At 40.9% G+C, this 1034311-nt stretch overlaps 7 protein-coding genes and 6 long non-coding RNA genes across 46 annotated transcripts; 6 read left to right on the forward strand and 7 right to left on the reverse strand.

The window, feature by feature from the left end:
* The first annotated feature begins 109037 nt into the window (after positions 1-109037).
* filip1b (filamin A interacting protein 1b) lies at positions 109038-374658 on the forward strand. Of its 5 annotated transcripts, XM_069932128.1 has the most exons (10): positions 109038-109414; positions 176029-176086; positions 192483-192646; positions 194766-194797; positions 217122-217394; positions 260009-260182; positions 272214-272392; positions 353609-356342; positions 362134-362357; positions 373669-374658. In XM_069932128.1, exons 5-9 carry the CDS (start codon positions 217128-217130, stop codon positions 362338-362340), a joined length of 3561 nt encoding a protein of 1186 aa, XP_069788229.1. In that variant the 5' UTR covers positions 109038-109414; positions 176029-176086; positions 192483-192646; positions 194766-194797; positions 217122-217127; the 3' UTR covers positions 362341-362357; positions 373669-374658. The 5 variants fall into 5 exon arrangements, with proteins under 5 accessions (XP_069788229.1, XP_069788228.1, XP_069788231.1 ...); XM_069932127.1 differs by lacking the exon at positions 194766-194797; XM_069932130.1 differs by lacking the exon at positions 194766-194797 and having other exon boundaries at positions 362134-362191.
* LOC138760876 (uncharacterized) lies at positions 350465-400745 on the reverse strand. Of its 4 annotated transcripts, none has more exons than XR_011355928.1 (3): positions 400016-400731; positions 377799-377946; positions 350465-350679 (listed from the first exon to the last, which is right to left on the reverse strand). It is a non-coding gene; the product is annotated as an uncharacterized lncRNA (long non-coding RNA). The 4 variants fall into 4 exon arrangements; XR_011355929.1 differs by lacking the exon at positions 350465-350679 and adding an exon at positions 366912-371590 and having other exon boundaries at positions 400016-400732; XR_011355927.1 differs by lacking the exon at positions 350465-350679 and adding an exon at positions 372718-372955.
* LOC138760873 (cell cycle control protein 50A-like) lies at positions 400165-431937 on the forward strand. Its single transcript, XM_069932138.1, has 7 exons — positions 400165-400445; positions 408244-408357; positions 410699-410806; positions 415729-415816; positions 420843-420983; positions 421285-421494; positions 430614-431937. Exons 1-7 carry the CDS (start codon positions 400233-400235, stop codon positions 430805-430807), a joined length of 1068 nt encoding a protein of 355 aa, XP_069788239.1. The 5' UTR covers positions 400165-400232; the 3' UTR covers positions 430808-431937.
* A 721-nt stretch (positions 431938-432658) lies between these two features.
* On the reverse strand, positions 432659-439093 carry LOC138760875 (uncharacterized). The gene is made up of 3 exons (XR_011355925.1): positions 438141-439093; positions 437367-437451; positions 432659-432749 (listed from the first exon to the last, which is right to left on the reverse strand). It is a non-coding gene; the product is annotated as an uncharacterized lncRNA (long non-coding RNA).
* Positions 438266-521334, forward strand: cep43 (centrosomal protein 43). Of its 5 annotated transcripts, none has more exons than XM_069932136.1 (17): positions 438266-438483; positions 453575-453628; positions 457970-458024; positions 458138-458226; positions 460514-460651; positions 463427-463453; positions 465088-465144; positions 472288-472358; positions 472450-472511; positions 476733-476794; positions 483100-483183; positions 489445-489504; positions 491446-491651; positions 498279-498400; positions 511188-511224; positions 519393-519456; positions 519535-519635. In XM_069932136.1, the coding sequence occupies exons 1-17, from the start codon at positions 438403-438405 to the stop codon at positions 519553-519555; spliced, it is 1290 nt and encodes a 429-aa protein (XP_069788237.1). In that variant the 5' UTR covers positions 438266-438402; the 3' UTR covers positions 519556-519635. The 5 variants fall into 5 exon arrangements, with proteins under 5 accessions (XP_069788237.1, XP_069788233.1, XP_069788235.1 ...); XM_069932132.1 differs by lacking the exon at positions 519393-519456 and adding an exon at positions 521056-521334 and having other exon boundaries at positions 438271-438483; positions 519535-519637; XM_069932133.1 differs by lacking the exons at positions 438266-438483; positions 519393-519456 and adding exons at positions 439759-439841; positions 521056-521334 and having other exon boundaries at positions 519535-519637.
* Positions 484398-679577, reverse strand: LOC138760874 (uncharacterized). Of its 7 annotated transcripts, XR_011355924.1 has the most exons (5): positions 679490-679577; positions 679227-679335; positions 657863-657967; positions 651341-651378; positions 536840-537756 (listed from the first exon to the last, which is right to left on the reverse strand). It is a non-coding gene; the product is annotated as an uncharacterized lncRNA (long non-coding RNA). The 7 variants fall into 7 exon arrangements; XR_011355920.1 differs by lacking the exons at positions 536840-537756; positions 679490-679577 and adding an exon at positions 484398-484883 and having other exon boundaries at positions 679227-679474; XR_011355918.1 differs by lacking the exon at positions 679490-679577 and having other exon boundaries at positions 679227-679474.
* ccr6a (chemokine (C-C motif) receptor 6a) lies at positions 591405-654013 on the forward strand. Its single transcript, XM_069930564.1, has 4 exons — positions 591405-591520; positions 634904-635031; positions 651226-651308; positions 652923-654013. Exon 4 carries the CDS (start codon positions 652937-652939, stop codon positions 654011-654013), a length of 1077 nt encoding a protein of 358 aa, XP_069786665.1. The 5' UTR covers positions 591405-591520; positions 634904-635031; positions 651226-651308; positions 652923-652936.
* On the forward strand, positions 679568-900964 carry LOC138760870 (centromere protein J-like). 11 transcript variants are annotated; one of them, XM_069932115.1, is made up of 22 exons: positions 679568-679645; positions 680848-680964; positions 681531-682051; positions 703963-704080; positions 737599-737850; positions 750549-750693; positions 753654-753753; positions 759508-761113; positions 791675-791804; positions 802600-802762; positions 805629-805844; positions 814370-814498; positions 821252-821404; positions 825487-825615; positions 844836-844947; positions 849883-849992; positions 860202-860354; positions 871863-871967; positions 891101-891241; positions 893776-893860; positions 898109-898229; positions 900553-900964. In XM_069932115.1, the coding sequence occupies exons 3-22, from the start codon at positions 681629-681631 to the stop codon at positions 900740-900742; spliced, it is 4581 nt and encodes a 1526-aa protein (XP_069788216.1). In that variant the 5' UTR covers positions 679568-679645; positions 680848-680964; positions 681531-681628; the 3' UTR covers positions 900743-900964. The 11 variants fall into 11 exon arrangements, with proteins under 11 accessions (XP_069788216.1, XP_069788218.1, XP_069788217.1 ...); XM_069932116.1 differs by having other exon boundaries at positions 679608-679645; positions 680917-680964; XM_069932117.1 differs by lacking the exon at positions 680848-680964 and having other exon boundaries at positions 679571-679645.
* Positions 709743-715143, reverse strand: LOC138759903 (uncharacterized). Its single transcript, XR_011355210.1, has 3 exons — positions 714930-715143; positions 713582-713808; positions 709743-709875 (listed from the first exon to the last, which is right to left on the reverse strand). It is a non-coding gene; the product is annotated as an uncharacterized lncRNA (long non-coding RNA).
* Positions 736925-839082, reverse strand: LOC138760877 (uncharacterized). Of its 2 annotated transcripts, none has more exons than XR_011355930.1 (5): positions 838083-839082; positions 789469-789588; positions 749262-749414; positions 746481-746515; positions 736925-739025 (listed from the first exon to the last, which is right to left on the reverse strand). It is a non-coding gene; the product is annotated as an uncharacterized lncRNA (long non-coding RNA). The 2 variants fall into 2 exon arrangements; XR_011355931.1 differs by having other exon boundaries at positions 749258-749414.
* An 18184-nt stretch (positions 900965-919148) lies between the features above and the next one.
* ttll2 (tubulin tyrosine ligase-like family, member 2) lies at positions 919149-934662 on the reverse strand. 4 transcript variants are annotated; one of them, XM_069932142.1, is made up of 4 exons: positions 934319-934662; positions 931095-931308; positions 928697-928834; positions 919149-921726 (listed from the first exon to the last, which is right to left on the reverse strand). In XM_069932142.1, the coding sequence occupies exon 4, from the start codon at positions 921700-921702 to the stop codon at positions 919786-919788; it is 1917 nt and encodes a 638-aa protein (XP_069788243.1). In that variant the 5' UTR covers positions 921703-921726; positions 928697-928834; positions 931095-931308; positions 934319-934662; the 3' UTR covers positions 919149-919785. The 4 variants fall into 4 exon arrangements, with proteins under 4 accessions (XP_069788243.1, XP_069788242.1, XP_069788241.1 ...); XM_069932141.1 differs by lacking the exon at positions 931095-931308; XM_069932140.1 differs by lacking the exons at positions 928697-928834; positions 931095-931308 and having other exon boundaries at positions 934319-934660.
* LOC138760881 (uncharacterized) lies at positions 934629-942963 on the forward strand. Of its 2 annotated transcripts, XR_011355933.1 has the most exons (4): positions 934629-934861; positions 935120-935185; positions 940420-940538; positions 941065-942963. It is a non-coding gene; the product is annotated as an uncharacterized lncRNA (long non-coding RNA). The 2 variants fall into 2 exon arrangements; XR_011355932.1 differs by lacking the exon at positions 935120-935185.
* On the reverse strand, positions 939013-1009024 carry unc93a (unc-93 homolog A). Of its 2 annotated transcripts, none has more exons than XM_069932144.1 (8): positions 1008806-1009024; positions 991936-992117; positions 983079-983308; positions 975926-976060; positions 966468-966679; positions 952231-952366; positions 941085-941216; positions 939013-939793 (listed from the first exon to the last, which is right to left on the reverse strand). In XM_069932144.1, exons 1-8 carry the CDS (start codon positions 1008896-1008898, stop codon positions 939450-939452), a joined length of 1464 nt encoding a protein of 487 aa, XP_069788245.1. In that variant the 5' UTR covers positions 1008899-1009024; the 3' UTR covers positions 939013-939449. The 2 variants fall into 2 exon arrangements, with proteins under 2 accessions (XP_069788245.1, XP_069788247.1); XM_069932146.1 differs by having other exon boundaries at positions 1008749-1008832.
* Positions 1009025-1034311: the final 25287 nt, after the last annotated feature.

Here is a 1034311-nt window from a genome sequence, read left to right on the forward strand (position 1 = left end):
TCTTCTAATCATTTGCTGTACTCCATCACTCATCCTATTCATCAGATCTTTGTTTCCCCCCCCCCCCCGCCCTTTTCTGGAATCTGCCAATTAAAGTTCACCACCTGGTTCACCACTCTTATATTGCCCCTGTTCAACTCCCCCCCCCCCCACTGTCCTCTTCACAATGGCTTCTCCTACATTCCTCCTGTCTTGATAAAGGGCTTCAGCTCACCATTGACCATTTTTGTCTCTCACTGATGCTGTTTGACCCACTATGTTCCTCCACCAGAGGGAATTTAACATGATGAAAAGTACTAGTACATGTTCTATCTCTCAGGGATGGGAATAATCATTCTGAGTATTTTATAGTCCCTTAAAAGGTCCCATTGTACCTGTCTCCACTACCGTTGGCAGCAGCATGTTCCATGAACTCATCACCCATTGTGGGAAAAACTTACCTCTTGCATCCACCCTCATCCCTGTTCTTACTCCCAGACACCTTAAATCTATGCCAGCCTGTGTTAGCCATTTTAGCTCTGGGAAAAATCCTCTGGCCATCCACACAATTGATACCTCTCATCATCTTGTACACCCCTATCAGGTAACCCCTCATCCTTTGTCACTCCAAGGAGAAAAGATGAAGTTCACTCAACCTATCCTCATGATGCATGATCCCCAATCCAGGGAGCATCCTTGAAAATCTCTGCACCCTCTCCATAGCATTCACAACCTTCCTGTTGTAAGGTGACACAATATTCCAAGTGGGGTATCAAATGTCCTCAATTACCTCATTGCTCTTGAACTCAACCTCATGGTTAATGAAGGGCAATACACCATATGCCTTAACAACACTCACCAGTGCAGCACGTTTGAGTGTCCAATAGACATGAACCCCAAGATTTTTCAGTTTGTCCACACTGCTCGGAGTCCTCCATTGACATTGTACTCTGCCTTCAAATTTGACCTCCTGAAATGAACCGCTTCACCCTTTTCTAGGTTGAAGTTTATCTATCAATTCTCAGCTGAGCTCCACTTCCTATCAATGTCCCATTGTAACCTCTTGAAATCTTCCAGATTATCCACATTGTCCATATTTGTGCCATCCACCAATGAACAAGCCCATCCTTCCACTTCATCATCCAGGTCATTTATAAAAATCATAGAGGAGAGGACCCAGAACAAATCTCTATAAAACATCTATGGTGAACAACCTCCAGCAGAATACAAACCATCTATCACCACCCTCTTCTGTGGGCAAGACAATTCTGTATCCACAAAGCAAAGCCTCCTTGGATTCCATACCTTATTAAATGCCTTACTGAACTCCATATATGCTATATCTACCTCTCTACCTTTTTCAATGTGCTTCATTGCATCCTCAAAAAATTCAATCATGCTTGTGAAACGTGGCCTTCCCCTAACAAATGCTGCTGACTAACTCTAATCAAATTATGCCTCTAAATATTTATAAATCGTGCCTCAGGATCTTCTCCAATAGCTTCCCCACCACAGAAGTAAGACTCACTGGTTGATAATTTCCTGGGTTACCTCTATTCCCTTTCTTGAACAGAACAACAACATTTGCAATCCTCCAGTACTCCTGTCCCTAATGACAATATGAATATCATAACTAGTGGTTCAGCAATCTTCTCCCTGGCTTTCCACAGTGTCCCTGGTCAAATCTTGTCTGGCCCTGATGACTAATCTAATTTCATCCTTTTCAAAAACTCCAACATATCTTCTTTTTTTAATGTCAATTTACTCAAACATTTTAGTCCATTTTAAGTCATCTCCACAATTTCCAACATTTGCTCTGGTGAATACTGAAGCAAAGTATTCATTAAGCCCACCACTACCTTCTGAGATGCCATGCACACATTTCCACTATCACGCCTGATCGATCTATTCTCACATGACATCCTTTTATTATTCATCTACTTGTAGAATGCCGTGGTATCTTCCTTAATCCAGCTCGCCAATGTCTTCTCATTGCCTAGTCACTTTAAGTCCTTTCTTAGGCTCGCTCCTGGCAATCATGTAATTCTCTGGAGCTTTATCAGTCCCCACCTTAAACCTCTTGTAAGTTTTCTTTTTTAACTAGATTTTCTACATCCCTTGTACACCATGGTTCTTTCACCTTACCATCTTTTCCCAGCCTTGATGGAATATACTTGTGCAGAGTGTCATGCAAATGTTTACATTTCCTTTGTTCATTTCCCTGAGTTCATCACACTCCCAATTTATACTCTCAAGCTCTTATCCAATAGCACCATATTTTCCTCTACCCCAATTAAATTTTTCCCAAATTGTTTATTCTTGTCCTCCAGCACTATGATATAGGATAGGGAGTTGTAATCACTTTCTCCAAAATGTTTGCCCACTGAGAGATCCGATACCTGTCCTGGTTCATTTACCAATACCAGGTGAAATATACCCTCCTCTAATTGGCCTAGCTATATACTGTCAGGAAACCTTCCTGAACATACCTAACAAATTTCACTCCATCCCAACCCTTCACTAAGATGGTCCAATCAATATTAGGAAAGTTAAAAATCATCCATAATTTTGTACCTTCCTAGAATTTGCGCGCTCAACCCCCCACAACTGCTCCTCGATGTCTCTGTTATTTGGGGATTTCTAATATACATCCAGTAATGTTATTGGCCCCTTCCTGTTTCTGGCCAACCCACAATAATGCAATTCACAATCATGAATATCCCTGATTAGCAATGTCACTCTCCCACCTCTTAACATCTTCCCCATTCTTATTGAAACATCTAAAAACTGGCATGAGCAGCAGCCATTTCTACTTCAAGATAGCTAAATTTCTGTAATGGCCATAACATCATAGTTCTACGTATTCACCCACACCCTGAATCATCTGCTCGATTCCTTTTCTTTTTAGAATATCTTTATTGAGTTTAAAAATACACACTAATACATTTGCTAGGGTATGAAAAAAGACAAAAAACATTTCAAATAAAACCTTGACTATACTTAATATAAATTGTGTTTATGGACCTTGACTATTTTGTTTTTTGACTGAGGACTGGACAGTATTTACTGCTGGGGATTTGACAGCTGGAGTAGCTTAGAGGACTTTGACAGGGGAGAGCTGGAGGCAGGGGCAGTTTAAAAAGCCCAGGATGCTAGTTTTGAGAGAGGTTAGTCAGTGGAGTGTGCGGGATTGACCAGTGCCTCTCCTGTCCCCTTCCAAGGAAGAGGACTCGTGCCAGAAGGGCACTTGTGAACTCTCAGGAGGGCTTTTCATTTTTTTATTGTCGGGTCACCAGACCACTCAAGTTAAGTTGTCCAAGGAAGAGGACTCATGTGTCAGAGGGGCACTTGTGAACCCTAAAATTAGGCTTCAGAGTCAAGAACCTCATATAATGACCAGGAGGTTATTGTGGAAGTTCCTGGATAAAGAAAGTGAAGGGTGGTGGTAGCCCTATTCAAACATCAAGGAAGTCTTGTGTTCTCCTGACAGACTTGACATGACTAACATGGGGGTTTTGGGAATTTTGGTGATTTTTGGGGATTTTCAGCCTGGACTAATGGTCTGGGTTTTTTCCTACATACACTGTATAATAATCTGTTGTTGATATAGAGTTGCCATTAAGGCTGTTAGTTTGGTTAATAAATTTTGAGTTAAACTTAACTCATTCCTTTGTGTGCCTCCTCATTGCTCCTGGGGAGTGTAACAATTGTGTGCATCCATTTAGATTAAACCTGCCATATCAAAAATATTGAAAAAGAAAAAATGAGAACAACCCCCCCACCCTGAATAATCAAACCCTTCCCTTTAAACAAGGCCAACTTGCATATATAATAAAAATAGGAAACCGGACAATGCTATTCAGGGGCATTCAAGCACCTTAATTTGTTAAATTATGGTAATGCTTCATGAATGGGCCCCATGTCTTATAAAAGTTCACCTTTACATCTTTTATATTATGTCTGATTTTTTTTCTAAACTTAGGAAGGACATGGCCTCCTGTAACCATTGAATATGAATAGGCGGAGTGATTTCTTTCCATTTAATCTGAATTGCCTGTCTAGCTATCAATGAAGTAAAAACTAAAATCTGCTTCTGAGATGGAGTCAATATTTCCTCTTCTTGACAAAAATCAAACAGAGCAATTAAGGAACATGGTTCTAATTTGACCTTAAAAATGACTGATAAAGTTTGAAAGTAATTTTCCCCAAAACTTTCTGAACTAATGTAAGTCCAAAACATTTGTATCAATGAGGCCTCAAAAATTTTATATTTATCACATAATGGATCAATATCAGTATTGAAGTTAGATAATTTTTGAAATATGTGATCTGTGTACAATCTTAAATTGCAACAAACAATGAGGTTTGATAAACAATAGTTTATCAAATTTAGAACAATATCCAGTCCTCATCTGGAAGTGACAAATCTAAATTATGCTCCCAATCACTCTTAATCTTAACTAGAGAAACTGTTCTCAAATCCATCAAATTACTATAAATAATTAATATTGGGCCTCGATGAGAAAATTGAAGTCAAACAATAAATCAAGAATGTTTCAGAAATCTGTGGAAAATCAGAGAGCTTGGGCTGAGAAAAATGTCTGACCTGTAGATATCTGAAAAAATTACTATTGGGTAATTTAAATTTTACCCTCAATTGTTCAAAAAAAGCAAAATTATTTTGAATAAAAAGATCTTTAAAATTATTAATCCCCAGTCTATACCACTCTCTGAAACCTGCACCTGATAAAGAAGGTTTAAAAAAGATGATTAGTTATAATAGGACTGGCTAGAGAAAAACTTGATTCCGAAAATTTTCTAAATTGTGCCCAAATTCTCAACCTGTCTCATTATTGGATTACTTGTTAATTTAGAAAAAGTATAAGGTAAGAAAGACCCTAGGACTGCCAACATCGATGCTTTTTAAAAAAAAATTCAGTTCCATTTTCACCCAAGAAGACGGTTAACTTATCAAATTTTAATAAAAATGCAAATTACATATATTGACTGTCAAATAGTAAAATCTGAAAATTGGAAGTGACAAACCTCCACTCTTTTTTGTTTTTTGAAGATGCGATTTATTTAAACGAAGTTGTTTTCCTTGCTAAAAAATTAATCCAGTGAGTCAAAAAAAGATTTAGAGATAAAAATTGGTATAGACTGGAAAAGATATAACAACTTTAGTAATATATTCATTCTAATCTAATTGATACATCCTATCATAGTAACAGACAAGAGTGACCATTCCAATAGTAGAACTCTAGTCTGATTAAATGTTGCGAAAACATTTCCTTCATTAAATTCTTATACTCTTAGTGATTGTAATTCCAAGATACCTAAACTGATCATTCATTAACTTAAAAGGGAAATTAGAATATCTTAAAGATGGCCCCTTTAGGGGTAATAATTTACTTTTATGGAGATTTATTTTATAACCTGAGAACAGGCACACATGAACAAATAAAGTGAATATGTTTGATATAGAAACCTCTGGGTTTGAAATGAAAAGCAAAAGATCATATGCACACAAAGAGACTTTATGTTCAACACCATTCCTAATTAACCCTGAAAAATCTCTACACTCCCATAAAACTATAGCAGGAGGTTCTAAAACCAAATCATGAAGCAACAGGCTTAACAAGCAACCTTGCAGAGTTCCCCAAAGAAGCCTAAAAAAATTTGACTTGTGTGTTTGTATCATTTGTGGCCATGGGACATAAAAATACTATTTTAAAAAAATATTTATAGTTTTTCAAATTTGAACTCAGTTAACAACTTTATCATTGTCGATAGTTACAAATCTATACCGATTGCAACTTATTCTTATCCAATCAATGTGAGTTTTTTTCTATCGAGTCCAAGCCTAACACCCCTCCCTCTCTCTCCCTCCTCCCACACCATTCCTCCAACATCCAACACTTGACACACAACAATCAAAAGACACCCTCTCCCACCCCCCCCCCCACCCCCACACCCCATACAGGCAGTTGAAATTCTTCCAATAGGAAACCTGTAACTTCCCAACATTTTCATGATCTTTTCAGGCAAAGGGTTTGTAGAGCTCGTCGAAAGAATCAAAGACTTGTTGATCCAAACCAAGGCTTTTATTAGCAAAAGACAGGAGCTCTTCACAGGTGGCCGACCGGTCCGGAATGATCCGACCTGGCTAGGGACACAACCCTTTAAGGCCCAGACAGTAGGCGTGGCTAAGCTCTCAGCCAATCGCTGTAAGCACAGTCTAGATACTGTAACTATATACACTATATACATTGATGATAGATCTGTACTATCACAGGGTTATTTGCCATTTTGGGTCAATACCCTGCATCAAGAATCCTGATACATATTTTTGAACCAAAACATTGATCAATTCTTTGCTTCCAGAGATGCTGTTTGTACCAATAAGTGCAACCAGCAGTTGTTTTTTGTTTTGGCTCCAGATTGAAGTTTCTGTGGTCTCTTGTCTCCACTTTTCATCTTTCTTGCCACAGATCTGCAGTTCACCCCTAAGCTTCCCATTGGAGTGAAGGCAAATTTCAGATAACTGAGAATGCTTTTGAACTTATTTTGCTTTCAATCCAGAAGCAAGTTCACACAGATTGACTCATTTGTCTATTGTACATGTGTATTTTTGTCAGCTCTATGTCATTGTTAACACGTTTACTGAAGCAAGCACAAGAATAGACCTTATATTTATTGGTGTAAAATAAAAGTCTTTACCAACCTACCTGTTCTGAACATTGCCATCCTCCAACAATAATGGCCCCTAAACAGACACCTGAAAATGTGCATGCCTCCCATGTTTTAGGAGCTATTTCTCAGCAAAGGTGAAATGTGTCATTGTACAATTGCGCAACCTCAGGCCACCTGAAGAAATATTTGAAATCAAGAACTCATATCCAACTTAAAGCATGCGGCTGGAGTGACTCATGCTCTCCTAGAAGTATCTACAACAAAATATCTACAGCAGGCACCCCAAAACACCAGAGAGAGGCCAGGCCATGTATGCTGCTACCTCCACAAGATTCTCCACATTCACTGGTGGGATAAATAAACCAACATCCAGGTGTATCCTTTCCAGCAGTTAGTTTATGTTTTACTTCTGAAAGTATAGTCCAGAGTTTTAGTTTCCCTGAATAGGGGAGAGATCCTTGCTACCTTTGCTACATCCAGCTGTTCAGTTTCCCCCAGGATCTTATTGACTTCAATGGGATAATTTCCTAATTATTTAATTTCCAAAGGGTGTCAGCTCATTGGGTTCTGTAGTTGTCCATTTTCAGCAATTTCTCTTTTTCTTTATTTCCAACCAAACATTTACCCTCATTGCTTCCCACTCACAAGTTATTTAGCAGAATTTTTGTATCATTCTCACAGCTTGCTTTCCCACTCAACTTTGTTTTATTGGAACATTTGGCAATAATATATTAAGTATCTTATGGTCTATGTTAATGAGTAGACAACATGGTTGCTGCCCTCACACTAATCCCTGTGGCTCAACATTATTTATTTTTGCAGGTATAAACATAATCCATTATCCCAACTATATTAGCCAATTCTCTATCAATACTAATAGAATGCCTAAATGCTATAAACTCTTAAAGACTATGTCCATAAGATATAAGAGCAGAAATAGGCCATTCAGCCCATCGTCTGCTCCACCATTCCATCATGAGCTGATCCATTCTCCCACTCAGCCCCACTCCCCTGACTTCTCCCTATAACCCTGATACCCTGACAATTCAAATATTTATCGATCTCTGCCTTAAATACACTCAACAACTTGGCCTCCACAGTCACCCGTGGCCATAAATTCCAGAGGTTCAACACACTCTGACAAAGAAGTTCCTCTGCATCTGTTAGATGTGGATTGTGGAGGAACATATGGCCTCCTTGTCTGTCTGGAATATTGTGGATGGTCATGTGTCCACCCTGTCTGAAACTTTTTTGGAAGTTGCATCATTTGCCAATCAAGGTTTAACTCCAGTTACACCTTATCATTGGTTAATTTAAATTAGATTCACCAAAATTATTAGATGCCCAGATCAGAACAGCATAAGACATCAATGCATAGGATATTTCTTTCTCTCTGCTTCACGGTCCAAGCCCTGGACATTGCTCCATGCCAGGTCACTACTGTGGACATCGTTGGAAGAGTCATGGGTAAGGTGTGCAATACACTTAAGTTGAGCCATAGTTCTCCGGTAGATCAGTGCTTGCAGAGAGCTGCACCCCCATTGGTACAGGGAACTGGAAGTGTTTTTGAAAGTTCCTGTCTGTAGAGTGTGTACATGTGTATGAGCGTGTAGAAGATAGGTGGTCTCTGGTATCTAACCTGGGTCTGATGTGAATGTCTATAGAGTTGTTTAGCAGTAAAGTATTTATTGTTTGACATTTTCCCATTTGTTTTCCTTGTGTTCAACAAAGTTACCTTTGACTGTAACACTTGTGTCCAGACTCATCTCTCTTTGAACCCACTGAACCTGATACACAACAGCATCTCTATTTTAAATGGGGCCTTTCAGTCCTGAAATTTTGCTTTCTTGTCCTTGACTCCCCTACCATGGGGCACAACTTTGCGACATCTACACTGTCCAGGTCTTTCAACATTTGAAATGCTTCTATGAGATCCCTCCTCATTCTTCTGAACTGCAAAGAGTACAGTCCAAGCGTTGTCAAACATTTCCCATATACCAATCCCTTAATTCCAGGAATCATTCTTGTGAATCTTCTAAGAACCCTCTCTTACATAAGGAGCCCAAAACTGCACCCAGAAATGCAAGTGGAACTTCACTGATCCCTTATAAACACTGAACATTGCATCCCTGCTCTTACATCCTATTCCTCTAGATATGAATGCCAACATAGCATTCACCTTATCCAGTAACCTTTCATGTTACACTTAAATTAATTTGGAAGTCCATGATATCTACCCTGTAACCCTGTTACATCATGTCAACATCTCCGAGAATCTGTCCTGGAGCCTCCATGTTGAGTGGCATTCTTTAATCCAAATGGCATTCATAAAAATGCGAACAATCCAAATGGGGTAATTATTGTTGCTTTTGGAATGTGTTCTGGCTCTACTGGTACTTGGTGATAGCCCCACACTAAGACTATTTTGGAGAAGATCTTCACTCCATGCAAATTAGCCAAGTTCGCTGGAATTTGTAGTGCCACTACAGGCCTATGGGATGTTGAGTTTCAGTAATAGGGGGATTGAGTTCAAGAGTCAAGAGGTCATATTGCAACTACAAATCTCTGATGAGACCACACTTAGAGTATTATGTTCAGTTCTGGTCACCTCATTAAAGGAAGGATGTGGAAGCTATGGAGAGGGTGCAAAAGAGTTTTACCAGGATATTGCCTTGATTGGAAAATAACTCTTATGAGGCAAGGTTAGCAGAGTTGGGACTTTTCACTTTGGACTGTAGAAGGATGAGAGGAGACTCAACAGAAGTCTACAAGACTATGAGAGGCACAGATTGGGTCGACAGCCAGTGCCTTTTTCCTAGGACAGGAACAGCAAACAGCAGGGAACATAAGAACAAAGTGAAGGGAGGGAGGTTTGGGGGAGATATCAGGGGTAAGTTTTTTCACATCCTCGCCTGGGATGGTGGTGGAGGATGGAACATTAGGGGCATTTAAGATGCTGTCAGACAAGCATATAGATGGAAGAAAAATGGAGGGTGGTAGAGGCTGGAACATTAGGGGCATTTAAGATGCTGTTAGACAGGCACACGGATGGAAGAAAAATGGAGGGTTACGGGGTAGGAAGGGTTTAGGAATGTATCGGTCAGTACAATATCGAGGGTTGAAGGGCCTGCAGTGTGCTGTAGTATGTATGTTCAAATTGACTTTGCAATACAGAGAGAAAAAAATTCAATCATACTGTTTTTGTATTTTCTAAAGTTTTCTAAGCCCTTTTTTTTAAACCCAAAATATATTTATTGAGTATCAAAAATAACTTTGTTCACATTATTAAAATGTACGTTGTGGCCTTTTTTCCACAGAAAAACCAACACATAAATAAATAAATGTAGACATACACCCTGAAATACACTTCCAGACACCCACCCCATCCCCCCAACTCTCTGACCATCTTGGTACTTTTGCAGACAGTATCTTCAGTATATGACCAATTGTAGTAGTACAACTATCTCACAATTTTACATTTATTCTATAAACAGTCATAATTCAGTAAAACAGCGGATAAAGGGTGGCCTTTTAAAAATATTTTATTTTTGAATCTTTTCAAAAGTATACTGTGATGAGGTATATTATATTTTATATTTATATATGTCTTTAAAAGTGATAGATTGTGGGGGAGATTTAGTGTAGGTCACCACAAACAAAGACAGTAACACTTCACAAAAGACCTCATTTAAAATGCAAGAGTTATGCATAAGGAGAGACTCAAAATCACACAGTGACTTTACAGAAACTTTGAAGAGACTTCACAAGTAGGTGTTGATTAGACTGATGCTAAGGAGTAAAACAACAGGTGGCCAGACAGAAACTGAAATTGATTCTGGTGCCAGCAATCTGTCTGCTTGCAGTTTGCACTCTGCAAGTGGAGAGAGAAGGCACTTTCAGGTGGCCAATTGCCCCCATGTAAAGCTGCATGTTTAGGCAATATGCGACTATTTTGAGGCCACCTGAATGTGCAGGAGGCGCTCTTGAGGCAAGCTACGTAACCCTCCTCCGAGAGGGATAATCAGCTCAGCTCAGTGGCTCCCCCAGCCACCTGAATGCAGCTGGCTGAAAGTGGATGTTAAAGGGTCAGGCTGCTGATCACAGCTGACACTGGGCAGGAGCCGGAGGGTGCTCAGAGCCGCATACTGTGCAGCTGTGTCCTTCAGGTGGCCAGCATTGCGCTTTAAACGCTGCCACCTAAACGGAAATTTAAAGGGCCACTTCTGCTTTTTCATGCAAATTCTTAGTGTAGAATGCACCTGAAAAAGCCTAGAGAGAGAGAGAAAAAAAGACCAAACAGGATTCTTCTCAGAAAGAGAGAGAGAGAGAGAACTGACTTCTACAGTGGCTTTCAGAAGCTTGTTTGAAACCCCATTTTGAAGACAGGTTGTGAGTTCTGAGTTCAGCCTGTTGACAAACCGTTGTAGTACTTACAAGAGGAAATGGCTGGCTAGAGTGTTTCTCCTGAAATAAGGGAAACAAGAGGAACTCTGTGGTGATCTGGAAGAAGAGGTTATCATTTGGAAAACCCTTGATGAGGCAATTTTCTTCGGCCAGACACTGAAGAACTGATCGTGGGAAATCAGTTTGTGTGTGTCTAATGAGCAACAAATCTCTCTCTGAAACCAACAAGAATCTTCCTGACCGGTAACCATTTACCTTTACACGAGAGCCTGGTGAAAATTCATGAATGTTAAATTCTGTTCACAGTATAAACATGGAGGAGTGAGAAGTGAGATTGGACTGTGAATCAAAGAACTTTCCTGAACATATCCACATTACATACACGTGTGCTTAGTAAAAAGGGGGTTAAGTTAAGACTAAGTTAAAGTTTGATCGTGTTTTTATGTTTAAAGAAAATTAAAAGCAACTTTTGTTTAAGTAACCATTTATCTTGGTGAATTTCTATTGCTGCTGGGTTTTGGGGTCCTCTGGGCCTGTAACAATACTTGATAAAATGTTTAATATCACAATAAATTAAACTTTTTCTTACAAACTGAAGTGAATTGGAATTCACTGACTGTTTGTTGTTCAGATGGCTGGTTTTTCCCCTGGCTCCACCCTCACCTACCTCAATATAAACCCTGGTTTTCCCGCCTTACTTCAGATTCACCTTAGGACTATTGTATATTGTGGCCATTGATTGTAAGCTATTAAAAGCATGTTTGGGCTCCTCTCAAGTCTCTGAGTGCCATCAGTCATGTTATAATTTTAATAACTGTATGTACTGAAGTGTTTCTGTGATGCAGGGCCTGGACTTCCTGTGTCACCTTAAAAACGTGACCCTGTTATCCTGATTAATTTTTCTGTGATGTCTTGCAAAAATGGCCTAACCTCATGCATCACCATATGGCATGTAAAAACGTTCCTGTCTCAGTCCCACATCTGAAACACATCTCAGATATTTCTGTTTTTGATGTATAATTGGTGTAAAAAATTATACTGAACCATCCATATCTTGTGTTTTTAATTGACATCACGGTGTCCATACATCAATCTGATGAGTTTCTTTCTGAAATCACCCCATGTTTTAATTGTTCGAAGGACATAAGAGTTCCTTCCATGTATTAGTCTTCAATATATCTTTGACATACCATGAATTTAATATTCTTTTTCATTTTTACACATTGGTACTTTTATTGATACCCCTACTATTTTTCCTAATTTCTTGCCACTTTCTGATTATATGTATTAGTATGGGATTATTTGTCTTTTTATCTAGTGATTTGACACTCTAATTAAAGATATAAACCTTTTCTTTCCCCTCCTCCAATGAGTACATTTCCATCTGAATCTAAGTGGTGGGGTGGGGGGGGGGGGTTGTCTTCAATTAAGAAGGCTGCAAGATATCTAGCTGTGTAGCTAGGTAGTATTTTTTAAAATCTGGAATCTCTGTATTCCTATGTCAGTTTTTCCAGTGTGATTCTTTGAACCTTATTATTCTATAAGAACTGTCTAATATGGTTGTTTAGTAGTTTAAAGAAGTTTTTAGGTAATGGAATAGGCAGCAATTGAAAAAGATACTGCAGTCTTGGCATTACTTTCATTTTTACGCAATTAACCCTTCCCACTAAAATGATCGGTAAGTCTCTCCATTTTTGCAGGTCCCTTTCTATCTTCCCAAGAAAAGGAACATAATTTAGTTTATACAGATTTTGTAAATTGTCAGTCGCTATTCCAAGATATTTTATTCCATCTGTCTTCCATTTAAATTTACTTCCTTTTTGGTATTTTTCATATTCAAAATTTGATCATAGCAATATCTCACTTTTGTCCATATTTATTTTATAACCTGATATTCTTCTATATTTTTCTAGTATTCCTTGTCATTTTTCCAAAGATTTAGCAGGGTCTAATAGATATAGTAGCACATCATCAGCAATTAGACTAATTTTATAATCCTTTTGTCCAACTTTGAAGCCATTTATATCTGGATCCCCTCTTATGATCTCTGCCAGCAGTTCAGTCGCTAAAATAAAAAGTGCTGGGGACAGGGGAAATCCCTGCCTACTCAATGTACTCAAGGGAAACACTACTGAAATCTGATTACTGGTTATAATTTTAACTTGTGGTTAATGGTATAAAGTTTTTATCATTTATAAAAGTTCAGCCTATGTCAAATCTTTCCAGTGTTTTAAATAGAAAGGGCCATTCCAAATGGTTGAATACTTTTTCTATGTACAAGGAGATTGTAATACTTGGATTCCATTGGAAGTTCCATGTGTATTCGATTAAATAATCTTCCTAGACTATTTGAGGAATGTCTTCCTTTAATAAATCCTGCTTGATCAGTATGTACCAGTTTTGGTAAATATTGTCCAAAGCTATTAGCCAGTGCTTTTGCTAGTATCTTGTAATCAGCATTTCACAAGGATATTGGTCTATATGACAGAGTTTTTAATGGGTCCCCATTTTTTTTGGTAACACTGTAATAATTGCAGTTGAGAATGATTCCGGAGGTTCTGTGTTTCTATTGCTTGGTTCAGAACATCCATTAACAGGGGCACTAATAGTTCTTTAAATTGTCTGTAAAATTAAGGTGAGAATTCATCCTCCCCTGGTGATTTATTAGCCTGTAGGGTACCCAGGGGCTTTTCATTTTCTTCCTTGTAAAGGGAGTCTAGTTCTATCCTTTCTCTCTCTTCTAGTTTTGGAAGTTCAACATTCGACAAAAATTCTTCCATTTCATTCACATCTCCTAGTAATTCTGATTTGTATAATTTCATGTATTATTGTCTAAAAATGCCATTGATTTCATCTTGTTTATATACTAGAGTATCTTTCTTTGTTTTTATTCCATTTATCATTCTTGATGACTCCTCTGCTTTAATCTGCCAAGATAAATCTTTGTGTGCCCGCTCACCTAACTCATAGTATTGTTGTTTAGCTTTTAATATAAGTTTTTCTGTTCTATATGTTTGTATTGTATTATATTTTAGTATTTTATTCTCCAGTAATCTGTATTCTTCTTGTAGTCCTGTGCTTTGATATTTTTTATAATTCTATAATATCTTTATCCAAACTATTTCCTTCTGCCATATATTCCCTCTGAAAATTCTTTATAAAGGGTATAATTTGTCCCCTCAAATATACTTCGAGTACATCCCATATAAAAAAAATTGTTAGTAGATGGCTGATTTGTTTCACAAAATATTTCTATCTTTATAAATTTACAGAAGTCTGTTCTTTTAAGTAGAGTGGTATTAAGACACCATTTGAGGAATGTCTTCCTTTAATAAATCCTGCTTGATCAGTATGTACCAGTTTTGGTAAATATTGTCCAAAGCTATAGCCAATGCTTTTGCTAGTATCTTGTAATCAGCATTTCACAAGGATATTGGTCTATATGACAGAGTTTTTAATGGGTCCCCTCACTTGGTATTCTGTTTTTATCACTCTACTTTTTAACTGGGCAGACATTAAAAAGTAAGTCAATCCTTATATGTGAGTCATGCACCCTTGAGTAAAAGGTGTATTCTCTCTCTATGGGATGTAATTGCCTCCATAAATCAACAAGATTTAGATCCTTTATTTATGAAATTGAGGTTTTTGCTGCTTTCGCCCTTGTTATTGTTCTTGCAGATTTATCTAGTAAGCAAAAATTAAAATCTCCACCAACCAATATATTTTGTCTTCCTTCTGCTGTTTTTAAGAAGGTATCCTTCATAAAGGGTCATCATCATAATTTGGAGCTAAATATTCATAAATGTCCATTCTTCTCCATAAATTTCACAATGTACCATTATATACCTTCCGGAATGATCAATAACTTCTATTAACACTGGTATGTTTTTATTAGTTAGAATCGCTACCTCTCTTGCCTTTGAACCAAAGGAAGATTATACTATTTGTCCTACCCATCCTCTTTTTATCATGTTTCAATTTGGTAAGATGTGTTTCCTGCAAAAAAAATATCAATTTTTAATTTCTTTAGGTATGCCAAGATTCTTTTCCTCTTCACTGATCCATTTATCTTGTTAATATTAAAATTAATAAACTTTAGTGTTTTATCCATACCATTTTTCAAACACTATAAAATCTTCCCAATTTTAAAACAAATACTGTATTTTTCTTTTAAGATACATTTTCCTTTGAAGAAAGATTTCCCTTTGAAGACGCATTTTCCCTTTAAGAAACACACACATCCCTAGCTCTGACAATAATGTTAACAATAGAACCCAGAAGCCCACATAAAAAGCCTGCGGAATCTTCCGAGAAAGAAGAACATCTTTTAAAGCGGCTCTTTCAAACCACGTCTGCTCAGATCCTCAGCGTGGCTATGACCCCCATAAGGGTTTCCATTTATGGATATATTTTATGGTGGACCCCCTTAGTGTATATTTGATTTTCTCCAGTTTAATAAAGAAACAGATGTCCTCAATCCATTGTGTAATAGAAAGGCATCTATCAGACTTCCAATGCAACAGGATTAGATGCTGAACTAATAAGGATGCAAATGCTATTACCTATTTCTGTAAAGAATTTAGAGAGTTGTCATAGATTCCAAATAATGCTGTCAATGGGCAGGGTTGCAATTAACTTTAAATATTTTGGATAATATGCTAAAATCTCCACTCCAGAACCCCTATATTTTGGGACACTAATAAAAACATGTGACTTAGGTGGCAAGGGGAGCCATTACACCTTTTGCACTTGCCCTCTATTTCAGGTTAAATGGCTGCCATTTGGATTTAGAAAAGTGAACCCTGGGCAGCACCTTAAATTGAATAAGTCCCAACCGAGCGCAGGTAATGGTGGAGCAAATTCTATCAATAGCTTCTTCCCACAGTTTCTTCTCAATTCTCGTTTCTTTTTCTTGCTCCCATTCTGACTTTATTTTGGAAAGTGATTGCCTTTTGATTGACAGAATTGAGCTATAAATTTTTGAAATTGTCCCTCTCACTCCTGGGTTAACTGATGCGAGCTCTTCCCAGGGTTGTTTGGCAGGTAAATGAAGAAAGTTTGAGAAAGACTTTGAAATAAATTGTCAAATCTGAAAAGCGTGAACTAAGTGAGTTGATGTTAAGCCATATAAATGTGAAAAAGAAGTGAAGCTGCTAAACACACTGAGCGCATAAAGGTCTTGAAGACATTTGATGTCTTTCGTTTGCCATACATTAAAAAAGGGATCAGTAACTGATGGTGAGAATAAGGGATTGCAATTTAAGGGATCCTGAATTGATGCAGCTGCTCACTTAAAATGATGTCTCATCTGGTCCCAAATGTTTTAATGTATTGAGCACCACTGGATTATTGGTGTGGGTAGAAGGTTTTATGGGCAATGAAGAATATACCATGGTGGCTACAGAAGATGATTTGCAAAATGACTCTTCCAGTTACATTAGGAAGGCTCATAGGAGTGAACATAGTTGCATAGTTTATGCATGGGTGCAGAACAATAGTAACATTGAAACTTGAGAAGAGCGAGTCCTCCACTAACCTTACAATTTTGCAATAATGCTTTATGAACCCTTGGAGATTGCTCATTCCAAATAAAGGAGGAAATTATTTTATCCAGAGAGGTAAAAAAATCTTATGGACAAAAATAACAGAAAAGTTTGAAACAAGTACAAAAATTTATTGGTAAAATATTCATTTTAACTGTGTTTATTCTGCCCATTAGTGACAAAGGCAAATTGTTCCAACTCTGAAAATCTGATTTCACCTGGTTAGTAAGAAGTAAATTATTTTATTAGAAGGTTGGAGAACATACATATGATGTTTACACCTAGGTACTTATAACTTGATCGACTAAGCTGAAAGGGCAGATCTGTTTGATTAATGATTACAGAGCTGCTGTGTTGATGGGTAGCATTTGCTCTTTTGAAGATTCAATTTATAACCTGAAAGAGACCCAAACTCCTCCAAAATGGATAAAAGAGATGCTTCTTTGCGGATTTGTTACAAACAGCAGCAACACATCTGCATATCATTAAACTCTCTTTTCCTGTCCATTTCGGACAATCCCTTTAAAGGCAAGGGAAGGCTGTCACATTATTTATAATGATTCAATTTCAAAGGTGAAAATAAGAAGAGATAAGGGACATCCTTGGCAGGTACCACGTTCCAAAGGAGAATAATCAGAATGAATATTGTTTGTGTGAACAGATGCTTGAGGTGCAGTGTATAGAAGACATAGTAAACTTGTTACATTGCAAAAAATATATACTTCCATTCTACCCTATCAAAAGCTTTTTCAGCATCTGAAAAGAAGCCATAAAACTTCCATGAACATTGTTGAATGTTTAGAGTAGATAATGTTGAAAAGTGTATGGATGCTAAAGGACAGATGGCACTGTTCTATGAAACCATTCTGCTCTTCAGTTATGATCTTTGGTAACACTCTGTCTAGTTGATATGCTCCGACCTTGGCTAACTAACACCAGCATTGAGTAGAGATACAGCCTGTAGGAGCCACATGACATGGGATCCTTATTTTTCTTCAGGAGGAAAATGATCGTTGCTTGAGTTAAAGTAGTTGGTAAAGCTCCTCGCTCCTGTGCTTCATTAAACACAGATAATAGCAATGGAGATAATTTATCATTGTTTTTTTTATAAAACTCCACAGGAAAACCATCAGAGCCTGGAGCATTGCTTTAATCGATGATACAATCTCATCCACAGTGAGTGTGGTGTTCAATTCTTAACCAAGTTGGAGTCAATGAGTGGAGTTGTGAGATTGTTAAGAAATTGGCTCATTTTGGTATTGTCCAAAGCATATTCGGATTTGTAGAGTAAAGAGCAAAAAGATTTAAAGGCAGCATTAATTTCCATTTATTAGAGAAGTCTCCAATTTGAGGTATCAGGAATGCTCAAATACATTGAGTTAAACATTGAGATTTTGCGGTCTATAACACCACAATTGAGTATGATCACCAAGGTGGTCTCCCCCACCTGACCGACCACCCCCCACACAACATACAGAAACAAAACTGCAGACGCATCCCCAGGTTAAAACTAAGTCATGGGGACGACACTTTACATCCTTACACTGAAATGCCAAGGACTCGGAGAGTGAGCTCAAAGAGAAAAGAAACATAACCCTCCCTCCCATGAACTTGGAATTAGATTCACAGGCACATTGCAAGACAATTCAGTTGACTCTGCATTGTTCAGCCCAACAAGTCTGAATATAAATTTAACAGCAATGTTGGAATATGTTTAAATCTTGGATTATGCCTTAATAACCTTCACAAATTTAATAGCTACAAATTAAAATATCAATGCACTCGCACTTCAATCAATTGTTTTTCAGCATCTTGACATATTCTCCCACTTCTTCTGCTGGAGGGAAACAAGCAGCCCCTAACCGACCCCTCGAGAGTCTGCAGTTCCCATGTGCAGTCATTGAATGCCACCCAGGCTCAGGCCACTTTCACAGTCAGGTCATCCATCCCCTCGTGTGGGTGCTCCGTGGCATGTTGCTGCACTGATGAAGTCTGGCCGCCAGGGTACGGGGGCACTGTCCCTGCCTTGGTAGCGGCGGTAGGTGCAGTGTGCACAGGCCACCAGCAACTCTTGTCTTTGGTCCCTTTGGGAACACCTGCTCTTCTGATGTGATTGGACTGAGAAACCGCTTCCAGATCTGCTGTTCCAACTTTATCATATCAGCGGTAAATTTTAATATTCTTTTGCATTGAGCATCGAGCAGTGTCATCATTACACCTAGACAGTGAAAATTCTATCTCTCCAGAGGTATCTTTAATTTCTTTCAGTCTGATGTCTGTGGACGTGAGCTGCATTTTTACATTTTGTAGCATCGACTTGAGGGCAGCGGAATCCTTTCCGTTAATAGTTGTGGTCTACCTTCTTTCCGCGTCTGTGTGGGTTTCCTCTGGGTGCTCCGATTTCCTCCCACCCTCTAAAAATGTACAGGGTTTGTAGGTTAATTGGTGTATTGGGGTTCTTGGGCCCGAACAACCTGTTAACAGGCTGTATTGTTATGAGCCCAGAGGACCCCAAAACCCAGCAGCAATAGAAATTCACCAAGACAAATCGTTACTTAAACAAAAGTTGCTTTTAATTATCTTTAAACATGAAAATAGAATCAAACTTTAACTTAACTAACCTAAATTAACCCCCTTGTAATTCTAAGCGCACGTGTATGTACTGTGTGTGTAAGTTCAGAAAAGTTATTTGGTTCACAGTCCAATCTCACTTCTCATTCCTCCAAGTTCACTGGTTGCAGGCAATTCTTATACTGTGCACAGAATTTAAGTTCACCAGGCTTTGGTGCTTGAAAGGTAAATGGTTACCACTCAGAAAGGTTCTTGTTGGTTTTCAGAGAGAGATTTGTTGTACAATGGACATCCAGCCACTTTGGAGTCTTGCTGATGAAACTTGCCCCCTTCAGGGTTGTCAAAATGATAATCTCTTTCTTTCAGGTCACCACAGAGTGCCTTTTTGTTTCTCTTATTCCAAGTGAAACATTAGACAGCCAGTCCTCTCCTCTTACATGAACCACAAGGGCTTTGACCAGGCTGAATCAAGCACTTAAACCCATCTTCCACATGGGGTTTTCCACAAGCCTGCCAGCTTGTCCTGTTCCAGTCCCAGCTGCTGTTGCTGGCTGTAACACTGTAGAAGGGATCTCTCTCTCTCTCTCTCTCTCTCTCTCTCTCTCTCTCTCTCTCTCTCTCTCTTGTCTGAGAAAAGCCTCCAGACAACAGCTCCAGACAATCTATGGCTCCAACAAGATCTTTCATCTGTTGCCTTTTTGTAAACAACAATCCATTAGTGAAGTCTCTTGGGCACTCTCCAAATATCTTGCAAAGACTGTTGGCCCTGATACGGGGCAGAGCTATAGTATTTTAAATAAGATCTGTTTTAAAGTGTTTGTTTTTAACAATCCTATTCCAATTTATCTCCCAAAAACATTTCCATATACTCTGTCACAGTATGTCTAAATGAAAAAAAAACATTTATTTAATTTACAGTTTAGTTCATTGAAGACAACTTCTTCTGTTTATAATTATTCCTCTCTTCGTAAAGTTGTGCTGAATCCATACAATAAATTGGCCTTTGAAACATGGTCATTAATCATAAATACCAATGTAATTGTTTATAAAGACTGATAGAATATGTTATTCTTACATTAAAAGAGTTGTATTTCACAAAAAGGATTGCCTTTGAGCTGCAAAATAGGCACTCTAGAAATAATCATGCACAATAATATTCTCAGCAACTCACTAAAAAGGTTAAATAAGAAAGTCTGCATATGCTGGAATCAAGTACAATACACAAAAATGCTGAAGAAACAACAGGTCACACAACATCCATTGGAAGTAAAGTGTAACAAACATTTTGGGCCTGGGCCCTTTATTAGGTATAAGCAAAAACAACCAAGCACCTGAATAAAAAAGTTGGGGGAGGAAGGGGCATCAGTGGAAGCACAAACTAACAGATAAAAGGTCATGTGGATCCAGGTGGATGGGATGGTAGAAGAAAAAAGCTGAGAAATGATTGTGTGAGAGGATAGCTCTCTGAAAGGAGTTGGTGGAAAGAAGACAGAGGGATAGGGAAAGAGAGAGACTCAGAAGGAGGTGGATGGAAATTGGAAGTTGATGTTAATGCCATCTTGTTGGAGGGTGGCTAAATGGAATATGTGTAGCATTTCTTAAGTCAAGATCATTGCCAATGCCACAGCAATCACTTCTTTGCTTTCCTGGGATATATCGCATCTAGTCTCAGGGATAGGATGGGAGATAGAAAGGTGGGGGGGTGGGGGGAGAGTGGAAGGGAGGAGCAATACTGGTTTGTGATAGTATCACAGCTAGAGAAAGGGAGAACTCTTTGGAGGGAGTGTCCACTGAGTTAGTGTGGGTGGGAGTCAGAATCAGGAAGGGAGCAATTAATAAAGTCAAGTTTAGTGTCATCAGATTATACAAGTACAACCAGAGGAATAGCATACTCGTGCAGGACAAGTATTCATTCAAATAAATAAATAATATTTCATATATATGAGAGAATTAGATGGTTAGTGAGAGCAGCTTCTTTGGTCATTCAGCATACTATCTGTGAGAAGAAGCTGTTCCTCAGCCTGGTGGTGCTGGTTCTGATGTCTCACTTTCTCGATGGGAATAGCTGAAAGATGCTGTGTGTAGGGTGGAAGGGTCTTTAATGATTTGGCACATCCTCTTCAGACAATGATCCTGATAGATCACGTCGATGGAGGGGAGGGAGAGTCAACGATCCTCTCTGCCACTCTTATGCTCCTGTGGATTGACCTCCGATCCATTTCTCTGCAAAAACTGTACCACATTGTGATGTAGCCTGCCAGGATGCTATTGATAGAGGTCCTATAGGAAGTTGACATAATGGTGGCTGGTAGCCTTACCCGCTTCAGTCTTCTCAGGAAATGCAGTTGGCTGATGTACCCCTCCTGACAAGTGAGGAGATGTGTGTCAGATCATTAGCTAAGTGAACTCTAAGGAACTTGGTACTTTCCACTCTCCACAACAGAGTTATTGATGTGTGGTGGAGGGTGGTTGTTCCTGGTCCTCCTGAAGAGCACGATCATCTTCACACCATTACACTAGATTTCCTACCTCTTCTCTGTGTTGTGACTCATCCTTGTTGCTAATGAGGTCAACTACTGTTGTGTCATCTCCAAATTTGATAACACTGTTGGAGTTCGATCTGGCGATACATTCATGGGTCAGTAGCGTGAACAGGAGTGGGCTGAGCATGCAGCCCTGAGGTGCGCCAGTGCTCAGCATGACGGTGCTCAGTGTTCTAGTTCCGACATAGACAGACTGTGGTCTTTCTTTTCAGAAGTACAGAATCCAGTTACATTGAGGGGTGTTGAGTCCCAATGAGGAAAGCTTCTTCACCAGCCTCTGGGCAATGATCATATTAAATGCTGAGTTGAAGTTGATGAACAGCAACCATGTGTATGAAATGCCTTTTGTGATAGATTTTGTTATATTTTATATTGCATATAGATATCTTTTCTAGGAGATAAATTGTGGCAGTTTTTTAAAAAGTGTAGATCACATACAAACACTTCAAAACAGATCTCATTTAAAATGCCAAACATTTGAAGATCCAGGTGCCTTTGCAAAAACTTTGAAGAGTGCCTATAAGGACTTCACAATTAAGTGTTAATTGGACATGATGTGGAGTAATGGATTATTGTTTTGGAAAGCAATAGATGAATGAACATTTAAGATTAGGTCCGGAGCCGCAGTCTGTCTGAGTACAGTTGGCTGTTCTAAAAGGATCATGTGGTTTTCTATGAGTGAGTGAGGGTGTGTATGTGTGTGTGTGTGTGTGTGTGTGTGTGTATGTGTGTGTGTATGTGTGTGCATATGTGTGTGTATGTGTGTGTGTATGTATGTGTGTGTGTATGTATGTGTGTGTGTGTGTATGTGTGTGTGTGAGTGTATGTGTATGTGTGTGTGTATGTGTGTGTGTGTGTATGTGTGTGTGTATGTGTGTGTGTGTGTGTGTGTGTGAGAGAGAGAGAGAGAGAGAGAGAGAGAGAGAGAGAATTGAATTCTACAGTTCAGCAGCAGCAGCTGGGACTGGAACAGGACAAGCTGGCAAGCTTGTGGAAAAACCCTTTTTGAAAACGGGTTGTCAGCTTAGCCTGGTCAAAGCCCTTGTTGTCCATACAAAAGGAGAGGACTGGCTGTTTAATGTTTCACTTGAAATAAGGTAAACAGAAAAGGAACTCTGTGGTGACTTGAAAGAAAGAGATTATCATCTGGAAAACCCTGATGGGGCAAGTTTCTTAGGACACTGAAGTAGCTGTTTAGAAGGAATCAGTTGTGGGTGTCCAATGAGCAACAAATCTCTCTCTGAAAAATGACAAGAACTTTCCTGAGCAGTAACAATTTACCTTTCAAGCACAAAAGCCTGGTGAAATTCATAAATGTTAAATTCTGTGCACAATATAAGAATTGCCTGCAATTACCTGCAACCAGTGAACTTGGAGGAGTGAAATTGGATTGTGAATCAAAGAACTTTTCTGAACTCTCACACACACACACACACACACACACACACACACACACACACACACACACACACACACACACACACACACACACACACACGTGTGCTTAGAATTAGAAGGGGGTTAAGTCAATAGTGATAAGTTAGAGTTCAATTCTGTTTTTGTGTTTAAAGATAATTAAAAGCAACTTTTGTTTAAGTAACCATTTGTCTTGGTGAAATTTTATTGCTGCTGGGTTTTGGGCCCATAACACTTTCTCCGAGAGGGTCAGGACTGAGCAACGGTACAAGGCTATAGGATCGTCTGAGGAATGGTTTCTTCTATTGACAAAAAATGATATGGGGCCAGCATTTCTAGGAGGTGTGCTTTCATGTGTTCTATCCTCAGATACTCACAACATATGGAGAGACATTGGGAGGGCTCCTCTCACCACCAGTCAGATCAAGTCTTGGTGCTTATTTATGAGCCCTGGGAATGAGGCATTCCACCAGATGACCTGGACAGTCTGCTTAGGGAACCACCCCACCATTGTGTCCTCATCTTTTAGTTTCTTCAAAATGTTCTGTGCGGACCACTGCCTGATGGCCTATGGTCAAAGGTATTGGTCTGGAAAAACTTCTGCACAAAGGATAGGTGGTGTGGCAAAGTCCAGCTGACTAGATCATTGTGTGGCAATGGGGCCAGGTCCATCTTTCACAACACCAGGGACACGTCGAACCTCAGCACACAGCGGCACTTGGTGCCCTCATACTTTTGTTCCACAAACTATTTTTAACCAAATATATAATTTATGCATAATAAATTATTTACAAAAAAGAAAACCATTCAAGGTCTTTTTACACCCATAATGTCAGTCATTGTAGGGGAGTGTCACGCGATGCAGTAGAAATAGGAAGCAGGAACCCAACCCTCCAGGAATTTGATTAAAAAGAGTTACTTAAACTAAGTTTTAAAGTCTAATGTGAAGTAAAATAATACTTAAATGTTTTAAGAATGTCACCAAAGAAAGATAAAAAAAAGTTAAAGGAACCTTTGGAGTCCAGCAAACAAGAAGATGAGGACAGAGGCCTCTTGCACAATGGAAGTATGGGGCTGGAATTCATTCCACACCCCCCCTCCCCCCATGTGAGTTGTTCACTCGATGGGGCAGCCAGAGGGACTGGAGTTGACAGAGAAGAGCCTTCAATGGCAGCCGACATAACTGGTGCCTTTATCACCCCTGGGAGATACCAGCTGCTGAAACACGACTCTAAGGAGGAGGAAGAACAAGACATAACAGAAACAGAGAGTAATAGTGAGACTGAGGAACAAGAAATGACTACTAAAGGTAAAAAAGTCAACAGAATCAAACAAAAGGGAAGTATACTCTTGATGATCTAATGAAAGAATTGAAGAACAGAAAGAATGGAAAAAATATAATACCAATGGAAAAAATTTGCAACTTTCTATGGGTAAAATGGATGAAAGAATTAAGACTGTAGAAGAAGAAGTGAAAGATGTAAAGGAAAGAGTGGGAAAAGTAGAGATGGATATGGACATGTGGGCTATTGAGAAAGATAAAATGTGAAAAAAGATGGATGCACTGGAAAATTTTAGAAGAAACAACATTAAAATTGCTGGACTCAAGGAAGGCACTGAAGGTCAGATCTTATTCATTTTTTCCAAGAATGGAACCTAAAGTCCTGGGAGAGGATAAAGTTGGTCAGAATATTGAAATTGAAAGGGCACATTATACCACAACCAGCATCAGACCAAAAGCCATGTTTTTGATCAAGTTCTTAAGGCATCAGGATGGAGAAAAGATATTGAATGTAACGGTGGAAGGAACAAAAGAAACAGGTGGTCCACTTAAGTTTGAAGGAAGAAGAGTATTGCTTTATCTGGATATAAACGTAGCTTTACTGAAACGAAGACGAGAATTTAATCTGGTTAAAACTCCCTCTGACGGAAAGGGTACAGATTCGTGTTGCATCATCCAGCAACTTTAAAGATTATTTTGCCAAATAATGACAGAATTTTTTTGGACTATAACCGTGCAGAACAATTTGTGGAAACATTGGCAAATATTAGATCATAAAGAAGATTAATTAAAGATAGTGGTCTGTGTTTTCTTTTATTTTTATATTCAGATATAACTTTTTTATAAAAAAAGAATGATGAATTACTATATTGTGAATATCCCGGGGAAGGGGGGAGTGGGGGGATAATGAGGGACTGATTTCTATTGTACTTTTGTGGCAATTGCCACAACACATACAATGGAGGGGGTTAGTGTTGGATACGAGATTAACAAAGCTAGGGGGTGGGGTTTGTTATTTTTTATGTATGTTATATATGCTATGTGATACATGCTTTAACTATATTCTTTTTCTTTCTTTTCTGCTTGGATTGTTGGAAGGTTCCCCTTCAGGGAACATAAAGATTAAGCAACTTAATGGGAAAGAGAGGCAAAGGGGGTATATACAGACATAGTGAAATATCTCTGTAGAAATGAATAGCGCAGTAAAATACATTAGTTTTAATATTAATGGGTTAAATGTGATGGTGAATAGAAAGAGAGCATTGTCAAATATTTTTTTAAAATGAGTGAATTTGGCCTTCCTACAGGAAACTCATTTAACTGAAAAAGAACATCAAAAATTAAAAAGAGGTTGGGTGGGGCAGGTCTTTGGTTCTTCATTTAATTCAAAAGGAAGAGGAGTAGCAATTTTGATGCACAAGAATCTTCCATTTAGAGTACAAGATGTGGTGATAGACCCTGCAGGTAGGTATTTTATGGTGAACTGTCAAATATAGTCAGAATCCTGGATCCTTATATGCACCAAATATTGATGATGAGAAATTTATTCAAGAAACATTTCTTAATTTAGCAAATGCTTATGAAAATATTTTGGTAGGAGGAAATTTCAATTTTTGTCGGAATCCAGTTTTAAATAGATCAATGAGAGAGGTAATGAGGACAAAAGTGGTATTGATGAGAGAGCTAAATTTAGTGGAAGCCTGGAGAAGAATTTATCCAAGAGAAAGAGATTTTTATTCAAATAGACATGATTCATATTCCAGGATAGATTTATTTTTAATATCAGCTCAATTACAAGGTGGGATTATAGAAGCTAAATATAAAGCGAGAATTTTATCAGACCACTCACCTTTGATACTGACGTTTATGATGACAGATAAAGAAAAATCAATCTATAGATGGTGCTTTAACTCATCATTGTTCAAAAAGTCAGATTTTTGTGATTTTTATCAAAAGACACAAATACAGATATTCTGTGAGACCAACTACAATTCAACTGCCAATAAATTTATTATATGGGATGCTTTGAAAGAATATTTAAAAGGACAAATTATAAGTTATATATCTAAGATTAAAAAGGAATCTATAAAAGAGGTGGAAAAATTGAAAAAAGAGATAACTCACTTAGAAAAAGTCATGGAAATGAGGCGGTCTGAAGAAAAGCATAGGCAACTTATTTATAAAAAACAAATATAATACATTACAAACATATAGAATGGAAAAAGTAATAACAAGAACTATACAGAAGTATTATGAATTGGGGGAAAGAGCCCAGACCGTCCTTTCTTGAAGGTTGAAAGCAGAACAGGTCTTACGAACGATTGATGTGATTACAAACAGATACAAATGTGACTAGTTATAAACCTCAAGAAATTAATGAGGCTTTTAGACAATTTTACTCTAAATTATATCAATCAGAATCTCAAGGAGATGTTAATAAAATAGAAGAATTTTTATCACAAATAAGATTTCCAAGATTAAATTTGGAAGAAATGCCCCTTTACTCAGGAAGAGGTTAGGGAAGTGTTGAGTTCATTGCAAAGTAACAAATCTCTGGTAGAAGATGCTTTCCCTCCTGAATTTTATAAAGAATCTAAAGAGTTGTTAATTCCTCTTTTTATGGAAGTGTTAGATCAGGCATCTGAAATACATACTCTACCAGAAATATTTTCAATGGCAATCATTACTGTGATACCAAAAAAAAAAGATAGGGACCCGTTGAAACTGTCATAGGCCTATGTCATTATTAAATGCTGATTATAAAATCATTGCCAAAGCCTTGGAAAATAGATAGGCAAATTTCTTGCTGAAATTGATAAATATAGACCAAGCAGGCTTTGTGAAAAAGAGACAGTTTGCTGATAATGAAAGTAGGTTGATTAGTATAATTCCTTAGGCACAAAGGAGGGGTGATCTGAGTGTCGCTATGGCATTAGATGCAGAAAGCATTTGATAGACTGGAGTTGGATTTTTTTTAATTGAAAGTGCTGGAAAAATTTGGACTAGGTCAAATGTTTACCAATTGGATCAAGGCATTATACAATGATCCAAAAACTAAAGTGGTGACTAATGGAGAAATTTCTACATTGTTTCAGTTGTCAAGATCTAGTAGACAAGGATGTCCGCTATCTCCAGCTCTATTCATTTTAGCTATAGAACCTCTTGCAGAACTAATTCATTGAAATTCAGACATTAAGGGATTTGGGGTTAACCAGGAGGAATATAAAATTAATTTATTTGCTAATGACGCATTGAAATATTTGACAGAACCAGCAAACTCATTACAGAAATTATACTCAAAATTGGAAGATTATACGAAAGTTTCAGGTTATAAAATAAATTTGGATGAGTGAAATTATGCCTCTTACAGGAGGAGACTATACTCAGTGACAAAGAAATACCCTATTTAAATGGCCAGTAAATGGGATTAAATACTTAGCAATACGTATGGATAAAAATTTATACAAATTGAATTACTTACCTTTACTCAAAAAGATTAAAGAAGATTTAAACAGATGGACAGCCTTACCCATGACACTAGTGGGAAGGATCAATTGTATTAAAATAAATGTATTTCCAAGAGTACAATATCTTTTTCAATCACTGCCATACCATTATCTCAGAGGTTCTTTCAGGAGTTGAATAAATATGTCAGAAAATTTATTTGGAAAAGTAAGATGTTGAGGGTCTCTATAGAAAAATTAACATGGAAATATGAACTGGGAGGCTTACAACTCCATAATTAAAAAAATTATTATAGACCGGCTCAAATGAGATTTCTTACTTTCTTTTTTGAGCAAGGAGATAAACCTGCATAGGTGAAAATAGAATTGGATAAAATAGAATAGAGAATGGCAGAGGACTTTATATATAAATGAGATGTGAGAAAAGTGAGAGAGAAACCCCTTTGCTAAAGCACTTAATCATTATGAATGGGGACAATTGATGTCATTTGAACAACTGAAAAATAAGTATGGAATTCTTAACAACACAGTCTTCTGCTATTTTCAAATAAGAGCATACCTCGGGGATAAATTGGGCCCAACAGTGTTTTTACCAAATTGGAGACTGATTCGAAAGGGAACCCCCAAACGGGGTTCATAAGTCTAGGCAGAGATGGGAATCAGACTTAAATGTAAGAATAGATGAGGAAACATGGTCTGAATTATGTCAGGGTAGTATGATTAATATGATAAATGTAAGATGTACAATATAATTTTTTGCATCAATTATATCTCACACCACAGAAATTAAATAAATTAAATTCAGACCTATCAGACTGATGTTTTAGGTGTGGCAAAGAGATAGAAACTTTTTTACATTCAACCTGTGAAAGATGGAGATGGGAAGATGTGGAATATGATATTTCTCCAAAATCTCAAGATTCATTTTAAATTCCTGACAATTCCAACAAATGTTTGAGAAGTAGAGTAATGGAGAGATCGTGGCTGCCACATGGTGGCATTGCCGGGCTCCTATTTAGAGGACACATCACATGCCAATCAAGGCTGGATTTGCCCCAAGCTATCAAGTGAGCTTCGTGATTGGCCTGTTCAAATGACCAGGTACTGGGCTCCAGACAGCCTGCCTGGACTTAGCCCTGACCTTCACCTAATTGGCCCAGGTGAATCACCTGGGCTGACCCCTGCTGAACCCCTGCACTTGGCTTCCAGCCATTGGTCACAGCAGCCAATGGGGCCCAGCCTGCCCCTGAGTGATTGGCCTTCCGATATCTGCTGCAGGATTATAAAGGACCACCTTTGCTCTCTCTTGACTCCTCGTGGCCCATGAGTATCACCTTCTGTATTGGGTTGGGGTGAGTCCTGAGGCCAGTTAGAGCCATGTCTGTACAAGTCAAGGGGTGGGGAAATGTAGCATTACCTTGATCTGATTATTTAATTGTATATGTGCTTGTTCTATTCCTAAGTTTTGTCGGTTTTCCCTCGGTTCCCGCAGTGCACATTCATCCCCTTGCGAATTGTGTGTTTAAATTAATTAAGTGTTAAGATTCTGTTGTTTTTTCTGCATCTCTTGAGAATAAAATAGTGCTTTGTACCTCGATCTCACTGGTTCTTAACTACCACACGAACCTTCACTTATAAGTAGTAATCCAAAGTGGATTATTGAGCAAATGTCCTCTTCCTTTTTTTCAGTTCTTGCCATATATTCTCCCCTTTCTAATAGAAACTTAGAAACAGAAAATATGTGTAGGAGTAGGCCATTTGGTCCTTCAAGCCTACACCACCATTCATTTTGGTCATGGCTGATAGTTTACTCAGTAGCCAGTACCTGCCTTCTCCCCATACCCCCTGATCCCCTTAGCCTTTAAGGGCCCAATTTAACTCCCTCTTAAATATAGATAAGGAACCTGCTTCAACTATTTCCTGTAGCAAAGAATTCCAGATTCACCACTCTTTGAGAAAAAAATTCTCATCTCAGTCCGAAAAGAGTTCTCCTTATCCTTAAACTGTGACCCATGGTTCTGGTTTTCCCCAACAATGGGAACAACCTTCCTGCATCTAGCCTGTCCAATCCCTTGGAGAAGTTGATATTGATGCCATCTAGTTCAAGGCTCAAATGTAAGGTGTTTTGGCCCTACAGTGACGACAATCCCAACCAATACAATCTCTCCATGTAACTAAAGCCCTCCATTCCAGACAACATCGTAGTGAGTCTTTCTACTGCAATCATGTTCTTTTTATAATGCAATAACCAGAATTACACAGAATATTCCAAGAGTGGCCTAATTAATATCTTGAACAACTGCAAAATGATGCACCAACACTCAATAACCCTGCTTATCAAGGCAAACAAGCCAAATATATTCTTCATTACCCTGTCCACCTGTGTTGACATTTTCAGGGAACTATGAACTTGCATTGCAAGATATTTCTGCAAATTAATGTTTCAAAGGACTCTGCCGTATGACTGGCCAGTATTAGACAACCCAAAATGCATGATCTTACATTCATTAAATTTTATCTGGCATTACTCCACTCAACTTTCCAGCTGATCTATATCCCTCTGTATCCTTAGCCTCTGTAGATCTTCACTATCTACAATTTCACTCATGGAATTAGTGTTCTACAGCGAGGAAACAGGACTTTCAGGTGAAACTTGTTCATGTTGACCAAACTAATTGCATTCACCTGCTTTCCGCCCAGATCCCTTTGACCCATGTACTTGTCTATATGTCATTGCCTCTAGCAGCTCATTCAGTACATCCAGTGACCTCTGTGTGAAGAATGTATCCCTCAGGTCCCTTTAAATTCTTTGCCTCTCACCTTAAGTCTGTGACCTCCAGTTTAAGATCCCCATACCCTGGGTATGGCTATTTACATTATTTTTGCCTCTCATGATTTTATAAACCTCTATTTTTAAAAAAAACGTATTAGGACTTTATGTTGTCAGCAAACTTACTGATCAAATCATAGATATTCTCACCCAGGTCATTTATGTACACGATAAGCAACCTAGATCTGTGTTACACCACTGGTAATAGATTCCAGTCAGAAAAACAACCCCCAACTCTACCATCTACCTCCTATCACCAAGCTAATTTTGGATCCCCTTTGCCGAAACACCTCACATCCTATTGTCCTAATTCTCTGGATCAACCTGCTATCGGGTCCTTATGTTAAAAAAAAAATACTAAAGTCCATGTAGACAATGACTACTGCCTTGTCTTTATCAATTTACTTGGAAAACTCCTCAAAGAACTCAATCAGGTTTATGAGGCAGGATTTCCCAAACACAAAGGCATGCTTTAGTTTCCCACCCCTTTCCTTTCCAGATCCCCACCCCTTCCTATCCAACTCCTTTTCTTCGTCCATCAGAACTACTCTCTCTAGCCCTCTGCCCTCTCCCCATCACTTCTCAGCTTCTTTCTCTTCTACCTTCCCACTTCTAATCATCTATTACCTGTGCTCCTCCCTCTTCCCCTTCCTCTCCCCTCTAAAGTAAAGAAGGGATATTTCAAGGAAACTAAGGCTGGTTTTCAGACAGAGGTGGATGATGTATAGAACAAGTTGCTAGTGAAGATGGTAGTGAGGCATGTAAAAAAAATTATAAAGCTTGTGGACAGATGCATGGAAATGAAATGAATTGAGGAATATAGTCCAAATGCAGGAAAATGGAATTAGCATAACTGGCACCTTGGATGTTGTGATTGAGTTTGACGGAAGTGTCTGTTTCTACACTGTTCAACCCTTACTCTTGCATCCTATCCAACATGGCTGATTCAGTTGAGCTCACACTAATAAATTGAAATCACAAAGCTTGTGCTTCTTTTCAAATCCCAATACATCCATAGCACACCCTTTCCCTTCAAACCTTTTCCAACTTTAGTTTGTTTTTTGACATTCTCCCTTACCCCTCTGCTTATCTCCCTCCAAGATTTTCTAATCTCACCTTACATATGTATAAATGTTTGTGGTTTATTCCCTCCTTCCAACATGAAATGTCTTTGCAGGATTACTACATAATAAACATAATATTTGAAAATCCATTTAAATGTAATGTATACAATAAACCTTTTAATCAATTTGCACAATACATTGGAAAGTTTGTAATTGCAGTCATTGCCTTGACAACTTTTTTTTTCCACTGCAATGCTGAACCTCCCTCCAATGAACTTCATACTGAAGAGGAAGTAATTTATAGAACTGGTTCAAACTACTCCCTCAAAAATGTGGACAACTTAGCGTATCTTGGAGTAAGTGGTCCATATTTTCTGGTTTTTTTTTTAACCAGTCCTGCATATTCGAGGTGTAGCATTTTGAGAGGTATGTGAAGGCAGACATGGATGTTGAAACTTATCATTGTTTCCAGTGTGCTTGAACAGGCTTTGGCTAACTGAGGGAAAGAATCTTTGAAGATGGCCTCAAATATGACACATGCTCTACCAAGCAACACTTCAGATGTGCTTCGGAGACCTGAACTAACTACAGCAGGCTCGTCAAAGCACTGAAAAATGCCACCAATGTTGAGTGCAAATCCTACAAATCCACTGGCAGGATTAATGAACCAATGTCAGTGTCCTCTTCCAGATTAATAACCAATGCACTGGTATCCTAAATTGCACCTAGTCAGCACCATTGCTATGTTAACATTGTTTGCATACTTGAGAATAGACCTCCCAAAACAGATACAGTGAGCTTTTGAGTTTTATCTCATGGAGAAATTACCAGGTGGGTGTTCTACTTGGGGGGAAAAATGCCACATCTGCACTGAATTTTGGGAATCCCAGTCCCATGATTGTTCAGTTGGGATGGGCCACACAACCCTGAATCTATGCACCAGGAACACACATGAGACCTGGGTAAATGCACCATTTAAGTTCATTTGTCACAAAATACCTTGTACAGTGAAAAATGTTCTTTTAGCAGGCTAATAGGTAATTTTTAACATTTGCTGCATAAAGAGTACAGTGACAAAATGTGGGGTTGCAAAGGAAGATCAATTAGAACCAAGCAAGGTCAGCGTGGTCGCACAGCTGTGGGTTTCTTCAGGAGTCTGATGGCTGCAGGGAACAAACTGTCATTAGTACATACTTTTATATTCCTAACCCATTTCCCTAATGGGAGGAGGGAGAAAAGAACATGTCAGAGCTTGATGAGTCCTTTGGTATGGCTTTCCGAAGTAGAGGGAGATGTTGATAGAGTCCTTGGAAAGGACTGAAGTTTGTATTATGTTCTGAGTTGCAGATATTACCTTCTGTTGTTTCTTCTGATCTTGAATAGAGTAGCTCCAATACTACACTATGAGGCATCAGAGGAGTATCCTTTCAGTAGTGCTCCTGCAGGAGATGTTGATGGACAAGAGGAACATGCTTAACTTTCTAAGTCTTTAAGAAAGTAAAGGTGTTGTTGACTGCCACATCATCATGCTGATGCATCATCAATGACTTCAAAAGACTGAAGTTCAGCAAACTGATAGGGTTTTATTTACTGTAGAATAAAGGCACATCCATGCTGCTCAACTGCTCTGCACTGGGGAGGGGGCTGTGAAACAGTCACCTTCATTCAGGAGCCTTTGGGAGGGCCCACAGGTACAGTCAGCCAATGGGTGTGCCCAAGCAAATAAATATATGCATACAGTGGTTCACCCCTTGTCCGACAGGGTGAAGTGATGATACAGTTACAAATGAAGATTTTCAGGTGGTCTGGTTTTTCGCTGTGACCGTTGTAATACTGGCTGTGATTGTGGTGCAGGGTTTAGGGTCCTGGGCAATTTGGGGCACCTGTGTGCAATCGTCAGCATTGGGTTGGTGGGTATGTAGTGACAAGTCTGGCATGTCCTCTGGGGGTGAGGTAATGTGCCATGTACCTTGGTGGCCAGAGGTAATGCGGGAGGTGTGGAGTGATCAGTGGAGGTCTGGAGTGATCAGTAGAGGTCTCTGGGGCCCCTGAGGATGCTAGATCCTTGAGACAGTGTCCTCATGCCCATCAGGGTATGCATGTAGGCATATTGGGGGTTGGTGTGGAGGAGTTGGACACTTTTGACCAGAGGGTCAGACTTATGGCTCCTCACATGCTTCTGGAATATGACTGGCCCGAGGGATGTCAGCCACACTGGCAGCATGGTCCCTGTCGCAGATTTCCTGGGCAAGGAAAACATGTTTATGTGATGTGGCATTCGTGGCAGTACATAAGAGGGACCTGATGGAGTGGAGTACCTCTGGGAGGACCTCTTGCCAGCGGGAGACTGGGAGTCCCCTAGACCGCAGCACTAGGAGGGTGGCCTTCTGGACCATGGCATTCTCCCTTTCCACCTGCCCATTTCCCCAGGGATTGTAGTTGGTGGTCCTGCTCATGGCAATGCCTCTGGCCAACAGGTACTGGTGCATCTTGTCTCTCATAAAAGAGGACCCCCCCCCCCCCCCCACCCGGTTGCTATGAATATAGCTGGGGAAGCTAAATAGAGTGCGCAGGGCCTTTGGGTATCATTACTAATTTTCCCTTAGAAAAGGATCTTATGAACAGAATAGATTGTAGAATTGATTGTATAAGCTTATATGCTTTTTACATAGCCCTTTTCTGGGACATTTGCTCCTTTTTAATGGAATGCCTGCTGTCTAAAAAGCTCTGTGACGGAATGTGGGGGGGAGGGGGGTCATTCCCAGATTTTTTCCAACAGCAGACCTAGTCACAGTCTCAAAATGCTAGCTGTGTGCTTGATGAAGACCAACTTGGGTAATGATGTGATTGTGAACCATATTTCCTTTTAGTGTATATATGGTTAAAACATCCAAGTAGGACTACTGGAAAAATCTTTTTAATAATTATACTACTGAAGTTCCTATGGAATGGTAAAGTGGCTAGAATCTTCATGGAAAAGTTGACTTGGGTTTACAAACTGAGGGGTTTAAAATTACCAAATTTCAAAAAAATATTACTGGGTTGCCCAGGCGAGGTTTATCGCCTCATTCTTTGAGGAAGCCCACCCCACCCCACCCCTTCCTGGGCACAAATTAGACTACATTGGGTAGGTGAAAAGATAGCAGGAGAGTTTATGTATAAATGGACACTAAATTAATTTCAAACAAAATGAATAACCCCATACTAAAGCATATACTTTAGACATGGCAAATAATAAATCATTGTATTGGATTGAAGGTGGAGATATCTTTAAAAATGACCCAGAACAACAATACTCATGACTCTGGACAATAAGATCCTGGACACCTAGTGCCAGAAAAGGATCAGGTGTTTTGAGGATTGTTACAAGCGAGAGCAGCTCATGTCATTCAAGCAGTTGAGGAATAAATATGATTTGTCTCTTAGAGCATTCTTCTGCTATTTGCAACTAAGTTCTTTTTTGAGGGACATTTTGGGACCATCTATGACCCTGCCCATGTGTAATGAAATGGAGATTCTAATTTGAAAGGGGAATATGCATGAGTTTATTTCTATAATGTATTTCATATTCCAAAGTGAGGGCCTGAAGACAGGCTTACACAGGTCAAGGGAAAGGTGGGAGTTGGACTTGGGTACAACAATCCATGAGTGGTGCTGGTCAGATCTGTGACTAGGCAAACAGTTGTTTACAGGTTGGTGCAATACAATTTTTTTGCATCAGCTGTACCTCACATCATAAAAACTACATAAATCTAAATCCAAAATCTTGGAAATGTGCTTTAAGTGTGGTGTGGAGATTGGAACCTTTATCCATTCAACCTGGCTGTGTATAAAGGTGAGATCCTTCTGGGAGGACCTGGGGGACATTCTGAAAAAAATTACAAAGGTGCATTTTCCACAGGATCTGGAATTATATCTTCTGGGAAACATTAAAGATGTGAGTTTTAAACTGTCCAAGTACCAAATGTATAGTGGTCATGTGGAAGTCCGATTCCCAACTAAACATTACATGATGGAATGCGGAAAATCATGTACAATTTCTTTTTTTTCATTTAAAAATATTTTTATTGAGTTTAACATAATATTCCAAAAACAAATTATTAAAATATCAAAGCAATATAATAACATATACATAGCATATAATTAAAGTAAATGCACACTACAACAAATATTAAATTTCATCCCTAATTGCTAGATGTGATTGTTTGTTAAAATCATTTTGCACAAAGATCAGTTAAATGATATTAATACAAGCCTCAATATAACCTTAATATAGTATCTAAACAAAATGATTATCATCTAGGATAATCATCATTAAAGCCCATAAATCCATTTATCAAAAAGAAAAAGAAAAACCCCTAATACTAATCTAACCACTCCCTCTAATCAAGGTTAAAAGAAAAATACAAAGGTCAAGTCATGACCTCCAGAAGACAGAGAGATCAGCACTAGAGCACCTGTATCACCGAAAACTCCCAATTATGATAGTATTTTATAAGTGGGTCTCATGCCTTTTCAAACAGAAACTTTTTATCTTTAATATTATCCCTAATTTTCTCGAAACTTAGATCTATCATTACATCATGTAGCCACTGTGTATGAGTCGGTGAGAGTTTATTTTTCCATTTCATTAAAACTGCTCGTCTGGCTATTAACATGCTAAAAGCTAAAACATTTTCGAGGGGCCAATAAAAGTGTATCCATTTGGTATCCCAACTAAACATTACAGGTTTGAATATGGAAATGCAGAGTTGCATTCCCCTGGAGAAAATCACATATAATTAAAGGAGGAAATATGACATATTTGTTAGGGTGTGGCAACCTTACCTGCAATCCGTTGGTACAAAGACACAATTTTCACCCCTTTGGAAATTCTAATTTCTCAGCAGGGAAATGATTGGGATCAAAGAGGTGGGACATGGCACAGGCGAAGTGCTCTTGTTTTTTTTTGTCCCTTACTCCTTTATATTTAAGTACCTAGAGTTTTTCAGTTTTTTTGCAAGAGTTGTTGATCTCATTGATATTTGTGTTTTTTTTTAGCTTCTTTGCATTTGTATAATTTATATAACTTTATTCTCGGTTGTATTGGGCACGGGGTGGGGGGGGGGGTAGGGAGGGGAAAAATGGACTTTATATGTAATACCTATGTGTTGGAAGAAAGTGTATTGTTGCTTGAATTTATATGAATCTTTTAATATCAAAAATAAAATATTCAAAAAAATAAATAAGACCTGGCAGGCTTTGTGCAAGAGAGGCAAGCAGCAGATAACATTGGCATACATTGGCATTGTAATGCATCTGGCACAAATCAGAAATGAGAAGGGATTGGCTGTTTCTTTGGATGCAGAGAAGGCTTTTAAATTTTTATTTAAACTGCTGAAGAAGTTGGGGATAAGGCCAACTTTTCAAAATTGGATTAGGGTGCTATACCATGCACCAAAGGCAAAGGTTACGACCAAGGACAAATCTCTTCAGCTTTCCTACTTATCAGATCTAGTAGACAGGGTGCCTGCTGTCACTGGCTCTCTTTGTGCTAGTGATAGAACCACTGGCTGAAGCCATTCGCCAAGATCCAGACATTAAAGTTTATAGAGTGGGCCAGGAGGAGCACAAATTAAACTTATTTTCTCATGATGTACTGATATATCTGCATGTGTTACTGGAGGACTATGGGAAATTCTCTTGGTATATGATTAATTGGGGAAAAAGTGAGTGATGCCACCCACCGAGGGGAATTATTACCAAGTTAAAGAAAATAGTAATTTAAAGTGGTTACAGGAGGAGACAAATACCTGGGAGTTGATATTGATGGCTACTTGAATAATTTATATGTTAAATTACGCCCCCTTGCTGGAGAGACGAAGAGGATTTAAATAGATGGATGACCCTGCCCATAACATTGATGGCCAGGGTTAGCAGCATAAAAATGAATGTGTTGCCAAGATTCCAGTATCTTATTCAGACACTGCCTGTGCTGTTGCCCCAGGGTTGTTTCAAACAGCTGCTAAACAAGGTCAGAATGTTTCTCTGGAATGGTAAGGTGGCAAGCGTCTCTATGGAAAAATTAACATGGGACTACAGTCTAGGCAGATTGAGGATGCCAGACTAGTCAAGATAGATTGTCTCTCTCTTCCAGGGAGGAGGTGTACCATCCTGGAGACAAGTTAATCTGCACCTGGTGGGCAAGAGGATGGCAGAGGACTTTATTTATAAATAGGATGCTAAATTGCTGTCAGGAAAGAAGGGCAGCCCCATATTAAAACAAGTGATTAATATCTGAAACAAAATTAACCAATATTTGAACATCAAAGTGGGGCTGTCCCCAAAAATGCCCCTGACTCCTAATAAATTAATACTATTAACGGTAGGTAACAAGATCCTGGACACCTGGCGCTGTAATGGCTTCAGGCGCAGAGAGGACTGTTACGAGCAAGGGCAACCAATGTCATTTGAGTAACTCAAAAATAAATATGATTTATTACATTCCACTGCTATCTTCAAATAAGATAATTTTTATGGGACGTATTGGGTCTAAGTATGGCCCTACCTCAGGACAGTGCCATAGAAATCATGATTCGAAGGGGGAGTGGAAAGAAACTAATTTTCTTTAATGTATTTCCTGGTCCAGTCAGATGGACTCAAACCGGGACTCCATGGAGAGGAAGATGGGAGTTGGACTTGGGTATTGTAATTGATGTGGGATGCTGGTCCAACATATGCCGTAACAGCATGACCACAGTCATCAATGCAAGGTACAGGTTGATGCAGTATAATTTCTTGCTCCAGCTGTATTTAATGCCACAGAAAATAAACAGGTCAAAACCAGAACTCTCACACCAATCAGATGCGGCATGGTGACTGGGATGTTCATGCATGCAATTTGGCTGTGTACAAGGTGAGGCCCTTTTGGGAAGAACTAGACCAAGTCCAAGAGAAAATCATAGGTAAACGATTCCCGCAGGGCCCAGAGTTGTTCCTGCTGGGAAACATAATGGACATAAGGCTTACAATGAAGCTGTCCAAATTTTAAATCTAATTTGTGTTAATCGCATTGGCAGTGGCCAGGAAATGGATTGCAGCGACTTGGAAGTCCAACTCTAGTTTTAGTATCAAATGATGGAATATGGAAATGCAGAGCTATGTTCCCCTGGAGAAGGTAATTTATAATTTGGGAAACAAATATGACACTTTTTGAAGTATTTGGCAGCCGTACATGCACCACATAGGTGAATGGCGGTGATTGATTCCCCCATTCCCTACTGTGGTATCCTCTCCCTCGTACTAATCTCGATCTAGGAAAGTCAGGAATATACATTGGCCTGTTGATTGCCCACCCGAATAGTACAATCCCTGTTCCCTAATTATTATTTATTATCCTGGTGTAAAGTTTTCTGTTGTTAGTCAAAGTCTGAATGAGTTGTCCTGTGTTAGATGGGGGGGGGGGGAAAGGGGTGGGGAGTGGAAAAGACGCAGAGCTTGTGTATGCAGTCAATAATTAAAATGGAGTGTATGTAAATTTGAATACAGGCTGCCAGGATAGCACTAACAATGTATATAGCTGTACAAGCTTGTGTAAAAAGATAATAAAATAATTAAAAAAACATTAGTACAATGTTTGCAATTTACATGGTTTATTTATGTATTTTGGTGAGTGTGAAAACCTGATTGAAGGGAATCAAACCAAAGTTCCTTGAAATCTGACCATAAATGTGGGAAACTCCTGGTAATTCAGTTGGGGATAAGGTGACCAATATTAAAGGTACAGGTAGGCTTATAGGGTGAGCGTGAATGGGTTGAGGAAGCAGGTTTCACAAACAATGTAGTGGAACATGAAGGTCTGCACTCAGTGATTGTATTAAAACACAGAAATGCTGGAGGAATTCAGCAGGTCTCACAGAGTCCACAGGAGGTAAAGATATATTACTGACGTTTTTGGCCTCCTTCAAGGAATGGGAAAATGCAAGCAGGCGGCTGAATAAAAGAAATGGTAGAGGGAGAAATACAGGCCAATCAACAAAAGGTGATAATATGGGGAAGAAGTCAGGTGAGAATTGATAGGGGGTGGGGGTTGGTCTGAACTACTCCCCCTGCCATTAATTCAAGCATCTGCCAGGGAGAACTTCTTAAATACCTGATTAAAATCAGCACAAACTTAATTAGTCTCATTAGTCTCCTGGCCCTCACAAAGCCATGCTGACTATGCTTCTCTAAATAAATTAGCCCACCATGGATGTCAGACTCACTTGTCTATAATTCTCTGGATTCTCTTACCTTTTTTAAACAATGGGACTACATTTACCATTCTTCAATCCTCTGGTACCTCTTCTGTGGCCAGGGAGGATGCAAAGATCATTGCTAATGCCCCAGCAATCTCTTCTCTTGCTTCTGTAGTAATCTGGGATATATTGCATCCAGTTCCAGGGATAGGATGGGTGGTAAAATTGGGTGGGGGGGGGGGGGAAGTTGCATTACTAGTTAGGGATAGTATCACAGCTGTAGAAAGGGCAGATGCTGTGCAGGGAGTCTACTGAGTTGGTGTGGTTGGAAGTCAGAAACTGAAAGAGAGCAATTACTGTATTTGAAGTAGTCTTTAGACTTCTAAAGAGCCCACAGGACCCTGAGGAGCAGATTTTGGAATGGAACAGAAATAACAGGGATGATGTTGTTGTGGGAGACATCAACTTCCTAAATACTGACTGGCACTTCCTGACTGCAAGAGGAATAGATGGGACTGAATTTGTCAGGTATCTTCAAGAAGGATTTCTGACACAATATGTAGACCAGCTAACTAGAGGAAAGGCCCTACTAGATCTAGTACTGGGTGGATAACTTAGTCAGGTGACAGACCTCTGGGTGGGAGAGCATTTTTAGTGAGTGATCACAACTCCCTGAGCTTTAGCGTATAAGGATAAAAGTAGATAAAATGGTTAAGTATTTGGGAAGGGGTAATTATAATGGGATTAGGCAGGAGCCTACCTTTGTTGACCTCACCAAAGCCTTCGACACCGTGAGCAGGAAAGGGCTTTGGCAAATACTAGAGCGCATCGGATGTCCCCCAAAGTTCCTCAACATGATTATCCAACTGCACGAAAACCAACAAGGTCGGGTCAGATACAGCAATGAGCTCTCTGAACCCTTCTCCATTAACAATGGCGTGAAGCAAGGCTGTGTTCTCGCACCAACCCTCTTTTCAATCTTCTTCAGCATGATGCTGAACCAAGCCATGAAAGACCCCAACAATGAAGACGCTGTTTACATCCGGTACCGCACGGATGGCAGTCTCTTCAATCTGAGGCGCCTGCAAGCTCACACCAAGACACAAGAGAAACTTGTCCGTGAACTACTCTTTGCAGATGATGCCGCTTTAGTTGCCCATTCAGAGCCAGCTCTTCAGCGCTTGACGTCCTGCTTTGCGGAAACTGCCAAAATGTTTGGCCTGGAAGTCAGCCTGAAGAAAACTGAGGTCCTCCATCAGCCAGCTCCCCACCATGACTACCAGCCCCCCCACATCTCCATCGGGCACACAAAACTCAAAACGGTCAACCAGTTTACCTATCTCGGCTGCACCATTTCATCAGATGCAAGGATCGACAATGAGATAGACAACAGACTCGCCAAGGCAAATAGCGCCTTTGGAAGACTACACAAAAGAGTCTGGAAAAACAACCAACTGAAAAACCTCACAAAGATAAGCGTATACAGAGCCATTGTCATACCCACACTCCTGTTCGGCTCCGAATCATGGGTCCTCTACCGGCACCACCTACGGCTCCTAGAACGCTTCCACCAGCGTTGTCTCCGCTCCATCCTCAACATCCATTGGAGCGCTTTCATCCCTAACGTCGAAGTACTCGAGATGGCAGAGGTCGACAGCATCGAGTCCACGCTGCTGAAGATCCAGCTGCGCTGGGTGGGTCACGTCTCCAGAATGGAGGACCATCGCCTTCCCAAGATCGTGTTATATGGCGAGCTCTCCACTGGCCACCGTGACAGAGGTGCACCAAAGAAAAGGTACAAGGACTGCCTAAAGAAATCTCTTGGTGCCTGCCACATTGACCACCGCCAGTGGGCTGATAACGCCTCAAACCGTGCATCTTGGCGCCTCACAGTTTGGCGGGCAGCAACCTCCTTTGAAGAAGACCGCAGAGCCCACCTCACTGACAAAAGGCAAAGGAGGAAAAACCCAACACCCAACCCCAACCAACCAATTTTCCCTTGCAACCGCTGCAATCGTGTCTGCCTGTCCCGCATCGGACTTGTCAGCCACAAACGAGCCTGCAGCTGACGTGGACTTTTTACCCCCTCCATAAATCTTCGTCCGCGAAGCCAAGCCAAAGAGGCAGGAGCCAGGAGCCAGGAGTCAGGGAGAGTAAATTGGGAACAGATGTTCTCAGGAGAAAGCACAGAAGTAATGTAGAGGGTGTTTATGGTCCATTTGTGTGGGGTTCTGGATACAGGAAAAAGATGGTAGGAAAAGGGAACTGTGGTTGACAAAGAAGAAGAAGGAAGCATACATTAAACCTATGAAGCAAAAAAAAAACAGGAAGAATTATATGGTAGTGAGGCAGGAACTTAAGAAAACTCAGGAGGGCTAGAAGTGGGCATGAGAAAGCCTTGGCAAGTAGGATTAAGAAAAACCTAAAGGCATTCTATGCATACATGAAGAACAGAGGATGATGAGAGTGAAGGTAGGGTAACTAAGGATAAAGGAGGTAATGTGCCTGGAGGCAGAGGAACTTTGGAGATCAGAAATGAATACTTTGTTTTAGTATTCACCAGAGAAAAGGACCTTGGTCAAGATGAGGTCAGAATAAAATAAAATTGTGTGTTGGAACATGTTGAGATTAAGAATGAGGAAGTGCTGGATCTTCTTAAAAACATTAGGATTGACAAGCCCCTGGGACTGGTCGAGATATAACTCAGGCTTCTATAGGAAGGGAGGGAAGAATTGTTGGGGCATTGGCAATAATCTTTGCACCCTCGCTGGGTGCAGGGGAGGTACTTGAGGATTGGAGAATGGCAAATGTTATCCCCTTGTTTAAAAAATGGCAATAGGGGGTATCCTGAGAATTATAAACCAGTAAGTCTTACATCAATGGTGGGGAAACTATTGGAGAAGATTCTTAAGGACAGGATTTATAAACATTTAGAGAAGTAGAGTCTTAGGGATAGTCAGTGTCGCTTTGAGAGGGGAAAGTTGTGTCTCACAAGCCTAATTGCAATTTTTGAGTAGGTAACAAAAGAATTTGATGAAGGTAGAATGGTAGGTGTGGTGTGTTGGGATTTTAATAAGGTACTTGACCAGGTTGCCCATGGGAGACTAGTTCAGAAAGTCATGAGGCATGGGATCCATGGAACTTTGTCTGTGTGGATTCAGAATTGGCTTGCCCTAGAAAGCAGAGAGTAGTAGCGGATGGGAAGTATTCTACCTGGAGGTCAGTGACTAGTGGAGTTCTGCAAGGATCTGTTCTGGGACCCCGGCTCTTTGTGATTTTTTTCAGTGTCCTGGATGAAGTAGCAGAAGGATGGGCCAGTAAGTTTGTGGATGATACAGAGGTTGGAGATGTTGTGGGCTAGTGTTGAAGGCTGTTGTAGATTACAACTGGATATAGATAGGATGCGGAATTAGGCAGAAAAATGGCAGATGGAGTTCAATCCAGAAAAGTGTGAGGTGGTGCATTTTTGAAGGTCAAACTTGAAGGTAGAGTACATGGTTAATGGAAGGATATTTAACAGAGTGGAAGAACAGAGGAACCTTGGGGTCCAAACCCATAGATCTCTCAAGGTTGCCGCACAGGTTAATACTAAAGCACAGCCTCTGGTGTGCTGGGTTTCATTAGTCAGGTTGTTGCATTCAGGAGTCGTGAGGCTATGTGGCAGCTCTATAAATCTATGGTGAGATCATACTCTTCAGTTCTGGTCACCTCATTGCAGGAAAGATGTGAAAGCTATATAGAGGATGGAGAGGAGATTTATCAGGATGTTGCCTGGATTGGAAAATATATCTTATGAGGCAAGCGTGGCAGAGCTTGGGCTTTTCTCTTTGGGGTGAAGAAGGATGAGATGTGACTGAATAGAGGTCTACAAGATTATGAAAGGTGTAGATAAGGTGGACAACCAGCATCTTTTTCCCAGGGTGGGAGTAGCAAATCCCAGAAGACATCTGTATAAAGTGAATAGAAGGAAGTTTAGGGGAGACATCAGGAATGTTTTTTTTTACACATTTGCGGGTGTCTGGAATGCAATGCTTGGGGAGGGGCGGGATGTGGTGGTGCTGGAGGCTGGAATAATAGGGGCAATTAAGAGATTCTTAGACAGGCACATGATTAAAGAAAAATAGAGGATTGTGAGGTTGGAAGGGTTTCGTTTAATGGGAAACATAGAGCTCGGCACAACATCATGGGCCAAAGGACCTGTACTGTGCTGAAATGTTCTATTTTCAATGTTCCATGAATTGTCTACCTGATGTTTTAAAAAAGTTCCAGCACCCTCTTCACCTCATTGTATTCTAGCACATTAACCTGTTCTACACTGACCTCACATTAATTCTCCCTGGTGAACTCTAAAGGAAAGTATTCATTTAGGGTGTCCCATATTTAATCTGCCTACATGTCCCCCCATTATCCCTACTGTACTTACTTCCTAACTCCCTATATACATTCAGGACCTTATCCTTTCCATGTCATTGTAATCAATGTGTGTCATGACATCTTGTTTTCTCACCCTCCCTCTCAGGAATGCCATAGACACCATCTGATCCTGGTACCTGGGAGGCAACATCCCATTCAATAGTCTCAATCTTTTCTATAGAATTATTTGTCTGTTCACCCAACAGTTTTTATTTCTTAAATTCTTTTAAAGGATGCAGTTTGCAGGCAAATGTAACATTTATTGCTTAACCCAGATTACTATTGAGGAGATGGAGCTTGGCCTTGTTGGGGAGAAAGTTCCAGGATTATGAGCCAACATTGATGAAGGATTAGTAATGTCATTTGAATGTCAGGATAGTGTTCAACCTGGATTGAAAACTGCAGGTAGTTTCTATACACCAGTTTCCCTTCTCCTCGTGGTGGTAGAGGAAGCAGGTTTTCTGGTGCTGTTGAATAGCCTTGATAAGTACTTTTAGTCCACTTTGCAGATACTAGTTACCTCCTCTTCATTGTGTCAGTGATGGAAGGGAAGGATGTTTAAGATGGTGGATAGGGTACCAATCAAGATTACCCTGTATATAGTTGAGATTCTTGGGTGCTTCTGTTATCTTAGCAAGTCAAAGTAATCAATTGTGCTGTTGCCTTGAAGATAGCGGAAAGATTGTTCTACTCTGGTAGTCGAGGTATTCCTGTGACTGTTCCAATTATGTTTCTGTTCAATATGATGCTCCAGAATGTTGATAGTAGGGGATCTGGCAATATTGATGCCATAATCAAGGTTAGATAGATTCTTTCTTGTTGGAAATATTCATTCACTGACTCTTCAGTGGTGCTAATGTTCTTGCACTTATCAGCCCCTGCCTGAATGTTGTCTAGATTGCACAATATGAAAACATGGATTGGTTCATTTCCGAGGAAAAAAGGAATTGAATCTCTCCTATTTTGACCTTGATATAAAAAAGGAAGGTCATTAATGAAGTACCTAAAGATTATGCACCCCAGGATGCTGATCTGAGGAACTTGTGTAGCAACATCCTGGACTCAGAAATCTGATATCCATGAAATGCAGTCATCAACCTCTGTATTAGCTGGCTGCTCCTTTCCCATTCATAAGGGTTCTTGATGTCACACTAAAAAAAAACCGCAGGTTTGATATCAAGAGCACCCGCTCTCACCTTATATCTTTTGCCCCTGTTTAGTTAAAGGCTATGATGAGGATTGTACCGATCTAGAAAGAAATGTTTTTGGCATATCCAGACTAATATTCAAAAGCTGGTTATTGATGCATATTGGTAGCACTGATGATGACTGAGGGAAGGCACATCTTCCTGCTCTGCATTTGGTAACTGCACACCTTTTTGTCCATGTTCTTTTGTCTGTGCTCTTTCAGCTTCCATTCACTCATTGACCAGATTACTCGTTTATAGCTTTTCCCCATGATCATCCTGGCTTTATCTCAGCAGAGACAGACCCATTTCCCACCCTTAACAAACTTCTTTCACCTCAAGTAAAAACACAAAATGCAGGAGAAACTGAGCAGGTCAAAAGTTTGACCTGCTGAGTTTCTCTAGCATTTTGTGTTTTTATTTCAACCATGGTGTCTACAGATTTTCGTGATTTGCTTTTTTTTTGTCACAAGCCCAGTTCTGACGAAGGGATATCAGAACAGAAAGAGAAACAAGTTAGTATAGTTTGCAGATGGAGTGATCATATGGCAAAGATTCCACCATCAAACATACATTGCAGGAAGTGCAATAATTGTCCTTTCACCTCTTCCCACCATCCAGGGACCCAAACTGTTCTGAGTAAAACATGAAAGTGTGCAGACACTGTGATTGTAGTAAAAGCACACTAAAATGCTGGAGGAACCCAGCTGTTTTTTTCAGCATACAGAAAAGAAATAAATAAATTTCATATGTTTTGGCCCTGAACCCTTCTACAAGGAATAGGCAAAATGAGCCAGAAGCAGGATATCTCAGTAAGTGTCAGAATTCAAACAATGCTGGCTGGGGGAGGAATCCAGACCAACAAAAGATGTTAATTGTACATGATGAGGGTCAAGATAAGAATTTCTCAAGTTTGTATGAAAGGATGTAGGAAGGGTGAGACAGTTGAGGGAAGGTGATGGGGGACGAAGTGAGAGGGGGTGGGGTTTAATGAAAGCCAGAGGAGTCGATATTAATGTGATCCATTAATGTTAGAGTGTGCCCAGATGGAAGATGCAGTGTGGTTCCTCCAAGTTGCGGGAAGTCTCAGTGCTGGTATCATGCACTACCAGACTATGTCAGCCATGGAATGGGATGGGGAATTGAAATAGGTGGCCACTGGGGGATTAACGCTATTGTGGCAGACAGAGCCAAGATTTGCAACATCAATGTGTGTCCAATCTCTCCAATGTAGAGGAGACCACACCAGGAGCACTGGATGCAGTAGATGACACCTGCAGATTCACAAGTGAAATGTTGCTTCAATTGGATGGACTGTTTGGGGCACCGAATGGTGGTGAGGGAGGAGGTGTGGACGCAAGTGGAGTATCTCCTGTGGTCACAGGGGTAGGTCCCAAGGGGATGATTAGTAGGGAGGGAGGAGTGGGCAAGGAAGTCATGAAGGAAGCAGTCCTTGCGGAAGGTGGAAAGGGGAATATGTGTCTAGAGGTGGGATCATGTAGTAGGTGGTGGAAATAGCAGAGCTGGATGTGGAGGCTGGTGGGGTAGTAGTTGAGGTCAAGGGGAATCCTGTCCTTGTTATGCATGGGAGCGGAGGAGGCTAGGGCGCATGTGCAGGTAATGGAGGATATGTGAGTAAGTATCGAGCTGACAGTGGTAGAGGGGAAAGCAATGTTGTTTGAAGAAGGAGGACATCTCTGATGATCTGGTATGGAAGTCCTCATCCAAACTCTCTTTTCAGGTAAGCCAGAGATATATTTGCACTTCTCCAAATTTAGTGTTCAGCATGCAGTCTTTGGATGGCCTCTGTTGAATGGTTGGATTCATTCATCCCAGCATTTCCCAGTATATTGAAGCATTTTTAAATTTAGACATACAGCACACATTTTGGCTCATGAGCCTGTGCATCCCAATTGAACTACAACCCCGGTACATTTCGAACAGTGGGAGGAAACTGATGTCCCTGGAGAAAAACCACACAGACATGGGGAGAATGTACAAGCTCCTTACAGATAGGACTGGGATTTGAAACCCGGTCCCAATTGCTGGTGTAACAGTGTTGCACTAACTGCTATGCTAACCATGCTGGCCCGAAGCTAACTGTGCTGCCCCCTATGCTAACCATGTTGACTGTGTAGGGTTATCTTGGAGCAGATTATTGGGCTATAATTGATGAAAAATCAGTTTTTCGTGGAGAGGCGCACTGTTTGCGTAGCAGTTAGCGCAATGCTGTCAGGGTGCCTGCCATCAGGACTGGGGTTCAAATCCCGTGCTATGTGTACTGAGTTTGTATGTTCTGCCCATGACTGCATGGGGTTTCCTCCAACTGTTCAAAATGTACAGGGGTTGTAAGTCAATTGGATGTAATTGGTCAGCCTGGGTTCATAGGCAGAAAAGGTCTGTAACTGTGCTGTATGTCTAAATTAAAAAATTTAAAAAAGGTTGCTTAAAAGATATTTTCTTCAGTCAAGTTCCTACTAGTTGTCTAACCTCTGGTTGTACAAAATAACATGTTGCTATGTCTTTATTATTTTTAAAATAATTTTTGATTTTGTGAAGCATATAATAATATTAGATGTCTTCTGGGATATATAACTCAACAATAAGTCTAACAAAATACAATTTATTATTGGATAGTTGATGAGGGAGATGCATTAAACTTGCTTTTATAATCCAGGCAACATTTTCAACTTTGAAAGATTGAATTAAAAATTCTCTTGCATTCTGTGGAATAGTTCTTGATTGAGAATTACTTGGTACAGAAAGGCTGACGGACTACACTGTTACTCACGTGACTCTTGCATCCGGATGTGATGATAGAAATGGATGTAATTATTTTCCTTCATTTTCCTCTTGAGGGACAAGGAAGCTTTTGAAAAGCCTTCAGGGTAATTGATTAATACAGGTTGTACATCTAATCTGGCGACGTTGGGACCTGGCCATTGCCAAACTACAAAAAATGGCGGAAAATAGAAATGGACCCCTAAAGGAACCCCCTATGTAAACATATTCCCTCTTGGATGACATCCTTAAGGGCTACATTGCAGCTCAATATAAGAAATTAGCAGCACAGTATCACCAAAACACAGCTGCAGTGTAAATAGATTTTGGTGCATTAGCACTGCTAACAGCGCTGCCCTGGTGGCAGATCTACAAACTAATAGAGGCAGATTCAAATTGTGCCAAACTATGGGAATTGCTGGACTACAGAGCGCCAGATGAGAGAGGTACAGGCTGTACAAATGTGATTTTGTGGAGAAAATCATCTTTCAACAATTTCTTGGTGTGTGTTGAAGCAGTAACCTGTGCTGTGGATGGAAGGGAAACCGTGAGATTTATAGAAAGCCCTGATGCTGCATCAAAGATTATTAAAGAAAAGATCATTTATATACAGTTTATATAAATTATCTGGATAAAGGCATTGAAGTTACAGAGATATATGGATACTGAATAGATGAAGATATGGCAAGTGGAGTATAATTCTGGAAAATGTGAAACTGGCCATTTTTTCTAGGAATGGGAAAAAAATACATGATCTAAAAGACAAAATAGTGCAGAGCTCTGACAGGTAGAGATTTGGATGTCCTTGTGCATGGTTCATAAAAGGCTGATATGCAGGTAACACAAGTAATTAGGAAATTAACAGAATATTATTGTTTATGGCAAGGGGAGTTAAACACAAAAGCAGAGGTTACACCAAAGTTTTTTAGGGCATTCTTCTTTCTTTGGCTTGGCTTCGCGGACGAAGATTTATGGAGGGGGTAAAAAGTCCACGTCAGCTGCAGGCTCGTTTGTGGCTGACCAGTCCGATGCGGGACAGGCAGACACGATTGCAGCGGTTGCAAGGGAAAATTGGTTGGTTGGGGTTGGGTGTTGGGTTTTTCCTCCTTTGCCTTTTGTCAGTGAGGTGGGCTCTGCGGTCTTCTTCAAAGGAGGCTGCTGCCCGCCAAACTGTGAGGCGCCAAGATGCACGGTTTGAGGCGTTATCAGCCCACTGGCGGTGGTCAATGTGGCAGGCACCAAGAGATTTCTTTAGGCAGTCCTTGTACCTTTTCTTTGGTGCACCTCTGTCACGGTGGCCAGTGGAGAGCTCGCCATATAATACGATCTTGGGAAGGCGATGGTCCTCCATTCTGGAGACGTGACCCATCCAGCGCAGCTGGATCTTCAGCAGCGTGGACTCGATGCTGTCGACCTCTGCCATCTCGAGTACCTCGACGTTAGGGGTGTGAGCGCTCCAATGGATGTTGAGGATGGAGCGGAGACAACGCTGGTGGAAGCGTTCTAGGAGCCGTAGGTGGTGCCGGTAGAGGACCCATGATTCGGAGCCGAACAGGAGTGTGGGTATGACAACGGCTCTGTATACGCTTATCTTTGTGAGGTTTTTCAGTTGGTTGTTTTTCCAGACTCTTTTGTGTAGTCTTCCAAAGGCGCTATTTGCCTTGGCGAGTCTGTTGTCTATCTCATTGTCGATCCTTGCATCTGATGAAATGGTGCAGCCGAGATAGGTAAACTGGTTGACCGTTTTGAGTTTTGTGTGCCCGATGGAGATGTGGGGGGGCTGGTAGTCATGGTGGGGAGCTGGCTGATGGAGGACCTCAGTTTTCTTCAGGCTGACTTCCAGGCCAAACATTTTGGCAGTTTCCGCAAAGCAGGACGTCAAGCGCTGAAGAGCTGGCTCTGAATGGGCAACTAAAGCGGCATCATCTGCAAAGAGTAGTTCACGGACAAGTTTCTCTTGTGTCTTGGTGTGAGCTTGCAGGCGCCTCAGATTGAAGAGACTGCCATCCGTGCGGTACCGGATGTAAACAGCGTCTTCATTGTTGGGGTCTTTCATGGCTTGGTTCAGCATCATGCTGAAGAAGATTGAAAAGAGGGTTGGTGCGAGAACACAGCCTTGCTTCACGCCATTGTTAATGGAGAAGGGTTCAGAGAGCTCATTGCTGTATCTGACCCGACCTTGTTGGTTTTCGTGCAGTTGGATAATCATGTTGAGGAACTTTGGGGGACATCCGATGCGCTCTAGTATTTGCCAAAGCCCTTTCCTGCTCACGGTGTCGAAGGCTTTGGTGAGGTCAACAAAGGAATACTGTGTAAAACAGTGCGCTCTTTAAGAAAGAATGTTTATATAAAAGCAATTCAGAGAAGGTTTACTTGACCAATATGTCAAATGGACATGTTGTCTTTTGGGGAAGGTTTGTACAGACTAGGCTTATATCCATGGCAGTTTAGACAAATAAGAGAGTACAAAGGGACAACCATCAATCTTGAGTGACATGATCTATTTCTCACATTAGGAGATGGGAACTTTGAATGAGGAGGTGTTGAGTTACTTTATACACTTTGTTGAAACAACCTGTGTTAAAAGATGTAGACCACAAGGTACTAAATTTGGCTCAGTACTCTGATAGATTTCAGATTTATTGACAAGAGTATACACATGACATCACATATAACCCTGAGGTTCCTTTTTCCTGTGGGCACCACAGAATTTCCACTAATTGGTCGTGGAAAAAATAAACTGTACACAACATAAATAAAAGAACTGTAAACAGACAATGGATGTTTAAAAAAAAACTGTGGAATACAGAGAGAACAAAGAAAATCAATAAAGTGCACAAGTAAGAGTCCTTCAATGAGTCTCTGATTGAATTTGTTGTTGAGGAGTCTGATGGTGGAGGGGTAGCAGCTGTCCCTGAACCTGATGGTGCGAGTTTTGCGACATCTATACCTCTTGATGGCAGCAGCAAGAACAGAGTGTATGCTGGATGGTTTGGGTCTGATGATTGCTGTTGCTCTCCAACTGCAGCATTCCCTGAAGATGTACTCAATAGTGGGGAGGGTTTTGCCTCTCTTGGGCTGTGCCCACTACCTCTTGCAGGGCTTTATGACCAGGGGTTCCAAGACCAGACTGCAGCAGGTCAGCACACTTTCTACCACACTTCTGTCGAAATGTGCCAGGGTTAATACTGTGTATTTCTTTTAGGTTCACAAGTGCCCATACCAATATGATGTTTGGGAATTTGTAATATGAATTTCTGGATGGCATTTCATAAAAGTGTGCGTGTCTATGCTTAATATGTACCAGAGATATGTAGAGTAGACATCTGTCAGCCTATGTCTCCAATTTAATGCATGCTTTGCCATTTTGGAGCTCATCTAACACTGGATCCTAATCTTGTCCATTTGTACACGAGTTCAGCAGCTGGAACAAATGCTCTCTGATGCTATTTAAAGGATCATCCACTATTTGTGAGTTACTTGCTGATTGATTCCTCTGAGCTGTGATATGATAGCACAACTACTTGATGTTTTCTTGCATTTGTTTAGAAGTTGCTGATATCTCAAAGAGTGGTGAGGCAGATGTTCAAGAAAATTGGATTGATTTCAAGACTTCTGCAGAAGCCAGCTGCTCCCTGACAGGAGCATTTTAGTGAGTATTCCCACAGGAGAATGATGTGAAGAATGGGTAAAAAGACACGTAAAACAGTGCTAGCTACAAGAATAGGAGGGATGGGATTAAAGCTCTTAGGAGTTCATTTTTATTGCTAAGTTCAGGTACAGAAGGCATATTAATCCCTTGGCAAGGAGAATGACAGTGACAAAAGACAAAAGTAGGGTTAATAGACAATCAGCAGAATGTTACAAGTGATGTTCTTCAGGACCTGTGTTGGGATCACAGTAGTTCACTGCAGATGTTCTATAGGGCAGAGGATGTTCACCAAATTGATTCCAGAGATGAGGGGGTGAGCCTATGAGGAGAGATTATCATCTGGGACTGTATTCACTGGAATATAGAAGAATGAGAGACGATCTTATAGAAATGTATAAAATTATGAAAGGCAGTTGCTTGCATTAGTGGGAGATACTAGAACTAGGGGACATAGCCTCAAGATTCAGGGTAGCAGATTTAGGATGGAGATGAAGAGGAACAGCGTGTCCCAGAGAGTGGTGAATTTATGGAATTCTCTGCCCATGAAAGCAGTGGATGCTACCGCAGTGAATATATTTAAGACAAGGATTGAATAGATTTTTACATAGTTGGGGAATTAAGGGATATGGGGAAAAGGAAGGTAGGTGGAGACGAGCCTATCATCAGATCAGCCATTGAATGGTGGAACAGGCTTGTCGGGTCGGACGGCCTACTCCTACTTTTTATGTTGAGGAGGAAATAATGGTTCCTGATGGCACAAGCAAAGTAAATGATGATGATGGAAGCACTGAATTATAAATTAAGGAAATGGACAAGAGTAAAGCACAATATAAATAAGCATCAGGTGAGTAAGTTCTTCTGCAGATGCTTTCTCAACCTCAACCCTAACTCTAAACCCATACACCCTTGTTTGAGGTGCCTCTGCTCTGGGAAAGTTTCCTCCCAAATATCCAATATATGCCCCTCATCACTTTTATATCTCGATCAAGTTCCCTCCAAGGAAAACAAACCCAGTCTTGGACACTTCTGTTTTGGAGTAAAGTTTACCGTAAATGGTTTCTCCTCATCATTGAAATGCTCCATCTGAGACAATATCCAAGGAATCCCCTTTGCACTCTCTCCAATGCAATCTCAAGGTGTAACCAGAACTGTTTAGAACTTCAGCTCAGTCTGATCATAAAATGATAGAACCACAGAATAATACTGTGACCACTGAGGAGAAAAGTTGGGTTCAGGGAGCAGGAGAGGGAGAGCTTATAATTTGGTCAGGGGTGAGGTGGTGGCAGGAAGAATATGATGTGGTTGGGAGTGAGCGCTGAAAATTTCATATCTTGGGTTGGAGTGTTGAGAGGAGCCCATGAATAATTTCATTAGGTAAGTAGTAAATGGATGGAACATATTCTGCCTGGAGATCAGTAAAGATTAGAGTTCCACAGGGATCTGTTCTGGGACTCCTGATTTTTGTGATTTTTATACATGACCTAAATCAAGAGGTGGAAAGATGGGTCAATACATTTGCTGATGATATGAAGTGTGGAGGAGTTGTATAGGTTACAAAAGGATATCGACAGGGTGCAGAGTTGGGTGGAGAAGTGGCAAATGGAGTTCATTCTGGATAAATGTAAGGTGATGCATTTTTGAACGACAAACCAGAAGCTGAGTACAGGATTAATGGTTGGATACTTAACAGTGTGGATGAACAGAGGGACCTTGGGGTCCAAATCCATTAATCTCTCAAAGTTGCTGTGCAGGTTGATAGGATAGTTAAGAACGCCTGTGGTCTGCTGGGCTTTATTCATTGAGGGGTTCAGTTTAGGAGTCATAAAGCAATGTTCCAGCTCTATAAATGTTTGGTGAGACCATACTTAGAATATTGTGTTCAGTTCTGGTCACCTCATTATAGGAAGGCTGTGGAAGCTATGGAGAGGATGCAGAGGAGATTTACCAGGTTGTTGCTGGATTGGAAAATCTTATGAGGCAAGGTTAGCAGAGATCGGACTTTTCTCTTTGGAGCGAAGAATAAGAGGTGATTTAGTGGAGGTCTACAAGATTGAGAGGCTTAGATAAGGTAGACAGCCAGCACCTTTTTCCCAGGACAGAAGTAGCAAACACCAGAGGACATCTGTACAAAGTGAATAGAGGAAAGTTAGGGAAGACATCCTGGGTAAGTTTTTTTTTTACACAGAGTGTGCTGTGGGTGCCTGGTGTCTTGCCAGAGGTGATGGTGGAGGCTAAAACATTAGGGGCATTTAAGAGATTTTTTTAGATAGGCACATGGATGAAAGAAAATTAGAGGGTTATGAGGTCAGAAGGGTTTCATTTTAAAAATTTTGGTAGGAATATATAAGCTAGTACATCATCAAGGACTGAAAGGCCTCTACTGTGCTGTAATATTCTTTAGTTTTGAATGATCAGGTCCTGGATCTGGGAGGATAAAATCTGGATCGAGCTCTGATTTTGGTCAGGAGTTGGGTAGATACCTGATTATTTTGACCATTGGTCAGGGCAGAGGGGTTGTTGACCTTGAACAATTAGGCCTTGGATCTGGGAGTTGTGGAGTTTGGATCAATCTGTGTCAGGGTAGATTTGAGTATTGTGGAATTGAGACTAAGACTGCTGGGACAGATGGAGAGGAGACTGATTCTTGAATGAACATGGCATTAAATCTGGGGTCTTAATCAACTGGTGCTTTGAGGTCAAGAAGTTTGAAGGAATGGGACTATGTTTTGGCCTTTGGAAATAGGATTTGACTGGTTGTTAGGGAGGTATGCAAATGGATGATGAGTAATGAACAGAATTATCTTTTTGAGATTCCATCCATTGTTGCAGAAAGAAAGAAATGAGGTCTGGAGCCAAGTGATCTTGGAAATGCTTTATTTATTTATTTTTTTTGAGATGCAAAACGAATCAGAAATTTTTGTTTCTCTTCAGAGAGAAAATGTTGGTTTTTCAATTACATAACGGTGGAGAAAAACACGGGGATTGAATTGCTCTGCAACGGTACTTTCTATAGGATTAAAAATTAGGAGCAATGGATGCTTGATTGGTATTGGAGATACGTGCATAGAATATGAATGCATCTTCGACAAGGAAATGAAAATAATTTACTGTATGTAGTGTTTACCACATTTAGAACATCCTAAATAGGCAGCGAAATACTTTTGAAGTGTAATTGCTGGAGATTTGTTAGAAGCAAGTAAAGAATCGGATCTATAAATCAATTGACATGCTGATCTTCATACCGTGAGTATTTGAGAACAAAGACGACAAGTTGTGATGTAGCCTGAGTTGGATCACTTCTGAAATAATATATTCATTTCTGGACATGACACCTCCAGATAGAGATATTTCTCACCTCACTAACACATGTCACAGTAACAATCCTGAGATCACAACCCTGGAGTCCCTGTCCTTCAACCTACTGCCTAACTCCCTGAACTGTCCTTGCAGGACCTCTTCACCCTTCCTACCTATGTCATTGGCCTCTACATGAACCATGACATCTGTTTGCTCATTCTCGCACCTGAGAATGCCTTGCAGTAATGCCTGTAAATACTAGATCTGCCAAAAGCTGTGGGACCAGACAGCATCCTTGATGAAGTCCTGTAGTCCAATATTCCAGAACTAGTGCCTCAAACCAGAAGAATGACACCACTGGCACGTACCAAACAATGTGGATAATTACCCAAATATGCCCTGTTCATTAAAAACAAATAGGACAAATCTAATCTGGATAATTACTGCCCAATCAGACTACTCGCAGTCATCAAAGTGAAGGAAACTATTGTTGAAATCGTGATCAAATGGCAAACTTCTACAGATGTGTATGGAAAGTGTGCTGACTGGCTGCATCATGGTCTGGTATGGGGACTGTTGTGTATGCACTCATGCAATTAAGACTCGGAGACGTGATGCTTTCTCATCCTTTACTTCTATTAGACTAACATGGCTATTGACACACAGGGTTATATATATGGAAGGGTGACATCGTGGCTTAGGCATCATGATGTTCAGCAGAGGGCAGGCTTATACCCAACACTCTTACCCCCCCTCCCCATGTGATAAATGCTGACAGGGCCCCTTCGAACTAATAAGATTGCATCAGACCCAGGACAGCAAGTGAGAATTAGAATACATCTCATGAGTAATCATAATTATAAAATGGAAAATATTTAATAATAATCAGGGCACATAGTCCTTAAAGCATTCAGGTGGTCTTCGTTTTCTTTTGGACCGCCTCGGCGTGGTTTGCTTGCCGGTCTTTGCTCGGGACTCATAGATAGTTGGGTCAGCAGCAACTGCCAGTCTTTGCTAACCTTCACCAGCGACTGCCCATCTTCACTGCCCTCCTGGCTGTGTGTCTCAGTTATTGGACTTCTCACTGCACTGCTCAGCTCACGACCGTCTCTGTCCCCCCTCACTTGGTCTGAGGGGTGGGATGATCGGGGCAGATCTGCTTCCACCTCCTTCAGTTCATGACGCAGTTCATGGACCTTAGAGTCAGTCAATGCTCGTCATTGGTCAACGTGTCACTTCCACAATCTGTCCCCCACTGGAACAGAGTATGAGCAGGTGCTCAATTTTTGTAAGATTACTCCTACCACCCATGGGTCTTTATATTGTCTATAATCTTGTACCAGAATGCTCCTGCCCACTTCCAATGTTCTTGGTGAGGTCTGTGGCAATGCTGTTTATTTTGCAATCAGAGACCCAGATCTGGATGAACTGTGGACAGCCTGGTCCACAGGTTGTAGCCAAACATTAGTTCTGCTGGGGTGCGTCTTGTTTCTGTTTCTCAATAGGAAATCTGTGATTTTGTGTGTCCAGGAGGCATTTAAAAGTTTCATGGTTTTCATTGCTCTTTTGAATGTTTGTACAAAACGTTCTGCCTCCCCATTAGTACTTGGGTGATAGGGTGCAGACAAAATATGTCTGATATTGTTGTCGCCCATAAATGTCTTAAAATGTTCTGATATAAACTGAGGCCCATTGTCTGTAACTAATTCATGAGGCAATCCATAAGTGGCAAAGATAGCTCGTGGACAGTCAATCTGCTTTGGTATTTTTCAACTGTGAAACTACTGCCATTTGGAGTGCATCCACAGCTGTTAGGAAAGTCTCACCCATGAATGGTCCAGCGAAATCTACGTGAATCGGATGCCAGGGTTTGGATGGCCATTTCTATGGGTTAGCTTTGACTTGCGGCATTTTTGGCTCCATTGACTGACATACTTTGCATTCTCTTATTGTTGTTTCAATGTCTGTCTATGGAGAGCCACTAGACATGCATCCAGGCCAGTGCCTTCATTCGTACCATTCCCAGATGGTTGTGGTGTAGTTCTGATAACATGGTAGTTTGCCATTTGGTTGGAATAATTGTACAGGCACCCCATAGTAAACATCCTTCTTTGACTGATAGTTCATGGTGACATTTGTGGTAAGGTTTTAGATCTTCTGGGATGACTTCATATTTGGGCCACCCATTAAGAGTGAAGTATGGATCTTGCTTAATGTTGCCTCTTTTCGGATTTCCTTTGCGATCATCTAGGCTGTAATGGGCAGTTGTTAAAGTTGTTCTTGGTTGATGGCTGCTCCTCTGCTGTCCATTTAATAATTTCTTCTCATTGTTCTGTCTCAGGTAGCAGCATGCATGATAAAGCATCTGCATGGCTGTTGAGTGTTCCTGGCTTATATTTTCTACCATAGTTATTATACGGAACTAGTAGCATGGCCCATCTTTGAATTCTGGCCGCAGCTAATACTGGTATACCTTTGTGTGGCCCCAGGATTAAATTGAGAGGTTTGTTATCTATGATCAGGGTGAATTTTTTTCCGTAAAGATATTGGAATTTTTTTTACACCAAAAATTATTGCCAATCCTTTTTCTAGTTGGGAGTAATTGCGTTCACTTGTGGTTAATGTTCGCGAAGCATACGCTACTTGTTGCTCACCTTTTTCTGTAATTTGAGATAGTCCCACTGGTGAACGATCCACGGCTAGTGTAACCTTTTTACTAGGGCTGTAGTGGATCAGTATCTTATTTGTTGACGTTAGTATTTCCTTTAGTTTCTGTGTTCCAATACCATGTTTGATCTTTCTTGAGTAATTGCAGGCAAAATCTTCGCTAGGATTCTCCTAAATAGAATAATACCTAGTGTCGCCGAGAATGTTCTCCCAGAATCACAGTGCGGCTTTCGCACAAACAGAGGAACTACTGACATGGTCTTTGCCCTCAGACAGCTCCAAGAAAAGTGCAGAGAACAAAACAAAGGACTCTACATCACCTTTGTTGACCTCACCAAAGCCTTCGACACCATGAGCAGGAAAGGGCTTTGGCAAATACTAGAGTGCCTCGGATGCCCCCCAAAGTTCCTCAACATGGTTATCCAACTGCACGAAAACCAACAAGGTCGGGTCAGATACAGCAATGAGCTCTCTGAACCCTTCTCCATTAACAATGGAGTGAAGCAAGGCTGCGTTCTCGCACCAACCCTCTTTTCAATCTGCAACCGTGTCTGCCTGTCCCGCATCGGACTTGTCAGCCACAAATGAGCCTGCAGCTGACGTGGTCATTTACCCCTCCATTAATCTTCGTCCGCGAAGCCAAGCCAAGAAAAGTCTGGTTAAAAACCTTTTCAAGGTTTTGTAAGTGTTCACTGTCCTTTTGGCCCGTGATGATGACATAATCTAGGTAACACCCGACTGAGACTCCATGTAGTAATTTGTCCATTGTTGCTTGAAAAATCACAGGTGTTGCTGAAACTCCGTCAGGCAGGTGTGTAGGTGAATAGTCCCAGATGGGGATGGATTGTCACATCTTCCTTAATTTTTTTGTCCATCTGTTGATATGCTTGTGACAAATCTAGTTTTGTGAAATTTTGCCCTCCATTTAGTGCTTGGAACATTGGGTGTTGGGGTATTTTGAATGATGGATTGATGGTGATTTTGTAATTGCTACAAATGCGAATTTCACTGTTTGCTTTTCATTTGGGTACGATGGGCGCTGCCCAGTTGCTGTATTGTGTTGGTTCTAATATGCCTTCATGTTTTAGTCTGTTTAATTCAGCCTCAATCTTTCCCTTTCATAGCAAATGGGTCTGTTCTGGGTTTGGAGAATTTTGGTTCTGCATTATATTTTAATTACACTTTGGCTTGAACACCTTTGATTTTCCCCAATTCGAGCTGGAAAACCACTGTGTGATTGTTGAGGATATGATTGAGTTCTGGCTAGGAGGTGTCTGTGTAGTTTACATTTAGTATTGAACCGATTTCCAGCAGTTGAGGGGAATGTGTTGAGGCCAATTTCTTCTGAAATGTGCTGGTCCCTGGGTATCTACGATGTAGAGAGAGAGAGTGTTTTTGGTTGCTATTGTTTGTATTGCACTTGAACCATACATTTTCAAAACACTTCGTTTCTGTCTTCTGTAACATATCTTAGAGTTATTTCAGTTGTTTTTTTTTTACCAGGAGGCGAGGTAGCAAGTGTTCTTTTACATGTAATAGCATTAGGGACACCTCTGCCTCTGTGTCTAACTCCATCTTCAAGGGGGTGTCCATTTTGTTTTAGCTGTATAAAGATTGCTGCGTTTCCTCACATGTGTAATATCTCAGGAGCTGAAATTTCAGGAACTCGAAGGTCAGCTGTTTTTTGGTCAGTGGTTGTGTTTCTCACTATGGAAGTGTTGTTGGTGGGAAGACCTACTGTCTAGTAGGTCTGGTTGACACATATTCAAGTATTTCAGAGCTTCAGGCAGCCTTGTATACAATCTGTAATGTAACGCCTTCATCCATCACTGAAAAACTTTGCCTTGCTTGGTGATTTGCCAGCCCCATCACTAATCTGTCTTGCAGTGCCTGATTTAGAAACTGCTCGAAATGACAGTGCTCTGCCAGTTTGTGCAACGATGCCAGGTATTCACTTACTGTTTCTCCTGGTCATTGTCTCCTTTCTGCCATAACTGGTGGTTTGGGTCTTAAATGGTTCCTTAGAGGAGTGCATAATTCATTGAATGTCTTCATCCTTGGATCCTTCAGGGACAGCAAGGTCTTAAGGAGGTCAAATGTTTTGGTGCGCATTATACTGAGAAAGAGGGTATGTTTGCGGTTTACTGGACCTTCCACAATATTGTGAGCTACACAATATTGGATCAGTAGTAGTTAAATTGTTCTACGTAGTTATCCCAACTTTCTACTTCATTGAATTCCCTGAACCTTCCTTCCGCCATATTGGCGCACTTTCACATTGATCTTTTGGCGGAAATTTGTTAGGGTTGTTAGGTAGTCATTTCCTACCTTTCTTCTGTTATTTTCCTTCTTATGGTTGGTGCGTGGAGTATGTGTAGAGTTTGTTTCCTTGTCACCACAGCTGTGTATGCACTCACACAATACAGACTCTGAGATGCGATGTTTTCTCATCCTTCTAATAGACGAACATGGCTACTGACACACAGGGTTATATATATGGAAGGGTGACATCATTACGTGGGTGTCATGATGTCCAGCAGAGGGCAGGCTTATACCCAACATGGACACCAATAACTTTGAAAAGAAATCCCTGCAAAAGGACGCAAAACTCTCCCCACCTCAAGGAAATCTACATGGAACGCTGTCATCAGAGAGCAACAGCAATTATTAAGGATCCACATCATCCAGGACACGCTCTGTACTTGCTGCTACCGTCAGGAGAGAGGTATAGGTGCCACCAGACACATACATCCAGGATCAGGAATAGTTGCTGCCTTCAATCATCAGTCTCCTGAACAACATATTCAATCAGAGACTCTTTTTAGGACTTTTACTTTGTTCATTATTTATTATTGAATATTTATTTTCTGTATTTGCAGTCAGTTTGATCACACTTTTTCTTTTGTTTATATTTCTTTCTTTGCATACGTTTCTTTCTTCTTGAGTACAGTTCACAGTTATCAGTAATTAGAAATTCTGCTTGCCACGTAGGGAAAAAAGAATCTCAGTGTTGTATGTGATGACCTACCAGGCACAAGCCACAGCTGTCAGGTCTTTGGCACAGAGTCTGATCCTGTGGCTAAGAAGAAAGGGAGGAGAAGAGGTGAGCAGTAGTGATGGGGATTCCATAGTTAGGAGGTCATATAAGAGGTTCTGTGGAAGAGATTGATCAACCTGGATAGTATGTTCCCTCCTTAGTACCAGGGTCCAAGATAACTCAGATTGAGTTCATGGCATTCACAGGAGGAAGGGTGAGCAGCCAGATGTTGTGGTCAATGTCGAGACCAATGACGTAGGTTGGAAGGGTGAGGAAGTCATGCAAGGAGAGTTCAGGGAGTTAAGCACCAGGTTGAAGGACAGAACCTCCAGGATTGTGATCTCAAGACTGCTATCCCTGCAACGTATTAGTAAGGTTAAAAATAGGAGCTTACACATGAGTAAAGAAATGGTGCAGGAGGGAGGGCTTCAGGTTTATGGATCACTGGGGTCACTTCCAGGGGAGGTGGGACCTGTTTCAATGGGACTATTTGCATCTGAACTGGAGGGGGACTAATATCTTTGCAGGAAGGGTTGCTAGTGCTGTACCAGAGTAGATAGGGGGAGTGGAGGGTGAAAAGGATGAAGTGAAGATTGCAGGTAAGGTCAGAAGTCAAAGGGTGGTACATGATGGCATATTTCTCAGGTGCATATATTTCAGTGCAAAGTGTATTGTAGGAAAGGCAGGTGAACTTAGAGCATGGATTGGCATGGAATTATGACATTGTGGCCATCAGTGAAACTTGGTTGCAGGAGGGGCCAGACTGGCAGCTCAATGATCCAGGCTTCCATTGTTTCAGATGCGATAGGAAGGGGGATTGAAAAGGGGGAGGAGTGGCATTGCTCATCAGGGAAAATATCATAGCTGTGCTCAGACAGGACAGACCAGAGGGCTCATCTACTGAGGCTATACTGGTAGAACTGAGAAGCAGGAAAGGTATGACTACACTCATGGGGTTGCATTATAGATTGCTCAATAGTCAGTGAGAATTAGAGGAGCAAATCTGAAGAGAGATACCTGACAGCTGCAGGAAACATAAAGTTGTGATAAAGAGGGATCTGGACCAGCTGGATAAATGGGCTGAAAATGGCAGATGGAATTTAATGCAGACAAGTGTGAGATTTGCATTTTGGAAAGACAAACCAAGAAAAGACATACACATAAATGGTAGGGCTCTGAGAAGTGCAGTAGAACAGAGGGACCTGGGAATAAAGATACAGAATTACCTGAAAGTGGTGTCACAGGTGGATAGGGTTGTAAAGAGAGCTTTTAGCACATTGACCTTCATAAATCAAAGTATTGAGTCTATGGGCTGGTATGTTATTGGTAAAGTAGTATGACATTGGTGAGGCTGAATTTGGAGTATTGTATGCAGTTTTGGTCATCTAACTACAGGAAAGATATCAATAAGATGGAAAGAGTGCAGAGAAGATTTATTAGGATGTTGCCCAGACTTCAGGAACTGAGTGACAGGGAAAGGTTAAACGGGTCAGGAATTTATTCCCTGGAGGATAGAAGAATGAGATGAGACTTGATAGAGGTATTTAAAATTATGAAGGGGATAGGTAGAGTCAATGTAGATAGGCTTTTTTTTACTGAGGGTATGTGAGATTTAAACCAGAGGACATGGGTTAAGAGTGAAAAAGAAAAAGTTGAGGGGGAATGTGAGGGGGGAACCTCTTTACAAAGAGAATGCAGGATTGTGGAACGAGCTGCCATCTGAGGTGGTGAATGCGGGCTGAATTTTAACATTTAAGAAGAATTTGGACAGGTAACGGATGGGAGAGGTATGGAGGGCTATGGACTGGGTGCAAGTCAGTGGGGCTAGGCAAAAATATATGGTTTGGCACAGACTCGAAGGGCCGAAGAGACCTGTTTCTGTGCTGTAATGTTCTATGATAGATTATTTTAACTTAACATTTATTGACTGGGACTCCCATACAGTAAAAGGGCTGGGTAGCTTGGAGTTGGTCAAATGTGTTCAGGAAAGTTTTCTAAATCAATATATAGAGGAACTAACTAGAGAGTGCAATACTGGATCTCCTATTAGGAAATGAGGCAGGACAGGTAACAGAAGCATGTGTAGCAGAACATTTTGGGTCCAGTGATCATAATGCCATTAGTTTCAAGTTAATTATGGAGAAGGATAGGTCTGGGCTTCAAGTTGAAAATCTAATTTGGATAAAGGCCAATTTTGAGGAAATGAGAAAGGATCAAGAATGCGTAGATTGGGGTAAGTTATTTTCTGGAAGGGATGTGCTAGGTAATTAAAGACCTTCAAAGGTGAAATTTTGAGAGTGGGATTAAAGGCGAAGTAAACAGGCACCAGGAGCCTTGGTTTTCGAGGTTTGGAAGAAAAGAGAGGAGTTTAGCAGGTATAGGCAACTAAAAGAAGACATGAGGTTGGTTTGAAGAGAATGTGAAGAAAATTCCTAAGTGTTTCTAGTTATTTTAAGAGCAAAAGGATAGTAAGGGGAAAAATTGGTCCCCTTGAAGATCAGAGTAGTCAGATATGTGTGGAGTCAAAAGAGATGGGGGAGACCTTAAATGGGTGTTGTGCATCAGTATTTACTCAGAAAACTGGCACAGAGTCTAAGGAAGTGATGAAAACAAGCAGTGAGGTCATGAAACCTATACCAATTAAAGAGGAGGAAGTACTTGCTGTCTTAAAGCATATAAGGGTGGATAAATCCCCAGGGCCTGGCAAGATATTCCCTTGGACCTTGAGGGAGACTAGTGCAGAAATTTTAGGGGCTCTGGCAGAAATATATAAAATGTCCTTAGCCATGGGTGTGGTGCCAGAGGATTGGAGGATAGCTCATGTTGTTCTGTTGTTTAAACGAAGCTCCAAAAGTAACCCTGGAAATATAGACCGGTGAGCCTGACATCAGTAGTAGGTAAGTTATTGGCAGGTGTTCTTAGGGGTCGAGTATGCAAGTATTTGGATAGCCAGAAACTGATTACAGATAGTCAATATGACTTTGTGTGTAGTAGGTTGTGTTTAACTAATCTTACAGAGTTTTTCGAGGAGGTTACCAGGAAAGTTAATGAAGGAAAGGCTGTGAATTTTGTCTTTGACAAGGTCTCACTTAGAAGGTTAGTCACAAAGGTTCAGATGCTCTGAATTTATGGAGAGGTAGGCAACTGGATTCATCATTGGTTACAGGGGAGAAGCCAGAGAGTGGTAGCGCATGACTGCTTCTCAGACTGGAGACCTGTGACTAGTGGTGGGCTGGGACCATTGTAGATTGTCATCTATATCAATGATCTGGATGATAATGTGGTAAACTTGATCAGTAAATTTGCAGATGGAGGTACAGTGGACAGTCAGGATGGCTTTCAAAGCTTGCAGAGGGATCTGGACCAGCTGAAAAAATGGGCAGAAAATGGCAGATGGAATTTAATGCAGACAAATGTGAGGTGTTCCATTTTGGAAGGAAAAATCAAGGTAGGACATGCATCGTAAATGGTAGGCATTAAGGAGTGCGGTAGAACAGAGGGATCTGGGAATACAGATACACCATTCCCTGTAAATGGTGTCACAGGAAGATAGGGTTGTAAAGAGAGCTTTTGGTATGCTGGCCTTCATAAATCAAAGTATTGAGTACAGGAGTTGGGATGTTATGGTAAAATTGTACAAGACATTGGTAAGGTCAAATATGGAGTATTGTTTACAGTTATGGACACCTAATTACAGGAAAGATATCATTAAGATTGAAAGGGGGCAGAAGATTTACTAGGATGTTGCCTGGGCTTCAGGAATTAAGTTACATGAAAAGGTTAAATAGGTTAAGATTTTATTCCCTGGAGTGTAGAAGAATGAGGAGAGACTTGGTAGAGGTATTTAAGATTATGAGGGGTCTAGACAGCATAAATGCAGATCTGGTTTATATCTTACCTACTCTCAGTGCTTTCTTCCACTGAAGTTAGGTGATACAAACCGGAGGACACGGGTTAAGGGTGAAAAGGGAAACATTTAGTGGCAACATAAGGGGGAACTTCTTCACACAAAGAGTAGTGAGAATGTGGAACAAGCTGCCGCTGAAGTGATGAATGCGGGCTCAATTTTAATTTTTAAGAAGAATTTGGACAGGTACATGGATTAGAGGGGTATGGTCGAGGGGCAGATTAATGGGACTAGGGAAAATAATAGTTTGGAATGGAATAGAAGGGGTGAAGGGCCTGTTTCTGTGCTGCATTGTTCTATGGATCTATCATGTATGTCCTCTGACAATAAATCTGAACTTTAAATGGTTAAGTGACATTAAGGCAGCATTTTACCACGTATATTGTCAAGGTGCCCTGGGATAGTCAAACTGAGTTCATTGGGTAAAGAGGAGAGAGCACTCCACTGTGTGAAGTTGTAAACAAAGGCAGATAGTTGTGTTTGTTGGAGGTCAGTCCCAGGCCATCACAGCAGGAGTTTCTCAGGGCAGTGTGATCGGCCTGACCACCTTCAGTTGCTTCAGTAATGCCCTTCCTTCCTCATAAGATCAAAAGCAAGGATGTTTGCTGATCATTTCATAGGTACATGAAGAGGAGAGGTGTGGAGGGTTATGGGTCAAATGCAGGTCAGTGGGACTAGGTGGGAGAAGATGTTCGACACTGATTATTAGGGCCAAACTGGTCTGTTTCTGTGCTGTAAGTGGTTATATGGTAATGTTCACTTCTGTTCACAATTCCTCAGGAGATGAAGTCGTCCATAGTTGAATGGGGCAAGAGTCAACAGCATTCAGTGCATGAGGACATAAGTGGCTACAGGAATCTTAGGAAAAGTCAACATACCCCACATTCAAGACCTCTGCCACCAAAAGACAAGAAGACCAGGTAATTGGGAACAGCATCATCAACAATTTTTGTGGAAGTCACACAACCTCCTGACTTGAATATTTATTATAATTCCTGTAATGCATGTCGAAAGAACCAAAGACTTGTTGATTCAAACCAAGGCTTTTATTAACTAAAAGACTGGAGCATATCACAAGTAGGTGGACCAGTCCAGAATGAGCTGGTTTGGCTAGGAGCAATCCTTTGAGACCTGCCAGTAGGTGTGGCTACGCTCTCAGCCAATCACAGTCAACCTACACTACAATCTGTACATATACACATTGGTGATAGAATCTGTTCTATCACAGTTCCTTAATTGTTATTGGATTTAAATCTTGGACTCCTTTCTCACATCATCATGTAAACAACCTCACCCAAAGGATTACACGAGTTCAAGAAGGGAGCACACCACTTTCTGAAGGTCATTTCACATGGCACAGTGTTACCTCATAACATCAAACCTTGGGTGCCATGCTTGTGTGGAATTGGCACACTCTCCCTGTAACTGCATAGGATTCCCTCAGATGCTTTGGTTTCATTCTACCATCCAAAGATATGTTAGTTGGTAGCTTAATTGTCCACTGAAAATTGCTCCTAGTGTGGGGGTGAGTGGTAGAATCTGGGGGCAGTTGAGAACAGGAAAGAGTGAGGTGAATGAAGGATTGATTTAAAATAGGTGGAGTCATTTCTGTACCTCACGATGACTGTGATTCTCTTCTGTTACGGCATGGGCAAAAATTCTGACCTTGCCAAGAACCAACAAATTAAAAATGCAAAACAAGATGTGGAATGTATATTAAGATAGGTCTTTTTGGATTAAATAATTTAATGATTTTTGCATTAATAAGATGGTGGAAGTTTGGAACTCTCTTCTAGAAATGATAACTCAGTTCTTGATTATAAATCTGGCAGTTTTTGGTAACCAAAAGTCAGAAGGCATATGGAGTTAGCTCACAGATCAACTTTGTTCTCACTGAATGGTAGAAGTGTCTAAGTAAACTACTATTCCTGTGTTCTTAAATTTGCTGTGAGATTTGGCACCCTCCAACCTGACCCCATTTCTACAAAGCATATCAGTTCTTAATGCATGAATCGCACACTATAGGAGCCATATAATCATAACCATAGAACCGTTTACAGCACGGAAAAAGGCCATGTCGGCCCTTCAAGTCCGTACCGGTTCACTTGAACAACTCCATTAGCTCCTCCGCAAACTCCTGAGGAAGTAGAGGCTTTCTTCGTGATGCCATTGGTGTGTTGGTTCCAGGAAAGATCTTCCGAGATAGTGACTCCCAAGAACCTACATTTGCTCATCTTCTATTGATGACAATAAAACAATCAAATCATTAAGGAAAAGTTCAAGGAAGCCTATTTGAAATCCTAATCTGATCTGGTCTTTATGTGATCCACAGCCCTGTTGTTGCTTGCCTCTTGCAGTAGGATGATTATATAAACTAAAATGTATAAATGGCTAATGAATTTTTTTCTGCAAAGGAATCTCTTATTGTTATTTTGTTTGTGGGGAACAGTAACAATGCTTTGGTCAAAATGTTAAAGATTTGATTTAATTTGCACGTTCGAAATGTACCGGGGTTGTAGGTTAATAGCTATAATTGGGCAGCACGAGACAGTGGGCTGAAATGGCCTGTTACTGTGCTGTTAAAACAATTCACTCTTAAACAGTGCTGCTGAACAGCAATGCTGCTAATTATCAGGCTAAAAGTGTAGCTCATTGTTAATTGGAAGTTATCATTACTCACTTTCATGTGTCCCAATGATTCGTCATAAGGTTTGTTAAATTTGTATGAAAGGCAGAATCTTCATTTGTGAGATGCAAGGAACAAAGTCGTTGGCTTTCCCCAAGTAAATGCATTGATTTCAGTGCAATTTTCTCAATTGAAGTGTTTAATTTCTTTGCATTGAATCCTGCATGCACATTATTAAACATGAACGGGGAATGTTTCTATTTATTGAATGGATAGCTATTACAATGATGGCAGATGAAGTCTTCTCTCCTTGAGATGGAGGTGTTGATAAATTTCCTAAAGCAGTAGCAAGCAGCACAAAGTGAGACATGGCAGAGAAAAATATCAGCCGTTTGACAATGGCTGGATGGGAGAAGCCAGAGAGTCGTGGTAAATTATTGCTTCTCAGACTGGAGGCCTATGACTAGTGGTGTGCCTCTGGGATCAGTGCTGGGACCATTGTTATTTGTCATCTATATCACATTGCCATATTTGCCACATTGACCACCGCCAGTGGGCTGATATCGCCTCAAACTGTACATCTTGGCGCCTCACAGTTCGGCGGGCAGCAACCTCCTTTGAAGAAGACCGCAGAGCCCACCTCACTGACAAAAGACAAAGGAGGAAAAACCCAACACCCAACCCCAACCAACCAATTTTCCCCTGCAACCGCTGCAACCGTGTCTGCCTGTTCCGCATCGGACTTGTCAGCCACAAATGAGCCTGCAGCTGACGTGGACATTTACCCCTCCATAAATCTTCGTCCGCGAAGCCAAGCCAAAGAAAAGGAAAAAAGAAAGATATCAATGATCTGAATGATAATGTGGTAAATTGGATCAGCAAGTTTGCAGATTGGAGATGTGGACAGCGAAGAAGATTTTCAAAGCTTGCAGAGGGATCTGGACCAGCTGGAAAAATGGGCTGAAAAATGGCAAATGGAATTTAATGCAGACAAGTGTGAGGTGTTGCATTTTGGAAGGGCAAACCAAGAAAGGACACACCCACAGTGAATGATAGGGCACTGACAAGTGTAGTAGAACATGGATTTTTGTTTGAACTTAATTTTTATTTCCATATGCAATCATATCGTGAGCATACAAACAAAATACATAGATCACAACAGATGTATACAATGCATCAATCCATCTTGTTTGAATTCCATTCATAGAGGCATTACAGATTTAGGCACCTCATTAATCTCATTCTAACTCATATGCAGTCACCCATATATTTAACCATACACTTCTTCATATGCCCATTATGACACTTTCAAGCTTAAAGAGGAGAAGGTCAGAATAAATCATCGATTTTATCACTGTGTCATCACAATATATGCACATGTATACAATCACAACCTCATCTGTATACATTACTCCAATTACATGTAGAGTGCACCAGTTGAACTCCTCCCCACCACTAAGATTACGGAGAGGTTTTATCCTTAATCAATCTTGGAAATTGTAGTATAACTGGCGACCACTTGATGTTGAAAACATCGGTCCTTAGTTGGAGTTTAGCTGTTATGCTTTCCATCAAATATGCACTTTTTAATCTTTCTCTCCATTGTTGGGGGCAGTTGGTAGTTTTACTTTTCTCCATAATACTGTAAACATCTTCTTTGTGATCAACAGCAACACCCCAAGTAAATATGACTGGCTTTTGGTATCTATATCCTCTGGAGTCATTGACAATATACAATATGCTGTCTCCAAAGATAGGTCTGCCCTCATGATTTGCTTAATTTCCATGAATATCTCTCCAATATTGATATAGTTTGGAAAAGACCCAAAAAGATATGGGTATGATTGCCAATCCTCCCACATTCTCTCCAGCATAATTCTGAGGTGTGACTATATCTCGCCAACACTTGAGGAGTCTTAAATACTCTCATTTTAATTTTCCATTCAAATTCCCTCCAGGTTGGGCTACTTGTTAACTTGTGACCATCAAGACATGTCTTCTCCCACATTTTATCTGTAATACAAATATTCATTTCTAATTCCCATTTCTGTTTTATTTCCATAGTGTTTCCTCATACATTATCTTGAAGCCACCTGTATAAGTGATCTATCAGGTTCTCCTTTATCACTCCCTCTATAGTCAGCATGAAAATGTTTTCTAGTGTAGATGGTTTTTGTGGTAAACTACTGTTCAGCTACGATTGGCTGCTGCCAGCTGAGCACACCTCCCGAGTCCGATCTTACCTATAGCCCTTTGTATGCTCCCGATTCTGCTCGGCCTTGATCAGTCAATGAAGCTGTTCCAATCTGTAATTAATAAAAGCCTATCAGTTTCACAACTTCAGTCTTATGTGATTATTGATGGTACATCAGTTTTTTACATATCTGCACCCAATTTGCATGTGTCTGAAAGTAGTGCCACACTTGAAGAAATCTAAAAAAATCCATCCCTGACAAACCAAATTCTTTCTGAAGATGTTCATATGATTTCAAAGTTTCTCTACAAAAAAGCTGATCCACAATAGTTAGCCCTTTATCCACCCATTATATAAAGCCATAATCTACATTTCCAGGTAGGAATTCTGGGATAGCCACTATTTTTAATACTCTGGATACAGAGTTTATAATGATTTAGTTGTTTTCTAACAGCCAACCAAGTTTTCATTGTGAATTTAATCCATTCATTATCTATTTTTAATTTCTTCCAATTTTGCTTGGCTTAGGAATGGTAGCCCTTCCAGAGAAATACTGGGGCATGAATTTTGTTCTGTATTCACCTGACCTTTTTGCTTATTATTTGTTATCAATGTTATCAGGATTTTCAGCTATTTTGCCCAGACGTAATATTTCATGTTGGACAAATTAAGGCCTTCTTTTTGTTTTGATAACGAAATCTAACATCTAGGTTTTTTATTTTCCCATACAAATCTTGATATCAATTTGTCAAGAGCTTTAAATGCTATCATAAGAAATCGGAACAGGAGTAGGCCATCCAGCCTGCTCTGCCATTCAATAAGATCATGGGTGATCTGATCATTAACTCAACTCCACTTACCTTCCTTTTCCACAAATCCCTTAATTCAATTTTTATGTAAAAATCTACCAAACTGAACCTTAAACATGTTTAATAAAGTAGCCACAACCACTTCCCTGGGTTGAGAATTCCTTCTGGCAAGGATTGGAATTAAAAAAAAGCAGTCTGGGCAAAGCATTCATTGGGACAGTTTCAATTCTAACAATGATAAAGGGAGAATTTCCCATCTGAGGACATCTTCTTTTATCTCCAATAACTTTCCGTGATTGGCCTCAGACAGTTTTAAGATGGAGGGAATGATAATAACACCTAGGTGTCTGAAGCCCTCTCTTGACCAATGAAACCTGACCTGGTTATCATGTACCTGACACCATCATTGCTTCCAATTTTGAGTCATTAATTTGATATCCAGATATTACTCCATAATCTTTTAAAACTTGTATCATGCAAGGCACTGAAGAAATAGGGTCGGTCACATACAGCATTACATCATTTGCAAATAGGGATATCTTATGTTCCACCCCTCTATTGTCTTTTAAACCCTTTTTTATAAACCCCCTTGCCTAATAATTTCATCAAATGGCTCTGCATATATCAAACTGTCTCCCTGACTAACTCCAAATTTTAACTTGAAAAACTGAGAGCAACATCCATTCACCCTCACTCTTGACCTTGGGTTTGAATATAATACTTTCATCCAATTTATAAATTTTCCGTGAAATCCCATCTTATCTAATGTATGGATTGGTTAGATCTAGTCTACTCTATCGAAAACTTTTGTGCATCTAAACTAAGTATCATAGATGTTTCTTTTTTGCATATGACATAATGTCAAGAATACACCTTATGTTATTGGCTCCCTGTCTACCACATATAAATTTTGTTTGATTAGGGTGAATCAACTGTGTTATAACCTTTGAATTCTCTTTGTTAGTATAGCACTAAGTATCTTTTGATAATTACTTAAATTACTTACCGGCCTATAATCTTCACACTTATGAATAACGGAGATTATAGCCTTTCCCCACAATTTAGGAAGATTTCCTTCCAATAGGACATAATTATAGACCTTGGCCAGAATCAGGAAGAGCTCCTCCCTATTACACTTGTAGAATTCTCTCGGAATCCCATCAGTCCCTGGGGACTTATTATTCACTAGTTTATTAATAATTTCCTTTATTTCCTGTTCTTCAATACATGCTGTCATTTTTACTGCTTCTTCTTGGGAAAGGGAGGGTAGATTTAATCTAGTAAGGAATGTTCTTATCTTCCCTTCTTTGTCTATGATATCAGGGGAGTTATCTAGTTCATCATAAACGGATGCAAATGCTTCTGCTATTTCTCTTGGTTGTGAAATTTACTTCCTTGAGACCAGGTGAAAGTCTTTGGAGAACATTCGATTAGCTTGAATAAAGGGATCTGGGAAAACAGATACATAATTCCCTGAAAGTGATGTCACTGGTGGATAGGGTTGTAAAAAGAGCTTTTGGTATGTTGGCCTTCATAAATCAAAGTAATGAGTACAGGAGTTATGATGTTATGGTAAAGTTATACACGGCATTGATAATAGGAGTATTGTGTGAAGTTTTGGTCACCTACCATAGGAAAGATATCAATTAGATATGAAGGGTGCAGAGAAGATTTACTAGAGTGTTGCCTGGACTTCAGGAACTGAGTGACAGGGAAAGGTTAAACAGGTTAAGACTTTATTCCATGGGTCATAGAAGAACGAGGAGAGATTTGTTAGAGGTATTTATAATTATGAGGGAATAGACAAGAGTAAATGTAGACAGGCTTTTTTCACTGAGGTTAGGTGAGATACAAGCCAGAGGACACGGGTTAAAAGTGAAAGTGGAAAAATTTAGGGGCAACATTAGGGGGAACTTCTTCACACAGAGAGTGGTGGAAGTGTGGAATAAGCTGCCAGCTGAAGTGGTGAATGCAGGCTCAATTTTAACATTTAAGAAGAATTTGGACAGGTATATGGATGGGAGAGGTATGGAAGGCAATGGACTGGGTTTAGGTCAGTGGGACTAGGCAAAAAAATGGTTCAGCACAGACTAGAAGGGCCAAAGGGACCTGTTTCTATGCTGTAATGTCCTGGTTCTGTAGCAACTGTGTCAGTGTGAAATAAAGAATGAGAAAATGATTAGACATAGTCGAGTCGAAGTTCAGTAGAAGCCATTTACTCAAACAGTCACTGGCAGCTTTTGACAACCCCTCACGTTTCAAATTATGTAACCGCCTTGTGATGTAATGACATCACTTTGAACCTCCCGAGCTGGTTCAAGTGAGCCGCTACATGGCCCCCCTCCAGAACCGGTAATAGGAGCCTGAACCTTTGGTGCCATTAGTGTCCACCCCTCTTGGGCGGTCATCCATGCCTTTGCAACGGGGGCCTCGGCAAGGGCCGATCAAGGTCGAGATGAACGGGCTTTAGTCAGTCAATTATAAATGTCTCTGCATGCCCCCCCAATGTCCAGTATACAAGTTGTACGATGGTTTTGTAGCACTCTGAAGGGGCTCTCATATGGCCTCGAAGAGTGGCCTGTGTACATCTCTACACACAAACTCAGTCTCGGAGTTCCTTTAGGATGAAAGGTGTCGTTGTTCCATGCCTTGACATGGAAACTGGGGCCAATTTTCCAAGCCGCTCCTACTGCCTAAGACTTCAGTCGATGGCACCTCATGTCCACGTGCTTCAACAAAGGAGTGGGACAAGGCATCAGCCACAATATTATTCTTACTGGATATGTGTTTAATCCTGGTTGAAAACTCTGATACGTCAGATAGGTGGCGTTGCTGGCGGGCTGATCAGAGATCTGATGCCTTTGAGAAGGCAAATATTAGTGGTTTGTGGTCAGTGAAGTCCCTGCCTTCCAAAAAATAGCGGAAGTATCTGACCGCTAGATACAGTGCCAGCAGTTCCCTATCGAAGGCTTTGGTGAGGTCAACAAAGGTGATGTAGAGTCCTTTGTTTTGTTCTCTGCACTTTTCTTGGAGCTGTCTGAGGGCAAAGACCATGTCAGTAGTTCCTCTGTTTGCGCGAAAGCCGCACTGTGATTCTGGGAGAATATTCTCGGTGACACTAGGTATTATTCTATTTAGGAGAATCCTAACGAAGATTTTGCCTGGAATGGAGAGCAGCGTGATTCCCTTGTAGTTTGAGCAGTCACCGTGAGCAGGAAAGGGCTTTGGCAAATACTAGAGCGCCTCGGATGCCCCCCAAAGTTCCTCAACATGGTTATCCAACTGCACGAAAACCAACAAGGTCGGGTCAGATACAGCAATGAGCTCTCTGAACCCTTCTCCATTAACAATGGCATGAAGCAAGGCTGTGTTCTCGCACCAACCCTCTTTTCAATCTTCTTCAGCATGATGCTGAACCAAGCCATGAAAGACCCTCAACAATGAAGACGCTGTTTACATCCGGTACCGCACGGATGGCAGTCTCTTCAATCTGAGGCGCCTGCAAGCTCACACCAAGACACAAGAGCAACTTGTCCGTGAACTACTCTTTGCAGATGATGCCGCTTTAGTTGCCCATTCAGAGCCAGCTCTTCAGTGCTTGATGTCCTGTTTTGCGGAAACTGCCAAAATGTTTGGCCTGGAAGTCAGCCTGAAGAAAACTGAGGTCCTCCATCAGCCAGCTCCCCACCATGACTACCAGCACCCCCACATCTCCATCGGGCACACAAAACTCAAAACGGTCAACCAGTTTACCTATCTTGGCTGCACTATTTCATCAGATGCAAGGATCGACAACGAGATAGACAACAGACTCGCCAAGGCAAATAGCGCCTTTGGAAGACGACACAAAAGAGTCTGGAAAAACAACCAACTGAAAAACCTCACAAAGGTAAGCGTATACAGAGCCATTGTCATACACATACTCCTGTTCGGCTCCGAATCATGGGTCCTCTACCGGCATCACCTACGGCTCCTAGAATGCTTCCACCAGCGTTGTCCCCGCTCCATCCTCAACATTCATTGGAGCGCTTTCATCCCTAACGTCGAAGTACTCGAGATGGCAGAGGTCGACAGCATTGAGTCCACGCTGCTGAAGATCCAGCTGCGCTGGGTGGGTCACGTCTCCAGAATGGAGGACCATCGCCTTCCCAAGATCGTGTTATATAGCGAGCTCTCCACTGGCCACCGTGACAGAGGTGCACCAAAGAAAAGGTACAAGGACTGCCTAAAGAAATCTCTTGGTGCCTGCCACATTGACCACCGCCAGTGGGCTGATATCGCCTCAAACCGTGCATCTTGGCACCTCACAGTTCGGCGGGCAGCAACCTCCTTTGAATAAGACTGCAGAGCCCACCTCACTGACAAAAGGCAAAGGAGGAAAAACCCAACACCCAACCCCAACCAACCAATTTTCCCCTGCAACTGCTGCAACCGTGTCTGCCTGTCCCGCATCGGACTTGTCAGCCACAAACGAGCCTGCAGCTGACGTGGACATTTACCCCCTCCATAAATCTTCGTCCACGAAGCCAAGCCAAAGAAAAGAGTTCCCTATCCAATGTGTTGTATTTCCTTTCTGGACGGCGGAGGTGCCTACTAAAAAAATGCTAGAAGCTTGAATTCTCCATTGGTGTACCATTCCAAGACCCCACTGATGCATCTGTCATTAAGGTGGTTGGTGCATTCATTTGTGGATGAACCAGCCTGCCTGTTGCCTTCACTAGGGCATCTTTGGTTTGCTGGAATGTTACCATCATCTCCTTTGTCCACTTGAGTTCTTTGGCATCACTGGACATAAGGTCAAAGAGGGGATTCATGATATGAGCTTCAGAGGGTAGAAAGCAGCGATAGAAATTGACCAACCCACAAATTTCTTGAGTCCTTTGATGGTATCGGGCCATTGGTATTGGAATTTGAAGATGGCTTCCACCTTGCTAGGCATTGGAACAACACCCAGTGACTTCATGTCCCAAGAACTTAATAGAGGACTGCCCAAATTTGCACTTGGCAGGGTTCACAGTTAGCCCGAACTCCTGTAGATGGTGGCAGAGTAAACACATATGATGCAGGTGCTCTTTATGGGAGTGGCTGGTGACACGTATGTCGTCTAAGTATACGAAAAAGAAGTCCATGCCATACCCCACTGCGTCCATTAGTCACTGGAATGTTTGTCCAGGATTTTGAAGCTCAAAAGGCAAAATTTGAGGAGGCCGAATGGTCTTATGATGGCGGTCTTGGGCACACCTTCCAGGTTTACAGGTATTTGATGGTACTCACATACCAAGTCAATTTTAGAAAATACCCTGACCCCTTGAAGATTAGCTGTAAAGTCTTGTATATGGGTCACAGGGTACTGGTCTGCAGTAGTAGCATCGTTGAGACGTCTGTAATCCCTGCAAGGTCTCCAGCCTCCTGTGGCTTTGCACACCATATGTAGCAGGGAATCCCATGGTCTATCAGACCTGCATATGATTCCAAGTTCCTCCATTTTGTGGAACTCTTGTTTTGCAAGCCACAACTTGTCGGGTGCCAGGTGTCTTTCTCGGCCGTGTAGAGGAGGTCCTTGGGTGAGGATGTGGTGTGTGACACCATTTGGGTATGCCAGTGAAGAACTGGGAAGTGACAATGTCCGTAAACTCCCCAAGAAGTTTGGTGAATTCGTTGTTTGAGTACTCATTGCGTCTATGTGCAGGCGGGTAGTTTGGCTTTTCCAAGGCGGAAAGTCTGGAACTTTGTGGTGTTCACCAACCAATGCTCTGAGGAAGTCTGCACCCAGCAACGGCTGGGACACAGCAGCAAGAATGAACTTCCATGTGAACTTATTGTCACTAAATTTCAGGGGTATAGTCCATGAGCCGTACATACAAGTCAGCATGTCATTCATTAACTCCAAAGGGGCTCAGTTCCCCAGGCCATCGATATGGAGGAGCCATGTGGCTAGCTCGTGTCATGAGACTCTGTAAATCTGGAGAAGTAGGGCTTTGTACTTGCTGAGAGCTTGTGGGTCCCGAAGGAAATCCACTACTTGACCATCCATGTCCTGGTTGAGGGCACTTACCACATGAATGTACTTAGTGGTGTCCACTTCTATCTTGCGAATGTAGAACTGCGCCTCACCCTGCCCGAACCAACCTTCAGGTTGAGTGGTCCAAAAGACAGGCAGTTTGAGAGAACCTGCTGCATTGCCCATGTTGGGTCCAAAATCCATTTGGGCCCGTCAGGGTCACCAATGTAGCAACTGTGTCAGAGTGTGAAATGAAGAACAAGAAAATGATCAGACGTAGTCAAGTCGAAGTTCAGTAAAAGTCGTTTACTCAAACAGTCACTGGCAGCTTTTTACAACCCCGCGTGTTCCAAATGACGTCATAATTTTGTGACGTCACACAGAACCTCCCAAGCCAGTTCGATTAAGCCTCTGGTGAGCCGCTAAGTTCTATGATCCTGATGCTAGGATGCTGAGTGTCACCATTACACAATCCATTCATTTGCGAGTTTGCACTGGAGGTCATGAGAGGTCACAGAATTCAGCACCATCCCTTAAATGCAGTTTTGATGAGTGAGGCTTAGTAAAACAAAATTTTGTGCTATCATTTTTCAGATTATTTTGAACATTTCAGTGTATGTGAATTTTGGGAATTTAATGCTGAAAAATTGTTGGAGGAGTTTAATTTCCTGACTAGTACTAAACCATCCAGGAATGTGTTTAAAATTGTTGTACTGTGGGTTAAGCCAGTTTTCAATCTCAAGCCTCACTTCATCCAGAGTTGAGAACATGGATTCCAGGTCACAGTTAATTAAAAGAACCAATGAGAGGAGATCACATTTGTGTAGTAAAGAGTTCATTTGTAATCATAAAAGAACGTATTCTAAGTTATCAATGAAGTCCAGGAAACATAGACTGGGATAATTTGATAATTTTGCTGCATCATTTGATTTCAGAAATCAGTAGGATTTTGCAGCAGAGTGATGAAGGGTGGACATATGTAAATGAGGGCAGAGATGGAACAATTGCAATTGCAGGAAAATTACCCTGCTCTCCAGAGAGATTGCATTCAGAACATGTAGAAAGTTACAAAGAAGTTTTTGTAGGAACTCACAAGGTGTTCCTGCTCAGGAATCAGTATTCAATTTAACATCCATAATCAATCCACAACATGGGCAGTGAGCAACCTCATACCTACATTCAGCATGGACACCAGTTGTAGTTTTCTATGCCATGACAGAAGTGATCCCAAACTTGTGGTATTTTCTTTATATTAACATAATCAATTCCATCTTGAGTATATTCAAATCTAACTCTCAAATAAAGAATGAAGTAAACTGCTATTCTTTTCTCTACAACTTTTCTCAACCCCCTTCCCAGTGATCGCTCCTTCTACCTGTCTCTCCACCTCTCAGATTCTTTCTAATACCCTACCACCTCTTGGCCCACCCCTCAGGTTCTATCCCCCTTTATATGTGCAATATTACCAGTCTTTCACTTTAGTATAAATAAAGGGTATTGACCCAAAATGTTGACTGACCATTTCTACCCAAGGACATTGTCTGACCTGCTAAGTTCCTCCAGCAGCTCATTGTATTCTGGAGAATTGTTCTGTTAGTTGTTATCATCTATTCATAATGTAGCTACAACTTCATTTTGAAATACAAGATGGGGTTACAGAGATTAGAAAAGAGATGATCAGAGTACACAGTACCCTTTAGTATCTGCTTTGGTCTCGGTTATTTTATTTTACCCACAACATGTTTCTGGTCTCTTGAAGCAATCAGCTCATCTTGGGAGCACCCGCAACTACCAGGACAGATGGCCAGTAAATTGCATAGGGAAATGTCAAGCATTTCTTCAATGCAAATTTGACACCCACTAATGTCATTATTATGTATTGTATTCATTTACAACATCTGTTATAGTTTTGCAGTATTCAGTCTTTGGTAGAATATATCTATACAATGCAGCTGAGGCATGTAAAATAATGTCAAAGGATTTTTTATTATATTTTTCAATTGGGTAGTTAAATATTTCAACATTTCTGCTGATAAACAATGGGTCATTAATATTTATTTGGTATTCCCACACTGTTAACATTGTTCTAAATATCTGCTTAGGCTGTTAGATGATTTATGGTTATGTTTTGCTCACTCTTTAAGCTGCCTGTTCTTAGTGCATGACTTATGCCAGCCAATTCTTCGAGAACTGTAGCTATGGCTAGGGTGAATTAGACCATTCATTGTAATATTATGTGAAAATTTATTTAAATAACACCGAATTAATAAAGTAAAAACAGCCTTGATCATCTTAAAATTACAAGGATGGGTGGAATTCCTCGAACCCCAAGATGATGATTCTCTTCAAAAGAAAATTCTTAATCAACATGTTTTTATTATTGTACAGGCATATATTATGTTCCATTATTGATCTGAATAAAATTCAAATGCCATCTAAAATTTGTCATTGACACCACAGTCAAGGGCAGATGCACAGACGGCAATGAGGAAGCGTACATGAGTGAGAGACATCAGCTCTTTGAGTGATGTCACTCAACATTAGCAAAACTAAGAAACTGATTGTGGAGTTCAGGAGGGGGAAATTAGGAGAACACAAACCAGTCCTCATCGAGGGGTCAGTCGTGGAAAGAGTTAGGAGCTTCAAGTTCTTGGGTGTCAAAATCTCTGAAGATCTATCCTGGGGTTTCTATGTCAATGGAATCATGAAGAAGGTTTGCCAGCACCAATACTTTGAGAGGAGTTTGAGGAGCTTTGGTATGTCACCAAAGACTTTAAAATTTCTGCAGGTGTACTGTGGAGAGCATTCTGACTGGTTGCATCATTGTCTGGTATGGAGGTGCCAATGCACAGGATAGGAAAAGACTAAAGAGAGTTCTGAACTCTGACACGCCATCATGGGCATGTCTCCATTCCATTCCATTGAGGACATCTACAAAAGTCAGTGTCTTAAGAAAGCAGTCTCTATCCTCAAGGACTCTCACCACCCTGGCCATTCCCTCTTCACATTGCTGCCATCAGGAGGTACAGGAGCCTTAAGACGAACAGCCAATGGTATAAAAACAGCTTCTTTCCCTCAGCCATCAGATTTCTGATTGGACAATGAACCACAGACACTCTTACTTTCTCTTGCACTTTTTTATTTAAAAAAAACTAATTTACAGCAAATATTTTCACTGTAAAGCTGGCAGAAAGCAATAAATTTCAAGACGTTTATGAGAATAAGATTCTGATTCTGAAAACATTAACTATTGCTATGAAATGACACAGTGGCTTTCTGATGCCAGTGTTATTCTGCTACGTCTTCAAAAAACATTCTGATTATAATAAGCGTTATAATCTACTTGAACCTTAAAATAAATTTGACAACTGTCTTGTACAGCTGTTGCTCATTTTGAGTTACGTAGCCCCATGGTTGTGTGCTGGAATTTCATACTGATTAATTTTCCTTTAATTTGAGGAAATGTATTATGTTGCATTAACAACTGGTCATGATAAATCTGTAAACATTGCCTTTTAATTTATTCATCTCTCCATACAATCCAATTTCATTAATTAAGGTTAACCTATAATTCTGTGAGTCGGGTATTTTTCTGTCAGATTGGGAGTGCATCTCATATTATTTTTAGTGCAATCTAGGAGCTTGCTATCTCATTTATTTCATGATGAGGAAGTCAAGGAGATTTATTATGGCCAAATTTCTGTGATTTGGCTATTGCTGGTATCTTACCAGCTAGAAATGCCGCCTCCAATTAATTTCAAGGCAAAATCATCTTCTGCAAAATGAAATAATGCACAGGAACATGGGAATAATTAACCCAATTTCCATGACTGATTTGTTCAATATCATCAACTATCTTTTACAAATTCATGATAAAAATTAACTTTTTATTCAATACATTCTATAATCAATTTTTGCTGAAATTTAACAAAATAGTGATTTAAATGTGGTGACGTACACGATTGCAGCGGCGAATCGACCCTGATTGTTACGTATGGGTGGCGGGGCAGCTGCGGTAAGGATGGCATTGCGGGACTGTCTCTTCTGGTACAGACTGGAAGGCGGTGTACGCACTCGCATTATCATGACTCAAGCACCAATGCGGAAGGGGTGGAACAGAGTCTTGCTTAAAGGCAGTGTAAGAGATTCAAAATTAAACCAGTGAGTTGTGATGCCTGAGCACACAGCCTGTGTTTCAGTCTCTGCCCTTTGTTCACTCACAACACTCTACATTTGGTGACCCCGATGAGACTCCACGTCCTGAAGACTCGACACAATGGATCAAACAGCTGTAGGCGCCGTTGCGTTGAAGCTGCCAACTTTCTAGATGAACAGGCCCCACACTTGGTTTGGCCAAGCGGAGGCCCAGTTCCAGATCAAACAGATAACCTCTGATTCGATGAGATACTTCTTCTTGCTCGACCAGGAAACCACCTCATGAGTAGATGACTTTATTCAAGCGCTGCCAGAGCAAGGTAAATATATGGCTCTGAAAATCCTCCTTGTTAGCACATACGGCCTCTCACGGCGCGAGCAAGCAGTCAGGCTCATGCACTTGGATGGCCTGGATGACAGGATCTTCTTGGACCTCATAGACGAAATGCTCATGGTGGCAGAAAGGCACAAGCCCTGCCTCATGTTCGAGCAAGCGTTCCTCGAACAGATGCCCAAAGACATCAGGCTCCTGTTGGCCGACGCAGATTTTGTCAACCCACACAAGGTTGTGGCGAATGCAAATGTCCTCTACCACTCGAAGCATGAGGCAGTAGACTCCATCAACCATGTCTCGTGACCACCACCGAGGACAATGCCCAAGTCTAGTCCACCATGTGAGTAGGCCGTGCCCCGCCAGAAAGCAGAGGTCTGATTCCAAATGGTGTTTCTATCACTAACATTGGGGGGTGTCCGCCCACAGATGCTGGCAGCCATGTTCGTTCCCAGGAAATGACGCGACCAGCCGCCATTAGTGGCTGTGGCAGCTGGCCGACAAAATAACGTTCTCCATGTATGGGACAGCATTTCAGGCTGCAGATTCCTCATGGACACAGGGTGGAGATAAGCATCATTCCCCTTTAAGTGCTCAAAATATGCACAAAGCCCCAGGGACCTTGCCCTTTGAGCCGCCAACAACATCACCATTCGAACCTCCGGCAAAAGGCGGATTCCTGTATGTTTTGGTGCCACTTTCAAATGGTCCTTCATGTTCACTTCGGTGGACAAACCCCTGCTTGGCGCAGATTTCCTACGGGCCCATTATCTCTGTTTGTTGACCTCCAGGGCAGATGGCTAGTCCATGCAGAGACTTTCCACAGGTGCCCATCGGCAAGTCCAATGAACGATCCACCCAGCTCACTTCCATGGAGACCAAGCATGGCCAAGCCAGCCACCTCTCTCCATTCTGCACCAGCAGTTCACGGCGGCCATGTCCAAACATGGCGTACAACACCGCATTGCTACCATTGGTCCATCATTGCATTCATGTGCCCGATGCCTGGCACCAGACAAACTCACCCTCACTGAGGGAGAGTTTGGGCGCATGGAGTTACTGTGTATCGTTTGTAGGTCCAATAGCCCATGGGCCTCACCCCTTCACTTGGTGTCTAAGTTCAACAGCAGCTGGAGGCCCTGCAATGTTTACAGACATCTCAATGACACAACAAAACTGGACCGCTACCCAATTCCCCATATCCAGGATTTCACAGCAAATCTCCATGGAGCAAAACTCTTCTCCAAAGTCGATCTGATCTGGGGATACCATCTTATCCCCGGATACCCAGATGACGTCCAGAAGACCGCTATCATCACCCCTTTTGGCCTTTTCAAGTTCCAACGCATGCCATTTGGGTTGAAAAATGCAGCGCAGACCCTTCAGTGCCTCATGGAAGTGATCAGAAGAGACTTGCCTTTCTTCTTCATATACCTTGATGATATCCTGGTAGCCAACAGCTCACCTGAGGAGCACATGAAGCATCTCCACCAGCTTTTCATTCGCCTTGCACAGTTCAGCCTCACCGTCAACCTGGAGAAGTACCAGTTCGGCCTCACAGAAATGGACTTTCTGGGCTACAGAATTACTCCAGTGGGAGCAACCCCTTTGCCAGCCAAAGTTGAGGCAATCCAGCAGTTCGACAGACCAACAACAGTAAAGGGACTTCAGCAATTCATGGGTATGATGAATTTCTACAACAGATTCATCCCTGAAGCTGCCAAGATCATGCACCTGCTTTTCATGTTGATGTTGGGTTCATCGCGGGAGCTTGAATGGACAGAGGAGGCTCACAGCACATTTGAGCAGACTAAGGAGACCTTGGCCAACACGATGATGCTGGTACACCCATGTATGCATGTACCGCAGCACTCACAGTGGACGCTTCCTACACCGTCCTGGAACAGTTCGTGAATGACTCATGTCAGCCCCTCGCTTTCTTCAGTAGACATCTGTGGCTGCCTGAGTTGAAGTACAGCTCATTCGATAGGGAGCTGCTCATTCTCTACCTGGCAGTTCGGCACTTCCATTACTTCCTGGAAGGGCATCTGTTCACTGTCTACACCAATCACAAACCATTAACTTACGTCTTTTCGAAGTCCTATGACCTGTGGTCTTCCCGACAACAAAGACACTTATCCTACATTTCTGAATTCACCACTGCTATCTGACTCTTGGGAAAGCACAACTTGGTTGCAGATGCACTCTCCAGACCCACGGTTAATACTGTCTCAGGGCATAGACTACCATAGCCTGCGCACAACTGGACGACCCAGAGACACTCAGCTACAGAACAGCAATCATGGGTTTGCAGCTCCAAGACCTCCCGCTGGACGCCGATGACACAATGCTCCTCTGCGATGTTTTCACCGGCCAGCCCCACCCTCTCATTCCCACCTAAAGGAGGAGAACGGTTTTCAACATGATCCATGGGTTGTCGCACCCCTCCAACGACACGACTAATGTCAGTGAAATTTTTTTGGCATGGCCTGCGTAAGCATGTCACAGAATACGTAAAGTCCTGCACAAACTGCCAGGCTACCAAGGCCCAGCAACACACCAGACACCAGCTGCAAAACTTTGACAATCCTTCCTGAACATAAACATAGAAAACATTGAAATTGGCCCTTCAAGCCTACACCGCCATTCATTTTGATCATGGCTGATCATCCACTCAGTGCCCTGTTCCAGCTCTCTCTCCATACCCCCTGATCCCCCTAGTCACAAGTACTAAATCTAACTCTCTCTTAAATATAGCTATGGAACTGGCCTCAATCACTTCCTGTGGCAGAGAATTCCATAAATTCACCACCCTCTGAATGAAAAAATTCTTCCTCATCTCAGTCCTAAAGGACTTCCCCTTTATCCTTAAACTGTGACCCCTGGTTCTAGACTTACTCAACATTGGGAACAATCTTCCTGCATCTAGCCTGTCAAATCCCTTTAAAATTTTGAACGTTTCTATTAAATCTCCTCTTAATCATTTAAACTCCAGCGAGTACAAGCCCAGTCATTCTAACCTTTCTTCATATGCAAGTCCCGCCATCCTTGGTATCAATCTGGTAAACCTTTTCTGCACTCTCACCATGGCAATGATGTCCTTCCTCAGATAAGGAAATTAAAACTGAACACAATACTCCAGGTGAGGTCTCACCAAGGCCCTATACAACTGCATCAATACTTCTCTGCTCCTGTACTCGAATCCTCTTGATATGAACGCCAACATACCATTTGCCTTTTTTACTGCTTGCTGCACCTGCATGCCCACTTTTAATGACTGATGCACAGCGACCCCCAGTTCTCTTTGCATCTCCCCTTTTCCTAATTGGATACCATTAAGATAGTACTCAGCCCTCGCATTCTTTCCTCCAAAGTGGATAACCACACACTTTCCACATTATATTGCATCTGCCATGCATTTGCCCACTCACCCAACCTGTCCAAGTCACCCTGCACACTCTTAACAGCCTCTACACAGTTTACAATCCCACCCAGCTTCGTGTCGTCTGCAAACTTGGACATGCTGTTTTCTATTTCCTCATCTAAATCATTAATATATATTGTAAATAACTGGGGTCCCAGCACTGAGCCTTGTGGGACCCCACTAGTAACGGACTGCCATTCCGAAAAGTACCTGTTTATTCCTACTCTTTGCTTCCTATCTGTCAACCAATTCTCTATCCACCTCAATACCATATCCCCTATACCGTGTGCCTTAAGTTTGTATAGTAATCTCCTATGTGGGACCTTATCAAAAGCCTTCTGAAAATCCAGGTAAACCACGTCTACTGGTTCTCCCCTATCCACTCAACTAGTTACATCCTCAAAAAATTCAATAAGATTAGTCAGACACAATTTTCCCTTCATAAAACCATGCTGGGTCTGACCAATGAATTCACCACTTTCCAGATGTGCTGCAATCACATCTTTAATAAATGACTCTAACATGTCAAGCTAACCGCTCTATAATTCCCTGATTTCTCTTTCCCTCCCTTTTAAAAAGTGGAGTTACATTAACCACCCTCCAGTCCTCAGGAATGACTCCAGAATCTAAAGAGTTTTGAAAAATTATCAACAATGCATCCACTATTTCATGGGCTACTTCCTTTAGCACTCTGGGATGCAGACCATCTGGCCCTGGGGACTTGTCTGCCTTTAATCCCTTCAATTTATCCAAAACAACCTCATAACTTGCACTTATTTTCCCCAGTCTTTCCGTCACATTAGCCCCATGGTCCCCTATTATTTCCTGAAGATTATTCATATTTTCCCTAGAGAAGACCGAACTAAAGTAGTTATTTAATTGGTCTGCCATGTCCTTGTTCCCCATGACCAATTCACCTGTTTCTGACTGCAAGGGACCCACATTTGTCTTTACTCATCTCTTTCTCTTTACATATCTATAAAAACTTTTGCAGTCATTTTTTTATGTTCCCTGCCAACTTTCTCTCATAATCTCTTTTGCCTTTCCTGATTAATCCCTTTGTCTTCCTCTGTAGAACTCTGAATTTCTCCCAATCCTCTGGCATTCTATCTTTCCTGGCTAGTCTATACGCTTCCTCTTTACAGTTGATACTCTCCCTGATTTCCCTTGTTATCCAAGGATGCACTACCCTCCTTGAGTTATTCTATTTGCAAACTGGGATGAACAGATGCTGTATTTCATCCAGGTGATCCTTAAATGCTTGCCATTGCCTTTCTACAGTTAATCCTTTAAGTAACATTTGCCAATCTAACTTAATCAATTCGCGTCTCATACCCTCAAAGTCACCCTTCTTTAAGTTCAGAACCTGAGTTACAGAATTAACCCTGTCACTTTCCATCCTAATGTAAAATTCCACCATATTGTGGTCACTCTTGTCCAAAGGGCTTCGCACAACAAGATTGTTAACTGACCCTTCCTCATTACTCAGAACCCAGACTAGAATGGTCTGTTCCCTCGTTGGTTCTTCAACCTACTGGGTTAGAAAATTATCCTGTATACCTTCTAAGAAATCGTCCTCATCAGTACCCTTACCAATTTGATTCATCCAGTCTATATGGAGATTAAAGTCACCCATTATAACTGCCTTGCCTTTGTTGCATGCATTTCCAATTTCCTGTTTAATGCCATCCCCAACCTCTCTACTACTGTTAAGTGGTCTATATACAACTCCCACTAACGTCTTCTGCCCCCTTGCATTTTACAGCTCTACCCGCATTGATTCCACATCATTCAAGCTAACATCCTTCCTTTCTATTGCTTTTAACTCCTCTCTAACCAACAATGCTACCCCACCTCCTTTTCCTTTCCGTCTGTCCCTCCTGAATATTGAAAATCCATGAGTGTTAAGCTCCCAGCCTTGGTCCCCTAGAAGCCATGTCTCTGTGATCCCAACTATATCATAGTCATTTATAGCTATCTGCACATTCAAATCATCCACCTTATTACGAATATTCCTTGCATTAAGACACAAGGCCTTCAAGCTTCAACTGCCTTTAATCCCTTCAATTCATCCAACACAACCTCATAACTTACACTTATTTTCCCCAGTCCCAGAATTCAACATCAACATTGTCAGGCCCTTGCCAGTCTCCCAAGGATTGCACTACCTGCTCACAATGGTGGACTGGTACTCTCATTGGCTGAAGGCCATATCCACCCCAGATGCTACTACATAGATGTGCACAAAGGCTTTCCTCTCCGCTAAGGTTTCTGCTTTGGTGTGCCGGCAGACATTACAACAGACCAGGGTGCCCAATTCACCTCCTCTCTGTGGACGGAATTCTCAAAACTCCTGGGTACCCAGCTTCATAGTATATCGGCCTACCACCCACAAGCAAACAGCCTAGTTGAGAGGTTCCTTTGCCATTCAAGACAGCATTGATGGCACACCTTGAAAGGCCCAACTGGGTGGACGAACTACCTTGGGTGCTACTGGGGATACGTACGGTGCCCAAGGATGACCTCGGGACCTCCTTGCTGAACTGATCTATGGTGAGACCATTTCAGTCCTTGGCCAGTTCCTCCCACCTTTGATCAAGCAGAAGACTGACACCACAGCCCTCCTCGAGAGGTTGCAGCACAAGCTGGGTTCATTTGCACCACCACCACTGTCGCGGCATGGGCAGCCGCCCTGCAGCTACCCCCAGACTTGGCCTCTTGTGACTATTCATGCGCAGAGGCCTACACAGGACTCCCCTTCAGCTGCCTTATGATGGACCGTATAAAGTCTTGCATAGGAACACGTCCACATTTGCACTCAACATTGGGGGCAATTGAAACCAGCCCACTTGGACTTGTCCTAGCTGATACAGGTCCCACCACCAGTGCGCGGAGGATGGCCACCAAAGCAGTACACCTCACCTGGGATGCATCGCAAGACCGATGGTGCTGATTCTGGTGAGGGGTTGTGAGGTGATGCACATGATTGCAGTGGCAAACCGGCCCCGCTTGTTGCGTCCGGGTAGCAGGGCAACTGCAGCAAGGATGGCATCGCGGGAACATCTCTTCTGGTACAGACTGGGCGTGTACGTACTCGTGTCATTGTGACACGAGCACCAGTGTGTAAGGGGTGGAACGGAGTCTTGCTTAAAGGCTCCGCATGAGATTCAAATTAAACCAGTTAGTTATGATACCTGAGCACACAGCCTGCCGCTTCAGTCTCTGTGCTGCGCTCACTCACAACACGCCTCATAAACATCATATTTTTGTCATTGTTTTGAATGTTTTGATCTACTTTGCAATAAGCTGGAACAATGCACTCTCCCCTGCCCATTGCTGACAGAAAAAAAATGTTACTTAAACAGAAATTTCACTATGTATCTCTCAGCCTTTCTTTACTGATCGATGCTATTCATCACATGAATAACAAATTATATTTCTCCAGAAATCTTGGCTAAAGAAAAGTATAATTTAGTTATTTGAGATTGTAGGTGTTTTCATTGTGCAACATTATCAATGCAATGCATTGTTGGTGGTGGTTTGGAATAATACATAATGTTCATGTGGGCTGTTGAGAAGTGTGCATTGATGAAGGGTGGCATTCAGTACTGTTCACTGAAGGAGGCCAAATGCTTGATCCTTTTGCAACAGTATGTTTCAGCAATGTATGTGCTTTGTATCAAGTACTTGCAGTGTATTTTCATTATATGTCAGTAACACTGGACAACAAATATTTTCAAAAGGTTTGCTTCCTGAAAAAAAATTCTGGGGATTATAATAGATTACTTCAATATGAACACAAAGATATTTTCAGAAGTTGGAAAAACATTAAATTAACTTTAATTGAATTTAACATGTTTAATCACATAATGATGCTGGCACAAGCTCTCAGGTTGACTGCACATGTTGCACAACAAATGTGAGGAGCCCAGGGTTTGTCTTCATCACCAATTTTACAATTGAAGTAGAGCTCATAGGCTTTCTAAATACTGTGTCTTTGAGCCTTAAGTGTATATGCGCCACAAATGTTACAAAAGGTATCATAGCTGTTGTGACATTGACGACGTTTCTGCTGTGGTGAATCTTCCTGAAGTAAATAAATACTAGGCTATTGCCTTAAGAACACGGGCATCAACATACGTTCAATCTATATCAATGTAATGCCGTACATCTGTACATGAGAGCTGCTTTTATAGCTTGTCTACATCTATCCTGACTAAGATGCCCAGGCCTAAGACAATACAGTATTTGCATAGCACCTGCACTGGTCTGACCACAACAGCTTGCTTTGTGGGCAATATATTAGTAGCCTTACAATATGACAAAAAATCACAAAAATAGGTTATATGTAATAGGAAAATATTAAGATGATTTTCATGATCAACAGCCCAAAATCCATAATATACACCCAAAAGTGTTCAGGAAGAAAAATTGTTGTTGTTCAATATAATTTGTTCCTGAAATGCTGTATCTATGATTTATGATTTATGGCATTATAAGGCTAATAATTGAGGTAATTTTTCTTAAATATTGTCAATGTAGGGTGGATAATATTCATCATATTGGCAATTTCAAATACTCAAAAAAATCTGTTTATATAAGCATTATAATGACATCACATATGGGGTGTTTAGAACCTGAGCTCAGTAAATCGGATATTTTTCGTTAAAAGTCGACCTCTTGATGAATCAGTTGGTTTAGTCATATAATTGAGGAAGCTCCAGATTTTATCCCTAGTCTGAGCTGTGCTAGGTGCACAAGAAGCCTACTATAATGGATTCTAAATTAAATGTTTAGCTTGATTATGCCAACATTCAGCAACCAAATACCTGATAAATTTCATAAAGTTCTTTTTGATTGGGCAGAAGGTTGGTAGACCTCCTTCTGTTTACATAGGAGTGCCTGAGTATGGAAAGAATAACTTGGAGAACATGGACAAGGGAAAATATTTTTGAATGTGCACTGTTAATAAGGTGCCATTGAGTACGGAAAATAATTTCCATGAGGAGATTTTCTCTATGCGTTGTAGTGCAGTTGAAAATTATTGCAGTGAGGAGACCCTTGCAAACATGCAGGCTGAGCGCTGTTGGAATATATTTTGGGTTTGGTACTAAGGTAACGAATAAAGGTTTTCAACAAGAAAATCTGCAGATACTGGGGTCTACTATAATGTTCAAAAATGCTGCACACTTTCAGCCGGTAATGCAACACCCATGATAAATAAAAGGCAGACAACATTTTGGGCTCAAGCCCTTCATTAGGAAGCAATATGTAAGGAATTTGCCAAGTTGGGATAACAATGAAGGGTTGTGTTGGATATGCTGAGTTGTTTATTGATAGGTGCTCTATGGACAGCCTGGCCCAATTCCCTCACATTGCTCTTGAATGACCAGTAACACCACCCATTACACCTGCTTCAAAATCATATCAGGGATACAGAGTGGCACTTCCCACTAAGGAAATTTCCAGTGACTATTCTTGTAATGATTAACGTCTTGGCCTCAGTTACGGAATATCCAAAATTGTGAAGTTTCATTTCAACACTTCATTATGAAAGGTAATTATTTTCTTGCTTTTTTTGAAGACATTTTTAATTTTATTGTAATCTTTCATTCTCTATTGGGTTCTCATTCTATAATGAATTAACCTATTTCATTTTTTGTTATTTCTATGTTTCTTTATCTATAAATCTAATTTAAAGAGCATTCATGAGGACCCAAGATGCCTTATTGATCTTTTTGAGCCATTATCAGCTGATACACTTAGTATTTAGTAGCACACAGTGTTTTCCAGCTGATGATCATGTAAACTAAACCAATCTAACTAACAGGGTGCATCAAGATATGTTCCCTGGCCCAGCTCAGCACATTCTGGACAAGGTGAGGAAAATATAGTTTCAGCCAAGCCAAAAACATCTTGTGAACCAACCTCTGGACCATTGAAAGCAGCCCTGTGAGGAAGTGTCTCAAGAAAGATGCAAACATAATAAATGTTTCCTTTCACCCTGGTCACAGCTTCTTCTTGCTGCTACCTTCAGGCAGAAGGTAAGAAGCCTGACATCTGGTATCTGCAGGTTCAAGAACAGTTTTCTTCCAACATTCATTGAGCTCTTGAACTTTTCCATACCACCCTAACCAGTCTGATACCTCAGGTCCAAATACCTGTCTGTACTATTGGAACAACCCATTTTTTTTGCACTAACTGTAGTTGTAAATATTTACCTATCCTTTTATATTTATTGTTTTTTTCTCTTGTGTGAATACAATTTGTATATTAATATCTCAATATAATTTACTTTAGATTTATTTGTTGGTGTATTTTGTGTACCCATGTGACTGCAGCAAGGAAGAAGAATTTCACTGCATTTGTATGAATGTGTATGACACTAAACTCTCACCATCATGTCATCATCAAATTAGCTGGGGGCCTTCACTATATTTCTAAATGAATATTGACGAGGACAAATACCAAAAGTTTTCCATTTCAAGCTTTTATATAGCTGTGTACTAACTTAAACAAGTGAGGGAGCCAGCCAGTAGGTGTCACTTCATTCTCTCCAAGTTACTTTGGGGCAGTCAAATGTTTCTTACATTTTTTCGTATTCTTTTCTAAGTTGTGTCAACAGAATATTTGAAAATTGTTTATAGATCAAAAGAAGCATAAATGATGAACTTCAAGACTGTTGCGTCTTGTAAAATATGTTATATCATAGCTGTAGAAAAGTGCATAAATTAACTTTGACATCTAGACCTGTGATTGACCATATCTTTCCTAATATTATATCCATGGTCCATTGTTAATCGCTGTTAATTTTTAATCAACAAAAAGTAAATTCTGTTTTGCTTCTCATAGATGTGACCTGACCTGCTGAGTATTTCCAGAATATGTTCAGTATATACGCAGTGGAAGTCTTGCTGCACCTTCCCAGATGCACCACACACACAACTCAAAGGAAATGAGAAAAAAATTAATATAAATGGAGGATAATTAAGTAAATAATAAACATTCAAGTTGACCAGTAGTTCAAAAATGTGTTGTATCATTAGTACAGACAAATATTTGGTAGTCTTGAAATAATGTTATGGATAGGGTAATACATTGAACATCTAAGCCAAAAGGTAATAGCAAGAAGAGACTATAATCTTGGTGATGGGGGTCTTTTGTGATATTGGCTGCCTTCATGAGGCAACACTTCCCACAGATATCTTCAATGGACTGGAGATCAGTGCACATAATGGACTTGGTTAGGTTGCCACTTTCAGCAGCCTTCTGCATTCAGGTTTCCAAAAAAAGCTGTGATGTAGCCAGTCAATACACTTTCCAAAGTATATATAGAACATAAAAAGCTACAGCCCAGTACAGGCTCCTCGCCCACAGTGTTGTGTCGACCTAATAACCTATACTAATAACTGCCTGGAATTTCCCTACTGCATAACCTTCCAATTTCCTTGGTTCCATGTCCTATCTAATAGTCTCTTAAAGCCTCCTATGGTACCTATCCCCACCACCATTGCTGGCAGCACATTCAATGCACCAACCACTTATTGTGTGAAAAAATTACCTCTTTCATCTCCCCTGTACTTACTCGCAAACACCTTAAATCTTTGCCCCCTTTTGTCTGACATTTCAGCTCTGGGATAAAACCTCTGGCCATCCACATGATCAATATCTAGAAATTTGATAAGAGTATTGGATAACATGCTGAATCTCCTCAGTCTCCTTAGAAAGTAGAAGCATTGGTATGCTTTCTTCATATTTGCCTTCATTTGCTCACTCCAGGTCCTCCAATATCCAGGAAATTGAAGCTACTAATCCTTGACACTACCATCTAAACAATGACGACAGAAGCATGGTCACTTGGCTTCCCTTCTAAAGTCCTCAACCCTTTGGTTTTGCTGATGTTGAGAGCATGATTGTTGTTCTAGTACCACAGAACTAGGTTTTTGGATTCCAATCTTCCAACCCTCATTTTGACTCATTAATACTCACTATTTTCCTAACATCTGTGGTGTCATCAGCGATTTATAGATATTGTTGGAGCTGAATTTGGCTGGACAAGTGGTTCTCAACCTTTTTTCCCCACTCACATACCATCTGAAGTAATCCCTTACTAACCACAGAGTGCCTATGGCATAGTATAGAGGGAAAATAACAAGGGACTAAACATGCAGCCTTGCTGTGTCCCTATGTTGATGATCAGCAAGGAGGAGGTTGGCAGTCAGCACAATGCCCTTTCAGCACCTGCAATCAGGACCGGGGCTCGAATCCTGTGCTGTCTGTAAGGAGGTTGTACTTGCTCCCCAGGTCTGTGTGGAATTTCTCCAAGGGCTTTGGTTTCCTTACACTATTTGAAATGCACAAGGTTTAGGTTAATTGGGTGTAAATTTGGTGGCACTGGCTCATGGTCCAAAATGGCCTGTTACTGTGCTCTATGTCTAAATTTAAAAAAAAATTAAATGGGTGATGTTGCCAATCTGCACTGAATAGAGTCAACTGATAGAGAAATAAAGGATCCAGTTGCAAAGTGAGGTTCAAAGTCCAAGATCCCTGAGTTTGGTAATCAGATAGGATGGTTTGATCTTGTTAAACACTAAGCTATTGTCAATGAACAGCAGCCTAATGTCAGTGTTCTTGTGGTCCAGGTAGTCATTGCAGAGCAGAGAGCTAGTGAAATGGCTTCATTTTTGTCTTGTTGTGATGGTAAGCAAATTGAAGTGGGTGTTGCCTGAGGCAGGCGTTGTCTTGTGCCATAACCAGGTCTGTCAAAGCACTTTATCATTGTAGTCTATCAACTCCAGGCAGTCATCAAACTGTTCTCTGCCTCCCCAGACCAGCTCTGTACTAACTTAATTAGCTGCAGTAAAATGCTCTGCAGTTAAAGCAAGTATGCAGGAATAAGAATCACAGCCAGGTGGTCCAACTTTCCAAAGTGCTGGTGAGGGATGGAGCAGTAGGCATTCTCAGTGTAAGTCTAGGAGTGGTCGAGAGTCTTCACTTCCCTGAATTTGCATCAAACATGCTGGTGGATGTTTGGAATGACCTTTAGGCTAGCCTGCTTGAAGTCCCTGGCCATGATTAAGAAGACATCAGGATACACTGTATTTTTTATTTCAGATATTCAGCATCTGCATTATTTAATTTTCACTTCAATTTCCTTTAATCAAATTGGGCGTCATTCCTTTGTTAACAGAACATTGCATTATTGGTAAGCAATATTGCAGACATAGAACTGTCATGAACAATATTTTTGCAGGGAGGGACAAATTGACAAGCCAAAAAGCTCGCGTGTCCCAAACATCTTCATTGCACGAATTTCACTCATGCTCTAATGTTGGATTCCTGGTTGAGCCCTCATGGAAGTTCAAAAATCACCTTCCATGAGGAAAGAGGTCAGCTTGGCCTGCATTCACCACAGTTTCCATCATTTACCATGGGGAATCTGCTGATCGAACTAATGAATGGTTAAACTCATTGTAGTTTCAGTGGCTCCATTAACTTCACTGAAGAGGGGAAGTTTCAGGAAGTTTACAGTTTTAATGAATTGGGTTGAATGAAGTGTATTTAACTATTAGATGTATTTAAATTATTTCATTGATTTTATTTATTTTCAGGTGTTATAATTGTCAAAATTAATTTGAACATTTTCTATTTATTAATAGTATGATAAATTGAATTTTAATATTTGTCATTTCCAGGTTTACAGCTGATAAGCTTATTGTTATGGCTTACCAGCTATCAAAGCATTACTGGGCACAGGATGTGCTGCCTGTAATAAATAAAAATGGCCATTTGCTGAGTATAAGTCTGTAATTAGGACAGCCTTTGGGACAAAAGTTGCCACTGCAAGTAAGTGGATGTGAAGAAGGTTGCAAAGGCAAGCTTTAATTAAACATTCTGAATTAATTAACTTACTGTATTTAAATTCTCCCAGCTGCCAAATTGGGATTTGAACTCATGGAGCTGCGTAACCTAACCACTATGTTATTCGCATTCCTCTTGCTGCTTTATTTCCTTCAGCTGATGCTCAGTCAATTCATACAAGGTCAATTTATATAGCATGCAGCAGATGACAAAGAAATGTGAGATGTCTGGAGAGTACCTTGGGCATCTCCTGAATGGTCCAGTCAGCAGAATCTTATCTTGAGGATGTCCACTACAGTCACCTAAATGACCAGTGCATGTGTTTATAATTGGATTTCCCAGGATGACAATATACTTTGTGTCATTGTTTAAGTCAGTAGCCCTCAATTGTCTTTGATCCATATCCCACCCTAAGTATTCTTTTATTTACTGATGACAAATCTTTTGGACCACCAGTTGGGGAGGGGGCGTGGGCGCTGCTAGCAAATTGAACCCCTTCCAGGATTACAGACAGGATTTTTGTTTTGTTTTTGACAGGATAATCTTTGTGATTTTTTTCCAATCATCAGATTTAAGTCTTGTTTTAAATAATATCTGTTATTTATTCAGCAACATTTGTCTATGCCAACCACGGGCTGAGAAATACTGGTGAAAGTCATTAAGGTGGGTTATAAGTAATCAAGGAAGCACATTTAGAGTAGTAGTGAATGCAATGCTATTACACCGCCATCGACTCAGGTTCAAATCCAGCGCTGTCTGTAGGGAGTTTGTACTTCTCCTTGTCCACGTGGGTTTCTTTCGGGTGCTCTGGGTTCCACCCACCTCCAAAATATGTGTGAGGTTTGTAGGGTGTATTTTGGCGGCACAGGCCCATGGGCCGAACGGGTCTTTTAATCTCTAAATTAAATTAAAATTAAAAAAAAATTATAGCTTCAGCCCTACAGCTCTGTGGCAATGCAAAATTCTCCACTGTCTCCTTTCTTTTGGTTACCCACTAGTCTATTCATGCCAACATATTGGCTCCAACTCTGGGCTCTTGTTCAATGACCCCAAATGCCTTCTGGAAGTTCATAAACATTATATCTATTGGTTTCCCTTTTGTGGGCATTAATTGATTATCTGTGAATCAGCTTTACTGGGAAATGTCAATCTGGTTATTATTTCTAATGCACAGATAGCGTTAAATGTGAAGTTCAAAAATCACCTTCCATGAGGAAAGAGGTCAGCTTGGCCTGCATTCACCAATGTTTAGGGCTCATATTTCCTGATCAACTTCACACCTTGATTTGGAGGACCATACCTCAGCGACATCTTGTTTCTCTCCTCCCCACACCTGGTCCCTTTTAACCTAAATCCTGTCAATTTCCACCCACATCCTGGACACCACTCACAATCTCCACCTCTTTGAAGAATTCAATTTCTCCAGTCTCTACCACATTACACATCCATCCCCCCTCAGGAAGGTCTCCAGGCCTTCCACTTCTTTCTTGAATGCAGAGCCATTCCATCCCTCTCATCTAATGCTCTCCTCCACTTTGCAGAATTTTTCTGACCCTTAACTTCTTCTTTTACTCTTTCCATTTTCTCCAGATCCAGGGTGTAGCCATGGGTACACATTGGGCTCCAGCTGCACCTGCCTTTTTGTCGGGTATATGAAACAGTCCCTGTTCCAATTGCATTCCTATCCTACTCTCCAACTCTTCCTCTTTTACATCGATGATGGCACTGGTGATACCTCCTGTACTCATGTGGAACATGACAACTTTCACCCAACCCTTAAATTTACAAAGATTGTTTCTGACACTTCACTCTTCTTCCTTGATCTCTCTGTCTCCATCCCAGTGGACAAGCTATCCACTGATCTCTACTTCAAACCAAATAAAGCTCATAACTACCTGGATTATACCTTTTTCCATCCTGTTCCTTGAAAGGAATTGTCACAATTCCACTGCTTCCACCACATCTGTTTGCAGAATGAGGCCTTCTGCTCTGGGGCACGTAAAATGTTCTCTTTCATGAATAAATCCTGCACTATATCTCTTCCATTTTTCATACCTCTACCCTTACCCCACCTCCTCCTAGCATAACAAGGACAGAGTTCCTCTGTTTCTTGCTTTCCATCCCACCAGCCTCCACATCTGACACATTATCCTTTGACACTTCTGTAGCACTACCAGCCACATCTTCCCCTTTCCACCCCATCTACTTTTTGCAGGGACAGGTTTCTCCAAGATTTCCTGTTCACTCTTCCCTCCCCACCCATCCTTCCACCACCTTCCCACTGTAACCACAGAAAGAACAAAACTTGTCTCTACATCTCATTCTTCACCTCCATCCAGGGTTCTCAGAATGAAAAAAAAACTGTCTGATATTTAAAATTAATTACCATAAATGTTCAGATTTTAATTTTGAAACATTCTTTGGAAAGATTTACTTTTCTATTTGATTAATCTTAGTTCAACCTTTGCCCCTTTTTATTTCTTTTTCTATACATACTTTGAGGCTGATTTCATTTATTACAGTACAGTTTATTTTCAGTCTTCCTGATGTTGGTTTCCAAAATTTGTAGTTGGATCAGTGAGACGACACACAGTTGAAGAACTGACCCCCATGTGAACTTTCCAAGAGGCAGAGCAGGTTCAAATGGCCATTTGGCCTGTTCCTTTTTGGTTTGTTGTGTTATTGTTTACAAGTACTTCCTTCATGATCATTCTCCAATAACTTGGGCAAAGAAAGAACAACACGACCTTCCATGCACAGCGTATTTCTTAGAGTGATAAAAATTCTATATATTTAAAGCTACTGGCCTCTTCCACACTTAAACCAAAGAGAGAAATAGATTAAAGACCAGAAATGCAACACAGGAACACAAGGGGATTGAAGTTAAAAACAGAAGAGAGATTGGGTTGATTCGTAAAGAGGAAGTAAATAAGTGACTTTCGACATTCACAAGAAGGGAGGGTGCTGTGAAATGCCAATATATGGGAATTGAGCAGTGTTTCTCAACCTTTTTCTTTCCACCCACATACCACTTTAAGTATTCCTTATGCTATAGGTGCTCTGTGATTAGTAAGGGATTACTTAAGGTGGTATGTGGGTGGAAAAAAGTTTGAAAACTACTCCTTTAATTGTATCTCATTGACTCATTATGTGCACAGTTTCATAACTCCAAAGGAAATGGGCCAATGACAATTTTTCTCAAGCAAAATATTTCAGTAACAATTGGGTCGAGAGCAGTGAATCTCAACTTTTCCTTCCCACCCATAAACCACCTTAAGCATCCCTTACTAATCACAGAGCACTATTGGCATTGGGATTACTTAAAGCGTGTGGGTGGAAAGAGAAAGGTTGAGAACCACTGGAATAGAGTGTAATTAAAGATAAACTTTGTAATTAAAAAGACAAAATCACTAAAGATAAGCAAAGAAATGGAAAGGAGATCCTCATGGCTTCTTTGACTTTCATTGACACAACTTTGATCCTCATAGAAAAATGGCAACTACAGTCTTCAAAGGTGATCAAAAGCTTAGAAGCAAATCTAGCGCTCTAATACCTGCACCAATGAAGCAATTAAACATACCTGAGTACTCACAAACACCTGTGAAGCCAACAGTCCCAAAAATGGTGCCCTGCAATGAGGGGACCATGTATAAAAAGTGCTATAATTTCTACATGATTAAACCAAAGTATTCCTAAATACCCTTTCATTATATCTGGAACGTGCACTTTAATTACACATAAATTGTTTGATAACAAATTTAAAACTGGAGTACAGGGGCTAATAAAGGGAAAAAGTCTTTGTTCCAAACATTCTGGAGAGCACTGTAAGTACAATGTACTAAATTTTTTTTTTTTGTTTAAGCCACACAGGTATGTATATAAGATATGCCAACTTCTTTCTTTGGCTTGGCTTCACGGACGAAGATTTATGGAGGGGTAATGTCCACGTCAGCTGCAGGCTCATTTGTGGCTGACAAGTCCGATGCGGGACAGGCAGACAAGGTTGCAGGAGAAAATTGGTGGGTTGGGGTTGGGTGTTGGGTTTTTCCTCCTTTGCCTTTTGTCAGTGAGGTGGGCTCTGCGGTCTTCTTCAAAGGAGGTTGCTGCCCGCCGAACTGTGAGGCGCAAAGATGCACGGTTTGAGGCAATATCAGCCCACTGGCAGTGGTCAATGTGGCAGGCACCAAGAGATTTCTTTAGGCAGTCCTTGTACCTCTTCTTTGGCGCACCTCTGTCACGGTGACCAGTGGAGAGCTCGCCATATAACACGATCTTGGGAAGGCGATGGTCCTCCATTCTGGAGACGTGACCCACCCTGTGCAGCTGGATCTTCAGCAGCGTGGACTCGATGCTGTCGGCCTCTGACATCTTGAGTACTTCGATGTTAGGGATGAAGTCGCTCCAATGAATGTTGAGGATGGAGCGGGGACAACGCTGGTGGAAGCGTTCTAGGAGCCGTAGGTGATGCCGGTAGAGGACCAATGATTCGGAGCCAAACAGGAGTGTGGGTATGACAACGGCTCTGTATACGCTAATCTTTGTGAGGTTTTTCAGTTGGTTGTTTTTCCAGACTCTTTTGTGTAGTCTTCCAAAGGCGCTATTTGCCTTGGCGAGTCTGTTGTCTATCTCGTTGTCGATCCTTGCATCCGATGAAATGGTGCAGCCGAGATAGGTAAACTTGTTGACCGTTTTGAGTTTTGTGTGCCCGATGGAGATGTGGGGGTGCTGGTAGTCATGGTGGGGAGCTGGCTGATGGAGGACCTCAGTTTTCTTCAGGCTGACTTCCAGGCCAAACATTTTGGCAGTTTCTGCAAAACAGGACATCAAGCGCTGAAGAGCTGGCTCTGAATGGGCAACTAAAGCGGCATCGTCTGCAAAGACTAGTTCACGGACAAGTTGCTCTTGTGTCTTGGTGTGAGCTTGCAGGCACCTCAAATTGAAGAGACTGCCATCCGTGCGGTACCGGATGTAAACAGCGTCTTCATTGTTGAGGTCTTTCATGGCTTGTTTCAGCATCATGCTGAAGAAGATTGAAAAGAGGGTTGGTGCGAGAACGCAGCCTTGCTTCACACCATTGTTAATGGAGAAGGGTTCAGAGAGCTCATTGCTGTATCTGACCCGACCTTGTTGGTTTTCGTGTAGTTGGATAACCATGTTGAGGAACTTTGGGGGGCATCCGAGGCGCTCTAGTATTTGCCAAAGCCCTTTCCTGCTCATGGTGTCGAAGGCTTTGGTGAGGTCAACAAAGGTGATGTAGAGTCCTTTGTTTTGTTCTCTGCACTTTTATTGGAGCTGTCTGAGGGCAAAGACCATGTCAGTAGTTCCTCTGTTTGTGCGAAAGCCGCACTGTGATTCTGGGAGAACATTCTCGGCGACACTAGGTATTATTCTATTTAGGAGAATCCTAGCGAAGATTTTGCCTGCAATGGAGAGCAGCGTGATTCCCCTGTAGTTTGAGCAGTCTGATTTCTCGCCTTTGTTTTTGTACAGGGTGATGATGATGGCATTACGAAGGTCCTGAGGCAGCTTTCCTTGGTCCCAGCAGAGCTTGAAAAACTCATGCAGTTTGGCATGCAGAGTTTTGCCACCAGCCTTCCAGACCTCTGGGGGGGATTCCATCCATATCTGCTGCTTTGCCACTTTTCAGTTGTTCAATTGCCTTATATGTCTCTTCCCAGGTAAGGACCTCATCCAGCTCTAGCCTTAGGGGCTGTTGAGGCAACTACAATACTATAAATTGCCACAACATACCATTATAAAGAAAACAAGATAGTAAATATAATAGATTCAAATATTTATTGAGAATCACTGGCATTTCATTACAACCTGTGGAAATACAACACTTCCCATGTTGCAGAAAGGCGAATGGATGACGAGTACAGAGGGAATGTCTATGATAGAATGGAGACCAATGTGGATAATGCAAAACATGGTGGTGCTCAATAGCAAAGGTGCTGAAGGCTTGTTGATCATAGTTGATCCGTCTAGAGGAAATGTTTGTTGAAAACGATGAATGACAATAGAATTAGAATAAAACACAAACGTACAAGCAAAAACAGAAACACCAAGGCACAGAAATCAAGACAGTAAATACTCAATACCAAAGGCTGAGGAGTGTGGTGCCAAAATTACACATGGTAGTACAGGAGGGTAGAGAAATAGACTTTTGGCAGTGGAACAAGCCAACAGTTGGTATCCATCCACCATCCTCAACATTCATTCCCTTTATCACTAGTTCACACTGGCTTTAGTGTGCACCATCTCCGACATGAATTGCCACTACTCAACTACTCTCAGACCCATGACCGATACCATCAAGTAAAACAATGTCAGCAGGAATGCAGCCACACCATCTCCTTTAGATTCTCCTCTGACTTCAGGAGGAATTTTATCTGAAGGTGGCATCTAGCAATTGGAGTCAGGTGACTCAGGCAGTTGAATTTGAGAAGCTCAGATCAGCAGGAAGCCGATAGAGGTCAAGTGATCCAGAGGACTTGTATTTTTATCATGAACTTGTGAAACGGGGGGGGGGGGGTATTAATTCACTTCAACTCAGCAGTCTGGAGACAGAACTATTCACCAGAGTTCTATACTGTACATGCAGCAGAGAATAGGAAATTCACAGCTAACTAGTATTTTTTTCTACATTTGTGACCCTGAAGTGATCTGCCACTTCAAGTACATTTACTGTTCTCCTTTGTTCTACCGTCTACACAGAAGATGTCTATTTTTCATCCATGGATAACGTAGAGACAGTGGAGGTGAGTCAGTAGACCACCACTGCAGCTGTACAGCTCATTGAGGCAGTCATTTTGAAGCTACCATTGTTTTGCCCACTGACCCGGCATTATGGTTTGCGCAGGTGAAGGTGCAATTTTCTACCTTGGACTTAACATCACAGAAGATGCGTTTTGCATATGTTATTGCCTCTTTGCAACTGGAGGTGGCACAAGAAATATGCAACTTCTTAATTCCTCCGCTAGTTGAAGATTGTTAAAATAAGCTTAAAGCTAAGTTGATCAGGCACACTTGCGCTTCAGAACAGCAATGTTTACACTGCCTTCTTATCAGAAGAGCTGGGGGATTAGAAAGCCGACACAGCTTCTTCGGCGAATGTATCAGCTGTTAGGAGACAGCAGGCTGGAGGACAACATCTTAAAACAGTTGTTTTTACAGTGCCTGTTCATCTTATCGTGGTGTCAACATTGGAGGCTATAAACATGATGAATTTGCTAAGATCACTGACAGAATCTTAGAGGTGGCTATGCCAGGCAGGTTTATACAAACTGTCATCTCTCCTGAGCCTCCTTCCATACAGCAATTGGAAATGACAGAACTGCGGCATACTGTTGATCAACTCACATCAGGCACTCACCTGCCACATCGGGCTGCAGTGACAGTCCAAAATGCCAGCATTGTTCACGTTAGGGGCGGAGCCACAGCTATACATCATTGCATGCCAGCGCCGAATTCTGGTATCACTGGATATTCGGTGACAAGTCTCAACACTGTGTGCCGCCCAGATCTTGGCCTGTGGCATGATTTTAAATGGGTTTTATCATTGCTGATGTACCCACATTCATCTTAGAAGCTGATTTCTTATGTGAGTATGGACTGCTAGTGAATGTCAAACACCACAAACTTATTGACTCCTCTACCAGCCTCACAGTTCAGGGGATCATCAACGATACATAACATGTCAGTCCGTTGGTTATGACCACGACATCGACTACACGTTTTCTCGCCCTTCTTGAGAGTATCCGGAGAGTACTCACCCAGTTTACAAGCATACTGAGGTCAAACACTCTGTCACCCACCATATACAAACATGTGGAGCACCTGTTTCAGCTCGGTCTCAGTGACTCACCCCCGATCATCAGCAGATTGCTAAGGCTGAATATGATTATATGTTGGAACTGGGAATCATTCGACAGTCCAACAGCAATTGGTCATCTCCCTTCCACATAGTTCCCAAGAAGACACCGGGGCACCCATATGGAGGATACTGTGCCCTGAATGCCCGTGCAGTGCCTGATCCCATCCTGCATCTCCAGGATTTTTTGTCATCTCAGTGGTTGTCGCATTTTCTCCAAGATAGATTTGATTCAGGCATACCATCAAATCCCATTGGAGTCTGCTGATATACACAAAAAAGCCATCACAACTCCTTTTGGACTTTGAGTGGGTAGTATGCAGTTTGGTTTACAAAACATGGCACAGATATTTTAGAGGCTGATGGATGATGTGGTTCCTGGTTTTCCTTTTGTTTATGTTCACATAGGTGACCTGCTAGTAGCCATTTCTACAGACGATGAACATAAGGTTAATCTCCGTCTACTTTTCGAGCATTTGCGCGAGTACAGCTAGTTGTCAACCCAGCCAAGTGGCAGTTTGGAGTACCGTTACTCATCTTATTCGGCCATATGGTTGATGAACACAGGATTTGCCCTCATGACGACAAGGTGAAGGTCATCCATGATTTTTCCATTCCTTCATTGCTCACAAAGCTGAGGGAGTTTCTTGGCCTGATCAATTTTTACAAAATCTTTACAATTTTTACACCCTGCACTGTGCTGACATACTCCAACCACTCAACGGACTTGCTGAAGAACAAGGCTAAGAAAAATCAGTCCATCGCACTCCAGCCTTCCATTGTGCTAAGAGCGACCGGACTAGTGTGGCTAATCTGGTTCACCCTCAACACAATGTTCCATTATGCCTCATTGCCAATGCATCGAATGTTAGAGTAGGTGGAGCCATTCAAAACTTCATAGATAGTGTCTGGCAACCACTTTCCTTTTTCTTCAAGTGACTCCAACCTGCTGAGATCAAGCATAGAACATTTGGTCATGAACTTCTGGCTGTTTACCTTTCCATCAGACATTCACCATCTACACTGATCACAAGCCTTTGATGTAGGCTCTTTGTTCCAAGCAGACAAGTACTCCCCACATGAAGTCCTTCACTTGGATTACATATCGCAGTTCACCTCCATTATGCCACATGTCAAAGGGAAGGAAAACACAGTAGCAAATGCACTGTCGTGTCTGCATGTAGATGCATTGCATACTTCCTTTATCATTGATTTTTAGAAACTTGCCTGTGACCAGGAAGATGACGACAACTGGGCTGCAGTTCAACAATCAACCTCATTCAAGCGAGTAATGGACATATTTGGCATGATGTATCTACTGGATATGAATGACCCTATGTTCCTAAGAAACATGGTCTGTTTTCATTGCTCTCCATGGTGTGTCGCATCCTGGTATAAGGTCTGCACAAAAGCTGATAACATCTCACTTTGTATGGCCTAACATGAATAAGGATGTTAAACAGTGGGCTAGGAGCTGCATCGCCTATCAGACTGCCAAAGTTCAGCATCATACCAGAGCTCCCTTGACATATATGCTACCCCAGATGGCAGATTTCAACATGTACACATCGATCTGGTAAGTCCTCTCCCTCTATCGAATGGGTACAGTTATCTTCTCATCTGTATAGACCGTTTTAGCAGGTAGGTTGATGCTATATCTATTCATTATATGATGGCTGAGACAATAGCCAGAGTTTTGATCCATTGGGTTACATGTTACGGCACACCATCTACGATCATGACAGATGGGACAACAGTTTGAATCCCAACTCTTTCACGAACTGACCAATCTACTTGGTAGTACACATGCCTGCACAACAGCCTATCATCCTGCAGTTAATGGCTTAATCAAACGCTTTCAATGTCAACTCAAGGCAGCCTTTTAAAGCCCAGAAGAATCCAAACCACTGGTATGAATACTTGCCAATCATTCTACTGAGCATCCGTATGACGGACAAAGACTAAGGCTGCACACCGGCTGAACTAGTATTACACTAACAGTACCTGGACAGATGGTTGCACCTGATAATCCTTCATCGATCCTAGACACAACCAATTATATTCATCGACTGCAGTAGTACATGACAAATATTACTCCTGCCAAGACGCATGCACAAAGTGTTGTATCACATGTACCAGCTGAGCTCAGTTCATGTTCATATGTATTCGTCAGATGTGGCACAGTACATCAACCCCTCCAGACACCATACACTGATACGCAGGTCTCTCAAGTATTTAGTTTTCGATATACAAGGCAAGAAGGAGTCTGTTAGCATCAACAATCTTAAAGTTGCTCACTTAGAGGATGGGATTTTAGCTACATCAGCAACCAGGAATGAATTGGTTGTGCCAGTACACAGAAACATTACTACCTCTGACGAGGACAACACACCTCCACCTCTCCCAGGTCTGGGAGAAAAATACACTGGCCAGCTTGTTATGCACAATATTTCAACACCCGAAGGGACTCTTGATATTTTACATCTGTAATACTACCTTTTTACTGTTATCAATTGCTTGCTCCACTCTTGTGATCTTGGAGGGGGCTATTGTATCAAACTTCACTGGGGATCTTATCTGAAGGCTGCACCTGGCAATTGGAGTCAGGGCCATCGCCTTCCCAAGATCGTGTTATATGGCGAGCTCTCCACTGGCCACTGTGACAGAGGTGCACCAAAGAAAAGGTACAAGGACTGCCTAAAGAAATCTCTTGGTGCCTGCCACATTGACCACCGCCAGTGGGCTGATATCGCCTCAAACCGTGCATCTTGGCGCCTCACAGTCCGGCGGGTAGCAACCTCCTTTGAAGAAGACCGCAGAGCCCACCTCACTGACAAAAGACAAATCATGATAATATACTGTAGAAAAAAAAACGAGTTAGTTGTGAATTTCCTTCTCACTGCTGCACGTACAGTGTGGCGTTCCAGTCAATAGTTTCATCTCCAGACTGCTGAGTTGAAGTGAATTAATACAACCCTGTGTCACAAATTCATGAAAAAATCCCCTGATCACTTGATTTCTATTGCCAAGTTTCCTGCTGATCTTCTTCTTTGGCTTGGCTTTGTGGACGAAGATTTATGGAGGGGGTAAATGTCCACGTCAGCTGCAGGCTCGTTGGTGGCTGACAAGTCCGATGCGGGACAGGCAGACACGGTTGCAGCAGTTGCAGGGGAAAATTGGTTGGTTGGGGTTGGGTGTTGGGTTTTTCCTCCTTTGCCTTTTGTCAGTGAGGTGGGCTCTGCGGTCTTCTTCAAAGGAGGTTGCTGCCCGCCGAACTGTGAGGCGCCAAGATGCACGGTTTGAGGCGATATCAGCCCACTGGCGGTGGAGAAAGTGGAGAAGCTGAAACAGTTGCGAAATAGAGTCAACAGTTGTCAGCATTGATGGAGAGCTTGATGCGCATTTATGTGGCTTAATCAGTCCCAAAAATGAGATCAAGATCGCTGCCACTCTTGGCTTCCTAGCTTTTGGTTGCTGGTGTTGATCTCACCCTGGTCTCATACTTTACTATTAGATTATGGAAGCTCCATGCTCATGAAACAGAACAGTGGTTCCCAAACCTTTTCAGGCTGCTGCCCCCTTGGCTCAAAGGCTAGATCCCTAGCACCCCCCACCCCACACACATACAATGAACACGCACCTCTTTCTTGGTATTAGGTCTACCGAAAATTTCAAACTACAATTAATCTAACACTATATTCAAGCGGATGTATTTCACTAATAAAACTTTTTGGAAACCAATGTATTAGCAATATGAAAGGGTAAATTTACATCTCAGCTGTAACTACACTGTCTTCAGGTTGTTGAGAGCTTGGCGGGCAGGCAGTCGGGGTGAGGATCAGATGCTGGATGAGCGAGCGGTCGTGGCTAGGATCCTGCTTGATGGGCAGGAGGCCGGGGCAAGAATCTGCGATCAGGCCATTGGGAATTCGATGGGAAGGTGGTCAGGGTGAGGATCAGCCTTTGGGAGCTTGAAGAGTGGTTGGCATGATGGTCAGCCATTGGCACTGGATGGGCAGGCGGTCAGGGCAAGGATCTGCAATCAGGCCATAGGAGATCAATGGGCAGGAGTCAGGGCTAAAAATAGTAATTTAAATGAACATTACAACTTGAAGATAATTTGAAATTCTGACAAACGTGGAGCCTTGGCCCTTGCAGATGTGAATGTGGTGCGTGTCCTGTCCAGAGCATGTCATCAAGAAACAAATAAACATTCAGCGCCCAATGACTTTTTCCTTAGTTCTTTCCATCACCCCTGGCGGGGGAGGGATGGGCGGCAGCGTCCACTTTGGGAATCACTAACATAAAACATTACAGCACAGTACAGGCCTTTCAGCCCTTAATGTTATGCTGACACATATATTCCTTTATAAAATATACAAAACCTTCCATAACTCATAACTATTTTTCTTCCATCTACGTGCCTTTCTAAGATTTTCTTTAATGCCCCTAATATTACAGCCTCCACCACCATCTCTAGCAAGGCATTCCAAGCATCCACAACTCTGTGCAAAAAAAAAATATATCCCTGATGTTTCTCCTAAACCTCCCTCCCTTCACTTTGTACTGATGTCCTCTGGTGTTTGCTCTTGCTGTCTTGGGAAAAGGTGCTGGCTGTCCATCCTGTCTATGCCTCTCATAATCTTGTAGACTTCTATTAAGTCTTCTCTCAACCTACATTCCAAAGAGAAAAGTCCCATCTCTGCTAACCTTGCCTAATCTAGGCAGCATCCTGGTAAATCTCCATAACTTCCACATCCTTCCAATAATGTAATGAACTCAATGCTCTGTAAAGTTTGTAGAGTTGCAACATGACCTCTCAACTCTTGCACTCAATCACCCTAGTATTGAAGCCAAATATCAGATAGTCCTTCTTAACTATCCTAGCAACTTGCATGGCCACCTTGAGGGATGTATGGATTTGGATCTCACTTCCAACAGCAACCTGGGTTATTTCACATCCAGCCTTGGGGACTTATTCACCTTAATGTTTTTAAGAAGATCCAACACTTCCTTTTCCTTAATCTCAACATTGTCCAGCACACAAGCCTGTTTTATTCTGACCTCATGGTGATCCAGGTCCTTTTCCCTTGTGAATACTGAGGCAAACCTCCTCCACTTTCATATTGCCTTCTTTATCCTTTAGCGGCCCCACCTTCATTCTCGTCATTCTTCGGTTTTTCACTTATGTATAGAATGCTTTGGGAGGGGGCTTCTATTTAATCCTACATGCCAAGTTATTCTTGTGTTCCCTTTGAGCTCTCTTAAGCCCTTCCTTAAGGTCTTTCCCAGGTAACATATACTTCTCATTGAGTCCTTTCATACTTCACAATGGACCATGCTACAGTTGTAGAGAATTCCAGAACTTTGCAGATCAGACAAATGCAGAAGATCCAGCCTGCACAGCAACCAAGGAAACATCACCTGTGCTAGACAGAAGTGGACCAGCAGAGCCAACACATGTACCTGTGTTGAGATCCACACAGGTTATCAAAGCATGACAGGCTGAATCTCTAAAATAATAAGAACTGAACACTTAAAAAGTTTGTGCTGCTGATGTATTTGTTTGTGTTGAACTTTAAATTAAAATAAATACTGTGTCATGTTGTTAGATTAAACATCTCAAGGAAAGGGGATGTAGTGATAGAGTGCTAGTGATCCTTCTAACCATTAGAGGGAGTTGGAGAGTAGTTTGTTTGTAGTTTGGGTTGGATTAAAGATGGATGCCTCCACACAGTCATGAATGAGTTCTATCGCTAAAAATATATAGTTGTTTTAAAAGAACCCAAGTTTCTTTATTACAATAAAAGAAACATCACAGTGACCTGCTGAGATATTCCAGCACTGGCAGACTTTCCTGATTAATTCTTTATTTTGCCAGAATGTTCCTCTTCCTGGGCCTAGATTCAACACTATTTCACAAATATTTTAGAAACCAGATGTCAAGTAATTGTTTAGTGTCTCTGTTATTTCCTCATTTCTCTGCCTTTGCCTGAAAGAAACTCATGCTTATTTTTAATAACAGCTCTGTAAATTTCTGGTGAAATGTTTACAGTTGCTTTTCTGCCTCTTTGTGATGTACATTTATTTTCTCTTCATCAATTTCTTTGGCAAATTCTAAAATCTTGCTAATCTTCAAGCTCTTCTGCACTTTACAAAACTTTCCACACCAGTTTATATCAGTTACTCGTCAGGAAACCTCAAACATTGACATTACATTTATAAAAAAAAACCATGGGTATCCTACTGGGGATTTGACAATACAATTACATTCATAAAAAACCATGGGTATCCTGCTGGGGATTTGACAATACAATTGGTAGATGAGATTCCACATTAGTTGGTCACATTTAAATACAGCTATGCAGACATTTTTGTGAACTAATCCAAGGGATTGTGTTAAATCTTGAAAGAATCAACCAAAGTTCAGAGTGAATAAAATGCAATTCTATTAATTTACCTGTATCATCTGGTAAAAATATTTATTCATACAAGTTGCTCAAACTGCGATGAACCTTTGCTGACCGTTCATTTCTCTATCAGCCAGCTGAAGTTTTGCAATTGTGGCCAATGTGCCTTTTTCCTGATCAAATAGGTGCTGACATTAGGAGGAAGGCTGTGTAACCTAAAATAGTGCCTGTCTGTAGATGAAATGTTTGGCTGGAAGCCATAGCGGGAATTGATAGTTTTGTTCCTTCCCTCGGCCTGTAGCTGTAAGCTCTTCACAACTACACACAGCTCAGCTGTTCTATTGCAAAGGGAACTGCTACAAAGTTTTCAGCTGTTGACAGACTTGACTTGCTGAGAACATGGGATAAATATAACTCAGGGGAACTGTTTCCTACATAGCCCAAGTATCCGAGGGCTGTACGTATTAGCACTGGCAAACACAGCAGTGAGGCTTTACTCCGGGGAGCAGCAGATTTTATGTTCTAAACTCCGACAGTTTGAAATCTAGCTGGGGATCTGCATGAACCTTTTATGGTAACCAGTTTTGTTTGATTAAAGAAGCACGCTCTCGCACTGTTCTCGACTACTTCCTGTGTGATCCCAGTAAAAGGGTTAAGAAGAACGAGGATCTAATCTTCACTGGTTCTATTCTGCGGTAATGTTTGCCCGAAGTCTATGGAATAACAACATCCCTTGCCACTAAGCATTTGTACCCTGTCAGTGCCTTGATTCCTCCAGTTTCAGGTGAGTGCAGCATCTTCTTATCTCATAAAATAGAGCAAACAATTAAACAAACAACTTCGATGACAGCTTCTACTGTGGATTACACTTGCAAGCTACACTTGCCATTTACCCTAGGTACTGAAATCTTTTAAATAGAGAATGCTAATAATTTTTTTTTCTCCAAATCTAAACTGTTAGCAGAATAAATGATTTTTTCTGATATCAGTGTAAATACCCACACAAACCAAACGTTTATTGTTAGACTTAGTTTCTGTCAAAATTTGTAATGCTTAAGATTTTTAAAAAATCAGCTCAATAAGAATTCTCGAAACTTACTTTGCATAAACTATACTGGCGACTTTGGGAAGGAACAGTTAAAATTTGTATGACACCTCTGTTTATCAAATTTATTCAGTAGTTTTAAATCAATGCACTGTGTAATCCTAACCCTAAAAAATTGCTTTCTTTTGGGAAGCCAAAAAATACACAACAATTTGCAAAACAAGCTGTTTTAAAATCTTTCATTTGCTATCCAGCTCTTTGTAATTTAGATATTTCATGGTACATTATTGACATGTTGTGCCTCCAGCAGTGATACCGTATGTTGAACTTTTTGTTCTGCTCAGCAGTACGTGTGCAATACAGACATTCTGGATGTGTTTGGCCACACAAGTTGCCAAGGTCTTTCTTCACAACTAGTATTACCCGGTTCTATTATGTGTGATAGAAATACAAGCCTGAGCAGATGTACCTTCAATCACTGTCCCTCTCCTTGAGACAGTTGAAAAGTCCATTATTGTCAGGCTAAGATTATGTAAATCAGGGTTAGAATGAATTCACCAACACATATAGGAGTCATATTACAAAATTTTGAGTCAGTTCATCATCTCAAAGATTCTTTTGAGGCTGGCAATTGTTCATTATTCTGAAACAGTCAGTGAGACAGAAATCCCAGGATCTATGCTATGGAATGATTCATTTTTTTTTTTGCAATGCTGCTTGCAGTTTTAACATTAATAATGCATTGTGTCATTGTGGCCAGTTTTCAGCAGTTCTTTGGCAGTGATTAAGCAAAATACCAGGGAAATTGCTGGCAAATATTAACCCTTTGGGAATTATGTTATTATGTGTTGGCACTTCTTAAAAAAGTAATTTTACAATCTTCCAATTAAATGAATATAATAAATAAGTTTAACTTCCAGGAATTAGTTAATTTTCTGAATTCTTTAAAAAAAAATCAGTTTACACATACCATAATATCAAGACTGTGAGTGTACATTTAAAGTTATTGAGCGGATGAAGGATTTAAAAAATTGACGAATTGAGTTCATCCTTCATTGTCTGAAGTTAAACCTGTTGCTCGGTATTGGCAATGAGTGAAATAAATGCAGTCACAAGAGGGCAGCACGGTTAGTGTAGTGGTTAGTGCCAAACTCGATTTGAATCCAGGGCTTTCTGTAAGGAGTTTGAGTGTCCTCCCGGTGTCTTTGTGGGTTTCCTACAGGTGCTTTGGTTTCCTCCACCATCCAAAAATGTTCAGGTTTAGAGGTTAATTGGTATATTTGGGCAGCATGGGCTGGAATGGTCTATTATTGTGCTATATGCCTCAATTATCAATGTAAACTAAACCAATGGCTGCAAGACTGCTTCTGTGCAACTTCCAAATTGGATTCCTCACTGGCCAAGTTTCCGAGTGTTTGGGAAAGGGGTGTCATGGGGAAATTTGCTGATGATGTCCAGGAAATGTGAAAACATTGGCTGTGGTACCTTCCTCCAGGTTGAGACTAAAAAAGAGGAATCCCATGGGGAAAATAGGATCTATAATTCCAAGGAAACCTGGATCAGGCCTTGTCTAAATAACTAATCTCTATGCCATATGGAATTTTGTGTTCTGATATCCTGTCAAAGTGGCGATAGTTATTGGATCAGTGTGATTCCCAGGTTATAAACTGTTTCTGCAATTATGGATGCCTTTGGTAAATAAGGACTGAAAAGCACATTGCAAGTCACTTAGTGGGTTTTACAACATATAATCAACATCCTAAAATCTTTATCTTTGAACCAAATACATTTGAATTATCTATTGATTAGATGTTTTATCTGGTTACATTCCAACATAAGTTGTTATCAATGATTTACAGTCTGGAGTACAGATCCTTTAATGTTCCTATTTTGATTAGTATACAAGAACCTATTAAGAAGGATTTCCAGTTCATCAAATGTATTAAAGATTGAGAGTAAACAGCAGACATCTGCGCAAAATATATGTTAAGGTTGCAACAGCTAACAGATCAGGTCAAAGGATAAAGTATATCCATCCCGCTCATGGGCCTCCTTTTTACCAGCAGTTTATCTTTACTCCCATATTGGACCGTAAAGTGGGAAGTAGCAACAACATATTTATTTCTTATTCATCTTCTTCAGTTTTTGGATACAAAATATGTTGACTTGCATATAGTGCACCTGCTAGTAGGACCTGATAGAATTAATGACACAGACATTTTTGTACCTGGGTAGTTTCTAAAACTTCAATAGTTTTGTTTAAGTGAACTGGGTTAGTGATGCTTAATGTTTATCGAAATGCAAAGGTCCATGAACTCTATTCTCAGTAAACACATGATGCAGTTATAGTTCAAAACAATTTTTTTTGGAGTTGAATTTATGGCTGGCACATAAATTATAGGCTAAAAGAAAAATATACATGCAATTAGCACCATTCACAGCCTGTGGATGTCTGATAACATTTAATAGCAAATAAGTACAATTCTTTGAAATGAGGTTACTAAGGTAATATAGGAATTTCTGCAGCCAATTTGTACACAGGAAGCTCTTTAATAATGATCGAAGAACAGACATTTGATTTAATTCCCCTGATCTTTTTTAAAATAGAGGACCTTGAGACATCTTCTGTTTAATCTGCTTGCAATTCAATTCCTTACCACAACACTACAAGGTTAGCTTTGTTCTTTTGTCCCAGACTGAGATTTGAACCTAAAGACTGCTGATTCTGATGCCAATTGAGCAACAGGTGGATGCAATCTTATTTCAGAGGGTACTGAAAGAGAGTGCAAGAGAAATTTGCAGTGTGATGTCATTGGTGAAGCACAAATGATCAGTAGTGAGTGGGACCAAGTTTGAAGTTAAGCTTTAACCAAATTTTAATTGCTAAAGCAATGTTATTAATTTAATTAACAAATTAAACAATGTGATCAACATTAATTAAATGAATAGATAGATAGGTAGATGATACAAGGCAAGATGACAATAACCTACATATTGACTGGACTAACCAATCAGCAATAATACTGTGGAGGATGAATTTTTGGAGTGTTAAAGGAATATTAAAAAAATATACGAGGAGCCAATTAGGGAATGGGAAATTATGGACTGGTTAGTGGGAAGTTTACAATCAAATTCTGCAGGGTTTTTTTCCGCGAAGAGTGACCATGACATGATTAATAATTTTCATTTAGATGGAAAACAGTTCAATACGAAACAAAGGAAACTTTGAAGGTATGAGAAGTCAGGATTGAATTGGCTGTGATAGATTGGGGAACTTTCTCACCAAAAGCATGGCTCTTTAGAAACAAATGCAGAAATTACATTTCATTCTCGGTCGAAAACACAAAAGGAAATGTGATGCAAAGATGGTTTCCAAAAAAAATAGAGATAATGAGGTCCAAAGGTAAACTGCATAAAGTTATCAAAAAAGAAAAAAATTGAATATTGAAAGCCTTCAACAGATCTGCTTTCAAGATGAGGCATTCCACTCGAGACATCTGAAATGTTCTCCTTTTTCAAGCAACATAGCTTTATTGACCACTTTTCCTCCATTTGTCAAAGTTCTGCTCTTAGCACTTCTGCTCAGACAGAACAGGGATAGTTTCCTCTTCTCCCCACCAACTATCATCCTTCATTATTTCCACCAGCTGCAACTTGACCTCACCACCAGACACATTTGCCTCTCTTCACCCCTTCCTGCCTTCCAAAGGGATCAATCTCTCCATTATTCCATTGTTTGCTCATCTCTTCCCATCCACCCCTCCATAGCCACTGGTATTTTCCCATGGACCCATAGGAAGTGTAACACTTGCTCTTAAACCTCTTCCCTCATTAATATCTATGGATCTAAATAGACTGTTCATATGAGACATAGATTTACATGCACCACCTCCAACTTCACTGACTAAACTTGGTGCTCTTGATGTGACCTCCTCTACATTGGTGAGACCAAATGCAGACTTGGGAATCATTTCATAGAGCATCTATACTCTGTCTGGTTCTAAGCCATTTTAATTTCCCTTCCCATTCCCATCCCAATTTGCCTATCTTGGGTCTTCTTCCCTGCTCAAGTGAGGCCCACCATAAATTATAGGAACAACATCTTAAATTCCTACTGGACAGTCTGCAGGTTTGGATATAGAATTTTCTAATTTCAGGACATTTTCCCTCTTTATCACCCACCCGCATCCAGCCCATTACCCATTGCCATCCTGCTGCCTTTGGTTCCATACCCCTCCACACCTAGAACCATAGAACATTACAGCACAGAAACAGGCCTCTTTGGCCCTTCTTGTCTGTGCCAAACCATTTTTTTTGCCTAGTCCCAATCACATGCACCCAGTCCATTAGCCCTCCATACCTCTCCCATCCATGTACCTGTCCAAATTCTTCTTAAATGATAAAGTTCAGCCCGCATTCACTACTTCAGCTGGCAGATCATTCTATGCTCCCACCACTCTCTGTGTGAAGAAGTTCCGCCTAAACTATTCCCCTTTCACTCTTAATCCATGTCCTCTGAATTGTATCTCACCTACCCTCAGTGGAGGAAAAAAAAACCTGTCTACATTTACTCTGTCTATCCCCCTCATAAATTTAAATACCTCTACCAAATCTCCCTTCATTCTTCTACGCTCCAGGGAACAAAACCCTTACCTGTTTAACCTTTCCCTGTAACTCAGTTCCTGAAGTCTGGGAATCATCCTAGTAAATGTCTGCACTCTTTCTAATTGATATTTTTCCTGTAGTTAAGTGACCCAAACTGTCACAATACTCCAAATTTGACCTCACCAATGTCTTATACAACTTTACCATAACATCCTTACTCCTATACTCAGTGCTTTGATTTATGAAGGCCAATATGCTAAAAGCTCTCTTTATGACACTATCTACCTGTGATGCCACTATCATGGAATTGTGCATCTGTATTCCCAGATCCTTCTGATCTACCACACTTCTCAGTGGCCTACTATTTACCTTGTACTTCCTTTCTTGGATTGTCCTAAAATCAACACCTCACACTTATCTGCATTAAATGCCATCTGCCATTTTTCAGTTCATTTTTCCAGCTGGTTCAGATCCCTCTGCAAGCTTTGAAAACCTTCTTCCCTGTCCACAACTCGTCCAATCTTAGTGTCATCTGCAAACTTGCTGATCCAATTTACCACATTATCATCTAGGTTATTGGTGTATTTGATAAGCAATAATAGTTCTAGCACTGATTTTTGAGGCACACCATTAGGCCTCCAATCTGAGAAACAATAATCCTCCACTACTCTCTGGCATTTCCCATCCAACCATTGTCAAATCCAGTTCACAATTTCACCATGAATACTTAGCGTCTGAACCTTCCTGTCCAACCTCCCATATGGGACCTTGTCAAAGGCCTTAATAAATTCCATATAGACAATATCCACAGCCTATCTTTCATCAACTTTCATGGTAACCTCCTTGAAAAACTATCAGATTGGTTAAACACAACCTACCTATGTAGACAATATATAACGTAATATTTCTCTTGACCAAATAAATGAAAATATTTTAAAAAGAAACATTACCTATCAAGCACAACACCATGTTGACTATCTCTAATCAGTTTATGGCTATCCAAACTCTTAGAATACCTTCCAATAATTTACCTACTACTGACATCCAGTTCACTGACGTAAAATTTTCAGGATTATTTTTGGAGCCCTTTTTAAACCACACAACGATGTGAGCTACCTTCGAATCCTCTGGCACCGCACCTGTGACTAAGGACATTTAAAATATTTCTGCCAGAGCCCCCGCAATTTCTACACTGGCCCACTCAAATTCCAGGGGAATATCTTGTCAGACCCCTGGGATTTATCCATCCTTATTTGCTTTAAGACAGCAAACACCTCCTCCTCTGTAATCTGTACAGGTCCATGACCTCACTGCTTGTTTTCCTTACTTCCCATGACTGTATGCCCATTTCCTATATGCAATACTGATGAAAATAAACCATTCAAGTTCTCCCCCATCTCTTTTGGCTCCATAGAAAGCCGACCACTCTGATCTTCAAGGGGACCAATTTTGTTCCTTACTATCCTTTTGCTCTTAATATACCTGTTGAAACCCTTAGGATTTCCCTTCACATTGTCTGCCAAAGCAACCTTGTGTCTTTTAGCCTTCCTGATTTGTTTCTTGAGGTTTTTCTTGCATTTTTTATTCTCCTCAAGTAACTCATTTGCTCCATGTTACTTATTCCTGTTATACACTTCTCTCTTGTTCCGAACCAGATCCCCAATATTCCTTGAAAACCAAGGTTCCCTATGCCTTTCAACGTCGTCTTTAATTCTGACAGGAACATACAAACTCTGTACTCACAAAATTTCATCTTTGAAGGTTCTCCACTCGCACATCCTTGCCAGAAAACAACCTATCCCAATCCACGCATTCTAGTTCTTTCTCATTTCCTTAAAATTAGTGGGGGGACCTATCTCCCTGATGGATTCTTTTGTTCTCTCCTCCTTCCCTCGCCTCTATCAGGTCTTTAAACCATCATTCTCACCTCTCCTTTCTATCAGGTTCCACCACCGACAGCCTTTGTCTTCTAATCATTCACATCACCTGACATGGCTTCTTCATCAACCTGGCCCCTTTGTTTTTCCTGCCTTTCCCATTATTTGGCATCAGCTATTCTACTATCTCTGTCTGTCATGTTCCACTTCCATCTGATTTACCTATGGGGACTCTGGCCCATCCTTCCTTCCCTGTCCTCTCTCCACTGGCTTCTTCAACATTTCTCTAGCCTCGCAAAAGGGCTTCAGTGCAAAACATCGACCAATCTTTTTCTTCCATTGATGCTGCTTGACCCTGTGTTCCTCTAGCGAAGTATGTTTAGCCTCTGTCTTAAATTGGTCTCTTTTTTAGTGCTGTCTCACAAAGATAAATGCTGGTATCCCAACTACTTAAAATGATAATCAAGATGATGGAGCCAGATGTGATATGCCTAATTTTGTTAATGACAAGAAACTGGTTGGAATTGAGTTTCGATCAAGGCATAAAGAATTTCAAGTTGTTTTACACAAGCTGGGTGAGTGTGCAGATGCATGGCAGATGCAAGATAAAGTGGATCATTGTAAAATTATTCATTCGGTGGAAAAATATTGATGCACAAAGGGATTCGGGTGTTCTGCTACTCCAGTCACTGGAAGCAAACATAGAACAGAACAACAACTTGCAGGTGTGTGATAAGTTAAGAAAATAAATGGAATTTTGGCCCTCTTTACAGGATGTTTTGACGACTAGAGCAAAGATAAATATTATAGAAACATAGAAACATAGAAGATAGGAGCAGGAGTAGGTCATTCGACCCTTCGAGCCTGCTCCGCCATTCAACGAGATCATGGCTGATCTTAAAGTTCAGTATCCCGTCCCCGCCTTCTCTCCGTAACCTTTAATACCCTTATACTGAAGAAATAGATCTAATTCCCTCTTAAATATATTTAATGAATCTGCCTCTACTGCCCTCTGTGGCAATGAATTCCACAGATTCACCACCCTCTGGGTAAAGAAATTCCTCCTCATCTCGGTCCTAAATGGTTTGCCTATTATCCTCAAACCATGGCCCCGGGTTCTGGATTTTCCCATCATTGGAAACATCCCATCTGCATCCATTCTGTCCAGTCCTACCAGAATTTTATATGTCTCTATGAGATCCCCTCTCAATCTTCTAAACTCCAGCGAGTACAATCCCAATTTGCGCAATCTTTCCTCATAAGTCATTCCTGCCATTCCAGGTATCAGCCTGGTGAATCGCCTCTGCACTCCCTCCATTGCAAGAACATCCTTCCTTTGATAAGGTGACCAAAACTGCACTCAATACTCCAGGTGTGGTCTCACCAAGGCCCTGTACAGCTGCAGTAAGGTATCCTTGTTCCTATACTCAAACCCTCTTGATATGAAGGCCAACATGCCATTTGCCTTTTTAACTGCCTGCTGTACCTGCATGTTCGCCTTCAGAGACTGGTGTACAAGTACCCCTAGGTCTCTCTGCACTTCCCCATCTCTTAATCTATTGCCATTCAAATAGTAATCTGCCCTCCGGTTTGTATTACCAAAGTGGATAACTTCACATTTATCCACATTGTAGTGCATTTGCCATGTATCTGCCCAGTCCCTCAATTTATCCAAATCACACTGGAGCTTCCTGACCCCCTCTTCCGTGCACACAACCCCTCCTAGCTTAGTGTCATCTGCAAATTTGGAGATATTACATCCAATCCCCTCTTCCAGATCATTAATGTAAATTGTGAATAGCTGGGGTCCCAGTACAGATCCCTGTGGCACCCCACTGGTCACCGCCTGCCACTCAGAAAACGAGCCATTTATCCCAACTCTCTGTCTTCTACCTGCCAGCCAGTTCTCAATCCACATCAATACTTTGCCCCCAATCCCATGAGCCTTGATTTTGGAAGCCAGTCGTTTATGTGGGACCTTATCGAAGGTCTTTTGGAAGTCCAGGTACACCACATCCACTGGCTCCCCCCCATCTATTTTACCTGTCACCATCTCAAAGAATTCCAATAGATTTGTCAAGCACGATTTACCTTTTGTAAATCCATGTTGACTCCGTCCGATCCCTTCTCTGCTAGTCATATGCTCCGCTATTACATCCTTAATAATGGATTCCATCATTTTGCCCACTACTGATGTAAGGCTCACCAGCCTATAATTCCCCGCTTTTTCTCTACCCCCCTTTTTAAATAGTGGGGTAACATTAGCTACCCTCCAATCCATGGGTACTGATTCTGAATCTATCGAGTTCTGGAAAATAATTCTTAAAGCATCTGCTATCTGAATGGCCACTTCCTTAATTATCCTAGGATGTAGATTATCAGGCCCTTGGGATTTATCTGCCTTCAATCCCATTAATTTCCCCAAGACCATGTCCTTAGAGATACTGATTTCTTTCAGTTCCTCCCTTGCATTAGTCTCTATGTTTCCCAACATCCTTGGGAGATTATTTGTATCCTCTCTTGTAAAAACAGAACTAAAGTAAGAATTTAATTGGTCTGCCATTTCCTTATTCCCCATTATATATTCCCCTGATTTTGACTGCAAGGGACCTACTCTGGATTTCACCATTATGAGACCATACTTTGATTATTTAGATTATTAGATATAGTAGTCAGTCTTTAGCTATGAAAGGATACAATTACCATCGGGGGAATTGCAACAAAGGTTTACAGAAATGTTCCTGGGATGTCTTATACAGTATATTAGATTGATTAGGCCTGCATTCAGAATCAAGAAGAATATGAGGAGATCTCATTGGGAAATATAAAATTCTACCAGTATTTGATTGGCTGACTACAGGAAAGATGCTTCCCTTGGCTGGGTTTAAGAAGCAGGGTTGCATTCTCTGGATAGCAGAGATGGCAAGAAATTACTCTACCCTGAGGGCATTGAACCCAAGGAATTCTCTCCCACAGAAGCCAGTAGATGGCAAGTCACTGAATGTATTTGAGTAAATTATAGATTTTTTCCTGTAAATCCATAAAAGTGCTGGTCATGTTTTGAGGCTGACTCAGGTTATTTATCTTTGCCTCCTCTGGAAGCTACAGGACCTGTTGAGTTTCTCTAGCACTTCTGTGGATTTACTACAATCACAACCTCTTTATTTCCCCTCAAATTTCTACCTGGATTCGCTATCAAGAAGTGTGGGAGTATTAAGTTAGAGGAGTGGTTCTCAACCTTTCTCACCCTCAGATGTTGAGGCCTGCTAGGTTCCTCCAGTATATCTGTGTTTTTTATTAGAATGAACCACAGAGCATAGAACACTACTGCCCAGAAACAGACCCTCCAGCCTTCTAGTCTTTGCCAAACTATTATTCTACCTAGTCTCACTGACCTGCATCTGGACCAGATTCCTCCCAAGCATGTACTTATCCAAATTTTTCTTAAATGTTAAAATTAACCCTGCATTCACCAGTTCAGCTGACAGGTCATTCCATACTCCCATCACATGCTCCCCCTAATGTTCACTTTAAACTTTTCCCCTTTCACTCTTAACCCATGTTCTCTAGTTTTTAATCTCTCCTAACCCCAGAGGAAAAGGCCTGCTTGCATTTACACTGTGTATTCCCATCATAATTTTGTATACGTCTATGAAATCTCCCCTCATTCTTCTATGCTCCAGGGAATAAAGTCCATACCTGTTTAACCTTTCCCTCTAACTCAATTCCCAAAATCTGGGCAATATCCAAAAAATTTTTCCCTGTACTCATTTAATAATTGATATCTTTCTTGTAATTAGGTGACCAAAACTTCACACAATACTTCAAATTTGGCCTCACCAATGTCTTATACAACTTAACCACAACATCCCAACTCGTATACTCAATACTTTGATTTATGAAGCCCTACGTGCCAAAAGCTTTATTTATGACCTTAACTTCCTGTGATGCTACTTTCAAGGAATTGTGCATCCGTATTCCCAGATCCCTCTTCTACCACACGCCTCAGTGCCTTACTGGGTTACAGTGCTGTTTACTGGGTATGTCCTACCTTGGTTTGCCCTTCCAAAATGCAACACCTCATATTTGTCTGCATTGAATTCCATCTGCCATTTTGCAGCCCATTTTTCCAGCTGGTCCAGATCCCTCTGCAAGCTTTGAAAACCTTCCTCACTGTTCAATTCAACAACACTGATCTTTTCCCTCAATGATACTTTCTTGCTTTAACACCACATTCATCAACTTTTTAATATTCTGATCTTCCTAAACTTCAGGTTGGGAATACTAATCCAAGTGAAGGAGTCTCTGATCCTCTGCAAGTTTGACTGGTATAGGGAGAGAATTCAGTTAAGGTTGTGCCATTAAATCTCAGTGCCCTGATGGAGCTGAGCTGAGCAGCTGCACAGCTTCAGCTCCAGATCAAGGAAAATTGTTTATCACCTCTAGACATGTTTACTGTCAGATATGAAAAACACTTTAGACAAAAGAGGGAGAAGGATCCTTCTATGCTGGGAGAGTGGTTAGAGTGTAAAATCAACAACCACATAGACTAATTGGCATGAAGACCATAGGTATATTTAAGAAGTGACATGCATAAGAAATCTATGACAACGGGGTCAGATGAAATAATTTGATGCAGCAAAAAGGTCAATATCAATTAGCTGAGTTGAAGGACTGCCTCTTTAATCAATTATTTAAATAAATCTAAAATATCAATCTTGCTCATTGAGTCCAACCTGACAGTTCTGTGTGTACAGTTAACGGCAAATCAAAATCTCATTTTAATTGTCCAATTTAAAATAAAAAGTTATAGCTGACATAAAAATTACACCACTGAATTGGAAAAGGGAGCCATCACATTTACACTGTGGGAGTAAAGGTGAACAGATATCAGTGAGAGCAAGGACCGAGACTGATTGCATTGGCAAACATAGAGACATATTATCGTGACGATTGCTATTTAAATGCTGTTTAAATACTCTGAAAATATGTTTCTCATTGCCAGAAGTGGTTAGGTCATGTTTTTTAATAATGTTTTGGAACGTTTTTGTGGTGGAGTGAAATGCTTTATAGAACCAATCTTCCCAATTGGTCTAGAAGATCCTCGAGGAATAGCAGGGACCTATGCAATCCTCATAAGCAATGCCAAATATTTCTCATCCTTGTTTCATCTTCTTAATCTGGGCAGCACTAATGTTGCACATCAGAGATAGTGCATTTCTGGCATTTAACCCACAGAGTGGAAGGGGAACTGAAAAAGGACCATGTGGGTTGTGATCAAGTTATTTTTGTTCAGGTTCCATGAAACAAAGAGTGTGAGCTGGAGAATTACTGGGAAACTTTACTGACCCAACCTGTGCTGCTTTGATTTAAAATGGCATTAGTGTGTTTTTTTTCATTTTTCCAAAATTGTGGATCTCATGACCACAATGTATTTCTTAAATGAAATGGGCAACAGCTGGGAGATAATAGCACAGATGAAGTGAGCACTTGGAAAGAATCTAAATGTTTTTGTGGTCCATATATGAGCTGTGGTGTACATCTTAAAAGTAGATGTGGAAACATAGTAGAAATATCTACTCTGTTCTTTATCATTTGCCTTCAAGCTGTGTTGTCAGGTAAAGATCTGTGGATATATTTGGGCTGATATCGCCTCAAACCGTGCATCTTGGCGCCTCACAGTTTGGCGGGCAGCAACCTCCTTTGAAGAAGACCGCAGAGCCCACCTCACTGACAAAAGGCAAAGGAGGAAAAACCCAACACCCAACTCCAACCAACCAATTTTCCCCTGCAACTGCTGCAACCGTGTCTGCCTGTCCCGCATCGGACTTGTCAGCCACAAACGAGCCTGCAGCTGATGTGGACATTTACCCCCTCCATAAATCTTCGTCCGCGAAGCCAAGCCAAAGAAAGAAAGAATGGATTTTCTACCCTTAACATGATGGTATGATGAACATTTTTGCTGATGATGAGTGGTGAATCTGGCTTTTTTGGATATATTCCATGCATTTTAATGTAGAGTCCTTTTTGGTTGAAAGAAGAGTGCTGAATATTGGAAGTTGCAAGAATAAGTTGGATAGTGCATAGAGATACTGGATCTAGGAATACAAGTTCGCATATCACTACAAGTTGCACCACAGGTTGGTTAGGCCAAGCACACACAACTGTAGAGGTAGGTAGAAGGATTTATGCACATAATATGCATCAAGGGGTATGGGGGATAGATTAGAAAATGTTATGCAGGCAGAGGATCAACAAAGGTCATATTGAATGGACATGGGCAGAAAGAAGTTTTGGTGATGGACAATTAGAAGAGAGCTGAATGTAAAATAGAAGTAGGAAGAGACCAAAGTTTCTATATTTCTAAGTTGCATGTGCTATTAGCCTGCAAGGGAAAGATTGGGGGGAAGGGCATGGTTTGGGATATTGGTGACTTCCCTCTGGGACATATTCACTTCTGATGGTCAAACCCTTTGTTGGGTGCAGGGAAAACTGAGCATTGGTGAAGTAAAGAGGGTTTGATTTGCAGATAGTGATTGAGTACGAGGAGAAGGAGATGAAATGAAGGCTCTAAGGAATGCTTGAGAGAAGTACAGTGATGTAACAGCCTCACACATTGACTCCTGTATACTTTCTTTTAGCAATTTCAATGAACAATCCTTGGATACACCTGGCTATCTCTGTCCTTGTACATCCCCTAGAATTGTGCCCACCAGTTTATGCTGCAACTTATTTGTCTCTTTAGATGTACTGTTTCACATTTCTTAGCATTAAATTCCATCTACCATCCATCCTCCCATCCCACCAGCTTATCTCTATCTCCTAAAAGGATACAACTCACATCAAAACAATTCATTGCAGCTCCTACTGAGCTCATATGCAAATCTGGATATTGTGCCCTTTATCTGCATATCTAACCCTCCAAGGCTAAGATTAATTTAACAATATATATTATTTTTTATACATGTATATATGTACTGCATATATATCGTTTGTCTGTATGTGTGTCATGACTGGTTGTGTGCTTGTATGATTTTGCTCCAAAGACTGGAGACACTGATTCGTTGGGTTGTCCTTATACATCAGATCATGAACTTGAAATTGGAAATATATATTTCAAGAGCAGCAATGGTTTTAGCAAAGTGGGTGAGAACAAGCTGCATTCACAGGTAAAGGAGTGAGCCTGGTGTTCCGACCTTGACAGTGACAGCTCAAATCATCAACCTCTTTCGAACAGTAAAATGTCCACAGCAAAATCTGACAGTGAATCATGGATTTGCAGTGTCAGTGAGCAACTTGATTTGGGAAGAGATTTATGAACTCTTATAAGGGTGAGGAGGACAACAAGGTGAGCAGAGACAATCCAGAGCTCAGGGTTTTGACAGGCCAGAATTAAAGGAGCACAGAGGTTTTGGAGGGGTTCCTCAACATGATTATCCAACTGCACAAAAACCAACAAGGTCGGGTCAGATAGAGCAATGAGCTCTCTGAACCCTTCTCCATTAACAATGGCGTGAAGCAAGGCTGTGTTCTCGCACCAACCCTCTTTTCAATCTTCTTCAGCATGATGCTGAACCAAGCCATGAAAGACCCCAACAATGAAGACGCTGTTTACATCCGGTACCGCACGGATGGCAGTCTCTTCAATCTGAGGCGCCTGCAAGCTCACACCAAGACACAAGAGAAACTTGTCCGTGAACTACTCTTTGCAGATGATGCCGCTTTAGTTGCCCATTCAGAGCCAGCTCTTCAGCGCTTGACGTCCTGCTTTGCGGAAACTGCCAAAATGTTTGGCCTGGAAGTCAGCCTGAAGAAAACTGAGGTCCTCCATCAGCCAGCTCCCCACCATGACTACCAGCCCCCCCACATCTCCATCGGGCACACAAAACTCAAAACGGTCAACCAGTTTACCTATCTCGGCTGCACCATTTCATCAGATGCAAGGATCGACAATGAGATAGACAACAGACTCGCCAAGGCAAATAGCGCCTTTGGAAGACTACACAAAAGAGTCTGGAAAAACAACCAACTGAAAAACCTCACAAAGATAAGCGTATACAGAGCCGTTGTCATACCCACACTCCTGTTCGGCTCCGAATCATGGGTCCTCTACCGGCACCACCTACGGCTCCTAGAACGCTTCCACCAGCGTTGTCTCCGCTCCATCCTCAACATCCATTGGAGCGCTTACACCCCTAACGTCGAGGTACTCGAGATGGCAGAGGTCGACAGCATCGAGTCCATGCTGCTGAAGATCCAGCTGCGCTGGATGGGTCACGTCTCCAGAATGGAGGACCATCGCCTTCCCAAGATCGTATTATATGGCGAGCTCTCCACTGGCCACCGTGACAGAGGTGCACCAAAGAAAAGGTACAAGGACTGCCTAAAGAAATCTCTTGGTGCCTGCCACATTGACCACCGCCAGTGGGCTGATAACGCCTCAAACCGTGCATCTTGGCGCCTCACAGTTTGGCGGGCAGCAGCCTCCTTTGAAGAAGACCGCAGAGCCCACCTCACTGACAAAAGGCAAAGGAGGAAAAACCCAACACCCAACCCCAACCAACCAATTTTCCCTTGCAACCGCTGCAATCGTGTCTGCCTGTCCCGCATCGGACTTGTCAGCCACAAACGAGCCTGCAGCTGACGTGGACTTTTTACCCCCTCCATAAATCTTCATCCGCGAAGCCAAGCCAAAGAAAGAGGGCTGGAGATGTTTACAGAGTTAAGGAAGGGCAGCAACACTGAATGGTTTGAAGACAGAAATAAGAATTAGGCATGGAAGATTTGCCAAACTGGGAGCCAGTGTTGGCATGTGCACACAAGAACAATGATTAAGCAGACTTTGGAGTGGATCTAGGTGGAGGCAATGTAGAACCAAAGACTCTGGGAAGCATGGTTAGTGTATAAGTCAGTGCAACACAATTACAGTACCAGCAACCCCAGTTCTAATCCACTAGTGTCAGAAAGGAGTTTGTACATATTTCATGTGACCCGCATGGGATTTCTCCGGGTACTCTGGTTTTCTCCCACATGCCAAAACATATGGGTTGGTAGGTTAATTGGGTGGCATTGCTTTCATGGGCCAGAGGGGTCTTCTACCATGCTGTATTGTTAAAATTTTTTTAAAAAGAAAGATGGGAGAGAAAGCAGCTTTGGCAATGGAACAGATGGGCAATCAGAAGTCCAGTCCAGAATCACATACAAATAAAAGATTGCAAACTCTCAATTCCCCTCTCAGCTGCCAGGAAGAGTAGTAAAGTAGATGGGGAGGAAATTTTGACAGGAATCAAAGATGATAACTTTGTCTTCTCATAAAGATGGTGTCGGAGAACTGGATCAGGGTTCCATTAGTGAACCTGTGGAACCTGATGTTCTTTTTGATGAGGTCACCGAGAATCAACGTAGAACTGAGAAAATGAAGGAACAAATGATAGATTCTCACAGGATCTCGAAAGCAAGGGTTCGTAGCAGAGCAAGAAGCTATCACAGCTCATTCTCTGCCTCCAAATTGATAGATGAAAATGGAAGGGTCCCATACAAGGAGAGTTGGTGAAGAATGGTTTGTGCAGCAATGACTAAAGTTGAGAAGATCAAGGAATAATTAACATGTAACAGTCATATTGATTGTAATGCTTGACTTGAATGAGCACTGTAGTGATGCACTGTTTAAGTATAGAAAGAAAGGCAATGACTGGGGTTTGGAATTCAATGACTCATTCAGACTGTGGAATGATGTAGGTTGTTGGAAATGGGGCAGGAGAGCTGGATGATGAGAAAAAGCATGTTAATTGTTAACCTAGTCCACAAGCCATGCAAGCAGCTCGGTGCAGCTTGCTCTCTGTCCTTCTGCCAGCGCATAAATGAATATAATTATATTTCTAGGAATTAGTATTGAGGGCTTGAGGCTTTCTCAATCCAAAACCTTCCCATAACATCAATTCACATTTCAATCTTTCACTTACCTCAAAAACACCAACAGATCTGAGCAAGAACTCTGTGTCCAACATTTAATCTACCTGGGCCTTTTGTGATGTAGTTATAGAACACTACAGAACAGTACAGGCCCTTCGGCCCTCAATGTTGTGCCGACCCATATTTCCTTCCTAAAAAATGTACGAAACCCTCTCTATCCCATAACCCTCTATTTTTCTTTAATCCATGTGCCTATCAAAGAGTCTCTTAAATATAACCATTGTTCCAGCCTCCTCCGAAATCACCTGCAAGACATTCCACAATTTAAAAGAAAACTTACCCCTGATGTCTCCCCTAAACTTCCCTCCCTTAACTTTGTACATATGTCTTCTGGTGTTTGGTGATCTTGTCCTGGGATACAGGTGATGGCTCTCCACCCTATCTATGCCTCTCATAATCTTGTAGACCTTTATCAAGTCTCCTCTCATCCTTCTATGCGCCAAAGAGAAAAGTCCCAGCTCTGCCAACCTTGCCTCATAAAACTTGTTTCCCAATCCATGCAACATCCTGGAAAATCTCTTCTGCACCCTCTTCATAGTTTCCACATCCTTTCCATAATGAGGTGACCAGGATGGAACACAATGCTTTAAGTGTGGTCTCACCAGCGATTTGTAGAGTTTTAACATGACCTCTCTACTCCTGAATTCAATCTCCCTAATAATGAACCCCAGCAACCCATAGGCCTTCTTAACTATCCCATCAACCTGTGCAGTGATCTTGAGGGATGTATGGATTTGAATCCCAAGATCCCTCTGTTCATCCATACTCTTAAGTAATCGACCATTAACCCTATACTCAGCTTTCTGGTTTGTCCTTCTAAAATGCATCACCTCACACTTATCCAGACTGAAATCCATCTGCCACTTTTCTGTCCAAATCTGCATCCTGTCAATATCCTCTTGTAACCTTCAACAACCTTCAGCTCCATCCACAACACCTCCAACCTTTGTGTCGTCCGCAAACTTACTGACCCATCCTTCCACCTCTTCATTCAGGTCATTTATAAAGATCACAAAGAGCAGAGGTTCCAGAACAGATCTTTGGGACGCACCACGAGTCACTTTTCTTCCACTATTGCTCTCTGCTTTCTTCCTACAAGCCAATTTTTATCCACACAGCTAAGGTTCCTCTGATCCTGTGGCTCTACTTTCTGGATGAGTCTCTCAAGGGGGACCTTGTCAAATGCCTTGATAAAATTCATATAGACCACATCTACCACTCTACCCTTATCAATTTCTTTTGTTACCTCCTCAAAAAAACTCAATTAGACTTGTGAGGGATGACCTTCACAAAGCCATGCTGACTATCTTTGAATCGACTATACTTCTCCAAATGGTTCTACTTGCCATGTTGATTCAACATGTGAAGGACTTTAGCAAACACCATGCAGGCACCCACCAGATATATTCAGAATATAACAGATGTCAAAACCAGGATTTATTGTCATGGAATTTGGTGTTGGTGCAGCATCATTAGTGCAAACATTCATATTGTAACCATCTTGCAATATTATAATTAAAATATTTAAATAATAGTGTACGAAAATTATTCAGGTTTCTGAGGACAGCGGGGAAGAAGCTGTCCTGTGTTGCTGTGTGCTTGTCTTTAGGGTCCTGTATCTTTTTCCTGATGGTAGCATGGCCTGGGTGGTGGGGGTTTTTGAGGATAGATGCTGCTTTTTTAAGACACCGTCCCATGTAGATGTCCTCAATGGAGTGAAGTCTGATGCCTGTGATGTCGCAGGCCAAGTTAACAACCTGTTGGAGTTTATTCTTGTCCTGAGAGTTGGTGCCACCATACCAGGCAGTGATGCAACCAGCCAGAATGCTCTCCGTGGTGCCTCTGTAGAACTTATGAGACTCTTTGGTGACATACCGGATCTCCTCAGACACTTCACAAAGTATAGCTGCTGGCAAGCCTTCTTTGTGATTGTATCGGCATGGAGGCTCCCGGACAGATCCTCAGAAATGTTGTTACCCAAAATTTGAAGTTATTGACCCTCTCCACTACTGAATCCTCAATGAGGACTGGGTCGTGCTCCCCTGACTACCTTCTGAAGTCCACAATCATCTCCTTGGTTTTGCTTATGTGGAGCACAAGGTTTTTGTTACACCATTTAACGAGCTGATCTATCAACCTCCTGTACGCTTCCTCATTTCTGTTTGTAATACTGCTGACAACTGTGATGTGAACAGCAAACTTGTAGATAGCATTGGAATTGTGCCTGGCCACACAGTCGTAGGTTTATAATGAGCAGTGGGCTAATCCCACATCCTTGAGGTGCGCCTGAGTTGATAATCAGTGAGGAAGAGATGTTGTTCCCAATTTGTGCAGACTTTGGTCTGATGAGAAAGTCAAGGATCCAGTTGCAGAGGGGGGTACAGGGGCCTAGAGCTTGTAGCTTCTTGACCAGCACTGAGGGAATACTGGTATTGAAGGCCGAGCAGTAGTTGCTGAAGAGCAACCGTATGTATGAATTGCCGTTTTTGAGGTGATCTAGACTGAGTGGAGAGCCAGTGATAATGCATTTGCTGTGGAGCCATTGTGACGATAGGCTAATTGCAGTGGATCCAGATCTTTGATTAGTTACAAAGATCAAGATCTTTGATTAATTCTGGCCATGACCAGCCTCTCAAAGTATTTCATCACATTAGAAGTTAGTGTCACTGGGCATTAGTCGTTGAGGCAGCCCATGCTACTCTTCTTGGGTACCGGGATGATTGATGCCCTTTTGAAGCAGGTGGAAACTTCTGACTGTAGCAATGAGAGGTTGAAAATGTCCATGAACACTCCAGCTAGTTGTTTTTTTTCCCCAAGTAATTCCATATTTATTTCTTAACTGTTGAAATGACATCAATTGACCTTGTTCATAACCATCTTATATATTTTATTTTTTTTATATAATTTTTTTTATTTTTCACACTATGAACCATAGTAACCAAAATATACACAAGCATTTCCCTCTTGAATATACACAGTGTCATTTTCTCCCCTTTTTCCCCTCCCTTCCTTCCCTCCCTCCTTCCCACCACCCCCCCAAACCCATTAAACATTCAACATATACAATACAATAAGCCCATTAAACAATGTCATCACACAATGAAAATAAACAAGAAAATTATGTGATCTACTTTTACACACTGGGTCAGTTCATTTCGTCTTCTTCTCATTCTATCATTTTAGGGGGTGGAGGTCCGCGGTAGGCCCTCTCTGTTGTGTTCCATGTACGGTTCCCAAATTTGTTTGAATAATGTGAATTTATTTTTAAAATTATATGTTTTTTTTTCAATGGAATACATTTATTCATTTCTGTACCATTGCTGTACTCTCAGGCTCTCTTCTGATTTCCATGTTGACATTATACATTTTTTTGCTACAGCTAAGGCTATCATAATAAATCTTTTTTGTGCTTCATCCAGTTTGAGGCCTAATTCTTTACTTCTTGTATTACTTATAAGAAAGATCTCTGGATTTTTTGGTATGTTGCTTTTTGTGATTTTATTTAATACCTGATTTAGATCTTCCCAAAACTTTTCCACTTTTTCACATGCCCAAATTGCATGTACTGCTGTTCCCATTTCCTTCTTACAGCAAAAACATCTATCTGATACTGTTGGGTCCCATTTATTTAATTTTTGGGGTGTGATATATAGCCTGTGTAACCAATTATATTGTATCATGCGTAAACTCGTGTTTATTATATTTCTCATAGTTCCGGAGCATCGCTTTTCCCATATTTCATTTTTTATCTTTATGTTTAGATCTTGTTCCCACTTTTGTTTGGGTTTACAGCTTATTTCATCATTTTCTTTCTCTTGCAGCTTGATATACATGTTTGTTATAAATCTTTTAATTATCATTGTGTCTGTAATCACATATTCAAAGCTGCTTCCTTCTGGTAACCTTAGTCTGCTTCCCAATTTGTCCTTTAAGTAGATTTTCAGTTGGTGGTATGCAAACATTGTACCATATTTGTACTTCATTTGTTCAAATGATAATAAATTATTTCCCAAAAAACAATTTTCTATTCTTTTAATCCCTTTTTTCTCCCATTCTCTAAAGGAAAGATTATCTATTGTAAAAGGGATTAGTGGGTTTTGTGTCAATAACAATTTTGATATTTGGTAATTCATTTTTTTCCTTTCTAAGTGGATCTTCTTCCATATATTGAGTAAATGATGCAATATTGGTGAGCTTTTATATTGCACCAGCTTTTCATCCCACTTATAAAGTATATGTTCTGGTACCTTCTCCCCTATTTTATCTAGTTCTGTCTTAGTCCAGTCTGGTTTTTCCATTGCTTGGTAAAAATCTGATAAATACCTTAATTGTGTGGCTCTATAATAATTTTTAAAGTTTGGTAACTGCAAACCACCTTGGTTATACCTCTCTGTTAATTTATCTAATGCTACCCTCGGTTTTCCCCCTTTCCACAAGAATTTCCTTATTATTCTCTTTAGTTCATTAAAGAATTTCTCTGTTAAGGGAATTGGCAACGATTGAAATAAGTATTGTATCCTTGGGAAAACATTCATTTTAATGCAATTTATCCTCCCTATCAATGTTAGCGGTAATTCTTTCCAATGTTCTAAGTCTTCCTGCAATTTCTTTATTAATGGCTGATAATTTAGTTTGTACAGGTGACTTAAGTTATTATCTAACCTAATTCCTAGGTATCGGATTGCTTGTGTTTGCCATTTAAATGGTGATTCCTTTTTAAATTCTGTATAATCCACATTACTCATTGGCATCACTTCACTTTTATTTGCGTTGATCTTGTACCCCAATATTTCTCCATACTCCTTCAATTTCTTATGTAATTCTTTTATTGATATTTTTGGTTCTGTTAGGTATACTATGATGTCATCTGCAAATAAGCTGATTTTATACTCCTTCTCCTTTATTTTTATCCCTTTTATTTTATTTTCTGTTCTTATCAGTTCTGCCAATGGTTCTATTGTTAAGGCGAACAATGAGCGGGATAATGGACATCTCTGTCTAGTTGACCTACTTAATTTAAATTGGCTCGATATATATCCATTTACTGTTACCTTCGCCAACGGTCCATTATACAATGCTTTAATCCAATTAATTTATTTTTCTGGTAGATTGAACCTCTGTAATACTTTAAATAAATAGTTCCAATCTACTCTGTCAAAGGCTTTTTCTCCGTCTAAAGCAACAACCACTGTTGGCTTCTTATTTCCTTGAACTGCATGAACTAGATTAATAAGTTTACAGACATTATCCACTGTTCGTCTTTTCTTAATAAATCCAGTTTGATCTTGTTTTATTATTTTTGGTACACAATCAGCCAATCTGTTTACTAATAATTTCGCTATTATCTTATAATCTGAGTTAAGTAAGGATATTGGTCTATATGATGCTGGTCTTAATGGATCCTTCCCCGTCTTTGGTATTACTGTAATTATTGCTGACTTGCTTGAGTTTGGTAAGTGTTGTGTTTCTTCTACCTGGTTCATTACTTCCAGGAGAGGAGGAATTAATAACTCTTTAAATGTTTTATAGAATTCTATTGGGAATCCATCCTGTCTTGGCATTTTATTGTTCGGTAGCTTTTTTAATATATCCTGTACTTCCTCTATTTCAAATGGTTTTATCAGTTTGTTTTGTTCCTCTTCTTGCAATTTTGGCAATTCAATTTTAGCTAAAATCTCTTCTATTTTATCATTTTACCCCTCGTTCTCAGTTTGGTATAACTGTTCATAAAATTCCTTAAAGTTTTCATTAATCTCTATCGGGTTATATGTAATTTGTTTGTCCTTTTTCCTTGATGCCAATACAGTTCTTTTAGCTTGTTCTGTTTTAAGTTGCCAGGCTAATATTTTATGTGTTTTTTCTCCCAGTTCATATTTTTACTTTATTTTCATTATGTTCTTCTCCACCTTGTAGTTTGTAATGTTTCGTATTTTATTTTTTTGCCTGCTCATTCTCTCTTTTTCGTTATATCATCATTTTTTACTAGTTCCTTTTCTGTACTTACTATCTCCCTTTCCAACTGTTCTATTTCCCGATTGTAGTCCTTTTTCATCTTAGTTACATAACTTATTATCTGCCCTCTAATGAAGGCTTTCATTGCATCCCATAATATAAATTTGTCTTTCACTGATTCTGTGCATATTTCAAAATATATTTTAATTTGGCGTTCAATAAACTCTCTAAATTCCTGCCTTTTAAGTAGCATGGAGTTTAACCTCCATCTATATGTTCTTGGTGAGATGTCCTCCAGTTCTATTGCTAATAACAGGGGTGAGTGATCCATATAACCATAACCATATAACCACTTACAGCACAGAACAGGCCAGTTCGGCCCTACTATTCCATGCCGTAGCAAATCCCCACCCTCCTAGCCCCACTAACCAGCACCCGGTCCATACCCCTCTAGTCCCCTCCTATCCATGTAACGATCCAGTCTTTCCTTAAATGTAACCAATGATCCCGCCTCGACCACGTCTGCCGGAAGCTCATTCCACATCCCCACTACCCTCTGCGTAAAGAAATTTCCCCTCATGTTCCCCTTATAATTTTCCCCCTTCAATCTTAAACCATGTCCTCTAGTTTGAAACTCCCCCTTTCTTAATTGAAAAAGCCTATCCACATTTACTCTGTCTGCCCCTTTTGAAATCTTAAACACCTCTATCAAGTCCCCTCTCAATCTTCTACACTCCAGAGAAAAAAGCCCCAGTCTGCACAACCTTTCCCTGTAACTCAGACCCTGAAATCCTGTCAACATTCTCGTGAACCTTCTCTGCACTCTCTCTATTTTGTTTATATCTTTCCTATAATTTGGTGACCAAAACTGTACACAGTACTCCAAATTTGGCCTCACCAATGCCTTGTACAATTTCATCATAACCTCCCTACTCTTGAATTCAATACTCCGATTTATGAAGGCCAACATTCCAAATGCCTTCTTCACCACACCATCTACCTGAGTATCAGCCTTGAGGATACTATTTACCATAACTCCTAAATCCCTTTGTTGCTCTGCACTCCTCAATTGTCTACCATTCAATGTATATGACCTATTTAAATTTGCCTTTCCAAAATGCAGCACCTCACATTTCTCTGTATTAAATTCCATCAGCCATTTCTCAGCCCACACCTCCAGCCTTCCTAAATCACTTTTTAATCTACGGTAATCTACCTCACTGTCCACAACACCACCAATCTTTGTGTCATCCGCAAACTTGCTTATCCAATTTTCTACCCCTACATCCAGATCGTTAATATATATAACAAATAATAGTGGACCCAGGACCGAACCCTGAGGAACTCCACTAGTCACCGGCCTCCAATTGGACAAACAATTTTCTACCACTACTCTCTGACACCTTCCATCCAACCACTGCTGAATTTATTTCACTACCTTCTTATTTATACCTAATGCCTCCACCTTTTTTCCTAACCTCCTGTGGAGAACTTTGTCAAAAGCTTTACTAAAGTCCAAATAGACAACATCCACAGCTTTCCCTTCATCAACCTTTTTCGTAACCCCCTCGAAGAACTCAATCAGGTTTGTCAAGCATGATCTACCCCTGACAAAACCATGCTGATTACTCCCTATCAATCCTTGTACCTCCAAAAATTTGTAAATAGCATCCCTCCACTTTCCATCAACTTGCCCACCACAGACGTCAGACTTACAGGCCTATAATTCCCAGGTTTGCATTTGGACCCTTTCTTAAACAGAGGAACCACATGCGCCACCCTCCAATCCTTTGGTACCACCCCCATGGCCAGTGACATCCTAAATATCTCTGTTAATGGCCCCACTAACTGTCCACTAGCCTCCCTGAGTGTCCTAGGGAATATTTTGTCCGGTCCGGGAGATTTATCCACCTTTATCTTTTTTAACAGCCATCACTACCTCCTCGGTTATCCTTATATGCTTCATGACCTCCCCACTATTTTTCTTTACTTCAACTGGTTCAACATTTTTTTCCATAGTGAATACCGAGGCAAAGAAATCATTCAAAATTTCCCCCATTTCCTCAGACTTCTCACTCAGCCTACCCTCGCTATCTACAAGGGGTCCAATTTTATCTCTCACTAATCTTTTACTTTTAATGTACTTATAGAAACCCTTTGGATTTATTTCTACTCTGTCAGCCAAAGCCTCTTCATGCTTTTTTTTGGCCTTTCTAATTTCTTTCTTAAGATTCCTTCTACACTCCTTGTAGTCCTCCTTCAACTTCTCAGCTCCCTGCTCTTTATACCTCTTGTACACCTCCCTTTTTCTCCTAACCAAATTTCCAATATTCCTCGAAAACCAAGCCTCCCTATGACTTCCAGCCTTTCCTTTGATCCAGACTGGGACATAACTACTCTGTACCCTCAAAATTTCTTTTTTGAATATCCTCCATTTTTCATTAACATCCTTACCTGAAAATATCCTGTCCCACTCAATACTCCCCAAATCCGATAATAATCTAGTTTTATATTCCATTTTTCTAACTCTCCCTTGGATATGGGCTGACAACAGGAACAGGTCAATCCTTGAGTATGTTTTATGTCTACTTGAATAATATGAGTATTCCTTCTCCTTTGGGTGTTGTCTCCTCCATATATCCATAAGTTGAATTTCCTGCAATGATTTAACCATAAATTTGGCTACTTTGTTCTTTCTGCTAATCTTTTGTCCAGTTGTATCCATCTTTGAATCCAAATTAAGGTTAAAATCCCCTCCTATCAATATGTTCCCCTGCGTATCTACAATATTCAAAAAAATATCTTGCATAAACTTTTGATCCTCTTCATTAGGTGCATATATATTGACCAAATTCCAGAGTTCTGAATATATCTGACATTTTAACATAACGTATCTCCCTGCTGGATCTATTATTTCCTCCTCTATTTTGATTGGTACATTTTTATTGATTAATATAGCTACACCTTTGGCTTTTGAGTTATATGATGCTGCCGTTATGTGCTCTACCCAGTCTCTCCTTAATTTTTTGTGTTCTACTTCAGTTAGATGTGTTTCCTACACGAATGCTATATCAATTTTTTTCTTTTTTCAGTAAATTTAATAGCCTCTTCCTTTTGATTTGGTTATGTATTCCATTCATATTTATAGTCATATTATTCAACATGGCCATCTCATCTCATTCCTGCTTCCTCACCACCACCTTTCCCCTTTCCCCCATTTCCATTTCTCAGTTTTCTTTTTTTGAACACACTGTATGACAACACTTCTAAAACATAAAATATTTCAACCATTCCCACATCTAAAATTCCCTTAACCCCAAGTGTCCCCTCCCCCTCTGAGTCGCCCCTTGTCCCTTGATGGGCAACCACAACTCCCCTCTCCATTCGGACTGCGAATCCATTCGCAAGTGTCAACTGATTTCACAATGACTGTTATTCTTTCCCACCCAACCCCCTCCAGAAAATACTTTTATTTTCACATTACAACAAAGCTCCCCCTTTTCTTCTCTTTTTCTTCTTATTTATTTATTTATTTGTTTATTTATTTTGTAACTCCTCTTTTTTCCCTCCAGACCCTTACTTCCCTTTTCTTCCCTCCTTTAGTTCTTTCTTATACATTATTTTTACTTCTTTATATGTAGTTTGTCATTGTTCTTTGTTCTTGTTACATCTCTTCATCTCTCTTTCTGTCTTGCAGGCGTTCTGCAAATTCTCGTGCTTTCTCCGGATCCGAGAACAGTCTGTTTTGCTGCCCTTATAGTTATCTTGGGATAACCATTTTAAGCACTGCTGGATATCTTAACATAAATTTATAGCCTTCATTCTGTAGGATCGATTTTGGTGCGTTAAACTTCTTCCTCTTCTTTAGGAAAGGTCAAAATTTTTTTGGCCTTTGTATTCTAGTGGTTTTTTGTCTTCTCTAATTTTATTCATTGCCTTCTTCAATATATTTTCTCTTGTTGTGTATTTCAGGAATTTTACTAAAATGGATCTTGGTTTTTGTTGTGACTGTGGTTTTGGGGCTAATGTTCTGTGTGCCCTTTCTATTTCCATTCTTTCCTGCATTTCTGGCATTCCCAGGACTTTTGGGATCCATTCTTTTATAAATTCTTTCATATCTTTGTCTTCTTCATCTTCCTTAAGGCCCACTATCTTTATATTGTTTTGCCAACTATAGTTTTCCATTATATCCATCTTATGAGCTAACAACTCCTGTGTTTCTTTAACTTTTTTGTCACTTTCTTCCAATTTTCCTTTTAAATCGTTCACTTCCATTTCTACTGCCATTACACATTCTTCCACATTTTCTAATCCTTTCCCTACATCTGTTATGACCAGCTCTATTCTACTCACTTTTTCTTCTGAACTTTTAATTTATCTTTTCATTTCACTAAATTCTAGTGTCAACCATTCTTTTAATGCTTTCATTTGTTCTTGAAATTTTACCTGTCCATTCATTTTACCTCCAATTCCTCTGTGCAGAGCTTGGTGTTCTTCTTCTTCTTCTTCTTCTTCTGTGTCTCCTCTTGGGTTTGTGTTTTCTATTTATCTTCCTTGTATCTGTGTCTCTTCTGTCTTTCTTTTTGAGCTGCTTGTTTTAATTTGTTGGGTATTTTTTTTCTCCATGGTTTCTTGATGTTGGTCCTCTTCTGGGCTGGTTATCTGTTGTGTCTCTAGTTTCCTTTTTTCTTTCTCACCCCTCCTGTTCCCGTTGCTTTCTTTATCTTCCAGCTGGGAGCCCTGCTGTCGGGCCTCTCTCAGCTGTTGATGCTGTGGAGTGAAACTCCACAGCTGGTCCCCCCTCCCATCGGTGTTCTCCTTGTCGTGCACAGTTGCGCACCCCTGTTTGGCTCCGTGAGCCATTTTTGCAGTCCTGCGGTCGGTGGGTTGCGACCCTGTGGGGTCTCCACTAACCTCGGGGAGTGGGCTCCTCTTTCCACGGTGCGTCCCTGCTTTTTCGTGCAGGTAAGACCTTCACCTTTCTCTTTCGGCATCTGTCTTTCTTTCTTCCTTTCTTCCCGTTGGTTTTGGCTTTTCTTTCTTAGGTGCCATTTTCTCCACACCTTTATTTTTTGTTTGTTGTGATTTGTGTGTCTGGGACTTTGCTTTTTCTTCACTTTTTTCCTTCTTTTCTGGAGAGGGCTGGTATTCTCCTACCAGCCACTACTCCATCACGTGACTCCTCCCACTCCAGCTAGTTGGTTGGCACAGATTTTCAGTACCCTGCCAGGTACTCCATCAGGGTCTGATGCTTTGCGAGGGTTCATCCTCTCGAATGATGTTCTGATGTCACCCTCAGAGATGGATATCACAGGGTCCTCAGCCTTTTCAGGGATTCTAGTCAATCAGTTTTCTTTTTGGTTTTTTTTAAACCTTCTCTCTGTTGGCACATGGCAAGAGTAAATGTAAACACAGAATCAACAATCCAGATCAAATTTATCAATCAAAGCTTTCTAAATGCTAATGAATGTTGATTAACCTGACCCCATCTACTTTATTTTGCAAGTTTTTCTACCACCACAAGTTGCTGCAGTCACTGAGCCCTTCTGCGGCAGGTTGCTCATCCACGGGCTAGGACCAATGCACTCATGGACTGGCTCTGTTGCGCTAAGGTTTAAAGGACCTTACTCAGAGAAGCAAGTAATTGCTCAAAAAGAAGAGAATCAGGGTTGGAAATGAAAGGCAGAAAACTGGTGAGTTAATTGGAAAGGCAGAGCACAGAGAGCATGGAAAAAAAATCAGGAAGGAATTTGTTTGTGCTTAGTAATACCTTAATGCAAGGAATCAAGAAAAAGATAGATCACAACCAAGGAGAGTGTTTTTCGGTTGAACCAAAGAACAAAATAAATGCAATTACACTGCAAATTGCCACATAAAAATTGAAGAGCAAATCCATAGACAAATTGCTGATAAGTCCAAGATCACCAGGATGGTAATGGGAGATTTTCCATGTATTACTTGAGGGCGCAATGGTCATGAAAAATATAGAGGGCACAGAGTTCAGTCGAACATTTCAGGCCAATATATCGCCAGTAAGCTCAACAAGACGGGGCTGCCACTTCTGGACTGAGTGCAGAAAATGAAGTTGCTCAGGTGAAAAAGTATCACTGGAAGAGCAATCTAATGGCTATGATCATAATTCTGGTTGATGTTAGTATATTGGGAAAAGAGCAAAGGTAAAATAAGGGAATGAGGTCTGAATTGAGGAATAGTCTGTTTTGCTCGACTGCATTTACCAAAAGTGCACTTGAAAGTACATTATTGTCAAGAGCAGCAGGAGACATTTAAGAAGGAAATCCGTACAATACACAAATATGCTGGAAAAACTCAGCAGGTCACGCAATAGCCACAGGAAGTAAAGGGTATCCAATGTTTCAGGCTTCAGCCAAGGGTTCAGGAAAGTATCTTCTCACTAAAGACTGTCAAACCCAGAGTTCCCAGCTGTCAAGTTGGATAAAGAGTGAGAAAATGGTAAAGAGTGAAGCTGATGGCAGACACGAGGAGCAGCATTAAAGTAAAACGTAAGAATGGAAAATTTCAGAGAATATCCAGAATTCCAGACATTTTTGTACCTATGCAAGCAGCACGGCAACAATTAGGACAGAGTCGGATCTATCAGAGATCAAAAGCAGTTTCTCTGTTTGGAGCAGTGAAGATGTATAAAAAAGAATGAAGCACAAACTGAGTAATTACAGGCCCATTAATTTAACTTTGATGAAAGTCAAAATACACCCAAAGACCTGGCCTCCACAACTGCCTGTGGCAACAAATTTCACGTATTCGACACCCTCTGGTTGAAGAAAATCCTACGCATCTCTGTTCTCCGGCCTACTGCAGAGGGCAATCACTGTACCTGCAGGAGTGTACCGCCGGCCTACTGCAGGGGGAAACCTCTGTACCTGCAGGAGAGTAAAGGGAATAGGACTACACCTGGCCGGCTGTCAATCAGTCAACCTGAATGGATCAAGCCCCACCCGATCAGGTGTCAATCACCCTCCGGGATATAAGCCTGCGCCGGCCTCTGAAGTCTCTCAGAGTTACTGCAGCTACAGCCAGCCTGGCTCTGTGAAAGTCTTTGTGGATTAAAGTCTGTTGGCAGTCTTTACCTTGTGTGTGTCTGATTCTGTTTAACAGCGCACCACAGAGATGCACCTTCATCCTCCTACATTCCAATGAATACAGGAGAATACTGTTAAATACTGGCAACCTTTCTTCATAATCCTGATGCAGAGTCTCAACCCCAAATGTACTTACTGATGCAAATACTGATTGACCTACTAAGTTCCTCCAGTGTTCTGTTTTTTTTTGTCTAAAACTCATGCTACATCATCTATGCCCACTTTATGTTATTTAATCTTCAGATACTGTTGACCTCAGCGTTGCTAGGTTTGGATGGGGAAAGTTATCCAGTAACTCTTTTTGGAATGCATGGGAATGGACATTGGTTGTCAACAAGATCAGGCTCAAATGTGAGATCACTGTGGTAATATAGATGGCTGAATAATGTTTCCTCCAAAGCAGAGTCAATAACACGATTAGTCATGTATCCAACAAGGGAATCTAGTAGAGGAAATAGATAAGTCAAAAAAGGCCACAAAAAAAAGTGGTGTGAATGGAAAGTGAGGATGGCAACATTGATTCAGCTAGTTCAGGGCCAAGAATTAGAACTTACCTTTCGATTATCTTATTGTTTCTGTTCATAATGTCTGTTACATGAGAACAGGATTACAAGCACATTGATAACGCTTAAAATAAAAGCATCTTGAAGTAGGAGTGACGTTATGGTTGCTATCAACATTAACTAAAAATATTGGCTGACATTACGTGGGTGCCTTTGGCCTGGAGTGCAGTGTTCTGACAAAAAGCTGCAGCTGCTGGCTGATACTCAGCTGATAGCTACAGCTGCCAGGTTTATATCGACTCCCTTTGAGACCAACTTAGTGAAAGTAGTACTTTGAAAGACTTGATATAGCTGTAACTACTTTGCAATGTTGCTTATTCTGTATTAGCTTCAGTTAAAAGACACTCCTCAAGAAAAGAATCTCTCTTAATTCATCATCACAGTTTTTGACTTTGAAAGCTCATTCCTTTCCAGAAGACATACCACGTGGGAATACAGATCATGAGTTACAGCCACTCTCTATTGCTTTATCCAAGTGAGGTTTTTTAATTTCCCTGTCTTTTAGTTAATGGAGATAACAACATTGCCAAATCTGGAGTAAAACACGAAAATCTGTAAACACTGGGGTTGAAGTAAAAACACAATGCTGGAGAAACTCAGCATATAAAACAGTGTCCTTTATGTAGCAAGGACAGATACATAAAGAACACTGGATACATAACCCACATCTCAGGCTTAAGTCCGTCATCAAGGTATGGAAAAATGTCGGCTGGTGTCTGAAGGAAAAGGTAAGGGGAGAGGTGTGGGAGGAGAAAGATGGTCCCAAAGGCTTGAGAAGGATTGCAGGGCACAGCATCGAGTGGTGAATAGAGAGGGAAGAGGGTGGAGAGTTGAGGTAAAGGAGACTGGGGAAGGGAAGGGAGGTAGAAAGGAGAGCAGGTTAGCAGAAACTAGAGAAGACTTCTCTGGTTTCTGCTAATCTGGTCCTTTCTTGGGTAAGCAAATCTAAAGATTTACACCAACAAAATTGAGGAAATTTCTCCTCATTTTATGTGGCCAACTCCTTCTGAAACTGTGACTCTTAGTTTGAAACTCTCAGCTACCATCTTGTCAAGCCCTACAAGAATTTTACATACATCATTGAAATTATTTCTGAACAGACCAGATAGGCTTATTCTACTTTTCTCTTTTGATCAGAAATTCCCATCATCCCAAGAGATGAATAAATTTTTCTTGATAGTAATGGATAGCAATGGATATGTGAAGGAATACAAGGTCACAACAATTGTAAATAGTTTTCTAGGTGTGTTCTTACCATTCCTTACTAACCTTCCTTGTACTTCAACATACTTGCAATGAAGGTTAACATGCAATTAGCCTTCCTCATTTCTTGTTTTAATTGAATATTAACTCCATGCACAAAGACAGCTGAATCTGGCATTCCAACATTTTCTCATTCGTCATATTCAAAAATATGTAGTCCTGTTGCAAGTTCTCAACCTGACACATTGACTATTCCTTTTCCCCCATAGATGTTGCTTGACCTGCTGTGCTCCTCCAGCAGTCTGGAGTCTCTTGATCTTCAAAAGCATTGTTTTCCTTGCAAAGGACATTATTGTGCACTTATTGCATGTTCCTTTTCCACTTCGTTAATTGGTGTTGGAGGAAGCGACAGATATGTTGGTTAACATTTATCTTGCCTACTTCAACCAACAGCAAAGGACAAAAGTAGGAAACTGCTGCCTCCCTTATCATTTGTCAAAGGCACCAGTATTAGCCACATGTCCTTTACTTGTTCATGTGCAGAATAAGGTTGTGACTTTATTCAAAGAAGAGTTGTGTGAATATCTAGGCCACTATTCTGATTCTATTCATTCATGCCATAAACTATACTTCACATTCTTTTTCATCTCATTGTGTAATGTTGAAAATGCATCAGTGAACAGAGCAAATTATTCCTATTTCAAAGGGAATTGTACTTAAATCAGTCATTCGAATTGCACAAATGTCTGAAGCTCCATTGCACCTTAATCAGTTTGATATGTCATAAATTCTTGCCTCAGCGCAAATTAGACAATTGATGATCCACAAATGCTTTCATGCCTGTTAAGACATAACTGCAATTTGTGTTTGCATGCCAGTGGAAAATAAATTATAGCATTAAAGACAGTGATGTAAACATTCATAAGCTTGTCCATGGTCTCATGAACCCATTTCAATTTCCCATCCCATTCCCATCCCAACAAGTCTGTCCATGGGCTGATGCACTGCCAGAATGAGACCAACTGCAAAATGGAGGAACAACTCCTCATATTACATCTGGGTACCCTCTAACCAGATGGCATTAACATCAACTTCTCCAGTTTTCATTTACCCTGCCCCCTCTGTCTCTCTATTTCCCCTATCCATATTTCTCCTTTCCTCTAGCTCTTTCTTTCTCTTCCTCTTTCCCCATGTCCTTTCCTCAGCTCTGCATTCACAGAGCTACCCCCTCCCCTGATCAATTCCCACCTTTCCACTTCTGTCCTCTTATCCATCTCTAACTATCATACTATCATCTTTTGTCTCTTGATCTGTGCTCCTCCCCCTGACCTTTCTTCCCTTCACTCCCAGCCTTTTTATTTAGGCGCCTGTCTATTTTTTGCTTATACCTTGAAGAATGAGTCAGGCCCGAAACATTGGTTATATATCTTTACTTCCTATGGGTGCTGCGAGACCTGTTGAGTTCCTCCAGCATTTTTGTGTTTCATGAAGCAACATGAAAATTTGCTCTCAGCAACATATCTGTCGCTTCCTCCAACACCAATTAACGAAGTGGAAAAGAAACATGCAATAAGTGCACAATAATGTCCTTTGCAAGGAAAACAATGCTTTTGAAGATCAAGAGACTCCAGACTGCTGGAGGAGCACAGCAGGTCAAGCAACATCTATGGGGGAAAAGGAATAGTCAATGTGTCAGGTTGAGAAATTTCACTATCCCTCCACAAGGTGTTTGGAGAATCAACTGTTTTCTCTTGGTGTACTATTGCAGTAAAGCAGAATCTTGCAAATGAGAGATGGTGACAGAGGGTTTAACAGCATTGTGATAGTACAGATCTATCACCAATGTACATAGTGTATATAGTTACAGTATCTAGACTGTGCTTACAGCGATTGGCTGAGAGCTAAGCCACGCCTATTGTCTGGGCCTTAAAGAGTTGTGTCCCTAGCCAGGTCGGATCATTCCAGACTGGTCGGCCACCTGTGAAGAGCTCCTGTCTTTTGCTAATAAAAGCCTTGGTTTGGATCAACAAGTGTTTGATTCTTTCAATGAGCTCTACAAGCATTGAATGGATTTTTTTGAAAAACAATCAGATCAGATTTTGGAATTTATGTCAAAATTTCTTCTCAAGGACAATAGTAAATCTCTAGCATTCTCTGCCTTAAACCACCGAAACAGATGCAGCTTATCCACGCCAAAAATGTGCCTCCTGATTTTAGTCCCTCGCCCAATTCAGGCCCATACCCCTCCAATCCCCTCCCTTCCATGTGTGTTTCTTATCTGTGTTTCTTAAAGGTACCTGCTTTTACCTTTTATACAACTTTAACATAACATCCCAACTCCTGTTCTCAATACTTCGATTTATGAAGGCCAATATGCCAAAGGCTCTCTTTATAACCAAATCTATCTGAGACACCACTTTAAGGGAATTCTGTATCTGTATTCCCAGATTGCTCTGTTCTACTGCTCTCCTCAGTACCCTACCATTTATCATGTATGTCCTTTCTTGGTTTGTCCTTCCAAAATGCTACACCTCACACTTGTCTGCATTAAATACCATTTGCCATTTTTCAGCCCATTTTTCCAGCTGGTCCAGATTCGTCTGCAAGCTTTGAAAACCTTCTTTGCTCTCGGTAACATCTCCAATCTTAGTGTCATCTGCAAACTTGCTGATTCAATTTACCACATTATCATCCAGATTATTGATATATATGACAAACAACAATGGTCCCAGCATCAATTCCTGAGGCAGACCACTAGTCATAGGCCTCCAGTCTGAAAAGTAATCATCCACCACTACTCTCTGGCTTCTCCTGTCCAGCTATTGTCAAATCCAGTTCACTACTTCACCATGAATACCTAACATCTGAACCTTCCTGACCATCCTCCCATGTGGGAACTTACTAAAGTCTATGTAGACAACATTCACAGCCTTTCTTTCATCAACTTTCCTGCTAATCTCCTCAAAAAAACTCTCAGATTAGTTATATTTAATAATTTTTATTGAATTTTGTACACACACACACACACACACACACACACACACACACACATACACACACAACAGTGGAAGAACAAGAAAAATGTACTGTACAGGTACAGAGTAATTACAGTGTATCCTAGAATTAAAAATGAATATTGCAACTAATGAGAAACCAGCAGGCAGAATTTAATATTAAATCTCTTGTTCCTGCAGAAAAAAAAATCAAAATAAAAATAACTAACATCCTAAATCTGTAGCCCCTAAACTAAAAAAATGCCACAGGACGCCTGAAACCACCAAGAGGGTAACAGCAATGGTACGTTGGTGAATTGCCTTGTATGTAAATAAGTTCAGGAAGAGATTATAAACATTTTGTATGTTATATACAAAATAGTAAATGATTGTAATATTCATTGAACATTAAAATATTCCATAAAAGGTTGCCACATTTTATCAAACTTAACTCCAGTTTTCAAAACATTACATCTCATCTTCTCAAGGTTCAAGCATGATGAGGTTTGGGTCATCTATTATGCACAACTGGGAGGGATAGAGTCCTTCCATCATAGCAAAATACATCTTCTTGGCATTAAAGTGGCAAAAACTATCACATGGCAATCTGACACTAATAATCGACTGTACTTTATCACCACACTAAATAAAGCTGTAATGGGATGAGGTGAAATAGTAAGAGAGAAAATACATTAAAAATGTCCTTCTAATAGTGATCTAATGCTGAACAGGACCAAAACATATGAAATAAGGAAGAAACCCCATTACAAAATCTATCACATTTAGGAGGAAAAATCTTAGCTAATTTATCTTTGGATAAATGTGCTCTGTGTACTATCTTGAATTGAATAAGTGAATGACATGCACAAATGGAAGAAGAATAGTTTGTAAGTCGCTCTCCCAAGCACTCTTAAATTTATTCATAGAAATGCAAAGTATTTTAGAAATTAATTCATAAATGAATTAAATCATTTTGACAAGGATTTAACTAAAAAAAATAAGTCAATATAATTACTATCATGCGAGAATGGAAAATTAGTAATTTGGTTACTAACTTAGATATCTAAAAAAATGGAAATAATGGAGATTAAATTTATGTGACAAATGCTCAATGGTCATAAAACAGCCATTTACAAATAAATCAAAAAATGAAGTGATACCATTTTCTTTCCATTTATGAAAAACATGATCAAGGCAAGATGCAGGAAATTTTTTTTTTGATAATTAGAGAGGAGCGGATAAATAAAATTTTTTCGGTTCATAACAATACCTGAATTGAAACCAAATTCGTAACAATTTTTGACTAATGAACTGCCTATTAATTTATTCTCCTTTACCAAAGAAAACAAACGGAAGCACCAAGTAGTGTAGCCAGAGAAAATTTGTTAAAACCTTTCCGCTCCACAGATGTCCATTTTGGGCAGTCCAATTTATCTATGTAATGAATCCAGAAAATAATATATTTAATATTAATAGCCCAGTAATAATGTCTCAGGTTAGGCAAAGCAAAGCCCCCATCTATTTTTGATTTTTGTAAATTATATTTATTCAACCTTGGACTCATTGTGCCAAACATACAAAGAGATAATAGACTCAACCAAGTCCAAAAATGTCTTTGGTATAAAAATCAGAATTGTCTGAAATAAATATAAAAATTTAGACAAAACATTCATTTTATGATGTTAATTCTACCAACAAGCCACATAGAAAGGGGAGACCATTTAGATCAGGTCTCTTTCACTTGTCTCAACAGAGGACTTGTTTTCTTTGAAAAGATCTTTATATATGTTAGTAACTTTAACCCCTAAATAGGTGAAAGATCCCCGTACTATTTTAAATGGAATATTATCATAGATAGGAACAGAACCATTCAAGGGAAAATTTTCACTTTTGTGCAAATTAAGCTTGTAACCTGAAAAAATACTGAAGTTTGATAATAATTTTAACATTGCAGGTTAGAACATTCTGGATGTGAGATATATAATAAATCATCTGCAAAGTGAAACTTTCATTTTTGTGCCCCCCCTATGAATACCTGAAATATTTAATAAATCCTGAAATGCAATAGCCAATGGTTCTAACAAAGGGCTAAGTGGGCAACCTCGGCTCATACCACAAAACAATCTAAAGTGATCAAATCTTTGATTATTAATAGATACTGAAGCCTGAGGAGAGTGGTAGATCAATTTGATATAAATTCTGGACTAAATTTAAATCTTTTCAAATAAATATGGCAACTCAGTCCTGTCAAATGCTTTTTCTGGATCTGATGTAATAATAAGATTGGTTAAACACGACATACCATGCACAAAGCCATGTTGACTATCTCCATTCAGTCCATGGCTATCCAAATAATTGTATATCAAATCTCTTAGAACACCTTCCAATAATTTTCCTACTACTGACGTCAGGCTCACTGATCTATAATTTCCAGGGTTACTTTTGGAGCCTTTTTTAAACAACGGAACAACGTGAATGACTGTCCAGTCCTCTAGCACCACACATGTGGCTAAGGACATTTTAAATATTTCTGCCAAAGCCCCTGCAATTTATACATTAACCTCCCTCAGGGTCGAAAGGAATATGTTGTTAGGCCCTGGGGATTTATCCACCCTTATTTGCTTTAAGTCAGCAAGCTCCTCTTTAATCTGTATAGGATCCATGACCTCACTGCCTGTTTTCCTTACTTCCCATGCCCTTTTCCTGAGTGAATACAGATTAAAAAAAAATTTCCCATCTATTTTGGCTCCATACAAGCTGACCACTCTAATCTTCAAGAGGACCAATTCTGTCCTTAACTATCCTTTGCTCCTAATAAACCTGTCAAAATCCTTAGGAATTTTCCTTCACATCATCTGCCAAAGCAACCTCAAAACCTTTAGCCTTCCTGATTTGTTTCATGAGGTTTTTGCATTTTTTATATTCCTCAAGTATCTCATTTGTTCCATGTTTCCTATATCTGTGATACATCTCTTTCTTCTTCCAAACCAAATCCCCAATGTCCCTCGAAAACCAATGTTCCTTATGCCTTCTAGCCTTGCCTTTTATCCTGACAGGAACATAAACTCTGTACTCTCAAAATTTCACCTTTGAAGTTCCTCCACTTACCTTGCACATCTTTGCCTGAAAATAATTTATCCCAATCCACGCATTCTAGATCCTTTCTCAATTCCTCTAAATTGGACTTTCTCTTATTTAGAATTTCAACCCAAGGCTCAGACCTTTCCTTCTCCATAATTAACTTGAAACTAGTGGCATTATGATCACTGGATCCAAAATGTTCAGGGAAGCACTTGTTGGAATTACCTTGAAGTGATCTAAGACCATTAATTCTTTACTACTGATGCAGACGTGCCCAAGGCTCTCTTTCATTACCCCCTCATCTCCCAGTCCTGCTATTGTGCTCCACTGTAAAGACTTATACAAACTATTTATTTAAGATCTTCTCCATCTTTTCTGGCTCTACACATAGTCGCCCCTCCTAATCAAAGGCATTATTTCCCTTGTGGCCCTTTTGTTCTTAATATTAACTTTTTTTTAGTGATTTCCCTTACACTGTCTGCCAAGCTCATCTCCAAACTTTTTTTTTAGCCTTCCTTATTTCCCTCTTCACTAAGCTTCTACATTCCTTATGCTCATCAAGGGATTACCTCAATCCTCTCTGTGTGTATCTGATATCTGCTAACATTTTCTTTCTGATCTGTGCTTTTATATCTCTTGTTGATCAGGGTTTCTTTGCCTTGCCATTCTTGTACTTTCTCCTACTGGAGCATGTTCATACAAGGCCTTCTTTCTCACATTTTTAAATGTTTGGCAGTTGTGTTGCATCCCATTAACTATTGTCTAATCATTTCAAAATTGGTTTTTTCACAATTTAGGATTCTAACTTGAGGACCAATGTTATCCTTTTCCATTAATATCTTAAAACTGATAGAATTGTGGTCACTGGTGTTTGTGACAGATTATAGATATGTTTTTGGGAGATCAAGTGTGGTAGGTTTTTTAGTGTAGGTCACATACAAACACTTCAAAACAGATCTCATTTAAAAAATACTGGAGCGCCGCTCAAGCCAGACAGGCCGACTCCAAAAGCCTTTGCAAAAACTTTGAGAGTGTCCAAGAGACTTCACTAATGGATTGTTGTTTTGAAAAGCAACAGATGAAAGAACTCTGAGGAGTAGGTTCGGACCTGCAGGCTGTCTGGGAGTGCTGTTTTCTGTTCTACAAGGGTCATATGGTTTTTTGCAAGCAGAGAGGGAGTCAAACAGGTTTCTCTCAGAGAGAGAGGGAAATCAGTTCTGCAGTTTTAGTCAGAAGCAACAACAACTGGGACTGGAACAGGACAAGTTGACAAGCTTGTTAAAAACCCCATTTTAAAGATGGGTTGTGAGTGCTTGGTGCAGCCTGGTCAAAGCCCTTGTGGTTCATACAAGAGGAGAGGACTGCCTAATGTTTCACTTGAAATTAGAGAAACAAAAAGGCACTGTGTGGTGACCTGAAAGAAAGAGGTTATCATCTGGAAAACCCTGATGGGGCAAGTTTCTTCAGCACTGAAGTGGCTTGTTACAAGGAATCAGTTGTGGGTGTCCAACAAACAGCAAATCTCTCTCTGAAAACTGACAAGAACCTTCCTGAGCGGTAACCATTTACCTTTCAAGCACCAAAGCCTGGTGAAATTCATAAATGTTAAATTCTGTGCACAGTATAAGAATTGCCTGCAAATAGTAAACTTGGAGGAATGAGAAGTGAGATTGGACTGTGAATCAAATAACTTTTCTGAGCTTACACACATATTACATATACGTGCGTTTAGAATTAGAAGGGTATTAAGTTAGGTTAGTTAAGTTAATAGTGATAAGTTAAAGTGTGATTCTGTTTTCATGTTTAAAGATAATTAAAAGCAACTTTTGTTTAAATAACCATTTGTCTTGGTGAATATCTATTGCTGCTGGGTTTTGGGGTCCTCAGGGCTGATAACATGTTCCTTGACTGACACCTGATCAACTGAATTACCAAGGTCCCTCCCCAGTAAGCCTAACCACATATTGTTGGAGAAAGTTCTCCTAGACACACTTCACAAAGTTCACTCCATCAAATCCCCAACACCTTGACGTACCCAGTTAACAATGGGGAAGTTGAAATCACCTACAATAGTAGTTTTACTATTTTTACAGACCTCAGCAATGTCTTTACTTATTTAATCCAGTGACTGGTGGCCTTTAGTATACACCCATTAAGGTGACTACTCCTTTTCAGTTCTTGATTTCTTTCCTCACCACCTCACACAATAGTTCTCCAGCAATATCCTCTCTTAAGACAACTGTGTTGACTTTGACTAACATCTCTCTTTCTACTATTCCCATCACACATGTAACAATGACACCCTGGAACATGGTTCTACCAGTCTTGGTCCTCCTACAAGCATGTATCTTCAGAAGTAGATGGATAAATATATGGGAGATGGAATGAATGAGCATAGAAAACGAGCACAGAAGAGGAGATAAGCTCAGTATAGATAAGTCATGATCATATTAAATACTGCAGCAGATACGATGGGCATGATGGCCTGCTCCAGCTCCTGTTTTCTTGTTCTTGGAAGAATCATGTAAAAACTATTTGCCCTGGAAAGTAATTTCCTTAGAACTGACTTTGCATAGAAATAGTTATTGCTATAGTGATCAGTTTTTTTTACTTGTACAGAACATACAAAATAGGAGCAGGAGTAGGCAATTTGCCCATTGAGCCTTCTTCACCATTCAATGGAATCATCTGACTGTGGCCTTCACTCCACCAGTTTTCTATAACCCTTTATTCCAATATTCTTCAAAATCTGTGACTTAAATACATTCAATGAGGCAGCCTCCACTGATTCCATGGGCAGAGAATTCCACTGATTCACTACTCTTTGGGAGAAGCAGTTCCTCCTCATCTCCATCCTATATCTACTCCCCTGACTCCAAAGGCCATGTCTCCTAGTTCTAGATTCATCTGCCAGTGGAAACAACCTCCCTGCTTCAATCTTATCTATTTTTTTTTCATAATTTTATATATCTCTACAAGTTCACTTCATCCTTCTAAACTTCAATGAAAATTGACCCTGGACACTCAATCTCTCCTCATAAGTGAACCTTTCATTTCTGGAATCAACCTGGTGCAACTCCAATGCCCGTATGTCCTTTCTCGAGTCAGCAGATCCGAACTGCGTCCCCTGTACAGTTGCAGCAGAACCTCCCTGCTCTGAAATTCAGTCCTTCTATAAATAAAGGCCACATATCCCATTTGCCTGATTGATACTTGCCTGAGTAATCTGAGCCTGATTTTGTGCATGCAGACAAGTACTGTTTCCTTCCAGAAATTAGCATATTCAGGGGACTGGAAGGGGTAGGGTGGGGCTGTTGGATGAAGGAAGTGGAGGGCTGAGGAAACCAGACGGGGGTGAGGGGGGTGTGTGTGTAGGTTGAGGCTAGAGGGTGGAGATGGTAGGCAGGGAAGGCCAGAGAAGAATTGCAGGGGTAAATCAAATGGTTCCAGGGTGAGGTGGGTGGGAGGGGGGGGGGTGCATGGGAAGAAAAGGGGAACTCAAAGGAGTAGATGGGAGGTGAGCTGATGAGGTGTGAAGGGATTGGAAAGGGAAAAGAGAGTGGTGGTGGGGATGAGCCTGTGGGAACAAGCAGTAGAGATATCCAAGGTGCCTGCCTTGCTGAGGCTCCAGTGAAACTGCATTCATTGGTTGCTAAGGCTGTGTGATTTGAGTGCACATCACTTCTTCTTTGTCCTCTGTCCAATTTAGAAACTGGGAAGAGGTATTGCCATAGCTGATATACATTACACAATGGGCATTACACTTTCCAAGCAATAACATATTTACATTGTTGCTGCAAGTCCTGGTCTGCAGTTTACACTATTACAAGATTTGTACTATGGAGGCATGAACCTGACTGTTTTATTTTTTTATCTTCTGTTGCTTCCATTCTCCTTATTGAGATAATGTACAATGTTAATATTTCCACTGCTTGATCCTCAGCTCAGTGCAATCCACGATTATTGGTATGCTGCAGGGCTTGCTGCTGGGCAGACAACTGTTCATAATACACAAATAATTTGGAGGGAATCAAATGCAGTATGTCTAAGTTTGATAATGATATTAAATTGAGTGGAAAAGCAAATGACATAAAGGTCCAAGAAAGTCTGCAAAAAGATAGATATGTTAAGTGAGTGGGCAAAGTGTCTGGAGATGTAGTACAGTGACAGTACCTTTGAAAGGAAAAATAGTGAACTGGACAATTATTTAAAGGGTGAAAAAATAAGTAGCCTACTGTTGTGCTTGGGTGTGCTTGTACATGAACTGAAAAAAAGTCAGTTTGCAGGTGTATCAAGTATCAAGCAGGCAAATGGGATATGTGGCTTTTATTTATAGAGGGACTGAATTTCAGAGCAGGGAGGTTCTGCTGCAACTGTACAGGGGACGCAGTTCAGATTTGCTGATTCGAGAAAGGACATACGGGCATTGGAGTTTCACCAGGTTGATTCCAGAAATGATTGAGGCAGGGAGGTTGTTTCCACTGGCAGGTGAATCTAGAACTAGGAGATTGACAAAAATATTCCCAAAACAACGTGTTCAGTGCGAATGGAAGCAGATGTTTGGTGGCATTCCACTGGAGTTAACTTACTATTGATGCTCAGTGGGAAAAAGCCCCAATGGAGATTCCAAATGGCATTCATCACTCACTAGCAGTGCAAATATAACACTGTGTTGCCGTAAGGTTTCAGTTCTTGGCTCTTAATCCAAGAGATGGTCGGCGAAGTTGTGAGTTTCCCAATATCTCTCTGTGACTCTCCTAGTCTGGAGAGTTCAGGATGTTTTTATTTGCTCTTACAGAAAACAATGGCAAAAATTGAATATTTACTGATTTATCAACTGCATGATGTAGGGTAGCAATCACGTTATATCTGCAAGGGGTGGTAACTTCCTTCCCCTAAAGAATATTCGTAAGCTATTTGGATTTCTACTTTGGCTGTCCTGAATTGTGAGGAGCAAGCTGCAATAGGTTTTAGTGAGGTAGAAGTGTGTGTCTGGTGGCTGGCTGGTGGTGTTCCCTGCATTTCACTTAGTTCAATGGAGGCCACAGCACATTTTAGGGGGTTATGGACTGAAATCACAAAACTTTTTGAAGTCAGTAGGAGATAGGTTCCGAAAAAAACCTAAGTAAACTTGACTGCTTCATAGTGGGGGTGGGGAAATAAATATTGCGCAGAGTCCTAAAAGGGCTATTGTAGCGGGAGCTACCGCAAAGAAACTCACAACCACCACCTTGGATGCTCTCAATGACTGTTTTATTCAAATCCCGCGTGTGCCTCTTTAAGGGCAGCGTGAGCGGTAACATCATAACGGCTGTCTGAGGTGTGCGTTGGGCTGGAAACACAGGGTAAGGAGGACCCCCACCACATGGCGGTACAAACGGGGTTGGTTTGCCATGAGAGAGTGCACTGACACACAACCCCCTCCCCCAGAACCGGATTACACGTCCCGCCGCTTGGGCAGACGGCCTCAGCGCTTGGGCTTAGCCGTTTGAACCGGTCGCGAGAGGTCCACGTGTGCTGCCTTTAGGCGGTCTACTGTGAACAGTTCATTTTTGCCCCCAATGTCTAATGTAAAAGTCTTGCCAGACCACTGGAGGACTTTGAACGGGCTCTCATAAGGGCGCTGCAAAGGTGCAGTGTGTGGACTGCGCTGAACGAAAATTAATTCCGCCAAGTCCAGCTCTTTAGGAAGATGGGCTGGTCGGGCACCATGATGCGTAGGAGGCAGGGAGGCTAGCAAGGCAAGCTTGCTGTGTAGGTCCTCCAATAGATTCGTGTGCTCGGTCGTAGAGTCGGATTCCGGGCCGAAGAACTCACCAGGCAACGAGCGGGCACCACTGTCTGTCGAGCCACTGCTCAATACGCCCCCAATGGCCGTGGCAGAGGCATCTACTGAGAGCGCGGTGTGTGCCTTCAGGCGTGGGTGAACTAATAAGGTGGCGCTGGCCAGTGCATCCTTTGTGGCCACGAAAGCGCCCTCTGTCTCTTCAGACCAAACCAGGATTTTGTCTTTAGAGACGATCAATGAGAACAGCAGGCCGCCAGGGATAAAATGATGAAAAAAGTTCACCATCCCTACGAATTCTTGCAGGCCCTTGAGGGTGGTGGGTTTGGGGGACTGCCGTACGGCCGCTACTTTTGCTGGCACCAGGGTGGCTCCTGCTGCTGAGAAGGTGTGTCCCAGGAACTGCAGCGTCTGCTTACTGAACTGGCACTTGGCCACGTTGACTGTGAGGCTGAATTCCAACAGGCGGGCAAATAGGGTGTGGAGATGGGCCTTGTGCTCCTCGTGGTCACGACTAGCGATCAGGATGTCGTCGAGATACATAAACACAAAGTCCAGGTCCCTGCCCACTGCATCCATGAGGTGCTGCGTTTTTAACTCTGAAGGGCATGCGCAAGAATTCGAACAGGCCGAAAGGGGTGATGATCACTGTCTTACCGATGTCCTCGGGGTGGACTGGGATTTGATGATAGCCCCGAACCAGGTCGACTTTCGAGAAGACCTGGGTGCCGTGGAGGTTGGATGTAAAGTCCTGGATGTGATGGATTGGGCACCTGTCCAGCATATTCACGTCGTTCAGGCACCGATAATCCCCGCAGGGTTGCCAGCCTCCGAAAGATTTGGGGACCATGTGAAGAGGGGATGCCCAGGGGCTGTCAGAGTGGCGGTCGAAACCCAACTCCTGCAGGTGAGAAAACTCCTTGGCTAACTGCACTTCTCAGGCGGAAGTGGTCGAGACTTGGCGTGCAGCAAGGGGCCTTGTGTAGAGATATGGTGATAGACCCCGTACTGGGGCAAGGCAGTGGTGAACCGCGGCTGCAGGATGGAGGGGAACTCGTCGAGTATGCTGGAATACTTGTCCCTGGGGGCAGTGATGGTGGCTATTTCCAGCTTGCAGGCGTCCATGGCATCAAGGTGGACCGAGTGGAAATAGTCTTCTCCCCTTCACATCTACCAGCAGGCTGTGTACCCTGAAGAAGTCAGCCCCCAAGAGCGTGGTACCCACTGAGGCCAGCACGAAGTTCCAGCGAAATTTATCTTTCCCAGCCTGGATCTGCACCCTGCAGATGACAAAATTTTGATGGTAGAACTGTTGGCTGCCCACAGGGTGGGACCTCGAGGTCAGGTGTGGGTCTCGAGGGCAATCAGGGGAAAGATGCTCAGTTCCGCTCCAGTATCCACAAGGAAACGCCGGCTGGTGGACTTATCATGTGCAGCCATCAATGGCGGCTGGCCGAGTCATTTCCCTGGTAGGTACAGGGTTTCCTGCACTTGCAAGCTTGTGCCCCCCAGCATTGATGATAGAAGCACCAAGTGGGGTGGTGCTCCTCTGGCTTGTGCTGGAGGAGGTGGGGGCCTGGCTCCTGGATGGATGACCTGGCTGAGGGCAGCTTCATTCTCTCTCTTGGTGCACCAGAGGATGTCCGCTTGGGCCGCGACTCGCTGTGGGTCTCTGAAGTCTTCATTCGCCAGCAGGAGCTGAATGTCCTCAAGCACCTGCTCCAGGAAGATCTGGCGGAACAAGAAACAGGGCTTGTGATCTTCCACCAGCACTAGCATCTCATCCATGAGGGCCGATGGCATTCGGCCTCCCAGCCCGTCCAGATGCAGAAGTCTGGAGGCACGCTGTTGTGGGAAGAGACCGAAGGTGCCCAGAAGGAGATTTTTGAGGGCAGGGTATTTACCCTCAGCTGGTGGGTTGTGGATGAGATTGTCCACCCTGGCTGCTGTCTCCTCATCTAGCATGCTCACGCTGTGGTAAAACATCGTGGCATCTGTGGAGATGTTCCTGAGCCGAAACTGTGCCTCTGCCTGCCCAAACCATGTATGCAGGCGATGGGACCAGAAGGGGAGCAGTTTCACAGCAACGGCATTGATCTTGGCTGGATCCATGTTGAGAGACCAGAAAAGAATCTGGGCTCATCGGGGTCACCAATGTAGTGGGAGCTACAGCAAAGAAACTCACAGCTCTCAATGAATGTTTTATTCAAATCCTGCGCCCGTCCCTTTAAGGGCAGCTTGAGCTCGGCCACCGCATGAGCAGTGACATCATAACGGCTGCCTGAGGTGTGCACTGGGCTGGAAACATGGGGTAAGGAGGACCCCCGATGGCACCCTCTTCTCATGGCTGCCCCAGCACGCTGTGGTACAAATGGGGGCGGTTCGCCACAGAGAGTGAACCACCGTACTATAGCCATAAAAAGAATGGCTGCTCTAGATGGACAGAATCCACACAGAGATTCATGGAGCAGCTCTTCACCATTGGGTGAAGGTAGTGGAGAGGGACATGGAAATGGCTTCCCCCATGAAGACAGCAGGGAGACTTCTCCATAGTTACTGTAACCAAAGTTGGCTCCTTTTCTGAAGGTCATCTCTGAGGATCCTGGAACATCCTCTTCTTCCCAGATATAAATGTAGAGAGTCTTCTGAGAGATAGTGATAGGTTGAGGAATGGTCAAGGGTCTAACAAATGGAGTACAATACAAGGTCATCCACTTGGAAAAGACAAATAGAAAATCAGATTGTTCTTTAAATGGTGAAATATTGCTGCTTGCTGTTGAGCAGAGTGACTTAGGAATGCTTGTGTATCAGTTGCAAATGGTTGGTTTGCAGTTCAAACGGATGATCAAGGTGGTAAGAAGGGATATCAGCCTTCACTGCCAGAGGGATTGGATGAAAAAGCAGGGAGGTTCTGCTGAAAGTGTACAGGATATTGGTGAGGCTGGTCATGGGGTATTGTGCGCAGTTCTGGCTTCCTTACTTGAGAAAAGATAAACTTGCTTTGGAGGTGGTGCGGAGGAGTTTCATCAAGTTGATTCCAGAAATGAAGGTTTAGCTTTTGAGGAGATATTGGATAGCCTGAGAAAATATTTAATGAAGTTTGGATGAGAGGGGTCTTATAGAGACATATGAAATTATATTGTGCTATGATTGGCTGCTGCCAGCTGGAAATCCCTCCTGTGACTGATCCGACCCATTGCCTTTGCATGCTCCCCATTCCACTCTGCCTCGGTCAGTCAATGAGGTTGAAGGCTGTTCCAGTCTATAGTTAATAAAAGCCTGAAAGTTGCATCACTTCAGTCTTTTGTGATTATTGATGGTGCATCAATAAGATAGAAATGGGAGGTTATTTCCGCTGGTAGGTGAGACTAGAACTAACAGATACTGCCTCAAGATTTTTGGGGGTATAGATTTTGGGCAAAGATGAGGAGGAACTGCTTTTCTCAGAGTAGGAAATGTATGGAATTCTCTTCTGAAGTAGTAGTAGAGGCCACCTCATTAAATATAGTTAAGAAACAGTCATGCCATTTGAACAGCTGAGGAATAAGAATGATTTGATGAATAAAATTTTCTTCTGCTATCTTCAGTTAAGACCTTTCTTAAGGGAAGTTTGGGACCATCTATGGCCCTTCCCGTATGTAGTTACATGGAGATTCTAATTTGAAGGGGAAATATGTGTGTTTATTTCTATGATGTATTTCCTATTCCAAAGTGAGGGCCTGAAGCTAGGCTTAAATAAGGCAAGGAAAAGGTGGGAGACAGACTTGGGCACAACAATCCACGAGTGGTGCTGGTCAGACCTGTGTCAGGACAGCATGACAGTGGTTATTAATGACAGGTACAGTATGGTGTAATATAATTTCTTGCATAAACTGTACCTCACACCACAAAAATTACATAAATCTAAATCAGAAATCTCAGAAATGAGCTTTTGGTGTGGAGATTGGAACCTTTATCCATTCAACCTGGCTGTGTACAAAGGTGAGATCCTTCTGGGAGGACCCGGGGGATATTCTGAAAAAAAAAACGAAGATGGATTTTCCACAGGATCTGGAATTATACCTTGTGGGAAACATAGTAGATGTGAGTTTTAAACTGTCCAAGTACCAAATTCACTTTGTGAAGGTCGCCTTGTCAGTAACCAGGAAATATATAGCGGTCACATGGAAGTCTGACTCCCAACTGAATATTACACTATGGAATACGGGCAGAGTTGTTTTCCCCTAGAGAAAATCAAGTACAATTTAAGGAGGAAGTATGAGATATTTGTTGGGGTATGGCAACCATATCTGCAGCATATAGGAATGCAGATATAGTTAGACCCCTTCTAAATAGAAGAAAGGTAACAATCCGTACTAATCATAAAATGAGTGAGATAAATGAAGTGGGTCATAGTGCAGACGATTGCTCTTGTGCCTTTTTCATTTTACTTTACGTTACTTTAATTTCATATTTGGTTCCTTTAAGGGTCTGTGACTCTATAGATATTTGTTTTTTTATGTTTGTTTAATGTAAATAATCTTTTCCTTGCGATATTAGGGGATAGGAGGGAAGGAAAGGAGGTGGAGGGGGTAAAGGATTCTGAATGTAATATATCATTGTTGAGAAAGATTGTATTGTTGATCTGGATTTGTGCAACTCTTGAAGAATCATAATATTCCAAAAAAAAAGAAAGGGTTAGATTTTTTTTTAATGTAGAGGTATTAAGGGTTATGAGTAAAGGCAGATGAGTCCACAGTCAAATCACGCATGATCTTATTGAATGGTGGAGCAGGCTTGAAGGTCCAGATGGCCGACTCCTGCTCCTTTTTATTATGATCTTTCCTAGGTAATGAGACTGAAGCCCTTTACCACGGAGTTTTAGAACTTCCTTGGATAAACTACCTGCTCCCAAACATTGCTATTTTGACTTGGAACATGCCTTTTTAAACTTTGTTTTGGCCATGGATGTGCATCCTGAATAGGTTGCTGTGGGATGGAGTCAAGGGTACGTCATCCCACAAGAGATGTGATTGAGAAGGTATCCAGAGTGCATTGATTTCCTCCCTCTCCCTAATCAATTCATCCTCAATCTTGGCTTGAAGTGAGAGAGGCTTGAGTGTTTGGGGCTATTTGACTATTACGTGGTGAAAACCCACCCAAGTCATGGCTGTTGGTAAGTTTCTGAGTCTGAAACCTTACCTGGACCTCAGCCTTTAGGTGACAATAGAGCTACTTCTTTTCCCTTGAATAAAGGTAGAGCTTCTAATCCACAAACACCTGTTGTGGATGATTAGCTCCACAATCTCCTTGTCATTCTTATCAAACCAGTCCCAGTTCTTGGTGGAAAAGTCAAGAATCCCTTCACAACTCTCAGTTCTGGTGCTGTATACACTCTGATGGCACCAAGCTGTTCTTGTGTGCCCAAAGTCGGATTGAGCCCTCATACATTGGATGGTTCTTATTTGCACCAGGGTGGAAGTTTAAAGGGGCTCTGAGAATGTCATGGCACACTGCTTCATTAGCTGAGTATGGTGCAAGGTTTCCAGTCACTGATGCTTATTTAATGACCCAGATTGCATGGCCAGAATGGAGCTCATATTATCTCTTTCTCCCCTTTTCTCATTCTTACCCTGCTTCTTGGCCTCCGGTTCTTACCCTGCTTCTTGGCCTCCGGTTCTTACCCTGCTTCTTGGCCTCCGGTTCTTACCCTGCTTCTTGGCCTCCGGTTCTTACCCTGCTTCTTGGCCTCCGGTTCTTACCCTGCTTCTTGGCCTCCGGTTCTTACCCTGCTTCTTGGCCTCCGGTTCTTACCCTGCTTCTTGGCCTCCGGTTCTACCCTGCTTCTTGGCCTCCAGGGCTGAGCTTGTATTGTTGCCAGATTATGGAGGATTTAACAGGATTGATTTGGACATTTGCTCAGGAAGTAGCCTCAAACATGTTCATTTTGCAGGTGTGGATTAAATGTTTTCTCAGTGACTTTGATGATAGTTGTATGGCCTTGGTCCTGGGTATTCTCCAACTGTACATGATTCAGGTGCTTTTGAGGTGCTGAACAAGTATCCCCTGTTCCTAAAATGGTACTCTCATTCATGAATCTGTGTTTGGATGTGGTAGTCTCAGTTTAATACTATACAATCCATGGTACTTTGCAGCATTGCTATAAATGTGCCTGCTCACTCACTCTTCACCCAAATGGAAGGAAGCATGTGGATTGTGCTCCTATTTTACCATGATCCCTCAATCTAGCTTGGAGAGAGCAAAAGATGAAGACCTTTGGTAAAGTGGTGCAATTGCTGGAGCTCTTCCCTCATAATGCCAGAGTCCCTGGTTCAATCCTGAGCTCAGGTGCTGTCCACATGTCCTCCGAGTGACACTAAGGGTTTCCTCCAGCTGCTTAGGTTTCCTTCTATGTCCCAAAGTTGTGTGGGTTGATTGATGAATTGACCACTGTAGCGACTGCTATACAGATTGAAGCACACCACGACTACATTGGAGGTTTCAATGAACTGATTTATTCAAACTTCGCACGTGTCCCTTTAAGGGTGGTGTGAACTCTGCCCCTGCATCGGCAGTGATGTCTCCACACTCGCCTGAGGCGCACATCTTGCTCAAACACACGCGGCACAGAGGTTCCCTGATGACGCCATCTTCTCGTGGCTGCCCTCCCGGCGTGGCAGTACAAGCGGGGCCAGTTCACCACAAGGATGTGTGCTGCCACACCACTGTAAATAACCCCCATTGTGCAGATAAGTAAAAGAAACTGGAGAAGGAGATGAGAATGCAGCGAGAATAAAATGGAATTTATTTAAGAAAATGTAAATGGATGGTGCTGGTTGATGTGAATTGAATGGGCTGCTGAGCCTATTTTAATTTAATTTTTCGATTTTAATTTAGAAATACAGCATGGTAACAAATGCTTCCAGCCCACAAGCACAAACCCCCGTACATTTTGGGAGGATGGGAGGAAACTGGAGCACCTGGGGAAAATGCACATAGGCCATGGGGAGAATGTGCAAACTACTTACAGACAACATTGGATTTGAACGCAGGTCGCTGGCACCGTAATAGAGTTGCATTAACTGCTACAGTAACCGTGCCGTTTCTGTGCTGGACCTCTCTAGGATATAGAAATACATTACACATTAACTATTCCTGGTTGAAAGATACTGGTTCAGATTCATCTGTCATCCTCCCTTCTCTGATATGTTGCCCTGCTCGAGAAGGCATCTTAACAGTCACAATGAAAGTCTAGACATATGACCACCAGTGTCTCGTGTCCAAAGAGAACTAGTATTGACTCAAGTTAAACACTACCTGAAACAGAGGCTCTTCCTCACTGCTTTGAAATTAAGACGTGTCCATCAGTGAAAAATCAATAAAATATTCCAAAAGAACTTTCTTTCTAATTGGTGACAACCCTCATTCACCTGCTGCAACACCTGATCTCTGCACCAGTTGCTGAGACTCTTTGGAGCCTGGAAATAGTTTGACAAATTGTTATGCCACAACCTCAGATCTACTGGTGGGGAAAAGTAATAAATGCCTCTGAATGTCTTAGTTACTTGTAAATATTGAATATATTAAGATGCTCAAAATTAATCTGTTGAAAAATCTTTCAAAAATTATTCATTTATGTTTAAGACTATTAAAATTCTTCAACATTAAATATTTACATCACTGTAGTTAATTGTTTAATACATTTATGTTAACTCCATTAATTAAAAAACATGCACCAGATGAAGCTGCATTTTCACCAAGAGCCAATCCTCTCCATTGAAATGAATGGAGTTGCTGAATCCATGCCATCTTTAACATGGAGCAATTTCAGTGTCTTACCTCCCAGTGTACCAGTTGCAACAGCAAACTATGTTCTCCCATTCTGGCCAAGAATTTCCCATGTACCAGGAAATTCAAACTCTTGATTATGCATGTCCTGAGATAGATGTTCCAAACTTGCTCACATTGCTGTCCAACATTAGAGCACTTGCAATGGGAATAGTCTTGATGACGGGCTCTGACCCCCCTCCTGATTCTCGACCCACACCAACAGATTGTTCCTTGCACTGCACAGGTGGTCTGAATCACTTAGATCAGTTTTTAGTCAGTGAATGGACTTCTTCACTGATTTCACTGGAGAATATTGTGATATGAAAGAATACTTGGGATTTAAACAATATTATTTCTGTTTCTATATTTTAAAATGCTTTTCAGTTTCTCATTCGTAATAGTTTTTATTTTTTAATAGATTGATACATTTTGAAATGGTTCTGAATATCAGAAGCTTTCATCTTGTTTTGGTGTCCTTGGCAGATGGCCAGCCTAGGAGGTGGGGCACAGTTGGTTTTCAAAGATTTCTTTCAGCAGTTTTTGAAGAGGGTGGTTGTTCTGTCTCCTCTCACACGCCTCACCCCATCCACACCTCTGCTCCAGGGAATGGGGATTATGAGTAAAAGCCTCACTAATGAACATTGACTGCTAAGTTTCTCACCATAACTTTACACCACGACTTTTCAAAGAGTTATCAAGTCATTGAACCTACCTGTACTCTCTTAACCATAAACTACTCCCAGACAACCAACGATCTCTGCATTACTAACACAACACAGTTTTTGCACAACTGGCCAACTGTGAATATTTCTTTACTTATTCTCTCTTCCTGCTGCATTTATTATTTTTTTCTCTTCAAATTATAGGAAGGATATAAATATAAGGTAGAGAGGGTGCAAAGAAGGTTTACTAAAATGTTGCCTGGATTGCAGTATCTAGAATACGGGGAAAGATGGAGTGGACTGGGACTTTATTCAATGGAGTGTAGAAGGTTAAGAGGAGATTTGATAGAGGTATTTAAAATTATGAAAGGAATAGATAGAGTCAATGTGAATAGGCTCTTTCCCCTGAGATTAGGGGAGATTGGAACAAGGGGTCATAAGTTAAGGGTTAGAGGGCAAAACTTTAGAAGTAATATAAGAGGATGCTTCTTCACTCAGAGAGTGGTGGCTGAGTGGAATGACCTTCCGGAAGAGGTAGTGTGGCAGGGTCAATTCTGTCTTTTGAGAAGAGGTTAGATGAATACATGGATGTGAGGGAGTTGGAGGGTTATGGGCAGGGAGTAGGTAGGTGGAACTAGTTGGAGTTTCACATAACTTGGTGCGGACTAGAAAGGCCAACATGGGCTGTTTCGGTACTGTAATTGTTATATGGTTATATGATGTCTTAAGTATTAATGATACTTGAATTGTTGTTAGTGTATGTTATGTACCTGGGAAGCTGTAGCAAATAAGACTTTCATCACATCTCTGTACATTGCACAGGACAATAAAATCCTCATTCATTATTTCATTACAGAAAATTGTCAGTACATAATGCAAGAAAGGTGAGTGCAGCTTTTTTCCATTGGTAGTGACGAGCTCTCGTACTGGGCTACCATTTTATACTGCTTAAAGATTCAGAAAAAAATCAATTAGATCCTAAAATTATACTGTGGATCAGGTCATGTAATGTCAGCTGACAGAAAAACAGTTAACGTTTTAAGCTGATGATCAATCAAACCATTGAATTAAATGGAATAAGATAAGAGGTCAAGAACATAGGGCGGGGTGAGAGTGAGATGGAGAAAGTAAAATGACAGGTGATGGGAAGCTTGGGGGTCACTCCCAGATTGAACAGGGATGTTCCACAAAGCAGTCATTCAATGGAGAAGAGAGCATACAGTGAACACCGCCCACTAAACATGAAGAACAAGTAAATTGCTGCTTCACCGAGAAAGCATGTGTGGAAACAATGGGAAGTGAGAAGTCAGCAGTTGCATCTCCTGTTGTTATATAAGAATTGGAAAGATATTGGATGAGGGGCAAGGATTGACGAGAACATTGCAGAAGCAACAGGGCAATCAGGATACTGAAAGGGGAGGAAGAGGGTGGGCTTGCAACAGCAAGGTCTAATGTTGAAGTGGATGGTCAGTTCAGTTGAAAGGTTATTAATCTGAAACCTTACCTCTATTTCTCTCTCCATGGTTGCTACCAACCTTATGACTATCTTCAGAATTTTCAGTTTTAAGTCAGATTCATAGCATTTGCAGTTGTTTATTTTTGCAGTACACAAAGTGGTGGAGAAATTCAGCAGATCATGCAGTATCTATCGGAAGCTAAGGGTAACCAATGTTTTGGGACTGAGTCTGTTAAAAGTATGAGCAAAAAAGCAGGCTGGTGCCTGAATAAAAAGGTGGGTAGGGTGTTTCAGTAAAGGAAGGAGGAAGAGGACAGGCTAACAGGTAAGAGGTCATAAGTGCATATGGGTGGGAGGGTAGAAGAGAAACAAATTGAGAAACTGATGTTAATGCTGTCTGGTTGGAGAGTACCCAGATGGAATATGGTGCTTCTGAAGTGGCCTCTTCCATACTGGAGAAACTAGATGCAGACTGGGAAATAATTTTGTTGAGTACCTTTGCTCTATCCACTGTAATAACAGCAACCACCCAGTGGGTATTCATTTTAATTCCACACATCATTCCCAGACTAACATGTCTATCCATTACTTCATGCACTGTCAAACCGAGGCTAGCCTCAAAATGGAGTAAAAACATTTAATATTTCATCAGGGCACACACAAACTAGACAGCATTAACATCGACTTCTCCAGTTTCCAGTAAATGCCTCCAGAGTCTCCCTATTCCTCTATTTCCTTGCCTCCAGCTCCCCATCCTTTCCTTTTCCATTCAGAGAGCTACCCCTTCCCCTCTCACTTCTCAACTTTTTTTGCTTCTATCCTCCCACCCATATCCACCTATGTCTTCTTAGCTGTTCGCTTGTACACCTACCCCTTCCCCCTCCACTCTTCCCAGCTATTATTCAGGTGATAGCTTGCTTTTTGCTCACACCTTGATTAAGAGCCCAGGCCCAAAATGTTGTTTACCACTTATTTCCTATTGATGGTGTGTGACCTGCTGAGTTTCTCCAGCACTTTTGTGCATTGTACTACAATCACTATGTCGACAGAATTTCCTGTTTAACTCCGCTATTTATTTTTTAACTAGGATACATTGCAAATTCCTTGTCAAGTAGATTCTGAAAGGACAGAGCCTTGGAGACGAAGTATTTATCAAGTCTTTATAACTGCAAAGAACATGCATCGAGAACAAGTTTGACACAGGTTTCATGCATAATCAAAGTAGACTGAGGAATTTGTTTATTACTGATGGGTTCCTGTTTCATCTTTGGCCAGATTATAGCAGTGGATTGGGAACATCTTTGAGGACATTGCCAGCAAAAGGCTGCCATTTTTACCAAACCTTTTCTGAATCAACAACATTTGTGAGTGCCACAAAAGCAATGCAGAAAATTTCAAAGAAATTTAAATACAAGTAACATGCCAGTTTTTATGTTATGGCCAAATTTCCTTAATATTTATCCCAATTTCATGCAACCTTTGCCAAAATCTGTGCAGTTCATTATCACTTACTTGTACCATGGTAAAGGTACAGCTCAGCTCTGACACTTGTGCTGTTTCTCAAATGAGGAACTTGAGTCTATTCAGGGCAAAGCAACCTGCTGGATTAGCACCCCAAATCATCACCCAAAATCTTCAGTCACTCCACCACCAAATACATTCAGTGGAGTTATTCAGAAAGCCTATCCCAATGAGGTGACCCCTGCCACCAAAATGAAAGTCCTCAAAACCTGCAGGTTCTCCCTCAAGCCCCACATCTTCCTGACTTTGAAATATATAACTGATCCTTCAGTCTCACAAGGTTTGAATACAGAAACTCCCTCCTCAGCAGCAATACAGGAATATTCTTCATTAAATGGACTTCAGTGATCCAAAAAGGCAGCCCACCATCACTTCCTCAGGGAAAAGTAGGAATGAGCAATAAAGCTGGCCTTACCAGTGATGGACCAAACCCTAAAACATGATTAATAAAAAATTCTGAACATTTTAGACCCAAGTCATAGATTACCTAAAACTTAAAATATTTCCCTGTATCTTAGATTGTTGTGGTATTTGAATAGTTTGAATTAAAAATTGGAAATCTTCCACAAAATGATATTTTCCTGACCAATGGACGAGGTTGATAGTTTGATGGCTTCAAACATTAATTTTGAATCAATAACAAGAGGCTTAAAAAAAAGGAATGTCGCCAATTCACCCTTTTTACTGGCCTTGGATTGTTTTTTTCCCTGATTTAAACTCATTTGTGTTTGTCAAGACATTTAGTCTTAACTAGTTCACAGAAATGTAGTCAGAGTGAATTCCCCCAACCTCCCCTCCCTGACTCAGTGTGTAAAAAAATAATGATCAGTGCAAGTATTAACTGTTTAAAGGCTAAGTCATGGTCTCTGTTCCCAAGTACAGGGATACCCTATATAAAACAGGTAATACATTCCAAGCAAGTTCAGTGCTATGGAAAATCGCACTGTTCAAAGCATTATTACAATATACTTTAATGTAGTACGTTCCAATCCTATAAAAGGGATATACAAAACTGATCTCTATTGGCAATAAGTGAACATTGTTTATTTCAGAAAATATTAGTCTAATGTAGATTTGTGTCAAATCGCTCAGATGAGACTTTCACCAAGGTTAGATCAGTGCAGGGACCCCAATCTAAGTGGGGACAGCAATACGTTCAACACAGCTACTTAACTCTCTCTATTCTACAGCTCAGCGCCTATGTTTCAAATATTTTAAATGAGAGTCTTGCAAAGTATTAAGAGGTGGGTAAATAGCAACAAGAATAAAGCTTTAACGTTGCAAATTTAGAACTGCGGGTCAGAAATTTCAAACCGTTATATCAAAACTCGCACTTTTCAGAACTCTGTGTTATACGGGGTGTGCCTATATATGCAGAGCATTTCAAAACTCTCATACCAGAGCTATATTTAAGATCTTTCAACAGATAGTAAGGACCCTTTTATTCATTCTCAGTACAACTGAGAGAACCATCAAAACCACCAGATCCAACTTCCATCCTTTTCAAAACATAAGTATGACTTTTTCTGAGAGGAATAGAAAACAATTGACAGCATTTATTTTTCTAAAGCCTGGATATGTTTTGGATGTTAGTGTGCTGTCTGAATATTGTGTCAATCTGCTCAGCACAGCAACTTCTTGAAATTCCCAAGTAATAAAAGATGTAATTCAATCTATACACACACACTCCAATGGTTAGTAAACTGGAGATTTCTATTGGTTAGCAATAGGAGATTGTTGATCTCTCTTGTTGAAGTTGCATCATATTTTTGCAGTTGATCTTTGTTTTGGTTCCAGCTTACTCATTTTGCCTTGTGTATTCGCTTGACTTCATTGTACAGTTGGAGATGCCACAACTAGTTTACCTTTGGCTGTTTGCACTTATGCTGTGAATTCCTGTTAATTAAGAGAGGTACACAATTCTGGAAAAACCAAGGAAAGGAGACTTCATCAACCTGCTGGAGCAGGCAGAATGGTAACAGACTTGCCTCCAATCACTAACTTCCCCAAAGAACATGCCATTATTCCTCGTAGATACCTCCACACTACCTTCTTCCAGGAGCGCCTGGCTGTAGACCGGGAGGTCTCCTTCATCCCCTTGCACGAAGAAGGGGAATGCTCTTCACCAGCCTGTCCAGGTCTCTTTGACCCTTGGGAATGGTGTCCAACCTTCTCCCTTCCCACCATTATAGTAACCATTCTTCAACCAGTGTCACATCCAAGGCATTAGAAGGTCACTGCTTGTATTACTTGACTGTACCAACAGCTGTGAGAGTTTGCAACAGATGAGTAGAATGAGTTGTGTTGAAACTGATGGTGTTATGTTATGCAGTGGAGCCCAATAACAGAGCTCTGTGAAATTTGCAAATGAAGATCTTGACCTTTTTTGGACTTTTAAAAATGCCACATTATTTTCACTCCATTAAAAGTTAGAAATGCAAGTACTAAGCTAGTTTTGCTCCTGGTAATCAAGATGTCCTGAGGGCATTTAGTGAATCTGTTTTAGAGTGTGCAACAATATAGCTCTTGAGATGTTGACCGCACAATAGGTTGCTCGGAAACACAAAAGAAGTAAAAGCCTCCTGAAGAAATGATAATGATCAGCAATAACATTTAAATTTTAAAATCTTCAAAGTGTAAAACAGTTTAATACCTAAATACAAAAAAAGTAACTTCTACCAGGCTAAATAACCAGGATCCTTTGACAATAATTCGGAGAATGTGGACCAGCTGCACTGAAAGCAGCTATGATAAACTTTCAATAAAATTACTTCACCTAAGTGGTGCAGACATGCTGAAGTATAATCTGATCTGATAGGTCAATTATAAAGCAAGAATTAAAACTAAATGCCCATCTTCAACATTGTTGCAAAAATCTTTGTCCATTGATTAGCGGTTAATATACCCTGTTCCAATGTTCTTGGTAGCACTGATTTACAGTATATGTTTAACAAAGATATACCTATTATAAACAACATAGTACAACAATGAAAGAAAGAGCAAGTTGAGCTTCTTCTGTTGCACTGAATTCTGCCCCCCCCCCAATTCTCCCCTCTCCCCCCTTCCCCGGTGATGTAATCATTATTGATTCACAACTCAGGAATTAGGGTCATGCAGCTAACATAGAATCTCTTGTGGTTTATGATTCCTGTGGTTTGAAATCATTTGGTTTAAATTATACAAGATTCGTGTGTCAGGACTGCATTACATCATTCCAATTGAGCACACTGCGAGGTCTAGTTACTGAGCTTTCAGTAAGTGCCTTGTTCCTCTTCAGTACTGCCTCAATGCCCCTTCTCCTGGCATCCTCACTGTGTTGAAGTTGAGACTTGTGTTTGAACTGGAAGCTCCAAACTCTGGTTCTCATTATGCCTTTCCCTTCTACAAGCTGCTGGTGACCAGAGCTCAATTCTACCATTACCTACTCCTGTGACCTCAAGGTTTTTCTTGCTTTCTTCAACCATTCCTCTAAGCTGCACATTCTGACTAATTAACAGCTATATCAATTTTAAAAATTCTTTAAAAAGGCAATAACTAAAAGCAAATAAAGGACCAATTATAATGTTTGCTGTTGACACACTTCGAAACCGATAGCAACTGTGGGATTTTCATGTGTTGGTAAATGTGTCAGTTCCAGTGTTGCTGTCAGCAGGCTCAACCCTCTCTAAAGGAGTGCCCTTTGAACCTTCACTTCAATCAACGATTTCACAACAACTACTCCTGGTGTAAATGACTTCAAAACTCTTGTGATTTGCTGGATGAAGTATGGATCAGTTTTAAGGATTCCTGAGCCATGGACAGGTACATGGATAAAAAAGGCACAGAGAACTATGACCCAAAGGCAGGCAAATGGGATTAGCTGAGGTCACAATGTGGTTGTTATGCTCTCTGACTCTGTTCTGTCCAGTGATAGGAGTGGTGACATTTGAAAGCTTTGGTAGATTGCAGATTATCAAATTCCAGAGATTATCCTGATCATTTAGTGGAGTGTTGTTGAGTGGGGTATGATGAATTTGATCCTAGATGGGACAATATTTGTGCATTTAGGAGTCCAAGACTTGGGAAAATTGCAGCAGTTGTTAGGTTTTGTACTGGCAAGTTTATCTTGAAGTTTGCCGAGAGTAGGTTGGGGATGTAGAGATACAGTTGTGACATTACGCTAACTCTAATGGATAATATCAAATTTGGGGTCTGTGGCCATTGTCCTTAGTGGCTTAGAGACTGCTGGGAGCCAGTGTTTTACCAGTGGTCTTTGATGGTAGGGAAAGTCTAATGGGAAGCCATGTTTCCCTGCAGTTACCCTGCTGTGGCTGATGGGCCAGCTTCATTTCCACAAAGGTGAGATGGTTTGACTATCATGAAGACTATTAGCAAGCTACCGTGGACTGTTTGAGTCTTGTTTTCCCATTTGTATTGATCCAGTAATCCCTCTGATCTGGATTTCAAGTTATATTATCTGTTCTCACTTGTAGGTGGTTTGAAAAGAGGGTTGGTGTGAGAACGCAGCATTGCTTCACGCCATTGTTAATGGAGAAGGGTTCAGAGAGCTCATTGCTGTATCTGACCCGACCTTGTTGGTTTTCGTGCAGTTGGATAACCATGTTGAGGAACTTTGGGGGGCATCCGAGGCGCTCTAGTATTTGCCAAAGCCCTTTCCTGCTCACGGTGTCGAAGGCTTTGGTGAGGTCAACAAAGGTGATGTAGAGTCCTTTGTTTTGTTCTCTGCACTTTTCTTGGAGCTGTCTGAGGGCAAAGACCATGTCAGTAGTTCCTCTGTTTGAGCGAAAGCCGCACTATGATTCTGGGAGAACATTTTGGGCGACACTAGGTATTATTCTATTCTTCAGCATGATGCTGAAAGAAGCCATGAAAGTCCTCAACAATGAAGATGCTGTTTACATCCGGTACCGCACGGATGGCAGTCTCTTCAATCTGAGACGCCTGCAAGCTCACACCAAGACACAAGAGCAACTTGTCCGTGAACTACTCTTTGCAGACGATGCCGCTTTAGTTGCCCATTCAGAGCCAGCTCTTCAGCGCTTGATGTCCTGTTTTGCGGAAACTGTCAAAATGTTTGGCCTGGAAGTCAGCCTGAAGAAAACTGAGGTCCTCCATCAGCCAGCTCCCCACCATGACTACCAGCCCCCCCACATCTCCATCGGGCACACAAAACTCAAAACGATCAACCAGTTTACCTATCTCGGCTGCACCATTTCATCGGATGCAAGGATCGACAACGAGATAGACAACAGACTCGCCAAGGTAAATAGCGCCTTTGGAAGACTACACAAAAGAGTCTGGAAAAACAACCAACTGAAAAACCTCACAAAGCATATACAGAGCCGTTGTCATACCCACACTCCTGTTCAGCTCCGAATCATGGGTCCTTTACCGGCATCACCTACGGCTCCTAGAACGCTTCCACCAGCGTTGTCTCTGCTCCATCCTCAACATTCATTGGAGTGACTTCATCTCCAATATCGAAGTACTCGAGATGGCAGAGGCCAACAGCATCGAATCCACGCTGCTGAAGATCCAACTGCGCTGGGTAGGTCACGTCTCCAGAATGGAGGACCATCGCCTTCCCAAGATCGTGTAATATGGCGAGCTCTCCACTGGCCACTGTGACAGAGGTGCACCAAAGAAGAGGTACAAGGACTGCCTAAAGAAATGTCTTGGTGCCTGCCACATTGACCACTGCCAGTGGGCTGATATCGCCTCAAACCGTGCATCTTGGCGCCTCACAGTTCGGAGGGCAGCAAACCTCCTTTGAAGAAGACCGCAGAGCCCACCTCACTGACAAAAGACAAAGGAGGAAAAACCCAACACCCAACCCCAACCCACCAATTTTCCTGCTGCAACCGTGTCTGCCTGTCCCGCATCGGACTTGTCAGCCACCAACAAGCCTGCAGCTGACGTGGACTTTACCCCTCCATAAATCTTCGTCCGCGAAGCGAAGCCAAAGAAGAAAAAAAAAGAAGACTTGTATGTGGTGACTTCAGAGTTTGGTAGGAGTTTGAAACTATTCAAGTTCCCTCCATGTCAAGTGGTTTGTGCACAAATTGATGCGTTTAACACAGAAAGAGCAATGTTATTCCGGAATCCAGGGTTAAGTACTGTATATCCATGGCTGCTGTTGAATCTCTGGTTGATATTGTAGGAAAAAGGCTCTCAACTCAGGGTTCTAGCAGGGATATCTTGCTGTCTGATATCTCAGAGAAGACATTGATTGCACTGTGTGCTTACTAACTTTTTGATTTTCTAGTATGAGGATTTAAACCATAGATAATTACTGTTTCCGCTTTCCTATTTTTCCCACCAAAATGGATAATCTCATATTTCTCACTCAAAACTCCTTCTGCTTTCTGCAACAGTTTGTTCACAATTTGAATTGGACTTGCATCTTATTTTTCCTCTTCAATGTAACACCCCTCATCCCTTATCCAAATTATTAACGTGAATGCTAAGTAGCTGCACCTGACAGCATTAATACCTGTGGCTCTCAATCAGTTTGGGTCAGCTAAACTGAAAATAATCTGTTTATTCCTTTTTGTTGCTCTCTATTAGTTAATCAATTCCCTTCCACATTATCTTCAATACAATGAGCACTTTCCTTACAAATCTCTACATCCACCCTACTAATTACATCCTCAAAGAACTCTCAAACTTTTTAAGCATGTTTTTTCTTCCATAAAATCACGCTGTAGCTGTCTAATTGAATTATGATTTTCCAGATGTCCTGTTTCCATTTCCTTAATAATAGGTTCCAGCATGTTCATAGCAGTATTCCCTGGACTACTGGTCTGTTCCCTGTTCTCTTCCTCTGTATGACCTCATCTTATGTTGTCACTGCAATGTCTCTTTCTCCCTCTCTCTTGTCAGTTGCACTGGATGAATATTCTGATTTCAGTTCAAGCAAACTGACACATTTCCCTAGCCTTCATAAATCAAAGTATTGAGTACAGGAATTGGGATGTTATGGTAAAGTTGTATAAGAAATTTGTGAGACCAAATTTGGAGTATAGTGTTCAGTTTTGATCACCTATTACAGGAAAGATATCAATAAAATTGAGAGTGCAGAGAAGATTTACAAGGATGTTGCAAGGATTTGAGGAAATGAGTTACAGGGAAAGGTTAAACAGATTAGGACTTTATTCCCTGGAGTGTTGGAGAACGAGGAGAGATTTGATAGAGGTATACAAAATGTTGTGTATCTTCTTTGGCTTGGCTTCGCGGACGAAGATTTATGGAGGGGGTAAAAAGTCCACGTCAGCTGCAGGCTCGTTTGTGGCTGACAAGTCCGATGCGGGACAGGCAGACACGATTGCAGCGGTTGCAAGGGAAAACTGGTTGGTTGGGGTTGGGTGTTGGGTTTTTCCTCCTTTGCCTTTTGTCAGTGAGGTGGGCTCTGCGGTCTTCTTCAAAGGAGGTTGCTGCCCGCCAAACTGTGAGGCGCCAAGATGCACGGTTTGAGGCGTTATCAGCCCACTGGCGGTGGTCAATGTGGCAGGCACCAAGAGATTTCTTTAGGCAGTCCTTGTACCTTTTCTTTGGTGCACCTCTGTCACGGTGGCCAGTGGAGAGCTCGCCATATAACACGATCTTGGGAAGGCGATGGTCCTCCATTCTGGAGACGTGACCCATCCAGCGCAGCTGGATCTTCAGCAGCGTGGACTCGATGCTGTCGACCTCTGCCATCTCGAGTACTTCGACGTTAGGGGTGTAAGCGCTCCAATGGATGTTGAGGATGGAGCGGAGACAACGCTGGTGGAAGCGTTCTAGGAGCCGTAGGTGGTGCCAGTAGAGGACCCATGATTCGGTGCCGAACAGGAGTGTGGGTATGACAACGGCTCTGTATACGCTTATCTTTGTGAGGTTTTTCAGTTGGTTGTTTTTCCAGACTCTTTTGTGTATAGTATAAATGCAAATAGGCTTTTTTCACTGAGGTTAGGTGAAAGGGAACATTAAGGGAATTTCCTCACGCAGAGAGTGATGGGAATGTGCTGCCAGCTGAAGTGGTAAATGCAGGCTCAATTTTAATATTTAAGAAACTTTTTGGACAGTACATGGATGGGAGGGATATGGGCTGGATACAGGTCAATGGGACATGGCAGAATAATTGTTTAGCACAGACTAAAAGGGCCAAAGGATCTGTTTTATGCGCTCTCATGTTCTATGGTTCTAATGTTATTTGGCTCTAGCTTTTATAGCCTTTTCGCATCTATTATATTATTTTGTTTCACAGAGATTTTGGTGCATTGTGTTGAGAAAAGATTACGCATCTGTTGGAGTTGTGGCATCACGTTCTCAAAAGTGGCAATTGAGGGCAGAGATTATGTCTTCCTGGTAATATTCTCTAAAAGAACAGAAAATAAAATGTTGTGGCCAACTAATTTTCTCACCTCATTGTCTTTGTGGCTATGAGATATGAATGTTTCCAGGATTGAAGAAACAGTACTGAAAATCTCTCAGTAAGTTTGGACACACCACATTTACTTCTGCTAATACTGAAATCCTAAGTTTTATGATAGTTAAGAGGATATTACATGCAGAGCTGCCAGCTTTTCCAAGGAAATTTGAGTTATTAACTTCCTGTTTCTACTCTCTACGTGTAACATAATTGGCCCATCCAGAGCTATTAGGAAAACTAATGCAATGTTAGGGTATAGAGTTCAAGTTGAGAAGTTTTGATACAAATCGACAGAGAGCACACCTGGAGAACTGCATATAGTTTTGGTCTCCATACTTGAGAAGATTTACTTGCATAGAACACACTTCAGAGAAGGTTCACTTGCCTGATTTCCAGGTTGACATATGAAGAGAAGTTGAACAGGCTGGGCCCATGTACATTAGCATATGGAAGAATGTGAGGCAATTTTTATTGAAACATTGTAGACTCTGAGGGAGTTTGACAAGACAGATATTGAGAGGAAATTTTGCCTAGTGAAGGATTCTAGAATCAGGGGGTGGTGTTTAATAATAAGTGGATCATCTACTTCAGAAAATTAGGCAGAATTTCTTCTCACAGAGAGTTCAAGTTTACTGAGGTGGATTGAGAAAGTTTGTTTTCTGAATAGTCTCATAAAGAATGCAGCAAATAAAACAGTTCAGAGGGCAGAGTAAAGAATCAGTTAGTGCTGTGCAAAGGTAATATTATTTAATTGGTGTGCAGTTCATTCAAGAGCTTAATTCACCGTGAAATTGAACAGGAAAGTCTGCAAAGGTGAAGATTGTAGTGTAATACACAAAAGTGTTAGTGAAACTCAGCAGGTCATGCAGAATCCAGAGGAAGTAAAAGGTAATCAATATTTTATGCCTGAGCCCTTTGTCAATTATGAGCAAAAAGCAGGCAGGTGTCTGAATAAAAAGGTGGGGGAGGACAAGAGAGGAGGGAGGAAGGGAGGGAAGGGTAGGGGGAAGACCAAGGGCTAATGGGTAAGAGGTCTTAGGTGGAACAGCAGGAGAGAAAAACTGAGCTGATGGGGAAGAGGATAGATCTCTGAATGGAAAGGGAAGGGGTGGGGAGCTGAAGGATAGGAGATTGAGAGATAGGGAAAGAGACTCGGGAGGAATATAATGGAAACTGGAGAAGTTGGTGTTAATGCCTTCTGGCTTGAGAATGCATTGGACAGAATACAAAGAGTTGTTCCTCTAATTTGCAGATAGCTTTGGTTTGGCAGTGCACGAGGCCATGGAAAGACATGTCAGAGTGGCAACACTGTGTGGAATTAAAATGGTTGGTCATTGTGATGTCCTTGTCATTGTAGCAGATAGATGGAAGATGCTCAACAAAATAATCTCCCAGTCTGTGTTCAGTCTCAGTGATGCAGAGAAAGCCACAACAGGAGCATCGGATGGAGTAAGTGACCCTTGCAGATTTAAAAGTGCAGTGTTGCTTTACTTGGAAGGACTGGTTGGGCCTCGAATGTTGTTGAGAGAGGAGGTGTGGGTCAAGTGTAGTATTTCTTATGGTCACAGGGGTAGGTGCCAAAGGCATGATTAATAGGAAAGCATAAGTAAATGACGGAGTCACCGAGGAAGTGGTCCCTGTGGAAGGCAGAGAAGGGAAGATGTGTCTGGTGGTGGGATCCCAGAGGCAGATACCAAAGGGGCAATTAATGGGAAGACCAATTAGTAGAGAATTGTCTGCCCCACAGAGCTGTGGAGTCAGAGTATTTTCAATAGGAGGTTTAAAGTATCAGGGGGCAAACAATGATTATGTAGAAAGAGCAAAATTGGTGTTAAGGTCACGATTGCATCAGTTGTGATCTTATTGAATGGCAAAGCAGATTGTTGGGCACACTAGCCAACTCCTGCTCCTGATTTTTATATTCTTATTGAATAAGAATATTCAATATTGAGAGAGATGGGCAGTCTTGGCTGCATTCTGAATATTGTAGAGTCAGAGTTATACAGTGAATTTATGGGCCTCTCACATTCATACCTTCTCAAAATGTATCTCTTTGATCAAGATGTCCATCATTCTCAAGTCTGGCCTAACCTCCCTTTCCTTTGATAAGGCAAAATGCACATAAATGCTTATTTGCAGTAATGGTACTACCTCAAGCATGTTGCTGCTTTTGAAATTGTTTCTTGATATTTAAACACATGTTGCCATGTCTTACCTTCTTGATGATGCATTCCAGCCTTACCCAATTAATATCAATTAATTGTGGATGACTGAGGCTGCAGAAGAGATGCCCCAGTCCCACAGTTAAAAGGTGAGGCTGGATTGGCTGGGTTTATTTTCCCAGGAGATGAAGGTGAGGGAATAAATAGTGTGGATGGTAAGAATGTTTTCTCCATAGTGGGGCTGTCTAATGCAAATTGGCGCAATTTTATGGTGATAGGTTTGGAGAGGATAGAACATAGAACTATACAGCAGAGTACAGGCCTTTCAGCCTTCGATGTTGTGCTGACCCATATATTTCTTCCAACAAAAAGTACTAAACCCTCCCTACCCTGTAACCCTCTATTTTTCTTTCATCCATGTCTCTAAGAGTTTCTTAAATGCCCCCAGTGTTTCAGCCTCCACCACCATCCCCTGAAAGGCATTCCAGGCATCCACAACTCTGTGTGAAAAAACTTGCCCCTGATGTCTCCCCTAAATTTCCCTCCCTTCACTTTGAACACGTCCTCTGGTGTTTGCTGATCCTGCACCTTGAAACAGGTGCTGGCTGTCCAACTCATCTATACCTCTCAATCTTGTCGACCTCCAAAAAGTCTCATCTCAACTTTCCACACTCAAATGAGAAAAGTCCCAGCTCTGCTAACCTTGTCTCATAAGACTTCTTTCTCAATCCAGGCAAAATCCTGGTAAATCTTCTCTGTATCCTCTCCATAGTTTCCACATCCTTCCTATAATTAGGTGACCAGAGATTGGTAGAGTTGTCTTATGACCTCTCCTGAATTCAATCCCTCTATTATTGAATCCCACCATCCCATAGCCCTTCTTAACTATCCTATCATCCTGAACGATGACCTTGAAGGATGTATTGATTTGAACCCGAAGGTCACTCTGTTTATCCACACTCAAGTAACCATCCATTAACCTTGTTCTCAGCCTTCTGGTTTGTCCTTCCAAAATGCATCACCTCACACTCATCCGGATTGAAATACATCTGCCTCTTTTCTGCCCAACTCTACATCCTGTCTATATTCTCTTGTAATCTTCTACAACCTTCATCTCCAACTACCACTCCTCCAACTTTTGTCATCCACAAACTTACTGACCTATCCTTTCCCTCTTCATCTAGGAATCTGATATGGAACTTGCTCCAGAGATTGAATTCACTACTTGAGGAGGCAGTGAAGGTATGTACTCTCATGACATTAAAGAAGCATCTAGATAAGTGCTGGAGTCATCAAGGCATAGAAGACTTGGACGAAGCAGATGTGGGGCTAGTATAACTATGCATGAACATGGTGGGCTAAAGGGCCTATTTATGTCTTCTCTTTCTTGGAATCTGTCAAATATTTTGTTGATACTACACTTTTTTTTGAACACCAGACAACTAGGCGGGGCCAGGTGTATGAATAGTTATTAGATGGCTTTAGCATAATTTGGCTGATGGAAAAGGTGGAAATTGCTTCAATGTTCTCCTTTCTGGGAGGATTATCAAGTGTATACAAGTTCACAGCACAACACTGGAATGTTTTTGTTCATTTGCCTTCTCTCAGTTTTCAGACCCTTAATGCAAGAATGTGGGAAAGGAACTGTCACATTAGATGAGTAGGGAGGAGGTATTCTGAAATGTGGTCAATGCACATAACTGTTGATGTAAAAGAAGTTCTCCATATGAACTTGACCTCGGCATGCCTTTGGCATGCAGAGTGTGTGAACTATGAGAAAGTATCTGCTCTCTGGAGTGTCATTTCACTAATAGTAATAACAACTATTTGTTCCACACTCAATTAAAACAATTCTCCAAATGTTGGCTGTGTGTTGGCTAAAAATAGTTGGAATTGAGGCTGTAAGTAATGAATGGCATTTTGAATCACCCCAGAGTCTGCTTTAATTTAGAAATATATTCAAAAGATAGACAATGGCAGAGATTTTATTTTAGGCTAGTAAAATTTAGAGGGCAGGCCCTTGCAGGGAATGTAGTCAACCCCAAATTAACTTCTGTCAAGTCACAAGCTTGTTTAAAATATCTGAAGACATTCCATTTTAATAACTTTGATACCAATAACTAAGATAGATATGGACAGAGTACTTTGATGCAAGATTTGATAAATTTCCATCTCATGTATTAATTTAGAGCTCAATTTGTTGCTGAATGTATCAGTACAAATGTAGTTGAACAAGAAATTCTGCAGATGCTGGGGTCTCATGCAATACACAAACATGCTAGAGAAAAATCAGCAGGTCACAGCATCTGTAGGAAGTAAAGGGTGACTAATGTTTTGGGCCAAGGCTCTCCATCAGGTACATACAATCTTTAAGATGAGCGAAGATTTACATGAAATTTATACACAACTTAACTTTTCTTATATATTGCATCAAATGTTTTATAGCAGGGTGGAAAGTGACATGGTTATGTTTGTGAGCCCTAGTTTTACATTAGCTCTGGTGGAAGCATCCTATCAGCATTAACCTAGTCAATCCCCTCAGAATCTGATATGTCTCATTACAGTCATCCCTCATTCATTACTCCAGAGAATATTGACCCAACCTGCTCAGAAAACAAGCCCTCAACACAGGAATGGACAGTGAATATTCCTGTCTCTGCAGCAAATCCTACCTCCAAGAACCTACAAATGAGTCAATTCCTTACCTTGTAACAAAGGGAAATATTCCATTTGACTTTCCATTTACTTGCTGTACTGGCATATTATTTACAAGGACAGCTAGCTCTCACTGAAATTCAACACTTAATACTCTAATAAATTTAAGTGTAATATTCTGCATTTCTATTCTTCCCAGCTAAGTGGATCCCTTTCATTTCATGGATGGCCACTCATCCATTCCTTCCTTATCAGTGCACTGAATACTATTGTGAATATTTTTAGCTCCAATGCAAAAGGAATCAGATGCGTAAAGGTTTATATCCATGATCACCTTTCCAGGCCAAAGCCTTTCCATAAGGCTGAAGGCGAGAATACTAGGCCAGTTTCCTTCGAGAAACACAAATGTCTCAAACAAGATGGTTTCAAGAGGAATCTTGCCCTCACAACACCCATGGGGGAACCTAGTCCACTACTGGGAGCTACTAATCCTATTTCTTCTTGTGACTTGCTGATTCTTGGCACAGCCCTATTTCTTTATTCCTGGCCATGTCCAACCCTGGGTGGACAGTATACTTTTTCAGTCATGGTTGGGAGCGCCTGGTTTGTACATACACTATGAGATCACAGCTCCCATAACATTCCTGTTAGATTTCTGTAACCTGTAACAACAGTAATAAGTAAACCAACATTTTAAATGCAAGTGGTTAATAGTCCTGCAAACAGACTGTTGGGGTAAGGAATCTTCCGCATTCTTAACATCGTGTTTGGTCAAATTTATATTAACTCATGGTTAGAGGAATGGACTCCAAAATGGCAGTACCCGAACTGGTATCAGCCTAAAATGACCCAATTCTCTGCACTGATGTTCCCAAATAAAAATTTCAATACAAGCTTCTTAAGAGGGCATCATATCAGAGAGATTGCAGGTTGACAAATGTGAGTTCTCAGGAACATCTCAAAGAATAAAAGAGTAGTAGAGATAGAGAGGATTTAGGGAGTTGTTTTGGGAGTCGAGGACCTTTTCTGCCAATGGTGAAAATGAAAGAAAGGCAGGTTGACTGTAGATTAAGTCAAAGGTCATAGACAAATCAAGAACAACAACAAGAAATATCTTACTACAAGGATGTGGAGATGGTTAATTGCAGCTAAAGACTATTTTAATATGATAGTAGGAAATTTAAACAAAGTTATGCACATTATGTTCCAGGCCTGGAGGCTGGAGAGAGAGAGTGCAGTTTGCAAAATAGCAGTCCTCTTAAAATACTAACTCCATAGCTTTCCCATGATGGACAGTACTCTTGATGCCATCTACCCTGTCACTTTGTTGTCCAGTGACGATCACATGCTATCCTAATTGTTGAATGATATCACCAGAATAGATTTGGTGAGCTCATGTCATTTAAATGGATCTGCCAATTGCATATGGCTCTTAAGAAACTTGGTGAAATTACCATTGCTTGAGTAAAATGCTGAAGAGTATTGGCAGTGAGTCAGGCGTAACAGTGACAAATATGTATGTGCACCTGCTGGAGCAGGCTCTGACTAAGCTATTGTTGAAATTTGTGATGTGGTAGTTCACTAATGTGAAAATACAGGAGTGTTCTCTTGTTATGAATGCAGGGTGATGAACTTTGCTTTCCTATTAAAGTGAATAATTTTAATTATAATAATTATCTATTTGAAAATGCATAATACCTTTGCAATGAGCAATAGACTATGAGCACAGACAGAAGTCTCAAATAAGCACTTGAATTGTGAAGGGAGAGGAGTACAGACTAAATGGGATTGGTATTCTCTGGTCAGTATAGATAAGAAAGACCAAGGGACCCATTTCTCTCTGTATGACTGTGTTATGCTTCAGAATCTGCCAAACTGGGCATTACCATAAAATAGCTTTAAGCCAAGAAAACTTGGGTGAGATACTAAATGGACCAGGACAGAAACATCAAGGGGAATCCACTCAAGTTGTTCCTCCACAGCACAATGTAATGAGGCTTTTAGGAGAAGGCCACGAAGAAATCCGGGATATGGCCTGTTTTCATCTTTACCATGGTTGTGACAAATGGCAGGAAGGAAGTTAAAGTTAAACCTGGCTGAGATTTTGGCTGAAATTTTATTTTCTTGCTGAGGAAAATAAGAAGATTAACATTCTTCAGGGGTGGTTGTGAAAAGTGTGATGAAAAGGGAGTTTTGGAAGAATCTACAAAAAATGTAAACACGATTTACATAATCAGCATCATAGACTATTGTCTGTTGATTCCATCACATCTAATTGGCTTGAGGTTGATCTGGTGACCTTTGATGCAACTGAGCCCATATTATAGTTTTCCACAGTTTGTTGGTCTGGGAATGGCAGAAGGCACAAAGGTAGTTAGTGGAGGGGTGGTTCAAAATGATGAGCAGGGAAGTGGTCAGAAGGAGGGCAGGTGGAGTTGAGAGGTTGAGTAGTGTCTGACAGAAGAGATTCCAATGAGAGATACTGGATAGAAAGATCAAAATTGGAAGGGTGGATTGGGGAGATTTACAGGATGATAATATGGAGAGTTCATTAGTTAAACAAAGAGAGGCTGAGACCATCTCTTGAGGATTGAAAGTGCATGGATGAGGGTTGGGCTTTCAGGTCATTTCAGAAAGAATGTTGTGAAGTTAGAGAAATGAAGGCACATTCACAGGAGCAGAGGATTGGTTGACTGGAACATGAGGGGAAATTTAATATGCCAGTGCAGCAGATGGTTGGAATCTAGGTCGTAAGGAACAAGAGTAAGGCATAGTGGAAGATCCCAAAGGATAAATGATACAAATATGGCTTACTTTACAAGGATCTACTGTGCTATGATACGTAAACCTAGATAACCCAAGACTTCCTCATGATTGTACACAGGACGTGCAATGCTCCAAAAGGATTGTTCCGCAGTAATGACATTATTCCAGGCTTTCAGTCCTTTGAAGGAGTTGGCCATGGGGATAGTAAATGAATTAGACAGAGTGGACAAGAATTAATGAAAAGGAAATCATATTTGAACAATCTGTTAACATTGGATTTCAAGTACAGGCATAAAGAAGAGCTCCTGAAATCCTATTGACGCATAAGAGACCACACCTGGATTATGGTATATGCTTCCTGCAGAGCAAGTATAACAAAGACTCATCAGATTAATTCTTAGGATGGAAAAAAAAGTTTATGTGGATGGGGTTTCTACTCTCCATTGGAACATACAAGATCCTTTTGGGGCTTGGCAGGGTAGATGGTGGGATGAATACTCCCTGAAAAAATATTAAGAACCACAGGTCAGAACTCAAACAGGATTGGCTGTTCAGGACTGAGATCCTGTTGGCAGTAAATGTACATAGTTCTTTCTTCAAGAGGTCTGTTGAAGCTCAATTGTGTATAATCGAAGTGGAGTGTGATAGATTTATGGGTATTCAGGGCCACAAGAGATGAGGGGCTCCTGCAGGAACTGACATTGAATAGTGATGCAGGTCAAGGGGCAAATTGGCTTCTCCAGTGTTATTAGTTCTTTTATCTATGGCTGATGTAGAAAAATGTTGCTGGAAAATAGAGCATAGTACAGGCATTTTGGTTGGAAACTGTCCATTCTAACCATCTGTACTAGTATCACTTGCCAGCACTTTGCTCATAGTCCTCTAGAGTTTGGCAATTCAAGTGGCCATCTAGTTGTTTCTTAAACATTGTGAGAATCTCTGCCATCACTACTTTCAGACAGGGCATTCAAACCATTGTCTGGTGGGAAAAAAAGTCCTTAAATCTTCTCTAAACCCCTGACCTTCAACCTATGACTTAAAGTTATAGATATCTTTGCTCTGGAGAAATATTTCCTACCATTTTAGTAGTGATCTTTCAAAAATCACTGGAGTCAGGGAATGGTTCCAGCAGACTAGAAAAATGCAAATGTTACTCAATTCTTTGAGAAGAGAAAGTCAAAAGAGGAAATTATAGGCTAGTTAGCCTGACTTCAGTGGTTGGCAAGATTCTAGAGTCAATTATTAAGCATGAGGTTTCAGGGTACTTGAAAGGTCAAGATAAAATAGGATGAATCAGTTTGGTTTCCTTCAGGAAAATCTTGCCTGACAAATCTGTTGGAGTTCTTTGAGGAAGTAACAAGCAGGAAAGTCACAGGAGTGTCAGTAAATGTAGTTTACTTTGATTTTCAGAGGCCTTTAACAAGGTGCCACACATGAGGCTGGTAAACAATATGGGAACCTGTGGTATTATGGGAAAGATACTAGCATGGATAAAAATTAAACAATAAAGTCTGCAGATCTTGGGGTTGAGTGCAATATGCTAGAGAAACTTAGTAGGTCATGCAGTACACCTGATGAGAGAGACAGACCTGAAACGTTGATTACCCTTTGCTTCCTCTGGATGTTGCGTGACCCCTGTTGAAGTTTTGCCAGCACGTTTGTGTATCACAGCATGGATAGAAGATTGGCTGGCAGGCAGAAGGCAAAGAGTGGGAATAAAGAAGGCCTTTGAGCTTCACCTTTCAGAAGTCCCCTGGGATTTGGGAGGCTGAGTGCAGGATTCCCCAAAGGTTAACAGGTTGAGTCGGTAGTAAGGATGGCAAATGCAATGCTAGCATTCATTTCGAGAGGACTAAAATATAAAAACAAAGATATAATGCTGAGGCTTTATAAGGCATTGGTCAGATCACAATTGAAGTATCGAGAGCAGGGTTGGGTTCCATATCTCAGGAAGGATGAGCTGGTGTTGGAGAGGGTCCAGAGGAGGTTTATGAAAATTATCCCAGGGATTAGAGAGTTGAAATATGGGGACTGTTTGATGACTCTGGACCTGTACTCGGTTTAGTAGAATAGGGGGATCTTATTGAAGCCTATTGAACAGAAAGGGCTGGATAGAGTGGGTATGGAGGATGTTTAATTTGGTGGGGAGTCTTGAGACCAGAGGGCACAACCTCAGAATAAAAGGATGTACCTTTCAATCAAAGATAAGGAGAAAATTCTTTAGCCAGAGGGTAGTGAATCTATGGAATTCTTTGTCACAGACAGATGTGGAGGCCAAGTCATTGAGTAGATTTAAAGTAGAGGTTGATATAAAGGTAATGGGGAGAAGGCATGGAAATGGGGTTGAAAAGAAAAAGCATATCAGACACGATTCAAATGGTGGAGGAAACTCATTGGGTTGAATGGCCTCATTCTGCTTCTACGTCTTATGGTCTCATGATCTATTATTTACCCCATCCATGTCCATCCTAATTTTATGCGCCTGTATTAGGATCCCCCTTCCTCCACTCCAGGGAACAACCCCAGTCTTTTCAGTCTGCCTTCGTAACCAAGACACTGCCTTCCAGGTAATAACCTGGGGAATGTACTCTGCACTCTTTCCCGACCCTTTGCATCCTTTATATTCCAAGATGACCAAAACTGCACACAATATTCCAGCAGCAAACAATCCACTGGAGGAAATCAGCAGGTTGAGTAAAATCAGTATGAGAAAAATTATTAACATTTTGAGTCAAAACCCTGAGAATGTTGAGGGAGAGAGATTTAGCATGATGTGGACAGGGTTGGAGGGATTAGACAGAGAACAGTGATGCAGGGGCAAAGGAGAGGCAAGGATAACAGACAGAGGCAGAGGAAAGAGCCAGAAGGCATTGAAGCATTGTGGAGACAGGGAAGTGGAGGGACAACTGTTGGGAGAAAAGGTGATTTAAATCTACATTTCAGAAATCCTGGCTGGGGATAAACTGGGAATCTGGTAAAATCTTGTATACCATCTATTCCCAGATACCCCCTCAGGCCTATGTATTTCCTGTACTTATTAGTACAGCTAAAATGTACTCCTTTACACTTCTCAGGATTAATTCCATCTTCTTATACTTTATCCAATTTCTTTGGCTTGGCTTCGCGGACGAAGATTTATGGAGGGGGTAAAAAGTCCACGTCAGCTGCAGGCTCGTTTGTGGCTGACAAGTCCGATGCGGGACAGGCAGACACGATTGCAGCGGTTGCAGGGGAAAATTGGTGGGTTGGGGTTGGGTGTTGGGTTTTTCCTCCTTTGCCTTTTGCCAGTGAGGTAGGCTCTGCGGTCTTCTTCAAAGGAGGTTGCTGCCCGCCAAACTGTGAGGCGCCAAGATGCACGGTTTGAGGCGATATCAGCCCACTGGCGGTGGTCAATGTGGCAGGCACCAAGAGATTTCTTTAGGCAGTCCTTGTACCTTTTCTTTGGTGCACCTCTGTCACGGTGGCCAGTGGAGAGCTCGCCATATAACACGATCTTGGGAAGGCGATGGTCCTCCATTCTGGAGACGTGACCCATCCAGCGCAGCTGGATCTTCAGCAGCGTGGACTCGATGCTGTCGACCTCTGCCATCTCGAGTACTTCGACGTTAGGGATGTAAGCGCTCCAATGGATGTTGAGGATGGAGCGGAGACAACGCTGGTGGAAGCGTTCTAGGAGCCGTAGGTGGTGCCGGTAGAGGACCCATGATTCGGAGCCGAACAGGAGTGTGGGTATGACAACGGCTCTGTATACGCTTATCTTTGTGAGGTTTTTCAGTTGGTTGTTTTTCCAGACTCTTTTGTGTAGTCTTCCAAAGGCGCTATTTGCCTTGGCGAGTCTGTTGTCTATCTCATTGTCGATCCTTGCATCTGATGAAATGGTGCAGCCGAGATAGGTAAACTGGTTGACCGTTTTGAGTTTTGTGTGCCCGATGGAGATGTGGGGGGGCTGGTAATCATGGTGGGGAGCTGGCTGATGGAGGACCTCAGTTTTCTTCAGGCTGACTTCCAGGCCAAACATTTTGGCAGTTTCCGCAAAGCAGGACGTCAAGCGCTGAAGAGCTGGCTCTGAATGGGCAACTAAAGCGGCATCGTCTGCAAAGAGTAGTTCACGCACAAGTTTCTCTTGTGTCTTGGTGTGAGCTTGCAGGCGCCTCAGATTGAAGAGACTGCCATCCGTGCGGTACCGGATGTAAACAGCGTCTTCATTGTACTACTTATTAGTACAGCTAAAATGTACTCCTTTACACTTCTCAGGATTAATTCCATCTTCTTATACTTTATCCAATTTACCAACTAATCAAAACCTTTCTGTAGCATGAGACTATCTTCTTTCACTACAAACTCTATCAATTTTTGGGTCATCTGCAAACTTACTGAGTGATAAAAAGTAACCAAGAATTGTGATTTGAGTTTTTTGGGATGTGCATCAATTTCTAGGGTTGACCCACTAGGCTGAACATATTTCACAATTGTAACATCACAAAATAAATTGAATCAAAATTCCATCGAGGTTGAGAGAAAAAGCAATCAAGTGTAAATTGTGATCAAGCATGATCAGTCATTATCCCGTCTGCAACTGGTGCAGAATGCTGCAGCAAGGCTCCTAACAGGAGCCAAGAACAGGGACCATATCACCCCTATTCTGGCCTCCCTCCACTGGGTGCCAGTATGGCTCAGAATAGATTTTAAAGTTCTCCAGTTTGTGTACAAAGCCTTTAAAGAACCAGCCCCCTCTTATATCACCGATCTCCGAACTCCCTACTCCACTTCAAGACCCCTCAGATCAGCCAATTTAGAGTATTTGGTTGTTCCACGCTCAAATCGCCAGCTCAGGGGAGACCATACCTTTGCTATTGCAACTCCCAAGCTGTGGAACAATATTCCTCCCTCCATCAAATCAGTCCCTTCCTTTAACTCTTAAATCCAGGTTGAAGTTGCATTTTTATTCACAAGGGTTTTGAGGTGATTGTTGGTTGTTACCACGCGGTATGTACAATTATTAACCTCAAGTACCCGTTTTATACAGTGCTTTAAATAGCTGCTTAAGTTGAGATGTAATTTATGATCTGTTCAGCATTTGGTCAACATGAATTGTTTTAAATGTGCTATATAAATAAACTAAACTTCACCCACTCGATCCCCTCCCCACTGAGTTCCATCTGCCTTCATCCCTCTTAAATGCTTCCCATTATCACTTTTCATACTCATCAGATTCCAGTCTGGTGGCCTTTTGTGTCCTTAGGCACTTTCAAGCAGGGAAAACTTCGATCTTTTGCCTAAAGACATAGCTTTCTGAATGCGCCGTGGCCAGCTCAGAGGCGCCGATTCCCACCCTTCTTGGGAAAGGATAATCGGCAAAGCGCAGCACTCCGCCACCTGACCTGAACGTACAGTTGCTGCAAGCGGCTGGTTAGGGACGCGACTCATCTCCCCACTTACCCCTCTCCCTGCATGATCCCCTCAAGGCAGGGGTGGCGGGTGGGAGCTGTCAGAGCAGCAGGGGCCAGCCTCACCAGGCCGCTTTGGCCTTCGGTGCTGCTCTCTGTGGCTCAGGACATAGCAGAGCAATGGCTGTCTTCCCTACCCATAATCCCCCACGCAGCTGGAACTGTTCTGGAAACTGATTCCAGCTGCCTGGGGGATTATGGGTAGGAAAGACCATTGCTCAGCCGTGTATTTATGATGGGTGGCGCTGCAGCACCAGTCGCCCCGCCTCCATCGGGTGCTTCAAGGTGCCTCTCTATATGAATGTGATGCAGGAGCAGCCTTTTAGGGCTGTTGTCTGAAAGTTAAGTTTTAAGTTGTCATTCCACTCTCATTGCCAGCCTCCAAGCAGAGGCCAGAAGTGAAATGGCCCCTTGCTTATCACCCTCCAAGCTACATGTCCAACTTTACCCTCCCTTCCCTCTCGCCTCCCAATCTGGCTCCATCTATAAAGCAAGGCCCAGGCCCTGTGATCTGCTGTGTTTCTCCAGCATTTTTGTGTATTGCACAACAATCACAGCTCTTTTTACACAAAAATGTTGGAGAAACCAGCAAGTTATCCAGTTCCTTTTATAATAAAGTTAAAGATACATAACCAGCGATCTTTAGCCTGAGACCTTCATTAAGGTATGAGCTAAAAGAAAGGCAGGCACCTTGAATAGGTGGGGGAGGGACAGGGGCGGAGCACAGGACCACAGACAGATTATAGGTGGACAGAGGTGGGAGGGCACGAGGTAAAAAAGCTGAGGTGATAGGAGAGGGGATAGCTCTGAATGGAGAGGGGGGAGACAGCAGGTAGGGGAGCTCCGGAGGGCGGATGCAGTGGGTAGGGGAGCTCTGGAGGAGGGAGGCAGCAAGTAGGGGAACTCCGGAGGAGGGAGGCGATGGAGATGAGAAGATCTGAGGATCAAGGGGGTGGGAGTAAGGGGGTCTCAGAGGGGAGCTGGGGAGATGAAAAGGTCTGAGACCTGGGGGGTTGGGAAGAAAGGTGGAGCTCAAAGGAATAGATAGGGGCGAGTAGGAAGAGGTGTGAGGAGATAGGAAAGGGTAAGGAGTGGTGGTGGAAGAGATGAGGCATTGGGATCAACAGTAAAGAAACCCAAAGTGTCTCCCTTGCGGAGGCTGAGGTTGGTGTAGAAACTGGCGATGGAGTCAGCGAGGATGCCAGAATGGGGTAGGTCAGGACCGGGGTAAGTAACTGGATCGACAGAGGCGAGGGGGGGGGAGGGTACAGTATGTTGTGATGGCTACTCCAGCACAAGGGTATCCTTGACCAGGGTTAGCAGTGGAGGCATTGGGAGCTCCGGTCTGTGGGGCTCTCTGTGCTCCAGCCCCTCTGTCCCCCATCATATTATTTGGCCGCCATACCTTGAAGGGCTCAGGCTGGTTATGTATCTAAAGGATGCTACATAATTATCTGAAGTTTTCTAGCATTTTTGTGTAAACTACAATCACAGCGTTTGCAGATTTTCATGTTTAACTTTTTAAGCCTCGCCTGCTCCCATCTATCACCCACCTGCATCGATATCCCTTCTCCACCCCTGCCCCTCTCCTCCTGGCTTCTTCTGTACACCATCTTTCATCCCTGCTCAATCCACCAATAACTGTACCTTGAATAACTGTACCTGCCTCACCACTCCCCCTCTCCTCTATACTATCATCTCTCTCCATTAATGCAGGATTTCGACCCAAAACACAGGTAATGACCAAGGACGAGTTCTGCTGAAGGACCTGCTTTCCATAAAAATCTACAACACAATACAGGCCTTTTGGCCCACAGGGTCATGCCGACCTACTACCTCGCTCTAACAACTGCTTTGAATTGCATGACTGCATAACCCTCCATTTTTCTCTGCTTCATGTACCTATCTAACAGTGTCTTAAAAATTCCCATTGTCCCTGCCCACACCACCATTGCTGGCAGCGCATTCCATGCACCCACCATTCTGTATGAAAAACGTACCTTTTGCATCCTCCCTGTACTTACTCGCAAGGATGTTAAAGCTATGGCCCTTTGTGTTCGCCATTTCAGTCCTGGGAAAAAGCTTCTGGCCATCCACACAATCATTGCTTCTCATCATCGTATTCACCTCCTACTCTATCATTCCAAAGGGGAAAATATCAGCTGATATTCAAAGCACACTCTCCAATCCAGGCAATGTACACCCTCTCTATAGCATCTACATCTTTCCTGTAATGAGGTGACCAGAACTGCATATAATAGTCCACGTTGGGTCTAACAAAGGGCTTAGAGAGCTGCAGCATTACCTCACGGGTCTTTAACTTGATTCCACTGTTTTTTTTTAAAGAAATACAGCGCAGTAGCAAGTCCTTCTGGCCTGCGAGCCCATGTATACAATTAATCCATTAACCTGTACATCCTTGCAATGAACGAAGGTGAACACATCATGCTATATAACCATGACTATATAACTCTGACCCTTCCCCATTCCCCCCTTCCACCCCATTAAGATCCTCTAGCAGATTATTTTAAAGTTAAAAATGTTTCACATATCCATTGCCAGAGTCAGTCGATTTTGGTTCAGTTGTCAAAATAAATTAATGATTGTGGTTTTGGAAATGACAAACATACAGTTCAGTAAATCCTGGATCTAAAAAAAAAATGCACATTTGGCAAATATAAATGGAGAGAGGAAACACTGTAAATATTTGTACAACCACAGAATAAAGTTCTTTACATTCTCTTTATCTAAGAGAAGGGGATTTGCATAATTCACAGGGAGGTCTATGCTACATCATGTGTAGGCCAGGCTGCAAACTGTTCTCAATCAACTTTATCAGTCCAAAGCAAAATTAAAATTTGGATGACTTGCTCTGGAAATTAGGGGAATTGTTTAGTACAACTGTTGCTCAACAATAATTGTTTTGGGTTACGTTCTGTGAAATAATTCAGGGAAAATTCAACAAGACATGCATTGCCCACTGAGTGCTGTATCAATGGAACTTCCACTGAATCATTTTATCTTTTGGCCTGGAATCAATTTAGTTTGTACTTCTATTCTGATGTTACTGTGGTGACATCTGTTCAGTTGAGTAGGTCAACCCCAGAACAGGTGTGCATTTCAAAAAAATCATATATTTCAATGCCTTGTGAAGAGGAAGGAGTGGAAGTAACCTGCACATGTGTGGAGGAGAAGGAGGTGAGAAGGAATGGAGGGATGATCAACAAAAATTGGGAATAGATACAGAGCACTGCAGTTTATAAACTTGAATGCTCAAGGTTGCATTACTGGTCTGTTGTCAGGGTCAAGGGCTTCTCCTGAGTCTGGAGAGGAACTTGGAGTGGGAGGGGACACATGGGAGCCAATGATATAGATAGGAGAAAGGAGGAGCAGCTGCTCACAATCTGCATTGATGATTTGGATGAATTATCAAGTGTAATGTAACCAGGTTTGCAAACAGTACAAAGCTGAGTGGGAGTGTAGGCTGAGGATGACACAGGGACACTTCAGGGGGAAGTGGGCTGTGTAATTGGCAAGGAGAGAGCAAATGGAATGAAACATGCCAAACTAGGAGGCCATCCACTTTGGTAGAAGTTGAAATGAAGGGTTTTTTTAAGTTGTGAAAAGTTGTTAATATTTGAAGAACCTGGATGTCCTTGTACCCAAATGTGCAGGTGTAGCAAATTGTTAAACAAATGGTCTGTTGCAAGAGGAGATGAGTACAAGAGTAAAGAAGCCTACACTGCAATTGCATAGGACCCTCATGAGACTGAATGTTGAACAATGTCTCCTTCTATTCTCAGACAGAGCCTTTGGATGAAGGATGACTTCACTCTAATTTGTTCTGAGTTAGTTGACTGATATGGACGATGAGAAAATTACAAATTCTTCCATAAATAGAGCAGGATCACAGCTAAGGAAAATGATTTATGCACCAATGAAAATGCAGTGAAGGTTCACCAGATAGATTCTCGAGATGTGGGGAATTATCCTATGAGGACATATTAATTTAACTGGCATATACCCTAGAAGAATGAAAGCCCGTAGAGTCAGAGTCATTCGGAATGGGATAGGCCCTTTCACGCAACTCTACTGTTCTGGGCTAGTTCCATTTGCCTGCAATTTGGACCATATCTTCCTGTGCATATCTTTGTCCAATTGTCTTTTGAAAGCGGTAATTGTACTTGCTCATAGTTTCCTCTGGTAGCTCATTCCAGATAAGGACTATCCTCTTAGAGAAAAAAATGTCCCTCAGCTCCCTTCCTTTTACCTTAAACTTCTAGAATCATCAATCCAAGGGACAAAAAAAAACTATGACCATTCACTTTATCCATGCTCCAGGGAATAAAGACCCAGCCTATCCAACTCCTGATAACTCAATCACTGCACAGCTTAGTAATAATCTTTTGAATCTTTTCAAAGTTAATAATATCAAAAGTGACCTAATTGAACACACAATTCTCATGGGGCTTCACAGGATTGCTGCAAGGATGATGTTTCCTTTGTCTAACATTTCAAGAATGAGGGTTACAAGTTCAAATTTGGTTATGGCAATTCAGGACCAAGGAGCAAGCATGTCTTCACCCAGAAGAGAGTAAATCTTTGGAAATCTCTTCCCAAGATGACTATGGACATTAGTTTCTGAGTACAACCAAGCGAGAGATCAAAAGATTTTTGAACTTTCATGGAATCAAGCATTATATAATTTGCACTGGAGAGGGTTGAGCTGGTCGATCAGCAATGGTCCGATTTACAGGTCGATAACAAGTTTATTATAATGTGTACAGCAAGTTCAAGTTTATTATCATCTGATTGTACACAACTTCCAGTTAAAACAATGTTTCTCTAGACCATGGTGCACACATATACACAATACCCAGCACATAATAATCACATACATACATAAAGATGTATTATAATATAAAATAAATATTTAAATATTTGGAAATAATTAACTCAGTTACAGGATACTTAGATGACACTTTCTAGAATTTCCCAATGTAACTTCAAAGAGATGAGCGATGATGTTCTGAATTATTTTATTAATCTAATAAACCAAACTTTTTAGTTGCAGCTTCAAGTAACTTTAATTCACTGATAAAACAGATAAACATTTTGCATAACTTTGCATTGAAATTTTCATAATGATGAATAAACAAAGCATACTGTATAATAATATAACGATATTCAACTTTAAACAGATACAAGAAATAGACAAAATAAGATGAATTAAGATAAATTCAAAGAAAAGTATCTCGAGCTTACGTCCCCTTCATAATTCTTCAAAGAATAAGATGCAAACTCTTGGTCCGCTCAGATATTTTGACATATGACATCATAGTCACTATGGTAACTCTACAAACAATACTTTTTCTTAAAGGGATAAGCACGAAATTAACTTCAAATCAAAAACACAAGGTTTTAACCTTTACAGATACCATTCGCCAGTCTCACAGGAAATTAGCTATTTTCCAGCCTGGCAGTCCTGATTATGATGCTTGTGTACCTCCTTCCTGATGGTAGTGGGTCCAAAATGCTATGTGATGGATGGCATATCTCCTCAAAATTTCTTTGAGTGGGGGCGTGGCATGATTCCATTGGAGATCTGTTTTGAAGTGTTTGTATGTGACCTACACTAAAAAGCTTGCCACAATTCACCTCCCAAAATCATATTTATATACAATACAAAATAACAATCTGTCACAGGAGTCAGTCATGAGTGAGCAGTGGACCAAGCTCACCGCCTGAGGTGATCCAGTGCTCAGTGTGATGGGACTAAAGATTTTGCTGTCAAGCCTGTCTGACCCTTCTTGGTCAAGAAGTCCAGAATCCAGTTGCAGAGAGGGGTGTTGAGTCCTAGCGAGGACCGTTTATTCACCACCCTCTGAGGTATGATCATGTTGAATGCCAAGCAGGTCAATGAACAACAGCCTGGTGTAAGAGGCATCATTCTCTAGATGGGTCAGGACGGAGTGGCTATTGCATCATCTGTTGACCAGTTTGGATAGTAGGCAAACTGGAACAGGTCCAAAGAGATGGAAGGTGCAATTTGATGTATTCCATTACTAATAACTCGAAGCACTTCATGATCGTGGAGATCAGTGCCACTGGGCAGTAGTCTTTTTATCCAGTTCCATCATTCTCTTTGGCATTGGGATGGTGATGATGGCTGCAGAAATTCTTACTTGTTGCAGCAAAATATTAACAACAAAATTTAAAAATGGACTACAATAGTACACATAATTTGAATCAAAAAGAGCCAATAAGTACAATAGATAAATAATAAATATTCTCCTAGTGCAAGAAAAAAATAACTTTGCAATAGTGTGTTCTTTTGCACTGCCAGAGCAATCTATGATTAGCATAACAGAGGGAGGCTCACAAGCTTTATAATCGTTGGAAGCAACTGTTCTTGAACCCAGCATTGCTGGTCTTCAGGCTTCCGTACATTCTGCTTAAAGGTAGCAGTGAGAAGAGATTGCGATCAGGGTGATGGGGTCCTTTAATATGTTGGCTGCCTTCTTGTGCAGATCAATGGGGCTAGCGGAATGATATTTTGGCCAGACTAGAAGGGCCAAATGGTCTGTTTTCTGTGCTGTAGTATTCCATGTTCTGTGGATGACAAGTTAGAGGTGAAAATGAAGGTCAGCCTCTTAGACATTTAGGGTTTTTAGATTGCAGGCGTGTAACGGCACAATCAATGAAATTTGCCGTTGCGTGGGGAGTCTAAAAATTTTTAGTCAATTCCTGCACCGTGATTTATCCTGCAGGACCCTTACTACTTTTCGGGAGAAGCCTGCAGTCTAAATCGCCCCTCAAAACTCACCAGATGAATTTGACGTCCAGCTGATGACTCAAGCCACGTTGCTCCACGTAAAAGCACTGGGACTAACACGCACAGGAACTTGAGGGGTGCAGTGCAAACGACCACAAGGTGAGTAATCATGTTAATTTATGTCAAATTTTTCAGATTTTTTTCCAACAATGTCTAAAAAACACTATAAAACAGTGCAACGTAAGCAGTATTGCTAAATGGTCGGACTATTGTCTGAAAGTCTCGAGTAACAAACCGTGTTTGGCATATCTTTCCCTCAATGATGTAATGATCCCACTCACAAAAACACTATAGTGTTACTTCCATTTAAAACCATTACATTGAAAGAAATCCATGGCCACAAAGTTGGTTTGGGTTTAAGGAATACCCAAAGACAAAAAGGAGTATTGAACTAATGAAATGTTGAGGGTCATTTTGCAGAAGTGCAAACCATCATGATATAGGATCAGCAAAGATTTTTGTATCAGGAGAACAGGATTTCAGGCGGTTGAAGCAAAAATCGTCTGAAGTTTTGTGTGTGTTACTCCAGGAGAGATGTCAAGAACATGGTGCGGGTTAGAATCACACTACAGCTGATAGGCCTTGCGGTAATAGGGAGAAAACTCTGGGCCACTTTTTATTAAAGGTGAAAGGTTTAGAGTAGACGAAATTGACTTTAATAATTCTGAGAAATTATGACAAGATAAAAATGGAAATGCTATTCTAACTGCTGAGTAAATTGAAAGCTAAATTACTGAAGTAAAGAACATCATTATAAGGGTAAATAAAGAGTTACTTGACATTGTTTTGAACACACAAGATTATTAGAACTTAAAATGACAAAATAGAAGCAATGTTATCCATGGAATACCAATAGGTTATGAGGGCCAATTATTTGACACTTAGCGGAAAGTATGCTGACCGATTTTTAAATTGGGAAATACTAGAAAGTGTAATCTAAGTATCCTGTAACTGAGTTAATTATTCTGAAATATTGAAATATATTTATTTTATATTATAATACATCTTTATGTATGTATGTGATTATTATGTGCTGGGTATTGTGTATATGTGTGCATCATGGTCTGGTAATGGGACACCAGTACCCCTCTAAAAGGTAGTGGACACAACCCAGGACATCACAAGGAAAACCTTCCCCACTATCGAGAACATCTACAGGGAACGCTGCGTCAGAGCTATCATCAAAGACCCACACCATCCAGCACACACTCCGTTCTTGCTGCTGCCATCAGAAAATAAATATAAATGCCACAAGACTCACACCACCAGGTTCAGAAACAGCTGCTACCCCTCTACCATCAGACTCCAAAGCAACAAACTCAATTAAGGAACCATTTAAGGACTCTTTCGCACTTTATTGATTTTTTTTCTCATTTGCTTACATTTATTCTTTACATGTACACATTGAATCTTTTTTCTTTGGCTTGGCTTCGCGGACGAAGATTTATGGAGGGGGTAAAAAGTCCACGTCAGCTGCAGGCTCGTTTGTGGCTGACAAGTCCGATGCGGGACAGGCAGACACGATTGCAGCGGTTGCAGGGGAAAATCGGTTGGTTGGGGTTGGGTGTTGGGTTTTTCTTCCTTTGCCTTTTGTCAGTGAGGTGGGCTCTGCGGTTAATTCTGCCCTGCCTGCAGGAAAAAGAATTTCAGGGTTGTATATGATGCCATGTATGTATTCTGGCAAGAAATCTGAAATCGGAATATCGTAGACTGGGTTGACCTAATGAGAAGTTGGTAATTGCCAATAGATCTACTGGTGAGGGAGTGATGGGGAAGGGCCCCAGTGGACAGGGGGTGATGGGGAAGAGTCCCAGTGGACAGGGAGTGGTGGGGAAGAGTCCCAGTGGACAGGGAGTGGTGGGGAAGAGTCCCAGTGGACAGGGGGTGATGGGGAGTGGGGTCAGGAGAGGAGAGGCATGAATTGGATGGGGTGAGGGGCCACGAGAGAATGGGATGGGGTGAGGGTGAGGAGTCAGGGGAGAATGGGAATCAGTCAGGGTGAGGACCTATAATGGGGAAATCGGATGAGCTAAGGAGCTAGACCTTTGAATTGGGCGGGTTGAGATGGCTTAAATCGTCCTTTGCCTTTCCATTGTGCAGTGAAATCAAAAAGTCCTAAATTTTACCAGATTGTCGTTCACAACACTGAAATGCTCGACGATAATTACCTCAAGAATGTTGGTTAATATTTCTCATATTATTTTCCATTCCTCTTCAGACACACATTATACATCTTGTGGAAGAGCAGAGGTAATTTTACTCATTTGACTTTGTAATATCCCCACCGATCATTAATCACTCTCATTTCCTGACTTCACCCTGTTGGTCACTGGCTCAGGACTGAGAGCTGGAAGTGTGCAGAAATCCACTTTATCAGCCTTGGTCATATTTTACTGCTGTTCCCATATTTCAAGTGCAGCTGTGTTTCCCTTAACTTTAAAGATTAGACCAGCCATAATTCTTAAGAATATGTTTAGTTTCAAAACCAAAAAAAAAGCTAGCTTCTGACATGAATAAGATCCTGTTTTTGCAATTGACCTCAAACTGTACAAGCTGTGGTCATAAATAACACTTAAGGGGGAAGGAAATTCGAGGAAAAGCACTTTCTGTTTCAAATACTCATTCATTTTTAATTTGCAGGCTCAATGTAAAATATATTGGTCCTATTTATCACATAACTGCCATTAGCAGCTTAACAGAGAATGTCCACTTTGGGTGCCCTTCCCTGAAGGTTGTTTTATGATGTCTGTTACCCAAAATGAGAGTCTGAAACATCAAGGAGCGTGCAACTCTGGTAGTAGGCCATCCGGAAATGATCTGGTGGACTCGCTGTGCTGGCAGCAACTGTTTGATTTAGTCTGTTCCTTCCAGTTTCCCAGCAAGTCAGGACAAGATATTGGTGTGAGATGATGGCATCACTGATCTTCTTCCTTTTAATTTTTAACTCAGTTGCATAAAAACTAGTGTTAAAAGGTAAAACTTTACAAGTCACCACATGCCTCACTGCTCCAGCTGGCTAATAAGTTTATATGGTTTTCTTCTGTTCAAAATGAAGGGAGGAAAGTTCAGGGGAGACATCAGTGGTAAGTTTTTTTTTCCATAGACAGAGTAGTAGGTGCCTAGAATGTCTTGCCAAGGATAGTGGTAGAGGCTGAAATATTAGGGACATTTAAAATACTCTTAGGTGGTGTTGTGAGTGAGGAAACAGGTTTCATAGATCTCAAAGGTAAGGACTCTGGACACAGTTTTGGTAGGGAAGGATTTTATTTACAGAAGGCATGTGTGGGGAATGGAAACAGATGCAACACATGCACACACACATGCACACAATTTACAGCAGCCGTGGGAAAAAGGTAACAGCAGTAAAACAATACGTATAGTTTATTAGCAATCATGGGAATAAAAGTCAGGAAAGTACTGAACAACACGTACAGTTTATTAGTGATCGTGGGAAAAAGTCAGTAGCCATTAAACATAAGCAGGCAACTAATAATGAACGTGGGAACAAACTGAATCTACACACACAAACAACCAAGGGAAAAGTCAATATGATGCCTTGACTCAGTGTCTATGTTATTTAGGGACAATAATTAACACCCCCAACCTTATTTAGTGCACAGCTCACCAACAATTTCTCCAGTGCTGTTCCACATTCCTCAGCCTAGAGTGAAGCAGGATAGTCCCTCAAAAATGGCAAAAAGAGGGAGAATAAAGAGCTGGAAGACCCAGCCCAGGTTATTAGTAGGGACAAATGGTTTGGTGCCTGAAGGGTTAATCCAATTACAACAGCCAATGGCCCAAAGTCAAGTAATGGTAGGCTGGGCCCAACAGCAAGGTGTGCACTAATAGGTGGGGCAGGACCAAACCTTGATTGGAAGATGGTGTGGCCTCTTGGGGTAGTGCTGTCACATGACAGCCACAACCCTTCCTGATACAGACAGGCACATGGATGAAATGAAAATAGAGGGTTACTAGGTAGGTAGGAAGGGTTTAGTATTTTGTTTTTATCATGAGAATGTATAGATCTGCACAACATCAAGGGCCTGTACTGTGCTGTAAGGTTCTATGTTTTCCTTTAAATTACGATTTTTCAGAATCGGGGCATTGCTAGCAAAACAAGCATTTATCGCTCATCACTCATTGCTCATGAAAAGGTGATGGTGAGCTGCTTTCTGGAACTACAGCACAGAACAGACTCTTTGGACATCTAGTTTGTGCCTAGTCCCATTGACCTACAGCCAGATCACAAGCCTCCAAACCCCTCCCATCCATTATAGCAAATCAGATTTATAATTTGAACTGCTGCAATCCTTCTGGTGAAGTGCTTGAGCAGAGTTGTATGAGTTTAGGATCTGCTTACACCCTACTCTGCTCCCAAGCAGCTCAGGTTAGCTATTGCAGGATGCCTGACTGTTCCACACATTAAGTGCACAAAGGGGAGACTAAGCACATACAAAGGGGAGACCGGGCCTTCGCAGTCAAATTGTGAAACAGCATTCCCCTAACTCTTAAACTAGCCCCCTTCCTTAATTGCTTTAAATCCAGGTTAAAAATGTACCTTCTGTCGATAGCATTTAATGTCTGAAACCCTTTGTACGTTCCTGATCTCCGACAGCGCTGCACTATTCACTGCAATTGTGGTCTATTTATAACATCTTAATCTGTTGTTCTGTAAATAGTTATACTCGTTTTGATCGATTGGTTTATACAGCACTTTGGTCAATGCAAGTTGAAAAAAAATGTGCTATATAAATGAAGAATTTGAACTTAGCTGTGATATGTTTCTAGGTCAGTGTGATTTGGAGGGAAAGCTGCCAGCCATGTTGTTTCCATGTATCTGAAGGTTTTGTCCTTCACCATGAGGTTGTGGGTTCTGTGCCAAGAGGGACTTCACACTAAAGTGGCAATTTTCTATTCTGCCTTTCACCTTTAAGAAAAACAATTGTCCACTATGGGAATGCAAGCTTTAACAAACATTTACATATGCAGACAATTTAACTGCATTCTATTTGAGGAAAATCAACATTTGTATGTCAAATGTCTTCATGTTCATTCAGGAGTGCATGGAAAAACAGAGGAAGACTGGGCAAGAGTAAAACTCCGATCTTACTAGTCTTAAGAATTCTCATTTATTTTATTGTTTTTTATTTTAAGTTTTATAGTATGTTCAATTATTTCACCACTTTAAAACTACTCTCAAGAGATTTTATATGTGCAAAAAGGGTAACTGGAGAAAAAAATAGGTCTCCTCTGGAATCAATGTAATCGAGCAACAGGAAATGGGCAACGATCTCAAAATGCACTTTTTTTTAATGTGAAGAAAGAAATGAGAACTGGGGAATTTGGAGCATTCAATAGTAGTGTCTTGAGAACAGTCAGTATTACAGTTGAAGAAGTGCTGAAGGTCCTGATGCATATGCATATCTCCTGGGATTGATTAGATATATCCAAGGATACTGCTGGAGAAGAATTTTCAGGTGTCCTAGCTAAGATTTATGAGGCATCAATAAGTACAGGTGAGGTGCCAGCAGATTGGAGGGTAGCAAATGTTAAGCCTCTATTCTAGAAAGGCTGCAGGGAAAAGCCTGAGAACTACAAATCAGTGAAACCAACATGTGGGTTGGTAAGTTACTAGAGAATATTCTAAGGGTGATGATTTCTATCACCTTGAATGGGCAAGGTCTAATTAGGGGGATAGTCAGCATGGTTTTGTAACTGGGAGGCTATATCTCACAAATCTGAATTTTTTGAAGATATGATCAAAGAGGTTGACAAGGACAGAGCTGTAAATGTTGTAAACATGGGTTTCAGAAGGCATTTGATAAGGTTCCACACAGCATGGTGCTCTGAAAGGTGAGAATATATGGGATCCAAAGTGAGATAGCAGAATGGATAGAAAATTTGATTTGTGGTAGAGAATGGAGTCGTCTGACTAATGGTGTGCCACAGCTTTCAATGCTGGGTCCACTGATTTAAATTAAAACATGCATGACCCTCAGATGCTTTGTATTGTAGAGATGGTTGCCAAGATTGCAGCAGCATCTTGATGTGTTGGGTGTGTCGGTAGAAGAATGTTTGATGGAATAAAATGCAGAGAAAAATGAGATTTTGCAATTTGGAAGGTTTAACATAGGCAGGACCAACACAGTGAATGATGGGGATCAGGGGAGTATCATAGAGCAGAGGGATCTATGGGTACAGATACCCAATACCTTGAAAGACACATTACAGGTAGATAGGGTGGTCAAAAAGGCTTCCTGCACATTGGCATTCATCATTCAGAGTATTGAATATAGAAGTTGGGAGGTCATGTTGTAGTTATATAAGAGATTGGTGAGGGTCCATTTGGAGCATTGTAGAGATATGTTTCTAGGTCAGTGTGATTTGGAGGGAAAGCTGTACTGCAAGAAATATGTTGTCAAGCTGGAGAAGGTCACTGTACTGCAAGAAATATGTTGTCAAGCTGGAGAAGGATCAAAGAAGTTTTACGACAATGTTGCCAGGACTTGTGGGTCTGAGCGATAGGGATAGGTTAAGCAGGCTGAGGCTTTATTCTGTGGAGTGTTGGAGAAAGAGGGGTGATCTCATAGAGTTGTACAAAATTGTGAGAGGAATAGAAGGGTGATTGCAGAGAGTCTTTTGCTCAGAGTAAAAGAATCAGTAATGAGAGGAAATAAATTTAAGGTGAGGATGGAGCGATTTAAAAGGAACCTGAGGGGTAACTTTTTCACATAGAGGGTGGTGGGTGTATGGAATCGGCTGCCAGACGAGATGGTTGGTGGAGGTACTATTGCAATGTTTAAAAAATGTTGGACAGATGCATGGATAAGAAGTGTTTAGAATGTTAAGGGCCAAACATAGGCAGGCATATGAGACTAGTGTGAGTGGGACATTTAAATCAGCATGGGCAAGATGGGCCAAATGGCCTGTTTCCATGCTGAATGACTTTGTGACTCCTTGGACTGTAATTGATTTGTTTTCAAATTTTTTGGGGGCGTTGATGTTCATAAAAATAAATTGGACATGCTCTTAGCACTTCCCACACCCACACCTTTCCTAGCCTTTTGTTCGCTGCATAAACTTTAAGAGCAGTGACCTCCCCTGTACTGTACTGAGATAGATCAAAACTCAATTTTTCTGCTTAGATGAAAGAGGCTTCCCGAGCACTCTCCATGAAGAAGAACATTACAATAGGCTCAGATTTTGATTTGTCCTATCATTGTGGTCAAGAGAGCCACACACTGACAGATAAAGCAGCAAGAGGGTGCAAGTACATGTCAAGAGTCAATAAATTGGGAGGTAGAATATTCAATTATAATGCAGATCAAACATATGATTCCAGGGAAAGTCCTTCAGACACATGCATTTAGCCTGTTAAAACTGAATCTCGGTTGGAACGTTATTAGTTCAGACTCCATGACTAAAGCATACGATCATGAAGATACATTGGTACAGCAACAATGAAGTGCTCTGTTGTTACAGGAATTTATCTAAAAATTTAACTTTGCTGCAAATGTACTTTTAACCCCATGTGATTGATTTGTTGTGTGAAATTGTTCAAGAGATGATTAGGAGTAGAGCATAATGCAGAATGGGGTTGGCATCCAATGCACTGAACACAAGTGGAGTCAATATTGGACAAAATTGAACAAAAATCTACCCCTGCAGCACTGAACCTTGTAATTAATTCTCATTGTAGCTGGGTAGGTCACGTCTCCACAATGGAGGACCATCGCCTTCCCAAGATCGTGTTATATGGAGAGCTCTCCACTGGCCACCAAGACAGAGGTGCACCAAAGAAGAGGTACAAGGACTGCCTAAAGAAATCTCTTGGTGCCTGCCACATTGACCACTGCCAGTGGGCTGATATCGCCTCAAACCGTGCATCTTGGCACCTCACAGTTCGGTGGGCAGCAACCTCCTTTGAAGAAGACCGCAGAGCCCACCTCACTGACAAAAGACAAAGGAGGAAAAACCCAACACCCAACCCCAACCAACCAATTTTCCCTTGCAACCGCTGCAACCGTGTCTGCCTGTCCCGCATCGGACTTGTCAGCCACAAACGAGCCTGCAGCTGACGTGGACATTACCCCTCCATAAATCTTCGTCCGCGAAGCCAAGCCAAAGAAAGAAGAGGGGAGTGATTTTCATAGCAAGGACGTCCAGAACTTGGGCTTTTCCAAGGAATCACCAATCATTTGCTGCTTAGTCAGGGAATCAGGTGGTGCAGAGGGCACTTTGAAGAGGCAGAGGTATGCAGAATGGAGGGGAGTGGTGAGCGCTTGTTTTCCCTCCCTCCCTGACTGGTCCTCCAATACCCAAGGGCAGGAGGAGAGGGGCAAAGACCAGGACAACTTGCTTGAAGGGCTAGAGGAAAGAGGGGAAAAGGCTTGTGGGGATCAGGCCATTAGTTGGAAAGCTGTTATCTATTGACTGCCCCTGAGAAGGTGATGGCGAATTGCACTTACCTATTTCAAAGAGAATTGAAAAGGTAACCACTTTGGTGGACCTGGATTCACATGTAAGCCAGATGGTTATGACACCAGGCATCCTCCCCTCATGTGCGCTGGGTGAACCTTATGGTTTTTTACAGCAACCTGATAATTTTGTGTTCATCTTCTCTGTGCACAACAGATTAGGAATTGAATTTAACCTTCATATGGTGGAATATGACTCCGATCTCTGTATTCTTAACTATTGCACCAACCATACTCCGAGTCTCATGGAGCCACACAGTTTCCTCCTGGAGGAAACCTACTTGGTCACTTCTCTGACAGACAGCGGTGGATTTGAACCTCAGTCACTGGCTCTGTAATAGCGTTGCATGAATTACTACACTGACTGTGCCCATTACATACAGTCATTCTATATACACTACCTTTGTAAACATTATAATGAGGCAGTAGGCCTGTAGCCTGGTTCTCACCACTTAGGACTGCCTTCTCAGAGCTTGTGGACGCTAGTGCTGGATAGAAGTGAGAAGACTTGAATCTAAGAGGTCCGTCCGTTCCTTCGAAGGTAGTCCCCTCCCTACCTTCACCAACAATTTCTTACCCATCCTCTTGATCATTCCACAACTCCCATCCACTGTCAAACCCCTGACACCATCACTGTACACTGCCAGCCACCCTCATCCCTGGGAAGTTTCCACATGAACCACCTCCTGGAACCCAACATTTTTAGCCATCTACAGATCACAAATCAGGAATGTACAGGAATTCTGTCCACTTGCCTGGATGAATACAGCTCCAAAAGACTCAAGAAGCTCCACACCATACAGGACAAAGCAGCACATCCACAAGCTTAAACAGCACTCTTGGCCGAGTCTTGGCCCACTCGGCCCACTCTTAAACAGCACTCTTGGCCCAGTTACCAAATGCAGTGCAATGACCCATCTAGTGTAGCCTGCTACTACTATCACCAAGAACAGCAAGGGCATCAGGTACACGGTGTGTGACAAGGAGGGGAACACCTCAACCTGTATGTTCCCCTCACAACCATACATCACCCTTTCCTTGAAGTACATTGCCAATCCTTCATTATCACTGAGTCTAAGTCCTGGAACTCTCTCCAACTGTTGAGAGAATACCCACCAGCATCTTCTCAAGGGCGTTTTAAGGATGGGCAATGCACGCTGGCCTTACCAGTCTCACTCGCTTACAAAAAAATCAATTAAAATCAGGCACAAGGAAAGGAGATCCAAGAATAAATGTGGATATGGATTCAATTTTCTTTTTACATTGATCCAATACAGTGGGATATTGACTTCACATGTTTTAATTAATCTCAGCTTTTATTCCCTTCCCTCCTAATTTTTTAAAATATTTAGACTTACAGCACAGTAAACGGCCCTCCTGGCCCTCAAGAATTTTCCCTCCAAATACACCGATTAACCCACAATTCCTGTATGTTTTTTGAAGGGTGGGAGGAAAGCAGAGCACCCAGAGGAAACTCGTGCAGACATGGAGAAAGTGTACAAACTCCTGACATGCAGCTCTGGATTCAAACTTGGATCGATGGCTCCGTAATAATATTGAGCAAACCACTACTTTAACTGTGTCTCCTGTGAAAAACCGCCACCTGTTGGACAGATAACTCCTCCAACTTGTGTAACAAGATCAATCAAGTGTTACAGTCAAACTGCCTTGTATATAAGTACTGGGCACTCAGCAGTCTGAATTCTTGCATGTGCCAACCAGCTGCTTGTATTTACAGATGGTGGCACTGTTTAACCTACCAGCTACAATAAGAGTCCACATTAACTTGTTCAAAATGGCATGTTGATATATTACGAATATTGACGCATATAAAAGAGCTTCTGTGTGATACTACGCTCTATATCTGTACTTTTTTTCAATCCTTTCTGCACTATTTCTGCTCCCACAAGCTTGAGAAGCAAAACAAAATGTGCAAATGCTAGAGGCCCAGAATAAGAAGTGCGAATGCATGAAACACAACAGTTTGGTAAAAGCATCCACCACACACCATCAGGGCTGAAGAACAGATCTTCTACTGCACATTTCCTCTTTGAAACATTAACTTCCTTTTCTTTTCCACGTACTGAGAGGCCTGCTGTATACATTTACTAATTGTCCACTTCCATTTGAAGATCTGTCTGTCAATCCTATTTAGGAAATTAACCTCTGTGTGCAATCTTTTGAAAGTGTGCATTAGAAATATTTGCTTACTTCATCCAATATTTGCTTACTTCATCCAATGTACCATATTACAAATTGATGCCCACGGATGCAAAGTATTGATGTTCACCAATATTTGTTTATGGGTGTTAACCTACTCCTAGTTTGGATGGTGGCTTGTAAACTTGTACCTTAAAAGCAGCAGAGGCCACTCACAAAGTGTGATAACAACTCCACACGTCAGAGTAGGTAGTTAGTTCTTGTGCAGCCATGTTGGTGATGAGAAGCTGCTTGTGCCCACTGCTCTCCTGCCTTGTGGATCAACAGTGACCTGTGATGATATTCTGCAGAAAACTTTCTGAATGAAGCTACCCTGGTTGGCAAGGCCCCAAGCAGCCTGAGGTCTTCTGGTTGTAAATGGTGTCACTTGATAGGGTCTCCTGGAGACTGGCTCTTAGATACCAGATATTGGGACTGGGAATCATGAGGTTGCCAGTGGTGAGTCTAGCTCCCAAAGGGCCTCAGGCATTAACAGCTTTGGTTCAGAATCAGAGGCTAAGGAGGATGATTCAGGATACTGGAGCTCTGATTTACTGCCGGAACAGACAGGAGGCCATTTGGCTGTCTAAGTTACAGGAGCCCAGGAGGCAGTGGAATCAGAGGCAGTGGTGGAATCCAGGAGCACATGAATGGACTCTCTTTTGCTTCTCTTTCTCTTCTTCGTTGGGGCGACAGACTAGTGGCACCTCTCTGTGTGCCTTTAGGGGCAAACAAATGTAAATAAACTTTGTACATGTGTACAGGACAATAAAGGAACAAGCACAGACCACCAAAATACTTTTAATAGTCAGCTGGACCATTCCCTAAGCTTTAGGTTCAAGTCCATCAAAAACTATGATGTTAAAGTCAATGGAGCCATTTCCATATTTTCTCCGTTTCTCAGTTACACTGTCACATCAAACAGAACAGGGATAGATTTCCTGTTGTTCACCTCACTAGCTTCGACATTCAGCACACTATCTTTAATTATTTCTACCAGGCACAACTAGACCTCATCAGCCCACATATTTACTCCTCCCCATCCCTTTCTGCCTTCTGCAGGGATTGTACCCTCCATGGCTTCCTTGTCCACTCGTTGCTCCTCACCCATCTGTCTGTGACCCCTGGTTCTTTTCCCTGCAACCACAAGAGGTGCAACACTTGATCTTTCACCTCCTCCCTCACCATCATCCAGGGGCCAAAACAGCCCATCCAAGAGAGGCAAAGATTCACCTGCACCTCCTCCATCCTGCTGCTCCCAATGCAGCCTCCTCTATGTCAGTGAGACCAGATGCAGACGGGGACTGTTTCATGATGGCCCTCCTTAGCTCCCAGTTACATGCCATTTCAACCCACCTTCACACACTGACCTGCCTGCCCTGGGCTTTCTCCACTGCCAGAGTGAGTCCTACCATAAACTAAGGGAACACCATCTCATAATCCTCCTGGAATGTCTAGCTCAATGGTATGAGCATTGAATTTTCCAGTGATGTGTCCCCTTTCCTGAACTATTTCCTCCTTTCTCCTCCCTTTATTTTGTCTTATTTCCCACCCATTCCTACCATGCTTCTCCCACCCATTCTTCTCCCCCTGTGTCTTTGTTCCTTTCTTTTCCATTTTCCCCATTGGATTGTCCCCCTCTCTCCCAACCTCTCTTCAGTTCCATATTATCACTCATTATACATCATTATCACAGTTTCTTCTTATCATATTCCAGCACTCACTGCCTTTATTACCACTGATCATCAGCCAGTCAACTGCCTCTGTCTGTCATGCTTCGACTCTTCCTGGATCACTAATTCCCCCACTAGCCCCCTCCTACCTTCCCAGGTGCGTGCCATTTTAACTTCCCTTCCCATCCCCACACTGTCTGTTCTGGGCATTCTCCACTGCCAGAGTGAGGCGCAATGCAAACCAGAGAAGCAACCCTTCAAATTCCATCTGGGAAGTGGTGTGAACATAGAATTTTTAGGTAAGAAGACCCCTCTGGCTTCTTCTGTACCCCTTCTGTTCTTCCACTTCTCCCCTTTCCCTCTTTCCTGACCATCCCTACCCAGCCCTTCCACCATTCTCATCCCCCCCTCCTCTTTGGTTCCATTTATCCAACTCATCTCCCCACTGGATTCCTCCACTCATTCCTCTCCACCCACCCACCCCTCCTTTCATTTCCATCTGGCCTCTCTTTGTACCACCATTGTCACCTCTATTTATCAGGTTCCAGCGCAGCCAACCTTTGTCTTCTTATCACCCACTCCACCCTGGATGACTCATCTTCCTTCACCTGACCCTTTTGAGTTTCTTGCCTCTGTCTTTCATCTCCTACTCTGCTGCCACTTTCTGTCATATTTCACCTCTGTCTAGTTTATCAATCCCAAGTGGGGTTTCTGCCTCACCCCTCCCATCCTGTCCTGTACTAACTTCCCTCAGTCCTGAAGAGTTTTGGCTCAAAATATCAATCATTCTTTTTCTCCCACCTGAGAAGAAGAAGCAAGTCACCATATCTGCCACAGATCATCCCTTGCATAGGTTCACCAGGCGCATTCCACATTCCCAGTTCAACTGCGGAGAAAAAGGACAGCATGGTTGGTGTAGCAGTTAAAGTTATTACAGTATCTCGCAACTACTCTCAATGGGGAAGAGCTACAGGAGTGTCAGAGCCAGCCCCACCAGGCTGAGAAACAGCTTCTTCCATGGGCAGTGAGACTGCTGAATGACCAAAGGAACTGCTCACACAAACCATCCACATCTCTCATATGCACAAAACTATTTATTTATTTGTATATATGAATATTTGTCCTGCATATGTATTGTTTGTCTGTATGTGTGTTCTGTTGTGTGTCAGCATGTTTTACACTGAAGACCGGAGAACGCTGTTTCATTGGGTTGTACTCATGCAATTTGATGATAATAAACTTGACTTTACTTGATTACAGCACCAGTGACACGGGTTCGAATCTGGTGTCGTCTGTAAAGAGTTGTATATCCTCCCCATGTCTGTGTAGGTTTTCTCCAGGTGCTCTGGTTTCCTCCCACTCTCCAAAAACATACAAGATTTGTAGGTTAATTGGTGTATTTGGGCATCTTGAGCTTGTAGATTAGAAGGGCTATGACCATGTTGTATGTCTACAAAAAAGAAAAAAATTGCTGTAGGCTGGTACTACACATGTCCACTTCAGTACTCGAGAGATATTGGGAAATAGCTGGCAATAACTGATCAGGAGGTTTGGGAACTGTATGTTCACCCAGAAGTATGGAGATTAAGGAAGATCTGAGCCTACATTAATTACATTCTGTCAGTAGCACTATTTAAAGGAATCCTCAATAACATGGCTGAGTTGGAGTTCAGATGATTGGAGAGAAGTAGTTTCCTTCTTTGCAGTGTTATGGGTCCAGAGGACCCCAAAACCCAGCAGCAATAGATATTCACCATGACAAATGGTTACTTAAAAGTTGCTTTTAATCATCTTTGAACATGAAAATAGAATCAAACTTTAACTTATCTCTATTGACTTACTTAACCAAACTTAATCCACTTCTAATTCTAAGCACATGTGTATGTAATGTGTATGTGTAAGTTCAGAAAAATTATTTGGTTCACAGTCCAATCTCACTTCTCATTCCTCCAAGTTCACTGGTTGCAAGCAATTCTTATACTGTGCACAGAATTTAACATTTATAAAGTTCACAATGCTTTGGCACTTGAAAGGTAAATGGTTACCGCTCAGGAAGGTTCTTGTTGGTTTTCACTGAGAGATTTGTTGTTCCTTTTTAATCAGCCATTTCATTGTCTTGCTGATGAAACTTGCCCCTTCAGGGTTCTCCAGATGATAACCTCTTTCTTTTAGGTCACCACAGAGTGCCTTTCTGTTTCGCTTATTCTAAGTGAAACATTAGACAGCCAGTCCTCTCCTCTTGCATGAACCAGAAGGGCTTTAACCAGGCCGTCTTACAACTGGGCTTTCCATAAGCTTGCCAGCTCATCCTGTTCCAGTCCTAGCTACTTCTGCTGGCTGTAACTCTGTACAAGTGATATCTCTCTCTCTCTCTCTCTCTCTCTGAGAGAAAGTCTGTTTTAAAGTATTTGTATGTGACCTACTCCAACAAACCTTTCCCAATTTATCTCCCTAAAACATATCTATATATTATCTATATACTCAGTCACAGCAGTGAGGTGGTAAATGATGCTGCCTCAACAGAGAATCCTGAGGATGGGAACCTCCAGTCACTCTTTAGTCTGCTTCTTTTGTTGATAGAAGTGTTTTCTTAAGGCCTGCTCTGATTGGCTTCCAGCATGATAGACAGAAGGAGGAGAGGAGCCAGGGAGGAAGAACAGGCAGGAGAGGGATGGAAGGAAGGACTTTGACAGGATGGGCCAATGTCGCTGGTCACCTCTGGGAGCATTTCACTGAGGAGGCCCTGTTGCTCTAATGAGACAACTGAGCAGCTTGTGGTTGAAGTTTGCACTTGTCAGTGTTCATTTTTATTTATTTTTAATTTTGTTTTTGGAGAACAAGAACTATGGCCCATGCCACTTAAATTCACCAATTAATGTACGAACCCTGTACATTTTGGAGAGTGGGAGGAAACCAGAGTACCCAGAGGAAACCCACGCAGTCACAGGCAGAATATATAAACTTCTTACAGACAGTGGGGGATTTGAACCTGGGTCACTGACACTGTAATAGTGTTGCGCTAACTGCTACGCTAACTGTTCCATGTAAGGAGAAATGTTCCCAACCCCAGTTTTATTCCAGATAAATCTGGCGATCTCAGTCTGTGTGCTATCTACTGCTGTATCAGGAGGTGACAGAAGGCCCCTTGGTGAAAGTAGTGGGAGGCAACCCTTCCCTCAATAGATAACAGCAGGGAAGATTACAATCATAGCTGGCTTCCCAATGGTGTAGAGGTTAGTTGACAGTACCATGTCATTCTGAGGGACTTACTTCAGAGCATAGAACTGCAACAGGTTCATTTTCTATGGTCACAGCGACAAGATCCTTACATTGAATTCCAGGAAGTCATCTAATACATTCAGTGTGAGCAATTGGCAACAACTAAAATTAAGCCACCACCACAGACCGATGGTTGGGAACATGCACCAGCCTCCATGCACAAGAGCAGAGCATCCTTGCAATGAGAGACATAATATCTTTGAACAGACCAGTGGTGTGTTGGAGCAATGATTCCACTGCTTGGACCACCCTGTGGGTGAATTCCAGTACTATCTGTGGTGGTACACCACCAGCCTACTGCAGGGGGCAACCTCTGTACCTGCAGGAGTGTAAGGGGACAGGACAACACCTGGCCAGCTGCCAATCAGTCAACCTGAATGGATCAAGCCCCACCCAGTCAGGTGTCAATCACCCTCTGGGATATAAGCCTGTGCCGGCCTCCCTAGGCCTCACACTGAGTTGCTGCAGCCACAGCCAGCCTGTCTCTGTGGAGGTCTTTGTGGATTAAAGCCTGTTGTTCAGTCTTTACCTTGTGTGTGTCTGATTCTGTCTAACAGCGCATTACACTATCCATTGAAGGTCTCTCCATTCATTGCTGTGAGCTCTGTAACTTCACCAAGTGAGGGCTCAGGTTTTGCCAGTCATGCATTGAGTCAGGAGAGGAAGGAAGAGGAGGAAAAGGATGTTCAGGGAAGATTTTGACAATGGTTGATCCTTCCTGACCATACTGTTGGAAAAAGACATTGCCTTGTGATAAAGGAAGTCTTCCTTTCTCTGTCTGGATTGTTTGGCTTCATTTCTGAACTTGCTCACTTACACACCAGTTGCCTCCAGTTCCTTGGAGTCCAATTCCTGAAATTGGCACTTAATGCCTTTGAATCTGTTCTTTGACATGATCTTTCTGATGTTGCTTCTTCTTCTCTCAGTCATGGAATCTGTTCCATTATAGTTCCCAGGGCTCTAGCCCATGTCCACACGATTTCCAATCCATCTTGTTTGACCTCTTCCTTTTCCGAAATGATAGGGCTCACTTTGACCTCATATTGCGTCACAGCATTCTCCACACCCATTTTACTTCTCAGGCACACTGTTACCATCAAATACCATTCTCCTCTTCTTACCTCTCAGCATTACGAAAGGTCAATTTCCTCTGCCACTTTAGTCCACTCTTCTATTAACTCCCACTTCTCTTCCCATCCTACAGCATATTTCTGTGTTAATATATTCTGTTGAATCCATCTGGGTAGTGATTAGGAAAAGCAAAGGAGGGAAAAAAAATCACTGTTGGAGTTGTCTAAAGGGCACCAAAAAAAACATGGCATTGGCAGTAAACCAAGAAATAGCTGATGTATGTAAGAATGGAATAGCAGGTGTGATGGGGACTTGCACATCGGTTGGGTGAATCAGGTTGGTCAAGGCAGTCATTGGGAGGACGTCACAAAATTCATCCGTGATAGCTTTCTTGAACAGCAAGTTACTGAACCTACAAAGGAACATGTTATGTTAGATCTGGTCCTGTGCAATGAGATAAATAAAATTAATGATCTAGTCATAAGGGATCCTCTCAGAAAGAGTGATCACAGCATGACTGGATTTATCATACATGAAGGGTGTAATAATTTGATCCAAATCCAGTGTATTATGTCTGAGCAAAAGGGACGGCAATGGGATGAGGGAGGAGATGACTAGTGTAGACTGGGAACACAGACTATATGGTGGATCAGATGAGAACAGAAGAAGAGAGGAATACTTTCAAAGAGATTTTTCACAGTGCTCAATAAAAATATATTCCAGTTAAAAGCAAGGACAGTAACGGTGGGGACAGCCAGACCTGGATAATGAAAGAAATAAAGGAAGTGATCAAACTCAAAGCCCATGTCTACAAAGTCACCAAAAGTAGTAGGAAATTGGAAGATTGGGAAATCTTTAAAAAGCAACAAAAACCATAAGCAAGGAACAAAGAATGGCAAACGATATAACAATTGTAAATTAAAGCCAAATATAAAAACAATGAGTTTTTGTAATTATAAAAAGTGGAAAGTAAGTGGCTAAAGTGAATGAAGGTTTTTTTTTTATGGAAGTTGAGAAAGAGGAGTTAATATTGGGAAATGCAGAAATTGCTGAGGTTTCGAATGACTACAGTCTTCATGGTGGAAGGCATGCTTAACATGCCAAAGAGAAATGTTATGGATGTGTTAGAAGGTGAGAACCTCGATACCGTTACGAGTACAAAAGTATACTAGTGGGCCATAAGATAGATAAGCCCCTGATCCTGATGAAATGCACTTCAGGGTAATGAAAGAAATGGCAGAAGTTATAGTAGAGCCGGTTATAGTAATTTACCAAAGTTGTCTGTCTATCATGCTGGAAGCCAACCTGGTCAGGTTCCAGTGGAATCTGTATCAGAAATAGTGATACATCTGGATAGAAATTGTTCAAATAGGCAGACATAGCATGGATTCAGGAAGGACAGGCTATGTTTGACAAATTTATTGGAGTTCTTTAAAGATAGAATGAGCACAGTGCATTGAGAGGAACGGCTGGATTTCCAGAAGGCATTCTATAAGATGCTGCTTAAAGACATATCTATAAAATAAGGATGCATGGAGTTGGGGGTATAGATTGAGGTCTGGTTAATCAATAGAAAGCAGAGAGTTGGGATAAATGGGTGTTTCTTAGGTTGGCAATCAGTGGAGTGCCACAGGTGTCAGCGCTGTTCCCGCAACTGTTCACGATATAAACGATTTGAAAGAGGGAACAGACTGTGGTGTATCTAAGGTTGCTGATAATGCCAAGCTGAGTGGAAAAATAAATTGTGCAGAAGATGCAGAAAGTCTGCAGAAAGATTTTAATAGGTTAAGTGAGTTGGCAATGGTCTAGCAGATTGAGTGCAATGTTTCTAAATGTGAGGTCATCCATTTTGGGAGGAAAATTAAAAGACTAGATTATTATTTAAATGGTGAAAGATTGCAGCAAGCTGTTATGCAATTTGAGACTGCTTGTGCATGAATCACAAAAAGTTAGTTGTAGGTGCAACGGGTAATCAAGAAGACCACATTGGCCTTCATTGCTAGAGGGTTGAATTTGTGTGGAGGGAGTTCCTGTGGCAACTGCCCAGGGCCCTGGCGAGGCTCCACCTGGAGTACTGCAGATAGTGCTGGTCTCCTTACTTAAGAAAAGTTATACAGGTACACAATCCTTTATCTGGAACCCTTGGGGAACAGTGTGTTCCGAATTTTGGATTTTTCTGGATTTTGAAAAGTTAGATTTAAGCCCATCCGAATTGTGCTTCCGATTCCACCCTACCCCCTTCCAGTCATGTTGCCATCTCCCTCCCCCCCCACCCCTCCGCCACCCACCCGACTGGCGCTGCCGGTCTTCCCCCTTCGCCTACCCGTCTGGCACTGCCGGTCTCTCCCCCTCGCCCGCCCGACATGCACTGCCGGCCTCCGCCCCACCCAACTTGCGCTGCCGTCTCTCTCCCCACTTGCTGGTTTTTGGAGCTTTCCGGATTCTAGATGTCCGGATAAAGGATTGTGTACCTGGTTTGAAGGCAATGCAGAGGAAGCCGCCAGGTTGATTAAAAAAATAGGGGATTATCTTATGGGGAGAGATTGAATCACCTGGGATTATACTTGCTGAGATTCAGAAGAAATGAGAGGGAATCTTTTAGAAAGAGATAAAATTATGAAATGGAAAGATAGAGACAGGAAACGTATTTTCCACTGGAGGGTGGAATCAGGGGCCTCAAGATTCAGGGGAGTAAATCTTGGACGGATCTGAGAAGGAACAGCTTTTCCTAGAGAGCGGTGAATCTGGGAAATATTCTGTCCAAGGAAAAGATGCTTTGCATACTAAGACAGAGTGTGATAGATTTTTGTAGAGATGGAGAATCAGGGGATATGGGGAAGAGGCAGGTAGGTGGAGCTAAGTCCATGGCCAGATCACCCATGATCTTATTGAATGGTGGAGCAGTCTAAATGGGCTGGGTGGCCAACTCCATCTCCTATTTCTTATGTCCTTAACAACTGCTCTTCTCTCCTTCCCTCCATCCAACAACAAAGCAGCATTAATAAGCAATTTACTTGCACATCCTTCACTTGACTGCACCCTCAAGGACAAGCTGGAGAGACTTCTGGCTCAGGCAGCATCCTTGGAGGGAAATGGACAGTCAGCTCCTTGGGTTTGGAAAATCTTATTGAGACTTAGGTGGGAAGGAGGGATAGCAAACATAAAAATGATGTGGGTGAGAGGGAGGGGTCAAGAGATAATAGGATACTGGTGAGAGGGGTTCAGTGGAAAGACAATGTGGGAGATGAGGCAGGGGAGTTTGAGTGAAGAGCAAGTTCTGGAATGGGCTGAGGAAATGGGCAGATGGAAACAGTGGAACCAGATCGGGATGGGGTGACCTGAAATTTGAAAATTTCATGTTCATGCTGTAGGGTTATAGGACAGCATGCAGAACACTGTATCTCAGTACACCCGACAATAAACAACTCATTCAATAGCTAGGCAGAATATCGTGTGAGGCTGGAATAGCACAGGTTCCTTGGCCTGATATTTTGTGGGATACGCCATCCTATTGAATAAAATTCATGTTCCAGGCATCAAAGAGCTGGATTTGTTGATTCAATGACTCTGTTAGATTTTGTCTTCTGCTGGAAGAAATGATGATTGTTTCAAATCTGAAATCAAAACAGAAAATGGCAGCAATATACAGAAGACCAGGCAGCAGTTGTGGAGAGGGGAACAGAGTTAAATGGTCATCAAAATGTTAACTGTTTCATACAAACATGGGCATCCTCTTTGCACATTATGCAGTTCCATCACAAAACCATAGGTGGAGACTGAGAGTAAAAGACAGAAAAATTAATGTAAAAACAGACCAGTTCCTTAGATTTGCACAATGGCAATTTTAAAAAGATAAAAAACGTTTCAGCCAATGTTACTGTTGTTTAATACATTGTAGGATTGCACATCTAGAATCTGCTAAGCAAAATGAGGAGAAGGTTCAAGAAGTCTGAACCTTGACAACCCAAAGTTTGAGTGATGGACGGTAAGGGGTGGTGACCTGACAGAGGTGTTTAAGATGATGAGAGGCACTGATCATGTGGATGGCCAGAAGCTTTTTCCAAGGGCTGAAATGACAAACATGAGAGGATATAGTTTAAGGTAAGTTCAGAGAGGATGCAAGAGGTAGGTTTTTCACATAGAACAGTGGATCTCGACCTTTTTCTTTCCACTCACATATCACTTTAAGTAATCCTTGTGCCATTGGTGCTCTGTGATTAGTAAGGGATTGTTTAAGATGGTATGTGAGTGGGAAGGGATGGTTGAGAATCACTGCTCTAGACCCAATTGTTACTGAAATATTTAGCTTGAGAAAAATTGTCATTGGCCCATTTCCTTTGGAGTCATGAAACAGTGCACAAAACGAGTCAATTAGGTACGATTAAAACAGTGGTTTTCAACTTTTTTCTTTTCCCTCACCTACCACCTTAATCAATCCCTTACTAATCACAGAGCACCTATGGCATCGGGAAAACTTAAATTGATATGTGAGGGGAAAGAAAAAGGTTAAGAACCACTGACATAGAGTCACGGAATGCGCTGACGGCAATTGTGGTGGAGACTCAATAGGATCTTTAAGAGACTATTAGATGGGTACCTGGAACTGAAAAAAATGGAGGGTTATGTAGTTGGGAAATTCTATGCAGTTATTAGAAAAGGTTATAGGTTGAGACCTCTAGCTCAAGAAGGCACCTTGGTCAGTATGTGTAAGTTTGCTGGAGGATTTGTTTCCTTGCTCATGTGTGTAACACACCCCAGTGTCATTCTATATTGAAACAGTTATTGCATATCCATCCCATTTTGCTTCTTGTTTGTTTACCATTGTGGACCATTGGATTAATTGAACTATAAGCTAAAAGTAACCAGGACAAATAATAGTGATTCTGTAGCTAAGATATGTGGATATTTAGGAGTTTCACACAATAATTGAGCTTAATAGAACATTTTTCTCTGCAACATACCTTAAAGATTTTTTAAAAATATTTTGTTTCAATACAATTATGAACTGATCAATTTAATTTTGGTAACTGATTTGCTGTTGGCAACACAACAGCAACATTAACATCTGCAAAGCCCAGATGTCCCACCCTGACGGTGCCATGATTGTAGCTGGCGACTTCAAGCATGCCTTCCTGAAAACTGTTCTAACACAGCTTCAACGGTTGGTCAACTTTGCCACCAGTGGAGAGAATAGCCCAGTTTGGGTGTACACCAACACCCCTGGTGCATACAAGGCTGTCTGTCGCCCCCACCTTGGATACTTGGACCACGTATCCGTCCTGCTAACCCCAGCATCCAGACCTTTTTCAAAATGGATGAAGTCAATTCAGGGCATGGTCGGGCGAGGCACAGGAGCACTACAGGACTGCTTTGATACCATGGATTAGAGCAGTTTCAGGGAGGCGGCCACCTACAATGACTGTAAACATTGAGGAGTGCATGAGCTCAGTGAATGACTACATTAGCAAGTAGATCGAGGATATCATGGTGATCAAATGCCACACAACCAGGGATAACCAGAAACCATGGCTGGTCAGATGTCCATGCCCATTTAAGAGCTCAAGATACAGCCTTCAGGAGACAAGTTAGCACTAAGATCAGCCAGGGTTGAACTCTCCTTTGCAATCCAAAAGGCAAAGCGTGGGTACGCATAGAGAATTCATAGTCAGCTGTGCGACACCGGTGACACAAGCCACATGTGGCAAGGTATCAAAACAAGACAACCTTGTGAAACCAAGACAACAGTGCCTCCTTTCCAGACAGATTAACATCTTCTACGTGCGATTCAACAAGAACAGACTGACGCCAAAGAAAACTCCATCTCTCCTGAAGAACAGGCTCCTTGCATAAGTGAGGGAAATCCTATCCAGGGTGAACCCACACAATGCAGTGAGACCAGAAAACAGACCTGGTGGGGTACTGAAGGACTGTGCAGATCGATTGACATCATTGCAACAGTCCATCATCCCCAAGGGTTTCAAGACAGCTACTATTATCCCAGTACCAAAGAGGGTGACAGTAACAGGCCTCAATGATGACTCCCCAGTGACACTGACCTCCTCCATTATGAAGTGCTTCAAACGTCTGGAGATAGGGTATATTAAAGTGCCCCTCCCTGAGACTAGACCCATTTCAAATCACCTACAGATGGAAGTGTTCCACCAATGATGCTATAGCAATCACACCTTAGAGGCTGGTGGAGAAACTGTCCTCACTGATACTCAACACCTCTCTCTGTAACTGGATACTGGATTTCCCAATGGAAAGACTACAGTCTGTTTGGGTTGGCAGCAGAACATCAAGCGCCATCACACTAAACACTGGTGCACTGCAGGACTGTGGGCTCAGCCCATTCCTGTTCACATAACTGATCCACAACTGCATTGCCAGATCCAACTCCAACAGCGTCAGGTCTGTAAATGACAGTTGTTGGCCTCATCAGCAACAATAATGAGTCGCACTACAGAGAGGTGGAAAATCTTGTGAAATGGTGCAAGAATAACAACCTGAGTCTCAACATGGATAAGACAAATGAGATGATTGTGGACTTCAGGAGGACCAGGGATGACCACTCTCAACAACAAATTAATAACTCAATAGTGGAGAGAGTGGGGAGCACTTGGAGTCTACTTAAGAAGTGATCTATCCTGGGCCCACACATCTTCTCACTTGTCAGGGTGGCGGGCAAGGCTACTGGCCACCATCCTGTCAACTTTCTTTCAAACGCATAGCTGTAGAGCATCAAATTGGAAATCAATTCATAGGACAGTAAAGTGGTGGAGAGGATAACTGGGGTCTTCCACCCTCCCATTGATGGGATTTACCAGGATGGTTAATAAACTTGAACTTAAATGTCTGACATTGGTGGAATTCTGAAATAGTTGTTAGTGCAACACTGTTACAGTGCCGGCGACCTAGGTTCAAATCTGCCACTGTCTGTAGGGAGTTTGTATGTTCTCGCTATGTCCTTGTGGGTTTCCTTTGGCTTCTCCAATTCCCTCCCAAGTTCCAAAGGTGCATGAGGTTAGAAGGTGCATTGGCACAGGCTTGTGAGCTGGAAGGGCCTATTTCAATGCTGGATCTCTAAATTGCAAAACAAATGTTGGAAACATAACATCAGATAAAATTAGAAGAAGAGGGTTAATGCTTCAACCTGAAAATTAAATACTATTTATTAGTTGTGAGATAAAATTCATGGAGAACATAGAACAAAGGCCCGCATGTCCATGTTGAACATAATGCCCAAATCAAACTAAAACTCTGCTGCTTGTATCTGATAGATATTCTTACCTCCCCATCATATTACAGAAGCCTCTTAAATGCTACTATTGTATCTGCTTCCACCACTACTCCTGGCAGCTTATTCCAGTCACCCAGCATTCACTGTGTAAAAATGTCCCCCCCACCCCCCCACCCCTTCCTCAGAAGAAAGTTTCAGTCTGTGGTCAGGTGTTCCAAGTTGACTAAGGGGGGGAGACAAAAGGTTAGATGTCATTGCGCAAAAACATGTATTTCTTTCTGTCTGTTCAAGAGTGAACTAATGTGAATGTGGTCTTTACTCCATATTAAATACATGTCAAAATTAAGGGAATAAATGGAAGATAGCTGGTTAACAATAGGTCCTTCATTACCAAATTTTGCAAAGATTATAAACACTGAAGGATCTGCAGGTAATTTATGAATGAATATTCCTGTTAATGCAATAATCTCTGTTTTAAGAATGAATTTGGATCTGCGGAGGTAAGATGGGGTCTTCACTTCTGCATAGCATGATTTTAAAAAAAAACAAACCTTGAATCTAAAAATGGGCACAATTATTGCCTACTTCTAAAATTTCATGCAATCACTTATTCTGGTGTGTTCTCTCCAATGCAGGTTGGGATGAGATCCCGCAGCAGTGGCGGGGATTCCCCATCCCATAGTCATGCATCAAGCAATAACGCCCATGAAGATGACAAAGGTGTTTACACAGGCAGCAAGAAGAACAAAACTCATCGGCACAGTTATGGAGAAAAGACATTGGGGCTAGCAGGTCCTGCAAAGAAACCTCAGAAGTCTTTGGAGGAGAGTGAACGAAGAAAGAAGTTGCTAGAACTCTCCAAAGATGATCTTCTCCGTCTACTCAGTATAATGGAAGGAGAAATTGAGGTGAGTTGTTAACTTCTTTAACATTTACAAACTCGTACAATCAATTAGAAACTGCTGTCAAATGATGGTGCACAGCTTGAACTCTTCAATTCATGCAGATTTTTAGCACAGTCCCACTCATCCTTGCTGACCAAATTACCCATCTGAGCTCGTTCCATTTGCCTGTGTTTGTACCATAGCTCTCCATACTTTTCCTGGCCATGTCCCTGTCCAAATATATTTAAAATTTTATAATTGTAGCTGCATCTACCTATGGCAGATCATTCCATGCACCACCACCATCTGTCTGAAAAAGTTGCTCCTCTGTTCCTTTTTAAATATCTAACCTCCATCATCCTTAATCTCTGACCTCTAGTTTTAGACTCTCCTATCCTGGAATAAGGACTATGACGATTCATCTTATTTCTTCCCCCCTCCCCCCCCCCCCCCCACCCACATGATTTTATAAACAGGGGGTGGGAAACCTACGGCCCATGGCCCAGATTCGGCCTGCGATTCAAATTTATCCGGCCCGCAACCCAATGCAAAAGTACCATGTGCATCCGGCCCGCCAATACATGTACAGGTATGCGCTGCTTACTGTCTGTTCAGGCAATGTCTGACCGCTACCCACTCCTCCCACACTCCACCAAATGAGTTCATTTAAGATTTTTAAAATTTAATTTATGGTAGCATCAGTGGGCAGCCCGCTGTTCAACCACTGGCACACCATTCAGCCCATGCATGGTAAAAGGTTTCCTGACCTTACTCATCCCTCTGCCTCTTTGTTTCCTAGTCATAGCTTATCCAGCCTTTGCTTACAACTCAAACCCTCTAGTGCTGGTTAAATCCCCATGAATTTTGTTTTGCATCTTTCTCATCGTTAATGATACCCTTCCTACAGCTGGGTGACCAAACAGCTCACAATACGTCTTGTGTAGCAGCATCCACTGAGTCCTCCTACTGAGCTGTCAATTTCATATGCAAACTGAGTTAACAGAAGTAAAAGCACAATGCTGGAGAAACTCAGCAGGTCAAAAACAGTTGCAAAGATAAAGATAGTTAATCAGTGCTCCAGACCTGAGCCCTTCATCAGGATATGAGCAACATGTAGGCAGGCGCCTCAATAAAATGGTAAGGGGTGAGGGGCAGGGGGAGGAGCTGCAAAAAGCAAATGAGGGATGGCTCTGTGCATGGAGAGGGAAGACGTGGAGAGCTGGGGGAAAGGAGACAATCCACGCCCTTCCCTCTCGATGCACAGAGCCATCCCCCCTCCCCATTTGCTGTTTGCTCTCCCTCCATCGCTCCCTCCCTTATCCACCTATGAGCAGCTGCTTCTGAGAGATTGATAGTTGTCTTTCTTGATCTGAAACACACTGGCAGTGTTAGCACAGTGAAAATATGAATAGTAAATTATTTCCATTAACTCAGGGGGTCTAATAAACCACAATCTGTTGCATTCACATTTATAATTAGAATGTGTGTCCATAATTCAAATTGAGATCTGGCGCTGAATTAATAGAGTTTTTGTTGAAATAAAAGTTCAATAAAGTGCTTCTTAAAACACCTCATAAGTTGATAAGAGAATCTGGCAGGGCTTGCAAAAATAGTATACTTTGTGACGATCTCGCTGCACACTTTATACTGTAGTACCTCAAAGAACCAATAGAGGCAGCAATAGGCAGGTGGATCTACAAAGCTCCCCTGCTTGATTGGAGCATAGAAATAATTCTTGAAAAGAAGAATAGATTAGAAATAATCCTCATGTGAAATGACTTTCCCCATTTATTAGCATCTGCAGCCCTGCTTATGTGAAAGAAGAAGAAAGCATACATAAAGCTTCTGATGCAAAAATAAGACCGGGCTCATGAGAATTATAAGGTAACCAAGAAGGAGCTTAAAAAGGAACTTGGGAGAGCCAGAAAGAGTTACGAGAAGGCCTGGGCAAGTAGCGCCATTGGCACCTGGGATCAGCACCAAGGATCTCTCGGTCAAGAACAAAATGGGCTTCAGACAAAAGCAAAAGGAATCATTCAGATTCTGGTTCTGACCTCACCATTGGTATCAGCTTTCCCACACCTGCCAAGCCTCCTCTATGCTCTCACCCTATTCTTGCAACCACCAGACTACGATTGACAACATAGCAATTACTGATGAATGATAAAAACTTCCTGCATTATGGGTTTGCTCATAGGGTGGCACAGTTAGTGTAGCGGTTACCGCAACGCTGTTACAGCACCAGCGACTGGGTCCAGGGTTCGAATCCTGCACTGTCTGTAAGGAGCTTGTATGTTTTCCCCGTGTCTGTATAAGTTAACCTCAGGGACTCCACTTTCTTTTTGTAATGGGTTATATTAGAATGGTTATAGATAAATATGTCTTTAAAGAGATAGATTGTGGGGGTTTAGTGTAGGTCACTTCACAAGCAGTAATACTTCACAAAAGACATCTCATTTAAATTGCAAGAGCTTTGCTTAAGCTAGATGTTGAGGCCCCGGTTGGCTTTGCAGAAGCAATAAAGAATGCTGATCTATTGTGTATGGGCAGTAAAGTCCAGGCTCAGAAGTTTGGAGCCTTGCGAGAGGTTTTTGGTTTTTACAAGCAGAGAGGGAGAGAAAAACAACAGGATTCTTCTCTCAGAGAGAGATAGAAAAGTCAGTTCTCCAGCAACAATTCAGGCTGCAAAATGGCAAGCTGGCAGACTTGTTGAAAACCCCATTTTGAAGATGGGTTGTGAGTTCTGAGTTCAGCCTGTTCAAAACCCTTGTAGTCCTTACAAGAGGAAATGGCTGGCTAAAGTGTTTCTCCTGAAATAAGGGAAACAAGAGGAACTCTGTGGTGACCTGGAAGAAGAGGTTATCATTTGGAAAACCTTTGATGGGGGAAGTTTCTTTGGCCAGACAATGAAGTGACTAATTGGAGGAAATCAGTTTGTGTGTGTCCAACGAGCAACAAATTTCTCTCTGAAACTAACAAGAACTTTCCTGAGTGGTAACCATTTAACTTTAAGCACCAGAGCCTGGTGAAGATTCTTAAATGTTAAATTCTCTGCACAGTATAAGAATTGCCAGATACCGGTGAACTCAGAGAAGTGAGGTGAATGATTGGACTATGAAACAAAGAACTTTCGTGAACATATGCACATTACATACACATACGCTTAGAATCGGAAAGGGGGGTTAAGTTAATAGTAATAAGTTAAAGTTTGATCTTGTTATTGTGTTTAAAGAAAATTAAAAGCAACTTTTGTTTAAGTAACCATTTGTCTTGGTGAATTTCTATTGCTGCTGGGTTTTGGAGTCCTCTGGGCTCGTAACACTTCCCACTGTTCAAAACGTTCTGGGGATGTAGGTGTTGTTGGGCACAGAAGCTCATAGCCCAAAAGGGTCTGATACGTATTGTATATCCGAATTTAAATTTTAAAAACTTGGTGCAGAATTATTTCTTTTCAGTCAGGGAACCAGAATTGGGAGAATGTAACATTTAAAGAGATCTCTGTTTCCTCCTCTTCTGTTTACAGTGCTTGGTCTTGAATTGACTGTAATTGTGCTGTAACTAGATATATGACTGACAATCATGTGTTTCAAGGATTAATTTTCAGTGGGGAGTAGTAAAAAAATCCAATTAGGAACAAACAGCTGATTTATTTTGCTTTAACTTGTTTTTAGAGAAAAATGGGATGGGATTGCCCAAACTCAGTTTTGACAGAACTCTGAGAGATCACAGGAAAAGCAGAGGTTCATTTAGATTTGGCTGAATTAAATCTTTGGTTGAAGAAGGAATAAAGTGGAGTGAAATGATTTATTGTGTCATTAGGGTAAACGTTGCAAACCAGCTCTCTAACTGTGAAAAGCACATCCAGGAATTTGGAGGTCAGCCTGCAGCCAACATTTTCAGTCCATTAACTTTAATGGACATAAAATCTTATGGGAACTGCCTTCCTCAGAAAAACCTTAAGCTGAAAATACACAATGTACCCTCCTATCTTCAGTACATTAGCACAGTAATGACACACAAGACACTAAGCCAGGAACTTGTTAAGTGTTACACTGACTTGTGCTGGTCTGTTGAACTCGCAGTGTGCCCACCTTTACTGAGGCTGCACACCGAGGGGTGGGTAGGTGGGGGGTTGGGTCCATCTTAGTTACTTTCCCCACTCAAGTCCAGGGCTGTATGAATAGCTACTTGGTTTGCCTGTGGCAGCGAGTCTCGATCCTACCCCATGATCTCATTGAGTGGCAGAGGAGGTGGACTGGACCTCTTTCTGCTTCTAGTGCCTGCGTACATCTCCATGTGGAAGGCTTTGACCAGGCACAACACTGGGGAAGAGCTTCATCTGTTCACAAAGCTGTCATTCAATGTGAAGCTATTAAATAAAAAGGAACTTGATGTTTTGAACCTTATTTAAAAAGAATTAAAATATGGAAATTATTTTAAATAGTAAACAAAAGTAAAAGAACTCATAAGCAACTCCCCCCATCCCCAGCCACACACAAAATTTTTAGGTTTGCTATATCCCCTTCTCACGTTAGTTTCGGTCAATCAAAAACATTACTGTCCATTTTTCTCCATGTCCTGACACATTGAGTCCCTCCAGATTCTCTTTGTCATGAGCCACTTTCAGGTGCATGCTCCACCAAGAATATGCCTGCAGAAGCGGATGCAGACCTGTGGAATAGTCGTTCAGATGGCAGCCCTGAAAGTGCTGTGCTGTCCACCTGAAAGTGATAGCTGTAGGAGAGGCGCCTCGAAGTGCACTCTGGCTCTTGTCCCTTTGGGACGTCAGGGCAGGGGCAGCCAACGTGGAATGTCAGGCCAGGGGGTGACCAGCGCAGGATGTTGGGGCAAGGGCTGCTGGTGTGGGACGTCAGGGCTGGGGCAGCTGGTGTGGGATGTCAGGGCTAGGGCAGCCCACACAGGACGTCAGTGCTGGGGTGGCTGGTGCGGGACATCAAGGCTGGGGTGGCCGGTGTGGGACGTCGCGGCTGCGGCGGCCAGCGCGGGACATCAGGGCTGGGGAGGTCGGTGTGGGACATCAGGGCTTGTGCGGCTGGTGCAGGATGTCAGGTCTGGGGTGGCCGGTGTGGGACTTCAGAGCAGGCTGCCCCTTCCCTGAAGTCCCGCGCCGGCCGCCCCTGTCCTGACATCTTGCGCCGGGGGCGGGGGGCTGTCAGGTACTTGCCAGCTGATTGTCATCAGCCCGCCCCTTAGCAGCCATTTTCAGGCAGCTGCATTCAGGTGCCTAGGGGGACTTCAGTGCTCCAGCGATTATCCCTCTCAGAGGAGGGTTGGAAAATGCGCCTCGGAGATGCCTCCTGCTCTTTCAGGTGGTCTCCCGACAGCCACATAGATGTAGAATATGTTTCTTTACATTGGGGTATTCTGTCCACCTGAAAGAACCTATGGATTCCAGCATCTGCAGTTCTTGCATTTCCCTTCTCCTTGTTTCGTCTCTACAGGCCTGGACAGGTCAGTCTGAGGGAAACATCTGACTGGCAGTTTCCCTGTGTGTTGTAGGGGAATCCCAGTAGCCCCAGGCTCTATGGGGTCCCAGGTGTGGAGTTTGGTGACAGATACAGCAATACTTCCCCACCCAACCCTATGTCTGTCTGCAAGCTTCAGTCATACAATGTTCAGGACATCAGTTTGAGTGGCTGAGTACTGACGGTTTTCCTTGAAGCTGATGGCCAGAGCCAGCACCATTCATCTTGTATATGACATCAAAATGATGGATGGAAAAGGCCTGCTGATCCATCAAGCCTTCCCCACATGGTTACATTGTCTCAATCTTCATGATTCCCCACACACCATCCCCATAACCATCTATCTATATTTCACTCCTTTGACCCCACTGAGGTCATAGTCCAAATCCACACTGTGCATTGCTCCCCGCCCTCTCTCCATACTTCCTGTCCTAAACTTACTTTCCCTTTGATTTTTCACACCTTTAAAGCATTTTGGGGACAATGTAAGTAACTACACATTGTCTTGAGTATTATCGTGTTCCACCAGCTGTGTTGCTCCTTGTTATTGACTGATAAACAAGGGTAACAACAAATGTGAGGTTCTTTGTCAAATAGATTGATTCCTGTCAGTGTTCTGCATCAGTGTATTGAACCATCAAGCAACAAACAGTGTGCAGCATGCAGCATCCATCAATAATTTCCCCAGATCTTTCGGAAAATCGAGACATTGGCAATGGTTACATTTCAAGGGAATAGATTCATTTAGCAAACAGGAAGCAAAGGAGAAACGATAGCCTGGCTTTGAAATTTGAAAGCACAACTTTTTTTTTTAACACTGTATCCATAACGTTGATGCTTTGAGAAATAATATGTTACATCTAAGACTTCCAGATCATTTACATCACTCTGGAATTTAGACTGGTTAGTTCACAGCAGACATTTAACTTTGGAAGATGCATTTTGGTGACAGATGTCTGTTCTTAAACTCTATGGATTGAAATTATGTCACATCACTGAAGTGTGTCATTGGGCACTCACAACTCAGCCATGACAATCACACTGCCTGTCCTTCAGCTGCCACCCACATTTTCAGTTCCAATTTCTGCATTTTGCTACATGACTGTCTGATGTCCACAGGAATCTGTACTCAGCTACTCTGCCAGTTGAAGGCTGCAAATCTCCTTGCAGTATGTGCTTGTTTGGTGCTCCCATTGATTCTACCTGGATAACTTGGACCAGGGAATCATGATCAAGGAAGCATAGAGGTTGGCAGTGAGACTCCAAGCACTTTCATTAATTTCCTGCCTGTTCTTAGGCTACTGTAGCTTTTCCCTGACTTGGAGATGTGCCGGGCAAGTTCTTTACTCAAAAAGTGTTAGGTGTCTGGAACTGGGTGCTTGGAGTAGTGATGGAAGCAGATACGAAATGAGTGAAAGTGCTTGGAATAGCTTCGACATCAGACATATGAATGTGCAGAGAACAGACAGGTAGAAGCAAGCAGAAGTGTTTCAGTTTATTTTGGCATTATGTTGGTTCAGACATGGGCTGAAGGGCCTTTTCCTTTGATGCCCTGTTCTGTGTTCTATTGAAAAGTGGCCCAAGTGAGCCTGTCAAAAATGTTACGAGATCAAAAGAAAATCTTGCAATGTGGCAAAAATTTAGTAAGCCTGAAAATGTAAGAATTCAGCAGAGGAAGGCATAGGCACATGGGAGTAAGAAAAATGGTGGGTTATTGGGTGTGAGGTAAGGGAAAATTAGATTGTTGTGGAGTCGGTTTACAAAGATCAGCACAATGCCATGGGCTGAAGGGACTGAACCCTGCTGTATTGTTTTCTGTTATGTGTGTTCCATGTTCTATGAGGATCAGGGCATTAATAGGAAAATAGAACAGAAGTAGCTGGGTGAGAAATATAAAAATATTCTGTGAGCTTCCATAGTTAATTGAAACAGAAAAGATTAGAAAAGGTTAAAGTAATCCCTTCACGAACTGACAAAGGATAAATTGTGTTAGGGAATAAGGAAACAGTAGAGACTACAAAGAGCTCTAGACAAAAGTGTAGGAGAAACTCAGCAGGTCATGTAACATCGGTAAGAAGTAAAGGGTGACCAATGTTTCAGGCCTGGGCCTTTTGCCAAGGTATGAGCAAAAAGCAACAGGTGCCTGAATGAAAAGGTGGGGAGGGGGCAGCGGAGAGAAGAGGAGATGACGCTTAAGGGGTAGGGAGGAGCACAGGCCAACAGGTAAGAGGTCATAAGTAGGTATATCTGGGAGGGTAGAAGAGGAAAAGCTGAGAAGTGATAGGGGCAGGGATTAGTTCCATGAATGGAGAGGAAAGGGAAGGAAGTGAGGGTAGAGCTATAAAGAAACACTTTCTTAGAAACACAGAGATGCTGGAGGAACTCAGCTTATCTTGCAGTGTCCATTGGAGGTAAAGATATATTGGGGATGTTTTGGCCTAATTTTTCCTCAAGGTAAGAACAAAAAAAACCCAGGCAGGCATTTCTATTAACAGACTGGTTAAAAGCAAAGAATGGGGGTAGGAGGTGTACAGACCAACAGACAAAATATGTTTATTGGATATGATAAGGGGACAGGAGAGAGGACAGGAGAGAGGAAAGGTGAAAATTGATTTTGACTCTGTGAAAGGAGACAGGGGGAAGAGGGAGAGAGAACTAAAGGAAAGATGTGGGTGGGCAGAAGAGTGGTGGGAAAGTCTGATATAAACTGGAGAAGACAATGTTAATACCATCCATTTGGAGGATGCCTGTCCTCGTTGAAGAAGGAACAGAAAACCTCCCAGATATCGTGGAGGTAGTAGAGATCAGGGGAATTCTTGTGATATCGCCTCAAACCGTGCATCTTGGCGCCTCACAGTTCGGCGGGCAGCAACCTCCTTTGAAGAAGACAGCAGAGCCCACCTCAATGACAAAAGACAAAGGAGGAAAAACCCAACACCCAACCCCAACCAACCAATTTTCCCCTGCAACCGCTGCAACCGTGTCTACCTGTCCTGCATCGGACTTGTCAGCCACAATCGAGCCTGCAGCTGACGTGGACATTATCCCTCCATAAATCTTCATCCGCGAAGCCAAGCCAAAGAAGAAAGGAAACTGCAGCTGAAGTAAATGCCCATCTTTGATTTTACGGAATGATAGAGAAAGTGCAAGAGGATGAATTGACAATGCCTGCATCTATTAGTGACGTGGAGCAGGTCTAAAATGAAAGGGGACCTAAAGGAGATTAACATTAATAATAAATACACCTGAAGAAATGAATGGGGCAAAAGACAAAAGCTTCAGGACCTGATATCTTGCATCCTAAGGCTTTGATAGAGATAGCTGCGAATAGAGACTATACACTGTCTGACATCATACAAAACTACAAAGACTGGTTCCCACAGATTCTTAGATGGCAAATGTAAGAAAGAAGAAAGAAAATAATACACAGACCACTTCACCAGACAACAGTGGTGTAACTGGAAGAGCCACTGCTCTACATGTCCAGTGACCCAGGGTTTGTGTGTCGTAGGTCATGTTTAACCAATTTTATAGAGTTTTTTGAGAAAGTTACCAGGAAACTTGATGAAGGAAAGGTCATGGGTGTTCTCTACGTGGACTTTAATAAGGTCTTTGACAAGATCCCACTTGGGAGGTTAGTCAGGAAGGTTCAGACATTAGGTATCCATAGTAGAGTAGTGATCTGGATTCAACAATGGCTGGATGGGAGAAGCCAGAGAGTAGTGGTGGATGATTGCTTCTCAGACTAGTGGCCTGTGATTAGTGGTGTGCCTCAGGGAATGGTGTTGGGACCATTGTTGTTTGTCATATATATCAATAATCTGGATGATGATGTGGTAAATTGGATCAGCAAATTTGCAGATGACACTAAGATTGGGGATGTTACTGACAGCAAAGTGTTACGAGCCCAAAGGTCCCCAAAACCCAACGGCAATAAATATTTAACACGACAAGTAGTTACTTAAACAAAAGTTGTTTTTAATTTTCTTTAAACATGAAAACAGAATCAAACTTTCACTTATGACTATTACCTTAATTAACCTAACTTAACCCCCTTCTAATTCTAACCGCATGTGTGTGTAATGTGTGTGTAAATTTAAGAAAAGTTCTTTGGTTCACAGTTCAATCTCACTTCTCATTCTTCCAAGTTCTCTGGTTGCAGGCAATTCTTATACTGTGCACAGAATTTAACATGTATAAAGTTCATCAGGCTTTGGTGCTCGAAAGGTAAATGGTTACCGCTCAGGAAGGTTCTGGTAGGTTTGCAGAGAGAGATGTGTTGTTCCAAGATTTCCACAACGGAGGTACCACCATTAGTTACCTCAATGTCTTGCTGATGAAACTTGCCCCATCAGGGTTCTCCAGATGATAACCTCTTTCTTTCAAGCTACCACAGAGTTCCTTTCTGTTCCTTTTATTCCAAGAGAAACATCAGACAAATAGCACTTCCAGCCATCTGCCACTCTGGAGCATCTGTTTCAGTTCCAACAAGCTTCTCCTGGCTTGTTACAGCTTTCTGTGTCACATACAGTCCAAGACTCCCTTCTGTGTGTCTCTCTCTATCTGAGATTCAAACTGCCAGCAGCATGTCCTTCTCTCTCTCACTTGCAAAACCCCTGACTTTCCCCAGCAAACAATAGCAGTCAGTCTTCTGGTCCATTTGTTGTTTTAGGTAAACAATAACCTCTCAATGTCCTCTGAGAGAGCACTTTGCAGAGAGGTCAAAAGCCTTGTAAAAAGGTCCAAAGCAGACAACCTGGCTCTGGTTGTCCTTCCAAGACAATAGTCTATTGATTTCATGACATCATTTCAATTAGCACCTACTTGTAAAATGTGCATAACATTCCTCACAGTTCCTCTTCAAAGTACTGTGGATATGAATTCTCCAATATTTCAAATAAGATCTGTTTTAAAGTGTGTGTGTGTATGTAACCTTCTCTATTTTACCAATTTATATCCCAAAAACATTCTAAAATATTCCATCACAAAAGAAAGTTTTCAAAGCTTGCAGAAGGATCTTGACCAGCTGAAAAATGGCAAATTACATTTAATGCAGACAAGTGTGAGGTGTTGCATTTTGGAAGGACAAGCCAAGAAAGGACATATATAGTGAATGGTAGGGCACTGAGGAGTGCAGTAGAACAGAGAGATCTGAGAATAGATATATAATTCCCTGAAAGTGGTGTCACAGGTGGATAGGGTTGTAAAGAGAGCTTTTGGCATTTTGGCCTTCAGAAATCAAAGTATTGAGTAAAGGAGTTGGGATGTTATGGTAAAGTTGTATACGACATTGGTGAGGCCAAATTTGGAGTATTGGGTGCAGATTTTGTCACCCAACCACACGAAAAGGATCAATAATATAGAAAGAGTGAAGAAAAGATTTACTAGGATGTTGCCTGGACTTCAGGAATTGACTTTATTCCCTGGATGTAGAAGAATGAGGGGAGATTTGATACAAGTATTTAAAATTATGAGGGGGATAGATAGAGTAAATGTAGATCGGCTTTTTCCACTGAGGGTAGGTAAGATACAAACCAGAGAACATGGATTAAGGGTGAAAGGTAAAAAGTTTAGGGGAACATGAGAGGGAACATCTTCATGCAGGGAGGCTGGGAGTGTGGAACAGGCTTCCAGCTGAAGTGGTGAATGTTGGCTCAATTTCAACATTTAAGAAGAATGTGAACTGGAGCATGGGTGAGAGAGATATGGAGGGCGATGGATTGGGTACAGGCCAGTGGAACTAGGCAAAAAAAAGGTTCACCACAGACTAGAAGGGCTGAAGGGTCCTGTTTCTACACTCTAATGTTCTGTGGATCTATGGTTCAGTCATGACCTCAGGTGCTGTCTCTGTGGAGTTTGCACATTCTCCCTGTGACCATGATCCTCCAGATCAGGAGTCCCACTTTTTAGACCATCAACCCCTTCAGGGACTATGTGATCCCTTATCGAACCCCAGGCAGGGAATTGCGGCTTTCGACGGTGGGGGAGGGGTGCTGGGTAGGGTGGCCAGATATCCAGTTTTAGGCCAGATCATCTGGCTTTTGACCCTCTGTCCTCTGTCCACACTCTTAGTACCCTACCGTTTACAGTATATGTCCTACCATGGTCAATTCTCCCAAAGTACAACACTTCGCACTTCTCTTCATTAAATTCTATCTGCCATTTTGCAGCCCAGTTTTCCAGCTGGTCTAGATCCCTCTGCAAGCCTTCTTCACTGTCCATTACACCTCTAATCTTTATGTCATCATTGTATCATATTTAGAGTACATAGGATTTGGAGTTATGTACTGGTGCATGATAGGGATTAGTTAATGGACAGCAAAGGGAACAGGAAGCAACAGGTCACTTTTGAGTTTGAAGGCTGCAATTAGTGGAATGAAACAGGATCCCAGCTGTTCATAATATAGACCAACGATTTGGAAGAGGGGATCAAATATACAATTGTTGATAGTGTAAACTTAGGTGTCACAGTGACGTGTGAGGAGTTAAAGCCTACAGCGTGGAATGGAGAGAGGCAAAATATGAGGTCAGAAACAGAATCAAATTAGAATTTATTGTCGTGAACATGTGTCACAAAATTTGTTGTCTTGTGGCAGCATTGCAGGTGAAAAGTTGCTATAAATTGTGTTTATTTAAATAAATAAATTTGTGCAAAAGAAGAGAAAAGAGAGGTCGTGTCTGTGATTCATTGTCCATTCAGAAATCTGAGGGTGATGGGAAAGAAGCTGTTTTTATACTCTTGGGTATTTGTCTTCAGGCTCCTGTACCTCCTTCCTGATGGTAGATGGTAGCATGGTGAGGGGTCTTGAGTATAGAGGCTACCTGCTTGAGACATCGCCTCTTGTAGATGCCCTTAATGGAGTGAAGAGTAATGATCATGATGGCACTGGCCGAGTTCACAACTCTCTACAGCCATTTTGGTGGAGTGAGAAATTTGGCTTAAAACGATCTGAGAGACCTTGTGTATGTTCAACGAAACTTAACATGCAGGTAGAGCAAGCTGTTAGGAAGCAAAGTGATATGTTGGATTATATTGCAACATATTTTAAATGCAAAACTGGAGTTGTCTTTCTAAAATTGGTGAGATAGGTCTGGCCTCTTTACCTAAGGAGGAAGAATTAAAATATAGAAAATAGAACATTCATTGGCTTGGCTTCGCGGACGAAGATTTATGGAGGGGTATGTTCACGTCTGCTGCAGGCTCATTGGTAACTGTCAAGTCCAATGCGGGACAGGCAGGCATGGTTGCAGCGGTTGCAAGGGAAAATTGGTTGGTTGGGGTTGGGTGTTGGGTTTTTCCTCCTTTGTCTTTTGTCAGTGAGGTGGGCTCTGCAGTCTTCTGCCCGCCGAATTGTGAGGCGCCAAGATGCACAGTTGGAGGCGATATCAGCCCACTGGCAGTGGTCAATGTGGCAGGCACCAAGAGATTTCTTTAAGCAGTCCTTGTACCTCTTCTTTGGTGCACCTCTGTCTCGGTGGCCAGTGGAGAGCTCGCCATAGAATACGATCTTGGGAAGGCGATGGTCCTCCATTCTGGAGACGTGACCCACCCAACGCAGTTGGGTCTTCAGCAGCATGGATTTGATGCTTGTGGACTCTGCCAGCTTACAGCACATGATATTATGCCGACTTACATATACGTTAAAAAAATTGAAACCCTCCCTACCCCATAACCCTCTATTTTTCTTTCATCTATGTGGCTTTCTCAGCATCTCTTAAATGCCCCTTTTGTTCCAGTCTCACTGGCAATGCATTGCAGGCACCCATTACTCTCTGTGTAAAATACTTACCCCTGATATTTCCCCTAAACCTCCTCCCTTCACTTTGTATAGATTTCCTCTGGTGTTTGCTACCCTGGGAAAATTGTGCTGGCTGTCTACCTTACCTATACACCTCATAATCTTGTAAACCTCTATTAAGTCACCTTTCATCCTTCTTCGCTCTAAATCTCTGCACCCCTCTTCATCGCTTCCGCATCCTTCCTATAATGAAGTATCTGGAACTGAATACACCATTCTAAATGTGGTCTCACTAGAGATTTTAGATCTGCAACATCACCTCACAACTCCTGAACTCAATTCCTGACCAATGAAGGCCTGTGCACCATAGGCCTTCTTAACTATCCTAACAACCTGCACAGAAACTTTGAGAGATCTATGTATTTAGACCCCCAAGGTCCCTCTGTCCTTCCACACTGTTAAATATCCTACCATTAACGTACTCTGCTTTCAAGTTTGGCTTTCCAAAATGCATTATTTCACACTTATCGAGATTGAACTCCATCAGCCACATTTCCTCCCAACTCTGCATCCTGTTTATATTCTGTTGTAACTTATGACAACCTTCAACATCATCCACAACTCCTCCCACCTTCATATCATCCGCTATAAATGGTCACCGTTTTGGTTTTTGAATAAGGAGATGGGACTGGGATTAGAGAGTAAGAAGACTAGATCTATAATCTTTTGAGTGTTGAAGAAAGAGCAGTGATCGTCCAAAACTAGCCAGGTGGACGCAGGAAATATTTCCCTTGGTTGAGATATCTAGAACCAGGAGTCACAGGCATAGAGGACCTCCTCTAGGAATGAGTTTCAACAGCTGATAACCCTGGGTGGAGGTTGCCAAGCCTCTCCATCATGCCTTCAGCCATACAACAAAGCTGATGATAAGCCTTTGGTTTGACTGGCCCTTTAAGAGATGTGTTTAAGCTCTGTGGTGAGATGCTGCTTCGCTTGCTAAGAAACATTGCTGTCAAATCAGGCTTATGATTGAAATGTTGCAGCAGTGTGGGGGAATTGTCTATCCATTCAGTGGAACTGCTGAGCTAATTAGCTTCTTGGAATCATCAGACCATGTCAATGGATCTCCTTCTTGTTAGTGGCTTGAACTGTTGAAATTATCTCCCAGCAATAGATTTTCTTAAGGATACACTTGCTCCATATAAGAAGCGTTTGGACAGACACTTAAATAAGCAAGATATAAAATGATACTGTCCTAATGTGTGGAAATGGGATTGATATAGATGGGCAAAAAGGTCAGCATGGACACATTGGGCTGAAGGGCCTGATTGTGAGCTGTACCATTCTATGATAATGAGGTGAAAGAACTGACCACCGATGCATACATGGTCTCTGCCAAGTGTGCAATCCAGAGAGCATTGCCTCAATGTTCAAGGAAGTCCAATGATCTCGTAGGTTGTGGCAAACAGAGAGTTGAAGAATTTCAGGGTGACTCCCTCTGATTCCGTGGTTTCAGAGGTGGGATGGGATAGAGTAAAAAATGTCGAGAATCTATTTGCCTTCTGTCATACTGATTTCCTCCAATATCCTGTGTGTTTCTGTAGTCAAAATATGTTGTCTAAGTATATTCATTTGGTTTGCTAATGAGAATTTAAATTCTTCAGCAAGCAACTGCACTTTGGAAACTTTATTTAAAAAAAAATAAAATTATATTTTAGGCACATTTTAAACACAGTGAAGATCAGTGCAGTTTTTTCATGATGTCTTGCACTGGGTCCCCTCAACAAGCTGTACCACAGACAACGTAGTTTCCATCAGGAGGGGAAGGTCACCAAGGACAATTTTAACAGTGTAAATTTCAAAGCAATGTTCACCTCCATGCCAAGAGAGTTTTTTCTCAGCCTTGAGCAGGCCTCAAATCTTTTCCATGGATGTTCCTCACTATCAGCAGACCACAGGCTTAAGACTGACAAAATATATGCTTTCTTTGGCAAGGAAATGTTCCCTGAAGGTTCCACAAACAGCAGCCATTAATCCACAGTAATACCCGGACTAATCTTAAACATTTCCTGATCCGAGGCATGAACGGAAACAGGAAACAATGTGTAAAAATGTTACCAGACTACTCAGTCATAATTTTTTTTTATAATGGAAGGTCATTTGCAACACTTGACTCCCCTGAGGAACATGCTTTTATCTGGATCTAACTCTGCTATGTCTGGCAGGGCAGAGTGAAGTACTCTGTAAGTGTCTGCTTCAGTCTCATGCCCTGATGATTTTCAAATGCATGGCCACCAAAGAATAAAATGAAGGCATTGCTTTGTTATGTTCCTGCTCAGGATCCTGCTTCATTGAGTGAGCCTGAGCAATGAGAACGCCAAGTTGTGAGAACTCCCTTCTTAGAAAGGTAGAGAACTCAGCCAGTGAGTAATTGCGATGGCACAGCCTTAGAGCTCTGCAGATTTAACATTAATATTTCAGAGGGAAAAAGATGAACTATTATGGATTCAGAAAGCCATGGAGAAGGAGTGGAGTTGGCCTTTAATTCAGGTTCTTTCCTCTCCAACATCGATCTCATATGAATTCACTTCATGGCACAGCTGCTATGTGAATAATTAGGGAGCAAAAGATTATTCCCCATGTTTGGGAATATTCCAAGTAATGTTTTTAAAAAAAAAACCCACAGCCCTCGGCAATTAATAGGCCCTGTGGAATGAAGAAAGGAAGGAGGAAATCATTCAACACCAACAAAAGGTCAGAACACAAAGCAACATTTCGCCAAGAAGGCCTGTAATGATTTACTTTAAAAACAGTTTTATTGGATATTGGATATTATAGTGAATATCACTGAATGAGGCCTGTGGCCTGAAGCATAATCTTTCTCAATGACTTGAATAATTCCATCAGATTGCATGAAGAAGATCATATCTCAGAACAGTACCTTCATAACATCACCACAATAGACACGGTACAAATTGTGCCATATTTAGTGGAATTTTGCAAGTGGAACGTCAACCACATCTTCCTCTTAGAAGACCTTCCTTAGAGCTGTGGAGTCCACCACCTCCATTTAAGCCAAGAAGCAAACCCACCTCTCATTGAGTAAATCTAACTTCACCTCCTGCTGCCCTGGGAAAGCAGTTGACATATTTAAGAACATGTTCCACACTGATCATATTCTCTTCTGCCTCCCCTCTGTTGGACATAAGATATATCTGTCTGAAAACACCAACTTCCAGATGCAAGAACAGTTTCTGTCCTGCAGGAATTAGTCTCATCAATGCATCTCCCAACAATACTCAGCTATTGTTTTCTCTCTTACACAATACCCTGTCTTGTGTGATATTTCCAGTTGACGCTCTCTCCTCAGAAACTTCTCGTAACAAAAGATGAACTTTTGTCCTCAGCTGAGAGGGGGAGCAGCACCTTTCTCTTACCTCTTGTTCAAAAAAAGTTTTAAAAAATCATATCCTTTTTTGGATGTGATTGTCACTGGCATTTATTACACTTTCCTCAAAGCCCTTGACAAGTGAATGGAGAGCCACCACCTTGAACCATTGGCACTCTTCTGGTGAAGGTACTCCCACAGTTCCAGTATTTAGATCAAGAGACGATGAAGGAATGGATGTGTATTTCCAAGTCAAGTTTTGGGAGCTTGGAGGGAAACCTTGTATTTGCTTCCCTTATCCTTCTTGGAGGTCGAGGTTCTGGGCTTGGGAGGTGCTGTCAGAGTAGCTTGTGTGAGTAACTGCAGTGCATTTTGTAGATGGCACTATGGGCAGCTGGTGGAGGGAGGGAGTGTTTACGAAGTGAATGGGGTGCCAATCAAGTGTCTTTCTTTATCCTGAATTGTGTCAAACTTCTTGAGAGCTGTTGGAGCTCCACTCCTCCAGGCAAGTGGAGAGTGTTCCATCACATTCCTAACTTGTCCATTTATGGTGGAAAGGATGGGATGGTTAGGACCACTGCAGCTTGTCCTATTGAGTCTCAGGTCAGTGGTGATGACAGGTTGTTGATGAATCTGCACTCACCAATAGTAATTCCTTTGGTTAGACTCTTTCTTGTTCCAAAAGCCACTTACCAGCCCATGCTGAGTTGTGTAGGTCTTGCTGTGTGCAGGCATGGGCTGCTCCATTTGCTGAGGAGATATAAATGGAATTGTGAAATCACCATTGAATTATCCCATTTGAAATGGAGGGTTAAAGGGAAGGTTATTAATGAATAAAGATGGTTGGGGCAAGAAACTGCTGTGAGGAACTCCTGCCATGATGCTCTGATTGTGAACATGACCATCACAATCACCACCATCTTTTTTTGTGGTGAAGAATGACTCCAACCATGAGAGTCTTTCCCTTGATGCCTCTCAACCAGTTTTCCCAGGGCGTCATGCTCGTACAAAATGCTGCCTTGATGTCAATGGCCAATCTGTCACCACACATCTGGATTTCAACTCTTTCTTCATGTTTGGTCAAAGCTTGAACTGAGATTTGGAGCCGAGTGGTCTTGGGGAAACCTAAGAAGAGCACAAGCAACCTCGTGTGAAGAAAGAGGGTGGAGTTGTGTTCTCAGAAAACCATCTGTATCATGATTTTCCATCACATGGAGCCATATGATCTATTCATTGGCCAAGAAATGTGAGCTGAAAATAAAATACAAATTAATGCCAAAATTCAGAGAGGGGAATTTTACTCTGTACTGTATCTCACATTTTTCTGTAGTGATTTGTGAATTCTGTAAGGGTGGAAAGTAAACAATACCCAAACATGCTGGAGAAACTCAGCAGATCACACAGCGTCCATGGGAAGTAAAGGGTAACCAAAATTGTGGGCATGGGCCAAATCTGGAAAAATAGGTGGGCAAAAAGGTGAGGGGGGGGAGAAGAGAGGAGAGGAGGGACGAAGAGAGAAGGGGAGGAGAGTGCTCCTTCCTCTGTTATCCCTGTTGATCCTAAGCTCCGTGATCATGTTTTTTCCCCAGCATTTGCAGATTTTCTTGTGTAACTCCAGATTGTGAAGTATGGTGGTTTAGATTTCTGGTACTGTGGATGGCTCACTACATTGCATGGATGACTGGCAGAGAACTGTTGAATCTGTTGTGAGTCTATCCTGTTTGACATGATTGCTGTATTATCTCTAGTCCCACAGGACTTTCTTTATGCTACACCTAAGCCCCAGCTTAGATTGGGCCATCTTTTCTTCAGGAGTGCAACTTGAGTGCACAACCTTCTGACTCAGAATGATAGTGCAGCTAATTGAGCCAAGTCCAGCACATTGCACTAAATCTCATCACCTGCTAGTGTGAAATCGCTTTCTTTCACATGTGCTAAGTCACACACTGATGTAAACTGAGTACTTTAGACTTTGATGCAAATTGTGAATTCTACATGTGATAATTTTGCTTGGAGGTAAAGTTTGCAGCTATGATGAAGGAGTCCTTCAGATGAGCATCATTTTATGAAGAGATTCTTGCACTTTTCAAAGCAAAGAAGCATGCCTATGAATTTTAAGTTTTGTTGAGAGTTTCAGCAGAAATTGTGTGAGATTTCAGAGTTTTTAGTTGAGAAATATTTCCCCAATTACTATGGATGTCACAGTCTATATTTACTAGAGGAGGTTGATCTTTGTTGCCGATGGTTATCATGACTTCTTGTTACTGTAAAGTTCCCAGGCCACTCTTGTAGTTAGAGCGATCTCATTCTGTAAGAATAGACGAAACTGACTCAATAATTCCTTCGAGAATAACAGTACCATCTTTATTTCAATACTGAAGATTGGAACCACACTGTGACATATTAGTAACAAATTAGTTACACATTTCACTTCCATTTACAGTAACAGACAAACCTTTTTAAAATAACCATTCCTTCATTAAACAATTGAGGAAAGAATTTCTTTCAGATGGAGTAGCACATTTCAATCCTTTTCTACATAGGAGGTCTGTGGATGTGAACGTATTGTGTGTGTGAGCTAGATCAGTGACCCTTTGAAGCAGCAGCAACTTGTACAGCAAATACTTTGTAGCCCTGATCAAAATCCTGGGTCTCCACTATGGAATCCCTTCTTATTAATTCGTGTAACACTATTACAGCGCTGGTGACTCAGGTTCAAAACCACCGCTATTTGTAAAAAGTTTATACATTCTCCCTGTGACTTCTAAAAATGTATGATGTTCATTGGTGACATAAGCGTATTTGGGCTATGCAGACTCATGAGCCGGAAGGGCCTGTCACCTTGCTGTATCTCTAAGTTACCAAAAAAATACAGGAAACATAACATCAGATGGTATCTGCAAGACAAGGAGAGTTAATGCTTCAACCTGAAATTTGAATACCATTTATTAGCTTGACATCTGTGAGATACCATTTATGGAAAACATATGACAAAGGCCTACGAGTCTGTGCTCAACATGATGTCCAAATCAAACTAAATCTCTGCTGCTTGTACCTGAAAGCTATCCCTCCCTCCCCATCCCGGGTTCGAATCTACCGCTTTATGTAAGGAGTTTGTACGTTCTCCATGCAACCGGTATGGGTTTTCTCCGGATGCTCCGATTTTCTACCACTCTTCAAAAAATATGGGGCTTGGTAGGTTAATTGGGTGCCATGGGTTTCATGGGCTGGAATCTGCAGTGGTTCAAGAAGGTAGCTCACCATCACATTCTCACGGGTGCACAAGGCTAGGCTACTGGTCCTAACACTAACTCTCAGATCTGAAAGAAGAATATTTTAAAATATGTCTTTAGCATACAATAAAATTCCAATAGTCTGGCACCTATGGGACCAACAGATTTTCCAGACTGGTGGATATTATTCATATTTATATCAAAGGACATTGAATTTCCCTTCTTTTAGTGTTGCACAGTAGATGAATAAATTTTCAGGCAAAACTCCTGTTCCCTGGTATTGTGCACGCCAACCCTAGCTCCAGCTGCATGCCTGGTTCACAATCTGGTGCCGTGTCCTCAGCCACACTCTGGACCCCCAACTCTTGACCCTTCCTCAAGCCCCCCTCTCTCCCCCACCCCCCCCAAGCTAACATTCAGGTCAAAACCATCAGGGTCTCTGAACAATCAGATGCTGGGTTTTCAGAGTTTAACCAGAGTTAAGAACATTTTGCAGAAGTCCTCAATGGGCAAAACCTGCCACCAAGATACACGAGGTACTCTCAGTGACTGTGGACAAAGGAAGGAGAGAGAAAATGGTGAACAATTGACCAATTAATCTTCAAACTGCTTGGATGTAAGCTGAGATTCTGCTCCTGGAGTATCCTCCTGCCTCTCTCATCTTGGACCCAGAATAAGTATTTTTGTGGTCAGCCCGCACAGGAATGTGAGTTTCACTTATCCCTGCCTCTCATAATCCTTGTGGATCATTTGGATTGGATATGGATTTGTGCAATTTTCACACGTGTCTACAATTTGCAGAGAAACACTGTTTTGCAAACAGGGCCGAGAGGAAGGATGTGAATGATTTGCAGCTAAAGCCACCTCTGAGTGGAAAACTATCAGGCTGAGACAGACCAAGCAGTGAAGAATTTGAGGTCAGAAAACCAAGATCATAAATCTTTCAAACATCTGCCCATTTATAGCTTCAAAATGTATTTGGCAGTCTGATATTCCAAGAACAATTTCATTTCAGTCCAGTGCCAGCAGGTATTTTAACGCTTTGCTGCTTGTATTGGGCTGGGCCACACTGGGCTGAGCTGACCCACTCACTGTGTCTGGAATCACTGCCCAGAGCCTGTTCCTGGCCACACTTACCGAGATCAGATGCAAAAGGTCTGTGTGTCACTGGCTTGGAGTGGTCTGGAGGGAGATAGAGCTCTTTGTAGAGAAGTGAACAAGACTGAAAGATCTGGCAACCTTCGACAGCTGGTGAAGCTGAGATCAAGGCTTTGCTGGCTCTCAAAGCTGCAATGAATAATTAAAAGAAGTGAAACATGAAAGTCTTCAGATGCTGTGATTGTAGCAAAAACACAGATCTGCTGGAGGAACCCAGCAGGTCTCGGAGTCTTCAGAGGAGCTAAAAATATATTGCCGATGTGTAGCGTAGATAAAAGCTCACACTCGAATGGAGGGAGAACAAACGCTTTTATTAGCTTACAACACAGATAGGGTTCATCAACAGGCTTCAGAGGGGTTCTGGGTTTAGGCAGGAAACAAGGGTTATATATGGGCCCCAGGGGGAGGAGCCAGGAGGCAGGACCAGTTGTTAGTACAGCACACTTCTAGTGAATCCCAGTTCACAACTTGATGTTTCAGGCCTGAGCCCTTCTTCAAGGTATAAAGACCTTAAGGAAGGCCTCAGGCCTGAAATGTCAGTCATGTATCTTTATCTCCAGCATATCTATGAATAAAAATATGATGAGAACAATCAACTAGATTGGTAATAACGGGTAGAAACATCAAAATCATTTTGTGAAATAACTTTGCATCCTAACTCTTTGCCCGGATGTCCTCACTGAACTCAGTGGAGGCTCTTCTCTGCCCTGTGGAGTGTACAGGAACCCACACCTGATTCTTTGTGACTGACAGGTTGTGTCTTCCTGATCTGTAAATCCTTGACCTCCCAACGTTTATGCAGATATTAGAATAGCTGAAAACTGGCAGAATCAGCATGGTCGGTCTAGCAGAAACTACTATGTCTTTCACTCTTTTTATTTCTCTACCTTTCCCTCTATTTCTCTCTTTCCCCTTTTTCTACCCATCTATCTCCTTTCTCTCTCTTCTGCTCTCTGTCCTTGTTTCATCTCTTTCTCTCTCTGCCCCACCTTTTCCCCTCTGAACAAAAATATGGCTAGTGTAGTAATCCTAATCAAAAAATGAAATTATACAAGTGAGATGTGTGTGTGATATATACAAGTTGTGTCTTCACAGGCAGCTGTCTGCCTGAGACTCAAAGGATGGGCATGAAGGAAGGGAGTGCAAAAATGGAGGGAGAGCTTTGTCATCAGATTGTTGGTAGGCTCTTATGCAAGGTAAACTGACAATCTGATGTAGCTTTTTGAGGGTATGGTACTGTTTAAAAGTTTGTATTATAAATTTTGAAGATTTTGGGGGTGACATAATCACAGTGACAGAGAATTCATTAAAAGACAGGAAATTAAGGATAGGTGTAAACATTAATATATAAAAATGCTGGAGAAACTCAGCACATCATACAGCATTGAAAGTATATTTTAAATTTATAAAAGCAATATAGGTGTAAACGTGTCAAGACTGACAAGCTGTTACTAATAAGGTACCACAATGCTAAGTACTGGCTTCAGAGTGATTTATAATCGATATTAATCAGATGGACAAAAGACGTGAGTGTAGGCTGAGAGAACAAGATACCTTGCCAACCTAATTGCCAATAACTCCCATAACCCCAGAGTTCTCTTAAGCACCATAAACTCGGTTGCAGGCCCTCGACCCACTACAAACCTGGACACAATCCCTGGCAATGTGAAAAAATTTTTAAATTCTTTATCAACAAAGTTGAGAACATTAGGAAAAGCATCCCTCTCCCCATCACCCGTAACCTAACTGGACCGCAGCTCTATCCACATAACTTCGATGGCTTCAGTCTCGTCACACTACCCATCCTCAGAAAGATTGTGTTTTCCATGAAACCTACAACCTGCCCCCTTGACACTATCCCTACCACCCTCCTGAAGGATGTCTTCTACATCGCAGGTCTGAGCATCCTCTCCATCATCAACAGCTCCCTAGCCACTGGCTCTGTCCCAACCTAATTCAAATGTCCAGTAGTTCAGCCCATCTCGATCCCACTATCCTCAAAAATTACAGACCTATCAAAACTCCTTTCCTCTCCAAAGTCCTTGAAAAAATAATACTAAACCAACTATCTCCCTACCTTCACCAAAATTAAATAATGGAATGGTTTCAGTCAGGATACAAAGCCCACAGCAGCACAGAATTGGCCTTATTGACGGTATACAATGACCTACTCCTCACCACAGACTCACGTGGTGCCGCTGTTCTAATGCTCCTAGATCTCAGCACAGCATTCAACACCATCGATCATGCTCTTCTGATAGACCATGTCTAGCAGGAGGTCAGCATCAATGGCATGGCCCTGAACTGGTTCAAATCTTACCTCACTGACAGGGCTTTCATGGGCAACTACACATCTGCATCAGGCACCATCTCCTGCGGGATTCCTCAATGATCCATCCTTGGCCCCATTCTTTTCTCACTGTACATATCCCCCTCAGCCATATCATGCAGAAACATGGCATATCCTTCCACTGTTACACCAATGACACCCAGCTCTAACTCCCCCTAAAACTGGATGACCAGAAAAATCATCAACCTAACCAACTGTCTGGAAGACACAAAATGCTGGATGTCCCACAACTTCCTTCAACTTAATGAGACAAAATCTAAGATCATCTTATTCTGCCCCCTAATTTCACCAAAGAGTTGCATGACTCTCTAGGTAATCTATCCACTCTTATTAAACCCCATATTAAACCCTCTGGGGTGCTATTCGACCCTGCCTTCAAATTTGACAAACAGGTTAACACCATGGTGAAGGCCTGCTTTTTCCAACTATGCACAATTGTTAAAATAAAACCATATGTCTCAGTCAAGGACCTTGAAAGGGTTATTCATGCCCTTTTCACGTCTGGTCTACAGTAACTCTCTATTAGCCAGTCTTCCCTAACCTGCTTCCAATCAGTTCAGAATGCTACGGCTAGGGTTCTGACAGGTGCCAAGAAGAGGGACCATATTACCCCAATTCTGGCCTCCCTCCGTTGGCTGCCACTGTGGCTCAGATTCAACTTCAAGCTGCTGCTATTTACATATAAGACCCTCAACAACCTTGGCCCTCTCATATCTCTGATCTGCTTACATCTTATTCCACTCCCAAGCAGCTCAGGTCAGCTACTGCAGGACGCCTACTGTTCCATGCACTAAGCACACTCAAAGGGGAGACCAGGCCTTCGTGATTGCATCCCCCAAACTGTGGAACAGCATTCCCCTGACTATTAAACTAACCCCCTCCTTCAACTGCTTTAATCCAGGTTAAAAATGTACCTTCTGTCATTAGCGTTTAACGTCCAAAACCCTTTGTACGTTCCTGACCTCCGACAGTGCTGCACTATTCACTGCAATTGTGGTCTATTTGTACCATCTTAATCAATTGTTCTATAAATAGTTGTACTAGTTTTGATTGATTGCCTTGTTTTGTACAGCACTTTGGTCAATGCAAGTTGAAAGAAAAGTGTTAAACAAATAAAGAACTTGAACTTGTACTCTTTTTTGAATATTTTATTTAATATTTCCAAAACTCAAAGGGAACATTATTAAATAAATACATCATATAAATGGTATTTTTAAAATTACAGTCTCATATGATTGCCCAAATCTCACTGCCCCCACTTCCCAACTGCTAACATTAAAGAAAAAAAAACTATTGTCCAACGAGAAGGGGTGTTTGAGCACGACTTCATTAATTAGTGCATATTTGGACCTTCAGGAATTCAACACTATTAACCTAACTATATTATTCAAACCTTTTCAGGAAGTTAATTATATCCTTTAAGCCAGTATGATTCAAATAAGGTTACCATATTTTAACAAACACATCATATTTCTTTCTAAGATGAAAAGTTATCTTTTCCAGGGGGTACAACTTTGCATTTCCATATTCCAGTGAGTAATAAGTAGGAGGGAGTTGGATTTACATGTAACAGCTATACATCTCCTGGCTACCGCTGGTGCAGTCCTCCTGAACTGTATTTGATATTTTGATAGTTTTGTGCCATCAGATTGCTCAATAAATACAGTTCTGGTTCCAATGGAAAAGACACTTCTATAATTTTCGTCAAAATTTCTGCCAAGTCATACCAAAAGGATCTTACTTTCATGCATACCCAACGAATGAATAAAAGTTCGTCCCATTATACATCACCTAAAACATGGATCCAGAATTTCAAATTTTAAACTGTGTATTTTTTGCAGTGTAAGGTATATTGTATAAAGTTCTATTGTACCAATCTGTATCTGACATTAATAAATGATGTCATATTATCAGAGCACAATTTTAATCAATATTGCTCTTGAATCCTTTCGCCCAAGGCACGTGAGTGTTCTCTTCCCAAATCAGCTGATAATACAGCATTAGGGGGAGAGATGAATTGTGTGCTGAATGCAGAAAGGAATATAGATAGATTGAGTGAGTGGGTAAAATGTCAATGGGGGAGAATAATGTGGGTAAGAATGGGGTTTTGCACTCGTCGAAAGAACCAAAGACTTGTTGATCCAAACCAAGGCTTTTATTAGCAAAAGACCGGAGCTCTTCACAGGTGGCCGACCAGTCCGGAATGATCCGACCTGGCTAGGGACACAACCCTTTAAGGCCCAGACAATAGGTGTGGCTTAGCTCTCAGCCAATCGCTGTAAGCACAGTCTAGATACAGTAACTATATACACTATGTACATTGGTGATAGATCTGTACTATCACAGCAGGTACACAGTAGTAATCTAGTGAATGCTGATGTCCAGAAGGTGCTGTTTCACCAGGCACAGCATAGTAATGTGGAGTGATAAGAGCTTGAGATGCTGCCCTCTGAAACAAAACAGAAACTGGTTTATCAGCCAGCATCTGTGAATGGAAATGGACAGTTAACATAGTGGGTCAAGGCAGTTAATTTGGACTGAAAGAGTAGATGGGAAATAACTAATGTAAAAAGGTAAGGGGAGAAGAGGGACCATAGGCTGGCAAGTGATAGGTGGATCCAGGAGAGGAGGATTTGATTGGCAGAGAGAGATAGATGGAAAAGGGAAGGGTAGATATAGCAAAAGAGTCTTGAAGGTGATAAGTATAATCAATAGATTATGGAATACCTCATACCCTGAAGTAGGGCTCAGGCCTGAAAAAGTAGAGTTAGGATAAGATACCAGCTCTCAATTCTTTCACTGTCCTCTTTTGCCAATATTTCTTTGTTCTTAACCACTAAAAAGTATTTAGTAATGTTTGGTGATGAGCATTTTAAAATTTTTGTGAACATTTTCTTCTTTGTGTTCTCTGAATGCAAGTGGCAGAGGTCAGAGGGCACTGGAAATCCCTCTGTCTGAAAGGCACTGAGGCTAAATCAATGGGAAGTTTGAAAATTGCAATTAGTAACAATTTGTTTAGTCAGTGTAAAAAAGGTTACAGAGGGTTAAAGTGAGAAAATTTTCATGTAATTAGCTTTTCGAACAGACTTGAGGGACTGAGAGGCCTCCCCATTTGTTCTTTCTGTCTATTTATGTGGAAATTGAAATCTGACAGAATCCAGAAGGGTCCAACATTTCCATGTTAATGCATGATCATGGGAATTACAAAATGGATACGACTCACCACTGATTGGTGTACAAGACCTTGGTGAGGCCAAAATTTGGAGAATTGTACACAGTTTTGGTCACCAGCCTTTGGGAAAAATATCAATAAGATTGAAAAAGTGCAGAGATTTACAAAGATGTTGCCAGGACTTGAGAAACAAAGTTACAGAGAAAGCTAAAATAGTTTAGGACACACGTGTCAAACTGGCCCGCGGACCAATTTGGCCCGCAAGATCATTTCAAAAATGTATTAGAGATGGCCCGCCCTGCAGCGAGAGCCGATGCTGTTTTTTGGTAATATCACCCCTACCATCCTCCCCCTTCATTGCACATCCTTCCCCATTGTAACACGAGAAATTGTAACACGAGAAGTCTGTCGATGTCATCAGCCGGCAAGCCAGTTGGAAGGCTCCCCGCACAACCAGTCACTTCTCCCACCTGTCGAGCGGTGCGGCGGATGGGCGAGCGCCTGTGATTTCCTGTCGGCGTGACGGGCATGGCAGGCTGCGCACGGCCCCCGGGCAGCGCGAGCCCCGCACGACTGGCACCGGACGGCCCTTCCACAGCACGAGTGGACTTCTCCCGGTCGCCACAGCCTTCAGCGCTTGCACCCGCGCGGACCCCAAGGACGGCTGGTTCGGCCCTGCACGTGAAGAGAGAGATGGTGGTTGTCCGCAAAGGCTGATCGGCAGCACGCTGGGCCTGAGTGGGTGGGTAAGCAGGGGTGGGCAGAGGGTGTAGGTGAGGAGTAATGGGCAGGGGAAGTTATGGTGGTGCGAGGGGCAGTTAGAGGGAGGGATGAGTAGAAGGAGGGGTGGATAGGGAAGAGATAAAAGGGGAAGGGCAGGGCGAGTAGGGGAGGGGTGATTAGAGGGTGAGAGACGGGTATAGGGAGGAACAGGTTGAGGGGAGAGACAGTAGAGGGGCGTGTATAGGATGGGGTGGGTAGAGGCAGAGCGAGTGGAGTGAGGGGTGAGTAGAGGTTGGGTAAAGGACTGGTCAGGTAGAGGGATGGTGGGTCGAGGGTGAATAGAGGCCTAGAGCCTGAGGAGTGAGCAGGAAATGCTGAGTCCTGATGCAGGCCAAAATGGACACAGCCTGTGAATGCTGACTACATCTCCACAGGGACCAAATAGGTTTCCCTCAGGCCAAGCAAAGGGTGAACTTGAGCTACCTACTCCTGACCTGTAACATTATCCTCCTAAAGTTATATCCTAAAGTTTAACATTACATATGTTGAAAGAAGAGAAAACATGCAGATGTTGTTGAAAATTTTCAATAAATATTTAGTTTGGCCCTCGACTTAGTCCAAGTTTTTAATTTTGGCCCTCCGTGAATTTGAGTTTGACACCCCTGGTTTAGGACATAATTACCTGGAGTATAGAATGAGGGGAGATTTGCTCATTTTGAGGAGTACAAAAATATGAGGGATATAGATAAAATAATGCATGCAGGATTTTTCCACTGCGGTTGGGCGAGACAAGAACTCGAGGACATGGGTTAAGGGTGAAAGGTGAACTGTAACTTTGCAACATTAAAGGGAACTTCTTCAAGCAAAGAGTAATTAGTTGAAGTGGTGAATGCGGGCTCGATTTTGACATTTAACAAAAATTTGGACAGGTGCATGAATGGGAGGGATATGGAGGGTTATGGTCTGTGTGCAGGTCAATGGGTCTATGAAGATTAATAGGTCACCACATACTGGATGGGCCAAATGGCCTGTTTCTGTGCTGTAGTGTTTTATGGTTCTAATGCCAACTGGCACTCACACAATCCTTTCCATGAACTCATCCATCAGGAGAGGAAAGGAACTAAGTCTTAGGTAAGGATGGAGGAGCAATGATAAATGATTATTCCTGAGTGAAAATAAGTCAACTATCATGGAAACCAGCTGACAGATTCTGCCTCCAACATTTATTGTGAGCATTTCTAGATTTGTATGCAGAGAAGTTATTTGAGAAATGCCATCATTTGTGAGATCCAACAGAAAATGCAATCTGATCTCTTGATAACATAGTAAATGCAAACAGGCTGTCACATAGGATGACTTTTTAACCTTGTCGATAAAACAAGTGGTACTGCTGACCGAGTGTGAGTAGACCATTTCAATTGCTTGCCCGACTGGTCTACTTGTCATTCACCTGGAAACACCAAAATAGTTCGGGTTAATGTTCAGAGACTTGCACTGCAATAGACTTTGGCTAAAATCCAACATACAGATAATTAATTACATTAGCAAACTCCCTGCCTGCCTGCTCTGTTCTGAGAAAAGTGACATCATCTTGTAGAATGTTTTGGCAGTGAAGCAGAACAGACTTGCGTGGGTAGGGTATATATAAAAAATTAAATGTCTTTGACTCTTAACAGGAACCACATGAAAAGGACATAGTCTTGCAGAACTTAGTGTTATAAAATTTTGAGAGTTGTTTTGTGGAGTGCCTATTGATCAAGATTGGGGCTGCTGCACAGGATGAAAAAAATACATTCATCTTTAATTAATAACTACAACACATTACCAGGTCATAAACGAGACAATGCAAGTGCAGCGCGGAGCCTTTTAATTTGGGGTCCCCTCAGCCACAAACCCACAAAACACAAAAATTTTAAAAGAACAGCAGATGGTGCAAGTTTGAAATGAAACCTTAGTTTCATGAAGGTTTGAGTAACATGGGGCCAAGATAACAACCTATTTCTTAACAGCATTGTGATGAACGGGATGATCGTTAACTTCAGGGGACGGAGGAAGAGACCACACCCCTGTCCATGTCAAAGGCACTGATGTGGAAAGCATAGATACCTTCAAGTCCTTAAGAATAAACATCCCCAGTGTCCTATCATAAGCACCATGATATAATAGTCAAGAAAGTGCACCAATGCCTTTACTTTCTTAGAAGACCAAGGAAGTTCACATGCTCACCTCTACCTCCAAACAACTTCTCCAGGAGCACCATTGAAAGCATACTTGCTGGATTCATCACAGCGTGGTCTCAGAGCTGCCCTGCTCCAGGTCAGAAGAAACCACAGGAAGCAGTGAATACAGTTCGGAACATCACCCAAATTTTCCTCCCCTCTATAGACTCCATCCACTTCTCCCATCGCCTAGAAAAGGCAGCTAACATACTGAAGGACACATCATATGCTGGAAACACTCTCTTCTCCCTCTCTCCATCAAGGAGATGGCTCAAGAGTGTGAAAGTGTTCACCACAAGCTTAAAGACAATTTATTCACTGCAGCCATCAGGCTCCTGAATGACCCACACACAGTTCCCTCATACTATACTTGCTTTTTACAAATTGATCTTTTTATTCCATTGTAACTCTATTGTAACAATATTAATATTTGTGGAGAATTCATAAGATTTAGAGTAGGTCACATATAAAAACAGATCTTATTTGAAAGAATGAAGAATTCACATTGCAGGATCTCTTGGAGAATGTAAGCACCTTTCACAAGTAGGTGTTACTTGAACTGACATCATAAAATGCTTGACCATGGTCTTGCTGGAGTCATGCTGTCTATCAATACCCTTTCTGCAAAGTGCTCACAGAAAGTTCAATTCTGAATTGTTTACCTAAGATAACAACTTGAGAAGAAGAAAGAACTCTTGTTGTTTGCTGGAGAAGGTGGGGGTTTTGCAAGACATGAGTCACATGCTCTCTTTGGAGTTTCAGTTGGAGAGAGAGAGTCAGATGACAAGCTATCTCAGTCAGTGTGTGTGTGACACAGTGCAATCCAGGAAGAACTCATGAAAAGTTCCAAAAGCAGTGGATGGCTGGAAGTGCTATCAGTCTGATGTTTCTCTTGGAATAAAAGGAACAGAAGGAGCTCTGTCGTAACCTGAAAGAAAGAGGTTACCATCTGAAAAACCCTGATGGGGCAAGTTTCATCAGCGAGACATTGAGGTACTAAAAGTGGTACCTCAGTTGTGGAAGTCCTGGAGCAACAAATATCTCTCTCTGCAAACCCTACAAGAACCTTCCTGAGCGGCAAACATTTACCTTTCAAGCACTGGTGAACTTTATACATGTTAAATTCTGTGCACAGAATGGTGATTGCCTTCAACCAGAGAACTTGGAAGAAGGAAAAGTGAGATTGAACTGTGAACCAAAGTACTTTTCTTAAATTTACACACACATTACATACAAGTGCACTTAGAATTAGAAGGGGGTAATTTGGGTTAGTATATAGTATAAGTATAGAGTTAAGTTAAAGTTTGATTCTTTTTTCATGTTTAAAGTTGATTAAAAATAACTTTTGTTTTGAAAGCCACTTGTCTTGGTGAATGTCTATTGCTGCCGAGTTTTGGGGTCCTTTAGGCTTGCAACACTACACTCTTAAATTGTGTTTTTAAAGGGTATACAAAAGGAAAACAAATTTTGTAAATTTTGTGAACATGGCAATAAAGGAATCTTGAATCTGTACATGGCTGTATGAATGCTAGAGCTAGCATGTTAGACTGCTTGCAGAAGAACTCTTACTTTATAATGTGACAAACTGAAACTGCAAATGACATTTCTGAAACAGTAACTGTTTCACTTTTCACAGACATACAGTATGTGACTTGCTGAATTTTCCCAACCATGCAAGGCCCCACCCATATTCACCTGTAGCATCTTGCTTGTTGGCTAATGCTCCTCCCTTGACCCCTTCTTCCCTCCTCTCCTTTCCTTCCACCATCTTTTTACTCAGGCATCTGCCTGCTTTTTGCACATACCTACATAAAAGACTCAGGCCTGAAACATTGGTTATATCCCTTTGCTACCTCTAGACACTGCGTGATATGTAGAGTTTCTCCAGAGCTTTTGTGTATTGCATATAAGAGGGTAACATTTTACTTTCTCACAGGGTAAGGATCTTAAAATCTTACGAAACGCTGCCCACTTCAAATTGAGTTAAACTGGCAGGATAAAACCCTAACAGGGAGTAGAATAGGGAGTAATCTGTACCCTCAGACATGTGGGGGCCCTGTCTGGTGGGGGAAGGGGAGGGAGGTCAGTCTCATGATAGTTCGGATTGAGTAAAGGGAGCAGGAACTGTTGAAGTGCTACAAGATTTAAAGGCAACTGTAAATGCAAATGAGGGTGCACTGTCATTCAGTTTAAAATGACATAGGCAAGCTTACAGAAGGGCAGTAAGCCTCGAGGTTTTAGAATGCATCGGGGCAGTGAGTTGGGAGTAGAGGTGGTGTAGGGGTTGGGGGAAGAATTTCACTCCTACTGGAAGAGGGCTGCACAGAGAAGTGCACAGGGGCATTAGGAGAAGATGACTCTGGCAGATATTGCCAACTTATGATCTGACAGACGAGCTGGAAAATGTAGGCTGCCAAGATAAGAGAAAATTTGGCAAGAATGATGTGTGAACAATCTCTGCCATTGACAACTACTTCCCCGCTGAGGCATTTGGACAGCCAATCTTCTCGTTACAGCCAAGACTTCACGTGGAAATATTTCTATCATCATGGATTCACATACATTCGTTCTGCTAAAGCATTTTTGGACATAATTGTACATACAATACACTTGTCATGATAATGGAATAACAGCAACAAAACAGGCCTTTCAGCCCATTTTGTCTACCCTGACTCTACCAGAACAATTCTCCAGGTCCATCTATTAGTCCCATGCACATTTTTCTCTTGCATTTATTTATCTAACCTCCATTCAAAGGTGACAATCAGCATCAGCAGGCCCAACATTCCAAGTACACGCAGCGTATCACATTTTCCCTCATGCTACTCACAGTTGTCTCCCTTTATTTTACACCTGCGATTTCTAGTGTGCAATTTTCAATCAATGGAAAGAGCATCCCACTGTCCACTGTCTCCAGACCCTCATCTCTTTATAGACTGTATACATTTATCAGTTATCACCACAGCCTTCTCAAAAGAAAACTTCCACCTGTGCTCAGTCTCCTTCTCTGCTCCTTGTACCCTCATGACTGCAAACCCACGTTAGCTCCCACAAAATCTATAAATTTGCTGGTGACACCACCGATGTTGGCTGAATAACGGGAAATTATGTCTCAAAATAAGGACAGAGATTGCGAATCTGGTTGTATTGCCTCGCTCTCAATGTCACCAAGACCAAGGAGATTATTGTTGATTTTAGGAAGAAGAGTCTGAGAGAACCATACAGTTGTCCACATTGGTGGGACAGAGGGTTAGTAATTTCAAGACCCTGGAAATCCATATTTCAGAAGATTTCTCCTGGAGCCAGCATACTAAGGCAACCATGAAGAAGGCACACTAATGCCTCTTATTTCCAGAGGAGATTTGCCATGCCATCAAGAAATATGTCACATTTATACAGGTGGATTATGAAAAGTAAATGGAGTAGTTTCACCACAGCCTAATTTGATAATTCAACAGCACAGGAACGCAGAAGGCTCAAGAAGGTAGCAAACGTAGCCTGGTCCATCACACCTCTCATCTATTGAATGCCTCTATGTGAGCCTTAAGGTGACCAACATCATAAAGGAATCCAATCACCCTGGTCACAATCTCTTCTCACTACCCAGAAGGTACAGAAGCCTGAAAACCAGCACCTTTGGGTTCAAGAACACTTTCTTTCCATCAGTTGTCAGACTCTTGAACCTTCCCTCGTTTTATTAATCAGGAACTGTTTTGACACCACAAAAGACTGTCTGCACCTTTGCCAAGTCACTTTTTTTTTCACGAGGATTACCTTTCAATTTATTTGTATTTATTGTCTCTTTTAATTCAATTCAGTGTACGGTTGTAGTTTTTGTAGTTTGTTTTAACAAATTACCTGTTCAGCTGCAGCAAGTTAAGAATTTCAGAGCCTTTGTACATCGTACAATGACAATAAGCTCATTATCATCTGTGTAATGTTCCCTCCGCTGCTTCTTAAATCAAACCAAATACATGCTAGCTGTGACCTCCTCTGGGTATCCAATCTCATCAGTGATTCTCACTGGAGATTATATCTCTCCCAATGCCAATTACAAACAGGCACTTGCGGAGCTGCATGATGTGGTCAGTAAACAAGAGACGCCCCATCCCAGTGCACTACAAATCACAGTCAATAACTTTAACTAGGCCTGTCTCAAGAAAACCTTGGCCAATTACCACCAGTATGTAACCTGTTGCCAGCAGGTTGTGGATTAGGGAAAATCCGGTATGATTTGATGAAGACACACTCGTCCACAACTGTTTTGATAGTACATAAAGCCATGGACAGATTCACTGATCATTGGGGGATCAAAGGTGAAGAGGATGAGCAAATTTAAGTTCTTGGGAGTCACTACCTTGGGGGATCTTTCCTGGATCCAACATACTAATGGCATCGTGAAGAAAGCACTTCAGCGCCTCTACTTCCTCAGGAGTTTGCGGAGGTTTAGTATGACTTCAAAATCTTGTCATACTACCAAGTCTTGGTATGAGGGCACCAATATCCCTGAGTGCAAAGCCCTGCAAAAGGTAGTGGACACAACCCAGTCCATCACAGGCAAAACTATCCCACTATCAACAAAATCTACATGGAATGCTTCCATCAGAGAGCAGCAGCAATCATCAAGGATCCACAGCACCCAGGACATACTCTGTTCTCATTGCTACCATCAGGAATGAAGTATAGGTGCCACAGCAGGACCTTGGGAGCATTGAGGTGTGGATGGATTGTCCATTGTTCTCTGAAAGTGGCACCCAAATAGATAGGATGGTCAAGAAGGCATAGGGCATGCTTGCCTGGGTTGGTCAGGCAATTGAGTCTAAAGGTTGACATATCAGGTTGCACCTGAATTAAACTTTAGTTAGGCCTCATGTGTAGTTCTGGTCATCACCTGATAGGACCAATGTGGAGGCTTTGGAAAGGGTGCAAAACAGGCTCAAGGGGAAGTTGCCCAAATTGGATTGTTTAGGTGTATGGAGAGGTTGAACAAATTTGGTTTGTTTCCTCCAGAATATTGTCGGCTGATGGGTTACCTGATAGAAAATTTATGAATGGCATTGGTATGGCAGGACAGTCAGCATTTCTTTCCCAGGGTGGAAATGACAAATACCAGATTTAAGGTGAGAGGGGGAAAGTTTGTAGGACAGTCACATGGAAAGGTTTCTTTTACTGAGGGTGGTTGGTGCCTGCAACAGGTTTCCAGGGTAGTTGGTGGAAACAGATGCAATACTGATGTTTAAGGAGCATTTAGACAGGCACATGAGCAGGTAGGGGATAGAGGGAGATGAACCATGTTTAGGCGGATCGGATTAGTTTAACTTGGCATCATGTTTGGCTGAAGGGCATGTTTGTGTGCTGCACTGTTCTATGTTCTGTATGTTGGGAAGAATGAAGCACCCTGCACCAATCCTGCAGCGCCCTGCAAGTCACCATCTGCCACTCAGAGAAAGACCCCCTTTAGTCTGACTCTCTGTTTCCCGCCTGCCAATCAATTCTCTCTTTGCAGCACCTTATTCCCAATCCCACGTGCTTTAATTTTGCATTGAAGTTCAAATACACCATGTCCTCCTCACCCATTCTGCTGCAAGCATCCTCAAAATAGCCACTCGATTTTTCAGTCGTGATTTTCTTTCATAATCCATGTTGGATTTATCTGATCCTCTTTCTGTTTTCCAAGTTCTCTGCTGTAACATCCTTTAAAATGTAGGCCAGAATTTTCACCACCACTATTTTTGGGATATAGTTCCTTGTTTTCTCTTTACCTTCTTTTAAATAGTGGGGTTACATTAAATAACCTTTGGTTTGTTGGAACTGTTCCAGAGTCTACAGAACTTTAGAAAATGCCTTGCAATGCATTTATTACTCCTATGGCCATTTCCTTATGTACTCTGGGATGCAGACTATAGGGTCTTAGGCCATTAGGTTCGAAGTTCACCAGGTTGGTTCTAATACTGAAACATTTATCTAATGATAAGAGCTTGGGAAGTTTGAGCAGGGATAAGGGGTATCTTATAGAGACATATAATTATGAAAGGATGAGACTAGAACGTGGAGACATAGTTTCAAGATTTTGGGGAACAAGGTTTAATATAGAGATAAGGAAGAACTACTTCAAGCGAGTGATGAATCTATGGAATTCTCTGCCCAAGGAAGCAGTAGAGGCTGCCTCATTAAATTAATTTAAGACAAAGATAGGCATACTCTTGAAGATCAGGGGAATTAAGGATTATGCGGAACAAGTGGGTAAGTGGAGCTGAGTCCAGGGCCATGATCCTGTTGAATAGTGGAGCAGGCTTGACTGGCCAGGTGGCTGATTCCTGCACCTTTTCCTTAAATTCATGTTTATTGCCAAGGGGTTGAAATTTAAGATTGGGTAAGGTTTGCTACAGTTATAAAGGTGCTGTTGAGTCTGTATCTTGAATAATGTGCGCAAGATTTAGTCACAGTGGTGACCAAAAGAGATTCACTATGCAAATTCCTGGGATGAGAGTATTGTTCTATCATGAGAGATCAGACCAGTGGTTCTCAATCTTTTTTTCCACTCAAATACCACTTTAAGTAATCCCTTACTAATCACAGAGCACCTCTGTCATGACCACTGGACGAGACAGTTTGGAATTATATTGTTTGGAGTTCAGTAGGATTGGGGATGATCTTAATGAAACACATAAGATCCTAAGAGGTCTTGACAGGGTAGATCTTGAGATGTTTTCACTAGTGGAAGAGTCATGAACAAGGAGACACACTGTATATTTCAGCGTATAAGCCGAGTCATGAAACCCTCAAAAATCACTCAAAAAATGGGTGTCGACTTTTATGTCAGATATACTTTTGAGACCTTAAATTTAGGTCAAAAACCATTTGTCAATGATTCAGTGTTTGGTTGACTCTTGAAAACCGATTCGGCATATAAGTCGACCTGGAAGTACCTCCCCGCTGCCGGCGCTGCTGCTCCCCAACACCTCCCCACTGCCAGGCATTGCCATAATCCACCCAAACATTCTACATTTGTAGAGCCCAGGATCCCCGCTCCTACCTGGAAGCCTGAGGTCACCATTGCTGCCGGGAGAACAAGGTCGCCACTCCTGCAACGTAGGCCTGGTCCACGCTCCTGCCAGGAGAATGAGGTTGCCATGTGGCAGAAGCAGAGACCTCATTCTCTTGAGCAAGAGTGGTGTCTTCGGCTTACATGGCAGGAGCGGGAACCTCGTTCTCTTGAGTAGGAGGTTCCATCTCCTGCTGCGAGAACAAGGAGAACAAGGTCGCCGCTCCTGCCCAGTAGGCCAAGGTTCCTGCTCCTGCCATGTAGACCAAGATTTTTTTTAAACTTTTTTTTTTACTTGCTTAATTTACAGCTTTGTTACTTGGCGATTGGGGTCCTATAACAAATTTTGGGTTGTTGCTGGGAGTCCCAAACAGCTCTAAAATGGGGGTCAACTTATACATCTGATATACTATAAAACCATTAAAATGAGGCTAAAAAGGAGGGGTCAACCTATCTACCGATCGACTTATACACCGAAATATACGGTAATTACAAACTGCTGAATCAGTCACTTAAAACTGAAGTGGATCGAAATATTTTCTCTCATAGGTAATTAATCTGGAATTCAAAGGGTGGTGGAGATGAGATCAAAGGAAATATTCAAGGTGGAGGTAGATAAATGTTTGAAAGTTTTGGAGAAGTGGCACAGATGAGGAGTTGAAGCCAGCATTGATCAGCCATGATAATATTCAATGATGGAGCAGACTTGAGGGGCTCAATGGCCTTCTACAGGTCTTGCTTTCTTATCTACAATTTCTGAACTAATACTGATTTCAGTCAGTTTCTCACCCTCACTGAGAACTACATCTTGCCAACCTGCTTTGATAGCAACGATTGAGATTGCAGGGGTTTCACAGAGGGACTTAAATCAGTGCATGGAGGAGTTCAGTGACATCTCTCGGCCATGTTTAATTTGATGTCAGAGATTCCACTGACATAGTTTGAAGCCAAATAATTCCACATCAGCTTATTCTATCATTGGATGAATGTGAGGTGTAACTCAGGTCCAAAAGTTGAATGGGTTACTGAAAATAAACCCACAAATGACATACTTCCTGATCTCACTTTGTTTATTTTTCAATACATCACTGCTCCCTTTTGCTTAACCTTTATATAAACTACAGAGATGAGAGAATGGGAGGCAGAGACAGTGAACAAGGGATGCTGTAACACTAGTTCATCTTCTCTTCAACAGACCACCATTCGAGTCCATTTTTTTCCAGTGACCTCATTTCCACGTTGCTTTTAGTTGACACAAGGATTTCATACTGGGTGACCGCATAGACTCCATGTGTGCTTAAAACGTCTGGAAAGGATCCTCTTTGTCTGGTCTGGTTTGAGTTATAATGAGAATTAATTCTTTCATCCATGCAATCATTAACAGCTGTTCTCATTTGGTTCCTAGAACAGGAGAATCATACAGGTCTTAATTATTGAATCTTGGAGAAAGGGTTCTGACTTGAAAAGTTGACTGACCATCTATATCCACGGATGCTGCCTGACCCACAGGTCCCTTGAGCCTCCCTTTGTTCACTCTAGTTTGGTAATTTTCACTTGGGGAATTTAATTTAATTTTCTTTTAAAACATAGAGATACAGCATGGTAATAGGCCCTTCTGGCACACAAGCCAAATATACCCTTGTGACTGATTAACCTTCTTACCCCCGTCTGTCTTTGGAATGTGGGAGGAAACCTCAGCATCCGAGGGAAACCCACATGGACATGGGGAGAATGTATAAATGCCTTACAGACAGCAGCGGATTTGAACCCAGATCACTGGCGCTGTAATAGCGTTGCGTAGCCATTATACTCAGTGTGCCACCCTAATGGAATTAGAAGCAATTAAGGTCATCAAATGAAGCATGAAGCATCAAATGGAACATGCCTTCAACCATACGACATCTCGTATGCTCACCTCTGGGACCCAGAGATGAAAACAATTCAGGATAAGGTCACGAAAGTTCAAGTTTATGATCATGTGTACATAAACAACCAGATGAAACAATGTTTCTCTGGACCATGGTACACACATACACACACAAGACACAGCACCTAATAATCACATATATACATAAAATAAAGTAAATTCCGGTACATATAATTATTTTGAAATAATTTGCTTGTTTCATATTATAAGAACCCCAAGGTTCCAGGATACTGTTCATCAATCTCACGGCCTGTGGGAAGAAGCTATTTCCCAGCCGGGCAGTCTTGATTTTGATGCTCCTGTATCTCCTTCTTGTTGGTAGTGGGTTAAAGATACTGTGAGATGATGGAAAGGGCTCTCAATAATTCTTTGAGCCCTATTTAAGCAACGATCATGATGAATGTCATCAATGGAGGAAAGGGAGACCCCAGTGATCTTATTGGCCATTTTAATGATCCTTTGTATTAACCTCCAGCCTGATACTTTGCAGCTACTGTTCCACACAACGATGGAGTCAGACAGGATACTCCTGTAAAATGTTGTCAAGGTGGGGCGGGTAACTTGCCCTCCTCAACCTCCTTAGGAAGCGTGTCTCGTGGTTCACTTGATGATAGGGCTGCTTCTGAAGTGTTGGTTCAGGTCTGAAGAATAAACCAGGCTGACATGTTACTGAAATACAGGCAAGTGCTGATGCTGAGATCAAACTCTGTTGGACCCAGATTTTTCCCATCCTTAATTTCCATTTGTCTGTCATCTGGGGTGACCCCCTTGATTATGTTAATGAGAAATCAAAGGCTGCTTTAGTAGTGCTCCATGCAATTCCCTGAGGCTGCTTGGGACCCAGGATATCTGTGCCAAGCCAGCAGCTGAGACAAAACACAAGGTAAGAACCTAAGAATGTGCAGGCCATTCAACCCATAAAGCCTGTTCCGACATTCATCAAGATCATAGAACCATAGAAAACAACAGTAAAGAAACAGGCCCTTTTTCTCATCTCTTCTCTGCCAAACTGTTATTCTCTCTAGTCCCATCAATCAGCATCAGGACCACAGCCCTCCATACCCCTCCCATGCATGTACCAATCCAATTTTTTCTTAAATGTTGAAATTGAGCCCAGATTCATCACTCAGATAGCAGCTTGTTCCACATTCTCACCAATCTCCATATGAAGCCATTTATCCACTGTTCACTTTGAACATTTCACCTTTCTCTCTTATCCCCTCTCCTCTAGTTCTTGTCTAACGCAGCCTCAGGGGAAAAATGCCTGCTTGCATTTATCTGTACCCCTCATAATTTTGTATACATCTATCAAATCTCCCCTCATTCTCCGAAGCTCCAGGGAATAATGTTCAGGCAACATCCTGATAAATCTTTTCTTCACTCTTTCAATCTTAATGATCTTTTTCCTGTAGTTAGGTGACCAAAACTGCACCTAATACTTCAAATTTGGCCTCACCAATGTCTTGTACAATTTTATACAACATCCCAACTCCTATACTCAATACTTTGATTTATTAAGACCATTGTTCCATAGTGGTCCTATGAAGCCACTTTCAGGGAATTATGTATCTGTATTCCCAGATTCCTCAGTGCCCTACACTTTTCCGTATATGTCCTACTTTGTTTAGTCCTTCCAAAATGAAGCACCTCATAATTGTCCACATTATATGCCATCTGGAATTTTGCAGCTCGTTTTTCCAGCTGGTCCAGAACCCATTGCAAGCTTTGAAAACCTTCCTCACTGCCCATTACAATCTTTGTGTCATCTGCAAACCTGCTGTTCCAAATTACCACATTACCATCCTTAGTTGATCTTTTGCCCCAGGTAGTACTTTCCAGCCCTTATTCCAATGTCATGCAATTCCCTTAATATTCAGAAATATGTCCATCTCTGCTTTAAATGTACTCAGTGACTGATCCTCCAAGGATGAGAATTCGGAAGGTCATCACCCTTCATGTGAACAAACCTCCTCAGCTCAGTCCTGAGCCCATATTCTGAGACTTGGTTATCTCTGGTTGCAGACTCCTCATCCTCCCTCCATCCAGTCAAAGAGTTCAAGGTTCAGTGAGTTTACCTGTCATTCTTGTAAGTCTAGTGGGAGGATAATCCCCCCCTCCACCCCCATAAGGTAACAACAACTTTCCTTTTGTAAGGTGACCAAACTGTACACAATATTTCAGGTGTGGTTTCACCAAGGTCCTTTGTAACATATTTTTACCCTTGTACTGAAAGCTTCTCATTTATAAATATAATCATACCATTTACCTTCATAATAGTTTGATCCATCTGCATGTTAGCTTTCCATTGCATTCCTCCAGTTAGCTGTTCTGCACTTAGGGACTCATTTGAGCCCTATTGTCAGGAAGAACATTGGCTCAAAATTTAATTGTAATTATATTTTAATGATACAGCATGGTAGAAGGCTTTTTCAGCCCATGAAACCCAATTAACGTACCAGTCTTGTTTGCCTTTGGAACATGGGAGAAAACCAGAACACCCAGAGAGAACCTACGCAGGTAATGAGGAGAACATTCAAACTTCTTACAGACTATATTGGATTTAAACCCAGGTCGCTGGCACTGACCACTCTACTAACTGTGCCATCCTTTTGAGCCAGCTGATGATTAAGGGTGAATCTTTGGGCCTCTGAAGGAGATTCAGCATTTCACCCACTTCTCACATGAAAATTAGTCAAAATAATTTCTACACTAGTCACTTTTGGTCCAATCATGTTGCTGCTCTCTCGATGTTGAATTCCGCAATATCCAGCCTTTCATATCCAGTTCATATTAGAAATTGCCACTTCTGACTTGACATTAGCCATCTGTAATATTAGCTCAGGTCTTTCTTTCCCCCTTAGCTACCTGATCTATTTCCACATTTTCTTTTATCTCAGATTTCCTGAAACTGCCTTGTCCTGCAACTCACAATTCCAGCTTCGTCTATTCCTCTCACTAATCCTTATTCATCGGCCTCTATTTACATCTTTGTCACCCACTTCAGCTGAGGTTAACCATCCCAAAGCCAACATCACCACCATCCTTGTCACTGTGACTCTCTGGGCCTGCTCCCTACTGCAAATATTCTCTCCTGCCTTCTCTGCAACAGTACTGCAATGCTTGTTTTCATACATTTCCCTGTTATGTTGGAGGTCCTTTAATTGGAGATATTGCCACTGATTCTCCCTCCACAGTTGCTGTCTAACCTCTTCCGTGTTTCCAGCATTCTTTGTTTAAATTTCAAAATTACAATATCTGCAGTCATTTACTCTTCAATCAATGGATATACAAGATCTCAAGACGATGAAGTAAATCAGTCAGCTACCCTTTTAGTCACATTAGTTCTACCATTTCAGATACTCGCTGGGAAAGAAATGTTTCCCACTGTTTACCTTACCCATGTCCTTGATCATTTTATATTGCTCTGTCTGGACTCCTTTCAGCCTCCATCATTTCAATCCCAGCCTATCCAATTTCTCCTCATAGGTGAAGCGCTCCATTCTAGCAAAGTCCTGATGAATCTCCTCTGCACCCTATCCAATGCAATCTCCTTCTCATAGTAGGGCGACTAGAATTATACACAGTACCCGAGCTAAAGAAGCCAAATATCCCAGATGCCTTCTTTATCTCCCTGAGCTGCCACTTTCAGGGATACTTGACTTGGGGGCCCAACAATTTGTAGTGTATGATGTTCCCTAATTAGGATCTCCAAAAGTTCATCATGTTGTACTTATCAGGATTAAGTGCCTCTGTCATGCTCTACCCTTTTACCAACTGATCAATATCATGGTGTAGCCACAGATCACTAATTTTTGTGTAATCTGCAAACTTACTAATGATATTTCAACATTTACATTCAAAGTATGAATGTTTACAACAAAATTATTGCTCCCAGCATTCATTCCTACAGTGCACCACTGGTTATAGGTTTCCAATCAGAAATACAAACCACCACCATCACCTTAGGGACCAGACTGCCATGTGGATCCTTGTCAATACAAAATGCCAGGAATAAATCATGATTGTGTAGGCTGAGTGTCCGTGCAACTGGGAGGAGGTTGGAAGATATTTCACAGTACTTTGCTATGTTTTATCATCCCACAATATATTGCATTTGTTTTACTTGTTTTCATTATCCCATCAAATAAAATGTCAGCTTTTGAGTTTAATGTAAACATATTTTAATCAATGTTCACAGGCTCGAGAGGATGTCATTCATCTACTGAAGTCGGACAAGATTAATCCAGAGTCTCTCGAGGCTTATTATGGTCTGGCTGTTCCTGAGAAGATTTTGCGGACCTTGTATAGAGATGCTGGCCACTTCCAGGAAAAGACCCCAGGAGAAGATGTATATGAGAAGCCCATGGCAGAGGTATAGTTTCATGCAGAAAATTATTTCTTTGGAGCTTCATTGTTAAGCTCTTGCTGATGGGAATGTTGGTGATAAAGGTGCTGATAAAGGATTAGATTTCACTTTTTTACCGGGTTTTATTGGCAGTGATAATAAACCCCTTAAAGGTGAAATTAGCATCTTATAATGTAATGATCCTAATTTCCATTGTTGTTCAGAACTGTAAATTGAAGGTGCTAAACCAGTTCCATGGGCAGAAGAATCAAGGAGTAACTGTCACTGCTCACTGTCTGATACCCAATTGGGGCATTTGATTGAGGCTGAATATTTCAAGATTTCAGGTTTACAAAACAGTATCTATGGGTTTGGAAAAAAAGATCAATGAAGGGTTCTGGCCAAAATATTTAACCATTCTTGCCTTCCATTGTTGCTGCTCGACCCTCTGAGTTCCTCCAACAGTCTGTGTGTATCTCCAGATTCCAGTATCTGCAGTCACTCGTGTCTCCAGCACTTTCAGCTTCCTATTGTTACAAGTCCAGAGGACCCATAAACCCAGCAGCCATAGATATTCACCAAGACAAATGGTGACTTAAGCAAAAGTTGCTTTTAATTATCTTTAAACATGAAAGCATAATCGAACTTTAACTTATCACTATTGACTTAACTAACCTAACTTAACCTTCTTCTAATTCTAAGTGCATGTGTGTATAATGCGGGTGTAAGTTCAGAAAAGTTATTTAATTCACAGTCCAGTCTCACTTCTCATTCCTCCAAGTTCACTGGTTGCAGGCAATTCTTATACTGTGCACAGAATTTAACATGTATAAAGTTCACTAGGCTTTTGTCTTGGGTAAACTTATACCTCTCATTTTGTTCATTTAGATCGGTCACAGTGTTTGAGCTACCGAAAGAAAATAGACACACACACCGAGAGCAGTTCAGTTTATACAAATGTTTATTACTAATTCAAAAGCTGATTTCACACTACAATATGCAAGCCCTTCCCAACTATACTTATCAACGCTTGGACTGGTCCCAACTGCCGAAGCGAGGCAACGACTGCACACTTGTAGTAGGTTGTCAGGGCGCCGGTAGCAGCTTCTCCACCTCCCCCGACCGGGACGTTGCTCGGACTCTGGCTGTTCTTCCTTCTTGACAAGGGGTGTTCCCACCCCTCGGAGAGTCTAAACTTCAGCAGCAGGACCACAGGCTTATATACCCCAAAAACAATTAATCATGTGCCTACTCCTTCTAATATTTGTCAGTCAAAATCAAAACTGAACATTACATTCTACAATTTAGAAGATTAATTATTATGGAACCAGGATGTTATAACTTCCTGGTTTATCTCGTAGATACAAAGACTTATTAAAACTTCTCGAGCAAGACAGGTTGTGACCAATTCGTCAATTTCAGAGTGTTGCATTTGACAACTGCTTTCCCTGGGCCTCACAGTGGAATTCCATTTCAAAGTGTATCTTCAGATAAGTCCCCATGGCTGAGTTTAATTACATCTGCTAGTTCTGAAAGTAAGGTGACCTGCGTGTGGACCCAGTGTCGTCAGTTCCACATAAGCAAAAAGCATCTGGGTACATGGTTTTAATCCTCCATTACAGCTTTGGTGCTTGAAAGGTAAATGGTTACCACTCAGGAAGGTTCTTGTTGGTTTTTAGAGAGAGATTTGTTGTTCCATGATATCCACAACTGATGTACTTCCATAGGTCACCTCACTGTCTTGTTGACGAAACTTGGCCCGTCAGGGTTCTCCAGATGATAACCTCTTTCTTTCATGTCACCACAGAGTTTCTTTTTGTTTCACTTATTCCAAGTGAAACATTAGACAGCCAGTCCTCTCCTCTTGCATGAACCACAAGGGCGTTGACCAGGCCGTCTTCCAAATGGGGCTTGTCAGCTTGTCCTGTTCCAGTCCCAGCTACTTCTGCTGGCTGTAACACTGTACAAGTTCTCTTTCTCCCTTTCTCCCTCTCTCTCTCTCTCTCTTTCTCTCTCTCTCTCATACACACACAGAAAAGCCTGCTTGCAAAACCACATGATCCTCTTAGAACAGTAAGCACTCTTCCAGGCAGAAGCGACTCTGACATGCTCTTTCATCTGTTGCCTTTTGTAAAAAAACCCCAATCCATTAGTGGTCTCTTGAGCACTCTTCAAAGCTCTTGCAAAATCTCTGAGGCCCTGATATGTCTAGCATGGGGCAGAGCTCCAGTATTTTAAATGAGATCTATTTTAAAGTGTTTGTATGTAACCTACTCGAACAAACCTTTCCCAATTTATCTCCCAAAAACACATCTAAATACTCTGTCACACTATGTAAATTCTGCCTCGAACTAACATCATTAGATTCAGCATGATTTTTCCCACTGATGAGTTGCTGGTTCTTGCTGTTCTCAGCATGGAGTCAAGCACATTCAATCTCTCGGGACTCACTACCATAAGGTGACCCCTGTTTTATGGCCATTTGGATAATGGAAATTCACCTTATGGAATTTACAAATAACTATGCAGAAATCTGAGATATGGAATAAAATTAACTCTTATGGAAGTTATGTAAGAACATAAGAACTAAATGCAGGAGTAGGCCATTTGGCCCATCTAGCTTATTCTGCCATGGCTGTCCTTGCCTTGGAAAAAATTCAACTTCCCTGCCTTTTCCCCTTAAGTCTTGATTCCCCTACTCTGCAAAAATCTACCTATGTGTGCCTTAAATAAATTTAATGAGGCAGCCTCTATTGCTTCATTGAGCAAAGAATTCCACAAATTCACTACTCTCTGGAAGAAGCAGTTCCTCCATCTCTGTCCTAAATCTACTCCCCTGAATGTTGAGGATATGTTCTTGGGTTCTGCTCATCCCAATATGTGTGAAAAAGAAATACAAAATGAAAATTTTATCCTTTTTTTTAATCTTTAGACACTCAATTCTGTGGAACGATAAGATTTCATTATAACATCACTACTTCAATTGGGTTTTCAATCTCAAACTAGTCCCTTCTTTGCTGTTCCCTGTTTCAGTCTGAGGAATGTGAACAGATGCTTCAGAGTGCTGCGCTCTTCATCTGTGAAGCATTTTCTCTGATGCCTTACTTTGTGGGGGGCCACAGTAACAAAAGCCAACTCCTTAGAATAATCTGTCAACCTTTAACCACATCTACTAAGTTAATACATATTAACCGAATATCCCAGAAACTCCTTCTACACCAAACGTGAACCCTAATCCCTGAACTACATCTCTTTCCCTGATATTCCTACTTCCAAAAGCTTTCCTAATCCATAAGACTTGCATGTTTACAAGATGCCTAGTAATGCTGCTACTGAATGAATGTATACTACAATAAAGGGAGTGAACTACATTAAGGAGTGGGGAGAGTGGGTGGAATATTGCCAGCCGGAAGCATGTTCCTTGTAAAAGGAACCCCTGGTGGGTGGAAGGCCTCTCTGTGAGGATATGAATGCATTCTATGAAATTCCTGCCCTTTTGAGGAACCTACAGTATAGTCTTGGTCAGATGGAAAAGCTCTCCTCGAGTATAGAGTTTATATGATCTCCCCAATGCAACAGTAAGATAAGGTGGAGTTGAGCAGCAGCCACCTGGAATGGCCCTGACGCAAGGATCTCCAGAGAAACCTAGTCCCATGTAAAGTTGTATTTGAGTTTGTAGGGTGTTGGAGAAGGGTGTTCACAGATCTCAGTGAGGACAAAGAACACAGCGTTTGCTCTTTAAAAAGCACAGTATCAGGGGAAATAAAATTAGCAAAAGCCTGTCTGTACAGTACTATACATAAGAAAGAACTGTCGGTTAGAAAATCACATACAGATACGGTATCTTAATAGCTGCTAAGACGTCCAGACTACTCAAGATATCTCTAATCCAAATTATCTTGATTTTCAACAACGCAGCATCATTTTTGGAAGAAGTGTGAATGAATCATGGATTCCTTCTTTGTGGTAAATGTACACCCAACTCTCACTGAACAAATGTTTTATCCCACAGATAGAAGCAGTTTTGCAGCATTCGGTGTACCAGAAAGCAGGAAATTACCCTGTAGTTATTTGATTGGCAACAACAGCCATTAAACGATATCATTCCATCACATTGTGATTTTGCTGATTGGCAGCGATAAGCCTGTGTGCAGCAGTTCAGAGCTCACCATGGCAGCAGGAGCAGGCAGATAAAGCCCACCTGCTGCAGTTTGCTAATGTACGTTCAGGGGTTGGAGATAGATGTGAGTTTTGCACAGTTGATGAAATGTCAAGATTACGCGGGAGACCTCAGCGGCATGGAATGAAGCACCAGAATGTTGATGAGTCCATGGTCTCAGGAAGTTTGATTTACTGTTGTAAACAAAGTTCATTCAAACACTCACCCACATAGATATGTGCGAAGATCAGCCATTTTTCTCTGACAATGGAATCCATCTAGCGTTCCAATACAACCACAGTGAGTGCCACATGAGTCACACATCTTTTACCACATGGCTGCCCTGAGAGGGGTCAGTTATAACTCAGTGGTCACCATCTCAGCTGAGTTAGGCTCTCCTATCCTGGATTCTTTAGCACACTGGTGGTCTCAAGACAAGGTCCCAACCCAAAATGTTTCTCTCCATAATGCTGTCTGACCTGTTGAGACCCTACAGCTTCCCCTTGTTTACTCAATGTTCCAGCGTCTGTAGTTATAGAACAACACAGCACAGTACAGGCCCTTTGGCCCTCGATGTGGTGCTGACCCATATATCCCTTCCTAAATAAAAATACTAAACCCACCCTACCCCATAACCCTCTATTTTTATTTCATCCATGTGTCTGTCTAAGAGTCTCTTAAATCCCCCCAATGTTTCAGCCTCCATTACCATTCTGAGCAAGGCATTCCAGGCACCCACAACTCCCTGTGTAAAAAACGTACCCCTGATGTCTCCCCTAAACTTCCCTCCCTTCACTTTGTACACATGTCCTCTGGTTTTTGCTGATCCTGCCCTGAGAAACAGGTGCTGGCTGTCCACCATATCTATGCCTCTCATAATCTTGTAGACCTCTATCATATCTCATCTCATCCTTCTACACTCCAAAGAGAAAAGACCCAGCTCTGCTAACCTTGCCTCATAAGACTGGTTTTCCAATCCAGGCAACATCCTGGTAAATCTCCTTCTCTACTCTCTCTATAGCTTCTACATCCTTCCTATAATGAGGTGACCAGAACTGAACACTATACTCTAAGTGTGGTCTTACCAAAGATTTGTAACATGACCTCTCTACTCCTGAATTCAATCCCCCTATTAATTAATCCCAGCATCCCATAGGCTTTCTTAACTATCCTTTCAATCTGTGTGGCGACCTTGAGGGATGTATGGATTTGCACCCCAAGGTCCCTCTGTTCATCCACACTCTTAAGTAACTGACCATTAACCCTGTACTCATCCTTCTGGTTTGTCCTTCCAAAATGCATCACCTCACACTTACCTGGATTGAAATCCATCTACCTCTTTTCTGCCCAACTATGTATCCTGTCTATATTATCTTGTAACCTTCAACAACCTTTAGCCTCATCAACAACTCTTCCGACTTTCGTGTAATCCACAAACTTATAAAAATCACAAAGAGCAGGGGTCCCAGAACAGATCCTTGCAGCACTCCACTAGTCACCAACCTCCAGAAAGAATTCTTTCCTTCCACTACTACTCTCTGGTTTCTTCCTACAAGCCAATTTTTTATCCACACAGCCAAATTTCCATTGATCCTATGCCTCATGACTTTCTGGATGACTCTCTCGTGTGGGGACCTTGTCAAAAGCCTTGCAAAAATCCATGTAGACTACAACTATCGCCCTACCCTCATCAATTTTTTTTGTTACTCATGAGGCATGACCTTCCCTTCACAAAGCCATGCTGACTATCCTAGAGTAGACTGTACTTCTGCAAATGCTCATAGATCCTATCGTTAAGAATCCTCTCCATTAGTTTGCACACTCACTGGTCTATAATTCCAAGGATCCTCCCTGTTACCTTTTTTTAAACAAGGGGACTACATTTGCCATTCTCCAATCCTCCTATGGCCAAAGAGGATTCAAAGATCATAGCTACTGAGCCAGCTATCTCTTCTCTCACTAACCAAAGCCCCAACAGGTAGATGTTGGAGACTTCACAGCAGATTTTGAAGTTATTCCTTGCTCAACGCAATATTTATCCCTCAGTTGACATTAGTGTTATTGTCACTGGAATAGGCTGACATCTTGATTGAATGTTTTGTTTCACAAGGAAAGGTTGGACAGTCTAGGCTTGTATCTCATCCCTGTCCCACCAACTCCCTTCTGGCATCCATGCTGACTCCATTGCCAGTTCCCACACCAACCTCAGCCTCCACAAGGTTGAATTCTTGGATTCTTCTGCTGCTGGATCCCAATGCCTCGTTGTCGTCATCCCCCTCCACTCCTTACCCTTCCCTATTCCCTCACACCTATCCCTACTCACCCTCTACCTATTTCCTTTGAGCTCCCCCTTTCTTCCCACCCCATCCTTCAGACCCTCTCATCTCCCCTCTAACCCCTCCACCCTCCACTTCCCCCTTTGATCTCCCCTATCTGCCACCCCCCCCGTGAATTCTCCAATGCCCCATTCCCTCCCCCTAATTCCCCACCACCCTCTCCATTCAGAGAGCTACCCCTCCCCCTCTCATTTCTCAGCTTTTTTTCTCTTGTGCCCTCCCATCTCTATCCACCTATGTCTTCTTGCCTGTGGCCCTGTGCTCCTCCCACTGCCCCATCCTCTCCACCAATTTATTCAGGGGCCTGCTTGTGTTTAGCACATACCTTGATGAAGGGTTCAGGCCTGAAACATTGGAAATGCTGCATTACTTTCTGACTTTCTCCAGGATTTTAAAATATATAGAATAAACTAGACTTGTATCTATTGGACAGTAAGAGATGTCTTGATGGAAAATATCTGAGAGGACTTGAAATAATTGATTTGGAGAAGATGTTTGGTGCTGTAGGAGAACTTAGAGATGAAGAAGACAGGGTGAAGTAATTTCCATCTCTTACTGGTGTTGTAAAGTGAATACTGACACAGTCATAGCTCTGTCTACTTTCTTACCTTGACAGTATCAGTTCACTCTCACCTCTTGCTAGGAGTCATTGGTTAAAATATGGGTCCATTCATTTAAGACAAGAAGGAGCTGAAACATCTTCTCACAGAATTGTGAGTCTTTGGTGAGTTCCATGCTATCTGAGTATGTCCACGATGTGAGAGGCAAATGTGGGATTTACATTAGGTCAGAGGACACAATGAGCATGTGAGTTATCCTGTGAGTGCCAAATGGTGGAAAATTTTTGTAGAACCAAACTGTTTCTGAATGTGTTGAACCTGTGTTCTTAAATGCAAGACATGTGGTGTGTGGAGACTTGATGTGACAATAGCCATCACATGTACATGGATGGAAATAGCTTAGAGGGATGTGAGCAAATAGGACTTGCTCAGTTGGACTACTTGATTGGCATGCATGAGTTGGACTAAAAGGCCTGTTTCCTCGCTGTGTAACTCAGTGACTCGTACACATAGGTTGCTGCATTTGTGGACAATGGAACATGAGGCATTTCTTTGACTGTCACTGTGCTGGGGGTGTCCCCTTTAAATTAATTAGACTAATGTACCACAAACTAATTTGTAAGCACAACCCAGAAAATTATTGGACATCCAACCTACCTCCTACCATGAGTTATTTTGCCTCCTGTACTGCATACTGTGCTCATAAGGTTTGGCATACATTGGGTTGAAACCACAGGCAACAATTCAGGAGGACTTATTAAATGATGCTTTGGCCTGAACTACACCTCATCTTGTCTCTGTGGCTGTTCAGAAAAACATAAGTGAATTATACTAATTTAAGATGTCCCTAGCCTTATTACTCCAAAGTATTTTCAGTTCTTTCCTGACTACTTAGCTCTGTCCAAGCGAAAAGTGGCCTCAGGGCAGTGTGTGGATTAGTTTGCTCAGTCTGAGCAGCAGAAAAGTCAAAGCCCCATCAGAAAACCATGCAGATTGTGTTCAAATGAAAAGGAAAACATGTCCAAAGCATATTTAAAAGCTTCTCCCCCCTCACCCCACCACCTTACTGTGGCATCAGGAACCAAGGCTCAAGGCAATGTGTTTCAGTACAGCATAATATCCCAACCTAATCTGTTCCATGTATAGGGGAGTTCACTTGGTCTCATCTTAAAAACAATATTCCATGTGTTATACCCAACCCTATCCCACCTCTCCATTACTGATAGTTTTTTCTTTACCCAGTCCTGACAACAGGTATCAGACACAAAACGTTAACTCTGTTTCCATCCACAGATGCTGCCCAATCTGTTGAGTGCTTCTTGTTTTTTATTTTAGCCTCCATATTTGAAACAGTGGATCATGATGAGTGCAGGAGGGCATAGTCAGGAGCTACACCAGACACACCTAAAAAGATGGAGTGGCCAACTGCAGCTGCAACAGAGGAGCACGTGCATGCTAAACAAAATTAACACACAGTAGAAAGAGCTCTGTGGCCTCTGCAGCCAGTGTATTGGGGCGAAGATCTGCAGTCCTACACCTCTGGTTATGAATGAAAGTGACCAGTTTAAACAGCATATGGGAGGAGATGGCTGAGAACATTTCTATCCTCAGCAAAGGCAGGGCCAGTGTGTGAGGGCTGGAGACAAGGCAGGGCCAGTGTGTGAGGGCTGGAGACAAGGCAGGGCCAGTGCGTGAGGGCTGGAGACAAGGCTGAAGTATCCACAACGTGCTCATGCAGGGATGCTAATGATCCATTCCAGTTTCTTCCTTTGATCTCAGTCATGCAGTGTGGAGCAGTCCCTTTGGCCTGAATTTTTCATGCTGACCAAGTTGGCATTCTGGGCTTGTCCTGTTTGCCTGCATTTAGTCCATATCCTTCGAAGCCCTGCCCATCCGTATACCTATCCAAAAGCCTTTTAAAGAATGAGGTTGCGCTTGCCTCCAAAGCATCAATTGGTAGCTTGTTTCAGATAAGGACGACACCCTTAGTGGAAAAAAAAGTTCTCTTAAATATCTCCCCTCTTCTTAAATCTATTCTACCATGGGAAACTGCCTGTGTGCACTATCCAGCTGCCTGCTCAAAACCATCCATTGCCCTTGTCATTCACTCATCCTGCAAATTGGAGGAAGAACACCTCATATTCTGCCTGGGCACCCTCCAACTGGATCACATTAATATTGACTACTCCGGTTGCCATAGGCCACTTCCTCCCACCCCTTCCCCCCCCCCCCCCCACCCCATGTCTCCTTTCCTTCAGCTTGCATTCTCTCTCTCTCTTCCCTTTTCCCTCTGTCCCTTTGACCCCAGCTCTGCATTCACAGAGCCAAACCCCCCCCCCCCAAATCAATTCTCATAATTTCTTTCTCCTGATCTCTTCTCCATATCCAATTATCTGTTGGTCTGCTCTCATCCTTCTGTCCTTTCATTTATTCTGATGCCTGCCTATTTTTCGCTCATACTTTGAGGAAGGGCTCAGGCCTGAAACATCGGTAATATGTCTTTACCTCCTATGGATGCTGTGAGATCTGCTGAGATCCTCCAGCATTTCTGTGTTTTTAATTCATTCCCTCCTCACTTCCATACAATTATTGCAGGGTGTACCATCCACAAAGCACACTGCAGTTACTCGCCTGGGTTACTCAGAATTAGAATCAGAATTTATTGTCATGAACAAGACACAAAATTCATTGTTTTGCAGCAGCCTCACGGTGCAAATATTCATACAAACCACCTTACAACAATAAATAAAAATAGTGCATGAAAAGTCAAAACAAGGCAGTGTCTTTGGTTGATTGATTATTCAGGAATCTGATAAAAGCAGGGAAGAAGCTGTCCTTGTGCCACTGAGTGCTCATCTTCAGGCTCCTGTGCCTTTTTCCCGATAGTAGCAGAGTGAAGAGGGCAAGGCCTGGATGGTGGGGGCCTTTGAGGATAGAGACTGCTTTTTTAAGACACCGCCTTCTGTAGATGTCCTAGAAGGAGTGAAGGCTGGTGCCTGTGATGTCACAAGCTGAGTTAACAAGCTGAGTTTTTCTTGTCCTGACCGTTGGCACCTTCATACCAGACAGTGATGCAAACAGCCAGAATGCTCTCCACGGTACACCTGTAAAGGTTTTCAGGAGTTTTCAGTGACATACTGAATCTCCTCAAACACCTCATGAAGTATAGCTGCTGGCGAGCCTGCTTCATGATTGCATTGACATGGAGGCTTCAGGACAGATCCTCGAAGATGTTGACACCCAGGAATTTGAAGTTCTTGACCCTCTGCACTACTGAGCCCTCCATGAGGACTGGTTTGTATTCTCCTGACTTCCTCCTGAAGTTCACAATCATCTCCTTGGATTTACTAATGTTGAGTGCAAGGTTGTTGGTGTGACACCACTCACACTTCCTCATTGCCATTTGTGATTCTGCCGACAACCATGGTGTCATCGGCAAATTTGTAGATAGCATTTGAATTGTGCCTTGCCACACAGTCGTGGGTGTATAACGAGTAGAGCAGTGGGCCAACCTGCCAGACTGACCAGCTGGGAGAACAGGGCAACAGGAGGACAGGGACTGCAGTGGTTCAAGAAACCAGCTCACCTCCACCTTCTTAAGGCCAACCAATGATGGTCTTGCTAATCACATCCAGATGCCCACAAAGTAAACAAAAATCAGCCCTTTGACACCGTCACTGCAAGTTCTAATCTGGGCCTTCTGGAGTTGAATTGCCCTCCTCAGAGTTGGCAGATGAGATATCCTTGGTATCCGACTTCCTGCCTGTCACTTGACCCTGTGAATAGCATACAAAACCTGCATCTGAGCTTGCAAAGCAAATGAGGTCAGACTACATGCCCGCGGCCCTCTTCTTCGGTACCTCAGGAGGCCTTAACTGAAACATAGGAGTCAGGGAAGGAGATAAATAGGATATAAATCAGGAGAGACTGTGGTAGGAAATGGATTATCCATGGATATCCCACATCCTCTGCAAACTTCACACAGCTGCCGATCATAAATTCACAACAGCTACTCCAGACCTCTGAGTCATGGAATTTTACAATGTGGAACTTGTCCATGCTGACCATTCTCTCCCTCAGTTAGTACCATTTGCCTGCATTTGGCCTATCTCTCTCTAATCCTTTTCTATCCATGTACCTGAATAAATGTCTTTTGAATGCTTCAATTGTACCCACTTCCTCTGGGAACGTTTCACATGCCTACCACCCTCTGTATGAAAAAGCTGCCCTCTGAACACTTTCAAATCTTTCCTCATTCATTTTATATTTCCTACCCTTGGTGAAAAGACTGTTATCATTCACCTTATCGATATCCCTTGTGACTTTATAAACCTCTGTCAGGTCAATACTCAACCTCATACGCTTCAGGGGAAAATGCCCTTGCCTTGATCCTTTCGGTCTCCTGAAACAGCTCTCATCAACCTCTCCCACACAACAGAAGGAAGTGTCTCACTGAATGTTGTAAGAGGTCTGGGTGATGCATATGCTATGGATAAGTAGCTGGACAAGCACATAAGTTATGAAATATGGAATTGAGGCTTGAAGTAATGTCTAAGGGTAATTTGGGGCATGTGAATATTGGGTCAAAATCCTGCTTGATGGAGATCACAGTTAATTGGTTGGTGAGATATATTGAGGTTCATTAGATGATTAATAGAACTGTTTAGGATTCTGGAAAAGATATTGACCATACTTGTGAGGTCATCAGCTTTTAGTGGCAGCAATAGGATGAGTTGATAGAATGGGCCATAGTGGTCTAAGTCTTCAGGGAACCTGATCTATATAATCTGCCATTCTTTTGTGGAGAAATTATATCCCAGCTCCATCCCGTTGGTGGAAGTGCGGGACCGAGTTTGCTGCAGTGATTGGCCGATGCTTAAATTCAAATTTGAAGAAATACCAGGTAGTGTTGAGTGGACTGTACAACCAAGAAAGTGTGCAGGCCTAATCAGTGGTGACCAGGTGGGTTCTGCTTGACTCAATGTTTTTTCTCTGTCCTGCAGTTGGACCTGCTGGTGGAGAAACACAGAGAAACCTATCGACGCATGTTGGAACAGCTGCTTTTAGCTGAAAAGTGCCACAGACGAACTGTCCATGAATTGGAAAATGAGAAGCACAAGCACACAGATTACATGAACAAGAGTGATGATTTCACCAACCTCCTGGAGCAGGATCGAGAGAGGTAGGAGAAAAGGCAACCATTCTGCTCAGTACATTGAGTGATACAATTAATTTGCCTGACCTTAGGACTTTATAATAAGCAAAACTAATTAACATAACAATTCACTACTGACAGGAACACATGGATTCCTGGAGAAACACTGCAGGTTGGTCACACAGCAAAGGGTTTAGTCCATTCAGAATGATAACTAAAATGGCATAGTTTATTATTGCTCTATCATATTAGACAGTGTGACTGTTCACTTGTGACTGTAGTGACGGCTACTCTGCTTACTGAATAACTCCACAACCAAACGGGTTGAGTTCAGTGAGCAAAACTGATTTACTGAGGTCTGCCTGGCTGTTCTTATTCTCCCAGCCTGGACCTGGCTGAGAACTGTGCCGTGGGTCCGGACGTCAACAGGGCATCACGTGGGCCGCAGAGTGTGGGCTTCTAAGCCTGGTGCTGAGGTTGGGAAGAAATCCATGATGACGCCATTTTGGCCGGCTGCCCTGCCGGGGGGCGTGATATGTGGGGCTGGTTCGTCTGCCTAATGGCGTGCCGCCACACAGCTCCCCCTCAGAACCAATGCCAATGTCCTTCTTTGGTGGGCCACATCGCTTCTTGGGCTGGGCCGCGACGACTGGTTCATTGGGGTCGAGGCGTGCTGGCTTCAATCTGTCCACAGTAAATAGTTCCCTCTTACCATTGATATCCAGTGTGAAGGTGGATCCTGAACACTGGATGACTCTGTACAGCCCTTCGTACGGTCTTTGAAGTGGGCGCTGTGGACGGGCTTCATCTGACGAAGACATATTCAGTGGAATACAACTCACTTGGGATGTAGGAAGCCTGTGTGCCAAGTCTGGATGGTGGTGGGGGTGTGAAGGAGTCCAACTAGGTCCGGGGGTAGGGAAGTAAACTGTGCGGTGACTGTTGAGGACTGTGAGGTGCATTGATAAACTCAATTTATCAATATAGACCAGCCACCGTAGACCAGCTCGACTGATGCCATCTGCAGGTCTTCTTTGTGTGTTGAGAGAATGCCCAGGAGTACCCAAGGCAGCTCATCCACCCAATCAGTGTTGGTGAGGTGGGCCATAAGTGTCAACTTAAGATGACGGTGAATTGCTCGACCAGTCCATTGGCTTGTGGGTGATAGACCGTTGTGTGATGCAGCTCAATTCCCAGTCTGTTGACGAGCTGTGCCCAGAGCGCTGAGGTGAACTGCATGCCTTTGTCGCTGGTGATGTGGGTCGGGACGCCGAACCGGGCAACCCAACCATTCAAAAGTGCTCAGGAGCAGGAGTCTGTGGAGGCATCTGGCATTGGAATTGCCTCAGGCCAGTGAGTGGTACGGTCTACCACCATGAAAAGGTAGCAGTTACCTTGGGAAATGGGTAAGGGGCCGACAATGTCCACATGTATGTGGCTGAACCGTTCTCGGACATGTTCGCCCTGCACGGGCACTCTGGTGTGCTTATGTAGCTTGGAAAGCTGGAAATGGGTGCAGGTCCTGGCCTAGTTTGCAATCTGCTTTCGAAGCCCATGCCAGACGAAGCGTTCTGCCACCATACGAACCGTGGACCTGATGGAAGGGTGGGAAAGGTCATGGATATGGTGGAAGACTTGTCTGCGCCACTGCTGGGGTACCACTGGTCGCAGGGTACCCATGGAGACATTGCACAGGACGGTATCGTCACCGAGATGAGTCGGGAGGTCCTGGAACCGCAGGCCTGTCCTGAAGGTCTGCTTCTCTTCATCAGACTTCTGGTCCCGGGCAAGCTGGTTGTAGTCTAACCTGGATGTCAGCGAGTAAATTGCCGGTCGGGAGAGCGCGTCGGCGACCATGTTGTCTTTCCCTGCCTTGTGCCGAATGTCGGTGGTTAACTCCGACACAAAGGACAGGTGGCACAGCTGGTGGGCTGACCAGGGATCTCTAGCCATAGTGAGCACCTGAGTGAGGGATTTGTGGTCAGTAAAAATGGTGAAAGGCCTCCCCTCCAAGAAATAGCAAAAATGATGCAGAGCGAGGTACATGCCCAGCAACTCACGGTCGAAAATGCTATACTTGCGCTCTGGCAGATGAAGAAGTCAACTGAAGAATGCCAGTGGTTTCCACTGTCCGTTAACCTGCTGCTCCAGGTCAGCACCAACGGTGGTGGTGGAGGCATCGACGGAGAGCGCCGTATGAAGGTCACTGCGCAGGTGGAAGAGCAGGGTAGCCTTCGCGAGGGCAGCTTTTGTGGCTTCAAATGCCCTGCTGGCCTCTGGAGTCCAGGCAAGTGTTTTGTCCTTGGCAGCGATGAGGGCAAAGAGCAGCTGCATGATGCTTGCAGCACCTGGAATAAATCAGTTGCAGAATTGACCATACTTGCGAATTCTAGTAGCCCCTTGAGGTTGTCTGGGCGCGGGAACTCTCTGATTGCAGCGACCTTCATAGCAGCTGGTATAGCTCCTTCGGCTGTGATGGTATAGCCCAGGAACTGGATAGACTCTTTCCCGAACTGGCATTTGGCCTGGTTGATTGTTAGGTCGGTCGGCCAGTCGGGAGAAGGGGGTGCGCAGGTGAGACTTGTGTTGTGCCCAGTCTCTGCTGGTGACAAGAATATCATCCAGATAAATGAACACAAAGTTTAAATCTCTGCCCACCGTATCCATGATGTGCTGGAGCGTATGGGCTGCGTTCTTGAGCCTGAAAGGCATTCGTAGAAATTCAAACAGGCCGAAGGGGGCGATGATGGCCGTTTTGGGGATGTCCTTGGGGTGCACTGGGATTTGATGATATCTGCACACCAGGTCGACCTTGCAGAACACCCTTGCACCATACAGGTTGGCCATAAAGTCCTGAATGTGAGGGATTGGGAAATGGTCAGGTACTATCGCTTCGTTAAGCCGTCGATAATCTCAGCAGGAGTGCCAGTGGACCAAGTGGAGCGGCGAGGCCCAAGGACTGTCAGAGTGTCGAATGATCCCTAGCTCCTGCTGATGCGAGAACTTCTCTTTCGCTATCTGGAGCTTATCTGGCGGGATCCGGCGTGCCTTGGCATGGACTGCGGGCCTTGGGTGGGGATATGATGAAACACCCCATGGCGTGGTGAGGCAGTGGAGAACTGCGGCTTGAGGAGGGACGGGAACTCATCCAGGATGCGCTAGAACTCGTCCTTGGGTTCACTGACCATGGCCATCTGTGGCTGCTCTGTGCGGGATGCATTGAGACGAGCGGATTGGAAGGTACAGGCATCAACAAGTCGCCTAGCTCAGGGGGTCAATCAGGAGTCCGTGGGCGAGGAAGAAGTCGACAATCAGGATGGAAGTTTGGAGAGACAAAACATTGAACCCCCATGAGAACTTCTGCTGGCCGAGCTGGAAGTAGACGGTCTTGGTACCATACATTCAGATCTCCGTCGAGTTGGTTGCACGGAGTGGGGCCATCGAGGCCAGATCCAGGACTCGATGGCTGTGGCCGGGATGACTCTGATCTGGGTCCCAGTGTCGTTGAGGAAGCGTAGGTTGCTGATTGCATCTCGCAGGTAGAGAAGGCTGTGTTCTTGGCCAGCTGCCGCAGCCATTAACAGCGGTCAGCCTGGTTGTTTCCCTGGAATGAGCAGGGCTGATGGCACTTCTGAGCCTTGGCTCCCAGCGCTGGTAGAAGAAGCAGAGGCCTGAAGTGGATGGCTTGCTTCTGGCTATGCTCTTTGAGGCCCCTGCAGGGGCCGAGTGTTCCTCCGCAGCACTAGAGAAACGCTTGGCGTGGCCATACCCAAGGTTCATAACCAGTTGGACTACTGAGTGCTCCGGGAATCATTCAAGCCATAGCTCCTGAGCTTTCTGAGTGACCTTCCTGGGATCATCAAAGCTCTCCTGGAACAGTAACGGCTGGATGTCTTTGGGCATATAGTCGAGGAAGATGGGCTCGAAGAATGGGCAGTTGGTGTGATCACCCATGAGCATGAGCATCTCATCCATCAACGTGATTGGAGTTCTGTCTCCCAAGGCGTCGAGGTGAAGCATCCGAGAAGCACGCTAGCGCCTGGAGAGGCCGAGGGAGCCTGTGAGCACCCGCTTGATGGTCCCATACTTGTCTTCCATAGGAGGGTGCTGGACGAGGTGCAGCACTCATTTGGCGGTGGCCTGGTCCAGGGCGGCGACCACATGATAAAACTTGGTCGTATCTGATGAAATCTGGCGGAGGTGAAACTGAGCCTCTGTGTGGCTGAACCAGATCTTTGGCTCCTGTACCCAGAAGTCAGGAAGCTTGATGGCAATAGCGTTGATCAAGGAGTCGTTCATATCGGGTTCAAAGGCGTTTGAACCTGTCGGGGTCACCAATGTAGCGATGGCTACTCTGCTTACTGAATAACTCCACAACCAAACAGGGGTTGAGTTCAGTGAGCAAAACTGATTTATTGAGGTCTGCCTGGCTGGTCTTATTATCCCAGCCTGGACCTGGCTGAGAACTGCACCATGGGTCCGGACGTCATCAGGGCGTCATGTGGACTGCAGAATGCGGGCTTCTAAGCCTGGTGCCGAGGTCGGGAAGAATTCCCCCAACGGTGCCATTTTGGCCGCTGCCCCGCCACATGCGTGACATGTGGGGCCGGTTCACCTGCCTAATGGCGTGCCACCACAATACAATCTTTTGGCAGAATTTTCTAAAAGTGGAAATCATTTAACTTTTGTAGGTCTCCTGTGAGTTTGACTTTCACTGTCAAGATGTTGATTTAACCCCCTCCATAAATCTTCGTCCGCGAAGCCAAGCCAAAGAAGACAAGAAACCACTTACATATGGATATAACTTACCCATTGAGTGTGATGACTTGTGCAGAGGGGTGGTACTAAAAATTAAAAATAATGTTCATTTTAATTTTAAAGTAGCCAGAGAGGGGAGATTTTGAATTTACTTGGAGGCAAGTGAGAACGATAGGAGATAAACAATTAAAACAAACATGCAGTAAATTGACAGTCGCTCTGCCATGAATTGGACATGGGTGAATATTTTGGATGTCTATTGATCCAAATTAAAATGAGTTTATTATAAACAGCAAAAATCAACAAGCAACTTAACCTGTTTCATCTAAGCTGATCCAAGATAGAAGAATTCCACGTTTATTTTGGTCATACTGTCCCATTCAGTATGGGACTTGAGAGACTGTAAGACAGGGCTACTTTGTGCTGAACATTTTGACACTCTGGCCCAATATGCCTTCAATTTATTGTGTGAAACAGGAACTCCATTATTTTACTGTGACCCACACTATTGAGTAGATTAGATAACTCAGCAATGTGCACCTCACACAAAGTTGGTCATTGGTAACATCAGCACTCATCTAACTACAAATCCTTTCCATCATCTCCAGATTCCCCTTCATGTTTCACGCCATCCACATATGGAAATAGGTCACCAATCCAAGTTCAAGTTTATTGTCACATGTATGCAGGGGTGCAGTGTTGCTGGAGCTCACTGGAGCCCTGCTCTAGCACCTCAGGGGGCAGCTCTGGTACCTCCTTGTCACTCCTTTTGGTGAGCGCTGGCACCTAAAAAAATTAGCACTACACCCCTGCATGTACTGAGATATGGTGGGAAAGTTTGTTTCGTCAGCAAACACAGCTGAGCAGTAAAAGCGTGGTACTGAGTGCATAGTGACAGGGATATAGCGAGCGATCAGTTAGTTCAAAGCATAGGCAACATCACTTGAGCGAGGATCATTCATGAATCTGATAACAGTGGGAAAGAAACTGTCATCAAATCTGCTGCCTTCTGATCTCACACTCGTGAATCTTATTCGTGAAGGGAGGAGGGTCGAGAGAGAAGAGGTAGGATTTTCATATAGAAAATCAGAGAAACGCAGAAGTTGCAGATGCCGAAATCTTGAGCAAAGGATTGCTGGAGGAACTTAGGAAGTCAGACAGCATCCATGGGTTGAAATGATGAGCCACATTTTGGGTCTGAACCCTTTGTCAAGACAAAGATAAAATAGGTAAAATTACACAAAAAAGGGGAAAGGATCTGGGGAGGGGACTAGAGGGAATGGAGTATAGGATATAAGGTCTGGGAGGTGTAGAGACAGGCAGAGAGAGAAAAGTTGGAGAGAGAGAGAAAAATATATAAAGTTCAATAGTAGATAAAGAGATCAAACAGTGAAACCAGATGGGGGTTGGAGTTACCTAATCAATGTTTGTACCATTATGTTTAATGCTGTCCAAGAAGAATAGAATGTATTGTTTCTCAAGTTTATGTTTAGCTTCTCCCTGACAATGGATGAGGCCGAGGTCAGATGCGTCACTGTGGGAATGTTTGGGGGAGGTGAAATGTTCATTTGCAGGAAGCTGAAGTTTAGTACCACAAGCAGAGCGAAGGTGTTTGGCAAAGTGGTCACCCAATCTGTGTTTGGTCTCACCAATGTAGAGAAGGCCACACTGGGAAGGTTTGGTTGTGGCCCAAGATTGAGGTGAGGGAGGAGATGTTGGGACAGGTTTTGCATTTCCTGATGTTATGGTAGGAAATGCCCAAGAGGGTGGGAGTTTGGGTGGGAAGGCAAGAGTGCACTCGGGAGTCTCAGAGAGAGATCCCTGTGAAAGTGGATGGGGTGGAGAGTGGAAGATGAGGCGAATAGCTGGATCATGCTGAAATATGTGGAAGATAATGTAATGGATACAGAGGCATGTGGGGTGGAAAGTGAGAACCTGAGGGACTCTGTCCTTGTTCTGCCTGGAAGGAGGTGGAATGAGAGCAGAAGTATGAGAAATAGAGGAGATACAGTTCCATGCTTTATCAGTGACAGTAAAGGGGAATCCACATTTATTAAAGAAAAGGGACATTTTGGATGCCCTTGAGTGGAAAATTTTATCCTGGGAAAAGAAGAGCAGAGGAGGAGGAATTGGGAGAAAAGGATGGTGTCGTTACAGGGACAGGAAGCAAAGAGGAATAATCCAGGTAGCTAGGAGAGTCAGTGGATTTGTCCATTGATAATTTATTCCCTGAAATGAAAGCAGAGGGGTCAAGATAAACGAAAAAGCTATCAGAAACAGTCCAGGTGAATTTAAAGGCTAGGTTGAAGTCTTTTAACATGTTGGCTTTTTCATTGTTGCTTGGTCAAAACCCTGGAACCTTAGAATCAGACCATTCTTCCTTGCCTATCCACATTAACTACTGGGCACCCTTAATCCCATCACACAATATTTGGACCACAGGCCACTATGCCTAACTGATTCAAGTGCTCAACTAGATATCTCTTAACTGCTGCCGGCGACCCATTTTCCTCCACTCTCTCACGCTAGATGTTCCAGGTACTAACCACTCTCTGGGTGAAGATGCCCCCCCAAACTCCCCACTCAGATACACTCTGGATCTCTTACCCCTTACCCTAAATCTAGTTTTATATCTTTTTGATATTGGGAAAAGATTTCTGCAGCCGCTCATAATTTTATATAGCTCAACATTATCCCCTCCTAACCTTCTCTGCTCCCATGGAGAACAACCTACCCTCAGCAGTCTCTCCTCATAGGTGACTGCTCTATCCCAGGCAATGTTGTGGTGAATCTCCTATGCACCCTCTGCTTCTCTACCACATCTTTCTGATTGACCACACATGTTCAGGAAATGCCTTGTTACCACCTTCCCAAGGGCAATTAAGAATATGCTGTACATGCTGCCATTCTGACAATGCCCACATCTTGAAAAATGAACAAATAAAATTTGCTAGCATTTCAAATCTATCCCAGAGGATCTTCAAAGGATAGAAAATAAATCTGAGTGAAATGCTGTGAACTATCTCCATCATATACAAGTGTGCAGTGTGAGCAAAGAATTTTTTTTTGTAGTATTACATCCATTATCATCAATTTCTTTTATTAACTTTATTCTTTCAATGTGCTTTCAACAAGTTTCAACCAGCACAAGAAGCTCATGTGTTTGACGTTAAAGTTAAAAGTATATTGAAATATCACTCCAGTTGAATGGTAGCACATGTTAATGGTCAACCTGCCACCGAGGTAAATGTAAAAGGAGCTGATGAGGAGCTGGCTTCCTGTCATAGTCATATATCTACTTTTACACTCTATGTTCAGATCTGCTGTGACTATAGGAAGGATGACATTATGTTGGAAAGGATGCAGAGAGGTTCACCCGATTGTTGATAGGACTGCAGGGCAGCATAGGCTAGGTAGGAGTTTTCTGCTTGGAGCATGAGGTTAAGGGATGACCTTATGGTGGTTTATAAAATCATGAGATGCTAAGGGGTGACATGAAATTATGAGGGTCATGGATTTAGTGAAAGTTCGGAGTCTTTTTTTCCAGAATAGTATGGGGGGAATACATTTAAGGTGAGAGTGGAGAGATCTAATGGGAAGACATTGGGGCAGATTTGAATAGGAAGTGTTTAGGATGCAGCCAATGGGACAAGCCAGAAGCCACAGTAGTCGACATGGATGAGTTGGGCGGAAGGGCCTGTTCTGTACTGTATAACTCTATGACTCTCAATGATTGCTTTAGAACTGTTTTCACTCAGCTAAGGTATCGCATTCCCAATGCTCACTTTTGCTCCAGCGCTGGCCTAAGGCTTCACTACATACAACATATGGATATCAGTGATAAATATTCATTATTTGCCAACTTTTCCAGGATACAACTTAATTTTAATGTTCTACAGATTTGGAGGTGAAAAGAATGACTCTTGTGTCTGATGGTTTAGTCGTGATTCTATAATTTGGATGTTCGATCGTCTTTATCATTGACACTGTAGTGAAATTTCTGTCAGTGTACAGGTGTGTTATTTCACCCACATCGACACCCATCCTTATTCAGGCTTGTAAATATTATACTGTAGTCTGTTACCTCTTAGAACATTGAGCAGTGTAGCACAGGAACAGGCCCTTCTGCCCACCATAATCTGTGCTGAACATGAGGCATCTCCCCGGACAAGGTCTATATACTCCCATTTCCTGCCTGTTAATGTGCTGGTCTAAGTGTCTCTTAAATATTGCTATCGTATCTGCTTTCACCACTTCCCTGGTGGTGTGTTCCAGGCATCTATCATACTTTCTGCAACGAAAATTGCCTCATAAATCTCCTTTGAACTTCCCTCCTCTCACCTGAAAGCTATACTCTCCAGTATTTGACATTTCCACCCTGGAAAAAAAGACTGTCTAACTGATCTACTTCTCTCATAATTTTATAAACTTCCATCAGGTCACCCCTCATATGGACATCAGTGATAAATATTACTTATATGCCAACCTTTTCCAGGGTACAACTTAATTTTAATGTTCTACAAATTGGGAATTGTATAGAATGACTCTCATGTCTGATTGTTTGATCGCGATTCCATATTTTGGGATGTTTGATCGACGTTATCATGTCGCTGCTGTGAAATTTCTGTCAGTGGATCCCAAGTTTGTTCATGCTTTCATTGTAGCTCATACCCTTTAATCCAGGCAATATCCTGGTGAATTGCTTCTGCCCACTCTCCAAAGCCTCCACATCCTTCCTACATTGTGGCAACCGCAGTGGTACACAATGATTCAAATGTGTCCTCACAAACGTTTCATAAAGCTGCAACATGACTCTGACTTGAATACTCACATTCTATTGCACCTAATGCCATTATAAATACATGGATGACCATATATACTGTTAGTTCTAGGTGTTATGTTGCATGAAAATGCAAATTCCTTTTGAGGTGCACAATTCCTTTGTGGTTTCTTTAAAAACATATAAAGCTTCGATGTTTCACTTTTTAGGCCAACAAAGTGTTCTCACTTATTTATCACTGTTTAAATTTTCTGTGCTATAGCCAATTAAAATATCAGGAAGAGAAAACAGATAAGGAGTGGCACAACGTAGCAGTTATCACAATACTATTACAGCACCAGCATCCCAGATTCGAATCCAGCGCAGTCTGTAAGGAGTTCGTACACTCTCCTCAAGGGTTTCCTCTTGGTGTTCCATTTTCTCCCACTATCTAAAAATGTAGAAGGTTTATAGGTCAATTTGTATATTTGGGCGACACAGTTTGAGGGCTGGAAGAGCCTGTTAGAGTGCTGTAACTCCAAAATTAAAAGAAAATAAAATGTGCACTGTGTAAATATATGGCATACATTTTATGCCATTAATGATGACAGATTTTAAAAGGTTTCCTTCTGGTAGTTTTAAGCATGATTGTGCTACATTCTGCTCAATGCTGAAAAGCATGAATCCATAGTGATGTCTACTCATGTTGAAAGACCAGGACCTTTGGCTCTGAAGTCTCATTCCCACCATGCAGTTTGAGATACGGGCAGATGCGCTTTCCCCTCAGGAATGCACAAACACGGCTCCAAGCAATGCATGATTGCACATTCCTTTCTGCTGTTGTCATTCTGGCTCCTCTCCTTATGGTGTAATGTTAGGTCCCAGTCATTTCTGACAGGAAACACTGGTCTGTAACCAATAAAAGTAAGTTGTTCCTGCCCTCTCTCATCACACCTTTCACAGTCATTAATCATCTCAGGTTTTTTTTTTAAAAAGGGTTCATTCTGTAGTTTTTCCTGAAGTACCAAGTACTGTACCATTTCTCTCTTTTTTAGTACTGAGAAGTTTGAGACATTGTGGCAGAAGAAAAGTAGTGGGACAAATTTTGTTGATAAAATGATGGTGCTCTCAAATTTATAAATTATTCAACATCTTCAGGTGAGGAGGGGATGCACTATTAAATATTCTAAGTGATGCAGTTTGAAATAAGTTGTGCTGTTCACTGGTAAATGTAGATAAATACTGTCTTTATTTTGAAAAAGCCAAGTTTCTCTTTAATTGCTTCTGAAGTTGCAATTAAACTTGCAGTGAAGTCTTGACATTGCAACTGTCCATACAAGTTACAGAACTTGTTCCTTGTTAGCGTTGTTTTAACAGTCTGCCAAATATCTTCCCTGGATAATGCAATTTATACATTTCAGTCCTGCAGGTTTTGAAACTTACATTAATTTTGAAAATAGCAAATATTAAAATTTGCACTTTCTTATTATTTTTGTTGCTCTGATGAAATATTGAGTCTATTTCTCTCACCACAGAAGCTGTTTGATCTATCAAATATCTCCAAGCTTTCCTGTGTAACAAGCACAGATGCAATTCTCACTAATAGCCGGTAATTTGGATGTTCTCTTTGCAGCAGTACACCCTTTTGAAGGGGCAATGTCTTCACCAAGCAGAGGAATTTAGATATTCATACCAGCGCAGAATTGAAATGCAAGCTGTGAGGGATAGGAAAGTAGCATAATCAGAAAGAAATTCAGAGCTGAGAAAACTGTCAGCAAAAGCGAAACCAGCATTGTGCCAGCCAAAATCACGTAAATGTGGCTTTAACCAATTCTGCCATATTTCTGAGGCATTTGTTATCTTGAATGGAGTTATTGACGCGGGGCTTTGCCACACCTGGCACTGATTTACTGGTGTCCAGTTTGCTTATATGACATCAACAGAAGGGCAACACCAAAAATATATCTCCAGAGAGGGCTTCAGCCACAATTTTCTCAACAATGGCAATCTCTTTGCGACAGATAAAGCAGCTTATAATTTTGTGAAGGCTCAAATTCAGTGTTGTTTAAAGCATCAGATACATCTATTTTTAAATTTTATTTACAACACAGTAGAAACTGATTCTGGCCATTTAAACCCATATCATTCAATTACACCCAAATTAATCTACATTTTCCATATGTTTCAGAAGGTGGGAGGAAACTGGAGCACCTGGAGGAAACCCATGCAGATATGGGGAGAACATAAAAACTCCTTACAGACAGTGGCGGATTCAAACCTGGGTCGCTGGTGCTGTAGTAACATTGCATTAACCAAGCCACCCACCCTTTGATCGCAGCAGAGAGCTGCCCAACTGTCTGCAAGTCAAACCTCAAGTGGACTGAACCAAAGTGGGACTTCCCAAGTTCCCCAAATACTAGAAGTAGCCCCTCCCTGAAAAAAAATGGGCCTCAGGTTCTTCATATGTGAAATAAGTTTAAAAATAGGAGAAAAGCAGGTGGATCCAAAAGCCATCTCCATCTTTTCTCATGGCTCTAGCTTCAAAAGGGGCACCCACAGTACAACCAGCACTCTTCCAGCTCCTGGGGAGTGCTGTTAGGGAATGAAGGCACATTACAGTGATAGGAGGGGAGGGGATGGACAGCACCTTTCTCAGCCTGCCAAGGGACAGGGTGTCCAGGAGGTAGCATCACTGTGCAAAGGAAATTTGAGAGAGGTTTGCCAGGGAGGTATCTGTAGGGCTGTGTGTGCCCTGTGTTAATGCCGATACTTTGGGAGCCCCGTACTGCGGACAAATGCCCCTTCATATATAAATGGCATTTACAGATAATTATATGTTTCTCCCTTTTGTTGATTTCTGCAGAAAAGTATCCTGTGTAGGCCACAGGGGTCCTGAGGTAAGGTTTTGATAGTGGGAATTGGCAGGTGGTATTGACTGGTTTTGAGGGAAGTGCCAAGCCCAATGTTTGGTTGCCTGTTTTTCTCAGGTAAACATAAAGATAAGCTCACATAAACACGTTGCTCTTAAATTCAAAGTCAAGATCACTTTGAACTCCTTTGGATAATAGTTGGAACTCTCAAGTAACTTGTATCTGGTAAATTTATGGCAGAGAAATTCTGAATGGCTCTTACTCCTGTTTATTGCAAATCCTCAGTAATTGACAGGATAAGTTATCTGAACTCTGGGCAGGTGAATGGGCAGACCAAAGGTTAACAACTGCAATGGAATAACCAGAAGATACACTTGATTATCAGGAAGCACTCAAAAAATTGTTTTGGACTCATTTGGCAAAGCAATACCTAATGTCACCATTAGGGCTTAGGACCAGTTTCCTGGTCTGCCATTGGCCATTGCAGGTATACAAGTTAAATAATGTTGCTGTTACTTTGTTTTAAAAGCTCTCTCTGTAACTTTGCACCCTGGACAGTGTTTCTACTGCTGTTTTAGGAAAGGGTTGACTCGCTAGACTGAACTTCTTCACTATGCCTTGAATAAACCTAAACTCGAGAGAGCACTGAATTGGAGCTTGAGGAGCATGATGTCCCACTGGATGCCTTTGGGAAGAGGGTGAGGAAAAGCCCTGTCCTGTCGCTGCCAATTGATTCATGGACCTAATTTTGGAATAAATTTAGTGAGCCAGTCAAGCATTCTGATGCAGCTCAGTACCAGAGTAGAGGTGGGGTAGCAATGTTAGCATGTGCATTATTTATAGCACGTCCATTCCAGATCTGACCAGTTACAAAGTGTTTTCAGTTCAGGATGTGTCATGAACTTCCAAGCATTAGTGAGAAAAATACGTGTGGTAAACCACTGTAATGTATAATTATCTGGTCAAGCAAGCCTATTGGCCATTTATACCCGTGGCCCCTCACCTCAGGCTCCTGTGTAAAGATGGCTGTTCCACAGCCCCTTGCAACTCAGTGCAGGACAACCGAAAGGTAAGGATATGCTATGTTCTCAAGTGAATTAAAGCCTATTGGTTTCTCCACAATAGTCTCCTGAGTGATTGATGGTGCATCAATACGTTTTCAGTTTATAAGTGAAAGCAATTTTAAAATATTTTTTCAGGTGTGGTGTGGTTCTTGGATATTAGAGTAATCTGTCAAGCCATGAGAAGAAGTGGGTAATTCTAACTTTGTGGTATGACTTCCCACATTTGTCAGGGGTAGTGTTGGAAGCAGATGAGGTAGTATAAAATAAATGGGCAGTGCTGCCATGATGGTGAGTGAGGAGCAGAGACACAGTGCTCATCTGCAGGGTTCTACTATCCGTCCTAATCCTGACAGTTCTGTACAGGCCTGGTGGGGAGCCGACAAGGCTTTTCTTTTAAATCCTGCAACCATGGGCTCTGTGCCCAAGATGGCAGCAACTATTCTGGATAACATACCATGAGGGGTAGCAGACCTCTGGGGGAGCAGCAGACTGGCACTGGACATCAGAAATGGGGAGAAGCAGAGGAGATGACTTGACAGGGAAGATAACTGTGGCAATGGACCAGTGAGGGGCTCAATGTCAGACAAACATTGAAGTATATCATGTATATTAATTACATTTTTAATGGATGATTACGTGACAATAAAAGGAACCTTGAAAGTTTAAGAGGCCTCTAGATAGACCCATGAATGGATGGATGTGAATCATATGCAAGTAGCAGAATTTTAGTTTAATTTGAGCATCATGTTCAGGGCAGATATCATGGAGCAAAAGGCCTGCTCCTGTGTTGTACTGTTCTATGTTGTTCCCCAACACCCCTTTTTGATTCTCTGTTGCCATCTGGAAGAGTGTGACTTCCAATAAATGTGGATGTTTTCTATGAACCGATGCTGACGCCTTGAATGTGCAAATCACAACCCTTCGGCCATGACATCATACAGGATTTCGACCCAATATTGATAAAGCAATTTAAGTATTTTTTTAAGACCAGACAGTGTGGGATTTAGAAGGGAACACATTAATGGAATGGTTTATATGAAGACCTCACTCCTGTTTAACTCTTATTTCCCAGTTTTCAACATACTAGCTGTGGAAAGATGAGAAACAAACTGAAATTGTCTACAATTGGCACAGTGAACTCCAACGATACTGATGGTGATACTGATGGTGCTGGTAAAATTGATCTTCACCTACAGAGCTTCACATTCTCTTAGTGACTTCCCGATTTTAAGGATCCATCTCAAGCTGATTAAAATCCTGTCTGATCTTGGGCATTATCTTCCTGCCTTGTGCACAGCATTTTTTTTTCATTCAATTGTGTACATTTGCCTAGAAATTGGATTGCAGTACATTGGTCTTTATGTCACAAGGTGTTGAAAAATCAATTGTTTTTGAGAGCAGAACACAATAACACCATTGTGCAGTCTGAGTGGTGGAACTCCATGCGCCTTTCCCTTCACAATTCCAGGATGTGCAGATCATCCATTTTCTCTGTTGGATGCTCATGTAATGATGTAAGTCCTTCTGCAACACTCACTTGGAGCTTTGCCAGGAGAATTAAATCATGTTGATCCAAATCAGGCCAGCCGTTTGGTCAGATCCAGCAGAACCATGTTCTCATGACACATTTTGCTCCTTAGCTGTGCAATTTAAAGGGCCCCTCACACATTTGGCTCACACATCACATGACACACTTGTTCTTGGACAATCCACCTTTCCTGTTAGGCATCATGGTCAGAACTGAATATTGATCTTGAGCAATAGAGGTGTCCTCTCCTGTCTCAGTTCCAACCACTTCAGCAGGGTGTGGCTGCATAGAGAACTAAAAACTCATCAGGACCTGTGGAGGATTCCACTGCCTGTAATGCACATTGCAATCCAATCAACTCAGCCCTCGAGGTGACAAAGGAGGAGCACGAGGAGAAAGGGGATGATGAGATGGAGGAAGAGACGAGGATCAATATTAGGCACAGAGAATGCAAGGCCAGGAGGAATTGGTGAAAGGTTCTCCTGAACACCCACTCTATTTGTGTGTCTCAGTCAGGGTGGGATTTCAAGGCCCGTGCAAGAACATTTATTTTGTTTGACTATCATAGTAACTTTATCTCTTTTCCTTTTAACTCAGAAGGATTTCACATGGAGAGAAGATTCTTTTTTTGTCCTCAGAATGTTTCAAGTTAAAAGCATGAAAGGGTAAACGTGAGGTGAATGGATATGACAAGTCCAAAAACCAGATGCAGAGAGAATCCACAGTAAATGGTGGGTGTGGATCGTTCTTAACCTTCATTGCTTCAAGGATCAGCACAGTCATTAAACACAAGGTCACCTCAGCATTCACCCATCACACCTGTGGTTCCTGGCATCCCTCAGCAAGAACAGGAGCAAACTCCCATGACATTCTGCTGACTCCATTAAAGATCCTTCCAGATTCAGTTCCATGAACCCATTAGAGATACTGGAAGTAGCTGCCTCAGAGGAACATAAAAACATTAGAAGCAGGAGCAGGAGTAGGCCATCCGTCCCGTCGAGCCTGCTCTGCCATTCAGTGAGATCATGATGCTCTGATGGTAGGCTTATCTCCACCTATCTCCCTTTTGCCCATATCCCTTAATTCACTACTAAGTAAAAATCTATCCAACCTTGTTTTATATATTTATTTACTGAGCTTCAATGGGCAGCGAATTCCACAGATTCACCACCCTCTTGGAAAAGCAGTTCCTCCTCATTTCCACCCTGAATCTTGAGGCTATGACTCCAAGTTCTAATCTCCCTCCTCAATGGAAACAACTTACCTACCTCTATCTTATCTATGCCTTTCATAATTTTATGCATTTCTATAAGATCCCATCTCATTCTTCTAAATTTCAGCAAGTATAGTCCCTGATGACTAAATCTCTCCTCATCTCTGGAATCAACTTGGTGAACCTTCTCTGCACCACCTCCAAGGCCAGTACATCCTTCCTCAAGTAAGGAGACCAGAACTGTACCCAGTTCTCCAGATGCAGCCTCACCAGTACCTTGTACAGTTGCAGCAATACCTCCCTGCTCCTAAAGTCAATCCCTCTTGCAATGAAGGCCAACGTTCCATTTTCCTTCTTGATAGCCTGATGCACCTCCAAACCAACCTTTTGCAATTTGTGAACAAGCCCTTCCAAGTCTCTCTGAATGGCAGCATGCTACAATCACTTTCCATTTAAATTATATTCTGATCTTCCATTTTTCCTTTCAAAGTGAATAACCTCACACTTACCAACATTATACTCCATCTGTCAGGCTCTTGTCCACACTTAGTCTCTCAGCAGACTCTCTGTATCCTCTGCACAATTTGTTTTTACACCTAATTTAGTGTCATCGGCACACTTAGATACACTGCACTCTATCCCCTCTTCCAGATCATGAATGTACATCATGAACTGTTGTGGGGCCAGCACTGACCCTGTGGCACCCCACTCACTGCTGATTGCCAACTAGAAAAACACTCCTGTATCATAATAAATGTCTAAGATCCAAGTTACCCTGTTATAGAATTGCCAGTAAAAATTTAAATTTAATTTAGAGATACAGCATGATGATATGCCCTTCCAGCCCATGAGCCCGTGCCACACAAATGCACCAATGTGAGACCAATTAACCTGCTAACTCCTTATGTCTTTGTTGAACTAATACCAGTTCTAACCATATTAGGCAATTGGTCAAGAATTTATTGGCCAATATTTGCATGGAGTTGCACACATTGGATGCAACACTAAGCTGTTAAACTTATGATGCAGTAAAATGCAAATGGAAACAAGCCAGGAATACTCAGTGAACCAGGGCAGCACCTCTGCAGTGCTTTAATACAAATAATGCAGTTTTGAGCTTCTAAATCCCAGGGAATAACATTGATGTGAGTGGAATGTAGGCATTGATACCACAGGATGTAAACTTCATTTACTTATCTCATTTATATCTGGAAGAAAATGGTGCAATTAAATAGTCAACTGATAACAGGCAATTGAAACCAGGAACACTTGACTGTGTTACTGAAATCAAACTGGCAGAAGGAATGAATTCTGAAGAACTGCTTGCCTTGGACACTAATAAATGTAAGCATCTGAACATGTATTACAAGCTAGGAGCATATGTCATAAACCGCTCCTCATTTCCCATGCTCCCTGTAGGCTCACCAGGGGCTTGCTTTCCTGCCTTCCCTGAAACTCACTCATGCTCCTTTTCTTGCCTTCCCAGTAAACTCAACTTGCTGAGGCCCCATTTCCCATAATCCCTGTAAACTTAAAATCCCCACGGCTCCATTTTCCATGATCTCCGTAAACTCACCAGGCCCCATTTCCCATAATTCCCATAAACTCACCAGGACCCCGTTTTCCATGATTCCTGTAAACCCACCAGGGCCCCATTTCCTGCACTCCCTGTAAACATCCCAGGTTAATTGGAAAAGTAATTATATTTCCGTGGATCATCTAAAAAGGTGTGATTTAAAACCTGTTGGGATATTATTAGGAATTACTTCCAATGGTTTGGAAAATTAGCCAGTCAATGCTGCCAAAGTCCGGAATGTGTGGAATTATTGGAGCTTAATGGTACTCTGATATTAATGAAAGATCAATGAATTCGAGATGACACATCCATAGCTAATGATATAAAATCAGATAATATATATATATAAGCAGTCATTTAAAAAAATACATGGGATCAAAGGACTATGCTGGATTAGGTTTAAGTTTGATTAACAGGGAAAAACAGAGAGTAGATGATTTTTGAGTTGGGAGGTTGTGAGTGCTGGTACCCAAGCAGTTCATAATCTATAGGGGATTGAGTATAATATACCCAAGGTTTTCATGATACAAAGCTGATGGCAGAGTGAAATATAGAGGATGCAGAGCGACTTCAGGTGGATATACACACCCCCAAGTGAATAGGCTATGAAATATAGTGTGACAAAATATGAAATCATCCATATAAAAACTGAAAAAGCAGTGTATTTTTTTAAAGATTGTGATGTGTTCATGTTGAGAGGATCCTGGGTTTCATTGTATATAAATTTCTACATAATAAAGAAACAATTGGGAAACTGAAATGTGTTAGGCTTTGTTGCTAGAGGGCCCGAGTATAGTAGTGAAGACATCATAACTGCAATTATATCGGGTTTTTGTTAAGATTACATCTGGAATTAATTTAATTTTGAGATACAGCTTGGTAACAGGGCCTTCAGGCCCACCAGCCCTTGCTGTTTAAGCCTACAAACCATCATACAATATTTGGAGGGTGAGAGGAAACCCACGCAGATACAGGGAGAACATATAAACTCCTTACGGAGAACACAGAATTTGATCATGGGTCATTGGTGCTGTATCAAGAGGGAGGATATGATACATAAGGTTTCATTTTATGTGGATAATTTATTAGTTTATATTTATATTTCTGATCCTAAGAAAGCTATTCCTTTTATGCTGTCCCTTCTTTCTGAATTCAGTAGTTTTTCGGGATATTTTAGTAGGCCGAATGGTGCAGCATAGATCAACTGGCTCGTGGAGGTCTGAGCCGGCAGCAACAGGAAGCCTAGTAGCGTCGAGCTTGCTGTCAATCATCCCAGAGGATATCACTTCCGGGCTAAGTGCCACAAAGGCCGTTGGGAATGAGGGTGCTTTAAAAGCACACACCAGAGTCATGTAAGAGAGTTGATCCTACTCAACTCTGGTAACCGGTTGGCATTTAGTTAATCTCTAAATGACTATAGTATAAATTAAATCTTTATAAGAGTGAACTTTTTCCTATTAATAATCAAGACTATTTATATGATCAAATACCATTTAAATTTTTCAGAAACCAATTTACTTATTTGGGTATTAAAATTACGAGAAATTTTCAGGATCTGTATAAATATAATGGTCTCCCCTTGACAAGTGCTTTCCAGATGGTCTCTGATGACACTATCATTAGTTTGTCGTATTAATGCAATTAAAATGATAATTTTACCAAAGTTTTTATATACTTTTCAACCAGTGCCTTCCTTCATCCTCAAAATATTTTTTGACAAGGTAGACTCTAAGATATCTTCTTACATTTAGAATAATGAAAATCCTAGATTGAGCAACTTTTGAAACAAGAAAGATGGAGGAATGTGCCCAATGTACCACCTTGCTCTCCCTAATTTAAGATTTTATTATTGGGCTATTAATATCATATATTAACTTTTGGATTTATTATTTGGACATACATGAATGTACTTTATGGGTAGATTTAGAGAAGAATTCAGTTTGGGGATACTTGTTGGCCTCATTGGTGAGAACCTCTCTACCAGTATTAATTAGTAGACAAGATCTTAACTCAGTTCTTAAGCATACAATAAGTATTTGGTTCCAGTTTGTTAAATTGTTTGAGTTTAATAATTTTGTTTTATCTAGTAAAATGCATCTTAATTTCTTTTTTAAAGCATCAAAGGAGTAATAATCTTTTAAAACCTATTTGCAGGAAACTCCTTAATGTCTTTCAATCAATCAGCAGACTAATATGATTTGAGCAAAGCACCATTTTTTAGGTATTTGCCAATTAAGGACTTTCTGCGAACTTTACTTCCAAATTATCCTTCTACTTACCCATCTAATATGTTAGATGCCCTTTTTCAGGTGCATCCACTTCAAAAAGGATTAATAGCTACAATATAGAATCGGTTCCTTAACTTGCAGCTGATATCCAATGATAAAATTAAAGGTCCTTAGGAATTGGAATTCCAAGAATTGCTTCTGGACGATCAATGAGATCATATTTTTTGATTAGTAAATACTTTATCCATTTGTGCTCATCATTCCTTGGATTCAGTTCAAGGTGGTACATTGGGCACATATGTCTAAAGATAAGTTGGCCTTTTATTTTCCCCATGTAAACCCTACTTGTTATAGGTGCAAAGTTGAGATAGCCACTTTAACTCATATGTTCTGGTCATGTTCAAAGCTAGATTATTTCTGGAAAGGTGTCTTTGAAACTCTAAAAAAACCTCTAGGATTAGAATTACAACCAAATCTATTAACAGCTATTTTTGGAACGATGCCAGCGGAGACTGGCCATGTGCCTGTTTCCACATAGCGAATAATTGCCTTTTCAACATTATTGGCTAGAAAAGCCATATTACTTAAATAGAAGAATCCAAACCCACCTACTCTACTTCAATGGCTCTCTGCCGTCAGATCATGTGTAAGTTTGGAGAAAATTAGGAGTCGGACATTTGATACATCTTTTAAATTTGAAGAAGTTTGGCGACCATTTATTCAATATTTCCATATAGTTTAAGAATCATAATTTTATACTGGATTCTCTCCTAGTTTCTTCTGGTAAATTTTGTTTTAACCAGGAAACCCTTGGTTTTCCCACTTGACTCCAGAATGAACTGCCCAGTCCCTCTTTTTTTTAGATTAGTTAGAGGGGATTTAGCAATAATTTTTTTTAAAAATTTTCTCTTTTTTCTTTCAATTTTACAAGAGGAGAAGAAATTTATGGTTAATATATATTTGTTAAATACTAATATGTTCTTATTCTTACACACTTGTAAATCGCGAATGTATTGTAACCCTCCTCTTGTGTATATTTCGATATAACTCTATAAACAGATTGGAAAAGGAGACTGCTGGAGGAACTCAGCTAGTCTCACAGCATCCTTAGGAGATTAAAAAAACATTAAATGGCCCTACCTCATAATGCTTTATTTTTATTTCATCCGTGTGTCTGTCTAAGAATCTCCTAAATGCCCCTATTGTTCCAACCTCCACCACCATCCCTGGCACTGCACTCCAGGCACCCATTACTCTCTGAGTAAAAAATGTACCCGGATGTCTCTCTTAATCTTTCCTCCCTTCTCTTTGTACCTATGTCCTCTGGTGTTTGCTACTGGTGCCCTGGGAAAAAGGTGCTGGCTGTTCTCCTTATCTATGACTCTAATAACCTTGTTATCCTTTCATCCTTCTTTGTTCCAAAGAGAAGAGTTCCAGCTCTGCTAACCTTGCCCCATAAGACATATTTTCCAATCCAGACAACATCCTGATAAATCTCCTCTTCACCCTCTCCATAGCTTCCACATCCTTCCTGTAATGAGACAACCAGAACTGAACTCAATATTCAAAGTGTGGTCTCACCAGAGATTTATAGAACTGCAACATTCCTCCACGACTCCCAAACACAATCCCCCATTAATGAAGCCCAGCATACCAGAGGCGTTCTTAGCTATTCTATCAACCTATGTGGCAACCTTGGGAGATCTATGAATTTGGACCTCAATGTCCTCTGCTCTTCTACACTGTTATGTATCCTACTATTAAGCATGTTCTTTGCCTTCAAGTTTGACCCTCCAAAATGCATCATCTCACATTTATCTGGATTGAACTCCATCTGCCACTTTTCCGCCCAGCTCCACATCCCATTTACATCCTGTTATAACCTACAACCTTCAACACTATCCACAACACCTCCAACCTCCAATCATCCACAAACATCCTTCTAATTCTTCATCCATAATAATAATTCTTCAATAACAATAATAATAATTTTACTTTAAAATTAATTAGTTGAATGCTTTGAGACATGAGGAGATTATGATGAGGTGTGATATAAAGGAAGCTTTTACCTTTATGTTACTCATACTGGAGTAATAAAACTTAATTTGATTACATCCAACAGGAAATCCCATACATTATATATGAACATGTTGTGATTTGACAAATATAACTCAATGCTCTGTGATCCAACAAATTGTTACATTTTAGCAGTCATTAAAATATCTAGATCTCAAGAGACCATATTGCCAGAGTACGAGGTTCAGTTTGAAAAGTGAAAACTTAATACAATCCAAATTTGATTGTGTTTTTATAAAAAATGCATTATCCTGTTCTGGCCATGTGTTACAGAGCCAAACATTACATCAGGTTGTGTGTGTACAAAGGTACTTAAAAATTCCCATTTGATCATTGGACATTTCTGTCTGCTGCTGCTTTGATTAAAAAGGTCTGAAGGATGTGTGGAGAATAAGCTGTTGAATAGTATGTCAAGAAGGAAGGTCACAAAGTGGTGAACAAAAAGGAACCAATAGTCCTACTAAAGCACCAGAAAAATAGATATTCAGAAAATACTTTTCTTTACTGAGAACAGAAAGACCATACATCATTTGGTTGTGTTTTTTTTAAACTTATATTTGTATTCTTGGATGTGAACACCGTGACCATTTATTATTCATCCCTACTCACCCGAAGAAACAGCTGGAAACACTCAAAACAATTTTAGATGATGGAAATCTGAAATAAAAACTGAAAATGCTGGGATTATTCAGAAGGTCAAGCAGCATCTGATTGTTTCTTCACTGACGCTGCCTGATTTGCCGAATGTTTCCAGCTTCCTCTTTTCTTATTCTCAAGCTGCTGTTGTCCACGCAGGGATTGTAGTCCTGGAGCGCTGGTTCATTTTGACCCGCTGGTAGTAAAGAGATGGCACTGCGTCTCGGGAAGTGGGGGGGGTCTTATTTATCAGAAACTTTGAGATAGTGGTATCACATTCATCCACTGCCCTTGTCCTTTCACGTGATGGAAGTCACATGTTTGTGAAAAGTTGTCAAAGAATAGGTAAGAGAAGGCCATGTGTGAGTATGCAATTTGTAGAATATGTGTTAAATGCATATATAATTACATTTCTGCAAAGTGAGTATTATTAACATAAGAGAGCATGTTTTAAGTTCCTTGGGCAATAATATACTGAAGATATCTTTACCAATTCCTAATTTGAGATATACTCGGTATTGATATTGCTATTTCCAGCCTGTTGCACACACTGCTATAAATGACAGGGACTGATCTTACGCACACTAATTTGTATGCCTCCTCTGCACACTGCTGGAGGAATCACCCTGCTTTTATCAGATAAAGTTACCAATCTTGTAATTATTTCATGTTCCTCCACACTTTAGCTGAACTTGATTTTCTCAGTGAATCAACTTAATTTGATGTAACAAAAGTTTGAGGAGAACCTAGTGGTGTCAGAGAAGACACATTTATCCAACTTTCCCCCCAGAGGCCACAGCTCTAATCCAGGCAGCATACTGATAAATCTCATCTCTGTACCCTTTCAAAAGTCTCCACATCCTGAAATGGGGTGACCAAAACTGCAGACAGCACTCCCGAGTGAGACACTCATTAATTTCAATGGGGTTTACAGGGGAAAATATTTCAAAAATAATTAAAGCAAAAACTAAGAGATCTAGTATTTTTTTCAAATTAGAGTAATTTTTAAATAATTTATTTTGATTTTGAATTAAGTGCCAATGAAATTTTTAAAAATGTAGAGGTTTTGCAGCTAGCAAAGTCTCTCCTCAAGTTCTGCCAGCTGTGCAAGTCTGCATCTGACCAATGAGTCAGGCCATTCGCATCTAGCCCAGGAAAATCTGGGTCCACTAAATTCTATCCTAACATCTTCTAAAAGTGATAAATGTAAAACTGAAGATGGTTCATTGAATCATATGTTTTGGTCACGTCCTTCTCTTCTTAATCATTGGGAAGGCATATTTCGTTCACTATCTTTTGTTCTTAATATTAATTTGGCACCATCTTCTTGTATTGCCTTGTTTGGAATATGTGGGCCGAATGATCTGATATTGAATTCTTCATAATCCTATGGAGTAGCTTTTGCTTCCCTGATTGCCAGAAAGGCCATACTAATGAAATGGACAGATGGTGTCCCTCCCACTCACATTAAATGGTCGCCTGATAGGATGGCTTGTTTTTCTTTAGAAAAAAATTAAATGTTCCACTACTGTAATGAATGTAAATTTTATTTCTTAATGGGATTCTTTTCTTAATTATTTCCCAAATTTGTAAGCTTAACTAATTTTTGATTCTTGACCTTGTTGTTTTTTTTTCATTATCAGATAGTAGTCTATGTATTTTGCCACAGCCTCTGTAGGTAGGGGGTCGAATTTGTAGAATAGCTAGGTTATTTTCTTTTCTTTTTGCATGTATTCTTTTTGATAAATGTAATGTACATTTTGTCATTATTGATATTATTATCATATAAATGTGATTATTGTTCTATTCATGTTTATTTACCTAAGCAACATTCATATTATGAAAAATGAAAATCTGGGTACCACACATAATCTCTTTGGCATTGGACTTGCATGATAGCTTTCCTTGGAAAGTTCACAAAGGTTGGGAGGTAAATTATTACATTTGTTCCTGTTGCTTTCAGGAAAAATGATTTTGGGCAGCAGCCCTTGTCTGCTGCAGTCCAACCCAATGAGTTAAACCGATTGAGAGATTTCAGTGGAACAAGTTGGCAGTTCTGTCGCAACAGTTCCAACAGCTTGCATTTATGTACCACCTGACCTTAGCAAACATTTCAAGGAACATGATCAAACAAGCTCTGACAGCAAGGCACATGAGGGGATATTGGGGCAATGAAAGAGATGGGTTCTAAATAGTGTAATCAAAGAGGTGAGGAAGGGAAAGGGTAAAGAAGGGGATTCCATGACATTGATATGAGATTTTATCATAAACTGGTTGTGCTGTGAAATAATAAACACCAGTTTAGAATGTAAAATACTTAATCTGTAAAATCAAAATACATTTTATGCAGCCACACCAGAGGCTTAGGGGGTAAGGTGAGTAATAGGGAGTTTCTAATGTCACTGGTCCTGGGGGTTGGTGTAGCAGTTAAGCATAACACTATTTCAGTGGCAGGTTCGAATATGCCACTGTCTGTAAGCATTTTGTACGCTTTCCCGGAACCTCTGTCATTTTCCTCTGGGTGTGTCTGTTTCCTCCCAAACACACTCTGCCCTGCTTCATATTGTGCAGATACATCCTGCATCATGCTCTCAGTAGTGATGTTTCTCATACGCCAAGGAGTTAAGGACATCGGGCAACATTTTGCAAAGTAAAGCTGGCAGTTATTTACAGAAATGCCATAGTTTTCACGAGCATTGACACTGTTTGGGATTTGTGTTCTTGGCACATGTGGACTCACTGACTGTTCTTTATCAGTTCTCAGCTAAGGCATCACCCACAGAACCCCCAACAGGCTAGGCCAGGCCCAGGGACACAATCTCCAATTATTTGAGAGGAGGGGAACAGTTGCCAGGAACCCAAGCAGCTTATTAGATTTGTTTCTTTGTAATTAATTAAGCTTTGCTCAATGTCACTGTTCAAGAATTATGACAGCTTTGCCAGCATCTAAGAGCCCACTCAAATCTCAACATGGATTTTAGCTGTTCTGTAGGCAGGGCTTGTTTTGGATCTCCCTTACTTGATGGGATTTGCCAATCCACCTCCACCCAGGTATTTGCATACCAAATTCCACATGTACCTCCTTGGCAGCCCCTTTTGGTCTAGGACACTTGCTCCTACACCAGTTCTGAAATGGATAACCAGGCCAATGTTGGGTCCTGCAAACTCTGCCACAGTCAGGACAGTGAGTGGGTGACTTGTGAGGTAGTTCTCTCTTTCTGCCTTTTGTCACAGGGCTTCTGTGTCCTGCTCATCCATTATACTATCCCAAATACATCTCCATTTTGAGTAGTAATGGGCCAGAGATCCTGGGATTCAGTGGGAAACTGCACTCTGGAGCAGATCCTGGAACCCTTTCAACTGCCTGCTTGGTAATCACTTCCCATGACAGAACTGGGAATGGAGTGTGTGACTCTGGAGTCAGACATGCAAAGAAGAAGGACTGTCCCACAAGGTCAATTGAGCTAAATTAAGATGTGGAAATTGGCACTTACACACATATATTCACTTCCATTTACACACCCAGATATACATGCACCTACACAACCACTTAAAAACACTTTCATGCATACTTCTTCCCAACCAACACAGTAATTTACACATGCACCTTCTCCTTTGGCTTGGCTTCGCGGACGAAGATTTATGCAGGGGTAAATGTCCACGTCAGCTGCAGGCTCGTTTGTGGCTGACAAGTCCGATGCGGGACAGGCAGACACAGTTGCAGCGGTTGCAGGGGAAAATTTGTTGGTTGGGGTTGGGTGTTGGGTTTTTCCTCCTTTGTCTTTTGTCAGTGAGGTGGGCTCTGCGGTCTTCTTCAAAGGGGGTTGCTGCCCGCCGAACTGTGAGGCGCCAAGATGCACGGTTTGAGGCGATATTAGCCCACTGGCGGTGGTCAATGTGGCAGGCACCAAGAGATTTCTTTAGGCAGTCCTTGTACCTCTTCTTTGGTGCACCTCTGACACGATGGCCAGTGGAGAGCTCGCCATATAACACGAACTTGGGAAGGCGATGGTCCTCCATTCTGGAGACGTGACCTACCCAGCACAGTTGGGTCTTCAACAGCGTGGATTCGATGCACCTACACATGCAATTACATGCCATGTATGCAGCCACTTGTTCACATCCACTGCCACACGTGCCTACACGTTCTTGCACACAGACCACCCGCACATGTACATGTGTACTAGCATACCACCACACTTGCTTATGCACCCAATCACATGCCTTACACATCTACATTTATTACAACCACGAACTCGTGCACTTGCACATACACACACATGCATGAATATGCACGCACTTGGTAAGAGCAAGCATCTTTAGGATGTTGACACAGAGAACATGCTGATTCAGAAGCATACCCTGAGGCTGAGTAGTGCAGGAGATTCTGGGCCATTGTCTCCACCAGATAAATGAGACCCAGGTCCAATGATGTAACCAAATGGTCATAACAACATTGGAGGCTTAGTGCTGGTGAGATATTCTGAAAGCAAGAACATTGGGAGCAGATCTATCATCAATAGTGTTATGAACTAACAATTTTGTTAGTGATTAAAGACACTTCATTAGCATTAGCAAAGGAACAACAATGGGAAAACTTCACCAGGTTATGGTAAATTCAAAATAACGGTTTTTATTAAACCAATAATAACATGACATTTCTTATTTATCTCTAACTTAAACCCCATTATGTACAAATGTAAATATGTGTGTATGTGTGTGTTTGTTAAATTCCCAAACTCTGAAAAGTCCATTTTCAAACTTCAGCATTATTTTAGTCTTGCCTGAACGTCTTAACTTTTCAGTTCAGAAATAATTATGAAGCGCTTTTAAGCATCACATCTTCAGGCTTATTTAACTTACCATTGTTTTGATGATTTGTCTTACAGAGAGATTTTCTTCACATGAGTATTTTCTTCTCTTGAATGAAGACTTTGAAATCTGTGTTCCAAATGATGAAACTGCTCTCTTTATCTTAAAGAGACAGTCAGAAGTGGGCTTACTTATTTCAAAGCCACTTATTCTGTCTTCCCCTTTTTCAGGAGTAACATAGGCAGCTTTTTCCCCCTCTGCAGGAAATATTGCTATTTTCAATCCTGTCTGAACAGGACGGCGAGTTCCCTTAAAAACTGACCTCTGTCTCTCATTTTGTTAATATATTTCTTGTAAATCTATCATGTCACATGATAAATGACATCATTTCTGTCTTTGAAGTTCATCATGTCTCTTGACATTTATTTGCTTAAAGCATCTCTGTCCACTTACTTACAGAATCAAATTAGCTTTGTTTGATGTTTCTTTCCTGTTTCCAGGCTGTCTGGAATTTACCAACAAAATGGTGTATTGTATACTCAAGTAAACAATCCATTGTTCCACTTATCTCAAGAACCATCAAAAAAAAACTTTCATCTCTTCTCCTTGCAATGTAACACCAGACTCTTCAGCTTTTAAACTGGCTTTTGTAGTCAATGGTATTAAAAATGCAAATACATTTGTTGATGCTGAAGCCAGCTACCAGCTGCAAAGAACCATGTGTGTCTGTAGAATATAAATGAGCCCCGTCCACCCAAAACTAACTTTTACCAAGATATATACACATATATGAAATATAGGTTTAACAATAACCTAAATATTAATATTAACACAGATCCATTACACTAGTCAGACCAGACCACTGGCGACCATCTTCCAAACTACTTCACAAGACGATGCAAGTCACAAACAGTGCTGACATGGACCGATGATTTCTGTTCCTTCATTGTTGGGCCCAACTCCAGAACCTCCAGACAACAGTGCAGGAGGACATTCACTCCCACAACTACATTGATCGAAGATAAAGTTCGCGTATACATCTCGAGGCAACTAAGAGAGTGTAATGTGATTTTAACAAAAAAAACCAGTTGTGTTTGTGAGATCAAGGAAAAGTTGCTACACCATTCAGTGATACCTTCTCCTTTCCAGATGAAACAAGCCAACTACTGTGACTCAGCAACATTCTGAATTTATCTCAGATCTGCTTCATCCCTGCCTCTTGGAGCACTCAAGGACAAAATTACAATGATGAGCACAATGTATGCCAGGAGGACAACTATTTCACAAATTAATCAGATCAAATGCATACCTGGAAGAAGTCTTCAGAAAATGTAATTAGACTGAAAGAATGTTTCAGCCTTTTCTTCCCCCACTGAGTAAAGATCAGACAAAACAAGGACCCAGCTACACTCTGACAGGATCTAGGTATTGGAATGCACTAAAATAATCTTTTCATTCCTGACTTTGGATAAGATACAGCCTGGAATGAAGGTTTGTTGTCTCCTCTTTTGTACTGCAAGAGTTTAATGATTGAATCATCTCAAACTTTTGTGCAATTTCAGAACAGAAATCCTTCCAGATTAAATTTTTTAATTAAATATATTTACAACACGGTAGAAGCTGGTTCCAACCATTGAAACCCATGCCATCCAAATATACCCAATTAGCCCACCAACCCTGTACACTTTGGAGGATGGGAGGAAACTGGAGCACCCAGAGGAAACCCATGCAGGTCACTGGGAGAACGAGCAAACTCCTTACAGGCAGAGGGGGATTCAAACCCGGGTTGCTGGCCCTGAATTAGCGTTGTGCTAATTACCACAGTAACTGTGCACCCTGATATTTAGTCTGACATTTATTCCAGAAGACTGGTGTGGGAAATTGCCCCTGAAAATGGCTCTGTTCTATTTGTGGAAGGTTGCAAAGTCTGTACAGAAGGAGGCCTAGAAGTTCAATCATTTCATAGTCACAGTCTCCAGAGAACCCTTACACATGTTTCCACAATAGCTTTATGGACAGGCATTCTGAGTAAATGGTCTTTTGGTTCTAAAGAGATCACGTTTTCTAAGATTCTTTCAGTGTCAGTCAGTACTTATTAACCTGGTTCATTACTTATTAATTTGGAATTAAAATTGCAGCTTGGCCTTCAAATCACCATGATTGTAAACTGTGTCTTATTGTCCAAAACTGAAGCACAGCTGCATGACAATGCTATGTAACTATGTTCAAAGGTAAAGATTTGACTTGGCACAGAAGGGCTGTAAAACATCAGAGACTTAAAGGAAATTCCATTATGTCACTCTCTCTGCACCAGGAAGCATTATGTAATATTATAGCCATTGTACCTTGGACAACAGCCTGGATTATGATTAATTGGAAGGTGTATTTCATTAAAGTTAATGCAAATCAAGTGATGAAGAGAATACTAAATATTTTCATAGAGTCACAGTGATGTTAACAAAGAAACAGGCCCTTCAGCCCATCAAGTACATCCTGACCTATCAATCCCATCTGCAACTGGGATTGTAGCCTCCTATGCCTTGCCTACTGTCTAAATACCTCTTAAACATAATGATTGTACCTGATTCCACTAAATCCCCTGGCAGCAAATTCCAGAAATCAAACACTCTCTATGTAAAATTCTTATCTCTCAGATCCCATTAAAATGTATTCCTCTCACCTGAAGCCCATATTCTTGTTTTTGATACTACTACCATGGACTAAAGATTCTGACTACCTACTCCCTCTATGCCACTCATGATCTTCCATCAGGTGAATTTCCAGCCTCCTCTTCTCCAGGGAAAACAAGCCCAGCTCTTATAATCTATCCCCATGACTTAAGTACTCCAATCCAGGCAACTGCCTTTACACTCTCTCCAAAACAATCACATCATTCCTACAGTGTGATGATGAGAACTGCATATAGTACATCATGAGTAGCCTAATTAATGTTTCAAAAAGTTGCAATGTAATATCTCAGCTCTTATTTTCTGTGTACCAAGCTATGAAGACAATCTACGCCATATGCCTTCTTCAGCACCTTAATGACCTGTGTGCCACTTTCAGGGAACTATAGACTTGGACAGTCTTCTGTTCATCAACATTGTTTAGCACCCTATCATTTTTAGTATATGCTCTACCTCAAAATACATCACCTCTTTTCTGTGAACTAGGTTGAGGTTTCTCTAGGTCAGGAATTACATTATATTTGGTTAAAATTTCTATTTTTCAGACCTTACCTGATCACCACATTGCTTTGGCAGCTTATTGGCTGCTTCACAACTCCAGAGACCTAGGTTTAACTTTGAGCTCTGGTGCTGTCTGTGCAGAGTTTTTATGCTCACTTTACGGCCTTGTGAGTTTTCCCCAGATGTTCAGGTTTCCACCCACATCCCAAACATGCACTGGTTAAGTGGGCACTGTAGGCTACCTCCAGTATTGATTAAAGACAAGAAGAATCAAAGGGCAGTTGATGGGCATGTGAGAGAAAAAAATTGAGGGAAATAAGATGCAGGGAATAAAGAGTGGGAAGGACTAATAGGATTTTTTCCCCTGGAACCCAGTACGGACCTCATGGGCCCAATTGGCTTCCCTCTGTATCAATATAAGGCCTATTTGCAGGTTGTACGGATAGTTAAGTATGTAGATGATATGAAGATTGGTGGTGTTGTGGACAGTGAAGAAGGTTATCAAAGCTTGCAGTGGAATATAGGATAGTTAGAAGAATGGGCTGAAAGATGGCAGATGGAGTTTAATGCTGATAAATGTGAGGTGCTACATTTTGGTAGGATTAATCAGTAAAGGTCATACATGATAAACCAGTGGTTCTCAACCTTTCTCTTTCCACTTACCTACCACTTTAAGTATTCCCTATGCCATCGGTGCTCTGTGGTGTGTGGGTGGAAAGAAAAAGTTTGAAAACCACTGTTTTAATCGAACCTAATTGACTTGTTATGTGCACAGTTTCATAACTCCAAAGGAAATGGGCCAATAACAATTTTTCTCAAGCAAAATATTTGGGTCTAGAGCAGTGATTCTCTTCCCACTCACATACCACTTTAAGCAATCCCTTACTAATCACAGAGCACCGATGGCATAGGGATTACTTAAAGTGGTATGTGGGTGGAAAGATAAAGGTTAAGAACCACTGCGTTAAATGGTAGACAATTAAGGTGTGCAGTAGAACAAAGGGATTTGGGAATTCTGGTACATAATTCCCTGAAAGTTGAGTATTTGGTATGTTGGCCTTCATAAATCAGAGTATTGAATACAAGAGCTGGGATGTCATGTTGAAGTTGTATAAGACATTGGAATACTGTGTGCAATTTTGGACACGGAATTATAGGAAGGATATAAACAGAATAGAGAGACTGCAAAGGAGATTTAGACAAATGTTGCCTGGGTTTGAGTTACAGGGAAAAGTTAAGCAGGCTGGGACTTTATTCCCTTGAACATAGAAGATTGAGGGGTGATTTGATAGAGGTTTTTAAAATTATGAGGGGGACAGATAGAGTCAATGTGGACAGGCTTTTTCCATTGAGAGTAGGGGAGATTTAAACAAGAGGACATAGTTGAGATTGAAGGGGGAAAATTGAAGGGGAAAAATTTTAGGGGAAACATGAGGGGGAAGGTGTTTTACATGGACTAGAAGGGCCAAATTGGCCTGTTTCTGTGCTGTAATTGTTATATGGATGGATAATCACTTCTTCATCTTCTTGTTTGGAGCAAGGTTGAGTGATGTGGTTTGAACAGGATACAATAATCATTAGTAATCCTTCCTGTTTGTAAAATTTTGTTTCCATACTCAAAGACATTGTTGACTTCCTCAGACCACTCAACTTCAGGGCTTTAAAATCGCCAGATATAGGGATCTATTTTTGATTCATATTGGAGGTCATCCATTTCTTCATTGCACCAGCAAAATAGGACCAGAGCATTCCAAGACTGAAGCTGAAGAGCGCTGAACAAGTGGAAATCTGCAGAGGTGTTTTATGCACAGCAGTAGTTAAAGTGAAAATAGTTTCTATGGATTATTTATCCAACAAAGTTGTTTCTCTATGGTCTTCTGCTAATGTTGTTATGGATTAAAGGGCCTCTTGTATATGTTGTTTTATCCCTGTTAAAACATTATAAGACATGTCTTGGTTTGGTTAGATGGTGAGAATTGATCTACTTGTCATATCATCGTAGTCTTATGTGGTCCTGGAAGATCGAGGATGACACTCCATTTCTGGGGTATCTGATGAGGCTAATGTGGGAACTGCAGACTTTTCTGTAGGTAGGGCAGGAGGCAGCTGAAGGGATGTGAGGGTGAGTAGTTTGGGAGGTCACCCATTCCTCCTACAGTTGGTCATTGCTCCCTGTGGTCCTGTCATCCGGACTTGGGGTGGTCATAAGCTGCATTCTGTGCAGCAGGGGCCCAGGGTTTCCCACAAGTTGGTCAGGATGGTTCATTTATTTTTTTGGCCTTGAGAAAATTCAAGAGGCTTTTCCTTGGACTGCCAAGAATTTTGGAACGTAGGACGGAATGCCTGTGCTGGGTGCCTGGTGGCTGGATGAGTGTGGTTAGATCTTCGATGCTGAGGGAGGATGTTAACAAGGGTTTGCTTATCTTCCCAATGGATTTGGTAGATATTACAGAGGCAGTGTACACTTTGGAGTGCTTATTTCAAATAATTAAGCCTCTGAGCCATACAGGAGGTGGAGTGACTGCTCAGCTTGGTCTTGTACTTTGAACACTCTTTTGCACAGTTCATGGATAACTACGTAGGGCACAGAAGGCAATGGTAAACATTAAAATAATATTGCCCTTACTCTATTCATACTGATCTTTTGTTGTAACTCCACTCTCTGTGCTGTGTTTTATTCTGCTGTGCTACGTATTGATCGACTTACTGGGTTGCACGCAAAACAATCCTTTTCACTGAACCTCGGTACAAGCAGTAATAAACATAAACTAAACTTCCAACATCAGACTGCTTTCCCTGCGAGGTGGCTCTCGAAATGCAAAAAAAGGTCCACATTTTTAGGAACTTATTAAGGGTCAAGAGATGATGTGGGTAGTGATTGAAAAGTAGAGGTCCTGTCTCCAAGACATTTAAGGTAAGGCCCTTCCTCTCAGAAATTTCAGTGAGCATTATATGGGAAAATCAGGGTCACACACTTTGATTGGACATCATAGCCAAAGAACTGACTCAGGGACAATGGGGAGAGTGTCCACCCTGTGACGATTGAGTGGTCTTTCTGCACAGCGAAGTTGCAGGTTATGTGTCCTTGCTCAGGGATTATAGGAAATGGTCAACCTTGTCCTCACATGCATTTCCAGCGAGGATTATCAGATAGGGAGAGGGCCAAGAACCGTGTTGGTTTCCACCTCCATAAGCTGCCGGCACTCAAACTAAATGTAGCAGCCTCAACAACAGAACAGCATGGTAAAGTGGAGCATTGAACCTTACACTGTAGCCTTAATCGTTTTACCTGAGGATCAGAGCTCCTTGTTCTGTTAACAAGGCAGAATCAGACCAAATGTCACAATCCTGATCTCTGACAATAATTGCATCAGTAATAATTGATCATTAAAGCTGCTGGCAAAAGTTACCTTTTCATAAATTTTCCCTGCATTTTTTTCCTTATCATTGTGATAGACTGGGGAGAGAAAACTTTTGGATTCTGTAACAATCACGGAGGGATAGTTGGCAGACCTGTCAGATCAAGTGTACCTTTGTGAAGATATGACACTGACTCTGGCAATCATTACCTCATTTCTCAGGTGTTTAAAAACAAAATGATTCTCTCTTCTCCTGAGCCAGCATTTGATTTATTGGTGTATGAGGTAATGGTCTGTAAATACATAGCATTGATGTCAGTTTGTTCATTGCCTTGATTCTATCGCCCTTTTTACACAGAGATCCCACAATACTGCTGTAAAGAAGACCTGTCATTAAGCAAGCATTGCTTTTTCACACGAAACCAAAAAATGCCAGCATAATGTGATTCAACGTTGTGACGATCTCCAGCTTAAAGGCGAGACTACAATGACCCCACCCCCCCCCACCCCATTCCGCGTTCATACTTTTTCCACAGAAAGGCACAATATTACTGCCTTGAAGAGGCTGTGTAAAAGGGGCTTAAGTTTAAGCAGCGCCTTTCCAGCTGAACCTACCTCATAAAAATCCAAAGTTCATAAATCTCACTATTTGTTTTTGAAACACAGTGTCCTCGGAAAATAATTACCAATTTGCTACCAGACTAAATTCTGTAAACATAATACAACTCTTAGGTGGATTTGTGAACCATTCCAAAACTTTTTTCACCACCAGAATTTGAACTGGAATTAATTTACTGGGTGTCACTGTTGATTTTGACAGAGGATTAACTCCTGGTCTCCTGCTGAATGGTGGGAATGAGGTGAACAAACGTAACTTTTCCCTCATAGTGAAATCAAGTAATATAAGTTTCTTTTACTAAGCATTGATGTCAGAGATTACAGAGTTCTTCCAAACTCAGCCAGTTAAGGGGAAATCTAAAATTCCTACCACGGTGCATTCAGGTTGGAACATTCTGCTTCCATGTTCAGCTGGAAGGAGCAAAGTTTCAAGCAATGGATTCTGTGGCATGGCAGCTGAAGTCACAGTCCTTTCAGAGAAAGGCCTAGAGTGAGTAGCTCAAGGAGAACTACAGTCACCAATTCCAGCAGGAGGACTTGCCCTCACCATTCCAGTAACATTTGGTGAGGAACGACAGGTCTGGTTGTGCTTGAAGCTTTCATACTGGCTTGACGTTGTGCCCTCTGACTGTTTGAACTCATGCCACAGATGATGTCTGGAGAGTCAAAGACTGAGAGGAGAATAATAGAAGTTTATAAAATTATGAGAGGTATTGATAGGATGGACAGACAGAATCTTCCCCCCACCCCACCTTTGTTAAAAATGTAAAGACTAGAGGACATGCATTTAAGGTGAGAGGGAGAGGGCAAAGTTTAAAGGAGATGTGCAGGCAAGATCTTTGCACAGAGTGTAGTGGGTGCCTGAAACAGGCTGCCAGAGGTAATGGAGGAAGCAGACCCAGTGGTAATCCTTCTGGATACACAAAAATGCAGGGAATGGAGTGGTATATATAAATTGTGTGCTAACAGCAGAATTTAATGTTATATCGTGTTCGGTGCAGGCATAGTAAGCTGAAGGGCCTATTCCTGTGCTGTACTACATGTTCCAGTTACCTGGGCCTTAACACAAGGCAAAGAAGTCCCAGTGGATCCTGTTCCAGGAGCAAGAGCAGACTTTTTATTCCTTCCATCCATCCTCATCATTCACAACGATTCTGGTTGCTCTTCCATCTCAACAACTTCCTGCATTACTCCCATGTCCTTTGAATCTTTTAACATCGAGTGAAGAGATCAGATATGGCAGAACCAATGGGGATGTGGGCTGGGAAGTTCCACAGTGGGGAATAACCCTTTTTTTCAATAACCTGGTGGCAGCGAAATACAACTTTGATTCTAGTCTCCTTTTGCTACACCAGATGGCCGTCATGGACCAGAAAATCTCTAAAATACTGTGATGTTTTCCTTGAAGGAAGGTTGAGGGACTTCACCTTCACTTGTAAGGGCCACATGACAGACTCTTCCTTTCAGATTAGCCTTTTCTATCAATCAGCTTCACGCCTCTACTCTTCCCCTGACCCTTCCCCATCCCACACCTTCTGTCTGCCTAATTTTTGGCACGCCTGAAGAAAGGCTCAGGCCCGAAATGCCAAGTACCTATTGCTTTCTATGGTTGCTACATGACCTGCTGAGCACCTCTGGTAGTTTTGTGTTCTGCACTAGACATCAGCATCTTGTTTACATCCTCCAGGAGTGCTCAGGGTACCCCCATGCTGATGTGAGTGGAGTTAAAGAAGCTGAAAAGGTCCTGGCTCTGCTGTGGAAACATCAGCAAGATATAGTCAGTGATGCTCTGCTGTTCCCATGGATGGGAAAGGCCTGAGAAATGTGGAAGTTCTGCCATGCTATCAGCTAAAGTTCCTGGTCGTGCAAAACTATTTTCAACCAATGAGAAAACAAATACCACGGAAATAACTAGCAGTTAAAAGGCATTATTTTGCCAATCTCAAACAAGGAAGTGATGGGACCATATTTAATGCTCTAGATTCTGCTGCTCTGGAAAATTAAGAAAACATAATGAAAAGCTGATGACTTGGGTATCTCCACAGGTGACAGGTTAACAGATTTAATTATGAAATGGGCTGTTAAATTCAGAACCAAATAGATACCAGTGTTTTCCAAGCTTCACAGGACACTAGATAGATGCACTGTTTGAACAAGTAATGACGTTCTGTGGAAGGAGTTTAGTGTAGGATAGGGTAGAATGTTCCCATCCTTCCCCAGGCAAAAGAGGTCACATATTGGTGGTCTATGATACCCTTGTAGAAGTCAATTGTCACTGGTGTATAATTTTATCTTTGACTCTTTGGCTTGAACAGGCAATGTAACAGTTGCTGTGTGTTGTACTCCCTTTTGAAATTCAGTTCCACTGAGGTCGACAGAATTCCCTTCCTCAATGGGGATCCAAGCAAACAAGGACTAATGTGGGGCAGTTCCAGGGCAGTGACTCAAACATTTATGTGGTGACCTTGGCATGGCATGGTTGATAGCGTTCTCATTTCAGAGTCCAATGTTAGAGATTTCAATCACACTCCAGCACTTGAATACCAGAATTCAATGTTTGAAACTTCTGTTAAAGTACAGTACAGTAGTAGCCAAGGTTTTCTATCAGTTCCGGCTTCAACAGAACCACATTTCAGAGGGGAGTCCAAGGCACAGTTCCCATCGTGATGTGCATTCAGCAATTGCAACGAAGCCTTACTTTTGGCTGACGCAGAATAGCAAGATGGTGAGTTGAAGGTTGAGGTTGAGGTTCCATCTAGTTTTATATTGCGGTAGAGGTCCAAGGTTGCATGGTTTTGTTGTATGGAGATGTTCTCTGATTAGCTGACTCAAGTTGCTACTGTGGGATCTCTTTGTGTAGATATTTGCCTACAAAATGTTGGCAGCTTAAAAGCAATCAGTAGACTTACTGAAGATGTAAGGGCTGGAGGCCTGAAATAGAATGCTGCAAACACTCATCAGGACAGGCAGCATCTGAGGGGGGAGAAACAGAGTAAACCCCATTCAAGTTTGTGGGCTCTTCTTCTGTTTGCATTATTCATTCATGGGATCTAAGTGATTCTAGCAAGGTTCATGCTGATCCCTGTTTGCCATGGAGTGATCTGCCAGATCATGTCAAGAGTTATGTTGGCTATGCTCAGCAAAAGTGGCATATTTCTATCCCAAAATAGTGTGTGATTGGTTTGGGTCTTCCAGCAGTCCATTAGTTTCTTCATCACCATTAGTGATTTTTGCACTCCAGGTTTACAGGCTTCCTAATTTCTCATCTCGCAAGAATTAAGCACCACTCCACCATACCTATGATGCTCTTAAAAGGCCTTTATTATGCTATTATTCTCAAAGATTGCAAATAATTTCCAGGTTTGCACTGGTGCAGATTCCACAATTTTGCTTTGGAATTTGAATGAAGCTGAAATGACATCAGCTGTCCTTCAAAAGACATAATAGTGAGGTAGAGCAAGGATTGAGATGAAAGCAGCCTGACTGCCAAAGATTGCATAACAGGTTCAAACAAGAGAGAATTGGTACTTGTTAACAATAATTGAATGACACCAAGCAACTAAAACAGCTCCACTTGTGTGTTTGGCGTTGTCTGCACTAAAGCTTTGTTTTAAACACACATACAACTGCAGAGGAATGTGGTTATAGACTGAAGGATTACTTCGACTCATCCCCACCCCACCCTCCCTTGAAAAAACCCTGTCCACTACCACAAGCCTAGCCTAGCCTGGGATTTAAACTCAGTTCCAGCTGGATTCCTCTGTTAATTCTAGCTGCTGGTTCTCAGAGTTGAAACTCCGCCTTCTCACTGACCAAAGTTAATCTGCACAATGCTGCCCCATATAAGGAAGGGATGACATCATTAGTTCTTGGTTCAGGACTTCTACTTACTGTATATTTCACCTTTCATTGTCTAATGACATGGCAGGAATGTTATGGTTGATTCCCAGTGGGGTAGGAACCATTGCCTGCTTGTTCTCCAAACACAGTTTAACGCTGCAAAAGTCTCTGACATGGAATTAACTGTGTCCTACCTCTAAGGTAAGAAAGGAGTTTCTCTTTCTCTCTCTTTCTTTCTCTCCCTCATGTTTGCAGTTTAAGCTTCTATGCATAGAGTATTGCTTTTCTCTCAGCTGAGAGATGAATTAACCTGAACACTCAAACAAGTAATAGAATTGTGTAGATGGAGCCTGTTGTTTGAGCAGAACGTGCATCTGCTGTGTTTACATGTCCTCAGCTGGCTTGCGGGCTTGTTTCTTTCTGTGTAGGATTCCTGGATGTTCCCTTCCTTTTCTGCAGTTCTGTGCTCTGAGTGACTTCACCCTGAGAATCATGAGAAGGCACTTGTCTAAGTCTTTGTTCTCTTGTTTTCTTTCTCACCATTTATACTGTTATCTCACATTTACTTTCTCTTCTGTTTGTTGCTTGGTTCGAAATGCCATCCACATCCCCAACTGTTCAAAGTTTCTTTTTGGGGTGGGGCGTCAGGGGAATAGAGGTGGTGGTAGGTTGTACATTGTAGAAATAGTGCTTCAAGGCTGGGACACTGTAAGTTAAGATTTCAGGTTATTGGAATGTGTATTGCTTGAGTAATTATCTTGCACAATTGTTCTCTTGCTTGTAGTTACGTGCTAATGTTTGATTGTGCGCAGTAACTTTCCTGGAGTGTCTGTGTGATGTAGTCATATTAGTATGAAGTATTAACATATGGATTTGCCTGACCCAGATACTTTGAAGTGTGATATCCACTGAGATGAAATCAACCAGTCTTGGCTGTAACGGAGACACAAGAGAAACAGTCTTGGCTGTTCTTTTCCTCCTTCATTAGTTTAGGCTATTTCAAACTAAGCAACTGTTAGGGAATGTATGTCCAATAAAATATTTCAAATCTGTTGGTGCTTTGAATGGGATTGACCTGAGTATGTAAGGACAAACCCCGATACAAAGTTCCTTCCACCAAAGGAGCACCGTCAACACCAGACTCTCTCTGCCAAACCTCCAGAAGCTGGCATCTGCAAGGGTCTGAGCAACTGCTATCAGCCAGTACTCTGCCCTGGATTCAGATTTTAAACCTGAATACATCCTGCCTCCAGGTCTTTGGCAAAGGAAGAACCATCACGCGTGGATGCAGTTCTCACTGATGTTTGTGCACAGTGTGTACAACTTCTGTTTAATATATCCAGAGGGATGTTCAGGGAGGACTTTGTTTTAATCTGTGAACTAAACAACCCCAATTGCAGTTATCATCATCTGAATTGCTGTCCGAGGCGCTGAATCGAAGCCTGTGCAGGTGTGAGGAACCACTCTCAGCTGTCGGTAAATATATTTTGAAAGGCTGTCTGGTGAGGGCAGATGATCCACTGGTGTTGGCCATCTTGGAATACGCTCCTTCACAAATAGTTTGGACAGCCTTAACCCTAGAGGCTGGTGCTTTGTTTCTGACGCAATGTAACATTGGAGAGAACCAGGATGGTGCCAAGTTTATTTCAGCACCAGATGTTTGAAAATCTATCTCGTACACTATGAACTGTGGAAAGATATTGACGAGGCATACGCTGATAGAATGGAGTCTGTATGCCTGATGCATGTCCAAAGTGAAGCTGCTACTCTTGTCCTTCCTGTACAGAAGCAGAATTGTGAGCTAAGGCTCATGTGGGCCTGTGAGTGATTATCAAAGCACAGTGCTGGGCTGGGTCCCACTGAGAGAGGTCCCAATATTACTTCTATTTCTTTTGAAACTTTGATTAAACCACACCCCCACCACCCCAACTACAAGATCATAAGATGTATGAAATTAGGCCATTCAGCCCATCAAGTCTGCTCTACCATTTAATTCATGGCTGATGTATTTTTCTTCTTGACCATTTTCCTGCCTTTTCCCTATAACTTTTGATGCCTATCAACCTCTGCTTTAAATTTACCCAAAGACTTGGCCCTGATGAAGACATTAATTTTCTTCAACCAACCAGCCTATGCCCTTCCTCGTAACCCCCAACTCACCCTCTACATTCTTGGCTGGCATGTCTTCATCCTCCATGCACAGTCTATTTGGTAGCAAGGCTTCTGGTGCCTCTCCTTGAGGAGGTGTGGCTGGTCTGAGATCCAGGCACTCGTGCACCAGATGTTCTCGGCACCCAACTGGCACTCTGAGGCTGTAGCACCTCAAGGTGTACTTGCCTCAGTTGTCCTTTTGTTTTTAACTTGTCAATCATTCTTGCACCAGATACGTGGTCAGAAATGAGCTTTCACTCTTGGAGAAAGGAACTTCACTTGTATATCACCTGTTACAATGAGTGGCAATGTTAACTTGAGGAACAACACTTTGTCTTCTATCTAGACACATTGCAGCCTTCTGGACTCAATATTGAATTCTCCAATGTTGGGTAACTTGCTCTTTCCTTCTGCTGTCCTCTTTTTTCCTTAATTTCTATAGTATGTCCTGCACAAAATTAGCAATGCATTGCACAAACCAAGGAGCTTGACTGCCAGATTTGGCCTCCAATCTCCATTGTTTCCTCTGCTTTTTTTTCTCTTCTACTCTCCCAACAATATTCACCTATATCTTCTCACCTTCTGGCCTGTTCTCCTCATCTTTCCCCTTCCTTTCTCTTCAACCTCCATTTTTTTTATTCCGGTACCTGTTGTTTTTTTTTGCACCTTCTGTGACAAAACGCTGGTCACTCTTTTCCTGTTGATGGTGCGTGACTGGCTGAGTTTCTCCAGCACGTTTGTGTATTGCACTACAATCATAACATCTGCAGACTTTTCTGTTTAACTATGTTCTCTAGTTCCACCCCTTCTCCTCTCCCCTCTCCCATCTCCTGCTATCTAAACAGACTTTTTCCCCCATTGCTGACGCTGGGTTCCAAATCTGAAATGAAACTATTGTTGTCTTTACACCTGACATCTGAGCTCTTGAGTGTTTCAAGCACTTTGTTTCACTTTTGGTCACATTTTAAACAAGAAAACATAAGCTGTCTTTCTGAAGTGTCAGCACATAGGTTTAAAGTTATTGCTTCTTGGCCTTTTGGCTAAGATCTCGTGCAGTACTTTAGGTTTAAAGTTCTTTCTGACTGAAAAATATTTGACTTCTGGTTGGCTGCAGCATGGTGTAACAGCAGTAGTCAGTAGCTCCTTCCTACTTTTACCTTTTCCACCTATTTGGTTCTTTATTTTACAACCAAAGTGTTTCATATTTGACGCCTTTCCTCTCCTTTATTCACATTTACTTTAAAATGACCACAAGAAGTGGAAAATCTGGAAAGAAAGAAGTGCCAGCTAATCGCACTCTGGAAGCTATTTCTGATTGACTGGAACAGCGCAAACAGTCGTTATCCGATGAGGTTAAAGCTATTTTAAATCAGTTTGGTGCTAAAAGAAGTTTGATGTTTAAACAAGGAACACAGTGAATGTTTATCATCTTTTGAGCTTATTCTGAGCAATTTGATGGATTAGAAGAAACGTGCTCCAAACTAAGCAACAGCAATTTGAAGCTAACAGTGAAAGTCGTTAACCTAGAAGGCAGGAGCAGACAACAGAAACTATGTATTCTGGGCTTGGCTGAAGCTACTGAAAGTGGGCAACTTGCAAAATTCTTTTTGGAGTTTCTCTGTGCAGTTTTTGGAAAGGAGTTTCTCCCATCTCTGCCAGAGATTGATAGAGCACATTGATCACTAACGCCCAAGCCAACTCAGGTCATTATATGGCTGCATCAATATCAAACTAAGGATCTTTTGATTTGTGAAGCTCATCGCAGAGGGAAACTTGAATATCATGGTCAACAGATCAGGATTGTAGAAGTTTACTGTCCCCAAATTTTAAAGGAGCGTGCTCAATATAGATTGATGTACCATCAATAATCACAAATGGCTGATATTGTGAAACTATCAGGCTTTTATTAATTAAAGACAGGAACTACCAAGAACCTCTTCGACAGATCAAAGCAAAGAGAAGGGGGAACATGCAAGGGGCTATGGGTAGGACCAGTCTCTGGAGGCGCGTCCAGCCGACATAACATTGGTTTACCACAGGTGTAATATCAGAGTTGTATAAGCGTGGATCCACGCCCTCCCTGTTTATCCCACGTGCCTCTGAAGAAGTGGCTGCCTTTGGTTGAAGAGGCTTGGAATTACATAGATTGTCTCACCATGACATTGCGCCCTGTCTGAATCTCTACTCACTGACTGTAACTGATTAACTATTATTGCTTTTAAAGTGTCTAACACTTGTTATCTAACATTTGTTGGGAAAAGTACTTTGCTTTGGCAACATTTTGTGGGATAAAAAAATTCACTTTGGTTGTAGTTATGTAAGTTTTTTGTATTAAAGCATTGAGCTATTACATTTCTCAGTGAAGAATGTTGAGAATTATACATTTTCTCTCAGTTACTTTATATTTATTAGAACTGTATGAGACATTCTAAAGAATTATTTTTCATAATATGGCTAAAGTTTTAGCAAATTATGTAGTGTCTAGAAGTGTTGACTATATTTGAAAGACCAAATCAGGCCAAGATGCAATCAGTCAGTATACTTTGCAGAGAGCATTTGATGACATGCCAAATGCCATATATGGACACCCAGGAACTTGAAGATACAAACCCTCTCTACCATCATCCTCAGCCTCCCCTTCCTAAAGTCTCATAATAAGCTCCTTGGTCTTACTGATGTTGAGAGCAAGACTTGTTGTAGCTCCACACAAACTGATTCTTGATCTCCATCTTGTGTTCTGACTGATAATTTCCCATATTTTGACCAACAACTGTGATGCTGTCAGTGAATTTATAGTTATTTATTATCAATGCATGCCATTAAGGAGGATGCTTAATGTATCTCTGCGGGGCATCACCACCTGGTTTCAGATACACAAGACTAACTGACCTCCTCAACTAGGACACTGCCACAGTGGAGACCCAATGCTTCCTCTTCCCCAGCAGAAATCCACCAGCATCTTCTGGATCCTGGCATCAAGAGCAGGGAGGCTGAACCAAAATGACTGGCCTATCCCTCGGCAGGAAGGTTATCATTGGTTTATGACCAGCGTCTGATCCTTGGAAAGGTTCCATTGCTGGTGGCTTTCAGTTGATTTCTATGGTGCTCATTTAACTATTTCCTTTTAAACAATGTCTGTTTTGTGGAGGATGCTCTAAATTTAAGTTTGAAAGCCTCCTGTCCCTTCTTCCCCCAAGTGTTAAAATCAGCACCAGAATCTTTACCATCTCCTGTGACACCAAGTTCACACAGGTTAATCTTTCCTTTTCCTGATGCGTGTACCTATGATCTCTGAATATGGATAGAGACACTTCCATTTTAATCCTCCTTCCATTGGCACTCAAGATGTGCTTGGATTTTGTACTTTGTTTCTGTAAAAACAAAAGAAAAACCTTCATATAGCATAGAACATTACAGGAACATTGCAGAATAGGTCTTTCAATCTGCGATATTGTGCCAACCTATGCAAACCAATTCCATAACAATCTAATGCTTCCCTACCTCACACCCATAACCCTCCATTTTTCTGTCACGTCTTTGAATGTCCCTATTGTATCAGCCTCCACCGCCATCCCTAGCAATGCATTTCAGGCACCCACCATTCTTTGAGTAAAAAAAAAACTTACATCTGACCTCTCCCTTAAGCTTTCCTCTTTTTGCCTTCAACAGATACCTGCTGATATTTCCTACTGTCATCCTAGGGGAAAAAAGTGTTGACTATTCACCCTATCTGCCTCTGATGAACTTGTACATCTCTATTAAGTTGCCTCTCATCCTCTATAGCTCCAAAGGGAAAAGCCCTTGCTCTGCCATCTTTGCTTCATATGACATGATCTCCAATCCAGGAAATATCCTGGTAAATCTCCTCAATATCCTCTCCAAAGCATCTGCATCGTTTCCATAATGAAGCTATCAGAACTGAACTTAATACTTCAAGTATAGTCTGAACAGAGTTATAGAGCTGCAGCATTACTTCACAGTTCAATCCCATGACTAATAAAGACCAACACACCATATACCTTCTTAACCATCCCATTAACTAGTGTGATAACCTTGTAATTTTTTTTCTAAAGCCTGTTTGTATTCTCTTCACCTGAGAGTGAAGATGAGTGGGGCTGATCTCCAGGTCACATGGAGTTTCGTGTACAAATTCCCAGGTTGGCAGTGTTGTGCCAGTGTGCGGTGGCTCTTCATCATTGAAAAATAAAGATGCTAAAACCTTTTTTTTTTTAAGTGTATTAAGAATAAAAAAGACACAAGAGTAGATATAGGACTGATAGAAAATGATACTGGAGAAATTGTAATGGGAGGCAAGAAGATGACAGGAACTGTGAGTATTTTTCATTGGTCTTCACTGTGGAAGACATTAACGGTGTACCAGACTTTCAAGGATGTAGGGAAGAGAGGGGGGGTGGGGGTGCAGTCATGATCACCAGAGATAAAGAGAGTAGGAATCAAAAGGTCTAAGTCTCCTGGACCAGGTGGAATGCACCTTCGGATTCTGAAAGGAGTAGCTATAGAGACTGTGGAAGTATTACTGAAGATCTTCCAAAAAACAATAGATTCTGGCAGGGTTCTAGAGGAATGGAAATTGCAAAGGGCATTCCACTATTGACAAAGGAAGGGAGGTAGCAGAAAGGAAATGATAGGCCTGTTAGCCTAACATTGGTGGTTGGGAAATTGTTGGAGTTGATTGTCAAGGATGAGATTACTATGCACCTGGAGTTGCTTGACAAGATATACCAAAGTCAGCATGGATTCCTGAAGGGGAAAATCTTGCCTGACAAATCTACTACAATATTTTAAGGAACCCATCAGCAGACTAAACAAAAGACATGGAGTGTATGTAGTATATTTGGACGTTCAAAAGGTCTATGACAAGGTGCTGCGCATGAGGCTTCTGCTTAAAATGAGAGCCCATGGAATTGCAGAAAGTTACTAGTATGGGTAGAGCAATGGGTAATCGGTAGAAAACAGGGTAGGAATAAAGGGATCCTTTACGAGTTGGCTACCTGTAGGGATTGATGTTTGGGCCACTTCTTTTCATGTTTTATATAAATGATTTTGATTATGGAGTAGATAGCATTGTGGCTAAATTTGTAGATGATGCTAAAATTGGTGGTAGAGCAGGTCATGCTGAGAATATGGAAAGGCTGCAGAGAGACTTGGATAGATCAGGAGAATAGTAAACAAAGTGGCAGATGAAATACAATGTGGGGAAAGTGTATGGTCATGCACTTTGATAGAAGGAATAAAAGGAATGTGGAGAAAATTGAAAATTCAGAGATGCGAAGGGACTTGGGAGTCCTCGTACAGGATACCATAAAGGTTGACCTCCAGGTTGAGTTGGTGGTGAAGAAGGCAAATGGAATGTTGGCATTCATATTGAGAGGAATAAAATATAAAGCCTCAACATCACATCCCTGCTCTAATAAGGCATTGGTGAGGCCTCATGTGAAGTACAGGAGATAATTTTTGCCTCCTTATTTAAGGAAGGATGTGCTGGCATTGGAGAGGGTTCAGAGAAGATTCACAAGAATCTTTCTTGGAATGAAAGGATTAGCATATGAGGAACATTTGATGGTTCTTGGACTGAACTGCTGCAAGTTCAGAGGAATCGGGGGGGGGGGGGGCCTCATAGAAGGATTTTGAATGTTGAAAGGCCTGGACAGAGTAGATGTGGCAAAGTTGTTTCCTATGGTAGGGAAATCGAGGACAAGACGACACAACTTCAAGATTGAAGGGAACCCATTTAAAACAGATGAGACAGAATTTCTTTAGCCAGAGAGTGGTGAACCTCTGGAATTTGCTACCATGGGTGACTGTGGAGGCCAGGTTGTTGGATGTATTTAAGGCAGAAATTGATGGCTATCTGATTGGTCAAGAGACTTCTCAGTAAGTTACAGGAAAGTGGAGTCCGGGGAAGTCTATTGGCCTGGATTGAAAATTGGTTGTCTGTCAGGAGGCAGAGAGTCGGGATAAATGGGAGTTTTTCAGGTTGGCAGAGAGTGGTAAGTGGGGTGCCGCACGGGTCAGTGTTAGGCCCATAACTGTTCATCATTTACATTGATGACTTGGAGGAGGGAACAAAATGTGGTGTAGCCAAGTTTGCGGATGACACCAAATTGAGTGGAAGAGCAAATTGTAATGAGGATGTGGAGAGTCTGCAGAGAGATATAGTTAAGCTGGATGAGTGGGCAAAGGTCTGGCAGATGGAGTACAATGTTAGTAAGTGTGAGGTTATCCTCTTTGGCAAGAAATATAAAAGAGCTGAATATTATTTAAAGGGTGAAAAACTACAACATGCTGTTGTGCAGAGGGACTTGGGAGTGCAAGAATCGCAAAAAGTTAGGTTGCAGGTGCAGCAGGTTATTAAGAAGGCAAATGGAATGTTGGCCTTCATCGCTAGAGGAATTGAATTCAGGAGTAGGAAGGTAATGTTGCAACTGTATAAGGTACTGGTGAGACCGCACCTGGAGTACTGTGTCCAGTTCTGGTCTCCATATTTGAGGAAGGATATACTGGCTTTGGAGATGGTCCAGAGGAGGTTTACTAGGTTGATCCCTGGGATGAAGGGGTTGACTTATGATGAAAGATTAAATCGTATAGGATTGTATTCGCTCGAGTTCAGAAGAATGAGAGGAGATCTTATAGGAACATATAGGATTATGAAGGGTATGGATAGGATAGATGTAGGAAGGTTTTTTGAGCTGGCCGGGGAAACTAAAACGAGAGGACACAGTCTCAAGATTCGGGGGAGTAGATTTAGGACAGAGATGAGGAAAAATAGTTTTTCCCAGAGAGTAGTGAATGTTTGGAATTCTCTAACCAGGGAAGTGGTTGAGGCTGCCTCATTAAACATATTTAAAATTCGGTTAGATAAATTTTTACATGATAGAGGAATTAGGGGACATGGGGAGAAGCCAGGTAGGTGGAGTTAGGTCATAAATTAGATCAGTCATGATCGTATTGAATGGCGGAGCAGGCTCAATGGGGCATTTTCGGCATACTCCTGTTCCTACTTCCTATGTTCCTATGGTCAGGGTATTAATGGTTATGGAGAAAAGGCAGGGGAGTGGGGCTGAGTGGGAAAATGGATTAGCTGAAGAAGGAATGGCAGAGCAGGCTTGATAGGCTGAATGGCCTACTTCTGCACCTATGTATCCTATGGTGACCCACTAAAATAAAAGAATTGGCTGCCCAGAGGGTGAGAATAATGTATTGGTCAATTGAGTTAATCTTCAATAATTTTGAAACCCGTTTGTGGATGTGAAAGGCTTTCTGGAATTCTAGTTGGCTACTTAAAACAAGAGGCTCAACAAGATGGGTACTTCACTGTGGAAAATTGTGCTTGAGGTTAGCCAGAGGAGATGATTTGGCCCAGACCATTAGTGTCAATAAAAATCTGTACTTGTACTTATTTGTCAATCTTTAATCATAAAGCAAATAATATAATACTGGGTAGCGAATAAAACAATAACCAGGTGTGCGCATGGCCATGCATTATGCCAGAGAGGCAGATAGCTTCATTGTTTCCATGGCAACACTTGGGTAAAGATTTTATTGACCCAGCAGAGTGGTACTACTGACAAACAAGCTCATGTCAGAATCAGAATTTGTTGTCATGAACAAGTCATTAAATTTGGTGTTTTGCAGAAGCGTCAAAGTGCAAACTTTCATATAAACCACTTTTACAACAATAATTTTTTTAAAATAGTGCCTGAAAAGTAAGGAAGTGTCTTTGATTATTCAGGAATCTGATGACAGTGGGGAAGAAGCAGTCCTTGTGCCATTGAGTGGTCATCTTTAGGCTCCTGTACCTTCCCAATGGCTGGGTGGTAGGGGTCTTTGAGGATAGAAGCTGCTTTTTTAAGACACTGCCTCATGTAGATATCCTTGATGGAGTGAAGTCTGGTGCCTGTGATGTTGCAGGCCAAGATAACAACCCTCAAGGTTTTTTTTGTCCTGAGAATTGGCATCTCCAAACCAGACATTGCTGCAACTATCCAGAATGCTCTCCATGGTACACCTACAGAAGTTCATGAGAGTTTTGGTGCCAAACTGAATCTCCTCAAGTACCACCTTCATGATTGCTTCAATGTGGAGGCTCCAGGACAGATCTTTGGAGATATTGACACCCAAGAATTTGAAGTTCTTGACCCTCTCCATTATTAAGCCCTCGTTGAGGACTGGGTTGTGTTCCCCTGACTTCCTCGTGAAGTCCACAATCATCTCCTTGGTTTTGCTAACGTTGAGTGCAACGTTGCTGTCGTTAAACCATTCAGCGAGCTGATCTATCTCCCTCCTGTACACTTCCTCATTGCCATTTGTAATTCTGCCGACAACTGTGGTGCTATCAGCAAATTTGTAGATAGCATTGGAATTGTACCTGGACACAGTTATACTTGTATAATGAGTAGACCAGTGAGCTAAGCACATATCCTTGGGGTGCACCTGCATAGATAATCGGTGGGGAGGAGATGTTGGAAGACCACAGTCAGTATGGATTGGAAACAATGAGGAAGTAAAGGATCCAGTTGCAGAGCGTGGGGAAAAGGCCCAGAGTTTATAGCTTCTTGACCAGCACTGAGGAAATAATGGCGTTGAAAGCTGAAGAGCAGCCATATGAAAGAGTTGCTGTTTTCAAGGTGATCCAGAGGCTCGTACATAAGTTATATATTACACCACAAAAGCTTAATAGATTGAAGACCGATATTTTGGATGTGTTTTCGATGTAAATAGGATATAGGCACTTTTTTACATTCTATGTGGGCATGCCCAAAATTGAACTCCTTTTGGACTAATTTAATAGATTTTCTTCAGCAGGTGTTAAGCTTCCGGCATGGGGAAATATGAAGTTGTAACCTTTCAGAAAAGATTACATATCATTCAAAGAACAAGTATGACAATTTTTTGGAAAAAATTGTTTCCATATATGCAAAAAAAAAATGGTATAACATTAAGTATCTTAATTGGTAGAATTTGGTAAGAACTTTGTCACGCCTCAGCCTCACCTCAATTTACTTAATTTTATTTTACTTTATTCAGTGTTATTTGTGTATTCTTTTACTACGCAGTGGTGTCTTACTATATATTTTATATTTTAAAAATACAACTAAGTACTAGAATAATTAGGTCACAATTTATAAATTAGGAAATATCATTAAACAGTGTTGTTTTTAAAAAAAAATTAGTCTTTTTTTAGCTTTTTTTTTAATTTATTTTTGTTTCTTTAGGAATTTTCTGCATGGGAGGAGAAAATTATTTTAAAAAGGTGTTGATTTTGATATAAAATTCTCTAGTTTTGTATGAAATTTGTTTGTAATTTTGTTACATGTGCTAATAAAATTTGGAGAAAAAAGTGATCAGAGGTGATGGATCAGGTCGCCACTTTACCAATAAAGTATGTGCTTTGAGAGGCTGGTTATGGCTCACATCAACTCCAGCCTGCCAGCTGCCCCTGAACTACTTCAGTTTGCCTGCAGCCAAATGGATCCATGAGAAATGCCATACCCCTACCTCTCCACTTGATTCCAGGACACCCATGTTGGGTGACTGTTCATAGACTACAGCTCTGCTTCAATACCATTGTCCCCAGGAAATGTGTCCCAAAATGATGAGGTTTCAACACTCACCTCTGCAAATGGACCCTTGACTTCCTGTCAAACAGACTTCAGTCAGTGAAGACTGATAACAACATCTCCATGGTCACATTCAACACTGATGCTCCTCAAGGATGTGTATTCAGTCTCCTATCATACTCCCTCTGCACTCACACCAATACAGCCAAATACCATTCCAACTCCATCTTCAAATTTGCTGACGACACCACTTTTTATCAAAGTCGACATATGGAAAAGTGATTGAAAGTCTGGTTGCAAGGTGCCAAGATTTAAAAAAAAAACCCTCTTTCAATGTCGATTAGATGAAGGAGATGATCATTGACTTCACCAAAAGGGGCAGAGTCCACATGGCATTGACATTAATGGTGCCAAAGTCAGAAGAGTGGACAGCTTCATGTTTTTAGGAATAAATATCTTCAACGGCTTGACCTGGGACAAGAGGAGATTAAGGAGGTTCAGCATGTCATGCCATTCCCCAACAGCGACTGCAGGTGCAACATCAAAAGCATCCTTACAGGATACATCACAGAGTGGTATGGGAGCTGCTCAAGATCAGAAGGCGCAACCGAAGTTGGTGAATGTAGCTCACAACAACTCAATTTCTCTCTCCATGGATTCCCATCAATATCTCCTGCAGCCACTACCCTGAAAGACCCACCAAACCCTGGACATACTCTTGTTTCCCTCCTTCCACACACCAACAGACTTAAATAAACAGTTTCTTCCTTGCAGCTATCAGGCTCCTGAATGAACACAATTAGTCATCTCAATTGATCACTCTTTACAGCACCAGTGACCTGCGTTTAAATTGATGCTGTTTGTAAGGAGAATGTATATTCTCCTTGTGACCTGTGTGGGTTTCCTTCCACCTTTCAAAATATACAAGTGTTGTAGGCTAAGTGTGATATTTGGTGGCATGGGCCTGTGGGCTGAAAGGGCCTATTACCATGCTGCATGTCTAAATTAAAAAATTCATTGTAATCCAATACTTTTTGCACACCTTCAATGGTGGAGATATCTGTTAATCTCTTTAAAGAAGAATCTTCTCACTGTAGTTAGCATTTTGTGACAAATGCATTTTAAACTTAAAAGTCAAAAATTTAGTCCGGTGCCACTCCAAGTGAATGTGTGAATATTTTGTATAATGAACAAGACCTTGAAAGTGTACTGTCAAATGTCAATGTACAAATATTTATCAGACTTTAACCCACTCTTAAACGTGTATAGTCTGCATTACACTTTTATTTGCAATGATCTTGTACCCCGATATTTCTCCATGTTCCTTCAATTTCTTATGTAATTCTTTGACTGGTACCTCTGGTTCTGTTAGGAATACTATGATGTCATTTGCAAATAAGCTGATTTTATTCTCCTCAATTTTTATCCCTTTTTTATTTTCCATTCTTATCAGTTCTGCCAAAGGTTCTATTGCTAAGGCGAACAATGAGGGGGATAGTGGACATCCCTGTCTAGTTGACCTACTTAATTTAAAGTGACTTGATACATATCCATTTACTGTTACCTTCACCAATGGTCCATTAATGCTTTAATCCAATTTATATATTTGTCTGGAGATTGAACTTCTGTAATACTTTAAATAAGTAATTTCACTCTACTCTGTCAAAGGCTTTTTCTGCATCTAGAGCAACAGCCATTGTTGGTTTCTTATTTCCTTGATCTGCATGGATTAGATTAATAAGTTTGCAGAGATTGTCCGCTGTTCGTCTTTTCTTAATAAATCCAATTTGGTCTTGTTTTACTATTTTAGGTACACAATCGGCCAATCTGTTTGCTAATAATTTTGTTATTATCTTATAGTCTGAGTTAAGTAGAGATATTGGTCTATATGAGGCTGGTGTTAATGGATCCTTCCCCGTCTTTGGTATTACTGTAATTATTGCTGTTTTACATGAAACTGGGAGTTTTGTGTTTCTTCTATCTGGTTCATTACTTCCAGGAGAGGAGGAATTAATAACTCTTTAAATGTTTTATAGAATTCTATTGGAAATCCATCCTCTCCTGGTGTTTTATTGTTTGGCAGCTTTTTGAATATATCCTGTATTTCCTCTATTTTAAATGGTTTTATTAGTTTGTTTTGTTCCTCTTTTTGCAATTTCAGCAATTCAATTTTAGCTAAAAATTCCTCTATTTTATCATCTTTCCCCTCATTCTCAGTTGGATACAATTGTTCATAAAATTCCTTAAAATTTTCATTAATCTCTGTTGAATTATATGTAATTTGTTTGTCCTTTTTCCTTGATGCCAGTATCATTCTTTTAGTTTGTTCTAAGTTGCCAGGCTAATATTTTGTGGGATTTTTCTTTTCTCTCAGTTCATAATACTTTTGTTTTCATTGTGTTCTTCTCCACCTTGTACATTTGTAATGTTCCATATTTAATTTTTTTTGTCCGCCAATTCTCTCCTTTTCGTTATATCATCCCTTTTTACTAATTCCTTTTCTGTACTTACTATCTCCCTTTCCAACTGCTCTATTTCCCAGTTGTAATCCTTTTTCATCTTAGTCACATAACTTAATATCTGACCTCTAATGAAGGCTTTCATTGCGTCCCAATTTGTCTTTCACTGATCCTGTGTTTATTTCAAAATGTGTTTTAATTTGGCATTCAATGAACTCCCTAAGTTCCTGTCTTTTAAGTAGCATGGAGTTTAACCTCCATCCATATGTTCTTGGTGGGATGACCTCCAGTTCTATTGCTAATAATAGGGGTGAATGATCTGATAGTAGTTTAGCTTTATACTCAGTTTTCCTGACTCTCCCTTGAATATGGGCTGACAACAAAAACAGATCAATCCTAACAACAAACATATCAAAGTTTTGTGCCTACTCGAATAATATGAAAATTCCTTTTCTCTTGTGTGTTGCTTCCTCCATATATCCATAAGTTTCATTTCCTGCACTGATTTAACCATAAATTAGGCTACTTTATTCTTTTTACTTGTCTTTTTTGTCCAGTTTTATCCAACATTGGGTTCAAATTAAGATTAAAATTCCCTCCAATATATTTCCTTGTGTGTCTGCAATCTTCAAAAAAATATCCTGCATAAACCTTTGATCCTCCTCATTAGGCACATATATATTGAGCAAATTCCAAAATTCTGAGTATATCTGACACTTTATGCATACCTCCCTGCCAGATCTATTATTTCCTCTTCTATTTTGATTGGTACATTTTTGTGGCTACACCTCTATCTTTTGAATTATAGGATACTGCCGTTATGTGTCCTACCCAGTCTCTCTTTAAATTTGTTATGTTCTGCTTCAGTTAGATACGTTTCCTGCACAAATGCTATAATCTATATTTTCCTTCAATAAATTTAGTAGCCTCTTCCTTTTAATTTGTTTATGTATTCCATTAATGTTTATCGTCATATAGTTCAATGTGGCCATCTTATATCTTGCTTACACCTCTTTTCCACTTCTTCGCCACCTCCATCCCCCTTTTTTCCATTTTCATCTCTTAGTTTTCCCTTATTACACTTAATGTACGATAACACATTTAAAACATAAAGTATCCCTGCAGTTCCCACATCCACTAATACCTTGACCCCAAAAGTTTCCCCCCTTCTTTGAGTTGCTTCATATCTCTTGCCAGGCAACCACAACTCCCCTTTTCATTTGGATTGCGATCTTGTTTGCATCGTCAACTGAGTTTGCAGCGAAGGTTATTCCCCCTCTACCCAGCCCTCTCCAGAAAATACTTTTTAAAACATATATAACAAAGCTCTTTTTTCCCCCTTACTCCCATCTTTCCCTTCTCTTTTCCCTCTTTAGTTCTTTACATATACATTGTTTTTACATCTTTATATATACTTTATTGCCATTCTTCATTCTTGTAACATCTCTTCTCCTGTCCTGCAAACTTTCTGCGAATTCTTGTGCTTTCTCTGGATCTGAGAACAGTCTGGTTTGCTCCGCAGGTATAAATATTTTGAGCATGGCTGGATGTTTTAATATGAATTTGTAACCTTTTTTCCATATAATCGATTTTTCTGTATTAAACTCCTTCCTCTTCTTTAAGAGTTCAAAACTTGTGTCTGGGTAAAAAAATATTTTTTGACCCTTGTATTCTAATGGTATATTATCTTCTAACTTTATTCCTTGCCTGTTCCAATATATTTTCTATTGTCGTATATCTCAAAAATTTTACTAAGATGGATCTTGGTTTTTGATGTGTCTGTGGTTTCGGAGCTAGTGCTCTGTATGCCCTTTCTATTTCCATTTCTTCCTGCATTTCTGTCGTTCCCAGGACGTTCGGGATCCATTCTTTTATAAATTCCTTCATGTCTGTGCCTTCTTCACCCTCCTTCAGGCCCACTATTTTTATGTTGTTTCACCTACTATAATTTTCCAACATATCAATTTTCTGAGATAACAACTCTTGTGTCTCTTTAATTTTTTTTGTCAATTACTTCCAATTTTCTCTTAAGTCATTCACTTCCATTTCTACAGCTGTTTCCCGCTCTTCTACATTCTCTACTCTTTTCCCTATTTCTGTCATGACCAGTTCTAACCTTTGCATTTTATCTTCTGTTCTTTTCATTTTCCTTTTAATTGCGTTAAACCATTGCGATAACCATTCTTTTAATGATCTCATTTGTTCTTCAAAAAAGACTTTATCTATATTCTGTCCATCAGTTTTACCTTCTATTTCTCTGTGAAGATCTTGGTCGTCTTCTTCCTCTTCTTCTCTGTCTGTATCTGTGTTTGTCTTCTTCTTTGTGTCTGTGTCTCTTCTGTTTTTCCTGATGAGCTGCTTGTATCTCTTTGCTGGGCCTCTTGTTGCTGATCCTCCTTTCCTGAGCTGCTCATCTGTTGTGCTTCCTGACGTTGATCTTCTTGTCGGTCATCCTTCCGTCTGTCTCCCTCGTCTGTTTCATCGTTTCCTCATCCTCCAGCTGAGTGCCCTGGTGTTGGGCATCCCTCAGCTGTTTGCTCTGTGACAGCCCGCTCCTCTGCTGAGCCCGCCTCCCGCCGGTGTCCTCTTTCTCCTTTGATTGCGCACTGCGCACTTTTGTTTGGCTCCGAGAGCCATTTTGTAGTGCATCAGCTTGTGGGTCGCAACTCCACAGGGCAGGTACTGACCTCAAGGGTCAGGCACTCCTCGCCACCACAACATCCTGTTCCTTCATGCAAGTAAGGCCTTCTATCATCTTCGGCAACTTTTCTACTTTTTTTCCAGTTGCTTTTACTTTCTCCTTCTTGGGAGCCATCTTCTTTCTCTTCTCTGTATCTTTATCTTCTATTTCTTATATTTTATTTTTGTTGTGCTTTGTTTTTCCTAACTTTTTTTCCCTACTTTCCTGGAGAGGGCTGGTTTTCCTGACCAGCCACTACTCCATCACCTGACTCCTCCGGCTATCACACAAAACTTGACACCAAGCCTGATGAGGAGATCCAGGAGAAATTGTAACTAATGCAGATGTGGAAAAGAATAGCAAAGAAAGCAAGCAATGTGTAAAAAGAATTCCAGCACTTTGGAAAACCTAGCACATCTTCTAATTTGGAGTGATGGAAATTGTGGATGTAGAAGAATTATTGCAATAGCAATCTACAAGGGAATATCAAGCAATTGACTGAAATCCTCTGCTCCTTTCTTGGTTTCAAGTCTTTGCTTTTGGAATGAAAGTAATTGTATAACAATTGTGTACTAACATACTATCAAGGATATTGTCCTACAATGCACAAAAATGCTGGTGAAACTCAGCAGGTCACACAACGTTTATAGGAAGCGAAGAGTAATCAATGTTTTGGGCTGAGCCCTCTATCAAGCCATACCTTGTTGAAGAACCTAGGCCCAAAACATTGGTTATAACCCTTGCCTCCTGTAGACCTACTGAATTTCTCCAGCAATTTTGTGTATTACACTATAATCAGGATCTGCATACATTCCTAAGGACATTGTCCTACTGTGTTCTATACTGCTTCATTTAGTCTAAGTTTGTCTGCATTTTAACTTTTTTAAGTTGGTCCTGATTATGGCTGATCCATTTTACATGGGATTAGATTAAAGGCATGATACGGTTTCACTTTGGTCTGAGCACCTTTTTAAAAATTTTTCTTTCCTATCCATGTGTTGATTCAAACTGAACAGATTCCAGGTCATGAAACCCAGCTGAGGTTGGCTCCAAAGCCTTGCTCAACATGTAAGGCTCTCAACCAGTATGGTTAAACCTATTCTAGTTTGTAGAAAACACATGGCAGGAGCATTCTACATCTTGATGGGCTCCATTCTTGGGTATATTTTGAATAAATCTGAACCATCAATGACGCTGATAGACTGTTTGCAATACAGCTGTCATGGCATAGTTCAATCCTGTTCCTTTTCTGGAATTATACAGGGGCTGTCTGGAATGGGACCTAGAAATGTTCTTGCTTCCTTTCTTCACAGTTACTAAGTTCTGCTCTCAACTCCTCATTTGAAATTGGCCACCTTGCCATCGAGCAGAGATTTGAACTTCCTCCTTCATGGACTCTGTACTGTACTGTATTAATCATTGTTTACGCCAACTGAGGAAATTGTTCCGTTTGCTGCTCCCTTTCAAATAAGCTTGATTGCTTTTCCAGTTAATACACAACTCATTCCTGACAATTGACTAGTATTTGATCTGCAGATTAGGTTCAGTGTTTCACATTATCTATTAATCCCGAGTTTCTGAAGCGGGAAAGGCAGATAGTTGAGGAACTAAAGAGCATAGGTTTTAGGTGAGGGGCAAGAGATTTAAGAAGGGCATGAGGAGCAAATTGTTCACTCAGTGGGTGGTCCATATCTGAAAGGGGCTGCCAGAGGAAGCTGTTGAAGTGGGCACACTTCTGACTTTCCAAAGCTATTTAGACATCTATATGGATAGACAGGATGTGGGGGAAAATTGCAGACAAAGGAGACTAGCTCAGAATGACAACTTCGTATTAGCAAGTCAGGCCAAAGGGCCTGTTCTGTGCATTATAGCTCTGCCTTTTGAACAGTGGTACAACAAGCTCAAGTGTTGAACATTAAATAATTCCTGCTGCTGCCTACCAGCTGTGGTGATCTGCTGACACTTAATGGGCATGCTGGCTTCCTTCGATCATGAGCTGCACTGTCCATGTCCACAACATGCCTGTGTACTCTGTTGCCTTTGTTCAGTGATTGCACTCTTCCTGAGGCAGATCAAGCTTCTCAAATGGAATTTAAATGTGAGCACTAGGCTGGCAGGGTTTCTGAGGGAGTGCAATAAATGGCCCCCTTGAACTTCCAGTTGCATCTCCTTCCCATTCCCACACCGACCTGTCTGTCCTCTGCCATCTCCACTGCCATGCTGAGTCTGAATGAAAACTGGAAGAACAACATCACCCATTGATGTGTATTGTACTGACCTTACAGGGGTGCATAAAATCATGAGGGGCAAGGATAAGGTGAATGATCAGTTTTTTTTCCCCTCAGAGTTAGGGAGTCTACAAATAGAGGGTACAGGTTTATGGTGTAAGCTGAAGGATTTAAAAGGGACTTGAGGGACAACATTTTCACTGAGAAGGTGATGAATATATGGAACAAGCTGCTAGAGAAGTGGTAGAGGTGCTGGATAGACAGGCACATGGATAAGAAAGGTCAAGAGGGATGTGAGGAAAATGTACACAAATGGGACTAGCTTTAGTTGGCACTTTGGTCAGTATAGATGAATTGGGCTAAAGGGCCTCATTCAGTGTTGTCTAGTTCTGACTATCTATCTATTCCCCTTGAGTAGCTAACATCTAGCTACTCCTATCAGTAGTTTATGTTCACGCTCTTCATGAAACTGCTCAATGAAAATAGCTGGCAAAGTTCTTCACTGCAATGCCATCACAGTTAAAGCAGTAATACATGGGCTGTTAGGTGAAGGACGCGGAGAGTTCCAGGTTGATCAGGTGGCTGACAGCTGCCTCGCAGTCAGGCTGGGAGTTCTGTCATACCTGGGAGCTCATTTCAATTGGCAGTAAGGTTTCTGTAATGATGGATTCCACACAAGTGCATTATTCAATTCCTCACTTTGGGGAAGCCGCAATGCTTGGCTTGTAGAACCTTCCTATTCTGTGAGCAAATAAAAACTGACCTGTGAGGATGAAAGATTCCCAGCAAATTAATTTTCTGTTTATATATTTTTTTTTTACCAGAAAGTTTTACAGAGAAAACAGAAATTGCCACTGTCCTACTCTGAGTTAAACCATTTGCATTGTCAATTGCACATCATCTTTGGAATTGTCAAAGAATTCATAAGGCAATTCCTATTGCAGACCTTCTAAACCAGTTTTGGTATTGCCCTCTTTCAGCTAGGACAGCCTTGCTTTTGTCTTCTAGTTTCTGTTGGTGCGAATCTTTCCGCCAAACTTCCCTTCTTTCACCCTTCCTTCTACCATCCCCTACAACTGAAAGCAACTCTTTCCCCCAAAATTTACTAGTTCCGATGAAAGAACAGAAAATTGAATCATTAATTCTGTTTCACACTCCAAAGATACTACCTAACCTGCCGAATATACCCAGCATATTTTGTGGTTATTTCAGATTTAAAGCATTCTCGGTGTTGCGTGAATGAATGTTTTCTCCTTCAATCTCCTCTTTAAGCAGGTAGAAAGACAAGAACACGATGCTTCCCCACATGAGGCTTCTGTTGTGCAAACATTGACCTTTTATAAGCTATGTGCCACACTAATGTTGTTTGCATCTTAGTACTTCATTCCTCTTGTCAGAAAATCATTGCCTGACATGATGGATATCTAAGTATCACCTTTGCTGATGGAGATCCTGGATCTGCAATTTATCAGGCCATGCCAGAATGTAGACTGCCTTGCTGCATACAGGCAGGGGCTGAGTCAATTGCTTGCCATATCTTTTGTGTGTGGATCGTAAAAATATATACCCAGGCATTTCACATTTAAAACAGTACGAGAAAGATTTAAAAAGGATCCTGAGGGGGGTGGGTATATGGAATGAGCAGCCAGAGGAAGTGGTAGAGTTAGATACAAAAGCAATGTTGGGGGAAAAAAACCAGGGTCATGATAAAGAGGTTTCAGAGGGATTCAAGCTAAATTCAGGCAGATGGGCTCAGGGAGACAGCTTTGTTGGCAAGGGCAAGTTGGGACAAAGGGCTTGTTTCTGTATAGTTTTATGACTCTTGTCCAAATCTCCCGGTGCTGCAGTCATGATCTAACTTGCAGGCATGTCCTTCTCTATTCAATTGTTTTGTGATGTTCATTATTTTTTTTGGGGGGGGGGGAATGAGATTGCTAGCAAGTCTTGCATTTCCCATCTCTTAATGCTGCATAGAAGCAGTCCTTCTAGTGAAGGCACTCCCACAGTGTGATTGGGAGGGAGATTTCAATCTATTTACCCTGAAGACTTGGTAACATGTTTGCAAATCATAATAGTATGTCTTCTTTGGCTTGGCTTCGCGGACGAAGATTTATGGAGGGGGTAAAAAGTCCACGTCAGCTGCAGGCTCGTTGGTGGCTGACAAGTCCGATGCGGGACAGGCAGACACGGTTGCAGCGGCTGCAGGGGAAAATTGGTGGGTTGGGGTTGGGTGTTGGGTTTTTCCTCCTTTGCCTTTTGTCAGTGAGGTGGGCTCTGCGGTCTTCTTCAAAGGAGGTTGCTGCCCGCCGAACTGTGAGGCGCCAAGATGCACGGTTTGAGGCGATATCAGCCCACTGGCGGGGGTCAATGTGGCAGGCACCAAGAGATTTCTTTAGGCAGTCCTTGTACCTTTTCTTTGGTGCACCTCTGTCACGGTGGCCAGTGGAGAACTCGCCATAGAACACGATCTTGGGAAGGCGATGGTCCTCCATTCTGGAGACGTGACCCACCCAGCGCAGCTGGATCTTGAGCAGCGTGGACTCGATGCTGTCGACCTCTGCCATCTCGAGTACTTCGACGTTAGGGATGAAAGCGCTCCAATGGATGTTGAGGATGGAGCGGAGACAACGCTGGTGGAAGCGTTCTAGGAGCCATAGGTGATGCCGGTAGAGGACCCATGATTCGGAGCCGAACAGGAGTGTGGGTATGACAACGACTCTGTATACGCTTATCTTTGTGAGGTTTTTGTGATTTGAAGGGAAACCTGGGACTGGTGGAGTTCCCTTGTACCTGCTCCCTTTTCCTTTCTTGGTGGTGGAGTTTATAGTATTTCAACCTGTTATTTATCTAGCCTGGGAAAATTACTGCAATGCATTTTCCTGAAGGTGCATACAACAGTCACTGTGCACTGGTGGTGAAGGGGATGAATGCTTAGGAGAGTTGATGAGGCCTCAGTTAAGTGAGTGTCATTATCCTGGATAGTGGTGAGTTGCCTGAGAATTATCGGATTTGTATTTGTCTGGGCAAGTGAAGAAAAGACTGCACCATATTCCCGATGTGTTCCTTGTCGATGGTGAAAAAGCCCTGGGATGTCTTGAGACTGCTGTTGTGGCCACAGTATTGTGTCTGGTCCAGTTGAGATTCTGGCCCCAGGATATCGATGGTAGGAGACTCAGCAATGGTAAGGTCTCGGGTTGGAAGTGAGTACTTCTTCCTCTCATAAATGGCATTTTAAACCTATTCAGGTCTTTGAAACCACTTCTAGGACTTATACAAGATTTGAAAACACTTTGGTGAATGAACTTCTTGAGCAGTTCCTCAGGGTCAAAGCTGACTAACTATATAGACGGCATAACAGAGCCAAAGAGTCTGTTCCTGTGTTGTAACACTCCATGGGAGAGTGAGGGCTTAGTCCAATTAAGTGGTCGAGGGAGTGAGGGCCCTAAGGGCAAGGGACAAGCTCTGCTACATGGATTTGCCACATCATATGACCAAACATGGGTCTACATAGCCACATAATCTGGGTACCACCCTTTTCCCACTGCAGCCCCCTTCCTCACCTTGGGTTAACCTTATCTCTTCCCCACTTCAGTCCAACTCTCTTCTCCTTCCAAGAGGAATTTTGAACCATCTCCTGTAGCTAGAGAAGAGGGCCAGTGGATGCTATGCTTCTGGGATTTTTAGAAGGCTATGTCCCATATTACAGAGCAAATTTGAAGTACATGGTATGTGGTGTAATACATTGGCATGGATTGATAAAATGGCACAGAGAAAATTGAATAAATGGATCTAATGGTGGCAGGTTCGGGGTGGGGAGGAAATAAGTGATGATGAGTGGAGCAGCCCTGGATTTGGTGCTTGGAAATTCAATACATTGAGAAATATTTTATTTGATATCTCCCCCAACACTCCTGCTCTCCCACTCTCTTCCTCCCCACCATTTCTTTCAGGGCCACTTCCTGATGACTGTTCTCCACCCCTTCCTCCACCTCACTGTTCTAGGAATTGCTCCTCAGAGCCAGCCCTAAACTTTCAGACATCCCTCAGAAACCAAGGAAGGTTCTTCAGCTGGAGTAAGTCTGGAGTCCAAACACCTGGCAGGACACCAGATTTCAGATTTATTTGTCAGAGTATGTACATAGCATCACATACAACCCTGAGATTCCTTTTTCTATCAAATCTCCTCTCAGTCTTCTAAGCTCCAGGAAAGAAAGTCCTATCCTGTTTAACCTTTCCCTGTAACTCAGTTCCTGAAGTCTGGGCAACATCCTAGTAAATCTTCTCTGCACTCTCTCTATCTTATTGATATCTTTCCTGTAGTTAGGTGGCCAAAACTGCACATAATACTCCAAATCTGGCCTCACCAATGTCTTGTACAACTTTACCATAATCATCCCAACTCCTGTATTCAATACTTTGATTTATGAAGACCAATATGCCAAAAGCTCACTTTACAACCCTATCCACCTATCATGCCATTTTCAGGGAATTATGTATCTGTATTCCCAGATCCCACTGTTCTACCGCACTCCTCAATGCCTACCATTTACCGTGTGTGTCCTTTCTTGGTTTGTCTTTCCAAAATACAACACCTCATACTTGTCTGCATTAATTTCCATCTGCCATTTTTACCAGCTGGTCCAGATCCCTCTACATGCTTTGAAAACCTTCACTGTTCAACATGCCTCTAATCTTGGTGTCATCTGCAAACTTGCTGATCCATTTTACCACATTATCAACCAGATCATTGATATAGATGCCAAACCACAATGGTTCTCTCACTGCAATCTGCGATCCCTGCTGCTCTCAAGTTCTATGGGGGGGGGGGAGGTGGGTGGAATAAAATTCCCAGTGGCCAACATGTAAACTCCACACCCCATTCTCATATCAATACGTCCGTCTATGACTTCATACACTGCCAAACCGAGGCTACCCTCCAGAGGAATAGCACTTAAAACCTCATTAGAACGTGGTAGTTGAGGTCTAAGATTTCATACTGCGATACAGCTGAGTCACGGAACAGATGCATATATGTGGCTGGAGACCCACCAAAATGGTTACCATCTTTACTGCCTCCTCAGTTCAGGAACATTTCATACCCAGTCTAGCCTCCCATGTAGTAAAACTGCAGATATCATTATTGAAGCAAAAACACAAAGCTAGTGAAAATCAGGTCAAGCATTTTCGTTTATAAAGTTTGAGGTCCACAGACACCTGTGGTATAAGCGATTCTGCGCATTAACGAATTGCGTTCTAATGAGGTTTCACTGTATTCCAAATGGGCACTCTCCAACCAGATGACGTTAACATCTCCAGTTTCCATAAAGTCCCTTCCCTGTCTCTCTCTCTGTGTCCTGTCCTTCTGCTTCCCATTCCCCTCTCCATTAAAAGAGCTAACCCCTCCCCCATTATTTCTCAGTTGTTCTTTCTTCTGCCTTCTCACTCACATCCACCTGTTGGCCTGGGCACTTCACCCCCTGCACCTTCTTCCCTCCTGTCCTCTTTCTCCCCCCACGCATCCTTTTATTCAGCAGCATTGATGCCTCCTGTCTTGGTGGGGCATCTTCTACACACAGTTTAATGAGGAAAATGTGATACCAAAAAAAAAAGTCTCATCTCCCCTGAAGAACTAGTACCCTGCATATCCACAGCTGCAGTGAGGAGGATCCTATCCAGGAAGAACCCATGAAAAGCAGCAGGACCAGACAATGAACTCAGTCGGGTGGTTAAAGACTATGCAGCCTAACTCAGAGGTCCTAATGGATATCTTCAATATCTCAGTGCAGCAGCCAACTGTCCCCTCGGGATTCAAGGCAGCCACCACAATCCTAATGCTAAATGACTACTGACCAGTGGCACTAATCTTAACCATCATAAGAGCTTTGAACGACTGGTAATGGAACTCATCAAATCACAACTTCCAGTGACATTAGACAAGTTCATTTTGCCCACCATCTAATCTGGTCCACAGATAATTCTAAAGCCTTGACCCTCCACTCAACTCTCATTCAATGTGATCATGCATCAGAGACTGGTAAATAAATTGTGATTGCTGAGTTACAACACCCCTCTCTGCAAATAGATCATAGACTTCTTGACTGAAACACCTCAGCCAGTCTGGGTCGACAGCAAAATCTTAAATCCCATCATGCTGGGCTGTGTGCTCACCCCATTACTGGTCACAATGCTGACTCATGACAACCCTGCCAGATTTAGCTCAAACAGAATCCAGTTTGCGGATGATACAATAGTAGTTGGCCTCATTGGCAACAATGATGAGGAAGTTGGGAGGCTAGTGAAATGGTACAAATAACAATCTGAGTCTTAAGGAGGACAAGACAAAGGAGATGATTGTGAACTAAGGTTGGCCATTCTCTACTATAGATCAACGGTTCTATCGTGGAGAGCGTAAAGTTCCTTGCTGTGCTTATAAAGGACGACCCATCCTGGACCATCCAGTTCCTCTTCTACAACATTTCCACGAGCAGAATTGAGTGTCTTGTCTGGCTGCTTTGTTGTGTGATATAGTAGCTGCAAACCTTCAGACTGGAAGTCAATACAGGGGATCATCAAAACAGCCAAGATAATCATTGGTGTCTCTTTTTCCTCTATTGACAGCATTCACCAGAAGGGTTTCTTAAATAGGGCTCAAAGAATTATTGAGTATCCTTTCCATTGAGCACACAGAATCTTTGACCCATTACACCAGCAGCAAAGAGATACAAGTCTTCCAGGCTGGGAAATGGCTTCTTCCCGCAGGCTGTGGGATTGATGAACAGTATCCGATGACCAAGTAAATAATTTCAAAAGTTATATACTTTTTAAAATTCTAACTTTATGGACATGTTTATTATGTGCTGTGCATGTGTGTGAACCGTGGTCTAGAGAAACACTGTTTTGGCTTGAGCCAAATAATAATAAAGTTGAAATGGGTCTATTGTATTCCCCCTTAATAAATCTTTTTCTGATTTGTAGCATTGATGTGTTGGCAAGAGTATAGTGCCACCATTGCTCCATTAGATTATTAATTAACCAGCTTCTTTTTAAGAGTCCGAGAATGGGACTTTAACCTGTCCTTGCAAAGACGGTGCATGACGAGGAGTGCTAACAAGGTGTGAGAGTGGGGTGGGGAAAGGATGTAGCCATCGTCTAAGTTCAGCATTTGATGGATGTCCTTCATCTTTAATATTGTAGTGGGGTTTGCTTCTGGATGGGTGATGCATTTGGCAAGGAACAACAAGGCCTAATCAACACATTTGTGAAAACAGTGTCACTGAATGGTGCAGGCACAAATAAAACTATTGTGAAATTTGTGCATGCATGAGGAGACTCAATAAAAGTCTGTCCCACTGATTAATATTGTGTACAAACAAATGAAAAGCCCAAGCAATGATTCCTGGCGCTATGCTGGCTCAACCACGGAAGTGGGCTCATGGCCATTCATGCTGGCATATTCATTTCTGCAATGCTTTTGTTCTTATTGAAATAAATTTGCATTTCCCATGTCCTTATCTCAAAATCTACTAAAGATTGTGGCTGCTTTCCCACATCAACTCATATATTCTATTTTTGATTATTGGTTTTAACAGTAGAAAATGAAATCAGAAATGCTGGAAAATCTCAGAAGGTTGAACAGCGTCTGTGGAAAAAGGAATTCTTAATCTTTCTGGTTCATCAGAACTTAGATGGAAAACAAATTCGTCTAGGTATTCGACACAGTGGTGGAGGGAATGGGTGGAACAAGAAACAGCATCCATGGGGAGAAGTGGTCCGTGAATGTTTTGGGTAAGGACCTTTTTTTGAGATTAGGTTCCAACTTGAAACTTTGACCATTTCTCTTGGTGGATGCGGCCTGACCCATTGAGTCCTTCCAGCTTCTCATTGTTTGCCTGTCAAATTCAGTGTTGGCTATTGCCACATTATGACCAGAGTTACTGTTCCTTGAGCTTGCATTGGGCCTCAGTGTAACAATATGGAAGGCCACAGACAGGCAGAGTGGGAATCAGATAGTGAATTAAAATGACTGGTAACTGAAGTTCAGGGTCACCCCTAAAGACTGATGTGATATTGCCCAAGAATGTCTATCACAATATTGGTACACACTCTAATGGATCTAAGCATCTTTCTACAGATTTGGTTCCATTTAAGATTGATCAGAATGTAGCAAAGGTCTATTCCATAGGTTGTGGAAGCAGTCTTGAGCTTTTTCTTTTGGCTATGCTAATATCCAATCACTCAGTTTAAAATTTAAAGCTTGTTTGGTGGTTTTCCATTCCTGATGTTTTGGGAGCTGCAAATTTTCACAAGTTTTTATTGATCAGATGATGATTCAAATTGAAAATTGATTAAATATCCCAGTCCTGCCACTATGAGATTTCCGGATTGAAATGTCCTCTCTAACTGGCACCAGAAATGTTTACAATGCAATTGATTTGATTGTCATCTATGAGAGATGAAGAGGAATGCAGTGTCTCTGTAGCCTGCCTTTAAGCACCTTTCACAACTTGGTGACAACTTGGTGCTTTGCAGTCAACAAAGTACCACTGAAGAATGGCCCTTGTGCCTCCTTCAATTTAATACATTATTTGCAATCATGGCCAGGTATCTTGCTTTAAGGGCAAATGATGGCCAGAACACAGGGGTAAACCTTCCTAGTTGTAGACCGGATCTTATGGTATTCTGAAATGATCTTTTACATGTGCCAGTGAGACCAGGTGTGGGCTTGGGCTAATATCTCAAGTAGAGAAAAATCACCTTCCACCTCTTCAACCCTCCTGCATACTGCTCCCAAATGCCATTGTGGATTCTGCCTTCATCTGCCATTTCTAGAATGTTGCCATTATTGTCTCAGCTAACCTTTTTTTAAAATAAAAACTATTTCAGGAAAGGTGGCCACTCTTCATTCTGGCTGTAGGATCTATGATGTTCTGCATACCATCATTCAAAGCAGTATTTCCTTGGGTAAATATGAAAATTGGAAAATAAAGATGTTGTTTGAAAGCGGTTTCATTGTAAAATATTACCAGCTTCAGAAATGTAATTGACTCAAAAAGGAAATATTTTATTTTGTAATTTTTAAACCACAACACTAAATACATTTAATTCAATAAAGAACTTTCAAAAATTATACATTATACAAAATTCCCCCCCCCCCATCCCACACAAAAGAGAAAAAGAAAGTAAGAGAAAAGAGCTGGACAATGTCAAGGGGGAAAAAACTATATCATATTTTTTGATACTGGAAGTTACCAAGAAATGAGGTAATCAGAGTCTGTTAAACATTCATACCCACATTTTGCAAATATGGCTCCATATTTTCCAAAATACCTGATATTTATCTTGTAGACTTGTAAATAATCTTAAGTGGAATGCAACTACGAAGTATGGCATGCCATCTCTCGATCTCCAAGTCTGTATCTGATTTCCAAGTAATAGCAATACACTTCATAGAAACTGCTAAAGCATTTTGTACAAATTCAATTTTATATATATATATAGTTAATTTCAATTCAAGCCTTGAGTCCTAATATTACCCAATAAAAATGGCGTCAAATCCTATGGGAACTTAACCCCCATTATTCATTCCAAAACATTTCTAACTTCCAACCAAAAATGTTTAACTTTAGAACACTTCAAGTAGAATGCAGAAATGATTCAATCTCTTGATAACATCTAAGACAAAATCTGACAATATAGGGTTCAATTTTTAATTTTTGAGGATTCAAATATAACTGATACAAAAATTGTATTGAACCAATCTATATCTAACATTAATAACTTTTATCATATTATCTCTACATAATTGCATCCAATCTTTCTCATCTGTTTGTCTTTAAATCCACTTCCCATTTTAATCTCAATTTATGCACCCCTATTTTGGGGGCTTTTGAAGTAAATTATACATTAGAGATAAACTTATTTACATGTATGAATTCACTCTGACTAAGTTATCAGTCAAAAAATCTTTAACTTGATAAGAGCAAAAAAAAAGTATTATTTGGCACATTAAATTTATTTGTTCAAATGTGATAAATCTTTAGCTTCAAAACAATCCTCTATCCTCTCAATACCCATCTGCATCCAAGTCCTCAAAAGATGATTATCCATAGAAAATTGAATGTCTATTTTTACATGAAGGCATTTACATGAAATTAAACCTTTCACACCTATTTCATAATCAATTTTATTCCATAATTCAATTAGATGTTTCAAAACTGGTGTACCTCTACTTCCCACCAACAATTTTGAATTCCACTTATAAATAAAACCTGGAAATTAATTTTTCCTATTTCATTAGGTTCTATATTAACTCAAGTGGGAATTTTATTTACACCAAACAATACATTAATAAATCTCAATTGAGCTGCCTTATAATAGTTCTTAAGGTGAGGAAGTTGTAAACCTCCCAATTCAAATTTCCAGTCAATTTTTCCAAAGAATCCTTTGCTATTTTCCCTTTCTAAGTCCTTGAAAAGTTTTTGAGGAATTGAGATGGGGATCACTGAAAAAGATATTGAACTAAGGGAAAATATTTATTTTAATACAATTTACTCTACTTACTAAAGTTATAGGTAAGTTATTCCACTTATTCCTCTATAATTTTATTAAATTATGGTAAAAGTTCAGTTTATATAAATTATTTAAACCATCATTGATCCTAATACCTAAATACTTAATTCCAGCATCTGGCCACCTAAATTGAGTGGCCTTTCTATCTTGATTATAGTCACCTTAACTAAGCACAAAATTTCACTTTGTCCCAATTAATCTTATACCCAGATATTTCACCACATTCTTTCAATTTTAATTGTAGTTGACACAAAGAATTCATAGGGTGTGTCAAGTAAACCAAAATGTCATGAGCAAACATTTATTTTATATTCTTCTTGATTGACCTTTATACCCTTAATCTTAGAATTTCATCTTATTAACTCTGCTAAAGGATCTATTGCCAAAATAAACAATGCTGGTGATGAAGGACAACCCTATCTACTTGATCTAATTAACTGGAAAGCAGTAGAAATTTGTCCATTCGTCACCACTTTTGTAGATGGATTTTTATATAAAGTTTTAACTCCATTCATAAATGTCGGTCCAAAGCCAAACTTTTCGAATAGCTCAAACAAAAAATCCAATTCTAGCCTTTCAAAAGCCTTCTCTGCATCTAAAGCCACTGCCACACTTAGGTCACCCCTTTTCTGAGCTAAATGTATTAAGCTAATCAATCTAGCAACATAGATTGTTGGTTTTTATACAAGCCCTATTTGATCCATATGAATTAAATTTGGTAAATGTTTAGCTAATCTGCATTCAATAATAATCTTGATCTATAAAATGCTGGCTTTAATGGATCTCTATCTTTGGTATAACTAATAATTGCAATTGAAAAAGATTCTGATAGAGAATGAGATTTTGCTGGTTAATTTAATACCTCCATAAAAGGGGGGTATTAAAAGGTCCTTACATTTCTTTAAAAATTAATGCAGAAAACCTTCATCCCCCAGTGACTTACCACTTTGCAATGAACTCAATACCTCACTAACTTTTGCTGTAACGGGAACACCTAAATCTTGTTGATCCAGATCATTCAAACTAGGTAAACTTATTTGAGATTTTTAAAAATCTTAATTTTAGTCTCATAATAACTAGACTAATTTAATTTATAAATTAAAATAAAAATCTTTAAATAAATCATTAATTTATTGAGGTTTATAAGTAATCTTCTTGGAATTATTTTTAATAGCATTAATTTTTCTAGAAGTTTGTTCCATTTTCAACTGCCAAGCCCTTTCATCTAATTCATAATACCTTTGCTCGATTCTCTCAATTAATATTTCCATTCTACAAGTCTGAATCGTGTTGCAATGAAGTTTTTTGGTTATTAATTTTTTCCTTTTCTCATCAGAAGATTTTCTTTGTAAATCCTTCTCCAAATCTTCTATTTCCTTTTACAATTGATCAACCTCTTTCATATAATCTCTTAATTTTCACTGTGCAACTTGTTTTCTAACCTCATCAATATGCCTTCAAAGCATCCCAAAGAATAAACATTATCCACTGAATTAGAATTTATTTCTGAAAGATCTTGAATTTGTTTCCTTATAAGGACACAAAAATGCATCATCTTCAACAATGTAGAATTACATCTCCACCTATAAACTGTTTCTTCTTTCTCAGGAACCAAATATGTCATCAGAAGTGGTGAATGATCAGATAAAATTCTAGCCTTATACTCTACTTGCATAATTCTTCCTTGCAGTTGTGCTGATATTAAAAATAAATCTGTTCTCAAATAAGAATCATGCCTCTATGAATAAAAATATTTCTGATTTAACCTTTGCCAAATATCTATCAAATTCAATCTCTCATCAAACTCAAAATCATCGTTGGTGCTTTTGCTCTTGTAACTGAGCTTGTCGACTTACCCAACAAGACAGCAATTAAAATCTCCTCCTATCAAAGCTTTCTCATAAGCTTCAACTACAAACATAAAAATATCCTGAATAAATCCTTCATCTATATTTGGTGCATAGATACTCATAAGAGTCCACATTTTAGAATAAATTTGACAATGTATCAAAACAAATCTCCCACAGGATCTGTAACCACTTTTTGAATTTTGACAGGTAAAGTCTTCTTAATCAATATTGCAACTCCTCTTGCTTTAGGGTTAAACATTGAAGCTACCACTTAACCTACCCAATCTCTTTTTAATTTCTGATGTTCCTTCTCTGTTAAATGAGCCTCTTGCAAAAAAGCAATATCATATTTCATTTTCTTCATATAGCTCACACCCTTTTTCTCTTAATCTGATTATTAAGACCATTTATTATTAAAACTTACAAAATTTAATACCCTACTAATGAAAAATTCAAAACTCCCTTTGCCTCTCCTCTTGGATCTCCAGCATCTTAAGACTATTAATCACACTTGACATCTCCATCCAAATGAAAAAATTAGAGAAAAAGAAATGAGAGAAAAAAAACTAGAACCCCCCCAAAAGAAAAGGCTAATATTACCTCCCCTCCCCCACCCCATTGTATGGGAAGTAGTCCTCGCCACAAGGAGGCACATAATGGTTGCAGAAGGAGAAGGAAAACATCTACTCCTCCCCATGAGAAGAATCACTATATAAATTTCAATAACAAATCAATTCATTTGTAGGTGTAGCCAGTCGCTTCAAGATCCCTTTTCACTTGTTCATTCTCAACTTCTTGTTGCGTCAATAATTTTTATGCAGCTTGTATCACCTTAGATTGGTCTGATTGAATACCCAAGTTTTTTTCCATCAATTTGTTGATCTTGTTTAATACTTAAAAGAAAATTTGCAAACACCAAGGCTTCTATCTCATTTGCAAAGAATCACACTTGACTTTCCCCCAGCAACACCTTAAGTGTAGCTGGATGAAGAAAGAGAACTTGCGTCCTTTTTTCCACAAAACTAATTTAGCAGGATTAAACTCTTCTTCTTTTCACAACTGCTGTACTTAAATCTGCATAGAAAAGTACTTTCCTCTGAGCCGCTATTAATGGGTCCTGATATTTTTTTTGGGCATTCTGGACAGCCACTTGCAATATTGCCTCTTCATTCTGAAAATGTAAACATTTAATCAAAACAGAGCATAATGGCTTCCCAGTAATGGTTTCTTTCTATTAGCCCTGTGTGCTCTATCCAATTCAGTTCCATTCAGAAAATTATCAGAAACCAAAACTTTTGGAATCCATTTTTTGAAAAAATTGTACAGGATTAGAGTCTTCAAATCTTCAGCCAACCCAACAATCTTCACGTTGTTTCTTCGGTTATGAATTTCCAGTATATCCATTTTTTTGAAGGAGTTCTTCCCCTTTTATTAACTGCGTCTTTATATGTTCCACTTAATCACAATACTCCTTCAATTTTCTGAACTTGAGTTTTAATTTTGTCATCAACTTTTGGATATCTTTTCATTTCCTCCTTAATATTTTTCATCTCTCTCTTGACATACTCATTGTGTATTGACATCATGTCTTACAGATACAAATTGCATTTCAATCTTCTGACTCATTTTCTGCAATTGATTCATTAATATAGAAATTTGTTCTTGTCTGCCCATACCTTGACTTCTAACCTCAGGGAATATTTACCTGCATGGTTTCTGTACCTTGTTCTATTTGGGCTTGTTCATCTCCATGTTCTGCTTCTTCCTTTTCCTCCTCCTTTCTACATTGGCCTTTTTTTTCTTGTCTTTCCAAATGGCTGGAAACCTGAGCTTCAGATTCTGCTTCCGACTACACAGAAGGCAAAGCCTGCAGGACAACGCTACTGATGGCAGCTTCAGTTGTTCCCAATAGGGAAACAGCTTGTTCCATTCTACGTGTGTGCAAACTCTCGCCCGTACACACTTGTTCTGAAGTAATTGTAAGTCGATGGTTCGCCTCTGGACTACAGTGTCATCTCCAGCTCCCCGGAGGGATGGCGCTGGCAGCTTTAGTCGAATGTGGAGGAGGAGACCGAGGCTCCAGCGTCAAGGTAGGCCCAACTTGCTCCGATCTTCTTTTCCAACTTTCTTTCTTGTCTGTGTTTTCCCCTTTGAAACCATAATGAAAACTTTGCAGTTAAGTTCCGAAAGCTTTGCTGATCTTAAAATTTAAAAAGTCAGTTATTAATTAGTTCTCCTGGGAGAGGCGCATCTTCATGTCTCCCACTTACGGCGTCACGCCACATCTCCCTTGAAATACAAGGATGACTGTTAAAATAAGGTGGTTCTTCCTTCAGCATGAAGTTCACAGTGTTATCCTAAAATGAAGTTATAACCTGCTGTATATCCTGTTCTCTGTTTACCCCTATTGGTAGAAGTCTGATCTTCTCTCCTTATCCTTTGGATGCTCCTTGCCCACTACTTCAACAGGGGTAGAATCAAATAAGTAAATTACATTGCATCTGGGTGTAATGATGCATAGACCACTCTTGATGTGCAATACACGATTTTGACCTCTGCATGGTAGAGGCTGCCTTCTTGGATGTATTTAAGACACAGATTTTTTGAAGAACATGGGAATTAAGGGTTATGGGGAAGAGGTGGGTAAGTGGAGCTGAGTCTATGGCCAGATCAGCGACCTTATTGAATGATAGAGTAGGCTTGACTGGCCAGATGGCTGACTCCTTCTGCTATGTGTGATTGCTTTGTATGTCTGCTTTGATCCATGCAGAGAAGGACATTGGGTGCTAGGATTTCTGAGATTTTGTCTAGTGTAGCTGAAACTAATTAGTGATTGAATCTAGTTTTTGCTTTATTTGAACCATCAATGGATTTTAACTCAAGCTAAATCCTAAGGTTGAAGCACCACCTGTTGCGATCACCAGACCCACTTTGAGCTCATAGCCCGCACAAGCAAAGAAAAGATGGGGGAAAGCAATGGGAAGTAGGTCATGCAGCATCCAGGGAGAGAAGTGGACAATCAATGTTTTGTGTTGGGATAAAGGATCACAGACCATTTCTTTCTGCGGATGCTGGGTGACCCAGCCTCTCGATGTTTGATCAAATCTCCAGCATCTGCAGTGCTTTCATGTATAGAGAAGAGGTGCTGTGTGTTCCACATTAGTCCATGACAATGTCCCTCCTAGCTTGTATGACCATACATTGCCAGGGTTGTAGAAGGACTGATGGGAGATGACAGAGCTATCAGTCATTAACTGGCTAGTTTTGGGTTCTCCCTTCATGAGGTTTTGTGGAGCCATGCCGACTGTCAGGAGTTCACTTCATGGTTGCTCATTTGCAATGCATCACAAATAAATATTGGGTCAAAACAGATCCTGCAGCTGTTGGGAAAGATCTGTGCAAAATTGAGCATTTCAGCATGTTTGTCCCCATCCTCCGCGACTGGTTGGTGACATTGATTTTATTGCTCTTTGCGCTGTCAACCATTGAAATATTTGGTGGAAAATTCAAACATACATTTGGGTCTTCTAGAAGTAGTTGTGTTTCTCCATCTAGTTTTGAAGTAATTTTCTCTGGTTACTGCAGCTAGATGTGCAAATTGTGGAGGCAGTTTGGTAATCTGTGGTCAAGTTGCATTTACGGTAGTTTGCTGAAGAGTTTTGTTTCAAATTTCCTCTTAACCCCCCCCTACACTCACAATTTTGTGAAATCTATCTGGTTGATGCAATTGAGCAGTCTAATAGCATGCATTGCCTTGATTTTCCTCACAATTGTTCATTCAAATCACAACCTTGTGCAATTTTACTTGTATTTGAATATAGGTTTATCCCCAAGAACATTTATTTTCAATTTGCCCACTGCATCAACCTATGAATAAGGCAATTTAAGCCAGCTATTGCTCACTCCTGAATTACTATAGGATATTGGCAATTGATGAGAATGTACTAGTACAGAATGATGCTGTACAGGAGCACAGAGACTTCCATTAGGCGGTGGGTGGGATCAGAAATGGACAGATCATGGGAAGATCTTTAAATATTACGAACATGGTGTCAAGCTCAAAAGAAGCAAATTTGCATTAAAATTTGCAAGAATGGAAAAATGGCCTAAAAAGGAAGGCAATTATCAAAGTGAAAGTGAACTCGAGGAAAACTGAAAACATTCAAAATTGGAGAGCCAAACCGGTGAAGAACACCATCTGAAGGGTTCACGTTGATCAATGTGCAGAAGTGATAAACTATTTTGTAAACCCTGAATCAAATTAAAATATCATTATTTCACCGTACCATGCATCTTAAAATGACGTGGTGGGATGAGCATTGTTAAAGAACCATTGAAGGAACAAGTAGTTCAAGGATGTTCAATAATGAAAAATCAATTACACACTTGGAAAAACTCCAAAAATGATTGTATTCAGATGGTTATTTCTCCTGCTGAGTTGCTTTTTTTTCATGATTAGAATATGACTGAGCTTTATTTTCTCAAATCTTGAGGGGAGATTGGAAAAGAAGCTATTAACACAAATGATCTTGAGTTGTGGAAAGACTCCAAAAATAAAGGGTTTGTGTGTTAACACCACTTGACAAATCTGACAATCTGAAACGTATCATTCTGAAATTGGCTGCTCATCATACAAAGATGCCTTGGGAATGTTCAGAGAGTTAGAAATGTATGACATGAATAATAAAAATTTGAGTAGATCAGAGGCTTGTTAAAGGTATGGTTGAGTTAAATTATGTGACTCACTCCTCAAAAAAAGTGAAAAGCGGTGTGCATTATGTCGGTGATGACACATGCACATCGTAGTCAGAGGTGGAATAAACAAGCTGCTGCCGATTTAATATTCCTGGCACCACATGCAGTTAGAATAGTGTCATTTGAAAATTTTGAAAGTGTGCTGGAAGCTATCCAAACCATGTATAAATTACAAAATTTGAAGAATACAAGTATACATGACATTAGGTCTGGAAAATAACTTCATTTTTTTCTCTTCATAAACCAATTTTGTCGGTTTCCACTGCATCCTTTACTCCATTACATCAAAATAATATTTGTATGACAATGAACTCTCGTACTCAAATGGTTACAATATAGATGCACCAAAGTTCTTTCCTACTGTCTACTCAAATTTAGTAGATATCTTTTTGGAATTCCTCATACACAATCCTTATCTAACGTGTAACCTTCTCCACCATCCCTATCCCTCAGTGAAACTCAAATGCCCACACTGCATGATTTTGGTTTTGTATCAATTCACTCATCTATGCAGCTGTTAATTTTGTTCATGTTATTGGCTCTAGCAGCCCCATTTAATAGGTTAACTGACCTGTAGATGTTTGCCTTTTTCTTGCACCCTTTACTGGTCTATCTATGCATATGAACTGAATTTGTTTGCTACTTGGTTGATCGATCCAGATTTTGTGAGCAAATTGTGCCAGTTACAACTTATTTAATGTTTATAAGATAAACATGTTTATAGGATAACAAATCAAAGATAAAATGAATTATTCCATTTATTTCTTTCTCTATCAAATAACTTCAACGTTCATACAATTCATGGTGACTAAAGGTCAAAACAGAATTTTGCAAATATCTAATGTTGTTGAATGTGTGCTAGAAAGTCTCACAGAAAATAGATTAATGTATCCAACATGTTCTAATATCTCCAATACTTGGCAAATTTCCCCCTTTTATCTAGTACATTAATTTGTGATCTTCAAGATATAAGACAGAGCATTGAATTCTGGCCAGAGAGATGGGATGACGATTTTGCTGATTAAAAATTCTTGCACTGCCATTCTGATTGGTCAAACATGAACTGCATACACATCATGGTGTCTTGAAAACTTTATGAAGAATTAAAGAGCTAAATATTTGAGTAATTCTTGTATTGACCATTTTTCACCTTTGATCTTTCAAATGTACTCTCTCTATACATAATATAAAGGAGATCTTTGGGCTGTAAACTTATTGAAATGGAAATCTGTATAGTTAAAAGAAAATTTAGTTTTGACAGATTACACATTTTAATGTTTTTACTCAAATCTATATTAATCAAATCCTACCTGTGTTCAGTGTGATTAGGACATCAAAGTTTGCTGGATAGAAGTTGGTTAGATGTAAATATTCTCCTTTGAGTTAGTAAAGCCCTCTTCTTGGCCACGGTACTTTGTAGAAACAATTATTTGAGACCAGATCCAGTTCTTCCTGTCCAATTTCCCCTTGCAACTTCATAGTTGCATAAAGTGTTTGAGGGTGCGCACCAATATATAACGTGGCTCAAAAAGTGGAAGGGTAGGGACAAAGGAATTAAACATAGTGGATAGAGTGGAACAGGTGGATGTTTTACACTTGAATTTCTAGAAGGAATTCATTAAGGTGTAGCATCAATAATATAAGGATTCATGAAATTGGGTTAAAGTATTGTTATGAACAGATCGGTTTATCAATAGATGACAGAGGGTTGAATTTAATGGGCCTTTCTCTGGTTGGCAGAGTGCACAAGGATCGGTGCTAGACCCAGAATTGTTCACTATACATATTAACGATTTGGAATAGGGGACAGAGTGTAGCATATCTAACTTTGCCTATGATGCTAAATTGAGTATAAAAGCAAATTGCGCTAAAGTTGCAAAGCCTGCAGAGATGTAGATAGGCTAAGTGAGTGCACAAGTATCTGGCAGATGGAGTACAATGTTGATAAATGCAAGAGCATTAACTTTAGAAGGAAAAAATAACATAGAACTGTCCAGCCCAATAAAGGCCCTTTGGCTCAAAATATTGTGCTAACCTATATATACTTACCAAAATTAAAATAACCCCCCCACCTCATAACATTTTATCATCAATGTGCCTGTCTCAGATTCTCTTAAATGTCCCTATTGTTCCAGACTCCACCACCACCTCTGGCATTTCACTCCGGCCACCCACTACTCTTTGTGCCTTTTTTTTTAAAAAAAAGCTTTCCCCTGAATCTCCCCTAATGCTCCTCCCTTCACTTTACATAGACACTCTATGCAAAGTGAAGGAATTTTTTGCATGTAAAAGGAATTAAGGGATATGGGGAAAAGACAGGTAGGTGGAGTTGAGTCCATGATCAGATCAGCCATGATCTTACTGAATGGCAGAGAGGGCTTGGCGGGCCAGATGGCCGACTCCGGCTCCTGTTTCTTATGTTCTCTCATATGTTTTCAACTCTGTCCATGCCTCTCAGAATCTTGTAGACCTCGAAGTTACCTCTCATCCTTCTTCGCTCTAAAGAGAAAAGCCCCAGCTCTGCTAACCTTGCCTCATAAAATGTGTTTTACAATCCAGGCAACATCCTGGTAGATCTCCTCTGCACCTTTCCATAGCTTCCACATCCTTCCTGTAATGATGTGACCAGTATTGGACACAATATTCCAAGTGTGGTCTCACCAGAGATTTATAGAGCTAGAACATTACCCTGTGAGTCCCAAACTCAATTCCCCAATTAATGAATGAATGAAGTCCAGCAGACCATAGGCATTCTTAACTATCCTATCAACCTGTGTGGCAACCTTGAGAGATCTATGGATTTGGACCCCATGGTCCCTCTGTTCTTCTACACTGTTAAGTATCCAACCATTAACAATGTATTCTGCCTTCAAATTTGACCTTCCAAAATACATTACCTCCCACTAAGTGGGATTGAACTTCTTTTACTGCCCAACTCTGCATCCGGACTCTAACCTGTGACAATCTTCAACACTATCCACAACATCTCCAACTGTTGTATCATCCTGCAAACCTACTGACCCATCCCCGATCAGGTTTTATTGAAATGGTGAAACATTGCAGCATGCTCGTGTGCAGAGGGACTTGGAAGTGCTTGTGCCTGAATCGCTAAAGTTTGGTTTGCAGGTCCAACAGATACTCGAGAAGGTAAATGGATTGAATTTAAGAGCAGGGAGATGTTGCTGCATTTGTGCAGGGTACAGGTGAGGTTGCATCTGGAGTATTTTGTGCACTTCTAGTCTCTTTAAGAAATGGTGTGCGGACGTTGGGGGTGGTGCAGAGAAAATTGAAGAGATCAGCCTTTCTTCAAAGTTTGTTTAAAATTCCATTTCCTTTAGATCCAAAAACTTTTATGTTGGGTTATTTTACTCCATTAGTGGACTTGGGGTTGGATAAGTTTCAGACAGCGTTTATTCGTCTAACATTGATGGTTGCTCATATATGTTTTGCTATGACCTGGAAAGATGAAGCGGAGTTGAATGTAGTTCGATGGCATCATGAGTGGAAGTCGTGTATCTATATGGAGAAAATCACATATAATTTACATAATAATTATGACTTTTTGTTAAGATGTGGACACCATATATGAAGAATATGAATTTAGTAATATTGTAAATTACTGAATGTTTTTGTTTATTTTAATGCTTCCCTTTAGGGATCTGTTGTGGGAGGGGGTGGGTTTGTTTTACTGTTTTATTATTAGACTACTTATTCTGTAAAAGTCTGTTTATTCTTATTGAAAAAATACTAAATAAAGTTTATATAAAAAAAAAAGAGATTAGCCTATGGGGAGAGTTTGAGTTGCCCGGGACTGTACTCGTTGAAATTCAGAGGAATGAGAGGGAATTTTCTATAAATATAGGGAACATACCATCAACATTTGGGGAAATAGATTTAGGGGATAGCTGAGGAGGAACTTATTTTCTCATAGTGTGGAAATTCTCTGCCAAGGAATCACCAGACCCACTTTGAGCTCATAGCCCGCACTAGCAAAGAAAAGATGGGGGCAAGCAATGGGAAGTAGGTCATGCAGCATCCAGGGAGAGAAGTGGACAATCAATGTTTTGTGTTGGGATAAAGGATCAGAGCCCAAATTGTTGAAGAGAGTTAGAGAGATTTTTCCATAACAAGGGGAAAAGTCAGGTAGGTGGAGCTGAGTCCATGGTCAGAGCAGATTCGACAGGCCAGTTGCCCATTTCTGATGCAAGAAAATCAATTCTTCAACTTGACTGCCTGGCTAGACAATGTATTTGGAATTGCTGCAAGTGTTGGGATGATCATTTCTATCAGAGATTGAAAGGATGTACCCCTTGTTTTTTTTATATATACAAAAGATAAAACATGAAAACAAACAGAAAAACCCTCCAAAATACGAAGGCTAATGTGAACATTTTGATTTTTTTTCCTCCACTTATTGTTCCTCAAACATTGTCTTGTCATGTGACACAACCAAATGAGTAAGATGTTAGTGTCCCCCAGCAGCTTAAGTACTTGGCAACCACAACAGGAATGGAGTTTTGAATTATGTTATTTGAAGAGGGTGAAAGGATGAAGCAAAATAGGCTTTGATCTCTAGAATTTCTTTGCAGTCTGTTATGACACTGTGACATCCATTGGTTGACCAGTTTTGTAAAACTTTGTATCTAACTTTTGTGTGACTTATTGAATTACTGAAGAGTATTTCATCCCAACACAAGTTTTAATAAATTCTGGAGAAAGCAATGTTGTGACATGACTAAAGTTCTTTTGCAGTGTAGGGAATCAATATAGATTCTGCAATGAAGTTACTAGGCAAATATATTTATTGATATTTTATGGACTGCAATTTTCTTCCTCTTTCCAGTAATCACTGTATAAAGAAATGAGGGAAATTATTTTACTAATCACAGTTAAAGAGATTCAATTAATGGGTTGGAGCAAGATGCATACTTTCAGTTGCATCAGGCAGAAAGACTGCATTAGAGGTTTATTACTGTTAAAGACCTCCTCTAATAAAGGCTACAATCATTTTAGAAATATGCCATTTATCCCTTTTTAAAAAGTGTTTTTGATTTTCAGTAAATTAACAAATCATCCTAGGATTTCCATTGATCCATTTATTTCCTTGTCCTTGTCAAGTTTTTTGTCATCTGACTGTACATTATAAATATGCAACCAGATGAAATAGCCTGGACCATAGTACAGACACATAGTATGCCCTACAAACATGCGACATCTGTGCATACCAAAATAAACATATAAAAATTATTTACAAATTTCTTGTTTTCAAAAATCCTTTGCAGTTAATTCCCAACACAGAAGCCTAGTTTTAGTTTGCAGATGGCATATATTCCTGAGTTCCAGTCTCCACTTGGTGGCATGGGGGTGGGGGAGAGCATCTTCTGACGAGGGAATTTGGAGAAAGACCACAAAGCTGGAGTTGGACCTGACAGCAAAAGGAACATTGTGCCAACTGACCAATTTGATTTGGAATCAGGCCATAAATTCTGTAAGACACAGCGCCACATAGAGCGATAGTTTGGATTAATGATTTGTGCTCCATGAAATCCTTGATTGTGTGGGCAGTCACTGCTGGAAGGCAGTAGGACATTTGGCCATCTTGAGCCTGCGCTACTGTTCAGTATGAATGTGGCTGATCCATCCTCTCCCTTACCACACACCTGCGCTCTCCACATGCCCCTGATTGCCTTAGTCTAGTTGTCTTCAAATATAATCTGAGACTTGGTCTTGACAGAACTCTGATAGAGAATTTTCCATGTTCACCAACCACTGGGTGGAAGAATTTCTCCTCCCCTCAGACCTAAATGTCTTGCTTTGTATCCTGCGGCTGTTTATAAATGTGTAAATTCAACATGGAAATTCTAGATTGTGACTCGGGGGAAAAAAAAAACATTGCAAGCTTCAATGATAGCCTTAGCTATAGCAAAAAAATGTATTGTGTCAACCTGGAAATCAAAAGATAGCCTGAGAATACAGCAATGGTACATAGAAATGAATAAATGTATTCCATTGGAAAAAATAACATATAATTTAAGAAATAACATCACAGTATTCGAACAAATTTGGGAACCGTACATGGAACACAACAGAGAAGTCCTACCGCGGACCTTCACCACCTAAAATTACAGAATGAGAAGAAGACGAAATGAACTGACCCAGTGTGTAAAAGTAGATGACACAATTTTCTTGTTTATTTTAATTGTGTGATGACATTGTTTAATGGGTTTATTGTATTGTATATGTTGAACGTTTAGTGGGTGGGGAGGGGGGTGGGAAGGGAGGGGGGGGAAAGGGGAGAAAATGACACTGTATGTTCAAGAGGGAAATGTTTGTGTGTATTTTGGTTAATATGGTTCATAGTGTGAAAAATTAAAAATTAAAAAAAAGAATCCCTAAAAGGTGTATTTAACTTGCTTTCTCACACCATCTTTTATTTTGCCCTTAGGCTGAAGAAATTGCTTGAACAAGAAAAGTGCTACCAAGCTCACAAGGAGAAGGAGAACAACAAACGACTGGGTCGGGTGCGAGAGGAGCTGGTGAAGCTGAAGTCATTTGCACTAATGCTGGTGGATGAGCGACAGATTCATATTGAGCAACTCAGCCAACAAACTCACAAGGTGCAGGAGCTCGCACACAAACTCCAGGAGGAGGAAGAGAAAGCCCGAAATAGTGACGAAAAGGCTAGGGAGGAGGCACAGAAGGTATTACGTCTGGAGGAAGAACTTGAACACAAAACTTTAAAGTCTCTGCAGGACCTTGATGAGATGACCGCTAAGCTGGCCAACCAAGAGTCCCACAACCACCAGTTACGGCAGAAGCTGTCAGCTCTTGCCCACCGGTTCGAGGAGCTGGAGGAAGCCAACAAGAGTCTTCAAAAAGCGGAGGAAGAGTTACAGGAGCTGCGAGATAAAATCAGGCAGGGGGAGTGTGGCAACTCCAGCCTCATGACCGAGGTAGAGAGCCTGCGCAAGCGGCTTCTGGAGATGGAGGGCAAAGACGAGGAGATCACCAAGGCGGAAAATCAGGGCAGGGAGCTGAAGAAGAAACTGCAGCAGGAGGAGCTCCACAGCAGCAGCCTGAAGCTGGAGGTGGAGAAACTGCAGAAGAGGATGGTGGAGCTGGAAAAACTGGAAGGTGCTTTCAACAAGAGTAGATGTGAATGCTCCCAACTGCATGTCAGCCTGGATAAAGAAAAGGCTCTAAGTAAAGATCTGATCAATGAATTGGAAGTGGTGAAAGCTCGCATGAAAGAACTGGAATCCTCCGAGGCCAGGCTGGGAAAGAGCGAATTCAGCTTGAAAGACGATCTAACAAAGCTGAAGTCCTTCACTGTGATGCTGGTGGACCAGAGGAGGGGGGTGGCCCAGAAGCTGAATCAGGAAGAACAAAAAGTTAATGATCTCAATGACAAGCTTAAGGAGGAGCAGAGCAAAACCACACAGGTCACTGAGAAGCTGATAGAAGAGAGCAAGAAGCTTCTCAAACTGAAGTCTGAGATGGAGGAGAAGGTTTCCACTCTGATGAGTGAGAGGGATGAACTGGCAATGAAGCTAAAGAACGAGGAGCAAAGGTCCTGTGAGCTGAGCATCCGCAACGGCCTGCTGAAGAAGCGGCTTGAACGAGTGGAGGAAGTGGAGTTCGATGCCCTGCGAAGTCGAGCCACTCCGGAGGCTGACTGGCCTGCTGAGGAAGTACAGGTGGACAGTGCCAAAATGAAGGAGCTAACACTGGAAGTAGAACGTCTGAGGTCCCGGCTGCAGCAGCTGGAGGTGGTGGAGGGAGACCTGATGAAGACTGAAGACGAGTACGACCAGCTGGAACAGAAGTTCCGAACGGAACAGGACAAGGCGAACCTGCTGAGTCAACAGCTGGAGGAGATCCGGGACCAGATCAGTAGGAGCAGGACAGCCGAGCCTGGAGATGGCATGAGCCGAGAGTCCGAGGCCCGCACCCGGCTGAGGTTGGAAGAGGGCCGAAGCCAGGAGCTGGTGGCCGAGGTGCGGGCGCTGAAGGAGAAGATCCATGAGCTGATGCAGAAGGAGGACCAGTTGTCCCAGCTGCAGGCTGACTACTCCCAGCTGCGGAAGAGGCTCCAGCAGGAGGAAGACCACAACAAGGATATGGATCTGGAGGTGATCAGCTTGACCCGCGAGCTGGAACTCTCCAAGCGTTGCAGCCGGGCCCTCAGGCCTAGCATGGACGGCAGGAGGATGGTGGAGGTGCCACTGGCATCGACGGGTGTGCAGACGGATGGGGCAATGGGGGACCAGGCCAATGCTGCCGTCTTCATTCGCCAATCTGTGCAGGAGGAGAACCACCTGATGAGCCATCTGCGCCAGGGAGGCCTAAAGAGGCCGACCGTGCTAGAGCGCTACCCGCCAGCAGCCGTGGAGCAGGGCCTGCGGCGTTCCTGGATCCCTTGGGCCAAGCGGAGGGAGAGCGGCCAGGCCAGTGGGTCTGATAAGCCGCTCATTGTGTCGGGGAAGCAAGGACAGCCGTTGCACATCCGAGTGACCCCCGACCACGGAAGCAGCACGGCCACCCTGGAGATCACCAGCCCAGCAGCTGACGACTTCTTCTCCAGCAGCACTGTTATCCCAACTCTCGGGCCGCACAAGCCCCGCATAACCATCATCCCCACCCCCAAGGGCACAGAGAGCAGTTTCTCACCTGAGCGCCCAGCTTCGCCTGTCACCATCGCCACCTTCTCGACGCCCGCTATGCCCCCGGGACGCACTGCACACGTCGCCTCACCCGTCACGTGCTCATCACCCATCCAGATCATGACAGTGAGCACATCGCCTGGCTGCGAGCCCGCACTCAGCTTCGAGGAGCAGACACAGCCATCAGGCCGGGCTATCTTCAGGGTAAGCCCGGACAAGCAGCAGACACCACCGGCTCCGAGTGGCCGGAGGTACAGCCCCAACGCCAACATCATCACCACTGAGGACAACAAGATCCACATCCACCTAGGCACTCAGTACAAGCGTCCGGCCAGTGGTGAGCCCACCACCTCCCTGATAACGGTACGGCCTTTGTCCGAGAACAAGGAAGGGACACGCACCGTCCTCCGCTCTCCTCGCAACCACCCCCCACCCAAGAGCTCGCCCAGCAAAATGACCAGCAGAATCGTCATTACTCCGGCCAGCACATCACCCACCAGGATGGCACCGGCATTGGTGAGTCCCTAGCCTTCCAAACTGCTGGCTGTTACACTGGCCAGGGCTCCATTTCCCTGCTATTCACCCTCAATAACTTCACCTTTGACTCTTCCTACTTTCTCCAAATCAAAGGGGTATCCTTGAGTATTCTCAAGGGTCACAGCTATGCCTGCCTTTTTGTTGACCATGTGGAACATGCCATATTGCAAACCGACACAGACAAAGCTCCCCAAATCTTTACTACTTTGACAACTGGATTGGTGCTAGTTCCTGCACTCACGATAAACTCGTCAACTTTATCATCTTTGCCACCAATGTCCACCTGCCATCAAATTCACATGGTCCATCTCTGGTACATCTCTCATTTCCTGATCACTCTGTCTCCATCTCAAGAGAGAGACCATCTACTGACATCTTTTATAAAACCGCTTTCACATTTACCTAGACTACACCTCTTCCCATCTGTGTCTTCTGTCAGGATTCTATTCCTTTCTCTTGGTTCTGCCAACTCTGGTACATCTGCTCCCACGAGGTCTCCATTCTAGGACATCCGAGATGTCTTCCTTCTCCTTCAGTAAATGTTGTCTTCCCCCTCAACTACCATCAATCCAGCCCTCCCCTCCATTTCCTGCATATCTACCCTCAGCCCATACCCCCGACAAAATAAGACAGGGCCTTATTGTCCTCGCCTAATATCCAGCAAATTATCAGCATAATTTTTGTCATCTAAAATAGGATCACAGCACAAGACATTTTTCTCTCCCCTCCTCACTTATCATAGGGATCACTCTCTCCATGACTTCCTGTCCACTCTTCCCTTCTTACTAATTGCCCTCTTGGCACTTATGTGTGTGACTGAAAATAAAATGCTGCACATGCACCCACACTTCATCTATCACCAGTGTTCAAGGCCCCAAACAGTGAAGAAACCCTTCACCTGAGAATCTGTAGGAGTGATTTAGTGTATCTGGTGCTCCCACTACAACCTCCTCTACATCAGGAAGACATGGACACAGATGGTTTCCTTGAGCACCTTCAGTCTGTCTGCTGAAACATCCAGGATCTTCCACTGGTGAGCCACTTCAATTCCACCAATCTGCATCTGGTGAAGTGTAGCCTCACTTGAAAGGACTGTTTGGGGCCTTGAATGGTGGTGATGGAAGAAGCATGCAAGTGCAGCACTTGGTGCGTCATAGGGTTAAGTGCTAGGAGGGCAATTTGTGGGAAGGGATGAATGGACAAGGGAGTCATGGAGGGAGTGATCCCTACAGCAAATCAAGAGAATAGGGGAGGGGTGTGATCGGGGGTGGGGTGGTGGGGGAAGACAGAATGAGGCCAGATAAATGGGTGAGGGCTGCTTGAATGACAGTGGAGGGAAAGTCATGTTTACTGAGAGGAGGAGGCCATGGAAGATGTCCTGAAATAAAAAGGCTCATCATGGCAGATGTAGAAACTGTGTGAAATAGTCAAGTCTGAACAGAGCTTTTATTCCTTTTAATTGCTATCTCTCTTACCTTATTCATTTTATGAATAATTTCAAATGATCTTCATTAACCCCAGTAATAATTATTGCTGTGGAGATGAAGAACTGGTTTTGTCTACTCCTTAAAGGCTTTCATTTTAATCGTTGTTGATCCATTAGTTCTTCAGGATAAATAGATGAGCATTGTGTTCCATGCTATGTCATTTTATTTAATTGTTTAAAAGGAATGTTGGAAGGAAGTCATGCAATAATGTAAATGTTTCAATTGCTTGGGAAATGAACCAGAGTGTATACCAAGATAAAATGTGTCCATTTTTAAAATAGATTCCTATAAATAGACTTTTTTATGTACACCGAAAGCAAAGTAGTTTATTTGAAGCACCAGGTCATCTGGCCCCTGGCCTGATGTTCTATGGAGGTTCCTTGACTATGTCCTTCTTACTGGCCAGCTTATTGTTGAGAGATGAGCTGGAGGTTGGGTGCTGATGTATCAACCTCTCTCTTCTGTCACGTGGAGCTCATTCAGCCCATTAAGCCTGTGCCAGCTCTCAAAGTAATCCCATTCCACTGCTTATTTCCTTGTAATTATTCCTTTCCTGTTGAGCCCACTGGGTGAGTCAGATCCTCTCCATTTATGGCCTCTTGCTTAAAGCTGGAGCTGGCCGATGCTTAAAAATTACAGCCTCGTTTCACCAACACTGAATGTGGTTTATTCAGTCTTCAAATTAAAAAAAATGTACACATCTAGGATTTAAGGAATTCCCTGAAAACCATAGAACACTACAGCACAGAAAACAGGCTATTCAGACTTTCTAGTCTGTGCCAAAACATTATTCCTCTAGTCTCGCTGACCTGCACCCAGTCCATAACTCTCCAGACCTCTCCCATCCATGTATCTATGCAATTAATTCTTAAACCTTAAGAGTGAGCCAACATTTACCACATCAGATGGCAGCAAGCACATTCCACACTTCCACCACTCTGAGTGAAGAAGTTCCCCCTAAACCTTTACTTTTCACCCATGTCCTTTTGTATTTATCTCTCCTAATCTAAGTGGAAAGAGTAAACCTCTATCAAATATCACCTCATTCTTCTACACTCTAAGGGATAAAGTCACAACCTATTTAATCTTACCCTGTAACTCAACTCCTGAAAAAACAGAACTCCGTTATTTTTTCTCATGATCATATTTGAACTAGACTTAACACCTGGAATGGGTGAGTTGTCTTTTGGGCAGTTGTTGGACTGGCAGGGGTTTCATCTGCCAAAGTTTAAAAGAGAAAGGGGATTTTCCCCTTAACCTGTGCAAGATTTTCAGGGGACTTGACTGGGTGGATATGGAGAGGATGTTTGTCCTTGTTGTAAGAGTAGAGGTGATGTGCCATTCTTTTTTCTCTTGGCTGGTTGTGAGTTTTTGGAACTCCCTTCCTCAAAGGGTGATGGGAGAAGTTAAATATGCTTAAATTGGTTCTTTTGAGCAAGGGAATGAATGGTTACCGCAGGGTCAGGCAAGCTTTGGAGTTGAGGTTCTGATCAGATCTTATTAAATGTAAAAGCAGACTCGTGAGGATTTTGTCCCTCTAATTCATATGATCAGTTGTCCATAACTTCACATTTCTCCTTTAATTAGAGACATTTTCAAAACATTTCAAGGGGTATTAACAGCAGGGAGCTAACTGGTCAATAGTCAAAAGGACATTCTGGACATGAGGCTTTAGGATCTGGCGTCTGGAGCCCCAGTCACTGCTCTGCATCCTCTTAATTCCAGGATCGATTGTGGTCTGCTTATGGTCATTTGCCAAGTACTAGGCAAAGGGATAATCCTCTGGTCCCTTGTTGACTAATTGACAGTAAGTAATTGTTTGCAATATGAGATTTGAATCATGTTGTAATATTATACATTTACATGTTTTGAGCAGCAAATGGAGGTTGATGGAATCTTGATGAAGGCCTCAGGTCCAAAGCGTTGGTTACCTTTGACTACCTTTGGATGCTGTGTGACCTGCTGAGTTTCTCCAGTGCTTTTGCATATTCCAGAAGCTGATGCTATCCCAGTTACTTAAACAGTTGAACTTTAAAGCTTTTGTGACCCAAATTAAACTTTGAAAATCATCTTACCCTATCTAAAGTCATGAAAGTTCACTGAATCTCACAGAATGCATTTGAGAAATATATTAATGTTGCTTTAGCCTCTCTATGCATAGATTGTATATGGCCTGCTGAATTCCCACAGCAATTCTTTCTATTGTTCAAGATTGCATGATCTGCTGTCTTTGTTTCGGTGCAGACTGTAGTGTCACAGGGCAGTACTGGAGAAGACCTTGGTTTTGCTGAAGAGTGTAAGACCCTTTGAAACTATTTGCCCTTTTGATTAACCTATTATCATCCATATCATTTACTAGGGTATATAAAGAACCAGCAGTGAAATCCTATGTTTTGCATTCAGTTCGGCTGCTGGCAGGAAATGAAAGAATTAAATGTGTAGCAACCAAGAGTTTGTATAAGTGCTACACAGGGAAAGATCAATCAAATATTTATTCATCAAGTTTATTCATAGGGATTCTTTCCAACATACAATGTCTGTAGAGCAATGTTTCCTATAAATAGCAAACTTCTGGCAATGCTTTCCTGACTGGCTTTGAATAGCCACCCCAAGCCCCACCTGCAAGAAAATGTATCCCTTGCGGATCTATTTCCATCTTGACTGGATTTCTAAGGCATACACTGCTTTGTCACCTTGTTAAAGTGTCCTGGATCATAAAATGCTGGAAGTAAATCACTGCCATCTTTAAATATCCCAATGACATCAATGAATCTCCATGTACTCAGAGCTTTATTGAACAACAATTTACAGGCAAAACTTTACTGCTTTAAAAGAGCACCTACTTCCAATAGCCCAATGATTTATCTTCCAGATTTTAATAAATCATCAGCCATAGTGGTGAGAATTTTGCTTTTACCCAGAAATTATTAAAGCAAAGGGACAGAATGGTTTTGTGCTGAGAGAGAAAACCAGAATGGATTTACTTGTTGGTTTAAAAACAAAGTACCATTGGATGTTTGTGATGTTCAGCCAGGTTGTCTATGTGCATGTTCAGGGGCTTTCAAGTTGGCCAATACTTCAGGGCAGAGCTTACAGTTCAGAGAGGAAAAATCTTCCTATTGCCTTTCATGTGGATAACACCATTTAGGGAAACAGCACCATGGTTCTAGATGCCCGTTTTCAGAAAGAGAAGCAAAATCTGAAATCTTGCCTCATTTTTACAGTCGGAGAGGATCTGGTCCAGAAACGGGGCCCTTCAGCCCACCTAGTTCACACTAGTCATTGACCCATTTACACTAATTCTGCATTAACATAATTGTTCTTTATTTTCCTTGCATGACACAGTTAGCATAGTGGTTAGTACAACTCTATTACAGCGCCAGTGACCTTGTCCCCATAACATGCTTGGGTTTTTTTCTGGTTCTTCCCATCCTCCAAAATGTACGGGGTGTAATTGAGCAGTATGGGTTTCGTGGCCCAGAATTAACCATATAACTATTTATGGAGCGGAAACAGGCCATGTCGGCCTTTCGAGTCCACACCGGTTCACTCGAATGACTCCTCAAGCTCAAACCTCCCGCTCTCCACCAATAACCCTCCAACCCCCTCACTTCCATGTACACATACAACCTTCTCTTAAATGATAGAAGGGAACCTGCCGCAACTCATTCAGAAGATCATTCCATTCTGCCACCACTTAACAAGCAATAAATGCACAAAATAGCTGGAGAAAGATATATGACCAACATTTTGGGCTTGAGCCTTTCATTAAGATGTTAATTTTTTTTAAAATCCTCATTAACTCTCCACAGATTCTAGTGCTCACCTGCCTTCTGGGATCAATTTAGAGTGGCCAATTAACCTACCAACCAACATGTCTTTGGCATGCATGAGGAAAACCAGGTAGTGACAGGAAGGTCATGCAGATCCCTCCTAGAAGGCACCTGAGGCCAGGACTGAACCTGGGTCTCTTGTGCTGTGAGATAGCAGCTGTTCTAACTGCCCACACAAACTATGGAGTTGCCACTGGGGGATTTGGTCCTACATGACCCCAGCTACTGATCAGCTTTATATTAACTGATGCACAATGCTTTCTTTTGGGTTTCAGAGCTGCATTCCTTGAGTATGTTTTAAACTTGTATCTCATTCCTATAAGCAATCCTGAAAAAAATTGGTTTGTAATTGCTAAGTAGAACGTTATTTAAATCTATGAGAGCTAATTACAGTTTTGCCTTGTAAAAGAATTAATGCTGACAATATATTTTCCTTCATTTCCCATCTAGGCTGCACAGGAGGGGTCAGCACCTCGGCCTGCACCTACCCGCATCCCCATGTCAAAAGGTATGAAAGCAGGAAAGCCAGTAGTGCCAGCCATGGGAGCAGGAGGTGTGGCAAAGTATGAATGCCGTGCTGAAAGCCAGTCAATGAAAATTGAACTGAAGAAATCTCCAGTCAGCAGTTCTGCCCCTCAGGCTGGGGGGAAGGGCTGAGCATGGTGGCCTCGGGGGTAGGTGGAGGTGTTACTGGAGATCACCCCTTCTTGGTCGACTTGCCCTCTCCCATACTAACTCATCGATCTGCTCCTGGTTTGTCTGATAACGTGCTAACATTTTGTTTCATGGTCATTAAAACTACAATTACTTTAACACTGTCATTGTGCTGTCCCAAAGGAGAAAGTTGTGCTTGTAATAATGAAGGCAAATTCCCAATTCAATCATGATCACTGCTCTTTCTGCAGGACCTTGCATGTAAAAGTTTGCTTAGATCCTGCAATCTCAAATGTTCAGAGGGATTCCAAGGTATTTAAAACATTAATGCTCTGTTCAAAGTTATTTTGGTTCTTCATACTCTCTTCCACTTGGAGTGATGGGAAAATTTGTTGATCAACAGGAATCATAGAACCTTGTTCTATGACCATTGTGTCTAAGTGGGTCACTGTGGTAGTTAGAGCATGTTGTGTTTCTTTTTCTGTGTTATGTATAGTTAATAGCAAGGCTGTGGGACATGCCCTGCAGGTCAGACTATAATAATGGAGAACAAATAACTTGGAATGGGTGGTAAATGTGGTCCTGCCTGAGTCTGAGCAGTAAAAGACAGGCTCTGGGTACTTGCTGTAATCTAAATTCCCACCTGAAGTGAAATATTTAGTGATCTCGGTTGCACTCAACAGTTAAGTATGGAGTAATGTAAAGTGGAAGAGATTTCAACAAAATGTTACTTTTATAAAGTGAATTGTGTTTCTCCACATGCAAAATTGGATTTTTCATAAAATGTTTTCAGTATTGTAGCTCTGAAAGAAAGGCTGTGGATGTTATCTACATGGACTTGAGTAAGGTCTTTGTCAAGGTCCCACATGGGAGATTAGTCAGGAAGATTCAGATGCTCTGTATTCATGGTGAAGTAGTGAACTGGATTTGACAATAACTGGACGGGAAAAGCGAGAAAGTAGTGGTGGATGATTACTTCTCAGACTGGAGGCCTGTGACTAGTGGTGCGCTTCAGGGATCAGTGCTGGGACCATTTTTGTTTGTTATCTACCTGTATATCAATGATCTGGTTGATAATATGGTAAATTGGATCAGCAAGTTTTCAGATGACACTAAGATTGGAGATGTATCAATGAAGCCTCAAAAATTTTACATTTATCACATAATGGATCAATATCAGTATTGAAGTGAGATAACTTTTGAAATATGTACTCTTTGTGTAACCTTAAATTGCAACAAACAATGTCGTGCACAAAATGAAGATTCATTTATCAAATTTAGAACAATGTCCCAGGCTTCATCTGGAAGTGACACATCCAAATTATGCTCCAATCACTCTCAACTAGAGAAACTGTTCTCAAATCTATCAAATTACTATAAATAATTGATATTGAACCTCTAAGAGAAAATTGAAGTCAAAAAGTAAATCCAAAATGTTTGTTTCAGAAATCTGTGGAGAATCAGAGAGCTTGGACTGAGCAAAATGTCTGACTTGTAGAAATCTGGAAAAAATGACTATTGAGTAATTTAAATTTTGCCATCAATTGTTCAAAAGAGGCAAAATTATTTTGAATAAAATTACCTTTAAAATTATTAATCCCTAGTCTACATCAGTCACTGAAATCTGCATCTGATAAATAAGGATTTTTTAAAAAAAAAAGATGATTAGTTATAATAGGACTGGCTAGAGAAAATCTTCCAAAAATTTTTCTAAATTGTGCCCAAATTCTCAACCTGTCTCATTATTGGATTATTTGTTAAATTTAGAAAAAGTAAAAGGTAAGAAAGACCCTAGGACTGCCAACATTGATGTTTTTATTTCAGAAAAATTCAGTTCCATTTCCACCCAAGAAAGGTGGTTAACTAATTTATCAAATTTTAATTAAAAATGCAAATTACATATATTGACCGTCCAATAGTAAAATCTGAAATTTGGAAGTGACAAACCTCTGCTTACTTTTTGTTTTTTGAAGATGTGCTTTATTTAAACGAAGTTGTTTTCCTTGCCATATATGAGGAAAAAATGAGTCCAGTGAGTCAAAAAAAGATTTGGAGATAAAAATTGGAAAAGATGTAACAAATTCAGTAATATATTCATTCTAATCTAATTGATACATCCTATTATAGTAACAGACAAGAGTGACCATTCCAATAATAGAACTGTAGTCTGATTAAATGTTGCAAAAAAAATTTCCTTCAATAAATTCTTATAACTCTTAGTGATTGTAAACTGATCATTCTCTAACTTAAAAGGGATAGAATATCTTCAAGATGACCCCTTTAGGGGTAATAATTCAGTCTTATGGAGATTTATTTTATAACCTGAGAACTGGCCCATATGAGCAAATAGAGTAAACATGTTTCGTATAGAAACCTCTAGGTTTGAAAAGAAAATCAAAAATCACCTGCATATAAAGAGACTCTATGTTCAACACCATTCTTAATTAACCCTGAAAAATCTCCACATTCCTGTAAAGCTAATATCAAATCATAAAGCAACTAGATTAAAGGGCAATCTTGCTGACTTTCCCATAGGAGCCTAAAAAATCTTTACTATTGTGAATTTGTACAAATTGTGGCCATGGGACATAAATATAGTAATTTAACCTATTTAATAAAATCTGGGCCAAAATTAAACTTTTCAAAAATAACAAAAAGATAGTCCCATGCCACCCAATCAAAAGCCTGCACAGTGTCTAATGAAAGAGCACATTGAAGACCTGAAGTTGAGGATAAATATAAAATGTTCAATAATTGGTGTACATTGTAATAAGAAGTACAATTTTAATAAAACCTGTTTGATCCGGATCAATATTTAATGGTAAAATATTCTCCAATCTATGGGCCAAATTTTTAGATGATATTAAGGAATGAAATAGGTCTGTACGAAGCACATTTGACTGGATCTCTTTTTTTCCCCCAAAGTAAGAGATATACAAGCCTCATTAAAAGATAATGGGAGCTTTCCATCTTTAAAAGATGCATCAACACTGAACTGAAGTGAGGTACAAGCCATTTGCTGAAAGATTTATAAAATTCAATTGGAGATTTACCCGATTGGAAGATATTTCCTCCTGAGAATTAGGAGCCCCAGACATGTATGACTATTCTGAAACAACGATGGCAAATTAAGGCACTCCAAGAAGTCAGACATTAAAGTATAGTCTTTATTAAATTCAGAGGTGTGAAGTTTGGAGTAAAATTCTCTGAATGTATTAGTTATTTTCAAAAATAATCAGCAAGGGTCCTTACCATCTCCAATTTGAATCTTGTTTTTAGCAGACAAGCTCTGTAATTGTCTGGCTAGCAACTTGTGTGATTTCTCTCCCCCCCCCCCCCCACCCCCCCCATGAATGTAAAAGTAACTCTTACTCGTCAGCAATTGCTGTTCAATGGGATAAGGTAGAAAGAAGGTGGAATTATTTTTTAGTTCCACTCTCCTTTTATATCTTGATCAATTTGTTTAATCTGATTAATTAATTCCACCCTTTCCCTGTTGGTGGTCTTCTTAATATTAGCTGTATAAGATTCAAATGAGATTTAATTGTGTCCCAAATGATCAAGTTAGATTTTGTTGGTGAGGAGTTAGTATCAAGAAAAATTATATTTGCCGCTCCATAAAATGTTATGTCTGCATAAAAGTGGTGTTAAATCTCCGTTGCCTTTTTGTGACAGGAATATCAAAAAAAAAATCCGGGTCAAGTCGACCGGGAATGATCAGATTCCTTGGTATTCACATGACTTGGTCAAAGAAATCAGTTGGTTCTCAATTAAAAAATAATCAATTCCAGAATAAGAATGATGCACACTTGGGGGAGAAAAAGCATATTCTCTTGTTAGGATTTTAAAAACGTCATGCATCTGAAACACCAAGATTTGATTTTTAAAAAAAGAGTGAATTATAGCTGCAGATTTTGAAAGAACACTGGTCTAGAAGAAGAAAGATCTAAAATAGTATTTAATGAAGAATTAAAGTAACAGGTCCCCCCTCCCCCACACACAAAATCAATGAGTACTGAATTAGGTAAGGCTGAAAAAAATTTCAAAAAATGCTGGTTCATCAATATTCGGGACATAAACATTTGCTAATATGACAATTTTATTATATAATTTACCTGTAAAAGGACCTGGTTTGTCTTGTACTATTATGAAGTACAAATGAAATGTTTTGATTGATTAGTATAGAAACTTCTCTAATTTTAGCATCAGAAGAAGAATGTGAAGAAGAATTGTCCCTTCCACCTAAACATTGACCTATCCTTGTTAGAGTTCCAAACATGAATTTCTTGGGAAAAGACAATATCCACCTTTAAATGTCTGATATGTGCCATTACCCTATGGGATTTAATTGTCCCATTCATGCCTTTAACATGCCATGAAATAATATTAATAGAAAAAATAATTGGGATAATTAATTAATATTAATTTTTGGTGAGTGGATGCTCCAGCCACACTTGTCTCCATCCCAAAAACCGTGACCTTCGATCCATGTTGAAATATAAAATAAACAAAACATAAGATACAAGTAGCCTTGAAAATCCTAAGTAAGCCCAAATAACACCTCCTCCCCCCCCCCCCCCCCCACCTTCCCTCTTCTGAAGGTCACCAACCGAAGTTATGATTCACTCAAAGAAAACTATTTTAACCCAAAATGCTTCTGCTGTTAATCTTACTGGTCCTTGTATTTAAAACCTATTATTTATAATTTTCCACATCAGGGTAACTTCTTTTGAAAATTAATCAAAAAGATAAATAAAACCCAATCAAAATACAAGCAAGCCTTCTTGTGCGTATGCGTATACAATCATTTCTAATGACAACACTAACTTTTAATGTTTTTAACAAATTCTCCATTGTTTTAGTTTAATTCCTGAAAAAGAAATTAATAATGCAAATAAATCTTTGTGCAGATTGGCAAAGCCCCATTGATATTTTGTACACAAGTAACACATGATGGATAAATGACTACTTGTCCATCCCTTTTCTTCAATGACTCACTTTTTATTTTACATGATGGCCTGTTTTGTTTTTGCATGTGTAATGTAAGCGAGTACCAGCACTAATTCAGCAAAATGGTTCTATCTCATAAACCTTGAATGGACTTGCTGCCCAACAGTTGTGGTAAGTGACGATCCATCAGCCCACCATTGAAGCTATTCCAATGTCTATTAGAGCTCTGTAAGTAGTTTTAACTCTAATTAATTGGGTTGTGCGCAGAGCAGGTCCATTCTATGTAGTTGTTACCCTCTGCCACAGTATAGACTGAATGCTGCCTTAAATTGTCTCTGACCCAATTTCCATCTGAAATCTATCTTTTTAAAATAGGTTTGAAAAGATCTATCACACAGGCTTTTTATAAAAACACTTTCAATTCTTTTTATGTCAGTCAACAAATGTGAACTAGTATTTAATGGATTCCATATAAATATCAGAACTTGTAAGTTCCCACATTGATCCATGAAACATCATTCTTACTGCTCAATAGTGCGAAGATGCTCTGAGTTATAGTTTTAAACAGCTCAACTGGAAATGCCTTTTACTGAAAAATATGAAAAGACTTTGTCAATTTGTTTCCTCTCAGTCTTTCATTGCCACTGAGCACCATTGTGTGTCCCTCCCCATGGTGATCCCGAAACCAGTGCTTGGTGTGGACAGGAAGTGGGCCCGGGCCTTTAGCTCCTATTGCATATTGTGATTGAGAATTTACTGTGTGAGGGAGTCCAGGCATGTCTTTCACCAACTTGGGTAGAGAATATGGGACAGCATGTGGTGAGGGAAAATGCTACTTCTGTTGTGTTTGTGGTAAAGAACGCCCTGTTGGGAATTGGCATTTCCTGTTTTGAGTGAATGATGGCCAGTGAGAATAAGAGATCCAGTGGAGTTGCTTTTTAAGTGAATGACTGAATAATTTGAAGTCATGTCTTATAAAGACAGTGCTGAATCTGAGCTGCAGATAATGTCAGTGTGCTTACATTCACTTAATTATTCCAGTTGTGATTTGTGTTGTAGTTTAGCAGCCTATCAGTTTCAAAACTGCAGTGAGCCATATTGACTGATCTAGTCTCTGAGCACAGCTTAATCTCAGCCTACCCAATCCAGCAAAGCTATTAACATTACAGAAATCCTGATGCATTTGTTTTTTTTCCATTTGAAGGGCTTCAACATCTGCCTTTTCATCTTCCCCGATGCTTGATAATGCCATGGATGATCTATGAGAAACTTGTGGTTCTAAATTTATATCTAAGTGTCTGCTGTATAAAGTGACTTAAATGATTTTCAAGGCAATGTCATGCTAACTTATAGATGCCTGGAAGATAAGTTTGCCTTGAGCTCATCTGGAAATTCGATTGCAATGTACTTTTCTTTTTCAAAACAATGTCATTAAAAATTGATTTCTGATCATGAAAGATGTGCATGCAATCACCTTCACAACCTTAACATGATTTCCAAGTCAAGGTGATACAGGATGATGGTCCCCCTGCATCAATCCTTTTGAAGCATTGTGTGGACATTTGGGTCACATTGTCATAGGGGACCACCTGGCCGGGGCACTGCCAAGAAAGAATGGTCCTAATTTAACAGCACCACCCAAACTGCAGGTAGATAAAGTACTTGGCTAATTCCTTATGGCCCTCTACCACCTCTTGCACTGACCTTTGGCCTGTATCCGCACAAATGCTAAATTCCAAGCCTTATTTCCTCCATTGCAGTAACTGTTTAGACCAGCGGAATTTGCAGGCTGTTTTGTTTGTATTTGTGGACCAATTCATGGAGACATTAAAGAAGAAGAACAAAGTATAATCTTCTAGTGCATTCTAGTGCACAAAAAAAACTTGTGCCGTTATAAACCATGAAATCTAAAACGGGTCCCTTCTGAACAAATGTTGGCAGGTCTAGCCAATTAAAACTGTCCATACAGAGATGCTTTGATAACATTGTCATTTGAATTTGGTGAACAAATGTCAGCTCTATGATCTTCCCTCTATTTTTGGATTGATCTGGAGGTGAATGGTATTTGAAAATCTCCGCTCTATCCAGACAACCCTTTGTGTGCTACTTCCATTGCTGCAACTTTCACTTCAATGAAAGAAACATATCCTATGTTTTGATTAACATTCATCCCCAATTTATTTTATTGGTATGGGCTTGTGTCACCTATCTCCAAGTCTTCTTTGGAAATAAAACTCCCTTGATCTTGTGCATATTTTCATAGTCACCTTCCCTGTGTACCTTCCAAAATTGAAAGCCTTGAGATATCTTGCATGTTTCCTCACATGGATTTCTAATGATAGAGGTCATATTTCTAGTACAACACTTCTTCAGTCTGTTGCATTTGATTGATAAGGGCTGAGCACGATACTCACTGCCTGCAGGAAGAAGCTATTACCTACCCTGGTGGTTCTGGCTCTGATACTTGCATATCTCTTTCCTAACAGGAATAGTTTAAAGAATCTGTGTGTGGAGTGGAAAGGGTCCTCAATGATTTTGCATGCCCTCTTCAATGATCCTGGTAGATCATGACATGGGGGGGAGGGGAGTCTCCTGTGATCTTCTCAGCCAATCTATGGCCTCCGATCCAATTCACTACAGTAACCGTACTACACTGTGACGCAGCTGGCCAGGATGCTCTCAAGAGAGCTCCTACAGAAGATTGACATGATGGTGACTGGTAGCCTTGCCCACTTCAGTCTTCTCATGAAGTGCAGTCGCTGTTGCACCTTCTTGACAAGTGAGGAGATGTGTGTCCACAATAGGTCACCAAGGAACTTGGTGCTCTGTACTCTCTTCACTACCATGTCCACTCCCCATTCTTTCCGGGTCCGCACAAGTGGCACAATGCCTCGCAAGCTTCCAAGGTCAGATGGCTATTCCTGCTACTGAAGTCTGACAACCCAAGCTGGAGAGGCATGGGATGGTTTGTTACAATACTAGCTCTGAGTGTATGCAGAATATCTGCATCTAAATAAATATCTGTGGAAGTTAAGGATGCCAGTGTATAATCAATGTTTCATGAATGAATTACAGTAAAAACCTAACTGAATAGAAAATAATAAATCAAAGGACTTGTAAGCTGTTCCCTATTCTGTGAAGAGAGTTTGGCCATGGTTTCCAGACAATGAAATTTCTGTGCTATTGAGGTTTTTTTTAATGAAAGGCCAAAAACAAAGGTAGATGGAGATACGGTGGACTTGATTTCTCTTCAGAGATTATTCCTGTTGAACGAGGAGAACTTCATAGTTTATGCATTTTTACTTTATCAGCTCTCCACTTTTTGTTGCTTTGCATGGAGAGTGTCCTATTGTTCTGTTGAAACCTTTCAAATACATTGAGAATTAAAGAACCAAACTGTGGCTGACTCTTGACTGCTTTAGTACAAGCCAAGTAACCAAGTCGTTTGTTAATTTCCATCATGGGTCCCAGCTGGAATTTCTATGAGATCATCAGTTGTGTATTTCTGGTCCAGATGGCAGCACTTACACCAACGTTTATAGAGGAAGTGCTGAATTTCAGGAGTTGCTTGGTTTCTCTTTCTTTTAGTCTGTCCACATTTTTAGTAGGATGGGATGTATTATTGTTCTGAGTAAATAAACATTGGACGTTAGAACTTTCTCAATGCCTGGTACCTGCTCAGAGTTTAATACTTCAAATTTGAAAAGACATGTGCAGGGATGGGACACTGAGTTCAATCTGGGTTCAATTAGAGTTGGAGTGGTTACATCCTGGAGAAGTAATGGCATCGCAGAGAACTGTCAACTTGGGCATTTGGTGAATGGCTGTGGGGAGGTGTGTTTATCAGTTCCCCTATTGCTGCTCATTCACTGAGGGCAAAGTTAACCTGGTTAGGGAAATTGGTGAGAAGCAAGTGGATTGTTAGAAGTGCATACATCCAAGCAAATGGAAAGTATTCTATCATATTGGACTTTTGAAACAAGTATAGAGCCAGGGAAATGAGGAGGTTGACCATAACTCCTGGTGATGATCCAGCTTTGAGCTGAGGTACAGAGCTTGATGCAATATTTCCCCTTCCCATCCTTGTCTTGGAAGAGGGTTCTGATATGAAATGTTGAGTATCTGTTCTTCATGCATGCTACTTGACCTGCTGAATCCTTCTGGCTTTCAGTTGTATGCTAAATTAAAGTTCGATGTTGCTTGCTGACCCAAGAATGTTAGGCCCAGGTTAAGTTTAATCATCTTCATTCAGGATCAAAGGAAATTATGAAAGGTGAAGAGAGTAAAGTAGATTTCTGTTGAACTAAAGAGGAAAACAAAATGTGAGAAATCTTTTGTTTACATATGCAGCTTGTTACTATTCTAAATAGAATTTGTATCTTAAGATTCTTAGAAAATTTTCTACTATTTAGAAAATAGTAATATTGCAGATTTGATTTTTTTTAAACCACATTAGCTCTTTCGATAATTAATTGGTGCAAGATATTGAGTAAAGGTGATAATTTCCCCATTGCCCTTACTCTGGGAGCGAGAGGAAAAGTCAAGATTCTAGATGAATTAAATCATCTGTCTTTCAGATCCATTTTTTTCTTTCTTTACTTCCATTATTTTCTTCCTCTTTGTGTTATCAAATTATATTTGTAATTTTAATCCCATCTTCTATACATCTCAGTGCTTCACTCCCTCAAACCTAAATTAAATTCTGTTCTGTGGAAGGTCACCAGTCTGAAAGGCTGACATGATTTCTCTCTCTCTCTCTCTCTCTCTCTCTCTTCATGTGGTCTGACTGATAATTTCCAACATTTTCAGTGTTCATTTTGCATTTCAACCATCTTTGCCAGACATAGTTTTTCCTTTACAACTCAATTGGACCTTGGCTTTTATCAGTTGATGTAACAAATGTACCATCTAGTGGAATCTGAAAGCAAAGCAGTTTCAGCAGCAGGAAGATTTGGGCAATCAGACATCTTGAGGTGATTTCAGGAATTCAAATTTGCTTGCTCTAGAGGAGTGGTTCTGAACCTTTCTCTTTCCACTCACATACCACCTTGAGTAATCCCTTACTAACCACAGAGTGCCTACAGTGTAGCAAGAAAATAATGTCAAGAAATGAATGAAACTCTGAGCAGGTACCTTGACATCTGTAATTGGAATAGTTGTATTTGGTGCTTTACTGAGTGAAATCAGAAATAGCAAAGAGATGGGAAGAAATTATTTCACTCAGTATTTTTGGAATTGGATGTGCACTTGTCAAGTACGTTAGAAGCAGATACTATGGTAAGTATAGAAAGTGTGTGTGTGTGTGTGTGTGTGTAAGACACTATTTGGATAACTGCCACAGGTACAAAAGCCTCTGTGCTCCAAGATTTCCTGATTTTTAAATTAAAATAAAACTACTTTTAAAAAAAGTATACTATTGCATTGTTGCACTTTATTTAAGAGAAGTTTGTTATTTTGTTCCTTGAGGTTTGCATATCCAAATATAAATAATTCATGCTGAATCTGAATCTTTGAGCCCTCTGTTGTCAAAATTGATTCTTGGATGTGTTACCTTTTCGAAATGGTCATTCTTCATTGTTGAACCGAGATCAGACTGGAACGGCATTATAGCTGAATCTATAGCTGTTTTTAATCAATCAATATCTTTGGTTTACTTTTAAACCAATATCTAGGAATACCAATAGAGAATGAAAATCCTAACTAATTTCCTATTGCAAAAACAATTGTGACATCTGAGACTTTTTTGATCTTCAACATGAGAAGCCAATAATTATTGCTAATATACATTGGCAAGTTCATTTCTCCATTAATTTGAAAATAATATTTATTCTAACAGCTGTTTCCAGTTATATGATCAAGGATAGAGCAGTTTCACCATTCATAGAGACTTTAGCTAGATTAAAATGTAACTCTTTAACCATAATTTACCGTATAATTTTGGTAAAAGTCTTATCAATTTCAGAATTTAAATTGACAATTAACTTAGCATCATTTGTTTTCACAAGAGAGTTCTAAATCTCTACTATCTTCACTGTACAGAATTGTTTCCAACTTTTACAGATTAAAATAATTCTGAACTATTCTGAAGTCCACTTGAAACGTGTTCCAAATTTTCAGTGATTTTAGGTATGACTTTTTAAAATGTCAGTTAATTTATCAGTGTGTGGAAATGATAGGTTAATATTTTGATCTGACTATTGTTTTCAGGTTGAGTAAATTCTGTTTCTGCTTCAGAGGCTGAGGGTTTGCTGTGTGCATTTTAAATTTCCTTTATTAATCTTTACATGTAATAGATCAGTGTTCTACAAAATGGGGGTACTGCATTTTTACAAAGTTGCTACTGTTCTGTATATTCACACTTATCCCTCTGTCTTTTTGCAGAGAGCATAATCATTCATCAGGTACGGATAACCCCAGCATGATGGCCCTCCGGCTGGTGGAACCCTTCTGTTGCTGCCTGTTACTTTATTGCACGGCGTTACTGCTTGCTGAATGAAATACTGCCCCAGGCTGCAGCTTCCAAGGATCCAACTCTAGTTTTGTATGCTACTGATCACATGGGGAGACACTGTAATCATAATCTGTATATTTTTTGAAAAAATATATTTTAGTTGATTTTTAAATAAATAATCCATTATTGCTCCCATGGGAGTCAAGAGAGCAATTGAGGCACTGCACCAGGATATAGCTTAAAGTATTCCACCAAAGGAGTGAAGTTGAAAGGAACACGCATGCACACGATGCCATCGTTTGAAATCACAAGAGTTCATGTTTTCCTTTTACTGTGACAGGTTAATATCACTTTTCAACATTACATATAGGAATTAATGGAAGATCTGTCAATCTGACCCATCCTAAGTCAGCCAGCTATGTAATTTTTCCCAATAAATCAATCTTTGTTTCTCAGGGCATCTTTTGCCAGTTGGAATGAATAATTTTGGTTCTGTCATGGCACTGGAGCACCTTTTATTTACAAAAAAAGTTTCCACCTACCCTGTACATTCTGAAAAATTCTTCTCAATTTTAAATATGACAATCTATTGATTTTCAGGAATTATTTCTTGTGTTTGAAGTACATTTCATAGATGCAGTGAAGGTTCTGGACCTGGAAGAGTAGTCAGATTGACTAACACTGCTGCTTGGTTTACTACTTGTAAAGTTATACTGTAAAATAATCTACAGGTGTCTGATTTTTAGATTTTGCTCCATAATAGTCAAAACATGGCCTTTCATGTCCAAGCCATAGTTGTGCCTAATCCTGAGGGATGGCTTTTAAATATTATCACCCTTTAACTGTGGTTTTAAAAATCTGCAGCTGACTGCAAGTGCAATTCCACATTTTAAACAATTAAAGCCTGTATATTTAATTAAGCACTTTAGTCTTTCTTTTGATTGTAGTTGGTGTTTGAAAATAGTTTGGTCTGAGCAAAAGTAGAATAAATGGGTTTTGATATTTTCTTGCGCTCGCTCTCTCTTTCCTGCCTTTACTGCAGGCCTTGTTATGGAAATATAATAGGTCTAACTCTTTTTAAGATTTCTGTTTGGGAGTTGAACGGGTAGAAAGATATTTCAGGAAACGTTTGGTTGGGATGTACAATCCATATTTTATATCATGCTGCTATAGTTCATTAAAATTAGTTTTCCATTTTATTGGCCAGGGCCTTAAACAATATTGGTCTCTGCCTTTGTCAGGTGGGCTGCTATTTTTGAAGAATAATGGTCTTCTCTCATGCTCCCCATGAGTGACATCAAAACACAGGAGACTGCAGATGCTGGAATCTGAAGCATATTGCCTTACTGCACCCACCATTGATTTACAAAGGTTCAACAAAAAATACAAAATGTCCGAAATATTTTAACAATGAGACACCGGTACAGATGCAATTATGATCATTTTTAGGGCTTTAAATGACCTGCAGAACCCTCAAGCAGTGTGTATGGGATGTTACTGAGAACTGTATGATTGGAATGTTTTCTCTGAACAGGGATTTAGAAAGCTTCTGCAAAAGCAAATTTGTGGGGAAACGCACAGAGTATTGGAGGAATTCAGTGGGCAATTCATGGACAGCATCCTTGGAAAGCAATAGCCAGTTGACGTTTCAGGCCAAAATCTCTTCATCAGGAATAGCAAGAACCAGGCGGGTGTCTGAATAAAAGGGCGGGGGAGGAGGAATATAGACTAGCAGGTGGCAGGGGGAAGAAAAGAGCTTAGAAGTGATGGTCAAGATTAAAGGGCTGTGAAAGATGCACTCTGTTTGGGTGGGAACTGGCGGCTGGAGAAAAGAAATTGAAGGTGAGAGGAAGGTAGGGAGAGGGAAAGAGGAGGAGGAATGGGGCCAGAGATGAGGGAAAGTGTGTGGGGGGGGGGTGGTGTGATGAGGATGAGGTTACTGAAATTGAAGATTGATGTTGATGACTTCTGGTTGGAGATTGCCAAGACAGAATACAAGGTGATGTTGTTCCAATTTATGTGTGTCGTCAACCTGGCAGTACATGAGGCCATGGACAGACATGTCAGTGTGGCAATAGTGTGTGGAATTGGTGGCCACTGGGAGGTTCTTGCTGTAGCAGTGTACAGAGCAGAGGTGCTCAATGAAGCAGTTACCCCCAGTCTGTGACCAGCTTCGGCACCTGCAGACATGTTTAAATATGTGGGGAGTTGCTTCAAGTTTTGATGGATATATTTCTATTAGCCTCCTACTTTCATCATACTAATGGTAAAGCGAGTGGTTGATCCTTTCACAAAGGGATGACCCCCCCCCCCCAAAAAGCTTAAAATGTCGGCAACACCATTGTCACAGTTAGACAAGATTTTTAAGTATTTTATTTTAACTGTTTTGCTTTCATTTAGTGGAATTGTGTTTTAACCTGATGTTTTGGAACTCCTTACTTGATTTAGTAATCCCCTCTGCAGTGGAGTTGAATGAGAAAATCTGCAGATGCTGGGGTCAAGTATAAAACACAAAAGTGCTGGAGAAACTCAGCAGATCACACAGCATCCATAGAAAGTCAAGGGTAACCAATGTTTCAAGATTGGACCCTTCACCAGGACATTTGTGCTTTGCAGCTCTGCCAAGGAATAAACTCTGCAATATAACCCTTCACCAGGACATTTGTGCTTTGCAGCTCTGCCAAGGAATAAACTCTGCAATATAACTGATACTTTCAAGCACAATCACATCTTGTGACCAGTATCAAGCAGCTAGTGACACCCATTCCTATTTCACCAATTTCAAAGTCCCTTTTGGCAGTTGAGTGAAATACTGTTATTTTCCTGTGCGACTTTCCCCATTTACCCCAAACAATAATAATTGAAAGTAAAATAGCAAAAATAAGTAAAACCAATCTGGAGGGAGAAAGAAATTGGAAAAAGGGTGACAAACTGAAGTAGATATTTTTAAAGCAGCACCTGGGTAGTATCTGGATCTCTGCTTTAGTGATTGATGGATTTTGATGTAAGAGATGTGAAATCAGATGATTACATCCAAACTACCTGATCAAGCCTTGAACATGTTGGCAGGGTATTTGCAGATGTAGGCAACCCATCTGTGTCCATTTTATCAGTTCATCTCAGGAACTAATGTGGAATCCATGATTCATCTCACATTGAGAAGTGCAAGGTATTGCACTTTCATAGGTTAAACAAGGGCAGAACTTAGACAGTGAATGATAGAGTGAATTATAGGTATGTTGTAGAAGAAAGACTTGAGAGTACAAGTGCATAATTCCATGAAAGTGGCGACACATGCTGGCAGGGAAGAAAAGGTTTCTGGCACACTTTCCTTCTTGGTCAAGACATTGATTACTCGAGCAGGGACATCATGTTAAACTTCACAAAATGTGGGTGAGACCAAACTTGCAGTATTGTGCACAGTTTGGGTCCTACAGCCATAGGAAAGATACCACTGAGCTGGAAAATGTGCAGAATGGATTTGTGATAATATGGGCGGAACTATTAGGTTGAATTAGGAGAAAGTAGATAGGCTGGGACTTTTCTTTCTGCAGTTAAGGAGACTAGATAAATGAGCTAGATAAGGTAAATAGTCATAGGATTTCTCCAGGATAGGGGAATCTAAAATTAGAAGTCATAAATTTAGTGTGAGAGGGGAAAGATTTAAAAGGAACCCTCTTTACAGTGGATATGTGAAACAGGCTGCCAGAGGAAGTGGTAGAAGCAGATACAATTGTAACGTTCAAAAGACATTTAGACAGGTACATAGATAAGAAAGTTTTAGAGGGACATGGGCTGAACACAGGCAAATGGGGCCAACTTTGTCAGCATGGACAAGCTGAGCTAAAAGTTCTGATTCCATGTTGAAGAACTGATTTTATTTACTTGTGCATGGTGGGGTGGTGGGGGGGGGGGGGGGTGGGGGGGAAGGAAACAAGTGCTTAAATTCTTTTTAAGCCAATTACCATTTGCTTTGTTTGTTATAGTGTCAATTATTTAACAAAACAAGAGTTTTAAAAAATAATAAAATGTGTCCTGTGCATCTGGTGTCATGACTGACCTTTGCTTTTCCAATAATTTGGTGAACAGTTGAGGCCCATCATACAGGAAACCACCAAGGTTCATGCATGTCGAAGAAAGATCGAAAGCAAGTGACTGCCTTAGTGGGGATAGTGAAAGGTGATGCAAGCAGGGAAATAGTTTTAACTCTGGAAAGACAAAAACAGAAAAATGTACTGTTTTTACCATATTCACACCAGGTGCTGTAGGTTTCAGAGAGGGGTGCAGAATGAAGTGGCGATTCGCTGCCTTACCTTAGTCAAAAGTTAAAGCAGTTCATATATGTTGCATTCTAAATGTAGTACTACATGACAATAATGGAACCTTTACCTTCACAATGATCACTGGCAAGAGAGTGAATCTAGAGGCTCATGAGTTAGGGATTTGATTGTGGGTAATACATTAGAAGTAATTTCTGTTATAGGTGGGAGTGTTCAGTTGTCTCAAAAAAATATTCAGCACTAGAATGTCATCCACCCTTAGTGAAAGTTTTAGTTCTGGTGTATTTAGGATTATGGGAGTAGCCAGGAGCTGCTTTTGTCAAGCAATAATGGTTTACTGAAATCATTATTTTTAGGACAAGAAATAAACCATTTGGATTTGGTTCTCTAAAACCTTTGCACAGTGTATTAAGCATAGTTCAATCTAAACCTGACTAGTGTCCCATAGGAGGAAGCTTGTGCAGAAGAAAAGGTTTCCCATAGGCACAACCAAGAGGCAAATAATACCTTTATCTAAAACAGTTGAAAGACGTCTCCAAAACATCTTTTGGTTTTGGCAAGAATCTATAGATTTTTGTGTCTTAAATTAGTTCTTTATCCAGATTTCCTTCAGACCCAGTGCTGGTAAAAATGAGTTTAGCATAAATAAATAAATTGATGGCTGGCACAAGGACTTGTTTCTGTGCTAGGGAATTGATCAGGAAATACTGCTTCTTTTTCATTCAAGGATGTGGGTGGCAGAAATATATAATCTTTGTATGTGGGAAATGATGATGTGACCATGATTTTGTCCAAGTGCTCATTACCACTCCCAAGAAGCTAATGATAGTAGGTTTTACAAATTGATTATAGTCCTTTCTTGATAGAGGTCAAGTAAATAGTGTTTGGGGGGGGGGGGGGAAACTCAGTGAACTTTAAGTGTGTTTGAAGCTCTGGAGCTCTGCCAAGGACAGCATGAGAGAAGTCAAGTCAGACAAAACCAAGGCTGATACAAGATGTACAAATTGACAATCAAAGGCTGGGAAATGGGACAGCCTGAATAGCATGTTTTTTGGCTGGCATGTATTTAATGGGATGGCATGGATACGTGGGCTGAATGGTTGCTTTCTCTGCCATAATTTCTATACAGCTTATTTGGCTTGAATTCTTCACAAAACCTAAAAATGTGCTGATTGGATTTCATTAAAGTACATTTTATCAGAATTTACTGACAGGGCTCATTTTGTTTAGGGCCACTTCCAATAATTTTAATGAATTTATTCAGAAACCTTTAAGTTTGAAGTGGCAATATGTGACCAAGATAAGAATTATTGGCCTAGCAACATTGCCGAAGGATTTAAAAAAAATTATTGAATAACTACTTAAGCCCTATTATTTTACATTGTCATTGTTGATCAAGGCTTTTTCCTCCAAAATTGTTTTATTTCCACCTTGTGTTGCTATAGTCAACAAATAACTTTGAAATGTTGTAAAATCTAGTGAATAAATAATTTCCATTTGCTCTCCCACAAGGCTTTTGGGCCTTCAATTTTCAGAGAATTTGTTTTGAATTTGTAATGTATTTAGCTTTACTCCTATAACTTTTACATCATCCTTTCCAGTAAAATTTTTAAAACATAAACAAAAATACAAATATCATCTAATAGGTTTTTTTTTAACAAAAATAGATGTCTTTGTTGGCATCAGTGTAGAAGTTCCACTCCCCCATCCCCAAACACTGTTCATTTAGCCTTTCTGAAAGTTCACTAAAAGTAGACTTCTACACTGGATTTTACAGAACTTAATTTCTGATGAGAAAAGTAAAGAAATATTTTGTATGTATTTGGAGAACCCATGAAGGGAATGGTTGATGTAAACTTTGTACTGATGTGTATAAATATTTTCTTATGTATTTACCATATTGAATAAAATATTTCATTTGAATTCAAAATATTCTATGTAATTTTATTAAAGTCATTTGATGGGTTATCTACTTGTAAACTAATTGCATTCAAAAATATCCCTGTACTTTGTAATATGTTTTGCATATGTGTTCAAGAACCAAAACCTACATCAAGGATTAATTGAGACCTCAAAAGCAAACTATCCTTGTAAATACAGGTTTTGAAATTACTTTAGGTCAAAATGTTTCTTTCGGTGCACAGTCATTGAGAAAGATATTGAGTGATGTGGAGCAAGACTCTTTCACTGCAGTAGTTGTCAATCACAGGGAACAATCTATAGACTATGACATTGGGGAAAGGATAGATGCAGAATTCTCCCACTTAAATGTATCTTTTAAAAAAAAAATCTTTATTCTGCTGAATCATAGAGGATATTTTCTCATAGCCAGCAGCATTAGCTACATGGTGTAAGACCAGGTATTGTGTAGGAAACCTGCCAGTAAAGCTCCTGCGAATTGGATTTAAAAATCACTTTGCTGGTCTCTGGTGTTTTAAGGTGCCTATTACAATTTGTCTGCATCTCTGGCATACATACAGGAGGCTTAATGCCAGTTTTTTAGTCTTGGTCAATGAACTTCATTTTTTTTCCTTAAGCCTATATGATTGCATTGGAGGCAGGAGTGAATTTCATGTATGCCCTTGCAAGGGAGTAGCAAGCTATAGGAAGTAGTGGACATTTTACAGGATCCTAGATCCAGATTGTTGGGACACATCAGCAAAGGGTGTAACTCTGAGTAAGCTTCATTTGCAGAGATCTAAAAGGAATGGAGGCTTGGCATTGCCGAATTTTAGATACTATAACTGGGCATTCAATTTAAGTTTTATGTTGTTTTGGATTCAATATTTTAATAGATTGGACTGTCCAGTTTGGGTCTCTTTGGAATTGAGGTTCGCTGAGAAGTTTTCTGTTTTATCCTTTTTCTTTACCTAAATTTAACAGAATGATATACAGCCCTGTAGTAAAACATTCCTTGTGTGTCTAGTTTCAATTCAGGAAATTTTTTGATTTAAAAGGTTTTTCCTCATCAAATTTTATATCATCTGATTATGTATTTCCTCCTTCTTTATGATTTGATGTTTGTCAATTGGTATGATAATGGATTTCAGTGTTTTCAAGACTTGTCTGTTGACAGTTGTCTCCTGTCTTTTGAACAGTTATCAGTGGTTTAATTTTCCAAATTCACATTTGTTTTAGATACATGCAGATCCAAAATGTTTTACAGATTCAATTACCAAATTTTCCTATAGCTTGTGAATCTAACATGCTGGATGTAATTTTCAAATTACAGCCTTCCCAGAAGGTTTTATATACAGTATCTTTCAAAATCACATCAGGTTTTCCTTGATCAGATTAAAAGAGCATGGGAACATAATCTACAGTTTTCTATCTCAGGCAAAAATTCAAATTTGATTTTAAATTACTTAACAATTCTTCACTATGTGCTCAACATTTTCTTATTCATTTCAAGGTTGTACATCAGACTTGCATGTCGAAAGACAATTTATCCCATATATTTCCTGATCTAAATCCCCAATGTGATGGATGTAACGACAGGGAAGCAACCTTGATACACATGTTCTGGTCTTGTCAAGTTCTTGAACCTTATTGGAGGGAGATTTTTCATGTTTTGACAATAGTATTACATGTTACACTTGAACCTAATCCTTTAACGGCTTTGTTTGGAGTGTTAGATAATATTAACGTGCTATTTTCTTCATCTGATCGTCAAGTCATACTATTTACAACTCTTTATAGCACGAAGAGTGATCCTACTTAGATGGAAAGATCCTATTCCACCCACAAGTACTCAGTGGCCATGTCATGTCTTGCCTCAATTTAGAAAATATCAGGTATGCTAACACTAATTTTCATAAAATTTGGAGTCCTTTTATGGTCTATTTTTATGCTCATTAAATTGGTTTGTTTTGATCATTGAATGTATTTATTTACATACATGATTTTTCCTTCAGTTAGTAATGTTTTATAGATTCAGAAGAACTGTACTACCTTTAATTTTATGTCAAAACATCCCAGGTTTTTTTTCAGTAGGGGGTTAGAGTTCTTTCTTTTTTTTTCTTTTTTCTCATAGTGACAACATAGTTATGGGGGGGATGGGATATATTGCTATTGTTTATTTTTGGAAATGTACTTGTATTCTTCATATTTAGTAACCTTGTGTTCTCCATCCAATGTGTGCTTGGTATATAAAACTCAGTAAAAAGATTGAAAGATCTTTTTAATATAAAATACAGCCTCTCCTATGCAAAAATGAAAAACTGTGGCAGTACGCCATTAGGCAGGCGAACCAGCCCTGTTTGTCATGCACGCAACGGGGCAGCTGGCCAAAATGGCGCCATCGGGCGTTTCCTCCCGACCTCAGCACTGGGCTCAGAAGCCCGTGCTTGGCGACCCACGTGATGCCCCAGTGACGTCATGGCCCCCCCAGCACGGTTCTCAGCCAGGTCCAGGCTGGGAGTATAAGACTAGCCAGGCAGCCTGCAATAAATCAGCTTTTGCTCAATGAACTCAACTCGTCTGGTTGTGCGATCCTTCAGTTAGCAGTGTAGCTGCCGCTACAATTGGTGAACCCAACAGGTTCAAACGTCTTTGAACCTGACATAAATGACCCTTCAATCAACGCTACAGCCATCAAGCTCCTGACTTCTGGGTTCAGGAGCCGGAGACCTGGTTCAGCCACGCAGAGGCTCAGTTTCACCTCCGCCAGATTTCATCTGATTCGACCAAGTTTTACCATATTGTCGCCGCCCTGGACCAGGCCACCTCGTTCAGCACCTACCCGCGGAAGATAAGTACAGGACCATCAAGCGGGTGCGCACTGGCTCCCTTGGCCTCTCCAGGCGCCAGCGTGCCGCTCAGATGCTGTGTCTCGATGCCTTGGGGGACAGAACTCCATTCGAGTTGATGGACGAGATGCTCACGCTCATGGGCTATCACATCAACTGCCCACTCTTCAAGCGCATCTTCCTCGACCATCTGCCTGAAGACACCCGGCTGTTACTGTCCCAGGAGAGCTTCGTCGACCCTAGGAAGGTCACTCAAAAGGCTCAGGAGCTAAAGCTCGAACGATCCCCGGAGGGCTCAGCAGTCCAGCAGGTTATGAGTCACAGGCATGACCACGCCAAGCCTTCCTCTAGTGCTGCGGTGGAACACCCGGCCCCTGCAGGGGCCTCAAAGAGCATAGCCAGAAGCAAGCCATCCACTTCAGGCCTCTGCTTTTTCCATCAGTGCTGGGGAGCCAAGGCTCAGAAGTGACGTCAGCCCTGCTCATTCCAGGGAAACAACCAGGCTGGCCGCTGTTAATGGCTGCGGCGGCTAAGCAAGAACACAGCCTTCTCTACCTGCGGGATTCAGTCAGCGGCCGACGCTTCCTCGTCGACACCGGGGCCCAGATCAGCGTCATCCCGGCCACAGCCATTGAGTCCTGGAACCGGCCTCACCCCTCCATGTAGCCAATTCGATGGAGATCCGAACGTATGGAGACAAGACCGTCCACTTCCAGATCAGCCAGCAGAAGTTCTTGTGGAGGTTCACCATTTCGTTCCTCCCAACCGCCATCCGGTGTGTCGACTTCCTCCTCGTCCATGGACGACATTCGATGTAGGCGACTGATGGATGCTCGTATCTTCCAATCTATTCGCCTCAATGCCTCCTGCACAGAGCAGCCGCAGATGGCCATGGTCAGCACGCCCAAGGATGAGTTTCAGCATATTCTGGAAGAGTACCCATCCCTCCTCAAGCTGCAGTTCTCCGCCGCCTCACCACACCATGGAGTGTTTCATTACATCCCCACCCAAGGCCCGCCGGTTCTTGCCAAGGCATGCCAGCTCCTGCCAGATAAGCTCCAGATAGCAAAGAAAGAGTTCTCGCATCTCCAGGAGCTGGGAATCATTCGACGCGCCGACAGTCCTTGGGCCTCACCACTGCAGCTGGTCCCGAAAGCCTCTGGTGGTTGGCACCCCTGCGGAGATTTCGACGGCTTAACGATGCGACAGTACCTGACTGTTACCTGATCCCTCACATCCAGGACTTTACGGCCAACCTGCAAGGCATGAGGGTATTCTCCAACGTCGACCTGGTGCGCGGGTATCACCAAATCCTGGTGCACCCCGAGGACATACCCAAAACGGCCATCATCATCCTCTTCGGCTTGTTTGAGATCCTACGCATGCTGTTCGGGCTCAAGAATGCCACCCAGACCTTCCAGCGCCTTATGGACACAGTGGGCAGGGATTTGAATTTCGTATTCATTTACCTGGACAACATCCTTGTCGTCAGCAGAGACCGGGCACAACACAAGTCTCTTCTGCGCACCCTCTTCTCCTGACTGGCCAACTTTGGCCTAATGATCAATCCGGCCAAATGCCAGTTCGGGAAAGAGTCCATGCAGTTCCTGGGCCATACCATCAGGCCGAAGGAGCTACACCTACCGCTATGAAGGTCGCTGCAGTCAGGGAGTTCCCACCCCTGGACAACCTCAAAGGGCTATAGGAGTTCGCAGGTATGGTCAATTTCTATAACTGCTTCATTCCAGACGCTGCGTGCATCATGCAGTCACTCTTCGCCCTCATTGCGACCTAAGACAAGACACTCGCCTGGACTCCAGAAGCCAGCAAGGCATTCGAAGCCATGAAAGATGCCCTCGCAAAGGCTTCCCTGCTTGTCCACCCACGCACCAACCTGCATATGGAGCTCTCCATCGATGCCTCTGTCACGGCCGTCGGCGCCATACTGGAGCAGCAGGTGAACGGACAGTGGAAACCACTGGCGTTCTTCAGCCGGCTTCTTTGGCCGCCAGAGCGCAAGTATAGAGCTTTTGATCGTGAGTTGCTGGGCATGTACCTGGTGGTGCGTCATTTCTGCTATTTCTTGGAGGGGAGGCCTTTCACCATTTTTACCGACCACAAACTCCTCACTCGCTATGGCAAGAGATCCCTGGTCGGCCCGCCAACAGCGTCACCTCTCCTTCATGTTGGAGTTCACCACTGACATTCAGCACAAGGCGTGGAAAGACAACATGGTCGCCCACGCACTCTCACGACCGGCCATTTGCGCACTGACACCCGGCCTCAACTTCGAACAGCTCGCCCAGGACCAGAAGTCCGACGAGGAGACGCAGGCCTTCAGGACTGCCATCATGGCCCTGCGGTTCCAGGACCTCCCGACTCCTCAGAGTGAGGCCACCACCCTGTGCGATGTCTCCATGGGCACCCCGCGACCAGTGGTTCCCCAGCAGTGTCGCAGGCATGTCTTCCACCATATCCATGACCTTTCCCACCCTTCCATCAGGTCCATGGTCCATATGGTGGCAGAACGTTTCGTCTGGCACGGGCTTCGGAAGTAGATTGCGGACTGGGTCAGAACCTGCACCCATTGCCTGCTTTCCAAGGTAAACAGGCACACCAGAGCACCCGTACAAGATTTCAAACACGTCCGGGAACAGTTCAGCCACATACATGTGGACATCGTCAGACTCTTACCCGTTTCCCGAGGTAACCGTTACCTTTTCACAGTGGTAGACCATACCACTTGTTGGCCCGAGGTGATCTCGATGCCAGATGCCTCCATGGACTCCTGCTCCTGAGCGCTTTTGAACGGTTGGGTTGCCCGGTTCGGCATCCCGAACCACCTCACCAGTGATCGGGGCGCCCAGTTCATCTCTGAACTCTGGGGACAGCTCACCAACAGGCTGGGGATCGAGCTACATCACACCACGGCCTATCACCCACAGGCCAATGGGCTAGTTGAGCGATTGCACCAACACCTGAAGTTGGCACTTATGGCCCGCCTCACCGGCCCCGACTGGGTGGACGAGCTGCCTTGGGTGCTCCTGGGCTTCCGATTGACACCCAAAGAAAACCTACAGGTGTCATCAGCTGAGCTGGTCTATGGTGCACCGTTAACTCTACCCGGTGAGTTCATCAATGCACCTCACAACCCCCAGCAGTCACCGCACAGACTACTTCCCCGCCTCCAGGCCCAGTTGGACTCCTTCACACCCCCACCGCCGCCCAGACACGGCACACGGGCCTCAAGTCCTCAGCAAGCTGTACTCCGCAGAGTACGTTTTTATCAGGCGGGGCCTTGTAATGGAAGATTCTAACCTGTTTTTTTAATTTGCAGCTCTTGGTTTTGCAAGGCTGAGAACCTGTTTTTTTTAAATTTGCAGCTCTGGGTTTTACAAGGGTGAGAACCTGCTGGTGTTTTAGAATCAGCAGACATAAGCTAAATTCCACCGAGGGGTAGAGATGCTGTTATCTGAAGAAAGGACATCTGTGTACCAAGAACATTTAATCTTCCTGGTTGTTTTGGTCACAGACTGTCAGAGGCCTAGCCTTGATGCAAAATAAACCATTGTATTCAAAGTGATAAGCTGAAAATTATGTTACTAGTTAGAAACCTAGTATGCTAGCTTGCTTGCTTATCTTTCTTGCTGTGCTGGGAATAGGTGCTTGGGTAAGCAGTTTTTGGGTAATATAAGTCATGGTCCCGCTGCTGAAGTTAGAGAGAGACTCTCCGAGAGTTGGCAACATCTCTCAGCAAGAAGAAGAACTTCAAGAGTCCAGCCAACGTCCCGGTCAGGGGAGGTGGAGAAACTGCCACCGGCGCCCTGACAACCTACTGCAAGTGTGCAGTCGTTGCCTCGCTTCGGCAGTTGGGACCAGTCCAAGCGTTGATAAGTATAGTTGGGAAGGGCTTGCATATTGTAGTGTGAAATCAGCTTTTGAATTAGTAATAAACATTTGTATAAACTGAACTGCTCTCGGTGTGTGTGTCTATTTTCTTTCGGTAGCTCAAACACTGTGACCAATCTAAAACGAACAAAGTGAGAGGTACAAGTTTACCCAAGACAATTGGTGCTGCGAGCAGGGTTGGTCTCAAGATGTTTCGCCGAAAGAAAGAGGTGAGCCCTGAGCAGTTCTTGATTCCTGGATGGACTTCCAAAGACGATGGGTTTGGCATGTTGGCCAATACCCTGTCTTTGTTGGGACCACCCATTAGTTGGGATGAGAAGTTAGATTCATCAAGTGCACCTCTGGGAGAGCGGGTTGCCACTCTCCTTCGAGAAAGAAAATTTCCTGATAAAAAGGGGACACTGATGGATGGTTTTTGGTTGCTGGCCACAGCCTTACGCCACTCCGTTCAGCGTGAAGCAGAATCAGTTCAAAGAGAAGTCGAATCTCAGCGCAAGAGAAAGCAATTAGAGGAGGAGCTAGAAGCCATGCAACAACGCTGCTCCATGATGAACGAGATTGTTCGCACCAGTAGGACAGAGCCAAAGAATTGGAAGGTAAAATCCACTCACGTACAGCCCAGGTTACATCAGACAAGCAGGATGAAAAGAGAGGGGCTGCTGCTAATAACGGACCGACAAGAAAGGACCTTTTTCTGACCTTGTTAAAGTTAGGCGTACCTAAAAGTGATATTGATGGGAAACCTACTGCGGTCCTTTATGCCCTTTATAAGAGAAAAGCAGGGGAACATCATCCCCAGCTGTTGAGTCCTCCTGGCCCAACTGTGCCTTCTGCTCCCACTGAGTCAGCATCTCTTGCTCCAGTTACCCGTGATGAGATACAACAATTGGTTAAAAAGGCTCTTATGGATAATAGTGGCATGTGGGCCTGGAAGCCCCCGAACCCTACTAAAGCATGAAGGTGTGGGCAGGGCTCCCGTGTCTACTCCATTGAGATACGGCAGATACACGGGGACCCATGGCCCTACATACCGTTAACAATCCATTGGAGTGGGGGTAATGACTGCCAATATTTGGCCTTGGTCGATACCAGTGCGGAGCACTTGGTGATTCCGGGTAACCCCGACCTCTGGACTGGACCGACCTTTCGAATAGAGGGGTTGGAAGGAGCGGTCACCCTGGCAAAGGAAATAAAAGTCCGTGCCACGGTGGGTGATAGCCCTTCCCCTATCTGGTTACATGCCCTGGTGGCTGCTACTGACGAGTGTATCCTGGGTATTAATATGTTGGCTGGTACGGCCCTTAATACTAGCCAAGGGGGATTTGCATTTGGAATTCGAACTATTACAAAAAAACTAGTAGTGGGTCAGGCTAAGTGGGATCCTGTGATGGTGCCACCCCCCATGAAACCAGTGTGCATTCCACAATATCGCCTGCCTGGAGGGCAAGAAGAGATTAGTGCCACCATCGATGCTTTGCAAGAAGAAGGGGTAGTGAGGCCCGCAACGTCGCCCTTTAATAGCCCTGTTTGGCCGGTCCAGAAGCCGGATGGCTCCTGGAGAATGACAGTTGATTATCGTTTTTTGAACAAACATGCCCCACCACTTGCTTTGGCAGTTCCAGACATTGTTACCCTTATTGAAAACATTGCTATTGGGAACTCAGGAACATGGTATGCCGCCATTAATCTTGTTAACGCCTTCTTCAGTATTCTTATAGCTGAGGACTCACAGGATCAGTTCGCCTTTACCTGGAAGGGGCACCAATATACCTTCACCCGCCTCCCTCAGGGTTACGTACACTCTCCCACTATTTGCCACAGCCTAATTACCCGTGATTTGGAGACAGTGCCAATATCGCCTTCCCTCTCAATTCACCATTATATTGATGATGTGATGATCCAAGGGGCCACAGAAGAGATGGTACAGAAAAGTTTGGAGAGTGTCCAAGATACTCTGATGCAAAGAGGGTGGGCCATTAACCCCGCCAAGGTACAGGGCCCATCCCAGACGGTTATTTTCCTTGGAATTCAGTGGCATGCTGGAGAACAGGTGGTTCCCGATAAAGTTCGCAATAAAATTGCAGACTTGGCCACTCCTACTAACAAAAAAGAGACCCAGCGTTTCCTGGGGTTGATGGGATACTGGCGACGCCATATTCCACACTCGGCATTGCTTTTACGTCCTCTGTATAAGGTTACCCGAAAGAAAAGAGACTTTGTATGGGGTAACGATCAGGAAAGGGCGTTCCAGTCCACCAAGCAGGCTATTCTTCAGGCCCTGCCCATTGCTCCCCGCATCCCAGATACCCCCTACGAACTACAGGTCTCCGTTATTGACGATGTGGCCTCCTGGAGCCTCTGGCAGAAACAAGAGGGTCGCCGAGTCCTGCTGGGATTCTGGTCACGTACCATGCCCGAGGCTGCCACTCGTTATTCTGCTTTTGAACAACAGTTACTGGGCCCTGCTGGAGACTGAAAGAATGACAGGCGATGCAGATGTTCAATTGCGACCTGCACTTCCAATAATGAATTGAATCCTGGCTAATGATGCTAATCTAAAGATCGGGCGGGCTCAGCAGTCTTCTATTGTTAAATGGAAGTGGTATATTCAGAGTCGTGTGACCAGAGGGCCTGAAGGGGTGGGCCGCATACACGAACAGGTGGCTGATCTTCCGTCTCGTCATGAGGACATTGAACCCGCCTTGCCCCCTCCCCTACCCCCTTCACCAGTTCAGTGGGGTAAACCATATGATTCGCTTACTCCAGCAGAACAAGAGGATGCCTGGTTTACTGATGGTAGCAGCCGGTGGGTGCAAGGAAAGCAAAAGTGGAAGGCAGTGGCTTACCATCCCAAGTCAGGAACTCACTTATCAGAGGAGGGGGATGGTGGCTCCAGTCAGTATGCTGAGTTGAAGGCAGTCACTTTACCACTAGATCCCCATGATCACTCACTTCGCCTGTTCACTGATTCCTGGGCTGTGGCTAATGGACTTGTGGTATGGATGCCTGGTTGGCAAAGGAATGACTGGATGATACATGACCGCCCAGTATGGGGCAAAGAGTTGTGGCAGCTGTTGTGGGATGCTTCCCACCACCGTGAGATAACTGTGTATCACATTGATGCCCATATCAATGTGGCGACTAACATGGCACAACATAATGCAGTAGCAGATCAGCTTGCCACTATCAGCTGCGCTGATACTGTCCCCCTGGTTCAATGGGCACATGAACAGAGTGGTCATTTGGGGGAGAAGGGATCAGCTATGTGGGCCCGAACACATGCTTTACCCATCCATCAGGATGATGTCCGCATGGTCGTGCGTACATGCCCAGAATGTCAGCTTGTAAAGTCCCGTACCGTTCCTCCTGGTTCGCATGGCCGAATAAAATGGGGTGCTCGCCCAGCTGCGGTTTGGCAAATAGATTACATAGACCGCCTGCCAGACTGTATGGGTAAACGTTACGTCCTAGTAATGGTTGACACCTTTTCGGGCTTGGTTTTTGCTTTTCTCACCAAGACGGCTGACCAAGCTAGCACTATCCAAGGACTAAATCATTTAATTTCTCGATATGATGTTCCAGAGGAGATTCAGTCTGATAATGGCTCGCACTTCTCCGGGAAGACAATCTGTGATTGGGCAAATGACAATGGTATCTCATGGGTTCACCATATTCCTTATTACCCACAGGCTCCTGGGTTAGTTGAACGAATGAACGGCTTACTGAAGGAACAAATTTGTTTGTTAACACCACTGGGGACCCTGAAGGGGTGGTGCCATGTGCTGCAGCAAACAGTCGACAATTTGAATCATCGCCCTTTAAAAGGAGGTACACCTTTCCACCGACTTCTTCACGCTTCTGAATTACAGCCTATTCCAGAGGAAAAACAGTCATTGCCCCCCATTCCCGAGCCAGAGAATGCCGGACAAAAGGTATGGGTGGCACCACCAGGTAGTGGCCCTCCTGTAAAAGGAGAAATAGTGACACCTGCCCAGGGTAACACTCGATGGGTAGCTATTGAGGGACAGGATGATTTAGTCTGTTTAAACACTGAACGCTTACGGTATCGTGAGTGACATGTGTCAGGCTTCTTTGTTCCAGGTTCTCCGTTTTACGCTCCTGGTGATCTGGCTTAACAGCTGCTTTGGTACCAGCAATTGGATTTGTAATGACGAGGACATTCCGAGGGAGTTGCTCGTGGGAGACACGATCCGATGCTAAGGAAGTCCTCGGTCACCCGCCTCGTGCAGCTTATATAGATATATTATTGCCAATGTCGGTTCTCATATTCTATTTGTAGATGGACCAACTGAAGGGGTCACCCCCTACTTCTGTGATGGTCTTTTTTGTACTCGCTTTGTATCTTGTAATAACTCTGCTCCACCTGTTGCTAAGTGGCGAAAGGATTCCAGTTCTGGGAAGGATTAGTGGCCTGCCTCACCATCAAACATTCCTTCAGATTTGTCCGACAATTCCTTTCTCCATGTTTCCTATGCATATGCTCACTGATTAAATGTTTCTGATTGTTGGGTTTGTCCCATGGGCCCTTTGCATACTGGTACAGGCATTCCCATGATCCCCATTCCTTTCACCCGAAAGGAAGTTGCTGCCTGGAATTATTTTGACCCCTCCAAAGGCAGAGTTTATATTGATATTGATAAGCCTGTGCCTGAGGAGGCTCATTTCTTTAATCTAAGCGATATTTTGGGTATTTTCCGAGGATGGCACATTTCTGCCTCCCATTATAATATCACACCCCCCTATTTTATTGTTTCCCAATATGTGAAGGGCTCTGTCTGTTTTTGTATGTTCCCTGCCAGACCTGCTGATACACTGGGATTCAGTGATTGTCTGACATATTCCTTTTTTATTTCCAAGCCCCCTGTGAACGGGACTTATTGGGTTTGTGGGTCTCGCGCCTATGCCTGGCTGCCCCTTACCTGGGGTGGTTGCTGCTATTTAGCATATGCCATCCCCTACCTACACCATATTTCCCGTTTACAGGATCATCCCTCGCTTATGCATAGGTCCCCTGTCCTTCGGCATAGACTTCACCTTTCAGGTGCCGAGATTTTCCTTGGCGCCTTGATGCCAGGTTATGGCGATATTCGCATTTCCCTAGAGGTTCACAAGTTATATGATCTGATGAGCTCTATTGCCAATGAGACATCCTTTGTCCTTTTGTCTATCCATCAGGGCCTTCGTGACCTTAATCATGAACTCTCTGTCGTTAGGACAGTGGCTTTACAGAATCGTATGGCCTTAGATTTTCTGTTGGCAAAACAGGGTGGCACGTGTGGAATTGTCAGTTCTGAATGTTGCTCGTATGTTCCTGATGTATTCACTAATGTTTCTGTTATTATTCAGCATGTTTCGAATTCTGTTCGTGAGCTCCAGCGTCTGGGTACTGTGACCCACAAGGATAGTTTGAGCCTTGGTTGGAATCCTTTTTCATGGTTAGCTGGTACTTTTGGGGGGTTGGGCCACACTATTCTCCGTCGGTTGCTCGCATTATTGCTTGTTTTTGTGATTATTGTAGTTTTAATTTCTCTTTTACGCTCTTTTTGTACTCTTATGCTTGTCAAGTCTCGTGTCTGACAGCCTGTGACCAAGGGGTGGAATGTAATGGAAGATTCTAACCTGTTTTTTTTTAATTTGCAGCTCTTGGTTTTGCAAGGCTGAGAACCTGTTTTTTTTAATTTGCAGCTCTGGGTTTTGCAAGGCTGATAACCTGCTTGTGTTTTAGAATCAGCAGACATAAGCTAAATTCCACCGATGGGCCAGAGATGCAGTTATCTGAAGAAAGGACATCTGTGTACCAAGAACATTTAATCTTCCTGATTGTTTTGGTCACAGACTGTCAGAGGCCTAGCCTTGATGCAAAATAAACCATTGTATTCAAAGTGATAAGCTGAAAATTATGTTACTAGTTAGAAACCTAGTATGCTAGCTTATCTTTCTTGCTGTGCTGGGAATAGGTGCTTAGGTAAGCAGTTTTTGGGTAATATAAGTCATGGTCCCGCTGCTGAAGTTAGAGAGAGACTCTCCGAGAGGTGGCAACATCTCTCAGCAAGAAGAAGAACTTCTAGAGTCCAGCCAACGTCCCGGTCAGGGGAGGTGGAGAAGCTGCTACCGGCACCCTGACAACCTACTACAAGTGTGCGGTCGTTGCCTCGCTTCGGCAGTTGGGACCAGTCCAAGCGTTGATAAGTATAGTTGGGAAGGGCTTGCATATTGTAGTGTGAAATCAGCTTTTGAATTAGTAATAAACATTTGATTAAACTGATCTGCTCTCGATGTGTGTGTCTATTTTCTTTCGGTAGCTCAAACACTGTGACCAACCTAAAACGAACAAAGTGAGAGGTACAAGTTTACCCAAGACAGGCCCATCCACAGAACCTCTACAAAGACCATACGAAGGGCCATACAAAGTCATCCAGCATTCAGGATCCACTTTCACACTGGACATCGGGGGTAAGAGGGAACTGTTTACACCAGCCCACCGAGCCAGTAGCTGTGGCCCAACCCAAGAAGTGAGGCTACCCAGCAAAAAAGGACATTGGCGTCAGTTCGGGGGGGGGGGGGGGCCCGCTGTGTAGCAATACGCCATTAGGCAGGCGAACTGGCCCTGCTTGTCACGCATGTGGTGGGGAAGCCAGCCAAAATGGCGCCGTCAGGGGTTTCCTCCCGACCTCAGCATCGGGAACAGAAGCCCACGCTTGGTGACCCACGTGACGTCCCGGTGACGTCTGTGCCACCCCCCCCCCCCCCCCCCCCCAGTGCGGTTCTCAGCCAGGTCTGGGCTGGGAGTATAAGACCAGCCAGGCAGCCTGCAATAAATCAGTTTTGCTCACTGAACTCAACCCATCTGGTTGTGCGTCCCTCTGTTAGCAGTGTAACCACTGCTACAAAACAATGGTTTAGGCCACAACTTCTACTTCGGAGAAGGGAAAAAAAATACACAACTGCTGTTGAGATCTTTGTTCTTGAAATGGGGTAATGGAGATTGTACAGTTTCCTGTTGATTCTAGAGAGTGATCACTCCTCCAGGGACCTTGGTGAAGGTGAAGTACAGCATGAGTGGAGATGATTGAAAAGAGAGTTGGGCAATGGCCCAGTCTTGCTTAACCCCAGTTACTCTTGAATTGGCTTTGTGTGCATTTTCCACTGGCATTGCTGCTATGTTATTGAACAAAGGAATGAATCAATCAATGAAGTATGGAAGCAATTCTTTTCATAGGATAACTCACAGTGGCACGCTTTTACACTTGTGATGACAAACACAATTCATCTGCAGTCTGTTCTGGAGTCAAGACGAGATGTTGGTTGTTGGATTCACCTACTTGTCAACCCTTTTGGAGCCAAACTTGTATCAAGAACTTTCAAATTTGTCAAAACTGCTTCTAATCTCTCAAAGTCAAAATTTGGTTGTTACTCAAAACAAATTTTGGTTTTGATTTGAAGTTAGATATTTATCAGAAAAAGTTTTTAAGTGTAGCAACAGCAAAGAAAGGTATAGCTATAATGTGGAAATTAGACAATAATGTGGGGTTGAATAAATGGCAAACGGAACTATTAAATTGTATACCATTAGAGAAAATAACGTATAATTTATGGAATTAACCAGAAAAATTTGATAAGATTTGGAACCTTATATGGATTTTATTGCTATGACTTCATCTACAGCAGTTATACAGCATGGAAACTGGTCCTTTTTGGCGCCACTTACCCATGCTGACATAAATGTCCCATTCACACTAGTCCTACCTGCCTGTGTTTGACCCATACCCCTCTATGCCCTTCATATCCATGTATCTGTCCAATTTTTTTTGTGTTAAACATTGCAATAGTATCTGCCTCAATCACCTCCTCTGGCAGCCCATTCCTTACAACAACCACTGTGCTCTTATTTTTTTTTTAAAGTTGCCCCATAGGTTCCTGTTAAACCTCTTTTTCCCCCCCCCCTCACCTTAAACCTATGTCCTCTGGTTACTGATTTCCCCCCCCTCCACCGCTACTCTGGGCAAAAGTGGTTTGTTTATTCCTTCTGCGACTGCATGGATTGTCTGTCCTCCCTCCCTCCCAGCTGCTCCATTTCTGTCCCACATGCCACTGCATTTATGTGTGATTGGCTACTATAAATTGTATCTAATATAAGTCGCAGAAGCTAATAAATTACAGGAAAATAAGTGGGAGAATGGGATTGATTGTGGATGAATGGGCTGAATGGTCTCCTGTGTGAATAATGAGCATAAGCAGCAGAAATGGGTCTAGGCAATTCAAGCCCTCATGCCTCTTCCAGAAATAGACAACATCATGTCTTGTCTTTACCATCAGCCTCACTTGCCTGCACTAATTACATATCTCTATCTAAAAATCAAATGATCTGTCTCTTTAATTCTGAGAATGTTACCCACCCCCCCTCCACCCACCCCCACCTAGGTCTAGCTAGGAGAAATACCACTCTGCATCTGCCCAATGTAGGTCCAGTACTAATTTTGTATATTTAAAAAAAATTCCTTATCAGTTCTATGAAATGACAATGCTTTAAAAATGTGGTGCTAAATGGAGAAACGAACAAATTCCATCCTGCACAACATGTTTAAGGTTAAAATAAATATGGACACAAGGAAGAATGAGCTGAGGGCTTTGCCAATCCAATTTTATAATGGAGCTGAAAACAAAGGAAACATAAGGTAGAGGAGACCCTAAGTGAATACTTTGCTTCAGCGTTCAGTAGAGAGAGGGACCTTGGTGAATGTCAGGTCAATGTAGAACAGAATGTAGTACTAGAGCATGTTGTGGTTAAGAGGGTGGAGGTACTAGATCTTCTTAAAAATATTTAGATAAGTCCATGGGACCGAACGGAATATGCCTCAGAAAACAAGGAAAGGGCTTTCTGGAGCATTGGTGATGATCTTTGTGTGTTTCCTGGTCTCAGGAGAGGTATCAGTGGATTGGAGAATTGCCAAAGGTAATCCCCTTATTTGAGAAAGGTAAAAGGTAATATTCCTGGGAATAGTACATCAGGGAGTCAGTGGTGGGCAAACTATTGGAGGGGATTCTTAGAGACAGAATTTATGAACATTTAGAGAAATATAGTCTTTTCAGGGATAGTCAGCGTGGCTGTGTGAGAGGCAGGTTATGCTCACAAGCCAAAATGAATTTTTCAAGTAGGTGACAAAGGAAATTAGTGAAGGTAAGGCAGTGGATATGGTGTATAAGGATTTTAGTAAGCTGTTTGACAAGGTTCCCTAGGTAGGCTCGTTCAGAAAATCATGAGGCATGGGATCCAAGAAACCTTGGCTGCCTGGATTCAAAATTGTCTTGGCTGCAGAAAGCAGAGTGGTGTTTGGTGGGGTGTATTCAGCTTGGAGATCAGTGACTAGTAGAGTTCTACAGGGATCTGTTCTGGGACCCCTGCTCTTTGTGATCTTTATAAATGACTGATGAAGTAGTGGAGGGGTGGGTCAGTAAGTTTGCAGATGATACAAAATTACATCAGGATATAGACAGAATCCAGGATTCAATTTGGGTAAGTATGAGGAAGGTCAAACTTGAAGGTGGAGTGCATGGCAAATGGCAGGATTTTTAACAGAGTGGAGTAAAGGAGAGATCTTGGAGTCCAGGTCCATAAATCCCTCAAGGTTGCCGTGCAAGTTGATAGGGTACTAAAGAAGGTGAATAGTGCGTTGGCCTTCATTAGTCAGGAAATTGAGTTCGAGAGCCATGAGCTAATGTTGCAGCTCTATAAACTCTGTTTAGACCACACTTGGAGTATTGCATTCAGTTCTGGCTGTCTCATTACAGAAAATATGGAGATGTTTTGAAGATGGTGCAGAGGAGATGTATGTGGATTATGCCTGGATTGGAGAACATGTCTTATGAAGCAAGGTTGATAGAGCTAGGGCATTTCTCTCTGGACTGAAGGACAAGTAGTGAATTAAATAGAGGTATACAAGATTATGAAGGGGTTAGATGGGCTGAACAGTCTGCATCTTTTTCCTGGGCTGACAATAACAAATACCAGAGGACATCTGTTTAAGGTGAACAGAGAAAAGTTAAGGGGAGGTGTCAGGGGTAGATGTTTTACAGAGAGAGTAGTAGTGAATGCCTGGGATGCATTGCTGGAGGTGATGTTGAAGGCTGGTATAATAGGGACATTTAATAAAAACTCTTAGATAGGTACATAGATGTAATAAAAATAGAGGGTAATGGGTGTTAGGTTGGGAAAATTAGATTTACATGGTGGGCTATAAAACTGGATTACCTGTGGCTATATCTGAACCAGAGGGAAATAAAGGAAGCTGCTCTCTAGTAGTTACAGAAATGCATCTTCAGGACTCCCCTCTGGATTTGACCATCCAGCTAGAAGGCTTTATCTCTTTTGAGCAGAAAGGAATGCTGCTCTGGTTAAAACCAAACATGTATGATCCACTGATCAATCAGAGGTGGAGAGGGTTCCTAGGTGTAACTATTTTGGAGGGCCTTTTCTGGAAGAAAGCATGTCGGCACCTTTACTTTCTCAGAAGTTTGCAGATATTTGGTATGACATTGGAAACCTTGGCAAACTTCTACAGATGTATGGTGGAAAGTGCTGACTGCCTGCATCACAGCCTGGCACCAATACTGCTGAGTGGAAACCCCTGCAAAAGGTAATGGACACAGCCCAGGAGATCATGGACAAAATATTATATAAATTATATATTATATAAAAAAATTATGTAAAAAAAATATTAAAAATGTATATGCAATGCAGCTATCAGTGAGCAGCAGGAATCAGACTCAACATTATTTGACCCAACATTACTTTGCACATTATTTATTACTGAATATTTATATTTTTCTCACTTGCACAGTCAGTTTGCATACATTTCTATCTTGGTTTACATTTCTCTTTTGTACATGCAACTTTTCTTGAGTAGTTTTTTTGCACTCCCAGGCCATGAGGCAGCCCTTTCCACTGCACATCTGTAGAAGTTTGCCAAAGTTTTGATGTCATACCAAACCTCTGTAACTCCTGAGGAAGTAAAGGCACTGATGTACTTTCTTCATGATGTGACTAGTGTGTTGGGTCCAGGAAAGGTCCTCCAAGATTGTGGATTCTCTATGCGTACTCATACCAACAGCTGTGTGACACTGGCAACACAAGCGGAATGTGGCAAAGTATTTAAACCATGCCTGACTATAAGTCAATCTTATGAGTCAGCACAAATGTTGCCTCCTTTCCTGACAGGTCGAATAATTTCTACACATGGTTTAATGAGAAAAACAATGTCACACCAAAGGAAGCCCCATCTCTTCCTGAAGAACAGGCATGTTGCATAACCACAGCCAAGGTGAGGAGGATCCTATTAGGGTGAACCCACATAAAACAGCAGGACCTGATAGTAAACCTGGTCAGGGGCTGAAGGACTGTGCAACACAGCTGAGAGAGTCCTTGATGGACATATGTGACATCTCACTGCAGCAGTTCCCACCAGATTCAAAGCAGCCACCAACATCCCAGTACCCAAGAGAGCAACAATAACTGAATGAAATGTCTACCACCCAGTGGCTCTGACCTCTATCATCATGAAGTGCTTTGAGCTACCAGTATTGGAACACATGAAATCACTCCTTCCAGCAAGATTGGACCCATTCCAATGAACCTGTCCAACTGATACACAGATAGATGCTTTTGCCTCCACTCCATCCTGACCCCCTCGAAAATGATGCCTCATCCACCAGGTGGTTGTTTATTAAATTCAGCTCGATATTCATCACTATGGTACCTCAGAAGATCGAGGATAAATGGTCTTCGCTGGGACTCAACCCTCCTCTCTGTAACTGGATTCTGGACTTCTTGATTGAAAGATCACAGTCAGTCTGGGTTTGTAGCAAAATCTCAAGTCCCATCATGCTGCTCACTGGTGCACATCAGGGTTGGGGGCCTTGCCCCCTCCAGTTCACACTGCTGACTCGTGACTGCACTGCCAGATTGAGTTCAAAATAGAATTGGATGATACCACACATTGTCCCATCAATTGGAGTTTGCCACTTGTAGAACAGTTTTTCCAGAAAAACACCCTTGAACGCAAGTCCATCAGGCAACAGTCAGCATATAATGTCCTGCAGACAATGGATACTATAGGATGGTTCCCTGAGCAGACTGTGCAGGCATTGCCTCCTCACCAGTGCTCACGAACAAGCACCGTGTCTTGGCCTGGCTGGGGGTGAGAGGAGCCCTCCCAATGAGATTCTTCCTGTACAACAGAAATGCACGCTGTGAAAAAAATAATTTTTACGAATATGCCTAACAATGGGTTAATGGATCAGGTAAGGATTCAGTAACTGCTTGTGCAAATGTGGGAATGTCATTGCCTTCTTAACATCGATGCCATAGTGAGATAACTAAGCTCACAAGTATGTCAATAAACCTTGGATTCAAGATGCTCTTTCCCAAAATACTTGTAAACAAAATGCAGATGTGTGAAGCTTGTAAGGGTCTCGTGCTGATCCGTGTATGATGAACACTCTGATGCTTTGAGGATGTGGGGCTCAGTGTAGAGAACGAGTCACTGAACTCTTTCTTGAATCCCCTCACTCCCGCTAGCATTACAAAGGGTTAATAAACTTGTACGTTTACTTTATTCTGCTGTGTTTTCTGCGTTTGGAGTGCTGAGGAGACAGTCATTCACCTCTTTACAGAATCATAAAGAGGGCATGGAGAAGGATTCAAGGGTCCTTGTCATGGCTCATTCCCAGCAGCAGAGTGACAGAAAGCTCTGATGGACAGACTGTGTCTGGGAACACACCCAGAGACAGACATCCAGACATCAAGGGTGTTTTTCTGGAAAAACTGTTCTACAAGTGGCAAACTCCAATTGATGGGACAATGTGTGGTATCATCCAATTCTATTTTGAACTCAATCTGACAGTGCAGTCACGAGTCAGCAGTGTGAACTGGAGGGGGCAAGGCCCCCAACCCTGATGTGCACCAGTGAGCAGCATGATGGGACTTGAGATTTTGCTACAAACCCAGACTGACTGTGATCTTTCAATCAAGAAGTCCAGAATCCAGTTACAGAGAGGAAGGTTGAAAGAAGCCATTGGGACTGCCCAAAACGTGCTGACCTTTCAGCACCTGAAGATGTCGGTGTGGGAGTGGGGCCGACTGGCACATCCCATGCTTCAGGAGTCCGTGTTGCGGGAAGCACTGAGGCTTGGCGCAGCCATCATGAGGGGAAGGAGCACCGGGGCGAGCCCTGCCTCCAGCAGGGAACCCCTCAAACGACAGAAGGGGAAGTAACGGCAAGGAGGTGGTGGAAATGGTGTAGTTAGAATATGGAACCACGTACCGTGACCGAATCTCTTTGGAGGCGAGACGAATAAACGGTTTCCTTTCGTGAATAATTCATTGTGAATCAAGCTTACTTTTGGAAAAATTCAGCAGCCAACTGGGTCGTTGTGCACGCCGTGACGTCAGTCAGTGACGCCACCGCGTCCCCGTGCGTGGGTTTGGGGTTGTCCCGTTTCCTGCGGGTGCCTGTTCGTTGCAGTCAGGCAGGTGCCGAAATGGCGACCAGTTATTCCACTAAAGACGAGGACGTGCACCAGCACAAGAGCCGGAAACCGGATAACACGGCGTTCAAGCAGCAGCGCTTACCGGCCTGGCAGCCCATCCTGACGGCCGGGACCGTGCTGCCTGCCTTCTTCATCATCGGGCTGGTCTTCATCCCCATTGGCATTGGGCTCTTCGTCACCTCCAACAACATCAAGGAGCTCGAGGTGAGGCCGCGGCGGGGCTTGCGGCCGTCCTTGCGCCGGCAAGTGGGGCCTGTGTTCCGAACCGGAAGCCAAGGGCGGACCGCGAGGTCTGGGTCAGAAGCCTTGGATCCCGGCGCCGGGGCCCTGCACCGTGAACCAAGACTTGTGGCTGGAAGGGGGGAGTTTTGGTTAGCTGCGCTCTTCGATTATTGATCCCCCCGCCCCCCTTTAAGGCCTTTTCGTTTCTTGTGCGGAACTTGCGTGGAATTGATTCTGGAAATGTTGGAAGAGCTGCCCGTGGTCCAACCTGCCGCTCCAGCTTTCGGAGCGGGGACCCCGATGGGAGATGGGGGTGACGTTTCCCTGCCTTCGGATGTATTCATTTAAAAGGCGGAACTGTCATCTTGGCGTCCTGATAACCTGACGAAGCAATAAAATAGCTTGGCATAATTGAAACGTGTGCTATAATTTAGATGGGGAGTAATTTGAATCTATCCCGAATTGGGTCTTGTTTATGAAGCATTTAGCCTCAATATTATGCACTAGATTTTGAGGATTAGTTTTAGCCTACATTAGGAAAATGGTAATTGGTAAGTCGATCACTTCGGAAAATGTTCCCTTATTTGTGGAAGTATTAGCTTTCCATCCTGCCTCAGAAACCGGCATCAGAAAAGTTCACTCAGTCTGATTTGCAGTATGATCTACTTGATAAATAGCAGAATTCTGGTGAAACTTACAAAAAGTAAAGTGATGCTTGTGGCATTATTGATCTCTGCTGTACCCCTAAAAATTAGGGCTATAAAGGGTATAGCTTTTTTTAGGATCATAAATAGGCAAAAACAATCCCACCACTGGCAAATTCCAATAAATAATTTGCCTTTTTGCCCTGTAAATTTCTGACCAGAGTGCAATATGGTGCAAGATAAAGGGAATGAAAAATGCCGTCATTGATTTCTGTAAACGTGTAAATGCAGAAAACACAGCAGAATAAAGTAAACGTACATGCTTGTAGTCTGCTGTTTGAATTAAAAAATGTAATGTAAACTACATGAAAATAGCTTGTGATGAGAATGTGGAGGAGAGCTATTTAGACTGGTTGGGTTAAGAGTCATTTACTTAGCTCCATCATGAGTTGTAATACAAGGGTATAAAGAGATTATTGTTGGTCAGAATACATAAAGTTTCAGCTTAAATATTTGACTTTTTTGCCCTCTCACCTTTTCTTCTCATCCCATCTTCCATTTTGGAATATATACATTTAAATACTTTGGTTGCACATCTTGAAAGGGCACCTTCAAATAATTGTGTACAATGCCAACACTGTTTTATTTGATATTTTTGTAATTATGTGCTCCTTATTTTGTTACTCTTCATATTTTCAAATGTATGATAGGGTGCCTTGCTAAAATTTCTCATTATTTTATTCAGATGACAATATATGGCTCAGTTTTGGTATAAGAATCAGAATTTATTGTTCAAGTTTATTTTATCATACAACTGGATAAAATGACATTCTTCAGTACATGGTGTAGAAAACTTGCAAATGTGTGTGTGTATATATATATATATATATATGTGTGTATCACATATTTGCAAATAATGTATATGCAGTACATGTATATAAATAAATAGATTTTGTTAATTAATAGTAGTTTCTGAGAGGGATTATATGAGCAGTTCATCAATCGTTCAGCAGTCTCACTGCCCATGGGAAGAAGCTGTTTCTCAGCCTGCTGGTTCTGGCTCTGATACTTCTGTATCTCTTTTCCAATGGGAGTAGCTGGAAGATACTATTTGTGGGGTGGTAGGGGTCCTTAATGATTTTGTGAGCCCTCTTCAGACATTGATCCTGGTAGATCACATTGATTGGGGGGGGGGGGGAGAGGGGAGACCTCAGTGATCCTCTCTGTCATTCTTAGGGTCCTGTGGATTGACCTCTGATCCAATGTTCTGCAACAACCATACCACACTGTGATGGAGCCGGCCAAGACACTCTTGATCGAGCTCCTTAGAAAGTCGATAGGATGGTGGTCAGTACCCTTGCCCTCCTCAGTCTTCTCAGGAAGTGCAGTCATAAACATGTCACAAAATTCATTGTTTTGCAGCAGTATTATAGTGCAAATTTTGCTATAAATGACATTAAAAAATTTTTTAGTGCAAAATGAGAAAAAATGGAGTCATTGTCTTCAGAAATTTAAGGGGAGAAACTGTCCTTGTGCTGCTGGGTGTTTGTTTTCAGGCTCATGTACCTCCTTGATGGTAGCAAGGTGAAGAAGCCATGGGTTTGCTGGTGAGGGTCCTTGAAGATAGAGGCTGCTTTCTTAAGACACTACACAGCACTTTTTGGCCTGAATATGCCTGAGATTGTCTCTTCTCAGAAGCTAAGCAGGCTCAGGACTGGTCAGTACTTGGAGGGGAGACCACCTAGGAACACAAGGTGCTATAGGTTTCTGTGAGGGGCGCTGGACAAAATGGTGACTCTTGATCTGACTTGCGGTAGACAAAAATTAAAGAATTCATGTATGTTACATTCTAAATGTAGTATTACATGAAAATAATGGAACCTTTACCTATTGTAGATATCCTCGATGGACTGATGCCATTAATGGCACTGGTCGAGTTTGCCACTCTGTAGTTTTTTCCTGTCCTGTGCATTGGCACCTCCATACCAGACAATGATGCAACAGTCAGAATGCTCTTCACCTTTAGAAATTTGCAAGATTCTTTGGTGACATACCAAATCTTCTCAAACTCTTCACAAAGTATAGTCGTGATTCGACATGGAGGCCCCAGGAGAAATCTTCAAGTTCAAGTTTATTATCACCTGATTTAACAAGTACAACTCGAAACAGTGTTCTCCGGTCCTTGGTACAAAACAAACAGTCACATAACCAGACATAACACACATACAGACAAACAATACATACATAGGACAAATACACACATAAAATAAAGCCTTGGATAGTTAGTGTATGCAATTCCTTTGGTCAGTCAGCAGTCTACTGCCCCCGGGAAGAAGTGAATCTCTTTCCTGATGGGAGTCTTTGAAAGATGCTGTGTGTGAGGTGGAAGAGGTCTTCATTGATTTTGCGTGGCCTCTTCAGACAACCATCCAGGTAAATCACATCGATGGGGGGGTAGGGAGACCTCAATGATCCTCTCTACCCCTCTTATGGTCCTATGGATTGAACTCTGATTCAATCTTTGACAACATCCATACCAGATGCAGCCAGCCTAGTCTTTCTCAGTAGAGCTCCTGTAGAAAGTTGACATGATAGTGACCAGTAGCCTTGCCCCTTTCAGTCTTCTCAGGAAGTGCAGTCGCTTTTGCACCTTCCTCACAAGTGAGGAGATGTTGAGTGTCCATGACTGGTCACTTTTTAAGTGGACTCCAAGGAACTTGGTGGTCTCCACAACTGAGTTATTGATGTGCTGTGGACGGTGGTCATTCTGGACCTCCTGAAGACTACGATCATCTCCTTCGTCTTGACCACATTGAGACTCGGATTATTATTCTTGTACCATATCTCTAGATTTTCCAACTCTTCTCTGTTGGAGTTGGATCTGGTTATGCAGTCGTGGGTCATTTGCATGAACAGGAGCAGGCTGAGCACACAGCCCTGAGGTGATGCAGTGCTCAGCATGCCAATGCTTGATGTTCCACTGCTGATCCAGACAGACTGTTGTGTTTTCATTAGTAAGTCCAGATTCCAGTTACAGAGAGGGTTATTCAGTCCCAGCGAGGACAGCTTTTCCACCAACCTCTGGAGAATGATGGTATTAAATGCCGAGCTGAAGTTGATGAACAGCAGCCTGGTGTATGAGGCACCGTTCTCCAGATGAGTCGGGATGGAGTGGAGGAACAAGGCTGTAGCATCATCAGTGGAATGATTTATTCTGTAGATGATTTGAAATGGGTCCAGTGTCTCTGGGAGGAGTGCTTTGATGCTTCCCATCACCAGACGCACGAAGCTCTTCATAATGGTGGAGGTCAGTGGATGGTGCCGTAGTCAATGAGCCCTATTACTAATGCCTTCCTTGGTAACAGGATAATGATGGTTGTCTTGAAACCTGCCAGGGACACCCAAGAATTTGAAGTTTTTAACTCTTTCCATTGCTGACTCCTTGATGAGGACAGGTTTGACTTTTCCCCCACTTGAGTCCACAATCACTTCCTTAGTTTTGCTAACTTTGAGTGCAAGGTTATTGTTGACACCACTCCACTACTTGATTTCTCACTCCCATACACTTCATTGCTGCTGTCTGTGATTCTGTTGGCAACCATGGTATCATCAACAAATTTTAAATGACATTTGAATCATGCGCAGGCAAACAATGATGGTGTTGATTGTCAATGAGGAGGAGACATTGTTTCTGATTCATACTGACTGGTCTTCTGATGAGGAAGTCAAAGATCCAGTTGCAGAGGGAAGTGTAGAGGCCGTATGATGGCATTGAATGCTGAGCTGTAGTTGATACGAAGTAGCCTGCTGTACATGTTGCAATATCTATAAGGGGTAGGCAACCAACAGCCTGCCCTGACCAAATTTATCCAGCCCACAACCCAATGTGTTCGCCCAATCAGCCTCAGCTGCTCTAATGTACACCATTTGCCGCACTAAACTGTCAGCCATTGCCATCATTGGCCCTGGGGTCTGTGCATATGGATTAAACATCCCACAGCAAAGGAAATACTTTGTGGCTACATAAATTCCACCTGTTCCTTCGGGGTCATGAATTGGGCAGCTAAATGCGGAATGTTCACTGAAGTCTCTCCATGTCGTTATATCCAGGAATTGATCATCAACCACATCACTTTCTGCCCCTGGAAAAATAACTCACCCTGGTGCTCTTGGGAACATGTTTTGCCCTCAAGATGGGCCTGAAATGAGCTGTGGATCAGTGGCCAGTTGTCCTGCTCTTGGTCCCAGGCCACTCATCCAACAGTGTATGTGGAGCTGGGTGACCCTTGGGATGAATCTTTCAGAGCAACCCAAAACCCCTCTCCCCTGAGCTGCCCCCTCTTCCCACGACCCTGAGGCGCTCAAAAAGGAGCAAAGCTTCATGTGTGGGATGCTGCAAGCAAAGTTAATTTTGCACTAAGCAAATTCCATTAACGCGGAAATAGGATTTACCTCACATACTCGATCAAAACACACCCGAGAGTGCAGAGAAATTAAATAAAAATGAGAGATCTGGATCCAAGGCAGAAGTTGAGAGGAACACACAATCGCCTCCTCTGCTGACAAAAATTCAAGATGCTGTATTGACAAATTTATTTATGTCTGTAGTTTTGTAACTAAAATAATTGCTACTGATAATTTTTAAAACTCTTGAACTATTTGAAGAATTATTTAAAAGCAACCAAGTTTAAATGACAGTTTTTTTTTTGTTGCATTTCCAAATTTGAAGATGCCTTCCCTGACTTGAAATTCATCATCGTAGTTTTATGGAAGGAATTCGGTTGATCTTGTTGCTTGAACTTTTTCTGTGGATTGTTGATAAATTATCGTCAGTTCGTACATTGTACATTCTGTACTTCAAGCAGAGGCAATCAAAAACTTCAGTTTCATGTTGTCTGCCTTTCAGTATTTATTTCATTTATGGTAGCATTAGTGTGGCCCTCTGTTCAACCACTGATGCACCATTCGGCCCACGCATGGTAAAAGGTTGCCCATCCCTGGTCTAGGTCATCCAGGGTTGAGTGAAGAGCCAGTCAGATTGCATCTGCTGTGGAGTGGATGTGGCTGTAGACGAATTGCAGTAGGCCCAGGTCTTTACTTGGTTACAAGTTAATTCTGGCCATGGCCACCTTTCAAAGCATTTTATCACAGCAGATGTGTGTGCTAGAGGATGATAGTCTTTGAGACAGCTGACTGCTCTTCTTTGGCTCTAGTGTAATTGATGTCCTATTGAAGCAGGTGGGAACCTCCATCTGCAGCAATGACAGACTGAAAATTCTGAATATTCAGAAATATAGGTGGAAAGATTTTGATTACACTAAACAAAAGAAAAAAGTTTAAGAGTTCCTTTCCATACCACAGAAGATTTTTGCTGATGGGTCAGACAAACATTGTTAGACAGTAGAAGAAATCCTTCCACACATTGGTAAATTTATCAATATGCTAAAAAGACTGTAGAAATTCTAGGGATGGTTATTTTCACAATACTAAATGTCAATTCAGAATGTTTTTTTTTTAAAAAGCACCACACCATTAATGCCCACATTTTAGTTATTACATAATTCAAGTGTGTCCAGAGCCAGAAAACTGCTAACACTACATGACAGATATTACAAAACTATCTGAACTTGCTATTAAAAATAGAGGAATTGTATTCTATTTTGGAGATCCAAGATATTTGTAAACCTTGGTGGGTTTTTTTTTAAAAAATGTGTTTAGGTGATTTTCAAAGCACTGAATCCATGTGCTTTATAACTGGTTGCATTAACAATAGCTATTGATGCTGCACTTACTGCAGACAACATTTCTGCCTGGTGTCCTTTATTGAGATTCAACCTGAAACATCCACTGACCATTGAATGCAGTCTGACACACCGACTTCCTCCAGCAGCTCATCGTTTGCTAAGGAAAATGCAAAATTTGCATGCAGACCATCTTGTATGAAAAAGAAAGCATTAAAAAAAGTCAAATTTTCTTTTGGATCGTTAATGGCTGCTGATATGGTGTATGTAAAGGAATCATGGATTCCCAAGCTTTTTGTAACCTCTCAATTTCAGTCATTATCAAGGCCTTTATTGACTATAACAATTGGCTTGGCACACATGTTGGAAATGAAGTGCATTTGGATGATGAAGTACAATTGTTGATGCCAGAGAAGCAGATGGATTACCTGGTGTGCTGAGGCTAATTAATGGCTGCCTGTGTAATTACTAACACAGGGATTAAATCCAGCACCTTGCTGATGTAGCTGTTGTTAATGCAATTTTAATACCTGTTTCCTGGGAAATCTAATAATTAAGATTTGTCGTGCTGGGAAATTTTGCCCACCTTTTAAGATGTTAAATTTGAGGATTACATCAGACTAAAGTTTACTTGTGTAATTAAACCAATAATATACAATGCCATGAACTGAAAACAATAACTGTGAACATATAAGAGGGCAGCCAGCTTTTGTGGAGGGGAAAAAAAACAGCTCAAATTTCAGGTTAAAAATTCTTTATCAGAGAACTTTCAACCTGAAACATTATCCCTCTTTCCACAGATGCTCCCAGACCTGATGAGTGCTTACTGCATTATCTGTTTTGTTTCAGATTTCAGGCACCTGCTGCTTTTCATAACACTATACAGGTATACTCTACAAATATACAGGTACTCGCTTTACGCAAATTTGCTTTTACGAAGAAACCTGTGTTCACTATCCGAAAGAAATTTGAATGGGTTTTCACTTTTACAAAATTAGCCTTCAGTGGGTCTTTGCTTTACGCCGTTTTGGCTTATGAAACGTTTCATAGGAACGCTTTACTTTCGTAAAGTGGGGTATACCTGTAATTGTGATCATTGTGCTGTATGTTGTAATTGAAGTTCTGGTAATATGTTTAAGCTTTAAAATGTGAATGCTGTTATGCCATTGTTTAAAATTTTGCCCATAATGATGTACTAAACAGAATAACAATGATGGATATTCACCACGTTAACAAAATCAAGCCTCATGTGTCTTTCATAGTGAATCATTTGCTTTTCAGGTCAGTTTTGAAGACTTGGTTCTGGGAGGATTTTACATACTTTGGTACTATCCCTAATCTGTAAATAATGTTGGCCCTTCCTTACATTAACAAGCTTTCTTTAAATGTCACCAGATTGATTACACTGGCACTGAGCAAGATTCTCCTTGTCATAAGTGTGCTATGAACAGTACATGGAACAGTACATGTGAATGTGTAGTCCCCTTCCAGTTGGAGCAACCATATGAGGTATGAATTTTTAATTAAACCTCAATACTCATTTTTTAATCATGGCTTGCATAGCTAGAGTTCATTGCCTTCTATAATTACCTTGTGGTGAGACATGTTGTAGACGTGATGTTCTCACAAAGGTTGGAACAAGGGGGGGGAAACTTATAATGTTGTTTGTTGTGCCATACTATTCACCTCATGAGGTCATTAATTTACATGTGCCACTAACTGTTGCCATGAAGATAGCAGCAGGCCTAATGTTGAAGGAACTTTATCTTGGACATACATGTTGTTTTCAGACCAACTTCTCAATTTCTACTGGAGTATTGGATGTCAGATCATCCTTCGAACAATCATTGCAAAAACTCCTTTCTTATTTACATTACAGTATCAGAGTCTATGCTGGTCTCTGCAGACAGCCCCATTCTCCCTTTTCTGTAGCTCTGCAGCCTATTGTTTTGCATATGCATCAAATCCTTTATTTTCCACCTGACTACAAAAGGAGTATTGGACAGTAGATAGTTAATCTACCAGAATTGTCTTTTGGATAGGGAGAGGAAACCAGAGGATCCAGGAGAATTTTTTTTTACAGTCACAGGGAGAACAAGCAAACTCCATACAGCCAAGGTCAGGATCAAAACCAGGACCCCAGGTCTGTGAGGCAGCATTTCGAACTGCTGTCCTGCCAGAGTACCATTCGAAGTAGCCTGTCAGTTTCTTTTGCGAGTGGCTTATTTGTAAAGAATGCACTTAAGAGACTATCCACCTCAGTTCAAGCCTCCATCTCTGTTGAACTGTACACCTTGCAAGTAATTGTCTTCTTTACTGTAGAAGAATCCATTTTTAAAGTTAACAATACCATTTAGATAGTAAATTGAGCCTTTCTTTCCTTATGCATTTGAGATACCAATGAAGGCTGATTTGGAATAATTGGAAGGCAACTTTGGGCATACCTCCCTAAAGCAGCATGAATTGTGCATCAAGCTAAGCGAGACACATATAATTTATTTTGCATTAAAGCTATAGGATGTAAGAAGACAAAAGTTAAATGGGAAACACTGATTAGAGGTCACTAGCTAAATGCATTTCAAATTAAACCAAACATTAAGAGAATGAAGCATTAAAATACACCTGATTGGCTCCCCTGCTGAGGAGGGGACCATGAGAGGAAAGAAAGTGTGTTTGTGGAAGATGGGTAAACTCTGGTTACTTCAGTGTAATAGTTCAGAGTATCCAAGCCCTTTTGTTGGGTTTTGAAATCATTTTGGCACAGAAAATAAAATAAGATGGAATATTTTGGGCCTGATACTGAGATTGTGTATACACAGTTATACTTGAATTTACTTCCTTCACGTTTAAGGGAATGGCAACTTTAGAGATGATAATTATTGGATGTGAATCTAATATCCAAGATCTGGTGAAGGAATATGTTAGCACTATTGCAATGTAATATTGCCTACCATATATGCTGTCATAGAGGATGACCCAAAACTTTAAAATTTCACCATAAAATTGGGTCATCCTATCGGACCTATATGCTATGTATAAATCATACCCTGATAGCAAAGTCTCAACACCACTACCATGTTCCCTCTCTGACACAATCTCCCGCATGTCCCGTTAGTTTTTTGCAAAGTCTCAGCGCTCTTCCCCAGGTCCCATTCGCTTGGTCCGTCGGTTCTGGATAGGCCTGTTACAGGAGCTGACAGTAGCTTATTTTAAAATATCAAAATAAAAGGTAACCTTTAAATGATTTCTTATTAAAATATTGTAATTTGCTTCTGACAGCATCCACTGATCAGCAGTTAGTGCCAGATTTGGTGGGTTCGTCTTAACAAAGGGTATTTCTCAAAACCAATATTTTGGGTGGAAATTCCAGGGTTGACCTATACAATGACACATGATATTTTATTATTAGACAGCCAGAAGATGACATGAATGAAATGTCTCTGCAACTGCTGCATTTAACATGAGAGATTGAGGGTCCATTTCAGACTGACATATTGAGAATTTTTTTTAGAGCAGTAAGTTTCTCTATCAGACCGATTATTTTCTTTGAGAAAAATAAATGTTTCTTGGAGTAAAAGCCAACTGGGTGATTATTTTAGGCTCACTATTGTACTGTGACATCTTCAAACTTGTCTTTTGCTACATGTAACTGATTAGTTAAAATATAGTTGAAACCTGTTAATCCTTTCATGATAAGTTTTAGCAGTCATTTTACATAATACCTAATTAAAATGGATTGTATTTTCCTAAATGGTGAGTTATATTAGAAAGTTTACTTGCAATCTTTGATAAATAATTTGTTTCCTTTTTAATAATAAAGTGAAGCAATTTTCATTCCTTTATTTTGCAGGGAAATGTTTTCATGTATTATGGATTATCAAATTTTTACCAGAACCACAGACGATACGTCAAATCAAGAGATGACAGTCAGCTTAATGGAGATAAAAGCTCCTTAACTGTAAGCAAAGTTGAATTTACTTTGGATGATACTATTACAGAGGTGTATATTTAATTCACAAACAAAATTACTAAAAGACAAGTAATTCTGTAAGCTCACAGGATAAAATGAAATGAAACCATTAATGCGATATTGTTTTGTTTTAATCTTTGCCATAATAGTATTATTTTAACCATTATTTTTGTTAGACACATAGTGTATAAATACATTTATAGTTAATATTCTTTGGCTTGGCTTCGCGGACGAAGATTAATGGAGGGGTAATGTCCACGTCAGCTGCAGGCTCGTTTGTGGCTGACAAGTCCGATGCGGGACAGGCAGACATGGTTGCAGCGGTTGCAAGGGAAAATTGGTTGGTTGGGGTTGGGTGTTGGGTTTTTCCTCCTTTGTCTTTTGTCAGTGAGGTGGGCTCTGCGGTCTTCTTCAAAGGAGGTTGCTGCCCACCGAACTGTGAGGCGCCAAGATGCACAGTTTGAGGCGATATCAGCCCACTGGCGGTGGTCAATGTGGCAGGCACCAAGAGATTTCTTTAGGCAGTCCTTGTACCTTTTCTTTGGTGCACCTCTGTCTCGGTGGCCAGTGGAGAGCTCGCCATATAACACGATCTTGGGAAGGCGATGGTCCTCCATTCTGGAGACATGACCTCCCCAGCACAGTTGGATTTTCAGCAGCGTGGATACGATGCTGTCGCCCTCTGCCATCTCGAGTACTTCGATGTTGATGATGAGTAAAACACTTAACAATCCCACACTGACATTTTGACCATATTCATAGTTCATGTTATTTTATGAAATCGATTGAAAATGTATTGTAATGAAGTGTAATTTGTAGCCAGTGATCAGTGACCATTACTACAGTGTCACAATTAATCCAATTTTAGTTTGTCACTTAATCACTTTTGCCCTAATGACTCTTTAACAATAAGGGGTCACTCCTCTAAGACTAAGGTGAGAAGCAATTTTTTGGAATGTTTGGCCTGCATTGGGGCCAACAAATGCTCATCCCACTGCTAAATGGCTTTCCAGCATTCCTTCCACTCCTCCTTGCTGAGGTAAAGAAACCTCAAACAATTCGTTTTTGAAATAATTTATCTTGTCCCTCAGAAGCTATGGGAAAGCCCACAGTCAAGGCTTTTTCTTTTTTTAAAAAAATGTTTTTATTAATTTGGTAGAAATTTTACATGTATATACTGTTTAGCTATTAATTATATAGCTTTCATAGCAATACAGAATTAGTCATTTACAATTTATACATTGTCTTGTATAATTCTTGAAAAAAGTGAAAAGTCTTTGAGAATCTCACCTCATATTCTAATATTGAGATATACATTGTGATTATCTAAATAGACCAATCTCTTCTAATTGTAGAAAACAAAAAGAACACAAAAAGAAGAAAAAAATATTAACCCATACTAATCTAACCTCTTCCACTAAACACTGTCACTAGCAAATAAATTGTAAAGAATTGAGTATCAGCTCTCAGACAACAGATAGATAACCCTCAGACCACCCTGCCTAAGTAATCAAATTATAATAATACTCCATGAAGGGCCCCATACCTTGTCAAATTCAAACGATCTCTGTAATATTATAATTTTCTCCAAACTCTAGCAAGATTCTACCAAAGTGTTATAAATGTTCTCTTTCATTGCCAGTTTTAGTCTTGATCTGTACATGATGTACAAGTCCTCTTTTGTCCTAAATGATTTCAACAACCTTCCCCATCAACCAGGAATTTCAAGATGCTGAATTGTCCATGATGATCATGACATCCCCGGGCGTGAAATTGCGCCTCATCTTAGTCCATTTCTGCTGCTCCTTCAACAGGGGAAGATATTCTTTCACCCATCTTTTCCAGAACAAATCCATTATAAATTGCATTTGCTTTCACCTGTGGCGAGCATACATGTCTTCCTTCTGAAACTGCCCCGATGGCATCGAAGGCTTTGTCTTAAGCAAAAGGTGCTTCAGGGTAAGTGCCTCAAGGTCATTTGGATCTGTAGAAGCATTAGTGATTGGACGAATTTTGAGGATAGTTTCAACTTCACATAAAACAGTGCGAAGATCTTCCTCTTCGAGACTTTGCACCTTTAGGGTGGAATTAAGAACCTTTTGTACTGATCTAATCTTTCCCATACATCTCCATGGTGTGAGCCAACATGGCGGTGGAATATCCAATTGATTCCTATTATGGATTTGAACCTGATTTGAGCTTTTGATTGTTTCTCTTAACTCGTGCTGCTGAGCTCTCACAAAATTAGTGCCATTGTCAGATCATAGTTCCTTCACTTGACCACGCCTGGCTTTAAAACGTCAAAGGGCATTGATGAAAGACAGTGCAGAGCACCCCTGTGGCCATTCCCCTCAACAACAAGTATACTGTTTTGGATACTGTTGGGGGGACAATCTATCAGGGACGTCGAGGTGGTCACATCTCTGTCACAGAGGCTGGCCCCTCGATTCAAAAGGGAAGGGGGAGAAGTGGAGAACTATGTTAATTGGGGACACATTGGTTATGAGAGTAGATAGGTTTGGTGAACGTGATCAAGGCTCCCAGATGGTATGTCGCCTCCTAGCTGCCAGAGTCAGGGATGTCTCTGATCAAGTTGCACCATTCTGGAGGGGGAGGGTGAACAGCCAGATGTCATGGTCCAAGTAGGGACCAATGACATAGATGGGAGTAGAGATGAGGTCTGGAAGAGGGAATATAGAGTCGGGAAAGAAGTTAAAAAGCAGGACCTCAAGGTCCTGGATCTCAGGATTGCTGCCTGTGCCACACACCAGAGAGGGTAGGAACAGGAAGTTGTGGCAGATGAATGTGTGGCTGAAGATTTGTTGCAGGGGTTCAGGGAAAGCATCACTGTGTCGCATATTGCAAGTGGGGAGAAACATCGGAACTCAAAAGTTCACAAAAATCACAACTTTTGTCCTTGTCAACTCTATGCTTCTTCATGTAAATGTATTCAAACTGGCAGGAAATAATCTCTATGGATAGAACATAAGACAGGAGGAGAAATAGGCTATTCAGCCCATCAATTCTGGCCTTCCATTTAATCATGAGCTGATTCATTTTCCCACTCAGTTCCACTGCCCGGCCTTTTCACCATAACCTTTGATGCCCAGGCTAATCAAAAACCTATCAATCTCTGCCTTAAATATATGCAAATGCATGGCCTCCACAATGGTCTGTGGCAACAAATTCCACAGATTTACCACAGTGTGGCTGAAGAAGTTACTCCAGATCTCTGCTCTAAGCGGATACCCTTCAATCTTGAAGTTGTGCCCTCTTTTCCTCGACTCTCCCACTGTGGGAAAACAACCTTTCTCCATCTACTCTGTCAATGCCTCTCAACATTCAAAATGTTTCAATGAGATCTCCCTCTCATTCTCTAAAATTGCAATGAATACAAGCCACGCACACCTCATATGATAACCCTTTCATTCCCGGAATCATCACTGTGAACCTCCTCTGAACCCTCTCCAACGTCTTTAATGAGAAGCCAAATTGCTCACCATTCTCCATACTGTTATCTATTTGGAACTTTTCATGTGAATTTATGAATTAGGAGCAGGTGTAGAGCATTTAGTCCATAGAGCTTGCTCCACCTATTAAGATCTTCATAACTCTTCATCCTTGTCTATCCCTATTAAGCATTCAAATAATGATTTATCATATATTCACCTAATGCTTCCACCCACTCTCTGAAGAAAAGTTTGAAAATCTCGTGTCCCTTTGGAACAATATTCATTTCATCAGTCTTAAATAGCAACCATTTGGTTTTAAACATTAATCCCGAGTTCTTGATTAATCGGAGGAAACATTCTCTTCATATCCACCTTGTCCTGACCCCTCAGGAACTTAAATCAAGCCCCCTCTTCTCAACTCCTATAAATATGTTTAGCTTGTATGACCTTAAGGAAAAAACAACCTGCCAAGTTGTATGGTGAACTTTTCTGAACTGTTTCCAACTCGTTAACATCCTCCTTTTAATAAGGAAAGCAAGACTATGCAGTCCTCTAGATGTGATCTTTCTAATGTCTTTTATAATGGAAACATCTCTGTTTCATTTATCACCAGGAATAAACAATATCATTTCTGCTACCTTTCCTAATTAGATGCTATACCTATATTTTAGACGTAAATTAAATACAAATGTCCCTGCAACTGAGAACTCTAAGATTTCCGGTCAAAATTGATTTCACATTTTCCCAAAGTTTAGCATGCCTGCCAGATCTTTGCCTAGTTATTCCATCCCATGATGAACTCCATGCTCTCAGATTGTCCCTTGTCCATGATTTTGCAATCAGCAGAAAAATTATGGTGCTTTGGTAATGCTAAAGTTGCGTGCAGAGACCTGGTGATCTGTGATATGCATTGTAAGTAACCTGCAGTTTTTTTTTTGTTGCTGCTATTGCAAATTACAATAAATATTTGCATCAGATCTCTTTTTGTCATTTTTTTTTCATGTTATACCCTAACAGATTTACTTTCCATTCCTGAATTTTCTCACCTTTCTCAGTTGTTTTTATGTATCATGTTCTGTTTTAATCTTCCAGTTTTGTTTACATTGTGCATCATTATTAAGGGCTTATTTTAAAACTGGTTCCTTGTACTCTTCTTTCTTGATTAATTTACCATGATGTTGGCTTTTTTTGTAAAGTTACCTGCCTTCCTTGCCTCATTCCCCTTATTATCTCTCTTCCTTCCCACAACTCAACACTAACCACCCATCATGTCTATTAATTTCCTCTGATTTCAGCTTTAGTAAAAATGTTAGCAACTTTCATAAAATTCAAATGCAATAGCATTACTCTTTGTTAAAGATGAAAAAGAAATTTAATTCTGGCATATCAATTAATTAATTAAGTCGTGCTGAAATCTAAAGTCCTGAATATTTAAGTTACATTTTCCCCTCGCTACAGGAACCCAGTAAGGAATGTGAACCATACCGCACAGCCGATGGATTACCAATTGCTCCCTGTGGCGCTATTGCAAACAGTCTTTTTAATGGTATGTAAAATCAGAATACAATTAAAAGGAAGCTCTGTAGATTTTATCTAGTATGGTTAGTATTAAAGGAACTTGTAAATGTGCTTCATTTCAGCATTTATTTCTGCTTGCATTGTAAAGTATAATGGTCTGTTTAGCCTGACTCTGGAAATGAGCCAGTTCCTGGAATAATAGTGAATGCTGTAGTGCAAGTGGCTTCAATTGTGGGGATTTCAAGTGCATCCAAGAAAGTTTTCTCAAACAATGTATAGCGGTCCCTACTAGAGAGGGGGCCACACTGGATCTCCTATTAGGAAATGAGGCAGGAAAAGTTACATAAATGTCAGTGGAGGAGCACTTTGGAACCAGTGACCATAATTCTATTCAATTTAAAAAGTCATGAAAATGGATAGGAATGGTCATCAAATTAAAGTCCTAAATTTGAGGAAGGCTAATGTTAACGGCTTTAGATGTGGACTCTCAAAAGTTGGTTGCGAGAATTATTTTGCAGGTAAAGGGACATCTGTCAAGCGGGGAGCTTTTGAATGAGATGATGCAATATGATGCCACATATGATAGATACCATGTCATATCTGAAACACATTTGGAGTGCAGTTTGAGTGACCCAACTACAGGAAGGATGTCATTAAGTTGGAAAGGATGCAGAAAAGATTCAAGGATATTACTGGGGCTGGAGGGTATGATTTATGAATGGCCTGGATACTTTTTTTTCTGGAGCAAGGAGTGAGGGTGACCTTGGAGGTTCATAAAATCATAGAACATTATAGGCCCTTCAGCCCTCGATGTGTGCCAACCCATATATTCCTAGAAAAAAAGTACTAAACCCTCATTACCCCATAACCCTCTACTTTTCTTTCATCCGTGTGTCTGTCTAAGAGTCTCTTAAATGCCCCCAATGTTTCAGCCTCCGCCACCATCCCCGGCAAGACATTCCAGGCACCCACAATTCTTTTTTTTTTAAAATATACCCCTGATATCTACCATAAACTTCCCTCCCTTACCTTTGTACATCCTGCCCTGGGAAACAGGTGCTCTCATAATCTTGTAGACCTCTATCAAGTCTCCTCTCATCCTTCTACACTCCCAATCCAGGCAACATCCTGGTAAATCTCCTCTGTACCCTCTTCATAGCTTCCATATCCTTCCTATAATAAGGTGACCAGAACTGAACACAATGCTCTGTGTGATCTCATTAGAGATCTCATCAGAGATTTGTAGAGCTGCAACATGACCTCTCTACTCCTGAATTCAATCCCACTATTAATGAATCCCAGCATCCCATGCTTTTTATACCAAAGATAAAGATACATAACTATCCTATCAACCTGTGCAGCGACCTTGAGGGATGTATGGATTTGAACCCCAAGGCCCCTCTGTTCATCCACACTCTTAAGTAACCAATCATTAACCCCGCACTCAGCCTTTTGGTTTGTCCTTCCAAAATGCATCATCTCACACTTATCATGAGGGCATAGATGATCATAGTTTTTTTCCCCCAGGGAAGGAAAGTCTAAAACTAGGGAGCAGAGATTCAACATGAGAAAGATTTAAAGGGGACCTTAGGGACTCCTTTGTCATTCAAAGGGTGGTGGATATGAGGAATGAAGTACCAGAAGTAGCAGAGGTAGATACATGAATCGGAAAGGTTTAGAGGAATGTGGGCCGATTGTTAACAAATGAGCTATGCTTAGATAGGCAACTGGGTTATCATGGAATTAAGAAAAAACACAATGCTGAAGAAACTCCACAGGTCAAAGAGCATGCTTTTTATAGCAAAGATAAAGATACATAACCAATATTTTGGGCTTGTATCCTTTATGGTTTGAAATATCACCTGCTTCATGTTGTAAACTTTACAATTAATTCTACCTCTGCATTTTGAATCAGGAATATATATTTAACAGAGATCTTCTCCCCTCCAATTCATTTATTTATCTCTCATTCTTATCCATTTAGTTGTGTTATCTATGTTTTATTTTCAATCTTTGATTTTAGATTAGTCTAATTATAACAATAATTATTACTCAGCTAGGGTACTTTTTTTTTTGGAAGAATAAATGAACAGTGCCCTATTTTAATTCTTGTGTTATGTTTTGACATGGACTATGTCTCAGAAACTTGTTTTTTTTTAAAGATGAAATTGAGAAGTGAACACCTTGACTAGCCTTTACTGTTATTCTAGGAGTTGACTTTTCTACAAGTTGGCAAAATTAATCTGAATCTTCCTTTGTTTTATAGTCCAGTATGTATTAATATTTACCCATTGAAAGATGTACGAGATCATTTATTGGGGTGGGGAAGAGATCTGGTGTACACAGGAAATAAGGGTTAACTGGAAAGAAGTCATTAAGGAGATATTGCAACATGAAATTGTGTAAAACATTTTTGCAGTGGAATGCCATGCCTGAGTGTTGGAATAGAATCTTGAATAGATTGTAGAAGTAGCAGAATAGATGCCCTGTGGAGGAAGCTGAATTAGAACTGGAACACTTGTGCACAGCAAGCCTGGAAGGCTTTTAAAAAAATTTTTAAAAAATCAGAATACCTGAAATCAGTTTGCGAGAGAGAACTCAGTTAGGCTGAGTGAACAAAAAAAAACCAGATGGTGGAACCTTGTAGATAGGGTAGCATCCATGGAGGGAAATGGACAGTTAATACTAATGTCAATTTTCTCGATGGAGGGGAGAGTTTTGCCTGTGATGTCTTGTTGTGTCCACTACCATATGCAGGGCTCATTGGTATCAGTATACCCTACCAGGCCAACATGCAGTCGGTCAGCACACTTTCCACGACATATCTGTGGAAGTTTGCCAAGGTTTCCGATGTCATACTGAACCTCCACAAACTCCTGAGAAAGAAAAGACGTTGATGTGCTTTCTTCATGATGACATTAGTGTGTTGGGTCCAGAAAAGGTTCTCCGAGAGGGTTATCCCAGGAATTTAAATTTGCTCACGTTACTCCCAGGAATTTAAATTTGCTCACTCTCCTACCTCTGATCTCCCAATCATGGATCATGCACATCTGGTTTTCCCTTCGAAAAGTCCTTAATCAGCTCGTTGATTTTGGTGACTTTGAGTGAGAGGTTGTTTTTAGTACACCATTCTATGCTGACTGATCACCCCCTTTTATATAGCCCACTACCGTGGTGTCATCAGCAAACTGGTATATGGTGTTTGAGTCAAACATTCACAAGTATAGAGTGAGAAGAGCACAGGGCTAAGTATACATCCCTGTGGTGCTCTAATTCTAATGGAGATTATGGAGGAGATATTCTTGCCAAGCCACACTGATTGAGGTCTGGAGGTGAGGAAATTCAGTGGGATATTGAGTCCCAGGTCTTGGCGTTTGCTGATCAGTTTTGTGGGGATGATGGTGTTGAATGCTGATGGGAATCCTGATTTCTACATCTTTGCTGTCCAGGTGTTCTAATGCTTGGTGAGATGGCACCTGCTGTAGATCTGTTGCTGCATGGGCAAATTTGAATGGATCCATGTTACCACTCAGACTGGAGCTGAAGTTCTTCAACACCAGCTTCTCAAAAGGCTTTGTCATTGTGGATGTGAGTGCTGCTGGTTGGTGGTCATTTAGGCAGGTTATCTCACACTTCTTGCACACTAATACGATTGAGGCCTGTTTGAAACAGGGGGGTACCATGCCCTGTCTGAGTGTGATGTTGAAAATGGCGATGAAAGCATTGGTGAGTTGGTCAGCATAGGTTTTCAGTACTTGGCTGGGTACTCCATCTGAACGGGTGCTTTCCTTGGATTAGCTTTCCTGAAGGCAACCTGTATATCATCTCCAGATACTGACGTGGAGGATCATCAGGGGATGTGGAGGTGCACAGTAGTTCTTTGTTCTGGTGGTCAAATCAGACATAGAAGGCATTGAGCTCATCTGGAATTGAGGCTTTAGTGTTTCCTATTGGATCAGATTTGGTTTTGTAGCAGGTTATATCATTTTGGCTCTGCTACAGCTGTCTGATATCCTTTGTTGTTCCCATCTGCATCTGGAATCTCTACTTCGCCAGGGAGGTGGCTTTTCTTGGGTCATTCCTGCTCTTTGTGCAGTGTTCTGCTCCTCTGTACTTAAATGCCTGTGACGTGGCTCTCAGCCTGATCGAATTTCATTGTTCATCGTGGGCTTCTGGTTGGGGAAATTACTGAATAATTTGGTGGGGATACACATCCACAGCTTTTTTGATGAAGTTTGTAATGTCTCTGGTGAAATCATTCAGTTCCTCAGCTGAGTTTTTAAACATTGCCCAGTCCACTGACTCCAGCCAGTCATGTAGCCATGACTACCTTCTGGCTGTCCTGATCTCTGATGCTTCTCTTTTTAGCTCTTTCTGTATCCATTTCCCTCCATGATTGATGCCTGTTCCTCCAGCATTTTGCTTTTTCTTATGCTCCATATTCTGCATCTTGTCTCTCGTGCTTTCAGATGGAGTGAATACCTGCAGATTGTAGGAAATAATTCACTGGGTAACTATCATGGGAGTTACCTTATGATGTGGTGCACATAGACCATTACTGACATCTGATTAGTTGGAATCGCACGTGCATTACAATTTTCCAAGCTAAACATACTTGAACAAAAAATAGTTAATGTTGAAATGTTTAAACAGGAGCATCACAACAAGCCTAATCTTTATACAAATCCAATTGACTAACCTCCAGGGAGAATTACTTGCAAATACCCCCGATCTTTTGATGATCTATTCTTAATGCCTGGGGTTAAATTGTAATGTTCCCAGCAGTTTCCAGTGGCAGAATTTACTCTGAATGATCCTTTTAGAAGATGCATTGTCTCATGAGATTAATGATACTGAATGGTACATTTTTAAGTAAATCCATAAGCCAGATATTTACTTTTGGTCGCCCCTCTAGATTGTGTACTCCCCAGATTTAACTGGATGCTAAAGTTTAATAATTTTTTTCTAATACTCGGACACTAAATAGCAGTGTTGATAATCTTGTGTGAATTTTTGGAATATAATTTTCAGATCTTTGATTTTTTTACTGTTAGATACCTTGAAGTTGTACCACGTTGTCAATGGCACCGAAACAGAGATTCCTTTGATCAAGAAAGGCATTGCATGGTGGACAGATAAGAATGTCAAGTTCAGGAATCCAGCTGGGGATTTCAATTTATCTTACACCTTTAAAGGTTCCAAATAAAAACTATACTTGTGTTATTATATAGTTATTTACATATTTTATACTTTTAATGAAATATACAGCTTTTTCAATTTATTGAACATTTGATATTACTGCTTAGTATAAATTTTATTTGCAGTTCTACGTATGAGATATCTAGCTAGACTTGCATGTGATAATAAATGTGTGTTAAAATGATATTTGCTATCTTAGGCTAATCAGTATTTTCCTGGGAAACTTGAAAATGCTTCCATCATATTGAACTTAATTATTACGTGAAATAAAACAACATTGTTATTCTGGATTTGCAGGTACTACAAAACCTGTGAATTGGCCTAAACCAGTGTATGAACTGGATCCTGAGGAAAAAGACAACAATGGATTCATTAATGAAGATTTCATAGTGTGGATGCGTACGGCAGCTTTGCCCACTTTCCGCAAGCTGTACAGGCTTATTGAGAAAAAGGATTCTTTTTCGCCTACACTGCGACATGGAAATTATACTCTGCACGTCACCTACAGTATCCTTCATCCTGTGCATTAACCGAAGCTTTTATATTTAATTTTTATTTTCCCTTTATTGCCCTTAGTCGTATCATATTTAACAAACATTTATGTAAGATATTTGCCAAAAACATTGTTTTTGCTGCCCTTTGCTATCTTTCCTTTTACTTTTTATTGCATCATATTGATTTAATGGTTTCTTTAAAAAAAGGAACAGGAAAGCTGTACCAAAGGTTATCAGTGCCCAACAATGAAAAGTGCAATTGGACTGAGATCAAATTTGAGTCTGGTGCTTTGGCCTAACAATGGTAAATCTATGGTGAATTGCATTAGTTATATCCACTGAGGTTAATGGTGAATAAGACTTAATTTTGAGGACAATTCTACCTCATTAAAACTGTGCAGAACTCATTTAAAATCAACCACACTGTCTGCTTTTTATTCCAAAAATAATGTTAGTACCATATGTTAAGAATCAATTTTTCTCCTCTTCCCAGAGCTTTGAGTCAAAGATGTTCTCAAAATAATACCACTCTCTTTGGTATAATTATAGATGTAGTTTGAAATCCTTTGGGAAAATTAATAAAGCAGTTATATTTGAAATATTTTGTGTTGACCAGTTAATTAAACAACTCAAGTTCAGTCAATCTTTTGGGAGTCTGCGACAAAGAAATGGAGAAACCTTTTGAAAACTGCATCTCCATTTGATTCTTGCTGACTTGTGAAAGATATTCTGTGAACGAGCCCATGCATCCTGAAAATTAGTTTGTTAATGCATAGAAATGCAGAATCAGGTGCACTGCCTGTGTTAGATTACAATTTTGAGAGAATTGTAAATATATACAAACACAGATCATAATATATAAATATTGAAATTATACCCTGAGAATAAACACTGAAAAGATTATTATAAGTATACAGAGGACAGATAACCTGCTGTAATTTAGAAATACATGCTGTTCAGCCCAACTTGTCCATGCTGATCAAGCAGCCTACATAGATACAGCACAGCACAGGCCCTTCATGTTGAGCCTAACCATATATTCCTTTTTTAAAAGGTGTACTAAACCCTCCCTACCTCATAACCCTCTATTTTCCTTCCATTCATGTGCCTGTCTGATAGTCTCTTAAATGCCCCTAATGTTTCAGCTTTCACCATCTTCCCCAGCAAGGCATTTCAGGCACCCACAACTCTTGTGAAGGGGAAAAAAAAACTTATCCTGATGTCTCCCCTAAACTTGCCTCCCTTTACTTTGCTATTCCTGCCCTTGGAAAAAGGTGTTGGCTGTTCACCCTATCTATTCCTCTCATAATCTTGTTGACCTCTAAGTCTCATCCTTCTTCACAACAAAAAGAGAAAAGTCCTAGCTCTGCCAACCTTGCCTCAAAAGACTTGTTTTCCAATCCAGGCAACATACTCGTAAATCTCAGCACCCTCTTCATAGCTTCCACATCTGTCCTATAATGAGATGACCAGAACTGAAAACAATACTCTTAAGTGTGGTCTCACCAGAGATTTGTAGAGTTGCAACATGACCTCTTGACTCTTGAACTCAATCCCCCCCTTGACTCTTAACTCAATCCCCCCCTTGACTCTTAACTCAATCCCCCCCTTGACTCTTAACTCAATCCCCCCCTTGACTCTTAACTCAATCCCCCCCTTGACTCTTAACTCAATCCCCCCCTTGACTCTTAACTCAATCCCCCCCTTGACTCTTAACTCAATCCCCCCCTTGACTCTTAACTCAATCCCCCCCTTGACTCTTAACTCAATCCCCCCCTTGACTCTTAACTCAATCCCCCCCTTGACTCTTAACTCAATCCCCCCCTTGGCTCTTAACTCAATCCCCCCCCTTGGCTCTTAACTCAATCCCCCCCTTGGCTCTTAACTCAATCCCCCCCTTGGCTCTTAACTCAATCCCCCCCTTGGCTCTTAACTCAATCCCCCCCCTTGGCTCTTAACTCAATCCCCCCCTTGGCTCTTAACTCAATCCCCCCCTTGGCTCTTAACTCAATCCCCCCCCTTGGCTCTTAACTCAATCCCCCCCTTGGCTCTTAACTCAATCCCCCCCTTGGCTCTTAACTCAATCCCCCCCTTGGCTCTTAACTCAATCCCCCCCCTTGGCTCTTAACTCAATCCCCCCCTTGGCTCTTAACTCAATCCCCCCCTTGGCTCTTAACTCAATCCCCCCCTTGGCTCTTAACTCAATCCCCCCCTTGGCTCTTAACTCAATCCCCCCCTTGGCTCTTAACTCAATCCCCCCCTTGGCTCTTAACTCAATCCCCCCCTTGGCTCTTAACTCAATCCCCCCCTTGGCTCTTAACTCAATCCCCCCCTTGGCTCTTAACTCAATCCCCCCCTTGGCTCTTAACTCAATCCCCCCCTTGGCTCTTAACTCAATCCCCCCCTTGGCTCTTAACTCAATCCCCCCCTTGGCGCTTAACTCAATCCCCCCCTTGGCTCTTAACTCAATCCCCCCCTTTGGCTCTTAACTCAATCCCCCCCTTGGCTCTTAACTCAATCCCCCCCCTTGGCTCTTAACTCAATCCCCCCCTTGGCTCTTAACTCAATCCCCCCCTTGGCTCTTAACTCAATCCCCCCCTTGGCTCTTAACTCAATCCCCCCCTTGGCTCTTAACTCAATCCCCCCCTTGGCTCTTAACTCAATCCCCCCCTTGGCTCTTAACTCAATCCCCCCCTTGGCTCTTAACTCAATCCCCCCCTTGGCTCTTAATTCAATCCCCCCCTTGGCTCTTAACTCAATCCCCCCCTTGGCTCTTAACTCAATCCCCCCCTTGGCTCTTAACTCAATCCCCCCCTTGGCTCTTAACTCAATCCCCCCCTTGGCTCTTAACTCAATCCCCCCCTTGGCTCTTAACTCAATCCCCCCCTTGGCTCTTAACTCAATCCCCCCCTTGGCTCTTAACTCAATCCCCCCCTTGGCTCTTAACTCAATCCCCCCCCTTGGCTCTTAACTCAATCCCCCCCTTGGCTCTTAATCCCCCCCTTGGCTCTTAACTCAATCCCCCCCTTGGCTCTTAACTCAATCCCCCCCTTGGCTCTTAACTCAATCCCCCCCTTGGCTCTTAACTCAAGCCCCCCCTTGGCTCTTAACTCAAGCCCCCCCTTGGCTCTTAACTCAAGCCCCCCCGGCTCTTAACTCAAGCCCCCCCCTTTGGCTCTTAACTCAAGCCCCCCCTTGGCTCTTAACTCAAGCCCCCCCTTGGCTCTTAACTCAAGCCCCCCCTTGGCTCCTAACTCAAGCCCCCCCTTGGCTCTTAACTCAAGCCCCCCCTTGGCTCTTAACTCAAGCCCCCCCTTGGCTCTTAACTCAAGCCCCCCCTTGGCTCTTAACTCAAGCTCCCCCTTGGCTCTTAACTCAAGCCCCCCCTTGGCTCTTAACTCAAGCCCCCCCTTGGCTCTTAACTCAAGCCCCCCCTTGGCTCTTAACTCAAGCCCCCCCTTGGCTCTTAACTCAAGCCCCCCCCCTTGGCTCTTAACTCAAGCCCCCCCCCTTGGCTCTTAACTCAAGCCCCCCCCCTTGGCTCTTAACTCAAGCCCCCCCCTTGGCTCTTAACTCAATTCCCCCCCCCTCTTGACAAAGCCCAACATTCCATAGGCCTTCTTAATTATCCCATCTACTTGTACAGTGACCTTGAGAGATGTATGCATTTGAACCCCAAGGCCCCTCTGTTCATCTACACTAACCCTGTACTCTGCCTTCTAATTTGTCCTTCTAAAATGCATCACCACACACTTATCCGGATTGAACTCTACCTGCCACTTTTCCGCCCAACTCTGTATCCTGTCTATCCCCTTTCGTCACCTTCAATAACCTTCAGCATCATCCACAACTCCTCCAACCTTTGTATCATCCACAAACTTACTGACTCATCCTTTTGCCTCTTCATTTATGTCATTTATAAAAATTACGAAGAGCAGGGGTCCCAGAACAGATCCTTACTGAACTCCACTCGTCACTGACCTTCAGGCAGAATACTTTCCCTCCATTACTCCTCTCTGCTTTCTAATTGCAAGCCAATATTTTATCCATGCAGTCATGGATCCCATGACTTTCTGAACATCTCTATCATGGGGGACTTTTAATTTACCTTACTAAAATCCATGTAGACCACATGTACCACCCTACCCTCATCAATTTCTTCTGTTATCTCCTCAAAAAAAACTCAGGCTCATGAGGCATGACATTCCCTTCATGAAGCCATGCTGACTATCCTTGAGTAGACTGTACTTCCCCAAATGCTCAATAATCCTATCTTTAAGAATCACCTCTATTAGTTTGCACACCACTGACGCAAGACTCACTGGTCTATAATTGCCAGAATTCTCCCTATTACCTTTTTTTTTAAGCAAGGAGATTACATTTTCTATTCTCCAATCCTCCGGCATCTCCTCTGTAGCCAAAAAAGACTCAAAGATCATAGCCACTGCCCCAGCTATCTCTTCTCTCACGTTTCACAGCAATTTGGGGTATATTACACCTGGCTCCAAGAACTTATCAATTTTAAAAAGATCCAACATTTCCTCTACTTTAATCTTCACATTGTCCACCACACAGACCTGTTTTATTCCGACCTCACTCTGATCAAGGTATTTTCTCTTGTGAATAGTGAATCAAAATATTCATTTAGGACCTACCCAACCTCTTCCTCCAGGCACATATTGCCCTCTTTATTGCCCTACCTTCATTCTCATTCTGTTCTTCATGTACCCATAGAATGTCTTGGGGTTCTCCTTAATTCTACATGCCAAGGCCATCTCATGCCCCCTTTGAATTCCTCTAAGTCCTTTCTTAAGCTCTTCCTTGGCTACCATATACTTCTCATGATCCCTTCCTGCTTCCTATATCTAATGTATGCTTCCTTCTTCCTTGTGACTAGTTAGCTGCCTCATCTTTTTCATCAACCACATTTCCATTTTCCTGTCATTTTTTCTCTGTCCCAGCACAAGTGGTCCCAAAACTTCCTCCACATTAGTTCCGTCCTTTCACCCTTGAACATCTGTTTCCAATTTACTCTCACTAGTTCCTGCCTCATCCCTTCCCCAATTTCCCATTTTGTCCACTTTTATCCTTATCCCTAGCTATGCTAAAGCCTCACTAAAATGCTTCCCCACTGAGAGGTCAGCCACCTGACCAAGTTCATTACCCAGAATCCGATTCAGTATGGCCTCTCTTCTCCGAGGACAATATGCTTGTCCACATACTGTATCAGGAATCCTTCTTGAACACACCTGACAAATTTAGCCTCATCTATCCCTCTTGCTGTCAGGAAATATCAGTCAATATTAGGGAAGTTGAAATCTCCCATAACAACAACCCTGTATTTCCTGCATCATTCCAAAATCTTCCTGCTTACCTGCTCCTTGGTGTCCCGAGTGCTATTTGGGGACCTGTAAACTACTCCTGGAACAGTGATAGCTCCCTTCCTATTTCTGATTTCCACCCACACTTTCTCAGTGGACACTCCCTCTTCAGTGTCCTACCTTTCTATAGCCGTGATACCAGTATTGCTACTCCCCTCATTCCCCCCATCCTATTCTTTTTTTAAAACACCTAAGCCCCCAAAACTGCATCAGCAAATCCTGCCCTTCCTTCAACCAAGTCTCTGTAATGGCCACAATGTCATAGATCCATGTAATGATCCATGCTCTAAGTTCATCTCCTTATATTCCTAATAATCTTAGTGTTGATTCCCGAGCACCAAGTAACCATATATTCTCCCTCAGCACTTCCGCAGCCACACAGAGTCCAGTCCAAACCATTGGCAACCTGTGCTCCAGATCCAAATCTCCAACAGTCAGGAGCCCTTCAGCGACCTCACATCGTAGTTCCACTATTGGCACCCCTCCAGCCAGTTCAGCCAGTCTCCAGCAGTCCGCAGCCTGGTGCAAGTCTCCCGACGGCAGTCTCTAGCAGCCCTCTGCTTCTGCGGTTTCCTTGAATAGCCAGCAGCCCGCCGCATGCACTGGTCCCTCAGCAGCAGAGCCCCCTCACTGGTCTGCTGCTGTGGTCACCATCCCCACGGATCATCTCCTCCGCTTCTCCCTCTCAGACGATGTGTGATCTTCCTGTTCCCCTGGTGCCCTGCTCCAGTCTTCTGCTTCCCTGGAGTCTGCAGCCCTTCGTGGCTGCCGCCGATTAATAGGTGGCGCCATCTTGGGCGCAGACCCAAGATCGTGGGATTCTACTAAAACATCCTTCGGCTCCTTTAATAGGCTGTTCAAAGCCCATACGGAGCCGACAGCAGTTGACTGGGCAGCTGGACTCCGCGGGAATGCTACATCTCTACTCCCCATGGGTCCGCACCAGCAGCAGTGCTGCCGCTACAATGGCTTCAGCAGTGCATCATCCTCTAAAATAGACACATTTACAATGCTGTAACAGACTACATTTATGCTTCATCCCGTCTGTCCTTCTTCATTTGACCTTGTGCCCTATTCTCTGCACTTACATTCTGGTTTCCTCCCTCCCAAAAACTCTCCCCTCAACTCTATCAAGCCTGCACGCCAGGATGTTGGTCACTTTCCAGTTCAGGTGCAGCATGTCCTTTTTTTTTAAACAGGTCAGTCCTTCCCCAGAAGAGATCCCAATGATCCAGATAAATGAATCCCTGTTCCCTGCACCAACTCTTGAGCCACACATTCATCTGCCACAACTTACTATTCCTAACCTCTCTGGCATGAGGCACAGGCAGCAATCCTGAGATTACCACCCTTGAGGTCCTGCTTTTTAACTTATTTCCTAACTCCCTATATTCCCTCTTCAGGACCTCATTCCCCACTCCTACCTATGTCATTGGTCCCCACATAGACCACGACATCTGCCTGCTTGCCCTTCCCTTCCAGAATGCTGTGAACTCTATCAGAAACATCCTTGACCCTGCCACCTGGGAGGCAACATATCATCCAGGAGCCTCTATCTCGTTCACAGTACCTCATGCCTATTTGCCTAACCAACAAATTCCCCAATCACATAAGAACATATGAAATAGGAGCAGGAATAGGCCATCCGGCCCATCGAGCCTGCTCCGCCATTCAATAAGATCATGGCTGATCTCCTCCCCTCCTTAGCCAAGGGGCTAGTCTCTGTGACAGAGACATGACCACTATATCTTGTCAATGCCAGATTGTTTACCCCCACCCCCAAACAGTATCCAAAACAGTATACTTATTGTTGAGGGGTGCTCTCCACTGTCTGCCAATTCTCCTTCCTTCTCCTAACAGTCACCCAGCTACACTTCTCCTGACTTTTGAAGTGACTGTCTTCCTGAAGTTCCTATCACTGCTTCTGAATCCTGAATGATCTAGAGTGCATCAAGCTGCAGTTCCCTAACTCAGTCTCCAAAGAGCTGCAGCTGGATGCACCTCTTGCAGGTGTCGTCATCAGGGACAAATGTGCTGTCCCAGATTTTGTAAATGCTGCATTCGGAGTATTCCACTGCCTTAGCTGCTGTCTCCATTAACTACTTTGTTTAATTGCCAAGTTCTTACCTGGCCTTACATTACTGGAAACAAGCTTGTCCTCAGTCTCTGGTTGCGGAAGCCTTGCGAGCCAAAGCCTCAGAGTCCCACTCCTACCCCGAGCCACTCACACTGAAAATTCTACACTGGCTGCTCTGCTTGAGCTTCCCTTTTTATTTGGCACTGTCCCTTATATGTATTACTCACTCCCACTAATCACTGTTCTTTTTAACCCTTAACTTGGCCTCCACTTCCTTTTTACTCTTAGCAAAAGCTGGTTCCCGACACTCACCACTTTCCTGATTCCCTCACTCCTCCTCTTACAGTGACCATCCTGAAATTACAATGACCCAAGTCCTTGCTCTGCTCCCTTTTTAAATACACTTAACAAAAAAGCAGGTTCTCGGCAGTCACTGCTCTCCTGAGTCCCTCGCTTCTCTTTCATCGACAGTCCCAAAATTATAAAGACTCAGCTATCTACAATTTTCCTACCCATATTATTAAACACACTTCTATCGTTTTCTCTGGCATCTCATTCCACTGTCTAGCCACCATACTCTGGAAAAAGTTGTCCCTCATATTCCTTTTTAAATCTTAACTCCACCTCCACCTTAAACCTCTGCTCTCTTGTCTTAAAGTTCAAGAGGTCATGTTGCAACTCTACACATTCTTCAGGATAGAATCTCCCATCCTGGGGAAAAAGACTCACCATTCACCTTATCTAAGCCCTCATGATTTTATTTACCTCCAAGGTCCCTGATTAACCTCCCTTCCAGGAGGAAAATATAATCCCAGCCTTATCACTCAAGCCCTGCAGTCCTGGTAACATCCTCATGAATATTTTCTGTGCCCATAACAGATTACAAAGCTCGGCGACCAGAACACAGAATAATGCAAGTACTGTCTCACCAACGATGTACATAGTTGTGGCCCCAACTCTTATGAAGACCTGCATGCTAAATGCCTTCACCACCCTGTGTACCTGTGTAGCAACTTTCAAGGAATTATGTATAAGAACCCCAAGATCTCTCTGTTCTATAACACTACAAGACCCTACCATCTGTTGTGTTTGTCTTGCCCCATTTTAACTTACCAATATGTAACATCTCACACTTAATCTGAGTTAAATTCTATTACCAGATGCAATTAGAATATAACAATAATGAAATGATCTTTATTAAAAAAAGAATTATATGAAAGTTCGTACTGCCTCCTTGTGCGGTCTCTGTGGAGACAACGTATGTGTTATGATAGCTGACCTTTTTGTAATGCTGAGGTGTTTTGTCCATGCTTCTCTTAAAAATCTACCAGTGTTCAGTTTTGTTGACACTGAGCTAGGATAGGATCAACTTCTGATTTGATTGCAAATTCAAATAGCAGAAGGCCAGAACACCATGCTGCATCTATATAGCACAGAGATGAGAGTACATTGTAGAAAGCTGAATAGTTGCTTATGTATTATCAGTATATAAATTTTGTGGTACAAAATAATATAAAGCAAAGATTTGGATTTTTTTTTTGTTTTTGTCAGAAATATTCAGTATGCAAAAAATAATTTCAATATAATTGTTTAAAATGGCAACTTTATGAATACATAAGTGAATAATTCATGTTCATGAAGTGAAAATGTAAAGTATTCCTATACCACATTCAGATTATCCAGTCAATAGCTTTCATGGTCGGAAAAGAATGATCTTGAGCACCATTTCTTGGATGGGAGGAAAGAATCCATTCCTGGGGATTGCCTACATCACTGTTGGATCCATCTGCTTCTTTCTGGGAGTCGTACTACTGATCATCCACCACAAATATGGAAACCGCAACACCACCACTGAGATAGCTAATTAGTGGCTTTTGCAACAGAGTGATTGCATGTGCAGCAATTGAAAGTTTTTAAAGTATGATGAAGCCTTGGAAAACTCAGCAGGCGTTTTGAATTTCATGTTCAGTGCATTGTCAGTATCTGGCCTCTTCCCAAATGTGCTCAGAATCTTTTGATTTTTAAGTGGAACCTTCTGGTGCTGATTTGCTTCATCACTTTTCATACAACTTAAGCTAATAACCGTAACTTAATTTCTGTGTATATGGATGTTAATATTTTTGAAAGTTTAATTTACTTTTAATGTTTTTGAAGACAGGTAAAATTAAGTGCATTCTTAATTTTACTTGCCAACCAGAAATTAATAATGAAAATACTGTGGATGGTTAGCCAAGGGAATGTACAGATCATTGTGCATCTGAAGATTACTTTTCACTTCCTGGTGCCTCCTCACTCTACAGCATTAATGAACTCTGACCAATCTGTTCATGCTTACAGTAGGTAGAAAAGTCAGTGGTCAAATTCATAACTAATTACCAATGTGTCTTATGAGGAAATGTTCTTATGAAATTTTGCTGCAGTTATTTTGCTTTCAGTTCATATCCATTATACTTGCATTGCATTCAACAATAAGCAATGGAAAATTGAAGTTTAAGAGGTATCATACAGGATGGATTTCATCTTTAAAAATGTTACAGAATGAGATTGGTACACGATGAAGCAGATTCAACCGATTGATTTTCAGGAGAGAGGAAAACATCCTGCTGAAGGGGAAGTAATAGTTTCTAGGACTAAAGCATTTCCTTACCATTTTAATTTTCAGTCTGTTACCACAATACTATTAGAGAGTAATTATCTCATTTTAGTGACCATAATTGTCAAGTATTGGCGAATGAATATAAACAAATTAGGTAGCTTCTGTTTTTCCAGTTGAATTGCTCTATTTTTAGTAAGTTAATCAAATTTCTAATTCCTCAATTTTTTTGTTGGCAATGTTAAATGTGTAAGTGAAGGTGGTGGAATAAATAAGAGGTATATAAGAGCACGCATGCCACACCACAGGATAAATCAGCCAAGCATAACTGATTTAGAGTAATGTCCTTGCTGCTGTTAAAAATTGCATGTGTAATAAGAATGTAATTAAAGATTATTTATCACACTTCTGAAAATGGCTGCATCTTGTTTTTAAATATTGATGCAGGAATCTCTTTTAATTTAAATTTTAAATTTAAATGTTTTTAAATTTAGCCATGAGCCCGTGCTGGCCAATTACACCCAATTGACCTACAATGTTTTGAACAGTGGGAGGAAACTGGAGCCCCTGGGAAAAACCCATGCAGACATGGGGAGAACGTACAAAATCCTTGCAGACAGCGCGTGATTCGAATCCCAGTCCTGATCGCTAGTGCTGTTACAGCGTTGTACTAAATGCTACGCCAACCATAATGCCCCTGTTGATTAAGGACTTTTCAAACTCCGTTTTAAAGGCATGGCTGTTATGCTTGTTTAAAAAAAAATCTTGACCTTATTCCATATGCTTGGTCTCTGTGGGAAATAATTACTATTCTTTGTGTTTAGGAATTTGATTGAATCTTAATTTCAGTAGGAAAGAGTGACCAAATTAGCTTTCATTGTCCTATGCTCATTTTGAAATTAATCAGTTTGGTGTATGCCCACAGCATGTGTAATTACCATTATTGAGTTAAAAACTTATTAAAGGTATTTCATGATCTTGTCACAGGGTTGTAGCACAGCATCTATACCTCAATAATTACAATGATCTTCATTGAATTTTTGAACAAACAGTGTAGTAATAGCAGTGAAAGGACATTCTATTGTGCTTTGAAGTACAATTCCCATTCTAGTTTTGACAAAGGGACTTAGACCAGAAACACTAAACTTTAATTATTTTTCCATAGATGCTGTTGATCTGCAGTGTTTTTGGGTTCCAGCATTTCTGATTTTCCACTCCTGTTGAAGGTTAATTTTAAAATAAGCTGCTAGAAAAGGTAGTAGAGACAGGTACAATTATAGCATTTAAAGGACATTTGGTCTAATTCATATACAGAAATGTTTTAGAGGGATATGGCCAAATGCAGGCAAATGGGACTAGTTCACAATGACACCTTGGACAAGTTGGGCTGAAAGGCCTGTTTCCATTGCTATAAAACTGAATAAATTTAGATGATCTGTAGAGACTAGTGCCAAACTCGATTCCCAATTCAAATGTTAATTCAGCCAGATAAATTCTACATTATGAATTTGCCTTGGTATACTTTACTTGAAGGGGAAAGCTTTGGAATGTTTCATACCTAATTGATTTTGTATCCATTTTTAAGAATTTAATGGCCACGTCATAATTCCAAGTATTGATTCAGGCTCTGTACATGACTTACTCGTAATATTCCTTGTATTAAAATAAAGTCTACAACCTCATGTCCCTCCTTTCAGACTTGTTTGCCATAACATTGGATATCCTCTCAATTGCTCCACTTGCTGCCCTATTTCTATCTAGAATCTACAAATTAAGTTAGTTATCAATTTATATTTGAACTGTGAGTCAGATGAAATCTCTTGAATATTATAGCGATAATTAAAGCAGCTTTCAATCACACTCAGCTGCACTTCTCTCTTTTCTCGACACATCAATACATGTAAATTCCTAAAAATGGATACAAATTCAATTAGGTATGAAACATTCCAAAGCTTTCCCCTTCAAGAAAAGTATACCAAGGCAAATTCAGGGACAGGAATGGGAACTCAAAGTTCCAGGGTTTAGATGGGATAAAGAGAGGTAAAAGGTGGAGGAGTTGTAAAACTAATATGCACAACCTCCCTTGAGATGATGAAATGGGGGTTCATCCACTAAGGCAGCATGGGTAGAGATCAAAAATAAGGTTCAATTACTTGAAGGTATAATACAGGCCTCCCAAGAGATAATGGAGCAGATATGCAGACAGATTATGAAAAGATGTAAAAGCCACAGGGTTGTAGTGGGAGACCAACTTCCCCAATATTGACTGGGACTTTCTTGGTGTCAGAGGCTTAGATGGAGCAGAATTTAAGAATGTCCAGGAGGGTTTCTTGGACCAGGATGTAGATAGTTCAAGGGACCATGTGAGATCTTGTACTGAGAAATTAACCTGGCCAGGTGGTTGGAGTTTCAGTGAAAGAGCATTTTGGGAATGGTGATCACAATTCCTTAAATTTCAAGATCATGAATGAGTAAACCTGACCTTGTAGGTCTGAAGGGTAGCCATTATTTGTTCAGGAAGGAAAATCCAGGAAAGTATAGGAGGGTACTAAATTGGAGGAGGGCAAATTATGACATGATCAGCTGTGACTAGGTGTTGATTTGGAACAGCTGCTATTGGGCAAGTTTACAACTGACATGCGGGAATTGTTTAATTACCACATGTTGAAAGTAGGACCTAGATAGCAAGGTAAGAGAACCTTCAATGAATTTAGTCAAAAAAATTAAAAAGGGGTAAAACATGAAATGTGCAGACACTATGATGGAGAAAGTAGATCAGACAGTATTCTTTATATTAGCAAAGATAAAGATACATAACCAACATTCCGCACCTAAGCCCTTCAAAGTATGAGCAAAATGTAGGCAGGCGTCTGAATAAAGTGATGGGTAGCAAGTTAAAATCCGATATTCTTGAAGGAATACAAGGATCACAGGAAGGAATTCAAGCAAAGAAGGTCATAGGGACCATGAATTGTCCTTGGTGATCAGGATTAGAGAAACACAAAGTATTTAATACTTGCATTAAAAAACAGGGTGACAAGGAAAAGGGCAGAACCACTTCAGAACAAAGGAGAAAGGTTCTGCTTGGAGAAGAAGTGGGTGAGGTACTAAATGAATACTTTGTGTTATTTACCATGAAGAAGAACATGGAGGAGCACAGTATTAGGGTATTTTGAGATCAAGAAAGAGATGGTCTTTTGAAAAGCATTAAAGTGGATAAGTCCCTTGAGCCTGATAGGCTGAGGGGCAAGTGAAAAGATTGTTGTGGACTTAAAGATCTTTGTAGCTTTAATTGCAACAGGTCAGGTTCTAAAGGTCTGAAGGGTAGCCATTATTTTGTTCAGGAAGGAAAATCCAGGAAAGTATAGGCCAATGAGCTTCACATCAGTCGTGGGGAAATGTGTGGACATGATATTTAATGATCGGATTTATGCATATTTATAAAGGAATAGATTAGTGGCAGTCAGCATAGCTTTGTGCAGGTCAGGTCATGTCTTACAAAATTGATTTGAGTTTTTTAATGAGGTGGTTGATATGTGTATAAGGCAGTGGATCTTGTGTACATAGACTTTAGTAAGACATTTGAATTCTCATGGTAGGCTGATCCAGAAGGTACAGATGAATGGGTTCCACAGTAAATTGTTAGTTTGGATTCACAATTGGCTGGCCCATGGAAGACAAGTTATTAGTGGAAATGTTATTCTGAGTGGAGACCCAATGGTGTTTCACAGGGATTAGTATTGGGATCTCTTTTATGATGAACCTAAATGACTTGGAAGGAAATATAGGTAGGTGGTTTAGTAAGTTTGTGGTTAACACTAAGATTGATGCAACTATGGACAGTGAAAAGGGCTATCAAAGAATACAAGTTCAGATGTAGATGTGGGCTGAAAGTATGCAATGACAATGTATTTTTGCACCAAAATTGATTCTTGCTGCAGCTGAACAAGTTCATTTTAAAATATAACTACAAAAGATAAATAATTTTCACAGTAACCACAGTGCAAGAAAAAAAGTGTTGCAATAATGCTTTTGTGGTCTCTGATTAGTGTAACAAGGGAAGGTTCAAGAGATTGGAAAGAAACTGTTCTTGAACTTAGAGGGGGCGGTCTTCAGGCTTTTGCACCTTTTACCCAAAGATGGCAATGAGAAGAGGTTGTGACCAGGGGTCCTTCTTGAGGCAGTGCCTCAAAGATGTCAGGTTAGAGCTTGTGAATTATCTATTTTTGCTTCTTTCTATGTTCCTGGGCACTCGACTGTATATGCTTGTGTAATTGCCAAATTTTTTTGACCGCAGATCCTCACCCTGGCCACCCGCCCTCTTGAGCTCCCGACGCCTTGACCACCCATTACAGCCCAAATGGTCACAAAGGAAACCAGAAAAGAGGCAACATTAAGCAAGATCTATACTTCACCCTTCATGGGTGGCCCAAATCTGAAGTCATTCCAGATCTAAAACCTTACCACACATGCTGCCATGAACTATCAGTCGAAGAAGGATGTTTACTATGCAGTATCTGTACAATTATTCAAGCCAAATGGCAAACTACCATGTAAACAGTGCTACAACGCAACCATCGAATGGTACGAATGAAGGCACTAGTCCGGATGCATGTCTGGTGGCCCTCCAGAGATGGAGACATTGAAACAACAGTAAGAGAATGCAAAGAATGCCAGTCAATGCAGCCAAAAATGCCACAAGCCAAAGCTAACCCATGGAAATGGCCATCCAAACCCTGGCAATGGATTCATGGGTGAGACTTTCCTAACAGCTGTGGACATACACTCCAAATGGCCAGTAGTTTCACAGCTGAAAAATACGAAAACTGATCCCACGATTGACTGTCTAAGAGCTATCTTTGCTATTTTCAGATTGGCTCATGAATTAGTAAGGGACATTGGGCCTCAATTTACATCAGAACATTTTTAAAACTTTATGCGCAACAATATCAGACGTATTTTGTATGCACCCTATCACCCATTACTAATGGGGAGACAGAACATTTTGTACAAACATTCAAAAAAGCAATGAAAACCATGAAATTTCTAAATTCCTCCTAGACACACAAAATCAGATTTCGTATTGGGATACAGAAACCCACTGCGTTCTGCCACAAAACACACCCCAGCAGAACAAATGGGAACAACAGTAGGGGAGATGATTGAAGATCCTGTGGTTTAAACGTAGGTGAAAAGACAGATGGAACTTGGTGGGGGAGGGGAAATAAATTAGGTAGCAGATCACACAAAAAGGAGTTGTGTGAGATGATCCGGTTGGATCAGAGGGAGAGGAAGAGGAACAGAGGGGCTGGGGATTACCAGAAGTTTGAGAATTCAATGTTTATGCTATTGAATTGTAGATTACAGAGGTGGAATACAAGCTACTGTTCCTCTAGTTTGCATTGGCTCTCACTTTGCCAATGGAGGAGGCTGAGGACAAACAGATGTGTGTGGGAATAAGGTGTTAAAATGGCTTTCATTCAGCTCAAGATGGCCACTGTGGACAGAACACTGCTCAATGAAGTGGTCACCTAGTCTATGCTTTGTTTTACTGATGTAAAAACTTAATTGACAGTACAGTTGGAGGTGCATGTGAATCCCTGCCTCTCCTGAAGGGCTGTTTAGGTTCTTTGATGCTGGTGAGGGAGGAGATGTAGGGACAAACGTTGCAACTCTGACAGTTGCAGGGGCAAGTGCCTGGGGATAGGGATGAGTGAACTAGGGAGGCATGGAGAGTGGTTTCCGTGGAAATGGGTGGGGATCATAGGCTGCAGAAATTATGTGCTAGATGCAGTGACTGGAAGGGTGAAACACAAGGAACAAAGGAACTTTACCTCTGTTCTGTCAGGGGCTGGAGCTGGAAATGGAGGACATGCACGTGAGGCTTCCATCAACCACAATATAGGTGATGCATGTTTCCTGAAAAGGGAGGTTATTTTAGATATCCTGGAATGGAAAGTCTCATCTTGAGAATAGAAGAAACAGAGACAGAGAAACTGAGAGAAAGGGTTGGTGTCCTTATCTAGAGAGAGAATGGGTACAGTCAAGGTAGCTGTGAGACAGTGGGTTTGTAGTAAATGTAAGTGGATAATTTGTCTCCTGAGATGGAGACGGAGAGATCCAGAAAAAGGGAGAAAGGTGTTAGTAATGGTCAAAATGTGTTTGAAGGAATGGAGATAGTGGCTGTGTCAGTCGACCAGTTCAGTACACAAAAGTGTTGGAGAAATTCAGCAGCCCACGCAACATCGATTGAAGGTAAAAAGGCAGACTACGTCTTGGACCTGAGCCCTTCTGCCTTTTACTTCCCATGGACACTGCGTGATCGGCTGAGTTCTGCATGGGACCCCAGCATCTGCAGATTTTCCTGTTGACCTCCTGTCAACAGAGCTGGGAATAACAGGAATGTCCGTCACCGAAGCTGTATTCCCGTTACTTTCTGATCCCCTCATGGTCATCCTCGCCAAGATTTCCAACCCATCCGGTGGGAATGGGGGAGGATAGCAGAATTAAACAAACCCGCATTTCAAACATTTTTCCTGTCAGATTGCGGTGAAGTCTGCAAATCCAACTTTGAAACACAAATGCCAGAGAGAGTGGTGGGGGGATACCTCAAGGAGCTGGAGTGAGCCGCCGCGCTCCCTCCTCGGAGACCGACATCGTTACGGCTAATCTTCGATTCGAGTCTTTCCTTTCGTCAAACCAGCTTTAAACTTAACGGCTGAACACCACAAATGTTAAAAGGCGACGGGGGTTCATGATGTGGAATAAAACGTCTTGACTGTCTGGTTCTAATATTAATCAATTTGTTTTCTTTGTCAGGAGAGACGAAAGTGCGACGAAGGACGGAGCGCTAGCAACCGTCTTGTCAAGATGTCGGCGGAGGAGGACACGGAGTTGCGGGATTTACTGGTACAAACCCTGGAAAGTAGTGGCGTCCTAAACAAGATCAAGGTCAGTCCAGGGCCAACTGTAGCGCTTCTTCTGATGGCCGTGGCCCACTGCTTTGCCGGCCTGGGCAGTTTGAAGCAGTCCAAGTGTCGGCGAAGTTTGTGGTCGCAGGGTATTGGGGCTGATGGTGAATCCCACTGAAGGACAGGCGAGGCGGTGTGGAATTAAAGGAAGGTGGAGGGATCGAGAGGGTTGGGAAGGAAGAGCGAGAGGAAAGCGAATGCTGGAGTGAGGTTTGGGGAGGGCTGGGGGAAGATGTTTTTCGTGAAGAAAATGGGTGGTCAAAGTGGGATGAAAGCGGTGTCTTTGGAAGGATAGTTGAGTCGGAATAGGGTAAAAGGATTGAAGGGGATGGAACAGGGGGTGGATAACGAACGGAGTAGAGGGGTGAAATGGGAGTGCAGGGGCTGAGCGTTGAGGAGAAAGTGGCTGAAAGACGAGCGTATGGGGGAAGCTAGTAAAGGGGGAGTGAATTGAGATTAACGAGAGGACACTCGGTAAAGACCAAAGAGGTGTGTGTGTTTGGGGCAGTGGAGAAGTTGGGGGAATGAGATGAGCATTGGCAGAAGGAGAAATTGTTTATGTGCTATTGGAAATAAAGAAAAATGGTAAAGGTTCCATTATTGTCACGTAATGCTACATTTAGAATGTAACGTACATGGAATTCTTTAACTTTTGTCTACCGTAAGGCAGAGAATCGCCACTGTGCCCAGAGCCCCTCCACAGAAACGTTCAGCACCTGGTGTAGACATCTAGGCAGTCTCTCCTCCAAGTACTGTGCCTGCTTAACTTCCGAGATCAGCCATTCCCAAGTGTATTCAGCTATTAGGTGATATTATAAATGCTGCAAATACAAAACATAAACAAAATTGTCAACATTAACCTCCAATAAGCTATGTCATCGAGAGCAGCTTCAAGATTTACATGTCAACCAATCAGCACTCTCCTGCAGGCTGTGCCATTTTGCAGCCTTCTCTAGTGTAATCAAACTGATCTGCTGAGAAGGTCAAATATTTGCAAAAATGCTCTTGCTGTAATATAGTTTTTGATTGTTTTGTTCCCAGTTAAGTGAACAAACCGTGAGGCAGGATTTGCTGTTTCAAAAAGACATTTCATTAATTATTCAGAGTTGTTCACGATTGCCCAATAAGCATGTTTGTTTTGTTGCCATTTGAAAATGGGTGCTATGGTTACAGTTTTACATTCTGCACTTCCTGTATTATGCTATGGATTTTGGCCTCAATCTGCCAGTGTAAATCATTGCAGGGAATTTATTGCTTCTCAGCTATATAAACCTATTTGAATATTGTATGAATAGTGGCAAAAAAAATCATTGTTTCGCTACAACTTCTTATAGTAAAGTGAGTTAAGAAGCTAGGCAGCATTAAAAAAAAGTTTTTCATGTTGTGAGGCAAGCATTATTATGTCTTATGTAACCATTACCTGTTAATCTTCTATTCCAGATCAAATGCTTTAGTTTTAGAGTCCTCCAATAACTTGAGCTTTAATATTTCATAAAGTGCACTTTTAATCTTTATGAAATGACATGAAAAGGACGGAGTGTCTGGGTAGCCTATTTTTGAACCAAACCTGTGTATATCTGACTGTTTGCAGTTTCAGTATTCCTATTGGTTATATTCAACTGAGTTGTGCTTATCTTGCTTTTAGAAGCGTTAATTTGTACTAGTAATGATGGAAGGAACACTAGCTTCAGATATTTGAGGGAAAAAAATCTGAATCATTTTAACTGGAATGCTGTTCAAGCTTCTGAGCAAATTAACCCATTTACTGATAATGATGGGAGCTGTAATACAAGCTTATACCGATGAGCATTTTGATGCTGGAATGTTTCAGCTCCTTTTATGTCCAAGGGAAACACACTTGAAGGTGGTTTCACCATTAGTTGTTAGATATGGTTACATCACACAAAGTCTTGCTGTTATCTGTCAAAACTGCTCACCCTAGCCTGCAGAGAACATTTCTCTACTCCAGGTAGTTTTATATTCTTTAGTTAGCCCCCACTCTTGCATCCAGTAATGAATATCAGTAAGCACAGGGCCATCCAATCTGCTGGTACAACCACTTTCTGTACTTTCCCAACCTAATTTCTAATGCTTCAGCCTCACTCTCCAGAATCCAAAACTCGCACCTTTCTTTAGTTTCCAATTTTCACCCAGGTTTTATTTTTAATATTCACTTCAGAGATCCAAGTATCTCTGACAAGTCCATCATTTATTGTTCATGAGAAGGTGATGGTAATATGCTGCCTTGAACTATTGCAGTCATTCTGCTGAAGATACTCCCTCACTCAGTGATATAAGGAATGGAGTTCCAGGATTAGACTCAGCGATGATAGAAAAATGTCTTAAAAGGGAACTTTCTGGAGTTGGGGATTTCTTGGCATCTATTGTGCTTGTGCTTATTCTCGTCCTTGTTCTTGGGGGTTTGAGAGGTGCTGTTGGAGTTGTTATGAGCCCAAAGGACCCCAAAACCCAGCAGCAATAGATATTCACCATGACAAATGGTTACTTAAACAAGAGTTGTTTTTAATTATCTTTAAACATGAAAACAGAATCAAACTTTAACTTATCTCTATTAACTAACCTTAACCCCCCTCTAATTCTAAGCACACTTGTATGTAATGTGTGTGTAAATTTAAGAAAAGTTCTTTGGTTCACAGTTGAATCTCACTTCTCATTATTCCAAGTTTAACATGTATAAAGTTCACCAGGCTTTAGTGCTCAAAAGGTAAATGTTTACCACAGGAAGATCTTTGGAGATTTGCAGAGAGAGATTTGTTGTTCCAAGATTTCCACAACTGAGGTTACCAGCATTAGTCACCTCAATGTCTTGCTGATGAAACTTTCCCCACCAGGGTTCTCCAGATGATAACATCTTTCTTTCAGGCTATTACAGAGTTCCTTTCTGTTCCCCTTATTCCAAGAGAAACATCAGATAGATAGCACTTCCGCCGCTCTGGAACTTTCTGTTTCAATTCCAACAAACTTACTGCTTGCTTCAGCTATGACTGTTCAGTCTCTATCTCTCTTTATCTCCTCTTCCAACTGTTAGAAAGGCCACGTGACTCTCTCACTTGCAACCCCCCCCCCCCCACCTTCTCCAGCAAACAATAGGAGTTAGTCTTTTGCTCCCACCTGTTGTCTTAGGTAAACAAACTTCTCAGGAGTGCCCTTGCTGTGCACTTTGCAGAAAGGTCAGAAGCCTTGTAAAAATGTTCAACACAGAAGACCTGTCTCCAGTCGATTAATTTGATGACATCATTTCACTTAGCAGCTACTTGTGAAATGTGCATAGCATTCTCCATAGTTTTTGTAATGTTACTGAATATGAATTCTTCAGTATTTCAAATAAGATCTTTTTTTAAATGTGTGTATGTATGTAACCTACTCTAATTTTACCAAATTATCTTCCAAATATTCCATTACAGAGTAGCTTGGCCAAGTGTCTGATGCAGTTTGCAGATAGTAGCCACTGTTCAAGGAGGGAATGAATGTTTAGGGTAATTGGTGGGATGCTGATCAAGTGGATCGGTTGTCTTTGATAGTCTTGAGATTCTTGAGTATGTATACTCATTCAGCTCACTTTGTGTTTGAGACACCCACCCTGTTCTCTCCCATCTAAATTTCCTTTAATGAAAATATAGCCTTTTTTGACCATGAAAAGTATTGTCTATCACCAACTATTTTTTCTTCAAAGTCTTTGAACATGATGTGGCCTCCCAAACATGTGTCTAGATTTATTAGAATTCTCTTTTCACTTCCAAGTACCAGACTACTAAATTCTTTCATAACATATTGTGTGATTGTCCATTTAGACCTTCTGAATCCTGTACCATCATTTGGCTGGATCCAATTTGATCTATTCACTCAAAACCAGAGAATGCCCAATAATTGATTCTCATTATATGCTTGTGGCAGCCCACAACCACGGCGATTGGGCCGGCACAAAGCGTGGTAAAAAACAGCAGCATAACTCACTAATGCGACCCCCGGCATAGCGAACTGGTGCGGTTGGAAGCTGGGGCAGCACAAGACCAGCAGCCCTAAAATGGCTTCTGCTCAATAGGAGAGGGAACAGAAGAGTGTAACCAGGGTGGGATGGGAAATTTCATGTTCTTTTAAACTGCTTTGCTTTCTCAAGGTAGCGGGTTTGCATTATGGCTTGAGCTGCACTCATAACAATAGTTTCTTGCAGTCTCAGGAAGAATAGTTCCCATACCAAGCTCTGTTGCATCCGGACTGAATACTTTCTGTGGTGTTAAGAGTTATTGGAGAGATGATAAATTTCTATAGTCTTCTAAGGAAGTAGAGAAGTTCGTGTGTCATCATGATTGAACCAGGACAGATTGTTAGTGATATTTACTCCTAAAAAAATGAAGGCAAACAGAATCAGGAGTAGGCTATTCAAAATTTCCTCCCAAAGCTTCTTTCCTTTTACTTTGCTCCTTAAAATTCATCTCTTTGACAAAGTCTTTGGTCATCTATTCACATATCTCACAGAGATGTTCAGTGTCTTTTTATACCGTGTTAATGTGAAACTCCTTTGGAAACTTTTTGCTCTATTTTATGAGCTGCTTTTGTTTTCTTTTTTAAACTTTATTTATTTGTTCAAAAAACAAATAGTACATGACATATACAACAATTAACCCTAAACATATAGAGAAAAAAAAGAAAAGACTCCCCCCTTCAGCCAACTCTCCTAAAGGAGAGCCATAAAGAAATATTTAAAAAATTAAACGTACATATTAAGATCTAATCAGTTTAAATTGAAATGTAAATATTCTGAATATAACAACCACATTAATAAAAAACTATAATTATCACGTGAAACATACGTAATTTTTTCCAATATTAAACAATATTTCATCTCATTATGCCATCTATTAATATCAATCATATTTGTATCTTTCCACGTACTAGCAATACATTTTTTCGCTACAGATAAAGCTAAATATATAAAAGCAAGTTGAAACTTATCTAATCCCAAACCTTTCAAAGGTTGCAAACTACCCAATAAAAATACTGTCGGATCTAAAAGTATTTTAATCTTATACAGATATTCAAAAAACAATTGAATTTTTTTCCAAAAATATTTTATATGTATGCATGACCAAACAGCATGAAAAAAAGTTCCAATAGCATTACCACATCTAAAACACAAATTTGATTCATGAAAACCATACTTTTTAAATTTTTCAGGTGTTAAGTACAATTGATGTAAAAAATTATAGTTAATCATTGCATAACGTGCATTTATCAATCAAGTTACACTATCATAACAAATAGCTAACCGATCACCCTCGGAAAAAATAAAACCAGTATCCACTTCACATTTACTTTTAGAACTATCCCAACCCTTTTTATCCATACCATCCTGTAATATTTGATACATAGATGAAATATAACCCTTCTCTGGTACCTTCATAAGAAAAATCTCAAATTTAGTCATTTCAGGTAAAATCATATCTCTACCAAACGTACATTTTACCAAAGATCGAATTTGGTAATAGAGAAACAAAGAGTTCTTATCAATACCAAAACTGTCCCTCATCTGATTAAAAGATAAAAATTTACCCTCTTTAAAACAATGTCCCAAATTTTTCACACCTTTAAATCTCCAATGCAATAAACTTTGATTATGTATTGAAAAAGAAATGTTGATTATTATATAACAGAGTCAAAGCCGATAATTCACCCCGAGAGCCTATCATTTTATTTTTCTTAATCCATAGCTTCATTAAATGTTTTAGTATAGCCACATTATATTGCTGTAACAAATTTATATTCCATCTAAACAAAAAATGATGTATTTCAAATTCAGAAATATTTGCCATCTCAATTTTGGCCCAACTAGGAGGCTGTTCCAAATCCATCAATGAACTAATAAATTTAAGTTGGGCTGCTTCATAATAATTTTGAAAATGTGGTAAACGTAATCCCCCTAACTCATATTTCCTGCATTTGGGGGATAAATATTAAGTAAAGTCCAAAATTCACTAAAAATCTTACAATTCAATTTAAGAATACATCCTGCCTTTTCCTCCATTGATTGTAATTCAAAAGATAAATATTTATGTATCAAAATTGCTACGCCTTTAGCCCTAGAATTAAATGAAGAAGAATATACATGCCCAACCCAGTCCCTCTTTAATTTCATACTTTCCTTCAGATTCAAATGTGTTTCTTGTAAAAAAGCAACATCAATTTTCATTTTTTTAATATACACCAAGACTCGCTTACGCTTGATCGGACTGTTTAAACCTCAAACATTAAAAGTAGCAAACCTCAACTTTGACATATCTACTATTATTACTAAATACCAATAATATCTTTATATGAAAACTCAAATCAACGTATATAGGCTCTCCAGTAGGAGAAAAAAATCACAAATTAAAAGCTAACTAAATTGAAAATAAAAAAAATAATTAAAAAATTCCCCCCCCCCCCAAAAAAAAACTACCAAAAGAAAAACTACCTAAACAAAAATAGGGTGTGGGTCACCCACCAGTGGCTGATGACTAGTAAAGAACTTAGAGCAAATCTCTCTCTCCCCAGCCAAACAATTAATAACATCAAAATATCATAATAACAAAAAATGTAAAATAAGAATAAGAAAATTCTTCTGTTCATCCAAGAGACTCCAATCTTGGAGATTGGAGATAAATGTGAGGTTATCCACTTTGGTAATACAAACCGGAGGGCAGATTACTATTTGAATGGCAATAGATTAAGAGATGGGAAGTGCAGAGAGACCTAGGGGTACTTGTACATCAGTCTCTGAAGGCGAGCATGCAGGTACAGCAGGCGGTTAAAAAGGCAAATGGCATGTTGGCCTTCATATCAAGAGGGTTTGAGTATAGGAACAAGGATACCTTACTGCAGCTGTACAGGGCCTTGGTGAGACCACACCTGGAGTATTGTGTGCAGTTTTGGTCACCTTATCTAAGGAAGGATGTTCTTGCAATGGAGGGAGTGCAGAGGCGATTCACCAGGCTGATACCTGGAATGGCAGGAATGACTTATGAGGAAAGATTGCGCAAATTGGGATTGTACTCCCTGGAGTTTAGAAGATTGAGAGGGGATCTCATAGAGACATATAAAATTCTGGCAGGACTGGACAGAATGGATGCAGATGGGATGTTTCCAATGATGGGAAAATCCAGAACCCGGGGCCATAGTTTGAGGATAATAGGCAAACCATTTAGGACCGAGATGAGGAGGAATTTCTTGACCCAGAGGGTAGTGAATCTGTGGAATTCATTGCCACAGAGGGCAGTAGAGGCAGGTTCAATAAATATATTTAAGAGGGAATTAGATCTATTTCTTCAGTATAAGGGTATTAAAGGTTACGGAGAGAAGGTGGGGACGGGGTACTGAACTTTAAGATCAGCCATGATCTCGTTGAATGGCGGAGCAGGCTCGAAGGGTCGAATGACCTACTCCTGCTCCTATCTTCTATGTTTCTATCCCATTTCAGAAAAAGTTGGACTCTTTCCATTCCCGTTTATCCTATTTCTGCCATTTCTTCCGTTTCCAGAACAAACAGATTTTTTTTTTAGGAGACAGTGGTGGACTACGTCTTCGTCCTCTTATGTCTGTCAATGAATCAGCAAAAATCATTGCTTCATGATCATTCTCAAAAAACCGAAATTGATGGTCTCCATAAAACACCTTCAACACTGCCGGGTAGCGAAAAGTAGACTTATAACCTTTACGCCACAAAGCTTCTTTAACTGGATTAAATCAACAACAACGTTGAATGACCTCTTGACTCAAGTCAGGATAAAAAAAAAACTCTGCTATTCTGAATCAATAACGGAGTTTGTCATTGTCTCGCATTTTGCACTGCTAGTCGAAATATTGCTTCTCTGTCCAGATAATTCAAACATCGAATTATTATCGGTCTCGGTGGTTGACCAGGTAAAGCTGTTCTTCTTAAACCTAATGAGCTCTTTCCAGTACCAAGCCTCCAGAAAAAAATTCTTGCCCTAATACTTGTGGGATCCAGTCTTTAAAAAAACGAAGAGGATCTTGTCCTTCTATACCTTCTGGCAAACCAACGATGGCGTAAGGAACAGACGTGCCTTCCAGTCCTCTCCTGACTCTAACTTATTGTTTTGTCTTTAAGTGCCCGTTAAAACTTTTTTAAAAAGTTTATAAATAGTATGAGGTGTTGAATTAATACCTAATGGTACATTTGTTAAAAAAAAGTAAAAGGAAACATCAACAGATTGTTAAAAAATTATATTTTCTGAAATTATCTGCGCCTGCTTGTTTACAAAAAGCCACGACTCAGCGTGAAATGGATCCAGGAAAAGAAGCGAAGAATTTGGCATTGGAATTCCGCTCTGAATCCGTAAGTCTTTCTGAAGGTCGTTTTCAGCAGCCTTTAGAACAAAGGGCTGGCCGGATGCCAGTATTTCAAACAACGTCTACTGTGAGTGCTGTTACTGAGACTTTGACTGCTGAATTTGCTGGGGCGCCACCAGTTGGAGAGTTAAAGAGTTGTTATTTGACTGCTACACCACCAGTTACAATAGCTCTTCCAGATACTGACGTAACGAAGCTTTTAAAGGAGGTTTGGATCATCAGCCTCCTGATACTTCTGGGGGGGTCTGTGGCAGGGGCTCTTACACGGAGTCAAACTGCAAGAAAAGCTACTAAATTAAAAGAAGGGAAAGAAGGTCCTCTGATTCCACAAGAACAGCAGGATCCCACCATGTCTGGATCTACTGATGTTGATATACTTTTCAAGAGTCTTGAACATAAGATATTTTCTTCAATTATGCATTTAGGTGATTCTATGAATAATCTTACTTCTAAGATTAATGCATTGGTGGATGTCAATACTCAACAGATGGCTGATTATGGAGCTTTTAAAGTCAAAACTATTGAAAGACTTGAGATGTGTGATCAAGGATTATCTGATGTACAAGATCAACTTCAACACTTTTTCTGTGTTAGAAACCACTTGCTGTTTACAGTCCAAAAAAGCAGACTGAAATTTTTTAAATTCTTCATAAGATGCATCCACAAGTGCTTTAACTGTATTCATTTCTGAACTTATCATTTGAACCATCTCATTCATTAAAGGCATTTAACTGCATTTAATTGATTACATTGTAACTCAGAAAAGCTTAGCCCTGCTTTCTCTGACGTAGTGGCAGAACCAGGTAACTGCAGCTCCTGCTGCAACTCAACAAAAGGCATTTTAAAAGTTTTACTGCGGGTCTGGACTCCCAGCGACGGCACCCCGACTTTCTCAGGGGGTCGCCGCTGTTCTCTCCCCGCAGCTCATTTTTTCGCAAAATCACGGAGGAAATCAATATCTTTAGGTTGAAATGCTTCCTTTCTTTTCCAATCTTTTTATTATTATTATAATTTATAAACACATACAGTTCAAAGAGATATGAAAAATACATAGTAAATAACGAATTAATACAGAGATATTAAACAATAATATTGCAGAATAAAAATATATCATAACAAAATTTTTTAGATCAGTTTAGAGTATGAACTATCTCTAAAAAAAATGATATAATTAATAAAAATATATAAAAAAAGAGAGAAAAAAAAACCCCAAAAAGGAAGAAAAAACAAATCTGAATTAAAAACTTTAAAAAAAAAACCTACCAATATAGCTAAACCACGCTGATCACTCCAATCTCATCTAACAGCCCAATTATCATACATAATCATAAAAAGAAAACAGAGCCAGATCAACTCACCACAAATGAAAATATTGAATAAATGGTCGCCAGGTTAACTCAAACTTAGAAGGGGATTCATAGATAGAGTTTCTAATTTTCTCTAAATTTAAGCATAGTATAGTTTGGGTAAACCATTGGAAAACAGTGGGAGGATTAACCTCTTTCCAATTCACTAGTATAGATCTTCTAGCCATTAGTGTAAGAAAAGCAATCATACAATCTGCAGGAAGAGATAAATAAGTCAAATCTATCATAGGTAATCCAAAAATTGCAGTAATGGGATGTGGTTGTAAATCAATATTCAAAACGGTTGATATAATGGAAAAAATTTCCTTCCAATAATTCTGTAAAGAGGGACAGGACCAAAACATATGTGTAAGGGAAGCTATTTCCAATTGACATTTATCACATATAGGATCGATATGAAAATAAAAGCGATGGAGTTTATCTTTAGACATATGAGCTCTATGAACAACTTTAAACTGTATCAGTGAATGTTTTGCACATAAAGAAGAGAAGTTTACGAGTCGCAGAATTTTATTCCAATTTTCATTGGAAATATGAAGGTTGAGTTCTCTTTCCCAATCATTTTTAAACTTTCCAAAAGTCCCAGAATTAATTTTTGTAATTATATTATATAATTTAGATATCACACCTTTTGGAGGGAATTTTGAATATAGTATATCCTCTAAAACAGTCGTAGTCTCCCGATTGGGAAAAGAGGGTAAAGTCGAAACTAAGAAACTCCTAATCTGCAAATATTGAAAGAAATGAGATCTAGGTAAATCATATTTCATGGATAATTGTTCAAATGACATGAAAGAGTTATCCAAGAATAAATCCGAAAAGCATGTTATACCTTTAACTTTCCAGAGTAAATAAGCTTGATCAATTAGAGAGGGATGAAAAAAGAAATTTAGTACAATAGGGGTTTCCAAGATAAAATGACTTAGGCCAAAAAATCTCCGGAATTGAAACCATATACGTAGTGTATGTTTAGCCATTGGATTATCAATTAGTTTATATAGTTTAGTAAGAGTAAAAGGGAGAGCAGCTCCCAAAATAGAACTAATTGAGAAATTTTGTACCAGTTTAATTTCTAAATTTACCCAATGGGGATTTAGAGATAATTCTGAATAATTCAACCAATACCTTAAGTAACTAATATTAATTGCCCAATAATAAATTCTAAAGTTGGGTAATGCCAATCCTCCCTCCAGTTTAGATTTCTGTAAATATTTTTTTCCCAATCTAGGATTCTTGTTTTGCCAGATATATGAAGACAATTTAGAATCGACCTTATCAAAAAAAGATTTAGGAACAAAAATAGGTATAGCTTGGAATATATATAAAAATTTAGGTAAGATCATCATCTTAATAGCATTAATTCGGCCTATCATGGATAGGGATAATGGTGACCAATTGGTAAGTAAACTACCGATCAGGTCCAATAGAGGGAAAAAAATTAGTCCTAAACAATTCTTTATGTTTTTTAGTAATCTTAATCCCTAAATATATAAAATAGTCTCTAGCTATTTTAAAAGGCAAACTAACATAAATAGAAACCCATCCATTAAAAGGGAATAATTCACTTTTATTTAAGTCCAGTTTATATCCCGAAAAATTACTAAATTGGGCTAATAAAGATACAACTGCAGGAATAGAATTTTCAGGATTGGAAATATATAGCAATAAATCATCTGCATATAGTGATACTTTATGAATATCCCTGCAACGAATAATACCAGTAATATTGGGTGCTTCTCTGATAGCAATTGCCAAAGGTTCTAAAGCTAAGTTAAATAATAAAGGGCTAAGGGGGCACCCTTGCCTGGTGCCCCGAAATAATTGAAAATATGGCGATCTTTGGGTATTAGTAAAAACCGAGGCAACTGGGGAATTATAAAGAAGTTTAATCCAAGATATAAATATTGGACTAAAATTAAATTTTTCAAGAACTGTAAATAAATAAGGCCATTCTACTCTATCGAAGGCCTTCTCAGCATCTAATGAAATAACACATTCTGAGGACTTATGTGAAGGGGTGTAAATAATATTCATCAATCTTCTAATATTAAAGGAGGAATAATGATTTTTAATGAATCCAGTCTGATCTTCAGAGATAATATATGGTAATATCTTCTCTATCCTTGTCGCTAGAATTTTAGAGAAGATCTTAGAATCAACATTCAACAAAGAAATTGGTCTATAAGAAGAACATTCGGTTGGGTCTTTATATTTTTTCAAGATTAGAGAAATCGTAGCTCTGTAAAATGATTGTGGTAGTTTACCCAATGTGATATATTCAACAAACATCTTAATAAGCCAGGGAGAGAGAGTAGAAGAAAAAGCTTTATAAAATTCCACAGAATATCCATCGGGACCTGGTGCTTTCCCCGAGTTCAGTGAGGAAATAGTATTATTGATCTCAGAATCTGTAATGGGTTTACTTAATTCTAAGTTATCTTGAGGTAATACTTTTGGGAGTTTCAAATGTTCTAAAAAATTAAACATATTACTAAGGTCTTGAGGGGATTCTGAACTATATAAGGATGTATAAAAATTTTGGAAAGATTGATTTATCTCTTCCTTGTTAACAGTCAGTTCTCCATTCTGTTTGCGAATCTCCACAATTTGGCGTCTAACTGAAATATTCTTCAGTTGATTAGCCAACAGTTTACCCGATTTCTCACTATGCTCATAAAAATCAGATTTAGATCTAATTAACTGGTTTTCAATCGAAGATGTAAGTAACAAATTATATTCCATCTGCAGTTCAATTCTTTGTTTGTAAAGTTCTTCAGTAGGATCAGTCACATATTTCTTGTCAATGTCTTTAATCTTCTCAACCAATAGATGAATCTTGTTTTTGATGCATTTCTTCAAAGCTACTGAGTAAGAAATAATTTGACCACGAATTAATTTGACCACGAATATAAGCCTTGAATGTATCCCACAATATTCCATAAGAAATTTCCATAGTGTAATTTGTTGAAAAAAAAGTTAATTTGTTCTTTCATAAATTTAACAAAGTCTAAATCTTGCAATAATGTAACATCAAAACGCCAGTGCTTAATAGTAGAAACAGAGTCTTTGAATTTAAGAGAGAGTTGTAATGGAGAGTGATCCGAAATGGCTATAATGTCATACTTACAAGCAGTAAATAAAACGTGAATCAATAAAAAAGTGATCAATTCTCGAGTATGAGTATGAGAAAAAAAGGAAAACTCTTTATCTGTCAGGTGAAGAAATCTCCAAATATCAACAGCTCCGGAGTTATTAAGGAAAGAGTTAATATATGTAGCCGATTTATTCGGTAGGAACTGTGAAGGTTTCGACCTATCTAGCAGGGGATTCAGTTAAAATCCCCACCCATTATTAAATGATATTCATTTAGATTGGGTAAAATAGTAAACAAAGATCTAAAAAACTCAGGGTGATCTACATTCGGGGCATAAACGTTAACCATGACAACCTTAATATTGAATAATAACCCAGTAACCAATAAAAATCTGCCGTTAGGGTCTACAGTGATGTTATGTTGAACAAATGTAATAGAGGGATCAATAAAAATAGATACACCTCGAGTCTTAGAGCATGAGTTGGCATGAAATTGTGGGCCTTTCCAAGATTTAAAAAAACGCAGATTATCCTCCTTCCTCACATGAGTCTCCTGTAAAAAAATAATCTGTGCTTTCAGTCTCTGGAATACTTTAAAGACCTTCCTCCTTTTAAACAGGTGGTTTAAACCATTAGCATTCCAAGAGACAAAATTAATGTTTTGATCCATTACTTAGGTCAACCCTCCAGTATATAAAGGGTTAACCAAAGCAGGGACCCATGCGCCCAGAAGAAGAATTAAGATATAAGGAAGGACCGGAAATGACGACGTGTCAGCCATATCTGTAGTTCTAAAAAAAAATCAAGAAAAAATGAAAGAAAATGAAACATAAAAACCCCTGAAAGAAAAACAAAACCCACCCCCCACCCACAAAGCCCCCCATCTGACCAGAGAGCGATCAGAGAAAAAAGAAGAAATAACACTAAACCTACCCCCATGTCTTCAGACGGCAGCTCCTAATATTAAGGTAAGATCCACCACCTAAACTTATAAGAAGGATAATGTTGAAATGCTTCCTGATGCATTTCAAACAATGGAGTCATCTTCCTGCGTGCTCCCTCCGTTAAAATCGAAAGGCTTCCAGAATCGGGATCTACTTCCTGGGAACACGCACCTTCCTCCAGAGAACGGGTAATTCCAGCGCCATCCTTCACTTGGTGAGCAGTAGACATTTTTTTTTTTGGCTCCCACAGGGAGTCTTTGTGGTTTAGACACTGAAGAAATTAAACCTGAAGCTGTAACAAGTCGTTTAGGCCCCAAATCTTCAACACTTCGAAAATGTAACTTCTTCTGCACTTGAGGTTTAATCTTTTTACCATTAATAGCCATAATAGTTCCTCAATACTTTAAGCTAAAATTTAAAAAGTTTAAACTTGAAAACAAAGAGTTAAAAAACGGGTACTTAAAAATCTGGCCAGGGAGGTCAAGATTACACGTCTAGACTCTACGCCATCTTGCCACACCCCCTTCAGAGCTGCTTTTGTTTTCATGCACAACTACTTTTTTAAAGTGTTGCCATCAGGAAAGATCATCAGTATAGGTGCCACAAGACTTGCACCGCCAGATTCAGGAACAGCTGCTGCCCCTCCACCATCAGACTCCTCAATAACAAACTCCATCAGAGACTCATTTAAGAACTCTTGTGCACTTTTTTGCTTTTCTTTATTGCAGTCAGTTTATTTACATTTGTTATCTTTTTTCAGTTATTTTATTTTTTTACATATTTACGCTGTGTACAGTTTATTTTTTGCACTACCAATTAGTGGTAATTCTACCACACCCACAGAAAAAATGAATCTGAGAGTTGTATGTGATGTACTCTGACAATAAAAATCTGAAATCTAATACTTACAAATTGCATTTATATTAAAAAAAGTAATTCCTAACAAAATACACGATTTTGAGGCAGTGGTAAAAGTCAGAGTTTTCTGCTAATTATGTCTCTGTGGGGGTAAATTATTGGAATTTACTGGTGGTTGATTGTCTTTCGCTTTTTCCACACCATCAGCAACAAGTCTCTGATTAATGTCAGATAACATAACTTGAGCATTTACACACAATATTTTCTTTATTTTATTGGATAGATTTAACATATGTCAAACAGTTGCTTTTTTATAGTTGTAGCCTCTTTATTTTGACCATAAAAATGCTATCAGGTGGTGTTGTTTTTCTCAATTTCATAAAATGTAGAAAGTCAACACAGCACAGCTGAATTATATCAAATGGAGTATTTTCTATTTCAGGCTGAATTACGAGCTGCTGTATTCCTAGCACTTGAAGAACAGGATAGAATTGAAGTAAGTAAGTCTATTTTAACTCCTTACTGTGTTTACTGGTTATATTTACATTTAATGTGAGCCTACAAATACCGGCATCACCTACGGCTCCTAGAACGCTTCCACCAGCGTTGTCTCCGCTCCATCCTCAACATTCATTGGAGCGCCTTCATCCCTAACGTCGAAGTACTCGAGATGGCAGAGGCCGACAGCATCGAGTCCACGCTGCTGAAGATCCAGCTGTGCTGGGTGGGTCACGTCTCCAGAATGGAGGACCATCGCCTTCCCAAGATCGTGTTATATGGCGAGCTCTCCACTGGCCACCGTGACAGAGGTGCACCAAAGAAGAGGTACAAGGACTGCCTAAAGAAATCTCTTGGTGCCTGCCACATTGACCACCGCCAGTGGGCTGATATCGCCTCAAACCGTGCATCTTGGCGCCTCACAGTTCGGCGGGCAGCAACCTCCTTTGAAGAAGACCGCAGAGCCCACCTCACTGACAAAAGACAAAGGAGGAAAAACCCAACACCCAACCCCAACCAACCAATTTTCCCCTGCAACCGCTGCAACCGTGTCTGCCTGTCCCGCATTGGACTTGTCAGCCACAAAAGAGCCTGCAGCTGACGTGGACATTTACCCCCTCCATAAATCTTCGTCCGCGAAGCCAAGCCAAAGAGACAAATGAGTCATTTGGGTCAACAGATGCATGCTAATGTTTATTTTATTCATCCCTTCCCACATCAATTCCTGTACTTGGCAGAATACACAAAATGAGCTGCTGGTGATCAAAACTTGATCAAACATTTTTTAAAGAGTTTTAAAGGTGAAAATAAAAGTGAAGAAGCTCTTGGAGGGAATTCTGCAGCTTAGCACCTTGTTTAGTGAAGCCATGGTTACCACTTGTAAAGCAATTCACTTTGGGAATAATGACAAAGGAAGTACTGGAAGAACAAAAATAATAAGAAAGCAGTAGGAAGAGATGATTTGCAATATACAAATGTGCTGCATCTAAAGGAAAGCAAAGGATAACTAGTTTCGGGTCTGAGCCCTTTGTCAAAATAATAATTTGACATTTTGAGCGTGCTCTATAACTCATCAAAATCGTAGCTGATGTGGAAGCTATGGAGAGGGTGCAGAGGAGATTTACCAGGATGTTGCCTGGATTGGGAAACAAACCTTATGAGGAAAGGTTAGCAGAGCTGGGACTTTACTCTTTGGAGCGTAGAAGGATGAGAGGAGACTTGATAGAGGTCTACAAGATTATGAGAGGAATAGATAGGGTGGAGAGCCAGCACCTGTTTCCTGCGGCAGGATCAGCAAACACCAGAGGACATGCATACAAAGTTAAGGGAGGGATGTTTAGGGGTGACATCAGGGGGAAGTTATTTTTACACAGAGTTGTGGGTGCCTGGAATGCCTTGCTGGGGATGGTGGTGGGGGCATTTAAGAGGCTCTTAGACAGACACATGGATGAAAGAAAAATAGAGGGTTATGGAGTAGGGAGGGTTTAGTACTTTTTTAAGGAATCTATGGGTCGGCACAACATTGAGGGCCAAAGGGCCTGTATTGTGCTGTATTGTTCTATGTTCTACCTCAGCACCATTTTCCAACACTTTCCTCATTTCTCTTCATACCTTGTATCTAGAGATCTATTGATCTTACTCTTAAATCAACTCGAGGACTGAGGCTCCTCCTGTCTCTTGGACAGAGAATGCCAAAAATTCATCTCTTGTGTTAAGAAATTATTGAATTGTCATGAATTATTGGTGATGAATGTGAATTTGTCCACAGATTTGGTCTTTCCTGTGTGGAAATAACTTTTTTATATCTACACTAAAAAAAAATCCCTTCATAAGTCTCAACACCTCTTTCAACCATCTCTTTTCTACATAGTGAATATGGGGACTAATCACAAGAAAAGCTCAACTGTAACTGGAATTACTCCGTGGCATTAGTTCCTGTGCTGTTCTTGATGCATTGACAATTGTATCCACATAAAGAGCAGCATATTTTATGATGAAGGATGAGAGTGTATGCTTTCAGAAACAACAGCATCCTATAGCAGCTCAGCAAACTATCCATTTGATCTGCTTTGCTGGTGGTGGAAGGCAGTTGTGCATTTTTAAATTTGTAAGAGGGTGATGTAAATGCAGCATGTATTCAATGTTATAGATCTGAAAGTAATAGGTGTAGCCTAATGTAATCCTCCCACCAAGTCAAAAGATTAGCCAATTTCAATGATAAATTATAAATACTTTAATTTCACCATCAAATTTCCATGGAATTATCTGCACTTCTTTACATTATCTTATATAAATAAAACTTGATGAATGTATACTTGCCCTTTTAACATCTCTACCACATACATCTGCAGCTTTAGGTGACTCAGCTATTGGACAGTTTTGCATAGTTTTAAGCATAGAAATTGGAACATTGCAACACAGCACAGACCTTTAGTGCACAATGTTGTGCTGACTTGTGTAAAACTACACCACAACAATCTAAGCCTTCCCATCCCACCCTCACACCCATAAAGCACTATTTTTCTTGCATCCATATATCTATTAAAGTCTTAAATTGCTCCAACCTCCACCACCACCCCAGGAATGCAATCTTTATATTAAAAAAACACATCTGACATCTCCCCTTAAAATTTCCTCCACTCACCTCAAACAGATGTCCTCTGGTTTTGCTAAAATCATCTCAGAAAAAAGGCTCTGACTGTCCACCTAAGTCCTCATAATCTTATATATTTCCATTAAGACATTTACAGAGAGAAAAAGCCCTTGCTCTGTCAACCTTGCTTCATATGACCTGTTATCAAATCCAGGCAACATCTTGATAACTCTCTGCACCCTCTCCAAAGCATCCACATTCTTCTTGTAATGAGGCAACCAGAATTGAATGCAATACTCCAAATGTGGTCTAACCAGAGTTTTATAGAGCTACAACATTACCTTTCAGCTCTTGAATTCAATCCCCAGACTAATGAAGACCAACACATCATATGTCTTTGCAACTACCTTATCAACTTGCATGGCAAACTTGAGGGATCTCCAGACCTGGATTTCTCTGTTCCTCCAAATTGTTAAGAATCCTGCCATTAACCATGTACTCTGCCTTAAAGTTTGACCTCTCAAAATGCATCACTTCATACTTATCTGGATTGAACTCTGTCTGCAACTCCTCTACCCTACTTTGGGTCCTGTCTAAATCCTGTTGTAGCCTATGACAACTTTCTACACTATCCACAACACTTCCAACCCTTGTTCTTTTTCTTTGGCTTGGCTTCGCGGACGAAGATTTATGGAGGGGGTAAAAAGTCCACGTCAGCTGCAGGCTCGTTTGTGGCTGACAAGTCCGATGCGGGACAGGCAGACACGATTGCAGCGGTTGCAACCCTTGTATCATCTACAAAACTTACTTACCCACCCATCTATTTCTTCATCAAGTCATTTATAAAAATTAAAAAGAGCATTGGTCCCAGCCCAGAACAGATCCGGAATGCTACTAGTCACCGACCTCCAGGCAGAATACTTTCGATTTACTACTACCCTCTGCTTTCTGCAGACAAGTCGATTCTGAATTCAAGCAGCCAAGGTTCCTAGGGTCCCATACTTCATGACTTTCTGAATGACCCTACCAGGGGAACCTTGTCAAACATCTTACTAAAATCCATTTACACCACATCCACTGCCACACTTGCTTCAATTTCATTTTTCACCTTCCTAAAAAATTTGAATAGGGCTTGTGAGGCACAACCAATCTCTCACATAGCCATGCTGACTGTTCCTGAGAAAATTATCCTTCTCTAAATGCTCATAAATCTCACCCCTAAGAATCTTCTCGAATAGTTTACCCACTTCTGACATAAGACTCAATATTCTTCAATTACCCAGGAATATCCTTCTTACCTTTCTTAAAGAAGGTGACTACCTTTGGCATTCTCCAATCCTCTGGTACCCCTCCTGTGGCCAGGGAGGACATAAATATCACTGCCAACACTCCAGCAATCTGTTCCCTTTCTAGTAATAATATGGGGTATATCCTATCTATCTGAATATTTTTGAGAAGATCCAGCACCTCCTCCTCCTTAACCTTGACATGTTCCAGCACGTATGGCTATTCTACATAGACCGATGTCCCTCTTCCTAGTGAACATTGAAACAAACATGGGAATAAAATTTGTGAAATAAATATTTACTTGACGAGAGAACTTGTAAAGGAAACATAAACCCAAATTAATGGAAATAAACTTAAGAATGGAAAGGTTAAAAATATAAATCCGGCAAAAAAAAAATCAGGAGGGTGTAATGAGTTATAAACTAGAATGCTAACAACCAATTTTAATTTATTTTGCAGAACAAAACACCGTTGGTTAATGAGAGCTTGAAAAGGTTTTTGAACACGGAGGATGGTAAGTGTTGCTTTTATTATGTTCCAATGAAAATAAAGAAAACTAATGAAGAAACTACTTAAAACAAACCAGTAAAATTAATGTTGAATTTGAAATTTGACCTTCCTTCACAGGGCGCTTGGTGGCGGGTCTTGTTGCGGAATTTCTCCAGTTTTTTAACCTTGATTTTACTTTGGCAGTATTCCAACCAGAAATGAACACTGTAAGTTAATTTCAGCATATTTCTTCTCTTTGGCTTTTCAATAACCCTTTATAAATATCTAATTGGTATGTAAATATATTAGTATTTAGGAAAATCAAGCATTGTCATACATTTCATACTTTGATATTCCCTTACAACATTGGGAGTCTAAACCAGTCCTCGAAGGCAATCTGATTAATCACTTTCTCTCACTTATTTCCCCTGTATCCTAAATTCTCACACATACCTGCAAACTTGTCTTTGATCTTATCACCCAACTATGCAAAGTTTGATTAACAGTGGCCAATTAACCTACCAGCATGTCTTTGTTATGTGAGTACAAGAAGAACATGTAGACTCCTCATAGGCCAGGAGTGCTGAAGCTGCAAGGCAGCAGCACTTCCTCACAGCAAAAAACAAGAGGCTGCTGATGCTGGGATATGAGGCAAAAAAAAGCTACTGAAGGAACTCAGCAGGTCGAACAGCATGAGTGGGGGAAAATGGAAATTGTTGAAGTTTCAGGATCCATTTCTCCCTATATCAACGCCTCTATTTCCTCAGGAGTTTGCAGAGGTTTTGTACGACATCAGAAACCCTAGAAAATTTCTACAGGTGTGTGGTGGAAAGTGTTCTGACCAGCTGCATCATGGTCTGGTATGGGGACCCAATACCCCAGAGTGTGAAGTCCTGCAAAAGGTAGTGGATCCAGTCCAGGACATCACAGGCAAAAACATCCCCACCATCAAGAACATCTATGGGGAGAGCAGCAGCAATCATCAAGGATCCACACCACCCAGCACATGCTCTGTTCTCATTGCTACCATCAGGAATGAGGCATAAGTGCTACAAGACTCACACCACTAGGTTCAGGAACAGCTGCTACCCCTCCACCATCAGACTCCTCAACAACAAACTCAGTCAGGGACTAATTTAAGAACTCTTACTTTTGCAATTTATTTGTTTGTTTTTTTTTCCTTTCTGTATTGCAGTCAATTGTTTACATTTCTTTATTTGATTATATGTGTACATTATGTAGTTTTTTTGGCACTACCTGTAAATGCAAGAAAAAATAATTTTTTATTTGTTGTGTGTGATGTCATGTATATATGTACTCCGATAATAAATCTGAAATCTACTGATGCTGCCCAAGCCACTGTGTTCCTCTAGCACTTTTTTTAAACCACCCAGCACCCTGCCTCAGTTCCTTTATCATTTATATTTCCTTGATGGCTTTATTATCTGGAAGTGTCACTGTCATTAGTGCTTTACCATCTAATGACCGTGGTTCTCTTTCAGACTCATTCCTTTTTGTTAATATGCTTTACCCCTCTGACCTATGATAGCTACTCTTCTCCATATTAATTTAATAATTATGGTTTTTAATTTTTTTGTGTCTATTGTCTCACCCTTTTGTTGCAATCACTACCTCTGTGTTCTCCATCCCTCCATCCTTTTTCCTCTTCCAACACGTTTTGCACGCTCTTTACCCTGCTTCTCTTCTCACTGCTCCCTTCAGACAGAAGGTATGAAGCCTGAAATTGAGCACCTCTAGGTCCAAGAACAGTTTCTTTCTAACAAATTTAAGGAATATGAATCTCCCATATCACCCAAACGTAAACTGTGAATATTCATTTTATATTTTATTTTTTCATCCTTTTTATATTTATTGCCTTTTTGTTTCTTTTTGGTGTGCTAATGTGCTTTACATAGCTTTGAAGCTGCAGTAAATAGGACTTTCATTTCATCTATGTACTTCTGTATTTGACAATAAACTCATTCGTTCATATAAGGTTCCATTTCTTCTCTCTTTAAAACCTCTTGAGCACAATTGTTTTGATCACCTTAACATCTCTGCCTTTCATCTGGCATCAATCTCTCAGTGCCAATTCTGAATCATTTCAATATATATATATGTGAAAGGTGCCTTATAAGTGTCATGGTGTGATCTGTTTATGTTCAAGCATAGCGTTCGTTTGTCCAATTAAAGCAATATAAAAATATCAACAAGAAAATATGAAAGGCCACAAGTGAAAGGAAACTAGCTCTGGGTGTCAACTTCGAGTGTTAGTTTATTATTAAACATGAGTTGATGTCCTCTTTGATTTTCCATAACCACAAGTTGGCATGATAAGCTCCATTACACAATATGTTTGCTGTACAACAGAGATATGATGCTTTTATTAAGTAGAAGAAACAAGAATATATAGCTAGAGAATTTTATAATAGAACTTTCACATTGGCAACCTTTTTGAGGTCATTTAAAATAAATAACTTCACATTTTCAATATTTACTTTGGTTTGTATGTAGTTCACTGGGCTTGATGGAAGAGATAATTTGGCAAGGGAGCTTGGAATCCATGAAGGAGATGGCTTGAAGGGAGCACCTATATTATTGGAGGTGATGCGAAGAAATCGACAAAAGGAAAAAGATCATAGTCTTTCTGAAGTATGTTACATGAAGTTTTTTTTAAGATGTTCTGTTATTCGTGCTGCATTTCAAAATGTTGCATTGTTTGTATACTGTATAGTTATTATTTGTTTATAAATCCATGATGATTTGAATTTGTAGACATTTCATCTTGCATAGCTTAATGAGAGATTATAAATGCTTCATCACTCATTTTGGGATACAGATTTGTGGGTATTTTCATTAGTTTGAAAACTAAGTGTTACTTTTGTTATTTGAAATATATTAAAATTAATACTTGGGTTGCTCAGAATCCATCTGAAGAATTAATTGCTGAATTGAGAAAGGAATCACTCATGTTAATTTGTTTAGAATTGGTTAGTGAGTTCAGAATTCTTTGTTTTGAATGCTATCCCATGGCCTTTGTTACAAATGCACTTGTGTGTTTTAAATGATGACATTAAGTGTATTTGTGAGTTTTTTTTGAGAGATTTTAATACGATTTTTCTTTTGTTCTCACTTATACACAATGCACCAGTGAGAACATATGTCATTAGGAAGTCATCGTATTTGAGAAGAGCTACCGTGATTCTAATTGTGTGTCTGTGCCAAACGCGAAGCTCAATTTAAACTACAATTCTGCTGAATATCCCCTAGTCACTGCATTTTAACATGTTCATCTAAAAGCCTCTACTATTGTACTCTTAAATGCTATTATTGTATCTGCTTCCACCACAACTCTTGACAGCCTGTTCCAGGCACCTACCACCCTCTGTTTAAGAAAAAACTTGCTCTGCACAACCCCTTTAAATTTTCACCCCCCTCACCTTAAATGCATGTCCTCTGATACATGACATTTTTACCCTGGGCAAAAGATTCTGATTGTCTAGCTTATCAATACCTCCTAATTTTATGAACTTCTATCAGGTCATCCCATGGCTTCCAATGCTCGAGAGAAATCAATCCAAGTTTCGCTAACTTCTCTTTTTACCTCCTGCTCTCTCATCCAAGCAACATCCAAGTAAGTGGCTTCTGTACCCTTTGCAAAGTCTCCACATTCTTCCTGTAATGAGGTGACCAGAATATATAGCTGCACCATGACTTCCTTTATTTTCATTCACTAACCCTGGCCAATGAAGACAAGCATACCATATGCCATTTTTACCACCCTATCTACTTGCATAGCCATTTTCAATTATCCATGGACCTGAACCCCCAGATTCCTCTGCACATCATTGCTTTTTAGAGTTCTGCCATTAATTGTATACATTCTTCTTGTATTTGACTTCTGAACGTACAACACCTCACACTTGACCAGATTAAACTCTATCTGCTATTTTTCTGCCCATAAATGTAACTGATCTAGATCCTGTTGTATTCTTTGATAGCCCTCTACGCAGTCCACAACTCCACCAATCTTAGTGTCATCTACAAACTTAGTAATATACCCACTATCACAAATTAAGAAAAGTCCCAACATTGATCCCTGTGGAACACAGGTCTCTTCCAGAATCACACCCATTTATCACTATCCTATGGGCTAGTCAATTCTGATTCAAAAATATCAATTCACCATGGATCCCATCCATCTATACCCACTGGATCAGCCTACCATGAGGGACCTTATCAAATTTGAGGGAAAAAACAGATACACTATAATACATTGCATAAATATTTGTGTACCTTCAATATATAAGAGTCAAAATTAGTTTCTGTCAAAATACATGTACATTTAGCAAAGTAGTTAGCACAATACCATTGCAGTACCAGTGACCCAGGTTTGAATCTGGCACTGCCTGTACGTTCTCTCTTAGACAGCGTGGGTTTCCTTCAGGGTCTCCAGTTCCCTCACACATCCCAAAGATGTACTGGGTTGGTAGATTGATTGGTCACATGGATTTATTTGGGTGAGATAGGCTCATGGGCCAGAAGGGCCTGTTACCATGTTGTATCTCTAAATTAAAATTAAACATTGAGCATTTGGAGAAGGTAGTATGAGTGTTGTGAAAGCAATATAATTAACATTTTGCCTTGTCAGATTGTGTCTCCTCAAGTTCAAATTTATTGTCACATGTACCAAGATGCAAGAGAAAGTTTGCTTGCAGGCAAACTTTATCTCGTTCATGGTACAATAAATTAGACACTATATAAAATGCAGTGAAAGAGAGAGATGTGTTGTTACGGAGCAAAGTCAACATAATTTTACTATTTTGGGGTTCATTCAAGCAACTGGTAGCAGTAGGAAATAAACTGTCCTTGAATCTAGTAGTACGTGATTTCATACTTGTGATTCTTCTTTCTGATCAGATGGGGGTGAAAAGAGTGTGGCTGGGATGGATGAATCTTTTAATACGTTGGCTGTGGGAGTTAATAAAGGAGTCGATTGAGGGGAGGGGTAATGTGTGATGGCATGAGTCATGTTAACTGCAGTTTTTGCAGTCTTGGGCAAAGCATTTCCTGGAGCTTGCAGTGGTGCACCCTGATAGGATGCTTTCAATGTATCCTCCCTGAAAATTACACATCACGTTGAGTTACTCAATAGCAAGCAGGATAACGTGTTGTTTTAGGTATCCACTGGTCCAGTCAAATTATTTTGTAAATAAAATGCAATTGAAATATGAAAATCAATTGTTTAACCAATAGGAAGTGTAGAAAACAGAAACCTGGATGCTTTTTGTGGTCAGTAAATTTGACATTAATCTACACACACTTATATATATAGGTATGTATGTATAAAACACTATAATAATTTGCTCTTGTTATATAGGTATGTATGTATGTATAAAACACTATAATAATTTGCTCTTGTTGCAGGGAGACCAAGTCACTTGTATTCCAAAGGTATACTCATTTTTAATAATTTGGTAATGGCATTAATGTTTGCTGCAACTTACTAATTTCTATCGCAATCTAGTCTGCCTTCTACATTCTTCATAATGGTGTTATGTAACAGATAGTATTTCAACAAATGAAATGGCATGGTGATTTATTCTGTCCCTTTCTGAATTTCTGAAGTCTATCACTTTATTCTTCCTACCAAAGTGCATGACCATACACTTCCTTACACTAAGTTCGATCTGCCATTTCTTTGTCTATTCTCACAATCTGTTCAGGTTCTTCTGCAGACCCTCTGATTCCTCAACTCTACCTAGCCCTCTACTTATTTTTGTATGAATAAAGGTATAAAATGGCAGTAATATGGAGAATAGGCAAGAGTTAGCAATCTACTAGATTGTTCTTCAAGAAACTGAATGAAAATTCAGTGGACAGAATGTACTTCACGTCAACAGATCTCAAAGTGTGTTACTTAATTATCTTAATTATTGAGAAAAGTATATTGTATAACTTGAAGGTAGTAATATACAGTAAAAGAATAAAGATTGGAGTTTACACGTCCAACCATTTCCATTTTATGAATTTATGCTTTGTATTGTGACAGAGTATGCTTTTGGGAGATAAATTGGGGAAGGGTATTGTTAGTGTAAGTCACATACAAACACTTTAAAACAGATCTTATTTAAAATACTGGAGCTCTGCTAATGTCGGCGCCTCAGAGCCTTTGCAAAAACTTTGGAGAGTGCCCAGGAGACTTCACTAATGGAGTGTTGTTTACAAAAAGGCAAAAGATGAAAGAGCTTGTCAGAGCCACATATTGTCTGGAAGGGAATTTGCTATTCAAAGAGAGAGTTAAACAGGCTTTCTCTGAAAGAGAGAGAGACACACACACACACAGACACACACACACACAGATCACTTCTACAGTGTTACAGTCAGCAACAGAGGCTGGAGCTGGAACAGGACAAGTTGAAAAGCTTGTGGAAAACCCCATTTGGAAGATGGGTTGTGAGTGCTTAGTTCAGCCTGGTCAAAGCCCTTATGGTTCAGGCAAGAGAAGAGGACAGACTGTCTAATGTTTCACTTGGAATAAGAGAAACAAAAAAGCACTCTGTGGTGACCTGAAAGAAAGAGGTTATCATCTGGAGGATCCTGAGGGGGGGCAAGTTTCGTCAGCAAGACACTGAATGGGCTGATGGAAGTAAATCAGTTCTGGCTGTCCTGGGACAACAAATCTCTCTCTGAAAACCGACAAGAACCTTCCTGAGTGGTAACCATTTACCTTTCAAGCACCAAAGCCTGGTGAACTTTATAAATGTTAAATTCAGTGCACAGTATAAGTATTGCCTGCAATCAGTGAATTTGGAGGAATGAGAAGTGAGATTGGATTGTGAATCAAAGAATTTTTCTGAACTTACACACACACATTATATATACATGCACTTATAATGAGAAGGTTAGTTAAGTCAATAGTGATAAGTTAAAGTGTGATTCTGTTTCCATGTTTAAAGATAATTAAAAACAACTTTTGTTTAAGTAACCATTTGTCTGTCTATTGCTGCTGGGTTTTGGGGTCCTCTGGGCTCGTAACATTTTCATATTGCACCTCTTTTCAGGTTCAATCTAAATATATTTTTCAGGAATTATCAACAAAGCACATTGCAGAAGCCAAGAAAAAGTTTGAATTTTATGATAAAGTAAGTTTAAACTCTTCATCAATAGATCTGCAAATATTAATCTGCGCTAAAATCAGTGTAAAATTCATTATAATCTGTTTTCAGCTGTGTGACCTAAACTAAAGTTGTAGGCCCCTGAAGTGATTTATTTTTAAAAGATTAGGGAAGTGGCTTTGGGAAGAGTGGATAATGAAATCGCAACTTTTTACCCTTGCGTTTTTGAGAATCTAATTTTAAAGAATGGATAATCAAGCACCATCAAACTGTGGTGTTTTTTGAAGTGAAAATCAAAAATATAAATAAACAATGTTGGAAATAATCAACAGTTCAGGCTGCATCTCTTGGAAGAGAAGCAGAGTTAATGTTTCAGGCTGAAGATACTTCATTGTAACTGAGAGTGAGTGAATAGCAGCCTGTGAGGATGCTGAGAGGGTGGTGAAAGTCTCTGACAGGTAATGTGGATAATTTGTGAGTAATTACTCAATGAGTGAATGGGAGTAGCTAGAAGTGAAAAAAATAGTAAAAAGAATGCAGGAATTGCAAAATGTAGAGCACAAAGACATGTCCAGCAGGTCAGACTAAGCATGTGCTCCATTCTGAGAGGGGAACAGAAAAGATAGATGACTGATCCAGAGAAATATTGTAGAATTCAATATTGAGTCCAGACAGAAGATGAGGTACTGCCTCCCAAGCTCCATTAGGGCCTCGTAGCTGTACAGGAGAAGACAGGTCAAAAAATCTGAGTGAAAGTGGGACGGAAACTTTTCTTTAAATCTTTTGGTTCCTATCATAGCACTCTTTTTGAAGTATTATGGAATATGTTTGCTTTCTTAAAAATATATAAATGGAAGTTATTGCTATCGTTGCTACACTGCAGTGACACAATTATGGAATCCTCTTCTTTTGATATCACATTGATTTTTATGGTTTTTGAAAGGCATGTGAAAATCTTATGTTCAAATATTTTGTTGTAACATGTAAACAATTGTGACCCCTTTTTCTTTGGGGCCCAAAGGCTTTGTTCTCAAAGCAGGGATTATAAAATTAAGAGATAAATTCTCAAAATAATATCTAGAGCAGTGAAGCTCTGTCAGGTGAAGGAGGATATCCATGTTGAACAACTGCTTTCTCCCCACTATGGCATTAAATTGTTTCTTAAATTAATTTTTCCAACTTAATCACACAGCAGATTTGTGAAGGGCATTCTGTACCTTCAGTGATGGTGGTGATGATGGGACCACAGTGAGCCCCAAGAAATGGCAGAGAATTTCAGGATTTTTGTCCCATAGCAGCCAGACATGTGATTGCATCAGGAGAATTCTCAAAAGTTCTTCAATTTAGCAATAACTGAAGGTGAAATTTCATGTGACTTGGTGTTTTTTAAAATATTTTATTTTAGTTTTCACAGACTTAAAAATCCAATAAACAAAGCTGTTCATATACAAATGCATACTCAAAGTCTGTATATGTCCCAGCCCCCACCCACCACAGCGAATACATTCCAAAAACTTATCTTGATCCTACTCATCATGGGGCACACGAAAAAAAAATAACAATGGCAACACCATTCAAATAAAACACTAAAAAAAAAAGAAAGAAACTCGAAAGAAAAAGAAAACTAAGGACCTGAAAAGAAAAGGCAAGGTGCATCATCCGCATCAAGTTATATTTCCATAATCACACCTCTGGCCGTACTGGGATAATTTAACCTCATCCCTATTTAAAAGGGGTGATCAATCTACCTGAGTACCAATGTATTGCAAGTAAGTTTGCCATAGTCTTCCGAATGTGTCATGTTTCCTCCGTAGGTTATATGTGATTTTATCCAGGGGAATGCAACTCTGCATTTCCACATTGCATCGTGTGGTATTTACCTGGGATTCAGACTTCCATGAAACCACTATACATTTCTTGGCTACCTCCAAAGTGGCCTTCACAAACAAAATTTGGAATTTAGTCAATCTCAATCTAAAATGCACTTCTCCAGTATCCCCCAAGAGGAACAGCTCCGGGTCCTGTGGAAAATCCACTCTTGTAATTTTTTTTAGAATATCCCCTAGGTCTTCCCAAAAAGGTCTCACCTTTGACCACAGCCAATAGAGTGGACAAAAGTTCCCAACTCCATACCACATCTAAAACACATTTCTGAAATCTCAGACTTTGATCTGTGTAGTTTCTGAGGTGTAGGTACAACTGGTGCAGCAAGTTATACTGCACCATCCTATATCTGGCATTGACAATCCCCTACACACTGTCCAGACTCAGGTCCTGCACCATTCTTCATTAATTGTTGTACCCAAGCCCGACTCCCATCTCTCCTTCGACCTTTGTAGGCCCGGTTGCAGACCCTCACTTTGGAATATGTAATACATCTTAGAAATAAACTTACACACATTCCCCTTTTGAACTAGAATCTCCATGTCACTACATTCAGGCAGGGTCATTGCTGGTCTTAATTTTTCCCTCAAGAAAGATCTTATTTGCAGATAGCAGAAGAATGTTCTGTTGGACAAATTATACTTGTTTCTCAATTGTTCAAATGACATAAGATGCCCCCTTCATAACAATCCTCAATACACCTGATCCCCCTCTAGCACCAGGTGTCCAGGATCTTATTACCCAGGGTCAAAGGTATTAAATTATTCGGAGTCAGGGGTATTTTGGGGGACATCCCCATTTTCCATCCAATGCCTTGTTTTATCCTTTTCCACGTCTGAAGTACATGTTTTAGGATGGGGGTTATCTGTTTTCTTTAAGAGTAGTTTTACATTCCATTTATAAATAAGTTCTTTGGCTATCTCTTCACCTAACGAATGCAGCCCAATCTGTGTCCTCCTGTGGCCCCCTCTCCCTCAAATAGCGAGGCGATAAATCTCACTTGGGATGTCCAATAATACTTTTTGAAGTCAGATAATTTGAACCCCCCAATTTATAATCCCATGTTAACTCTTCCATGGAGATTCTAGCCACTTTCCCATTCCACAGAAACTTCCTGACACATTTGTTAAGCACTCTTAAAAAAAAAACTCGCGAGCCAATGCAATGAGTAACAACTGAAAAAGGTATTGAAGCCTTGGCATCACCTTCATTTTGACACAGTTGACTCTGCCCATCAATGTAATGGGCAGAGTCCTCCATCTGACCAGATCTTCCTCAACTCTCCAGATCAAAGGGATATAATTAAGCTTATACAAATTACATAGGTTCTTATCTACTTTGACCCCCAAGTACTTTATGCCTTCCCTCGGCCACTCAAACTCACTGATACTGATCATAATCCCCATTTGTCAGAGACATAACCTTGCTCTTATCCAAATTTACTCTGTAACCCTAATGCTTCCCATAATCCTTCAGTCTGGTCCTCAACCTGGGCAATGGTCCTCAACCTGGGCAATGGTCCTCAACCTGGGCAATGACCCTCTGGGATTTGTCAAATGTACTAACACATCATCAGCAAAAAGGCTGATTTTGTGTTCTACCTGGCCCACCTTGTGTCAGGATCCCGCTGAATGGCCTCCGCTAGCAGCTCCATAGCTAGTATGAATAGTGCCAGGGACAAAGGACAACCCTGTCTACTTGACCTGTTCAGGGAAAATACCCGTTTGTAATAATTTTGGCTCGAGGTAAAGAGCCTTAACCCAATTGATAAATGTCTGTCCCAGTCTGAATTTCTTTAGCACCTCAAACAGAAAATTCTACTCCAGTCTGTCGAAGGTCTTCTCTACATCCAAAGCTATAACTACTGGATCCATTGATTTTTTTTTTGTTAAACTTTGTGGGGCTTGAAGGTGAAGTCATTGTTAGTTTTTAATTTTGTAATTATAGTAATGATTCCTACTGTAGTTGATATCATGACTTGGTTCCAGTACCCTAATGTGATATTCGTTTCATGTTTTTTGAATAGCATTTTTGAATATTAGTTAGCAATTGTTCAGTTTTAATAATGGAAGGTAAAGAAACACCACAGTGCTTCTGGTGCCTCTGTTAGCCTGCGAGGGTGTGGCTGTTTACCGCTTATTCAGGTTTTGGGTTGCTGCTCTATCTGGGAATGCATCAGCTGATTCATGGCGAATTTGTTCTCTCTTTTAGTGCGCCAGAGAATGTCTGCCTTTGCTGTGACTTTAAGAAGGTTGCTGAAATCTGCATCCGCTAGCAGCAGCTGGATCTCATCGGGCATCTGTTCTAAGAATGCCTGCTCAAACATGAGGCAGGGCTTGTGGCCCTCTGCCAGCGTGAGCATTTTGTCCATAGGGCGGATGGTGTTCTGTCCCCAAGGCCATACAAGTGCATAAGCCTGTCTGCTCTCTGGCGTCTAGAGAGCCCATAGGTGCTGATGAGGAGCGCCTTCAAAGCAGAATATTTACCTTCCTCCGGTGGGTTCTGTATGAGGTCGTCAACCCTGGCTGCGGTTTCTTGGTCCAGGGAGCTGACGACATAGTAGTACTTGGTGGAGTCTGAGGTAACCTCCTTTATCTGGAACTGTGCTTCTGCCTGTCCAAACCAAGTGCATGGGCAAAGTGTCCAGAAAGTGGAGAATTTGAGGGCAACTGCACTGATTGCTGCAGCGTCCATAATGTTGAGTGCAGAGGCATCTGGACCTGTCGGGGTCACCAATGTTGCGGCAGCTAAATGGAGTCAAAAGAATGAGACCATTTCTCAGTGGGCTTATCTGCACTCCAGTTGTTTATTGAAACTTCCCACGCTGTGCCTTATAAGACTACGGTTAAGTCTCACCCTTGCGCCAGAAACCATGTCACAATGTTGCCCTGCATGCCTGTGGACTCGACCCGAATGTCGGAAGAACTATCTCAGGAGTGCCATCTTGACCCTGGCTGCTCCACTGCCGTGACCGTAACATGCGAAGGCAGTTTGCCTGCTGTGAGAGATGTGCACCGCCACCATGTGACCTTTTTCCTTTAAGGCCAAAACTTTTAAGTTATTTTGTGCTCAAGGCAGAAATTTTAAATTAGGAAATCACTTCTTAAATTGCTGACCCTTTGTGTGAGTAAAAACTGTCATGTACTAAAACAAGTCAACAGCCGGAGGAATTCAGTGGGTCAGGCAGCATCCATGGAGGGAAATGGACATATCAGGTTGAAACTGCTTCAAGACTGTCTACTTCCCTCCTTCGATTCTGCCAAAGATCTGACCTACTGAGTTCCTCCTATAGTTTACTTTAAGATGGAAGCATGGCTGCAGCCACTGAAATGGCAGTGAGCCAGTGACCAGGAGAGTGGAATCCTACCACCAGTCTGGCCCACTCATACAGGTTTAAACTGCCTGCAGCGTACCAGAACAGAGAACGCCCTCCACCCACCCTGCTGAAAAGTAGAAGCTTGGGAAAGGATCCTACAGACTAGAGAACCATAGCAATGGAAAAGCATGAACCTCAGCAGCTGAAGGACTCACACCAGGCTGCTGGAAATTGGCTGTTGAGAACCAGGTAGCAGGACCAGGATTAGTGAAAGTGCCGATGGTGAGTAGGGCTACAGTAGGGCCTTAGGCATTGACAGTTTCCTAATTGCTTTGAGGGTTCAGAACGAGGAATCAAGAAGGGTGACTTGGATGCAGAGAATCCAGGTTCATTGCTGAAACAGACAGGAGGCTTGTCATGATCGCGTACTTGCCTTTGTCAGGAGGAGAGCGAGAGTGTCAAGATCACCCGTGTGGCACTGAGCCAATGAGAAGGTCAGAGAAATTTAGCTGGGTGGCGTTTGGGAAGTTGAAGAATTAAATGTTGTGGCTAGTGAAAAATAAAAAGAAAGATACGACTGACTGTATTCTCTATTTGTTTGTAAGCTGTGACAAATCAGTGCCATTACCAGATATAAGGCTATGGATTTGACTGGAGCATAGAAAATGGCACCATTGGAGGAGATGGTGGGATCCTTCAGTTTCTATTGAGTTTACAAATTGGATTGTAGCATGAATTTAACCTGCCAATTTGGTAGACTATCTACCCGCAGAGAGGCTATTTGGTGGGTAGAATTTAAAAAAAAAACTGCATGGGTTGGCAAACCTCCTTGGAATCGCTGCTGCTGCTGCTCAGTTTGTAATCGATAGATGACTCCCGGAGTGGAAGAAGATGTCAGTGCGTGTGTGCATCATCGGTGACACGTTGGCGGGAGGTTTGAGTATGGAGAGTGAGCAGCTCAGGTTAGATCACGACGATAATCAGTTTGTGTCCATAAAGTGAATGTAGATCAGTTTTAGAGACTTCTGGTGGGGATATTGGTGACTTCTGGCAGGTGGATGACGCGTCACGCACCCACCTTACCAAAGGGGCAGGATCGCCCTTAAATTGGCCATTCGCCATTCGACATGCTCATTTGGAGCCCGGTGTGTAAGGGACTGCAGGGGCCTGCTACATGGGTAGGAAACACTGGCCCTGAGCAGCCCTAGTTTGTAAATCCTTAGGGAACTCTTTTATTTCTCTTTCTTGTCTTGAATGTGGTGCTGTTCAGTCTTTGTGTTTTTACAGAGCAAACTAAGGAAAACAAATTTTGTAAATTTTATTTACATGACAATAAAGAAACTTTGAACTTTGATTTGCTCTAATTCCAGCATCTGCAATCTCTTGTGTCTCTACGTTCTAAATTTATATTTTTAATAGTTTAAATCTGCATGCCCTTGCAAGGTTTTAATTTTCACTATCCACTTTTTATCAATTTCCTTTCATTTTTATGTCAACCCTGCAGTCCCTCCCCTCTTGTCACTTAATCTTGTGATTTGAATTTCTTCCATTCCCGATGACTAGAGCTAGACAATGTCATTTGATCTTAACAGTCTGAATTATTTCTCTGATTGATCTTTTGACCAATGCAGGTTATTTAACATAGCATCAGTTTTTTAAAACTTTGATTATTACCATACATGTCTGCTTATAAAACTAATTTTATTAGCAGATATAAATTGTTTTAAAATTTTCTTAGCTTTTAAGAATGCAAGTCTCATGTAGTAAAATATGTTCTGGTATTTTTATTTAATTAGCAGTGGATTGTTAGCCACTGTAAGAAATCAGAATCTGTTCAGATATTACTGGATAACTTTAGAGATTTTATATTGGTATTAGCGATTTTAGTGCAGTACAGGGAAATAAATTTTTGAAATGTATTCCATTTATATAATATGCCCTTTTCTGATTTAGCAGCAATGTTTTTTTAGGACAAGAATGGTGAAATAAGTAAAGAAGAATTGAGAGAACTATTCCTGGATCTCTTCCCACATTTTCACAAGTAAGTGAGCATTAGCTACCAAAAACAGAGTATACTTCAAATTACTTTGCTGGAAACCTTTTCTAACTATTACAAATTGTTTCACTGATAGGAATATGCTGGACAGTTATGTAAATGATGAATTTAGAACAGTGGATAAAGATTTTAGTAATGGTAAGTGTGTTTTGCAGAAAAGAATTTTGAAGATACAGAACCCATTGAAATGCTTTATGTCTTTTCATCTGAGGGTTAACAATTGATTTTAATTATTCTTGCTTATTTCTTTTAATTCTAATAAAAATGTTAATAAAAATCCAATACTGTAAAGGAATAAATCATCAAATTTTAGCAAAATAGAAGCTTACCATGGTAGTTGTCATCTAAAAATGTAATTGTGTTTATTATCATGTGAAATAGTAGCAGAGATAACCCACATGATCCTTGAGGTTTGTTAAGCATACAGCAAGATCACAGCTCAAAATGTTTTACAGTTAGCATAGCAGTTAGTGCCACATTATTACAGCTCCAGCAACCCAGGTTTGAATCTGCCACTATCTGTAAGGAGTTTTACATTCTCCCTGTGAGCACATGGGTTTCCTCCAGGTGCTCTGGTTTTCTCCCATGTTCCAAAGACGTACGGCTTTAGTAGGTTATTTGGCCACATGGGTGTATTTGGGCAGTAAGAGCTTTTAGGCCAGAAGGTATGTAACTGAGATGAATCTCTAAATTACAAAAAAAAATTACTTTCTTCTCGTGATTTTTAAAAAATCTGTTTATGGGATATGGGCTTTGCAGGCTGAGCCAGCATTTCACTGCACATCACTAATTGTCTTTGAGAAGGTGTTGGTAACTTTGAGGTGTGAGTGCTGGATGGGTCACGTCTCCAGAATGGAGGACCATCGCCTTCCCAAGATCGTATTATATGGCGAGCTCTCCACTGGCCACCGTGACAGAGGTGCACCAAAGAAAAGGTACAAGGACTGCCTAAAGAAATCTCTTGGTGCCTGCCACATTGACCACCGCCAGTGGGCTGATAACGCCTCAAACCGTGCATCTTGGCGCCTCACAGTTTGGCGGGCAGCAACCTCCTTTGAAGAAGACCGCAGAGCCCACCTCACTGACAAAAGGCAAAGGAGGAAAAACCCAACACCCAACCCCAACCAACCAATTTTCCCTTGCAACCGCTGCAATCGTGTCTGCCTGTCCCGCATCGGACTTGTCAGCCACAAACTAGCCTGCAGCTGACGTGGACTTTTTACCCCCTCCATAAATCTTCGTCCGCGAAGCCAAGCCAAAGAAGAAAGAAGATACCCTCTAAGCCTTTAGGGAGGGAGTTCCAGGATTTTAACTAAGTGATGATAAAGGAATGGCAATTATATTTACAAACCAAGTTACTGTGTTGGAAGGTAACTTCCAAGTACTAAAACTTCGTGTTTTTGGTGCCATTGAAGGTTTTCGGTTTGGAAGATTCTGTCTGAAGGAATCTTTGTGAATCCTGTAAATGGTACAAATGGTAAATGCTGCCACTGTGCAATGAAGGAGGAGCGAGTGAATTGTTGTGAATGAGATGCCTATCAAGCGGGCTGCGCTGTGTTGAGCTTCTTGAGTGGCAATGATTTCTCCTGTATTAGAGAATCTACCAATCTTAATCTGAATATTCTTGTCAAGAGAACATCTGTAGCCTACATGGGCTCAATGGTTCAAATTGTGGAAAACATTTCTTTTGAATCTAATACCTATTGGCTGACCCTGCGGAGGCTGAATTGGATAGTGCTGGAAAGTAAGAACTTGTCTGAATTATCATCATCCATTTGACCAGGTCTGGAAGCACTCAGGAATCATGGCATTAATCTCATTAACATTATTTCAATGGTCATCCATCAACTACTAGGCTGCTCGATGCCTTGGCAATTGTCTATGAGACTGAATTTCATCAGGCAGTAAGCACCAGTTGAAACGAACTTGCCATCTCTGAAGCTATGTTGTTATTTGTTAAAGGTGTGATGCTTTGAGGTTACAAGTATCGGAATCCATTTCACTGCATTTGGCTATAAGACATGGCAAATCATTGAAAGTACGGACATCTGATTTTTCAGTAAGGGTCTGGAGCACTTCGAAAGAATGTGGAAGAAGGAAGATGTTCTCATCCTCTGGGGGGAAGTGGGAGGGGAGCTGAATGGAATGGGGATGGGCCAGAGTAAGTAGCAAATGAGGTGAGTGCAGGGAGTCAAGACAAACAATGTTTAATAATCTCATAAAGCAGACAAACTTAGAGAAAAAAAAATCTCATGCCCCACCAACTGAACCACTAGCCTCACAAACTGAACTGTGCACTGAACCCTCAATATTTGCCTGTCCATAATCTCTATCAAACATGACTCCACCCAACACTCTCACATTCTTCAACACCTTATAACCCTAAACTTACCACTACTTCAGCCTCACAGATAGTGAGATGCTTGATGTATTAGCAGTCTGAAAACCTGTGCGAATGTCAGAGAGCATGAGGGGTTTGCAGGGGAGGGTGTCAGTTCCAATCTTGGTCAAAGAGTTGGGAGCTCAGTTTTACCAGCATAGAAATTATCATCAGCTCTGTTTCAGAATCAGAATTTATTGTCATGAACAAGTCATGAAATTTGGTATTTTGTAGCAGCGTCATAGTGCAAACATACATATTATAACCATCTTAAACATTACTATAAATTAAAAAAAAAATATTAGTGCTTGAAAAGTAAGGCAATGTCTTTGGTTCATTGATTATTCAGAAATCTGATGGCAGCAGGAAAGAACATGTCCTTGTGCCGTTGGGGGCTTGTCTTTAGGCTCCTGTACCTTTTTCCCAATGGTAGCAGAGTGAAGAGGACATGGCTGGGTGGTGGGGGTCTTTGAGATTAGAGGCTTCTTTTTCAAGACACCACCTCATGTAGAGATGTCCTTGATGGAGTGAAGTCTTGTGCCTGTGATGTCACAGGCTAAGTTAACAACCCTCTGGAGTTTATTCTTGTCTTAGAGTTGATGCCTCCATGCCAGGCAGTGATGCAACCAGCCAGCATGCTCTCTGCAGTACACCTATAGAAGTTTTTGGTGACATACCGAATCTCCTCAGACACCTCACAAAGTAAAGCTGCTGGCGAGCCTTCTTTGTGACTGTATCAACATTGAGGCCCCAGGACAGATCCTCGGTGATGATGACATCCAGGAATTTGAAGTTCTTAACCCTCTCCACTACTGAGTCCTCAGATGATGACTGGGTCATGTTCCCCAGACTTCCTCCTGAAGTCCATAATCATCTCGTTGGTTTTTCTGAGGTTGAGCATAAGATTGTTGTTGTTACACCATTCAACGAGCTGATCTATCTCTATCCTATACGGTTCCTCATTGCTGTTTTTGATTCTGTCGACTGAGGTTTCATCAGAAAACTTTTAGATAGCATTGGAACTATACCTGGCCACCCAGTAATGGTGTATAATGAGTCGAGCAGCAGGCTAAGCACGCATCCTTGGGGTGCACTTGTGTTGATGATCAGTGTGGAGGGGACATTGTTTCCAATTCATACTGATTGAGGTCTTCCAAAGAGAAAGTAAAAATTTCCAGATGCTGAGTTCCAATACATATAGTTCCAAGCAGCATTCAAAAAGCACATTGGTGATGAGGGTGTAATTGATAAATGTTTGCACCATCTAAGGATAAAAGACTCCTAAACTCTTGCTTGAATGAACTGATGATTGTAGCCATGCTGGAGCAGTGAAACTCTTGTTAGTCATTTATTGTACAATATGCAACCAATTGTAAGATGCTAGTGGTTTCAGTATTTTTCATTGTAGAAAGGCAGTCATAAAAACACCAATCAACATGAGTTGTCCTTGGCAAGGGAATTCTGCCCCTGGTTTGTCTGAATACTACCTTGGAGGACTATTCTCAAGTATTGTGACCGAGTCATGGAAAGTGTCCCATCAGAACCCGTTAGGAATACAATCACATGCTGAAAGCCCTTCTTTCCTCCTCCTCTGAGCTGGCTGCCTTACTCTCTTTATACTTTTAATCTCCTCAAAATCCTACTGGCCTGTTCACGTACACCAATATCTCCACATTTGACTGTAACTGGCCAAGTCTGTCATGTTTTGGAAACTCCAACAAATGAAAAAAAAAGGCTCAATTTTACTGCAGAGAGGAAAAAAATAATTCAATATGAATTTACAAGTAACTGGATAAAAGCAAGATAATTGGGAAATAAAAGATTGAAGAATAAAGTGATTATCTTGGTATTACGATTTGTTGTCTGATCATTTGTACAATATTAAATTAGCCGGCAGCTAATCACCTTATTAAAAATTCATTTTGTTTATTTTGATAGAGCCTCAAAGTAACTGTTCATTTTCTTCTTTGTTTAATTAGCAATTGATTATGATGAATTTCTGGGAATGTATAAAAGGTTATTCATCCAATGCAGAAGTGTGGTAAGTAAATATTTGTTATTAAAAATAATAGCAATTCATTTTTAAAATGATTTCACTCCACTCTTGTCTTTAGCATGTTTTGACTGAGAAAAGCAATCAGCCATTATTCTTTAGATCAGGGGTTCCCAATCTTTTTGTTCCTTTGTACCCCTTGGGCATTTTTATAGGTTCCCGTGTACCCCTAAAAATTAAGGATTAAAAAAAACACGACATTGTGCAATCTGACTGCAGATTACAATACCATGTATTATACAGTAGTGGTTATTCTCTCAGACCCAATGTACCCCCTGAAAAGTGCAAATGTACCACTGGGGGTACATGTATCCCAGGTTGGGAACCCCTGCTTTAGATCATGTAGCTCCACACGTTTGTCATTGGCAACAAGATAATTTCCAAAGCGTTTCAGCTTGAGGATAAAAGTTATATTTATTTTTTTATATTCCAGAATTCTGTGCCAGATAAATATTTTACAATGCTCCATAATTCTGCCCTAATGATGAATGGTTCTTTATCTGGAGTGAGAGAAGTTTGCATGCTTACAGTTTCTAGTGTATAACATCTTGACAATAAAGATTAGGAATGGTTGTTAACAAAAATTCAAATGTTTCCATTGAGGTGTAGTTATAAAAATGAGTTTATTGTCATACAAATAGTTCAGTAAAACCCTTAGAATCTGGAATTCAGGCAACAGGCAGCCTCAAGCAACTGGCAAAAAAAAAATCAAGAAAATAAATGGAGAGGTAGATAAGAATAAAATAATAGGTAAAAAATTTGTAAAAGTAAATGTTCTTTGTAGTAACACATAAACCTTTGGTGAAGATGGGAGCAAATATTCAACCAGTGGAGTGCCTTGGTCTTGCTATGCTTGGAGCACCTGTTTGAATAAAGTTGTGTGAAACAGCAATGGCATCGCCAGCATGAGGAGCTGCTTGATGCTGCTCGCTGTTGGGGTGACTCTCTTAAAGTGTCTCCTTATCCCTGCTTAGTAAGAGTCACCCGATCAGAGGCTTTATCAATAAACTTGGGGGAATGGGGGTGTTAATTATCTATAATATTATTGTTCGTCCATGGAGGGGGAGGAACCTGCAGATACAGTGATGGTTGAATGCTTTCAAAGAATGTGACTGAAAATAAAGTAAAATGCTTTAAGGTTTATATATTCATCAAGTAAAATTTGTTCAGTTTAAGTATAGTATTTTTGTCTTTTAAACTTTATTCTTAATGCAGGTGAATTAGTTAGGCATTGTAAGAGAAAGTCTCAAGCAACCAAAAAATATACTTATCCGGCATCTACCAATCCTCACAGGTGCTGGATACTAGGGGTCTTACTGTATAATGTACATATGCACCAAAATTCTTGCTGCAGTTATATAAAGAAGGTTAATTTTCTACGCCAGAAATAAATGTAAATAAGGTATTGCTTATTTCTTCCAAAGGCAGTTTACAAAGAACCATCACTGTATCAGTTGTATACTGTATATTCTCGTGTAATTGTCAATCTCATGTAAAAGTTGATCACACCTACTTTGGCCCTAAAATCACATATTTTCCATATATTGCATGTAAAAGTCGACCCCCCCCCCCCACCCCACTATTTTTGGCCCCGACTGCCCGCCAATCCGAGCTCCCAATGCCCCAACTTCCCGTCCACTGGCGCTCCTAATGTCCCAACCATGAACCCTTGCCTCGGTCGCCCACCAATCCGAGCTCCCAACACTCCGACTGCGGATCCATTCCCCAGCCGCCCAGCCATCTGAGCTCCCAACAACCCGATCGTGAACTCTAGCCTTGGCCACCTTCCCATCTGAATTCCCAACACCCTGACTACCCACTGAAGCTCCCGACTCCCCAACCACAAACCCTCACCTCAGCTACCAACCATCCAAGCTCCTGGTGCCCTGGCCACAGACTTACCATCCAGTCCCAGCCATCCGAGCTTCTGATGCCTTGGACAACACAGGTTCTTACTGCGATTAAAAGTAGTATCTGTGTAAAAGTTGACCCCTGAAATTTAACCCAAAAAGTTGGTCCCCAAACTTGACTATTACATGAGTATATATGGTATCTCATAGCTAGCAATAAACTTAGCAGCTCAGATCATCTGTCTGTTAACAAACTTCTGTTTGACTGTGACAGTATCCCATATTGAGTCCATGCTACAGTCATAAATGATATCTACTCTAATGAAGTGCTTTGAGAGGTTGGTTATAGGCAGATTAACTCTTATCTCAGAAAGGACCTGGTCCCACTTCAATTTATCTACCATCACAGTGGATCAACTGCAGATTCCATCTTCCTAGACCAAAGGATCACCTTTGTCAGGCTGTGGTTCAAGACTGCAGCTCAGTGATCAACACCACCACACCAGTAAAACGTGACCAAGTTAAAGTACCTGGGGCTCTGTTCATCCCTCTGCAAATGGATCCTTGACTTGCTCATCAGCAGTCCCCAATCAGTGGAAATTGGTTCCTCCATACTGACCATCAACAAGGCTGCATGCTTAGTCCTCTACTCTCCTCCCTGTGCAGTCTTGACTACATGGCTATGTTTGGCTCCAATGCAGTCCACAAATTCGTTTGCCAAATGATGAAAATAATGCATCAGAATACAGAATGAAGACCAAGAGGCTAATTCTTGATTTTAGGAAGGAGCGGCCAAGAGACCACACACCTTGATTGGTAGGAGATAGAGAGTATTATAACCTTCAAGTTCCTGGGAGTCCATATTTCAGAAGAGCCTGAAGCCAGCATGTTGAGGCAACTGAAGAAGGCACACCAATACTTTTACTTCCTAAGGGATCTGAAGAGAATCGGTATGTCATCTTATACTCTATCAAACTTCTTCAGGTGCACTGTACAAAGTATACTGACTGGTTGCATCACAGCCTGGTTTGGGAATGTGAATGGCCAAGAATGCAGAAAGCTCTAGAAGGGAGCAAACACAGGCAGATTCATAAGTTACATCATTGCCTCAAGAAGGCAGCCAACATCATAAAGCCTTCATCACCCTGAGCACAACCTCTTCTTTTACTTGGGCAGAAGGTACAGAAGCCTGAAAACCAGCACCTCAAGAATAGTTTATTTCCAACAATTTTCAGACTCTTCAGATCCCTCCCTCTACCTGTTTTACACTAATTATGGACTGGTATGACAGCACAAAAGGACTGTCTGCATTATTGCATGTCACTTTTTTCACTAGTATTATTCTGAATATATGTTTTCCATCTATGTTACGTATTTATTATTTTAATATAATTAGTTTACTGCTATTGTTTTTTTTACCTGTTTGGCTGCAGCAAGTAAATTTTGCTGCAGATGTACATTGTACAATATGTATGACAATAAAATCATTATGAAATGTAATAACTTTCTATATTAGTTAATTTCTCCTATTATTTTCCCTTTTGTTATATCAGTAGTGGTCTTAAATTTTCTAATTTTACTGACCCACTGATTAGAGGAAATATTTTCCTTCTCAAAAGATCCTTCAAAGTTTCTAATTAAGATTTGTTCATGAGTTGATTTCATAACTTTACACTTTGAAGGAGAAGCAAACTTTAAAGTATATATTTAAAGTATTTTTTTTTTCTGGTAAAACATTGTGTGAAGCAGAGTTGTAAGAATCTAGCTTTGATATCCTAACTTGTACATCCTTGCTCTTTTCACCATAGAGTCATTATTTAACCATTGTGATATTTCAGTGTCTCTCTTTAATGCCAATTCATATTTTAACTTTTGGCTTTGTGCAATGCTGCCAATATCCAGAAAAGAGAATGGTTTATTATTCATCTATTAAGTCCAACAATTTTTTGATCTTTTCTGGATATTAGAGACATATCAGCATTCTAGAGGTTAATATTATAATATGAATTACATTTTTCAGCTCTGATCCTGGAATACTATGTAGAGGTTTGGTCTCCTTATCCAATCATTAATGTGTTTGTAATAGGGAGCATGCAATGGAGATTCACGAGACTGATTCTAGGGACAGCAAGTTTACCACAACAGCAAGAAGAATGGGACAGCATTCTCTAGATTTTAGATGAAAGAACAGTAACAAAAGTTTGAACATCTTATTGTCAAATTCTTTAAAAGCTTGAGAATACAGCTTTTCATTATGCCATTAACTCACTACAAGAAGTCATTATGCTTTTGCTGGTTTACAACCCTATTGGAGCTCTGTCATGAGAGGAGGTAATCTGGTGGACAGAGAAAAAGATTCAAAGATGTACTTAAAGCTTTCTTGAAGTGCAAAAAGCCCACTAACTTCTGGGACTCTGGCCTGTGACTGCTCAAAGTGGAAGAAGAGGATAGGGATGGTATTGGGAACATGCTTCAGGATCATACATTAGGTTTCAAGATGTGGAGTCAGGAGCACGTCAATGCAGGCCTTATCAACCACTACCTGGCCCTTCTGTAGAAGACTCTGTTTCCCACATTGGCCTCATTAGCCATCTCAGAACCAGCAGAACAGGAGTGGAAGGAGTTCATCCTCCATCCTGTCGGAATTACAAGAAGAAATTACAATAAGCAAAAGGTTGTCTTGTTCTCTCTTGTGTTTTGTTGTAGTGGCAACATTTTAAGATTAAGATTCAATTTATTGTCATGTAATAAAAAGAGTAATATCACGTAAAGTTGCTTTTGTCTGCTGAATGGCAGACAGATTCACCATTGGTAGAAATTGCCTGAAGCGCCTCTTAAGCCTCTTTCAGGTGGCCAGAATACCCGACTGTAAAGCCATCTATTCTACCTCAGTGCAGCTGTCGGGTGGCCACCTGAAAGTGGAGAACCCGGCCCTGAGGAGCACTTACCTAACCCTCCTCGGGCAGGTATATTCTCCAGCTTGGAGCGCCCCTCGTTGCACCTCAACACAGCATCGTGAATGCAGCACAAGACACAATCCTTTTAAGATATTTAATAAAACATTTAATATCCTATTAAATATTATTTCTTTCACCATCAGGTAGGTAACAATTTAACAACAACGCCTTAAGCTTACTTAGTGACTTTAACGTCGCAAAGTGTTTATTTAGTTTTTTTAAAAAACTACTTTGGGGCATTAGATTACATAACCAAAAGCACTGTAAAAAATAGTACATTGCTTCCAAAACTCAGAACCTTGACAGCTGAAGGCAGGGCTGCCAAAGTTGGCACAATTAAATGCTGACATAAATAAGAGGACAAAATTAAAGGTCTGAAGATATCTCAAAAGAGATATAGGGCTTGGAGAGGGGAAGGGAACACAGTAGTGACTACGGCCAAAGTCCACAGGAGCTGCGTTTGCTTGGGTGTGGCTCTCCTTCAGCCGGCACGTTCAGGTGACAGAAAGGTGTCTTCTCCGCGGCCACATGAACGTCCCAGCTGCACTTCCTCCAGCCGCGTCTTCCGGCGCATTATCTACGTCCGAGCACCTGAAAGCGGCTTTAGAGTCAGAGAAAGAGAAGCAAAAGAGAGTCCGCCCTGCCCTGCCCTCCCCCCGCGGAGTCACCAAGTGTCTGTTGATTCACCTTCAGTGCTCCCGCAGCTACACAAAGTTCAGTCCATGCTATTGGCAACCCAAGCTCCAGGTTCGAACTTCCAATACCATTAGGAGCCCTCTGCGCTCTATCGCATCCCGGTTCCAGTGCGGTATCACTTCAGCCATTTTTGAGCCAGTCTCCAGCAGTCTACAGCCTGGTGCGAATTCATTGACTGCAGTATCCAGCAGCCCATAGCCTCTGTGAGTTCTTTGCTTCGTGTTACCAGCAGCCCTCCCTGCCTGTGTGGGTCCCTTCAGCCGCAGAACCCCTCACTGGCCCGCTGTAGTGGTCACCGTCCTGTGGATCGTCTCCTCTACTTATCCTTCTCAGATGGCGGGGGTGGGGGGGGGGGGGGGGCATGTGGTGCCTTGGGCCAATCCTCCACTTCCCTGGAGTCTGCAACCCTCATGTCTGCTGCTGATCATAGGTGCCCCCATCTTGGGTCCAGACCCTGCGGTCACAGGATTTTAAATAAAACTACCATCAGCTCCTTTTAATGGGCCTTTCAAAGTCTGTACTGAGCTGACGGCAGTCAAACTGGCCGGTTGGACCCCACGGGAGTGCTGTGTCTCCACTCCCTGCTCTCTGTGGGTCTACACCAGCGGTAACGTGCCATTATAGCAGCTCCAGCAGCACCACCTTTTTTTTTTAGAAAGTTCTCCCAAGATTCTGATGAAAACAAAAAGTGAATATATTGTGCAATTGGGCAGGGTATTGTTTCAATTTTACAAAGGTGCTTTATTTTTAAAAATTAAACTGCAACTTATATTGTCTGTTTGTTTGATAGGTCACTCAAGGTATTTCTGATACGGTGCAATCTCCACGCAAAATTCCAGAAGGGAGACAAAGTACCCTAAATATAGGCAGCAAGGTAAGGAACTGGAGATTGCTGTGTCTATTTCTTTGTTGTGGGAAATCATTAAATTCATAGTTTCTGTTAGCAACTATCATGTGTAAAATAGTTTAATGGGAACTAGTTGCAGTAGTTGTATCTGCACATTGCTGTACTTCTTTTGCTTGAATAGAATATGTATGGCATAATGTCTTTAAATTACGTTTAAACTTTGTGATCTGACTACTCCCATGGTCCAGCATGTTTTAAATCTGTAGCACGCATCTGTACTAATTAACTTATTCTGACTAAGATCTGTACCAATCTGTAGCTAGTTGACCTATAAGTGCAGCTTTTGTTGTCTCAACCAACAGTATTTCAAACTGAGTGAAACTTTGGATAGTGGAAAGTTCTCAGAACCTTTGTGTAACCCAGAGGTGTCTGATAGAACAGTGTTAACAGTCCTCTGCACAGAGAAAGATTGATGGCCATTTTCTGTGATTTGGCACCACTTAGATCCAAAGGGTGGGGGATTTTGTGAATTGGGGTTTAAAATGGGAATATTAAATGGTTTGGCTTCTGATGAAACTCTCGAGCAGTGGTTCTCAACGTTTTTCTTTCCACTCACATACCACTTCAGGTATTCACTATGCCATAAATGCTCTATGAATAGTGAGGGATTGCTTAAAGTGGTATGTATGTGGGTGGAAAGAAAAAGTTTGAAAACTTTTAATCATTCCTAATTGTCTTGTTATGAGTATGATTTCATAACTTCAAAGGAAATGGGCCAATGACAATTTTTCTCAAGCAACATATTTCACTAACAATTGAGTCTAGAGCAGTGATTCTCAACCTTCCCTTCCCATTCACATACTACCTTAAGCAATCCCTTACTAATTACAGAGCACCGATGGCATAGGGATTGCTTAAGGTGGTGAGTGAGTGGAAAGAAAAAGGTTGAAAACCACTGCTCTAGAGTGCAACTGACTCCATGGAATTAAGTTAATTGATTCAGAGTTCAGAATTGCAGGGTTTAAACTGGAAGAATTAAATTTTTAATTATTAATTGTTATTTTTCTCTCATTTATTTCCTTCAAATTATTTGGATTGTTTCTTTCACTATCTCAATAAAATGATTGAATTGTCAAGAAGACTGCAGATTTTTTTTGATATTTGAAACCAAAAAAGTAATTCACAGATTTGAGTTCTTCAATAATGAAACATCAGCAATAAAATGGGAGGAAATTTCAAGGTTTGGAAGCTGAATTAACAAATTATTTTAATTGATTTTTGAATTGAAGATGCAATTGTATAAATGATTAAACAGCACAGCCCAGTTAGAATTCAAAACTGGTTAACTTCTTAAGCTCATTGTTCATTAATATACTTTTAAACAGCTGCTGTAACAATATAACAAGATTTACCGCATCTTACATGCCACTTGCTTGCTTTAAAACCTTGCTATTTGTTTTAGTGATTTAATGTTGCAAAATCTTCAAGCTGGCTTTCTTACTGATATGCACCTGACTGAAACACTTCTCTCAAATCTGTTGCATTCAAGCTACATAAAGCTTATCTCCGGACAGAAAGGCTTTCGACAAACCCCTTCATTCTCTTTATAACTTGCTTTCTCAGTACTTTCCACTGGGTGGTGGTAGTTTCTTCTGCAAGTCTTCTGTACCGAGCTGTATCAAACATGAGGCATGATATACATCTTATGATCCATCCTGCTGGCTGACCTGAAAAGGAGAGCCATTTTGTTATTAGAGTTGTAGTCCATTATTTTTAATATTCCAGCTCAACAACCAAAATCAGTTCACCAGTTAGTGTTAAACTTCCAAATGGAAGACAATTTAGTACTCTTCATCCCCAACCTGACTGACCTTTGCATTTTCCTTCCAGAACTATATTATCAGTCTTCATGTTGTCAAGCCTCAGAATACAAAAATTATCCCCAGGAGTGTTTATGTATTATGGAGTGATAAATGAAGTTTATTGCCATATACTTAAGCACAATGTGCAGATTGCTGCAGCTTCCCTGGTACATAAAACACAATAACAACTGTTTAAATATAATTAATGCACAAGAAGAAAGAAAAGATGATAAATATTCACAATCTGCTATGTATTTGGTGATTTTGGATTAATATTAAGGGTTGGGGAGTATAGGGAGGTTCAGGAGCCCAATAACAAATGCACATAAAAAAGTGGTGTAGCTTGTGGCTTTGATTACATCTAATTATTGCTGCATCACATTTTATTTTTGTTTTGATTGATTATCTGATAGCAGCTAGACCACTGTATATTCTCACAACTGGCATTTCAGATATATATGGGGAAATGCAAGGCTTCTTGCCATGCTTGGGTCAGGCATGAAGAATATCTAGTTTTCTAAGGTTTTCATGAGCTATAAGTGTCTGTTGAATTTTGCTGACAGGATTAAATTTCACAAACAGAAGATTTGGTATGGTCGAATGTACCAAGATGTAGTGATAAAGTTTGTTGTCTGCAAAAGTTATAGTTGTACGATTTTTAAAAATCTATTAATTTAACATTGGATATTTTAAATTCATATTTATTGTCAAGTATCGAAAATGCAATGAGAGAGGTTGTCTTGCAGACCAGTGGACATCTTTCTATAGTACAAGTAAGAAATAATACAAAAGACCATTACACATAGGAGCAGAAAGACTATTTAGCTCATCGAATTTGCTCTGCCATTTTTAATCATGAGCTGATCCATTTTCCCACTCAGCCCTATTAATCAGCCTTCTCCCCGTAACTTTTGATGTCCTGGCTAATCAAGAAACTCTCAATCTCTGCCTTGAATAGACCCAATGACTTGGCCTCCACAACCATCCTCTGGCTAAAGAAAGCATCTCTGTTCTAAGTGGACACCTTCAATCCTGAAGTTGTGCCCTCTTGTCCTAGACTCTCCCACCATTGGAACTAACCTTTCTTCATCTACTCTGACCATGCCCTTCAACATTCAAAATGTTTAAGTGAGATCCCCTTCATCCTCCTAAATTCCAAAGATTACAGGCCAAGAGCTGACAAATGCTTCTCATATGATAATCCCATTTATTCCCTGAATTATCCTTGTGAACCTCCTCTGAACCCTCTCCAACGTCTGCACATTCTTTCTTAAATAAGGATCTCAAAACTGCTCACAATTCTCAAAGTGTGGTCTCACTAGTCCCAAACATTTCAGCAAGTTTTTAACATTGATCTTAAATGTAACAGTACGGAAAAGTTAAATACTCTTTTGTGACCAAGGCTCAGTGTTAACAACAGGTTGATGTCAGGAAGAAAGGTGTTGCAAGAATAAATCATTGCAATTAAGTAAAGGAATATGTTATTCCTTTCCCATATGTGTCAAGCAAGCTTGGTTGAATTGAATTGTTTATTGTCAAATATAACCCCAAAGACACAGTGGAAAAACTGCTTTGTGTGCTGTTCAGGCAAGTCAACCCATACTGAAGCACTGCAGGTAATCTTACAGAGAGAAAAATGTTCAATAAAAAGTGTGCAAATCATTATCATTTTAGCATTGCTATTTCTACTGGAGAAAGAAAAATTGAACATTTGCAGATCTCGCTGGCCCTCCCCTCTGTGTTAGATCACCAGGAACACGGGAACACCTACATCAGGCTACAGCTCAATGTTCAATACATACAAGCAAAAGATGATCAAACTAAAGAACCTGGGAATATGTCCGTCCTTTTACAACTGGATCCTCGACTTTCTCATTGGTAGATCCCAGTTAGTGCAAATTGCAATGTCGCCTTCTCCATGCTAACTTTCAGCACAGGGGCATCCCAAGGCTATGTGCTTTGTCTCCTGCTCTATTCTTAACATCATCAAGACCAAGAACCTTGTATTTGATTTCAGGATGAGGGACCACACACCTGCCCACATTGATGAGTAGGAGATGGAGAAGATTAGAACCTTCAATTTTGAAGACACACCAATACAATACCTCTACTTTCTAAGGAGTGTGAAGAGATTCAGTACATCATCAAATACTCCCAAACTTCTATAGGTACACTATGGTAAGTATATCGACTGGTTGTATCATCACCTGATTTGGTCATTCGACTGCCCAGGAATACAGAAGGCTCCAGTGGATAACAAATATAGCCAGGTTCATCACAAGCTTCAACATCCCATCAATTGAAGACTTAGATGTGAGAACCCTCATCACTCTGGTCACAACCTCTTCTCACTGCTACCTTTGGGCTGAAGCCTGAAGAACAGTATCTCTAGGTTCAAGATCAGTTTATTTTCCAACATCAGTCTCTTGAACCTACCCTTGTTGCAGGGCATCAGTAATAGGGAGAACACCCCCTTTTGAGAAGAGGAGGAAACGACCCCAAAAACGGTGATCATGGTGGCGGACCAGCGAGGGACTCTGTGGCTAAAGAACACACACAGGTGGTACGCTGCTGGCGACTTAAAGCCAAAGGACTCACATCAGGCACTGGAGAGTGGCTCAGGGGGATCAGGTATCAGAACTGGAATTCAACAGGGTGCTAAGGGACAAGAAAGGCTTACAAAGGGCACTGAAGGCTTTCTCATCTTGTTGGAGGTTTGGATCTGGGCTCAGGTTGCCAATTGTTTGACTTGAGGCTGCAGGAGCACTGGAGGCAAATCCACTCAGTGAATCTGAGGGGACTATCTTTTACTTCTCTTTCTCTAAGCTCTTTCAGTTGGCCAAAATACTCCGATGTAAAGCTGCATATCCTACCTGTATGCAGCTGTCTGGGTACCCACCTGAAAGAGCGGGACATCCCTCAGAGGCGCACTCAGCAACCCTCCTCCGGGAGTGATTATCTCCGGATTGGCGAAGTCCCCCGTCACACCTGAATGCAGCTGCCTAAAAGTAGCTGCTAAGGGGTGGGTTGATGACAATCAGGCGACAACCCCCCCTCCCCACGCCTGACAGCCCCCCTCCCCTGCCCCGACATCCCGCGCTGGCTGCCCCTGACCCAATGTCGCCTGCTGACGAGCCGGAGTGCGCTTCGAGGCACCTCTAGTGCAGCTGTCCTTTTCAGGTGGACAGCGCAGCGTTTTCAGGGTTGCCACCTGAATGATGATTCCACAGCTCTGAATCCACTTCTGCAGGCGCATTCTTGGCAAAGAATGCACCTGAAAGTGGCTTCTGACTAAGAGGCATCCTTACATGCAAATGATGAATCTTTGTCTGCCAAATGGCAGACTAAAGGCATTTACATGACAATAAATAAAATTAAGGATCTGAGTTGTATGAATGTTAGAGATAAACTGTTAATCTGGTCACAGAAGAATCTTTCTTACTCTACTCAATATTTTGTGACAAGTAAACTTAAAACTGAAATAAAAATTAAACTGCATTTGGGATTGACCACTGTTTTCAGGAAGGGAGAGCCATAAGGAGAGACCCTATAGAAGGTGAATACTGCAGATGAGAATAATAATCATTGGAAATTTCAATACAGAAGACTGAACTTCATCTTGAGGTCAAATATTTGGTCAGGATTAGGAACTATTTGGTGTGGTTTAACCTACGTTCGGTTATGTCACAAGTTTCAAGTATTCTGGTTCAGGATGACTGTTTTGGCAGAAAAGGATGGAGTCAATGGTGAGGAACCAGAGATTCATCAATGTGTCCACATTTAGAGATTCTTTTCATTGACTTTCCAAATTTATCTTCTTGCATTCCTGAGAAGGACGAAGAGGTTAGTTTTACATTCTATTTTGCCTTCCTTTTCTGCACTTTAGAAACTGAATATATCCACCAATGTGGACACATTTTAAACTGAAAATGCTCTTAATATTTTAGTAAGTGTTCTTACCCCCATGATATTTTCATTTGTATTCTATTTTAATACATATTAATTCCTGAATCATCTCAGATCTGGTAAAATAATGTAGCTAAATATGGATTCTGAGAATCAGAAACCCACAGGTTCTGGGAATCTAAAATAAAAACCAAATAAGCTAAAAATATTTTGCAGTGCAGGCAGCATCTCTGGAAAAGTAAATTAATGATTTATAGAGTTTGTCACTTTGCAATCAATTCTGCATGGCATTTAAAGTATAAATACTAGATTCACAATTCAAACCCTCATTTAAATGCTCTCTCTTGCCTGGTGGTATTAATTCAAGTAACTTCCATGTGAATCCACTTAATAGAAAGAAATATCAATGAGGTGCAAATAAAATGCCAAAGACTTCAACTTTCCACTGATTACTTAAAGTTACTGGTTCCGTGCGAGATGTAGTATGAGTTATATGATTTTTTTTTATGTTCATGTTCAGATACCTAGATACAAAGGAACTGGTAAAGTTAAAGAGAACGGGGAGAAAGCTGGTGAGAAGGTAACTGCATGATGCCACAAATTGGTGATGGTGCAAGCATTGCCCTTAACACAGACCCGGCACATTGATTCCCAAAGGATATTGCAAAGTCTAAAATTTACACAGCTCTGCAGGCTTTTGGCTAAGGATTTTGGAAATCCCAAAAATTCCGTCGTGATAGGCACATCTTAGAAGTGAAGAGTTTTCCTGTCTGTAGTTTATTTGTGCTATACATTATTTTAATATTTAGTTATTGCACCATCATTGATTTGTGAAAATATTAATCACTTGCTTTTTCTGTAGTAACACTTTATTTTAAATTTAGACACAGTAACAGACCCTTTGGCCCATGAGCCCTTGCTGCTCAAATACCCTAATTAACCCACAACCCCTGAATATTTTGAAGGATAGGAGGAAACTGGAACATGCAGAGAAAATCCACACAGACAGGGAGAACATATGGATAGCACTGGATTTTAACCTGGGTCACTCAGCATTGTGCTAACTGCTACGCTAGCCATGCCTTTATAATGCCTTAAAAATGACACTGTCCTTTAAATTCCTCACAAAATTTAGCATTTTTCTAGTTATATATTTGGTTTGTGGGTGAGTTACTGAGTTACTTTCACCTGTTATGTTTAACTTCTGTGCCATTTTAATATTGTGTGCTATATCTGTGCCAATGGTTAATGCATACTGTAAATAAATGGCAAACTATTGATGATTATGCCTAGTTTAACATTGCTTCTTCCCCTCTAATTTTGTAGATATTTTGTCTGCCTTGGCATTTCTAATATTTAATCATGTTAAGAAAATTATAAATGTAATGGTGCTTCTTGACTGACAAGGAGGTCAGTTGATGTAAATGTTCCTGACAAATGCAATTGCACATTAGATTGAAGGAGCTAGAAGTATTGCTTTAGTTATGTAGAGTAGAAAGCTAAATGATGAAAGTAAGATGCTTAATGTGCTATTGTACTCCTTTCTCACTTAGGTAGATCTTTATGTTGAGGCAATGCAGCCACAAGCTGCTTTCAGCCATAATAATTAAGAGTTGATCTTTATTTTTAACTCACAATTGCTCTAAAATTTGTAATTGGTGATTTCAAGGAAAATTGACCATTTAGATCAGTGGTTTTCAAACTTTTTCTTTCCACCAACATTCCACTTTAAGTAATCCCTATGCCGTAAGTGCTCTGCAATTAGTAAGGGATTACTTAGGGTGAATGTGAGTGGAAATAAAAAGTTTGAAAACCACTGTTTTAATCGTACTTAATTGACTCATTATGTTCACGGTTTCATAACGCCAAAGGAAATGGGCCAATGACAATTTTTCTCAAGCAAAACATTTCAGTAACAATTGGGTCAATAGCAATGGTTCTCAACCTTTTATCTCACTCACATACCACCTGAAGCAATCCCTTACTAACCAGAGAGCACCGATGGTATAGGGAATACTTAAGGTGGTATCTGAGTGGAAATAAAAAGTTTGAAAACCACTGATTTAGATGGTTATAATCCTATTAATTTGTGGATTATTTTAATTCAGTCTTGTTCATTGTTCAATCCTTCAAAATTCAATCCATAAAGCCTTAAGATCAGTAGGTTGTATAAAAATATATTCATGTATTTACTGTAATTCTTTCTGTACATGTATATATTAATGCTAGAGCAAAGTTAAAATGGATAAAGCTCTCTTCTTTCTGGATCTAACGGTATCCGAAGAAATGCTTTTTTGTCCAGTTGTACAGTTAAATGATCATATACTCAAACTATTTATAGCAATAATCTAATATTTAGATTGTTTATACTTTTCAATTTATCTATTAAAGCATTTTCTCATTATTTCACATTGATTAATTTCATCTGTTCATGGCAATATTTTAAAAATAATGTTCAATTTGATTTGATCAATGTTTAGTTAGTTTTAAAAATATAACTCTTGTATTTGCATTTCCAAAGGTTGTTGACACCAATCTTGGAGATACCAGTGTAGCCATGGGTGACATTAAAGCCATAGCTAATCAGTCTTCAGGTGTACCAAAACAAGATTTGTTGTCTAACATGTCTACCAGCCTCCCGGAGAAAGATGAGAAGATATATTTTGGTGAAGATGATGATTCATTCTTTGATGACCCATTGCCTGAACAAATGAAAACCTATGGATGGTAAGGGAAGAAATATGTATATTAAGTATGACAAAATGTAATTTAGTTAGTGTAATCAAAATGTCCCCTGACACTGTGGAAAATCATCAGACAAAGTCTGTCAGTAACCCATGTAAAGAACTAATAGGATTGGTGTCCAAAATAGATGGGTTAAAGGGGATGATTTTGAGGAGCTTATTAAAGGAGGGGTAATAACAGACAGAGATGTTAGGAAGAGAATTCTAAAACTTTGGATGTGGGCATCTGATACACACCATCAAAAGATGTGAGATGTGGTGTAGGTGATAATGATGATGTATAGGCCAGAACCAGAGTGCAGAGAAGTACAAGATGTACTGAATAGTGGGTATGGCTAAAGAAGAATGTAAAGAGGAAAGACCATGGAAAGCTTTGACTGCAAAATTTCTCATTTTTAATCTGAGGCATTATCAGGTCACAAGAAAGTGTAAATCTGTGAGTATTAGGGGTGATGGCTCAATGGAACTGGTTGTGTGTCAATAATCTCAGGAATGGGTTGTAACATAATTGGGTGATGACATTTCTGACCTTGGTATTACTAATTTGGTAAGAGAAAAGAAACAAAATATCATCATAAAACTTTTGTTTTGAATCAGAATTTATTGTCATGAACAAGTCATGAAATTTGGTGTTTTGCAGCCATGTCATAGTGCAAACATCCATATTATAACCATCTTACGGTATCTATGGTTAATTGATCATTCAGGAATCTGATGGCAGCGGAAAGAAGCTGTCCTTGTGCTGTTGAGTGCTCATCTTTAGGCTCCTGTACCTTTTTCCCCAATGGTAGCAGAGTGAAGAGGGCATGGCCTGGGTGGTGGGGGTCTTTGAAGATAGAGGCTGCTTTATTAAGATACCATCTCATGTAGATGTCCTCGATGGAGTGAAGTCTGGTGCCTGTGATATTGCAGGCCGAGTTAACAACCCTCTGGAGTTTATTCTTGTCCTGAAAGTTGGTGCCTCCGTACCAGGCAGTGATGCAACCAGCCACAATGCTTTCTTCAGTACAGCTGTAGAAGTTTACGAGTCCCCTTGGTGACAGAACAAATCTCCTCAGACACCTTTTGCACTGTTTTGCTGTTGTATTCATCAAACTTCATTTGAACAGGTTTGCAGCATAGTTACAAGAAATTAGCTTGTGTGAAGTCTCCAGAGTTTTGCCCCTTGAATACATTTAATATTACAACTCAAATTCTCTGCTTGGTTAATACAGAAACAAATGGGACATGGTGCCCTGAAACATCAACTTAGTCTTACTTTCTTCACCAATGTTGCATATCTTTTTAATTTTTTCGGGAGTCCATCAGCCTTTAATTAGATCGCCCAAGTTCTCAAAAGGATTAATGAAATAACTCATCCTGTTCCTCTCACATGGTGAATATTGCAAATGCATCAGTGTTCCCTCCTTATATTCACAGATCACAAGAAAAAGGAACAGAAGCAGGCCATTTGGTCCATTGAGTCTGGTTCGTAAAACCTCCCTGAGTTAAATTGTTCTCGCATCTAGTTCCAAGTTCTGGCCTTGTCCCCATATCCCATGATACCCTGTCTAATTAGATACCTATCAATTTCCCCTTTAAATTCCCCCAATGATCCTGCGTCCACAGCTGTCTGTGGCAATGAATTCTACAAATCCACTACACCCTCTGGCTAAAAAAATTTCTCCTTATCTCTCTTGTAAATTGGTATTTTTTTTTAATTCTAAGACTGTGCTCTCTTGTCCTGGAATCACCCAGCAGGGGAAACATTTTATTTATATCCACTCTGTCCAATCCATTCATTATTCAAAATGTTTCTACGAGATCCCCTCTCATTCTTCTATATTCTAATTAATAGAGTCCAAGAGCTGTTAAGCATTCCTCATTTGTTAGCCTTCTCATTCCTGGAATCATTCCGGTAAACCTGGTATTCTTTAGACATTGTTGGAACCAGCAAATGTTACCCACTATATCTGCCTTGTCCTACAATCTGAAGTTGTGGGCCACAGGGAGCATGAATTTTTCCTTTAGGCCTGATGAGTTAACACCAGAAGTTTATATTTATAGCTGCTATCCCCAGTCAGACAATTATATAGCCCTGCAGCTCAACCCTTCTATGCCAATGAAGGTACCCTCATGTTTCATTTGCCTGCAATTGGGCCAAATTCTTATATACATTTCCAATGCATGAACTTGACCAAGTGTCTTTAAATATTGCAGCTGCGTCGGTCTCTGAAACTTCCTCTTGCAGCTTGTTCCATATGCCGCCACACTATGTGTGGTTAAAAACAACACTCAGTTTCTCTTTAAATCTTTCCTCCCTCACCTGGAACCTATAGTTTTAGATTTCCCTAACCATAACCTCATTATGCCTATCGTGGTTTTATAAGGTTGCCCCCTCATCCTCCTTTACTCGAGTCCCAGCCTATCAAGTCTTTCCATTTATCTGCAACCCACCAATCCTTAAAACATTCTTGTGAGTATTTTCTGCATCCTCTGGAGAGAATTGTAAACAATATTCTTGGTCTCACCAACATCCCTGTTCAGCAGCAACATAATGTCCCTTTAGTGGGAAAAATTATTCTAAGAAATTAGCAATAATCACCAGAGATTTTTTGCAGTTAGATGTAGCAATTGACTTCTTTATCACTACCATTTGATCTGAGAGATAGAAGTGGCTTTGGGTTGCATTCTTCAGATAGCAAAAACCACAGCAGCGAGAAAGCATAAGTACCACTTGATTCACATTTGTACAGTAATTTACAAAGTGATGATGGTAAAGAATGAAGTGGAAAGGAATTTCAAAAGAGACAAAATATCTTTTGACTATTTGCTGAAAATTAGGTCAAGCAACTCAAAATAAAAAGGGTGATATTTGAACTCTAAAATCGCTCTTAAAGTGCACATTGGTTTTCAATACTTTTAGGAATTGAAAAAGATTTATTAAACTAAATTGGTAAACTGCAGATACCTCAGGGTACCAATGGACTTATACATGTACAGGTCAAGGAAGACTCATTTAGTGAAAAAATAAGTTGATAACTATTAACTTTTCAGTTTGGTTTAAATAATTTTGTTGAAACTTCTAAGAATTCCCTGATCTTATTACCCCCAAATGATTAATTTTGGGAGTGTTTTGCCTCGATATATCATTTACTAGTTTTCATTATTTTCTGTACTTCCCCTCTTTTGTAAGCAGCACATCTGCTGAAAAACTGTGATACTGATGAGGATCCAGAAAACGTACAGAAATACACATTTGGAAAAAGATGGCACATTTAGCGTAGCAGTTAGCGCAATGCTGTTACAGCTCCTGTGACTGGGATTTCAATTCCGTGCTGTCTGTGCAAGTTTGTAATTTCTTGCTGTGTCTGCGTGGGTTTCCTCCAGGTGCTCTGGTTTCCTCCCACCGTTCAAAAATGAACTGAGAGTTTAGGTCAGTTGGGTATCTCTGAGCGGCAGAGGCTCATGGGCTGAAAGGGCCTGTTACCATGTTGTATGTCTTTAAAAACAAAAAGTGGGGGGAAAAGTTTGAGACTGCTGAGATAATTCAGTGATTTGATGTTAGAGATAATTTCTAACACAAGAAATTATTCTGATGGCTCTAAAAGCTTGTAAATAAAACTTGAAAATTTTTACTTTTAAATGTCAATAACAAAAGTTATTGAAGTGACGCGGTTAGTTAGCATTTAACATTACATTATTATAGCACTGCCTACCCAGATACAAATCCACCACTCACTGTAAGGAGTTTGTACATTCTCCCCGTGATCATATGGATTTACTATGTGCTTCGGTTTCCTCTCAAAGGCATAGTCTTTTTTACTATCAATTTCTTGTAAAATACAATACAAATCAGATATATATCCTTTTTTTTTGGTATTGAAAGTACATATTCTTCAAAACTAGATTCAGGTAATAAAATCATATGTCGACCACATAACTGTTTTACAAAAGATCTTAATTGATAATATACAAATATAGAATTTCCACTAATACCATATTTCCTTTGTAATTCGTCAAAGGAACCCTCAGAAAAATAATCAGATAAATTTTTTTATTCCCTTCTTTTCCCATTGTTTCAAAGTGGCATTGGAGACCGTAAAAGGAATAAGTTGATTATTATATAATGGCAATCTTCCAGAATATATATTTTTAAGTCCCAATTTTTTAAGTTTACTTGTCCATAAATGCTTCAATATTGGCACATCGTAAGTTCGTAGTAAATTTTTATTCCATCGAAACAAAAACTCATGAGGAAATTTTTCTAAAAAATAACCGCCATTTCTATCTTTACCCAACTAGGTGGGTCGTCCATATTCATTAATGCACTAAGAAATTTAAATTGAGCTGCTTCGTAATAATACTGAAAATTCGGTAATCTTAAACCTCCAAATTGAAAATCCCACATCAATTTTCTCTCACAAAGGCATAGGTTAATTAGTCACAGGGGTCGCATAGATTTGTGGGCCTGAAGGCCTGTTACTGTGAGTTAACTTTAAATTAAATTAAAAAGTATTAAGTAGAATCAAACATAATATATTTTGGTAATTTCATGCTTTAAATCAAATGACGATGGAAGAACTGCCGTTATGTATCAAAGTACTTGGAGCTCTATTACTGGGGGGGAAATTGCTTGCTTTTCAGCAAAAATCTGTTTTGTAACCTAAATATCTTTACACCTTTACTGTAACTTGTTTTGCTTGTTGAGTACAAAAATTATTGGCCACTATAATGTATCAATTTATTCTGATACTGAGCGAAAATACAAGCATAATCTGAAATTATTTTTGCATGTAAAAAAGTTCCATGTTTCTTTATTGTCTATTCTTTCATAATGGATGTTAAATTTAAGAGGAATCAAGTACAGAACGTATTTTATTTACTGCAGTGGAGAATGTTGAGATGGTTTGTGACTTGCAGGCAGTTATAATCAAATGTATTTGCTGCCCCAAAACACAAAATGTAGGAGGAACTCTGAGCAAGTCACCATCCATGGAAGGGAATATATAGTCATTGTTTTAGGCTAAAATGCTCATCAGGAAAAGGTAGAAATGAGGAGATACTCAAATACAAGGGTTAGGGAGAAGAACAGGTTGGCAAGTGATAGGTATATACAGGTTAGAGGGGGAAGAAATTGGGGACAAAAAGAAACTAGGAGGAAGTGGCAGAGGAAGATTCACTCTGATTAGGAGGAAGAGGGTGGAGAACTAGAGAAAGGAAGGTATGGGGGATAGAAAGAGAGGACGAGGGAGGGGAAAGAAAAGGATAGGAGGAGGGGGTATAGGGCCATAGAGATGAGAAAGCTAGTGGTGTGGGGTGGGGGTGGTTGGTTCAGAAAACAAAGGGGAAGGGGGTTGCTGGAAATTGGAAAAGTCCATGTTGATGCTTCCTGGTTGGAGACTATTGAGACAATACGAGACATTGTGCCTCCAATTTGCAGGTGGTCCCTACTTGGCAGTACTTGTCCATGGTCAGATGTGTCAGTGTGCAACTGGGAAGAGGAATTGAAGTGGCTGGTCACTGGGAGATCCAGGATCTTGTGGCAGATAGAATGAAGGTGCTCAATGAAATGATTCCCCCAGTCTCCCTGATGTAGGGGAGGCTGCACTGGGAGCATGAGATACAGTAAATGACCCCTACAAATTCACAAGTGAAGAGTGCCTCACTTAGAAAGACTGTTGATGTCCCTGTGGCCAACCACTTCAATTCCATGCCCCATTGCAAGACTGATGTGTCTGCTTGTGGCCTCGTACTGCCGGGTTGTGATTACTTGCAAATTCAAGGAACAATATTCTGCCTTGGCAGTCTCCGACCAGTCAGCATCAATATCGACCTTCAATTTCCATTGAACTCCTCCCCTGTTCTTTCATTATCCTTCATCCCTTTCTCCAGTTCCACAACCTCATCTTCCTTCTCCTATCAGAGAGCCATCTTTTTCAGCCTTCTGCCCCCTCCCCATCATCTCAGCTCCTTTCTCTTCTTCACCCTCCCACCTGTATCCACCTACCAGCTGCTAGCTGGTGCCCCTCCTCTTGCTCTTCCCCCTCTGCTACCTCCCTCCCACCTTCATATTCAGGCATCTACCTTATTTTTGGCACTCCTGAAGAAAGCCTCAGGCCCAAAACATTGACTGGCTTTTGCTTTCCATGGATGCTGCTTGATCTGCTGAGTTTCTTTAACACTTTTGTATAGTGCACTCGGCCGCAGCACCTGCAGGCTTCTTTATCTCTGTCAACAAATTATGCTCTTACAGTCTTTTAGTTTAAGTATCATTGTTTCAGGTAATGGCATTGATCATTCAATTTACTAGATTTAAATTTATCAGCCACTTTAGAGAACTTTGAGCTTTTGCCTCTGAATCGTTCATCCAGGCCTTTTAATTGCTGATCCAGTGAATTAAGTATTTCTGCCAGCTATTCATTTGGAACTATATTGAATCAGATTTCATTTTGATTGAGCCACTATCTTAGATAATGATCCAAACAAGCTACCTATTTTATTTTAAAGATTAGTGTTGAACTTTATTAAGAAATGAACCCATTTAAAATTCTGCATTTCTCATATAATTCTCAAGGCCTGAGTTTCCCCAACACCAATGTCTGAAAAAGTTTTTTTCCCCCATGTATAGGCAGACTGATTTAAAAAGTAAACCTGTGGGTAGCCTTGCATCCCTTTCAGATGCTCCTCCTCTGACAGCAAACTTGGGGACACTGACAGGAGCACCTACATTAAAAGAAGCTGATTTAAAAGGTAAGTTTTAAAAAAATCTTTTACCATCCCTAGCTAAATCATTTTAAGCATTTAGGTTTGCTGTGTTGAGAAAGGTGAACAATTTTTGGGTTAATTTACATCACATCTTATTATGATTCCTTTTATTTATTCCATCAGTCTACAAAATATTTATATCCGGGTTCTGGAGGTGAAATGGAGTATCTCTCTTTACAAATATTTAAAAAGATTGTTCTTTAAAATTGCTACCTCAGTGTTAAAATTTCACTTTTTCCTTCAAACAGTGGGAATAAGTCAGCTAAAAGGGCAGGTTGGTGGAAGTAGTGCCATGGATGAAGTCCTGAAGCTTGTTATATTTGCCTTCTGTCAGGTTAATGAGCTGTTTTTAGTTAAGCATTTAAAAATGCTTTTATTGACTGTTGTGTTTTTATATGGAATTCTTACTCATTTGTTAGTCAGCAATGTACCCAATTTGCCATCATTCATCTGGAATCACTGGGACCTTTTTATTAATTCATTACTGCAATTTTAAAATTTGAGTTTTTTTTTGTCTTTCCTTCTTATTTTATTTGCCAAATTTCTTCAAGTTTATTATTATCTAATTGTACATGAACAATCAGACAAAACAATGTTTCTCCAGCCCACAGTGCACACACATACATGTACAGCACAAAGTAATCACATATATATATGAAAATATAATATCAAATAAATATTTTGGAATAATTTACTGGTTTCATTTAGAAGACTCAAAGTTGCAGGACACAAAGATAGAATTCATCAATCTCACAGTCTGTAGGAAGAAACGATTTCCCAGCCTGGCAATCCTGATTTTCATGTTCCTGGACCTCCTTTCTGATGGTTGTTGGACAAAGATCCTGTGTGAGAGATGGTGGGGAATCCTCCACCACCACCATCTCTCCTTTGAGCCCTATTTAAGCAATGCTCCTGGTGAATGTCATCAATAGAGGAAGGAGAGACCCCAGTAATCTTCTCAGATGTTTTGACGATCCACCCTATTGACTTCCGGTCCAGTGCTTTGCGGCTGCCATACCACAAAATAATGCAGCCAGAGAGGAGACTCTCAATTGTGCTCCTGTAAAATATTGTCAATCGGGGTCCAGTTGCCCTGTCCTCCATAGGAGGTGGAGGCGTTGTGGGTCCAGGATAGGTTGTCCATTATGTTGCACACTGAAAAACTTTGTGATCTTCACTCCTTGATGTAGCCAATTGATACGTAGTGGAGAATGGTTAACCTTCATCTTCCTGATGTCCACAATCATTCTCCTTTGTCTTGTCCATGTTGTCCATGTTAAGACCTGGTTTTATTCCTGCACAATTTGATGAACCTCCCAATCTTTTCTTTTGCTATCTTCCCTGTTATACCCCTGAGTTTTCTTAATTCTTGCATAGATTCATAGTTAAATCCTCATCATTTGGCATTTAATCAACTAGAAACTCAAATAACTTACAAAAAAAATTAAAGTTTTATATAAAAATTTAAAATTGTAAAAGTAAATGTACTCCGAAGCAAAGCACAACCCCTTGGCAGCAAATATGCAGCCAGCAGAGCACCCTGATCATGCCCCATCCGCAGTTGAATAAAGTTACAATAAAGTTGTGTTTGAATGAAATGGCAGCATCCAGGATGAAGAGCTAGCCAATACCACTTGCTGCTGGGTTGAATTCCCCAGAGTTCCCCTATTCCTGCCTTTATTAGCATTAAGTAAATTAGTAAAGCTTTATTGTAAATTTGGGGGAGAGAGGTTAATTATGACGAGGCCACAGTTCGTGCAACACTTACAGCGCCCATGACTGGGATTTCTTTTTGAATATTTAGAATCAACACATATATAACAAAAAAATCATGTATCACATTATTATAAAACTTGATTAAATACATGTTATATAGGGGGAAAATAACTAAACCCACCCACCCAACCCCTACTAAAAAAAATAAATTACTAAAATATTAATAAATATAATTATATATTAAATTGGATTGCCTCAGAAAACATTCAAAGATCCCAAAAACATTTCACAAAAAAAAACCTATTTATTTCTAAGGGAAAGCTTTGCCGATCCAGAAGATTCAAAAGAATTATTTATAATTTCTAAACCAATGTTCAATCTGTTAAAAATGCAGATATCTGCTTCTCAAATTATATGTAATTTTTTTCTAATGGAATACAACTTTGAATATCTGTTTGCCAGCTTCTTAATGTTAATGAAGCATCTGATTTCCAAGTAACAATATATTTTCTTGATATCACCAAAGCTAATTTTACAAATTTCAATTGAAAATCTGATAAATGTAGTTTAGGAGTTATACTTTCAAAATTACCCATCAAAAATAACTGAGTTCAACAGCAAAACAATACCTGTAATCTGTTGTCAAAACTTACTAATAGAAATCCAAAAAGGTTTAACCTTTGAACAAGACCCTGTAGAGTGAATAAATGTTCCACTATCTTCACTACATCTAAAACATTGATCCGATGTACTCAGTTTCCATCTATTCAATTTTTGAGGCGTAATATGTACTGATGTACAAAATTATAATGAAGTAATCTATACCTTGCATTAATTGTATTAAACATAATCTCTTTACATAAATTTTTCCAAATTTGTTAATTTATTGATATTTATAACTTGTCCCCATCTTTCTCTTGGCTTAATTAAACCTAATTTAGGTGCTTTTTCTTGAATCATATATGTTATTGAAATAAACTTTTTAACCATTCCATCAGCAATCAAATGTTCTAAATCTGTAGGATCTTTTAATACCATATCTGGTCCTAATTTCTCTCTTAAATAGGATCTTAATTGAAAATAACAAAAAAGTGTATTACATGGAATATCATACTTAATTTTTAACTGATCAAATGATACCAATTTACCATTTTCACAACAACCCCCTATTTTAGAAATTTCTTTAGTATAACAAATATTTTAAAAAGTATTATCTTTTGAAAAAATTAAAGGGGGATTAATTAATGGTTTTTTTAATGATAAGACCTCCATCATTTTCTAACATTATTCCAAATAGTTACCAAATGTTTCAATAATAGAGCATCTCTATCAATAACCATTAACCCTGGTTCCCATTTATAAATAAATTCCTCAGGTATACTTTTTCTGATCTTATTTAACTCAATCTCTATCCATGATGGTTTAATATTCCCAAATAAAGAAACAAGAAACCTAATTGTGCTGCTCGATAATAAAATTAGATAGTTGTAGTCCACCTAATTCATATTTCGATATTCTTGCCATCTTGCCTTGCCAAAGAAAATTCCTAACTTGTTCATTTGAATCCTGAAAATTTTTTTGGGGTACAGAGATTGGTAAAGTTTGAAATAAATACTGAATTCTTGGAAAAATATTCATTTTGATACAATTAACCCTTCCAATTAAAATTATAGGTAAATTTGGCCATTTTTTATATCTTCATTTATTTTTTTAAATAATGGAGTGTTGCGGTGCACATCCTCATGGCAAACCGGCCCCGCTTGTATCGTCACATGCCAGGGCAGCCATGGGGAAATGGTGTCATCAGAGTTTTCTCTCTGACTCCAGCACACACCCTGGGCAGCGATTATAACGTCACAATGCACCAGACTGAGTTAATGCTGCCCTTAAAGGGGCACGCTGAATTTGAATAAAAACAGTCATTAACAACCCTCAATGTGGTGATTGTGTTTCTTCCACTACTCACACCGCCACAGGAGTATAATTTAATTTATATAAATTTTTCAAATTATTATTTATACATATTCCTAAATATTTAATCCCAGTATCAGTCCACTTAAATTGAATGTCTTTTTGACATTGTGAATAATCACCCTGAACTAATTCATTACCTCACTTTTATCCCAGTTGATTTTATAACCTGAAACTCTTCCATAATCTATCAATTGTTCAGAGAGTCTAGGTAATGATAATTGCGGTTGAGTTAAATATACCAACACATCATCTGTAAATAAATTAATCCTATGCTCGGTTTGATTAACCATAAACCTTTCAATTGTTGGTCCATACAAATCATTTGCCAAAGCAAACAAAACTGGAGATAAAGGACATCCCTGCCTACTTGATCTAGTCAAATTAAATGATTGTGATATCTGTCCATTAGTTATTACTTTATCTTAAGGGTTTTTATAAAGAGCAGTAATCCAATTCACAGAATTAAATCCTAAACCAAATTTACCTAAAACCTTAAATTAAAAATCCCATTCTCATCTAGCTAGCTTTTTCTGCGTCCAATGCAACCACAACACTTAAATCTTTCTTCTTTTGTGCTGAATGAATTTATACTTAATAACCTTACTATATTTTCAGAAGTTTGTCTATTTTTAACAAAACCAGTTTGATCTATATTTATTAATTCATAAAGAAATGCATTTATTCTATTGGCTAATACCTTTGCCACAATTTTATAATCTACATTTAACAACGAAAAAGGTCTATTTTATTCTTGCTTTACAATCATTATTCAAAACTGTTGATTGATTTTGAGCCAAATGCAAAAAGAAATCAATTGTAGAGTATGTATCAAATCTATTAGAATAAAAAGAATAATCTCTAGGATGTTTCCTTCTCCATATATCGATTAAATTTAAATCCTTCATTAAATATAACATAGCTTTAGCTGCCTTAGATGTAACTATCCAAACAAAAATTAAAATCACCTACTAAAATATTTTCATAAACATCTTCCAGATTTAAAAAGGTATCTTGTAAAAATTTTTCATCATCTAAATTTGGTGCATATATATTTAATAAAGTTCATTCCTCTGAAAATATTTGACATTTCTATCTGCAGGATCCATAGTCACACTCTGAACTTTAATAAGTAAATTAAAAAATTAAAATTAAAAAAACGCTACTCCTCTCGCTTTAAAATTGAATGAAGTATAAACTACTTGATCTACTCAATCACTTTACAATTTTAGGTGTTCTTTTTCGGTTAGATGAATCTCTTGTAGAAAAGCAATATCTACTCCCAATTTCTTAATACAAGACAGAATTTTCTTTCCTTTTATTTTCCTGTTAATCCCATTAATATTAAAACTCAATCTTAATTGCTCTATTCATTTTCCCTATTCTTAAAATCCCTTTTCATCACTCCCATCCTGGAAGAATTTCCACGAAATAATTTGGTCCTGAGCGTCATCATCTGCCATCCAACAACATTAAAATAGTTCAGATTAAATACATGTTTGATTATTAAAGAAAAAATGGATAAAAAGGAAAAGAAAAACAAGTTTCTCCCCAACATGTGCAGGAAGAACCAGCACTGCTACTTCCCTCCATTTTACGGGTCTTGACCAAGCCACAAACACACATGTAACTGCCAGAAATCAACTTACCATAAATATTAGTGTATAATGCGACCCTCCTCCCCATTTGAGGGGAAAAAGGGGAAAGATTTTTACCCCCGTGTATAATACAATCCCCCTCCCCTCACCTACCCGCATCACGCTGCCATCTCTCACGACCCCCCCCATCCACCTAAGTCGCGCTGCCAACTACCCCTCGGCTGCCCGAGACACGCTGCCAACTATCACTCACCTGCCCACCGCTCTCCCGCCCGAGTCGCACTGTGAGTTGCAGAAATTTTTACTTTCATGTATAATGCAACACCCCCCCCTTTATTTTTGAGGGGAAAGAGGGGGAAATTTTTTTTTGCATTATACTCGAATATTTATGGTAACACATACTTGACCCCCACACGGGAAAAAAAACCCTTGGTTTAACCAAGGGTTAATTCCATCTAATATAAAAATTCTCTGTCCATCAGATAAAAGAAAGGGAGTAACCCCACCCCCGTGTTTAAATTTATTGTGACAAATCAGTGCCTTCTGAAACTTGAACTTTAGACAAACTGACCATATTCTTCAGCTTGAACAAAATTTGTAAAAATATTCTGTTCTGGTACAAAAGTTTTCAAAGTAGCAGGATAATCTTTATCATACAAAACTGGGTTAAATTCTCTTCTTTTTAATAAAGTTTGGCTCAAATCTGGATAAAAGAAAATCTTATCCCCTTCATAATTCAAAGGTCCATATTCCTTAGCCCTCCTCATCGCCAAACCTTGAAGCTTCTCTCTATTCGCATAGTTCTGAACTCTAACTAGTATAGATCACGGTCCCTGGCTCAGACTTGGCTTTGGTCTTAAAGTTCTGTGGGCTCTTTCAATTAAAGTCTGGTCTTCAAAATGTTCCTCTCCAAATATCTTCAGTATCCATTCTTGAAAAAAAAACGAATCACATCTTCTCCTTCTTTACCTTCGGGTAATCCCATTATTTTAACATTATTTCTTCTGCTATAATTTTCCAGAATATCAACTTCCTCCAACAGTTTTTTATTCATTGAGATCAAACTAGTTGCCATATCTTCTGACATATTAGATCTCTCTTCAATAGACTACACTTCCTCTTGAACACCTTGAACCTTATTTTCCAACTTATTCACTCTTTGTGAATCATTATTCATCATCTTTAATGAATTATCCACTTTTACTGTTAAATCTGTTTTAATTTATTCAGTTCTTCAGACAATTTAAAATTATTTTCCAAAAACAAATTAATTTTTATTTGAAGTTCATCTATTTTTGATTCAATCATTTATTTCCTTCTTAAAAGTCATTTTTTTGCCTCTAGTCTGCTCCTCTTCTGAGCACGACGTTTTTCTTCACTTTGATATTCTTCTGAAGTCTCTTCCACTGGAGTTGTATCCCCGTCATGTTTAGATGTTGAAACGCTGGACTGCTCCTTTAAGATACCTTGAGTTTTTTTTTCAACCTACTACACTGCGCATGCGCATTACAGTTTTAGTTTTTCCTCCGGCGCCATCTTTACAAGTTCACCTGAAAAAGGCTCCGGAGGTAGGTCCCTCTCCCAGGTCCTCACTGGTGGATCCAGAAAGTACCTCAGTGGCCTGCTTCATTGCTAATTTCCATCAGATAAAAGAAAAAAAAAAATCCCAGTTTCTTTTTTCTTCTTTTCAGACTTTTTAGTAGGAGTCAATTTAGGCAGTATTTCCTTCTTAGGTGACATCCTCAATATTTAGTTAGATGTTTTATATTAACATTAAAATAATTTAAAAACTTTTCTAAGTACTTTTTTTTTAAAAAAACTAATCCCACAGGAGTTGTAAAGTTGAGTGTCGTTCCTCGCGGCATCACATGATGTCCCCAGTGACTGGGATTTGAATTTAAATTTTTTAAGTTAAGAGGAATTACTTAATTAAAGTTAACTTTACATAATTAAAGACTACCACATTGATCTTATTTTTTTTTTATAAAACAAATTACATTTTGCAGTCTTTAGTCTTTTTAACATTGTATTCTTAATGCAGATGTACAAGTTAGGCATTTAAGAGCAAGTCTCAGGCAACGAGCAAATTTGCATGTCTGGCATCTGCAATTCCTGTAGGTCCCAGATAATGCAGATTTTAGTGTACATACTCTTCACCCCAACCTGTCCATGTTGAACAAAATGCCTCTCTGAGCTAGTTTTATTCACCTGTGTTTGACTACATATCCCTCTAAACCTTTCTTATCCAGATGCCTTTGTAAACATTGTAATTCTATCTGCCTCTACCATTTACTCTGGTGGCTCATTCCATATAATTACCAGCCTCTGTGTGGGTAAAAAACCTGTTCCTCGATCCCTTTAAACTTTTTTTTTTAAATATTGTATTTACAAATTTTAAACCACAATAATGTATACATTCAATGCAAAAGTTATTTCAAAAAAGTTATACATAAGGTATATAAACTCCCCGCTCCACCTCCCCTCCCTCCAAAGCACCCAAAAATAAAGAAAAAGAAAATAGAGAAAGGACCAGAAAATGCCAAAGGAAGAGGATTTATATCATAAAAGTTACCAAGAAGTGAGGTCTTCAGAGAGTCTTTTTTCTTTGGCTTGGCTTCGCAGACGAAGATTTATGGAGGGGGTAAAAGTCCACGTCAGCTGCAGGCTCGTTTGTGGCTGACAAGTCCGATGCGGGACAGGCAGACACGGTTGCAGCGGCTGCAGGGGAAAATTGGTTGGTTGGGGTTGGGTGTTGGGTTTTTCCTCCTTTGCCTTTTGTCAGTGAGGTGGGCTCTGCGGTCTTCTTCAAAGGAGGTTGCTGCCCGCCAAACTGTGAGGCGCCAAGATGCACGGTTTGAGGCGATATCAGCCCACTGGCAGTGGTCAATGTGGCAGGCACCAAGAGATTTCTTTAGGCAGTCCTTGTACCTTTTCTTTGGTGCACCTCTGTCACGGTGGCCAGTGGAGAGCTCGCCATATAACACAATCTTGGGAAGGCGATGGTCCTCCATTCTGGAGACGTGACCCATCCAGCGCAGCTGGATCTTCAGCAGCGTGGACTCGATGCTGTCGACCTCTGCCATCTCGAGTACTTCGACGTTAGGGATGAAAGCGCTCCAATGGATGTTGAGGATGGAGCGGAGACAACGCTGGTGGAAGCGTTCTAGGAGCCGTAGGTGATGCCGGTAGAGGACCCATGATTCGGAGCCGAACAGGAGTGTGGGTATGACAACGGCTCTGTATACGCTTATCTTTGTGAGGTTTTTCAGTTGGTTGTTTTTCCAGACTCTTTTGTGTAGTCTTCCAAAGGCGCTATTTGCCTTGGCGAGTCTGTTGTCTATCTCGTTGTCGATCCTTGCATCTGATGAAGAAATGGTGCAGCCGAGATAGGTAAACTGGTTGACCGTTTTGAGTTTTGTGTGCCCGATGGAGATGTGGGGGGGCTGGTAGTCATGGTGGGGAGCTGGCTGATGGAGGACCTCAGTTTTCTTCAGGCTGACTTCCAGGCCAAACATTTTGGCAGTTTCCGCAAAGCAGGACGTCAAGCGCTGAAGAGCTGGCTCTGAATGGGCAACTAAAGCGGCATTGTCTGCAAAGAGTAGTTCACGGACAAGTTTCTCTTGTGTCTTGGTGTGAGCTTGCAGGCGCCTCAGATTGAAGAGACTGTCATCCGTGCGGTACCGGATGTAAACAGCGTCTTCATTGTTGGGGTCTTTCATGGCTTGGTTCAGCATCATGCTGAAGAAGATTGAAAAGAGGGTTGGTGCGAGAACACAGCCTTGCTTCACGCCATTGTTAATGGAGAAGGGTTCAGAGAGCTCATTGCTGTATCTGACCCGACCTTGTTGGTTTTCGTGCAGTTGGATAATCATGTTGAGGAACTTTGGGGGACATCCGATGCGCTCTAGTATTTGCCAAAGCCCTTTCCTGCTCACGGTGTCGAAGGCTTTGGTGAGGTCAACAAAGGTGATGTAGAGTCCTTTGTTTTGTTCTCTGCACTTTTCTTGGAGCTGTCTGAGGGCAAAGACCATGTCAGTAGTTCCTCTGTTTGCGCGAAAGCTGCACTGTGATTCTGGGAGAATATTCTCGGTGACACTAGGTATTATTCTATTTAGTAGAATCCTAGCGAAGATTTTGCCTGCAATGGAGAGCAACGTGATTCCCCTGTAGTTTGAGCAGTCTGATTTCTCGCCTTTGTTTTTGTACAGGGTGATGATGGTGGCATCACGAAGATCCTGAGGCAGTTTTCCTTGGTCCCAACAAAGCTTGAAAAACTCATGCAGTTTGGCATGCAGAGTTTTGCCGCCAGCCTTCCAGACCTCTGGGGGGATTCCATCCATACCTGCTGCTTTGCCACTTTTCAGTTGTAAATAATCTTTGTTATACACAGCTACGAAATTCTGCATGCCATCTTTCCATGCCTAAATGACTTCCATAATATTGCTATACATTTCCTAGAAACTGCTAAAGCAATTTAAACAAATTCAGTTTGATACATAGCTGATTTTAATGCAAGTCTTAGAATCTTAATATTAGTCAATAAAAATAACATTGGATCCTGTGGGAACTTAAACCTCCCCCCCCCCCCACCCCCAATAATTTCTTGCCTCACCTCAAACCTATATTCCCTAATTTTAGATTCTTCTACTTTGGGAAAAAGTCTGGGGTCATCTACTGTCACTATTGTCCCTCATAAACGTCTATAAGATCACCACACAGCCTACTTCACTCCAGGGAAAACAGTCGCATCCTATCTGTCCTTATAATTCAAGCTCTCCAGTCCAGACAACATCCTGTGAATCTTTTGTATCCTCTCCATCTTAATCATATATTTCTTCATCTGGTGTGGTGACCAGAACATCTCACACTATTCTAAGTGCCTTCTTATCAGTGTCTCATACAGCTGTAATGTATAACATGAAAGCTAACTCTTACATTCGGTGCTTTGATGGGCTATGGCAAGTCTGCCAATGTTGTCACTTTCAGGAGATTATAGAATTGTACCCCAAGAACTAACTACTTAACAATACTCCCCAGGTCCCAGCCATTCATTTTGTATGCACTGGCCTTGTTCAACTTCCTAGAATGCATCACCTTACACTTGAATGAATTCCCTGGTTTACTTTCAGAGTTGACCTAGATCCTGCATAATAGACCATCTTTTTAGTGTCAACTATATCACCAAATTAGGCATCACTTGCATACTTGTTAATCATGCCAAACATGTTCTCTTCTTAATCATTCAGAAGCCTAATAACCTGAATACACTTGAGATTGTCTGATCTCGGAAGCCAAGTAGTCTCAGGGCTGGTCAGTTCTTGGAGGGGAGACTGCATAGGAACACCAGGTGCTGTAGGTTTCTGAGAGGGGCGCTGAACAAAGTGGCGTCTCTCTGACTGCCTTTCGGTTGACAAAAGTTAAAAGAATTTTATGTATGTTACATTCAAAATATAGTATTACATGACAATAATAGAACTTTTATAATGTTCGGGACAAAGACACTTTTTTCCTTTATTTGCCGCTGTGCTCCACAGATTTAAATTTGTAGTCAAACAATTCATGTGTAATTAAAGTGCACATTCCAGATTTTATTCAAGGTTATTGGTGTATATTTTGGTTTGACCATGTAGAAATTACAGCACTTTTTATACATAGCTCCCTCATTTTAGGGCATCATAATATTTGGCTCTTTGGCTTCACAAGTGTTTTGAGTACTCAGGTATGTTGAATTGCTTCATTGGTGCAGGTATGAGGGAGCTAGGCTTGCTTCTAAGCTTTAGATCATCTTTCAAGTCTGTAGTTGCCATTTTTCAACACGAGAACTGGAGTGTGCCAGTAAAGTCAAAGAAGTAATTATAAGGCTGAAAAACAAGAATAAAGCAGTAAGAGACATTGACCCAACGTTAAGATTACCAAATTCAAGAGTTTGGAATATCATTAAGAAGAAAGAGTGCACTGGTGAGCTCAGTAATCACATAGAGACTGGTATTCCAAGGAAAACCTCCACTGCTAATGTCAGAAAAATTCTCATCATAATGAAGAAAAATCCCCAGATGTATGTCCGACAGATCAGAAACACTCTTCATGAGGCAGGTATGGACATGTCAATGACTACTGTCTGCAGGACACTTCATGAACAGAGGCTACACTGCAAGATGCAAACCGTGGGAAAGGTGATATGCTTTGGATCTTGGGCACTTCTTTTGCACCACCACACTTTGCTCTTACCATCACTTGGATACAGGTTAATCTTGGTCTCATCGGTCCACAAGACTTTTTACTAGAATTCTGCAGGCTCTTTGAAAAACTTCTTGACAAACTGTAATGTGGCCATCCTCTCTGCAGCTAACTAGTGGTTTGCATCTTGCAGTGTAGCCTCTGTATTTCTTTTTCTTGAAGTGTTCTGCTGACAGTAGTCATTAAGACATCCACGCCTGCCTCGTGAAGAGTATTTCTGATCTGTCAGTCATGCATCTGGGGATTTTTCTTCATTATGATAAAATTCTTCTCTCATCAGCAGTGGAGATCTTCCTTTTTAAAAACATACAAACTTTATTTAAAACTATAGCAACATTACAAGGCACAAAACACAGAGCTACCACTAAAAACTACCCTTAACATGTGGCAAAAAAAACATGAGAAGCAGTAATCACTACCGCTTCTCACTACACAGTATTTCGCATCAATTAAACCACAATTTTCATCATCAACCACACACGTGATCCCCTGGGAGTGCAACAGTTCCTGAAACTGCCACAGTCCCCTTGGATACCGCATGTACCCACTCCAACACCACACAGGCCTATGCGCAACCCCAAAAGAGAGTATGGAGGTCTTCCTTGGAAGACCAGTCCTTTTGCAATTACTGAGCTCAGCTTTCTTCTTAAATGATGTTCCAAACAGTTGATTTTGGTCATCCTAAGGTTTGGGCAATATCTCTTTCTGTTTTATTCTTGTTTTTCAGCCTCATAATGGCTTCTTTGTCTTTATTAGCGCAACTACAGAATTGAAAAATTATCAAAAGCTTAGAAGCAAGCCTAGCTTTCTTGTATCTGCACCAATGAAGCAATTCAACATACCTGTACAAGAGTATTGACAAATACCTTTGTATCGAACTGTCCCAAACAGTATGGTGCTCTGAAATGAGGAGACTATGTATTAAAAAAGTATCTTAATTCTACATGGTCAAACAAAAAGGAATACAAATGACCCTGAATAAAATCTGGTATGTGCACTTTAATCAGATGCGAATTGTTTGATAACAAATTTAAAACTGTGGAGCACAGGAGCAAACAAAGGAAAAAAGTGTCTGCCTCCAAAACATAATGCAAGACACCGTACATGATGAATAATAAAGGGCCTAGCACTGATGGTGCGGCACTCCATTGGTTACAGGTCTCCTATTCCATAAACCAATCCTCCACAATACATAATTTTTTTAAAGCAGTTTCTAACATACATTCTTATTTCTGGTCTCTTTGAAACAGGTGACGAGGAAGAAGATTATGATGATGATTTTATAAGGTAAAGGAACTTTGATTATGGAAACATAATTAAAATTTATTTTGATTTTTCAGATGATGAATAAATAGCTTGTCAGTACCAACAGCTTAATTTTTTCAGTTGTTGTGAAAGTTCACACTGTGATTGCTTAGTGCTATGAAGTTTTTATATTAGATTTAAAGTGTAGAGTTCCCTAATGATCCTGTATTAATAAAAAGTATAATAATTCAGAGACCCAGTATGTGATTTGGAAATCTGTTGTAATGATGAGTAAAAAAATTGTTTCAAATGTAAAGTCAAATTATGGAAAAAAACTTTTTTTATTTGAATTTAATTTGCAAGAACTTAATTTATTTATCCTCAAAGGTGATGTTTAGCTGCTGTGTTGAAGTGACACAGTCCTGTGGGTAATTTCCAGAATTAAGTCCCATTGATAATGAACGATTGCTGATGTATTTTTAGGTCAGGATATTATGTGGTTTGTAGCAGAGCCTACAAGTGGTCATGTTCCCATATGCCTTTGACCTTCTTTGGAGCAGAGGTTTGGGAGATGCTATCAGAGTTGCCCAGGCAAATATCTGCAATGCAATTTGTCTGTATGGACCATTAATCTGGCAAATGCTTTGACCGGGATGATGTTGAAACTTGAATGTTGTGGAACTGCATTCATCCAGTAACATGGCAAGTGTTCCATCTTGCTCCTGACTTGTGCCTTGTAGGCAATGGAAAAGGCTTTGGAATGCCATGTAATGAATCATTCACCTTAGAGTGCCCTACCTCTGACTTGCTCTTGGAAATAGGATATTTATATAGCAAATCTATATAATTTTTTTTCTGGTCAACAGTGGTTGTCAGGATATTGATGATGGAGATTCAATGATGTGATCAAACAGTGGTGTTTGTTAGAAAAGGCTAAACTTGACCAGTGAAGACCAGCGAGGAAGAGACATATTAGCCCTTTTTTTAAAAAAAACTGTTTTACAGTTATTGAGCAAAACAAACCCCTAAGTATTGATCAATCAAGTTTATATGCATAAAGTGCTGTAGGTACTTTTTAAATTGGAGAGCTTTAAATGGTGTCTGGTATTTGGAAGACATTCCATAGTTGGAAACCAGGGTTAACTGCAGGACAATGAGATTTCAATATTCACGTTTCTGCTTACTTAACACTCATGGTGAAATAAAGAGAAATGATGGAAATGCTCAACAGTTCAGGCAGCACCAATGGACAACCAAAGAGTTACATTTCAAATTGAAGACTTTTCAACAAACCCTTTGTTTTAAGTTGGAATTGGGAAAAGTTAAGTTCCAGAGTCAGCTCATGGAGGAGAAGAGAACAAGAAGGAATGTCAGTGAAGGAATAGAGATGTGGAGAGAAATAGTGTGATGCACTAGGATGGTGAAGGTGGTTCCTTTAACAGGAGGTGGTGAAGTGACTTGGTGCTTGTCGTGAGTGAGAAGAGGTAGGTCTCAAAAGGCAAGGAGCCTGAACGCAGTTTTTTTTGTAGTGAAGGATTTTATTTACAGAAGGCAAGTGTGGGAAAATGGCAACAGATGCATAACACCACCCCCCCCCCACCCCCACCCACACACACGTTTACAGCAGCTGTGAGAAAGAAATAGCAAGCAATTAATAGTGAACGTGAGGAAAATAGTGTGGGAAGTAAATACACACATACAATTGAAATGATACATACAATGATCAAAGGGGGAAAAATAATCACTAGGATATCCCACCGCCCTTTGACTCAGTGTAGGCTTGGCTCTGCTGCAAGGGACACTAATTAAACACTTCCAACCCTTTTAACAGTGCACATCTTACCAACAGTTTCTCCAGCACCTTTCCACATTTCTAGGCCTGGAATGAAACAGGGTGGTCCCAAGCTGCCAAAGCAAGAGAACAAACAGCACATGCCACCTTTATAGTGCTGGAGGGACAAGCCCACATAATTTCCAGAGGACAATGACTCAGTGCCAGGAGGGTTAATCCAGTTACAACAGCCAATGGCCCAAGGCCAAGTACAGGTAGGCTGGAGAGTGGAGATAATTCACATGGAGCCAATAGCAAGGCGTGGACTAATGGGTGGGGCAGAACCAAACCTTGATTTGCAGCTGGTGTGTCATCCAACTAGGTAGGGGGCAGTGCTGTCACACACAGCCACAATACAGTGAATTTTTCTTGCAGTTGGGATTGAGGGGACCCTTATTTTGACAGTTGAAGTCCGTGTGCCTTTCAGCACTGAAAGGGGGCTTGGTCCTGTATTCCTTCTGGGCAGGCAAAAAAGGTGGTTTTAAAGTCCAAACCATTTGGATCTGCTTTGGTACCTCATTGTGTCAATCACAAGAAACAGTCATAGCAACATGCCTTTAACAGATCCTTGACCCAAATATAATATCACTTCTTTCAATGTGGGTACTTTTGCATTCTCCCTTGGACAGATACACCAAATGCTTGGTGTGAGTTGATATTGCAATTCTACGTTCAACATAGAATTAACTTTCTCAAAAATAATCTGATAAAACAAATTACCTGCTCTTTGCAGAAGGTTCTGGATCTTCATTGAAATGAGAACCAGTGGGTCCTATTTAAAGGGTGGGCATCTTGTCCTGCCAGTAACTACCCATGTAATAAAGTTGAAATAAAACAGGAAATGAGGTAACCAGACAGAATTTTTGCAAAGAGAAAGAGTTAATGTTTCAGATCAAATACCCTTTGTCAGATCTAGGAAGGAAATAAAACAGGTTAGCATTGGGCTGAAGAGAAGGTGAGGAAGGGATGAATAGGGCAAAGCCAATATTTTGATAAGGCAAGAGGTAAGCAGTAAAGAAAGCCATTAGATCAGTAGCAGCTAGGAAGAAACATATTAGCCCTTTTTCCAAAAAAAAAGTGGGGCAAGAATTATTAGAGAGAGAAAACATAGGCAAAGGCAATATAAGAATTGCAAAATGAAGGTTGAGGGACTGTCAAGCTCAGGCTGTGGCTCATGGAGAGAAAAACCAAGTCAATGTAACAGGCTCAGTCTGATACAGGGAAAAATAAGTTACCTGAAGTAATGGCATTCATTAGAGATTCCAGGAGGCTGAATACGACCACACAAGAGATGAGGTGCTGCTCTCAAACTTATTCTTTATAACAGCACAGAAGGCTATAGACCGATTTCAATAATTAAAATGCCAGGCAACAAGCAGCCCATAGACTTCCTGTGGACTGAATGCATGTGCTCCACAAAGCCAGAGTAAGTGGTAGAGGCAGGCTCCTGGATAGGAAAGGTTCTGCAGTATATGGGTCAATTTGATCAGTGCGTTTTCCTATGTTCTAAATCTATGTTCTCTGGAGCTTGTTAGTAATTTGATTTTTCTTTCCATGGATTCCCTCAGATTTCCAGCATCTGCAGCAATTTTTGTAGTTCATTAACAAAAAGCAAATCTGTAGTTCATTAACAAAAAGCAAATCCACTTGACAGTGTAAAAATGGCTGCAGCTAACCTGTTTTTTTCCCCCCCCATTATTTGCTCGAGCTTTAGGTGATTATTGTTGCGTATAAAGGTCTGTGGTGTCTGTAAAATGTAAATATGCTCTGTCTATCCAAAACTAACTTTAGTAAAAAAATAAATATAACTGAAGATTAATATTGACTCCAATCCATTACAGTATGATGGTTTAAAAAAAAAAATAGGGTCTCATTTTGAAGATGCAAGTGGCTTATAAAAATTGTTATCAAACTTACCTTGGGTCTTTTGGAACAAATGTACAGAAAGAGAGACAGAGGTCAGAGGTTAAAGTGAAGGTTGCATGCTGCACATATTATGAACTAATTGAGTTCACTAATAGTGCTGAAGATCCAGCTGCGCTGGGTGGGTCACGTCTCCAGAATGGAGGACCATCGCCTTCCCAAGATTGTGTTATATGGCGAGCTCTCCACTGGCCACCGTGACAGAGGTGCACCAAAGAAAAGGTACAAGGACTGCCTAAAGAAATCTCTTGGTGCCTGCCACATTGACCACCGCCAGTGGGCTGATATCGCCTCAAACCGTGCATCTTGGCGCCTCACAGTTTGGCGGGCAGCAACCTCCTTTGAAGAAGACCGCAGAGCCCACCTCACTGACAAAAGGCAAAGGAGGAAAAACCCAACACCCAACCCCAACCAACCAATTTTCCCCTGCAGCCGCTGCAACCGTGTCTGCCTGTCCCGCATCGGACTTGTCAGCCACAAACGAGCCTGCAGCTGACGTGGACTTTTACCCCCTCCATAAATCTTCGTCCGCGAAGCCAAGCCAAAGAAAGTTGTTCTGACTGATCCTGAAGGAAAGGGATATGAGATTCTCTTGCTGCTGTTCTTTGGACTTTTGTCATACTCACAAGTTTATAAAAAGGACAAAAGGCATGCTTGAGGGCAGCACAGTGATCATCGCACTATTAGTGAACTCAATTAGTTCATAATATGTGCAGCATGCAACCTTCACTTTAACCTCTGACCTCTGACTCTCTTTCTGTACATTTGTTCCAAAAGACCCAAGGTAAGTTTGATAACAATTTTTATAAGCCACTTGCATCTTCAAAATGAGACCCTATTTTTTTTTTAAACCATCATACTGTAATGGATTGGAGTCAATATTAATCTTCAGTTATATTTATTTTTATACTAAAGTTAGTTTTGGGTAGACAGAGCATATTTACATTTTACAGACACCACAGACCTTTATACACTCAGAGAGAGAGAAAGGAAAGCCATTTGCGAAGACAAAAAGTCTGTTAATGTATTGTGCTACAGGAAGTCTGTTTGCTTAAAAAAGCTACTAATTCAGAAGTGCAAACAGTCATAAGTCTTATGACTGTTCTCCATTGAGAACTCAAAACAACATCTATTGGAGAAGCTGCGGGCTGGTTGGCAGACAACCTGGAGTCTGATCCACTTAAACTTCTTGAAGAGATGCTTTTAGTATATAGGTGCAAAATAAGGCCATCTGCCATGATTCATGGTTTTGGAGAAATGAAACAGAACAAAAATGATGTCACATGGCATGTGATGAGTGTTTTCAGAGAAACATATCACTGGAACGAGAAGCATTTTTAGGGCAGAAGATACCTAGCCATCCTGTAGGTAACACAGGTTTCAAAGGGCTTGACCATCCTGCAAGAAAGACAGGATTGAAATGCAGTAACAAAAGGCTCATGTTCTCCTTATGAAAAGGAGGAACATTGGAAAAGTAGTTTTGAAGAATTTAGCCACTTCACTGTCTCTTTGGAAAAAGAGGTCAGATTCTACTGGGTCCATTTTTGTATGGCCACTTGTCTGGGTTTGTGAAATCCTCATGGAAGAAAATAGCCACTTCTCTGTCTCTTGGAAAAGACAGACTTATAATGTGGAACACAGATTCTAAAATCTCCATGCAAGAGAGAAAATTGTTCAAATGAAGAAACATTGCCCTGAAAACAACTCTGCAAAAGAAATTTGAGAGTTTTAAAGAGGTCTGATGACTCAAAATACTTCATTATTGCTTTTGAGCAACAATTTAAAGAAATCTCATGCCTCACACTTACTCCATAATCACTTTTGAACAGCAATAAAGACTGAGTTTCAACACAAAAGGTTTCTGAGACTGAACTTTAAAATCATCTCTTCAGAATCAAGCTTAAACTATAATGGTTTGGGTACATACACAAAATTTAGAATTAAGTAATAAGTGTTTGGTTATTAAAAATTAAAAATAAAATTATTGTTTTGAAAATAGCATTGTCTGGGGTATATTCCCATTGCTGCTGATCTAGTTCATAACAATACTCATATCCTGAGTAATTTATGGCATGATTAAAAAGTGCCAAATCTCTGCAAATACCCCACAAAGGGCCCCAACCCAAAGCTCTAGCAGCTCATAGGTTGCTATACAAATACTTGTCTTGTTTGATTTCCTTTCTTAGTATTTGTGTGAAGGAATACTTGCAAGAATGAAAAGGAGTATGAACAATATTGCCGTTTCCAGCACATTGGTTGCAAGTGTAGATGGTGTTCAGCAAAGTGAGGATATGATGGCTTGAATTGTGGTTGTTGCATTGCATCGCTACTGTGAATACATATTATTCTGAATTTTGTCATGTAGAGATTACTGAACAGACAGAGGAAAAAATTCAAGGATGTGTTTAAAATATTCTCAATAAAGGTCAACATTCCCACTGACTACTGATAATTTCTAGCCCATTACCGCTTAAAGTGAAGTGCATGGAATCTTGAAGGCCTGCATTGAGAATGGGGGGGGGGGGGGGAAGCTGTTTGAAAGTAGTAGACAGGCCTTACCATCTGCACCATTGAAGAGACTGCAGTTCACGTATTGGCCTCATTTTTCCAAAACTAATTTAATTCCTTGCCAAAATGGTTGAACTTAACACAAGTCCAACAGCATATAGAAAAGTTCCAATACATAAATCACATCTAAAACATAAATCTGAATCACTAAACCCATATTTTTTTCAAATTTCTCCAGATGTAATTGATGTAAAAAATTATAATTAACCATTCCATATCTTACATTTGTCAATTTGATTAAATTGTCCTGACACATCATCTTCAGGAAAAATAAACACTAAATCACTCTCCCATTTAAGTTTAGATTTTTCCCAGTCCGGTTTATCCATATTATCTTGGAACAAATTATATATAACCGAAATATAACCCTTCTTTGGTGCAAAGGAAATTAAAGACTCAAATCTCGACAAAGTGGGTAAATTCATCTCTCTACCATAATTAGCTCTAAGTTGGTAATACACAAACAAAGAATTTACAGATATATCAAATCTTTCTCTCAATTAAAATAAAGAAATTGTCCCTCTTCAAAACAATCCTATATTGTCTTTATACCTTTAAAATCCCAACTCTTTAAATAATTATTAAAGATTGAAAAAGGAATAAACTGATTATTATACAATGGAGTTAAAATTGATAATTTATCTTTTGATCCCAAAACCCTATTTTTTAAAAAAAAATCCAGATCTTTAACAAATGTTTCAATATCGGCATATTATATTCCTGTAACAAATTTAAATTCCAACGAAATATAAATTCATTTACCTTAACCTCAGAAATACACGCCATTTCCACCTTAGCCCAGCTAGAAGGATAATTTAAATCCATCAACCTGCTAATAAACTTCAACTGGGCCGCTTCATAATAATTTTGAAAATGTGGTAACTGAAGTCCACCCGACACACATTTCCATGTAAGTTTATACAATGCCACTTGAGCTAATTTACCTTTACATAAAAACTTCTGCACTGCCTTATTTAAATCCTGAAAAAAACCTTTTGAATGTAAACAAGGAATTGACTGAAATAAATATTGAATTTGAGGAAAGATATTCATTTTAATACAATTGACCCTTCCAATCAAAGTTAATGGAAGATCTTTCCACTTAATCAAATCTGCTTTAATCCATTTTAATATAGGCACGTAATTTAACTGATATAATGACTGATAATGAATGTCTACAAACACACCTAAATATTTAATTTTATTTGTCTACTTTAATTTTGTAATAATTTTAAATTCTGAATAATCTCCAATCCCAACTGGTAAAATTTTATTTTTATCCTAATTAACTTTATATCCTGACAATTCTCCAAATTTTGACACTCTTATAACTGCTTCAACGACCATTCCGGTTCCGTCAAATATATAAATACATCAGGTTACACACTTACTGTTACATGCTTATACGTGACACAGACTGAAGAACCTCATCTATGACAAGACCAGACTGCTTCCTAGTTATTCATATTTTATTGAGGGATATTTGATGGCAAGAAAATTATGATGTTATGGAATAATTTTGGGTTCACTTGCCATTACTTTTGATTATGCTTTTCCAAATAATAACATGCATAGAATTTTGACTCCCTTGTCTATTCTGTTCTTTTAAAAATTAAGACAAGCATTGTTTTAAGGCCGGTTTTCTTTATTCACAAGTTCTACTTGATGTATGTTTGCCATGCTGTCATGTGTTGAAGTATACCTACCCTGACACTGTCTGCAAAGTCAAAGTCTGATGAATGCCAAGATGAGCAGTTTCTATTTTGCTCCCCTGCTTACTTCTAAACAAAAATTTGGTAAAAAAGAGCAGCTAAAATAAAATTGTTAGATTTAGTGAATTTGATGATGATTTCTTTTTGCTTCACAATTTTATGTGCTGATCTCTCAGTGAAGAAAAATTCAAACTAGGTTGGTGGTGGCCCATTTATTATGCACCAAATTCTTATCAGCAGGTAAAATATTATTGGTCTTATGGTATCACATTTTGTAAAATTTGAACTGTGTCATAAATACAAATGTCTTTGTTTCAGTGGCAGTCAACGTTCAGATAAAACCAAGAGTGAAGTGAGCATCGGTGAGGAGATTGAAGAAGATATTTCTTTCGAGGGAGAAGATTTTTGTACCAGTGATAAGGTTTGTACATATCTGGAATTTTAATAAACCCATGAAACTATTCTATTAAAAAATAGAAACATTCTATTTGACATTCAGCATGTCAAGCAGCATGTGAGAAAAGAGAAACAGAATTCTCATTTTTGTTTAAGGGCCTGTGAACTGAATTTTGAAATAATACACAAAAGTCCATATATGGAAAGCAATAGTTGATGTTTCAGATCTGGGCCCTCCATCAAGAATAATAAAGATCAGGCAAACACCCACACAAGGAAATCATTAACTTTAACTGCTTTGCTGCTAACTTCCACCCTGCCCTAATATTCATGGACCATTTCTGGTGACTCTCTCTCCCCCTTCTCGCTCTACCTCCATTTCAGGAGACAAATTCTCTACAGATGTCTTTTATAAACCCACCAACTCCCGCAGATATCTTGACTAAATTTCTTCTCACCCATTCTCCTATAAGGATGCTTTTACTTTCAGTTATGCCACATCCACTCCCAGGAGAGGACTTTTCATTCAGGATATCCAAGATGTTCTCCTTCTTTCCCTCTCCTGCCATCAATTCATCCCTCACCCACATCTCCTCCATTTCCCGCACACCTGCCCTGGTCACATCCACCCAGATGTTACAAGGGCAGAGATTTCCTCATTCACACATACCATGCATCAGCCTCTGTATCCAATATATTCTCTACAATTTCCACCACCAAACAAAACTCCCCTTCCCGCTTTCTATGGGCATTACTCCCTCCACAACTCAACGTCCTCTTATCCCTTCCCACCCTTGGTACCTACTCCCATGACTTGACTTACACCCCCTCCTTCACCACTATTCAGGGTCCAAAACAGATCTTCCAAGTGAAGGAAGGCTTCACCTATGAATCTGTCTGGCATCTGCAGACTCTTGGTTTACCTCTGAACTTTGAAAACTATTTCTCTTTCCATAGATAGGGTTTGATCTGTTGTGTGTTTCAGTTATTTTAGTTTCATATTTTCAGCAAAATCTAACTCATTTTTTTGGATGATTTTCAGCTTCTGCAGTTTTTTTTTAAATGTTCACAGCTTCATCTGGATGGATTATTTGGTTCATTAGATGGTGCAAGTGAAAGGATGGATGTGGCATTTGCTACATAGTAAAATGTCTTGAGAAAGAGAGCAGTTAGTGAACATAAAAGGGTGAAACAAAGAGTATTGGTGAAGGGGAGGTGAAGGTGATGTTGTGGAATCTTGTTGATAGTAGTGGAATTTGGGAAAAATGATTTGTTGAATGTGGAAACTGGTGGGGTCAAAACTGAGGAGCATAATCCTGTTCTGTGTAGGATAGGGGATGAGATGAAAGGTGCAGGAAGTCAATCAGATGCAGTCAGTGGTTCTGTCACTTCGACATTTATATTTTCAATTTTGTAACTTGCTTCTTGTTTACTTTATTGCAGCTTGACGACTTCACACAAGACCACACCATATCACACAACAGTGATGTGGCAGATTATCTGGAGGAGGTGCCGTAGTGGTATTGTCATGTTCTTGATTGTACATTTTGCTGTTTTTGATGGTTTAAAGGATGATGGAATCAACTTTTCAGACTCATTTGATGAATGTTGTGTTAAACTAAACCACATTGTTCAGTAGAAAATGGTTTTTCCATTTAGAATGAACAAGTTTGATAAGAAATTGTAACAGTTAAAAACTGTGATTAAAAATTTTAATGCAAATTTACATTTTCAAATCATTGTATTGTATAAAGTTATCAATCTCTACAACACATTTTGGAACTGGTTAAGAATTTTCAGATATATTTATTCTTTGTCATTTGTATTAAAACTATCACTTTTATCAGCAAGTCTGTAAATTTCAGAAGGTGAAACACAAGCTAACAGCATCCTAAAGAACAGGAAATGCCTGAGGTGAGAGCTTTACCAAACAATTTGTGGTTCACTTCTCCACTGTGAAATATCTTCAAGGGGTGCCTACCCTGAAAAAGATAATTCTGTGAGAGTCTCTCTAACTGCTCTCAAGCTCTACGACCACGTAATCACCCAGACTCGCTTCCACAGCTGGGTGTCCTTCCTGGCCACTCCCCTTCGCTGCCATCTTGTGAAATGAGCTTATACTATTTCCCCAGGCAGACACTTACTACTCATTATATTAAAAAAATCTTGCATCAGATCGTTAAAATCTCACCTTAAGCCTATGTTCTCAAGTATTCGCACAATAACAGAGCTTGCCCATACCACCCAAATATACCCATGTGACCAATTAACCTCATCTCATAAGTCTTTAGAATAAGGGAGTAAAATTTACTGACAGTGGTGGATTTGAACCCAGGTGGCTGGCACGGTAATGGCATTCTAACTGCTACCCTAACTGTGCTGCTATAGATTTGCATTCAAGATCCCTTTGCACATCAGTGCTTCTAAGGGTCTTGCTATTTACAATATACTTTGCTCTTGCATTTGACTCCCTAAATTTACTGACTCACACCTGTTAGATTAAACTCCATCTGTTATTTCTCTGCCCAAATTTCCAATTGGTTGATATCCTACTGTACCCTATCATCCATTCCACTATTTTTTATGTCATCTGTAAACATGCTTGTCAGCCCTTCTTCATTTATGTACATTACAAAGGTCCCAGATTGAACCTTGCAGAACACCATGGGTCAGACCTCCAGTGAGAATAAACCTCCTACACGGTTGGCATAATGGTTAGCGCAATGCTGATATAGCGCCAGCAATCAGGACTTGTGTTCGAATCCTGTGCTGTCTGTAAGGAGTTTGTATGTTCTCTCCCTGTTTGTGTGGATTTTCCTTGGGGGGGTTCCTGTGCTCTATGTCTAAATGTAAATTTTAAAATTGACATCACTACATTCTGTCTATTATGGCCAAGCCCATTTTAAATCCAACCTACCAAGTCAGTGTGGATCTTCTGAATCAACTCATCATAAGGGAGCTTGTAAATTGCTTTACTAAAATCCATGTAGACAACATACACTGCCCAAGCCTCAACCAGCTTCTTTACCCCCTCAAAAAAGGTTTGTGAGACATAACCACTCCTGCAAAAAAACCATATTGACTATTCTGAATAATTACAGTTAGCGTAGTGGTTAGTGCAACGTTATTACAGTGCCTGTGACCTGGATTCAAATTCAGTGCTGTCTATAAGGAGTTTGTATATTCTCCCATATCTGCGTGGGATTCCCATCCCTCCCCAGCCCCCTCCCTGACTCTGATTTCCTCCTGTCTTTCAATGACGTAAGAGATTGGTAGGTTATTTGAGTGGTCCAGGCTTGTGGGCTAGAAAGCCCTGTTAATATGCTCTATTTCTAAATTTTAAAAGGTCCAAGCTTTACCAAATGAGAATAAATATTGTCCTTAAAAATTTTCAAAATATTTTCTCTTCCATTGATGTAAGATTCGCTAAGCTAGAATTTACTGGATTATCCTGATTGCCCCTCTTGGGGATGTATCCATTTTAATATTCTTCACAAAACCCAATCCCACAACATTCTTAATATCAACGTGCCTTAAAATATCAACATACTCTTTCCTGATCTCACTAACTAGTCCAAATGAATTTTTTGAGGAGGTAACAAAATAAATTGATAAGGACAGGGTGGTAGATGTGGTCTACGTGGATTTTAGCAAAGAATTTGACAAGGTTCCCCATGAGAAACTCATCCAAAAGGTCATGAGGCACAGGATCAGTGGAAAATTGGCTGTATGGATAAAAATAAAATTGGCTTTTGGAAGAAAGCAGAGAGTAGTAGTGGAAGGAAAGTATTCTGCCTGGAGGTCAGTGACTCGTGGAGTGCTGCAGATATCTGTTCTGGGACCCCTCTCTTTGTGATTTTCATAAATGACCTGGATGAAGAGGCAGATGACATGAAGGTTGGAGGAGTAGTTGATGGAGAATAAGGTTATTGAAGGTGACAAGAAGATATGGACAGGATGCAGAGTTGGGCAGAAAAGTGGTAGATGGATTTCAATTTGGATAAGTGTGAGGTGATGCATTTTGGAAGGACAAATCAGAAGTCTGAGTACAGGGTTAATGGTGAATTATTCAAAAGTGTGGAGAGTAGAGGGACCTTGGGGTGCAAATCCATACATCCCTCAAGGTCACTGCACAAGTTGATAGGATAGTTAAGAGGGCCTATGGGATGCTGGGCTTCATTAATAGGGGGACTGAATTCAGGAGTAGAGAGGTCATGTTGCAACTCTACGAATCTGGTAAGACAGCACAGAGTATTGTATTCAGTTCTGGTCATCTCATTATAGAAAAGATGTGGAAGCTATGGAGAGGATGCAGAGAAGATTTACCAGGATGTTGCCTGGATTGGGAAAGAAGTTTTATGAGGCAAGGTTAGCAGAGCTTGGACTTTTTACTTTGGAGTGAAGAAGGATGAAAGGAGACTTAATAAAGGTTTACAAAATTATGAGAGGCATAGGTGGGGTGGACAGTCAGCACCTGTTTCCCAGGGCAGGATCAGCAAACACCTGTACACATATATACAAAGTGAAGGGAGGGAAGTTCAGGAGAGATATCAGGGGTAAATTTATTTTTTTTAAAGTTGTAGGTGCCTGGAATGTCTTGCTGGGGATGGTGGTGGAAGCTGAAACATTGGGAGCATTTAAGAGACTCTTAGACATATGGATGAAAGAAAATTAGAGGGGTTTGGGGGGGTTAGTTTTTTTTTAAGGGATATATGGATCAGCACAAAATTGAGGGCCAAAGGGCCTGTACTGTATGTAGTGTGCTATGTTCTAAGTAACTTCCACATTCTTGTTAATGAATATCACTGCATAGTACACATAATACGGTATTAAAGGACTGATAAATTTCATCATCGTTATACAACACACATTGTTTAGGAGAGGGAGAAGGATATGGAGCCTGAAAGATCAGCTCTGCCATTCAATAATTTCTTGAAAGATATTGAAAGTTGAACTCTGTGTTTCCACCTATTCCTAGTTATCAAGAATCTACCTTTGCATAAAAAATTCAAAGACTATGGAACTTTTAAACTCGTATTGAAATCAAAGTTTCCTAATCCTTAAAAAAAAGTTGGATGTCCTATTACAATAGACAAAACATCTCCACATCCACCCCATAAAGAACCTTAACCTCCATAGCTAAATAAATTCCTTCCGTTTTAAATGGGCGCTCTTCAATCCTGAAGATGTGCTTTCTTGTCTTCAACTCCCCTACTATGGGAAACAACTTTACCACATCTACTCAGGGAGCCGCGCTGCCCTGAGGTGGAGATGTTGATGGCGGCACTGATGAAACAGTTAAAGCTATTAAATGATAGGATCTAGGGCTAAGAAGGGTTGGTCTCATAAGAAAGGCAAGGGAAGGGGATGGGGAGATAGAGGAAAGAAGTAGTTTTCTGTCCACTAAACAGCAAGAATCTTTCAGAGACCAACCACTTTAATTCTAAACCACAGCAGTGGTTTTATTTGAAATCTCATGACTGCAGGTCTGCACCCAAGATGCAGGACTGAGGGAGCTGCTGTAGCAGCAGTGCTGCCGCTGGTGCTGACCCCTGAGGTGGAGATGTTAATGGAGGCGCTGACAGAGCCGCTGTAGCGCTGCTGCTGCTGTGGACCCGCAGGGAGCAGAGATGCAGCCCTCCAAAAGGGTCCAGCCACTCAGTTAACTACTGTCAGTGCCACACGGGTTTTGAATGGCCCATGGAGGGAGCCAACTGGTTTTATTTGAAATCCCATAGATGAGCACCTATTAATCGGCAGCACCCACAAGGGTCTGCAGGCTCCGGGGAAGTGGAGGACTGAAGCAGGGCACCAGAAGACAGGAAGATCACGCACTGAGAGGGAGAAGCAGAGGAGATGACCCGTGGGAACAGCGACCACAGTGGCAAACCAGTGAGGGGGCTCTGCGGTCTGAGGGACCAGTGCATGTGGTGGGCTGCTGGTGATTCAAGGAGAGGAACCCACAGAAGCTGTTGGGTGCTGGAGACTGCTGTCGGGAGATTCATGCCAGGCTGCAGACTGCTGGAGACTGGCTCAAGGGGTGCCAGGTATCAGAACCAGGATGCGAGGAGGTATCGAGGGCACTGAAGGGTTCCTGACTGTGTCGGAAGTTTAGATCTGGAGCTCGGTTTGTTAATGATTGGACAGGACTCTGTGTGGCTGCAAGAGTACTGGGGACAAATCTATGGACACTCGGTGACTCAGTTGGGGGGGCGGTGGGGGGGGGGAACACTCTCTTTTGCTTCTTTCTTTGACTGTAAGAGGTTCTTAGGCAATTCCTGCCAGTGGCAAATCTGCCTGCCTTCCATCAGGCAAAAAGGAATTTCATGTAATATCATACTGTTTTATTACTATGACAATAAATTGAATTTCTAATTTGTCCAGGCCTTTCAATATTCAAAATGCTTCTATGAGGCTCTCCCTTATTCTTCTGAACTCTAAGCAGTACAGTCCAAGAACCATTAAATATTCTTCATATGCTAATCCCTTCATTCTAGGAATCATTCTTGTAAATTTTCTGAACCCTTTCTAATGCCAGTACATATTTTCATGAATAAGGAGCCAAAAACTGTACCCCATATTCCAAATTAGCTTCACCTCTGCCTTATAAAGCCTGAGGGCACATCCTATTCTGCTTGATATGAATGTCAACATTGCATTTGCCTTCTTTCCAACCTACTCAGCCTGGAGGTTAATTTTCTTTAACTTAGACATACAGCACAATAACAGGCCATTTTGGCCCATGTGTCCATGCCACCCAATTTACACCCAATTAGCCTACGCCCTCAGTAAGTTTCAAACAGTAGGAGGAAACCAGGGCCCCCAGAGAAAACCCACACAGACACAGGGAGAATGTACAAACTCCTTACAAATGTCATGGGATTCAAACCCAAATCCCAATTGCTCGCGTTGCACCAACTGCTACACAGTTACCTTTCAAGAACTCCCAAGACTCTTTGCACCTCTGAATTTTGAATTTTCTCCCCATCCAAATAATAGTCTGCCCTTTTATTCCTTCTACCAAACTGCATGGGTATACACTTTCTCACATTGCATTTCATTTGCAACTACTTTGCCCATTCTCCTAATCTAGCCAAGTCTCTCTGAAGCCTCTGTTTCCTCTTCACTGCCTGCCCCATCTTTGTATCATCTGCAAACTTACCCATTTACTCCACAATCCAAATCATTGACATACAACTTTAAAAGAAGTGGCCCCAACACAGACCCTTGCAATGCACTGGTAACTGGTAGCCAGTCAGAATAGGATCCCTTTATTCCCACTCTGTTTCCTGCTGATCAGCCAATGCTCTACCCATGCCAGTATCTTCCCTGTAATTCCATGGGCTCTCATTTTGAGAAGCAGCTTTATGTGCAGCACCTTGTCAAAGATCTTTTGAAAATCCAAATACACAACATCCTCTCCGTGTTCTACATCCATCCTGCTTTGTGATTTTCAGAAATTTACATTAGGTTTGTCAGGCAAGATTTTCCCTTCAGGAAACAATGCTAACATTGGCTTATCTTGTCAGGCACCTCCAGGTACATCATAACCTCCTCGACAATCAACTCTAACAACTTCCCAACCACCGATGTTAAGCTAAAAGGTCTATAATTTCCATTCTGCTGCCTCCATCCTTTTTTAAATAGTGGAGTGACCTTTTCAATCTTCCATTCCTCCAAATCCCTTGTCGCTTGGAAGATCATTAGTAATGCCTCCACAATCTCTCTAGCTACTTTCAGTATCTGAGGGTGTATTCCATCTGGAGACTTATCTACCCACAGACCTTTCACCTTCCCAAGCACCTTCTATCCAGTGTCTGTGACTACATTCACCTCTCTTTCCTGACACCATTGAAAGTCTGGTATGCTACTAATGTCTTCCTCAGTGAAGACTGATGAAAAATACTCATTCAGTTCCTCTGCCATCTCCTTGTCTCTCAATTTCTCCAGCATCATTTTCTATCAGTCCTATATCTACTTTCACCTTTTATTCTTAAGACACTTAAAAAAGCGTTTAATATCCGTTTTGATTTTATTTGCTAGCCTCCTTTCAAAATTCATTTTTCCCTTCCTAATAACCTTATTTGCCTCTTGTATGCTTTTTAGAAGCTTCCCAGTCCTTTATCTTCCCACTAATTTTTGCTTCCTTATACGAGATGTGGAGCTCAATCTCGAAACACAGGCCCCTGTGGAATTAGTGAATACCTCATAATACTTCTGCTTATTCTAATACAGAACCAGCATTTACCACTTCCACCTGTTCATCTCTCAACATTGGAAGCTTTGGATGAGACCAATGAAGATTCCTGCCTCAAGTTAAAAATACCATTAATTTTGCTTGTTTGATTAAAAGGATGGCAGCAGTATGGATATTCAGAATATTCTATTCAGAGTTTACAAGCGCTATCAAACTGAAAATTAAATAGACAGAGGACAGAAATAGATTTCAAAAGAAGTGTGACTGACCCACTTTTTTTTATTACTACAGAGGAAGAGATCATTGGGTCCATGCAGGCACCTTCCAGAGCAGTGGCATCATTCCTATACCCTCTTAATTTCCTGCAGAAATAAACTCTATTCTCTCTTTTGATTCTTCTGCAGTTTTCTGACATGAAGGGTTAATTTACAGTAACCAGTCAGCCTACCAATGCATCTTTGGAATGAAGGAAGGATCCAGAGCACCTGGAGGAAACCCATTCAATCATGGAGAAAATATGCAAAATTCAGAAAGCACCAGATGTCAGGCTCTAACCATGGCACTGCCATCCTGTCCAATCCACTCCTTCCTTTCTGCCAAACCCTACGTTCCCTTGTGTGGTGTCATATATCAGCAAACCCAGATCTTTCCAACTTACTCATTGATAGTGTTGAACAGCTACTTCCACAGATAAATAGGCAATGATTAGGTGTTGGGTGGATGTGGGAGATTAATATTTGGCCCATAAATTTCCACCATCAGACATAGACACGATGAACATACCCAAATGCAAAGAGACTTGTGCAGGATAGACTGAAGGTGAACTTTCATGTTGAGATGGTGGGGAAGAAGGCAAATGCAATACTGGCATTCATTTCAAAAGGAATAGAAGTGCCACGACTTTGAAACCTCACCTGGAGTAATGCAAGCAGTTTTGGGCTCCTCATTTAGGAAAGGCTGTGCTGACATTGGAGACAAAGGAGGTTCATAAGAATGATTCCAGGAATGAAAGGGTTACATGAGCAGGGCCAGCATTACCATTAGTCAGCAGGCCAAGAGTGCAGACCTCAGAGGGGTGCAGTCAGGGTGTCCAGATGTCTAGTTTTAGGCTGGAAAGTCCGGCTTTTGACCCCCCCAGCACCTCCCCAGTCTCTGCTCTCTTCCACCCCTCCTCCTCCCCAGTCTCTGCTCTCTTCCCCCCCTCTGCCTCCCCAGTCTCTGCTCTCTTCCACCCCCCAGTCTCTGCTCTCTTCCCCACCTCCACCTCCCCAGTCTCTGCTCTCTTCCCCCTCCACCTCCCCAGTCTCTTCTCTCTTCCCCCCCTCCACCTCCCCAGTCTCTGCTCTCTTCCCCCCCCCCACCTCCCTAGTCTCTGCTCTCTTCACCCCTCCACCTCCCCAGTCTCTGCTCTCTTCCCCCCTCTACCTCCCCAGTCTCTGCTCTCTTCCCCCCTCCACCTCCCCAGTCTCTGCTCTCTTCCCCCCCCCCCACTCCACCTCCCCAGTCTCTGCTCTCTTCCCCCCCTCTACCTCCCCAGTCTCTGCTCTCTTCCCCCCCTCCACCTCCCCAGTCTCTGCTCTCTTCCCCCCCCCCCACTCCACCTCCCCAGTCTCTGCTTTCTTTCTCCCCCCACCCCTCCACCTCTCCCCAATCTCCACTTTTCCCTTTTCGGTCCCCGCTGCCCCATTTCCACCATCCCTTCACTCCCTTCCCCACATCCTCATTTGCTGTTCTTTCCTTCAGCATTCTCTGGCACTTCCTTGTGCAAATGCAGAAGGTAAAGGTTCCATTATTGTCACATAATACTACATTTAGAAAGTAACATACAAAAAGTCAGCACTTTGTCCTGTGCCCCTCACAGAAATGATGCCCCAACGAGGAAAAGGGACAATGTCCATCCTCTAAACTCTTCCTTTTCCAGCCAGCAGGGATCCCAACAGACCTTCCAAGTAACAATTCACAAGCATTGCTTACAATCTGGTGCATAGTATTCACAATTCAATCTCAACCACATCAAAGAAACTAAATTCAGTTTGGCGATTAGTCTGCAGTGTCTGTTTCATCAGTTTTCGTGTGTGACTGACCTATTTTTCAACTTAATGACATCCTTTCAAAAGTTGCACAATAAGACCTCCTGACAGTTCCCAGCAATTTTCTATTTTATTATCTAATGAAACACTTCAGTAAATGGAACACTGCTTTGAGCAGCTACCTGTGATCATATTTAAAGAAGTTTCATTCCCTCGATTATCATTACCATGTTAAATTTAAAATCAGCTGACTGGATGGAAAGTCTGATAACTAAAGAGAGACGTTTGCTTCACTAGGGATACAGGGAACTGCAGATGTTAGATCTGTAGCAAAAGAACTGAGCAGCATGAACGGGAGTTAAGGTATTGTCAACATTCCAGATCAGAACCCTTGTCCAGGACTGAGGAGAGAGGTGGGGAATGCAGAACCCTGAGTAATGAACAAAATGCAGGGGATGGCTCTATTCACCACAGTAGAGGGGAACCTGCACTCCCTGAAAAAGAACATATTGGATGTCCTGGAATGCAAGGACTTGAGCAGATCTGGTGGAGGCAGAAAATTGAGAGAAAGCTATGTCATCCTTTCAGGATATCATTTGAGAGGAGGCGTAGTCTAGGTCATTGTGAGAGTTGTTTGGCTTGAAGTGAGAGAAAAAAAATCTAGTCTTGATGAAGTCTGAAATGTTGACAATTCTTTTTCTCCCACTGATGCTGCTCAATCCATTGAGTTGCTCCAGAAGATTGTTTTTGCTGGCTGCATAAATCTGCCTCTCTTCCTGTGGATCACCCCATCCAGTGCTTCCATTAGGTAATCTCTCAAGCTCTCCAGAAATACTGCCAGCTGATCGCCGACAAACTGATCTCACTGATTTTTTCCATTTGCTGATCTTTAGAAAATGCTCATTTCCAACTTGATTCATATTAACTCCAAAATCTGCACAAATAAGAGCAGGACACACAATAATCCAGGCCACAGGCTAAAGATGTTCATGGGGAAAACACAGACACAATTGACAAGCATGAAGCAGGATTTTAAGTGAGTTTGGTGACATTCTGCCATACTGCATGTTGCTGTAATGTTTGGTGAACCAGCTTCCACTCACAAAAAAAAACAAATAAACTTTGTAACAGAAAAAGGAAATTCTCACTTCTGCTTCCTCTTCCTGGTTGAAATTGCCTGAAGCACATCTAAGCTCTTTGCTGTTCTCCTATATATCCACATCTCACTGCTCCAAAATGTGGGGTTCTTAACATACTGATAAAAGAAATCTGATTAATTCTGTAAATATCTTCTACGTTCTCCTTCTGCTCATTTATACTGCCCATTCCAAACATAAATTGGTCCCCTGTCATTATTTAAACACTGACTTAGACTATATTCTGTATTACTGCTACTGTCAAGGGCTTACACACAACCCAGGCCATTGCTTTTAAACAACAAAATCTGTAGCTGCTGGGTCAAGTGCAATAAACAAAAGCGCTGGAAAAACTCAGCAGGTCAAGAGAGAGAGAGAGCAAGAACATGTGAAGCCATGGACATTCGCTGACTCTGGGGGAGACTCTTTTGCTTTTCTTTCTCTGGCTGTAAGGTGTGCTGGGAAATTTCTGCTGATAGCAAATCTTTGTCTCCCAGTAGACTAAAGGAAATTTTGTTTTATTACATGACAATAAAATAATCATGAATCTTGAATAAGTCAATAACCAATGGTATTTTTAAGTCATTATTAACAGAAGTGCAGAAAAGAATCAATTTTACTGTACAGTGATTTGTTTGGAAGGGTTGTACTTGTACTTGAAGTAAAAACACAAAGCTGGAGAAACTCAGCAGGTCAGACAGTGTCTCTTATGTAGCAAAGCTCAAGATACAGAACCAGTGTTTTGGAAATGGTAGGCCACTGGAAGATCCCTGTCATTGATGAGAACAGAGTAAAGATGCTCAGTGAAGTGATTTCCCAATCTGTGTCTAGACTCTCTGATGTATAGAAGGCCACAAAGGGAGCACCAAATGCAGTAAGTCACTCCCAAGGGTACACGTGAAGTGTTGCTTCACTTGAAAGGCCTATTTGGGGCCCTGGACTGTGGTGAGGGAGGTGTTGGCACAAGTTGCATCTCCTGCGACCATGGGGAAGGTGGGGTGGGGGGGAATTGATGTGGAGGGATGAGTGGACAAGGGAGTTGGTGGTCCCTACGGAAGGTGGAGAGAGAAAGATGTGTCTGGTAGTGGGATCATGTTGTAGATGCCGGAAATTTCAGATAATGTAATGTGTTGGATGCAGAGGCTGCTGGGGTGATAGGCAAGGACAAGGGGAATCCTATGTTTGCTTGGGGACAGAGGGGGCCAAGGCATATGAGCAAGAAATGGAGGAGATGCGTGAGATCTGAGTTGATGGTGGTGGAGGGGATGCCACATTTGTGTAAGAAGACGAACATTTCTGAATTGGTTGCTGGGTTTAATTGTCTGTAATTTTACCAGCAGTGAATCACTGAATCAGAGAAGTGGGTTTTTTCTTGAGAGAAAAAAAACACTTCCCTGATTCAGTGCAGCTGAGGTACATAATTTGAAGAGGAATTGGATCATTGTTACTACTGGTATTTGACATGAATCTTGTATCTTTTGGACTCTCTCATTCTCTGTGCCAGAACTCTGTTTCATGGAGACTCCAAGCAATGCAGATGGTAGAATCTGGAGAAAAATAGAAACTACTGATGAACTTGGCGGGTTAAGCAGCATCAATGGGGTGGGAGGGTGTCGTCTACTTTCTAAATAGCCAATGGATTCTGAAATCAGCAGTGCAGAGGGATTTGGGAGTCCTCGTGAAAGATTCTCTCAAGGGTAACTTGCAGGTAGAGTCATTGGTAAGGAAGACAAATGCAATGCTCACATTCATTTTGAGAGGGATAGAATATAAAAGCAGAGGAGTAATGTTGAGGCTTTATAAGACATTGGTCAGACCCCATTTGGGGAATTGTGAGCAGTTTTGGGTTCGTTATCAAGAAAGGATGTGCTGGCATAAGAGAAGGCCCAGAGGAGATTCACAAGAATGATCACTGGAATGAAAGGGTTATCGTATGAGCAGTGTTTGGATCTGGAACTGTACTCATTGGAGTTTAGAAGCATAAGGAGAGATATTATTGAAACCTATTGAATACTGAATAGCCTGGATAGAGTGGACATGGAAAGGTTGTTTCTATGGTGGGGGAGTGTAGGCCTCAGAATACCAAAATGTTCCTTTAGCACAAAGATGAGAAGGAAATCCTTGACCCAGAGGATGGTGAATCAGTGGAATTTGTTGCTGCAGACAGCTGTGGAGGCCAAGTGATTGGGTATATTTAAGATGGAGGGTAATCAAGTTCAAATCAAGTTTAGCTTATTGTCATCTGAAAGTACAAGTACAACCCAACAAAGCAGTATTCTCCAGGCTTCGGTGCAACACACAACCAGACATGCAGAGAAATAATGCAAATGCAGGACAAATATAGATATAAAAATAAATAAATAAGTCTTGGATATTTAGTGTGAGAAGTTCCTTTGGTCATTCAGCATTTTCACTGCCCACGGGAAGAAACTGTTCCTCAGCCTGGTGGTGTTGGCTCTGATACTCCTGTATCTCTTCCCTGATGGGAGCAGCTGAAAGACGCTATGGGCAGGGTGGAAGGGGTCCTGAATGATTTTGTGTTCCCTCTTCAGACAACAAACCTGGTAAATCACATCTATCGGGGGGGGGGGAGGGGGGAATGGAGGCTCCAGTGATCCTCTCTGCCACTTTTATGGACTTCTGATCTATTTCTCTGCAGCAACCGTACCACACTATGATGCAGCCTGCCAGGATACTCTCAATAGACCCCCTATAGAAGGTTAACATAATGGTGGCCGGTAGCCTTGCCAACTTCAGTCTTCTCAGGAAGTGCAGTCACTGTTGCACCTTCCTGACAGCTGAGGAGATGTTGAGTGTCACTAGTTGCATGAACTGCAAGGAATGAAGATGCTACAGAATTGTTGTAGTGGAGGGTGGTCATTCCTGGTCCTCCTGAAATCTGTGATTATCTCCTTCGTCTTGTCCACATTGAGATTCAGGTTGTTACTCTCACGCCATTTCACAAGATTTTCCACCTCTTCATTGTTGCTGATGAGACAAACTACTGTTGTGTCATCTGCAAACGATGACACTGTTGGGGCTGGATCTGATGATGCAGTCATAGGTCAGTAGCATGACCAGGGCCAGGCTGAGGACACAGCCCTGAGGTGAGCTAGTGCTCAGCATAACAGAGCTCGATAGTCTGCTATTGACCTGTTAGCAAGTCCAGGATCCAGTTACAGTGTTGAGTCCCAGCAAGGACAGCTTTTCCACCAGTCTCTGGGGAATGATCATATTAAACGTCAAGCTGAAGTCATTGAATAGCAGCCTGGCATATGAGGCGTCGATCTCCAGGTAGGCCAGAACAGAATGAAATGGATCCAGTGTCTCTGGGAGGTGTGGTTTGATGCATTCCATCACCAGATGCTCGAAGCATTTCATAATGGTGGAGGTCAGTGCCACAGGGTGGTAGATATTGAGGCCAGTTATTGTCACCCGCTTAAATACCAGGATGATGGTGGCTGTCTTGAATCCTGTGGAATCGATGAACTGCTGCTGTGAGGTGTTGACGATGTCTGTGAATACCTCCATAAATTGTTCTGTGCAGTCCTTCAGTACTTGACCAGGTATGTTGTCTGGTCCTACTGCCTTGCGTGGGTTCACCTTGGATAGGGTTCTCCTCACCTTGGCTGTCATTATGCAGGGGACCTGTTCAACAGGGTGACCCAGAGCTTTCTTTGGCATTATCCTGTACTTCTCATCAATTTGCAAGGTTGACTTGTGATCTGTAATAGTCATTTTTTTGTAATTTTTTGTTTTTTGCACCGTGAACCATATCAATAACAATATATACAAGTGTTGATAATTAAGATATACCCAGTGACATTTCCTTTTCTTTTTCCCCCTTCCTCACCCCATAACAAAATAAGAATCAAAAACAAAATCAAATAATAAAAGCGCACAAAAAAAAGAAAAGAAAAAAAATCTTGTGTCATCCATATTTCCAAATTTAAGTCTTATCGGATCTGTAATGGTGTTGATCCCTTGCCACATGTGCTTCATGTCACCAATGTCGCACAGCTGTCTGTGGATCCTCAGAGCATACCCCTGCTTTGCCTTCTGGATTACACAGGAGAGTTTAGCCCTGGCTGATCTTAGTGCCATCCTATACCCTTGCCTGATGGCAGCATCACAAGCTCTGAGAAGGGCCTTCTGCATTCAACTATTGCTTCTGGTTAGCCCTGGTTGTGAAGCATTTGATCTCTGTGACATCCTCAATAAATAGATTCTTTATCGGGAAGGGAATAAAGGGACACATGGAGAAGGCAGGAGAATGGGGCTGAAAAGGATAGTAAATCAGTCATGATGGAATGATGGGACAGACTTGATGGGATGAATGCCCTAATTCCATTCCCTATGACTTATAGGTGGGTGGTGAAACAAACATTTCATGTGGAGAGCTATTGTAAGGAGGAGAGGGTGAGAGGGGTGAAGGATTGAGAAGGGTGTGGAGTGGAGTTTGGAGACAGAGCTGGATGATTCTGAGGTACCAGAATTGGAGTGAGAGAGAAGAGAAAAAAATCACTGCCACTGACAGGGTGAGGTGCAATACAAACCAGAGGTAGTCCACAACCCAATGGTACAAACTTCCTAGGCTCCCCTATATCTTGTTCTTCCAATCCAAACCCCCAGTCCTCTTTCCCCTTTTTATCCTCTTTCCTACAACATCCCCCTCCAGCCCCACCATTTTCATCCTTGTTCCATTCACCACTATCCACACTTGCACCTATCAGATCCCTTCAGCCTTCTGCTCCAATCTGACTTACCCCTTCCCTGATGGTGGTGTATTTATTTATCTGTCCTTATTTATCAGATCCTAGCACCTGTTGCTTTTGAAATTGTCAACCAGTGGTCTCCACCTTCACCCCTCTCTGGCTCATCTTGCTCCATTTGCTCCTTTTCTCTTTCCTTTCTTGCTCTCTGGAACTTCTGTCTACCAGCTCCATCCCAACACCTTCCTCATCTGTCCATCATCCTTCAGCCCTCCCTGGTTCACTCATCCCCTAGTGATCTGTCTCACCCCTCCCACCTTCTCCGTCTCATACTGGATGTCTCCACAATCAACCTTGAAGGGTTTTGACCAAAAACATCAACAATACCCCACTCCCTAGGCGCTGCTCAACCTGCTGAGTTCATCCAGCAGATTTTTCTTCCTCCAAATTCCAGCATCTGCAGTCTCTTGCATCTGTTAGACCATTAATCCTAATACAGAAATGTTGACATTTATTGTGAATGGTAACAATATCATGACACATGGAAAATAATGATAGAAATGAGTCATGTTTACATGGATTTATGACAAATTGAAGTTCTTTGAGGCTGTATGAAATGGAATAGATTCAAGAATCATTGGTTAAACTTTCCAATGCCTGGCATCAAGCTGAAGCATCTGTTCCTCTCTTATTTCACTTGCAAATGCATTGGGCCCCTGTCTCACCCCTCCCACCACTTCCTCCTTGGCAACTTCCCTATTTCACATTCAATCTTGATGAAGGGTTTTGATCTGAAAAGTGAGCAATTCCTTCTCTCCCCACAGATGCTGCTTGACCTGCCGAGTTCCACCAGCAGATTTTTGTTGTTGTTGCTGTGTTTTATAGAACTGCTTCTCAAAAATGCAGCTTGACAAAAGTATTTGGTAATCTGACTTAATAAAACATCTGGGGAACACACGCAAACATCTCTGATAATGATCAATTAGCCTGAGCTGATGAACTGATTGTGATTTGTTCCTTATGAATGAGGATTTCAATGCTTCTCACCAGTCCATGCATCTCATTGATTTGGTATCACAAGCGAGTTCCTCATTTTGTATCAAAAATTAAAGGAAATAATAGATTAGGCACTAACTGCATGTCTAAGAATGGTCATAGGTTTTCTTTGAATTTTTTTTTAATACAGTCCATAATTTATTATAGACAGGCTTACACCATTACTTCATCATTCATACACAAGGGAAATATTCATAGGGGTCCTACGTTAGGAATTCACTTCATTTATGTTGATGAATAACTTGGACTCCAGTGACTATCATTTAAAAATTTGCACGTCTCAAATTTTTTAAAGGTAGTTAACCGTGAGGAGAATGTTAGAATTGGGGAAGCTGAAACTGTGGAGAAAAGTCGATGAAGAGCTCTCACCAGAACTGGGGGAAAAGGAGAAAAGAATTGAATTCAAGAAAGGATGGGGGAGGGGTAGATTGGACAAGGAAATACCTCTGAGATGAGGATTACCAATGAAGTAAGTGGCAAATGTTTTCATAAACCTTCATTACATTCGAGCTCTGGAAGCTGACGAAAAAAATTAGAGGGAAACCCATGTGCTATTGTGTGACAAGATGATGGATGGCAGGAGGTAAAAAGGTCACTGCCAACTAATTTTTTATTTCAGCTGCAAAGTTTTTGAGTGAGGCTCTGTATTTGAACCTGCTCTGCTAATCCTGTTTATCCAGGACCACAGACACAAAGTTATTGAGCAGGTTTGTGATTCAATTAAACAGCCATGTAATTTTTTTTAAAATTATGCAAGCACTCATCATATTGCAGAAAAAGAAACCGTCTATGTTTTAGGTCCAGGATCCTTTGTCAAAACTTCCATATACATCTGGTGACTATGTGCTATGACCTCTTCAATTAACCTCTGTAAAAATAGTCTGGGTGGATCCATATGTAAAAGGTGCATCATTGGGTGTTGGGATGTGGCTGTTCCAGTTCAATGCAAGACACGTATTCAAATTCCATGACACAGTCATCAAAGGAGTTGAAGAGATTGCAGCTGCTGTAGCCTGGAGAGAAAAAAAACAGATGCTAGAGGAACTCTTCAGGTTGGTCGGTCGGCCCACCTGTCTCTTCATACAACCTGAGTGAGAAAATAAGTTGCTCACTAAAAGGCCATACATGGGAGCAGAATTTGGCCATTCAGCTCAGTGAGTCTGCTCCACTATTCAAATTATGGCCGATGTACATTTTCTCCAAATCCCATTCTCCTGCCTTCTCAAAACTTTGGACTTTGACAAATCAAGAACCTATCGACTTCTTAAAATGACCCAATTACTTGACTTCCACCACCATCTATGGAGCAATGAATTCCAGATTCACCACCTTCTGGCTGAAGAAATTACTCCTTATTTTCTTAAGAGTCGCCTTTTTATTCTGAACCTCCGTCCTCTGGTCCTGGGGTCTCCCACTACTGGAAACATCTTCTCCATGTCCACTCAATATTCAGTATGTTTCAATGAAATTTCCCCCCCCCCCCCCCCCACCATCCTTCCAAACTCCAGCAAGTGTAGACCCAGAGCCATTGAACGCTCCTCATACATTAACTCTCTCATTCCCAAGATCTTTCTTGGAAATCTCCTCTGGTCCCTCTCCATTTCTAGCGTATCCTTCCTTAAATATGAGGCCCAAAACTGCTCACAGTACTCCAAATCTGGTCTGACCAGTGCTATTCAAAGCCTCAGCATTAAATCATTGTTTTTATATTCTTGTCCTCTTGAAATAATTGCTAACTGTGCATTTCTCTTCCTAACTTGATTTAGTCTGCAAGTTAACCTTTAGGAAATCCTGATCTGGGATTCCCAAGTCCCTTTGGACTTCCATTTTCTGAATTATCTCCCAATTTAGAAAGTTGTCTATGCTTTTATTCTTTCTAACAAAGTGCATGATGACATTTCCCTACGCTATATTCCATCTGCCTCTTTGCCCATTCACTAATCCTGTCCAAGTCCCTCTGCAGATTCGCTAATTCCTCAGCTCTACCTTTCACCTATCTTCGTATCATCCACAAACTTGGCCACAAAATCATCAATTGCATCCAAATTATTTACATACAATGTGAAGAGCAGTAGACCCAACATCAACCCTTGTGGAACACCGCTAGTCACCGACAGCCAGCCAGAAAAGACCCACTTTACTCCCACTCTTTGCCTTCTACCAGTCAGCCAATCCCTATCCATGCCAGTACCCTTCCCACAATACCACAGGATCCTCTTTTGTTTTGCAGCCTTATGTGCAGCATATTGTTAAAGGCCTTCTGAAAATCCAAGTAAACAATATCCACTGACTCTCCTTTATCTGTCCTGTTAATTACTTCCTCAAAACCCTCCAACAGATATGTCAGGCAAGATCTCCTCTGGTGGAAGCCATGTTGACTTTGGTCAGTTTACTTTATGCTTTCAAGTACATTGAAACCTCATTCATAATAATGGGCTCTGGCATCTTGCCTCCCATTGAAGTTAATCTGACCAGATTATAATTTACTGCTTTTTCTCTCTCTCCCTTCATAGAGAGTGGAGTGATATTTGCAATTTTATAGTCCTCTGGAACCATTCCCAACTCTAGTGATTCTTGAAAGATCACTATTCATGGCTCTACAGTCTCTTCAGCTCCCTCTTTCTGAGGTATCTCACCCATGCGTCCCATCCAGTTCTTGTCCTTCATTCAGCAGCACCCAAAAAGATTTGGTCATTTTTGCATTACTTTTCCTTTTTTCCCCTTAAACTTTGACCACTGACCTGACACCATTCCAATGACACAACAATAACTTGGTTTTCTGTGAGGCACTTTGTGACATCCTGAAGTAGTGGTTAGGTGCTGCAGAAATGCACCTTTTTGAATTGGGGATAAGGTGAGTTTCAGGCTTGATAACAGTTGAATTTATTCTGTGCAGCACCACTCAGTGTGTTCGTGGGAGTTGAGGAGGACCGGTTGGAATGGCAGCTTAATTGTCTGAGCATCCATTAGACAGACCTAATAATCTGAAGCTAACCTGGGAGCATCATTAAACCATCAAAAGAGAATAAAAGCTAACCGACATATGGCATACTTGCTGAGATTATGCCTTCCTTGCACCAATGCACATAATCTCATTTGTCAAATTAATCATTGATACTTTCCAGATCTGTACATTCTCAAGATTTATCCAAGATTAGTGGCATTAATGGTGCAACAGAGTTATGGCTTCACTTGCTATTTTGCTCTCAAAATTCGATCCCATTGTTGTCACTATATACGGTGTTTGTATTTGAGACAAAGAATAAACTTCTAGCTGTTTGTTTTTTTTTGGTGAGGACAAGTCAAAGTTTTTATTCATTTACAGATTGTGTTTTGTACAATCTGTAATTAGGAAGTGACACTAATTTTCCACACTCTGTGATGTCATACTGTTGCTGTTTCAATGCTTAATAATGGTGAAGACTGTGGTTATCATGGCAAAATGTTCCACACAGGTATTTTTGTGAAAAACCTACTTAAAAATGTACTATCGATTTTCAGTCATTGGTCATTATCTGAGTAAGACAAATGACTGGTATGTTACAGCTTGTGTGAATTTGAACACAGATCATGCACAACTCTGACTGTTGAAAATCTGGACAGAAAGTCCAGCTACAGTGGATATTTCTGCTTTCTGAGTGGATATGAGTGTAACTCAAAGACTCTATGAATTAAATGTGGTGTGACAGAGTGGTGATTCAGTATAAATGAGTTACCTTGTTGTTTCTTAGTAACGAGATGATTTCATGTCTCTTTGGAAGTCCTCAGTTTTGAAGGAGTTGATCAGAATGGATCACAAAGGTCCACCAGAAACTGGGACTGTGGGCACTGCGTTCCTCGTGATAATGGTAAGAACCTTGTGCAAGGTGCTCTCGGTACTGTTGTGCATGGTGCAGGTGTGGCCCATCCCTTGCACCTCCGCTGTGGTAGTTTTCAGATTCATTTGGGGGCCCAAAATAGATAGGGTACAAAGGAGCGCCATTTATAAGTCGTCAGACAATGGGGGCAAGGGTGTACCCAACCTGGCCCTCATCGTATGTGGTTGCATAAAGTTGTGAGTGGAACCAAAATACAAGGGCACCAAGTGCCAATATATACTGAGATTCTACCTGTCCCCGTTGTTGTGAAGGATAGGCCTGGCCCCATTGTTGTGCAATGTCCCAGTTAGCTGGACTTCGCCACATCACCTGACCTTCATGGAAAAGTTTTTTCAGGACAACATCTTCGACCATTAGGCAGTGGTCAGCACAGAACGTCCTGTGGAAACTGAGAGAGGAGGACTTGATGGATCCAGTGGGATGGTTCCCTGAGCAGACCATCTAGGTCATCTGGCAGAATGTCTCATCGCCATGGCTAACAAACCAGCACCAGGATTTGGCCTGGCTGGTGGTGAGAGGAGTCTAACCAGTGAGATTTTTCTTGTACAACCAGAACATCACCCTCTACGCACATTGTCCTTGAGATGGAGTAGAGTTTGTTGAATGTAGATTCGCAAAGAGTGCGTGGAGAGGGATGCAGAGGGCTTTGTCACGGTTCATCCCCAGTGGCAGCGTGACAGAGGACTCTCTGATCTACTGACCGTTCTCAGGGACACACTCTGAGTCAGACATCCAGAACTGCCGGAAGACCATCAACTCAGTGAAGGATGCTCTTTGGTCTGTCCGAAACCTGTTCTATCAGCACACAGATGTCGGTTTGGGAATGCTGCCAACTGGTGCATTCCAGGCTGCAGGGGTACGTGCTGAGGGACACGCTGAGGCTTGGTGTGGGCACTGTGGGGAAGGAGCACAGTTTAGAGTCCTCCCATTACCAGGCACTGAGGGGCTGAGATTGAGGGAAGTAACGACAAGGTGTATAGTGATGGTGACGGAGTATTAAGTTGAGAATGTGAAATGTACATTGATGATTGACAGGATGTAAAAAGTTTTGTAGTTTTTTTTCCTGTATTGTAAATGATTTACCAGATATGATTGAAACTATGAACGTAAAAGTCTTGAACAGTTTTTTTTTTTCCTGTATTGCATAATTCATTGCGAATAAAGTATATTTTTGGAGAAAAATGTCCTCGGTTGTAATAATAATTAATAAATATTAAGGTTCCTTATAATCAACTAGTAAGTCACTCATACACCCAGTCAAAGTCAGAATGGCTTGTTCTGCTGCAGGCAAGAAGTTTTCTCAGCCTAAAGTTGCTCCACCTGAAATTGGTTTCTGCTTCCTCTTGCCTTGTGATTTCCTAAATCTTTTTTTAAAATTTGTGTTTATCCACTTGCCTTTTAGAAGGTGCTGTTGATTTCCCCCAACATTTCTAGAACTGTCTGTGAGACCCAGTGTTCATGTTACTATATTTTCTCCAACCTTTAAGATCACTTCAGAGCAACCAACCACAAGTAACTTTGCACTGGCCATGGACAACATAATCTTTGCATTCATTTGGTACACCATCATTTTAGCCCAACTTTGAAAGACTTTGTTCAGCATTCAGTGAAATGTGTGTACTTATCACCCATACTTCAACCTCTGGTCTCAGATCATTAAATCCTGCATTTCCAAGATCAAGATCACAAAAGCAGTCAAGACAAACGGTATATCTCTCACAATAGATCATACTGTAATTTTGGGCACATATCTTGGCCAGTACATTTAATGGACACATGCAAATTTCTGGTGTAGGTTGGCTTTTGTGAATCTTAAGTTCCATTTGTTGTTTTGTAGAATTAAATGAACAGAATGTCAGCTTTTGCAAGAGCTAAGGACAAGTTACATCAGACAAATGTAGGTCATTTTGCTGATTTCATCAGAGTTGGCCACTTCAGCTCTGCATTGGAGAGTAAGGTTTCAGTAAATATTACAGTCAACCCCAAATATAGTGTGAATATCTTTATAAGATAATGTTTCATCTTGAGCACAGTGGCATGAGTCATGAATATACTTTTTCAGGTAATTGTTTATCATTGGCAAAGTGCAATAAGACCATTTCAAATCCACTCCCTTCTTTTTACAATCATTTTTATGTTGTGGTTTATAAACACCATTGCAGGCCTTCTCTATGCAGCAATTTCATCTGCATTTAGTTGTGATCTAGTTTAGTTAACCTATAAATTGGAGGGTAAGCTCATTCAAAGTAAATAGGTGAAATGTCTTTTCACACATATAAGAAATTAATTTCTCGAAAGTGAGTCCACATAATTGCTTAAAATTCAGATAAATAATTGTAAGTGAAGAAAGAAAGGGGGGAGGCAGGGGAATTGGGACTGAAGATACTGGTATCAAAAGAATATAGAAAGTTTGCTCACCAAAATGCTAGACTTTTTTTAAATGTCACTTGACTTTGTTAAAAACAAAACATTTTAATTATGTGGATGATGAGAAGCAGTAAGTGAGGACAAATAAGAGGAAGATTGTGAAAGGATGTCTGGGGAACTGATGGGATTTAGGAGAAAAATTGATAAACTTAACTGAATTCTGAAACTTGATTAGTTTAGAAAATTCAAATAAAGAATGTTATTTTTACTGGAATTGAAACAAAACATGAACTAAAGCAAATATCTTTTGTGATAGCCAATCCTAACTGTTAATTTAAGAAATCTAAAATGAATCTCTTGTCAATCAACTCACTGGGTTGAGCCCCCAATGAGATAGCAACTTGAATTTGTAAGTCTATGAAGACAGAATAGCTGGGGTTCATCACAAAATGAGCTACTCTAGATCAACTTCTATGAAAAACAGTTCTCCCCCTCTCTTTGACTCTTCCTCTTTACCTGGCTCTCCAACCTTCTGCTCGCATCTCTGCTTCTTTCCCCCTTTATTTCTTGATAAAAGGTCAAGATCCAAAATGTTGACTGACTATTTTTGGGATGGATGCTGAGTTCTTCCAGCAATTATTTGTCTGCTCACGATTCCATCACTTGCAGCTCTTGAGTTTCTCTTTCACATTCTAAAATGTATCCTTATAGAAATAACTCGAATCAATTGTATTTGCAGAGGTGAATGGATTCATTTTTATTCCTGTTTTCTTGTACAAACTTACACTGTTATGTATGCTAGCAGGGCCAGATGTAAATGTGGTAAATAAATGCATAAATATTGTGTGGTAACACCCTTTCTTCCTCCAGTGATATACTTTCTGGTTCTAACTCCCATTCCCACACCCTCATATCTAAAAGTCACAATTTTAAATGTCACCCAGTTTAGTTCTCAGTGGAGCTGGTTCATGAATATGACATTTCTCTCTACAGAATGTCTTGAAATGCTACTCCATCAGGACATCACAAAGCCTGCAATTACACTTAAAACCAATTTAAATTTTAATTGCCTTCACCCATGCTATTAATATTAATTGAAATGTTTTTGATATAAAGTTTAAAAATAGATTATTCTCTGTATTTAAGATTCAGTCATAATTTAATTTTTTTTCTTGCAATTAACATTGATTCATATAGTAAGATATGGAATTTAATTCACTATAGAGGCAATTTACCTCAGTTCATGAATTGTTTCATTGCACTTAAACTTTCATAGATAATTAGAATTTTTCATTTGCCTTTGTTATATCCAAGATTATTTTAACATATCTGGTCACTCAGCCATAATCAGTGGAGACCATTTTGTCTGATCTCTGTAATGATAGAGTGCTAGTGATCCTCATGACCACTAGAGGGAGTTGGTGACTAGTTTGTGGCAGCTTTGGTTGGATTCATGATGGATGCTGCTACATGGTCTTGAGCCTTAAGTATAGTTGTTTTGGAAGAACCCAAGTTCCTTTATTACAATAAAAGAACACAATATGGTTCCAGGAGTGGAAGAAATGCCAGAAGTGTTCAGAGTGTATATCAGTCATTATCAGCAGAGATATGGAGATTGTTAAGACTCCTGATGGTAGAAATTGGGCTGGAAATGTTGACCACAAATGGAAGTTGTTCAAACAAAGATTTATGCTGTACCTGCAAGCCACTGGACATTATAGCAGACTTGATGCATGGATGATTGCAGTGCTACCTACTGGGGACTGCTATGGGCTGCTGGAGATTAGCTCATAGGTACCAGGTTTCAGAGCCAGGATTCAAGAGAGTGCTGAGAACAATAAGGGCTCCTGAAAAGTCTTGGGCTCTGAAGGCTTCCTGATTGTGTCGGAAATTTGGATCTGGAGCTTGGTTTACCAATAGATTGAAAGCAGTCTTTGTGGCTGCACGAGTGCTGAAGTTGAATCCACAGACATAAAATTACTCTGAAGGGTCTCTCTATTGTTTCTCTTTCTATCATTTTAAGGGCTGCTGGGCCACACTAAATGGTAGGTAGAAGGCAATTTCATGTAATGTGCTGTACTATTACAAGGAATTTTGAATCTTGAATGTGTCTACAAGTAAAGGAAGAGAGTTCCATCCTTAATGTTTTGTAATTTTATCCAAAATGGCTAATATATCATGGGTACATAATGGAAATGTGGGTCCATTAGCCTGAAGAGAAAGGAAGATTAATGTTTAAGATGGGATCTTTGTACTTGTACAAATCAGATTTACTTTGTAAATATATTGTTTAATCACCAGGGAAGCTGGAATTTATGAAATGTTTATGTCAAATTATATACCTAATTCAGGCATATATGACAATATTCTTTGTATACTGACTCAATAGCCTATCCTTCCACAGCATCCTCCATTTCTACAGGTGTGATACTATCCCTGATTAGAAATGTTACTTCCCCCTTTTTTTTAACCCTCCATCCTATCCTTTTTACAACTTCTAAATCTCACTATCTGTATCAGCCAATCTGTCCTTAAATCAGCCATCTCTGTAATAGCCACAAATTCATAATTTTATGTACTGATCCATGCTCTTAGTTATCTCCCTTATTCCTTATACTTGCATCAAAATAAATACATTTCAAATCCTCCAATTGATTATATTTATCCTCTCTTCATTCCCTGTCCTTCCTCAAAAACTCACGACACATTACATCAATCTTTCCACCATCTGCTCTATTCTCTGCCTTATTCTGGTTCCCATCCTCCTGCCAGTCTACTTTAAACCCCCCCACCCCCACCCCCGGAGCAGCACTAGTAAACCTTCCCACAAGGATATTTGTCCCCCTCAAGTTCAAATGCAAAGCATCCCACCCCTCCAGGTCCCATCTTCTCTGGCAGAGAACCCAATGATCAAGAAATCTGAAGCCCTCCCTCCTGCACTAGCCACTCATCAAGCTATTTCTATTGTCATTGGCACGTAGCATGGGTCGCAATCCTGAGATCACAACTCTGAAGGTCCTGTCCTTCAACTTAGCACTTAACTACTTGAACTCTCTTTGAAGAACCTCATCACCCTTCCTATCCACATCATTGGTCCCTGCATAGACCATGACATCTGGCTGCTCAGCCTCCATCTTGAAAATGCTGTAATCCCAATCTGAGATATCTTGCATCCTGGCACCTTGGAGGCAACATCCAATTTTGGATTCTCAATCACTTTCACATAATCTCTTATTTGCTCCTCTAACGAGGGAATCCCTATCATTACAGCATGCCTCTTCTCCTCCCTTCCCATCTTAGCCACGTCCAGACCTTATGCCAGAGACCTAACCACCCTGACATCCCTGGTAGGTCACCCCCCCCCCCCCACACCAGTATCAAAAATGGTATTTGTATTATTCAGAGGAATGGCCACAGGGTACCCTGCACTGACTTCCTGTTCTGTTTCCCTCTCCTGTCACTCAGTACCTTCCTCCTGCCTTCTAGGTGTGAATGCGCTCCTGTAATTCCTGTCTATCACCCCCTCAGTTCCGGAATGATCATCCAACTCCAGTTCCAATTTCCTAAGACAGTCTGTAAGGAGCTCTAGATGGATGCAATTCTCGCAGATGAAGTTGTAAGGGATACTGTTGGCTTCCCTGCCTATCCACATTCTGCCAGAGAAGCATGTTGCTGCCCTGGCTGCCATTAGGATTAGAGAAGCTGAGTTATCATGAGAGACTGAATATTTTGGCCTGTTTTCCTTGGACTGTAGAAAGCTGAGATGAAATCTTTTTAAATTTATAAAACCATGAGTGTCATGGATAAGATGAATAGGGGCCATCTGTTTCCTAGAATCAGAGAATCTACGATGAGAAAGCATAATTATAAGGTGAGGAAGATTGGATTTAGAAGGATATGAGGAGACAGTTCCTCATTCAGAGGGTGGTGGGCATAAAGAATGAGCTGCCAGACAAAGTGGTGGAAGCAGGTACATTAGTTACCTTTAAGAAACACATGGATCATTCCATGGATGGGAGGGGATTGGAGGGGTATGGAACAAAATGTGAGAAAATGGGACTAAAGCAGGAAGGCTCATTGTTTGATGTGGACAAGCTGTGGCCATGGGCCCATTTCTATGCTGTAAGACTCAGACTATCTGCAGACTCGAGTCTCCAAAGCATTGCTCTGTTCTTGTGGCTGAACTTATAATCATCTGCAACCACTTCTCTTTAAATTTCACACACTTCCTCTTGAGCAGAGAAGTTGACAGTGAAACATGCATGTTTTATATTGGGCTCATTTCCTTTTAAGGTATCTTCAATAATCTGAGTTTATTTCTAGTCAAGCTGTTCGTAGATCTGTTGATGAGGTTACTATTGCTCCCTGCACTCACTCTTCTGGAAAAGTTGTCGTTTTTGTCACTTCTCATTGCCTTCTCTTCCATTTGAATTGACACTTCATCAGGCACTCTGAAAAATACCGTTTTGCTCTCTGAGCAATTTCAAGAACCGCAAGCTTCCAAAACTGTTGCCGACCAACTTTCATTCAATCCTAATCCCTTCTCCCTATGCAAGTCAACAATTCTCATCTGTCCTGATGCTGCAGCCTTATCCCCTGGCACTGCCACCTGAGTGAAGCTCGAAGCAATGCTGAGAACTCCTGTCACTTTCATATCATGTTCTAATCCAGAACAAAGAGTTTGTCCTCTTTCCCACCCATCCACCCCACAAAGTTGTGGGCCCTTATCCCTGATTAGAATTTACATTGCACCTGGCCATCTCCTTCCATTGCTTTATATTTTTATTGGGAATTACCAGCACGTCACTGACCCCATCTGAAGTTCTCACTTCATTCATTTGCTGTACTCCACCTCTGCTCAGTTACCTTGGACAGAACACTGACATGGAACCTGATGATAAGATAAACTCTGAGATAGATTAGCAAACAAATTTGACGGAGTGCCACCTCTCTGTCCTAACTTCCATGTGACGACAGCCTGTCACTGCTCTCACCTGCACTGGAGATTTTCACCCATGGCCTCAAACCCCACAGTCACCAATTTTGTTCCACCTTCTTCCAAGGATCCATAAAAAATGGCTCTTGAATTAAACCATTTCTTCAGCTTGTCATTGTCCCCAAGAGCAAAAGATAAACTTTTGCATTAAGACTCTGTATCTGTAGGGTCTTGACCAAAAACATTAAGCAACTTCTCCTCTGACTTACCCTCAAAAGAAGTTGCCCTGAAAATAGGTCAAGGTTGTCTTTGTCATTTTGTGGAATATATGGAACTGTTGTGCAGAGACAAACACCCAAAACTGCTGTAAGATATTCAATTTGGTGAAAGATGCACTTTGGTCTGCCCAAAATATGCTGGTTTTCCACCATACTGAAATGTCAATGGGGAATGCTGCAGACTGGCACATTCCCGGCTGTAGAAGTACTTGCTGAGAGACACACTGAGGCTTGACACAACCAACACAAAGGCTTTGTGGGAAAACACTGCAGTCTAGAGTCTTTCTGTTTCAGCATTGAGGGGCTGAGACCAGAGGGGAACCCCTTCAAACAATGGTGGGGTGGGGGGGGGGGGGGATGACAAGGTGGCACATTGGTGGCAAAGGAGCTAAATAGACAACATAAGTAACAATGTACAGTGATGGAAATGTACGTATAAGACACTAAGGATGCAAAGACATTGTATAGTTTTCTTTTGTACTTAGTTTCATGGTGAATAAAATTTATTTTTGGAAAAATAATCATTTGCTGTTTGTGTCTCTTTCTTCAATGTCAATGTGAGTTTGTTGTCACATACATACAAACAGATGCACCAAATTCCCTGCCCCATGCTGACCGTGGTCTCATGCACTGCCAAACTGAGTTCGCTCACAAATTGGAGAAACACTACTTCATATTCCACCTAGGTACCCTCTAACCAGATAGCAATAGAACAGAACATAAAACACTACAGGACTTTCAGCTCATGATGTCATGACAACCACTTTAAACCTACTCAACAAAGTAAATCTTCCCTACCTCATAACAATAACACTCTATTTTTACTGCATCCATGTACCTGTTTAAGAGCCTTTTAAAATGTCCCAATTGTACCAGCCTCTATCACCATCCCTGGCAATGCATTTGAGGCACCCACTACTCCCTGTGTTTATATATTAAATCTTTCCTTCCTTCACCATGCACAGATGTCCTCTGATGTTTGTTATTGTCGCTGTAGGGAAAGCTGGTGGCTCTCCACCCTAACTATGCATTTCATAATCTTGTAGATCTCTATGAAGTCCCCCTCACCCTTCTTTGCTCCAAAGAGAAAAGTGCTGCCTCATAAGACAGATTCTCCAATCCAGGCAACATCCTGGTAAATCTCCTCTGCACCCTCTCCATTGCCTCCACATCCTTCCTGTAATGAGGTGACCAGAATTGAACATAATGTTGCAAGTGTGGTCTTACCAGAGTTTTATAGAGCTGCAACATTACCTCACAACTTGAATTCAATCCACAAACTAATGAAGGCCAGCATATCATAAGCCTTTTAACTACCCTATCAACCTGTGTGGCAACCTTGAGAGATCTTGGGATTTTGACATCAAGGTCCCTCTGTTCTTCTATACTGTTAAGAATCCTGTCATTAACCTTCCACACTTAAGAATCCTGGTATTAGCAACAACTTCTCTGGTTTCCATTGGCATCCTCCCACCATCTCTTCCTGTGTCTCCTTTCCTAGCTCTGTCTTGCTCTTTTTTCCTATCCTTCTACCTCCTTACCTCCAGCTATGCATTCAGAGCTAGCCCCTCCCCCAAATAATCCTCAACTTTTCTCTCCTGCCCTTCTATCCATGCCACCTATGTCTTCTTGTCTGTTGGCCTATGCTCCACCCCTGCCTTTTCTTCCTACTTTCACTCTGCCCCCTCCCCACATTTCTATTCTGGAACCTGCCTGTTTTTTTGCTCATACCTTGACAAAGGGCTCGGGTCTGAAACATTAGTTATACATTATGGATGACATGAGACCTGCTGAGTTTCTCCAGAACTTTTGTGTATTAACTATAATCACAGCATCTGCAGACTTTCTTGTTTCACAGAAGACCTACATGTGTGTTGCACATGTCACTGAAGGAGGGAAGAATGAGTGGGAACAATTAGAAAGTAAAGGAGATCCTGCGCTTTTTAAATGGAAACCTAGAACACAAATGTAAAGAAGTTGTGTAGTGTCTTTGGCATCAACTGGGGGACTATGTTTGCTGAATCCTGTGTGTGAGAAGTTGCGATGGACTTGCAAATGTGCAGAATAACTCATCTGATGTTGTTCAAGGGTGAAGGGTTGAAGTTCTGGGAGAAACCAGAGAACCAGTGATTATTCTCCTTTGAGCAGGCAAAACTGAAAGATAATTTGTTGGAGCTGATCAATACGGTCTCACAAAATGAAAAAAAGAGAAACTATTTCCTGCAGAAAAGGGTCAAGAAACAGATTCTAGGCGAATGAACCAAGGTGGCTTGGGGAAAACCTATCTGGGTAGTAGGCAGTAAGCAATGGTCCCTCTAATTTTAGTCAGTGTGCGCAAAATATTATGTTGTGCAATTTTTTTCCTGTGACGAAAGTATGTGTGCACTGAATGCTTGTGCAAATGTAAACTTGAAATTATTTCAAGATAATTTTGGCAGGGGGGCGTGGCAAGATGGCGTAAGGAACAGACGTGCCTTCCAGTCCTCTCCTGACTCTAACTTACTGTTTTGTCTTTAAGGGCCCATTAAAACTTTTTTAAAAAGTTTATAAATAGTATGAGGTGTTGAATTAATACCTAATGGTACATTTGTTAAAAAAAAGTAAAAGGAAACATCAACAGATTGTTAAAAAATTATATTTTCCGAAATTATCTGAGCCTGCTTTTTTACAAAAAGCCACGACTCAGCGTGAAATGGATCCAGGAAAAGAAGTGAAGAATTCGGCCTTGGAGCTCCGTTCTGATTCCGTAAGTCTTTCTGAAGGTCGTTTTCAGCTGCCTTTAGAACAAAGGGCTGGCCGGATGCCAGTATTTCAAACAACGTCTACTGAGACTTTGACTGCTGAATTAGCTGGGGCGCCACCAGTTGGAGAGTTAAAGAGTTGTTATTTGACTGCTATACCACCAGTTATAACAGCTCTTCCAGATACTGACGTAACGATGCTTTTAAAGGAGGTTTGGATCAAAGATAACCCTGATCATCAGCTTCCTGATACTTCTGGGGGGTCTGTGAGAGGGGCTCTTACACAGAGTCAAACTGCAAGAAAAGCTACTAAATTAAAAGAAGGGATAGAAGGTCCTCTGATTCCACAAGAACAGCAGGATCCCACCATGTCTGGATTTACTGATGTTGATATACTTTTCAAGTCTTGAACATAAGATATTTTCTTCAATGATGCATTTAGGTGATTCTATGAATAATCTTACTTCTAAGATTAATGCATTGGTGGATGTCAATACTCAACAGATGGCTGATTATGGAGCTTTTAAAGTCGAAATTATTGAAAGACTTGAGATGTGTAATCAAGGATTAACTGATGTACAAGATCAATTGCAAAAAACAATTGAAACGCTACAGATTCAGAATAAAAATTTAGCAAAAAAGTTTGATTATTTGGAGAACCAATCCAGACAGAATAATGTGAAAATTGTCGGCTTGTCAGAAGGCATAGAAGGGCCAGATCCAAGAAAATTTTTCACTGAATGGATTCCACAAGTGTTGGGACAAGATAAGTTTCCTGAAGGTTTAATATTAGAACGGGCTCATAGAGCTTTGAGAAGGAGACTTTTTCAGGACAGAATCCAAGACCTGTTCTGGTTCGCTGTTTAAATTACTGTGATAGAGAGACTATTTTACGTATGGCTATTAGAAATGCACAGCAAAACAGATCTCCTTTGATGGTTCAGAGTAATCGTGTTTTCTTCTATCCAGATTTGAATCAGGAAATTATGTTTCAACGACGTGAATTTAATTCTGTGAAAGAATTATTGTGGAAAAAAGGATATAAGGCAACAATTAGATACCCTGAGGTACTGAAGATTTTTCAGGATGGATATCAACCAAAGTTCTTTGATAATCCTAAAGAAGCTATGGATTTTGCTCAGTCTTTACCAATTACGCAATTCCAGGAACGACATAGTCCTCCACGGTCTCCAAAGAGGGCAGACCTGCAAGAAGGGAATTTGATTTCTGGAAGAAATGGAAGAAACGGTGGTCGCAATGGCAAAGTTGATTAAAAAAAATTAAAAACTTTTTTTTTTAATTATTTTTGTTGAGAAGATTTTAAATAGTGATGGGAGTTGGGAGAGGGAACTGGGTGGGCACCAATTTCCAGAAGTCAGCTGCGTGTGAGTTATCTCACACCCAATATTTTGGGGGAGTTACCGCATTAGGCGGTTTAAACAGGAGGAGGTAATTGTGACCTCTGACCTGTTTTTTTTTTTCTTTTTAATTTTTGGGTTAGGGAGTGAAGCTTTTTTTAAAATCTTTTTTAAATAATTAAATTTTTTTTTATATATAACTTTTTTTATTTTTTTTTAGTTTTTGGTTGGAATTTCAAAGGGGAATTAAGGGTTTTTTTCTTTTTCTTTTTTTGGGGGTTTCTTTTTTCTTTTTTTCTCTCTTTTTCCTTTTTTTGTTTGTTTCTTGTGTTTTATTGAGTAATTTTTGGGTTAAGAAGTGAAGGTTTTTTTAAATTTTTTTTTAAATAAATAATTTTTTTTAACTCTTTTTGTTTTCTGATTGTAATTGAGAGGGAATTAGGAGGTTTTTTTTCTCCTTTTTTTCTCTTTTTGGGGGGGTTTATTCTCTTTTTTCTTTCTTTTTTAAGAGGATGATGTCACAGAAGATAATAAGTCAAAAATTGAGGATGTTGAATTAGATGAAGAGGAAGATGAGGGGAAAGGTGATAAGAAGAAAGGGAAGAAAATTAAGTACAAATACATTGAGGGAGAAGAGTTTAATAAAATTAAGTTAATTTCGATAGAGAATTTTGAAGATGTTATAAATGAAGAATATGGAGAATTTTATAAGAGTTTGAACTTTTTCTTTTTTTTTCTTTATATAAGGGGAGGGGAAGGGAATAAAAAGTTTATCTGATTGTTTTTCTAAGGGATGTTTTTGTTCTCTCGATGAATTATAAAGGAAACTTGGTATTAATGGAAATTCTGTATGTATTATTAATTATGATTTTTTGTATAACAGATATGTGGTTGATATATGATCTTAATATTTGAACTTAGTTTTAAAGTGGATTTCATTTGTTAAATACATGTATTATGTTTGATTTAAATATATGTTTAAGGGTATTATTTTAGTATTGATATTTTTTTTGTTGTTAGTAATTTTTTTTGTTGTTAAGTTTTATCCTTTTTTTGTAAGTGGGGGTTTTTTCTATTTTATTTACAACATTGTTAATTAATTCTTCACTCTTTATTTTGGGGGGAAGGTTGGACTAATTTTAAATTAGATGATTAATGTTGTGTTATAATTATTGGGGGGGGGTTAATTTGTGTAGTTTAATGATGTAGTATTCTAATTTTTATTATCTTATTTTTTATTATTTCTTTAAATGTAATTTTTATTTTATTCATGTCATAAAATTTTAAATAAAGTTTAAAAAAAAGATAATTTTGGCATAGCCTATCTCTCATGGCTAATAAAACTGTATTGGCATGTTTTAATATAATACAATTATGATTGCATTCTATGAAATAATGTATTTAGTTAAGATTAGATTTTATACTTGGAATTACTTTGTTCAGTCTGTTGTTCCTTTTGTGCACACATTAATTTTCATTGTGTGCTGATTGCAAAGCGTTTGTGTGTGTGTGTGTGTGTGTGTGTGTGTGTGTGTGTGTGTGTGTGTGTGTGTGTGTGTGTGTGTGTGTGTGTGTGTGTGTGTGTGCGTGTATACACGCGCACAACTTAGAGGGAACAGTGGCAGTAAGGATATCGAATTTACTACCCAGAAGGAAGCCAAAAGCAGGTTCAATTATTCCTCTCGAAGGAGGATCAGTGTTTAAGGCTTATGTTATTTTTTTTAATCTTGAATTTTATGTGATATTTTAGAGAGTTACTGTGGGGGTTTAGAACAGGGAAAGACACAGATAACAACATTCTGAAGACAGCTTGTTTGTCCTTTAAAGCCAATAAACAACTAGTTTATTGTTCAATTGAAATACTGAAACAATGGAATGTTTGCTAAGGAAGACCGCCTGTTCAAACAAAAGCCCATTTCGTTGTTGACTCATGCTTTTGGGAAATTTAAACTAGAAAAAGCAGGATTTGATCAAAGTAAGTCCTGTGATTAAGGCACTTCAGAAAACAGCATTTTAGTTCATCTTAAAATCATCTGGAGAGACAGAATTAAAGTGACTTCGAAGAAAGATGGTCACTTTAACTGTTTCTCTTTGTCAGGAGAGAGCAGTGATGATGTGGCCATTATAATGGTCACTTTTGACTGACCCATATCTGGGTAAGAAAGCAAGATCATGCTTGCATTTGGATCATGATCATTTTAATGGTCATTTTGTTTAACCCTTGCCTGGTTTCATGGAAGCATTGCATCATAAAGTTACAAGTTCTGTAATCTCTACACAAGAAAGGGGGGAATTGTGATAAATCATTCAAATGAAGAAACACTTCTATGAAAACAACTCGACAGAATTTGTAAGTTTTGAGAAGTCTGATGAATTTGTGTCCCTCCTACTACATAATTACTTCTGAACATTAGTTTAAAGATTCTGAGTTCTGAGAATGAACTTTGAATATGACATTTCAGGGGGAGTCACGTGATGGAGTAGTGGCCAGACGGTGAACTCCAGCCCTCTCCAGAAAAGTCGGAAAAAACAAAGGAAAACACAAAGGCACAAAAATAAAAATTAAAGAAAAGTGAGTATAAAGGTGGAAAGAAGATAGCGACGAAAAAAGAAAAATCGAAATCAACGGTAAGAAGAGAAGAAGAGAAGACAACAGAAGAAGGAGAAGGCCTTACCTGTTCGAAGAGGCCCGCGGTGGAGAGAGAAACCCGCTCCCTCAGGTCGATAGAAAGTGGACTACAAAAATGGCTCGCTGAGCCGAGTAAAAGTGCGCAACCGCGCATGCGCGACTCCTCGCGTCTGCGCGATGTGCATGCAAAGAAACACACCGATGGGAGGGGTGACCAGCTGGGGAGTCGATCTCCACAGCCGGCAATGACAGCTGCAGAACACCTGCAGCAAGAGGAGAACATAGAAGACAACAAAAACAAGAAAGAAGAGAAGAAAAGGGCAACAAAGAAACAACAGATGGCCAACCCAGAGGAAGAAGAAGAGGAAGAGGAAGAGTACAGTGAAATAGAAGAAGAAGGGAAAGGCAAGATAAAGGATATACTTTCTCTTATTAAAGAATACATGGAGTCATTTAAAGAATGGCAAGTGCAAGAATTTAATGATTTAAGAAGAAGAATAAACAATACAGAAGAGAAAATGAATAAAATAGATATGACCTTAACAGAAATGGGAAAGAGAATGGACAAGATGGAAGAGCAGGAAGCAGCAGTAGAAATGGAGGTAGAGGACTTAAAAATGAAATTAGAGGAATCTAATAAAAAAGTTATAGAGACACAAGAACTGTTAGCTCAGAAAATAGATATAATGGAAAATTATAACAGAAGAAATAACATAAAGATAGTGGGCCTTAAGGAAGATGAAGAAGGCAAGAATATGAGAGAGTTTATAAAAGATTGGATCCCCAGGATCCTAGGATGTCCAGAACTACAGCAAGAAATGGAAATAGAAAGGGCACATAGAGCAGTGGCCTTTAAACCACAACCACAACAAAAGCCAAGATCTATTTTAGTAAAATTCCTAAGATATACTACAAGAGAAAAGGTACTGGAGAAGACAATGGAAAAAGTAAAAAATCTTCATTTATCCAGATATAAGTTTTGAACTCCTGAAGAAGAGAAAGGAGTTCAATACAGCAAAGGCGATTTTATGGAAGAAAGGGTATAAATTTATACTAAAGCATCCAGCGGTATTGAAAATATTTATTCCAGGACAACAAAACAGACTATTCTCGGATCCAGAGGAAGCAGGAAAAATTGCAGAACAATTACAAAATAGACTGAGGGATGAAGACGTGTAACGAGAGTACAAAAGACTGCGAACTAAAAAGACACATAAGTTTTGAACTCCTGAAGAAGAGAAAGGAGTTCAATACATCGAAAACGATCTTATGGAAAAAAAACTATTCTCGGATCCAGAGGAAGCAAGGAAATTTGCAGAACAACTACAAAACAACCAGAGAGATGAAGATATGTAATAAGAGTAAAAATTACCACGATTTATATGTATGTGGGTAAAGAGGTATATGTGTGTATATGTATAATGTGCATACATGAATGTATCCGTATTTAGAGGAAAATATAGATAGTATAGACAAGAATTAATAAGGGAAGTAAATGGAATAGAGGGAATAAGGAGGGAACTAAAAGAGTGACCTTTGTTACATATGAAAAGTGAAATCTTTTCTGGGGGGGCTGGGTGGGGAGGAGTTGCGGTCACTGCAAAATCAACTGACGCTTGCAAGTGAATTCGCAAATCCAAATGGAGAGGGGAGATGTGGTTGTCCGACAAGGGATAAAGGACAACTCAGGAGGGGAAGGGGAGATTGGGGCTAAAGAAGTTTTAAATAGGAGAATAAGGAAAATGTTTGATGTTTTAGGAATGTTGTCTTATAAAGGGTTCAAAACAAGAAAACAGAAATGGATAAGAAGGAAAGGTAATGATGGAGAAACGGAAAGGGAAGATAAACAAAGTATAAAATGGCTACATTGAACTATATGACTTTAAATATTAATGGAATACATAACCAAATTAAAAGGAAGAAACTGCTAAATTTACTGAAAAAAGAAAAAATTGATATAGCATTTGTGCAAGAAACACATTTAACTGAATTGGAGCACAAGAAATTAAAGAGAGATTGGGTAGGACACGTAACAGCAGCATCGTATAATTCAAAAGCAAGAGGAGTAGCTATATTAATTAGTAAAAATGTGCCATTTAAAATAGAAGAGGAAATAATAGATCCAGCAGGGAGATATGTAATGATAAAATGTCAGATATATTTGGAGTTTTGGAATCTACTCAATGTATATTCACCTAACGAAGAAGATCAAAAGTTTATGCAAGATATCTTTTTGAAAGTAGCAGATACGCAAGGGAACATATTAATAGGAGGGGATTTCAACCTGAATTTGGATTCAAATATGGACAAAACTGGGAAAAAAATTAACAGAAAGAACAAAGTAACCAAATTTATAATTAAATCGATGGAAGAAATGCAACTTTTGGATATATGGAGGAAACAACACCCAAAGGAAAAGGAATATTCATATTACTCGGGTAGACATAAAACATACTCAAGAATAGACCTATTTTTGTTATCAGCTCGTATGCAAGATAGAGTAAGAAAAACAGAATATAAAGCTAGAATACTATTGGACCATTCACCCTTAATATTGACAGTAAAGTTAGAGGACATCCCTCCAAGAATGTATAGATGGAGATTAAACCCCATGTTACTTAAAAGGCAGGATTTTAGAGAATTTATTGAAAAACAAATTAAAATGTATTTTGAAATAAATACGGAGTCAGTGGAAGATAAGTTTCTACTATGGGATGCAATGAAAGCATTCATTACAGGGCAAATAATAAGTTATGTAACCAAGATGAAGAAGGACTATAATCAGGAAACAGAGCAGTTGGAAAGGGAAATGGTAAATATATAAAAAGAATTAGCAATGAAGGAAGATACAACTAAAAGAAGAGAATTGGCGGATAAAAAAATAAAATATGAAACACTACAAACATATAAGGTGGAGAAGAATATAATGAAGACAAAACAGAAATATTATGAACTAGGTGAAAAAACACACAAAATCCTAGCATGGCAGCTTAAGACAGAACAAGCTAAGAAAATGGTATTGGCATCAAGGAAAAAAGACAAACAAATTACATATAATCCAAAAGAAATTAAGGAAAACTTTAGAGAATTCTAAGAAAAATTATACCGAACTGAAAACGAAGGGAAGGAAGGGAAAATAGATGAATTTCTGACTAAAATTGAACTACCAAAACTACAAATAGAGGAACAAAATAAATTAACAGAGCCATTTGGAATAGTAGAAATACAAGAGATAATAAAAAAATTACCAAATAATAAGACACCAGGAGAGGATGGATTCCCAATAGAATTCTACAAAACATTTAAAGACTTATTAATTCCGCCCCTCCTGGAAGTAATCAACCAGATTGATAAAACACAAAGCTTACCAGATTCATGTAAAACAGCAATAATTACAGTAATACTAAAGCAAGGGAAAGATCCACTCACACCAGCGTCATATAGACCAATATCTTTACTTAACACAGATTATAAGATAATAGCTAAACTACTAGCAAACAGATTAGCAGAGTATGTACCGAAAATGGTAAATTTAGACCAAACTGGATTTATCAAAAAAAGACGCACAACAGACAATATTTGTAAATTTATTAATTTAATTCATGCAGCAGAAGGGAATAAAGCACCTACAGTAGCAGTTGCTTTAGACGCAGAGAAGGCCTTTGACAGAGTAGAATGGAATTATTTGTTCAAAGTATTGCAAAAATTCAGTTTACCGGAGAAGTATATTAATTGGATTAAAGCATTATATAAGGGACCGTTAGCGAAAGTGACAGTAAATGGACATGTATCAAAGCAATTTAACTTAAGCAGGTCAACACGGCAGGGATGCCCACTATCACCTTTATTGTTTGCGTTAGCTATAGAACCACTTGCAGAATTGATAAGAACAGAAAATAATATAAAAGGAATAAAAATAAAAGACAAGGAATATAAAATCAGTTTATTTGCGGATAACGTTATAGTGTACTTAACAGAACCAGAACTATCAATAAAAGAATTATATAAGAAATTGAAGGAATATGGAGAAGTGTCGGGTTACAAGATAAACGTAAATAAAAGTGAAGCAATGCCTATGAATAATGCGGATTTCTCAAAATTTAAGAAGGAATCACCATTTAGATGGCAAATGCAAGCAATAGGATACCTAGGTGTACAAATAAACAAAAATCTCGGCCAACTATATAAACTCAATTATTATCCACTAATGAAAAAATTACAGGACGATTTAGAGCATTGGAAAGATTTACCACTAACACTAATAGGAAGGATAAACTGTATTAAAATGAACATTTTTCCAAGGATATTATACTTATTTCAGGCATTGCCAATACAACTGACAGAGAAATTCTTCAAGGAGTTAAAGAAAATAATAAGGAAATTTTTATGGAGAGGGGGGAAACCGAGGATAGCACTAGATAAATTAACAGAATGGTATAAACAAGGAGGCTTACAACTGCCAAACTTTAAAAATTATTATAGAGCCGCACAATTAAGATACCTATCAGATTCTTATCAAACAAGGGAAAAGCCAGATTGGACGAGATTAGAATTAGATAAAATAGGGGAAAAGATACCTGAACACATAAATGGGATGAAAAATTGGTACAACATAGAAGTTCTCCAGTATTACATCATCTCCTCAATATTTGGAAGAAGATTCATGTAGAAAGAAATAAAACAAATTATCAATTACCAAAACTAATATTGACGCAAAACAAGTTACTCCCTTTTACAATAGATAACCTTTCCTTTAGAGAATGGGAAAAAAAAGGGATTAAAAGAATAGAAAATTGTTTTTCAGGAAATAGATTCTTATCCTTTGAACAAATGAAAGATAAGTACAATATAACTCAAGATACAGCGCTGGCATATTACCAATTGAGATCCTACTTGAAGGATAAATTAGGAAGCAGTTTGAGTCTGCCAGAGGGAAGTAACCTTGAATATGTGATTACAGATACAATGATAATCAAAAGATTTATAACAAATATGTATATTAAACTGCAAGAAAAGGAGAATGAGGAAACAAATGGTAAAACTAAACAAAAATGGGAACAAGATTTAAATATAAAGATAAAAAAGGAAACATGGGAGAAGTTATGCTCCGGAACGATGAGAAATACAATAAATACGAGTTTACGTATGATACAATATAACTGGATACACAGGCTATACATTACACCTCAAAAGTTAAATAAATGGGACCCAACAGTATCTGATAGATGTTTTCGATTTAAAAAAGAAATGGGAACAACAATTCATGCAATCTGGACATGTGAGAAAGTAGAAAAATTTTGGAAAGATCTAAATCAGATATTAAATAAAATAACAGAAAACAATATACCAAAGAATCCAGAGATCTTCCTCCTAAGTAACATAAAAAACAAAGAATTTGGAATTGATTTGGAGGATGCACAAAAAAGATTTGTTAAGATAGCTCTAGCCGTAGCAAAAAAATGTATTATGTCAACCTGGTATTTGGAAGATAATTTGAAAATACAACAATGGTATATAGAAATGAATAAATGTATTCCATTAGAAAAAATAATATATAGTTTAAGAAATAATATTGAAATATTCGAACAAATATGGGAGCCTTACATTAAATACAATAGCGAAAACCTACCAGGGACAATCATTACCTAAGTTAACGGAAGGAAAAGGAAATGAAAAGAATGGACTCAGTAGAATTTCTGGTATATTTTTATTGAATGACAACATTGTCTGACTGGTTTAATGTATCCTAGATTTTATACCTTAAATGGACGGGAGGGGGGAGGTAGGGAGGGTGGGATGGGAGGAGGGAGGGGGGGGGTAGAAAATGGCACTGTATATGTGTGAAAAGGAAAAAGTGTGTACCATGGTTAATGTGATTTATGGTGTGAAAAATAAAAAATTTAAAAAAAAAGAATATCACATTTCACAATTGTGCCTAAGCACAATTGGTTTGGGTGATCCACATACACATACATTGGCACATAGTTGGGGTTAAGTTTAGAATTAAGTAGGATATTATTCATTGTTATTAATAACAATTATTGTTTTAAGATACCATTGTCGGTGAATTTCTATTGCAGCTGGTCTATGAAGTAAAAAACTGGGGCCTGGTCTGGGATATAATTAAAATTGGAGCTTATTGATTAATTGATTTTTGATTTATTTGGTTAAATTCCTTTTTGAACCCCAATTAAAAAGGCTTGTGTGTGTGTGGAAAAACAGTAGCAATGGATATTGAGGAGTTTTTGGCATTGCAACCTCTGCAGATTTGCAGAAGGTGAAAAGGAGTGGGTCAGTGACTATCACCCAAAAGTTGGAACTTGCGGGGGTAAAGCAGTCAATGAAAATGACAGAGATTCAGAGAAGTGTAGCTGAACACTATAAAAGAAGGGAAGTTTGGAGATGAAGTGTTAAAACAATATTCTGAAAGTAAATCTCATGAGCAACAGTTGGAACAGTTTGAGCTAGAAAAACCTAAATTTGAGCTTGAGAGACAACAAAAGAAGCTTGAACTACGTAAACTGGAGAGAGGGTTAGAAAAAAGTAGATTTGAGGCGAATTAAGCAGAGAATCAAAGGGAAGAAGGAGAACAACAAAGGGAGGAAATAGAAAGGCAAAGGCAGTTTGAGAGAGAACAAAGAAAGTTTGAGAGAGAACAAAAACAGCTTGAGCTAGAGTTAGAAAAATGTAGAGCTGAAGAAGCAGGAAAACAAAGGGATTTTGAAAGAAAGAAGAGATAGTCTGTGATAGTGTACAACAGCATTCAGGTTGTAATGACTTGCCAAAGGATTTGTAATTATCTCAAAAAAGAGTTTATGAAGAGACAGAACAGAGATCCTGATCTTACTGAAGTGAGATACAAGGCTCTTTCTGCTTGTGAAATTAAGAAAGTGCCAGTTGGATATTATTTCAAGGAAGATGTGTTGATGAGGAATTGGAGATCACCTGATTTCCCTGCCAGTCAAGAATTAGCTGTTGTAGTTCCTAAAGCCTATTGGGATGAAATTTTAACCTTGACACATAGCACACCCTTGGGTGGTGACCTTGGTGTAAGGAAAACTATATAAGGTTATGAAACAAATCTATTGGCCTAGTTTAAGAAAAGATACTATGACCTTTTGCCAGACCTATCAGATTTGTCAGGTTGCAGGTAAACCCAATCACTGTCCCTCACTGGCTCCTTTAAACCCCATTCCTGCTTTTAGAGAGCCCTTTTCTAAAGTCATTCAGGATTGTGTTGGCCCATTGCCCAAGGCAAAAACTGGGAATCAGTATTTGTTAACTGATATGTGTATAGCCTCCAGGTTTCCAGAAGTAATACCACTTAAAAATATTAAAGCTAAGTCTGTGTCAAGTGCTCTTGTGAAATTTTTCACTTTAGTTAGTTTTCCTAAAGTGATACATTCAGACCAGGGAAGTAATTTTATGTTGGGACCGTTTCAGCAGATAGTTTATAATTTTAGGGCTAAACAAATCACGTCATCAGCATATCATCTAGAATTTCAAGGGAGATTCCATTTGACCCTAAAAACCATGATGAGGACCTATTATTTTGAGAATGAGAGGGACTGGGATGAGGGTGTCCACTTGCTTTTGTTTGCAGCAAGGGAGTCGGTACAAGATTCATTAGGTTTTAGTCCTTTTGAGTTGGTATTTGGACATCAAGTTAGAGGACCTTTAATGTTGTTGAAGGAACATTAGTTTGTAAGGATGTGCACTGTTATTCTGTTTTTTATTTTCTTTTGTAACTAGTATGTGTTTGTTGATTTATTGTTTTGGGGTGGGAGGGGGTGAAGGGAGGGAAAAAGACATTATAATGTACTCTATTAAAGGAGATGAATGTTCTCTGTTGTCTGAAATGCATGAGTCTATAAAATCAAAAATAAAATATTCCAAAAAAAGGTGAATTTTTCCATGCTACAGTTACATATCTTGGTTATATTGTTGGCCAAGGAAAATTGTTCAGACTATTTCCGAGTTTCCCATTCCAACAGGTAAGAAAGCTATTAGGAGAATTTTGGGAATTGTTGGTATATTATAGAAAGTTCTAGGGTTTTTTTTTTATTGCTGATAGCGCCCTTCTGAAGAAGGGTGAAAAATTTATTTGGACTACCATTTGTCAGGAAGTATTTGTTAAACCAAAACCCATTTTATGTCACAACCTGGAGTGGGTTACTCAATCCCACAAAGGAGGTCGAAGAGATGCCTCTCTTGAGCTGCTTCCTTTAAAAATAAATGGCTCCCATCCACTCCTGTGTATTCAGTCTTAATCAGTTGGCCACATGGACTCTGCACCTGGGTTTTAGAGACTCTGCTTTGCTTCTCTTCAAATGTATCCATTTTCAGAAGGTGATGCCTTCAGCCTGCCAGCTCAGTTTCACAGACACTTCAAATCCTGCTGGCAGGTTGTTAAATCTGTTTCTTAAAGGGACAGTCCCACAATAAAATTAACTGAAAAATGGGGAGGACGTCATACCTTCCAGCATCAAAAAAAATTGAGCTGTAAGAGCAAAATTTTAACTGCAAACCACTATGTTTGAAATAATGCATTGCAATGACATAATAGAGGCAAATATATATATATATATATATATATATATATTTGTGTGTAATATATATATTTCACTAAAACTGTGAACTTAACCTCTTGATAGGCAATCAACAAATTTTTTTTACAGAACTCTCTGTACCACCAAACCATCTCCCCCCACCCCCCAAATAAAACTCCCAATGGTTTTCTACCCATGGGAATGGGTAGAATTGGCTGAACTAGAAAGGTGCCAACTTGTTTTGACCAACTACATAACTGAGGTAAGTCACAGTAGCATGACCAAGTTCATTCTTTGCCAAATTAACAGTAAGGTTGGCCTTTGAAAGTTTGTCAAATAATTTCATTTTGGCCAATTCACAGATTTCCTACAAATGATCTTTAAATTTTGAGGCATAATCTAACAATTTCAAATGGACATTCTTATTCCAGTCCTTCTCATGCTTCACATAATAGGTCGAATGGAACCTCTCCAAGACCCCTTGAGACTCTGGGGGATATTCAAGTGATGAGTTCTGGTTAGCTCCCACTCCACAGGCTAACTGCTGAAACAATCCTGACAGGGAATCACTCCCTTGATGGGATTAAATCTCCTTAGGCAAAGCACACAAAGTGGGCAGCTTTCCAAGAGCTATAGACACAAACTTAACTTTAATATCTCCAAGTGTCACTTCCTTAATTTCTCCTCAGAGAGAGAGACTCCTCTCTCACCTCATCAAAATCAGGATCTCTCTTTTGGCCCACCATAAACTATTTTCTGGACAACAGTGAGTCCTTACTCTCGAGTTTGTTAACAGAACTATGGCACAAACCATCTATATAGGCTGGACATGTCTTGATTTGCTCAATAACTGTTTGGACTGTCACTTGTGGTGATACTTCCTCCAATGAAACCAACCCTCTGATACAAAAGACTCATACTCCTTAATATTGGTAACTGGTCTGGAACTCTCTTGGTTTCCAGGTTTATCAACTTTTTGAATATAGGTAACTGGCGCTGCCTCCTTTTCTCTCTTGCTCCTTAACACTGGACAATTCACTGTCACATGACCAAGCTTACTACAATGGTAGCATAGGGAACCCAAAGATTTTTCCTTTTCCCACTTTCTTTCATTTCCCCCCCCCCCACCCCCCCACCAGCACTAATTCCTGATATGCTTTCTAACTTGCGTAGACATTCCTTGGCACAAATACAACCCTCTGGAAGGCTCCTCTTGGCGCAAGGTTAACCCTGTGGGTTAAAGCATTCTTATCCGCTATTCCATCAGATTCTTGCCAAGTTTTCATTTCTTCCTCTCTCTGTTTTTTCCTCTCAGCTTTCTCCCTTCTAAATATTTCTAATCCTAGCTCAAACTGCTTTTGCACTCTCTCTCTCTCTCTCTCTCTCTCTCTCTCTCTCTCTCTCTCTCTCTCTCTCTCTCTCTCCTTTCTGCAACTGCTAATCAAGGCTCTTCTAATTCTAGCTCAGCCTGTTTTTGTTCTCACTCTCTCCTCTCTACAACTGCTAAATGAGATTTTCTAATTCTAGCTGCCTTTGTCTTTTGGCATCTTCAAACTGCTTTTGTTTTTTGGTTTCCTCAGCCTCTAAGCTCCTTTGCTCTTTTGCATTTCTAAGTTTTGCTGCCTCAACCTCCAATCTTTTTTACTAATTCTAGGTTGGCCTGCTTTTGTTCTTTTTCAAACTCTAACTTTTTCCAACTCTAATTGCATTTGTTCTTTCTCTCCATACTTTGTTTTCATTACACAATAGTCACCTATAATTCCTCAAATCACTGCCTTGTTGATTGTTTCACCATCGCTAGTTCCAACTTTTGTGTGATTGTCAACAACTCACTATTTCTCACCCCCTGCAAATCTGCAACGGGGTGTTCCCAGAAACTTTTCAATGTCCATTGCTGCTATTGTTCCACACACAAGCCTTTAATTTGGCTTTAAAAAATTCAAATCAATCAAATTAAAAATTAATCAATCATTCAGCTCCCAATTTGGTGTGATCCCAGATGACAATCCCCCAGTCCACTGGTGCCTCATTTCTGTGAGGGGCACTGGACAACGTGGCGACTTTCTGTTTTTTTTAATGGTAGACAAAGTTAAGAATTTCATGTATGTTACATTCTAAATTACAATAATGGAACCTTTACCTTTACCCAATTTTGTCATACACATGATGGCAGTGATAAAGATTAGCCTAGATGGTGTTATATTTAAAATGTTATTTTAAATTATTAATTAATAATTATATAAGACCTACTCTAATTTAACTAATTTATCTCAACTTAACTAAATTTATATACAATTATCTAACTTCAACTTTTAACCATGCGCGAATATATTGGTGTGTGTGTGTGGAATATCCCAAGCCACTATAGCTCAAGACTCAATTCAGGGAAAGCAGTTGCAAGTTCAAAGCTTTAGGCTTTATATGGTTGAGTCCTGCAGGACTTAAATGTCTGAGGTGCACACGCCTTTGGAGTTAAGAACAGGAAAGGAAATTATTAGCTAAATGGTATCTGTTTAGGAAAAGGGGAAATCCAGCGAGACATGGGTGTCGCTGTGCATCAGTCATTGAAAGTGGGCATGCAGATACGACAGGCAGCGAGGAAGGCGAATGGTATGTTGGCATTCATAGCAAGAGGATTCAAGTACAGGAGTAGGGAGGTCCTACAGCAGCTGTACAGGACCTTGGTGAGACCACACTTGGAATATTGTGTTCAGTTTTGGTCTCCTAATCTGAAGAAGGACATCCTTGCCATGGAAGGGGTGCAGAGAAGGTTCACTAGATTAATAACAGAAATGAAGAAAGGTTGGATCAATTAGGCTTGTATTCGCTGGAATTTAGAAGATTGAGGGGGATCTTATGGAAACATATAAAATTCTTAAAGGATTAAACAGACTAGATGCAGGAAGGTTATTTCTGATGCTGGGAAAAATCAGAACAAGGGGGTCACAGTTTAAGGATAAGGGGTATGTTTTTTAGGTCTGAGTATGGTGCACTGTTAGCCAGAATCAGACACACACAAAGATAAAGACTGTACAACAGGCTTTAATTCACAAAGACTTCCACAGAGCCAGGCTGGCCGTGGCTGCAGCAACTCTGAGTGAGGCCTAAGGAGGCCGGCGCAGGCTTATATCCCGGAGGGTGATTCACACCCGACCGGGTGGGACTTGATCCATTCAGGCCAACTGATTGACAGCCAGCCAGGTGTTGTCCTGTCCCCTTACACTCCTGCAGGTACAGAGGTTGCCCCTGCAGGAGGTTGGTGGTGTTCCACCAGATTCACCCCTTCTTTAAAACTGTCCCGGGGGGACAGTAACAAGGAATCGCACCCACTATGTACATACAATATTTACAGGTTGAGACGATTCAGCAGCCGCCGGGGTATCTGTGACTGTTGTAGGACTGGCTTCTGGTCACTTGTCAGAAGGGAAGTGGGGGGGTTGGTGACAGGGGTGTGTGTGGTGCCGCGCGGAGGGGTGGCCAGGGTCGACGAATGCGGGTCGTATTGGATGGGAGGGGGGGCAGGTTCATCTCCTAAGGCTACAGCGGGCCCCTGGTGGTCATGGAGGCCTTGCATGCCCCATAGCTGCCTGGGGATGGGAATGTATGCCCGAACAACGTTGTCCTGGGTTGGAGGGTGGCGTGGTGTGGTGGGTGCTCCTGCTGGTGCCAGGTCCTTGGTTGAGACCGTGTCCTCCCTGCCACTGCCGAACCTAACGTAAGCATAGTTATGGTTTCCATGATGGAGGAAAACCTGCTCCACCAGGGCTTCGGCCTTGTGTGTCCGTACATGCTTACGCAGAAGCACCGGTCACGTGAGCCATGCTGGGAGTGACATTCCAGTCGCCGACCTCCTGGGGAATGAGAACAGAGATTCGTGAGGGGTCTCGTTGGTAGCTGTGCACAGCAGTGACCAAATGGCATGGAGCACCTCGGGCAGGGCATCCTGCCAGTACTCAACGGCCCACCCTTTTGACCTAAGAGCCAGGAGGACTGCCTTCCAGACCACCCATTCTCGCATTCCTCTTGCCCGTTGCCTCAGGTTATACCTTGTCGTGCAACTGGTCGCGATGCCCTTGCCCCCCACGCAGCTCGTCGCTCATGAAACTAGACCTCCGGTCGCTGTGGATGAAGGCGGGATAGCCAAACATGGTGAAAATCTGCCCCAATCCCCTGATGACGGTGGCTATGGAGGTGTCTGGACAAGGGACAGAGAAAGGGAAGCATATATCGATCGAGCAGCGCTCAAGGGTACCAACAGTCTTCTCCTTGGCAGCGAGGGCGATCGAGCAGGTGGTGGGGTGTACTTTTAACCTTAGGGAGTGGGCCATGCTCGGGTGAATGAAACTCTCAGTGCTGCCACTATCGAATAGGCACTTTGTTACCTGCCCGTTGACTCACACATCCATCATCGAGTGCCAGAGGTCGTGGGGGATGTCCCTGGTCAGCGTGGTGGCGGCCAGGACTATCTCAGAGTCTGAGTCATCGCTATCTGGAGGGATGGGGAGCATCGATAGGGCGGCCTGGTCTTTGCCCGTGTTGACCACTTCGACATCGGTTGTGAGGTGGAGCGTGCGGTAGCCGATGGCCTCCTGAGGCATGGGGAGTGTTCGTAGGGTGGCCTGGTCATCACCCGTGTTGACCAAGATGCCGTCAGTCGCTGGGTGCGGTGTGCAGCAGCTGATAGCACCCGGAGGCATGGGGAGCATCAGTAGAGCGACCTGGTCATCACTCGTGTTGACCACGTCATTCTCAATATCATCGGGGGCTCTCCGTGTCGGGCACTTCCTGGCCCAATTCTAGTTTAAACTCTTCCCAATAGCCTTAGTAAACTTCCCAGCCAGGATATTGGTCCCCCTGGGATTCAAGTGCAACCCTTCCTTTTTGTACAACTCCCTATAATCTTTTTCAGGACCTCTTCCCTTTCCTACCTGTCATTGGTACCAATATGTACCAAGATATCTTGGACGTAATCTGAAACATCCCGGACCCTTGGAGGCAAACCACCTTTCTGCATCCACAGAATCACTTGTCTGACCTCTGAACTATAGAGTCCCCTATCACTACAACCCTCATCTTCCTTTCCCTATCCTCCTGAGCCACAGGTAGGCTTCCCCCAGGTAGATGGCCCCCCAACAGTACTCAAACAGGAGAACTTATTATCAAGGGGCACAGGCACAGGGGTACTCTCGAGTCTATTGGGAAGAGTCTTTTCCCCTTCCACCTTCCACCTTCTGACTATTACGCACTTGTCTGTCTCCCATGGCCCTGGTGTGACCACCTGCCTTTAACTTCTCTCTCCCACCTCCTCACTCTCCCTGACCAGACAAAGGTCATTGAGCTGCAACTCCAGTTCCTTAACACAGTCTTTTAGGAGCTGCAGCTCAACCCACTGAGTGCAGATATGGTCATCAGGGAAGCTGGGAGACTCCAGGACCTCTCACATCTGACACCCAGCACAGAATACCAGCTTCATATTCATACTTCCAGTCCCCAAATTAATACCTGTAAACCTACTCTCCTCATACTGCCTAAGCACGTTGATCCCTAACACTATTCTACCCTCTCACTCTGCTGTCTGCTCTGTACACATCACCAATCTGGGATAGGCTGCAGGGTAGCCGCACCACTGTTAAATTAACTAACAATTGTCACAGTGGCTTTGAGTACATTCCCAAATTATTTACTGAAAAGTCTCTGATCCACATGTCCATTTTCTGCACTTCCAATTCCATGAATCAGTTTGGAGAAGACTATCTCTCCCACCAGTATTTTAAATAGGTTCTTCTTTCCCCTTGACTGACCTTTATGGTGAATGGGCACCTGTTGTGTTTATCCCTATCCAAATCTTTCCTATGCCCTCCTAGACAGCATCTCATGTCCTTGCACTCAATCCCTCCAGCCTCCATTCTCAATCCCTCCTGTCTCCATTCTCAATCTCTCCAACCTCCACTCTCAACTTGAACCTGAACTTGAAACTGAGACACATCATGTCTTCTCAACTGTTCCCTTTCTATCAGTTCAGGCCCCTAGTACTTCACACAGATGGATCTCCAATGTACTTGTTATTTCAGTTTTTTATTCTGTATTTGCTACCAATCAAGTAGTCACCATGACAAGGTGAAAGTCCAATGCAGATGGGTTACCTTGACGACTTTGGTTTGTATCCTATGATAGACATTCGCTCTGAGCTCTGCATCTTGTCCCCTCTCTATTTATTAAACATTTTTTTTTAATTATGCATATTTCTTGATTTTCTTTTGACATAATTGTCCTAGACTGTGGAAAAAGTCAGCCTTTGAAATCTACAAGTATCAATGAGACTGTTGAAAATTCTTCTGAAAATGTTACAAAAAATTTTGACAAAACCTTTGAGAAACCACCTCACCATCTTGTCTAGACATTGACGTTAATGCAGCACCATGACCATTACAATAATTATGTGGGATTTTAACATGAAAGTAGATTAGGAAAGTCCAGTCAATATGGAATCTCAGGAGAGAGGGTTTGTGGAATGCCTATGGGATGGCTTTTTGGAGAAGCTTGGTGATAAACCCATCAGAGAATCGGCTGTTTTGGATTGATGTGTAATGAACCAGAGATGAGTAGAGAGCTGAAGGTAAAGGAACAGGAAGCAGTGATCACAATATGATTAAGTTCACTTTGAAATTCGAAAAGATGAGACTTGAGTTCGATGTGTCGGTATTTCAGTGGAGTAAAGAAAAGTACAGTTGCATGTGAAAGAGGAACTGGCCAAAGTCAATTGCAAAAACACATGAATGGGGAAGACAGCAGATCAGCAATGGCTGGAGTTTCTGTGAGAAATGAGGAAAGGGCAGGACAGGCACACACCAAAAAGAAAGAAAAATGTGAATGGAAAAATGAGACAAAAGAGAGGGCATACAAGGGAGCAAAAATAAATGGGAAAATGGAGAACTGGAAAACTTGTGAAAATTCAGAGAAGAAAACTAAGAAGGTGATTAGGAAGGAAATGATGAATTATGAAAGGAGGTTAGCAAGTAATATCAAAGAGGATACTAAAGCATTTTTAAATATATAGAGAAAAAGAGTGATCAAAGTAGATATAGGACTGATAGAAAATGACACTGGGGAAATTGTAATGGGAGACAAGGCAGAGAAACTGAATGAATAATTTGTATTATGGAATAGATGGCTTTGTGTCAAAATTTGTAGATGAGACCAAAATAGTTGGGAGGGGAGTTGGTGCTAAGGATACCAAAAGGCTGCAGAAAGATGTATAGATTAGGATAATGAACAAAGAGGTGGCAAATGAAATACAATGTTGGAAAGTATGCAGTATGTACTTTGGTAGAAGAAAAAGACAGTCATACTTTTATTTAGATAGGAAGAAAATACAAAATTCCAAGGTTCAAAGGAACTTGGGAGTCTTCATGCAGAATTTTGCATGGGTTTCCTTTGGGCACTCTAGTTTCCTCCTACCCTTCACAAATATAAGGGGAATTATAGATTAATTGGTGTATTTGGGGGGCACAGGCTTGTGGGCCAGAAGGGCCTGTTACTGTGTTGTCTGTCAAGAAGAAATTAAAAATGTATGAAACATGAGGTTGATTGCTTTCATTTTAGGGTTTTCTGCAAACTTGTCAATTCTGCATTTGGCTGCAGAATTTGGGTCAACTACATTAACAGGAATCAACAACTCAGCACTGAATATCATTAAACCTTACTCACCCTATGACCACCTCCACAGCTCTTTCCTTTGACTTAGACAAAATACCATGCTGTTATTTCCAGACCTTTTTAGCCAACTGCCTATCTGACCTATTGGACTGCACTGGATTCCCATGTTTTTTGCACACACAGCTTCATCTCTGAAAATCAAAATCTACAACCAACATATTCATAACATTCGCAAATAAACTAAGGATTAGTGAGATGAAAATCAAGTTAATAATTTCTTATTGGATGACTTATTCTAGTCAATTGACTAGAACTGAATTAAGGGAAAGGTTAAACAGGTTAGGACTTTATTTCCTGGAGCGTAGGAGATTTGATAGAGGTTATATAAAATAATGATGGATATAGATAGAGTAATTGGACATTGAAATGGGCTTTTTATGCTGAGGTTAGGGGAGACCAGAACTCGAGGACATGGGTTAAGGGTATTATAATGGAACTGATTTACCACAGTTTACAAACAAATAAAGAATACACTCAGCACACCATGAAGTCGACTTTCTTTTATTATTCACTAGACACAACATTGCATTCTTCAACTCCCCAAACACTACCCAGCTAAACTCCTCTGTCCTTCTCATTGGTCGACTGCTACATAGATGATCCTGACGTTCTGACTCTTCTCCTCCTGCATCTGAGATTCATCACCCGGATACTGATGCTTAACACACCCGCACATGCGTGCTATTACCCCTGCAATGCGCATCGCATTGCTTATGTTATCAGTGGCAGCCAGCACCACTCCCAATAAAAGAAAGTACATAACCATGTCAGTATACTTGGCACAAATGTAACAGAATATATCGCAGGTGTTGCAACATTGACAAGACATCTTCCCAAATACAACAAATGCTATTGTTAAGTACACTCAATATGCTATTGCCTGAAGAACATGTGCATCAACCTGTGCAGAACATGTGCATCAACCTATATTCAATCTATATCAATGTAATGCACAACAGCTGTATACGTGAGCTGCTTTTAAGCCTGTCTGCATCTATCCTGACGAAGCATGCCTTGGCCTAAGACAATATTTCTATAGTACCTGCATGAGTGTATGCCCAGGCATGCTTGGACTGACCAAAACCGCTTGCTTTGCAGGCAATATACCAGTAGACTTAAAATATGACAGGAAATCGCAAAAGTTGTTTATATCTAAGAAATGGTATGTGATAGGACATTTTTAAACTGATTTTTGTGATTAGCAGTCTAAATTTCATAAAAAGCACCCAGCAGTGTTCAAGAAGCAAAATCTTTGTTGTCCAGAGTTATTATTAAGAACCTTTCAGGTTATGATAGGCACTTAGAACATTGGTTATGTATTCCTTGCATTGCTTATGGATGTAATTAACTTGAGAAGACGTAACATAAGGTTCTCACTTATGAAAATTATACTAAATCTGAGAGGAAACAAAAAGTAATCAGGGATTGAAATTCTGCAAATCTGTAGCCCTAATTGGCAAAGAATTGCTGGAAAGAAGAAAATGATAATTTTTAACAGAGATGCAATTTTATTTTTGTTTTTTGAGTTTTACTGCATTGAACGATACGCTCCTAATTTCTTTGGTGCTTTTATTTATCTGTAAATGATGTGCCCCTCATTAAGCAGATACTTGAGATAGGAATGGTGAATAAAATTCCTGAATGTGAACAGAATAGTTTACATGATAGGGAAAGAAATGGAATTCTGACCCATTAATTACCTCTCTGCAAAGTGTTGAATTTACCTTTAACCCATCAGAGGAAGTTCACTAGAATGAATCCTGGAATGAAAAGGTTATCATATGAGGAGTCTTTGCCGATACTCATTGGGACTTGGGAGAATAATGAGGGATCTCATTGAAACATTTCAAATATTGAAAGGCATGGACAGAGTTGATGTTGTTTTCCATGATGGGAGAGTATAGGACAAGATGGAACAACTTCAGAGTTGAAGAGCATCTGCTTAGAACAGAGATGCGGAAGAATTTCTTTAGCCAGAGGATGGTAAATCTGTGGAATTTGTTGCCACAGTGAATGGTTGAGGCCAAGTCATTAGGTATATTTAAGGCAGAGATTGATAGGTTCTTGATTAGCCAGGGCATCAAAGGTTATGGGGAGACGGTAGGGCAGTGGGCTGAATGGGAACATGGATCAACTCATGATAGAATGGGATGGCAGACTCGATGGGCTGAACAGCCTATTTCTGCTCTTCGTTCTTATGGTCTCTGGTATTACTTCAAATGCGAAAAATGTGCATATGATTGCCTTTCTCAAGTCTCGAGTGGTAAACTTGATAGTAATTGGATGAACACAATAATGATTCCAGGCATCATCAAGATTAAATATTTGATTTGAATGAGCAAATAGGTCATGTTCAATAATTTCAACATTGGTGGATGCAAATGTGTAGGTTTAGAAATAGCAGGGCAGAGATGTTTTTGCAGTACTTTTACTGTATTTTGTAATCAGGCTGTAAGGGGAACTCCCTGTTAATTTCTACTCAGTATGGTTTGAAATGAAGTAAGAATCCATTGCATTCCTTGGTGGATGGTGTATATTCTTTGCAAAGAATTTGATTTATTCAAAATGGAAAAAAAAGACTAAACTGGGACTGTGCGCAGATTTATACAAAGCAATTAAATTTTTAGCTGATTTTATTTTCTTCTTTGGCTTGGCTTCGCGGACGAAGATTTATGGAGGGGGTAAAAAGTCCACGTCAGCTGCAGGCTCGTTTGTGGCTGACAAGTCCGATGCGGGACAGGCAGACACGGTTGCAGCGGCTGCAGGGGAAAATTGGTTGGTTGGGGTTGGGTGTTGGGTTTTTCCTCCTTTGCCTTTTGTCAGTGAGGTGGGCTCTGCGGTCTTCTTCAAAGGAGGTTGCTGCCCGCCAAACTGTGAGGCGCCAAGATGCACGGTTTGAGGCGATATCAGCCCACTGGCGGTGGTCAATGTGGCAGGCACCAAGAGATTTCTTTAGGCAGTCCTTGTACCTCTTCTTTGGTGCACCTCTGTCACGGTGGCCAGTGGAGAGCTCGCCATATAACACGATCTTGGGAAGGCGATGGTCCTCCATTCTGGAGACGTGACCCACCCAGAGCAGCTGAATCTTCAGCAGCGTGGACTCGATGCTGTCGACCTCTGCCATCTCGAGTACTTCGACGTTAGGGATGAAAGCGCTCCAATGGATGTTGAGGATGGAGCGGAGACAACGCTGGTGGAAGCGTTCTAGGAGCCGTAGGTAATGCCAGTAGAGGACCCATGATTCGGAGCCGAACAGGAGTGTGGGTATGACAACGGCTCTGTATACGCTTATCTTTGTGAGGTTTTTCAGTTGGTTGTTTTTCCAGACTCTTTTGTGTAGTCTTCCAAAGGCGCTATCCCCCTATATCCAAAGATTACAAAAATGAATGTCTATGTTTCAAGGCAAATATTTCTCATTCCATTTTCTTTTCTAATTGTGATAATTCAAAACAATTCTGGCAATAGAGATCAGGGTTATTTGTAGTTGAAAAATTCAGGGAGGGGGTGTGAAATTCTGTAAGGTATTCTCATTGAAAGGAAGGAGGTAATAGTTGTTTAATGCTGACTTAAAAAGAGATTTTAAAAATCCCAGAACCTGCTGGGACTTATCTCAGGCTGCTATGTGAGGAAAAGAAGGGGATGGCTGGAGCTCTGACAGGATTTCAAATGGAGTCATGAGATGCAGGAATGCAGAGCGAGAGACAAACTGCTGGAGGAACTCTCACTTCTCCCTAGAGCCTCTCTCACTGCTACCCCTCCATTTTCCCTGCTGCTCTCAAGCTCTATGACCATAAGATCACCAGGTTCATTTCCACAGCCACAAATGTTTCCAAATCAAAATGGTGGATGCTACATGACCTGCTGAGTTTCCCCAGCATGTTTGTGTATTGCACATGATCTCAGGATCTGCAGACTTTCTTGTTTAACTGCTGGAGGAATTCCACGGATCAGGCAGCATCTGTGAAGGGTCGACTTCTCTGAATGAGACCCTGCATCAGGGCTGAAAGTGTAAAGCAGAGATTTTCAAATCTCTGACCGTGGGCTGAGGTCCCAGATGACTAGAAGACAGGAACTGTGATACCTTTATTCAAGAAGGACAGCAGAGGTAAACCAAGTAATTATCTAATTATCGGTTGATTAGTCTAATGCCAGTGGTAGGGAAGATATTGGAAAATATCTTGGAAAGGGTAATCAAAGATAATGGGGGGGGGGGGGTCCTGACCATTTTGATTGAATTTATTGAAGAGTTAACAAAATGTATTTGATAGGGCTGTTTTGTTGATGTGGTTTGCATTGGACATCAGTGAGGATTTTTTAATAAGGTACCATATAGGAGACTGGTCCAAGGATTAGATCCCATAATGGCAAAATAAATTCAAGATCAGCTTGATGAGAGGAAGCAAAGGGTGATGGTGATTGATTTTCCAGATGGGTCGATTGGGTGGTGGGTCGATTTTGTGATTGGATGCCTGTGACCACTGTTATACTACAGGGATCAGTGCTGTAATCCTTATTGTTTACCTTTATATGAACAATTTGGATGTGATTATAGGAAGTATGATTAAGAAGTTATTAGATTGGTAGTGACATTGATCTGTAGGCTACAAGTTGATTATAATCGGTTGGTAAACTGGATAAAGCAATGGCAGATAATATTTAATCCTGGTAGGTGTAGGATTTTCCACTTTGGGAGGACTAACAAGGATAGGATACACAAAATGAATGGTCTAGCCCAAAGGAGCACTGAGAAACTGAAGGACTTGCCAGTTCACCTGTACACATCAAAGGATCCCTGAAGGTAGCAGCACAGAAAGATAAGATGGTAAAGAAAGCACATGGGATACTTGTCTTCATTAGCTGTGGTGTGGAATATAAGTGTAGGGAAGTATTTCTGCAATTTTATAAAATACTAGTTATTCTACAGCTCAACGCATCCATACCAACCAATCTGCCTACCTGAGCTAGTTCCACTTGCCCTCGCTTGCTATGTATCCCTCCAAATCTTATCCATGTCCAAATGTCTTTTTAATGTACATCCCTCCACCACTTCCTGATGCACCTCATCCCATAAGCATAGACACACCCACACCCCCACACCAATCCCCCAGCAGTGGGACTCTGAGACACAGATTCCTCTCTGGTTATAATCTTCAAAAAACACTCTTTACAAGTTGGAGGGTCCTTTGGGTGGGGGGGGGGGGTGGGAGGAGATGGTGTAAGAGCACATCCTTGTGAGCGTGGAAGCTGATTTGGGAAGGTTTCTGTTGTGAGGAAGTAATCTTTCAAACACCATTCAAAAATAGAACCCAACACATCATGTTCCATGTACTCTTAAGTGGCAAGGGCTGGGTGTGTTCTGGACCAAGCCTGTGCTGCTTAGCAGCTGAAGTTCTTTGATATGTGACTGCTGCTGGGAAAGCACCTTGGAAATTTTTCACAATTGGTACAATTGCATCCAGTAATGATGAGGTACATTAGTTTTTCACTGAACAGCGCTGAAGAAAGCAGTGGTCTGTAATCCAGTTGCAGACAATAATGTGAAAATCAAAAAGTCCAGATACTGAAATTCTGAAGCTTTCAGGCCAATAATGTGCTACCTTCCTGCTCCTGAGGTGCAGAGCAAATACAGTATTCTATACATCATTTTTGTCCAAGGGAACAGTAAAGGCTGCCTTATTAAATATATTTGAGGCAGAGAGAGATAGATTTTTGCATCGATGATAAATTAAGAATTATAGGAAAAAGGGAGGGTAACTGGAGCTGAATCCATGGTCAGATCGGCCACTATCTTACTGAAAGGCAGAGCAGGCTTGAGAGGCTAGATGGCTGATTCCTACTCTTATTTCTTCTTGTATTTGCATCATTATACTATGTTAATTTTGGATGGTCCATACCATGGTTCATAAGGCTAGCCTAGCTGGAAGATTCTCCCTAAAAGTATCTAAACATAGACCCTAAATAATTACTACTGTTGGCCTGTGTAGACAAAGGAGGAAAAACCAACACCCAAACCCAACCAACCAATTTTCCCTTGCAACCGCTGCAACCGTGCCTGCCTGTCCCGCATCGGACTTGTCAATCACCAACGACCCTGCAGCAGACGTGGACATACCCCTCCATAAATCTTCGTCCGCGAAGCCAAGCCAAAGCCATAAAAGTTAGGAAGCAGTAAAATGAAGCAGGTGTATCCTGTCCCCATGTTTGACGCTTTGTGTGACTTTCACATCTCTCCCGTCCCTGCTCATTTAATCTTTGATTATATTTCTCAGTTTCAGTCACTTCTTTCCTTATGACTTTTAAAAGCAAGTGTGTCAAGGTTAGGGTTAGCATCATTGCTCTTCAAAATACTTTCCCATTTGGGTTTGTAGGTTATCTTTTACAGAGAGCAGATGGCGAGCAAAGAGACTGATGACAGGTGCAATGTGGGAGCTTGAGATACAAAGTTAAATGGAGGACAATATTGGTTAGAACATCTGATATATTTTGTATTTGCTTGAGCTTTGAGTTGACAGGCCTTGGTGGAGGAGGTGGAGAGGGAGAGAGATGTGGGTTAACTATTAGGGAGCAGGGGACCCTCCAGGCAGACTCTGACAAGATGGTTTGGATGCCCTGGTACTGTCAAGCCCCAGAGACTTGGGAGTGGTTTGAAAGAAGCTCGGTGCCCTCATGTGAAGTGGAGGTTGATAGGTAGACCTTCAAGTGCTGGAGTTCAGCGACCTGGCCAGCCCTTCTTCATCACTACTGGGTGGAACTTGCACTTAATGTTCATTAAACCCACTCTATCCTCTCTCAGTCAACTCTGATACAAAATGTCATACATAGCCCATAGTCTGCTAATCAACCAGAACCTAAATGCATTCGGCATGTCGTAGTCACTGCCGCAGTTTTCCTGTTGCGCAGAACATATGGTACATAACTGGAGTGTGAAAACCAAGATAGAATTGGCTTGTATTTCGTACATGGCTGATCCAAGGGGATATAATGATAGATGACAGCATCTCCTTGGCTGTTCCCCTTAAGCTGAGGAAAGTAGTTTGCCCACAGTGGGGTGAGTGGTCTGTAGGCAGAGTTGAAGGGTGCTGATTTTCACTCCATGGAGGTGGGGAAGGGGATTGGGTGTTACATGGCCACATGCAGGGATCCATTCAGAGGACAGGAGTGAGGATGAAAATGGCACAGAGTGGTGGGCTCCCATAGGAGCTCAGTATACCTTGCACTGCCTTGTAAGGTTACCGTTCAAAAGCAAATACAAGAGGACATCTGTTTGAGGAGAATGGAGGAAAGTTTAAGGGAGGTGTCAGAGATAAGTATTTTTATACAGAGTAGTGGGTACCTGGAATACATTACCAGGGGTGGTAGTGGAGGCTTATTCAATAGGGTAATTTAAAGGACATGGATAGACACATGAATGAAGAAAAATAGAGGGTTACGGGTATGAGGTAGGGAAAAGATTCAATTGTTGAGGAGTAAGTTTCCATTAGTTGGCACATCATCATGTGCTGAAGAGCCTGTAGTGTACTGTAATATTACATATTCTATGTTCTATGGATTGAAATAAAGGGAGAAGTGGACAATGAATAAGGTATGAGGAATCTTTCCTCTGCACCAATTCCAGCTCGATCACTGGTCCCATCACAATGACAGCAAGCCTAGTACTTGTCCATCAGGCTCAGGTCAGAAGGACACACAGGTGTAAGAAATTGAAGCAGAAGGCCATTCAGCCCCTCATGTTAGGGTCAGAGGCAATGGATCTGCATTAATCCCACAATGCAATCTCTTTGTTTGATTTTGTCCTCATGGCCCTCACAAAGTTTCTGTTCAAAAGACAGCACATCCAGCAATAAGTCACACTGCTTGCACATCAAATCCTCATGATGTGACCAACTAAATTCAGATGATTGTAGGCGAGTGGGAAAGCAGCAACTGGGGTGTAAGTTTTGAATTCCGTACAAGTGGAGGATGCAGTACCACAGCTTTTGCTGATGTACTTGATAAAGAGTTGGGGGTGTGGGAGTGAAACAAAGACAAGTGTAGCTTGGCTCCACGACAGCATCTTTCCCCCTTCTGATGAAGGGTCCAAAACAACTGTGTTGTTTCTCTGACTCACCTGACCAGCCAAGTGTGTCTAACATTTTCTGTTTTACTTTATTCCAGATGACCATAGACTGGAATCAAGCATTTTTGCTATACTTAAAAGTTAGTTTTTGGCTAAAAAGGAAAAAAACGGTGCCTTTCATTAATTTACATGGAGCAAGAAATATTCAAATGCGGGCTCAATAATTCAATCTCTGCTGTTTTGAATTTTACTTAGTTCTTACATTTAGCATAAAATGTAGTGTTCTAAGTCAGACAGTAATTTGTGGGTGCACTGCATTTAACTGTTCTCAGCATTTACAGCCCCTGCAGAGCTCATGGGTAGTTTTGTTTTGTTAATTTGCTGCTTTCCTGGGGGAATGAACTCTCTCAAAATAAGTGGATCTATCTGGCACAGCCCAAGGTCTAGACTGAAGTTTTCAGTGGTTACTGCAGATGTTCAACAGAAACAGTCACAGTTTTATCCTCCAAGTATTCTGCCTGGAGGAAAGCCACAAGGATCTGTTCTGGGACCCATGCTCTTTGTGATTTTTATAAATGACCATGATGATGAGGTGGAAGGATAGGTCAATAAGTTTGTGGATGGCATGAAGGTTGGAGGAGTTGTGGATGGAGCTGAAGTTTGTTGAAGGTTACAAGAGAATGTGGACATAGGATGCAGAGATGGGCAGAAAAGTGATAGACAGAGTTCAATCCGGATAAGTGTGTGGTGATGCATTTTAGAAGGACAAATCAGAAGGCTGAGTACAGGGTTAATGGTGTGGATGAACAGAGGGGCCTTGAGGTTCAAATTCATACATCCCTCAAGGCCGCTGCACAGGTTGAGAAGGCCTATCGTTAATAGGGGATTGAGTTCAGGAGTAGAGAGGTCCGGTTGCAACTCTGGTAAGATCACACTAAGAGTATTGTGTTCAGTTCTGGTCACATCATTATAGGAAGGATATGGAGAGGGTGTAGAGGAGATTTATTAGGATGTTTCTTGGATTGGAAAATATGTCTTGTGAGGCAAGGTTAGTAGAGCTCGGACTTTTCTCCTTGGAGCAGAGAAGGATGAGAGATGACTTAATGCAGTTCTACAAGATTATGAGAGGCATAGATAAGATAGACAGTCAGCATCTTTTTTCCCCAGGGTGGGAATAGCAAATACCAGAGGATATCTGGAAAAAGTGAAGGGAGGAAAATTTAGTGTAGAGATCAGGGCTAAGTTTTTTATGCAGAGAGTTTTGGGTGCTTGGAATGCCTTTCCAGGGATGGTGGTGGTGGCTGAAACATTAAGGGCATTTAAAAGACTCTAAGGCAGGCACAAGGATGGAGGAAAAGTAGAGGGTTTAGTGCTTTTTTTTAAGGAATATATGAGTCAACACAACATCGAGCGCTGAAGGGTCTGTACTGTGTTGTAGTGTTCTATATTCATTCCACTGCACTTCCAAATAGTTGGAGCTGGTGTTAAACTCCTTGGCCTGTATGAGTCCAATGTAAGTGGACTCTGCAGTGTGAGTGACCTTCAGTAGGCACTTGAAGATCTGTAATGACTAAGACCACAATCAACAGTTGGGAAGAGGATGTAATTTCAATCTTTCGATTTCTGTGCTATATTCTATGAGTATGGCACCTTTGAGCAATATGTTTTATATTTAAACAAATGTAAACTGCAAAATTGTAGTGGAGTTTACACTGTTTTAACAATTTCTACAAATATACTAAATTTTTTGAACAATTTCCGGTTGGGACTTACTCGGTGTTTTGAGAGGAGATTGAATATGTTCTAGATGTTGCCAATCTACAGTGGATATTCGCGGTCCATCTCTGCACCTGGGATCAACTCCCCACAGTTGGGACCATCACCTGGGGCTGGGACCAGGAACATCTCCCCAAGGGTTGAGTCCATCTCCAGGGGTTGGGACCTTCTAATGGGATTGGGACCATCTCCCCAGGTTGGGGCCATCACCAGAGGCCATTACTGGGAACATTTCCCCAGGGGTTGGGACCATCTCCCAGGGTTGAGACCATTTTCTCAGCTGGGACCATCTTCCTGGAGTTAGAACAATCTTCTCAAGGTTGGAACCATCTCCTCAAGATTGAGACCATCTCCCTGTGCTGAGACCATCTCTCCAGGGTTGGGACTATCCCCCTCATGTCTGGAGCCATCCCCACACAGTTGATACTATTGCAATGGCTGGGGCTATCTCTCTGGAAGATTGGGATCCTGGAATGGGTCCACTTTCCCCAGCTGGGACAATCTGCCTGGGGCTTGGACCGCCTGTCCAGAGCTGGAATGATTACCACACAGCTGGGACAATCTTACCCAGGGCTGGGACCGTGGGTGCAGGCTGAGACCAATATATCATATTCCCCCTGGGTAGCCTCCAACTCAATGGTATGAAAATTGACTTTTCTAATTTCATGTAATTCTCACTCTGATCAGATCTCACTCTTTCCACCTATACTTTACCTATTCTCATTCTCCCAGCATACTCCAGTACTCAGTTTTCACTCACCACCCTCTAGTGATCTATATCCCCTCTGCTCTTACTATCTCTCTTCTTCGCATCTCCTATCTTCATGGTCCAGTATCCTATTATCTCTTTACCTTTCCCTCCTACTTTTTATGTTTGCTATCTCTCCCAAACTCTCCATCGTCTTGATAAATGGCCCCGATTCAAAACATTGATTTATCTTCATGGAAGCTGCCTGACCCATGAGTCCCTCCAACATCTCTTTGTTTGCTCAGGATTCCAGAATCTGCAGTTTCTTGACTCTCAACATATATTGTTACTGATGACTTCAGTAAAAGATCCCTTATACACACTAATAAGACAGAGAGCAGACCGGCCAGGTTGTGCTAGGAATTCCTACCAGTCATTTAAAGCAATCTGTGCAGAGTGGATCCATCCAATTGTGGATTGCTTTCCCAAATCACATTATGTAAAGCATGTTCCTGCTCTATATATGTGATACTCTTTGGGAATTTAGATAACCTACCCTTAGCCCTTCATTGTCAGGTCAATTCACCAGGAGGACAAATTACCATGTTGTAGAAAAGATGGCAAGCTGGAGAGAGTGCAGAGAAGATTTATAAGGATGTTGCCATTATTACCGAGCCTGAGCTATAGGGAGAGTTTGAACAAGCTAGAGCTTTATTCCTTAGAGCACAGGAGGATGAGGGGTCATCTCATACAGGTGTACAAAATCATGAGAGGAATAGATAAAATGAACACAGAGAGTCATTTGCCCAGAGTAGGGTAGTAAACAGAGGACATATGTAGGTTTAAAGTGAGGGGCAGGGGGAGATATATCAGGACAAGATTTTATACAGAGGGTTGAATGGAACAGTCTGCCAGAGGAGGTGGTCGAGGCAGTATCATTGCGTCATTCAAGTAACACTTGGACAGGTACATGTATAGGTTGGGTTTAGAGGAATATGGGCAAAATGCAGGCAGGTGGGACCTGTATGGGTGAGACAGTTTGGTTGCCATGGACAAGCTGGGCAGTCAGCCTGTCCATATGTTGTACGACTCTGTCATTTTAAGGTGCTTTGAGAAGTAGCAGATGTGGCCAATAAAACTGTTGATCTTTCAATGTCACTTCTGGTGACTCTCTAGATCTATTGTTCCATTTCTCAATAAACTCCACTTGTTAGAACCTCCATAGGTATGCAAAAAGGAAAAGAGCAGCAAAGGTAAATGTGGGGTCAGGGTCAAGTGAGAATGAAGAGTTGAAGGAACCAAGTATTTGATTCAAAGTACTGGAAAGCTGATGAATCATAAAATCCATGTTTTTCAGTCCACAATGTTGAGCCAATCTCTGTAAACCACAGCAATCTAATCGTTTCCTACCTCATGCCCATAACCCACTTTTTTTTACATGCATGTGCCTGTCTAATTGGACAACAGAAACTTCTTGCTCTTAAATTCAATCCTTCCAGCAAAGGAAGATCAACATTCCACTTGCTTTCTTGATTACCTGTTGGACCTGTTAACCAACTGTGGTGCACTGAGGTAGCAGCAAGCAAGCATAAAACTCAGAAGACTGTACAGCAGGCTTTATTCCAGTGAAAGTTTGAACACCAGTCTATGCCTTGGTGGCTAGAGTCATGGGAATTAAATTGTTGTGGGTCAAGGTCATTTTAGGAGATAACTCCATCTTCAATCCAATACATCGATTTATTATTTGCCGCATCTGGAACACGTTTTATTATGGAGTTATCTGTTTTATCGAAACCGATTTGGCATCCTGTTTGGATCACTGGGCTCTCTTCCAGGGAAGGTGGGACCTGTTCCGATGGGACATTTTGCCTCTGAATTGGAGGGGGACTCATACCCTTGTAGGTAGGTTTGTCAGTTCTGCTTCAGGTGTTTTAAATTAGATTTTCAGGGGGATGAGAACCACAGTACCTGAATAGAGAGGGGAGTGGAGGGGGAAAAGATGAAGTAAAGATAACATCAGTAGTCAAAGTGTTGCACATGATGGAAATGTTCTCAGGTGCATCTATTTCAATGCAAAGAGCATTGTCGGAAAGGCAGGCACATTTAGAGCATGGATTGGTGCATGGAATTATGACATTGTGGTCATCAGTGAAACGGTTGCAGGAGGGGCAAGACAGGCAGCTCATTGTTTCAGATGGGATAGAAAAGGGGGAGGAGTGGCATTGCTCATCAGGGAAAATATCACAGTTGTGGTCAGGCAGGACAGACCAAAGTGCTCATCTACTGAGGCTATAAGGGTAGAACCAAGGAATGGGAAAGGTTTAACTACACTCACAGATGATTTTGTGCACCAGGCAAGGCCAACTACTTGCAACCACCCCCCCCCCCCAAATAAAATTGCCATCTTCGATTTTCAAAAACAGATGTTTTGTAGAAAAACATGAAAAGCACAAAATTTGAAACTGCTAAATTTATTTTAAATTGAAAGTATAAGTAATACATCAATCTTTGATTATCTTTCTCAAATACAACCGAAAATATTTTGGCACACAAATCATTTTGAACTAAAGGGGACTCGGTAGAATACATACCTCCACCCAGGACAACACAACATTAAAACTTTTTACTTCACACACCTTTAAGTCTATACACCTTCCAGTGTCCTTTTCTTACACAAGAATCCTGCAGTATGAAAATTTGGCCCTTCAAGTTTGCTCTGATTTCCCGGTAACCATTTTTACAAATCCATGCTATTCCCTTTTTATATTTTCTACCATTTCTATCCTTTCCCCTCAGATTCTACAACTCACTTACACCCTACAGGAATGGACAATAATCTACCTGCTCACATCTTTGAGATTAGAGAGGAAATTGAAGCATCCAGGGAACCTCACATGGTCACAGGGAGAATGTGCAAACTTCACACAGACAGTGCCCGAGTTCAGGGCAGCAGCCAGGACGCTGGAGTTGTGAGGTAGTAGCTCTATTAATTGCACCACTGTGAGACAGAATCAACTCCAGCAATAATAAAGTTCATTGCATGTCTCTTTAAGAACTGCCTGGAAGGACAGTATCTCCATACTACACAACAACAACTGTGAGAACTTGCCATACATTGATAGAGAACCCTGAGCAGAATGTAACTATATAATTTCACCATGGCTTTACCCAAGGAAATTCAAGAATGCTTTTCTGTTAGTCTGCCTTTTGAAGTTCTCATATATTATGAAACTTTGACAACTAGGATAAATACAATTATTGATATAGTGACAAAAATAGCATGGAGTAATTGCTGAGTTGATTTCTTTAAAGAATTTACATATTTTTATTTCTCATCTATGAATATTGAATGATATTCTGCTATTTGAAACCAGAAGGTACCTGTCCTGAGCTCCCGACTCTGAAGGCTGAATCCTCTCCTTGGCAGTCAGCCTACAAATGCACACTGGAGCTCTTGAGGCTGGCTCTGAACGTTCCCCTTGGTCTACTACCGCACATGCACACTGGAGCTACCAACTCCCAACTCCAAACCCTCCCCTCAGCTCTTGGCCTACAGGCACTCACTGGAGCTCCCAACGCTGAACCATCCCTTGGCAGTTAGCCTATAAACGCACAACGGAGCTCCCGCACTGACTCTGAACCTTCCCCTTGGCCTATTACTGCACATGAACTCCGGAGCTCCCAACGCCCGACTCTGAACTCTCCCCTCAGTACTCGGCCTACAGGCGCTCACCGGAACTCCCAACGCTGACTCCAAATCCTCCCCTATTGGGGCTTTGACAAAGATATTTGCATTTTCACTATCAACAGGCAAGATCCCAGAGGACTGAAAAGTAGCCAATGTTGTTGTACTACCAATCAACAACAATCAGACAGAGAATCATGATTAATAGGCCTTAAAGTGTCAACACAACTTGCATGCTGCTGGCCCAGTTTCAAGGCAGGTACTGAGGAAGGGGTTTGGGCGTAATAGGCTTTATGGGGATATCTGGGAGAGAGGAGTCACAGGTTCAGGGGACAGGCCAGCGCATAGTGTACATACATACATATATAGTGGTAGACCACATTCACACCTTTTTTAACAAAGTCTGGCAGGATAGTGTGGTTTAGTGTTTGCTACAGCTTCACGATACTTCAAATTCTCTTACAGATTCAGCCTGCCTGGTGGTTTCATCTGTCACTGCAACCGTCGCAGGGTCTGCTGTGGCACAGCTGTTGGTTCCTAGGCTATGTCTTTTGCAACAGGCAATGACTCCAGTCGCTGACGGAGTTAGGGGGGTGGGTGGCACTGTGGTGCTGTTCAGGTTGGTTGGAATTTGGGGCGCGAATTTGGGCACCAATAGTGGGCTGGTTGGTTGGGGTTACTGGGGGAGAGAATTGGTCGGTAGGCGTCCAGCAGGGTGAAACGGTGGACGCCATGCGTTGTTTCTTTCCATGCGTTGTTTCTTTCCGCTCTTTACTACCACTACTTGGGCTCTCCATGTGCTGGTACTGGGTTCTATGACCCCTTCCACTAGGAGCCATTTGACCTCTGCCGTTCCCAGGCTGTACTGTCTGCTCCTAGTGGCTACCGACTTACAGTCGGGGGTGAGGTTCTTGAACAGGGCCTGTGGTGGGAGAGGCCACAGGTTGTGTTCAGGAGGTTTGCTGGTTGGTGTTGCAAACCTTGAGGGGCAGATGTGGGCCATTGAACTGCATGCGGGTGCTCTGTAGCTGGCACTAGAAGTCCAGTCCCAGTATGACCGGCACACAGAGGTACGGCATGATCAGGGGTTTAAAGTTCCTGTACTCGGTGCCCCATACAGTCAGCACAGTGCAGTAGCCACTGATCTCAGCCAAGTGGGATTGGGAGGCCAAGGAGACTTTATATTGTGTTGGGGTTACCACGAGAGAGTATTGCTATACAGTACCCATAGAAATGAAGCTCTCCCTGCTTCCTGTGTCAAATAAACAGTTCACAGGGTGGCTGTTTACCTCGACACTCATCATGTTAGCTGTCTTGGTCGAGAATGATGGAGGCAAGCATCTAGGCAAGCATCTGGTTGCTGGACGAATCGCTACTGTGTTGGTTCAGGGGTGCTCGCCAAGATGACTGCCCCCATGTTGCATATGAGATGCTTCCCCTTGCCACTGGAAGTGGTGCCACCCAGGCTTGTCATCCCCAAGGCCCCATCGTTTCGTCCCCAACCACCAGAAGTGGCGCCTGAGGTGAAACCAGAAATGGGGTGGTCCAAGATAGCGGCAGCTGTCAGCTGCTTGCGGCACTGCTGGGGGAAGGTTGGGACACACACACACACTTTTGCGTAGTGCCCTTTCTTCCCACAAGTGGAACTCCCAGCTGGGCAACTCTTCCAAGGTTGCTTTCCATGCCTGCGGAAGTAGCACTTCTGGCGTTCGATGGTGGTGCAGTGACGTGGGATCCCGCATCCCAAGATGGTGGCGCTCGCGTCCCCCACGCGGTGGCTGTGTTGCCAGAAGAAAATGCTTCGGTGCTTCATTGCACTGTCTCCAGCAATTTATCCAAGTCCACTACTTTCTGCAGGCTTTAGGAGTCTCTGTCTGATGTAGTCAGTGCTGAACCCAGCCACGCACGTGTCCTGTATTAGGTGGGCAGCTGCAGAGATTTTTCAGCAGTTGCAGGCTTGCCCCAACTGCCACAGTGCCTGCATATACTCATCAATCGACTCACCCAGCGCTTATTTTTGGCTGCCCAGGAAATATTGTGCATATATGATGTTCGTCGGGACTCAGTACTGCTTCTGCAGGAACTCCATTGCTTCAGAGTAAATAGTAAAGTCTCTTATCACTTGGAAAACCCGGTGGCCAACTTGAGTGAAGAGCACTTGCCTCTTATCTTCTTTGCTCTATATATCGTTGCACCTCACGAATGCATAGAGGCATGCACCCACTGGTCAAATTTGGTCAAGGCCTCCAGATCCTTGGGGTTGGTGTCTAATCTATCTGCCTGTATTACCTTGTCCATGGACTAAAATTATGGTGATTAAATTGTACTAGCAATCAACCACAATCAGACAGAGAATCGTGATTAATAGGTTTTAAAGTGTCAGCACAACTTGCATGTTGCTGGCCCAGTTCAAAGGCTGGCACTGAGAGAGGGGTTTGGGGCATAAGAGCCTTTATGGGGATATCTGGGAGGGAGAGGAGTCACAGGTTCAGTGGGGGGGGGGGCAGCCCAAATAGTACATACATATATATATATATATATATATATATATAGTGGAAGCACCACAGTTGTACCTTCATTCAAGAAGGAAAATGGGGATAATTAAGTAATTATAGGCCAATAAATCTCGATTCAGTGGTTTGGAAACTATTGGAGAGGATACTTAGGGTTTTGATTTAAGCATATTCAAAAATTGGGGACAGTCAACATGTCTTTTGTGAGGGGAAAGCCATGTCTTACCAATTTGATTGAGTTTTTTGAGGAAATGACAGAGGTAGTTGATGAGGATAGGGCAGTGGATATTGACTATTAAATTTTTAATTTTTAAAATTTAGACATACAGCACAGTAACAGGCATTTCAGCCCATGAGTCTGTGCTGCCAAATTTACATCCAAATAACCTAGACGTTTCAAATGGTGGGAGGAAACCAGAGCCCCTGGAGTAAACCCACGCAGACATGGGGAGAATGTACAAACTCTTTGCAGACAGCATGGAATTTGAACCCCAATCCTGATTGCTGGCATTGCACTAACTTCCACGCCAACCATGTCACCCGTCTATGTGGATTTTAATAAGGTGTTTGATGGGATCCCTCATGATAGGCTAATTCAGAAGATGCAGATGTATGGGATCCATTGTGGGATAATAATGTGGATACAGAATTAGCAGATTCATAGAAGACAGAGGATGCTATTCTGGCTGGAGGTTCATGGCCGGTGATGTTACCCAGGGATTGGTGCTGAGATCCCTGTGGTTTGTGGTATGAATGATTTGGATGAAAAAATAAGTAGATGGGTTAGTAAGTTTGCACTAATACAAAGATTGGTGGAGTGGTGGGCAGTGTAGAGGGTTATCAAAGAATATAGCAGGATATACCTCAATAACTGATTCTGGACAGGTGTGAGATGTTGTAGTTGGGGAGGTCAAATGTAAGTTGAAAGTATACATTGAGTGGCAGGAGTTCAAAGTATCAATGTGCAGAAGGACCTGGGAGTCCACATCCATAGGTCCATAATAGTGACCACCAAAGGAGATAGGGTGGTAAAGAAGGCATATGTCATGCTTGCCTTCATTGATTTGAGGATTGAGTACAAAAATAAGGAAGTCTTGTTGCAGCTGTATAAAACTTTGGTTCAGTTACACTTGCCTGGTTTAGAGGGTTATGAGTTATGGGGAGAGGTTGAACAAACTTGGGGTGTTGGCTTTGGAGAAAGCTGAGGGGAGACTTGATAGAAGTTCATAAAATCATAAGAGGAGTTAGAATCTTTTTCCCCAAGGTAAAGCTTCACACACAAGACAATGTAGGTTGAGGGGAGAAAAGTTAAAGGAAATCTTCAGGGCAAATATTTTACACAGAGAGTGCTGGGACCCTGAAATGAGCTGCCAGGAGTCATGGTGGAAGCAGTTAGATAATATTAAGAGGCTTCTGGATAGACAGGTTAATATGTTTATTAATTTCACAGACTAGCTCTGTTTCCCTCTACATTATGCTTTGTCCATTTCCAAATATTATATACCTTAGTATTTTTGCAGTTCTACCAAGACCCATGAAGTTCTCAGTTTACATTCCAATCACCATCTCTGCCACAACTGAATCATCTGAACAGAATCCAGAAAATAATCTGTGCTGGTCCATTTGCATCAAACCCATTTACCAGCACTTGGCTGTTGGCTTCTCCTCCAGTGGTTCTCAACCTTTTTCTTTCCACTCACATACCATTTTAAGTATCCCCTATGCCCTCGGTGCTCTGTGATTAGTCAGGGAATGCTTAAAGTGATATGTAGGTGGAAAGAAAAAGGTTGAAAACCACTGTTTTGATCCTACTTAATTGACTCATTATGTGCACAGTTTCATAACTCCAAAGAAAATGGGCCAATGACAATTTTTCTCAAGCAAAATATTTCAGAAACAATTGGGTCCAGATCAGTGATTCTCACTCTTCCCTTCCCATTCACATCTTCTTTTCTCTTTGGCTTGGCTTCGCGGACGAAGATTTATGGAGGGGGTAAAAAGTCCACGTCAGCTGCAGGCTCGTTTGTGGCTGACAAGTCCGATGCGGGACAGGCAGACACGGTTGCAGCGGTTGCAGGGGAAAATTGGTTGGTTGGGGTTGGGAGTTTTTCCTCCTTTGCCTTTTGTCAGTGAGGTGGGCTCTGCGGTCTTCTTCAAAGGAGGTTGCTGCCCACCGAACTGTGAGGCGCCAAGATGCACGGTTTGAGGCGATATCAGCCCACTGGCGGTGGTCAATGTGGCAGGCACCAAGAGATTTCTTTAGGCAGTCCTTGTACCTTTTCTTTGGTGCACCTCTGTCACGGTGGCCAGTGGAGACCTCGCCATATAACATGATCTTGGGAAGGCGATGGTCCTCCATTCTGGAGACGTGACCCACCCAGCACAGCTGGATCTTCAGCAGCGTGGACTCGATGCTGTCGACCTCTGCCATCTCGAGTACTTCGACGTTAGGGATGAAAGCGCTCCAATGAATGTTGAGGATGGAGCGGAGACAACGCTGGTGGAAGCATTCTAGGAGCCGTAGGTGATGCCGGTAGAGGACCCATGATTCGGAGCTGAACAGGAGTGTGGGTATGACAACGGCTCTGTATACGCTTATCTTTGTGAGGTTTTTCAGTTGGTTGTTTTTCCAGACTCTTTTGTGTAGTCTTCCAAAGGCGCTATTTGCCTTGGCGAGTCTGTTGTCTATATTCATTGTCGATCCTTGCATCTGATGAAATGGTGCAGCCGAGATAGGTAAACTGGTTGACCGTTTTGAGTTTTGTGTGCCCGATGGAGATGTGGGGGGGCTGGTAGTCATGGTGGGGAGCTGGCTGATGGAGGACCTCAGTTTTCTTCAGGCTGACTTCCAGGCCAAACATTTTGGCAGTTTCCGCAAAACAGGACGTCAAGCGCTGAAGAGCTGGCTCTGAATGGGCAACTAAAGCGGCATCATCTGCAAAGAGTAGTTCACGGACAAGTTTATCTTGTGTCTTGGTGTCAAGCTCCCATTCACATACCACCTTAAGTAATCCATTACTAATCACAGAGCATTGATAGCATAGAGTGGAAAGAAAAAGGTTAAGAACCACCTTAGTGGTTCAATGTTAAGTGGTATGGATGTTCCTGCCTATAGATATTTTGGCTAGAGCTTGTCCAGGGTGCTGCCACCACCCCTCCCCCCCCCCCATTCCATTTTAAATGCACAATTATAGTCGTACAACACAAAACCAGGTCTTTTGGCCCACTACGTTAACCATAACCATTTTGTACACTCATCCCAGTTGCCCGCATAAGGTCGTATCCTTCCCAAGCAAAACTGAAGGATAAAGAAGATTTAAAAAAAAGGCAACAAGAACCATTTGTTTTAAGATCGACAGGAATTAGACGCAAGACAAAATCACCAGTCTGTTTTTCCCTCAAGGTGCTGCCTGACCACTCTTTTATTTCGACACGTGGAGCGTGTTACCGCAGGTTTCTGAAACTGCGCCGTTATGTTTCCTCCGCTGCAGCATCTGAGCCTGAGATCAGAGCGCAACCAGCCCTCCAAACGGATCTCTCAGCTGAGTGCCACCGAGGCTCGCGGAGGGGTCGTGAGGTGAGTCCAGTTACTCGTCGGGATCGTGAGGTGAGTCCAGTTACTCGTCGTGCGATCGCACACATCTTTCAGGGAAGGTCGAAAACTGAGATTCAAGGACTGGTGACGGGGCCGGGAGATGGGCATGCAGCTGGAGACGGAGAGGGCAACAAAGTCACTTTGAAAATGGTCCATTTTTACTTTATTAGCTGCAAATAAAACAAAATCTTAACCAATTTGTGTCAGGTGACTGATAGGCGGACAGCATTGGAGGATGGGTCAGCGATCATGTACATTCAGTCTCCAGCTGGATGGTGTCTGGAGAATGATCTTCGGCAAACTTGGAACATGCCCTTTCCCCTCTAATAGTCTCCAAGTCACGCCGCTCCCGAGCGCCCGTTCTATTACGGCAGGAATCACAGCACTTTTCTTTCTCTGTCCTTCTTTCTATCTGTTTTGGACATTACTCCCTCGCCAAACTGGTCGGTAGCAAATATTGGTTTTTTAAATGTATTTACACTTCTTAGTTTTTATCTTGAACCCCGTTAAGAAGCGTTCATTTCCCAATTGCCTGGCGGTTTGAATTCCTTGAAACGGGACTAATTTGAAAACGTACGTTCCTTTGAATCGTCAAAACTTCGCTTCAGTTAAACATGAGCAGCCTTAAAGAAAATTAGAGGAGAGGAACGCATTGCGTGGATGAAAGAGTGCTGCTTTGAAGAGAGGCTTGGAGAGATTTAATGAGGGAGGGACTGTGGACCGAGGCAAGTGAGGCGCAGTTCCAACTGGGAAATGGGCAATAGAACAAGAGATCAGAGTTCGGAGATCTCATTGTTGGTGGGAGGAGGGAATGGGTCGCACAGGGAGTTCAACGAACTCATGAGGATGATTGGTGTGGCTTAATATGGAGTTGGGGGTGATGGATAACAGACTTGGTGAAATAAAGATACTTGCAGGGTTGGGTGTGTGCACAGCCCACTGGATGGAAAGAACCGATTGGTTGTTAAGCCATGGTTGAAGTCTTTTGCATCAGATGGGTTAGCAGGAGATTGGAATGGTGACAGAGTTTATAGGTCAATCAGAATGGCAAGGGTTAAAGCAGTCTGGTTCATAAATTGCTGAAAGTTAAGTCTTATGAACGCCAGAGAAAAGCTGTCTTCATTTCAGAATTCCACAAGGATTGAGGTGGAAGGAACTACTGAAAAATATAAAACTTTCTGGTCGGGGTGGGGGGGGGGGGGGTGTGTGGGATGGGGATATCTCTTTTTGTACAGATATGTGAAATATTCAATGCCTGAGGACTGATAAACCTACATTTCTACATCAAAATATAGTTAAAGAATCTGATATGAAATGGAGTACAAAAATAATAAGTGTAAATTTGAGATCATGTGGCATAAAACAAGTAATGTAATATTTGAAAAATATTGTCCAAACAAGGTCATATTGTGGAGACATAACACTGTTTCAGTGCCAGCACCCTGGGTTTGGATCCAGTGTTGTCTGTAAGGATTTGTCTCCCTGTGACTGCCTGAGTTTCCTCCAGGTGTTCCTGTTTCCTCCCACCCTTGCCTCAATTACCTCTTCTGGCAACACCCTTTGTGTAAAGAGTTCATCCCACCCATTAAAATGCACCAGGGAGAGAGTAATTGGGCCTATGGGCTAGAAGAGTCTGTTACGTATTGTATGTTTAAATTTAAATTGGCAAGTCAAGTATATTTTCTAGAAATGGGTTGGCTTCATGGCTATCGTGATTTTTTTCTTTCCTTTTCAATTTTTTATTGGTTTTAAAATGCAAAATATATAGGTACAAATGGTAATAAAAATAATAAAATAAATTAATATTGAGTTACAAGTATCAAATAACAATGAACAAGATGTTATTAAATGAAAAAATGCAAAGGGAAAAAAAATATTCCTAGACTAAGAATCAAACCCCACCCAATGAGAGCTCTTGGCCAAATTGAGGAGTCTACTCCTGATAATAATAACTATGTGGTCATGAAAAAAAAAACCCAAAACAATTGATCTACAAGTTTTGAAAGTAATTGAGAAAAGGACCTCAAAGAGAAAGACAGTTAAGATCCATTACAGTAGTAGAATACCTAATTTTTCCTTGAGAAAGACATCCCATCATGTCCAACAACCATTGAGTATGAGGGAGAGCATCTTTTCATCTCAGCAAAATGGCCCTTTTAGCAATGATGGAAGCAAAAGCCACCACATGGGACTGTAAAACAGTATTAAATCCATTGGCCCATTCACACCAAAAATAGCAATGAAAGGGCTAGGAGTCAAGTTAATATTAAGAACTAACAATAAAGTATGAAATACTCCTTGGCAGAAATTAAAGAGAGATGAACATAGCCAAAACAAATGATAAAAAGTACCTGCCCCAGTTATGCATTTATCTCATTTAGAAGAGATGTTAGTATAAAATTTAGCTAACTGAACTTGGAAAAGGTTTTTGTGGTTTTTAAGTAGTTAAAATGGAGGTGAACCATATTCAGAGTCTGCAACCCAGCTGATGAGGCTGAAGTAAGTGGGATCTGGAACATACATTGGAAAAAATTCAATGGTTTGACCTCTAAAGGGGGAAAAGTTTGTGGAAGTATAATTTCTATGCAGAAATAAATATAGAATAGAATGAAGGAACACAAGGTTCTTGATTATAAGAACTGAGAACCCAGTCCTTTGGAAGCAAATAAACCCATTCTGCAAATGGAAAAGTAGAGGACTCCAAAATGCATGAGTAAAGGTGGCTTCCAACCCACTGTGCACACAAAATGTATAAAAGCTTATGGTTAAACATACTTTATTACCTGAAGATTTTATTCAATAGCAATTGCAATTGCTTTTTGAGAAAACACAAATGTTCTTGAGTGAATGTGCTATATGTCTTCATTAAATATTCCATTCACTGCCCTGGTGAAACTGCTGAGATAATGAATCAATATATTTAGAAGTAGCCATAGAGTCATACAGCAACATGGTTAGCTCAATACGATTAGCGTATCTGTGACATGGAATCAAATCGAGTGTTATCTGTAAGGAGTTTGTATGTCTGAGTGAGTTTCCGCTTTGTTCTCTGGTTTCCTCCCCTGTTCCAAAGACATACATGGCTTGTAAGTTAGTTGGTTGCATGAGGGAAATTGAGCAGCACAGGCTTGTGAGCCAGAAGGGCCTGCTATCATGCTGTATCTCTAAATTAATTGAAAACAGGCCCTTCAGCCCAACTTGCCCATGGTGACCAAAATGTCTCACCCACATTATTCCCACCTGCCCATGTTTGACCCTTAATCCTCTAAACTTATCCTATCCATGTATCTGTCCACATGTTTCTTAAACATTGCAATAGTACCTGCCTCAACTACCTCTTCAAGGCAGCATTATAAGAACTGAGAACCCAGTCCTTTGGAAGCAAATAAACCCATTCTGCAAATGGAAAAGTAGAGGACTCCAAAATGCATGAGTAAAGGTGGCTTCCAATCCATACACCCACCACCCTTTGTGTAATGAGAACCCTTCAGGATCTTATTAAATCTCTCCCTTTTCACCTTAAGCTAGTATCCTCTGGTTACTGACTCTGGGCAAAGGACTCTGTGTATTCACCTCATCTATTCCTCTCATGATTTTGTAGACCTCCATGAGATCAGCCCTCATCTCCTGCACTCCAAGGAATAAAGCCTTAACTTGCTCAACCTCTCCCTATAGCTCAGTTCCCTGAGTCCTGGCAAAATCCTCCTAAATCTTTTTTTGCATTCTTTCCAGCTTGACAACATCTTTCCTGCAGAACAGGAACCAAAACTGAGCACAATACTCCAGTGAGGCCTCACCAGCATCTTATACAACTGCAATATAACCTCCCAACTTTTATACTCAATGCTCTGACTGATAAAGTCCAATCAGCAGGAGCCATTTTGACTGCCCTAATTACTTGTGATGCCACTTTCAAATTTCCTGTACTGTATCCCTCTGCATTAAATTCCATCAGCCATTTATTGACCCAATTTCCCAGCTGGTCCAGATTCCTCTGCAAGCTTTGAAAATCTTCCTCACAGACCACTATGCCTCCTGTCTTTGTGACATCAGCAAACTTGCTGATCCAATTCACCACATTGTTATTTATGTAGTCAGGATAATGTAAACTATTTTGTAACTATGCAAGAATGCACCTTTTTCATTGTAGTAACAGTAATGCACCACTGTGGGGAGTATGTATATGTATACGAGTGCGTGTGAACAGCTTCCTGAGATGGTGGAAGGCATCAGTAAGTAAAGTCTCTTCTGTTATTTTAATCTTGCATCTCTAAGTTATTTAAGAAGCCTCCCAAGTAACTCAGAGACATTACATGGTGGCAGCAGTATAAAAGAACAAGAATAAAGTGATACAATTGTATGTAAGTCACTGAAATACAAAAGGGAAGAAGAGAAAAAACATTACTGAAAAAAAATGGCTGGAGCAACAGTGATGGATTGGGAGGTTGAAAAGACATTGTTGAATTGAAAAAGTTTCAGCAGAAATGCAATTTAGCATTCAAAAGCTAGTTTAAAAATACAACAGCAGAGGAGGAGGTCAGCTATATACTTTTCTGGACAGGGAAGTGAGGCCTTGACTTATTTAACAGCTGGGAGCTTACAGAGGTGGAGAAAAATGATCCAGAGCAGGTATTTGTAAAGTTTGCTTCTCACCTTAAACCCAGGTCTAATCATAGAATTAAATGCTATGAATTTCAAGGCTTAATGCAAGAGATTGATAAAATTGTTGATAACTTTCTCACTAAACTAAAAATTGTTGCTGCAAAATGCAGATTTAAGGATATAGAGGAAAGATTAGTTGATCAACTAATATGGGGGAGAGCCCATCCCGAAGTGCAAAAGTCTCTTTTAGGGAAGGATAGCTTGAAACTGGCTAAAGCTATAGACACAGCCAGAGGCTTCAAAGCCACAACGATGCAAATAAAATCCATATCTATGCAGACCCACCCACAGCAAAGAGAAGGAAGGGTTGATGCTATAAAGAACACAATCAGAAATGTGCAAATCCCCAAGACCTGCAGGAAGTGCGGCAGACAACACCCCTTTGATGACCAAAATAAATGCTCTGCATATGGTTCTGAATGTAGAGTCTGTGGTAAAGCAAACCACTGGGCAATGATGTGCAAGTCTGGTATGAAGAAAACAGTAATACCAGTGAAGAAAAAAGACAAGAAGAAGATCCACCATATAAATAGAAACCACAATAAGGACTCCAGGGATGCTGGACAGAGAATCCATACACCTTCACGAGATCTTGGGTGAGATAAAAGAAGAAAGCAAGTTGCACACAAGGATCCAAATACAGAGGACAATCCAGAACAAGCCTACGACATTTAACATAAAGGTGAAGCTGGATACTGGATCACAAAGTACTCATACTCTACTGCCAGATGCTCCCAGAGAACATAATAAAAGGCTATCCAAAAGACAGTGCATTAGAAACTGCAAAGGTCACATTAACGGCCTATGATGGACCCATGATCAAGCAGCTAGGGAGAGCTAAGATCAATGGCTGCCATAAGGGAAAGAACATCCTCTGTACATTCTTCGTGGAAGATGCAGATGGACCAGCAATTCTAGGTCTAGTTAGCTGTCAGGAGTTTCAATTGATCTCTGTCAATGATGAGATCCAGACGAAGAAGCATCAACAGAAATGCACAACAAAAAGAGGAAATGATTTCCACAGAAGTACCTGCCAGGCCATGGCATACATGGCATACATACTTGTTCAATGAGAATCAAGAGTGGTATTTAATAGTAGCCTGTACCTACTCTTAAGTTTCCATTTGTCAAAAGGGTGAAAGACCTGAGAGTGTCAACTATCATGTCAGAAATGAGAGTGCTCCTTGCTGAACAAGGAATACCTGAGCAAGTAATATGTGACAATGGAACACAGTTCACAACACAAAAATTCAGAAAGCTGCCCGTAGAGTATGAGTTTGTTCTCACTACATCATCCCCATACTACCCCAAAGGTCATCGGTTCATTAAAAGACAAGTGCAAACTATGAAACGCACACTAGTTAAGTGTCATGAAACAGAAGAAGACTCACACTTAGCTCTTCTATCATTACAAGCAACACCTTTAAGGGCTGACATGAAGTCCCCAGCGGAACTTCTAAACAGTAGGAGATATAAAACAATTCTGCCAAGCAAAATAAACCCTCTAGAAGACCAAGAAGAAACAAGAAGAAGACTGGCTGATATACAAGAAGAAGGACACCAGCATTATAACAAATATGCACAAACATTGCCAGAACCCTTCAAAGGGCAGCATGTGCATATTCAAGAGCCAATATTGAAAACATGGACCCCAGCAAAGGTCATCAGAGAAGTTGAGACACCAAGATCATATATTTTTGAGACAGTCTCTGGTAATCAGCTGAGGACAAACAGAATTCACATCCGCTGACATAAGATGTGATGAAGCAGAAAGCTTTAATACCAGCAAAGCCTGCATCACCAACATTGAGAGAGGTATCAAGTGAAGAGACCACAAAACATCAACACAGCAGTTGTCAGGTGAAACACAAGCTACATCACCTTCGCGGGTACCAGCAACAAAGAGCCCAACAGTCACAGCCAAATCCACAAGATGGCCAATGTGATATCGATAAGAACTATTTAAAAAAGTTGTGTAAATAAACTAGTGTACAAGTTCAGTTACTTAAGTTACACTGGAAAGAAAATGATAAAGAACACATTCTTTCTTTTTTATCTTGTGAAGGAGGGATGTTATATAGTCAGGGTAATGTGAACTATGCTGTACCCGTGTAAGAATACATCCTTCTCACTGTAGTAGCAGAAATGCACCACTGTGGCATGTCTGTATATGTGTGAATGTGAACAGCTTCTTGAGATGGTGGAAGGCATAAGTAAGTAAAGTCTCTTCTGTCAGTGAATCTTGCATCTCTAAGTTATTTAAGAAGCCTTCCAAGTAACTCAGAGACATAACATATCATCTAGGTCATTTATATAGATAACAAACAATAATGGTCCTAACAAAGATCCCTGAGGCACACCACTCAGCACAGACCTCCAGTCTGAGAAGCAACCATCCAACCATCACTCTGTTTTCTCCCACACAGCCAATTTCAAATCCAGTTTGCAACCTCAATATGTATGCCTAGTGTCCTAACCTTCTGAACCCACCTCTCATGTGGAACCTTGTCAAAGGCCTTACTAAAGTTTATGTAGACCACATTCACAGCCTTTCCCTCATCAACATTCTTGGTAACTTACTCAAAAAACTCTAAAAGATTTTTTAAACACAACCTACCATGCCTAAATCCATGCTGACTGTCCTTAATCAGCTGATGACGGTCCAAATATCTATATATCCTATCTCTCAGAAATCCTTCAAATAATTTACATACTACTGATGTTAAGCCTATAATTGCCTGGTTTACTTTTGAAGCCCTTCTTCAACATTGGGACAACATGAGCTATTCTCCAATCCCCCGGCACCTCCCCCGTGACTAAGGACATTTTGAACATATCTGCCAGGGGCCCTGCAATTTCATCACTTGTCTTCTTCAAGTTGTGGAGAATATCATATCCGGTCTAGGGTATTTATCTACCTTTAATCATTGCAAGGCAGCAAGCACCTCATTCTTCTTAAACTCCATATGTTCCATGACACTTCTATTTGGTTCCCTTCCATTCTTATTCTCACTATGCCAGTTTCCTGCATAAATACTGATGCAAAAAAAAATGTTTAAGATCTCCCTATTTTGCAAGGCTCCACACATAGTTGGCCACTCTGATTTTCTAGGGGTCCAATTTTGTCCCTTACTATCGTTTTACTTTTAATATACTTGTAGAAACCCTTTGGATTTTCCTTCACATTATCTGCCAAAGCACCTTCATGTCTTCTTTTTACCTTTCTAATTTCCTTCTTAAGCATTCTCTTACATTTTCTATACTCTGAAAGTAGCTCATTTGCTCCTTGTTGCCTATTCCCCATATATAGCCCCTCCATCTATTTTATCTACCACAGGATTCTTCTTTCTACACACGTCTGGATCACAGAGTCAAAATACAATGGAGCTTATAACTTTGAGCCTTATAATTCAGAATACAATCGATCTTAATTGACTTTGGTAATTCAGAATTAGAATTTTGATTCATAATCATAATGGCCATAATACATATTTTAGTAGATTATACTATCCATTATAAAATTAATTGTGTCAAACAATGAATATTATAACCATCACCATCATGAGATGAAAACTATTATCTCTGGTCTGGAATCTGCTTTCTAATAGGTGGTGCAAATTGATTCACTAGTAACCTAAACAACTGGATATATTCTTGATAAGGAGCAACCATCGAGAGTTGTGCACCAATGGGATCTCATGGATTGCCCTTCAGATGGGTGTAAGGAACAAATGGTTGTTACTGAACTTTCTGATTCTCTGACCTGAGGATGTTACTCTGTGACTGTAGAAGCAGGACATGGAAAACCTGCAACCCCTAAAGATGACAGCTCAGATTAGTAGAAGTTTTAAATTGCATTTTCTAAGTGATTAAAACATTCAAACCAGCAGAACTGTTTGGCAAAGCTTCATCTAAAAATGAAAATAAATATTTTTCTTCATTTAATTCTAGAGCTAAAGGTGTAGCAATTTTGATACATAAAAATTTATCTTTTGAATTACAATCAATGGAGGAAAAGGCAGGATGTATTCTTAAATTGAATTGTAAGATTTTTAGTGAATTTTGGACTTTACTTAATATTTATGTTCCAAATGCAGATGATGAAGTATTTATTTCGGATGCATTTTTATGTTTGGGTCAAGCTAATGATAATATTCTAGTTGGTGGTGATTTTAATTGTGTTTTGGTACCTTTATTAGATAAATCTCCGAAGAAAGTTAAAAAATCCAAGATGAAAGATCTCAATTTAGTAGATATTTGGATACGTCTTAATCCTACAGAGAAAGATTTTTCCTTTTATTCATCTAGACATGAATCGTTTTCAAGGATTGACTTCTTTTTAGTATCTGCACATTTACAAGGGAAAATACAACAAGCGGAATATAAAAGTAGGGTGATTTCAGATCATTCTCTGTTATATTTTACAAATGAAACCTGAGAAAATTCAAATAGCTTATCGTTGGAGATTTAATACAATGTTGTTAAAAATATGGACTTTATTGCTTTTTTGAAAAAACAAATTAATTTTTTTGAAAGAAAATTCTAAATCTGTTCAAAGTAAGTTTGTATTATGGGATGCTATGAAAGCCTATTTGAGAGGACAAATAATTAGTTATACTTCTAAAATAAAAAAGAATCGAAAATCAGAGTCTTGAATTAGAGAAACAGATCGATGAGTTAGAAAAGAAATTTCAGAAAGATGCTACAGAAAATCAGAAAATAGAATTATCGAGGCTGAAATTGAAATATAATACCTTCCAATCTTATCAATTTGAATGTGTGATTAATAGGACTAAACAACGGTATTATGAATGGGGAGAGAAAGCACACAAGGTATTGGCGTGGCAATTAAAGAAAGAACAGATATTGAGGACTATTAATGCTGTTAGACAGAATTCTCTTATTACTTATAAACCTCGTGAGATTAATAATGAATTTTATTCATTTTATAAAAAGTTGTATACATCTGAAGGAAAACAGGAAACTGGATCAATTGATTTTTTTTAATCACAGTTGAATTTACCGATATTAGAGGATGGAGATATACAGGAGTTAGAAGAACCATTTACTGATTCAGAAATTAAAATGGCTATGCTAGAAATGCCAAATGGTAAATCGCCTGGTGATGATGGATTTTCGGTTGAATTTTATAAAAATTTTTATGATGATTTTTCTACAGTGTTTGGGGATGTATTATGTCATTGGAGTTTGGTCCTTCTTTTATTGGTTGGATTAGGGCTCTATATAGTAAACCGGTATTGACGAATGGTTTGATTTCAGAATCTTTTAAGTTAACTCGATCAACTCGTCAAGGTTGTCCTTTATCACCAGCTTTGTTTGCGTTAGTGATTGAACCTTTAACACAGTTGATAAGACAAAATACACAGATACAAGGTATGAAAGTTTTAGATGAGGAGTATAAAATTAATTTATTTGCTGATGACATATTGGTGTATTTAACAAATCCAGCTCAGTCACTTTTGCATTTGAAGGAATGTTTAGTACAATATGGATGTCTTTCTGGATATAAAGTTAATTGGGGAAAAAAGTGAAATATTACCGGTAAGTGGAGGAGATTATTCAGTTTATAATATTATTAATTTGAAGTGGACTGATCGAGTTAAATATCTGGGTATAATTTTGAATGTTAATTATCAATCTTTATATAAATTAAATTATGTTCCGTTAATGAAAAAAATTAAAACTGATTTGATTAAATGGAAAGATTTACCTATTAATTTAATGGGAAGGATAAATACAATTAAGATGAATATCTTTCCACATATACAATATTTGTTTCAATCTATTTTGTATTTACTTTATAAAATTTTTTTTCAAGATATAAATAAAATGATTAGGGAGTTTTTATGGAGGGGTAAATTTTCGAGAGTAGCTTTGAATAAATTAACTTGGAAATATGAGTTAGGGGGATTACGTTTACCACATTTTCAAAATTATTATGAGGTAGCCCAACTTAAATTTATTAGTTCATTGATGGATTTGGTACGGCCTCCAAGTTAGGCTAAAATTGAGATGGCAAGTATTTCTGAATTTGAAATACATCAATTTTTGTTTAGGTGGAATATGAATTTGTTACAACAATATAATGTGCCTATACTAAAACATTTAATGAAGTTATGGATAAAGAAAAATAAAATGATAGGTTCTAGGGGTAAATTATTGGCTTTGATTCCGTTGTATAATAATCAACTTATTTCTTTTTCAATACATAATCAAAGTTTATTGCATTGGAGATTTAAAGGTGTGAAAAATTTGGGAGATTGTTTTAAAGAGGGTAAGTTTTTATCTTTTAATCAGATGAGGGAAGATTTTGGTATTGATAAGAATTCTTTATTTCTTTATTATCAAATTTGATCTTTGGTAAAATGTATGTTTGATAGAGATATGATTTTACCTAAAATGACTAAATTTGAGACTCTTATGAAGGTACCAGAGAAGGGTTATATTTCATTTATGTATCAAATATTACAGGATGGTATGGATAAAAAGGGTTGGGATAGATCTAAAATTAAATGGAAAGTGGATATTGGTTTTACTTTTTCTGAAGAGGATTGGTTAGATATCTGTTATGATAGTGTAACTCGATTGATAAATGCACATTATGCAATGATTAATTACAATTTTTTACATCAATTATATTTGACACCTGAAAAATTAAAAATTATGGTTTTAATGAATCAGATTTGTGTTTTAGATGTGGTGATATGGTTGGAACTTTTTTTCATGCTGTTTGGTCATGTATGCAATCTTTTTGGAAGAAAATTCAATCATTTTTAGAATATCTGTATAAGATTAAAATAGTTTTAGATCCAACAGTATTTTTATTGGGTAGTTTGCAACCTCTGAAAGGCTTGGGATTAGATAAGTTTCAGCTTGCTTTTGTATATTTAGCTTAATCCGTAGCGAAAAAGTGTATTGCTAGTACGTGGAAAGATACAAATATGATTGATATTAATAGATGGCATAATGAGATGAAATATTGTTTAATAATGGAAAAAATTACATATGTTTTGTATGATAATTATAATTTTTTTATTAATAAGTGGCTGTTATACTTGGAATATTTACATTTCAATTTATATTGATTAGATTTTAATATGTATATTTAACTTTTTTAAATATTCTTTCTTTTTTCTTTTTTTATGGCTCTCCTTAGGAGAGTTGGCTGAAGGGGGGGGTCTTTTTTTTTTCTTTTCTCTCAAATATATATATATGTATATAAATGTTCATGTTTAATTGCTGTATATGTCATATATTATTTGTTTTTTGAACGAATAAATAAAGTTTAAAAAAAAAATGAAAATAACCAAAATGAGAGATGATGGAAATCTGAAATGTAAACAGAAATGACAGGGAGCATCCGGCTGGTCAGAGAGCATCTGTGGAGAGAGAAGCAGAGTTAATATTTTAAGTCAAAGACTGTTCAATCTGAAACTTTTTTTCACTCTCCATAGATGCTACCTGACCAGTTGAAAGCACCTTCCATTTTCTGTTTTCACCTCATCCAAAGTTCTCGAAGAAGGATTCTTTGTTTTAGTTCTGTCTTGTTGAATTAAAACATATGTTAGCTCTTCTGAAACTCCAAATGCAACCTTTTGGCTCAGTTTACAGTGGTACATTCATAGTGTCATTAGACCCTACAGCATGTAAATAGGCCATTCAGTACAACTCCTCCAAGATGAGCAATAGGCACCCTTTCAAATTAATGCTGTCCCCCACACAAGGGTAAGAATTTTAATAAAGTTAACTGAAATTGCCAAGGATAGATAGGTGGTGCAGGTAAGAGTGGGAGAGAGTTAGGATGGATGAGGATTGCAGGATTAAGGTAGTGATGAAGGTGCATGAGGTTATTGAGATGGAATGTTGTCTTCTTCATGATGGAGTGGAACTCAGCTTGGAGATTTTCTCTTCATGTGGAGAGAGCTGATCTGACCCATAAGTTATGGATTGGCTCAGCTCTATCCATTCCATGCTGGGTTTGTGGTTTAGTACACCTGTGTTGCAGCTTCAGCTGGTTGGTAGCTCCTAGCACGCCCTTTTACATTCTTCATTGAAGCAGAGTTGTCCCCTTAGCTTGCTTATGTTGAGAACCAGGTTATAGATTGCAGTGAAGCACAGTTCTACCAAACCTGATGGTCTGCAGTGCCTCACAGATGCTGACAGGTTTCCAAATCTGTTCTGGATCTACCAAATTTGGCATGATGGGAAAGTGTCAAATGGCAGTGGGTATTCTCAATGTGAAGTCAGCTCTTTGTCTTCTCAAAGTGCACAGATATCAAGGACAAAATCTACAGGTTATAGGAATTGTTTTTCTGTTAAATCCTGATCTGTTTTTATTTGGAAATATTTAAGGTACAACTCCTAAAATTAAATTGTAAATTTATCAATTTAAATTTGCTGCATTAGCATTAGCAGTTGTGAGGAAATGTATTACAATCACTTGGAAATCAGATACAACTTTAACATTGCCAAGGTGACATGCTGAAATTCAAATTTTTTGGAAATTTTTGGAAAAAAATACTTAAAATGTAAGAAATAAATGTTCTATGTTTTTACAAATTTGGCACCCATATAAGGGGATTAAATTTATAGTGATATCCTTTCTACCCCTCTGATCCTGCAGAACCTCCCATATATGCTGTTGTTATAACTGATGAGTTGCACTGCACAACATCTCTCTCTGCTATCCAAGATTATTTGTTATTCTTTTTCTTTTTATATTTTTAACTTTATTTTTTTTAATACTTTTTTCACTTTCTTTTTTGGGGTGAGAGAGAGGGAATTTGGGATGGTTGAAAACCATCATGTATATAATCAATTTATTTATATTTATATATTATAATAATTGTAGTTACTCCATGTATGGAGTATTAAATAAAATATTAAAAAAAGAAAAAAATCAGGTCAATCTCTTCCGCGTGTTAATTCTGCTCAATCCTTGGTGATGCATTTGACGTTTCTCACATAGACAACATTCCTTTTCTTTGCTGCTACTCTCACTTTCAAAGTGGTATTTTATGATTCTTACTTAGGGTCGAGGATAGCCTGCTTCCAGTGCATGGTTAGTGTAGCGGTTAATGCAACGCTATTACAGCGCTAGCGATCAGGGCCAGGTTTCGAATCTGGTGGTGACTGCAAGGAGTTTGTATGATCTCCCCATGTCTGCGAGGGATTCCACTGGGTGACAATAGACAAAAGACAATAGGAACTGGAGTAGGCCGTTCGGCCCGTCGAGCCAGCACCGCCATTTTACAGATCATGGCTGATCACTACCATCAGTACCCCTTTCCAGCCTTATCCCCATAACCCTTAACTCCTTAGCCCACTAGAGTCTTATCTAACTCTCTTTTGAACATAATCAGCGAATCTGCCTCTACCACCCTCTGTGGCAGAGCATTCCACAGATTCACACTTCTCTGGGTAAAAAAATGTTTTCTCATCTCCGTCCTAAAGGGCCTACCCTGTATTCTTAAACTATGCCCTCTAGTCCTCGTCTCCCCCATCATTGGGAACAAGTAATCCGACTTCACCCTGTCTATCCCCCTGATAATTTTGTATACCTCAATCATGTCCCCCCTCATCCTTCTAAACTCCATCGGATACAAGTCCAGTTTTTCTAGCCTTTCAGCATATGTCAACCCCGCCATCCCTGGAACTAACCTTGTAAATCTGCGCTGCACACCCTCTATAGCTAGTATGTCCTTCCTCAAAATTGGAGACCAGAATTGGACGCAATACTTCAGGTGGGGTCTCACCAGGGCCCTGTACAACTGCAGAAGGGTGTCTCTGTTCCTATACTCCAATCCCCTCTTTATGAAAGCCAACATGCTATTAGCCTTCTTCACAGCTTTCTGAACCTGCATGCTAGTCTTCAGTGACCGGTGAACAAGTACTCCCAGATCCATTTGCTCCTCCCCACTCCCTAGCTTGTCTCCATTTAAATAATACTCAGCTTTCCTATTATTGCCCCCAAAATGGATAACCTCACATTTGCTTACATTGAACGTCATCTTCCATTCAGCAGCCCACTCCCCCAACCTGTCCAAGTCCCTCTGCATTTTCCTGACATCCTCCTCACACCGCCACCCAGTTTCATGTCATCTGCAAATTTGCTCAAGTTATTAATAATCCCCTCATCCAAATCATTTACATAAATTACAAACAACTGAGGACCCAATACCAATCCCTGCGGCACTCCACTCGTCACATCCTGCCATCCTGAAAAAGACCCACTTACCCCAACCCTTTGTTTCCTATTTCTTAACCAATTTCCTATCCATGTCAGCACCTTACCTCCAATACCATGCTCCCTGATCTTGCCCACTAGTCTCCCATGCGGTACCTTATCAAAGGCTTTCTGGAAGTCCAAATACACCACATCCACAGGCTCTCCCAAGTCCACCCTCTTTGTCACATCCTCGAAAAATTCCAGAAGGTTAGTCAAGCATGACTTACCCTTAAGGAATCCATGCTGACTAGCCCTTATACTATTATTTCTGCCTCAGTGTTCTGCTATTACTCCTTTTATGATAGATTCCAATATCTTCCCCACCACCGACGTCAGGCTGACTGGTCTATAATTTCCCGTTTTCTCCCTCCCTCCCTTCTTAAAAATCGGCACCACATCAGCCACTCTCCAATCCTCAGGGACCTCCCCCGAATCTATGGAACTTTGGAAAATGTTGACCAGTGCTTCCACAATTTCCATAGCAACTTCTTTAAGCACCCTGTGATGCAGCCCATCAGGCCCTGGGGATTTATCAGCCCTCAGTCCCAACAATTTACTCACAACCTCCTGTTTCTGGATCCGGATATCCATTAGATCCCCTACTTCCCCAGGAAAGTTCCCCAAGTCTCTTGATACCGCATGACCATTACCCCCTAACTGACCATAACCTATATCCTCCTTGGTGAAGACAGTTGCAAAGTATTTGTTAAATTCCTCAGCCATCTCCTTGTTTCCGGTAATAATTTCACCCTTTTCCATTCTTAATGGACCAATTTTGGACCGAACCAATTTCTTCTTCTTCACATATTTAAAAAAGCTTTTGCTATCCTCCATTATATTATTTGCTAATTTCCTCTCGTACTTAATTTTCCCCTCTCTTATGACTTTCTTAGTTACCCTCTGATGCTCTTTGAAGGTTTCCCAATCCTCTAACTTCCCACTCCGCTTCGCTATCCTATACTTACTCCCTTTGGATTTGATATTACACTTGATTTCATTAGTTACCCACGGCTGCCATTTGCATCTCCTAGAGCCTTTCCTCCATTTTGGAATAAATTTGTCCTGAAACCTGTGAAAAATGTTCAAAAATACCTGCCATTTTTCCCCAGTTGTCCTCCCAGCTAGTGTATCTTTCCATTTTATTTTGGCTAGGTTAATTGGGTGTAATTGGGCGGCACAAGATTGTGGACCGAAATGATGCTGTAGGTCTAAATTTTTTTTTAAATTAAAAATCAATTCCAATTCAATTCAATGTGGGAACCACAAACTCTCCCACAGATGGGAGATGGCTGAAGGGTTCAGGGGTAGGGTAGGTGGGGGCTACTTTATGAAGTGTGCGGTCCTTCCACTTTTTTTGCTGGACTTTTCAGTGTCACTCCTGAATTCTTCTTCTCCTCCTTGAGTGGGTCAGGGATTTCTAAGTTATTGAGCAAGGCTTTGAGAACACCATTGAATATCTTCCTTTGCCTACCTGGTTATACTTACCTGTGTCTGAGCTTGAAGGAGAACATTTTGGGGCTGCATTCAAGATGGCCCACTCAGCAGAATTGACTGGTTCCCAATCCTGGGATCTTGACTGGAAGAACATTTGGGAAGGAATTCTTAGGGTATCTTTAAAAGCGATTTCAAGATTCTGCTGTAGCTAGTTCAGGTCATTGCTGAGGGAAAGTAGCAGATGTGGTAATCTGAAGATATTTCATCTGTATTTCCTCTGTTTGGAACTTCTTTCTATGTCTGGGTCCATGGTGGTTGATCTAATTTCAGTCCTATCATGTTTTCACAGAGAAGTTTTGTCACAATTTAGTGGCTTAACTTGACCATTTTCAAAGGCATCAAAGGCTTACCATGTGCTTTGATCTTGAGTTATGTGAGGCATAAACCAAACAATGCCAATTCTTCATCTGAGAGCACATTTATGAAGTTAATGGGCATTAATGAAATACAGAAATTTCATGGTCAACATTACTAATGCCACCTTTCCAACATTAGGTGATTTGATTAATTAGATTTAAATTCCTGAGCAGCTCATTCTCCAGTTCATCTGCTTCTCACTTATTAATCCAAGCAGTAAATGCCAGATATCAAAGGGTGACGGGTCCTTGACGCGAAACATTCTCTTTCTAAGATGATGCCTGACCTGCTGATGGTTTCCATCACATTTTTAAAATTTCTGATCTTTATATCTCCTTGTGACTCAGCATCAAAATCTGCTTGTATCCTGAGAATGGCTTTGGTATATTTTAAAGCACCAAAGGTGATACAAAAATGCAATAACGATAACAAGTTTGTTGTCATATATATTGTCCAATGTACAGATGCACCAAAATTCACATGCTGCAGCTAAAGTTAGTTCAGAAAACAAAAGCCTACAAATAGAATACATAAAATGAATTAAAAAGAGATAATAAAACAAAAGATGGGTAGATTTTAAAAAATCAATTATCCCAGTGCAAGAAAAAAAGTGACAGTCTTTGTGGTGTTGGAGCAGTCGATAAATAGTGTCATAAGGGGAGTTGCAATTTGTTGTTATGGATTATAGTGTGGCCACTAGGCAGGCAAATCGGCCCCGCTTGTAATCCATGCAGCGGGGCAGCAGGCCAAAATGGCACCATCGGGGGTTTCCCCTTCTTCTCAGCACCGGGCTCAGAAGCCTGCGCTGGGGAACCACGTGATGCCCAAGTGACGTCGGCGCCCCCCAGGGTGGTTTTCAGACAGGTCCGGTCTGGGAGTACAAGTCCAGCCCGGCAGCCAGCAATAAACCAGTTTTTTGCTCACTGAGCTCAACCCATCTGGTTGTGTGTTCTTTCAGTAGCAATGTAGCTACCGCTACAATTGGTGACCCCGACTGGTTCAAACATCTTTGAACCCAACATGAGCGAACCTGGGATCACTGCTATAGCCGTCAAGCTGCCTGACTTCTGGACCAGGCCACCGTCATACGTGTGCTGCAACTCATTCAGCACCCACCTGCTGAAGACAAATACGGGACCATCAAGCGAGTGCTCACTGAATCCCTCGGACTATCCAGGCGTCAGCATGCTGCTCGAATGCTGCATCTTAATGCCTTGGGGGACAGGTCCCCGGTGGAGCTGATGGACGAGATGCTCATGCTCATGGGTGATCACAACTGCCCACTCTTTGAGTCAATTTTCCTCGACTATCTGCCCAGCTGTTACTGGCCCAAGAGAGCTTTATCGATCCGAGGAAGGTTGCTCAGAAGGCCCAAGTGCTATGGCTCGAGCGATTCCTGGAGGGCTCGCTGGTCCAGCAGGTCACGAGGCATGGGCATGACCACGCTAAGCCTGCCCCTAGCACTGTGGTAGAACACCCTGCCCCTGCAGGGGCCACCAAGAGCCTAACCAGGGGCACGGCATCTGCTCCGAGCCTCTGCTTCTACCACCAGCACTGGGGAGCCAAGGCTCGTAAGTGTCATCAGCCCTGCTCGTTCCAGGGAAATGAGCAGGCCGGCTGCCGTTAATGGCTGCAGTGGCTTGCCTAGGACACAGCCTCCTCTACTTGCTGGACTCAGTCAGCGGCTGGCACTTCCTCGTTGACACTGGGGCCCAGATCAGCGTCATCCCTGCCACAGCCATCGAGTCCAGGAACCGACCTCGAGGATCTCCCCTCTGTGCAGCCAACGCAACAGAGATCCGGACATATGGGAACAAGACTGTCCACTTCCAGATCGGTCGGAAAAAGTTCTCGTGGAGGTTCACCGTCTCGTCCCTGGGTCCCGACTTCCTCCTCACCCATGGCTTCCTGGTGGACATTCGAGGTAGGCGCCTGGTAGATACCCGGACTTTCCAGGCCGTTCACCTCGAAGCTTCCCGCACAGAGCAGCCACAGATGGCCACGATCAGCTTGCCCAGAGACGAATTCCAACAAATCCTGGATGAGTTCCCACCCCCCTCAGGCAACAGTTCTTCGCTGCCTCACTGCGCCATGGGGTGTTCCACCACATCCCCAACCAGGGTCTACTGGTTCACGCCAAGGCATGCCGGCTCCCACCTGACAAGCTCCAGGTGGCGAAGGAAAAGTTTTCGCATCTGCTGGAGCTGCGGATCATTCGGCGCTTCGACAGCCCATGGGCCTCCACCTGGTCCCGAAAGCCTCTGGTGGCTGGCGCCCCTGCGGAAACTATGGACGGCTCAACAAGGTGACAGTTCCTGACTGTTACCCCATTCCTCACATCCAGGACTTTATGGCCAACCTACATGGTGAGAAGGTTTTCTCAAAGGTTGGCCTGGTGCGCGGGTATCACCAAATCCCAGTGCACCCTGAGGATATACCCAAAACAGCCATCATCACCCCCTTCGGCTTGTTCGAATTCTTTTGCATGCCGTTCGGACTAAAGAACACCGCTCAGACCTTCCAGTGCCTCATGGACTCAGTGGGCAGAGACCTGGATTTTGTCTTCCTTTACTTGGACGACATCCTCATTGCCAGCAAGGATCGGGAACAACACAAGGCCCACCTCTGCGCCCTCTTCTCCTGGCTGGCCGACTTCGGCCTTACCATCAACCCACCCAAGTGCCAGTTCGGGAAAAAGTCCATGCATTTCTTGGGCCATACAATCATGGCCGAAGGAGCCACACTTGCCGCTATGAAGGTCACCACTATCAAGGAGTTCCCACACCTGGACAACGTCAAGGGGCTGCAGGAGTTCATGGGTATGGTCAACCTCTATAACTGATTCCTCCCATGAGCCGTGCACATCATGCAGATGCTATTTGCCCTCATCACAGCCGCTATTTGCCCTCATCACAGCCAAGCACAAAACGTTCACCTAGACCCCAGAGACCTGCAGTGCATTCGAGGCCATCAAGAACGTTCTCGCGAAGGCTACCATGCTTGCCCACTCGCACACTGACCTGCATATGGCGCTCTCCATCGATGCCTCACCACAGCCATTGGCGCCGTCCTGGAGCAGCAGGTGAATGGACAATGGAAGCCACTGGCATTCTTCAGCCGACTTTTCCACCCACCAGAGCGCTAGTATAGCGCCTTCGACCATGAGTTACTGGGCATGTACTTGGCGGTGTGGCATTTCCACTATTTCTTGGAGGGGAGGATTTTTACCATCTTCACTGACCATAAACCCCTCACTCAGGCGCTCACGATGGCAAAGGATCCCTGGTCAGCCTTCCAGCAGCGTCACCTCTCCTTTGTGTCGGAGTTTACTACCGACATTTGGCGCAAGGCGGGGAAGGACAATGTGGTCACCGATGCACTCTCACAACTGGCCATCTGCATGCTGACACCCGGCCTTGACTTTGACCAGCTTGCCTGGGACCAGATGTCCGACGAGGAGACGCAAGCCTTCAGGACTGCCATCACGGGCCTGCGGTTCTGAGACCTACCGGCGAAGGCATCGTCATGTGTGATGTCTCCATGGGCACCCTGCAGCCAGTGGTTCCCCAGCAGTGGCGCAGGCAAGTCTTCCATCACATCCATGACCTTTCGCACCTGTCCATCAGGTCCATGGTCCATATGGTGGCAGAGCGGTTCATATTGCATGGGCTGCAGAAGCAGATCGCAGGATGGGCCAGAACAAGCATCCATTGCCAGATGTCCAAGGTGCACAGGAATACCAGGGTGCCCATGCAAGAGTTTGAACACATTCGGGAATGGTTCAGCCACATTCACGTGGACATAGTCAGGCCCTTACCAGTTTCTCGGGGCAACCGTTACCTGTTCACGGTGGTAGGCTGCACCACTCATTGGCCAGAGGCGATCCCGATGCCAGATGGCTCCAAGGACTCCTGCTCCCGAGCACTGTCGCACGGTTGGGTCGCCCGGTTCGACATTTCGAATCACCTCACCAGCGATCGGGTGCCCAGTTCATCTCTGCACTCTGGGCACAGCTAGTCAACAGGTTGGGGATAGAGCTATACTGCCCCACGGCCTATCACCCGCAGGCCAATGGGCTGGTCGGCGTCTGCACCGCCACCTTAAATCAGTACTTATGGTCCAATTCAGCGGTCCCGACTGGGTGGACGAACTGCCTTGGGTGCTCCTGGGCATCCGCTGCATGCCCAAGGAGGATCTGCAGGTGTCATCAGCTGAGCGGGTCTATGGTGCACCGCTGGCACTGCCCGGTGAGTTCATCAACGTGCCTCACACCCCCCAGCGATCGCCGCACAAACTACTTCCCCACCTCTGGGCCCACTTGGACTCCTTAGCACCCCACTGCCACCCAGACATGGCACATGGCCATCTTACATTGCCAGCGAGCTGCACTCTGCAGAGTACGGTTTTATTCGGCGGGGCCCACCCATGGCGCCTCTGCAGAGACCTTACAAGGGGCCATACAGGGTTGTCCAGTGTTCAGGGTCTACGTTCACGCTGGACATCAGCGGCAGGCAGGAGCTGTTTACTGTGGACAGGCTGAAGCCAGCTCACTTCGACCTCACCGAACCAATGATTGTGGCCCAGCCCAAGAATCGAGGCTGCCTAGCTAAAAAGGACATTGGTGCCGGTTCTGGGGGGTGGGGGGGGCGGTGCTGTGTGGCAGCATGCCACTAGGCAGGCAAACCGGCCCCACTTGTAATCCATGTGGCGGGGCAGCTGGCCAAAATGGCGCCGTCGGGGGTTTCCCCTTCTTCTCAGCACCGGGCTCAGAAGCCCACGCTGGAGGACCACGTTACGCCCGAGTGACGTTGGCACCCCCCCCAGCGCAGCTCTCAGCCAGGTCCAGGCTGGGAGTATAAGTCTAGCCCGGCAGCCAACAATAAACCAGTTTTCTGTTCACTGAGCTCAACCCATCTGGTTGTGTGTTCTTTCAGTAGCAGTGTAGCTCCCGCTACAATAGCAGCAAAATCCTATCGACTGGAAAGTTTAATTTAACATACTACTAATCTGGAGTGATAACTTTCAAGACCAAATATTAATTTCCAATATGGTCATCATTTGATTTGTTAGCTCATATCTATTTTCTGGCTACATTCAGCAGAATAAAATGAATGAACATGATTTTGTGCTGTATACAGATTATTTTGCTAATAATAACATGATTATGTACAAACTCTACACATAAAAGTTTGACATCACATGAAAACTGTCTATGGCTGTCAACATTAAGATTCAACAGAGCTGGATTAAAATCTGATGAAATGTCACATTCTTTATTTTGGGCAGATCTTGCCTTTTGTAGCTAAATCAAAGCTTATATTTTTAAATCAGAAAATTAATTAAAACATTTTAAAAATTGTGAATGGTTTACAAACCCTATGAGGTGCAATTTTTAATCCTAATTATTTGTGGGCACATTGCACTCTCAACAGTTTTGCATTTATTTTACATTTTTTTTTAAACTGTATTCAGTTTCAAGTATTACACCATTATTTTGAAAGTGAGATCTCAGGTAAAAAGATCATCAGATTTCAGTTCTTATCATCTCCAATAGGAAGCCTCATTTCTTCTTATCAATTTAATTCTCAAAATAATGGACAAAACATTTATGTATGTATTGTATTTTTTAATTCAATTAAGTTTACAATTATAAATATTTTTACAAATACCCATTTGGCCACAGCCAAGAAGAACTTTAGTGCATTTGTACAAAATACAATGTTTATGACAAAATCCTCAATTATCATTATCAGTAGAGACAAGTGTTGATTTTCATTTAAGCTGGTAGAAATTTTATTTACTGGCAAAAGAATCAAACATTAATACAGTGGTTAATACTTATTTTTGAATATCAGATAAATATGAAAGTAAGCACTGTCTTCAAATTTCTAGTGTAATGAGGTTGTAGATTCCTTCAGAAATTCAAAGTGTATGGTGGGGCCATTGGTAAACCTATATCCATGAAATTTTGTGGCACATAACCTTCCCTTATCCAGGCTCCCCTCATACTGCACTGTGAGTTTATCAAAATTGAATTCTGCCCACAATCAACCAAGACAGAAAGAAGTGTGTGTGGTTTTATATAATCTCTCACAAAGTTAGCACTTCTCAAAGCTTTTTCCCATTCACTAATTAATAGCTGTTATGCAACAACCTCATACATTATGACCAAGGCCAGCTATTCAATTTTTTTACTGTTGTTCAAGGGATATAATATTGAGCAGAAGATTCTTGTTTCTCTTTGAAATAAAACCAAATCCTTTGCATCTATCTTCTGGCACACTGCAGTGAATGAGAGATCTTATTAACCCTGGATCGATAAATGTGGTAAAGTATTGGCCAGTCCTGCATAGAATGATGGAAAGGTTCTTTGTGGAAGAGGATTGTAACTTCCTGGAACTCTTGACTTCAGAGGCCTGTGGATGGTCAGTCATTGAGTATATTTTCAGCTGAAACAAATGGGTTCTGAGAGACAGAGAGCATCAGTGGGTATGTGGATCTGGTGAGAAACTGTTTTTGAGATGGAGGATCAGCTGTAGTGTTATTGAATGTTGGAGTGCACTTGAGCAGAAACTGCCTTTTCCCAGGCTCTAATTTCTATGGTCACCTTGCAAGATATATTTACAATATATGTCAATGATTTAGATGAAAGGATTAAAAGTAAAATTCGCAAATTTGCAGATGACACAAAATTTGGTGTCAGTGTGAAATGTGTGGAGGATATTATAAGAATGCAGGGTGACTTGGACAGATTGGGTGAGTGAGCATTTGCATGGCAGATGCAGTTTAATGTGGATACATGTGAGGTTACCCACTTTGGTGGCAAGAAGAGGAAGGCAGATTACTATCTGAATGGTGTCAAGTTAGCAAAAGGGGAAGTACAACAAGATCTAGGTGTCCTTGTACATCAATCACTGAAAGTAAGCATGCAGGTATAGCAGGCAGTGAAGAAAGCTAATGGCATGTTGGCATTCATAACAAGGGTAGTTGAGTATAGGAGAAAAAAAGGTCCTTAAACATTCCTGGTAAGACCACACCTGGAGTATTGGGTGCAGTTTTGGCCTCCAAGTTTGAGGAAAGAATTCTTGCTATTGAGGGAGTCCAGCGTAGATTCACGAGGTTAATTTCTTGGATGATGTGACTGTCATATGTTGAAAGTTTGGAGCAACTGGGCTTGTACTCACTAGAATTTAGAAGGATGAGAGGGGGTCTGATTGAAACATATAAGATTATTAAGGGAATTGGACACACTAGAGGCAAGAAATGTGTTCCCGATGTTGGGTGAGTCCAGAACCAGAGGCCATAGTTTAAGAATAAGGGGTAGGCCATTTAGAACAGAGTTGATGAAAAACTTTTCACCCAGAAAAGTGTGGAATGCTCTGCCTCAGAAGGCAATGGAGGCCAATTCTCTGGATGCTTTGAAGAAAAGATTGTGGTGATACTTCACTGTACACTATTACTTGGTTACTGGTACTGTATATATGTTTGGTTCATATTTATGGCTGGCCTGCCTTCCTTCGGTGACTCCATCCTCTGGAATCCCCTAATAAAGGCAATTAAGCCAAGTATGAGTCCTGGGATTGGGCCAGAACAGAAGCATGGTCCAAGTCTTATGGTATTAAAAGTTTGTTGTCCTGCAACTCCATTCATTTGTATTATTATTAGTGTATCAAGAGTTAGATAGAGCTCTTAAAGATAGTGGAGTTGAGGGATATGGGAGAAGACAGGAATGGGGTACTGATTGTAGATGTACTCAGAGTGAATGTTGGTGCTGGCTCAAAGAGCTGAATGGCCTATTACTGCATCTATTGTCTATGGTCTATTGCAACGCACCCCCTCCCTTTGTACTGAGTGGGGACTTAAACTCTCAACCTTCCAATTTGTGTGTAAGATTGTCATCAGATTTCTAAACCTATTCAGATTCCAGAATTAGTAGCCTTTGTTTCCACTTTTCACCTTTCACCAGCCGTTTCCACCTTCACCTTCCCCTGGCTCTTCTTGCCCCATTTTTTTCTCTTCTCTCTCCTGCTCACTGTCAGGCTCCTATCAATCACTTCTGCCTCTTGTCTCCCAACCCCAGCCTTCCCCATCTGTCAGTCAGCCTTCAGCCCTCTCTGGTTCTCTAATCCCCTGCTCACCCCTCCCACTCTCTCCTCCTTTAACTGACAATCTCTCTTCTCCACGATCACCCTTGATGAAGTTCAACCCAAAACATTGACAATTCTTTTCCTTCTCCTACTGATGCTGCCCAACCCACAGAGTTCCTTCAGTTTCTCTCTCAAGAGTTCAAGATTTGCAGTCTCTTGTATCTCAGAATCTATTTGTATATTTTACATAATATAACCACTCTTGGCCACAATAACTGTTATTCAGGATGTGCCAGATGTGAATAGACTGGCTGGTTTGACTTTAAGTCAGCACTGATGGGGGAGTCACATGATGGAATAGTGGTCGGTTGGGGAAATCCAGCCCTCTCCAGAAAAATTAAAAAAAGATAGAGAAAAACAAAGGCACAAACATAAAAACCATAACAAAGTGAAAGTAAAAGTGTGGAGAAAATGGAAGCGAAGAAAGAAAAACCAAAAACAACGGGAAGAAAAGAAGAAGGAAGGATGTCGGAGGAGGAAGGTGAAAGCCTTACCGGTACGAGGAGGCCCGCCGTGGAGAGAGAAGCCCGCTCCCTGAGGTCAGTGGAAGCCCCGAACTTGGGACTACAAAAATAGCTCACGGAGCCAAACAAAAGTGATGTGCAAGACAAAAATAACACTGACGGGAGGGGGGACCAGCTGAGGAGTAGATCTCCACAGCTGAAACAGACAACAACAACACAACAGCAAGACTCTCAACAGGAAAACATAGAAAATAATGAGAACAAGAAGGAAGAGAATAAAAATAAGAAATCAAAGAAACAACAGTTGACCAACCCAGAGGAAGAAGACCAACACCAAGACACTTCTAATAAAAATAAGAAGACCAAAAATACCCAACAAAATAAAACAAATAACCCAACAAGAAAACCAAAAGGGACAGAGGTAAAGGACACAGATCCTGGAGTGGACTCAGAAGAAGAGGAGGAAGAACACAGAGAAATGGAAGATTAAGGGAAGGGCAAGTACATGGATATATATATTTTTTAAAATGGAAACAGTAAAAGAATGGCAGTCACAAGAATTCAGTGAAATAAAAAGATGAATAAAAAGTACAGAAGAAAAAGTGAATAGATTAGAGATGATCATGACAGAAATAGGAAAAAGAGTAGACAAGGTGGAAGAACGAGAAACAGCCATAGAAATGGAAGTAGATGACTTAAAAAAGAAATTAGAAGAATCTGATAAAAAAGTTAAAGAAACACAGGAGCTGTTAGCTCAGAAGATAGATATAATGGAAAATTATAATAGAAGAAACAATATAAAGATAGTGGGCCTTAAGGAAGATGAAGAAGGCAAAAATATGAAAGAATTTATAAAAGAACGGATCCCCAGGGTCCTAGGAAGACCAGAATTATAGGAAGAAATGGAAATAGAAAGGGCACACAGAACATTAGCCCCTAAACCACAACCACAACAAAAACCAAGATCCATTCTAGTAAAATTCCTAAGATACACAACAAGAGAAAATATATTGGAGAAGGCAATGAAAAAAATAAGAGAAGACAAAAAACCACTGGAATACAAGGGTCAAAAATTTTTTTTATATCCAGATATAAGTTTTGAACTCCTGAAGAAGAGGAAGGAGTTCAATGCAGCAAAAATGACCCTATGGAAAAAAGGTTATAAATTTATGTTAAAATACCCAGCGGTACTTAAAATAGTTATTCCGAGGCAGCAAAGCAAACTATTCTCGAATCCAGAAGAAGCACGAAAATTTGCAGAACAACTACAAAACAGACAGAGAGATGAAGAGATGTAACAAGAACAAAAATGACAACAAACTATATGTATATGTGTGTATGTAGGTATATATATGTGTATATATAAAAAATAGAGTATAGGTAAGAACTAAGAAGGGAAAGAAAGGGAAGAAAGGAAGTAAGGAGGAAATTAAGAGAGTGACCTTTGTTATATATGAAGATTAAAATCTTTTCTGGGGGGGCTGGGTGGGGAAAAATAACAGTCACTGTGAAATCAGTTGACGCTTGTGAGCAGATTGGCAAATCCAAATGGAGAGGGGAGATGTGGTTGCCCGACAAGGGACAAAGGGCAACTCAGAAAGGGGAGGGACTATTGGGGTTAAAGGAATTTTAGATATGAGAATAGAGGAAATATTTTATGTTTTAGAAATGTTGTCTTATAATGTGTTCAAAAAGAGAAAACAGAAATGGATAAGAAGGGAAGGTGGTGATGAGGATATGGAAAGGAAAGATAAACAAAGTATGAAATGACTATGTTGAACTATATGACTTTAAATATTAATGGAATACATAACCAAATCAAAAGGAAGAAACTGTTAAATTTACTGAAAAAAGAAAAAATTGATATAGCATTCGTACAAGAAACACATCTAACTGAAGTAGAACACAAGAAATTAAAGAGAGATTTGATAGGACATGTAACAGCAGCATCATATAATTCAAAAGCCAGAGGAGTAGCTATATTAATCAATAAAAATGTACCAATCAAAATAGAAGAGGAAATAATAGATGCAGCAGGGAGATATGTAATGATAAAATGTCAGATATATTCAGAATTTTGGAATTTACTCAATGTATATTCACCTAATGAAGAAGATCAAAAATTTATGCAAGATATCTTTTTGAAGATAGCAGATACGCAAGGGAACATACTAATAGGAGGAGATTTTAACCTTAATTTGGACTCAAACATGGATAAAACTGGAAAAAAAACTAACAGAAAGAACAAAGTAACCAAATTTATAATTAAATCAATGCAAGAAATGCAACTTTTGGATATATGGAGGAAACAACACCCAAAGAAAAAGGAATATTCATATTATTCGGGTAGACATAAAACATACTCAAGGATAGACCTATTCCTGTTATCAGCCCACATCCAAGGGAGAGTTAGGAAAATGGAATATAAAGCTAGACTATTATCGGACCACTCACCTCTGTTATTGGCAATAGAGCTAGAGGACATCCCACCAAGAATGTATAGATGGAGATTAAACTCCATGCTACTTCATTCCAAAATTAATTGAACGACAAATTAAAATGTACTTTGAAATAAATACGGAATCAGTGAAAGATAAGTTTATACTATGGAACGCAATGAAAGCGTCCATCAGAGGGCAAATAATAAGTTATGTAACTAAGATGAAGGACTACAATCGGGAAACAGAACAGTTGGAAAGGGAAATAACAAATATAGAAAAAGAATTAGCAATAAAGGAAGATACAACTAAAAGAAGAGAATTGGCAGATAAAAAAATAAAATATGAAACACTACAAACATATAAGGTGGAGAAGAACATAATGAAGACAAAACAGAAATATTATGAGCTAGGAGAAAAAAACGCACAAAATTCTAGCGTCGCAGCTTAAGACAGAACAAACTAAAAGAATGGTATTGGCATTAAGGAAAAAGGACAAACAAATTACATATAATCCAACGGAGATCAATGAAAACTTCAGGGGATTCTATGAGCAACTATATCAAACTGAAAATGAAGGGAAAGAAGACAAAATAGATGAATTTCTAACTAAAATTGAACTACCAAAATTACAAACAGAGGAGCAAAATAAATTAATAAAACCATTTGAAATAGAAGAATTACAGGAGATATTAAAAAAAACTACCGAACAATAAAACACCAGGAGAGGATGGATTCCCAATAGAATTCTATAAAACATATAAAGACTTATTAATTCCTCCCCTCCTGGAAGTAATCAACCAGATTGATAAAACACAAAGCATACCAGATTCATGCAAAACAGCAATAATTACAGTAATACCAAAGACAGGGAAGGATCCACTCGCACCAGCGTCATATAGACCAATATCTCTACTTAACACAGATTATAAGATAATAGCTAAACTATTAGCAAACAGATTGGCCGACTATGTTCCAAAAATAGTAAATCTAGACCAAACTGGATTTATTAAAAAAAGACGAACAACAGACAATATCTGTAAATTTATTAACTTAATTCATGCAGTAGAAGGAAATAAAACTCCAACAGTAGCGGTTGCTTTAGACGCAGAGAAGGCCTTTGACAGAGTAGAATGGAATTATTTATTCAAAGTACTACAAAAATTCAGCCTACCAGAGAAATATATTAATTGGATTAAAGCATTATATAAGGGGCCATTGGCGAAAGTGACAGTAAATGGATATATATCAAAACAATTTAACTTAAGCAGATCAACAAGGCAGGGATGTCCACTATCTCCCTCACTGTTCACGTTAGCTATAGAACCACTAGCAGAACTGATAAGAACAGAAAATAAAATAAGAGGGATAAAAATAAAAGAGAAGGAATATAAAATCAGTCTATTTGCAGATGACGTTATAATATACTTAACAGAACCAGAAATATCAATAAAAAAATTACGTAGGAATATGGAGAAGTATCGGGGTACAAGATCAACGCAAATAAAAGTGAAGCAATGCCAATGAATAATGCGGATTTCACAAAGTTTAAGAAAGAATCGCCATTTAGATGGCAAACACAAGCAATGCGATACCAAGGTATACAACTAAATAAAAACCTCGGCCATCTATATAAACTAAATTACCATCCATTAATGAAAAAATTGCAAGACGACTTAGAGCATTGGAAAGACTTACCACTAACGCTGATAGGAAGGATAAACTGTATTAAAATGAATATTTTCCCAAGGATACAATACCTATTTCAGTCATTACCAATATACCTAACAGAGAAATTCTTCAAGGAGTTAAAGAAAATAATAAGGAAATTCTTATGGAAAGGGGGGAAACCGAGGATAGCACTAGATAAATTAACAGAATGGTACCAACAAGGAGGCTTACAACTACCAAACTTTAAGAATTATTATAGAGCCGCACAATTAAGATACCTATCAGATTTTTATCAAACAAGGGAAAAACCAGATTGGACCAGATTAGAACTAGATAAAATAGGGGAGAAGATAACTGAACATATACTATATAAATAGGATGAAAAATTGGTGCAACGTAGGAATTCACCGGTATTGCATCATCTGCTCAACATTTGGAAGAAGATTCATGTAGAAAGGAATAATACAAATTACCAACTACCAAAACTAATATTGATGCAAAATCAGCTAATCCCTTTCACAATAGATAACCCTTCCTTTAGAGAATGGGAGAGAAAAGGGATCAAAAGAATAGAAAATTGTTTTTCGGGAAATAAATTATTATCCTTTGAACAAATGAAGGATAAATATAATATAACTCATGATACAATGTTTGCATACTACCAACTGAAAACCTACTTTGAAGGACAAATTGGGAAACAGTCTGAGGTTACCAGAAGGAAGAAATTTTGAATATGTGATTATAGACACAATGAAATTTATAACAAACATGTACATCAAACTGCAAGAAAAGGAGAACGAGGAAACAAACAGTAAACCTAAACAAAAATGGGAACAAGATCTAAACATAAAGATAAAGAATGAAACATGGGAGAAGCTATGCTCCAGAACTATGAGAAATACAATAAACACGAGGTTACGCATGATACAATATAACTGGATACACAGGCTATATATCACACCTCAAAAGTTAAATAAATGGGACCCAACAGTATCAGACAGATGTTTTCGCTGTAAAAAGGAAATGGGAACAACAATTCATGCAATTTGGACATGTGAGAAAGTGAAAAAATTTTGGGAAGATCTAAACCAGATATTAAATAAAATCACAAAAAGCAATATACCAAAAAACCCAGAGATCTTCCTCCTAAGTAATATAAGAAACAAAGAATTTGGACTTGATTTGGATGGAGCACAAAAAAGATTTGTTATGATAGCCCTAGCTGTAGCAAAAAAATGTATTATGTCAACCTGGAAATTAGAAGACAACTTGAGAATACAACAATGGTATATAGAAATGAATAAATGTATTCTATTAGAAAAAATAACATATAATTTAAGAAATAACATTACAATATTCAAACAAATATGGGAGCCATACATGAAACACAATAGAGAAATCCTACCGTGGACTTCCACCACCTAAAATGACAGAAGGAGAAGATAACGAAAAGAACTCAGTAAAATGTCTTGTTTATTTTTATTAAGTGACAACATTGTTTAACGGGTTTAATGTATCTTATAGATTGAACTTTAAATAAATGGGGAAGGGGGTGAGGGAGGGAGAGAAGGGAGGGGGAAAAGGGGGAGAAAACGACACTATATATTTAAGAAGAAAAATGTCTGTATGTATCTTGGTCAATATGGTTTATAGTGTGAAAAATAAAAAAATTAATAAAAAGTCAGCACTGATAACTTGTCAATGATCTGAAAATTAAAATGTCACTGAAGCCAGCCTGAATTTTCAAGGTGAGAGGTGGCTTTGCACACTTGATTGGTTAGAAAGTAGGTTAGAGCAGTCAGGACAAGCAAGCAAGGTGAAAATGAAGATTTTAAGTTCTGTGCCAAAAATGTTTGATCTTGAAATTGTTTGACCTTTTGATGAACACATCTAAATCCTCCAGCACAGCTCAGCTTCTGAAACTCCGATGACTAATTAGTGGAAACCTCAATCATATGAGTGCTTGCACATCCTCATGTGCTGCATCTTCTCCATAGGCTACTTCACTATCTATGACTCACAAAGTATAGACAGCAGTATTTTCATTTGGTATGGATACAAAGCCTGCCATCCCCTGTGTTATGTTCACTGTACATTGAGTAGCTGAGCGGATCTCCTTTAATCTGGCAAGGTGTGGATCTTGGCTAATTAAACATGGCTGTGTTGAATAGTGGCTGCCAATATAAAACTTCAGTTTTTCCTGTGTGTTGCCAACTGATTCCACAATGCACACTGATTGACGAATACAGACCATTTTAATCCCAGTAACAGATCAGTTTCACTGAATTGGTAATTATTATGGAAGTTGCCCATCAACTACAATTCTTTTCCAAAACATTTTAATAGCCGATTGGGATCTTCCAGAATCAATTACAACCTTAGAAATTTAAGATCTTTTAAACTCTGGTACAGGAGCATGAGTTTCTAATTGTAGCTAGATTCTTGGCTTTAATATTATTTATCTCATCACCTTGAAAATGCTATTAATGACACCTTTAAAATATACAAAAGGGAAATGAATTTATTTTCCAATTAATGTCTATGTTTTGGATGCCATGTTGCAGTTGTACGACAGATTGATGAGTATTGCATATGGTTCTCGTTACCACACAACAGGAAGTTTGTGGTAGCAATAAAGAGAAGGAAGTAGAGATTCACCAGGATATTGCCTGGAATGGAGTATTGCATATGGTTCTCATTACCACACAACGGGAAGTTTGTGGTAGCAATAGAGAGATGGAAGTAGAAATTCACCAGGATATTGCCTGGAATGGAATATTGCATATGGTTCTCGTTACCACACAACGGGAAGTTTGTGGTAGCAATAGAGAGAAGGAAGTAGAGATTCACCAGGATATTGCCTGGAATGGAGTATTGCATATGGTTCTCATTACCACACAATGGGAAGTTTGTGGTAGCAATAGAGAGATGGAAGTAGAAATTCACCAGGATATTGCCTGGAATGGAATATTGCATATGGTTCTCGTTACCACACAACGGGAAGTTTGTGGTAGCAATAGAGAGAAGGAAGTAGAGATTCACCAGGATATTGCCTCGAATAGAGAGCTATGGTTATAAAGAGAGATTTGATAGGGTGGATTTATTTTTACTGAAACTTTGGAGCCTGAGGAGAGACCTGCAGAAATTTATAAAACTATCAGGGGCATTGATAGGATAGGTAGTCAGAATATTTTTCCAAGGGTACAAGAGTCTAGATCTAATGGGCACTGGTTTAAATTGAGACAGGAGAAATGTAAGGACTTAAGGGGTAAGTTTTACACACAGAGGGTGCTGAATATCAGGATTGAATATCAGAGGAGAAGGTGGAGGCAGATAAAATTATAATGTTTAAAAGACATTTGGAAAGTAAAGAGATAGAGGGATGTGGGCTTAATATAGGCAAACAGGATTAGCATAGTTAGATTTCACAGTTGGTGTAGCTGCGATGGAATGTAAGGGCATGTTATTGTTTTGTACAATTCTATGGTTCAATAATTATCTGTTTACAGACCTACTGAAATCACAGGCAATGACCTTGATGATACTATGTAAAAGAATCATACCATTCATTAAAAACTATCAATCAACACCTCCTTTCCCTTTAAGGTAACATATCTTCCAAGAAGGATCCAGTGGGGTGAAAGCTTAATGGTGCAGCAGCCTTCACTTGAGCCAGTAGTGAAGTCCCTGGTCCACTATTGTTTGCTGTAAGTGGCACAATATTGTCCACTGTCCACTTGCTTGATAGCCTGTGCTCCTCCTCTTGTTTCTTCCTCCCTCCCCTCCACCTCCTCCCTCCCCTCAACATTTTATTCAGGTCTACCTATTTTTTCAGATTCCTGACAATGTACCCATGCATGAAACCCTTTACTTCCTATGGATGTTATATGATCTGCTGAGTTTCTCCAGCATGTTTGTGTATTGCAGAGGCACAAAGACATGTTTCCAAAATCTGCTCCATAATATCTCAAGGTTAATGTGAAGGTGTCTGCACACATATTTAATATATTTTGATACATTATAATTCATGTACTTTCCTTCTGATAGTTTTTCGAGGATGTTACCAGGAAAGTTGATGAAGGAAAGGTTGTGGATATTGTCTACTACGGACTATAGTAAGGTCTTTGAAAGTGGTGTCACAGGTGGATAGGGTTGTAAAGAGAGATTTTGCCACGTTGGCCTTCATAAATCAAAGCATAGGAATTAATTGAGATATTTTGGTAAAGTTTTATAAGACATTAGTGAGGCCAAATTTGTAGTATCATGTGCAGATTTGATCACCTAACTACAGGAAAGATATCAATAAGATAGAAAGAATGCAGAGAAGATTTACTAGCATGTTGCCTGGAATTCAGGAACTGAGTAACAGGGAAATGTTAAACAGGTTAAGACTTTATTCCATGGAGTTTAGAAAAATGAGGGGAGATTTGGTAGAGGTAATTAAAATTATGAGGTGGATAAACAGAGGAAATATAAGTAGACTTTTTCCACTGAGGATAGGTAAGATATAAACCAGGGGGCATGGGTTAAAGGTGAAAGAGGAAAAGCTCAGGGGGAACTTCTTCACACGGAGAATGATGGGAGTGTGGAATGAACTGCGAGCTGAACTGGTGAATGCAGGCTCAATTTTAAGATTCAAGAAGAATCTGGACAGGCATATGGATGGGAGATGTATGGAGAGCTATGGACTGGGTACAGATCAGTGGGACTATGCCAAAAAAATGGTTCAGCACCAACTAGAAGGGCTGAAGAGGCCTACTTTTGTCTGTAATGTTCTATGGTTCTGTTTTCTAGCACCATAGGTGGCCATTTAGCCCATTCAACCAGCCCAGTGAAATCCTATCAATCCCATTTCCCACTTCTTTCCCTAGAGATTATTCTCTCTTCCAGGTCAAGTATTGTTACTTTGGTTGATTATATTTCTGAAGCATTATCTTATACATACCATATTAAATAGCTTTCAAAGTACACTTGTGGCAGATACCATTCTTAAAGTTGACAACATGTTCCTTGTGGAAAGGAGTTGTTGGTGGATGGTTTTCAATGAATTGCATGGTTCTCTCACATCATATCATAGTATGCATCATGGAACAAGGTCCTTTGACCCATTATTGATCCTGAACATCGTGTCCATCTGTACTAATCCCATGTGTACTCAGATGTGCTCAGATTGGAATATTTTCCATGTAACATTGGTGAAAATCAATTATGAACAGCTGTTCAGGGTGACTTCAAAAAGAAAAGTTCAGTAATTGGGGTTTCTTAAAATAAGTGGAGCAGAAAAAAGTTTATTTGAACAATGTGACAGATTATGTTGTGTTTGTATTGTATATAGATATGTGTTAGGGAGATAAATTGGGACAGGCTTTTTAGTGTAGGTCACTTACAAATGCTTTAAAACAGATCTTATTTAAAATACTGGAGCTCTGCTCATGCTAGGCAGGCCAGCGCCAAAAACCTTTGCAAAATCTTTGGAGAGTGCCCAAGTGACTTCACTAATGGATTGTTGTTTACAAAAGGGCAACAGATGAAACAGATCTGCAGTCTGTCTGGAGTGGAACTTGCTATCTAAGAGGGTCAGGTGGTTTTGCAAGCAGAGAGAGTAAAACAGGCTTTGTGTGTGTGTGTGTGTGAGAGAGAGAGAGAATTCAGTTCTGCAGTTTTACAGTCAGCAGCAGCAGCTGGGACTGGAACAGGACAAGCTGGCAAGCTTGTGGAAAATCCCATTTGGAAGATGGGTTGTGAGTGCTTAGTTCAGCTTGGTCAAAGCCCTTGTGGTTCATGCAAGAGGAGGGGGATTGGCTGCCTAATGTTTCACTTGAAATAAAGGAAATAAAAAGGAACTCTGTGGTGACCTGAAAGAAAGAGGTTATCATCTGGAAAACCCTGATGGGACAAATTTCTTCGGCAAGACACTGAAGTGGCTGGTTACAAGGAATCAGTTGTGGGTGTCCAGCGAACAACAAATCTCTCTCTGAAACCAACAAGAACCTTCCTGAGCAGTAACCATTTACCTTTCAAGCTCCAAAGCCTGGTGAACTTCATAAATGTTAAATTTTATGCACAGTATAAGAATTGCCTGCAACCAGTGAACTTGGAGGAATGAGAAGTGAGATTGGACTGTGAATCAAATAACTTTTCTGAACTTACATACACATTTCATACACGTGCGCTTGGAATTAGAAGGGGGTCAAGTTATGTTAGTTAAGTTAATAGTAATAAGTTAAAGTTTGATCCTCTTTTCATGTTTAAAGATAATTAAAAGCAACTTTTGTTTAAATAACCATTTGTTATGGTGAATATCTATTGCTGCTCGGTTTTTGGACCCTCTGGGCATGTAACAACAATATGTAAAATTGTTTTCTGCATGTGGTCATTCTAAATCTCAAGTATTTAAGATTGTGCATTTTATGGTCTGTCGTAATTCTGGTTATTGTGATCTCTGATTTCGACTTAACTGCAGATTCTAGGGCATTATCTATCTGTTACTTGGTCTGGTGCTGTCATCCACCTCGTAGTTAATTAGACAACAACTCATCTACAACAAAACTAAGATCTGGCAGCACGCAGTCAAGGCAATCATCGAGGTACATGAGGGCGATATCCTGGATTCCGATCGGAAGAGGTTGGTCCTATTCCGGTCAAAGCTGGGTCCCCACGCCTTCCAGGTAAACAAAGGCTGCTACACGTACAAGAGCGCAATGGACACTTTCGAGAACTTGTACAAGCCCCCCATGAATGTGGTCTGTGCAAGGTACCTCCTCAACACCCGAGCCCAGCAACCTGGGGAGACGGCTAAGTCTTACCCGGGTCACTTGCGAGAGTTGGCCCGACCATGTCTGGCTGAACCCAGGATAGGTGTAGAGGAGGTCAAGAGGCTGATCCGGGACTCCTTTGTCCGAGGGCTATGCTTGTGGGCCATACAGCAGAAGCTGCTGGAAGACAACATCTATGCCCTAACCAGGACTGTGGAAGTGGTCCAAACCCTGGAAGCAGCAGCCTGGCACGTCGAAGCCTTCGATTCCAGGTTCCCCCAGGTTCCCTCGTGGCCCGCTCACACTGCAGCTGCAGCCCCAGGCTGAGCTGGGGAGGAGAACGTCGCTGCAGCAGGCGCCCGGCGCCTCTGTAAGTACTGTGGGCCCTGGTGTGGGTCAGATTGACTATCGCGCCCAAACTGTCCAGCTAGGAACCAGTATTGTTCTGGATACAGCAAGAAAGGCCACTTTGCAAAAGTGTACCTCTCTAAACCTGCCGGCAGCTCAGCAGCCCTCTATGACCTCCCTACCTCCCCTGCAGACCCCCCCCCCATGTGTGTGTGCTGGGCGGCGCCATTGTCCCGATGATGACTTCCTCCTTCCCCGACTTCGACCGCACAACATCCAGCCCCACCAGCGACCATCACAGCATGTGCCACGAGCATCTGCACCATCCCCGCTCTCGCCAGCGCTGCTCACTGAGAACTACGGTGATGTCACTTCTGGCTCATGGTGTGACGTCATTTCTGGCTGATGTAGTGACGTCACTGCCGCTGGGCATGATGATGTCACTTCTCCCGGTTCAGCGGACATGGCTGAGGAAGGAGGCCAGCCACGCAGCAGCCCCCAATGTGCCGCCACCATCTTGGGCCAGGCAGCGCCCGACACGGAGGGCCCCCGACGAGATTGAGAACAACGTGGTCAACATGGGCGATGACCAGGCCACACTACTGATGCTCCCCATGCCTCTGGAGGCCATCGGCTACAACACGCTGCATCTCACAACCGATGTAGACGTGGTCAACATGAGCGATGACCAGGCTGCCCTATCGACGCTCCCCATCCCTTTGGATAGTGACGACTCTGTCTCTGAGACGTTCCTAGCCGCCACTACGCTAACCAGTGACATTCCCCCATGATCTCGGGCACTCGATGATGGACGTGCAAGTCAACGGGCAGGTAACAAAGTGCCTGTTGGACAGTGGTAGCACCGAGAGCTTCATTTACCTGAGCGTGGCCCACTCCCTAAGGTTAAAGGTCCACCCTACCAACTGCTTGAACGCCCTTGCAAACAAGGATAAGACTGTTGGTACCCTCGGGCACTGCTCAGTCAATATAACGGTGGGAGGGGAGACTGACACAGGATTCAGGCTCCTGGTCATGCCCAAACTCTGCGCACCACTCCTCCTGGGCCTGGATTTGCAGTGCCACCTGCAGAGTGTCACCCTTGCCTTTGGGGGGGGCCCCAACCTCCACTCACATTGCACAGCACGCCAACCTACCAGCCCCGGCCACCCTGCAGCCTCTCCACACTGCGCATCACCCCACCAGCACTTTTTCCACATCTTGCACTAGGCTGCAAGCTGATTCCCGCCAGAAGTAGGCGCTATTGCACTGCACACAGGGACTTCATCAAGGCGGAGGTGCAGCGACTTCTGGCGGAAGGCATTGGAGAGCCCAAGTCCTGGTGGTGAAAAGGGGAAGTAAGCCAAGTATGGCCGTGGATTACAGCCAGAACATTAATCGGTACACCCAGCTAGATGCCTACCCCCTGCCGAGGATCGCCGACATGGTCAATGAGATATCCCGCTACTGGGTTTTCTCCACAATTGACCTGAAGTCAGCATATCACCAAATCCCTATCCACCCGAAGGACAACTCCTACACCGCCTTTGAGGCAGACGGGCGCCTGTACCAGTTTCACTAGGTTCCTTTTGGGATCACAAATGGGGTCTCCGTCTTCCAGCGGGAGATGGATCACATGGTAGACCGGCACAAGCTGAAGGCGACATTCCCATATCTGAATAACGTCACTATCTGCGGCTGTGACCAGCAGGACCATGATGCTAACCTGGAAAAATTCCTCCAGATGGCCGCGGAGCTGAACCTCACTTACAACAAGGAGAAGTGTATGTTCAGCACCACTCACCCCACCATCCTGAGGTACATCGTGGCCCATGGAGTCGTCGGCCCAGATCTGGAAAGGATGTGCCCATTAATTGAGTTACCCTTCCCCCCACACCAAAGGCCCTCTGCAGGTGGCTGGGCCTGTTCTCTTATTACTCACCGTGGGTCCCTCGCTTCTCGGACAAGGTCCACCCACTGGCCCAAGCCACAACTTTTCCCCTCCCACTTGAGGTCCAGGCAGCCTTCACCCGCATCAGGCAAGACATCGCGGACACCACGATGCAGGCTGTGGATGAGGACTCCCCCTTCCAGGTGGAGAGCGATGCCTCCAAGGTGGCCCTCGCTGCTACCCTCAACCAAGGGGGGGGCGCCCCGTTGCCTTCTTCTCCAGGACCCTTCACGGCTCCAAGGTAGGGCACCCCACCATTGAAAAGGAGGCCCAGGTGATTGTGGAAGCGGTCCACCACTGGCGCCACTACCTGTCCGGTAGGATATTCACGCTCCTCATGGACCAGCGGGCCATGGCATTCATGTTTAACACTACCCACAAGAGCAAGATCAAGAACGACAAGATCCTGTGCTGGAGAGTCGAGCTGGCAACCCACAGCTACGACATCCAGTACCGCCCCGGGAAGTTTAACGACTGCCCTGATGCCCTCTCTCGCACCTGCGCGTCTATGCATGATGACAGATTGCAGGCATTGCATGAGTCCCTCTGCCATCCGGGCGTCACACAGTTGTACCATATCGTTAAGTCCCGAAATCTGCCGTGCACCATCAGGGACATCAGGGACATGACCAAGGTCTGTCAGGTCTGTGCGGAGTATAAACCCCGCTTCTTCCACCCCCCACCCCAGGCCCACGTTGTAAAGGCTACTCGGCCTCAGCGTGGACTTTAAATGGCTCCTGCCTTCCACGAACTGAAACGTCTACTTCCTCACGGTAGTGAACGAGTACTCACATTTCCCTTTCGCCATCCCTTGTCCGGACACCTCCATGGCCACTGTCATCAGGGCATTGGGGCAGATTTTCACCATGTTTGGCTACTCCACCTTCATCCACAGCGACCGGGGGTCTAGTTTCATGAGCGATGAGCTGCCCCAGTACCTGACGGCGAGGGGCATCGTGACCAGTCGCACGACAAGCTATAACCCGAGAGGCAACGGGCAAGTGGAATGCTAGAATTGGGTGGTCTGGAAGGCAGTCCTCCTGGCTCTCAGGTCAAAAGGGTGGGCCGTTGAGTACTGGCAGGATGCCCTGCCCGAGGTGCTCCATGCCATTCGGTCACTGTTGTGCACAGCTACCAAAGAGACCCCTCATGAACGTCTGTTCTCATTCCCCAGGAGGTCGGCGACTGGAATGTCACTCCCAGCATGGCTCACGTCCCCGGATCCGGTGCTTCTGCACATAAGGCCGAAGCCCTGGTGGAGCAGGTTTCCCTCCTTCATGCAAACCATAACTACACCTACATTAGTTTCTGCAGTGGCAAGGAGGACACCGTCTCAGCCAGGGACCTGGCACCAGCAGGAGCACCCACCACACCCTGCCACCCTCCAACCCAGGACAACACTGACTGGGCATACATTCTAACAGCGCACCACACAGTCTCACACCTGGGTTCCATAATGAAAATCAACCACAGTCTTCCAAATTGCAATCTCTCTCTGGTTCTTGAAGAGCCCCATTTAGAACACATCTTCATATACATCTTATACATATACAGTTGAATCCACATTATCTGGAATTGATTCAACAGGAAAATTAGACAATCGGCAAAAACAATTGAGAAAATAAATAAATAGATTTCAAATAAATAAGATTGGGTGGATGGACCCTTCAGGAGAGCGCTGAGACTTCATTGGACATGCACAGGTTTGCCCTGCTGATCTATGCCCCTCAATTTGTGCACATTCTTTTTGTTGTCACCTCTTGCGTGCAGGTGAGCCAGATTGTCAGCTCTGGGAAGGTGCTCCAAGGGCCTGATCAGGACACTGGTGTGGAGATGAATCAGGTTGTCAGCATGAGGAAGGTGCACTGAAGGCCTGACTGTGACACGTGCATGGAGGTGAGCTAGATTTTCAGCATGAGGAAGGTGCGCTGAGGGCCTGACTGTGACACCTGCATGGAGGTGAGCTAGATTTTCAGCATGAGGACTTGAGATAGAGCTGATGGGTTGGGGATAGGCTATGCAGGGGGAGGGGAAAGATGGCAGTGGTGTTGAGACTTCCCTATGTCTAACTAGTTAGAGTTTTTATTTTTATTAGTATTAATAAAGCCTTATCTGTAAATATGGGGGAGTGAGTTCATTATGATGGCAGCATGGTTAGCATAGCGGCTAGCAAAACTGTTCCAATGACTTAAATTTTGTAAGATATGGGAATTACCTGATTAAAGTGAACTTAATATAATTAAAGGTGACAAGACTGATTTTTTTTCAAATTCAGATTTATTGTCAGAATACATGTGTGACACCACATACAACCCTGAGTTTCCTTTTTCCTGTGGGTGCGGCAGAATTACCACAAATTGGTAGTGCAAAAACAGCATGAACATGTAACAATCAAAAGAACTGTAAACAGATAATGAATGTAAACAAACTGACTGTGGAACACAGGGAGAGCAAAGAAAATCAATAAAGTGCACAAGTAAGAGTCCTTAAATTAGTCCCCGATTGAGTTTGTTGTTGAGGAGTCAGCTGTTTCTAAACCTGGTGGTGTGAGTCTAGTGGCACTTATACCTTTTTCCTGAAGGCAGCAGTGTGGACAGATCATGTGCTAGGTGATGCTTTGATTATTGCTGCTGCCCTCTGACATCAGCGTTCCCTGTAGATGTACTCAGTAGTGGGGAGGGTTTTGCCTGTAATGTCCTGGGCTGTGTCCACTACCTTTTGGAGGGCTTTATGGTCAGGGGTATTCATATTCCCATATCAGACCACGATGCTGTCGGTCAGCACACTTTTCACCACACATCTGTTGAAATTTGCCAGGGTTTCTGATGTCATACCAAACCTCTGCAAACTCCTGAGGAAGTAGAGTCACTAACGTGCTTTCTTCACAATGCCATTGGTGTGTTGGATCCAGGAAAGATCCTCCGAGTTAGTGTCTCCCAAGAACCTTTATTTGCTCATCTTCTCCAACTCTGATTCCCCCAACAATCACTGGATTGGATACCTCTGGTTTTCCTTTCCTGAAGTCAGCAATCAGCTCCTTATTTTTGGTGACATTGAGTGCAAAATTGTTGTTGATGCATCATTCAGCCAAGTTTTCAATCTCCATCCTGTACATTGACTCATCCCCTTGAAGGTCAATTAGTTAGGTATTGGAAGAGTGAGTCTCGGTCAACCAGAAAATTCACATATCTGACATATGCAATCTCCATAGGTGCTGGATAATGGGGATCCTACAGTATGTGATATGCGTGCGCACTGTGGTCCATAGAAATGTGTTTCAACTGGTTGATTCTGTAGTCTGATGATAGTAAACAAAGATGAATTTGGGAGGAAAAAAAGGTAGCAACTTTTAATTTTAATCCCACCTTTTCAGCCAGTTAATACATTTGCTGCCTGTAAATAGTTAAGACCACTATTTGTGGCCCCTCTTACTTCAGGCTTCATGGAGCTGTATGTATGTTGCTGTATGAAAGGATATTAACTCTTCCGAAGCAGCAGTACTAACAACTATGTGGCAGGGTTTAAAGAATTTTAAAAACTTTGTCTTTATGTGAAAGCAGGATGTGGTAAGGATTTTATGCACCTTTCATCGAGTTCTTGCAGAACACAGATTGTAAACCAAACCAAACCAAAGGTTACAGCCTGGTTTAGGACAGAAACTTTTCAACGTGATTAACTTAATTGCAGCCTGCATGACAGTTCCTGAAATAATCTGTTTGTGACAGCAATTCAATTCACATTCTGGTGTTCTGTTGATTATGGGCTGCTGGTCACTTACACATGAACTATCATTTCAGAGATCAAAATAAAGCAAGGGAATTTATAGATTCTAGACAGTACATGATTAAATTCAAAATGAAAATTACTACCTCCCCCAATAAGCCTGCCACGAAAAAGGCTTAGCTCAACTGATAGCAAGAGGCCATTCAACTCACATGTCCATGTTGTATGCTTGGCTAAAATCTATCCCACTTCGCCACTTTAAGTGTTTGCTCCTTTGGTTGCACCTCCCCAAATGCTTAATTGAGCATTTTTTAAAATGCAACATGTACCTAGTTACACTAATTCTGCATGTTCATTCACCTTACTTCCCATTAGCTTCCCCCCCCACCCCCCCAAGATTCGACCATTCACCTAAACATGAAGGGTGATATACAGCAGCCAATTAACTTGATCTAGTTCTAACTGTCTACAGCAAGTTCATTAATAGCAGGTAAGTTCATGTGAAAATTCAACAAATTCTTCAGGTCATATTGCCTTTTATGGCTTTGCAAGTGCCTCATGATCTGACCAAATTTTCCTTTGAAGTCTTTGAGGGTCTCCTCACAGGCAGTAAATTCCCATTTATCGAATTAACTCACCAACCCTATGCATTTTGGAGGGTGGTAGTACCCAGTAAAAACCCATGCAGATCACAGTGAGAACACACAAACTCCTTACAGAGAGTGGAGTATTTGAACCTGGGTCGCTGGAGCTGTAATAGCATTGCGCTAACTGGTATCCTAACAATGCCATCTATGCAAGAACTGTGCTCCTGATATTCTGTCCAAAATTATTTTCACGTTAGTTTGTTTACAATAGAATAGAGAAACTTTACTGATATTAATAGCCCTCCTTGTGGAATTCCTGTGGTATTTTATGAATAATTTCCTGCAGTTTATTTAATTAAATAGAAAGTAGACTAATTCCTGTGTAAAGATAGCTACCTAAATTATATCTGCCAATCATAGCGCTATAGAAGTGGTTTTGACCTATTGTTGAAAGGCCATGCAAGATTCTGTACAGCTTCCCTCGCTCTCCAAGTCACTGGCAAAAACCCTTGATACTTTTCCACCTTTTGTTCTGCTTATTAATATCTCCAGGTGGTTCAGTCAGACAAGAAGGTTGTGGTTGTAAATTATCTTCTGGGCACAGAAACTGAGACCAACGAGGAAGTCCTACATCATCAGAAGAGCTGCTGTGGATGATCCATTGCCCACTGTTCTCCCAGGTGGGTGTTAATGTTTCTCTTGGAGTATTTCAGCAGAGCGTAAAGTTATCCTTTATGACAGAGAATATTTAATTACATTAAAAAAACAGATTATTGTTCAGTTTCAAATTCCTGAGTATAACTTGGTTGCCATAATAGGCAAAAGGTTATTGATGGGGGAATCTGGTTCAGAGTGCCGAAAGGCCCATTGTTGCTCCTATATTTTACATTTTGAAAAGTTGAATTGGTCATTGAGGTTTCAATACGAAGCAGGGGCAGGCACAGAAGGGATGGAAATCGTTATATTTTAGATGGCATCAAAACAATTTGAAAGTTAATACATTTTGTCCAACCTCCTTTTGCGCACACTTGACAAATTATAATCACTTGAGGCTGTGTTTCCCACTACTCTGTTGTGGTTGTAGAAAGCTACTTGGATCCTGAGTTGACTGCTGAGATGCTCCTTGTCTGTTTGCAGAGCATGGGGACCTGACCAAGACTTCTTACTTACAAAGTAGAGGATACTGTTTAAAAAAAAAGCTGGGAGACAGTGAGGAAGGCCTAGAGCTTTACCTTGGACAGTGTCCATCTTGCTGAGTTCTGTGATGCAAACCGTCAGCTGGAAATATTACCAGTCCATGAAATGGAACCACTGAATTGAAAATATCTACACCTGTTGCAAGCCTGAAATGCATGAATGTGAAGATGATTTAATTGCAGCAAAGTCATTATCTTATCACTTGCTACACTTGGTTTTCCCTTAGTTAAGCCCCTGATGATATGAGGAAGGTATGAGTCTGTCCCTGTGATGAGGATCCTGAATGTTGTGCATTCAACAAAGTGACAATAAGACAGATAGGTGCAGCAAATGTCAATGTTTGAATGGATAAATGGCCAGGTGAAAGGGTGCATAGAAGTTGAACTCTGTTACTATTCAAAACCAAACAGGGGATGAAGAGTAATATGACAAAGACCATATTTGAACTAGAAACTGTGCATGCGTCTAAGTCATTAAATAGCCTTTCAGGTTGCATCAATGATCTGGATATGATACAGGCACTCTTCCATTCCTCAGTTAACTCCAACCATACCTTCCTGGCAAGAGCACCAGCTTTCTTCATGCATTTGGTGGGAAAAGTAAATCACTCCTGCTTGCAATCCCTGAGTCAGGGTGCTGCCATTGTTGCACAGCCACTATTCATTCACTTACATTCCCATGTTTTAAAACTAGTTGAGACAATATTGGGTAACTGTAAAAAAAAACCTGAATCAAATGAATTGAGGCTGCAAATTCTATCCTCCTCCATTAACTTCTTATTTATTCCATATGATTGCACCTCACCTAGCCTGCAAGGAGGCAATCTTCGGAGTAAAATTGTCACTATCACTGCAGTTCACATAAAGAAGGCACCTTGATGGAGTAGATCAGACAAATTAGCCACCGACTTCTACTGGTGTAGTGTTGTTAACTTGTAGTTGGCATATCTTTATGTGATATCATTTACTCCCCTTTCTCATTGACTTCTATTATTAGAAAACATTCCCATTGTGGTCCTTATGATGGGGGAAGGGTGAGTGATGACATAGGTGGAGATGATTAGGTCTAAGACAGTGTCCTGAGGAACCTCTGCATAGTGTACAACACCAAAGGTCTTGTTATGTATCATGTGATAGTATGATACTATTTTGGCCAACTTTTTGGAAAAAGAGCAAGAGACAAAGAAAGCAAGTGCACAGAAATAACAATTGAAAGATAGAATGGAAGATGCATTGGTGGGACTAAAAAGTTCTGTTTAGACTTCATCTGGAGTCTTCTGTTCAGTTCTGGGCACTCCAGCTTAAGAAAAATGTGCTGCCCTTGAAGTGAACGTGTTGCAAATTCACGAGTAAGACTGAAGATTTCAGTTAAATCATTAATATGGAATTATTCAGCTCTTACATAAGAACATAAGAAAGAGGAGCAGGAGAAAGGTCCATTGAGCCTGCTCCGCCATTCAATAAGATCATGGCTGATTTGATCATTGACTCAACTCCACCTATCTGTCTTTACCCCATATCCCTTAATTCCATTGTTATGTAAAAATATAACTGAACCTTAAATATGTTTAATGAAGTAGCCTCAACTGCTTCCCTGGGTAGAGAATTCCACAGATTCACTACTCTCTGGGAAAAAGTTTTTCCTCATCTTTGTCTTAAATCTACTCCCATGAATCTTGAGGCTGTGCCCCCTAGTTTAGGTCTCACTTACCAGTGAAAACAAGTTTCCCTCCTCTATCTTATCTATTCATTTCATAATTTTATGTTTCTATAAAATATCCTCTCATTCTTCTGAATTTGAGTGAGTATAATCCCAGGGAATTAATCTCTCCTCATAGGTCAACCTCCTCATCTCCAGGATCAAACTGGTGAACCTCCTCAGGACTGCCTCCAAGGCCAGTATATCCTTCCTCAATTACAGAAACCAGAACTGTACAATAGGTGCAGCCTCACCTGTACTTATATAGTTGCAGCATGACCTCCCTGCTCTTGAATTCAATTTCTCTTGCAATGAAGGCCAACATTCCATTTGCCTTCATAATAACCTGTTGTACAGGTACACGATCCTTTATCCGGACATCTAAAATCCGGAAAGCTCCAAAATCCGGCAAGTGGGGACCGGTGATCAGGGGAGACCACCGGGGTAGACTGGTGGGCGGCTGAGGAACTCGGTTGGGGGGGACTGCCGGGCGGCCAAGGGATCGGTGGTCAGGGAAGATGGCCGAGGGACTGCTGTCGGGGGAGACGTTCGTTGGGCTGAGGGACTGTGGTCGGGGGAGACTGCCGGGTAGCCGAGGGACTGTGGTTGGGGGAGACTGCCGGGCGGCCGAGGAACGCGGTTGGGGGAGACTGCCGGGCGGCCGAGGGACCAGTGTTCGGGGGAGATGGCCGAGGGACTGGTGTTCGGGGGAGACAGCCAGGGTAGACTGCTGGGTGGCTGAGGGATTCAGTTGGGGGAGACTGCTGGTCGGATGAGGACCAGTAGTCGGGGGAGACGGCCGAGGGACCGTGGTTGGGGGCGATGTCCGGGCGGCCGAGGGATCGCAGTTGAGGGTGTGGTCGGGTGGCCGAGGGACTGCAGTTAGGGGAGCCGGCTGAGGGACCGCGGTTGAGGGAGATGTCTGGGTGGCGAGGGGCCGACGGTCGGGGGAGACAGCTGGGTGACTGGAAAGGGGTGGGGGGGGATACGGCAGCACAATTCGGGTGGGCTTTCTGAAATCTTTAAAAATTTGAAATTCAGAACACACTGTCCCCCAAGGGTTCCAGATAAAGAATCATGTACCTGTACCTGGAACCCAACTTTCTGTGATTCATGCACAAGCACTCCCACGTCCATCTGCACGACAGCATGCTGCAGTGATTCACCATTTAAATAATAATCTGGTCTTCTATTTTTCTTACCAAAATGGACGACCTTGCATTTACTAACATTGTACTTCATCTGCCAGATCTTTGCCCACTCACCTAACTTAACTATATCTTTCGGCAGCCTCTCCACGTCCTCTGTACAATTTGCTTTTCCATTCAATTTAGTATCATCCATAAACTTGGCTACACTACACTTTTCCAAACCATCGATGTAAATGGTGAATAGCTGTGGACCCAACACTGACCCCTGCAGCACCCCACTGTCAATCAGAAAAACACCTATTTATCCTGACTCTCTACCTTCTGTCAGTTAACCAATCTTCAGTCCATGCCAAAAAACTTCCCCTGACTCCATTCATCTTTATCTTATTGATGTCTCTTGTATGGCACTTTATCAAACACCTTCTTGAAATCCAAATATACAACATCAACCTGTTTCCCTCTATTCACTGCTCCCATTATATCCTCAAAGAACTCCAGCAAGTTTGTTAAACAAGACCTGCCCTTTCTGGTCATGCTGGTCATGCTGCATCTGCCTGATGGAACCCCTTCATTCTAAATGTCTTGCTATTTCATCCTTAATGACAGCTTCAAGCATTTTCCCGACTACAGACATTAAGCTAACTGGCCGATAGTTACCCGTCTTCTGCCTATATCCCTTCTTTAAATGTGAATTGACATTTGGTGTCTTCCAATCTGCTGGGACCTGCCCAGAATCCAGAGAATTTTGGTAAATGACTACCAATTCATTGACTATAACTCCCAGCATTTTCCTCAGTACCATGGGATGCATCCCATCAGGGCCATGGGACTTGTCCACTTACAGTCCCATTAGTTTGCTCATCACTATCTCTTTTGTAACAATTATTTTATTAAGGCTCTCACTTCCCTTCGCATCCCTATCACTACTCCTTGGTATACTGGATAAGTCTTCCACTGTGAAGACTGACACAAAATAGCTGTTCAATTCCTTGCCATTTCCTCATTACTCAATATCAATCTCCCTTTTTCATCTTCCAAGGGACCTACGTTGACTCTAGTCACCCTCTTCCATTTTATGTATTTATAACAGTTTTTGCTATCTTTTTATATTTTGTGCTTTCATACTCCTTCCCTTTCCTTATTTCCCCTTTAGTTGTCCTTTGTTGTCTTTTAGAGTTTTCCCAATCCTTCAGTTTCCCACTATTCTTGGCAACTGTGTACACATAATCTTTTAGTTCCTTAGTTAACCAAGGCTGACTCTTCCCTCTCTTACTGTCCATATTTTTAAACAGGAATATATTTTTGTTGAGGACTGTGAAAAATCTCTTTGAAAGTTCTCCATTGTTCCTCAACTGTTTTGCCAACTAGCCTGTGCTCCCAGTCCACACTGACCAATTGCTCCCTCATAATGTTGTAGTCTCCATTGTTCAAGCATAATACACTAGTTTTAGATCTAACTATTGCACTCCATCTTTATGAGAAATTCAATCATACTATGATCGATCTTTCCAAGAGGGTCCCTGACTACTAGATTGTTAATTTTACCTATCTCATTGCACAATGCTAGATCTGAAATAGCATTCTCCCTTGATGGTTCCTTAACATGCTGCTCAAGAAAGCTATCATGGATGCATTCTATGAAGTCATCCTCCAGACTCCCTCGACCAACTTGATTTTCCCAATCTATGTGGAAGTTAAAGTCCCCCATGACAACTACCATTCTGTTCTTACATGCCTCAGTTATCTCTCAGTTAATTGCCTATGCTATTGTGCTGTTGTTCTTTGGTGGGCGATAGACAACTCCCACCAGTGATGTTTTTCCCCTTTACTATTCTTAATCTCTGCCCAGATGGATTCAACATTCTGTTTCTTAGATCTTATATTGTCTCTCACTACTGCCCTGATCTCTTCCTTGATTAAGAGCACCTTTACCATCCTGTCTATCTTTTCCTGATACCCTTGAAAATTTAATTCTCAATCATTACCATCTTACGACCATAGTTCTGTGATGGCCACTAAATTATTTGCCTCGGTAATGATTTGCACCTCAAGTTCACTAACCTTGTTTCTAATACTATGGGCATTCAGATAAAGTGCCCTTATGCTCATTGACCTTTTAGAATCTAGTGACCTCTGTATCCTTTGCTTTTGACTTTTCTGTCCTCTATTTTTATTTTTCTCTATCCTAACTCTAGCTTTGGTCTCTTTCTTTCTTTGTAGGTTCCCATATGTTGGGAATCTGCTCATTACCTTCCACCAAAACCTGCTCCCTGATGCTTCGTCACTACTCTGCTCGGAGGCATTATCGAAGCCTAACTAGGAGCCAAAGAACTGAATGTCAGAGGTGAAATGATGGTAACCTCAAGCATTTGATGTCTGTGGTATCAAGGAGTCAGAGAAAAGCTGAAGGCCATGGGTATTAATGAAAAAACATTGCAGAGACTGGAGTCACACATGGCATAAAGGACAATGGTGTCAGCCCCAAGCTATCACTGCAAAATTATCTCAGAACAATATCTTAGGCCTAACCATTCCTGAACAATCATCTTCCTTCCATTGTAAGGCCAGAAATGATGATATTTGTAATGGTCCATTTACAACGCTTCAGCAAATGAAGCAGTCTCCATAAGATCAACTCAGATAACATTTCAGACATGGGCTCATAAATGCTAATTTAAGGCACAAAAATGCCAATGATAACCGCATCCAATAAGAGATTTATCCTTGAAATTCAATGGCACTATCAACCACAAGTTCCTCACCACAAACACTTGAGAGTCACGATTGACCAAGGTTTATCTGGGGCTGCCTCATTAATGCTGTAGCTCCAAAGGTAGTTCAAAGGCTGGGTATCTGACTCCCCAAACATGTCAAAGAAATCAGATACAATATTAAAGATAAAAAGTTTCAATTTATGAAGTAATGGGGACCATTCTTAGAATTATTTTATAATTGGAAGAATCAATAATTATTATATATTCCAGGAATTCTTTGTTTGTTCACCAGGGGTCGCCAGTGATTCTATGTCATTATTGATTTTTTTTTCTTTATTAAAAAAGGTAGCCTTGATTAGAGGGAGGAGATAGATTAGTTCTTTAGTTTTTAGGTTTTTGTTTCTTTTTTTCAATCTGACATGGTTGCATGCATTATGTTTATCACTAGAAAAGTAGTAATGCATATTTTATTATTTATTTTTTCTTTTCTCCCTTTTGTATGTATTGACTTATATACAATTGAGTTTATAACATAATTGTCTACTCAAATGTTAAAGTCAATAAAACAAAAAAGAAAACTTTCCCGCGGGGGGTGTTAGGAAGCTCAAGGAACCCTTAGGAGACAGTGATCACAACATGATTGAGTTCATTTTGAAATTTGGAAAGGAGAGGCTTAAGTCTGATGGGTCAGTATTTCAGTGGAGTAAGGGAAATTAGGAACCGGCCTAAGTCAATTGCAAAAACACCACAAACGTTTGAGAGTCACCATTGACCAAGGTGGAAGACAGCAGATCAGCAATGGCTGGGGTTTCTGTGAGAAATGAGGAAAGGGCAGGATAGGCACACACCAAAAAGAAAGAAAACTGTGAATGGAAAAATGAGACCAATTGAGGCTGATGAGGGAAGTAAAAGAGAGGGCATACAAGGAAGCAAAAATAAGTGAGAAGATGGAGGACTGGGAAACCTTTAAAAATGGAGAAGACAACTAAGAAGTTGATTAGGAAGGAAATGTGAATTATGAAAGGAGGTTAGTAAAAAATATTAAAGCGGATAGTAAAAGCTTTTTAAAATATATAAAGAGTAAAAGAGATAGAAAAGTAGACATAGGACTGATAGAGAATGATGCTGGAGAAATTATAATGGGAGACGAGGAGATGGCTGAGGAACTGACTATATATTTTGGATAATCTTCACTATGGAAGACATTAGTAGCATACTGAACTCCCATGTCTCTCTGCAAAGAGAAGTGAGTGCAGTCAAAATCACAAGAGAGAAGGTACTAGTGAAGCTAAATGGTCTAAGGGTAAATAAGTCTCCTGGACCATGAGGAATTAGCTGAAGAAATTGTGGAGGCATTCGTAATAATCTTCCAGAAATCAATGCAGCAGAGTGGAGGATTACAAATGTCACTCCACTGTTTAAGAAAGAAGAGAAGCAAAAGAGAGAAAATTATAGACCAATTAGCCTGACATTGGTGGTTGGGATGAGGTTATGGAGAGGCACGTGACAAGATGGGCCCAAGACAGTATGGTTTCCTTGAAGGAAAATCATGCCTGACAAAGCTATTGCAATTTTTTGAAGAGATCACAATTAGAACAGGGGAGATGCAGTGGATGTTCTGTATTTGGACTTTCAAAAGGACTTTGATAAGTTGTCACACATGAGGCTCCTTAACAAAATGAGAGCCCAGGTAATTACAGGAAGGATACTAGCATTGGTAGGACATTGGTTGATTGGCAGAAAACAGAGTGTGGCTAAAAAGGATCCTATTGGTGTTCTGCAGGGATTGATGTTGGCGGCCACTTCTTTTTATGTTCTATATAAATGGTTTGGATTATAGAATAGATGGCTTGGTGGCTAAATTTAAGATGATTCCAAAGAAGGTGGTAGGGTAGGTGGTGCTGAGGAAATGGAAAGGCTGCAGAGTGAATGGGAAGATTAAATGTAATGTTGGAAAGTGTGAGGTCATACACTTTGATGGAAGATATATACAGGGAAACTATTACTTAGATGGAGAGAAAATTCAAAATTTGGAGGTGTAAATGGACAGGAGTCCTCGTGCAGGATACTTTAAAGGTTAACCTCCAGATTGAGTCAGTGGTGAAAAAGGCCCATGTAATATTGGGATTAATTTCTAGAGGAATGGCATAAAAGAGCAGGGATGTAACATTGAGTCTCTTTAAGGCTATGGTGCGACATCACTTGGAGTATTGTGTATAGTGTTGAGCACCTTATTTGAGAAAAGAATTGGCGTTGGAGAGAGTTCAGAGAAGAATTACTGGGATGATACCAGATATTAAAGAGTTGGCACATGAAGAATGTTTGTCAGCTCTTGGACTGTACTTGCTGGAGTACAGAAGGATGAAGGTGGACCTCATAGAGACATTTCAAATGCTGAAAGGCCTGGACAGAGTAGATGTGACAAGGCTGTTTCCCATGGTAGGGGTGTCTAGGACAAGAGTGCATAACTTCAGGATAAAAGGACGTCAATTTAATAAAGAAATGTAGGAACATTTGTTTGGTCAGTGAAACTTGTTGCCACAGGCAGCTGTGGAATGGAGGTCGTTGAGTGCATTAAGTCAAGTTTATTGTAATCAGATTGTACAAGTACAACCTGATGAAATGGCGTACTCCGGGCCTTGATGCAAAAGATGCAGGCGCACAACCAGACATCACACGCATACAGACAAATAATATATATGCAGGACAAGTATTATATCTATAAAAATAAATAAATAAATATTGTTTTGTACAAATGAGAGTCTTGGATATTTAGTGTGAGGAGTTCTTTTGGTTGTTCAGCATTCTCACTGCCCATGGAAAGAAACTGTTCCTTAGCCTGGTGGTGCTGGCTCTGATATTCCCATATCTCTTCCCTGACAGGAGAGCTGAATGATACTGTGTGCAGGGTGGAAGGGGTCTTCAATTATTTTGTGCACCCTCTTCAGACAACAATCCCAGTAGATCATGTTGATGGTGGGGTTCTGTAGATTGACCTCCAATCCATTTCTCTGCAGCAACCACCACACAGTGATGCAGTTGGCCAGGATGTTCTCGATGGAGCTCCTATAGAAGGTTGACATAATGGTGGCCAGTAGCCTTGCCCACTTCAGTCTTCTCAGGTAGTGCAGTTACCATTGACAAGTGAGGAGATGTTGAATGTCTACGATAGTTCACTTATTAAGTGAACTCCAAGGAACATGGTGCTCTCCACTCTCCACTACAGGTCTGTTGATGTGTAGTGGAGGGTGGTCAATCCTAGTCCTTCTGAAGTCTACGATTATTTCCTTCATTTTGTCCATGTTGAAACTCAAATTGTTACTCCCATACCATTTCACGAGATTTTCCACTTCTTCTCTGTAGTGCAATTCATCATTGTTAGTGATGAGATCAACTACTGTTGTGTTAACTGAAAATTTGATGACACTGTTGGAGCTGGATCTGGTGATGGAGTCGTGGGTCAGTAGCTTCAACAGGAGCAGGCTGAGTACACAGCCCTGAGGTGCGCCAGTGATCAGAGTGACAGGGCTTGACATTCTGTTATTGAACTGGACAGACTATGGTCTTTCTGTTAGGAAGACCAGCATTTAATTACAGAGAAGGCCATTGAGTCCCACCAAGGATAGCTTCTTCACCAGCCTCTGGGGAATGATCATATTAAATGCCAAGCTGAAATCAATGAACAGCAACTTAGCATATGAGGCATCATTCTCCAGGTGGGCAAGGATGGAGTGAAGTAACAAGGCTATAGCATCAACTATGGAATAATTTCTTCTATAGATCCAGCATCCCTGAGAGGTGTGGTTTGATGCGTTCCATCACCAGATGCTCGAAGCATTTCATAATGGTGGGGGGGTCAGTGCCACAGGGCGGTAGTCATCTTGGGTACCAAGATAATGGTGGCTGTCTTGAACCCTGCGGGAACGATGAACTGCTGCAGTGAGGTGTGGAAGATGTTCATGAAGACCTCCGTCAATTGGTCTGCACAGTCCTTAACTACTTGACCAGATATGTTGTCTGGTCCCATCGCCTTATGTGGGTTCACCTTGGATAGGGTTTTTCTTACCGGCCACAGCTAGGCCATGGGTCCATTCATCAGGGGGACACGGAGCTTTCTTTGGCATCATCCTGTTCTTCTCATAAATCTGTACATAGAAGATGTTCAGTCTGTCCAGAAGGGAGGCATCATTGTCCTTAATTTGCAAGGTTAACTTGTGATCTGTAATAGTCTTGATCCCTTGCCACGTGTGCCTCATGTTACTGGTGTTGCACAGCTTCTTTATCTTCTGTGCATAGCCTTGCTTTGCCTTCCAGATGATACGGGAGACTTTAGCCCTGGCTGATCTTAGTACCAACCTATCCATTGACCTGAAGGCAGCATCATGGGCTCTGAGAAGGGCCCGGAGATTTAAGGCAGAGAATGACAGGTATTTGATTAGTCAGGGCATCAAAGATTACAGGGAGAATGTCAGGGAGGGAGGCTAAGTAGGAGGATGGATCAGCTCATGATAGAATCACAGAGCAGACTTGATGGCCAATTGGCCTACTTCTGCTCCTCTATTGTGATCTTGTGAAAAGTTGGGATTTCATAATTCAGCTATACAAGGCATTGGTGAGACCACCCTTGGAGTACTGTGTGTGGTTTTGATGCAGGTTAAGTCCAGTTATAAAAAGGATAACAGTAAATTGGAAGGGATGTTGCCCTAGGAGGCCTCAACCTCCACCATTCCAGAGAACACATTACAGGTTTGTCCCACCGTTCATTTCAGCTCATACTCTCTGATTCAGTCAACATTCTGGTAAGTCTCTTCTATACCCTTTCCAAGGTTTCCACATCCTTCCTGTAATAGGGTAGTTCAGATCCCGCAAACAAGTAAGGCTTCACCAAAGTTTTATACAACTGGAACATGACTTCCTTATTTGTGTCCTCAAAGCCCTGACAAAGAAGATAAGGATACCATATGCCCTTTTTACCAACCCATCTACTTGCATAGCCACTTTCAAGGATCCATTGACATGTATCCTCTGCATATCAATGCTTTTAAGAGCCCTGCCGTTAACTGTATACATCTTTGCATTTGACCTCCCAAAGTGCAACATCTCACACTTCTCCAGATTAAAATCCATCTGCTATTTCTTTGCCCATGTCTGTAACTGAGCTACTGTATATCCTATTGTATTCTTTGATAGATAGCCCTCTAAATTGTCAATAGCTCCACCAATCTTAGTGTCATCTACAAATTACTAACCTACCCACTTAATTTTTCATTTATCAATATCTCAAAAAACAGAGATCCCAACACCAATCATTGCAGAACATCATTAGTCATAGGCCTCCAATCAGAATAATACCCTTTGTCTTCTGTGGGTCAGTTTATCTGAAGGCCTAAAAGTGAACTTCTACCCTTATGAAATGTATTACTCATGCTGATGCTTTACAATCTCTCAGAAAAGATTTTTTTTTAATTTTCTTTACTAGATTGGTTTACCTTATAGCAGAGGAAATTCCCATTCTTTGTAAACCATGAATAACTGTATGAAAATACTGGTATCAACAGTGACTCTGTTGATACTCCTCTCAGAATCAACAGGATGTGGATTCAAATCTCATTCCAGCCACTCATGACATTGATTTGGAATTTTCAGGGAATGCTTCATTGCCTGATAAGAAATTAAACTGAAATTTTGCCTGCATGTTCAAGTAGGAATTATCTTGCAGAGCAGGTAAATTAACCTTGGTGTTTTTGCCAAATTCAATCTCTCAGTTAACATATCCTTATGCAAAATTGATTTGGTTAATATCACATTCCCTTTGCAGAGGTTAGATATGTATATTAATTCATGCTTTTTCTATAATTGCACTTATAAAAAGTTCTAAATTGATTATACAATGCTTTGGGACATTCTGCAGCAGGTGAGAGAGAGAGGAATTAAACATAGCTTTTACTTTAGTTATGGTTTGCACTTTCCACATTACCATAGTGTGCAGGTTTATTCTTTGAGAAGCAGAGGAAAGATGTCAATGACTAGCACGGTGGATGCCCTTCTCTCCCTCTTTTTGGCAATGACTTGCTTCCACTCCAGTTTTTTTGGGTCCTGAGGTGATGGACAATGTAGGAACCCATAGAGGGGGCAAGAGGGTAGGTTGGAAAGTGGAGCAGTCCCCAGTTATTTAACTCTTGCTTAGATCACAAGGATGAAAGGATTAGAGTCATCTGTGACAGTCATATAATTTATATCACAATTTATCTTTGATGGTCAATTGTTAAATGTCCTAAAAAGTAATTTCCTCGCCATTGACAGTTCAAGATGACGGTTGCTGCTCCTTCGCATAGATAAATATTCACAGTTGTGGTTAATGCAAAAGAAAGTTAGGTTTCAATCATGCTGAGAGATCATTTGGTAGGTCCCGGAGTCATTTAAGGATTTGGTCGGGTAATATGGGGAGGTTCAATAGCCTAATAGCTGTTGCCTTGTCATCCTAAGGTTTCCAGTCCATTTTACCTCTCCTGCTTTTCTGAACACTTTAAAATGTTTTTACTTGCCACTGTTAACATGAGGGCACTGCACATACTGTAATGGGGTCATTTAATCTGTTCCTGTGATGCTGACTTAGAGATGAATATTGACACGTACCCTAAGACGAGCTTTCAGTCTCCTCTTGAAACATGAAGTGCTCTTTTATTGCAACGTTCAAATGCTGGTCTGAATATGCACCAAATTACTAGAGCAGTCTTTGAAATGGCAATCTTTGATCCAGAAGTAACATGTTAATCCTAAACAATCTGTGACAAATTACTAGAGCAGTCTTTGAAATGGCAACCTTTGATCCAGAAGTAGCATGTTAATCCTGAACAATCTGTGACACCTGATGGGCTAAGAAGAGCAGGTCGATCAAATTTATTTGAGTCAGTGAATTCTTTATGTTGAAGTTCTATTTAACAATGAATATAACAATATTTGATTATTATTATTAGGCTTTGGAGGCAGCAGAGAAGAAGTTCACCAGGTTGATTCCAGAGACAAGGAGCGATTAAGGCACCTATGTCTATACTCGCTGTAATTCAGAAAAATGAGAGTGTATTTACTCAGGAAACTGACAGTGTCTAGGGAAGTAAGGAAAATTAGCAGATCAGTCATGGAACCTAAACATATTAAAACAAGGAGGTGCTTAGTGTTTTAAAGCAAATAGGGGTGGATAAATCCCCAGGCGCTGACAAGATATTCCCTCAGTCCTTGAGGGAGGCTGATGCAGAAATTGCAGGGGCCCTGGCAGAAATATTTAAAATGTTAATAGCCACAGGTGGGGTGCCAGAGGATTTGGGGGTAGTTCATTGTGTTCCATTGTTTAAAATAGACTTCAAAAGTAATCCAAGAAATTATAGGTCAGTGAGGCTGATGTCAGTAGTAGGTAAATTATTGGAAGGTGTCCTAAGGGATCATATATACAAGAATTTGGATAGTCAGGGACTGATTAGGGATAGTCAACATGGCTTTGTGTGCGTTAGGTCATGTTTAACCAATCTTATCAAGTTTTCCTTTTAAATTTAAAAAAACTTTTACATTTGGACATACAGGTAATTTTGGCCCACGAATCCATGCTGCTCAATTTACACCCAATTAACCTACACCCCAGTAGGTTTTGAATGGTAGGAGGAAATCAGAGCCCCTAGGGAAAACCCACGAAGACACAGGGAGAACATACAAACTCCTTACAGACAACGTGGGATTCAAACCTTGGTCCCAATCGCTGGCACTGCAAAGCCGTTGCACTAACTGCTATGCCAACTGCGCCACCAAAATATTCTGAGGAGGATAGAAGGAAAATTGATGGAGGTAAGGGTGCAGATTTTGTCTACATGAAATTTAGTAAGGCCTTTGACAAAATTTCACATGGGAGGCTAGTCAGGAAAGTTCTGATTCGACATTAGCTATATGAGAGAAGCCAGAGAGTTGTAGTAGATGATTGCTTCTCAGACTAGTGCCCTATGATTAGTGGTGTGCCTCAGGGATTAGTGCTGGGACCATTGTTGTTTGTCATCTATACCATTGTGGTACTGTAGCTGCGCGCTTCTCGAAAGAAGACACACACACCTAGTGCAGTCAGGTTAAGGTCTGAGTTTTATTGAAGCACAGGCCCGACTTTTATACTTACACTGTTCCCGCGTGGCCCCCCCCTTGGCTGATGTCACAACATGCATAACAAAAGATTTCCCGTGCACAGGTACTTTCCTGCATAACAATGCCCTTCTTCCCCGCGCACTGTCCCCGTCTGTTGGCTGTGCAGCAAGGCCAGTACCATTTGGGGTTGCTGGCCTTTAAGTTGCCCTTGCTGTTCACCCACCGGTTCACTTATTGGGGCCAGTGCTGCTGAGTGGACTGCTGGCCTTTAGTTGTGCTTGCCACCTGGAGCGCTGGCTCAATAGCTGCCGTGATAGGCCGCCACAGTATATTAGATCAGCAAGTTTGAATACGACAAATATTGGAGATGTTGTGGACAGCAAAGAAGGCTTTCAAAGCTTGCAGAGGGATCTGAACTAGCTGTAAAAATGGATTTAAAATTGGCAGATGGAATTTAATGCAGACAATTATGAAATATTGCATTTTGAAAGGACAAACCAAGGGTAGACATACACAGTAAAAGGTAGGGCACTGTGGAGCGTGATGTGATAGAACAGAGGGATCTGGAAATACAGACACATAATTCCCTGAAAGTGGCATTATAGGTGATGGGGTTGTAAAGAGAGCTTTAGCATATTGGGTTTAATAAATCAAAGTATTGAGTATAGGAGTTGGGATGTTATGGTAGAGTTGTATAAAACATTGGTGAGTCAAATTTGGCGTATTGTGTGAAAATTTGCTCACTTAACTACAGGAAAAATAAGAATTAGATTGAAATAGATAGAAAATATTTACTATGATGTTGCCAGGGCTTCGGGAACTTTATTCCTTGGAGTGAAGAAGAATGATATATTTATTCAAAATTGTGAGGGGTATTGATGGAGTAAATGCAAGTAGTTTTTCCACTGAAGGTGGGTGAGATACAAACCAGAGGACATGTGTTTAGGGTGAAAGGGGAAAACTTTAGGGATAACATTAGGAGGAACTTCTTCATGCAGACAGTAGAGGGAGTGTGGAACGAGCTGCCAGTTGAAGTGGTGACAGCGGGCTCGATTTTCATATTTAAGAAAATATTGGATAGATAGATGGATGGAAGGGCTATGAACTGGGTCCAGATCAGTGGGACTAGACAAAATAATAGTTCAGCACAGACTAGAAGGGCTGAAGGGCTTGTTTACTGTGCTGCAATGTTCTATGATTCTATGGATCTAATAGAAATATGTAAGATAATGAAAGGGATAGATGAGATGAAGATAGGAAAGTTATTTCCATGAGTAGGTGAGACTAGAACTAAGGAGCATAGATTAAGGATTCAGTAAATAGATTTCATTTAGTTTAATTCACCAATGGTAACAGGCCCTTCTTACCCTATTAACCTGAACATTTTTGATATGTTGGAGGAAATTGGAGAATCAGGAGGAAACCCACATGGATACAGGGAGAATGGATAAATTCCTTATGGATAATGGAGGATTGTTGACTTTGTAATAACAGTGCATTTACCAATATGTTAACCTATTGCCCAAGGAGGGAGATGAAAAGGAACTGCTTTTGCTCGAGAGCAGTGAAGCTGTGGAATTCTCTGCCCAAGAAAACAGTAGAGACTGCCTCATCAAATATATTTTAAACCACAGATATAGAGATTTTTGAAGAATAGGGAAAATTAAATGTTAAGGGGAACATGGGTAGGTAAAGGCAGAACAGGCTTGACAGGCCAAAGGGCCTATGATTTCTTATTTAATTATTAATGATAAACCTGCAAAGAAAATACATTTTAGGACTTGTGTGAAAAATTTCATGCAGTCAGATTGTTATATTTCATTTGAAAATTAAACCTCGGCCAATAGAGAAATGGATATATGCACATTTGTGTCAAATTTTTATATATAATTAAAAGGTAAAATATAGTTATTAGAAAAAGACTTTTCAAAACACATATAAGCATAATTCTAAAAAAAATTAATTGTTTCACAATGATCTTTTGAAATTTCAGGCTTTTACTCTGGTATAACTCCACCTTCCTGGTATCAGACCATAGTGTTGGGAACAAGACACTATTTAACTCACTTAACAAAGGTAAGAACAATATGCATGATGGAAATAAATACCTTGTATTCCTGTAGCATTTTCATGACCTCAAGGAATCCTAAAATATTTCAAAGCAATGACAATTATTGGATGGACTTTTATTGCAAGCAAGAGCCAGTATAAAGACTACATTCTCCCACTTTGGCAAGATATGAAAATTAATACTTCTTGGGGATCTATTCTGGGGTTTCCACATACCATTTTAAAATATTGCACAATAGTTTGTCAATTATGCTAAATTAGAAAGAGCATTAAGAAGATTAAAGAGTATTTGGAGGTTGTGGTTAGACAAATAAGTGAGAAAATTAATAGCAAAAGGAGTTCAACATGAATTATCCACTTTTTAGATCTGAGGACAATTCCCATTCCCACATGAAAAAATGCCAGTGCACTACCAAACAGCCAGGATGATAGGATGAATTCCAAAACTAAGCCCAGAGCTTCTACCAATGGTAATGTCTTCCACTGCAAGTTAGTAGCCATGATGCAGTGGAGTAGTACTGAGTACAGCATTTATAAAATCAGGAATGAAGGAGTACACGTGACCAGTTAACTTCAGATTTTTCTGCTATGTGCTCAATCATTCCTAGAATATGTTCTGCTGATGGCATTCTTACAGACTCATAATCTATCACAGAAGACCACTGAACACATTAAATCAATTGAAGACTAATTTGATTTTTTTTAAATTTAGACATACAGCACAATAACAGGCCCTTTCAGTCCACGAGTCCATGCCGCCCAATTATATCCAAATAACCTACATCCCCCCCCCCCATACGTTTGAAAGGTTTTGAATATCCATTGTGAAAATGAGGCAATTGTCCAGAGAAGTAGAAGCTGTTGAAGTGATGAAGAACATTTGAAGTATCATGGATGAAATTTGGAAGGAACTAGATTGGGGGTCACAAAATAGAATTGAGATAAGAATACCAGGTAGGTGGGGTAGGAGCATATGGAAATAATGGGTTTTCCAAGACATATCCACCTATGACCTCTTATGTTTCAGCCTGTGCTCCTCCCCCTGCTACTTCCTCCCTCCTCTCTTCTCCCCACCTTTGTATTTAGGTGCCTGTCTGCTTTTTTTGCTCATATCTTGAAGGGATATTTTGGAGCCTCCAGGGAAAACCCACACAGAGGCAGGGAGAATGTAAAAAATTCCTTACAGACAGCATAGGATTCAAAACCTGGTCCCGATCACTGGCGCAGTAAAGATGTTGCGCTAACTGCTACACCAACCTTGATGATGGTAAACAATGTTTTATATTATATTGTCTGCTTCCCCCAGGTCTAAATCATCAACCATATCAATCATCTGACAGTATAATCTATTTTAACCCCACTTTTCAGGCTCCTATTTGGTGGTTTAACACAGTGCTAAGAGTCTAAGATGAACTATATATTCTTTAATGATGAAAATTAAAATTAGCAACCAGATTTGAGTTCAGGGATTGCAATAAAGAAAATGAAAAGTTGGGAAAGACTAGGGAGGGTCTGTTATTAAAGTTAGCACAGTTTCTTGGTTGTCTTACAATTATCGTCATTTACTCAATCTTATTGTTCAATTCTTTACGTATTATTAATTATATTTGTGTCTTGCAGACGTGCTTGGCCCAATGATAATGGAAATTAATGGAAGTGATGAAATTTATGATTATACATATAATTACAACTATACTTATGATGACATAGAATTCTTGTGTGTAATCAATGACTACGGGAAACTTTCAATCTTCATTACAATTTTGTATTCAATTACCACTGTCATAGCCATCATTGGCAATGGTTTGGTTGTGTTAACTTATTTGTTTTACAAAGGAATTAGGTCCATGACTGATGTATATCTCATGAATTTGGCCATAGCTGATATTTTTTTTGTGATTACACTGCCATTTCGGGCTGTAGAAGTGACTGAAGGCTGGATCTTTGACGACATTGGGTGTAAGATTCTTGAGAGCATATACAGTATCAACTTTTACAGTGGCATGTTTTTACTAACTGTTATTAGCATAGATCGCTATATTTCTATTGTTCATGCAACAAAGTCTTTTAATTACAAGGTAAAGGCCCTGCTTTACAGTAAAATCATTTGTTTAGCCATCTGGCTTGCTGGAATTATTGTAACCTTGCCCACATTCATTTTTAGCACAAAGTACCTCTTACAGACATCAAGAAAAGTGGTATGCAATATTAGATATCCAAAAAACATTTCAAGCATAGGGAAAGTAATTACTCCAACAATACAACTAACACTTGGTTTCTTTATACCTCTATTAATCATGGTTTACTGTTACTCTCTGATAATTAAGACTCTTCTCCAAACAAAAAATCGCCAAAGGAATAAGGCATTTCGGATTGTGATAGCAGTGGTAGCATCATTTGTTACTTGTCAAGTGCCATATAATGTTGTTGTAGGTTATGGTTTATTTAGGACAACTGACTGTAATATTTTCCAAACAAAGTTTATTCTTAACAAAGTGACGCAATCCTTTGCCTTTTTCCATTGTTGCCTGAACCCTTTCCTCTATGCCTTTATCAGCGTTAAATTTAGATTTTATTTTCTGAAAATTATTCAAGATATCTGGTGCTTAAGCAAAAGGTATATTACATCACACAATAACTCTGCGAGTGTTGTGTCAAGGTGCATATCTGACTTTGACATTGACAGCCCATCATCTTTTAATGTGAGCTAAACAGGAAAGTATGCATCTGCTCATGTTGTTGTGTAAACACAAAAGTTCTGGAGAAACTCAGCAGGTCACCTGGCATCTATAGGAAGTAAAGGGTAAATATCATTTCAAGATTCAACCCTTCAAGATATGAGCAAAAAAAAGCAGACAGGCACCTAAATACAAAGGTGGGGAGAAGAGAGGAGGGAGGATGTGGCAGGGAGAGGAGCACAGGCTAAAACATAAGAGATCATAGGTGGATATGTCTTGGAAAACCCATTATTTCCATATGCTCCTACCCCACCTACCTGGTATTCTTATCTCAATTCTATTTTGTGCCCCCCAATTCAGTTCCTTCCAAATTTCATCCATGATACTTCAAATGTTCTTCATCACTTCAACAACTTCTACTTCTCTAGACAATTGCCTAATTTTCACAATGGATATTCAATCTCTGTTCACCTCCATCCCCATATTGAAGGTCTCAAACCTTTTCATTTCTTTCTCAATAACAGACCCAACAATCCCTCTCCACCACCATCCTCACCTGCCTGACAGAACTTGTTCTCACTCTCAATATCTTCTGTGACTCATCTCACTTTCTCCAAGTCAAAGGGATAGCCATGGTTACCTGCATAGGTGCCAATTTTGCCTGCCTTTTTGTCAGTCATGTGGAGTAATCCATGCTATAAGCCTTCATAAGCAAGGCTCCTTGACTCTGCTTTATTGGCAACTAAATTATTGCTGCCTTCTGCACCCATGATGAGCTCAACTTTATCCACCTTGCTGTTAACTTGCACCTTGATCTCAAATTCACTTAATCCATCTCTGACATCACTCTCCCCTTTCTCAATCTCTCTGTCTCCATCTCAGGAGACAAACTCTCCTCAGATATTTCCTACAAACCTCACATCTCCCACAGTTATTTTGACTACTCCTCTTAATACCCTGTCTCCTTTAAGGATTCTGTTCCTTTCTCTCTCAATTTCTCTGCCTCCATTGTGTATGTTTCCAGGATGAGGTCTTCCAAACCAGAACATTGAAATGTCCTCCTCCTTCAAAAAAAAGTGGCTTCCCCTCAGCTACTATCAACTCAACCCTTACCTACATCTCCTCTGTTTCCCAGATATCTGCCTGACGTTCCCCCCCACCCCCCGCCCTGAGACACAACAAGGGCAGAATTACCCTAGACATCAACTACCACCCCAACAGCCTCCGCATCCAACATTTTGTCCTCTGTAATTTCTGCCACCTACAACATCATCCCACCTCCAGACAAATCCTCCCCTTTTTGCTTTCTGCAGGGACTGCTCCCTTTGGGAGCCCCATGTCCACTAATTTCTTTTCATTAATCACCCACTCAGTACCTACACCTGGCATCAAAGGAAATGCTACACATGCCCATACCTCTCCCCTCACTGTCATTCAGGGCATCAAACAGTCCTTCCAAGAGAAGCAACATTTCAATTGTGAATCTGCAGGGTCCATCTACTCCTCCAGTGCTCTTATTGTGGTCTCCTCTACATCAGAAAGACTAGCTGCAAAATAGGAGATAGTTTTGTTGAGCACCTTCAGTGGGAGCAATAGCAGGGACCTCTCAGTGGCTTAACATTTTAATTCCACACCTATTCCCACACTGACATGTTTGTCCATGGCCCCATGCACTGTCAATCCAAGGCTACTCACAAATTGGAGGAACACCTGTTGTTCCATCTGGGCGCTCTGAAACCAGGTGACATTAACTGACTTCTCCAGTTTCCATTAAACCCTCCCTGAATCTCTGTCTTTCTCCATCCTTTTATCTCCTTTCCTCTGGTTCCATAACCCCTTCCCTTCTCTTTTCATTCATAAAACTATCCCCTTCTCCTATCACCTCAGATTTTTTTCTCTTCTACCCTTATACCCATTAGGCTTTGCTCCCTCCTCTCCTCTGCTCCGCATAACTTTTACTTCAGGTTCCTACCTGAATTATGCTCATACCAAGATGAACAGCTCAAGCTGAAACATTTGATAACTCTTTAGTTCCTATAGATGCATTGTGATCTGCTGAGTTTCTTTTTTGCATTAAATCTTTGAAACAGTTTTGTTTTAAGTATGCATAGCCTAAGCCAAATAACACAAGAATTTGATGTTTTTCTATTCTGTATCATTGATTCTCCTTTCAAATTCTGTTTAAATGATTATGTATAGTCCTTGAGGCCTTGTGCATTTTTTCTATCCACAGGCCATTCATTCAAGATTCTTTTATTGTCATGTAATAAACAAAATGAAATATTATATGAAATTTCCTTTAGTCTGCCATGAGGCAGACAAAGAGTCACCATTAGTACTGCCGGCTTGCCTTATAGTGAGAGAAATTGTATCGTATTTTAGATATCTTTGGCTTGGCTTCGCGGACGAAGATTTATGGAGGGGGTAAAAGTCCACGTCAGCTGCAGGCTCGTTTGTGGCTGACAAGTCCGATGCGGGACAGGCAGACACGGTTGCAGCGGCTGCAGGGGAAAATTGGTTGGTTGGGGTTGGGTGTTGGGTTTTTCCTCCTTTGCCTTTCGTCAGTGAGGTGGGCTCTGCGGTCTTCTTCAAAGGAGGTTGCTGCCCGCCAAACTGTGAGGCGCCAAGATGCACGGTTTGAGGCGATATCAGCCCACTGGCGGTGGTCAATGTGGCAGGCACCAAGAGATTTAGATATAATCTATTTTTGTGATTTTTTGTGATTTCCTGTCAGATTTTAAGACTATTAGTATATTCCCACAAAGCAAGCTGTTTTGGTCAGTCCAAGCATGCCTGGGCATGGACTCAATACAGGTGGTATGCAAGTATTATCTTAAGCTTGGGCATGCTTAGTTATGATAGATGTAGACAAGCTACAAAAACAGCTCACATATACAGATGCTGTGCATTACATTGATAGAGAATGAACTCATGTTGATGCACATGTTCCTCAGACAAAGCATTGTGAGTGTACTTAACAGGATTTATTGTCTTCAGGAAGATTCAATACAGCAATGTCAACGTTGCAACTACTGAAATACATCCTGTTACATTTGTGGCGAGTATATGCTTGAGGCTCAAAGTTGCAGGATGACTGCATTTATTAAGAAAGCCTATACTTTCTGAGCTATGAGTATATGAGTATATGAGCTATACTTCGGTTGTTATATTGGTGACCAAGACGTACCCTGGGCTCCTCACATTTGTTGAGCAACCTGAGAGGTTGGCTCAGAGGTACATTATGCAATTACACATGCTAAATTCAATAAGAGCAAATTTAGTATCTCTCCAACTTCCTACGTGATACAACAAGTCTGAAATTATCTTTGTATTCAGCTTGAAGTTGCCTATCATTATCCCAATTGTTATTTTCTGGAGGAAAACCTTTTGTAAAGACGTGTTGTCCAGTGATATTAGTAACCTTGTAGCTGTGTGCAATCTTATAACATTTTACATTGCGAGTTTGTACACACAGTGAACTAATTTGCAAAATCTACATCATTGAGTCATAGGAAATGAAGGATAATTGGAAAAACTCCCAGTATAGTTTTCAACATCTCCTCCAGAATATAGGAAAAAGCATGAACCAAGGTTTGTGGAATTCCCTTAAAATCGTTTTGTTGGGGAAAAGGTGGACAGTGTCAAAGAGGTACAGAAGGTTGAGGGAAAGTGTGGAAGTCAGCAGCTGGAACTCAGCTGTTCTGGATCTTTTAGCAATATTCCAGAGTTCTTCATAGACAAGACCATATTTTGCCATGTAGTCAGAATTGATAAATAGTAAACTTGAAAGTAATGAAAAATAATATCAGTGGCCACTACAGGATGCACAATGTTCCATGGAGTAACATATATATTCTTATAGCCTTTGAAAACACTTCACACCTGATTGTGACATCTTGAAATTACTTTGCAGGAGTATGTTTATTCAAGGATGACTAGGCTATTTATTTTCCATCTTTGGGTGGCTTCCTAGGTTATTTCAGAGGCCTGTAACAAATCAATCACAAGAATTAATCAGTCACAGATTGTCTTTTTGGGAAGAAAATCTGCCATTCACAAACTAATTGAATTTTTTATGGTAATCAGGTAGTTTCATATTTACCTTTACTGATGTTCCAAATTAATGAGAGTTTCATCTCAAAAATTACTTATAAAGTTCTTGAAAATAAATTATTGCAAGTTGTTTTTAAATCTCTTTCTTCCACAAAGGAAGGACATGACTTTGCATAATGCTTCTGGTGTGTGGTAGAGAAATGTTCTAAAGGGAATATGGAGACTGTTCAGAGCTTATATCCAGGATGTTTTTTTATCACAAGGGAAAGATATCAAATTATCATACCAGATTACAATTCATAGACTTTGAACTCACATTTTTAAAAGCTTTGGAAAGATTAGATATTAAATCACATTGTTATAAACAAGAATTTAAAATACAGAAATGAGAGAATGTATTTCAATGGAAATATTTTTGGCACATGGTTATGGATAAAATGTCTGTAAACAGTATGAGGTCACAGATTATTTCTCTAGGTGACAAGTTCAAAATAAAAAAAAGCACAACCTGTAGAACATGAAGAGGAGACTAATTCCATGTACCTGCCATTGAAAACAATATTGTTAAATGGAAAAATGACATAATAAATGTTATCCAATTAATGCAAGTCATCATTTCTCATAATTATAAGCAAGAATTAAAGTGCAAAATAGTAATTTTTATTTTCACTTCCACGTGTTTAAAATATTACAATAGAAGCAAAACATTTTTAAATCAGGTGAGCTAATTATAACATTACTTCTAACTTGCAACATAAAAAATTGTGTTGGTCAATAATTCTGAAGTTATTTAACATCATACTAAAGATGCAATAAAGTTAAAATATTTTTGATAATGCGAATGTGATAGTTCTTTTCTCTCTGCACAAAAGTCTGCAGCACATATTGCTAAAAACTATTTTTTCTGTTTAATGTAAAATTGTCTGTTTAATCTCACACACACACGGATTTTGAAAAGAATTGTATAAAACTTACAGTTCAGAAACAATCCCTTTAGCCCTTTATTCAAATTTTAGTTGGCCACATCTTGAATATGTAATGGAAGATTACATTTCCAAGATCACGATGTCCAGAACTGTTGAATGCTGTGACCAGAACTACTACAAAATCAGTGACATATCAGTGACATATCAGTGACATGATTTAATGATATAGAACATTACAAAACAGTACGGCCCCTCCAGCCCATGATGTTGTGTCGACTTGTGGAAACCTCCACAACAATTTAATTTTTCCATACCTCACACTTCTATTTTTATCACATCTTTATGCTTATCTAAATCTTTTGAATGTCCCTATTGTACCAGCCTCCACCGCCACCCCCAGTAATGCATTCCAGGCACCCATCACTCTGAATTAAAAAAAATCTTACCTCTGACACCTCCCTTGAACTTTCGTCCACTCACTTTAAACAGGTGCCCTCTGGTATTTAACAATGTTGTCCCTGGATAAAGCTGCTGGCTGTCCATCCTTTTTAAGCCCATCATAAACTTAAATTCCTCTATTAAGCAATCTCTCATTCATCGTCACTCCAAAAAGAAAGACCCTAGTTCTGTCAATCTTGCTTAATTTGACATGTTCTCCATTTCAGGCAACATCCTAGTAAATCTCCTCTGCATCTTCTCCAAAGTATCTACATCTTTAGTGTAATAAGGTGACCAGAACCAATACTCCCAAGTGTGGTCTAACCAGAGTTTTATATACCTGCGACATTACCTCATGCTTCGTTAACTTAATTCCTTGACTAATGAAGGCCAACACACCAAACATTTTCTTAACCACCCTATCGACCTGCGTGGTAACCTTGAGGGATCTATGACCCTGGACACCAAGATCTCTCTGTTCCTCCATACTGTTAAGAATCCTGCCATTAATCATAAACTCTGACTTAAAGTTTGTTCTTCAGTGCGAAGTGCATCACTTCATACTTCTGCGGATTAAATTCCATTCTCTACTAAATCTGCATCCTATTTATAATCCTGTTGTCACATACAACAACCTTCTTCACTTTGAATTAACTTACTCACTCCTCTCCGCCCTCCCCCCATTTCCTCATCCTGGTAATTTATAAAAGCTTCAAAGAGCAATGATCCCAAAACAGATCCCCGCGGAACACTGCTTTCTGCAGGCAATCCAATTCTAAATCTAAGCAACCAAGGTTCCTTGGATCCCATGCCTCATGACTTTCTGAAAGAGCCTACAATAGGGTATCTTGTGAAATGCTTCCTAAAATCAATAGACATCAAATCTATCGGCTTACCTTAATCAATTACCTTTGTCACTTCCTCAAAAAACTCAATTAGGCTTGTGAGGCATGGCCTACTCTCATAAAGCCCTGCTGACTATCCCTGAGAATACTACACTTCTCTTAAATTCTGTCCTTAACAATCTTCTCCAATAATTTACCTAACACTAACCCTAACCCACCACTGACAGAAGACTCACTGGTCTATAATTTCCAGGATTCTGCCTTTTACCTTTCTTAAACAAGTGGAACTACATTTGCTATTCTCTAAATCTCCGATACCTCTTCTGTGCCCAGTGAGGATGCAAAGATCATCCCCAATGTCCAGTAGTCTCTTTCCTCGCAATGTAATAACCTGGGGACATATCTATTTTAATACTTTGAAGAAGATCTAGTACTTCCTCTTTCTTAACTTTGACATGCTCTAGCATATTAGGCTGTTCTACACTCACCTCCCATTCACCACGGTCCTTCTCCCTTGTGAACACTGAAGCAAAGAATTCATTTAGAAATTACCTACTGCCTCAGGCATATTTTCTCCTCTTTATCCCTAATTGGTTCTTCCTTCACACTCTTCATTCTTTTGTTCTCATGTATGTGGAATGCCTTGGGATTTTCTTGAATCCTACTTCCCAAGGCCTTCTCATGCCCTCTTCTAGCTCTCTTAAGTCCTTTTTAAAGTTACTTTCTGGCTACCATATAATTCTTATGAGCCGTTCATGAGTTTTGTTTCTAAACTTTATGTATGCTTCCTCCTGACTAGCTGTCCCACCTCACTGGTCAATCATTCTCTTTTACTTTGCCATCTTTTTCCTGACTCATTGGGACAAACCTGTCCTGGACCCTACACAAGTGGTCCCTCAACATTCTCTATATTTCTGCTGTACGTTTCCCTGAGAACATCTGTCCCAATTACTTTCCCAAGTTCATACCTTATCCCATAGCTCTTCTTAATTTTTCATTTCGTCTACTCCTATCCTTGTCTATGCTGAAGGCCAATGGGTTATGGTCACTGTCTCCAAAATACTCACTCATCAAGAGTTCTGTCACCTGACCAGATTCATTACCTAGTTCCAGAATGGTTTCTCCCCTAATTGGCTTGTTCACATACTGTGCCAAGATTCCTTCTTGGATGCACCTGACAAATTCTACCCCATCAAACTTTTGCACTAAGGGGACGGCAGTCAGTGTTAGGGAAATTGAAGTGTACCATGACAATAGTCCTGTTATTTTTGCACCTTTCAAAATTTGCTTACATATTTGTTCCTCAATGTGCTGGTGGCTATTTGGGGGCCTGTAGAATAGTCTCTATAGGGTGTTTGCTCCCTTCCTGTTTCTGACTTCTACCCACAATGACTCAGTGGGCAATCCTTCCAGAATGTCCTCCTTTTCTGTAGCTGTGATGCTATCCCTTCCTAACTCCTTATATTCACCATTCAGGACCTCTTCATGTTTCCTATCTATGGACTCAATCTGAGGCATCTCTGACCTGGCACCTGGGAGGGAACACATCATCCCTTTCACAGAATCTCCTGTCTATTCTCCTCATTAATGAATCCCCTGACTCTTGCTCTCTTTCTTTCTTCCCTTCTGAACTGCAGAGTTATATTATTGTTCTAAACATTCTCCCATTAAATGCTGAATTTCTAAGAGAAATTGCTGAAGTTGGGCAATTCATTCAGTAACATGTTAAAATCTACATTTTTTGAACACTGTCATGTTGTGGCTTGCCTTCGAATATACAATTAGAATTCTATTCTTTTGAAAAATAAGGTGATCATTAGAAGTTAATTTTCAATGATACGATATTTATCATTTTCCATGATAGTTTTAAAATAAAATTTAAAGATTTTTTTTTGTATTTTGTCATAATTTTTTTTAATTATGATAAATGCAGATTAATTGTATAGATGCAATTCTGATATGTAGCACTTAAATTACCAATATAAATCAAAGAACAGAACAATGTTCTGTTTCTAATTATGTTTCAGAAATGACTGTCATTTTAGTGAACTGACTTCATGTAAACATACTATCAGGTCAACAGTTGCGTCTGTTCAGGATTATTTTTAAAACAATTGTATAACAAGTGTATTCTGGATATTTTTGAAGTGACCAATGCTATTGTTCTTCTAGAACACACCGTGACAATGGAATTTCTGTTTGCTATTGGTGGACGGTTTGGGAGTTGAATGAAGCCCCAAATGTTATTCTTCCTTTCTGGAAGATAATGGGATTTGTAATTTTTAATGTAATTCTTTGACTGTCAGAACATTAGGTGTTACTAGCGTTATATAGGCCCAGAAGCAATAGAGACCTTTCTAAGAAACTCAGCATGAAACAAATGCTAATTTCTCAGCCACACTTTGATTATTGGAAATGCTAACCTGAGGCTAACCATCTCCAAAAGGAGAAGATGTGACAATATTGGAGGGGCCTTGGTTGCTTTCTTTGTTCACAAAAAAATTGTTAATGGCCCTGTGAACATGTTTACATTGCCTGAAGTCAAAACAGATGCAAGCTCAAGAGTAAAATGCATTAACAATATTTGTGTGAAAGTGATACTGTTATTCTGTTGTGTGGCTTTCCAAGCCAGTGAATATACTGTAGTTTATAGAAATAAATACGACAAAATCAAATTTTGCATTTTCATTATTTCTTTCTGTGATTGACCTTCTAGTCTAATTGTATTAATGTGATCTGGCTGAATGATTGTAAGGAGACAATCTAGATGCAGTCAAAATCTGGTTTAATGCAACCTAGATTGTATACCTAAAATGAAGGAGGGGGGGTGGGGGGGTGGCCTGGGAGGAGGGAGGGGGGGGGAGAAAAAGTCACTGTATATGTGTGAAAAAGAAAAAGTGTATATCATGGCTAATGTGATTTATGGTGTGAAAAATAAAAAATTTTTAAAAAAAAATCTGCTCCAAAGCAGTGGTTTTGAAAATTTGATTATTACACCTGGTTGGATAATGCTGATTTTTTTCCCCTTTAAAAGAAGTGTACACTTCTACTGCAGCTGAATGAGCAACGTAAACATGTCTAAAACATGTTGGCACACACATCCCAGCAATAAGAAGGGAAATGGCAAATATGTCCATGTCCAGTGAGGCCATCATCCTCTCAGCCTCAACTGCAACAGAGAACCCAGTAGAGAGTGAAACCACAGGGAGCAAGGAGACCTTCGGCATGCCTACCTTCAACCTTCAAAACCCATCCATGAGGCCGGAGGCCACAAACAGCACAGCCTCCAAAATCCTACAGACCTTTTATCACAGAAGTTGTGGACAACAGCAAGTGGGAATGTCTGGACCAGCTAATTACCCTGGGGTAGCTGATGGACTCCATTTGCTCCTTTGGGGCAAGTAAAACTCTAAGAAGCGATGGCTTACCAGCTGAGTTGGGACTGGGTGGATCCAGACTTGCTGGAAGTTTGTTCTGGGACAGCTGATCCACCCAGACCAAACCTGTACGTTTCTGGGCAGAAAACTCTTTGACAGCCACATGCTGCTTAGATAAACTATTCGCCTACTTGCAGGACAGGAACATGGGCACCTGACTCATCAGCTTGGACCAGAAAATTTTCGACCGGATATCACACATGTACATGATGGACATGGCCTCCAAAATGGGGTTTATGGAGCAAATCAGAAATTGGATTAAATTACTCTACAAGACATCCATAATGCATTTCAAATCATTAAGTGGGAAACATGGCTTCTCCATCAAGTCTGGAGTAAGGCAGGTTTGCCTATTCTCTCCAGTCTTGCTTCATTGACCATTTTTCTGAATCCAGCAGGAAGGACAAGGGGATAGGTTGGGTGATGTTGCCAGGCAGTGGAGGCACTCAGGTCAAAGTCTTGTACATTGATGATGTTGCCACGATTGGTCCGCAGGCTGATCAGCATCTGTGGCCAGCTTTAGTTTGCATTGGTGGTCAGGGTAAACTGGAAGAAGAGTGAGGTAATGTTCCTTGGTAACTGGTCTGACCAGTCCACCAACCCCTTCACAGGCAAATCTGATTACCTGAAGTTGCTGGGGATCTGGTTCGGAGGGATTGAGGTGTGCAACAAAAATTGGTCAGAGCAAATTGCAAAGATCCACCAGAAATTGGGTCTGTGAGAGAGGCACTCCCTCTCAATAACACAGAAGAATCTGGTCTCAGTACTGCCTTAATTGACGAGGTGTGGTTCTTCCCCTGCACCTCTTACTAAATCGCTGATAATGTCCTCTTGATCGAGACACAGCGGCAAGGATTGTAGACTTTCTACTGCAGCCTCCAGAGCAAGGCAAATATGCAGCCCGTGAAGGGCTGTTAACCTGCTCTTTCGGGCTCTCTCAGCATGATCGTGCTGCTCGATTGCTGCATATGGATGGATCAGGGGACAGGGCCCTGTCTGCCCTAATAAGTGCTTTGACTGAGGGCCACAGGCCTTGCCTGCTCTTCGAGCAGATCTTTCTGGAGCAACTGTCTGAAGATATCTGACTCTTGCTCATGGATGAGGATGGGTGGACATGCTCTGGCGCTGTCATAGCCCAAGTCAGCAAGGCCCATCACAGCCGACTGTTAAGCCAAGACCAGTGGAGAGGACAATTCTGCTATTATTATCAGTGATGGGTTGTGGAGGCCTGTCGATGCCATGCACTCTGCGGGTTTCTGGGAAATGCCCTGGCCAACCGTTGTTGATGGCTGCAGTGGTTGGCCCATGTGATAGCCTCCTCTACATTTTGGTCTCCTTGTCAGGCAGGCATTTCCTGGTCAACATTGGCGTCGAGATAAGCGTTCTGCCCCCCTGAAGCCTTGACAACCGCAACAGCAAACAGGGCCCAGCACTGAGGGCAGCTAACAACTCCTCCATCTGAACATTTGGTACCTGCACCATCCTCCTTCAGTTCGGCAACAGTTGATTTATGTGAACTTTCACCCTCACAGCAGAAGTGCAACCGCTCCTGGGGTTCAATTTCCTTAGTGCTCTTGTATACCTCAAGGAATAGCAGTTGGTGTATGCCAGAACTTTTCAAACTCTACTTCTGGGGAAAGCCAAACTACCTGTCCCCACATTGACTCTATAACGCTTTGCGACGAGGTCGCCCCTATTCTGGCAGAATTCCCCTCAGTAGTGGTGCCACAGTTCTCCACAGTCAAATCAAAGCATGAGGTAAGGCACCACATTTTGACTGAGGGTACATCTGCTACATGCCAGGGCACACCAGCTCCCCCCCCCCTGAAAAGCTCAGCTTAATGAAGGAGGAGTTCAAGAAAATGGAGGAGCTAGGGATTGTGTGGTGCTCCAACAGTCCCTGGGCCTCCTTCCTCCACATGGTGCCAAAAACAGTGAGGGTGGGGGTGGAGGCCATGTGGTGACTTCTGCCATCTTAATGAGGCCACCACGCCCGACAGATATCCCGTGCCCCACATCCAAGACTTCGCCACCAACCTGCATGGGGCACGGATGTTTTCCAAGATGGACCTCATCTGGGGGTGCCACCGAATCCCAGTTCAGCCCCAGTCAAGACCGTTATTATAACCCCTTTGACATGTTTGAATTCCTACACATGCCCTTTGGTTTGAAAAATGCTGCACAAACTTTTCAGAGGGTCGGGACCACCCATTTGTATTCATCTATTTGGACAATATCCTCATTGCTAGCTGCACCTGCAAAGACCACGCCACCCACCTAAGACAACTGTGCACCTGGTTGCGTGAATTCAGCTTGGCAATTAACCCCGCGAAGTGCCAATTTGGCCTGGACACTATTGATTTCCTGGGGCACAGAATAAACAAACACCCCTCCCAAAAAGGTCGCAGTGGTCTGGCAATTTGCCAAGCCACAAACAGTAAAGGGGCTACAGGAATTCGCTGGTATTCATCATGTGCCCCTCTTCACACTAATGGCGGGCAAGTCAAAGGACATTACCTGGGACGATGAGTCTTTGAGGGCTTTCCAGAACACCAAAGACATGCTGGTCAATGTCACCCTCCTGGTAAACCACAGACCAGAGTCACCTACCACTTTGACAATTGATGTTTCTAGGTAGGAGGCATACTGGAACACCTCAGTGAAAGTTGAAACCCCAGGCTTTTTTCAGCAGACACCTCTGCCTCCCAGAGCTCAGATACAGCGCTTTAAGCCAAGAGCTATTGGTGCTGTAGCTGGCGGTAAGACATTTCCATGACTTTTTGGAAGGTTGGCAATTTAAGGTCTTCACCGATCACAAGCTGTTGACTTTCACCTTCCATAAGGTATTGGCCCGACAGCAGAGACACTTATCCTACGTGTCTGAATTTACCACGGACATACAGCACATGGTAGGGAAAAGCAATGTGGTAGCCAACGCTCTGTCATGCCCCACAATCGAGTTGGTCCACACCCTTCCACAGGGGGTCGACTACATGGCCCTTGCCAAAGCATAGCAGTGAGACATTGAGATCCATGGGTATTGGACAGCCTTCTCCAGTCTCAGCGTGGAAGACATCCCCATCGGCCCAGGTAACCTGACGCTACTGTCCAACATCTCCACCGGAAGCACTTTTCTCACCATCCCAGCCACATAGAGGCGCCAGTTTTTCGACACAAATACAACCGGGCACATCCGGCAATACAAGCCACAGTCAAGATGGTGGCTAGCAGGTTTGTCTGGCAGGGCCTCCACAAGCTTATCAGCCAGTGGGCCAAGACCTGCACAAACTGCTAGTCTTCAAAAGTGCAGACTCACACAAAGTTACCCACACAGATCTTTGAACCAGCGCAAAGCAGTTTCAGCCACATGCATATTGATATAGAGGGGCAGCTAGCAGTTTCCAGTGGGGTGAGATACCTGCTGACCATGGTTGACAGCTCCATGAGGTGGCCTGAGGTGGTCGTGCTGCCTGATACCGTTACAAAATCCTATGCCAGGGCACTTAATGACACATAGGTGTCCAGATTCGTGGGGTACAACCTCAGACGGAGAGAACAATTTACTTCTGGGCTCTGGGCAGCAATGGCTAACTTCCTGGGGGCACAGCTCCACCACACCATGGCATATCACCTTCAGCCCAATGGGTTGGTGGAGCAGTTTCACAGGCACCTGAAGGCAGCCTTGAGGGCCTGGCTCAAGGGTCCCAACTAGGTGGATGAACTGCCTTGGGTCTTTACTGGGGATTTGCATCACACTGAAGGAAGACCAACACCTTGGTGACAGAGATGGTCTATGGCACAACCTTAATCATTTTGGGGGAGTTCCTGGCTCCCACAAAATGCCCAGAAGACTCCGCAGCCACATTTGAGAACTTGCGGCAAAAAGTGGGGTCCCTGGTCCTGCACAATCCCCACCAAATGGCCAGCCCAAACATAACATCCCCAGGAACTTAAAAACTTGTCAGTATGTGTTCGTGCGAAGGGGTGCACACCAGCCGCCCCTACAATGACCCTATGAGAGGCCTTACAGAGTCATCAGGGGCAATTGCTCCACTTATGTCTTCGACATTGGTGGTAAGTAGGAGCCTTCACTGTCAACTGCCTGAAGCCAGCATATCTGGACTATAACCAACCAGTCTCAACTCCTCCCCCGCAACACAAGGGCAGACCCCCAAGTCAATTGGACAATGGCCCGATTGCCAGTTCTGGGGTGGGGACATATAGCGGCTCATGCACGGATAAGTGGACTGGTCCACAAAATAGCCGACGAACACGACAACCATGTGGACCTTGGGGTGATACTGGCTGTCAACTCAGGTGATCTCCCGCACGGCGGGAAGACAGTGAATTGTGGCGGGAATGCCAGCCAATCCCAGGCTGGTGCTCCAATGACGCCTTGCCCTGATGTCAGTGCCTGGGGACCATATAAATGTGACGTCAGTGCAATAAACCAGTTTTGATTTCAAGGCTTTGGTGTGCTTGCTGTTCTTCTCCATGCCTATGTGGCATGAACACTTCAACTCTATATTTTTCATGTCCTTAAGTGCCTTAATTTTGCTTCAAGTTTTTGTGACAGGTAATGAAGGTTTGTCTCGCTCTGCTAGCTTTTATTGAAGAAAGGTATGTATTGTTCATTATTTTCCATAAAATTTATGCTGAGATTTGTGCTAACCCTCGTAAGAAGTACTTTCGTTTTGTAATCATTAATTTTTGTTACTTTCAAAAATAACTTTACCCATGAGTTCCTTGGCAAAAAAGTGCCAGCAATATTCAGTGGAATACTTATCGTGTGGCCTCATTACATCTCTGAAAACCCTTCTCTGCCCATATGTTTGATTTGATTAAATATATTTTCAAACAATAGCATTGAAGCTAAGCAAGTAAAACAACTTTTAGAGACTGTACATAAAGAGGAGTGATAAATCCTTGGATTACTTCAAAACACTCTGAGATAATCTCAAGAGAAGGCCAACGCTTAAACAGGTGATTATTGAAACATCACATGAATTAGAAAAGGGTCTTCTTGCATCATATAACTTGCTAAAGGTGGAAATGCGCTAACATTGCTGAGTCACTTATATGGTGGCCTTCAGTGTCCATAATAATAACTGATGTCATTAACTTAAATGCCAAACAAACTATTCAGGAAATTTCTTTGAGTATTTCACTGTTTCTAGAAGAATTGAAGAGACAGCGAGGGACATTGAAAAACAATTAGTAATTTCATTATGATCCAAGAAATTCTTTTACAATTAGATAAGTTCACTTTTCAAGAGACCAACACTCTTCTCATGGCTTAAGCCAAATTCTGGAATGGAAACAAGGTGATGGAAGATATGTTTGTCAGAAGGATTAAAATAGATACTAAGGGACTGACTTTTTTATAAAGAAGTTAAGAATTATATGAACAAGAACAGTATTCCATTCATGAACATAGCAGTTGCCTATGCCACTTCAGTGCCTGGCCACACAGTCATGGGTGTACAGTGAGTAGGGGAGTGGGCTAAGCATGCATCTTTTATGTTGATAGTTGGTGAGGAGGAGACATTAGGCACTTTCAGATGGCCAATTGCCCCGCTTGTTAAGCCGCATATTTTGGAAATTTCGGGAAGCCACGTGAATGCGCAGGAGCCATCTGCGAGGTGAACTTTGTAACCCTCCTCCTAGAGGGATAATCGCCGCAGCACAGTGGCCTCCCCAGCCATCTGAATGCAGCTGCCTGAAAGCAGTTGTATTCGGGATGATAGTCAGCTGGCGAGCACCTGACAGCTCCTCTCCTAGCTGCCCCTTCTCCCGGCATGGGACGTCAGGGCAGGAGCAGCCAGCGCGGGGACGTCACGCGTGGGACATCCCCACACTGATCCCGCTGCCCTGCTCTCTCCCCACTCCCGAAATCAATCCCCACACTATGGGGTGGCCGGTGTTGACTGTCAGCGCGAGGATGTCCCACCCACAGCGATATCAGGCTGTGAGCAGGATATCCCCATGCTGAGAGCCCGCACTGGCTGTCCCAGCTGACAGCCAGCCATTCCAAATCTGACAGCCCAAGGGACAGGAGCCAGAGTGCACTCAGATGCGCATCCTGGTGCAGCTGTCCCTTCAGGTGGCCAGCACTGCACTTTTAGCGCTGCCACCTGAATGACAATTCAAAAGGCCGCTTCCTCTTCTTCAGGCACATTCTTTGCGGAGAATACACCTGAAGAAGCTTATTGTTTCCAATCTGTACTGACTGTGGTTTTCCAATGAGGAATACAAGGATTCAGTTGCAGAGGGAAGTGCCGAGGCCCAGGATTTGGAGCTTGTTGACCAGCACTGAGGGAATAATGGTTTTAAAGGATGAGCTGTAGATGATGAAGAGCAGCCATATATATGAGTTGTTGTTTTCAAGGTGATCCAGAGCTGAGTGGAAAGCCAGTGATATTGTGTCTACTGTGGAGCGATTGTGACAATAGGCGAATTACAGTGGGTCCAGACCTTTGTTTAGGTGCATATGACCAACCTCTCAAAACATTTCATCATAGTAGATATTAGTGCTACTGAGTGATAGTTATTGAGGCACCTCACCCTGCTCTTCTTAGGCACCCACCGGGATGATTGAAGCCCTTTTGAGGCAGATAGGAATCTCTGACTGCAACAATGAGTGGTTGAAAATGTTTGTGAACACTCTGGTTAGTTGGTTGGCACAGATTTTCAATACCCTGCCAGGTACACCATTAGGGCCTGACGCTTTCTGAGGTTTCAACCCCTTGAATAATGTTCTGACGTCAGCCTCAGAGACAAATATCTCAGGGTCCTCAGCGTTTGCAGGGACTCATAGGCACTATTGGGTTCTCCTTCTCAAATTGGGCATAGAAAGTGATCAGCTCTTGGCATATTACCAATTGAGATCCTATTTGAAGGATAAATTAGGAAGCAGTTTGAGTTTGCCAGAGGCTAGTAACCTTGAATATGTGATTACAGATACAATGTTAATCAAAAGATTTATAACAAATATGTATATTAAACTGCAAGAAAAGGAGAATGAGGAAACAAATGGTAAAACTAAACAAAAATGGGAACAAGATTTAAATATAAAGATAAAAAAGGAAACATGGGAGAAATTATGTTCTGGAACGATGAGAAATACAATAAATACGAGGCTACGTATGATACAATATAACTGGATACACAGACTATACATTACACCTCAAAAGTTAAATAAATGGGACCCAACAGTATCTGATAGATGTTTTCGATGTAAAAAAGAAATGGGAACAACAATTCATGCAATCTGGACATGTGAGAAAGTAGAAAAATTTTGGGAAGATCTCAATCAGATATTAAATAAAATAACAGAAAACAATATACCAAAGAATCCAGAGATCTTTCTCCGAAGTAACATAAAAAACAAAGAATTTGGAATTGATATGGAGGACGCACAAAAAAGATTTGTTAAGATAGCTCGAGCCGTAGCAAAAAAATGTATTATGTCAACCTGGAAATTGGAAGATAATCTGAAAATACAACAATGGTATATAGAAAAAATAACATATAGTTTAAGAAATAATATTGAAATATTCGAACAAATATGGGAGCCTTACATTAAATACAATAGCGAAAACCTACCGGGGACAATCATTACCTAAGTTGATGGAAGGAGAAGGAAAGAAAAGAATGGACTCAGTAGAATTTCTGGTGTATTTTTGTTGAGTGACAACATTGTCTGACTGGTTTAATGTATCCTAGATTGTATACCTTAAATGGATGGGGGGGGGGGGTGGGTTGGGAGGAGGGGGGGGGGAGAAAATGTCACTGTATATGTGTGAAAAGGAAAAAGTGTGTATCATGGCTAATGTGTTTTATGGTGTGAAAAATAAAAAATTTTAAAAAAAAGAAAGTGATCAGCTCTTCAGGTATCACAATCATCTATGGTGTTTGCCCTCACTTTGTAGGCTATAATGGCCTGCACTCCCTGCCATAGCTGGTGTGTATCTACCTCTGACTCTAGCTTCTTCTGGAATTGTCACTTTGTTTCAGAGATAGCATTTTGCAGGTCATACCTGGACTTCTTGTAGAGATCTGAATCCCTAGCCTTAAACACCCTTGATCTTGGCCTCAGCATGTTTAGAATCCTCTGATTTATCCAAGGCTTCTGGTTGGGGAACACCCAGTATGTATGTGTGGGTATATGCTCATCTCAGCAGATCTTGATGAAGTTGGTGACACATGTTGCATATTCATTCAAGTCTAAGGATAGGTTCTTGAATATGTTCCAGTCCACTGATTCAAAGCAGTCCTGCAGACATTCCTCCGCCTTCCTCAACCAATCTTTTGCCATCTTCACTTCTGGTGCTGTGGTCCTCGGTCTCTGCTTGCACAACGGGAGTAGAAGTACAGCCAGGTGATCAGACGTGCTGAGTGCATCTAAGTATGACTCGGTAGGCATTCTTCATGGTAGTATAGCAGTGGTCGAATGTGTTGGGTCCTCTGGTTTCACATGTGATGTGTTGGTGATAGTTCATTAGAATCTTCTTCAGGTTGTCCTGATTAAAGTCCCCTACAATGATCAGGAATGCATCACCATGTGCTGTTTCATTGCTGCCAATCATAGTGCTCAGTCCCTCTAGTGCCTCAGTACAATATACCCAAGGATTCACCTTTACCCACGACATTTTCCTTTGGTTATGGAGTCATACAACACAATGTCCATGCCAATTTTTTTTATCCACCTGCTCTAATCATATTCTTCTCCTGCATCTAATAATGAATGAAATGTATTTTCATGTACAAAGTATAATGTACACACACAATGTAAGTCACCCAGGTAAGAAGAGAAAAATTGATAATATATAAAGAGGAAAATCAATAAATAAATATACAGCAGAGACACATGGGAGACTGCCGATGCTGGAATCTGAACCAAAACATACTCTGCTGATGGAAGTCAGCATGTTAAGCAGCATCAGTGGGAGAAAAAGGAAGGACAACTTTACAAGCAAAATCACTTATTGAGACAGTCTCTATAAAGGATTTGATCTTGAAATGTCGACTATTCTTTTACTCCCACTGATGGTGCTTAACCAATTGAGTTCCTCCAGCAGAGTAGGTTTAGCTCCAGAAATAAATGTTCATAAATTCAGTTTAGGCCAAGTATTTAATTGGGTAAGAGCACTTTACCGTCAGTCGAAAGCTAAAATAATTACTATAGACAAGGTTGTCCATATCTCCATCTCTATTTGTTATGGCAATATAGCCCTTGACTGAAGCTGAACATTAAAGGTCGCAAAATTCAAATTAGATATTATTTTAACTCCAAAAATAACTTCTTACAAATCCAAAAAAACCCTAATAAAATAAAACTCCCCTTGCATAATAAAAAAGGCTCCTAAATTAATAAACTACAAAAATAACCCCCCCTTCACAAAGAAAAAAAATTAAACAAATACAAACAAAAAAAAACCCCACAAAACTACAAAAGATTAGTAATTCCCCAATTAACTGGGTGTGGAAAGAAAAGAACCCCCCCCCCCCCAAACAGGTGGCAGATGACTTCCAAAAGCTTCAGTGTCATCCACCCCCACACAGTCGGACTTACAAACATTCAGTCCCAGAACTTGTTCTTGATCATCAATATCAATCAAGCTTTTTGACATTCAATCAACCTTTCGTTGGAGATTCAATGCAATGTTACTGAAGAAGCCTGAATTTGTTAGTTTTATTAAAGATCAAATTGTCTCTTTTTTGAGTTTTAATAGGAATTCAGTACAGAGTAATTTTATTTTATGGGATGCTTTGAAGACTTTTTTATGAGGTCAAATTATTAGTTATTCGTCGAAAGAAAAAATAAATTTTTGGCCGAGAGTCAGATGTTGGAAAAACAGATAGCTAGTTTGGAAAAGGAGTTTCAGAAGAATTGTACATAAGATAATAAGGCAGCTCTAACTAAATTAAAATTACGTTACAATACATTACAAACATATCAATATGAGCGATTGATTCAAAGATCTAACCAACATTATTATCAGTTTGGTGATAGAGCACATAAAGTTTTAGCTTGGCAATTGAAAACAGAACAAGCTTCGAGAACTATTAATGCTGTGAGAAAAAGTACATCAGTTACTTAAACCTCAGGAAATTAATGACCTATTTTTTTATCATTTTATAAGAAATGATATACTTCTGAGGGGGTCCAAGATGATGGTTCTATTGAATTGTATTTTGTCTGGTTTAAATTTGCCAATATTAGGGGAAGATGATGTGAGAAAATTAGATTCTCCTTTTACAGATCTTGAGATAAAGGATGTTATACAACAAATGCCAAATGGGAAGTCTCCGGGAGACAATGGATTTTCTGCTGAATTTTATAAAGTTTATTTAATGAGGATTTATCACCTTTATTTATGGATGTTCTTCAACAAGTAATACAGAACAAGCTTTACCGGAGTCTTGTTAAAATGCAATAATAACAGTAATACCAAAAAAATATAGAGATTCTTTGAATGTAGCTTCATTTATTAAATGTGGATTATAAAATAGCGAAATTATTGGCAAATAGACTTGCTAAATATTTGCCTCAGTTAGTACATGTAGATCAGGTGAGTTTTATTAAGAATAGATATGCTTCTATTTCTTTAATCAATGTCAGCAACCCAACCTTGATGCGGAAAAAGCATTTGATCGGGTTGAATGGAATTTTTTTATTTAAAGTGTTGGAGTTTAAATTTGGCCCATTTTCTATTGGTTGGGTTAAGGCATTATATAATAATCCAGTTGCTAGGGTGGTGACAAATGGTCAAACCTCATCATTATTTAAATTATTTCGTTTGACACGACAAGGTTGTCCTTTGTCACCAGCTCTATTTGCATTGATCATAGAACCGTTAGCTCAAGCGATAAGACAGAACAAGAATATTAAAGGTATAAGGATAGCAGAGGATGAATATAAGATTAATCTGTTTGCAGATGATGTTTTGATATATTTATCATATCCAAAACAATCTTTAATTCATTTGCAAAAATGTTTAGAACAATATGGTAGATTGTCTGGATATAAAGTGAATTGGGATAAAAGTGAAATACTACCAATTTCAGATGGAGATTACACTCAATGTAAGCAAATTACTAAATTGCATTGGACTAATAAGGTTAAATATTTGGATATAATGATTCAGTCATTGTATAAATTAAATTATGTCCCTTTAATGAGAAAGATTAAGGCAGATTTCATTAAATGGACAGATTTACCTTTGTCATTAATAGGACAAGTTAATTGTATTAAGATGAATATTTTTCCATGTATTCAATATCTTTTTCAATCGATTCCTTGTTTACTTCCAAAATCAATTTTTCAAGATTTAAATAAGTTTTTATGGAAGCGAAAATTAGCTAGAATACCGTTGCATAAATTGACCTGGAAATATGTTTTGGGAGGTTTACAATTACCTCATTTTCGGAATCATTATGAAGCTGCTTAATTAAAATGTATTAATCGTATGTTAGATATTTCATATCCTCCTAGTTGGGCTAGGGATGAATTAGCTAATATTTTTAGAGTTTTATCCTCATAAGTTTATATTTAAGTGGAATCCTGTTTTATTGCAGAAATGTGCGAGTTTTAAAGCATTAATTAGAAATTTGGACTAAAAGGAATTTTATTATAGGCACAAAAGGAAAAAATATGAATTCAAACTCCATTATACCAAAATAGACTTCTTCCTTTTTCTTTGAATATTAGATTTTTAAAGGAATGGCAAATTCAAGGAATAGAAGTGTTAGAGGATTGTTTTGAGGAAGGTAAGTTTCTTTCTTTTAATCAACTTATGGAAAAATTTGGAATATCAGCAAATTCTTTATTTGTGTACTATCAAATTAGAGCATTAGTGAAAGATAATTTTGGAAGAGATATTAAAATTTCTACATTAACCAAATTTGAATTTTTGATTTCTCATTCGTCAAATAGGGTTTTATTTCTGATATGTGTATATTGTTGCAGGATACTCTGGATAGACTAAATTTAGATAAATCTAAGAGTAAGTGGGAAGGGGATTTAAGTTGTGATATTGATCAGGAGTGACTAAATTGCTTGACATAAGATATAGTATGGATAATTATAATTTTTTGCATCAGTTGTACCTGACCCCTGAGAAATTGAAAAAATATGGATTACTGATTCAGAGGTGTGTTTTAGATGTGGACAATGTAAAGGAACCTTTTTACATTCAGTTTGGTTTTGCGATAAGGTTCAACCGTTTTGGCAAAGAATTAGAGAATTTCTTCAAAAAATTGCTTAAGATTAATTTTTTATTAGATCCGTAAGTTTTCTTGTTAGGTTATACTGTCCTATTTAATGATTTGGGGTTGGATAAGTTTCAGATAGCTTTTCTTCGTTTAGCATTGGCTATTGCGTGTAAATGTGTGGCAATTTCTTGGATGATGCTGAAGTGAATAAAGTTCGTTGACATAATGAATTGAGACCTTGTTTTATATGGAAAAAATAACATATAGTTTGCATAATAATAATAATTTTTTTGATCAGATGTAGTCACCTTATTTGAAATGTATGGATTTAGCAATATATTAAGATATTGTATGTTTTATTTTTAAACACTTTTTTTTTGCTCCCCTTGCGGGGTTTGCTGAGGGTGGGGGGGGGAGGTGGGTTGGGTTTAGTTGTAGTTTATTTTGATCTCTATTTTATGTATTGTTCGATAATATTTTCAAAAATTTAAATAAAGTTTTTTAAAAAAGTATTGGGGATTACATTTAATAGTAATATGAATGATCTATACAACCTTAATTATCTCCCCTTGCTGAGGTGGGTAAACCTGCCCATCACATTATTGGGCAGAGTAAATTGTGTAAAAATTAAGATATTGCTGAGAATTCAATCCTTTTTTACTTTTTCTTTTTTAATCATTTTATTAATTTTCCACAAAAAAGAAAAAAAACATAAATATACAGAAAACATGAATACAACAATCAAGTACTTTTCAATCCTTTCCTATCTCACTACCTAATAAATTTTTAAAAATTCTTAATGGACATTTCTGTTCATTCCTTTGTTCAGATAGTTTCTAGAATTTCCATAGATTATAAATTGGGAGGGTTAAAATTACCGGATTAAAAAAAAATATTATTTAGCTGGACAAATTTGTTTTGTTGCTGCTTTTTTAAATGAGGTGATTCCTTCCTGGCTTATAATTGGTTTGCACATGTTAGGAGAGGAGATGGCAGAAGAATTTACTTATAAATGGAATTTTAAATTAATTAAAAGGAAAACAAATTACCCATTATTGAAACATGTAATTTATATTTGGGATAAAATTAAATAATTTGTGGGCTTAAAACAGGGATTATCCTCAAAAACACCTCCATCTCAAAACAGTTTAATACCCGTGTCTTTGGGTAACAGAATTTTGGCTACCTGATACCAAGGTGCTTTGAAGATTGTTATGATCAACAGAGGCAATTTATGTATTTTGAGAGAATTAAAAATAAATATAATTCACCTAACAACATTCTTCTGTTATCTCCAATTGCAATCTTTTTTGAGGGAAAAGTGAGGACCATTAATGATCCTGCCAATGTGCTCAGACATGGAAATTCTAATTTGAAAGGGGAAGGCAACTAAATTTATCTCTAATATATATGCTCTGATCCAAGATCAAAGCCCAAAACATAGATTGAGGCAGAGATGGGAATCGGATTTGGGCATTGTAATTGATCCACAATGCTGGTCAGATCTATGTATAGATAGTATGACTATCTTAATTAATTCTAGATATAGACTGATTCATTATAATTTTCTGCACCAATTATATTTCACACCTCAAAATATACATAAAAATAAGACAGAATTTTCTGATAGGTGTTTTTGTTGTGGTATAGATGTTGGTACCTTTTTACATTTCAGCTGGTTATGCATGAAATTAAGACCCTTTTGGATAGAATTAGGGGAAGTGTAGGGGTGAACTTCCCTCTAAACCTGGAATTGTTTCTTCTGGGGAATTTGGCAGTTATAAAAATGAACTTCTCCAGAAGTAAATCTAAATTTATTAAAATCGCATTGTCAATAGGCAGGAAATGTATAGCAGTAACATGGAAATCCAATTCCTTGCTTCATTTTGATCATTGGAACCTGGAAGTGCAAAGTTGTATCCCCTTGAGAAGATTACTTATATTCTTAGGAATGGATATAGTATGTTCATCGAAATTTGGCAACCTTATTTCGATTACTTAAATGCCCAGATTTTTTAATACTTTTAATATGATGTTTGTCTGAGATGTTGAACCTTGCTCCTGTTGCTTTTTCTTTTCAATTTTCTTTTTAACCTTCTTCTATTCCCTGCTGTCTGTCCCCTTTTCTTTCAAATCTGGGGAGGGAATGTTGGGAGAAGAGGGACTTTCCTTTCCTTTTTTAATTTTTTTCAGACCTTATTAATGTTTTTCTATGATTTTCTATTCAATGTATTATTGTTATGTTATTATATTAATTGAGTCCTATTTTCTTAAAACAAATATTATAGAAAAAGAGAGAAATGTTCATAGCTGGAAATAAATCATAGTACAAAAATGGGCTCAATTGTACAGACAGATCTTTGGTGGAATTGAAGCAGTCTTATAGTAAGTGTAATGCCAGGAGGTTAAAGATACTAATACCAGTTGGAAAAGATGTTCTTGAATCTAGAGGTATCAGACTTCAAGTTTCTGTATCTTTTGTCAAAGGCATCAGCTCGAAGAGTGGGGGGTCTTTTATGATGTTGGCAGCCTTCTTGAAGCAGTGTCTAATGTAGATGTCTTCAATGGCAGGGATTTTGGTGCCCATGATGGATACTGCAGCCGTCTGCATTTCTGAGCATTCAAGTTTCCAAAACCAGGCCATGATGCAACCAGTCATTATAAATACATTAGTCAAAGATGGATTTCTCTTTCACAAAGCCATGCTGAGTTTGCCTATTTCCCTAGAGTTCTGGTAAGTGTTCTGCAATAACTGAAACCTGTAGCTCCTTCAAAATGCACCACTTCTCTGTTGATTGCAATTTTGTTGAGTTCCATTTACAGAAGTAGATTACAGCTACTTCTGGGATGTTGTGTATTTCCTACAGTGAACAATGGGGTTGACTGATTGTTGGCACAGACTCAGTGAAAGAAAGGATCTGCTTCTATGCTGTATTTCCCTGATCCCATGAGTGACCGTCCCTCTCTCTGGCCCACCTGTGCTGGAACCACTGTTAATACTGTTTGTATGCATGGGAGTGCATGGGTGGCCTGCCCCTTGCTGATTCTACTTGTGGCTCCCCCGCCCCCCTTGATTAGGCAGCAACACATAACTCCTTCCTCAGAACAAGCACAAGTCATGCCTTCTGTTTATAGTAATAAAAGCCTAGGCAGTTAACTTCTGATCTTTGAAGTTATTGATAACACATCACCACACTCTCTCCCTCTCTCTCTGGCCTTACCTTCCTCCCACCCCCCCCCCCCCATCTCTCTTTCTCTGGCCCTCCCACTCGTCTTACAACATTTTGGTCTCAGGATATGTTGAATCATGGTGGTCAGTGGAGATACTCGCCTCTTTAGTACTTTAGCAGCATCCTTGGTGGTTCTGAAAGCAACTTCCATCTGAGTAACTGCTTTGATTCCACCAACAGCCGGTCTCATGTCACTGAAGGCAAAACGACCTGAATATTTAGAAAAAGCTCCTCACACACATGATCTCATTTGGAACAATGGCAGCCTCCATTCTTTCTCTTCTCCCTCTCCCTTTCGTTTCTATTTCTCCCTCCCCCCTCCCAAATTCGACAGCCAACCGCCCTGTCATTCCAGTGAACCCACCTTCCCGTTTCCCCAGCTTGGCCTCCTCTCTTCCACACCACGAGGGGCAGTGACGCCACTGACGTTGGCGGTGTGGGTGGTCGCCTAGCGACCGGCAGTGACCGTTTGGAAGCTGGAGACGGAGAGTGACGGTGACGGTGGCGCGAGGGAACGGAGGTGGGAACGCAGCTGGGGAGTGGTGGAACGCAGCTGGGGAGTGGTGGGAACGCAGCTGGGGAGTGGTGGGAACGCAGCTGGGGAGTGGTGGGAACGCAGCTGGGGAGTGGTGGGAACGCAGCTGGGGAGTGGTGGGACGCAGCTGGGGAGTGGTGGGACGCAGCTGGGGAGTGGTGGGAACGCAGCTGGGGAGTGGTGGGAACGCAGCTGGGGAGTGGTGGGACGCAGCTGGGGAGTGGTGGGACGCAGCAGGGGAGTGGTGGGACGCAGCTGGGGAGTGGTGGGAACGCAGCTGGGGAGTGGTGGGAACGCAGCTGGGGAGTGGTGGGAACGCAGCTGGGGAGTGGTGGGAACGCAGCTGGGGAGTGGTGGGAACGCAGCTGGGGAGTGGTGGGAACGCAGCTGGGGAGTGGTGGGAACGCAGCTGGGGAGTGGTGGGAACGCAGCTGGGGAGTGGTGGGAACGCAGCTGGGGAGTGGTGGGAACGCAGCTGGGGAGTGGTGGGTACGCAGCTGGGGAGTGGTGGGAACGCAGCTGGGGAGTGGTGGGAACGCAGCTGGGGAGTGGTGGGAACGCAGCTGGGGAGTGGTGGGAACGCAGCTGGGGAGTGGTGGGAACGCAGCTGGGGAGTGGTGGGAACGCAGCTGGGGAGTGGTGGGAACGCAGCTGGGGAGTGGTGGGAACGCAGCTGGGGTGTGGTGGGAACGCAGCTGGGGAGTGGTGGGAACGCAGCTGGGGAGTGGTGGGAACGCAGCTGGGGAGTGGTGGGAACGCAGCTGGGGAGTGGTGGGAACGCAGCTGGGGAGTGGTGGGAACGCAGCTGGGGAGTGGTGGGAACGCAGCTGGGGAGTGGTGGGAACGCAGCTGGGGAGTGGTGGGAACGCAGCTGGGGAGTGGTGGGAACGCAGCTGGGGAGTGGTGGGAACGCAGCTGGGGAGTGGTGGGAACGCAGCTGGGGAGTGGTGGGAACGCAGCTGGGGAGTGGTGGGAACGCAGCTGGGGAGTGGTGGGAACGCAGCTGGGGAGTGGTGGGAACGCAGCTGGGGAGTGGTGGGAACGCAGCTGGGGAGCGGTGGGCAGGGTGGGACGGACCAAGAGTGAGGCAGGGGCATGAGAGGTCAGTGCCGTGCTTTGCAAGGTCTGTTGCTTAATGCACTGACCTGGTTTCATGCATTTAGTTCCCCCCATTTTGATCTCGTTAGCTCAAGGTGAGGGGTTTTAATCCTTCTGTTGTCCATCATGAAACCCCCTGAATTTTCCTTTCCCTCCAGTGAGGGATAAGATTCGAATTCGAAACCTCCCGCTTTGCCTTACTTCTGGTATGTGAAGGATTAGATTCTATGTTTTTATTTTGTGTTGTTTAAAAATCATTGACAATTTCTCTACAAGTATTTATATTTGCTCAAAATACTACGATGTAAAAAAAAAATACAATTTACAGTAATAAACTATGGTAAGGTATCGCTCGCAGCCACGAACTATTTGAGTTTGGCTAGCAGGTTATTAGAGATTAGAGGCTTCAATCATTTAATTTTAAATAGTTGCATATTTGTGGATTTTGTTTTAATTTTAATCATCGATTTGATTATCTCAATAAAGTTGTTGAACAAGCAAGTTTATCCACTGTTCCAAATTACTTTGGACTGCAATGTCTAATGAAACAGAACATTAAGACTATTACTTTTGCTGAAATATTGTTGTATAATGTGAATAGTTCATTATTGTACTGCAATCATGTGTGTTAATTAAATGTCAAACTATTCAACTGTAGATTAATTAAACCAAGAATATAATGTATTGTTGAAATATACTCAAAATTCTGAGCATTAACACTTGGAATATGAATTGCTAGATCCTGAAAATAATTACAGTCCTGTTTTCACAGCTTATTTGAAGATTCTTCTGTAGCTAAATCCTTCAAAAGTGTGAACAACAATCAGCGAGAATAGTTTTGAGCGCACAGTCTGCTATAATCAACTTGCAATGTCATCCAATATCCCCAAGGACAAGAACTGTGTATCCCTCGGGTCCCCACAGACAGTTCAACTATGCACTGGCATGGAAACTAAGGTGGACACTGATTGTAATGCAACTACTTTAATTAATCAGCAAAGATGGGAAGATTATAATGACCAGTTGCCACAAGTTGAACCAATGCCGCTTTCTGGGAACAGCAATATGTCAAGCACAGGCTACTCTGAGAATATGTGGGGAAGTAAGATGGCTCTGGATTCAAAACAGACCCTGCAAACTAATTCCACCGTATTTCAAGGTTTCTCCAATGCCAATCGTAGCCAGGCTCTTCAAACCGATCAAGTGCAAACTGACAAGACAAATCCGGTCTTGGATCCCATAATTAACAATGAGTTGAATCAACAATCTACACTTTACAGAAACGTGCAACAGGTGAATAATTATTGCTTATGTATTGATTTTAAAACTTTTTTATTAATAGATTTATCATAGAATCAATTTCCATGCTTGTAAACTAATTGCATCATAATGAAATTACTGGGAAGAGCTAATGATTTACAGATATGAGATTGAAGCTCACTGAGTGCAGTGAAAATTAGATTCCGTTAATTTAATTAAATTATGTATTTTTATTAAAAAATCATATCATCCATAATTAGTGATTGTGAATGTCTTTGAGTGAAACAAAAATGGTTTGTATGTGACTCCAAACTGAGAATTTTTGGATTGACTCTTATTACAGAAATGACTTAATTAGTTAAGTCCAGTTGTATCAAAATTGCCACATCAAAACATAACAATTATAACACAAGATTGACCATCTGTCATTGATGTAAATGCATCAAAGAACTGATGCTTAAACTGGGAGAACAGTGCCTTTGTTGTTCTCACAGAATCTCTATCTTTATGCCCTGTTTCACTCCCAGGAGAGATCCATCAGAAGTGGTTACATGATAGGGAAGCAGCAGCTCTGGGAGTCTTCAGCAATGCCTTGGGTCCATGTAAAGTCTCATGGCATTGTCTATTAATGGCCACCTACTCTCCTTCTTCACAAGATGAATGACCGTGTCTCATGCTCAATTGGAAGAACCCAACATCAAGATTGATTTGATAGCACTATCTCTGTCTGAGCTTGTAATGTCCTGAAGGACAGCTGGCAGACTTGGTTCATGGCCCATGGGGGAAGAGCTAACAATGATTTTAACCAACTTAACCTTGTCTTCAACAATCTACCTGTTGACAGTTATTGCATCACAATCCTTGTGAGACATAGTCCCAACTTTGCACTGAAAAAGCACTAATGTCAGAATCAGAATTTATTGTCATGAACAAGCTATGAAATCCATTGTTTTGCAGGAACATCGCAGTGCAAACATTTATATAAACCATCTTACTAAAATAAATAAAAATAGTGCATGAAAAATCAAAGTAAGGCAGTGCGTTTGGTTTACTGATCATTCAAGAATCTGATGACAACAGAGAAGAAGCTGACTTCTGCTGCTGCATGCTCGTCTTCGGGCTCCTATACCTTTTTCTGATGGTACCGGAGTGAAGGGGGCATGGCCTGGGTGGTGGTGGGAGGACCCTGAAGATAGAGGCTCCTTTGTTAAGATACTGCCTCTTGCCGATGTCCTTAATGGAGTGAAATCTGGTGCCTATGATGTTGCAGGCTGAGTTAACAACCGTCAGGAGTTTTTTCTTGTCCTGAGCACCTGACAGTGATGTAACCAGCCAGAATGCACTCCATGGTACACCTGTGGACATATTCAAGAGTCTTCGATGGCATACCGAATTTTCTCAAACACCTCACAAAATAAAGCTGCTAGCAAGCCGCCTTCATGGTTGCATTAACATGGAGACTCCAGTACAGATCCTCAGATGTTGACATCCAGGTACTTGAATTTCTTAACCCTCTCTACTACCGAGCCCTCAATAAGGTTCATATTCTCCTGTCTTCCTTCTGAAATTCACATCATCTCCTTGGTTTTGCTAACGTTGAGTGCGAAGTTGTCGGAGTGGCACCATTCAATGAGCTGATCTATCTCCCTCCTGTATGCTTCTTCATTGCTTTTTGTGATTCTACTGTCAACCATGGTGTGATTGGCAAATTTGTATATAGCATTGGAATTGTGTCTGGTCACACAGTGATGAGTGCACAGTAGTGGGATAAGTACACATCCTTGAGGTGTGCCTGTGTTGATGGTCAGTGAGGAGGAGACGTTTCCAATTCATACTGACTGAAGTTTTCAGATGAGTAAATCAAGGATCCAGTTGCAGATGAGGGTGCAGAGGCCTAGGGTTTGGAGTGTTACGAGCCCAAAGGACCCCAAAACCCAGCAGCAATAGACATTCATCAAGACAAGTATTTACTTAAACAAAAGTTGTTTTTAATTATCTTTAAACATGAAAACAGAATCAAACTTTAACTTATCTCTATACTTAACATGTGTGTGTACATTTCAGAAAAATTCTTTGGTTCTCAGTTCAATCTCACTATTCCTTCTTCCAAGTTCTCTGGATGCAGGCAATTCTTATATTGTGCACAGAATTTAACATGTATAAAGTTCACCAGGCTTTGGTGCTCAAAAGGTAAATGTTTACCGTTCAGTAAGGTTCTTGTAGGGTTTGCAGAGAGAGATTTGTTGTTTCAGGATTTCCACAACTGAGGTACCACCATTAGTCACCTCAATATCTCACTGATGAAACTTGCCCCATCAGGGTTCTCCAGATGGTAACCTCTTTCTTTCAGGCTAACACAGAGTTCCTTTCTGTTACTTTTATTCCAAGAGAAATATCTGACAGATAGCACTTCCAGCTATCCATTGCTCTGGAGCTTTCTGCTTCAACAAGCTTCCTGGTTTGCACTGTTCAACTGCTTTCAGTGTCACACACACTGGCTGAGAGAGCTTGTCTCCTCTCCCTCTCTCTCCTCAACTGCCAACTACCAGAAAGCCCATGTGACTCTCTCACTTGCAAAAGCCCCCCACCTTCTTCAGAAAACCACAGGAGTTCTCTTTTGGTCAAGCTGTTGTCTTAGATAAACGATAAACAAAACCCAGGAGTGACCTTTCTGTGAGCACTCTGTAGGTACTTTTAAACAGCTAGTTTGTCTCCTCCAAGACAATGGTCTATTCATTTCATGACGTCATTTCAATTAGCACCTACTTGTGAAATGTGCATAAAATTCTCCATAGTTTTTGCAGTGTTCCTGAATATGAATTCTTCAGTCTTTCAAATAAGATCTGTTTTAAAATGTGTATATGTATGTAACCCGCTAATCTTACCAAATTCCTCCCAATATTTATCCATTACAGGAGCTTTTAACAAGTACTGAGGGAATAATAGTGTTGAAGGCTGAGCTGTAGTCAATGAAGAGCAGCTATATGTATGAGCTGCTGTTTTCGAGATGATCTGGAGCTGAGTCAAGAACCATTTGCTGTGGAGAGATTATGATGATAGGTGAATTGTAGTGGGCCCTGTCCTTTGATTAAGTAGGTGTTGATTCTGGCCATGAACAACTTCTCAAAGCATTTAATCACAGTAGATTTTCGTGCTACAGGGCGATAGTCAATGAGGTAGCTCACTCTGCTTTTCTTGGGCACCAAGATGATTGATGCCCTTTTGAAGCAAGTGAGAACTTCTGACTGCAGCAATGAGAGATTGAAAATGTCCATGAACACTCTGGCTCTTTTGTTCGCACTATTTTTTGGTACTTTGCCATGTACACCATCAGGGTCTGATATCTTGTAAGAGTTCCCACTCTTGAATGATGTTTTGACATCAGCTTCAGAGACAGATATCACAGGGTCCTCTGCCTTTGCAGGGATTCTCATAGGCACTGGTGAGTTCTCTTTCTCAAAAGAAAGAAGTTGTTCATAGAAGGTGTTCAGTTCGTCGGGTAATGAAGCATCACAGCCATTTATGGTGTTTTTCCTCGCTTTGAGTCTCCAATGGCCTGCAGTCTCCACCATAGTAGGCAAGTGTCCATCTCTAGCTAAATTGGAATTTGCACTTTGTTACAGAGAAGTCTTGCACAGGTGGTACTTGGACTTCTTGTAGAGTGTTTTGAGTGACTTTATTATGTTGCTAAGTTGATTAGAATCATAACAGATTTGATAAATCTATCATCAATGAGGTGATGGGGCCTTCATCAGCAGCAGACCTGTATCTCCATAATCTGTGATTTATTAGTCTGGCATGTCTATCATTCTTCAATTGCTGTCAAATCAGAGAACCAACTCTGGTTCAATAAAGAATACTGAATAGTTCACAAGAACACCTTTAGCTGTATCTAAAATTGAAGTACCAACCTGATGAAGTTATGATGCAGGATTATACTTGCTGAAAAATGAGCATAGCTAGCATTCAAAACTGAAGTTGTGCCCTCTGGTCCTAGACTCTCATCATGGGGAACAACCTTTCCTCATCTACTCTGTCCACAACTTTCATTATTCAAAATGCTTCAATGAGATTCTCCCCTTCATTTTTCTCCTAAATTCTGATGAATACAGACTAAGACCATTCAAATGCTCTTCATGTGATAACCCTTTAATTCCTGGAATCATCCTCCATCCTCTCCAATGTCAGCACATTTTTTCTTAAATGAGGATCCCAAAATTGCTCACAGTACTCCAAGTAAGGTGCCTTATAAATCCTTGACACCACATCCCTGCTCTTGTATTCTATTAATCTTGAAATGGATGTCAGCATTGCATTCGCCTTCTTCACCACTGTCTCAGTATGTAAGTTCACCTACCTTCAGGTATAAGGACTCCCATGTCCCTGTACATTTGGGTATTTCAGTTTTCTTCCCATTTAAAAAAAATAGTCTGCCTGTGCATGACTGTACACTTCTCTGCCCATTCTCCTAATCTGTCTAAGTCCTTCTACAGCCTCTGTGTTTCCTCTACACTACCTGCAACTTCACTTACCTTTTTATCATCTGTTGTGATTACCATCCCATCATGATTGTCAAACTGATGGGCGGTGCCATCATGAATTACTATTGAGTAGTTCACTGATGCCCAGCTTGGGTTTCCACCACTTGACCATTAAAACCAGTCCAAGAGCTGAATTTCACAGGTAAGGTAAATGTGACTCCACTGGATATCAGGGCAATGTTTGCATGGATGTGGCCATGACTGTCTTGGTAAAATTGAGCTAATGGGAAATGAGAGAAAACACTTTCCTGGTCAAGGTGAATCCACATGACAGAAAATGGTAGTTATTCACACCAGTTATCAAACAAGCCTCAAGAGAGTGATGCAAGGAGTTCCACAGGGACGAAGGGCCTTTGATCTAAAATTGCACAGTTAATTGGCAAATAACAGTTGCTTCATACAAATGTAGACAATGGTCATTGACAACAACCACCTTGACATTAAAATTTGGCACTATATCTGAGTTCTTCCACCATCAATGTCCTGGCTTTTCTTTTAACCTGAAATATACCTGAAACAGCCACAAACACATTTATACAAATTAGAGGTTGGGGGTGGGGAGAAGGGGTGACTTGCTTCTGATTTCCAACAGCCTTTTTGTTATCTGAAAGGACAAATTCAGATTGTTGACCAGACAGCCAGCTTTGTCCTTCTGGAACTGATTTCTGTCTCCCCTCTGTTTTCACACCCTCCCTCTCTGAGAGCAAAATTGTTCTGTCCCTGCCTCCAAAAATCACATGATCTCCCAGGCAAGCTGTATGTTGATACTTTGTTGCTTTCGCAAAAAGCCCTCTGCAAAAGTCCTGCATATTCTGCTTTAAAATGTTTGTGTGCAACCTGCTCTAATAATTCCTCCCAAACCACCTCTAAATACTCTGTCACACCTTCCTCCTTTAAAGGGAATTTTAACCCTTGAGTTAAAATTCAGTTATAATTAAACTCTTAAAAATCACTAAAGAGATAACAATACACAATATTTAACATGTTATAATACAGTCATTCAATTTTGAAAGTATTTTTATACGCAATCAATTTTAACATCTTGACAAACAATTGGCAATCACATTATTTATACCTTTGATATGGTTAATTTGCAGATCATATTCTTCTAATATTAAACTCCAGTTTAACAATTTTCTGTTTTTATTCTTCATGTTATTCAAAAACAGTAGAGGATTGTGGTCAGTGAATATAACAATTGGTTCATGAGAGGTACCAAGATATACGTCAAAATTCTGCAGAGCAAATATGAAAGCCAACAGTTCTTTTTCAATAGTGGAATAGTTCCTTTGATGAACATTGATTTTTTTTTGAAAAGTAGGCAACTGGATGGTCATTTCCATTATGATTTTTGCAATAAAACTGCACCTGCTGCTCCCTCACTGGCATCCAGTGCTACAAAAAATGGTCTGTCAACATCAGGAGATTTTAACACAGGGCAATGGCATAGCATCTCTTTTAAATTTTGTAAAGCTGCCTGGCAATCTTTAGTCCCCTTTCTTCAAAAGATTGGTTAAAGGAAGAGCAACCTGAGCAAAATTTCTGCAAAATTTCCTGCAATATCCTGCCATTCCTAAAAACCTTTTCACTGCTTTCTTGACATTGGGAATAGGAAACTCAGAAATTGCATTCACCTTAGCTTGAATAGGTGCAAATTTGCCATGACCAACTACATAACCCAAGTATGTTACCATGGCATTTGCAAATTGACTTTTTGCTAAATTAATAGTTTAGTTTGCTTTGGATAATCTTGCAAACAATTTGTCCAATTGCCTTGGATATTTTTCCCATGTGTCACTTTTTGTGACCAAGTCATCAATATCTGTATGTGTTAACCCTTGGATTACCGAATTAATCATCCTCTGGAATGTTACAGGGGCATTTTTCATGCCAAAAGGTAACACATTATACTGAAACTGGATGGAGTTACAAAAGCTGAAATATTCTTTCCTCTCTCAGTTAAAGGCACACACCAGTAATCCTTCAACAAATCCAGTTTAGTAAGAAATTTATCTTTGCCAATTTTATCAGTACAGTCATCTATTCTCTGAATAGGATAAGCATCTGTTTTAGTTACTGAATTAACCTTCCTAAACCTAACAGTTCCATCTGGTTTTGGTACCAGAATACAAGGAGAACTCCAATCCGAGTTTGAAGGTCTATTAATGTCATTCCTCAAATATATTCGACCTCCTGATCAATGATTTTACTCTTCTGAATATTTATTCTGTATGGGTGCTGTTTTATGGGATTTGTTTCTCCTATACCTACATCATGGTAAATCTCTGATGTCTTTTTTGGAGCATCAGGGAACAAATTTGTGTATTTTGAAAGTAATTCTTTTACTTATCTGCTCTTATAACTTAAGATGGCCGAACTTCCAAATTTTCTAAAATTGTTGAGTTAGACAGGTGCACAGGAACTGTGGTTTCTTTGAGGTTACCTTCACAAGATTCTGTTTCCATTATCTTATGATCCATCACTTCCTCCACTCTGTCAACAGCTAACACCTCTGATGTAGATTGTTCTCCACTACCCTTATCCTCTAAATAAGGTTGCATTAACAATTCACCCTACAAGTCATATCCACAAGTTATTTCTTTAATTTCCTGTTCAGTTACTGCTTTCTCCCTTAAGCTAACAAGATCTATATCTATTTTCTGTTGCTGAATTGACTCTTTCCTTGACAAAGAGAAATCCTTACATCCATATTCCTTCGAATGTACTTCAGAAGTATTGGGCAAATTTCTCTCAACTGGATTTTCTTCAGCTGTCATCATTTCCTTAGTCACAGACCTAGTTACTGCACATGAAGGATATATCTCACCATCCTCTAACCTCATCCTTACAAGGCCATTTTGTTAATCTTAAAACTGACCCAACTTTATCCTCTGCCAAATCATTCCCCAACAAAAATGAGACACCCTGCATGGGTATCTTTGGAATTACTCCTACTACAACAGGTCCTTTGACTAATTCTGAATTTAGCACAACATTGTGTAGTGATATTGACTCGACCTCACCTCCAAAACCTTTAATCAAAGTTGTCTCCCCTGTGTCAGTCCTTTGATCCACAGTTAAAACATTTTCCAACAGCCCTAGTATCTCTAAGGATTTTAACTGGAACCTGTAGTTCTTCCTCCTTTATTGAGACAAAGCCCTCTGACACAAAAGGCTTGAAAACATCCATGACCTCCTTACCAGGTTTGGCACCTCTGCTCTCCTTAAGTTCCACTGTTTGAATGCATGCTTCCAGTAAAACCTCTTATTCTCTTTTTTCAAGACTAGACAATTTTCAATCACATGACCAGGTTTCTTACAAATTGACATACAAATGCAGAAGTTCCTTCATCTTTTTTCTTAACATTTTCTCCAGACTTTATTTCAGGCATACAATTCTGCTCCACACTAACCTTATGAGCAGGTTTATTAATCTGTTCTACATTAGCTCTCTGAAAATGCCCATTATTCTGGAATGCATTTTTATGTATCAGCAAATTTGCCTGCTAATCTAGCCTCTTGTTGCCATGTACCCACATCTCTCTCATCCAGGTATAATCTAATCTCCTCTGGGACACACCTTTTAATTTCCTCTATTAATATTAATTCTCTCAATCTGTCAAAATCATTGTTTATTCCTTTTGAGGCGCACCAACTGTCAAAACTGCTTGTTTAACAGTATCTTAATTTACCACTTGCTCTGCAGTCAAGCTACAGTACACAATTTGTGCTTTTCCCTTCAATACACTTTGAAGTATTAGAGGCCACTTTTCTTTTGGCCAGCTTGAGCTCTCAGCAATCTTTTCAAAAAGCTGAAAACATGTATCTCTATCTCCCTCATCAAAAGGAGGAACTAGATTTACCTCTCTACTAGCCAAAAACCTCTCCCCAGGAGTTACAGCCTCAATCCTCTCACTTCTCTCTATCTCCATTTTGAATTTCTCTAATTGAAACTATCTGTCCCTTTCAATTACCTCTAATTCATATTTCCTCTGTCTTTTCAGCTTCCTCAGCCTCATATTGTTGTCTCTGCAACTCAAAATTATGTTTCTCTCTTTCTTCTTGCACCCTCAATCTCTCCAATTCCAATTGCAATTCAAAAGATCTATTCTCTGGAAAATTTTCTAAGTCTTCCTCAACAAATTTTCCCTTACTTATATCTCTTCTCTCTCTTTGGCTTGGCTTCGCGGATGAAGATTTATGGAGGGGGTAAATGTCCACGTCAGCTGCAGGCTCGTTTGTGGCTGACAAGTCCGATGCGGGACAGGCAGACACGGTTGCAGGGGAAAATTGGTTGGTTGGGGTTGGGTGTTGGGTTTTTCCTCCTTTGCCTTTTGTCAGTGAGGTGGGCTCTGCGGTCTTCTTCAAAGTAGGTTGCTGCCCACCGAACTGTGAGACGCCAAGATGCACGGTTTAAGGCGATATCAGCCCACTGGCAGTGGTCAATGTGGCAGGCACCAAGAGATTTCTTTAGGCAGTCCTTGTACCTTTTCTTTGGTGCACCTCTGTCACGGTGGCCAGTGGAGAGCTCGCCATATAACACGATCTTGGGAAGGCGATGGTCCTCCATTCTGGAGACGTGACCCACCCAGCGCAGCTGGATCTTCAGCAGCGTGGACTCGATGCTGTCGACCTCTGCCATCTTGAGTACTTTGACGTTAGGGATGAAAGCGCTCCAATGAAGCAATTGAGGATGGACCGGAGACAACGCTGGTGGAAGCGTTCTAGGAGCCGTAGGTGATGCCGGAAGAGGACCCATGATTCGGAGCCGAACAGGAGTGTGGGTATGACAACGGCTCTGTATACGCTTATCTTTGTGAGGTTTTTCAGTTGGTTGTTTTTCCAGACTCTTTTGTGTTGTCTTCCAAAGGCGCTATTTGCCTTGGCGAGTCTGTTGTCTATCTCGTTGTCGATCCTTGCATCTGATGAAATGGTGCAGCCAAGATAGGTAAACTGGTTGACCGTTTTGAGTTTTGTGTGCCCGATGGAGATGTGGGGGGGCTGGTAGTCATGGTGGGGAGCTGGCTGATGGAGGACCTCAGTTTTCTTCAGGCTGACTTCCAGGCCAAACATTTTGGCAGTTTCCGCAAAACAGGACGTCAAGCGCTGAAGAGCTGGCTCTGAATGGGCAACTAAAGCGGCATCGTCTGCAAAGAGTAGTTCACGGACAAGTTTCTCCTGTGTCTTGGTGTGAGCTTGCAGGCGCCTCAGATTGAAGAGACTGCCATCCGTGCGGTACCGGATGTAAACAGCGTCTTCATTGTTGAGGTCTTTCATGGCTTGGTTCAGCGTCATGCTGAAGAAGATTGAAAAGAGGGTTGGTGCGAGAACACAGCCTTGCTTCACGCCATTGTTAATGGAGAAGGGTTCAGAGAGCTCATTGCTGTATCGACCCGACCTTGTTGGTTTTCATGCAGTTGGATAACCATGTTGAGGAACTTTGGGGGGCATCCGATGCGCTCTAGTATTTGCCAAAGCTCTTTCCTGCTCACGGTGTCGAAGGCTTTGGTGAGATCAACAAAGGTGATGTAGAGTCCTTTGTTTTGTTCTCTGCACTTTTCTTGGAGCTGTCTGAGGGCAAAGACCATGTCAGTAGTTCCTCTGTTTGCGCGAAAGCCGCACTGTGATTCTGGGAGAATATTCTCGGCGACACTAGGTATAATTCTATTTAGGAGAATCCTAGCGAAGATTTTGCCTGCAATGGAGAGCAGCGTGATTCCCCTGTAGTTTGAGCAGTCTGATTTCTCGCCTTTGTTTTTGTACAGGGTGATGATGGTGGCATCACAAAGGTCCTGAGGCAGTTTTCCTTGGTCCCAACAAAGCTTGAAAAACTCATGCAGTTTGACATGCAGAGTTTTGCCGCCAGCCTTCCAGACCTCTGGGGGGATTCCATCCATTCCTGCTGCTTTGCCACTTTTCAGTTGTTCGATTGCCTTATATGTCTCATCCTGGGTGAGGACCTCATCCAGCTCTAGCCTTAGGGGCTGTTGAGGGAGCTGGAGCAGGGCGGAATCTTGGACTGAGCGGTTGGCACTGAAAAGAGATTGGAAGTGTTCTGACCATCGGTTGAGGATGGAGATCTTGTCGCTGAGGAGGACTTTGCCGTCTGAGCTGCGCAGCGGGCTTTGGACTTGGGGTGAGGGGCTGTACACAGCCTTTAGAGCCTCGTAGAAACCCCTGAAGTCGCCAATGTCCGCGCTGAGCTGGGTTCGCTTGGCGAGGCTAGTCCACCACTCATTTTGGATCTCCCGGAGTTTGCGCTGAAGATGGCTGCATGCGTGACGGAAGGCTTGTTTCCTCTCTGGACAGGACGGCTTTGTAAGGTGAGCCTGGTGGGCAGCTCGCTTCTTTGCCAGCAGCTCCTGGATTTCCTGGCTGTTTTCATCGAACCAGTCCTTGTTTTTCCTGGAGGAGAAGCCCAGTACCTCTTCAGTGGATTGCAGTATGGTAGTCTTCAGCTGATCCCAGAGGGTTTCAGGGGACGAGTCCGTGAGGCGGATTGCATCGTCGAGCTTTGCTTTGAGGTTTGCCTGGAAGTTTCCTCTCACTTTGTCTGACTGTAGGTTTCCAACATTGAACCTCTTTCTGTGGGCTTTACTGTTCCTGGGCTTTGGCTTGAAGTGAAGGTTGAGCTTGCAGCGAACCAGCCGGTGGTCAGTGTGGCATTCCGCGCTGGGCATGACCCTGGTGTGGAGCACATCTCGTTTGTCACTTTCTCGCACCAGGATGTAGTCCAGGAGGTGCCAGTGTTTGGATTGGGGATGCATCCAGGTAGTCTTAAGGCTGTCCCTCTGCTGAAAAAGGGTGTTTGTAATGACAAGCCGCTGTTCTGCGCAGAGCTCCAACAGGAGGCGCCCATTGTCATTGCACTAGCCGACGCCATGCTTGCCCAGGATTCCTGGCCAGGTTTCTAAGTCTTTGCCGACGCGAGCGTTGAAGTCGCCAAGGATGACAACCTTGTCGGCTGTAGGGGTGCGTTGGATGAGGTTGCGCAGGTCAGTGTAGAACTTGTCCTTTTCTGCTGGTTCCGCCTGGAGGGTTGGAGCATAGACACTGATGAGGGTGATGCGATGCTTGTTTTGAAGGGGGAGTCGCATGGACATGATTCGGTCCGAGTGGCCTGTCGGAAGGTTTTCGAGTTTGGAGGCAATGGAGTTCTTGACCATGAAGCCTACACCAGATAGGCGTCGTTCATCCAAAGGCTTGCCAGACCAGTAGAGTGTGTAGCCCGCGCCGCGTTCTTGGAGGCTGCCTACATCTGCCAAGCAGACTTCACTGAGAGCGGCTATGTCAATGTCAAGTCTGAGGAGTTCATGTGCAATGAGGGCAGACCGACGTTCAGGTCGGTGGCTGTCGGCCTTGTCTAGCATGGTTCTGATGTTCCAGCATGCTAGCTTGAGTTTGTGAGCATCTTTTGAGGGGGAGGACGTGGAGGGGGAGGACGTGGAGGGGGAGGACGTGGAGGGGGAGGACGTGGAGGGGGAGGACGTGGAGGGGGAGGACGTGGAGGGGGAGGACGTGGAGGGGGAGGACGTGGAGGGGGAGGACGTGGAGGGGGAGGACGTGGAGGGGAGGACGTGGAGGGGGAGGACGTGGAGGGGGAGGACGTGGAGGGGAGGACGTGGAGGGGGAGGACGTGGAGGGGGAGGACGTGGAGGGGGAGGACGTGGAGGGGGAGGACGTGGAGGGGGAGGACGTGGAGGGGGAGGACGTGGAGGGGGGAGGACGTGGAGGGGGAGGACGTGGAGGGGGAGGATGTGGACCTGTCCTCGGGCCTGCGCAAAGGAGCTTTTAGGTGGAGTGCAGTGTGCGCAGTACTGGCTCCACCCTTTACACCCATGGTTCGTGTGCCGTGGCCAAGCAAGCTGGGACGTGGCAGTGAGGTCCTTGGGTCATAGGTTTTATATCGGTGTGGCCTTCTCCTATGCCGCCTCCACCTCTTTGCCCGGACCGGGGCCTCCGCCTGCCTCACTCGACCGAGGCCGGGGCCGCCGCCTCCCCCTTGCTCCTGCCCGGATCGGGGCCGCCGCCGCCTACCCTCTGCCCGGACCGGGGCCGGGGCTGCCGCTGCTCTCCTTGTGCCCGGCCTGGGGCTGCCGCCTCCACCTTTATAATATTTCACTATAATCCTCTGTTTTTGTACTTTTCTCATCCAATGTTTAACTTCAACAATTTTCAATGCCTTAGAAATAGCCATCAGTTCCTCTTTTCGCACCTTCTGCAGTTTTGCAGGTGATGGTTGTAACAAAAATGTATCAACATCCATTGGTGCTGTTATTCCAAGCACAAGCTTTAAGTCAGCTTGCAAAAATAGCTTGCAAAAATTCCAGACACAATAGCTTGCAAAAGAAAACCCAATCAACTAAAAATCATAAAACTGCAATGCTCAAATCCTAAAAAACAAACGCCCATAAAATGTTATGGAATCCAGAGGACCCCAAAAACCTGCAGCAATAGATATGCATCACAACACAGGGTTACTTAAACAAAAGTATTTTTTAATTATATTTGAACAAGAAAACAGAATTAAACATTAACTTATTACTTAACCTACTTAATCCCCCCTCTAATACTAAGCGTAGGTGTGTGTAATGTATATTTAAGATTAGAAAAGTTCTTTGGATCACAGTCCAATCTCACTGTTGCAGGCAATTCTTGTACTGTGCACAGAAATTAGTATTGACAAAGTTCACCAGTCTTTGGTGCTTAACAGGCAAATGATTACCACTCAGGAGGGTCCTTGCTGGTTTTCAGAGAGAGATTCCTCTTTCAGTACATCGCAACTGATACCTTCTCAATCAGTCTTGCTGATGAAACTTGTCCCCTTCAGGGTTCTCCAGATGATCCTCCTTCCTTCGGGTCACCTTTCAGACAGACAGCCTTCACCTTTGACCAGACGTCTTCCAAAGGTTTGCTAGCTTTGTCTTCTGCAAAAGTCCTGCAAATTCTGTGTTTTAAAATATTTGTGTGCAACCTGCTCTAATAATTCCTCCCAAACCACCTCTAAATACTCTATCACAGGTACAAATGCTATAAGCATGAAAGAGAAGGGAAGAAGTTGTCTTTTTGATGAAGGAGGACATAGCAACAGTGCTGAGTAGAATATTCTTGGGGAATTGGACAGAACTTAGAAACAAGAAGGGAATAATCACTTTGTTGTGACTCTATTATAAACCACTAAATAGTCTACAGGAATTGGAGGAGCAGATGTACAGAGAATTTGTTCATAGTTATAGCAATGTAATGGTTATATTACAGGATGGTTTCAACTTCTTCCACATAGACTGGGTGGGTCACACACTGTGCAAAAGAACAGGATGGATGGAATTTGTTATGTCCCAGAAAATGTCCTAATTAATATACAGAAGATCCGACTTGAGAGGACACAACACTAGGCCCCTTCTCAGGGAAGAGACTGGACAAGTGACAGAAGAGTCAGTCAAGGACCAATTTAGGACCAGTGATCATAACTGTATTAGTTTTTAAATAGTTATGGAAAAAGATAGGACTGATTCATGACTTGTTGTCCTAAATTGATGTAAGGTCAATTTTGGAGACATTAGGAGGGAACTTGGAGAGGTTGATTTGGAGAGGATGTTTGCAGGTAAGAGGAAGGCTGGAAGGTGGGAGGGTTTAGAAGTGATATAGCAAGAGTTCAGGGGCAGCATATACATATTTGGATGAAGGGCAACACTGTCAACTTTAAGGAATCCTGGTTAATGAAGTTCTGGTCAGTAAAAGGAAGGAAGTATATATAAGATTTAGGCAGTTCACGTCAAGTGAATCCCTTGGCGAGTAAAAGTGTAGTATACTTAGGTTGGAAATCAAGAGGGAAAGAAGAGACCATGATGTGGATCTGGTAGGCAGAGTAAAGAAAGGTCCACAAAGATTCTCAAGATATATTAAGTGTAAGATCATGGCTCAGGAGAAATTGGTCCCCTTAAAGATCAGCATGGCCATCTTTGCATGGAGCCACAGGAGATGTATGAGATTTTAAATGAATATTTCTCATCAATTTTTACTGTGAAGAAGATCATAGAAGCTGAGGAATTGAAGCCAATGAGCTGCAATGTCATGGACCATAAACAAATGACCAAGGATGAGGCAGCCTTGAAGCATATGTAATTGGACAAAATCCTCAGGGCCTGGCTGTACATCCTCTGATCTTGTGGGAATCTGAAGAAGAAATTGCAGAATCCTTTGCAGAGTTATTTGTACAATCTTTGGCCAAAGTTTTGAAGACGACGGTAGCTAATATTGTACCATTATTAAGGACAAGCCAGAAGAATACAGGGCTGGTGGGCCTGACATCACTGATGGTAAAGTGGCAGGAGGGAATTCAGAGGGATAGGATTTATCTGCATATGGAATGGCAGGTCCTGATAGAAATAATCAGAATGCCTTTAAGCATGGCAGAGCATTGTATGTTGTCTATATGGATTTTTACAAGACCTTTGACAAGGTGCCACATGGTAGGCTAGCGCACGAGGTTACATCCCATGGAATCCAAGGTGAGCGGCCAATTAGATTCAAAACTGGCTTGAGGAAAGAGGCATGGAGTCGTAGTTTTTGATTGGAGGCCTCTGACCAGTATGAATGCTGGGTCCACTGTTTGTTATCTATATTAATGATTTGGAAGACCGTGTAGTTAGCAAGTTTTAAGATGATACCAGGCTAGTAGTGTAATGGACAGTGAGGGACATGTAATTTTACAATAGGATCTAGATCATTTGGGAATGTGTGCTGAAGATGGCAAATGGAATTTAACTTTGGAAAGTGTGAAGCATTCCACTTTGATAAGTCAAACCAGGGCAACACTTTCTTGTAAATTGTAGAGCTCTGATTTAGCAGGGGGATGGGAACTAGAGTGCTTGGGCTGAAAAAGCGGGAATCAACAATAAAGTGTGCAGCAAGGATGACAAGCAAACGAGAAAACAACATAATAGCTGGAGGTATTATACTTAAATACACAAAGCATTACAAAAAGGTGGATGATCTTACAGTACAGCTACCGATTGGAAGGTGTGATGTTATGGCCATTACTGAGTTGGGGCTAAAAGATGGATGTCATTGGGAGCTGAACATCCAAGGATACACAGTGCGTCACAAGGATAGGCAGGTAGGCCAAGGAGGGGCATGGCTCTGCTGGTAAGCAACAATATTAAATATTACGAAGATGGGACATAGGATCAGTAGAGGTAGAATCCTTATGGGTTGAGTTAAGGAATGGTAAAAGTTAAAAGAACACTAATGATAGTTATGTAAAGGCCTCCAAACAGCAGCTGGGATGTGGATTACAAAATGCAACTGTAAATAGATAAGGCATGTCAGAAGAACAGCATTACAATAATTGTGGGGGATTTTAACATGAATGTAGGTTGCTTCGGGATCTCAGGTGAGAGAATTTGTGCAGTGCCTATGGGATGGCATTTTGGAGCTGCTTGTTGATGACCCCACCAGGGGATCAGGTGCTGAGAAATGAACCAGAGGTGATTAGAGAGCTTAAGGTAAATGAGCCCTAGGAGGCAGTGATAACAATACGATTGAGTTCACTTTGAAATTTGAAAAGAAGAGGCTAAAGTCTGTGTGTCAGTATTTCAGTGGAGTAAAGAAAAGTTCAGTTGCATGTGAAAGAGGAACTGGCCTAAGTCAATTGCAGAAGCACATGAATGGGGAAGACAGCAGATCAGCAATGGCTGGAGTTTCTGTGAGAAATGAGGAAAGGGCAGGACAGGCACACACCAAAAAGAAAGAAAAATGTGAACAGAAAAATGAGACAAAAGAGAGGGCATACAAGGAAGCAAAAATAAATGGGAAGATGGAGAATTGGAAAACTTGTGAAAATTCAGAGAAGACAACTAAGAAGGTGATTAGGAAGGAAATGATGAATTATGAAAGGAGGTTAGCAAGTAATATCAAAGAGGATACTAAAGCTTTTTTTAAATATATAAAGAAAAAAAGAGTGATCAAAGTAGATATAGGACTGTTAGAAAATGACACTGGGGAAATTGTAATGGGAGACAAGGAGATGGCAGAGGAACTGAATGAATATTTTGGATAATTTTCACTATGGAAGACATTAGCAGTGTACTGGACTCTCATGGCTCTCTGGGAAGAGAAGTGAGTGCAGTCCAAAACACAAAAGAGAAGTACTTGTGAAGCTAAATGGTCTAAGGGTAAATAGGTCTCCCGGACTGGATGGAATACCTCCTCAGGTTCTGAAGGAGGTAGCTGTAAAGAATGTGGAGGCATTTGTAATGATCTTCCAGGAATCAATGCATTCTGGTATGGTTCCGGTGGACTGAAGGATCACGAATGTACTTGTTGGAGTACAGAAGGATGAGGGGTGTCGTCATAGAGGTATTTTGAATGCCAAAAGGCCTGGACAGAGTAGATGTGGCAGGATGTTTCCCATGGTAGGGGGATTCTAAGACAAGAAGGCATAACTTAAGGATAAAGGGGCATCATTTTAAAACAAGAACATGAAATCATTCCTTTAATCAGAAGCTCATGAGTTTGTGAAACTTGTTTCTACAGGTGGCTATGGAAGCATGGTTGTTAGGTCTATTTAAGGCAGAGATTGACAGGAATTTGATTACTCAGGGCATCAAGGATTACAGGGAGAAAGCAAGGAGCGGGCCTGAGTGGGAGGATGGATCAGCTCATGATTAGAGTGGCGGAGCAGACTCAATGTGCATACTTCTACTCCTATATCTGTGATCTTGTGAACATTGTTCATGAATAACATGCCCCACTCTTTAAATCTTTTTTTTAAAATACCATGCATGTTAGGACTGAAATGTTGTCGAACAGTAACAGTCTAGCCAACAAAAGAATCCTAACATTCGAGTCTCTAAAATTTACACATCCACAAGTTATTAATTTGGTTTCTTTCAAGAACATTTCCACTTTGGAAGCAACTCATTCAACAGGTAGTTTACAGGTAGTCTGTACTTCCAAGCATTTGCTGAGGTCAGCAGGGTCATTGGATCTTCAGTGTAAGTTTGTGAGGGTTTTCAAGTTCAGGACTACTACTAGCCATATTTTGCAACATTAATACAATTCATGCTCAAAGTCATCAATGATAATTTAATTCATATTAATTTTATAACCTGTTCTCGGATTTAAAATAACAAAATTATCCAAACATACATCCAGCAATGAGTTTTTTTGAGATGGTAGAGAAATTCCAAAATTAATCTCTTTTTGGAACATTATGAATATTCAAACTGTAGTAAATGAAAAGATTCTTATTTCAAGTTGGTTTGCATGTTAAGCCATTTCAAATAAAATTCTAAATTAATTGATAAGCAAATAAGTGCAAATAAAAACAGAAATTGCTGGAAATACTCAAGATGGTTCGCCAGCATCTGTATGTAGAAAGAGAAAAACAGAGCTGGATGTTTCAGGTTGATACTTTTCATCCAAACCAATAGAACTAGAAATGAAATGCCACAGATGTTATCTGACTTGTTGAGTATTCCCAGTGTTTTCTGTGTTAATTTTGAACATCATGTTACATTGCATAATTTTTTTTGGTTATGTCCAAGGTTATCCCTTTCTGTATATGTGAAACACATCCAAGTGCCAGCAATGACTATCAATGACAAGGGTGAATCTAAACACTCTGGACATGATTTACATTTAGTACTTCCAACTCCCAAATACCTGCACCCTGGCAAGGTGACAGTTAACCAGAAGCTTAATTAGTTACTGAGGCTGGGTATTCTACAATGAATGACTCATCATCTGATCTCCAAAGTCTTCCCACCATTTGCAGGGCACAAGTCAGAGAAGACTGATGAGTGCAGAGTCAACAAAACACAAAGCTAAATACAATCTGGGACACAATACTCTTGTTTGATTGATACTCTGTCCACAATCCTAAATATTTTCTCTATTAATGTATGTTGTATTAGCTGTAATTGCTCACCAAGACTACTTTAACAGCACCTTCCAAACCTTTTGCCATTCAGGACAATAGAAGCTAATGTATGCGAACACTACCATTTTTAGCTACCCCTTCAAGTTACATACCATGCTGGCCTCAAAAAATATTGTCATTTTAAAAATATCCTCATTAGGTCTATTTTCTGGAATTTCTTCTTAACAGCACGGTGATCCATAGAAAGCTGAGTGACACTGGCAATAAAAATGTAGCAAAACTATAACAGATCACAAGACAACCTTGCAAGTCAAAGACAATGATGCCTCCCTTTGGACAGACTTTTATCTTCTATGTATGGTTTGAGGAGAAGAAAGCTCCTTGTCCCCCTGATGAGCCACAGTTGAGGTGAGGAAAACTCTATCCAAGGCAGTGAGACCTGGTTGGATACTGAAGGTCTGCGCAGATTAATCAATGGAGATCCTTACAGACATCTTAGCATGTCACTGCAGCAGTCTATCGTCCCCACAGGTTTCAAGACAGCCACCATTATCCCAGTACCAGGGAGAGCAACCATAACAGGTCTCAATAACTATCGCTCAGTGGCACTGATTTTCACCATTCTGAAATGCTTTGAGTGTCTGAACACTTCAAAAGCACACCTCTTAGAGACACTGGTCCCATTTTAATTCACCTAAAGATGGAACTATCCCACTGATGATGCTATAGCCTTGTTCCTCAACACCATCCTGACCCATCTAGTGAGTGATGCTTCATATGGCAGGCTTGGCATTTAATACGATCATTCCCCAGAGGCTGATGGAGAAGCTGCCCCTACTGGAACTCAACACCCCTCTCTACAACTAGCTTCTGGACTTCCTAACAGAAAGACCGAAGTATGTCCAGGTGGGCAGTGGAACGTCGAGCACCATCACACTGAGCACTGACACACCTCAGGGCTGTGTTTTCCTGTTCATGCCACTCACCCATTGTAGAGGAGGATTTAAACCATGTTTTTTGCTCCTGCAAGGCTGAGAATCAGTAACCTGCTTGAGACTCAGTGGACATAAGCTAAATTCCACCATGGGGCCCAGAGATGCAGTTATCTGATAAAAATACATCTGGTACCAAGAATGTTTAATCTTCCTGCTCATTAGCTGTTGCTGTTTGAGATTGATGGGATTTTATTAGTCGCAGACTGTCAAGTGAGACCTCGCAGCTAAGTAGGTCATTGTATTTGAAGTGATAATCTAGAAAGTTGTCTTGCAGCTAAGTAAATCATTGTATTCAAAGTGATAAGCAAGAAAGTTGTGGTATATGACAGAATTTTTTTGTGCTGGGAATAGGTGCTTGGGTAAGCAGTTTTTGGGTAATATAAGCCATGGTCCAGCTGCTGAAGTTTCAGATTCCCTGAGGGGTGGCAACATCTCTCAGCAAGAAGAAGAATTTCTAGAGTCCAACCAATGTCCCGGTGCCCTGACAACCTACTACAAGTGTGCGGTTGTTGCCTCGCTTCGGCAGTTGGGACCAGTCCAGGCGTTGATAAGTATAATTGGGAAGGGCTTGCATATTGTAGTTTGAAATCAGCTTAAGATTTTGTAATAAAGATTTGTATAAACTGAAGTGCTCTCGGCGTGTGTGTCTGTTTTCTTTTGGTAGCTCAAACTCTGTGACCAATCTAAAACGAGCAAAATGAGAGGTACAAGTTTACCCAGGGCACCCATGAATGCAGCACTAGATGCAGTTCCATCAGAATCATCAAGTTTGCAGATAACACAACAGTGTTGTCTTCATTAGCAACAACGTGTCGCACTACACAGAAGAAGTGGAAAATAGCATAAATCGGTGTGAGAATAACAACCTGAGTCTCAACGTGGACAAGACAAAATTGATGATTGTAGACTTCAGAAGAACCAGGGATGAACACCCTCCACTACCCATTAATAGATTGGTGGTGGAGAGCAACAAATTTCTTGAAGTCCACTTAAGTAGTGGCCTATCTTGGACAAACAACATCTCTTCTGTGTCAGGAAGGTGGCCACCATCCTGTCAACTTTCTATAGAAGCTTTATTGAGAGTGTTCTGGCCATCTCCATCACAGAGTGGTATAGTTACAGTAGAGCATTGGATTGGAAGTCAATCCACAGGACCATCAGAGCACCAGAGAGGATCACTTGGGTCTCCCTCCCCACATTGAAATGATCTACTGGCATCCTTGTCTGAAGACGGCTCACAAAATTGTTAAGAACCCCTACCACCTTGCCCACAGAATCTTCCAGATATTCCTATCAGGAAAGAGATACAGAAATATCAGAGCCAGAACCACGACACTGAGAAACAGTTTCTTCCCACGAGCAGTGAGACTGCTGAATGACTGATGAACTGCACTTATAAACCCTCTGAGACTCTACTATTTATTTAACAATATTAATTTTATACATGTAAAATATGAATCTTTTGTCTGCATGTGTGCTATGTCTGTATGTGTGTTTTCATGTTTTTGCACTGAGGACCAAAGAATAACACTTTTTTGTTCAGTTGTACTTTTACAATTGGATGATAATGAACTTGAACCTTCACAGTGTAGCAGTTCTGTAAGGCAGCTCATCTTTACTTTCTCAAGGGCTATTAGAGATGGGTAATAATTGCTTGACTTCCAATGTTGTCCACATCTTGTCCAATAATAAGTAGATTTTCCCTGTGAATACTAGGAGCAAGATCCAAACAGTTATCACTGTATCCTGTATCATTCCTCCTATCTAGTCTGCAGATTTAGCAATCCATTTGTGTCACCTAATAATTGTTATGATAGTTTCTAAATTTGGGCTGTCAGATAATGAGACAATTTAATCAGATAATTTATCAGAAAAAGATCATCAGATATTTTAACCTTTTTTCTACAGGGTTGTCATAATCTGACTATGATCTAATTTGAATTCCACTGGGATGCTGGCATATTATCAGTTAAATATTCATGAAGAGATGTAGAGCTGATAAAGGAATTTAACACAGAACTAATTGTGAAGACCTGTTATATGGCAGAAGGCCTGGGTGAATCATACGTTTGCAGTCACGGGTCCACAACTGAAACAGTTTTGTTACATTATGCAGAGATCCAACAATGCTGTAGAAGTTCTACAACTTGTTGAAGAAAGAGTTTCATAAAGACCCAACCGTGCACTGTTTATTGCATGATGTTTCACGTTTGCTTGTAAAATTGTAGTCTTTGAGAGAATAGGGAGATTAACAATTTAGATGTAACGTGGGCAAAAGATAAAAGATGGTATTCTAGAAATTCTAGTGCCCAGTGTGCTACACATTGTATTATTATCCAAACATAACTTGGAAATTTACTATTTAGTGCTATAATAGTGCAGATCCAGATTTTTTCATTGTACATTTTTTTAAGTTTCTCTAGAGCTTCTGAATATCATATGCATAGTTTTTTTTTACATTTTAAGTGGATTAAAAAATAGATTGCTGAACACTCCAGAAAGTGATGTTATCTGTAATATCAGCAGGTACAAAGCCAGCAGCAGGGACAATTAATGCGACAGCAGATGGAACAGCTCCAACAGCTGATGGAACAGCAACAGAAACTCATCAGGTTGCTCAGCTGGCCTAAGACCAGTCAAGGTAAATTATATTAGAATTTACCACATGGATAATAATGGTAATTTTAAATCCATTGCCTGATATTTCTTCGTTTCTTCAGAGGTATTCATTGGCCAGCGAACATGTGGATCATTGGTTCACCATCAGGAAATCCAAAAGCCACCGTTTGGTCTAGAGATGCAGGGGAGAGATATCAAAGAGTTGTGGAATTGGAAAGATAGCAGTTGGCATTGATTGTTAGGTACAAGAATCAGAATGTGGGTATGAGGTCAGAGAAGGAACAATAATTGGACAGTAGATTTCCCTTGGTAGTTAAGTTTAGGGTAGACTTTGTAGTCAGGGTGTGGATGGGCTTGGTATTTAGGGAAGAGGTAGGCATCGCTGGACCTCATTCATCTCCTAAATCTCTCACTTGTTGGCTCCTCATGCCACAGCCTGGAAACCGCTTCAGCTAGCGGGCAAAAATAAGTGAGGGGTGGTGTCATTACTACACTACTAGATGATCATCCCAATGGTGGACCAGGCGGAAGAGGAGACATCTCCCAACGGCTGCAAAGGCAGATGAGGATGCCCAACAATGGATAGGGAGGCTTGCGAGCATGCCGCAAGAACTGCCGTGGACCCACGACACTCAGGGCTTGTCTACCTAGCATGTGAAACTTGGATTCGGCAGACTGTGAAGAAGAAACTATCACTGGTTCAACGGGAAGAAAGGTGATTCTCAGCAATGCATCATGAAGAACTAAGAGAGCACAGTGAGACACATACAGAACACTGCTGGCCATCCACTGCATCCTGACCTCTCTCCAGCCATCTCGACTATGTCTTGCCACTGGGCCCCGATAGGCTGGGGCGAGAGAGAGAGGCTGACAACCTGCACAACTCTCCCTTACTTTAATCCAAGTCAAGCGCAAGTCATGACTTAAACCCAACAACATCAATAGGCTAGTGTTTGATAGGAAGGGACTGAATCAGTCATTGGGTTGTTTTAGTAGTTGGGAAGTATCAGAGATCAGGCAATTAAAGGATTGAAAATAATTGCATATGTTAATTCATGAGAGAGTACCTACTTGGTAAAAAGGGCAGGATATAATCAGAAGTGTTTTCATTACTGGAAATCTGTGGGCAGAGGGACTTTGCAAGCTTTGTAGTGATGGTGCACATTGTTTTTTTAATATTTTATTTTTGATTTTCCATTATTAAACCAAGATAGTATATCAATATCTTCCAGAAATCTGTATACATATGATGTTTCTTCCCCTCCCATTCCCACCTCCCGAGAGAGAATGAAAAGTAGAGAGATAACAAGAGAGAAAGAGAAGCTGGGTGTGATATCGATGTTTCCAGTGTGTATCCATAAAGCTGTGGAGCCACCCCCCTTGTAAAGCTACTTTTCTTAATCCATCTGTTGATGAATCTCTATGTCTTTTTTGTCGGGGTGTCGCTACAGTCGTGCTCCCGTGTACTTTAGATATGGCTGCCATATTGTAACTAAGGTGCTGTGTTGGTTTCTAAGATTATACATAACTTTTTCCATGGGAATATAGCTATGCGTCTTGGTAATTCACTAGCTGATATGAAGAGGGCAGTCAGACTTCCAGGTCATTGCTATGCATTTTTTTGTTATGGCCAAAGATATAAATATGAATTGAATTTGGTTAATTTGTAGCTTATGTCCATAAGGTTCCCTAGTACATACATATAATGTTGGGTCCTGCAGTTAGTATGTTGGCCAAATCCTGCCAAAATGGGGCTACCGTTGCGCAGAACCAGGTTGCATGAACAAATGTTCCCTGCTCCACTCCACACCTAAAGCACATTCTCTCTCTTGGAGGTGGGAATGGGAGGGGAAGAAACATCATATGTATACAGATTTCTGGAAGATATCATGGTTTGATAATGGAAAATCAAAAATAAAATATTAAAAAAACAATGTGCACCATCTCGACAAAGCTTGCAAAGTCCCTCTGGCCACAGATTTCCAGTAATGAAAGCACTTCTGATTATATCCTGCCCCTTTTACCAAGTAGGTACTCTCTCATGAATTAACATATGCAATTATTTTCAATCCTTTAATTGCCTGATCTCTGATACTTCCCAACTACTAAAACAACCCAATGACTGATTCAGCCCTTCCTATCAAATTTCTGGTTTTGCCTTATGGAGTTTTTGTGGGTGAGGTAGAGTTAATGCAGAAAGTTGTATTGCATCAGTCTGTATCTAAAATTGATAACTGTTGTCACACAGTCTTTACACCAGCCTGACCAACATCTTTTGTTAATTGTAATGCCCAGGTCCGACTCCCATCTTTCCTTTGATCTGTGTAGCCGTGGTTTGGGGTTTTCACCTTGGAGTACCGAGTACATTCTTGATATAAATTTGGGTGTGTTTCCCAGTCAAAGTAATCCTTCAACCTCACTTGGTGTAGGTGAGGTCATTGTAGGGCCCACCTGCCCCTTAAGAATTATCTCAATTGGAGGAAACAGTGAAAGGTACCATAAGACAAATCGTATTTTCCCCTTAGCTGCTCAAAAGACATAACTTGTCTCCCTTTGTAGCAGTCCTCAATATGTCAGATCCCCTGCTGGTGCCAGACCTCCAAGATTTTATTACTCTTGTTCATGGACATCAATTCATTTTGAATCAGTGGTGCCTTAGGTGATATTTCCACTTTCTTTCCAATCATTCATTGATTTTGTGCCAGATTTTAATCAGATGTTTAGTATGGAGCTATCCATTTTGTTTTGCTATTAATTTGGCATTCCATTTATCTATGAAATCCTTCGCCGTCCTCTCTCCCATTGTGTGCAGTCCCATTTACACCCAAGTGGGTGGTTCCTTCCTCAAAAAAGGATGCAAGGAACCTCGACTGAGCTGCTAGATAATATTTCTTACAATCAGGCAACCTTGCCCCCCCACCCCCAAGCTCTAGTCCCATTTCACTTTTTTCAAGGGTATTCTGGGTACTTTCCCATTCCAAATGAATTTCCTTATATTGCCATTCAGTGCCTTAAAAAAAAGATTGTGGCAATGGAATTGGCAAAGATTGGAAGAGTTATTGGAGTCCCGGCATCACCTTCATCTTTATGCAGTTAATTCTTCCCATTAAGGTGATAGGCAAATCCCTCCATCTCATTAAGTTGCCTTCAATCTTCTCAAGCATGTGGGGGGTGGGGGGTGGTTGGTGAGGTAGTTGAGTTTGTAAGTTTCCCAGGTTACTATCAATCTTGATTCCTAGGTATTTTATAACTCCTGCCTGCCAAATGAAAGTTGCCATTTCTTTGGTATTTTTCATGCTCAAATTTATTCAGTGGCATGATATTGCTTTTTTCTATGCTGGCTTTATAGCCTGATATTGTACCAAAGTCCTCTAGTGTGGTGACCATCTTCAGCAAAGACCCAGCTGAGTTTGTTAGGTACAGCAACACATCATCTGCCATTAGATTTATCTTGTGCTCACAATGACCCACTTTAAATCCCTTTATCAATGGGCCCCTATTTTTTAGGTATCACCATAGTGATGGATATTGAGATATATTCCGGGAGAGTCCATGTCTCCTCTGCCTGGTTCACTACTCCCATTAACAATGGTATCAATAGGTCTTTAGATTCCTTATAAAGCTCAGGGGGAAGCCATCCTTTCCCAGAGGCTTGTTTGTTTGCAAGGTTCCCAAGCCCGTTTGATTTCCTCATTTGAAACTGGGACATCTAATTCTGTCTGGTCCTCCTGGGCTAATCTTGGCAGCTCAATCCTGCCAAGAACTCCTCAATTTTATTTATTTATCTTGGTGCCTCGGATTTATGCAATTTCTCATAATAAGTTTTAAAGGTGTAATTAATTTCTCTTGGATTGTGTGTATCGAGTCTGACCCAGACTAAATCGCATTAATCATCCTTAGTTTCCTCTGCTCTCAATTGCCATGCCAGTATTTTATGTGTTTTTTGCCTAATTCATAATCTCTTTCCTTGGATCGCAAGAGCATTTCTTCCATTCTGTAGATTTGAAGAGTGTTGTATTTAAGTTTTTTATTTTCCATTTCCCGATATTTCTTATTTGATCCCAGATTTTGATATTCTTTTTCCAATTTTGTGATCTCCTGTTCCAATGTCTCCACCTCAGTCAGGTGTTTTTTATTTTTAACACTTTTGGTGTACAAAATTATTTGGCCCCTTAGGTAGGCCTTTAGTGTGTCCCAGATTAAGAATTTATTATTAGTCACAAAACAGAGCAATTTGACCCCTTACAAAGGTGCAGAAATCTGGGTTTCTCATCAGCGTAGCATTAAGGCGCCACCTATAAACATTTGTCTGTTTTTCAGGCATTGTTATCTGCAAGGTAAATATTCCAACTCAAGCCAGCTAGTCATCAAAAAGTAACCAATTCTGGTGTGAGAGTCATGGGACTTTGAATAAAAGTAGTAGACCCTGGCCTATGGGTTCCTCTGTCTCTATATGTCTATCAAATTTAATTTTTTCATAAAGGCCAGAGTTGTTTTTGCCTCCTTGGACCTCGCCAATGTCTTTGTTGTCTTATCTAGAATAGGGTCCAGGCAGAAGTTTAGATCTCCTCCAATTAATATGTTCTGTTTACCCTCTGCAGCCCTTAGGAAAGGGAAAGCATTTTGCATGAACAGCTTGTAATCAAAATTTGGTGCATGGAGGTTTAGTAGTGTCCATGGTTCTGAATATAGTTGGCAGGGCACCATTACAAATCTCCTGGTTGGGTCTGTAGCTTCACCACTCACTATCATTGGAACCCTTTTTTTTATTAAAATGGGTACCCACCTATCCTTAAAACCAAAGGAGGAGGAGGAGGAGGAGGAGGAGAATACCTCCCCAACCTAGTCCCTTTTTAGTTTGTCATGTTCCCTTTTTGTCAAGAACATTTCCTGTAAAAATATTATGTCTGCTTTTAGTTTTTAAAGGTGTGCCAGGACCCTATTCCTTTTTATGGGGCTGTTTAAGCCATTCACATTAATACTAATAAATTTAATAGTCTTATTCTTGAGTGTTTCTATATCTTATCTTTTCACTTTAACAGTACCCTTGTTTGTTTGTCTTGAATGGTGCCCTCATCACGCCCTTCTGTATTTCATGGTCTCTCAATGCGTATGTCCACACCAGCCAGAAAGAGAGAGAAGAATAAAGATAAACATGAGACAAGCAAAATCCCCTCCTTCATCTCCCCATAAACAAGCCTAGATGAAATAAATAAACCTTAAAAAACCCCAATTTATCAAGGTTAACAAGCAAACTATTCCTGTCTTCTATTTTGGCATCTCTCCTCTTTGCTCCTGTGCTATCTCGAGTCTCCACGGGTACCATTTTCTCTCTTGCCTGGACTGCGCTGCAGCCTTGCATAGTCTCTTCCACCTCAAGCTCCCATTATTTTCTCCATTTACACATTTTTAAAGAAAAAAATATATATAATCCTCCGTTCCCTCCAATCGTTGCAAAACTTTGTCAAAACCCCAGCTACTTTGTCCAACAATATCCTCAATCACCTTAATTATTTTCATAAATCAATAATTGTCGAACGGTCATGACCCACCCCCCCCCCCCGCCCCATAGTTTTTGATTCATAGCTTTTCAGGCATTCCATCCATGGCTCCTTCAAGGGGTTTGAGTCAGCTTGTATTTTTGCAGGCTTACATACCTTATGATAGCTCCCAGGCATATAACATAGCATCCCATGGTTCCTTGAAATGCTTCCTCTCCCCTCCAGATAGCATGATTTTTAGCGTGGCTGGGTACAGCATCACATACTCAACTTTTTTGTCTCTCAGTATTTTCTTGACCTGATCACATTCTTTTCTCTGTTTTAGCAGCACAAAATTTAAGTCGCATTAATAATCAATGCTATCGCTTCTTTACATCATTCAGCCCAGGATTATTCTGATATGTTCATTGCTAAATCTACTTCCCATATTTCCCTGGACTTATGAATTCTGAGCTTTTCCCCATCTGTCTTGGGGGTAAAATAAATTTGAGTAATAAACCTAGGTATATTAACCACCCATAAAATGAATTCCAATTGACTCGACCTTGGAGAAATTGTATTGTTTCCCCAAATTTCTCTTAAAAAAGCTCTTAATTGCAGATAGCAAAGAAAGGTGCCATTCGGGACATCATATATTTACTTCATTTTTTTGAATGACATTAAAATTTCATATAACAATCTGCAATATACCTAATTCCCTTTGGGACCAAATATTTAAAATCCTATTCCCTATTATCATAGGCAGCAATGGATTGTTACATAATGGAGCCCTGATAGAAATTTCAGTTTTCCTTCCTATTATGTCATTGATGTCTTGCTATATTTTAATCAAAATGATCAATATAGGATTAGAATACTTTTTATTAATTAGTTTCAAGTTCAACCTATAAATAAAATCTTTGGGTGATGATTCCTCCAACACGTGTAGTGCCATATGTACCCAATTTGGTGATTCTGATTGAGATAGAGAGAGAGAGAGAGAGAGAGAGAGAGAGAGAGAGAGAGAAAATAAATAAATAGAAAGTAAATAAATAAATAAATAAATAGATAGAAAAAGCCAAAAACCTCAGCTGTGAAGCCAGATAGTATTTCTTAAAATCCGGAAGCCTCAAACCCCCTGATTTGTAGTCCCATTTCAATTTATCCAGTGTTATCCTCTGCACTTTATTGTTCCATAAAAATTGCCTAACTATACCATTTATTATTTTTAAAAACTTATTTGATATATATATTGGTATTGATTGGAGCAAATATTGGATCTTTAGCATGGTCTTCATTTTAATACAGTTAACCCTTCCTATTAAGGTCAGGGGCAGGTCCTTCCACTTCTGCAAATCTTTTTCCATCTTTGCCAATAAGGAAGAGTAAGTCAATTTATATAGCTTGTTCAAATTGTTATCGAGATGATTCCTAAATATTTAATCCCATTGTTTTTCCATTTAAGCATACTGTTTACTTTAAAACGCTCATAAATTTTTGTTTGTTATTGGTAAAATTTCACTTTTTTCCATATTTATTTTATATCCTGATACTCTCCCATATTTTAATAAAATTTCCTGTAATTTCTCCATGGAACCTTCGGGTTCAGACATATAGAGCAGTACATCATCAGCAAACAAACTAATCTTGTGTTGAACTTGTCTGGCTTTGAAGCCTTTTATTTTAGGATCACCCCTGATCATCTTTGCCAAAGGTTCTATCACTATAACAAATAGTGCTGGAGAAAGGGGGCAGCTTAATGGGAACATTCCTGATATCTGGTTATTAGCTATTATTTTTGCCTGTGGATTTTAGTATAGAGCCTTAACCCAATTTATAAATCCTCATCCAATACCAAATGTTTCCAATGTTTTAAACAAAAAAGGCCACTCAAGTCTGTCAAATGCCTTTTTTGGATCTAGAGATATTATTATATTTGGGTTCTTCCATGACTGAGCTAAGTCTATTATGTTAAATAGTCACACCAAGTTATTTGAAGCTTGCCTCCTTTTAACAAATCCTACTTGATCTTTGTGAATTAATCTAGATAAAAATTGTCCCAATTAGTTTGCTCATGCTTTTTCTATTATTTTGTAATCTGCAAGAGATATCGGTCTATAAAATGAGGTTTTCATAGGATTTCTATTCTCTTTGGGCAACACTGCTGTTGAGAAGGAATCCCATAACTTGTAGGTTTTCACTGCTTGTTCTAATATATCCATAAACAGGAGTATTAACAGCTCTTTAAATTCTTTATAAAACTCGACCAGAAATCCATTCTCGCCTGGAGCTTGATGGCTTGAAGCATCCCCAGTATTTTTTCAATTTCTTCCTGGTAAATTGAAAATCTAATTCCTGTTTCTCCTTATCCTTCAACTTCGAGAGTTCCACTTCATCTAAGAACTTAACTATTTCGCCTCATCCCCAGTGAGTCAGACTTATATAAATTTTTGTAATGTTGTTGAAATGCTTCATTTATCTCTTTTTGATTGTATGTAATTGTGTCATTTTCTTTTTGTATAGCATTTATAGCTCTCGCTGATTCTTCAGCCTTCAGTTGCCATGATATTTTATGCGCTCTTTCTCCCAATTTGTAGTATATCTGTTTTGTATTTAATATAGTCCTTTCTATTCTATATGTTTGCAAGATGTTGTATTGGATTTTCTTATTTTCTAGTGATCTATATTTGTCTTTATTTCCCATCCTTTGATATTTCTTTTATAATTCCCCTATTTCCATCCCCAATTTACTTATTTCTGCATTAAATTCTCTTTTAATCGTTTTGTATATTAAATAATTTGTCCTCTCAAATATGCCTTTAACGTATCCCATATTAGAATATGAGAGCTCCGTTGATCCCAAATTAGTTTCACAAAAGAATTCAATCTGTTGTCTTATAAATTATTTAAAATCCTCTCTTTTTAATAACATTGTATTCAATCACCATCTGTATTTATTTTCCTGCTTCTCTGATAATTGTATTACCAAGGTGAGCGATGAGTGATCTGAGTGCAGCCTAGGTAAGTATTCAGTTTTTACCACTCGATCTTTCAGACTTGACGATAGCAAAAATAAATTTATTCTGGTATGTGAGTCATACATTTTTGAATAAAATGAATAATCTCTCACCATACATCTATCAAGTTTAAATCTTTCATATACGAGAGAGTTAATTTATCTGCCTTGGCTCTTGTTACCATTTTTGCTGATTTACCTAGGATCGGATCCAAACAAAAATTAAAGTCCCCTCCAATCAATGTATTTTTCCTTCCCTCTGCACCTCTTAAAAATACGTCCTTCATAAAGATCTCGTCATCATAATTCAGGGCATAAATATTCATTAATGTCCATGATTCTGAGTAAAGTTTGCCATTTATCTTTACATATCTACCCGCTTGGTCCATGGAGACATTTTCTACAGTGATTGGGACATTTTTATTAATCAAAATTGCCACACCTTCTACTTTTGAATTGAATGAGGAAGAGAAGACCTGCACCCTCCACAATCACTCAATTTGTCGTGTTCTACTTTAGTAAATTGTGTTCCTTGGAGAAATACTATGTCAGCTTTTATCTATTTTAAATATGGGAGTATTCTTTTCTTTTCCTTTTGACCCTCCCGTTCAAACTATTGACATTAAAACATAAACTTCAATGACTTGCCCATAATAATATTAAAAATTCTGTGAAAATATACAAGCATGTAAACAGTTTTGTGATCTGTGACCTCGTCCTAAAATCATGCAACTTCTGCCCCAGTAGTGATGTATGCAGGAAGGCTCATGAAGAAAAGCCCATGAAAGCCTTCAAGGAGAAAGAAGAACCCCAGCCTAAAGCACCATCTTGAAAACTATCCCCCCATTGACACTATTACCCACCCCCCCAGCCAGAGTTCTACCATGCTATACCTTCAGAACCTTCTTTCCATTCTCCGAGCTCCCTGAGACGTAGATAGGATAGAATTTTGAGATTTAACTATAACAATTAAGATGACCACCACATTAAAAAAAAGCTTTACTATGTCCTTAAATATCTTGCTTACACCACCGGCTTCACAGTTCCTATTCATAGTTGTTGAATAAACTCTTCCACTTCTTTTGATTTAAAATATCTTCTATTGCCTTTGGAAATGTCCACTCTTAACGTCGCTGGGTACAACATTGTATATTTAAAGTCCTTTTCTCAGATTAGCCTCTTGACCACATTGAATTGTCTTCTCTGAATCACTGCGTTACTAAAGTCCTGGAAGAATATGGTGTCTGCATTGTCCTATTTCAAGAGAGAACAGAATTTTGAGTATTTTCATAAGCATTTCTTAGCATTGTCTCTCTATCCTTGAAGCTCAACAATCTCACCAGAATGGTTTGAGGGCATGCTTCACCCATTCTCCTCAGTCCCAATGTTCGATGAGTGCGTTCAATGTGCACTCGGTCACTGAGTTCATCGGTGTGAAGGACTTGAGGGATCCAAGTCTCAAAGTATTTCATGGCATTTCTGCCTTCTGCACCTTCTCTCAGGTCAACAATTCGCACATTGTTCTGAGAAAGGTAAGCGTTAACAGCTAGTGATAGTGTAGCTAGGTTTTGCAGCATTCTAGCAAGGCGGGCAAGGCAATTCAAAAGGACCAATTAGCACAATGACCAACTGTAAGAATTTACTTTGAACCAATCATCGAGCAGGTCTGATGAGAAGCTGTCAATCTTGTGTAGCAATGGAACTTGTCCTTAGTAGCAATGGTGTAGGGTAAGAATATATAGTGTAAACTTTTGATTGGGCCAAATGTAACTCCACCCATGTGTGAGCAAGATAAAGGAAAGAGCTGTGAAACACGAGGTCAGTCTCTGCCAACCTTTCCATCATTGTGGGATCTTCCAGTCATTCTTCAATATTAATCTTTAAAAGATGTATCCACACTTTTGTAGTTGAAAAATATTTCATTAAAACCATTTTTTGGTTATCTTTTAGAGGATTTTCTCAGAGAGCTCAGGGAAACACGTCTGCTTAGCCACCCAGCATGGCCACACACCCCTTCTTTCTTTTTCTTGATTTCAGCTTCTTGCCTCAGTTGCTGATTTCTGATTTAGAGGACCTCCCTATCCTCTAAAGCATATCTTTTCTCCAACTTGTTGTTGTGCACAGACAGTAGTCAAGTCTGCTGGCGCCTTAGCATGTATAACTGATATGCTTGAAGCACGCGAAGCTGGACTTGGTCTCGATGTCTTTGAAGACTTTGAAGATCTTCCTGCGCTAATAACCTTGGAAATACTATCATTAAGATTCACATCTGAATTTTCAGATACCACTAATCGAGTCTCTATCATCTGGATTTCGCTTGGTACAGCACCAGTGGGATTTTGCAACATACATTAATCTATTACAGTTCCACTAACCTTTAACCCAGCTAATGAGGTCTGCAGTGCCTTGACAGTCTTCTTCTTGCTTGCTAGTTGAAGCTGCTTCTTCTTTGACTACTGGCTCCAATTTCCTGCCAAGTGTTATCAGTCCAGCTTGTTGGTTCAACTCATGATCAAACTGTTCTTTGAGAGAATTGTGTGTATTCTTTTCAAAAGGTATACAACTTTGCATCTCTATATTCCGTATGTCTAATACCTGTTGGAAAAAAAATCTATTAATTGATAAATATCTGAGAATTTGGTTTTCATGTACATAAAAAATTGGTGTTATAATTTTATGAATAACTTATGTCAATATGTTAAAATATGATAAGTACTTTATTACTTTCTGGTTCTATTTCATTTTATTTCACTCTATTTGATGTTATCTGTGTGTATATATATATATATATACACACTTACATTTTGAAATAAATATATATTACATAGTGGTGTCTTGCTTTACTATGTATTATATATTAAAAAATATAATTGTAGTTGTAGGTATTAGATATACTTAAGTTACAATTTATTAATTAGATAATATCCAGTGTTGTGATAAAACTAGTTTATCTTTTTTCTCTTTTATCTCTTCTTTGTTTCTTTCTAGGTGGGATGGAGTGGGTGGGGGGTGGAGAAAATGATAAAAAGGTATTGATTTTGAAATGTAAGATTTCTTCGCTTTGTATGTACTTTTGATACATGTACTAATAAAATAAAATTTGAAACAGTTCTTTGAGAAGAGCTGTTTGCTTAAGGTCTTTAGCCAAATGAGGTTTCTTATTCATCTTGTGTTCTTCACACTGCAACCTAGCTTCTGCCCTTGCTTCTCCTGGTTCCTGGGAACTGTAAACAAATTTTGTATCTTGGTCTCTTTAAGAGAGTTGCAGCTGGCTGACTTGTCTCTATGTGGTTCTGCACACAAGCTTTCTTATCTCTGTTTGTTTATGGTTTATAAGAACATCTTCTGGGCTTCCTACCAATTATATTGCTAAAGCTCTGGATTATCTGTTCAAGGTTGCAAGTGTCTGGCCAGACCTTGGCTCATTTTCAAACTGTGCAATTCAGACAGGTTCTCATGATTTCTGGAACATTGTTATTACAGCTTGGATGCCTCTTGGCATTAAATCAAGTTGTTAATTCTTTTAGACAAATTTTATGAGCCTTTCTTCTAAACAAAGCTCACAATTAAATTTTTCTTTGAATTAAAATATGGATGACACTTTCCTTATTATAATATATCCTAATTTCAAAGTATCATCTTCCAAGGCATGAGCTGTGATATCCCAAATTTAGATTTCTTTAATCCAACAAATCAAACTCTGTGACTGTTACTTTATGTAGCTTTAACTCATTGATAAAATGGATAAACATTTTGTGTAGCTTCACATTAAGACCTTCATAATGATGAATAACAAAGCATTTACTATACAATAGAGATATAAAATGTGTATAAAGAAGCTTTTGAGATACACAAACTTTAAAGAGATACAAAAAGGTATTTAAAGAGATGCAAAAATTCAAAGAACAATTTCTCGTGCTCACGCTTCCTTTATATCTGGTTGTATAATGAGCAAGTTGTTAGTCTGTGCAGATATTATGACATATAACATCATAGTCACTACAGTAACACTACAAACAATAGTTATCTAAAGAGGCAGGCACAAAAAATTAACTAAGAATAAAAAAACAGAAGGTTTTGACCTTTACATTATGTTTCTGTGGAGTGAGGAGCATTGCCTTGGTAGTTGGTGTTGAAGGGAACAATCATAGTAATGGACAAATGGTGCCAATTTAGTCATGAGTAGTGGTAGGATTAGTAGTCAGGGATGGTTAATTCAGTGGTCACAGGGTATGAATGAATGGAGTATGGGGGAGAAAGTGCCCATTTGAGTTGGGTACAGATTGCAAGTTTGGATGAATTACAGATCATTTTGACTGAGCAAGCCCACACTGACTCCGAGTACAGCAATCCTCTTTGTGCTATTCATCCACTCTTTCAGCCCTGAAAATTATTCTCCATCAAGTGACTATCCCATTTTAAATTTCAGTTCAGAATCCAAAAAAATAGCTTCTTATTGGATTAAAATGCTTGTCACCTCCTGTCAAAACCTCCAATGGTGTTAAATCAAAATTATATGCTGATTTGCATAATCTTTATTCAAGTTTCTAATTGCATAAATGTGACTACTTTGAGTTAATGGAACTTGCTCATAATGAATCTCTGCTAGATTTATAACAGGTAAATGCCTGAATCTAAGAAAACCATGCAATCATGCATTTGTTAAACAAATGCCTTTAGAAGAAAATATGATCTTGACTAAAGCTTCACATGAGGGAAACATATGTTAGAAATAGAAGTACCTTAACAGAAATTGCTCGAGACAAAAATTGAGAACAAAGAAGATTTATTATAACAACAATGCAAAGTTGGGTGCTTCCCCTTACCCTGGGAATACATACATACACTGCGGCTCACCCAACTTTTATACAGTGAATTTCAGTATCAGAATACCCTCCCCCTTACATTCTTCTGCCTCCTGGATGGGTTTGGCATTAGGCAATCCTTCCTGCCTACGTGCAGTTTCAGTGGACTTGGAGGACCAGGGGGTATCCTGTCGGTGTCTTCTCATGTCATTATCCCCATTGTCCTTATTCACAACCTTGCCCTTGTCCCCATTCACACCTTTCCAACTCTCAGATACAGTCTCTTCATATGCAGAGTTCGCTAATCCTGTCTAGGGTTTACTAATTTAATATGCATAACTTGATAAATCTGTGTATGGCTTACTAATTATTTATGTAGAACTTGGTACTTCTGTCTAGGGCTAGGAGACCCTTTCTCATCCAGACTATCTCAACTTCCTATATTTTATTATTCCTTACCTCTCCTTATCTTATTCATACGGTGGGCTCACTGATCCTGTCGAAAAGACTAGAAGATTCTTATCTTACAGAGGCAGACTCTGCTTCCTGCATTCTAATTTCCATGCTTAGCCTGTTCATACTGGTTTAATCCATCACTCCACATGTCTGCACTAGTTTCCCCATCTTTCATATTTTATGTCAAGTTTCCTCATCTCTCACACATTGAGAATTAGAATGCAGAAGCCTTTGCACAATTCGTGATTTACCATGAATTAATGAAACATCAAGTACGTTAACACTGAGTACAACAGATTTAGACTGCATAATTTGGTGTGGCAGGAGCAATAATTAATAAAAACGACTTAATTGCCTTTTATTAGGTATCTAAATAAACCTCATTACAGAGAGCACACAGCCATTAACTGAAAAAATAAGTCCGCATTCATAGGCATTAACAGGCAAATTTTCCATATCACTTCTAGTCTTATAACATGGCAGCAGACCCAGTACCCTGAATCTGATTCAGTTTCTGAACAAGTTTATCAATGACATCCATAATCCAACTATATAGTGAGACTGTTCACAATAAGTAAGGGCTCAAGGACCTCTCTTTTGAATGACTTTGGCTCAAAATTCATTGACACACTTCCAAATAAAATGATATTGTAGTTGATAATTAGTTTAACCCAGAGTAAAGCAATGTTGAGCATATTTCTAGGTCCCTTGTGCCCACTGGGGAAATTTATTTGGCAGGAATTATATTTTAAATAGCATTTATTTTCTGGTGTGAAACTTCCCTAAATGATATCAGGAGCAGTGTATGCACATAATACCATCCTAGTAAAAGATTTTCAACCTGGTCTGAAAAATAAAATGCTGCAAGGAACTCTGAGTTTCTCCAGCATTTTTGAGTAAACTTTCACATTTCCAAGTTGTCTAGAAAAGTCTTTGGTAGAAACAGAACTAGCCTCCTGAGCTCATTTTTTTTTTCCTGTGACTGGGAATGTATCCTGGAAGCACTTTTGCATGATGTGAGAAACAGAAGTACCTTCACAGAAATTGCTCGAGACAAAAATTGAGAACAAAGAACATTTATTATAACAACAATGCAAACTTGGGTGCTTCCCCTTTCCCTGGGAATACACACACACACACACACACACTGTGGCTCACCCAACTTTTATACAGTTTATTTCAGTATAGAAGTACCCTCCCCCTTACATTCTTCTGCCTCCTGGATGAGTTTGGCATGAGGAAATCCTGTCTGCCTACGTGCTGTTTCTGTGAACTTGGAGGACCAGGGGGGTATCCTGTCTGTGTCCCATCATGTCATTGTCCTTATTGTCCTTATTCACACCTTCCCAACCCTCAGGGCTTACTAACTCTCATATGCAGAACTTGCTAATTCTGTCTAAGGCTTACTAATTACATATGTGGAACTTGCTGACTCTGTCTAAGGCTAGAAGACCCTTATCTTATTCAGACTAACTTTACTTCCTACATTCTATTATCTACCCTTATCCTATTCATACTGGCTTTATTCATTACACATATATCCATACTAGCTTTCTTCATCTCTCATATTTTTATATTAGTTTTACTCATCTCTCACAATCCTCACTTTTCTTTTAGCTACGCTTCGTGAATTCTCAACTGAAATGTATTACTTGTAAACTTGGTCTTTTTCCCAGCGAGTCAGTAAACGAACTGCAGTCTCAGCATCATCAGATAGAATTTGGGAAACATACATCCTTTGGGTTATAGTGATCTGACGAGGGGTCCGTTGAATTAAATACTGCACACAAGTCTTTAGGCAGGGGAGCACCATAATGGCCAGAATAGCGAGTCCAGCTGCTATAAGGGCTGTGGGTATCAGATTCCAGTTACCAATAAAAAGTCTAGTCCATCTCACACCGGATCAAGGTTGCCAAGTCTGAACCTGGGCATGGGAAGATTTTCGAACTCCTGAAGAAGTGTCTTTAACCGCCTGACCGTTGTGAGCATTGTCATTAACCAGTCTTTCACAAACGCTGCCTTCAGCAGCCAACAAGTAATCGAGAGCCAGGCGGTTTTGTTGAACTGTGGCTCGTATCTGTCGTCTTTCTTCAGCCCATAAATTCAGGGCCATCGCTGTCTGTTTGGTGATGATCTCCAAAGCTGCCTGGAGTCTGATTAAACGATTTAAATGCCAAGCAGTTGTGGTGTTCTGGAGCAGCTTACGTCGTTTACAACTGGAACTCCCCTTACAGTGGTGGTTCTTAACATTCCGAATGTCTGTGTGACCCAAAGGATGATTTACAGGAGACCAAGTTGGGGAGGGGTGTTTCTTGTCACTTAATCTGTGAGTTGCAGCTTGTCTGCAAACATTAGCATAAGTATCACTGAACCTGTGAGTTGCAGCCTGTCTGTGACATTAGCATATGTATTCACTCTATCTCTGCTACATGTACAATCCTGACTAACATTCTGTCTGTCATTGTCCCACCAGCTTCTTTGTGCTATCTCTTTAAAACTCCTCTTTTTAATACCAGTAGAGGCTGAAATACAAATCAAATCTATTCCCCTAGGGCTGTTCTGTTCCCCTGGTCCATGTTGGGACCCATACCCCACTATGACTATGCTCTATACCTGCACCCTGTCTACATTCTAAAGGTAAATAATTGTCACCTCTGCTGCCCCTGTTCCAGGAGGACTTAATACATCATGAACACTTTGGTGATTTCCCAAAAATTGGGAACCAACAAGTAAACATAACAACAAATCGTAAAAATAGCATTACAGCACTTTTTCCCCACGTAGTGTAACTTTTAGATCTGAAGGATGAGGGACTGCACGCCAGGTGGAGGGTAGATTATCAATGTCATTAGTCCGTGGATCAGCAGCTCGTTTAATTCGTTGTATGTGGCTCCATCCCTTTTCTTTTGTTTGCACGGCAGTGTCTGTAATCAAAAGTACACAATAGGGGCCATCCCAGACAGGTTTTAGTTGGTGATCTTGCCATGCTTTTACATATACCCAATCACCAGGTTTAATAGAATGAATAGGATACTCCAGGGGTGGGGTTTGAGCTAATAAACCCTTCCGTTTTAATTCGTATAGAGAGGCAGAAAGTCCCTTTAAATATTTGGATATGTACTGGTCATTAGCCTCAGGGGTAGGGGTATTAATGTGGAATCCCATGTAAGGAAGACCAAACATCATCTCATATGCCGAGACATCAAGATCCTTATGAGGGGCTGTGCGAGTCCTGATTAAAGCTAAGGGTAAGCATTTAATCCAGGAGAGACCAGTTTCCTCATGAAGTCGAGTGAGCTGATTTTTCAAGGTCTGATTCATTCGTTCAACACAGCCTGAACTCTGGGGGTGCCATGGGGTATGTAGCTGCCAATCTATTCCCAGTATTTTACACACACCCTGGAGTACCTGAGAGGTAAAATGTGTACCTCGATCTGAGTCAATGGTTTGAATCATACCATATCGTGGAATCACAGACTCCAGTAGTATCCTGATAACGGTGCTGGCACGATCATTAGGGGTCGGGAAAGCCTCAACCCATCGTGTGAAATGATCTACCATCACCAGGAGGTATTTGTAAACCCCTATCTTAGGTAATTCCGTAAAGTCAATTTGTATCCGTTGAAACGGGCGTACAGCTATATCACGACCGCCAGGCATTACCTGGTGCATAACTTTCTTATTTACTCTCTGACAGATTGGACAACCCCGAGTACTTTGCTTGGCTATAGTGTATATTCCCAAGCAATGAAAATACCGTACAAAAGTATCCACAAGTGCCTGTGTTCCCCAGTGTGTCTGCCGGTGGAGCTGATCAATAATTTGCCGAGCCAAGGCTTTGTTCAGCACTTGGCGTCCTTCTGCCGTCTACCACAACCCATCAGCAGTTTGACGCATTCCCTGGTCCTTCATGTAAACTTCCTCTTCCCGTAAAAAGATGGGAGTCTTTTGAACGTCATATGGAGTGGGCAGTAACAGCTGCATGTCTATTTTCTCCGTGAGCACAGCCTGTTTGGCAGCTGCATCTGCCTGTCTATTCCCGTGTTTCAGGACTGTCACCACTTTGATGGCCCCGTACATGAACTACAGCTATCTCCTCAGGTAATGTAGGAGCATCTAGAGATTGGACAATTAAGTTTTCATGGATCAACTTTTGTCCATTCCCAGTTGTCATTCCCTGCTCTTTCCAGATCTTCCCAAAGGTGTGCACTACACCAAAAGCGTACTTTGAGTCTGTGTAGATCGTGCCCACCTTGTTCTCTAGACCCTGGAGAGCTCTACAGAGGGCATACAATTCACAAGATTGTGCTAACCAATGACCGGGAAGGCGACCAGCTTCAATCACTACTCCTTCCTTCCCATCCACTACACTATACCCGCTATAACGAGTGCCATCAATGCAACGGGAAGATCCATCAATAAGCCACCTTTCACCCTCCTGTAAAGGCTCATCGCTTAAATCCTCTCTAATTTTGGTCTGTAAATCAATTACCTCTAAACATACATGCTCTAAATCATTTATGGTGTTGTCAGAATTTGGAGAAACCAAGAAAGCTGCTGGATTCTGTTCTTTATTCGTAATCAGGGTCAAATCATCCCTATCCATTAGGATCGCTTCATATTTTAAAATTCTAGAGTCTGTAACCCACCTTCCAGCACATTGTAAGAGAATATTGCAGACTGTGTAAGGGGTGTGAACTATCATCGGGGCACCAAACGTAATCTTTCATCCTTCTTCAACTAAAATAGCAGTGGCTGCGATGGCTTGCACACATTCTGGCCAACCACGACAAACAGGGTCTAAAACTTTTGACAGAAAAGCAACTGGTTGTCTACAGCCTGCCCTCTCTTGTGTTAGTACTCCGGTGGCCACATCGTTTGGTTTCTGGACAGGCAAAATTGGGGTATTAAAAGGTGACATACAAGGTTCGAGTATACCATCTTTCACCAACTGGTCAATTACTGGCTGCAGCCCCTTTCGGCCAGCCATTGGAATTGGATACTGCTTTCATCTAATTACTTGCTCAGGATCTTTTAAAGTAACTTGCAAGGGAGGAATATCTAACACTCCTCTATTGCCTTTTTTTGCCCATACTCCAGGATTTATTAGTTCCTGATCCTCCTTGGTTAATACATACAATTGAACCCCGATACCCGATTCCTGTGGTCTGGTGCCGATAGCCAATTGGTCCTGTAAATCTCGTCCTAACAAACAAACTCCAGCTTGGGGAACTAGTAGAATGTCCTCCGTTACGATCTTCTCTCCCATTTGTATTCTTACATACCTTAATACAGGGACCGTAAAATCTCTTCCTCTGTCGGACTCTGGCTTTACCTTACTCTTAATTTAGTCTATGTGTGGTCTGAGTCCAGCGTGTTCTTTGAATGAAGTGATAGAAGGTATTCGGTTCAACAGTCAATTTATTACACAGCACAAGAATAAAACTTAACAGAGCTCTGGGTCAGTCGTTAGTTCATAGGTCACCTGCACAGTGAGCTATTCCCCAAGACTGACCCCTATTGTCCAGTTGGCTCAGTTTATATAGATCAACCTTATCATACAGAACAAAAGTTGGCTTCCTTTGCTAGATTTCATTATCATACAGAACAAAAGTTGTCTTCCTTTGCTAGATCTTTTTGCATAAGGGTTATCACAAGTCATCTCCTGTTTTGCAGATATCTGGGGTGTAGCGCTCCCATCTTAATCCTCCAGGCCAGACTATCCTGTTGTTTTGATCAGAAATTAATTCATCCCCAGATATTTCTAATCACCATTCTGTTCTTGTCTGGCTAATTTCTGCTGTTCTCTTTAACACCTCCTCCTGCCTTAATCTTCCTCCTAGACTGGTTTTCCATTCCCTTTGTTTCTTGCAGGCCATTCTTTGTTCTGGTCTGGCCTGTGTCTCCTGTGCTACTCACCACCTCCTTCAGTTTGAGCATTTCTCCTAAATTGTTTTATGCATTTCCTCTCCCTGTATTTGGGAGCAGACAATTTTGCTCAGCCAACTTTGCTCCATGCTGTGATTGCCACTTAATCACATTCCTCTTTTCCCCTGAACCATGCAGTAAATATACACTTATTAATTAATCATTTATTTCATAATGTTTTAACCCCTAGATTCCAACACCTCCTACTCCCGAAATCATCACTGTCCCCTCTATCTTAACACCCTTGGGTGGTTGTAAAATACTAGACCGGGCTGCCCCAGAATCTACTAAAAAGGTCATCTTGTCACTATGGGTTCCTATGCTTAAATTTACCAATGGTTCTCCGTGCAGCCCCACGGTGTGTATTGATTGAGAACCGTGACCCCCCTATTCATAATCTGCTTCCATCAGTGCGTAAGATCGCGTCTCCCTGGCTCACATTGGGCATTCTCTCTTAAAATGTCCCTCCTTTTTACAATAGTAGCAAACTAATGCTCCTGTTTCCCAATTCCTACTGGGATTACCACAAGGTCCTGGGAACGGTCGTCATCCCCGGAATTCCCCTCTACCCTTGCCCCTGCTCTGGTCTCTACTCTCCCACTCCCGGCGCTCCTCCCAATGTCCAGGAGCTGGCACACAGCCCCTACCCTTTCCTTGCTATCCCTCCACTACTTCCTTGACTGCTTGCATCAAAATCTTAGCCTTTCCTTTCTGTTTATCCTCAGACCTCTGGACGTATGCCCTTTGTGCGATCTGTAAAAGCTGTGATATTCCCTGTTCATGCCAATTCTCAGTCTTCTGCAATTTCCTTCTAATGTCTGGGGCTGAATTTGTAACGAAGCCCGTTAATACTAATTGTTCACCCGCTGGGGATTCTATATCCAGACCCCCATATTGCTGTATGGCCATATGCAATCTATTCAGAAATGCAGAGGGGGTCTCCTCGGGAATTGGGGAACCCCAGATAATGCTTTCTTAAAATTCTATCCCTTTGGAACAGATTCCTTGATTCCTTTTACCAGATTAACCCTATATTCCTCTATTAATGTGCGACCATCATTAGTATTCTTATCCCAATTTGGTTTTGCCAGGGGGAATTTAAGTTCCCCAGGTATCGCCTCTGGTCCCCCTTGGTGTTCCGTATCCCAGACTCTAATCCCTGCCAGGCGAATCATTCCACGTTCATCCAAAGTGAACAGAGCCCTAAAGATCAATGTTAACTCAACCCATGTATATATATCTTTGGTCCCAAAAATTGATCTAATTGTTCGGCACATCCCTGAAGATCCTCTATCAGGGAGGTCATTTCTCTCTTAAAGTTACGCACCGTACTAGTCAGGGGCACATTTACGAAACCGAGACCCCCTCCCACGGGAACTTCCCGTAAAGGTCTCATCCAGTTAATTTCTGGTTTATCCTCTCCTTTATAATGTCCAGGTTCCTGCTCTCTGGGAAATGAATCGAAGGGTTCTGCCCTTCCCTCCTGGAGGGTCTCACACTGTTCTGAATCAAAGTCTCCTCCCTCTCTTGTCAATTGAGGTGGTAATCTAGTACTTTGTGAACGGGTCATCATACCACCCCTACTTTCTTCTCCTTTCTTTAGCTGTGGGGGAGGAGGGGAAGGGGAAGAAGGGTAGAGCATAGGAGAGAGGGGAAAGATAGGAGCCGGCATAGGAGGAGCATAAGGTGGAAGAAGGGAATGTAACACATCCCATCCTTGTGTTTCAGGGACAAAAGGTTCCTCATCCTTCTTGTCCTTACATTCCTTTTCATTCAAAACCAGTTGATCAACCGATCCACTGAGCCAGCAGGCTGCATATTCTCTGCTCTCAATATTATCTCTTTGATTTTGATAGAGCCAGATGTTCAATGCCTGACACATCCAGTCCTCATCGGATCCGAACTTTGGCCAATATACCGAATTCCCTTTTATCGGGTTTTTAACCCATTCCAGACAGCAATACCTGACCATGGTCTGTTTGTCTTTCCCGCGGGTTCAACCCGCACCCCAATCAGATAGCATTAATCCTATCGGACTTTGCTTAGTTATCTGATCGTCCCATCCTTCCTTAGGACTATTTCTCTTGCTACTCACACCTCCCATACTAACAGGTAAGTAAAATTCCTCTTACTGGGATCCAGTAGCTATTCCTAGCGCGCTTCCTTAACGTCCTCCCATCGTTTGTTCTCAATGCCTCTTCTCGGATGTCACTCACTTTATCCACTGACCAGTCACCCGTCATCCGTGAGTCCAGCTGAATCAGCCGGGGTGCATCTACCCTCATTGTCGGGCACTCTGTCAGTGGAGGGAGTGGGATCCCGGACGATCCCCCATTTGTGAGAAACAGAAGTACCTTCATAGAAATTGCTCTAGACAAAAACTGAGAACAAAGAACATTTATTATACAACAATGCAAAGTTGAGTGCTTCCCCTTACCCTGGGAATACACACACACACTGGGGCTCACCCAACTTTTATACAGTTTATTTCAGTATAGAAGTACCCTCCCCCTTACATTCTTCTGCCTCCTGGATGAGTTTGGCATTAGCAATCCTGTCTGCCTACGTGCTATTTCTGTGAACTTGGAGGACCAGGGGGTATCCTGTCTGTGTCCCATCACGTCATTGTCCTTATTGTCCTTATTCACACCTTCCCAACCCTCAGGGCTTACTAACTCTCATATGCAGAACTTGCTAATTCTGTCTAAGGCTTACTAATTACATATGCGGAACTTGCTGACTCTGTCTAAGGCTAGAAGACCCTTATCTTATTCATACTAACTTTACTTCCTACATTCTTTTATCTACCCTTATTCTATTCATACTGGCTTTTTTTTCTTTCTTTTCTTTGGCTTGGCTTCGCAGACGAAGATTTATGGAGGGGTAAATGTCCATGTCTGCTGCAGGCTCGTTTGTGGCTGACCAGTCCGATGCGGGACAGGCAGACATGGTTGCAGTGGTTGCAGGGGAAAATTGGTTGGTTGGGGTTGGGTGTTCGGTTTTTCCTCCTTTGTCTTTTGTCAGTGAGGTGGGCTCTGCGGTCTTCTTCAAAGTAGGTTGCTGCCCGCTGAACTGTGAGGCGCCAAGATGCACGGTTTGAGGCGATATCAGCCCACTGGCGGTGGTCAATGTGGCAGGCACCAAGAGATTTCTTTAGGCAGTCCTTGTACCTCTTCTTTGGTGCACCTCTGACACGATGGCCAATGGAGAGCTCGCCATATAACATGATCTTGGGGAGGCGATGGTCCTCCATTCTGGAGACGTGACCTACCCAGCGCAGTTGGATCTTCAACAGCGTGGATTCGATGCTGTCGGCCTCTGCCATCTCAAGTACTTCGATGTTAGGGATGAAGTCGCTCCAATGAATGTTGAGGATGGAGCGGAGACAATGCTGGTGGAAGCGTTCTAGGAGCCGTAGGTGATGCCGGTAGAGGACCCATGATTCGGAGCCAAACAGGAGTGTGGGTATGACAACGGCTCTGTATAGGCTTATCTTTGTGCGGTTTTTCAGTTGGGTTTTTTTCCAGACTCTTTTGTGTAGTCTTTCAAAGGCGCTATTTGCCTTGGTGAGTCTGTTCTCTATCTCGTTGTCGATCCTTGCATCCGATGAAATGGTGCAGCCGAGATAGGTAAACTGGTTGACCGTTTTGAGTTTTGTGTGCCTGATGGAGATGTGGGGGGGCTGGTAGTCATGGTGGGGAGCTGGCTGATGGAGGACCTCAGTTTTCTTCAGGCTGACTTCCAGACCAAACATTTTGGCAGTTTCCGCAAAACAGGACGTCAAGCGCTGAAGAGCTGGCTCTGAATGGGCAACTAAAGCGGCATCGTCTGCAAAGAGTAGTTCACGGACAAGTTGCTCTTGTGTCTTGGTGTGAGCTTTCAGGCTTTATTCATTACACATATATCCATACTAGCTTTCTTCATCTCTCATATTTTTATATTAATTTTACTCATCTCTCACACATGACATTTGCATTTCCTGCCCCCACCCCTTGCAACGAAAATTTAGAAATTACAGGACATGCTAAAAATAACACAAAATAAGCCATATAATCTTGGCCCCTCTTCCATTGCCTTGTAATGGAAATTGGTTATTCGCCAGACCTGGAGCAAAAGAAAATGAAATCCCACATGATGACCTTCAGGAAAAGTTAGTTTTATTAATAATGTACAACTAGTCACTTTCATTTCAGTGGCAGATTAATAGTCCAGTTATTTTCCAACGACTAACCTACTTCAGCAGTAAAACATCTTAAACTTTGAACAGCCATGCAAGCTGGCAGATTGACAGCTAATGCCTACATTGTATTAACCAACATGCCTGGGCATGTTTCACTCATTTTATGTAGTTAATTGAGTGGAATACAGAATGAGATATATAGTTGAAGAAGTAACCTGGAAATTATTAATAAGAAGCTCCTTGGTATCTACACAATTGTTGGATATTACTTTATTGGTGCTAAAATCTGAGGTATGACAACGTTGTAGTTTGATTGTTATGCTTGGTTGAAAAAAGCATCAACAGCAGAAGTGTTATCAGCCATTAGTTGAAGGAGTGTATCACCTATTATATTTCCATGGTCACCAAATACAAGCCAAGCAGTCGCCAAATGTCTTTATAAAGCAGTGTGTGTTCATTTTGTTTTTCATTCTCTTGTTTTTAGGAAGGGTTTTCATAGTTGATGTGGCACAGAAAGAAGCTATTTGCCCCATTGTGCTGTCCTGAATCTTTTGAAAAGGGCTTTTAACTCTCCCCTCTCCCCTGCTCATTCCCGATAGCTTTGTGCATGTTTCAATATTGTAGTTTTATTCTGAATTCCTTTTGGAAAGTTATTCATGAATTTGTTCCACTACCCTTACAGTGTGTTTTGGATTATAATCACCTGCTGTGTTTAAGACGTTTTCAAGATCTATTTCAGAATCAGAATTTATTGCCATGAACTAGTCATGAAATTCAGTGTTTGTGGAAGCATCAAAGTGCAAACATTCATATTATAACCATCTTATGACATGACTATAAAATATAAAAATAATAGTGCATGAAAAGTAAAGCAGTGTCTTTGGTTCATCAATTATTCAGGAATTTGATGGCAGCGGGGAAGAAATTGTCCTTGTGCTGTTAAGTGCTTGTCTTTAGGCTCCTGTATCTCCTTCCCATTGATGGAGTGAAGAGAGCATGGCCTGGGTGGTGGGTGTCTTTGAGGATAGAGGCTGCTTTTTTAAGACACTGTCTCATGTTGATGTCCTCGATGGAGTGAAGTCTGGTGCCTATGATGTCACAGGCTGAGTTAACAACCCTCTGGAGTTTATTCATGTCCTGAGAGTTGACATCTCTCTGCCAGACAGTGATGCAACCAGCCAGAATTCTCTCCACAGCACACCTGTAGAAGTTTACAAAAGTCTTTAGTGACATCCGAATCTCCTCAGACACCTCAAAGTATAGCCACTGGCGAGCTTTCTTTGTGATTACATCAGCATGGAGACTCCATGACAGATCCTCAGAGATGTTGACACCCAGGAATTTGAAGTTCTTGATCCTCGATGAGGACGGGGTTGTGTTCCCCTGACTTCCTCCTGAAGTTCACAATCATCTTCTTGGTTTTGCTAATGTTGAGTACAAGGTTGTTGTCATTACACCATTCAATTAGCTGATCTATCTTCCTCCTGTACGCTTCCTTATTCCCATTTGTGATTCTGCCATCAACTGTGGTGTCATCAGCAAACTTGCAGATGGCATTAGAATTGTGCCTGGCCACACAGTTGTGGATGTATAATGAGTAGAACAGTGGGATAAGCACGCATCCTTGGGGTGCACCTGTATTGATAATCAGGGAGGAGGAGATGTTGTTTCCAATTCATACTGACTGTAGTCTTCCAATGAGTAAGTCAAGGATCCAGTTGCAGAGGGGAGTACAGAGGCCGAGAGTTTGTAGCTTCTTGACCAGCACTGAGGGAATAATGGTTTTGAAGACTGAGTGGTAGTTGATGAATTGCTGTTTTCAAGGTGATCCAGAGCTGAGTGGAGAGCCAGTGATATTGCATTTGGTGTGAAGTGATTGTGATGATGGGTGAATTGTAGTAGGTCCAGATTTTTGCTTAGGTACGTGTTAATTCTGGTCATGTCCAGCTTCTCGAAGCATTTAATCACAGTAGAAGTTAGTAGTACTGATGCCCTTTTGAAGCAGGTGGGAACCTCTAATTGTCGTAGTGAGAGGTTGAAAATGTCCACGAACACTCTGACTATATTTTCAGTACCCTGCCGGTGCACAAACAGGGCCTGATGCCTTGTGAGGGTTCATCCTCTTGAATGATGTTCTGATGTCGCTCTCAGAGACAGATATCACAAGGTCCTCAGCTTTTTCTGGGATTCTAGTAGGCACTGTTTGGTCCTTCTTCTAAAAGCAGCATATTCTGCTTCTTCCTCTTTTTTAACTCCAGCAGCATTTTCATAATTTTCAGTAACTCTAGAATTTCAGAAAGAAAAGGAAATTAAAAGAGTACAATTCACCCCATTAAGTAGATGTTGTCGTTGTTTATGAGGTCTAAAAACAGTCAGGCAACACGGAGAATTCTTTTTTTTAATAATTTTTTATTTTTCACACTGTGAACCATATCAACCAAAATATATACAAATGTTTCTCATTAAATATAGACAGTGCCATTTTCTCCCTCTCCCCTCTTCCCACCCCCCTCCAAAACCAATAAATATTCAACATATACAATACAATAAAACCATTAAACAATGTCATCACACAATGAAAAATAAACAAGAAAAATGTGTCATCTACTTTTACACACTGGATCAAGTCATTTTGTCTTCTTATCATTGAGGTCCGCGGTAGGCCCTCTCTGTTATATTCCATGTATGATTCCCAAATTTGTTCAAATAATGTGACTTTATTTTTTAAATTATATATTATTTTTTCCAATGGAATACATTTCTTCATTTCTATGTACCATTGCTGTATTCTCGGGCTCTCTTCCATTTTCTAAGTTGACATACATTTTTTTGCTACTACTAAGGCTATCATAATAAATCTTTTTTGCACTTTATCGAATTTGAGGCCTAATTCCATACTACTTATATTACTTAGAAGAAATATCTCTGAATTTTTTGCTGTTATTTTTTGTGATTTTATTTAATATCTAATTTAGATCTTCCCAAAACTTTTTCACTTTCTCACATGCCCAAATTGCATGTACTGTTGTTCCCGTTTCCTTCTTACAGCGAAAACATCTATCTGATAATGTTGGATCGCATTCTTTTAACTTTTGAGGTGTGATATATAACCTGTGTAACCAATTATTACTGTATCATGCATAACCTTGTGTTTATTGTATTCTTCATAGTTCCAGAACATAACTTTTCCCATCTTCATTTTTTATCTTTATGTTTAAATCCTTTTCCTACTTTTGTTTAGGTTCATAGTTTATTTCATAATTTTTCTTATCTTGCAGCTTAATGTACATGTTCGTTATAAATCTTTTAATTATCATTGTGTTTGTAATCACATATTCAAACTGCTTCCTTCTGGTAATCTCAGTCTGTTTCCCAATTTATCCTTTAAATAAGCTTTCAGTTGATGATATGCAAACATTGTACCATGAGTTATTCCATATTTGTACTTCAATTGTTCAAATGTTAATAAATTATTTCCAAAAAAATAATTTTCTATTCTTTTGATTCCTTTTCTCTCCCATTCTCTAAAGGAAAGGTTATCTATTGTAAATCCATATATTAAGTAAATGATGCAATACTGGTGAGCTTTTATATTGCACCAGCTTTTCATCCCACTTATAAAGTATATGTTCCGGTACCTTCTCCCCTATTTTATCTAGTTCTATCTTAGTCCAGTCTGGTTTTTCCCTTGTCTGGTAAAAATCTGATAAATACCTTAATTTTGTTACTCTATAATAATTTTTAAAATTTGGTAACTGCAAACCACCTTGGTTGTACCTTTCTGTTAATTTATCTCACACTATCCTCGGTTTCCCCCCTTTCCACAAGAATTTCCTTATTATTCTCTTTAGTTCATTAAAGAATTTCTCTGTTAAGGGAATTGGCAATGATTGAAATAAGTATTGTATCCTTGGGAAAACATTTATTTTAATGCAATTTACCCTTCCTATCAATGTTAGCGGTAATTCTTTCCAATGTTCTAAGTCTTCCTGCAATTTCTTTATTAATGGCTGATAATTTAGTTTGTACAGGTGGTTTAAGTTATTATCTAACCTAATACCTTGGTATCGGATTGCTTGTGTTTGCCATTTAAATGGAAATTCTTTTTAAAATTCTGTATAATCCGCATTACTCATTGGCATCACTTCACTTTTATTTGCGTTGATCTTGTACCTGATATTTCTCCATATTCCTTCAATTTCTTATGTAATTCTTTTATTGATATTTCTGGTTCTGTTAGGTATACTATGATGTTATCTGCAAATAAGATGATTTTATACTTCTTCTCCTTTATTTTTATCCCTTTTATTTTATTTTCTATTCTTATCAGTTCTGCCAATGGTTCTATTGCTAAAGCGAACAATGAGGGGGTAATTGACATCCCTGTCTAGTAGACCTACTTAATTTAACTTGGTTCGATACATATCCATTTACTGTTACGTTTGCCAGTGATCAATTATATAATGCTTTAATCCAATTAATATATTTTTCTGGTAGATTGAACCTCAATAATACTTTAAATAAATAATTCCATTCTACTCTGTCAAAGGGCTTTTTCTGCGTCTAAAGCAACAGCCACTCTTGGCTTCTTATTTCCTTGAACTGCATGAATTAGATTAATAAATTTACAGACATTATCCGCTGTTTGTCTTTTCTTAATAAATCCAGTTTGATCGTGTTTTATTATTTTTGGTACACAATCGACCAATCTGTATGCTAATAATTTTGCTATTTTGTAATCTGAGTTAAATAGAGATATTGGTCTATATGATGCTGGTGTTAATGGATCCTTCCCCGTCTTTGGTATTTCTGTAATTATTGCTGTCTTACATGAATCTGGCAAGTTTTGTGTTTCTTCTATCTGGTTCATTACTTCCAGGAGAGGAGGAATTAATAACTCTTTAAATGTTTTATAGAATTCTATTGGGAATCCATCCTCTTCTGGCATTTTATTGTTCGGCAGCTTTTTTTAATACATCCTGTACTTCCTCTATTTCAAACGGTTTTATCTCTTCTTGCAATTTTGGCAGTTCACTTTTAGCTAAAAACTCTTCTATTTTATCATCTTTCCCCTCGTTCTCAGTTTGGTATAATTGTTCATAAAATTCCTTAAAGTTCTCATTAATCTCTATTGGGTTATATGTAATTTGTTTGTCCTCTTTTTTTTGATGCCAATATAGTTCTTTTAGCTTGTTCTGTTTTAAGTTGCCAGGCTAATATTTTATGTGCTTTTTCTCCCAGTTCATAATACTTTTGCTTTATTTTCATTATGTTCTTCTCCACCTTGTATGTTTGTAATGTTTCGTATTTTTTTTTTGTCTGCCAATTCTCTCCTTTTCGTTATATCACCCCTTTTTACTGGTTCCTTTTCTGTACTTACGATCTCCCTTTCCAACTGCTCTATTTCCCGATTGTAATCTTTTTTCATCTTAATTACATAACTTATTATCAGCCTTCTAATGAAGGCTTTCATTGCATCCCATAATATAAATTTGTCTTTCACTGATTCCGTATTTATTTCAAAATATGTTTTAATTTGATGTTCAATAAACTCTCTAAATTCCTGCTTTTTAAATAGCATGGAATTTAACCTCCATCTATATGTTCTTGGTGGGATGTCCTCCAGTTCTGTTGCTAATAACAGGGGTGAATGATCAGATAGTAATCTAGCTTTATATTCAGTTTTCCTAACTCTCCCTTGAATATGGGCCAACAACAAAAACATATCAATCCTTAAGTATGTTTTATGCCTACTTAAATAATATGTGTATTCCTTCTTTCTTGGGTGCTGCCTCCTCCATATATCCATAAGTTTCATTTCCTGCATTGATTTAACCATAAATTTGGCCACTTTATTCTTTTTACTTGTCTTTTCTCCAGTTTTATCCAACCTTGGATCCAAATTAAGGTTAAAATCCCCTCCTATCAATATATTTGCTTGTGTATCTGCAATCTTGAAAAAAAAATCCTGCATAAACTTTTGATCCTCCTTATTAGGTGCATTTATATTGAGCAAATTCCAAAATTCTGAATATATCTGATGCTATCATTATATTCCTCCCTGCTGGATCTATTATTTCCTCCTTTATTTTGATTGGTACATTTTTATTAATTAATATGGCTACACCTCTGGCTTTTGAATTATATGGTGCTGCCACTACATGTCCTACCCAGTCTCTCTTTAATTTGTTATGTTCCACTTCAGTTAGATGTGTTGCCTGCACAATTGTTATATCTATTTTTTTCTTTATTCTGTAAATTTAATAGCCTCTTCCTTTTAATTTGGTTTTGTATTCCATTAATGTTTATAGTCATATAGTTCAACATGGCCATCTCATATCCTGTTTACACCTCATTTCCGCTTCCTCACCACCAACACCATCCCCCTTTTCCCCATTTTCATCTCTGTTTTCCCTTTTTAAACTCAATGTATGACAACACATTTAAAACATAAAATACTCCAACAACTCCCACATCCAATATAACCTTAACCCCAAATACCCCCTCCCCTCTCTGAGTTTCCCCTTAACTCTTGCTGGGCAATTACAACTCCCCTTTCCATTTGGATTGTGATCCTGTTCGCAAGCATCAACTGATTTCGCAGTGACGGTTATTCTCTCCCCCCCCCCCACCAACCCCCCCAGAAAACACTTTTTTTTACACATATAACAAAGTTCTTCGTTTCTTCCCCTTTACTTCCTTCCTTCCCTTCTCTTTCCCTTCTTTAGTTCTTTACATATACATTGTTTTTATATCTTTATATATACTTTATCGACATTCTTCATTCTTATTACATTTCTTCATCTCTCCTTCTGTCCTGCAAACTTTCTGCAAATTCTTGTGCTTTCTCTGGATCCAAGAACAGTCTGTTTTGCTCCCTGGGGATAAATATTTTAAGCACAGCTGGATGTCTTAGCATGAATTTATAACCTTTTTTCCATAGGATCAATTTTGCTGTATTAAACTCCTTCCTTTTCTTTAAGAGTTCAAAACTTATGTCTGGGTAAAAAAATAATTTTTGACCCTTGTATTCCAATGGTTTATTTGTCTTCTCTAATTTTATTCTTTGCCCGCTCCAGTATATTTTCTCTTGTCATATATCTCAAAAACTTTACTAAAATAGATCTAGGTTTTTTATGAATCTGTGGTTTCGGAGCTAGTGTTCTATGTGCCCTTTCTATTTCCATTTCTTCCTGCATTTCTGTCATTCCCAGGACCTTCGGGATCCATTTTTTAATAAATTTCTTCATATCTGTGTCTTTTTCATCTTCCTTCAGGCCCACTATTTTTATGTTGTTTCGCCTACTGTAATTTTCCAACACATCAATTTTCTGAGCTAACAACTCTTGTGTCTCTTTAATTTTTTTTATCACTTTCTTCCAATTTTCCTCTTAAGTTGTTTACTTCCATTTCTACAGCCGTTTCTTGTTCTTCCACATTTTCTACTCTTCTCCCTATTTCTATCATGACAAGTTCTAATCTTTGCATTTTATCTTATTTTCATTTTTCTTTTAATTGCACTAAATTCTAATGACAACCTTCTTTTAATGCTCTCATTTGTTCTTCAAAAAAAGCTTTATCTATATTCTGTCCTTCTATTTCTCTCTGAAGTTCGTGGTCTTCTTCTTCCTCTTCTTCTGTGTTTGTACCTGTGCTTGTGTCTTCTTCTTCTCTTCTTTGTATCTGTGTCTCTTCTGATTTTTCTGATGAGTTGATTGTCTCAATTTGTCAGGCCTCTTCTTGCTTGGCCTCTTGCTGTTGGTTCTCTCCTTCTGAGCTGCTCATCTGTTGAGCCTCCTGCTGCTGCTCCTCTTGCCATTCACCCTGTCAACTTTCTTTCTCACCTGGTACTTCACTCCCTCTCCTGCCGCTTTCCTCATCTTCCAGCTGAGAGCCATTCACCCTGTCAACTTTCTTTCTCACCTGGTACTTCACTCCCTCTCCTGCCGCTTTCCTCATCTTCCAGCTGAGAGCCCTGGTGTCGGGCATCCTTCAGCTGGTTGCGTCGTGGTTGCCCGCTCCTCGGCTGAGCCCCCCTCATGTCGGTGTTTTCCTTTACCTTATATTGCGCACTGCTCATGCACTACTCCTTGCACATGCGCAGTTGCACACTTTTGTTTGGCTCAGAGAGACATTTCTGCAGTCCCAACGGTCAGGGGTCGCGACTCCGCAGGGCCGACACCAACCTCCGAGATCAGGCACTCTTTTCCACCTCAGCTCCCTGTTCCTTCATGCAGGTAAGGCCTTCTTTCTTTTCTGGTGTCTTTTCTTCTTTTTTCCCCATTGTTTTTACTTTTTCCTTCTTAGGTGCCATCTTCTTTCTCTTCTCTGTAACTTTATCTTTTATTTCTTATATTTTATATTTATTGAACTTTGTCTTTTCTTGACTTTTTTTCTTCTTTTCTGGAGAGGGCAGGCCACTACTCCATCACATGACTCCTCCCAACACAGAGAATTCTTAAAGAAGTTTTAACCTTATTTGCAAAGGCTGAGGCAATCAAAAGGACCAGTCACTTGACTTCCCGCCGAACACAGCACAAAGACTCTTTTTATATTGTATCCCTGACTTAATTACATTTCTGCAATTCATAACCAAATCTTTCAGCAGTAAGTTATTTCTTGACTTCCCACAATTATTTTTCACCTATCATGTTTTGATCCCGAAGTTCAATCATTTCCTGCCACCTGCAACCTTATTTTTAATATTCTTAATATCCTGCCACTATTATCTTCTATTCATATACAGTGGGCTTGTGTCGTAAATACATAATGGATTATTACTTTTGTAACATAGTGTGTTGTGTGTAAATTGTTACTTTGTAGAATAGTGTGTGTAAATTGTTTCATAGTAAATATAATGAAGAATATAGTACATAATAAATTGTTACATAATAGATTAATGAATACATAATAGTTAGTACATAATTCATGTGGTTTATTTTCCATAATGTTAACTCTGAATAGAACAACATTAAAAGTACATTGAAATCAGTTAACATTTAAATTACATCAGCTGTTTTAAAATATTATTGAATATCAGAAAAAATTCATAGTTGAAATGTGATATCATGATAGACTAGTGGAATGGAACCTTGTCTTTTTTCAGGTGCTAGATCACAGGATGTGGATGTTTCAGGCAATGCCAGCATTTATTATCCAACCTTAATTACATCTGGTGGATGGAAGTTGATAAGCTTCAACTACTTTGCTATTGGACCAAAGGCATACAATAAATAAGTCAGACTGGATAAGGATGGCAGATTTTCTCCCCCAAAGGACTTCAGTGAACTGAATGTATCTTTATGAAGTTCAGCAATTTCAAAGTTATTGTCACTGAGATTGAAGCAAGAGAAGGTTACGAATCTGCAAAATATATTGGCCGTGGGTAGACTAGGAAATGACATTTTCCCGTGGTATTCAAAGAAATTCTCATCTGCTGTCAGTTTAGAAGCTGCGACTCTGTTAAAGGCAATGAAAGAAACCAACCAGTTGATGGCACATCCTAAGTCGAGACATTTCTGGAATTCTACACTGGCTAGAGGATTAGCAATCACAGCAACAGGAAAAATTAGTCGAGTTGTAGCTCTAAGAATTCTAGATACAAGTGGCACACTTGGTATGAAGGACTTTATATGAATTATGTTCCATATTTTATCCATCGTGTGTTTGCTGCAGGCTTTACCTTGCCAACAGGACTTTCATTTCCAGTGACTGCTGTCTCTGCAGGCCTGCAACCAGGAATTAGTGCATTGATACAACCCTCTTGTCTATCTGTTAACGAAGACTCTTCAAATATCAATGCCCAGGGATCATTTTGCGTTCCACTGGTTCAAGTTTCACAGTCCACAGAACAACTGACTTCATCAATTTCAGTTAATAACAACTACCTTCAGTCAGCAATTCATCCACATCTATCTCAAGACCCAGGTAAGTGATAGAATAATATGTTAGGAATATATGAATAGTGAATGATAAATAAATTCATGCTTTCTATTTTTTCTCTCTTTTTCTTTTTCTTTGGGGGAGGGGAAGGAAGGGGTAAAAATTTTGTATTGTTTTTATTATTTTGTATTGTTATATGAAGAATTTATATGTACATATTCATGCAATTGAAAAATAAAATTTTCAAAAAAAAGACCCAGGTGAGTCACAGGTGTGCCCTTGAAATTAAATAGAAAAGATCCTTAGCTGAAGAACAGCAAGTCAAACTTTCTATTCTGAAATTCAAGCTATGTTTGAGAAAGAGCTTCATTTCTTTGGTCAAAATCATTATAAATGGGAGTAAACAACAATATTTGGATCTTTGCCATCTTGCTATGAGAAATGCGACTTTGTGCATTTGAAATGCGAAATTTGTGTCAGGTTGTCAGTGAAGAGGGTAAGTGATTGTTGGAAAAGGAAATTTCTTAGAAAGAGTATATAAACTGGATTTATCATTTTATTTTACAATAAAACTTTGTTAGAATGCGGTAGTTGGGGTCCAAGATGTCATACCATGTTACAGCCGAGTCGCGGAACAGATGCAGGGGCTGCCAGCGCGGGACATCAGGGCTGCAGCAGCCGGCGCGGGACGTCGGGGAAGGGGTGGCCTGCGTGGGATGCCCCTAACCCGATGACCCGCACCGGATGCTCCAGTGCCGGCAGACCCTACCCCGAAGTCCCGCTCCGGGAGACAGGGGCAGCAGGGAGGGGGGGCTGTCAGGTGCGGGGATGGGGGCTGTCAGGCGCGGGAAGTTGGTTCACAGGCTTATTGTCACTAGCCTGTCCCTTTGCAGTTTAGGATCCACAGACACTCGCGCTATAAGCGATTCCGCAGATTAACGAATTGCGTTCTAACAAGGTTTCACTGTATTTTTGTTTGCTCAGAATTTTGATAGCCATAACCTGGCTATTTCTTGACCTCTCTTGTGCTTCCGACTGGACACCATTAGTTGCACTGATTTTTTTTTGTGGCTACTCTCACCAAACTTGTGCCTTCACTGAATCATTCTGTAAACTAGTGGATCTCTGTTCCACAAGATCTCAGGCAATATAGATGGAGGGTTCATCTGCAGGTTTCTCTGATGGTCACTTGACATTGTTTCTAAATGTCTTTCGTTATTCTGGAAATATATTTAAATAAAATTTATTGTGAAATACTTAAAAATAATATTAATTTAAACTTCCAGAAATTATTAACATTAATTAACTAAGTGAAAAGTCAAAATAGTTAATCATTACATACCTATTTAAATGAGTATTGGTGAATATATATAAACTATCTACATACATCTAAACCTTTGAAATTGAAATTCAAGCATGTCAGATAACCAGTTTTTTTTCTATTTCTGTATGAACTTTTTCTGTAATTTTAATTTTCGAGCAATTACTATGTCCAGCATGTACTTCTATTTATTTTTATCCTCTAATCATTACTAGACTCTATTTTATCACCTTGCATCATAACACAGACATTCTCTTTGTTCTGTTCACCTCAGATTATTGATCTGAAACAAACTCTGTTTATCTCTCCACAGATGCTGCCTGACTTGCTAAATATGCCTTGCATTTTCAGATTTTATTTCAGATTTCCAGCATCTGCATTTTTTTTTAAGCATTTTTTTTTAACTTAGATACAGGGTGTATGATAACCAAACCATTATTAAGGATTGGTATTATTTGATGTGGAGAACCTACCTCATTTTCACCATGACAACAAATGTGAATACAGTTCCAAAACCAAACTTTATACACCTTGCAAAGTGAGCTCCATCATATCAAGGAGGTGGAACAGCTACCTTACCACAAAGGAGACTGCCTACTTGCCAGCCTCGTAGCTTACAAAATAACTAGTTTTTATAATTTCTTATCTCTAGTTTCTGGATCATTATAAGGGACAGCTCCTTATAATTCATCAGTTAGTCTTACACCACTCACATCATTCTACCACATAGGGACCTTCCTATCAGTTTCCAGGTTTGTAACAAGGAATGTATACAAAAGCTACAACCCAATTCCTTTTCACTTCTAGTGGCCATTTTAAGCTATATTTTCCATTTAAAACTTACATTTTCATTATATTCTAAAATCTACTTTCTCAAGTGCACATTCTCATCCTCAGATTTCCTCCTTGAAAATGATCCATGCAGCCAGCTCTTGCCTTCAGATTACTCTGAGAATTCACCATTCCAAATGCAACAATAGATCCAGTTTCTATAGAAGAGAAATGGTTTGTCCTGCTGCAAATCTCTAAAATTATCTTCACACATGGTATGCAACCTTGTTTGTGGCATGGAAAATCAAGGTGAGCTGAGGAGTGTTGTAGAATAGTCCTAGGGTCCCCTGCAAGGGCTGACATAATTAGACAGCGTGTGGCAAGCTTGACTCATTGGATGCGGTATTGAATACAAAAGCTAGGATATCATATTACAAGATGTTGGTGAGATTGCACCTGAAATATTGTGCATGGTTCTGTTCTCTATACAAAGAGGATGTGATTTAGTTAGTGAAAGTGCAGGACTGGAAAATCTGAGTTATAATCAGCAAATAGATGGTTGAGTCTGTTTTCCCTGAACCGATGGAATCTTTGGGATGTTGTAATAGATGGGAGCCGTAGATAAGGTGGATGATCAGGGTAAGGAAGTTTAAAACTAAAGGGCATAAGTTTAAAGTAAGGGGGAAAAGATTTAAATGGGAATTGAGGAATGGGTTGGAGAGTACATGGAATGAGCTTCCAAAGAAAGTGCTAGAGTTGGGTTCAACTGCGATGTTTCAAAGGCATTTTAAGAAGTTAATAGATATGAAAGGCTTAGAGGGATGTAGAATAAACTCAAGCAAATGAGACTAGCTCAGGAAGGCACATTGGCCGACATGGGCAAGTAGGATCAAAGGACTTAGAGTCCATTGTTACGGATTGAGTGAATGAAAATTATGATTAAAATATGTCTTATAAAGGTATAAATTGTGGGGGTTTCATTTACGTACACTTCACAAACAGACATTAGCATTTCACAAAAGAAATCTCATTTAAAATGCAAGAGCTATGCTTAAGCAGAGACTTCATGTCCACAGTGACTTTACAGAAACTTTGAAGAATGCCTATGGAGACTTCACAAGTAGGTGTTAATTAGACTGATGTTGTGGAAAAAAATGGACTATTGTCTTTTAAGGACAGATGTCCAGGCTCAGAAACTGATTCTGGTGCAAGTGATCCAAGGTTGTTATTCTAAGAGGGGTCATGTGTTTCTTTGCAAACAGAGAGGAGAAACAAACAGGTGATTTCTCTTTGCACTCCTGCTATAAGAAAGACTGCATTTGAAGATGGGTTTTGAGTTCTGAGTTCAGCCTATTCTCAACCTTTATAATCAATTACAAGAGGAAGTGGCTGGTTAATATGTTTCTCCTGGAATAGGGGAAAAAGAATAACTCTGTGGTAACCTGGAAGAAGAGGTTATCTTTTGGAAAACCTTTGAGGGGGCAAGTTTCTTTGGCAAGGCACTGAAGAGGCTGATTGAAGGAGATCAGTTTGTGTGCGTGTGCGCGTGTCCAATGAACATCTCCCTCTGAAACCAACAAAGATCTTCCTTTGCGCTAACATCAGAGCCTGGTGAAGATCATAAATGTTACATTCTCTGCACAGCATGAAAATTGCCTGATATCAGTGAACTTGGGGAAGTGAAAAGTGAATGATTGGACAGTGAGACAAAGAACTTTCCTGAACACATACACATTACATTCACATGGGCTTAGAATTATAAGGGGGTGAAGTTAATAGTAATAAGTTAAAGATTGATCTTATTATTATGTTTGAAGAAAATTAAAAGCAACTTTTGTTTAAGTAACTATTGTGTTGGTGAATTTCTGTTGCTGCTGGTTTCTGGAGTCCTCTGGACTCGTAACACCATGCTACATCTCTGTCATATGAAACATTTGACAAGTTTAGATTATCTGAGAAAATAATGTATGTGTCTTTATGTTAATAGTCCTTGAAATTACTTCTCTTTTCTCACAATTGATTTTTGATTATTGTACTAACTTGTGGAGCACCCTTTCCTTATGGAGCATGATTCTTTTCCTAACATTCCATTTTTTTTTCCTTCACTAAATCCAAAAGCATCTTTTGACAATTATTGTAAAGTGTGCCATGTATTTTTTAATTAAAATATACAAGTCAATAATTTGCCTTGGGTCACCATTAAGTTCCCATGTTGCTACCAGCTTTATACAGTGGTTTGCACCTACATTTCTGAGTGAGACAGTCATGGATTTAAATACTATCATGTAGCATAAGAATATTATTTAAAATGAAACTTCTTTCCTCTTTTTTTATTATTATTATTATTAATGTCTAAAAAGGTCGTCCCCACCATCAGTATCCAAAATGGTATACTTACTGTTGATGGGAATGGCAACAGCGGTGCTCTGCTCTCTCTTTCTATTCCCCTTCCCTCTCCTGACATTCACCCAGCTACCTGCCTCCTAACATTTGGGGGTGACTGTCTCCCTGAAACTCCTATCACCCCCTCTGCCTCTCAAATGATCCTCAGTTCATCCAGCTCCAGTTACTTAACATGATTTGTCTCAGATTTCCCACATCCCACAGTTGGAGCAATCCACACCCTAGCTGACTCCATTATCTACTCTTAATTTAATTAAAGGATTAAATTACCTCACCTGGCCTTGCCTCACTGGAAGCAAACTCATCCTCAGCCTCTGCTCATGTAGGCCTCTCAAGCCAAATCCTCAAAGCTCCACTCCTTCACTGGGTGTTCCCCTTCGGCTTCCCTTCCTTTTATTTGTCCCTGCCAATGATCTCAAGTACTCACTCCCAGAAATCAACACTGTTTAGCCCTTCAGTTGCCCTCCATGCTCATTTTAAAATAACTCATTCACCTAGGCTGGTTCCTTGCACTCACTGGTCTCCTGAGTCCTTCACTCCTCCTCTACCTGAGATCAAGAAATCTTGGGAAGGATAAGCAAACTAGCATTAGTACCCTCTCCTTGGTCAACATCCCCAGCACCAGTTCCACAGGAAGAACACATTATTCTCATGCCTGAAACTTGAAACAAACACCCCAAGTTCTGTTTTGGCACAATATTTCCAGGAGGAGTAAGAAGATATTTAAAGTTTCTGCTGAAAGAAATTCTTACTGTCTCTTATAAATCCCTGGATTGTGACTGTTCTAAATGGAGAAGGAATATCCGGGGAGGTGCTGAGAACCTCAAGTCTCTCTACAATGGGCCCACTCAAGTGCTGAGCACAAGTAATGGCAGGATGCAAAATATCCCAACCAACACACATACTTGCCTCCCTCAAGAATCAACTGCACCATTTGTGGCAGAATCTGCAGATTTGATCTGAGGTTCGTCACCTATCCTGGAACTTGAATTGAAGCAAATTAGCCTCAAAGATGTAATCCTTCTGGTATTAAAATGACCAATTCCACAATTTGGTTGTTTAATTCCAAAATTTAAATATAAAGTAAATGTATGAGTTAACATGTTCTTCAGGTATATTTTAGTATTTTAATATTTCTATTATTCTAGTAATTTTTTTGCTTTGAACTTTTATATTTTATATTAACAAGGCTTTTATCCTTTTTTTAAATTTTTTTTATTTTTCACACATGAACCATATTAACCAAAATACACACAAACATTTCCCTCTTGAATATACACAGTGTCATTTTCTCCCCTTTTCCCCCCCTCCCTTCCCCCCCTCCTTCCCACCCCCCTCCCTACCCACTAAACGTTCAACATATACAATACAATAAACCCATTAAACAATGTCATCACACAATGAAAATAAACAAGAAAATTGTGTCATCTACTTTTACACACTGGGTCAGTTCATTTTGTCTTCTTCTCATTCTATCATTTTAGGGGGTGGAGGTCCGCAGTAGGCCCTCTCTGTTGTGTTCCATGTACGGTTCCCAAATTTGTTCAAATAATGTGACTTTTTAAAATTATATGTTATTTTTTCCAATGGAATACATTTATTCATTTCTTTGTACCATTGCTGTACTCTCAGGCTCTCTTCTGATTTTCAAGTTGACATTATACAATTTTTTGCTACAGCTAAGGCTATCATAATAAATCTTTTTTGTGCTTCATCCAGTTTGAGGCCTAATTCTTTACTTCTTATTATTACTTAGAAGAAAGATCTCTGAATTTTTTGGTATGTTGCTTTTTGTGATTTTATTTAATACCTGATTTAGATCTTCCCAAAACTTTTTCACTTTCTCACATGCCCAAATTGCATGTACTGTTGTTCCTGTTTCCTTCTTTCAGCAAAAACATCTATCTGATAATGTAACTTTTGGGGTGTGATATATAGCCTGTGTAATATTGTATCATGCGTAACCTCGTGTTTATTATATTTCTCATAGTTCTGGAGCATAGTTTTTCCCATATTTCATTTTTTATCTTTATGTTTAGATCTTGTTCCCACAAGGGGCGACTCAGAGAGGGGGGTGGAACACTTGGGGTTAAGGGAATTTTAGATGTGGGAATGGTTGAAATATTTTATGTTTTAGAAGTGTTGTCATACAGTGTGTTCAAAAAAAAACTGAGAAATGGAAAAGGGGAAAGGTGGTGGAGAGGAAGTGGAAATGAGATGTAAACAAAGTATGAGATGGCCATGTTGAACTATATGACTATAAATATTAATGGAATACATAACCACATCAAAAGGAAGAGGCTATTAAATTTATTGAAAAAAGAAAAAATAGATATAACATTCGTGCAGGAAACGCATCTAACTGAAGTGGAAGACAAAAATTAAGGAGAGACTGAGTAGGGCACGTAGAGGCAGCATCATATAATTCAAAAGCCAGAGGTGTAGCTATATTAATCAATAAAAAGGTATCAATCAATATAGAGGAGGAAATAATAGATCCAGCAGGGAGATACATAATGTTAAAATGTCAGATATGTTCAGAACTCTGGAATTTGGTCAATATATATATGCACCTAATGAAGAGGATCAAAAGTTTATGCAAGAATTTTTTTGAAGATTGTAGATACACAGGGGAATATATTGATAGGAGGGGACTTCAACCTTGATTTGAATTCAAAGATGGATAAAACTGGACAAAAGATTAGCAGAAAGAACAAAGTAGCCAAATTTATGGTTAAATCAATGCAGGAAATGCAACCTTTGGATATATGGAGGAGACAACACCCAAAGGAGAAGGAATACTCATATTATTCAAGTAGACATAAAACATACTCAAGGATTGACCTGTTCCTGTTGTCAGCCCATATCCAAGGGAGAGTTAGGAAAACGGAATATAAAGCTAGATTGTTATCTGATCACTCACCCCTGTTATTAGCAATAGAACTGGAGGACATCCCACCAAGAACATATAGATGGAGATTAAACTCCATGCTACTTAAAAGACAGGATTTTAGAGAATTTATTGAGCACCAAATTAAAATGTACTTTGAAATAAATATGGAATTAGTGAAAGACAAATTTATATTATGGGATGCAATGAAAGCCTTCATCAGAGGGCAGATAATAAGTTATGTAACTAAGATGAAAAAGGACTACAATCGGGAAATAGAACAACTGGAAAGGGAAATAGTAAGTACAGAAAAAGAACTAGCAACAAGGATATAAAACAAAAAGAAGAGAATTGGCAGACAAAAAAAAACATTACAAATGTATAAGGTGGAGAAGAACATAATGAAAATAAAGCAGAAGTATTATGAGGTAGGAGAAAAAATGCACAAAATACTAGCTTGGCAGCTTGAAACAGAACAAGCTAAAAGAACAGAATTGGCATCAAGGAAAAAGGACAAACAAATTACATATAACCCAACAGAGAACAATGAAAACTTTAAGGAATTCTACGAGCAATTATACCGCACTGAGAACGAAGGGAAAGAAAACAAAATAGATGAGTTTCTAGCTAAAATTGAACTACCGAAATTGCAAGAAGAGGAGCAAAACAAATTGATAAAACCATTTGAAATAGAGGAAATACGAGATATATTAAAAAGCTACCAAACAATAAAATGCCTGGGGAGGACGGACTCCCAATAGAATTCTATAAAACATTTAAAGAGTTACTAATTCCTCCTCTCCTGGAAGAAATGAACCAGATAGAAGAAACACGAAACATGCCAGACTCATGTAAAACAGCAATAATTACAGTAATACTAAAGATGGGGAAAAATCCACTAACACCAGCATTGTATAGACCAATATCTCTACTTAACTCAGATTATAAGATAATAGCAAAACTATTAGCAAACAGATTGGCTGACTGTACCAAAAATAGTAAAACTAGATCAAACTGGATTGATTAAGAAAAGATGAACAACGGACAATGTCTGTAAGTTCATTAAATTAAGACATTTATCCTTTCATGACAGAATATTCAATTGATGAATATTCTGTTCTCAGCCAGCATTCAACCAATGAAAAACCCAAGGGTCAGAATGCCAGACAGGAATCACAGGCAGGGGAGCTAGAAACAAGTGTGGGTAAGTGTAGGTCCGTTCGGCAGGCAAAGAGAATTCAGAGCTTTACATTTATAGCACTCAACTTTTCAAGAAAATAGAATACTTACCATAATTTTCTTCCTGGAGACCATTCCTGGGCCAGCTGAAGAAGAAACAGGAAGGCAAAACTATTTCAGGATATGCACTTTCCTTCATTCTCTCAATGGCGTCACTTGAGTGGTCCAGTAGGAGGGATAAATCTGGATAAAACTGATAATGTAGGATTCCATTTTTTTTAAAAATTTTGAGGAGTTAAATTTTGAGGATGCAAAAAATTATATTGAACAAGCCTATATCTACCGTTAATAATTTTTGTCATATTCACCATATTCACCAAAAAAGAAAGAAAAAGAAGCAAAAACTGAAAAAAAAGCCCCAAAAGAGAAAGTGCTGCTGAAAAAGGGCCAGTATTACCCCCTCTATTGTATGGGAAGTGGCACATGGTTACAGAAGAAGTTATTTTCCTGAAAAATATACAAAATATACAAATGGGGAAAAAAAATGAACAAAGTAAATTTCATTAGATCAGGTGATGTAAAACATTTGGTATAAGAGGAAGTGTTTAAGGAATTTTACAGAGCAGAATGAAGAGAAGAGGGTTTTTTTTTAGGTAGCCTGAGGCCTAGACAGGTAATAAGATGGTTATCAATGATAAAATAAAGGATTTTAAGAATGCACCAAATTATAGGCAGACCACAAGGGAAGGATGTAACTCTGAGAGCATTTGAATTCTAAGAGAGAATTTTAAAATCAAGATTTTGAGGGATGGGAAGCAGTAAACCAAGGGCATATGTGAATAGGACAAGTGTGAACTAGTTAAAACCAGCAGAATTTTGGTTTCATTCATTTATGGATGGTGAAAGATGTGTAGCCACCTAGGCAATCACATTTGAACTGTTCAGTCTAGTGACAATAACATGTGATGAAAGTTTCAGCAAAAAATGGATTAAGGAATTGCCTCCATGGTTCTCTGTTATTAGAGCATCCCTGCTACACTTTCCTTATAATCAATAATTATGGATGGACATCAGTGCTGAATCCTATTCCATTCCTAACTAATGTTCTTAAATAGATGCTTGGCAGGAGAGGTTGCTAGTTGCAATAAGGTGCAAGAACAATAACCAAGGCTTTTTAAAAAATTCTTCTTAACAAAGTTTCAGTGTCATTTATGAAGTCCCTACCATTGTTGGGCTGGTATCATCTGTTGACATTCATTGAGAGGGAACCCTGCTAATGTCCTAATCTTTATGAGACAGTTAAATACTGAATAGGCTGTCTGGGAGTGGAAGTCTGTACATGCGTATTGATACTGAATATATGTGTAAATATGAAGAATCGAGCTCACTCTTCATGGACTATCCGATTGAAATTGCAAAGTTATTCCAGTTTTTACCAATGGAATAGATCACCATCATTTCATTCAAACATAAATGATTTTTGAACAAATTTAGGCACCAAAAAGTATCATAATTGGTTTTATAAAAAAGCAGGAAATGTAAAAAAACAGAAATCATAGGTCTCCTTCAATTGGGTCTAACCTGCTCTGCCAATCTTTGGATTCATGGTTGGATGGATCTTTGTATAAATTCCATTTTCCTGCCTGGTACTCATAACCCTTGATTCTCCTAACTTCTGAAAATCTATCTTTCTCAGTCTCAACCTCCAAAGGTTTGTGGAGATTCACAAGTCTTTTAAAGGAGATTCTTTTCTCAGCCTGGTTGAAATAATTATCCCCCTGTCCTTAGATTGTGTCCTCTTGTTCTAAATTCCTTCACTAGAAGAAACCTTTTCTCTGTCAGTTGTGATCACCTCCCATTCTTTTGAACTCTGGAAGGTAAACATTAAATTTACTTTGCTTTTAAAAACTTTTCTCGTTCTACCTTGAATCAATCTTGTGAACCTCAGCAATGTCAACAGGGAAGAATATCTTTCCTTGAATAAGGAATCCAAAACTATTGGAAGTACTTCAGTAGTTGCCTCACTAATGTTTTGTGTGATAATAAGACAACCTCTTTATTTTTGTAGACCATTGTCCTTGAAATAAGGCCAATGTCCTATTTGCTCTTCCTAATCACTTGCTGTACCTGCAGGCTAAATTTTTGCATTTGTTGAGTGAAGATTTGGACGGTCATTTGGCCGTTGAATAAATTTGATGCCATTCTTAAAGGGATTTACCCAGAAAATAGTTTTTTTTTTCAAATCCTGCACTCATTTGGTATGTGGATTAAGTGAATAATTATTTACTCAGTTTTTAATTCAGAAAGCATGAATAAACAACTTCATGCCAGTTAAAAGCTTATAATTCAGTAACTATATGAGTAGACAATTCTTTGGCCATTATGGTACTTAATTTGATTTTTTAATTATGTAATTATTTGCATATCTTTATTTTGTATAATTATATATTTCTGAGTTGAATAAATTTGCTGTGCCTTTGTAAGCCTGCATGTTCTTCTGTTTCCTATGTGCTACTAATGTCTTCATTAAAATAATCTATAATGGAATTAAACCATTGTTAAAATAAATTTCTTTGGGGAGTGGCTCCGAAACCTGCATTTTGAATTGTATAAAGGTAAAGTAAACTGTTCCCTTAATCAATCATTGAGATCAAATAGCAATATTAGGAACCTAAAGTTTAGTTTGTGATTGTCTGTAGTTAAATTTTGTTGGGGAAGTAATAGAGGAGCCAAAGTCTATGACTGAGGGAATGAGTGTCTGCTAATTCAGATCCAATCTCTTTATTCTGAGCTGCTGCACCTCACATTATCAGACATTGTCACCACCTCCTCCACTGAATCACAGATTAGGACATCAAAATGGCTCTTGGAGCTTGGAGCTTGCTTACCTACCATGATATTCCCAGCCAACAGTAAAGCTGGATGATTCCTTGTCCCTTGAAGCAAAGTGAGCATCTAGCTAATTGGAGAGAGGATGGCTTTGCCAGCAAGCAAGTGGTTGCAATGTTTCTGACTTGGTGAGTCATATAACTTCATTTGTTCAAACTGGAAAGAAGGTCAAGTGTCAGCAGTTATAATAATATTCACAGATTGGCAGGTCCAACAGTTCATCCATTATTTCTCTGCCTAATAATATAACTGCTGTTTGGGGATTCAATGACTACCTTAGCAACAATTTCTTATCTCCAACCAGACTAATTCTATTTCCTGATCACGTGAGCCATGATCATTCCTCACTGTTATCCTAATGGCATCCTTCATTATCAAATCTCCCTGATTTGTTTTTCTGTTCTTTCAAAATTTCAAGTAATGTTCATCTGGCAACCATGACTCTGTGATGACTGATCATCTTCATATAGTTTTGCTTTTAGTTTACATATCATTTACCACATATTCTTCTGGAGGATAAACAAGCTTTACCCTTGAATAGCGTGTTGACCCCTGTCATCCAATTATTATAATAGTTCTAATGAATGAAATGGGGTTGGAGTAGAGTTTTAAAATACATGCATTCTTTGGTGAAAGTGTTTGTAGTTCTTTAATTGCTCAATAAGTTATAATTAATTTTCTATCTTGAAATCCAGACACTTGTAATAAGTGCATTATCTGTTTTGGGGCATCCAACAAAATGCTAGCTTTTGTTTGACCAAAAACCCATAATTACCCAGAGCTCATAAATTAGCACCAATTTTTGGAAATCTCACTAATAGATGTAAAATCTGCTATGGGGAAATTATTAAAGTATTTTGGTTAGAAGCAACATGCCAAAAGGAATACAGAAATTAAACCCATTTGTGATATTCTTATTTATTTAATGCATGATAATTAAAGTGTGTTTTTTTTAATTATTTTTTGTTTCCTCATTCCCTTTCATCAGAAAAAAACTGATGTTAGATAAAGGTTGACTGTGTAGGTGAGAATTTTCCCTGGATCCCTCAGTATAATTTTTTCAATAAGTTTGAGAAACAATCTCAGTTCACTTCCCCACTATTCCCCCAACATACCCTTGCTCTGTTGCCATAGATAACAAAATACACTCCACCCACAAGGAGCCCTTTGAACCACTGCTGCTAACCTGGCAGGACATCAAATGTGCAAACATGATACCCACTGGAAAAAAAAGCAATATACTGTTGGAAGCAATTACATTTGTTTTAATTAAATCTGTAATTTCTTTAGAAGAGAGTATCCCAGAGGTTGGAAACTGTTCTGGAAACCTTTCTCCAATTAATGAGGAAAGAGATGACCAAGGCGGAGAGCAGCGTGCTGTCACTCCATTTGGGATTAAAAGAAATTCCAAGAGAATGGGGAGACTAGAGGAAAGGTAGGGTTACAATAAATTAAAAATCATTTACTGTATATTCCCTGTTTGCAATACACAAAAGTTTGGAGAAACTCAGCAGGTCAAGCAGCATCCATGGGAAGTGTGTTGAGGTGCAGCAAACAAACACAAAACTTGAGAAGACTATACTACAGGCTTTAATCGGCTTAAAGTTGAACGCCAGGTTTGTGTAGCCTCTGGTTCCACGTGCTTGACTGATTTAGGAAGGGGCGGCTCGAGTCTTTAAATGGGCTGGTAATTGGCAGTCAGCATGGTGGGGCCAGCCTCCCAGGTTGCCTACCTGCAGATACAGTGGTTTCCCTCTGCAGTAGGCCAGTAGGAGTGTGGCTAGAGTAGTGGTTGTATCACCACACACTTAATCCTTGTATCTGCAGCTACTAGGGTTTAACTAGATTCCCTGTTTGGCAAAATTATTTTCTCTGACAAGATACACTCAAGTATGATGACTTTTTTGTATCTACAGTCATCTTTGGAAATTAGTATGAATTATTTAGACAATAGATGCTCAGTTTGAAGATGCTTAGTGTAGATATCTCCGTAGAAAGGGCTACTATTACACCTATTTATTCTATTTACCAACTAAACTGACCTAGATTATGTTTCTTTGTGGAGATACTTCTTCAGAATCTATGATGCTTCATTGATTTTGTTGCTTCTCCCTATCAAAGAACCTTACACTGGCCTTGGGTATTAAATTAATATAATAGTCCTAAAGCTAAAGTAACAACAAATGAACAGGTATCTATGCCATTCAATTTGACAAAATCAACTAGACATGGATGTCCCTTGTCACCAGCTTTATTTGTTTTAGCCAAAGAACCACTTGCTCAGATGATTCACTTGGATTTACAAATTAAGGGCTTTAGGATAGGACAAGAGAAACAGAAAATCGATTTATTTGCAACTAATGTTTTTATATATTTGACAGAACCGGAGTCATCTTTACATAGATTGCATGTTTAATTGAAATAATATGGGAATGTTTTGGGTTATAAAATAAATAGGGATCAAAGTGAAATTATGCCTCTGACAGTAGGTGACTGTACCCGGTGTCAGAGAGATACACAGTTTAAATGGCCAAAGGAAGGTATTAAATATTTAGGAATAAGTACAAACAATTTGAAGAATGTATATAAATTGAATTATTTAACTTTAGTTAAAAAGATTGAGTAAGATTTTTTAACATGGATAAATTTACCTATATCTTTAGTTGGAAGGGTGAATTGTATAAAGATGAATGTATTTCCAAGGATACAATATCTTTTTCAGATGTTACCAATATCATTTTATCAATTGAAATTTGTTAAATTAGCATTAGCAGTTGCAAGAAAGTGTTTTGCAATTACTTGGAAATCTGATACATCTTTAACATTGCCAGGGTGACATGCTGAAATTCAAAGTTGTATCCCTTTTGGAAAAAAATTACTTATAAGCTAAGGAATAAATATTCTATGTTTTTTTACAAATTTGGCTGCCATATACTCAGGTAATGGGATTAAATTTATAATGATATCCTTTTTACCCTTCTTGCCCTGCAGAATCCTCCTGATGAGTTGCGCTGAACAGCATCTCTGCTATCCAAGATTCTTTTTTTACATATTTGAACATTCTATTTGCACATATTTTTTGGGCTGGGTAACATACTGAAGGATCCATCTCACCCTGGCCATACTCTCTTCTTCCTTCTTCTGTAGGGGGGAATGGGTTGGTTCAAGAGTGTGAAATCACTCACCAACTGGCTCCAGAATGAAGTTTACAGCAGTGTTTTCATGCTCATCTTGCCTTGTACTAATTTATCTTTTTGATTTCACACTATACAAAGTAATGTGCTCTTGTGCTGTGTCATCTTAGAGATGACTTGCTAAACTTTTCACAGAATGAACCCTACTGACTGTACTCGGCATAATATGATAATAACCTGGGACAATTGTACCAGGTACTGGTGAGACCATAAATAGAATCTGTGCATAATTTTGGTCCCTTTATTGAAGAAAGAGGGAGTGCAAAAGAAATTTACTGAGCAAATTGCTGGAATGAGTGGATTATTCCACCATATTTAGCTAAAGAAATGAATCTATATTGTTTGGTGTTTAGAAGACTGAGGGGAGTTCTTACTGAAACATATAAATACTGAGGGAGCATGGCAGGTTAAATGTTGAGATGTTTCTACTAGTGGGAGAATCTCAAACGAGGAAACATGCAAGGGTCACTCATTCAAAAAAAGTGCATAGGAACTTTTTTTTTCCCCATAGGGCAGTGAGTCTCTGCAATTTCTTTCCCAGAGAGTTGTGGAGTCTGGATCAATTAGATTATTTAAAGATGACATATTTTTGTAACTAAGTACAATGGGGAAGTGACACAGAAGTGGAGATGAAGCTTGGGTTAGGTTAGTCATGATTGTATTGAATGGCAGGGCATTCTTGCTCCTGTTTTCTTGTCTCCTGGGATGACAGATTTTCTTTCCTGTAAGGTATTAGTGAACCAGATATCCATTTATAATCCAGTATTTTCAGGGCCATCAATACTGAGGCTAGAGTTTTTTTAAAGTCAATTTTTATTTAATTACTTGAATTTAAATTGAGACTTGACAGAGAGACTCAGGTCTCTGGATCAATGAACCAGAATTCTGGTTGCCAGTGCAAGGTCCTCTATATTGCTGAAGATTATGTTCAAGGACAAGATGGTCTGGAGAGGACAGAAGAGAAAGTTGACTTTAAATTAAAGAGCAAACAATAATCCTAATAAATTGTTACATCAATTACCTGAAACATTAACTATTTCTCTTTCCACTGATGTTACATGACCCGCTAAATCCAGTATTTCTGTTTTCATTTCAATAATCTGAAGACTGGCAGCAATTTTACATATTAAAGGCCTAAAACAAGTGGAATATTTGCTGAAATATACTGCACCCATCTAACTAGAGTTACTGTCTTTTTTAGACCTATCAGACCTGGAATTGATGAAATGCAAAAGACTTTTGAAGATTTTGTTGAAGAACAACTTAAGGTGGATGCAGAATTACTTCAACAAGATTCACAGGTATACAGGTTAATTTTAATTTATATCAAATAACATTTTATTTTCTGTGTAATAGCCAACTTCTTCAGAGGCAGTTACTTAAATTATGTGATATGCCTTAGACAATAGCTCTTACAGTAATTGAGATGGCAGACTGAAGGAAACTCAACAATTAATGGAAAGTGAGAACTGCTGAGTTTAAATAGAGAGAACTTTGGAAATTGGAGCACAATTAGTCTATCTAGCCTGTCCAAATCTGCTCTGCCAATCAATAAGATCCTTGAACTCAACTCTGTCTTCCCCACTCAGCCTCCATATCCCATGATTTTCAGATAAGTACATATAAAACAATGTCTGTTTTGTTTTATATCATGTCTGTGACTTAGTAAGGCATCTATAGTTAAAAAGATGAAAATAAGTTCAGCACCAAAATAGGATAGAGGAAACTTTGTGGAAGAATAGAAAAAGATGGTTAAGGAAGATCAGATTGAAAACTTTGGGAAAGATACCACAAAGCTTAGGTTTCAGCCAAATGAGGACATTACAGGCAACTGGGATTGAAGATAAATAGGGAGAGAACAAAGGCAAAGCTAGAAAATCATAAGTAAGATATAGGATTACTGTATATGTACATGGATTTCAAACTGATGGATTTTAAAGTTGAATTATTGTAACAAAAAACTGATAAATTGTAGGATGGATGAGGTTTGATGCTGAATAAAATAATGAACAGCAGGATGGCCTGAAATTTATATAAATGGAAGGATGGCCAAGATATAAAAGCACTAGAAGTAGTAACGTAAGTTAATATGGCTATTAAAAAACCATAGTACTGAGAGTCATTCTAGAAGTATAAAATTGGAAAATAGTATCTTACATAAGGCCTTTTCACACTGCATTATAAAATGCAAATTCCCGGACCACCTGCGGTCCGGGAATATTCACCCTGCGGTGTGAATAGCCAAATGGACAAGCAGGGAAGCCTTGTGATGTCAGTGCTTTTAATCACATAGGTGATTAAAATTAAAAGATTCTTACCACCTGACAACAGCGGGCCACTTCGGCACATCACAATGGCAGCGCAATGCACAATTAACCCTAATCCCTCGTTCAGTTGTATTTACAAGAATGGTTCCAGCTGTGTGAGGGATTATAGGAAATGAAGTTGGTCATTCATCCTGCAATGTGCCATCATCTTGATGTGCCGAAGTGGCCCCGAAGTGGAGGGGTGTGGGGTGGGCGGGCAACCGATGGATGGCCGGTAGAAGGGAGGGAGCAGGTGAGCAAGCGACTGATAGATGGCCAGGGGAGAGGGCTGGCGAGCAACTGGCAGTCATCTGGGGGAGAGGGAAGGAGAGGGAATAGGCAGGCGAGCAGATTGTCAGGGGGAGGGAGAGGGAGCCAGGGAGGAGAGAGAGAAAGGGAGCAGGCAAGTGAGCGACCGACCGATGGAAGGCTGGGGGAGAGGAAGTGGGTGGGCAAGCAACCGACCTACCTATGGTGAGTGACTGATGTATGGCTGGGGGGGGGGGAGGGAGGGAGAGGGAGTGGGTGTGTGAGAGACCAACAATCAGCTGGAAGGAGAGGGAGCAGGCAGGCGAGCGACTGACATTCAGCTGGGGGGAGAGTGGGAGAGGGAGTGGGTGGCCAAGCGATCGACCTACCAATGGGAAGGAGGGAGCAGGCAGGTAAGCGATTGATGTATGGCTGAGGGGTGGGAGGGAGAGAGAGCAGGTGGGCAAGTGACCAACAGTCAGCCGGGGGGAGGGAGGGGGTGGGCAGGTGAGCGACCGACCTACTGATGGCTAGGCGGGAGGGAGCGGGCGGGCTAGAGATTGATGGACGGGCAGGGAGGGAGGGGGTGGGCAATTGATGGACAGGTGGAGTTATTCTTACTTCTGTGAGTGTGCAATGCATCAGAGGTTGGGGACGGGATATAGATGATACTTCCCTTATTCTAATATATCCTAATTTCAAAGTATCATCTTCCAAGGCATGAGCTACGATATCCCAAATTTTGATCCCTTTAATCCAACAAATCAAACTGTGACTGTATCTTTATGTAGCTTTAACTCATTGATAAAATGGATAAACATTTTGCATAGCTTTGCATTTAGACTTTCATAATGATGAATAACAAAGTATTTACTGTATAATGATACAAAAGATAGAAGAGATACTAGCTTTAAGAAATACAAAAACTTTAGAGAGACAAACTTTAAAGAGATATAAAACGGTATTGAAAGAGACAAAAAAATTCAAAGAAAAATTTCTCGTGCTCACACTTCCTTCATATCTGGTTGAATAATGAGCAAGCCGTTAGTTTGCGTGGATATTACAACATATTACATTACATATGGTAACACTACAAACAATAGTTGTCTTAAAGAGACGGGTATAAGATTAACTAAGAATTAAAACAAGATTTTGACCCTTACATGGGACTCTCCCTAAATTGCCGAGGAGGGCAAATTCCCAGGAATTTGGACCGCTTTGTGAAAGGCCCTGGAGGTCCTGAATTCCTGGGAATTTCTCTGGGACAAAGTAGGATCACTGCTCGTCTGTGGTGTAAAAAAAAGCCTGGTGGCTCAATAAGACTTGTACTGAGAACAATTCTGTCTCCATTTTATAAAATAAAAGTAGAGGTAGTAGGAAAAAATCCTAAAATGAATTTATACGTTCCCAGCAGTTCTCCAAGAAAATTCTACCAGCTTCATGATTTCCACTTAATTGTGGAAGTCCTAAACTTGTTGGACATTTTTTTCACAAACAGTATCTTGACTGTCCTCTGATATTAAACTCTTCATTGAGTGTATGGCAAAGCACAAATGCGAATAAATTCCCTTGCACTTCCAGACGGGCATTTGTTTATTGTACTCATGTCATGTGAGTACCGATATAATGACAGCCACATTAATTTGAATGGACAGGAATAGCATGAATGATTTTAAAGCAGCACTATATATGCCTGACCATTTTTAATTAATTGAATTAAGTTCAATGTTTTTAATTGCTTTAAGAGTTTTCCAACTGTTTTGCAATATTGTTATTGTTTCCTAAGTTTAATCATTTAAATATTTTGCTTTGGTTTTTGAGTGTTTATGAGCACTTCTGAATGATATTCAGAAGCAATCAGGTTTTTTTTTACTAGTTTAACTATCAGCTAAACTAGGCAATGTGATTTAATTAGCTCCAAAGTTTCTCTTCTGCTTTGTAGTTGATGTTTAGTCTCCATTATCTGTCAGTTTTGATGGCAAAAGGCCCTGCTGAGAATCAGGATGGTTTGCAAAAACAAATTGGCATGGTCATAAATATTACATTGTACAGTGGTTCACCATAGAGGTACCAAAACTGAAGTGTGTGGAAGAAGAACACAGGCATGAACCTGTTGAATTAAATGGCTTGATTCTGTGCCATATCTACAGAATAAATGTGGAATTGAATGGAAGGGGAGAGTCTCTTTTCACTACAGAAGAGAAGTCTGAATGGTGACCAACAAATTTGACAAAATATTGGAATAGTTAATGAAAGTCTCACTTGGCTAAAATTTTTCTCTAAATATGTTTAAAACACATTTATGAAAAAAGTTCAAGAGGGTAGCCATATTTTCATTTACATGGGAGATAAGAAACTGAACCATATTTAAGCCAGTTGCTAACAAATCTAAAAGATAATTCGGGGGAAACTTTTTATTCAGAGAGTAGTGAGATTGTGGAACTCACTTCGACAAAATGTGATTGAGTTGAATGTTATAAATCTATTTCACCTGGACACTTTGATTATGAAGGAGGATATGCCATAAAGAGGCCATAAAGCCTGTGGTAATGCTTCTTTGCTTTCCATCCCTTCTTTTGCTCTCCTCTTTCTATGTCACCATCATTGATCAGTTTTTCCTTACTCTATCCCTCTGTTCAACCTAAGGGGCCTGCTTCTTGTGAGATTCCAAAATCTATATTTATTTACTAGTTCAATACATTCAGTTAATGAGAGGTGGAATTTTGAGAGATGTGTCATTTTGCTGCTCCTACATGATATGTGCAAAATTTTGCAGGAAGAGAACTTGAAGCTGAATAAAATGTGAGGAAGTGATATCTATTTTGTGTTGTTGAAAGATTTTTACTTATCCTTCTTTGTAGAAGCATGTCATCCGTTGTGAAAGCAAATTTGAAAGAGTAATTGAAGCCAGGAGTTGGGGATGAGTGGTGGCAGAGAGAGTGAGAAGGAGATCTTTAGTGGAGTGGAAGTTGTAGGAGACTAAATAATGGAAAGGATGAAAGTGAAATGTGAAAGAAGATGGCAGGAGAGGAACAAAAATTGGAATTAGCAAAGAAATGTGAAGTGAATGTTATAAATTTTAATTAAAAGTAGCAAAAAGAAGAATTATCTGAAATTGAATACCAGTCATCTGAAATTGAATCTATTAGGCTGTAAAATGCATAGTCAGATGATAAGAGTTTTGATGAGACAGCATCTGAGATTGAGGATAAAGAAACCAGAATGAGAGTGAAATGAACACTTGAAGTGACAGGTGACTTGAAGCTTGGGGTCACATTTGTAGAATAAAGCAAAGTGTTTCTCAGAGTACTGTGTCTGTTTAATGTAGAAGAAACCATTTTGTGAGCACAAATATAGTAAACTAAAATTGAATAAAATACTAGTAAATTGCTTCTAAAATTAGAAGTACCATTTGTGAAACTGGATGATATGGAAAGAGGAATTAAGAGACTGACTTTGCATCTTACATTGTTGCATTGAAAGCTGCTGGGAGAGGTGTAATGGATATTGGTGGTGGCAGAAGAGTGAACCAAAGCATTTCAGGAAAATGGGCACATCGAATGCAGTGAGAATGTTTATTTTAATTTGGGAATTACTTGAGTTATCTTAAAGATAAGTTACTGAATGGGTAAGAAACCATTTGTTTGACAGGCCTTTTTGTAAAACGCTAATCAGACAGGAGTCAAACATCATCACTCTACTTCCTGAAATACATAAAGCAAAGAGGCACAGGAAGCTAGATTTTTTGTGCATGGAAATGGAAGAAAAGTAATATCAGAAACAAATTAGTCAGCTTTCAAAAGAATCAATATTATTACCATTTCTTGGAGAAGATGAGAAAGGATAGAATGAATTCATTTGATTTTCCTTTATATTCACTTGTCTGTGAAATAGGGCAGCAGGATGATTCAAATCCAGATTTATTTCAGAAGACTGATTCTCAGATAACTCAAAAACACTAAGAGAACCAAAATTATATGCACCTTATCTAATTTGGGTATTGTCCATTATTAGCATGTAGTTTGGTTACATAATTTTTAGCAGTGTCATTATACTTGAGAGTTTGACTATGGCAGATGCAAAATCACTAACACATATCCTTGCTGGTTAAGAGGGCTTGCGAAAATCTGATATTACAGCCTCATTTTCCTGTCATTTGAGAAGCAGTTGCTAAAATCATATATGAAGATTGAAAATAACCATTTAATTTTCAGACAAATAGCCACCTCTTGAAAAAAAATCTTATAGAACAGAGACAAGGCAATGGAATATTGCATGTTTCCACTTACTTGATAACAAAGCAAGAATGGTACAGAAATGTAAAGGGTCAGGAAAGGAGAGGGTAAAAAGTTAAATACTGTATGTTGCAAGTTAAACAACTGTAAAGGAATGTATTTTGATGGAACCTTAATAATAAAGGATTATTATTTTATCCAATGAATGTAGTTGAGAATTTCTTGGAAAAAATTGCAAACATAAACCCCTTTGATTGTTCCACAGGATATAAATGAGGTGAAGATGGCTCCAAAGAAATCTTTCTTAAAGTGTGGGGAAGGTATTGCACGATTTGAGAAGAACAAGGAAAATGTTCTGAAGGAACAAAACAAGAATTCAGTTCATGAATTGATGCAGCAATTTCCGAAACAATCTAGGTTTAGCAATCAGCGCCGGCTTTCTTTACCCACATTCAATGAGAAGGAAAAGCTCCAGGTTAAAAAACAATCCGTTTTATCAAAACAAGGCCATGGTTCAGACCTTGTAACATCTAAAACAAATAAGTTATTTTCTACCAGCAGCTTTCTCACAAACATCAAGAAAAAAGATCACATACAAAAAGAAAAGCAAGATGAGATCAAGAATAGTACAGATGAGGGTATCCAAAGCGATATAAATGTGGCAGAGTTAGCTACCAAAGGTGAATCTATTCACAAACACACTAATGATAGAAATGGTGGAAATCAACAAATGGAACAGGAAAAAAAAACGGGAGATTTATCTCCTTTAGAGGAATCTCAAGGAAGGAATAATGTAAGAAAATATTTAAATTTATCTGATCTGGAAAGACAACAATTAACTGGAGTTGATTCTCAATCACAGAATCAAACAAGTAACAATTTTTCTCATGGAAATGGGGAAAGGCAGAACCAAGACCAAGAAATAGGACAATCTGTGGAAAACCAGTTACAGCAGTGTTCAAATGATCAGCCATTTTTCAATAATACCCCTCAGCTGGAATGCCTAAGTTTGTACAAGCCAGAAGCTTTAAATCAGAGCCCTGAATTGACTCAAGCGCAGTTGGAGAAGGCACAAAATAAAAATTCAGCAGACATCAAAGAACCCAGAAAGATGCTTGATGGAAAAGACTCAAACATTGGCTTTAAAAAAGTAAATGACAGAATAGTTCAAGTGACTTCTGACAATGGACCATACCACAGTGCAAATTTTAGAAATTGGGAAAACAAAAATGAAAATATGCATGGATTTTCAGGTTATAACCTCTGTAAGCGTGGTCTTTTACAAAATAACATTGAACATTGTGAAGACTGTAGTATTAGAGCACATGGTTTAGGTCCTGAGAGCAATAGCCTGAAGTCCAAACTGCAGCAATCATCTACAGAAGAAATCCTGCACAATTTTCCTTGCACTGGTAAAAGTCTGGACATGTCTGATGATGCTGACTATGCAAGTGATGGTCCAAGTGGAGTAGAAGAAATGGGCATGGCATTTCAAACTTCACAACATTTTACATGTTTTAAGTCTTCAGCTGGAATGCCTCCAGTGAAATGCAATTCACTGAGCAGTTCCAATAGCAGTGAAAATGAGCCTTCAGAGCACAAATCTCCTTTATCAAAAAGATATCCTTTACAATACAATAGGCCATTGAGGAATAAAAATAAAACTACAAGAAGGAAGTCAAGCTCCTCAAAGAAAATTCGCAGCAGCTTTATGAAAAATCAGATGTGCGGTACCACAGAATCTGAACTAGTGCAATCTTCTGCTCCTGTCCTTGCAGACAAATTGTCTCCTGCACTTAATTATGAACCAAATGTATCAACAATATCAGATCTTTCCCAGCAGATGAAAACCAACAGCCTAAATGTGCAAGGTATGTATGTGTGAAGTCAAATTATTCAAACATTTAATCAATAAATCATTCTAAATTGAAAACAGCATCTAATTCATCTGGGGAAGTGGATCAAGGAATGCAAGAACTTAACTTGGACAAGTGTACGATGTTGTATTTTAGGAAGTTAAACCAGGGCAGGTTTACAGGTATGTTTTATAGTAGGACGAGATGTTAATATCCCTTATTGCACTCCTGAGACTTGCTGCCTAGACTCTGTGGGGTAGAGTGGTAGCATCTTCTGGGCTATCAAGTGGGCATCCTCCATCTGCAGTGTTTCACTGATTGACCCATGATTCCTTCGGAGGGTTCAGCAGTGAATCCCGGGGTCCTGGGATCATCCTGTGGGGTTGCCATTTGCTTAACATATACAGTAAATGGTAGGACCCTGAAAAGTATTGTGTAACAGAGTCACCAAGGGGTACAGATATATAATTCCCACAAAGTGGCAATGCAGGTGGAAGGTATGATGAATAAGCTATTTCACACTTACCTTCATCGGTTAGGCAGTGGTTTCCAACTCACATACCACTTTAAATATTCCCTATGCCATAAGTGTTCTGTGATTAATAAGGGATTGCTTAAGGTGGTATGTGGGTGGAAAGAAAAAGTTTGAAAACCACTGTTTTAATCATTCCAAATTGATTCATTATGTGCACAGTTTCATATCTCCAAAGGAAATGGGCCAATGACAATGTTTCTCAAGCAAAATATTTCAGTAATAATTGGGTCGAGAGCAGTGATTCTCAACCTTCCCTTCCTACTAACATACCACATTAAGCAATCACTTACTAATCACAGAACACTTATGGCATAGGGAATACTTAAGTGGTATGTGAGTAGAAAGTAAAAGGTTGGGAACCACTGGGTTAGGGCATTGAGTTACAGAAGTTAGGGTGTAATTTTACAGCTGTACAAGATGTTTGCAGAAAAGGACACATGAAGATTTAACTGAGACAAGAGGGCTTGTGTTATAAGGAAAGACTGGATTAGCTGTTTTCCCTGAAGCATAGAAGTCTAATGGAGGTATCGAAGTATGTAAAATCACAAAGGGAATAGATAAGGTGAAGTCATTGTCTTTTACTCAGGGTGGAAGACATAGATTTAAGGTGAGAGTGAAAAGATTTAAGAGGGTTACTTTTCCCCACACAGTGGGTTGAGTTTATGGGATGAGCTACCAGAGAAAGTGGTAGAGACAAGTACAATTACAATGCTTAAAATCAATTTAGACATATTCATGTATAGGAAAGGTCTAGAGCAGGGGTGTCAAACTCAAATTCACAGAGGGCCAAAATTAAAAACTTGGACTAAGTCGTGGGCCAAACTAAATATTTATTGAAAATTTTCAACAACATCTGCATGTTTTCTCTTCTTTCAACATATGTAATGTTAAACTTTTTCTTATTAAAATAAATGTTTAATAATAGTTTTGGTTAAACTCTTTCCAGAAGAACCATTAACAAATGAGAAATAAAATATTCAATAAATAATATTACTCTATAGCCTTTAAGATCCTTTTAAATGTATTTTTTTCACAAGCCAACAAGTCAAAAAAATAACAACTTGCTTCAATGAAAATCCAATCTTTCAACTATGAACAGTCCAAAGTTAACCAAAGAAAATATGAATCCGAGCTTAGCTTGCAACACTGTGATTTACTCTGATGCACTTGGGACTAAACCAGATACTTGGCATCTCTTCTTAGATGCAAGTTCATTAAACTCTGGGGTCAGAGTTTGCCTCCCACCTGTTTTGAAAGGTCCTGTTTTGTGTCTTTCGTTTGGCCATTTTTCGTAAGGGGTTTATTACATGTGAATTAGGCGACAGGTCGCAGATGCTAATAAAAGTAAACAGAGGAGGTGGGGACGATTAGCGGGCTGACGGGCCGGCGCCAACTCATTTGCAAAGCATTCTGGGATTTGTAGTATTAGTTGTGCATGCGCTATACTGGCGCGGCAGCCAGCGGGCCAGCTCTAATACATACTTGATATGATCTTGCGGGCCAAATATAATTATATCACGGGCCAAATTTGGCCCGCGGGCCTGAGTTTGACATGTGTGGTCTAGAGGGATATGGGTCAAACAAGCAAATTGGTCTACCTCAAATATGCGATTTTATTGGTATGGTCGACTTGGCCTGAAGGTCCTATTTCCTTTCTATGACTCTATAAGTAATAATATATAAAACAATGAACAATTTGAATACTTACCCAAATATCAAAGAACCGTAGGCCACAGTTTTCACTTTTCGACATATTAAAAAGTTACTGATAATGAATAGGAGGCTATTGTCCATTGTGTTTATGTTGATAATCTAATCAGTGCCATTTTGTCCCTCCTTACTTCCCTGAAACATGCTCTCACTCACATGCACATCATCTCTCCTTTGATTTTTTTTCTGCCATTTATCAACATGAACAGTTCATCTACAAGCATGTCTTTTGGAAATGGGAGAAGCCCACGTGGTTTGGGGGGGAAATGAACGTTCCATACAGATAGTTCCCAAGCCCAGATTCAAGTTCAAGGCCCTGACTCTGTTAGGCTGAAGCACTAAATGGTCAACCACCATATAGCCCAATCAAATCTTGGGAAATAATTTTTACATGGATTTGGTGTGAATTGCAATTTTTTTCATGAATTATCTCCCTAGTGGAAGGCTTGATAATCCTCAAATTTAAATCACAGATGAAAAAGCAGTTATAAGTACCAGCAGTTACATATCAAAAGAGTGTATATTTAAAGTCACACTGAGTAAATAGGACACTTATGGTATCCACGGGGATGGTGAGCGAGTTCTGGGGGCAGTGAGGCCCCCAGAGGATCGAGTCCATCATAAAGAGTGACAACAGAATTTTAATAGTGTATAGTTTATTACATCTATGCAATGACTTTGTATGTAACAAAGGGGCAGTATTGTTTACCACATTGTGAATTTCCAACAATATAATAATATGCTTACAAGCTTTTTTTGAATACTTTATTTAAAATTTAGAGCCATGATATATAAAATTAATGAACTTAACACAAATTATAAAATGTTCATAAGTATACCTGACATATAACAGAAACTCCTCTAACCCCCCCCGACTAAAGAAAAAACCCTCTCCCTTTGTATACCCCTTACCTAAAACCACCCCTAAACTCCCCCCTAACGACCCCTTCTAAAAGAAAAAGGAAGAAAAAGAAAGGAGATGTAAACTATAATGACAGATATATATCGTGGATTGAAGTATGTTTACACGCTGTTCTGTTTTCTTCTTTGGCTTGGCTTCGCGGACGAAGATTTATGGAGGGGGTAAAAGTCCACGTCAGCTGCAGGCTCGATTGTGGCTGACAAGTCCGATGCGCAGTTATAGTTTGTGTAATATTGTAGAGTTGTAGTTTGAATAAATGTTTGTAAAAAGTAGTTGGGACACAAGTTAGGAGCAGAAAAATAAAGTTCTTTAGGATATAATTTCATTGTGATTTTGTGAACTTGCTCACTGACAGAAATAAAAAACAGGTAGATTTGCTGTGATTGTTGCAAATATCTTATTCCATTTGCATTGTGTTGCCTACTTATCAGAACTACATATTTCCAATGATGTTGCAATGCCAAACAATTCTCTCACATTTATCATTCTATTACTATTCACTCTGGATGGAAACCAGATAGAGGAGTGGAGGAGGGTAAAGATTATATGAAAATTACATGCACCATTAAAAGTCAATGGGTTGTACGTGATGAAAATGTTCTCCGCTGCATTGAAATCAGGGCAAGGAATATTGTAGGAAAGGCAGACCAGCTTAGAGTGTGGATTGGCCCGTTGAATTATGAAATTGTGGCCATTAGTGAAACTTGGTTGCAGGAGGGGCTCAATGTTCCATTGCTTTAGTTGCAATAAAATTTGGGGGGGATGAAAGGGAAAGGAATGGCATTGCTCTTCAGGGAAATTATCACAGCTGCGCTCAGGCTGGAAGAGACCAGAGGGCTAGTCTACTGAGTCTATGTGGGTGGAGCTGAGGAATGGGAAAGGTATGACCACACTCATGGAGTTTAATTATAGACCCGCCCCCCCCCACCCCACCCCCCCCAATAGTAATTGAGAATTGAAGGAGAAAATCTGTAGAGAGATAGCAGACAGCAGCAGGAAACCATAAGATTGTGATAGTAGGAGATGTTAATTTTTCACACATTGTCTGGGATTCCCATCCTGTAAAAGGGCTGGATGGCTTGGAATTTGTCAAATGTGCTCAGGAAAGTTTTCTAAATCAACATACAGAGGTACCAACTAGAGAGAGTGCAATATTGGATCTCCCATTAGGGAACAAGTCAGGACAGGTGACAGATGTGTGTGTGGGAGAACAGTTTGGGTCCAGTGATCATAATGCCATTAATTTCAAGTTAATTATGAAGAAAGATAGGTCTGGGCTTCGGGTTGAAATAATAAATTGGGAGAAGGTCAATTTTAAGGAAATGAGAAAGGATCTAGAATGCATGGATTGGGATAAGTTGTTTTCAGGCAAGGATATGAGGAAAGTGGAGGACCTTCAAAGATGAAATTTTGAGAGTACAGAGTTTGTGTGCTCTTGTTAGGATTAAAGCAAGGTTAGAAAGCATAGGGAACTTTGGTTTTTGAGGGATATTAGAGATCTGGCTCCGAAGAAGAGAGTTGTATAGGAGGTATAGGCCACATGCAATAAATTAGGTACTTGAGGAATAGAAGAATGCAAGAAAATCTTCAAGAAAGAAATCAGCAAGGCTAAAAGAAGACATGTTTGTTTTGCCAATGTGAAGGAAAATCCTAAGGGTTTTAGAGTGGTTGGCTTTGTACAGAGCCAAAAGAGATGGGAGAGGGTTTTAAATGTTTTTTCATTAGTATTCATTCAGGAAATGAGCACAGTTATGGAAAGTTAGGAAAGTAAGCAGAGAGGTCATGGAACCTTTACAGGTTAAAGAGGAGGAAGTTCTTGTTGTCTTAAAGCAAGTAAGGGTGGATAAATCCTCAGGGCCTTACAAGATATTTCTATTGGACCTTGAGGGAGGCTAGTGCAGAAATTGCAGGGACTCTGGCAGAAATATTTAAAATGTCCTTACCCATGGATGTGGTGTTGGAGGATTGGAGGGTAGTTCACGTTGTTCTGTTGTTTAAAAAAGGTTCTAAAAGTAACCCTGGAAATTATAGGTCAGTGAACCTGACATCAGTAGTAGGTAAATTATTGGAAGTTGTTCTAAGAGATTATTTGGATAGTCAGAAAATGTTTAGGGACAGTTGTGCATAGTAAGTTGTGTTTAATCAATCTTATAGAGTTTTTCATAGAAGTTACCAAGCAAGTTGACAAAGGAAAGGCTGTGGATGTTGTCTGCACAGACTTCAGTAAGGCCTTTGACAAGGTCTCACATGGGAGTTTAGTCAAGAAGGTTCAGAGGCTAGGTATTCATGATGAAGTAATGAACTGGATTCAAGAGTGGTTGGACAGGAGAAGCCAGGGAGTATTGGTGGATGATTACTTCTCAGACTGAAGGCCTATGACCAGTGGTGTGCCTCAGGGATTGCTGATGGGTCTACTGTTGATTGTCATCTATATCAATGATCTGGATGATGATGTGGTAAATTGGATCAGCAAGTTTCCAGATGACACTAAGATTGGACGAGTTGTGTACAGTGAAGAAGGTTTTCAAGCCTTGCAGAGGGATCTGGGCCAGCTGGAAAAATGGGCTGAAAATAGGCATATGGAAGTTAATGGAGACAAGTGTGAGGTGTTGCATTTTGGAAGGGCAAACAAAGGAAGGACATACACGGTAAATGACAGGGCACTGACGAGTGTGGTAGAACAGAAGGATCTGGGATTACAGATACACAATTTCCTGAAAGTGGTATCATCGGTGGATAGGGTTGTAAAGAGAGCTTTGGCATATTGGCCTTCATAAATCAAAGTATTTAATATGGGAGTTTGGGTATTATGGTAAAGTTGTATAAGGTATTGTTAAGACAAAATTTGAAGTATTGTGTGCAGTTTTGATCACCTAACTACAGAAAGATATCAATAAGATAGAAAGAACAAGGAAGATTTATTAGGATGTTGTCTGGACTTCAGAAACTGAGTTACAGGGAAAGGTTAAACAGGTTAGAACTTTGGACCGTAGAAGATGGAGGTATTTAAAATTATGAGGGGGGATAGACAGAGTAAATGTAGATAGTCTTTTTCCACTGAGGGTAGGTGAGATACAAACGAGAGGACATGGGTGAAGAGTGAAAGGGGAGATATTTAGGGAAAACTTCACACAGAGAGTGCTCGGAGTGTGGAATGAACTGCCAGCTGAAGTGGTGAATGTAGGTTCAATTTTAACTTTTAAGAAGAATTTGGACAGGTACATGATGGGAGAGGTATAGAGGACTATGGACTGGGTGCAGGTCAGTAGGACTAGGCAAAAAAAAAGGTTCAGCACAGACTAGAAGGGCTCAAGGGGCTGTTTCTATGGTTCTATTTTGAATCTATGTTTTCAATCTCTATTCCAGGGACATGAACATAATAGGATGCAGTTTCTACTTTGGATGGATTTAGCAATTTGTGGATAAATTGTGCACAATAATTGTTTGATTGGATGGCCAATGGAATATTTTCAATGTATTTTGGGATATAACTTTTTTTAAATATTTTTTTAAAGAACATCCATGGATGAATTTAAGGGTGGTAATGCAAAAATATGCATTTTAAATTATCATCTCAGTAATCTTATTTTATGTTTTTGAAAATGATCTTTGAAACAGAAGAAAAACTATCTTTATGTTACATTTACTACTGTAATCATTTTCTTATTAAAATAAAATGATAATTCAAATCACATCAGCACCTTTTCACCCAAATATCCAGAAGAGACTCTCAGTGGGGCTAATCCTGGCATGTCCAGTTTGTGGGTAGTACTGTTTCTAACCCAGTTTTTAAAACTAGAATCATAAAAGCATGGAAACAGGCCTTTGGCCGATCTTGTACATGCTGGGGAGATCTAAGACAGCAACGATGGGCTTGTAAGGTGATCCAAGAGATTCCCAAAGAAAAGAGAATAAAGGATAGATGTAAGGAGGTCCCCTAAAATAAAAAGACCCCAAAAAGAGGGAATACAACCAGAAATATGAACAGAAGAAAGAATGAGAAGAAAAAGAAAAAAATATGGGGAAAAAGAATGAAGAACCAGGATGGAGGAAAAGACACCGCATGATGGAGGTGGAGAGATTGAACTGGGACCTAATAAGGTGTCAGTGGCAGCGGCAGTGGAGCCCCAGAATGTCCCTTGAGAAGAATACTTGCCCAGGAGAGACAGGATGGCCCTGATAAGGTTGGATTGTGAGGGAACTGGGGGAAGGCAATGACCGAGCCGGTAGGAGCACTGTTGGGCGTGGGAGATTCGGGGCTCGAGGTCATTGGAGCTCAGCAGAGGTGGGGCCGATGATGACACGGGTGGTGACGGGAGTGTTGCCAGGCGTGGGAGATTCAGGGTTAGGGGAGCTGAGCCGAGGTGGAGTCAACAGCGATGCTGGTGGCAATGAGAGTGCTTCAGGTGCGGAGGGTTTGGGGACCCGAGGTCAGTGGAGCCGAGCCAAGGCAGAGTGGACAGATGCTGGTGGCGGTGGGAGCACTGTTGGGCGCAGGCAGTTCAGAGAATCGAGGTCAGGGAAGCCGAGTTGAGGTGGAGTGGACAGCAAAGAGAAGGACCCCTCAGGCTGGAAGAAAAAGTAAAGGAGAAAATAGACTTACCTGGTAAGGTCACTCCAACCAGCAAGGGCAAAGAGGTCGGGTTCAAGGTGTTGGGCTTGGAGGACTCCCAAGAGTAGCTCAGCCAGAGGGGATTTGGCGGGAAAGTATTGAAGTGCCAGTTGATGAAGTAGACAAAGACGATGTGGTCAAACAATAATCATGGCTTTTATTAGCAGAAACTCATGGTACAATAATGAAAGACGATAGATACATATACAGTTATATCCAAGGGGACTGTCCTTAACAGTAGAGATAATGCACAGCCAATATTAGTACAGCAAGGCTTGCCAGAGGGGAGACAGGTTGCTTGGCAGACATTCACCACAGTCTTCCCCCGGCAGAAGAAGGGTTAAAATCAAAAGGAAAGCTGCTAGGAAAGACTGAAGCAAGCATTACATGGATACCATGTTTGGCCTTGAGATACTCTAACAGCCAAAATACGCCAGAATCTAGCAAGCAATTGAAATATAATGAGATGTTTTATGAATATGTCAGCCTATCAGGTTGTTTAGAAATTCTGGTGCTTTGTCTCAAAACAGGTGGCTACTTTGCAACCTTGGGAACTGATACAGGTCCTGGGTCTGTAGTGTTGGAATGACTGGCTTCTGGATCCACTCCAGAATCGCCAGCGTGAGGCAGTGGAGCCTCAGCATGGCCATCTGAAAGCTTACTTGGGGTCACAGGCTGTGGGGGGGGGTGGTGGGTCCAACCTCTCAGGCTCACTGAGTAGGAGTGCGAGGAAGGGGCGAACCAGGCGAGGCCAGATCTCTTAGGGATACAGTGTCAGTACTCCCATCTGGGAATTTAACACGAGCGTAGTTGGGGTTAGTATGCAGTAGCTGAACAGGTTGGACTAGGGGGTCTGTTTTATGTGCCCAAGCGTGGCTCTTCAGCAGCACGGTTCCAGGCTCAGATAAACAGGCTGGCCAGTCCATCACAGTTCCTGATTTCCTAGGAAAGGCAAGCATACATTCATGAAGTGTTTGATTTGTTGCAGTACACAATAAAGACCAAATAGCATGGAGTGCCTCAGGCAGCACCTCCTGCCACCGGGTAACAGGGTAACCATGTGTTTTTAAAGCAAGATTAACAGTCTTCCAGACTGTAGCATTAGCCCTTTCAACCTGCCCATTGCCCTGTGGGTTGTAGCTCGTGGTACGGCTGGTGGTAATCCCCTTTCATAGCAGGGCTCACCGTAGTTCAGCGCTCATGTTGGGAAAACCAAAAATGCTGAACATTCTGTCAAGTGACTTAATGACAGACGCTGACGAGAAGTCAGGGCAGGGTATCGCAAAGGGAAACCTGGAATATTCATCAATTACAGTACGGAAATATACATTTTTGTTGTTAGAAGGTAACAGCCCTTTAAAATCTAAGCTAATCCTCTCAAAAGGTCGGGTTGCCTTGATGAGAGTGGCCTCTGGAACTTTGAAGTTTGCATTCTGCACAAACAGAACAGCTTTTAGTCAGTTTCTTGACTTCCAGAGAGTAAGGAAGATTGTTAGACCTTGTGTAGTGGAAGAATCTCATGACTCCTGGGTGGCAGTCTGCTATGGATCTCTTTTAGCCCCTCCAGCTGAGCACCAGCAGCAGATCGTGACAATGCGTCAGAGGGATCATTTAACCTGCCCGGTCTGTACTGGATCTCATAATTATAAGTTGAGAGTTCTATTCTCCAGCGTGCCATCTTATCGTTCTTGATTTTACTTTTGTGTTTAGTACTGAACATGTTGGCTACAGATTTCTGATCAGTGATGAGTAAATTTTCTGCCGGCTCGAAAGTGTCTCCAGTAGTGAACAGCTTCAATAATAGCCTGGGCTTCTTTCTCAATGGCAGGATGTTTAAGTTCAGGTCTGCGTAACGTGCGAGAGAAGAATGCCACAGGTCTGCCCTTTTGATTAAGGGTTCCTGCCAAGGCACAATCTGAGGCATCAGTTTCCACTTGGAATGGGAGATCCTCGTCAATGGACGAAAGTGCAGCTTTGGCAATATCAGCTTTAATTCTCTCAAAAACCTTCAAAGCCATTGGAGAGAGAGGAAAAGATTTAGTGTCAAACATAGGGCCTGCCTTTGAAGCGTAGTCCCGAACCCATTTGCAGTAGTTGGAAAAGAATCCCATACACCTTTTAAGGGCTTTTGCTGAGTTTGGGGGTGGTAACTTCTTAAGGGGGGCCATTCTTTCCGGGTCGGGGTGGATTTCGCTCTTGCAGGCAATGTAGCCCAGAAAGGGTAGCTCTGTCGCGTTGAACACACATTTGCCCTCGTTAAATGTAAGATTGAGTTCTTTAGCTGTTGGTAAAAATTTCTTTAAGTTGTTGTCGTGCTCAACCTGTGTTTTCCCACAGATAGTGACATTATCTACATAGGGAAACATACCCTGTAACTCGTACGTCCTAACAATCTTATCCATTTCCCTCTGAAACACTGACACACCATTAGTGACTCCAAAGGTACCCTGTCAAACTGGTATAACCCCACCAACAGCCTCAAAGGCTGTATAGGGTCGTTCCTTTTTTTTAATGGGGATTTGGTGGTAAGCTGGTTTGAAATCGATAGTGGAGAACACTTTGTATTGCACTATCTGATTAATCATTTCAATGATGTATGGCTTCGGGGTTCCAGCACTCATAGATGTTTGTTTTCAGTTTCTAGCATTTAATTGGACCGCATGGCACTTCTCAGTGTTTTGGCTAGAGTGACTGCCCGGTCGTAGGTTAAGGGCTCCGTCTCCAACAACCTCTATTGGATGTAACTGCCCTGACATCACATTCATTTGCCAGGGAGTCGAGAGCCAGAGCACAGGCAGCATCACTTTCCCCGGGTTTCTGGCATCTAGTCAGCAACTGGTGTCGAGCAAGCATCACATTCCGTGGCACTGCATAGTCAGCAGTCAGACGTTCCCGGACTATAGCCAGAGTGGTAGCTCCTTGCGTAACAGCGAAAGGGACCTCACCCAGCAGAGTTCAGGTGGCCCCAATGTATCGCCTCATTGACCACGTTGTTTCGAGCCATGTAGTAATCAAAACAAGCAATCCAGTGGTTGAAAATTTCTCTGGCCCTCGGGGCAGACTGGTCGATTATCAGCCGCTCTGGTTTGAGTGCTGCATCCATTTCTGCTAATAAAATTGAAGTGCCAGTTGATGAAGTAGACAAAGACGATGTGGTCAAACAATAATCATGGCTTTTATTAGCAGAAACTCATGGTACAATAATGAAAGGCAATAGATGTATATACAGTTATATCCAAGGGGAGTGTCCTTAACAGTAGAGATAATGCACTGCCAATGTTAGTACAGCAAGGCTTGCCAGAGGGGAGTCAGGCAGCTTGGCAGACATTCACCATAAGTATCATTACGGGGTGGCCTAGAGTCAGAAAGCAAGGTTGAGGAGGAGGAGGAAGAACAAGGGAACAAAAGAAGGATATTACAGGGAGATGAAAGACAGATAAAGGAGGTAGAGGGCCTGATGCCTTTTGCCAGAGAAATACTGGAAGCCATTAGCCAGATAAAAAAACCTTTGAAGATACTGGTGGCAGGGCAGGGGCCAATTAATGAAAGGTTGGGTAACTTGATGGAAAGGGTATCAGAAACAGAAGAGAGAATTGAGAGGGTGGAAGAAAGATTGGATAAGAGGGAGAACAAAATGGAGGCAAGGGAAAGGAATATGGGAAAAGATAGATACCTTAGAAAACATCAGTTAAAATTGTTGGGGTGAAGGAGGATATGGAGGAGAGAAACACGATAGGGTTCCTGAAAAAGTGGATCGCAAATATACTGGGGAGGGAACAAATTGGAAATAATCTGGAAATAGAATGGGCCCACCGGCCTCTCATCCCTCCACCTGGGGCCAAACCAATGGCCACACTCTATTCTGGTAAGGCTCTTTTGCTACCCAGATAGAGAGAAGATTTTACAGGCGGTGGCGGTGGATGCGAAGACAAGGGAGGGGGGTCGGTGGAATTTGGCAGGGATGGTTTTATTCTACCCAGACATAAGCATGATGCTATTGAATTGGAGGAGGGAATTTGACCTGGTTAAATAGAGCCTTAAACAAAAAGGAATTGAGTTTACCCTCCTTTACGTGGCAACATTGAAGATAGGAAGGGTGGGAGGGGAAAGAAAGTTTTTTAAGGATCCAAGGGAGGCAATGGACTTTGTAAAAACCCTGCCACCACTTTGGGATTAAGTGTAAATGTAAATAAGGGGGAAAGACGAAATCAGTGGACTGTAACTATTGTAATTGTGATAAATTCAAGGGAACATGTTTTTTTCATAATGTTTAAAGATGAATGTATATTAGAAGTAAGAATTAATATGGGGAGATCCAAGAAAGGGAAGAAGGTACAAGAGGTAAATGGGTGCATTGAGCACCTCAAAATGGCAGGGGAATTGGTACCAATTGCTTGGTTATTGGTGCGGGTGGGTGGGGGGGGGGTGAAAGAGTGGTAAAGGTAAACTGGGAAGCTGAAAAGAGGAAGGGTTTTCTAGGGTGTTTTTCATTTTCTTCTAAATGTGGGTATTAGTTTTGTTAATTTGTTTAGTTCTTGTGTGGTGCATGGTTGTCTGCGCCAAGGATCTATGGAGGAGAACCAGAACAGAGGTTAAGTATCAGGGGATGAGAAAGAAGGGGAATGATATAATGGATTGGTTTGGGGATAATGGATAAGTCCATCAAGTTCTTGAGTTTTAATGTAAAGGGGAAAAACAGGTAAATTAAGAGAAGAAGAGTCTTGGTACACCTAAAAAGATGCAGGCACATATAGTGTTTTTACAAGAGACCCACCTTACATGACAAGAGCAAGAGCATTTAAAGAGGGGGTGGGTTGAGCAGCTTGCAATGTCATCCTTCAATTCCAGAGCCAGAAGAGTGGCTATCTTGATAGGAAAGAATGTTCAAGAAAGTGATGGTCAAGAAAATGGTTACTGACTCAGTGGGGAGATTCATGATGATGCATTGTCACATATTCTTAGAACCCTGGACTCTTATGAATATTTATGCCATGAACTTCAATGACAAAAAATTTATACAGGACATATTCTTAAAAGTATCCGAAGGGTGGAAGAATGTATTGATTGAAAGGGATTTTAATTTTTGACTGGATCTGGTCATGGACAAATCAGCAAAGAAGGTAACAAGGGCCAGGGTGGCTCTGTCTATCTTAGACATTATGACAGAGCTAAATCTCAAAGATATCTGGAAAGGCTGAATCCAAGAAAAAGGGAATTACTCCTTTTACTTGAGACAACATGATTCTTACACCAGAATTGATTTATTTTTGGCATCAGCCCAATTGGAGGGTAGGATAGTGGAGACTGAATACATGACTTGACTACTGTCTGACCATTCACTTTTGACTCTGTCAATTATAATGCCAGATAAGCAGGCCTCGGTGTATAGATAGCACCTGAATATGTTGGTGTTGGGAAGATCAGAATTTTGTAGCTTTGTTAGAGTTCAAATAGAAATATGCTGTGAGACAAACTGCCCCTCTATTGAAGATAATGTCCTAATATGGGACATATTGAAGGCTTATTTAAGGGGCCAGATAATTGGTTATACCAAGAGCATCAAAAAGGGGTTCATGAAGGAGGTTAATACATTAGAAGAGGAGATAGCTCAGCTGGAAAATAACTTTTAAAGAACAGGCACAGAAGAAAAATACAGGAATTTGGTGAATAAAAAGCTCAAACATAATACATTACAAATATATAAGATATAAAAGTTGATTTTAAGATCTAGATAGCAGTATTATGAGCTGGGGGAGAGGGCCCACAAAGACTTGTCCTGGCAGGTGAGGGCAGAAGAGGCCTCAAGAACAATCAATGTGATTCAAACATGGGAAGTCAAGATCTCATATAAACTAAAATAAATAAATGAAACATTTGGAAGATTTTATAAAGAATTATATAAATCTGAGTCAGGAGATAATCCTACTAAAATAGATAATTTTTTGCTTTCATTGGAACTGCCAAATTTGGATCAGGAAGAGGAAGAAGAACTGAGCACCCCCTTCTCTAAAGAGGAGATTGCATGGACCCTGAACTCTTTGCAGGCTTGGGGAGAACGGTTTCCCCGCTGAATTTTATAAAGAATTCAAAGATCTTTTAATGCCCCTTCTTATGAAGGTGGTAGATCAGGCAGCAGAAACGAATACCCTCCCGGAGACTTTCTCCACAGCAATCATATTGGTGATTCCAAAAAAAGGCATGGACCCATTGGATCATGCCTTGTATAAACCCATCTCGTTATTAAACACAAATTATAAAATCATTGCAAAAGCATTGCCCAATAGGTTGGCAGAATATTTGCCAAAACTAATGAATCCAGTCCAAGCTGGATTTGTAGAAAGGAGGAAAACAGCATAGCTAGATAGTTTAATATAGTACATCTGGCACAGTTCGATGGATCCAGGAGTGGCCATAGCTTTGGATGTGGAAAAGGCCTTTGACAGATTGGAGTGGGACTTTTTGTTCAAGGTACTGGAGCAATTTGGATTGGGTCAAACATTTATTAATTGGGTAAGGACACTTTACTGTAAACTCCAACCAAAAATTATTACAAATGGACAGATGTCTTTAATGTTTCCTTTGAGGAAGGTCCAGTAGGCAGGGCTGTCCATTTTCCCCAGGCTGTTCATACTGGCAATTGAGCTGCTGGTGGAAACCTTTCAGCAGGATCCAGACATAAAGGGTTTCAGGGTGGGCCAGGTGGAACACAAAATCGAACTTTTCGCTAATGATGGTTTAGTATATTTGACAGATCCCGGGTGGGTCATTGGCCAGGCTGAGGACCACACTGGAGGATTATGGGAAGGTTTTGGGGTAAAAAGTAAATCCAGACAAAAGTGAGATTATGCCTTTGATGAACGGGGATTATACAATATCAACAGAGAAGTCAATTTAAATGGCTGCAAGAGGGCATTAAATGTTTGGGGTTAAAAGCGGACAAAGATTTGTGCAATTTATGCAATCTTAATGATCTCCTTTTGCTCCGGAAGATTGAGGAGGACTTTGCTAGATGGAGGATTCTACCCATAACACTGGAGGCAGAGTTAACTGTGTCAGAATGAAGGTGATGCCAAGGCTCCAGTATCTTTTTCAATCATTACCCATTTCATTGTCACAGGGCTTTTTTAAGATGATTAATGAATGTGTCAGAAAGTTCCTGTGGAGTGGTAAAGTGGCTAGAATCTCCATGGAAAAGTTGATCTGGGGGAGTTTAAAAAGACCTGATTTAAAGAAAGATTACCAGGCAGCTCTGAATGGGCAACTAAAGCAGCATCGTCTGCAAAGAGTAGTTCACGGACATGTCCATGAACTACTCTTTGCAGACGATGCCGCTTTAGTTGCCCATTCAGAGCCAGCTCTTCAGCGCTTGACATCCTGCTTTGCGGAAACTGCCAAAATGTTTGGCCTGGAAGTCAGCCTGAAAATAACTGAGGTCCTCCATCAGCCAGCTCCCCACCATGACTACCAGCCCCCCCACATCTCCATCGGGCACACAAAACTCAAAACGGTCAACCAGTTTACCTATCTCGGCTGCACCATTTCATCAGATGCAAGGATCGACAACGAGATAGACAACAGACTTGCCAAGGCAAATAGCGCCTTTGGAAGACTACACAAAAGAGTCTGGAAAAACAACCAACTGAAAAACTTCACAAAGATAAGCGTATACAGAGCTGTTGTCATACCCACACTCCTGTTCGGCTCCAAATCATGGGTCCTCTTCTGGCATCACCTATGGCTCCTAGAACGCTTCCACCAGCGTTGTCTCCGCTCCATCCTCAACATTCATTGGAGCGCTTTCATCCCTAACGTCGAAGTACTCGAGATGGCAGAGGTCGACAGCATCGAGTCCACGCTGCTGAAGATCCAGCTGCGCTGGGTGGGTCACGTCTCCAGAATGAAGGACCATCGCCTTCCCAAGATCGTGTTATATGGCGAGCTCTCCACTGGCCACCGTGACAGAGGTGCACCAAAGAAAAGGTACAAGGATTGCCTAAAGAAATCTCTTGGTGCCTACCACATTGACCACCGCCAGTGGGCTGATATCGCCTCAAACCGCGCATCTTGGCGCCTCACAGTTTGGCGGGCAGCAACCTCCTTTGAAGAAGACCGCAGAGCCCACCTCACTGACAAAAGGCAAAGGATGAAAAACCCAACACCCAACCCCAACCAACCAATTTTCCGCTGCAACCGTGTCTGCCTGTCCCGCATCGGACTTGTCAGCCACAAACGAGCCTGCAGCTGACGTGGACATTTACCCCCTCCATACATCTTCGTCCGCGAAGCCAAGCCAAAGAAAACCAGGCAGCCCAGGCAAGATTTATTGACTCCCTCTTTGAGGTAGGGCCCCTCTCCCCTCCTAGGCACAAATTGGACTACATGCAGTATCAGGAGAGTTTGTATATAAATGGGACACTAAATTAATTTCAAAGAAAACAGATAACCCCAAACTAAAGTATGTTCTTCAGATGTGGCAAAAAATGAATCAATGTATTGGATTGAAGGTGAATATATCTCCCAAAACACCTTTGACCCAGAACAAGTTAATACCCTTGGCTCTGGATAATAAAATCCTGGACACCTGGTGCCAGAAAGGGGATCAGGTGTATCAAGGATTGTTACAAGCGAAGGCAGCTCATCTTATTCAAGAAGTTGAAGAACAAATATAATTTGACAATTAGAACATTCTCTGCTATCTACAAATAAGATATTTCTTAAGGGGAAAATTGGGACCATCTATGACCCTATCTAGATGTAGTAACATGGAGATTCTAATTTGACAGAGGAATGTGTGTAAATTTATCTCTAAGATGTATTACATATTCCAAGCGAGGGCCTGAAGCCAGGCTCACACAGGTTGAGGGAGAGATGGGAGTTGGACTTGGGCACAACAATCAATAAAGAGTGATGGCAACACCTGTGTCTGGACAGTGTGACTGGAGTCATAAATGCCAGTTACAGATTGGTGCAATACACCTTCTTCTACCAGTTGTACCTCACACCACAAATATTATATAAATCAAAGCCAGAAATTTCCAGAAATGTGGTGTTGAGGTTGGAACTTCTGTCCACTCCACCTGGCTATGTACAAAGGTAAGATCTTTCTGGGAAGACCTGGGGGACATTCTGAAGAAAAATTAAGGTGAATTTTTCACAGATGCAGTATTGTACCTTCTAGGAGATATTTGAAATGTGAGTTTTAGATGGTCCAAATATCAAATTCAGTTTGTGAAGGTCACCTGGTGGTAGCCAGGAAGCGTATAGCAGTTTTGTGGAAGTCCAACTCCCAACTAAATACCGCATGATGGAATGTGGAAATGTAGAATTGCCATCACCTGGAGAAAATCACATACAATCTAAGGAAGAAACCTAATGCATTCGTTAAGGTGTGGCAACCTTACTTAAAATATATTGGCACTCAGATTGATTAGTTCCCTGTCACACCCCCATTATCAAAATAGGAGTACTGTAGCAATCCATTCCAGCAGGGAAATGAATGTGATCAAAGAAGTGGGACGTGGTGCAAGCGATGTGTTTCTTTAAGTTTCGATTTGAGTTTGTTTTACTTTCTATTTAATTTAATTGTATCTGTAATTTAATTGACTATACTTTCAATTGTATGAAGGTGGGAGATGGGGGGTGGTATAAATACGTACTCTGTATGTTACATGAATGTTAAAAAAGATTATATGATTTGCTTGAATTTTACAAGTCTATAAAAATTAAAATTAAATATTTTTTTTTTAAATTGTGCATGCTGATGAAGTTGTCTACCTGAACCAGTCACATTTGCTTGTGTTTGACATGTATCTCTCTAAGCCAGTAGTTTTCAAACTGCCCTCCAAACTCATATTCCAACTTAAGCAATCTGTTATGTGCCCAAAGGGCACCAAAACCCAGCAGCAACAGAAGTTCACCAAGACAAATGATTACTTAAACAAAAGTTGCTTTTAATTTTCTTTAAACATATAAACAGGATCAAACTTTAACTTATTACTATTAACTTAACCCAACTTAACCCCCTTCTAATTCTAAGCACATGTGTGTATAATGTGTATATTTTCAGGAAAGTTCTTTGTTTTAATAGTCCAATCATTCACTTCTCATTTCTCCAAGTTCACCGGTATCAGGCAATTCTTATACTGTGCACAGAATTTAACATTTATGAATTTTCACTAGGCTTTGGTGCTTCAAGGTAAATGGTTACTGCTCAGGAAGGTTCTTGTTGGTTTCAGAGAGATACTTGTTGCTCATTGGACACACACAAACTGATTTCCTCCGATCAGTCACTTTAGTGTCTTGCTGAAGAAACTTGCCCCATCATGGGTTTTCTAAATGATAACCACTTCTTCCAGGTCACCACAGAGTTCCTCTTGTTTCCTTTATTTCAGGAGAAATACTCTAGCCAGCCATTTCCTCTTGTAAGGACTACAGGGGTTTTCAACAGGCTGAAATCAGAACTCACAATCGGTCTTCAAAATGGGGTTTTCAACAAGCCTGTCAGCTTGCCATGTTGCAGCCTCTAAAGCTACTGCAGAACTGCCTTCTTCCTCCCCCTAAGAGAAGAATCCTGTTTCTTCTTTCCTCTCTGGTTATAAAAACCAGAACTTTTTGCAGGGCTCCAGACCCAATCTGTGAAAGTTCTTTATCAGCACTTGAGCCCAGACTTTTCCATTTTCGCCTGCTATTGAAATTCTTTCCAAAGCAGTTCCATTTTCTCTGCAAAGCCACTGGTGCCTGAAAGTCTAGCTTCAACAAAGCTCTGTATTTTAAATGAGATGTGAAGTGTAAGTATCTGTTTGTAAAGTGACCAACAATGAACCTCCACAATCTATCTCTTTTAAAGACATATTTATATGTAATATAACCTGTAATAAAACCCTATGCCATAAATACTCTAGTAAGAGATTACTTAAGGTGGTATGTGAGTGGAAAGAAACAGTTTAAAAACCACTGTTTTAATCATACCTAATTGACTCGTTTCATAACTCCAAAGGAACTGGGCCAATGACAATTTGTCTCAAGCAAAATATTTCACTAACAATTGGTTCTAGAGCAGTGGTCTCAATCTTCCCTTCCTACTCACAAACCACACCTTAAGCAATCCCTTACTAATCACACGGACAAGTTGCTCTTGTGTCTTGGTGTGAGCTTGCAGGCGCCTCAGATTGAAGAGACTGCCATCCGTGCGGTACCGGATGTAAACAGCGTCTTCATTGTTGGGGTCTTTCATGGCTTGGTTCAGCATCATGCTGAAGAAGATTGAAAAGAGGGTTGGTGCGAGAACACAGCCTTGCTTCACGCCATTGTTAATGGAGAAGGGTTCAGAGAGCTCATTGCTGTATCTGACCCGACCTTGTTGGTTTTCGTGCAGTTGGATAATCATGTTGAGGAACTTTGGGGGACATCCGATGCGCTCTAGTATTTGCCAAAGCCCTTTCCTGCTCACGGTGTCGAAGGCTTTGGTGAGGTCAACAAAGGTGATGTAGAGTCCTTTGTTTTGTTCTCTGCACTTTTCTTGGAGCTGTCTGAGGGCAAAGACCATGTCAGTAGTTCCTCTGTTTGCGCGAAAGCCGCACTGTGATTCTGGGAGAATATTCTCGGCGACACTAGGTATTATTCTATTTAGTAGAATCCTAGCGAAGATTTTGCCTGCAATGGAGAGCAACGTGATTCCCCTGTAGTTTGAGCAGTCTGATTTCTCGCCTTTGTTTTTGTACAGGGTGATGATGGTGGCATCATGAAGATCCTGAAGCAGTTTTCCTTAGTCCCAACAAAGCTTGAAAAACTCATGCAGTTTGGCATGCAGAGTTTTGCCGCCAGCCTTCCAGACCTCTGGGGGGATTCCATCCATACCTGCTGCTTTGCCACTTTTCAGTTGTTCGATTGCCTTATATGTCTCATCCTGGGTGAGGACCTCTTCCAGCTCTAGCCTTAGGGGCTGTTGAGGGAGCTGGAGCAGGGCGGAATCTTGGACTGAGCGGTTGGCACTGAAAAGAGATTGGAAGTGTTCTGACCATCGGTTGAGGATGGAGATCTTGTCGCTGATGAGGACTTTGCTGTCTGAGCTGCGCAGCGGGCTTTGGACTTGGGGTGAGGGGCCGTACACAGCCTTTAGAGCCTCGTAGAAACCCCTGAAGTCGCCAATGTCCACGCTGAGCTGGGTTCGTTTGGCGAGGCTAGTCCACCACTCATTTTGGATCTCCCGGAGTTTGCGCTGAAGATGCAACTTGTCCGTGAACTACTCTTTGCAGACGATGCCGCTTTAGTTGCCCATTCAGAGCCAGCTCTTCAGCGCTTGACGTCCTGCTTTGCGGAAACTGCCAAAATGTTTGGCCTGGAAGTCAGCCTGAAGAAAACTGAGGTCCTCCATCAGCCAGCTCCCCACCATGACTACCAGCCCCCCCACATCTCCATCGGGCACACAAAACTCAAAACGGTCAACCAGTTTACCTATCTCGGCTGCACCATTTCATCAGATGCAAGGATCGACAATGAGATAGACAACAGACTCGCCAAGGCAAATAGCGCCTTTGGAAGACTACACAAAAGAGTCTGGAAAAACAACCAACTGAAAAACCTCACAAAGATAAGCGTATACAGAGCCATTGTCATACCCACACTCCTGTTCGGCTCCTGATCATGGGTCCTCTACCGGCACCACCTACGGCTCCTAGAACGCTTCCACCAGCGTTGTCTCCGCTCCATCCTCAACATCCATTGGAGCGCTTTCATCCCTAACGTCGAAGTACTCGAGATGGCAGAGGTCGACAGCATCGAGTCCACGCTGCTGAAGATTCAGCTGCGCTGGATGGGTCACGTCTCCAGAATGGAGGACCATTGCCTTCCCAAGATCGTGTTATATGGCGAGCTCTCCACTGGCCACCGTGACAGAGGTGCACCAAAGAAAAGGTACAAGGACTGCCTAAAGAAATCTCTTGGTGCCTGCCACATTGACCACCGCCAGTGGGCTGATAACGCCTCAAACCGTGCATCTTGGCGCCTCACAGTTTGGCGGGCAGCAACCTCCTTTGAAGAAGACTGCAGAGCCCACCTCACTGACAAAAGGCAAAGGAAGAAAAACCCAACACCCAACCCCAACCAACCAATTTTCCCCTGCAACCGCTGCAACCGTGTCTGCCTGTCCCGCATCGGACTTGTCAGCCACAAACGAGCCTGCAGCTGACGTGGACTTTTTACCCCCTCCATAAATCTTCGTCCGCGAAGCCAAGCCAAAGAAGAAAGAAGAACTAATCACAGCACTTATGGCATAGGGATTGCTTAAGATGGAATGTGAGTTTAGGGGGACAGTTTGAAAACCACTGCCTAAATCTATGTTGTTGAGATGTTTCTGCTAGGATAATCACAAAGGGAGCAGACAGTGCAGGTAGGAGAGCAAAGAGTGATATGTGGAAGACATTTGCTGCACATTAGGATGTAGGCATCTGTCACATTTGTGGCCCGAAATGTGAAGTTAATAAAGCATTAAACACAAGTTTATCAGGTAAACTTCTCCGTGGCTTGTTATTTTCCAGCTTCCCTTTGTTCTCCTGCTTGTGTTCTTATCTCTCTCTCATACCACGTGACTTCTGGTACATCTCATACATATTCATTATCATGACATCCCTCCTTTAATCAGAAATAAACTTTACCTTCACTTACCAATATCCCTTGGAAGCATACAAACATCATAACTAATGGTAATACTATAACTCAACTACATAAAATTTACTTCCTACAGCATTCATACATGCACTTTATGATATAAGATTAAAATACTGTCCCAAAGTTCTTATTAAAACTATGGCACAAAGTCTTCGTATCGTTTGGGCACTTTCCGGTTTCGTTTCGGCCTGCCTGCGATATTGTCGTCGCTTCTCGGTTGTTCACTCTCGGCGTCAGAAATACTGCTCACCACGGCTCCGGGTGTTTCTGGCGCTCTAGTCACTTCATCAGGAGTGCTGGTAACTGCCTCTGGAACATCATCAGGTCTCTCAGTTTCAGCATCTCGTATTGGCCTTTCAACCTCTTCACTCAATATATCTCTGGACTGGTACCTTTTTACACCTGAGACATTTCTCTTATACAGGACTCCAGTCGGAGACTTGACTGTCACCATACTGCCACTTCTGGATACGACAGTATAGGGTTGATGGTAATAAGGTGTGTCTAGCTTACCACCAGTTTCATGCCTCACTAGAACATTATCTCCTGGCATGATGTCTGAGTACTTGGCTCCACGTTTCAAATCTGTGTACAGCTTTGCTGCACCTTTCTTTTCAGCATCGTGGTCCCTCATCTCTTGGTCGTCTCGGATTTCCTTTATTTCTGGCATTTTTGTGCGGATTTTTCTCCCAAAAAATGCTTCTGCAGGACTTTTTCCAGTGGTTGCATGAGGCGTTGCTTGATAGACAGCCACATAAGATAGCAATGCTTCTCGCCAATTTTGTCCTTCTGCGTGTGCAATCCTCAATCGTTTTTCAATGGACTGATTTTGTCTCTCTACTTCTCCGTTGGCTTGCGGCCATTTCGGAGTTACTTTATGATGGTGAATACCTGTGGTCCTCATGTATTCCGCAAATGTCTCTGAAATGAATTGTGGACCATTGTCAGAGTATAATGTAACAGGTAATCCATATCTTGCGAATATCTCTGCTTACGCTTGTATTGTTTTTTCAGTGGTTGTGGACTTCAACACCACGTACTCATAGTATCTGCTGTAGTAATCTATCACTACCATAATTGATTCACCCGTCGGTAAAGGTCCAAGAAAATCAACAGCTACGTCGATCCATGGTCCTGTCGGAAGTAGCGTACTCCGGATCGGTTCTGGCGGATTACTCCTACTTGTGATTTGACATCTATGACAAGTTTTAACAAATTTCTCTGCGTCTTTATCACAACTTGGCCACCATACCTTGGTCCTGAGGTTTTGCTTGGTACCAACAATACCTAGGTGTCCTTCATGCACTAAGGATACGATCTTCGGTCTCAATCTTTGTGGTATCACCAATCTGCAACCTCTTAATACACACTGTCCGATGCAACAAAGTTCGTCTCTAATGGGAATGTAAGCCTTGTGAATACACTTGTCCCATTGTCCACTCTGTATGCATTCTCTTACTTCCTTGAGTTTTGGATCACGTTCGGATTCTCTCTCGACTTCCTTCGTAGTCACAGCTTTCGGTGTCGCCTGAATAGCTACGAAGCGTACAAAGCTCTCTGTTTCTGTTCCCAATTCTGACTTGGATTGTGGACATCCATCCTTCACCAATCTGGACAGCGGATCAGCAATGTTTGCTTTCCCTGCAATGTGGATTACTTTATATTTGTAGGGTTGTAGTCTGAGTACCCATCTCTCTATTCTGGTACATGGTTTGGATCTAGGTGCATAGATCACCTCTAATGGCTTATGATCTGTGATGAGTTCAAATTCAATGCCGTATAAATATGCATGGAACCTCTCACAGGCCCATAAAAGTCCGAGTGCTTCTTTCTCTGTCTGAGAGTATCTTCTTTCCACATCTGATAACGATCTGCTGGCATAGGCAATGATTCTTGGTCCTCCATCATGCATCTGGACCAACACGGCTCCTAAACCAATCGGGCTGGCATCCGCTATGACTTTGGTTGATGCCGCCGGATCGTAATATCCAAGAGTTTTTGCATCTGTCAGGCTTTGCTTCAGCGCTGTGAACGCTTTCTTCTGCTCAGATCCAAAATGAAATGGTACACCTTTCCTGGTTAGTTTCCTTAGTGGTTCTGCCACTGTAGCGAAATTAGGAATAAACTTTGCACAAAAATTGACCAATCCCAGGAAACTCCTCACCTCTGTTGCGTTCTGAGGTGCACGTGCCTCTGCAATAGCTTTCATCTTGGCCTCTGCAGGGTTTAGTCCTTCCCGTGTAAGTCTGTGTCCCATGAAGTCCATTTCTGACACACCGAACTGGCACTTGTTTCCATTCACGGTAAGGCCTGCCTCCTGTAGTCTAGATAGTACACGCCTCAACCGTTTATCATGCTCTTCCTTCGTTGGTGCATGGACTATGATGTCGTCAGAAATGTTGGCAACTCCAGGAATGCCTTGAATCACTCGACGGATTTCATATTGGTAGATCTCCGAAGCTGCATTAATTCCAAATGATAGTCTCTTGTAACGATACAATCCACAGTGAGTCACAAATGTTGTCACATCTCGGGAACCTGGATCCAGCTCTAATTGATGATAGCCCCATTTCAGATCAATTTTTGAGAATACCTTGCTGGTAGTTAGTTCTTGAAGTATTTCCTCCACTGTTGGTATAGGGTGTCGTTCTCTAATTATAGCTTCATTGGCCATTCTCATGTCAACACATAGTCTTATGTCACCCTTTGGTTTGGGCATAATCACTACGGGACTGACCCATTGTGTCGAATGTTCCACCAGTTCAATAATGTCTTGTTCGACCAATTCTTTAATTTTGGCTTCGACTTTCCCACAAAGTCCAAACGGAGTTCGGCGCATTGGTTGTGCCTTGGGTTTGACCGTTTCATGTACCACTAGCTTCAATTGTCGACCTTTCAGCTTTCCTACTCCTTGGAAGACTGCGGGGAATTCTTGCTTCATATCCTCGTATGACTGAATTGAATTGACACAAGCTCCAATATGAAGTATTGCCAGGTCTTGCGCTGTGCTTCTACTCAGCAATGGTTCTCCCCTCTCTTCTATGACCATAAACTCTGCTTCAGTGTACTTATCTCCAGCTTCAACAGTTGCAGTAAAACATCCAATGGTTTGCAATGGCTTGGTTGCTGTGTATGGATACAGTTTCTTGGAACACTTCTTTGAGGTACAGATGATCTTTTTCCTTTTCAACTTCTCCCATAAATGTCGATCAATCACATTACTGTCACTGCCTGAATCTACAATGACCTGCACCGTCACTCCACCAATGATCACTGGGACCTTCTCATGATGTATTTCATTCAACGTAAATTGGTAACAACTCTGTTCCTCCTGGGTATCATCATCGTCACCGTCTATCTGCCGAATGGTATCTTTCTTTCCAGGATACTTTCCTTTCCCCCAGGCTTTGCCTTTGGAAGTTGTACTCTTCCTCTTCTGGTCTGCATTGGACTTGCTTTTGCACTTCTTTGCAAAGTGGTCCTTACCTCCACACTTTCTGCAAACTTTGCCTTTGGCCGGGCAATATGGGTCTTTTCCAAAGTGACCTCGGTTTCCACATCGATAACACTCCACGTCCTGTGTCGACGTATATCTTGGCTGATTATGGCGATGTGAGAGCCTCTTAATTTGCTGGCTTGAGTTGTCTTTCAGGGTCATGGTATGAAATTGCCCTTCAACAGCTTCTAATGCAGCAGCAATGGTTAAAGCATCAGTGAGTTCCAACTCACTCCCTCTTTCCAGTAGACGTCTTCTGAGTTTATCTGATCTGCAGTGCTGTACGACTTGATCCAGTAATTGGTTGTCCAAATCAGCTGGCATGTAATTGCATCCAACAGCTAGCTGGCGTAGTCTCGTCACGTACTGAGCAATTGTCTGGCCATCTTCTCGTCTCGTTCTCCGAAACAAATGGCATTGAAATGTAGCATTCGGTGTCACTACATAGTGTGCATTTAATGCATCTACCGCTTTCCGGTACTCATCCTTTCTTCCAATATTTAAAAGTGTCTTAAATGTTTCCTGAACTGAGGGTCCTGCAGTGAAAAGAAGTAACGCCCTTCTCTGCGCTCTTTGTTCAACTGTACCGGTATCTAGAAATAGGCCACGACTGTCGGCGTAGGATTCAAATTCTTCCAGCCATGCCTTCCACTTCACACTTACAGTACTTGCATCATCCGTTGGGTCAAAATGAGCAATTCCACTATGTGTTAGAAAGTCACTGTCTGCACCAGCCATGAGGAAATATTCCAGCCCCAAAATTACTGAGTCACAGAGAAAATTCTTATCACCTTGAAGTTGTCTGTAATCCTCTGTAATCTTGTTTAGTCTTTAATTTTCTTCAAGCTTCTTTCATCCTCGTCGCCAATGTCACATTTGTGGCCCGAAATATGAAGTTAATAAAACATTAAACACAAGTTTATCAGGTAAACTTCTCCGTGGCTTTTTATTTTCCAGCTTCCCTTTGTTTTCCTGCTTGTGTTCTTATCTCTCTCTCTCATACCACGTGACTTCCGGTACATCTCATACATATTCATTATCATGACAGCATCTGCATTTTGATTAATACTAGATTTGCTGGCAGGAGAACTCTGTTTGTGGTGGAGAAAGAAGACAAAAGTTTTGGTCTTCCCGTACTGAGTGGAAGTTTCTGCTCTCCCAGAATTATGACCATTTAGAGATAGCAGATAGGTCTTCACAGGTGTCCAAGAGAAACTTTTGTGTACAGATGGAGCTCATGGTGTATTTTTAGATGATGATGTTGAGGGACAAAATGTAAATTTGAGATGGGCAGTTGAGGATAAAACTTTGGTGGGAGGAGGGAGAAAACCAGATTTAATTCTGCATGTTTCAAAAATAAACATTGCATTTGATATTATATGATAATGTATCTTCCATTGACTAAAATAGAAACAAATTAGAAGAAATCCTGTTGATTCTCTATCTTGTATATTACACTATTGCATTGTCGACTGTTACCTTCTCAGCACAGCATCGTTTAATGATAATTAATTTGTCATCAACATTGTATAATGTACAAATGCACTGAAATTCTTACTTGCTACAAGTATTTTGTAAAAAAGAAACTACAATAGCATACATTAAATTAAAAAAGATATAACAAAAACAAAAAAGATAATAAATATTCATTTACCATATTGCAAGAACCAAAAATGCCATTACAATAGTACACTCTGGCTTTTTTTTAATGGTCTCACAGTTTGATTACTGTAGTTAAGTGCGTTTGAGAGCCTGATTCATAACTATTAGAAAGAAACTGTTCTTTAATCTAAAAGTGCTGCTTTCAGTACCTTCTTCCTGAAGTTTGCAGCAATATGAGTTTGTGACCAGTTTGATTAACGTCCTATGTTATGTCAGCTACCTTTTTGAAGCAGTGCCTCACAAATGTCTTGAATGGATGAGAGGTCGAAGCTATGATAGATTTGGCTATGTTTGCTACCTTTGGCAGCCTTCTGCGTCCCTGGGTTATGATCTGCAATATGGTCATATTGCAAATCTTACACCAACACCCACTTCCTGCCAGAGTCTTCTGTTGCCAATTATCTGTTCCCATTGAATACTACAGCATAGTAAACAGGCCATTTGTCCCCTTTAGTCTGTGCTGACCATCATCTTTCTAGTCCCACTGACCTGCTCCCATTCCATAATGCTCCAGGCCTCTCCCATCCACATACCTATCCAATTTATTCTTAAAACACGATCAAACCCGGATTCACCACATCAGATGCAGCTCATTCCACACTCCCACCACTCTCTGTGAAGAACTTCTCCCTAATTTTTCCCCTAAACCTTTCCCCCTTCATCTTAAAACTATGACCTCTCATATTTATTTCCCCCATTCTAAGTGGAAAAAGCCTATTCGCATCCACTCTGTCTAAACTTCTCATAATCTTGTAAACCTCTATCAAATCTCCCCTCATTCTTCTTCGCTCCAAGGAATAAAGTCCTAATCTTTTTAATCTTTCCCTGTAACTTAATTCCTGAAGACCTGGCAACATCCTCGTATATTTTCTCTGCCATCTTTCAATCTTATTGAAATCTTCTTGTAGTTAGGCACCCATAACTGCACACAATATTCCAAATTTAGCCTCACCAATATCTTAAACAACTTCAGCATAACATCCCAACTCCTATACTCAATCTTTAATTTTTAAACGGCTAAGATACTTGTAAGATTCTTTACAATCCTGTCCATATGTGATGCCACCTTCGGGGAATTATGTATCTGTATACCTAGAACTCTCTGCTGTTTATCTCTACCTTGGTTTGCCCTTCCAAAATGCATCACCTCACACTTGTCTAAATTAGACTCCATCTGTCATTTATTGGCCCATTCTCCTAGCTGGTCCAGATCCCTCTTCAAGCTTTGAAAATCTTCCTCACTGTCCACAATGCCTCCTATCTTTATGTCATCATCAAACTTGCTGATCCAATTCATCACATTATCATTCCAGATCATTGATATATACAACAAAAAAAAACAATGGTCCCAACACAGATCCTTGAGGCACACCACTAGTCACAGGCCTCCAATCTGAGAAGCATCAATCCACTACCACCCTCTATTTTCTCCCATACAGCCAATTGTTTCACACTAACAACCCTTTTAATTATGTTTGGGACTAAAGGGTTTTTGTTAACATTAACACAGGAATAGTTACCAGACATTGTAACAGACATTGGCAAATTCAAAATAATAGTTTTTATTAGACTATTAATAACATACCATTTCTTATTTAACTCTAAACTTTCTTAGCCCCACTGTGCACAAATGTACATGTGTGTGTATAATTCAAAGTCTCACTCTAAAAAAATAATCTTTAGTCTTGCTTGAAGGTCTTAAATTCTCAGTTCAGAAATAATTATAAAGCACTTTTAAACATTATATCTTCAGGCCTCTTTTACTCACAATTATGTTTTCCAGATGAAGAATCTGCCTTTCTTCTCAAAGACTCTAAATCTGACTATTTTCTTCCACAATGAATTCACAATCCCAGACAAGGGTTAAACAAATGTGGTTATCTTCTTCCTTGATGAAGTCACAAACCACATAAGGGTTAAATGAAATGGCCAAACACAAAAATAGACCCAGTAGAATTCTGTCCTCTTTTCCAAATAGACAGCAAAGTGGTTTTCATTCATTCAATAGCCACTTTGTCCAAGAGTTACAAACAATAAACAGCACCAATTCTGGTTACTGAAACTCATCCCTGTTTTTCACAAGGTGTCAAGCCCTGTATGTCACAGGGTTTTGAATTCTGTAATCTCCAAGCTGAACTGTTCCAAAACTGATCTCAAAATGTCTGAATTCGGTAATATATTTCTCCAAGTCATGTAACAGTTTCATCATGGGTGAGGTGAGTCCCATTTCTTGGAAACCACATGACCATTAGTTTTATTTTTACCAAAATTCTGTTCCTTTTTCAAAATCATTCCATATCCATTACAACCTCTGACCTCATCTCTGTTCAATAGGCTTAAGTGGCTTTAATTAAAAACAGATGGGTTCCTTCAGCAGTTTTTGAATAAATAAGAACCACTTGAAATCCATTAACACTGTCTGTCTAAGACATGTAGACTCCCGAGAATAAGTTTCTTCTCAGAAAACAATGGTTCTCTATCAATGTGGTATGACCTGTGTGTGACCCTGTACCAACCCACAGCTAACTTATTAAGAATACAGATACAATATTTTAACTTTATAATTTACTAAGACATTTTTATAAAAGAAATATAGTTTAACATTAAAATAAAGGTTAACACAAATTTTGAATCCAGTTTACCACCTCTCCTTGAATACCTAGTGTCATAACCTTCTGAACTAACCTCCCATATAGGACCTTGTCAAAGTTTTTAATAAAGACCATGTAGGCAACATCCACAGCCATTTCTTCCTCTATCTTCTTGGTAACCTCCTCAAAAATACTCTACAAAATTCATTAAACATGACCTATCATGCTGACTCTCCAAATACCAAAATATCCTGCCTCTCTGAACTCCTAATAATTTACCTACTATTGATGTCAGGCTCACCAGCCTATAATTACCTGGTTTATTTTCAGAGCCCTTTTTAAACAACAGTGCAATATGAGCTACCTTCCAATCTTCTGGGACCTCACCCATAGCTAAGGACATTTTGAATATATTAACCAGGAGCCTTTAAATTTCTACACTAGTCTCTCTCAAGATCCGAGGGAATATCATATCCAGCCCAGGTAATTTATCTACTTTTATTCTCTGTAGGCAGCAAGCACCTCTTCCTTGTAATCTCTATCTGTTCCATGACTTTTCTGTTTGTTTTCCTTCTTTCCTTATGCACTATATCAGTTTCCTGAGTAAATACTGATGCAAAAAAAAAACTATTTAAGATCATCCCCATTTCTCCACACATAGTTGACCACTCCGATCCTCAAGGGGACCAATTTTATCCCTTACTATCCTTTAACTCTTAATATACTTGGAGAAACCCTTCAGATTTACCTTCATATTATCTGCCAGAGCAACCTCATGTCTTCTTTTACCTTCCTGATTTCTTTTTTGAGTATGTTCTTGCTTTTTTTGTACACTTCAAGTACCTTATAAGCTCCTTGTTGCCTATACTGGCTATATATCTCCCTCTTTTTCTTAACCAGATCATCAATATCCTTTGAAAATCATGGTTCCCTATGCCTGGTAAGTTTGCTTTTAATCCTCAAAATTTAGCACTTGAAGGCCATCTACTTTCCTAATACATCCTGGCCATAAAACAACATATCCCAATCCGCTCTTCCTAGATCCTTTCTCATTTCCACAAAATTTGCCTTCCTCAAATTTAGAATCTCAACATGAGGACCAGACTTATCCTTTCCATAAATAATTTAAAGCTAATGTCATTATGGTCACTGGACCCAAAATGTTCACCTACATATAGATCTATCACTTGATCTGTCTTGTTCCCTAATAGATGATCAAGTACTGCTTTATAGCAGTGGAGGCTATATCAAATACGAATACCATGTTTCATTTTCAAGTATTAAGATGAAATATTCTAAAAATAAAAATGTCAATAAATCATTCATGCTTCAATCAGAGATTTGTTGGTTTAAAGCTATTTTTATACTTTTTAAATTACACAGGAGATGCACAATCCAGACAACTCCAAGACAAACTTCTACAACTGGAAACAGAAATTGATCGATTTAAAGCAGAAAATACAGCCTTAGCTAAACTAAAGGAGAGACAAGAGTTAGCCATGGAAAATCTCAGGTGAATTTAGAAGCTATATCCATGGTTTGTTTAGAAATATTTTTTCAAATACAACTGACTATACAGAAAGACATATTTTATTCCATTCCAAACTGATTGAAGTTAAATACCCAAAGATAACCGACAGCATTGATATTCCCATCACACTTCATCCTTATTAGTCAATGCTTGAGATGTTCTCATGGTGTTACAAGGGGCCTATGCTGTTGTTTAATATAGTGTCATCCCTCTTCAGTATTTTTGTGTCTGGACTTCCAATCATCAGGGCTGATTCCTATTTCAGAACAGGCCCATGGGAATATTCAGATTTGAAATTCAAGGAGAAATTTACTACATAGTAATTTTCATGCTTGTGCTTGTTAACCCTTTGAGCTTGCTAACTGAGAATGTAAAATGTTTCAATATCTGAGGCTGACCATGAGATTTTAGAAAGTTCACTGCTTTATTATCAGTGCAAACAATTGATATCACAATCAGTATAAGCCCACCAACATTACTCATTCAGGAATGGGACAGAACTCCAAATAGTGTAGATGCAAACTGACTGTCCCTGAATCACATCATCAATGCCAGTTTGAAGAATGCCTCCTTACAATGCTTGCAGAACTGCGTGACTATAGTGAGCTGTAAGACCTTGAAATCAGTCCACCATGGTTTCCTGGAAATATTTCTCTAAGATTCAACATTGTTCATGTAAACATATAGCTCTGTTTTATATTGCAGTTCATCATAGAATACAAAAATAAACCAAAACTAACCAAAACTTCCACTTTAATTGATAGTCTCTAAAAAAAAACATTGGTATCCAATGGTGCTTCCACCAACCCAATCCTAACTGCTGATTTTGACCCAATCCCCTCTCAATGGTAGGCAACATTTACTTAATACCAATGGAATATTTGGAGTTGAACCCCCTCCCTTCACTGATTAAATCACTCCCCAGTGCTGTGGGCAGGGAAGTATCTGATTCCATTGACTTTAGTGCAATTATATCCAGAGGCAGAGTACAACAAGCTGCTACTATCATATGTTTGGAGCAGTGACTGAAAATATACATAATAGAAATGGTGCAGAAGAAACCCACTCAGGTCTCATGCAAACCTCCCTGTCAATCGAAGTCTATTGTGCATAAGACCCACAATGTCATATCTGACAGAGCAGGACTTGCACAACTTGAAAATCTCTTTGTGGATTGCTGGAAGGGTGCTTGGGTTAAGATAGATATGGAGGTTGGGATTGCGTTTAAGTCAGGGATAGGGGGTTGTATAGGAATAGATAGATCATTGGTGGAAAGGGCAGGAAAGATTGTAGAGATAAAATGGCAGATATCAGTAGGGCAAGGGAATTTAATTGAGAAGATCTACTGTGTTTTAACCAATGAATGATGGGAGAGAGGGGATTGGCCCAGGATCAATGGGTGGGAATAGTTTAATGGAGTTGGGAGACATTTCTTGGGAACATCTCAGTTGGAGTGGCAATTTTAATTGTCTCACCAATCTGTGGGGGTGAAGTAAAGGTAATTGGGTATGAAGGAAATAAGAGCAGGTAGGAATAAACAGTAAGATAAATCTGTCTGGAAAACAAAGGACAGAGGTTTGAGCCTTTTGAATTTGTTCTATAATATATTATGGAAGCATTGATGGGATTTGACAAAGTCAACAGGTTTCTGTGAAAGGGAAATCATGCTTTACAAATCTAATGGAGTTTTTTTGTGGATGTAATTAGTAGAATAGATAAGGGAGAACCAGTGGATATTGTGGAATTTTAGATGGTGTTTAAGGAGATTACATTTAAGAGATTAGAGAACAAAATTAAAACAAGTGGAATTGAGAATAATGTACTGGGTTAGATTGAGAATTGGTCGACTAATAGGAAGCAGAGTAGCAATAAATTACTTATTTCCCAGATGGCAGACTAATGGTTTGCAGCACAAATCAATGTCTGGGACCCTGCTATTCACAGTAAATATCAATGTCTGGAGGGGAACTGAATCTAACCTATCCCAGTTTGCAGATAACACAAATGAGAGCTTTCAGGAGGATGAAAAGGAACTCCAGCATAATTTTATATAAATTATGTGAGTGGGCAAATAAATATTAGATACAATTTAATATGGATAAATGGGATGTTATCCATATATGATTGAAAAATGGGTTATTTTTTTAAGAGGTGAGAGATTGGTAAACAAGAAGGTGCAGTAAGACCTGGATATCCTAGTACACTAGTTGCTGAAAGCAAACATTCAGATGTAGTAAGTAAAATAGTATGATGGCTACATTTGCAAGTGGGTTCGAATACTGGAGCAAAGATGTCATGCTGCAGCTGTACAAGGTCTTGGTGTTTTGTGAAGTAAAATATAAAAACCTGAAGACACTGTGGTTGAAGTAAAAATACACAATGCTGGATAAACTCAGCAGGTCAACAGTGTCCTTTATATAGCAAAGGCTTGAGCCCTTCATCGAGATATTGAAAAATGTCGGCAGGCTTCTGAGCAAAAGTGTAAGGGGGGAGGTGTGGCCTCACAGGCAGGAGGTGATAGGTGGAGGAGGGAAGGAGGGGACAGCAGCGATCAAGGGGAGGAGGGATGGCTAGGTGAAGGGGGGTGAAAGGAGGGAGGAGAACTGGGAAGGGAAGGAGGGAGGGAGAAAAGGAAAGCAGGTTAGCAGAAACCAGAAAAGTAGATGTTGATGTCATCTGGTCAGAGTTCCCAGATGAAAAATCAGGTGTTGTTCCTTCATTTTGCGGGTGGTCTTGGTGGGATGAAACATAAGGCCATGGACAGACATGTGAGTGTGGGAGTGTGACACAGAACTGAAATGGTTGGCTACTGGGAGGTCTCTGTCACTGTAGCATACGAAGTGAAGGTGCTTAATGAAGTGATTACAAAACCTTTGCCCAATCTCTCTGATGTAGAGAAGGCCACAAAAAGAGTACCAGATGCTGTGAATCAGTCCTATAGATATGCAAGTGAAGTGTTGCTTCACTTGAAAAGCCTGTTTGGAGCCCCAGACTGTGATGAGGGAGCGAGATGTGTTCAGTTCCAGATTTATGTATTAGCTGAGCGGGCTGCAGCCCAGGTCCTCATAATCCAGGGGTACCTCGGCCTTCTGCCAAAAAAAATTACTATTAATTTTATTTCATTGTAACGATAAAATTCAGAGCATACCTAGGCCAAAATAATGTGTAAGCACAAATCCAAAATTCAGGAAAACGTTGATAGGAGTGCCATATGCATTCACCCTTGATTTTACTATCTAAGCCCAGTTGCTTAGTAACATTAAACACATATGTATAACAGTTACACAAGTTTTCACGTGGGATTTTCCCGCATGGCTGATTCTCAACTTGCGGGAATTCTGAATTCTTTACAGGATTCCTGCAATCACGCATGATGGTGAGAGCTCTGAGATTAATGTCTATCATTATAGCATGCATTTTGAGAACAAGTGAGGATTCTTTTATATCATTGTGAATCACAATAATATTTAATTTTGACTTTTGGGTAAATAATAATGAGTAACCAATATGAAAGTGGTGTTAGTGAACGAAAGCAACAAAAAGAACAGAAGGAAATACTGCCAATCGTGTCATATGGCTTTGTACAGAAGGCAGAAACAGCTCTACATAATCCCTCAGATACAGAACATTCGAGCTTACAAATAGAAGAAAATCAAGTAGACTGCACTGAGCAGCCTGAACAGACTGAAGTACACAGCGTCCCATGAAGTTCAAGGAAAACTGTTGTCAGTAACTATCACTACAAGTACCAAAACATCTGGAGAAAGTCACAATGAAGAGACAGAACCTACAGCCAAAAAATTGACACAGGTGCTGAAGGAGCATGCCATTAGATAATTCAAGGTCATTACTGTCTTAAAGACTTGGAAAACAAAGCAAATGAACTCAGCGAAAACCCTAGCATTGCAGACACAAAAATACCAACTATTCATGCTACTAGTGATTTCAGAGACAATAATGATGTAGACTTATGGACCACATTGAATAATGAGGAACTATCATTCTGGATTGAGAAAGGTCCATCAGAATGTCAGCATTAGGACGGACATTTTATCATTTTTAAGCGAACATACAAAAAGCAAGCCTGTTCCTGCTCAAAGAAATTATTCCATTTCATCAAAGTAAATGGAGAAACCTGCCCTCAAGAATAGCTACTGTATTCTCCCACAAAAGGAAAAGTCTACTTTTTTGTGTCCAACTTTTCTCTAACCAAACTACCTCAACTACAGCTTTAGTTTCACTGGATTCAATAATTGGCATCACGTTTATTTTATTCAAACCCATGAAAACTCTAAAAATCATACGAACTCTATGCTAACTTAACAAGAAAGTGTGGTCAAACACATCAAAACTCAAAGAGCAAATCAAAGCAGAGCAGGATTACTGGAGGCACATACTTCAGCGAGTTATTGCAGTGATTTCCCTTTAGGCAGAATGTGGCTTGGCATTTAGGGGAGATGATGAAACATTTGGTTCATCAAATAATGATAACTTTCTTGGATTGCTGGAATTATTTGCCAAATTCTATCCCTTCCTTTGTGCTCACATATATAAATCAGTAAGGAAGTAAAGGCATTGTACTTATCCAAAACTGAATGAGGAGATTATTCAGTTGATGGTATGATGGGCCGAGAGGACCCCAAAACCCAGCAGCAATAGAAATTCACCAAGATAAATGGTTACTTAAACTAAAGTTGCTTTTAATTATCTTTAAACATGAAAACAGGATCAAACTCTAGCTTATTACTATTAACTTAACCCCCTTCTAATTATAAGTGTACATGTATGTAATGTGTGTATAAGTTCAGAAACTCACAGTCCAATCTCACTTCTTACTTCTCCAAATTCACTGGTATCAGGCAATTCTTATACTGTGCACAGAATTTAACATTTATGAATCTTCACCAGGCTTTGGTGCTTGAAAGGTAAATGATTACTGCTCAGGAAGGTTCTTGTCGGTTTTCAGAGAGAGATTTGTTGCTTGTTGGACACAAACTGATTCCTTCTGATCAGCCACTTTAGTGTCTTGCTGAAGAAACGTTCCCTAACAGGGTTTTCCAGATGATAACCTCTTTCTTTCAAGTCACCATAGAGTTCCTTTTCTGTTTCCCTTAACTCAAGTGAAACATTATACAGCCAGCCATCTCCTCTTGTATGGACTACAAGGGCTTTGAACAGGCTGAACTCACAACCCATCTTCAAAATGGGGTTTCAAACACGCTTGCCAGCTTGTCATGTTCCAGTTCCAGCTGCTGCTGCTGAACTGTAGAATGGAATTTTCTCGTTCTCTCAGACAAAACTACATGATCCTCTTAGAACAGGAAACTGCAATCAGACAGACTGCGGCACTAGACCCAATCTTTAAGTCTGTTCATCTGTGGCTTTCCAAAACAATAATCGATTATTCCACAGCATTCCAATTAACACCTACTTGTGAAGTCTCTATAGATATTCTTCAAAGTTTTTGCAAAGGCACTCGGAGCCTGGACTGCCTGACTTGAGCAGAGCTCTGGCATTTTAAATGAGATCTGTGTTGTGGTGTTTGTATCTGTGTGTGACTTAACTAAAAACCCCACAATCTATCTTCCAAAAACATATCTATATATGCAATATAAAATATAACATAATCCGTCACAATGGCTAATAAAATTCAAGAAGCAATACTGAGCGACATCAAACAGGCAGTTTATTTTAATTTATCAGATGATTCCATTCTTGATGTTTCCCATGTTGATCAGCTTACTGTCATTAACCATATAACCATTAACGGAGCGGAAACAGGCCATGTTGGCCTTTCGAGTCTGCACCAGTTCACTGATTTTGTGCACCCTCTTCATTGTTAGATATGTTTCTCCTAGTGATGCATTACCAGTTGAACACTTTCTGAGGTTTTTGGAACTGAAAGATCACACTGGTAAAAGTATGGCTGAGCTGATACTGAATTACTTCAGTGAACTTGAAATTGGTTTCAGTAAATGTAGCGGAAAATCATATGACAATGCAGTCAATATGGCTAGAAAGTATAATGGCGTTCAAAAAAATTCTGGAAAGGAGCAGGTTTTCAAAGTTTTTTCCATGTGCTGGACATTCCTTAAATCTAGTTGGACAAACCGCAGTTGACTCATTTCTGGATTAAGTGAATTTTTTTGGCGCAATAAATGAGATCTATTGTTTTTTCTCAGCTTCTACAAAAAGATGGGCAGTGCTAAAAAATGTATTGCCCAGAGACAAAAGCTCCTAAAGATCTCCCACAAGGTGGGAGACTCACACCAAAGTTACTGCAACTATTAGTGAAAGTTAAGTTAACATTGTTGAAGCCCTCAGTCATATTTACTGTGATGAAACTGAAAAAGGAGATATTAGACGAAAGGCTGAAAATCTTCTGCCAAAAATGGAAGAATTTTAATTCATTCTCATGCTTCACCTTTGGACACATTTGCTAGACTAATTTCATAAAGTTAGCAAGCCCTCCAAAGTTCACAAATTTCATTGAGCAAGTACAAACATTTACAGCTCACTATTGCAGTTCGTATCAAACACTAGGGATAATTTTGATGAAATTCAACAGCAAGCAAAAATTACTCTGCTGGATGTAGAGTTCAAAACTGTCAAAAGTAGAGAGTATGAAAAAACCAAAACAATGATGGGACAGCACCTGTCCTTAAATAAACTTTCTCCAAGAGACAGGTTTAGGATAAATTCACTTATCCCTGTCATGGATGCTCTTGAAGGCAACCTAGACAGAAGAGCAGCAATGTATAGGAGTGTAGCTGGCAATTTTTCCTTTTTGGTGAACCTACAAGCAACCAAGGGACAGATTCACAATGGCATTGAGATGTTGATGCAGGAGTATCCAAAGGATGTTGACCTTAGTCTAGTTGATGAAGTCTTGCACTTCCACCTGTATGTCAAACAAGCTCACTCTGAAAAAGAAAATTTCAGCCACCAAGATGTATATCAACTAATATTCTAGGAGAAAATTTGAATAGTTTTTACAAAAGTGGAAACAATTTTCAGATTGTTCCTGTGTTTAATGGTTACTAACTGTACTGGCGAACGATCATTTTCTAGACTAAAAAGGATTAAGAATGATCTATGGTCAACAATGTCCCAAGATTGGTTGTTTGATCTGAGCATTCTCTGCATAGAAAATTATAAACTGCAACTTACTGATTTTAATGACATAATTGATATGTTTGCATCCAAAAAAGCTCAAAAAAAACTGTTCTGACTTTGTATATAGTGTAATGTTGAAACATTGCTAAGAATTATCTGTGTGAACAGTTTCATTAATTCCATACTTTTGTAAACCTATTAAAGGTTATAAATTTATAAACAATCTTTTTTTAATCAATTCTAAAATTTCAGCAACGTTCTACCTTCATTGAGTAGATAAAGAAGAAAATTAGGTTTTGTTTCTCATGATCAGATGCTATTAAATTTGGGTCTTTCAAGGTCTCCGAGCCCTGGGCCTGCAGTAGTGTTAATCCAGCACTGGGTGTGCTGTTTTGGTGTTTTGTGGGCTGTTTTTTTGTCTCACTAAGGAAGGATGACCTTACCAGAGAGAGGTTGTATTAATTCCTGGGATGACAGGACTGACACATGAGGACAAATAGGATCAGTTAAGTCTATATTCTCTGAAGTACAGAAGATAGAGGATTTCAGAAAATCTACATTTCTAACAGGATTAAACAATCTGGATATAGAAAGGATTTTGCAATCAAGCCCAGAACCAGGGCCATTGCCTCAGGAAATGGGATATGCCATTTTGAATGGTGGTGAGAAGAAATTTCTTCACTGAGACAGGGTTGGGCAATCTTTTATTTTAAAAAAACCTCACATTTCACCTTAAATATTCTCAATGCTATAAGTGCTCTGTGATTGGTAAGGGTTTGCTTAAGGTGGTATGTGAATAAGAAAGAAAGGTTGAGAATTACTGCTCTAGAGCCAAATGTTACTGAAATATTTTGCTTGAGAAAAATCGTCATTGGCCCATTTCCTTTGGAGTTATGAAACCGTGCACATAACGAGTCAATTAGGTCTAATTAAAACAGTAGTTTTCAAACCTTTTTCTTTCCACTCACATACAATCGCTTGGCATTTATGGGATAGGAAATACTTAAGGTGCAATGTGAGTTTTAAAAAAGGTTGCCCACCCCTGAGAGTTGTGAACCTGTGAAATTCTCAAGCACAGAAGGCAGAGGAGGACAACTTATTAGATATATTCAAGATGTGATAGATATATTTCTTAATGCTATGAGAAGAAAATGGGAACAGACTAAAGAGGAATGATCAGCCAAGATTAGGTGGAATGGTGACCTCTTCCTCCTACTATTTTCTGTGTTTCTAATCTACCTATAATGCAGAAGCAAACTTCAGTTTTCTTTTAGGACCCAATTCACATGTGGACCCTTACCTTTTATAAATTTTTCTTTAAAATATTTTATTTATAATTTTTAAATCATATAACATCAATTATAACATATTCATATAGAAAGTATATATTTGAATAACCATATTAACACAAATGTTGGAAGTGAGGAATAGTTTTGATCAATGGTGGCAAATTGTGCTCTCCAAGCCATCTGTTACTGCTGTGCACAGTAAATCTAACCTAAATTTTGAAAGTGAGGTATTATGTGTATAATGATCAGATTATTTGATAAAATACTTCTGCAGTGTCTGATAATGTTGCATCATGTGCTTGACCAGTCTCTCTCGACGCTGATGACAGCTATATCTCACTCACCACCAGTTTTGTTTTAGACAGACAGCACGGTAGCAGGCCCTTCCTGCCTACGATCCCATGTCACCCAAATACACCAATTAACCTACAAAGCCCATATGTATTTGAAAGGTGAGAGGAAACTGGAGCTCCCAGAGAAAACCCACACAGAATGTACAAACACCTTGCAGACCGGGCTGAATTCAAACTGCTATGCTAACTTCATTAACTGTGCCATTCTCTTAACTTTTGCACCATGTTCTTAACTTTTGCAGTACTGCATGAATTCACCAATCAAATGCTATGAGGTTAAACCCATAGTTTAGATCCTCTCTCACAAAGTTTTTTCCCCAGCTTCCAACTCCATCCCTCAGCCTGGCAACTTTCTGAGGCTAAAATAGACTAATATTATGTAGAGCGTGACTTGTTGATCCAAATGAAGGCTTTTATTAACTAAAAGACTGGAGCATATCACAAGTAGGTTGACCAGTCCAGAATGACCTGGTCTGGCTAGGAGCAATCCTTTAAAACCTGCCAGTAGGTGTGGCTACACTCTCAGCCAATCACAGTCATCCTACACTACAATCTGTACATATACACATTGGTGATAGAATCTGTACTATCACCTATTAACTGAATTGTATTTTGCCCCAAGAAAATGTCTACTGCAAAGTGATCTCAGAGTCAACTTTAATCATGAACTTAGCTTCCAACCACTTTCATCACGACCACCTTTTTCCATCTTGGTAACCTCACCAAATTCCACTACGGCCTAGGATCTTGTGGGGTGAAAAATTTCATCCATTCCTCTAAGCCTGATCCTATAATACTTCTTGCTAATTTTCTCCACTCTTTACTTCCTTAAACTTGACTTTACCCAAAATTCTGCTCCCCATCTCAAACCATGCCTTTAAGACCATCATCCTTAGCCCTTGGGTTAACAATAATTACATTTTAAAATTCTCTTTCTGCTTCATATTCCTCCATTGTCTTGCCCCTGACCAACATTCTCAACCCTTTCATCCCCTGTGATGTTTACACTGCTGAAAACCCACTAATTGTAGAAACAATTGTAATCTCAGGCTAAGAGAGGCAACTTTAATGCAGATGCTGGGATTCTGATACTGGGAAGGGAACACCAAGATCTGAATTCTCATCATGCTTCAGTCACCTGTACAGTGGGGTCACAGTTCTGACTGATTTTTAAAAAACACTTTAGTGTACAAACAGGGGCTTGAAATAATTAGCAGTTTGCATAGCATAGAGGATCTGATAGCTCAGTGGTTAGAGCACTGGTCTCGTAAATCAGGGGTTGTGAGTTTGTTCCTTGCTGGGGCCTCATTTCTGTGAGGGTGCTGTCTTCCCTAGAGTAGAAAAAGTTAAAGAATTACATGTATGTTACATTCTGAATGGTGTCTTATGTGATGATAATAGAACCTTTACCTTTGAAAGGCAGTGCTAACTTTGTTAACAAAGTTTGATACATTTATGAGAGTTCTATAGTGTAACATGATGACAATACCTGTGATTTCTTTCCCCAATGTTGTACCAGCTACAAGTTTTTTACATCTAATTGAAGATTTTGATTTAATGAAATGCGGTAAATCCAAGAATCCAAGGATTTACTGTACAGAAAAATTAGCTATCCATAGATTTCAAGAGATGCTGTCCAAAATAAATTGTCTAAGTCCTTTGTGGTTTCATTTCATTCATGAGGAGAGAATGGCCCTGGGCTAATTATTTTTAATTTTTAATTTAAAAACAAACATATACATTCAGCACAGTAACAGGCCCTTTCGATCCACGAGCCCTTGCCACCCAATTACACAAATTAACCTACAAGCCGGTACATTTTTTGAAGAGTGGAGGAAACTGGAGCCCCACCCAGGGAAAACCTACAGAGACACAGGGAGAACATATAAACTCCTTATGGAGAGCGTAGTATTCCAAGCCCGGTCCCATTCATTGGCACTAACTGCTACGCCAACCGTGCCACTCAACAATTCCTCTTGTGGCAGTAATATAACTGAAATACATGAATTGATCTTATAGAAAACGAATGGATCAGTTTGAACATGAGAAGACCGAAAAGGTAATTCTATTAGAGGCATATAAGAAGGAGGAATTGAAGAAGTTAAAGGATGAAAGAAAGCTATCTGAGAAAAGCTCACGAGCCAAAGCTGCTTTCGATAGAAGAGACCGTGAAGAAATAGAGGTAGGTTTGCATGGATGATTGATAGGAATGGAATGGGATTGAGAGGGAGAGATGAAGAAGCACACAAGAAAGCAAATATAAATGAGCAGTGACAGAAAGGGAAGGAGGAGGGACAATCATCTGGATAAATGAAAACACGTGTATGTTGCTGGAAAAATATTTGCATGTGAATAGAGGTGAGGACAAGGGATGTGCATGTAATGTAAAATAATTAATTTGTGAGGATTCATTTTGATCAATATGTTGTGATGTTGTTCAGCACTGAAAGCAGAGTTGCCCTAAGAAGTCGTCTCCTTGGCAATCTCCTGCCAGTGTAGTCTGGATGGTGTCCTTGACACCTGCTATCCAAGGGCATTCTTCCTGCAGGTGATGTGATCTTTCAGCCTCTCCATCTGCTGCATACAAAGTCTGTGAACAAGGAACCAAAGTCCGATGCAGTCATCTGCAAATGTACAGCACTTCAGTAGGTGCAAAATTATTGATGCTGTTGTATGTCTGTGCCTTTGTTATATTTCATTTGAACATATAAAACATAGAACATTATAGCACAATATGGGCCCTTTGATCCATGAACTTGCATTGATCTATATAAACCTTCTTCTTCTTCTTTGGCTTGGCTTCGCGGACGAAGATTTATGGAGGGGGTAAACCTAGTCCACATCAATCAACCCTTCCCTCCCTTACAGCCCATAACTCCCCATTTTTGTTATATTACTTTGCATACCCGAGTCTTCTAAATATCTTTATTGTACCATCCTCCACCACCACCCCCAGCAATGCATTCCAGACACCCATCCCTGATATCCCCTTTGAACTTTCCTCTACTCACCTTAAATGGATGTCCTCTGGTATTGGCTATTATCATCCAGGGGAAAAGATATTGCTGTCCTCTTTATCTATGCCTCTCATATTGTTATATACTTCTATTAAGTCACTTCTCATTTTCTGTTGCACCAATGAGAAAAGTCCTAGCTCACTCAGCTTTTCTTCATAAGATTTGTTCTCTAATCCGACCAACATCCTGGTAAATTTCCTCAGCACACTCTCTAAAGAATGAACAGAACTGTACATAATGCTCTAAGTGTGGTCTATTCAGTTTTATAGACCTGCATCATTATCTCAAGGTGTTTGAATCTGAGTGACAAACTTGCCCCATCAGGATTTTCCAGATGATAACCTCTTTCTTTCAGGTCAACACAGAGTTCCTTTTGGTTTCTCTTATTTGAAGTGAAACATTAGGCAGCCAGTCCTCTCCTCTTGTATGGACCACAAAGGGTTTGACCAGGCTGAACTAAGCACTCACAACCCATCTTCAAATTGTTTTTTTTTCCACCAGCTTGCCAGCTTGTCCTGTTCCAGTCCCAGCTGCTACTGCTGACTGTGGAACTGTAGAACTGAATTCTCTCTATCTCTCTCTCTCTCTCTCTCTCTCTCTCTCTCTCTCTCTCTCTCTCTCTCTCTGCTTGAAAAACCCCATGACCCCCTTAGAACAGCAACCTCCACTCAGACAGACTATGGCTCTGAACCTAATCCTCCGAGATCATTCATCTGTTGCTTTTCAAAACAACAATCCATTGATGAAGTCCCTTGGGCACTCTTCAAAGTTTTTGCAAAGGCACCCAGAGCCAGCCTGTCTAGCTTGAGCAGAGCTCCAGTATTTTAAATGAGAACTGTTTTGAAGTGTTTGTATGTGACCAATACTAAAAAAACCTGCCTCACTTTATCTCCCAAAATCATATCTATATACAATATAAAACACAACATATTATATCACACTACAAACTTTAGATTATCCATACTGCTTTGTTGCTTTAAATGTTGTTACGAGCCCAGAGGGCCCATAAACCCAGCAGAAAAAGATATTCACCAAGACAAATGGTTACTTAAACAAAAATTGCTTTTAATTATCTTTAAACATGAAAACAGAATCACACTTTAACTTAATTAAACTAACCTAACTTAACCCCCTTCTAATTCTAAGCACACCTGTGTGTAATGTGTGTGTAAGTTCAGAAAAGTTCTTTGGTTCACAGTCCAATCTCACTTCTCATTCCTCCAAGTTCACTAGTTGCAGGCAATTCTTATAGTGTGCACAGAATTTAACATTTATAAAGTTCTCCAGGCTTTGGTGCTTGAAAAGTAAATGGTTACCACTCAGGAAGGTTCTTGTCAATTTTTGGAGAGAGATTTGTTGCTCCAGGACATCCACAACTGATTCCTTTTTAATCAGCCACTCCAGCGTCTTGCTGACAAAACTTGCCCCCTTCAGGATTCTCCAGATGATAACCTCTTTCTTTCAGCTCACCACAGAGTTCCTTTTTGTTTCTCATATTCCAAGTGAAACATTAGACAGCCAGTCCTCTCCTCTTGCATGAACCACAAGGGCTTTGACCAGGCCATCTTCCAAATGGGGCTTTCCAAAAGCTTGCCAACTTGTCCTGTTCCAGTCCCAGCTGCTTCTGCTGGTTGTAACACTGTAGAAGAAGTCTCTCTCTCTCTCTCTCTCTCTGTCTTAGAAAGTAAGCCTGTTTGACTCTCCACATGTGCCTCTTAGAACAGCAAGTTCTCTTCTGGACAATCTGCGACTCCAACAAGATCTTTCATCTGTTGCCTTTTGTAAACAACAATCCATTAGTGAAGTCTCTTGAGCACTCTCCAAAGCTCTTGCTAAAGTTGTGGAGCCAATATGTCCAGCATTAGCAGAGCTCCAGTATTTCAAATAAGATCTGTTTTAAAGTATTTGTATGGAACCTACTCTAACAAACCTTTCACAAGTTATCTCCCCAAAACATATCTATATATTCTGTCACAATGCCCTTAGCTTTTATTGTTCACAGTCTATTCCCTTTCTCTCTTATTTCATTAGCTCTTGAAGAAGCAGCTTGATCAGCTCCAGGAAGACTTTAAAAACAATGAATCAAGGTGGTCCCTTGGACACAACTACCTTTGGAACCATATTAACACACTGACCAAAGAAAATTTTGAACTACGTGATGAGTTGAAGGCAGTGGAATGCCATCAGCAGGAGTCTGTAAAAAGAAATAAGACAGCCGGCCTTATCAACAGCAAGTTTGAAACACCAGTATGAATTTTGCTATGTCCAGACCATGTTTAAGAGTTCAGAAAGAACTATAATTTTAAAGAGTACACTATATCAATTTATTTCAATAAAAGAGAAGAAAAATAGAATTGATGCATATAATATTTGATGCATATAATAATTGATGCATATAATATAATATAATATAATATTTCAGCTTCAGCATATTTCTGTCAATGCAGGGCTTCTGATTGGTATAATGGCAGATGCCAAGGCTCCAAAAAATATATATAAATTAATAACTGGATAACCTGTTTTTGGTGTTGATTGAGGATAAATATTGACCAGGATACTAGGAAGAACTATTAATCTGATTACATTGTATTCAAATAAAATGAGAACTCAAAAGGTGACACTTTAGCCTAATCCAATTATGTCAGTGTTTGTTCTCATCTAAGCCATTTTTCATCATATTTCACCTTGTAATATTTCCATATCCTTTGACCCTTTTCTCCTTCTTGCACCAGCTTCCCATAACCTTCCTTTTTCAGTATACTTAACCATGTGGGAACAAACTTCATATTCTAACCATTCTCAGTGTAAGGAAGTTTTTTTCACTGAACTTCCAGATAGAATTAGGGCACAGAACATTACTGCACAGTACAGGCCCTTCATCCATAATGTTGTGCCAAACTATGTAAATGCACTCCACAACAATCTAATTTTACCCTACCTCAGCTGCCTCCCCCCCCCCCCATAACCCTCTATTTTTCTTACATCTATGCGTCTACCTAAGAGCTATTTGAATGTCCCTACTGTACCAGCTTCTGACATCTTCCCGAAACTTTCCTCCACACCCTAAACAGGTGTCCTCTGGCATTTGCTATAGTTGTCCTGGGAAAAAGGAGCAGCTGGCTGTTCACCATATCTTTTATTAATGAATATTTCTTACATCTATTGCTATCTTTTGGATTGCTGATATGAAAATATTTGGCCTGGAAGTTCACTTGCATGATTTTTTAAAAATTTAATATAATTAAATATAAATGTTTGGATGAATGAATGGCTTATTTACATATCTTTGAAAATTCTACCAGTCTAATCATGTTTTGAAAAATGAACAGAAAATGCTGGATACACTCAACTGGTAAGACAGCATCTGTGAAAAGAAAAACAGGGACAAAGTTTAACTTGAAGACCTCATTTTGAAAGCAAGATAATCTTACATTGTAGAGAGGCTAGACAAGTGATAGATAAGATAAAAGAAGTGGTGAAGCTGGCACAACTTCTAATTCATTTATTTGCTGCTTTGAATCATCATTGAAATGATAATGTGATTCCTGTGACAGATCTGCATATGATGCTGTTATTCCTGCATGAAATTACAGAGGAATTTATGTTGTGTGTTGTCCCAAGAGTGCCTGTTGGACATTTCCAATATACACCTCATTGGGCACTTCTGGGGCAACACTGATGGATTTCCACAACACCAATTTGGAATGCAGACAAATACAGGTAGTCCTCAACTTATGATTGTATTGGGGCCTGTTATGTATAACCCTGCCCTGTTGCACATCATGATGTCCTTGTCATGATGTCACTCCCCTCCATATATATATCTCTGTATGTTAGTAGTCATGTTAGTCTGATGGATTTAAGAATGAGAAAAGCACCACGTCTCTGAGTCCTATTGTGTAAGTGCATACATGACAGTGGTGATGAGTCAAAAAACAAACCCTACACATGCTCCATGCACCAACCAGGGGAAGGAAGCAAAAAGATAAAGGTAAAAGGTGACTACCTAATGAGCTCCACGAGTTCCTGCCAAAAAATCAAAGCGAAATGCAAGATGAAAGAGGGAAAGTTCAGAGAATTTAACGAAGCAGATGAAAGTTGGGGTAATTACATAGAACGGTTTAACCACTACTGCATAGCCCATAATATTATTGAAGCCCTGGCAAACCAGAAACATGCCCTGTTCCTTAGTATAATGGGCAGCAAAACATTAGATCTCCTTAAAACTTTGCTGTCGCCGGAGGACCCATGGATGAAGACATACACTGAGTTATCCACAGCACTGGGGAACCATCCCATACCACTGGTTATGGCAGAAAGGCAACAATTCTATTAAAAGAGACAAATGCGAGGGGAGGCAGTAAATGAATACTTGGCAGCATTGTGTAAACTGTCCAAGCACTGTCACTTGGAGCAGTTTCTGACCCAAGCACTTCGAGACAGATTGGTGATAGGATTGGCAGATCACCAGGCAAAGCAGAAATTACAGGAAAGGGTCAACGAAATAACTCTCAAATCATTTATAGAACTGCCTACAGCTCAGAAATGGCAGACAAAAATTTGGATGTGGGCCAACAAAACCTTCTGGTTGGGAAGCTTTCCTGCCAACAGTGCTTCCGTTGTGGGAAGTACAACCATCTCCCAGAAAACTGTTTCTTCAAAAATTCCAAACTCACCATTGCAACAAAAAGGGGCATATCAAAGCAAGATGTCCAATAAAACAAACAGTAAAAGTAAAAGATTAGCATATACAGAGTCATTGTCATACCCACACTCCTGTTCGGCTCCGAATTATGGGTCCTTTACCAGCATCACCTACGGCTCCTAGAACGCTTCCACCAGCGTTGTCTTCGCTCCATCCTCAACATTCATTGGAGCGACTTCATCTCCAACATCGAAGTACTCGAGATGGCAGAGGCCAACAGCATCGAATCCACGCTGCTGAAGATCAAACTGCGCTGGGTAGGTCACATCAGAATGGAGGACCATCGCCTTCCCAAGATCGTGTTATATGGTGAGCTCTCCACTGGCCACCGAGACAGAGGTGCACCAAAGAAGAGGTACAAGGACTGCCTAAAGAAAGCTCTTGGTGCCTGCCACATTGACCACTGCCAGTGGGCTGATATCGCCTCAAAACATGCATCTTGGCGCCTCACAGTTCGGCGGGCAGCAACCTCCTTTGAAGAAGACCACAGAGCCCACCTCACTGTCAAAAGACAAAGGAGGAAAAACCCAACACCCAACCCCAACCAACCAATTTTCCCTTGCAACCGCTGCAACTGTGCTTGCCTGTCCCACATCGGACTTGTCAGCCACGAACGAGCCTGCAGCTGACGTGGACATTACCCCTCCATAAATCTTCGTCCGCGAAGCCAAACCAAAGAAAGAAAAAGCAGAAGAACTCAAAGTTGTGATAAACACCCAGCCGAAGTCAAATCACTAATGGAGAGAGAGACCAGCCTTAACAACAAGCATAGCAACAGCTCTGAAGATGACAAAACAACAGCTGCAGTCTTACACATCCAAGAGATAAACACCAAAAGCACAGCAATCTATATTCATCTCAAAATAAACAATAAACCTCTGAAATTGGAGCTCGACACAGGGGCTGCAGTGTCTCTAATGCCATTACATTTAAAACAACGCTTGCCACCACACCTTCAAGTGAAAACAACTGAAGTAATACTGAGATCTATTACAGGGGACAAAATCAAAGTGTTTGGAAAATGTACTGTCAGGGTACATTACAAGCAACAACAACAAAAAACACTCTCTCTCTACATCGTAGATACCCAGGGACCAGTGCTTTTCAGAAGAAACTGGCTACAACACATTCCCCTAGACTGGCTGGAAATCAGTTCAATACTGCCCTCAGTGCCCTCAGTGACACAGGATTTACAATCAACAAGTATGTTAGTAGTCATGTTAGTCTGATGGTATTAAAGCACCACGTCTCCGAGTCCTGTTGCGTAAGTGGTGATGAGGAGCGAAACAAACCCTACATGTGCTCCATGCACCAACCAGGGGAAGAAAGCAAAAGGATAAAGGTAAAAGGTGACTACCTAACGAACTCCATGAGTTCCTGCCAAAAAATCAGCCACAGAAGCCAATCACAAAACCCGATATCTAACCAACAAGTCAGAATTACAGTCCTTTTTAGGGTTCATAAATCACTACTGGAAACATATTCCTAACATGTCTACACTATGCAGCCCCCTAAACCGCTTACTCAAGAAAGATCAAAAATGGTATTGAAATATGGGAACTAAATACACAGTTGATTGACCAAAAGAAATATTAATGTCAACAAATGAGATTCTAATCCACTGTGACTCAAACAAGGAAGTGACTCTAGCCGTTGATGCTTCACCAGTAGCCTGGGAGCAGTATTGTCCCAAATCATGGAGAAGGGTGAGCAACCAGTGGTCCATGCTTCGGGGACATTAACTACAAGTGAACACAATTACGCACAACTGAAAAAGGAGGAGTAGCAATAATTTTTTTTGTAAAAAGATTCCACCGATAACTCTATGGAAAAACTTTCATCCTAATCACTGACAACAAACCTCTAAGTTTAATTCTTGGCCCCCACAAAGGGATACCAATATTAGCTACAGCCAGAATTCAAAGATGGGTCATGCTACTAGCCACATACAATGACAAGGTAAAACATAAACCAGGAACACTCAACAGCCATGTGGCTGCCTTATCACATTTACCACTACCCGAAACAGAATAAAAGGAATAAATTATTAAATGGACAGCAGAAGCAGCAGCGATCAACCAAGAACAAATGGAACAACTGCCCATTACAACCCAGATGATCGGCAAAGGAAGTCGAACAGAGGCAACATTAAGCAAATTCTTATATTTCACCCTTAATGGATGGAGAGAATCTGAGGTCATACCAGAAGACCTGAAAGCTTACTTCACACGCCGCCATGAACTATCAGTTGAAGAAAGATGTTTACTTTGGGGTACCTGTACAATTATCCTGGCCAAATGGCAAAGCACCATATTATTAGAGCTGCACCACAACTATCCAGGAATGGTACGAATGAAAGTGCTGGCCCAGATACATGTTTGATGGCCATCAACAGACAGACATTGAAACAACAGTGAGAGAATGCAAAATATGTCAGTTAATGCAGCCAAAAATGCCACAGGCCGAGGCTAAACCATAGAAATGGCCTTCCAGACCCTGGCATCAGATTCACGTAGACTTTGCGGGGCCATTCGTGAGAGAGATCTTCCTTATAGTGGTAAACTCACATTCCAAATGGCCAGTAGGTTCACATATAAAAAACACCAAAGCCAATTCTACAATTGAATGTCTATGGGCCATGTTTGCCACATACGGATTACCTCATGAATTGGTCACGGACAATGGACCCCAGTATACATCAGAACCTTTTAAGAAGTTTATGTGCAACAACAATATCAGACATATTTTGTTGGCACCCTATCATCCAAATACTAATGAGGAGGCAGAACGCTTTGTGCAAATATTCAAAAAAGCAATGAAAACCAAGAAACTTCTAAATGCCTCCTGGACTTACAAAATTGCTAATTTCCTATTGGGGTACAGAAACACACCCTATTCTACCATAAAACAAACCCCAGCAGAATTGATGTTTGGCTGCAACCTGCAGACAAGACTGTCCATAGTTCACTCAGATCTGGTCCTCCGTTTAGAAAAATCCACATTACGTAGAACACTGGAGATGGGTGAGAGTACTGGCACAAGATTACAGACTATACAAAGATCCATGGGTAGTAGGGATGATCCTACAAAAGTTGAGACCCTGCTCATACTCTGTTCTAGTGGGGGACAGACTGTGGAAATGACACATTGACCAATTGCGACCATTGTCTGACACTAAAGTCCTCAAACTACCTCACAACCTGGAGAAGGTAGAACCAGACCTGCCGTGTTCTGCCATGGCAATCCAACCCCTTTGGCTGAGTGAAAGGGGCTGGAGATGGGTAGTCCAGTAACTGCAACAAGCAGCTCAGCACATAGAAACACGGAGACCAGCGAAGGCCAGCAGTCACCGTCAACCCTACTATCTATGGGTCCCACCTAGAACAGCCCAAATACTGGTCCAGCATGCTACACTGAAGCAGTCCAAGAGAGAAAGAAGACCACCTGAGTGCTTTAAGGACTGTGTTCCATAATTATTATTAAATTCCTTTCCGTATTATAATTACTCAGTATATGTTCTCTAATTCTCACTAGTAGTCATGGGCCTGATGTAGTTAGAGGGGGCCCATTCAACATTTATTGCACGGGGGTGCGGGAAGAGTGTTGTGTATAAGTCCGCCCTGCTGTACACCATGACGCCCATGTCATGATGTCACCCCCCACATATATATCTCTGTATGTTAGTAGCCATGTTAGTCTGATGGTATTAAAATATGAGAAAAGCACCACATCTCCGAGTCCTCGTTGTGTAAGTGCATACACGACAGGACCAAGGATTGGTCATAACTCAGATTGGTCATAACTTGGATTAGCACATCTTTACAAGGTATTAAACAATTTTTTTAAAAATCAATAAATGAAACTTTAATGAAGAATCTCTGTTTATGTACAGTATATTTTCTAAATTTTGGTCATGTGAGTGGGTGGACATAACTCGTGTAGGTAATAAGTTGAGGACTACCTGTAATTATTTAACAAGATGATTGCCTACATTAAAAGCACCTCATGACACTCAATGATCTATGTCCCCATAGCCAGCCACTTGACCTCTGATTCTCCTCTACCCCTTTGATTCTTGATCTTTGACCATTCTTCCCCATCTTCACAGCAATAGAATTTTAATTCTCCCAACCTCATTCCCTCTGCCTCTTCACCATCCATATTCTCCAAATAAAGATTTCCAAAGAACCCTGATCCCTGCCTGGTCATGTAAGAATATTAGAAATAGGCCATCTGGCCTATCAAGCCTGCTCCGTTATTTAATATGATCATGATTGATCTGACTGTGGATTCAGCTCCACTTACCTGCCTTTATCCCTATAACCCTTAATTCATCAGTTATGCAAAAATCCATCTAAATGTGTGCTAAGCATATTTAATGAGGCAGCCTCTCCTGCTTCCTTGGGCAGAAAATTCTATTGACTACTCTGCAAAATGCAGTTCTGTCCTAAATCTAAGTTCCCAAATCTTAGGGCTATGTCCCCTAATTCTGGTCTCACTTACAAGTGGAAACAACTTTCCTGACTATTTATTAATACCTTTATATGTTTCTACTATTCCCTCTCATTCATCTGAATTCCACCGAGACAGTCCCAAGTGACTCAATCTCTCCTCGTAAGATAACCCCTCCATTTACAAAATGAAACTGGTGAATCATCTCTTTACTGTCTCCAAACCCAGTATATCCAATCTCAAGACCAAAACTGAATGCTGTTCTCCAGGTGTGGCCTCACCAGTACCCTGAACAGTTGCAGCAGAACCTCCTTGCTCTTAAATTCAATTCCTCCAGCAATATAGGCTAACACTTCATTTGCCTTCTTGAATACCTGTTGCACCTGTAACCCAACCTTATGTGATTCATGTACAAGCACTCCCAATTCCCTCTGCACAATGGCATACTGCAAACTTTAACCATTTAAATAATAATCTGATCTTCTATTTTTCCTTCCAAAGTGGATAACCTCACCTTTACCAACATTGTACTTCATTTGTCACCTTACCCCTTCCTTAATCCTTCTATATTTCTCTCAGACTCTCCACATGTTCTGCACAATTTGCTTTTCCACTCAGTTTAATGACTTGAACAAACTTACATATGCTACACTTAGTCCCGATTCCAAATTATTCATGTATATAGTGAACATTTGAGGTCTTAGCACTGGCCCCTGCAGCACTCTGATCACCACTGATAACCAACTGGAGAAATATCCATTTACCCCGACACTCTGCCTTCCATTCATTAACCAAATATCTAACCATGTTAATATTACTCCTAACTCCATACATCCTTACCTTATGGATATCTTTTATGTGGCACCTTATTGAATGCCTTCTGGAAATCTAAGCTGCTCCTCTCTCTCCAGTCTCCTCATATTATCCTCAAGATCCTGCATGAGTCTTGCATGGATCTGAGACTATCTCAACTTCATTCTCTGTTTTCAGATGTGAAAATATGCAGGGCCCAGTTTATTGCAACCAACATTTTGACCTCAAAATCAATTGAAGTGTACATGGTAAACCAGTGGCCAAAATAGTAGTTGGTTCACCATAACCATCCCTTTAGAATCCCTTATTTCCTTTAATCAAATCCCACCATAATTTTAAAGAGGTCCCTTAGATCATCCATTAGATTTCTTTTGTGGTATTCCTAATAATCACAAATATTCAGATTTATTAGTTTTGATAAATTAAGGCATATTTAACATTTAAATAAAGTGGACATCAGTAATGTCATGGAATCATGAATTGGATGCAGTGCAGCAGGATGCCACTGATCCTTTAACTCTATCCCAACTCTATATCACAGCAATGTGGATAGTTTGTTTACCCCGTCCTTTCCCTGTAGCCCTGAAAATTATTTCCTTTCAGAAATTTAACTAGATACCTTTGAATACACTAAGTGATTCTTCCTCCTCTATTAAGCCTGATTCCAGACCTTAACCACAGTAGGTAATTTTCTTAATTATTGCAGCAAATTCTGTTGTAACACCACTGATTAAATGGGTGCTTCTTGCTATATGGTGATGTGTCATAGTAAAACATATGTATTGCCTTCAATAATATTCAGGTGTCCAAAGCTATTAGTACAGATACATCACAAACAGTCCAGTGGAGCCACAGAAGCAGAAGCTCAACCCCAACTGGAAGAAGAATGCCTCTTGAAAGAAGTCAAACCCTGGAGAATACAGAACTGAAGGTATTATAATAGAGAATTCAAAGCAATACATTACTAAGTTTATACAGTATCATTGAATAACAGATAGCTTTTAGCTGTAATGAACATTATCACTTGTCTACTAGCTTGATTTTGGATAAAAGTGCCTCTTATATAAAAGAATATATAATAGATTAGGAGAATGGGTAAAGAAGTGGCAAATGAAATATAATGGTGGAATGTACTTCAGTAGAAGGAATAACATGGCAGACTATTAATTGGATGGGAGAAAAGGTGCAAAGGGACTTCAAGATCCCAGGCAGCTTAAACTATCTCATTTGTAGAAAGGGTGTGACAGAACCACGAATCCTGAAAATAATTCGGCTGCTTTTAAAAATACACATGCTGCAACCTTTGCGGTCCATTGTACTCCCTATCCTTTCAGCTATTCTACCAACTCTACTAAATCATCCTGATGCCAAATATACAAAGTATTACATCCTGATCTCATCTTCTCTGAAGCTGAGCACTCTGTCCTCAGCACAGACCACAAGACAGCACATAAGACCATGGCCTTTCTCTAACTCTCCCCTTATGCTTGGATTCTCCCTTTTGGCTTTTTACCCTATCTTGTAAATTGTTGACCTGTCTCCAATCGTCATGTCTTCATTCTTTTCTGGTTTCAATGAAACCAAGTATAGGCTAAGCAACTGTTTTGCAGAGCCCTGCACCCTCTTCACAATGGACATCGTGAGCTTCCAGTTGAATGTAATTTAAACACTTTCCCATTCCCACACATACCTGCCTGTTCTCAGCCTTCTTCACAGTCGTGGTGAGGCCAAACACAAACTAGAACAACACCACTTCATATTCCACTTGGATAGCCTATAGTCCAATAGTATGAACACTGAATTTTCCAATTTCAGGTAATCCACTTTGCCATGTTCCTTTTCCACACCCACAAATCTTTGAACCACCACCTCTGCCTCCATTCTTTCTCACTTAGTTTAACTTTTCTATCCCTCTCCCATCATTTCCCTCCCCAAACTGGTTCATTTACATGTTATCCACATAGCAATTCACCTGGGTTTCTTTCTTGGTTCACTTTTTCTATCCCCTACCTCTCTCCATCAGTTTTCAACTGGCACATCTATGCTACCTAATCTGGTTCCTAGAAACTCACCTACCAGCCTCTGTCTCAACGCTTCCAATTGAATCAATCAGCCCATTTTCCACCCCTCATAGAACCATAGAATATTACAGCACAGAAAAACAGGCCATTTGACTCTTCCAGTCTGTGCCGACCAATAAAACTAGCTAGTCCCATTGACCTCCTCTCATTCCATAACCCTCTAGACCACTCCTATCCATATATTTATTTTTAAAACTTAAGATTGAATGTGCATTCAGTACATCAGATGGCAACTCATTCCACACTCCTACCACTCTCTGAGTGAAAAACTTGCCCCTAATGTTCCCCTTTTACCCCTTTCTCCCTAAATTGGGGAAATAAATACTTCTTATATTTATCTCCCCAATCTAAATGGAAACATCCTACTCACATCTACTCTGTCTATACCCCTCATAATCTGATAAATCTCTATCAAGTTTCCCCTCATTCTTCTTCATTCTAAGGAGTATAGTCCTAACCTGTTTAATCTTTCTCGGGAACTCAACTCCTGAAGATCAGGAAACATCTTAGTAAATCTTCTCTGCACTCGCTCAATCTTATTGATATCTTTCCTGTCACTGGGTGACCAGAACTGCACACAATATTCTAAGCCTAGCCTCACCAATGACTTGAATAACTTCAACATAATATCCCAACTTTTATACTCAATACTTTGATTTATAAAGGCTAAGATGCCAAAAGCTTTCTTTACAACCCTGTCCACATGCGATGCCTCTTCAGAGAACAATGTATATGTATTCCCAGATCTCTTTGCTCCTCCACACTCCTCAATGACCTACCACTTACTGTGTACATCCTATCCTAATTCGCTCTTCCAAAGTGCAATACCTCACACTTATCTGCATTAAATTCCAAAAGACATTTACTGGCCCAATTTTCCAGCTGGTCCAGATTCCTCTGCAAGCTTTGAAAATCGTCCTCACAGTCCATTATGCCTCCTATTTTTGTCATCAGCAAACTTGCTGATCCAATTCACCTAGGACATTTATATAGATAATAAATAATAAAGGTCCCAACACAGATCCCTGAGGCACTTGACACAGATGTCCAAACTGAGAAGCAACCATCCACCACCACTCTCTGTTTTCTTTCATCAAGCCAATTTCGAATCCAGTTTGCAACCTCTCTATGTATACCTAATGTTCTAACCTTCTGAACCAACCTCTCATGAGGAACCTTGTCAAAGGCCTTTCTGAAGACAATATAAACAACATGCACAGCTTTTCCCTCTTCAACCTTCTTGGTAACTTGCTCAAAAAACTCTTCAAGATTTGTTAAACACAACCACCATCCATAAATCCTTAAACAGCTGATGATAGTCCATATATCAAAATATCATATCTCTCAGAAATCCTTCAAATAATTTACATACCACTGACGTTAGGTTCACTGGCCTATAATTGCCTGGTTTACTTTTGGAGCCCTCCTTAAACAGTGGGACAACATGAGCTATTCTCCAGTCCTCCGGCACCTCCCCCATGACTAAGGACATTTTGAATATATCTGCCAGGTGCCCTGCAATTTCAGCACTTGTCTCCCTCAAGGTGCAATGGAATATCATATCTGGTCCAGGGGATTTATCTACCTTTATTCAATGCAAGGCAGCGAGCACCTCCTTCTCCTCAAACTCCATATGTTTCATGACACTTCTATTTGTTTCCCTTCTATCCTTATTCACGATGTCAGTTTCTTGTATAAATACTGATGCAAAAAAATTGTTTAAGATCTCCCCATTTTGCGAGGCTCCTAGGTGAATTGGATCAGCAAGTTTGCTGATGACAAAAATAGGAGGCATAATGGACTGTGAGGACGATTTTCTAGAGGTCCAATTTTGTCCCTTACTTATCTTTTACTTTTAATATACTTTTAGAAACCCTTTGGATTTTACTTTACATTATCTGCCAAAGCACCTTCATCTCTTCTTTTTACCTTCCTAATTTCCTTCTTAAGCATTCTCTTACCTTTTCTATACTCTGCAAGTAGCTTATTTGCTCTTTGTTGCCTATTCCCCATATATAGCCCCTCCTTTTCTTAACCAGCTCTCCAATATCCCTTGAAAACCAAGGTTCCCTATGTCTGTTAACTTTGCCCTTGTTCCTGGTAGGAACATGCAATCTCTGGAATATCAAAAATTTGTCCTTGAAGGCCTTCCACCTGCTCTATGCATCCTTGCCAGAAAATAACTTATTCCAATTGACTCTTCCAAGATCCTTCCTCATTTCCTTAAAATTGGCCTTTCTCCAATTCAGAACCTCAACTCGAAGACCAGACCTATCCTTCATAATTAACTTGAAACTATGATATTATGGTCACTTGTCCCAAAATGCTCAGCTACATATACTTCTTCCATCTGACCTTCTTGGTTTAATGTGTAAACTAATAGCCTATTTAATTCCTCCCCTCACTTCGCTATACCAGCTCTTTTCCCTCTATACTCAAAATGTTAACCATCCTTTTGCTGCTGCACCTCAGAATTTTGAATTATCTCACCATCCAATTAATAGTCTGCCTTCCACTGAAGTGCAAGACCGTGCACATTCCAACATTTTATCTCATTTGCCATATCTTTTCCCATTCTCCTAATCTATCTAAGTCTCTCTACATCCTCTCCATTTCTTCATCTCTACCTGCCAATCCAGCTATCTTTGTATCATCTCCAAACTTAGCCACAAAGCCATGAATTCTACTATCCAAATCATTAACATATAATGTAAAAAGAAATGGACCCAACACCAAATCCTGCAGAACACCACTGGTAATCAACAGCCAACCAGAATAGGATCCCTTTATTCCCACTCTCTGTTTCCTGCTAATTAGCCATTGCTCTATCCATGCTAGTATTTTTCCCATAATTCTATGGGCTTTCATCTTGTTAAGCTGCCTTATGTGCTGCTCCTTGTCAAAGGCCTTTTGAAAGCCCAAATGTACAACATTCACTCATCCACTGCATCTCCTTTGTCTAGCCTGCTGGGGTGGGTTTGAAGAGATATGGGTCCGACGCAGGCAGGTGGGACAACTAAAGGTGGAACATTTTGGTTGTCATGGGCAAATTGAGCCAAAAAGCCTGTTTCCACACTATATAACTCTATTAATGCTGAATCCTTCCCAGGAGTTTGTTTTATGCCCCAAATCCACAGTGCTTTTTTCCCTCAATAACACATTCCCATTCAGATGTTTAAATTCCACAATGATTTGAATTATTCCCAGACTTGTATCTAAAATTTATTTATATCCTGTATCATAAAAATATATGGCAACTTAATCTCAAACATATTTATGTTTGTCCATAAATGGAGATTAAAATATGAAGTGAAGCTGTAAACCTTAAGACTAGTGCAAGAATCTATCTCTCAGTGCTCCTCTTAAATAAAATTAATAATCATTTTAATTATGAATTTGTTTTAAATTGTACAATAGCACAGCAATTTTTGATATGTTAAACAAAGAATTTGGCGTTTTTATTTATAATTCCAGGCCTTTAATGTCTTAACAGAGACTTGGCTCTTAGATGTGTAATCAAACTGCTCATATAATCACTTTAAATAGAACAATTTAATAAATCAGTAATAAAAGGAAATCAATAGCAGTCCTAAATAACCATATAACCATTTACGGAGCGGAAACAGGCCATGTCGGCCTTTCGAGTCCGCACCAGTTCACTGATTTTGTGCGCCCTCTTCAGGCATTGGTCCCGGTAGATCTTCATTCAATAACGATGGACGAATTCAATGCAGGTGGAATCAGTCGTAGTATGGACATTTTCATTTTAGTAGATATATTTAAACAAAATTAATCATGCCTAATTATAATATAATTAAGCTTTACATAGAGCATAGTATGAGCCCTTCAGCCCTTGTTGTTGTGTCTTCTTTGCCTTGGCTTCGCGGATGAAGATTTATGGAGGGGTAAATGTCCACGTCAGCTGCAGGCTCGTTTATGGCTGACAAGTCCGATGCAGGACAGGCAGACACGGTTGCAGCGGTTGCAGGGGAAAATTGGTTGGTTGGGGTTGGGTGTTGGGTTTTTCCTCCTTTGTCTTTTGTCAGTGAGGTGGGCTCTGCGGTCTTCTTCAAAGGAGGTTGCTGCCCGCCGAACTGTGAGGCGCCAAGATGCATGGTTTGAGGCGATATCAGCCCACTGGCGGTGGTCAATGTGGCAGGCACCAAGAGATTTCTTTAGGCAGTCCTTGTACCTCTTCTTTGGTGCACCTCAGTCACAGTGGCCAGTGGAGAGCTCGCCATATAACACGATCTTGGGAAGGTGATGGTCCTCCATTCTGAAGACGTGACCTACCCAGCGCAGTTGGATCTTCAGCAGCGTGGATTCGATGCTGTTGGCCTCTGCCATCTCGAGTACTTCGATGTTAGGGATGAAGTCGCTCCAATGAATGTTGAGGATGGAGCGGAGACAACGCTGGTGGAAGCGTTCTAGGAGCCGTAGGTGATGCCGGTAGAAGATCCATGATTCGGACCCGAACAGGAGTGTGGGTATGACAACGGCTCTGTATATGCTAATCTTTGTGAGGTTTTTCAGTTGGTTGTTTTTCCAGACTCTTTTGTGTAGTCTTCCAAAGGCACTATTTGCCTTGGCGAGTCTGTTGTCTATCTCGTTGTCGATCCTTGCATCCGATGAAATGGTGCAGCCGAGATAGGTAAACTGGTTGACCGTTTTGAGTTTTGTGTGCCCGATGGAGATGTTGTGCCTACCTATAATGATTAACACTTTAGGAAGAATTCCCAATTTCAAGGAAATGCTCTGTCTCTCTGTTGACTGGTGACCTCTGTATGCCCATTTTTCAGAAACCCACTGAAACACCTCTTCTCCAAATCAAGCAAATGTTCCCTGCACATTTGTTCCTCTTATCCGAATACCATTCGCCCTGAATATTGTGTTCCGATGAGAAATTTTCCTGGAAATTTGAATTCAGGCATTTTGGTTCATATGCTGGTATTGCATATCATGTAAATGCAAAATCCAGTCTTTAAAAATAAAATCATAATAATTGAATCTGTTGTTTTTGACAATCATTATTCTGGTTTTCTTACCTTTTAGCCAAAAAAGCCAACCTACATATCTTTCAAGGATTGTTGTTTTTGAGGTAGTCAGCTGCTGCATCAACATTTTTAAAAAGAATCTCAACAAGGAAATAAAACCTATTTGATACAATCACAGCATCTGCAAACTTAATGAATGTGTGTAACATGAATCACAATGGGAAGTAGCCTGTTCAAAATCCCAGTGGGAAGGCTGGACAATGAATGGAGTTAAATATTTAAAAAAAGCTTCTTTGTGTTCAAAATGCCATTTAAAAATTCACAAATACGTTCAATCATGTTATCTGTACTTGTTTCAATTTATGTAACCACGTCAGCTGATAGACATTGGTAAACCAAATGCAAATACTACTTCATTGAAACACTGAGGCATGATGCCAAGCCTCTCAATGACTTTAACTTCAATTCTTTAACCTGCTTCCAGTATGATTTTGTCAATCATGCCACCCAACATAGAGCACTATCCTCTGAATTGTCTGAAATGGACAATAAAAAAGATGAAGGACATTTTTTTGAAAAGGAACTCAACATAGGTTGTCTGTATCATAGCTTTCAGAAAAAGTGGTGAAAAGCGCTGAAATTCAGAAAAGACCGTTGCAAGAAATCCAAGAGAGATCTTCTGTCCATTTAAGAAGCAGAAGTACACCACCAACCGGACAGAAGACTCCCTCGCAGGATAGATCAACAATTCATCCCAAGTTGGTAAGTACTGTCAGAACTACCCACTATGTTTTATAAAGGAGTCATAGATTCATGAAGCAGTACAGCATGAACAGGCCTTTCAGCCCAACTCATCCATGTTGACTAGCTTTTTCCCTTCAAGCTAGTCTCATTTGCTAGTTTGGTCCATATCTATCAAAACATTCCTATCCAAGTTGTAAATGTTTCTACCAATACCATTTTGTCTGGTAGTTTGTCCCATATACTCACCATCCTTTGTAAAAGAAAAAAAAGTTGCCCTTTGGGTCCCATTTAAATCTTTTTCCTCTCACTTTAAACCTAATTCACCAAGTTGCAGACTCCACTGCCCGAGGGAAAAGACTGACCATTTGCCTTATCCATGCCCTCCAAGATCTTTTAGACCTCTGGTAACAGAATTATGCTATTATTAATCTTTAAGTTGTAATATATTATATATTAGAGAGCTACCTTGTGGGTTGGAAACAAGGAAATGAACACAAAGACATTTACACACAGAGAACACCATTTTCTGGAGAGACACTGTGTCTGCTATGTCCAGCTGTAAACAGAGGAATAAAACTAAAGTTGATTGTTCCATTGAAATACTGAAGACAATGAATGTTTACTCAGAAAGACATCTGGTCAAAAAGAAAACCATTTGCTTCATGAAGTGGTTTTTGGAGAAATGAAACTTCAGAGAACCAGTCAGTAGTGATGTCATGTGGGAGAGATCACGTGATGCCATAGAGGACGCAGCTTACCCTTATGACGCCTGGGGATTTTAATTTAAAAAGTGTTAATTAAGTAAAGTTTTTATTTATTAAAGCTATTTTAAAGTTCTTTTAAAATACCAACAACTTAAAATAGAAAAGAAAACAGTTTAAAAACTACACTGAAAGAAAAACATGAGCCGAGGAAAGAAAAGGAACCTGGGCCTACCTCTTCAACGAAACCGACCATCGGAGTTTCTCCTGCACCCGTCAAGGACAGCCCTGGAGAGGGACCATCTCACAGAGCCATCCCTGCGGCTCTCTGCAAAGATGGCGCTGTCACAATGACTGTTACCACAACGCGCATGTGTGAGAAGTCGTGCATGTGCACTGTGGATGGAAAATTTAAAGGGAAAAAAAATCTTCACCCCTCTTAAAGGGCCAGTCCAGTGTTCCAAGTCTACAGCAAGAAGAAGAAGAAAACTTGCATAGTATGAAAGATGATTCTGGTGATTCTGCAAGTGAAGAGGAAGATACAAGCACAGAAGAAGAAGAATTTAAATTCAAAGTTTTTAAAGAAAAATTGAATAAAATTGAAGCTAAAGTTGATAAACATGCAAATGCAATGGAGAATAATTTTAATTTTTTTACTGGATAAATACTACAAGTTAAAATTGACCTAACCAAATAGATCTAGTCCTTCATCACCTGCTTTGTTTGCTTTAGCTATAGAACCATTTGGACAAAAAATTAGAGATAATCAACAGTTAAAGGGATTTGAGATAAATCAAATACAACATGAAATTATTTGATTTGCTGATGATTTATTAGTTTATTTAACTCAACCACAAGTATCATTACCAAGACTTTATAGTCATTTGCTAGATTATTGAAGTTGGAACTTTTCTTCATTCTATGTGGTCTTGTTCAAAGGTCAACCCCTTTTGGGTTTCTATTAGTAATTTTTTGCAACGGATAATAGGAGTGAACTTTCCTTTAAATCCTGAATTACTTTTGTTAGGGAATTTTGAAAGTGTTACTCCTAAATTTTTTTTTGAATATTTATAAATTTTCATACAGGCTTGTAGTCATATACCGCGACCTGCCAACGATGGCAGTTCACAATCTACTATACATGTACATATATTCCTTTTCTCTTTGACTGTATATACAAGCCCGCATCATTGCTCATCCCCCTCCCCCACCTAAAAAACTAAACAATTCATTCATACTCCAAAGTCGATAACAATAACAAACACTAACATTAAGGAAATAAATAAGAATACAAATAAAAAGAAACAAGAAAAGAAACAGGGACCATCATGGCTCCACGGACTGCTTCCGGGTCGGTGCTCATTCTTGACTTTCCTTGATCAGGATCAGTGCGAGAGAGAGGGAGCTGCAGCAGGGAACGGTAGAACAATCACTTCCATGCATCTATGTAGTGCATGTATGGCTGCCAAATCTTCCGAAAGGTGCTGTACTTGTTTCTCAGATTGTAAGTTATTTTCTCCAGAGGAACGCAACTTTGCATTTCGTTGTTCTATCGCTCGATACTAAGAATAGAGTCAGACTTCCAGATCACCGAAATGCACTTCCTGGCCACTGCCAATGCGATGAAAACAATTTGGATTTTAAATTTGGACAGCTTCATTTTCAGCCTTATGTCCATTATATTCCCCAGCAGGAACACCTCTGGTCCTGAGGGAACTGTTTACCTATAATTTTTTCCAGGACTTGGCCTAGATCCACCCAAAAGAGCCTCATTCTTGGCACATGACCGGGTTGCATGTACAAAAGTCCTGGCTGCAACACCACTTTAATAATATTGGAGCTAAAGTTTGAAATAAATATTAAAGTCATGGAAAAATGTTAATCTTAATACAATTAACTCTCCCAATTAATGTAATCGGTAAAGTTACCCATTTCTTTAAGACTTCCTCTATTTTTTTAAAATATTGGGATATAATTGAATTTATATAAATTTTTCAAATTAGTATCAATATGTATACCTAAATATCTTACTGTCCATTTAAAATGCAACACTTACCTACATTGTGAATAGTCTCCTTTTACAAATTTTATTACCTCACTTTTATCCCAATTTATTTTATATCCCGAAATTTCCTCACAATTTCACGATCACGTGTTCTGGGCCCCTCTCTCAACAATTCAGAGTTCTGGCTTTGATCTATGGATTTTCTGCGGGGTTATGTACAACTGGTGCAAAAAGTTTTACTAGACCAGCCTGTACCTTGCATTAACGACTGTGGTCATACTATCCCGGCACAGGTCGGACCAGCACCTCTCATCAGTTGTAATACCTAGTCCTACTCCCATCTTTCTCTTGACCTATGAAGACCTGGTTTGGGTCCCTCTGATTGGAACAGGTAATACATTGCTGAAATAAATTTCTTGCCGATCCCTTCCAACTAACATATTGAAACACCCATCATACCCCATACACACTCTCTTCTTCTTCTTTCTCATCTCATTGCAGAGAAGGCTTAAGCATAAGAAAACACATGCCATCTGCTTAAAGACACTTTCTTCCCTGCAGCAATCAGACTCCTGTTAGTTACCCTTGTAAGACAAAGGAAGATGCAGATGGAGGGGAAGGAAGTTTGTGTTATGCTCTGAGCTGTATTCACTACCCTATAGTTTATTTTGAGCAAGAGCAGACCAGCTCCATACCATGCTCTAATGCAACCAGCAAGTATTCTCTCAGTGATGTTTTGGAGACATTGCAGAGGGACAATGAGGAAATGTCAAACTTCCTTAAACTTCCCATAAATAGAGGCATTTGGTGTGCTTTCTTGACCTTTGCTTCATTGTTCTTATCCCAGGTTGGCCCTGAAGCTGTCTATACTTCTGATTTTGGCACCATTAATGTGAACAGGAATGTGGACACTGCCCCCATCTCCTTCAACTTACTGATGCTGAGAGAGATGTTATCTTGGCACATGCCATTAGCCTCTCAATCTCTTTCCTATTTTCTCTCTCAACATTATTACCCACTACTGTAGTGCCATTGGCAAATTTGAAGATGGAGTTGGAAGGGTATTTGAATGTATAGACATATATGTAGAAGGTATATGATATTGGACTGAGGAGTCCTGTGTTATGATAGTGGAAGAGATAATGTTACCCATCTTCACTGATTGTAGTCTGTTAGACAGGAAGTCAAGGACTCATTTGTGGGGGTGGGCTGTGGGCTTCTGAGGCCTAGATCTGAAAGTTTGGGGATGGGTTTTCTGGGGACTATGGTACTGAAGGCAGAGCAGCAAATCATTGCAGCAAATTCTATTGTAATGACACTGATTAAATGTGTGCTTCTTACTGTATGGTGATGTGTCATAGTAAAACAAATATATCACCTTCAATATTGTACAGGTATCAGAAGCTATCAGTAGAGATACAACACAAACAGTCCAGTGGAGCCACAGAAGCAGAAGCTCAACCCCAACTGGAAGGAGAATGCCTCTTGAAAGAAGTCAAACCCCGGTGATTACAGAACTGAAGGTATTATAATAGGGAATTCAAGCAATACATTACTAAGTTTATACTATCTCAATTCAATGGCAGAAAGTGTTATGGTATTTAGTTTATAGTTGTTATGAACATTATCACTTGTTTACTAACCTGACATCTGACAAAAGTCCCTCCCATCATATAATGTCTGGGAGAGATCCCAGGCAGCTTTCACTCTCTTAGTTGTAGAAGGGTGTGACAGAACCATGAACCATGAAAATAATTTGGTTGCTTATATAAAAATACACATGCTGCTACCTTTATTATCCATAGTTCTCCCTATCCCTTCAGCTATTCTACCTGCTCTACTTCACCATTCTGATTTCCAAATGTGCAACTATTCCCCACTTCCACTCTAATCTCTCCTTTTCTGATGCTGAGCCCTCTGTCCTCAGCAGAGGCCATCAGACTATAAGACCATGGCCGATCTCATATTTCCAGCACTCCCCTTACATTTGTGTTCCCCCTTCTGGACTTTTACCCTGTCTTACCAATTTCTGACCTGTCGCCAGTGGGATACCCACCATCAGTTATGTCATTCCTTCTTCAACCTTTTCTGATTTCAATGAGACCAAGTATAAACCAGGCAACTGTTCTGTAGAGCACAGCACTCTCCCTACAATGGACATCTTGAACTCTAATAGTACGTAATTTCAACACTCTTTCCTTTTCCCACACATACCTACTTGTTTTCAGCCTTCTCCACAGCCATGGTGAGGTCAAATTCCGACAGGAAGAACAGTATTTCATATTCCACTTGGATAGCCTACAGCCAAATGGTATGAACATTGAATTTTCCACTTTCAAGTAATCCACTTTGCTGCGTTCCTTTTGCACACCCACAAATTTTTGAGCGACCATCTCTGCATCTTTTCTCTCTCACTTAGTTTGACTTTTTCATCGCTCTCCCATTGTTTTCCTCCCCAACCTGGTTTATTTACATATTATCCATATAGGAATCCAACTGTGTTTCTTCCTTATCCCCTACTTTTCCTATCCCCTACTTCTCTCCATCAGTTTCCAACTGGCACATCTACGCCACCTAATCTGGTTCCATCTATCAGCTTTCATTGCAACATTCTCCACCTGAATTGATCTGCTTGTTGTCAACCCCTCATCTGGTTCCACATGTAAACAGCCTATCTAACCCTCCCCTTCACTTCTGTATACCAACTATTTTCCCTCTAATTTTCAGTCCTGACCCAAAATATTAACCATTTCTTTGCCTCCATAGGTGCTGCTTGACATTTTTACACTGAGGGTGATAAGTGGAAGCAACAGAATCCCAAAGGAGGTGGACATTTGGGAAAAAAATACTGGAGGGATGCATGGATAGGATGGGTTTAGATGCGCCAAAGGCAGGCAGGTGGGACAACTAAAAGTGGTACATTTTGGGTATCATGGGAAAGTTGGGCCAAAGGGCATGTTACTGTATACGACTCCATGATGCTGAGTTCTTCCTGAAGTTTGCTTTATACCTTAAATACACAATGTTTTTCACCTTCAATAACTCATTGCCATTCATATGTTTAAATTCCACAATGAATTAACTATTCCCAGACTTAATTTTAAAATGTATTCATATCCTTCATCAAAAAATGTATAGCAACTTGATCTCAAATATATTTATGTTTGTCTATAAATGGACATTTACTGTTCCTCTTCAATAAAATTAATAATCATTATTTGAAATCCTTGAGAAGTGCTGGTGTAGAGTGTGATAATAGAAGAGATTATGTTGCCCATCTTCACTGATTGCAGTCTGTTAGACAGAAAGTCAAGGGCTCAAGTGTGGAAATGGTGTGGTGGGCTGCTGAGGCCTAGATCCTGAAGTTTGGGGATGAGTTTTCTGGGGACTAGAGCTGTATCTATGAAGAGTAGGCTAATGTTGATGTCCTTGGTATACAGGTGCTCTTGGGCCAAGTAGAGAGCTGGGCAGAATGATGCTGCTGTGGATTTTTTGGCCAGTAGGCAAATTGAAGTGGGTCAAGGCTGGCTGGGAGGCTACAGTTGATGTGAGCCATGACCAGCCTGTCAAAACACTTCTTGGAGGTGGATATCATAGCCACCAGTTGATAATCATTTAAACTCATTATTATTATTACTGATCTCATAATAGCCTTCTTGAAGCTCTGCCCTCCTGCCTTTTCTCCAATAACCCTTATTCACTAGTCATACAAAAATTCATCTATTCATCTATTGCTTCCTTGGGCAGAGAATTCCACAGATTCACTACTCCCTGCAAAATGCAGTTCCACCTCATCTCCATCCTAAATCTAAGTTCCCAAATCTTGAGCCTATGTCTCCAAATTCTGATCTCACTTACTAGTGGAAACAATTTCTTGCCTCTATTTATTAATCCCTTTCAGAATTTGATAATGTTTCGAAAAGATCCCCTCTCATTTGTCTGAAATCCAGCGAGTATAGTCCCAAGCAACTGAGTCTTTCCTCATAAGCTAACCCCTTTATTTTTGAAAGCAACCTAGTGAACCTCCTCTGTACTGACTCTAAAACTAGAGTCCTTAATGATGTCCTTAATGGAGTGAAGACTAAGAAAGGAGCTTACCCACAGGATGTCCATACTGACTACAGCAACAGTAACCATGGATATAACATCACTTGTAATAGTTTGTGTGGCTATCACCTCCTTGTGACCAGAACTGAATGTAGTATTTCACTTGCAGCAGAACCTCGTTGCTCTTAAATTCAATCCCTCTAGCAACGTAGGCTAACATTTCATTTGCTTTCTTGAATACCTGCTGCAGCTATAACCCAATTTTTTATGATTCATGCACATAACCTACCAAGTCTCTCTGCATGATGGCAACTGCAATCTTTCACTATTTAAATCACAACCTGATCTACTGTTTTTCCTTTCTCACCTTCCTCAACATTGCACTTCATCTGCAAGACCCTCACCCACTCACTTAACATATCTCTATTTAATTTTCTTTTCCACTCAACTTAGTGTCAACAACAAACTTAGATATGCTACACTTCATCTCCTCATCCAAAATATTAATGTATATACTGAACAGTTACTGGCCCAGCACTGGCCCCTGTGCCACTCTGCTTACCACGGATTGCCAGTTGGAGAAACACCCATTTACTCCAACACTCTGTCTTCTGTGGTTTAGTGTGTAGTTAGGCACAATTCACATTCCATCTACAAATATGCCGATGATCGTATGGTCGTCAGAGGAGTCATAGTCAGCATTGAGGAAGGATACAGGAGTGGATAGATCAGCGAGTTGAGTGGTGGCACAACAATGTTAGCAAAGCTAAGGAACTGATTGTGAACATCAGGAAGGGGAAACCAAGATAACACAAACAAGTCCTCATCTTGGGGTCAGCAGTAGAGAGGATAAAAGACTGCAAATTCCTGGGTGTCAACATCTCTGAAGATTTATCCTGAGGCCATTAAGTTGGTGCATTCATGAAGAAGGTTCACCAGCAGCTAAATTTCATTAGGAGTTTGAGGAATTTGGTATGTCACCTAAATCTCTTGCATATTTTTATGGGTGTTATGAGGGAGAGCATCCTGACTCATTGGATCACTGGCATGTATTGAGATGCCAATGCACAGGACAGGAAAAGGCTGTGGAGGACTGTAAACTCAGCCAGCGCCATCATGAGCATTAGTCTTCATTCCATTAAGGAGATCTTTAAGTGATAGAGTGAAGACTAATGAAGACTAAGAAAGCAGGATGTCCATACTGACTTCAGCAGCAGTGACCATGGATACGACATCACTTAGAGTAGTTAGTGTGGATATCACCTCCTTGTTGACTCTGTGTTCAAAATGAGCATTGAGCATGTTCAAATCATCAGGGAGTGTTTGCTGTTGTATTCTGTGCTGTTGGGCTTTGCTTTGTATTCCATGGTAGCATGCATAGTCTGTCATAGGCTCCATGTGCTATGTCTCAAGCTTGATGCAGTACCATCTCCTGATTTCTGTAATAGCCTTATGGAGATTGCATGGACTTGGATTTCTTGTAGTGGACTGAGTCTCCTGACTTAAATTCCATTATCCTGGTCTTCAGCTTAGAATGACTTCCTGGTTCATCCATGGTTTTCAATTGGTGAATGCCTTTATCGTCTTCTTAGTCACACATTTGCAGAGTCATGGAGTTATACAACATGGAAGCAGATCCTTTGGCCTAACTTGCCCATACCAATCAAAGTCCATTGTTTGATCTCCAGGCCTTTTTTCTGCTTGTATGCGGGTAGTGAATTAGGTAACAAAGGATCAGAGTGTGCATCTCCATCTGGGATAGTGATCAAGGGAAATGGGATAAGCTTTCATTTACATATGAAGGAAGCATGAATATATTTATCCCAATGAAGAGCTGAAGGATGGACTTGGAACATTTTGAAAGAAGACATGGTCAGAATTTCTGTGTGCCAGTGGATACATAATTTGGGAACTAGCATTTTGAGGTCTGCTGAATTGGAAGTGGTCTTAAAATCTGAGCAACATATCCACATCGAAAGAATTAATGAGCAAGCTGCCTCCTGGGAGAGGATTGGTTAGTTGTCTGCTCTCTTCTCACTCCTGTTGAAACAGGAACTGGCTACTTTAAGCATATTGGATTCATCTGGAATTGAGTCACCTGTAGTGAGATACAATGAAAACCTTTGTTTTCTGTACTATTTAATCTCAAAGTAATACAGCAGCTAGTGCAAGAATAAAAGCGTAGGCTTACAAGAAAACAATCATGCAGATGAGAGAAAAGTGCAGTTGAACAATGTAAGGCATCATTTTTTACACATGGGAGGTCCATTCAAGAACCTGATAGCAGCAGCAAAGGAACTGTCTTTGAATCAGGAGGTGCATGTTTTCAAACTCATCTATCTGATGCCAAAGTGGGAGGGAGAAAAGAGTATGACCAGGGTTGGGAATATGTCAACAGTTTTTCAAAGGTAGCAGGAGGTGAAGATAGAGTCAATGGAGGGAAGGTTGGTGTGTGTGGCCACCATAGAAATTTCAGACCAAAATGATAATTCTCTTTTAAAGCAATATACAGTAAAAGCCCTGTTATCTAGAATTCAAGCAATAGAAGCCTCAGGCAATCGGCAAAAAAATTGCGGAAAATAATTTGATAAAAAATACAGAAGTTTAAAATTGGTGTGCTTCACAGTTAGATCGCCAATAAGACAACACAAAACTTCAAGCAACCATAAAATTCACTAATCTGGCATCTACCAATCCTCATGGGTGCCAGATACCAGGAGTTTTACTGTATTGTGTTGGTTGTTTACCACAGATAAAAGAAAGGAAAAACTTGGTCTCATTTAAGTGAAAGGATGATACGTGAAATGGGTACAGTACTATGCTAGCAAGGAAAGACTGACTGAAAGTTTAATTTTAACATGTAATTTTGGACCATGTTAATTACCATAATTTCAACTGATCTGCCGAATCAATTAAAAGTTTTTGCAATGTCATTTTAAGAAAAAGAAACAAATGAGTCAATATGTTGAACATCACCACCACCTTCAATGCAACCAGCTCAGCCTTTAGTTGACTGAGGAAAAGGGTATCTGAAGATTAAGGGAGCACAATGGTACATACAGCTAGTAGAGCTGCTGCCTGACAGTTCCAGTGCTGCAGATTCCATCATGATGTCTGGTGCAGTCTGGGTGAAGTTTGCATTTTTTCCCTGTGACACCAGGTACTTTTCCACATCTCAAAAACACTCAGGTGGGTAGGTTAATTGGCTAGTGTAAATTTAGCTTAATGTGCAAGGGGTGTGGTGGAGTTTAGGGAGATATGGGCAGCAGTCAGTGGGAATGTAGGAAGAACACAGAGGTTTGTAATTGAATACTTCATGGTCGATGCGGTCTCAGTGGGTCCAAGGGCCTGTTTCTGTTCTTTATCTCTCTTTTGCACTAAATCATCATACTCAGCACATAATTTACAATCTCTTGGGAAGTAGTAATCTTCCATGTCCTCCTGAAAATTGAACTACAGTGGCCAGCTAAGGGCGTCAAGACAATGAAATGATTCCATCAACACAATTTTCCAAGTTCACTAGAAGGATAGTGAATCAATATCAAAGTCTACTTCTAGACTAGCATTGGCAGCATTAAGGCTTTAGTTAGTCTCATTTGGTTCTATTGTGCAGGCTGCACAACTCACATGCCAAACCCTTTATGCCTCACATGCCAAACCCAAATACTCTATTCTGAATTCTACCAGAGAAATTGATGACCAGGGAGACAAAGGAAAAGATTCAAGGATGGGCTCAGAGCTTTCTTCAAAACTGCAACATTTCCACTGACTCTTGTGAATCTCAGGCACCCAAACCAGGGAATGCAGCAATTCTGGATCTACCCTGTCAACCTCTAGGAATTTTGTATGTTTAAATTATATCACCTCTCATTCTTTTAAACCCCAGAAAATATAAGTACAGTCTGACAAGTGTGCAATCCCAAGAATCAGTCTGCTGAACTTTCACTACGCCCACCTAAAGTATTTATTTCCTTAGGCCAGTATTATACACAGTATTGTACAATTTTATAACGAGAGCAATTAATCTTTACCCTTATATTTAAACTTTTGTTTGCTTGCTGTATCTGAATGTTTATTTTCAGTGATTTATATCTAAAAAACTCCTCAGGCCCTATGAACATCATCATCTTTCAATCTCTCACTACATGATTTTCCTTTCTTGAATTCATGCTGACTGCCCAATCTAATATTATTTTCAAAATCCCTTTTACCACTTCCTTAATAATAGATTCCATAATTTTCCACGCAACTGATATCTAACCAACTGGCCTATTGTTCACTGTTTTATCTCTTCCTATTTTCTTAAATAGTGGGGTTGCATTTGCTATCTTTCATTTTGTGGGAACAGTTCTGGAATCAGAAGAATTTTGAATGATACCAACCTGTGCATCCATTTTTACATAGCTACCTACTTCAAACACCCACTGTGCATTGCAGAATCTAAATCTTGGACATCAAAGTTCATTGATCTGCTGGCATTACTAAGATGCACTTGCCCTAGATCCTAATGGTTTCCATCCGCTCCAGTTACAGTTGCAACACATCATCTACCTTGTCTTGCCTGTCTTACAAAATTAATTTAATTCTGATATCATTTCCATAACCTCACCCAAATCCCTTAGCCACCAAAGTTATGTCTCTGTTGATGCTCTGTTTAGAGGACATTGCGCTAAAACGCAATTTTCCCTTTTGCAGTATCAGTGCCTTTGTGTCACCTGACTTTAATTAATTTCAGCATTTAAAAAAAAACCTTCACGGGCAAAAGAAACAGGCTGGATTAAAAGGAAATTTATATTGAGTACAGGAGTTGAGATGTGATGGTGAGGCTGTATAAGACATTGGTGAGTCAAATTTGGAGCATTGTGTGTAGTTCTGGTTGCCAAACTACAGGAAGGATATCAGTACGATTAAAAGAGTACAGAGAAGATTACTAGGATGTTGCCAGATCTTCAGGAGTTGAGTTATAGGGAAAGATTAAACAGATTAGGACTTTATTCCTTGGAGCGTAAAAGAATGAAGGGATATTTGATAGAGGTTTACAAAATTATGAGAGGTCTAGACAGAGTAAATGTGAGTAGGCTCTTTCCACTTGATTAAAAGAGATAAATACAAGGACATGGATTTAGGGTGGAAAGGGGAAAGGTTTAGAGGGAAGATTAGGGGGAGTTTTTTCACTCAGAGTGGTGGGAGTTTGGAACAAGTTGCCATCTGACGTGGTAAATGCAGGCTCACTCTTAAGTTTTAAAAATAAACTTGGTAGATACATGGATAGTAAAGGTCTACATGGGGTATGGAATGAATGCAGTATAATGTTGTTGGCACAGACTAGAAGGGCTGATTGGCCTGTATTTGTGCGGTAGTGTTCTATGGATCTATGGAACCAATAGGTATTTAGATTTCCAAGTGGAATTTCATTAGGTATCACATGAAAGATTGTTGTACAAGGTAAGAGTCCACAGGGCTGAGGTGGCATGGTTAGGGAATTGATTTACTAACCAAAAACAGAAAGATGATGTAAATGGCCCATAAACACATTGGCATTCAGTGACTAGTTAGGTGTTAAAGAGATCAGTACTGGGACTCAATTATTTATGATATATGCTGATGATTTGGATGAAGAGAGCAAGTCTATCTCAGATATGCTGTTAATATCTTTTTTTCTTTCTTTGGCTTGGCTTCGCGGACGAAGATTTATGGAGGGGGTAAAAAGTCCACGTCAGCTGCAGGCTCGTTTGTGGCTGACCAGTCCGATGCGGGACAGGCAGACACGATTGCAGCGGTTGCAAGGGAAAATTGGTTGGTTGGGGTTGGGTGTTGGGTTTTTCCTCCTTTGCCTTTTGTCAGTGAGGTGGGCTCTGCGGTCTTCTTCAAAGGAGGCTGCTGCCCGCCAAACTGTGAGGCGCCAAGATGCACGGTTTGAGGCGTTATCAGCCCACTGGCGGTGGTCAATGTGGCAGGCACCAAGAGATTTCTTTAGGCAGTCCTTGTACCTTTTCTTTGGTGCACCTCTGTCACGGTGGCCAGTGGAGAGCTCGCCATATAATACGATCTTGGGAAGGCGATGGTCCTCCATTCTGGAGACGTGACCCATCCAGCGCAGCTGGATCTTCAGCAGCGTGGACTCGATGCTGTCGACCTCTGCCATCTCGAGTACCTCGACGTTAGGGGTGTGAGCGCTCCAATGGATGTTGAGGATGGAGCGGAGACAACGCTGGTGGAAGCGTTCTAGGAGCCGTAGGTGGTGCCGGTAGAGGACCCATGATTCGGAGCCGAACAGGAGTGTGGGTATGACAACGGCTCTGTATACGCTTATCTTTGTGAGGTTTTTCAGTTGGTTGTTTTTCCAGACTCTTTTGTGTAGTCTTCCAAAGGCGCTATTTGCCTTGGCGAGTCTGTTGTCTATCTCATTGTACAGATCAGAAGTTTAGCAAGTTTTGAGAGGGAGATAAAGAACTGTAAAGGTGAAATGAGGAAGCAGGAAGTCAGCTGATGTAAAATAATGTGGGAATGTGAGAGGTTATTCACTTTGGATGGAATGAAACAGCAAACTATTATTTAAATGGAGTGAGGCTACAAAGTTTTTTACTACAAAGAGATCTGTGGATCCCAGTACCTGAAGCATAATGATTTGGAAAGAAGTTTCAGCAAGTAATTACGAAGGCTAATGAAACATTGCAAAGGACATTGAGCATTGAATTTGGGAAATTCTGATGCAATTTTTTTAATTCCCAGAATGATGGAATTGATATAGAAAGAAAGCTGAGCCACAGGGGGTGGGGGCAGAGAGTAGGGGGAAGGTTATTAGGGAGAGAGCAGGAAAGTGATGTTGAGGTCAAAATCTAATCAGCCATGATTGTATTGATATTGAAAGGCAAAGCAAGATCAGGAGGCTAACTGACCTTCTTCTACTCCCATTTATTAAATTAATTTACTTGCTTTAATTTTTTCAATTTTATTTTTTAATTTAGAGATACAGCAGAATAACAGATCCTCCCATCCCACGAACCCATGCTGCCTAAATACACCCACGTAACCAATTAACCTACCATCCCTGTTCTTCTTTGGAACATGAGAGGAAACACTTGCAGAGATGGATTAACTCCTTACAGCCATTTCCAGATTCAAACCCAGATTGCTCGCACTCTAATAACATTTTGCTAACCACTACACAGGCCCTTTGGGTCTGTGCCAACCACAATGCCAATTTAAACTAATCCCTTTTCCCTGCACATGATCTATATCCTTCTCTCCTCTTTGAATGCCTGTCTAAATGCCTCTTAAATTTTGCTGTTGTATCTGTTTCCACTACTACCCAGAACAGTGCATATCAGACACCTCTCATTCTTTGTATTTAAAAAATTGCCTCATAAATCTCCTTTAAACTTTCCCCCTCTCATCTTAAAGCTATACCTTATAGATATTTCCAATCTGGGAAAAAAGTCTCTAATCAACCCCATCTATGCCCTTCATACTTTTATATATTTCTATTGGGTTGCCCCTCAGTTGTTGACTCTTCAAGAAAAAAACAATGCAAGTTTTTTTCAACTTTCTCCTTATAGATAATTCTCTCTCTAATCCAGACCACATTCAGGTGAGATATTCATCTCACGCACCTTCTCCAAAGCCTCCATATCTTTCCTGTAATGTGGCTACCAGAAATGTACACAGTACTCCAAATATGGACTAATCAAAGTTTTATACAGCTATAACCTGATTTTTATATTCAGTCCTCTGACTGATAAAGGCAAGTATGCAGTACATTGCTTTTTACCATCCTTCTTACTTGTGTGGCTAATTTCACAAAGCTATGGATTTGCTCCCTAAGATGTCTCAGTACATCAATAGTCCTAAGGGTCCTGCCATTTACTGTATACTTTCCCCTTACATTTGATCTCCCCAAGTGGAATACCTCACACTCAGAACATATAACTTTGCAGCACAGTACAGGCCGTTCACCCTTCGGTGTTGTGCTGACCTACATAAGCCTACTCAACAAATTAAACTTTCCCTACCTCACACCCATAACCCTCCACTTTTCCTGCATACATGTGTCTGTCTAAGAAACTTTTAAATGTCCCTATTGTACCAGCCTCCCTGACAATGCATTTCAGACACCCACTACTCTCTGTGTGGAAAATCTTACTCCTGACATCTCCCCTCCCTATAGAATAATAATTTATATGAGGTCCCATCTCTGCAGGTCACATATCTCTAGTCAGAATACCCTCCACCACAATCCTTGATCTTTTATAGCAAAGCAATCTACCAAGTCTCCACAGATCACATGTGGCTTAATCTTCTGGATTAACCTACCATGAGGGACATCATTTTAAACTTTACTGAAGTCCATGTATACAACAGTCACTGCCCTATTCTCATCAATCATCTCCATGACCGCACTAAAAATTCAGTGATTTGTTATACATAACCTATCTCACACAAAGCCATGTTAACTATCTCTAATGTCGATGCTGTTCTAAATGCAAGTAGACTCTATTTGTAATGATCTTCTCCAATATATTCCCCACCATTGATGTAGCACTCACTGACTTACAATTTTCTGGTTTGTTATCTCCTGTTTCCTTATATTTCTCTTTGTTTTAAATATTTTATTAAATTTAATACATGTATTAATATCTAAATACAGGATTGTCTTCCATTCAAATCTAATCAATAATACATATATAGTATTTTATTTTATACCCCCAACCCTTCCCACACCCTCCCCCAAAATAATAGCCCACCCAAAAAGTAAAACAAATAAAAAGAATTAAGTAGAGAAAAAAAAGAAATGGATAGTAAATAGAAAAGTAAGAAAAAGAAAAATACATCAGGTTACTAAAATTACAATCAATTTCATCAAATTTTGCCTCTACAATATTAAACCAATATACACCAAGGAGTTGATAAGGATTTGAGGTTAAGGGATAATTTCATAATGTGATATCTATAGTATGTAGATATGGGCACCAAATTTTTTATTGAATATTTTATTTTTAATTTTCCAAAGACTCAAGCAAATCCAATAAACAGAATTTTACATTCTCTTTTCACATAATATGATTTATAGAATCCTTATTTCCTTCTCCTTATACCCTCCCCTCCCTATCCATTAAATTATACAAATACCAAAATACAAAAATACAGTACCAAAAACCGCCTAAATACTGACAAAGACCACAATCCTCCTCGAGGCTGGACGACCTCAAACATTAAATAAAAACAGGTTGGGAGAAAAATACATGTCGTCTGTGCCACATTCCCTTACTCTTAATCATACTCTTAATCATTTACCTGCTGGGAAGGATTGTTTCTTTTCTCTTATTTGGAGAGGGAGGGGGTGAATTATATCTGTACACCTATGTGCCTCAGATACGGTTGCCACAATTCAACGAATGTGTCATATTACTTCTGTAAATTGTAGATGATTTTCTCCAAGGAAATGAAACAATGTGTTTCTGTATTCCATCATACGAGGGAGTCGGATTGCTATATACTTCCTGGCTACTTACAAGGCGACCTTCACAACTGAATTTAGTGTTTAGACTAATTGATCAAATGTCATTAAGTTCCTTCCTTCAAAACAATCCACAATTCTCCTAATTCCTTTACTAAACCAATTATTTTTTTATATAAGAAGACTGTTATTCATTGTAAAAGGAAATCAATGTATCAGTAGCATTTTAGGTATCCTATAATTCCTCATTCCCAATTGAACATGGACCTTATTCCATATATTAATCAAATGTTTCAACAGTGGCATTTCTCTATCTCCAATTATTAATCTATTTTCCCATTTATATATAAAATCGTCAGGTATTGTCTCCTCTATTTTATCCACCTCTAACTTAATCCATGCTGGTTTTTCTCCCTCCTCAAAAAGGGAAGAAGAAAATCTCAGTTGTGTTTCATCATAATAATATAAAGTTTGAAAGTCGCAAACCTGCCAATTCAAATTTCCAAGTTAATATTTTTTAAAGAAACTCTTATGGTCCGAATGCTGTAGAGAACAAAAGAAAAAAACCACACATAAGCTGTGAGTGAGTTGAACCAACCAACTGACTTTACTGGAACTCATTGAGATCTTATCAGCACTACTCCCATGATCCTTTGCAGCCCCCCCAACCCAGACCATTGTGATGTCATCCCAGTGTGAGCCTGCACCTTTGTGACCCATTTTGCTTGTGGATCAGTGTAGCCCCACCCAGAACTGGTGTTCAGAGGTGCCAAGTCCACAGTTCATATGTTTGGAAGGCCGACCTCTCCACTGTGGGACTGGAACAGTTACTGGTTGGTTGAGGTCAAGGTGTGCCGGTTTAAGGCAGTCGACCATGAATGTTTCCTGCCTACCCCCAAAGTCTAATCCCATTGTGTCATTACACCTTGTATGGGCACTGAAGGGGCATCCAGTGCACGCCTCTCCTTATGAAGACATATTCGCAGTCATCAAGATCCTTCTGTAAGTTGGATGGAGCTGGACCATGGCATGAAGTTGGGATAGGGGCCAGGGTTCTCATCTTCTCACGAAGTCATGTTAGATGTGCCGAGGTGTTTCCTCCTGGCCGCTAGCCTCTGGCACAAACTCTCCAGAGACTGTCAGCAAAGCTCCATAGACAAGCTCAGTAGAGGACGTGGCCAAATCCTCCTTTGGTGCTGTGTGGATGCCAAGGAGCGCTCAAGGCGGCTCACCCACGCAATCCGAACCTTGGAGCATGCCATGAGGACCATCTTCAAAGGCCAATGGAACTTTTACACCAGGCCATTAGATTGTGGGTGGTGGGCCATGGTGTGATGTAATTAGATCCCTAGGAGCTATGCCAGCGCTGCCCATAGGCCAGACATGAACTGTGCCCCCCCCGCCCCGTCTGATGTGATACTGGAAGGAAGGCTGAAACAGGCTACCCAGATTGTGATGAGGGCCCTAGCACAGGATGTCATGAAAGTGTTCGACACCGGGACAGCTGCTGGCCATCTAGTGAACCTGTCCACCATTGTGAACAGGTACATGGTGCCTCTGGAAACTGGCAGCTGCCTGATGATGTACATGTAGACTTGGTCAAATTATCTGTGTGTCAGTGGGAAGTTCTGAAGAGGGGCTTTCACGTGCCTCTGCACCTTGAATGTCTGACAGTGCAGGCAAATTATGGCCCAGTGGCCGACCTGTTTATGCAGGCCATGCCACATGAATCAGTCTGCGATCAGTTGAGTTGTTGCCTGGATGGATAGGTGGGCCAACACATGTAGAGCATCGAAGATGCAGTGACTCCATGCAGTGGGAACGATTGGCCTGGGTCAGCCAGGACACGTCACGAGAAGTGTGCCTTTGGATGTGGCCCAAAACTCACATCTTCCAGCTGTAGCCCTGGGACTGCAGTGCAGGAGGTTGGTATCTCGCCATCCTGCCACTGGGCTGCTGCGAGCGCTGAGGGCAGTGGGCACATCAACACATGGATGCACTAGAAGGGTGGCATTGGCCAGAACATCTCTGGCCTAGTCAAAAGCTGCCGAAGACTCCACGTCCCTGCTGAGTTCTTTGGTCTCTCCAGACAGCAGCTTGTAAAGAAGTTGCATGATCATGGCATCTGATGGCAGGAACCGATGGTAGCAGTTGACTATCCCAACAAACTGTTGCAAACCTTTGACTGTAGTTGGCTTGGCAAACTTATGAATAGTCTCAACCTTTGATGGAAGAGGGATCACCCTATGTCGATCGATGTGGTGCACAAGGAAATCAATGACCGTCAGGCCAAACTGACATTTTGCTGGATTGATGGCTATGCTGTAGACACTTGCTCAGTCACTGGCAGAGAAGATGCAAGTGTATTAGGTGCTCCTGTCATGAATGCCTGGTGATGAGGATGTCATCTAGGTAGATAAAAACAAAATCTAGGCCGTGCCACACCAATCCATGAGTCTCTGGAAAGTCTGCGGTGTGTTGTTGAGGCCGAATGACATGTGGAGGAACTCGAAAAGGCTGAATGGAGTGATGATGGCAGTCTTGGGGATGTCGTTGGGGTGCAGGGGATCTGGTGGTACCCCTCCATCAGATCGATTTTTGAGAAGATCCTCGCTCCATGTAGATTGGCCATGAAGTCTTGGATGTGGGGAATCTGGTATCGGTTGGCTTTTGTGGTGTCATTGAGCTGACGGTAGTTCTCACAAAGTCTCCATCCCCCAGAAGTCTTCGGTATCATGTGTAGAGGAGAGGCCCAAGGGCTGTCTAAGTGCCAAACGATTCCCATCTCTTCAATCTTCCTGAATTCTTCCTTGGCAAGCCGCAGCTTGTCGAGAGGAAGCCCGCATGCCTAGGTATGTAGCAGTAGTCCTTACGTAGGGATGTGGTACTGGACGCCATGTTTCAGGACAGTGGTGGAGAACTGTGACATTATAATGGCCAGGAATCCTGCAAGAATTCTGGCAAACTTGTTGCCCGATAAGTTTACGGAGTTGAGGTGGGGAGCCAGGAACTTAACTTCTCGAAGGGTGAAGGTCTGGAAGGTCTTGGAAATGACCAGACAGCATCCTTTCAGGTCCACCAGGAGGCAGTGGGTCAGCCAAAGTGAAGGTCCAGGTAAAACGGCAAGAGCCGGACTCGAGCAGAACGGTTTGCACCCCATACATGCGTATGCTGTTATTGTTGGCAGCGGTGAGTGATAGTCCCGACTTCCAGGTGTGGGTGTCTTGGTTTGAGGGGGCCAAGACATTGACCTCTGTGTGCACAATGAAGTGCTGGTCCCATAGGTAAATGAGGCTGAATCGGTGGCTGATCATCGTAACCATTGACTGCCAGCCCCCGGCATTTCCCAGATGGGAGCAAGGTGGACAGCAGCGGTGGGCTCCAGAACCCCATTTCTGATGGTAGAAACACCACTGCTCTTTGTTTGAGTCTCCACCTTCTCCGGCTGTCACAAGCCTCCTCGGTGGAATGGGAGAGAGACGAGTCACTGTGTGTGATGCAGCAACTAGGTCAACAGATGCCCTGCCATATTGCTTGGCGTGCCACAGGACATCCACACAGGTTGCTAACCTGTGTGGGTCACTGAAGTCATTGTCCTCAAGGAGTAGGCAGATGTCTTCCGGCTTCTGTTTGAGAAATATCTGCTCGAACAGTAAGCAGGCCAGTGGCCATCCGTTCATATCAGCATATCATTCATAAGGGTAGACGGTGTGCAATTGCCCAGGCTATGCATGTGGGAGCAGCCATACCGCTCATTTGTGGCGGGAAAGGCCAAAGGTGCAGATAAGGAGTGCCTTAATCGCCTCATACCTGTCAGCTTTTTACTTGATGATTTGTCTGACAGTCTCCTGGTCGAGTGAACTAACCATGTAATATCTTGTGGAGTCTGCAGTGATCTGCCTGACCTGAAACTGGGCGTCAGCCTGTTCGAACCAGACTAGTGGCTGTGAGGTCCAAAAGGTCAACAGCTTCAGTGAGACTGCTTTCTGAGCACTCGTGTCATTCATCATGGTGTCCAAAATGCCACTTTGGACCTTTGGGGGTCACCACTGTGGTTGGTATGCTGTGCAGTGAACGAAAGGAAAAAACCACACAGAAAAGCTGTGAGTGAGATGAACCAACCAACTGACTTTACTGGAACTTTCCGAGAGCTTTTCAGCACCACTCCCACGATTCTTTGCACCCCTCCCTCCCACCGGGACCATTGTGAGTCAGCCCAGTGCGAGCCTGCACCTCTGTGACCTGGTTTACTTGTAGATCAGTGTAGCCTGCTATTCTCTTGGCATTTTGCCCTCCCAAAGAAACTTTCTTAAATATTTATTTAATTCCTGAAAAAATTTCTGTGGAATAAAAATAGGCAATGTTTAAAAAAGATATTGTATCCTCGGAAAAATATTCATTTTTATACAATTTACTCTTCCTAATAAGGTTATAGATAATCCCATCCATCTTCTTAAATCTTCATCAATTTAATTTAAATATGTTGTTTAAATTGTTATCCAAAACCCTAAATATTTTATTCCATTTACTGGCCATTTAATCACCTTTTACACTGTATATAATCACCCACGATAAGAGGCATAATCTCACTTCTGTCCCAATTTACTTTGTAACCAGATACAATTCCATATTCTTTTAATCTTGAATATAATTTGTGTAATGAAGAGTCTGGTTCCGTCAAGTAAATTATTACATCATCTACAAATAAACTAATCTTATGTTCCTCTCTACCAACTCTAAAACCTTTAATATCAAAATCAGACCTAATCAATTCAACAATGGTTCTATTGCCAAAATGAATAAAGCTGGTGACAATGGTCACCATTAGGGTTAGAGACTTCCCCATTAGGGTTAGTCCCTACCTTATCTCTTGGTCCGTTATATAACGCCTTAATCCAGTTGATAAATGTCTGTCCCAGTCTAAACTTAACAAGCACTTTAAATAAAAACTCCCATTCTAATCTATCAAATGTTTTTTTTCGGCCTCTAACACCACTGCTACATTCAGCTCTCCTCTCTTCTGTGCTAAATGTATTATACTCATCAATCTAGTCACATTATCTGCTTACTTTCTTTTTTTAACGAATTCAGTTTGATCCATATTAATTAACTTAGGTAAACATTTTGCCAGTCTATTTGCTAATTTGTTTGCAACTATTTTATAATCTGCATTTAACAAAGGTTTATATGAAGATGTCTTTAAAGGATCTCTATCTTTTTTTGGAATCACTGTAATTATTGCTGTTTTAAAAGATTCCGGTAATGTATGTGTTTCATCTGCCTGAGCTAATACTTCCATAAATGAGGAATTAATAAATCTTTAAACTCTTAGTAAAATTCAGGCGGGAAACCATCCTCTTCCAGAGACTTATTACTCTTTAAAGAACCCTATGCTTCCCTAACTTCAGTCAATGTAAAAGGTGCAGCCAAATCTCTTTGATCATCTAAACTTAATTAAGTTAAATTAATTTGGAATAAAAAAATTATCTAGTTTGCCATTGTCTTTCAAAGATTCAGACTTGTACAACTTTAAATAGAATTGTTTAAAATTATCATTAATTTCTTGAGGTTTGTGATAATTTAAATTTGAATCATTCTTAGTTGCAGTAATCATTCTCAATGTTTGTTCTGTCTTTAATTGCCATGCTAAAACTGTGTTCTTTCACCTAATTCATAATACTTCTGTTTAGTTCTCATAATCACTTACTCTGTTCTATATGTTTGCAAAGTATTGTGTTGAAACTTTTTATTTATAAGGGATCTTCGTTTATTCTCAGTTACTTGCCTCTGTCTCCAATTGTTTTACTTCTTTCAAATAGTTTTTCTTAACTTTAGAAGTGTAACTTTTTATTTGTCCATGTAAATACACTTTCATCACATCCCATAAATTAAATGTATTAGAAACTGAATTTTTTTATATTTCTCAAAGGCCCTACCCAATTCCAGCCTCTTAAACATTACATATGCTTTTGTTTTCTTTTTGACTAAATTTGCATAATCTCTTGTCATCCAAGGTTTCCGCAAGTTTACCATCCTTGTCTTTTCTCCTCATGAGAACACTTTGGTCATGTATTCAAATCCACTGGCCTTCAGACAATTCCGACATGTCAAATGTGGACTCCCATTCTATTCTCCCCAGCTCTTGCCTAATACTTTTGTAATCAGTTTTCCCTTATGGATAATTATGGATAAGGATAATTCTGGTCATTGCACTATCATCCAATGTCCAAAATTATCCTTTACCTTGAAAACTTACTGAGTTATGATCATTGTTCCTAAAATGGTCTTAAACTGAAACTACCAATTTTCCCATACAAGATATAGTACGACGCCTTTCATGATTGTATTATCTACATACTGTGTCGAGAAACTCTCCTGGAGATATCAAACAAATTCTGTCCTATCTAAACCTTTGGCTCTAAGAGAGTCTCAATCAATATTGGGGAAATTAAGGTCCCCCACTAAAACTAGCCTGTCGGAATTACTACCTCTCTATGAATGTTGGTCTCGTAGAAATAAGCAAAATCTGCATCTACAAGATCTTCTTGAATAAGTGGATTTAAACTTTAAATTGGAGTCCATAAGACCTAGGAACAGAAATAGGCTATTGAGTCTGACCCACCATTAAATCATGAACTGATCCATTTTCCCACTCAGCCCCACTGCCCCCACTTCTCACCATAACCTTTGATGCCCTGGCTAATCAAGAACCTATCAATTTCCTTCAGAATGATCAAATATTTTTAGGATCACAATAAATAAGAATAGATGTGAAACATTCCTGTGCTGAGGTAAAGCTGCCATGTGCTATTTTGATTTTGAAATGGAGAAGCAATTTCATTCCCTTATTTAACACATACCAAAAGCCCGATCCCAAATATTATTTAAACAAAAATGCTTCATAAAAGTTTTTTTTATAGAATATGGTGAGGAAATCTTAGAGAGGCAAACTGATTTGGCATTGCAGCACACTAACAGACACACAGGATGCAGCTGATGCTAGAATCTGAAGCCAAACACCATCAAAGGGTCAAGCAGCATCACTGGGACCACTCTTTTTCTACCACTGATGATAATTGATTTTGAGACTGTTCATATTCCTAGCTGGGCAAAATTGAGTGTTACAGAAAGAGGAGAACGTGTTGTAAGGTGGTGCACAGGGCAAAACAAGAATATTGACAATATCTCTGATGTGGAATGTCTATTGCCTAACACACTTGCACTTTAAATCTATTTTAGAATATTCAACAACCCATGTTAAATCATCAAAAAGGACATGAGCGAAAGTTATCTGCGTCAAGCTTGAATCAAAGTGTGTTCCAAAGAGCAAATGCTGCTGGATGTGCAAGGGGTAAGATTTCTGATTTCATTCAAATTTTAACTATCACATTTTAATTTGTCTTCAATTTTAATTTGGCTTAAGAGGAACACTTTGGGAATTTGGTGGGAAAGTTGTGGATTAAATGTGGTTTAATTGAATGGTTGAGCACCATCTTGCCTATTCCTTCCTCACACGAAAAACAGGCTCATAGTTGCCTTGGTGAGTAATGCTGTTTATTTCATACATATTGCAACCACAATCTGCCATTGTACATGATCATTTTTGTGCTCCCTTGACTCCAGCTTGTGGCGCAATCAATGCAGACATGAAACGAGTGATTAAAGATTTTAATGTCCAAAAATATTGGGCATATCTCTACATGTTGCTGGCCCAGATCCAAGCCTAGTATGGAAAAAGGAGGTTAGGAATCTACGGAGAAGAGTTAAAGGGTCGGAGGAGGGCCAGCCTTTACAATCTAGTGAGGTCACACCTGCACAACTGTGTTCCACCACATTCATCCCCTCCTTCACCTGGAGTAAAGTGGGAGAGTATCAGTCTTTAATAGTCCATAGATTCAGTTGGTCCAATGGCTTTATCTGACTCTGAGATTGCCACAGTACCAGTTGTGTCGTCCGCTCCTGTAAGACGGTGGGCTGAATGTCCGGGGTCTGAACTGTTTTGGTCCAAACGGGTTCTGGGAGGTATGGGGGTGTTGGTGGCTCAGTTCATGATTGTGAGGGTGGTGGGGGCAGAGGCCAGAGGGGTAGTGGTGGTGGGTTCAAGTGGTCACTTGTGTGGATGGTTGCTGATAAGAGCTTCTAGGTGCACTTGCTCTGCTGGGGCCCCTGCTCAAGCCAGGTCCCGGTGGACACCATGTCTTCCTGTCCATTTGGGTACTGTACATGGGCTTATTAGGGATTCACATGCAGGAAGTGGACTTACTCGACCAGCAGGTCCACCTTGTGGGTCCTAACGTATCTGCGGAGAAGCACTCGCCCTGAGATCATCAGCTAGACCAGCAAACGTGGTTCCCAATGCCGACATCTTAGGGAAGGAGAACAGTTTCTCAGGTGGGATGGCATTCTAGCAGTACAGAGTAGGGACGTGGTGGTATGTAACACCTCTGGAAGGACCTCTTGCTACTGGGAGATGGGCATCCCTTTTGACTTGAGGGCCAAAAGGATTACCCTCCAGATCATGGTGTTCTCCCTTTCTACCTGCCCATTCCCATGGGGGTTGTAGCTAGTGGTTCTGCTTGTGGCTATACCCTTGGATAGGAAATATTAGTGCAACTCCTCACTTATGAATGAGGAGCCCATATCACTGTGAATGTACCAGGGTATCTAAACAAGGTGAAGAGGTTGTGGAAGGCTTTAATGACCATGGGCAGGGAATGGCAAATGGGAAATGTGAGTACTCGTCCACAATATTCAGGAAGTGCACGTTCTGATTCATGAATAGAAGGGGGCCCTTGAAGTTCATATTGAGACGTTCAAAAGGGCATGTCCTTGATCAGCTGAGCTTTCTCCAGCCGGTAAAAGGGCAGCTTGCACTCCGCGCAGACCAAACAGTTACAGGTCAGCTCCCTGATCTCTTCCACAGAATTGGGGAGGTTGTGGGCCCTCACAAAGTCATAGAGCCTGGTGATCCCAGGATGGCAGAGGCAACTGTAGAAGGCCTGGAGGAGATCTACCTGTGCCCTGGCACAGGTACCCCAGAACAAGACACTGGGTGGCTCATTGAGCTTCCCAGGCTGGTACAAGATTTCATAATTGTAGATGGACAGTTAAATTCTCCACTTCAATATCTTGTCATTTTTAATTTTCCCCTGCTGTTTATTGTTAAACATAAATGAAATGGCTCTCTGGTCCATTAGCAGGGTGAACAGCCTGCCGGCCAGAAAATAACTCCAATGATACACAGCCTCCACTATAGCCTGTGTGTCCTTCTTGATAGCCGAGTGCCTGAGTTTGGGACCCTGGAGGGTCCAGGAAAAGAATGCCACAGGCCTGTCTGCTTGGTTCAGCGTCAGAGGCATCACTCTCCAGTTGGAAAGGGATGGATTCATTAATGGTATGCATCACTGCCTTGGCAATCTCATCCTTAATGCCCTTGAAGGCCTTACGTGCCTCCGCTGATGGGGGAAATGTGGTGGTCTTCACTAGGGGGTGGGCCTTGTCCGCATAATTGGGGATCCATTGGCATAATAAGAGGAGAACCCCAGGTACCTCTTCAAGGCCTTGAGGTTTTGGGGCAATGGGAATTCCAGAAGGGGACACATATGCTCAGGGTCAGGGGCAATGACATCATGCTCCAGTACCCAGTATTGCCAGATGCAAAGAGCGGACACATTTATTTCTGTTTGTATGTTAAGTTCAGGGCTTTAGCAGTGGCCAGGAACTTCTGCAGGTTTGCATTGTGTTCCTCCTGGTTATGGCCGGATATGGTGACATTATCCAAGTATGGATATGTAGCTTTTAGCTTATTGTCATCCACCTTGCAGTCCATCTCCTGTTGAAATACCAGCACCCCATTTGTGAGACCGAATGAGACCCACAGGAAATGGTAGAGGCAACCGTTGGTCTCGAACACCGTGTATGAATGGTCCTCCAGGCGAATCAGGATCTGGTGATATGCCGACGAGATCGATGGTGGAGAAGACCCGGTTCTGGGCTATCTCATTCACCATGTCAACTATGTGGGGAGGGGGTAGGCATCCATTAAGGTGAACCAGTTGATGGTCTGGCTATAATCAATGACCATCTGGTGTTTCTCCCCACTCTTAACCACGACCACGTGCCTCCAGAGGCTGTTACTGGGCTCAATAATGCCCTCTGCTAGCAGTCACTCCATTTCAGTTTTTATAAACTCCCTGTCCCAGGGACTGTTTTGCCTACTTTTAGTGGCGATTGGTTTGCAGTCTGGGGTGAGGTTCTGGAACGCGGCGGGGGGGAGGGTGCAGAGGGAACTGGAGGGTGGCCAGACCACAGGTTGGGTGCCCTGGATGGCATTCCTGTGTCTAATTAGCCATATTCAGAGGGAAGGGCAGGCCCTCTAGGAATTGGGTATTTCTGACTGTAAGGGGAGGATGGGGCATCAAGACATTCTTAAGCTAGCACTGGAAATCCAGCCCCAGTATATGACTAATGCGGGGAGGTGGGGCATCATAAGCAGCTTGAAGTTTTTAGACTTTGTGCCCCTCATAGTTAGGGTCATGGTGAAGCACCTGCGGATTTCCGTGGAGTTGGATTTAGATGCTCGAGCTACCTTGCGCTTTGCAGGGGACACTGCAAGAGAATAGTGTTGGACCTTTCCCAGGTGTATAAAACTTTCAGTCCTCCTCATGTTGAACAGGCAGTCTCGAGTGTGACCGTTTACCTCTGTGTTCATCATAGAGCATGCCAGTGGGTGTGGCCTGTTCTGTTCCTGCACATTGGAGTCCAGAGTTAGACCATTGTCAGAGTCACTGCTGCTGTAGTGTTAAGACGGCTGCCCTGGAGATCCCAAAGATGACCGTCCCCATGGATCACACATGTGGGAGTCTGGAAGAGACGCTGGATGTGACGTTATCCCATGTCATCTTCCTCCTGTTCCCGCCATTCAATCCTTGGCCGCCAGAAGTGACGCTGGAAGTGGATCAATCCAAGGTGGCAAATGGGGTCGCAGCCTGCACGTGATGCTGCTGGATGAAGGTTTAGAATGGCATACTTTGGCATAGTGCCCCTTCTTCCTGCAGTTCGAACAGGTCACACAGCAGGCGGACAGTACTTCCTTGAGTGCTTTGTCTGGCCGCAGTAGTTGCACCTCGTGTGATTGGCAGCGGCAGTCAGGGTCCCCAAGTCCAAATATGGCAGCACCCACCTGAGCTCCCACCTGGTGGCTACATGGCTTGCAGTGTAAGCCTTAGCATTCTTCTGGGATGTCTCCAGTGATCGAGCTATCTGCATGACTTCCTGTAGGGTTCGATTGCCCTTCTTTAGGAGTTGTTCGCGGATGTGATTGGAATGGAAGCCAGCCACGGATGAGATCCTCTTGGTAGACCACCACGTTCACATCTACGCATCCACAGACTCAGACCAGCTCCTTCATGGCCTCACAAAGTCTTCAACGGACTCACTGGGGGCCTGGCATTGGGTGGCCAGCTGGTAATGTGCATACATAGAGTTCATGGGAGCCCCATATTGCTGCTGCAGCAGGGCCATTGAGTCCTTTTACTTTTTGCAGTCCTGTATTATTTGGTAAGCTCGGTGCCCACTGATGAAAAGAGCAGATCATACTTGTCTACATCTGTGGAGATCTCTTGGTGTCTCCTGTAGGCCTTTAAGCAGTGCAGCCACATATCAAACTTGATGGAGGCCTCTGGATCCCAGGGATCAGTCTCCAGCTTCTCCACTCAGATCGCCTTGTCCATGGCAAGTACTCTGGATATTAAATTGTGGCGCGATCAATATCCACAAACAGTCACGAAGCGAGTGACTAAAGGCTTTAATATCCAGAACCATCGGGCATGTCTCTACATGCTGCTGGCCCAGATCCAAAGCTGGTATGGAGGGAAGAGACTAGGGCTATCAGCCTTTATTGGAGATCTTACAGGGAGGATTTAAAGGGTTGGAGGAAGACCAGCCTGTACATTCTTGTGAGGTGACACCTACACTATTTCTTCCACCACACAGCTTTTCTCCATCTCATTAATATTAAACTGAATTGCTCCAAGTCAGCCATAATCAGTCAGAAAAGAAAGAGCACATTACTCATCTGAAGCTCAGGAATGGAGGAGTTGGCTCCACACACTCAGTGAACAAATATTTTCCTTGATGAAATGTATCAGTGAATCATAAATTTCAATTTAGAGTTAATAGGTTAATTTGTCAAATTCTCTTTGATAGCTTTAAGAACATTAATTTCCTGATGCTTGAACAGAAGTAGTTCAGTATGGTGTTAATGACTTCCTCTCATTTTTTTTAGATGTTCAGTCTTCCACTTCAGGAAACTCAGAGAATAATTCATGCATGCATTTGCAAACAACAGAGCACCTGTCGATGGATAGGTCCCAGAGTTACACTACTAAACAACAGGTAATTGAAACAATCTGATCCTAAAAGTTTCACTAATCATCAATAGGAGAAGAAACAGCTAAATGAGCCCTGACATAATCTTCAGCCAGGAATGAGGTACCAATTGTTATTCAGATTGGAGGCCTGTGACCAAGGATTGGTATTTTACCACTGTCATCGATAAGACATGGATGACAATATAACCATATAACCATTTACGGAGCGGAAACAGGCCATGGGAAGAGAGGCCTAACTTGAGAAAGGATCCTGTTTTGATTTTGTGCGCCCTCTTCAGGCATTGGTGATTTTAAGTGTAGTGTATCTTTGAGAATTTTAACATCTATCTATATGTATTCTGTACTTTAGATGTGAAATCTCATATTAAAATATTCAAAAACATTGGCTCTGTGGGAGAAGCCAGTGAGTGGCCGTGGACAATAGCTTCTCAGACTGGAGGCCTGTAATATGGTTCAAATGGCACTAAAATTAGTGGTATCATGAATTTGCACGAAATCCAGATGAACTAGGAATGTGGGCTAAGGAATGGCAGATAGAATTTAACTCAAGACAAGTGAGGTGTTGCATTTTCATAAATTTAACTAGTGCAGGACTTACACAGTAAATGGAATGACCCTATGGAGTGTTGTAGAACAGAGAGATTTAGGGGTACCAAGTACAGAGTTCATTGAAAATGGTATCAATGAAATTATGATGATAGTTAAGAGCATTTTCAGCATAAATTGTAATATGTCTGCTCAATATTTACAGACCATTGAAACTTGAGTTATTCAACTTGTCAATTTTCACAACACCTGTGTACTCTGAATTAAATGGACAATTCGTGACTAAACTGAACAGATTGGAGTTTGGTAATTGTTTCATTGAGCAAACACTGGCCATGCCAGTTACAAGCATCCATGGATAGAAATTTCAGTTCGTGGAAGAAAGCAGAGGGTGATACTGGAAGGTTGTTTTTCAGGCTGGAGGCCTGTGACCAATGGTTTGCCACAGGGTTTAGTGCTGGGCTCATTACTGTTTGTCATCAATATAAATTATTCAGATGGAAACATACGTGGCATGATAACCAAGTTTGTGGATGACACTAAAGTATCTGGTATTCTAGATGGTGAAGGTAGTTGACAAAGATTGCAGAAGGATCTTACTTGGTTGGGCTGGTGGGCAGAGGAATAGTTGATGGAATTTAATACATAGAAATGTGAGGTGTTGCATTTTGGAAGGTCTAATGTGGGTAAAACCTATACAATAAATGTTAGGGATCTGGGGAGTGTTGTAGAGCAGAGGGATATAAGAGTACAGGTACATCTGACCTGGAAACTGGAGTCACAGGTGGATAGGGTAGTCAAAAAGTCATTTTACACATTGGCCTTTATCAGAGGACTGAGTATAGAAGTTGGGAGGTCACGTTGCAGTTGTATAAGACGTTGGTGAGACCCCATTTGAAGGATGTTCAATTTTGGTCACCATGCTATAGGAAAGTTGTTAAGATGGAAAGAGTGCAGAGAAGATTTATGAGGATGTTGTCAGTTCTCAGGGACCTGGCCTTGGGAGATCTTGAGCAGGCTCGGGCTTTATTCCTTGAAACACATGAGGATGAGGGGTGATCTCAAAGAGGTGTTCAAAATGATGAGAGGATTAGATCAAGAGAACACAGCCTTTTGCTCAGAAAAAGGGAATCAGTAGCAATAAGACATAGGTTTAAGGTAAGGGGAAAGTGATTTAACGAACTTAAGGATAATATTTTTACATAGAGAATGATGGGTCTATGGAATGGACTGCTAGAGGAGATGGTTCAGGCAGGTACTATTGAAATGTTTAAGTCAATATGGGATGGATACATGGATAGGATGGGTTTATGGGTCAAATATAGGCAAGTGGGACAAGTTTGGGTGGGATATTTTGGTCAGTGTGGGCAAGATGGACCAAAGGCTCTGTTTCCATGATTGTATGATTATACTCTGTTGGTTTTATCTAAAAGTTGACAATACACAAAACTCACAAAATATGGTCATCATACTTCGACTGTATGGCAATGAATGTCATCAAAAGCACATGACTTAATAAAGAACAAACATGTCTATGTATATTGAACCTGAATTTAATAATATTGTTTGTATGCATGGGTAGCCATTAGTTAGACATTCGTAATGGGAGCACCTTTGTATGTATTTTTTACATCAGCAAGTACACTGGGGATGTAACGGTGATCAAATGCTACACAGTAAATGGTAGGCCATTGAGGAGTGCAGAGGAGCAAATAGATCTGGGAATTCATATACATTGTTCCCTGAAGGAGGTGTTTCGCATGTGGACAGGGTTGTAAAGAAAGCTTTTGGCATCTGAGCCTTTATAAATCAAAGTATTGAGTATACAAGTTGGGATATTATGTTGAAGTTATTCAAGTCATTGGTGAGGCCACACTTAGAATATTGTGTGCAGTTCTGGTAACCCAGCAGCAGGAAAGATATCAATAAGATTGAAAGAGTACAGTGAAGATTTACTAAGATATTGCCTGATCTTCAGGAGTTGAGTGACCGAGAAAGATTAAACAGGTTAGGACTATACTCCTTGGAATGAAGAAGAATGAGGGGAGACTTGATAGAGGTTTATCAGATTATGAGGGAAATAGACAGAGAAGATGTGAGTGGGATGTTTCCACTTAGTTTGGGGGAGATAAATATGAGAGGTCATAGCTTTAGGCTGAAAGGGGAGATGTATAAGGGGAACATTAGGGGGAAAGTTTTTTTACTCAGAGAGTGGTAGGAGTGTGGAATGAACTGCGATTTGATGTATTGAATGCATCTTGAGTTTTAAAAATAAATTGGATAAATGCATGGATAGGAGTGGTCTGGAGGGTTATGAAATGAGAGTAGGTCAGTGGGACTAGCTAGTTTTATTGGTCGGTAGAGACCAGAAGGATCAAAAGGCCTGTTTTTCTGTGCTGTAACATTCTATGGTTCTATATCAGAAACCATGGTACACGCCATAACTCAGAGCTCCTGACACTGCTTTTAGGTTGGCTGACAAAAATACATTAAGATCAGCAAGGGCTGAACTCACCGCTGCAATCAGGAAGGCAAAGTGTGGGTACGCATAGGGAATCCACAGGCACCCGTGTTATACAGTCAGCATGAGGCACATGTGGTAGGGTATTAAACCATAACTGACTATAAGTCAACCCTGCCTGACAGCAACAATGACACCTTCCTTCCTGACAGTTTGAATATCTTCTATGCATGGTTTGATGAGAAAAACAATATTACACCAAAGAAAGCCACATCTTCTGATGGGGAACAGTAACCCTGCATAGCCATGGCTAAGAAGGTCCAGACAACATTCCTGGTCATGTGCCAAAAAACTATGCAACCCAGCTGATTGAGGTTCTAATGGACACCTTCAACATCTCAGTGCAGCAATCCATGGTCCCTGAAGGATTCAAGCAGCCACCATTGTCCCGATGCCCTTAAGAGCAATGGTAACTGGATTTAATGATGGATGCCCAGTGGCACTTACCTCTACGATCATGAAGTGCTTTGAGTGACTGGTAATGGAACCCATCAAAGTGTACCTTCCATTGCAGTTTGCATACCATCCAAACTGGTCCACAGATGATGATATAGCTTTGACTTTCCACTCTATCCTGACCCACCAGAATGATACCTCATACACAAAGCTGTTGTTCATTGACTTCAGCTCAGTATTCAAAATGATTATATCTCAGAGGCAGGTGAATGAACTGTCCTCCTTGGGACTCAACACCTCTCACTGCAATTGGATCCTGGACTTCTTTACAAAAAGACAACAAACAGTTGTGTTTGGTAGCAAAACCTCAAGTCCCGTCATGCTGGCACTGGAATACCTCAGGTCTGTTAAAACTGCTGATTCACGACTGAACTTGCAGATTTATTTCTAACAGAATGATCAAGTTTCCAAATGATACAACAGTAGTTGGCCTCATTGGCAACAATGATGAGTTGGCTTACAGAGAGGAGGTTGTGAGTCCTGTAAAACAATAAGTCTCAATGGGAACAAGACAAAGTGATGATTGTTGACTTCATGATGATGAAGGTTGACCATTCACCATTACACATCAATGTTTCCGTCGTGGGGGGTGGGGGGGGCGTGCCACGTGATGATGTAGGGTTAGACTGATAATCCCTCCTCACCTCAAAAAAGTTGCGAAAAAGTGATAAAAAAAGACTACAAAAGTTACAGAAACTATAAGGAAGAATTGTCTGAAGACACACAGAAGTCATTAATAATGCCTCCAAAGAAGGATAAAGGCCTTACAAGAAACTGAGCAAGAAAAGGAAAAAGAAAGGGAAGAGAGGCCTAACTTGAGAAAGGATCCTGCAGCTGTCCATAAAGTAACATCCAAAGGAGGGCATCCAGAAGCCGGGGAGACCTTGGACACTGCTGCACAAGGTCTCCTCCGACAATGGCCACTGACATTGAGTGAAGAAGAAGTCACTCTGCGCATGTGCGACTCCTCGTGCATGCGTAGAGCACATAAACGGAGGAAACTTAAAAAAAGATTCAAGACACCCAAACTCCAGTGATCAAGAAGAGGACCTGGAAAAGCAAAGGAAAGAGCAAGAACGATCTTCAATCAAGAAAAAAGCAGATAAAGGTGTTGAAGCTTCTTTATCTTCTGGAGAAATGAAGCAATTTTTAGACTTTTTTCGACAATCTATGGAAGAATTAACTGATGAATTAAGGAAGAATGGTGATAAGATGGAAATAGATGTGAAATAGTGGATGTTAAATTAAAGGGAATGAATTTGAGATTCAAAATATCAAAGACCAAATGAAGAAAGCACAAACAGAGGCTGGGTGCAAAGAACAATCAGTTAATGCAAAAGCTAGACGTGCTGGAAAACTTTAGCAGACGGAATAATATTAAGATTGTTGGACTTAAAGAAGAGGATGAAGGTCAAGATATGAAAAATATTTTTGAACGTTGAATCTTTGGGTCAGGCTGAATTTCAAGGAGATCTGGGGATTGAACGAGCCCTTAGGGCGCTGAGACCTAAACCTCAGCCTGGCCAAAGGTACCGTCCAATACTTGTCAGATTCCTTCGATATGAAGTAAGAGAGAAAATGTTGGAGTTGGTAGCAAAACAAGCTAAAGGAAGACGATCACCTTTAATTTATAATGGAAATAAAATTTTCTTTTATCCAGACACAAGTTTTGAATTGTTGAAGAAAAGAGTTTAATCTGGTTAAAGATGTGTTATGGAAAAAAAGGCTATGCCTTTGTTTTGAGATATCCAGCTGTATTGAAAGTATTCGTCCTGAGAGGGAGGAATAGATTTTTTACTGAGCCTAATGAAGCAAAGATATATACCGATTCATTGCCTGCTAAAGACCAACAGATGGTTGTTGATACCTGAATTATTTGTACAATTGAAAGGTTTTTGCTGTAATTGAAAGTATATTGTGCTTCAAGAGAGCCTAAAGGGGGAGGGTTTAACCTATAATGTGCGTGATTTATTATATTTGATAAGATTAATGGATTATCAGGTTTGTAAAGACTATTGTAAGGGATGCTATGGTATTACAAGTGAGTTAGTTCGGAGTCATGGGCACTAATGTGATAATTATTGCATCCTGTATAGATCAGGTATTGTTCAGATTCGTGTGGGTCCCATAGGTTAAGAACCAGACCAAGGTGGAGGGGACAAAACGAACTTTTATTTCGGGAATAAAAGAGGAAGCAGTGGGGTTGGTTTATCAAGTAGGCCTTTAAACACACACACACACTCACACAGTACGCAGGAAGAAAAATATACACTTAAGAGCAATGAAGGATAACTGACAAAACTAACAGAGTTACAGTAACAGACACATTCAACGCACACGCTCTAGGCGATCGTACGTGCCTCCACCCCTTGGTCAGTATGGGCACAGCTCTTGCTACTTAGCCTTGGGATTCACCTCGTGATACTCATGATCCACGAAGAGTCCAAAAAAAGAAGGAGCACATAGTCCTTTTATGGTTCTGGGGGCCAATCATATGGCTAGTATGTGCCCCATTGGTGGCTGTGTCCAGTGGCTCAAGGCCAAGTGCAAGGGCTCAGCAAGGACGAACTGAGGCGATTCATGTGGGCCAATTGTGAGGGTCACCTTGATGGCTTGGGGTGAGTTTCTGAACTTGATTTGCAGATAGTGTGTCCTCTGAATAGAAGCGCAGCAGCGCCACCCAGTGGTGGACACTGCCTCTCCATTATATCGGGGAATAGAGATGCTTCAACTTCACATGCCTCTGGGGTTTTTCTTTACTTTTTTCTTCTCTTCTCCTTTCCTGATCTCTTTTTTTGTTTTAAGCTTGAACTGTTTATATATGCAGTACATTATATAGGGAGGGTTGTTGTAAGTAGGGAGGGGGAAGGGGGATGGTGGATGGACAAATGCTTTAATATTGGTATCTAATGATAGGAAATTTGTCTTTTATTAGTATTAATATTAATGGAATTCAGAATCCGATAAAGAGAGAATGGTTATTAAGCTATATGAAAAAGACTGAAGTAGATGTGGCTTTTTTACAAGAGACTCATTTAACGGAAATAGATCATGCGAAATTAAAGAAAGACTGGGTAGGAACGATATTGTCTTGATCATTCAATTCTAAAGCTAGGGGAGTGGTGATATTAATAAATAAAAATTTACCAATTAAAATATTGGGTGTTATTAATGATAAAGTGGAGAGATATGTTATGGTAAATTGTAAAATTTATTCTGAATATTGTACTTATATGGTATATATCCACCTTGATGAATATATATGCACCGAATATAGATGATGGAAAATGTATACAGGATGTTTTTAAGCAATTAGCTAATGCAAAGGGAAAAATAATTATGGGAGGAGACTTTAATTTTAATTTTGATTCAAAGTTGGATAGATCAGGTGGAATTATGGTTAAAAATAAGGTATTAAAGTTGTGAAGAATTTTATAAGTGAAATTAAATTTGTGGACAGTTGGAAGAGAATGTATCCTGATGTTAGAGATTATTAATTTTATTCCTTTTGACACAAGATATATAATCTCCTCGTAACTGCAAGCTAGAGTAAAAAATATTCAATATCAAGCAAGAATATTGTAGAATCATTCACCTTTGGTTATGTTTATTTTGTTGGAGGAAGAGCAAAATACAAGTTATAGATGGAGGTTTAATACTGCATTGTTAAAAAGACAAGATTTTTGTAAATTTATAAGACAGCAGATAATTTGTTTTTAGGCATTAATGAACATTCTGCAACCAATAAGATTGTGGTCTGGGATTCTTTAAAGGATTATTTAAGAGGACAGCTGAGGTTAAAAAAGAATATGTGTCTGAAGTTAATAATTTGGAAAATGAAATAATAAAGATGGAAAAAGAATTGTAAAATCAAATAAATGATGACAAACAAAGATTGTTGGATTTTAAAATAATTGAAATTTAATACAAAACAAACATACAGAGTGGAGAGAGATATAAGGAGAACCCAACAAAAATATTATTAGTTGGGTGATAGAGGGCATAAAGTTTTAGCATGGCAATTAAAGACTGAACAATTATTGAGAATAATTACAGCTATAAAAGAAGATTTGGGTCAACTTACTTTCAAAATGCAGGGCATTAATGATGTTTTATGAAATTTTATAAAAAATTATATCAATCAGAATCCATGAAAGATGGAGATAAAATAGATGAATATCTGTAACAAATTACTTTGCCACAATTAAATGTAGAAGAGAAGGCAGAATTAACAAATCCTTTTACAGTAACAGAAATATATGATATAGTGATGTCTTTACCAAATAATAAGGCTCCAGATGAAGATGGTTTTTCTCCAGAGTTTTATACAGAATATAAAGAGCTATGAATATTATGGGATTGTTAGACCAAATGGAAGATCTTTGTGATTTACCTGAGCCATTTAAAACTGCATTAATAACAGCTATTCCAAAAAAAGGGAAGGATCCTTTACTTTCATCTTCATATAGGCCAATTTCATTATTGAATACAGATTATAAAATTTTGTCTAAACAATAGCTAATAGATTAGCTAAATGTTTACCTAAATTGATTAATATGGACCAAACAGGTTTTAATAGATCATCCAACAATATTGTTAGATTTTTAAGTTTGTTAAATATGGCACAGAAAAAAAAATAAAATCAGTAGCTTTGGTTTTAGACTATTTATTTAAAGTATTGACAATTTTTGGAATTTCAATAAATTTTATAAATTCGATAAGAACATTATATAATTGCCCAAAAGCTAGAGTAATTACAAATAGACAAATATCAAAATCTTTTTTATTAGAAATATCTAGACAAAGTTGGCTACTATCTCCTTTTTTATTTGTGTTGGCCTAGAACCTTTAGCAGAGGTGATTAGAAGAGATAATGAGATTGAGGGTTTTAAGATAAATGATAAAGAACATAAAAATAATCTTTTTGCAGATGATGTAATATTATATCTTATAAGCATTAAAAAAAATAAATGTTCGATTAGCAGAGTATGGGTTAATATCAGGCTATAAGATAAATATTGATAAAAATGAAGTAATGCCAATGACCGAGACAGATTATACTCAAGTTAAGAAAATGACAAAATTTAAATGGAAGAAGGAAACTGTCAAGTATCTAGGAATTAATATTGATAAGAATTTAAATAATTTATTTAAATTAAACTATATACCTCTATTGAAGAAAATTAAAGAAGACTTAACAAGATGGAAGGATTTGCCAATTTCTTTAATAGGAAGGATAAATTGTGTGAAGATCAATATTTTTCCTAGAATACAATACTTATTTCAATCATTACCAATTTTTGTACCAACAATGTTTTTTCAAGATTTAAATAAAAATGTAAGAAGGTTTATTTGGCAAGACAAAATGCCTAGGATGGCATTGGAAAAAACTAACATGGAAATATGATTGGGGGGGGACTACAATTGCCCAATTTTAAAAATTACTATAAAGCAGCTCAACTTAGATCCATCCAGCATACAGTATCAGAAGGAGTTTTTATGCACAAAAGCCACATTATTGCCTGCTCAAGTTTTTTAAAAAAAGGCAAATGTACCTTTTATGCAGAGAATGGAAAAGGTGGATTGCACAGTACTTTTTTGAAGCCCAAGGCAGTGCGCCGGCTTCCCAGGGCAAAGGATGGCAGGATGTGTTGCACAGCACTGGGTCCCCATGCTGCTGCCTGGCAGCCCTCCCATGGCTCTGCCTGACAGTCTTCCAACCCCAATGCCTGACAGACCTCTTGCCCTGCTGCTTGACAGCCCTGTCGTCCTGTTGCCTGACAGCTCCACCATGCTGCTGCCTGACAGCTCCCCAACGCTGCTACCTGACAGTCACCCCACGCTGCTGCCTGACAGCCTCCCCCCCCCCCATCCTGCTGCCTGATAGTTCTCTTGCCTCACTGCCTGACAACCCCAATGTGTCGGGCCTGACAGCCCTGTTGGCCCGCTGCCTACAGCCCCATCAGGAGTGACTGGTGTGAGGGAAAGCAGTGGGGAAGCAGTGTGAGGGAGCAGGGCGGCATGAGGGAGTTTGGGCAGGGTGAGCGAGCGCAGCCTGACAGCTCCACTGGGCCGCTCTGTGAGAGTGCAGTGGGGCAATGGGGCTGTCAGCATGATGTCAACCATCTTACCTTCCTGTTTGGAGCTGCTTTCAGTGGCAAATCTTTTATGCAGGAGGTGGAGCGACTTCACTCCACCTCTAAATGTACCCCACCCAGCAGATGGAAGCTGCAGCGAATTCGAGCCGTTAATCTGCCTTTGGACTTTTTATGGAGGGAAGTGCAGCGATGTAAAGTCAAAGTATCTCTGTCTTTACATTCATTTTTTTTCCCTATAAAAGGGGCTTCTGTCTCACTACCAGCAAGTAGGAGGTACAAGAGCATCAAAATCCAAACTGGCAGGCTGGGAAATATTTTTTCCCCCCACAGTCTGTGAGATTGATGAGCAGTATCCCATATTGAGTAAATCAATCCAAAATATTGATATATTGATATATTTATTTTAAATTATATTTGTGTATCATGTGATTATTATGTACTGTGTTTTGTGTGTGTGCGTGTGTGTGTGTGTGTGTGTATATGCACACACCGTGGTCTATTGTTTTGTAAGGTTGCATATGTACAGTCAGATGATAATAAACTTGAAAATGAACTTAAACGATGAGAATTGCCTTTGAAATTGTTAACACAGGTACTGGCAACAAAGCCTTTAAACAGGAGTGTAGCTGAGACACCATCCAGACTACAAGAGAGACCTCCTTCAGGCCACAGAAGTCGTAGTGCAACCCGAAGTGGGAGAAAGACCTTTTTGGATGGTAGACAAATTGGTTTTGATGTTGAACAGGTTTGTGTTTTGATAAGTGATGTGAATAACTGTAATTTAACAGTCAATCTTTTTATCTTTATTCAGCAATGACCCATTATCAAGCTAATCAAGAGTTTATCAAGATTCCTTTATTATCATGTAATAGTACAGAACATATATTACACGTAATTGGGTTGGACCCCTCAGGGAATGAAGAGCGGAGATACAGCACTCCCACAGGGGTCCAACTGCCCAGTCAACTGCCGTCAGTTCCGCACAGGAGCCAACAGCAGTTTCATTTAAAACCCTGCGACTATGGAGTCTGGACCCAAAATGGTTGTGCATATGATCGGCAGCAGCCATGAGGGGTTACAGACTCCAGAGGGTCGGAGAACTGGCACAGGGCTCCAGAAAACAGGGAGACCATCCTCCGTCTGAGAATGAGAAGCAGAGGAAACGACCCATAAGACAGTGATCATGGCAGTGGACCAGTGAGGGAACTCTGTGGCTGAAAGACCCACTCATGCGGCAGCCTGCTGGCGACTCAAGGCGAGGAACAAATGGAGGCTGTGGCTGCTGGAGGCTGCTGTCGGGAGACTCGTGCTGGGCTGCAGACTGCTGGAAACTAGCTCAAAACTGGCTGAAGGGGTGCAAAAGGGTGTCGGAGTGTTTCTGACTGTGTTGGAGGTTCGGATCTGGAACTCAGGTTGCCAATGGTTTGGACTGGACTCTGTATGACTACCGAGCCTGCAGAAGTACTGGAGGTGAATATCTGCAAACTCGGTGACTCTGGGGGGACTCTCTTTTGCTTCTCTTTCTCTGACTGTAAGAGGTGCTTTAGGCAATTTCTGCTGCTGGTGAATCTGTCTGCCTTACAGCAGGCAAGACCAATTTCATATAATATGACACTGTTTTATTACAATAACTGCCATCTGCCTGCCATACGGCAGACAAACAGTCACCATTTGTGTTGCCTAGTGCTCCTTGCAGTATGTGAGAACCAGAAGCAAAAAGAGTTCCTTCAGAGTAACTGAGGGTCCATGGATTCGCCTCTAGTGCTCCAACAGCATCTGCAGCCACACAGACTCCAGTTTGATCCATTGGCAACCCGAGCTCCAGATCCAAACCTCCAACACAATCAGGAGACCTTCCATGCCTGAGGCCTTTTGGGAGCCCTTCTTATCTTCAGACAGCACCCTTTCTGATACCTGGTTCCCAGGAGCCAATCTCCAACAGCCTGCAGACTGTGTGGGTCACTCAACTGCTGAGATCCCCACTGGTCTGCCATCAATGATCACCGTACTGCGGGTCATCTCTTCTGCTTCACCTTCTCAACATAGCGTGATCTCTGCTGAGCACAGCACTGCCATCTTTTTTTTAATATATTTTTTTATTTTTCACACTGTGAACCATATCAACCAAAATATATACAAATGTTTCTCATTAAATATACACAGTGGCATTTTCTCTCTTTTTTTCCCCTTTCCCTCCCTCCCCTCTTCCCACCCACCTCCAAAACCCATAAGTATTATATGTTATTTTTTTCCAATGGAATACATTTATTCATTTCCATGTACCATTGCTGTATTCTCAGACTCTCTTCCGATTTCCAAGTTGACATTATACATTTTTTTACAACAGCTAAGGATATCATAATAAATCTTTTTTTGCGCTTTATCCAATTTGAGGCCTAATTCCTTATTTCTTATGTTACTTAAAAGAAAGATCTCTGGATTTTTTGGTATGTTATTTTTTGTGATTTTATTTAATATCTGATTTAGTTCTTCCCAAAACGTATTCACTTTTGTACATGCCCAAATTGCATGTATTGTTGTTCCCATTTCCTTCTTACAGCAAAAACATCTATTTGATAAAGCTGAATCCCATTCTTTTAAATTTTGAGAAGTGATATATACCCTGTGTATATACACTGTATCATGCATAACCTTGCGTTTATTGTATTCTTCATAGTTCCAGAAAATAACTTTTCCCATGCTTCATTTTTTATCTTTATGTTTAAATCCTTTTCCCACTTTTGTTTAGGTTTATAGTTTATTTCATCATTTTCCTTATCTTGCAGCTTAATGTACATGTTCATTATAAATCTTTTAATTATCATTGTGTCTGTAATCACATATTCAAACTGCTTCCTTCTGGCAATCTCAATCTGTTTCCCAATTTATCCTTTAAATAAGCTTTCAGTTGATGATATGCAAACATGTACCATGAGTTATTCCATATTTGTACTTCAACTGTTCAAATGTTAATAAATTATTTCCCAAAAAACAATTTTCTATTCTTTTGACTCCTTTTCTCTCCCATTCTCTAAAGGAAAGGGATTAATGGATTTTGCGTCAATAATAATTTTGGTATTTGATAATTCATTTTTTTTCCTTTCTAAGTGGAACTTCTTCCATATATTAAGTAAATGATGCAATACTGGTGAGCTTTTATATTGCACCAACTTTTCATCCCACTTATAAAATATATGTTCCGGTACCCTCTCCCCTATTTTATCTAGTTCTATCTTAGTCCACTCTGGTTTTTCCCTTGTCTGGTAAAAATCTGATAAATACCTTAATTGTGCAGCTCTATAATAATTTCTAAAGTTTGGTAACTGCAAACCACCTTGTTTATACCTCTCTATTAATTTATCTAATGCTACCCTCGGTTTCTTCCCTGTCCACAAGAATTTCCTTATTATTCTCTTTAGTTCATTAAAGAATTTCTCTGTTAAGAGAATTGGTAATGTTTGAAATAAGTATTGTATCCTTAGGAATACGTCCATTTTAATGCAGTTTATCCTCCCTATCAACGTTAGCGGTAATTCTTTCCAATGTTCTAAGTCTTCCTGCAATTTCTTTATTAGTGGCTGATCATTTAGTTAGTACAAGTGGCTTAAGTTATTATCTAACCTGATCCCTAGGTATCGGATTGCTTGTGCTTGCCATTTAAATGGTGATTCTTTTATAAATTCTGTATAATCCGCGTTACTCATTGGCATCACTTCACTTTTCTTTGCGTTGATCTTGTACCTGATATTTCTCCATATTCCTTCAATTTTTTATGTAATTCTTTTATTAATATCTCTGGTTCTGTTAGGTATACTATGATGTCATCTGCAAATAAGCTGATTTATACTCCTCCTTTATTTTCATCCCTATTATTTTATTTTCTATTCTTATCAGTTCTGCCAAAGGTTCTATTGCTAAGACGAACAATGAGGGGGATAATGGACATCCCTGTTTAGTTGACCTACTTAATTTAAATTGGTTCGATACATATCCATTTACTGCTACCTTCGCCAACGGTCCATTATATAATGCTTTAATCCAATTAATATATTTTTCTGTTAGATTGAACTTCTGTAATACTTTAAATAATTAGTTCCACTCTACTCTGTCAAAGGCTTTTCCTTAAAGTTTTCATTAATCTCTGTTGGGTTATATGTAATTTGTTTGTCCTTTTTCCTTGATGCCAATACAGTTCTTTTAGCTTGTTCTGTTTTAAGTTGCCAGGCTAATATTTTATGTGATTTTTCTCTCAGTTCGTAATACTTTTGCTTTGTTTTCATTATGTTCTTCTCCACCTTGTACGTTTGTAATGTTTTGAATTTTATTTTTTTGTCTGCCAATTCTCTTTTTCATTATATCATCCCTTTATACTAGTTCCTTTTCTGTACTTACTATCTCCCTTTCCAACTGCTCTATTTCCCGATTGTAATCCTTTTTCATCTTAGTTACATAACTTATTATCTGTCCTCTAATGAAGGCTTTCATTGCATCCCATAATATAAATTTGTCTTTCACTTATTCTGTGTTTATTTCAAAATATGTTTTAATTTGGCATTCAATAAACTCTCTAAATTCCTGCCTTTTAAGTAGCATGGAGTCTAACCTCCATCTATATGTTCTTGGTGGGATGTCCTCCACTTCTATTGCTAATAACAGGGGTGAATGATCTGATAGTAGTCTAGCTTTATACTCAGTTTTCCTAACTCTCCCTTGATTATGGGCCGACAACAAAAACATATCAATTCTTGAGTATATTTTATGCCTACTTGAATAATATGAATATTCTTTCTCTCTTGGGTGTTACCTCCTCCGTATATCCATAAGTCTCATTTCCTGCATTGATTTAATCATAAACTTGGCTACTTTATTCTTTTTGCTTGACTTTTGACAAGTTTTATCAAACATTGGATCCAAATTAAGGTTAAAATCCCCTCCTATCAATATATTTTCTTGTATGTCTACAATCTTCAAAAAAATATCCTGCATAAACTTTTGATCCTCTTCGTTAGGTGCATATATATTGAGCAAATTCCAAAATTTTGAGTATATCTGACTCTTTATCACTACATACCTCCCTGCTGGATCTATTATTTCCTCCTCTATTTGATTGGTACATTTTGTTAACTAATATGGCTACATCTCTACCTTTTGAATTATATGATGGTGCCGCTACGTGTCTTACCCAGTCTCTCTTTAATTTGTTATGTTCCACTTCAGTTGGATGCGTTTCCTGCACAAATGCTATATCTATTTTTCCTTTCTTCAGTAAATTTAGTAGCCTCTTCCTTTTAATTTGGTTATGTATTCCATTAATGTTTATAGTCATATAGTTCAACATGGCCATCTTATATCTTGCTTACACCTCTTTTCCACTTCCTCGCCACCTCCATCCCCCTTTTTTCCATTTTCATCTCTTAGTTTTCCCTTATTAAACTCAATGTATGACAACACATTTAAAACAACTCCCACACTCAATAATGCCTTAACCCCAAATGCTCCCCCCCTTCTCTGAGTTGCCCCTTATCCCTTGCCGGGCAACCATAACTCCCCTTTCCATTTGGATTGCGATCTTGCTCGCAAGCGTCAACTGATTTTGCAGTGACGGTTATTCCCTCTCCCCCCCCCAGCCCCCCAGAAAACGCTTTTTTTACACACAATTAACAAAGCTCTCTCTTTTTTTTCCCCTTACTTCCTTCATTCCCTTCTCTTTTCCCTCTTTAGTTCTTTAGATATACATTGTTTTTACATCTTTATATATACTTTATCGCCGTTCTTCATTCTTGCTACATCTCTTCATCTCTTCTTCTGTCCTGCAAATGTTCTGCAAACTCTTGTGCTTCCTCCGGATCCGAGAACAGTCTGCTTTTCTCCCCCGGTATAAATATTTTAAGCACGGCTGGATGTCTTAACATGAATTTATAACTTTTTATCCATAAAATCATTTTCGCTGTATTAAACTCCTTCCTCTTCTTTAAGAGTTCAAAACTTATGTCTGGGTAAAAAAATATTTTTTGACCCTTGTATTTCAATGGCTTTATTATCTTCTCTAACTTTATACCTTGCCTGTTCCAGTTTATTTTCTCTTGTCGTATATCTCAAAAATTTTACTAAGATGGATCTTGGTTTTTGATGTGTCTGCAGTTTCAGAGCTAATGGTCTGTGTGCCCTTTCTATTTCTGTTTCTTCCTGCATTTCTGTCGTTCCCAGGGCCTTCGGGATCCATCCTTTTATAAATTCCTTCATGTCTGTACCTTCTTCATCCTCCTTCAGGCCCACTATTTTTATGTTGTTTCGCCTACTATAATTTTCCAACATATCAATTTTCTGAGATAACAACTCTTGTGTCTCTTTAATTTTTTGGTCACTTTCTTCCAATTTTTCTCTTAAGTCATTTACTTCCATTTCTACAGCCGTTTCTCGCTCTTCCCCATTCTCTACTCTTTTCTCTATTTCTGTCACGACCAGTTCTAAACTTTTCATTTTATCTTCTGCTCTTTTCATTTTTATTTTAATTGCACTAAATTATAATGATAACCATTCTTTTAATGATCTCATTTGTTCTTCAAAAAAAGCTTTATCTATATTCTCTACATCAGTTTTACCTTCTATTTCTTTGTGAAGATCTTGGTCTTCTTCTTCCTCTCCTTCTGTGTCTGTAACTGTGTTTGTGTCTTCTTCTTCTCTTTGTGTCTCTTCTGTTTTTCCTGATGAGCTGTTTATATCTCTTGTCGGGCCTCCTCTTGCTGTTGGTCCTCCCCTCCTGGGCTGCCCGTCTGTCAGGCCTCCTGCCGTTGATCCTCTTGTCGGTCACCCCCCCCGTCTTTCTGCCCTCGTCTGTTTCCTCGCTCCCTCCCCTGCCACCATCCTCATCCTCCAGCTGAGTGCCCTGGTGTCGGGCGTCCCTCAGCTGGTCGTACTGTGGCTGCCCGCTCCTCTACTGAGCCCACCTCCTGTCGGTGTCCTCTTTTTCCTTTGATTGCGCACTTTTGTTTGGCTCCGAGAGCCATTTTTGAAGTCCACCGGTTGGGAGGTCGCGACTCTGCAGGGCAGGCACCAACCTTGGGGATCGGGCGCTCCTCTCCACCACAGCTTCCTGTTCCTTTGTGCAGGTAAAGGCTTCTTCTTTCTTCTCTGGTGACTTTTTTTCTTTTTTTTGGTTGTTTTTACTTTCTCCTTCTAGAGTGCCGTCTTCTTTCTCTTCTCTGTAACTTTATCTTCTATTTCTTATATTTTATTTTTGTTGAGCTTTGTCTTTTCCTAACTTTTTTTCTGGAGAAGTCTGGTTTTACCCAACCGACCACTACTCCATCACGTGACTCCTCCAGGCTCTGCCATCTTGAGCACAGAATCGTTGATGTAGGATTTTAGTTTAAAAACACCATTGGCTCCTCTAACGAACTGGGTGGTTGAACTTTTTGGTGCAGTGCTGTGACTCCGATCCCCGTTCTCCAGGACCACACCAGGAGCAACGCTGCCATTTTCACTACTAACCCACCCCTTTTTGGACTGTTACAGTACATGAGACTATTCATCCCATCTAATTTGTGCTGGTTACTAGTAGAACAATTCCATTAGTCCCATTTCACTTCTCTCCTCCAAGTTATTCTCCCTCAGTAACTTCGATAATTTTGACCACTTCCAGGTTCTTTCAAGCAGGTTTTATTGTTCTCCATGTGCTTCTTACATAATTGCTATGTTGGGGGTGGCTGAAATTATATCAGTTCTTTTTGGAGCATGAGCAGCAATGAATTGTTCCAAAACTCATCATTACTCTTCCCCCTCTCTCCTGCACCCTAATTGTTTGGGTTCAATCACCTCCCCATTTTCCCTTCCAAACTCTGATCGTTTCAGCACTTCCACATCCCTATCCACCAACACCTGTGATCCCACCCCAACATCCTCACAGTCTAGATCCATCAGTACTGACCCAACATCTTTGAGTGCTGTTTCCCCATTTTCCTCCTCCCCATCATATTAGCCCAGAATAAAAACTCCAAGATGGTTTCTTTCTGAGTTTTTTTAATCAATTTAGCAACTTTTACTTGAAAATACACACACTTTCAGCCTTTCAAAGCACATTTCATTGTTAATGTTTGAACATAATGTAAAAATATTACAGGGGTACATCAAAGTGAGATTGTGTATACACTTTTTTAAAAATATATATTTAACTTTGTACACATTACAAGGCACTTCAGTAAACTCTATGTTATTTAGCCCAATAAATCCATGTATGAATTTAACAGTAGTAATGCCGAATTAACAAGTCTTGGAATTCCCCTTAACAAATTTAGTAACTGCGGATTAAAATAAGAATGCCAAACAAGTGGCAGTGCCCCACTGCATATGGACTTTAATCAGTTCTTTTTCAATGTCTTGTCATACTCTCACTTATTCAGCCGAGAGGAAATCTCGTTGCCATAAGTGATCCATAGTCATGCTAGGTAGTTTAACCCATATTGGACCCTCTCCAGGGCATGCAGTTCCCTTTTGATGTCATTGAATGCCACCCAGGCTCGGGACACTTTCACAGTAAGGTCGAGAAAAATTGAGATAGTCATCCCTTTCTGTTGTTCCTCATGGTGTTCTTTGGCATGGCGTAGGACATCCACTCAATCACTGTAATAATGAGATCTGGCTACATAGGCCTGTGGTCACTTCCCCAGCCCTGGTTTCGGCTGTAGGGTGCAGTATGCTTTGTCCACCAGTGGCTCTTTATCTAGTCCAAGCGCTTCTTTTAATAAAGCTAATTCAGCATTTTTACTCATGCTGTCAGTTCCTTCAGGAATCCCCACTGTCCTGATATTATTTCTCCGGAACCTCACTTCCAAATGACATTAAACATTCTATCTCTCCATCAGTATCTTTAATTTCTCTCAGTTTGGTGTCTGTTGATACTTTTTCGGCCACAAATTGTGTTTTTACAGTCTGTAGCTCCACCTTAAGGGCAGCCATTCCTTCTCCAATATGTATTCCTATTTCCATTTTAATTGTCCTACAATTTTTTTGTGAAGTTCAGTCAGCGCTGCAAGCTTTAGCTGCTCTTCCTAGTCTGACAGTAAACTGCCCAGGGAGACAGCATATTTTTAAATTTAATTTTTTTTTTAATTTAAACATATAACACGGTAACAGGCCATTTTGGCCCATGAGCCCATGCCGCCCAATTTATGCCCAATTAACCTTCACCCCCCCCCCACCCACCCCGGTTCGTTTCAAACAGTGGGAGGAAACCAGCGTCCCTGGGGAATCAGTGCAGGTTTGTAGATTATGAGATGGCATACTCCTTCCACCATTATCACAGTGCTCTGTATGCTCCTAATGCATGGACTTCCTGCTTTCACTGCCATATAGAATGCTTCTTCTCCACTTTGTGCTATCATTGGGCAGGGATTACCAAGTAAGATGTTACACCTTTTCAAGGAGCCTTTGAATACATCCATGAGACTTTGATGATTTCTTCTTGTGATGAGGCTCAGGACAAAATGTCTGTATCAGGAATCTGGCAACAACAAGGCCTGCTCGGTGGAGTATAACGTGTGCCTCAGTGCTAAAGATGTTTGTCGTAGAGAGTGACGTAGGTTACTGCATCTTCCAGTAAACATGAAGGATCACTGCTACCTGATGTGGATCAAGACTCACTTTCTCACTGGACAATTTTGAGTGTATTTTATGGATTTTGGGCTGCTGATCACGAAAATCACCTTAAAATTTTCATATATCATACTTTTTTTTAGATATAACTAATTTTTGTGATTTAAATCTACTGGTATATTGCCCACGAAGTAAACTGTTTTGGTCAGTTCAAGCATGCCAGTGCATACACTCAGAGCAGGTGCTATGCAAATGTTGTCTTAGGCCTGGGCATGCTTAGTCAGGATAGATGCAGTCAGACTATAAAAGCAGCTCACATATGCATATTCTATGCATTACATTGATATAGATTGAACACTTACTGATGTACATGTTCTTCAGGCAATAGAATAGTGAGTGTACTTAACAATAGCATTTATTGTCTTCAGAAAGATTCATTGCAGCAGAAATATTTTGTCAATGTCTTAACAACTGCAATACATTCTGTTACATTTGTGGCAAGTATACACCTAAGGCTCAAAGATGCAGCATGACTGGACTTATTACAAAACCCTATGAGTTCTACTTCAATTATAAAATTGGAAAACCCACGCAGATACGGGGAGAACTTACAAACTCCTTACAGACATCGTGGGATTTGAACCCCAGTCCTGATCACTGGCACGGCAAAGGTGTTGCACTAATGGCTAAGCCAACCGTGCTGCCTTTATAGCACAAATATATAGTTTTCTTTTTAAATGGTCTGATATGGAAGAAAATATATGTTTACAAATCAAGATAGAGGAAATTAAATCAGTGAAAAGAAAATAAAGGACATATTGCACTAATATTCTGCCACTGACTTCACAGAAATTTTTTTTTTAATTCTTGAATTAATGGAGAACCAAGGGACTAGAAAGAATAAGAAACTTAAATAGATTAGTTTTAACAAAACAATTACTGGAGTAATTAATTGAAATAAAAGAAAACAATACCATGGTTACAAAGCAAAAATCAAATTGATGCAGGGATTCAACCTAAAACATCATCCATCCCTTTACCTTTACAGATGCTGCTTGACCTGTTGAGTTCTTTCAGCAGTTTGTCATTTGCTTCAGATTCTGCTGTCTGTAGTCTCTTATGTTTCCTAATCCCATGGTTATGGTGCCCTATAATCTAGAGTTTTAAGAGTCCTTACAGCAAAAGTGGTTTCCAGAATTCCATCTTTTTAGAATTATACCTGTGGACTGAAAGATGAAAAACATGATAATACTGAGAAAGAATGGGGAGAGAAAATATAGAATTCTTCAGACCAGTTTGCCTGGTATCAGTGGAAGGGAAAACCCTCAAGTCCACAAAATGTTGAAAATTCTTATGTGATTAGAATGCTAATTTATTGAAGACAAACATGTTTTACAAATTAGAGTTTTTATATATTAGGATGGATTGAAAAACAATATTAGGTACAAGCAAGTCATTTGTTGTAAGCAAGTTGTAATAAGAGGAGTACCTTAAGATTCAGTGCTTGATCCTCAGTTATTTACAATCAACTTGGTTCAGAGGGGTGGGTGCTATCTAACCAGTTGTATAAATGTAATAAAACCATGTGCAAAAGAAAGCTAAGAAGAAATTCAAGATTCAATTTATTATCATTGTAATAAAACAGTGTCATATTACATGAAATTCCTTTTTGCCTGCTGCAAGGCAGATAGATTCGCCACTGGCAGGAATTGCTTGAGTGCCTCTTACAGTATTACAGTCAGACTTACACAGAGAGAGTGAAGCAAAAGATAAGAGTCCCCCAAGAGTTGCCGAGTGTCCATAGATTTGCCTCGCATTTTTCAGCCCCTGCAGCCACATAGAGTCAAGTCCAAACGATTTGCAACCCAAGCTCCAGATCCAAACTTCCAACACAGTTAAGAACCCTTCAGCATCTTCGGCACCCCTTTGCATCCCGGTTCCAATACCTGTGTGGTGAATGTCTGCCAAGGTGCCTGTCTCCCCTCTGTACTAACATTGGCTGTGCATTATCTCTACTGTTAAGGACACTCCCCTTGGGTATAACTGTTGTCTTTCATTATTGTACCATGAGTTTCTGCTAATAAAAGCCATGATTATTGTTTGACCACATCATCTTTGTCTACTTCATCAATTGGCACTTCAACCTGGTACTCCCTTAGCCAATTCAATCCAGTCTCCAGCAGTCCAAGCCCATCGTGAGTCTCCTGATAGCAGTCTCCAACAGCCGACCACAAGCACTGGTCCTTCAGATGCAGAGCCCCCTCACTGGTCCACTGCTGTGATTACCATCCTGCAGGTCGTCTCCTCCGCTTCTCCTTCTTAGTTGGAGGGGTGATCTTCCTGTGCCTTACTCCAGTCCTTTGCTTCCCTGGAGTCTGCAGTCCCTCGTGGCTGCTGCCAATTAATAGGCGCTGCCATTTTGGGCACAGACCTGTGGCCGTGGGATTTCAGATAAAAGGACTGTCAGCTCCCTCAATGAGCCATTCAAAGCCCATGCGTAGCCAAAGGCAGTCCATGGCAGCTGGACTACACCAGCAGCAGAGCTGCCGCTACAGCGGCTCTGGCATCATTCTCGGATGAACAAAAAGACAAAATACATGCTTTTTGGTTTAGAGTTTTATTTTCATCAACCAGCTTTAAGCAATTTGTTTTGTTTCTTCAGGTATCTTGTCCAAGCTCTGTTTTATTAAGAAGAGAAAATAGTCATTTGAAGAGTAATGCTACCCAAGATGATATCAGGGAAGAAATCCGATATCCAGATGGCAAGGTAATCTGGCACAGATAAAACACAGTAATGAAACATTCACAAGAAAATATGTAATTTTGTAATAGACTGAATTAATGGGGCAATTAATTCTTACTACTGTATTGTTATGAACCCAGAGGACCCCAAAACCCAGCAGCAATAGATATTCACCATAACAAATGGTTACTTAAACAAAAGTTGTGTTTAATTATCTTTAAACATGAAAACTGGATCATACTTTATTAGTATTAACTTAACTAACCTAACTTAGCCCCCTTCTAATTCTAAGTGTATGCGTATGTAATGTGTATGCAAGTTCAAAAAAGTTCTTTGTTTCACAGTCCAATCTCACTTCTCATTCCTCCAAGTTCACTGGTTGCAGGCAATTCTTACACTGTGCACAGAATTTAACATTTATAAAGTTCACCAGGCTTTGGTGCTTGGAAGGTAAATGGTTACCGCTCAGGAAGGTTCTTGTTGGATTTCAGAGAGAGATTTGTTGTTCCTGGACACAAACTGATCCCTTTTAATCAGCCTCATCAGTGCCTTGCCAAAGAAACTTGCCCCATCAGGGTTTTCCCGATGATAATCTCTTTCTTTCAGGTCACCTTTTTGTTTCTTTTATTTCAAGTGAAACATTAGGCAGCCAGTCCTCTCCTCTTGCATGAACCACAAGGGCTTTGACCAGGCTGAACTAAGCACTTACAACCCATCTTCCAAATGGGATTTTTCCACAAGCTTTCCAGCTTGTCTTGTTCTAGTCCTAGCTGCTGCTGTTGACTGGTACCACTGCAGAACTGATCACTCTCTCTCTCTCTCTCTCTCTCTCTCTCTCTCTCTCTCTCTCTCTCAGAGAAAAAGCTGTTCAACTCCCTCTGCTTCCAAAAACCACATGACCCTCTTAGAACAGCAAGCTGCACTCCCAGACAGCCTGCGTCCCCAAACTACTCCTCCAATCTCTTTTATCTGTTGCTTTTCAAAACAACAATCCATTAGTGAAGTCTCTTGGGCACTCCCCAGAATGTTTGCAAAGGCCCCCAGAAGCTGCCCTGTCTGACTTGAGCAAAGCTCTGGTTTTTTTTTGTTTTGAAGTGTTGGTATGTGACCTACACTAAAAAACCTGCCCCAATTTATCTCCAAAAAATATATCTATATTCAATACAAACACAACATAATCTGTCACAATATAAAGAACTCTAACTCAACCATTCTAGAAAATTTTAGTTGATTTAGAATAACCTGTTAGGTGGGTAATCAGTCACTATGATATTAAGAATGCTACACTTCTACAGAGGGAAAATCCAGCAGTTTAAATCATTTTAAGTATATTTTATTTTTATCTGTTTTCTCTGACACAATACTTTTACTAGTTTTTTTTAAGAATGTAACTGGGGAGAGTAAGAGGAGAAAGCCATTCAGGCCTATTAACCTGCCTCTCCTTTCATAAAACCATGCAAAACTACAGTACAGAAAACAGGCCATTCAGCCCTTCTAGTCTGTGCCAAAACATCATTCCTCTAGTGCCACCAACCTGCACCCATTCCATAACCTTCCAGACCACTTCCTTCCATGTATCTATCCAATTTATTCTTAAGAGTGAGCCCACATTTACCACATTACATGGCAGCTTATTCCAAACTCCCATCACTCTCTGAGTGAAGACGTTCCCACTAAGGTTCCCGCTAAACCTTTCACTTTTCACCCTAAAGCCATGTCCTCTCGTATTTATCTCTCTCAATCTAAGTGGAAAGTGCCTATCGCATTTACTCTGTCTATTTCCCTCATAATTCTGTAAACCTCTATCAAATCTCCCCTCATTCTTCTATGCTCTACAGAATAAAGTTTTAACCTGTTTAATCTTTCCCTGTAACTCAACTCCTGAAGATGGTCTACATCTAGTAAATCTCCTCTGCATTCTTTCGATCTTACTGATGTGTTTCAATAACACCATATTAGCTTCATATCCCCTAATACATCTGCTTAGTATAAAGTTATCAATCTTAAATTTAAATTCCTTAATTTAGTTACCATCATTACATATAACTATGTTTGATTACATGGTAAATGGTAGGGCACTGAGGAATGTGGTAGAACAGATGGATCTGGGAATACAGATACATAATTCCCTGAAAGTGGCATCACAGGTGAATAGGATTGGCCTTATTAAATCAAAGTATTGAGCATAAGTGTTGGGATATTATGATAAAGTTGTAAAAGACATTAGTGAGGGAAAATGTAGAGTATTGTGTGCAATTTTGGTCACCTAACTACAGGACAGATATCAATAAGATAGAAAGAGTGCAGAGAAGATTTACTAGGATGTTATCTGGACTTCAAGAATTGAGTTAGGGGGAACATGAGGGTAATCTTCTTCACACAGAGAGTGGTGGGAGTGTGATGAATGCTGAGGTGATGAATGCGGCCTCAATTTTAACATTTAAGAAGAATTTGGACAGGTACATGGATGGGAGAGGTATGGAGGGCCATGGTTAGGATGCAAATCAGTGGGACAAAGCAAAAAAAATGGTTCGGCACAGACTGGAGGGGCCTGTTTCTGTGCTGTAATGTTCTATGGTTCTATGAATATTTACAACTGTTGTAGCTTCTTGGGCATTGTCTCTGGATTGAGGAAACTTTTTTTTATTCTAAGTCTAGGGCTTCAGAAGTGACTGCTGAGGCCTATGTGGGAACCATGATGCACTCTTAACACCATTTACCCAAGCTTCTGTGTGCTTTCGATTAATGGATTCAAATTGTCAATATTATCCAAAACTCTTATTTGTCACTCTGCACAGGTTTAGACCATACATTTAGAACAGAGTATCTGTTTCAGATGTCTAGTGTTGGGCATGTGAATAATAATAAGGTTATACTACTGGCCTCTCAAAAGCCAAGAGATAGAGGAACAGATATGTAGATAGATTATCGAAAGATGTAAAAGCAACAGTGTTGTCATATGGGAGATTTTAATTTCTGGGGATGTCCTTAATGCTAGAGGAAGAGTCGGCTAAATTTGTTAGGTGCATCCAGAAGGTTTCTTGAAGCAGCATGTAGATAGTTTGTAATGGAATATATATTTGAGAGATAATTGGTAAAATTAGAGTAGGTTACATACATACACTCATTTTAAAACAGAACTTATTTGAAATACTGAAGAATTCATATTCAGTGGACTTTACAGAAACTATGGAGAATGCTATGCACATTTCACAAGTAGGTGCTAATTGAAATGACGTCATAAAATGAATAGACCATTGTTTTAGACTGAAGACAATCTGGCTGTTTGCAAGTATCTTTTGTGCTCACAGAAATGTCACTCTTGGGTTTTGTTTAACTAAAGCAACAGATGAGAGCAGAAGGAGAACTCCTGTGGTTTGCTGAAGAAGGTGGGGGGTTTTGTAAGTGAGAGAGTCACATGGGCTTTCTAGCTGTCTCAGTTGGAGGGAGAGAGAGGGGAAACAAACTCTCTCAGCTAGTGTGTGTGTGACTGAAAGCAGCTGAACAGTGCAAGCCAGGAAGCTTGTTGGAACTGAAGAAAGCTCCATAGTGGTGGATGGCTGGAAGTACTATCTGTCTGATGTTTCTCTTGGAATAAGGGGAACAGAAAGGAATTCTGTGATAGCCTGACAGAAAGAGGATATCATCTGGAGAATCTTGATGGGGCAAGTTTCATCATCAAGACATTGATGTGACTAATGGTGGTACCTCAGTTGCGGAAATCCTGGAATAACAAATCTCTCTACAACCCCTACAAGAACCTTCCTGGGCGGTAAACATTTACCTTTCAAGCACAAAAACCTGATGAACTTTATACATGTGAAATTCTGTGCACAGTATAAGAATTGCCTGCAACCAGTGAACTTGGAAGAATGAGAAGTGAGATTGAACTGTGAACCAAATAACTTTTCTTAAATTTACACACACATCGTACATGTGCGCTTAGAATTAGAGGGGGTTAAGTTGGGTTTAGTTTAGTTAATAGAGATAAGTTAAGGTTTGATTCTGTTTTCATGTTTAAAGATAATTAAAAACAACTTTTATTTAAGTAACCATTTGTCATGGTGAATATCTATTGCTGCTGGGTTTTGGAGTCCTTTTGGCTCGTAACAAGTTCAACCAGGAAAGGGCCAATACCAGACATTGTTCTGGGAAATGAGTCTGCCCAGCGGTGAGTGAAGTTTCAGTCGAAGAGGCTTTTGAGAATAGTGATAGCAATTTCTTAAGTTTCAAAATAATTATTTAAATTTTTAAATGTAGAAGTACAGCAATGTAACAGGCCAATTTGACCCTACGAGTCTGTGCCGCCCAATTTACACCCCATTAACCAACATCCCGGTACATTTTTGAAGGGTGGGAGAAAACTGGAGTCCCCGGAGAAAGCCCCACAGACATGGGGAGAATGTACAAATTCCTTACAGACAGCACAAGATTCAAACCCAGTTCCAGTCCTGATCGCTAGCGCTGTAAAGCTATTGCGCTAACCTCTATGCCAACTGTGTCCCATAACAAGGATAAACCTGCAAAATTGTGGGAAAATATTAAATTGGGAGGGGGCACAGGGTAATATTATTAGACATGATCTAGGTGAAGCTGATTGGGATGAACTGCTACTGGACAAGTCTATAATTAATATGTGAGAGTTGTTTAAATACCAGGTAATAAGATTCCAAGACTGGCATGTTCCAGTAAGGAAGAAGAGGGATAGGAAGAGAGGTTGTGAATTTAGTCAAAAGATGAAAAAGGAAGTGTATGTAAAAAGTAGGAAATTAAATTCAGATGGGCCCTTGAAGAGTATAAAGATTGCAGGAAAGAACACAAGCAGGACATTAAGAAGGCCCAAAGTGGCCACAAAATGTCTTTGGTGAGCAGGATTAAATAATTACAAAGAATATTGTATTAAAAACAAGAGGACAATTATGGAAAGGATAGGGCCACTCAAAAACAAAAGAGAGAATTCATGCTTGGAAGTAGATGAGGTAATGAGTATTTTGCATCAGTATTCACTAAGGAGATGGACATAGAGGATAGAGAGAGCATAGTGGATAATGCTAGAATATCAGGGCGTTTTGGGATCCAGAAAGAGGCAGTGCTGTATCTTTTGGACGGCTTTAATGTGGGTAAGTCCCCAGGATTTGATGGGATATATTCCAGGTTATTGAAAGTGTCAAGAAAAGAGATTGCTGGGACCTTGATGAAAATCTTTGTATCCTCATTAACCATATAACCATAACCATATAACAATTACAGCACAGAAACAGGCCAATATGGTCCTTCGAGTCTATGCTGAACACTTTCTTCCACCTAACCCCACTGACCTACACTCAACCCATAACCCTCCATTCCTTTCCCATCCATATACATATCCAACTTCTGCTAATATTGAGCTTGCCTCCGCCACTTCGTCTGGAAGGTCGTTCCACACATCCACCACTCTCTGAGTTAAGAAGTCCCCCCTCATGTTTCCTCTAAACTTTTGCCCTCTAACTCTCAACTCTTATCCTCTTGTTTGTATCTCCTCCTTTCTTAAAGGAAAAAGTCTCTCTGCAGTGAACTGGAAGTCTGTGTATTGTTCTGATGGCTGGCTCCTCCCTTGTCTCCACCCTCACCTACCCCAATATAAACCCTGGTTTTCCCGCCGTACCTCAGATTCATCTGAGGACTATTATATCTACTGGCCTTTGATTTTAATCTATTAAAAGCGCGTTTGTACGCCTCACTTGTCTCTGAGTGCAATCAGTCATGTTACAATTTTAATAGCTTAACTTTGAAGCAGGATGGAAGCCCGGTTGAAACGAGGCATGCTCCAGGTTGACCCTCTGTCCCAGAGGCCCCAGAGGAATTTGCCTACTAGCTGAAGTGCTTTCAGTCCTACCTGATGGCCACACAATATGTCTTCAACTTAGATAATCTCCAGAGATATGCACCTTTCTCGAGTCAGCCCCAAGGGGTTCGCTGTCATTAGGAACTGAGCTACTTACAAGTTTGGCATAGAAGGCTTTAAGGCCCACTGTGTGATGGCAAGACACTGGCTCTCTCAACGTCGGCAACATCTGGTTGAGTCACTGGACGATTATGTCCTTGCACTACGGGCCCTGACTAGAAAATGCCACTACCAAGCAATCATGGTCTGGGTGAGATAGGAGGAACAACTCCAGGACACCCTCATGGCAGGAGTGAGGTCGAGGTACGTGAGGCAGCTAGAGCTGGGGAAGAAAGACTTGGCCAGCACCTTGAAGCTGGCGAAAGCACTCCAAAAGGCCCAACTATTTGCTGATGACCTCACGAGCGAAAGCAGCGCATTTTCAGAAGACCAGGTCAATGGGGTGCTGGTGACCCCTGCAGCCCCAGCGCTGACTGGTGTGGCCACATGCGACCAGGGTTGCTACTTCTTTGGACAGGCCCAGTACCCCCGCATCTGATGCCCCATGAAGGATGCTGTGTGCTCAGGATATGGTAAGCAATGGCACTGGGTGAAGGTCTGCAGAGATAAGGGGAACCCAAAGAGGGTGATCGCGTGTGCAACTCCCGAATTGGTGTTTGACCCGTGCCCGAGTCCTGAAGTGCTGACCTCAGCCTCTCCGTGCTGCCGCTGCCGAGTCCTGAAGTTCCAGCCTCAGCCTCTCCATGCTGCTCGCTGCCAGCATTTTGCTGGGCCTCGTGGCGAGATCCACCACTGGAAGTAAAGCATCATGGGAAGCAACGGCAGCCATATTGCTGCACCTCAAGGTCGATGCCACCTAGTCCTCCTTTGGATCTAGATGGAGGGCAGACATCTTGCCGTGCCTTATGGTCAATGCCATCTTGTCTGCCCACAGGCCAGGAGCAGAGAGTCGACATTGGCATGGGGAGCAACAGGGTTTCCAGAGCACTGGCATCAGTCATCCTGGATCAGACAATATCTCACCAATTTAATAACTCAACGATGGAGGTGAGGGTAAACAGACAGACACTTGACTGATTGCTTGGTAGACACTAGCTCCACCGAGAGCTTTATAAACTCTGCAACTGCTCTGCGGTAAACTTAAAAGTGTACCCGACGCACTATCATATTTTCCTAGCTTTGCTCTTGCACTCTGCAACGATCCAGGGTATCGTATAGTACATCTAACTGTAAAAAGGGGTAGAATTTTGTAAGCTCCGATTGAATGTATTGAAGGATTTGTGTGCTGGACCTGGACTTCCTGTGTCACCTTAAAAGCATGACCATGGAGTACTCTGGTCCACTTCCTCCAATCATGGGTGCAGGAATGGAGAGTCCCTAAAGCTGGATGCCACATGCGGCCTCTTCACCCTAAATATTGATTTCCTCATCCCCTAGCCCCAACTGTTTCTGAACCTGACTCCTGATTGCAAGCCATTAGCCACAAAGAGCAGGTGATACAGTGTGGGGGATCGGGAATTTATTAGAGCTGAGACTCAGCAGCTGCTCAAAGGAAACCTCATTGAGCTCAGCAACAGCCTATGGAGAGCCCATTTCATTTCACACACCTGGACGCATACTCCCTCCCTTAAATTTCAAACATGGTAAACGAAATTGCGCAGTATCGGGCCTGTTCGACCATTGACCTGAAAGCTGCATACCAACAGTTACCGATCTGTTTCGAGGACCACCCCTAACAGCATTTGAGGCAGACAGGTGGCTTTATCTGTTCCAGAGGGTCCCTTTTGGTATCACTAATGGAGTCTTGGTCTTCCAGAATCAGATGGAAAAAATGGTCAACGAATACGGGTTGAAGGCCATCTTCCCTTATCTCGACAATGTCACCATTTGTGGACACTCCCTGGAGGACTACGGCGCAAACCTCCAGAAGTTTCTCCACATGACCAAGGCCCTGAACCTCACGTTCAACTCCAGGAAGTGAGTGTTCCGGACTAAAAGTGACGATCCTGGGCTATGTGGTGGAGAATGGCTTTATTGGCCCTAACCCCGAGCGAATGTGCCCCCTGTTAGACCTCCTGATCCCCGAAGACCATGAAGGCCTTAAGGAAGTGCCTGGGCTTCTTTTCTTACTACGTCCAGTGGGCCCCTCACTGCGTGGATAAAGTCCACCCCCTCTTAAAGTCCACCTCTTTCCCATTATCAGCCAAAGCCCAGGCGGCTTTTAGCTACATTTGGAGTTACATCACAAAGGCCACCATGCATGCAGTGGACAAGAATGCACCTTTCCAGGTGGAAAGCGATGCCTCTGATGTAGTTCTGGCTGCTACCCTTAACCAGCTTGGCAGACCGGTTGTCTTTTACTCCTGCACTTACAAGGCCACAAGCTTCAGAACTCATCAGTGGAAAAAGAGGCTCAAGACATTGTAAAGGCCATCAGACAATGGAGGAGTTACCTGGCTGGCAGAAAATTTACACTGCTCATCGACCAGCGATCAGTGGCATTTGTGCTTAAAAATGCAAAAAGGCGTAAAATAAAGAACGATAAGATTGCTAGGTGGAGGATTGAACTCTCTACCTATAATTATGACATAGCATACAGGCCAGGTACTCTCAATGAGCCTCAGATGACCTGTCAAGAAGAAGCTGTGCCTCTGCACACACTGGCCAGTTGTGGTCACTACGATGAGCTTTGCCACCCGGCCATCACCCGCATGGCTCATTTTGTCAAGGCACGTAACCTGCCCTCCTCCATTGAGGACATCAGGGAAATGGCCAGGTCCTGCCAGGTCTGCTCTAAGTGCAAACGGCACTTCTATTGCCCCGACAAAGTGCACCTGATAAATGATCTGGCCCCTTCGAACAACTCAATGTTGATTTCAAGGATCCCCTCCCTTCCACTAAAGGAAACGTGAACTTTCTCAACACCATCAACGAGCATTTACGTTTTCCGTTCGCCATCCCCTGCCCAGTCATGACCACCGCCATGGTCATCAGGGCCTTGCACTCTATTTTCATCCTGTTTGGGTATCCATAGAGACCGGAACTCATAATTTATGAGCGAAGAGCTATGTCAGTACCTGCTCGTAAGAGGCATGGCCTCAAGCAGGATGACTAGCTACAATCCCTTGGGGAATGAACCAGTTGGAAAAGACAATACTGCTGTATGGAAGGCCATGAAATTGGCTCTCCAGTCCAAAGGCCTTCCAGACTCATGATGGCAAGAAGTCCTACCCATGGCACTTCACTCCATAAGGTCGCTCCTCTGCACTGCGATAACGCATCTCCTCACGAGCTCATGTTCACTTTCCAGAGGAAATCCACAACCAGGACCACCCTCCCAGCTTGGCTAATGGCACCAGAGCCAGTCCTGCTGAGAAAGCACATGAGGAGGAGCAAGACAGATCCTTTATTGAGAAGGTGCACCTGCTGCACGCCAACCCAACATATGCCTACCTGGCATACCCTGATGGCAGAGAGGACACTCTCTCGATCAGAGTCCTGGTACCTGCCAGAACTGAGGATCCAATGCCTCAAATGAGCCAGGAACTACCAAGTACCCCCCCCCAGGATTCTATACCCAATGCTCTGATTTATAAAAGCCAACATACCATAAGCTTTCTTCACCACCCTAACCACATGTGACCTCACCTTCTGGAAACTATGTACCATTATTCTAGATCCCTCTGTTCTACTGCACTCTTCAATGCTCTACTATTCACCATGTATGTCCTATTTTGATTAGCCCTACCAAAATGTAACACCTCTGTAGAGCTCGTCAAAAGAACCAAAGACTTGTTGATCCAAACCAAGGCTTTTATTAGCAAAAGACAGGAGCTCTTCACAGGTGGCCGACCAGTCCGGAATGATCCGACCTGGCTAGGGACACAACCCTTTAAGGCCAAGACAGTAGGCGTGGCTAAGCTCTCAGCCAATCGCTGTAAGCACAGTCATTACACTCTAGATATTGTAACTATATACATTGGTGATAGATCTGTACTATCACAACCTCACACTTATCTTCATTAAAATACAGCTGCCATCTTTCAGCCCACTCTTCTAACTGGCCTAAATCCCTCTGCAAGCTTTGAAACCCTTCTTCACTATCCACAGCTCCACCCATCTTAGTGTCATCCGCATACTTACTCATCCAATTTTCCACCCCATCGTCCAGATCATTAATGTATATGACAAACAGTAATGGACCCAATACTGACCATGAGGTACATCACTAGTCACCGGCCTCCAATCTGACCCACAGTTAATAACCGAAGAAGTTCTGGAGGATTGGAGAGCAGATGATGGTGTCCTTTTGTTTAAGAAGTGAAATGGGGTTAATCCAGGAAATTATAAGTCTCACGTCAGTGGTAAATTATTAGAGGGGATGCTTAGGGACAGAATTTATATACATTTGGAAGGATGTGGTCAAATTAAGGACTGTCAATATGGCTTTGTGTGGGTCAAGTCATGTCTTACAAATTTGATTGAGATTTTAAGGAGTGATGAAGACAGTTGATAAAAAATAGAGCAGTGAATGTTTTCTTTCATAAGACAGTTGACAAGGTCCTCCATGGTAAGCAGATCCAGAAGGTACAGGTGCATGGAATCCATGGTAGTTTGGATTCTGATTTGGCTGATCTTGATTTCATAGGATAGTAAGTGTTAGGGTGTTATTCTGGATGGACATCCGTGATTAGTGATGTTCAACTGGTATCAGTGTTAGGACCAATTTATGGATGAAAAAGGTGAGTGGGTTGTAAGCTTTCATTTAACACAAAGATTGGTAGAGTTGTTGATAGTGTAGAGAGCAATCAAAGAATACATGGAACAAAGAAATCTACAGTACAGTGTTGTGCCAACCTAATAACTCACTCTAACAACTGCCTAGAATTTCCCTACTGCATAACTTTGCATTTTTATCAGCTCCATGAATCTCTTAAAAGATCCTATCATTCCTGCCATTACTGGTAATGCATTCCAAGCACCCATCACTGTCAGTGTGACAAACTTATCTCTTGCATTCCCCTCTGTACTTACTCCCAAGCACCTTAAAACTATGTAGATCAAATATTTGCAGATAAATGGCAGGTGAAGATTAATCCAGACAACTGTGGGGTGTTGCACTTTGGGAGTTCAAGTGTAAATGGAAAGTATGCAGTCCCCCAACACCAGATCCATTGGCAAGAAGGCCCAACAATGTCTTTACTTCCTGCAGAGCTTGAGGAAAGTCCGGCTTCCACCCTCCACCCTCACTGCAGGGGATGCATTGAGAGCATTCTATTTGAACTCCATCACCACCTGGTTCAGGAACTGCACCATCCCAGAACGCAAGTCCCTGCAGCATAGAATTTTACATAGACGTTACAGGTGATGTCATTAAATACGAAAATAAGGTCCTAAATCTGAACTTCGGACATATCAGGCGAGAGTTGATTGTTGTTGATTGGAATTACATTGAAATGGAGGATATATCAATCCAGGTGGCGCAAAATAAAGTAAAAATGCAAAGTATAGTAGTACAGAGAGAAACTCTGGACAGCATCATTTCTTGATAAGAGGTCCTTGCAGGAACGAAATATCCTTGAACCTGGTAATGAGCATTTTGAAACTCTTGTATCTTCTGCCTGATTGGAGCAGGGAGAAGAGAGTATAACTTGAGTGGGGTGGGTCTTTTAAAATGTTGGCTGTTTTACCGAGGCAGAGGGAGGTGTATATGGAGCAGAAGTTCCCAATGGCCTGAGTTATATTCACAACTTTGGTCTTGAGCTGAGCAGTTTCCATACCAAGCTGTGCGAATGGCATACTTTCTAGAGTGTAAATATAAAAATTGGTAAAAGACATTAAGATTCACAAGGAGATCCTGAAAATAGAACACTTTTCATACAGCACAGTAGCAGGCCCTTCTTTCCCATGAGCCCATGTTGCCCCCACACCCCAATACACCAATTAACTTACAATCCCTGTATGTTTTCGAAGGATGCGAGGAAACCAGATCACCAGAGGAAATCCACACAGATATTGGGAGAATGTACAAATTCCTTACAGATATTTCCAGATTCTAACCTAAGTTGCTGGTGCTATAAAAGCATTATGCTAACTGCTGTATCAAACATGCCACCCACTCTCTGTCCTCCTTTGTGCTTCTTAAATCTGAACTATCCACAGTGGATGCTTCATGGCCAACAGTCTCTACAAAGTTCTTGAAATCCACTGAATTTCGCACTGGCTAATTGAAGCCTCAATTACAATCAGTCAGCTCCATTTGGGCATGCCATGCCATTCATACATCCAATGTCAGACTCCTGAAACAGACATTCTATTCCATGCGCGGTCACATGTCGGAATTACCAAGATGACAGAGGGAAAGAGCAAATAATGAACTGAATGCTTCCTTAAAACAATACAACACCCCTACTGAGTCCTGGGAATCTTTGGCTCCTTATTGCTTTGAGTGGTGAAAGAGCATTTGGAATATTGTGAAGAAAATCCAGTCATGCATGATGAGTACACAGAAGGCAAGCATAAACTATGAAAGGAGTGCACCATATCACCAACTCGTCAATCTCACCCCAGCAGTCATCTCTCCTCCCCTTCATGGAAGATTCTACAATTACCATGCTGGCCTCGTCAGTCACCTCAGTCTATCTTGAAGGCTACTTAAAAATTTACTATAGTTTTTATCACCTATTTAATTATGCACTCATAATTCATTGTCACTTTATCTTAATAATGGATTCTAAAAATGATCTCACAATTGATGCTGAACTAACAACGTTTTAATTTTATGGCTTCTCTTTCATGTATCCTTTATATAATTAATTATATTTGGACATTTCCAATCTAAGAAAACACTTTCTGAAGCAAGAAAGCTTCTGTAGATTATGGGAAACAATTTTCATTCATCTCCATAACTGGATTGAAAATATTAGAACTTAGAATCCATATATTTTTCCTAAAAAAGTACTAAAAAAGGTACAAAACCTTACCTACCCCATAACCCTGTATTTTTCTTTTTTTGATGTGTCTGTCTAAGAGTCTCTTAAATGCCCCCAATGTTTCAGATTCCTCCACCATCCCCGGCAAAGCATTTCAGGCACCCACAACTCTGTGTAAAAAAAACTTATGCCTGATGTCTCCCCTAAACTTCCCTCTCTTAACTTTGAACATATGTCCTCTAGTATTTGCTGATCCTCTCCACCCTATCTATGCCTTTCATAATCTTGTAGACCTCTATCAAGTCTTCTCTCATCCTTTTACTCTCGAAAAAGAAGAGTCCCAGCTCTGCTAACCTTGCCTCAGAAGACTTGTTTCCAAATCCAGACAACATCCTGGCAAATCTCTTCTGCACCCTCTCCACAGCTTTCACATCCTTCCTATAATGAGGTGACCAGAACTGAACAGAATGCTCTCAGTGTGGTCTCGCCAGAGATTTGTAGAGTTGCAACATGACTTCTGTACTCTTGAATTCAATCCCCCTATTAATGAATCCCAGCATCCCATAGGCCTTCTTAACTATCCTATCAACCTGTGCCGTGACCTTGAGGGATGTATGCATTGAATCCCAAGGCCCCTCTGTTCATCCACACTCTTAGGTAACTGACAATTAACCCTTCTTGTTTCTCCTTCCAAAATGCATCACCTCCCATTTATCCAGATTGAAATCCATCTGCCAAATTTCTGCCCAACTCTGCATCCTGTCAATATCCTCTTGTAACCTTTGACAGCCTTCATCTCCATCCATAACTCCTCCAACCTTTGTGTCATCCATAAACTTACTGACCCATCCTTCTGCCTCTTCATCCAGGTCATTTATAAAAATCACAAAGAGCAGGGTCCCAGAACAGATCCTTGCAGCACTCCACTAGTCACCAACCTCCAGGCAGAAAACTTCCCTTCCACTACTACTCTCTGCTTTCTTCCTTCAAGCCAATTTTTAATCCACACAGCCAAGGTTCCACTGATCCTATGCCTCATGACTTTCTGGATGAGTCTCTCATGGGGGACCTTTAAAATGCCTTGCTAAAATCCATGTAAACCACATCTACTGCCCTACCGTCATCAATTTCCTTTGTTGTCTCCTCAAAAAACTCCATTAGACTTGTGAGGCACAAACTTCCTTTCACAAAGCCAGGCTGACTATCCTTGAGTAGACTGAACTTCTCCAAATGCTCATAGATCCTATCCTTAAGAATCCTCTCCATTAGTTTGCACATCACTGACGTAAGACTATAGGTCCCAGGATTGTCCTTATTACATTTTTTAAACTAGGGGACTACGTTTGCCATACTCCAATCCTCCGGCACCTCCCCATGGCTAAAGAGGATTCAAAGATTTACCCACAGCACATGGGGTATATTACATGCGGCCCTGGGAACTTATCAATCTTGATGTTTTAAGAAGATCCAACACTTCCATTTCCTTAATCTTAACATTGTCCAGCTCACAGGCTTGTTCAATTTTGACCTCACCCTGATCAAGGTCCTTTTCTATTGTGAATACTGATGCAAAGTATTCATTTAGGACCTTCCCAATTTCCTCTGCCTGCAGGAACATGTTGCCTCCTTTATCCTTTGAACTATCATAAGTTCTTTCTTAAGGTCCTTTCTTTCTAACATATACTTCTCATGAGCCCTTCCTGTTTCCTGCTTCCCATATCTAATATATGCTTTCTTCTTCCTCTTGACTAGTTGCCTGACCTATTTCATCAGCCACTGTTCCCTTTTCCTGCCACTGTTTCCTTGTCCCAGTGGTACAAACCTATCTTGAACCCTGTGCTTCCAATTTATTTTAGCTTGTTCCTGCCTCATCCCTTCATAATTAGCCCTTTCCCATTTTGACTGTTTATATCCTTTTCCATAGCTACGTTGAAGCTAAGGGAGTTGTGGTCACTCTCACCAAAAAGCTCCCCCACTGAGAGGTCCGCCACCTGACCAGGTTCATTCCCCAGAACCAGATCCAGTGTGGCCTCTCCTCTTGTCAGCTGGTCCACATACTGTGTACACACCTGACAAATTCAGCCCCATCCATCCCTCTTGAAGTCAATAGGTGCCAGTCAAATAAATATGGAATTTTTAATAATATAATCTTTCACTACTTTCAAATAAGAGCTTATCTAAGGGACAAATTGAACCAAACAATTATGTTTTTAAGAAGATCCAACACTTCCAGATTAGTACAATATAATTTTTTGCATCGATTATATCTTACACCAAAGAAACTAAATAAATTAAAATCAGACCTATCAGGCCAATGTTTTAAATGTGGTGAGGAGGTAGGGACCTTCCTGCATTCAACTTAGAGCAGATTACAGGATTTCAATTTCCACAAAACCCAGAATGATTGTTACAGGGGAATATTGTAGAGATAAGTCCTAAACTGAAACTATCCAAACATGAAAAAGAATTTGTTAAAATTGTGCTAACAGTTACTTGGAAGTCTAGGTATGCAATGTTGGAATGCATAAATGCATACTTGTGTTCCCCTTGAGAAGAATACCTATATCTAAAGAAATAAGTATGACATTTTTACAAGCTTGGCATCCATATTTACAAATCTCAGTTGTGTTCTTCCTAGCCCTCGAGATTTGTGTTGGTCCTCTCCAAAGAAAATTAAACAAAATATCCATGGAGTATGTGGCACTTTTCAGAAAACAATTCTGCTTTTCCTTTCTTTTCTATTTCTTTTTCTATATCCACATCTTTTTCTTTTTCTTTGGGGTATTTTGTTGGTGGGTGTGGGTTGGAGGGGATTAGAGTATAATCATCATAAATACTAGGAGACCATATTTTTTAGATGGATTTTGAAAGGCAGGAACTGATGGTAATGCTCTTAGAGTTGAATTTTAGAAAGAACGTGAGAACATGAGAAATAGATATCGGCAATGAATGCTGACTTTGCCAGCGACTCCCAGATCCCAAAAAATAAATACATTAATAAAACAGTCAAGGTGGCTAACATTCAGAATGAATGAGATATGAATCTCTTCTCATCAGGCCATCTGAAATGGCACATTAAGAACATTGATAGGAATATTATTCCTATTTATAACTCCCATTTCATTCTGTCATTGATGTCAAGAAAGCATAAACTACTTGTTAGAGAAAATATTACAGCGGTGCTTAGGTGCGATAGAATAGAAGGCTTGTCCAGGGAGGCTGTTTGGGTGGAATTGAGGATGGGAAAGGGGAAGTTACAATTATAGGAGTGTATTATAGACCACCGAATGGGGAACGTGAATTAGAGGAACAAATCAGTAGGGAGATAGCAGATATTTGTAATAAGCACAGGGTAGTGATTGTGGTGGACTTTAATTTTCCAAATATTGATTGGGAAACCCATTCCGTGAAAGCGCTGGATGGGTTGGAGTTTGTAAAAAGTGTGCAGGTAGCTTTTTACATCAATACGTGGAGGTACCAACTAGAGAGGAAGCTGTGTTCGATTTACTGTTGGGGAATGAGATGGGTCAGGTGACAGAGGTATGTGTGGGGGAGCACTTCAGGTCCAGTGATCATCGTGCCATTAGCTTCAAGGTAATTATGGAAAAGGATAGGTCTGGGCACAGAGTTGAGGTTTTTGAGTGGGGAAAAGCTAGGTTTGGGGAGATGCGAAAGGATTTACAAGGGGTGGATTGGGACAATTTGTTTTCTGGGAAGGATGTAATAGAGAAATGGAGGGTCTTTTAAAGGAGAGGTTTTAAGAGTACAAAATCTTTATAAACCTGTTAGATTGAAAGGTCAGGTCAAAAGTTTCAGAGAGCCATGGTTCTCAAGGGATATTGGAAACTTGGTTCGAAAAAAGAGGGAGTACTACAATAAATATAAGAAACAGGGAAAAAAGGAGATGTTTGGGTACTATATTGAATGTAAAAAGAATCTTAAGAAAGAAATTAGAAAAGCTAAAAGAAAGTATGAGGTGGCTATAGCAAGCAGGGTAAAAACAAATCCAAATGGTTTCTACAAATATGTAAACAGGAAAAGGAAAGTGAGAGACAAAATTGGTCCAATAGAGAATCAGAAAGGACAAATCTGTGTGGAGCCAAAAGAGCTGGGGGAGGTCTTGAACAATTTCTTTTCCTCACTATTTACTGAGGAGAAGGATATTGAACTGTGCAGGGTAAAGGAAGCAAAGGAAGTGATTAAGAAAGATGTAGTACTGGAGCTTTTGAAACATATAAAGGTGGATAAGTCTCCAGGTCCTGACAGGATTTTCACCAGGACCTTGAGAGAAGTTAGTGAGGAAATAGTGGAGGCTCTGGCAGTGATTTTTCAAATGATAGAGACGGGTATAGTGCCGGAGGATTGGCGCGTTGCGCATGTGGTTCCTTTGTTTAAAAAGGGTTTGAGGAGCAAGCCTAGCAATTATTGGCCTGTAAGTTTGACGTCTGTGGTAGGTAAATTGATGGAAAGTGTTCTTAGAGATAGTATATATAAGTATATGGAGGGACAGGGTCTGATCAGGGACACTCAACACGAATTTGTGCGTGGAAGGTTATGTTGACCAATCTTGTTGCATTTTTTGAAGAGGTGACTAGGAATGTTGATGAGGATAGAGCAGTGGATGTTGTCTATATGGACTTCGGTAAGGCCTTTGATAAGGTTCCGCATGGGAGGTTAGTCAGGAAGGCTAAGTCCTTGGGTATTAATTTGGAGATACTCAAATGGATTCAACACTGGCTGGAAGGAAGGTGCCAGAGAGTAGTAGTAGATAATTATTTGTCAGGATGGAGGCCGGTGACAAGTGGTGTACCTCAGGGTTCGGTATTGGGACCATTGCTATTTGTCATCTATATTAAAGATCTGAACGATGGGGCGGTAAATTGGATTAGTAAATATATAGATGATACTAAAATAGGGGGAATTGTGGATGATGAAGAGGGTTTTCAAAGATTGCAGAGGGATTTAAACTGCTTAGAGGAGTAGGCAGAAAGATGGCAGATGGAGTTTAATGCTGATAAGTGTGAGGTGCTTCATTTTGAAAAGAATAATCAAAGCAAGACATATGTGGTAAATGGGAGGGGATTGAAGAATGCAGTGGAGCAGAAAGATCTAGGAATAACGGTGCATTGTTCCCTGAAGGTAGGAGCGCGTGTGGATAGGGTGGTGAAGAAGACCTTTAGTATGCTTGCCTATGTAAATCAGTGCATAGAATTTAGGAGTTAGGAAGTAATGATGAAACTGTACAAGGCATTGGAGAGGCCAAATTTAGAGAATTGTGTGCAGTTCTGGTCACCGATTTATAGGAAGGATATTAACAAGATAGAGAGAGTGCAGAGAAGATTTACAAAAATGTTGCCTGGGTTTCAGCATCTGGAATACAAGGAGAGATTGAGCAAATTAGGTCTTTATTCCTTGGAATGTAGAAGGCTGAGAGGGGATTTGATAGAGATGTTTAAGATAATAAGAGGGATAGATAGAGTTGATGTGGAAAGGCTTTTCCCATTGAGAGTAGGAGAGATGGAATCAAGAGGTCATGGGTTGAAAGTTGGCAGGCAAAGGTTTAGGAGTAACATGAGGGGGACTTCTTTACTCAGAGAGTGGTTACTGTATGGAATGGGCTTCCGGGAAAGGTGGTGGAGGCAGGGTCAATTTTGTCATTTAAGAAGAAGTTGGATAAGTATATGCATGGGAGGGGGATGGGAGGGATATGGGCAGAGTGCTGGTAAGTGGGATTAGAGGAAGGGACTTGGATCAGTGTGGACTAGAAGGGCCAAATTGGCCTGATTCCGCGCTGTAATTGTTATATGGGTATATGGTTATAAACTTGGATGTGATGTAGGATGGTAAAGATAAAGGTTAAGGTTCCAATATTATCATGTAATACTACATTTAGAATGTAACATACATGACACTCTTTAACTTTGACTACCGTAAGGAAGACAGAGAATCGCCACTTTGTCAAGCGCCCCTCGGAATCAGGCCAAAATCCCCATTTTGCTGCTGTGAAAAGTTTAGATTAAAATTGGTAATTTTGTTTCTTATTGTATGGAAACTGAATTGAGCCTCCAGTTTTTAGTTGAACATCTGAGTAGAGTTTGTGAATTAATTGAAAAGAATCACTACTGCTTATGAAGCATTTTTTAAATCAAAAAGCTATATTTATATAATTGCTGTTTATATCAGCTGGTTTAAAATATTTTCAGGCAATACCTGACCACTGAAGTATATTATATTTAGCACAATTCGCATCATCAAGTCATTTGCTGCCTATAATGAAGAATGTTGAAAGGTGCACACATTTATTTATTACATTCAAAATGACCATTTTTTAAAACTCCCAGATGGAACAGTTGCTGACAAATGGAAATCGAATCATCACCTTTCGGAATGACACAAGAAAGGAGGTCAGTGCAGATGGGCAGTCTGTCACCATCACACTCTTCAATGGGGATGTGAAACAGTTCCTGCCAGACCAAAGAGTGGTATGTGCAAATGTTGTCTACTAGCCATTATTTATTTTGAAAAGAAGTCATTAAAAATCTCGTGAAAAGGATTTTGGAAGAGACTTTACCTGATAAACTTGCCTGATTGAATGGCCCAGGCAAAAACATTGGTTACCCTTTACTTCCTTTATTAGACCTCCATGACCTGCTATGTTTTTCAGCACTTTTGTGTATTGCCCTTGGACCCCAACATCTGCAGATTTTGTTGTTTAACTCAACTTTAGAAGAGAACAGATGGCAAGAGTACTCTAAGTGATCAGTGTATTCTGTATTTTCCTACCTGCACATTGCAACACAGGGGCATACTGGTGATCAGATACTGGCACATCTGACATCTCTATCTACCTCAGTTCAGCACTGAGACCAAGTCTGGTTCCTGATTGATCGAAACTGAGGGTCAAGATACATAGAACCATGTAACATTACAGCACAGAAACAGGCCCCTTTGGCCCTTCTATTCTGTGCCGAACTATGTTTTTTAACCTGGTCCCACAAAGCCATGTTGATTATCCCTTGTCAGTTTCTGGATATCCAAATAATTGTATATCTGATCTCTTAGAACATCTTCCAATAATTTACCTACTACTGATGTCAGGCTCACCAGCCTTTAATTTCGAAAGTTTTTTTTGGAGCCTTTTTTAAACAGCAGAACAACATGAACTCGCCCCCCAATCCTTGGTACCACACCTGTGGCTAAGGTCATTTTAAATACTTCTGCCAGAGTCCCTGCAATTTCTGCACTGGCCTCCCTCAAGCACCAAGGGAATATCTTGTCAGGCCTTGGAGATTTAGCTACCATTATTTGCTTTAAGACAGCAAGCACTTCCTCCTCTTTAATCTGTATAGGTTCCATGACCTCACTGCTTGTTTTCCTTACTTCCCATGACTCTGAGTGAATACTTATATATAAAAAATAAGATCTCCCACATCTCTATTGGCTCCATACAAAGTCAAACACTCTGATCTTTAAGGGGACCAATTTTGTTCTTATTATCCTTTTGCTTTTAATAGACCTATAGAAACCCTTAGGATTTTCCTTCACATTGTCTGCCAAAGCAACCTCATGTCTCCTTTTAGCTTTTCTGATTTCTTTCTTGAGGTTTTTGCAGTTTGAATCTAACCCCTCAGCTTCATTGTCACATACAGTATGGTTCCATTCATTTGATGAAAGTCAGGAAGAGATTCAGCTGAAGTGAAGGTTATTTTATTTTCATTTTATGGAATATTAATGTTTGCATTTTCATTAAACTTGTTTTTAAACATTTAATAATCACATATATTTCAACTTTTAAAAAATAGTTCAAACTTTTAGAAATGTTAAAAATTAATTTGACAGAAGATTCTTGTAATTAATGTATTGAAATTAATTCATTGTGTTAATTTTACTTACACAATAATGTAGAAATTAAGATGATGAATACTTATTTGGCATTGCTTGCAATTTGTTATATGTTGTAGCTACAATTTGTTCTTCCATCTATGTGGTAGAGTCATCGTATGAATCTAATTATTCAGGTTGATCACTTGAAAACCCAGCAGAGCTCAAATCTCTAAGAGGCATCAGTGTTAGATACAACAAGTGTTAGGAAGAAGTTTGATTTTCTTGTGTTGATTTGATTTTCATGGATTTTGTTATTTAAAATATAGTCACTAATTTCCCAAAGCCTTAGTCAAAAGCTGCCCTTCCTTACATATTTTAACTTGAATGGTTAAAGCAATTTAATTTCAAACATCTAAATTCTGGCACCTGCTGCCCTGTTTTAGGAGGGGTGCAATTAATAAAAAATGCCTATATCATGATTTCCTGTGACTCAAAGCACCGGGCATTGTCTGTGCAAGTGGAAGAAAGATAATGGTTACAATAATTGAGTTACATGCACATTATACAACACTACAGCAGAGTACAGGCCCTACAGTCCTCAATGTTGTGCTGACCCATGTATTCTTTAAAAAAATACTAAACCTTCCCTACCCCATAGCCCAAGGCCAAGTACAAAGGTATTTAAATTAGCCAATGGCAAGATGTGCCCTAATTAGTGGCCAAGTCCAACCTTGATTGACAGGTGCTGTGACTTCTGAATAAGTTTCAGACGGGGGGGGGGGGGGGAAAATACTAGACCATCCGCAACACACACATTCCAGACTGGCAGGAAGGCCATGTTTCCTCCACACACAACAATATTCCATAGGCCTTCTTAAATATTCTATCAACCTGCAGAGTGACCTTGAGGATTATATGGATTTGCACCCCAAGGTCCCTCTGTTCATCCATATGTGGGTTGGTCATGAAACTTTTTCCAGTAGTGTACATTATGCTTTGCATTTATGCATTTATACTGAGAAACAATGCAATTTCACCTATGCCTACGCCACCTCAGCAAAATAACAGAGAATAAGTATGTCAGAAAGAATAAAGGCAATTTTTTTTCTTGGGGTTGGGTCAAGGGTGGAGTGGGAAAGAAATATATTTACAGATGTGTCTAAAACAATTAACATGCTCTGAACTCTTGCAGATTTACTACTACGCTGATGCAAAGACTATTCACACTACATTCCCAAATGGAACAGAGATGTTCCAGTTTCCAAATAACCAGATAGGTGGGTAGAGGCTTTGGGGAATGATAGTGGATTAATGCTGGACTAGGAAAATGTGGCCTTTTTAATCCACCTGAAAGCAGGTATCAGAAATATCAAATAGGAAGTTAGGTCCAGTATTTTTCAATTCTGTTTCTTGTATTATGCAGCTTCTTAGACCTTTCCCTTTCCTGCCTTGAAATGATTGTAAATAGATTGAAATAAATTTTTTATAACAAATGAATTTTTATATCACATTTTGCAGTACCCATTATTTATGCCCAATCCAACAAAATTAATCTCTGTAAAAACTTCTCCCACACTAGCATGTTCCCTGCCATGAGTCAAAGGTACACCTGAAACAAGGACGCAGTTATAGTAAAGAGAAAATGCAGATGTTGTGTTGAGAAGAAGATCAGGTCCAGTGGGTTCACAGAGAGATGAGTCTGGATACAAGTGTTGTATTAACACATGGGAACAAACAGAGGAGAACATTAAATGGTACACAGTTACTAATTCACATAAGCGACAATACATTCACCTCAGACATCAGTTAGATGACAATGGTAAACCTATATTTTATCCCACTCACACACTATATACACTGTTTCACTTAAGTGACAATATAGACATTGACCTTGGACATCAGTTGAATTCCAACAACAGTAAACCTATATTCAACCCTGCTCACACACTATAAACAGGGACTCTTACACACACTCCCAGTTCCCTGATCAACAGGGGTGTGGCTCGACTGCAAGTACAGTATTGATCTATTACAATACTATGGCTCAGGTTCAGTTTAGTGCACACCTTAACTGCGACACTTCCAGAGACATCCACAGTAGTGACCTGGCATGGAGCAGTGTCCAGGGCTTGGACCACGAAGCAGAAAGAAAGAATGTGTTCTGCACTGATGCTAAATATAATGTTAATTTGTAGTGCTAACCAGTGATTTAGCCAATGGCAAGGTGTTCACTAATTAGTGGCCGGATCCAACCATGACTGATAAGTGATCTGACTTCCGATTAATTTTGTGATGGGGAGGACACGTGACCACCCGCAATACACACATTCAGACAGGCAGGGAGGCCATGTTTCCTTCACACACAACATTCCACGCCCCAGAAGCCACATCACTCTGCAGTCACTATGACGACAGTGGCTATGCACATGTTCTAAATATAAAAAGAACATCTAATAATCCCTTCATCCTTCCATGTTCACATCTCTGTACAGAAGGATCTTAAATGCTGCTTTTGTATCTATTTCCACCACTCTCTGTATTTGCCCCACACATCTTCCCTAAACTTCCTCTCCTCACTTTAAACTCTTGACCTCCAGTGCAAGACATTTTTACAATGGATAAAAGATACTAACTGTCTACCCTAACATCAATCATAATTTTATAAACATATCAGATATCCCATCAGCACCCTGCAGAACACCATTGGTTACGTTTCAGCCTAAATAACAGCATTCCACCCCTATCCTCTGTCTGCTATCAATCAGCTAATTTTCTGCTAACTCACATGGATCCTATCTATCTGCACCTTCTGAAACAGCCTGTGCAGTTTATCAGAGTGGTTAGTGTGTTTACCTTTAAGGGTGGTCACTTTTATAGATAGATGATCGAGACTTTGCACAGAGATAGAGATAGCAATGGAGATAAATATTTTGTTGGTTGAGGTTTTTATTTGAGTGCATTTATGTCTGCCTGGTTAAAAAACAGCCTTAAATGCATCACATTCGACAACAGAATTTCCTCAGAATCACAAAGAAACATCAAACTGGATTTATGTTTACAACTCTGAATTGACCTAGGATCTAATAACAGCAACCGAGTCTCCTGCTTTGGATACTTTGATTGCAGCCAGATATTCACATAAAACTACGTCCAGCAGGGATCAGTAGAGAAATGTTATAAAACAGAAGTACGGAGGCTTGAATGTAGAGATTAAAAATCAGGAGCTCAAATTATCTGTTGGTCACCCACTGATTCCTGGGAATCTCTGGCCCATGATCGCTCAAAGTAGAGAAGGATTGGAGGACTTCCATCCCATGCACAGAGACAACACAGAAGCCTTTTATAGGTGGCAGAAGAACTGGACCACTTCACAAACTATCCACTCAATTACCCTCCCAGCTACTTCCTGCTCTGCAGATGGAGGAGTCTGCAGCCTCATTAGTTATGAGTCTGTTTCAGAAGCCAGCTCAGAAGCCACAAAGTGGAAGCAAGTCACACTCGACCTCAAGGGAATGCCAAAAAAGAAGTCGATATTCTCAGAGCTTGTGGAATTAATGGAAGAAACTTATCATTAGTGCAGGTTATGTGTATCCTGTGGTAAGATTTCTATCAATTACTTCCCATAACTGTAGATGTTATATATTATAAGGGACTAACTTTTTTTGAGTATCATATGTGCTGGTATATAAGACGATCCTAAATGTTAAAAATGTCACCCAAAACCAGGGGTCAAAATGTTTAAAACATACTGGGAATGTATGTTAATTGGGTGTAAATTGGGTGGCATGGACTTGTGGGCCGAAATGGCCCATTACTGTGCTGTAGGTCTACATTTTTTAAAAACCTGTACGCCTATTATAAAATCCGAACCTTAACAGCAAAGTTTCAGTGCTCCCCTGTGGGATCCATCCGCCCAGTCCGACTGCTTTTGTTTCTATATAGGCTCTAAACGGCCTGTTAAAGGAACCCTTTATTGGGTAATTTGCTTTAAAATATTGTGAATTAGTACATTAAGTATGCCTAGCAGCATCTCTCCACTGGTCAACAGTAGGCGCCAGACTTGGGGTATTCTTATTCTTATGTAGGGTATTCAAAACCTACATTTTAGGTGGAAATTCAGAGGTGGTCTTATACAAGAGTCATCTTATTCACTGGTATATGCAGAATGTCTTTCCACTTGATGTGTAGATAACTTCTATTAATCTGTGTTTTCAAACAGTTTTTTTCTTGATCCTAGTATCCACACTTTGGAAACTTTGATCATCTAGCTGTGCTGCTTCCTGTATACTATGGTGGCACACATATTTGCAGCAGTGAACCGGTCCCGCTCATCATGCATGGTCAGCAGAGCACCTGCAGCAAAGATGGCGTCACGGGCCCTTCTCTTCCAGTACAGACTGGAAGTACATGTATGTGGCCTCTAGACCTTAAAGGGTGCAGCATGAACTTCAAAGTTGTGCTTAAAGTGCCCCCTGTTAGAGCTCCCCATTCCTAGGACCATGAAGGCTTTGAGGCTCTTCAGTTCTTCTTGCTGCGCTCGCTGACAACCCACTACAATACCACAGAAAATGAAGAGCATTACACTGATAGATAACACTGTACAGAGATGGTCTGGAGAGGCAGAAAAGTAGCTTCATCGACTGTATGGAGGCAATAAACTTCACCACATTCAAGGATTTGGCATTGAATATACCACAGTTGTTACCAACTTTATCAGGAAATGTATGGACGAGTGTGTTCTTAGTAAAATTATCCAGATGTATCCTAACCAGAAGCCATGGTTTATCCAAGAGATCTACAAACTGCTAAAGACCAGATCTGTAGGGTTCAGATTAAGTTCCTGGGTGTCTATAAGACAAGCCAGCACATCAAGGCAACTGTGGAGTCTGAGGAGATTTGACATGTTGTCAGATACTCAATATATCTACGGATGTATTGTGGCGAGTATACTGACTGGTTGCATCATGGCCTGTTTTGCTGATTTGAGTGCCTATGAACACAGAAGGCTGTATAAGGTAGCAAACATAGCCAAGTCTATTACATGCTTCGATCTCCCATCAACTGAAGATTTATATGTGAGGTATTACCTTAAGAAGGCATCCAACATCATAAAGGACCCCAATCACCCTGTTCACAACCTCTTCTCCCTGCTATCTTCAGGAAGAAGGTACAGAAGCCTGAAGTCCAGCACCTCTAGGTTCAAGGAATGTTTTTATCCAAAGCTATCAGACTTTTGAACCTACCCTTACTGCCCTAACCATGAACTACTACAGAGTCACAAAAGTCCTGTCTATACTGTTGAAACACCACCTTTTTTCTTGCACTGTATTTATTTATTTATCTATCCTTTATATTTATTTCTTCTTTCTCTACTGACATAATTTAATATATACTATTGTAGTTGGTGTATCTTGTGTATTTGGTTACAGCAAATAAGAATTTCTGTGCATATGCACATGGTACTTATGTATATGAGAATAAACTCATTGAAATTATCATTAATAGCATTTTCATATTTCTTTAAGAAAAACATTACCCTGATGGTAAGAAGGAAATAATATTTCCAGATCAAACAGTCAAACATCTTTACCCTGACGGCCGTGAGAAAAGTATATTTCCAGATGGTACAATTGTGAGTTTAAAAAAGTAAGTATATTTCTCTTCCATTCCCTGTGGAAATAATCATGAAGTTGGGATTGGTATTGCTGTGTTAGTATTTAGCTAGGTGTCTTTTTGTCAAAATATTAGCATCTGATACACATGCTCATACTTGTGATGCTACATTAGATGCTGTAGTATGGAAGACATCTGCTAATGCTTCTTGAGAGAGGACAGTAAGTTTGTGCTCCATGAACCCAATGCCACTCCCAGGGTGGATCTTAAGCAATTCTAGTGATGAGAGATTAGTGACCTTCTACCACACAAGTCTTTCAAAGGCCTCTTTAGGGTTAACAAGTGACCTTCGAGTCCCTCTCCTTTGGACACCCTGGCTTGAGTGGTCCTATGACTCCTGCCACATGAAGTCCTCCTCTTGGAAGGGGATGGGAGAGACACTGGTCAATCCCATACACACTCTGGGTATCAGAGTTCCCCAAACTGCTGACAGGACAAGAGTGCTGACACCTGTGGACAAAGTAGCTCAGTCTTCCTTTTCTCACTGAAACTATTGGGTGAGCACACTGACATACAGCTCCAGACAGCAGTGCTAGCACCTGTGAACAAAGCAACTCAGCATGTGGCTTGCTGAAGCTGTTGGGTGAGCACACACAGTTCAGACTGACTATCTGACTGCTTGCAGTCCAATTCACCGACTAACCTCTTCAAAGCCAGCGAGCTGTATATTTTTAACTGCCCAGCACATGCCTCCAGGTCTCCCCATTGGTGGAGAGAGGTTAACAGCTCAGGGTCACTCTCCTGTAAGCCCACGGACTTCTAGCACATGGTTCCCGTGTTTTGGCAGCTGTCAAAGTTTCCTAGTGGTAGCCCAGCACTATTACAGCTCCTAGCTGTCAAATTCCCGCAGTAGGTTCAGTCCTGTCCTCAGTCAAAAATAAAAATTGTCCAAGGTCCATAACAATAGGAAATCCTTTTTCCCTTAACAGAATAATTATTAATCAAGAGCATAGTTTAGGGTAACTGGTTGTTGAATTGTAGGGAATACAGGGAAAATCATTTCAGCAGAAGACAATAAAGAACTGGATCTGGTGATGGAGGGAGAATCTCTTCACTCACTTTGATATATTTGGATGTGCACTTGAAGTGCTGTAACCCATAAAGCAACAGATTGAGAAATGGATACAGGGATTAGCATGGATCAGGAAACACTTCAAGGTTTCCAGTGCAAAATGTTAACAATTTTTCCCCCACTGATGCTGCTCCACCACTGAATTCCTCCAGTAGATTGTTTGTTGCTTAAGAGGGTCAGGATAGCATTAGAAGTTATGGCCTCCTTCCATGCCATGGATTTCCAGGTTTATTTCAACAGTAAATCTGAATAATGATACTACAGAAGGAGGGTGCTTGTCAGGTTGTCTTTATAGCCTCATTATGTATATACTCTTGAACCATGATTTGGCAAATGATTTTCCAAACTATTAAATATTAATAGCTTGAATTCAAATAAATTAGGAAATGCTCATGCATTTAAACACTCCTTTGGATTTTCTTCAGTGGTATAAATAATGATGAATAGTGACATTATCCAACTATTATTAAAATCACAAGTCACAAATGTCATCAGTTATTCATAAAGTAAAGGAGATTGTAATAGCAAACAGGGATTTATAACTGGCTCAATTTTTGATGTAAGGAAACTGGATTATTTGTAGCATGGATCTATTTGATGCCTATTTCTAAATTGGTAGGAAGCTACTTGTGAATTAAATACTGTGCATATATGTGGTAATAGTTCATTAAACCCGTGGGGTTAATTTACGAAATGTCCTAACTTTTCTTGTATTCAGAATACCTAACAGTTCTCAATATAAAAAGTGCAGGTGCTTACTGATATCTGTTTTGGACTCTCTTCTTAAAGATATTTGGTAATTATTATAATTGAGCTCAACCAACAATCTGCTGAAGGAACTCAGTGGATCAAGCAGCATAGGTGGGTGAAAAAGAACAGCCAATGTTTCAGGCCAGAACATTAACTGTTCTTTCCAGCAGATTATTGCTCCAGATTCTAGCATCCACTGTCTCTCATGTGCGTCTTCAAATTACTATTAAGTGGACAGGAGCAGTTGTCAGCTTATGTGCATTCATTATTTTTTCCTGTTGAAGCAGTTGATACCATATTAAAGGTTTATATATTGTCTGCACATACAAACTAATTAAAGCACTGAGTATTATCTTTGTGACCTAATAAAACAATAATGTGAATATTGAATTTACAAACAACTTTTCTATTTATCTTTCTGAAAATACAAATATTAATGTTATTAGTTATTGGAAATTTTATTTTTTTTCTCAGAAATGGAGATAAAATCATTGAATTCAACAATGGACAGAGGGAGGTGCACACACTCCAGTACAAACGAAGGGAGTACCCTAATGGAACCATAAAGACTGTGTATTCTAATGGGCGTCAGGAAACAAAGTATTCCACAGGTCGTGTCCGAATAAAGGATAGAGAAGGAAATATCATTTTAGATAAAAAGTGACTGAACTTTGTTTACAGTCGCAAAGGGTTGTGGAAGATCAAGGAAAACAAAATTGTAACAGAACTGGAGAAGTTCCAGAGGATAAAATCTACAAATGTTATTTTATTCTAATTTTTTAAGATGTCCCTCTTTCTCCAGAATCTGAGCCATACCTGCATGGGCCATTCTGGCATATTTGGTACCTTGCATAAATTTTTGTCTAAGAAAACCTGGCATAAGAAATTTATGTCTGAGTGTTTTACTCCTGATCTAACATTGCCACAAGTTGCCCTGGAACCCAACACTAAAAATTAAACTGAAGATCACAGGCATACACAATTATGGAAAGAAAATTAAAGATACAAAAACCTATAGATGCAGGAACCTTGAGCAAACAGTGAGAAACTGGAGGGAATCAGTGGACCAAGGTGCATCCGTGGAGAGAAGTAAACCATTAACATTAATTCGCTGTGTCCTTCTTGCTTCTATTTGTTTGCTAGGGAGAGAAAATGCGAGGCACATTTAAAAATGATTGATACGTATCTAATATTTTGTTATAAAAATATCAAAGAGAGCTGGATAAAAGACAATTGTTACTCTTCATTCTGGATCCAGCAGTGAGACAGAGAAAAACAGAGAGAGAGAGAGAAAGAGATGGACCAAGTTTTACTCATTTACTGGCACAGAGGAACTAAGCATATACTTATCTTAAGTGTTCATGGGCCCTGTTCAACATAGCACTTCTTCCCCTTGTTTCCCTCCACAGTGCTGCTCACAACAGCCGGATGGTGAAGCCCCTTGACTTCACCCTTGTATACTTTGGAATATAAAATGCGACAATAGGTTACTGTTCTTTCAGCCAATGTATCATGACCCTGTTGTAGTTCCATCCATCAAATGACTCTCAGATCCTTGTTCTTGTCTATCCAGTGCTGGACTGTCATCACGTACAGAAGTCCCTCATTCTCTGATTTGAATGTTTGTAAATACTAACGTGACCCTAGTCCAAAATAATTCCTTACACAATGCATGGAAGCAGGAAGTCACAGGAAAAACCTTCAAAAATATCCACACTTAATGTGGCTATCACTTATACTTTTAAAATTAATTTATTATCCTCTTTTGAACTATTAATCCAATAAAGTGTGAAATTTCTCATACACGTAAAATATGGAATAATTACACAAACAGGTGAAACTCCTCAAGAACAAAGAACTTTACAGTGTCCAGGAAACGACAAAACAATGATACAAATTATATTTTGTGGTAATATTTTTGTCTGTATTTTGCAGGGACTGGTTTGGTTTTGCTTTGAACATACAGCACAGAAATGGCCATTTGGCCCAGACAGCCTACATTGGTTTTAACTGCATTTGATCCTCTCCGACCACCATCTAACGATATCAGCTGTCCTTCCACCCTCACATAAAATACTTAAAGGACATCCGTGATATCATAACCAGTCCCTCCACAAGATGCATATTCTGGATATTCTTTAAATAAATATATTTCTTCTTAAATCGCTACAGATTTATCAGGGACAATCTCATATGACTCCTTCTGTAAGTAAAAGTAATATTATGGAATGTCATATTGATCTTACAAGATCATGAACTTTATTCAAATGAATTAAACAAGATACAGTGATTAATGTCATTTTCTGTTCCATTAAATCTTCTCACTTCCACAAATGATCAAATTTCTCATTGCTGAAGAAAAATGAACACTAAAGGTATGAAATTAGGTTGCAAGAGCCTGTTATTTTTACTAAGATTTTTTAAAATATTATTAGCATGTCAGGTTCCATCCAGCACCTCAGTGAAGGGCAGTGGTGCATATATTGCTCACATACACACCAAAGAGTCAGATCTTGGCATTACTCATTTTATGACACCAGCTTGATGCCTAATTGGACCTTGATGATCCAAGCTGATGGCATGTAGAGAACACATGCCTAGAAGCCAACATTCACCCTTCTTTGATGCACTAAAAGCGCACAATATTTAGCACTAAAATTTTACTTGGATCTCCGCAAAATCTTGCAAAATTGGGCAAGAAGTGGCAATGGCTTTTTGGAGACAGTTCATGCTCTAAACCCAGCCCCATGTAGCTACCCATCTGAAACTATGAGGAATTGCAGCTGGCGAAGAAAAACAACTTTATTTGAGGATGCAGTGGAGGGGAGAGACAGTGGGCAGAGCCACTGCCTCACAGAACCAGTGACTCAGATTCAATCCTGATCTTGGATGCTGTCTGTGTGGGCTTTGCAAGCTCTCCCTATGACCACATAGGTTTCCACTGGCCACTCTGGTTTCTTCCCACATCCCAAAGTACACAGTACATTGGACCAAATTTGAAGGTGAATGGTGGAATCTGGGAGAAATGTCGATGGAATTTAATGGTGTATGATTAGTGTGGGTGAATGGCTGATGGCTGGTGTGGGCTGATAATGTTGTGATTCCATGACAATGCAGAGGAAGAGAGAGCAGCCATGTCCAGGTGTGGCCATGCTCCACATGATTCAACAGTGGCTGGCACCCCGCCACTGCTGGTCCAGGCTGTCGTTGTGGCATCTTAATTGTGGCATTTAACAGAAACCATGTGATCTGTGAGACTTCTGTTCATATCCTGACCAATGAGTCTAGAAGGGACTATGAGAGAACCATCAGTATCATGCCATGAATTCATATTTCTTTGCCGTTAGCTGAGCACATTAGTATTTTTGCCTCCTTTTTATTTGGAGTCAGAAGGCTGCAAGGAGGCTCCGTGTGTGAGTAGCCATTTGTTTATTATTTATTAAAGTCAGGAAAGGAGAGGGCAGACTGTGCACATACATGATGTCAGCACAGCTAAGATAAAGGTTTGAAAAGGGAAGGAACTCTTACCTTGCTTCTTTTTGACTTGGAATCAGGAGGTTGCAATTGAGTTAATTGATTAGGAAATATAAAAAGAGGGACAGCTGTTAAACTAGCCAGTGATGGGGTGGTTCAGAAACAGACATTATGGCTTTGTCTTTAGTGCAGTGGTTCTCAACTTTTTTCTTTCCACTTGCATTCTACTTTAAGTATTCGCTATGCCATAGGTGCTCTGTGATTAGTAAGGGATTACTTAAGGTGGTATGTGCCTCACAGTTCGGCGGGCAGTAACCTCCTTTGAAGAATACTGCAGAGCCCACCTCACTGACAAAAGACAAAGGAGGAAAAACCCAACACCCAACCCCAACCAACCAATTTTCCCTTGCAACCGCTGCAACCGTGTCTGCCTGTCCCGCATCGGACTTGTCAGCCACAAACGAGCCTGCAGCTGATGTGGACATTACCCCTCCATAAATCTTTGTCCGCGAAGCCAAGCCAAAGAAAGAGAATGTGGGTGGAAAGAAAGAGAACCACTGCTCTAGTGGCTTTGTTGAGGAGTGGCTGAGGAGGAGTTCACTCCCAGTAAGGTAAGAGTGGTAAAGTTTCTTTAATTAAGCTAGTTAATTAACTGAGGAGTTGGGTAATGGAGGCAGTTGTTAGGGCAGTCCACTGTTCCGATGGCAGGATGTGGGAAGTCCGGACCAACATGTTTGTTGCTGATGACTGTATGTACAAGAGGTCCAACCAGCTGCAGCTCCTGATAAACTGAGTTAGGGAACTCGAGCTGCAGCTGGATGAACTTTGGATCATTCATGAGGTAGTGCTAGAGAAGAGTTTTAGGGAGGCAATCACCTCTAAGAGTCAGGAAGCAGGCACCTGGATGACTGTCAGGGGAGGCAAGGGGAAGAGGCCGAAGCAGCAGAGCACTCCTGTGGCTATTCCCATCAACAGTAGGTATACCATTTTGGATACTGATAGTGGGGACGATCTACCAGGATCAAGTTGTAGTGGTCACGTCTCTGGCACCAAGACTGGACCCTCAGTTCAGAAGGGAAGGAGGGAAGAGAGGAGTGCAGTACTGATAGGGGATTCGATAGGGGGACAGAGAGGAGGTTCTGTGGGAGAGAACAAATATCTCGGATGGCCTGTTGCCTCCCTGGTGCCAGGGTCTGAGATATCTCAATTAAGTTCTCTATTCTGAGGAGGGAGGGTGAGCAGCCAGATATCATGGTCCATGTAGGGACCAATGATGTGATAGGAAGAATGAGGAGGACCTACAGAAGAGTTTAGGGAGTTAAGTGCAAAGTTGAAGCACAGGACCTCCAGGGTATTAATCTCAGGATTGCTACTCATGCCATATGCTAGTGAGGCTAGAAATGGAGGGTAATGCAGCTAAAGATATGGTGCAGGAGGGAGGGCTTCATGTTTCTGGATAATTGGGCTTTGTTCCAGGGAAGGTGTGATGGTTTGCACATGAACTGGAAGACAACTAACATCCTTGTGGGTAGGTTTGCTAGTGCTGCTCTAGGGGGTTTAAACTAGATTGGCAGGGGGAGGGGAACAAGCTTTTGAAAATGATAGAAATGATCTCAAACATATCTATTCAATATGAGGAGTATTGTCAGTAAGGCAGGTGAGCTTAGTGTGTGGACTTGCACATGGGATTATGGCATTATTGCTATTAGTGAGACTTGGTTGCAGGAAGGGCAGGACTGGCAGTTCAATGTTCTGGAGTTCCAATGTTCTAGACGTGATAGAGGGATGAAGGGGGAGGAGTGGCATTGTTAGTCAGGGAAAATATCAAGCTGTGCTTAGTCAGGACAGCACTGGGGGCTTGGCAAGATGGCGTAGGGAACAGACGTGCCTTCCAGACCTCTCCTGACTCTGATTTATTGTTTTGTCTTTAAGTGCCCGTTAAAGTTCTTTTAAAAGTTTATAAATAATAAGAGGTGCTGGATTAATACCTAATGGTGTATATGCACAAAAAAGGTAAAAGAAAACATTAACAGACTGTTAAAAAACTACATTTTACGAAATTATCTGAGCCTACTTGTTTACAAGAAGCCAGGACTCAGCGTAGAATGGATCCAGAAGAAGACGTACAGAATTCGGCATTGAAACTCCGTTTTATAGGCTCTCTGAAGGTCGCACTCAACAGCTTTCAGAACAAAGGGCTGGCCAGGTGCCAGTATTTCACACAACGGCCACTGTGAGTGCTGTTACTGAGACTTTGACAGTTGAATCAGCTGGGGCACCACCAGCTGGAGAGTTAAAGAGCTGTCATTCGACTGCTACAGTGGTGGCGCTGAAAATGCATCTTCAATTACAATGGTTTTTTCCAGACATCGATTCAGTGAAGATGATTAAAGAGATTTGGCTTAAAGATAACCCTGATCTTTAGTCTCCTGGCATTGCTGGGGGGACTTTGAGAGGGATTTTTATACGAAGTCAAACTGCTAGAAAAGATACTAAATTAAGGGAAGGGACAGAAGATCCCGTGGTCTCTAAGGAACAGCAAGACCCCATTATGCCTGAATCTACTTCTGTTGAAATGTCTGTTAAGGATCTTGAAGATAAGATATATTCTGTATCGAGTCACTTAGCTAATTTTGTGTACCTGTTTATTTCCAAGATTAATGCGATGGCGGAAGTCATTAATGGAGCTTTTAAGCTTGAAACCATTGAAAGATTTGAAATGTGTGATCAAGGTTTAATCGATGTACAGGATCAACTGCAAGATGAAAATAGAATAATTGAAACATTGCAGATCCAAAATAAAAATTTAGCAAAAAAGGTTGATTATTTGGAGAATCAATCTAGACGGAACAATGTGAAAATTGTTGGTTTGCCAGAAGGCATAGAAGGACTAGATTCAAGAATTTTTTTTACTGAATGGATTCCACGAGTGTTAGGACAGGATAAATTCCCTGAAGGTTTAATACTGGAACGTGCTCATAGAGTTTTAAGAAGAAAATCTTTTTCAGGACAGAATCCAAGACCTGTTCTGATCCGTTGTTTAAACTATTGTGACAGAGAGATAATTTTACGTACGGCTATTAGAAATGCCCAGCAAAATAGATCTCCTTTGATGGTTCAGAATAATCATGTTTTCTTCTATCAAGATTTGAGTCAAGAAATTATGTTTCAACGACGCGAATTTAATTCTGTGAAAGAATGGTTGTGGAAAAAAAGACATAAGGCAATATTCAGGTATCCTGTGGTACTGAAGATTTTTCAGAATGGAAATCAGCCAAAGTTCTTTGACAATCCTAAAGAGGCTATGGACTTTGCTCAGTCTCTACCAATCATGCAGTTTCAGGAACGATGTTGTCCTTCAAGGTCTCCAAAGAGAGTAGAGATGTAAGGTGGGATCCAGATTTTTAAAAGAAATGGAAGTAATGGTGACCGAAGTGGTAACGTTGATTTAAAAAAATAAATCTTTTATCTTTTTTTTTGAGAAAAGTTTAAATAGTTTAAATAATGATGATAGTTTAATGAAATGGGAGTTGGGAGAGGAAACTGGGTGGGCACTAGTTTCCAGAAGCCATCAGCTACCTGTGAGTTATCTCACACCCAATATTTTGGGGGAGTTACCACTTTGGGTGGTTTAAACAGGAGGAGGTAGTCGTGACCTCCGACCTGTTTTTTTTTCTTTTTAATTTTTGGGTTAAGAAGTGAAGGTTTTTTTTAATTTTTTTAAAAATAAATAATTTTTTTTAACTCTTTTTGTTTTCTGATTGTAATTGAGAGGGAATCAGGAGGTTTTTTTTCTCTTTTTTGGGGGGGTTTTCTCTTTATTCTCTCTTTTTTAAGAGGATGAGGTCACAGAAGATAATAAGTCAAAAATTGAGGATGTTGAATTAGATGAAGAGGAAGATGAGGGGAAAGGTGATAAGAAGAAAAGGAAGAAAATTAAGTACAAATACATTGAGGGAGAAGAGTTTAATAAAATTAAGTTAATTTCGATAGAGAATTTTGAAGATGTTATAAATGAAGAATGTGGAGAATTTTATAAGAGTTTGAACTTTTTTTTCTTTTTTTATACAAGGGGAGTGGAAGGGAATAAAAAATGTATCTGATTGTTTTTCTAAGGGATGTTTTTGTTCTCTCGATGAATTATAAAGGAAACTTGGTATTAATGGAAATTCTGTATTTATGTATTATTAATTATGATTTTTTGTATAACAGATATGTGGTTGATATATGATTTTAATATTTGAACTTAGTTTTAAAGTGGATTTCATTTGTTAAATACATGTATTATGTTTGATTTAAATATATGTTTAAGGGTATTATTTTAGTATTGATATTTTTTTTGTTGTTAGTAATTTTTTTTGTTGTTAAGTTTTAACCTTTTTTTTTGTAAGTGGGTTTTTTTCTATTTTATTTACAACATTGTTAATTAATTCTTCACTCTTTATTTTGGGGAGAGGGTTGAATTAATTTTAAATTAGACGATTAATGTTGTGTTATAATTATTGGGGGGGTTAATTTGTGTAGTTTAATGATGTAGTATTCTAATTTTTATTATCTTATTTTCTATTATTTCTTTAAATGTAATTTTTATTTTATTCATGTCATAAAATTTTAAATAAAGTTTAAAAAAAAAAGACAGGACAGCATTGTAGACTCACCTACAGAGGCCATATGGGTGGACCAAAGGAATTGGAAAAGTGTGAACACACTAATGGGCTTTGTATTATAGACTGCTCAATTGTCTGAAAGAATTGGAGGTGCAAATCTGTCGGGAGATGGCAGACCATTGTAAGAAACAAAGGTGTGGTTGTAGGAGACTTTAACTTTCTGCATATTGAATAGGACTCCCATACTGTAAAAGGACTGGATAGCTTGGAGTTTATCAAATGTATACAGGAAAGTTTTCTAAATCAATATATACAGGTACCAACGAGAGAGGATGCAATACTTGATCTCCTATTAGGGAACCAGGCAGCTCTGTGTAGTGAGCATTTTGGCTCCACAGACCATAATGTCATTTGTTTCAATTTACTTATGGATAAGGATAGGCCTGCTCCTAGAGCTGAGGTTCTAAATTGGAGAAAGGGCAATATTGTTAAAAAAAAAAGGATCTCAGAAGAGTCGATTGGAATAAGCTGTTTTCTGGCAAAGATGTGTCCAGCAAGTGGAAGGCATTGAAGTCTGAGATTTTGAGGGTGCAGAGTTTGCCTGTTCCTACCAGGATTAAAGATAAATTTTACAGGCACAGGGAAACTTGGTTTTCAAGGAATATTGGTGATATGATTAAGAAGAAGAGTGTGGTGTATAACTGGTATAGGCAACAAGGAGCAAATGAGGTACTTGAAGAGTATAGAAAATGTAAGAGAATACTAAAGAAGGAAATCAGGAAGGCAAAAAGAAGACATGAGGGTGCTTTGGCAGATAATGTGAAGGTAAATCTGAAGAGTTTCTACAAGCATATTAAGAGTAAGACAATTTTGTCTTTGTAGGACAAAATTGGTCCCCTAGAAGATCAGAGTGGTCAACTATGTGTGGAGACTCATGAAATGGAGGAGATTTTAAACAGTTTTTTTTTGCATCAGTATTTACTCAGGAAACTGGAAGAGTGCATATGGATGGAAGGGAAACAAACAGAAGTGTCATGAAACATATGGAGATTGAGAAGGAGGTGATTGCTGCCTTACAGTGATTAAAGGTAGACAAATACCCTGGGCCAGATGTGATATTCCCTCGAATCTTGAGGCCAAGTGTTGAAATTGCAGGGGCCCTGATATATTCAAAATGTCCTTGGCCACAGGGGAGGTACTGGAGGATTGGAGAGTAGCTCCTGTTGTCCTGCAGTTTAAGAAGGACTCCAAGAGTAAACCAGGTATCTATAGGCCAGTGAGGCTGACATCCGTAGTATGTAAATTATTGGAAGTTCTCTAGGAAATGTAGGTATTTGGACAGCAGTGGGTCAATTAAGGATAATCAGTATAGCTTAGTGTGTGGTGGGTCATGTTTAACAAATCTTGTAGAGCTTTTAGAGGAAGTTACTAAGAAGGTAGATGAAGGAAAGGCTGTTGATGTGGTCTACATGGACTTTAGTAAGGCCTTCAACAAGGTCCCACATGGGAGGTTAGTTCAGAAGGTTAAGACGCTAGTTATACATAGTTATAAATCCACTTATAAACTGGATTTGAAATTAGCTGTGTGGGGAGGAAAAAACCATGGTAGTGGATGGTTGCTTCTCAGACTGGAGCCCTGTGCCTCAGGGATCTGTGTTGGGAACATTGTTGTTGTCTATATCAATGATCTGGATGATAATGTGGTAAATTGGATCAGCAAGTTTGCTGCTGACATCTGGGCCAACTGGGAGAATGGGACAGTAAATGGATGATAGAGTTTAATGCAGACAAGTGTGAGGTTTTCCATTTTGGAAGAGCAAATCAAGGAAGGATGTACACTGTAATTGGTAGGGTACTGGTGAGTGCGGAGGAGCAAAGAGACCTGGGGATACAGGTACATTGTTCCCTGAAGGTGGCATCACAGGTGAACAGGGTTGTAAAGACAGCTTTTGGCATCTTGACCTCTATAAATCAAAGTATTAAGTATAGGAGTTGGGATGTTATGTTGAAGTTGTACAAGACATTGGTGAGCCCAAATTTGGAGTACTGTGTTCAGTTCTGGTCACCTAACTTTAGGAAGGATAGCAATAAGATTGCAGAGAAGATTTACTAGGATGTTGCCAGGTCTTCAGGAGTTGAGTTACAGAGAAATATTAAACCGGTTAGGACTTTATTCTTTGGAATGAAGAAGAATAAGGGAAGATTTGATAGATTTGCAAAATTATGTATAAACAGTAGATGGGAGTAGGATGATTAGGAGCGATAAATGAGGATGTGGCTTTAGGGTGAAAGGGGAAGGTTTAGGGAAACATTAGGGGGTACTTCTTCACTCGGAGGGTAGGGGAGTGTGGAATGAGCTGCCATCTGATGAGGTGGGTGCGGACTTGATCTTGAGTTTTAAGGATAAATTGGATAGATACATGGATGAGAGATGTCTGGAGGGTAATAGAATGGGAGTGGGTTATTTGGACTAGCTCAGTGATTCTCAACCTTTTTTCACCCACATACCACCTTAAGCAATCCCTTACTAATCACAGATCACCTATGGCATAGGAAGTAATTAAAGTGGTGTGTGAGTGGAAAAAAAAAGGTTGAGAACCATTGGACTAACTGAATAATGGTAGCAGACAAGAAGGGCTGACAGGCCTGTTTTCTGTGCTGTAGCATTCTATGGTCTCACCACCATCCTTAAGCAGTGGCAATGTCAGCTGTATTGTTGGAATCCACACACACAAGTTCCCAGGCAAATTTCTCAGTGATAGTGGATGTCAATGTATTTGGAAATTGTCACAAAAATCTAGTTTTCTGCATAGTTGTATAAATAAGTCCTATTTCCAGGCTCTTGCATTTAGCAGTAGGAAGAACCCTTCCCTGCTGGTTTTGATAGGCCTTACTATTACAATGAAAAATGATAAGAACAGGTTACCCATAGTGCTCTTTTGCCAGATAACTTGGCTTGCCAAAAACACAGCCAGGACAGTTTCTGTTGACTCTCTACCAAATGTGCCAATGTTGACTACCAGAAAACACCCAATTGGAACTAAATTGTCTGCCCTGAATGTTCCCATTCCCTTCACTTAATGCATCTCCAGAGGATTGGATAAAATCTCTCAATATGTGGTAGGAATATGGGTGGGTGGGTGGTGGTGGGGTGGGGGTGGTAGTAAGGGGGATGGTGGATTAATACTTGTAGGTTTTGTTGACAAGGTGCCAGGCTTTAGATGTTTCAAGAATGGGGGAGGGGGTGGGTGGCATTGCTAATCAGGATGCTATCTATCATGGCTGCAGAAAAGGGGGAAGTAGTAGAGAGACTATCTATGGAGTCAGTGTGGGTGGAAATCAGGAACAGGAAGGGGGCAAAAACCCGGCTAGACAACCCATCCCCTCCCCCACACTTCCCCCTATAGTAACAGTGGCATTGAGGAGTAACGGGGAAAAATTCCATAAAGGTGCCAAAAAATAAGGTTAGTGATTTTTAACTTTCCTAATATTGATTGAACCATCTTTAAGGGTTGGGATGGAGTAGAATTTGTTAGGTGTGTTCATAAAGGTTTCATCACACAAAATGTGGGTGGGGGTGGTGGGGGCATTATTACGAAGAAAGCTTACGAGAGGTTTACGATGATAGGAAATGACAGAGCTCCAGAGAATTACAAGATTGCCAGAAAAGAGTTTAAGAAAGGGCTTGGGTAAACTGGAAGGGACATAAGAAGACTGCCTTGAGCAGGATTAAGGAAAACCCCAGGAGATTTTATAGATATGTGAGGATGAGGATCGAATCCACAAGGGTAATTGTGGAAATGTATGCATGGAGTCGCAGGACGTAGCAGAGGTACTTAATGAATACTTTGTTTCAATATTCACCGGAGAGAAAAAAATACCTTAGCAATTGTGAGTATGACTTAAATTAGACTGAAATGCTTGAGCATATTGATGTTAAAGAGGTGCTGGAGGTTTTGAGCACTGTATTCCACAGTCAATTTGTTTACATTTGTTATCTGTTTACAGTTCTTTGTTTGCATGCATACACTGTACAGTTCTGTACAAAAAAGGGAGTAGAGATAACCCAGGAAATTGTAAACCAATGAGTCTTAATTCAGTGATGGGAAAGCTGTTGGAGAATATCCTGAGATAGAAATTACAAGCATTTAGAGAGGCATGATCTTATTAGGAATAGTTAGCAGGCCTTGACAGGAAGGTTGAATCTTGAGCCTGATTGAATTCTTTGAGGATGTAACAAAGGAGGAGGAACAGTGGATGTAGTGTTTATGGATTTCAAGTAAGGTATTTGATAAGGTTCACTATGAAAAGCCCATTGAGAAAGTAAGGAACATGGAAACAAAGAAGATTTTGCCTTGTGGATATAGAATTGATGCCCCCAGAAGGCAGAGTGATTGTGAATGATTTGTATTCTGCATGGAGGTCAGTGACCAGTGGTATTCCATGGGGATCTGCTCTGGGACCCCTCCTCTTTGTGGTTTTTATAAATGACCTGAATGAGGAAGTGGAAGGATGAGTTAGTAAGTTGATGGATAACATAAAAGGGAGTGGTATTATGGACAGTCTAGAGGGTTGCCAGAGGTTACAAAGAGGCTTTGATAGGATGCAGAGCTGGGCTGATAGGTGGTAGATGGAGTTTAACTCAGAAAAGTGTGAAGTGGTTCATTTCAGCAGGTCAATTTGAAGGCAGAATGTAATGTTAATAGGAGGACTCTGAGCAGTGTGAACAAACAGAGATCTTGGGATCCGTATCCATAGGACACTTAAACCTGCTGCACAGGTTGATTGTGTTGTTAAGAAGGTCTATGGTGCGTTGGCCTTCATGGGTTGATGAATAAAGTTCAAGAGTCATGCATTTATATAAGAGCTTGATTAGACCCCACTTGGAATATTGTGTTCAGTTCTGGTTGTCTCCTTGCAGGAAAGGTGTGGTTGTTATAGAGAGGATGTAGAGGAGATTTACATGGAGGATGTTTGTATTGGAGAGCATGGCTTATGAGGATAGGTTGAGTCAACTTGGTATTTTCTCCTTGGAACTATGGAAGATGATGGGTGACCTGACAGGTACAAGATAATGAGGGGCATTGATCATGTGGATGGCCAGAGGCTTTTATCCCAGGACTGAAATGGCTAACAGAGGGGGCATAGTTTTAAAATACTTAGGAATAGAACGGGGGATGTAAGAGTAGGTTTTCACACAGTGGTGGGTGAATGGAATGGTCTGCTGGCAATGGTGGTGGAACAGGTACCATAGGATCTTTTAAGATCCTAATAGATAGGTACATGGAATGGAGAGTGATGTAGTATGAAAATTCCAGACAGTTGTTAAGAGAAGGTTATTAAGTCAGCACAACACTGTGGGCCAAAGGATCTATATTGTGATGCAGATTTCTGTTCTATGCTCAAAGGTAAAGTATTTACATCTAATCAATTTTATTTTGTCTTGTAAATGAAATTCAGCAACTATGCATGAGGATAAAATGCAGTCAAATGATGAATGAATAAGTTTTTTATATCAGCATTCTAATTTCTAAGCAGAATACTGGATTAAAAATATAAATATTAAAATATATATTGATTAAATTTATATGATGTTGTGAAAATTCCTGATTTTTAAAATACGTTTGGACTTCAAAAATAATTACCGATCGTTCCAAATGTTACATTTGGTCACAATTTGTATGTTCAGTTTTAACTGTAAAATATATATTTGCTTTTTACTAATTTATAATGCATTTTTAATTTTGTAGTTTCTACTGTACAACTCAATCCAAGTAGTGTTAATATTATAAAGTTTAGAAGAGTAATTTGAACAAAATCTACCATGCTTTGCACGATTATATGAAGCAACATTTTGAGTTTCAAGTCATCTCACTGGATGATACATGTGAAATTTCCATTTTTGTTCATTTCCAACAAATTCCATTTGTCATTTATGATTTTTAAATCTCAATTGACATTTTTAGAATTATCAATGGAAAATAGTAATCATTGAATCTTCTAGTGTTATCTGTCATGAACATCTGTCAAATATATTGGTTACTGCTGAGCACACAATATGTTTCAAGTGGCAGTACACAGAGTTCAGGTGAAAGAGGGGTTAATTAGTTTCAGTCCAATACAAAGCTAAATACAATAAAATCCCTGGTGTCCAGCACCTACTGGGATTAGAAGATGCCAGATAAGTGAATTTTCTGATTGCATGAGACTCACTCTTACAATGCCTAATTAATACCTACATTAAGAATAAACAGTTTAAAAGACAAAAATACTATACTGTACTTACATTCATACAAGTGAAGTTGGTTCAGTGTATAAAGCAAAGTAGGCTCCTTCCCTTCCATGGAGCCACCCGAAAGATAAAGAATAACATTATAGATAAGTACAGATACTTAATTATATACTAGTAAAGATTTTAAAAAAAGACACTTACTAAGCAGGGATAAGGAGGTATTTTAAGGGTCCTCCAACAGTGAGCAGCTCTTCATCCTGGGTGACACCATTTTATTCAAACAGCTAATGCGAGCAAAGCATAACCAAGGCAGCCTGTTGGCTGAATATCTGCTCCCATCTTCACCAAAGGTTTTGTATTATTTCAAAGAACAATTACTTTTGCTGTTTTAAACTTCTATTTATCTATCTATTATTTTTTAAAATTTTAATTTTTAAATGTATTTATTTTCCTCAATTTTTTTGCTGGTTGCTTGAGGTTGCCAGTTGCTTGAATTCCAGATAATAGCAGTTTTACATTAAACAGGCCCATGCTTGTAAATTCCAAGTGCTTGCATAAGTCCATTTGTGATACAACCACATTTGACTCAAATAACCAAAGATTCAGTCACGATTTAAAAGCTTATAAATCTGCACCCTTTTTCTGCTGGGCCAATAGACACCAAAAGGGTAATACTCAGTACTTATCACATTTCACCCCACCCTACCCAATATCCTCACAGATGCTGGTGTTTCTGATAAGTTCAAGTTTATTATTATCTCTGCATCAAAAGCAACCACCATTGGTTGGTTGGGTTGCTGCCTCGATGCATTGATCAACGTTATCAATCTAAGAATATTATCAGGTGCACATCTATTCTTAATAAAACCTGCTTGATCAACATGCACTGAGGCAAATATTTAGCGTTTAATTGCCAATACTTTAGCTATTATTTTATAATCCACATTTAATAAAGAAATTGGTCGATACGAAGCTACATTTAATGGATCTCTAGCCTTCTTTGGAATCACTGTAATAATCGCACTCGAACAAGATTCTGGTAGTGACTGTTCATCTGTTATTTGCTGAAGCACATCCATAAATAGAGGAGACAAATCCTCATAAAACACCTTATAAAACTCTGCTGAAAACCCATCATCCCCTGGCAACTTTCCATTTGGCATCTCCTGTATAGCTTCCTTAATCTCAAAATCTGTAAGTGGAGATCCCAGTTCTTTCACTTCTTCCACTCCTAAAACCACTAAATGCAACTTAGATTAAAGGATTCAATAGAACCATCATCCTGATTTCCCTCAGAAGTATATAATTTTGATAGAATGAATAAAACTGGTCATTAATTTCCTGAGGTTTATAAGTAACTATTGAATTCTTTTTAACAGCATTAATGGTTGTCGATACTTGTTCCGTTTTTAATTGCCAAGCTAATACCTTATGAGCCCTCTCACCCAACTCATAATAACATTGCTTAGATCTTTGAATTAATCGCTTGTACTGATACGTTTGTAAAGTATTATAACGTAAGTTCAACATGGCTAATGCTGCTTTCTTCTGTGACCTTCTTCTGAAATTCTTTTTCCAACTCAGTTATTTGTTTCTCCAAAGCTAAAAACTTTCTGTCAAATACAGTTTTTTCTGTCAAATTCCCCAAAAATCTGGGTGTGGTAAAACCAACTAGTGGCAGATGACTGTCAAAAGTTTCAGAGCCAACCACCCCCCCCCCCCCATCAAACTATTCAACAATTATTAATCAATCACATTCAACCCAATGATTCCAATCCCAAAAACTATTCCGGGTCTTCAATATCAAGCAAACTCTGTGTCAATTCAGCCTTCTTTACATTTTTTCCATTCCCATTCCGCTTATCAAATGCTCTCCTTTTAGGTGACGATAACAGTGACCAACCACCTCCTCGCAAATGTTTAAGGTGATGGATGGGGTGTCAGCCAAGTAGAAGCTTTGTCCTGGGTGGTGTCACATGGAGTTCTATTTGAACACCATTCACCTATGCAAGTGGTGAATATTGCATTTCATGCCTAACTTGTAGATGGTAGAAAGACTATTGGGTGTCAGGAGATGAGAAGATACTTAATCCTTAACCTGTTCCTGTAGTTGTTGAATTTATGCAAATTAAGTTTCTGCCCAATGGTGAACTCCAGAGTGATGATGATGGGGGACTCTGTGATCAAAGCCACTGAATTTCAGGGAGAGGTGCATAGACTCTTGGTGATGGTTATTATTTGGTACTTGAGTAGTGTACATTACCTGCCAATTATCCAGGTCTTTGTATGGGAATAGACAGTTTCAATTGCTGAGGTACTACAAATGGAATTGAACATTGTGCAATCATCAGCTTACATTCCTACCTTGTGATGGAAGAAACATCATTGATCAAGTTGACTGGATACTGCCCAACCAGTGTGCCCAATCATCAGTAAAGATACTGGCTATCTAACTTGCTCCCTACTTTTGTTTCCCCAGGACAACTCATCTCCACACCTCATTACAGTCTTGGTGCTGCATGGCAAATATAGTTAATAGTACTTTGCATCATAGCTGATGATTAGTGCAGACTAATTGGGTGCCAAATACACAATCAATCAGATCAATTCTGTTCTTTTCATATTTCCTACATTTTCAGATTGACTTCAGTATTGGGACATCCTGTCCAGAGGCACGACCAATTTTAGAATGCAGGCCTTTAATACAGCTTGGTTGTTGAAGGGGCTACTAAATCATTCTTGGAGGCAGAGAGTGAAGTAATCTATGCTGTGCACTTTCTGCTGCTTTCACTGCAGCTTCCAAGTCATGATTAAAGTGAAGGAGTACTTATCCACCAGCTAAGACTGAACCCAGGTGATAATCAGATGGGTTTACTTTCCCACATTTGACTCAATGCCATGAAACTTCTTGAGCTCTGGATTCAATACAGAGGAATCTCACGAATGATCTTTCCTGTACCACTAAGCTTTCATTGCTTCCTGTCCTAATGGCGGGATACTGTAGATCCAGAAGGCAAAATATAAGCATTTAAGACTACTTTGGAGGGTTTGACATAAATAACTCTGTGAAGCTGCAGTTTTAAACACACTGTGGTCTCTAGTACATGGACCACTACTGTATAAGTAGCTTTCATATTGTTTCTTATATTTCATGAAAAGAGTAAACAACCATGAGGGAACACAAAGGGCAGTTTTAATATTTCCTAGATTCAATGTGGACATTCAAAGTTTCTTAACACATTCCTATCTAATTAAATTTATTTCTGAGCACTGTTAAAGTGTAGATTTAATTTAGTTAGAATTCAATATTGTCTCAAAAGATGTATGGGTCATTTGAATGAAGAAACAGATAAAAAAAAACTCATTGCACCCATGTTCCCAGCTTTAGACACAAGTCAATAAATTTTGATTACTATCAATAGGGATACAAATACAAGTATGACAGGTTATATTATACATAGAGATAGATTGTGGTGGTGGGTTTAGTGTCGATCACCACAAACAGACTTGAACACTTCACAAAAGACATCTCATTTGAAATGCAAGAGCTATGCTAGGCAGAGACGTCATGTCCACAGTGACTTTACAGAAACTTTAAGAATGCTTATGGAGACTTCATAAATAAGTGTTAATGCTGTGGCGTATTTAATGGTTTGAAAGCAACAGAAACTGATTCAAGAAAAAGCTCAAGAAATTGATTCCAGTGCTGCAATCTGTCTGGTTGCAGTTTGCTGTCCTAAGAAGGTCATGTGGTTTTTTTCAAGCAGAGAGAGGGAGAGAAAAGACCAAACAGGCTTTCTCTGAGAGGAAGAAAGAATTCAGTTGGAGTTCTGCAGTGGATTTTGGAAGCTGCAGCATGACCAGCTGGCAGCTTGTTGAAGACCCCATTTTGGAAGGTGGGTTGTGAGTTCAGCCTCGTGAAAAATTCTTGTGGTCCTTACAAGAGGAAATGGCTGGGTAGAGTGTTTCACTTGAAATAAGGGAAATGAGGAACTCTGTGGTGACCTGGAAGGTTATTATTTGGAAAACCCTGATAAGGCAAGTTTCTTCAGTAAGACACTGAAGTGATTAATGGAAGTACATCAGTTTGTGTGTGTCTAACAAGCAACAAAACTCTCTCTTTCTGAAACCAACAAGAACCTTCTTGAGCAGTAACCATCTACCTGTAAGCACTAGAGTCTGGTGAAAGTTCATAAATGTTAAATTCTGTACTCAGTAGAAGAATTGCCTGATATCAGTGAACTTGGAGGAGTGAGATTGGACTATTAAAGCAAAGAACTTTCTTTAACATTTACACATTACATACATGTGTGCTTAGAATTAGAAGGGGTTTAAGTTAATAGTAACAAGTTAAAGTTTGATCCTGTTTTTATGTTTAAAGAAAATTAAAAGCAACTTTTGTTTAAGTAATCATTTGTCTTGGTGAACTTCTATTGCTGCTGGGTTTTGGGGTCCCCTGGGCCTGTAACACAAGATTGACAGGTAAACCTTTCAGTGAAAGGTGAACAAGAATCAAGAATAATTGTGCCCATTCAGGATAAGAGTTATACATTTCTCAACTGACTCAGGACTGTAAATTATTCCATATCATAATTGCCTTAATCTCCACTATTAATGTAGTTTGAATCTCACTGGACTTTTTTCAAAAGATTTTGTATTTAACTCTCTTGACACTGATGGACACATCCTCCACTGCAGTCAATGAACAAGTTAAAAGAATCAACAATTAACATAAAAAATAATTGCATAAAATTGCATTTTCAACTTAAATAAATTTTATTCTCGGATGTAGATACATTCAGGTTTCAATATTTCCTGTGGTTGTGGGGGAGAATAAACTAGATGTTCGATATCCAGATAAGCATATTTTTAAAAAAAATAAATCACTGAGCATTGGAGCTGATAATTGAGGCAAATCATTTGTCAAAGCTTCATCAGGAGTGAAACCAATTAAAATCATTTTAAAGTTTACTCCAGCATATGATTTCAAGGACTACACAACAAGCATCCACAAAAAAAACACTCAGTAAGAGGCTGATTCTATCAAGGTTACTTCACTTACTGGCCATATGACTATTACACCGAGCACAGTCCATTGTGCAAATACAATAATTTCTGCATCCCAATAACTGGTGGGCAACACAGTGCAAAAATAAAATAAGTTTTGAGTCACTTGACAGTTGGCTTAATAACCCCTGACAGTTTATTCTGGCTCCAGACTCATAAATTGGAGTATGTTTTGTTTACCCCAATGAAAAAAAGCCATAAAGGAAATCTCCAGGTTATAGTCTTTGCTATTTGTAAAGAATTAAGTATTCCAATTTCAAGTTGCATCAACTGTGGGGGGTGGGAAAAGAAGGTGCAATACAAATATTCAACCATTTAGTTTTCAAATCAGCATTCACTAAGCAGTGGAGGGTTACGTGGCCCCCACAACAGAGGGTCAAACCCTTCCCTTCTGTGAGAGGTCTCCAGATGGGGCTCATTTTTTCTTTTTTGATTCTTTGATTCCCAAAACACCTGTCTCTTCAGCATCTTTTGCAGCTCTTGCATTATTACCCTTATATTTAAAGGCTCTTGAGATGCCTTAACCGTCACTTCATTGAATGGAAATGTCAGGATGAAGTCACCTATACGAGTTAGGGGCTTCTTGTCATAATCTGAAATGCTGTACTGTGGGAAAGATGCCAAATCATACTTCTGCAATTTAACTGAAGGGAACCGTGGACACAACTTACGAAAACACTGATCAGAGTCTGTGTTATGCCTTCTCAGCAATGTCACCCTCTCTGTGGAATCCTGTGAAAGAAGTCGGGTACTTTTATTCAGATTTTCTCTCAGCTGTGAAGTCAAGGTCTTCTTTGGCAGTGGTCTAGTGAGCTTGCAATTCTTTTTGCTTCCTTTGGTATCTGAAAAATGGGCAGAAACCCTACCTGTTGGACCATGGACCTTTTTGAAATATTCTTCAGTGGAGCAATGCAATTTACTGGTGCATGGGAATTTGTTTTCCATTTCTGATTTTTGAGAGTCCATTGCCTGGCCTTCGCTGGTGCAATCTTGGTTGTACACAATAGATTGACCACAACTTTTGTGGCCGAGTAAGAAAGAATGGCTGTGCATGCTGGTAGACCAAGTTTCTTTCAAAGAGTTCTTAAGTCTTCTTCTAGGCATGATGGAATGAAGATTTCTATACGAGTTAGTGATACAAAAGGAAGGATAGCTGCGAAACAAGGTATTATATGGTCTTGGATAGCCACGTTGGCGTAACATATCTATCTCTTTGTAATTCAATAAATCAATCAGGTCATATAATAGTCCTCTCTTCACAACCATATCAGCATTGCACTCTATTATTAGTGCTGGACTATAATTTACTTCCAACAGCCATGGCTTTATGTTATCATCTATTAGGATATCAAAACCAAACAGTTCAAGACAGTTAGGAGGAGATCGAATGGATGGAGTAATTGTCAGTAGAGTCATTGTTACAATATTACTTATTTTCTGCCACATTAGTGGTTCATTTATATTCAAACTGTGAAGAAAAGCACGGAATTGGCTCATTGTCCATTTACATCCTGTTCCAACACGTTCTTTATCTATTGAATAGGAGGGTCCAAATCTGTTGATGCTAGTATTTGTTAAATGAGCATATATATTATCTAAAGTTGAAAGATTATACTTTTCTGTCCCAAACCTCACTAAACCTTCTTGATAAATGTAGACTGTTAATGGGGAAAAACTGGTGACACAAACATAAATCCGCAAATCAAACTTGTAACCAGAGATGAGAAGAGGATTGGCAATATACTTTTGCACTATAACAGAAGAACTGTAAGTCAAATCTTTGATATCTTGAAATATAAATATTCCTCTGCCACGGGAGAGATCAACTGGCTTGCAGATCCAGTATCCAGGCTTTCCTCCATTAGCCTTTTTGTCTTTTGTATATTCAGCAACAAATTTGGTGTAGTCATTGGGAAGTATGAAAGCCAAAGGGCTAAAGTTATATGTATTTGCTCCATAAATCCCTAACATACGCTTCAAATTACGAGCAAGGTTGTCCTTTCGAGTAATGCCCATGATGTTTGGGTAGTGGACCAGTCTTTGCCAAGGCATTATGTTCTCATATTCCGAATTGGAAAAACCAGATCGCCAATACAGATTCCAATCATCTTCATCCTGTACTTCTTCATCATATTCCACCCAACCACGCTCAAGAAGAACATCGCGGATGATTTCAGGAGTGCCTTCATGCAGACGAAAAACTAGTGACTTACTTAGATCTTCGGATTCAGTTCTATTTGCCATGGTCTTATATAATCTTTACCATTCCTTAGGGAAGAAAGAAAGGAGTCATAAAACCATACAGCATAGAAACAATACTCTTGGCACCCAAGAGTTCCACCTTCCAGAATATATAAAAATTTAAACAGTGGTTCTCAAACTTTTTTCTTTCCACTCACATACCACTTTAAGGAATCCCTATGCCTTCGGTGCTCTGTGATTAGTAAGGGATTGTTTAAGGTGGTATGGGAGTGGGAAGGGAAGGGTGAGAATCACTGCTCTTGACCCAATTGCTACTGAAATATTTTGCTTGAGAAAAATTATCATTGGCCCATTTCCTTTGGCGTTATGAAACCGTGAACATAACGAGTCAATTAGGTACAATTAAAACAGCGGTTTCCAAACTTTTTCTTTCTACCCACATACCACCTTAAGCAATTCCTTACTAATCACAGAGCACCTATGGCATTGGGAATACTTAAGGTGGTATGTGAGTGGAAAGAAAAAGGTTGAGAACCACTGCATTAAAAGCTGTCAACTCTATGCAAATTATTTTGAATATTTTAATTTTAGAACCATTTGTTGAAAGACTAAAATAACCCAATCATCTAATCTATTCAGTGATCAACTTCCCATCATGAGTTGCACTGGAAAGAGATCTTAAGAATAGTTGCAATCCCATCTCAAGATCAAAAGATATAGGTTTCAATGGAGAAGGTAGATATGAATAAGGTTAAAGAGAAATGGGAAAAAGATTTAGATATTGTTTTGACATGGGAAGAATGGTCAAAAATGTGTGTGGATAGTGTTACAAAGTTAATTAACGTGAGGTATAATATGGTTAATTACAATTTTTTTTACAACAATTATATTTAACTCCTGAGAAATTGAAGAGATATGGATTTAGTCTAACAGACTTGTGTTTTAGATGTGGAGACCAAAAAGGTACTTTGATACATTCAGTTTGGTTATGTAAGGAAGTTAAATATTTTTGGGACAAAGTTATAAAGTTTTTGAGAGATTTGTTCAAAATAGATTTGCAATTGGATCCAATGATGTGCTTATTAGGTTATATTAATGTGCCATTTATTGAGTTACAAATGATTAAACTGTATTCAGTTTTTTTAAGATTAGGGTTAGCAGTAGCGAGAAAATGTATAGCTGTTGCATGGAAAAATTATGTACAACTGAGTTTGCAAAAATGGCAATGAACTACAGTCATGTTTATATTTAGAAAAAATACAATTTACAAAATAATTATTCTTTATTTTGTTGATATGTGGGGTTTATATTTAAAATATATGTCTAGAGAACTTAAGTAAATGTTGTAAAGTTGGCACGCCAAATAGAGAATATTTAATACTTTTTTTTAAGGCTCTGGGGTTTTTTTTAAAGTTTAGTAGGGGGGAGGGGCTGTAGTTTATAGGTTTTTTTTGTTTTTTATGTATTTGTTTTATTACATTTGTATTTTGCAAATTATTAAATAAATTTTTCAAAAAATATATAGGTTTCATATCCAAAGAACCGAGACCATGCTCACCCAATAAGATCCTGAATATCCATTGATTGCTATCTGGTTGGTAGGATAAAGGTTACATTACCACAATAGCACTCATGAAACCATACAAATTAAAATTCAATACTGACAATGTCCAGTGAACTGGACTGATGGATCTGCCTCCCAGCTCCACCCCCATCTACCCATATATAACCCTGGTTTCCCGCCTAAACCCTGAGCCTTTCTGAAGACCACTGTAAGACTCTACCATCAGTTATAAGCTAATAAAAGTGCATGTTCTCCCTCCAGGTGAGCTCCACGAGTGAGGAGTATGGAGTCTCCGGGGTCCTAGCCTCGATGGTTCTAGATCAGGACAGACCTCACCAGCTCAGCAACTCCATAGTGACCGTGAAGGTAAACGGGCACTCCACTAAATGCCTAATCGACACAGGCTCTACTGAAAGCTTTGTAGACTCATGGACTGTACAAGAATACAACCTAAAGATGTATCCTTCCAATTATCACATATTCCTTGCATCTTAGTCGCACTCTATGCGTATTCAATAACATTGTATAGTACATTTTGTCGTTTGAAGGGGGGGGGGGAATTTTGTAAGATATGCCTGTATGTACTTGATGAATTGAGTGCTCTGGTGTTGTTGGGTCTGGACTTCCTGTGTCACCTTAAAAGCGTGACTTTGGAGTATTCTGGTCCCCTCCCCCTATAACAGTTCAGAACAGAGGGCCCCAAAAATCAGAACCCACATGCAGCCTTTTCTCACTGAATATCGCCCCCCCCCCCCCCCCCACCTCTATTCCTGAATCTGTCCTCAGGCTGCAAACCCATTGCTACCAATAGCAGGAGGTACAGCACAGCAGACTGAGATTTCATAAAGTCTGATTCACAACGTCTACTCAAACCTAGCACCAGTCCGTGGAGAGCACAAGTGGTGGTGGTAAAAGGGGAAAACAAGACCAGGCTAGTAATTGACTATAGCCAAACTATTAATCGGTACATCGTCCTGGACACATACCCCCTCCCTCAAATTTCGGACATGGTGAATGATATTGCACAGCATCAGGTCTATTTGACCATTGACCTGAAAACTGCTGATCACCAGCTGCCAATCCGTTCCGAGGACCGTTCATTTACAGCATTTGAGGCTAACAGTCGTCTCGATCAATTCCAGAGGGTTCCTTTCAGTATCATTAATGGGGTTTCTATCTTCCAGAGGCAAATGGACAGAATGGTGGATGAGTATGGATTGAGGCTTCCTTCCCCTACCTTGATGATGTTACCATCTGTGGCCACATCTTGGAAGACCATGACGCCAACCTCCAGAGTTTTCTCCACGTGGCGAAAGACTTGAACCTCACATGCAACTCTGACAAGTGTGTGTTCAGGTCTAAACGTCTGGCCATCCTTGGCTGTGTGGTGAAGAATGGCATCATTGGCCCTGATCCCGATAGGATGCGCCCTCTGTTAGAGCTCCCCATTCCCAGGACCACAAAGGCTTTCAGAAGATGCCTGGTGTTTTTCTCATATTACACCCAATGGTTCCCTCAATACGCTGATAAGGTTCACCCTTTCTTAAAAGCCACCACCTTCCCCCTCTCAGCTGAAGCCCAAACAGCTTTTAACTATCTCCGAAATCACATTGCGAAAGCTGCCATGCATGCAGTGGAGGAGAATGTACTTTTCCAAGCGGAAAGTGATGCTTCAGATGTAGCCCTAGCCGCTACCCTCAACCAGACAGGCAGGCCAGTTGCATTTCCCCCCCCACCCCCCCACCCAACTCAGACATTGCAAGGCCACAGGCTCTGGAATCACTCTGTGGAAAAGGAGGCTCAAGCCATTGTACAAGCCATGAGGCACTGGAGACACTACCTGGCTGGTAGGAAATTCATGCTCTTCACTGGCCAGCGCTCTGTCGCATTCATGTTTAATAATCTCAAGAGGGGAAAAATCAAAAATTACAAAATTGCTAGGTAGCGGATCAAGTTCTCCACCTACAATTATGACATTGCCTATCAGCAGAAGCCCTTAATGACCCTCCAGATGCTTTATCCAGAGGAAGCCGGGCCTCTGCACACACCGGCCAACAACGGTCTCTGCATAATGAGCTCTACCATCCAAGGGTTACCTGCATGACTCATTTTGTCAAGGCACGCAATCTGTCCTACTCCATAGAAGATGTCAGAGAAATGATCAGGTCTTGCAAGGTCTGCAAGGTGTGCATGCCACACTTCTACCACCCCACAAGATGTGCTTGATCAAGTCATCCAGGCCTTTCAAACGGCTCAGTGTTGATTTTAAGGAACCTCTCCCCTCCATAACGGGAACTCTTTTTTCCTTTCTATCATTGATGAGTACTCTTGCTTCCCATTCGCCATTCTGTGTCCAGACATATCCACTTTATCAGCCATAAAGACCCTAGATTTCATTTTCGCCCTGTTTGGGTATCCCAGCTATATTCATAGCGACCAGGGCTCATCCTTTGAGTGACAAGCTACGTCAGTACCTCCTGGCAAGGGGCATTGCATCCAACAGGTCTACGAGCTACAACCCCCGGGGAACGGGCAGGTTGAAAAGGAAAACACCACAGTCTGGAAGGCTATCAAACTGGCCCTGAAATCAAGAGGCCTTCCAGACTCATGCTGCCAGGAAGTCCTTCCAATAGCGCTCCATTCCATCTGATTGCTACTACGTACTGTAATGAACGCTACTCCTCACGAGTTCCTATTCAATTTTGAAAGAAGGTTGGCATCAGGAACCACACTCCCAACCTGGCTTACAACTCCTGGTCTGGTCCTTCTCAGGAAGCATGCAAGGAGAAGCAAGACTGACGCCCTGATGGAAAGGGTGAAACTGCTCCACGCCAATCCCACATACGCCTATGTGGAGTACCCAGATGGCAGGGAGGACACCATCTCCATTAGGGACCTGGCACCTGCCGGAACTGAGGATCCATTGCCTCAAGTGCCCTGCAAGCCATGGAGCTCATTCCCACCACTCCCAGTCAGGGCCTCAGGGAATCTGGTTCAGGAGGAAAGTGCATCCCCCTCCACCGTAGAGCCAGAGACCCTGCCCTCCACAAGGGGACTAGGGGATGAAAGGAGCCCAAGGCCCTCCTGTGCTTAGGCACTCCACCAGGATCTCCAGACCACCAGATCGCTTAAATTTGGACATAATTTTTTGTTTAATTTTTCCTGAATCAATTTTCTCTGTCTTCATCAACAGACCCTAAATTCTGCAGGAAGGGATGAATGCAGTGAACTGATAACCCTGATTTCCCACCTAAATCCTGAGCCCCTCTGAAGACCACTTTAGGACCTTATCCTCAGTTATAAGCTTTAAAAAAAACCCGCATGTTCTCCCTCCAGTCATGAGAGCTTTTATTCATGCTACACAATGCATAGAATCAAGCCTGAAACGTTGGTGATATATCTTTACCTTTGCTACATAAGGCACTGTTTGACCTGCTGAGTTTCCCCAGCATTTGTGTTTTTTCAAGAAATTACAAGAAGTGAGTGCAGTAAAAACTGAACAGGTTCATTTTGATCCTTCAGGTAAGAAAGCTTAGTCTATATGTGTGATTCCAGGCCCATCATTGTGGTTTCTTAATTACTTCCTTGGTTTTGGACTTTAGGAGAAAGACAGCAAATATCATCATTGCCAAGGACATCAACAAGATGTGGAAGAATACATTTTAAAAATTACTGTCATGGTTTATCCAACTGTTGATAAGCCCATAAAACTTTCTATACTTTACACTATTCTCAAAGTACTGAAAATATTCACTCTTCTTTCTTTAGAGCTAAATCAAAACATTCCAGGTCATGGTTTTCATGTACACATCCAAATCCTAGTTAAATGTGATAACGGCTTCGGTCTCTTCCCGCCTTTTGACAGTGATTTCCACATGCCATGTCTTTCTGACAGAAAAGCTTTTCGCATCTCAACTTCACAAGTTTTGACCTCTCTGCTAACAAGTACATTTTTCCTAGTTACTTAGTCCAGATCCCTCACAGGTTTACATGCTCAATTAATTCTCCCCTCAGACTTCTCTATCAAAGGTTAATATTTCCTCACGGCTACAATTTTACTGTCCTAGTGAATCCTCCTAAACTCCTAAATCTCCTCTATATTTTCTCCAATGACACCTTTCCTGCAGAGACCATAATTGGATGCAGTGATCAAGTTTCAGCTTAACTACAGTAAAATAGATAATCTGGCACTTTCAGGGCTCTGCTGATGCCATCGCAACTTCTAGATCTGTGGTTTTCATCTTTTATTTCACCTTAACTATTCTTTTACTTATCACAACCTCCTACAACAAACCCGCAGATCACTAGCTGGAGCAGGGGGTAGGGGGATAAGTTGGTAGTGTCCCGGAAAGCTCAAGCCCCTTCCAAGAATGCAGAGGACTTTGGTTTGTTTTAGTGAGAAACATTTTGGAGATCAATTTAAATTAATTTCCATACTTTTGTTCTTGCTGCACACCACCCACAACAAACCATAGATCACAGTTGAGATTTAGAGGTCTAGACTAGTAGATGTTACTTCCTTACCCCACCTCTTTTCATTTTATACAGCAGTATAATACATTTTACATTGAACCCAGAGAGTTTGAAGGTAGTGGAAAATATACAAGCAGATGGGACCCCCCAGCTCCATCCCCAAGATCTCTCATTTCTGATCCCTGTTGAACACTCCATATTTCAGACCCCAGCCCTGGCTGCACTCCAGCTCACTTTAGCAATACACCGACTCGTCATCTGAACCCCTTAACCACAATGAGAGAGTCAAATTTCAAACTATCACAATTTCCAAATATGTAATCAGAAGTGAAATTACCAGAATGTTATTGTTAACCTGCCATTTTTCTTTCTCTACCTAAGCAGGTCCCTTTTCCCTTTTATCTGAATCTGTGGATGTTCACTCCAGTGCCCCTGTCTTTTGGCACCACTCAAATTTTAACCATACTTTACCTGCCCTTGTTGCACCTACCAAAATGCATTACTCACTTCGAGATTAAATCCAGTTTTCCACTTTTCTGACAAATTGAACAAAACCAGTGTGAAAACATGGTAACATATGCATTGAGTTAAAAGTATAAAATTCACATGCAACAATATCAGGTTAAGGCTCTGATCCACTGGCCTACGAGTCTCATTTGAAATGTTAACTCTGTCCCATAGTTATTGCCTGACCTGCCAAGATCCCAATGTTTTCTGTTTTTATTCAGGTTTCTTCCTGGCAGATATTCCAATAAGTCAGAGAATTCAATCTCTGGAAGAACTTCATAATCAACCTCGTGCACTGACTAATATTGATCTCCAGAGCAATCTTCCCTTAACATACAAGTTTGGATAGTTGGCAGGCTTGCAGAGGTGAAAGTGGAGGTCACATTTCCATCTTGTGTAAAATCTCCAACAAGCAGAATTGCAGACCAGCGCAGCAAGTTGTACAATGATCAGACAGTGCAGTTACTCTTTGGGCATCTATAAATTCTTCACCTTCTAAAATTGAAAGAACTGTAGAATCAATTCTGGATAGGCGTAATGCACAAATGTGCAGGAGCAACTCAGCAGGCCATGCAGCATCCATCCACAAGAAGCAAAAGGCAGTCATCATTTCAGGGCTGAGCCCCTCATCTAGAAGGTTGGAAAAAAATCAGGCAGATTCTTGAATAAAAGTATGGGGGGGGAGGGTGGGACGGTAATTAATTTTTACAAAATTTAGATTACTGTAAAAAAATTTTAATTGACATACAGTAATGGTAACAGGCCATTTTGGCCCATGAGTCTGTGCTGCTCAATTTACACCCAATTAACCTACACCCCCAGTACATTTTGAACAGTGGGAGGAAACCAGAGCCCCCTGGAAAACCCATGCAGACATGGGAGAACGTACAAACTCCTGAAAGACAGCATGGGATTCAAACCCCTGTCCTGATTGCTGGCACTGTAAAGGCATTGCGCTAAATGCTTTGCCACCCCAAGGGAGGAGGAGGACAGGATAACAGGTAAGAGGTGGATAGGTGAGTCTTGGTGATCACATGGTTGTAGAGTTTGAGAGCAGTGAGGATAATAGAGGGTGAACAGTGAGAGAAACTCTCACAAAATTTTCTTTGGAGAGGAGAATTTCTTCAAGGTAGGCATCCCTTGAAGAGACTTCAGAATGCAGCAGCCAAATGGAGGCAAATTAGATAATCTGTAGACTTTAGGCTTCTGTACCTTTTTCCCGATGGTAGCAGAGTGAATAGGGGATGCCCGGGGTTGTGGGGGTCTTTGAAGATAGAGGCTGCTTTTTCAAGACACCACCTCGTACATGTCCTTGATGGAGTGAAGACAGGTGCCTGGGATGTTGCAGGCTGAATTAATAACCTTTTGGGGTTAACTCTCTTGTCCTGAGAGCTGGCACCTCCACACCAGGCAGTGATGCAACCATACAGAATGCTCTTCACGGTACACCTGTACAAGTTTATGAGAATCCGGTGACATACCGAATCTCCTCAGACATCTCACAAAATATAGCCGCTGGTGAGCCTTCTTTGTGATTCCATCAACGAGCACTCAACAGCATAAGGACAGCTTCTTCCCTGCTGTCATCAGATTCCTGAATAGCCAATGAACCAAAGACACTGCCTTATTTTTCCTACACTATTACTGTATTTTAATTTTTTCACAGTAACATCTTAAGATGGCTATAATATGAATGTTTCCACTATGATTGGTGCTGAAAAACACTGAATTTCATGACTTGTTCATGACAATGAATTCTGATTCTGTCTAGTGCAGTGGACAACACAGAAGCTTGCAACATCCATCTCCATCTGCCCAACATGATTGCTTGCAAACTTTAAATCCTTTTTGCACATTAGCAGAGTGACAAAACTAAGTCTCAATTACCAGCCTTCATCTACTACTACTTTTGATGTTACAGTAGAAACACAATCGAAAGGAGAGACCTCCCACAGCACTGGGCGCACTTCAGTTCGGGTCCACCCATGGAGAGAGTAATTCTGTTGTAGCAGTGGAACAGTGCCACCATCAGGTTACCAGCTGTCAAGGATCCACATCCATTCATTTATATCATTAATCCAATAGGTTTGCAACCCTATTTTCAGTTTGTTCTCTTCTTGAGGAAGATGGCCAAGATGATGATTCTGGCAAAGGGAGGGAATAACAAAAGAGAAGATACAGACTCTTCCTTGCACTATTTTCAGGATGGAGCCATTCTGGATGGCAGAATGATGCAGCAGAGCTGCAGTGAGATGACCAGAATTCAAACTGGGTCTTGGGTGATGTCTATGTGGCATTTGCAGGTTTTCCTTCTGACCATATGGTTTTCCTCCAAGTAGCTTGGTTTCTTCCCACATCCCAATAGCACGCTAATAGTTTAATTAGTCACTGTAAAATGTCCCTAAGTGTTTTCAGATACCAGAAAAACTGGGAGCTGCTGGATAGGTCAGAAAGTATCTGCAGGGAAATATAAAGAAGCAATGAGACTGCTAGGATTGTTCTGAGAATTAACTAGAAAAAGCCCATTTAGCCCACCGTCCATGTCCCAATTATATCGAAATTTCTATTATTTCTTTTTCCAATCTGATATTTTATCCATTCCATTTGGCTTGCTTTGGACAAGAGCTCATTATTACTTTCTCTCCTTTTATTATTTTGGGATCTTAACACTGTCACTTAGTACCTTTATAAAACAGAAATTTACAGTACAGGCCCTTTAGCCAACAGTGTGTTAACCTAATAATCTTCTCCAACTGCCTGGCATTTCCCTACTGCATAACCCCTCTATCTCCCTCAGTTCCATGCACCTATCTAATAGTCTTTTAAAAGACTTCCACACTGCTCAGAGTCCTCCCATTAATATTATATTTAGTCTTCAAATTTGACGTACCAAAATTAACCACTTTAAACTTTTCTGGGTGAAACTCCATCTGCCATTTCACAGTCCAGCTCTGCATCCCATCAATCTCCCTCTGTAACAAGAGCTTTTGGCATCTTGGCCTTCATAAATCAAAGTACAAGAGTATAGGAGTTGAGATGTATGGGAAAGTTGTTCAAGATACTGGTGAAGCCAAATTTGGAGTACTGTGAGTGGTTTTGGTCACCTAACAACAAGAACAAAACCAATAAGATTAAAAGCGTGCAGAGAAGATTTACTCAGATGTTGCCAGGACTTCAGGAACTGAGTTAGAGGGAAGGATTACACAGATAAGGACTTTTATTCCCTGAAACATACAAGATTAAAGGAAGATTTGATAGAGATATACAAAATTATGAGGGGTATCAACAGAGTAATTACAAGTATGCTTTTTTCCACTGAGGGTAGGTGAGGTACAAACCAGAGGACAAGGCTTAAGGGTGAAAGAGGAAAAATTTTGGGGGAACTTCTTCATACATAGAGTTGTGGGAATGTGAAGCAAGATGCCAGCTAAAGTGGTGATTGCAGTCTCAATTTTAACATTTAAGAAAAATTTGCAGAGTTACATGGATGGGAGGGGTGTAGAGGGCTATGGACTGGGTGCAGGTCAAGTGAAGTTTGTCATCTGATTGAGCAAGTACATCCTACGAAATAATGTTCTCTGGTCCTTGGTGCAAAACCTGCAGACACACAACCAGACATAACACATTCAGACAAACAATACAAATGCAGGGCAAGTATTTATGATTATAAATAAATATTGTTTTATGAATATGGGACTCTCGGATGGTTTGTGTAAGCAGTTCCTTTGGTCGTTCAGCATTCTCACTGCCAGAGGGAAAAAGCTGTTTCTCAGCCTGGAGGTGATGGCTCCTATACTTCTGTATCTCGTTCCTGACAGGAGCAGCTGAAAAATGCCGGGTGCGGGGTGGAAGAGGTACCCAATGATTTTGCCTGCCCTCTTCAGATAACGATCCCGGTAGATCACATTAATGGGGGGGGGGGGGGAAAGAAATGGGAGACTCCAGTAATCCTCTCTGCCACTCTTATGGTCCTGGGAATTGATCGCTGATCCATTTTAGCAACCATAACACACAGTTATGCAGTTGGACAGAATGCTCTTTATATCACAAAACTTTCCACCTCTTCTCTGTAGTACGATTCATCGTTGTTGCTGATGAGGCCACTACTGTTGATATCTGCAAACCTAATGACGCTGTTAAGAGCTGGATTTAGCAATGCAGTCGTGGGTCAGTAGCATAAACAGGAGCAAACTGAGCACACAGCCATGAGAAGCACCAGTGCTCAGTGTGACAGTGCTTAATGTTCCTGAAGGTGCCAGCTTTTTTTCAGGGTTTTTACTATACACCAATGTGTGCCCATTTTAACCTTCCATTAACCTGAGCTCATCCAAAGCTCTGCTGCCTGTATCCTAATTTGGGCTAATCTGTTCACCCATTACCTCTTCACTCACTGATCTATCCAGACTCCCAAAGATTGAAATCCAAAATTCTCATCCTTACATTCAAATGAATCCATTGGATTGAATCAACCTATTTTTTTTAAGAAAACATCCTTCTCGCTTCCCAGAAACCTGGTTCTTCTCTTCTAACCTCAGGCATCATCTGCCTTTTCCTTCAACTTTGGAAGACCATCTTGTCATCCCCACTCTTCACACAAGGTGCTCTTTGAACCATGTCTGATTTGATAGGAGGTTTCCTTCTCCATCTCAAGCAATGCTTCTGTCTAAAGATTCACCTGGTTTGGGTTGGGGGCGGGGGGGGGGGGGGGGGGGTTGGGGTAAGTTCTTTTACATTAAAATCCCACGGTAGTTCTTTTTACCCTATTGCAACCTGCTACATACAAACTTTAATGATGATTAATCCAAGGTTGGAGAATACAGAAAATATGACATCCATAAATTATATCCATTATACTCCCGTCCCCTTAATCTCATCCTTGTGCCTCTTATTATTTGATTTCCAGGCATCACCTTCAATATTTTTATCTTAGGAAAACGGGAATCATTCATGATTAGTCCACTTTCCTCATCACATACTTCAATTCTCTTACTCTCCATCTAGGATACCACATAACAGAATTGAATCTATTGCATTTTGTCCCATGAAACTGTCCCAAACATGTCCTATGAACATCCTCTTAAACAACTTCCATCAAGTTGTGTTACACATTTTATACAAAGAAGTCCACAAGATCCATCTTTGCTGTCATCTCTGATTTTTTGATTACTCCAATAATACAGCCATTAGAAGACTTTTGAGCTCAATTTAACCTTCAATATCTGTGCCTCATTGGTTTGCCTCTCCTCCGTCGCAACTCCCTAGATATTACCGAGTGGGCCAGTGTTTTGTGCAACAGATAAAATCAATTTAACCAATAGAGGCTGCTCCTTACTAAAAGACGGATTTTGTGATTTTTAATCATTTTAAATGAACAATCATTACTCACATGTACACTTTGACAACTTCAGAGTGCAGCTGAAAATACTCAGTTAATTATCTTAGACTCGTCTGTGATGTTAAAAAGACAACGTCAAAGAATAATTGGTTAACAAGTGGAATTTTAAAAAACGGTAAAGAATTGATTTTCTTCTTTCTTTCTTTGGCTTGGCTTCGCGGACGAAGATTTATGGAGCGGTAAATGTCCACATCAGCTGCAGGCTCGTTGGTGGCCGACAAGTCCGATGCGGGACAGGCAGGCACGGTTGCAAGGGAAAATTGGTGGGTTGGGGTTGGGTGTTGGGTTTTTCCTCCTTTGTCTTTTGTCAGTGAGGTGGGCTCTGCGGTCTTCTTCAAAGGAGGTTGCTGCCCGCCGAACTGTGAGGCGCCAAGATGCACGGTTTGAGGCGATATCAGCCCACTGGCGGTGGTCAATGTGGCAGGCACCAAGAGATTTCTTTAGGCAGTCCTTGTACCTTTTCTTTGGTGCACCTCTGTCTCGGTGGCCAGTGGAGAGCTCGCCATATAACACGATTATTCTGTCAACATATACTTGGATACAGTCATTGAACACATTAAATGTCCGTGCAATAAATGTCCTCTTACTTTATGGCTCAACGGCCCGTTTACTTAGAACAGCAAGTCGACTATCATGTCGATTCGTCATTGGCACAAGAGACGCTCCAAAGAATCTTTATTGAAATGCAACGCTCTCTTTAGCTGTGACTTGTTACTCACCCCGAGATGATGCCGCCACAGGAGAAGTTTCCATCCACACAGACTAGGCCACGAACCAGTGGCCTCCTGCTGACATTAGGCCGGGCCACGACCAAGCAGTCGCCGCCCCGAATAAGATGCCGTGCACACCATCCGCGACGAGTTTAAAGGTATTCGCCGCTTAAGCGCCTCCGTCGCGGCAGCAAGACTCCATCAGGGAGCCGGCAATAGGCCCGTGGCGTCTGGCCAAAGCTTCCTCATCGCCGTGGCAACGTTCTGGCACCATAACAACGCGCATGCTCCACGCGAGCACACGGACGCCATGGCAACCCAGGATTTCCCCTGCTCTGGGGTCGGCCCGGATCACTCACGCCTTCTGCCACCGATCTCGTGCCCTCAACGCTCGCCGGTCGCTAGGCGACGGTGGCAGCCGAGAGGAACGGGGTAGACGCACGCTCTGTGCGTGAGTCGTGCAAGAGCCCGGTGTTGTTGTTCTCTCTCTGATGCCCCATCGCCCGCTGGGTTCCTCCCGTGGATTGTGTTTAGTAGGAAAATGTACTGAAGGTGATTGGGGTTGGGGGTGCCATTTAGCGTCTTTGGATGAGACCAAAGGAACCTCGTTGTGTTACCTCATGTTCTGAGAAAATTATGGCACAGAATTTAAGGAGGCCATTTGACCCCTTGAGTAAAAGGGAGAGAAAATTTAGAGAAGTGTGCAAATTGGTTTGATGTCAGTACAGGAAAACTCTTAATCTGGTAATTTGGGGACTGACAGACGAAAGTCATTACCAATTAAATATAACAACACATGACTTTTTTTAGATGGTCCACAGTGGTAAAGCAAATTTTCCAGTGAAAGGAACAGCAGAATGCAAGAAACCCAGCCTTGTAAGTTTCAGTACTGTGTGGACATTGGAGCCCCAGTAATGTAAAAGGCATGCAGGAGCCAGGCAGGAGTGTCAAAGAGAGTGTGGGGACAGTGTCCTGATGTGTTAAAAGAATATGGGAACGAAGGATCTGATGTGTTTAAGGGAGCACATAGTATTTGGCAACCAGTGAAACAGATGCCAAACCATTATGATTTCCAAACAATCAGAAAGTGGACTCTAGGTTTCACTTCAGTGGAAAAAAAATTACTGTAGCCTGTTATTATGGCATTTGGAAAATAGTGATAGGTTTGGGCAAAGTCAACGTGAATTTATTAGATATTGGCGCTCCAACTAGTTACAAACTGTACCAATGATTTCAATGAGCAGATTGAAATAACATGGTAAAACCAATTATCTTTAAGAATTAATTTTAATGTCTGAGGCTTATTGAATTCAATAAACTTTTGACAGGAATAAAACACTTATTATTGCTAAGAAACTGTGCCATATTTATTTCTATTTGCTCTGTTCTAACTGAAGTATTATTGGCTCAACATTTGTGTCTTCAAAATATACAATATATATTTATCCACAGGGAAATGAGTGTTGGAGATCCTGCTAGGTATAAACTATACCAATGAGTCAAGAATTTTTTTAAAATACTGATGTTACATAACTGGTGCACTAAGATAAGGATGCAGATAAGCTTCAGGATATAAAGGCATGAATGGCAGATAGAATATAATGTGGAAAAATGTGGTTATCTCATTCAATTATTAAAAATAGAAAAGTAATTTTAGCTAGTGACAAATTGAAAGGCGTTGGTATTTAAAGGAACAGGTTTCCTTTAAATCACTAAAAATTAATATACGTTTACTGTTACATGCACTGAAGTTCAGTGAGAAAGTTTGTTTTACGAGCAGCTCAATCGTCAACCTATACATAGTGCAGCAGTATAAACACAGAACTGAGTGCAGAATACAGAGAGCGATCAGTTAGAACAAAGTTATTTTAGTCGTACATTCAGAGTGTGATAATGGTAAGTAAAACTATCTATGTGTGTGATCTCAGACTTGTTATTCTTCCTGATGGGAGGAGGGTGAAGTGTGTGTGGCTGGGGTGAGGGTAGTCTTTTATTGTGTTGGCTGCTTTACCAAGGCAGCAGGGAGTGCGGATGAAATGAGTAGAAGGGATAATCACTTTGAATGATTGATCAGCTGCATTTACAACTCTGCAGTTTCTTGAAGACTACACTATTTATTTAATACTTGACTAATCTGCTCATTGAACTCATTGGTGTAATTTATACCTAGCAGGATCTCCAACACATTTCCCTGTGGATAAATATATACTGTATATTTTGAAGACATAAATGTTGAGCCAATAATACTTCAGTTAGCTGAAGATCCAGGTGCGCTGGGTGGGTCACGTCTCCAGAATGGAGGACCATCGCCTTCCCAAGATCGTGTTATATGGCGAGCTCTCCACTGGCCACCGTGACAGAGGTGCACCAAAGAAAAGGTACAAGGACTGCCTAAAGAAATCTCTTGGTGCCTGCCACATTGACCACCGCCAGTGGGCTGATATCGCCTCAAACGAAATCTCTTGGCGCCTCACAGTTTGGCGGGCAGCAACCTCCTTTGAAGAAAACCGCAGAGCCCACCTCACTGACAAAAGGCAAAGGAGGAAAAACCCAACACCCAACCCCAACCAACCAATTTTCCCCTGCAGCCGCTGCAACCGTGTCTGCCTGTCCCGCATCGGACTTGTCAGCCACAAACGAGCCTGCAGCTGACGTGGACTTTTACCCCCTCCATAAATCTTCGTCCGCGAAGCCAAGCCAAAGAAAAGAATACTTCAGTTAGAACAGAGCAAACAGAAATAAATATGGCACAGTTTCTTAGCAATAATAAGTGTTTTATTCCTGTCAAAAGTTTATTGAATTCAATAAGCCTCAGACATTAAAATTAATTCTTACAGATAATTGGTTTTACCGTGTTATTGAGAATATTGTTACTCTTGTCATATTAACATTAAAACAAGTTAAAGGTGGAATTCAATACTGAAAACCGTTCTAGTTTTAGCTTTAATATTTTGTTGCTTTCACTTCTACAGAAACTCTAAGTGGCTTTTGGGAACAAATTGTACTTTATATGTAAATCTTGTTAGAGCTATCCAGCATGGAATTTGGCCTGTTGAGTCGATGCTGACCATCAAATACCCAATTACACTAAACATACTGATCCCATTTTATTTTCCTCATATACCCATCAACTCCCCTTGTATTTGACCAGTTACCTAGGAGAAGAGTGGGGAGCACATACAGTCACAGTGAGATCATGCAAACACCACAAAGAGGTCAGGATTAAACTTGCTGGAAATGTGAGACAGCATCTCTATTAACTATGCCATTGTGTCACCCAAATCCTTTTACGATTCTATTGCACCCTCCACATGATGAATTATTAAAAATAGAAAAGTAATTTTAGCTCGTGACAAATTGAAAGGCGTTGGTATTTAAAGGAATAGGTTTCCTTGTATGAAAATCACTAAAAATTAATATACGTTTACTGTTACATGCACTGAAGTACAGTGAGAAAGTTTGTTTTATGAGCAGCTCAACTAGTCAACCTATACATAGTGCAGCAGTATAAACACAGAACAGAGTGCAGAGTTGCAGAGAGCGATCCGTTAGAACAAAGTTACCCAATTAGTAGTTTTGTTGATGGGAGGAGAGTCTGGGACAAAAGGACTTTAGTGTACAAATCCCTGAAAGCTTATACATTATACCTTTTCAATCATTTAGCTCATCTAAACCTCAAATGGCTATAAACTCTTTAAAATTCCTTCAAAAATGTGAGCAAAAATAAAGATACTTGAGAAACACTGCCAGTCAGGAAGCATTTGTCTAGACAGAGGGATAGCCGATGTTTTGGGTCAAGATGCTGCATCAGGTCTGGATGGAGGCCTAAATGGTTGCTTTTTGCTCCATTCTTTCAGCATCTGCAGTCTCTGTGTTACCTTTTAAAAAATTGACTCTTCAATTGTGCTTTTGGTTATCTCTCCTCCAGTCAATTATTACTAAGCAATGCATAAAATCAAATGTATAAAGGTCTAAAAAATATGTTAATGATGTGCTTTATGAAATAACTTTTGATTTGACTATTAGTCAAATATTAATAACAAATTTACTGTTTCATTTTAAAGCATTGCTTAGACCTTTCACCTACAAGTGGACTTTTAGTACAGAAACATTAATCTTACCAGACATTTATTTGAGACTTCAATTATGTCATATGGTACGAATTTATTTAGATAAGCTCCAACACAGTTTAATACACCATAGGATATTTGTGGAGCTGTGAAATAGTTTAATAATTATGGATCAAGGTACTTCTTTACAGACTGATTGGGTGTTGGACTTCAATCTTTATATTGCAAGCTGCTGGAAAACCTTTTCTGGCCCTTGTTCTGCAGTTTGGACCATTTATGTTTAATTGCCATATAAGAGATTCCATAAATAGAACAAATCTATGAGCCGCAATCTGTCCTTTAACTTTTTTACCTTGTGGATCTGATGGCACTGTGAAATGATTGTTAATGTAATTATCTGATTCATTATAAGGCTGAATATTACAAAAATCAAACCTAATAATTATTTAAATATATACATTCTAAATTATGTAAATAATGTAAACAGTATACAGGTGCCTAACCTTTTGTCTGGGACCTACTGGATTTTGGAATCATTTTGATTTCCATCCCTTTAAACCCATCCGAGTGTGCTGCCGTATCCACCCACACTCTCTCTCTTCCCCCCCCTCCCCTCCCCCCCTCCCCTCCCCCCCTTTGCTCCCCACCACACTGTACCAGCACTAGGAGAAAGGCCTCCTTCTCGGTTCCCATGCGCTGGCACAGCGGTTTTAGCTGTGTGGGGAATTATAGATAGTGATGACGGCCATTGAGCTGCTGCTGGGTCAATTGAAAGTGCTGCGATGCTGGTCGGCATCAGTATAAGTGATTAGGAGTCGTTTATAAAGTAGCGGAACATGGCCAATACACAGGAGTTGAGTTGGGGTTGGGTCATGTTTGATGCCAAATTCCATCTTTGATGAGCTGATATCGTCTACCAAAAAAAGCGTCGGTTTTTGGAGGTTGCCTGTTTTCGGAATTCTAGATAAAAAGGTTTGGCACCTGTACTTGAAATTATAATGTTAATATTTTTTAAAAATAAATGTTGATATTCAGCTGTGACATCTATACCAATCAACATACTCCTGTGATCATAACTTTATCTCTGCAATTGTATCTCTTGTTTCTTCATTGAGTTTATCTTCCTTAATTTTAGATTCTTTTTTGTCTTCCACTTGCAGCTCATTTCCAATTTTAATCTTTTGTTGAAATACTTGTGAAGCAGTTCCATGGCTTGCTTTTGAGATTTCAATGTATTCTACAACACCATATAAACTCATGCCTGCTAACAATACTATCAACAAGATAATCAATTTGACTTCAATGCACAAAAAGTTTGCATAAGAAAATGCTATGACAAATCCCATAGATTCCCACAAACGGTAGTTGGCAAATGCAGCTTCTTTGTGTTCCAGAAATAGGACTCCATAGAGGGCTTAAAAACAAAAAGAAAAAGAAAATAAATGATAATTTTTCAAATTAATTTTATTTTCAATTTATCTTCTACATTTTTTTGTCCTAAGGACAGTGATATATGCAAAGTCAGTCAAGTTGGAGAGTGATCTGATATAAAACACATATTCTTGGTCCACTTTCATGTTTGGTGGTAGGAATCAAAAGTTAAAACCTTTTAAAGCCCATGAATCCAGGACAAACTGGATTCAAAATTGGTTTGACAACAAAAGGCAGAGAGTAATGGTGGAGGCATGCTTTTGTGATTGAACACCTGGAACCACTAGTATACCACAGACATCAGTGCTGGAACCAATATTTTTTGTTATATACATTGGCAATCTGGATGTGAATGTAGAAGAATTGATTAGTTAATTTGTAGATGACTACAAATTAGTAATTTTGTTGATAGAAGGAGAATCTGGGACAAAAGGACTTTAGTGTACAAATCCCTGAAAGCTAAGATTATGGAGAAAGCACATTGGATACTTGCCTTCATTAGCTAGAGAACAAAATGTTAGAACAGGGAGGTTATGGTTAAAAGAAAAGAACATTTTAAGCTACTACTGGACTAATACAATATGTACAATTCTGGTTTCCACACTTTAGGATGGAGGTAACTGCATAGAAGAGGGTGCAGAGCAGATTCCCAGGATATTGCCAGGGATTGAGTGTTTCAATTCATTGAAGAATCAGGGTTTGTTTTCCTTGGAGTGGAAGAACCTGAGGTAAGATGGGATAGAGATGTGGAAAATTATGAGGGGTGTAGAGCAGATGGGTGTAGGAAACATTTCTTCACAGCAGATGTACCAGAAGCAAGGGGAATAGATTTAGGGAAAGAGATTTTGAGAAGATCTAAGGAAGAATTTTTTTCACCCAGAGTGTTTTTGAAATTAGAAAGCACTGCTTGAGTGGGTGGTAGAGGGAGATTCCTTCATAATATTAAGAAGTTTTTAATTACTGAGGTGTAGAAGGTATTGAACCAAGTGCTGATAAATTGGATTAGTATGGATGGGTACTTGATGGTTAATGAACACAGTGGGCCCAAGGTCCTTTATGTGCTATAGGAATCGACATCAAAGAACCCAATGTTGGTAACAGGCTAATCTCACATAAACCACAAGTAGACCTATCTTGCTTAAATTCTATTGATCAATTCAAAATACAATACAGTTTATTCAACAATTTTGACATTGACTTCATCTTAAGTGTAATGCAACAGTTCTTATTCAATCTTATTTTTTTTTCTTATAGTTTATTACTTGTCATCATACCATTGATCTGTGTCTGCCAAACAGCATCTGCCATTCCCCAAAGAATAGGATACACAAAATACACTGGGAGTTGATTTGGATGTGGATTCCATAAAAGCAATGAAATTATTGATGCAAAATTGGTAACGGTTGCTGTAACATGAAGCAGACAAAAGTATTTAAAGATTATCATTGCAGGGCATAAATAGTAGATATTTTTATCTTAACATGACAGACCTGAAATTATTGAAAATATGCACTAACTTTTAGCAAGTAGTTTGTGCTTTTATGTATAACAAAGCAAAATTTGTGAAGTTGAAAACTTCTCTAGAGACATGTGGTTAATGAGTTGCCAACTTTCTCTTTAAATCGATTGGTGAAATTGTTTGTTAAGTAAACATTACAGCTACTTAAAAAGGTACTGAGTGGATTTTAAGAATGTTATAACTCATTTTTAAATCCTATGGAATGTCCTTTCTTAGTTGCTGAATGTACCTGCGTGTTAACTTTCCATGATTTATGTATAAGTTCTATAACCTTCTCCATTCCCACTCTATGTTGGCCCCCATCATATTACTTATTTCCTTATTCCACTATCAATAGCTGAGCCTTGCAGTTCCCTCACTAATGTGCACACCATCTATTTTTAATGTGCTCCAAACATTTGGTCTCCTGTCATCATCGAGTCCAAAGATGGATCTATTTGCAATGATCCAAGATTAGCTCTATTGAAACAATGACTTTTTTTTATACATGACATGCCCATTCATTTAAGGGGAGTCATCACTCTCCATTGAAAAGATAAGTTCATTGATGTTCTTATTTATTTTGTTTCATTCACTTTATATTCTTAATTCACTTACCATAAATAATTTGATTAATTAAAATAGTTATTTTTTTATTTAAAATGATTTTGAATGTCTCTAAGTGTCAAGTCAAGCTTTATCATCTGATTGCAAAGGTATAACCGGACAAAACAGGGTTCTCCAGTCCTCAGTACAAAACACGCCTATACACAACCAGACATAACACACATACAGATTAAAAAAATACATATGGAGGGCAAGTAGTCATATATAATATAAGTAAATGTGTTGTTTCTTTAATGTGAGAGTCTCAAATGGTGAGTGTGAGCAGTTCCATTGGACATTCACCATTCTTGCTTTCCATGGAAAGAAGCTGTTCCTCAGCCTGGTGGTGCAGAGAGATCTAATAGGGAAGCATACCTTATTTATTCATATTTATTTATAACACTGGAGGAGGCTTTTTTGATGAATCTGAATTGCAACTTTGTGAATTGCCGGTTCACAGAGAAATTCTGTTCCCCACCAATTTTCATTGTAATCTATTCATCCCACAATCTCATCAACTACTCCCACATTTGAGTTCTCACGTACATACAATGAGCAATGTACAGCTGTCAATTAACCTACCAACTCTCACACCTTTGGCCTTTTCCATAACTGTTCTAAATCTGATATCATCCTCACCCTTTTCTAAATATTACCTCACTGCATTTGACACATTTCATTCACTAAAACTGAATCCATCACTGTTTCCTTTGTCTTGAGTTTAAAATATACTATTTGAGAAAGATCTTCCTCTTCTTTTATTATTAATGCGAAGTAGCTAATGTGTCAGCATAGTTGAATCTCTACATTTATTCTTTTCTTTTCCAATCCCACTCCCCATTCTCCCCCCACCCCCACAAAAGCTGCTTAGCCACTGTTTAAGTTCAAGGTTCAGATTTATTGTCAGACTACATACATCGTGACATCATATACAACCCTGAGATTCTTTTGGGGGCGGGGGAGAAGGTTGCCCTAATCCTCAGTAGTTTAGTGAAGTTGCCCGCTGGTGAAATTGGTTCATGGGTGGGCGTTCTGTTTCTGGTTCAGTATTTGCCCCCAGTTGTCAATAAAATTCACATTTTGATATTAACACATGTCAGAGCTGTAATGCGTTGAACACTTTAAGTCTGTTACTCAACCCTCATCAGCACAGAAATAAGTTACAAAGATAGAGAAGTTTTGTTGTGACAATACAGGGCTTTGGTGAGACTGACCCAGGAGTGTTGTATGTAGTTTGGATCTCTCTGTTTAAGGAGGAATGTATTGTCTTGGAGGCAATTTAGTGGTTTCACTTAGTTAATCCCTTCATCCCAGGTATCAAATAAGTGAAGTTTCTCTAAAATGTTACCCAGGCAAGTGTATTCCTCCTTATAAAAAAAACGATTAAATTTGGCTTATATTCCACTTTCAAAGGAATGACAAATGTTAGACGCAGGAGAGACCGCAGATGCTGGAATCAGGAGTAAAAAAATAATCTGGAGGAACTTTAGAAACCTTAGATTTGCAGGGGAGGGTGGGAACTAAAGTGTCAGAGCTGATAGCAGAGTGGTTGTGGAAGAAGATGGTTAAGCCTGCATACAAATACAGGAATCAAAATGTGTGGTGGGAATAATATTCTGGGTTGCATCTATTTCAATGCAAGGAGTATTGTAGGAAAGGCGGACAGGATTAGAGCATGGATTTGTACATGGAATTATGACATTGTGACCATTAGTGAGATGTGGTTGCAGGAGAGACAGATCTGGCAGCTCAATGTTCCAGAGCTAATTTGTTTCAGATGTTTTTTGGGGAGAGGGATAAAAGGAGGAGGGGTGGCATTGCTTGACCAAGTAAATATCATGACAGAGAGGATAGATTAGAGGGGCTTGTCTACTAAGGCTATTAGGATGAAGCTGAGAAATGAGAAAGGGATGACCACATTAATGGGACTGTATTCGAGATCACCCACAATAGCAGGAATTCAAAGGGCTAATCTGCGGACAGCTGCGGGAAACAAAATTGTAATAGTAGGTGATTTTAATTTTCCACATATTGACTGGAACTCTCATACTGTAAAAGGGCTGGATGGGTTAGAGCTTGTCAAATGTGTTCAGGAATGTTTCCTAAATCAATATAGAGTGTGCAAATCTGGATCTTTTGGGGAATGAGACAGTACAGGTGACGAGGTGACGAAAGTGTGTGTAGGGGAGCCTTTTTGGTCCAGTGATCATCATACCATTAGTTCCAAGATAATTATGGAAAAAGATAATTCTGGTCCTCTGGTCAAATTGGAAAAAGGTCGATTTTTGAGGAATGAGGAAGGATCTGGTAAGTGTGGATTGGGACAGTTTGCTTTCTGTCAAGAGTATGCTTGGTAAGTGGGAGGCCTTCAAAGGTGAAATTTTGAGGGTACAAAATTGTTCCTGTCAGAATTACAGGCAAAGTTAATAGACACAAGGTACTTGGTTTTTGAAAGAGATTAAGGATCTGATTAAGAAGAAAAAAGAGGAGTGTAGGAGGTATGGGCATTAAAGTGCAAATTAGCTCTCCACTGGCCATCGTGTCAGAGGTGCACCAAAGAAGAGGCACAAGGACTGCCTAAAGAAATCTCTTGGTGCCTGCCACATTGACCACTGCCAGTGGGCTGATATCGCCTCAAACCGTGCATCTTGGCGCCTCACAGTTCGGCGGGCAGCAACCTCCTTTGAAGAAGACCGCAGAGCCTACCTCACTGACAAAAGACAAAGGAGGAAAAACCCAACACCCAACCCCAACCAACAAATTTTCCCCTGCAACCACTGCAACCGTGTCTGCCTGTCCCGCATTGGACTTGTCAGCCACAAACGAGCCTGCAGCTGACGTGGACGTTTACCCCTCCATAAATCTTCGTCCGCGAAGCCAAGCCAAAGAAAGAACTTGAGTATATTTTTTTAAAAAGCTAGAAAAAATGCAAGAAAAAACTTAAGTAGGAAATCAGGAGGGCTAAAAGAAGATATGAGGTTGCTTTGGAAGTCCTAAGGGGTTCCACAGATATATTAAGAGCAAAAGGATAGTACGGGACAAAATTGGTCCTCTTGAATATCACAGTGTCGGCTATGTAGGGAGCCAAAAGAAATTGGAAAGATCTTAAATTGTGTTTTTTTGCATTTGTATTTACTCAGGTGATAGATCAGAGTCTATAAGAAGGCTCGATCGCTCAGTATTCAGGATGAGGTAGTAGTCAGAAATGACAGAGTAGAGGTGCTGAGCGAAGCAATCTCCAAATCTGTGACTGGTCTCTCTGTTGTAGAGAAGGCCACAAAGGGAGCACTTTTCTGAACAAAGCAATCTCACAATCTGTGACCAGTCTCTCTGGCAGCACCGGATTAACATAGTAGCAAAAGTAATATATGCTATGGGCCCTGTATTTTCAAGGACCCCATGGCAAATACTTGCTGACTTGCTCTATTACTTTATGTATTATGAATTATGAATGACTGACTGGGTGTTTAACGTCAACATTTTCATCTTTGTACAGTGACTATGAGGTACCACACTCCCATAGTCTGTGTTAATAACCCCAATTAAAGGTGATAATGGCTAAAATCACTTTCAATCTGTTTAAGGTTTGCAATTTTAGCCAGTTATCACCTTTAATCGGGGTTATTAACACAGACTATGGGAGTGTGGTATCTCATAACCGCTGCACAATTTGTGATGCCTCAGATGGTGTTTCTCAATGGGATGAGAAGCTTTAGTTGCAGAAGATAGCCTTAGTCTCCTGAAACCCTATCCTCCATTCCCACAGTAATACTTTTTTCTTCCAGAGAAGTGCCTATTGAAGTTTTATGCTTATGTCAGTGGGGCGATTATGAAGTGCTGTAGGATTCTCAGTTGTGCTTTGGAATTTTGATCAATTCTCTTTGCTTAAACTGTTATTTGGAAATAAGCAACCGAATAATTCTGAAGGAACTGTCACGAGATTTATTGGCTCGAGGGGTGTAAGAGTGATTGACTCAGTGGTCCTTGTTATTGCCCCACGAACTAATCAATTTGCTGAATTATTAAGAAGGCAATGGAGATGCTGTTTGTATAGACCAGCCCAAATATGGATGAAAAATCACTTTCAACACCCTTCCCTGGAAAATCTTTGCTGAATGAAATGTTAGTCCTCTCCATTTTTATGTCAACCCATCAAAACCTCATGTGAAAAGTCATATTGACAAGACTGCTTACTGGTTGAATAATTTGTGCAGTGGCCATGAGATATCACAATGCTCCACTTTCATGTTATAGTAGTGGATGAATGTGATGGTGTCAGGTATATTAAAATATATTTCCATGAAAGTGTAATACTATTTATGTTATATAATGGCTGTTTGGGTTTTGGGAAGAAATGGTGGGAAATATGAAAGCTTAAAGGGGTGGTAGCAAAAATTATAACCTTTCATCATGGATGTAATCATTGCATATGTCGAGATCTGAGAAAGCTAGGATCATTTTGTTAGGAATAAGTTCAATTGTTTTGAAGAGGTAATAAATGAGGTTGGCAAGGTTGGGTGAATAAAAATGTTATCAACTTTGATTCGAAATAAAAATAATTGAGATTCTACACAAATGAATACTTGCAAAAAAAAAAGGAATTTAATTGGATGAGCTGTGTTCTAATTACTCTCTCTCCCCTCACTTGTTTTGAAGCAGCTAAAATAAGCCAATTTCCTAAGGGAAAATAATTTATCCGCCTGTTGCCTGATGAACTTAAAACACATGCACACCACCTCACTCTGTCATTCCAAAACAAATTGCACGCGGTTTGTTACGCTGCTGTCCCGTGTTTAGAATGGACCATGGCAGACTTTCTCCGAGTTGCCAGAAAGCCGGGCCTGGAGGATCTATGCCCTCAAGTCACTGACACTCACGCAAGTTTTTTATCCATTCATAAAATGCGCGAGGCCTCTGGCTGCATTTGCTATGTTTATTGCTTTGAGATTATCTCTCTCCTCTGAATTTAGCTTTCCCTGGTATTTGGTGTTCTACTTGCCCCTTTCATTCTCCCTTTTAAACTATTAGATGTTTTAATATTTATGTATATTTTTTTTTAATTTGGGGTTGGGGGGGTCATTATAACATATGCTACAGGCCCTACACTTGCTTAATCCACCCCTGCTCTCCAATGTAGAGAAGGCCACAAAGGGAGCACTTTGCCAAAGGAAGCGATCTCCCAATCTGCAACCGGATGAGGGCTTTGCAGGAGAAAGCAGTGAGTGGTAGTAGATGATTGCCTCTCTGACTGGAGGCTTGTGGCTATTGGTCTGCCTGAGGGATTGGTGTTGGATCCATTGTTGTTTGTCATCTGTATCAAAGATCTGGATGATAATGTGGAATGTTGTGTTCAAGAATACGTTTGATGGGTTCAAGAGAATCAAGGCTAGACACATGTTATCAACAAACTGTGGGCTTTATTTATGGACAGGGGAATTCATGAAAAGGTGCACACTCACACAGACTAACCTTGAATAATACACAAATAACTGCACATCAGGTGCAAACAAATCACTACTGAACATTCTCAATTCCCAATGAGGAACACGAAGGTTAAACACACAGCATCATTGGCTCGCTCTATCTCTACCAGGCACAGCATACTAACAAACAGTAAATTAATTACAACTAACAAGTATATCAAATGAATCTAGTTTCCAGCTTTGCCCACGGCTTGGGTCTGGGACAGGCCAATTGTATTCATCCCTCTGGAGCTGCCTGTGGCCTGCAGCCTGGAGTTCCATGATGTTCTCCATGAAGCAAAAGAGAAAGAGTGCAGAGACTGCACATGCTTGGATTTTTCAATGCAAGACCCATCCACATGACCTGAGAGAACCAATCGTGCATCAGCTTCACTTGTGGGAAGATCTAACCCTTGACTGGCAGGTGAGGTGACTTCCAACTAGACTCCAGCCAGAGAGGTCACATGACTCTTCACAATCCACATTCCCACTAGATTTCAGATGGAGGCCACATTGTCCTCACAATCCACACTCCCACCAAGTTCCAGACTGAGAGGCTACATGACTCTCGACAATCTACACTACATGTGGTAAATTGGATCAGCAGGTTTTCAGATTGATCAAAAACTAGAGGTATGGTGGACTACAATGAAGGCTTTCAAAGCTTGCAGTGGGATCTGGACCAACTGGTAAAATGGCTGCCAAATGGTAATTGGAATTTAATGTGGACAAGTGTGAAGTGTTGGATTTTAGAAGGACTAATGAAGGTAGGACATACATGGTAAAAAAATATGGCACGAAGGAGTGCAGTAGAACAGAGGGAAGATAGATACATAATTCCTTGAAAGTGATGTCACAGGTAGATAGGGTCGTAAAAAGAGCTTTTGCTATGTTGACCATCATCATTCAAAGTATTGAGTACAAGAGTTGAGGTGTTATGATGAGGTTGTATATTTCATTGGTGAGGCTAAATTTGGAGTATTGTGTGCAGTTTTTCTCACCTAACTATAGGAAAGAGATCAATAAAATTGAAAGAGTGTAGAGAAGATTTACAAGGATGTAAACCTTGAGAAACTAAATTACAGGGAAAGGTTAACCAAGTTGAGACTTTTTTCCTTGGAATTTAGAAGAATGAGCAGAGATTTTGCAGATATATAAAATTATTAAGGGTATAGATAAAGTAAATTCAAGCAGGCTTTTTCCACTGAGGTTAGGTGATACAAGAGCTAAAGAACATGAGTTGAGGGTGAAAGGTGAACATGTTGAGGTTAAGAAAGAGGAAATGATGGATTTTCTTAAAAATATTCACATGTTAAAGTTCCTTAGACTAGACAGGATATACCCCATGTTATAACAGGAAGAAAGGGAAGAGATTGCTGGGGCATTGATCTTTGTATCTTCGCTGGCTACAGGAGAGACACTGGAGAATTGGGGAATGATAGATATAGTCTCCTTATTTAAGTAAGGTAAGGGAGAGAATCCTGGGAATTATAGACTAGTGAGTCTTGCGTCACTGATGGGCAAATTACCGGAGAGCATTCTTAGGGACAAGATTTACGATCATTTGGAGAGGCGTAGTCGTCTCAAGGATAGTGTGGCTTTGTGAAGGGCAGGTAATACCTTACAAGACTAATTATGTTTTTTGAGGAGATGATGAAAGAAATTGATGAAAGTCTACATGGATTTTAGTAAGATGTTTCTCATGGTAGCCTCATTCAGAAAATCATGAGATATGGGATCCAAGAAACCTTGGCTGCTTAGATTCAGGATTAGTTTGCCTGCACAAAGCAGATGGTTGTAGCAGTTGGAATATTTTCTGCATGGAGGTCGATGACTCATGGAGGTCCACAGGGATCTGTTCTGGGACCCCTGCTCTCTGTGATTTTTTTAAATGATTTGGATGATAAAGTGCAGGGGTATGTCAGTAAGTTTTCAGATAATACAAAGATTGGAGGCGCTGTGGATAGTGTGGAAGGTTGTTCTAGCTGTACAGGATATAGAAAGGATACAAAGTTGGGTGGAGAAGTGGCAGATGGAGTTCAATCTGTTTAAATGTGGAGTGATGCACTTTGGAAGGTTGAATTTGAAGGTGAAGTACATGGGGACCAGGTCCATAGACCCCTCAAGGTTGCTGCACAAGTTGAAAGAGTGGTCAAGAAGGGATATGTTATGCAGGCCTTAATAATGAGTTGGGGGATTGAGTTCAAGAGCTAAGAGATAATGTTGTATCTCTACAAAATTATGGTCAGTTCTGGTTTACAGGAAGAATAAAGATGCTTTGGAGAGGGTGCAGAGAAGATTTACCAGGATGTTGACTGGATTGAAGCATTTGTCTTTTGAAGCAAGGTTAACAGAGCTCGGACTTTACTTTTTGGAGCAATGAGAGATGAGAGGTACCTTAATAGAGGTATATACGATTATGAGGGGCATTGATAGGGTGGACAATAGGGGCACTCAAAAGGCTTGTGGACAAGCAGGTGGACATTAGTAAAATAGAGGGTTATGGGTGTGAGATAGGCAAGGATTAGATGACAAACAAAGGTATTTAATTTGCAGGCACCATACAAAGGGAGAGAGGTAACTAGAAACAAAAGTGTCAGGTGGAAGATGTCTAATACAGGGTGGAGCAGAGTGATATACAGAGATGAATGATGATAATGGTGGTGTAATGAGACCTGTCCTGGTAGGACAGATAGGACCTGGTGGACCCAAAGAAGGAAGGGAGGAAAGGGAAGAAGTTAAGCAAGAAAATCTACAGATGCTGAAGAAAATCTACATTCTTTTTTGCTCACATGCTGTGTGACTTATTGAGTTTCTCCAACATTTTTGTGTAAATGAAGACGAGAAGTATCTGTGAAGAAGAGAGATGGGATTCATGACCTCAAATTGGAAAATTCCAAAATACCAATGGTCTGGACTCCTTTCCCTGTCATTTTTACTGTTGGTCTGGAGTCCTCCTCCTGCCATTCTTCAGTATTTATTCAAATGGCTTCCTGTTTTTTGCTTATATGTTGAAGGGCTCAGGCCTGAAATGTCAGTAATATATCTTTACCTACTACGGACATTGCAAGACCATCAGAGTTCTTCCAGTATTTCTGTGGGTTTTTTTTTTAACTGGAATATGAGGTGGTGTTCCTCTGGCTTACAGTGAGCCTTACTCTGTCAGTAGAGAAGGCTAATGATGGACAGGTTGATGTGGGAATGGAAGGGCCAGTTGAAATGAGAAGCAATCTGGAGGTCTGGATGGCCATTGCAGACACAACACAGATACTCTGCAAGGAGTCCCCAATTCTGTGTTTGGCCGTAACAATATCGAGAAGACTACATTGGGAGCACTGAATGTAGTAGATGAGGTTGGAGGGGGTGCACGAGCATCTTGCCTCACCTGAAAGGGTTGTTTGGATCTCTGGGTGATGGTGAGGGAGAGGTGAAAGAGCAAGTGCTGTGCTTCTTGTGGTTCTAGTGGAAAGTACAGGGGTTACAGAAAGGTGGGTGGAAAGGAAAAAAAATGATGTGCTGAATTAGCAACCTGGTGGGGTGAAAGGTGAGGACAAGGAAATACAGGAGATGGCTCTATTGACCACAGTGGAGGGGAAGCTGTGGTCACTGAAATAGGATACTGCATGTGTACTGGAATTGAAGGTCACATCTTGAGGCTAAGGCAGAGAAACTGAGAGAAACGGATGGCATTCTTCCTGGAAACTGCGTCAGAAGAGGTATAATTTAGGTAGCTGTAGGAGTTGGTGGTTTTGTAGCATATGTTGAGTTGATCTCTGGAGATAGAGACCAAAAGATCTCGGAAGAGTAATGAAATGTCCAAAATAGGCCAAGTAAATTTGAGAGCAGGGAGAAGATTTGAGAAATCTTTATAGGAATATATTTTATAGGGAATGATAATGATCTTATTGAAGTACAGAGGACTTGAGGGGGCTTAACAAGGTAGATGGTAAAAGGATGCTTCTGGAACTAGGGGAAGTCACCTATTAAAGATTGAGATGATAATTTCTTCCTTTGGAGGGTTATGATACTTTGGAACTCTTCATCAAAGGGCAATGTGGACAGGGACATTGATATATGTAAGGAAAATGCTTGCTGAGCATGGAGATGAAAGGTTACCATGGCTCGTGGAAATGTGAAGTTGAGGAAATTGAGCCATTGAATATGTTCAAATTTTTTTTTTGGTTTAAAGGGGTAAAGGATTATAAGAACAGGCATGGAAATGTAGTGAAACAGAAACCTTCACCATATTTAGGAAGTGCTTGGATGTACACTTGGAGAGCCTTGACCTGCAAGTCGTAGAATCATTGAAAAGTTGTTTTAGATTGGGTAGTTATTTTTTTGATTTGGATAGACACAGTCATCTATTTAATTTTACTGACAAGAACTTTCTTGGAATAATCTCCAATCATTCCAAAGCTACACAGTTTGGCATTTGTAGTTTTTCAGCTTTTCAAAAGGCCCAACTAAATATGCCATAGATTATTACTTTTTTCTTTTCTGCTTTATCTCATTAGCCTCCCTTGTGACCAACATCACAACATTCTCAACTTAGGACACATCCATATCATGATAATTTATTTTCTGGACGCACACAATCCTCTTCTTCACGTTGCTGCCTCTATCCCTTGTCCTGAAGCTGTTTCTATCCACATTACTTGTTTCTTTCTCTATTATCCTCACAGAGAAGGTTCATTCATAAGATCAAGTAATAAACAGAATACAACCAATAAAGTAATTTCTTGTCAGTCAACAACGATTTACTACATTTGATGACTAGTAAGAGCAGTTTATTTGATGGATTAGTCTTCAAATAGTCACTTGAATTTTGCCAGTTTAAAACAAAAATGAACTCACCAAGGAAGAATAGTGGGATGCGCCCAGTGTATTTTGATATATTTCCAAAAGTCAAAGAAAAAATGGAATTAGAGGCACCAAAGCAGATCATACAATAGCCAACATATTGTATTCCAAGAGCACATGTAACATAAGCCTGTGGATAGAATATAAAAGCATGCATTTATATATGAAGATAAATATTCAAATAGAGTCCTGTTGATTCTCTTGGAAATTGTAGAGAAAACTACAACTATTCTAAATACATATTACTTACAAATTGAAAACATCAAAGAACAGGACTACAAGAAGAATATAAATTACTAGAGAATAAAAAAGCTAAGATACAATACAAACATATAGGACAGTAAAAACTATATTTAAAAAAACAAACCCTATGAGTTAGGTGAACGTGCACACAAAGTTTTAGCTTGGCAGATTAAAACAGGAGTCATCAAGAATGATAAATGCTATGAAAACAGAGATATATCCTAGTGTATAAGCAAAGAGAAATTAATTACATTTTTAGACAATGTTACACAAAATTATACAATTCAGAATTACTAGGAGTTGAGAATGAAATGGAAGAATTTTTGTTAAATGTCAAACTTCCAAAGCTAGAAGAAAGAGAAAGGAGAGAATTAGCTATTCCCTTCACAAGGGAAGAAATCAAAAAGACCTTGGGCATCCTACAGGCTAATAAATCACTGGGGGAGGATGGACTTGAATTTTATGAACAATTTAAAGAATTATTAATACCTTTGTTAATGGATGTCCTGGACCAAGCAGTGGAAACACAGACCCTCCTGGAATCATTCTCAATCGCGATTTTACAGTGTTACCAACAAAGAATAGGGAGTCAATATCCCTGTCAAATGCTGTTTATAAGATACCAGTGAAAGCATTGGCTAATAGGTTAGGTCAATACTTGCCAAAACTGATACATAAGGATCAAGCAGGATTTGTTAAAGGAAGACATTCTTCAAATAGACTAGGAATATTATTTAATATAATACACAAGGAAAAATCTGAACGAATTCCAAGTATTACAGTCTCCTTAGATGGGGGGGGGGGGGGGGGAAGCATTTGACCATTTGGAGTGGCCATTTTTATTTAAAACACTAGAAAAATTTGGTATAGGCAGAACACCTATAAATTGGATAAAAGGTTTATACCATAAACCACAAGCTAAAATAATAACAAATAATCAGATGTTGGTGGTATTCCACTTGAGTAGATCGAGTAGACAGTGATGTCCACTGTCCCCAGTGCTTTATATTTTAGTGATTGAACCACTGGCAGAGATAATAAGAAGGGATCTGTATATAAATGGCTTCAAACATGGGCAAGAACAAAAAAATCAGTCTATTTGACGATGATGCGCTATTGTACCTATTAGACCCAGCCAAATCTTTGGAAAAATTACAAGGAACACGAGAAAAATATGGAAGAATATCAGACTACAAAATAAATATGGATAAAAGTGAGATAATGCGATTAACAAATTTTGAATATGAAAGATACCAAAAAGGAAGTAAATTTAAATGGAAGATGAGTGGAATAAAATATCTTGGACTAGTAACTGACAATAACTTACAAAATCCATCCAAACTAAATTGTGTTTCTCTTCTTGGGAAGATAGAAGAGATCTACAGAAATGGAGAGACTTAGTGATTACTTTAGTGGGAAGGGTTAACTGCATCAAAATGTAAGTAATGCCAAGACTGCAATACCTTTCTCAATTGCTGCCTTATTCCTTTACCTAAAAACTTTTTTTCAGCTACTATACAACCATATTAGACAGTTCCTATTGGAATAATAAGGTACCAGGAATTGCACTGGAAAAATTGACATAGGACTATGGGCTAGGAGGACTTAGACACTCAGATTTCAAAAAATATTACTTTGCTGCACAGGCAAGATTTCTTGCAGCCTTCTTCTCTGAAGACAGTCCACTGTCTTGGATTAAAATGGGAATGTACTCAAAGGAGGAGAGGGAAACAAAGGACTTTATCTATAAATGGAGTGTCAGATCACTAAAGAAAAAGACAGATAACTCCATTTTAATACATATGAATAGAAGGTGGCAAGAAATTAATGAATGTATAGGAGAAAAAAGTAGGGATATCAATAAAAGCACCATTGTGTAAAAATGTGTTATTGCCTATGAACATTGGCAATAGAATATTAAATTTGTGATATGACAAAGGTATAAGATATATTAAGGATTGTTGCACTGAAGGAACTCTTATGTCCTTTGAACAATTAGGACATATATGGAGTGGCCAATTGGACCTTCTGTTTTTTCCAACTTAGATAGTTCTTAAGAGAAAGATGGGGACCAATGTTGACCCCACCTGAAATTAGTGAAACTGAATGAATGGTCTGAATGGGGAATACACCCAAATTTATTACAAAATGTACTATGGACTCCAAAGCAAAAGTGCAAAACCAGGGTTACAGAGGTCAAGGGAAAGATGGGAGTTGGACTTAGGTGTGGTGATTTCAGAAATAAGCTGGTCAAATTGGTTTAAGGACAGCATGACATCAATTACAAATGCAAGATATGGATTGGTTCAGTATCTTTGGCTTGGCTTCGCGGATGAAGATTTATGGAGGGGTAAATGTCCACGTCAGCTGCAGGCTCGTTTGTGACTGACAAGTCCGATGCGGGACAGGCAGACACGGTTGCAGGGGAAAATTTGGTGGTTGGGGTTGGGTGTTGGGTTTTTCCTCCTTTGTCTTTTGTCAGTGAGATTGGCTCAGTGGTCTTCTTCAAAGGAGGTTGCTGCCCGCCGAACTGTGAGGCGCCAAGATGCACGGTTTGAGGCGATATCAGCCCACTGGCGGTGGTCAATGTGGCAGGCACCAAGAGATTTCTTTAGGCAGTCTTTGTACCTCTTCTTTGGTGCATCTCTGACATGATGGCCAGTGGAGAGCTCGCCATATAACATGACCTTGGGAAGGCGATGGTCCTCCATTCTGGAGACATGACCTACCCAGCGCAGTTGGATCTTCAACAACGTGGATTCGATGCTGTCGGCCTCTGCCATCTCGAGTACTTCGATGTTAGGGATGAAGTCGCTCCAATGAATGTTGAGGATGGAGCGGAGACAACGCTGGTGGAGCGTTCTAAGAGCCATAGGTGATGCCGGTAGAGGACCCATGATTCGGAGCTGAACAGGAGTGTGGGTATGACAACGGCTCTGTATACGCTTATCTTTGTGAGGTTTTTCAGTTGGTTGTTTTTCCAGACTCTTTTGTGTAGTCTTCCAAAGGCGCTATTTGCCTTGGCGAGTGTGTTGTCTATCTCGTTATTGATCCTTGCATCTGATGAAATGGTGCAGCTGAGATAGGTAAACTGGTTGATTGTTTTGAGTTTTGTGTGCCCGATGGAGATGTGGGGGGGCTGGTAGTCATGGTGGGGAGCTGGCTGATGGAGGACCTCAGTTGTCTTCAGGCTGACTTCCAGGCCAAACATTTTGGCAGTTTCCGCAAAACAGAACGTCAAGCGCTGAAGAGCTGGCTCTGAATGGGCAACTAAAGCGGCATCGTTTACACAAATTATATCTTACCCCACAAAAGTTACACAGATCAAAAGCTGAAATTTCAAAGATGTGTTTCAGATGTGGGATTGAGACCAGAACCTTTCTACATGCCACATGATCATGCATGAAGGTGAGGCCATTTTGGCAAGAAATAACAGAAAAAATTAACCAAGATAACAGGAGTGGTCTTCACGAGTGACCTGGAGCAAAATCAAATATAAAATCTCATTTTTTTTTTAAAACTGGCAAAAGCAAAAAGAAATGTATCACGATGACCTTGTAGCACGATGGGCTGCAGAAATGAATAGCTGTATACCTGTGGGGGAAATAAATCACATACAACCTTTTTTAAAAATATGACACACTTTTTAAAGCTCTGGCAGCTGTTCCTGGATCATGTAGTGGCCCAGATACAGTGTAATAAAAAGGAAAAAAAAAGTTATAAAAATAACTATTATACATACAAAAACATAGTTTCTCCAATTATTCTCTATATTTCTTTGGCTTGGCTTCGCAGACGAAGATTTATGAAGGGGTATGTCCACGTCTGCTGCAGGCTCGTTGATGACTGACAAGTCCGATGCGGGACAGGCAGGCACGGTTGCAGCGGTTGCAAGGGAAAATTGGTTGGTTGGGGTTGGGTTTTTCTTCCTTTGTCTTTTATCAGTGAGGTGGGCTCTGCGGTCTTCTTCAAAGGAGGTTGCAGCCCACCGAACTGTGAGACGCCAAGATGCATGATTGGAGGCGATATCAGCCCACTGGCGGTGGTCAATGTGGCAGGCACCAAGAGATTTATTTAAGCAGTCCTTGTAGCTCTTCTTTGGTGCACCTCTGTCTCGGTGGCCAGTGGAGAGCTCACCATATAACACGATCTTGGGAAGGCGATGGTCCTCCATTCTGAGACGTGACCCATCCAGCGCAATTGGGTCTTCAGCAGCGTGGATTCGATGCTTGCGGACTCTGCCAGCTCGAGTACTTTGATGTTAGTGATGAAGTCATTCCAATGAATGTTGAGGATGGAGCGGAGACAGCGCTGATCGAAGCATTCTAGGAGCCATAGGTGATTCTGGTAGAGGACCCATGATTCGGAGCCAAACAGGAGCGTGGGTATGTCAACAGCTCTGTACACACTGATCTTTGTGTGTTTCTTCAGGTGCTGTTTTTCCAGACTATTTTGTGTAGTCTTCCAAAGGCGCTATTTGCCTTGGCGAGTCTGTTGTCTATCTCTTTGTCGATCCTTGCATCAGATGAAATGGTGCAGCCAAGGTAGGTAAACTGGTTGACCGTTTTGAGTTCTGTGTGCCCGATGGAGATGTGGGGGGGCTGGTAGTCATGATGGGGAGCTGGCTGATGAAGGGCCTCAGTTTTCTTCAGGCTGACTTTCAGGCCAAACAATTTGGCAGTTTCCGCAAAACAGGACGTCATGCGCTGGAGAGCTGGCTCTGAATGGGCAACTAAAGCGGCATCATCTGCAAAAAGTAGTTCACGGACAAGTTGCTCTTGTGTCTTGGTGTGAGCTTGCAGGCGCCTCACATTGAAGAGACTGCCATCCGTGCAGTACCGGATGTAAACAGCGTCTTCATCGTTGAAAAAAATTGCATGAAAACCAACAAGGTCGGGTCAGATACAGCAATGTGCTCTCTGAACCCTTCTCCATTGACAACGGCGTGAAGCAAGGCTGCGTCCTCGCACCAACCCTCTTTACTATATCCTCTATATACTCAAAATATATATAAGGTCTGACAGTGAACGGATCTGTATGGCTGGGGGGGGGGGGGAGAGGGAAAGAGGGAGGGATTTGTTTTTGCTTTGTTGTGTTTGTAAGAAAAGTTTAATATATTGTAAATGTTACTATGTATATTTTTGAAAAAAATCAAAATAAAATATTCCAAAAAAAAATATGTACTCTGACAATAAATTGGAAATCTGAAGAAAGGGGTTGAGAAAGGAAACACTCAGGAGATGGTAGTTGATTGGGCAATTGAGTTCAACAGTTGAAGACAAAGGGGGAGTGGTCATTGTCGGAGTGGGCAAGGCTTTGGCTCAACAGGCTTCGGTGAGAACAAGTAAGAGGTGAGGAATAGTCTGAGTTGAAGTTAGAAAGGGCCATCCTATTCGAGGAACAAAAAGGATTAGCAGGTAGGCACGGTTAAGGGCAGGTTTTTTTATATATATATTTTGTTCATCTAGTCATAAACAATGGGAATGGCAGCCAAGTCAAGAGAATGCTCCTCTTACAAAATGTGGGTCATCAAGGAAGCCAGCAGTATCCATAATGACTTCATCTGTAAGAAGAGCATCCAGCTGCAGTTCCTAACAAGCTTAGTTTATACAATATGGTCCTTATCATTAATCATAAAAACAAGTATGTTTTCTGCTGTTCTTGAATTATGAATTCCTATCTCTGGAGTTTAATTCTACATATGTTAAAAGGGGTGAGTGTTTGACAAATTGTAAAAGCATTGTACTACTTAGCAGTGCTATGTAATACACATTTTGTGACTCATTGTAGGGTTCCATTAACATTATCTCATTGGCTAATTTTATTCTGAATGTTATTTTTCAACATTTTTTCAGATACCCAAGATAGAATCAGTATTAAGTATTATTGTCCATGCAAATAATCATTGAATGAACTAAATTAGAGTTCTTTATTCCATCTGCAAGTTTCATATAATTTGCTCTGATATATCTGCAACATGATTTGCAGAATTCATTGGATCAATCAGTGGTGAAGATAAAAGTATGTAACTAAACATGGAGAAACTACAATACTATTAATCTTAAACCACCCCATCTAACCAACTTGAAAAATATAGTTCCTTATAACAGTAGAAAAATACTTTTTTAGTGACATTTTAATAATGGTTCAATTTACAGTTATAAAATAAGTAGGATGTAACTGGGACTGGAGAGCTTGAGTTAAAAGGAGAGGATGAATGGGATGGAGCTTTATCTCTGCAGCAAAGGAAACTGAATTGTAAAAGAATATATATAAATTTATGAAGGGCATAGTTGGGCTCTTTTCCCCAGGGTGGTGAAGTTTAACATAAAGGGCACGTTTAAAGTGAGAGGTGAAGGATTTAAAAGGAGCTGGATGGGCTTAGGAGCATTCAGGAGGTCGAGGAGGTAATAGATAATAGCTATAGGGATAATGTGATACTTAAGAGTCAGGAGGACGGTAGTTGGATTATGGTTAGAAGGAAAGGAGATTTTTTTTAATGTATTTATTTCAATGCTAGGAGCATTGAGAGAAAAGTAGATGATCTTAGAGTATGGATAAATACTTGGAATTATGATGTGGTAGCCATTAGTGAAACATGGCTGCAGGAGGGGTGTGATTGACAACTAAACATACCAGGTTTTCGTTGCTTCAGTTGTGATAGAATTAGGGGAATAAGAGGGGGAGATTTTAACTTTTCACACATTGACTGAGACTCCCATACTATAAATGGGTTGGATGGTTTGGAGTTTGTTAAATGTGTGGAGGGTAGTTTACTACATCAATATATAGAGGTACCAACTAGAGAAGGGGAGCAGTATTGGATCTGCTATTAGGAAATGAGATGGGTCTGGTGTTGAGGAGCACTTTTGGACCCGTTATCACAATACTCTTGGTTTCAAAATAATTATGGAGAAAGATAGGTCTGGACCCAGGGTTGAGATTTTTGATTGGAGAAAGGCTAATTTTGAGGAGATGAGAATGGATTTGGAAGGTGTGAATTGGGATAAATTGTTTTATGGGAAGGATGTAGAAGGAAAGAGGAGGGAATTCAAAGGTGAAATTTTAAGGGTACAGAGACAGTATGTTCCTGTTTGGATGAAAGGAGAAGTTTTAGGGAGCCTTGGTTTTCAAGGGTTATTGGAAATGTGGTTCAGAAAAAGAGGTGTACAAAAAGTATAGACAGCATGAAGTAAATGAGGTGTTAGATGAATATAAAGAATGTAAAAATAATCTTAAGAAGGAAATTAGAAAGGCTAAGAGGCGATATGAGTTTGCTTTGTCAAGTAAGGTGAAAATAAATCCAAAGAGTTTCTACAGATCTATTATGAGCAAAAGGATAGTGAGGGATAAAATTGGTCCCATAGAGGATGAGAGTAGACGGCTATGAGTGGAGACAAAAGAGATGAGGAGATTTCTTCAGTATTTACTAAGGAGAAGGATATTGATTTGTGTAAAGTCATGGAATTAAATAGGGAAGAGATGGAAATTATGATGATTAAAGAAGAGGAAGTATTGGCGCTTTTAAAGAAAATAAAGGTGGACGTCTCCAGGTCCTAACAAAATATTCCCTAGAACCTTGAGGGTGGTTAGTATTGAAATAGTAGGGGCTTTGATGGAGATATTTAAAATGTCATTAGTAATGGAAATGGTGCCGGAGGATTGAGGGTAGTTCTTGTAGTTCCATTGTTTAAAAAAAGGTGCTATGAGTAAATCTAGTAATTATAGGCCTGTAAGTTTGACGTCAGTGGTGGGTAAGTTAATGGAAAGTATTCTTAGAGATGGTGCTGTAATGTTCTTCATTCTATGTTCTATCCAATTTGCCTTCTAAATTTCATGCTGTGCTTGTAAAGTAACATACATACACATATATATTGGATAGGCAGGGTTTGATTAGGAACAGTCAACATGGATTTGTGAAGGGAAGATCATATTTGATAAACCTTATTGAATTTTTTGAGGAGGTTACCAGGAAAAATGATGAGGGTAAGGCAGTGGATGTTGTATATAAGGACTTTAGTAAGACCTTTGACAAGGTTTCTCAGGAAGGTTAGTTAGAAAGGTTCAATAATTAGATATCAACATTGAAATAGTAAAATTGATTCAACAATGGGAGATGCCAGAGAATAGTGGTAGATAACTGTTTGTCATATTGGAAGCCAGTGACTCTTGGTGTACCTCAGGATTCAGTATTGAGTCCATTACTGTTTGTCATACACATTAATGATCTAGATCAGAGGTGGCCAAACCGCAGCTCACGAGCCACATGCAGCTCTTTGTCCTTTAATATGCGGCTCATGGAAAATTTGCATATTCTATAAATTTCGACCCTCCCCTCGCCTGCCCGACTCGCGCCGCTAGTCTCTCGCCCTTCCGATTAATAAAACTAATTTTGTAAGGTGGAAATCTGATGCAAAATATCTTTAATTTTTACCTTTTTTAAATATTTGTGTCTTCGTGATTACTGAAACTAATACAAAATTAACAGTTTAAAAACTGCATGCATGAATAAATATTATTGCATTTAATATGCATTTCTTAAAATGTATGTAAAATGTTTGTAACAAAATGTGTATGTAACAATAAAAATGTATGTGTGAATTTTGTTCATATCCTGCGGCTCTCAAGCATCTGAGCTTTATCATTTGTGGCTCTTACTTTAAGCAAGTTTGGCTACCCCTGATCTAGATGATGGGGTGTGAAATTGGATTAGTAAGTATGCAGACGATACTAAGATAGTTGGAGCTGTGGATAGTGAAGAAGGGTTTCAAAGCTTGCAGAGGGATTTAGACCAGAAGAGTGGACTGAAAGATGGCAGGTGTATTTTAATGAAGATAAGTGTGAGGTGTTACATTTTGGTAGGGCTAATCAAAATAGGGCCTACACGGTGAATGGTAGAGCATCGAAGAATGCAGTAGAACAAAGAGATCTAGGAATAATGATACATAGTTCCCTGAAGGTGAAGTCACATGTGGATAGGGTGGTGAAGAAAGCTTATGGTATGTTGGCCTTTATAAATCAGAGCATTGAGTATCGGAGCTGGGATATTATGTTAAAATTGTACAAGGCATTGGTGGAGGCCAAACTTGGTGTACTGTGTACAGTTTCAGTCACCAAAGTATAGGAAAGTTTTCAACAAGGTGGAGAAAGTGCAGAGAATATTTACTAGATTGTTGCTGAGGTTACAGGGTCTAAGTTATAGGGAAAAGTTAAATAAGTATGGTCTTTATTCTTTGAAGCGTAGAAGATTGAGAGGGGATGTGATTGAGATATTTAAAATTATTAGGGCTATAGTTAACATTGACGCGGAGGGGCTTTGTCCTTTAAGAAAGGAGGAGAAACAAATGAGAGGACAAGAGTTGAGTGTTAGGGAGCAAAAGTGTTTGGAGAACACATGAGGGAGGACTTCTTAGAGAGAGGTGGATGTGTGGAATGAGCTTCCAGATGAAGTAGTGGAAGACATGCTCAATAATAGCATTTAAGGAGAAGTTGGATATCTATATGTACAGGAAAAGAATGGAGGGTTACGGGTCGAGTGTAGGTCAGTGGGGTTAGGTGGGTGTTTGGCTTGGACTAGAAGGGCCAAGTTGGCCTGTTTCTATGCTGTAATTGCTATATGGGAGCTGAGGGGCTACTTTTTCTGTGCAGATGCTGCATATATGGAACACTGCCAGAGAAAGCTGTAGAAGAAAGTATAATTATGATATTTATGACACTTGGACAGGTACATGGATAGGAAAGTTTTACAGGAATATGGGCCAATGGTTGGAGGAATTGTTTAGCTGAATGGAGGAAGAAACTGAATGGAGCAATAGAGTTCAGGCAGCAGTTAAAATTTTAAAAGGGGCAAAGCAGCACTTAGAACCTGATTGGTTTGAGGCCTCTCTGATTCATATGTTCTGAGAGTGTCCAGAACTACAATAATTTTGGGGATAGTTCTTTTAAAAATCTATCACAGGATTAAATTAGAACCATGTCCTTTCATTGCTTTGTTAGGATATTCTCTAGAAGAGAGGATTTCCTTGATTTCAATTCAAAGAAGAGTAGCTTTTACTTCATTGATGGCCAGACAAGCAATTTTGATAAGGTGGAAAGACAGCATGTCACTAACTCGTTTCCACTGGTTTCAGGATGTTGTGTCTTGCTTGAGTTTGGAGAAAATTAGAGAGATCAAGTTACAGGGGAACTATCACACCTAGGATGCAGGAGCAGGGTAGATGGGTAACAGTCAGGAGAGGGAACGAGAAGGGCATCATTGCAGGACACCCCTGTGGCCATCCCCCTCAATAACAAGAACAGGATTCTGGAAACTGTTTTGGTTGGGGGGGGTGGGGGGGAAGAAATACCTACTAAGCATAAGCCACCTTTCTGGTACGGAGTCTGGTCCTGTGGCTGAAGGGAGGAGAAGAGGCAAAATGTAGTGATAGGGGATTCCATAGTTGGGGGAAATCAGATGAGAGGTTCTGTAGAAGAAATCAAGTACCCCAGATGGTATGTTGCCTCCACTGCCAGGGTCTGAGATATCTCAGATCGATTTCATGGCATTCTAAGGAGGGAGGGTCCATATAGGGACCAATAATGTGTAAGGAGAGTTCAAGGAGTTAGGTGCTAGGTTGAAGGACTGGACCTCCAGTGTTGTAATCTCAGGATTGCTACCCATGCCATTTATTAGTGAGGTTAGAAATAGGAGGATAATGCAGCTTAACACATGACTAAAGACATGGAGCAGGAGGGAGAACTTCAGGTTTCTGAATTATTGGGCTCTCTTCCAGGGAAGGTGAGACCTGATGGGAATAGCAGGATGGTTTGCATCTGAACTGGAGGGAAACTAATATCCTTGCAGAAAGGTTTGCGAGTGCTACTCCAGTAGGTTTAAACTAGATTTGCAGAGTGCCAGAGCAGATGGAGGAATTGAGGAGAGAAAAGATAATGTGAAAATTACATGCACCGTTAGAAGCCCGCAGGTTGTACATGGTGGAAATTTTCTAAAGTGCATCTATTTAAGGAAGGCAGGCAAGCTTAGAGCATGGATTAATATGTGAAATTATGACATTGTGGCCATTAGTGAAACAGTTGCAGGAGGGGCAGGACTGGCAGCTCAATGTTTTGGGCTTCTGTTGGTTTGACGTGATAGAACAGGGGAGGGGGGAGGAGTGGCTTTGTTTGTGGGGGAAAATATCACAGCTGTGCTCAGGCAGGACAGACCAGAGGGCTTGTCTATTGAGGCTATTTGGGTGGTGCTGAGGTGTGGGCAAGATGTGACCACACTCATGGGGATTGTATTTTAGACTGCCCATTATTCAATGAGAATTGGAGGAGCAATCTGTAGAGAGAGAGCAGACAGCTGTAGGAAACATAAGATTGTGATAGGGGATTTTAATTTTCCACATATTGACTGGGACTCCCATACAGTAAAAGGGCTGGATAGCTTGGAGTTTAACAAATGTTCAGAAAGGTTTTCTAAATCAATATATAGAGGTATCATCTAGAGAGAGTGCAATACTGGATCTCCTATTATGGAATGAGATAGGACAAGTGACAAAAGTATGGGAACATTTGGGGTCCAGGGATCATAATGTCATTAGTTTCAAGTTAATTATGGAGAAGGATGGGTCTGGGCCTCAAATTGAGATTCTAACTTGGAGAAAGGCTAATTTTGATGAAATGAGAAAGGATCTAGAATGCGCAGATTGGGATACGTTGTTTTCAGGCAAGGATGTGCAAGGTAAGTGGAGGACCTTCAAAGGTGAATTTTTGAGAGTGCAGAGTTGCATGTTTCTGTCAGGAATAAAGGCAAAGATAACAGGCATAAGGAAACTTGGTTTTGAGGGATATTGGAGATCTAGTTCGAAAGAAGAGAGAGGTGTATAACAGGGATAGGCAATGTTGAGCAAATAAGGTACTCGTGGAGTATAAAAAATGCAAGAAATAAATTGGGGTCTCTACAGGTATATTAAGATCAAAAGAATAATAAGGAACAAAATTGGTCCCCTTAAAGGTCGGAGAGGTTGGCTTTGTATTGAGCCAAAAGAGATGGGGGAGATCTTAAATGTTTTTTCATCTGTATTCACTCAGGAAACAGGCACAGAGTCATGGGAAGTAAGGAAAGCAAGCAGTGAAATCATGGAACCTATATAGATTAAAGAGGAGGAAGTGCTTGCTGTCTTAAAGCAAATAAGGGTAGATAAATCCTCAGGGCCTGAAAAGATATTACCCTAGACCTTGAGGGAGGCTAGTGTAGAAATTACAGGGGCCCTGGAAGAAATATTTAAAATGTCCTTAGCCATGGGTGTGGTCTGAAGGATTGGAGGGTATTTCATGCTGTTCTTTTTTTTTAAAAAGGGGTCCAAATGTAACCCTGGAAATTATAGGCTTGTGAGCCTGAGATCAGTAGTAGTTAAATTATTGGAAGGTATTCTAAGAGATCAGATATATAATTATTTAGATAGCTAGAAACTGATTGAGGGTAGTCAACGTGGCTTTTTGTGTGGTAGGTAGTGTTTATCCTATCTTACAGAGATTTTCGAGGAGATTACAAGGAAAGTTGACAAAGGAAAGGTTTTGGATGTTGTCTACATTGAATTTAGTAAGGACTTTGACAAGGTTCAACATCGAGATTTGTCAGGAAGGTTCCGAGGCTAGGTATTCATGGTGAACTGGATTTGACAATGGCTGGACAGGAGAAGCCAGAGAGTAGTGGTGGATGATTGCTTCTCAGACTGGTGGCCTGTGACATGTGGTGTGCCTCAGGGATTGGTGTTAGGACCATTGTTGTTTGCCATATGCATTAATAATTTGGATGATATTGTGGTAAATTGGATCAACAAGTTTGCAGATGACACTAAGATTTGAAGGCATTGTGAGACACTAAAGAAGGTTTACAAAGCTTGCAGAGGGATCTAGACCAGTTGGAAAAATGGGATGAAAAATGGCAGATGGAATTTAATGCAGATAAGTATAAGGCATTGGATTTTGAAAAGACAAACCAAGAAAGGACATGGGGCACTGAGGAGTGTGGTAGAACAGAGGGACCTGGAAATGGAAATAAATAATTCCCTGAAAGTGGTGTCACAAGTGGATAGGGTTGTAAAGAGAGCTTTTGGCATATTGGCATTCATAAATCAAGTATTGGGTATAGGAGCTGTTATGGTAAAGTTGTATAAGACATTGGTGAGGCCAAATTTGGAGTATCATGTGCAATTATGGTCATCTAACTACAGGAATGTTATCAATAAGATGGAAAGAGTGCATTGCCCCCCAAAGCAAGGTGCTGTGCCCCTAATACAGTTGCAGCCATCACCTGCCATCAGATCCATCCTCGCCCCTTCCTGTGTCACTAGTGTGTGTCAAGCGTCATTAATGTCTAGTGATGCTTGATGCAATAAAAGTGGTGCTCTTTGTCGGCATGCAACAGCAACCCCCCCCCCCCCCCCCCGCCCCCACTGATGTCCAGACATCAGGAACTGAGTTACAAGGAAACATTAAATAGGTTAGGAGAGTAGAAGAAAGTGGGGAAATTTGATAGAAGTATTTAAAATTATGAGGGGGATAGACAGTAAATGAGGGTAGATGAGATACAAATCTGAGGACATGAGTTAAGAGTGAAAGGGGAAATGATTAGAGGGAACGTGAGGCAGAACTTCCTCACACAGAGAGTGGTGGGAGTGTAGAATGAACTGCTAGCTGAGGTGGTAAATGTAGGCTTAATTTTTTAAAGAAGAATTTGGACAGGTACTTCCATGAAAGAGGTATGGATGACTATGGACTGGGTGCAGCCTGTGGGACTAGGCAAAAAAAATATTTTGGCACAGACTAGAAGGGGCCTGTTTCTGTGCTGTAGTGTTCTATGGTTCTAATGGTTATGCTCAGAGATGTTGGCATGGATGAGTTGAGCTGAAAGTCCTGCATATAGTGCAAAAGCTCTAGTGCATCTTTAATGCATTTAGGATGCTTTAGTACATCACTGGAAGTATTTTTAATGCTCTTACCTTTGTATAATCACCTGCAAGGAAACCCTGTTCAAATCCACTGTACATTGTCATGACAATGAGCAGAATCTGTCGTTTATCCTTTAGATGTGTAAACGTAGCTACCAAATGAGTACACAGATTTATCTTCTGGTTTTTGAAGTCATTCACTTCTTTCTTATCAAGCTGATCCAGAAAAATAGCAACAAAGATCACTCCACCTAAACCAACAGCTACCAGAAGGAAAAACAGCATTAGCAAAAGCAGGCATATATATAAAAATCGGCAACACTTTTTTCCACCATTTCATAATTTTGATTTGAGCAGAAAATTTTGATTGTGGGACTGAGTCCTGTTGACCATTCACAGAGATGTATATACTGAGTCTGACTCAGTAAGAAACTTGCGTATATTTCAGTGCAAGGGCCACTCTTCACAAATTGTTGATAATTGCCATGTTTTGTAATCCAAGGATGTTCACTGAACCTTGATGTAATACCCATAATTGGTAAAGGCATCTTAGATCCCTCTCATTGCTGTATTGTGCAGATCTTCTGACTGTATTAGGGACACATTCAATGTAAGTAAACAATGCAATCTGCACTATAAATGAAGAAACTCCTTAAGAATGTAGCATGCCAGTTTAATTCTAAAGTGAAACAATATAGTTATGAATTTCATAAATATTTGGAATTGAAACTGTACAACATGATTCATGTTGGGGTATTGATTTCATTGAGAAGAAGCAGTCAGAATGCTGTTCTGTTGTATTCTATCACTTTCAACAAAAAAAATTAAATCAGAAGAGGTGTTCTCGATTTTCTTAGAACACTAACTTTCTACAAGTCTCTCAAATATAAATGACCACTTCTGCTTGAAGACTTGAATACATAAATACAATGAAGGAATGGATCACTGGTTGAGTAATTTCATTTATGGACTTGTGTTACACGTTCCAAGAATTGATAAAGATGAAGGAAAACCATGGTAGAGAAGAATAGAAATGGGGAACAAGGCCGGGAAAAAAAAATTAATTGCCACAGTAAATCCCTGAAATCACCCTAGTAAGTAATAATGATATTGGTAGCATTCAAATTCTCACATAGAAAAGATAGTTGGTGATATTTTTTCAGAATTTTTGAGGGAATTGATGGGCAACAGAGAGTGAGAACTTGTATCATTTCTATTGAGAATAGATTCTTAGAAAAGAAGCATGAAATTAGACACAGAGTGTTAGAAAGTTATCCACATAAATATGGTTACTGTGTGGAATTAGCTTCCATTAAAAGCAATGAGCTATCACAATTAATAATTTTATCTCTGTCATCAATAGATGCAATTTACCTTCATCTTGTACTGAGAAAGCATCTCTACTTTGATTACGGTGTAACAGAATAAGTTAATAAAATATGTTTAAAAAGGGGAACAAGATTAGGTAGTTTAAGTCACTTTTCACAAGCAAACATCACGTTACAGAAAACAAATGGAAAGAGAGGGAGATGAAAGCTGCTGCAGTCAGTGAAAGGCTGGCAAAGTGAAAAGCCTGCTAAAGACCCTATGTCAAGATGGGTTTGGAGTTCTGAGTTCAGCCTATTCAAAATCTCTGTAGTGGCTGGTTGTTGTGTTACTCCCGAAATAGGGAAAAGAAGAACTCTTTGCAGTAACCTGAAAGAAGGCACATTTCTTCAGAAAGACACTTTGGTTGCTGACTGAAGGAAATCAGTTTGCATGTTCATCTAACATCTCTCTGCACCAACCAAAGACCTTCCTAACTGGTAACAACTTAAGGCACCAGAGTCTGTTGAATATAATGAGTGTTTATTTGTGCGCACAGTACTGAAAACTGCCTGATGCCAATGAACTTGGAGAAGGGAACAGTGAAAAAGAACCAGCTTGAAAAAAGACAGAATTAGGAGGGGGGTTAAGTTAAATAACTTGATAGTAATTAAGTTAAATATTGATTTATTATCTGTATTAAGAAAATAAAGCCATTTTTGTTAAAGTAGCCATTGTCCTGGTGAATTTCTGTTGCGACTGGATTTTGAGTCCTTCGGGTTCATAACAATAGACAAATATATTACTAACATTATACAAGGTTTGCAACTCCAATGTCTTTTAGACTTAAACTACAAAGGAAAAATTTCCATCCAAAGAAGATTACAGAGATTTAACAAGGCTGCCAGATTATAAAGTTAGTGTTGCGTAGAAGAACACTGTGTCTGAGAATTACTGAGGAGTTAGGAAAAGATCTGAATTCACAAAGAATTGATCAAGTTCAAATTTCAGATTTATTGTCAGAGTTCATGTATGACATCCCATGACAATCCTGAGATTATTTTTCCTGTGAGGCAGAATTACCACTTATTAGTAGTGCAAAACTGTACTCAGGAAGATACATACATAAACAAATAAAGAAATGTAAACAAACTGCAATACAGAAATAATTAAAAAAATAATTAAAGTGCAAAAGTAAGAGTCCTTAAATGATTGTGTTTGAGGTTGAGGAGTCTAATGGTGGAGGGGTTGAGCTGGTCCTAAACCTGATGGTGTGAGTCTTGTGGCACCTATACCTCTTTACTGATGGCATCAGTGAGACAAAGCATGTGCTTGGTGGCGTGGATCCTTGATGATTGCTGCTGCTCTCCGACGGTAGTATTCCCTGGAGTTGCTCTTGATTGTGGAGAGAGTTTTGCCTGTGATGTCTTGGGCTGTGTCCTCTACATTTTCTATGGCTTTTCGATCAGAAGTATTAGTGTCCCTGTACTAGACCATGATGCAGCCAATTAACACACTTTCCACCACACATCTGCAGAAATTTGCCAGTGTTTCCATTGTTATATCAAACCTCCGCAAACTCCTGAGGAAATATAGGCACTGACCTGCATTCTTCATGATGCCATTAGTATGTTGGATCCAGGAAAGATTCTCTGAGATAATGAGTTTCAAGAACTTAAATTTTCTCACCCTCTTCACCTCTGATGCCCCAATGATCACTGAATCGTACACATTTGGTTTTCCCTTTCTGAAGTCAGCAATCAGCTTCTTGATTTTGGTGACAATGGCAGTAGAGTAACAAGAAATATTGAAGCATAAATTTTAAAAGATTGGAAATGTAAGATTATGGGGAATAATAAAATAACTGAGATATTAAAAATTGTTTTAGTATTGAAAAGTGTAGCAGAAATAAAATAGAATAAAATATCCACGGACAATGAGGAATTAAAAGTAAATGATATGACTAATTATTTAGTACTGGAGAAATTCAAGGGGTCTCTTTGGCTTGGCTTCGCGGACGAAGATTTATGGAGGGGGTAAAAAGTCCACGTCAGCTGCAGGCTCGTTTGTGGCTGACAAGTCCGATGCGGGACAGGCAGACACGATTGCAGCGGTTGCAGGGGAAAATTGGTTGGTTGGGGTTGGGTGTTGGGTTTTTCCTCCTTTGCCTTTTGTCAGTGAGGTGGGCTCTGCGGTCTTCTTCAAAGGAGGTTGCTGCCCGCCAAACTGTGAGGCGCCAAGATGCACGGTTTGAGGCGTTATCAGCCCACTGGCGGTGGTCAATGTGGCAGGCACCAAGAGATTTCTTTAGGCAGTCCTTGTACCTTTTCTTTGGTGCACCTCTGTCACGGTGGCCAGTGGAGAGCTCGCCATATAACACGATCTTGGGAAGGCGATGGTCCTCCATTCTGGAGACGTGACCCATCCAGCGCAGCTGGATCTTCAGCAGCGTGGACTCGATGCTGTCGACCTCTGCCATCTCGAGTACTTCGACGTTAGGGATGTAAGCACTCCAATGGATGTTGAGGATGGAGCGGAGACAACGCTGGTGGAAGCGTTCTAGGAGCCGTAGGTGGTGCCGGTAGAGGACCCATGATTCGGAGCCGAACAGGAGTGTGGGTATGACAACGGCTCTGTATACGCTTATCTTTGTGAGGTTTTTCAGTTGGTTGTTTTTCCAGACTCTTTTGTGTAGTCTTCCAAAGGCGCTATTTGCCTTAACCTGACAAATTCACACATACCTTACTGTTTGCACTCTCCAAGAGACAATCACAGTATGATTGAACTTCTCATACAAATGGAGGATGCAATAGTACGATTTAAATATTCTATTTAAATATATTATTCCTAAACAAAGGAGCCTACAATAAGGGAGGAAATGACTGGTATAGACTGAGAACAAGGGATATTAGATTGGACAATTGAGGAACAATGGAAGGCTTTCAAAGTGATTTTTTTTCATATCAAAAGAATAAAAACCCAGAAGTGCTGGAGAAACTCAGCAGGTCTCTCTGCATCTATAAGAGTTAAAGATATATAAATGACATTTCAAGCCTGAGCCCTTCTTCAGAGTATATTCCAGTTAAAAACAAGGACAATGAGAGTAGGGAGAGACAGCATTGGATAATTAAGGAAATAAAGGAAGGCATCAAATTAAAAGCTCGTGTATACAAAGTCATCAAGTGTACTGGGAAACTGGAAGATTGGGAAAACTTTAAAAAGCAATAAAGAACCACAAGCATAAAGAAAGGATACATTATGAAAGTAAACTGACACAAATTATAAAAACGTAGTTAAAAGTTGTTATAAAAAGCAGAAAAGGGAGGCTAAAGTGAATGTACAAAATAGGTCCCTTGGAAGATGAGAAGGAGGAGTTAATATTGGGTAATGAGGAAATGGCTGAGACCTGCTATGACAATTTTGTGTCTGTCTTCACACTGGAAGACACAGGTAACATGCCAAAGAGAAATGTTAAAGATGTGATGGAAGGAGAGGTCCTTGACAGAGTCATTATCACTAATCAGGTCGTGCTGAGCATTCTTGTGGGTTTAAAGTTAGATAATCCCCTGGTCCTGATGGAATGTATCCCAGGGTATGGAAAGAAATGGCATAAGTTATAGTAGATGTGTTTGAGGTAATTTACCAAAATTCTGTGGATTTGGAGCAGATTGGAAGTCAGTGAATATCATGTCACTTTTTTTTTTAAAAGAGATGTAGGCAAAAGACAAGTAACTATAGGCCAATTATCTTATCTTAAATTTTCTTGAAAATTTCTAGAATCTCTCATTGATGAAGAAATAGTGAGACGTCTAGATAGAAATGGTTCCATCAGGCAGATGCAGCATGGATTTAGGAAAGTCAGGTCATGTTTGACAAATTTACTAGAGTTCTTTAAGAATATAAACAAGCAGAATGATAGAGGGGAAACAGGTCGATGTTGTATACTTGCATTTTCAGAAGAAGGTGCTGTATAAAAGACATCATAAGATAAAAGAATTCATGGAGTTGGTAGAAATATATTTGCATTGGTGGAGGATTGGTTAGCTCATGGAAGCGAAAGGGTTGGTATAAATGATTGTTCATCTGATTGGCTATCAGTAATAAGCAGAGTGATGCATCGATTGCTACTCAGCCATCAATTGTTCACTATATACATTACAATTTGGAAGACTGGACTGAGTATAGCATATCTAATTTTCCTGATGGCACCAAATTGAGTGGAAATGCAAATTGTGCATTGGATGTGGAGAGTACGCAGAGAGATATCAATAGGTTAAGTGAGTGGGCAAGGTTTAGGGTTAGGAGTTTAGCAGATGGAGTACAATGCTGGTAAATGTAAGGTCATCCACATTGGTGGAAAAGATAGATCATCTTATCATTTAATTTTTTTTAAACTTTATTTATTCATTCAAAATACAGATAATAAGTAACATATATAACAATAAACTAAACATGAACGATATATTTTATATATATAAAAGAAAAAGGGGAAAAAAAGAAGAGAATTCACCCCCCCCCCCCTTTCAGCCAACTCTCCTAAGGAGAACCATAAAGAGAACAAATAAAATAAAGAAAGAAAAATTAAGCATACATATTAATCTTATCATTTAAATGAGAAGGATAGCAGCATTCTGTTGAGCAGAGGGACTTGAATGCTTATATATGAATTACAGAAAGGATGGTTGCAGGTGAAGCAGTTAAGACCAATGGAATGTTGGTCTTTATTGCTAGAGGGTTTGAAGTTAAGACGGAGATTCTGCAACTGTACAGGCTACTAGTGAAGCAACACCTGGTGACCCCTTACTTGAGAAAAGATAAACTGACTTTTGGATGCAGTGAAGAGGTTCACTGGGTTGCTTCTAGAGAGGGTTAGCCTATGAAAAGAGATTGAGTTTCCTGAGATTTTACTTGCTGGAGTTCAGAAGAATGGGAAGGGACTTGATAGAAACATATAAAATTATGAAAAATAAGATAGAGATAGGAAAGTTGTTTCCACTGCTAGGTGAGACTAAAACCAGGGACAGTCTCAAGGTTTAGGGGAATAGATTTAAGACCAAGTTGAAGAGGAACTGATCTTCCTCGAGAGTATTGAATCTGTGGAATTCGCTGGCCAAGGAAGCAATAGAAACTTTAAAGACATAATTAGATTTTTGCATAGTAGGGAAATTGAGTGTTATTGAGAAAAGGCGGAAAAGTGGAGCTGAGTGCACCCATGGTCTTATTAAAGGCTCGACAGGTTCGGTGGCCTACTTCTCACTGATTTCCTCAACTATTTCTTATATTTGTATGCATTTCTGGGCTCCAAAAGAACTAGTTGAAGAAAATATAGTTGTGATGGTATCAAAATTCCCATTTTCTGGTATAGACCTAGCAGATTGGATGCAATGTAATGTGATACTACTGTTTAAGAAAGGTGAGTCAAGGAAAAAATGTTGAAGTGTGGACTATTCAGTCTTCAGTTGTTTGCAGGTTGTTGCATCCACAATTAAGAAAATCATAATATTATTAATGGAGTTAACATGGTTTAAAGAATGTAAAATTGTAATTGAAAATTGTAATAGTATTTTTTTTAACCAAAGGAATCAAGCAATATGATATTTTTGTAATTTGAAAAGCTTATGATATAGGAAAAAAATAATGTTGCATGAAATAAGGCTCAAGGTATTTGGCAGGGGTGGGAAAGGATTTTAACCTGGAGAGAAAAATAAAGGACAGACCATCTCTTTACATTTGGCAGAGTGTTACTGCTGGGATCAGTACAGGATATTTAGCTATTTATAACTTTCATGAATTTTGCATGAGAAATATTATTATCATACTGTACATCCTCATTTGCTAGATGGAAAATTAGTTGGTGGAAGATGGAAAGGGTACAAAGTGTGTAAGGTACACAGGAGTATGTTGTGCAAGGTATGCATTTTGGTGGGAAAAACATAAAAGAAATAATCAACCATAGTGAATTAGTAAATATTGGTGCACAGATAGTTATGTCGACCTATATATTCCTTCTTTTTTTTAAAAAAGAAGTACTAAACCCTCCTTGCCCTATCCCATAACCCCATCCATGTGTCTAAGAATCATGTTTCAGCCTCCACCACCATTCCCGGCAAGGCATTCCAGGAAACCATAACTCTGTGTTTAAAAAAAAATTATCCCTGATATCCACCCCTAAACGTCCCTCCTTTAACTTTGTTTATATATCCTTTGGTGTTTGCTGATCCTGCCCTGGGAAATGGGTGCTGACTGTCCACCCTTTCTATGTCTCTCATAGTCTTGTAGAACTCTATCAAGTCTTCTCTCATCCTTTCATGCTCCAATGAGAAAAGTTCCATTCTGCTATCCTTGCCTCATAAGACTTGTTTCCTAATCCAGGCAATATCCTGGTAAATCTCCTTTGCACCCTCTCCATAGCTTCAACATCCTTCCTGTAATGAAGTGACCAGAACTGAACACAATACTCAAGTGTGATCTTACCAGAGATTTGTAGAGTTGCAACATGACCCCTCTACTCCTGAATTCAATCCCTCTATTAATGAAACCCAGCATCCCATAGGCCTTTTTTACTATCCTATCAACCTATGCGGCAACCTTGAGGGATGTATGGTTTGGACCCCAAGGTCCCTCTGTTCATCCAAACTCTTAAGTAAACAACTATTAACTCTGTACTCAACCTTCTGGTTTGTCCTTCCAAAGTGCATCATCTCACATTTATCTGGATTGAAATTCATCAGCCACTTTTCTGCATCCTATCTATATCCTCTTGTAACCTTCAACAACCTTCAGCTCCATCTACAACTCTTCCAACCTTTGTGTCATCTGCAAGCTTACTGACCAGCCCCTCCACCTCTTCATCCAGGTCATTTTAAAAAAATCACAAAGAGCAGGGGTCCTTGCAGAATTCCACTCATCACCAATCTCCAGGCAAAATACTTTCATTCCACCCATTACTCTCTGCTTTCTTCCTACAAGCTATTCTTTCATCTACACAGCCAAGGTTCCACTGATCCTGATCCTCATGATCTTCTGGTTGTGTCTCGCATGGGGGACCTTGTCGAATGTCTCACTAAAATCCATGTAGACCACAATTACTGCCCTACCCTCATGAAGGATTTTTTTTGTTACCTCCTCAAAAAACTAAATTAGACTCTTAAGACATGACCTTGACAAAGCCATGCTAACTATCCTTGAGTAGACTGTACTACTCTTTGGGCCCTTTTATTGTGTGTGTGTGTGTGTGTGTGTGTGGGGAGGGGTAGGGGAGGAAATGCAATTGTAAAGACAAATATTCTCTGTCTTTACATTGCTTCAATTACCTCCATAAAAGATCCAAAGGAAGAAAGCAAAAATTCTGAACGTAAAGGGGGAGATTCTCCGCCTGAAGAAGAGGATCAGGGGAAATCTCGAGCTGAATGTGGTCATTGTCTAGATATTCAGCCCTTTTCACCAGTGCTTAAGTAATAGAATGAATTTTAGAGATACGGTTCTGTGATTATACAATGTGATTAGTAATAAGAACCTAAATGTGCTTCTGGGCACAAGTTTCATGAAATATAATTAAGCTGCAGAAAATATTCAATTCTGAAAATGCAGTATTTACAAAATGGTCATCTATTTCAGAAATGAGTCCTCAATAGGTCTTTGTCAATATCATGCGGATACATGGCCTGCCTTTTACGTTGAATGCTTAACAGTACATTCTATCCTCTAAGAAATGGAATAGGGAACACCAAACTATTTGTTTCCTGCCGTAATCATTCCATAGGTGCAAAGTACAAGTAAATGATACATCATCTATTAACAGACTCTGTTATTCTGTTTCAGGAAATTAAATCAAAAATTTAATGATAATAAATGATAATCATTTCTAAATGAAATAAATTACAGTGAATTACAATTATAAAAGAATACATTAATTATTTACCAACAGATTGTTTCCTTTGTCTCGTAACAAAATTTCCAATAAAGGAATACATGTTCGGAGGCTGAGTGATAGTATAAACAAAGCATCTATTTCTGGCTTTGTCGTTTAATTCTTAGCCTAAGTGGAAGAAACTAGTTATTTTCACAATCACAGCTCACAGATGCTCTCCTAATTGTGAAGATCTGGATCTCAAGTGAATGCATTAATGAACACATGGCATAAACCAAACTATTCAGTAGCATAAAAGTTTTGTTGTTAGACTTGCTCATAAATTTTTACATACCGGTATAAACTCCTGAGAGGAGGTAAATTGTGGAAACTGGATAGCTTGTTTGTGTTACATTTGCATTGAGGAGTGAATCATATGCTGGACAATTAGCAGCTCCACAGAATAATAAATGCTCTTCAGTGATGTTACCTGAAAGCCATAGAATATGTCTTGTCAGATTAAAAAGAACACAAATTTTGTTGCAACTTTCTCTTCTAAGAAATATACAGAGAGAATGAGCATTTTGGATATAATTAGTTTAATTACTGTAATCTCAATATACGTTTTTGTTATGATTTCAGCTTACAATTCCGATTTCTTCAAAGAAGTTTAATTAATTATACAATTTAAATTATATATTTTTTGTGTTTAATTGAAAATATCCTTTTTTCATAGAAAAGATTACAACTATGTTCAGTATTATGATGGTTTTACTGATAGAGTATAATAAAACTTGCAAATAAAAATTGTGGTTAGTGATTTTTTTTAAAGTTACTGGAGACAAGACTTCCATCAATGTATGTCAGTAGAATCACAGACTGAAATGTAATTGCTCCTTTTAAAAAAAAATGAAATTGACATCTAGGGCTTGGATTAGATGATTAGTCAGTACTATCAACATATTGGGTGTGCATTTGTTTGAGGTAGAGGAAAATTGGGTGCTTCTGACATTGTCATTGAAGGATGTGTGCAGCAGCTATAAACAAAAGGGAATGTTGTGAAGATTTGTTTTAAATGATACCTGTTGCCAGATTTGTATGCATTCCTTTAAAGGAACAAAACCAAAAGCTGGTGATGATGGAGATCAGAAATAACATAAAATGCTGGAAATACTCAGCAGGTCATGCAGCACATTTTTCCTGTTGATGTCATTAGTCTAGGCAGAGGACCAGATGAAGAAACAAGGGGAAAGGGACACCTTCCTCACAATATTTTTGTCGAAGATGTTGCAATGAGTTTAGCTCCCAAACATTAATTAGACCATAGAAATTAAGTTAAACAAGAAAATCTGTAGATGTTAGGGTTGAGTGCAATATGCAAACATGCTGGAGAAACTCTGCATGTCAAGCAACATCCATAGGAAGTTTTGGGCTGGTGCCCTTTGTCAGGTATAAGACCTTCTCATCTCATTTGCTGAACGTCTCCATAGCCCTGCAGTCACGCCGTGTGCAGTAATCTCTTCAGCTTTCCATCACTGCAGTACAATGATTTCACTGTACCTGACTTCACCTACTCCTATTCACACTCAGCTCTTCCTGAAATCTGTACTTCCCCACACCTCTCACACATTTACAGTGTTGAATCATTCAGAATCAAAATTTATTGACATGAATATGTCCCAAAATTTGTTGTTTTGCGGTAGCATTACAAGTGAAAAAAATAACTATAATTTAAAAATAAATTAAGAAGAGAAAAATTAGGTAGTGTCTCTGGTTCATTGTCCATTCAGAAATCTGATGTTAAGTAGGGTGTTCGTCTTCAGGTTCCTGTACCTCCTTCCTGATGGTAGCAGTGAGAAATGGGCATGGCCTGGCAGTGTGGCTGTTTTCTTCAGACAACGCCTCCTATAGTGAGTGAATTGAGTGAAACCAATGCTCATGATGGCATTGGCCCAGATCACAACTCTCTGGAGCCTTTTCTTCTCCTGTGCATTGGAACCTCTATACCAGACAGTGATGCAACCAGTCAGACAGCTCTCCATGGAACGAACACCTGTAGAAATTTGCAAGTCTTTGGTGACATACCAAATCGCCTCAAACTAGTATAGCCAATAGCAAGGCCTCTTTAAGACTGCATTGACATGAAAGCCAAAGGATAGATCTTCAGAAATGTTGACACCCAGGAATTTGAAGTTCTTTACACTTTTCATGCTGGGCCTTCAATGAGGACTAGTTTGTCTCACAAGCTCTCACTGATATATTGATTTAATTTGCAGGAGAAGTTTGCAAAGAACATGAAATAGCATGTTAGAAAGTCAGAGAAATTTATCTGCGTATCATCGCCCCACATGAAAGGGATATAATAGGGAGGGAACAAGCTTTAGCTTTGGTGAGTGCTATGCTAAAAGAGATGCAGCACCGAATTTCCTCAAACTATATCCCTATTTTTCCTTCCCTTCTGCATCTTATCTTGCACACTGTTACTTCACAATTTTGCATCCTTTCAGATTATTCTATTCTCCATTCACAACAAAAATCAATCCTTATATTTTGATTGCTGAAAAATGTTCAAAATTATAATCTAGTGCTGGAAGAGGAGCTCCTCTAAGCTTATAGACTTTGCATGATTATAGCAAAGCCTAGATTATACATTGATTCAGATTGATATTGACTAAATACCAGAAAAAGAGTGCTTTGGAAGATGAAACATTGACATGTTTGAGGAGCAGTATAGTGTCAAATCATCACTGAACATTTGTGTTGCCTGAGGTGAAGAGTACTTGGTGTCTATTGGCCTAGTTAGCTGAGGAACTCTGACATGATTTAACCAGGACCAGAATGGCAGAGAGAAAGCTCCAATAGCTGTGTACAATTTTCAAAATATCAGGGGTAAGGGCATACCCAATGTGGCCCTCATCCTGATTACTACCTTCTTGTGTGGCTGCATCAGGCTGTGTGTGGTACCAAAGTAGGAGGGCATCAAAAACCTCTTAATTGAGGTTCTACCTATCCCAGGTGTTGTGAAGGATGGGCCTGGCCCCGATGCTATGCAATGACCCAGTCAGCTGAACTTTGCCTCACCACTTAACCATCATAGAAATGTTTCTCCAGACAAACACCTTTGATGACACAGCCATCAGACAGCATGGAATGTCCTTCAGACACTGAGAGGACTCAATGGACATTGTGGGGTGATTCCCATTCAGGTCATCTGATGGAATGCCTCATTGCCAGTACTCACAAACAAGTAGCAGGATTTGGCCTCAATGGTAGTGAGAGGAGCCCTTCTAGTCAGATCCTTCCTATACTACCACAACATCGCCCACAATGCACATTACTCCCGAGATGATTGCAGTGGAGAGGAGACAGTCACCTACCTCTTTGCAGATTTGCTTAGAATTAGTGGAGAAGGATGCAAGGGTTCATGTCACGGTTAATCCCCAGCAGCAGTGTAACAGAGGACAGTCTGATCTATGGGCTGTTCCCAGGGGGACACACAGAATCAGACATCCAGAAACCCTGTGATAGCAGCCAAGGCAAACAGACTATATGGGTTCCCAAACCCTTCGTCCCATCAGTCCAACAGGTAGCCGCAGCCAACTGAGCAACTATCTGGTCCACCTCAGCAACCGCCCAAAAACTCAGACAGGCAGGGGGACCCAAAGGCCAGCAATGAGATGGGTGGTGTTTCTACCACAGAAGGTGGGGCCACAATGCCCGCCATTGTGTACTTACACAGCTGACAATCAGGGAAATGGCACTGCCAACACCACCACCAGTAATGGCCGCAGCGGTTAGCAATTCAACCTCGTGCGGCAAATGAAACGCCTATAACCTGCTATGGCACCAGGTCAGTCCATTTGTTACTGGGGGTCTTGGCTTACCGGTGGGATTTCACTATCACAGTCATACACCTAGGGGTGGATTTCCTAAATGCCAATAACTACTGGCTGGTCCATGCCTCCACCTTCCAAACGTGCCCACTCTCAACTACTACACGGCCAGCCCTGTCATAAAAACCCAAACTACAGACAAATTTGCAAGGATACTAACTGAATTCCCTGAAATCCTCACACCAGATTTTCATTTTCACCCCACCACACAATGTCCAACATTACGTGATGACCGAGGGACTGCCCATCCATGCCAAGGCGAGGAGACTTCCCTTCGACTACCTACAACAGGTCAAAAGCAAATTAAAACCGTGGAGGAGCTGGGCATCAACAGGTGTACCGACAGCCCCTCGTCGTCGCCCCTATATATGGTCCCTAAAGCTAGCGGGGGTTGCTGTCCATGTGGCAACTACCGGAAGCTGAACAGTGTGATGGTACCAGATCGCAACCTGATTTTGCCGCAAACCTACATGGGAAACGGCCCTTTTCCAAAGTAGACCTCGTGAAGGGCTACCACCAAATCCCCATACACCTGGATGATGTACCAAAGACGGCCATTATAACCCCATTCAGACTTTTTGAATTCCTAAGGATGCCATTCTGTTTGAAAATGCAGCCCAAACTTTCCAATGCCTAATGGATGCAGTTTCCAGAGACCTCCCCTTCATTTTCGTCTACCTGGACGATATCCTAGTGGCCAGCACTGCGGAGGAAGAGCACATTCTGCACCTCAGACACTAATTCAGGATGGTCTTACCATCAACTCGGCCAAGTGTGAATTTGGTAAGGATACTATTGACTTCCTCGGGAACAGAATCACATCCACTGGAGCAGGCCCATGGCCAACTAAAGTAGCAGCCATCTGGAACTTCCCTGGGCCTTCCACCATCAAAGGGTTGCAAGAGTTTTTGGGCATGGTGATCTTCTACCATCGTTTTGTCCCCATGGCTGCCAAGATAGTATGCCCAGTTTTCCACCTTGTGACGGGCAAACAAAAGCTGTTGACTTGGATGCCTGAGCCAAAGACAGCATTCCGAGAAGCTAAGGAGGCACTAGCCAAGGCAATCATGTTAGCACACCCACACATGGACGTCCCATTGGCACTGACATCTGATGCCTCCAACACAGCAGTGAGAGTAGTCCTAGAACAGCAAATCAATAGCCACTGGCAGCCACTCGCCTTTATCAGCCACCATCTATGGCCCCCAAAACTTAAATACAGCATCTTCGATCGAGAATGTTGGTGCTTTATCTGGCCATGAAGCAATTCCGCCATTTCCTAGAGGGACAGCAGTTTAATGCATTTACCAACCACAAACCCATCATTTTCGTTCCATCGAAAATCTCGGAGGTGAATTCTGAAAGGAAAGACAGATGTCGCTGTTGTCTTGTCCATGGTCCGGGATTTTTCAATGCCCTCTCCAGACCCGAGATAGCTCCATCACTGAGGGCTTAGACTTAAAAGCATTGGCCACAGCCCTGCAGGAGGATGCAGAGGAGCAAGCTTCCCGGACCGCAATAACAGGACTCCAGCTGCAAGAAATTGAAATGGGCCCAGAGAGAACCATTCTGCTCTGCGACTTTTCCACAGGTAAAGCCCAGCCTGTAGTTCCAACAACGTGGTGCAAAAGACTTTTTGACTAGGTACACGGGCTCTCGCGCCCGTTGATATGGACGACAATTAAACTTATGGCATCCAAGTTTGTGTGGCATGGATTAAAAAGCAAGTGTCCCAGTGGGCAAAGACCTGCCTGTCTTGTCAAATGGCCAAGGTCCACAAAAACACCAAGATCCCAGTGCAGGATTTTCCCCTAGCCACCCAGAAATTCCAACACATACACATTGATATCATTGGACCTCTGCCCGTATCATGCGGCCACAGATACATCCTCACCATGGTTGACCAATTCATCTGCTGGCCGGAAGCCACACTCATGGTCGATAAAACAGCTGAAACTTGCACCAGGACTTTCCTATCTACCTGGGTAGCACGGTTTTGGGTACCAGTGCATATTACCTCCGACAGAGGTGCACAGTTTATTTCGGCACTGTGGGCCACCTTGTCACACTTCTGTGGCACCCAACTCCATTTCACCACAGCCTACCACCCGCAATCCAACGGACTAATGGAGTATTTTCACAGACACATGAAACAGGCCCTGTGTGTGTGACTCACAGACCGCAGTGGCTGGATGCACTACCCTGGGTGATGCTGGAGATACGGACTGCTCCAAAGGATGACTTGGAAGCTTCGTCAGCTGAGCTGGTTTACGGCGTGCCTCTGTTGGTGCCAGCTGACATTCCACCATCAACCGCCACTACTGGCTCCACAGCATCAGACAAGCTTCAGTGCTTGCACCAGCAACTAGGGCCATTGGCCCCAATCCTAGCCACAAGACACAGCTCAGCACTCGCGCATGTACCGGCAGACCTAGAACCAGCGGACTTTGTGTTTGTCTGTCACCCTACACAGGGAAACACAGTTACAGCATCCCTACATCGGTCCATAGAAAGTGCTGAAAAACAACAGATCCACCCTGTTTTTGGACATTGGGGGAAAACATGAACTTTTTACCATGCGTCCCAGGGGTCTACGTTAAGATGGTGCTGGACCCCCTTCAGCTCAAGTTGAAGTCAGCAGATTGGGGAATGCATCAGGAGCTTTGCGACATAACTTCCGGTTTTGGGATGGCTGAGCTAGAAGTGACATAGTAGTCACCTGTAAAACTGATTAAACTAGTTTTTTGCTGACCACAACTCGAGTCAGACATTTTGTTTGGAACTCTATCGCTTAAGGCGCCACACCATGTGTACAATCAACATGGTGACAACACCAATACCTGGGGAACATCACTGGACAAAGGCCTCCAGCCTGAGTAACAGCTGTCTTCATTGGCACCACGAGTGATTCCAATTAAGGAGCTGTAGCTGGATGTATATCATGTAGATGTAGTCCTCAGGGACATTGAAAGTCTCCCTAAAATCCCATATCCTGCAGAAGTAAACCTTTGCCCTGAGTGACATCTTGACTACACTGAGATTAAGCTGCTGTAAATCTAAAAAGCTGAAAGACTTTGTGTCTCCTTGCCAAAACCTCTACTAAGCCCTTTTGCCAAAGCCTCTGAACAAACACTCTCAATCACTGCCTTTCTGAAAATAGTCACTCCACTCTTCCTGCTCTCGTTTTATTGGCTGTTGTGCCCAAAGTGAGCTCCACTTCCTCTCTGCTCAAATCATTCAGCTGCTCCTTCAAAGTACAGTACTTTTTAAACTGGTTCCTGCTGTTGTAATGTGAGTCCTGCCTCCTCTCTGCCCTTCCATGTGCCTTCTCTCTCCACCTTGAGTCACTGGAGTCGAGTGCTGGGTAAACCTGATCAGGGCTGGGAGTGCTGAGCAGATTTGCTCATTCCTGAGTCAGTGAGACCAACTAGCAGCAATGCTTCCTGTGCCTGCTCATTCTCTTGTCACTGTTGTTTCTGTGGTCCTTTCCCACGCACTATTATAGTTTTTTTTCTGATCTACAAACAGTTCAGGTTATGAACAGTCCTCTGGGCTAGAACCCTGTCATAAACTGGGGACTGTCTTAACCAGTATATTCAAAGTATGTTTCCGTACCTTCACTGGAAGTATATTGAAATATTAATGAAGACATCAAATTTCCCCAAACAGAAGATGACTGAAATATAAGGAAAAAAATTCCAAAGTAGTGATTTATTACATTTGCTGGAACCTCATTGAATTTTTCTGCATATTGGTTACCACAAATGGTCAGGTAGGTGCATTTAGCTGACCATAGTGGAGCTCCTCCTAGTCCAAGGATTACTGCAGTAGGAATAAGTGTGTACCTGTGAAAACAATAATTCAATTATAGTTCAAGGACTACTTTTAATGTATTTTTCACTGCAATCAATTTTGTTTATAGAAACTGCATCATTTTCATAAATTGAACAATCTTAAGTGTGTGTTATATTCCAGGCTATGTTTAGATTTACAGGAGATTTGGACTTGAAGAGTTAGATTCATTTAGCTTGGAATAACATAAATGTTATTTTTGAAACATTACTTAATGAAACGTTTTACTGCACGAAAAAGGCCCTTCAGCCCACCTTGTCCATGATTAACTTGTCTATCCTCATTTGTTTGCCTTTAAGCTATTCCTTTCCATTCTGTGTACATCTATTAAATATTGTAATTGCACCCACTTCTACTATTTCCACATACCCATGAGTGTCTATGTCAAAGAGTTGCCCCTTATATCTCTTCAAAATTTTCCCCTCTCACATGAAATCTATGCCCTCTAGTTTTAGACTCCCTGGGGGGGGAAAAACTATGATTATTCACCTTATTTATGGCCCTCATGATTTTATAAATCCCTAAAAAGACAACCCTCAGCTTCCTGCACTTCCAGCGAGAAAGTCCCAGCCTGTGCAGCCTTTCCTTAGCTCCAATCCTCCAGTTCTGGGAACGTCGTTGTGAATCTTATCTACTCCCAGTCTATTCCAATTTTATGATGTGGATTATATTTTTGCAAGTGGCCTCATAAATGCTGAGTTAAACAAGTCTGCAGACACTGTGATTTGATACAGACAGTCCCCGGGTTGAAAACTTTTGATTTATGAACAACCCATAGTTATGAACTGACAAGTCGGCCGGAAGGAGAATAATGGCTACTTCCGGTTCGAGCGGAGCTCGCTTTTTATTGACCCGCTGCCCCGTGGCTCGTTACCTGGCCGCTGTTGGGCTATGCCGCACACAACCTGGGCAAAGCAGTGGATGGGCGAGGGGACAAACAGCTTGATGGAGGGGAAGGAGAGAGGGAGAGGGGCGAAGAAGAAGCAGCGTGTGTTATCATGATGCCTCATGCACTATCATGGCATGGGGTCTCCTCTCGGCCCCGCTTTAAAGTGCGATTGCGTCACCAAGGAGAGAGGGGGAGGTGCGAGCAAAGGAACCGGACATGGATCGGAAGGAGCAAAGATGCGAGAGGGCTCTGGGGATGGGGGAACTGCCATTGAAAGAACCTGTACTGTAGCCACTTTTCCATCATCTTCACCTGTGTTAACTTTTAATGATCTTTTGACCGTATGTAGTTATTTTTATTATTTATTATTATGTACTGCATTAGTATGTACTGTATTATTATGTTTAAGATTCTTTAGTGTATTGGGAAGTGTTCTATATGCATATAAAGGTAAAATATATACTATATACTTAAATAAACATTTGACTAATTGATGCTAAAAAGGACCAGATATACCTGTTCTGACAAATACAAATTTGAATTAAGGACAAACATAGGTAATGGGACTCATTTTTCACCCAGGGACTGCCTGTACATAAAAGTGCTGGAGAAACTCAGCAGGTCATGCAGCATTCTTTATGTAGCAAAGATACATAACCAATTCTTTGTGCCTGAGCCCTTTGTCAAGGTATGAGCAAAAAGCGGGCAGGCACCTGAATAAATTGGTGGAGTGAGGTGCAGGGAGGTGCACATGCCCACATGTCGAAGGTGGTTATGGGTGGAAGGGCAGAAGTGAAAAATGCGGCGGTGATAGAGGAGGGGGATAGCTCTCTGAATGGAGAGGGAAAGGGGTGGGGAGGTGAAGGAAAGAAGACAGAGGAATAGGGAAAGAGAGAGATACAGTTGTGGGGCCTAATGGAAACTGGAGAAGTCAATGTTGATGCCTCTGGCCCAGATGGAATATTAAGTGTTGTTCCTCCAATTTGCAGGTGGCCTCAGTTTAGCAGTGCATGAAGTCGTGGACTTGCATGGGAGTGAGGCATGGAATTCAAATAGTTGGCCACTGGGAGGTCTCCACTATTGTAGCAGACGGAGCAAAGGTGCTCTCCGTTATAGAGGAGTCCAAATCCGGAGCACCAGATGGAATAGATGACCCCAGCAAACTTACAAGTATTGCTTCACTTGGAAGGACTATTTGGAGCCCCAAATGGTGGTGAGGGAGGAGGTGTGGGCCCAAGTGTAGCATTTCCTATGGTCACAGGGATAAGGTATTAAGGGGGCAATTAATTGGTTGGGATAAGTGGGTAAGGGAGTCACAACATGAGCAATCCCTACAGAAGGCAGAGAGGGGAAGATATGTCTGGTACTAGTATCACATTGTAGGTGGTGGAAATTGCAGAGGATAATAGGTTGGATGCAGAAGTTGGTGGGGTGAACCTGAACTTGAGAGGGACAAATGTTCTTGCTGGCAGGATTTTTAAAGCTGTTTGGAGAGCTTAAACTAGGTTGCAAGGGGGTGTTGGGAACCATAGTGACGGAGCGGTTGGTGGAAAGGTGGATGCAATGTGCAGAGAAAGTGTGAGGAAAGACAGGTAGCGGATAGGGCATAAATGCAATCTGTTGGATTGGTTGAAGTGTACTTACTTTAATGTGAAAGCCATTAGGAAGGGTGATGAACCTATAGCATGAATTAGGACCTGGGGGGAGCACTCTGCTGACCATTGACAGCTCCACCATTGAGGTTATCAAGAGTATCAAGTTCCTTGAAATGCACTTGATGAAGAACCTCACCTGGTCCCTTATCACAAGCTCCATAGCCAAGAAAGCCCAGCAGTGCCTCCACTTCCTGCGAAGGCTGAAGAAAGTTCATCTCCCACAGAGGCATCATCATTGAGACCATCCTGTGCAACTGCATCACTGTCTGGTTTGGAAGCTATATCATCTCTGACCACAAGACTCTCTCTTCCTACCATGAAGGACATTTACACCACTTGATGCAGGCAAAAGGTAATAAACACTGTAAAGGACTCAACACACCCCTGAAGTAAACTGTTCTCCCTTCTGCCATCTGGTAGGAAGTACTGCAGCACTCGGGTCCTTTTGTCCAGATTGGGCAAGATCTTTTTCCCCCAAGCCATCAGACTCCCAAACTCTCAGAACATTTGGGGATTGGGTACTGTGGAATGTTGATGTATATGTCTTAATATTGTAAATATGTTGAACTTCTATTCTAACCTATATTTATGTAAATATGCTCACTTTGTGTCCTGGAGAAATGCTACCTTATCTTTACCAAGTGAACATGGTATGAATGGCAAATAAAGGTGACTTGACTTCATGGAATTACAATGTTGTGGCCATTACAGAGACTTGGCTGTTGCAAAGGCAGGATTGGCTGATTGATGTTTTGGAGTTGACATGTTTCAAAATAGATATGGAAGGAGGTAAAATGGGGGGGGGGGGGCGCAGGGGGTTTTTACATTACTAATCAGGGATGCTATTACATCTGTATAAAGGGAGGATAGACTGTCTCTTGAATCAGTGTTGGTGGAAAGGCAGAAACAGGACGGGAGTTCTATTTGGAATATTCTATAAGCTTGCCAATGGCCACCAGGCTACTGAGGAGCAGATAAGTAGGCAGATTTTGGAAATCTGCAAAAATAACAGGAATAATTAATTTTATCAATTAGGATGTTTGTTTGGGGATGTGAATTTTATTGGATTTTTTTCCTTTCCTACTTTTACTCATGACGTTTGCCGCTTCCCCCAATAGTATCCAACAGCTTCACCTGTTCTTACCAGTCCCTTTTTTCCTAAAGAGCTGCTGACACTCCCAACATCTGGGCCATCTATTCCTCCTCTTCTTGAACCAGTCTCAGGTCCCACTCTAACACTGACCCATTCTAACAATGGCCACTCCTTTTTATTGGCATTATCCCCATACCTCTTGAATCCCTTAATATCCAGAAATCTATCAAAATTAGTTAAATAAAATCAATGAATAAGCCTCTCCAACCCTCTTGGACAGAGAATTACAAAAGTTCACCACCTTCTGCATGAAGAAATTCCTCCTCTAATAGTTCAAAGAGCCTATTCCTTATTCAGACATTAGACTCCTGGCTCTAGAATCCTCAACCAAAGGAAACATTCTCCCTGTGTTACCCTGTCAAAATGCATGAATTTTAATGAGATTCTCATTCCTTTAAACTCTAGAATGCAGCCCTAGTTTGTTCTCTCTGCTCGCAAGGCAAACCATCCTTGAAACTGGTCTAGTGAATCTTTTTCCATTCATCCTCAATTGCAAGCAAATCCTTTTTTAGATAAGGAGACCAAAACTCTATACAACATTCTAGGTGCAGTCTTAACCAGGCCAAAATAACTGCAATAAGGCATCTTCACTCTTGCACTACCTCACCTATATATTGGCCTTTAGTGACATGTAGAAGTACACCTGGGTCACTTTATTCATCAACATTACCCAATCTTTTCCATTTAAAATTTAAGTGAATTATTATGAAAATACAGCTTGAGAAGAGCAGGATTGGTAACTTTATGTGCCTGGTTACTGGCTTTTCAGTTATGGTGGGGGTGGTAGAAATAACAAAGAAGGTAGCATGTGGCAAAGTTGTTTTGAGAAACAATCAGTTGTGAAAAGAGATTATATATTAGAATCAACAAAGTTACATGGGTTGAATTAAAGAACAAAAAATGGGGATTTACTTTAGTGGAAATGGACTGTCGACCTTCACATGATCTTAAGGGGATTGAAGAGCAAATTTTCAGACACATTTCTGCAAAGTGCAAAAATATTAAGGTTTATTTTTGTTTTAAACTAAACTTGATTCATATAAATATAACATGCAGAACAAGCACCATTGCCTCCCATATAGCTCCCTTTGGGCACAGAAAGATCAGTCTCAGTAGAGGGTTTTGGCTTGAAACATCAGGCATGCTTTTTTCCCCAAAGCTACATTGCTTGACCTGTTGAGTTCTAGCATATTGTTTTTAGCTTCAGTTTCGTGCATCTACAGTCTGCTGTGTGTCTCAAAGTTCTCCCTTTTTTGTGAATGTGGACATTCACATAGAAAGCCTGAGAAAGTATTTCATCCAATGGTTTAATGTATATCTGTTGATGCACTAGCAAAGCATGAAACTCAAGCTAATATTTTCTCTGATGGGGCACCATGAATGTCTCTAGGAGATGACAAAATTATTTCAGACAGGAGTCCTGTGGAAAACCCATGCAGACATGGGAAGAACATTCAAACTTCTTTCAAGCAGTGTGAGGTTCAAGCGCTGGCACTAGAACAGCATTGCACTAACCGCTATGCTAACCATGTCACCCTATTTTCTATATTCCTTCTGCCAAATTCTGATGCAGCTAGCAGAGCTGACAACTCTTGCCTCACAGCTCCAGTGACCAGAGTTCAAATTTGATCTCCAATGTTGGCTGTTTACAGTTTGCATGTTTTTCTCGGGTTTCCTTTGTATGGCCTAGTTTCCTGCCACATCCAAAACATTGCATGAGAGAATGGGAGGAATTGGTGGGAATGGTGGGGGAGTGGGGTGTGAATAAAACAGGAAGAGTGCTGGGTTAGTGTAATTGGAAGCTTGATAATGGGAAGCACTCAATGCGCCAGAGGGAATGCTTACTTGCTCTGACTTTAGGACATTTATTCATTGACAACAACAAAATAGGACTAACACAAAACTGGACTAAAATATAATTTAATGGATCCTGCCACAATTACCAAAATTGGATGTACATTGCAAACAGGAAACAATAAGATGCAGGTGGAACTCAGCAGATAATGCAGCATCAGGAACATTTCTACTCTGGACCCTTTATCAAGACTAAAGTAGGATCCATGGGAAAGAAGCTGGGAAGGAGCTAAGAGATGATAAGGTATTAGACACAAGGTGGGAAAGTTGGAAAGCCAGGGAGAGATCAAAGTGAAAGAGGAAGCAGGGGTTAGATAAAAAGGCGAGAAAGTAAAGAGATCAAAACAGAGGTGGGAGTTACCTAAATTAGAAAAAATTATGTTCATGTCATTGGGTTTAGAGTTGTCCAGGAAGAATAAGATGTTTTGTTCCTCGAGCAATGGATGAGACCAAGGAGAGACATGTCTGAGTAGAAATGGTGAAGTGAGTTGAACTGAACCTTAAAGCTACTGGAAGACCCACAGACTGAGTGCAAGTATTCAGTGAAGTGGTCACCCAATCTGTGTTTGGTCTCATCAATAAGGGTTTAGGAGCAGGATTTGGCCATTTATCCTATTGAGCCTGCTCTGCCATTCAAATCATGGATCATATATTTTTCTATTCAACACCATTCTCCTTCTCCATGAAACCTTTGATGCTTTATCAATTAAGAACTTATCAACCTCTGCAATTTTATACACAATGACTTAGCCTCCACATCCCTATGTGGAAACTGATTCCACAGATTCATAACCCTCTGACTTAACATATTTCTCGTCATATCAGTTCTTAAGGAGTATCCTTTTTATTCTGAGGCTGTACCTTCTGGTTCTAGACTCTCATTACAGGAAACACCTTATCCATGTTCACTCTCACTGGCCCTTTCAATATTCAGCATTTCAATGAGATTCCCCTTCATCCTTATAAACTCCAGTGAGTGCAGCCCCAGTGCCATCATATGGTAACCCTTTCATTCCTGGGATCATTCTCATAAACCTCCTCTGGAATCCCTCCAACACCAGCACATCCTTCCTTAGATATGTCACCCAAAACACCTTGCAATGCTCCAAATATGGACTGACCATTGCCTTATAAAGCCTCAGCATTAGATATTTGTCTTTGTATTGCAATGAATGCTAAAACTGCTTCCTTGCTAGTACTCAACCCTTAAGTTAACCTTTAGGGAATCCTGCATTTGGAAACCAAAGTGCCTTTGGACCTCCACGTTTTGAATTTTCTCCCCATTTAGAAAATAATCTGCTTCTTTATTCCTTCAACCAAAGTCCTAGACCATACACTTCCCCACACTGTATTCCATCTGCCATTTTTTTTTACCCATTCTCACAACCTATCCAAATTAATCTGCAGACATCCTACTTCCGCAACACTAAAGACCACCTCGCCTATCTTCACATCATCAGCAAATCTGGCCACAAAGCCATCAATTTCATCACCTGAATACAGCATAAAAAGTAACGGACCCAGCATTGGTTCCTGCGGAGCACCACTTGACACTAACAGCCAGCTAGAAAAGGCTCCATTTATTTCCACTCTTTGCTTTCCACCAGTCAGCCAATCTTCCATCCATGCTAGTATCTTTCCCATAATACCACGGGCTCCCATCTTCTTTAGCAGCCTCATTTACGACACCTTGTCAAAGATCTTCTGAAATTCAAGATAAATAACATCCACTGGCTCTCCTTTGTCTGCCCTGTTCATTACTTCTTTCAAAAAAACTTCCAACAGATTTGTCAGACAAGGTTTACCTTGGCTGTAGCCTTGCTGACTTCAGCCTATTTTATCACGTGCTTTCAAGTACTCTGAATCCTCATCCTTAATAATGGGCTCTAGAATCTTGCCAACCATTGAGGTTAGGCTAACCAGTCTATAATTTCAATTCTTTTGCCTCTCTCCCTTCTGAAAGAGTGGAGTGATATTTGCAATTTTCCAGTCCTCTGGAAACATTCCAAACTCGAGTGAGTCGAAATATCACAGCTAATACGTTCACAATCTCTTCTGCTACCTCCTTCAGAACCCCACTGACACACTGAGGGTACTAAATGCAGTAGATTAGGTTGGACAATATTCATGAAGAACTCTGCCTCACCTAGAAAGTCTGTTTGTGGCCCAGGATGGAGGTGAGGAAGGAGATAAAAGATTTGCATTTTTTGCAATTACCCAAGTGCCCAAGGGGATGGGAGGGTGGGAGTGGATGGAGGAGCAGAACAGGGAGTCTCGGAGACTGAACCCATTAAAAACTGTAGAGGTGGGGAGGGGAGAAATGGTCTGGCTCCAATGTCTTCAAGCTTTTTTAGTTCTGTCAATACATTTCCTACCTGATACTGAGATATACATTTTATAGGATGTCACTGGAGAATAGAAGTCTGACTGATATTTCTACTGTTTACCCTGGGATACAAGATCAGTTGTAAATATTCAAGAACTAATATTAATGACTGGAGAACAACTGCAAGATTCTGCATATGACTACTAGGCCACTCAGGAAGCTTACATTTTCTAAATTTATAAAATTTTCTCACTTTCAGATTTACATATTAGGTTTATCTAACATTTTAATCAATTTTCTCAAGTCTGCTGGTGCTGGAGCAGGGATGGAAATGCAGATATTCCCCGCTTTTCAAAAATTTGCTTTATACCACTTTGCTATTACGAAAGGCCTACATTAGTACTTTTTTTGCTAACTGAAAGAAATCCAGAGGAATTTTGCTTTTTGCAAAAAGCAAAAATAGCGTTCAGTGGGCTGTTGGGAGAGAGTGGGGCAGTGAGATCAGAGTGGGGACTGATAGTGGGCTGTCGTGAGAGTGCGGGCAAAGGGTCTGGGAATGCTTAAAACATTTTCCCATATAAATTAATGGCAATTGCTTCTCCGTTTTATGCTATTACGGCGTACAAAAAGTTTTATAGGAACGCTCAACCTTTGGATAGTGGGGGATACATGTACTGTACTTCAGAAAAAGTAGTATATAAAAACAATTCAAATCACAAATAAAAGTTAAAAGTTAATATTACCAGCTTGAATGAAAATTGCCAATTGAAAATGTAACGTAGCAGCTCATGGACATAACAATGGTCCACTTACAACCAAAATATTTTATCATTATAGGTGGAACAAACATTGAAGAGATTATAAGAGCTGCATAGATGACACTTAATGAGGCGAGGCCCAGTCCTTGATCACTATTCAGACTGCTCTGTAATACAAAAATAACAGAGAAGTAAATCAAATAAATAAGTGATAATTTGCATAACACTAATTCAGTACATCTGTACATTCAATAAGTGGCATCAACAGGTTTAAATCACTTAATAATAATAAGTATCATGCATGCACCGTGTGTCAGACCTACAAAATATGGGTTCAGTGGAATATGGAGGCCTAGTCATTGGGGATATTTGAAGCAGGGATTGAGAAGTTTCTTGATTAGTGAGTGTGTCAAAGGTTGTGGACAAAAGGCTGGACAATATGAGAGGAAAAATATATCAGCCATGCTCAGAATAATGGAGTTGATTCAATGGGCTGAATGGCCTAATTTTGCTCCATGTAGTATAGCAGTGGTTCTCTTTCCACTCATATACCACTTTTAGTATTCTCTATGCCCTACAGATTGATTAAGGTGGTATGGTAATGGAAAGAAAAAGTTTGAAAATCACTATTTTAATCGTACCTAATTGACTTGTTATGTGCATAGTTTCAAAACTCCAAAGGAAATGGGCCAATGACAATTTTTCAAAATATTTCAGTAATAATTGGGTCTAGAGCAGTGATTCTCAACCTTCACTTTCCACTCACATAAAACTTTAAGCAATCCCTTACTCATCACAGAGCACCGATGGCATAGGGATTACTTAAAGAGTACGTGAGTGGAAAGAAAAAGGTTAAGATTTAAAATCAATGCAAGTTCTATATACCTGTACTGTATATATGCGACTCTGAAATAATATGAAACGTTCTACCATCTGGAATTCAAATTCACAGAAAGCTATCAGGAAGTAACAAGCATTGGCAAGCAAGACATTTTTGATTCTTCCTTCTGATAACAGCAGAGGTTCTTTGATGAATATGTTGGTAATTTTGTTAGGTTGTTTATTCAAAATCAAACTTCTTCAGACATATATTTCAGAGTACTATATATTGGCCATAGGGAGTCTCTGAACTCATCTTTGTTATACTTAACAATAACTTTTAGGTGTCCTGACAAATATATGCCTCAGAACGAGATAAATTTTAATTCAGCCATTCTCAACAAGATAGTTAAGGGGGCCATAGACTAAAATAATAATAAAATATTTTATGGGGTTTTTTGTGTTGTTGGTAGGAGAGAAGTATAGAAGAAGCCAACTAAACTTGTCTGCTTCACAGGGAATGGGACCCATAAAATTTCAGTAGAGTCCAAGAGGGTCAAAAGCCAAACAAAAATTGAGAATAGCTGATTTAATTTTCATGAAGAAACCATCTGCAATTTGCTGCCTTATTCCTTGTCACCTTCCTAATATTTCATATGCCACAAGACCATGTCACACACTTCGATTAGAACTATCAAATTTAGTTAGGATACCCATGGCTACTAAAGGAACTCAGACTTCTGTAGTATCATCAAAATAAAAAAACTGAGGAGATAAATTAAACGTAACAAATATTTATGTATTACAATTTATCAATTGTAGTTAAAGGAAATAAACATAACTAGAGAATTAAAGGCCACACAAGAGCAGACAGCAAGATAAATGAGAAACTAACAAAATATTTTTTTTTAACTCTAGGATTTTATGCAATAAAACAAAATGGTAGAAATATTCTCAACAGGATGGACAACATCTGAGGAGAGAAAGAAAAAAATTTCAGGATGACCTTTCATCAGAACCAATGAAATTGAGGTGAAATGTTAACACTTTTGAAAGCAAGCAGCATCATTAATCACTATACCATTGGAGGAACATATACTGTATGCAGGTAAACTATGGCTAGTTGCAAAACCAACAAGGTTTTCGTAGTGGGAACTTTAATTTCCCCAATATTGACTGGGATGTCCTGAGTGCCAGAGTCTTAGGTGTGTTTAGTTAAGTGCATCCAGGAATGTTTCTTGAAGTAGCATGTGGAAATTCCAACCAGGAGGGGACTATACTAGACCTTGTATTGGCAAATGAGCCTGGCCAGGTGATCGAAGATTCAGTGGGGGAAGATTTTTGGGAAGTTTCAAGATAGTTATGGACATGGATAAGATTGGGCCTTATAGAAAAGTACTAAATTGGGGGAGGGCAAATTATAACATGATTCGACAGGAGCTAAGGGGAGTAAACTGGGAGCAAACTGTTATCAGGTAAGGCCATCACTGACATGTGGAAGTTGTTTAAGGATCAATTAATTAGTGTCCATGTCTGGAATGTTCCAGTGTGAAGGAAGGATTAGCATGGTAAAGAAACAGAACTTTGGATGACACGAGAAGTTATGAACTTAGTCAAAAAGATAAAGGAGGCATATGTCAGGTTCAGGAAGCTACTATCAGACAGGGCCCTGAAGCAATATGGCATTAGGAAAGCCATAAGGGGCCATGAAATATCTTTGGTGAACAAGATTAAAGACAATCCCACGATATAAACTTGGATTAAAAACAAGATGACCAGGAAAAGGATAGGACCACTCAAAGACAAAGGAAGGAATTTATGCTGAGTCAGAAGAAATGGATGAGGTGTTTATAAAGGAGAAGGATATGACAGTGATAGGGAGCATAATGTGGAGAATGCTCATGTGTTACAGCATTTTGAGATCAAGAAAGAGGTGGTGTTGGTTATTTTAAGGAGATTTAAGATAGACAAGTCCTGTGCAGCCCCAATTATTGAAAGATGCATTTGAAGAGATTGCTAGGGCATTGATAAAGATATTTGAATCCTCACTAGTGACAATAGAGGTCCTAGAAGACTATAGGGTAATTATTGTTGAACCTTGAAGAAGGGAAAAAGGATAATCCAGGAAATGATAGGCCAGGAAGCCTCATTTTAGGGAACCTATTGGAAAGGATACTTAGGGTTAGGATTTATATATTTTTGGAAAGTCATGATCAGATTAGAAATTGTAGCTTTGTGAAGGGCAGGTCATACCTTACCAATTTGATTGAGTATATTGAAGAGCTGACAAAGGTGATTAATGAAGGTAGAGCAGTGGATCTTGTCTATATGGACTTTAATAAGATGTTTTCCAAGGTCCCTCATGGTAGGCTTATAAAGAAGGTGCACATGTGTTAGATCTGTGGTGAATTTACAATGTGGATAGAAAATCGGCTGGACTATAGATAGCAGATAGCCTTGTGCAAGGCTGTTACTTAGGCTGGAGACCTGTGACTAGTGGGGTTCCACAGGGATTAGTTTTTGGATCCCTCTTTCTGTGATATAAATAAATGACTTGGAGATGAGGAAAAAATGGTTCACCACAGACTAGAGGGGCTGAAGTGGCCTGTTTCTGTTCTGTAATTGTTCTATGAAAAAGTAGGTGGGTGGGTTAGTATTTTACAGTGATGCAAAGATTGGTGGAGTTCTGAATAGTGTGGAGGGCTATCGAAGAATACAGATATAAGTCAGTTGCAGATATGGGGAGGGAAATGGCAGATGGAGTTTAAACTGGACATGAGTAAAGTGTAGACCTTTGGGAAGTGTAATGTAAAAGCTAATGGCAGAACTCTTAAAAGCAGTAAAATTCTATGGGACCTGGGAGTTCAGGTCTATAGCTCATTGAAAGTGGCCATGTCAATAAATAATGTGGTAAAGAAGGCATATGGCATGCTTGGCTTCATTTTGTGGGCATTAAGCATAGAAGGAGGTCATGTTGCAGCTATATAAAACTGTGGAATTCTGGTTGTCGCATTACAGGAAGGATGTGGAGGCTTTCGATAAGGTACAGAAGAGCAAGGCAGCACAGTTGGCATAGCGGTTAATGCAATGCCTTTACAGTGCCAGCGATTGGGTCTGGGATTTCAAACCAATGCTATCTGTAAGGAGTTTGTACCTGCTCCCCATGTCTGCACGGGTTTTCCCCAGGGGCTCCGGTTTCCTCTCACCGTTAAAAATGTACCGGGGTGTGGTTAAATTGGGCAGCATTAGGCTCGTGGCCAAAATGGCTTGTAACGTGCTGTTTGTCTCAAGAGGTTTACCAGAATGTTGTGCAATACATAAAAGTACTGGAGAAATTCAGCAGGTCATACAGCTGAGTTTACTATGGGAAGTGAAATGTAACCAAAGTTTTGGGCCTGAGGCCTTCATCAAGGTGTGAACAAAAAGCAGGCAGGTACCTGAATAAAAAAGTTGGTGGAAGGAGAGGAGAACAGGTCAACAGGTAATAGGTAGATATCCATGGGAGGGCAAAAGAGGAAATAATTGATGTGATGAGGGAGGGGTAACTCTCTGAATGAAAAGGGAATTGAAGAGAGTGGGGAGCTGGAGGAAAGAAGCTGGAGAGACAGGGAAAGAGGGAGACTTGGGGGAGGGGTTTAACTGAAATGAGAGAAGGCCATGTTAATGCCATCTGGTTGGAGGGTGCCCAAATGGAATATTAGGTGTTCCTCCAATTTACAAATTGCCTCAGTTTGGCAGTGCATGAGGGCATGGGTAGGCATTTCAGTGTGGGATGGTGTGTGGACTTAAAATGGTGGGTCATTGGGAGGCCCCTGTCATTGCAATGGACAGAGCAAATGTACTCAACCAAATAATCTCCCAGTCTGCATCCAGTCTCCCTGATGTAGAGGAAGCCGCAATGGAAGCACCAGATGTAATCAATGACCCCTGCAGATTCACAAGGGAAGTGTTGCTTCTCTTGGAAGGACTGTTTGTGGCCCCGGATGGTGGTGAGGTAGGAGGTGTGGATACAAATGTAAGCATATCTTGAGGTAACAGGGGAGGGACCAAGGTAGCAATTAGTGGGAAGGGATGAGTGTATGAGGGAGTCATGGAGGGAGTGGTCACTGTGGAGAGGGGACTAGAGGGAAAGTTGTGTCTGGTAGTGGGATCACATAGAAAATGGCAGAAATTGCAGAGGATGTTATGTTGGATACAGAGGCTGGTGGAGTGATAGGTGAGGATAAGGAGACCCCGTCCTTGATATTTCTCAGGGCAGAGAGGGCCAGGGCAGATGTGCAGGAAACAGAGGAGATGTAGGTAAGGGCTGATTTGATGGCAGTGAAGGAAAAGCCATATTTTTTGAATAAGGAGGACATCTTGGATGTTCTGGAATGAAAGATCTCATCCTGGGAACAGATGCAATGGAGGCAGAGGAATTGAGAGAAAGGAATAAAATCTTTACTGGGGACATGGTGTGAAGAGAGAGAGAGAGAGAGAGAGAGAGAGAGTTGGTAGGTTTATAGAAAATATCTGTAGAGAATTTGTTTCCAGAGATGAAGGCAGAGAGATTGAAATAGGGAGGAGTGTGGCCAGAGATCGATCAAGTGAATTTGAGGTCAAATTGAAGGTTAGCCATAAAGAGGATAAAATTGATGAGCTGATTATAGTTGCAGGAGGCAGTACCAATACAGTCATTGATGTAGAGGGGGGAAGAGTTGGGGTATTATGCCTGTGTAGGCTTGCCGTATGGTTTGCTCCACCTAATCAACATAAAGGCAGGCTTAGCTGGGACCCATGGCTACCCTTTTGACTTGGAGAAAGTGGAATGAGCCAAAGGAGAAATTATTGATGGTGAAGACAAGTTCTGCCAGCCAGGCGAGAGAGGTGATGGTAGAGTGGGGCTGGTTGGGACTGATGTTGAGAAAGAAATGAAGTGCTTTGAGATCTTCAGTATGAGAGATGAAGGTATAGAGAGGTTGGATATCCATGGTGAAAATGAGATGGTTGAGTCCAGGGAACTGGAAAGTGTTGCAGTGATAGAGGACATGTGAGATATTGTGGATATAGGTAGGAAGGGACTGGACCAGGGACAAAATAGAGTTGAGGTAAGATGATTTCAGTTGTCCACTGCAATAACAGGGACTTCCCAGTGACTAACCATTAAAATTCCATACACCATTCCTACATTGACATATCTATCCATGGCCCCATGCATTGCCAAACTAAGGCTATGGCGAATTGGTGGAACAACACTTAATATTCCATCTGGGCACGCTCCAACCAGATGGCATTAACATCAACTGTTCCAGTTTCTATTGAACTCTTTCTCTGATTCTCTCTTTCTTCATCCCTCTGTCATCTTTCCTCTAGTTTCACACCCTCTTCTATTCCCTCTCCATTCGGAGAGCTATCCCCTCTCCCTACCATTTCTCAGATTTTTTCTCTTTTGCCCTCCCACCTATATTTACCTCTTACCTGTTAGCCTGTGCTCCTCCCCTGCCTTTCCTTCCTCCTCTCCTTTTCTCTCCACCACCTTTTTATTTAGGCACCTGTCTACCTTTTGCTCACAACTTGATGAAGAGTTCAGACCCAAAATGATGATTACTCTTTACTCCTATAGATGTTGTGTGACCTGCTGAGTTTTTCCACTACTACCATCACAGCATCTGCAGACTTTCCTGTTTAACTTGCCAGGATGTTGCCTGGTTTAAAGAATATGAGCTGTGGGGAGAAATCAGATAAAGTGATATTGTTCTCTGGAGGATAGGAAGCTTAGGGGTGATCTAATAGATGTTTATGAAATCATGAGAGGCATTGATAGAGTGGACAATCAGAATATTTCCCCAGGGTAAAACTCAAACTAAAGGACATGCTCTTAAGGCAAGGGTAAGGAAATTTAAGGGAGATGTGAAGAGATTTTTTTTTTAAACCACAGTATGTGCCTGGAATGGGCTGCCAGGAGTAGTGGTGGAAGCAGATACAATAGAAGCACTAAGAAGCTTCCACGTGTATATGATGGAGATGGAGAACTATCTATCAGGTGCAAGCTTGTTGATTTGGATATCATGTATAGTACAGACACATGGACTGAAGAGCCTGATTCTGTGCTCTATTGTTCTATGAATAGGCTTCTTTTCACCTTGCAAATAATTCTCATCCTGTTAATGTTAGCCAAAATGGAAGTGAGAGCATATTAAAATAAGTAAACATTAAAGATACCAGCCACCTGTACTGTCAAGGCTGATACATATTATTTTACCATTCTTAATATATCAGCATGCTTTTTGGAATCAGAGAGCTGTATAATTAACTTCTTTAAAAAACTTCCGAATGCAGATGAAAGCATCTTCGGCTCCATCCAGTCTGTGTTCATCCCAAAATCCTTTGGAAATGTTAATGCTGAAATTATCACTGGATGAATCTCATTCATCAATGCTTCAAAATGCTTATCAACCCAGAAACTCTCATATAATTATCTTTGTATAATTTTCTTTGGCTTGGCTTCGCGGACGAAGATTTATGGAGGGGTAATGTCCACGTCAGCTGCAGGCTCGTTTGTGGCTGACAAGTCCGATGCGGGACAGGCAGACACGGTTGCAGCGGTTGCAGGGGAAAATTAGTTGGTTGGGGTTGGGTGTTGGGTTTTTCCTCCTTTGTCTTTTGAAATAATAGTTAATAGTCAAATATCAAACAGAATGGCATTTTTTTCTATTGACAATGGATTGGTTAACTCATGGAATTACAACAAACAGGATAAAGCATGGTACAATAAAAGATGGGGCAGAGTCCGCAAGCATCGAATCCATGCTGCTGAAGACCCAACTGCGCTGGATGGGTCATGTCTCCAGAATGGAGGACCATCGCCTTCCCAAGATCGTGTTCGATGGCGAGCTCTCCACTGGCCACCGAGACAGAGGTGCACCAAAGAAGAGCTACAAGGACTGCTTAAAGAAATCTCTTGGTGCCTGCCACATTGACCACCGCCAGTGGGCTGATATCGCCTCAAACCGTGCATCTTGGTGCCTCACAGTTCGGCGGGCAGCAACCTCCTTTGAAGAAGACCGCAGAGCCCACCTCACTGACAAAAGACAAAGGAGGAAAAACCCAACACCCAACCCCAACCAACCAATTTTCCCTTACAACCGCTGCAACCGTGCCTGCCTGTCCCGCATCGGACTTGTCAGTCACCAACGAGCCTGCAGCAGGCGCGGACATACCCCTCCATAAATCTTCATCCGCGAAGCCAAGCCAAAGGATGTACAAGAAGAGATGCAGTCACCCAATATAATTTATAAAACAAGGTGTGATTTAATTATAAGAATGCAATCTTTTGAATTGAGCCAAGACAAATAGGAGGCTGTCACAGACAAGATTACATCTTTCAATCTGAATTCTTCCACATCAAGACCAGTGGAATAGTGTGAGTGGAAGCAACAAACTCATGTAAATGAGCATGAACATAGAACACTATACCACAGTACAGGCCCTTTGGCCCTTGTTATTCCAACCCATATATTCCTTAAAAAAGTACTAAACCCTCCCTACCCCATAACCCTCTATTTTTCTTCCATCCATGTTCTTGTCCAAGAGTCTATTAAATGCACCTAATGTTTCAGCCTCCACCACCATCCCTAGCAAGGCATTCCAGGCACCCACAACTTTGCATAAAAAAACTTATTCCTAATATCTCCCCTAAACTTCCCTCCCTTCACTTTGTACTCATGTCCTCTGGTGTTTGCTATTCTTGCCCTGGGAAACAGGTACTGGCTGTCCACCCTATCTATGCCTCTCATAATTTTGTAGACCTCTATTGTCTCTTCTCATCCTTCTATGTTCAAAAGAAAAAAGTCCCAGCTCTGCTAACTTGCCTCATAAGACATTTTCCAGTCCAAGTAACATCCTGGTAAATCTCCTCTGCACCCTCTCCATAGCTTCCACATCCTTCCTGTAATGAGGTGACCAGAACTGAACACAATTCTCTAAGTGTGGTCTCACCAGAGATTTGTAGAGTTGTAACATGATCTTTCTACTCTTGAACTCAATCCCCCTAATAATGAAGCCCAGCATCCAATAGGTTTTCTTAACTATCCTGTCAACCTGTTCAGTGACCTTGAGGGATCACGTGATAAAAGAATAGAAGTAAGCCATTTGGCACATCGAGTCTGCTCCGCAACTCCATCCAGAGCTAAAACATTCTTGCATCTAGTTCCAATTTCCAACCTTTTCCCCATATCCATTGTTACCCTGACCTATCAATCTCCTCAAAGTTCCCCAATGATCAGGCCTCCACAACTATATGTGGCAACGAATTCCACAAATCCATGACCCTTCGGCTAAAGAAATTTCTCCTCATCTCTGTTTTAAATGGGTACCTTCTAATTCTAAGACTGTGACCTCTTATCCTGATAAATATTCTCTGAATTCTTTCCAACATTATTACATCCCTTCTAAGATATGGGGCCAAAAACTGCACACTGTACTCCAAATGAGGTCTCACCAGTGCCCCATAGAGCCTCATTAACACCTCTTTACTCCTATACAACTTCCTCTTGAAATGAATGCCAACATAGCATTCGCTTTTTTTCACAGCCAATCCAACCTAATGATTATCCTTTAGGTTATCCTGCACAAGGACCCCCAAATCCCTTTGCACTTCCGAATTTTGAATTTTCTTCCCATCCAAATAATAATCCGCCTGTTTATTTCCTCTTCCAAAATGCACAACTGCACATTTCTCATCTGTAATTTTTTTCCCACTCTCCTAAGCTGTTCAAGTCTCTCTGCAACCTTTCAGTTTCTTCAACATTTCCTATTCCACCACCTATCTTGGTGTCATTTGCAAACTTCACCACAAAGCCATTTAATCCATAATCTAAATCATCAATATACATTTTAAAAAGAAGTGGCCTCAACACCGACCCCTGCAGAACACCACTCGTAACTGGCAACCAAACAGAACACAACCCCTTTATTCTCACCCTTTGCTTTCTGCCTATCAACCAATGCTCCACCCAATCTAATATCTTTCCTGTAATTTCATGGGCTCTCATCTTATTAAGCAGCCTCTTATGCGGCACCTTATCAAAGGCCTGAAAATATAAATACACAACATCCACATCTTCTCCCTTGTCCATCCTACTTGAGATTTCCTCAAAAAAATTCCAATAGGTTGGTCAGGCAGGATCTTCCCTTCATGAAATCATGCTGGCTTGGACCTATCATGTCATGCTCCTCGAGGTATTTCATAACCTCATCCTCGAGGATTGACTCCAATAACTTTCCAACCACTGATGTCAAACTAATAGGCCTATAATTTCCTTTTTTCTGCTTCCCTCCTTTCTTAAACAGTGGAACTACATTTGCGACCTTCTAATCCTCTGGAACCATGACAACGACCATTGATTTCTGGAAAATAATTTCCAATGCCTCCACAATCTTCAAAGCCACCTCCTTCAGAACCTATGGGTGCACCTCATCCAGTCTGGAAGACTTATCTATCTTTACTCCATTTAAGCACCATCTCTCCAGTAATCTTGACTGTACTTAATTCTATTCCCTGAGGCCTCTGACTATCAGGTATATTGCTATTGTCTTCCTCAGTGAAGACTGATGTAAAATACTAATTTCCTCTTCCTTAATTTCAACACTGTCCAGTACACAATCTTATTCTACTCTGACCTCACTCTGATCAAGGTCTTTTTCTCTTGTGAATACTGAAGCAAAGTATTTATTTAGGTCCTTCCCCAACCTCCTCCACTTCCAGGCTCATGTTGCCTTCTTTATCCTTTAGCAGCCCCACCTTCATTTTCATCATCCTTCTGTTCTTCACGTATGCATAGAACACCTTGGGTTGTCATTAATCCTACATTCCAAGGCCTTCTCATGCCCCCTTCGAGCTCTCCCAAGTCCTTTCTTAAGTTCCTTCCTGGCTACCATATACGTCTCATTAGCTCTTCCAGTTTCCAAATTCTAATACATGTTTCCTTCTTCCTCTTGACTAGCTGCCTCACCTATTTCATCAACCATGGTTCCCTTTTCCTACCATCTTTTCCTTTTCCCCGTCAGACAAACCTATCCTGAACCCAGCACAAGTGGTCCCTAAACTTCCTCCACATTAGTTCTGTGCTTTCTCCCTTCAAAATGTTTCCAATTTACTCTCCCTAGTTCCTGCCTCATCCCTTTGCAACTATCCCTTCCCCAATTAAGCACTTTCCCATTTTGTCGGCTTTTATCCTTTTCCATAGCTATTATAATGCTCAGGGAGTTGTGGTCACTCTCAACAAAAAGCCCCCCCACCAAGAGGTCCGCCACCTGACCATGTTCATTACCCAGAATTAGATCCTGTATGGCCTCTCCTCTCATCAGCTGGTCCACATATTGTATCAGGAAGCCTTCTTAGACACACCTGACAAATTCAGCCCCATCTATCCTTCTTGTAGTAAGTAGGTGCAAGTCAATATTAGGGAAGTTGAAATCACTACAATCCTGCATTTCCTTCACCTTTCCAAAATCTGCCTGCTTATCTGATCCGCAGAGTCCTGAGGGCTATTTGGAGGCCTATAGACTACTCCCAGCACAGTGATTTCTCCATTCCTATTTCTGACTTCCACCCACACCAACTCAGTGGACAGTCCCTCTATAGCATCCTCCCTTTTTATAGTTGTGATACCATCCCTGACCAGTGATGCTACTTTTCCCCTCCCCCCACCAACCCCTTTCTTACCTCCCATCCTATTCCATTTCAAACACCTAAACCCTGGTATCTGCATCAGCCAATCCTGCCCTTCCTCCTACCAAGTCTCTATAACAGCCACAACATTGTTGTTCCACCTTGATCCTTTTTCTCAGTTCATCCCCTTTATTCCTAATACTCCTAACATTGAAATAGACACATGTTAAATCCTCTAACTTATGTTTTGTCCATTTATGTTTTGTCCCCTGCCTCTCCTTCCTCACAAACTCAAAACACAAAGCATCGTGCTTTTGACCTTTTGTCCTATTCTCTGCACTCACATTCTGGTTCCCTCCCCCTTCCTTGAAGAACAAAGAAGCTGTGGAGTTGAGCCTTAAAATGGAAGACTTAAAGTATTGATTATCTGAGCACTGATACACAGATAACAGTTTGGAAATAGGTGATGTGATTAATTACAGGAACATATTGGAGGGTTGACCACTGAGACAACACAGTACTTGGTAAATCACCAAAAGGTGAATATCACTAGAAAATCAATAAATTGACCACTATGGTAGTCAAGAGGTTGCTGAGTAAGTTTATAACTAGGGAAGTATTGGAGGTTGTGCTGTCAGTCATTACGTTGTTATTGCTAGCTTATCATTAAGATAAAAGTAGTAAGAAATTCATGGAGTAAGAAATTATGTTTCCTCATCAATTATTACATTCCAGAGTTGGATTCTAGTCCAACTGGTAATTGAATTGTTTAGTTCTTGTCAGTAAAGTACAAGTGTGGGAAAAGAGTTCAAATCCTTCCACAGCACCTATGCAATTTATATTCCGTCACTAATCTGGAATTTAAAACAAATACTTGTTTTGATGAAAATGAATATGAAACTGTCAGATCATCATTAAAAACCCAGCTGGTTCACATCAGCTGTTCACAGAGGAAACCTGACATCTCTGTCTGGTCTGAGGTAAATTCAGGCAAAGAAAGAATGCCATCGATAGACATCCTCACATGCCAAAATATTGATTAATGAAATAATGTTAGCATTCTTTCCTGCACCACCATCACCAGTAACGATGCTCTAATTATATTCAGCCAACTCTAATCACATCATTTACATGTCATACCTGGAAGAAGGTCGCAGGCCCAAAATGTGGGTAATATATCTGTACTTCCTATGGATGCTGCGACACCTGCTTAATTCCTCCAGCATTCTTGTATTTTTACTATAATCACTGCCTCTGCAGACTTTCACATTTCACCCTATGATTGACATGTCAACAATCAGATTCCTGAAAAAGGTACTCAATTCCTAGCACTGCCATGGCAACTTATCCATCAGAGCACCAATGAAAAGTGTCAAGAATGTTCTCAAAGCCTCTTGGAAAAAAATACGTGATTACCTATTCATTGAATCCCTGGCCCATAACCAGCAAGGAATATGTGGTGTCACCCACCCACACACCCCCCCCCCCCCAAAATTTATGTTTTGAAGCAACATTATTGTGGATCATAGGTGCAAATATTGCCATAAATTACTTTCTGTAAATATACTATTTTTTTAATGAATGAAATGAAACAAAAAAAAAGAGAAACAAAGTAAAGTGTGTGGTTTATTGTCTGTTCAGAAATCTGATAGCAGAGGGGAAGCTCTTTTTGTAACATTGAGTGTTTGTCTTCAGGCTCCTGCATATCCTTCCTGATCGTAGCAGTGAGAAGAGGGCATGGCCTGGGTAGTGATGGTCCTTGATGATAGAAGCTGCTTTCTAGAGACACTGCCTCAAGAAGATATCCTTAATGGACTGAAGACTAATGCCCATGATGGCACTGTTCTCAAATCTCTGTAGCCTTTTCCTGTCCTGTGCATTGGCACCTCCATCCAGACAGTGATGCAACCAGTCAGAGTGCTCTCCAAGGTACACCTGTAGAAATTCGCAAGAGTTTTTGGTGACGTACTGAATCTTCTCAAACTCCTAACAAAATATAGCCACTGGCAAACATTCTTCATGATTGCATCAACATGAAGATCCAAAGATAGATCTTCAAATATGGCATGTTGACTCCCATGAATTTGAAGTTCTTTACTCTCTCCACTGTTGTCCACTCAATGAGGACTGGTTTGTGTTCTCCTGGTTTCCCCTTCCCGAAGTCCACAATCAGTTCCTTGGTTTTGCTAATGTTGTATGCAAGGTTGTTGTTACACCATTCAACGAGCTGATCTCTTTCTCTCTCTCTCTCTCTCTCTCTCCTGTGTGCTTCCTCGTTGCCATTTGTGATTCTGCCGACGACCATGCTGTTATCAGCAAATTTATAGGTGGCATTTGAATTGTGCCTAACCACACAGTTATGGGTGTAGAGAGAGTAGAGAAGTGGGCTAAGCACACATCCTTGAGGAGCAGCTGTGTTGATTGTCAGTGAGGGGAGACTCGTTATCAATCCACACTGACTGGACTTCAAATGAGCAAGTCAAGGATCCAGATGCCCAAGATTTGAAGCTTGATGACCAGTACCAAGGGTATGATGGTGTTGGGATCTGAGCTGTCATCGAGTCAACTTTATTTATCGTTCATACCATGATCGCACGGTAGGACGAAATAGTGTTTCTCCAGAACCACAGAGCATATTTACATAAATACAAGTTAGGAAAGCAGTTAACACATTAAAATAGTAAGGTATTAAGATGTATACACTGAGAGTCAATGGCACACTATCCACATCTGTACTGGGAATTCAGGTGCTTAAAGGCTTGGGGGGAAAGCTGTTTCCCACTCTGGATACAAGGGTCTGAGTGCTATGGTGCCTCATGCCAGATGGCAGAAAGGGATGTGTGGTGTCTTTCACAATGTTTATCGCTTTTCGCCTGCATCGAGCACCTGTCCTTCATGCTAAGAAAAGATTCCCCAATGGTCTTTTCCGTTCACTTCACTATCCTCTGCAGGGTCTTGCAGTCCGAGGTGGTACACCTTCCAAACCAGAAGGTGATACAGTTGCATAGGATGCTCTCAATATATTCTCTGTAGAATGTTGTGAGAATAGAGGATGGAGATGGGTTTTGCTCAGCCTTTGCAGTAAGTAGAGGCAGTGTTGGGCTTTCTTAGCTATGGAACTGGTGTTAAGGGACCAGGAGAGATTCTCCGCCAGGTGCACTCCAAGGAACTTGATACTCTTGGCAACTTCAATGGTCGAGCAGTCAATGGTCAGGGGAGCATGATCTCCCCAGGCCCTCCTGAAGTCAACAATCATCTCTTGTTTTTTGGGTTTTTTTATATATAAATATTCAGATATAGGTTGTTTGCTCTGTACTAGTTTGTTAGTGTCTTTACATCTCTATCTGCTGCCTCCTCATTCTTACTGATAAGGCCCACCACTGTCGTGTTACCAGCGAACTTGATGTGATTTGAGCTGTGTTCGGCTACACAATTGTGGGTCAGCAGAGTAAACAGCCCTGGGGTGCTCGATGTGATAGTTTTGGAGGTGATGTTACCAATCCGGACTGCCTGAGGTCTCCCCCATCAGGAAGGTGAGAATCCAATTGCAGAGGGAGGTGTTTAGACCCAGCAGGCCCAACTTCCTTATCAGGTACTGAGGGATGATCCTATTGAATGCTGAAGTGAAATCAATAAACAGCATTCAAACATACGAGTCTTTACTTTCCAGGTGGGTGAGGGTTAGATGTAGGGTGGTGGCGATAGATCCAACCCTCCACAGATGATGCTATGTGCGAAGTGCAGTGAGGGGAGCAACAGGTCCTTGATATGCCCCATGATGAGCCTCACGAAGCATTTCATGATAATGGACATGAGCGCAACAGGGTGGTAATTGTTAAGGCAGGACAAAGATGACTTCTTTGACATAGAGACAATGGTGGCATCTTTGAAGCATGTTGGGACTAGAGTGCTATTCAGGGAGATGTTAAAGATGCCAGTGAGAACATCTACTAGCTGAGCCGCACAACCCGTAAGCACTCTGCCAGGAACATTATCCTGTCCAGTAGCTTTCCTTGGGTTGACTTTGCCTAGTTCTCTCTTAACATCAGCACCTGATCGTTTGGAGGAGGGTGGTCTTCTCCACTGCCACATCCTCTTCCACATGCATCACATGTCCTTGCTGTCCAGGAAGTAGTTGTGAATGCACTGGGCCTGCACGCACTTTGCCTCCCTGATGATCATTGATGAAAAGCAGCCTGATGTACATGTTCCTGTTGTTCAAGTGATCCAGGGCTGAGTGGAGAACCAGTGAGATTGCTGTGGAGTGACTGTAGCAGTAGGCAAATTGCAGTGGGTCCAGGTCTTTACTTAGGTACAAGTTAATTTAGGCCAAGACAAACCCCTCAAAGCATTTCTCTCTCTCTCTTTCTCGTCACCCATCCAGGGCTCCCTGTCATACTCTCTTTATCTGTCTCTAGCCTTCTCTTTTGCGGGTGAGAAAGACAAATAAAGAAACACCACGTCTTGTACCCCTACAGCCCAATGCCCTCTCTCTGATCACTCCATTCAACTTTCCAGGGATACCTGGTCACTTTGCTGCCCACTCTAGCTTTGGTTCCTGACCATAGTTTAGTTTCTTCCAACCCCCCCCCCTCCCCCCATCCCTCCCTACCTACCCACCCCTCCCCTCTCCAAGCACACATCTGAACATCTGATCGCCACTTCCAGTCCTTGGCTTCCAAAGGGAGCTGTCTGCAGGATTGACTAGCTTTGCAAAGAACATGCATCAATGCACATAAACAAACACACACACACAGAGGTCAATGGGCAGAAGTCATGAACGATCTTTGAATTCATTTCCCTCCTGTTGGATCTGAAAGACTAACGAATTGTAGCAACGAAAGCTAAATCGATGGAAGGACATGATTTAACTTTTAAGTTTAGAGTGGAGGTACAAGAGACTGCAAGGCTGTTATCAGGAGCATAAAACAAATTGTTGGGGGTACTCAGCGGGTCTGGCCCATGCATCCGGTCGCGGCTACATGATGTCCCATTTCTGATGCATGATGACCCACTGACTTCCTCCAGCGGGTTGGTTTTAAACGAAATCTACCTGGTTCTTCGACCAATAATGCAAGAGATTCCTTGCTTGCAGTAGTCATTAACTTTTAAGGTTGGAGTTGGAACCTCCTATTTACGATGCTTCAATACAGCAGAAACCGAAATGGAAACACAGTAATTATACATGAGCCAAGTTAACTGACAGTTTGTATTTGCGAGGAAACGTTCCAACACTGCGATCCAAAACTGCGCGCCCATGCTCTTTTCTAATAGAAACATCTTGGAATTAAAACGTTCTATAGCATTGTAATTAAAAAATATACACACCAGTTTTAAATTGAAAATTACATTGAAGTGTCAAGTTGATTTTATTGGAAATTCTACCTGGACCGTTTGAAGACCTCCATAAGCAGTAAATAGCAGTAAAAACCCGAAACTGACAACAACGGCATTCTTTGTTTCCCTTTCAATTTTCATTCTGGTGATTGGTTATCACCAGTGATTTCAATCCGTTTCCCTTAAACCTGACGACTTCCAAAGGACCCGGTTATAAACAGCAGAGAAAAAATCCTGCAGCGAGTTCTCTTCCCGGTTAGTCTTGGTTTATTTGCATGCGATTTAGGTGACCTTTGTTTTAATGCTAAAGTTCACATGTGATTCACGTCTATTGCACTTTAAAAGTGTATAATTTTTAGTGATGAAATCAACTACCTGGTGTTAGAAACAGAAGTACCTTCACAGAATTTGCTCGAGACAAAAATTGAGAACAAAGAACATTTATTATACAACAATGCAAAGTTGGGTGCTTCCCCTTACCCTGGGAATACACACCTACACTGGGGCTCACCCAACTTTTATACAGTTCATTTCAGTATAGGAAACCCCCCCCCCCCCCCTTACATTCTTCTACCTCCTGGAGAGGTTTGGCAATAGGCAATCCTGCCTGCCTACGTGCTGTTTCTGTGCACTTGGAGGACCTGGGGGTATCCTGTCGGTGTCTTATCATGTCATTATCCTCATTGTCCTTATTCACAAACCTATCTTTGTTCTAATTTACACCTTCCCAACCCTCAGGGCTGTGTCCTCTTCATATGTAGAACTGGCTAATACTGAGGCTGAAGGCTTACTAATTACATATGCAAACCTGCTAATTCTATCTGGGGCTAGAAGACCCTTATCTCATTCAGACTAAAACTTCCTAATTCTATTATCTCATTCATACAGTGAACTTGCTGATTCTGTCTAAAGGCTAGGAGATTCTTATCTTACTCAGACTGATTCTGCTTCCTGCATTCTAACATCCATGTCTTATCCTGTTCATACTGACTTTATTCATTTACCCATGTATCAATTTTAGTTTCTTAATTTTCATATTTTTATATCAGTTGTACTCATCTCTCACACTGGTATTTCCAAAACAGGTTTAAGAGTGAAGTATTTTTTGGGAGCTCTTGGCATGAGACGCACTAATATTTTACGGTTTGTTTTCACTATAATAGATAATCATCTTCGATTTTATTGAGCGGATATGATCACCGATCAATTCACTAGTCTTCACACAATTAGATTGTTTTTTTTACATGCTAGCGCAGCTTTCTTGTCCGAATTCATTACAAGGAACATTATTCCACCTACATGAAAACTATCTGTCTTGACAACACGCATGCCATTTTGGAATCCTTATTTAAGATGCCTTGGAAGTAGTTTGGAGAAGACTTATTTGTTTAACACCTGGAATGGGAAAGTTGCCACATGATGCAAGGTTGGGCAGGGTAAGTTTTAATTGAAATATACCAGGTCCTACGACGTTCTGGGAGGATACAGGAGTTCGACAAATTTATCTCCATAGATACTGCCTGACCCGCAGAGTCTCTCTAACTTCTCATTATTTGCTGGGGAACAGTATTTTAATGCCCTTGTGTTCTCCTGTTACATTGTAAATGTTGGGTATAAGCCCACCCTGCTATACATCACGACGCCCACATCATGAGATAGATAGATATATATATATATATATATATATATATATATACATTTTTTTTTTAGTCTGATGGTATTAAAGAATGAAAAAGCACTACATCTCCAAGTCCAAATGTGTAAGTGCATTCACAACAGTGGCAATAAGGAACAAAACAAACCCAATGTGTACTCCATGCACCAACTGGGAGAAGGAAAAAGGATAAAGGTAAAAGGTGACTACCTAACGAGGTCCACGAATTCCCACCAAAAGATCAAAATGAAAGTGCGCCAAGATGGGGGAGGGAAAATTCAGAGAATTCAATGAAGCAGGTGAAAGTTTGGGTAATTACATAGAACAGTTTAACCACTACTGCATAGTCCATAGTATTAATGAAGCCCCAATAAACTGAAAACATGCCCTCTCCCTCAGTATAATGGGCAGCAAAACATTTTATCTTCTTAAACATGCTGGCCCCAGAGGACCCATGGATGAAGGCATACACTGAGTTATGCACAGCACTGGGGAACCAATTATGCCCCAGACCACCAATTATGGCAGAAAGGCAATGTTCTATGAAAGGAAACAAATGCCAGGGGAGGCAATAAGTGAATACCTGGCAGCATTGCATAAACTATCCAAGCACTGTCACTTCAATCAGTTTCTAACCCAAGCACTTGGAGACAGATTGGTGATAGGGTTGGCAGATCGCCAGGCAAAGCAGAAATTACTGGCAATGGATGCAAAATTAACTCTCAAAATCACTTATAGAACTGCCTGCAGTTCAGAAATAGTAGACAAAAATTTGCATGTGAGCCAACAAGACCTTCTGGTCAGGAGGTCTTCCTGTCAACAGTGCTTCCATTTCAGGAAGTACAACCATCGCCCAGAAAAATGTTTCTTCAAAAATTCCAAATGCCATCATTGCAACAAAAAAGGACATATCAAAGCTAGATGTCCAATTAAAGAAACAGAAAAACGCAGGTGGACTCCAAATGGTGATAAGCACCCAGCCAAGGTCAAAGCACTGGCAGAGAGAGAAAGCAGTCCTAGCAACAAGAATAGCAACAGCTCGGAGGACAACGAAACAACAGCTGAAGTCTTACACATCCAAAAGATAAATGGAAAAAGCACAGCAGTCTACATTCAGCTAAAAGCTGAAGTGTCTCTAATACCATTACATTTAAAGCATCGCTTGCTATTGCACCTTCTGGTGAAAATAACTGGAGTAATACTGAAATATGTTACTGGAGACAAAGTCAAAATGTTTGAAAATGTACGGTCAAGGTACAATACAAGCAACAACAACCAAAAGCACTATCTCTCTCCATCGTAGGTATCTAGGGACCAGCACTTTTCGGAAGAAACTGCCTACAACACATTCCGGATGGAAATCAGTTCAAAACTAAATGTAAACCATGAAGGCAATACCCAGCCAGAACTCAGTAAAATCCTCAACAGCCTCACGGTTTTCCAACAAGGTTTGGGAAAGATCAAAGGGGTTCAAGCTAAACTGCAATTAAAAGAGAATGTGGAACCAAAGTTCATCAAAACCAGAACAGTTCCATTTGCAATGAAATGAAAAACTGAAACTGAGTTAAATAGATTAAAAGATGAAGGCATTATAGAACCAATAAAATACAGTGATTGGGCAGTGTCCATTGTAGCTGTACGGAAAGCAAACAGTGAGATTTGCATTTGCAGCGATTAAAAAGTCACCATCAATCAGGCACTAAAAGTACCAGAATACCCCATGCCCAAAGCAGAAGAACTATTCCAAACACTAAATGCAGGGCAAAAGTTCACAAAATTAGATTTGTCACAGGCATACCAACAAATAGAGATGGACAAAAAAAATCAAGGAAATATGTGACACTCAATACCCACCTGGGACTGTTCATCTCCAGAATTTCAGCAGCACCGGGCATTTTTTTCAAGCTATGTGGTGGTCCACCACTGGCCTCCTCCAGGGGGCAACCTCTGTACCTGCAGAAGAGCATGGGGACAAGACAACACCTAAATGGCTGTCAATCAGCCAACCTGAATGGACCAAACCCCACTCGGTCGGGTGTCAATCACTTTCCGGGATACAAGCCCAAGCCAGCCCTTCGAAGTCACTCTCAGAGTTCACAGCAGACAGCAGCACACTCTCACAGTTGGGTATGTAGAGTTTTATGTTGAATAAAGCCTGTTGTACAGTCTTCTGGTTTTGTGTGTTTGCTTCTGACCAACAGTGCACCACAATTTATTCGACGTAAAATTTTTTACAAGCTGCTATGGAAAAGCTCCTGAGTGCCGGAAGCCTCAAAATTGACCCACGCCACCTGGAAGCACAAACATGCTTCGAGATCTGGAGGCACACAGTCAAAGCGATCAGAGGCTCACGCTGATGACATCCTGGACTCCGATCAAAAGAAATTTGTCTTACTCCGATCCAAGCTGGATCCTCGAGCCTTCCAGGCTCTCAAAGACTGCACCAGGTACTCAGAAGCAATGAGCACCCTCAAGGCCATGTACAAACCACCCACAAATGTGGTCTTTGCAAGGTACCTCCTGAGTATCCGAGCCCAACGACCCAGGGAGGCGGCCAAGTCCTACCTGGGAGCCCTGCCTGAATTGGCCCGACCTTGTCTGGCTGTATCCGGGGTAAGCGAAAGGTAAGTCGAGAGACTTACCAGGGATGCCTACGTCTGAGGGCCACCAGGCAGAAACTAGTGGAAGAAAATATCTACTCACTGGTCAAAAGAGTGGAGGTAGTTCGAACCCTGTAGGCAGCAGCCCTGCACTCCGAAGCCTTTGATTCCAGGATTCCTCAGGCCTCCGTGTAGTCACCACAATTGTCTGCTGTGGCCCTGGATCAAGCTGGACTATCAATACCCTCGGGCGCTGCTTGGCTGATCTGACTGTGGGGGGGGGGGGGGGGGGTTGGGGGGGGGGAAGGGTGAGACATACCCTGGGTTCAGGCTCCTGGTCGTGCCAAAACTCTGAACCCCAGTCCTCCTGGACTTCCAGTGCCACCTGCCACCCAGCTGGACACCTATCCCCTACCAACATGGTCAAAGAGATAGCCCTTTACCGGTTCTTCTCCACAATTGACCTGAAGTCAGCTTATCACCAACTCCTCACCCACCCGTGGGAAAAACCCTATACCACCTTCGAGGTGGACGGGTGCCTGTACCAGTTCTGCTGGGTTCCATTTGGGGTCACGAATGGGGTCTCCGTTTTCCAGCGGGACATGAATCGAATGGTAGACCGGCACAAGCTAAAGGCGACTTTCCCGTACCTGGATAATGTCATCATCTGTGGCCATGACCAGCAGGACCACGATGCCAACCTGGAGAAATTTCTCAAGATGGCCGAGGAGCTGAACCTAACGTACAACAAAGAGGTGAATGTTCAGCACCACCCGCCTCGCCATCCTGGAGTATATCGTGGCACATGGTGTCATCAGCCCAGATCCAGAACGGGTGCGCCTGTTATTGGAGCTGTCCCTCCCCACTACGCTCAAAGCCCTCCACAGGTGCCTTGGCTTATTCTCTTATTACTCACAATGGGTTCCCTGCTTCTCAGATAAGGTCCGCCCACTGGCCCAGGCCACCACATTTCCCCTCCCACCCAAAGAACAGGCAGCCTTCACGTGCATCAGGCAGGATATCGCAGACGCCACAATGTATACCATGGACGAGGATTCCCCCTTCCAGGAGGGGAGCGATGCCTCTGATGTAGCCCTCGCCACTACCCTCAACCGGGGGTGGGGGGGGGGTGCTCGGTCGCCTTCTTTTCCAGGACCCTTCACGGCTCTGAGCTAGGGCACTCCACCATTGAAAAGGAGGCCCAGGTGATTGTGGAAGCGGCCCGTCACTGGCACCATTACCTGACCAGCAGGAGGTTCACCCTCCTCACCAACTGCCTCACCTCCTCAGTGGGCAATGGCATTCATGTTTAACACCACACACAGGGGCAAAATCAAGAATGACAAGATCTTGCGCTGGAGAGTCGAGCTGGCAACATACAGTTATGACATCCAGATTCATCCTGGTAAATTTAACGACTCCCCTGACACAGTATCCCAGATCTGCGCATCGCTCCACGATGACCAGCTGCAGGCACTGCACGAGTCCCTCTGCCACCCACTTATACCATTTCATCAAGTCCCAGAACCACTCACCAGAGATGTCTGGACCAAGGCGTGCTGGGTCTGCGCGGAACGCAAACCTCATTTTTTCCGCTCACCCCAGGCTCATGTCGTGAAGGCCTCTCAGTCCTTGGAGCACCTCGGCATGGATTTCAAGGGGCAACTGCCTTTCACGAATCACAACATCTATTTCCTCACTGTCATAGATGAGTAGTCCCGCTTCCCCTTTGCCCTCCCTTCCCCATACACCTCCACGGCCACCGTCATCAGGGCACTGACACAGATTTTCACCAGATTTTGCTACCCTGCATTTATCCACAGCAACCGGGGGTCTAGCTTCATGAGTGAGGAATTGCACCAGTACCTGACATCAAGGGGCATCGCGACTAGTCGCACGACTAGTTACAACCTGAGAGGTAATGGGCAAGTGGAACACGAGAATGGGGTGATCTGGAAGGCAGTTCTTTTGGCTCTTAAGTTAAAAGGGTGGTCCATAGAGTACTGGCAGGACGCTCTTCCAGAGTTGCTCCATGCCATTCGGTCACTTCTGTGCACAGCTACCAACGTGACCCTTCATGAATGCCTGTTTTCATTCCCCAGATCGGCAACGGGAACATCCCTCCCAGCACGGCGCACATCACTGGGACCGGTGCTCCTGCGTAGACACATGCAGGCACACAATGCCGAACTCCTGGTCGAGCAGGTATTCCTCTTACACGTGAGCCACAACTATGCCTACATTAGATTCAGCATCAGCAGGGAGGACACCTTCTCAACCAGGGACCTAGCACTGACAGGAGCACCCACCACAACACAGCATCCTCCAGCTCAGGACTCCACCTGCCTGACACACACCCCCAGCCTCGAACAGCTATGGGCCACTCAAGACCTCTTTGGGCACCAAGGACTTGCTACAGCCATGGGGGATGAACCCGTCCCCCTGCACATCTGATGTGATGCACATGACTCGACCCTGGCCTCCCTGGCCACGTCTCTGCGCTGCACCACGCCAGCTGCTCTAGCCCCTGCCCCCAGCCCTCCCACACCCTCACCGACCAGGAGCCAGTCCTGCGATGGTCGCAGAGACTCTGACGGCCACCAGACTGTCTTAATTTGTAAATATAATATTGTATAGGTTGGGGCTTTTACTGCAACTTCCCCCTCCCCAGTCAATTTTAAAGGGGGTGAATGTGGTGGTACACCACTAGCCTACTGCAGGGGACAACCTGCAGAAGAGCATGGGGACAAGACAACACCTGGCTGGCTGTCAATCAGCTGACCTGAATGGACCAAGCCCCACCCAGACGGATGTCAATCACCCTCCGGGATATAAGCCTGAGCTGGCCCTTTGAAGACACTCTGAGTTCACAGCTGGCTCTGTGGAGTTTTACATCGAATAAAGCCTGTTGTACAGTCTTCTGGTTTTGTGTGTTTGCTTCTGACCGACAGCACACTACAAGCTACAATGGATAAGTTACTACACGGAATCTCAGTAGGATGTTACCTTGATAATATCATCATCAGGGCTGAGACGACATGGAACATTTACAAAACCTTGAAAAGGACTTAAGCAGACTACAACAGGCCAACGTACCATTACGACAGGATAAGTGTGTCTTCATGCTGCCCTTAGTAACATACTTGGGATTTACAATCAACAAGGAGGGGGTACAAATGGATCAGGCAGCCACAAAAGCCTTAATGTAAAGTCCCATATCCAACCAACAAGTCGGAATTACTGTCCTTTCTAGGGCTTATAAATCACTATCAGAAACATATGCCTAACATGTCTAGACTATGCAGCCCCCTAAACCGCTTACTCAAGAAAGATCAAAAATGGTACTGGAATATGGGAACTAAATACACAGTTGATCAACTAAAGGAAATATCAACATTAGCAAATGAGGTTCTGATCCACTATGACCCAATCAAGGAAGTGACTCTAGCCATTGATGCTTCACCAGTAGGACTGGGAGCAGTATTGTCCCAAATCACAGAAGGGTGAGCAACCACTGGTCTATGCTTCGGGGACATTAACCACAAGTGAACGCATTTACGCACAACTGGAAAAAGAAGGATTAGCAAATTTTTGGTGCAAAAATATTCCACCAACGACTCTGCGGAAGAACTTTCACCCTCATCACTGACAATTAACCTCCAAGTTTGATTCTAGGCCCCCACAAAGGGATACCAATATTAGCTCCAGCCAGAATTCAAAGATGGGCCATGCTACTAGCCGCATACAACTACGAGATAAAACATAAACTGGGAACACTCAACAGCCATGTGGCTGCCTTATCACATTTAACACTACCCGAAACAGAACAAAAGGAATAAATTATTAAATGGACAGCAGAAGCAGCAGCCGTCAACCAAGAACAAATGGAACAACTGCCCATTACAGCTCAGATGATCGGCAAAGGAACCTGAAAGGAGGCAATGTTAAGCAAAGACTTATACTTCACCCTTAATGGATGGCCAGAATCTGAGGTCATACAAGAAGACCTGAAAACTTACTTCACATTCCACCATGAACTATTATTTGAAGAAGGATGTTTACTATGGGGTACCCATACAATTATCCCTGCCAAATGGCAAGCCACCCTGTAATTAGAGCTGCACCACAACCATCCAGGAGTGGTATAAATGAAAGCACTGGCCCAGATGCATGTTTGGTGGCCATCAATAAACAGAGACATTGAAATAATAGTGAGGGAATGCAAAATATGTCAGTCAATGTAGCCAAAAATGCCATAGGCTTAGGCCAACCCATGGAAATGGCCTTCCAGACCCTGGCATCGGAGTCACGTAGACTTCGCGGGGCTATTCATGGGACAGACTTCCTTATAGTGGTAGACGCACATTCCAAATGGCCAGTAGTTTTGCATATGGAAAACAACAAAGCCGATTCTACAAATTGAACGTTTACAGGCCATTTTTGCCACATATGGATTATCTCACGAATTGGTCACGGACAATTTACGTAAATTGGACCCCAGTTTACATCAGACCCTTTTAAGAGATTTATGTGCAACAACAAAATCAGATCCTACAAAAGATGAGCCCTTGCTTATACTCTGTTCTAGTGGGGGACAGACTGTGGAAATGACACATTGACCAATTGCAAGCATTGTCTAACGCTAAAGTCCATGAACTACCTCACGACCTGGAGGAGGTAGAACCAGACATACCTTTCAATCCAATCCCTTTGGCCGAGTGAAAGGGGGGTTCAGTGATGGGTAGCCCAGTAACTGTGACAAGGGATCGAAGACGGGTAGCCCAGTAACTGCGACAAGCAGCCAAGCACGTAGCAGTCCAGAGGCCAGTGAAGGCCAGCAGTCGCCATCAACCTGACTATCTATGGGTCCCACCCAGAACAGCCCCAAGCAAATACCAGTACAGCATACCACACCTGAGTGCCTTAAGGACTATGTCCCATAATTCTTATTAAGTGCCTTTCAGTATTATAATCATGCAATATATGTACCCTAATTCTCACTAGTAGTTATGGGCCCAATGTAGTAAAGGTAGTTAGAGGGGTGGGGGAAGAGTGTTGGGTATAACCCTGCCCTGCTACACATCATGATGCCCTTGTCATGATGTCACAACCCCCCCCCCCCACCCACATATATATCTCTGTATGGTCAGTAGCCATGTTAGTCTGATGGTATTAAAGAATGAGAAAGTACTACATCCTGAGTCCTAATTGTGCAAGTGCATACGCAACAGTAAATATGCAAATACATTCCTCTTAAAGTTGCAAGTTGTAAGTTACATCATGTAAATATTGGAACAACGTACCTGAATACTTTGAAATGCTCCAAAAACAGTAAACAGTAGCAGAAACCCAAGGCTGACGATAATAGTGTTCCTTGTTTCAATTATCATTGTGTTATTTGAGCTAGTCCCTTATTTACATTGATCGATTGTAAATACCCCTTCATTTAAAAAAAATTATTTAATAGTTTCATAAAATCGAACATAAAATACAAAAAAACCAAAGTACAAAATACCCCTTCCCCCTCCCCTTAACTAAATTAAACTAAACTACCCCCCTCTCCTCCCCCCCCAGAGCCTTAAACATACAATAGACGGGTATTAAATAGTAACTGTTTGGTGTTCCAACTCCACACAAATCATTTACTGAAGATCTATAGCCATATATTTTAAATATGGATTCCACATTTCAACAAAAAAATAATTATTATTTCATAAATTATGTTACTTTTTTCCAAATATAAACATGATTGTAATTCATTATGCCATCTTCTTACATTTAATTCTACATCATTTTTCCATGTAACAGCTATACATTTTCTCGCTACTGCTAACCCCAATTGTATAAAAGTTAAATATGCTTTATTCACCTTACATTTAATGCATTTATATAACCCAATAAACACATCATTGGCTCTAATTGCAAATCTATTTTGAACAAATCTCTCAAAAACTTTACAACTTTCTCCCAAAAGGATTTAACTTTTCCACAACCCTGAATGTATAAAAGTACCTCTCTGTTCCCCACATCTAAAACACAAGTCAAACAAACTAAATCCATATCTGTTCAATTTTTCAGGAGTTAAATATAATTGATGTATAAAATTATAATTAACCATATTGTACCTTACATTAAGCAATTTTGTAACACTGTCAGTTCACATATTCGACCATTCTTCCCATGACAAAACAATGTCTAAATCTTTCTCCCATTTTTCCTTTATCTTGTATATATCAACTTTCTCCATTTTCTCCTGTAACAGCCTATACACATCAGAAATAAACCCCTTACCTATATCTGCAATTAATAACTCAAACTTCATTTGTCTTGGCAAAACCAAATCCTGTCAAAAATTTATTTTTTTTTAAATTCTGAACTTGATAATAAGCAAATAAGGAATTTGGCAAAATACCATACTTCTCCCTTAATCTATTAAATGTAGAAAATCTTCCTGCCTCAAAACAATCCTTTATCATACCAATTCCTTTCATTTCCCAATCTTTCAAATAGGGATTATGTAAAGAAAAAGGAATTAATTTAATTTGATATAACTGTGATTTTATAGATATTTTTCCTTTCGAACCTATAAATTGATTTTGTTTATACCAAATATTCATTATATGTCATAACACAGGTAATCTAAACATTTGTAACAATGAAGGATTCCATTTATAAATAAAATGACTAATATTATTTTCAGAAATCTGATCAATCTCAATTTTTGCCTATCTTGGGGGTTGGTGAATATCAAATAACCTATTAATGAATTTCAATTGCACAGCTTCATAATAATTTTGAAAATTTACATCAGGTTAATTTTTGCATGGAAACCATTGACAATTTACCTTGCCACAAAAAATAACCTAATTACTTTATTTCCTTAAAAAAATTATTTGATATTGCACTCAGTAGAGATTGAAAAAGATATTGTATCTGGGGGTAAATATTCATCTTAATACAATTCACTCTCCCAATTAGAGTCAATGGTAAATCTTTCCACCTACATAAATCAGCTTTAATCATATTCAATAATGGTATGTAATTTAAATTATATAAATCTTGATATTCTTTATTCACCACAACTCTAAAATATTTAATTTTACTAGACCATTTAAATCAAGTAATTTGCCTACATTCTATATAGTCTTCATCAGATATAGATAATATCTCACTTTTTCCCCAGTTAACTTTATACCCTGACAACATTCCATATCAATTTAACAAATTTTGTAAAGACTTTAATGAGTCTTTAGGATATGTCAAATATATCAACACATCATCTGCAAACAAACTAATTTTATATTCCTATTCTCCTACTATAATTCCTTTGATACTAAAATCCTGTTGTATAGCTTGAGCCAAAGGTTCTCTTACCAAAGCAAACAAAGCAGGAGAAAGAGGACAACTCTGTCTAGTTGAACGAGACAAATTAAAAGATTTAGAAATTTGACCATTTGTCATCAATCTTGCTGTGGGACCAGCATATAAAGTTTTAACCCAACCAATGAGCAATGGACCAAAATTAAATTTTTCTAATACTTTAAACAAAAAGTTCCATTCAACTTAATCAAACACTTTTTCCGCATCTAATGATGCATCTAATAATTTAATGGCTGATTAACCTGTTGTCTTGCAACATTTACTAATGAAATCAATTTAACAATGTTATCTACAGAATATCTTCCTCTAATAAAACCTACTTGATCACTATGTACCAGTTTTTGCTAATCTATTAGCTAATACTTTCGCCACAATCTTATAATCCACATTTAACAATGATATTGGTCTATATGAAGCCACTTTTAAAGGATCTCTATCTTTTTTCAGGATAACAATAATCAATGTTCTTGAAAAAGATTCTGGAAACAAACCAGTTTCAGTTGCTTGTTTTCAATACTTCTATATATAATGGAAATAATAAATCATTAAATTATTTGCAAAACTCAGTTGTAAATCCATCTTCTCCAAGGGATTTCTCACTAGGCATCGACTGCAATGCTTCCTTTAACTCTAATTCAGTAAATGAACTATTTAAATTTTTAATATCCATCTCATTCAATAATGGCAAATTTAATTAAGATTAAAAAAAATCAATCTAATCCATTTCTTGACTACCTTCTGATGTATATAAACTTTGATAAAAATTTATTCATTAATTTCCGCTCGTTTATATGTAATCTCTGTGTATTCTTTCTAATTGCAATAATCATTCTTGATACTTGCTCAGTTTTCAATTGCTATGCTAAAACTTTATGCGCTCTCTCCCCAATTCATAATAATGTTGTTTGAATTGCATAATCATTTTTTCATATTTATAAGTTTGCAAAGTATTATAACGTAACTTAAATTTAGATAATTGTATCTTATCATCTTCAGTGGCATTTTTCTGAAATTTCTTCTCTAACCCTTCAATTTCCTTCTCCAAATTTTGACTGTGCAGCAGCTACTATGGTAGATGCCACTAAATAAAGGCAAGCAAAGGTAGTCAACTCAAGACTGGTTTATTGCAGACATACACAGACCTTTTATTCCCTGCCTCCTAATGAGCTCATTAGTCAACAGCTGCTGGTCCACAGGGCCAGCAGGTTAAAGCTATGACCCATTAGCACACTGCCCCTTCAGGCAGGGGCTTCATCTGATCCACTCACTGTACTTTGGCACCCACCACTGCTAGCCCATGATGTGTCAGGTGACGGTGGTGGTTTGCAATACCGCGCTGTGCACCTGCTACATAATCGTCACCGTAATTTAAGATGCCAGATACGCTGCATTTAGGCAGATGTCCACGTTGCCTGGGTTGAGGCCACTGAACTGGTGAAGTAGAGTCCGTATGGGCGGGTTTAAGTCTGTCCACGCTGAATAGCTGCGGATGCCCTCTGATGTCTAATGTATATACCACTCCATCTCTTTTAATCACATGAAATGGTCCTTCATATGGTTTTGGTAACGGTGCCCTGGAATCTGTCTTGGTACGAATACAAATTCAGGGTTTAATAGTGATTGGGGCACTTGTTGCCTAGGTTTGCCATGCTAGTTGGTAGAAGATGGTTTGCTGTGAGCAATACCCTTACAGAGTTGTTGTAGGACGTCTATGTCTGAATTGTTTGTGAAGTGAATATCTCCTGGAACCATAAGGGCCGTACTATACATCAATTCTGCAGACAATGCAGACAGATCTTCTTTTGGAGCTGTTTGTACTCCTAGTAAAACCAGAGATAATTCATCGACCCAGTTGGGGCCAGTGAGTCGGGCCTTCGCTGAACATTTAAGTTGTCGATCAAAGGTGCTTTACTTCATTTCCGCTGGTCTTAGATGACGACTAAAGAAGGCAAGAGGCTGATAATGGCCATTGATGTATTGTTCCAGAACTGCACCCACAGCTGTTCCAGAGGCACCTGTGCTAAGCGTCAAAGCAGCTTCAGGAATTGGATGCGCAAGCATTGCTGCTTTGGCTAATGCCTCTTTGGCAGACATAAATGTGGCCTCTGTCTCGGTGGTCCAGGTAATGTTTTTGTTTGGAGCAGAGATTATGTCAAACAGGGGTGTCAGCGATCCCGGGAATAAATCTGTCATAAAAATCTGTCATAAAAATGTATCATTCCCAAAAACTTCTGTAGTCCTTTGATGGTGACAGGTCTGGAGAATGTACGGATGTCGTCTACCTTGCCTGATAACGGAGATATGCCGTCTGCTGTAATTTTATGCCCTAAGAATTCTATAGTTGACTTGCCAAATTGACACTTGTCAAGGTTAATTGTCAGACCAAGGTCTTGGAGCCATTGGAAAAGGCGGCACAAATGCAGGTGGTGATCTTGCTCATTTTGACTTGCTACAAGGATGTCGTCCAAGTAAATATACGTAAAGTCTAAATCTCTTCCTAGAGCGTCCATAAGCCGCTGAAAAGTTTGCACGGCATTCTTTAAGCCAAATGGCATTCTGAGGAATTCAAAATGACCAAACAGCGTAATAATTGCTGTCTTGGGAATATCATTCTCATGAATCTGTATCTGATGATATCCCTTAACCAAATCAATCTTTGAAAATATACGGCAATGATGCAGATGGGCAGTGAAATCCTGTATGTGTGGAATTGGGTATCTGTCTGGTGTAGTGACATCATTAAGCCTACGGTAGTCACCGCAGGGTCTCCATCTGCCTGTCTTCTTGGATACCATATGCAAACGTGAGGCCCAAGGGCTGTTTGAGCGTCAGATGATACCCAATTCTTCCATTGCTTTAAATTCTGCCTTTGCTTGCTGCAATTTGTCAGGCGCCAGACAATGAGCCCTGGCATGGACTGGTAGGCCTGATGTGTCTATGTAATGAGACACACCATGGGCTGTTATTGAGGCATTGAAGTTAGGGGTGAGAATATGGGGAAATTCATTGAGTAGAGCAGAATATGCTTCCTTGTGTAACATATGTACTCTGAGCTGTGAAACTCTCCCCTTGATGCATGCCATTGGATATGTCTGAAAGGTGGTGTCGTGAACTAATTTTCTGCATTTTACCTCTACCAAAAAGTCGTGGGAATGTAAAAAATCCACACCCAAAATGGGTTGAGCGACAGAAGCAAAGACACAATTCCAATGGAACATGGTTCCACCTATTCCGATTGCGACTCGTCTAGTGCCGAAACCTGGAATGCCAGTTCCATTCGCCGCTCGAAAGGTCAAGTGCCATTTTTTTATGCGTCCTTTCAAAATAGGTCTGTGAGAGCAAACTAAGTTCAGCACCTGTGTCTACAAGGAATTTGTGCTTACCCGCATCTTCCTGAAGATACAATAGGCCTGTATGTACGCCAGCTGCCGAGGCCACTACTGGCAGCCAGCTCTCTCGTTTCCGGACTTCTTTTTGTAGTAGGTACATGGCTGGATGCACTTATGGGCATTTTTTTCCTCAGTGGTGATGGTAAAAACACCACTCTCTATGTACATCAGCATGTTCCTCTTTCTTGGTTTGGACTGCAGGTACAGGCTGGTAGGATGCAGGAGATGCTTCTGCTGGGAAAACTGGATGTATTTGGGCAGACTCTTACGTAGGAGTACGATAGAGCCTGTCAGCCTCTCAAGCCACATCATGGGGACAGCAGAAATCCATGTTACTAATGGGTATGGCAACGTGAGCTGGAAGTTTTGACAGAAATAAGGTTTTGAAAAGCTGACAATGGGAATGACCATCTGACAATACCAGCATCTCATTCATCAGGTCTGATGGATTCTTGTCACCTCGGCCTTCCATGTTCAAAATACACATTCCACGCTTGTGCCTAGTATGTTCCAATGTGTCAAGAAGAAACTGGCAGAACCTGGTGTACTGGTCTTCTGCCGGAGGATGAGCAATAAATTTGCTTACTCACGATACAGTGGCCGCGTCCAATGTACTCACAACATGCCAAAATTTTGTGTCTTCCACAGTTATACCCCAAGGACAAAACTGGGTTTCAGCTTCAAGAAACCAAATTCGAGGCTGATGTGTCCAGAAAGGAGGCAAATGAAGCCCAACTGCATTAACTGTCATGGCGGAGGCGACAGTTGTTACTGCTGTTGAAATTTCCTCTTTTTCCATAATGATTCAAATTTGTTGAATCTTAACTTCAGGGTCACCAATTTGTAGCAGCTACTACAGTTGATGCTACTAAATAAAGGCAAACACATACAAAGTTAGTCAACTCAAGACAGGTTTATTACAGACATACACAGACCTTTTATTCCCTCCCTGTAAATGAGCTCATTAGTGAACAGCTGCTGGTCCACAGAGCCAGCAGGTTAAAGCTATGACCCATTAGCACCCTGCCCCTTTAGGCAGGGGGCTTCATCTGATCCACTTGCTGTACTTTGGCACCCAGCACTGCTAGCCCATGATGTGTTAGGTAAGTTTGTGAACTGACGGTGGTGGTTCGCAATACTGTGCTGTGTGCCCACTACATTTATCTAATAAATATTGCTTCTTAATCTTTGCAGTATAACTAATGATCTGACCCCTTAAGTATACCTTCAAAGCATCCCATAAAACAAATTTATTCTGTACTGAACCTTCATTCATTTGTAAATAAAAACTAATTTGATCTCATATAAATATAACAAAATCAGCTCTTTTTAACAACATTTCATTAAATCTCCAACAATAAACAATCTCAATTACTTCAGTACCTGAACATATAGTTAATAATAAAGAATGATCAGACAATAGTCTACTTTTATATTCAGCATGAATAAATTGACCTTGTAATTGAGCAGAAACCAAAAATAGATAAATTCTAGAAAAATAATTATGGTGGGCCGAATAAAAAGAAAAGTCTTTTTCAGTTGGATTTAACTTCCTCCATATCTCAACTAAATTCAGATCACTCATCACTTCAAGCATTCTTTTTGTCATCTTAGTTCTTTTCACAGTTTTTGGAGATTTGTCCAACAATGGATCTACACAACAATTAAAATCTCCCCCAACCAAGACATTTTCATTTGATTGATTCAAACTTAAAAAAGCATCAATAATAAATACTTCATCATCTTCATTTGATGCATATACATTCATTAATGTCCAACTTTCAGAGAAAATTTGTACAATTTACCATCAAAACTCTTCCTGCATTGACAGTGAAAGAATCCAGAACAAAAGGCACTTTTTATTTACCAAAATTGCAACCCTCTACCTTTTGAATTAAAAGAAGAAGCAATAATATGTCCTACCCAATCCCTCTTCAATTTCAAATATTCTTTCTCTGTCAAATGAGTTTCCTGCAAAAATGCAATATCCACCTTCAACTTCTTAATATAATCCAAAACACGTTTCTGCTTTATCGGATGATTTAACCCCTTAACATTAAAAGTCGCAAAATTTAAATTATTCATTGTATCTTATTGAGAGGCAACCAAAACAGTCAGCTCTTATACTAAATACGGCTCTTTCCTAACACTAACACTAAAAAAAGTTTTAAAAAACCCTCCCAAAAAATAAACTGTAATAGCAGTGCTTTCCCTCTATTAACCGGGTGCAATTAATACCAATGGTGGCAGATGACTTCAGATTCAGCTGGGTTGTCATCTTCTCCCCAACCAGACAGCTCTACATCAAGATACATAGTCCAATCAAGGGTTGGATACATCTGGAAGTTCCACTTGCACATCCACCAGCTGTTCAGATTCCAGTTTTCTACTTCCCTGTCCGTTTCCAGCTTTATTTATGGTTACCAATGGTTTAGTAGAAGGATCTTGAGTCAACTTGGAATCTGGCAAAGAATTAACAAAAGTTAATGTGTCTTGTGCTCTTTCAAAAAATTGTGACTGGTATTGTCCATAAAATATCTTTAGAATTGCTGGATACCTAAAAGTAGATCTATAACCTTTCTTCCACAGCACCGCTTTAGCTGCATTGAACTCTTTCCATCTCCTAATGACCTCCTGACTTAAATCAACTTAAAAAAAACCTTATTATTCTGTATTATCATCGGACCTTGATTCATACGAGCTTGCAAAACTGCTGCACGTAAAATCATCTCTCGATCCTGATACCTTAGACATCTAACCAAAACTACCTGTGGTGCTTGACCTGGTAAAGGTTTTTTTTCTTAACGCACGATGAGCTCTCTCCAAATCCAAGCCTTCAGGAAAATATTCTGGACCCAAAACTTCAACAATCCAATCTTTAAAAAAACTCTGTAGGATTTGTTCCCTCAAAACCCTCTGGTAACCCCACTATTTTAACATTATTACAACGACTTTGATTTTCCAATGAATCCATCTTCTGTAAAAAAAATGTCTTCTCCATTTGCCATTCAGCAACAGCCTCTTCAACTTGATCAACTCTATCTTCAACATTCTTCATTCTATCTTCAACTCTACCAACTTCTGTCAAGCATTTGTTAATATCCACCTTCATTGAAGCAATTTCCCCAGACATATCAGTTATTCTAAGTCTGATATCAGCAAATTGTTCATCAACATTTTGAAAACTAGAAGTCATATATTCCATCATACTTTCATTTTGCTTGGTTATCGTTTTCAACATAATCATCATATCAGGACCAGGCGAAGGGCTCATTGTATTGGGGGATTTATATGGTGAAGGTAATTTTAAAGTTGTGGGTGTACCTTCTACTTTAGCAGCAGCCATTAGAGGTTCAGTGTCTTCTTCCTCCATATATTCTTCTAATCCTTCTTCCACCTCTTCTTGTAACAGATTGACCTCCCTGGCAACCTGGCTGCGAGTTTGTACACCTCTCCACGTCAAGCCGATGTCGTCAGCCTGACGTTGAGAGGGTCCTGCCGCAGCCTTGGGTCGTTCCAAAGTCTCGCACATGCACGCCACAATGCAGCAGCAACAGCGCGATGGTAAGTATCTTGAGATGCTGCTTCAGCGCACTGCATCTGCGACGCACCAGCGCACCCAATATCGGGTCCCCAAACCCCCACGCTTGGCCACACTACCTGAGGTGCTCAATGCAGCACCACCATGCAACTCCCGAAATGATGTTAGGGAGGTCACGGTGGCGCCATCTTGCGTCGCTGCACACACAGAGGACATCGCTGCTACATTCAACCTGGCTGGAGAAGTAAATTGAGGCTTCGGATCCATTTGTTATCGATATTGAGGCTTAAAATCATCGGTAGGCCCAGAGTCTTCACTTTTTTCAAGTACTTTAAAATGCAATTTTTTTTTTATTTTTGAATTTTCCCTCTTCTCACCACTTTCATTCTCATATCATAAACACTTTTTCCTTGAAGTTTTCAGACATTTATTCAATCATTAAATTCGGGTTTTAAACTATCCAGTTGGGGAGAGATGAGTTCCCACGTTTTCACCCTACGTCATCTTGCCACGCCCCCCGTAAATACCCCTTCATGACAAGCTTCATGCGCGTAAGACATGGCTTGAAATGTCATGTTTTACTTTTGTGGAAAGAACAATTTGCTAGAGCAAATGGAAGAGCAAGCAAGCAACTTTCCACTGAAGGCTATGGCCTAGAGGGAGTTAGTGGGTGGTGCAGGGGTGCACTGAGCTCAGCCAGGTTCACGTGGAAAGTGGGTTGAGATGGTATCCACATAGGATGGGTTGTTGGAGGCTCAGAGTCCCACAGTTTAGCACTTCTGGTCTACTAAGGTGCTACTTAAATACAGCTTGTCATGTTGTTTTCGTAATCGAGACAAGGGATGAGTTGCTGCTGTGGTTATTTCCTGTCCGCAGACATTGGGAGAAGGTTGGGGCCACAGGCCTTTAGCAAAATGTGTTACCATAGAAAATAAGAGGTCATTTGGCCCTCCCACTACTCTACAATATTCTGATCACATCTCTACTATATATTAGAGGAACTCAGCAAGTCACGCAGTGATCAGTGTCCATAAAGATATGTAATGGACATTTCAGGCCTAAGGCCTTCTTCAAGAATTGAGTAAAAAGCAGACATGCTCCTGTAGAGCTCGTCGAAAGAACCAAAGACTTGTTGATCCAAACCAAGGCTTTTATTAGCAAAAGACAGGAGCTCTTCACAGGTGGCCGACCAGTCTGGAATGATTCGACCTGGCTAGGGACACAACCCTTTAAGGCCCAGACGATAGACATGACTTAGCTCTCAGCCAATCGCTGTAAGCACAGTCTAGATACAGTAACTATATACACTATGTACATTGGTGATAGATCTGTGGCCCCGGGGGTGTCTGTGGCGGCGGCAGCAGCAGCGGTAGCGTCGACCCTGGGGGTGGCTGTGGCGGCGGCAGCCGCAGCGGTAGCGTTGGCCCCGAGGGTGGCTGTGGCGGCGGATGCAGCTGCAGCGGTAGCCACAGTCGGGACTGAGGCCGGGTCGAGTGTTCCGCACGGGGGCAAGAGGTGGGCCAACATCATGGTTGCGAGGATGGGCTGCCCCTTCCGGGTTCGGCGTCTCCCTGACGTCAGGCGTTGCTGTGCAGGGGAGCCCTCGCTCTCATTGGACGAGAGCTCTGGGGAAGAAGAGTTTGAATGGGATAGTGGCGATTGGGCTTCACACGAAGCACTGTGTTTGCTGGCGGCCATTTTAGACCTATAGACTGCAGCAAAGTGGCCCTTTTTAAGGCACTTCTGTCACCTGGCTTTTCTTGCTGGGCACTGGGACCTGATGTGCTTGTCCCTCCCGCAGAAATAACATTTTGGGTTCGCACGGGGCAGGGTAGCAGCAGCCGACAGGCCATCAGTATCTCGGGGGGTGGTAGGGTAGAAGGGGACTCTACTCACATCAGAACGAGGAGTCCAGTCCCTAGAGAACTCGGTGGACTTTAAGGCTGCATCCTTCATTGTGATTGCAATCCGGGCCATGTCCTCTAGTTTTTCTACCCTTGCTCGAGCAAGCATAGCCTCACTTTGTTCGATCGGAGCCTGGCCACATAGGCATCCCGGACGAGATCATTTGTGATCTCGGCAGCAGTTTTGTCCACACAATTACAGTCCTTGCCCAACGCTTTTAATACTTGTAAATATTCCCTGCTGGACTCACCGGGCTGTTGCTTCCTCGACGCAAGCATGAGCCGGGCATGAACTCTGTTCACCGGTTGATTAACCTGCTACAAAACAAAAATCTGCTACAGTAGGAGATGGCAGAGCTTCACTTCCTGATGAATGTAATGCCTTCTATTCCTGATTTGACCACAAGAACAAGTAAGAACCACCACTGCGCACCCCCATGGCCCCTGATGATTCCCTCGTGTCTGTAGCCAAGGATGACGTGCAAACTGCCTACAGGAGAGTGAATCTGAGGAAAGCATCCGGTCCAGGCAGAGTTCCCGAATGAGGATTAAAACTCTGTGCTGACCAATTTACCATCGTATTCACAGGTATCTTCAACATCTCACTCTGGCAGGGCATGACACACACCTGTTTTAAACAGGTGTCAATAGTACAGTGCCCAAAGAGAGTGTGGCAAGTTCTCTGAGTGGTGACATTGGATCTGTTCCAATTCGTCTATCGTAGCAACAGGTCTACGGCAGATGTCGTCTCACTGGCTCTACACAAAGCCCTGGAACAACTCAACAGCAAAGATGCATACATCAGGATGCTCTTTATCGACTGAATTTCGGCATTTAACACCATCATCCCCTCAAAACTGATCAGCAAGCTCCAAGACCTGGGACTTAACATCCCACTGTATAATTGGATCCTGGATTTCCTCACCTCCCAAACCATAATCAGTGAGGATTTGTAAGAACATCTCCACAATCTCCATGAGTACCGGAACCCCACAGGGCTGCATTCTTAGCCCACTGCTCTACCTGCTTTACACTATGATTGTGTGGCTTGGTATGACAACAATACCATCTACAGATTCACTGATGATATCACGGTAGAGGGTTGTATAAAAAGAGGTGATGAGTCAACATTTGGGAATGAGATTGAAAACTTGACTGAATGGTGCACCAACAATAACCTCACACTCAATATCACCAAAACCAAGGAGGTGATGGTTGACTTCGAGAAGGGAAAACCAGATGTGTACAATCCAGTAATTATTGTGGGAATCAGAGGTGGAGAGGGTGAACAAATTTAAGTTCTTGGGAGTCACTATATTGGAGGATCTTTCCTAGATTAATGGCATCATGAAGAAAGTAAGTCAGTGCTTCTACTTCCTCAGAAGTTTGCTGAGGTTTGGTATGTCTTGGGAAACCCTGGCAAATTTCTACAGATGTGTGGTGATGGGCAGCATCACGTTCTGGTTTGGGGACACCAATACGTCTGAGCATAAAGCCCTGCAGAAGATGTCCTGGACTCAGCCCAGGATATCACAGGCCAACCCCTTCCCACCATTGAGAACACCTATGGGGAATGATGTCATTGGAGAGCAGCAGCAATCATCAAGAATCTACAGCATCCAGCACATATTTTGCTCTTGCTGCTACCATCAGGAAAGAGGTATAGGTGCCACAAGGCTTGCACCACCAGGTTCAGGGACCGCTGCTACCCCTCCACCAACAGACTCTTCAACAAACTCAATCAGGGACTCATTTAAGGACTCTTGCATTTTTTTCTCATCTCTGTATTACACAGTCAGTTATTTACATTTTTTCATTTGTTTAGATGTGTACATTGTGTACAATTTATTTTGTGCACTACCAATAATAGGTAATTCTGCCTACACCTCAGGAAAAAGAATCTCAGGGTTGTATGTGATACCATGAATGTACTTTGACAATAAATCTGAAATCTGACCATAGTCCTCTCCTCTCCATGTATCTGTACAAATTAATCTTAAATGTTGAAATCGAACCCACATTCACCACTTCCTCCGATAGCTCATTCCACACTTTCTCACTACTCTCTCTGTGAAAACGCTCCCCCAATGTTCTTCTTCAATATTTTACCTTTTAGCCTTTTGTTCGTGTTTCACACAACTTCAGTGAAAAAATCCTGCTTGCTTTTTCTATATCTATACCTCTGTTAATTTTGTATATTGTAGTGCTGGACACAGCCAAGAAAGACTCAGCCACCACATTGAAAATCGTTAATGTCTGTTTTTATCAAATTCATTGCATTCCCTTTTAAGGGCAGCATGAGCTCAGTCACCTCGTGCATTGTGATATCATCATGGCTGCCCTGCCACGTGGCATTACATGCGGGGCCGGTTCGCCATGAGAGAGTGCGCCACCACACAACCCCTCCCAGAACCGGCTACACGTCCTGCCGTTAGAGAAAGAAGGAAGCATATATTAAATTTAGGAAGCAAAAATAGGAAATGCTCATTAAAATTATATAGTAGCCAGGAAAGGACTTAAGAGAGCTAGAAGGGGTCATGAGAAGGAAGGCCTTGGCATGTAGGATTAAGGAAAACCCCAAGCCATTCTATTCAGATGTGAAGAACAGAAGAATGACAAGAGTGAAGTTAGGGCCCTTTAAGAATAAAGAAGGTAGGCTCGCCTGGAGGAGGAAGCAGTTAGGGAGGTGTTAAATGAATACTTTGCTTCTGTATTCACCAAAGAAAATGACCTTGGTCATGGTGAGGTCAGAATAGAACAAGCATATGTGCTGGACCATTTTGAGATTAAGAATGAGGAAGTGTTGGATCTTCTTAAAAAATTAGGATTTATGCCCCTGGGGTGACAGACCCCAAGTTGCTATGGGAAGAGAAGAGATTGCTGGGATGTTGACAATGATCTTTACATCCTTCTTGGCCATAGGGGAGGTGTTGGAGGACTGGAAAATGGGAAATGTGGTCACCTTGTTTAAAAAATGTTAATCGAGAGAATCCTTACATCAGTGGTTGTTGAGATTTACATACAAAGGCACAAAGGGAGGCCTCTGCCAAGGACTGATCACTTAGCATGAGAAAGAGAGGGAGGAGAGAAGCGATGGTGAAGCCCCAGCAAAGTTTGAAGCCAAGGTGCAGACTTCAGATAAAATTCTTGCTGATGCCTGCTACATACTTTTGCAATGACCATGTTATACAGTCAAACATCAAGAAAACAAACCCTTCAGCCCAATTCCTCCAAGCTGACCGTTTTCTACCTAAGATGGACCCTTTTGTTTGTAAATCCCTTCAAACCTTTTCTATCCATGTACCTGTCTAAATGTTGTAGTTGTAACCATCTGGGGATGGTATTAAAACCACAAGTCAACCTTGTGGTTCAGTGATAATGATGCCTCCTGACAGGCTGAATGCCTTCTATGCATGGTTCAATGTGAAAAACAGCATGATGACAAAGAAAGTCCTGTCCCCTCTGAGAAACAGGCACCCTGCATAGCCATAGCTGAGATAAGGAGGATCTAATCCAGGGTGAAATCACACAAAGTGGCAGGAACAGATAACATACCTGGTTTGGAGCTGAGGGACTGTGTGGGCCAACTGACTGAGGCCTTCTTCAATATCAATCCATTGTCCCCACAGGATTCAAGGAAGCCACCATCATCCCAATGCCCAAGAGAGTGATTGTAGCTGGACTAATGAGTACCATCCAGTGGCACTGACTTCCACGATTGTGAAGTGCTTTGAGCAACTGGTAATGGAGTGCATCAAAGCATATCTCCTAGCGACAATGGACACATTCCAATTTTCCTGTTGGCCGAACCAATCCAGAGATAATACAATAGCTCTGACCCTCCACTCTGTCCTGACCCACCTTGAGAATGATGCCTCATATGCCAGAATGTTGTTCATTGACTTCAATCATCCTCAGAGGCTGGTCCATAAACTATCCTTGCTGGGACTCAGTACCCCTCTCTGCAACTGGATTCTGGATCTTTTGATAGAAAGACCACAGTCTGTCTGGGTTGGTAGCAAAACCTCAAACCTCATCAGACTAAGCACTGGTGCACCACAGGGCTGTTAATGTCTATGTTGCTAATGACTGTACTGCCTGGTTCAGCTCGAACAGAGTCATCAAGTTTGCAGATGACACAGCAGTAGTTGGCCTCATCAGTAACAATAATGGGTTGGCTTACAGAGAGGTGGGTGAAAGGCTTGTACAGTAGTGCAAGGCAACAACCTGAGTCTCAATGTGGATAAAACAAAGGAGATGATTGTGGACTTCATGACCCCTCATTGTATATCAATAGATCCATTGTAGGGCATGAGGAGCACCAAGTTCCTTGCCATCCATTTAGTCAACTCAAGTCAAGTTTATTGTCATCTGATGACACAAGTACAACTTGACAAAACAGAGTTCTACGGTCTTCTGTGCAAAACATGCAGACATAGCACACATACAGACAAATAATACATATGCACGACAGGTGTCTTGCTGTGAGCTTGCAGGCGCCTCAGATTGAAGAGACTGCCATCCGTGCGGTACCAGATGTAAACACCGTCTTCATTGTTGAGGTCTTTATTGGCTTGTTTCAGCATCATGCTGAAGAAGATAGTAAAGAGGGTTGGTGCGAGGACGCAGCCTTGCTTCACGCCGTTGACAATGGAGAAGGGTTTGGAGAGCTCATTGCTGTATCTGACCCGACCTTGTTGGTTTTCGTGCAGTTGGATAACCATGTTGAGGAACTTGGTGGGGGGGGGGGGCATCCGAGGCGCTCTAGTATTTGCCAAAGCCCTTTCCTGCTCACGGTGTCAAAGGCTTTGGTGAGGTCAACAAAGGTGATGTAGAGTCCTTTGTTTTGTTCTCTGCACTTTTCTTGGAGCTGTCTGAGAGCAAAGACCACACTGTGATTCTGGGAGGACATTTTCGGCGACACTAGGTATTATTCTATTTAGGAGAATCCGAGCGAAGATTTTGCCTGCAATGGAGAGCAGCGTGATTCCCCTGTAGTTTGAGCAGTCTGATTTCTTGCCTTTGTTTTTGTACAGGGTGATGATGATGTCCGTGAACTACTCTTTGCAGACGATGCCGCTTTAGT

Source organism: Narcine bancroftii, chromosome 4 (genome assembly GCF_036971445.1).
Source record: "Narcine bancroftii isolate sNarBan1 chromosome 4, sNarBan1.hap1, whole genome shotgun sequence".
Classification (NCBI taxonomy): Eukaryota; Metazoa; Chordata; class Chondrichthyes; order Torpediniformes; family Narcinidae; genus Narcine; species Narcine bancroftii.

Excerpts from the sequence above, each read along its gene's own strand:
- LOC138760873 (XM_069932138.1), top strand. The coding sequence starts at position 400,233 with ATGGCGACCAGTTATTCCACTAAAGACGAGGACGTGCACCAGCACAAG. Across the intron at positions 415,817-420,842 it reads TGCAAACAGTCTTTTTAATG|ATACCTTGAAGTTGTACCAC; the intron begins GTATGTAAAATC and ends TTTTACTGTTAG. Across the intron at positions 420,984-421,284 it reads TTTATCTTACACCTTTAAAG|GTACTACAAAACCTGTGAAT; the intron begins GTTCCAAATAAA and ends CTGGATTTGCAG.
- filip1b (XM_069932128.1), top strand. The coding sequence starts at position 217,128 with ATGAGATCCCGCAGCAGTGGCGGGGATTCCCCATCCCATAGTCATGCA. Across the intron at positions 217,395-260,008 it reads TAATGGAAGGAGAAATTGAG|GCTCGAGAGGATGTCATTCA; the intron begins GTGAGTTGTTAA and ends CAATGTTCACAG. Across the intron at positions 260,183-272,213 it reads ATGAGAAGCCCATGGCAGAG|TTGGACCTGCTGGTGGAGAA; the intron begins GTATAGTTTCAT and ends TCTGTCCTGCAG.
- unc93a (XM_069932144.1), bottom strand. The coding sequence starts at position 1,008,898 with ATGAAAATTGAAAGGGAAACAAAGAATGCCGTTGTTGTCAGTTTCGGG. Across the intron at positions 966,680-975,925 it reads CCTCTCAGGAGTTTATACCG|CTGTTGGTTTAGGTGGAGTG; the intron begins GTATGTAAAAAT and ends TCCTTCTGGTAG. Across the intron at positions 941,217-952,230 it reads CATCCCACTATTCTTCCTTG|CAACCGTTACCAATTTTGCA; the intron begins GTGAGTTCATTT and ends TTCATGTTACAG.
- cep43 (XM_069932132.1), top strand. The coding sequence starts at position 438,403 with ATGTCGGCGGAGGAGGACACGGAGTTGCGGGATTTACTGGTACAAACC. Across the intron at positions 472,359-472,449 it reads CTCTTCCCACATTTTCACAA|GAATATGCTGGACAGTTATG; the intron begins GTAAGTGAGCAT and ends TTTCACTGATAG. Across the intron at positions 476,795-483,099 it reads TCATCCAATGCAGAAGTGTG|GTCACTCAAGGTATTTCTGA; the intron begins GTAAGTAAATAT and ends TTTGTTTGATAG.
- ccr6a (XM_069930564.1), top strand. The coding sequence starts at position 652,937 with ATGATAATGGAAATTAATGGAAGTGATGAAATTTATGATTATACATAT.
- LOC138760870 (XM_069932115.1), top strand. The coding sequence starts at position 681,629 with ATGTCATCCAATATCCCCAAGGACAAGAACTGTGTATCCCTCGGGTCC. Across the intron at positions 802,763-805,628 it reads GAGACCGTGAAGAAATAGAG|CTCTTGAAGAAGCAGCTTGA; the intron begins GTAGGTTTGCAT and ends TTATTTCATTAG. Across the intron at positions 898,230-900,552 it reads ACAATTGTGAGTTTAAAAAA|AAATGGAGATAAAATCATTG; the intron begins GTAAGTATATTT and ends TTTTTTTCTCAG.
- ttll2 (XM_069932141.1), bottom strand. The coding sequence starts at position 921,702 with ATGGCAAATAGAACTGAATCCGAAGATCTAAGTAAGTCACTAGTTTTT.